General features: G+C 46.0%; 2 protein-coding genes and 1 long non-coding RNA gene across 4 annotated transcripts in view; 2 read left to right on the forward strand and 1 right to left on the reverse strand.

Moving 5' to 3' along the window:
- The first annotated feature begins 45610 nt into the window (after positions 1-45610).
- CRLF3 (cytokine receptor like factor 3) lies at positions 45611-601463 on the forward strand. Of its 2 annotated transcripts, XM_078654389.1 has the most exons (10): positions 45611-46351; positions 46437-46509; positions 46584-46782; positions 532423-532630; positions 548732-548819; positions 558096-558273; positions 561292-561514; positions 571563-571695; positions 590241-590353; positions 600630-601463. In XM_078654389.1, exons 3-10 carry the CDS (start codon positions 46699-46701, stop codon positions 600884-600886), a joined length of 1284 nt encoding a protein of 427 aa, XP_078510515.1. In that variant the 5' UTR covers positions 45611-46351; positions 46437-46509; positions 46584-46698; the 3' UTR covers positions 600887-601463. The 2 variants fall into 2 exon arrangements, with proteins under 2 accessions (XP_078510515.1, XP_078510514.1); XM_078654388.1 differs by lacking the exons at positions 45611-46351; positions 46437-46509; positions 46584-46782 and adding an exon at positions 363610-363885.
- A 183151-nt stretch (positions 601464-784614) lies between these two features.
- Positions 784615-1153433, reverse strand: part of SUZ12 (SUZ12 polycomb repressive complex 2 subunit) — a 979834-nt gene continuing 611015 nt past the window's right edge. Inside the window, exons 13-16 of the mRNA XM_078654391.1 lie at positions 1101115-1101272; positions 1019922-1020120; positions 857246-857325; positions 784615-786951 (exon numbers count right to left, since the gene is read on the reverse strand). Of these exons, the coding sequence (XP_078510517.1) occupies positions 786609-786951; positions 857246-857325; positions 1019922-1020120; positions 1101115-1101272 (780 nt within the window). The 3' untranslated portion in view covers positions 784615-786608. The remainder of the gene's footprint in view (positions 786952-857245; positions 857326-1019921; positions 1020121-1101114; positions 1101273-1153433) is intronic.
- Positions 1126895-1127777, forward strand: LOC144767300 (uncharacterized). Its single transcript, XR_013598140.1, has 5 exons — positions 1126895-1126968; positions 1127098-1127195; positions 1127311-1127454; positions 1127573-1127638; positions 1127720-1127777. It is a non-coding gene; the product is annotated as an uncharacterized LOC144767300 (long non-coding RNA).

The following is a 1153433-nucleotide window of genomic DNA, read 5'->3' on the forward strand; positions in this document are numbered from 1 at the left end:
GTTCTCTGAAAACACCTTAGGATATCTTTTTTTAAAGAAGTTATTACATTCTTCCTCTGTTTGTAAGATGAGGACGAGATCCGGACTGTTTGGATCCAGAATGATACCTAATTCTCCCTGGTCAATCCACCCTAACACAGGTGGACCCACCTTGGAGACATACAGTTTGCCAACTGTTTGGCGGGATTTAAATTGGAACTGAAGTTCCCTGTAACCTAACATTTCATTTGGTTCATAATTAAATGACTTTGGGAAAATATCTGGGTTCTTTAATTTTTTGCCAATGACTGGAACAAATTTCTCTAACCCTACTTCTTCATTTACTATTGTATATGGCGAGCCTGAATCAGCCACAATTGACATGTCCACCCCGCCAATGTTCATGTCACATATCGGTTTCTTCTTTTTGTTTACACCATCCTCCACATTCAACACAAATGAGTTCATATCATCTTCATCTGAAGATGTAAATCTTCCTTCTTCTTCATAAATTACAGCTTTTACATTTCTACCCCCTTTTTGTTTCTTAGGACACATGGCACTGAAATGTCCTACCATACTACAATTAGAACATTTTTGTCTCACCGCTGGACACGATCTGTCGTTGGCCAAATGGTATCTACTGCCACATCTATAACATTTCCTGTCATCTGAAAGCTTAGCTTTATGGCTAGAATCTCTTTTCTGTACATAACCGGAATTATGCTTACTATTAGTTTTCCTAGAACTAATGACTTTTGCCACCATAGATTTGTCCTCTGTAGAGGATTTTTCTTCTTGTAAAACAGCCTTGGCACACCTTCCAGTTAATTCAGTACATTTAACTATTTCTACTACTTCTTCCAACGGTAATTCACCCTTAGCCCACAATTTCTCCTGGACATGTTTATTTGAGGATCTCATAACGACCTGGTCACGAACCAGCTCGTCATGTAATGCCCCAAATCTACAAGTTAGTGCCAAATTATTCAACGCAGCAACGTAATCTTCTACAGACTCTTCTAGTGCTTGCTTGCGTTGAAAAAATTTGAATCTGTTGACAGAAATAGAAATGGTAGGTTTGAAATACATTGTCAAATCTTCTAATGCAATAGTATATACATCACCTGGCCTAGCTTTTTGTTGATGCGATTGTAAATTTTCATAGCCTTTGCACCTAAACAATGAAGAAGAATTTTCTTTTTCTTCTCTGGGGTCAATTCTTCCTCCCCCTAAAAAGTGGATAAATAGTTCTCAAAGTACTCCCTCCACTCTTCCCATTTAAGGGCATCATCCCCTGTAGAGGGTATGAAAGGTAAGGGTGGAGATATATTCCAAACATTACCTGAAGCCATAGCCAATACCTTTATGTTACAATTTAGGACCGATTCTGAAGAGAGTAATATTTCTTTTCTTGTAAATACTATATCTGACCCATAAGTACAATACTATTTATGATTTTTCCTTTATGGTTATATCCTTGAAACTGTAGCTATCCAGCCAATGTTTTATTGTTCCAAACTTAGGGGACACCGTATGTGTTTAATAACAAATACATTTAATTTTCCAGCAACATACTTTAATGGTGTGCGTGTCACCGCTTTGAAAACACGCGAATTCCAATACCTTTAGTCTAATAGTGTGTATTCACGTCTTTTAAACACTTAGTCACGCTAGGAATAGACGATTTGTTTATGTTGCTTGGTGTGCGTATCACCATAAAAATGACAAGCACGAAATACTGCTTTCGACTTTTCCAAGATGGCCGCCAGACGTCGTTGAATGCTGCGTTCCACTGACGTCACAACAAAACCTGACAGGAATCTTCTCCTCAGGATGCGTCGTGCAGCTTCGCAGGAAGGCGGCACACGTCCCGAAACCCAAACGCGAAGTCGTTTCTCCACGAAACCAGCAACCTCATGCGTCCGCTCCACACCGATCACCTCAGGCATACGTTGCCGTCAACACGCGGAAGGAAAAAATTCTCCATACAATTTGGGTGCCCTTTCACATCCGCAGAACAGTAAACCGGCCAGAGGATGAGGGGGGGGCAAACAGGAAACAAGTCCGCAGACGGTGGTTAGAGAGTCTAGAAACCTCCCGGTGATGATCCCCTAAAGCACCTGAGCTCAGTCAAACTTCCTCCTCAATTCCCTCACAAGCATAGGAGGGGTGAAACTTTGGAAAACCCTGTCAGCGCGCAGGGCTTACACAAGCAGCTGGGCACAACCGACTCACCCGTAAATAACGGTGTACAGTGCGACATCCAGAATGCTGCCTCCATGAATGTTCTTATGATGAACACGAACACAGTGACGCCGCTTAGACGATCCGTGATTTAGATGCCACACGCAGTACCAGTGTGGAGGGACAGCTGTTCTCCTGGAGATTCCGCTATCACCAACTTCTTATTTGCTGAACTCAGATGAGATGGCAAATCGTTGCAGTCTAAGACGTACCCAGCAACAGATTAGATGGCTTCTGGTGGGTTCTTCGTGGTGTCAGGCTCCCCGTCTCGTCGCCAACTTGTAATGATGACCAGTCAAGCAGGTAAGTAGTAAAGTCTTTATTAAAGTAAAGTCATGACACCAAGGCACGTCTACATGCAGTCGCCACTCACAAGCAACTGTCACATCTTAACTGTCAACCTGCCGGTGGTCAGGTAGAACACCCTGACATCACAATGGGCCGGCAGGTCGCGCGTGCAGAGAACATAGCGCGCGTGCTCTACATTAGATGAAGGCACTGGGTTAATAAACATAACAATAACCATCAACCATTTACACCAAATTAAACCGTAAAATAATAAAAGACTAGGGGCCAGATGTAGGTAGGGTTTTACCGGTCGGTAACGGCCGAATTCGGCCGTTACCGACCGGTAAATGGGATTTGAGATGTAGGGGCAGATATTTACAGAATCGGTAAATTTACCGAACGGTAAATTTACCGATTCTGTACATTTACCGATCGGTATTTTTACCGATTCGGTAAATATGATATGTAGGTGGGACGCTTCTGAGTCCCACAAGCCCTACAAATTCGGTATTTTACCATCAAATTCAATTTGATGGTAAAATACCGAATCCGGTGTGCCACACCTGTGCCATATGACAGGCAGACCTGCCCTTAGGGCAGGTATGCCTGCCACATGGCACCCGAACCTTTTTTGGGGGTGCTAGAGGGTGTCAAAGTGACACCCCCTGCAACCTTGTGAAAGTCGGTATTTACCGATTCGGTAAATACCGAATCGGTAATGCCCATTCATTCCTATGGGCTTCAAAGCCCATAGGAATGAATGGGCATTACCGGTCGGTATTTACAGAATCGGTAAATACCGACTTTTAAAGATTCGGTAAATCCACATCTGGATTTACCTACATCTCGGTACTTCTATTTTACCGATTCATAAATACCGAATCGGTAAAATTCGGTATTTATGAGTCGGTAAAATAGAATTACCTACATCTGGCCCTAGGTGCATGGGTGCAAAGTTAAGTGATTGCTTATTTGTGACATTTCCATGTTTTCAGTTTGCAAATGTGTAGCATTTCAATACCTTCAGCCTGATTCTTGGGATGACCGTATAAATTGCCTGAAGTCAATTTTTCTGTGTTGAACTGAAATGCCTTTGCTGGGCAACCCCTGACAAATAGAACAAGCATTGGCATAGCCAATAGGTCTCGCTTTTGGGACCTTATAAGTATTTAGTTATGCAACACAATATACTTGGTGCAATAGCATCAACTGTTGCATGTCTAAAACCTTCTAAGGTCCCAATGGTGCGACCTATTGGCTATGACAATGCTTGTTTTTAGAGGCCTGGCATGCAGTTTTAAATGTAGGTTGGTAAGCAAGGTGCCAAACCGAGGGGCAAGGTCTAGAGAGAAATAAGATAGGTGAGTTATAATGAGATAGCACAAATAGAAAGGTGAAGCACAGAATGACAGGTCAGGTAAACAAAGTAGCGAGGTAGAGAGGCAGGTACAGCCTGTGGGATGAAAAATAGAAAGATATGAGAAGTAGAGGGAAAAGAGGTGCAGATGAGGTAGAGAGATGAGGCTAATACAGAGGAAGGGCGAGGGAGAAGTAGAGAATGGTGAAATAGGGATAGAGAGACAGAGGTAAGACGGATGTATTAAACGAGCGAGACATTGGAAGCAGAGAGAGTAAACGGAATCCACGGAGGAGTAAAATTTGGGAATCGGAAGATTGAATGAATTTGAGCTATTTTAAAGACTGATGACATCATCAACTGTGAGTAGCATGCGTAACCCCATAGCTGTGTGTGACTCCAGGCAACACGTTTGCATGGTTCCGGAAGCGTCGTTCAACAACGCTTAGCATTCCAAACTACAGCGTCATCTATTGTAGCCCGGCCATCCCACAATTCCTTCACCGCGCACGGCTTTTCACCTCATTCTTGATGGTCGCTTTGCTGCGTGTCAGGCGTGCGTTTCAAGCCTCACGCACGAACGCGAGCTGCCATTTAAAAAAAAAAAGAAAACGTTGTCAATACTACGAAGGAGCCGTGCATGAACAACGAGCTACCAGTTTAGATCTTGACAGCGCGAATGTGGTGATGCACATACCCGTGCCTCTAACTCAGCAATTTTAAGGAATTAATCGTCTTACACACTGTTGTGTTTGGGTCTGAGCAATTTCATCGGACTACAGGTATACACTATTAGTGCTCATTTACAACAACATATACAATTTCTCTCTCAAAATGATGTGACATTCTTGTATGCCTTTATATTTCCATTGACTCAGTTTTTATCATTATTTATTCTCATCCAGTTCTTCACAACTACAGTGTATTGGCATTTTTGTGTTTAACCTTACCTCCTGCATAATCTTATTTACATTGGTTCATAATTTTTGATAAATATTTAGAAGCTCTTGATGAACAAGAATTTTCAGGAAAACGCAAAAAAGCAATTTATTGAGCACTTTAGGAAAGGAAGGTCAGCAAGTATTTAGATTCCTTCCTCAAGCTTTGCACGCCAATGGGCAGCCTATGCCTGATGAATACAAAGAGTCCATCTGCAGATTAGAAGTGCGATTTTCAAAGAAGAGAATCTGGTAATGAATTGTTACAAGTTCTATACACATCACCAAAAGAGTGATGAATCTATAGATGATTTTGTAGCCCATCTCAGGGAATTGTCTGTAAAGTGTAAATTTGGAGCCATGAATGACAAACCCATTAGAGACCAACTAATAGTACAATGTAATAACAAAAAGATTCAGGAAAGATTATGGGCAGCAAAGAATCCTTCCCTAAAAGTGGCCATTGATCTGGCAATAGTAATAGAAGAATCTGAGAGCTGTATGAAAGCAATAGATGCACAAAAGAAAAATAACTCACAGCAAGACGTTTCTGAAGTCTCTGAAAAATGCTGTTGTGGCGAAAGCGAGCCATCCTATGAGGAATCTGTTGCGATTGTAAAGAACAAATTCAGACCATTTACCAAAAAGAATCCTCCTTCTAACAAGTTTTGCTCATGGTGTGGCAGTAATAGTCACACATCAGAAGCCAGATTCTGTTTTGCTTCTAACAAAGAGTGTCTCAAATGTGGTCGACTAGGACACTTCTATAAAATGTGTAATACTAAAAATCGACAGAAAATAGCAGTCGTTCAGGATTGTATGCAAGAAACTAAACACAAGAGAGACAGACTTCTAGCAATTGATGACATTGATGTCGTTGGAGAAGATGATAAAAGACAAAATAGACCCAAAGCTGTTTTCACCATTGATGGACGTGAAGTTTCTCTCATGGTTTACACAGGGTCAAGATATACAATCATTCCTCAATCACTTGTGGGCAGTCTTTGGAGTAGCAAAGTCCTGTGTAAAAGTGACATTTCTCCAAGAAGCTTTCAGGGTGAAACTATTGACATTGTTGGTTACTTTGAATCAAATATTGTATTTCAAAACAGGTCCGCCTTTGGTAAAGTATATGTTTCAGTTGATGGACCTCCTATACTAGGTTGGGTTCATCAATATGATCTGCATCTTATCATCAACCCAAGAGCACCCACTAAAATCATGGTTATTGAAGATCACTCTGTAGATGACATTTTGAGTGAATTCAAATCTGTATTCAAAGATGAATAAGGTGAACTCAGAGGCTATTCACATCTTATTCAGTTGAAAAAAATAGTTTGTCTATTCAACACAAACTAAGAAGGATCCCACTCTCAAAACGACATGAGGTAAAATCTTTGCTAGATGAAATGTTACAGAGTGGTGTAATAGAGTCTGTTGAGGCATCTTCATGACTGTCTCCATTGTGATCACAAAGAAATCGGCGGAAAATTGAGATTTTGTGTTGACTTAAGATCACTCAACAAAGGTGTAGTTACTGATACTTTTCCGTTGCCAAACATTGGAGAATTGGTAACAACTCTACAGGGTGCAAAGTTCTTTTCTAAGTTAGATTTAAAGAGTGCATATCATCAAATAAGACAACATGATGACTCTAAACATCTCACTGCATTCACAACCACAGAGGGTAGTTTTCAATTCACACCCCTTCCTTTTGGCCTAATTTCAGCAGCAAGCGTGTTTCAAAGCATGGTGACATACATTTTTAAAGGCTTACAGAAAGTAGTATTCTTCCAAGATGATATTCTTGTTTTTGGTGATTCTATAGTTGATCATAATTTGATACTCAAAGATGTTTTGCACAGAATCATGGATGTCGGTCTTACTTTACGTAAGGAGAAGTGTTCTTTCCTTGTGCAGCATATAGAATATCTTGGTCATGAAATATCAGTGTTAGGAGTCAAACCAAAGAAAAATCTCTTGGAAGCTATTCATTCTGCCCCATGTCCTACCGACAAAGACCAACTTAGGTCATTCATGGGACAGATAGATTACTACTCAAAATTTGTTTAAAAAATTTCTGACAAGACCGTGCAACTAAGACTTTTGCTCAAAAAAGGAGTACAATTTGTGTGGGGTAGTGATCAAAATTCATGTTTTAGTCAAATCAAGAAAGAAATTTGTGAAGCCAATGTTCTAGCTCCATTTGACACAAATCGAACCTCAATTTTAATGGTTGATTCTAGTGCCAGATGCTAAGTGCTGTTCTTCTCCAGAAATATACTGATGGAGAGCGAGCAATTGCATTCGCTTCTCGCACCCTTACCTCTTCTGAACAGAATTATTCTGTCATCGAAAAGGAAGCACTGGCAGCTGCTTGGGGTGTTCAGTATTTCCGCACATATTTGTGGGGCACTAAGTTCCTTCTAAAAACAGATCACAAACCCTTAATTCGCATTTTGTCCCCTGGCGGTGCAGTTAAGGGTTCCCCTAGGTTAGCCGCCAAACTTCAGGAGTATCAATATGAAATTTCCCATGTTCAGGGTTGACGCAATTTCCAAGAAGATTGTCTATCTAGACTTTCAATCAAAAGTGAAAAGCCTGATGATGTTTCACTCAATCTTGAAAGTGAAGATGAAGCTTTTGCTTGGGTCCATGATGTTTTGTCAGGTGGGGAAGGATCTTTCTCACATGATGAGTGGTGTAATGCTATGGTCAATGATCTTATACCTCAAGAGGTTATTTGTATAGTTAAAATGGGTCCCAGACGTGAAAGTTGTTTACATGTCTCTGCTCGCCCTTTCTTAAAGGTAATTGATGAATTATCGACCTGTGGTGACAATATTCTCATGCATGATGACAAGCTCATTTCATTCCCCCTTCTGAGTCGAGAACAAAATGAATAAACATTGCCCATGAAGGTCCTCTGGGACAAACTCTGACTCAACACAGATTAAAAGCCAACTTTTGGTGGCCTAGTAGACACTCTCAAGTGTTTTCTTGCATTGAAAAGTGTTCAACATGCAAGGAGGGAGAGAAAAGGCTTAACGTTGCGGTTGGTTCTTCCATGGGGCAGTTGACTACTCCCAATATCCCATGGCATAGTATTTGTCTTGACTTTATTGGACCCATTGAAGAACTACCCTTATCCCAACAGTTTGCAGTTATATCTGTTGATGTTTTCTCTAAATGGCTCACTGTTGTTTTTGTAAAAGATTTCACTACTGCGAACCATAACATTTTAAAAATCTCTTTTTCAAGAAGAAGGCTATCCTAGTACTCATCACCGATAATGGCCCACAACTTGTTTCCCATAATATGTGTTATTTTCTATCTGGTTGTGGCATTACACATCACCGCACATCTTTATACAATCCACAAGGGAATGGCTTATGTGAGAGAGTCAACAGACTTGTTAAAGGTACCATTCAGATGGCTCACGCCAAGTGTGTCTTAGCCATTGATCTGGTTAAAGAGACGATCTGTGCCTATCGTACAACAACCCATGGTTCTAACGATAAGTCACCCTTTGAACTCATGCGTGGCAGACTTCCTGGCTCAAAACTCACTCCTTCAAGGATCAAAGAGTTAGTATCGAAAGGAGGTCAAATAAACTCTCAGAGCACAAGAATTACTTCTGTTCCACACATTTCAAAAGGTGACTATGTAAAAGTAAAACCTGGAAGGATTTCTAAAGGTTTATCCAAATTTAGAGGTCCTTTATGTGTCAGTGAAGTTTTTCCTCATTATATTGTTCTGACAAATGGTGAAAAATTGAATCTTAGAAGAGTCGCGTTATATCAAAAAAAATCTTCGGTTTACAACAATGATGTTTCACATGTACTTCTTAATTCTTCTTGCAACAGTGGGAATAGTGGTTACATGTTATCTTCTATGGAAGACTCTACCTTAATTTCTTTCCCAGTTGGCAGGAGATGTGATGGTGGAGGTGATGCCTCTGATTCGAGCAGTTCTTGTCTTTCAAACAATATTACCACTGATTCTTCAAATTCTCAAAATACATCTTTGCCTGCTAATTCCAGAATTGCAAGGTATCGTAGACCACCAGCTTATCTTAATGATTATTGTTGTAAATAGTATGTTAATGTATTTTTATTTCTTTTTAATATTGTTTTACATTGTTGCTTTATATCTTCTGTCTCCAAAGGAGGAAGATGCGTTTTAAATGCTTTATCTCACATTGTTTTCTCTATAATTACACATACCTTCTCTATGTCTTCCCCTCCCTCATTCCAGAATACCTGTGTGTATTCTGTATTCCATGGGTGATGTTCTATTAAAGTCAGTTAGGAGTTTGGTCAGCAGGCAATGGGTTACTTGCTCCTGTGCTCTTGAATAAACTACTTCTATTTACCTCAAGAACTGTCCGAAGTGATTTCAACAGTATAGATGTCAAAAATGATAGAAAGGGTAAGATAAAGAGAGATGAAATTAAGAGGGAGGTGAAGTAAATGGAAGAGAAATGAAGGGGGTTAAGATGCAAACAGAGCAGCAAGACGCAGAAAGAAGAGAAAGTAGAGAGAGAAAGTAGAGAGAGAGAGAGAGAGAGAGAGAGAGAGAGAGAGAGAGGCACTTGAGGAGAAGAGAGGGACAGAGAGCTGACCGAGAGCTAGAGATCTAGAGATCTAGAGGTTGGATCAGAGAGAGGTGGCAAGTTGAGGTCATGAGAGGTAAGAAGCTGCTTGCATTATTTATATTAAAAAGGTCATAAAAAATTAATCCATTTTCTGTGAATAAACTAGATATCTAGTGGTCTGAAAGAATATACTGCACTGTTTCTGAAGAAATTTAAAAGTAGAGGGCTAGCTTATTTGAAAAATAAAATGTTCACAAAAAAAAGCCTTATCGGTCAAGAAATAAGTATTAAGGATGGAATCTACAATACGGAACACAATACAATCCGTAAAAGAAAGTAGTCTTTACAACAGGAGCAGAACATAGTTTATGGCGGCCGGGCCAGAGCTGGCTGGGAATAAAAGAGGTGGGGGTCGCTGGGGCTTCCACCTTAAATGAGATTACAGGGAGAGTGATGCACTGTAACACGAGGCAGCCCTGACAAGCATTACTTTATAGAGCTATTTGTTCGCCTCCATTACTGCAGCCTGCAATGTGTCCCCAGGCTCCCATCTGCTGAGCTACTTACCACCGCAAGGCAAATGACCAGCACCTGGAAGAGACGCAGAGAGGCGCAGATCACTCACATAATGGTCACCACAGCTGTATCGCCGCACTTGAGGGAACCAAGCGGACCCCCAAGTTCATTAAATTGACCAATAACAGATCTATCAAGATGCGCCTTAGGAATAGAGCTGTAAAGGCCGGAATACATAACTTGGCGCTGAAGGGTAATCAGAAAAGGTGTTTGATAAATTATTTATAACACAGACAATTGTCGACATTTAATATTGGCGCTACTGATAGCATCTTTAAAAGATGATTTATGTCTTGTGATGCCATCAAACTTTTTACAGGCCCTTTGCAGGTGAAAGGGTCTGCTGAGATTCATGGAATGAGTTTTAAAGCATCACTGCTGCATCATGCTAGATGGAGGGCATGTTAAATCTTTACTTCAAGTCTGTTGTCTAGAGAGTTGGATTTTGTATACACTCACGGCTGATAGATTACCCCCTCTACTTCTGCTGCTGTGCAGGCCTAGGAACAGCGCAATGAACAGGGCACTTCATCCCTCCACCAATATTTCTGTGCACAACATAAAATGTGTCAGCTAGTCGCAAAGCACTGAAATTGCGAGGCAGGAACACCATGAAGCATGTTCATTAGGGCAGTGTCGAAGGTCGCATTTCGAGGGCTGAACTTAAGTGGCGGCCATATTAGGTGTGGAAAGAATGTGGCTGTTCATACTGTGTTCCCGCAAGGGGGAGAAAAGATCGTGCTGAACATCGCCTATTATTAAACACGAGCAAGTCGTTCCCTTGTTGAGGCCCCATGTACGCTAACGTTCTGTAATCTGTAGTACTCTTTGCTTTCACCGCGTAGGCGTTGTATAGGTGGTTGCATGCAAAACGGTAATGTTTAATGTACATCAAAACAACAGTATTTTCGTTTGTGTTAAGGAAACTGAATACCGCACAAGTTAACTGACCCGCTTACTGGATATTAAATACCGTAGAATGTAGGAGAAAGCAAAACGTAAATATTGTATTTGGAATTTTGTGGGGGTGCATCTCACTATTTCCAACAGGCATGACGTTTCTTCTAGGCAGTTAGTTACTATTTATTATTCTTTCGAATTTTTGGTGAGTTTAGGTGAACGGTATGTTTTTCAAAGATGGCTGCCGCAATTCCTAATACAGCTCAATAAAGGGTCGAAACAGGCTGTGTCCCTACTGTCATACAAGCATGCGCGCCTCGGGCTGCAAGTTAAAAAAAAAAAAAGGAGGCACGTCTGGCGATTGGTGTGCGATGTGCGTGTGCCATGACGTGAGAGAAAAGCCAGATGGCCCCTCTGCTCGTGCCTGTGCGTGTAACCATACGCAGTATGCCACTCATAAAGCTGTGGTAGGTTTTTTAAAGCCCACTAACTAAATGTCTTTCAGACCACCACATTCACTGGCTCCAGCGAGACCTAAAATACCAAGTTGGGGGACAGAAGCAAATATCTCCACTGCAATGGAAAAGATCAGAAAAACATTGTTTTTCTTACAAAACCCTCACCCACCAGGTTTGCCCCTTGGTGGCATGCTTCATTATTTGGGTTCATCCCGATCTGCTGTGGATCGAGGCGTGCTACAACCAAACAGATTACACTCTGCTGGGGGACCTGCTTCAGCTGAAGCCAGTTCGGTGAGGTTTGAGTCCATTCTCATGAGCAGTAATTTGGGTCATTCTATGCAAATGGTGCAATTCGCATTCCCCAGCAAACATATGGCTCGTTACATCCATCCAGCTAATATATCCGGAATACAGGGATAGCGGATTCTTTGGCCGTCAGTGCCATTTTCAATATCTTGGCTAAGGGTCCTGCCAAATCCAATAACTTGTCCTGACAGCCATGCCAGGTGGGGTCAATCCCTTTTTTAGGATCTTTAGCAAACTTTTTAAGGAAGGTTAGTATGCTTGCATCTATGTCAGGGGTTTCGGACACTTCACCTGTATGTCTGGGCTAGGACATTCCGCCTGAAGACGTTTGCGTACTTCCTTATCAAACCCTTTACTGAGGTTTTCATGAAGGTATTCCAATACCTCTGGCACTGGAGCCCATTCTGAAGAACTTGGGTGGGCAAATCCGCAGGGTTAAAGGTAAAGGGATTGGATGGATTTAGTGATGGCACATCAGGAATACTTACAACAGATATTTTCGCTTTTTTCTTTATGGGTTGTTCACTATGGTCTGACTTGGTAGAAGACTTTGTAGAATCAGTGTCAGTAGTGTCCGTATCAATATTATTGTGTTGGATAACTATAAACTTATGCCATCTTTGTTCCGTTTAGACTTATTTTGTCCATAGTTATCAACATGAGACGTTTTGGTCCCACAGTATGGAAATGTGACATCTTGGTTTGAGTTATGCCACCTTCCTATATCGGTGTCAATTATCTAGTTAGGCATTTGTTATAGTAAACAACTACTTTTGCTGATATTATAGCATTTTTATATAGATCTGTTGCAGTTTTTGGATAGGTTTAAGACACTGACATCCTTTATAATTGGTAAGCTGCATGTCTTTTCTGGATCAGTGAAGCATTATACACTTAAAGATGGCACCCAAAGTTGAGGATCTTCTGTCCTATTTCTACAGCAACAAATGTTACGTAAAAATTAACAGTTTTTTGCCGTTTTCATACCGGATGCCTTCTATTTATAGGGCACTGTCTATCAGTCTCTGCCCTCTTTCCAGTTAGATGCTTGATGTCCATGGTATGTATGCAGAGCTGTCTTAGATGGTAAGCGTTCCTTTATGATTCAAGTCTTTGTAGGAATATTCTCGGAAGACCCTCGTTGCACATTTAACTATGAGAAGCCTATTTTAAACTACTGTGGCAGGCCTGGCCTGATAATTTTTATATTTTGAAGAACTGCTAGTTTCTTTTGTGTGACTGTGATAGGACCGATTTGATATCTTTTCTACTTTTGCAAAATTGTCAACTTCCTTGTTATTATGTTTATACATACAGAACTGTGACTTGGGTTTTAAATATATCGTATCTTGATCTTTATTTGACTGCTCAGTTACAGTTTTTGTGTATTTAACGTACATAAGTCACTTATTAATTTCAGTCAGATTTGATACCTGTTCGTGATACACATACAGCTAGATTCATGAAGCCAAATTGCGCTCGCAATAGCTGCGAATTCGCAATTGCGAGCGCAATTAGACGGAAAAGAATTCAAGAAACAGAAAATACCAAAATTGCATATTCGCAAAATAAAAATTGCGAGTTCGCAATTAAATTAGCAGAATCCTGGAGGAAAGGAAATAGCAAATCTGAAATAGCGAAAATCCATGGATTCTGCGAATTCAATTGCGAACTCGCAAATCAGTCGCAATCGGCATTCATGAAAAATCGCTAATAGCGAAAAACGATCAAATCGCTAATAGCGACACGCAGTTTAAGAAGAACTCAAATCAGGTGGTAACCATTAGGGAAATTTTTTTTTTTTGAAAAACAGTTAGGTTAGTCCCAACAGGTGCAGGGCTGACCAAACACATTTAAGGACATGCAGCTGGAGCCTGGGGATTCCCACAATGCCTGGACTGTACATGCTGGTGAGGCGGCGTGGGCTGCAGTGAGCTGCACGCAACAGACGGAGGATACAGGACCGGATTTTCCGCCAGCGGGTCACCCTTCTGGGCCAAACTAGGGAGCAAATCTATGCCAAGTACCGCCTGAGTGGGGCTATGATTATCAAGCTCATCCGGGACCTAGACCCCCTGATGCAGCACCCTACAAGGAGGACCAATGCCGTGCCCACACATGTGCAGGTATTGTGCTGCCTGCACCTCCTGGCCTCCGGTAGCTTCCAGGGGATGGTCGCTGTTGCAGGGGGGATATCCCAGCCCACCATGTCCCGCTGCCTAAGTAGTTTCCTGGAGGCAATGCTGACCCGGCTACACCACTATATATCATTCCCCACCAGCCAACAGGACCTCAATGAGACCAAGCTGCAATTTTACAATGTAGCGCAATTCCCACACGTCATTGGATGTATTGACTGTACACACATCCATATTTGCCCACCTGCTGAAACTGAGTACATGTACCGCAACCGGAAAAGCTACCACTCCCTCAACATTCAGATGGTGTGCAATGCAAAAACAATCATCACGGACATTGTGGCACAGTACCCGGGGAGCACACATGACTCCTTCATCTTCAGGCACAGCGGCATCCACGCACGACTGGCCAGGGGAGACTTTGGGGAAGGACACCTACTAGGTAAGTACACATGCCCTAAAATTATACACTGTGATCATGTAGCTGCGCAGAACAGGCACTCACCCTCTGCTCCTTTCATTCAGGTGACAGCGGCCATGCACTCCGTGAGTACCTCCTCACCCCATACCTCAACCCTGCAACACCACAGCAACGGCGATTTAATGCATCACACATACGCACAAGGAATTGTATTGAGAGGACATTTGGGCTGTTGAAAAGCAGGTTCCGCATACTGCACAAGACAGGTGGGGCCATGAAATACAGTCCTGAGGTCTGCTGCCGCATCGTGGCCGTGTGTGCAATACTTCACAACATTGCTACCAAGCGCAGGATCCCTCTTGACATCTCTGGCAGTGAGTCTGAAGGGGACCAACGCCCACCTGCACATGCGCGTCATGCACGCGGGGAAAATCCTGCTGAGGGACACAGACGGCGCAACCAAATCACAATGAACTGTTTCTAGTGCACCCACTCCCCTCACCCAACACTTCACTCATGCATGACACTGGAAATAATGACATGAGTCTGATGTATTATCATAGAATAAATATTATTGTTGGTTGCACAATAATATGGCATTTGTTCAAACTGTAACATTAGAGGAGTATTGCTTCATACTACTCGACATTTTGGAGGGGGCATGCTTATGTCAGCAGCATGTCCCTGCCCTATGTACATCAATGTCATTGGCGCCGCCGGCGCGCGGCTCCCAGGCGCCTCTCGGGCTCTTCCTCCGGCTGAGCACGTGATGCCGCAGTGGGCCTGCTGCTGGGGCGTGGAACACTGCCATGTGACGAAGACAGGCTGCTGTGAGTAGATGTCCCCTCACTTGTGTCATCCCCTCCTGCATGGCCATGGCCATTTGGCTGCAGAGCCTGAACAGCAGTGGTTACCTGCTCCAGTGGCCGTGCCACGTCCTGATTGCATTGGACCATCTGGAGTTGCATGGTCAGAGACCTACGGGCCAGCTGGGAAGTGGCGTTCCCAATAACATATTTGGAGCGCGTGTACGCCGTGAGGCGTGTGAGGAGCTGGCGGCGGCGGAGGTTTCGCTGCCTAACCATGGCCGCAGTGTTTTCCTCCATGGCAGTGGTCATCCGGTCGGACAGATGGGCAATATTCCTGCCTGTATTGTGCAGCTGCAGGTGTATAGCTGCAAGGTGTCGTGCCTGTAATTGGTGCACGCACAGCATGCAGTACTCTATTGAGAGCCCTGGCACACGCACAGTCCTCCCCCTCCTGGCGGTGCGTGCTGTATTTTGGCGTCGCTCCCTGACATGCCTGCTGGGCTGGGTGGGCACAGTAGGTGTGCGTTGTGTCACTGGTCTTGCAGCTGCTGGGATTGCCAATGCCACTGGCATGGGTCTCACTGCTGATGATGGTGGTGTGCCTGTTGTAGCTGGCCTTGCAGGTGGTGGTACGCCTGCTGGCACTGGTGCTTGGGCAGATGGAGCTGGTTGTGTGGATGTTTCTTCCTCACCCTCAGGATCCTCTTGTGTGTCGTCAATTTGCAGCCCCTCACTGTCGCTGCTGGTGTTATCAGCGCCACCTGTGATGGAAAGTGGACGTTGATTAATTACATGTATCTTTGACATGTGAGGTTGCTACATGCATGCTGGCTACAATTCCCTCACTGGCTGTTGCATTGAGTACATTAGGTCATGTCTGGCTGCATGGGAATTTAGGACATTGTGGTCAGACTACATGTCCCACAATGCTATAGGGATATTCCGGTGTGCATGGGCTGCATGACGGGTTTATTATGAGTAGCTATAGGGTCATGGCCATTGTTAGGGGACAGGGTCGCAGTCGCATGACACTTACCTTGGCTGTCTTGGGTGGGTCGGGATGAGTCCAGACGGGTTACCCCCACGCATGCCTCAGGTTGTAATGTGTCCTCGACACGATCCTCCAATGGGGTGTTGGGAGGGACTGTGGGCTCTCCCCCTCCTGTTGCAAGGCGCTCACCCAGCCTCTCAGCCACCCTCTCCTTGGCACGACCACGGAGGTCGTACCACCTCTTTTTGAGTTCATCTATTGATCTCTGTGTTACTCCAATAGAGTTCACTTTCGTGCGTATGCGCAACCACAGTCGGCGTTTCTCGGCCTCTGGCACCCTCCTGGAGTCCGTGCCAAAAAGTTTGTTGTGGTCTTTACAGACTCCATCGATTAGGTATTCCAGCTCCTGTTCGGAGAATTTCAATTTACGCTTTCTCCCTGTGTCACTGGTCCCTGGTGCTTCCTGTGACATAGCTGCAGCCTGCAGGATCCAAAAGCAAAAAGTGGAGGTGGTTGGAGTGGAGCTGTGAGCTGTGCTGCTTCCAATTCTGCCTCAGTATTCTGAATGAGGGAGGGAACAGCCTGCTTCCTGGTTGTGATGTCATCACTGTGCTCGAAATGCGACTTCCCGTTTTTGCGATCTCGCTATTAGCGAGATCGCAATTTGCGATCTCGCTAATAACGAGATCGCAATTTCAACACGGGATTTGACAGTTTTTGCGAATTTTCTGCGATTTCAGGGAATTCGCTATCGGCTTTTGCGGCCGAATGCGAATCGCTATATTTAGTCGCATAATTTCATGAATCCCATTATGCGAATTCTAAATTGCGATTCGGTATTAATCGCAATTTGGAATTCGCAGAATAGGGTTTTCATGAATCTGGCAGATAGACCGTTATGTCTATTAGTGTAATGCATTTATATTCTATTTTTTATATTCACGATTTATAGATTTTCTTACAGATTTATACTAGGTACCCATTGGTATGAGGGTGTCACTCTGCACATCATACTAGTTACAAGTTGCGGGAAGCTAGAATTTGGACCACTACGTATTTATGAAAAAAACAAGGGATTAAATACAGACCCTATCCATTATTCAACTCGGTTTGTATATCAATATGATTCGATTAGAAATCTTGGCTTATCTGCATCTGTCTGTCTTTGGGAGTCTAACCAAAGTACGTTTTTGTCTTGTTTAGAATCTTGTGTCCCTGTTGGGACGCTACTTTTCCGGATAATATGGTTGCCTCATAATTTGGGCACAACAAGAAAAGATCTTTAGGTAAGGCTGTATCAGTCTTATATACATTGACATTATATTCAGTAATATCACTACCTAGTGCTGATGTCTCCGCAATATCCTTTTTTATATAGATTAAATATCATTTGTATAAGACGACGCTGTACGATTCTGACAGCGGTCTTTGTGGCCAATCTCATTTCTTGTAAGTATTAACATATATGTATTCACCTCGGCATTAGAACAAATTGGAGGCAGCACATGAAAAAGTCATCTGTTGGGTCTTTTCTACTTTTAGGCCTAAAGAATTTCTGGGCTGTATGTATGGGAATTAAGGGATTATAACACTATGCACCCCTTAATATTCTTCCGTTCTTTCTTTTTCTTATCTAGTATCTATTGGAGACATATGTTTGTGGCGAGGTAGCGCATTCCATGCAACCCACATCAGAAACAACGGAGCAGTTTCCCCCTTAACTCTCTCCATGTCCGCTTCTATATTTTCAGACCCACTCCGAGGAGCACTGTGCCTTTAAGCCCATAACGTTCCAGAGTCACATGGGCGAATCACCTGACTTACTGAGGCTTAAGACGGAAGACGCCGAAGGAGGGTTGCTCTCTCTGGGACTCACACAGACGTCAGATTCGGAGCCGGAGAAGACCCTGGTGGAGACTTTTGTCATCCGACCATGGAAAACCTCGGGAACCCAACAGCTGATCGAGGAGCAGTCGTCGACAGGAGAGAGCCCCCTAGAAGCAGGAACGGCAGGAGGCAGAAAAGACGGGCAGCCAGACCCTAGCTGGTAATACACAGAAGCCCGCCACAGCCCTGGAGGGTCGTGGCTGCACAAGGTACGTGGAAGGTTAGGCTTTGCCTGGGGGCGTGCTATCGACGGTCCTAAGGGAGGGCATGTCAGCGGAGATAAAAACTGACCCGACCGGCATTCTAGTCAGCTCACGTCTGTGCATGACAAACACTGGTGACGGTATTTGGTGACATCCCTCTACACTCCCTGCTTCCCGCGACAACCCAGAGAAGGCAAACCACCTTCCTTACAACTTCTTTATTTGTTTTTCCCTTTTTCCTATTCCTTGTGTAAACTGCGGCCCATGGAGTAACAGCGTTCCCAGTAACCGACTCAGAGGAGAAGGCAGGAACCAATCCAAGACGACAGAAGAGAGTCGGGAAAGCAAGACTTCAAGCCCCATAATCCCTTGTTTTTGAGCACTGCAAATAAAGTCCGCACAGCATACAGTATTCAAGTGTCCTGGTCTGCTTCTCCACTGCCTAATACTGTTATTTATTTATAATACTCCCATTGGTAAGTATTGGGAGTAACACAGTTTTGTGGTGTGGGTCCTAATAAATGTAACTTTTTGTCTGTGTTAATAACGTTGGTGTTTTTTGAATCTTGGTCCAATCAATTAATACATTTAAAAGGATGGGCTCATAATACTTAATATTTATGTCTTTTCAGGTCCCCTGGGTTTTGTGAGATTTGTGTGGGTATCAGGAAAGGTCCTGAAGAAGGTGATTTTACTATTCTTCATATATTGCCGAAACGCGGGTTGACCCTATGTTCAGACCCTTTTGAACATATTTACTAAAACTGGTTGTGGAGATCTTGCTATATACAGTCTCCCCTTCTCCCAGATGCATTTTGTGTGATTGTTGTATGAGTTTGTATGTGTTTGAATGAATTTTGTTTTGATATATTGATGTGATTTTCTCCGGGGGTTTCCTTGTTTAATAGTACATTATGTATGTTTTTGTACTTGATGTGATAACAATATCAATTTTTATTGTAACATATACACCAAAAACAAGTTTTAAAGATGAATAAAGGAAAAAAAAAATTGTTATCTATACTAATATAATAAAGAGAGAGCCCAAACCTTTGAGGCGGGTAATCTCAGGAACCACAGCACCAATCACAACACCCAATACAGCGTTGGAAAGGGCAGTTGCAGCAGAAGGACATAGGCTATGCAGACGCCCACCATATACATTTAAAAGGTAAAAGAACCGTGCCAGCAAAGTAGTCCCTTGTGGGCGTGTGCTGGGGGCGTGACAAATGCTGGGGGCGTGTGGTACGTTCCGCCCTTCATGCCATGTCTCATATCTTGTGCTGTGGGTGTGTGCTGGGGGCATGGGCGTGTGCAGTGCGCGGAATTACGGGGGAAGAAAGTGAGCGATGTGCCCAATATTTCATTGTTTTTTCTTCCCAGGTTCTGTACATTCCAGCTCCGGGTGTCCACCCTGCTCCCTTTAAATACCCCTGCACCCCATAATCATAACCCACCCTTACTCCTTAAAATACCCCAACACCCTTAAACACTAACCCATCTTAACCCTATAAATATACCCTGTACCCCAAAACCCAAACCTATCCCTAAACCCTAAAAATACCCCTGTACCCCAAAACCCAAACCTACCCCTGAACCCTAAAAATACCCCTGTACCCCAAAACCCAAACCTAGCCCTGAACCATAAAAATAACCCTGTACCCCAAAAGCCAAACCTACCCCTGACCCCTAAAATATCCCTGTACCCCAAAACCCAAACCTAGCCCTGAACCCTAAAAATACCCCTGTACCCCAAAACCCAACCCTAACCCTGAACCCTTAAAATACCCCTTTACCCCAAAACCCAAACCTACCACTGAACCCTAAAAATACTCCTATACCCCAAAACCCAAACCTAGCCCTGAACCCTAAAAATACCCCTGTATCCCAAAACCAATACCTATCCCTGAACCCTAAAACTACCCCTGTACCCCATAACCCAAAACTATATCTGAACCCTTAAAATACCCAAACACCCCTAAACATATATCTCAGTACCCCAAAACATATACCCCTATACCCATACTTACCTTATCCAAACATTAAAAAAAAAATGCTTTTACCATTCATGCATTTACAACGGATTTCGTTGTAAATGTATGTGTGGTAAAAGCATATAAAATGGAATGCCATGTGTTATAATGGCATTGCGGAGTCATGGTAATTTCGTAATGAAAGTATGCGGAGTGATGGTATGCGGAAAGAAAGTTGCGGAATAATGGGTGTTTACCCTCCCCCGGTAAGTACATTGGTGGCATGGCGGCCCACATCTCCAGCAACATACTCATATTTTTTCACCACCGATTTGAAAAATGCACAGGTCTCTCTCATTGATGGCCAGCACCGACATACACTTTTAGACACACCTCCCGCCACAAGTTCTAGAATTGCGAACTTTAGAGCTGGGGATCTACGTTTGAATCTCGGGATCAGCTCAACATCCTGTGATTCCATGCAAATCTCTTTGTCTCCCGTGCCTACCACAAATGAATGTGTTCTTCTGTAATGTAAATTGTGCTCATGCCATGTTGGTGAGTTCGCGCTATATAATATTGCAAGGAAAAATAAAGTAGGGAAACTCGTGTTCACACACTACTGAACGCGCACTCTTAAGTGCATCAGCAGTGCACTGGGAATCAGAGCGTTTCACAGGCCTGTCACAGATAAGAAATGCTATCAAAACGAAATCCTACAAAACAATATACTACTGGCCGGCAGCAATTCATACCCGGACAACGTCGGGACGGGCTGCTAGTCTATATCTATACTACTATTATAAAGATAGAACACAAACCTTTGAGCCAGGTAAACTCGGGAACCATAGCGCCAATCCACACACCCAATACATCGTTGAAATTGTCAGGGTGTGCAGATGGACATAGGCTAGAAAAAATAAAAATTAAACGTAAATGTAAAAATTAAACTTAAAAAAAAAAGTAGTCCCCTGAAAGTAGCGCCGGCTGCGCCGTAGCGCTGGCCGCGACGTGCGTGATGACGAGGAGGAGCGGCGGACATGGAGCGGCAGTGAAATGAGGAGCGCGGGGAGGAGCGGCGGATCAGGTAAGGCAAAGGGAAACGGAAAATGTCGGGGCGGTAGTGAGTCGGGCGGGAGGGGGTCGGGCGGGAGGGGGCCGAAGGGGGCCGGAGGGGGCGGGCGGTTGGCCCTGCTTACATCTGGTCCGTGTCCGTCCCTGAATACAAAAACAAAACAGCATTAGCAAAGCTAATAGTGCTGTGCAGCGTGGGCAAACAGAAATGCTTTTTCCCGAAGCTGTGCAGCAGCAGAAAAAAAGCAATAAGAAACAATGCAAGGACGTAGATGCGCATATGTGTGTACAGGTCCATCTGGTCCGTGTGCGTGCATGAGCATGCACGGACAATGTCGGGGCGGGCGGAGGCCGGGGTGGGCGGGGGCCTGGGCGGGTGGTTGGCCCTGAAGCCTCATTGCCCCCGGACAACGTCGGGGCGGGCTGCTAGTAAAATATACAAAGAAATTAAATAAACAATGACAATCAAATTATAAATGTTAGTGTCACTGAAATGATTTCATTGATTACTGAGCCCATAAATTGATTCAATTCTTATGATAACAGAAATATAGGCCTTGAGGGAGTGTTCCCATTGTATCTTGGGATGACCTTAAAATAGCCTGAAGTAATTTTTTTGTGCTGAACTGAAAGGAGATCATATTAAACCAGGGGGCAACCCAAGTAACCCTATGGCATCTGGGAAAAATATAAAAATATCACAGCAAAAAATGATGCCTAGGAAAGGAAAAGTGAATCTCAATTAAAGTAAAAAGATCTATAAATTATCTCTTACTATCTCAAACCAATGAACCAGAGAATCAATCTGTATTCTTGAAAATTCCTCTGTGACCAAACGTACCACACAATACAAGATCTATTATGTATTTATTTGTTTTTATTTTTAGTATATTTTTTGTTATCTTGATGTTTTTTATCAACCACAACATATACATATTTACTTCACTTTCACATATATACACAAACCACATATAAATTCGCTACAATTATCAAATATACACAAATATATACACAATATACACACTTAAATCAATTGTAGCCCCTCTTTTTTAACAAATGATGTTTTGAGAATTATATTAGAAGCATTCCTATCAAAAACAAGATCAACCATAGAATAAATAGGAGCCTTATGCGGTATATATCTATTTAAACCTCTCTTTTTTAACCAACTCCTAATCAGAGATTTTCTGACGATCCTTCACATTTGATGGTGTCTTGATATTCAAATGTCGACGCGTGTCAGCACGAACAATTATGGGCCTCATCAGGACTAGGGCTTTTTAAGAACCATATCTAGAAACAAAAAATATTTATACGTACATACTCGAGGACTGCTAAATACACAATTCTGAGATATTTCCAAGTAAACACCATATATCTCTGACCCATTGATAATTGCCCCTCGTAATGAAAAGCACGAGTAAAAAAAATGAGTAAAAAGACTAAAGCAAAATCACCCAAGTGTGATCTATTAAAGCGTGTGCATAAAAGAGGAAAAAAACAATTCCTGTCTTTCTAAACTATCAGGTGTCCTCTATAGTGAATAAAGGTCGCATGCATTATCCCATCGTGAAGGCATTACTACAAACTCTCCATGCATGGTGTTAATACCTTGTAACTGTCCAAAAATGGACGATGGTGGTGATTGTACACTGTATTAGAGGCGAAATGCTCTTCTAGTTCAATCGACAGCAAAAAATCATAAAGATCAATCTGTCAAATAGAATACAAAATAAAATACTTCAAAAGAGGTGTGAGGGAACTCGTATGAAATACTACAAGGGCTATGCTTACCGACTGTTTAAAAAGGTTGGTTTAAACAGTCTTTTTCCTGTCTCTTGTATCAAGGAACCGCTGGAGTCCAGAGGAATTAATCCTCCTTCTCTGTAGACAAACATATATATAGTGTATAATGAAAATGAAAAATAAATTATACATACATGTATATATATATATATATATATATATATATATATATATATATATATATATATATATATATACACTCGCAAAACCCTCTGTTTAACTGAAAGGAGATGGCCTTTGCTGTGCAACCCTTAACAAATAGAAAAAAACAACTTGCGGGACAGAAGCAAATATCTTCACTGCGATGGAAAAGATCAGAAAAACATTGTTTTTCTTAGAAAACCCTCACCCACCAGGTTGTCCCCTTGGTGGCATGCTTCATCATTGGGGTTCATCCTGATCTGCTCTGGCGAAAAGGAATTTCAAGCACTGTCTTGCGTAGACCAAGCCCGCCCAGAGGGTAATCTCTTTGTCAAAGATGACTCTGAATATGTTGGTACATTTACGTCTTTAGACAAAGCTCAGCCTAACTTCAAGAGGGTCTTCCAAGCGGGCCTTTTAAACAGGGCTATGCGAGGCAGGGGACGCTCGCCAGGCCACTCCTATCATCAGAGGCTATGCGCGGGGCAGAGGTGATTAGGACTCTACCAGAGGTGGTACCTTCTACCCCACCTGTCAAAGATTCAACAGACACCATTTCAACAGAGGCAGACATAGAGCGGAATTCCAATCCCAGAATTCCTCAGCGAAGACTTGTCAATACATCAGAGTTACTTTTTAGGGGTCGTACCCAGTTCCTCTTCCACGATTGGAGGACTCTGTCACAGGACGCATGTACATTACAAACAATACTAGGCTTTCACCTGGACTCCTCAGAAAGATTCGTACCCAAAACAACTCAGTTTTCTCATCGAGAGGGTGTTTTTATAGATTTAGAAATAGAGGAACTGCTGCAACAACATGCAGTGGCTTACTGTGACAGCGAGGCTCACAGATTCTGCAGAAACGTCTTCTTGGTTCAAAAGAAGGGAGGTGGTCACAGATTGGTTCTAAATCTAAGAGAGTTCAATCGTTTCATAGTGTACAAACATTTCTAGATAGAGGGTATCCATCTCTTAGCAGACCTACTGAGGAAAGGAGATTGGATGGTCCGTTTGGACCTCAAAGATGTGTAATTGACGATCTCCATCTCCCTTCCTCACCAGCGTTTCCTACAATTCTGGTGGAGGAACAAGTGGTTGGAATATTCGGCCCTTCCTTTTCGGGCTTTCTTTGGCTCCATGGTTTTTCACAAAGTAATGAAGCGGGTGATAGCCCATCTGAGAGGGCAGGGAATATGCATGATAGTGTACATAGATGATATACTAATCATGGCTCAAGTACACGCATTGGCCACCCTCAACTTATAGATGACAATAACACTCTTGCAGAAATTGGGTTTTGTCATCAACAAACCCAAATCAGTCTTTTGTCCATCTCAGACGATAGAATTCCTCGGATTTGTCATAGACTCCCAGACAGATCAACTGAAACTTCCCAAGTCCAAATTACGAGATCTCAAGAAGAACTGACATCTGTCCTATCTCGACAGGAAGTGTCTCTATGAACAATAGCCAGATTAGTGGGATTGTTGGCTTCTTCATTCCAGGACATATTTCTGGGCCCTCTTAATTACCGGGCTCTTCAGAGATAAAAAATCCTACACCTCCACAAAGGACTGTCATACACAGATCTAGTTCAGCTGACACAAGAAGTGAGGTAGGAAATTCACTGGTGGTTGAGACACGTGGATGCGTGGAACGACAGAGCCATCTTTGGATCCCAACCAGTGGTGATAATAGAGGCAGATGCCAGCTGATGGGGCTGGGGAGTGTGCTGCAGAGATATCTTCACCGGAGGCAGGTGGTCGCTTGAGGAACTATCTCTACACATCAACTATCTGGAATTGTTAGCAGGGTCGTTTGCCATATGGACATTTTCTCCCAAACAAGTCTCTTGTTGCATCCTCCTTGGGCTAGACAACATGGCGGTGAGATAAATCAACAAGTTGGGAGACACAAGGTCGTCCCTTCTGGTGGAAATAGCCAAAGATTTTTTGCACTATTGCCTTAGTCACCAGATATCGGTAATAGGGATATACGTCTGTTTCAATGTAACAGGCAATGTGGAGCCCTTGCAAAATTGATCTGTTCGCCTCCCGCTTGAATCGACAGCTACAGGCGTTCTTCAGTTGGAGGCCGGACATGCTAGCGAGAGCGACAACGCTTTCTGCAAAGACTTGTCAATGACTCTGAACTCTGCATTTTCCCCATTTATTCTCATTCCCAGAGTGGCAACCCAGGTAGCCTGGCAAATGGCGGAGGTGGTTCTGGTGACGCCTCTGTGGAAATCACAACCTTGGTTCCCAATTCTGTTGGAAATTACCTGCGATTGCCCCCGGATACTTCCTTGGTCTCGGATGATGATCCAGGGCCCTCACGGAGAACTGTATCCAATGATAAAGTCGGAGCATTTGTCCCTGATGGCATGGAGGCTTTAAGGCAACAATGGGAACTCTCAGGCATTTCGAATACAGCTTCCATATTCAATCAACAAGCCTGGGACCCTTCCACCAGAAAGAGATCCTCGTCAGCTTGGCAATGCTGGGCACGTTGGGGCTTGGAACGGCACATAGATTCTGTGGGGGCAGAATTATCCCAAGTTGTGAATTTTCTGTCAGAAAAAGCTTTGTATGGTTTGTCTTATTGTTCAGTAAATAATTTCCAATTTGCAATATCAGCAGGTCATAGCCAGGTGACTGGTAGGTATGCATCCAGTGGTGTGTAAGTTGCTTAAAAGCATCCGAGTGGCTAACCCTCCTAAAGTGAAGTATTCAGATTTATGGGACATTTCTTTGGTCCTGGCTCTCTTTGACAGATGGCCGAATAATGCTCTGTTATCCAGGAAACAATTGCCAACTAAGCTAGCTATGCTTTTGTGTCTATCAGCCCTGCAGACGTACTTTGGATGTGAGAGTTCTGGATCTTACAGGTAGTGTTTTCACTCCACAGGGGGATTATTTTATCATAACTGGCTGCAAAAAAACTTTTTCTCATTGTATAGAGTACAACAATAGAGTACATAACAATGCTAAGCTGTGTGCAGTTCAATTTCTAAAGCATACAAAGAATGTACACAACTCTAATGACTGGAGGGATCGACACAATGGTTTATTGCATTCCAGAAATAGTTTAAACCAGTATCTTCTGCTACAATAGCCCGATGGTTAAAATTGGTCATGAAAGAAGCGGATAGTGATACCCAAGTTTTTGTGACTCATTCTGTACATGCGGCAATGGCCTCCAAGGGCCAGATGTAGGTCGGCAAATACCGGTCGGTAACGGCCGATTTCGACCGTTACCGACCGGTATTTGCAAATGGAGATGTAGGGGCCTTCAAATTTACCGATTCGGTAAATGTACCGATTCGGTAAATGTACCGATTCGGTAAAAAACGGAATCGGTAAAGCCAGATGTAGGTGGCACTTTAAACAGTGCCACAGGCCCTTACCGATGCGTTATTTACCACGAAATACTATTTGGTGGTAAATAACGAATACCTGTGTACATGCACATCTTGTCATGCCTCGGGACTCCCCTACACTGTCCCTTTAAGAATTATGTTATTTAAAGCAACGGGAAACAAGGAGCGACGCTTCACGTTCTTGCGTCAAGCTCCCCTCGTTTCCGCATCCGTCCTAGTTTCCTGTGCCTGACTTCCGTTTTAGCCTGGAGTTCCTGTGCTTACACGCTGTTGTTTTCCAGGCGTCCCTTTGGTGCAATTTTGCACGAGTGCTGCCACTTCACGACTTTCGCCGTGAACCACTTCCTGCTTTCCTTGGAGTCCCGCCCGGTGGCCGGGCATTGCTCCGCCATCCGGCTGGGCTCAACACTCTGCAGGAGCCATCCCTTTCACCTTCCCTTGAGTTCCGCCCGGCGGCCGGGCTTAGCTCCGCCATCCGGCTGGGCTCAGCTTTGAGTTTTCCTGCTTTCCTTCGTTTTTTGCCCCTTAGATAGAATAGTTAGGTTTCCCTATTGTTCGTTCCCCTTCCATTTATTCCGCCCTCCGTATTTCCCCTTTCTGGATTGGTTATCCTGGTTTTCTCCGCCCTGTGTTTGGAGCTATCCTTGCGTGGACCATTTTGGACTTCAGCCTCTCTGTCAAAGAATCACGGTAACAGCGCTCTTTGCGCTGCTTTATATTTTGTCTTACTTTGTGCACATTCACGAGTGATAGATGTTATGTTCTTTTTTATAGCGGGTCAAGTCATCATAAGAAGAGTCAAACATACCATTCTTGTTAGACCACTCGCTTGTGAAGGGTTCTTCAGAACTTCTACAAGATAATTAAAGTGAGAAAGATATCAATCACACAGTACTGTCACTACCACGTATTGTACTTGCTCGCTAACCCCTTATGTCATTTTTGCCACAGCTCCTGATGAAGTTTCTCATAGAGGCGCTACATGTACGTTCTTTTACAAGATAGTAACCAGGGGTATGTGCTGTTGTTGTTTATAGATTTCTTAGCGTGTTCTTTCAGTGTGCAGATTGTTGTTACATACTTGCCTTCATTTGCAGCCCACCAGTTGTCCAGTTCATCAATTGATGTATCACACATAGAATCTAGAAGATCACCATTGAACATCATCATTTCACTCCCCACCTTTCCTTGTTTTGTTTCCCTGTTTTCCCCTGGCGTGTCTCTCGTACTCTAGTGCTTGATAGAGTCGGAAGGCCGTATGGGAAGGCTGCGGACTTTTCTTCGGATTCCTGACGCTCCTGTGGAACCAACCTGCAATCCTTACAGAACGTGAAGCCCACGTGGTACGTTCTGCCCGAGCGTCATGGATCTCGAAGCAGTAACCCTGGCAGATCTAGCGGGTATGTTAGGTAGTCTGCAGGTAGAGACACAAACTCTAATGGCAAGGGTAGACACAATTCAGAGGCACCAACCTTCGGGGGCTACAGGTGGGGGAACGCCAGTAGTACAAGTGACCACTCCCCCTATCATTCCGCTGGCACCCCCTGAGAGGTTTGCAGGAGATGCAGCACGATGCGCTGCTTTCCTTAGCCAATGTCAATTACACTTTTCATGTAAAGCCGCCTGTTTTCCCTCAGATCAGGCCAAGGTAGCCTTTGTGATCTCATACCTTAGTGGGTCAGCGGCTGACTGGGCAATTCCATTAGTAGACAGAGATGACCCTTTATTACATAGTGTGAGAAGTTGGCCTGATGTGCAGTGTTCACTATTCTAGTGATCACTATATATCAGTCCAAACAACCCTTATTGATGATTGGTTGTAAGTCAACCTTATAGACCAGCTATCCTAGTAGCATGGATACGAGCAGTCTAAGGCTAAGACTCTAGAGGGCGTGTTAAGCCAGCTGTTTTACCATCACATTACCCCTTGAACACCCAGTGAAAGGACACCACACAAGTGTTATGAAAATAAACAGTGTATTTATTAGAATCACAACAACCCTGTACTCTTTATGAGGACAGGGTGCTAAGCACACAACAAAACTCTTATGAAAATACTTAAGTTAGCACGTTATACACAAATGCCCGAGGGGCACGAAAAACCATATACTTTAAAAGTGGAATGCGAAATTACTAGCAGGTAAGTACAGTACTAATAGGCTTTGGACTCGCTAGGACTTGACTATAGAATCGTTAGATTACTTCTAGGAGACCTAGGGGACTCGGGTGCAGAGTGTGCACTCTCACGCGGGATGCGGGACAAAGTCTATGGAAGCTAGTAAAGGCAAAGTTAGTGTTCACGGGCGAACCCGACCTGGTGGGAAGAAAACGACAGTGGATCCTGACCCTAGGATAGTGAGGCTATGCTGGGACACCGAAGTGCCGAAGTTACCTAGCCCAGGGGCTGCAGCTGCATAGGTCTGAAAAGACGTCGGGGATCTCGTTGCCGGACCAGGAGCCTGGAAGGAGGAAGTTGCTGGCAGGCGACCAGTGAAGGAAAGTTCGTTGGATCCAAGCCTGGATCGAGGAAGAAGAAACCTGAAAGCAGAGGGGACCAAGTTCTTGAATCACTAGCCAGTGATTAAGTGGGCACCAGGATGGCACCGGGCGAAGTCACCTCGACTAGGTGAGTGGGCGACGCTGGCTCTGCAGATCTCACGGACCAGGAGGCGTTGTCGGCGACCAGGATGGAGAGGCGAGCTGTCCCACGATGGATGAAGCTGTCGGCGTCGAAGTTACCCAGGATTGGGCCACAAGCCTTGGCTAATTCAAGCCCACGCGGTGGACTCAAAATGGCGTCTTGAGTGGACCAGGAGGGTCCGGGGTGCTCCTCTTTTGGAAGGGAGCAAGGGCCAGCCTGGAGCAACCAGACCAGCAGCAGAAATGTCGTCGGGCGTCGTTCAGAAGGCCACAAGCCAGCGGGCTAGTAGCCAAACAACGCGGTGAGCAGCAAAAAGCAGAAGGGCCCCACGCAGATCGTGGAGATGCTGGGAGGCTGCACTTCGGTGCTGGAGCTGCTCAGGGTCGGGGCTTCTCGGACCCCAAAGCACTCACCAAGAAATTACTCGGCGGGCTTGCTGGAAAGAAGTCGTGCAGTCTTGAAGATGGCCGGTCCCTCGAGGTCTCGTCACACCCACGAATCTCAGCGTGACTGATGATGCAGGTAGAGGTCAGAGGTGCCAGGGAAGCCGGTTCTCGTCGAGCTGGGCAGTCTTGATCCGGAGGAGAGACTTGCAGCAGACCGCAGTGTTCTTAAGATGGTGCCTGCGGATGCAGGGTGACTACTCCTTAGTCACAAGGGAGAAATCTTAGGAAGAAGTCTTGAGTTCCTTTCGTGGAAAGTAGTTTCAGGATTCAAAGATGATCTGATTTGGAAGGGGGCCAGTTCCTACCTTTATCCTGTAAAAAGGGGCTGGCACGCGACTAAGTCCTGCCCTAGGGGTGGGACTAGGAGGGGGGTGGTTACACCCACTTCCTTGGCGGGCTTTTCCCCAGCACAGGGTCTGGAGTGACCCTGGAACTGGTTCCAGCCAGCCTATGCACAGTGAGCCCCGGGGTGCCACGTGCAGTCACCTTCCTCTAAAGCCCTGCCTACCTACAATACACAAAACCCTGTCTGGGACGGTGCTGGCACCGCCCCTGGCAGGAAACCCTTTGTCCTTATCTCCTGCTCTGGGAGGACTCCCAGCAGCAGGAGGGCAGACTTGTGTCTCGGTGGCAGCATCCATTTTGTGGAGCTGAGGCTCTGTTTGACTTTAACCGGGGTTAGGGGTTACATACATGTCGTGTCCCTCTAGAAGGGTGGAATGCTAACCCCGTCGCCAGAATTGGCGAGGGGTTAGTATTCCAATTCGTATGACACCTTACTCGACATGTTTTGATAAAGCGATACCAGAGTTGGCATATAACCGCGAGGATTATAATGCACTTAAGAGTATATGGTATGCGATATCATGGAAACGGCTAAGGGATGGATCCCGAAAGCCGCAGACAGGCTCAGCTCATGCCAGAGCACCATCTCACACGATTCCAAGCACTCTGCCTTCAGGATTGTTAAGGCCTGCCATAGGAGTGACTGATAGGAGATCTGTGTGTCCATTTTAGGGTTAGATATAGGTATACTATATCTACAGCAAAGGGTGAGTACACCACCTTGCCCCAGCTGTCGTGCAGCCAGTTGTGTCAGTTTAGTTAGTCAGCCCAGGGGTGGCATAATACATGCTTCAGCCCCTGGGAGACTTCTGGGTACACCTCAGCCCTGGGTACAGGGACTTGGAGAGGGCCCAGTGCCAATTCAGTACCTGAGTACAATTTGGATAGAGAGAACAGCTAGGCTGTGGGTCTGATTAGCAGGCCCACAGCCAGGGAAAGTCGTAAACCAGTGCAGCAAAAAGCAAAAATCTGGGTGATCATAGGATTGCAGACCCTACTCTCCTACACATAGCTACTCATCTTTTAGGCGAGAATTCCGCAAACTATTTGATAGACATATGTATACTCATTCAGCTGATACTGAGTTATTAGACCTTAAACAGGGTACCCAAGTTTTAGTTTCTTATATAACCAAATTTCGCAGCTTGGTGGTTGAATCCGAATGGCCTGAAGTAAAACAGAGTACTATTTTTTACAGGGGCTTACGGGATGAATTGAAGGACGCTCTATCCCAAATAGTCGACCTTCCCACCTCCTGTTCGGCATTAATTGATTTAGTAGTAAAGATCGATCATCGCTGCCAAGAAAGAAAGAAAGAGAGAGGGAAGCATGAGTACCGATACGCTGGCACAAAGGAGAAAAAGAGCGCTCCTGAGAAAGTCAGTGAAGACAATGAACCTATGCAGATAGGTATAGTTAGAGGACCTTTGACTCCAGAAGAAAGACAGAGGAGAAGAACTCTTCGGCTTTGTCTTTATTGTGGTAAAGCAGGTCATTTTTTGCGGGACTGTCTGGTGAAACCCAAGCCCACACAAACCAAGTTTTCGGGAAACTAGCAAGCCTGGGTTCTTGTGAGACGAGGAACCCAGGTAGATCTGGTCTTACAGTCTCTTCTTCTGACCTTAGCACCGCTCCTACGAATCATCTATACATTTCGGCACATATGGCTCAGGGTGCACTTGGTTTACACGTATTGGTAATGATTGATTCTGGGGCGTCAGGAAACTACATGGACCAAGAGTGGGCAAAAGAGAATATGTTAACCTATACTAAGAAGGAGACAGCCAGTACCGTCACTACGATAGATGGCAGTTCTCTTAGTTCTGGCCCCGTAACCCAACGTACCACTCCCATTCACATGACTATAGATCCTGATCATCATGAAGAAGTGATGTTCGATTTAATTTGTTCACCACAATTTCCGGTATTGTTGGGTATCCCATGGTTGAGGTCTCAAAATCCTGTTATCAATTGGGAAACGTCTACAGTGACATTTCCTTCTGTCGTTCCTTCACCCGTAGTGGGGGCAGCTGCAGAAGATTTAAGTAGAGACAGCGACAGTAATATGTCCAGTCTGACCTTACCGCCCTGTTACCAAGACCTACAGGCAGTCTTTGATGTTAAGGAAGCAGAGGTTCTTCCCCCACACAGAGTATATGACTGCCGTATCGATCTCGAGGCAGGAGCTAGGATTCCTTGCAGCAGAGTTTACGCCCTTACAGAAAAGGAGAATGTATATTTAAGGGACTATCTAGATTCCATGCTTAAGAAAGGGTTCATCCGGCAATCTCGGTCCCCGGCCTCTTCTTCTTTATTCTTCATTCCAAAACGAGAAGGGGGTCTGCGATGCTGCATTGATTATCGGAAGTTGAACGATGTCACAATCAAGAACCGTTACCCCCTGCCTCTCATCACCTCTCTCCTTGACAAGATACGCAGTGCCCAATATTTCACTAAGTTAGACTTACGTGGGGCTTACCATCTAGTGCGTGTCAAGGAGGGAGACGAATGGAAGACTGCCTTTTGCACCAAATACGGTCTCTTTGAGTATCTTGTAATGCCCTTCGGGCTATGCAATGCCCCTGCGGCCTTTCAATTCTTCATTAACGAAGTATTAAAAGACATGCTTGAGATCTATGTGATTGCTTACATAGATGATTTGTTAATATTTTCTTGTACCTTGACTGAACACCAACAACATGTACGCAATGTATTGGAACGGTTGTTTGACAATCATTTGTATTGCAAGCTAGAAAAGTGTACCTTTCACACTAGGGAAGTACCCTTTTTGGGATATGTTGTATCCCCTAGAGGTCTTAGTATGGATACCTCCAAGGTAGAGGCTGTGTTAGCATGGCCTGCTCCTCGTTCGGTAAAAGAGATCCAAAGCTTTCTGGGTCTAGCCAACTTTTATCGACGGTTCATCCGTGATTTCTCTACCTTGATATCACCTGTGACAGCTCTTTTGAAGAAAGGTGTTCCCTTTGTATGGTCTGGTGAGGCAGATCTTTCCTTTTGACTCTTGAAGAAGGCGTTCACTAGTGCTCCTGTCTTGCGTTATCCGGATCCAGCATTACCCTTTGTGGTGGAAGTGGACGCTTCTCAAGTGGTCGTAGGAGGTGTGCTGTCCCAAGCGGATGCAGTGACTGGCGAGTGCCATCCAGTTGCCTATTACTCGCATAAGTTCACTCCTGCTGAATACAATTATGCCGTAGGGGACAAAGAACTTTTAGCCATTAAAAAGGCATTTGAGGAGTGGAGGCAGTATCTCTTGGGGGCTAGATATCCTGCTGTAGTGTATACCGACCACAGAAACCTCCAGTACCTCAAATCAGCCAAGGCTCTATCCATGAGACAGTTACGCTGGTCACAATATTTTAGTGAATTCGACTTCACTGTCCAATACAGACCTGGGAGGAAAAACGGCAAGGCGGATGCCCTGTCACGATTGGGTTTTGATATCCCTTCAGACCCCATTGAGCAAGTCAACATCATTCCCAGAGCTAACTTCATAGGAACCATACAGAATGAGGATGAATTCCTAACACTGGTCAGAACTAGTCAAGTTTCGGTAGACATGATGCAAGTGGTAGGAGCACAGGAAATGTCTCTGAGAAGAGGACTGGTACGGGTACAAGGGGGAGTGGTGTTGCCGTCAAAAGAGCTACAGGAACAGGTCCTGCAATGGTACCATTCTCATCCAGTAGCAGGTCATCCCGGGATCAAAAGAACCATAGAAGCAGTGCGTGAACGTTTTTGGTGGCCTACTATGCTGAGAGACATTGAACATTTTGTGAAGACATGTTTTGTATGTGCTCAAACCAAAGTGTCACGTCTCAATCCAGTGGGCCTTCTCATGCCCTTACCTTCTCCTTCAGGTCCTTGGCATACTGTGTCTCATGATTTTATAGTGGAACTACCGCTCACAAAACTGAAGAACAATACATTGTTAGTGGTAGTAGACCTATTCACTAAGATGGCTCATTTTGTGCCTTTAAAGGGCTTACCCACTGCAGTAGAGCTGGCATCCATATTCATGCAACATATAGTTCGACTACATGGTTTTCCTTCTGTTCTGGTGTCCGATAGAGGGGCACAATTTGTGTCACGATTCTGGAGGAGTTTATGTTCCCTACTCCAAATAGATGTCCGTTTGTCTTCCAGTCACCATCCACAGTCAGACGGGCAAACAGAGAGGGTCAACCAGTGTTTTGAGCAGTACATAAGGAATCAGATGTTGCAAACCCTGGAGGATTGGGATGAGTTAGTCTGGTTAGCTGAAATCTCTTACAACCACAGCATACACTCCTCCATCAAAACCTCACCTTTCTTTTGCACATATGGTTATCACCCCAGGTTGTTGCCCTCCGGTGTCCCTACCGATTGTCCAACCCCTGCTGCTTCAGACAGGGTAGAAAGACTACACGAAGTACAGAAGAGAGCATTAGAGAGTCTTGAAATGGCAAAGGTGAGATACACCGAAGGGGCTAATCTACACAGGAGATTAGAACCCATTTACACACCAGGAGATGAGGTCTGGCTCTCCACTAAATACATTACTCTGGGGGGTCCGCGCAAGTTTAACCCCAAATACATAGGTCCTTACAGGGTGGAGAAGGTGATCAATCCTGTTGCCATCAAACTCATTCTACCTCCCTCCTTTAAGATCCATCCAGTATTCCATGTGTCGCTACTCAAACCGGTTGAACCTGGGACTAAAGTTCCTGTAAGACCTGCTCCTGTAACTCTGCAAGATTCGGAAGAGTATGAGGTTGGGGCCATCATAGATTCCCGGAGAGTAAGAAACACATTGCAATACTTGGTTCATTGGAAGGGATATGGTATGGAAGAACGCACGTGGGAGCCAGCGTCCAATGTCCATGCTCCACGATTGCTGAGAGTGTTTCATCAAAGATATCCTGATAAGCCCAAACCGGGAGGGGAGCATTGTGGGGGGAGTGTACTGTCATGCCTCGGGACTCCCCTACACTGTCCCTTTAAGAATTATGTTATTTAAAGCAACGGGAAACAAGGAGCGACGCTTCACGTTCTTGCGTCAAGCTCCCCTCGTTTCCGCATCCGTCCTAGTTTCCTGTGCCTGACTTCCGTTTTAGCCTGGAGTTCCTGTGCTTACACGCTGTTGTTTTCCAGGCGTCCCTTTGGTGCAATTTTGCACGAGTGCTGCCACTTCACGACTTTCGCCGTGAACCACTTCCTGCTTTCCTTGGAGTCCCGCCCGGTGGCCGGGCATTGCTCCGCCATCCCGCTGGGCTCAACACTCTGCAGGAGCCATCCCTTTCACCTTCCCTTGAGTTCCGCCCGGCGGCCGGGCTTAGCTCCGCCATCCGGCTGGGCTCAGCTTTGAGTTTTCCTGCTTTCCTTCGTTTTTTGCCCCTTAGATAGAATAGTTAGGTTTCCCTATTGTTCGTTCCCCTTCCATTTATTCCGCCCTCCGTATTTCCCCTTTCTGGATTGGTTATCCTGGTTTTCTCCGCCCTGTGTTTGGAGCTATCCTTGCGTGGACCATTTTGGACTTCAGCCTCTCTGTCAAAGAATCACGGTAACAGCGCTCTTTGCGCTGCTTTATATTTTGTCTTACTTTGTGCACATTCACGAGTGATAGATGTTATGTTCTTTTTTATAGCGGGTCAAGTCATCATAAGAAGAGTCAAACATACCATTCTTGTTAGACCACTCGCTTGTGAAGGGTTCTTCAGAACTTCTACAAGATAATTAAAGTGAGAAAGATATCAATCACACAGTACTGTCACTACCACGTATTGTACTTGCTCGCTAACCCCTTATGTCATTTTTGGCACAGCTCCTGATGAAGTTTCTCATAGAGGCGCTACATGTACGTTCTTTTACAAGATAGTAACCAGGGGTATGTGCTGTTGTTGTTTATAGATTTCTTAGCGTGTTCTTTCAGTGTGCAGATTGTTGTTACATACTTACCTTCATTTGCAGCCCACCAGTTGTCCAGTTCATCAATTGATGTATCACACATAGAATCTAGAAGATCACCATTGAACATCATCATTTCACTCCCCACCTTTCCTTGTTTTGTTTCCCTGTTTTCCCCTGGCGTGTCTCTCGTACTCTAGTGCTTGATAGAGTCGGAAGGCCGTAGGGGAAGGCTGCGGACTTTTCTTCGGATTCCTGACGCTCCTGTGGAACCAACCTGCAATCCTTACACATCTCTGCATGTACACCTGTGCCATGTGGCACACACACATGCCCTAAGGGCATGTATGTGTGTTACATGGCAAACAAGCCAAAATCAGGGGTGCAACAGGGTGTCAAAGTGACACCCTGTTCCCCTTGAAAATTCGGTATTTTTACCGGTATTTACCGATTCGGTAATTGACATTGATTCCTATGGGCCTAGGAATCAATGACAATTACTTACCGAATCGGTAAATACCGATTCGGTAATTACTGAATCCTACCGATTCGGTAAAAAATACAGAATTTTTAGCTACATCTCATTTACCGAATCTAGAATACCGAATCGGTAAAATTCGGTATTCTAGAGTCGATAAATGAGGATTAGCTACATCGGGCCCTAAGTCTTTTATGTTGGGTTCAACCATTCAAGATATTATGAAATCTGCTTATTGGTCATTCGAATTTACATTTAAACTTTTTTATTATAAACCAGTGGGCGATATAACTACTGTGGTGTTTGATAAATGTTAAACTATCAATAATTGGAACCTCTGGTCCTGAATTAGAATATACAATTTGCTAGCATTTGCGCCACGCTTCATTTTATCAAGGTTACCATTGGGTATAGTTTACCATCTACTTGCCTTCCTCTTAGGAACCAGTGACACAGGCACATGATACTGTGCCCTTGTGACAGTACCTCAAAACAGATCACTCAGCACTTTCTGCTATTTTTTTGTTTTTATGATGGTTCAAGGAAATATATTCTGAAACAGATTTTTTTTTTTTTTTTTTTTATTTATTTACCACAAAACAGCAAAGTACATATCGTAAACAGCCATTCGCCTACATCCCTTCTCGGGCCGGCAGTAGTACAAGGTATCTCATCAGCGAATCCTGGCCAAGAGCAACAGAATAAATCCAACGGCATATCAACCAAGCATCCAACCAGGGTCAGGCCCTTTCCGGCTAGCCAATACATTCGATAGTGTATCGTGCGTAGCTGATACATGGACAATTTTAAACAATTTTAACTTTTTCTCCCAACCTTCCCCCCTACCCGAAATACCCCACTCCTCCCCAACAGTTCCCCAATCAGTGCTCCTCAAGTGTGGCAGTGTATAGGCTACGGAGGTGTTGTGGCTTACGTTGCGTGCTACCCTTCATGGCTGCAAGCGATCCCTCCCAGGTCCCCACTCACCCAGGGATACTTCTCCTCCCACCTGACTTAGACGCGCTGCTGTGGAAGTGACTACCCTGACTGCCTCACCCCGGGTCTAGGTGCGGGTCGCGCCCCTGCTCCTCCCCACCCTCCACTGTCGGGTCATCTTCGGCCGTCCTAGAAGTCAAGTAAATTTGGTACAGTCCCCAGAAGTTTTTGGGTCGACTCCGGGGCGGCAGCAGCTCACTATAAATCTCTGCTTGTGTGTTGCAAAATGTCATGCTATGCACCCAACGCTGCAATGTCGGGAGGGGGCCCCTCATCCAGCAACATGCAATTACACGTTTGGCAAGTAACATGCCCATGCTGACCATTTTTCTCACTGACACCGGCACCTTCTTTGTGTATCCTAGCAGGGCGAGTGCCGGGTCCATGGTTAGGTCCATTTCCACAATAGTGCTCATTTCCGCAAAGATCCCGGACCAAAATCTTTGAATGCCCGGGCACAACCATGCTAAATGTAAGAAGTCAGCCACTGGGGCGCGGCACCTTTCGCAGCCCGGCGAATCTCGAAGGCCGTACCTGTGTAGCCTTTCCGGCGTATAATACACTCGCTGTAAAAATTTAAAGTGGACCAGGCGGTGTCGCCCGTTCAGCGATATCCGCCTTGAGGCCGCACAACAGTATGCCCACATATCGTCATCTATGTGGGTATCCAAGTCGGTTTGCCAGGCCAAGCGTGCCCTCGTGTATTGTAGCGCCGTATGTCCATGCCCTATCTTATGAAGTTTGGATATCATTTTCTGCGGCGCCTCGGTGGCGATTACATAAACCAGTTCTGGGATCTCAGGGGGTTCTGCCATATCGGGGCCCAGAAGGTCTAGAAAGGCGCTACGCACCCTATGATACTGAAAGCGCTGTAGTAACGTGAGAGTCTCTCTCCCTTGTGACAGTTGATCCCATGTCTTGACCACTCCATCCTGGAAGAGGTCTCCCAGAGTGCGTGCGCCTAGTTCACTAAGGGCCCTGTGAACGCCTGGTTCCGCCAGCGTGGGAAGCCATAGCGCCCAATGTATCGGCATATTAGGTGCGTACATCAGCTCTTTATCTTGCCTCTGCATTATGGAGTGCCATGCATGGTTAGTAGACAGTAGGGAGTCCAGTATTCCCACCCTACGGTCCCTAGGGCCGCAGATCGTCGCTGGGAGCGGGGTGGGGTCAGCAAATAATCTCTCCAGTATCACATGCGGTATGTCCTGTTTTCCATGAATCCAAGTGTGGAGGTGTGAGGCCTGCGCTATCCTGTAATAGCGCTCCATATCAGGCGCCGCCAGCCCCCCCTGCTCATACGGCAGCTGGAGGACCTTCCACTGCACTCTAGGTTGCTTCCCGGCCCAGGCCAGACGCACTAGAAGCTTGTCTAAGGTTTTAAAGAAGGTTCTGGAGAGGACAATCGGGATATTATTAAAGAGGAACAAAAACCTCGGCAGAACCACCATTTTTATCAAAGCAATTCGTCCCATCAATGACAACGGGAGCTTAATCCAGAGTTCCACGTCATCTGCGAGTTTGCTATAGGCAGTACCGTAATTCTCCCTCAGCAGAATTTCGGGATCCGTATGTATCCAAATGCCCAGATACCGTATCGGCTCCGTGGACCATTGAAGCGGATACTCCATCTCGAAGGGTTCGGTAACAGGGGTCAGGGGAAAGGCCACCGACTTGGACCAGTTGACTTTCAACCCCGAGAGCGCTCCAAAACGGACCACCTCCCTCAGCACCGACGCAAGGTTGTTACCGGGATCCCTGACACACAGCAGAGTGTCGTCTGCATATGTGGAGATGCCAATCTTGTACGTGGGGTAATTGATGGCCTCGTAAGAGTGATACTCCCGGATCGCGCACGCCAGAGGCTCCGCAACCAGAGCGTAGAGTAGCGGCGAGAGGGGGCATCCCTGTCTCGTGCCTCTGCTGATGAAAAACGGCTCCGAAACTGCATCGCCCAGCCTAACTCGTGCAGTGGGTTTGTGGTAAAGCGCACTCAGGAGCTGGAGAAAGGGGTCTCCTAGTCCCATCTTTACAAGCACCCTACGCATGAATGCCCACTCCACAGAATCGAACGCCTTCTCCATGTCTAGAAAGACAGCTATAGCCTTGGTGTCGTGTTTAGTGTGCTGGATGGCTCCCATCACTGTGCGAATGTTGTACGTGAGGTTCCGAGCAGGAATAAATCCCGCTTGCTCTGGGGCTACCAGTTCAGGGGCCACGAGTGCCAACCTGGTCGCCAGCACCTTAGCATACAGCTTGGCGTCCACATTGAGAAGGGACAGAGGGCGGTACGAGCCTGGAAGATCATGTGGTTTGCCCGGCTTCAATATCGTAACGATGAGGGCCTCTCTCAGAGTAGGCGGCATTGCGCCAGTCTCACCAATTTCATCAAACAGGGTGGAGAGGTAGGGCAATAACTTCTCTTTGTATGCCTTGTAGAAGGTCACAGTCAACCCATCCGTCCCGGGGGCGCTCTCAGACCTCATGCCATCCAGGGCGTCCGCTATCTCCTCCCGGAGGATGGGAGACATCAAGAAGTCTCGCTGCCAGTTCTCAAGAAACGGCATTTTAATATAGCTTAAATAGTTATCAATTTGATCCTCTACCCCGGAAAGCTTGTTAGTGTATAGCTCCTCGTAAAAGCCCCTGAATTCCGCTAGAATGTCCTCCTCCGCCGTTAGCAGCGTTCCCTCTGCTGATTGTAACTCTGTAATCACCTGCCTACGCCTGGCGCCCTTCATTAGTCTAGCTAATAGCGAGCCCGGTCTATCTCCCTCACCATAAGCGCGCGCCGCCGCATATTTTCCTAGGTGCTTAACTTCTCTGTCTGCTTCCTCGTGATACTCTTTCAGGAGTTCCTGGAGTGTCCCATCCCCTGTGGGGGTCTGACCCGCCAGCTGTTGTCGCTCGCAATCTGCCAATTGCCTCTCCAGATGTGTCAGCCTACGCCTGATGTCCTTCAGGACACTAGAGTGCTTAGCCATAACTATCCCCCTGACATACACCTTAAAAGTCTCCCATATCGTCCCGAAGTCGTCTACCGTGCCTAGGTTAGTATCGAAGAACACATCTATTTCCTCCCCCAGCTCGGCCCTGAACGTGTCATCCAGCAGGGAATATGGTGGGAAGCGCCACGTGAACGGGGGTATCCTCCGCCTGGGAGTGCTAAACTCCAACAATATAGGGGAGTGGTCCGATAGCGTACGGGGGAGCACCTTACAGCCCTTCACCTGCGCCAGCAACTGGGGAGTGGACAACCAATAATCTATTCTGGTGTGTATGTCATGGTATGCAGAGTAATGTGTGTATCCCCCTCTATCTCGGTGTCTATCCCTCCAGACATCCACCAGCCCCAGTCTCAACATTTCAGCTTGCATTTGCTGCGCCGCTGCGGCCGGACGACGAGGCGGCCCCGCCGACCTATCCAGCTCCGGGCTAAAAACAAAGTTAAAGTCTCCCCCCCACAGCAGTCTATCTGAGGGCCACTCAGTGCAGTGTCCCGCAATTGCTGCGTAGAAGTCCGGGGAGTCGTAATTCGGGCCGTACACGTTCATGACCAGCAGAGTATGGCCCTTACCCGTACACTTACTGAGTACGAACCTCCCTTCCGGGTCAGCCCTCAACAGTGTGAGGGACAATTTAGACTTTGGGTTGACCCAAGTGAGCACCCCCCTTGCATGTGTGGTGAAGCCAGCATAATTAGAATTACCCTGAAGGCCCCTATGCGTGAGCATCCTGCTGTTGTTGGGTAAGTGAGTTTCTTGCAGCAGCGCTAGGTCTATGTGATGCCTTTGGAGATAGTGTAACACCGTACGGAGTTTCCGATAGTCGTTGAACCCCCTCACATTCCATGTCAGGGCCTTCAGTGTCTCTGTGTCAGTCAGTGAATCTTCATGTGGTGAGTCTGCCATACGTAGTGCAGCAACATTGCATATGCGTAGCAAATGTAGTCCCCGCCCCTCGTCGCAAACAGCAATTGCCAAACATCACAGTGGGTAGTAACATTGTGGAGCACTCTAAGAACCCCCCCTCAAACCTGTCGGAACCCCAAACTCCCGCTTCCCCCCGCCTCCCACAGTCAACCAACCCCAACCTGGTATGACCGAAGCCCCCGTGGCCCTCCCTCCCACCCACATTTAAACCCATGCAACAATTCCCCATACCAGCTCTATCCGAGCCGTAACCGCAGTGAGCGCTGGGGCAGAGGTAGCCTGTGTAACCCTTTAGCCGACCACTTCCCTTCTGGGACTACCAAACAGTGTCCTTTAGCTTGCCCCTACGCCAGCGCCCCGTTTATGAAATGCAGCAGTGTCCGCTAAACGCAATAGTCCACCTTTGTGTGTGAGGTCTCACCCCTCCACTCCCCCGCCCTCAATTTCTTTAGTCCTCTCCCATAACGTGCAGTTGAGCGCCAAGACTCGCCTAGGGGATTTCCAGGTGTGTAAGCGCAACTCCCCAGCGGCCCTAAATCAAAAACATACAGATCTCACCCACAGTTCCGCTTGAAATAGCCTAGGGCCTGTGGCAGGATACTCCGAGAGGCCCTCCCCTTCAGTCCAATGAGGGGGATCGGTGGCGCTGAAGCGAACAAAAGTCCTTAGTGTACTGCATTCCGCCCTCTACTCCTCAGTCTTGTTCCTCTAGGTCCCCGTCACTGGTCCGCTCCGCCGTGTGTGGTGCTGGACTTCCCCGGGACTCTTTCATCCAGACCTTCAGGGATTTTTGCAGTTCTTTGGGATCAGTGAAGAAATGCGAGTGGCCCTGCCTGTTGACGCGTAGCCTCGCTGGGTACAACATGGCATAGTCCAGGCCCAGGGCTCTAAGTTGCTGTTTGTACGGGACAAATCTTCGTCTCTCCTCCTGGACTTTCGACGTGAAATCAGGGTATAGCGATATGTCCATTCCCTCGTACTGCAGTTTGCCCTTCTCACGGGCCACTCTGAGGGCTGCGTCCCTATCCCTGTAATTTAACAATTTCGCTATAATCGGTCTAGGGTTGGCGCCCGGGGGAGGCCTCGGTCCGAGGGTGCGGTGCGCGCGTTCCACTATAAACATTGGCGAGAAGGTGTCATCCCCCAGCATCGTCTTCAGGAGCTTCTCAATAAACAGTTCCATCTTGCCTGTTTGGGTTGACTCAGCCACACCCGTGACGCGAATGTTGGATCGCCGGGACCGCGCCTCCAAGTCCTCCGACTTCTCCTGGATTACCTGAAGCAATCTACCAAATTGTTTACGGTCAGTGTCCCATTCAGTCTGCGCCTCCTCTGCCTCTGTCAGTCTCCGTTCTGCCATATCCAGCCTTTCCGAGTGCTTGTCCACCCTTTCTGACATCCGATCCATCCGATAGGACAACGCATCAATCTTGGTTCCAATGGCCGACATGCCCTCCTGAAGGCCTTTCTCCATGGTGTTAAGCATTTCCTTGATTTCGGCACACAGGGAGGGACCCGGGTCAGTAGCCGTGCTGGAAGATTGGGCAGCCTGTTGCTCCGAGTCCTTATGCTTTCGCTGATCGAACGTCAGCTTCGGCTGCGTGCGGTCTCCCTTGCCCATTGTGAATAATCTTCACGAGGGAGACTGTGTCCTGCTCCGGCGGAGGCCCCACTGGAGACCGAAGCACCGTGCGTGCACCCGCTCTGGCTGCAAGTGGCTTCAGGGGTGTAGTAGACGGGGCAACGTAGTGCGTGTGTCCTGCTAGGGATCGTCGACACCACTTGGATTCATAGGCCCCTTTGGGTGTGCTCGGTAATCCACCCTCCAGACCCCCCGGATCGGCCCAGGACGGTAACGGATGGCCGTGCACGTGGGGAGTATCCTCCGCCCTCCGGTGTGTACTCGCCACCACGCCAAAGCCCCTCTCGCCTCAGACGTGCCCGTTTATCAGGCGCCCAGGCCGATCCTACCTTCGGGGGTGCTCCGCCATAGCCACGTGGATCGCAACTGGTTCTGTTGTTGTACCGGTGTCTCCCCCGCCGCCTTCCGCAGCTCTCATGGGTCGTGTAGCACCTCCAGTGCTTGATTCCTCAGCGAGGGGCAGCTGGGGGGTCAACCTCCGCCGGTCTCCGTCAGACCCCCAGGCGGACGCTCGTCGCTGCCGCACGTCGGGTGACGTCGCCCGGTGTCGCCAGCTAGGAAAGACCGGTGATTGGGGCCTGGTCCGGCGTCCGCAGTGCAGTCGGGCAAAGTGAGGTTTCCGCAGCCCGTTTTCCGCCCAAACTGCAGCCGGAGATCCGTGAAGGGCAGGGGCGGCGATATCTGCTGTTATTGCGCTGTTTGCACCACTGTGCGAGGATTTATGCCGGATAGTTGTCGGCGCTGGCTCGGAGCTCCGCTCTTAAGCGTCCACCATTGACGCCGGCTAGCTCCGCCCCCTTCTGAAACAGATTTTTGTTGCGCATAACATCAGGGATTATAATGTTGCCCTATGCTTCTTGGTGCCTTGGAATCTGCCACTTTATGTTTTAGCGTTTCCTCTTACATCTGGGGAGTGTTTTGAATCCATAGTATTTTATCTAATTGTAGCACTTACTATGTTGTTTTATTGTTTTAATCTAATTGATGAGTAGTATTTGGTATTATCGGCTCTTTTATGGCCTAATGTGATTGTACTGAATAAAGATTTTTTAATCAAATCTACTGCAGCAGACTAACTAAGGAATAAATACACTAGCCATCAAACTTCTGAGAAATTGAAAGGCAGATGGACCCACTAACATCCCTGCAAAGGCACTGAAAATAGAACAGATGATGAACAGACTGCTTTATTAATTCAGCATTCACCCCAGTCACTGATCAGGGTTAAATCCATTGTTGTTTTGGACGCCACGCCATTCCAGTTCAGACCCAGCCATATGCAAATCAGCCTTGACCCTGTTTCCCATGGGAACAGTCCAGCCAGAAATGTCAGGCCAGGTCTTCCCTGGACCAGAAACAAGCATACTCGGACCGGTTTCGGTGTAACACCCCTCATCAGCCTGGCTAGCTTGAATCTGGTGGAGTACGACAGACGTTGAAACATCAGTAGACATGCTCTACCCCATGTTTGGAAGGCTCTGAGAAGAGGAAATGGTGCCATCAGACGGGAAGGAGGGATGTCTCATCAAGATACACAAGAAAGGTGACATGCATACCTGTGCAAACTACAGAGGGATAACTCTTCTATCAGCCCCAGACAAAGTGTTCAACAGAGTCCTTCTGAAAAGAATGAAGCTCTGGGGGTCTGCCCAGTTTAGTTTAAGAAACACTACCACCTCCGCGTGCCTCCAATCTGGGGGGAGCGAGCCGCTCTCATGCGCCTCCTCAACCACCGGTCGTAAGTGGGGGCCCAGCAGCACGAAAAATCATTAAAAAAATTCACTCGGGAAGCCATTCGGGCCCGGAGCCTTCCCAGGGCGCAGCTCCCCGACAGGGGTCTATCTAACTGCTCCCGCACCTCATCCGAGACAGTCCGGGGGGGAGATCGTCTATAAACTTCTGAATAGTCTCCTCTGCGAGACATTCCTTGGATACATACAAGTCCTCATAATACGCCGCAAAGCTCTCAGCAAGTGCCGAGGGCTCAGTAATAGGCACCCCCTCCATGTCAAGGACCTGAGGCAAAGGTTGGGTGTGTAGGGTACCCTGACACAGGCGGTGGAGCATCTTACTATATTTATCTCCCCATTGATATACCCGACTACGCGTAGCCAGCCAGGCCTGGCGCGCCTCGTCCATTAAGATTGCGGTATATTGCTGCTGAGCCACTATTAACTGTCTCCTTGCTGGGCCACCATCTGCTTCCCAACCCCTGCGATCTAAGGCCTCCATGTCAGCCTCCCGACGCACCAAGTCCCGTTGCCGCTCCTTCCTCACCGCCACGCACCAAGAGATATAGACACCACGCAGCGTCAGTTTTAAAGCCTCCCAAAGGGTCGCTGGAGATTCCACGGATCCTACGTAAGTCACTAGACAGTCCTCTAGTGCCTTAGTCAGGTGTTCCCTGTACTACTCCCTCTGCAGTTGCCACCCCGACATTCGCCACCGATGTGGCTGCCTTACCGGGCCTATCCGGACTGTAAGTGCTACAGGCGAATGATCTGATAAGGCTCTGGGTGTCAGAACCACAAATCTAGGTATCAATACGTGCGGAGTATGTTGCATAATAAAAGATCAGGCGTTTCCTAACTGGAATACTTGGACCAGTCTGGTCCGTAAATGGAGACATGAGATGGCACCTAAGATGGCCACCGATGATAGAGCGGAGGTGAGCAGTCTAGCTTGTGTGCCCACAGCTGCGGGTGAGTAGAGGAGCAGCGCGAGCGCCTTCACGATGACGCACTTCACTAGAGTTTTCCGTCAGGAAGGTCGCCCTTAATTCAGATTCCCCAGAGTTCTTGGCCCGTTATTTAAAAACTAAACTTTTCACTCCCAGTAGATATCCGGAGCAAGGTGTGCTTATTTGTAACCCTTCCGAATCTGTCACGACAAAAACCGGCAAGCTGAATTTCAGAGCGGCGCCGCGTGTGACACAGAATCCGTCAGAGGCGGCGTTTCAAGCTGAATAGAGCGGCATCGCAGGTGACACAGAATCATCAGAGGCAGTGAATCCTAGCAGATATTCGAGGAGTAGAGGAAAGGCGTGTTCGAGTGCTGAAGCTAAGTGGACATTACTTCAGAAATATATTAGTTAAGAGAAACGAACTTACCCGCATTGCAGTCAATTACAGTTGTAGAACTTGAAAATGAAAAAGGCAAATTAGTTCTGAGACATTAAGACAATTAAGGAATTTGTATACATTGAAAGTCTGAAAATACTTACCAGAAACTGCATGTTCCGCTATATATATACACAAGAGGAAACCCTGGTACAGGAAGAAGGAAAAAGAAAAGGAGTTAGTTATTTTGGAATTCTCTAAAAACACAAGGGTTATGAATAAATGTAAATAATTCAGCGCAATATCTAGAAACAATTAAGGATCTGTGAATCAAAGAACAGATTTAAAAAAAGAAGGCTATGAAAATAATAGTCAAGGAACAGAACAGGAATACTCGCAGAAACCCACATAAAGAATCACTCTACAGTTAGTGAAGTAAGTGCACTTACATAAAAATAAATAGATCAATAGATTAAAAAGAAGGACTAGAGGAATTAATTTTCTATTTATTTTTTATCAGTAACAACTAGCTGGCGAGGAAGACAGAATCTCACTAAATAACCAGAAGAGAAGCAAGGTCCAGGAGATTAAGGGTGGGTGAGATATACAGTAGAGTATACAAAAGCAGAGTAGAAGTATAGGTAGTAATGTTGCTTTAAATTTACAGGTTCCACTAAATGAAACAAAGAGAAGGTGTTTGCAGATTGCTGACAGAAGGAACCAATCCGGACCAGTCTCTTCTTTGTTTATAATTTTATCCAATTCCCCCGTCCCCCCAGGTAATGATTAGGACGTTCTCGTTGAGACCTACTGACATTGCTGAGTGGGACTTGGGACCTAGCATCTCTGTTCCCGTGCAAGAACTGGTAAGTCATTAAAGTGAACAACTTGAGTTCTGACACTGGGCAATATGGATGTCGACATTATTCTCTGCGAGAGCCCCCTGGGAACAAAGATATAATCCAGCCTGGAAAAGAAATCATACAGTGTGGAGAAATAGGTGTATTCCCTAAGAGGTCCATGCATGTGCCTCTACACATCCACCCAATCAAGAACCATAGTCAGGGACTGGAGTTTGGTAGAAGGGCCACCCACCGTGGGAATCCCCCCACTCCTCCATCTATCAAGCCCCAGCTCCATCACATCGTTCCAGTCCCCTCCCACCACGGACAAGGTATCTGGCATGGCACCCCATAACGTTAGGAGTCGTTCCACTAGGGACCACTGTAGTGGCGGTGGAGCATACACACTGCTGGGCGTCAATATATCGCCCCCAAACCTGCCCTGTATAATAATATATCTGCCTTGTGTATCTGACCAGAGTTTCTCGTGTGTGTAAGGGACCCTATCAGGATTGCAACACCCTGCGAGCCCCGTGTGAACCCGGAGTGGAATACCTGGTGAAACCCAAACTGCTGCAGACATAGAGCTTTTGTGCCCATTAGGTGTGTTTCCTGAAGCAGAAGCACGTCGGCCCGGCTCTCTTAGCATATTGTAGGATAGCCCCTCTCTTCACTTTATCCAGCGCCCCGAGCACACTCCAACTGATCACGCGCAGGGAACCAGGGGCTATCCGCCCTCCCCTCTCTGTGCAAGGCATATTGAAGGGTCCCTGTCCTCCCCTCGGGTGCCTCCCTGTCTCAGCGCACGCAAATCTTGGCAAGCAAACAGTACAGATACGCAATCAAACAAACCCCCCAACTCCCAACCCCCCCATCCCTCCTCCGCTCCCCCACCCCATACCTCCCTAACATGGAAGTACCTGTCGCGGTCGGATCGCAGCCAAGTCCCCAACCGGGGGACAAGAACCACCCCCTCCAATGGATCCCCATGTAAATACCCACAAATTTTTTTGGGGGGGGGGCTCACCCCTTCCCGTCCACGACTACATGAGCGCGGTTCCAGCCCTAAATTAGAACAAGCCTAACTAGACATCTAGGCAAGAAAGTTACAGAGTCATTCCTTCAATAGCTGCTTCTCCGGCGATGGGCCCTTCTGGCGGAGGGCAGAGCCAGACCGAGATCTACGCCTGGACCGGGACCTCCTATTCCCTCCCCGCTGGCCCCGGAGGCCCCCACGGGCCGTCTCACTCGATGAGGATTCTGAGTCCCAGCCCAGTGGAGTGTGGGCTCGCACTCTCACAGTTTCATCCGTCCATTTAAATACTTCTTCCGGAAAATCAAAGAACAGTGTGCGGGACCGGTAGATAACCCTCAGCCGGGCCGGGTACAACAATGCGTATTGAAGCTTAAGGTCTAGGAGGCGCCCCTTGGCCGCCAAGAAGGATTGTCGCTGCTGCTGCACCAAGCGTGTGTAGTCTGGAAAGATAAGGATAGAAGCATTGTTGCAGGTGAGGGAGGACTTAGCCCTGGCCTGCCTCAGGATAGTGTCACGCTCCATGTAGTTCAGGAATTTGGCGATGATTGGCCGTGGGCGGGCTCCCGGGGGAGGTTTCTGCATAAGAGCTCGGTGGGCCCGTTCTACCACAAAACAGCGAGAGAGCATATCCGGGGGGAGCCATCCCTCCAGCCACTGAGACAAGAAGCGCTCCACGTTGTCTCCCACGCATCCTTCTGGGAATCCCACGAAGCGTAGGTTGTTCCGCCGGGCCCGCCCTTCGGCATCCTCGACCCGCAAAGCCAGACCCTTTTGTATTTTCTCCATGGCTGCGACTTTCTTTTTTAGGGTCGTGACGTCGTCTTCCACCTCCGAGATGCGGGTCTCAGTCCCCATAATACGCTCTACCGCATTTCGCAGGTCTTGTCGCAACAGGGTGACATCGGACCCTACGGCCCCGATCTTGGCGTCCAGCATGTCCCTGGACTGGGTAATGGCCGCCATGAGCGCCGCGTTGTCAGGGACCTGGCTCTGCAACCCCGCTGTCCCGGCAGCAGCCCCCGCACCAGTGTACTTGTCGAGGGTGCCCTGTTTGGTGGTACTGCCACATCCTTTATCACGCATTATCTTGATGCAGCGGGCGCTTCCGAATTCAGGGGCCACCAGCCCGGCGAGCCAAACATATACAGCAGCGCAGGGATCAAGCAGCGCGTCCACCAGACCAGCAGCCACACCCTCAAGGACCCCAAATGAGTTGTGGCTGTCCCGGGGGCCCCAGGCCACTGCGAGATTGCCCCTCTCCGCTGTGGCCCGATCTGACCACCGACTCACACAGATGGCCCCTTCAAGGGGCAAGCACACCCCTCTGCCCCAAGCTCTCCGTCGAGCGACTGACTGGCGATTAATAGCCGGGCCTTCTTCCTTCTCTGCCACTTCAAAGTCGCCACTGCCCAGGAGACACCACCAGGGCCAGGTTACACACACCACAATACTATGTCCCTGCGGCCCCAAGTTCCGCCGCCACCGAGGGCCGAACTGACCGCCGAGCTCACCGGGTCGGAGGCCAATGCCGTCTAATAAAGATGATCTCTGGGGGGGGGGCGCTCTCACCTCACTGGCTCCCCCGTGCCCACAACCCCACACCAAGGTCCAGGAGACTCACCGCGACCGGCCACGAAAGCACAAGATGGCCGCCATGTCCCCCAGGGCCTCCCAGCTCAGGAAAGCCGTCCCCCGGCAGGCCACCACCAATCCGCCTGTCGTCGAGCGGGTCACCTCCGGCACCAGGAAAATGAGGAGCTCCACACTCCACGGCTTCACCACCCTAGGCGCGCCGACCACAAGGTCCACACTGCCAGCCAGGCACAGTATGGGAGACCCCGGCGCTGTCACTGCCGTCTCCCGCTAGGCCGCCACTCCGCTCCGGGCTGTGCCGTCGCTCTCCACGGACACGAAACACTGTCGGAGGGCCACCCAGCTGATCGGCGGCTTCTCCGGTACTCAGCTTGTCGCCGGGACGTCCAGGGGCAGGATAAATAGTCATGATATTGGACGGCTGTTTGGAGCGAGCCTAAAGCGCGACCGCCATTTAGGCTGGCCAAGCCACGCCCCCCCCGAAGACCATTACTTTGGAATGCCCTCCTCTACAGAAGCATTAATGCTATTCATCAGTATGCGGGTCCAGATCTCTGAAACACTAAGAAAAAGGTCTGCTGGAATCGTTACAAGCATGTAACCTTATTATGAGAAAGATCCAAAATAGCCTTCTTGACCTCCTCCTGGCTCACAGACAAAAGGAAACCCCTACTGAGATAGAGGTCTCATTAAAGAAAGCCTCACTGCCCATATTCTCATTCCTTCAAACTATTTCTGGCACACCTCTGGGCTATATGCAAAGCTGCTGAGCCTTTGTCAGATAACTTAAAAACAGGTGATTGCTGACTTCCCAAAACCTGGTATTAATTTTAGCTATGGAGGCTAAAACTAGCTCACGCCATGCCTCCTCAATTTCGTTATTCCTCCTTGAAATCTCTGCATTGTAGTCTCTTCTAAATATTCCAATCTCATTTTTAGCCCTTGGATTGCACTTCAGGGCCTTACAAAGAGATCTATGTGCCATAGAGCAACTATAACCAAACAACTGAGAACCCTTAGGAGGGCCTGCTCGATTAGGTTGAGTAGGAATAGAGTATACTACCTTTGCAATAGATGTATAGGCCTTTAGGGGCACCTGAGGATTTGTAGACCCCACCTGACAAAAGCTCTAAGTCTCGGGACAAGTATCCATCAATTAGGAAACAAATGTCCCTGGTACTACCTTTTCCCACCTGAATATCCTCCCCTGCTCACTAATGTTATACCTTAGACATTATACTTGGAAACCCTCCTTGCCATAGAGAGATGCCATCTCATCTTAAGGGAAATAGAGTTATGATCACTAAAACCCATGGTATGAACATTAATGCTTTCTATATCATCATACAAATTATGTGAGACCAGTATTGTGAGAGGACGCCCCCCCTCTCCCCCAAAGCTCTGACTTACCTGTGAGCACACCACTATGGTCTGCGTTACTTCCTGGTCCTGATTACATCCACAGGAGCCGGAGAAGGGAACAAACAGTGAAGACGGACTGTTGTTCATCCCCACAAGAAAGGGACGAGGAGGAACGAACAAGAAGCCAACCAGAAGAGCCCGGGGGAGGAGAAAAGGACCCAGGGAGGAAGCAGGAAGTAGACTCGTCGGACATGTGGAGGCGCAAAGGCAACATCCCTAGAGGAACTAGAGATGACCCGAGAAAGCGGAGGATCGTGAGACGCAGACAACGAGACCGAGGGATGAGTGGTGCGAGGAGTGGTGGTACCCCGGAGCAGATGCACAGGAGCCGCCGCAACTCAGGAGAGTTGCAGCAGAGGTAGTAGGTGGCTTAAAGGGGGAGCACCCTTGGGGAGGTTGGGAGTGAGGTTGGGGACTAGCGGGTGATTTATTGTCTCCTTGTGGCCTAAAAGGGTCTGTTTGACTCTCTTTGATTCACCTCTTCTCATATTTACTTTCACCCTTTTTTCTCCCCCCTGTTGTCCTCTATTCCTCTCTCGACCATAGCCCAGAGAGTGAGAGAAAGAAACTGTTACTATTTATTTTCTCTTTTTTTTGTATTATTCCTGAGTCCATCCTAACCAAATACCAAAGGGAGTACATCAGACAAAAGGGAAGGGGACCCTAGGAAACTCCGGGCACCGATAGAAAATCGGGAAGCAGGCACCAGAAAATAGACAAATTGTCTTGGATTTTTTCACTACTTTCCACCCGGGTGTGGTGTCGGGATTAAGGCTACTTCCACGAACATACCCCAGTGACTTACCCTTGCTTTTTGTTCTTCTGTTCCTCTTCATAAACTTCTGAGGACCCCACCAGAGAGCCAGAACACCTGGAAGAGAGAAGAAGCAAAAGAATGAAGTGACTGAGAAACCATCAGTGATACTTTTGAGTTAATTTATTCCAATTGAGTTCTTTGACGAGTACAATAAACTACCCCAATATAACACACATACGGCCTTCTCACTTCTGTTTCTGCCCATCCCTCCGACAGGTGGTGTCAGAAGTGGGATCGGGGGAATGGAGGCCGTTGTAACCAAGATGGTGGATGGGCAGGAGAGACTTGAAAGGATTATGGCAAAATTCCTAACCATAGCGGAAGAAGACCGGGAAAAGTTACAGAGGGCCATTACTGAACAAAGCCAAGCCCAGGAATCTGCGATAGGGAAATTGGCCAATGCCCTTGGTCAACCACGCAGCCACACGGCTCTACCCTCGATTGTAATGTAGAAGTACGTTCCTGATGAGGATACTGTTTTCTTCTCTAACTTTGAGAGGATGGCTTGGGCGGCCAACTGGCCTGAAGAGAAGTGGGGACAGTATTTGGTTTCCCTCCTCGCAGGGGATCTCCCGGCGGCCTACCAGGCTGCCAATCCGCTTGGGACCACCCCCTACGAAGAAGTAAAAAGGAGTATACTGGAACGGATGGGGTGGATAAGGAAACATACAGGATCCGATTAAGACAAATCAGAGAGGGCCCCCAGTAGACACCTAGGGCCCTGTATTACAGGGTGAGAGACATGGCAGAGCACTGGTTAAAATCTCTTACATCTGGGGGTGTGGACTAGCTAGCCAGTATGACGGACGTGTGTTAGACGAGCTCCGTCCAGCCCATCTGTTATCCTCCATTTATCCTGGTGCCCCAGACCCCCAAATACTCCTGAGAGACCTGTCAAGGTGTTGACTCACCCCAGCAGATACTTTATTGGCGCTTGAACATGCCTTGGGTGCCGAGACCGCGCCGCGAATGAGATGAGGCCTGACAACAGAGGAGGAGACGGGGTGTCGCGTGGCAATATCCGGACAACGTTGCAGGCTGTGCGCTTCTCAGAGCCTCCTGCCCGCAGAGGGTGATGGCGGACTGGTGGATCGAGGGCCTGCGGGAGCCGGAGTGGAGGAGCAGATTGCCTGCAGCCCTGCTGTCCTGGGGTCTCGTGGGGAAGTCGGCAGCGTGACTACCAGAGACTGCTGGGCGGCCGGAGAGAAAAGTGCCAGCGAGGAAGCCTGCAGCGAGGCGGGGGCGGCGGCAGTGGCCGGGCTCCCGAGGTCCAGAGGCGCTTCCTGGCATTGGAGAACTCAATCGAGCATACGCCGAGGTAGCTGCAGGGGGAGTCACCCCCCTCCCTCTCCCCCCTGTCAGCCCGGTCCGATGTGCGAACTAGGTGCACGGTGAGGCTGAGTGGCGGCGACCTACGCGGATGGCCGTGAAGAGGAACCCCCCCTGGTTTTGGGGATGCCAGCAGCGGCGGCCGGTGGGGGACTTGGCTCTTGCCCGCTCGTGTATGGTCTTGCCCGGGGGACAGAGGTGACATCGTGGGCTGGCAAAGGAGGCTTCCAGAGTCGACTGCTCCATCGCTACCTGAGGTGGTCTGCGGTGAACGGCGCGGCGGCCGGGCCTAAGAGGTGAGGAGTGCGGCATACACAGCAGGCAGAAGCAGAGACACTTGCGGTGGAGGTGGAGTCGGGCTGCCGCAGAGGGGGCCCGCATTATCCAGGGAGTTTCAGCCAGGGGCAGGCGGCACGCATTGGTGGCAGGGGATCGGCGGCACGGCAGGGCCATGGGGGGGGGGGTGCAATTGCACGCCTTCCTCCCCCTGCCCTGAGTGACACTTGCTTTGGGGGCCGTTCTGGCAGTACATCACTGACAGTTGTGTGGTGCGATTGCTTGCCTTCCTCCCCCTGCCCTGAGAGACACTTGTTTTGGGGGCCGTTCAGGCAGTACATCACTGACAGTTGAAGATAGCTGTGTTTAGTGTTAGCACTCAGTTGGAAGCGCGCCTAGGCCTGGCCCCAACCCCAGATACTGTATACACTGTGTCGGGCCCCTGGTGGAATTGGTCCCTCGGGAGCGCCCCATCGAGCTTTGCGTCCACATCCTTACGTCTAGCCCCGTTTAATCTGGATAGGCGGGGGGGACTCCGGGAGCAGCACTGACGAGAGACAAAGGGAGTGGCTCTACTAAACACAGGCCGATAGGCAAATTCACCGGTCCGGGAGCAGCGGCAGGTGCTACCGGGAGTCAATCGGAGGCTATCCCGGACAACTCAGCCGTCATGGCGGCCATCACCCATTCCCGGGACATGCTGGATGCCAAAATCGGGGCGGTTGGGTCAGATGTTGTTCTGCTGCGGCAGGATCTACGTAACTCAGTTTCTCGCATCATGGAGGCAGAGACCCATATCTCTGGAGTGGAGGATGACGTCACGATATTGAAGCAGAAAATGGCGAACATGGAAACGATCCAGAAGGGTCTGGCACTCCGTGTGGAGGACGCTGAGGAGAGAGCCCCGAGCAATAATCTGAGATTCGTGGGATTTCCGGGTGGGCTGTGAGGAAGGTAATATGGAACGCTTCCTCACACAGTGGTTGGAAAGTTGGCTCCCGCCGGAAGCTATGTCAAGATCTTTCGTCGTGGAACAGGCCCATCGGGCGCTCATGCAGAGACCACAGCCGGGAGCTCGCCCACGGCCAGTGATAGCAAAGCTCCTGAACTACTTAGACCGTGATGCTATACTGAAGGAGGACCAGGCCAAGGAATCTCTGCTCTACGATCATGTGCGCATCTTAATCTTTCCAACTATACGTGACTAGTGCAGCAACAACGCCAATCGTTCACGGCCGCAAAGGCCTGCTGAGGGAGCTCAAACTCCCATATGCCCTCTTGTATCCTGCTCGCCTGCGAGTGGTATATCGATCCCCCACCCACTTTTTTGACACCCCGGACGAAGTCTTTCAATGGACGGATGAGACAGTACGAGGGAGGGCCCATACGCCACCCGGCAGAGAATCGGACTACTCCTTCGGTGAGATGGCCCAGAATGGTCACAAGGGACAGCAGCAGAGGGGCGGCAGGCAGTCACGCTCCCGGAGACGCTCCTTGTCTTGCGGGGCTTCTACTAGGGGCGGCCCTAATCCGGGGCACCAACATTTTGACCATTGATTTTGGGGTTGAGTTGGTGCAGGAGCGGTTTCTTTTTTTACATTTTTTTAATTACGTTTTATATCAGCAAACAGGTAGGACACAGTACATAAAAAAACAAATCTGAAAGATAGCAAGATAAGGTTTGGACGTTATATCATTATACAATCACTTCTTAAATTCATAGCCTGTTAGTAATCGGAGACCATCATTGCAACCCCTGAGTTTTCCTCCTCATACCCTTAGTTTTATAAGCCGCAATATCCAAATAATATATAGACAATAGTCTAGATTGCCAACTGATAAAAGTTGGTGGCTCAGGGTCAAGCCATTGAGATGTGATGCATAAACGAAAGATAGACATACATATAAATATAAATCCTTCCTCCATTGCAGGTCGAGGGTTAGCTACCCCTTCTAGCCGGCCCAAAATCACCCACTCCGAAGATAGCTGTTGCAAAATACCTAACGCCTGAGAGAAATTGCTCCACATCTTCAACAAACGTAATCAATTTAGGACAATAAAAAAACATATGGAGTGCATCTGCAGCATGCAGTCCGCAACGGGTGCAACTATCCCCCCGACTAGATTTCCATTTAGCAATTTTCTTCGGTGTATAGTATAGATCATAAATTGACATATAATGTTGGCTTTTCAGGGGGCCATTAAATAAAACATTCATGGCTAACTCAATTACCTTTTCAAAATTAATTTGATCCACCCCAAATCTGTTTTGCCATTTTGTCTCCCAGCCCTCAAGATCGTCCTCCGCCTTATCCATAAATATCTGATACAGAGGTCCCATTCTCATTCGTGATCTAATTGTTTCTACAATCTCTACCTTATCTAGAAGAATTTGTTTTTGCGTTATTTTTCATTTCGAGCTAAATTATATTTCCTCTGCAAGAACTCAAAAGAAACAAACTGATTCCCCTGAAAAAAATCACCAAGTATACAAATCCCGGTATTATGCCATCTGTTCATAACCTGGTCTCTAAATATTTCTGGAAGAATAAAACAGTTATGAAGTGGAGTATCTAGATTCAAATTAGCTCCAATACCCAATTTCTTCTTCACTTTCCTCCATATTTCAAATGCAGACATCACTACCTTAAATTTAGTTTTCTTGTAATAACTGGGTTCTATTATTCGGTTAAGACATTGACTTACCCCGACCCCTAATAACATCTCATAAATAGAGGGGGCGGCAAAATCTTCCGTTGGGTCTTCCTGAAATATTAACACCCCCATGTTGTAATCTAGCGACCCAATTATATAATCGAAAATTAGGCACTCCCCAGCCTCCTTTTGCTCTAGGCAGCATGCACCACTTCAGGGCTCTCCTAGAGCGGTGATAACTCCACAAAAACCGCACACACATTCTCTCAATGTGAGAAAAAAACGTAGATGAAATAAGTAAAGGAATAGTCCGAAATATATACAAAAATGTAGGAAAGATTAGCATTTTCAAGACGTTACTACGCCCATAAAGAGATAGATGTAAATTATTAATCCGTTCCAGCGTCTTATTAGAAGAAGCAATAATTTGGGTCCAAGTTCAAGGGGATGATATCCTCAACTATTGGAGATATTTTAATCCCTAAATAAGTTACTACAGGTTCAAAATTAATATCCACTGGACGGCCGTCCACTGAATGAATCAACTGTGTTTTAGAGACATTGAATTTGTAGCCAGAAATCCGTCCAAATACCTCGGCTGCTTCAATAATCTCCGGTAGAGCATTGCTAATGTCTGATGTTACGACTGCAATATCATCTGCATACGCAAATATTTTGTATGCCTCTTTATTTATCACAACCGGTTTTATTGCTTCATTACTCTCCATAGTAAGTATAAAGGGCTCAATATATAAAGCGAATAACAGGGGGGAGCAAGGGCAACCTTGCCTTGTCCCCCTCCCTATCGCAATATCCCCTGATAAGGTACCCGAAATACCGATAGCAGCCAATGAATTAAAATATAGCGTCTGTATGGCTGTGATAATACTGGCCGGGAACCCTTTCCATGCTAGGACTGACCACAGGAACCTCCACGAGACCCTGTTGAATGCTTTTTCAGCATCCAACAGGGCCACTCCAACCGGGGCGTTACAGCATGGAGACGATCCTCTTAACATGATCCGTAGTGTCTCTACATTGAATAAAACCATGTTGTCTAAGGGACACCAACCCTGGCATCAGCTCATTCAACCTATTCGCAATTAACTTCGAGTATATTTTGCTATCTGCATTAAGTAATGAAATTGCCCTATAGGACCCCAAATCAGTATCCTTTTTCCCTTTTTTCCTGAAAACAACTATCGTCACTTTGGACCATGAGTCCGGAGCGATGCCTAAAAAAGCCTGCTGGCAAACCTCTAGTAGTTCATTTTTCAATACATTCCTAAAAGTTTGATAAAACTCCAATGGAATTTTATCAGGGCCCATAGCCTTCCCCTGAGCTAGCCCTAGTAAGGCCAGCTCGACTTCTTCCCATACCAAAGGAGCAGATAGTATAGTTTTTTGCGTATCCGTCAATACCCCAGATACCAAATCTTTCAAATATTCTCCCTCGTCGTTTAGCTGTGAATCTGACCCTGCTTTACTATGTAAAGATTGATAAAACCCTTGAAATGCTACATGAACGCCCTCCTTTGTATCCTGCAGCGTTCCGTCTAGGTCAATAATCTTAGTAATCTCATTATAGGCTGCTTCTTCCCTTAATCTTTTGGCCAGAGTTCTGCCAATTTTCTCACTGAATTCACACGCATCCTCCTTATGCTGTGCATACATTTCCACAATGTGGTCAGCTATGTTGGCGTATACAGCTGTCCTTTTAATAGTGAGATCTCTTTGGGCCCTAGTCGGATCTAAGCCCAACCCGATGACAGCAGCCAATTCCCTTTCTGCCAGCATGACTGAGTCAAAATCCTTTTTATGTTTGGCCCATACCTTTTTACGTTTAAAATTAGCAAAACTCAATGTTTCTCCTCTAACGACAGATTTTAAAGTATCCCATACTATTTTCAAATCAGCTGTTCCTTTATTGAATTCAAAGAACTCCCGAATTACCTTGGTCATGAATTGACGGTACTCTTCGTCCACCGATAGCTTTCTCTCAAAAGACCATATTTGGTTCCCTTCTTTCAAGTCAGGTCCCAAAGAAATCTGCAAGCTTACAGGATTATGATCTGAAACCAATTTGGGATGAATCTCAATGCTTGCCTTCCCTAACAAAATAGATGATACACAAAAATAATCTAACCTAACGAATTTAGAATGAGGGGCAGAGAAAAAAGTAAATCCGGGGTGTAATCTATTCCAAACATCATAAAGACCACGTTCTAAAATCAGCCCCCTCAGTGACTTAAATACTTGTTTCTTTCTGCCTTTATATACATTGCTAGTCCTCATATCCATCTGGGCTTCAATCTGAATGTTAAAATCGCCACACAAAACCATTGGCTGGGTCCATTGGGCCAATTCTACATTCAAATAATTCAGCAGTTCAGCATCATCCAAATTAGGACCATATACATTGCACAAGGTAAACCTGCTTTGATTAATCCTGAATTCACTGATTGACCAACGTCCCCATTTATCTGATGCCGATTTTATGCAGACACCCAAGCCTCGTTTCAAACAAATCACCATCCCCCTTTTGACCCCTGTTTGTTTAGAACACACTGCTAATTCCAGCCCCACATTTTTCAAATACCCCTTATTGGCCCATGAAATATGTGTTTCCTGCAAACATAGTAAATCAATATGCAACAACTGAACAATACTGGCCAGTACCCGCCTCTTTTTAGGATCATTGAGAACGCATATATTCAAAGTACAGATCCTTAGTTTCCTATCCATTTTCCCTAATGCAAAAAATACACATCAACGCATAAATATGAGAAAAATAACGGAGGAGTACATCCAAAAAAACTACGTCACATAACATTAAGCATACTCCACCGTTATATAGGATCTCCTGCCTACTCCAAAGCCCTCTAACCTGTGCCTTAACTGTTGCTGATTTTTCACCCCCCACACCCCTACACCCTACCCCCACCACCTTGCCCCTCCTTCCCCCGCCCACAATCCTAGCTCTCCCCACCCTACCCTCCCCACCCACCCTTCCCACCACATGAGGCCCAGGGGCTATCAGTCCCTGTATTATATCCCAGGGCAGATGAAAAATAAGAAACAAAAAATATTTGCCTAGTCTCTATATTGAGAGACTTCAGAGCGCTAAATAACCAGAGTTAGCTATCCTAAGAAAGAAAAAGAGAGGGCCCATTTTGCAGTGGCCTATAATTGCCACCTCCACCAGCTAAGCTTTACTTATTTCTACAATGAGCCCAGATACTCTTTAGCCTCAATCTCTGGAAAAAAAATCTACTCCGGCCCTTTACAATTACTTTAAGCTTAGCTGGATTCTACAAAAAAACAGTAGCCCCTTTATTGTGAAAACCAGGAATAAGCTGCCGGAGATGCCAGCGCTTAGATACTGTAGCCTGACAGAAGTCTGGCCTAACAAAGAAGTTACAATCTTTAGCAACACCCTTCTTATCAGGCCTGGCAAGTGAGAATATATCCTCTCTAGCTAGAAAGTTATTGCAACAGACTAAAATCGCTCTCGGCGTTCTTCTGCTCCTTGCAGTGGTTTTTTCACAGTAAATGGGGACCTATGAGCCCTTTGTATTTCTCTTGACCAGTCCCATGAGGTCAGCTCAGGAAAAGCTTCCGTTAAAAGATCCGCAATAAATTTCCGCATGTCGGCCCCCTCCTTCTAATCCGGAATGCCTAGAAAACGCAAATTGTTCCGGCGTGCATGGTTCCAAAGTTCGGACCGTGTATAACTAATATCGTCCCGATGTGCTTTAACGGCATCCAATTCGGTTTTCTGAGCTGCTGCCTCGTCCTCTAAAGCCGCAATTCTAGTCTCGGCTTCCGTAACTCTTACCGTAGTGTCTGAGCAAATTTTAATCACCCGGCGCACAGCATTCTTTACTTTACTGCATGTCGCTTGAGTTCTCTTATTTTCCAGCCTTTATCTGTGCTCTATGCCTCATCATCGTTTCATAAATTGTGGCAAGAGTAATCTCATGGGGCGGATTCCCCTCATTTAGAATCTCCTCCTGTTGTGACCGCAGTATTTCAGGCAATACCGTTTCTGGCAGCCTTTCATTACTCCCCAAATTTGTCTCCTCCACATGGGGTTTTTTACGTTGGCTCTTCTTTACTCTTTTCACTGTGGCAGCACTTGCATTTGGGGAGGCAGATCTCCGAACTACTCCCCTCTTCATAGTCCAGCCAATCTTTACTCACATTTGTACTCTCATCTGAGGAGGGGTCAGAGAGTGAGTAAAAATTATCGATCGCTTCCTGCGACCCTCTAAGATCTTGTAAAGAAGTTCCAATACTCAATGCCAAAGAATCTATTATTGACACGAGATTATCCAAACTGCCGGATACTGCTTCCTTAAAAATGGGAACTACATCTACCATAATGCCTTTCTCAGCTCCTGAAGACTCCACAACCACTAATCCCTGCATTGGTGAATAATGTCCAAGATTGATACCAGTTTTGCCTGTACGCTCTTCTCCCCCTTCTCCATTTATCCTAGAAGTGGTTTTTTCAACATTGGGTATTTCACTTGTATCCCCCATTGCAGAGCCATCAACAGACTGGTGCAGGAGCGGTTTCTTAAGTTAAACACGTTCTTTGATGCATACCTGTCAGGGGGATCTTAGAGAGGGCTGGGTCCCTGCCGGCCTAGGACTGGTCGGGGTCAAGCCCAAGGAACATGGGTTGTGAGTTGGGGATCCATTGGATGGGGCAGTGCTTGGTCCCCCGTTGGGGTTCAGGTACTCGCCCCACCGCGACAGATACTTCAGCTTTTTTGAGGTATGGGGTGGGGGTTTGTTGGGGGGAGTTGTTTAAAGTTCCGAGTCACACCTCCACTTAGAATTCATAACTCAGCACACACATGCCGACGCGGTCCTTTCTCGATGATGGTAGCAGGCTCCTTTCCCTATGGCTAGTGCGCCCTATAGTGACTGGGGGGCTCCTTATCATAAGTTGGAACGTGCGAGGGGTCCTGGACGAAATTAAACAGGAGGCTATACTACATCAGGCAAAGAGGGCTAGAGCCGATGTTCTTATGTTGCAGGAGACACACCTCCTGGGAATGAAGCCACTCTGCTCACAGCGATATGGTTACCAGCAGGTCTTCCATGCAGGGTTTACAAGGGGCTCCAGGGGGGTGACGATTTTGGTCCATCACAGGGTGCCATATATTCATGCTTCGCAGTGGATCGACGCTCAGGGACGCTATCTGTTATCCGGGGCAAAATTGGGGAAGTCCCCTTGATTCTGGGCTGTGTGTATGCCCCCCCCCTTGCAGTGGTCTCTGGTGGAGAAGTTGTTGGTCTTATGGGTGGATATACCTGATGTGCTCTCAGTGGTGGGCAGAGACTGGAACGATGTTATGGACCTGGCCAGGGATAGGAGTGGGGGTGAGTGTGGCCCGGGGAGGGGACAACCCACGAAATTGAGCTCACTAGTGACTAGTCTTTTTTTTTTTTTTTTTTTTAAACCTTTATTCGAAAAAACAAAGAGATACATGCGCAGGCCCACAACCATCATGGCCGGCCGCAAAACAGACGATCATAAACAGGAGAAAGGCATACCAATCGGCAAACAGGATACGTGAAAAAATACCAAATCCGGTCGTGGGGATTAAAACAAAGGATATTAGGTTTTCGTTTTTAAATTACAAAGGAGAGTAGGGGCTGTCACAACAAGGATATTGCACCTCACGTAAAAAGGAGAAAAAACAAAAGACATGGGGGACATACCCGGATGGCGAACTGAGGCAGGCAATGACTATATCTACCAAATAAGCAAAACAACCGAGACGGTAATATCGATTAACAGGTCACAATACAATAAACAACATTCCCAGATAACACCCCAGAAGTCCCACCCCAGTAAGAGAAAGACAGGGGCTTAAGAAGACGCCCGAGAAAGAAAGAAGGCACAAAACCAAGGGACAGCCAGCCCTACAAAAGAGGAAAGAACCCTCCCAAGCTAGAAAAGAGCGAAAGGGACCATAGAACAAAAAAAACTAAAATAACAAACCCCCCCCACACCCGCCACCCTGCACCCCTGTGATGGCTACGGCCTAGCCCATAAACAGCGTGCCTGTCGCCCCGGAACTGCCCCAAAGAAGGGAAAAAGTACAACAAGTACAAAGAATGGAGGAGAAGAGAATGAAACAACGAAGGTGGTAAGGATCAGCAGAAGAAGAAGAAGACCACCAACAAATATGTAGCCGGCCGCCCGCTACCGGCTCCCACACCCGACAGGATACCAACGGCCGGTGTAATCAATGTCTCGCTCACGCAATACAGTCCCAGCAACGAAAGGAATAGCGACCCAAAAAAACTGTCTTAACCTTGCCCCTTGCGATCATGTTGGTTGATGGAGTCCAGCCGTCCGGCCAGTGCCGCGGATAAGAGAGAATCCCGGAACAGCCAGCAGAGGATAGGAGGTCGCCCACAAAAGTCCACGCCAAACACAGTCACATGTCCGGGAGTGGTACAAACAAAAACAGGGCAGTGCAACTGTAGGTCGGAAGCAGCCGGCCAAAGCGACAACAACAGTCCCAGGAATGGATGGAAAGTCACGCCACCAGCACACAAAGGAGATGACGAAAATGGCGCCCAGGGACGACATCCCAGCCAGCGTATGAAACCACAAATTCCAGATCTCCTCCGGATCATCGTGGTCGGCACCTCAGCAACATCAGATCCATAATCCGCCAACCTCTCAATAGGCACCTCGGCATGGAGATCAACAGGAATCGGCTCAGGGTGTGGCGCAGTGTGCAGCACTGGGGGGCAACCACAGCCCACAGGAGAAATAGCATCAAGCCTGCACCCCAGATCTCGGGCATGGATACGAAGAGCAGCCCCAACCACCTCCAGTGCACACAGGACAGCATCGGTCCCCAGTGGCTTCTCAGGCAGAGAGAGTAGAGCAGCTTCTACCACACCAGGCTCACTAATGAAAGGCAGCCCGGGAAGCCGAGCGCCATCGTCACTCGCCGCCCACCGTTCACTGCGCCGACTTTTCGCCAGTGGCCACCGGGCCGGAGACATGGGGGCGACTGTGGGCATCGCAGTACAGGCTCAGTCGTTTTCAGGCAACATCAGGACCCCCAAATGAGCTCCGAGGACTCCACTGTCGGAAGCCGAGGGGCTGTGCAGAAAATGGCGTCCGTTACCGGCCGAGGAAACAAAGAAACTGTTCCGACATCTTCCAAGCCAGGCAATGGCATAGATACAATGTATCTAGGAGCACAGGATCACAGAGCGGGACGAGGCGCTGCAGCGACGAGTACAACTCGGCAGCCTCCCACCAACCGACCGGCTCCTCCTCCTCCGCGCTGACCGCCAACGCTGACTAGTGACTAGTCTTGACTGGCTGGATGTGTGGCGGTGGGCTCACAGTGACAGGCGAGAGTACACGTACCTCTCAGCGGTCCACAAAACCATCTCCAGGCTTGACTATCTTTTTATTCCCCGGGACGATGGTTAGTAGGGTGGCGCTGGCTGAGATACTACCCCGTGGCCTCTTGGGTCATTCCCCGGTGTCCATGGAGATATATATGGGCCTGGGGTGACATCCATTTAGGTGGCGCCTTAGTGTGGCATCTACAGAATGACGAGTATGATGCCCACATGAGGGAGGCCATTGCTCAGTTCTTCATCTCCAATGAGGAGTCGGTGTCTAGTGTTGGGATTATGTGGGAGGCTTTGAAGCCTACTCTCTGTGGCATAGATATATCCTGGTGCGCAGCGGCTCATAGTAAGCGCAGGGAGGAGTTGACTCGGGCGGAGGCCACTGTAGAGGCACTTGAACGCCTGACATGAGAGGGAGAGGGAGGGCAATATGTCACACAGTTACTTCAGGCCCAACAGTCTCATGCCACCCTTCTTTATTTATTTATTTGACTTATAAAGCGCACTATCACCTTGCAGGCATCCTGGCGCTGGTGGCTCAAAAGGGCGGGAGAGTGTCGGACAGGATGGAGTGCACAAGTTACAGTTGTTTGGGAAACAGCCAGGTTTTGATCTTTTTCCTAAAGGGGAGAAGCTCCCTAGTTTGCCTTATCTCGCACGGGAGCAGATTCCAAAGTTTGGCCGCGGCCACCTCGAAGGATCTGCCCCCTGATCCAACCTTTCTAAATCTAGGCACCCTCACCAGCCTAGCCGCTGAGGAACGGAGCAGCCTGGTTGGTGTGTACCAAGTAAATTTTGATTTTAGGGGAAGAGGGCCTATTTCATGGAGGGCCTTAAAAACGAGACAGAGGGCCTTAAATTGTACCCTCTGTCTCAAAGGGAGCCAATGCAGTTTCGCCAAAGCAGCCGGCCCATGTGCTCTCCTAGGAAGCCCCAGAACCAACCTAGCGGCCGCTGATTGCATTCTTTGGAGTCTATCCAACAAAAAGCCAGGGGACTCCAGCAGTAGGGCATTACAATAGTCCAACCTACTAAGGATCGTACACCTTGCCACTTGTGCACGTGCCTGGAGTGGTAGAAGTGGGAGAATCTTCCGCAAGGACCGCAGAATAGAAAAACAACAGGCGTCGTTTTCTTTACATGCGTCTCCATGCTAAGCTTCTGATCAAGCATAACCCCTAGGTTACGAACTGATTCCACTGGCCGCACTTTAGTCGCTGTCTCAGGAGGCCAGAATTTCTCAGGAAACAGACGGGAGATCCTATTTCCGGCACTAAAAAGCACCTCCGTCTTCCCCGCATTAAACTGGAACGAGTTGTTTTTTAGCCACCATGACGTATCCCGCAGGCAGTTGTGGAATACCTCCACAGGTGTCGATTCATCTCCCTCAAAAGAGAGGATCATCTGCGTATCGTCGGCGTAGTTTATTATCTTGATTTTATAGGCTTTAATGAGCGATACCAGAGCTCTTAAGTATAGGTTAAAAAGGATGGGGCTGATAGCTGATCCCTGTGGCACCCTGTGTGGAACATGAGAGAACGCTGATTGAAAAGGGGGCAAGGACACCGCCTGCTGTCTGTCCGCAAAAATGACCGAAACCACATCAGAGCACAACCTCTCACCCCAGCATCACTTAAACGGCCCAATAGAATCTCATGGTTGACCGTATCAAAGGCAGCAGACATGTCAAGCAGAATCAAAAACGCTGCCTGTCCCCTGTCTGCACGCCTTTGAAGCTCATCCACGGCGGTGACCAAGGCTGTTTCGGTCTCATGAGCCGGGCGAAAGCCGAATTGATCGTCCTCTAATAAGTGATGCTGTTCCAGGTGTTTGGAGAGGGTTGCACTGACCAGACGTTCGACAATCTTAGCCGGGAAGGGCAGCAGGGAAATGGGTCTGTAGTTCTTGGAACATTCTGGGTCCAAGGAAGGCTTTTTAAACAGGGGAGATATCACAGCCTGCTTCCACTTGGCTGGAATAGTACCCGTGGCAAGAGATTGGTTACAGATCAGACGGAGAGTGGGAGACAATTCCTCCTCATACTCCTTCCAGATCTTGTGTGGCATGGGATCCAAAGGAGAACCGGAAGAAATCCCCCCTGCCAGCCCACTAAAGGCTACTTCCGTAAGAAGTGGGAACTCTACTAAAAGTTCACCTGGCGACCAAGCTGGATCGTTAATCCCATCCACCGGAGAGCCGTGTTCGGAGGCTGGGGGACAGCCGGTGTCCGGAGAGTCCTCCAAATCCTCAATAATTAGCTCGATTTTTTCCTTGAAGAATTTGGCAAGACTCTCACAAAGTTCCGGAGACGGAACAATGGCGTTCTTAGAGCACTCAGGGCTAGTAAGACTATTTAGTATATTGAAAATACTTCTAGAACTATTAGTAGCAGTACAAATCGAGGAAGAATAATAGTCTGCCTTAGATTTCCTAATCAGGCTCTTATATTCCAAGATTTTTCGCTTCCACTGCACCCTACCAGCTTCCTCGTATTCGCACCTCCAACTTTTCTCCGCTTGTTTCCAACCCCGCTTCAAGTTTTTTAGTGTATCGTTAAACCAAGGGGCAGAGATTTTTCTCTTGCAACTGCGAATTTTAAGGGGGGCATGAGAGTCCAGCACAGTCGTAATCCCTGTGCAGAGTGAGGCATAGTTCTCCTCAACTTGCTTATCCAAAGCAAAGCACTCTCCCACCTTAAACACCAAATTGGAGGTCTTTAGTCGTGCAAGAGCCTTCCAATCTCTGCACAAAAACTCCTTGGTGGCCTGTGGATCCTTTGTTTGAGAACCCTTAATATTAACAAAGAATTTGACAAGGGAATGGTCTGTCCAGTCCATAGGCAGGATTTCCCCCCTAAACCAATAGCTCAGGAACAGTAAACACCAGATCAAGGAGGTGCCCTGCCTTATGAGTAGCTTCTGTGACTAGCTGATAAAGACCGAAGCTTTCACAAGAATGAAGCAAATTTAATAAGCCCGGGTCCAGTGAGCCATTAAGCCAAAGGTTGAAATCCCCTAGAATTATAAGCTTGTGGTGGGAAGCTGCCATATTGGTCAGGGTAGCTAATAGCGATTGTTGCTGTTGAGTGCTAAAAGCCCCTGGAGGTCTATAACACAGAACACCAGTGAAAATAGTCCCGGAACAGCTCTGAATAGATAAACCCAACAGCTCCATTCCATCAACTGGGTCCATGTCAATGGTACCAATCTTACAAGTTGCTTTATAGATGACCCCAACCCCCCCACCCCTCCCATTTGACCTAGGGAGATATAAAAATTTGAACCCAGATGGGCACGCCCAGCCGGGGTCAACTAAGCAGTCAAGACGAGTCCATGTTTCCGTCATAAACAGGACCTCGAGCTCGTGTGTCTCAATCATCAACTGAATTTCTGCGCTATGCCTTGGTAGAGACCTTACATTCAGAAGCCCACACTTTAAAAGATTATCGGCAAGGAAGTCTGCGCATGGGCAGGCTGAGTGCAACAACCTAAAAGTCCCCTTATCAGCATGAAACTTACCGATATGTAAGAGAGTCCCTCTAGAATATGAAGGGCCGGATAATTGTGGACAATCCTCCATGTGGTCACAACCGGCAGCATAACTGGCACTAGGCGCTTCCTTGGCGCGGACGGCGCGGACTGATGGACGAGGCCCGCCAAGTCTGGCTGGTGACACGTAGCAGGGTATATCAATGGGGGGACAAGTCTGGAAAGATGCTCCATTGGCTTTGCCAGGGCACCTTTCATGCCCAGGCCCTCCCGGGTCGCTTAGACGACAAGGGGATGCCGATTACTGATCCTTTCACTATAGCGGAAAGCTTCGCCACATACTACGCAGAACTTTATCCCCCCCCCCGAGAATGTTTGCCCGCCACCACCGTCGATGAATTCCTGGCCGACCTGCCGCCCAAAGTGGTGTTGGATGAAGTGCGTGACCTACTGGAGCTTCCTTTAACAGACGAAGAGCTGGGCACGGCCCTGGGAGAGCTCAATTCTGGAAAGGCTCCTGGGCGTAATGGATTTCCGAGTGAATTTTTTAGACGCTATTATACAATCAATCAATCAATCAATCAATCATGCCAATTGTATAGCGCACTACTCACCCGGGAGGGTCTCAAGGCGCTCACAGCTGGCCCCTTACTTTCAAGCAGTGGTGGAAGAGGCCCGGGAAAAGGGCGTGCTCCCATTGGATTGGAGGCATGCGGAGGTGGTGGTGTTTCTTAAGCCCAGCCGGCCACCGGAACAACAGGCCTTGTACCACCTCATTTCCCTCCTCAATGTGGAGGCTAAGATCTTGGCCAAGGCGTTGGCAAATCGCCTCTGCCTCACATGTCGACGCTGATACACCCCGATCAGGCAGGGTTCATGCCCCAGAGGGCAACTATTCAGAAAAGGGGGTGGTGATGAACAGAGTGTCTGAATTAAGCAGACCACTCTTACCCAGTCCAAAGATCAGGGTTTGATCCATCACCGTTATTTAGCTCACTGCCCCATCCCAGCTCAGAACCTGGCTATATGCAAATTAGTCTGTCCCTGGCCCAGTGCATCATGGGAACAGGGCAGACCAAACTACCAAGCCAATTCTTCACCAGAAAGGAGACAAGCTACCGGGGACCGGTTTCTGGCATTTCAGCCTCGTCGGCCCGGCTTGCTTGAATCCTGATGGAGCAGTGAGCAAGGGACTCATGTCTGAGTATACCCTGCCACACCTATAGTGGCCAAAAACGATTCAGAAAAGGGGGTGGTGATGAACAGAGTGTCTGAATTAAGCAGACCACTCTTACCCAGTCCAAAGATCAGGGCTTGATCCATCATTGTTATTTAGCTCACTGCCCCATCCCGGCTCAGAACCTGGCTATATGCAAATTAGTCTGTCCCTGGCCCAGTGCATCATGGGAACAGGGCAGACCAAACTACCAAGCCAATTCTTCACCAGAAAGGAGACAAGCTACCGGGGACCGGTTTCTGGCATTTCAGCCTCGTCGGCCCGGCTTGCTTGAATCCTGATGGAGCAGTGAGCAAGGGACTCATGTCTGAGTATACCCTGCCACACCTATAGTGGCCAAAAACGATTCAGAAAAGGGGGTGGTGATGAACAGAGTGTCTGAATTAAGCAGACCACTCTTACCCAGTCCAAAGATCAGGGCTTGATCCATCACCGTTATTTAGCTCACTGCCCCATCCCAGCTCAGAACCTGGCTATATGCAAATTAGTCTGTCCCTGGCCCAGTGGATCATGGGAACAGGGCAGACCAAACTACCAAGCCAATTCTTCACCAGAAAGGAGACAAGCTACCGGGGACCGGTTTCTGGCATTTCAGCCTCGTCGGCCCGGCTTGCTTGAATCCTGATGGAGCAGTGAGCAAGGGACTCATGTCTGAGTATACCCTGCCACACCTATAGTGGCCAAAAACGATTCAGAAAAGGGGGTGGTGATGAACAGAGTGTCTGAATTAAGCAGACCACTCTTACCCAGTCCAAAGATCAGGGCTTGATCCATCACCGTTATTTAGCTCACTGCCCCATCCCAGCTCAGAACCTGGCTATATGCAAATTAGTCTGTCCCTGGCCCAGTGCATCATGGGAACAGGGCAGACCAAACTACCAAGCCAATTCTTCACCAGAAAGGAGACAAGCTACCGGGGACCGGTTTCTGGCATTTCAGCCTCGTCGGCCCGGCTTGCTTGAATCCTGATGGAGCAGTGAGCAAGGGACTCATGTCTGAGTATACCCTGCCACACCTATAGTGGCCAAAAACGATTCAGAAAAGGGGGTGGTGATGAACAGAGTGTCTGAATTAAGCAGACCACTCTTACCCAGTCCAAAGATCAGGGCTTGATCCATCACCGTTATTTAGCTCACTGCCTCATCCCAGCTCAGAACCTGGCTATATGAAAATTAGTCTGTCCCTGGCCCAGTGCATCATGGGAACAGGGCAGACCAAACTACCAAGCCAATTCTTCACCAGAAAGGAGACAAGCTACCGGGGACCGGTTTCTGGCATTTCAGCCTCGTCGGCCCGGCTTGCTTGAATCCTGATGGAGCAGTGAGCAAGGGACTCATGTCTGAGTATACCCTGCCACACCTATAGTGGCCAAAAACGATTCAGAAAAGGAGGTGGTGATGAACAGAGTGTCTGAATTAAGCAGACCACTCTTACCCAGTCCAAAGATCAGGGCTTGATCCATCACCGTTATTTAGCTCACTGCCCCATCCCAGCTCAGAACCTGGCTATATGCAAATTAGTCTGTCCCTGGCCCAGTGCATCATGGGAACAGGGCAGACCAAACTACCAAGCCGATTCTTCACCAGAAAGGAGACAAGCTACCGGGGACCGGTTTCTGGCATTTCAGCCTCGTCGGCCCAGCTTGCTTGAATCCTGATGGAGCAGTGAGCAAGGGACTCATGTCTGAGTATACCCTGCCACACCTATAGTGGCCAAAAACGATTCAGAAAAGGGGGTGGTGATGAACAGAGTGTCTGAATTAAGCAGACCACTCTTACCCAGTCCAAAAATCAGGGCTTGATCCATCACCGTTATTTAGCTCACTGCCCCATCCCAGCTCAGAACCTGGCTAGGGCAACTAGACATAATATACGGCGAGTGCACGTCGCTGTGGCAGCAGTTCAGCAGACCGGTGACCGGGCGGCGCTCCTGTTGGCTGACACGGACAGGGCGTTCGACTCCCTGAGTTGGGTGTATTTATTCACATTGTTACGCAGACTAAATCTGGGACCACAATTTTTTTCCTATTTAATGCTCCTCTACACAGACACGACCGTGCGGGTGGCAGGTGCAGCCTCTTCCATCTTCCCGATTCAGAGGGCTACACGACAGGGATGCCCCCTATCTCCATATTTATTCGCGCTGGCTATGGAGCCCTTGGCGGAGTGGGTTCGCATGGATGCACAGGTCCGGGGTTTCGGATGTATCTGACAGAATTGCATTATATGCGGACGATGTACTGTTTTTCCTCACACCCTTAGACAAAACGGGACCACAACTCCTAGAGATCATGCAGATCTTTGGAGAGACGTCGGTACTGTATATGAACCCCCGCAAATCTACACTGTGGATTCTGGGAGACCGTCCGAGGTTGGGCGCGTGGGCGAACACACTCCAGTTAGCTGTTGGGGGGTTGAAATATTTGGGGGTGTTCCTGTCGGATGTGCTGGCCGTCTCCTGGGCGTGGAATATGGCACCAGTGTGGGAGCGAGAACATGCGGACCTTAAGACCTGGGCTCGTATGCCATTGACGCTGTACGGCACGTCAGCGATCTTTAAGATGGTGGCACTTCCTCGGCTGCTGTACCAGCTGCAGAATCACCCGTACCCAATCCAGTCCAGATGGATCCAGCTGGTGAACTCTGTGCTGGGGCAGTTTTTGTGGGAGGGGGTAAGGTGAGCGTGGCCCTGCGAACAGGTTTCCTATCCCCTTACTGTGGGGGACTCGCAACCTCGGACATCCTCTCAAACTATCAGGCCTCACATCTACTAGTCCTCAATGAGTGGTGGTACGGTGATAGGAGTGACCCGGCATACGCACTGAAACGATTGCTCATGGGGTCTCATACACTGCATACTATTTTATATTCTGCGCCGTTGGGCGGCAAATTGCCGGCGGCCACACGGGTGGTTTTCCTAATGTGGCTGCAGGCGCTGCGCTGCATGGGTTGGTGGAATACCTTGACTGGGGTGACCCCCTGTGGAATAATGGGCACCTGCCAGAGCTGGCGGCCTTGCAGGGCTTCCGGGGATGGGACGATATTTGTATCTCTACTCTGGGGGATGTTATGAGAGGCACGACACTCAAGTCTTTTCAGGACCTACAGAGGGACTTCTCTATGTCCCAGACACAATTTTATAAGTATCTCCAGTTTCGCCATGCCTTGTCCCCTACCCTTGAGGGTCTGGAATCCCTCCATGAATTGAGTCCACTGGAGACAAGGGTTTTTAGGGGTGATTTGGAGACTAAAAAGATCTCTAGGATCTATCAATCCCTAGTCATACACTGCCCCACCTATCTTCAGAAGCTGCGAGGGGACTGTGAGACAGATGTGGGCGCATTGGAGGAGGAGGACTGGGGGGAGGCATTGGCGGCTCCCAAGGAGCGACTATAGCTATGTGCCTTCACCTCATTCAGTTTAAATATCTTCACAGCTGGCTCTGCTTCACGTCATGGAGGGCATAGGGGGTAACATTTATAAAAGACACCTCTTGCAGCTTGGCTTTACACTGGCAAAGCGAGATATCGCTAGAGCGTGGAAGGCGGAGCGGGCCCCATCACTGACCGCATGGAAGAATGGCTTAGATTTTTGTATGGGACTGGAACAGCCTATTTTTGTTGCCAGGGGCTGCCCAAGCAAGCATTTCAAGATATGGAAAAGATGGGCGGATTACCGAGGGTTGTGGTTGGAGCCGCCAATAGCTGTGGAGGTTCGTCTACTAGGATGAGGCCAAATGCATGCGGTGACGTGGGTGCGCAGGGTGGGGGGGCCGGGGGAGGTGTGGGTTATTGTGCCAAAGATTTGTTGCTATATATCAAAACTGCGGCAAGGACTATGCGGACATTGTGCAACTTCGGGGGGGGGAGAGGGTGGGGGGAGTTGGGGAGGGTTTGGTTGTATTGTGCTATGCATTCTTATTTCTTCTCTGGATAAAACCTACGAAAGTCAGTTGCTCCTGTGATAATGTATGGTGTGATCCAGTAGAGGACTCTGGTGTGCAGAGCTCTGTGATGTGTTTGCAATTGACAAATAAAATGTTTTAAAAAAAAATCTCTAACATCTTCCAAGGAAGAGATCCTAGAGAAAGTTTATCTGGAGCATTTCCCTAACTCCTTACACCCACCCATCCAACGATGGGTTCGCCAACACACAAACCTCAACCTGGAGAAGGCCATGGAGATAGCTAAAGCATTCAATAGAGCCCAAGAGTTGCAAAGAGGGCGAGAAGAAGGGACATGGAAACACATAGGGGGACCCCCATCCAGACCAACCAAGCCTCCCTCAAACACACAAAAACCAGAGACTATAACCCTACTGCCAGGACCCCTACACCTGTCTCCCCGACCACCACCCACTGCAAGACCCCAGTGCTTTCACTGCGGAACTTTCGGCCATAAAGCCCGTTCATGCCTCCAGAAAGAAGAGCCTCTGGACATGGGGAATGCCAGAGCTCTCTATTGTGCAACCTCAGGAGATGTCTCCCGTATCATTGGCAGGCAGCTGACAGTTAAAGGGGAACCCAAAAAACCCCTAATTGACACTGGGTGCCGACAAAGGGTCATGAGACCCCAAGTTGTACCAGGAGGGATCCAGCATACGACAAGGGTCGTTAACATACAGTGCATCCACGGAGATAACAAACCCTATCCTATGACAAAGGTGTACATACAACATCAACCCTCCGCTTCCCATGTACCCCTCCGGGTAGGGTTGATTCCAAGCCTTCCAGAACCATTCGTTTTGGGCAATGATTACCCCTACATGGACAGCTTGCTCAGTGAGGACCGCAAAGAAGACACCGACTGGATGAAAACAGCGCTCTTTTTTCGCAAATACCCAACCCTGACTGGAACAAAGGAAAGACCCGCAAAAGCCGTAAACAGAGGAGAGCAGATAAGAAGAACTGTACCCGTACTGTTTTGACCAATTCTGGATATGATCTGTTGGAATATGACAGTAATTTCCACTCGAACTAACGCGAAGACCCCACACTCCGAGAAGCATGGAATCAAGCCACAGAAAAGGAAGATCCCCATCAAGTAGGTTCCCAGTTTTTTATCCAACGCGCTTACTTTAAAGGAAAGGGGGAAAATCCATGCCAATCCAGCTCTTAGTTCCCCAACCGTTCAGAGAAAAAGTACTGTTTTTTACACAAAGCCATCTATTAGGGTGACACTTTGGGGCTAAAAAAAAACGAAAAGGCAATCCTAGACAGTTTTTATTGCCCAGGGATTTACCAACAGGTTCAGAAGTACTGCAAGGAATGTCCCATCTGTCAGAAAAACAGTTGGTACATCCCATCCGTGCCCCTCTACAACCCTTACCAGTAATAGATGAACCCTTCACTAGGGTAGGGATGGACATTCTTTGACCACTCCTCCCCTCCCGCAGCGGGTATCGCTATGCGTTAGTCCTGGTGGACTATGCCACCTGCTTCCCTGAGGTTGTGGCCCTAAGACGCCCCAATACAGCCCAGGTGGCCAAGGCCATGATTTACATCTTCTACCAAGTAGGATTTCCCAAAAAAAACATCAAAGACCAGGGAACCCCATTTACATCTAAATTGATGTGACAGGTCTGCCAGCAACTTCAAATTAAACAGATTCGCACCACCGTATATTATCCACAGACAGATGGCCTAGTAGAGCAGTACAACGCAACATTGAAAAACACCCTGAAAAAACTGTTAAACTTAGAAGCACAGAAATGGGAAGATATGCTTCCCTTGGCATTGTTTGCTATCCGTTGTGGTCATCAAAAGAGCTTGGGATACTCTCCTTCTAACTCCTATATGGGAGACAGCCCTGCACTTTACTAGATATGGTCAAGTAAGGGTGGGAAGGAGAGAAACCCCTTTTAGACTATGACACCAATCTACAAACCCAGTTAAACCAAATGAGACACATAGTAAGAACCAACGTCGAACAGGCCCAAATATCCCAGAAGAACCAATATGGCAAAAAGGCAAAAGAAAGATCCCTGACCGTAGGGGTCACGGTACTTCTTATGATGCCCACCTCCGAACATAAACTGCTAGGACAGTGGCAGGGCCGCTGTCCTAGCAGTTTATGGCCTGGGAAGGCTTAAGAAAATGAAAGTGCAAATTTATATTACCCAGGACATTCGCCGTGTTGCTCAGCGGCACCACAGAGTCACTTTTCACTTGCAAGAAGCAGTTGAGAAAGAGCTGGAAACGCTGTTGAAGCATGGCATCATTTTTTTTCCCAAATTTTTTTTATTGAGAGTTCATAGAAGACAAATAAACATTACAAGACACATTTGTGGTAGAATTAATACAGTACGAAGCATATGAATACAGAAAACGTCTTCAAAATTCATCATTTCAGAGCTTGATTATAAAGTGCAATGTGCGTAATTAAAATCAATCTAGCCGACTAATGTTAATATTAAGAAGATGTGGTTAAAATTAGATGACATCAAAGAAACTATGAATCAAACACGTTCCAACATTTCTCATATTTTTAAAGAGCCCCTGATCTCAATGCATATTTTCTTTCCCTACCCTGGGTTCGTAATAATTTTGCCTTCCATGCCTGAAAGGTTGGTACAAGATCTGTTTTCCAGGACTGCAATATAAGGGATTGGGGGCCTGATGTAGGTAATCTCGATTTATCTACTCTTAAATACCCAATCATACCGATTCGGTATTTAAGAGTAGGTAAATGGGATGTAGGTAATTTCTCTATTTAAATTACCGAATCGGTAAGATTCGGTAATTACCAAATCGGTATTTACCGATTCGGTAATTCCTATGGGCCTCCAGGCCCATAGGAATGAATGGCAATTACCGAATTGGTTAATACCGATTCGGTAATTGGGGGAAACATTGAAGGGTGGCAGGGTGTCACTTTGACACCCTGTTGCACGTCTCAATCGTGTATGGGTGCAACATGTCTGCAACATGCCAGCATTTGAAAAGCAAAAAAATGCTTTTTCAAGGCTTTTCATTATTTACCACCAACTTCTAGTTGGTGGTAAATAACGAATTCTTAAAGCCCTGTAGCACTGATTACAGTGCTACCCACATCTCATAATGCAGATTCGGTAATTTTACAGAATCGGTAATTTTACCGAATCTGTAAAATTACCGAATCTGTAAAATTACCGAATCTGTATTTTAGGTGGCCCTTCATCTCATTTTCCAAATACCGGTCGGTAACGGCCGAAATTACCGAAATACGTCCGTTACTGACCGGTATTTGCCTACCTACATCTGGCCCTTAGCTATTAAAGAAGCTAAAAAAAGGGACTCAACGTATGGAGTGTGGCTCAAGGAGCAGCCTAGGATGGGAATTAGATCGGCGAGTATTATAGTGGTTTTGAGCTCGATGGAAAGATATTTTTCTATTTCCCTCCAAAATAACTGAATTTTTTAACATTCCCAGACAATATGTTTCCAGGTGCCTTTTTCTTCACACAGGAAGCATTTGTCGGCAACTTGGGGGAAGATATTATGGAGAAAAGAGGGGGTTCTGTAAATTAACCATTTATTATAAAATTGCATGCGTTTGAAATTAGCTCAGCGGAATATGGTTTTATTACATTTATTTATCTTATCCCATACCTGCTGGCTAATTACAATATCTTCCCTCTTTTTCCACCTCTCAATAATCTTGCTGGAGGATTCCTGCCCTTTATTTTCTTTTAGTATTTTAATCCAAATACTCAACTTCTTTTGTATTTGATTGTTCAAAGCTGTAGAGATATTTTCTTTATTAAATTAATTTCCTATATCAAGCTCTCTGAGTTTTGGATTAAACATGAGGAAGGACCAGTTCAAAATTGTATAAGAGTGATGTATCTGACTAGAAATTACATCCCAAGATTTCCACCTATTGCCCAACAGGAAGTCTTCAATTTTCTCGAAGCCATTCTCCTTCCAAAGATTTGATATATTATTGTCCATGCAGCCAGCTTCTCCTAGACTGAGATTAATTAAATTCGTTGTATTGCTTAATTTAGGGATATCATAGAATTTAAAAAACTGAGTTTTCAGCTTACAAATCCACTGTAGGGACTTGTAGCGTACTTTCTTTGGATCGTTCGTGATTCTAACCGGGTCAGTGATTTTTGATTCTGACAGCATCTTTTTCATAAAAGAAATTGTCTGCCTCGTGAGTTTCTGAAAAGAAAAACCTATAACTGTGGTGTGCAAAAGACGCGAAGTAGTATTCTCTAATATTTGGAAGGGACAGCCCTCCTTGTGTGGATGGTAAATATAAAGTGCTGAGTGCAAGCCTGGGAGATTTTTTAGCCCATAGAAAAGAGGAAATCAATGCACCTACTTTTTTAAAATAGGAGGCCTGGATTGCGCAGGGTACGGCGCTAAAGAGGAAATTAAAAAGAGGTAGAACCGACATACGTACTAACGCTGCCCGTCCCATTAACACATGAATGCTGAAGATCAATATTCCCATTGTTCATGACGAGCTGACCTTGTCATTAGCATTGAAGCAGTTAAAGACAAGGGATCTAAAAGCAACCCCACCTTTTTTTAATAAAGGTAGAAAATTAAGCGAGTACAAATCATCCAAATTATCCGATATAAATATTCCCAGGTATCTCTTTGGGTCTGTATTATATATCTGCCTGAATTCTGGTACTAAAGTGTCTACAGTGCAGTTAGCTAAGATAATTTCCGTTTTGTTGACATTGATCTTGTAGCCCCCTAATTTTTGAAAGTCAGAGAAAATTTTTAAAATCTTTAATTGACTTGAGGATTTAGGGTCTAAAAAAGGGCAATATCATCCGCGTATAATTTTATGTTTGTCATTCCTACTACTGGGGTGGTCTCGGTCTTTATATCCCTAATAGCAATCGCCAGTGGTTCAATAAATAACGTAAATAAAATTGGCGACAGGGGGCATCCTTGTCGCGTGCCTCTAGTGACCTGGCAAGTCCCAATATTAGTGTTATTGATGATAATCTGTGCCCTAGAATTCATATAGTGTTGTTGTAAAAGAAAGATAAATACAATCGGAAAATTAAAACTGTGCAAAATTGTAAAAAGGCAGTCCCAGGACACTAGATCGAAGGCTTCTCCGCGTGAAGTAGTGTGGCTCACTGGTTAGAGGCGGCAGACCCGAGAGCAGAGGACGCCCGGGACCAGGGTTCGATTCCCGGCGCGGCAGGTTTCTGGACCAGGGTCAGCGGACTCGATAATTCTCTCGCCTCGGTTCCCACTCTGAGCAGCGATCACACTCGGCAACTCTGGGCATTAGCTTGCCTCATCTTCACTAACGGCCCCACCAGACCGCCGGGGATGCCTGGTCTCACCCTGGAGATACCCATTAAGGGACCATCTCTCAGGGAAGCCAGGAAGGGTTTCGCAGCGGTCGAAGCGCCTTGGGACCCTACGGGTAAGTAGTGCGCTATATAAATGCCTATACATACATACATACATAAAAGCCAAATTTGAGCCTTCACATTGTTAGTCTTGAAATAATCTAGTGCCTCCAATAGAAATGTTGTATTGGTATGGAGATGCCTGCCTGCAATAAAACCGGACTGATCATGAGCTACCAGAGATTCTACTATTTTATTTAATCGGTTTGCTAAAAGTTTTGTAAAAATGTTATAGTCTGTGTTTAGGAGACTTATTGGTCTATACGAATTTTTATTTTCCTTGTCCTTTCCTATTTTTAAAATACTAACCACCACCGCTGAATGAAAAGAGTCCGGTGGGGGGCCTCCTTGGAGTAGGTAGTTGACTAGCATGGCATCATTGAGTGCTCCAACAGTCCTATGCTCAGGGCTTTGCCCATAGTGGTGGTGCCAAAAAAGTATAGTGGAGGTGCTGTGCGCATCTGTGTTGATATGCGCTAGGCCAACAAAGCAATTGAGAGAGAAAAACATCCTAGTCCACACATAGCAGACATGATTATTCAGCTAAATGGAGCGAAAGACTTCACCGGTCTTGACCTGAACACAAGATACAATCAACTTGAGCTGGTAGAAAACTGTAGGTATATTACTACATTTTTGACCCATGTTGGTTTGTTCATTGACAAAAGATTGGGTTGTGGAGTGTCGTTGGCTGCAGAAATATTTCAGGATGGTATACATCAAATTATTCAACCTGTTAACACATGCTTTTAACTACAGTGATGACATACTTGTATTTGAAACAACGCAAAAGGAGTATGACAAGGCTCCTACATAAGTGTGCCAGTTACTTGCGTATGTAGGTCTCACTCTGGATGCAGCAACGTGTGAGTTTCACAAGACCAAACTTGAGTTCTTTGGGCACATATTCTCTGATGGGGGAATGACTCCAGAACCAGACAAAGTACAAGCACGGTCAGCTACTTGCCTCCCACAAGATGTCACAATTCTCTAATTCTTCTTAGGCATGGCCTGTTACTGCTCAATCTATTTAAAACAACAAGGGGACCCCAATTAGTATCAGCGAGGGACCTCGGGGAACTTATCGTACAGACACAACAGTGGTCCCTAGCAAGGAGACAATAATAACCAACATAAATATAGACCCAGTCAGTTCTATATTGTAGAAGACATGCCCAGCCGGACAGAGGTCTTCAAGTTTTATATTTCAATAAACGTTTTGCGAAACAATAATGCACCTTCAACAATTCACTTTCGTGGGGCACAAGCCTGTACCAACCCACGACAATACATAGACACAGACAACATACACAGAAGGGCTTACAAGGCAAAGTCAAAAAAGTCTCTGTAAAGTTTCAAAATTAAACAGAGAGATTCCAGTAGGTACCATTACATACTTTCATGTAGTAAATCATTGTACTGGTATATGGTACACAAGGTCGACGACGTTTCGGACCCCCTTACTAAATGCTGGGGTCCATCATCAGGACAGAACAGTAGTTGCCTTATTAAAATTTGAGCCTCTTTAGCCAAGGGGCATAAGGTTAAAGAGCTCACAGGCGAGCTTGAGTTAAAAATGATGGGACAAGATCGGTAATATAGTACTGTTACTGCTCAAGGTACATTTGTAAGTGCTCCATTGAGCGACTTGACAAAACAAAATGTCCTTTTCCAGCAGTGGCGGCTCCTCAATGGAGTGCTGCAGGGCGGTGGGGCGGGGCGGGGCGGGGGAGGGGTAGGGTGGGGGTAGTAAACTTCGGCATACGGCTGAACGGAGTTAAGTAAATAAATAAATTACTAAAACCAATTACATTTCGTGCGCTGCATCGACAATTGCCGTTGCAGCATGCGCAATGTAATTTGTTTTATTTATTTACCTAACTCAGTTCGGCCACATGCCGGAGTTTACTACTCCCCACCAGCCCCTACCCCGCCATACCCACCGCCCCGCAGCACTCCCTCGAGGAGCCGCCACTGCTTTCCAGTGGTCTGCTGAAAGTGATCAAAGTTTCAAAAGAATAAAATATGTGATTGAGAATGCAACAAGCTCGCCAAGTTTGACTCCACATCACATACTGGGATCACAGTAGAGACGAGCCCGGTGGGGCTGGGGGCAATCCTTGCTCAACATAATTGTGTTCCGGATGCTCAGAGACACATTGTGGCCTATGCCAGTAGAAGCCTGTTTGACACAGACAGTGCCTAAGAAGGAGAGTTTGGCTGTAGTGTGGGCCTGCAAACATTTATATATGTTTCTATACAGAAAACGTTTCACTATCATTCCAGACCACCAAGTGTTGCTCACTATTTTTTGAAACTCAAAAGCCAAGATGCCCCCTTGCATTGAGAGGAGGGAGTTGCGACTGCAAGAGTACAACTATGCAATTGTACACAAGCCAGATAAAGATTACAACTCTGCAGACTACTTTTCATAAGTATTGCTACATCGTCATTGTTCGACGTCCAAAACGGCAGAGGAGTACAACAACTTTATTGTGAGGTCCAGCACGCCAGCAGCCCTATTTGTTGAACAAATTATTGCTGCTACTAATGCTGACAACAAGATTATCCTCAAAGACATTATTTCAACTCAGTCTTGAAAGAAAAATACTCGACCTTTTGCTGATGATGTTGAATTTTAAAAATGTAATGGATGAACTGTCCATTACAAGGGAAGGTGTTGTATTGAGAGGCTTGAGAATCGTCATACCTGAGAGTCTAAGACAGCAAGTCATTGAACTAGCCCATGAAGGACATCGTGGCATTGTAGACACCAAAAGAGCCCTCAGAGACTGAGTGTGGTTCCCGCGCCTATATGAGTGAGCTGAGAGGGAACTAAAAGAGTGCCATCTTTGCAACTGACTTTCCCCCAAAGTTATGCTGCATCCTGTGACAATGTCTGACCTTCCTGCACATTCCCGGGAAAGAGTTGCAGATGATTTCTTTGGGCTCTAATAAAATGCGCATGATCTAATGGTAGTTATTGAAGAGTATTCATATTTAGCTTTAGTAGAGGAATTATCATCAAGAACCCATGACAAGGTCATCGAGTGGCTGGTTGACATCTTTGCAGCGAGGGGTATCCCAGCCCTGATCAAATCTGACAATGGTTCGCCGTTCAATAACAAAGAATTCAAGGAGTTTCTAGTCAGACTCAATGTTAAGCATCAGAAGAGTCCACCTCTGTGACCCCAAGCCAATGGTGTTGTGGAATGATTCATGGGTACCCTCAAAAGAGCATTTCAAAGAGCATCGATGGAGGGATTCGAGTTAAACCAGGCCCTGTGTCAAACCCTCCATGCTTATTGTTCAGTTCCTCACTGCACAACTGGTGACTGTCCTGCCACCTTGTTATTTGGGGGAGCTATCAGAACCAAACTGCCACAATGGACAGCTGACCGATCCATGAATGCTGATAAAGTTTGTGTCACTGACACTTCTTAAAAGCGCAAAATGAAAACATATGCCGATCGATGAGCTCTGGAAACAGTCTTTGATGAAGGTAACTGGGTCCTAGTCAAGCAGAAACGAAAGTGGAAAACAGACACTCAACATAATGTTGATCCTCTGAGGGTTGTGACGTGCAAAGGACACATGGTGATGAAGCATCGTCCCAGGAAAATCCATCACACAGGACTCATCACACTTTAAGCATCTACTTCGATGTTCATCAGCTCTTGCAATCATGAATGCGGCGATCCCACCTAGTAGTCCAGATCATGCATCGAAACCTGTGCCATCGGTGCACGATCAGACTGCATCTCAATTACCTCATACCACTTGATCTGGCCGACTAGTGCAAGTGCCTCGATGACTCATTGAAGAACTATATTGTAACTATTTTTTATACTTTTTTATTTAACAATGGGGGAGATGTTGTGTCATGAGACTGTGTGTGGTAGGATCCTTGTGTTTCCTGGCGGACTCAACAGAGGAATTCTGTAACTTGCTGAGAGGTATTAAGTTGCGGTTATTAACGGTTTTGATGTAATGAGAGTCTTTTATAGAGCTACGCATATGGTATATTCATTTGTATGCTCCTGGGCTGGGGAGGGCGCTACAGACAATACAAAAAGAAAAGCAAAGGAACAAATAATGGGCGGAATTCTGAGCAATGCAAACATTCACCCCAGTCACAAAGATCTGGATTTAATCCATCGTTCTTTTGCTCACCACGCCGCCCCAGTTTGGACCCAGCCATATCCAAATCAGTCTTGATCCTGCTCCTCATGGGAACAGTCCAGCTCGAACTGTCAAGCCAGGACCTCCCTTGACCGGAAAAAAGCATCTTGGGATCGGTTTCGAGGCATCACCCCATATCTGCCAGCCATAGCACGGGGAACAAAAAAAAAACGATGGATTTAGGCCCAGATCTCTGTACTGGGGTGAATGTTTGACATTGTTCAACATTCTGTCCATCAACTGTTCTTTTTGCACAGACTTTACTAGCACTAGTAGAGTTTACCCCTGCGTCCACAGTCAATGATGGCGGATGGTCCACAGGTACTGACGAAGGACCTGAAACAAATGAAACAGTTTGTAAATCAAGTTCCTCATCTACTATTGTATCTCTTTCATAATTTCCCCAACAGTGGAAGTAAAAAAACCTCATCATTGACTTTTTTTCAGAGCACCCTGTTTAAGACTTGTCTTGTCAATAGGATTGGAGATTTTCCTTTCCCTATCCTCCCTTGGCCCGGCCTTCACCAGATCCATTTAGCGCACATTCCATGCAGCAGTCCTCAATATTGCACTAAAAGCATGCAAGCTCCCCCTCCTCCAGGGCAGCGAGAGAAGCTCTCTGGATAATGAAGTCCCCAGAGTCCATCCAACAGCTGCCATCGTAGCATCCTGTGCAGTGGGGCTCAATCTTGCATTGAGAGTTAGGTCCTTCTCCAGGGCAGGACAGCATGAGGGGCACTAGGGATAATGTAGTCCCCAGATCCCAGAGTCCAGCCAGCCACTGACATAGCATTATGAAGGGTTGTCATAATTATTTAGTAAGTATTTGTAGGTTGTTCAATTTGGAGTTGGAATTATAAATCTAACCTACTTCCTTCAAAATCTAACACTTTCCCCAATGTGGCTAAGTCCGGAGTGCAAATAATTAGTATAATACCCCGACCCCCAAAGTTCAACACTTTCCTCAATGAGGCAAAGTCTCGAGTGGTAATAGCAAATATGCCCTCTTTCAAAGTCCAACGCTTTTCCCAATGTGGCTTAGTTTGGAATGGGAGTATTAAATCTGACCCCCTGCAAAGTCCAACACATTTCCCAACACAACTAGGTTTGAAGTGGGAATAGTAATCAGACCTCCATTAAGTGTTACCATTTGGCATTATTTTTAATGTCAAATGTTTTTACTTACTTAGATATTTTTTATTAACTACGCTTTTTACATTATTTAGTTGTACTGAGTTTCAACACATCTTTTAATATATTCAGTTTTAAACATAAATATTTTCAAATAATCACAAATTTATTGTAACATATTTTTTATTAACATAAACAAATAGTATGTTTTTTGCAGAAAAATTAACATATGCAATATAATAGATTTTAGTGCACAAACATTTGATACATGATTATAAAATGCATGCTCTAAACTGATTTTGTACATAAAAGTATTTTTTACATTGTTTTAATTTTTTATGTATTTAATGCATTGAAAAGTACTGCGGGTGCCACTCGCAGCGGTATTCTTGCTGAAAGCCTGTTTGCATATTCATTTCGGACTCCCTTTGTGCTGTTTCATTGCTGTGCTGCCTGGAGACTGTGCTGTGTGAGGGACCCTGAGTATTAGGACTCACTGTGGGAGCCCGGGACTGCGAGGACCAGCTCACCTTGCTCCATTCTCAGCTGCTGCCTCTTCCCGGACGAACCCCGCCCGCCTCCACCAGCTGATTACTGCTTGTGGCTCCCGCTACGCGGGTGCCACTCGCAGCGGTATTCTTGCTGAAAGCCTGTTTGCATATTCATTTCGGATTTACTTTGTGCTGCTTTATTGTTGTGCTACCTGGAGACTGTGCTGTGTGAGGGACCCTGAGTATTAGGACTTGCTGTGGGAACCCGGGACTGCGAGGACCAGCTCTCCTTGCTCCACTCTCAGCTGCTGCCTCTTCCCGGACGAGCCCATCCTACCTTTGTATATTTAACACACATCCTCCCTGCGCACGCGGGACGCACGCGGGTCGAAGCACGGGCAAAGGGTGGGCCCTCTGAGGCCCTTCGAGACCGGAGTAGGCTGGGCTGGGGCCGCCCCCCTTAGTCCTATCTAAAATACATCTATTATTTGGTGTCTGTAATAATCTTGTGTTGTGGTTCCTTCGCAGTAAAGGCTGCTTTGGAGCTAGTTGTGTTTGCAATCCACTTTTCTTGTATGCTTACGTCAGGGAATATTCAATAGGAGTAAAGCTGTTTGCTATTTTATTGTTTCTTAACGTTACTGGTTCCTGCACCTCTTACTGGTGAATTGTCTTTTGAAATGACAGCTAAAAAGTTAAGGTCTGGGGGATTATTGGTGGGCAGGACCTGCTCTAAGACCAAATCAAATCCCCTACGAAATAAGGACGCTTCTGTCACGCAGTTAAAGGGAAAATGTCAATTATATAGTTTATGGGAAAGAGGAAAGGATAAGGCCCAGACTGGAGGCTCAAAGTCAGAAGACACCAATGATAAAAGTAAAGAAGAAGGTAGAATTACTATGAGAGGGTATAGCAATCAAGATGTTTCTATTGTTTTGGTAAAAACAGTAAAGGTTGCTGATCTTCCCACTGCTGGGGTGGGTAGGCCCTCAGACCCCCTGAAATCGCCGGTGCTTTTAAAGCAAGTTTCCGGGAAAACAAGCTTAAATAGTATTGTGGCCCTCCACGGCTTTACCTCTAAAACAGTTGAGGTGTTAGTGCACAACTCCTCATCTTCTCCTGGTGAAGGTCTAAAAGATTCCCCTGGACCGTCCCATCCTGCGGTTGCTTGTGGTAATGATTTTACTCTCCCTGATATAGATATGGAGCTCTGTAAGAGATATATTACTTATGACTCTGGCAAGGTTTTAGATCAAGCAAATACTCCAGCAGGATCAGCCCCCACAGGGCTTCAACTATATAGTAGTACCCCCTCTAATAAATCTCAATGTTTTATATCACAGTCAAACATCTCCACAAGCCCTGATTTTAACATTACTGACATCTAGTCTAACCATCCCATTAGGCACGATAAACCAATCTCCGATTCTTTGACATCCTTAGAACACCTGCTTTCCTCTATTTTACTATTACTGGAAAAATTTGTTGGTGGCTCAGATTGTGTGCTAGAAACTGTAACCCAAATACTTAAGGTATTATTAACTAGTAAACAGGGGGTCAAATCTAGCTTACACCATGAGTCATTCCCAGCAGACGCGTAAGTAATGAAAGATAAGATGGCAGAGAACAAGTCTGAGAGCGCTCCTCAAGATCTAGATTTAGATTTAGACCGAATTGGACATGATGAGGATTACCATCCTGCTGATAGAAAGAAACTAGTAGTTACTCTGGGGAATACCCCGGTAAGTACATCAAAAGCAGCCGTAGCCAATTGTGTTATTGAGCTTGATCAAGAAATAGAAATCTTGATGGACCCTGAAAAAAGGATAGATAAGGAGTTATTCCCTATATTTAAACCCCAGATAAATGAAGAGAAAGAGGGTGCCTCGGACTCTCCGTATGAGGGAAAAAAGGGAAAACAGGACAACATAAAAAGTTCAGAGGAAAAAAGAGGAAACCAACTCGTAGATTTGCAAAAAAAAAGACAGAGGAAAATTAATTTTGATGAAAACCTAGATACCCCGATAGAAAAAAACCTCCCCCAGGTCTCTCTGCTTAATGCATCCCAAGATGTGATTGGGCAAATTAAATCAGACCAAGAACTTATGATCACTGTACCAGGGGGGTCTTCTAACAGTATTCGATCTGCCGAACAGATAAAACCTGCTAGTCCTCTTCTAACAGCCCTTAATCCCTTAGCTAAGCCATTCCCCGATATGATTGGATGTGAAAAGGCTTCTAAGTGGCTAAATGCTGCTCCTGAAAAGGAAAGTATAGATACCTTCCAGCTAAATTCTATCCCTGAAAAGGAAAGTATAGACACCCTCTATCTAGATTTTGTTCCGCTGTTCGACACAGATCTCATACTAAATAGATCTTCGCTCCTCAAATGTTTCTGGGAGATTGAAAGTCTGAAACTCATTCAAACTAATGATATAGATGTAGTTTCCATTGAGAAATTAGAGGTTGGGAATCTAGCGAGGGTTAGATTTTATTCTAAACTTGTTGTAAATCATATCTTACAATGGTCTGAAGGATTACAAAGTAGGGGGATTGATGTCATTCCATTTCTAGTGGAATCTCGTAATGGAAGATTCGCCAATAAGCCCCTACTCCCCCAAGCAGTTTTGGCCAGTATAGATAGGCCCGTTAAAACTGGTGAACTAAAAATTTGTATCTCGAAAAATGTACGGCATGTGACATACATAACCCCCTACCTTGCTAACCGAATGCGGCAGAAGATAGTCTTAAATGGAATTGGTTACCCGGTGTCTTGTCAAGCAAATCTATGAATAACCCCAAACCGTATTCCCATCTTTAGCACTGATTTAAAAATAATATTGTGGAATGCGGTCGGAATAAAGAATAGTCCAGAAAAATTACAATATTTGCACACATTAGAAGCTGATGTGATTTGTCTCCAGGAGACCTGGTGTGATGAGAAACGTTTTGCGGGTAAGGACTACTACTTGTTGGATGGCAGAGCCACCTCCTCAAGGAGAGGCCATGCTAAGGGTGGAGTGGCCTGTTTGCTGTCTAATAAAATAAAATGGAACTTTGTCCATTATTTAGATCCTAGTAATCTTTTCCAGGCAATAACATTATCCAACCTTGTTAATGGTAACCTATGTAAATCGACTGTATTGATAAATGTTTATATTCCCCCAGACGCATGTTATGATGTATGTCTAAAGAAGGTTTTCTCCCATATAAAGAAAATTCTTGATTCTGAAATCTCCCCCCACATGATTCTATTAGGGGATTTTAATTGTAAAATCTCTAACTGTAGTTTAGAGCTGTTTAGAAATAAGCTTAAGGAGGAATCCTTTCAGATACCTCAAGCCCTTTTTCCAGGCAATATCAAGACTATTAAGAGAGGGAAATTATTTCTGGAGGAATTGTTAGAAGTTGATGGCATTATAGTAAATGGAAGGCTGTCGTCAGATACTCCGGCAAATTTCACTCATAAGTCTAATAACAGTGAGTCAATTCTTGATTATGTGGTAGTGGGAAGTTCCTCTTTTTCCCTCCTGAAAGATCTTTCGGTCTCCAACACAGTATTTAGTGATCATAAGGTACTCACCATTACCGTAAATTTAAATCCGCCCTTGACAGACTCGTGGTTTATAAATAGCGAATTGGTGAGTTTTGGAAACAAATCTGGGAGATGTCATTGGAATTTCAGGGCTATTAAGGGCTTGGCGAGTATCCTAGAGGCTACTGTGGAGACTTTGGTTGATTGGAAGGGTTTTGAATTAATATGTTTTGCTGATTTTATGAATGTGGTAACTTCCATAGCAAAAAAACCCTATCCTATAGGAAATACAAAAGTAATTCCTAGTTGTCTTCGGTATCTTAATATTGAAATAAACAAATTAGTAAGGGAACAGTACCTGATTTATACTCCGAAAGATACCATAGAATAGTCTTACTAAGAAGAAGGAGGAGCAGGGTGAAGGTCAAATTAAAAAGAGAGAGTGAAGACACCTTATGGATTAAACTGCGGGAAGCAGCATGCAAGGGTCAAGCTAGAACATTTTGGTCGCTTATTGGGGAGGGTTGTGGAGTAAGATCTAGACCACTGCCAATACCCATTGAAGAGCAAACTTGGGTTGGGTATATTGAGAATTTATACGCCAGCAATGGATTGGTGTTTGAATGTGGTAGAACATATGTGGATAGCTCTCCATATGGACCGCCGTCCGAAAAGGATATCAAACTGGCTATTAAGGGCTTGCGTTCTTCCGGAGCAATGGGTCCGGATGAGCTTCTCATTTCGGTCATAAAACAAAACAGTGAAATGTGGAGCAAAATTCTCTTCCCGGTTTTTAGCTTCTGTTTTTCCCGTAAATCCGTTCTCCCCTCCTGGAGGGGGAGCATACTGGTCCCCCTCCACAAGAAGGGAGACCGTGACGCTCCACAAAATTACCGTCAATTGCCCTTTTGGACGCCATAGGCAAAGTTTTCGCAAAATGCCTTCTAAAATTGATTAATGATTGGGTGGTCAAGGGTGAAATATTACCCCTCTAGCAGACTGGGTTCAGGCAAAGGCATGGTACTATGGACAATTTAACGGCATTGCAAGTCATAAATGAAAAATATATCAAGGTCCGAGGAGGGAGAGTCTATGGAGCTTTTATAGACTTCCCCACAGCTTTTGACAAAGTAGATCGTTCTTTGCTGTGGAGGAAATTATTGGACCTTGGCATGCCGTCCACCCTCCTGGAGCTAGTCCGGGCTCTCCACTCTGACACCTGGTGTAGAGTCTTGTTAGGTGGGGAAAGGGGACTTTCTCTAGTAATTTCTTCAGCCAATGGGTTAAAACAAGGCTGTTTATTGCCGGCCCCTTTATTATTTTCCCTTTACATATCTGATTTCTCTCATGTTTTGTCCTTAAGTGAAGGAATTGCACCCGTTTTGGGGGGTATACCAATCGTCTGTATGCTGTACGCAGACGATATAATAATTCTGGATTTAACACCAAAAGGATTAAATAAGCGCCTACAGGTACTTTATGAATATGCAGAGGCACACCATCTGAAGATAAATGTGTCAAAAAGCAAAGTAATGTGCATGACGGGAAGGAAAAAGTTGAAATATGTGAGCTTTCCTTGGTCTGTAGGTGAACAAAGATTGGAAGTGGTGCAATCTTATGTCTTCCTCGGAAAAACTATTGTTGGCAATCTAAGTGAAAAAGCTCACATAGCAAACAACACCCGGAAAGCAATTGCCCAAGGTAAAAGTTTATTCGCCCTCTATAATTCCACAGGTAGAAGACACTTCGCTATTCTGCTAGAGGTTTATCGTGCTAGAATCCCAGCATTGTTACTCTATGGTATTGAATTACTTGATATAAGAAACTGGGGTTTCTTAAATACTACGGAATGAAGAATTTTGCGGTATTTAACCACAGTTAACACAGCGTGCTCTATAGCCGCTGTCAGGTTGGAATTTGGCCTGCGTAGTAGTTGGGTTCAGGGCCTAGCTGGGATAGTGCGCTGGGTCTTTAGCCTTGCAAGGGGAGAACCTGGTACTCTAAGACACCTCATTCAAAAAGAATTGCTAGAAACTTTCAAAGAGCATTCTTTAATTGTAAAAAACTTTAGAACTGCAGTTGATCTTTTACAACTTGATGAATCAATTCTTTTTACTTTATCTACATATCAGCTGAAGTCCATTCTGAAGCTGGCTTCTTGGAAATTAAGCTTTAAGATGGATAGGGAAGCCCGTATCTTGAAAAAAGGTGTCTCTCTGGCCATCGATGCCTGCCTAATAAGAAAGGCGCAATCATATGTTACCTGGAATCTTCCACATGGTGTATGCCGGTTTTTGTTTTTATTAAGGCAGGATCTACTTCCTTTGAATAATCTATTGTCCAGATGGTATGGCTCCTCAGCGATGTGTAATTTTTGTAATAATTCAACTCAGGATATCACTTATGTGCTCTTTGTATGCCCGGCTCTACTTTTGCATAGGCGTAAGTGGCTGAGGCCAATTTGTCTTCAATTAAGTATTCTCTCCGCCACTGCATTTCTAGGCGCTATTTATAATCCCCCCAATGAAATGTTTTGTCATAACATTTTTAACTTTTTCAAAAGTTTCCTAGATATATATATTAGAGGGTTTTAAATGTTCTTTTACCTTTGTATTTTCATTTGTGGTTGTATGAAAATGTATTTGTCTTTGTTAATCTTTTATGTGGATCTCACTTGAGTTCCAAAATCATAAATAAATAAACTTGAAACTTGTGTTGCATTTAAAATATATTAATATATTTATTTAAATATTCCAATAAAAATATTACAAGTTTGATGTTTTTTTTATAATTTACAAACATTTCAATAGAAAATAATCATTGTTTACCATCCATCCTTTCTTGTAGGTTTTTATGTCATTTTTCAGTAACAGTTCCCTGTTCCTACTCTGTGGTTTAGGTAAGAGCAATTTAAAGTTACTTTCTAAAGGTTTAGTCCTCGGTTGTGTTAATAGTTAGTTAGGGTAGTGATTGTTAGCTAATGTTATTTAAGTGTGTTGTTTATTAGTGTAATTTGTATTAGTTGTTTTAGGTTAGTGTAGTAGGCCTATTTGTAATTTATTATATTTTAAATATATTTGTATGTACTTGGCATGTGTTTTCTATGAATGTATGATTGTTTTAATGCTTATATAATATGCTGTGTTTGATATGTGGGTTGTAAAAGTTGTTTGTGCTTTATAGGTTTTTGTTTCAGAGAATATGTTTCCTCTGGTTAAGTGATATTGGATGTTTTATTTTTGTGCACTTTATTTTTGCTTTTTTAGGGCTCTTTTTTATGTATCCTTTTTTGGAATTGCTTCTTTTGGGCTGTGATATTGGTTATTGGACTTCAGCAATGAAATCATAACGGTAATTTTGAGCTATATTTATTTTATTGGGTGGGAAATCTTCAGTTCTTGGTGTTATTTATGTTGGCTTATTGTGTATTAATAAGCAATTTTAATATGTTAAGATATGTGTATAGGTGATAGAGGACTGTATGATTACTTAAATTAACTAAGGTTTTCTTGGTTTATTTATTTATTATTGCTAACTATTTATGTTAGCAATTTTCAACTATAAACCTGTACAATTATGTATTGCATATGATACTAAAAATGTGTTTTCATATTATTTAGAAATAAATAATAAGCTATATTTTTTCAGTTATTTGAAATATTTAAATTACGCTGTTTAGTGTGGTGGTTTTAAAAATGGTTTGTGCTATTGAAGCTAGATATAGCAGGGCTTGTTTGTTAGCAAGCATTACAACTTTACATGCTAAAATTCAACCATTTCTTTCCATCGATATTCTTGGCTTCATTTAGGTCAGGGATTTCTCCATTCTTAGTTCCTGGTAGCTCTGCTTTGTTTTCAGTATTTAAAAAAATTGGTACAGTGTAGGGTTGCTTGGAAGGAAATGTGCCACTCTTCCACTGCGTTATCTTTCTTTGCTCCATGGGAGATGATGCTATTACAGGCTATAATACTTGGTTTGTCGTCTATGTCTGCTTGCTATAGGTCACCAAGCCAAGTATCTTCAAAATAATCCATTAACTGGGCTAGTGTTGTTTAATGCTTTCGATAATAGGGGGAGGGTGGGTCAATTAGAATGTCATAATGTTTTGTCACTTCTCTTACAAATACATATGCTAAAGCTATGCTTTTTTAATTTCATGTGCAAATTCTAGGTAGTTGCACACTTTACACTGATTGCGGATTTCAATAGGTGTATCTGTATGCTTTGGTTGAAGCAATAGTAGCACCCATGATTAGCACTGTGTGGGTATACTTTTAGTACAGTGTAAATCATTGCCTGTTCAAAATCTATTATGGTTTATTTATGCTTATAGTTTTTAGATTGTTATTTTATGTGTGTTAACCTGTCATTGTAAGTTGCACTTTGTTTGTTAAGTAAAAGTACCTACACTAATAGGATGTTTGTTTTTTGGTATTGACCATGTATTGTGTGTATCTTACTGAATGTTGGAGGACATGACAGAAATATTCCATTCATCACCCATGCGCTACATTCTGTTAAAGTTAGTAAATCATAGTTTGTAGTATACATTATTTTATCCTTTATCATTATTGTGGTTGATATACAGGCGTCTTTTTTATATGTGGTTAGTAAGTGTTAGGGTATGTCTATTTCTTCATATTTTTTAGGTACCACTGGTGCTTCTCTTGATGTTCTATTTTCTTTGCAATTAATCTTTTTGGGGTTGCTATGCCAGGGAGTTGGCCCATATTGCCTGGTCAGGAATGTTTGAACTATATTTTTAGTACTGTTCCTATTGGCTCTAATGGCTTGTAATGGCCTCTTGCAGGTCTGGTAGTACATTTATCACTTTTATTTCTGTAATATTTTAATGTTGACTATGCTCCCTAACATTTTATACAATCTCCTTTTAATTGTCACCCTACCTTATCATGTATTTGAATAGTATTCGGTGCATTTCCAGTGTGTTTCTCTGCTGCTGGCTCTCACCTTATATAAATATATTTTGTATTGCTTAATAACAGCTTTCCTTTTCGGGGTTTGATGTACATTACTGTTTCTGACATTTAATCTGGGAGGTTTTAGAATTTAAAAAATACATATTGATCATCGTAAAATATATTATGTGATTTAATATTTCGTTTAACTTTTTTACATTATAACTGCACATTTATACTTACATTTTGGATATTTTTCAGTAGATTTCTGTTTTGCACAGCAGTTTGCTTCTGATTACGGTGGAAGTTGTCTTTTGTTGTAGTCTGTTGAAAGAAACAACATATTTAAAACATTTGGGCCAGATGTAGGCAATTCCGATTTACCTACTCTTAAATACCGAATAATACCGAATCGGTATTTAAGAGTAGGTAAATTGGAAGTAGGCAGATGTAGGTAATTTTTATTTTACAATTACTGATTCTGTAAGATTCGGTATTTACTGATTCGGTAAATATCGAATCGGTATTCCCCATTGATTCCTACGGGCCTCGAAGCCCATAGGAATCAATGGGAAATACCGAATCGGTATTTACCGAATCTGTAAATTCCGAATCCTGGCAGGGGGAACAGGGTGTCACTTTGACACCCTGTAGCACTCCAATTGCAGGCTTGTGTGCCATGTGGCACACAGACATGCCCTAAGGGCATGTCTGTGTGCCACATGGCATAGGTGTACATGCACAGATGTGCATGTACACTGGAATTCGGTATTTTACCACCCAATAGGATTGGGTGGTAAATTAAGAATTCCTAAGGGCCTGTGGCACTGCAAACTGTGCCACCTACATATGGATTTACAGATTCGGTATATTTACCGATTCGGAAAAATACCAAAGCGGTAAATTTACCGAATCGTTAAATATACCGATTCTGTCAATTCCGAGCCACCTACATGTCAAAAGCCAAATACCGGTCGGTAACGGCCGAAATCGACCGTTACCGACCGGTATTCGGTGACCTACATCTGGCCCTAAGACTAAGACTTTAGTAGCATTAGTTGATTGGAAGTTAAGGACGAACCACAGGAGCATATGTAAACATTCTCAAGTAACGCATTATTCTGTGGAATTCATATGTTTCTCTATTTGCATGAGTGCATTACAAATACACTTAAAACAATGCATCCCAAAGAGACATTGCAGTTAGCACAAACATGTTACAGATGCAGTTTTCACAAGCCTTGTTAAATGCATACCGAATGCATTTCAAAAAGACGTTTTTGAGTACGCTCCCATCCACACAACTGTTCGCCCGTGCTTCAGAACCTGTAATATAGCAAAAACTCAAGTCTTGCCTCTTTCTTCATGATTAGTACTCTGGATTGAAGCTGTCTGCTCTGCTCTCTGCATGAAAGTTTCAAATGCCTTGAGAGATTGGGGTAATGCGAGCAGCATCAAATTAGATGCTTCTGTCATCACTCGAGAATAGTAATCATGTCTTGAGAAAAAATGCTCCAAATTTCCACATCATGCAACCTTCCTTCAGATCACCTATCCCCTTGAAGTTTCTGGTAGGTTTTTTTTTGTATCTTATGTTGCCCGATTTTCTCTGGAGCCTGGCAGGCACCTTCGATCTCTATGCAGGAAAAAACATAATCTGAGAGTTTATAGCCCAAACTGGAGGGACCTGATTTCGTATACACCCAATCCAACAAACAACACCAAGTAGCTCTTTCTGATTCCAACCACTAAGTGGCAGGATATATGCATAATATGGGAATATAGAAGACATCCTTGCTGCAAAACAGATATATTACTTGTGTCAGTTTATAATGTATAATTTTTTTTAGTTTGAGCTTAATTGTTTAAAATTTCGATTTTATATTATTTTTATTTAAATATTAATTTTGTGTTTTAGTTATAATACTTACTTACACTTTGTCTTTCTTGGACTTGTGATTTTCAGATTCTGTGGGTTGATTTTCTCCTATTTTTTGCTTTTGGCAATATACACACAGAGTACAGCTTTAGTTATTTGTTTTAATTATTTAATAATTTTCTGTAGTTAATATCAGGTTACGTTAAAAAAAAAATCTTAGTGCCTGATTTTGATTTCTTTAAATGTTTTTGTCCTCTTCTCACTAGTAAGCTTCTGCAGATCTTAAAAAGCCATCAATCTACAACTGGGCGCCCTGTGGCTTACTGCACTTGCTTAGGTCAACCAGACCGGCCCAATTTATTGAGGAATAGGTGTAATCATAGGACCATAGGAGGAGCCAGCAAAGATTATATTAATCTCAAATTTCGGCCCCAGCTCGAAAGGGGCTGCCAGATGTTTATAGAGCTAGCCTCAGTTCCGTCCTGGTCTAGGCGAGCCATAGCAAATGCGGCTTTCAGCCAATCTTCTCTCTTCGGAGGATGGGGGTCTTTCCACTTCATACATATTTTTCTCCGGGCAAGTAGCATCAGGATTAAAGCAAACCACTATGAATCTGTAATAGGTTCGGAGTAGATATCCTGTCATTTCCAAAAAATACCAATGATAGATTGACCTCAATGTTTACTTTATGGTTTAAATCTCTTTATTGGTTTTCAAACAGGGATAAGGGAACAGGACCTCCTGCTCCAGTTAGACAGTGCAATTAAGACATTAGACAGTCTGCGAGGTAAACATTACTGAGTAAATGCTAGGAGCGGGTCTACAGGAGGAAACTCCCAGACACGGGAAGGAAACTACGAACAAACCCACCCTCCTCCCCACCACCCCCTGTCCACACACCATTAAAGTAAAGAAAAAGGGAAGAGGGAATAGTGCCAGCCTTGCAACAATCACCGTGGTCACCTGGGGTTGCGCTTCTCAGGCATCTGTGTGTCAGCCAATCAAAGGAGCCTCAGATAGCGGGGGCAGGACAATTCCCGGAGTTCCGCAGTGAGCAGGGTCAAAAAGGGGCGCCACAGTTCAGGAAACTCATCCCCCTACCCACCAACGTGAGGGACAATTTCTCCATCCCCAGTACTCTCCAGAGCCTCTGTAACCATCCAGAGTGTGGGGGAGCCTGTGAGGAGCGCCAATGTGCAAGTATGTTCTGGGTGGCAGCCCCCAAGGCAATGGCTATGAGGGGGCCTCTCCTGGATTTCAAAGGATACATCAATGGATTGGGCAGCCCTAGGAGTATGTAAGCTAAGAAATGTGGGAGTTGTGTGTCAAGATGAGAGTCTATTTCATCTAAAATTGTGCCCCAATATGGTTGGATCTGATCGTAACTCCACAATAGGTGCTCCAGGGTACCCAACTCCCCACAACCCCTCCAGCACCGGTCCCTGATGTGGGGGTCGAAACGATGGAGACGTTCCGGTGTGTAATACCAATAGGTGGCGACCTTGGTCAATGTCTCAGTGAGCCCTGAGTGGTATGCCGAGTGTCGGGCCCTGTAATAAATGCCACTCCATTCTTTATCAGAAAGGGTCCTACCTAGCTCTCGTTCCCACAGCACCCTCCCAGCATTGTATGTATGGGTGGAGGCCGCTAACAGGTGCTTGTACAAATCAGAAATCAGTTTATTGTCTGAGGAGCGAGTAATCAGCCACTTCTCATAAGGGGTTAAGAAGCGCTGAGCTCCAGGTCTGATTTGTGGTTGAAGTGCCCAATGTCTGAGTTGTAAGTAGTGCATTCTGTCCTTCTCTGGGATGCCATAATCTGCTCGGAGTTGTGGGAACGGTATGATACCCCCTAGGTCGAATAGATGTCCCAGGGACCGGCACGGGGAGGGGCGCTAGTCAGCAAAAGCCTTAGGGTCCAGTCCCGGAGTGAAATCAGGATTGTTAAATAGTGGGGATAGGGGGGAGGGACATGTCCTCAGCTCATGAGTGGTAGCGGTTCGATCCCAAGCCTCCATTATTGTGCCTGTGATGTAGGATGCGTAGAGGTTGGGTGGTCTATGCTTCTTCCGAAGGAAGGGGATACCCTGCAGAGGCATGCCTGCAACAGCCTGGTCCTGGAACAACCAGTGTTTTTCGGATTCCAGACACTGCAATTCTACTAAGTAGCGGAGCTGTACCACGTTAAAGTAGAGCTGAAAATCCGGGATGCCAACCCCAACCCACTCCGGGGGGAGAACTGCCACCCCCTGCTTGAACCGCGTTTGCGTCCCTGCCAAATAAAGTGCTACAGCTCAGACTGGGTCTGCTGAATCCAGCCTGCCGGGGGGCGCAGGGGGAGAGTCTGGAAGAGGTAGAGGATCTGGGGGAGTACTGTCATCTTGACAGCTGCTATCCTACCCACCAGGAGAAGGGGTAGTGCTTCCATCTGCCTAATTCCCTGCGAATCGAGGCACGCAGCCGATCGTAATTAGCCACAATGGTAGCTGGTATGGTTGGGCCCAAAAGAACTCCCAGGGTGCTCTTCCTCCAAGTGGGCCAGTGTTGGCGCAGACGGGGAGATATTGAGGGCAACTGATTTGTCAGTGTTTATCTTGAATCCAGAGGCCTGCGCAAAGGTATGTAACTCCACGAAGAGGGCCCTCATGGACTGGGCAGGGTCAGTGATGGACAGCAAGATGTCATCCGCATATAGGCTGATCTTATGTACGTCTGCCTCAAACCTGATCCCTGTGATGAAGGGGTGGTTCCTAACTCTCCGTGCGAGGGGCTCCATGTAGAGCGCGAAAAGAATGGGGGAAAGAGGGCACCCCTGCCGGGTGCCTCTCACTATGTGAAAGCGAGAGGACGCCTGCCCGTTAACTCGCACCGTAGCCGGAGGTAAGCGGTAGCAGTTTAGGATACGGGTACACAGGGCATCTCCCAAGCGGAACCCACGCAAGACCTGCTCTAAGTAGGGCCAGTGAACCCTAGTGAAGGCTTTTTCCATATCTATTGCCAAGAACATACACTCCTTCCGCACGCGAGAGGCTGTTGCTATGAGGTGTAAGACTCGCTTTGTGTTGTCGCTGGGAAATAAAGCCCGCTTGGTCCAGTTCCACCAGCTGGAGCATATATGGGGCGAGTCTCGTTAGTAGTGTCCTTCCCGGGTTTCGGGATGACTATAATCGAGGCCTCTAACATTTCCTGCGGAATGGCGCCGGGTTGGGTAAATGTGTTAAACAGGTCGCGTAACAGGGGAGCCACTTGGTTACAAAAGGTTTTATAGAAGGCCGCAGAGTACGCGTCTGGGCCGGGTGATTTCCCAAGCTGGAGGCATGAAGAGGGCTGCGATGACCTCTTCCAGCCCAATAGCTCCGTCTAGGCTGGCGGCCTGCGTGGGGTTCAGAGACGGAAGCTGCGCTGCTTCCAGATAGTCAAGGCTGTGCTGTGTGTTGAGGGAGTCACCGAGTACAGCGAGGCGTAAAAGTCCCGGAAGGATTCTGCTATGGCCACATCGTCGGAGGTGAGGTCGCCTCCGCGTGAGCGAATGGCCTGTACCCCCTGCCGCTGTGTCACTTCCTGTTATTTATGAGCTAAGAGACGGCCACACCTATCTCCTACTGTATAGTAGGAGTGTCATAGGTGGAGGGCCGCATATTCAGCTTTGTCCTGATCCAACGCTGCGAATTGCTTTTGTTCCGTGCAGAGTTGGCGCCAGGCTCTGGCAGCGCCAGTGTGCTGGTGCATCTGTTCCAACTCCGCAACTCGTTTTGTGAGCTCAGCCTGTTTTTGGCCACGTTCTTTATTAATGGCAGAAGAGATAACTATGAATTCTCCTCTTTATACAGCTTTGAGCGCCATCCATTGCGTCGCCAATGAGGTGTCCTGATTAGCATTGAGAGTTAGGTAGTTTGAGATAACCGTTTTAATTTGGTCGGTTATGATAGTCTGATGCAAGAGGGAGTCGCAGAGTCGCCAGTGTCATTGTGGCATCTGTGTGCAGGGGAGTAGGAAAGAGGCCATAACGGGGGAGTGGTCAGATAAAGACGCAGTGAGGATATCAGCGTCAGTGGCTAATGTCATCAGCGGGGTGGAGCACAGGAAGTAATCAAGCAGGGTGTAGGTCTTATGGGCTCCCGAGTAATAGGTGAAGGTCCGGCTCTGCGGGTGGAAGTGACGCCATTAGTCTACTAGGCCCAGGTCCCGAAGTCGCTCCAAGCCCGACCGTGAAAGGGCCCCCACCTGACTCGTGCGCTGGCAAGAGCAGTCGGCGAGGTTGTCAAAGACAAGATTCAAGTCCCCCCCCCCAGTAGCAGGCGCCATTCAGGGTTCGCTGTGGCTTCAGTGAGTGCGTCGTGTAGGAATTTGTCCTGACCCTTATTTGGAGCGTATACCGAGCCAATTATGAGAGATACCCCAGTAACCTGGAATTGGTATGTAAGTAAATGACCTTTAATCTCGGCCTCTTTCTGGAACACCCTGCCCTGGAAGGAGCGGGAAACAAGTATAGCTACCCCTGCGGTTTTAGTAGAATGTGAGGAGAATAGCTGTGTGGGGAAGATTCGGGATTTCATCCTGTGTCGATCTTTGTGTAATAAGTGGGTCTCCTGCAAGAGGCAAATGTCAGCTGTCGAGTGTTCTAGGTAGTTAAGGACAGCCCGCCTTTTGATAGGATTGTTCAGACCCCGAACATTCAGGGTCAAAACTTTAAGTAGACCGTGTGGCATTTAGGGGGTGGGGGAGTGTGACTTGCAGGCAAACATGAAAGCAGCGTGTAGGTAATGCGGCATTGTCCGCCCCGGAGGTGGAATGCACCGGTAAAGGAAAGAAAACTGTGGACAAGGGGGACCTACCCAACAAAATGAGAATATAGGGAAAGTGAAAAGGAAACCTAAGAGTCCAAAACTAGAAAATTCCCCAAAACAGTCTCCAACGGGGAACAAAGCAACGAGTCCAAAGAGCAAAAATAGTCCGTCACCCCAGGGTGACTGGTCAGGTAACATGGGGGTGATTTACATAGGGCCAAAATGGGTGTCCGCACCTCCCACCGTACAGAAATGGGAAGTAGCATGTTCAGTAGGTTAGTGGCGTTCATTGGGCGGTTGAGTCCTTTCCTGCCAGGGCCAAAGTGCCCGCGGACAGGGCTTCCTGTTGGCTTCTGGCGATCTCGGATCTAGGTGGTCGCCGTGGGCGCCGCCGCCTGTCCATGCGCTGCCACCCCGACGGGGAGACCTCAGGCCTTGAAGTAGAGCTGCGGTCATCGTCATCCTCAGAAGGCTCTGCCAGTCCCAGTAAGCGGCAGGCCTCCGTGAAGGAGCGGATCTGGTGGAGTTTCCCGTTATGCCGAAAAATGAGGCGAAAGGGGTGTCCCCAGGAATATGAGACCCTCTGCTGTTGTAGATGCTCCGTGACTGGGCGGCATTTGCGGCGTCTTTGCAGCGTAATCAGGGCTAGGTCATGGTATAGCACCGGGGAGTGACCCTGATACGAGATGGGATGGAGGGACCGTGCCTTAGTGAGTATGGTCTCTTTAGCATTGAAGTCCTACACGCAGACCAGGATGTCCGCTGGCGGTGCGTTAGGAGCTCAGGTGGCCCCACTCTGTGTGCCCTATCCAGGACAACGTAGGAGTCCTGCGCCTCTCCCAGTATGAAGCGGAAGAGGCCCTGAGTGAACGCGAAGACGTCGCAGGTGTCCTCGGTTAGCTTGACTCCTCGGATCCGGATGTTATGCTGCCGGGAGCGGTTCTACAGATCTTCCATCTGTGTCTGAAGGTCGACGTTTTGATCCTGGAGTCTGATCACCTCCTGTTGTAGCGTGGTTTGGTCTGAGACTGTGGCGTCATGTCTCTCTTCCAGGGAGGCCACCCGCTCCCCAAGTCCATCGACATCCCATCGCAGCTCCTTAACCTCAGCAGCAAACTCTGTTTTGACCGACTGAATATCCTTCCTGAGGGTGAGGAATAAAGATTCGAGGAAGGCTTTCGTGATTGACTCATCTCCTGTGGCTTGGAGGCCCTGTCCCGTCTCTGGCCCCGGGGCTGCAGCCGCCATGTCAGGGTTGGAGAGTGAGCGACCGAAAATGTCCTTGAGGCCCATCTGCTTGTTGTTCCTGGCCTTGGACATGCTACCAAACCTCAGCAGGCAGCGATGGCATGGGATCTGAAGACCAGGTGTGTGCTCCTGAGAGGTGGGTCACAGGTGTAGTTCATGTCGAGCTGCTCGCTGAGCAATCCGGAGAAGAAGAGCCCTCTTTTGCCAGGCCAGGGTGGCACTCGGCTCACACAGAAACCGCTCCGGGCGCTGCCGTGTGATATGAACTGCGACAGGCAGATGGCAGCTGTATGTCACAAGCCAGTGGCCACTCCTCGTTTCTCCTGCCACCCACGTCAGTGGAACTTGAGCGAGTCGCTTGTGCTGAGAACCAGGGGCCCGCAGTGCTCTCCCCTGTGAACGCTTTAAAGGCGATGCTTCTCTAACTCGGCTGCTGGTATCCACGAGTGGCAGGGGCCTCAAGGACGTGCTGTGGTTGTGGCCAGCGGCACTGCCGTATCGCCAACACGGCCCCCCCTGGTCAGTAGCCCCTGTGGGGTGGCGCCCAAATGTCTCTCCCCCGCTCTGGGGCTCATGAGCTGTCGGCCTCTATGTGGCTGGGCCTCTGCAGCCTGTGCTTATGGAGCGAGAAGTCTGCGCCTGTGGGATGCGCTGATTAGCGTCATCACTCACCTCCCGCCGCAGCGCCTCTGGTCGCGCTCGGCCTGGGTCCCCAGGCTGGCGCCGCTCTGAACTTACAGTGTCCCGTTGGGCCGATCTGGCCCTACTGCGGCTTCGTTGGGTGGTGCCTGGGTGTTTCTTCCTGGCCTCGCGGCCCGCCAACTCCTATTCTAAGAGGCCGCAGCACACCTCGCAGGCAGACCCGCGGGCCGCAGCACCGCATGGCCCGAAAGGCGGCGCCGACCCTCAAGCCAGGGCGGCCATTCAGGATTGTTCTGGGCACCGTGGCAAAGAGTGAACTGCGGCCCCGGGCCGACCGGGCGCGCACGTCCCGAGCCGGGCCGTTGCCGTCGGAGGCCTCACTTCCGCTCCCGTCCAGAGCCACAGGCCCCGCCAAGCGCCTCAGAGCTGGCGTCTCTCCCCGGGCTCTTCGGGTGCTGGGAGGATCTCCTCGCTGCCGGCCTCCGTCAATCCCGGTGCACTGCTGGGAGCGGCGTGCCCCTTGCCACTCGATGGACAGGTCCGGCCGAGGCCACGGTCGTGAAAGCAGGCCTCGGAGGCCCACGGTAGGGACCGCCCCAGGCCTCTGCCGTACCAGTGGGGTCGTCTCTCGGCTCGATTCTTCTTGCCAGTTTCGGTGCTCCAGGCCAACTGTCAGCGTTCCCGTCAGCAGAACGGGGCAGCGCGGAGCTCCGCCAGCGGATTTAGTGCTCTACATCTCCCAAAGGTGCTAATAGGAGCTATTTGCTGCAGACGGTGGGCAGGAGCTTGGGAGAACACGTCCTATCTCGCCGCCATCTTGGCCACGCCCCCTCAATGTTTACTTTAAAGATGCCACGGAAAGTATCTCCCACCCCCCTTCCAGAAGGCTCTTAATTCGGGACACTCGTAGAAGATATGGATGTCATTAGCGTTAAGTGCCTTACACCTAGGACATTTTGGGGTGGGCAGCAGTGCAAACTTGGCTATCTTAGCTGGCGTGTAGTAAAGTCGATTGGTGACAACAAAATTATTTTTCTTTAGTATGGCTGGTTTGATACATTTGTATAATAATCTCAGAGAGGGCTCAAGTAAATCTCCAATGTTGGACTCAAAGGGGGGTAATTCCAGACCGAGGATTGTGGTGGAAGATCCAAATCTTCTGCATCTAGAGACGTCTAATACCAAGTAGAAATTTCTTTCTTTTTCGCTGTACTGATTGGAAAAGAATCTCCTTATCCCAGACTCCAGTTATTTCCCCCCTTTCCTGCTTCGTACCAAGATTTAAGTTGTACATACTTGAACTTAGAAAACCCGGGGCCTATCTTGGCTCTTAATAACTCCCAAGGCTGAATTCCTTCTGCGTCTACCAAGTCGGACAAGATGGTTAGGCCTGCTCTCCTAATAGGTACAGCCATACTATCTTGGAGGCAGAGTGGTGTCCCAGGGGAATCCCATATAGGTGGGAATTTTGATAAATAGCCAATTCCCTCAGTTTATACCATGTTTTCAGGATGGCCCTAAGCACCTTCAGACGCACTCGTTTAAAGTATCTTGAGGCCCCAAACTTGTATAAAAAGACTTCTCCACCTCCTCCGCCCTCCATCATAGCCATTTCACCCAACAGTCTGCCCCACAATGCATCTGCCTGTTTGGAAAGTAGCATCCGAATACCTTTAAATTGGAATGCAACAGAATACCATCTAATATCCGGAAGAGCCAACCCTCCTTTAATGAGCCTACTCCGCAACTTCTTCCATGATAGCCTTACTCCTTTATCTCCCCAAATAAAGCTCCAGATTTTACTTTGAATCTTAGAAATACATGAGCTGGTAAAAACCAAGGGGACTGCATTAAACAGGTAAGTCAATTTAGGGTGGATGACCATCTTCACCAAGGTAACCTACCCGTAAATTGTGAAGGGAAGATTCCTCCATCTATTGAAGAGACAATCAATTTTTGGGGGGATTTGTCTAGTTCTTTTACTATATAGATACCCAAGTATTTTATCTCTTTACTAGTTGGGCCCTCCCATTGTTCGATGTTCCAACATATCACCTCTGTTTTGGAGGAGTTAGCTAGATAGCCAGAGAAGGATCCAAATTCTTCCAAGAGAGCTTCAACCCTCTGGATGGTTGCCCCAGGGTTGCTGGTGTATAATATTACGTCGTCCGCATATAGGGCTAACTTACATTGATAATTCTGGGATTTAAAGGGATAAATTAGATCGTCTAGTCTGATGGCCTACACCAGCGGCTCTATATAGATGTTAAATAGCCAGGGTGAAATAGGACACCCCAGTCTTGTTCCCCTCTGGATATTAAAGCTAGAGGTTAACATGCCATTCAATAGAATCCTTGCAGAGGCTCCCTGATAACATTTTCTCAGGGTCTGAATGAAAATAGGGTCGAAGCCCATAGTCCCAAGTACCTCCCAGATGTACACCCAGCAGACCCTGTCAAATGCCTTGGCCGCGTCCAAGACAGCTACTGCCAGGGGAACTGATGTTACTATGGCCAAGTTGATATTACCTATCAGCAGTTGTGTTTGCTCCTGGATGTATCTCCCAGCTACAAAGCCCTTCTGGTTGATGTTGACCAGATTACGGACCAACTTAGCCAGTCTCCCTGCTAAAATACCCATGAAGATCTTATAATCGGCATTCAGCAGGGAGATCGGACGTTAGGAGTCAGCTTTTAATGGGTCCTTACCGTGTTTTAATATTAGTACTATGGTTGCTTCCTTCCAGGATGTGGGGATCTGGCCTGCTGACCTATATACTAAGTTAAACAAGGTGCCCAGTACCGGTATTAGTTCTTCTGAAAAGAGTTTATAAACCTCATTTGGCAGTATGTCTGTTCCTGACGCATTGTTGTTTTTATATTTCTTTATTTGATTTTTTTTTATATTTCTTTTTATTAAAACAAGGCATCAATAAACACATCGGTCAGGGAGGAGCCAAGCTCGCGAGCGAACTGGTCGCCTTGTAGCTCGGCTCCGTCAGCCCTCCGGCCTGATTCGCATATCCTGCTACATATCCTGCCCAGAGACGATACATTTTCGGAAAAAGAGAAATGCAGCACTTCGCTCCCACTCACCGTCTGACCTGGAGGCTCCGACTTGCGGTGGATCCGGAGTTGTGCCCTCTCGCGGAAACCGGGGCCTTTGTGAAGCTGAGACCGGGGCTTCGCCTATTGGATCCGGCCTGGCATTGTGGTGACTGTTGGCCCCGGCCGAGAGACTGCACCACGAGAGAGAGCCACTGTGAGAAATCCCCGGTGATCCTGAACCGGGCCTGCCTTGACGGCCGTGAGGCGGGTGCGGGGCGCGGTGCTCCATGGACTAACCGTGTAAAGGGGTTTCCCCGCCGCCGCTCCGTCCATCGACCCTGGACCCTCGCGCTCGAGCTATACCTTTGAGGAGCGCCGGCTTGAACATAGGCGACCTTCCGCTTGGTGGGGCTCTCTTTTCTGCACCGCGGTGGTCATTGCCGGGACCCCCCCAGACATCTGTAAAGGCCTACGTTTGTGGACTGCTCCGGGGGTGGCGGAGAGTGAAGAAGGGGTTGAATTTACAAAATGGCTGCCGCAGTTTGGAGCTGTGGATTTCCTCCTGATGGCGATCTCCGGTTGCTAGATTGCGCGGAAATATGGCCATGTGGACGTGAGCCTACGATCGGCGACGTTCTTGCTGCCTTGAGATCTTTACACGCGACCTTGGCCCTCGATGCTCCTGAGGACTTGTCCCGATCCACCGCCATCTTGGGTGAACGCTCCTTCAAGGTCCCCTCTTGCCTCGGTGATACCATTGCCTCACCCCCCTCGATGGCTCCGAAATATGGTGCTGCTATCCACCAACGGATTTGTCCATCGGCGGCTTCAGAACCTCCTGTTCGATGTTCGGAAACTGGAGACTTAGACACTGTGCGAGGGCCCGGTCATCCCCGGGTGCCTGAGAAAGATGGCGGACTGCTGCTTGTTTTTACCTTGATGAGGTCTTGTTTCTATTTTGCCAGTATACTCCCGCCTTTTCGAACGACGAGACTGCACTCCTGTTTTTTATTGCCCCTGTTGCTGTTGCTGATATATTTGGATTGCTTACTTGAATTTTTATTCACTTGCTTTTTCATTGACCTTTCTGACCAGCATCTGTATCGTATTCTTTTTCATTTGTGTGCTTGCCTCGCATCGTATTGCACGCTTCAGGCTGTTATTTGGTGGGTGGTAAATGCAGTGAAGAAGGGATTGGGGTGAGATGCATGGCCCCCGATAGATTATTGGTATACGAATTCATGGCGGAGTTGCCCATATTCATAGTGTTATGAGAAACCTCTCTGAAAGTTTTATTGTGCTCGAGTCTATATCGTTCTGGTACACATGTACTGTAGTGTATGGTTGGGTGGAGGGCTGTAGCCGACCGTATTTATTTCTGATCTCATGCTCCTCCCTCCTATTTACTATTTTGTTTCTGTATCTTTTTTTGTCTTCTGTTTCTTTTCTCTCTTATCTCCACTATATTTCGGGTTCTGGTTTAGGGCGACAGGCGCTCTGTTTGGAGGATAGGCCGTAGCCTTCTGCAGGGGTACTGGGTGGGATGGGTGGGTTGGGTCTTTTTTGTTGTTTTATTTTCTTCAGTTCTATGGCCCTTTTGTATATCTTTATGGGGGTGCCGCGTCTATCCTTTGCCTCCCGTGGTATGATTGGGTGGGATATGTGACGTCGCTGTTCCTCTTCTTAAAGTTCTGCTGCTTCCGATGTGACTCCCATGCCCTCATCGTTGCAATTCCCCTGTTCCTATGTGTGTTCCTTGCTATGGGGAGCTTGTTCCGACGCGGCATTCCTCTTCTTTTAATCTGTGTTTTCTTTCCTTTTTTTCTTTCCTTTTCCCTCTTCCTCCCCTCCCCTTTTCTTTTTTTCTCCCCAGGTTAGTATGGCGGGCTAGTTTTAATGATATTACTATTCCGGCCCCCCTGTTCTGTATCCAAGTGCTATTGGGTGGTGGGTACGTCAAGTTATTATTGATTGCATATTGATTTGTGCTTCCTACGTCTGTCCTTCTACCGATGTGTATAGTAATGCCATTTCTACATTGCGGCCCTTTATCCTTTGGCTATTAATGATTTGTGCGGGGTATCCGGATATTGTTTTGTTCTCGCTGAGCCTGCCATACGCCCTATCGTTATATTATAAAATTAACCTATATTACTCCTGATTGCTGGCCGTATAGATCCTCATACTTCCTCCACTCTTTTAGCGACTATATTGAATGTACAATTTTACTCTGATTCTGTGACTACTATTTTGGAATTTTTTGACTGCTTTAACATGTCGTGGCCGGCCAGATCGGTTGTAGGCCCAGCCTTGTCTATCCTTTCTGTACAAATAAAGGTTTTAAAAAAAATAAAATAATAAACACATCGGTGTATAGTACAGAAGAGGGTATTTCACCGTGTCAACATACAATACAATAAATATTGGCTGGGGGGGGAACGAAACATCGATACCATAAATATTCACATATACGGGTCATGGGGAAAGTGGGACATCAAAGGCTACAGCTACAGGTGGCACACAAATATTCCCTCTGTAATTATTCCAAGGGCCCCAGACACTGTTCCACTTCCGAGGACGACCCCTTGCCAGGTAAACAGTTTTTTCACGGAACATACATCAATCCATACTCTTTTTCCACCCCTCTATCGTTGGCGGCCTTTCAGAGCCCCACTGCTGTGCTATGTTTCGCTTAGCAATCATGGCCCCCAACGTGACCCATTGGGTCTGTGCAGTGTTTAGGTCTGTAGGCTCCCAAATATTCAGCAAGCATCTCCTAGCTTCCGGCAAGAGAGCCACACCTGTCACTTCCTGCATAACATCATGGACAAAGCCCCAGTAGTTTACCATATACCGACATTCCCATATCATATAGAGAAACGACCCCAATTGACCACATCCCTGCTTACACAGACCTTCTTCCGTTAAACCCATTCTCATCAGACGTGGACCCGTGACATAAACCCTGTGGAGTATTTTCAGCTGGACGAGTCTCAGCCTTGCTGGAATCTCAACCTCCTTCGGAGAGGAGATTGCAGATTGCCTGTCTTAATCATCAATTTTGAGACCATCTCGGGTCCACTTATCCCTCAAATCTACTAGAAGATCCGCTCTGTGATTTATCAGTTTTCTATAAATAAGAGACATGGTGCTATCGGTCAGATGTCCATCTAGTATGCGGTCTTCCAAGGGGGATGCCTCCGGTATCTCTTCCCCCTCGGGGAAGACCGATCTCAATGCATGACTAACCTGCGCATAACGACTCAGCTCGTATTTAGTTTGTATTTCAGCAAATGACTTAATCTTCCCCTTCTCCCAGAGATCACCTACAGTAGTAATCCCTATCAGGTCCCATTTGTCAAAACCCTTCGTATTCCATAACTTGCCAAACCTAGCAGATCCAAAGAGTGGGGTAGCCAAAGTCAAGCGGCCCTTCCATCCAAGCGAACTAGTAACATCATGCCATATACGTAACGCCACCCTGGTCGGTCCCATCAGATTTTTCTCTACTGATCTGGTATACAGCGCTCTGCTATAACTACCACCAGGAAGTAGCCATCTGTCCATGATATAACCGGGATCTGTATCGGACCCGTAGGTACCATGATTTATAGTCCCCAATTGCGACGCCCAATAGAATCTCTTGATATCGGGGAGGGCGATCCCTCCATCATACCACGGGAGCGTCAGCTTGGTTAATGCTATACGCGGCCTGCCGTCCCAGAGTAGTTTACGCTGCAAACCCTCCACTTCGCGAAAATAGCTAGCAGGTACCACATCTAGAGTGTTTTGGAGGGCATAAAGGAAACGGGGCAGGGCCATCATTTTAAAAAGGGCCGCCCGTCCTAGCATCGAGAGCGGAAGTCTCTGCCACCCAGCTACATCACTTTTCAGCCGGGTCAGTGGAGGGAGAAGGTTTTTTTCATGCCGGATCGTGGGATCCATTGAAATATAAACCCTGAGATACTTGAACCCCTCCTTTGTGATTTGAATGGGACAATTCCGAGGCAAAATGGGGGCATCACCACATAGCACAAACAAATAAGATTTCGCCCAGTTTATGATCAATCCTGAATTTCTACCATAAGAGGCCAATACATCACAGAGCACAATAAGGGACTTCCTAGGAGTGGAAAGATAAAGTAAGATGTCGTCAGCATATAAAGAGATCCGAACTTCAAACTGCGGAGACCAACGAATACCCTTGATCGAGGGCTCCCAATGGAGCCAGGCCGCTAGAGGCTCGAGAGCCAGCAAAAACAGAAGGGGAGAAAGCGGGCAGCCCTGCCTAGTGCCCCGCCCAAGACAAAATGGTGCCAAGACACGACCGTTCACGACAACCTGCGCGAGAGGCTCAGTGTATAATAGGCGTACCCAGCTAATGAACTCTGGACCAAAACCGAATTTAGCCAGAGCGACCCACAAATATGGCCATTCCACCGTGTCAAAAGCCATCATCGCGTCAAGCGACACTATGATTGCCGGCTCTCGCAAGGTATGCGCCCTCGCAAGTACCCCATGTAAACGCCTCAGGTTCAAAGCCGTATTTCTATGCGGAATAAATCCCGATTGGTCGGGATGTACAAGCTCACCAATGACTTTGATCAATCTATTGGACAGTATTTTAGCCAGTATCTTGGGTTCCGAATTCAACAATGAGGTCGGCCTGTACGAAGCGCAGCTAGCTCTGGGCTTCCCTTCTTTATGTATCACCACTATCGATGCCAGTCTCTGATCCCGGGGGAGCACACCACACTCTCGGGACTCTAAATACATATCTCTCAAATAAGGGGCGACCTTATCGGGTCGAAGCTTGTATAGTTCGATAGGGAGACCATTGGGACACATCGCTTTTCCAGAATTCAAGGAGCGCACTGCCAAGGCTACTTCGTCAGCTGTAAGCTTACCGTCCATGAGGTCACGATCTTCCGTAGACAGACACGGAAGCTTAATATTCCTCAATAGTAGAGACGTATCTTCCTCCGGTCTATCTGACACGGAAATGTAAATAATACGAAAGTATTCAGCGAAACGGTCCACTATCCTCTGTGGGTCAGTTATACAAGTCCCGTCCTTCGTCTCAATCTCTGGAACCACCTGATCTGCTCTATCTTTCCTATCTAACCAGGCAATCAGTTTACCGGCCTTGTCCCCCGCATCATACAGACGCCCCTGCTGCTCTCGACTTAGGGCTCTAGCACTGTCAGTGACCAATGTCCTATACTCAAGCTGCTTAAGTTGTAAAACATGAAATCTGGCACGGGTCACCTCTTGTTCCAATTCCATTTCTATGTTGGCTATTTCCGACTCAATTCTCACTACGTCCTTCTCTTTCTGCTTTTTGACACCTGTGATCAGGGACAAAGCCTGACCCCTGACCATAGTCTTAAAAACCTCCCACAATGAAATCGACGAGGAGACCGATCCTTCATTATCTTCAAAATAATGCTCCAACGCTTGTAACAAATCCTTGCGAATCTTAGGATTACGCAAATACCAGGGATTAATGGGGGCGACTCTACCACTTGAGCCAGAAGCAAAATCAAATCTAAGCCATAACGGCGAGTGATCCGAAATACCTCTGGCCAGATGCTGTACTTCAAATATATACGAAGCCTGGGCCGCAGGCACCAGACCATAGTCAATCCGAGAGAGAATACCATGAGCGCCAGAGTGGAAGGTATTTGTTTTCTGACTAGGATGAAATAATCTCCAGCTATCAACCAAGCCCAGTGTCTCCATAAAGTTCGGCAGCCATCTTTGAGCCCGCCTCACTTCCCGTGACGGATACCTGTCCAAGGTGCCAGAGACTACAGTGTTGAAATCTCCACCCAAGATCCATAATCCACTAGGAAGATCCAGCACAATCTTCCCCAACTCAAGAAAGGTCGTATTCTGCAGACCCGGAGGGACATAGATCGAAACCAGGGAGAGAGTGTGCCCCTCCCAACGTCCCGAGACCGCAGTATATCGTCCCCTCTCATCTTCAACAACCGAGTCAACTACTAACGGGAGAGAATTCTTGAGAAGGATCCCAACACCCCGGGACCCAGAAGTAAAACCCGCATGCGCCACCAGCCGATAGCTTTCCTATTCATCGCCTTACATACATTTCCAACCAAGTGAGTTTCCTGAAGTAGGACCACATTCGGGGAATGTCTTTTAAGGAATTGTATACCCACACTGCGCTTGATTTTATCCCCCAACCCATTAACGTTCCAACTCAATACCCTCAACCCCCTACCCACCATCATGAAACAGAAAGAAGACCCAACCCTCCTCCGGGCCCCGCACCATAAAGAAGCAATCTTGAAATACAATGCCTTGCGAAAACACAAACAAAACACAACAAATCAACACTTCCCCCCCACCTCCCCCCAAACATCCCGTTACGCTACCCCCCTCCCTGCACCCCTGCTTACGACTATCAAGCCTCCCCAACTTGCAGTGTGCCTCTCGCCCCCACATCTAGACTAAACTACAAAAAGTAAGTCCGAGGAGGAAAGAGACCTACCCATAGTCCGTTGACCCCCCTTATGTACTGTGCTAAGTCTGTGATCCAAAACATTACAACAGTGGACCATTCCCCAGCTCTCCCCGGGTCCCAGAACAACAGCTCTCATTCTTGTTCTTGCGCACCCCCGTTTTCTTCTCCACTCTGTCTATGGGGCTCTTTCTGGGCAGTTAAGGTGTCCAACCAATCTGCAACGATCTCCGGCTTATCAAAGAAATAAGTTCTCTCTTGATGTTCGATTCTCAGCTTAGCTGGGTACAGCATGGCGTATTTGAGTCCCATATCACGAAGCCTTCTTTTCACTCCCATAAAACTCAGTCTCTGCTTCTGGACTGCTTGCGTAAAGTCCGGAAAGAAACTGATGGACGAGTTTTCATACTTTAAGGGGCCCCCCGATCTGGACGACTGGAGGATTACGTCTCTGTCCCTAAAATTGAATATTGTGGCTATCAAGGGCCGGGGTGGGCCACCGACACGCGGTCTACCTCCAGGAATTCTGTGTGCCCGTTTGACGGTGAAGAACTTGCTCAGGCCTTTGGGTCCAAGGTGATTGATTATTAGACCCTCCACAAAGAGATCGGCCGCTTGCCCTTCTGCTTTTTCCGGCACCCCAATGATACGAATGTTATTCCTCCGGGCCCTCCCTTCAAAATCCTCCAGTCGACGGACAACAAGTTCATTAGAGGCCCTCATAATCCGTACTTCAGATTGTAATTCAGTGACGTCATCCGTAAGACTGGCCGTCTTAATGTCCAAAGACTTCACTTTCTCACTCGTCTTCGTGAGGTCCGTCCGAATCAAGTTAACCTCAATGGACACAGTGTCCAATTTATGAGCAAGGGTCTCCATCTTCTGTCCAAGCGAGGACTTGATCCCGTCAATGGCGGCCATCATGTCTTGCAATGTCGGCTCCACTTCCAGGGCAGAGGCGTCTTTTACTCCTTCTTGTGACTTTCCCAGTCCACTTGTCGACCCCTTAGTTTGTGCATATTGGTCCATATTGTTCGATTGCATATACCTTCCCCCTCTAGTGTTCTTAGATTGCCTTTTGTCCCCCTCCAGCTTGGTCGCCATTTTGGGACAATCCTATATTTGGCGTCCGATTCGGGGAGGCGGCACTTGGCAATCGTTGTTGGTGGACAATATCTAGTCCCTTGCTTTCGACCCTTCAGGATAGTTCGCCAACCATCCTAGGTTCCGCGGCGCCCATCGGTCAGCAGAGAGAACAGGTCGTGGTAGCCACACGACACGGCTCTCGGTCAAAAGCCTAGTTTTTGGGTCCGTAGGCCTCCACACTTATAAAATGTCCACACTGCATGGCCCACTGACACCAACTGGGGAATCCAACAATCAGAAGTGCACCTCGGCCTGATCACCAAGTGTTCCCGTCGAAATCGAAAGTGAAACCAAATGGGGCCGTGAGGCCAGACCGGCCACTCTCGGTACCCAGCGCCATTGTTGTTGAACTACGCCACGGGCACTATGCCAGCCCAAGCTCCGGGCATCCGAGAGAAACAGGCCGCAAACTTTCCGACTCTACAACTCCGGTTTCCGGGGCGCCTTCGGGATGCGGTTTTCAACATTCAGTACTCCTTCGGTTCCACTGCAAGAAGCACTCCACAGCAGACAGGATTAATGACAGGATATATTCGGGGGGCTACGGGGGTCTCGGAGCCCCAAGCTCACGCGGCCATCTTGGATGAGCGCGAAGCTCCTCCCCCTTTATTTGATTTTTAATCTCTTCTAAAGTAATAGGGGCATCAAGGAGTTTACGGCTTGCTTCGGTTAATGTTGACAAAGATTTACCCCTTAGCCAAATTTGTATTTGGTCTAGGGAGGGGGCTAAGTTCTCTCTGTAGAGTACCGAAAAAAGGGAGAGGAGACAGATCTGCATGTCCTCTACTCTACTGGATTTGTCCCCGTTATTATTTATTATAAGCTCATTGATATTATTCTTTGAGCAATCAGTTCTTGCTTTCCAGGCCAGTAGAGCCCCAGCCTTCTTCCCATACTCACAATTTTGCATGTTCTTAATAAGCCATTGGGACCAGTATTTCTGGTCCAATTTTCCCCTATACTCCTGCCTGTCCCCCTCTAGATCTTCCTGGACTTTTGCCAACCTTCCTGGGCTCACATGGCTGAGTCGATTCCCTTCCGTTTCTAGTTGCTGGATTCTCCCCTCCATATTACTTAACACCCGGGCTTCAGCCCGATTCTTAGAACAGATAATGCCATGTAGTCTACCCCTCAGGGTGGCCGTAAAGGTGTCCCAGACAAAATCCATAGTCGTAGAGCTGATATTAAGAACAAAGTATTCTAGGGAGGATGATTTAGTAGCCTGTATAACTTCAGGGTCTAACAGCTTTGCTCTGTTGAGCGTCCATCTAGTTTTTAGTGTATTACTCTTCCTCAGATAAGAGAATGATATTGGGGCATGATCCGAGAGGTGACTTGACAATACTGAGACTCCAGTCAAACTGTCCAGGACATGCCTGTTTGTTAAAATATAGTCTATCCTGGATAAGTGACAATATTTTTTGCTATAAAACGTGAACCCCTGGAGATCTCCCCTCTTTGCCCTCCAGACGTCCACCAAGTGTAAGTCATGCAACAGATTTTTCATTGCTCGGCGGATCCGAAGAGCCCTTATAAAGTGGCTCTGATTTGACCTGTCTTTTAAAGGGTCAAGGAGGACATTACAATCACCTCCTATTACCATAGGTGGGGTTGCCGTAATTACTTTTGATTGCAGCTTACAGATATAGGGGCCGATTATGATGGCGGACGGACCTGAGTCCGTCCGCCACCATAGAGTAGGAGGGACCGTCCGCAGGGGCAGCGGCGGTCCCTCCGTGCAAATTACGATGTGACCGCCAGGGTGGCGGTCACATCCTGTATTAATAACATTGCGGCGGGTGCTGCTTCAAGCAGCACCCACCGCAATGTTAAAAATGCATGTATTACATTTACATGCCCAAAGCGGCAGGCACCGCGCGGTGCCTGCCGCTTTGTGCATGTAAATGTTGGGGGGTACCATAGGTACCCCCCATGTGCACCCCCCACCCCCGACACCCTGGGGGCCCGCAACGGGCCCCCCAAAGCCAAAGTCCACATGCTTTTCCACGGCGGAAAAGCAGCCGCGGAAAAGCATGTCTCCGTGCAAATCCTAATTTGGCTGACGGTGTCTTGCAGACACCGTCACCAAATAGCCCTCCCCACCCCGCGAATCTGCGGCGGACGGACCTGCCGTCCGCCGCTGGTCCAACCGCAATCCCACCGCCATCCTAATCTGGCGGTGGGTGTTCTATGTGGCTGCGGCGGTGAATCCGCATACTCCGGGCCGGCGGTGGCTTCCGCCGGCCCGGAGTATGCGGATTCACCGCAATCATAATGAGGCCCATAGTTTGGGTCATCAACATTTGGACCATAAAAGGAGGCACAGACTAGTTCTGTCCCTCCAAAATCCAATTGTGCCACTATGCACCTCCCTGTCTGATCCGTCTGCCCTGATTTAATAGAACAGGAAGCCCCTTTCTTTATCAGAATTGCTACACCCCTGCTGTTAATCGTTTGTTGTGAGGAACAAAAACATTTTATTCTGGGAATTCTAGAAAATATTGAACGAAATTCTACAAAACTCAAATGGGTCTCTTGTATAAGGCACACCTGAGCTGGGGAAAGCTCTAAATACTTCAGTATCAGCCTTTGTCTGCGTGGACATCTTAGCCTATTTATATTCCGAGAGATAAAGTTGACTTTACTGTCTTTTATGGGTATTCCTGCCATCAGCTTACAGACCCTTGGTGTTGACTAAACCAAGACTTCCTAAGCTTCAAGTGAGACGAAGTATATTTTTTATTTTATCTACTGCTCCCCACCCTGTGCTCCCTGCCCTCCCACCACCCCATCCCCCCTACCCTGTGACACGAGGAGGTGAAGCAACATGGCGGCCGCTAGCTATACCGCTGCGGTCACGCTCCCTCGGGCTCTCTGCTGGGGGTCTTTGATGTCAGAGCCCTGATCCCATGTGTTTAATCCCCTCTATCGCCTACCTCGGGGGGCAGCATTGCCTTGTGAGTCTTCCTTTTTTCCCTTTCCTGGCTCCGGTGGACGTGCGCTTCTGGACCCCTACCGCGGCCCGCCGGGAGATTCGCGTTGGAGGTCGAGGGCAGCAGCACGGGAGTGGAGACGCCAGGGCGCAGCTCGCTGCCTGCTCCGGATCGCCGGAGGTAGAGGCAGCACAAGCACCGGCTTCTGCGTGGGCTCTGGTGGAAGTACTGAGCAGCAGGCTGACTCTAGGAGGCAGGAGGCTGGTTCTAAGGCCGGTTTCCAGGTAGGGCATTGGAATTCCGTTCTTCTAAAGGAAGTAAGCACTATTGGGCTAAGTGAAGGTAAGAAGGAGCGCATATTACCTCCAGACAGCCTCACTAATAAACATACCTGTAGCACCTACTTATCTCTCTGTAGAAGGTCACTTGGTATCATAAGGGCGCTAGCGGGGGGAGAGATGCCCCATTACTGTATGGAGACAGGCGAAGTGGTAAAAGCGGCAAAGTGGACTCCTCACCACCTAAGATTAGCAGATATACTCTGCGGGCTAGTGTGGCCCACTCCTCCCTTAATACAGATATTATTCAGCCTATCTTGACCCCCAGAGTCTCCCCTCCTGTATCAGAAGTTAAACCATCAGTGAAGCAACGGAAGCAGAGAAGGGACACACTGAACTGCGGTCTCGCTACTAAAGGGAGAGAGGTTGGCATGGGTTAGGAAAGAGGCAGGGGGAAGAAAATACTGCCCCTAAAGATGAAAGTCACCCCATCCTTTAAAACAAACTACAAAGTTATGTCTACCTACACAGCGACTACCGGAGCACCCATAAAGAGTGTGAAGAGTGCTGACCAGGTTAGCCCCCAGGGAGGTGCACATAGCCCACAGTTCCTTGCAGATGTGGATGTAAGTAAACCCCCTGACCAGCGGAGTGAAGCCCCAGTGGATACGTATTCCATCCAGCCGAGTAATTTTGAAAGGCCGATGTCCCAGAATAAGCAAGCTGAGAGTTTGAGCAGATTAGCCATTCATTCTACAGTGAGCCTCTAAAATAGGTACTCTGTTTTAGGATTTGAAGATAGTACGGAAAGCCAGCGAAAGGTTACAAAAACTACAACTGACATTATCACACCGCATAATGCTGTCTTAGATTCTACGACTCACTCATTGGCTGATTTACTACTAGCAATGAAAGAAAACAAACCAGGATGAGATGGCTAGCAGGTTCTCGGTTTCAGAAGCCAACCAGGCGGCTATCCAACTATGATGTGAAGTGCTGACCCAGAAAATGGAAGAAGTCACTACGAGGATGGATGCAATAGAGTCTGACATCCCTAAACTTAAGGAAGCTGTACACGCTATCTCAGTGGATGTGGTCAAATGAAAGGCCCAAAACAAAGACCTTAAAGACGATCTTCAGCACCTGGAAAATCATTCCAGGAAAAACAATCTGAGGCTCCTAAATATCCCGGAAGCCCTTCAAGGATCGGATATAAAGGGGTTCGTGATTTCTCTGTTAACTGGAACAGTTTAAAAAAAACTCGCCTAGTATAGATCTCTCACATGAGATCCAAAGAGTACACCGCGACCCTTTCAAGAGGAGCCCTGGCAGACAAAGACCCAGGAAGATACTGGTTAATTTTTTGTCATACTCTGTTAAGGAGTTAATTCTATCCTCCGCCCTAGAGGAAGGCACTATTACCACAAGGGTGGTTTGAACCTCAGCCTTGCGGGTCTTCTTCAGGACAGGACAGGGGGCAACCTGGGTCAGTATGAGGTCTTGTCACATACCCGCTGGGATGCGCGGGATGTGGATTCCTTGTAAATTAATGGTGTAGTGGTCCACATCCGTTCTGTGACCATATGTGCAATTCCGCAGGTAACTGCGCATAGGCAAATGCTTAATCAGCTATGTCGGTGTAAATCCGATTTGGTAATTAAAAACGGTCCACGTAGTTAAACGACCATTATGTTTTCCCTAAGTGAATACGGCAGTCAATGGGAACTTGGCAGCCGCTTAGTTCGCGTCCAAGTTCCGCCTCATACCGGTGACCAAATCGGATTTACACCGACATAGCTGACTTAAGCTTTTGCCTATGCGCAATTACCTGAGAATTGCATATATGGTCACAGAACGAATGTGGACCGCTACACCATTAATTAACAATGAATCCACATCCTGGCGGGTATGTGACAAGGCCTCATACTGACCCAGGTTGCCCCCCCTCCTGAAGAAGACCGGCAAGGCCAAGGTTCAAACCACCCTCCGGCCCACAAGTAGGATCGAAACGTCGATGCCCCTGAACTAGCCTGGACCCCGTACGCACCTCCACCGTGCCACACAAGAATATAATTCTGTGCAAATTGAAATTGTGAAAAACTGAGTTTGTTTACTGTAAACTTGGCCAGGCCCCTTAGGACGGTGAATTACAACCAGTCCAAACGTCTGAATGTATAAAGTTCCTCCATGTCACTACCTTGAATTTTCTTCACCGCTTTTACACTCGAGCACCCTTCCTTCCTGCACGTTCCCTCTGGAGCAACCTCCCTTGCTAAACATTTCGTACAGTCAAAACTCTTTGACTTTTTTCACCAATTGACATGATAATAAAATGCATGGTGAATGAGATCATGGTTTGTTGCACTTCTTTGTTTAATTTTGAATAATATATTAAGTACTGTGAGCCTACAATTCGTTTTTTAAGAATGCTCATGAAATTATTTGCTGAATATACTAAACAGGGACTTTGATTTATGTCTTTTCAAAACAAAGGTCTAGGACCATTGTTTTTTGTTTCGTACTGTACCCAGGTCCGAGACCACTATTGGTTCACCCCATTTTTTAAATGGCCATTGGTAGATGTACAGCACACGCGGGCCTACCAGAGTGAAGAAATCACCTCAAAGACAATTCCTTACCTGAGCAAGCTTCAGACTCTGTAGTTCATGTGCAAAAAAACAGCAATAAACTAGTTGCAATCTAAACCTGGCACAGAAATATACTCAATGCGCCTCAAAGAGTTTGCTCCTGGCTAGGGATCACTAAATAATGTAAATCCTGGAATTGCCCCACCTGGAATCAGGATTTTGGAAAGGGAATTGACAACTATAAAGTAGCGACAACAACAAAGAAGAACACTGCCTGGTAGCTCCTTGGTGGCTGGGACACTTGAAAACATGGAGTTGTTGTGGGAGGGCGATAAGCCATCCATTTTGAACTACCTTTCCCTGCTTAAACCACGAGGACTCAAGCAGAAGATGCTCTCCCTTCACACTCTGACTAAAACTGAGGTAGGACTAATGTCATGAAGTTTATAGAAAGAAAAGAAGGACTAAACTCATTAGTATGATTACGCCTGGTAGCTAAAGAAGGGGCCGTTTTGTAATGGTTTAGATGATAATCCTCTATCCAATTTAAACAACCTCCACAAGCCAATGTAGCAAGTTCTTCCTGCGCATGTTTATTATTTGCAAAAATTGATATTTTCCCTATCCCTATTACACATACCGTATATGTCTGTGAACATGTAGATGCAATTCCTGTGTACCTGACCACCTGTGGGAAAGGCACACTCCCTCTTTATTCTCACCCCCATATCAGTCGCTGAGCTTATATTTGCATTTCCCGCTGCCCGTAGCGCTGGTGGTGTTGTCACCCACCAGGATTATTGTAAACCCATATTCGGGACACATACGGTACTGAGATTATTCTGCAGCGAAACCATCATCAACCCGAAACCAGGTGGACTCTGCTTAGTCACAAGGAAAACAAAAGAGCACAATATTGACATTTAGAAATTGGTCCCGATTGACCCCATCCATTTAGTGGTTCTTAATCTGGTCACTCAGACATGGCGACTAACCCCACTAGAACTCCTGACAATATTTTGGAACAGGTACCCACAATGCCTTTAGACTTATATATCCCCCTAATCTATCTAAAAACGCATTTAAGACCTTAAAACACAGATTTCTCAAAACCCAGAAACGCTAAGTAGGGATCCTTATTTCTACGCTAACAAATGAATTACAAATGGCCCAACCGATTGCCCCCGCGATGCCTGAAAACCCTAATTTGAACAATATCTTACACCAGGAGACCCAAGTGCTCCTACTTAACCTGCTCACATGCTCTCCTCCTCAATGCCTCATGTCCCAATCTATCCACAAACCAACCTCCACTCCGCTGGTTCTCCCCGGCCAGATGCACACTAACACCAAGGGGATGAGCACCCTCTTCTCCTGCCTTATGGACTCAATCCTCGCCCACCTGTTCTCACATATCTCTAGAAGCCAGACTTAACGTGATGGCACAGGACCCACAACTACTTAAGGCAGATCTAAAAAGACTCATAAACATCACCTCAGAGTTGGTGAACAATAGAGGGAACAACATCATTCCTGAGAGAAATAGACACAACCACACCCTAGGTATTAATGACTGCACATTACCTAAGTCCCACCCCACAGGCAACTGGATCTTAACTGCCATGGCATACCCCCACCTGAGATTGCAAACACTTATTCTCTGCCCCTCAAACTGAAGGATCCCCTTTCCGATACGGACAGTTACTCCCTCCTCCTCTCATATAATTCTTCTTACTCTGGCTCAAATCCAAACAGTTCCTAAAAACCCTCACAAAGACACAAGGCACAATCACAGAGCATAAACAAATCAAAACTTAAACCAGTGCCAGTCACTCAGTCATCCTCTGCTGAAACCAAACAACACATGGAATGCATGCTACTTAATTGCAGAGCGGCAGTGAAACAAGCTGTGGACATCGCAGAACTCATCCTTACACACAAGCTAGACATACTAATCCTGAATGAAACATGGCTAAATGATGACTCCACACCTACCCTTGAGCTACTAATGGCACCTAATCATGACGTTATTAAATTAGATAGACCAATCAGACCTGTCGAGGTATCGCCTGCATACACCGAAACAATCTCGCAGTGAAACAGTCACATAAAATAGACATATCTTCCTGCCAATACCTATGCATTGACATTTTGAGCAACAACAGTTCATTGTGCAAACTGCACACGATCTACCACCCACCAGGTGATAACATCACATTTATGGAACAAATTATGGAAACCATCTCAACCAGCCAGGAGAACACAGCACCCACATCTACTCTGAGATTTCAACCTCCACTGGAATGACGCTAAAGACCCAGCAGTCACCAGCTTTAAATCCTTCCTAGCTGACCTCAACCTGACTCAGTTCTGCAAAGTCCTACACATAATTTGGGTCCACCTTGGACTTTATCATTGCCAATTGTAATATCATCCAGCTTGAAGCTATCATCCCTTGTCTCTGGAAAGATCCTCATCACAGAATCAGTAAAGACAAGAAAGGGTGAAATAAAGAAACCCAAACAATGAAAAAAGAGCATGCAGAATATTAACTGGAATGATCTAACATCCCTCAGCAATAACATCTTGAGATCTCCCTGGCATATGGCAGATGTCCATGACCTCACAAACCATTGCAACTCAATGTTGAATATGTTACACTCAATAGTACCCCTGCAGCTTAAATGAATGTCCACTAAAGACCCCCACCTTGGTTAAATGGCAGCCTTAATACAGAAAGACGTAAGCTTAGACTAACTGAATGAGCATGGAGATTCTCACCGTCCTCCAAAAACTATAAACTCCGGAGATCGCTGAGGTCCATCTACAACAAACGTATCAGAATCTCAAAAGCACATTTCTTTAGATGCCAATTAGATAAAGCTAGAAACTGTCCCAAAAAAGTTCAAACTGGTCAAGCTACAATCCAATAAGCACTCCAACACTTCCCCCACAGGTTATAATCCACAGCCAAATTCTGAAGAATTTGCCTCCTGCTTCCTGGAAAAGTAAAAAAAGACTGAAAATGACCTGCGGCCAGCTACGGAGCACCTTCCTCTCATACCTCATTGTAGAATCCGCAGATTGCTGAGACATCAGGTCTCTCAATTCATATCCGCACAAACAATGCTACGTTGAGCATATTCAAACCTTTTGATGAAAGCGTCGTTCTAAAACTAACAGCACTAAAACCCTCAAACCACTTAAGCAACCCTCTGAAAATGAAAATGTTTTGTGAGTTCAAAATGTTCTTACTCCCTCTCTGGACTAAAATAGTTCATTCCTCACTACTTCAAGGATCAATCCCTGACAGGGGACCTCTCAGAACTAAACAATGTCCGACACTAGTAAAGCTCCTTGAGCAAGGTGTACATGTACCATTGTGCAATCACATTGACCAATGCAGTCTCTGAGACCAATTCTACTCTGGCTTCCACTATGGCCATAGCACTGAATCGGCACTCACACACAGAGTCGATGATTCGCTAAAAATGTTGGATAAGAACGACTCCTGCCTTCTTACCCTCCTTGACCTGTTGTTAGCCTTCAATTTATTCAACCATGACAGCCTCCTAGACCAACTCAAATGTAGGATGGGACTATTGGGGACTGTTCTTAACTGGTTTGCCTCTTTTCTCCACAACAGAACTCAAAGAACCAAGGTTAATATGTCCCTCTTCAACTTTACACCTGTCTTTTTAGGGGTCCCTCAGGGGCACTCGCTCTCACCCACTCTCTTTACCTTATTCATGGAACCTGTAACCGAATTGTTGACTTTATCAACCATTCACTATCACATGTACGCAGATGACACTCAACTGTATTTAAAAATCTCTTCCCCGAATATATTAGGTCTCTTAACTCAACCCTACAAAAAAAGCAGGTTTACTACTAACTACCTAAAACTAAATGATCTCAAAACAGAATTCCTCCTAATTGCCCCATCCACATTTTCACCGTACATCGCAGAATAGATGAAACAACTAACAGGTCTAAATTGTGTACCACACATTATAGAGTCAACGAGAACTCTGAGAATAACACTAGACAAGAATCTGAACTTGCAGGGAAACATCAGCTCTGCCACCAAGGGAGAGAACTTCCACATGAACATCTTAAGAAAAATAAAACCCGTCCAACCCTGCATGACTTCAGGTCAGCTGTTCAAGCCCTAGTGATTCCCAGGTTGGACTATGAAAGTGCAACCCTACCCAGAGTTAAGCTGGTGCCACTTAGCGCCTCTCTTAACTCTTCTGCTAGGCTTGTTATAGGATCAAAATGAAATAATCACATCACTCCTGAACTGAAGTCTCTAAACTGGCTTTCGTATGAGGTAAGGATTCATTTGAAAATAGCCTGCATGACCCATGAAGCTCTCCACTTCAACACTCCAAGATACCTTTCAAAACAACTAGAGCTAACTGATGGCATTAGAGCATCTAGGGGCACTAGTTCCCTAATGTTAAATCCACCAAAATGTTATAAAAAGAAAACATACAACCAAGCCTTCTTAGGTATTGCCCCGAGAATCTGGTGCGCACTATTCCCTTAAATTAACATGAACCCCTCAACTGCTTCATTCAAGAAAGAAATCAAAAGGATACTGATGAACAAATATTCTGCTGTAAAACACATGAACTATATTCCAGGATATGATTTATCCCCTAGTCTGCACGCATGCTTATTTCCCGCATACTATGCCCTTATTTATTTAGTTATTTTGTTCGGTGTTGGCCGTCGGGGACCTGAGCTGTTCTCTCTACGGTATTCTCGCATATCATGTCCCATCCTTGATGATGTTGCTATTTTTATACATGTCACCTTGAACATTGTAAAGTGCTTTGATACCCGCAAGGGTCATGATTGCACTATATAAACATTATAAAGAAATACAAGAAATAAATCAGCACACAAAAACAGCCCCATCTCCAGGCTTTCCAGTGAAGTATTACAATTCACTGAAACAAGATATGTGCCTTAAAGGTACAATACTAGGTCAGATTCCAGTAATTGGTTTGGCCTCAATTAAAGCAGCACATCGGGGAATTGGTTTGGTGCACGCAGGAATCTCACTACTCTTCGTATATTGCAAGAACTCTATTGGCAACCATTCATGTCCAAACTTACTCAGCGGTAGGTACTATAGAGGGAAAATTGCCAACAAATAAAACCTTCAGTGATTCTGAAACCACTCAAACCCCTCCCATGAAGGCAGTGCAACCATTCCAAATAATTTACCTCACTCACATTGATCTGCTTAAGCCAATAAATAAGTACAGATACTTAGTGGTAGTATTAGATTCCTGAAGTCACTTTACATTTGGGCGGCTTTGTGCCAGCTTATATTTTGCTCAGATTTGTTGTGCAAAGTAGAGATGGGTGGTCTGTGTACCTTTTGATCAGATCAAAGATCAGCTTTTACTTCTCAAATATCGATTCGATTCAGTAATCTTTATTTCGGTTTAGAAAAACCATAAAAGATGCATGATAACATTCATACATTTGGCATAATAAAACACAATTAAAAATTAGCATGACATTGGTACTGCGTGGAAGAGGTGTGGCGCCGCGGCCAGGGCGACTGACGCTGGAATCTGGGGACCACGGTTCGATCCCCGGCTCCGGCGGCAGGTTAGCCCAGCACCATGTGACTCTGGGCAATAGCTCGCTTAATCTTCCCGACGGCCCCCCAGCGCCTAGAGACCCTTACGGGTGATTGTGCGCTTTACAAATGTGGACTTTACTTTACTTACTGGAGCAATTGCTTGTTATAACCTTTAGTTCAGGCCATAGGCCTTGAAAATATATATACAATACAATAAATAACACCTAATATTAAAAAGGTTAAAAAAATATTAGAAAAGAGGCCGCCCAGTACCAGATGATTATGTAGGGCATTGTCTTGTTTGACATTGATGTTCTAGACTACAATCTAATTGATCATTGCTACTCACATTTTGGATAAAAAACAATTATGTATCTTATCACAACATGTATCACGTGGTTAGTAAGTAATAGAATCAGTAACTGTCTGAGGCGAGAGGATGGAAGCAGTTTCTAAGTTTTCATCATCATTTTTTAAAAGAATCCAGCGCCTACGCCACATTGAGGTCAGGAATCGAGAGACTCCAAATACAATCGGCTTGGAGGTATTAGATTTTAACACTCTGTATGCCTCCTGACAATGCACAAACCTCAGATTCCTACACAACTGTTTGAGCCAACATTGCCTAGCAAGTTTGTATCCCGGACAAAAAAATAAAATATGAAGCTCTGCCTCCTCTTGGGGTCTACAAGTGTGGCACTCTTGCGTGGCCATACTAGACCAACTTGCAGTAAAGGTACAGAGGGGAAGGGTGCCGGATCTAAACTGTAAATATAATTTCCTCGCTAGGGGAGGCAAGATATCGTCCAGGAAAGGCTCAAATTTATATTCAACTTTGGGTTTAAGAAAATCTGCAGTGAGATGGCCTGTGCCCGTGTTACCACAAATAACTGCCAATTTTTGTGATCGGTGAGTTTTCACCAGTTCCACACGCGAGGTTGCCAAGCATGCTACCTCGGGTCGCTCCAGAGACTAGGATTACCTATCCTGCTGCACTCTTCCTTTAGGTACGCAAACCAGGGGATATTTTTCTCTGCACCCCAGAAGCCCAAAAGCTCTTTTGTTTCTAACCGGTATGCTTCCAACTCTGGGGTCACCCATAGTCTTCGCCAGAAAGTTAGGGGTCTTAATGCAGCCTCATCTCCTATTGGCCTAATACCCAAATCAAGTCTCAGCGGAATGAAGGGGTACTAGAGGGGAGACCCAGAGTCTGTCTGAAAAAGCTATCCTCAACTTTGCTCAATTGGCTACAAGAACAGTGACCCCACAGTTTCGCCCATACATTGATGAGGCCCTGGCCTGCACCTTATAAATATCTAGGATAGGGCCAGGAGGTTTAAAGAAAGAATCTCTCAGTAGTTTTGCAATTCCTCCCGTGGTCTGAGCTAATTTTAGCTTAGCTTTGGCAATGTGTGACCCCACTCCATATTCTGAGTCATAGTTACACCTAGGTGGTCAAATACAGAGACCCTTTCCAGAACCATGCCATTTACGCTGGGATTAGGTCGTGTTGTCTTGGCTGGATTAAAGACCATACATTTGGTTTTTGTGGTGTTTATTTCCAGCCCCTTGTTATTACAGTAGATTACAAAACTGTCCAGGACCCTCTGAATTCCTATTGGTGACTTGGACATTAAAAGGGTATTGTTCGCTAACAAAAGTGCTGGGACCTTAGAATTTGCCAGCTTGGGGGCATCACTGTCCATAACCTCATTAAGGTGTGCAGACAAATAATTGATAAAGAGGCAAAACAGGGTAGGAGCACGCACACACCCCTGCCTCACCCCCTTCTCCACTGAAAATTGTTGAGTTAGCTCGCCCTCTTTCCCACATCTAACTTGTGCAAAATTGGCTTCATGCAGCCTCTCAAACATGCTTAAAAGATAAGATGGGACTGAGTGCCCTCCATAGTAACCACGTCTACCTGCCCTGTTTTAGGCAAAGTAAAATATTTGACCTTGTGGGCATCAAATACCGGTTTAGAAGTGTATATTGCCTGGAAGTGATCAACCCACTTATCTGCTGCTATATTTGGCTTGAGGGCTGAGTTACCTTCCCTATTACCAGTTCTAACTATAGCCCAAAATTCTTTCTCAAATATCAGCAGTGGCACTTACTGGAGTAATTCTTGCATCCTTTTGACCAAGTTCAAAGGAGGTGGTAGAGTGAGAAAATATTAGGTTTAAACCAGCCTTAAATACAAGGGTCTTAAAGTAATGGGGCACCTTGATTCAATAACCTATAGAGCGTGCAGAGAGCTTTGATTGATATGTCAAGGAATGTACTGTCAAACAACACACCTTATGAAGTACTGTTTGGCCTGAAGACGTGCTTGCCAGTTGTTCGAGGAGGGTACAGTCCTCTTGGTCAGTCACACCCTGATCTATTGTAGGATCTATAGCTCACCCAATACATTTCTAGTGAAGTGCAACCAGCTGCATCCTGTCAAACTATTATGTTGTTGGTTGGTTACCTAATGTTGGTAAACATGGAGCTCAAAAGTGGGGCGAGAAAGAAGAATTCAGATCTTCCTGCAGAGAAATTGTGCTAGTCATAGTTACGGAAGGAACAAGAATGGTGTCCATACACTCAGTGAAGCCCTACCATGTGCCCCATCTCTTACTGTCAATCATTGCTGCTGTCTGAGATACCACAGATTTTCTGACAGGACAAGAGCAATGCAAACTGTGCCACAGTTGATGTACCCTCCAAATATAGAGCAAGCAGGTCCAAGCACAGGTCAACACTTGATAGGTTGCGTTCTAATGTGCTTGGAGACTTATGCAAAGCCTCTCTGGATATGTGTTTAGGAGCACTAACACTGATCTTATTTGGAATGTATCCAACAATTGCGTTGTTTGTAAACCAAATGTTACATGGCAAGTACATTCCAAAAATGTAAAATTCTAAATCATTAGTTGTAAAACTAAAGCAAGGAGAATTGCAAAGAATTAGCAGGGGAAACAGCATTTACAACGCAGACAGAGCTTTGCAGTGCCATTACAACACAGGCACTACAACGAACGCATCCTTACTGTGCGTTCCATTACAACGCAAGTCATTACAACAACTTGCGTTAGGGAACTCATTGTTGGATTTTAAATTCAACACCTTCCCTACTGTTGCACAGGCTGGAGTTGGCAATAGCAAAATATACTATTCCAAACTCCAGCACTTTTCAAAGGCAAGTCGTTGTAACAACTTGCGTTGTAATGGAACGCATGGTAATGACACCTTTGTTGCATTGCCCACGTTGTAAAGGCATGCGTTATAAAAGCATGCATGAATACGTCATACATCCGTTAGCAAGGGTGAATCAAATGTATTTTCAATCAAGTTGATATCCACCTGCTGCAAGATGGTGTCCATTGGGAGGAATTAGGCTACCAAGTCCTAGGACCAGCAGAAACTGTACAAGTGCCACTCACCTTCTTTTTGAACCTAGATGCCATCTTATTATCACCAGTGTTTTGAGAGTGACTGGCATGAACACTATAAAAAGCCTGCTTGGAGGTCAACAATCCTATATTTTCTTATATGATGCAGATCCCCACTTCAGTGCAAACAACCTATATTGGTATAATTGATATCCTGTTTTGTTTTTACATACTTCAAATACCACAAGTATGGTGTTCTCTTATCTACAGTGGGAACACTGCTCTGTCTCAACACTTCCTCTATTTTAAAGCACCTTCAAACTACCAATTTGACCCTGACACTTATTGTTACAGCCAAAATTACAAAACCTGACGTGTGTTTCTTTGTAGCCACAATATGATTTTGCCTCCTATATTTTTGAATGAATATACTGAATGGGAGGTTGTAATATGGAATGAAATGCTTTTGTTGTCATCAGGCAGAACTATTCACACTTTCCAGACTAGAAGTGGAAAATAGTGTTAAATAGCTATGAAATGAGTGCTCTGATTTTTTAATGGTACGTTCAGAAAGATACAGACAGAGGAACATCCATTCGGAACATGCACATAATTTAATGTCATCAAAGGTTTGCTTAAGGAGTGGCAGGACCACTAGCAAGTAAAGTGAGTCTTAGGTATGGTAAAGTACATGTCAGTACACATATCATTGGAAAACTATGTACAAAGTGGTCTAAAGTGTATCCTTTGCCTGGGGGCGTGGCTACAGCGCCGACCGGGATGGCTGCGTGAGCGAGTTGCTCCGCGCCATGCCCCGTCTTTTCTCCTGATTGTCCGTCGCCCCGCGCTGCCTGGCGGCGGAATTCGTGGTCCGAGGGGCTGGTGAGCATTCGAGGAGCGTTTGGCTCCGTCGGGACCCTGGCCGGTGGCAGCGGGCGGACCTGGAGCTCGGCGCGCCTATCGAGCGGACGAAGCCAAGATGGCGGCGCCGCCTCCCTGAGGGCTCCGAGAGCGGTGTGTTGTGGCGCACTGGAGCGGCCACAGGCTCAGGCGGAGCATTTCAGCAGCAGTGTGCGGAGCGGGGGCTCATCGGAGCGGACCCTGAGCAGCGGGGGGGCCCAGCGGTGCTTTGCCGGTGTGTGCGGCGTGTGTGGCGCCCCTCCCCCACCTACTGCTGGGACGGTAGCGGAGCGGAGCCTGCCCCTGTGCTGGGCCAACGAGGGCGCTGTGGACCTGGGAGGCCATCCTCACACCGGCCGCCACACCATAGGGCCAACGGATCGCAGGAGTGAACTACTGGCCGGCGGAGAGCTGGGGAGGGCGGCCGCCCACGGCGCTTAGACGTCCCGGGGCCTGGCGGTTCGGAGGTGGCAGTCCGCCCGACCAGAGGCGGGGGCCCTGCCCGCTGGGCGGTGAAGACGCGCCGAGCTGGTGGTGTAGTGTTGGGCCCTACAGCAAGTGGTGTCGCGGAGGGGCCGGTGTAGCCCGGGGCCTCGCCGGATTCGCGGTCCGCCCCTCTCGTGGACTCTGCTCCCACTGGCCCTGGTGGGCTGCGGGTGTTTCCTGAGTGGCTGCGGGACACTGTGGAGCGCACTTCCACCCGGGTGCTGATCGAAGAGCTGTGCGTGGGGTGCAGTTGGCGCCGCGAACACCCGCTTATCCTGAAGATTGGTGCGTTGTGCTCGGCTGGGTGCTTCTGGTGGGCCTCGCCTTTGTTTGAAGGGGCTGCCCGTGTGGCCGAGTTCTTGCATCCGAGATGGCTGCACAGGGGCTTGGCGGCGCCGAGCCTGCTGGACTGGGGAGCCAGAGGCAGGAAGATCTGGCTGGCGGCTCCCAGACGGAGTCCTCGCCGCAAGAACAGAGGCTCAACCTCCGCCTTGACGCAATCTTGGCCGCGATAACCGCCACGAAAGAGGAACTGCGCCAGGATATTGCGCAGGTGGCGTCTGGGCTCGGCCTGTTGCGGGCGGACCACACCAAACTTTCGGACCGGGTGAAATCCAATGAACAACTGCTCCAGGAACTGAAACCGGCGGTGGTCACGGCGGAACATAAACTCGATGACGTTGCCCGTCGACTGGCGACCTTGGAGCGTAGGGTGGAGGACGCGGAAGGCCGCAACCGCCGGAACAACGTGAGGGTGGTAGGGCTTCCGGAGAAGATTGAGAAGGATGATGCAGTGGCCTATTTGGAGGACTGGTTCCGCACTGTGGTGGCGCCTGAGGGCCTTTCCCCCTTCTTCTCCCTGGAAAGAGCGCATAGGGTACCCGCAAAGCCTCCCTTGGAGGGCCGACCGCCTCGGCCGATGGTGGTCCGACTGCTGCACTATAAGGATCGGGATCTGCTGATCCAGAAGGCGAGGGATCGTGGCCCCTTCCAGGTGGACAACAGTAAGGTGACCATCTTTCCGGACTACACGCAAGAGGTGCAGCGGAACAGGGCTTCTTTCCTGTCTGTGAAAAAGGAGCTGAGAGAGGAGGGGATTCAATATTCCTTGCTTTTTCCGGCCAAGCTGCGGGTTGTCGTTGATGGCAAGACTCACTTTTTCCACGCGCCCGATGAAGCTTGGTCCTGGTTGGAACTGTATCGAGCGGGGACGGATCGGGCACACAGGCCAACCAGGGATCGGGAACAGCCGGTCAGGGACCGGAAGTCGCAGCGCATCCGCTCCCGGAATCGACGCCAACGGGCCGAGCGAGAGGCGCAAATGCTGGCCGATAGACGGAGTGCGTTGGAGGCCACAGCGAATATAACGGGGTCGCAGCAAGAGGACGCCTCCAGGGGTTCGGCGTCAGAGAGTGAAGGTTTGAAGACTGGTGATGAGGACTCGGAGGTGGGGGGAGCGCTGGGGCCGGAGGTTACTCCACAGACATCCGATGGTATCTTTAATGGATGAGGCCTTTGGTGGATGGACTTTGGCATGGCCTGGACGCTCCTGATTTTTCATGGACTGCCAGGTATGGGGCTGCATTGGCAGCGAGGGGCTGTGGGCGCGGGGTGGTTGCTCTGTCGTCCTGGTTCGGGGCTCCATAGTCCCCATCGGACCCCTAAGGTCCTCTGTGGTGTCGACCACAGTTTAGTGTGATGTGTGGGGAGTTTGAGGTTTGGAACGGGGCTGAAGCTGGGTTACTAGGCCCTGTCCTGGGGAAAGGGAGGGTGGGTGTTGTAGGGGATGTTTTGAGGGGGTTGTACAATTGCTGCGATGCGGGTTACATTTCTTGGCATGTGCTACTGTTGGGTTCGATGCTCTATGGGGACGTTACCTAATCTGAAATGTGTCACATGGAATGTCCGGGGTCTCCGCACTATGGTCAAGCGCCACAAGGTGCATGCCTACTTGGTGAGGCGGGGCGTCCAGATAGCGATGCTTCAGGAGACTCACTTGACACAGCAGGAATGCGGGGCTTTGCAGAGGAGGTGGCGGGGCCAGGTGTTTGGCACGACTTACTCAGCGTTTGCCAGGGGAGTGTTGATCTGGGTCAGAGCAGGCACGCCATTCCAGGTCACGAGTCAGAAAATAGATCCGGAGGGTCGTTATGTAGTGGTGGAGGGACGGCTGTATGGAAGGGAAGTAGTGCTGTGTACCATTTATGCCCCCAACGCTGAGCAGGCCCACTTTTTCGAGAGCTTGTCGCGCTCACTGGCGTGCTACTTGGCAGGCCCTATCCTCCTGGCAGGGGACTTTAACTCTATTACGGATGTGCAGTTGGACAGGTCTCACCCGCCTTTGGTGGATTCCCCGGTGCGCAGACTTGCGACTCGTAGGCGGGAATGGCAGGACAGATGGGGTTTGGTGGATGTATGGAGGGCGCAGCACCCCGACACTCGGGATTACTCCTATTTCTCGGCGCTGCATGATCTGCATGTTCGTTTGGATTCGGTGCTGTGTTGTGAGTCTTTGGCGAGGGTGGTGCGGCACACTGAGTACTTGACTAGAACCATCTCGGACCATAACCCGCTGCTGATTTCGGTGCAGTGGCAGTTGGCGAGATCGGCGGTCCCCACGTGGCGACTCCGTCCAGAGACGTTGGAGGACCCGGCGTTCTGCGATACGGTCCGTCAAGGCGTTGACGACTATTTCGCGGTCAATGCTGGGTCGACGGCGACCAGAGCGAATGAATGGGATGCGATGAAAGTGGTGGTGAGAGGGGTATGTATGGGCCGGTTTCTGACTGTGAGGGGTGCCGTGCTGGCTGATCTCGCGAAAGCGGAGTCGGTGCTGAGAGAAGTGGAACTGCAGCGTCCGGAGAAGCCTGAGCTGCAGGACAACCTGTTGCGTGCTAAGGAGGCAGTGGCGAATGAGACTGAGAGACTGCGGTGCTATGACTATAAGTTGTATGCGGTGAAAGTGCACGAGGAACGTGATAAGGTGGGCACGCTCCTTGCGAAGTTGGCTGATCCGACCCCTAGGGGTTGTTCGGTGCTGAGTATACGAAGGAGAGACGGGGTGGTGGTTTGCTCGCAGGCCGCGGTCCTGGAGCGCTTTCAATCCTACTACACGGGCCTCTATACCAGCCACCTTGAAGTGGAGGCCACGGCCATTGGCGACTATTTAGATCCGATTCCTTTACCGGTATTGGATGAGGAGGACGCCCAGGATATAGGGGGCCCTGTCACCCTAGCCGAAATTAGAGGGGCGATTAGCCACATGGCGCGGAATAAGACCCCGGGGGTGGATGGGCTGCCGATCGAGTTCTATGCCAAATTTATCGACGTACTAGCGCCCAGGCTGCAGGCTGTATATGTGGAGGCGAAGGAGCTGGGGCGACTGCCTGAGTCTATGACGGAGGCGCTGGTTGTGCCCCTGCTAAAACCGGGCAGGGATGCTTTGGATGTCGCCTCTTTCCGTCCGTTGTCTATGTTGACGGTGGATTATTAGATTCTGAGCCGTATCCTGGCCACCCGTCTCTTGCCATTGATGACCTCTTTGGTACATAGGGATCAGGCGGGATTCATCCCCTCCAGGAGTACCTCGATGAATATCCGTCGGCTGATCGGGGTTATTGATAGTGCTGCCTTGTCGGATCCGGGCCCGGTGGTGCTGGCGGTTGATATTGAGAAAGCGTTTGATAGTTTGGAGTGGGATTTTTTAGATGGTGTGCTGGCGAAGTTCGGGATCGGGGACGGGTTCCGAGGCTGGACAAGAGTGCTCTATTCATCGGCCAAAGCACGGGTGCGGTTAGGGACACTGGTCTCCTCGGTTTACCCGGTGTGTAGGGGTACAAGGCAGGGCTGCTCGCTATCCCCTTTGCTCTTTGCTCTGGCGATGGAACCCCTAGCTGCACAGGCGAGGCTGGGAGTTGCTTACGACGGGATTATGCAGGGCCTTGACTCGCATTATATATCGTTGTACGCTGACGACCTATTGCTGTACCTCGCGGACGCTGGAAAGGCTCTGGAAGGCGCGGTGGATATGTTGAGCAGGTTTGGGAAGCTGTCAGGCCTCAGGGTGAACTGGACTAAAACTTGTGTGTTTCCGCTGCGGAAGGCCACGCGCTGCCCACAGCTCGTAGGGTCTGTGAAGTGGGAACCATCTTGTTTTCTGTACCTGGGGGTACGCATCTACCATGCTACAGCGGACCTCCTTGACGGGAATGTGGGACGCTGCATTAGGGCGTTGAGAGGTAGTATGGACTTCTGGGCCTCCCTCCCGTTATCTGTATTGGGCCGAGTGGCGCTGTTGAAAATGGTGGCACTCCCGAGACTGCTCTACTATTTTAGAACGTTGCCGGTGTGGATCCCGCAGGGCATATTCAGGGAGCTGAGGACGATGGTGACTGGTTTTCTCTGGGGCCATGGTCGCAGACGGGTAGCACTGACCACCCTGCTGAGACCCAAGTGTGAGGGAGGGATGGCCGTCCCCGATTACGAGTTATACTATTTGGCGGCGCAGCTCCAGGTCCTGACGCAGAATGTGGCCAGAGAATTCAGGGGGCCCGAGGTTGGCCGAGGGGTAGGCGTTCAGCGGCAGGTCTTGTCGTCCATCGTGATGCAACAGAGGCTGGCCAGTAGGGAAGTCACGATGGAGGAGTGGACCCTCAGATTGTGTTGGAATAGATATATGAAAAGGGCGGGGAAGCGCCGGCCGTATGCCCCGGAGATCCCGCTAGGTATGCTCACTATTTTGCCGCACGGGGGTGATTGGTCCAGATTGTTGGAGTGGGAGGACCTGGGCTTGCTGATGGTAGGTGACCTGTATGTGGATGGGACGTTGGCCCCGTTCCAGACGTTGCAGGAGCAGTTCGGCCTGCCGAATGGTTCCTTCTTGCTGCATGCGGCGGTGGTCGCGGCTCTGCGGCGGCACTGGGGGGGCGGATTGGCTGAACCAGAGGTGTCGGAGGTGTGCCAATATGTGGTGATGGCTGCGGGCACCGTCAAGGCGGTGACTTGCCTTCACAATAGGATGCTGAACGAGGGTCTAGCTCCGTTGATCGAGTTGAAGTCGCGTTGGGAAGCCAGCATCGGTAGGCCCCTTCCGGACTCTGTTTGGGGTCAGGTGCTACACAGGGCCTGGAAAGAGACGAGGAATGCGAGATTCCAACAGGTGCATTATTTTGTGCTCCATAGGGCGTATTTGACCCCGGAGAGATTACGTCGCCACTTCCAGGTGCATGACGCCATGTGCCCGAGATGTTTGGAGCCCGGAGCGGATTTTGACCACATGCTGTGGGGCTGCCCGAGGTTGGGTGACTACTGGGCCGAGGTAGGGGACCTCTTGAATGCTGTCACGGATCGGGAGGTGGACTTTGACATGGCCACGTGTCTGCTTCTGTGGTTCCCGCATACCAAAAAGACAAAGGTGACGAGTAAATTCATTGGGTTAGGTCTGATATTGGCGCAGCGAGAACTCACTTGGCATTGGAAGTCTAAAGAGGGGCCGTCTGTACGGAGGTGGAGGAACGAGTTGGTGAAGTGGTCGGGCTGTGAGAGTGTGTCACGGATGCGCCAGGCGACTAGAACGGGTAATGAGAGGAGCTTGGATTTGGCACGGTCGTGGGAGATGGTGGTGCAGGCATTGAGGGACCACTTGACTGACAGTGATGAGACCGATCAGTTATGAATCGGGATTCCATGTGACCGCTTGTTCGTTACAACTTCCTGATGGCTGTCACCCTAGAGCAGGAGGGGCCTGGAGATACCCGCGTTAGCAGCAGTTGGGGGAGGGCTTAGAGTAGGAGTTGTGGGGTGGGGTGGGTTGCCAGCGACTTCCCGGAACCGGTTGACCCAGGAACATAGTCGGGTTGATTTTGTGATGTGACATTGAAATGACCGGGGATTGGGTGGGGAGAAGGTGGTTGGTTGTTTTGGGATAAAAGCAGGAACGAAGTGCTGCACTTGACCCGTGTCCGGCATTGGGCATGTACCAGGGTGCCTCCAGCGAACTGCTTTATTGACGCGCCGCCCAGCCTCCGGGATGTGGGCTAATCGGCTGTGTATTGCATTGCTGGACTGCTGTATGATGGGACCCGCTGGTACTTGGGTTGGTTTGTTGGCTGTGTTTATTCCTGATTCTGCAATAAAAATACATTTTAAAAAAAAAGTGTATCCTTTGCCTGCAGTAATATAAAATATTGAATCATTTAGTGAGCATGAGTGTTTTTTGAAGGTCCACAATCTAAAAGTAGGTTGAAAAGAGAACTGATGTCATTGGTGGCAATAGCACGTATGCAGAAATCCGCAACTTTGGCAAGTAATCAGCCAGAAAAATCATTAAGATAGTTATAGAAAATATTAAAGGTATACTGGGAATATTAGAGGGAGCATTTAGAATTCTGAAAGAGAGGACATGTTCACTCCCAGAAATGCCATCACCTGGCTGTAAAAATGATGTGAAATAGAAATTAGAAGGTTATAATCAATAATAGGAACTTTGCAAAGCTCTATTTGCAATGCAATCATGGTTACAGGTCCTGAAATCACAGAAAGCACCATGGAAACCTACGGAATGGACAAGTATCAGAAGAGTACGTGGGACTCATCATATAGTTTGGCCTCACTATATGAATTTGAGTTAAACCAATTTCCCCCATATGAAAAAAACAAGGATCACCAGGTTTATTCATGGATTCATGACAAAACAGATACATATTTTATGGTTTGAGAGGTGTTGGTTAAAGAAAGAAATGGAGTGGCGTAGTTATTTGAGGATTGGTTCCATATATAATGCCTCAGAACTCCTGCATCCATAACACTCTCTGCTGGAAGAATGACTTGTATTCCTAAGTGCAACAGTATGTGTTAGGCAATTGGGTACATCTTTTATATGTAAACACACTACCTTCCACTAGGGGTCTACAACCTTTTCTATAGCAAGAGATATTTCTGCTCAGGCAATATCCAACTGTTATCCCTGTAAAATAGAGACCACATCTGTAAACATTACATTATTGGCCATCCTAAGCAGGATTAGCAGTAGCGACCACCCAAAGAATTTCATGCGAGGTTACCTGCGAAAATGCTGCGAATATCTTTTCATTATGAACTGCCTTCACACTACTAAAGAAATAACAGCGAAAGAAGAATACACCCTCTGGCACAAAGGACATATGTACAGCAATAGGTCTCTGCAACTTAGCTTGAATTATCATGCAACCATTACCATTACATTTATTTTGGAAACGGAACCTTTTGTCTTCATCAGACTATGAGTTTCTGAAAATACACATATTTTTCGATAAAAATCCAATTTCGATTTTGGGCAGACACATTTAGCTTTCCAGAAGAAAAAACGTTTGCAAACAACATATAATTTTTCCTTTCAAACTATCAGTATTCCTTCTTAGGAAGTACACAATCCCCAAAAATTGGTTTGTCGTCTTCATCAGGTACCCATTTGTACAAATGCCTCACATGGACAGATTCTGCTTCAAATGCCCATGCATTACAATCTTAGGCCATGGATGTCCACAAAACACCATGAATGCCTGGAGTAAGCCAATGCTGGACTTATTCCAGGGTCTCTATTGTGACAAGACTGGACAACATAATGGCCAGGATACCCACTGTAAGAACTGGGACCACCAGTTCTCCGGGGGGGGGGGGGCAGCTTGGCTCAAGCAGGAAGGCGGCCAGGGGCTTACGTGTAAAGCAGCTACTTAACACACTCATCCACTGAGACAAAAGTGGGCGCAATAATGGAGACCACACCAGTAGTTGTGTTTGAAAATCAAGATCTTTTATGTAGGCTTTAGATCAAAGCAATTCGGGCATTAGCAAATCATTAGCATTTCATTAAGTACCTCATTAAAGCATTTCATGGAAGCCTTTCAAAATGCATTTCCTTTAAAATGGTAAAACATTTCATTAAATATTTTCAGTAAAGCAGAAAACTTCAAATAACACAGCCTGTCACGTTATTCTCTTCAGCAGGCCAAGAGGGTACTTTCATAAACCATGGACTAGCATTCAGGAAGCAATCATAAACATTTCCTCTTGTAAATATCAACAGTTTAGTAACCAAAGTCAGATCATCAAACTAGTCCTGGAATAAATCACTAGGCATCAGAATTTAACCCCATCAGGAACCGTAGAAGCCCGCCCCTGCAAGGAATTCAGTACAGGGAAAAAGATAACCACTTCATCAGCAGGCTTGAAAACATTTAGGCAGGCATGAGCAATACAGGCCGCATAAGACAACCACCAAGCACCAACAGTCAATGATCTGACCGATCTTGTTACCAAGGGGCCGGAAACAGTTAATTCAATAGAGCCTGCTCTCCAGGCATGTACAGTTATTTGGCCCCAGCACTCCTGGTGCATAAATCAGGCCTCACGACTGTTTGAGGCTCAATGGGGCCAACAGGGCCCATTCACAGCGTTCCCCGGGGAAGGGGCGAACTCGGGGCCTAAAACCGGCCTTCCGCCCTCCTCCCCAGGGATTACCTGCTTTCCTCGGCCCTCCAGGGCCCTTGCGTGGTCTTGGGTAGGCGGGAGGAGCTTCCGCCGGTAGAGGGGCTTTTCGCTGCCCGGCGCGGTGCAAGGCGCTATCTCAGCGCACCGCCGCCGGGGACAAGGAAACACACGGCGGGGCAAAGCGGAGGGGCGTTCTTCGGCTCCTGGCCCCCTCCGCGATGAGTCGCGACCTGCTCCGGGTGCCGGGCCTTCCTTACACGGCTCGGCGGGGACAGCCGATGGCTGCGCGGCATGGGCGGGGGCGTGGCCGATGACGTGGCGGCGCTCCCGCTCACGTGATAGGGGCCCAGGCAGGCTTCAGGCCCAGTGCGGCCTGACAGACTTGATGCGGCAGCCCTCTCCTGGTACTGGGGGCCGCCGGGGGGGACAAGAACGGCGCTGGACACAGCCCGATGGCGGGCAGCCACTGGACAGGCCGGAAGCGCCTCAGAGGCGTCACGTGGGCGGCGCCGAAGCCGCGGTGACAAGGTCTCCTCAGGCGCCTCAGGGGCGCAAGGTACAGCGCTTGGCGCCGATGCAGATAAGTGCTTGGGGGGGCTTCACAGCGCTGGTCACGGGCAGGGCCAGGGAGCCAATTTCGGCAATCTCTGACACAGTGCTTGGCAAGTCAGTCAGCAGACCATGCTGGCAGGAGGGAAGGCAGTCTCACATACAGCGCTGGACAGGGGGAGCAGGAGATAGCGCTTTCCACAGAGTTTAGCAATGACTGCAGGCAGAATGGACAACAGAGCAGTTCAGTCAGGGGGAGACAGGTGGGGCAAGATGGGCCCACTGCAGGCAGGGGGGTGCGCAGGGCAGCACAGTCCAGTACCTGGTCGATCCCCCAGCAGTCTCTGGTTAAAGCAAATAGCCTTCTTGGCGCTTAGATGGTTCTGCGCCCTTAGATGTTGGTTTCTTGAAGAGGGGGGGGTTGAGATGGAGGCTGGATGAATTTTCCTCAGTCACTGGAGATGGACCCTGGGGTTCCCTACCGCTGGGCCAGATCAGGGGGCTAGTCTAGGACACCTCACTCAGCTTAAGAGGCAGCACCTAAATCATGTCACTCCCAGTAGCATAAGTTCCTAGCTAGGCCCTCCCGCCTAAAACTCCTGCGTGGGTTCCCCAGGTCAGTGATGCCCCAACTGACTAGAAAAAGTTCCCTCCCTTGCTTAAGTATGCCCAGGTCAGGTGACCACTCTCTAAGGCGGCAAAAATCAGCTCCGCCTTTCTTCTGGAAGGTTCCAGGAGCTTCCCCACTCTACCTACGGACAGGGGATGGGTGGCTGGCATTGCAACATTGTATGGGGATCCAGCCAGCTCCTGGCAGCTAGGGTGCTACACTAAAAGACCACGCTGCAGTAGCAGGGGCCAGTGGCAGCCATGTTTGAAGTAGAGAGCACCTGCACCCTAACATGGATTAGCTATGAAAAGGGCCAACAAAAAGAAGGTGGGAAAAAATGAGGCAAGGGCGAAAAAAAACAGGGAAAGACCACCCTAGGGCTGACAGGTCTAACACCCACAATATGTCCCTTTTATTCATGATAATGGGAGGAAAGCCAAACATATGTCAAGATGGGTAAAATGAGGTATGCTCTTAACATGTCAATGATGGCATTACTTTTGTTTGTGCTTAACAGCAAGCCTAGCTTCCAGTGATCAATATTGGGTTTTTTTAGAGTTCATTATTGTTTTTCAAAATGTTGACATTTCCACATGCATATGTCAGGCATTGTCATCAATACAGTCGCTGCAATTCTAGGTGTACATAAGTACTGTGATCTTACATCATCGTGCAGCCTTCATATCACATAATCGCATTATAATTGTATCTTGTCAAACAAACATTGGGACATTTTCAACACAACCCATGTATGCCCATCATCCAACCCTCTGTTCCCTCCATGTGTAGACCACTGTTACTTATTCTCCGATTGTGTATTTCCTATGTTGGTGTACCATGCAACATATGAGTTTAGTAGTATTCTCCATATCGTCTTTAATATATGGTGCCCGTGTGTCATTCTCCCACTCCTGGATGGATGTATAAGCGCATACATACTATCAACCAGTATGCCACTATTACGGTATGTATGTGCATGCTGACTGAGCTCAATGTGCAGTGGGGGCATGTCATCAGATTTGGCCGGCAAGGCCAGGAGTAGTGTGTCCCAGCCCGTAGCGAATGATCCCCTCCTTGTCCACTGATAAGCAGGGTCATTACATTTATCTCCGCCGTGCTCCATTTCATTAATTCTCATACCCAATGTTTTATTGAAAGGGGCCTCGTGCCTTCCAGTGCAGAGCTGTCCCTCACTTCTCTAGGAGCAGAGCCAGGTCTATGAATTTGGAGGTGTTTTTAGTCCCCTTTTGTCTTGAAAATCACCCCAGCAGGTATGCTGCTGCTGTATTGGGCAGCAGCCTGCCCGTTAACTCAGTCAGCAGCATAAGATTAGTAGTCCAATAGGGGACAATGTGTGAGCAGTCCTACACCATGTTCGGTATCTGCGGGCGGCTCTAGGTTCATGGCGGCCCTGGGCAGGGAGCATGGGTAGGGGGCCCGGAAGAGGGGGTCCGGGCGGGGCGGAGCCCCCAGGAAGAACGCAGGCGCAGAGGTCAGTGAAGTGGAGGGGTCAGGGTGTTTGCAAGTGGAACAGTGCCGGAGGCCGCCAAATCCCTACCAGGGGCCACCACGCAAATATGTATCCATCCTCAGAGGATTATTATATTAAGGATATATATTGGTGTGGTGGTCCCTGGGGTTTGGTGGCCCTGTGCAGGTGCACAGCTTTCACATGCCTAAGGCCGCCCCTGGTATCTGGGGAATTCAGATGAGAGCGCCAGAGACATGTTAGCGAGGCGTGCTGGGGACAGGTAAGCGCAGTGCAAATAATTGAGTGATGTGTATTTGAAGCGTGGGGTGGGTTCCTATTCACTGTTTTAGTATAGTCCAGTATTTTCCCCCATTCCTTGTCTGATATGTCCATTCCAAGTGTTTGTTCCTTCTTGAGTCTCAAGGCTTCCAGAGAAATTGAGAAAGTGGGGGCTAGGGCACACTGCATACTCGTCACAGCCTTTTGTTGTATCCCGTTTGTCAATAATATAATCAGCAATTCTGAGTACAGTGGTTCCACTGAGTCTCCACCGTATGTGTCTCAAAGCACTCCATGTATTGCTTAAAAAGTCAGGAACTGCCCCCTGTGTAAGTCGTCCACCAGCATTTCAAATGAGAGTAGTTTACCATCAGTGTAAATGTCAACCAATGTGTCAATGCCTGCTGTGTCCAAAGCAGCACAGCGCCATGTACTGCTGCGTTTGATAATCCCGGTACCATCCACCGTGGGAGTTAGGATTTAGTAGGGGGATAGGTATATTTGTCTCAGCCGGATTTAAAATAATGACCCTTCGTGCCCCGGGGTAACTTTGTCTTGGCTTGTTCCGGACATTAAGTGATTCCAAGTCATTTAATAGGAGCTCCAGGTCCTGATGTTTCGGATCAGCGTCTATCGCTAGCCATCCCGTCATCCAGACTGGTTGAGTGGCTGGCTATATAATAGACTTCTGGGTTGCGGATTCCTATACCTCCACCCTCCAGAGGGCGCATGGCCTTGTCTAGTGCCAGGTGCTTACGCTGTGTCCCTCATATCAGTATCATATGTGGGAAACTTTGAATTGAAACATATATTCCACGAGGCTGCGCCTTTCTTTGAGAATGTTTCCTGCTGGCATCGCTACATTGATGATATCATCTTCATCTGGAGCGGTGCCAGCGAGGATTTATTATGTTTCTTGGAGTGGCTCAACCTTGGTGACCCCAATCTGAGGTTCACAGGACACCACAGTAATTCCAGGGTCGAATTCTTGGACATTGTCATTAAAGATGAGGAAGGGAGCTTAAAAGTTGAACTTTTTACTAAGCCAACCGATAAAAATTCACTCCTACATTACTCCAGCAACCATCCAAAGGCACAAAGGGACAATGTGCCCTTTGGTGAATTTCTTAGATTAAGGAGAAACTGTTCCAATCTGGAAGACTTCTACAGACACTCGGAAAATACGAAGAGAAAGCTTAAGGAGAGAGGTTACCCCCACAAATTAATTAAACACTCCTTTAAGCGAGCGCGGTTTTACGATCGTGACAGCCTACTTGACCAGAACAAAACTCGCAACAAAAATGATTTAGACAGAATAGTATTTGTGACCCAGTTTTCGCATTTAAGCAACCAGATTAAAAATATAGTTACCAGAAAATGGCGTATACTTAATTTTAATACTGAAAACCAACTCAATAAACCCTTGTTCTCATTCCGGCGAAATAAAACACTCCGTAACTGTCTGGTACATACCTATAGGCCACCTATGGAAACCCAACAAACATTGACTGGTAGTAAGGCATCAGGCAGCCACGAATGTGGAACCTGTTCTATCTGCCCTCATTGCATTGTGGGCACTAGCTTTGAATTCAATGGAAAAACTCTGACCCCCAAAACATTTAACAACTGCAGGAGTCAGAATGTGGTATACCTGCTTGTCTGCCCCTGCAATCTGGGATATGTGGGGGAGACAAGTAGGGAACTCAGACTCAGAGTGCTGGAGCATAAATCAGCTATCCGCACAAATAAATGCAATGCGCCATTGACAGAGCACTATAGACAGCACAACCATTCCTGCAATGATTTGCGGTGGTATATCTTGGAGAAGATTAGGACCACCAGACGAGGTGGGGACACCGACAAACTAAGAAAAACCCGGGAACAATGGTACTTCTGCTTCCTAAACACCATCCTCAAAGGCTTAAATACCAGGGAGGATTGGACGAAATGTATCTAGAGTAACCTTCATCATTTTAAATCCTAGGGACATGAATACTCTGATAGGCTTTTGCTTATCACCGCCAAGTACTCCTGATAGTGTGGGCACACAATCCCTCACGATTTAAATATGATTTCCCTTCCATTAGGACAGACTTATATTCCTTCGTATGCAGACATTCCCATCCCATAACCTTTTTATTGTCATTATTAGGAAGCGGGATAGTCCGCTCCTTGTCTCTCTAATAAAAGAAGAACACTGGTAGCTTTCAATCTCTTTCCATGGCCATGTATCTACTAAACAACTACACTAGTGTAGTCGGAAATTCTTAATCAGTATTGCGAGTCCGGCTCACTCGTATAACATATAAACAGGAAGTGCAACATATCGACTCTACATAGAAAACACACAAGTCAGGGACTACGTCCAATGGGATTTAGGCATTACAAGCCCGCGTATGCAAATATTCCTGATCCATATACCCCGTCCCGATTGGCTTACGCATGGACCTATGAGGCACCAGATAGGGTATTTAAACATGGCGTCTTCCGTCTTCTCCCTGGTAGACTCCACGCAACCAGAGAAGCAGGCAGCCCTCTGCGACTTAATAGGTAAGCGGTGCATTGAAGCATGTGGGATTAGTGACGGATAGCTCTAAGACTAAGCGCACAATCTTTAATAGCCTCGTTTGTATTTTTGTATTTTTGTCTCGATCTCCAGTGAAGCACTTTTCCACGTCGCAAGGGCATGACGTAAGCGCCCCTGGTTTTTTAAAGTAAAGAAAAGCGCATCACGAGGCTCGACCATTTGGAGCTACTGTAGCCAGAGTTTAAAGCGCCCCAGTAACAGGTACGACTTTCTAACAAACCAAGATGAGGCAACATGATAGGGTATAATGATCATGATCAGTGTATACCCCCTGCAAATGCAGTCACAATATAGATGCCCCCCTCTAATTGTCCATTACCGTTCTGATTTGTAGGATAACGGACCTGCAACTCGATAAAGATACGCATTTTAAAAGGACATATGAAGCCAGCGTTTCTCCTCCTATACTTTACGTCATCAGGAAAATACTGAAATTTGACAGCACTCAAAAGTGGATTTAGAGGTAACTAAATAACAGTAATAATATGTGCGCTGTAGAAAGTCCAAATAAATAATCAAAAACATAGGATGCAGGGCTTAATTCCCGTTTTTGTGTTTACCAAATAGGAATGCCAACCTCATGTGTAAACTATAGAAACGCTAAATGCAACTAGACATTCTCTGCCAAAATTCGCTAATAAGATGAAGCGGTAACAGGAGTGAAACGTAACAGCACCTTTGGCTTTAGAGTTTTTTTTTATCATTTTACTCCATCTTTTGTATCATAGCTTAGTATGAGATCAGGTCTAATGTCCGCCTCTATATCGATTACTATAGGAAGAATAACTCTATCACAGACATTACCTTCCACACCCATTTCGATGAGACTGGACACTTTACCAAAAGTTACCACAGTGCTGGGTAAGATCATGTCTCCCTCCTTTTAGACCCAAAGGTAGGAGGGATAAGTACCACCCATAAGTTAGGGTTGGATAAATATAAAACCAACATCCCTATCCAACATGGCCCATCAAAGAGCGCAAAGAAGGTGGCTATAATTCTGTAACTCCACTTCTACTATTGTCGTGTATTTCTATAGGTTCTGATTCGATCCCCCTATTCCTGACCCTATTCTGGTTAAACTTACTAGCTAGTTAACTAACAGTCAGCCCATGAGGCAAGAAAACCCCCATGATGCAGATACCGTTATCTGACGCAGTCACACTACGGCACAGGAACGTGTTATCTGATTAGGTCATAACGCTTGAGATCTAATTAGACAAGCGACATTCCTCCAGCCCCTGATAAGGCATACGACGTTCTCATAACAAATCAAACCTATGACAACCTGGATAATCCGTGCGGCCATTGTTTTGATTTCACAGAGAACTTTAGTAAAGAATGTGCTAACGAGCAAGTCGTATGACATCTTTATTGACGTACCTATGTCCATCCTTACGTCAATCTCGGCACCTTTAAGGTATAAATATTGCCGACCTTGCCCTATGCAAACACACGCGTGGTGACAAGACGGAGCAGCCATACTTGCCGAAGCCGAGAGCAGAAGCAGACCCCGCAGGCAGCAGCCCTGCCTTCCTGACGCGCTGAGAGACGCGCTGCTATCTCAAGCCGAGAGACCCAGCACCGGCGCTTCTGGGCAGCCCTCGCAGGCAGCCTGGAATATCGAGAGCAGAGAAAGAGATACCATTCCTCATTCATCCTAAATTCCAGGTACAGAACTGAATAACCCCTCCTAGAGAATTCTTTAGTTATTCACTTGGCAAAAACAAACTTAACTTAAACTGTAACTTTCTATTCCCGCCCACGCATTAGACTTAGGTCAGGTACACGGGGTAGGCGTATTTAGAAACACCAGTTGAGTACGTTTAGTCAAAATGTATATGTGTATGTAAATATATTTTAATCATTTTAAACATCATATGGCTCAGAAACCATATCAATGTTTTTACAGTATTATTTTATACTATTGCTTCTAATGTATGCACTTTACTTAACTATAAGTATTGCAATAATATCGATCCATTTCTCTTGTACGAGAAAAGAGACTGATCAATAAATAACATCTTTTATTGAACACGCCCGTCTCTTCCTTTTCTCTACATTCTGATGAGACTAAGAATGCACGTACTGACTGAGTAAAATAATTGCCTTGTGCTCACACGACTCTCGAGATTGACTCTTGATTAGGGGAGAGCAAAGTTGTCATGTTCTATGGTTGTCAGAAACTAAATCCCTTCTTGTCTAATCAGGGAAGTTAATCCTTCCTTGAACATTCGAGAAAGTTTCTAGCGAACTCTGAGCTTAGCTGGCAAACCCAAAAATTAAGTCTAGTATCGACAGTAGTAGACCTAGTTAACGTCTGGCCTAGGCCTTTACTGCTGTAGGTACTATTCCAATGCGCAGAGCCTATTGGGAAAATAGGAGCTACACTACATGGCGCCCAACGTGTTTGGAAAGGGCGATAAAACTAACGTAAGACATTTAGAGTAACTCAGTCGTGCTTTCTCACTCAGACCCCTTTTCCCAAATACTCCAAAGACGTCTGGAGTGGGTGAAAGGTTATTATATCCTCCAAAACCTCGCAGGAGGGAACTCCTATGTATGGTTCTTGGTCTAGTCAACGTTGAAGGATAAAACAGTTCCAGAATATTGTGCATCTAATCTCTGTTTCCATAAAGAAACCTGATCTGCAAATAGACATAATACCATCCTGTCAGTAAAATGGGAGACAGTGATGGAGAAAGAGAGGCAATTAGATTAGCTACTGAAATAGCAGCAGCTGATACTACAGCACTCGATGCAGACCCGGATATAATACTCATCCAGGTCGCCAAAAGGAGAGCTATAACTCTAAAACTTATAGAAAATGGACTGACACCTAGAGGTGGTACAGTCATATTCGTAATCGAGGCACACGAATATCGGCAGACAGAGGTATACTATACATGGATACATTTTCCAGCAGCAAATGCTGTAACAAAGTACTTCCACTATTACAAAGTAGAGGAACCTCCTAATGAGTACACTCCTTTCGAGGAGGTGGAAGTACCACTCAAATTCCAAGAGCATTTGCTCTTATTTGATGGCGCCCTAATACATAACAATCACATTACAAGGCTCGGTCCTTTAGGTAGACCAGGAGCAACGTGGCCGGTCCTAGCCGGATACACACCACATCCAGACATCGAAAGAATGCCTGCAGCAGAGCTGTTAATACAGCTAAAACAACTACTAAAAATTCACAGACAATTAGTTCAGTATATAATGCGGACTTCAACAATTCAGCCAGCGATTAAACTTCCACAGCTGACCCCTCACCAGGGGAACACAAATAAAATTACACCACAGAACATCCAGTCTTGCCTAGGTAAAGTACCGGCTAAACGGGAACAAATACCATTCTGGTTGGCACAGAAAATTACCCAAATAGAGGCGGTGTTTCCTGACACCACCCCGCTGGAAAAACACAGGATTCTGACTATATGTCTCCCAATGGGAATCGCACCACACATTGAGGACTGTGACACTTGGGGTACAGTCTTTGCTTCCATCTATACAAAAACGCACGGTGTTCCATCCATTTCGGTAATACCAGATGTGCTAAAACAAATTCAAGATGAATACGGTCCAGAACCTGCTTTAACTCTTGGTATGAAATTACTGAAAGACTTCAAGCAAGTCTCGGCTATATTACTAGCCAACATAAAAGGTGAAGCAGCAAACGTGGCGATCCGCCAGAGGTTAAAAGAGACAGATATAGCAGACCAACCAGCTGAAATTGCCAGAATCATAGAAAAATCCTATGAAGAACTAGGCAGAGATAGTCTAGGTGGAATACCAGTAAAACCGCAACTGACTACAAGTCCAGAAAAAATATTTTTTAATAATAATTCACCAAAAAAGAACTGGGATGGAAATAAACAATCCAATCCTAAAGAAAAGAAATTCCAGTCCAGAGGAAGGTCTCCTAGGCGAAGAGAGAAATCTCCAAACCCGAGACAAAGGTCACCTCAGAGTGAACCCTCTGGGAATAGATATAACCTTAGAAATAGGGATAATATTAAAAAACCTGATAGATATCAAGACATTGATACACGTCCCTCTCAATCTTTTCAGAATTCCTCGCAGAAATCGGAAAGAAGAGGACGATCAGAAGAGCACGCCAAGTCCAAAGACAAGGAACCTGCTCAACTGAAAAAGAAATCACAATTTCCAAAAAAAAAGGTAGCCAGTATCAAGGTAGTTAACAATGCCGAGAATACTGAGGACACAACTGAAAAACGGAGAATGGGCTCAGACAATGCTAGACAGCGCAGCAGAGGTGAGCATAGCTCGCAAAGTCCTTATGAATCATCTGGAGACAGTGGACACGAATGAATACCTTCAAGTGGAAACTGCAGACACCAGAGTTAGCAAGCCCCACAAAATATACGAGATAACATTACGTATAGAGGGAGATAAGACTAGGAAAATAAGGGGACTATTTTGGGATAACCTATCCAAGGGCTATGACATCCTTCTAGCTGAAAAAGACTGGCCACCGGAGTTTGTCAGGGAGTGCCCTCATGGCGAAGAAGTAATTATGCCTGCCTTCTCGAATCAAATACCAATTCATAAAAAATATACACTTGCTAGAAAGTGGGCAGTGGCCTTAGCACCTGCTTTATATAAAAATCATGTAGGATGGGATGAGGATTCTCCTCCTCACAAAGTCCAGTTAAAATCACAACCTACTGCACAAAGGCAGTACCCAATTAAGCAAGAAGCTAAAAAACAAGTAAATGAAATACTAGATCAGCTAGAATACCAAGGGGTGATTGAAACTTGCACCTCACAAATGAACAATCCTTTGTTTCCGGTCTCCAAACCAGACAATTCATATCGTCTAGTTTTGGATTACCGACACCTTAACACATGTTGCAAAACTTTTGCAGTGCAAAACTCACACAGTGCTGCACTAATGAATAACATAGTGCGCAAAAAATACAAAACAACCTTGGACATCTCCAATGGATTCTTTTGTCAAAACATAGCACAAGAGAGCAGATATTTAACTGCATTTTCAGTAAATGGCACTCAAAAACAATTCTGTCGGTTAGCCCAGGGGTACAAGAATAGCCCGGGGGTATTCTCAGCGAGAGTAACAGAATTACTACAACTATATGATGATGAAGCATTATCTTATGTCGATGACATTTACTTAACAGATGATGACTTGGAAACTCACTTGAAAAGAGTGAACACCATAATACTTGGTTTCGCTGCAGAGGGTTACAAATTCAACTTCAAAAAGTCCAGAATTGCCCATCTGACGGTCCTATTCTTAGGATATGAGTTATCAAGTGAAGGCAAAAGCCTGGCAGACAATTTCCTAGAGAAATGTGCCGTAATCCAAGCTCCTAAAACACTAAAAAACCTACAGTCAATTCTAGGCTTCCTAAATTTCGGAAGAACTTACATTGCAAATTACGCAGAAAGGGTCAAACCCCTTTACGATCTAATTAAACCAGACTTTAAAAGATCCAGTTGGACTCAAGCACACACAGAAATTTTGAGATCCTTACAAACAGACATGCTAATTAAAACAAAATTAGAAACCCGTGATAGTACACGCAACCTTGTGATCCGAGTCATCCCAGGGAGATACGGATTCACATACCTAACCTCTAATGAGGGAGATAAGGTACCAATTGCATTCAAATCACATTTGTACACAAAAGCTGAACAGAGATTCAACAACAAAGGAAAAATTGTTCAAGCAGTTCAAACCGCAATAGCTAGAGAAAAAGACATAGCTGACGGTAGACATATCACAGTCAGAACAGCAGAATCAGCTTTTGAGGCATTAACAACACCGTGTAATTTACCAACAACAACATTGGATCCAGAATGGTTACAATGGGTAAATTCAATCACAACGGACAAAGTATATTACTTCTTTGATCCAGAACTAGAAGAATTAAAAAATCTAAAATATGAAAAAACGTATCCTCTGCCAATCGACATTCTGCCTCTACGACATTACGCCTGTGTAATCTATACAGACGGACATGCTCAACCCTCCGTTTGGGGAGAACATGCATACAATCCCACATGTGAGATTACAAAAGAAGTGTGGAGCGGAGGTAAACTAAGACCTCTATTAACAAAATCACACTCAGTAGAAACTAATTCAGAACTACAAACTGAAATAATAGCTTTGAAAATGGCGCTAGATAATGCGGATCGCGAATTCCCGACACTTATAGTGTCAGATTCATATTTCTGCGTCAAAGCATATAACAAGGATTTGCAGACCTGGATTCAGAACGATTACAAAGATGACACAGATGCACCAATAAAGCAGAGACTGCTCTGGGAACAAGTAGCTCTTTTGAAAAAAGAACTACCAAAGACTCACGTGACACACTCACTGAGTCACCAGCGTGATGGCGTTCACGTTGTAGGGAATTCATTGGCTGAAACAGCCGCAGCGGCAGCCAGTAAACCGGCTCCCGTAGATCGAAAAAAGCGTACATTAAAATACATTGACGGCGAAACATTGCTGGCAGTAAAAACGTCATCAAAAGGCGACTGCTCGGCGTTACCGATCAACTATCCACTCAATTACACATACATCATAGATGCAAACTCCATTCCTTTTGCTCGAATCCCTGGAGTGGGGGATAGAGTGATTCCAAACATGGACAGGAGAAACTTGTTAATCGCAGACGCACACATGGGCGAGGGTCTCAGACACCTTAAATTAAAAGATTCTCTGGAAGAATTACAATCACGGTACTGGTGGCCAGGCATGAGCCTGCACTACACCATGTTTGTAAAAAACTGCCCAAACTGCAACAGAGATCGCAGTGGGGAGAGAAGCAGTTTAATACCTCGTCGTATCAAGGCAGATAACATCACCACTAAAAAGAATGGCTTGCGATTAACATATACAGGCTAGTTCCCACTTATAATGTAGATCCACAACACTCGGCTGACGTCCGGACTGTTATACAAGATTTGCGAGTCTAAATGGCATATACGCTAAGAGCATGCTACGTTCGACCAATTTTTTCCTTTTCTCAGGCAATCCAGCCTGGGGGGGGAAAGAATGGCCAAATGAGCACAGCCCAGCGGGAATCTTCTCACTTCCTTCCTGAGGGTATGGGATGGTGTAAAGAAAAAACCAAGACAGAAAGCAATCTATAATAGAAAGGATATTAGGTTCGGGAGCTGGGTGGGTCAAACATCTAATAAGTGTCCAACGTAGTCTAAATAACTTGCCAAGAAATTCTCTGAAGGGATTCAGTCCGTACGAATTATTATTCGGAACTAGGATGTTGATCTCTGACCTTGATAGTCAGACTTCAGTGGTAACAGAAAAAAGCTTTGATGTCAAAGACCGTTTGGCTATTTTGCAGGACTTAAACAAAACAAGAAAAGACCTGAGCAACATACAGTTGAAAGAACAGCCAACGACCACTGAAGAATCACCACCTGTCCCAGCAAGACCTGTCTGGATTCCAAAAGTCGGGGATCTAGTCAGGGAGAAGATCGCGGTAAAGAAGGAATTTGGGCCTTCTTACAGAAAAGCAGTTCCTGTATTGTCTGTCAACGGGACAAGATCAATTGTACTACCGCCACTTGCTGGAAAAAAGGAGAACCGAGTTGTATCCATCGACCTGGTAAAACCACAACATGTGGCCGATAACCAACAGTAGGCCAAGTGGACTCCCAATAAGTAGCAGAACACCAAGGTTTGCTACCAGTACAGAGGTCCTATCAAAGAGGCTCATCACATTCGAAACGCCTACAGAAGAACAACAAGGACTATGCAACAATGCAATAGAACTTAGACCTCTGAAAACCCAAATAAAGACATTTAGCAGAGACACACCAATCTATACAGAAGTACCAAGTGAAAATGCGAGAAACAAAAATCCTGAACCAATTGGAACAATTGACAGAACTGCATCCGGTTACTTCATCAACTTCGATGATTCCTCTGAAGGCTTCAGCGAACAAAAGACACAGCCATCATCAAAATCCTTTAAAGACAAAGCTAAGGAACTTTTGAAACAACTGAAAGAAACATATCTAGTTTCTCCATGGATTGAATTTTGGGTGGGTTTTGGTGCATTTATCCTCATACTTTGGCTCATCATGGTATTTACCTTGGGACGCTTCATTGAGGGAAAATATGCTAAAATGGACACAGCAAGTCAGAACATCAACTTGGTCCTCAAACCACACACATCTTCACACGTCGAGAAAAGAGAACTTTCTTCAGAACTTTCTTCAGCCAACTTCACAGCAATTCCAATATCTGGTGGGGTAGCCTGGGACAACACTGACTATGAAATTTATGGTCCGGTCGAGATCCTGAAATATCCACACCAAATCAAGATCTCCTTGAGTGACTTTGCTAAACCAAACTCATTTGCTGATGATTGGGACTTTGAAAGTATAAACAATATGATGTCTGACTTAGTAATGTCTGCTAAATTTACAAAACATGATTATTTGCAGGGTTCTACAAATTATGACAGCATGTACTGCTATAACCATTATGGTAACCATTTCTTGCATAAATCTGCACAACCTAGAAATGTTTTAAATTTTAATCAATGGGAACATTGTGCTACACCTCCAAAAGGGAGCTCTAGAACCGTGTATGGCAAATATTCATATTTTTCAGGTTTTAACATAACTAATGCTGAAACATTTTATTACAAATTGTCAAACAAGACAGGGATGAAAACCATGATAACCAACACAAAATTGATATATTCAGATTCTTTCTTTGAAAAAATGAATACTTTTGGATTTGATTATTGGGACAAACATGTTGATTTGAAAAGTGTTTGGGGCACAAAAGAATGGCAAGTACAGGGTTTAGAAGCTTTGTTTAGAGCCTGCATGATCCCAGAACAAATGATATTTTTAAATGACACCGTTCAACAAACCACCTGTCTTGGCTTAGCCAAAATCAAAGATTTAAATAACCTGTCTATTCCAAAGCCAGCAATGTTTAGCAATAACTCTGAAACAGATGAAGAAATAGACATAAACCATATACTTAACCAAAACAGAACACATCCTGATTGGAAACAATGGTTGATCTGGCCCACAGATACAAATAACTGTCAAGATAGATTCCTGAATAAAACACAGGGTTTCAAAATGACCAGGCCAGACCCTAGATATCCTCAAAGACATCACCCAGGGATAATAACAACCTACAGTGTGGGCAAATTATGCCTTCAATGGCTACAAACTTCCACACTGCCTGAAATTAAGCAACACCTAACTTTACTTACTGATGGTGCTGACTTGCGTGATTTCATAATGGGACCACGCAAACAGCGTCAAAAGCGTTTCATAGCAGCCTCTGTATATGCAGCATACAATGAGGCCTGGAAGGTTACTCAAATTGAGACAGCAGAGAGAATACGGGAAATTGACCGTATTAATTTGGAAAAATCACTTTCTGTAGTGGACAATGGGTTAATGACTCTGTCCTCCAGAATTTTTTCATTGGACAGCATTGTGTCTTCAGCAATCGATATATTATCGCAAGACTTACTGTTATTACAACATGGTCAGTCACAATTGCGTTCTATTGTACAGCTTGGCTGGACGTTACAAAATCTGCGTTCAGGCTATGTGCCTTGGCGTTTAATCAACACAACGTCACTATTTCAAATCTTTAACCTTACTGATAGACAGATCGGTATGGCGCAGAAGGGTGCTGATTATACAATCTTGAGCATTGAAAAACTAGAAAGATTACCGTTGACAATGTCAGAACGACCTGTCAGTGAATGGATAATCCACGGAATCATAAATATTCCAATCTCAACCTTCAGGTTTCAATACTGCCAAAAATATATACAGGCTGGCATGTACGAGAAATTGGGAAAGGGGTACCTTAAAACAACTTGGAACCTGCCCTATTCACATGCATGTGTCAGTAACAAAGGACAGAAAGTGTTTCTTAGTGGCAACAATTGTGCTATGTCACTAAGCGGCACGCTTCTGTGTAACGGTATTAGTTTGCACGGAGCCTGTGAAGGGAATTCATACAACCTTTCATGTCACCAGCAAGGCGCACCTGCAACTGAAATAGAACCATTCTTTCAAAGACTCTATAATGGGAGTTACATTCTTATTGTAGACCGCAGATGCTGTAGTCTTATGCCCGGGACTCCTTATCTCGTCACTACGACGGCGAAGGTCAAGTGCTGTGGACGTTCTTTGTTTCCCAGCTCCTTTCCAGACAGGGAGGCAAGGGCATGGCCCGGTCTGAAAATTACTTCTATTCGAATAGACACTTTAAGCAGAATGAAAACAGTGCTTCTTCAGACGCCTACAAGGCTCACGTCATCTAAAGAAACGTATGATCTACAAGTCGCAAGGACGACTGCAGAGATACATACATTATTATCAACTAATTCCCCCGTACATTTCGCGGAAATTCTGAGCGAAATCTTAAATATTTCTGATACCACTGGGGTCTCAAAGGTATTTAAGACAGTATTTTCGATGGCATTAACACCATTCAAAGCCATACTGGGTATTTTTCCAGACTTCGTCCATTCGATTTTTGGCGGACTTCCCCTGATCCTAGGACTAATTGCAGGAATCCTATTCCTAGTCCTTATTTTTCGTTATGGCAACCCATGTCACAGATCAAACTCTCGCGACAATGGAAGATACGATCCTAGCCATTGGATACCGGGACCGGATATCAAAAATCCTGGGACTATCCCGGCTTAGAGACCTAAACATGACTTGGTTTCTATCATTTCGACCAATGTGGCAAAGGTGTGTTTTACCTGTACTAAGGTGTCTGCTATGCGGAGAAGAATGCGTGTTAGACACCTGTCTGACGCTACAATCGGATGCGCCGGTGGATGCAGATACACTGTTGGTTCCTACCAAGGTTCACGCACTGTGCTGCCCTCGAAGGCTGCCAATTCTGATGACGGCATTCCTGGAATCTTCACCACTGCGATTGAAGAGTAGTGAAGTTCAAGATGAAAGCAGCATCGAACAGGTACGACCTTCTGTCAGCAATGCAAATCAGAATGTCAATGGAGACAATCATGCGCATGAATGCATGGTTACCCCTATTTCCGACTTAGAGGAACTTTCCCATGAAGCTGTTGACAGTTTTTTCGAAAAATAAAGTCACATGAACAATTACAATCCAGTTCACGGACAGCAACTTTTTTCAGCAAGCCCCTAAAATATTTTTCTATATATTTTTTCCCGGGACACTGATTTTCTGCTTAAAGTAAGAGACTATTCCTAGAGAACTAAGATTTCTATTTTAGATACTTTATAGACTTTATAGACTTTAACTGCCCGCTGGTATGTTCGCAATAGATTTTATGTGATGAAATGGTTTCGACTTTTTTTCTGTATAGCCATATTAAGAGCCATTTCATGTGTATTTCTCATATACCAACAAGCAATAATACATAACAATGCGTGTTTACTTTTGCATTTAATTCATAGCTTAAGTGCATACAATATATATGACTGCAATTTTTCAGTATATTTGAAAATTTCGAAATGCATTTATGTATTTTGGGGTGGTAAGGTATACACTATACTCTATAGTATGTTGTACTATGTTATACTATGCATAGATTAGTAGATATGACCATAGTTAGCGTGGAGTGGTTGTCGTGTATTTCTATAGGTTCTGATTCGATCCCCCTATTCCTGACCCTATTCTGGTTAAACTTACTAGCTAGTTAACTAACAGTCAGCCCATGAGGCAAGAAAACCCCCATGATGCAGATACCGTTATCTGACGCAGTCACACTACGGCACAGGAACGTGTTATCTGATTAGGTCATAACGCTTGAGATCTAATTAGACAAGCGACATTCCTCCAGCCCCTGATAAGGCATACGACGTTCTCATAACAAATCAAACCTATGACAACCTGGATAATCCGTGCGGCCATTGTTTTGATTTCACAGAGAACTTTAGTAAAGAATGTGCTAACGAGCAAGTCGTATGACATCTTTATTGACGTACCTATGTCCATCCTTACGTCAATCTCGGCACCTTTAAGGTATAAATATTGCCGACCTTGCCCTATGCAAACACACGCGTGGTGACAAGACGGAGCAGCCATACTTGCCGAAGCCGAGAGCAGAAGCAGACCCCGCAGGCAGCAGCCCCGCCTTCCTGACGCGCTGAGAGACGCGCTGCTATCTCAAGCCGAGAGACCCAGCACCGGCGCTTCTGGGCAGCCCTCGCAGGCAGCCTGGAATATCGAGAGCAGAGAAAGAGATACCATTCCTCATTCATCCTAAATTCCAGGTACAGAACTGAATAACCCCTCCTAGAGAATTCTTTAGTTATTCACTTGGCAAAAACAAACTTAACTTAAACTGTAACTTTCTATTCCCGCCCACGCATTAGACTTAGGTCAGGTACACGGGGTAGGCGTATTTAGAAACACCAGTTGAGTACGTTTAGTCAAAATGTATATGTGTATGTAAATATATTTTAATCATTTTAAACATCATATGGCTCAGAAACCATATCAATGTTTTTACAGTATTATTTTATACTATTGCTTCTAATGTATGCACTTTACTTAACTATAAGTATTGCAATAATATCGATCCATTTCTCTTGTACGAGAAAAGAGACTGATCAATAAATAACATCTTTTATTGAACACGCCCGTCTCTTCCTTTTCTCTACATTCTGATGAGACTAAGAATGCACGTACTGACTGAGTAAAATAATTGCCTTGTGCTCACACGACTCTCGAGATTGACTCTTGATTAGGGGAGAGCAAAGTTGTCATGTTCTATGGTTGTCAGAAACTAAATCCCTTCTTGTCTAATCAGGGAAGTTAATCCTTCCTTGAACATTCGAGAAAGTTTCTAGCGAACTCTGAGCTTAGCTGGCAAACCCAAAAATTAAGTCTAGTATCGACAGTAGTAGACCTAGTTAACGTCTGGCCTAGGCCTTTACTGCTGTAGGTACTATTCCAATGCGCAGAGCCTATTGGGAAAATAGGAGCTACACTACACTATAGGATACTACTTAGGATTTGAATAGGGACGTTTAGTATTATCCAATAGACTATAAGTTCAGGCCCTGTAAAACAGAAACTGAAGGTGAAATAAGTGGATTAGCTCGCTCTTAGACACATAGAGATGTATGTATATGTATTTGAAACCATCGTTTAAGCAGATTAGAAAATAAATTGTGTTTCTCGCCAAAGCATTTCTGTATCCATGTTATATGCTATTGCTTTTGATTGGCACTTATAAATACAAATAGAAGTGTATGACCAATAGTAAAGTACTAGGAAGGCTCACATTGAGGCAATAGGTTTGGAATTTATACCTCCTACTGTATGAGATTAGAATATTTCTAATTGTTTAGAATTACCAAGTATTATCTCTAATTCATTGTGTATCCATTTTTAGGGAGATTGTACTGACTCCAAGCACTACGACAGATACAATTTGTAGTCTTGATAAAGATGGATAGAATTTTGGGAAGCCACCGAAACGCGTTGACGCATTCTTCAGTATAATTCACGACTCGGATATCCCTGTTGATACACTGTACCGTTGTGTGCATAACATTGGTGTCAGAAATTGAGTTGGAATATACACTTAGTATTGTACAAGTTTAATGTCTTACTGTTTTCTGTCTTTATGTATCAATTTTGCTGGTCAATATTGAATGTTAGGTATTTTTATTGCTATTTCTTTTAAACCTGTGTTAAGTGGTCTTTAAACCGTCCACTTTTTTAATCATTGTGTAAACAATAAATTGTGTTCTTTTTATACATGCAAATTTTGTAATTGTTTTCGTTTCCAAACTTTAATTGTGTTTACAAATTTAACTTTGTTCAAGGGAATCTCTCCTTTTTTTCCGCTCATATCAGTTCCCAAAATACAGATACAAAATCCTGGAAGCATATCTGCGGTAAAGTCGGGGGTAGAGTCATGAAAAAATTAGGTAGGCGGGAGAGAACTAACATTTTTGTGATAACCACCCGGGAACTTGTGCCGGAACCGGATTGTGCAACATATCCCAGCAACACATTTGTCAAGGTTATCACCCTTCAGTTGTGGATCAGTGTGGTGTATCTGGATCCCAGGTATTTGAAAGTTACGGGTTGCTAGTGTAGTGTGTCGCCTAGGTATGGAGGTCTGCCTGCCGATGGTGGCTGCATCAGCGAGTATAAACATGGCTTCTCCCAATGAACTTTAAGTCCTGATGCCTGGCCGAATATAGTCAGTATCGCGGGGAGTAGGGGTAGCACCCGCTCTCAGATATTTCATGAATCACCTGTATACCATGCTGCCGCATGATATTTGTCCCCCAGTGGGATTCCTCAATCAGTGGCCCTTGTTCGCATTAAGCAGGCCAATTACTCAAATGCAAGGGCAAAAAGAATCAAGGACAGGGGGCAGCCTTTCCAGGTGCTCTGTGGCATTGCCCTGAATAAACTCGGCCAGTGCCGACCCTAGCCAGGGATTGGGCATAGAATAAGCAAATCATTTTCAAAAAGTCATCTCTGCTCCCCATCCTAGAGAGCACTCTTAAAAGGTATGGCACAATAAGGCGTCCAAGGCCTTTCAGGATCTGGAGACAGCACAGATGAGGCCCTCGGATTGTCAATCACCCGTTCCATTATGTGTTGCGCCCCGGGATGAATCTGCATTGATCTGGGTGCACTCTAATTGTGATGACCTTTCCCAATATTGTGTGTTCTGTGGTCAATAGTGAGAGCAGTCGATAGGAGCGGACATATAAGGAGTCTCACCCTAGCTTAGGAAGTACCACACTACTAGCCTCTCTTGTAGAATTAGGAAGTCAGAACCATACACAATGCCATTACATACATCTGATGTCGTTTAGGTCCCAGTTTAGACCGGTAGGTGATGTAGGATTCTGGTGTAGGCTATCTACTCCTGGTGATTTTCTCCTCGCAGATTGGTCTATGGCTGGCTTCACTTTCTAAAGTTCCAGGTCCGCTTTAGAGCCCTCGGAAGTCAGATCCAAGCTAGATAGCAGGAAATGTAAGCACTCTGTATGGTCTCTGTAGATGTATATACAGTTTTGTAGTATTCAACTAATGCACTATTGATGTCTGTCTGTGTCCTAATAATTTGACCCGTGCGGAGTCAAATGGCCCCTAAGGGTTACAATGGTGTTTCTGACCTCAGTAGCCATGCCATGAGGCGGCCCGTTCGGTCTCCCTCCAAGTGCTGTTGCACGAGGTCTTCTTTGTAGTGCAAGCAGTACAGGCGTTCTATCAAGGATTGATATGTTTTTGTCAGTTGTAACTGTCATGGTCTGTCCTGTGGGCTCACTACAGATGCTGATTCGAGTTCTCTGTGTCGTTGTTCTATATCTAGCATTTCCCTCAGAAGTGTTGTCTTGACCACATAGTAGGTCTGATGCACATCCCTTGTATGACAACTTTGAAGGAGTCCCATTCTATTTTAGGGCAGGAGGCAGTTTCTCACATTCTCATTAAAATAATTGTCAATTGCCTCTCTTATTGTTTCTTGAAAAGGGGGGTCTAACAGTGCATCTGGTTGTAGTTGCCATGTGGGTATGATCGTCATCATCTGTCCGAAAAATAGTGTTGCAATGAGAGGGTTGTGATTTGAGTCAATGCAGCACAGGTATTCAGTCTTACATGTGCATTGTACCAGAGCGGTGGATACCAGTATCCTATCCAGATGTGTGTGAAGGGCAAGCACAGTAGAGTAATAGGAGTATTCTCAGGTCTAAGGGTGTGTTTAATGCCATAGGTCTGCCAGTTCCCAGCTTGTGACCCATTTTCTGAAACCTCGGGCCAGTGATATACTTGGGGTGGTGGGGAGGGGAGGGGAGGTAATGAACAGTCCAGGGCACAATCATATTATAATTGCCTCTCCAAATCCTATGTATACTCAAGGTTCTGATAAGACGAGGGGATAAGGTATCTAGGAACTATAGTTGGACAGTATTAGGCACATATATTCTAGCTAACGAAAAATCAGTTCAATCTAGTGTTCCCTCCAACAATGTGAATCTGCCCTCTGTGTCTATCACAGTCTGGTGTTGTAGGAAGGGTTTCCCCAGTGCCCCCCATATCAGTGTGCCTTTCGTATACGTGAGCACGTTGTCCCATAAATTTGTCCTCTCCAACCCTTCTCTAGTTTCTGCAGCTCCGACTCTGTCATATTTGTTCCTGCCGGATGGCCATACGAGCTATATGGGCATAACAGCACTTCAGAAAGGTGTATACCCTGTGGCTTTTCACTGGGGAGCCCAGACCATTTATGTTCCACGTGATAAAGTTATATATGTGGGCCACTATTGTATGTCCTCAGGATGGGCTACTAATGCATGATTGTTTTCAATATTTTTAGGAATAAATTGTGTGGGCCATGTGGGGAGTAGTAGTCTTGGTGTACATTCAGGCAGAGTGATCCAGTACCCCAATCAAAGCCAAACATGCTCCGCCTATTTGATAACAAAACAAACAACACAAAAACAACAGCAACTGAACCTTAACTTGGATCTACATGCACAGCGGCAATTTATTGAGGAGGGTGATCTTGACGACGTTCACAATGAAGCTCGCCTCCACCATCACATTGCCCTAGTCTGTATATCAGTGCCCAAATAGTTTGAGGAGGAGCCAGGATCCATCATGTTTGCTCGGAGGTTCTGCTTCGTTGAAGCCCCGCGTTCAACAACGAGAGCAGCGCTTAAACCCCACTTAAACAGCCATCTCCTGACATTGGAAAGTCAGGAGCGTCTGCCACTCTAGCCGCTGTTCCAACCGGATGCTGCAACGCCGGCATATCGGCAAAAGACTTGCCCGGCGATATTGCCTCAAGATGGTGCCTGGGATGGAACTGACCCACTTTTAGAAGTATCAGAGCGGTATGGTCCATCAGCTGCGTGTGAAAAACATCCCTCGGCAGCAGCGGACATGCCGTATAGTTTGCCCAGAGCTCAGAGGCACCGGTTGAGGAAGATCAAGGTGAAATGGCGGCACCCACCGCGCAGCCCACCGTAATGGGAGATGTGTCCCAGCGCCCTTTCAGGGTAGGCGCTACGCCTCGAGCACCTAAGGACATCGGGGGAGATCTTGTGCCATTTTTAAGAACTAATGGGAGTCTGACCTTTCCCTCCCTACAAAGCTCTGTCGTACTCGGCACACTCTCGGTAAAGGGTCCTAGGATGCTTGACCCCAACATGGCCGACAATGGTGACTTCCTTCCCCTTTCTGAACTTTTACTTACTCACCCCTTCCAGGACTGTGCCTGACCTCAAGAGGACTTCAAGAATTCTTTTGGACCATGGCTCTCCCCCCCGCACTACTCTGACAATCCCTGAGTACACATGACCTCTCTCCTGACAACAGAGTCTGAGCATTATGTCTGACACCCGGAGGAGTTGCTCTGTTCAGCTAATGAGGAGATTGGACTTTGTCCACCCCCTGACCGTAACCTGCCCAGCCGGACCTTGGGCACAGTTTCTCCCCTTCTCCCTGTCTCCCCCACCCTCCCCCTCATCGTATTTCTGCCGTTCTTCTTTTGCCTTGTCTCCTTTCTACCCACCTGTCTGACCGATACCCGTTGGAGCTTCCTTGAGAGCTATAGGGGAGACTGGCCTTGGACTACCTCCTTGGCCATCACCTACCCATTCGGTCTTTGGGATGACTTTACCTCTGTATCTTATTCCGTCTTCCCCCTCGTCCTCTCCTTTCTCACTCCCCCTCTCCCCCTTCCCTCTCTACTGGTCTCTCCTTCTCTCCCGTTAATGTGTCTCATATATTTGATGTAACATGTAATTGTTATTATTGTTGTAACTTTGCTGACCTTATGTAAAGTGCTCTGATACCTACAGGTCTAGCCAGCGCTATATAAAACTCTTTAAATAAATAAATAAATAAACAAGTTGTAGCAAGAAGATCCGGCTTGTCAGTCCCCAAGGGCCAACAATAAAGTCAAATCAAATCATCAACTGACCAGGGTTCGACCAAGGGACCTTTAGTCAGCAAGTCTTGGCTATCCAAGAACGATGTCTCAGCAAATTCCTCTGCATCACTGGATCTGGATGGGGTGCCAGTCTCCCTCATCAAACGGAGAAACGCTATCAGAGATTCTCTTTCCACCACAGTGCGTGCCCTCATTAGGGCTCCAGTGTGCGATCTCTGCTGGTGTTGTTTAGGCTGGGCCCTCGTGTAGGCCCTGTTGCCATATTGCAGAGCCTAGAGACATCATGCCCCTCTGCCTCGAGACATGTCCATGCCTGATAAGGTGTGGTGAAAAAATCCAACTTATTTTTTGATGTGACTCTTAGCTTTGCAGGTTAAAGTAAGCCATTGTTATGCCCAAGGTCCTTAGCACCCGTTTGGCCACCAGGAAGCCCTGACGTAGTTTCTGCACTGTGGCCGTATGGTCTGGGAAAACGTGCACTTTCAGGCCGGTCAGGTCCCATGGGCACCTGCACTTTGTAGGATACCATCCCAATCATTGTAATTCAGTAGCTTGACCACCAGTTGTGGCTGGCATGGGTGGGGGGATACAGGTTTTCACAGGGGAGGTTACGCAGGGCGGGTCGCGATGGTGGGAGTGAGCAAAATAATATTTTTTTTTTAATCACTTACCTTGCCGCCGCCTGGTCCAGCGTCTATGCTCCTGCACTCCTGCTCTCCTGTTTCTGACTTCAGGAACAGGAAGCAGGCAGCCAGACTCCCTCCCCTAAGCCAAACATAACGATGCAATACAGCCTTGTGATTGGTCTGAGCGCCGTGACACAGCCCTCAGCTAGGGGCTGGATAGGGTGGGCATGGTCTTCATGCAGGCTGTAATGCAGCCTGCATGGAGAAGTGGGAAAGTGTGCATGACTGGTTTGGGTGGCCCGAGAGGGCCGACCAAACAGTCATTGCTTAGAATTGGGCAAATCACTCCTCCCCTGCCTGGTCCAAGACCAGAGCAGCCCCGCCCCCCCACAAAGGAACATAAAATGATAATTGTGGAGAAGTGTGGCTCACTGGTTAGAGCAGGCAGACCCTGAAGCAGAGGTCAGACCCGGGACCAGGGTTCAATTCCCGACGCGGCAGGGTCTTGAGCTCAAATGTCCATGGACTCGATAATTCTCGCTTCGGTGCCTGACCTAATCATGGGTTCACACTCTGCAACTCTGGGCATTAAGCTTGCTTAATCTCCACAACGGCCCCCCTGCGGCGGGATGCCTGGCTTTCACCTTGGGGATGCCCTGTAGGGGCTATCTCACAGGGAAAAGCCAGGACGGGTTCCCAAGGCAAGCGCGGAGATACCCCTTCGGGGGTCGACTCAGGCGCTATATAAGAAACATAATAATAATAATAATAATAATAATTGTTTGTTTTTGCTTTTAGCACTGCTTGAAAGCAGTGAGGTGAGGCTACTCTGCCATAGTGGAGGAACCGCCACCGCTGACCACCATGGATCTCGGTGGGGCACCTGCTGGGGTAGGTCTGGCCAGCACTCTAAGCTTCTGTTCCACAGTGAAAAACTTGGACTGAGTGTTCGTAAGCACCACGTGGTGCAGCCAGTCCTCCACAGTTCAGCAGAATGGCCCTCTATCCATTCTGGTAGGCCTACCACCCTGATGTTGTTGCAGCGGGATCCCCTTTCTGCGTGTTCAACCCTTTCCTGCAGAATTTGTATGCCTCTTAGCATTTTATTAACCTGGAGTCGAAGTGCGCCCATCGTTGGTCTCAGAGTGGCTAGAGTAGAATCTGTTTCCTCCACCCTATCTGTAGGTTTCTTGCAGTTAGCACACAACTTGCCTCTGTTAATGGCTACTGCATCTATTTTCTGCTCCAGGGCCATTCTGTAGTCTTGTATGGCCTGCAGAAATGTATCAAAATGGTCAGCCGTCACGTGTTAACCCTCCTCCCACTGAGCAGGGGTCACATTTCCTGCATCTTCGTGATCGCCTGGAGGACTCTCCTTTGTGCCCCCATTGTGGACAGTCTCGTGTGTCATTTTGCTAATGGTGGTTGTTGCACCACGGGACAAGGAACTGCATCCACTCCTGCATGGGAGTTACTCTTAGTTATTGTCCTTTTGCAGCTTCAGACTTCCATGAGCAGTCTCTGCTTTTATAATTGTAATATTCTGTGCTTTTGTATTTGCTACAACAGTACTGATTCCTCAAATTATGATCCTTTGTTAATTCTGCACTAAAATTGCCTTAAACCTTTAGCTGCTGAGGCTTTTCTTGCCCCTGTACTGAAACTTTTTGATGTTTGGGTTACTTCACGTACGTCTTCATAACTTTTCTCCACAAAAGGTACCCAAGCCAATCTTTCATCCTTTTTCCAATATCTTGTGGATTCTAAAGGAATCCAATATTTGCAGATTTCCCTAGAATGAACAGAGAAAATAGCCATAACATATTAAAATTAGCATTTTTTATTTTTGAAAAAGTGAAAAAGTGCTGTTCAAGAATGCATTTTTTTCTAAAAATGGCTTCAACTAAAGGATTGCTGCACTAAGATCCCATCTTCCCAGCTTTCAGGAACAATCAGAGTTGTAAAAGACAACCAATTATGTGCCACATTTTTGCATTTACCTATCTGGTAGTGCATCTTTCACCTATTTTGTGATTTCAACCTGCTTGCACCTTATGGTGGAAACAGGTGTGAGACCCATGGGTGATGTCAGAAAGCTATCCAGTTCTCAATACTAGAAAAAAAAATCGAATTAGCAAGGGGTAATTTATGGAGATCACTCATGTTTTTCCCAAAGAAACTAATTATTGAAATTAAAGTATGATGAAAATAAGTAGGAAAAAGTTACAATTGGTGACAATGTTTTCATCTGTATGTTTTTGACCTAATGGACGATTATGTAAGTAACATACCATTACATCCACCAGACCTTTCTGGTCTGTTTGATATAGAGTGTGTGTTGGTTGTCAAAAGCATGCAATAACAGTGCCAACAACTGAGCTGCAGTTTAGAATGAGTTCTATCTACTTCTGTGTGTTTTAGGTCTCACCAAAACACTGTTTTAGCTGTATCACCAGCCTCTTGTTTTCTCACAAAATAATACATATTCTTGCTTAGATAAAATAGACTTTAGGTACGCCCACTTCAGATATTCATTACACAGAGTGTCATTCACATGTTCAGCCCTTCAGACCTTCATAAAACAATTGGGTAGTGGATCAGCCTTGACATCCTAAACACCAGTTGTGGTGTACTAGGTATAACTAAGCATTGGCAACAATGCCAATGGGTGACATTGGCATAGTTGCCAATGTTTAGTTCTACCTAGTAGACAACTGATTGTCTTTAGGATGTCATCTGGTCTCAGTAACAGTATTTTTGCCTGCTTACTCTTTGTCACTCTGCATCCAGAGAAGTCAGACCTCAGGAGATTGTTCCTTTAGTTTACCCCTCAGCAGCTCACCTACAAATGCAGACTAGTTCTCATTGAATAATGAGAGTACCAACAGCTCTGCTGCCATTACTACTGGACCATAACTTTCTTATGCAGAGCACCAAGCATCACTGCTACAGGTTTCAAAACGTTGTCACATTCTTGAAACGTATTCTGAATGTTTTTATTGCAGCATTTGCCCTCCACATTTAATCTCCATATTTTTATTGCATTCTTTATTTAATTTAGCATATACGTGCACTACAAAGAAAATCATCACTCACATTTTTTTAAAGGCAAGCAAAATGTGTTTTATTCCAATACTCTTTCCTGCAAAAGTCCACAAAGATAAGGCTAACATTGTCTGCAGTGATGATCCAAGTGGGGCTTATGGGAGTTTAGGTGAAGCTCAGTTGACATTAGGTTTGGTGTAGCTTACTTCAAGAGCTTTGAATTACACACTAGTGGACCAATGCACAACTTGCTCAACCTGTGTCTCCGATACCACCCTCTGTCTAACCTTTGCTCCTTCCCACTAAGTGGTGTACTTGTGTGAGGGGTTTATTTGTGTGAGTGCAGGATAGTTACCATATTTTGTGTGTGCATTGTGAGGGATGTGCTTTTGTGAATGCAGGACTAACATTGTATTTTGTGAGTGCAGGCTAAGTGGTCTAAGGGTTGAAAGTTGTGCCTGTGTGAATGCAGTGAGACATATGCTTGTGTGAGTGCAGCATGAGGGATGTGCCTGTGTGAGGGCAGCAGTGGGAGGGCCCTGCATGGTATGTTTTTGAGTGCATGCACTTTACAAGGGCAAAACCTGTTGGTTTTGGTAATGTTTTTTAGTGTTGGCTTTGACTTGCAGAAATGGTACTGAGTTTTGATATGGCAGCAGCAGACTCTGTCAAATAAGCTTGAAGAGTGTCAGGGACAGTTGACAGACTGGGATGTCACCCAGGTGAGGGGGCCCAGTTACTTTACTTGCACAAGGGCCCTAGGCAACCTAGCTACACCACTGTTCCCACATGCTTTGACACCAACCTGAAACTCTCTGACACCGGATGTAAGAATTCTGAAGCCACTCACCTTCTTTCAGAAGCAACTGAAAACCTGCCTTGTCAGACAATACTTGTAGTAATTTCCTACAGCGAATCCACGCGCAAAATTAAGTTATGCCCGCATTCAAAGTTTTTACCCCTGTTTACATGTTGGATTATGAATCACACCAGTCTGTTTTTACCAATGTATGACCCCACTTCGTTCAGCCTCTATAAGCCACCAGTGCCGCCTTTATTTACTACTGCACTAACTCCCACTAGTCTCAGGTTATTAGATTGCTTCTATTTTTCTCTGATTGCTGCTTATTATTGCTACCTTTGTTTATCACCCTCCTCTTGATGTATCCCTGTTTTTATATATTGAATATTTTGAATGTAAAGCACCCTCATATTAATGAGCTCCAGAAAGGAATATATATATAAATCAAAAAATGAATAAAAAATAAATAAACAACTCTGTCGGGTACAGTTACACATTCGGACTGGTTGCTGGAGGGTATCTGAAACATGGAGCTCCAGGAGGCCTAATGGCACTGTAAGGTACGTGTTGAAGCTTTATTTACCCGGCATAACATTGCAGAGTAATACAACTATGTTGTTAAACAGCTAGCTGTAACTTGATTGGTTAGGGTTATAGGATGAAATATGATGGGGTTCATCTAACTTTTGCTTTAATATGTATAATATTTGCTGAGCTGATCATAGTATTTAAAATTATTCTAACACAATGATTTGCAAATAAGTAGTGCACAATAAATATTCGTATAGTTTAAAATATCTAGTACAGAGTTTTTATTCATTTCAAGGTAAATGGCGTGGCTCTATGTATCACCTGCAGATTAGAGATTCTGAAAGGTCTTGTAACTCCTAAAACTCTCACCTAAATGAGTATAACCTAGTAGGAAAGAAGTGAAAGACACCTCCCAGTTTTCCTTTTCAAATAAAAGATGTAGTTTCCTTTTGGTGAATAGGAAATGTACAGGGTGTGACTCCAAGAATTTGAGGTAACATAGCGCACTCACTGCACAAGATGGGTGCCAAATACCAGGCAGTCATTTGAAAAACAGTCACCTGTTGACTATGGGCCTTATTATTATTATTTTTTTTTTTTTAAGAGTTTTATATAGCGCGAACTAGACCCGAACCGAATCAGGTATCAGAGCGCTTTACATAGCACCAGTTACGTTACATGAGGACGGACACACATTCATTTTAGGCACGGGGAGATTAAGTGATTTGCCCAGAATCACAGGAGGTTTTGGCGTCGTTACCGAGACTCGAACCCAGTTCCCCAGGTCCGAGGTCAAGCGCCCTAGCCGTTAGGCCAACTCCTCTCCCCTTATTATGAGTTTGATGGTCCATGGACCGTCGTACCGGCAATAGCGGTCCGACCGCGGTGAGCTCAGCAGTCCGACAGCCATATTATGAGTTGGGCGGATTGTATTTCCAAAGACCGCGGCTAAACCGCTGAGACAGCCAGCGGACCGCCAATTGCCGGGTTCACGTTCAGGGAAAGGTAGCCACCATAGGACCATACAGAGGAGCCGCACTGCCACAAGTTGTCTTTTTCACAAACTGCAGTGGTCCGACCGCCTGCTTCAAGGTGGCAGACACAAAGAATTTTGGGTGCATACTCAGCCTTTTTATGTTCTCCCAGGCAGATTCCAACATCGATAACTTTCTTCAGGTCCATCCTTCTGAGCTGGATTTTCACCCCGAGGATTACAATCCTGTTTGCAATGATCTACAGGTGAGTTCCTTTCATACCATATACCCATTGCCAGGACTGCCCACATATGGGCCGGACCTTGGTAATGGGTAGATGGTATTTTTTACATGTATCATGCATATATGTGCATCCGTCACATATGCAGTTGAAATGCACACACAGGCATCGATGTATTAGAAAAAAGTACTCACCACAGCCGCATGATCGCCACATCCACACCGCTGGCCAACTCATAATATGGCGGTCTATAGACAACCAGCGCTGTGGTCTACTGGTGATCACAAAAAAACAAAACGAGCGCCAATATTGCCAACTATTTACACATGGGTCACTGCTGACCACTCGACTTACTGAACTAAACAGTAACTCTCAGGAAGCTTGTTTGTCCGGAATGAATCCACTACTTTTAATTAGTTTTTGATCAAACACATATAAATGAAACACATTTCATAAACCTTAGAACACAACACTTATTTCAATCCAAAGTTGACGTACAAAGACAATTTCTCTCATGCAAAAAAACTTTCATTCAGACATTCATACAAACAATACAACACATCAATATATATACACTCTTGACATCAGTTAATGTACAAATTATTTACAATTTTAGTTCTTTATAAACAAACATAGCATTGGAAAAAACGAATTCATATGTTTTGAAATAGTAAGCATTTAACAAAACATTCCTAATGCTGAATATAAGGGGTCTACGCGTTTCGATCACCCCTGATTTTGGGGGGATCTCTTCAGGACCACGTGCCTGCAAATGGAAAGGACAAATGGAAAGGACCTCTGTCACAGTAGTGACAGAGGTCTGGTTTTCCACTAGATTGATTTATGTTTGTCCTTTCCATTTGCAGGCACGTGGTCCTGAAGAGATCCCCCCAAAATCAGGGGTGATCGAAACGCGTAGACCCCTTATATTCAGCATTAGGAATGTTTTGTTAAATGCTTACTATTTCAAAACATATGAATTCGTTTTTTCCAATGCTATGTTTGTTTATAAAAAACTAAAATTGTAAATAATTTGTATATTAACTGAGGTCAAGAGTGTATATATATTGATGTGCTGTATTGTTTGTATGAATGTCTAAATGAAAGTTTTTTGCATGAGAGAAATTGTCTTTGTACGTCAACTTTGGATTGAAATAAGTGTTGTGTTCTAAGGTTTATGAAATGTGTTTCATTTATATGTGTTTGATCAAAAACTAATTAAAAGTAGTGGATTCATTCCGGACAAACAAGCTTCCTGAGAGTTACTGTTTAGTTCAGTAAGTCGAGTGGTCAGCAGTGACCCATGTGTAAATAGTTGGCAATATTGGTGCTCGTTTTGGTTTTTTGTGATTACTTTTTAGGCTTGTCCTTATTGCCCGTTAGCCTAGACCCAGTTTTGGTTACGGTACTTTAGCAGAAGGCTTTCTGCGAGGTTGTTTCAGGCCCCAAGTGGAGCTGTTGAAATAGGTTGTTATGAAGTGATTGTGGTGGCTGGAATTAGTGTTGTGAGTGTCGTGTCTATTGTTTGGGATTCAGTTGTGTCCAGTATGTCCGAAAATCAAACCTTTGCCTATAGCGAGGAGCACATAAAAAATTTACTTGAAAAACCTCCCCTGTTCACTTCAGTTACTTTAAGCTCATCTGCCAGGAATCAAAACGAAACGGATAAGCTCTTAAGGTTAAAGAAAAAACAAATCCGCACAGATCTGCACGGACACTTTCTCCTCCAGCATTTGCGAGCTGGTACAATACCAGGAGGGTTGCAGATTAAAAATACAGACGATGATTGCGAAAGTAGAGAGAGACCCTCGTGGCGGTGACAATGAAGAAAAACTGTCACGCCACGAAGCCATGCTAATAGTGAAATTCAACACGGCCTTGGACGGCCTCAACGAAATTTCAGAGATTTATCGACTGTAATCAATCAAAATTCTTTAATGAAATCTCTGATATTTATGGACTGTTTCTGTTGACATCAAAAGTATTGTTGATGCAATTTCTAATAATCACTTTGTAACTGTCACCGTGAGCCGCCGAGTGCGCCGGTCACATGAGGTCCGATTCAGCGACATCCCATTCCATCCTTGTTGTAAACAAAGTGCATCTTTTGCACTTTAGGCCAGTTTAAACATCACAAAAAACTACCACTCCCAGAATTCTTGGAACCAGGAAGTAAGTAAAATACAGAGACGCGGGAGGAGCAACACCGCTTAGATGGCGCCGGCTGTCTGAAGGAGTATACAGGAGCCGGTTGGTGTGGAATCCCCTGATTTAGTCAGATGAACGGAGCAAATAAGGTAAATGTCGCCAGAGATGATGGCCCCGCACTGTTAGGGGAATACCACGCTCGCGTTAAGGAGACCTAACTTCAGTCCCTTTCCTTCCATACAGGCGCAAACAATCGTCCTCCAATCCGCATTATAAGCGCCAGACTTTGAACACGCATAATACAAGTAAGACCCCCTGCCCTCTGCCGTAAATTAGCTACAGTGTTGAATGTCTCTAGACATCTGAACCCGCACTGACCAACTTAATCCTTTTCCTAATAGAATTTCAAGTGGCTGTGATAGCGAGAACTGTGAGTAGTCACGTGTGAGTGTTTCTTTTCAAGTTTTGCATATTGAAATGACCTGGTTACTGAATAGATTCTGTTTTTATTGCAGCGCCCTATCCCCCTCAAAAGAAAACGAGCCCCCCGAGGTAGGAGTAGGTTCCCTTTCAGTTCTGTAGTGACAGAGGTCTGGTTTTCCACTAGATTGATTTATGTTTGTCCTTTCCATTTGCAGGCACGTGGTCCTGAAGAGATCCCCCCAAAATCAGGGGTGATCGAAACGCATAGACCCCTTATATTCAGCATTAGGAATGTTTTGTTAAATGCTTACTATTTCAAAACATATGAATTCGTTTTTTCCAATGATATGTTTGTTTATAAAGAACTAAAATTGTAAATAATTTGTATATTAACTGATGTCAAGAGTGTATATATATTGATGTGTTGTATTGTTTGTATGAATGTCTGAATGAAAGTTTTTTTGCATGAGAGAAATTGTCTTTGTACGTCAACTTTGGATTGAAATAAGTGTTGTGTTCTAAGGTTTATGAAATGTGTTTCATTTATATGTGTTTGATCAAAAACTAATTAAAAGTAGTGGATTCATTCCGGACAAACAAGCTTCCTGAGAGTTACTGTTTAGTTCAGTAAGTCGAGTGGTCAGCAGTGACCCATGTGTAAATAGTTGGCAATATTGGTGCTCGTTTTGGTTTTTTGTGATTACTGTTTAGGCTTGTCCTTATTGCCCGTTAGCCTAGACCCAGTTTTGGTTACGGTGGTCTACTGGTGGGCGCTGATGAGTTTTTTGGGCAGTCGGACTGAAAAACTTATAACCAGGCCCTATGTAAGAAGGAACAATAATTTCTCTCAGTAATGATGCACTTATTTGATACATCATAATTGCATGGCCTGCCGGGGGATGCTATCTTTTAGACATAACTCACCAGCAGCCATTTGATCTGTTTCTTCCTTTGACTTTGGGGCTACACCAAAGACAGGTGAACTAAAGGTGGTACAGAGGTAAGAATAATAACATTATTTGGTTGTAATTAAGGCACAATTAAATCCAACACAAACAGAATTATTTCATCGCCTTGCTTCTATGAATCACAATCTGTCCCTCAGATATGTTAAATAAATGTACCTTTGTCCTGTAAATGCACTCTTTTTGTGGTAGTGGGACAAATGATGATCAAACGTTGATTACTGAAATGTTTCTATATAATACACTTTCCCTGCTGGCCCATAACACCACACATTGCACTAAAAGGCACGCCAAGCAATATGCTTTTGTGGAAAATTAGTGCGTTTTGGTGAACATTATCTGCGCCATCTTGCCTCTTCCCCTGATGCCACACTTTTGTCGTGCGCGCCCGCCATTTTAAGATGCCCCGATCAGAACAAACCCTTTTGCATGCCGCTGGCCCCTGACATAGCCCTTTGCCTTCGCTAAGCCTGCACGCTGACCACCCCCTGCTTGCACCTGCCTTGAGTCATAAACCCCTCTTCGGCACTGCTCTGCCCCAGGCCCTCATCCTGTTCCCAGCGCGACACCTCCCTGCTTCCCCGTCATGACCTCCGGCCCTTTTTGATGCAAACCCCTTTTTCCCGTGTGCCCGTTTGTCTTCCCCGTTCCCGGGCCGACACCTAGCTCTGCCGATACCAATCTCTTGCCCCTCCCCCTACAATAGGAAGCTTCCCTCCTCAAAGGACCCCCGAGATGATCAAAGCCCCCCCCATCCCACGAGATCCGATCGAAACCCGCACACTCCGTGAATCGGCGGAATACCCAGCTGCGCAATGATCATCACCTGTTGTGAACGGGGCGGGGACTTCCACTGTAGCCTTGCATGGGAACGGGCTGGGAAGGGGGGATTCTGAGGATGTCTTTCCGTACATCAAAGTATCAACGAGAATGTGTTACATGTAATAAAGAGATAAACTTGTGTATAAGAGGCCAGGCCTCGGGGATGCAGTTAGAGCACCTCAGAACGATACCTTCTGTCCGTTTCGTTGTGTTCTCCTCCGGAGAGAATAAAAAAACCTTGTTTCCTGCTTTTCAGTCTCCAGCGCCTGCCTCTTCATTGATTTAAATAACTAGAGGGTCACAGAGGCAATACCGCCGGGCAAATATCGATTGTCCCCGACCCGATTGAACTTTTTACAATTGGCGTCCCAAGCGTGGGGCCCATCAGCGACTCGTGGATCCAGTGGGAGAGGTCCCGACGACAGAGTGAACGACTGCAACGATCGGGAGAGCTCTTGCCCAATAGACCCTCGTCTGGCAGCCGATCATCCGAACTTCACTAGTTCCGAACAGACCTCTCTCGAGTGATCTACGGTCCTGACTGGGAACCATCAGGAGTGCCGTGAGAAATACGAGAAAAAGAGGACGATCGGGCGCTGGATTCGGAAGACAAGAAACTGTCCACATGGTCCGGGTAAGGTCGTGTTGCCACGACAAGTTGCGAAATTTGTTTTGATTGCTTGATTGTTCAAAATACTAGTATTGCTCTGTTTTTTTTTATTTAGAGATTCACTGTCTGCAAACGGAGAAACAACAGGCTCCCTCTCCCTTTGCAAGCAGTGGAGGATAGGTAGGGTAGCAGCCGTGCTTGTTCTTTTTCTCCCCCACTCAATAATTGCTTGAAACTGAACTGTTGTTCACAAACTATTGTTTCCTGGAGATTCCCTGTCTGCAAGCAGGGAAGAGACCACCCTTTTTGCAGATAGTGAAAAGGGTAGGTAACGCAGATCTTTGCGGTCCTACTCATTCTCCCCATTGTTATTTATTGGTCGTTTGGTTTTATATATTTTTTTTTTTTTTGATCCATGAGGTATTCACTACCTGCAAACAACGTAGAATAGAAATATTCTGTCTAGTCTTTGCACCTAGTGATAAGATAGGCAGTGCTGACTTTTTAGTCCCTCGTTACGAGCCGTCATGTCTGTCTTCTCCCCACTGATAAATAGCCTGTTTAGCCCGGACCGGGTGTTAGAGGTGGACCATATAGCTCCACTAGAAGGCACCCCTAATAAGGACATGTTCATAAACTATGGGATAGTCACCATAGCTTATAATAAATTATGGCACAGGTATACCGAAGATAGCCAAGACAAACAGTGGCCACTGGCAGGATCCTTTGACCTTGATAAAATAGAAACGTTAGAAATAGCCCTTCGAAATAATAAGACGACGCCAATTATGCTCGACAGTCTCGGTATGTGGCGCAGAGAGGCTACGAAACGACAGAGAAAAGACGAGGATAAACCAAGTAGGGAAATATACCGACAGGACAACCCCAGGACACCGCTACCCACAACTTATCCCCCGACACTATGCAAAGGACGACCAGACTTAGGGTCAGACCAATGCGCTTTTTGTAGGTATGTCGGACACTGGAAAGCCCAATGCCCGACTCTACTGAGCGTGAGTAAAGGCAAAGGGCCGACAAGAACGACAGACCGACAGTACGAGAAAAGGCGCGAGACAGAGAAGAACCCGACTTACATAGACAGACCAGACAGAACCACCACGTTTGACTATGCCCGATGGCACAGATTTCGCCAGGAAAATCTCAGCGGCATGCTCAAGTTCTCCTAGGTCGGGCAATGTCAAGACGGGAACCCAGCCTCGTTTAAAATTCACAGACGGAAAGAGATAATTATGACCAATAACTGTTTTTATATTTGTCTTGGGTCTTTGTATGTCGTACTTGTACTGTCCCCCGTCTGAGTTTGTGTGTATGTAATGTACAAATCTGCGTCATCCCTCTACACGTGTTTCCGTGTTACTCGACCCCTGTTAGCAGAAACTTAGCATAAAAGCAACCTGGAAAGAAAGAAATGATAAAACAAAATCCGTAGACCATTAATAAACTTGAACTTTTAATTTAACACAACAAACAAGGAATAATAACGATAAACTGTAGAAAATGAAAGTCAAACAGAACATTCGCCCCCCCCCATTCTGGAACCTTCCAAAGTAGGGCAGGGTTACGGCTACGCCCAACCAACGGCAACCCATATAAGGCGAGCCCCGCCGCCAACTCTCGGTCAGGAAATCTTAACGTATGGGGGAGCCGGAGGAGAGGCAGGAGCCCGCAGCCTGGGCATTTGCAGGTAGTCCCGCCACATGTCTCCTTGGCCGGCCGCAACGGGCCTGGAAAGACTAAGGTAGTCCCGCCACATGTCAAGAGGAGAGCGAGGCACCTCTTCCTTTTCTCTTCCGTCACAGCCGCAGCAGTCCTGGACGGCGGGATGTCCTGCACGTACCTCCACAACAATTTGTCCAAGTTGGGCTGGGAGGGAGAGGCGACGCGGACGAGCCTCTCCCACCTCCACCGGTAGGAGGTTTCCCAGCCCCCAGCCCGACGCCGAACACCCCCAGTCAGGCGATGGTGCCCATACTTCCACAGCACCGGACACACCATGGTGGCACCCCAGTACTTGCGCAGCACCGAACGTACAATGGTGGCACCCCAGTATTTGCGCAGCACCGAACGTACAATGGTGGCACTTGGGGAACACCGGATGTGGAGAGGCCTTCATGCGGGGCGATGAAAAGGAGCGGCATGGAGTGCACCGGGAGAAGGAGACGATGTGAACGAGTCTCCCTCGCCCCCCAGGTGGGGGCATCACAGCTGCACCCCAGCTGAACGTCCCGCTCTCACAAAACAGGGACCTCTTCCTTTCACTCCGAAGGGTCTCTTCCATTCTTGCAAACTCGACGAGAGTGGCCCCTGTAGGGCCTCAAAATGGCGTCGGGATCCGCTGGAAGGCGGGCCCCGGCCACTAGAGTAACTTTGGCCAGCCGTATAACTCGAACATTTGTCCCATGGAGCACGAGCCCCCATCTCCGACAGCATCTCCGCAGCCTTGAAGATCATACAAAGGTCCCCGGCGGAGCCTTCGGCCTTTGCAGGTTTCCGGTAAGGGACGGCTGCCTCGATCGCCAACGAAACAAACATGACATTGCCACACCTTCTGTTAGCGTGAATTCTAGAACTGCCGAAAAGGACTCTGGTCCAAACTGCCAGTAATGGAAACATTTCCCCCTGATGCTGCTTCCGGACTGTGCCGGCCCCGCCCAAAATGGCGCTGGTATCAATCGGAACTTACGAACACCTCGTGGTGTTCCTTCGCACTAATATAAACTTGATGTTCTGAGATTTTTGTGATCCTTTGTACACTTGGCTAGAAAAGACAAGGAGAGCTCACTCGACGAACAGTATGAAAGAATCCCCATTACAAATGTTGATTACAAATGTACACTGTATTATATTTTTATAACCGATGTAAACCCCATTTACGACGCACACGTACGGTATGCATATAGGAAATCTGATTACAACTATTGTGATTATGCTTCTGAATTATGAAATATATGCCCCCGAACCCCCAGCCAATTAATAGACGTTTTAGTCTCTTACAAATGAATGAGTAAAACTTTCCGATGTTTTTATTGTTGCAAACAACACCCCCCACTGTACGCACTTTAGCCATTGCCACGACCGACCAAATACGACCACACCCTCCTAATCCATATGCTGAAATGAATTTGCAAAATAAAGTCTTTTGAAACTATGGACGGGTATTGCATGCTTTATTTTAAAACAATATGGGATGGGTAGGAAAGTTCTTTTTCTGTGCACCCTACTCTGCTCTCTCTTTAAGGTTAAAGGAAGATGGTTGCCCAGCCCTGGAGGACGGATCGGATCGACAACACGACACTCCGCCTTAAAAGTACGCGACTGACTCATGAACTCTCGCGTAGAGGAAGACCGTGACTTCCAAGGATGGGTAAAACGAATGGTGTAAATGAGGGAATGTAAAAGGAGGGTGAAATGAAATAATGTAAATATTGTAAAGTACAACGTTCCAAAGTAGCAGGGACCCAAGAACCGAAGAACTTTAGAACGCCACGGCGTTGAAAGAGGTTTAAGGATCCCGATAGTGAGATATATCCTTTGACTAGATACCTCGCACTAGGCACCTCTGGTTTCCTTTTTATGTTTCCCCGCACACGCCCTACATGAACACACTACCCCCCCTCGACTCCGAAAACCATATCCCCGGGGACCCTGCCCCAAGGAGGAAAGACGAGTAAGAGGTAAGTAAAGGACTTATGAATCCATGTATTTGAATGCGCGCGAATGCTGTCTCCCCCACCCCCCCCTTTTTTCCTTCCTCTGCAGGTTACATCAGAGATTACAGCCAAGGTGTGGCGAAGATCTGAGACCTTGCCATGTCTAAATACACGAAACGGACTAGCGCCGCAGGGTGGTGTCTAAGCACGCCTGCAAACTACTCACGTATCGAACAAACCCGAAAAATTAGCACAACCTGATAAAAAGTGATCACCCTTAAACCAGACCGGACGAATGAACCCATGTCACGTATGATGCGAAACTGTGAGGGAATGTGTGTGTGTGACTGAGGCGTTGACCCAACTGGTCAAAGGACCGAGAATGCGAGAAAGTGCGACAAAATGGTACCTCCTTTTTTTCTTCTTTCCTTTTCTCAAAGCATGTCCCCTCTACCCTGTCTAATGCTCAAACTGCATGATTACAAGATTCTAACGCGGACTCGTGAATACCCTTTACTGTGTAATGCACTAAATAGCCTTTCTTGAATGCACTGCCGCCCTCTCTGTTGCACGTGTACTATTTAGCCTGCCGTTGCACTCTCTCTCTCTCTCTCTCTCTCTCTCTCTCTCTCTCTCTCTCTCTCTCTCTCTCTCTCTCTCTCTCTCTCTCTCTCTCTCACTCTCTCTCTCTCTCTCTCTCTCTCTCTATTTTTGCACTACCACTCTTCCGAGTGGTTAGCCCCGAAATTGGCAGATTGCCACCCCTAGCACACCACCTAATTGGCTTCAAATACCGTCAGTATTTGCACAAACGCTTGTCTTTAATACAATCATCCTGAGGCCGCGTCATTACCTCTCCTTTTCCGCTAGAAGTCAATGAACCCAGGTTGGGCCGTAAGGGAAAGGACAGGTAAGGCGACAGAGGTTCCCTAATCTGGCCCGAAATAAGGGAACTACATGTCAACGGCTCCTATAGTATAAAACAAGGACCTCAGAATACGCGACCCTCCCCTCCCCGAATCGTCGCAATACCCAAACCAGAAAAACGATCACCCCCGTTACCTCCCCTGTCTATGTCCCTGGTTGTTTCCCATAAAACCCCTGTCCTTCCTAGTTAAGTAACCGGGCTGTAAAAGGTTACGTAGGACCCAGAATGATGTTTTACAAGGTTAACAGACTAGACCAAGGTAAAGAAATCATCAAAATGAACCCCGCAGTAGTTGAAAAACAGGATGCACCGATAGAAAGGAAATGTTTAGCCCTGTTCGTCTCTCAGCAAAATACCTGTGTAGTACCATGTTGACGACTCACTGTACCCTTTTGTAAATGTGAAACTCTAGAGAACGGCATATCTTTGCCAGATTTGTCTCCCGAAGGTGGGTTACCATCAGATGAACTGTCATGCCTGTAATAAATGATTATGAAGGAAAGTCGTAGTAAATCCAACAGGTCCGCCACCGGTCATTCATATGCCAGTTGTGAACATTAAATATAACGGACATTTTCATTCTTTGCCTGGAGCTGGGAGAGAAATAGACTTTTTGATTATCTTCATCTGCAAATTTTCTAAAGACTGTCTTTTCAAACTTGTTTAAGGGTACTGCTGTTGGAGGAGAGAAGGACCGGATGTGGGAGCACGAGGCCCGACTGCAGACTAAGGGACACCTGCGACATTAGCCAAGGCGAGACCACGACTGAAAGGAGCTGCAGGACGAGGCACTGTTTTCGACAGCATGAAAAGAAAGGATCGACCTGATGCCCCTGCTCGACGTCCAGTGCCTGTCGACAAGTCCCCGCTCTCTGAATTCCGTCGCACGCCCGCCCATTTGAAGTCTCTCGTTCCCCTAGTTTGTTCCCAATTTGGCCTTGCTCCATCCCCCTTTTTCCTCTGACCTACCCTATGGACTGTTTTGAACGCTCTTCTTCCATCGGAACTTTCTGACAATCACCTCAAAGGACACAGGGCGAAAAGGACCTTTCCGACCAGAAACGCGAGGAAAGGGTCGTGCCCTGCAACGCAGAACTTAGAACAGAGCTGGACTTGTAGCTCCACCGCCGGTGCTCAACAGCGCCAACGAAAGACCACAAAGAACAATGAGAACTCATAAAACTTCGAACATTCGACATCTTCAACCACCGTTTTGCTACGCCTCATTTCTCTCCCAGCCGCCATTGTATTGATCCTGCTCCAATCCGAATCTGAAACATGTATTAACCTGCCAGTTCACGTTATGATATGTACTTGCTGCTCGCCGTTTTTGTATTTCATTCCTATGACTTTCCTGCTTTATCAAATAGGTGCACCTCCTAAAAAAAAAAAAAAAACTAGAAACCTCAAAATGTATTGTTTACAACTCTTTTCCATCTAGGGTTCCTACCGTTTTCTTTCTCATGCTCACCACAGTAGAACCGAATAGAAAATGAACCAGCAAGATGTCTTGAATATGTTAAAGGGAGGACTGTGGAAAATTAGTGCGTTTTGGTGAACATTATCTGCGCCATCTTGCCTCTTCCCCTGATGCCACACTTTTGTCGTGCGCGCCCGCCATTTTAAGATGCCCCGATCAGAACAAACCCTTTTGCATGCCGCTGGCCCCTGACATAGCCCTTTGCCTTCGCTAAGCCTGCACGCTGACCACCCCCTGCTTGCACCTGCCTTGAGTCATAAACCCCTCTTCGGCACTGCTCTGCCCCAGGCCCTCATCCTGTTCCCAGCGCGACACCTCCCTGCTTCCCCGTCATGACCTCCGGCCCTTTTTGATGCAAACCCCTTTTTCCCGTGTGCCCGTTTGTCTTCCCCGTTCCCGGGCCGACACCTAGCTCTGCCGATACCAATCTCTTGCCCCTCCCCCTACAATAGGAAGCTTCCCTCCTCAAAGGACCCCCGAGATGATCAAAGCCCCCCCCCATCCCACGAGATCCGATCGAAACCCGCACACTCCGGCGGAATACCCAGCTGCGCAATGATCATCACCTGTTGTGAACGGGGCGGGGACTTCCACTGTAGCCTTGCATGGGAACGGGCTGGGAAGGGGGGATTCTGAGGATGTCTTTCCGTACATCAAAGTATCAACGAGAATGTGTTACATGTAATAAAGAGATAAACTTGTGTATAAGAGGCCAGGCCTCGGGGATGCAGTTAGAGCACCTCAGAACGATACCTTCTGTCCGTTTCGTTGTGTTCTCCTCCGGAGAGAATAAAAAAACCTTGTTTCCTGCTTTTCAGTCTCCAGCGCCTGCCTCTTCATTGATTTAAATAACTAGAGGGTCACAGAGGCAATACCGCCGGGCAAATATCGATTGTCCCCGACCCGATTGAACTTTTTACACTTTCAAAATCGGAACGAATAATGCATTTCTCTTGAAATAGTTTCTAAGACATGCAAATGTAGTTGCTACGCTGAAAGAGGCATGCAAAATCACGGAAAAATCTTACACAAATAAGAGCGTATCGCAAGATTTCTTGCCACCACAATGCATTATTACACAGCAACGAAACCTTTGTCAGTATGCGTTTCAATACCACCCAACTGTGGTGATGTCGTACAGAAGACCTATTTTCATTTTTAGTAGGTGTGCACAATTTCGGGATTTGCTGGTGAAAATGTGCCACCACAGTGCCTGATGTGTGATTTAAGAGAGAGGTTAACTAACCTACACAAAAGTATAAACCCTACCCACACAATTAAGAATTTCTTGTCAAATGTATGCCATTTATACGTACAAGCTATTATAGAACACTTTTAAACTAGTTGACAAAGTAGCAAAGTAGAATGAAGGCGGACATACAATGGTATGGTATGGTATGGTATGGTATGGTATGGTACGGTACGGTGTGGTATGGTCAGAGCTTTAAATGAGTACCGGCACTTCTGAATCTTTTTGCCATAAGTACCGGCACTTCTCTGTAGCCACGGAGAGTACCGGTACCCTGATCCACAGCATGGCAGGCATACAGCAGGCGCACGGCGGGCGCAGGTTAGGTTTCTCCTCCAGTGCAGGGCAGATTCCGCTATACTTCCAAGAAGCATGTCATTAACCGAGCTGTGGCCTTTTGCAGTTTTGCTGGTGAAGATTCCAGCAGAGCCCATTTGAATGTCCCCAAACTGCAAGGGGGGGGGGGGGGGGCTTGTGTCACGCTGGGATTAACAGAACAGGGTTTCTAGACAGACCCTGCACTGTCAATCAGGTGCGCAGAGACCATTCGGGTGAAAGTGTCATCATTATGTGTAATGAGTTCATCTATTTTATTGACATAAACGCATTTCTCGTGAGTTTTAATATGTGCTGCAACTGGTATAGAAGTAATTTCTTGCCCTTAGCCCCGCCACTAGACCCACTCACACATCTCTATTTTAATCAGTACCTACACTCATTTTTTCCCATTCAAAGCACTGTGATATATCGGCGACCCGGTCAAAAAGCCCCTAACCCAGAGACACTGACTGGCCAAAGCTCCTTTGTTTTATGTTTGGTATCGCTGTGTAGGAAGAATAGCTTGTTTTAGTGGTTTCTCGGTTGCATAATACCTTCTTTGTACCTTATCTCATCATTTAATTTGGTATATGTTAGCAGCCCATTTTGTCTGATCTGCTGTTTGTTCACTGTCACAGTCCTTTCGTGCAAATAATTAAAACAAAATGTTTTGTACCCGCAGTTCTTATAAATGTCCACTAGATGACAGCAAGCTCACAGGATCATATGCAAAACTCTTTTGAAATTACCCCACAGTGACTAAAGCAGAGCGAGCCTGACTATGCTCTTTTCTGGTGCTGGTTTGCCTCTGGCACCCTCAAGTGAATAATGTCAAGACATTGTGGACTGGAAAGGCTGCAAAATCCCCAAATAGGGCATGTCTGAGGTCCTTGTCGAGCATATATTCGTGACTTCAAAGGTAATGTAATGAGCTGTATAAGGAAAGACATTTCAAGAGTCCCTCCTTCACTGTGCCCCTCGCCTCCAATGAGGGCCCCCGGGGGAAGTTAAGGTCGCAGACCAGTCTTGGCGAAAAAATTACAACTCAGAGTGCAAACTGCTCTATAAAATGGAATTGAATAAATATCATAAGCTTGTTAGAGCAGCAAAGGGAGTATTCCTTAAAGAAAGAATAGAAATGGCAGAGCCCCCCCAAAGAATTGTTTGCCATATATAAAGAACTTACTGTCCCCACTAGAGTAATGGCGCAGGATATCTGCTCTAATGAATTATGTGAGTCAATAGCTGACCACTTTGTTGACAAAGTGGAAAAAATCTACTCCTCTTTCACGTGCGGGTTAGAGGTGAAGCAAAACCCGACCACAAAGGACAAGAGCATGACCACGAACTCTCATCTGAAGTGCTTCAAACTACCAGACAGACGGACCATGTTGAGTATTGCTAACAGTACTCAGTCAGGCTCCCCTAATGATGCAGCTCCGCCCAACTGTCTTAAGGGAGTTCTACATCAGTCACATGGCAACCCTATCATTTCAGGAGTGCCATGTGCCAGAAGTATGGAAGAGGGCCCAGACTTTAAAAGACGCGAGGCCCCTATGCCCCACGTTCCTGGGATGAGTTTCGGTCCCGTTACGATAACTGTATGGTAAGGAGGGGTCTGAGTGGGTGCTTGGTATGCCTCCAGCATGGTGGTTTACGAACACGACTGGGGGGCAATTCAGAGGCAATTGATATCTGGACCAGTCGTCTAGATGATAATGCGCAGGTTGTAGTAACAGTTCTCTCAGCCTTTGCGAATTATATGAGAATGGCAGAACATTGGACCTTGTGGTGGTCGGTTACCTGTAAGATATACGAGTAGATTGGTTTATGTTAAGAAGGGGCATGCCATCTGAATTAGAACGTGGCAGAGGCGAGGGTGGCCTGATGGTAATGCCTTGCATAAACATAGGAGCTAGGTGTTTATTACAGCATTCGGTTCTAATGACTTTGGGGTTCCCTTGGGTGTATAAATCAGAGGGACGCTATGATCACTACAATGATCATTAACTGGGTGATCTGGACCGCCTTCTAGAAATTCAAATTAAATTCAAATCGACATAGAGAAATACACCGTGCAAGTGATACTGATCACATCTGAATCGCTTACAGATTGACACTGCGGTCTACAGTAAGGCGGAGAAGTGCCTAACCGGCTGGTACGATTGAACATGGCTGGTTTAGGGTAATGTGACCCCCATTCTCATTTATGCCTATGAGAGTTGTGTTGAGAGCTAACGTGGTTCAGAACTATTTCTAATTATTTTTAAATTGTGTGTTTTTTCAACTCGCCAGTTTCCTGTTTTAAAGATGTCCAACGCTGGTGCAGTAACAGAGTGCTAACCCTGATGAATCTGCTATAAGATTACTGTGCAGTGAAACATGTTGGTTACAGGTAGTGGTACGCAATAATAAGATACCAGCCTTTTTAATTCAGTTGTGCATACCTTATTTAGGAATAAAGTGGTACAGTTGGTATGACTGCTGATTTTATTCTCACTCTGTACTGTATGTTAAATTAAGGAGCGATGTTCTGAGCTCTTTCTTTTGCACCTTCACTAATCTGTTTTTCACTTTTATGTTGTGATACGTTTGTTCACTGGAAAGGAATGGTAACCGATGATGAGAAAGGGGCAAAGTATTGGTAAACATCTAACCAATTTTCCCCGAGGGTGTTCGCCCGTGAGGTGCCTAACGCTCCGCCACACTTTTTTCTTTATTTCCTTCTGTTGTTATTATATATGTGTGGTTGTATGTACTGCCCTAGTAGGGTTGACATCATAGGTCGTGTCGAGTTGAATACACACGGGAACCCCCGAGTAGTAGTTGTAAACAGTGTTTAGCTATGGACAGTAGGGCATTAGAGACAATAGATACCCAACCATAGAGGGTGTAGATCTTGAATCTGACGATAGAGGATTCTAGAATAGTAAGTTCTCATGCCCGGTAGATGATTACTAACTTAGGTCCCGGGTACAGGGATTTCTTGTGTTGGAATTAGGACATTAGCGACCTGGATGAATGATAACTGTTTACGTCTTAATGGTGATAAGACAGAGTTGTTGATAATAGGAAAAACTTCAACCATATGGTCGCCCGTATGGTGGCCAATCGAACTAGGCCCGTCACCCTCTGCTTCGGAGACGGTGAAGAACTTGGGGGTACTACTGGATGCGAATTTATCCTTTAAACAACAGGTTGGAAAAGTGACAGGAAAATGTTACGGCATCCTTAAAGCACTACGTAAAGTATTAGACCTTCTGCCTTTCAGTGCTAGGAAAACTTTAGTCCAGGCCTTAGTCACGCCCCATCTTGACTATGGCAACGCCCTGCTTATAGGCCTAAGCAAGAAAGGGCTTAATCAGCTGCAGCGGGTTCAGAACGCCGCTGCACGTCTAGTGCTAAGTCTCCCTCGTAGAGCTTCAGGGAAGCAAGCCCTATCAACACTTCACTGGCTTCCTATAAAGGAACGCATTAGGTTTAAAGTGTTGTGCATTGCGCATCGCATTGCCCAAGGGAAAGGCCCAGTGTATCTACGAAAGCTACTAACTATTCACTGTCCCAGACGCAATCTAAGGTCACTTGGCACTATGCTGTTCACGGTACCCCGCATCAGAAAGGCCAGAATGGGAGGCAGTTCTTTCAGGTACTTGGCGGCAAAGTACTGGAATGAGCTTCCCATCGAACTCCGCATGGAGCCATCTGAAGCAAGATTTCGCCTTAAACTCAAAACTTATCTTTTTTCACATATTTAATTTTCGTTGATTTTGACAAGTCTCTTGGCCCGGGGAGTGGTAACAACTTTTTAGGGGGCCGACTGCAAGCATAGCGCGGGGAGACACTGTGTTGAGTGTAACCAGACGCTTTAGAAATGGTTTTATTATTATTATTATTATTATTATTATTATTATTATTATTCCCCCGGGGCTATTCGTGCGATGGCCTGGAAGGACACGGTGTGGGAGGGTTTAGAGGATAGGGGAAGGGGCGGGCGTTAGGAACACATATAAGGTGTCAGGAGAGGATCTAGCCTCTTCCTGACACCTTAGCACCACCGGGGGGGATCAGAGAGGAAAAGTTTGTGCAGGTTAGCTGGGCCTGGGGGCGGGTTTCGCGAGGGTGTCGTGGGGCCGGGGGGGGTCGCGTCGCGTGGCTTTAGGTGTTAATGGCAGGGGATGGGGGGCCCGGAGCTCAGGCAGGGTTTAGCCGGCATTGCTGCACTGTGTTGAGGTCGGAGGGGAAGGGCGTTTGGGGGCATCGCGGGTTGTCTGAGTCGCGGGGTGGGAGGGGAGGGGGGGAGCCCCCTCTGAGTTGGTGGCAAGGAATCTGCCGGGTGCGTGACAAGGGTAGCGGAGTGCCGGGGGAGGGGCGCCGGGCTGTGGTCTACGGGACAGCACGGGGAGCTTTATGCGTTGCCTGCCCCCACCGGAGGAATGCGGAGCCTGCCTGTCAATGCGGCGAAAGTGTCTGCTGCGGCCCGGTACTGGGGGGGGCGCAACCTCTCGTTTTTGCCGCCGTCCGCCACTTGATGGCTGTGGCAAACTGTGTCTCCCGCCTCCATTTATTTATTTAGTTATGCATCTTTATAGAGCGAGGACTTTACCGGAAGGCGTCAGAGCGCTTCTCAATAGGACCAGTAATGATACATGAGGAGAAAATTACGAGTGAGCAAATTACAAGAGCAAACGTTAAGTTACATGAGGCAAACGTGCCAATTGTGAGCAAACAAAATAAAAGAGGTAGCAAACGGTGCGATACAGGAGGAAAAAGTGACATATGTGCAGGTTACAAAAGCGTACAAAGTACAAGTAGAGGTATAATACTGCAATAAATGGCAGACACTCAAGAACAAACGTTACGTAGGCAATGGTGGCGCTTGTGCAAGTAACGAAAGCAAACAAAAACAAGAGGTAGCCGAGCATAGACAAAAGGGAGGAGGGGGCACCCCCCCTTCAGTTTCTTTGCCCAGAGGACAAGATGGATGCCCAAAAGCATCCATCTTGTCAATTTTTGTCGTTTAATTGTTAGGAGTGGGGCTGGCGCTCGGAGGGGGGTGGTTTGTTTGCTGCCACGCGATCCCTTGGGTAAGGGACAGTTTGTCTGCATAGGGTTTTGCTGTTAATTGTAGGAGGTGAGGGACTGCCAGCCCGGCATGAGGCCCGGTGGTGCTGGGGCCCCTCCAGGTTGGAGCGACCTGGGGGATGTGGGGGAACCAAGACTGGCAGGAATGGGAATAGCCAGTGGGGCGCATGACGGCCAGAAGCAGTAGGGAGGTCTGCGGCAGCCTTCCCTCCAACGAGGGCTCGCGCATCACGGAATACAACATGAGGAATTAAAGTGGTGCTGGATGACATGGATGGTGAGCGGTTCTGGACTGGGGGAGCGTGGTGTTGTATGAAGGTATGGGAGTGTTGGATGATGGAGAAAGTGTGAGGTTGGATGTGGCTGAGTGGGGAATTCTAAGGGGGGTTTATGGTAACTAGAATCTGGTAGTTTTACAGGACGAGGGTGCAGTTCCATATGGACCAGTGGACATGGTGCAGTAGGGCGCAGCAGCGCCAGTCAGGACGTGGAGGTCCCGGACGGACTTTAAGGTAAAGGACTAAAGCCGCGGGGCAGGGGTTGGGGGAGCACGGGCAAGTGGGGTCTTCAGCTTGTCAGTGGGGTGGTGTGGGATTTGGCACAGAGGCAGGTGCAGCAGCGGCATCCTGCAGGGGGAATTGGGAGCCTGGGAGTTGGTGGGGATGGGTCCAGATGGACAGTGGTACACAATCCTGCTAAGAGGGGTTGACCAATGAGTCACATGTGGTGGTTGGCCAGGCTGGACGCGTTAACTACAAGAGGACATCAGTCTCCACTGTTGGCCACATCTTACGGTGAGGGGGAGGCCAGGTAGATTGCCTGGCTGATACACCAGGGTAGGCATCTGCGTAGCAAGAAAGATGGGGTTTTGCCACAGGGCTAAGGAGGGCAAGGCTTCGACCTGACTTACTTGAACCAGTAGGGGCATTCAAGGCTCAGTCTCTCCGCAAAGTGAGCGTGTAATAGTGACGTTATATGGTATCATAGTGGTTATGTGGTTATTTAATTTATTCATGAGGTTTATATGGTCAGCACTTGCAAGCCCCGTGGGTATCAGAGCTGTACATGTGCACAAGGAAGGGAGCAACTGCCTCCAGCTTGGGACACATGATAATATGCGACCATTTCGGACCTATGTATACAGTGCAGGGAAAGGATACGCGGGGGTTGACAGTCTGATGACCTTCATCCTTGTAGGCCAAAGTGCAAGGGGAGTACAGTGGGATGGTTGACTCCTCAGTGGGTTGATTTGGTTGGTAATTCATTGGTTGAGGAGCACAAGTTTCAGGTCCCTGTGGATGCCAGAGAAGGGGGTTTGGGTTGTTGGCGCTTAGGTTGGTTGCCTGGGTCAGTGTAGGACTGGTTGAGGAGTGGGATGTTCAGGCCTGTCTTGAAGCAGGGATAGGGGTGGTTGCAGCTGAGGTTGATGGGGAGTCCGTTACGTATTCAGGAGAACATGATCAGGAGGATCGGCAGTGGATAGTTTTCAATTTCAGTGTCAGGAGGGGGTTAAAAAGTAGCGAGTTGGTGCTCTCGGATTTTGGTTGTCCCAGTTTGGGCGGCCTGGAATGTTGCAAGGAAGTAGGTTGTTTTGTCAGAGGCTACGTGAATAGGCAACAGGAATCTGTAGGCAGGCAATGGACCAGGAAGGTTGTGGGATGTCAGGGAGGGGTGGCACACAGGAGATTCCAAATAACAAGGATAGTGGTATTTCTTTCGGAGGTTAGGTTGGGTTGGAGTGTTTTGGGGAGGGACAGTGGGGTGACGGGATGATAAGGTTGGAACAGAACGTAGACAGGGGTCACGGCTGGGATGAAGGGGTATTTGCTGCATCTGGTGTATTGGAGGTGGCCCACGGGCAAGGATTTCTTAGGCAGGGCGGTCCAGGGTCTGCACAGTTGAAGAGTTTGTTGGGTCGGGGTTTGTGCGTGGGGACGAGGGCGGTTTTGGGGGTGGTTGAGTTGGTCTTTGGTCTCAGCGGATGGGTGCTCTTGAACAGGGGGTCATAGACAATGGGTTTCCCAGGAAAGGACTACGGGAAAGACGATGTAATTCTAAAGGACTAATCATTATTTTTCTACTACAGGAAATTGGTGTCGATCGGGCTCCAGGGTGGTCGCCTGGTTGGGTGGCCAGTCACCTGGGCATTTGGACAGCAAAGGAGGCGAACTACCAGGTGTGCAGACATCACCGAGTGGGGTATGCCGTCATTAGGTTGTGAAATGATGAGTGAAACAGTGGATGGTAAAGGGGGGGAGTGGGGGCCTTTCCGGCTGGCATGGTATCGCAGGAAACGAGAATTGGTTACGATACGAGGATACCTGTGGGACAATGGAGTATTCTGGGTTATGTCAGCTTTGGCTTTGCATTCTGAGGCATGGATTGGGTATGGTTCGCTGACATAGACTGTGGGGCAATGTTGGTTGCGTGAATGAGTGGTGCCTTGAAGACTTGGGAACGGGGTCCTATGGAACTCACAGGCCAGGCAGGAGCCTGCTGGGTATGATAAAGATTGGCCCGTCAAGGTTCATGGTTACACGGGTTGCAGGTACAGGTGGTGGATGGTCTTTCACCGAAAGGGGGGACACCTTTCATGGTCAAGGACTAACCCGAAAGTGTTACTGGTTTGCATAGGACGGAGACCCAGGAAGTGGATGGTCGTTCACTGCGATTGGGGGGTGGCACTTTTCACAGGCAATGATTGGCCTGGCAATGTTCATGGTTTCACTGGTTGCAGGTAGAGGTAGACGGTCGTTCACCGCAAAGGGGGGGAGCCTTTCATGGACGATGACTAACCCGAAAGTATTACTGGTGGCATGACGGAGGCCCAGGTAGTGGATGATCGTTCACTGCTATGGGAAGGGCACCTTCCACAGGAAATGATTGGACCGGCAATTTTCATGGTTACACCGGTTGCAGGTACAGGTGGTGGATGGTTGATCACCGCGTAAGGGGGGGCACCTTTCATGGACGAGGACGAACCTGTAAGTGTATTCTGGTTTGCATTGGACGGAGGCCCAGGTAGTGGATGGTCATTCACTGCGATGGGGGGGCACCTTTCAGGGACCATGATTGGCCCGGCAATGTTCAGGGTTACAAGGGTTGCAGGTACAGGGGTGGATGGTCGTTCACCTCGAGGGGGGTCACCTTTCATGGACGAGGACTAACCCGAAGTTGTTCCGGGTTTGCATAGGTCGGAGGCCCAGGTATTGGATGGTCATTCACTGCGATGGGGGGGCACCTTTCATGGACTAAGAATGGCCCGACAATGTTCATTGTTACACAGGATGGAGGTCCAGGCGGTGGCTGGTCGTTCACCGTGGTGGTGGGGGGGGGGGTGTTAACGGACTAGGTTTGGCCGAAAATATTACAAGGACCACAGGACGCATGTTGTGATGGTGGGTGGTCATCCACCGGGAGTACACTGGGGAAGAGTTGGGTGCACAGGACCTGGAGGAGCAGGTGGTCATGCGGAGGTTTGGCGCCTTCGCGGTCAATGACGGTCCCAACAATAAGAATTTACACGGGACACACGTTTCAGTGGTGAATTGGTCGTCCACCGGGTGCCACAGGGTCGGCTGACTGGAGGAGAAAGGGTGCACAGGACATGGAGGAGCAGGTGGTCGTGCGGAGGTTTGGCGCCTAACGCGGTCGACGGTCCCCACAAAACTCATTTATAGGGGACATAGGTTTCGGTGGTGGATTGGTCGTCCACCGGGGGGCCGCAAGGTCGGCTGACTGGAGGAGAAAGGTGCCCAGGATTGGGGGGGGTGGGGCAGGGAACCGCCCTACGGGGGTTCCCTGGTTGGCGGTACTTTGGAGGGGTGGTGAGTCACATACGGGCGGATCCACCCCTCAGGGAGGGAGAACGGTACACGGGTGACTGATAGCGGGGCGCGGGAGGCAATGAAGGAAAGTCAACAGAGGATGCTTGGAGGGCAAGTGAAGGTGAGAATGGGGAGAGGAAGGAGGTCACTGAGTGAATGGGGAAGAGTCAAACAGGTGAGATGGTTTTGAGAAGGCTGAACGGAGAATGTTTCGGCATGGGATGGGAAAAGTATTTTCTTACAGTTATGTAATGTCCATAAAGTTAAATGATTGCAACCGTGTCCTAATAAAATGGCCTTTTACGCTTCAAGTAACAGCGTGGAGTGTAGTTATTGCGCGATGAGGGCCCCCGGGGGAAGTTAAGGTCGCAGACCAGTCTTCCCCCAGGGCTATTCGCGCGATGGCCCAGAAGGACACGGTGTGGGAGGGTTTAGAGGATAGGGGAAGGGGCGGGCGTTAGGAACACATATAAGGTGTCAGGAGAGGAGGATCCAGCCTCTTCCTGACACCTTAGCACCACCGGGGGGATTAGAGAGGAAAAGTTTGTCCACCCACCCACCCTACAGGTTACGTGGAGGGCTTGGGACTGGAGCGGTCCTAGCATGCCAGTTTAGGACAGGTTGCAGAGTAGCGACGTTACGGTACTTTGGAGGGGTGGTGAGTCACATACGGGCGGATCCACCCCTCAGGGAGGGAGAACTGTACTCGGGTGACTGATAGCGGGGCGCGGGAGGCAATGAAGGAAAGTCAACAGAGGATGCTTGGAGGGCAAGTGAAGATGAGAATGGGGAGAGGAAGGAGGTCACTGAGTGAATGGGGAAGAGTCAAACAGGTGAGATGGTTTTGAGAAGGCTGAACTGAGAATGTGTCGGCATGGGATGGGAAAAGTATTTTCTTACAGTTATGTAATGTCCATAAAGTTAAATGATTGCAACAGTGTCCTAATAAAATGGCCTTTTACACTTCAAGTAACAGCGTGGAGTGTAGTTATTGCGCGAAGGACAGCCCAACCAACAAGATACAAATAAATGTCTCAAAGAGATCAAGTAACTCATTTGCAATTTGTCAATTCGAATTCCATACAGGAACACTGTAGAAGGCAGTGTCGTGTCCTCTGCCCGTTGACGTATAGAATTACTGAGTCTTGCTCTGGAAAATGTCAGTGCTCCTGTAAAGTTTAGTCCTTTTAGTTTGAATGCAATACTGTGAATCTCACAGTCACGCCTCAGGTGTAAATCTCTGTCGGGGAGAGATCCTTAAAGCTGAGCTGCCCTGAGTCGGAGGAACTCATCTCTGAAGCACTAAACAGTTTTAGATTAAGCTATATTTGTGCGAATGTTTATGTATAACTAGGAACAAATGCTAATTATGATTGTACCACATAATACTGAAAAATGTCCTTGTTTCTCCTCTCTTTTAAAAAAAGTACTTGTTTCTTATTATACATTGCCAAACATGGATAACCAAATATGTATCTATGGAAAAATGCTAATAAAAAGATATTTTAAAAAAAGCTGTCTTTGTGTGTGGCACGGCATGCTTGTGTGGAATACACTTTACAAAATGCGCTTCAAAGTGCAACTCTTGCCCTCGTTGTATGAGGATAGCTCACTGAAACCCCATTAGGAAAGGTACAATTTGCCCCGGTAAATGAATGCTTGCCCGCGCTGCTCGCACAGAAACTCGGAGACCAGTATCCTGCAAGTTACGTTTAATAGGTCCATATTATTTAACCTTTGTTGTGAATAGGAAAATAGTCTTCAATGAAATCAGACTCAGGATTCAAACACTTCCCATTGAATCTGCACATTTCCCCTGCTCAAACCTACATCGCATGAAGGAGTATAGGCCTAAGGGTGAATGATACAAATATCAAGTTAAAAATGTCGTCCGACTTTCATATCGTGTCAAAAATACTGTGACTACGAAAATATCGTGCAATAGGATATCGAAGGCAAGAATTGGTTTTTTTGTATATAAAATTGTTGTTAAGAGTATCATTGTTAAAAATATCGTTTACATTAATATAATCTAATAAATATCATTATTTAATGTGTTTTAGTTAATATCTTACTGTACTGTAGTATAATTGTTATGATTCTTTTAAATGTATATTGGAATTTAAAGTGTTTATTTTTTATTTAATTAGTAAATTATAATGTAGTAACGGGTTGTTGGGGTTTTAAGGAAAAAGGGTGGTTAATTAAATTATAAATAATTCAAATAAAATGTAATGCTGATTAATTCTTTGGTTGTAAATGAAATGTTTAATTGAATAATAATTGTGAAACTTGTTATATATAATTGTTATTATATGTATTTAAGTGTGATTTATGAATTTTTATGTATATTCAACATTTGTGTATCTCTGTATTTTTGGTCACAATATTCTGTCAGATAACTGGCCTGAGCTGTACCCTGTTGGGAATCTGGATTATGATAATATTGAAGGGAAATGCTGGAAACCAAGAGTTCTCCCAAAGCTGTCAAATATACAGGACATAAGAGATGAGAGAGGTATCTGGGCATCAACAGCAGGTGCAAAATTCCGGGTATAGAAAGTAAAAAAACAAGCATTTACAATGCAATAGGTCTCGCAGTTACGAGAGTTTCAGCTATTGGCATTGTAAATAACAATGCCTTTTATTTATGTTTTAAAAAACAAACAAGAATAAAAGGCATTATTATTTGCAATGTCAATAGCTCAAACTCGCATCAATGTGAGGCCTAAGGCATTGCAAATGCTTGTTCAACTCTGTGACAAGTTGGACAAGGGTGGGGTGACAGGCTGATTGGCGTGCACCAATAGGCTCTTAACTCTACATGGTGCAGTAGTAGCACCTGGAAAAGCCACCGACCCCCCAATAATATGTGTACTCACATTTGTACTAGGGCTGAAAAACGCTTTCCTTGGGGGAGAGACATTTAAATCCCAAACATGCACTGAGAGAAAAATCCAGTTTAAAACTTCTAGAAAATCATAACGCACACAGTTCTTCAAGGAATTTGCAGCAGCATCAAATATTCTCCTTGGAAATTATCTATTAGCAAGTGATTCCATGAAAAACACAACCTGATCAAATCAGATCGGTCATCCCTTTTCTCATCATTCATGTATCAGCAGGTTACAGCTTTCATATGTTGCTCTGTCTCATGTGTTGAAGAAGATTAAAACAGAGCAAGGGAGGGCAGCTGGTCACATCGTCTGCTGGGTGACAATACAGTGGACAGCCTCTTAGTAGTTCCCGACAGCCGGTGAAGGCAGAGTATTTCTTCTATGGCCACCCAAGAGGAAGCGTGAACTGGGGCCCTCTTTCCTCCATGGCCGCACAGAAAATCACCCAACTATCCAGTTCTGAAACAACTAGTAATGATGTAATATTACTGATTTCCAGCATTGGAAACAGACTTACAGAGTGCCATCCTAACACAAAAGCTATAAAATAACCCAAGATTGGAAGATGGGGCATAAACTTGATGTCCTCGGGCCATAGTGGACCCTGATACTGGTAAGAAAGCGGCAGTGACCACTTTATTGAATATAGGACTGTTAGTATCCTGACTACTTGGGTTCTGGGGAAAAAAGAGAAAGACAATCACTGACCAAGGGACGAGAGACCATCACTTTGTGTGTGGGGGTCTGTAGACTAGCAGTGTGTCTGAGCATTCCAAAGTGGGCGTAAGGTGGCCTGTTAGCACTTCAGCAAACACTTATAACAAGCAAACAAACCTCTACACAGGACTGTGGACAGAGAAAATGTTCACCTTGGCTAAGGGCAGAGCAGGGAGATGAGAGGCAACGCGAAGGCTGACCACTGACAAGGAGTGTGCAGAGAGAAGTCGCCACAGCAGCTGAATGAGGAACATTTGCCAAATAGCTTTGCGGAGAGATTGTTACACAACTGATTGACGAGTGCTCGACACAGGGCTGACTAGAGACGTATCATTATAAACCTGAGTATAAACAGAGATGGTCACAGAGCCTGATATCGCGAGACAGAGAGTATGAGCTAAATGTGAAGCAAGAGACCCTCTACTCCAGAGACCACCAGCTTAGGTTATCTGCAAGAACTGCTGCCACGCTGTGAACGAAGTGTGGGAGCAAAGGGAAAGTCGCAACTGTTATGTATCAGAGAAACAATTAGCACTGCGAGGCACAGGGAAAACGTTTTTACGAGCTTCATATTGCAACAACTTGCCCACAATCAAAGAACGGCGAGCCAACTCCGAGACTGCTGACGCCGTGCAGGGTCCCCGGGAGCTTCCAAGATGTGCTGGAGGCGACGGGGGGAGGGAGGGAGGCAAAGTGAAAGCGCACCATCCGTGCACTGTGCTGAAACCACATGAGATGTATGTGTGCGAGAGCCGTACACATGCACATCGCCTGTCCTCAGGGCGCGTGCACATCTCCTGTCCCCCTTCAACCAAGAAACCGATGACAACAGGTGTCGCCAAGGCGAGCAGGGCATGCGCTGCGTCGCTAGGCAAGACCTAAAAAGGAATCCTGCATATTACAAACACTTGCAGTCACAGTTAGCAGACTGAGCAATACCGAAGTCATCCACCTCTAAGCCTCATTATGAGACAATTTCAGTTTTTACCGAGTGAGGGAATTCACTCGGCAAAGTGAGTGCCACAGGGAACAGGAAACACTCACAACACACTATGACTCGTGTGTGCTGAGGCACAAAAACTTTGAAATCCTGAAAAGTTAGAGGAATGAGCTCACGCTCTTCAAAGTCACACCGGCGACTGTTTGCATCCCAATAACATATAAATATATTCCTATGTTTGGAGAAATTGTTCAACTTATCTGTTATTCGCAAAGGATTCCAGGAGTGCTCCTAGGAAGCTGTAATGGGAATTCCATAGCTGCTCAGGCGACCACTAATTAGGTAAATATTAACCCTAGTGCATAAATGTAACACTGGAGAACTTTTGCACATGCAATTTTTGTCCTCTGAAGAACCCCATTTCTTCCCTTTTGCTATGATGAAAGTAAATTAACAACTACAGTTCAGAGGAGTACATTTGCAACTGTGTTCAGGCTGGTAAAGGTTTATAAATGACCAGAAACGTGCAGGTTGGTTGGAGTTGACTTCTTTTTGTGTTCCTGCCCTGAAACGCCCACAACTCACAACTGCAAGAAGATTTATTATCACCTAAAATTATACAATTCAGGTGCTAATTAGATGTGGGTAAAACCTTGTAAAAATGCAGAATCATGTTTTGTGAATAACCAACTTGGGCTTGAATTTTGAAAGCATGCACAGTATTTTCCACACCTTAGTGTCACTTATTTGCGCAAGTAGCTCTGTGAATAGGGACCTTGGTTCTTACAACACGGTCCTGGATTCGTGCCAGCCTCAGTCAGAGATTCGTGCCAGCCTCAGTCACAGACGCATTACTTATCTCGTGGGTTAAACGAACCTGAAGTCATTCCTCTGGAGGCGTCCTCGCGTGCTTCGTTGAGTTAGTTATTGATATACGCGCGCTGAAATGCTACCTACATTTATTTACCCGGCAGCTTCAGACGGCTGAACACTGTCAGGTGCATCCAAGGACTAAAGCAGCTCGTCGCTGGCAGTAGAAGTTCTTCTGACAAAATGTGGCACCAAGTTAATGCCCCGATATACTGAGAAATACTTCATAAACATACAGTAAGAAAATATCAAACGGGATAGAAAAAAACAAGTCCCCGCCGGGCCGCCGCGCTGCCTGCGACGACCCGGAAGCGGTTGGGAAGCCGGCCAATCACAGCGCGGCCCCAACCGGAAGTCCCGCCCCATCGCGGCGAGAGACAGAGAGAGCTGCCCGAGGAGCCACGAAGGCTCCGCATTGAGTCCCGGTCCCGAGATGGGGGACCGGGTGAAGAGCGGCCGGGCGCATGGGGAAGGCGGGGCTCTCATGTGGTGAGAGAGCCCCGCAAAGCGCTACCGCCGCCCGAGATGCAGATCCGCCGCCGAGCACCGCCAGAACAGGTGAGTGTGTTGAGTGAGAGGAGGGGTGAGTGGGGGTGGGGTGTATGCGCGTGTGTCTGTTTGAGTGTGTTTGTGCGTGCGTCTGTCTGTCTGTGTGCGCTGTGTGTCTAATTAAGGGGGGGTGCGTGTGTGTATATGCAGTGTGTATGGCTTTCTTTGTGCGCATGCGTGAGTGACGACGTGCGCGCTCACGAGGTACAATCTCGGAAAGAGAAAGCGCGTGCAACATTGCTGTACTCATTCCCCCAGAAGTAACAACATAAGTCGTCTCGCCCTAGACAGCAAAGCTTCGCTTTGCTTTCGTCTAGGCGAGACCTAAAAAACGGAGAAATCCGAATAGTTATTCAATTTCTTCATGTTGCCTCGGTGAATACTGGCCAAAATGGGTGTTAAGCACTTCAAAACATGATGATTTGAGCAAAAGCTCATGTGTTTCACTAGCTAGCCCAAATGGCATGGACTAGGTAGTGGGCCAGCCTAAAGGCCATGTGAAAAATGAAATAGTGACGACTTCGTTTGAACATGACACGAAATGTAATGCGGGGAAAACATCCCTTCCTACATGCTATAGACATTTCTACATTGCTGTATCATTGTTGCTATCATGTTCTTGTAATGCTGGTGGAGAGTTTTACGGTAGTTAGGGGTTGGCATATACAGACAGAAGTCTTTCCCAGTTGGAATATGTGTCTTCTCATAGGATTGCTATGAACATATGGAGAAAGTGGAAGGGGAGCTGGGCATGGGGCTTTTCTACACTCCTATTGTACTAATACATGCGTGGTATTCTGCTCCTTATGAGACTGTGGATCTCAATCTAAGAGAGAAAAAGGGTTTAGGACAAAGGTCGGACCATCCAATCACAGTGAACCTCTGTGGAATGGGCATCAGGCTAGCCTGCCATGATGACGCATACAATATCACCTTACCCATTCTATGCAGATTTAAGACAAATTCACAATCTCTCATCTTTGTGGATGTGCATATCTGCAATGTGAAGGCCGCTATGCAAATTAAGGGGCTATTCACAAACTCCATTGTGTTGTACTTTTGGTAGCAGTATAATAGTAACATTCGACAAAATCCTAATCACAAACCTACGCGTGAAGGTCTCTGCCTGTTCCTCATTCATCTTTTAATTGCAGAGATCGTGGCCCAATTTCAGGGATTTCTGCACATGTAAACCTACGATTTAGTAGTAAATGTGGGGGGACAGGAACAGTGGCTGGAAAATGAGAATTAATTACGACTAAACGGGAGGGTTTGGGGAAAAGTAAGAATAATTTAAGTGAGGGCTAGGGAGTTGTTTAGGGAGGGACATGCACCCACCCACAAAAGATTAAGCCCCTTCCTAGTCTCAAACTGTACTCCTAAATTTACTCAAGTCAACAAGCATTGGCAAAGTCAATAAATCTCCCCTTTGGGATCGATTGGCTTTGCCAGTGGTTCTAGCCTTGCTGTTCAGAATCCCTGAGGCTAAAGAAATCTCACATAAAGAAGGCGCTATGATTCTGCAGCCACGTTATTTTTTAGGTGTGCGCACCACCCTTGATATCAGTAAATAATAGAAAGGAGTAACAGCAAAATAGGTGGGGAAGTAGTACTTGGGTGATAAAGCGAAGCAGGGGAGCAGTACATGAGGTCGGGCACAACATGGATGGGGGAAGAAGCACATGGGTGACAAGCAGCAACAAGGAGAGCAGAGGAGAGAAGTAAATATACATATGTATACACGTATATACATACATATATATTACCTACTGGCGGTCGCCAGTAGGTATATATAGTTAGGATTTTTTCTCTATGGGATTTTTGAAAATTCTATGTCTAATAACTTTGGCGTTTGTGGACGGAATTGGCTGAAATTTTCAGGAAAATGGAACATTTTGTTTCTGAGTAGCCCCTGAAAATTTGGGGGGGTTTCGTCAAGGGGGGGCCGAGAAAAAAGGGGGGTCCAAAAACGTGTTTTTAACATTGAGTTTTCCATAGGGCGGTTGGCCTCACTTTTAGCCCGAACGGCTGAATGGATTTGCACGAAACTTGGCAAAATTGTAGGGACTTGTAGCCCGATGTGCCTTTGCTAGGTCTCAATATATGTGCTCCAGTGGATTTTGAGAAATTAACGTTAAAAAAAAGATATATATCTGTAACAGCGGACCGGGCAGCGCTCCAGTTCGCGTACTTTTCGCGTTATGGAGCTTTGTGAAGCGAAGCTGATTGGTTCTCCGGCGTCTGTAAACATTCCAAACAGTCCGTAGCGACCGCCATCTTGTCTCTCGGTAGGATCGAGAGACAAGAGGAGGCCAAAGCGAAGGGGCAAATGACCATAAGGGGGCATAGTAGATCCTCCCTGACCCCCTAGGTTTGATGTGGAGGTTTTAAAAGGGCCCCGCGGGGCAAAAAAAAAAATAAAATAATAATAATCGAACGGCTGAATGGATTTGCACGAAACTTGGCAAAATTGTAGGGACTGGTAGCCCGATGTGCCTTTGCTAGGTCTCAATATATGTGCTCCAGTGGATTTTGAGAAATTAACGTTCAAAAAAAGATATATATCTGTAACAGCGGAACGGGCAGCGCTCCAGTTCGCGTACTTTTCGCGTTACGGAGCTTTGTGAAGCGAAGCTGATTGGTTCTCCGGCGTCTGTAAACATTCCAAACAGTCCGTAGCGGCCGCCATCTTGTCTCTCGGTAGGATCGAGAGACAAGAGGAGGCCAAAGCGAAGGGGCAAATGACCATAAGGGGGCATAGTAGATCCTCCCTGACCCCATAGGTTTGATGTGGAGGCTTTAAAAGGGCTCCGCGGGGCAAAAAAAAATCGTTTTTTTGGTGGGGTGCGCCCGGTTAGCGTAACGGGAAGCGGACTGGGGAGCGTACTACAAGGAATGAAGAATGATTGACTTTTAACTTATTGTATGTTTATAGACTTTTTTTTTACTTTTTTTTCTGCTGAGTGACGTCTCGGCCTATCTTCACGGGATGCAGTCCCTACCATCTCGGCGTTTAAGCCCAGGGGGACCGGTAGTGTGGGAGAGATAACGGGGCATATTATCAAGGGGGTTTATCTCCGCTTTTTTGGCTTTAAAAGCCAAGAAAGCGGAGATAAAATTATCTCCGTATTACCTAGCTGTCGCTAACACCAGTTAGCGACTGCTAGTAGGAGATAGCGACTATCTTGGGCCCCACTTTGCATGTCAGTGATATTTATCACTAATGACATGCAAAGTGGGCATGCCAAGATGTTAGCGACTGGAAACAGTCGCTAACATCGCTATCTCCTATTACCAACTTTTGGAGATATTCGCGCTAAGCGCGAATATCTCCAAAAAGTAACACCTGCCCTGAGCAGTTCTTAGCCATGTTATCCAATGGGAGGTGGATAACATGGCTAAGAGCATTAGCTCGGTAATGCATGAATATCGCTGACTTTTCAGCGATATTAATGCATTGCGGCCGTTTTTTATCGCATTTGCGATAAACCTTGATAATAGCAAGGTTTATCTGTGATAATTTCTGACGATGCTTAGCGGTAAAAAATTCGTTGCTAAGCATCGTTAGGGTAAATATCGCTTAACTTTGGTAATATGCCCCAACGTCTGTTAACGTTCGATTCGAAGGAAATCAGGAAGTGTTGAAAAACATTGTCTGCGCCATCTTGCCTTTTTTCAAATGCCACACTTTTGTCGTGCACGGCAGCCATTTTAGATGACTTGACCAGACCCACTCTCTGCACGCTGTCGATCCTTAGCATGGCTCCCCACCCTCGCAAGCATCTCCCCCAGGCACTGGTCACCCCCGCTCTCTGTCTTATGCATGGGCAATAAACCTCCCCCCATCTGCGCTGCTCTTCCCTGAGAATCACACCCTGTGCCCGCCCGACACCTCCCTTTCGCCCTATTTACTACCGCACCCTCTGACACTCCTCTTCCTCTGTGTCCGATTGTCCAGGCCGGTCCCAGGCTATCAGCTAGCCCTGCAGATGTAGTTTATGGCCCCAGCTGTAAAGAATCACCCCTCTTCAAAGGAGTTATAGTAGATCAAGGCCCACACCCGATGAGATCCGTCACACCACACGCGTTCCTACTATCTGAAAACCATCCTGTATTGTGATTGGGGAGGGGACCGAGCCTGAAGCGGAAGATTCCAGGGATGACTCTTTGTACATCAAAGTTTTTACAATTATGTGTCACATTAAAAATATATAGCACTCCAACAAAGTAGTAGGATTATAAAACTTTAATAACTTATAAATATATACAACAAAACAAAAACAGTAAAAACATTTAAACATTTTTAGGGAAAAAGAAGGAAGTAGCGGTCGGTTGTGCGAATAGTCCCAAGGCAGCACAACGTCCAGATTTCTGGACGGCACCCAGGTGATGTTGCCTGGGTGCCGCACTGATTTCGGTATCCGGCGTGGGGCGTCGCGGGGGGTGGGTCAACAGTAGCGGTCTGTTGTGCGAATAGTTCCAAGGCAGCAGAACGATGGCACCAAGGTGATGTCCAGTAAGTTGCCGCCCTCCGAATAACGGCGTGGGGCGCCCCGGGGGGGGGGGAGGCGGCGTGAACGGGCCTCCCCAGGTGGAGCCTCGTCTGCTGTAGTGGGGCGCCCCTTTACCGTTTCAGTTGCCATTCTGTCTGCTTTTGGTCCACTGTGTCAAAATCCGCAATTCAGGTGAGTTTCCGCCCTCCGAATAACGGCGTGGGGCGCCCCGGGGGGGGGGGGAGGCGGCGTCAGTAGCGGACCGATGTGCGAATAGGCCGAAGGCAGCACAACGCGCCAAGATCCGGATGGCACCGAGGTGGTATCCAGCAAGTTGTCGCACTGGTGTGGCCATCCTACAATGCTGAAAGTCGGCGTGGGGCGCCCCGTTGGCCTGTGAGATGGCGGCAGTAGCGGACCGATGTGCGAATGGGGCCAAAGGCAGCGCAACAATATTTTCTGAATAGAAGACACCACAAGGCGCTGAGATGCCAAGATCCGGATGGCACCGAGGTGGTGTCTAGTAAGGTGCACTGGTGTGGCCATCCTACAATGCTGAAAGTCGGCGTGGGGTGCCCCGTTGGCCTGTGAGATGGCGTCAGTAGCGGACCGATGTGCGAATGGGGCCAAAGGCAGCGCAACAATATTTTCTGAATAGAAGACACCACAAGGCGCTGAGATGCCAAGATCCGGATGGCACCGAGGTGGTGTCTAGTAAGTTGCACTGGTGTGGCCATCCTACAATGCTGAAAGTCGGCGTGGGGCGCCCCGTTGGCCTGTGAGATGGCGTCAGTAGCGGACCGATGTGCGAATGGGGCCAAAGGCAGCGCAACAATATTTTCTGAATAGAAGACACCACAAGGCGCTGAGATGCCAAGATCCGGATGGCACCGAGGTGGTGTCTAGTAAGTTGTCGCACTGGTGTGGCCATCCTACAATGCTGAAAGTCGGCGTGGGGCGCCCCGTTGGCCTGTGAGATGGCGTCAGTAGCGGACCGATGTGCGAATGGGGCCAAAGGCAGCGCAACAATATTTTCTGAATAGAAGACACCACAAGGCGCTGAGATGCCAAGATCCGGATGGCACCGAGGTGGTGTCTAGTAAGGTGCACTGGTGTGGCCATCCTACAATGCTGAAAGTCGGCGTGGGGCGCCCCGTTGGCCTGTGAGATGGCGTCAGTAGCGGACCGATGTGCGAATGGGGCCAAAGGCAGCACAACGTCCAGATTTCTGGACGGCACCCAGGTGATGTTGCCTGGGTGCCGCACTGATTTCGGTATCCGGCGTGGGGCGTCGCGGGGGGTGGGTCAACAGTAGCGGTCTGTTGTGCGAATAGTTCCAAGGCAGCAGAACGATGGCACCAAGGTGATGTCCAGTAAGTTGCCGCCCTCCGAATAACGGCGTGGGGCGCCCCGGGGGGGGGGGAGGCGGCGTGAACGGGCCTCCCCAGGTGGAGCCTCGTCTGCTGTAGTGGGGCGCCCCTTTACCGTTTCAGTTGCCATTCTGTCTGCTTTTGGTCCACTGTGTCAAAATTCGCAATTCAGGTGAGTTGCCGCCCTCCGAATAACGGCGTGGGGCGCCCCGGGGGGGGGGGAGGCGGCGTCAGTAGCGGACCGATGTGCGAATAGGCCGAAGGCAGCACAACGCGCCAAGATCCGGATGGCACCGAGGTGGTATCCAGCAAGTTGTCGCACTGGTGTGGCCATCCTACAATGCTGAAAGTCGGCGTGGGGCGCCCCGTTGGCCTGTGAGATGGCGGCAGTAGCGGACCGATGTGCGAATGGGGCCAAAGGCAGCGCAACAATATTTTCTGAATAGAAGACACCACAAGGCGCTGAGATGCCAAGATCCGGATGGCACCGAGGTGGTGTCTAGTAAGGTGCACTGGTGTGGCCATCCTACAATGCTGAAAGTCGGCGTGGGGCGCCCCGTTGGCCTGTGAGATGGCGTCAGTAGCGGACCGATGTGCGAATGGGGCCAAAGGCAGCGCAACAATATTTTCTAAATAGAAGACACCACAAGGCGCTGAGATGCCAAGATCCGGATGGCACCGAGGTGGTGTCTAGTAAGTTGCACTGGTGTGGCCATCCTACAATGCTGAAAGTCGGCGTGGGGCGCCCCGTTGGCCTGTGAGATGGCGTCAGTAGCGGACCGATGTGCGAATGGGGCCAAAGGCAGCGCAACAATATTTTCTGAATAGAAGACACCACAAGGCGCTGAGATGCCAAGATCCGGATGGCACCGAGGTGGTGTCTAGTAAGTTGTCGCACTGGTGTGGCCATCCTACAATGCTGAAAGTCGGCGTGGGGCGCCCCGTTGGCCTGTGAGATGGCGTCAGTAGCGGACCGATGTGCGAATGGGGCCAAAGGCAGCGCAACAATATTTTTGGAATAGAAGACACCACAAGGCGCTGAGATTCGGTTAGCACCGAGGTGGTGTCTAGCAAGCTATGCAGCTGAGTTGCGTGCGCACTTGCGGCGAATAGGTCGAAGGCAGCACAACAATGTTTTCTGAATAGAAGACACCACAAGGCGCTGAGATTCGGTAGGCACCGAGGTGGTGTCTAGCAAGTTGCCGTACTGGTGTGGCCATCCTACAATCCTGCTCCGAATAACGGCGTGGGGTGCCCGAAGGGGGGGGGGAGGCGGCGTGAACGGGCCTTCCTAGGTGGAGGCTCGTCTGCTGTAGTGGGGCGCCCCTTTACCGTTTCAGTTGCCATTCAGCTGAGTTTCGGCCGCTCTTGATGCTACAGCGACAGGCGGCTGCAAGAGGACTCTCAAAATGGCGGCCTGTTCTTTGGATTTGGGCCTGGTCCACTAAAATGGCCCTGGGACACCTTAGAACTCGGACGCTCGAATTTTTTTTCCTTTCCTCTACATGCAAAAAAAGGTAAATGCCCGGTACGTTACACGCTTCATCTGCCACGATGTACTCTCCAGAGGAACCGAAAAAAAATATAGTTATGGTAACTATACCATGCATCGTCATATGGAGAGGTGGCACCGATTAATTATAGTGCTGCATAAAAGAGAGATTTGGAGGAGAACCCCCGACCTGCCAGTACATTCATCAAAGAAGTGGCACTGACAGCATCAGAGGCAAGGGAAACGGTCCCAAATATTTAGAAGAACTTTGGAAAGATTAAAATGACTTGTTTAGATTGTGGCAAATTAATTTTATGTGGACAGATGAGTGTTACTCTAATAAATACAGCATATGAACATCATCATAGTCGATGGTTGGTAGAGACATTTTGACTATATCCTGGACCTGCCCGTCCTCGCCCAAAATGGCGCCGGAATAAATGGGACTCGTAACTCCTTGTTGTGTACTGGTTGCACAACCTTGATATCACGAGATACGTATGCAGTTTTGAAGCACATGGCGGGCGGGGACGAGAATAGATTGAATATTTCGATATCCCTATTGATAGTAAGTTCTGATGTGTTATTGATTACTGTACTATTGAAAGTTCGAATTAACGTCACCCATGGTACTTGCCCGCAAATGTATATATAGATAATTTTATTGTAAGTGGCCCTGTCGTATTTTAATTATAAAATGTACGTCCACCGATTCCGCAACTGTTAGACACTTTAGTTCTTGCAACCTAATGGCCCGCCCGTTACGTTCCTCTACAGTGTAAATGTCTACTCATCATATACGATTACAGTTTGCTCCGTGGCCGGCCCACGTGGTTATAGGCCCGTATTTGTATAATGACATTTTCACAATAAAGGTTTTTAAAAGAAAACATGGTAGTAGTATATACATTGGTAAAGTTTTTAATAATAGTCACTGTTTTCGAATCAGTAAAAGGCAAGTGAAATAAAGCAGTCCAATTACATGAAGGGTAAAAGGTATAATACGCAGGAACGCAGTAAAGATAAATGGTCAAGGGCTGTTGTGTTTTCTACTCCTGCAACATAAAGTGATCGATAAGAATCTGATATTCAGGCGTATCGGCGACTAAGACAGCAGGCCGACCCTCTTTTGCTCAACGGCTCCGTCATGGGACGAAGAAACGCCCTTTTTCTCGAAAAAGGAATATATTTTACTTGCAGGACAGTTGTAAATTTTCCGGGAAAGTACATTAGCCTGGAACATTATAACATATATTTAAGAAAAAATAATGTTCGAAAGCATCATTAGAATAAGAAAAGTAAAATGAACCAATGAAAAGTTTTATTAACAAGTCATATGACCTGTTATGCTTACGTTACGCGCTGCGCGTCGCGCCCCGGATCACTTCCGGATGCGCTAACGCGGCGCGTCATATGACGCATTACGCGACAACGCAGGTCTAGAATATAGTCAAAATGTCTCCACCAACCAGCGGTCGGAACACAACCCCTTTCAGCAGGCTAAATAGTTCTGTTAAATGACAACAGAAGGGACAGGCAACAAGAACCATCAGTCAAAGAGGGGAGGGCTAGTTCTTCTCTACCGGGTCACGTTGGGGCGCTACCGGAACTGATCGAATTGGTAGTCTACAGTGTTTCTGGATGTTTCAGACTGAAGCTGGCGTTAGCATGGGAGCACCACCATTTCGTAGCTCCGTCGTGGCCATTCGACGAGCAATAATGCTAGCCGCTCTCCACCAGAAGCCTGCGGGAGTCGGGGGCCCCCAAGACTTTTGTAGAATCTTCAAGGCTGAGGGGACGCTTTCGAGAATGGAGCCCAATCTCTAGCAGACAAGCGTCCGAGTTCCAAGGTGTCGCAGGGCAATTTTAGTGGACCACGCCCAAATCTGAAGAGCCGGCCGCCATTTTGAGAGTACTGTGGCAGCCGGCTATCGCTGCACCGCAAGAGCGGGAGCAACTCAACTACATGGTGAGCGAGACGCTGTAGTCGAAAGAGCGGGCGGTAAACAGCTGAATAGCGGAAGAGGCACAGTGTAGCAAAAGCGGGCGGAATGGCAACTGAAATGGTAAAGGGGCGCCCCACTACAGCGTGTCTTTAGGTGAAACGGATTGTGGGACAAGGTCAAGAATGGAAGAGTTACCAAAAGGCAAAAAGTTCCGCTTGATCCCGGGAGCCGGACACCTATGTCGGGGGCGATCTCAGGCTACACCAGGAGAACACGACTTGGGGAGGGAGCCGGAGCCAAGCGCCCCCTCCGAGTCCGCGCCATCACACCGTCCCTCGGGGGCCTCCGTCAAGCGGTTCAGGGTGGCACCGCATTACATTGTTCACAAATGCAGTCACGTCCTCAAACAGTCCCCACTTTACTTTGACAATAGTGAAGCTGAAGCAAGTGCAAATAGGCTTCAGACAGTGTTACAAGCACTCCTCAAAACTTTGAACCATCAGAGTGCATGAGTTTCATGCTCGATCGATTGAGCTAGCCGGATCGGGCAACAAAAAGTATAAAATAGTTATGTAAATAGTTGTTTAATAAAATGTTTTACCCTGTTACTTTGCTGGTGTGTTGTATATATTTGTAATATTTGCATAGAGTTTATCTTTTTTTTGGGCGGGGTGGGTGGCGGACCCGAGGTGTATTGCAGCCATCATGGTGTGGAGTTCAGTTCATCTCAATAGTTTCGTGTTTGTCATGAGGGGTTGTTCCTAATGTTTCTATTTTAGCGAGGTCAAAAAGAGATCCCATTAGTGGCCTACTGATTTTGCTCGATCCCTTTTGTTTTTTTACACGTTTTTTCACTATCTGCAAAGACTAAACAGAGTATTGCGACTCTGTGCTTGTTTGTAAATAGAGAATGAACCAAAGAGAACCAATTCTAAAACAGTAAATGCTTGGATAACAATCAATCAAATGGAGAGAGAAGCAGGCACGACGGATTACAACGGGGGCAAAGGCCTGCGTTAACTACCCTTCACTATCTGCAAAGAGAGAGTACTCCTAATAGAAATGAGGGGGGGCAGCATTCAAAGCAGATCAGTGTGCATAAACACGAAAATGTTTTTACTTACCACGTACTTGACATTCGACAGCTTATGATATTTGCTATTAAAAAACCATTGAAATTCACTGAAAAAACCATAGGTTAGAGACCATATATAGTTAGGAATTAGCATTTAAAAAACCTTGAAAATTCACTGAAAAAACCATAGGTTATACACCATATATAGTTAGGAATTAGCATTTAAAAAACCTTATTTTACTCACACAAAACCATTGAAATTCCATATATAGTTAGTTGCACTAACTATATATCGTGCACCCGCAATCCACTGCTGATGATGTCACATATTACATCATTCATGACATGGTCAGTGACATCACTGATGACAACACTGATGACATCTCAAATGACATCACTGATGACATCACTGATGACATCTCATTTGACATCATTCTTGTGCTAATACGATAAACCTCTTCAGACTCTAATATAACCTTAGATACACTCAGTGTATACAGACACTCACACACTGTCACTCATCCATGGAGTTACTCACACACCTAGTCAGTCATGCAAAGAAACAATCTCACCTTCATTTCCTCAACTATACATTTATACACACCTTACTTATTCAAACATATACTAACACATATTTACTCTCTTATACAATCCCTGATACAAGTTCACAATGATCCATACAGCCACTCACACATTCACTAGCTCTCATGCACAGTTATTTATATATGCCAACTCTCAAATGTACTTTGTTTTACATATGTACTTACTTTGACATGTAGCACTGAGATATCCATTCACTCACCAATACACTCATGCACACAGTCAACCGCCCATACAGGTGTTTCCACATGCACTCTTGAACTCATACACCTAGTGAATCAACTGCTCACACATCTATGCACAGAGTCACACACCTCCCAGCCACCCCCACATAAACTCAATCTCCCATACAAATACTTGGGCAACCAATCAATAACACATATAGCCTCTCGTATAGCTAATGATCAACACATGCAGCAGTTTACATCACAACAGACATACTGAAGCACACATTTAGACAGTTTAGTCACTAACCCATGCATTTAGTACGACACATTTATTCACTCACTCATACAGTCAGTCACGCACCTACTAAATCCTTCATCCAGACACTTATACATCCACTCATTCTTCAATATATCAAACATATTTAAACTTTACAGAAACACACAGTCACTGGATGATGTTATCAGTGATGTCATTTGAGATGTCAAATGAGATGTCATCAGTGATGTCATCAGTGATGTCATTTGAGATGTCATCAGTGATGTCATCAGTGATGTCACTGACCATGTCATGAATGATGTAATATGTGACATCATCAGCAGTGGATTGCGGGTGCGCGATATATAGTTAGTGCAACTAACTATATATGGAATTTCAATGGTTTTGTGTGAGTAAAATAAGGTTTTTTAAATGCTAATTCCTAACTATATATGGTGTATAACCTATGGTTTTTTCAGTGAATTTTCAAGGTTTTTTAAATGCTAATTCCTAACTATATATGGTCTCTAACCTATGGTTTTTTCAGTGAATATATATATATATATATATATATATATATATATATATATATATACGTATATACATATATATATATATAGATATATATATATATATATATATATATATATATATATATATATTTATATATATATATATATGTCTACAGCCAAACCTACCCAAAAGGCAGCAGAGCTCTGTACATGGTCAAAGGCAACCTCAAAGTCAGCAAGTACTAGGAGTGGAAGCTAAGTTGTGCACCATTAATACATTGTGATGTATTGTTCTTTAAAGAGGTGAGCCTTCAACTCTTTCCTAAATTCGAGAAGCATTGGGTAAGTCCTGATTGATCCTGGGTGCATAGATGGTTTTGACAAGTTTTCTTGTTTTTGTCTTATCACTTACTTGTTAGTCTACAGTCTTCTCGGGTCCTGGCTGTCCTATCTGTGGGGGGGTGCCTAGAACCACCAAAGACGGAGAGCTTGTATGCAAGATAAGCGGAAGTGTTGGTTGTGATGGCTTTGATGCTGCTGTTTTTGAAGATGGCGCAGGCAAGCACAGAGAGCTAATAGAGATGCATCTGGGTGTGGGTGATGTGATCATATTTCTTCAGGAATTCTGTCATGGTTGGGTCGAGCTTCAGTTCAGTGGGGAGAGGAGTTGGCCTAATGGCTAGGGCTGTTGACCTCGAATCTGGGGATCTGGGTTCGAGTCTCGGCAATGACGCTGAACATCCTGTGATTCTGAGCAAATCACTTACAGCCAGATTCATCAAGGGAAATTGCGCTCGCAAAGGGCCAGAATCTGAGAATCTGGCCCTTTGCGAGCGCAATATTTGCATTTGGGATTCATCATCCCAAATGCAAAATTCGCTATTACATATTTCGCATTTTAGCGAGGAATAGCATTTAAGGAATCTCTATTTGAGATTCCTTAAATGCAATTCATGAAACTTTTACAATATGCGAATTCGCAATTTCCGGCCGCTATTTACCGCGAAGTCTGACTTCGTGGTAAATAGCGGAAACTTAGAAAAATGCACTTTAGTGCATTTTTCTAAGTGGTATGTTACACACACACATGTCCTTTAGACCTGTGTGTGCGCAACATCAGGCTACATTTGCATTTCAGGGGTGCTACAGGGTGTCCTTTGGACACCCCTGGCACCCTTGAAATCGCAATCGCCTTTAGGCCCATAGGAATGAATGGGGAGTTATTCCTTATTTGCGATTAGCAATTTGCTAATCGCAAATAAGGAGGCTGTAGGAATCGCAATTTATTTTGCAATTTCTACATGAATCCCGATTTGAGAGTCCTTAATAGCGATTTTTTAATAATCGCTATTAAGGACTCGCAAATCGGGACCATGATGAATCTGGCTGTTAATCTCCATGTGCCTAACAAAAATGAATGTGTCCTCATGTAATGCAACTGGTGCTATGTAAAGCGCTCTGATACCAGATTCGGGTCAAGTTTGTGCTATATAAAACTCTGTAAAATAAAAAAAAATTAAAAAGTTAGGTGCTGGACAACTGGTTCTCAATAATCTGCAAGCAGTGTTTGGAGCATTGGATGACTGAAGCAGAGGAGACTTTCAAGTAGAGTTGTGCATTATCAGCTTCGAAGTACATGGAGGACGACAGCTGGAAACCTAACCCAAAGAAAAAAGTGATGCGTCCATGTTCCAGGGAAGGGACAAACAGAAGAAGAAGAAGGAAAACCCACACTAAAAACAAGCAAATGAGAGTGACAGTAAAGCAACCAATGGTTATGGTAGGCTCTAAGCTGACAATAGGTGTGTTTGCCAACAGACAGCTTGCTGTTCAGTATGATTAACGTTTAATCTAAACCTTTGAAGCAGCCACCAACTTCATTTTGTAGTTGCGCTTCCCATGCATGCCCGAGTCTACTAAATGACGCAGGTGCTTTTCTTACTTTTCTATTACCAATCTGAGTCGGATCAGTAACTAAAAAGAAAAGAACATTTACAAAAGCTTTTTTTTTAGGTGGGCAGGCAGGGAGAGCCGAGGTTACGCAAAGGAGGGTTGGGGGAGCGGTAAAGCAATACAGGGAGGGTGGAGGGTAACAGAAAAGCAATGTAGGAGAGGATATGAAAGCAATTGGAGGGAAGCCCAAGGGGATATGAAAGCAATAGGGGGAGAGCAGAAGCAAAGGCAACCAGAGGGCTGTGGAAAAGCAATGCAGAGTGCACATGTGGTGGGAAGTAACTGGGAGAAGCACACGGATGGGTGTAAGAGGAAAGGCAGGGAGAAGCATTTAGGCAATAAAGAGCAATATGAGGTACATGAAGGAAAACACTTAAAAACACTCACATTCTAATGGAGTGCTTCACAGAAAAGAAAAAAGTAATGTTGAAAAAGCAAGCAATGGAAGCAGCGATGCCAGGCACCCACTAAATGACGCTGGTGCTTTTTTTCTTTTTAGTTGCCAATCTGACTTGGCTCTGTAGCTAAAAACTAAATAAAATGTGCAAAGTTTTTTTAAAAGAAGGCGAGCAGGGCGAGAGATAGCAACAGGGAGGAGGGTTGGGTTTAAACAGTAAATCAATATAGGAGGGGACAGGAAAGCAACAGAGGGAAAACCAGGGGCGTAGCTTTGGGGGGGGTTTGGGGTGTTACGCCCGCCCAAAAATAAAATATTTAGTAAATAGTTGGGTACAGGAGCTTTCAGTCGGTTATGGTAAGGTGTCTGTCAGATTTCACCTGGGTTTTTTAAATACTCACTCGCACACTCTTCTGTAATGAAGATCTTAAAACTTTGGTATTTTACAAAAAGCCGTGTTTTAAGTACCCCTCTCAATCCACCTCCCTTTCCTTTCCATTGGCCCTTAACCCCCCCCCCACATGTGCTGCTTCTCATATAATAGTTACCATAAGCCAGATTGATTGTCGTAAAATCTGAAGCTCACACCCCCCTCCCCAGTCTTATTGACCAAGCTACACCCCTGGGGAGAACTGGGGGGATGTGAAAGCAATGGTTGGAGAGCAGCAGGAAATGCAACACAAGGGTTGGTGAAAAGTAACACGGAGGCACAGGTGGGGAAAAACTATGGGGAGCACAAGGGGAAAGGAACTGGGTGAAGCATTTGGGCAAAAGAAGGCAACATGGAGTGCAGAGGGAGAGAAGAACACAAGGATGTCATGTTGCCTAAGCTACGACTTCTACAGGGTTCTCTTTCCTACCCACGGGTGACACGGGCGAACTTGGTTCAATGCACCAACGAAGAATGTGAGAGACAGGCTTTAGGCACTGCAAAACGATATTCAATATGTTATTGAAAATAGAGGTATTTCTTTTTGGTTGCTAACAATCCCAAGGAAGGGATCAGGGGCATTGTGGTAGCAATGACAAACGTATTTCATAAATTTCATAAATAACGAGATTAAAATGAACATTTCCAACATGGTTAAATTTTCATCTAGGACCTACAGAGATACACTGCAAGCCTTGTTGATAGTAAAGGCTGTCTTTATCTGCAGAGGAGGGAAGACAGTGTTCCCTGAGCGGGGCAAACACACTCTACAGTCTGCCTCTGGGACTCAGCTTTATCGGCTTCAGGCTTTGAGGTGAGATGTATCATCTGCGAAGTGCGAAGTGTTCTGGTAGTAGGTGAGACCATCTCTGACAGAGTCGTGTGTGATAATCTGGGCAAAGGACCTCTCCTGACAAGTGGTCATCTGGCAGTCCATATATATTAAACAAGAAATTTAAATTCTTGGCATGCATTCAAGAATGTCTGTAGATTATGTGCATCCAGGTGTGTGTGTCAGATGTTTCCTTATGAAGATATCAGGTAAAAGGACGTCAATTCAGACTACATCATTTTGGCTATATGTCTGTATTTGTTCATATTTAATCTTTTTAAATGTCGCATTAGGTGTTACATCTATTTCATAAGTCGAATGATTTGATGCTTTGATAGTACTTAGAAAGATATGGTCAGATGACATCTGAGTCAAATGGTAGACATTACAATGATTCTATATAAATCGGGAAAGATGGAGACTATAATTATTTTAAGATTTAGAAGATGGTGAATTCCATTACCCGAGTCAAAGCCTCCAAAAATGGAGTCCGGCGTCAAGGAAACAGATTGAAGACACACACACACTCTAATGAAGTGCTTCACACAAACAAGTGCCTAAAAGCAAGCAGTAGAAGCAGGGATGCCAGCCAATCAAAGATATTGCAAAGAGGCAATGCTCCATGGGATGAACAAACACAAGATTGACAAACTGAGACATAAATAAGAAGCAGCAAATGAGAGTGACAAAAAAGCCAACCAATGTTAAGCAATGGTCAGGCTCCAAGCCCCTTTATCTTCTTGGTAAGCCACGATATGCCTCACAACTGACAACCCTTGTGCTGTCATGTAGGCTCGACCTAAATAGCAGCAGAGGTTAGCATGCACTTTTGCTCAAATCTCCTTAAATATCACGCTGCTTTGTACTTCCAGCATATTTGTACTCTCAGCTGCACTTCAGCTGTTGGGCCGAAAATTACCAGCATTGCACACTAAGCTGCAGAGAAATTGATATTTTTTAAAGAATTTGTCATGCTCCCCCCCTCCCCCCCGGTAATTGAATGCACAGGAAACAGAAGCAAGAAGGGTGAATTGTTTCATGTGTGGGATCTGCAAGCAGGCCAGGTAGCTGCTTTAACTCCTTTTATTTATGTGGACAGCATGTAACAAGGCTGGGATTTTTGGATTTTGTTAAAGTAAACAAGCAGTGGATTCTTACATAAGTCTGTTTATACAGGCAAGATGCTGACACATTTTTTGCTCTCACACAGGAGTGTTCATTTTCATGCATCAGCTTGAAACATACATCATGCACTGCCAGAGCCACAGAAAAGCAACACACACACACATTCTTTGCACAATTTAAAAAGAACCTTCGCTGACCCAACACTGGATGAATGTATCACAGGGTGCAGTGCCCACACGGTGGTCGTCACAATCACCTATATCGCAGATCTGTGGTGAACAAACTCCCCAGGAGCACCAGTGGTTGAGTGTAGAAATGCTCAGCATTCTTGCTGCACACCCTTTTTCTGTGCCAAGCCTGCTCCGCTTGTGTAAAGGTGAGCAAGTCTCACGTCACAGGAACCAAATATTAGGGGCCGGGTGAGGGGGGATTTCGATGGACGATGCAGAGGGAAAATTATTTATTTATTTCATTTTCCCTCTGCACCCTCCCTCACCCGGCCCCACCGCCCCACCGCTGTTACCTGCACGGACTGCGGCTGTTGGCTATACGGATTAGGAAAAGCAAACAGCTGTGAGAGAGAGAAACCTGGTGCTGGGGGTGGAAGAAGCACATGGGCAGGGAAGCACACAAGGGCCAGAGCATAAGTGGGAGGAGAGAAGAACAAGGGAAAGAAACATCGACACAGGAGGGAATAACAAGGGGCTAAACCGAGGGGCGGGATAACATAGTGGGGGGAACCGACAGAGAGAGGGACATAGAGAAAGTGAACGAGAGAGAGTGCACTGTGCAGGTGGGGGTAAAAATATAACACAGGGTGAAATATGTGGGTGAAGCACAGGGTAAGCAGTGAGTGTGGGAGACGGGGAGACACATACGAGGGGGACAGCAGGAAAACACGTGCACTCTTGATGAGTGCTTAAAGAAAAATACAACAGTAGCTCCTGAAAACAGAGCAGTGGAAGTACACAAGTAATGGGTCCATGCTGAAGGGGTGGGACAAGCCCAAAAAGAGGAAGTCAAGCCCACACATGCTAATGTATTAGAAAAAAGCAAATGAGATTGACAATGAAGACAATCAATGGTAAGCACTGGGGCAGGCTTTAAGCCACTGTAAGGTTTAGTAATAGACAGTTGATAGAGCGCGCGAGGTCACCCAGCCAATGATTTCGCCGTTTCCGGCTTCAGGGCCCATATACTTTCAATTCACACTATTCATTGACCAGGCGACTTCACGGGCTGCTACCAATTGTGTGTGTTTTCCCTACTGTTATTACTCAGTGTACCCGACTTACCATCCACCGACACGGGTACCTATGACTTCAATGGATCAGGGGCCTAGCTGTAAAAGGAAAGGCAGCAAATGCAATTTCAAAATGACATTCAATACTGTTGTAAATGACCACGGACAACTGGAAGTTTTAAAATGTTTATCTAAAGTTCGTTATCCTCAAGCATTAGGCTTACAAGAATAAGGCAATCAATAACCAAGATAATGAAAAGTACATAACTATAGAGAAATACAGTCAGTGTAACCATTTAAATGCAATAATGAGATGCAAAGGAAATATGCTATACATTCAAGGCAAGAAATCTTTAAAATATTTGAGCAAGGCCGTTCGAGACCATATCAGAAAATGACAAACTGCAATGCAAAATATGATTTCCAAAAGGTAGGATAGCATAGGAACAATTTAAGAGTATATGCACTTGACTTTATGATTCAATAGTTTGCGGCAAAAGCATGGAAAAATCAACATGTGCAAAGGAGTGTCTTTATTTAAACAAAAAGACAGAGAATATAGAAAGGTGCAAGTTTTAAGGAACTTAGAGCAGTATTTACCTAGACTGGTGTGGAAACCAAACCCTGGCCACGGGTCAGTTAAGGACAGGAAACCCTCAAGGAAGGATACCCCTCAAAGGACAGCAGGTGCAGAATGGACACCCCGGACAGGACAGGATACCCTCAGATTAGGAATCAGGACAGGACCTCAGGACAGGACAGCAAACCCTCAGGACAGGACCGCTCAGGACAGGACCACACCCGCAGTTTGGAAGCAACGCCTGCGTTCCACCCTCTCTGCAGCTATCGATCAAGACCCCGATTGGGTCAGCGAACTCCCAGCAAAGTGCTTCGCCAGCACTTTAAGGTTCAGTAAAACCTTAGTCTATGGTCAATTTCGGACAGAGTGCTCCGCAGCGCTCTGTATCTTCAGTCACCTATTGAGTACGATGGGTCAGTGACAGGTCAGCTAAACCAGACAAGTCGGACAATTCCCTAGGTGAACCCAGGGTAGATATACTCTTTTGGGTCAGTGTACCACCCCCCAATGTTGCAAAGTGTCAGAATCCCTCAATTTGGATTGGTCCTAAGGTAGGATTTGGGTAACACACCAATCAGAATACACGATTTATATGCCTACTTTACATATTTGGGTATCGCCTAGCAAAATTGGGGTTCCCATGAGAAACCGTGCAGAAATACGAGTGACAAATTAACAATGTAACACATGAGGAGCAACATTCTCCGTTCTCATAGCGCAGAGGTGGCTTTCCCAGGCGCATCTTGACTGTGGCTGCCAGCTGGCTGAGTTCCACTGTCCAAAGTGGCCACCTTTCAGTGCTCCCTGGTCATGCGCAGAAGAGACCGTCAATATGGCTCCCAATCAGTTCGGACCCCCATTCCCCGCGGTACATGAAAAGTAAGCGAGAACAAATTAATACACAAACATAACGTTATGAAATCACATCACAGGGTTGTACTTTCAACTTATCATCATAAAATATACTTATGCAGTCTAAATGTTAGCTACATAGAAACGGTGACAAGAGCAGTGGCACGAGCAGTACCACATTATGGGTCAAGCTATGTATTACGCATGCGCATAATTTTCCCTCCAACTCTGCAGACGCGTCAGGACACGTGAGTGTAACTGACGCATGCGCAGTAACTAAATACAAGCGGCAGACATTTTAAATGACTCGAGTAAATTATTTTAGTAAAACACATAGGCAAGCGTCTGGAAACCTCGGTTAACATAAAATGAACATTAGTAAGACGTACACTTATTACCTTGTTACACATAAACGAGGTTCATGACTTCGGCAAGGTCGCAAAATATGCGAAGCTTTGCTTCATCAATCCCCTCTTTGATGATATTTACTATCATCACAAAATATAATGGAACCAGATGCCAACTTTCTTTCACACTTTATACAATTCTATCTCTTCCAGCAAGCGTTCCAACTTTTCTCTCTCAGTTTTGGTAGGGTGAGAAGTCTTCACCTTTTTGTATATCTGATCATTCACTTCCTCCAATTCAATCTCATCCACACTTCGTTTCACCCCTCTTGCATTCACTTCATGCTTTCCGGTGCGCTTGCGGCATTTGCAACAGACAAATATGAAAAATAGGATGAGACCTATTATTCCAATTGGCATCAGTACTTTGAGCAATAAGCCTTTACCTATACTAGCAAACCAATGACCTACATTTGAGAGACCATCTACCAGTCTCTTCCAGGCACTATCAACCTCGAGTGGTTTGAGTTCCTTTGCCAAATTAGTAATGTTTCTCACATATCTTTTGAGCTGCACACTTTTATCCGGAATATAAGTGCAACAATGTTGCGCCTTCAACATCCGGCAGACTCCGCCCTCTTTCGCTAATAAGGTGTCAAGAGCAAGTCGATTCTGCAAAACCATTGATCTGATCGCAACCATTTCGGTATTGACCAGCAGAAATCCATGAGCTGTCTCAGTAGACAATACATCCACTATAGTAGACAATTTGCAAATTCTGTGAGTGTTCAGAACCACTCCCACTCCAGGTATCAGTGCACTGAAAATACTACCCATAATTTCACCTATACTTTCTCTTTTACTACGCACTAAGCCATTAGTATTTTCACTGTTTCCAGCAACTCCATTCACATGGTATATTTTCGGGAAGACAATGCCAAAATAGCAACTTCCATACCAGTGATCCGGCAATTTGAAATAAGCCTTGTCCCCACAAATATAATAAATTCCAGGAAACACAGGCTCTGACCCATTTTTGAAACCCCAACCTCCAATTACCTTGTAATTATGTTCGCATTCACTGGAACCAATGAAAATGTTATTATAATAGCTAGTCTTCTCGCGGTGAAGACATAGCTTGCCTTTCTTTTCAAAATCCAGCAACAGAGCAGGACCCGCCCCACCAGTTGAGGTGCCTTCCATGTTCTCTGCCCACTTTGGCTTTTTCTGACTTTCGTCATTAGCCTTCTTTTGTATTTTAATTCTCCTTTTCTCTGCCATGTTTAGGAACATCTTTTCCTGCTCATGCAAAGAACAAGTCAAGTTATCTCTGTGTGCGTCCGCTATGTCAATGTTACCTATAGTCAGGAAATAATCCCCCATGTATCGTATTGCGTCACTTTTGGTATGTACAGGATTCAAGTTCCCACGTATAGGAAGCTCAGAAAAGATCACGTCATTGTTAGAGTAATAGTACTGTAACGGTCCTCTTTTGTAAAATAAACTAGCTAAAATGCTACAGGAAATTCCGTATGTCAGCGGCAAGTGATGGTATGTCACACCTTCAGCTACAGAAGTAGGTAGCTTCATGCAGACATAGCAATCTTCAATTTCCATAGTCTCTACATAGTGTATTAACAAGTTTGCGAAAACATTTAAGCGTGTCCTGTTTTTGATTCTATGATAATGTAGTTCTTCCTCATCTGATGCTTCTAAGTCTTGTTTTGTTTGTCTCAGTGCTCTCTCATGTCTAGCTACACTCTGTGTTGTCAGCTCTTCACTGTCAGTATTTACAATTTCAGTAGGGACAATATTAGTGTCTTTGCTTACAGCAAAGGGAATGAAAATTGTTAGTCCTATCCAGAGTAATATCAGGACAACTATACTACAGACACATACCTTGCAGCAAGTTTTACAACCGCTGCGACTAGGTCTACCATTCACGTTTGTATCAGACATTTTGGCTCAGAAGAAGTTTCTCGACCCCTCTTTGTGTCTCTACACAAGTATCTTACTTTTGTGCAAATTCACGGTGGCTCTTCTTCCTCTTCGTCAGAGTACTCAGGGACGGGCTCTCCGTCGCTTACGTCAGTGATATCGAGATCTTCAAGTTCTTCTAACACAAGTGTCCATTCAGGTGACTTGTACTTTTTGTTTTGTCTCTTTATCCGATCACTCCTTCTTTTGGAAGTGTCTTCTGGTTGTTCTGCTATGCGAGCACTTCTCCTTTCTTCTGCACGTTTTTCTTCTACTGTTTTTATTCTCAATCTCAATTTCTTTATGTATTTAGGCTCAAGATGCTTTCTTTTCTTAAGTCTTTTTGTAGGTACTTGAACTTCGTTCCCTTCTCTTGCCCTTTTGTTCTCATTTACTGTTGGCAATTCTGTTTCAGTTTCTTCTTCTTCTATCTGACTAATCCCAGGGCTAGCATCTGTTTCTTCTGCCTGGGTACTAATCTGGCCTTGTTCAGGTAAATTCTGTTTTTGCTCTTCAAGTGTCTCTGACTCTGTTTCCTGAACACGTTCTTCTAATTCTATCTGATCCTGTTCAAGCACTTCGATCTCTGGACTTTCTTCTGCTCGAACTATTACACTATGTCTAGTCTGTCCCTTCCCAATATCAGGTGTCAGTGGAGGAGTATCAAACACTTGCTCTGTATCCTGCACTTGTTCAGTATCGGGCACTTGTTCAGTCTTATTCACTTGTTCTGTATCAATCACGTGCTCTATCCCTGTCTGACCTTCTCCTTCCTCAGTTTTGATGTGAATCTCAAGATTCGGAGGTTCTTCGCCTGTGCCTTGCTTTTCCTCACTAGTCCACTCTCTACCTTCCTGAAGTCGCTCCCTTGTTCGAATGGGATCTTCAGTGAGATCAATCAATGGAATCCACTCTTCTGGCCATATGCTTGGCAGCTCGTCTTCAGCTACTTCTGGCTCAGCTTCTTGGACCCCTTCAGCAGGCTGGACTCTTGGCAGTTCGTTATCAACTATTCTTGGGCCAACATCTGCTGATTCTGCAGCTCGACTGGTACTGGGCTGTACGTCGTCAGCTACTTCCGGTCTGGCTCCTGCAGAGTCCTCTGCTGGACGCCCTTCTTCTTCAGGCTCTTCGTCTGGTAATACCTTCTGGGTGTGGCTGGCGTGTACCCAGCGTGGAACTCCTGCACACTTTACTGCTGTGGTAGTTACCAAGATCACCTGATGTTTTTCTCCCCACCTTGGCTCCAGGCAGCTCTTCCGAGTATGCTTCTTTATCTTCACCCAGTCCCCCGGGACCAGTTTGTGGAGAGGAGTCGTTGGATTGAGGATGGCGTCTTCTCCGATCTGGCGAGAGATAGAACGCACTTGGTCACCCAATCTCTTGCAGTATTCAAGCACCAAATCATCAGTAATACTCAACAGTTTGCTTCCTGGTACCCATGCTTGTCTCATCACTCTTCCCATAATGATTTCATGGGGACTTAGGCCTGTTTTGCGATCAGGAATACTTCTGAGTCCCATCAGGACCAAGGGCAGGGCCTTCACCCAGGTCAATTTAGTTGCATCACACAGTTTTGCTAGTCTGTTTTTGATAGTTCCATTTATTTGTTCCACTACTCCAGAAGCCTCTGGACGGTAGGCACAGTGAAGCTTCTGTGAAATTCCAAAGGCCTTACAGAGTTCGTCGATCACTTCATTATGAAAATGTGAGCCTTGGTCTGATTCAATAGTGACTGGAACCCCGAACCTAGGTATCAGTTCTTTTAATAAACACTTAGCTACTGTTTTTGCGTCATTTTGGGGAGTAGGGAAAGCTTCCACCCACTTTGAAAATAAACAGACCATGACAAGGACATATCGTTTCCCTTCACAACGGGGCATGGTGATGAAATCAACCTGTATCCTTACAAAGGGACCCCCGGACCTCCCAATTTTCCCCAGTTCCACTACAGTCTTTTTCCCTGGGTTCATCTTTTGACATGTCAGGCACCTCTGGCAGAGGGACTCTGCTACTTTCCTGAACTTTTTACTGTACCAAGTCTGTTGGAACACTAGAATCATGGCGTCCCTACCAATGTGTGATCCTTCATGTATCAACCTTGCCATTGTGCTAAGTAGGTGTCTAGGTAACACAGGCATACCAGTTGGACCTATAATGACACCATCCACACGTCTTGGTCTACACCCATCGTCCTTCCACTTCTCTCTTTCTTGCCAAGGTGCCGCCTGCTGCCACTCTTTCACTTCATCCCATGTAGGCACTTCTTCAAACACTTGAAGTTGGCAGCTGGTTCCTGGCCCCCCTCGTTTTGGATTTACGATATACCGATCTCTTGCACACCATTGGGCCACTCGATCAGCATAATCGTTTCCCAGTGATACCTTGTCCATGCTCTTCTTATGAGCAGCACATTTTACCACTGCCAGTTCCTTTGGTAACTGGATTGCCTCTAAAAGGTCCTGAACAACCTTTCCATTTCGAATGGGGGTACCTGATGAAGTCAGGAACTCCCTCTGTAGCCACAACTGGCCAGAGTCATGCACAACCCCATAACAGTACTGACTGTCAGTATACACTGTTATGCGTATGTTCTTCCCAATTTGGCAAGCTTTTATCATAGCAATCAATTCGGCTACTTGTGCAGACTTGATATGATATAGGTAACCTGCTTCCTCGATTTTCTCTAAGGATACTACCGCATAGGCAGCACTCAGGCCTCCTCGTTCATGCCTTAGACATGAACCATCTACAAATAATTCTTTGTCATGCTCAGGCAATGGCGTTTCTTTTATGTCTGGGCGTGGCTTAGTGTTGAATTCTGTTAAGTCTATGCAATCATGTTCATCATCCACCCCCCCTTCCATATCCTTTGGGTCGGGAAGTAAGGTGGCTGGGTTCAGAATACTGCACCTAACAATGTTTACATTTGCAGCACCCACAAGAATCCTTTCATATTTAGTCAGCCGACTAGGAGTGAGATACTGAGTTTTGGTTCTGGTCAACAAAATTACCACTCCATGTGGGACATACACAGTTACCGGATGTCCCATGACAATGGACTCACTCTGCTCTAAACTTGCGCAGGTAGCAGCTACTGCTTTCAGACAACCTGGTAATCCAGCAGCCACTGGATCCAGGGTGGCAGAGAAATATGCCACAGGCCTTCTCGCTGTGCCATGATCTTGTGTCAGGACCGACAATGCACAATTATCACGAGTGTCACAGAACAGGGCAAATTCTTTGGAATAGTCTGGCATTCCCAATGCAGGGGCTGTACACAGACAATCTCGTAGTTTGGTGAAGGCTGTTAAGCTTTCATCATCCCATTCTACAATCTCGGGTGTTCCTCTTTTGGTCATTTTTATCAAGGGCCTAGCTAGGACTGCAAATCCCAGAATCCACTGCCTGCAGTATCCTATCACACCCAGGAACATTCTGATCTCTTTCTGAGTACGGGGTAACTGCATTTTTTGAATTATCCTCACTCTTTCCGATGTCACTTTTCTGACACCTTTTTCTATCTGGTGCCCCAGATATTTCACCGATTTTGCACAAAACTGTAACTTGTCAGGGGACACTTTATGTCCCTTTTCACACAGGTGATTCAGTAGGGCAATGGTGTCAATCACACAATCCTTATGACTTTTAGACGCCACCAAGAGGTCGTCTATATATTGCACTAAGACAGAGTTCCCAGGTAGGACTAAAGTTTCCAAACATTTTTTCAAGATCTGATTAAAGATAGAGGGGCTCTCTGTATACCCTTGAGGGACCCGGTTCCAGCAATACACGTGACCTTCGAAGGCAAATGAGAAAAGAAATTTGCTATCTGGATGCAAAGGAATGGAAAAGAATGCATGACACAAATCTATCACAGTGAACCACTCAGCATCCCAGGGAATCTGATACAGAATCACTGCTGGGTTCGGGACAATAGGGCAACAGGGAACTACTATTTTGTTGACTTTTCGTAGATCCTGTACTACTCTGTACTTGCCACTAGGCTTCTTGATGCCCATAATCGGAGAGTTACATGGGCTACTCATTACCTCCTGTATGATGTTTCCTTCCAGCAATTTCTGTATTTCCACAGCAACACCAGCTTTCACTTCTGCATTCATTCTGTAGGGTTTAGTATTGGGGTATACTGCATTGTCTTTTATTGCTATCTGTATGGGGTCCACATTTTTCATTAACCCTACATCTTTCCCAGTAAAGTCCCACACCTCTGGCTTCACTGCTTCTTGGAGTTCTTGGGGTAAATCCTGCATGGTCATTCGTTTAATTTCCGAGTCAGGTCTGACTAACATTAATTTATAAATGCCGTCTTCATCTGGGGTCTGAATTTCAACACCCTTTGGTGTGCAAAAGATGGTACAGTTCATTTTGCACAGCAAATCACGTCCCAGCAAGTTCACTGGACTGGTGTCGCAAACGACAAATCTATGCATTTCCTTAAAGTTTCCAATTGATATCTCCATGGGCTTGGTAACAGGAGTACTAATCAATTGATTAGATACACCCACTACTTGGATGGCTTCTCCCGAGAGGGGTAGGTTTGGAACGTCCACTGTTCTCACAGTAGAACGGGTAGCGCCAGTGTCCAACAGAAAGGTGACATCGTTTCCGTCAACCTTTCCTTCAATGTATGGTCCGGACTGGTCTACCGGCAAGGAGGCGCCAAGTACGCACTCCTCGTCCTCCCCTCTCAGGCCACGTCAGTACTAGTCATCACAAAGGAAGGTATCATTTAAAAGATACTGCGAAGTTGCTACATTTCTGTTCTCATTGCTTTCCCAGACTTCTATCTCATCTCCCTCTGCCTGTTTTCCCCTGTATACTTGCTTTGGTGCTCGGGGCACCTGAACTGTTTTTACCTGTGGTTGAGTCTTTCTTGGTCTCTCTTTCTGCGTCTGTGGAGTTAAATCAGGAATTTTGGGGTTATCTTCCGGCAAGTAAGGACACTCGTTACGCCAGTGTCCAATTTCGCCGCACTGATGGCAGGGAAATTTCTTCATAGCCTCCTCCCTGCTCATTTTGGGCCGGGGCTTGCCTCCTCCCCCTCCCCCAGGGCCTTCGTTTTTAGTGTTTTTGACCATGTTACTCAACTGCTTTTCCTGCTGTTCTGCGAGCTTCACCTGAGCCCACATCACTTTTTCCTTGAGAGCCTTTTTCTTTTCTGCCATCTCGTCCTCGCAGTACTTTGCGTACCGCAGGACCTCGTCTACCTTTTTGGAGTGCCAACAGATTTTGTTATCTTTTATCCACTGACAAATTTCAGGTCTTAAACCGTTTACAAACCTGTAAATGAAGTGCGTCATGTCCTTCATCTCGATGTTATCTATACCACTGTATGTTTTAAACACCTGCAACAGTCTTTCATAATAGGAGTGCACTGTCTCCTCTCTTTCCTGCGTTGTTCTATCTATCCTGGTCCAATCAGTTTCCTTAGCTGGCACCTTTAGTTTCAGATGCTGAATTACTTGTTCATATTTTCTCATCACTTCTTTCGATGGTTCCCCTGTTTCTTTATCTCTTGTGTACTCCTCACTAGGCCAGGCTATGGCTATTTTACACTCGGTCCATAGATCGACCGGGACCACAATATCGAAAAACCCATCCAGGTCTTTCCACAGGCATTTCTGCACCTTTACGAACCTTTCCACTTGCCGGTACCATTCAACTGGCTTCTCGCGCAGTTTCGGAAAATCGTTAGTAAAGGACACAATATCCTGTCTGGACCATGGAACATGCACATACCTCCCACCTGGTACTTCACGCATGGGGCATAATGTTTCGGGCTTGTCTACTTCTCTCAGAGGGAACTCAGGGGTAGCTTGTCTTGATCGGGCCTCATCTTTCTTACGTGCCCACCTCGTTTTCCACTTTTCCACATCTCCCCATTTTTGCAAAACTGCAAGCAACTCTTTAATCTGCAACTTTCTCCCTGACACATTCAAGTTCTCTAAATCCTTATCTGAGAACTCAGCTCGGTATGGTTTCTGCAAGGGCTTCGATCTGGATATATCTATCCCCATACTAGCTGCGGTGTCGGTCAGTTTTTCGTGGAGCACCCTAGTACTCCGGGTAAGGCTTTTACACATAAACAGCAATTCTTCCTCAGAATAGGTATTCAATCTGTCCAATCCCACATTTCCTGCCATTAATTCCTCTATTTCTACTCTCAGTTTGTAGAGGTCTAAAGGTTTCGTTTGCGGAGCCTGTTTTTCTAATTCACGACTCCAATTTTCAATTTCTTCCGGCGTTACCAAAGAGACACTCCTGGTACCCGTTGCTGATTCTAATTTAATTTCTTTTGTATCAAAAGGATTATGCCTCTTCTGCACTCCCTTCCCTGCTTGTTTGTTTGGCAGGTCCAAGAACACAACTTCGGACTCGCACTCACTGGACTGGTCGTCTATCAGTAGGGGCTCTTGCCTCGGCGGGGCCATTATCGGGTTCATAACTGGAGGGTTCAGACCTCCTTGACTATTCCCGTACAATGGAACCACGGGTCCGATTGTTACCGGAATAGTCAAAGCTTCAGGACTGGTATTTAACTGGAAGATCTTCTGAATTATTTCTGTCCTCTGTCTAGCTAGGGCCTCTTGCTCCCTTTCCTCTAGTACTCTTCCTAATGTCTGGTCAGGTATCATCTGTGGGGTCAGGTGAGGGGTAAGACTCGGGGCAGTAGGATGCGTTTCACTTGGACCCCCACCATAATTTGGTTTCGGGAACAAAGTTCCTGTCCCCAACGACCTGCGCTCTTCCCCATATGGAGGCTGCAAAAAGGGTACTCCTGAACCTACTGGCTTTTCTTCGTTCTCATAAAGAGGTCTGGGGTAAAATGTTCTTTCACGGGAATATTTTTCCTCTGAGCTCTCGGGCATTCTAGGATATATATTGCGTACCTCCGGGGGCTCGGGCTTCTCGAAATAGGGCAATACCTGGCCCCCTCCCCCCCTACATAGGGATCTGTCCTCCTCCTTAATAGATGGACGCTGGAGATTCTCTCCTGCACTGGAAGGTCGGGCTCCTTCATTATAAGGGGGCGGACTTCTCGTAAAGATGTCATCTAACAATTCATCGTCTGACTCTCCAAGGGCTCCCCAATGCTTACATTTTTCTGTCTTTTTCCCTTCCCCCGAAGGGGTACATGCTGGCATCATGGGAAACAGACCCTCAACAATCATGCTCTGCCTCCACTGTTTCATCCTCTTATCCCTGGTCTCCTGTTTCAGCCGGGGGTACCACTTAGTCAGACCTTTGTCCATTCGGGGTTTCTCTCTTTCAAAAGCCTCAATCTCCCATTCCTCTAATGCCTCATACTGCGTTAGTCTCGGTCTGGGATGTAATTCATTCATGCGGGTTCTCAAATTGAATAAAATCCTACCATTGAAGGTACCGTCTAACGGAAAAGCCAATACTCCGTCATCTTTTGTGTACCTTACCCAATTCTCCAACCACACACAGGTATTGTACCCTCGGTCAAACATCATGAATGAGGCAGGAGTATTCGGTGGCGGGATAGTAACGCCCTCTCTAGACTTAATCGGTTTGTCCGTTTTGAAATAATTCTTTACCCTACTTACAAGGGACATCTTTCTCTTAGCTCCGTACATGATATCGTATCTATTAGCTTTCCACTGATCCCTTTCAAACCCTTGGTTTCTTGGATCGGGTCTAGTCTCTGGACAATACGAGTGCCACATACGATTTTTACGCTAAATTCTGTTTACAAAATCACCTCCAATCAGAATGCGTCTTGCAATTCCGTGTGACCAATGAGGTGCACGCGTTCAAGTATTTTCGGCCAATGGGTGCGCGGCCCCTTCGTGAGACAGTGCTCACTCCTCGGCGCTTCACCCCTCCTTTACAATTCCAGCCCCGCTACCCGCCCGCTGCTTCTACCAATCCCAGCGCGGCACGGAGTGACGTCAGAGACGCTTCGCGACTGACTCCCTCCCTTCACCAGGTAACGGAAACTTTCTTTCTTTCTAAAGTGCTCAGTGCTTGGTTATTTAACAACGAATACACATTCGCCACAGTGCTCAAGTGTCTAGACAGAAAGATTTCTTTTACTGCAAGTAAACTACTTCCATTTACTTTTCACGCGCTGCGGGTAGATCCCTTCCGCCTACCCTTCACTCTAGCATTGGTGAACCTGTTATTCCCCTAAACTCATCCACTTCTTTCCGGGATATATCCGAGTCTAAGGTTTCCCAGCGGACCCCTTTGCTTTCACCCAAGCTCCGAGGAACCTGCTACTCTTCCGATGTGACCCTTACTAGGTTACGCCACTATGGGAATTTTGCCAATGAACTTCGTTACTGACATTTATTCACACATGTATTCAGAAACCCCTAGTTAGTGCTTCCCGGTTATCCTAACCTGCACCTAACTTTCCTCAAGCCTGTGACCTCAGGACAATGGATTCTATTCACCACTTGCCCTTTCAATTCCCCGGGGAGTTCGGACAACAAGAAACAATACGGTTTACAAATGCATGGATTAATACATATAACAATATAAGAACAAGAATAATAATGAAAAAACAGTTCATTGATTTCAGCAGCGTATTCACAAGAGAGTGATCAGTCCCCTCGGAACAGCCGCTCTTATAGCAGCATTAATGTACTAGCAGCTCCCGACTTAACTAGTCTAACTAATCCTGCCTAACCTTTAGCTAGTCCCTAACCATCCTCTGATCTACCAGAAAACTGATAGAGCGCGCGAGGTCACCCAGCCAATGATTTCGCCGTTTCCGGCTTCAGGGCCCATATACTTTCAATTCACACTATTCATTGACCAGGCGACTTCACGGGCTGCTACCAATTGTGTGTGTGTTCCCTACTGTTATTACTCAGTGTACCCGACTTACCATCCACCGACACGGGTACCTATGACTTCAATGGATCAGGGGCCTAGCTGTAAAAGGAAAGGCAGCAAATGCAATTTCAAAATGACATTCAATACTGTTGTAAATGACCACGGACAACTGGAAGTTTTATAATGTTTATCTAAAGTTCGTTATCCTCAAGCATTAGGCTTACAAGAATAAGGCAATCAATAACCAAGATAATGAAAAGTACATAACTATAGAGAAATAAAGTCAGTGTAACCATTTAAATGCAATAATGAGATGCAAAGGAAATATGCTATACATTCAAGGCAAGAAATCTTTAAAATATTTGAGCAATGCCATTCGAGACCATATCAGAAAATGACAAACTGCAATGCAAAATATGATTTCCAAAAGGTAGGATAGCATAGGAACAATTTAAGAGTATATGCACTTGACTTTATGATTCAATAGTTTGCGGCAAAAGCATGGAAAAATCAACATGTGCAAAGGAGTGTCTTTATTTAAGCAAAAAGACAGAGAATATAGAAAGGTGCAAGTTTTAAGGAACTTAGAGCAGTATTTACCTAGACTGGTGTGGAAACCAAACCCTGGCCACGGGTCAGTTAAGGACAGGAAACCCTCAAGGAAGGATACCCCTCAAAGGACAGCAGGTGCAGAATGGACACCCCGGACAGGACAGGATACTCTTAGATTAGGAATCTGGACAGGACCTCCGGACAGGACAGCAAACCCTCAGGACAGGACCGCTCAGGACAGGACCACACCCGCAGTTTGGAAGCAACGCCTGCGTTCCACCCTCTCTGCAGCTATCGATCAAGACCCCGATTGGGTCAGCGAACTCCCAGCAAAGTGCTTCGCCAGCACTTTAAGGTTCAGTAAAACCTTAGTCTATGGTCAATTTCGGACAGAGTGCTCCGCAGCGCTCTGTATCTTCAGTCACCTATTGAGTACGATGGGTCAGTGACAGGTCAGCTAAACCAGACAAGTCGGACAATTCCCTAGGTGAACCCAGGGTAGATATACTCTTTTGGGTCAGTGTACCACCCCCCAATGTTGCAAAGTGTCAGAATCCCTCAATTTGGATTGGTCCTAAGGTAGGATTTGGGTAACACACCAATCAGAATACACGATTTATATGCCTACTTTACATATTTGGGTACCGCCTAGCAAAATTGGGGTTCCCATGAGAAACCGTGCAGAAATACGAGTGACAAATTAACAATGTAACACATGAGGAGCAACATTCTCCGTTCTCATAGCGCAGAGGTGGCTTTCCCAGGCGCATCTTGACTGTGGCTGCCAGCTGGCTGAGTTCCACTGTCCAAAGTGGCCACCTTTCAGTGCTCCCTGGTCATGCGCAGAAGAGACCGTCAATATGGCTCCCAATCAGTTCGGACCCCCATTCCCCGCGGTACATGAAAAGTAAGCGAGAACAAATTAATACACAAACATAACGTTATGAAATCACATCATAGGGTTGTACTTTCAACTTATCATCATAAAATATACTTATGCAGTCTAAATGTCAGCTACATAGAAACGGTGACAAGAGCAGTGGCACGAGCAGTACCACATTATGGGTCAAGCTATGTATTACGCATGCGCATAATTTTCCCTCCAACTCTGCAGACGCGTCAGGACACGTGAGTGTAACTGACGCATGCGCAGTAACTAAATACAAGCGGCAGACATTTTAAATGACTCGAGTAAATTATTTTAGTAAAACACATAGGCAAGCGTCTGGAAACCTCGGTTAACATAAAATGAACATTAGTAAGACGTACACTTATTACCTTGTTACACATAAACGAGGTTCATGACTTCGGCAAGGTCGCAAAATATGCGAAGCTTTGCTTCATCACAGTGCATGAGCTGTCTGAGGCAAGGCCTAAAAAGGATTCAAAACAGTCGTAAATGTACTCCAGCTCAGAGCTGTAGTAGGTCCAGCATCACCCATGGCCACTCAATGGTACTGACAAACCCTCCTATAGAAAATAATAGAGGTCGGAACTTACAAAAAACATAGAAAATATGTTGATATCAATAAAATATATATATGCAATTTAAATATTTGGAAAATTAGATAGAAATCATTACATAACAAAATTAAAATGCTGAATGACTCATTCAATTTAAAGGCAAACATAACTATTTGTTTCTTTAATTAATTATATTAAACGAAATTCATTTTTTACATTACTTTCAGTAACTTTTAAAACATAATAAATATAATGTTAATTTAAGTGCGTTAATTTAAAAAAAACTTTTACAAATAATGTTCATTCAATTTAATATACTAACATGTATTTCAAATAATTGACAATGTATGTAATAGTGAGGTAATATTATAAAAAATATTCTACATTACAAAACACATATAAAATGATTTAATATTAAGATTTAACATACAAAAAAACACAAAAAATGAAATGTAAACGTCAATAAACTTGTATACATTTCTCTACTTTACCATAGAGAGATTTCGGCCCCGATTGCAGAGGCCTTCTCCAAGTGTATTGAACTTATAATATGGTTGTAAACTCACCATTAATAGAAACTTTACATTTGTATTTGATATTTCACTGACTCTACTCCCTATTTCAGGGGATGGAGGCATGTAAGTCATCACTTTTGAGTAACTTTACACTTGTAAAAAGTGAATGGCAAAAGTAAAGTTACTCATAATTGTAAGAGTAACTTTACATGTTTAAATTTACTCAATGTTAATTTATCTTTATGAATAGCCACCAATGACTAGTATGTGTTGTGAAGCATGCCATAGAGATGTGCACATGCACAAATCATTAACAAAGTGAGCATGGTTGCCATTTTAAGGCACTCATTAAGTAACCGTTAGTGTTTGGGAGAAGCATGCTACTGCCACTTTAAATTAAAAGCAACAATAAAAAGAGAAAAGAAGAATTATGTCAAGGTTATACTGAAGAAACATTGACTAGGCCAATAAGTCTGAGGTTGGCTTTTGGCCTTTTGGATTTGCCAGTGCTTAGATTGTCTGTGAATGTTTTTGTATGAAGACACAAACAGTATGAAAACAAGCACTGTTTGAAAGCCAATACGTATATCTAGATAGATAGCTAAATAGATAGATAGATAGATAGATAGATAGACAGATAGATAGATAGATAGATATTTTATCATTTTATCATTTTTTCATTTAATGAAAAAGTACACTTGCGCATATATTCCTCAGTGTTAATGGTGACTATTCATTGTGTGGATGTGACCGCTGTGGAAGAGTGGAAGGCTGTCATTCTCAGGTAGGTAAGCCAATGGCTAAAGCAGGCTGACCATGTGCTTCTGGCTCCGCAGGGGCGAGCGGCGCGAGACGTCTCCCCCTGCGGATTTTTGCACAGATGGTAGGGTCCAGGAGCGTGAGGCAGGGAGAGCGTTAGGGCAGTTTAGACGGCGTTTTTTAGTGAGGAGAGCAGGCGTAGGTAGATAGAGAGGGCATTTTTCAGTAAAAAACAGAATAGTGAGCATAGATAGTGTTTATATTTATATTACGGTAGAAAATAGTGTATTTAGTGAGAGAAAGGGAGGTTTTTGTTGAAGGGGAGAAATGGATATGAGTGAAAATTTAATAGCTGCCTTAAGGGTAATACAGCAGGAAGGCAGGGAGGACATGCTGACACAAGCAGCACTTGAGGAAATGCTCCCCCCGAAGCGCCCACCACGGAGACAAGCGGCAAAAGGGGTTCAAATGGCCATTGAAGCCTGTCAACCGGCTTCTGTCAAGAAGAAGAAGGTGAGAGCTCGGTCCTTGAGCGCGAGTGCGGAAGCAGCCTTAAGAATTGTGGAGACAGAAAGGGGTACAGAGGAGCGAAGAGCGTCTTCCCTCACACGGCAGAAGGCAGCAAGTGACTTTGGAGCTGAGGTAAATGTGCCAGTGGCGGGGGTACCTTCAGGAGCGGCTACGAAGGGTACACAGGTAGCACTGAAGAGGAAAGGGAAAGAAAAAGCGATTAAGAAGGTGGCCCTTACGCAAGACAGAATGGGTGAACAGGGGTTAGCATTACCTTCCCACCCCTTTAGCTGTCTTCCCGTGCGGGATGCGACGGGCAAGGACTATATGCAGAGTTCTGCCAGTCAGAACTTCATCATGAGAGGTGGGTTGGGTTCTTTAGTGGCGTATTCAAGCGACAGCGAAGAAGAAATAGTTTATGACACGCAACCCACCAGTGCCCCCCTCATTCAGCTGATTCCTATCCCTATACCTCAGAATAGTGCCAGGTTGACAAGAGTGGTGGCGACTGGAGCGAGGAAGCCTCCATTGGATACGGCGGCGGGGCATCAGACAGGTCAGCGAGATGGCTCAGGTCAAGGGGCTCAGGATGTGAGTGATTCTGAGGTAGAAGAAGACTATTATGAAGAGACTGACTCAGAAGTAGAGTGCGAGCAGGACCAAGGACATGGACTTTTGTCTAGGGATCAAGACGCCGGGCAATGGGACACTCAATATGTTTTTCCATGTGCACGCCCTTCACCATATGGTATTCCACACAGGAAGAGCACGCAGGGCGAGAGCGGAGACGGTCAGTTGCTTTGGGTGGAGCGCCCAATGTTCACTGACAAACAAGATGTGCGCCATGTTTCCAGAGAGGTGGCTAACTCGAGAGCACAGCGCGACATGGTTGAAGCGCAAATGGTGAATTCTTTGAATGGGCCATTTGTTAATGCGGCTGCCCCTATAGTGTCAAAGTATACTGGGGAGCTTGATCAAGTTTACTCTTGCGAATCCAGAGCGGATTTTGTGCGATCAGATAGGCCTCAAGAGCGGAGTTCAAGTCTGATTTGGTCACAGTTTGATGGGGGGGTGGGAGACGGGGCTTGCCCAGGGACTAGTGCTGGTTTTCAAGGGAGTGGTGAGTTTAGTCAGGCATCCAGGAGTCAGACTAGGAATTTCAAGAAAAGCAAAAAGAGTGTAAATTCAAAACAGAGTGTTGGGGGCAATGTGGGGAAAGAGGTCAGGATTGGGGAGGGGGCAACGAATTCTTCTTTGTTGTTCCAGAGGTCAAGTGCGGACTCTTCGGTTCAAAATGTGACACCACGGGACTATCAAGAGCGGATGGCTCCGATGGAATTACAGCGGCGGACAGGACAGCTACCATGCGGTAAGCATCAATGGTGGGCAGTGTGGGATGAGGGAAGGAGCGACAGAGTGAATTTCAGGGAACTACCTGTGGTGGAGTTTGTGGGGGGAGGAGAGGGCAGAAAGATTGTGGTACCGCGTGCCGCGGCAGTTCCAGGTAAGCTGCCGTCCAGTGCAGCAACAGGCACGCTAGATTTACCCCAGGAGTTACCGGTCGTGGTGGGAGGGAATACGAAGGAGGCGGCGTCCGATCAAAGAGTAACTGTTAATGTTAGGCAGAAGCTTCCCTATATGGGTCTGGCGATGCCTTTGGGTTCCCACTTATCAGAAAAAACTAAACAGCGAATTTGGAATCACGAGTGTGTGGACATATTCAAGTTGCTTCACCGAGATCTACAGGCAAAAGAGGGGTCAAAAGAGGAAGAATGGGAGTTGGCGCGACGTCCCAGGGTGCCTCGCACGATTGAGAACTGGACCTCAGCTTTCTTGATTTATGCGAGCATCTACTGTGAAAGGTATCCTGAAAGATCTGTGGCCTTGTACAAATATATGGACATAGTTAGGAAGGCACATTCACATTTTGGTGGATACTCTTGGCTGAATTATGACGAGGAATTTAGAGCTCGTATTAGCATCTGTGTAGAAAAGCCTTGGGGTGATGTGGATTCAGAGTTGTGGCTTCAATGGATGTCCACGTCTCATCCATCAGCTACGACGCATACAGCGAGTGGCTTGCCAGTCCCATACCGGCCCTTTCTATGGCGTCCCGCTCAATTCGGAGCGGGTACAGGGGGAAGAGGTTTCTCTTCAGGTACAGGAGCCTGCTGGAATTACAACAGGGGCATGTGCAACAGGCCATTATGCCGTTTCAAACACGACTGTTCCCATTGTGGGGGACGGCATCCGCTTACGCAATGTAATGCACCAGCAGGGAATTTCAGTGGGTACAGAGGCGGTGACCAGCAGCGGTTCCCAGAGCAGGGGGGCTGGGCAACAAGAGGCAGAGGTGCCCCTTTCCATACTTTCCCGAAAGGCGCCTACTCCAATTAAATTGAACAACTTAGTGCCCTGGTTGAATAGATATCCTGATACTGATTCAGCAGCTCGATTGTTCTGGGGGTTTCAAGAAGGTTTTAAATTGGGATACCAGGGACCCAGGCACCAGAGGTGGGCTGACAATTTACGTTCGGCGAAGGAATTGCCGGAGGTGGTCCGTAAGAAGCTTGCAACTGAAATCGAAGTTGGTAGAATAGCGGGCCCTTTCCGGCACTGCCCTTTGCCGAATCTGATGGTCTCCCCTATTGGAGTTATTCCCAAGAAAGCTGCTGGGGAATATAGGATGATACAGCATTTATCCTGGCCAGAGGGGGGATCTGTCAATGATTTTATATCGGAAGTCGACACATCAGTATCCTACACAACAGTAGATGAGGCAATGGAGCTTGTGACGAAAGTGGGCAAGGGAGCTGAAATGGCCAAATGTGATATTCAATCGGCCTTTCGTTTAATGCCAATTCACCCTACTGACTTTGAACTATTAGGAATGTTCTTTGAAGGACATTATTTTGTGGACAAGGTATTGCCAATGGGCTGTGCGGCCTCTTGTGCGATTTTTGAAATGTTCAGCACATTCATACAATGGATTTTTTCCCAGACGTGTCCTGAGAGTGTCAGTTGTCACTACTTAGATGACTTTCTGTTCATAGGAAAAGCAAACACTGGGCAATGTAAACAGGCATTGATGCATTTTCAGAGATGGGCTGAAGTTTTGGGGGTCCCGTTAGCACCAGACAAGACCGAGGGACCGGATACAATCATAACCTTTTTGGGCATAGAGTTGGATACCACACAGATGTATGCGCGCCTACCACGGAGTAAAATTTGTGAAATTAAGGCTTTTCTCCTCACGATTATGGATACCAATAAGATTGAAGTGAGGCAGGTGCAGCGTTTGTTGGGTTATCTGAACTTTGCTTGCCGGGTGGTGAGGGCAGGGAGGACGTTTTGTCGACGTCTATGCATTGCTTTATCGGGAGCGTATCTCCCACACCACAGAGTGCGAGTGACGAAACACATCAAGGAAGATTTGCGAGTGTGGCTGTGCTTCCTGGACAATTTTAATGGTGTACCTTTACAGTTTGTAGATGACAACTTCATTTGGCAAGTTCAAATATACTCAGATGCAGCGGGATCTAATGGTTTTGGTATCTTCTGGGAAGGCAGGTGGTGTGCAGAGGGTTGGCCTATACATTGGAAGAGTCGAGGCAGGAGCATAGCTTTTTTGGAGCTCTTTCCACTGATTGTAGCATTGCTAGTGTGGGGCAAAGAATTTCAGAACAGGTCAGTGTTATTTCATGTTGACAACATGGCAGTGGTGAACTTGATAAATAACCAAAAGGCTAAGGATGTTAGAGTGTTGCAACTACTGAGGATGTTTATGCTTTTAAGTCTGAGTTTCAACATGATGTTTAAGGCTAAACACGTCCCAGGGGTTAATAACTCCATCGCTGATGCTCTTTCCCGATTTCAGTGGCAGAAGTTCCGCGAGCTGGCGCCAGGGGCAGATTTCCACAAAACATCAGTGCCGCACAACATCTGGGCCCTAGGGGAGTGAGGATACGTCAGATAGTCGAGCAGTCCATTGCCCCTTCGACTAGAAGAAGCTATGTGCAGGCGTGGCAAGAGTTTGTACAGTACACACAGTGTTTGGGCAGAGCTGAGTCAGTGGGGAAGGTCAAAGGTAGTATCTGTGATTTTGTTTTGACTCTCATCGATAAAGGTTTGTCACATACAACCATAGCAGGAAAGCTGTCAGGTTTATCATTTTACGGTCAGTTGTTCTGGGGTTTTGACCCGGTTGAGGACCAATTAGTTAGAAGAATGTTGAAAGGGGTACAGAGGGGGTCAAGTGTTGTTCAGCAGCCGCGAGCTCCCATCACGTTTGACTTATTGCAGAAGTTGTTAGATCAGTTGGGTTTAATTTGTTATGATCTTTGGGAGGTGGGGCGTTTTCGGTTAGCTATGATTTGGATGTTTTTTGGGGCTTTCAGGGTGTCGGAAGTTTTGGGGGTGGGAGAGGACACAGGTTTATCCAGTGCTGAGATTTCGGTGAGAGAACACAGATTGGGAATTTGGGTGAGGAGGTCGAAAACAGATCAGCTAGGCCGAGGGACGTGGGTCTTTCTGAGCAAGAGTGGGGTAGCAGATTGTTGCCCGGTGCAAGAGTGGGTTCATTTTGTTTCTGGGGACAAGTTTCAGAGGGGACCAATTTTCATACATGAATCTGGGAGGAAGATTACAAGTTCTCAATTCTTAGCGGTGTTAAGAAAAGCGCTGACCTTTATGGGGGAAAACCCGCAGTTTTTTGCCACACACTCTTTTCGGATAGGGGCGGCTACAGAGGCTGGCAGGTTGGGTTTAGGTGTGGATGTGCTAAAACGCATAGGCAGATGGAAATCTAGCAGCTACAAACGTTATGTTAGAAAATGATTTTGCTGTTGTTTTACAAAACTGATAGGTTGTGTGGTCTAATTTTCATTTCATTCCAGGTACAGTGCGGGGTGCAAATTCGAAGTTTAAGAAACAGACCTGGATGGTGGGACATTCGTTCATAAAGTGGGCAGCCCTGTTTGCGGAGAAGCAGGTTTATGGACGGTCATTGGGTATCCCTAGCGCGACGCACGAGGTAGTATGGAAGGGTAAAGGAGGAATGAGGTGGGTTGATTTGTTTCCTACTCTATCGCAAATGTTCCACGTACGAGGATGCCCGGATCAACTGGTAATACATCTGGGTGAGAATGACTTGGTTAAAAGGTCAGGACTCACGCTCATCAAGCAAATGCAACTTGACTTGACAGTTTTGAGGATAAATTGGCCGACCACTCGTGTGTTTTGGACTGAGTTTGTTTACAGACAATCGTGGCGGCAGGCCAGGTCCCATGGAGCAGTCGAAAAGGCCAGGAGAAAACTAAATAAAGCCATGCAAGTTTTTTGTAAGGTTATGAAGATTGGGGTTTTGCGACATGAGAGCATCTCGGGTAGCGAGAGCCACCTTTTCCGGGATGACGGGGTCCATTTGTCCCAGATAGGCATGGCCTACTATTTAGTGGAAATAAGAGACGTGCTTGCACAAGAACTACAGGTCAACGTTTGGTGCACTTCCAAGTTATGAACAAGATGTTTGTACTATTTTAGGTGGGGACAGGAAAACTCGTTGGTTTTCCTGGGTGGCATAAAATCCCCAGGGAAGAGAAGCCTAGAGCGGGCTCCTCTAGTTAGTAGTTAGATAGGGGGAATTAGACACAACAATGGAGGGGAAAAAATGGAAGGAAAATGTTGGGGAAGTTATTGATGATTAGTTGATGGTTTCGGTATAAAGTCCAAATTTTGAAGGATATGAGATAAATAAATAAATAAATAAATTGTTTGCGTTCAAATGCCAAAGTTACATGATTGATGATCTGTTGGGAAATTTTATGATTATTTATATCCTGAATAAAGTGGCCTTTTCTGCTATAACAAAGCGAGTGGTCTGAATTCATGGGCAATGGCTCCGCAGGGGCGAGCGGCGCGAGACGTCTCCCCCTGCGGATTTTTGCACAGATGGTAGGGTCCAGGAGCGTGAGGCAGGGAGAGCGTTAGGGCAGTTTAGACGGCGTTTTTTAGTGAGGAGAGCAGGCGTAGGTAGATAGAGAGGGCGTTTTTCAGTAAAAAACAGAATCCCACCCGCCCACCCCTTTCAAAAAAAAAAAAAAACGCATGATGTACTTGTTGGAAGGCTGGTACATTCATGAGTTAAGATTTCTAATCTTAGTTGCCACTTCAGGATGCGTTTCCCAAACAGATGGCTGCGGCATAAAATCCCCAGGGAAGAGAAGCCTAGAGCGGGCTCCTCTAGTTAGTAGTTAGATAGGGGGAATTAGACACAACAATGGAGGGGAAAAAATGGAAGGAAAATGTTGGGGAAGTTATTGATGATTAGTTGATGGTTTCGGTATAAAGTCCAAATTTTGAAGGAAATGAGATAAATAAATAAATAAATAAATTGTTTGCGTTCAAATGCCAAAGTTACATGATTGATGATCTGTTGGGAAATGTTATGATTATTTATATCCTGAATAAAGTGGCCTTTTCTGCTATAACAAAGCGAGTGGTCTGAATTCATGGGCAAATGCTGTTGGCTGTGGTGGGCAGAAGCAAAATGTGATTGCCACTAAAGCAGACCAACCGGTGAGGAGGTCTGATTGAAGGCCCTTGTAAAAATGTATATATAACATATATATTTTTATTGAAAACAAAAGGTCTTGGCTGATGCTAGACTTAACATTTCAATTTTATTGTTTGATGAAGGTGAAGAAATCTGTAGAATTTCTGAGAATATCTAATTTATTATCACTGCATTACAATTGTGAAGTAAATCTGTTTATACGGATCTGAGGATGAATAAGCAATGGAATGTCGAGAGTTCCATTGAAAACAAAGGAGTGACTCACAACCAATAACGGACCTTCTGCTCCAACATTCCAATGTTGGTCTTTCTGTTTCTCCCGATTTAACTTAGAACATTCTATCGTCAGTTACTGGGATATTCTAATAGGCGATATCTCGAGGGAGCCAGAACAAACCATGTTGAACTCTTTCACATTCTAAGTAAAAATACGACATATTCCTTTTACATGATTATTTATTTATAGAATAGATTGGAATTTCAGGCTGGAAAAATGTATATTGATTTTACTGCGTAAAATGCATTTTTGGAATGGAGAAATACAATAAACAAAGTATCTTTTAACTCCACCTTAATTTCGCTATATCACAATATCATTAAACCAGGTAGAAGCAGCTGCGCCAAATTTCACATTCTATACGAAAGAATGTGTGTACCTCTTCTCACCTCAACATGACCAAACCTGATGAACAAAAGCAGAATCCCTCGCCATCTAGGTATTAAGTCCACTCTGTCTTTCTCCAGTAGTTCCGTATATTAAAACAGGAATTACCACCTGTCACAACGAATTTAATGATGCTCAGTAGATGGCTGCAAGCACAATGAGCTATGACTAATCCAGGCAATCCAAAGGCTGACATGTGCTGTCATGCCCGATCTGAAAAGCACAGGAGTCAGCTATGCCCTTCTGAATGGAAAACAAGTTGTTTCACTCAGGGCTCTCTCCAATTGATGACACACTCCTTGTGTATATAACATCTATATTTTATTTTGGTGTAGGCCTATACATGCTGCAGGGCAGCGTTTTTTGTTGGGTAGCTAGAAATGCTCAACATCACATCTGACTACAGAAGCGCAAAAGGGCATTTACTAAAGCTCAATGTGAAATGAAAAAATGACAGTCCCAATCACCAGATTCAGGATTTGCCAGAGAGGAAGACCAGCAAAACCCTGATAGGGCTCTTCAAGCAGCTTCCCGAGAAAGGAGGTCTGTGTGCCACATCTGCCTGCAGTGTCTCTCTAGAAAGCAGGCACCACACACAAGCTCCAATACTGGGAAAGTTGCTTTGAAGAGCACTGTTACCCTAATTTAATGTAATAGAATAACCATTAAGGTAATTACATTGTCCGGTCTCTGACATTGCTGAGCGGCATAAGAATTCCTTGTTCCACGAGGAATTCCTGTTCTGTAGGCCATTTTCCCTGCAATCTGCCTTTTTAGGTCTCGCCTGTGACAGCACCTGCACTGTCTCTTGCTTGAAATTTTGTATAAAACTTACAGGGGATTTAGGGCATGCCTGTTATCTACTATTGGTTGGCTTCATCGTCACTCTCATTTCCTTGCTTCGCTTTGGTCAGTGCATGCCAGCTTCACTTCCTTGTGTGTTTGTCCCCCGCCTGCAGCATGGCCGAAAGACCTCTTCCTTTCCCAGTGTCCCTTCATTGCTCAAGTTTCAAAGCTTGTGTTTGCTGCTGTTGCTTGCACCCACCCACCTCTTGCATACCGATGTGCTCCTAGCCCGCTCCCACCCTTCTCCGACAAGCCCTCATTTGCGCCTGTACTAATTTCCGCCATTTTAAAAAGCTTCTTAAGAACTGGCTATTCCTCTGCAACATTTAACTCCTCTCCCAGGCGCCGAGAGATCTCCCTGTGGATGATTCGTTGCACCATACAAATGAGTAAAAAAACAAATATATACATTTGCTTGCCACCTCTTATCTTGCTCCAGTTGTTCGCATTGCCTGGGATTGTTCTGCGGCTCAAAGGGCATCCACAGTTCAGCAAATCCAGATTACTATTACAGCGTGAAGTGAAAAGTTTAAGACAAAGGGCTCCACATCTCAGAGTGCCTCACCAGCTTCATAGTCTGCTTACCTCCACACACTGGAGCACTGCCCACATTGCCCCCTCTGGGTAAGAAAAATAAAAGCATTATATAATCATAATTCAACATTACACAAACTAGGATGTAGAAGAAGAACATATTTACACCTCCCATAAGAAGTTGCTACCATAATTTTTTGCATGTTTTCTCAGAACAAGCATTGGCAAAGCCAATAGGTCTTGCCTACGCAAGATCTACTACCTTTGTCAATGTTTTTTTAACCATATTGTTGTGCAACAGAGCAATTTATTTGAACTTTTTCAGGTCAAGTCAAGAAATTCTTTATTTCGACCTGACAAGGCAGTAAAAGCACAGATAAGACACATATAAACTGTAGTGTAGTTCCTATATTCCCAATAGGCTCTGCGCATTGGAATAATATAAACAGCAGTGTAGGCATAGGACTGAGGTCGACTAGGTCTCTACTGATTATATTAGACTTAAGGTTTGCCAGCTAGCTCAGAGGTCACTAGAAACTTTCTCGAATAAACAAGGAGGAGTTTAACTTCCCTGGATAGACAAGAAGGGATTAACTTCTGACAACCATAAAACATGACAACTTTGCTCCCTCAGAATAAGAGTGTATCTCTAGAGTTGTGTGAAAACAATAGACAATTATTTTACTCAGTCAATCGTGCATACTTAGTTTCACCAGAGTGCAGAGAATAGAGAGACGGGCGTTTTCAATAAAAGGTGTTATTTATTGAGCAGTCTTCTTTCTCATGCAAGAGAAATGAATTGCCACAATTGCAATACTTAGTATAAAGTAAAGTGCGTACAGTAAAAGGAGTATTATAAAATAATACTGTAAAAGTATTGATATGGTTTCTTAGCCATATGATACTTTAAAATAGATAAAATATATATATACATATATACATTGACTAATGTACCCAACTGGTGCTTCTAAATACGCCTACCCGGTGTACCTGACCTAAGCCTAATACGTGGGAAGGAGTAAATAAGTAGCAGTTTAAGTTAAGTTGGTTTTGCCAAGAATCTGAATCAAGAATTCTCTTTAAGGGTTTAGTCAGCTCCGTACCTGGGTAATAGAAAGCAGGAGGTCTGGTATCTCTCTCTCAGGACTCGATATCCCAGCAACCCGCAAGGGCGGCTGAAAACACCGGAGCTGCATTTTTACAGCTGGAGGAAAAAGCAGCGTCTTTCTCAGTGCGTCAAAAGGGAGGGGCGGCGTCCGTGGGCTCTCGCATCAGCTGGGCTCTCGGGCAAGTAGATAGCCGCTCTGCTCCAAACCACCGTGTGTTTGCTTAAGGCAACTTTGGTATATTTATACCTGAAAGGTGCCGGGTTTGACGTAAGGTTGGACATAAGACGTCACCAAGAACTAACAGTTCTTTCTGACTCTAGGAGTTCTTGTGCAAATCAAAACAAGAGCAGGGGGAGTTCCCGGGCTTCTGGAGGCTTGGTTTGTTTAAAGAACGCGTTGTACTTTCTAGGAGTCTAGGGGAGTAACCATGCTGTATTTGGACTGCATGGGTTGTTACTAAATATGGATATGATTCTTATGCCTTCATAAGGATATTATTTATTATAACCACATAAGGGCATGTATCAGGAATATTGAATTAGGGTCCTAGATAGAATTACAACACCCACTCCACGATCTAATGTCCCTCATTACTTAAAACTAAGCAATAGTAAACATATAATGGTGCATGTGTTTTCCAACCCACCCCAAAATACATAATTCGCATTTGAAATGGTATATGGTAAATACACGAAAATGAGTATTGGTACTGTACGCTTTTCAAGCAGTGGTATTATTCAGTTAAAAAATGCATATATATATCAGCTGAATGAATTGCGAAAATGTACACATGAAATGGCTCTTAATACAGAAAAGAAGGTCAAGACCATTCCATCACATAATAATACAAATGCTGTACATGTGCTAGAGGCTGAGGTTAAATGATGTCTCTAGAGTTCCTAAAATAGAAGCTCTGTTCTCTAAGAATAGTTTTATTTTAAGCAGAGTATATGTGCCAGAAAAAGGTAAATATTTTGGAAGTGAAAAAAAAAATTTTTCGCTCTCAAGGGGAAAAATAGTTCCAATTGTTTTCAATAGCTTTTGTTTTTCAAAGCTGAAGGCCGAATTCAGAGTTCGGGGAACGCTGTGTGCTTGTTGCTTAAAAAGTTATTCTTTCTGTTCAGGGGAAAACATCATTTCAGACAAACTCGCAGAAAATTGGTCTACGACATCAGGTGAAAGTTCGACCAAATTTGAAAATGCCGAAACAGTGCAGTCGTGAGAATGATTGCTATCATCGATGTCAGGATCAGCAATGCTCACTGAAGGTTGTACCTGTGTGATGCTGCTCTCATCTCGTACTCCACTTCCACATACTTGTAGTGGTGAAGTCTCAACGAATGCCGTCATCAGAATAGGTAGCCGCTGGGGACAACACGATGCATGAGCCGTTACAGGACCTAACAAGGTATCTGTATCCATTGGTACTGCTGATGGTAGTGTAAGACAGACGTCCAACACGCATTTTTCTCCGCATAGCATACATCGAAGCACAGGTAAGATGCAATTTTGCCAGATAGGTCTGAATGAAAGAAACCAGGTCATATTCAGATCTCTTAGGACTTTATTTATGCGGTCCCGATAGCGTATAGCTAGGATCGTTTCTTTCATCGTTGCTGGAGTCTTGTCTGCGACTTGAATTGCCATATCGGAGCAGGAGAATCAAAAATAAAATTCCTGCCACTAGTCCCAAAAGTAGAGGTAGGCCGCCAACGACAGAATGGACAAAATTGGGGAAGATGCCCAGAACTGTTTCAAAGGGTGTTAACAGTCCCGAAAAAATTGTCTTAAATACATGTGCGATGCCACTGGTATCTGACATGTTTAGGATTTGGCTTAGCATTTCTACGAAATGCGCGGGGCAATTTGTTGATAAAAGGGAATGTATCTCTGCCGTTGTCCTTGCAACTTGCAGATCATACGTTTTTTTGGACGAGGTCAAAGGCACCATTGTCTGTAAAAGAATAGACTTTATTCTGCTTAAAGTATCAACTCGAATAGAAGAGATATTCAAATAAGGCCATAATGCCGCCTTCATGTCTGGAGTGCTGTTTGGATACAATACTTGCATACAGCAAGTGACCATGGAACTCACGCTTACGAGATAGGCTTTTCCTGGCACCATGCCACAACAGCTGTGGTCATTTATTAGAATAAAGCTCCCGTTAGAAAGTTGTCTAAAGAATGGCTCTATCTGTGTTGCAGGAGTGCCGTGCAGGTGACATGAAAGGTTATTCGAAGACCCTTCGCAGGCTCCATGCAGGTTAATGCCTTGACACAGGAGTGTACCGCTTAGTGATCTTTTACAATTTTTACCCCTAAGAAATACATCCTTTTTCTTTTCACTGTAACATTTGTGTGTATAAGGTAATTTCCATGTTGACTTGATGTACCCTTTACCCAACCTTTCATACTGGCCCGCTGGTATATATTCTTGGCAATATTTAAACTGGAAAGTTGCTATCGGAATTGTGATTATTGCGTGTATTATCCAATCAATGACAGGTCTTTCTGACATTGTCAATGGTAATCTCTCAAGTTTTTCATTGCTCAGAATCGTATAGTCTGCTCCTTTTTGTGCCAAACTGATTTGTTTATCAGTAAGGTTAAAGATAGAGAATAATGACGTTGTGTTGATTAAACGCCATAGTACGTAGCCTGAACGCAGATTTTGCAACGTCCAGCCAAGCTGTACAATAGAACGTAATTGGGACTGACCATGTTGTAACATTAGTAAGTCCTGCTCTATTATATCAATAGCAGATGATACGATACTGTCCAGTGAATATATTCTGGAGGACAGAGTCGTTAACCCATTGTCCACAAGAGAAAGTTATTTTTTCAAATTAATACGATCAATTTCTCGGTTTTTTTCTGCTGTTTGAATTTGCATTACTTTCCAAGCTTCGTTGTACGCAGTGTATATACCGGCCGCTATGAAACGTTTTTGACGCTGTTTGCGTGGTCCCAGAATGAAATCACGCAAGTCAGCACCGTCTTAAAGTAAAGTCAAGTGTTGCTTAATTTCTGCCAGTGTGGATTTTTGTAGCCATTCGAGGCATGGTTTCCCTACACTGTATGTTGTAACTATCCCTGGATGTTGTCTCTGGGAGTATCTTGGGTCCGGCCTGGTCATTTTGAACCCCTGTATTTTGTTCAGGAATCTATCTTGATAGTTATTTGTGTCTGTGGGCCAGATCAACCATTTTTTCCAATCAGGATGTTTTCTGTTTTGGTATAAAATATGGGATACGTCTATCTCCATATCAGTAGTGCTATTACTATCAGGTATGGGCTTTGGAATAGACGGTGTGTTTAAGTCTTTAATTTTGGCTAGGCCAAGACAGGTTGTCTGTTGAATGGTGTCATTCAAGAATATTATTTGTTCTGGGATCATGCAGGCTCTAAACAATGCTTCTAAACCTTCTGTTTGTTTTAGCGCCGGGAAACCTCCAGGTAGCTGCGCGCTCAATAAATGCAATTATAAATAAATAAATAAAACCTTGGACCTGCCATTCGTTTGTACCCCAGATGGTTTTTGTTTCAATGTTGTTTTTCCAGAATTCAAAACCAAATGTAATCATTTTTTCATAAAATGTTTCAGAATAGATCAATTTAGTATTTGTACTGCTTCTCTGTAAGAAGGCCCAAATTCCTTCTTTACCGCGATCTTCTCTCTGACCAGATCCCCAATCTTTGGAATCCAGACAGGTCTTGCTGGGACAGGTGGTTTTTCTTCAGTGGCTGTTGGCTGTTGCTTTAACTTTATGTTGCTCTGGTTTCGTCTTGTTTCGTTTAAGTCCTGTAAAACAGCCAAACGGTCTTTGATATCAAAGCATTTTTCTTCTACCACTGAAGTTTGACTATCAAGGTCCTAGATATGCATCTTAGTACCAAACAATAGTTCGTACGGACTGAGACCTTTTAGAGAATTTCTTGGCAGATCATTAAGACTACGTTGGACACTTGTTAAATGTTGGACCCACCCATCACCCGAACCTAATACCCTCGCCGTTATAGATTGCTTTATGTCCCGGTTTTTTCTTTCCACTACCGCATTTCCCTCAGGATGGAATGGACAAGAGTACCGCAATGCAATGCCCATGCTGGTCATGGCCTCCTTATAAGCTCAAGAGCTAAAAGCAGGACCCTGGTCAGAATGTAGCATGCCAATTGCGTATGTGCAGATAAAGATTCGCAAATCTTTTATAACAGTTCTGGCATCAGCCGAGCGCTGGTGTCTAAATTTTTAAGTGAATCTAGTCTTAAACATAAATGGGACGCATTTCTCCTATTGGATTTCTGCGTATAGATAGCCTTATGCTTTATAAAAGAAGGGTCCTGGCAATACTCCGGTCGGTTCGCGACTGCGATCTCTGTTGCAGTTTGGACAGCCCATTGCAAATTTGTGAAATTGCAGGCTCATCCCCGGCCACCAGTATTCTGAATGTAATTCTTTCAGAGATTCCTTGATCTCTTGCTGCCTTAGACCTTCACCCATGTGTGCGTCTGCTATTAATAAGACTCTCCTGTTCGTGTTTGAAATTACTCTGTCCCCCACTCCAGGGATTCGAGCAAAAAGAACGGAGTTTGCATCAATTATGTATGTATAAGTGAGTGGATAGTTCAGAGGTAATGCTGCATAGTCGCCTTTTAAAGACGCTTTCACCGCCAGCATAGTTTCTCCGTCTATGTTTTTATCTGAACGCTTTTTTGTGGCTACGGAAGCCAGTTGAGCTGCTTCCGCTGTGGCTCTGAGAGCCAATGAATTCCCTGCAACGTGAACGCCATCACGTTGATGACTCAGTGTATGTATCACATGAGTCTTTTGTAGTTCTTTCTGTAAAAGAACTACCTGTTCCCAAAGCTTTTTATGCTTTATTGTGGCACCTGTGTCATCTTTGTAATCATTTTGAACCCAGTTCTGCAAGTCATTATTGTAAGATTTGACGCAGTAATGCGAATCGCACACTATTAGTGTGGGGAATTCACGATCGGCAATATCCAGCGGCATCTTAAATGCTAGTAGTTCAGTCTTTTGAGCCGAACAATCTTTTACTGATTGAGTTATAGTGACAAGTGGTCTCAATTTTCCTTCGTGCCACCGGCGTTTTAACAACCGCGCACGCAGCACTGTAAGCTTGCTTACCCCCAACTGCGGGACGTGCTGATCCGTCTGTATATATTATACAGGCGTACTGTTCTAGAGGTAGAATTTCGATTGGCAGAGGATATTCTTCTTCATATTTTAGATTTTTTAGTTTTTTCATTTTCGGGTCAAAATAGTATTTCACATCTTCTGCAGCAAGAGAATTTTCCCATTGTATCCATTTTGGATCTAATGCCACAGCAGTCAATTTGCGTGGGCTTGTTAATGCCTCAAGGGCTGATTCTGCTGTTAAAACAGTTATCCTTCTGCCTTGGGCTTGGGCTCTTTCTTTTGCTACAGCAATTTGGACCGGTATTAGAATTTTTTCAGTAGAACTGAATTTCATTTCAGCTTGTGTGTACAAGTGTGATTTGTAAGCTATTGGTACCGTTTCTCCCTCATTAGAGGTCAGGTACGTGAATCCGCATCTTCCTGGGATGACTCGGATTACAAGGTTGCGTATGTTTTCGCGTGTTTGCAATTTTGTTTTAGCTAACATGTCTGTTTGCAATGATCTTAAAATTTCTGTGTGTTTCTGAGTCCAATTGATTGGTTTGAAATCAGGTTTTATTAATTCATAGAGAGGTTTAACCCTCTCAGCATAATTTAGAATGTATGTTCTTCCGAAATTCAGGAAAACTAGTATTGATTGTAAGTTCTTCAGCGTTTTTGGTGCTTGGAGTACAGTGCACTTCTCTAAGAAGTTGTCTGCTAGGCTTTTGCCTTCACTTGATAATTCATATCCTAAAAACAGGACAGTTAGATGGGCAATTCGTGACTTTTTAAAGTTGAATTTGTAACCCTCAGCTGCAAACCCAAGTATTATGGTGTTCACTCTTTTCAAGTGAGTATCCAGGTCATCATCTGTTAGATAGATGTCGTCGACATAGGATAATGCCTTGTCATCATATATTTGTAGTAACTCTGTTACTCTTGCTGAGAATAATCCTGGGCTATTCTTGAATCCCTGTGGGAGTCGACAAAAGGGTTTTTGCGACCCCATTATTGAGAACGCGGTCAAATACCTGCTCTCAGGTGCAATGTTTTGACAAAAGAATCCATTAGAAATGTCTAATGTCGTTTTGTATTTTTTGCGCACAATGTTATTCATCAGTGCTGCACTGTATGAGTTTTGTACTGCAAATGTTTTGCAACATGAATTGAGGTGTCTGTAGTCTGTAGTCCAAAACTAGAAAAAGGATTGTTCATTTGTGAGGTGCATGTTTCAATCACCCCTTGGTATTCAAGTTGATCTAAGATCTCCCTGACTTGCTTTTTAGCTTCTTGTTTAATTGGGTACTGCCTTTGTGCAGTAGGTTGACATTTTAACTGGATTTTGTGAGGAGGAGAGTCCTCATCCCATCCTACATGATTTTTATATAATGCAGGGGCTTGAGCAACTGCCCATTTCCTTGCATATGTATATTTCTTATGAATTGAAATATGATTTGAGAAGGCAGGCATAATCATTTCTTCGCCATGAGGGCACCCCCTGACAAACTCTGGTTGTCAGTCTTTTTCAGCTAAAAGGATGTCATAGCCTTTCGAAAGGTTATCCCAAAAAAGACCCCTTACTTTCCTAGTCTTGTCCCCCTCTATACGCAATGTTATCTCGTATATTGTATGAGGTTTGCTAACTCTGGTATCTGCAGTTTCCACCTGAATGTATTCATTCGTGTCCACTGTCTCCAGAAGATTCATCAAGATCTTGCGAGCTATGGTCACTTCTGCTGCGCTGTCTAGCATTGTCTGGGCCCACTCTCCGTTTTTCAGTTGTGTCCTCAGTATCCTCGGCATGTTTAATTATTTTAATACTGGCTACCTTCTTTCTTGGAAATTGTAATTTTTTACTTTGATGAGCAGGTTCCTTGTCTTTGGACTTGACGTGCTCCTCTTTGTGTTCTGACCGTCCTCTTCTTTCCGATTTCTGTGAGGAAGTCTGAAAAGATCGAGAGGGACGTGTATCAATATCTTGCTATCTGTCAGGTTTTCTCAATTTATCCCTATCTCTAAGGTTGTATCTTTTCTCAGAGGGCTCTCTCTGGGGAGACTTGTCACCTCGTTCTGGAGATCTATATCTTCGTTGAGGAGACCTTCCTCTGGATTGGAATTGTTTCTCTCTGGGAGTGGATTGTTTATTTCCATCCCAAATCTTTTTTGGAGTGTTTAGATTATTTTTAATAAATGTTTTTTCAGGATTTTCAAGTAGTTGGGGTTTTACTGGTTTCCCACCCAAACTATCTCTTCCTAGTTCTTCATAGGATTTTTCTATGATTCTGGCAAGTTCAAATGGTTGTTCTGCTATATCTGTTTCTTTCAATTTCTGGAGGTATGTTATATCCTCCATTGCCAATTGAACTAATTCTCTATATGCCTGTGTTAATTCTTTTATTTTAACTAAAAGTTCTTCACGTGACATTTTTCCAATGTCAGGATTTGGTGTGTAGCTGGCTAGGACCGGCCACGTTGCTCCTGGTCTACCTAGTGGACCGAGCCTGGTGATGTGATTTTGATGTTTTAGGGCGCCTTTAAACCAGAGCAGGTGCTCTTGGTAATTTAGTGGGATTTCAACTTCCTCGAAAGGAGTGTATTCATCGTGTGTTACAGCGTTTGCTGCTGGAAAGTTTATCCATGAGTAGAATACCTCTGTCTGCCGATATTCATGGGCCTCTACCACGAATATGACTGTACCACCTCTTGATGTCAGTCCATGTTCTATAAGTTTAATAGTTATAGTTTTCCTTACATTTACCAGAATGATTATAACATTCGGGTCATTTTCTTGGAGACTTGTGTCATCCGCTAGGAGTTGAGCTGCTATTCCAGCTGTCTCCCTTTCGTCTTCACTTTCCGTCATTTTTACTAACAGAAAGCTTTTTGGTGCAGATCAAGTTTCAAGGGAAACAAAGATTAGGTGCACAATATTTTGGAACACTGTATCCTTCAACGTTGACTAAACCAAAAACTATACATAGGATTCTCATCCTACTAAGTTCCGGCGGATTTTAACCTTTTACCCACTCCAGACGTCTTTTGGAGTTTTTACGGGAAAAAGGGTCTGTGTGAAAAAGCACGACTGAGTTACTCTAATGTCTTGCGTTAGATTATCGCCTTACCAAACGTTGGGCGCCATGTTGTGTAGTTCCTATATTCCCAATAGGCTCTGCGCATTGGAATATTATAAACAGCAGTCTAGACGTAGGACTGAGGTCGACTAGGTCTCTACTGACTATATTAGACTTAATTAGCTAGCTCAGAGGTCACTAGAAACTTTCTCGAATAAACAAGGAGGAGTTTAACTTCCCTGGATAGACAAGAAGGGATTAGCTTCTGACAACCATAAAACATGACAACTTTGCTCCCTCAGAATAAGAGTGTATCTCTAGAGTCGTGTGAAAACAATAGACAATTATTTTACTCAGTCAATCGTGCATACTTAGTTTCACCAGAGTGCAGAGAATAGAGAGACGGGCGTTTTCAATAAAAGGTGTTATTTATTGAGCAGTCTTCTTTCTCATGCAAGAGAAATGAATTGCAATACTTAGTATAAAGTAAATTGCGTACAGTAAAAGGAGTATTATAAAATAATACTGTAAAAGCATTGATATGGTTTCTTAGCCATATGATACTTTAAAATAGATAAAATATATATATACATATATACATTGACTAACGTACTCAACTGGTGCTTCTAAATACGCCTACCTCGGTGTACCTGACCTAAGCCTAATACGTGGGAAGGAGTAAATAAGTAGCAGTTTAAGTTAAGTTGGTTTTGCCATGAATCTGAATCAAGAATTCTCTTTAAGGGTTTAGTCAGCTCCTTACCTGGGTAATAGAAAGCAGGAGGTCTGGTATCTCTCTCTCAGGACTCGATATCCCAGCAACCCGCAAGGGCGGCTGAAAACACCGGAGCTGGATTTTCTCGGCTGGAGAAAAAGACAGCGTCTTTCTCAGTGCGTCAAAAGGGAGGGGCTCCGTCCGTGGGCTCTCGCATCAGCTGGGCTCTCGGGCAAGTAGATAGCCGCTCTGCTCCAAACCACCGTGTGTTTGCTTAAGGCAACGTTGGTATATTTATACCTGAAAGTTGCCGGGTTTGACGTAAGGTTGGACATAAGACGTCACCAAGAACTAACAGTTCTTTCTGACTCTAGGAGTTCTTGTGCAAATCAAAACAAGAGCAGGGGGATTTCCCGGGCTGCTGGAGGCTTGGTTTGTTTAAAGAACGTGTTGTACTTTCTAGGAGTCTAGAGGAGTAACCATGCTGTATTTGGACTGCATGGGTTGTTACTAAATATGGATATGATTATTATGCCTTCATAAGAATATTATTTATTATAACCACATAAGGGCATGAATCAGGAATATCGAATTAGGGTCCTAGATAGAATTACAACAAAACTACAATACAGACAATACAAATGATCCGGCAAAGAAGGGCATACACATAAAAAAATTAATCAAGAATTCATGGGAGTTATATAATATAATACATATTTAAAAATACACATCAGAAGATCATAAAATGTAGTAAAATCAGTTTCAAAAGACAACGATTCAAATAGGGAAACAGGATGAGTTGATTGAGCTATCCCTATATTTAAAATTGCTCAGCGTGCACACCACATTGAAAACTAGTAGCGTAAAGCTGAATACGCGATGGGCATACTAGTATTCATATTTTAAAATTCTGAAAGCCTGGGAGCAGTGGGATGTTCCGAGGTTTCTGCACAACTGCTGTAACCAACGGTGTCTCGCTTTCTTATATGCCAGGCAGAAAAATAATACGTGTAGGTCTGTCTCCGGTATATTGTTACATGTCGGACAGCCCTTAGTAGAACTGCCCCCCCACTTTTATGTAAAATAGCGTAGGGGAAGTGGACCATACCTAAACTGTAAATATAGCTTTTTAGGGATGGCTGTATATCGTGGATGACACTGTATTGCAGTTTTACTTCTAAGATGTTGTCAGTGTGCCGGTCCCGGAACTCCCCTGCAATAAGGTAAGATTGTATTCCTTGTAGATCTTTGACAGAGCCTTCCTAGGAGTTGTCGGACAACTGTCTTCGGCACTAGCCCATAAATCACCCATTCCCATGGAAATTAGAGAGTTCTTAATGTGGGCCAGCCATGTAATTTTACTTGCTACCCTGAGGTTTGCCACTTCCCTCAGTTCCTCTCTATACACAGATAGTTCAGGGGTGCTCCATAGACGTGTTTAATATCGTACTAAGAGACCTAAAACTTAAGCTCCGTCAACTAGAGAGGAAATGGAGACACTGTTATAACATGAAAACAGACATCAGTTTGTGCTGGCTCGTACGGGGTATAAAAAGGCTATAGTGTCTGCCAAAGCTGCTTACTTTTAAGAAAGAATACTCAATGCCCCTAATAAAACAAAGGACATTTTCAAAATCGTCAACGATCTTAGCAGTGACGAGAGAATATTACCTAACCAGGCTGCTACTCAAGAGATGTGTAATTCTCTAAACAACTATTTCCTGGAAAAAATTGCAATCATTAAGTCCAGTATTCCTGTCACCATTAATATGGAATCACAGGATGACATTTTGAGAAACCCAGTCACTATGAATCACTTTTCTGTTTTATGCCCTAAAACCCTGTCCGACCTCCTGACCCGCGTTAAGTCGGGTTCCCCTAATGACTGCTGCCCACCCTCCATTCTTAAGGACATATTCTCAGCATTACCATATAGTATCCTCCCCTTCCTGAATGAATCTCTCGTCAAGGGGGTGGTACCCAGTGCCTTTAAGAATGCTACGATAGTCTCTCTCTTGAAAAAGCCAGGGGTAGGCCCTCAAACCCCCTCTAACTACCGCCCCATATCCCTTCTCCCCTGTCCGGCCAAGATCTTGGAGGCCCATGTGGCCAGATGTCTATTGAGTTTTATCGAACAAACGGAATACCTGGAGCCAAATCAAGCGGGCTTTCAGCCAGCCCATTCAACGCAGTCTGTAGTCCTCGCAGTTCTGGATACACTACTTAGAACTAACTCAGATAGGGGGAATCCCCAGGCCTTGGTGCTTTTGGACCTGTCGGCGGCATTCGACACGGGCGACCATAACATTTTGTTGAACCGTGTCAAACAAGCGGGTATCCAAGGTCCTACTTACAACTGGATCAAGTCATTTCTCACAGGCAGAATGCAAGCAGTACATCTTGATACCCTTACTGCACCCAAAGTGACCACCTCCTGTGGTGTCTAGCAGGGATCCTCCTTGTCGCCATTGTTATTTAATCTCTACTTGAGGCCTCTGCTCCACTCACTGAAAAATTGGAAAGTAACCATCTTTAATTATGCAGATGACCTCCAGTTGATTTTCCCTTTGGACTCTCCTAACACTGTTGTGGAATTCCAGACCAAATTGCTCCACATTCAGCTTTGGATGGATAGCAACCATTTAAAGCTCAACCCAGGCAAGACAGAACTTGTGCTGCCTGGGAAGAGCAAAGACTGCTGGGGACCGCATTTCTGGCCTAGTGAATTGGGTCCTTCCCCCACCGCGTCCCCTTCCGTAAAATGTTTAGAGGTCGTAATCAACACGGACCTCTCACTCAGAGGACAAGTGGGTGCTGTGATCTCCACTAGTCTACACCAAGTACGTAAAATCAGGAAGATCGCTCATTTGCTGACCCACTCAGCCCTAGTTCAAGTGGTGATAGCATTGGTCCTCTCACGCCTGCATTTCTCAAACTCCCTCTACATCGGTCTGCCCCAGTTTCTGTTCAAACGATTGCAAATAATTCAGAACCAGGCGGCAAGACTAATTTATAAGCAGCCAAAATGGCATTCTGCCAGATCCTTGTTGGCCAAGCTCCACTGGTTACCTGTGGAGCAACGTTCTGCATTAAAGACTGGCTGTCTAGCTTTTAAAGAACTGCATTGCATTAGTCCAAAATGTATCAATATCATGATCAAAAAGCACGTCCCCCGGCGCAACTTATGCTCATCTTATCTTCATCTTCTCTCTGTTCCGACTATCAAACTCAAACGTCATGGAGGCTGTAGGTTTTCCTATCTGGCACCCACTTTCTGGAACTCCCTTCCCTTAACAATGAGATGCTGTGACAACCTACTGGGTTTCAGAAAGGCCCTTAAAACATGGCTGTTTGGGCTAGCCTTCTAAATGGGTCCTTACGTAACAACTTGATGCATGATTAGCGCCATGAAACCTCTGGTGACCGGGCGCTTTACAAGCAACTGATAACATTAACATAGACGACGCCAATATAGCAAGGGTACAAGGGCGACCTCTACAGCAATCATGCCAACTCCAAGATCCATTCGAAGCAGTGTGAGCGATGTACTTTTGGGTAGTCCCAAAAGTTGTCTAGCAAACGAATTCTCAATCTTGGAAAGTTGGTCAGATGGCCGATGGCCCTAAATTTCCGCCCCATACAAGGCAGCTACTCTGGCTTGTGCCTTATATATTTCCAACACCTGGCACCATCGTTTTATGTGTGCACTTCCTCTGCAACTTTGCTAGCCCCCCCACTGTCTGGGCTTTTTACTTTTGTACAAATGGCTAAAAAACATTTACTATGCCAAATATCTCTACTGTTAGGATTTGTAAATATTTTTTCCCTACGTTGTACAGCAGCGCAACTGCTGTTCAGCATGGCTGAAAGTAAAAAGTGGTCAGCAGTGTTGGCCTTGGTGGTATCAGTGGAGCAGATGAAGTTAGGGGCGCAAGGAATTCTTCCAAAACATCAAAAGGCTTGTGAAGCAATCCACAGCATTCACCCAATGAGGTCTCTGTTGGAGAGCAGTGTGGGTTGATGCTTTTTTGTGACACCAACGAACAAATGGAGCATAAGAAATTATTGATTATAACAAAGCTCCAAAACTCTTATGTTTTAAACTTGCACAAAAGAAAGAGTCCAGACAGAGGCACAATCTTTGAGTGGTTTTTAGGCACTCTTTTACACCAGTGAAACCCAAAGGAATATCATCTGGCAGGCTGCACTGCCAGTACCAAACACTGAGTGTCCTAAAAGTCATTGCAGTTGTTCCAACAGCCCTGCTGATGAAAAACATGGCTAAAGAAACACAACGTGACAAATGCAATTGATCTTGCATAGACCTATTGTGTTTGCCAATGCTTGTTTTAATCGGGCAAACTCATAGGGTGAGGTGTCTCCTTTAAGAACTATTGGAGCTGGGGCGATTAATAAAAAAAGCAATCTATAGGTACCTTAATCGACCATCAATCATGTAATTATTTTAGATTGTTGATGTGCAGACATCTCACATCAATGGCATTTATTAATCAATAATTTTTCATATAGTAATACACACATATTGCTGATAAAAAGGATTTGTGGGAACTCGACCCCTGTAAATTCTAACAGATTACCATATGATGGTGCCCCAGAAAAGAGGATGAGCAAATCCATAGTTTAAAAGCAAATATCGTTGTCTGGGGTCAGGGGTCCAGCTCCAATCTGGTATCTCCTGATTTGTTCCATTTCATCTCTTAGAGTATTTGTTGTTGTGCACCTATGAATATTCTAACACGGACAGTTTAATAACATCTGAGCACAGATAAATATGAATAATTTCTTTCTGTTGGAATAAACATGCACTTTTCAACTACTTCATGTGACCTTGTTGGTTGATTTGGAGGGACTTCAAATTGGTGCCCACTTAACTTTTTTGGACCCATCTCCCATGCCCTCCTTAACATCTTTAACATCGACCTCTTTTGTTAATAACTTAATATCCATACCAGCCATTATTCACAGCGAGAACACCCATACCGAACGGGGTATATTGGAAGGTGCAATTCCCAAATCTAAACAAACAACCCCCCAGGTTAATGGTGAAAACATAGCCAACCAAGATATGTTGGGTTCTTCCGGAGATGTGGCTTGCGCCAGTGGCAGTACCGAGGAGGGGAGGGTTCCCTCGGGATCCACCACAGGGAGAGAAAAGGCACAGTACGTATCCCACCCCCTACCAATGGGCATTCCAGATGATACAGTTTCGAATAATAGTCTGGTCAGCATCCTTAACAATAGTAGCCTTGAAGAATCTTTAGAAGATTTGGAGGATCAGAATGCTCCACTCTTAAGTTCTCTAACCGACCTTATCAGGTCTTTACTTTCGCCCCTGGAGATTAGACTCCAAGGTATAGAACATCAGCTTCAGGCCCTCCTCCAGGAACTAAAATCCCAGGGGAAAAATCATGTCCAAAGGGTTTCCAATATACCGGCTCCCACTCGTAATCTTCCGCCCTTGGCTAAGATTCAATCTGTAGGGGATAATTCTACCCCCAAGACCCGCCCTACTAAAACCCCCACCCATAAGGGCAATAAAGTTTGTTCCAACCAGCCAGCCACCAACGCACCAATTAAACCCCAGAAAGTAGCTGGCTCCACCACTTTAGCCCCTACACCCTCTTCATCTCACTTTGAGAAACCAAAGCTACGTCGGAACATCAGTTTACCACCTGACGCCTGTCCCTATGTGATAGTTTTAACAGGCGTCCCGGAGCTAGCACCTGCCACTTCTGAACCCTTTTGGGCACTCAAAAACAAAGTATGCCACTGGTTAGATAGAAATTTTCCTCCTCCTCCCAATATTAACAATAAAATGCTTATGGTGGAGAGAGCTCCATGGGTAGGAGAGAACAAGAAAAGCTTACAGGGAGACTGTGTTGTGATAACATTCGAAGACCCGCGATTGGTGGAGCATATTTGCACTGGGCCCCCATGCAACAACAACTCCGCGATCATGGTTAAACCTCTGTCATATTTCTATATGTCCCCGGAACATCACGACAATAGGTGGAGTTGGTTGAGGGCTTCCAATCATGGAAGGGGAGGGAAGAGGTCCGAGCCCCTAATGGATCAGAACACTTTTAATTGGGGCGGGGGTGACGACAGAGGTTGGAACACAGTACGAAGAAGAGCAGGGAGGCCCACCACTGGTGGTAACCAGTTTAATGGGGAATGGCTTGGTCCACAGCTTAATTACCTAATCCCCTGTTACAATCGCTTCAGTGGACTGGAGGGAGTTGATTGACTTCCATCCCAGTCTTCTGGACGAACTGGAAAGAGGGAGGTGTCAGTCACCCCTGGGGAAGGACCCAAATTCGCCATGGATGGTATAGCCAGTTTGGGAACTACTAGTTTTGGTTTAGGAGAAATGGAACCCAGTACTTCAGTCACAATCAAGGAACCATGTGTAGCCCCTATTTCCATTAATATCTTGTCATGGAACATAGCAGGATTAAAACAAAAACCTTGTCAACCCCGATTGGAACGATTTTATTTACACTTTCCATATATGCATGTTCCAAGAAACCTGGTGCCTGTCCCCGCAATACAAAAATGGGTACTCAACTTTTTTTATTCCTGCAGTCACGGCGGGGAAAGGACGCCCGTCTGGTGGCCTGCTCATTTGGGTAAAGGTGAATTGTGTTGTTACCACCCATAAAATTGATTCTAATGACATTTTGCATATCTCCCTAAAGAGTCAGTCTGGGTGTTTTACTTTTGAACTTTTTTGTGTTTATGCTAGAGGCCTTCAGGGCGGTCTAGTTTCGCCAACAATAGAGTTGCTAGATAGGAAGTTATCAGATCTTCCACCTAGATCCAAAATATTAGTAGGGGGGGATTTTAATTGTACTTTCGAACCACTGGATGACGAAGAGGTATTGGGTTTTAACTCAGAGGACTGGAGACAGACTATACCTCCCCTAGTCCTTGCTCCCATTAAGAAATGGACAGCCAGAGCAATCCAGCTGAATGCTCTGGCTTTAGAACATAACTTACGGGCTCTTAATGGACGGACTGCCTCAGATCGCGATGGGGCAATGACCTATAATAGGTTAGGCTGCCCATCTCGAATCGATTATATCCTTCTGGACACACAATCATGGTCAGGCCTAGTTGACATGGAGGTTAGGCAATCATCAGATAGTGATCATAATCCATTATGTATGGAAAGCCACTGGGCAAATGGGATCGGCATCAGTGGAAACCCAGAGATGATTACTAAAGAGGTCTTTCCTACTAATTGTAATCGGAAATTAAAATGGAATGTGGTCAAGTGCGAAGAGGAGAAACTTAATAGCATCAAGCAGCTAGTTTTAGCTGAAACCTGCAGTCTTGCAGCCGTGGCTCTAGTAACACCTAACCCTCCCGGACACAACCTGCCAGTCTCCTATAAAAATGTAACAGACAAATTAGGAGAATTTTTCCGCAAGAGGTCCCAGGGGATTCCCACGTTAAATCAAGAATCCCTTAAGAGCAACCCTTGGTACACGGCAAATTGTAGGAAAAAAAGGAAAGCTATCACCCTAGCTATAAAAAGTAAGGATCCCATAGCAGTCCGATTAGCCAGAAAGGAGTACTGCAGAAGTATAATATCAGCAAAGAAAGACTGGGAGGAGGAGCACTGGCAGCAGCTTAAGGCTGCAGCCTGTGGGAAAAACTCTACTACTTTCTGGAAATTGATTAATGCTCTTGATAGAAGGGGGTAGAGCCAATTTTAAACCATATAACTGAACAACAATGGTATTCCCATTTTTTAAATTTATATTGTGAGGATAGTGTCAAAGGTCAAACAACATCTCCAGTTATTGAACTCCAAAGCAAGCCCTGCATGAAGATAGATACCAAGGAAGAGCCGTTTTCCCAGCAAGAAGTTCAGGATGCCATTTTAAAAATATTACCAGGGAAGGCGGCTGGCCCAGATGGCCTGCCGGGGAATCTGCTACTGCACGACCCCAAACTATGGGCAGACTTTATAGCATGTTTAATGAATCTAATCCTGTCCCTGAATCCTGGAAGGGCGCGGAGGTTATCACCATATACAAGAAAGGTGATAGAGAGGACCCTGCCAACTACAGACCAATAAGCTTAATAGATACCATCCAAAAGGTAGTTGGCAGGGTCATTATAAATCGAACAGAGTCATGGCTTATAGATGATGACATTTTGTCCCACTTTCAGGCGGGGTTTAGGCGTAATGTCGGTGCAATGGACCAGGTCTTTCGGTTCTGTGCAGTCCATTGGAAGTCAGTGTCAATCACCAAGGGTAGTCTGTACCTGGCTTTCATAGACTTGAAAACAGCATTCGATGTTATTCCACGTGCCAAACTCTGGGTGATCTTACTTGATATGGCATTCCCTGGTTATCTGTTGCAGTTTATTATCAAACTTCACGATAACAATTATGCAAGGATTCGCTGGGGGAGTCAGGGCCAATTGACAGGGAGTGTACCAGTCAATAGAGGGGTGAGGCAGGGATGTGTGATGGCTCCGACACTGTTCTCCCTTTTTATAAATGGGGTGGTGGACCATTTGAGGGAGGACCCTGCGGATGCCCCCGTCCTTGCCGGCGAGAAAACACCTACACTCCTCTTTGCAGACGATACCCTCCTGATGTCCAAAACCCCTACGGGTTTACAAAAATTGCTCGACCGCTTCAGTGTTTTCTGTAAAGACCGTGGGTTAACGGTTAATACCACAAAAACGAAGCTGATGGTATTATCCGCTAATAGAAAGCTGAGGAAGGTTTATCTCTCTCTGAATGGAACCCCTCTAGAGGTAGTGAACGAATTCAACTACCTCTGGGTTAGGCTCTGTAATAATATGAGATGGGACTCCCATTTATCCAAAATGGTTTTAAATCTTAAAAGGGTCTCTGGAGCGATACTAAAGAATCAGCGCCTCTCTATCAGCAGACCAATAGCCCCCGTCCTGGCAGTTTACGAGGGGAAAGCTCTAGCTTCGGCAGTCTACGGCTCTGAATTGTGGGGTGCGGAGAACACTAAGGCATTGGTAGTTGCAGAGAATAAGTTTATGAGAGACATAGTCTCGCTTCCCCCCTCAACTCCTTTGAAACCATTATTCTTTGACATGGGTAAAAGATCGATTTCTGACTTAGTCCAAATTCACCCCTTATTATTTTGGGTGCGTCTTAGAAGGACCCCTGAACTAGCAAATTATGCTTTAGTGTTGGATGAGCTAATTAGTTTGAATGTATCCAACAAAATAAAATGGCTTAACAATCTAAAGAAGTTGGTGGAGTCTATAGGTTTGGGTGAGTCTTGGGCCTCGCAATCCCCTCCACCTAAACAAGTCGTTAAAAACTATACTGGGATTGGGTAGAGGCCAAGGAACTAAAGAACCCAAACTGGGGACCCCTGACGAACAACTTCGTTGAACATAAGCCCTTCAGAAAGTCAGAGCCATTCTTGGACTTCATTTAGACTCCCCGTGATAGAACTCTGTTCCTGAAATTAAGATACGGCACCCTCCCCCTCAATAAATTTAAGGAAGGGTGTAAGGTCAGGAGGGAGCTTGACTTAAAATGCCCAGGTTGTTCATGCCCGGAAGAATCTCTTGGCCACTTTTTGTTTGCATGTATCGCTTATAAACAGGCTAGAGCAAAATGGTTGAAACCTGTTTGTAGGGAGTTAGGAGTTAGGGACCACAGATCAGCTCTGTGTATTATTTTAACCAACACTTATTCTATGTATATTGTTTGTGGGGTCGCTAAATATCTGGCAAGCGCCTGGTTTATCAGGTCAAAACTGCTACCCAATGCCTGCTCAGACCCACTATAAGAAGGATCTTTTAATAATGTCCCCCTTCTATTTCTTAAATTGTTTTTTAGTAATGACATTTTAAATGGAATGAAATTGTAATACTTGATATATTGTCTAATGTATTTTTGTATGCTTGTACTTTTATGATATATTTTTCGAATAAAGTATTACAACAACAACAAATTGGTGGGTCAACTACGCATCACCTTCTTGCTTTTAATCTTTGAAAATGGCTTACCTGCCTGTTGTTTCACATTCCCTTTTGTGAATAAATAAAATAGGAAAGGGTTTCACTCACCCCCAGAATAGTAATGAGAGGGGAAGAGGAAATCTTTGAGTTCTTTTGACAACCATGAGTGAGATAGTCATGAGAGGCATAGTGAGATATGGCCCAATCAAGAGTGATGAAAAGAAGAAATACCCTCTATTTCCAGACCTTTCTTGACTTGGGCATCTCCGTTGAAGTTGTGCAAGGACCGTCACTGTTAAAGGAGACTGTATTCTTCAGTGCAGTGAACAGCTTAGTGGGAACATATGCATTACATTATGCAAAATCCCTAGAAATTGTGAGCTGGATGGTACAGCAAATTGAGATGCCCACATTTATTTGAATTACACTGGCAAGTGATAAAACGGTCTTGTCTCTATGTAAGGTGGTCTTCAGAGAGCTGAGTGTGGCACCAGGGAGACTAGTGAGTCCTGTTAAATGTGTCAAACTGCAGTTCACAATGAAGAGTGTCAGCTGGAACAAAAGGGCTTAATTTTTCAGAGAAAGCTCATCTGACACTAAGGGCCCGGTTCCGATGTCGGACGGACCGAAGTCTGTCGGACATGGAACCGAATGACCTCCTATCATCGGTTCCTGTCCAGGAAGTAGGAATGCAACTGAACCCTGTAGAATAAGTGGAAAAAATCTTTGTAAATTACGCAAGAGTATGTGGGCTAAATTTAAGTACCAGGAGAAAATACTAATTATTATTACACTGTTTAGTAGGAGACGGTCAAGAGGTGTTAAAGACGCTCCCCGAGTTGAGTGCTGAGGAAGTGAGAAATTTAAATGAGTACGAGAATTGCATAAAAAAGCTTGATCAACATTATTTACAATGCGTAAGCACAATAATGGAGAGATGCCATTTCGGTATGAGGGAACAAGGTAGTAGGGAAACGGAACAGGAATAGTTAATAGTTTAAGGAAACTGGCAGCGACAAGTATGTTTGGTGGAGCAACTGATGAGAGAATAAGAGATCAATTGGTTTTAAAATGTAGCATTGATAAGATCAGGTAGAGGATATTGCTATAGGATGAGTCAAAATTAGATGAAGTAATTTGTATAGCGAAGAGAGTATAGCATATGTTGAAATATGCAAAGGAACTAAACAACTCGAAGCAAGAAGGCACAAGTATGAAATCTGATGAGTCTGTGTGTGTGATTAAGGAAAGTTATGATAAAAACAATTTTAAGTACAAACAGTAATGTTTTAGATGTGGCAGGCAATTACATAAATCCAATGACAGTGACTGCCCTGTCATACCTGCCACATATACTCAATGTGGTAAGAGAAGTCTCTTTGGAAAGTGTTGTTGAAGCAGTGAATAGAAAATCAAGGGAAAAGTATAATATGAAGTTGTGCAAGACATAGTGTTTCACGTAAATGAAGCATCAACTCCAAGTGGTATGTGTGGGAAATCAAAACATGAACATCCTTCAGCTCTGGTAAAAATGTGGGTTTGATGATGAAATTTGATTACTGCTCCTATCTGTCCATCATATCAAAAAAGGTGTTTAATGAAAGTTTTAGTAGCTAAGTACAACTGTGTGAGGTAGATATACATCCACGTGGTCATGGAGGTGTACCATTGTAATGATAGGTTATTTTATAGCTAGAATGGAAGTTGGTGGTCATACCGGGGAAGGAAATGTATATATCTCCCTTAAGAATGATAGTTTTATTTGGTGGTCTCACCAAAAATAATTGAGCGTCAAACAGGATCCCAATTCAGACCCTCAAGTAATAGTTCAAGAAGTCCATCACCTCACCACAAACTATGTAGGAAAGTATCATCAACTGTTTCAGGAAAAGCTAGTATGTTTAAAAGGGTATAAGCATCACCTAAAGCTAAAAAGAAATGCAGTACTGGTGGTAGCTAAGTTATGACGCATTCTTTAAGCATGCAAGAGAAGGTGAGGAATGAGATACAGAAGCTGATTGATATGGATGTTATTGAACCTGTTGAGGCTACTCAGTGAGTAGCACCCATAACAGTAGCAAAAAACCCAGAATGCATACATTCGACTTTGTGTTGATTTGAGAGCGCTCAATCATGAAGTTGTGGTGGATAGATTTACTCTTTCTAATATCGAGGAGGTGATAACAACCTTGGTTGGGGCAAATGTATTCACCACGCTTAACATTACTTCAGCATTTCATCAACTTGAATTAGACTTGGCCTCACAGGATGTACCAGCATTCATTACGGCAATGGGGAGGTTAGAAGTTTAAATTGTTTAAGGCCCAGTAAATACTTCGAGCTTCTCTTTCGATTACTGAATATTTTTGCTCTGCCTCTTTTAAACTCCTGGAATCACATGCAATTAATTCTTCAACTCCTTTTCTCCTTTGGATTAAGACCACCCCCACACCTTTTAGGCTAGCATCTGTTACTATGAATGTCTCATTACCTGGAACAGACACTTTTAAGTGCACCCATTTTTAAGATCATTTTTCAATTCGTCAAATTCCTTGTTATGTTATGTTATGTTAAAATTTACACCAGGTTGGTTTCTTGGCGCTGCTCGGAAGGGTTAGGCTAAGATGGCACTAGTATGCCTGTTTGAATAGCCATGATTTTAGCAGTTTAAGGAAGCTCATGAGATTTGAGCAGGATCTGATCTCAAGTGGCAGGGAGTTCCAGAGTTTGGGGCCTGGGATGGCAAACCTAGGCCCCCCAGCACGTTTTAGCCTGAAGGATGGTATAGTCAGGAGGTGCATGTGGGCGGATCGTAGATTGCGGGTGGGAGTGTATCTGTTGATCGAGCTATTAATGAATTTTGGGCTCTTCCTGTTCAGGGATTTGAATATAATGCATCCTACCTTGAAGGCGCATCTCTGGGATACTGGGAGCCAGTGTAGTTTTTTGAGAAGAGGAGTAATATGTTGACGCTCGTTTTCTTGAAAAATCAGCCTAGCCGCTTGGTTTTGAACCATTTGGAGGCGGTGGGTGAGATAGGCCGGGATGCCATGGTAAAGAGAGTTGGCATAGTCGATGTGTGATATCACCATAGCGAGAACTGCCTGTATTTTTGCTTCCTGAGTGAGGAACCTACAGATTTTTTTTATTTTCCTAAGTTGAAAGCAGCATGTTGAGATCACAGACCAAATTTGATTTTTCATGGTGAGTTCTTTATTGATTATGACTCCCAAGGTTTTGGCGGATGTAGAGGGGGCGGGTGGCTGACCAAGTTCTTTAGGCCAGAAGTTGGAGCTCCATGGGTTCAGTGCGCCTCCTGTGAGGATCACTTCTGTTTTATACGGGTTCAATTTAAGGTGGTTTCTGTTCATCCAATCACGGATGAACAGCATGGTTTCCTGGAATTCAAGAACGCTGTTGGGGGAGTTGTTAATCGGTAGTATCGTCTGCATAGTTGAAGGTTTGGATTTTCCTTTCTTTTAGTGCATGGATCAGGGGGAGGTGGTATAGATTAAATAATTGTGGGGAGAGAGATGAGCCCTGGGGAACGCCACACGTGTTCTTAATATTAGGGGTTGTGAAGTTTCCCAGGCGGACCGCTTGACAACGGTTGGTAGGAAAGGAGTTTATCCATTCCAGAGCGAACCTTGGATTCCTGCATCCCTGACACGGTTGAACAGGATGTTATGGTCGACCGTGTCAAAAGCGGCATTGAGCCCCAACAGCACCAGGGCTTGGGGAGCACCTCCATCTGCTTTCTCTCGCAGAGAGTCCAGAACTGCCAATCCAACTGATTCAGTGGAGTGAGCTGGGCGGAACACTGCTTGGTGAGGGTCCAAGTAATCTGATTGCTCAAGAAAGGTGAAAAGGCTTTGGCTACATGGGCTCCAAGTAGTTTGGCCATATAGGGGAGCAGTCAAATAGGACGGTAGTTGGTGAGAGTTCTGGGATCTGCTCCTGGTTTCTTCAGGAGGGGGATGACAGGCGCCTCTTTGAAGGTCTCAGGTACGTATCCCTGGAGTAGCGATTTGTTTAGGAGGGTCATGGCTGGTTCTGGGCAGGCCGTAAAGGCTTCTTTTAGAATCCATGGGGGGCAGCAATCCCTGGGGGAGACAGACTTTACCTTGATTAGTAGGTCTGAGAAAACTTCTTGTTTTATCATTGGGATTTGTTCTAGCCTTAGTGTGTTTTTAGGTTTGTTTTGACAAGTGGGCTTTGTGCAAATGGGGATGCTTGCATTGATAGTTTTGATTTTATCAACAAAGAAGTTATTCAGGGAGTCACATAAGAATTGCGAAGGTGTGGTTTTTAAGGTTACTCGGTCAGGGTTAGATAAGTTGTTGATTATTGAGAAGATGTCCTTTGATTGGTTTTTGGAAGTGATGATTTTAAGTGAGAAATATTCAGACTTTGTGGTCAGAATCATTTTTTTGTATGTTCTAAGGACTATTAGATAGGTAGTTTTGTCCTCAGGTGAGTATTTGCTTCTACATTTCCTTTCTGCTTGATGCACGGTAAGCTTTGCTTTTTTCAAATCATCGGAGAACCATTTCTGAGCTTCGTGACGACGTGCTCGTTCTATTTTCCTTAGCGGGCGTGTTTATTGCTGGCTGCCAAGAGTCATTCCGACAGATTTTTCTCATTCTCATCTATGGAGGATTGATTGATGGGAATTGAGTTGGCCAGGGTTTCGAGGAATTGGGCTTTATCGATGGTGTTGCAACTCCTAACATATCCAGATTCAGGTAGGGGTATTTTAGGTTTAGTGAGGTTATATATGTAAAATGTTATGAGATAGTAATCGGAGCAGATACTCGGGGAGACATCTGGGTCCGTTAAGGTCAGATTAGAGGACCACAACTGGTCTAAAGTATGTCCTTTGATGTGAGTAGCGGAGGTGATGTGCTGGCGGAGGTTTAGTCCAGTAAGCAGATCAGTTAGTTCTGCTGAGTATGGTCCACCTGCTGGGTCATTTACCCAGTAGTTGAAATCACCAATCAGTAGTATTTGTGTGTGGTTAGGTGTGATGTGTGTCATCTATTCACTCAGAAGCTGTGGGGACTGAGGCATGCTCGGTGGTGGTCTGTAGAGTATGACACAGACTAGTGGGGCGGAATCGGACTCTAGGTTATCTACTTGAGGTAGGTCGAGGGGGGTAAGTGCAGAGAATTTACGGTCTTGATGTATTATAGCTGCCACTCCCCCTCCTATTTTTCCCTGGGGGTGGTTTGCTTGGAGGATATAGTAGTCGCTCGGTAAGGCTGCTAGGATATCAGGGGTGGAGTCCTGTGTTAACCAAGTTTCTGTTAACAGAAGGATATCTGTTTTTTTTTGGTCGTTAGTAGGTTATGTATTTCCAATTGGTGTTTAACCATGGAGCGGGTATTTAAATAGATAACTGTTAGGGGTTGTTCCTTCTTTATAGCCTTCATATTTGGTCTTTTTCTCAAGTGTGTGTAATCACAGAGTTCGGGAAAAGAAGATCTTTTTACCATTATCCTGTTTGTGGCTATGTTGGCCAGACAGCTCTGGTCGATTGCTAGTTCGTTGGAGTGGAGTGATTTTAGATCATTTATGGAGTAGGTAGTAATTTGAGTATATTGGTCGAGCCCCTTACCCCGGTCGGCCGCAGACAGGCGCAGAAGGGCGCAGACGGGCATGCCTTTGCGCGCCAATGGCGCGCCCGCTGCGCTCCCGCACTGCTGGCGGCATTTGTATCCTTAGTCAGCCCCACCCCCTCCCACTCTTCGCTGATTGGCTTTCGTGGCATTTCTACCAGGAAGCGAGTGAGCCGGTGTGACGGTGGTATCGGCGCTGTGAGTTTGCTCAATTTTTAAAATCAAGTGCAACAGATTAAATTGTGACTTTTCCAAATCAATAGCAACAATTTTTAAAAAGTATCAGGGCGGTCGTAGTGCTCGCGCTATAGGCAGGCAATAGCACCTTCAGAGTGGCTGTCCCTGCGCTGCTGGCAGCATTTGTATCCTTAGTCAGCCCCAGCCCCTGTCACTCTTCATTGATTGGCGCTCATGGCGTTTCGGGGAAGCGAGTGAGCCGGTATGACAGTGGTATCGGCGCGGGGAAACATCCTAAACCACGATTCTTTAACAACGACTCACCTGAACTACGAGGGGAGAACAACGAAGACTGCTCAACAAAGAAAGCCGGAACCACGACATCCGGAACCACGACTTGCCGGACACGTCACTTCTCTCCGCCGTCTTCCGCCTACCATCAATACGATTGGGCTTTGTTGGAGTAATACTCCACACTGCCCAATCAAAAAATATCTCCCACGATAGAAAAAGAAAAAAAAACACATTTGCATCGTTTCGAATGAACACAAGCTGGCGTCATAGGTAGGACAATTCTTAAAAAGATTATTTTTATTAATACATAAAATTTATATTAAAAGTATAATCTTAAAAATACGTTGTTAAAAAAATGAAATAAATATGACGAAAAAAAATATCAAATCAAGCAAAACAAAGGGGGATGTGGGGGGATTTCCCCCCCACAAAAAAAGACTAATTAAAGAAAATTCGTTCTAAAGGAAGTCGTACTTAAAGAAGTAGTTGTAACGATTAGATTGTTGTAAAAACTTTCGTGGGAAAGGAGGTCGTGGTTCAGGCAGTCGTGCTTCCGGCAGTAGTTATTCAGTCATACAACCATCGGCGCGGTGAGTTTGCTCAATTTTTAAAATCAAGTACAACAGAGTAAATTGTGACTTTTCCAAATCAATAGCAACAATTTTCAAAAAGTATCAGGGCGGCCGTGGTGCTCGCGCTATAGGCAGGCAGTAGCACCTTCAGCTCCTTCTTACACTCAACACTACATTAGCCACGGTCCATGCAGGTAACAGCGGTGGGGCAGTGTGGCAGGGTAAGTGGGGATTTCGAGGTACGATGCAGAGGAAAATCAAATAACCTCGGCATCGTCCCTCGAAATCCCCCCTTACCCGGTCCCACCGCTGTTACCAGCACGGACCGCGGGTGCATTCCATACAAATTCAACTTTTTTACTTAAAAGAGATATTAAACCGACAGTTTTCTTTGTACATTTATGGACAAATTTGTTGTAATATTCTGTCATCCCTAAAAATGAAAGTAACTCCTCCATATGGTTCAGTTCCTCCAGTTTCATTATGGTATTCACTAGTTACTTTTTGGGTAAGATACCAGCTCCTGAAATAAGATGATCAAGATAATCTACAACTTGCATTCAAAATATACACTTCTTTTCTTTTAGAGTCAGGCTTGAGTTCATTAATCTTGCTAGAACCAAACACACCCTTTCATCACATTCTTGCTTGTCCTTTCCAAATATCAGCAAATCATTTTGGTAACACCTGACCCCATGAAGACCCTTCAACACATCTGACATAACACTCTGAAAAACCGTGCTGCAGATATTAGACCAAAAGGCAGCCTTTTAAACTTATAAGCCCTCATCAGCACCGCCCCTACTGTAGGGACTACGATCCGATAGGCTCCTTGAGCCCATCAGAAGCGTCTGTCGGTCCCTCCAACCAATGCGGTTCGACCAACAGCATCATAATACGGCGGTCGGACAGCTCAGCTGGATGCCGGTGGGACTGCCACCAACAGCCTGCCGGTGGCACCGACATCATAATCAGGCCCTTTGTCATCAACAAGTAATTCTTGCATCTATTATGAGACTTTTTCAATGACAGATAGTTATTGTAAGATATATGAAAATGTGTTAAAGATATATTAGAAGCATGAATTTCTGAGTGTATTTTTGTTTTGTCTTACAGGACAAGTTGGTGATAAGGTTAATAATTTTGCACATAATCATTATTTAAGCACTTATATGTTTAATGAGGAGGGAGAAGTGTGATGTCTTAGATTCTTCACTGCTCATGTTGAATGTGAGAGTGGGGTTCTTGAAACTAGGTCAAGCTTGAGTTGACATTTGGAGTAGAATTGGCGGCTGGCTGGTGTGTTAAGAATAATCTCACCTCGTAACTGACTTTGGATCTTCTCTTGTTTGTTTGTGTCAATGCCACCACACCTGGTACTTATTCTTTCACGGATTAAGCATTGGACGCAGGTAAAATGGCAGTAGTTGGTGAGGGCATCAGTATATAGGCTGGAGTTTGTTGAGCAAATTAAGGCCTATTTTCAGGAAAGGTGCTATGTGGAGGTTTATTTGAACAATGTTGAAGTCGGTGTAGGAATCATTTGTAGTTAATGCATTCGAGAACGTATAATTGATGTGTAGTGTGTCAAAAGGGCAATCCTGAAAAGATGTATTAGGAGTGGCTTAGAGGCTGAAGTCAGGAAAGGAGATGTGGTTGGTGTAAGATATGGAGAGTGCTGATCTCAGGCTAGATGAGGCACTTTAGTGTTTAGTACAAGATAGCGGTCTTAGTACAAGATAGTGGTCACCATTGGTGAGATCTACCTGTGATCTCAAGGCTGCAAGTTCAAACCCTCGTATGTACACTCAGCATTTCATCCACATGAATTCAGTAAATTGAATACCGGTTTTGAATGCGTAACAATAGTTACTAGTTATAATATGGTGTATGTAAGGGTCTTTTGATAAAAGTGTTATATAAATAATAGATTATTTATCATTGTATCAGGGGCCGGCAGATGTCCCCAAACAGTCGCAAGTTCATATGCGTGTTTCTTTAAGCGGCCGGTAAAACAAGTCAAGTGCTGGAATGGAGAAGGGTCGGAAGTTGCTCATGATTTTTCTTACCACAAAAAGAGTTGGATTTCAGTCTGATGACACCATCTTCATTCACATATGTCCAACAGAAGAGTTACTACACGGAGGCGTTTATTGGACTTCATGCCTCTTCAATAAGGACACAACAGTGAAGACGGTTCCACATGGGGTAACCAACAGAGCGGAGTTTATTGTGCCAGGTACATCGTCGCTTATACCCCGTTTCCCCCAGCTGACCCAGTAGAATGTTCAGGAACGCCAGTGAACGTTTCCGGCCAGTGAACGTTTCCGGCCAGGGAAAGCGCTGGAAGGCACGGGTGTGAGGGAAACAAAGGCAGGCAAATAGTAGATAAAACATTACAATAAATCTCCCCACTAGGAAAAGGGTCAGTGAATGAGGATGAACCAGGTACAAATATAATGCTCAACAAGTATGAGCGAGTGTGCTGCAGAAAAACCAATACTATAAAAGTAACTAACATATGATGACATCAAGCAAGATCATGGCGACCATAGGGAGTGGTGAACCAATGGGTTTTAGTCATGAGAAAACAAAAGTAACACCGATACAGCATAAAACGTCATACTGTTCATGACGCCAGTATGGACTGTGGTACTCGAGTAGGGATGGAACTTTGCAGAAAAACCTGCAGAATAAACATCCTCCTTCACACAAGTGCTTCTCCTGGTTCTCCTTTCCTTTTTCATAGACACCTTCTGTGATCACTGCTACCGTCTTGTTGCCGGATATCCTGCTAAGGGGTGAGTTTGGTACCTGCGTGCCTTCCTTTCAGTGATGTATAAGTGAATGGAGACGATCTCCTTTGAAGAAGATGAATAAACGTGTCGAATTAATAAAATGACCTGAACAAATGTAATGTAGGTCACCCCTGTGCAGAAACAAAGTCAACTGGAGCATTAAATCAGTGAAGAAAATAAAAAAGTTGAACTACGAGTGTTGCTAAATGCAAAAGTGAACAGCACGACGTAAAACATTCAGATGCAAAAATCGAAAAAAGCAACAAATACTACTAAAATCAGGGGAAACCGTTATTGTTCATAAAGACAGATCACATTCAGAAAGAACGGCTTTACTATAAGAACATTTCTGAAGATGGATAACATTTTACAGTAGATATTTTGTGGTAGCTATTATGACTGGGCCCTACTTTGCATTGTTATTTACCAAACGTTGGTTTCTTTGAGTGCTCAACAAGTTTATTACTACTAAGTGAACCTTGTGGAATACTGTTCAAAAGAACAAGACGGGCAACTAAGGAATTGTGCATCTATATACCTTAAATATATAGTGGTCTAACACCTTTTGGTAATTTTCACCCTATATAAAATTGCATAAATAAATGATGGCTTTAAGGGCCTGATGTGCGATCTTTGTTCACAAAGCTGGGAGATGCAAGTTTCACACCTACTGGTTTGTGAAAAGGGATGTAATTTGCTTTCATTATGAGTACATAGGTCACATTGCAAATTGCCCATTCGCAGAGAGTTGCAAAAGGACAGGAAAGTACAGACATCTGCTCGTGCAATTTCATTTCCTGGACCACTGCATGCTCCCCTTGCGGGAACGTGACATGATTCCTCAACAGGAAGTTGTCCCACTTCGAGTTGTTCCCCTTTGGTGCATTTGTTGTCAGTAATGCCTTACCCCTTGAAATGGTGGTTATAAATCTTGGCTTGTGCATTTCGTGCATCATTTGTGTTACATATTAATATATGTATTACTATATGTGTGCCTAGGTTTTGTCTGAATTGTCTGTTTTTTGTATTCAGATGGCCATCTGCTTTGAACATTTGTGCATCATGTTACATGTGATATCTTTCCAGAGATATTGTCATCAAGTTGTGTTTTTCTTCTTTAAAACCTCTAGTGTGTGGTTGTTGCTATGGGCTTCATTTTCGATGTGTTCCTTTTCCTCTTTTCAAAGTATGTACCCCCAGTTTATCATTTGTACATCTTATGTCCCTATTTTACAAATTATCTTTGAGGCATCAATTGTACTCGCTTATAGTATGGTGAATGTTTCTGAGTGAGTTCTGTTTAACCCTTTGACTGCATCCAATGACTAGTGAGGTTTAAACTAGTCATTTGTGTTTACGAGTTATTAATACCACAACTTCTAGCTTTTCTCATCACATTTCCTTCACTGAATTGCTAAATAACTTTGATATTGTTCACCCTACCATTGGGGTTTGAATCTGTCATGGTTCATGTCATTGAGACAAAATTGTACTGTGTCTTGCCAGTTGTTTTTCGCAAATAACAGCAATTCTGCTTTGGTTGGGTTGAGCTTCAGGGTAGGCGTTGTGCATCCAGGTCTATATGATGTGCAAGCAGTGTTTCAGGAGTTAGCTGTGTGAAGCAGAGTACACTTTCAAGTAGAGTCATGGATCATCGGCATGCTGACAAATTTGATGCTGTTATCTGTGAAATCACTAATCGGCTCATTGTAAACTTTGAAGATGATTGGAGACAGAATTGAACTCTGGGGGACTCCAAAGCTGATAGCGATCTTTTGCGACCTGGAGGGGCCCATATGACCTAATTGGTGTTGGTAGGAAAAGTAGGAAGATAACCAATGAAGGAATCTAAATCAAGACACCATGGAGTATATAAGTGAGTGGAATGTTCAACTGTGAGAGGTCTAGCAATATCAGGAGGCAGGGATTATCTTCATTTGTGGTCATGAGGGCATTGTCTTTGATTTGTAGAAAGTGACCTCCATGCTATGGTAGTCATATAGGAGATGGTTATTATTGATGAGATCTTGAAGTTGAACAGACTGCTTTTTCAATGAAATTGCCAATGAATGGTAGGTGAATGTTTACTGTAGGTTTCTATAGGAGAGGGAAGATCTAGCCTTTCTTAAGAGCTTCTGGCAAGATGCCTTGAGTGAGGGAGCAATTGACAATGGTAAATAGGGGTAAGAAAGTGTCCCCAGACAGAGCTTTGATGATGGATGATGCTAAGATATCATTTTCCTAAGAAGAGGCTTTGAGTGAGTTGTGTGTGTCAACAAGATCTGGGAGGGATAGGGGTTTGGAGGCTCACCACTGCTCGATTCTACTGGAAAGGGTGGGTGTAAGAGATGAAGCAGACTTGGTGTCATCTATGTGCTTTCGGATCTTCTGCATTTTTTCACTCAAGAAGAAGTTGATGTCATTGCTTTTTTCTGCGGAGTGAGGCTCATTGCGCCTGGCAGGGATTTTATGCAGTGCTTGATTGTCTTGAACCTATGAACATAAGGGAACCTGATATCCTATGTAATTAACAACAGATACCACACTATATACTTTCAGTGGTAGGGTCATTTATTTACCCAATTATTTCAATACTTATTTTTCATGTTTTTTTATAAGGAAACTCGTATCTTTCAAGAAAAAAACATATCTCATACACAATTGATACAACATTTATCACACAAAACGTTCACATTACTTAACAGACATTATTTGAAAACATACAACATTTAAATCATTTTGACATCATCAACATAAACTGATATGTCACAAAACATACTCCAAGGCTGACTTTAGCATCAAACCAATTTCACACATCTAAATGTGAAAATGCACCACAATTCTTTTCTTTGGTGATTCGCTTTACAAATTGATTGTCTTGAACAGCATTCTGCCTCTGTTGGTGGTTTTATTGACGGTGTTGGAGTAGTGTTTTGCTTTGGTTTATGTAATGTGCGGAGGGACTTCACTATCAAGAGGTGCTCATGAGTTCCATTTTCTTAGCTGTCTGCGAACGGATCATTTATTTTCAGTAAAGTCGTTAGAGTACTTGGGTACTGAAGGATTTGCCTTACACTAGCATGCTGTAATTGAGGCATGGCTGTTCATGTAGCTCTCCAAAACAATATTGAAGTTATATAGAAGATTGCTGGCGTCCAATGTGGAGTTAATGGAGTTAGAGATAAGTTCAAGAATTAGGATGTCAATGGAGAAGACATTGACATATATGAATGTTTGGTCTTGTCTTTTGCGTTGACCTTCAAAAAAGTCAAAGTCAAATCCAATTTATTGATTTAGATCTCATCTTAGATCACCAATATAAAACAGTGAGAAAAGTTTCAATAAACAATTTACATACAAACAATCATCTACAACAGTTAAACCATCTTTGAAATAGATTTAAGAAATTAAAAAAGATTATAACAAATTCCCTCGTTTGGAGGAGATTTTACCATAGCAATCTGTTTATCAACTTTAGAACTTTTACATTTAAAATACATAGGTTTTATAAATCAATTTTTAGCTTCATTAACTGTCGCGTTTGGACAGACGAAGAGTACATGCCTAAGGACTTGTACCCCACCATCACAGAAATCACATATTCCAGTTGTATTGCTGGTGCCAGACCAATGTTTTTAGTAAGAATTCAAGCGCAAAATGCCTAGTCTTAACATGGGTATTGTTCATCTGACGCTGTGTTCCAAATGAAGATATAAATATGTTTGAGTTTACTTATGTCATTATATTGGGATAAGATTTAGATGTTTTAGAGAGAAGCAGTGGATTATGTCACTAGAATAACTGATTCTATAAGCTGCATTTTTTTTAAATAGCTTGAGTTGAGCAAGAGTGCATGTCTATAAGTGAACAATTGTACATTGCAATTGAGTAAGGGCAGCCCTGAGATTGATGTTAAAAGTATAGTTGTTTGTTCCTATATTAACAGTTTCCCACTCCAACAGATCTCGCAGGGTATCACCTGAGACGTGTATAAGATTGTATGTCCATCTGAGTACATTTGCCATAGTATATAATGTATGCACTAGTGAGTGCAAATTCCTGGCACAATGCTTTAACTGGAATTGTATGACTAAGTGAGAGTAACTTAAGATTCTCCCATCATATAAATTTATGGATGACCATTTGCAGAGGGGAATATACTGAAGAGCATAAGAGAGGAGGAGGAATTTTTACCCTGTAAATTTCCAAAAGAAACTTAAAGTAGCCCCTTCTACAAGAATGATAACATTTATTGAGCACTCCAATGTGAGTTTGTGTCTTGTTCCCTATATGCATTAGATGCTGTTCTCTAAGGTCTGTGCAAAGACTTTGCCCAGATATGTGTATGTTTTTACAGTATCTAAAGATATTCAGCCAAGATTCCAATTGTAGGACCTACACAGCTTTTTTCCTCTTAAGGGCATTACCTTGGTCTTAGTAATATTTATTTTCAGAAAGTTATCCCCTGCATACAGAAACAGAACACTTAGATTTTGTTTGAGAACAATTGTGGTAAGATCAAAAATGACAACTTCAACCGTGCAAATCAAAAAATGCCAATCCAGTAAAGCAATTCAGGGAAGACATTTTTTAATATTAACGAACTGAGCCGGTAAATCATGAAGATAAATAGAAACCAAAAGAGGAGCTAAATTATAACCCTGTTTTAAACTATTTTCTGTTGAAATCTTGGACGACAAACCCTTGCTACCACCAATCAGGACTTTACACCAAGTGGGCAAATGTGGAGCAATTATCAGTCTTAATAAATATAAAGGTGTCATCAGTTAGACCAACTTCTCCAGAGTGTTGGTATATCCACCTTGTCGAATGCTATTGAAAAATGAACAAATACAGAATATAAAATTTGCGATTTAGGCACCACATATTTATTAATCAGGGTTTAAAGTAATGCAATGCTGTCTGTTACTGAGTGTTTAAGTCTTTAAGCCTTGAGGTATCAATCCAGTGGAATATGGCCACTCCTCAAAAAGCTCCAGGATGCTTGCTGCCAAGAACTTCACTGTGGCGTCAAGGAGGGTGATTTGTCGGTAGTTCCATGGTGAAGTATGAGAACTTTTTTTGTGTAGAGAAACAACTTTGTTCCCAGTCCAGAAATACGGAATTTGCCTTTTGACATAGCAGTGTGCAAACAGAGGAACTAGGAGTTTGCTCCAAACTTCTGGATTTTCCTTCAACACTTGTATTGGGATCTTGTCATGGTGATGGCTGCAGAAGATCTTGCTTTTTTTATAAATATCTCAATCTGGTTATCCATGTGGGGATTTACTCCCCGGATATGTGCTTTTCATAATTGTGAAGTGGTTTGAGGAATCTTACACTTTTCTGTGACTAGGTTTTGTGCATAAGATTTGGAAATATAATCTTGCCACTCTGAGGGAATAGGGATTGGAGAGGGAACTTGCTTATGACAGGTAAACTTAGCAATAAGCGTCCATAAGAATGTATGATTATTCTGAATTACTGCATGGTGGAGATCCAACCAATTTCGATCAGCTATCTTTTATTGAGCATAAGTCAAATGTTTTTACAGTAAGTCTTGTATTTCTTTGCCCCTGAGTACTGAAAAGTCTATAAACTGCTGATGATTGAGTTTATTTGATTTACCAGAGATTTCTCCATGTCTTGGATCTTTAGGTGTTATTCCCTGCTTCACAATAGGCCTGGTAGCTCTCTGAATCATATGTACAGCATCTGACATTCTGCCTTCAAATATTTGAATGGGGTTTCCTCCTTCTAATAGATTGTAAGCCCAGAAAGAGGTAATTAACGTATTAATCTTTACAATAGACAGAGAGTTCCAGATGATCCTTCCTTGTTTCGGCTCAATATTTGTGATACCATTCCCTTCATTCAGCCACCAAGAGGAACTCAATTGAAACTGTAACACAAGGTTGAATGAATTATCGCATGATCACTACCCTGATCAAATTGAAACAGGTCCTAACTGGAAATGATATAATCAATAATTGAAAAACCATAAGTAAATTAAGCTGGAACATCTCAATCAATTCTCCCATTTAAAATCACCACATTTATACCCTACTGCACATCTAACAGCAACCTTCCACATTTGTCTGCTATTTAATTGGATAGTAAAATGGAATCAGGAATACTCCAAGCTTTATCAAGTTCCTTGTTTTTATTTTTCTTATTCCTTGTTCTTATCTTAGTGCAGCATTTGATATGTTAGCATTCATATCGCCCTTCATTAGTATTTGGAAATTTTGCTCAGACTCAATGTATTAAATTTGGTCAAATATCTTGATCAGGGGAGAACTGCATTGCAGACTAGGAGAAACATAAATGTTAAGCAGGTAGAGAATGTTTGCATGAGAGTTGTTTGACTTTGGCATTTTGACCTTCATATACTGGCTATTATTGCTGTAAAGATATATTACTTTAAAATCACACGGAAACTGCAGGTTCAGTTCTTCGTATCACAACCCTGCTAAATCCAGGAGATTGTCACCAAGTTATTTCTAAAAGGGAAGTTTGAAGATGTTTTTTGATTTATTTTCATTGAGCTTCTCAGTGAGCCAGGACCAAGAAATGTCATTATTTTTGTAATCTAATGAAGGCAGATTATTGTTTCTTATTAGTCATCCTTCGTGGTCATAATGTATGGTAAATGTATCAGCGAGACCCTTTTTACCAACGCTTTCATACTCAAAATTAGAGGAATGCAAAGAGTTAGATTTCATATTGCAGACTTCGCTAGAACTCCTGTAAAAAAAGGGTGGGTGACTTATACCACCTACATCAAAACTATTTTTATCCAGAATTTCACAGTCCTGTAAAACTATCAAAGGAATCAAATTAGACCTAAATTCAACTTGCACAGTTGACGAATTGTGCTCCTTTGAAAAAGAAACTAATTATATTTCAGGCAAAGAGAGTCAATGTCGTTTTGGGTAATTACGGAGTAACCGTAAAATTCTTTGTCTGTTTAAGATATTATTACCATTTGGAAAAAAATCTGCAATCTCTATCAACTGAGAAGAGATCAGGGAAATATTGGATATGGTTTCTGCCTTTGATAGCTCATTATCTGAGTTTATTGCAGGAACAACGCCGGAGGATAGGGGACCCCTTGAGACATTGTTTATAAACTGAAGTAGTCAGGCAGGCACGTGCTCATTTAATGCAAACCACGACTCTTCAAAGTTTGTGGAGTGGAGAGCTAGTGACGTCTGCTGTACTTGGTCGAGAATATTTTGAGCTATATTGCTGTTTACTGTGGTGGCTTATTTATTAACGTATAAATTAATTCAATTTGTGGGTCAAATTTTATACTTCGAGAACTGTTTTCGGTAATTCTATGATTCACTTTTCTTTTCTAAAATAATTTCTTAGTTTAGAAGTGTGGAGCGCTCTTCATGAAGTCTTATTTGTAACTGTGGGCAGAGTGTTACATTAGTCAAACTTCCTTTATTGCTGGAGACTTTGTGCATGTTAAAGATTGGAAAGCAGTGAACAGAATCTGAATTCGAAGAAGTCTCCTGGACTGAAAATGTTTCTGAAAATAGCTTTCATAGGGAGTATACAATTCCTTTCTAATTTTTCTTTTTAACATTAAAATGTATATTTCTTGTTTGCGTTACATTTGACCTTTTTGGAGGATTCCATTCCAACGCAATTTCTGCATCAACTGGTGGGATAGCATTCTGATCTCCTATTTTGTTACTTTACTTATTATCGTAGGTGAACCATTTGGGCTAGACAAAGAGTTGAAAATTGCTGTTTGAATTTCGAGGTTGTGGTCTGAATTAGAAGTTGCCTTCTCAAAGAGTATTAAGATTGATTTGCGTAATCTTTGCAGAGCCTTCTTGGCTTCAGAGATGGACATTCTCTCCAGACGGATAGTATGTGATAAAGGAAAGTCCGGTGAATGTAAGAGATCCTCCACAGAGTCAAGGTAGTTACTCGTCGTACTGTTAAAGAGTTCTAAAGTTTCTTTTGCCGATATATTCCTAATTGTGTGGAGTAACTGGCTTATATCTAAATCTGGTAGCGTGAAGATCAGAGAGCATGCCAATGATGGTACAACCCCTGTGGTGGGAGGCTGTACAGCTGCATTAAGTGGAGATGTGGACTAACCTCTCCCGCATCTGAAGGAATTTGTACTGGAGACGCAATCATGTTCGCCACTGAGAGGTCAATATCTGGTTGGTCTGTGTTTGTTATTTTGTTAATTTTTAGTACATTACTTTCATTTCCAGATTCTACTAGAGAAATTTCGGGGAACAATTGGGGTGTGGATGGAAGACCCTCTAGTGAGTCAATGTGCAGAGATTTTTTCCTCCATCCTTTTACTGTTTGTACTCCTCCTTGCCTTTTTATTAAAATAGTGTTGTTTCTACGTTTTTTTATTGTCATGATTTTAGTACCAAAAAATCAGTTTAGTACTCGAGAAGTCAAGGTATGAACCAGACCAATTAGTTCTTGCTTAAAAAGATTACTTGTTTGTGGAGTTAAGTTTAAAGCTGAACAGCTTGAATTGGGCCAAAGAGGGGGTGCAGCACAGACCACAGACCAGCTTGTTAGTGTGAAAAAGGCCGCTTTATTGAACACAGGTGCACCTTACAAACAAATTCTTTGGCCTGTGTGTGGAAAAGTAAATTTTGCCATGTTCTGTGTCCCTACGTGTCATCCATCATATGTTATGTGTGCATGATTAAATATGCATATGTATTCCCCATGTTCGATTCAAGACGCAATTACAGTTGTGTCCACCTCTAGTATGGCAGTTTCCAGTCCTCGTGAATACTACGAATATCAGGCCTATGTAAAGCTACGTTGCCACGTTTCTCAGTGTGCACGTTATTTCATTGTAAAGTCCCCGTTTCTAGGCCTCAAAAGGGCCCGGACACCAGATTCGGCTTCTGTCTCCTGAACCCTCGCTGAGGAGCGATACAGCCCCCACCTGTATCCTTGACCCTTCACTTACTTCCTGCCTCACAGTGCCCGGCTCACCCTGGCTCTGCCTCTGAGTCTGCCAAGAGTATGTTATGATTCAAGTTATCAGTACAGTCCTCCTTCTCTGCATTCCTAAGCTACTGAACTGCATCAATAGTCACCGTCATAGTCTAGCCTTTACGGCCCCACGTTAGAGAAATACTGTATTAATGGTCATTTAATATTCTTCATCACGCACTACATGTAGAATAATGTATGCTCCAGTCTTAGTGTCTGTTAGCCTTTCCCCTCCTGACTTCTAGTTTATATCAACATGTTCTCTAAACATCAGATACTAGATACTGTTTAGGTACATGTCGCCCTGACTCTCCAGACTTCAGTCTCTGCTCCTAGCACAGAGTTCATAGCCCCCAGTTTCTCCTAGTGATACGTCATTGCCAGTTTGCGCGCACCATCAGGTTAGAGGTCCCGGCTCCTTAGGTAGCCCCCTCCATGGTTTCCGCCCCATTCATGACATATTCTGTTACGTTTGCATCACATGTCTATGTATACGCCCTGTTACACCTCTTTTCACCCTTATCTTTCGCGACTGCTACGCGTCATGCCTATTGCTCCACCCACTGCTACGCCTATTGCAATGTAATGCTATGTGTTTGCGTTATGTATATATGCTCATGTACTGTTATTAAAAGTTAGACGCCGTCATTCCCGATCCTGTCCCCGGCAGCTGCCATCCTATTCCTGTGCAGGTGGTCCTGTTCCTGTCCTTATGCTGTATTAAACCTGCAAAACTCCTACTACCTCGAATCTTGACTCTTATTTATTGAGCTATCTGTTATTCATTTATTCATTCAAAAATAGGGTATTATTTATTTATTTACCACATAATGGCGCCCGAATAGGGACCTGCCCTTTCCCCACGCGTCGGTGAAGCCACGCCGACCCCCTGACCCTCTGCAGTCGTGACGGAACTCTTCTGCGCACCGGCAGATATTTCTGCTTCAAGTATCCCTCAGGCCCACGGAGGAGACGGAGGAGGCGGTCCAGCATCCAAACGAGACGGTGGAGGAACGCGGCGAGTCCCGACCAGAGCCCAAGCCGAGAGTCCAAGGTCCGAGGTATCCGGAGGTCCACCCGTAACTGAAGTCCGAAGTTCGTCGTCCGTCGTCGAAGCAGTCCAGTCCAGTCTGAGGCCTTCCGTTCTTGCTGCCCGGTGAGTACCATTACTGGGGTAGTATCTAGGCAGGGTCAATTTAATTGACTCTGGTCCGTGGGTTGGTGGTACACAGACCCACAAACGAAGTGTCCCCTTCGGTGGATGCGGGTCCTGACGTGTCTCTTTATGAGACCGGTAAGTTTCGTACTGTTTCAGCAGTGCATCTGGTTTCTGTTCTAGTCAGTTCTGTTCTCGAGAAAATTCATGTATTCTGTGTTCCGTATTCCAGGTAGTATTCTGTTCGAACTGTTATTTTAAATGTTCTTCATGTATTTTAATGTCGTGGTATGAATGGGGAATAAGTATCGTGTTCATTGTGTATTGTATTGTGTCTAGATTACAGTCCAGTCATGCCCTTGTTTTCTAAGTTACGTCAGTTAAAAACCAGAAAGGGTCTGCTGGAAGCAGCAGTTCCGGTTCCGCCTAGGGACAGTCCAGGTCATTTTATGTATCAGAAGCATGGCATAAGTGCCATACTATATATAGATTTATGGGTAGAGTATACCAAACAGTTGGAAGAAAAGTATAGATGGCCCGTATCGGGTACATGGGATGCCGAGTGCATCATGCGAGTAGAAGAGGCATTATGGAAAAAGAAAGCCAGACAGTCACAGAAAGATGCCACCGAGTTATGGCGCAAAGAAGCTCATAAAAGAACCGAAAAAGAAATCAGAAAGTCGGAATTAAGTAGAGAATCCTCAGAACGAGCACAAGAAAAAGAATTAATCGAGATAGGTGAACAAGTTAAAACCGAACAGTCAGACAGACAGAGGCATGCCCTCATTAAGGGTATGTATCCTCTTCTTGCCGAGGGCCTGCCAAAAGCGACCCCGGAGGCATCCAGTAACTTTCCGCCACCATTAGTTCCGACCAAGCTACGTCACAAACAGACCGCAGCTGATATTTTCATTTCGTCCTATTTGGACGACACAGTCCCAGAATATGCAAATCCTGTTCGCGCTCCGCCAGCCCCTGTAAATCAGGCACTTCCCGCTCCTCCAGACACCGGAGTACCTGTTACGGTACCCCCGGTCCAGCCCGCCATACAGGTCCAGCCCGCATTTCAACTTCCTGCCGTGCAAAGACGAAAAGCATCAGTTGACGACTCTAGTTTAGGGGCCGCAGGAGGAGGTCCTCCTCAAACCCCGCCGCCACATAAGCGTTTAACGACAGCCGAATTACATATGCAAGCGTCACAACGTACGCCCAGACATCAGTCTGTTGCAGAAATAAGAAAATCCCTTGCCGAATGCTGCTATGACCCAGTCCCAGGCGAGGATGATATGGTTTTATATTCATTACGCGTAAGGAATGTGGCCGAGTATCTAGTCACCCTACCGGATATGAAGGAAGATCTAGACAGAATATATCGTTTCATCCGTACAGGGGAAGATCCAGAAAGTATTAGTGATGTCATGTCCCAAAGGAAAGCTGAGACCCAGCTCATGATATTAAAGTTTCTGATTAATTGTCTAATAAGAGAACAAGATTACCCGTCCAAAAATCAGGCCGAAATGAGAGCCCTGATGAAGTGGAGTAATAGTATAGCCGAGGGTAAGCACAAGACTATCAGTGCTATGGAGAGTATGTACAAGAAAATCCGTAAAGAAATAATAAAGTTACACGAACAACGTAAAGCAGCACAAGTAAGCGAGAAAGAAAGTAACTCTGATACTGAAGAGGTAGAGGACGAGAATCCCGACAGAATAGCGTATGTAGGAAAATCTAGATTTCCAGATCGCCATTTACGCCTAGAACACAAGTCTACTTTCCATCATCCAGCACCAGAACAAGGTTCTCTAGAACAAGTATTCCAAGCTACCGATCACATTCTGAAATCACGAATCGGTTACAGAGAGTTGAGTACCATGCATGAACAAGAACTAGTCCGATCAGCAGTCCGATGGATTACTGATTCTACCACTTTTCCAGACGAAATAGTGGCACAAATGTTTCTGAAAATGCCCCCAGCCGAGCAACGACTGGCGGGTATGTATATGATTCAGCACCTCATTACATTGTATGAGGGTCAGCACTCTGATCCAGGCCCGTTACATGATATCCTGAACGAGTTACTCCAGTATAGATGGAAAGGTTTAGGTACCGATTTAATTAGTGTCGTTCTAGAACAGCGTCACAAATATAGAACGTTTTTGAACCCGCATTTTGTTCATGTCTCACCCCCAGAAAGTAAACCATTTTACATGGAGAGACAGAATCCGTTACGAGAAGTCCACCCAGTTAGAGGAACGGGTGGCGAACTAGAACGAGTGTTTGTTTACACTCCGATTACAAAGATGGAACTCCTAGAGATGAAGAAATTAATTCCCTGTCATGATAAAGATCCAGCAGGGTTCCATCGAGAATTAAAAGACATGCTCCGTATGGGAGAATACACGTATCCAGATATAATTAAAATGTTAAAAGTTCTGCTGCCCGCAGGGGTGTATGAAAAGCTCAAGGAAAAAGAATGGGAGGTGGGAGAGAAAAAGATCGATTGGGCAGTTCTAGAAGCTGAAGATAAGGCACGAGTACCAGGTACCGGTCTTGGAGCGAAATGTAAAGAATTACCGGAATTATTAATACAAGTTTTGCCTAGGTTATTGACAACTAGAAAAGAAGACTGGGATGCAATCTCAGCCTGTAAACAGAAACAGGATGAAGACATTAGTGATTTTTATTCTAGATTTGAGAAATGTTTTAGCATCAACAGTGGTCTCAAGACAAGTAGTGAGTCATACCCTCACCTTTTTGTTACTAAATTAGTCGAGAATTCAAGCCCACAAATTAAAAATCGAGTTTTGAAAGTCGAAAGTACCTGGCAAGCTAATACCCCGTCCCAGATGTTGCAGATGCTCCAATACCACCAGAATAGAATCAGAGAACACGAGAGAAAACGTATGAAAGACACGAAAATGAAAGTACTAGTTGCACAATCTGTTCCTCAAGACAGTCAGAAGAGGGGTCCAAATCAAGCCAGTCATCCTGCAGCTCCCGTTAAAGGGAACTGCAATTATTGTAAACAGCCAGGTCATTTTATAAATGAGTGTGCAGTTCTGAAACATAACATAGCTACCGGTAAGACTAAAGAAAGACCACGTCCGCCTAGACAAGAACAAGTTTCACAGACTCCTTAGCCACAGAATGCGCCACAGACAGTTACAGCTCCGCAGCCTATCGCCGCAACACAGCACGTCACACAGCAGATGTACCAGTATGCACAGTCTGAGTATCCAGAGTACCAACAGTACTCATGAAACAGCCTAGAGAGGGAGGTAGGCTTGCCTCTCATCGAGATACCTGTAGATCAAGAAGGTCCCTATGTTCACAGTCAAGTATTAGGGAAAGACAGAAAGTTTTTGATTGATACAGGGGCAAGTAGGACCACAATTAGCCACGCCGAAGTTCCAGGGGCTCCGCTCTCAGGCTCAAGAAATGTTTCCCTTGGATTTTCAGGAAAACCTATCGTGAATGAAATTTCAAAGCCAGTTACTCTAGAAGTAGGTCCATTGTCCCGTACCACTGATCTGTTACTTACTAAGTCATGTCCAGAAAACCTATTAGGCATTAAAACACTGAAAGAATTAGGTGCAGTTATATGCTGTTCCCCAGAGGGAATACGATTGTTCCTACGTGACTTTAAGGGTCACTATGTATTACGAGATTTTGATCCCAGATTGTCCAATGTTCCGCAGCATCTATGGGCGCAAGGTCCAACTGATGTAGGTTACATGCAAATCACACCCCATCGTGTGACTCTTAAGCCAGGTGTAGTGTTACCACGAATCAGACAGTACAGATTGCCACCTGAGGCTGTAGCAGCCTTATCCAAAATTATTGACGAGCTCATCGCTCAAGGAGTAGTTGTAGAAACTGACTCCAATGTATGCAATTCTCCGATCATTCCAGTCATGAAACGTACTGATCCAAATGCACCCCCAGTATATCGATTAGTGATTGACCTACGAGAACTTAATAAATGTATCATTCCCCAGTACCCAGTAGTCCCAGATATCTCTTCCCTATTAACATCCATTGATTCCGAAGCTTCATTTTTCACTGTCATAGATCTCAAGAACGCATTTTTCAGTGTTCCCATTCATCCAGACAGCCAGTTTCTTTTCGGATTCTGTTTAAATGGAAGGAGCTATATGTTCACACGAGCTCCTCAAGGTTTCACAGAAAGTCCTAGTATTTACAGTCAAGCACTCAAGAGACAACTAGACAACATTCACATGCCAACTGACACTGCCCTGCTCCAGTATGTCGATGATCTACTGATCACAGCCCGTTCTGAACGTGCTTGCGAGCGAGCATCCCTTACAGTCTTGTATTTCCTAGCCGAGATGGGGCACAAGGTGTCCCCTTCTAAGCTTCAATTCTGTGTCCAGCAAGTGGTCTACTTAGGACACTTACTGTCCAAGAGGGGTAGGCAGTTGACACCAGACCGTATCCAGTTAATAGCGAGTCTTCCTCAGCCCAAGACCCAGAAGGAGGTACGTGCTTTTATCGGCCTCACTTCTTATTGCCGACAATGGATTCCTCAGTATGCATTCCTAGCCAAGCCACTGATACAGTTAACGACACAGGAGGCAGCCGTATCGACTGTCTTCCCTTGGACATCTGAACATACACTCAGTTTCAATGAGTTAAAGAAAGCCCTATGTCAAGCTCCAGTCCTAGCTACACCAAACTACAGTAAGCCTTTTACACTTTTCGTCACAGAACGCGAAGGTACAGCATTATCTGTTCTCACACAAGATCAAGCAGGACAATACAAGCCATGTGCTTATTTTTCGAGCACATTAGATCCTGTAGCCCAGGCTCTGCCTGCGTGCCTCAAGTCAGTTGCAGCCACAGCACTAGCTATCAGACAAAGTGATTCCATAGTATTAGGACATTCCTTGACAGTACAAGTTCCACACTCCGTGGAAGTTCTTTTAAACCGAACACAGACTCAGCACTTGACAATTGCACGTTTAACAGGTTATGAATTGACACTGTTCCAGCCACACATTGAAATCAGACGCTGCAACGTTTTAAATCCTGCTACATTGTTACCATCAGTTACTTCGAATTCTGCCACACATGACTGTGTGGAAGTAGTTAACATTACGACAAAGCCAAGACAAGATCTGACAGATATTCCGTTACCAGACCCCGATCTGACACTTTATGTGGATGGTTCATGTATGAGAACAAGTACAGGAGAACTAGTCGCCGCGTATGCAGTGACTACCGACACCGAAGTTATTGAAACACACCGTATTGACACCCTGTCCGCTCAAGCAGCAGAGCTAGTTGCTCTGACACAAGCCTGCCTACACGCCAAGAACTTGAAAGTTAATGTTTACACAGATTCGCGCTACGCATTTGGAGTCGTACACGACTTTGGAGTGCTCTGGCAGGAGAGAGGTTTCATGACTTCTCATGGAACCAAGATTCAGCATGGTCTCCTTATTCAAGCTCTGTTAGATGCCATACATTTACCGACATCCATTGCTATCATGAAATGCAAAGCACATACGAAAGTTACTGACATTATTTCTCAAGGTAACGATCTAGCAGATCGCACAGCCAAGCTTACAGCACAGACTCCAGACATTCCAGTTAATCCGACACAGACACACACTCCAGATCCGACTACATGTATGACAGTTAAGGACCCTACACAAGATGTCATAGATATCCAGTTACATGCTACTCCTGAAGAAATCAAGAAATGGTCCGAACAAGGAGGGGTCCAGACAGATCAAGGATGGTTAACGAAGGGTAGAGCCACATGGTTTCTCCCCGACTCTATGGTTCAAGTCATTATCAATACCGCACATAGTCCAGCACATTTAGGAGAAAAAGCTATGTTAGACAGTATCCAGAACATTTGGTTCAACAAGCATTTACGAGCTGCAGCCAAGCAAAAAGTCCGTACCTGTATGATATGTTGTCAGTTTAATCCAGGTAAAAGTGTCCCGGTGGAACAAGGTGGATTCCAGCCTCCTGACCACCCTTTTGAAGTCCTCCAGATGGATTATATTCAGATGGAGCGATGTCGAGGTTTCAAGTATGTCCTTGTAGTTGTATGCACTTTGTCCAGGTGGACAGAAGCATATCCAGTCCCAGATTACACAGCCGCGACCACTGCCAAGCAGTTGGTTCGTGAGTTCTTCCCCCGTTATGGACTCCCTAGAGTCGTATATTCTGACAATGGCCAGCCATTCTCATCTGAGTTGATGAAACACGTTTCCCTATTGTTAGGGTACCAGTGGAAGTTCCATTGTGTACGCCATCCTGAAGCAGCCGGTCTCGTAGAGAGACATAACCAGACCCTGAAAATCCGCATCGCTAAAGTGTGTAAAGAGAAAGGTGTGGACTGGCTAGTAGCTCTGCCAGTTGCCTTGTTCTATATGCGCATGGTCGCACATTCCAGATCAGGTCTGTCCCCGTATGAGGTCGTTTTCGGCCGCCCCCCTAACATGTGGGGTACTCCTAGACCCCGAAGTATTACCGATGTTTCAAGTAATATGCTGACAGATTACCTAGCTTCCTTGATGTCTGCCCTCAACTCTTGTCGTTCACAGGTTGCCGCCGCATTTCCAGACAATACCGAGGTGGCACCGCATGAAATCGTTCCAGGATCCATGGTCCTTGTCCGGAATTTTGACCGCTCAAGTCCGCTGGAGCCACGCTGGAAGGAGCCCCGACAGGTCCTCCTCGCCACCCGTACAGCCGTGAAGTTGGAGGGTCGCAAAGGCTGGGTGCACCTTTCACATATAAAGAAGTTTTATGGACTGAAACCCGTCTCAAAGAACATTTCCCAGGATTTGAAGGATTGCCAAAATATTGTTCTCAAGGACTGTCCCGCAAAAGACATTGCTACAAACCCTCCCCCGTTAGAGAATACTCCGCAGCAGGAGTACAAGTTGAAACTCCGGTCTAGTAAAATAAGTCAGCCAGTTTGATTGTCTAAGTCCTCCCCTAGGTGAAACGGTTAGACTGTTTCTGACATGTATAAAATAGACCCCCATAGTGAGAGAGTTAGTCAAAACTCTATTCGATGTATCGTTTTTCTATGTTTCATATTATTTCTCAGCATTATGATTTCCTGCACCAGTTACGCATTTTACCTGTGTTTCCCAGTTTCTCATGTAAATAAGTCTGCTAACGCTACAGTAGAGCATATGTTTAGTGATCTGCCTCCTCATGAACTCTCTTACCGCCTCGCTATGCGAAATAATTCTTTTATCCGTATGTTACATTATTCACACCAGACCAGCAATGCCACTAATTGTTGGGTATGTGGTCGACTCCCCCCTTTCCAGACACCGAAGGGAGTTCTGCCACTTTTTCCTTATCCGTTTTCACATAATGGTTCGTGTGGAGCATGGTCCACGTTAACGTCATCCTCAACAGATATGTCTTTTCTTAACAGTACATGTTTTCCAGACAAGCAAGGTCTCCCCCACAGAACCGGGTTAGATCTAGAAAATGAAGTGTATAATTTAGGTAATTATTCTTCGAATTTCATGGTCCTGAATGTTCAGTCTGATTCCACTCCAGATTTACCTGCTATTTCAGTACTACCAGTCAAAGGTGAATTATGTGTCCGAAATTATGGTTCTGTACATGTAGGACATAGTGATTGTACTACTATTGTCAAGTATAGTGACAGTGGGAAATCTGTTTTCAAAGCTTCACGCCATTCTTATTTTATTTGTGGTCAAACTGCATATGTTCGTCTGCCCCTCGATTGGGAGGGAACCTGTTACATTGCCTTCCTACTGCCACCTGTTTTCCTAGCCCCATCTGATTACCATAGAAACACACATCTAGTACACATTAGACATAGAAGGGAGTCCCCAATTGTCGATTATACTGAAACTGCCCTAGAACAGTATACAGATTTCAACAGAGGTTTCTTTTTCTTTATAGGACCTATCCAGAATAGTAAGCTGATCCGTAGGTTAACCAGAACCCTTGAAGCTGTAGTCAATGAGACTGCCTCTGCTCTAGGTAACTTAACCGAAGAGCAATCTGCTATGAGATTTGTCGTTTTACAGAATCGTCTCGTCCTTGACGTCATACTGGCCGATAGGGGCGGGGCCTGTAGAGTCATCGGATCTAGTTGCTGCATTTTCATTCCAAATAACGCGCCGTCTGTTTATTCAGCTATAACCAGACTCCATAAAATTGCCCATCTGTTACACCAAGATCCAGGCACCTGGACATGGTCCGGTTGGTTCTGGAATATAATTTCCGCCTGGGGATGGAAAGTCTTGTCCTTTCTAGGTATTGCAGTAGCGATCATATTCAGCTGCTGCCTCTGTATACAATGTGGCCCTGCGATTTGCGGCATTTGTGCTACATCATGTATTCCTAGTCCCAAGCCCCGTTCTAAATCCCGTTCCAGGATAATTCGAGACGAGCAAATGATACTGTATGAAATGATAGATGGTATCATGAATATTGATGTTTCCTGATGGAAACGTAGTGACAAGGAGGGAATGTGGAAAAGTAAATTTTGCCATGTTCTGTGTCCCTACGTGTCATCCATCATATGTTATGTGTGCATGATTAAATATGCATATGTATTCCCCATGTTCGATTCAAGACGCAATTACAGTTGTGTCCACCTCTAGTATGGCAGTTTCCAGTCCTCGTGAATACTACGAATATCAGGCCTATGTAAAGCTACGTTGCCACGTTTCTCAGTGTGCACGTTATTTCATTGTAAAGTCCCCGTTTCTAGGCCTCAAAAGGGCCCGGACACCAGATTCGGCTTCTGTCTCCTGAACCCTCGCTGAGGAGCGATACAGCCCCCACCTGTATCCTTGACCCTTCACTTACTTCCTGCCTCACAGTGCCCGGCTCACCCTGGCTCTGCCTCTGAGTCTGCCAAGAGTATGTTATGATTCAAGTTATCAGTACAGTCCTCCTTCTCTGCATTCCTAAGCTACTGAACTGCATCAATAGTCACCGTCATAGTCTAGCCTTTACGGCCCCACGTTAGAGAAATACTGTATTAATGGTCATTTAATATTCTTCATCACGCACTACATGTAGAATAATGTATGCTCCAGTCTTAGTGTCTGTTAGCCTTTCCCCTCCTGACTTCTAGTTTATATCAACATGTTCTCTAAACATCAGATACTAGATACTGTTTAGGTACATGTCGCCCTGACTCTCCAGACTTCAGTCTCTGCTCCTAGCACAGAGTTCATAGCCCCCAGTTTCTCCTAGTGATACGTCATTGCCAGTTTGCGCGCACCATCAGGTTAGAGGTCCCGGCTCCTTAGGTAGCCCCCTCCATGGTTTCCGCCCCATTCATGACATATTCTGTTACGTTTGCATCACATGTCTATGTATACGCCCTGTTACACCTCTTTTCACCCTTATCTTTCGCGACTGCTACGCGTCATGCCTATTGCTCCACCCACTGCTACGCCTATTGCAATGTAATGCTATGTGTTTGCGTTATGTATATATGCTCATGTACTGTTATTAAAAGTTAGACGCCGTCATTCCCGATCCTGTCCCCGGCAGCTGCCATCCTATTCCTGTGCAGGTGGTCCTGTTCCTGTCCTTATGCTGTATTAAACCTGCAAAACTCCTACTACCTCGAATCTTGACTCTTATTTATTGAGCTATCTGTTATTCATTTATTCATTCAAAAATAGGGTATTATTTATTTATTTACCACCGGTGACATGGACATAGGGAGTATACAATTCCTTTCTAATTTTTCTTTTTAACATTAAAATGTATATTTCTTGTTTGCGTTACATTTGACCTTTTTGGAGGATTCCATTCCAACGCAATTTCTGCATCAACTGGTGGGATAGCATTCTGATCTCCTATTTTGTTACTTTACTTATTATCGTAGGTGAACCATTTGGGCTAGACAAAGAGTTGAAAATTGCTGTTTGAATTTCGAGGTTGTGGTCTGAATTAGAAGTTGCCTTCTCAAAGAGTATTAAGATTGATTTGCGTAATCTTTGCAGAGCCTTCTTGGCTTCAGAGATGGACATTCTCTCCAGACGGATAGTATGTGATAAAGGAAAGTCCGGTGAATGTAAGAGATCCTCCACAGAGTCAAGGTAGTTACTCGTCGTACTGTTAAAGAGTTCTAAAGTTTCTTTTGCCGATATATTCCTAATTGTGTGGAGTAACTGGCTTATATCTAAATCTGGTAGCGTGAAGATCAGAGAGCATGCCAATGATGGTACAACCCCTGTGGTGGGAGGCTGTACAGCTGCATTAAGTGGAGATGTGGACTAACCTCTCCCGCATCTGAAGGAATTTGTACTGGAGACGCAATCATGTTCGCCACTGAGAGGTCAATATCTGGTTGGTCTGTGTTTGTTATTTTGTTAATTTTTAGTACATTACTTTCATTTCCAGATTCTACTAGAGAAATTTCGGGGAACAATTGGGGTGTGGATGGAAGACCCTCTAGTGAGTCAATGTGCAGAGATTTTTTCCTCCATCCTTTTACTGTTTGTACTCCTCCTTGCCTTTTTATTAAAATAGTGTTGTTTCTACGTTTTTTTATTGTCATGATTTTAGTACCAAAAAATCAGTTTAGTACTCGAGAAGTCAAGGTATGAACCAGACCAATTAGTTCTTGCTTAAAAAGATTACTTGTTTGTGGAGTTAAGTTTAAAGCTGAACAGCTTGAATTGGGCCAAAGAGGGGGTGCAGCACAGACCACAGACCAGCTTGTTAGTGTGAAAAAGGCCGCTTTATTGAACACAGGTGCACCTTACAAACAAATTCTTTGGCCTGTGCCATACAAAACTGAACCTCACTAAATATTTTCTTTCTGCCTTACAGCCCACCCCCTCCCCTAAAGTTTTCCCTTTGCAACCGTTTACAAACCCCCAAATGTGTCCTCCTTGCTGCCCCGTTAAACGTGTACCTTCTCAACATTTCCTAACCTAGCTATCTAAGTAACCTTCCTAAGCTACTTCCCCTTCCTGCGTGCCCCCGGAGTGACCTTTTTCAACCAATAAACTGCAACTGTAAACAGATCTACCAACTCTTACCCAGGAAAAAATGCCCCATATAATAACAATTCACACTCAAACCAGCACCTGCTTCAAGTGACAACCAATAAATACATGCTTTCCCACCCGATGCACATGTGCCCAACAAAACTGACCACCTTAAAAGAAAAAACGTATACATTGACTAGTACCCAAAAGCCTATATCCGTACAAAACCCCCAGAAAATGGGGAAGGAGGGTGGGACAAAATGTTCAACTCCAGCCCACTACCCAGCCGGCTATCGTGTCACTGCCACCGAAATGGTGGCCAGTGCCATAAGATGGCCGGCTAAATACCCCTCCCACCCAAAACCAACCAAGTGCAGCCCAACAAGCCCAATTGGGCTCTGGCTGCACCCCCGGCCAAAACCCCCGGGGAGGTCATGCCTCCCGCTGGGCAGCCGCCCCCCCCAAAGACCTATTGGGCCAAAGAGGGGGTGCAGCACAGACACACACACCAGCTTGTTAGTGTGAAAAAGTCAGCTTTATTGAAGACAGGTGCACCTTACAAACAATTTCCTTGGCCTGTGCCGTACAAAACTAAACCTCACTAAATATTTTCTTCCTACCTTACCCCCCACCCCTTGCCATAACGTTTTCCCTTTGCAACCATTTACAAACCCCCATATTTGTCCTCCTTGCTGTCCTGTTAAACTTGTAACTTCTTAACATTTCCAAACCTAGCTATCTAAGTAACCTTCCTATGCTACTTCCCCTTCCTGCGTGCTCCCGGACGGACCTTTTCCAACCAATAAACTGCAACTGTAAACAGATCTACCAACTCATACCCAGGAAAAAACGCCACTTAGAAAATTCTGACCCAAGAATTTTCTGACCCCCCAACTAGAGACCCTAATGCCTCGGGTACCGATCGTATGTCCAGTGCCTTGTCCAAATCCTCCTTAATCTATATCACATACAACTCCATTCCATACCGGGACAAGTGCACCCCATCTTCCCTAAAATAACAGACTGCTGCATACCGCAGTTCCGGATGTTCTACTCTCCCAATACCTTCTGTGTCACAAAACATCCGCATGTCCCGGTTGAGCTTCCTCCTTGCTTTATCTATTGCTGATGGTCGCTTCGCCCCCTCCAATGTGTCCTGGGAATGAATCCTGACCATATCACATAACAACCTGACCACTGCTGATTAATCTCCAAGAGATCCCTCTTCATTTGTTTTAACAGGGCCAAGCCTTTACACTGAACCAGATCATTCTCCCCTAAGTGAATGATCAAAACGTCTGGACAAATCCCCCCTCTGACCGACCTGTTTAACGCTGGAATCAAATAGTGCCATCTCATTCCAATCACACTGAAACAACTGGGAGTCCAGACCCAAATTCAAACAGTTCCCTTTTGCACCCTTGTAACGTTCTGCCCTTTTCACAAAAGAGTGTCCTATGATGAAGATGGGCACCACTGCTGCCACAGGCCCCGCCATCGCACCTGCAAAGACACATATGTGGGGAAGGAAATGGCATCATGCGTCTCCCTCCCCAATGTCCCGCAGCCAGATGTATGTTTTGAAGCAATCCGACTTCCAACGTCCCAAATGCATAAGGTCTTCCCTCCCCCACCCACTCTTAGCTGCATCTGTGGCCGCCCCTATACGGAATGAATGTGTCCCAAACTGTCCGGGATCTTCCCCCAAGTCTCGGAGGGCTCGCCTCATGACCCAAAGCAACTGAGACGCTAAAAAACCTCACTATTCTCCCTCACCAACCCCCTTGACAGGAATCCCCCCTGGCTGCCGGGCACACTGTTTTGTCCACCACTGGCCCCATGACCACCCACTTCCCCACTCCTTAGCCGGACTGCCACCGCATCAACCCTCAAGTCAACTTCCCCCCATCGTACCCCACTGGCCCCCCTCACACCCAACATTTCAGAAACCCGAAAGGCCGCAAAGTACATCCACAACATTAACGTGGAGAACAAAACCTCTTCCTCTGCATTGCGGCATATCTGGGGCATGAGATGTATCAAGCCGGAGAGTATATCGACCGACAGGGGTCTTCTCTGCTGAGGCCTGCCACCCCTCTCTCGCGCCCAACCTTCCAGTAATGCCCAGAGTGCCCAATTCCCCCGCCGAAGGCTCGTAGCCCCATCACAGTTTCCCCATGAAAGCTATGGTCAACAACTTTACCGCTATTGTCACTCTGGAGAGACCTTTGTCAATGATTGGCCAAAATGAATTGTACTACCTGTACCTCCCTGACCCAGGGCTCCCCACGGTGCCTTGCACCACTGTCAAGGAATTTCCGCCAAGCCTGCTCATATGCCTTCCAAGTGGATGAGGCCAGTGACCCTCTTACCAATTGAACAACCCTTTGTCTCCTACCGACCACATCCCCGCTGGAACTGGCGTTCTGCCCTCGTCTGCCTCTGTGGCTAGCCCATGGAACCTCTGCCACTGTGAATGAGACAAAGCGTCCGCAATGTCATTGTCCACTCCTGGCACATGTCTGGCTTGAAACAAAATATCATGCTCCAAACAGTGTAGCACAGAATCCCTCAATAACTTGAGAACTTGAGGGTCCGTGGCCGATTGTCTGTTCACCACCTGCATCACCAAAATATTGTCCACTTTAAAGATCACCTTCTTGTGTGCCAAATCCCGAGCCCAGACTGTCACGGCCACCACCAGCGGAAAGAGCTCCAGAAAAGCAATACTCCTTCCCCCATTCTTCCATAGTGGTGGCCATTCTTCCGCTCACCACCTCCCTTGCCAATAGAGTCCAAAACCTCCTGCCCCTGCTGCGTCTGAGGAGATAGTGACATCCCATTCCTCCGGGTTGCCATGGGAATATCATTGAACTGTTCCAAAAAGGTTTGCCACATGCGTAAGGCCTCTTTAGTGCCCGCCGACAAATGCGTATGATGGTGTGGCAGCGTCAAACCTGACAAAGCAAACCCCAACCTCCTGCAAAAAGTGTGCCCTGCTCGCACCACCCTGCATGCGAAGTTTAAGTGCCCCAGCAATACCTGCACCTCCCTAACCGTCACCTTCTTTTTGGCCAGCAGACTGTCAATCAACAGAAGCATGTGCACTTTCTTGTCTGTCGGCAAACTAGCTTCCATAGCCACTGAACTCAATTCGATCCCATGAAACACTGTACTGGGACCCTGCATCTTCTCTCGCGCCAGGGGCACACCCATGAGCTTTTTAAAACTTGCCAGCTGCTGCTGACAGTCCGCAGAACCGGGCAGTCCTGCCAGGAAAAAGTAATCCAGGTAGTGTGTCACCGTCTCTTTACCCGTTTTCCAAGAAAAAAACCCACTGCAGAAATGTACTGAACCGCTCAAATAAGGTACAAGATATGGAACAGCCCCCTGACAGAGCTTTGTCCATGAATATGGACCCTTCGAACTGGACACCCAACAACTGATAACCCGGAGGGTGTACTGGGAGCAATCAAAATGCCGACTTTATGTTACATTTTGCCATGAGGGCCCTTTCTCCACTGTTGCGACCAACTGTCGTGCGACATCCACTGATGAGTAGGATACTGAGGACAGCTCAGCCGCTATGAAATCATTAACGGATGCCCCCTCTGGCCATGACAGGTGTTGAATCAACCGGTATTGCCCTAGCTCCTTCTTTGGCACCACTCCAATTGGGAAAATGATCAGGTCACGGATGGGGCAACTCCTGAACGGCCCAGCCATACGCCCGTCCCGGACTTCTTTGAACAGTTTAGCCCGCACCACCGGACCATGTGTCTTTGCAGATTTCAAATTCTCGGCCCACCTGGCGGCCCTCGGACCCTCATACCCCAGCCTGAAACCCTCTTGAAAACCCTGTTGCAAAATGACTGCGTTATTTGTCCGTGGATATGACGCTAAAAATTCCTCTAGACGGCCCTGTTTAATGGGAGTAAGAGCCTTTTCCCAAAGCCCCTTGTCCACCCCTTCCACCTTTACCACCATTTGCCTGCTGCCCTGCCTGGTTGGACTGCTGCGCCTGCCCACTACCGCCTGTTCTTCAGCACTGTACGACGGGGTGTCTCCCTGAACACTTACAGCATTCATGCCAAAACTAGCAGTATTGTCCGGAGCACATGCACTTGTTAACATCCCAGTACACCCCCATTGCGCCCCCGGTGCTGCTCCCCGCAGTCCCATACCCCCGTGGGTGGGGCGGTTCTGAAAGGGTCAAGGCGCAAGGGAAGGCCACTGGCCGTGTATATCGTCTTCCCAAACTTCACCCCCCCCCATGGTCTGCAGGTACAAATCCAAATCTATCTCCCCCCACTTGGCCTCCAGATCCCAAACCAACTGAGCCCGGAACTCCTCGTCGTCATCCGACCATGCGTACCCTCCGTACGTGACCTGTGCTCGCCTAATCACGTCCATGTATTTAAACGGATCACTGACATAATATGGAATACACAAATATAGAATTACCAAAATATCGAGGAAAAAATATAGAATGCAAAAAAACAGGTAAGTACAAAAATATTGAATCAAAAATATTGTTTAAAAAAATATAGTTAGTCAAAATATCGAATTTTTAAAAATGTCTTAAAAGTAATTTAAAATTAATGAAATAATAAATATAATTAACTAAAACTTACTTAAAAATACTTAACCTTAAAATGATTAAATAATTAATTTAAGTTATAAAAAAACATACAATTTTATTTTTTAATACACATATATATATATATATATTCAATTCAAAGAAACTGCGTAAACACGCTCTCAGTGGCAGCCAAAAAAACACCAGACAGGAACAATCCAAGGGTGTTTAATCACTTGCTACATGTTTCGGCTTCTGACAAGCCTTGATCACGCAAATGACAAGAAGTGTGCAGAACGTTTAAATCGAGTGAAGCAAAAGAAATGAAAATGGGACTGCGGGAAAATGAGGGCAGACATCTTGTGCAAATCAAATACATTACATAATGTTAAGACCTGAAACACCCTTGGATTGTTCTTGTCTGGCGTTTTTTTGGCTGCCACTGAGAGCGGGTTTACGCAGTTTCTTTGAATTGAATAGGATTTCCGGCATGCTCGACCGGAGTACACGCCACCTCCCCAGGGGCCTCTAGCAACCCACGGAGCACTTTTCTGGAATATATATATATATATATATATATATATATATATATATATATTACCTACTGGCGGTCGCCAGTAGGTATATATAGTTAGGATTTTTTTTAATAGGGATTTCTGAAAATTCTATGTTGAATAACTTTGGCGTTGATGGACGGAATTGGCTGAAATTTTCAGGAAAATTGCACATTTTGTTTCTGAGCGTCCCCTGAAAGTTTGGGGGGGGGGTTTCGTCAAGCGGGGGCCGAGAAAAAAGGGGGGTCCCAAAACGTGTTTTTAACATTGAGTTTTCCATAGGGCGGTTGGATTCACTTTTAGCTCGAACGGCTGAATGGATTTCCACAAAACTTGGCAAAATTGTAGGGACTGGTAGCCCGATGTGCCTTTGCTATGTCTCAAGATATATGCTCCAGTGGTTTTTACGAAAATTAACTTTGAAAAATATATATTGGGCTACATTGGGCTATATATATGTTAGAGCCCAAATGTAGCCCAATGTAGCCCAATGTAGCCCAATGTAGCCCAAAGATGGCCACCAGAGACAAAAAAAACAAATGTAGCCCAAATATCAGCCAGATGTAGCCCAACTATAGCCCAATGACAGAATGTCCCAGAGTGTTCTAAAGAACAACTAGAACGCTAACAGTCTTACTTATGACAAAAGTATGGCACACCTGAAGTCATCTTGATTGGAATAAAGTGGTAACACTTAATACATTGAATTTGAAAAGGAACAAAATGAGGGGTTTCATTTTGCCATAGAAATGTTATATATAAGATTGCAAGATTCATGAAAGCAAACTTTTTTTCCGGAGCACACTGGAGTGCTTTTAAATCACAGTGATGTGTACGTAATCATTGTGAACCTGAACTATTAAATGGACCGATGGAACCCACTAATGGCGAAAAATGCGGCGGATTTAAACTACGTGTCCCAGCATACACTGAAAGGGTGCAGAGACTACTAAGTAAGCACACCTGCGACTACTAAAGCCAGCACAAGCATGGGACAAGCCTCATTAGCCACGAGTCCATTGCCCAGGAAGAAGGAGCAGACTGCTCCGAAACGCGTTGGCTACAGGAATATTGACGGATGGAAGTAACTTTCAAATGCAAATAAAATGAAGAAAACTTCACCTGCTGTCGTGTGCTTTTCCAAATGCTGAGCCTTTGTTAAATATATATATATATATCTACATATATATATATATATTCACTGAAAAAACCATAGGTTATAGACTATATATAGTTAGGAATTAGCATTTACAAAACCTTGAAAATTCACTGAAAAAACCATAGGTTATAGACCATATATCGTTAGGAATTAGCATTTACAAAACCTTATTTTACTCACACAAAACCATTGAAATTCCATATATAGTTAGTTGCACTAACTATATATCGCGCACCCGCAATCCACTGCTGATGATGTCACATATTACATCATTCATGACATGGTCAGTGACATCACTGATGACATCACTGATGACATCTCAAATGGCATCACTGATGACATCACTGATGACATCATCCAGTGACTGTGTGTTTCTGTAAAGTTTAAATATGTTTTACATATTGAAGAATGAGTAGATGTATAAGTGTCTGGATGAAGCATTTAGTAGGTGGGTGACTGACTGTATGAGTGAGTGATTAAATGTGTCTCACTGAGTGCATGGGTTAGTGACTAAACTGTCTTAATTTGTGCATTATTATGTCTGTTGTTCTGTAAACTGCTGCATGTGTTGATCAGTAGCTATATGAGTAACTATATGGGTTATTAATTGATTGTCCAAGTATTTGTATGGGAGACTGAGTGTATGTGTGGCTGGCTGGGACTCTGTGCAGATCAATGTGTACTTGTATCAATGATTGTATAAGAGAGTAAGTATGTGTTAGTATATGTTTGAAAATGTAAGGTACTCTATGTTTAACTGTATAGATTAGAAAATGGAAGTGTGATTGATTCTTTACAGGACTGTCTAGGTGTGTGAGTAACTCCAAGGATGAGTGGCAGAGTGTGAGTGTCTGTATAGGTGTATGAGTGCATATGATAGTGTTGTAAAGATGAGTGATTGTATGTATGAATGATTGTATGGGTGAATGAGTGAATGTGTGTGTAGACGTAGGAATCAGTGAGTGCGTATGTAGTAACTAGTATTGGTGTGTCAATGGTTTCAAAAATTATACTCTGTATTTAACACTGGGTGTAACAGAGGTTATATTAAAGTGTGAGGAGATGCATTGTATTGTCACATTAATGATATCATCATTGATGTGACCATTGATGTCAAATGAGATATCATCAGTGATGTCATTTGAGATGTCATCAGTGATGTCATCAGTGATGTCACTGACCATGTCATGAATGATGTAATATGTGACATCATCAGCAGTGGATTGCGGGTGCGCGATATATAGTTAGTGCAACTAACTATATATGGAATTTCAATGGTTTTGTGTGAGTAAAATAAGGTTTTGTAAATGCTAATTCCTAACGATATATGGTCTATAACCTATGGTTTTTTCAGTGAATTTTCAAGGTTTTGTAAATGCTAATTCCTAACTATATATAGTCTATAACCTATGGTTTTTTCAGTGAATTTCAATGGTTTTTTAATAGCAAATATCATAAGCTGTCGAATGTCAAGTACGTGGTAAGTAAAAACATTTTCGTGTTTATGCACACTGATCTGCTTTGAATGCTGCCCCCCACCCCTCATTTCTATTAGGAGTACTCTCTCTTTGCAGATAGTGAAGGGTAGTTAACGCAGGCCTTTGCCCCCGTTGTAATCCGTCGTGCCTGCTTCTCTCTCCATTTGATTGATTGTTCTCTTTGGTTCATTCTCTATTTACAAACAAGCACAGAGTCGCAATACTCTGTTTAGTCTTTGCAGATAGCGAAAAATCGTGTAAAAAAACAAAAGGAATCGAGCAAAATCAGTAGGCCACTAATGGGATCTCTTTTTGACCTCGCTAAAATAGAAACATTAAGAACAACCTGTTGAAAATAGCAATGTGTATGTACATAAGCGGCGTCCATTTGTGTTCACAGTACCCCTTGTTGATTGTTTGAATCGAGCATTGAATTGTTCGAAGTTGGTTCTCTTAAGGATCTTCTCTGCCTGCAAACGAGGAAGAATAGGAATATTCTCTCTCCCTTTGCAGATAGTGAAGGGTAGGTAACGCAAACCTTTAACACGTCGTGCCTATTTCGTTCCTCATTGATTGATTGTTTGCCCAAACATTGACTGTTTGGGAATTGGTTCTTTTTGGAGGTATTCCCTGTTTGCAAATATACGTAGGAAAATCTTTGCAAGTAGTGAAAGGGTAGGTAATGCGGACCTTTCTCCCCCGTTGTAATCTGTCATGCCTATCTACTCCCCACTGATTGATGCACCTGTTTCACCCGGACCATTTACTAGAGATACGTCATCTGGCCCGACCAGAGAGCACCCCTAGTGAAAAGGACATATGCAATAATAACGAAGTGATCACTGTATCCTGTTAACAGAAACTTTAGCATGAAACAACCTGGAAAGAAAAGAATAGGAAAACGAAAATCAGTAGGACACTGATGAACTTTTTATTAAATAACAAACAAAGAAACGATAACAATACGTAATGATAAAACCTATTATTGTCCTAGAAACAAGAAACGTTAGAAGTAAGCCTGTAATAAGAAACCTGAAAACATCGCCCCTCACTGCCCCAAAACCTGTCTGTCCCACCGCCTGCCACGGCCAAATAACGGCAAACTGGGAAAGATAGAAGTCAGCAGACATCCGCCCCATTCTAGAAACTTCCAAAGGGCAACAGGTTTTCGGCTACGCCCAGCCGGAAGCAACACATATAAGGCGGGTCCTGCTGCCACGCCTCGGCCAGGAGATCATCACGTAGGGTGTAGCCGGAGGAGAGGCCGAGGCCAGCGGGACCCGGCCAGGGGGATTGACAACGCTGGAGAGTTGCAGGGGGGGGAATGTCCGGGTCCTCGACCCTCCCCTCTCTCTCCCAGTCCGGCCGCGGTGGCCCTTGACAGTTGCAGGTAGTCCCGCCACATTCTCTACCGGTCCGGCCACCAACGGCCGGGGCCGATGGGATCCGGCTGCAGCCGATAAACCAAGGAACCCGTTCATGGGGCCAGAGCAAGGGGCGTCCGGCCGACATCCACCGGAAGCCCGGCCCGAAGACGGACGGGACATTTCTTCTTTCTTCAATAATGGCTTTGACAACACTGGGGGGGATGTCTTGCACATGCCTCCGACCCCCCCCCCCCTCGTCCTCATCGCCTGGTCCGGCCATAACAAATCTCAAGCGAGACGCCGTGGGGTGCACTGGGAGGGAGAGACGGTGCGAACAGGCCTCTCCCGCCTCCCCAGTGGAGGCTTCCCACCTGCACCCTCAGCGCTCCAGGCGCCCGGAAAAGGGTTCTTCCACTGTGGCGATGCTGCAACGTCTCGCCCGGCAGGGTGGAGCCCGTCCGCTCATTTGACCCCGCGATCGCCAGTAGCTACCGAACTCTCAAAATGGTGGTCGACCTGGCAAGAGCGGGCCCAGCATAAAGAAATGGCCCGGTCACTGGTTGACTCCACCACCGTAGTCCTCCACGACCTTGAAGATTCTAGAGGAGCCGCGGGAGTCTCCGACCCCCGCAGACACCCCCGATGGGGAATGACTGCCATGATCGCCCGTGGAGTGACGAAACTGTATCCGCGGGACGTCGGCGCTCCCATGCTGGCGCCAGCCTCACTTTGAATGACTAGAATCCTGCAGACCTCAGTTTCGGTGAAAGCACACTGTGACCCGGTAGGAAAAATTGTTGCACCCCCTCCCCTTTTTGACTGATAGTTCAAACCACCGATCCTTTCCTTTGCCCTTTTACCAGAACTTTGGACTGCCTCCCCCTCTTTTACATTTTCTAGAGAAAACAAAACATTAACCACTACATTAGCATAGCAGTTGACACCAGAACTGTTTTCAAATTGAAAACCAACAACATCTTCAACAGAATCCTTTTTGTTTCTGCTGTGACCCTGCTACAGCACAGGCATTTTCCCCAGCAGTAATTCTGCAATGCCGGTAAGAATAGCTGTGGTGCCTACTGGACTCACTCACCCCCGCGGCGCCCCACGCCGTTATTTGCTGGGCGGCAACTTACTAGACATCACCTTCGTGACATCCAGATTTCAGCGCTTTCTGCTGCCTTGGAACTATTCGCACAACAGACCGCTACTGACAATCCACCCCCCGGGACGCCCCACGCCGAATACCCAAATCAGTGCGGCACCCAGGCAACATCTTCTGAATTTTCATAATTTGAAAGAACTAGTAACATGTCCTCATCAGGAATTTCCTCATGAAAAGTCTGCAATGATGATTCTTGTAACTCTATGGTCTCCAAACATTCGATAAATTCGCCATCAAGAGATTGATCAAAAAAATCATTCAAGTCATCTCCTCCTTGTGAGAATATTTCGTTATTGGTGCTGTCAATTTCAATAAATGTATTGGATAATTCAAAAGAAATTGCCACGGTCTCTTCGCTGTTTAAATGTTTTTACTGTTTTTGTTTTGTTGTATATATTTATAAGTTATTAAAGTTTTATAATCCTACTACTTTGTTGGAGTGCTATATATTTTTAATGTGACACATAAATGTAAAAACTTTGATGTACAAAGAGTCATCCCTGGAATCTTCCGCTTCAGGCTCGGTCCCCTCCCCAATCACAATACAGGATGGTTTTCAGATAGTAGGAACACGTGTGGTGTGACGGATCTCATCGGGTGTGGGCCTTGATCTACTATAACTCCTTTGAAGAGGGGTGATTCTTTACAGCTGGGGCCATAAACTACATCTGCAGGGCTAGCTGATAGCCTGGACAATCGGACACAGAGGAAGAGGAGTGTCAGAGGGTGCGGTAGTGAATAGGGCGAAAGGGAGGTGTCGGGCGGGCACAGAGTGTGATTCTCAGGGAAGAGCAGCGCAGATGGGGGGAGGTTTATTGCCCATGCATAAGACAGAGAGCGGGGGTGACCAGTGCCTGGGGAAGATGCTTGCGAGGGTGGGGACCCATGCTACGAATCGACAGCGTGCAGAGAGTGGGTCTGGTCAAGGCATCTAAAATGGCTGCCGTGCACGACAAAAGTGTGGCATTTCAAAAAAGGCAAGATGGCGCAAACAATGTTTTTCAACACTTCCTCATTTCCTTCGAATCGAACGTTAACAGACGTTGGTGCATATTACCAAAGTTAAGCGATATTTATCGCTAACGATGCTTACCAACGAATTTTTTACCGCTAAGCATCGTCAGAAATTATCGAAGAGAACCTTGCTATTATCAAGGTTTATCGCAAATGCGATAAAAAACGGCCGCAATGCATGAATATCGCTAAAAAGTCCGCGATATTCATGCATTACCGAGCTAATGCTCTTAGCCATGTTATCCACCTCCCATTGGATAACATGGCTAAGAACTGCTCAGGGCAGGTGTTAGTTTTTGGAGATATTCGCGCTTAGCGCGAATATCTCCAAAAGTTGGTAATAGGAGATATATATCTTGCATGTTGTAATGCAAGTTATTGTGGTATATGGAACTTATACCATAATCTCTCAGGAAAGCAGAAACTGATCCTTTTGGGACCGCCTGAGAAGGCCTAGGGGGTGAGGGGTACTCTACTTTGCCCCCTTTTCACGTTCCGAACTATTTTATTTTACTCTCTTCTGTAATTACACAAAATAGCAGCGATAAGATGCATCAGAGACACACAGTGAGAGAAAGGAGGCCGGAGATGAAGAAGAGATGTCAAATACACATTGGAGATAATATAGTGGTAGAAGGGAAGTAAATATGAGTAAACTTACCATGTAACATAAAAATGTTGCACTCTATACTATAAGTCTCATTTTATAATACAATCACTTCGCTACAACCTCATAAATTAAAAATTAAAATGAATAATGTCTCAAACTATTTTTGATTTCTAAATGTAAATTTATTCTTCTGAATTTTCTAAATTTGAAAGAACTAGTAACATGTCCTCATCAGGAATTTCCTCTTCAATCATCTCATCTGGAATCTCCTCATTAAAAGTCTGCAATGATGATTCTTGTAACTCTATGGTCTCCAAACATTCGATAAATTCGCCATCAACAGATTGATCAAAAAAATCATTCATGTCATCTCCTCCTTGTGACAATATTTCATTATTGGTGCTGTCAATTTCAATCAATGTAGTGGATAATTCAAAAGAAATTGCCACGGTCTCTTCATTGTGAGCCATTTTATTTTGAAATTGCTTGCTGTAAATTGCAGAAAAAAAGAATCACTTTCATTTATCGTTTTTAGTAATACATAATATAAAACTAACTTTATCAAGTATTTAGTATAACAGAAGGACTGCAAATAAATAACAGAAAACATTTTTCAAATTATCTTCAAGTGTACAACATAGTTCCCCTAACAAATTAACAACTCACCTTTTTAAAAGTAGGAGAAGTGTTAGTACTGTGTAAATCAAACACCAAAAATTGACCACCAAAAATTCCTCACAAATGTACCTCAGACAGTAGTATCACAAAATGGCTGTGGTTTCCTCTCATTTGAGATATATACATAACCAATTAACTTTCATCACACACAAATACAAAACCAAAGTAACATTTTAATTGGTTCTAAATTTCAACACTTTCAAATGTGTTTTCCCCATGCAATTTTCCATAGGACATTTACATACGTCTACAGCCTGAATGGCTGAACGGAATTACACCAAACTTGGCAAAATGGTACATCAAACCTAAGAGGTCAGGGAGGATCTACTATGCCCCCTTATGGTCATTTGCCCCTTAGCTTTGGCCTCCTCTTGTCTCTCGATCCTACCGAGAGACAAGATGGCGGCCGCTACGGACTGTTTGGAATGTTTACAGACGCCGGAGAACCAATCAGCTTCGCAAAGCTCCGTAACGCGAAAAGTACGCGAAGCGGAGCGCTGTTACAGATATATATCTTTTTTTGAACGTTAATTTCTCAAAATCCACTGGAGCACATATATTGAGACCTAGCAAAGGCACATCGAGCTACCAGTCCCTAATATTTTGCCAAGTTTCGTGCAAATCCATTCAGCCGTTCGATTATTATTATTATTTATTTTTTTTGCCCCGCGGGGCCCTTTTAAAACCTCCACATCAAACCTAGGGGGTCAGCGAGGATCTACTATGCCCCCTTATGGTCATTTGCCCCTTCGCTTTGGCCTCCTCTTGTCTCTCGATCCTACCGAGAGACAAGATGGCGGCCGCTACGGACTGTTTGGAATGTTCACAGACGCCGGAGAACCAATCAGCTTCGCTTCACAAAGCTCCGTACCGCGAAAAGTCAGCGAACCGGAGCGCTGCCCGGTCCGCTGTTACAGATATATATCTTTTTTTGAACGTTAATTTCTCAAAATCCACTGAAGCACATATATTGAGACCTAGCAAAGGCACATCGGGCTACCAGTCCCTACAATTTTGCCAAGTTTTGTGGAAATCCATTCAGCCGTTCGGGCTAAAAGTGAGGCCAACCGCCCTATGAAAAACTCAGTGTTAAAAACACGTTTTGGGACCCCCCTTTTTTCTCGCCCCCCCCTTGACGAACCCCCCCCCAAATTTCCAGGGGCTGCTCAGAAACAAAATGTTCCATTTTCCAGAAAATTTCAGCCAATTCCGTCCACAAACGCCAAAGTTATTAGACATAGAATTTTCAAAAATCCCATAGAGAAAAAATCCTAACTATATATACCTACTGGCGACTGCCAGTAGGTAATATATATATATATATATTACCTACTGGCGGTCGCCTGTAGGTATATATAGTTAGGATTTTTTTGAATAGGGATTTCTGAAAATTCTATGTTGAATAACTTTGGCGTTGATGGACGGAATTGGCTGAAATTTTCAGGAAAATTGCACATTTTGTTTCTGGGCGTCCCCTGAAAGTTTGGGGGGGGGTTCGTCAAGCGGGGGCCGAGAGAAAAGGGGGGTCCCAAAACGTGTTTTTAACATTGAGTTTTCCATAGGGCGGTTGGACTCACTTTTAGCTCGAACGGCTGAATGGATTTCTATGAAACTTGGCAAAATTGTAGAGACTGTTTGCCAGATGTGCCTTTGCTAGGTCTCAAGATATGTGCTCCAGTGGATTTTGAGAAATTAACGTTCAAAAAAATATATATATCTGTGACAGCGTCCCGGTTGTTGTGTTGTGTGGGTGATGTAAGTACCAACATGTAGGTACCAATGAAGAGTCTAAAATTTAATGTACACCGTCTCCTCTGTAGATATTTTGTATGTTCTAATATGGGTTATTTAAATGTAAATGTGTGGAAAAGCACTTCATGCTTTAAAGCAATTGTATTTTTGAACTGATTGTTCTTTCCTCTTAGTCCTCCTCTTTGTTTTCTTTTCTCCACACTCTTCTTCAGCATGATAGTTGATAAATTCGTTCCCTCAAAAAATTTATATACATCAAAAAATTATATTAAATACATATAAAATATATTTTTCCTTTAAAAGAAGAATACATTTTACAGCTTTTAAAATTTGCTATTAAAAAACCATTGAAATTCACTGAAAAAACCATAGGTTATAGACCATATATAGTTAGGAATTAGCATTTACAAAACCTTGAAAATTCACTGAAAAAAACATAGGTTATAGACCATATATAGTTAGGAATTAGCATTTACAAAACCTTATTTTGCTCACACAAAACCATTGAAATTCGCATATATAGTTAGTTGCACTAACTATATATCGCGCACCCGCAATCCACTGCTGATCATGTCACATATTACATCATTCATGACATGGTCAGTGACATCACTGATGACATCACTGATGACATCTCAAATGACATCACTGATGACATCACTGATGACAACATCCAGTGACTGTATGTTTCTGTAAAGTTAAAATATGTCTTACATATTGAAGAATGAGTGGATGTATAAGTGTCTGGATGAAGGATTTAGTAGGTGCATGACTGACTGTATGAGTGAGTGATTAAATGTGTCTCACTGAGTGCATGGGTTAGTGACTAAACTGTCTTAATTTGTGCATCATTATGTCGGTTGTTCTGTAAACTGCTGCATGTGTTGATCAGTAGCTATATGAGTAACTATATGGGTTATTGATTGGTTGCCCAAGTATTTGTATGGGAGACTGAGTGTGTGTGTGGGTGGCTGGGAGGTGTATGACTCTGTGCATAGATGTGTGAGCAGTTGATTCAGTAGATGTATGGGTTCAAAAGTGCATGTGGAAACAGCTGTATGGGCGGTTGACTGTGTGCATGAGTGTATTGGTGAGTGAATGGATATCTCAGTGCTACATGTCAAAGTAAGTACATATGTAAAACACAGTACATGTGAGAGTTGACATATATAAATAACTGTGCATAAGAGCCAGTGAATGTGTGAGTGGCTGTATGGATCATTGTGAACTTGTATCAGGGATTGTATAAGAGAGTAAATATGTGTTAGCATATGTTTGAATAAGTAAGGTGTGTATAACTGTATAGTTGAGGAAATGGAGGTGTGATTGATTCTTTGCATGACTGACTAGGTGTGTGAGTAACTCCATGTATGAGTGACAGTCTGAGAGTGTCTGTTTACACTGAGTGTATCTAAGGTTATATTAGAGTCTGAAGAGGTTCATCGTATTATCACATGAATGATGTCATCAGTGATGTGATCAGTAATGTCAAATGAGATGTCATCAGTGATGTCATTTGAGATGTCATCAGTGATGTCATCAGTGATGTCATCAGTGATGTCATTTGAGATGTCATCAGTGATGTCATCAGTGATGTCATTTGAGATGTCATCAGTGATGTCATTTGAGATGTCATCAGTGATGTCATCAGTGATGTCATTTGAGATGTCATCAGTGATGTCATCAGTGATGTCACTGACCATGTCATGAATGATGTAATATGTGACATGATCAGCAGTGGATTGCGGGTGCGCGATATATAGTTAGTGCAACTAACTATATATGCGAATTTCAATGGTTTTGTGTGAGCAAAATAAGGTTTTGTAAATGCTAATTCCTAACTATATATGGTCTATAACCTATGGTTTTTTCAGTGAATTTTCAAGGTTTTGTAAATGCTAATTCCTAACTATATATGGTCTATAACCTATGGTTTTTTTCAGTGAATATATATATATATATATATATATATACATATATATATATATATATATATATATATATATATATATATATATATATATATATATATATATATATATTAACATAATATTAATACAAAATATACAATATTTTTACCGTACGATAACGGGAGGGTAACATTTACTATTACCTCTCCAGTGAGTGCAACAGTAGGGAAAACGTTGGATAGCGTAGGGGTAAAAATTACTATTCCCACTCCAGTGAGTGCAACAGTAGGGAAAGCGTTGGATAGCGTAGGGGTAAAAACTACTATTTCCACTCCAGAGAGTGCAACAGTAGGGAAAACGTTGGATAGCGTAGGGGTAAAAATTACTATCCCCACTCCAGAGAGTGCAACAGTAGGGAAAGCGTTAGATAGCGGGAGGGTTGAAATTACTATTCCCACTCCAGTGAGAGCAACAGTAGGGAAAGCGTTGGATAGCGAGAGGGTAAAAAATACTATTCCCACTCCAGTGAGTGTAACAGTAGGGAAAGCGTTGGATAGCGGGAGGGTAAAAATTACTATTCTCACTCCAGAGAGTGCAACAGTAGGGAAAGCGTTGGATATCGTAGGGGTAAAAATTACTATTCCCACTCCCGAGAGTGCAACAGTAGGGAAAGCGTTGGATAGCGTAGGGGTAAAAATTACTATTCCCACTCCAGAGAGTGCAACAGTAGGGAAAGCGTTGGATAGTGGGAGGGTAAAAATTACTATTCCCACTTCAGAGAGTGCAACAGTAGGGAAAGCATTGGATAGCGTAGGGGTAAAAATTACTATTCCCACTCTAGTGAATTTAACAGTAGGGAAAGTAATGATTTAATATATAAATAAAAATAAATTAAATATCAATACCAATAAAAAATGAAATTAAAATGAATTGCCAATTTATTATTATGTAATAATTAATCAATTATAAATACAAATAAATAGTAGTTATTAAAATTAATTACCTATTCATAATTAATTACCAACAAATTTATTTTCAATAACAAAAACTAATTAATAATAAAAATTAATACCAATTAATAATTAATTAACAGTAAATTAATTATCAATACACATAAATATTTTTAAGATGTAATTAATTACAATTAAATTACTTCCCGCCCTATTCCCCTATAAACCCACAATCCGCTACAGAAAATAAATTAATACAATTATCATAATTATCAATTAATACATTAATACAAATTAATCACCAATTAATAAAAAATAATTGCCAATTAACAATTAATTAACAATAAATAAAAAATCAATACCAATAAATAAATGAAAATTGTTTACTTAATTACAATATTACTTCCCACCCTATTATGTTAATATAAAATTAACAAAGTTATCAATTAATCAATTAATAAAAACCAATTACCAATTAAAAATTAATTAACAATTATTTCAAAATGAATACCAATGAATAAATAAAAATATTTAATTAATTACAACTGAATTACTTCCCACCCTATTCCCCTATAAACCCACAACCCGCTACAGAACTAAAACGCAAAATTTAATTAAAAATAATTTCTAAAAATTCATATTTAATTTAATATAATTAAATTACTTCCCACCCTATTCCCCTATAAACCAATAACCCGCTACAGAAATAAATTACGCAAAAATTAAATAACACAAAATTCATTATTTAAAATAAATTACAAAAATAATAGACACTTTTCACACATATACTAACATACAAAACACTTTAAAAAATTCGATATTAAAAATTCGATATATTTTAATACCTATATTATATACTTCGATATTTTGACTTTCTATATTTTAAAACATCGATATTATATTACTGCTCTTCAATTTGATATTTTTGACCACTATATTCTGTCCATTCAATATTTTGTCCATTCTATATTTTGACTTCGATATTTTGGTAATTCTATATTTTGAAATCGATATTTTGTCTTGTTACCATTTAAACAATGCCACTGACCTGTTGGGGTACTTCTCACAGTACACACTGGCGAAGATCAGGAACGCCGCCGACCAATTTTCAATGGCTTGGTCACCCCCATGTATGGCAAATTTTTCACGGTAATGTCGTGACTATCTTTTCCCTCTGCCGTGGACACCCCTCCGTGGTCCTTCCCCCGGCCGCGGTTACCCCCAGGTGCCCCTCCGCGGCGCTGGGTGCCGCAGCCCCATCGCCCTCATCCCCCTTTTCTCGGTGACTCTTTTCCCACACCCGTATCTTTCACGTACACCCCCTTTTGCAGGCGCACCTCCCCTTCCTCCCCCCCTCACGGATCCGTGCCCACCGACACCCTGCATTATGGTATGACCACTGCCGTCACCCCTTCTACCCTCTTCTTCACCTTCCAGCCCACCTCCCCTGCGTGTGCTCCCGTGCCTTACCTGGCGTCAAGGTCGGCATCCTGACCGGATCGCGCCCCCTAACTAGTGTTGAGGGGGGCTGCAACGCAATCCACTTTGTTCCTCCGGGCCGGACCGCTCTGCAAAAGACTCAACACTTCATTACTGACATCCCCCCGCTGAACCCCCTCTCCTTCTATTTCCCCCTCTTCTACGCTCTCCTCGTCATAATCCAAAAGCAACGGGCCATCCACCTCGGACTCCAGCCCATACACTGTGGTTCCTTGAATTCTGAACCTGTGTTTTAAATATCATGATTCTGTTATGAATTTGGTAACAGCAGACCGTAAACAGTGAGTTCAGCAAGTGCAAGTGTTTTCGTCATGTTACACCAATGGATTCACTGTGTATTTGAAGGTTTTGTTCTGAACCCTCGGGTTCCATCTTGTGCATAGCAGCCATTTTGTGGATTGCCCTTACAGTAGGCCCTCACTGTGGCAGAACAAGTATTTAAGGACATAACCTTAGCATGGGTTTGTGCTGACTCCTGCATGACCTGGCGAAAGCTGACCCTGTTGCTTGAGGCTAACCTTGCCAAGCCAGTTCCTGCCCTTTAGCTGATCAAGATTATAGATCAGAGCACAGGACATTGTAAAGATTTACTACACACAAACGTGCCTATCTTACTTCCATCTGTTCCTGTTCCTGCCTCCACGAGCTATTTATGACATGGGCTGTGATCTTACTGTTTTGGGTTTATCCGGCCTTGTCAGCTAGAGAATGTACGCATTATGTGGACATTGTTTATGGCCTGGACTTATCTTGAAAGTGGGTTTGTCATCATACAGTGCTTTGTGTGCACCTCCTGGGAGTGACCAACAATAATGTACTTCAAAGAGAAAATGTGTGCCTAGGGCATAATAAATGGTATAAAAGGTCTGTGCTGAGACCATTCAGCAGGCTGCCTCATTCAGTTGCTTTAGGTGTGACTGGGCGACGTAGCCTCACAATTAATTGTAATAAAGATGTCTTTTCATATTTCAGATTCTCTGTTGATTTCTTTGCTGCTTTTGAATTGACTACTTATTGGTAAGACCCCTGAGAAGGAGTTTGAGGATTTCTAGTATTGCAGATGGCGCGACCAACGATGGGCCTCATCAAGAAGTGACTATCTGGAGGAGTAATCTTGTCAGAGGACAGAAATCTACTGGGGCAGGCAAGACAGAAATCTACTAAAAGAGGTACTCTGTGCACAGAGGTTCTGGGGGATTCTTTGTCTCTGCGGCCCAGTATATTTTTGATTTTTCTGACTTAAACTCTCCAAAAGATGTCACTCCTGACTGAGGAACCTTTTTGGCGTAAGTGTTTTTTTTAAAAAAGAGACTGTTAGAATTTGGACAACTATTTGTTTGGTATAGCTTTGATAGGTTTGTATAGGTTTGTATATGCGAATTGCAATTTGTGTAGGCAGGTAATGAAGAGACTTTTCTCCATCTGCTTTAGTTGAAGTATAAGTGGGTCGCTTCCAGTCCTTAGTTCTTAGTTCTTTAGTCCTTAGTTTATTTGAACATTGCAATATTCAAAAACCGAGGGTCCCGTACATTTGCGAGTGTAATGATAGAGATAGCCCCTTGAAGTTTGAAGCTTGGTTAGTGAGCGCAGATGCCTAATCATAGAAAATTTGGTATTTGGTTTTGTTTAAGTTGCAACAGGGATTCCCGATTGGAGGGTTCATGTCTGATACCTCCGGTTGGAACTCCAACTTATGAGCTCTATTTAGCTAAAGCGCGCTGTATTGTGTGTCCTGAGTGTTTGACCTCCTTTCTGTTTGTGTATGGAGTGGGCCAAATGTGTGTTTGTTGGTTTTCTTGATGTTTTCAGTCTGTTAAGTAAAATGCTGGTTAGTTAATGTTGAGTAGAAACTTGAGTAAAAGATACAGAAATGAAACATGTAATGTGCTAAGATGGGTATGTGTTGCTCTTTAGTTTGTAGAATGAGCAATTGTGCACATATACAAAACTGCCGTTACACGCTTAAAGGATAAAATTAGGAAAAACATTCAATAGATATAAAGGCCCCAAAAAAAACAAAAAACAAAATTGTCTATTTTTACAAAAATAAATACATTTACAGCATTTTCCTTAGATGCACTGTATTAGATGTTCATAGGCAAACATTTCAGCTGCAGTATATTTGATAGGAATGTTCATTCAGCCAGCACTTTTCCAGTTAAACACGGGTGGAATTTTGCATAACCGTCCTTTTAAATAAATGTGGCGCAAAAATGTGACGCAGGAATGTGACGCGTTTTAAGTTTGGCATATGCGCTTAGGTTTGTGAGTTAATGCATCTAAATGATAGGCAAGGGATGCAGCGGGCTCTTATATGTAGAACAATCACAAAAAGGAATAATTGGTTTTATTAGAAGAAAAAATTATTAATTATGAAAAATAATTATTAAAAATAAGTGCTACAAAAATCGTTTTTTAATATTTATCAAGCTTAACACTCATACTATGACCTCCTAGCATTAAAATTTGATTTAAGTTATGTTGCATCACTAAAATGACAAGCATTCGTGTGTATAATTTCCCCTTGGCATAGGCGCAAGCAAGCTCATTTTTATAAAGTATAAGTTATTATTTTCAAATGCCTGACTCAAGAGTTATGTAATAGACATTCTAGTAATACATATTATGCAAGAAAATTGTAGGATATTCATTTTTTAATGCCCAAAATATGAAAGTCGATTTTGAGTAAAAGCACTGTTTAAACTGCATTTTGCTTTCATTTAGAGTACTTTTTAAAGTGTCTCAGGCTTCAGTAAATGCATACGTTTAGGTTTTGATATATATTTGCAGGTTGTCCCTTCTTATGATTCAGTGGGTTAATGTGCCAGTACAAAGGCTTGTTTTTATATCAGGGTTGAAGGTTCTAGCTTCAGCTAGAACTACGGAAAAGTTTGTTCTTTTAAGACTGATGAAGTGTGTACCATAGGATTGCAACAAGCATTTACTCTAAAAAAAACTGGTATGTGTGTTATTAGGTTTCGTGAATTATTCACAGTAAATGTAGTTTAATAATCTGGGAATAGAGATAATTTTAGCGCCTAAAAAAGAGAAATTATTTTTCAAAATAGAGTGAATTATTACAGGTTAGGAGAAATTAGTTAGGCCTTCTGGCTTTGACAGCTTCAGTGTGGCAGAAGCTGAGGGCTGAGAGAATTGCAGAGGCTGGCTTGAGCCACGCTGCTGAGATGTTATCTTTTAGTTTCCCTGTAAACAATGGAGAAGGCTGTCATGTTGACATTTGTGACCTTTTAATTAGGACTTTGCCTCCGAGGAATGCAGAATGACCTTGCTGAACGAGCCTCTAAAGGTGGGGTTTCTGGTTTCTCCGTGAGAACATCAATAAAATGAAAGAACTTAATTTAATAGGGAAAATAAAAAGGGGTTTCTTTGAAAGTCCCAAACATCGTGTTAAATGCTCTGCAGAACTGATACATTTGTGTCTCAACGCTAAGAAAAATAATGTTTGCTAGTTGCGTTTATTTGACAGAAAACGAAGTGTTGCATTAAGTCTTAGATAGAAAATAAGATGCAGCCCTTTTCCAAAATTTTGAAGGCTACAGGCTACAGGCCTAAGTGAAAATGATTTGCTAATTAGGAATTATTTTTCACAGTGGAAATTATAGGTGCCAAATTAATATGGAGTGTCAGTGTAACCATTTCTTTTAGAACGGTAAAAATAAGGTGGCTTGATGTTGCGAGGTGAACTGACAAGAGAGTAACAGTTAAGTAATGAAAATTTATTTTTGTGTATGTTAAAATGTGTTTTTTTTGTGTTGTGTATTTTTCTGCTTCTGCCTACAGATCATTCATGGATTGTTCTAAGGCTGACAAGACACGTGAGTTTGGTTAGTTGAAAGGAGATGTGTTTTTATGTAATTTCTTTGGAAAGAAATGTTCATGTTTTCGTTTGTGTATTTGGCCCTATCGTGAAATATTTGAGCTGGTCCTGAATGTTAGAGGAGAGACAGAAAAGTTATATTTGACAGCAGACTCCCACTGCCTGGTGCTCTACTGTCAAAAGGAGGGTAAGGATTTTAGACCTGACAAATTTAGACAGGCCCAAATATTGGGTTTTGGGCTGCAGGTTTACAGTGCATAAAGTACATGTGCCATGGTGCTGTGTGTCACCGCTTATTCACATATGCTATTGTTTTGTCTGTGCTTTTTTTTGTGCTTGATATACAGCAAGTATATCTGATGGCTTGACATGTGCATTTTATTTGTGTGTATGTTTTGTTTTATGTTGTTATTACAAGTTCCCCTGTGTTGTGAAGGGACCCGTATGACGATACGTATCGTTGCACAACAGTTGGATGGATTTGGTATAATGATAAATTTCACAGATATGGTTTTCATACTGTGATGAAGACAGGCAGCACTTTTACCAGTGCATGCCTAAATTTGGCTATAATGATATTGAAGAAAACTAAAAAGATATACAGGATCAAAGTGTGTCACCTGCTGTTAGTCACTTACTGCCCCTTCCCTTAAAGGAACAGGCAGCCCTACATTTATGTATCCTTGATTGGACCTAAGGATGGAATTATAGATCTGTGACTCAAGGTGGCCTAATTTCTATATTGCATTACTTAATCATGTTCTGTTTCCCAAATAGCATATGGCTTTGTCCCTTGAAAGGAAACCAGGTTTCATTTTTTTCTCCCTGAAGAGAGAACAGGAACATTAGTTAGGATTACCGTATATGGTGTAGTTGCCAGTGGTAGAGTTAAAATTTGTGTACCTTTGGTCTTTTGTGTATCCCCCGTACTCTTGGTGCTGTGTCACATGCCTGAGGCACCCAAGCAAACTCTTGTTCTTCCTATAGATTTTTCTTTTGTTGCTTCTCCCCTGACCGATGTCGCATCATGCTTAGTTATTGGGGATTTTAGTTGTGTCCTAGTTCCATTTCCCTTTTCCATATTCCTTTCACCAGTCAGCCCATTTATTATTATGGGCGTATTGTTTATGTTCACACTTCTAGACTGCAGTGATGTATCAGGGACCCCCCATGTTATGTATAATTCCCTTTTGTATGACCAGACTGGTTTTCAAGAATTTTCCTCAGGCCTACTTCAATGTTTTTTCAGACTGACTGTCGGGGTAGTGATAGACTGGTTAACTGACCCAATATTATAGCAAGACAAGTTTTCCATCTCGATAGGAGATATCTTAAGTTTACCTTTTGAACATGACGAATTTTCAATGTCTATTTTAATTTTTCAGTTCTCTTCTGTTCCTGCTGCTTTAATTTTTGGTGGGATCGGATGTGTTCTAATCATGCAAATACCAGGACTCTCTAGTTCTTGTCTTTTTGTCTGCACATTTGATCATTAGCCTTTGTATTGCATAGTGCACTTGATGCACATTTTTTAAAGGGACTTTTCTTCATGTCCTTGATAATCTGTATTATGTCATTTCTCTATTTGAGATGTTCTAGATAAGGAATTTAGGAACACCTAGGCTTAATCATTGAGGAAAATATGTATTTACCCCATTAGACAATGCCACTGTGTGAGGACATCCATTTAGATTCCCATGGCGTATTGCCACTCCCTTGCAGATTGCAGGCCACCTGCTTGCAGTCCCCTTGTTAAAACCCATGAACTGTTTTTTGTGCTTGATTTGAAGGAAACTAACAACTGTGTTACATTTCCTATATCACTAGGTTCTGCGGGATCTTCCAGAGTCAAAGGAAAAGTGATACCCTGCAGACCTGTGATCGAGACTAAGCCCACTCCCCATGAGTGACCGCTACAGATGAATGACAGACTTCTTGGCTCTACAATTCCTGCAACCTCCCAAGCAAGAAATTTGCTTCATCGGAAGGCGTTGCAGAAAAAAAAAAGAGCTGGTTCCTTGTTTGCCACAGAATGAGAGCTTCGGTTTGTTTGAGCTTTCTACCTGTTATGTGCTGGAAACCTCTGGCAGTGTACAGTCCCTTGAGCCCTTGGCCCGAGTTTTTGCCACACACACACCTCTTTTCCCTTTGCTCCGACGGAAAGGCACTATATTCTGGTGCCCATGAGAGAGCAGCTTGAGCGTCCTCTGACACTAAATAATGAGTGTTGGAATCTGAAAGTGCTGCTGATCTTGAGAGGTTGTTTCTCAGTAGTGCTTGGATCTGCACGAGATGTTTTGTGCCCATGATCAATGAAGAGCACATCATTTGTAGTGTCTGCCACAAAGAAGAGACACTGGTGCATTGTTTTGAGACATTGAGACTTTCGAGTGAGCTGTGGGTGTTTGCCAGGAGGGCACTCCAACTAAGCAGTACTTTTTTCTCATGAAAAGGCCTGCATCGAGAGGCCCAACGGGGAAGAAGACAATGGAAGCGGATTTGATGGACAATAGAAGCCTTCCAAAGAGGCTTATAACGGACTTTGGGCACAGTTGCAGATATAGACTGAGTGATTGCCTATGTAAGGGCAAAAGGATGGTCTGTGGTTCCTTGAATTCTGAACCTGTGTTTTAAATATCATGATTCTGTTATGAATTTGGTAACAGCAGACCGTAAACAGTGAGTTCAGCAAGTGCAAGTGTTTTCGTCATGTTACACCAATGGATTCACTGTGTATTTGAAGGTTTTGTTCTGAACCCTCGGGTTCCATCTTGTGCATAGCAGCCATTTTGTGGATTGCCCTTACAGTAGGCCCTCACTGTGGCAGAACAAGTATTTAAGGACATAACCTTAGCATGGGTTTGTGCTGACTCCTGCATGACCTGGAGAAAGCTGACCCTGTTGCTTGAGGCTAACCTTGCCAAGCCAGTTCCTGCCCTTTAGCTGATCAAGATTATAGATCAGAGCACAGGACATTGTAAAGATTTACTACACACAAACGTGCCTATCTTACTTCCATCTGTTCCTGTTCCTGCCTCCACGAGCTATTTATGACATGGGCTGTGATCTTACTGTTTTGGGTTTATCCGGCCTTGTCAGCTAGAGAATGTACGCATTATGTGGACATTGTTTATGGCCTGGACTTATCTTGAAAGTGGGTTTGTCATCATACAGTGCTTTGTGTGCACGTCCTGGGAGTGACCAACAATAATGTACTTCAAAGAGAAAATGTGTGCCTAGGGCATAATAAATGGTATAAAAGGTCTGTGCTGAGACCATTCAGCAGGCTGCCTCATTCAGTTGCTTTAGGTGTGACTGGGCGACGTAGCCTCACAATTAATTGTAATAAAGATGTCTTTTCATATTTCAGATTCTCTGTTGATTTCTTTGCTGCTTTTGAATGGACTACTTATTGGTAAGACCCCTGAGAAGGAGTTTGAGGATTTCTAGTATTGCAACACATGTTCACATTCCCTGCCTGTGCAGCTTGGCCATGGGCCGTCCTCCATGGACTCCAACCTGCTCAAGCCTACACGCTCCCTACAAGTGCGTAACAACTCTCCCAAATCAATGCTCCCTTTCCTCTGCCCTGCACGCTTGTCCTCTGAGTCCTGCGATGTGCCACATAAAACTCGTGCCTGTTCCCTGGAGGCCGTATCGACCCACCGGGAAGTGACACCGGGGACCGCTCGCCCCTCCTCCTGCGCACCACCTTGTGTACGTCCCTCGCTGGAGCGAGGCCGCCCGCATGAGGCAGAGCCGGCCTATCCTCTCGGCGGGGTGGAGCCACATACAACTCTCCCGAGCACCTTGCCTGCCGTCCCTGCCAAAAAGAAGCGGAGTCCGACATGCCGGGGTTAGTCCTGCCCTCTGACCCCACAACCCCAGAATACCTGCACTAACGTCCCTCTGTCACCCGTCCCATGCCCAGCACACCAAAAGAATGGCCCCCCTCCGAGCAGGAGTGCCCTACCGGCCCCCAACCAGCCCCTTAAACTGGATACCCCAACCCCTCTCCCTCAGGAACCCCCGCCCCCCTCCTCCCTGTTGCTCCACTCCAAGGAATCCACCCCCCTCCTGCCCAAGACACTCTCCCCATCCCGGCTGGCTTGATTCAAGCCCCCCCTTCCCCTAATCCCCCCGGCACTCCCCCCAACCCTGGAGCCCTCCCTCCCCACTCTGCCTGACCACCTGTTCCTGAGCCACTCCGGGGCCCTCTCCAGCCGTCCCCCAATGTCCAGGGACAGCATCGGTCCCCACCTCGGCCCCCTCGTCCCCGCCACTTCTAGGACACCAGTGGTTTGCTCCCCCGCCCCTTCCCTCTGAATGACCTGGTGCTGGGACCTTCCTTGCTGTCTGCCGGCCTTGCCCCCACCCTGCCCCCCACCCGGTCACCCTCCCCTCCAGGGGCCCCCAAACTCCGGTCCCCCCGACTCCCTCCCTGCTCCCCCAACGCACTCTGACCGCCCCCTGCGGAAACCCCCCTCCCCCCGACTCCTCCCCCCCCCCCCGCTCTCTATAACTTTTTTTTTTTTAAGTTTGAAAAAACCTTTATTTTGCAAAATCGACATACACAGCTTGTAGCCACAACCCGGAGGCCGGCAGCAGGAGCAGGAGCGAAGTCACCAGCAACTTCAAGGATACACAGCCTATTAGCCGACAACCCGGGGGTCCGGCGGCACCTTAAGTAGTATCAAGTTGGCGCCTTATGGCCTTTGCGTAAGTTAATCGCGCGTTATGCGCTGTACCATGAAGGTACTCGTGCTGTCCGCACCCTACTGCGCTCGGCACAGGGCCACTCCGCCGTCCCCTGCACAGCTGTGGTAGCTATAAGGTTCCTAACTAACCTAATCCCAAATCCCCCTTAACCCAAGTGCCAAACTCCCCTCCCCCCCTCTCTACCTTATCTAAAAAGTGGTTTCAAGCTCTGCCGTTCGCCGCCCATCTCCGTGGTAAAATGTAGTATGATGTGTGTCTAAGGTCTGGGTCTTACGATTGCCCTACCGGCTGGCCAGCCATCACTCCCACAACCAAATCGTGCATCAACTGCTGTGCCACCTCTGCGTGTCGCCTCCATCATGCTAGGACCGCTGTACTTCCATGGGCAGAACACGTCGCCTCACCCTCACAGTGTTTCAGGGCGTTTCAGGTTCAGGGGACTCGCCACTTGAGGCCTCCTGACTCTCCGGGACCCCCGTGGGCAATGTGTTTTCCGCGTCCCGAGCCCTGAGGTAATCTCGGTAGAGGCTCCAGAAATTCTTTGGTCGACTCGTGGGAGGAAGTAACTCACTGTAATATTCAGTCTGCGTGCAACAATATTGCATGTGCCGTTCCCATCTCGCGATGGTTGGCAAAGGACCTCTCATCCAGCACATAGCTACACCTCGCTTAGCCATCAGCATGCCCATGTCGGTTAGTTGCCGCACCGCTACCGGAAGGCCCCAAGAGTGCCAGAGCCGGGTCGATCAGCAGCTCTATCCCTAGAATCCTTCTCATTGCAGTCATGGGCGTCCTCAGAAATTTTTCCAGGGGGGGGGCAAAATGTTAACGTCATCACACTGGGGCGCAGGAGGAGCCATGGGGGGCAGGAAGCAGGCTGCATATGATCTCATACACCATAGTGTTGTTTTGCCACAGCCATCTCTTACCCCCTAGCACCCCAACACTCATACCCACCCTGAACCCTAAAACCCTAAAATTACCCCACCCCACCAAACCTCATACCCTCCCTGAAATGAAATGAAATGAATGAAATGAAATGAAATGAGATTTATAAACGCGCAACTTAGCCCGAAGGCGTCAAGGCGCCTAACCAAAAGAGAATCAAAAAAAGGCGGATCCAGAGCTAGGGGTAGGCTTTGGCAAATAGCCACGTTTTGAGCATCTTCCTAAAGGCTTGCTTAGTGGGGAGGGATTTAATCTCAGTTGGCAGCGCATTCCACAGCTTAGGAGCCAAGGTTGAGAAGGCTCTACCACCCCATTTGGCTCTGCGAACACAGGGAAATGCCAGCAAAGCCTTGTTGGCTGAGCGCAGAGTTCTGACAGGGAAATAGGGAACCAGCAGTTCCCTCAAGCCTCTAGCCCCCTTTGAGGCCAAAGCCCCATAGATCAAACATAGGGACTTAAAGGCAATCCTGGACTCTATCGGGAGCCAGTGCAAACTTTTCCTTGCAGCCGTAGCAGAAGCCCGCTTGGGTAGATCTAGTACAAATTTTGCTGCAGCATTTTGCACCATTTGAAGTCTCCTTATGAGGCCCTTGTTGATGCCTAGAAGAAGGGCATTGCAATAATCTAGTCTCGAGCCAATTATCTTCCGCAAGATGTTTATTATGCCCCAGCAAGTAGAGATGGTCCTGTTTACTTGTTGACTCATCCCCAGGGTAGGATCAATCATGACTCCTAAATTCCTGGCCAGGGCCGTGGGTGTAGGGCACTGGCCCAAAGATGGAGGCCACCATTCCGCCGACCAAATGTCCTTCTTGCCTCCGAACACCAGAATCTCTGTTTTCTCGCCATTGAGCTTCAATGAATTGCAGATCATCCATTGAGCCACTGCCTCCATGCAGTGTCTAAAATTGGAGGCAGCCGAGTTGGAGGGATGGGCGAGAGACATCAGGATCTGCGTGTCATCCGCATAGGATACTACCTCCATCCCAAAAGATCTGATCAGCCTGGCAAGTGGGGTCACATAGATGTTAAAAAGGGTCGGACTTAGAGCCGACCCCTGAGGGACCCCACACTGCACAGGGTGGGATGGAAATAGGAACTCCCCCAACATGACTCTCTGTTCTCTCTGGCCAAGGAAAGAGGTCAGCAGACTAAGGGCTGACCCCTCAACCCCTGACTCCCTCAGTCGAGATGTTAACACTGAGGGAGACAGGGTATCAAACGCAGCCGTGAGATCCAGCAGGATGAGGAGGGACGTCAAGCCCTTATCCACTTTTGTGCGGATGTTATCAAGCACGATGGTAAGGGCCGACTCAGTACTATGCTCTCTCCGAAAGCCGTGCTGCGAGTGATCTAAGAGGCCAGAGGTTTCCAAGAAAGCTGAAAGATGCTGGTTTAGGTGGGTTTCCAACATCTTTGCGGGGGCTGGAAGCAGCGAAATGGGGCGGAAATTTTTGAGGACACCTGGGTCTAGTGTGGGCTTTTTTAGTAGCGGTTTCACCACCGCTTTTTTCCATTGTAGGGGGAAAGTACCGTCCTTCATTGCCTGATTCATGATTTCTAAATAGATGGGCAGTAGAGACTCCTTACATTGTTTGAGAACCTTCAAGGGGCAAGGGTCTAGGGGGGAACCCGATCTGGTTTTTAACAGAAGGACATCAAGTTCCTGGAGGGAAAGGGGTGGAAAGCTGGACAAGCCTCCCTGCAGCAGCTCATTGGAAGAGGTTATAGAGGGGACAGCTGGACACGGTAAAGACGACAGGGCCGCCCTCTGAAGCTCCAGGGCCGAGTATATATCAACAATTTTAGAATGAAAAAATTGTGCAATATCATTACAGAGCTGCTGTGAACTCACCACGGGGTCTGGAACCTTCAATGATGTGAGCATGTCTACTATCCTAAACAGCTCTTTCGGTGAGGAGAGTGAGGTGGTTAGAGAGGTAAAATACTCCTGTTTGATTCTTAGCACTTCCCTCTTATACTTCTTTAGGAGGATTTTATGTCTCTCCCTTTCTCTCAAATCTCCGCAAGTCCTCCAGAGGCGCTCCTGTCTTCGTACTCCCTGCCTGAGAATTCTTAATGATTCACAGAACCACGGTGCCGATGGACTTTTCCTCGCAGAGTAGCACAATGAGGTAGGGGCAAGGTCTTCAATGGCTATTTTAATGGCGGTGTCGATCCTCTCGACCGCAAAACTAACGTCCTCCTCTGAGGAGATCGCCCAGCTTGGCAGTCTGGGAGCAAGCCTGTCGTTGGTAACACTTCTGAGCTTACGCCTCAGTTCCCTTTTACTGGGATGACTTTCCTTGCCATTCCCAGTAGAGGTAATTAAATCAATCCTAAAATTACGCCCCTGGCACCCCAAAACCCATACCCACCCTGAACCCTAAAATTACCCATTAACACCCCAAAACCCATACCCACCCTGAACCTTAAAATTACCCCTACCCCCCAAAACTCATACCTGCCCTGAACCCTAAAATTACCCCCTTGGCATAACCCATACCCACCCTGACCCCATTGTCCCCCGGCACCCCAAAACTCATACCCACTGAACCCTAAAATTACCCCCCTGGCACCCCATAACCCATATCGCCCTGACCCCTAAAATTGTCCCCCTGACACCCTAAAACCAATACCCGCCCTGAACCCAAAAATGTCCCCCCTTGCACCCAAACCCCATACCCGCCCTGAACCCTAAAATTACCCCCCTGGTACTCAAAACCCATACCCACCCTGAACCCTAAAATTATCCACCTGGCACCCCAATCCCTAACCCGCTGTGAACCTTAAAATTTTACTCCCTGACACCTTAAAACCCACACCCACCCTGAACTCTCAAGTTACCCCCTGGAACCACAAAAGCTGAACACTACATTCTGATTGTGTATCGCGCCGTCTCCCTGTTCAGGGAGGATCTGCTGGTCCGATCGGCTCGCCCTGGTCCGGTTCTGTTCACCCTTCTCTGGAGCTGTTCTGCTTGCCCTGTCCCTCTTCCGAACCCACCGAGCCTGCCTTCGTGCACACTGCCTGGACCTACTCTGTCTGGCCTGGTTCTTTCTCCTTTGAACCCGCTGTCTTCACTGGCAGAGTTAGAACACAGGTCTCACTTCTCTGAAGCTGCTCTCCCTCACCTAGACCCCCCACTCCCCATCCACTTGCTCTCTCATCTTCCTTCTTCCCTACTTCCCAGTCTCTCTTTCCCCACTGCTTCTCTCTCTCTTTCTCTCCCCCTCCTCTTTCACTCTCACCCCCACCGTATCCGTCTCCCCGACCCCACCAAGTTTTCCTCTGTCCCCCCTCTCTCTTCCTCCTCCTCGTGTCAGTGATAGGGAGCCCAGGGCCCTCTCTGAAAATGCGAGCTGGAGGTGACGTTAAGTGTGAAAGCACCATGGTGTGAACCTGGAAAAGAGGCAGGGAAGGGGTGGGCAGCAGGTAGAGAGTCAAAGGGGGCACTGGCTCTCAGAGAGGTGAGACGGGGCGGGGAGCAGCCTGAGGACAAAAACAACACCAGAGCAAGAGGCAGACGCTACTCTTTTATTCAAATGTGACTATTCTTTCTGCTTAGTAATTTACTTAACAGCAACTGTTCTAGGCAGTCCATCACTATAATCCAATAATTATTTGAAAAGACTTTGCCTCAATCTTGTTATGTGTCAGAGCGCGCTATAAAGTCCGAGGTCTCCTGGCGCTTCAAACTAAATTATAAGATGGAGGGCGGGGGGGGGCAGAGGGTACTCAGAAGGATCTAGAAAAGAGTAGAGTCTTCAGGTGTTGTCTAGATGTGACGTGCGATGAGATGCACAGGAGTTCACCTAGAAGAGAGTGCCAAAGGGACGGTGCAGGAAAATGAAGCCCGTGTCATTTCCTACTGAGCCCTGAAATGCAGAGGAGCTTCAGAATAGAACGGAGAGTGCGAGCTGGAGAGGAACCGTGGCTGGAGCACCATGTGTAATGCATAGTGGCATGGGCGCCCCCAGGGGGCAGGGCCAGCTTTAGCGCTGGTGGCACCCAGTGCGAAAATGTTAGTTGGCGCCCCCAATGACCACTTCCACCACGGATTCTCTCACTAGCACCCTTTAACAGGGACCAAGACTCCATAACCACTCTATCTCAGATGCATTGAATTTGTTATATAGCACTACTCATACCATTAAAGTATGTCAGAGCACTTTGCATCACACACACACATTACGCAGACAATCAGTCATACTTGTGTAAATCAGTGTATAGGAAATGTTACATAAGTCAAAGGACAAAGGGGCATATTATCAAAGCCTAGCGATATTTTTATCGCCACGTTTGCGTCCGTTTTCGGACGAAATGCGACGATAAAAATATTGCTTTATTTACAAGAGCACGCTAACGCGTGTTCAGTGGGATTAGCGCTGGTTTCAACATTGCATCGCCTTGCATCGCTAATGAGATGCAAGGGAGGTGTGTCCAGTGAAACAACATGGGATATCATCACTAACCCTGATTCTCTCTATTTTCAAGTGTATCGCTAACACACATAGCGATATTATAATCAGCGCAAACCGGGTTTTTCGCCGCTTTGTAATGCCTGCTATTTTCCTTACTAAGCCATATCTATAATGGGAGATGGATTGTAATGCTGAGTCCACGTCTCCCATTATAGATTAGATTTTCCCTACCGCGGTTTTCTATCGCTGGAATTCCGGCGATTTCGACTCTTTCCGCCGCGTTTGCCTGGATTTCTATCGCCTGCGCGATGCGCCTTGCTGATAGTGCGCTCACCAGGCGATAGAATCCGGTGATATGTGGCGTTAATTTTTTGAACGCTACACACAGCCAGTGATAATTATCACTGGCCATTGATGATATGCCCCTAAAAGTGTAGGAGTGAAGTGAAGTGAAGCGAAGGGGGTCTTATCATGCGCAAACTTAGCCCGATGGGCGTCAAGGCGCCTAATTCCAAATCCAGCTCATAACAAAAAACCCTGCAGCTCAACCTGTGTAAGCTCTGGAAAAGCACCACGTTTTTAAGGCCTTTTTGAAGAGCGATAGAGAGGGTAAAATCTTCAACTCCATCGGCAAGATGTTCCAGAGCTGTGGCGCAACGACGGAGAAGGCCCTGGCTCCCCATCTGGTGAGCTTAAAGCGGGGGACAACAAGTTGGAATAGTCCCGAAGAGCGCAAACACCGTGTAGGGTGATAGCGGGTGAGCAGGGAGCTGATAGCGCCGTTAGATCCATCCTCGAGAGCTCTATAGGTCAGACACAGAATTTTAAAATATATTCTGTGCTGAATAGGCAGCCAATGGAGGTCTCTCCTCGCAGCAGTAGCAGAAGAGGCCCTGGGAAGGTCCAGGACAAAACGTGCAGCAGCATTCTGCACGATTTGCAGTCGATGTATGAGGCCCTTGTTGGATTCCATGTAGAGAGAGTTGCAATAGTCTAGCCTGGAACCAACAAGGGCGACTGCAATCTGCTTGCGTGCTTGAAGAGACAGATAGCTGTGAATTCTATTGAGCGTCCTGATCACACCCCAGCAGGTCGAAACCGTCCGATTCACCTGTAGGGACATCGAGAGTGAAGTATCGAACACCACACCCAGATTTCTGGCAGATTGCGAGGGAGTGGGGCAGATGCCAAGAGAGGAGGGCCACCAATCACTCAACCAGATATCATGGTCCTTCCCAAAGACCAGGACCTCAGTCTTTTCGCCATTTAGCTTCAGGGAGTTGGCAACCATCCAATCAGCAACATGTTGCATACAGGACCTGAAGCTAGAGGCAGATGTTATGACAGAGGACTGAGTAAATGAAACCATGATCTGGGTGTCATCGGCGTATGATACCACCTCCATCCCCTGCGATCTTACAAGCCTGGCAAGGGGGGCCACGTAGATGTTGAACAGGGTCGGACTTAATGCCGACCCCTGTGGCACCCCACATTGCAAAGACTTTGCTGGGGAGAGGTGGTTGCCGAGCATCACTCTCTGTTCCCTATCAAGGAGAAAGGAGTTGAGGAGACTCAGGGCCGAGCCAGTGACACCTGCCTCCCTAAACCGGGATGTTAGAATGGCAGGAGACAGAGTGTCAAATGCGGCCGTGAGGTCCAATAGCACAAGAACCGTAGTTTGTCCAGCGTCAACCTTGCGTCGGATGTTATCGACTACAAAGGTGAGAGCAGATTCTGTGCTGTGATGTTTTCGAAATCCATGCTGGGTGATATCAAGATACTCCGAGGCTTCAAGGAAAGAAGATAAGTGGCGATTCAGGTGTGCTTCTAAAATTTTAGCCGGTGCAGGGAGCAGGGAAATGGGTCTGAAATTTTTCAAAAGACCAGGATCGAGTGAGGGCTTCTTAAGGAGCGGCCTCACAATGGCCTTCTTCCATATTGATGGAAAGGTGCCTTGGACTATGGCCTTATTCATCACCTCAAGCAGGGGAGGAAGGAGGCTGTTCCTACACTCTTTTAGCTTTTTAAGAGGCAGTGGATCTAATGGAGAGGAAGACTTCGTCTTGTCCAGAAGAAGATTCAGTCCCTCCAAAGACATAGAAGGAAAATCGGAGAGGAGGCTGGAACGAGCTATATCCAATGCCTCAAAAGAGCGTATGCCTGGTCACATGTCATCCATACTGGTAGGCAGTATAATTTAGGAGTGCTTGGTGTGGAGAAGCACAAACTCAGAGTTGAAAAAGAAACAGCATAGTTGGGAGTTTTCTTTAATAATAAGACTCCATTTCTACCCAAATTAACCCTTTTTGCAACATTAATCAATGTTCTATACTTCGCAGAGTGTATGCACTCCTATGATGAAAGTTATTACCTCACTATTTTATTTTAGGACTTTAAGTTATAAATTGCAAGTAAGAAAAGGATGGCTCTTTTAAAAGCAGTAACCTGCTGATTTATTTACATTAAATGCACTCTTTAATCTACTTGGTACACGTTCTTTGCAGTAGGCATATTAACCCTCTGTACTACCTTCACATACTTCAAAAACTCAACTACACAAAGCTCTGATCTCTGGCTAGGAAGAACATTAATCACAGGAGTTATCTTGGCATTTTTGTGAGGCCCCGTAATTGCAGGAGGAAAGGAACGTGCAGCAGGTGATTTTAAAATCACAATTAAGTTGGTCACATCAGCCTTGAGCCAGCCCTGACAGGGGGTAAGGAGGGGTGCTCCAGGGGGGGGCAAGCGCCCCTCCTTGCCCCCCCCTGCGGACGCCCATGATTGCAGTGAATATCCCGTTCCAAAAGTGTTGGATACCCGGGCACTGCCACGACAAATGTAGGAAGTCCGCATTCAGAGCATGGCAACGTTCGCATTCAGCCGAATGACGGAGCCCGTATCTATGCAGCCTCTCCGGAGTGTAATACACACGCTGGAGTAATTTGAAGTGGATCAGTCTATGCCTGCCATTCAATGACAGTTTTCTAGTGTTCTGGCAGCAATATGACCACATGCTGTCAACTATTGCGGTGTGAAGGTCATTTTGCCAGGCCGTCCTGGCCTTGGAGTGACATAGCTCGTCGCATACTCTGTTCATCAGGTACAAGTTTGTGACCAACTTGCGGGGGGAAGGGGATTTAATAATGTAAGAGAGTTCCGGTATTTCTGGCGGTTCTGCCAATTCAGGACCCAGTAGAGCCTGCTGGGCGCTGCGAACCCTATGATAGTGAAAATGTGTGATTAGCGTAGCCGTGGTCAGTGTCTCTACGGCCTGCTCCCAGGTTTTAGCTATGCCGTTTAGGAACAGGTCTCCCGCTTTAACTATACCCAGTGTCCGCAGAGCTTGGAGCACTCCTTTGTCCGCTGTCGGGGACAGCCATGGTGTCCATTCAATGGGCATTAGGGGGGAGAACAACAAGGCACCTTGCTGTATTCGCAGTAGCGCATTCCAGGCGTGGTTAGTGGATTTGATCGAGTCCAGTACGCCTATCCTGCGGTCAGTCGGGGAGAACATCGTGGCTGGGAGCGGGGCTGCAAACAGTCGCTCCAACCGGGCATGTGGAATCTCCTCTTTCCCGTGTATCCACGTGTGCATATGTGACGATTGCGCCACTCTGTAGTACTTTTCCAGGTCCGGGGCGTTCAATCCTCCCGCTTCATACGGTTGTATCAGGGTCGTCCATTTTACTCTCTGCTTTTTTTTCCCCACGCGAGTTTAATAAGGAGCTGTGTCAGGCTTAAAAAAGGACTTGGAAAGGACTATCGGAACGTTGGTAAAGAGGAACAAGAATCTAGGGAGGACCACCATCTTCATGAGTGCTATGCGTCCCAGTAAGGACAGAGGAAGGTTGATCCATTTTTCCACGTCGTCCTCCAGTCTGCTGTACGCAACTCCGTAGTTCTCACGGATCAGGAGTTCCGGATCGGAATGGAGCATAATCCCTAAATACCTGATTGGTTCAGTAGTCCAGTGCAACGGGTATTCCATATCAAATTGAACAGATTTAGGAGTCAGGGGAAAGGCCACCGATTTCGACCAATTGACTCGGAGTCCCGAGAGTGCGCCGTATCGCACCACCTCCCGCAATACTGAGGTGAGGTTCGATTCGGGGTCGCGGACGTACAGCAAGGTGTCCTCCGCGTACGTTGAGATAACAATTTTGTACGTGGGGAAGTTCACTCCCTCGTTGCCATGATATTCTCGAAGAGCACACGCCAGCGGTTCAGCCACCAGAGCGTAACGCAGTGGCGAAAGCGGGCAACCTTGCCGAGTGCCCCTGCCAATCGCAAAGGATTCCGAGACCCGGTCTCCTACGCGAATCCGGGCCGTGGGGTGATAGTATAGTGCTCCCACCAGTTGTAAAAATGGTTCGCCCAGTCCCAGGCGTCGCAGCACTCGGAGCATAAAGGGCCACTCAACAGAGTCAAATGCTTTTTCCATGTCCAGGAAAACGGCCAAGGCCTTAGTGTCTTGCCTGACATGTTGCATTGTCCCCAAGACAGTTCGGATATTATAGGTGAGTTTTCTGTCAGGTATGAATCCGGCCTGCTCCGGCGCTACCAGTTCTGGGGCTAGTAGCGCCAATCGCGTCGCTAGGACCTTGGCATAGAGTTTGGCGTCCACGTTTAGGAGAGACAGCGGACTATAGGAGCTACAAGCATTTGCTGGTTTGCCTGGTTTGAGAATAGTTACTATCAGAGATTCTCGCATTGAGCGAGGCAATCGGCCCTCTTCTGCAATGTCATCAAATAGAGTAGATAAATGTGGAATCAGTAGTTCTTTAAACGTCTTATAGAAGCCCTCTGTGAGCCCGTCCACTCCAGGGGCACTAGCTGACCGCATAGTCGCTAGCGCGTCCGCGATCTCGTCCCTGTGTATGGGCTGCATCAAGAATTCCCGATCTGAACTCTTCAAGAACGGTAGTTGTATATGGCCCAGGTAGTCATCCATTGCCTCTTCGTTGTTAGCGGTACGTGAAGAGTAGAGCCCGGAGTAATATTCCCTGAACTCCTCGATAATCTCTGACTCTTCCATGATGAGACGACCATCAGTTGCCTCTAGATCTGATATTACTTGTGGGCGTCTTGAGTTACGCATTAACCTGGCCAGATGCAAGCCCGGGCGTTCTCCCTCGCCATATGTCCGGGCAGTCGCATACTTCCCCATGTGCTGGATTTCTCTATCAGCTTCCTCATTGAATTCCGCTATGAGGCTCTTAATTTCTTCCGCTACTGCGGACCTGAATTTCTCCAATTGGGACTTCTCCAGCTCAGCCAGTCTGGACTCCAAGTGCACCAACCTTTGGCGTATAGCCTTGAGAACACTCGAGTGCTTTGCCATAGCGATACCTCTAATGTAAACCTTAAAGGTTTCCCATACTGTTTGGAAGCTTTTCACCGAGCCCACATTAGTGTTGAAGAATTGTTCGATTTCAGCCGCAAGTTCACATCCAGAAGTGAGTGCGGGGGGAAACGCCACGTGAATGGCGGGATTCGTTACGCAGGCGTCTCTAGGACCAGGAGGAGCGGCGAGTGATCTGAGAGGGTACGCGGTAGCACAGCACAGGACACCACAAGTCTCATTAGTGAGGATGACGCCAACCAGTAGTCAATTCTGGTATGTATGTCATAAAAGGCCGAGTAATGCGTGAAACCCCCTCTAGTAGTGTGCCTACTTCTCCATACGTCTGCTAAGTCTAGTGTAATTAGTTCCGAGTGTATTTTCAACGCTTCCGCTGTAGGCCTACGCGCAGGACCTGTGGATCTATCTAGTTCTGGGACTAATACCAAATTCAAGTCGCCACCCCATACTAATTGTGTGTTAGTATATGTGTGACAGTGCTGTGACAGAGCTCCGTAGAAATCTGGGGAATCATAGTTGGGGCCATAAACGTTAACCACTATGAGATCATGTCCCCTCCCTACACATCTAGTGATCAGAAATCGGCCCTCTGGGTCTGCACTCAGCAAAGACAGTGTCAGTTTCGATCTTGCGTTAGCCCATGTCGAAACCCCTCTAGAGTGGGTTGTGAAACCTGCGGCGGTGCAGTGGCCTGCCAGACCCCTGCTATGGAGCATTTTATTCGTGAGAGGGAGGTGTGTCTCCTGTATCAGAGCGAGGTCCCCATTGTGTCGCTGTAAGTAATGCAGAACTTTCCTTAGCTTCCTGTGATCATTCAGACTCCGCACATTCCACGTCAATGATCTAAGCGTCCCAGCCTCCCTGTCCGCTGCTATCCTGTCCGGGCTAGCCATCGCAGTGGTGGGGTAATGCAACAAAATATAGGAGCAATCTCAAAGACCCATGAAGGCAGAGCAATTAGGCAGAGCAAACCATAACATCCCCAAACATTTCCCCATCCCTCCACCCCTCTCACACAGCTGACCCCCCCAACACGGCCATGCAGATCCTTTACCCACCCTCGCCACCGCAAGTCTAACCCCTCCAACTCAGCAACCAGAACGACAGTAGTGCATTGCGCTCGGGGGTCGAGATTGACCAACAGCTCGTTACTTCTAATATCCTCCAGGCACTATGTCGCGCTGTCCCCCCTCCCCCCGCCCCGTACCGCCGTATGTGAATATAGAGCATCCCATCAGTGCATCAAGTTGTCCAATGATGTCCGCACTGTTCCCCTATCGAACGGCCTCCCCTCCCCACTCCCCTCGTTCACCTTCTGTTCAATATTTGTGGCGCCGCGGCCAGGGCGACTGACGCTGGAATCTGGGGATCAGGGTTCGATCCCCGGCTCTGGCGGCAGGTTAGCCCAGCACCATGCGACTCTGGGCAATAGCTTGCTTAATCTTCCCGACGGCCCCCCAGCGCCTAGAGACCCTAACGGGTGATTGTGCGCTATACAAATGTGGATTATTATAATATTCATCTACCTATTTAGCCCCAGTGGACATACCAGCGCAGCTATATCAACCAAATGTCTCTTTTGGTGCGCAGAAAACCCGCAACTTATCTGTACAGATGACCATTGTTCGAAGAGCCAGCTCGGGCATCAATCACCGCTGGGCTATCCGTGCGCCGCCGCTCTCAGTCTCGACAACAGCAGCCCAGGGGGGGGATCCCCAAATTGAGTCAACGACCTGTTCATTCCTGTTCGTCTAGGTGGCTAGTCTCCTCATCTGCCGGCTTCTCCGCGCCTTCGTGTCTCTGATCCCTCGACCATCGTTTCATCGCTTGCATAAGTTCTTTTGGGTCCGTGAATATGTGTGAGTGACCCTGCCTGTTGACACGCAGCTTGGCGGGGTACAACATGGCGTAGTCTAATCCCAATTCTCTGAGTCTCTTCTTATGAGGAAGGAAGTGTTTGCCCGCTTCCTGGACTTTCGCCGTAAAGTCAGGATAGATTGATATCGCCGATCCCTCGAACTGCAGCGAAGCCTGTGATCTGGCAAGCCTGAGAGCAGTGTCCCTATCTCGGTAATTAAGCAGCTTAGCTAAAATCGGGCGGGGGGGGTGCTCCCGGTTTCGGACAAGGGCCCAGGGACCGATGAGCCCGCTCCACCAGGAACATCGAAGAGAACACATCCTCTCCCAGAAGCGTGGTGAGTAACTTTTCCACAAAGAGTTCCATCTTGCCTGTTTGCGTGGTTTCCGGAAGTCCGGTTATGCGAAGGTTGCATCGACGTGAGCACGCTTCCAAGTCCTCTGACTTGTTCTGAAGGGTGCGCATAAGATGTTCAATTTTCTTGTGCGCCGTGTCTAACTCGGTCTGCGCCTCCTCAACTTCCGTTATTCTCCGCTCGGCCATGTCATGTTTCTCAGCGTGCTTATCGAGGCGCTCAGCCATACGATCAATCCTGTAGGTCATGGCATCCATCTTAGCGCCCAGCGCTGATATGCTGGTCTGTATGCCGTGCTCCATGGATCGCAGCATACTATTTATGTCATTATCAGGCGCCTGCTCGTCAGCAGTTGGTGGAGGCTCCCTGTGTTCCACAGGAGGGCTTTGTGTTTGAATTCGCCGCTGCGCGAATGGGAGCCTGCTCTGTGTTTTGTTCCCCTTCCCCATCGTCGCTGTCGTGTAAACGCCCTGCAGAAGAAGGGTGCACCTAGTGGTGTTTCAGGGGGGTCCCGTGGCAGAATGTTGGCGCTATGTAGTCCCGGCCTGGGGTTCTGTCAATCGCGACAATTGCCCACTGTGGCACGCACCCGCCTGTCCTAGCGCTGAAGCCCTTCAGCTAGTGTCCAGCACACAGCAGCGATGTGTTGATCGTCACGCCAGGGTCACTCCGCCTCCAAACTCAGGCGCCGCAATGAACCCCCACCTCGTTAAGGGAGACGCTTCTACTGTGCAGCAAGGCCTCTCCAGCACAGGCACGCCGGTGGTGTACCGCAAGGTGGTAAGTACTTGGTGGGTAGTCTTCACTCGACTAGGGTAGGCGCCATCCCCCTCAGGCTGCACAGGGGCACCTAATCCGCTTCCCTGGGTCCCCCTCTCCGCCTTATTCTTACGAGATCCCTAGCTAGGGCACAGGACAGCAAATCTCAGTCGCGTTCCCACGGAGGAGGGGGGGCACTCCCCACCTGCCACACAGGATGATCGCTGCTCACCAAAGTGGATCCCAATGGCCGTAGTTAGGCCCGCGGTGTCTAGATCACAAGGGCCATGCCACTGCAAGTCGTCACGTCAGGACTCGATCGGTGCCGTTCCTTCACCCCCGAACGTTGGCTCCAGGGCACTGTAATGTGTAGGTCTTCTCCTACAATTGGTGCGATGTCGGATCTGGGTCCCCCTGAGAGCCAGGCACTATCAGCGGGGGTGTTACAGCGGCCGCCGGGACACCTCCGCCGCCGGCCGAGTCAAACGCCTCCTTCCCTGCCGCACGCAAGGTCACGCAAGTCGGCGGCCCAGTGACTCGAGGCCGCGGCTTCTTGGCCTATTCTGCGGGACTCTGCACTCGGACGCAGCCGGGCGCCAGGGCACCCGATCGCCGCGAGTTCGGGGTTGCTGGGGAGCTGATGGGATCCCGCTTCAGAGGCAGTGGGTGCAGGGCATATGCAACCGCTCTATGCCAGGATAATTGAGGATAGTCGGCGGTACGGTGCGGAGCTCCGGGTTCAAGCAGCCATTTTAGCTGCCGGCAAGCTCCGCCCCCCCGCTCTCTATAATTAGAGGGGATGACCGCCTGCTGCCCAGCGTAATGGGTGTGGCCCCGCTGCTGCCGGTTCCTTTCCCCTTCCTTTCAAGCACCACTGGGGCCCCTGCCGGAAATCAAGTGTGGGCCGCGTAGCCACGACCCGCCCCCCATGCGCGGCCGCGCCCCCTGCATCCTTTACTCGTTCGCGGGCTCGCGGTGGCAATCACGCTAGCACCGCTGTCGCGACCCCGCTCACCGCCCTCCAGGGAGGCCTCACCTGAATGGCGGACCACAGCATGTCAATGCAGCCCGCTTCTGCCAAGAGGCGGAGCGCCTCCGTGACTCTTGGGTCCTTCGCCACGCCTCAATTGCCCACGATACTGCCTGGACACATCCTCCTAGGCCGCTGCTGTTTGCCTCCACCCCGCTGGGATCACAACACTACAACAAGGCCTGCCACACACTCTGCATCCTGCACCGCTATCCGCTGTAAAGCTCGACCCAGTTCCTGCACCAAAACTCGCTAATTAAACAAACCCAGACCACCACCCAGCCGGCTGTCATGTCACTTCCACCGAAATGGTGGCCAGTGCCATAAGTTGGCTGGCTAAATACCCCTCCCGCCCAAACCCAGCCCAAGTGCAGCCCAACAAGCCTAATTGGGCTCTGGCTGCACCCCTGGCCCAAAACCCCCTGGGAGGGGCAGGCCTCCCGGTGGTCAGCCGCCCCCCTCACAGCCCTATTATAGAGACAATAAGTGAAAGAAATCAGGGATCACAAGTCCAAGAAACACACAGAGAACTGCAACTCACCTCTCCCTGGATGGCTTACGATATCCGCCTCTAACCACAAACTAGAGGGAAGAATTTAAACATATTCGAGAGCTGAAGAGTTCAGTAAATGAAGGCAAATTACCACAGGCTTTCAGCACATTCCTTCCGCAACCACCGGTGAGGATTTTATTAAATGATTGGGGCGGCTTTGAGAGTTCTTCCAGTGAGTCGCTGTGATACTGTGCACTGACTCTGACTCCCCAAGACAGGGCATGGCTTACAACTAACTTTGGCCACTTACCGCACAAAGGGTAATATGCAAAGGAACTAATCGGTGCACCAATGAAAGAGGGAGAGCAGCTAAAATCCCTGGTGCTCTCTTCGAGTCCTGTTCATCAAAGCCCCCGGAAGTACGGCGTCTCTGCGACTGTTGGAGGAGGGAGCTGTGGGTCATAGGTCTTGTGTTGATAGGGCTTTGAGTAGGGGGACAGAGATGGCAAAGTGGGTGGTCCAGGCCAAGTGTAGGGGTGATTTGCATTGGATTATTAGTGATGTTTAGAAGACAAGGTTTAGGGTGTGGCATTTGAAGAGTGTTAGTGTGTGACGTCTTGTTCCACATTGAGTTTAAAGATTAGGTTGAAGATGGCGTCTCTTGTGTTTTAGAACCTGTGTTTTCCTGGAGGTTGAAGGCACTCAAGAGGGTGTTGTGGGCATGTCGATTGGAGAGGTAGTAAGGAGATCTAAGAATTCATCAATGAAGTCCTTGTTCTGCCCTGTAGATGAGATGAAAGGTTGCAGTCCAAGTTTTAGAGAGTGGGAAATGACATGTCAGAGGTCCATGGAGTACAATGTCACTTGCTTGCCTAGGATACAGGACCAGGAGGACTTTTGGATGACAGTGAAGCCTCCTTTTTATGTGTATGGTCCACATGATGGATGCTGTAGCCTGTGGGAAGAAAGACAGTTAGGATGTGTGAAGATGTGAGTATGAACCATCTTTCTGTGAAGAAGAGGGCATCAAACTTGTGAAAGGTGAGGAGGTCTGTGATGGTTGGTGCATGGAGTACTCCAGAGTGAGCAATAATAAAAATTAGTTGGAATGTGTTCTTTAGTTTGTGGGTGGGTGGTAGTTTATGGAATGTGTTCGCAGTTGGGTCTATGTGTTGTATGAATTGTGTCTGTTGTCTGGGTCATCTATATCAGGGTGTGATTGTGCGGATTTCCAGTATGGGGTGTTCTTTGAGTCACATGATTTCATCACAGCTTGTAAGTTTCAGTGGAATAGGGGTTCTGGTCTAACACCCCATCAGGAACAAACAAGGAATACCCTTTTCTATGCCAGCCAAGGTAATGAGATGCCTTGAAGAGTAGGGAGAAGACAGAATGTGATATCATTTCCAGAGAAGATATATGACAGGAAATGTAGTGCTGTCACTTCCTGTGCCGGTGGATAATGGGAAATTAAGTAGTCTTGGGTGGCTTTGTCTTTTAAATAAGGTTCTGATGGGAAATTAGTGAAGTCACTTCCTGTGCAGATGGATGATGGGAAATTCAGTGATGTCAGGTTCTGTGCAGATGCATGATGAGAAATGCAGCGGTGTCACTTACTATGCAGATGGATGATCGGAAAATGAGAAAGTAAAGAGAGATAGAAAAGAATGAATAAAGGAATGAAGAGAAAGGGGAGAAAAATAAATGAAAACAAGGCAGTACAAGAAAGGGGAAAGATGGAAAAAGTGCAAAGAAAGTAAGAAAGAAAGAAAACAAAGAAAGAAAGAAGGGAAGAGAAAAAGTAAAAGAAAGAAAGGGGAGATAAAAAGTAAAAGAAAGAAAGGGAAAGGAAAGGAGAGATAAGAAAGAAAAAAGAAAATCTAGACTAAAAAGGGCAAAAGAAATGTATGACGAAAAGAACCAACAGATAGAAGAATAAATACAGAAATGAAAAAAGAAAGAAAATGAATGGGAGAAATACAGAGGAGGCAACAGAGAAAGAAAACATAGTGGAAAGAGAAGGAGAGGGATTTTAGAAAAAGAAACAAAAACAAACAAAATCAGGAACACGGTAATAAAGCATACAAAGAGGATGACGAAAGTAAAGTGGGGAAGGAATAATAGTTTAGGGTAAAAAGAGTGAAATGGAGAAATAGATGTAAGAGGAAGGTAGAGATTCCAGTGAGAGTGAAACTGTGAAAAAGGAGGTGACCATAATGAGAGAGAGAGATGAGATGAGATGAGATAGAAATTGTGAGGCACTAATAAAGAGGTTTCAGCATTTTAGGTATCATTGTGGGCCTAGCATAGGGTGCTCCAGTCAGGTTCGTCAAAAGAAGACAGACTCCTTTATGATGATCAAGTCTACCCACATCTACGCCAATCGAAACTGGTCAGACAACCTAAAACTATATGTTCGTTATATCGACGACCTATTCTTTATCTGGAAAGACACCCGCGAAAATCTAGAAGCAGCCTTGACTGACTTAAATACTAAAGACAATCGCATCATCCTCACATGGAACATTAATGAACACAAAATATCCTTTCTTGATGTCCTGGTTGAAATCACTGAAAAAGGATTGGTAACGGATCTTTTTCGTAAACCTACAGACCGAAACAACACTGTACATCATACCAGTTTTCACCAAAACTCTCTCAAAAGAAACTTGCCATTCAGTCAGATGTTACGGATAAAACGGATTGTATCAGACCCTGAAGCTTGCAAAAATCAAATGGAAAAAATTGCCACAAGGTTCCTCAACACAGGTTATCCACAAGAGACCATAAGAGAAGCCATGCAAAAAATATCAACCATTTCACGGCAGGAAGCCCTCAAAGGATCCACGAAAAAAGATGAAAAACTAATAGTTCTGGTCTCTAGACACTCCACCTCTAGTAACACATACAAGAGCATAATTCTCAAACACTGGCGCATACTGTCATCTGAACCGGACTTTGGCAACCTTTTTGAAAATTCACCAATCTTTGCATACACCAGGTCTGCAAATCTGAAAGAAATCCTGTTAAAGAAACCCACTGAACAAGTCTTCCACACCGGCACACGCCCGTGCCACAACTGCAACAGTTGTAACAACGTCATCAAAGGTAACAGCATAAGTCACCCCATGAGAGGATTCCCAATCAAACTACATGTGGATGCAACTTGCGATTCTACCAACTTGATATATCTACTGAAATGCCCTTGCGGCATGATATATGTGGGTAAAACCACCAGAAAAATCAAAATTCGCCTAAACGAACATAAATCAAACATCCGTACCAGAAATCAGAAATCAAGCATTGCAATGCATTTCAATGAACTTCACCACAACGTGGCCCAGTTGAAGTTTCTGGTGCTAGAAATTATTTGCAAAACGGAAGGCAAAGATAACAATAAAGTACTCCTTCAACGTGAGACAGCTTGGATTTATAGACTTCAGGCGATGAAGCCATATGGTCTCAATGACCGAATCGAACTCAGTTGTTTCTTGTAGTACCCCCCGTGGTACATATGTGTTTCACACTGTATCTTTTGTATATATAGCTTGAGCATCTAGATTGTACACCATTCCACCCTCCCCAAACCAGTTCATTCCCATTCTCTCACACCATCTCAATATGGCCGCTACACTCACAATCTTCATCTAGTCTCCTTTTCCGTTACCATTACCCCATCACGAGATCTCCACCCCGTGAGGTGTTTTCTCTACCAACTCTGTTGCACTCCGCCACTTTCCCGCCAGCCTACCAGCCACTTCACCGAGGTTTCTCGTACCGATCGTTCACCACAAACCAAGTAAGTCGCATGCTCCGATATAGCCCTACTCAACCCGATAACTTTGGGTCTCACACTCCTCTTTACACACTGTTCCTCGTTTTCGTTTCAGAGGCTAAATGACGTCCCATGATCATGGAATGTAAGTACGTTCCTCTCATCACCCCGCTTTTCCGACTCACCCGCTCGTTTAAAAACACCTTTTATGGTTTATAAGGTACTTAAAACACTGTGGCACCCTACACCATTGCATGTATCCTTGCATGCCCCCGCATATTTAGGTTAATACAATCTACTCTAATGTTCATTCTGTTTATGAGTTCCGCTCAGCATCGTAAAAGCGTTCTATTTGTGTTTTCAGAGCTCCTTGGCAAAGGGCATTCTTCTGCCCGAAATGCATCGGAGCATATTTTTGAAACCCACCAATAATGACCTACATATGGTCTAATGAAGTACATTTGAAAATCTGATTAGTTTGAACTTTTGTGAACCAAGGAAATGAAATCTTGGAATAAATAATTGATCATCATAAAGGAGTCTGTCTTCTTTTGACAAACCTGACTGGAGTGCCCAATTTCAAGGATACGTTTACACTCCCAGTAACGTACTCAACCAGTAACCCACTACGACGTACACGGACGGTTACGCCACTTGTTGGAGCACCCATAACTTAACAACATTGCCAAAACACATAAAAAACTCCTTCAAAAACAGCTGTGCGCCACGCCTTCTATCTTCACACCTAGCATAGGGTGGCCATTTCAGGCAGGACAGTAGTTCAGGCAAAAGTCTAGCTCCTTTCTTTAAGGTTGGTCTTTAGGCTTTATACAAGTATATAGTGAGACTTCAGTCCATGGCATACTCCGGCCCTCATTTGCTCATTGTGGCAATTCTGGAAATTATGGAAGCCTTAAAATAAGCTGGTCTTCATTGATATATTAAAGGAAACCTAGACATCATCTGGCCATCCCTTGCATAATCACTAAAAAAGCAACACAATTTGAAAATCACTGAATAAACACCGTTTTTTTTCTATTTTCAGTGTTAAGCAGCTGTATACACACTGATAAACAGTGCTTTTGAAACGCGTAGAAAACACTGAGAAAATACCATGGAAATCCACATTATTGTCATTAGTGTTGCCTCCTAAGCACGGATGCCTCTGATCTCCAGTTTATCATGAATACCCCAACATTATTTATTGTAGATACATTTAAACTACTACTAAGTTCAGCCTGGGCTCGGACTAATTAGTTACTTCAAGCATAAACTTTGACTGTGATGGAAATGATAGTGTCCCATTGAGTTTAACCCTGACTATGTTCTCCTTTGGACTAGAAACTTGTCTTGAATTTGCTGATCCCAATTCAGTTCTAAACCTGACAGGTGGCCATAGTTTGTTCATGCTCTTGACCCTTGAAACAATCCAGAGAGAACCCTTCCTCATGGACATACAATAAGCATGAGGAAGGAACCTCCAGGTGAGAACAAGGACCATGGTCTAATTGGGATTAAAACAAGGTATTTTCAAGGTGTATACTCCTGACCTTTTCTTTTTTTTTTTAGCTTCTCAGTTGCTAGGTCTCCTGCTTCTACAAACAGCAATGTTTGGAATGCTACTACGAGCGATTGCCAGCGGTTAGACAAATTGCAAGCATTCCTCCCATAACCTTTTGTGCTTCTGACGTCCTGCTTCCGATCCGCCAAAAGGACCTCCTTCAAGGAGCGCATCGACAACAATGCACACAATAGCAAAGAGCCCTTCAACATCGTGAAAGAACTCTTCATCCCCAGCTCCAGCTCCAATGACATCCTGCCGTCGCAAGAACTCTGCGACTCCTTGCCAACTTCTTCCACCGCAAGATCGCAGACATCCACAACAGCTTCGACACCCAGACACCGACAACAGACGCTGACACCCCGGACTCAGCGCCCACCAAACACACTAACCTCCTGCCCTCCTGGAACAACGTCAACGATGAAGACACCATCAAAATCATGAACACCATCCACTCCGGCTCACCTTCCGACCCCTACCACCACATCTTCAATAAAGCAAGCTCCATCATCGCACCCCAACTCCGGAAGATCATCAACAGCTCCTTTGAGACCGCTACCTTCCCGGAGAGCTGGAAACACGCCGAGATCAACGCCCTACTCAAGAAACCCAAGGCGGATCCAAAGGACCTAAAGAATTTTCGACCCATCTCCCTGCTCCTGTTCCCGGCGAAAGTCATTAAGAAGACCGCCAACAGACAACTGACTCACTTCCTTGAGGAGAACAACACCCTGGACTCCTCCCAATCTGATTTCCGGAGCAATCCCTCAACCGAAACCGCCCTCATCGCCGCCACCGACGACACAAGGGCCCTGCTGGACAACTGTGAAACCACAGTCCTCGTCCTCCTGGAGCTCTCGACTGCCTTCAACACCGTCTGCCACCACACCCTGCACACACGCCTCCACGGCGCAGGGATCCACAACAAAACCCTGAACTGGATCACCTCCTTCCTCACCGGCAGAACCCAGAGAGTCCGCCTCCCCCATTCCGATCCAAAGCCACCACGATCACCTACGCACTGATGCCTCTGATCTTCAGTTTATCATAAGTTCCACAAAATTATTTATTGTAGATACATTTAAACTACTACTAAGTTCAGCCTGGGCTCTGACTAATTAGTTACTTCAAGCATAAACTTTGACTGTGATGCAAATGATGATGCAAATTAAGTTTAACCTTGACTATGTTATCCTTTGGACTAGAAACTTGGTATGAATTTGCTGATCCCAATTCAGTTCTAAACCTGACAGGTGGCCATTGTTTGTTCATGCTCTTGACCCTTTAAACAATCCAGAGAGAACCCTTTCCTCATGGACATACAATAAGCATGAGGAAGGAACCTCCAGGTGAGAACAAGGACCATGGTCTAATTGGGATTAAAACAAGGTATTTTTCAAGGTGTATACTCCTGACCTTTTCTTATATTTTTTTTAGCTTCTCAGTTGCTGTGTCTCCTGCTTCTACAAACAGCGATGTTTGGAATGCTACTACGAGCGATTGCCAGTGGTTAGACAAATTGCAAGCATGCCTCCCATAACCTTTTGTGCTTCTGACGTCCTGCTTCTGATCCGACAAAAGGACCTCCTTCAAGGAGCGCATCGACAACAACGCACACAATAGCAAAGAGCTCTTCAACATCGTGAAAGAACTCTTCACCCCCAGCTCCAGCTCCAATGACATCCTGCCGTCGCAAGAACTCTGCAACTCCTGGCCACCTTCTTCCACCACAAGATCACAGACATCCACAACAGCTTCGACACCCAGACACCGACAACAGACGCTGACACCCCCGACTCAATGCCCACCAAACACACCGACCTCCTGCCCTCCTGGAACAACATCAACGACGAAGACACCATCAAAATCATGAACACCATCCACTCCGGCTCACCTTCCGACCCCTGCCTCCACATCTTCAATAAAGCAAGCTCCATCATCGCACCCAAACTCCGGAAGATCATCAACAGCTCCTTTGAGACTGCTACCTTCCCGGAGAGCTGGAAACATGCCAAGATCAACGCCCTACTCAAGAAACCCAAGGCGGATCCAAAGGACCTCAAAAAGTTTCGACACATCTCCCTGCTCCTGTTCCCGGTGAAAGTCATTGAGAAGACCACCAACAGACAACTGACCCACTTCCTTGAGGAGAACAACACCCTGGACTCCTCCCAATCCAGTTTCCGAAGCAATCCCACAACCGAAACCGCCCTCATCGCCGCCACCGACGACACAAGGGCCCTGCTGGACAACGGTGAAACCCTGGTCATCATCATCCTCGACCTCTCGGCTGCCTTCTACACTGTCTGCCACCACACCCTGCGCACATGCCTCACGACGCAGGGATCCACGACAAAACCCTGAACTGGATCACCTCCTTCCTCACCGGCAGAACCCATAGAGTCCGCCTCCCCATTCCGATCCGAAGCCACCACGATCACTTGCGGAGCTCCCCAAGGATCATCCCTCAGCCCGACCCTTTTCAACATCTACATGGCACCTCTCACCAATACCATCCGAGCGCATCACATGAACATCAACTCGTACACCGACAACACCCAGCTGAATCTCTCCCTCACCAAGGACCCGGCCACCGCTAAATCCAACCTCCATGAGGGAATGATGTCCGTCGCAGAGTGGATGTAGAGCAGCCACCTGAAACTGAACTCTGACAAGACAGAAGTCCTCATCTTCGGCTCCACCGCCTTCGCATGGGACGACTCCTGGTGGCGGGCCACGCTGGGAACTGCCCCAACACCCACCAACCATGCTCGCAACCTAGGGTTCATCCTGGACTCAACGCTCTCTATGACCCAGCAAGTCAACATTGTCTCCTCCTCCTGCTTCAGCACCCTACGCATGCTCCGCAAGATCTACAGATGGATCCCCACCGAAACCAGAAGGACAGTCACCCAACCCCTTTTCAGCAGTAGGCTGGACTACGGTAACACCTTCTACGCGGGAACGACGGCCAAACTCCAGAAAAGACTTCAACGCATACAAAACGCCTGCGTACACCTCATCCTCGGAATCCCTCGCCACATCACCGCCCACCTGAGAGACCAGCACTGGCTCCCGGTCAACAAGAGGATCACCTTCAAGCTCCTCACCCACGCTCACAAAGCACTTCACAACGCCAGACCAGTATACCTCAACGAACGACTCACCTTCTACACTCCGAACCGCCAGCTTCGCTCCGCTGACCTCGCCTTCACCACCGTAACCAAGCATCCGCAGAACAACCACCGGCGGCAGATCATTCTCCCACCTCACCGCCAAGACATGGAACACCCTCCCCACCCACCTGCGACAAACCCAAGACCTGCTGACCTTCAGGAGACTTCTCAAGACCTGGCTCTTCGATCAGTAGCTGCTCTCCCCACCCCCAGCGCCTTGAGACCCTCACGGGTGAGTAGCGCGCTTTACAAATGTTTGATTGATTGATTGCTTCTACCCCATTTCTGCTTGCACATTTTTACTTTGCATTTCCCCACCGTTGTGGGTGCCGTCTAGTACCAATGGTCTTTCAATGGTGAAGCAAGTGTCTGAAGGGCAGAATTCCATCCCTACATGACCCCTTCACAGTCACATGGTATTCCAAGTATGAATTTTAAAAACGTCCTACTAATGGCCCAGTCCACAATTGGGACGTGTCCATTGTCCCACATCTCTTCACCTTCCATACAGGTGATTTCTTCACCATCGCTGAGTTTCCTGCACAGATTTCACCCTGCTTCTTCAGAGCGTTTATCGTATACCCAATGTTATGTTATTTTATGTTATGCAGATTTGTAGAGCCCACTATCACCCAGGAGGGTATCCTTGCATTGAACAAGTGTAAGTCGAACCATGCCTAGGGCCTACTTGGTCTACTAAAAAACCCAAGTCTTCAGCTTCTTGTGGAATTCAAGAAGTGAGGAGGAGGCTCTTATGTAAAGGGGCAGGTCATTCCACACTTTAGGAGCAATTTAGGAGAAGGCGCGACCACTGGATCTGTTTTTCAGTATGTGTGGGATTTATGCAAGTAGTACGGATGACCGGAGCTATTTGGAAGGTTTGTGAAAACAGATGCGATTGTTGAGATATGCAGGGCCTGTGTTATGTAGTACACACAAAAAGATACTAGAGGGTATTAGTGTCAAAGCCTTACAATCAATTGACCTATTCTAGGAGTGGGGCATCAAAAGGCTTTTGAGAGGTCATCTCACCCTAAACTTATCAAGGCATGTTTCATCATTTGATGACCTCTCACACCTGGGTAAGGATGGTACTGCCCTTGTGAACTTGACCGAGGGAAACTGGTCTATTCCTGGGAGTTCTTATAAATCTGTATTCCAGACAATTATTCTTGGACCTGTTTTTGGGGGGGACAGAATCGAATATAAAATATACCTAGTTGTATACTAAAAACGGCTTTATTTGAGGAGTACCACTGGTATGTATAATAACACTTTAAAAAGGTTGGTCCTTGGCTAAGAATGACGTGGCCAGAGCTTGGAAGGACACGCAAGCCCGTACAGTTGTAGCATGGAAGAGGGGGCTCGATTTCTGCATGGGGCTGGAGAGGCCGATCTTTGTTGCCTGGGGCTGCCCACAGAAATACTTTAAAATTTGGAAGAGATGGGCTGATTTTAGGGGCCTGTGGCTCGAGCCTCTGGCTGATCAAGACCCTCTGGTGGATGTGGGATGAGATGTTAGTGACGGGTGCATGCATTGGGTTCAGATTCTATGTACTGAAGTGGAGACGAGGAATGATGAGCGTGCGACAGGTGGGGGTGGGGTTGGGGGAGAAGGGGTTGGGGAGGTGGGAGTTGGGGGAGTGGGTGGGTTGGGGGCAATGATTGCACTTGCCTCTTCCTTTGTTGAATGACTATTTAAGTAGAAAATTGGATTGTACTCTATTTTTGAAGCCTACATTTCCTGCAGCTAACTCTGGGTTACAGAGACCTGCATGTTGTATACAATCTTGAATAAAAACAGTTTAAAAAAAAAAAAAGGTTGGTCCTGTAGTGATTTACAATGGGTCACAAGACCTAAAAGTTCTAAATATCAGAATCCTAATTACCAACATGTTTCGACCATTCTATGAGTCTAAAGAGGTCTAAGGTCTTCGACAGGGTAATCTGATAAACAGCACTAATATGCTGTAAACATGCAATATAGTAAATAATGTTACCCTAATGGTCCCTCTTGTAAATCTGTCAAACCTGTCGTACTAGACTACGGGCTCCATGGCAAGGTGTGGGGGATGCCTCCTCCATTGTCACACATTCACCAGGAGGTCGGCTTTGTGATCGCACCTGCTGGGGCCCCTGCCACCGCCATAATGTAGGACCAGTGTTATGTAGTGCCTTGAAAATGTGGGTGAGGAGTTTGAATTGTGCTTGTTTGTGAATCGGGAGCCAGTGGAGCTCCTTCAGGTGTGGTGTGATGTGAGTGCAGTGTGGTAGGTTGAGAGTGATTCTGGCCGCCTAGTTCTAAACGGTCTCCAGCTTTTTGGTGAGCATTTGTTTGATCCTGGCATAGAGAATGTTCCTGTAGGTCAGCTTCCTTGTGACCAGGGCATGTGTGACAGTTTTCTGGGTGGTAGTTGGGAGCCATTTGAAAATCTTCCTCAGCATCTTCAGGGTATGGAAGCATGAGACAGTGTCTGCATTGACTTGGGCGGCCATGTTGAGTTTGCTTTGATGAAGATCCTGAGGTTTCTGGCGTGGGAGGTAGGGGTGGGTTTCAGTCTTAGCTCTGTTGCCCACTAGGTGGAGTCCGACAGTGATGTGCTCTTCCCAAAGACCCCGATTTAATGTTATCGGTGCTCAGCTTTAGACAGTTGATCTTCATCAAGTGGGCGATTTCAGTCATGCAGGCATTTAACTTGATCTGGGTAGTGGGCATCTTGCCCTTGAGGGAGAGAATGAATTGTGTGTAATCGGAGTAGGAGAGGACATTGATGTTATGAGAGCAGATGATACTGCATGTATGCATTAAAGAGGGTCAGGCTGAAGGAGGATCATTTCGAAACTCCACAGAAGTTACGGGCGTCCGAGGTGCCAGGTTGAATTACAGGGTCCATCCAGTCTGGAATGAGCAGATTTATCTGAGTGCGGGTCCCTGGGATTCCGATGTTGTGTAGGTGTTGGATTAGGATGGAAAATACTGCAGAGAGGGTCAGGAATTGTATTCTTTCCTGCCCAAGAATACACATGTGATCCTCATGTGGCTTAATTCGCATCTTTAGTAAGAAATTATGTTGTTGCCTTCTTGTGGCCCAAGTGTTCTCTGTACGACATCCACCACAGGAACGTACAAAATTGCTTTGAACATGAGGCACATGACTGGGTTTCAAGCTCAATCATTATCTCTCCTCTGACAACTTGAATCATAAGATCTCAAAAGTATAGGTTCCTCTTTCTCGTTGGCCCTGCATCAAAAATCCAGACGCAACTCACGTCTGTTGACAATGGGATCACTCCTCACATCGAAACAGGGTAAAGCATTTGTTTCTTTCGAGTTTTTCAGATGTGTTAAGACAACACAATTTAAAGAAATGTTACAGACCTTAAGAGAGTTACAGAATATACTGGTTCACGGCAGAGCACATGTTCTCAAAGCTAGACTGTCACTGTGGATCCAGGAGACCCTGGTTCTAATCACGCCTTCCCCATTTCACCACTTTCTTGACCCTAGGAAAATGTATTTCTTTCCCTTGAAATTAATTCATCTTCTTTGCTCCCTTTCACATATCTGCTGAAATGGAAAAGCAAGCTAAACGTGAGAAATTAGCACTTTATAATTAGTTATGAGTGGAAGAATAAGACAAAACAAAACTATGAAGAACATGTCCTCTTCTTCTAAAGGTGCAGAGCAATTGGGGAGTTTCCTTGTGTTTGTTGCCTCACATGGTACTACTTAATTTTACATATTTACTTTCACATATAGTTTGTTATTCTCGTGCAGTGTTCCGCGCTGGTGGCTATTTTTAGGAAGTGGTAGGCTGCTTCATTTGTTTTTTTGGTTTTGTTTTCCTTCCTGTCGAGTGATCAGCCGTTGGTGACAACATGTACAAAGCAAAGCATCACTTTGTCGCCGTCAGTCGAAAATCGTGCAGTTCTGTGATGGCTGAGAGAGATGGTCCAGGCTGACTGGGACCCACAGTCTGTTTACCATGGCTGTTGTCACCTGAGACACTAAAGAATGGCGACCCTTCCGGTGTCAAATCTATCATGATAATACCCTGCTGCGGGTTATCTTTGACTGTCTCTGCCAAAGGTGGGGTGCCTGGAAACATTTACCAGATGTAACATAATTGGCCTAAAGCGCTTGGCTGCCACTCTGGTTCTTTCTTTTAATAGAAATGTATTTATTTCACTTAATTCTCACCAGAGAATGGCTGCATATTTCAGTGTGGCTTCTAAAATAACTATAGTCTTGCAGTGGGTTGCATCTATAACGTTACTGTCACAAGGGCTGGTCAGACCTGTCAGAATTTTTTTGCGGTGCCTGGGTACTAAGTACAAACACTAGATGTCCACTTGAGGTGCCCCAAGCACCTGTTTCAAAGTATAAAACAAAAGACGCTCTCTTGGAAAGCAGCTACGGCCATTGCACTCTTGTACACGCATGCACTTAGTGATAAACGTTTGCACCCGTTTTCTTAGGTCTTTTTTGTTTTTCTCTAGTGCCATAAATGTGTTAACACTTGTTTCATAAAGCCCATACTTTAACGTTGGTACTTCCTCGGCGACTGCCGATGGAACACTCTGTGTCCAAGTGATTCTTCTATCAGACAAAAGACCAACTCCACATATAGGGAGAGCCTTATTTCGAGTAAGGCGGCCTTAGGACTGGTGTACTCGCGGTGTCAGTCCGACCACCGCCACCACTGTGGGTCCACCTTCAGTATGTCGAGTGTGGCTGTCGGACTGCCACAGGATCGCCACGTCCACCGCGATTCAGTTTCCCACTGCAGTGGCGCGGCAGTAAAGGGGAGAAATATGCGGGTGGTGCCGCTGGGGTACCGCTGAGCATATTCCAAGTTGCTTTTCCACCATCCATTTCATGGTGGTGAGCCCGCCATGAAAAGGGTGGTGGAGATTCAACTGGGCCTAGGGGTGAATGTGGGGTGGGGCACATGTTGTGTCCCCTTGGGATTGCACCCCGGTGCCTGCACGGGGTGGCATGCATGCTGCAGGCGCTGTCACGGTGGCGATCTGCTATTAAGGCTCTTCAACGACCCTAACACAGCCGCCACCGTGAGACCACCGCAACACCACCCGCCCACCCGCCCTAGATTAAACTCATAATCCGATGGACGGCCGCACACCGGGTTTGGCGCATGGTCTTGGACTGCCGGCCACCTCCCCCCTTGAACACCGACTGAATTACCCAATTCAACCAGTCAACACATGGGGGTCTTTGGAAGTCAAGGGGGGGGTACGGGCCCCCCCCCTGGCCGTATTTATTAAAATATAAAAACAAATCAAAAATTTTAATCAAATAAACATTTCTGACAATTATTAAAATGCACACTTTTCAGCAGATTAGATTGACATCCGTTTCGACATGGTATGATGGGCTAACCTTAACAAATAGCTAGTACAGCGTGTTTCCTAACGTAATCTAATCATCCTGAAAATTAAACTGCATTCTAATATTTTTAATAAAGTCCTACGGCAAGGTCGCCAACCGGTGTCAGATCCTTTTACAGCTGCGCTCTCACGTTGAAGATGCGCATGCGCAACCCAGGGCACGTTACACCCACGTGCGCTCCCTGAACTCCATTTAACCATAACAGGAGGGCCCAGACACTCGCGCACCTTAGTGACGTCATAGTGTTGTGAGGGGTGGCTACCAGCCTGAGGAAAGCGTAGACTCCCTCCCCCGCACCCTTTAAATTACTGGAGATCATATCCTGCCCCTGAAGTTCTGAGAGAGACCAATGGCCCCTCCCGCGGGCGGCCCCTTTCGTGAATGGGTCCGCCCCCCCGTAAGGACCTTAAAATGCGGTGGGGCGAGGAGTGAGCCTGGGAGCGCGGGCACAAAGAGGCCGCTTCCCGCGCTCCCCAGGCTTTTAACCCCTTTCGCCGCCGCGACCCCGCCCCCTCGCCCCGGAAGCACACCAGTACTTCCGGGGCGAGGGTGCGGGGCAAGCGGCCCCGAAAGGGACGGGGTGTGGGAGGGGCCGGGCCCCGCCATGCTTGCGTGGGGGCCTATTGGCCCCCCCTTGTATTTCCTCCTGCCAGCGCAGCGGTGGTGGTGCTGCAGGAGGACAGCCAAAGTCGTAATAAGGCTATTAGCATAGGTATGAAGAAAACTCTGTACAACTATTTTGATTTATCTATGCCAGTACAATAAAATTATGCTATGTGGTATTTGGCACACATATCCACTTTAAACAGTCTATTTCTCATTCTAAAGTAGAAGTGTACAACAATTTGTTGCACAGTCCATGAAAAAATGTATTGCCGAATTCATAAGATAAAATCATTCTTATAAACTATCAAAAGTCACATTTCCAACAAAAAAATCAGTTTATTTAGTATTAGCTAGAAACCAATCTTTACATCCACCTTCTCCAGGACACATAAAATGTACTCTTTAAGTAACGCAACTGAAAAGTGTATATAGAATGGATGTACAATAGACTACATTACCATATTGCAATACTAAAATGCTGTTTCAATTCACTTCACTCTAGAAATGTGCTCTGGTCTTGAACACTAATACAATTGATTGGAGAGTTCCTGGACAGTCTATTTTACCCTCAAGGAGTTTGCTGCTGATTGCACAAGAATGATGTGGTTGTGAGGAAAGACGAAGGTGAAGTTGTAATTCGACAGTCAGCAGGAAGAGCCCTCTCTGACTTTTCAGATGCTGACCTCTAGGTGCTGTTGGCAATCCATGTGAGAGGTGTGGACAACGCCTTAAAAGACCATCTAAATGAAACATTTCTTTATTTGCAGGATTATTTTTGTCGCTCTGCCGCTCAGTGCATTGTGTATTTTCCTTGTTTTTTTCTCCGATTCCCAGGGAACAGGCAGTGCTTAATTTTAGTTGGTGGTTTCCGGTGCTTGGCACAACACTTAGGAGTCGATTCCGATTTGGGAAAAACCGCTCCGAATAGCCGTTTGGAGCGTTTTTCCCATACAAATCGTACCCTGCAACGTCCCGCGTACGTCGGTCGAAGTACGATTCGTACCAGGAGCCGGACTCCGTACGAATCGTACAGAGACCGTACGAATCGAATCCCCGTACGAGTCTCCGTCGGAACCCGCTGTACGCGAGATCTGTACGGCTCGCGGCTGGTTTATACAACCCAGCAAGTACGATACGGGTCGGGTACGCACCGTACAACCCTTTTTTTATGGGAGCTGAAAACAGCCGTAAAAGCAGAGTTCGCGCCAAAACAGGTATGGAACGGCCCCCCCGGGTACGGTGCGTACCGCCCATGATCGCAGGGGTACGCCCCGTATACCCAGAGTAAATGGGGTACGGTGCGTACCCCCATGATCGCAGGGGTACGCACCTTACCCCATGTATGCTGGGTGTTCGGGGCGTACCCCTGCGTTCATGGGGGGTACGCACCGTACCCCATGAACGCTGGGTGTACGGGGCGCACCCCTGCGATCATGGGGGGTACGCACCGTACGGTGTGTATGTGATTGTGCGCTTTTCCTTACGAATCGCCCTTACCTGACATGGACCGTACGGATCGCGTCCTGATGCCTCGGTCCGGATCGTACTCGCCGGGTCGTACGGCGTATGTACGAGTCGTACGGAGAGGGCTCCGGATACGATTCGTACGGATGTTTTTTTTACTGGATCGGAATCGACCCCTTAATTATCAGCACAGGCTCTTATTTGCTGGAACATGCACTACGACAGCTGCCACATGGTGGCGCTGTTTGTGCAATTTATAGATGAGCAGAATAGCAGTTGTTTGTTAATACAATATACATTAAAAACATATCCGTCTAGTGGTCCAGCACACACAGAAATATAGGGGCCAGATGTACGACCAATTTTTGTATGCGCAAACAAGTTTGCGACCCGTTTGCGCATACAAAAACCTACATGGCCAATGTGCTAACACTATTTTGCAGCTAGCAAAAAATTGCACTCGCTATTAGGAAGGGGCGTTCCCTTCCAAATAGCGACTCACAAGCCATGTATGAATAATTTGAGACCGCCGACCTCTTCAAGAGGGTGGTAATGGAGTCGCAAATGGGAAGGTGCCCCTAGGGGACCCCTTCCCCTATGTGACTGGCTCTAAAAATATTTTTTAAGGGCAGGCAGTTGTGCCCGGGACCACTACCTGCCATTAAAAAATGAAACGAAAACGTTCATTTTCTTTTTAAATGCATCCCGTTTTCCTTTAAGGAAAACAGGCTGCATTTAAAAAAAAACGTCTTTATTGAAAAGCAGTCCAGACATGGAGGACTACTGAGCTCAGCAGGCCACCATCCCTGGGTGTGCCAGCCATTCTCAATGGGGTCCCAAATTGCGAGAGACTCATTAATATTCATGAGCCTCGCATTTTGCGATCCCATTGGGAATCGCTAACAGTGTCTCTGACACTGTTGTACATTGGCTTTTGTGACTCGCAAATTACGACTCACAATTTTTCGCAATTTGCGACTCGCAAATGCCAAGGGTCGTACATTTGGCACATAGACAAAATTACCAAATGAATGGGAATCCAGCATAAATTCGTCATTAAGTTTGTACTGAGAACACATTAAACAAGAATAATGCATGACATTTAATCACTGCATCCAACAACAATGATTCAGTTCAAATGTTCTTTATTCTTTTTTCTTCATCTTTTTAAAAAACGCCATTGAATAAAGAATATCGTAGGCAACGCGTTTCGTCCTTTGTCAGACTTCTTCAGGGCTCCAAACTGTATAGCAAATGTATTTCACTCATAATTCTTTTAATTAGTATGGATATTTTGTCAAGTTGGATCCTTCTGTATAATAACAAAAAATCCTTCTTTGTCTGTGAGCATAATAGCTCTTAGCTGACGTGGTTATAGGTGCAGACTTTTGCTGCCCTGCTCCTGTTACAGGAACAGGAGCAGAGCAGCAGCGCTACCAGAGAAGGCTATCTGTGGAGGACTGTCAGTCTATCCTGCATCCCATGGAGGACCGTAGCCTCCCTTTAAAGTCATAGGCAAAACTCTGCACCTATAACCACGTCAGCTAAGAGCTATTAAGCTCACCGACGAAGAAGGATTTTCTGTTATTATACAGAAGGATCTGACTTGACAAAATATCCATACTGAGTGTCAGAATTATGTATGAAATACATTTGTTATACAATTTGGAGCCCCGAAGAAGTCCGAGAAAGGACGAAACGCGTTGGGTTGGCTACGGCATTCTTTATTCAATGGCGTTTCTTTTAAAAGATGAAGAAAGAAGAATAAATAACATTTGAACTGAAACATTGTTGCCGGATGCAGTGATTAAATGTTGTGCATTGTTCTTGTTTGATATGTTCTCAGTACAAACTTATTGACGAATTTATGCCAGATTCCCATTAATTTGGTTATATTGTTTATATTTCTGTGTGTGCTGGACCACTAGAGGGATATGTTATTTAGAAGAAACAAAAATCTAATTGGAGTAGAGAAGGGTAGTACTCCAGGTTTGTTGCACCACACATAGTTTTATACTTTGCCCAACCAACTTGGGCGTTAGGTGCGGTAGTGCGTTACCTCGACCCTTTTATCTTGATTCTATACATTAAAAACAATTAATACCTGTCGCCTTAGCCATTCTTAAAGCTCTGCCCGAACAGTCTGAATTGTCACTCTTGTAGCAATGCGATGGTTAGTAGTAGTGTAAGTACAGTGGCAATGTGTGGTGAAAACTGTGATGGCCTTCTGACGAGAGGCCTGACACTTATTTTCTTTTACAAATTAAGCACTGGGAAACAGGTCTTGCAGTATGGACAGTCTGTTGTCTCATTGGTCTCCAACATTGCTATTTAATGTCTTTCCCCCATTCCCCTCCATCCTTAGCTTCAGACTCAGCTTAGGGCAGAGGGTGGAGAGAAGCGACAAATGGTCACATTAGCCCTAAATTGGTCATAGATGGCCTTGTTTCCCCTCCTTGAGCAATAGGTGTTCATTGTGGGTCCCAGTCCTCTCACTTATCTTGACCTTCCTTTTCAGAGTTATCATCAGCTCCATCTACCAGCATGGACGAGGGGAGGGCTCCCGTGCTTAGGCTTACTTTGGAAGGGAGCTATTTCTATAAAAACTTCCCCAGGTTCTCAACCACATTGTTCTGTGCCAATAAGCAGGCCTCATTCCTCTGGTAGTCATTTCTCCTTCCTTCAAATAAATTGTTCCAGTTTGCATGCTTTGTATATGGTGGGCTACGAGCAGGGCTTGTTTGGATCTTTGGGCAGATTTGGCCTTCATAATAAACTTCGATGTTTGGCTCTTTAGAAACATTCTCTCTCTCTTGCTCTGTGGCGAATATTTGTCTCATGCCTGTGATTTGTCCCACACTTGTGATGTGTCCTTGACAGATGCTCCGCATAATCCCTTAATCGAACTTCTGATGGATGTCTCACTTAAGAACCTTCATCTGGAGCATTTTTCTTGGTCACCAGTGCGTTTATCTTGGTGTAGTGGTGAGTTTGGTTTCTTCCAGGCCAGAGTCCCAAATAACACGTTTTTTCCTGATGACCAGCAGACAAGATTTCTTTAAATGTATTTTTATTTACAGAAGGAGATTGTCCTTCCGTCCTTAACCCTCTTCAGACAAGGAGGTTCGTCTTCATTCATTAGTGTGATGCACGCACTTGATACCTAACAAGCCCTAGTAAGAGTAAGTAACAGCCTACCAGCCAGTTAGTCAATGATGGTAAAGAAAGTCTTGAAGAATTTCACAGTTTAATGGAACAACAACCTGAAACCTCTCCTTAACTAACAATCATTACGCATGTGGTACCTACTCCATCAACAAATGCATTGTCCCACCAGGCAAGGATTCATATTTTTCTTACTTTTTTTTATTTATCAAAAATATTTTTATATATTCATTTTTTCATATATGATACATGTACTTGATTACACATCAGAGCCCCAAGAATAAATACACAAATAAGTTCAAATCATGCACTCAGCCAAAATCAACCATACAGCTTCTATCATACCATACACTATCATACTCTCAAACATAACTAGACAATTTAATACATATCACAAATACATGACTTGAATACATAGGCTAAAAACAAACAGAAATCGCCAACGCACATTTCGGAGTGGGATATGAGGACCCAGATTCCTTCATCAGGGCGCAGTAGATCAATTGTACATTAGTGGAAATTATGTTAATCTCAAATTTCAGTTACGATTTTTACAATCGGTGCACAACGGGCTCTATATAGTGTTAATTAGAGTTTAATTCCATAAATAGATGCATAGTGATAGAGCGCGCGAGGTCACCCAGCCAATGATTCCGCCGTTTCCGGCTTCAGGGCCCATATACTTTCAATTCACACTATTCATTGACAGGGCGACTTCACGGGCTGCTACCAATTGTGTGTGTTCCCTACTGTTATCACTTAGTGTACCCGACTTACCATCCACCGACACGGGTACCTATAACTTCAACGGATCAGGGGCCTAGCTGTAAAAGGAAAGGCAACAAATGCAAATTCAAATGACATTCAATACTGTTGTAAATGACCACGGACAACTGGAAGTTTAAAATGTTTATCTAAAGTTCGTTTTCATCAAGCATCAAACTTACAAGAATAAGGCAATCAATAACCAAGATAATGAAAAGTACATAACTATAGAGAAATAAAGTCAGGGTAACCATTTAAATGCAAATATGAGATGCAAGGGAAATATGCTATGCATTCAAGGCAAAAACTCTTTAGAAAATTCAAGTAAGGCCGTTCTAGACCATATCAGAAAGTGACAAACTGCAATGCAAAATATGATTTCTAACAGGTAGGATAGCATAGGAACAATTTAAGAATATATGCAATTGACTTTATGATTCAATAGTTTGCGGCAAAACATGGAAAATCAACATGTGCAAAGGTGTGTCTTTATTAAAGCAAAAGACAGAAAAATAGAAAGGTGCAAGTTTAAAGAACTCAGAGCAGTATTTACCTAGACTGGTGTGGAAACCAAACCCTGGTCACGGGTCAGTTAAGGACAGGAAACCCTCAAGGAAGGATACCCCTCAGAGGACAGCAGGTGCAGAATGGACACCCAGGACAGGACAGGATACCCTCAGATTAGGAATCAGGACAGGACCTCAGGACAGGACAGCAAACCCTCAGGACAGGACCGCTCAGGACAGGACCGCACCCGCAGTTTGGAAGCAACGCCTGCGCTCCACCCTCTCTGCAGCTATCGATCAGGACCCCGATTGGGTCAGCGAACTCCCAGCAAAGTGCTTCGCCAGCACTTTAAGGTTCAGTAGAAACCTTAGTCTATGGTCAGTTTCGGACAGAGTGCTCCGCAGCGCTCTGTATCTTCAGTCACCTATTGAGTACGATGGGTCAGTGACAGGTCAGCTAAACCAGACAAGTCGGACAATTTCCCTAGGTGAACCCAGGGTAGATATACTGTTTTGGGACAGGGTACCACCCCCCAAATGTTGCAAAGTGTCAGAATCCCCAATTTCAATTGGTCCTAAGGTAGGATTTGGGTAATACACCAATCATAACACACTATTTGGATGCTTCATTTACATATCTGGGTACCGCCTAGCGAAATTGGGGTTCCCATGAGAAACTGCAAAGAAATACAATGACAATTGTACAATGTAGCTGAACAGGGACATGTGACTCCGCTCAGCCGAGTTCGCAGGTCAGTTCTCAGGAGCATCTTGCCCATCACTGCCAGCTGGCTAAGTTCCATCAGCCAAGGTTGTCAGGTCCCCGAAAAGTCGCACATGCGCAGAAGGGACCTCCAAGATGGCTTTCGGTATAGACAGACCCCCATTTCCCGCGGTACATGAAAAGCAAGCGAAAACAAATTAATACATAAAAATAACATTTATGAAAACACATCACAGGGTTTGTACTTTCAACTTATCACTATAAAATATACTTATGCAACCTAAATGTTAGCTACATATAACAGACACAAGAGCAGTGGCACGAGCAGTACCACGTTACTGGCAAAGCTATGTATTACGCATGCGCATAAATTTCCCTCCAACTCTGCAGACACGTCAGGACACGTGAGTGTGACTGACGCATGCGCAGTAACTAAATACAAGCGGCGGCCATGTTAAACGACTCGAGTAAATTATTTTAGTAAAACACATATGCAAGCATCAAGAAACCTTGTTCAAACATAAAATAACGTTAGTAGAACGTACATGTGATTACCTTGTTACACATAAACGAGGTTCATGAATACGGCAAGTCGCAAAATATGCGAAGCTTTGCTTCATCAATCCCCTCTTTGATGATATTTACTATCATCACAAAATTTTAATGGAACCAGATGCCAACTTTCTTTCACACTTTGTACAACTCTATCTCCTCCAGCAATTTCTCCAGTTTTTCCCTTTCAGTTTTAGTAGGGTGAGAATTCTTCACCTTTTTATAGATCTGATTATTCACTTCCTCCAATTCGAGCTCATCCACACTTCGTTTCACCCCTCTTGCATTCACTTCATGCTTTCTGGTGTGCTTACGGCATTTGCAACAGACAAATATGAAAAATAGGATGAGACCTATAATTCCAATTGGCATCAGTACTTTAAACAATAAGCCTTTACCTATACTAGCAAACCAATGACCTACATTTGAGAGACCATCTACCAGTCTCTTCCAGGCACTATCAACCTCGAGTGGTCTGAGTTCCTTTGCCAAATTAGTAATGTTTCTCACATATCTTTTGAGCTGCACACTTTTGTCCGGAATATAAGTGCAACAATGTTGCGCCTTCAACATCCGGCAGACTCCGCCCTCTTTCGCCAATAAGGTATCAAGAGCAAGTCGATTCTGCAAAACCATTGATCTGATCGCAACCATTTCGGTATTGACCAGCAGAAATCCATGAGCTGTCTCAGTCGACAACACATCCACTATAGTGGACAATTTGCAAATTCTGTGAGTGTTCAGAACCACTCCCACTCCAGGTATCAGTGCACTGAAAATACTACCCATAATTTCACCTATACTTTCTCTTTTACTACGCACTAAGCCATTAGTATTTTCACTGCTTCCAGCAACTCCATTCACATGGTATATTTTCGGGAAGACAATGCGAAAATAGCAACTTCCATACCAGTGATCCGGCAATTTGAAATAAGCCTTGTCCCCACAAATATAATAAATTCCAGGAAACACAGGCTCTGACCCATTTTTGAAACCCCAACCTCCAATTACCTTGTAATTATGTTCGCATTCACTGGAACCAATGAAAATGTTATTATAATAGCTAGTCTTCTCGCGGTGAAGACATAGCTTGCCTTTCTTTTCAAAATCCAGCAACAGAGCAGGACCCGCCCCACCAGTTGAGGTGCCTTCCATGTTCTCTGCCCACCTTGGTCTTTTCTGACTTTCGTCATTTGCTTTCTTTTGTATTTTAATTCTCCTTTTCTCTGCCATGTTCAGGAACATCTTTTCCTGCTCATGCAAAGAACAAGTTAAGTTATCTCTGTGTGCTTCACCTATGTCAATATCACCAATAGTCAGAAAGTAGTCTCCCATATATCGTATCACGTCGCTTTTGGTATGTACAGGATTCAAGTTCCCACGTATAGGAAGCTCAGAAAAGATCACGTCATTATTAGAGTAATAGTACTGTAACGGTCCTCTTTTGTAAAATAAACTAGCTAAAATGCTACAGGAGATTCCGTATGTCAGCGGCAAGTGATGGTATGTCACGCCTTCAGCTACAGAGGTAGGTAGCTTCATGCAGACATAGCAATCTTCAATTTCCATAGTCTCTACATAGTGTATTAACAAGTTTGCGAAAACATTCAAGCGTGTCCTGTTTTTAATTCTATGATAATGTAGTTCTCCCTCATCTGATGCTTCTAAGTTTTGTTTTGTTTGTCTCAGTGCTCTCTCATGTCTAGCTACACTCTGTGTTGTCAGCTCTTCACTGTCAGTATTTACAATTTCAGTAGGGACAATATTAGTATCTTTGCTTACAGCAAAGGGAATGAAAATTGTTAGTCCTATCCAGAGTAATATCAGGACAACTATACATTCAGACACATACCTTGCAGCAAGTTTTGCAATCGCTGCGACTAGGTCTACCATTCACGTTTGAATCAGACATTTTGGCTTCAGAAGAAGTTTCTCAACCCCTCTTTGTGTCTCTACACAAGTATCTTACTTTGTGCAAATTCACGGTGGCTCTTCTTCCTCTTCGTCAGAGTACTCAGGGACGGGCTCTCCGTCGCTTACGTCAGTGATATCGAGATCTTCAAGTTCTTCTAACACAAGTGTCCATTCAGGTGACTTGTACTTTTTGTTTTGTCTCTTTATCCGATCACTCCTTCTTTTGGAAGTGTCTTCTGGTTGTTCTGCTATGCGAGCACTTCTCCTTTCTTCTGCACGTTTTTCTTCTACTGTTTTTATTCTCAGTCTCAATTTCTTTATGTATCTAGGCTCAAGATGCTTTCTTTTTCTTAAGTCTTTTTGTTGGTACTTGAACTTCGTTCCCTTCTCTTGCCCTTTTGTTCTCATTAACTGTTGGCAATTCTGTCTCAGTTTCTTCTTCTTCTATCTGACTATTTCCAGGGCTAGCATCTATTTCTTCTGCCTGGGTACTAATCTGGCCCTGTTCAGGTAAATTCAGTGTTTGCTCTTCAAGTGTCTCTGACTCTGTCTCCTGAACACGTTCTTCTAACTCTATCTGATCCTGTTCAAGCACTTCGATCTCTGGACTTTCTTCTGCTCGAACTATTACACTATGTCTAGTCTGTCGCTTCCCGATATCAGGTGTCAGTGGAGGAGTATCAATCACTTGCTCTGTATTCCTCACTGGTTCAGGATCCTTCACTTGTTCAGTATCGGGCACCGGCTCTGCAGCATTCACTTGTTCTGTATCAACCACGTGCTCTGTCCCTGTCTGACCTTCTCCTTCCTCAGTTTTGATGTGAATCTCAAGAGTCTGAGGTTCTTCACCTGTGCCTTGCTTTTCCTCTCTAGTCCACTCTCTACCTTCCCAAAGTTGTTCACTCGTTCGAATGGGGTCTTCGGTGAGATCAATCAAGGGAATCCACTCCTCTGGCCATATGCTCGGCAGCTCGTCTTCAGCTACTTCTGGCTCAGCTTCTTGGACCCCTTCAGCAGGCTGGGCTCCTGGTAGTTCGTTATCAACTATTCTTGGGCCAACGTCTGCTGATTCTGTAGCTCGACTGGTACTGGGCTGTACGTCGTCAGCTACTTCTGGTCTGGCTCCTGCAGCGTCCTCTGCGGGACGTCCTTCTGCTTCAGGCACCTCGTCTGGTGGTACCTTCTGGGTGTGGCTGGCGTGTACCCAGCGTGGAACTCCTGCACACTTTACTGCTGTGGTAGTTACCAAGATCACCTGACGTTTTTCTCCCCACCTTGGCTCCAGGCAGCTCTTCCGAGTATGCTTCTTTATTTTCACCCAGTCCCCCGGGACCAGTTTGTGGAGAGGAGTCGTTGGATTGAGGATGGCGTCTTCTCCGATCTGGCGAGAGATAGAACGCACTTGGTCACCCAATCTCTTGCAGTATTCAAGCACCAAATCATCAGTAATACTCAACAGTTTGCTTCCTGGCACCCATGCTTGTCTCATCACTCTTCCCATAATGATTTCATGGGGACTTAGGCCTGTCTTGCGGTCAGGAACACTTCTGAGTCCCATCAGGACCAGGGGCAGGGCCTTCACCCAGGTCAATTTAGATGCATCACACAGTTTTGCTAGTCTGTTTTTGATAGTTCCATTTATTTGTTCCACTACTCCAGAAGCCTCTGGACGGTAGGCACAGTGAAGCTTTTGTGAAATTCCAAAGGCCTTACAGAGTTCGTCGATCACTTCATTATGAAAATGTGAGCCTTGATCTGATTCAATAGTGACTGGAACCCCGAACCTAGGTATCAGTTCTTTTAATAAACACTTAGCTACTGTTTTCGCGTCATTTTGGGGAGTAGGGAAAGCTTCCACCCACTTTGAAAATAAACAGACCATGACAAGGACATACCGCTTCCCTTCACAACGGGGCATGGTGATGAAATCAACCTGTATTCTCACAAAGGGACCCCCTGACCTCCCAATTTTTCCCAGTTCAACCACCGTCTTCTTCCCTGGGTTCATCTTTTGACATGTCAGGCACCTCTGGCAGAGTGACTCTGCTACTTTCCTGAACTTTTTACTGTACCAAGTCTGTTGGAACACTAGAATCATGGCGTCCCTACCAATGTGTGATCCTTCATGTATCAATCTCGCCATTGTGCTAAGTAAGTGTCTAGGTAATACAGGCATACCAGTTGGACCTATGATGACACCATCCACACGTCTTGGTCTACACCCATCGTCCTTCCACTTCTCTCTCTCTTGCCAAGGTGCCGCCTGCTGCCACTCTTTCACTTCATCCCATGTAGGCACTTCTTCAAACACCTGAAGTTGGCAGCTGGTTCCTGGCCCCCCTCGCTTTGGATTTACGATATACCGATCTCTGGCGCACCATTGGGCCACTCGATCAGCAAAATCATTTCCCAGTGATATAGTGTCCAGGTCCTTCTTATGGGCGACACACTTTACCACAGCCAGTTCCTTGGGTAACTGGATTGCCTCTAAAAGGTCTTGAACAATTTTTCCATTTCGAATTGGGGTACCTGATGAAGTCAGGAACTCCCTCTGTAGCCACAACTGGCCAAAGTCATGCACAACCCCATAACAGTACTGACTGTCAGTATACACTGTTATGCATAAGTTCTTCCCAATTTGGCAAGCTTTTATCATAGCAATCAATTCAGCTACTTGTGCAGACTTTATGTGATATAAATAACCTGCTTCTTCAATTTTGGTTAAGGAGACTACCGCATATGCAGCACTCAGGCCTCCTTGTTCATGTCTCAGACATGAACCATCCACAAATAATTCCTTATCATGCACAGGCAATGGTGTTTCTTTAATGTCTGGACGTGGCTTGGTATTGAATTCTGTTAAATCGATGCAATCATGCTCATCATCCACCCCACCTTCCATGTCCATAGGGTCGGGGAGTAAGGTGGCAGGGTTCAAAATACTGCACCTAACAATGTTTACATTTGCAGCACCCACAAGAATCCTCTCGTATTTAGTCAGCCGACTAGGGGTGAGATACTGAGTTTTTGTTCTGGTCAGTAAAATTACCACTCCATGTGGGACATACACAGTTACCGGATGTCTCATGACAATGGACTCACTCTGCTCTAAACTTGCGCAGGTAGCAGCTACTGCTTTCAGACAACCTGGTAATCCAGCAGCCACTGGATCCAGGGTGGCAGAGAAATATGCCACAGGCCTTCTCGTTGTGCCATGATCTTGTGTCAGGACTGACAACGCACAATTATCACGAGTGTCACAGAATAGGGCAAATTCTTTGGAATAGTCTGGCATTCCCAATGCAGGGGCTGTACACAGACAATCTCGCAGTTTCGTGAAGGCTGTTAAGCTTTCATCATCCCACTCTACAACATCTGGTGTTCCTCTCTTGGTCATTTTTATCAAGGGCCTAGCTAGGACTGCAAATCCCAGAATCCACTGCCTGCAGTATCCTATCACACCCAGGAACATTCTGATCTCTTTCTGAGTACGGGGTAACTGCATCTTTTGAATTATTCTCACTCTTTCTGATGTCACTTTCCTGACCCCTTTCTCTATCTGGTGCCCCAGATATTTCACTGATTTTGCACAGAACTGCAATTTGTCAGGGGCCACTTTATGTCCCTTCTCACACAGGTGATTCAGTAAGGCAATGGTGTCAATCACACAATCCCTATGACTTTTAGACGCCACCAAGAGGTCGTCTATGTATTGTACTAAGACAGATTTCCCAGGTAAGACCAAAGTTTCCAAACATTTTTTCAAGATCTGATTAAAGATAGAGGGGCTCTCTGTGTACCCTTGAGGGACCCTGTTCCAGCAATACACGTGACCATTGAAGGCAAATGAGAAAAGAAATTTGCTATCTGGATGCAAGGGAATGGAAAAGAATGCATGACACAGGTCTATCACAGTGAACCACTCAGCATCCCAGGGAATCTGATACAGAATCACTGCTGGGTTCGGGACAATAGGGCAACAGGGGACCACTATCTTATTGACTTTTCGTAGGTCCTGCACTACCCTGTACTTGCCACTAGGCTTCTTAATGCCCATAATCGGGGAGTTACATGGGCTACTCATTACTTCCTGTATGATGTTTCCTTCTAGCAATTTCTGTATTTCCAGAGTAACACCAGCTTTCACTTCTGCATTCATTCTGTAGGGTTTAGTATTGGGGTATACTGCATTGTCCTTGATGGCTATCTGTATGGGGTCCACATTTTTCATTAACCCTACATCTTTCCCAGTAAAGTCCCACACCTCTGGCTTCACTGCTTCTTGGAGTTCTTTCGGTAAATCCTGCATGGTCATTCGTTTAATTTCCGAGTCAGGGCGGACTAACATTATTTTATAAATGCCGTCTTCATCTGGGGTCTGAATTTCAACACCCTTTGGTGTGCAAAAGATGGTACAGTTCATTTTGCACAGCAAATCACGTCCCAGCAAGTTCACTGGACTGGTGTCGCAAACGACAAATCTATGCATTTCCTTAAAGTTTCCAATTGAGATCTCCATGGGCTTGGTAACAGGAGTACTAATCAATTGATTAGATACACCCACTACTTGGATGGCTTCTCCCGAGAGGGGTAGGTTTGGAACGTCCACTGTTCTCACAGTAGAACGGGTAGCACCAGTGTCCAACAGAAAAGTGACATCATTTCCGTCAACCTTTCCTTCAATGTATGGTCCGGACTGGTCCACCGGCAAGGAGGCGCCAAGTACGCACTCCTCGTCCCCCCCTCTCAGGCCCCGTCAGTACTGGTCATCACAAAGGAAGGTATCATTTAATAGATACTGCGAAGTTGCTGCATTTCTGTTCTCATTGCTTTCCCAGACTTCTATCTCATCTCCCTCTGCTTGTTTTCCCTTATATACCTGCTTTGGTGCGCGGGGCACCTGCACTGTCTTTAGCTGTGGTTGAGTCTTTCTTGGTCTTTCTTTCTGCGTCTGTGGAGTTAAATCAGGTGTTTTGGGGTTATCATCGGGCAAGTAAGGACACTCGTTACGCCAGTGTCCAATTTCGCCGCACTGATGGCAGGGAAATTTCTTCATAGCCTCCTCCCTGCTCATTCTGGGCCGGGGCTTACTTCCTCCCCCACCCCCAGGACCTTCGTTCTTAGCATTTTTGACCATTGTACTCAACTGCTTTTCCTGCTGTTCTGCGAGCTTCACCTGAGCCCACATCACTTTCTCCTTGAGAGCCTTTTTCTTTTCTGCCATTTCGTCCTCGCAGTACTTTGCGTACCGCAGGACCTCGTCTACCTTTTTGGTATGCCAACAGATTTTATTATCTTTTATCCACTGACAAATTTCAGGCCTTAAACCGTTTACAAACCTGTAAATGAAATGCGTCATATCCTTCATCTCGATGTTATCTATACCACTGTATGTTTTAAACACCTGCAACAATCTTTCATAATAGGAGTGCACGGTCTCCTCTCTTTCCTGCGTTGTTCTATCTATCCTGGTCCAATCAGTTTCCTTTGCTGGTACCTTATTTTTCAAATGCTGAATCACTTGTTCATATTTTTTCATCACTTCAATTGACGGCTCCCCTGTGGCGGAGTCCCTCGGGTACTCCTCACTAGGCCAGCCTATGCCTATTTTACACTCGGTCCATAGATCGCCCGGGACCACAATATCGAAAAACCCATCAAGGTCTTTCCACAGGCATTTTTGCACCTTTACGAACCTTTCCACTTGCCGGTACCATTCAACCGGCTTCTCGCGCAGTTTCGGAAAATCGTTAGTAAAGGACACAATATCCTGTCTGGACCATGGAACGTGCACATACCTCCCACCTGGCACTTCACGCATGGGGCATAATGTTTCAGGCTTGTCTACTTCTCTTAAAGGGAACTCAGGGGTAGCTTGTCTGGATCGAGCCTCATCTTTCTTTCTTGCCCACCTGCTTCTCCACCTTTCCACATCTCCCCATTTTTGCAAAACTGCAAGCAACTCTTTAATCTGCACCTTCTTCCCTGACACATTCAGGTTCTCTAAATCCTTGTCTGAGAATTCAGCTCTGTAAGGCTTTTGTAAGGGCTTGGATCTTGAAATATCTACCCCCATACTAGCTGGGTGTCTGTCAGCTTTTCGTGGAGCACCCTGGTACTTCTAGTAAGGCTTTTACACATGAACAGCAATTCTTCTTCAGAATAGGTGTTTAATCTGTCTAACCCCACATTTCCTGCCATCAATTCCTCTATTTCTACCCTCAGCTTGTAGAGGTCTAAAGGTTTCGTTTGCGGAGCCTGTTTTTCTAAATCACGACTCCAATTTTCAATCTCTTCCGGCGTTACCAAGGAAACACTCCTAGTCCCTGTTGCTGATTCTAATTTAATTTCTTTCGCATCAAAAGGATTATGCCTCTTCTGCACTCCCTTTCCGGTCTGTTTGTTTGGTAGATCCAAGAACACCACTTCGGACTCGCACTCACTGGACTGATCGTCTATCAGTAGGGGCTCTTGCCTCGGCGGGGCCATTATCGGGTTCATAACTGGAGGGTTCGAACTTCCCTGACTATTCCCATACAACGGGACTACTGGTCCGATCGTTACCGGAATAGTCAAAGCTTCAGGACTGGTATTTAACTGGGAGATCTTCTGAATTATTTCTGTCCTCTGTCTAGCTAGGGCCTCTTGCTCCCTTTCATCTAGTACTCTTCCTAATGTCCGGTCAGGTATCATCTGTGGGGTCAGGTGAGGGGTAAGACTCGGGGCAGTAGGATGCGTTTCACTTGGCCCTCCACCATAATTTGGTTTTGGGAACAAAATTCCTGTGCCAAATGACCTACGCTCTTCCCCATATGGAGGCTGCAAAAAGGGTACTCCTGAACCTACTGGCTTTTCTTCGTTTTCATACAGAGGTCTGGGAAAAAATGTTCTTTCACGGGAATATTTTTCCTCTGAGCTCACGGGCATTCTAGGATATATATCGCGTACCTCTGCGGGTCCGGGGTTCTCAAAATAGGGCAACACCTGGCCACCTCCCCCCCTACATAGGGATCTGTCCTCCTCCTTAATAGATGGACGCTGGGGATTCTCTCCTGCACTGGAAGGTCGGGCTCCCTCATTATAAGGGGGCGGACTTCTCGTAAAGATGTCATCTAACAATTCATCGTCTGACTCCCCAAGGGCCCCCCAATGCTTACTCTTTTCTGTCCTTTTCTCTCCCCCAGAAGGGTTACCTGCTGGCATCATGGGAAACAGACCCTCAACAATCATGCTCTGCCTCCACTGTTTCATCCTCTTGTCCCTAGTCTCCTGTTTCAGCCTTGGGTACCACTTGGTCAGACCTTTGTCCATCCGGGGTTTCTCTCTTTCAAAAGCCTCAATCTCCCATTCCTCTAATGCCTCATACTGCGTTAGTCTCGGTCTGGGATGCAATTCATTCATTCGGGTTCTCAAATTAAATAAAATTCTGCCATTGAAAGTACCATCTAACGGAAAAGCCAATACTCCGTCATCTTTTGTGTACCTTACCCAATTCTCCAACCACACACAGGTATTGTACCCTCGGTCAAACATCATGAATGAGGCAGGAGTATTCGGTGGCGGGATAGTAACGCCCTCTCTAGATTTAATCGGTTTGTCCGTTTTGAAATAATTCTTTACCCTATTTACAAGGGACATCTTTCTCTTAGCTCTGTACATAATATCGTATCTATTAGCTTTCCACTGATCCCTTTCAAACCCTTGGTTTCTTGGATCGGGTCTAGTCTCTGGACAATACGAGTGCCACATACAATTTCTACGCTTAACTCTGTTTACAAAGTCACCTCCAATCAGAACGCGTCTTGCAATTCCGTGCGACCAATGAGGTGCACGCGTTCAAGTATTTTCGGCCAATGGGTGCGCGGCCCCTTTGTGAGACTGTTCTCACGCTCCGGCGCTTCACCCCTCCTTCACAATTCCAGCCCCGCTACCCGCCCGCTGCTTCTACCAATCCCAGCGCGGCACGGAGTGACGTCAGAGGCGCTTCGCGACTGACTCCCTCCCTTCACAAGGTAACGGAAACTTTCTTTCCTTTTAAAGTGCTCAGTGCTTGGTTATTTTACAACAAATACACATTCGCCACAGTGCTCAAGTGTCTAGACAGGATAGCTTTGTTTTACTGCAAGTAAACTACTTCCATTTACTTTTCACGCGCTGCGGGCAGATCTCTTCCGCCTACCCTTCACTCTAGCATCGGTGAACCTGTTATTCCCCTAAACTCATCCACTTCTCCGGGATATATCCGAGTCTAAGGTTTCCCAGCGGACCCCTCTGCTTTCACCCTAGCTCCGAGGAACCTGCTACTCTTCCGATGTGACCCTTACTAGGTTACGCCACTATGGGAAGTTTGCCAATGAACCTTGTTACTGACATTTATTCACACATGTATTCAGAAAACCCTAGTTAGTGCTTCCCGGTTATCCTAACCTGCACCTAACTTTCCTTAAGCCAGTGACCTCAGGACAATGGATTCTATTCACCACTTGCCCTTTCAATTCCCCGGGGAGTTCGGACAGCACAATACGAGACGATTTACAAATGCATGAATTAATACATATAACAATATAAGAACAAGAATAATAATGAAAAAACAGTTCATTGATTTCAGCAGCGTATTCACAAGAGAGTGATCGGGTCCCTCTGAACAGCCGCTCTTATAGCAGCATTAATGTACTAGCAGCTACCGACTTAACTAGTCTAACTAGTCCTACCTAACCTTTAGCTAGTCCCTAACCATCCTCTGATCTACCAGAAAACTGATAGAGCGCGCGAGGTCACCCAGCCAATGATTCCGCCGTTTCCGGCTTCAGGGCCCATATACTTTCAATTCACACTATTCATTGACAGGGCGACTTCACGGGCTGCTACCAATTGTGTGTGTTCCCTACTGTTATCACTTAGTGTACCCGACTTACCATCCACCGACACGGGTACCTATAACTTCAACGGATCAGGGGCCTAGCTGTAAAAGGAAAGGCAACAAATGCAAATTCAAATGACATTCAATACTGTTGTAAATGACCACGGACAACTGGAAGTTTAAAATGTTTATCTAAAGTTCGTTTTCATCAAGCATCAAACTTACAAGAATAAGGCAATCAATAACCAAGATAATGAAAAGTACATAACTATAGAGAAATAAAGTCAGGGTAACCATTTAAATGCAAATATGAGATGCAAGGGAAATATGCTATGCATTCAAGGCAAAAACTCTTTAGAAAATTCAAGTAAGGCCGTTCTAGACCATATCAGAAAGTGACAAACTGCAATGCAAAATATGATTTCTAACAGGTAGGATAGCATAGGAACAATTTAAGAATATATGCAATTGACTTTATGATTCAATAGTTTGCGGCAAAACATGGAAAATCAACATGTGCAAAGGTGTGTCTTTATTAAAGCAAACGACAGAAAAATAGAAAGGTGCAAGTTTAAAGAACTCAGAGCAGTATTTACCTAGACTGGTGTGGAAACCAAACCCTGGCCACGGGTCAGTTAAGGACAGGAAACCCTCAAGGAAGGATACCCCTCAGAGGACAGCAGGTGCAGAATGGACACCCAGGACAGGACAGGATACCCTCAGATTAGGAATCAGGACAGGACCTCAGGACAGGACAGCAAACCCTCAGGACAGGACCGCTCAGGACAGGACCGCACCCGCAGTTTGGAAGCAACGCCTGCGCTCCACCCTCTCTGCAGCTATCGATCAAGACCCCGATTGGGTCAGCGAACTCCCAGCAAAGTGCTTCGCCAGCACTTTAAGGTTCAGTAGAAACCTTAGTCTATGGTCAGTTTCGGACAGAGTGCTCCGCAGCGCTCTGTATCTTCAATCACCTATTGAGTACGATGGGTCAGTGACAGGTCAGCTAAACCAGACAAGTCGGACAATTTCCCTAGGTGAACCCAGGGTAGATATACTGTTTTGGGACAGGGTACCACCCCCCAAATGTTGCAAAGTGTCAGAATCCCCAATTTCAATTGGTCCTAAGGTAGGATTTGGGTAATACACCAATCATAACACACTATTTGGATGCTTCATTTACATATCTGGGTACCGCCTAGCGAAATTGGGGTTCCCATGAGAAACTGCAAAGAAATACAATGACAATTGTACAATGTAGCTGAACAGGGACATGTGACTCCGCTCAGCCGAGTTCGCAGGTCAGTTCTCAGGAGCATCTTGCCCATCACTGCCAGCTGGCTAAGTTCCATCAGCCAAGGTTGTCAGGTCCCCGAAAAGTCGCACATGCGCAGAAGGGACCTCCAAGATGGCTTTCGGTATAGACAGACCCCCATTTCCCGCGGTACATGAAAAGCAAGCGAAAACAAATTAATACATAAAAATAACATTTATGAAAACACATCACAGGGTTTGTACTTTCAACTTATCACTATAAAATATACTTATGCAACCTAAATGTTAGCTACATATAACAGACACAAGAGCAGTGGCACAAGCAGTACCACGTTACTGGCAAAGCTATGTATTACGCATGCGCATAAATTTCCCTCCAACTCTGCAGACACGTCAGGACACGTGAGTGTGACTGACGCATGCGCAGTAACTAAATACAAGCGGCGGCCATGTTAAACGACTCGAGTAAATTATTTTAGTAAAACACATATGCAAGCATCAAGAAACCTTGTTCAAACATAAAATAAAGTTAGTAGAACGTACATGTGATTACCTTGTTACACATAAACGAGGTTCATGAATACGGCAAGTCGCAAAATATGCGAAGCTTTGCTTCATCAATAGTATAGCAGCCTGAACGATAAGGCATAAAGGGAGCTAAAGTCTCTCTAAGCAATAACAAATGTGGGGCAGAATAGCTTACATGAGTTGATCACCATAAATAGATCATAGATCAAATGCGAGTTTAGAAAGTTCCCCAGCAAGCTGTACATATAGCGACAATAGATCGGTGTAATGTCTGATACTCTAAGGAACACCGTATAATCGATATGGTCAGAACAATGATGGAGTATCTGTAGTAGACGTATGTACTTACTTCTTTTGTGAATATTTTGTTTGTGTCTTTTATGTAACTAATGGACTCCGAAGTCCTTATGTCATGTAACTGGTCCTTTTGTAAAACGCTCTGACACATTTGGGTAAAGTTCGCGCTATATAAAATCGCATTAAATAAAATAAAATAAATAAAATAACAATTCCCGGTCTGTATCTGAGACCCTACGCGTACGACATGCCGTCACGAGCGTCCGTCATGCCGCCCCAGGCACGCCGCGTGCCTGAGAGTTCCGCTGCCCGCTCAAAGTTATGCTGAAAGTTTCTTTAGCCCCGGGCTGGGCGGACAGCAGCGGCGGCGCCGCCTCGGCATTCTGCGGGTAGAGGCTTCCGCATCCGCCCGGGGAGAGGGGCGGCTGCAGCCGGGGACAGAGCGTGCTGAGCGGGGGCTGCAACTGGCCTCGCCGTACCCATGAGAGGCATGGACATAGAGGCGGAAGCCCTGCTGCAGGAAGCCCAGGAGAGCATCGAGGCTGCACAGAACTACGGGCGGGAGCTGCAGCAGCGGCTGCACGGGCTGCAGCAGGCGCGAAGACAGGTCAGTACCGGCGGGGAAGTTATTGGGGTACCTCGGAGTGAGGCAGGCACATCACGTGTCACTTGTCACGCACTCGGAGTCCGAGGTATGGGACGGGGTCAGAGGCAGACGTCAGTGTCACTGCCCACAAAGTATACGTGGGAATAGGGCAGGGACCAGGGGTCATACAGGAGAGAGGTCCAACACAGAGACAAGAGGTCACGTATAGTGGATGGAGGCGAGTCAGTGTTTCAACCAGCCTTTACCGCAGTGCAAGCTGCAGGGTGTTGACAGACTCTCAGCAGGTCACTGACAGGAGTCCGTCAGCACCCTCCTTTCAGAGTCTTTCAGTCAACCAGCCCTTACGGTGCCCTTTACTTTTACCAGCCCCTCTACTACCATTTCCCACACCCCCTCTGTTGCCTTTTCCCTCTTTCACCCTCTATGCTGTTTTTCCTTTACCTGGCAACCTTGTACCTTTTTCCTCTGCATGCCCGTCTGCCGCCTTTTCCTGCCTCTCTTATTTTTTTCTTTACCTGCCAAGCTGCTGTATTTTCCGTCTATCACAGCCTTCAGACTGAGTTTGGGAACTGTTTGTCAGGAGTTTTCCAAACCTAGGGGTTTGAGTCAATTCTGGTTCATTCAGAAGATTGTAGCACATGGTTCACACATTCTTGTCTTGCACCCTATGCTCCCTTCCTCCTGGCAGAACCGTAGAACTGCTTAGACGTCAGCAACTGGACAGCTCGGTACAGGTTTTAGAAGAAGGTGGCCTTATACTATTGATTTTGCTCTGCCTTTCCAACATCAGTGTTTCTGAAACGAGTTTCTGAGCTTCTATGCCAGTTAGGTCCTATGGAGCTGATCCAGAAGAGAAATCTAAGTGCAGAGATCTCTTCGCACTTAGATTTCCGCGTATGTCTAAGCAGAGCTCTCCACCCAGATGGTCTTCACCAATTCTGTAAATCTCTACCCCGTAGTTGGATTTATGGAGTCACTTACAATCCTATAGCAAATTTACTTTTGGATTCCTACTATACTTCTGCTGGGGAAGTTCTCTGCATTGGTAGTGGAGACTGCTGAATGGAAGAGACTGAAGAGAATAGGGAAACACTATATACATGACCTGCATCTCAACCACCTAACATACATTAACTCTCCAAACACATAAAGCCCACCCTCTAGGCTCTGCACTCTTTCCCTTGGAGTGTCTAAGTAACTAGATGCCACACTGCACCTTCATATTCCAAGACGCAGAAAGACCCACTGAAGTGGCAAAAGAATTGCAATGAAGAGGAGACACACCCTGCATTTACCTTTGTTGTTGCTCATTACAAGGAACTACACTGCCTGCCTCTGTATAGTCATGACCAATGGAAAAGACGGCCAAGTAGCAGGAGTTGACAGACTGTGTCAATGCATTGGGGGAGGAGGCACGCTTCTTGGGGGCCTAAACAAAAGTATCAGGTATCAGAACAAGTGAAAGAGGGTAAAGGAGAACTGTCCCAGTATAGAGGTGGGAAATGCTTTTCCTAGCGGTGGACCTAGATTTCTTTGCTCTCTCAACACCCTTGAGGAGCATGTCTTTACCATAAATCACCCTCCCTTGCTAAATGACCTAACCCCAACGTTAGGCCAGGTATGAACTCAACAGCCTCTCTTAAAGGCAGTTCTTGTATCACCACCAATGCCATGCCCTTCCCTTACAGATAGGCTGACATCACACACATGTATGTCTATCTAACAATATATTACTCTAACTAACAGTACTTTCAACTTACACTTATATCAACCACACTAACCAGTCGACTTAGTAATACATACGTTCGTAAATCTATCTCTCCTCAAATAATAGTTCCTTAAAATGAGGGGTAGAGCAACAATGTTATTAACCAACATAGTAAAATAAATGTTTTTTGTGTGCCCGGAATCTTATGTGTGTGATTGATTGTTCTTGTAATCACTTTCACCTTTTGTTGATTGTGGCAGAGTTCTGATGTTTCAACCCCTTCCCTTTGCAGTTTCAGGGGTATTGCATGTGTCTGAAACTTTGTTGGATTATTTGATTTCTATTATTTGTACCTAAAGAAAGTTAACATTTTTAAAATGACAACAAGATAATTTAAAAAAGTATACAAGTATAACATTTATGTTTATTTGACAAATATTTTTCTATCTATTTTTGTATTTTTTCCATACATGTTAATTTAATTTTTGTGAGCGTGTATTACTGTACCAGTATTTACCCATGTGTGGTGCTTGATTTCCTTGAAAGCTTGCCTTAAGTAGATTTAAGACTGTTTTGTTAGCAGTAGTACTGCTGTAGATTGAGGTTCAACATTTGTGAATAGCAATTGCCTTTCTCTTTTTGTGGACGTGTTTTATTATTTGCATGTTCCTCCCTAAACCCCACCATAAATATCCCTAAACCCCACCATAAATATCCCTACACCCCACACATTTAGTAGTAAATAAACCCATTTTCCATCGACCCTTCTTGATCCGCCTAAATTTACTACATAAACATATACCTACCTACTTGTGAGATCCCGTCAATAAATAGATAGAAGTAGCAGAGAAGAGATCTCCGCCCACCGCATTTGTGAGTATGGGAAGTTGCACTACTAGAGTACTAATTCCCATACTCAGAAATGTCTTTTTGAATAGGCCTTAATGTGTACATATAAGATGCCAAACTTTAATACAGGTTTCATACAGTACTCCACTTTCGTCTACAATATCCCAACGTCCTATATTCTTTACTAAACCTTATTTTGCTTTATGAAAGATTGGTAGGGAACGCTGGGCCTCACAAATTGCTATCCATTGCTAGCCCATTCCTTTAAACAAAATCATCAGTCTGCTTTGGTTGGCTGTACACATACTATGAACTGTATATTCCTACACATAAGCGCTATATAAATGCAATTACAATACAATACATAGGCGAGGGTAATTACAATAATGAACACATTTACAAATAATAGACACATTACTGACCGGTTGTTGCCTGTAGGTAGTTATAGTAGCTTCCATAGGAAGAGAGTTTTTTTGTTTTATCTGTAACTTTGGCGGCGCTTTACTATTCTTCATGACATTTCCAAAACATATACTTTAATTGGTACAGCTGCTGTGTTGAACGTTTCAGGGTGATCTGTCAAGCGGGGGCCAAGATGCATTTTCTCCACGCATTTTCCTAAAGGGATTTTGAACACGACTACAACCAGAACTGCTGAACGGACAGACGGCAAATTTGGCAGAAAGCTAGATGTTGGTCCAGAAAGCATGCTTTTTGTGATTTGGTGTAAATGTGTTCAGTAGTTTTAGAGAGATTAAAGGGCAAAAATATAGATATTTTGGGACGCGGATCCTTAAAGTGGACTCGTGGAACCGCATGCCAAAGAAAGAATGACCACAACCTCACAGAAAAGTTGTAGCCGCCATTTCGTTTGTCACATTTGCTGGAGGGTGGGAAAATGAGTGCAAAATCACATAAGGGGTCAGGATAGGAGTATCCTGTCTCCGTAAGACACATAAAGGGGTCCGTTAGGGACCCCGCGTGGAGAAAAAATGGGCCACTTTTTTTTCTTCATCTGATCAGCTGTTCCACCCCAAGACTCAGCGTGGACCCCTGTGTAAATTTTTGGATCCAGAAAGAAAATCCCTAGATCCAGAAAAAAAGTAAAACTCTTGGCTTATGGTGCCTGCAGCAGGGTTGGTCTCGGCACTGGTTATAATAAGGTGCGTGCTAAAAAACACCATAGAAATTCACTGAAAAAAACAAAGGTTACAGGGACATTATAGTTAGGTTCTGAATTTACTGGCACAAAACCATATACATCCTGTAGTTATAGTTAAACTTATATAAATAAACTATAACTTGTGCCATTAAGTAACTTAAGGCAACAAGTCATAGTTTCTTAAAATACGTTTCTATAACTGCTGAATTTCTATGGTTTTGTGTGAGTAAATACGGAACCAAACTATAATGTCCCTGCAACCTTTGGTTTTTTCAGTGAATTATATATATAGATGAAGCAAAAAATGCATGAGAAGCTCATTCCAGTATATGAATTTTTTATCTATTTATTACTATTATTTTGCATTATTCTATTTATTTTTTGTCACTGTGTGGTTCAGTTTTTGTGATGTGCTTGCATTTATGGATACACATTGAAAAACATTTGTTAAAATTCCGTTTTTGCTGGCTACTAAAATAACAAAATAATGCATATCATACACAAAATTAAACATTTGTTTAAAAATAGTTAAAGTGACGTTATGATTACGAAGTCACCACCTTCACCATCCATTACTTGAGCAAATAGCTATTATTATCTTTATCCTTGCTGTTTCTCTCACTGTTTTACTTTACTACACACACAATTCCATCAAAACCTTTGTTTAAGACCTGGACTCTCTCCTTGACTCTGCGCTTCTTCCATCCTTCTTATGGTTTTCTCCAGTTTCAATGTAGATCTGAAACAATAGGCCACTTGAAAAATGAAAATTATATGAAAAGGACTTATAGAGGGCACTATACCCTAAGGTGTCAAAGCGCTATCGTCAGGCTCCCTGAAGCAGTCAGAAATCGTCCAGAGATGCCTGAAGGATCGGAAAGGTGAAAAGCCAAGGTTTCATACTTTTTTAAAATATGGCAAGTGAATCATCTTCTCTGTCTCGCCATATACTTCTGTGCTCCGTGTGTCTCAATGTTGCCGTCTCCTTCTATGTGACACCCCTGAGATGCCGTTTCTTGCCAGCTCGGATCAATAACGAAAAATTAAAATTAAAAAGCGGCTGCATAATTTTGTGGGCTTGCGCGGGCGTGGTGCGCCTACATACAAAATGACGTGACTGTCGTTTTCTATCTCATTCTTTAGCTATTCTACACAGCATGGCTAAAACTCATTGACAAAGGCAGTGGGTCCCAGAGGTGAGACCTATTGGCTTTGCCAGTGCTCGTTTTACTCTGGAGGTGAACACGTTGTTTATAGAAGTGGCAGGTTTTGCATCTTCTGTCTGCATGGATTACTGATTTCTGGAAGAATATTCAGGTTTGGTTAGCATTAGAGAATGTTTTATCTAATGTTTTTGTAATATATTTGAAGTTTTTTTATACGATGTTTATAGTTATTATCAGGTTACAGTAAAGTGCATAAACATCTATTAGTATATCTGCAAAGCAATTCTGAATGCTAGTCCTCTTGAATGGCGTGTGGCAGAGATAGAACATTTTGTAATAATAATTCAGTAATCACAAGCATCTGAAATATATAAATTCAACTATTAGACTAACAAGGAATAGAGCACAAACATAAGAGAAAGAGAACAAAATAAATCTTTCAAATGTACATAATTCCAACATGAAGTGAAACCATTCCGAAATGACAGCCATATTTTTCACCCTCAGACAGCACAATCAAGAGAGAGACACAAAACAACCATTAGATGCTGGACGTTGCAGTTCATAAAATGACATTTATATTCTACCAAAAAAGGACACCATTTGACGTTCAGTATTCTAACATTTCTTGAGAGAGTTTAAGCTGCCAGTCGGTTCGCAAAAGAATGCAAATTATTTTGGTGCCTCATATGACATACGAATTTTCAATATCAGCTATTCTTTAAAAGAGGTTCCTGGTTTATAAACATCAGATATTCTTAGAAATTAACATCCCTGAAATGTATACGGTTAATGGTGGAAACAGCCAGGGCCATCCCTGTACTGGTGATTGGAGAGCTTAAGTACCCAGGAAGTTCATTAACAATTTCCTTTTTGTTGAATTCATCAAAAGGGCTGTAAATTGGATTTGCCTTTTGTCAGTTTCAGTTCACTATCCAGTCCTTTCATTAACATTTATCAAAAGGGCTTGCGAATTTGATTTGCCCTTTGTCAGTTTCAGTTCACTATCCAGTCCTTTCGCCAAAATGCTTTTCTTCTGTTTTCATAAAGGTGAACCTGTATCTTGAAAAGAACATTCTGATTCATCTCTACCTGAATGTCTGGTTAGTCCAAGCCCCTTCGATTCATCATGTGCTGATGGAAAGTTGGATTGCACAAGACTTTGGGCAAATGTGTACAGATTATGAATAACAATAATTTTCATCTGCATTCTTGCTAGGTCCTTGAGTCCATCAGGACTATATAAAGTAAAGTATGAAGCTGATAATGCCTTCCTCCTTCTCATGTTCAGGAGCTTCCTGGTTATCTGCAGGCATTGTATATTGTTTTGCCAACTGTCATTTTGGTTATACATGCACAATGTTTAGGTTTCGCATGGCGTAGCACTGCGCAGCAGTGTTCGCGCAGGCGAAATCTTATGTTTTAGCAGTACGGGGCTTTGTCCCGCCTCTCTGTTCCATTGGCTAGCTCCATAAATGGAGGCTAGCCATTGGAAGAGAGATCTGTCCGTCATTGTCGGAGCAGATTCGTGGGCGTTCCGGTGTTTTTTACACATCCCGCCCCTTTTAGAACGTCATTGCGGCGGTGGGCGGTGGTTTATTTTTTTTTTTCTTCGAAGGTTTTTTTTGGTCATTCCTCCAGGCCGACCGCCGCCGGAAGAAGTCCAGGTGAGTGCTCCCCTCCCCACCCGCTGTCCATGTGCCCGTTCCCACCCGCCCCTCCCGCTGTCCGTGTGCCCGTTCCCGCAGCTTGTCAGTAGCCGTAGTCCGGACTCTGCTTTGCCGTTTGTCAGTAGCCATAGTCCGGGCAGGGGATTGCTGTTTGTTTGTCTGTAGCCGTAGCCCGGGCTAGGGGTTGCCGTTCATCTGTAGCCGTAGCCTGGGCTAGGGATTGTCAGTAGCTGTAGTCCGGGTCGGAGATTGCTGTTTGTGTATCTGTAGCCTTAGCCTGGGTTAGGGGTTGCTGTTTGTCTGTAGCCCCAGACAGACTCTGGATTAAAGTGCGTAGCCGCTGCCCGGACGGGGGTTGGTTTTGTCTATAAGCACAGCTAGGGCCGCGGATCTCCGTTTGTCTGCGCCGGGCAGTACTGGTTGGTTGTTGCCGGAGTCCTGGCCTGGCAGAGCTACGAGTCCTGGGGATTGCTTCCTCTGCTCGGTGATTGCTGCTTGTGGACAGCCGAACCCTCTGGCCGGTGCCCCTGCCTGTGACTACACGGGGGCGCTAGAAAATGAAGGCGAGCCCATTTCACATCCATGTCCATATGCGACTGCGAGTGTCCTGTTATTATTGTCAGTATGTGTTCGAGGCGGCGTGTGTATGATGTTCGTGCCCATGTATATGGAGCCCTGAATGCTTGTGTGTCAACATGTAGCTATTTCTGTTAGTACCAACGTTTTTAAATCTATTTTTGTATAGATGTTTACATTTTTGTATAAGTGTTTAAATATGTGTGTCTATTTTGTACAGGTGTTCAAATCCGTGCGCTTTTCGGTGTTTAAGTGCGTGCATGTATATGGTTACCAGTCTCTGTGTATGCCTCGGTGTGTCTCTGTGTATGTCTCTTCATGTCAGCGTGCTCCCCGTGTCGATGTGTCTGAGTTATGGTATGTTTCCCGGTTGTTTTTCTGTTTGTGTGTATCTGTTTGGGTGTGTGTGTGTGCACCTCTGTGGTATGCGTGTTGGTGTGGGAGAGAGCGAGAGAAGCGGAGTTTTGATGCCACGCCTGTATCTGACTTTGTTCACATACATGCGTGACACATGAACACACGTAGATTTTACACACACATGATGAATCCACATGTGGAAAGTGCACAGTGACGTTAAATTTATCATGGTTACTGGAGCCTCGACAGAGTTAAATACGTGATATACGTCATGCAAACACAGATGCAATACACTTTGCAAGTACACAGGCCTATGACGACTGGTAAAACAGGTGTATGCGATACTGCCTGGGCGACAAGGGGTACTGTTAAAGTACACGTTTCTTTGCACAGACTGACCATGAGCCCCGTGCCGTCCTGGTGAAATGAACAGAGGGTGTGACAAGGAGGGCTGTCCCGCAGAACTGCGCTGTTTTTTCCACGTGGATTTAGTGAACTCCGGGCTTTGGCATTGAATGTGCTGAGGTTTGGGTAAAAACGTGTGGTTTACCCTACTGCATCCGTGAGGTGGCAGGTTTAGACTGTCATCCTTGTAGTGTCGGGATAGGGGGAAGTAATGTCATAGATTCAAATCCTGCAGGTTCACTCTTTCACCCTTGGGGTGTCAGGGGCAGTAAGGTCATAGGTTCGCATCCTGCTGGTGCAGGTTTAGGCTGTCATCTTTGGGGGGAGGGGGATCTCTGGGGTTTCCACCATGGCGCCCGTAGATACCGCACAGACGTCTGCACATGGACGCACTGTCGTGTAACTCCAGTTTAGCTGATTTTAGGAATAAATCGAACCGTGCTGCACTGCAAAACTGCATCCGCAGCACCGGAATGTGTCTCTAGTGGTTGCAGAGGGGCGCTGCCCACAGCCCACGGGGTCTTTCCAGGATCTGAAAACAAAATAATCATACAAGGGCCTCCCTCACCCCCAACATACCCCTCCCCCCTCTCTCATTCAACAACACTATCCTTGTAAAAGAGCGAGTAATTACTTTCGGGACAATATACATCAGACAACAAAGGAGCCCTGGACTCGATTGGTGAAACTGGAATCGCCCACGTTGCCAGTTGTCCTGTAGAGCCCCGATGACCCCATTCAGCGCTCGAGAGATAGTACAATCAGATGGGGTGCGCAGTGTGACCCCCGTGGATGTAGGAGTTTCCATACTCCGCGTCAGTCAGTCGTGCAGACACCTGTCAGTGTGAAAGACAAAGCACGTCTGTGATTGCTCAACATGATTGCGTTAAAACACCCCCCGGCGCTCCGTTTCAATAGATCAGGGTCTGCCGTGGTGACGACACAGAGAGGGCGTCAGTCGTTTACAGGGGTGCATCTAAGACCTTGTGTATAGATGCAACAGTCCCTCCCTGCACGAGCTGTAGTGGACGCAGAGCTGGCTGGTTCAGTGCCACACAGAGCACCAGACTGGCACCGGGGCAGTTTATGAGCAGCGCTGCACTTGCTTCTCCCCTGATGCTGTCCTCGAGATTGCCGCGTGTTTCATTATTACTCTGTACATCCTACTCACAACTTTCATTGTCTGTAGCCCCAGACAGATTGGGGATTAAAGTGTGTAGCCGCTGCCCGGACTGGGGTTGTTTTTGTATATAAGCACAGGTAGGGCCGCGGATCTCCGTTTGTCTGCGCCGGGCAGTGCTGGTTGGTTGTTGCCGGTGGGTGGGTGTGGCTCTGGGTGTGTGTGTGTGTGTGTGGCTCTGGGTGTGTGTGTGTGGCTCTGGGTGTGTGTGTGTGGCTCTGGGTGTGTGTGTGTGGCTCTGGGTGTGTGTGTGTGGCTCTGGGTGTGTGTGTGGCTCTGGGTGTGTGTGTGTGGCTGGCTCTGGGTGTGTGTAGCTGGCTCTGGGTGTGTGTGTGTGTGGTAGTAATTGCTGTCTGCTGAGCTAGTCCATAGGTTACAATAGGTCTCACATTTGCGAGAGATTAAGCTATTGGCAATGTAAATGACAATGTCATTTATTTATCTGTTTTCCAAACCAACACATAAATACAAATTTTGTCATTTACAATGCCAATAGCTCTAACTTTTCCAAAGGCGAAACCGTTGCATTGTAAATGCTTGTTATGACTGTATGCTTGATCGTTGCCTTGAGGAAACTCTTGAGGATGGTGACAAGCCAATGATCAGTGTTATTGTCCTGGTTTGTTCATTGGAAATGGTATGTCTAATGTCACAGGTCTGATCTGTTTTTATATAAAGTTACTACATCGGCTTGAAGCACTTATTGTGAAAAAACATTTATATAGCCAATTGACATGTAAGAGGGTACCTTTAATTACACTGTGTTAAAGCCTATAGATAGTTATTTTGTTACAATGAATCCAACATATTACTTTACTGTAGTAGGCAAGAGTTTTGGTTTTGTTTATCCCCTCTGAGAAACCGTTGGCATTGAAGATTTGCATTGTGATAGTTCTTGTTAGGCTCTTTTGAGAGGGTTTGTATATTGTTTTGGCAACGGTAATTTCAAACATATTTGTAATTATATGACTGTATGCATGATGGTTGCTGGCTTACATGCACCACTGCAGGCCTGACTTTGTTATGGTGACAAGACCATGATAGAGGCAATAGCCATAATTGGCTCGCTGGGAGACATTATGTCATTATGTCAGATGCCTGAGGTCGGATCTGTTTATTATGACAAGCTATGACAAAGACAGAAGGCCTTACTTATTTATTGTGAAAAGCCTATGATAAAGCCAAAAGTCCTTTATGTGTGACGTGGGATTACACTGCATTACAGGCTTTAGACAGGTATTTGTTTTATGGAATCTCAAAATATTACTGTATTAGGCAACTGTTTGGTGTTGGTCGCCCCTTCTAAAAAGTTTTTCCTGTAGAAGATTTGAATCATGTTAATTTTCTTAACATGGTTTGTACATTGTTTTGCCAACTGTAAATTTGTTCGTAGTTATATTTATTATTGTATGTTGGATTTTTGCCTTGTATGAGAGCGTTCTGCAGTTCCACAGACAGTGCTACTGGGCTGATTGCTTAAATCCAATTTTACCCCCCAGTGAGCCTTATCCCACCTCTCCACTGCTTCTAAATTGGAAATCCATGTTTGAATGACACATTGTATAGTGCATCATCGTTTTACTGTTCCAAGGTGGCCAACTCATTACTTCTAGACGTGGTGGCCATGATGGCACATTAATGAATTTATTTATTTATTTAGAAGCTTATAAAGCGCACGGCTACCCCCAACGGGGGTGTCCCGGCGTTGCAGACCGCGAACTAAGAGTAAGGGTGACAGCAGCAAGACAGCAGACAATTAGCAACGAAGCAGCGACTAGGGACAAGAGAATAACCAAGTTTTTAATTTATTACGAAACAGTGATTCCGATGTAGTCAGTCTGAGCTCTAGAGGGAGGATGTTTCAGAGTTAAGCGGCCCTTACTGTAAAGGACCTGACTCCCATTCTGGCCCGATGAAACCGAGGGGCAACAAGCAAACGGAGATTGTTAGATCTGAGATTACTAATGGGAGTGAGCCGGCTTCAATCTATTTTGCAGGTAGACAGGGCCACGGCCATTCAGGGCCCGAAAAGCAAGAACCAATGCTTTGAATTGAATACGACGGGTCACTGGCAGCCAATGTAACTTCCTTAAGTATGGGGAGATAGTGACGGTAGGGGATGTTGCCAATTAGCCTAGCCGCCGCATTCTGTACGACTTGCAGCTGATGGATCTGATATGCCGGAGCCCCAACATACAAGCTGTTTGAATAGTCCAAGTGAGAGGTAATCAGGGCTTGGACAACCGTCCTACGAGAGTCAAGGGGGAGATATGGAAAAATCTTTCTGATCATGTGAAGTTTTCCAAAGCAGGCTGAGGTCACCTTATTAATATGGGATTTACATGAAAGGGCGTTGTCAAATTCAAAGCCCAAGTTACGAGCTGTGTGAGCGGGAACAGGAGGGGGATTAAGCTCCGCCGGCCACCAGAGCGGAGGGGGAGAGAGGGGATTTCTGATTAAAAAAAAACAGACCTCCGTCTTATCTGTGTTGAGTTTAAGACTGTTGGCTGACATCCAGGAGGAGATGTTACTGAGGCAGTGGCGAAAGTTTGCCAGGCTGCCGTCAGAGTGATCTCTGAAGGAAAACACAAGCTGAGTGTCATCAGCGTAAGAGATCACTCTGACCCCCAGTCTTCAGCCAACTTTGCCAGCGGTGTAAGGTAGATGTTAAAAAATACCGGGCTCAGTGCAGAGCCCTGAGGAACACCACATCGTAGAGGCTTTGCTTCCGATATAAATGGTCGAAGGAAGACTTGTTGGGATCTACCCTCAAGGAACGACCTCACCCAGGCCAGTGGAGTACCCCCAATCCCAATATCGCGCAGGCGATCTAGTAGTATGGCATGAGACACCGTATCGAAAGCCGCGGACAGGTCGAGGAGAACTAACATAGCCTCCTCGCCCCTATCCACGCACTCTCTAATGGACTCAGACACCTCAAGTCTCTGTGCTAAAACCTGGTCTAAATCCAGACTGGGAATTATGCAGGAGATGGTTGGATTCTAGATAGTCCGTCAATTGTTCCTGAACCACTTTCTCTAAGATTTTAGCCGGCTTAGGGAGGAGAGATATGGGCCGATAATTGCTGAACAAGACTGGGTCGGCATCCGCCTTCTTAATAATGGGGATCAGCATCGCCTGCTTCCAGGCAGAGAGAAAGAGCCCTGTAAGCAATGAGGTGTTCCAGATGGCGAGAAGAGGGCTAATCACCATAGGGGCCAGCTCACTTAGGGCTTTAGCTGGAGCAGGGTCAAGAGGAGAGCCTGATTTACATTGGTTGAAAAGTATCAAAGCAGATTCCAAGGTTAGCTTTTTAAATGACACAAACATCTCCTCCTGTACAGCTTTATGATTCAGGTGTGGCAGCGACCTCTTCTGACTAAAGGAAGAGGAGATGTTCTTAATCTTCTCATGAAAAAAGCTGGAAAGGCCTTCGCAGAGGGCTTGGCTGGCGGGGATCGATTTTGCCAAGTCAGTAGGAGAGGAGAATTGCTTGATAATATTAAACAAGGTTTTTACTGAATTCTCCGCGCTCTTAATTTTGTCAACAAAGAAATCTCTCATGGAGGATCTCTTTAATTTATGGAACTTCTTTAATGCCGCTTTATAGGTAGCCTTTGCGGAGAGATCATGCGTCAGTCTCCATTTACGTTCCAATCTTTTACATCTGCTCTTTTCCTCCCGAAGTGTCTGGGAGAACCAGGGCGCAGATGGTCTAGACCTTAGAGAGGCGAATGGTGTCAATGGAGCAACAATGTCTATCGCAGAAGAGAGGACAGAGTTAAATTTTGCAACATCTGCGTTTAGGTCGAGGGAAGGCAGACCTATCAGTTCGGAGAAGATAGGCTCCAGAGCATCACATGTCGCCTTATACCATTTTCTACCTTGCTCCGCCGTACCTATTATAGCTGGTATAGGTGAACACGACAAAGTCAGCTCCAGTGGGATCAGATAATGCTCCATCCAAACAAGAGGTTGGGAGGGATGTACCACCAGGCCTGGATGACTCGAAAATACAAGGTCTAAGGTATGTGTAGGGCCAGAGACCCGCTGGATCAAAATCAAGCCGAGCATAGAGTCTTGAAAATTATTGGCACGAGTGCAAGTGGCCTCGTCTACATGGAGATTAAAATCCCCCAAAAACGTAAAATGGGGATGTTTAAGGGAAAGGTCTGCAATGATGTCAATCAGGGAAGAGAGTGAGGATGGGGGCGTGCCAGGGGGATTATACACCAAAACACCAGCTAGCAAAATGGTGGATGAGTTCTCAATTGTAAAATACAAGGCTTCAATGGGGCCAACATTGGTGATTTTCCTAGTAGTAATTTTTAAATGAGAGTGTAAAATAACAGCCACTCCTCCCCCTACTTTTGTGCCCTCCCGATTTAATCCCACAAAATGGTAACCTTGGGGGGTTGCGAGGGCTATGTCAGGGTTGGAAGAGACTTTGACCCACGTCTCAGTAAGGAACAAGATATCCCATGCATGGATAGAGAGTGACAGCCAGATATCACTGGAGTGACGTGGCAGAGAGCGACAATTTACCAGCCCTATCTTAAGGGGCACCTGGTCCCGATTTGAGCTAGGAGATCTGGTTTGTCCACCAGTGTAAAAGTCCAGTACGAAGGAGCATTGAAAACGCCGCTCTTCAAGCTCCCGAGGTATGCACCGAGTTGACGGGGAACATATAACACCACTCATTTCCAGCAACTGGGACTTGGTCCAATGCAGGTAGGTGGTCCGTGGACCTCCAGCAGCGTGGCTGGCACTGGTCGCGGACCCGGCGCGGATGGGCGCAGATGGGCTTCCCTTTGGCGCGCCAACGCCGCGTCCGCTGCGCGTCGCAAATTGCATGGAATTAAGTAGGCTGATTCGCTAACCCCTGGCTCCACCCTCGCGACCGAAAGTGATGCACGGTCGCCCTCACTACCCTCCACAACAATCGGGCGGAGCCCGTGGTGGACTGGGGTGGACCGGGGTAGGAGGGAAAGGAGTGCAAGTTTAAGGTAGGTTTGCCAAGATAATTAAAAATTACGAACAGTACAGCAATCGGGCAAAGCAAATAACACTTTATCTTCGTTTTAAAAGGGTTTTAAAAATGGTCACAACATGCCAGCAGCTCGCGCTATCACCTCACTCGTAACGCGCGTCCACTGCACACAAGGCACTGCACCTGATTAAAGAAACTAACTCGCTAACCCCTGGCTCCACCCTCGCGACCGGAAGTGATGCGCGGTCGCCCTCACTACCCTCCACAACAATCGGGCGGAGCCCGTGGTGGACCGGTGTAGGAGGGAAAGGAGTGCAAGTTTACGGTAGGTTTGCCAAGATAATTAAAAATTATGAACAGTACAGCAATCGGGCAAAGCAAATAACACTTTATCTTCGTTTTAAAAGAGTTTTAAAAATGGTCACAACATGCCAGCAGCTCGCGCTATCACCTCACTCGTAACGCGCGTCCCCTGCACACAAGGCACTTCACCTGATTAAATAAACTAACCCGCTAACCCCTGGCTCCACCCTCGCGACCGGAAGTGATGCGCGGTCGCCCTCACTACCCTCCACTACAATCGGGCAGAGCCCGTGGTGGACCGGGGTAGGAGGGAAAGGAGTGCAAGTTTAAGGTAGGATTGCCAAGATAATTAATGAACAGTACAGCAATCGGGCAAAGCAAATAACACTTTATCTTCGTTTTAAAAGGGTTTTAAAAATGGTCACAACATGCCAGCAGCTCGCGTTATCACCTCATTTGTAACGCACGTCCGAATCTATCAATATGCTTCGGATCAAGTTCCTAGGGTAGGGAAAAACTCTAAATACACATTCCCCAGCAACCTTTCTTTTCAAAATGAGCTAATCATTCTCCCATATACCCATCACTGTAGGGCTCAGAAGGTTATGTTTTTTAGATTATATTATTTTCAATATCATATCTACAATTTCATCAATTCTTTATCAAAATAGTTACATTGATATTTCATAGCTCCAGGCTGTCTATCCTGGATTTTCCCAATGCAGGTCTACTGAAAACCATACATATTAAATCTTAAAAACACTTCACCCTATAAGCATTCATACTTTCAAACACTTTTCATACATCCACACACAAACTAAAACAGATCTATATCAACATTGGTCTTGAGTATATTCATTATATCATTTCATACTTGAACACTCTTGAATTGTTATTTATGCATATTTCTTTCTTTGTCTTCTGTGTTTATTGCCATATGATGACCCAAGTTAAATTTTCCCACTCTGTTGTGGCTGGGCTTAAATCTCTTCGACTGGCGTTTCAGCGTGAAACGCCTTCTTCAAGAATGCCATCAATCAAGACCCTACTGTGCTTCTAGCAGCCTGCAAAATTCAACATAATACTTTGCTGAGCTGCACATATATTTTTATCAACATACTTTGGTGAGCTGCACATATATTTTTATCAGTAGATTTAACAAACCTGTATTATATGAAGGGGAACAGTCACCTCCCATAAAGCCTTCACCAGACAATTCACCTTCACCAGTAGTGAAAGATTATTGCAAACCTATTTGGAAAAAATATATATAGATAAATCAATCTTATTTCCCAGAGAACTCCAGATGTGGCCTCCAGTGCAGGCATACTATAATGTGACTAGTTATAGCCCTCGTGTTGGCTATCACCTTTGAACATAATGGGATCGTCTATCATAATCATGGGGATGCAATGTGAACGGTCCTCGAGAAACAATTTACTGCAAAATATCCAAAGGGGAACGGGGGGAAGTCCTTACTGAGGACCAAAGCAAACCAAGCAAATGAATCTGGCTCAAATGGTCATATTTTTAAAAAGGGAAGAAGAACTGGGCAGAAAAATATTCTACCTGTATGAATTATCAAAAAGCAACACAATGCGTACCTATGATTTCCTTATCTGTAGAGCGAGCACCCTACAATCGATGCGGAAGGTTTGTGTATATTTCCTTTATAAGCTGCAAAATATAAAGGGATGGTGGCATGAAAGTTCTGTCCCAAACTTTACTACGTCCAGTGTTAACTATTTCAATTTATCTTTGGACTGAAGAATTATTAATCCTTCTTTGCTCCGGGTGTTCCATATCGCTCCCTGACCTTCAAATCATTGTTCAGACCTACTGTGTACCATACTTATCTACACCCACACTATGTCCAAAATGTTATGTGGATACCGATGTCTAACGTACACTACTTTATGTTGTCTCACGACTTTTACATACATTGAGACAAACAATCAAGACATTCGACGGGTCTCCTTACTCCACCAGCTTGGACAATCTTTTGGGGACCCGGCCTCGGTAGCTCCACCAGCAACTGTTTGCATCCTCTTCCAGGACACCAAAAAACGACATTTTAGGTAACCAGAAATCCTGTTGTACTAGACCGCACCTTTCTCCTTATCTTGCTTCTCTCTGGGGGCTATCTTCAAACAGACACGAATCTCTACATCAGCGATTTTTATGGTAGCCCAATTAACACTTAATGGGCAGAGGGCAGATTTAGATTGAATGATGGGCTTAAACATGCCTAGAATGGTATGCCGGAGCTATTAAATAGTCTTATATGTTACGGGGCAACAAACTAATATCATAATGGAGCCTAATTAGTTCCTATTTAGCGGGTTCTCTCATGGCGATCTTGTAATGTGCAGTCATCGATCTCCAACTATGTTTTATGATGCTGAATGTAAGACTTCCATACTAGATAACCACTTGTCCATAAGACCGAATGTATTCTTGGTGGTTCCTACTTTACGTATCGCATTATTGGCTATAGCGAATCGTGTTCTCCCAAGGGATTTTGCTATTCAAGCCCCGGTTGTGGGTGCCTAAATTAAAGATCCAAAAGACCCCTCTGAGTTTTCTTATTTCTGCTTAAGCCCTCCCTTCACGATGGCCTTTTCGATAATGAACTGCTTAATTTCCTCAGATTGATGTCCATTCTCTCCATAGTCTTTAACTATGGGTGCATTTAGTTTCTGTGTCTTGACCGCCGATCTGTTAGTTAAGATGAGTAGAAAGGTTGCGGCCAGTCTCACCTACATACTCATAACCACAAGGACATAAGAGTAAATAAATGACATTCTTCGTCTTACAACTGATGAAAGTTCTTAGTTAAAGCGTGGATCCATTATGAGTATAGCCATCAGCCCCAATCGCACTGTTGCAGGCTTTGCACTGGCTGCACTGATGGTTCTCCATGACAGGATCTTTGCCATCAAGAGTTTTTTGAACGAATATAGCCTCCATTGGAAGCCAAGATCTTACAATGCTATCCTTCAGATTTTTATTTCTGTGGTGTGCAAACAGCGGTTTATCAATTTTGGCATTATTCTTCGAACCACTACTGAGGATTTAACAGTTCAAATTAATAATTTGGGTTACCTTTTCATTCAGAACTGAATGTCTGGTGACGCATACAATTTAGGGTCCCTTTGTTGATGTTCTTTCTGCAATAAATGTTCTCTGTCATAAAGTCTTTCAGGTTTGTATGCCTCTCTGACTAGTCTTTCTGGATATCCCCCCTGTTTAACAAATGTTCGTTTCATAATCATTGCTTTCTCATCATAATCCTCAAAATTGGTGCAATTGCGCTCTTAATCTTAGGGACTGGACCAAAAGGGATACTTTGTTTTTGGATCCTGGGGTTGAAGCTATTGAAGTGGAGATGGGTGTTACGTTCCTTACATTAAAGAATCTATACACTATTTACAATAGTATTGCAAGATGACCACCCCTTCTTTATTTTGTTTGTTTATTGCAAACATACGACAACTAGCCTAAAAATCAGGCTGTTCCTGCTGCTAACCCCTTAACTACCATATATCCTTTATACCCGGTACTGATTCCGACAATACCATGTAACAAGTACTCTGAGAAACAAAACAATAGAGGAGTTAGAGTAATCAGAAGCTGATTGCTGAAAGGGGAAAGCTAAATGAAGGTAAAAGGCAGTTGGTGACCATTGTAGGCCCTGGTTACATAATGATCTTAATAAACAAGTTTTAGTGACATCATGAAGTGCACTCACCTTTCCAGTTCTTCTGTCAAAAGACAAAGAAGCAGAAAGAGAATGTCTCCAGGCACAATTCAGGGCAGCAGCAATTCACTAAGTAAATGCCAAGGAGAGAAGGAAAGGCCAAAGCAAGCACAAGCAAAACTTCATAGCAACCCGAGGAGGAACGTTGAAGGGGAAAACACAGAGGGAAAAGCAGAGGCCGGATGTGAACTGCACAGAAATTGAGATCATCTCATCAACAGGTATTGTTGCCAGACACAGACTAAATGCAAATGTCACCTCTTATACGGCCCTGGCCACTGTGACCTGAAAAAGTAAGTACTAAAGATGTGAAGTCATGTGTGGCTATACTAGATAAGAATAGAGTTGTTTCTACAACTATAGTATGTGGTAATGTCAACAAAATCTAATATGGCCGACCCACACAGAGAAGGAGCTAGTTACATCCCCTGCACAAGATCCTTCTTACTGCCTCTGGCCGCAAGAATCAACAGCTATTTTTGTGCAACCACATTAGCTTCCTACCACGTATGTTACTCTGAAACACTTAAGGGAAGTGGTTCTTATGTGTGCCAATGCAGTATCTACAGTGTGGCACAGGGGGACAGGGGTTCATATTCCTAACCCTCCTAGTGTGTTTCCTGACACCTCCACATTTATGATGCACCATCTTTTCTCTATTCTACTTTTAGTCTATTCATTTTTCGTTCATAGGCTTGTTTAATTTGTGTCTGTGTGTTTATTGTCGATGGGCAAGTGGGTGAATGGATGAATACGTTGATGGGTGGTTGAATAGAAGTATAGGTACGAGGATGAGTCACATTGCATATTTGATGACGTATTACGTGCCTAAACTCACCAGGGATTGAAGAGGCAATTTCATTTTTCTGCCAGACCTATTGGCATTCCCAATACTTGTTCAGATTAGAGTGAGCCACACTGTTATTGTATATATGATGCTTTGGTTTGTATCACTAAGGATGCTTGTTTACTTGTTTTCTTTGGCTATCAACGAGATTGGCAGTGTGTAATCTGGTCATAGCTGAAGAAAATGTTAAGTATAACAACTGAGTATGTAAATTACTTCTATTGAGATTCATTGTTTATTAATTTATCAGATGTTTATATCCTGAAAAAAATTGCATGGCGTCCACCCAGGCTGCGCTGTTTTTCAGGTGAATTACTTGGTTAGCTTGGGAGCAGTGTTCGTGGGGATGTCAGTGACTCTGAAATACATTTGAGTTTGCGTTTTCTTTTGTTTTGTCGGAGGTTTGTTGCCATTTTATTTTAAGTGTAGCTTTTTTTTTTCTTTCTTACTTTGTTCTCTCACAAAGTGTAGTCTATGTCGTAAACTCTGCTACGTGGCTTGCTCTCTGTCAGTGTATGCATCTCTCCACAAGGAGCTTAAGAACTCCTCAGATAAAGAGGAACTAGTTTAGTGCTTCGAGGTGGGCGCTTGAGAAATTATTCAATGAATGCAGTTTCAGATTTGTGAACACGGATGGCCAACTTTCACTTTTAAGTGTGGTGAAGGAGAGCCAGAGCTGATACCTGTATTCCAACAGGCTTGTTCTGTTCAGCTTTGTTCTGTCAATCGGCTGCATCACTGCTTAGTACGTATTGTGTACCTTCAACCAAAATTGATGCCCGGCTGAACATACAATCTTTGCAATAGAGAGTAAAGCATCTAACCAGTACACATCACATCACATATATGTGGAATGGTTTGTTTGGGTACAGCTGCAAAAAGAACAAATTCTAGACAGAATTCAGAACAATGTCGTACGTTCACCCCAGTACAGAGATCTGGGCCCAAATCCAACATGTTTTTGCTCACCATGCCTCCAGTTTGGACACAGACATATGCAAATCCGGTCCAGGGAGGACCTGGCCTGGCAGTTCGGTCTGGACTGTTCCCATGGGGCACAGGCTCAAAATTGATTTGCATATGGCTGGGTCCAAACTGTGGTGGCATAGTGGGCAAAAGAACAATGGATTTAACCCAGGTCTTTTGACTGGGGGAGAATGTTTGCATTGTCAGCATTCCATCCACCGTTTGTTTATGCTAACACTTTTCGCCCAAGGTGGGATGGGTATGCCCAGACGTGGGTCCCTTGCTCACTGTGCCACTGGATTCAAGCTAGCCTGGCTGAAGAAGGGTGACATACCTTGGAACCGGTTCCAGGATGCTTGTTTCCGGTCCAGGGAGTTGGCTGTTCGGTCTGGGAGGCGTAGAGAGAGAATGTTAGCATTGTCAGCATTCCATCCATCATTTGTCTGCTGTAACACTTGTTTGGGTACAGCTCCTGAAATAGTCACTGCATAAGGGCTTGGGCCGTCATAGTTCTGTTTTCAGGTCTTGAGAGGTACACTTTCCCTTCACTTCTGTTAAAGCTTGTTGCACCTTTCTCATTCCTCAGACTTCCACACCATGTAGATCACCAAATGAGTTGCTGTGGAAGAGATTCGGGTGGTCTGTCAGTAGGTTTCAAGGCAGTGCCGCTGTGCTTTTTTCCTGTGGCCTAATGGCCTCTGTAGTACCCTCTCTCGTGGTCCAGTGGCTGAACGAATGTTTGTGTTATGAGAGAATGGCTTTGATAGTATCCTGGCCTAGCAGCAGGCTGGGACAACAGTTGTGGGACATAGATGGCAAAGGAGGGACCAAGGCAGTGGGCACAGTGTAGCGCTACAATCAAACCATACAGGCCTCTTATAAGTTCTGTCCCATACCCCCACGCAGCTGAGTGACAGACAGCCACAAGGTAGAGGGTTGGTATGTAGCTTTTATTGTAGCTTTTATTGTTGCATATCTAATATTTGACACTTTTTTTACATAACAAATTTTGGCCCCAAGGGTTTTGCAAAGTAATAATCACTGTAGTTTGTTCAATAAAACCTGAAAAATACAAGGTACATATATTCTCTGTTTGTGTCTCTGTCTACTTTGACACACAAAATTCTTGTATCCTTTGAAGCACATGTGCAGCAGTCAGTTTCCTTATTCCACGACAGCATGAACATGGTGGTGAACTGTATGAGCAGGAACTTACCTAACACCGCTAAAACAGACGTTTGCATCCTGGCTCTTGGGCCCGTTTAACTTGGCCCTTCTACTCCAGCGTCCTCTGCTGGAATCCTGGGTTTGTGCTAGATCAATGGCCTTTCTTTAACAGCTCAGGTGATGAAATTGGCCTCCCATTGCCTGTGTTTCCTAAAAATAATTCACAAAATTCTCCCTTATCCTCCCAGAGTTTTCAAACAAGTGGTGATATAGGCAGCTATTCTTAGTTGCATTGATTAATCCAATTTTTTTTATTTTTGGGTTTCCTGGGTCTGTCCTCTATCATTTTCTACGTCCACAGGATTCAGCTATCCGCCTAATTCTTGCCTTACCTTCCACAACCTCTGTATCTAAAGCACTTGACAAATTTAAAAAATCCATACATGAATCGGTCCCAGTCCTTCATTGCCCCATCGTGGGAGCAATGGCATCATCTAGCGTATCCATCCAATACATTGTAGGGGGCGGCAAACACATTAATATACAGAAAGCCAGCTACATGTGTTTTGATAGGGCCCGTGTAGGTACTTCACCTGAATTATCCGGAGTCTTAAGGTAATGGCCACTTTGCCTGGGAAAGGGACAGGTTGTGGGCAGCACCCCTCCTCCATGTCCCAGAATGCCATCCCACACCGTTCTCTGCAGCTTTTCCAAGAGCTTTACTGTGAAAGCCTTAAAGGCCATATTCAGTGTAGTAACTGTCTTGCCAAGGTTTGGCTCAAGGAGTTTTAGCTTAAATGGATTCTTTTTCTGGGATGAGCATTTCCCACTGTAGTTGTCTGTAGAGTTTGTGCCACACTTGGCGTTAGGGAAACAAATCCTCAGTTTTCAGATTGTGCTTGTGTCTTAGGTGATCAAAGGTTTATTAGTAAAACATTTTCATAAAATCAGTTGGTTTTGTCAGGAACCTGTCATCAGCTGCCTCTCACCTCATCCATTAACCCTCTTTCAAGAGACGTAATATTGGTGAAAGATCTTTGGGAATCCAGGGTCATAGACTGTGGAATAAACTCAGCCCTCAGCTCAGAATGAATGTAAAAGATGCCAAGTAAAGGTTGCTTCCTCTCTCCTAGCACACTGAAGTGGCCCCGTGGACGCGATGGGACTTTATAAAGTGCATCATAAAACTGCTGTATAAAGTTCAATGACGCACACTGTCCTGGTGCCGAATGCTGAACCTCGAATCTAGTCTCCTGCGATCGAAATGCTTGGAGTGTTCTAAAGGACCTCATTGATGCTCGGAGATGCCCGCTCGAGTCCAAGATACTTTGCTGAGAAAGCGCTGAAATCTTTTGAAGAGGACCATCCTGGGAACAAAATGAGACCTTGTACTGATGAAGCTTTCTCTGCATTTACCTGCAGCACAGAGTGTAAAGTTCAGAGCAGGGAGATCGCCTGTATGTTCTGGACAACAATAGCTGAAGGAACACCCCACTGAGGCCTGCAGGCGATGACCACTGCAGCTGCACAGGAAGCAGTGAAGGAAACCTGCCCAGCCAGCTCTGCCTGCACCAGACTTACATGGAGATGTTTCGGAGAGCGCTAGGTCAGACTGCATTATCTTCTGAAACCTGCCTTTTCACATTGTGAAGAAATACTGAGAAAATGCTTGTGGCCTGAGGTATCATTGGGCAAGCCACAAACCTGTATGCAAATTGCAAACCAACTGGTTGTGACTTGCCCAGCTATTTGTGAAATGACTGATGTACTGATCAGTCACGTATGAAAATGGATATTCACAAGGGATCGACAATCTTCCCGCTTCATGAAGATTTATGAGAAAGAGGGCATTTTGCAGCCCCCGTGAAGGCATGCGAGCACAGGGATGGAGACCTACAAGCCACAGCAGAACTCCATCCACGCGTCGGCATTCCTTCAAGGGGAACATTTATTATCGCAGTTTGAGAATTTTAATGCACATGGAATTAAAAAAATATTTCACATTGAAAGGCAGACATGGCAGGGAGCATGCAGTGATTACCGAGACCGCTCTCTGCGCCTTCCTAAGACGGCCTCAAACAATCCGGGAGGAGGAAGAGGTCCTGTTACTATGGGAACCATCCCAACTCGGGTACCAGTGACTGATCAGTGTTGTGTGACCGCAGTTGTGGTCGTAAACCATTGATATACACCATAATCACTCTCAAATAGCGGGTCGTGATTCCAAATGTATCTTAAAACTCCATTTGTGACTTGGAGTAAGACTCGTAAAATGACTTTTATACCTTGCACAAAGGGGGTTTGCAGTCACAAGCCCTGTGGTGTTGTGACTCACGGGCTCTGTGGCCACATAATAACTTTTCACCTCAATCCTAGAGCTCTTTATAAGCCCTCGTATGTTTACATTTGAGACATGTTTGACTTGCTGACAGCTTGAGCTGGGAGCTGTCTCTAGACAGCTGTACGTTTCAGGCGAATTCGCATTGCAAAGATCCGGAATCGATGGTATTAATGCAGATATGTGATTTCAGACCGTGCCCATGCCCCCTCCTTTCTTTTCCAGGCAATAGTCACAAATGAGCACTAATTTATTCTATGTCTCTAAAGTGCTTTATGTAAACTCACTGCGCGAGCGCGGTTGGTGCCTAAACTTCCTGTTCCCAAATAAAATCACAACACACGTTAAGACAATGCGTGGTGAGGATGAAGGCGACTTTCAGCCCCTAAGGAGTATAACCTTACTTTTTTTTATCAAAAGACAATATGTAAAGGGCAAATATGCTGCATTGCACAAACACCACTGACATAATGGATGCTTCTAAGAACTGAAGCCTTCGACGAGGCTTCAGCGTTGATGCGCTGCTCGTCATTGACTCACAGTGAACCTTTTTCGAAGTTAGAAGTGTGCTGCAAACAGTAGCAGGAAAACATTTATTCCACAGAGACCAGGAGGGAAAAGTGTTTTCTGGTGTCCGGGATGCGCTATAATCAGAGGAAGCGGACACGCATCCAGCCTGTTTAGCTTCTTTACAAAGAGGTGTACAGCTGCTCGAGAAGGACACTTTTTAACTCGAAAGAATTGTAATTGCCCCCACCAGTGCTAGGTAAACATTACCACATTTCCTGGCTCCACAGCACGTGCGGCGTTGGTGCCAAATACACTACTCTAATGCCAATTTCGTTATTATAAAGCATTTAAGGTAATTAAATGTGGCAGAAAATGATGGCATTGATACATTCACAGTAAAAACGTATTGCTAAAAATGTTAGTGGTATGTCACTCTGCGTTTCTCAGCTGTTGGAAATCTGTTTTACCAGAGGAGACATATTCGAACCATTGAAAATCAATTCTGTGTGAATCAAAATGTACACTTTTTATTGACTGACCTGATTATGCATACAGGGACACTCGTTGTGCAGCTTCCTGTGCTGAGTATAGGTACTCTGAAACACAGCAAAGAAAAGTGAATGAGTGTACATACATGGAAACGCAGCACACTTTGCTAGATTGACGACCTGTGCCCTTACGCCTGGCTTGGCCTCTCCTTCAGGGATAGAGGCGGAATCCTTCTCCTGCTGTCCTCAAATTTACAACACTCTGCTGGGCACAGCCTCCGTGCTTCAGACCATGCAGTGCGAAGTGTATTTATAAAGCACTCTCCCATAATTTGCATGGTCTCAAACGGCTTTTGGAATCTGAGCACTCTGTATGGGTTGGGAATTCTTGTTTACTGGATGGAAAGTGTCTGTTGGTATCGTAGTTGCTTGTGTTTCCCACTGTTAGGATGTGAATCGCACTGGCTACTTCAGTAGGCTAACATATGATGGAATATGTTGGATGATAGTCCGATAGATCAGGTTATGGATCCGTGGGGGGCATTATGTGCATTGATGCAGGAACATTGACGCTTTTTTCGTTTTGCTGGTGTGTACATGTGTTCATTTCTTGGCTTCAGGTGGTTGTTGTGTTTCAAAGCATCTTTCCTCATTGTGTGGCTTTGATACCATTTTATGTGTTTGCAGGCGGGGACATGTGAATGAATGTACAGTTGCGATGGCAAACACTTGGACAGCTAGTGGCACAGAGAGGCGGTGTGGGATGAAAGTGCTAGAAGTGGTCTCATTTCTTCTGTTGGAGGTTGTTTAGTGCTTTTCTGGCCCTTTGATGGCCATTTCAGGTATATCTGAGCAATTGGATGCATGTGTTATGAATCGAAAGACTGTAACATGTCTCTTGCTCCTCCTCTCACTCATTACATTTTATGTCATCTTTATTGACACGATGACACCACATGCAGTGCTTCACATGGTCAGTACCTGCAAAACCTGAAAAGAAGGGGTTCAATTCTTGCATTCAGTGTAACTAACTCAATACATGGTGGCACCTGTAAGTATAATATAATGCTATCTGCCTCTGGTTTATGTACTGTGACATTATTGATCTTCAAAATGAAATAATTCCCCATATGGAACATTGTGTTATCTTTCTAGATCTACCTCTAGCAGCCAGGTTACTTCAAGGAGACACTCCGTGGTAGGTGGTACTCGGAGTTTGCAAAGTAAATGCTCTGATTCATGGGAAGCCCTGAAACTAAGACATCTAAAGCTCTCAAGCCTGCCTTGCGCTGCTTTGCTGCAGGACATAGGGACTTGCTGCCGTTTGACCCCCATCTTCAGGCCAACACCTCCCCACCACACTCGGCTCTGGTGTAAGATTTTTGGAGCCCCAGACAAAGTGACATGAGGCCTTCATTTAAAGTCCGGTGACCACATGTGCTGGCACCTTGTTGACTAGTATCCTCTTCACGGCCCACCGCACAGTGATCTGATCTCTGTCAGTAGACATCTGAAGACCCATTCCTCAATACGTAGTTCACTAACAGGATAAAGTGGTGACCCTGACTCGACCCATTTCCACTGATATCTTTCTCCCAGCAGTCCTTGTTTTTTTGCTGCCCGTTGAGACTCTATGGTGGTTCCACTCATCAGCCCGGGTGTTGTAGTGTATTCTGCATTAGCCGTCCCATGTGCTCCTTCTGTGCCACAGATACACCATGCACACCACCTTCCTCAGAAGAGTCTCCGGGCGGAAATCGCTGCTCTACTTCTCAAGATCCTTGCATATAACCACAAAAACAGCGTACCACTTCCGGAGCCAGGGCACGTGAACGCCCATCACTGCTGCACATTCACTAAAATACCCCGTGGCATCCGCTTTGTCTACAACACGCTGCACACCTTTCAGAGTTGACTCCATGACAACACATCGAGTGAATCCAGTTCTATGGCTCATGCCCCAACCAGATCACCTCCACCATATTCAAAACTTTTTATTATTATCAGCAAAAAAAAATCTGAGTGAAACCAGTATTCCAAGTAGATGCAAAGAACACATGCAGTCTCACCTGTTGCTCCGCATTTGACTGGCCAATGCTTGAACAGTAACTAACAAGGTACCTATGTGTGCAATCAAAAAGTGAAATGTCCAGAAGCGACAAACTTTTATTCATGCCCTTTACTTCTATTTTTGCTATTCAATTTGAGCAACACGATCTGCATTGTTTAGCATACTTCATCTATATGTATTGACCTCAGCTGAGTGGAGTCCCTTTAACGTGGACCTGGGGTTTCTGAGGTTTTGCTTCACGAACAATACTGATCCTATGTTCCCAAACTTTTTAGAACCACAACCCAGTTTTTAGAATGACAAACAATTGCGTGCCACCTACCTTTAATGGACATGCGGTGGGGACATTTTTGAGTGTAACTAAAGTAACATGTGGCAGCGCATTGTCATTTATAGACAGTACATTTCCCATTGAAATGGCCACTAAATTTGCAGAGACATACAGTTTTACTGATAATCTACATAGTACACAAATTATAATGTATGGAAATCAGGTTTCCTTTGAATATTTATCATTTGTGCATCACCAAGTAAAGTGTATTGATTTGTTTTGAGCCTATTAAATTCTCTGTTTCCTGTACACTTCAGAATTACTAAAAATGTGCTTCATTTTTGCTTTCCTAACAGCTGAATGCATACAATTCATTTACAAGTGTTTATATTTTGTTGTGTGTTGCAAAAAATGAACATCTTACAGCCTTTCCTTTCACACTCTAGGTGCCCTGGGGCAAGATTGTCACATTTACTTTAAAAACTCCTTGTCACATCATTTACTTTAAAACTCCTTGCAGTCCGAGAAAGAAAAGTAAACCTCAATCCAAACCAAAACAAACATGTGTTCAGATGCTGGACTATGTCACTCCCTAGCATGCTTGGCGGAAGCATACAACAGTGCAGTAGAATCTGTGAAATACAGAGATGCAGTACACAGACTCCGCCCTATGTGAATATGTCATATCCTCTCACCATGATGTTTGTTTGCAGCCCGGCTCAGTGTTTGTCCCACTTCATCTGTTGATTATCTCTACTAACCTTTGAAAGTGAGAAGCTACTTTTGAGTTGGTATTTGCACCCCCACTACCTCTCATGCTTCGGATTCCTCCAAAACAACGCATCCAGCAACTGGGATAGGTTAAGTCAGGTATCTGATGCTTCTCCTCTCCACTCCCCTTCTAGTTACCATGCACGTGGGCACTGAGAGACCGGAAGTGAACCTTCTTCCGTGGCGTACCAGGTAGAGCAGAACTGCATCTGAAAACCCCATAGTCCCCTCCTCTTTCCTCTGATATTCTTGATGTATGAAGCCTTCTTGCAGAGCCTCACTCCCCCCCTTATGTAAATAAACATGCATCACCCCTCCTTCACTGTTTTGCTGCCCTGCAATCACTTCTGCCTGTCATTTTTAAATCTAAGCCTACCAGGCTGCGCAGCTGTCTCATTTGCTAAAGACATCTGAGAACATTCGGAAGCTTTCCCTGGGAATGCACACCACCCATTCCTTACGACTGGCTTTGTGGTTTGTAACTCACATTTGGGGCCCATCGGGAGGGGGGGGGGCACAGACCAACCGGAGACACAATGTAAGGTGTGACAAAGGCTGCTTTATTGGAAGCAGGTGCACCCTACCAATACCAAAACCCTTGGCCTGTGTCGTACAAAACTAGGCCTAACTAAATATGCACTACCTAACAAATGTACACCGTCCTCCCTAAAGAAATAGACTGTGCCATACCTCAGCTCCGGGTGCTCCATCCTACCCAAACTCTCTTTGTCACAAAACCCCCGCATCTCCCTGTTAATCTTCCTTCTTGTCCTGTCAATAGCCGCCGGCCTCTCCGCTCCCCTCCAGCAACGCCTAGAGACAAACTCTGACCAAATGACATGACACCCCACCCACTGCTTCCTTATCTCCAACAAGTCCCGTTTCATCTGTTTCACCAGCGCTAATCCCTTACACTGCACCAAATCATTCTCCCCCAAATGAATGACCACCACATCTGAACAAACTCAATGCCGGTACCAACTCGTGCCAGCGCATGCCGCCCCCTTTTCCCCGCCAATGACAATGAAACAACTGGTCATCTAGCTCCAAATTGAGGTTCCTGTGCTTGTCCCATTCGGCCCTCTCCGCTCGTTTAACAAAGGAATGGCCCACAATGTAAATGCTCATCGCCGCTGTCGTTGGCCCCGCCACCGCACCTGCAAAGACACACATGTAAGCGGTGGGCAAAACCATTCCATCCTCACTCCATGCCTACCCCCCGCATCCATACCTGCAGGATTTGGTTCTAGCATTCGGTTAAGAATATTGAAGGCGGTTTATACAGGGAAAGAACAACTATTTTTAGAGGTCGTCATTACCAACCCAGTCAAGAATATCAAGTCCCAGAAAGCTTAGGCTGACTGAACACATAAACTATATTGAGAGGTCAGCCCCTGATGAAGGCACTATTGGGTGCCGAAATGCATTGGGCATGAATACATAAAATAATAATGTTATGAACTACAAGTGGTTACATAATGATTATGAAATGTTGATATAGAATATACTGTATAAAGGAAAAATAGTGTGAAAATTGTCAAATTATGATTGTATCAAAATTATGGAATATTTTATTTTGTGATTGATCAAAAGAGAATCAGTTTATGAAATTAAATAACTGATTGACTACTATATTTTGAGTTGATATTGTATAAATGCTTAAGGTGTAGGATTACACCAGGTGAACTGTGCGCAACTAGATGAGATTTTATCCCATCAAAACTAGTATTTCACTGACAGGCGTGACACACCTGATTAGTTGCAACACCGCTTGATTAGATTGAACATCCAGATTAAACAGGAGTGCTCCTCACATACCCCCCAAACTGTACCCCCCGCATCCTGACATAAGTCCTGTAAGAGTCTGACTTCCAGCGCCCCAACCGTTTGATCTCCTCTTTACCCCAACCCCGCCGTGCCGCCCCAATGCGAAAGGAATGCGTCCCAAACTCCTTCGGGTCCTCACCCATAGACCGTAGGGCGTGCCGCAGGACCCACAACACCTGAGCCGCCGTCACTCTACCGGCCCCTCCCTGTCCAAAAACGTCCACATCTCCCTGTGTCTTCCCCCTTGCCAGTCGCCTCCCCCATCCTGCTGGGCACACCGCCGCCGACCCCCCTGGCCCCAGCACCACCCAAGTACCCTCTCCACGCTGATCAGTCTTCGAGCGCCGCAAGCGCACCGCCACTTCCCGGCCCCGCACGTCTACGTCCCCCCACAGCACCCCCAGACCCTCCTTCAACCCCACCAGCTCAGACACCCGGAACGCTCCAAAAAACATCCACGACATCAGCGTGGAGAACAGCACCGTTTCAACCTGATCCCTACAAACCGACGGCAAGTGCCGCACCAGCTCTCCCAGCATCCCTTCCGTAATCGGCCGCCACTGACGCACCCGCGCCCCCTTCTCCCTCTCCAATCCTTCCAAGAGACGCGCCCCCAATTCCCCCGCCGACGGCGCATAACCCCACCACAGCTTCCCCATGAACACCACCGCCGACCATTCCCCCTCAATCATCACCCGCGACAGTCCTCTGTCCATCAAACCGAGCATGAACTGCACCACCTGTTCCTCCCGCCGCCACCTGTCCCCTTGCCATACCGCTCCGAAGCGCCGAAACTCCTGCCATGCCTGCTCGTACGCCTTCCAGGTGGACGCTGCCACCGACGCCTTCACCAATTGAATGACCTTCGGTCTCCCACCGACCAAAGCTCCGCTGGCTCCGACGTCTTGACCTCGTCTGCCCCCGTGGCTAGCCCATGGAAACTCTGCCACTGGGAACGAGACCAAGCATCCGCAATGACATTGTCCACCCCCGGCACGTGCCGGGCTTGGAAATTTTTTTTTCATGTTCCAAGCATTGCAACACGAAAACGCGCATCAACTTCAACACCTGCGGGTCCCAGCGGACTGCCTGTTCTCCACCTGCACCACCGACATATTGTCCACCCGGAACAAAACCTGCTTGTGCGCCAAGTCCTGCGCCCACACCGTAACGGCCACCACCAAAGGGAACAATTCGAGGAAGGCAATACTCCTTCCCCCCGCCCGCCTGCCAGTGAGCCGGCCACTGCTCCGCGCACCATCGCCCTGACCAGAAGAAACCGAAGCCGCTGACTCCCGCCGCATCCAATGACATTGTGACGTCCCATTCCCAGTCCTCCGGCTGCGCCATGGGCACCCCATTGAAGCGCCCCAGGAAAGCCAGCCACATGCGCAAGTCCTCCTTTTCTCCCGTCGACAGGCGCACATGATGATGCGGTAGCGTGAAACCGGACAGCGCCAGCCCCAATTGACGGCAGAACGTCCGCCCCGCTTGCACTACGCGGCACGCGAAATTCAAGTGGCCCAGTAAAACCTGCACCTCCCTCACCGTCACCTTCCGCTTCGCCAGCATGTCTCCCACCAGTGCCACCATCACCGCCCGCTTGTCGCCCGGTAGGCGTGCTTCCATGGTCACTGAGTCGAGCTCTATACCGAGAAAGGACAGCACCGTGCTGGGACCCTGTGTCTTCTCTGGCGCCAAGGGAACCCCCAGGTAGCCCATAAGGTCCGTAAAACTGTCCAGCTGCCTCTGGCAATCCGTTGAACCGGGCCGCCCCACCAGGAAGAAGTCATCCAGGTAATGCGTCACTGCCTCTGAGCCTGTGCGCCAGGAAAAAGCCTACTGCAAGAAGGAACTGAACCTCTCGAACAATGCACAGGAAACCAAGCACCCCATAGGAAGCTCTTTGTCCACAAAGATGAGACCGTTGAGGTGCCGGGTTTTTAGGAACCCGGTGGTGCCAGGGGATAACACCCGAAGACCTCTGAGTTCTCCCTGTTCCGGACCACAGAAACACAGAGTCTTCCAGTTGAAGTCAGAGATCGAGTTTTATTGGGTGCAACCAAGTAACATGTGTCCTAGAAGCACGACAACACGGGTCGTGTATTCTCAGGAGACTGTTCGTTTTTACAGAACCAGCCTTCTCCTTATATACAGAAATAATAGCTGCAGGCAAGAATTCTTGAGTTTATGATATGGCGATACACATATTTCTACAATAATACAAAGAGCGAAGTCATGTAGGCCAACCCATATTTTAGACGTCCAGTTCGTGATAGATTACCCGGCCAGGCCCGGAACTCCCATCAGATATCGATGAAACCCCAATAAAGCAGGGCACCTCCTAGTCATAAAACTGGCCATAAACAAGGAGCATGGACAGGTGTGTGTGTGTAGAAAACATGGTCGGTACGTAGTGAATGGTTTGTGGCATGTTATGCATTGATGCTATCTTATTCGGCCACTGGGCGAGGAGCTGCCCAAACAGGTTCGGCTGGAGGCAATGGAGTCGGTTGGGACAGGTCAGGGGGAAGTCAGGGAAGGTGGACGTGTCCTTTTAGATCAAGCTCGACCTTACTCAATTGACTTATATGAGGGCAAGACACAAGATGGATGCTGTTCACAAAATGGAGTCTAAGGGTTCGGAACGGAAACTACGATTTAAGGGTGTTGGCATCCCTCAATCATGACGCAAATGCATAGAGATGATGTCCTAATCATTACCGGTCCGTCGACACCAAATTCGTCATGGTACGTTGATATTTTGTGGCACGGGTATTGGACCTCGATACCGGGATAACAGCAGGGTCCAGAATTTCAGAACCACAGACCCTCCTTTTGCCCTCATATTAGGCAATAACTCATGTTAATCTGAGTCCAAATCTGTATAAATGAATTCGTGGAGATGCTGCTGTAGCATCATTCTGTTGCTCAGTTCGTCCCTTGACACAGGCTTCCTTACACATGGAGTAGCACAGAGGCCACATAGTGCAGGAGCGCACTGTACACACAGGCAGAACATAAACAGAAGCGCTAAAATCATCCCAATGAAGATCAGTGTTTTCCATCCCCAGGCAGTGATCAGTTCCCAGAACCACCCTAGCAGGGACCAATCCCCTTTTTCCACGTGAAGGGAACCAGATATTTCGTGTAGTTTGGAGATGGCTTGGTACACTGTTGGTGCATTATCAGGGATGAAAATGCAGCAACTGGATTGGATCACTCTACATACACCACCACGGTCTGCAAGTATGATATCTAGGGACACCCCGGTTCTGAAGGGTCATAAGTCGATCCGACTGAAGCTCAGCTGTTAAGTTGCCAAGGGCTCCGGCCGTTTCGGTCACGGCGGATTCAACTACCCTCGATAACTGGCGAATGTTCCTGCTGTTCACCATAGGCCCCCAAAATGGCAGAAAACCCTTTGCGAAGTCTGCAAATTCCTGACCCGCAGTGTCGTCTTGACTCACGACACCCCTAGCTGTTCTTGTCCGATGGTAATCTGCCCTGGCCGTGTAGGTGGGTGGCAGCAGAAATGAGATGAAACACGTGCCCGAGAAGTCAGGGGGCAACCATGTATAGGCTTTGTCATGGCAGACGAAATAGGTGCCTTTAGCTGCCAAGAATAGAGGGGAAGTTCGGGAAGCGAATACATACGTTTCCGTGCATACGCTCTTCCCTATTTGTGCTTTGGGATCCCTGCCGATACCTTGCAGACATAAGTGACCTCGGTGGGGCACTATCCAAACTGGGCGGGAGTTCTTTGCTGTCTGGCCCTTACTCAAGGAAACCCCATATTTAGTTACGCTCCGACGACTGTATGGAGTGAGTTCATCTTTAGGAATCACCTGATATGTGTCCATATCCCTACTCATATTTCTTATCCCTGCCACTAGTGCCTTGTTGCTGGAATCGCTCTCAGTGGAACGGGGCGGGTATGGTTCTAGGGCGAACAGGAACATGGTCTGGAAAGCCCACAGAGAACCATAATAACTGAATGGCAGGATGAAGTATGGGATACCCTTATCAGTTGCGTGCGGCATGAGTCCGCATATCCAACAGTTCGATGTGTTCATTATGGACTGGTGTTGGTGTAGGAGTTGGACGAATGAGTTATTTATAAATTCGAGTCTTCTGGCAGACTCGTGTTCAGGTAGAGGGTGAAAGGAGTGCAGAGAGATAGTAGGAGGAGGTGTGGGCCGAGTGTCGTTTGCCAAGGTAACTTGAAATGTGAATAGAGTATAGCCAATCAAGAACATCGTTATGCTACACAACATTAAAATACATATTATCAGAAACCTTTTTCTGGCCAGTATTGTGCATAATTGCCGTTCAAAGTTCGTGAATCTAGCAGGTCTCTTTACCCTCGGAAACTCCATCCTCTAGTTGCTGCCCGCGGTGGGAGATTGATTCTGCCAGGGAGTGCGCTCTGTTCAGTCCGGGGTAACTCCCTTGGACCAACCAGAACCGTTGACCTAAACGTCCCCAGCTGCACTCCCCAGACTTCAACCGCGACCCTAGCAGCAGAACCGGATGGCGATTCGAAAATCAAAAATGAGCAAGTTCCCTGGGCGAGAGAGCTGGAAAATCAAAAATAGTTCTTGGGGGAAAGGAAAATCGCATTAATTTGCTTTTTTTTATTAGTCTCTTTGTCTCGACCTTAGATTATATTGTTGTTTCCCAGGTACGGTGTGGTCTTCAAACAATGTCTCAGGTTCTGTAGTGTCCAACTGCATTGACGGTGGCACAAGTCCTTGTAAAATACGATCACTCTCCTTTTCGGTACCAGTTCCTTTCAAACGTGCATCGCTGAAAGGGACGAAGCGAGATATGGACTCTGTCTCAGAGTCGGCGATTCCTTCCTTGACCCACCGGTCGTATGGAAGGGGCAGAGGGACCCATTTACAATGGGTCCCGTGGATCCAGTTCTTCTTTCCTTCCACCCGAACGGCTGATCTCGTGGAAAGAAGGACAAGGTATGGTCCGGTCCACCTGGGCTGTCCGTTGTTCGTGCGCTGAAAATTCCGCACCAGCACCCAGGTGCCGGGTTCGATGGAGTGACCTGGATCATCAGAGGCTGGTGGAGAGGAACTGTGAACCTGTTGGTGTAAAACACGCAATTTAGTTGTTAATTCGCACAAATAGTCAAGCAGTACAGGGTGCTCTATTTCGCTGAGTTTCTTTGGCCTTGGCACGCCCCAGACGTTGGCTGGGCGGCCAAACACTATTTCATGGGGGCTAAGTCCTAATCTGGAATGGACAGTCATTCTGGTAGACAGGAGTGCTAGAGGCAAGGCGTCAGGCCATTTAAGACCTGTACTGGCTTGGATCTTGGCTAGTTTGAGTTTTAGCGTGCCATTGTAGCATTCCACTAATCCAGCTGATTGGGGGTGATTTGCAGCGTGGAATTTCTGGTGTATGCCTAGACACTCACACACTCTCCTCATCACTCGTCCCACGAACTCACTTCCATTATCACTCCAGACGATTCTAGGCATACCGAACCTAGGGAAGAATTCCTTGACAAGGGCTTTGGCAGTTGACAAGGCGGTGTTGTCCTTAAGGGGATACCCTTCCACCCACCTGGAGAAAGCGCAAACAACAACGAGCACATATTTCATATTGTTGCACCTCTCCATGTGGATGAAATCGAGCTGCAAAACCTCGAACGGATATGTTGGAGGCGCAAAATGACCAGCTGGAGTTGGGGTTCCCCTACCGGGATTGTGCTTCAAACACACCATACAGTTTCTGACCACATTCTCTGCACATTTTGGGGTATTACTATTCTGCCATACTGGGGCCAATAGTTTACAGATTCCTTTCGTACTGATGTGCGCAATTCCATGGGCCATTGTTACCACTGCAAGTACATATGCGTTCGGTAATAGCCATCGCTGGTGTTCTGACAATTCGACCCAACAACCATTCGCATCTAATCTACCCTTGCTTTCTCTCCATTCATTCACCTCTTTCTCAGTGGAATCAGCTTGCATAGTTTTCACGCTTTCAATGGTGTCCTCACACATACCCACATCGGTAATCCATCTAGCGGGACCTACTACATACATCCGACTCATTGTGTTCCTTGCAGTCTCTTTCGCAACCTCGTCTGCAAATGCATTCCCACGGCCAACATCATCTTGAATCTTTCTGTGTGCACTGCATTTCACAATTGCAACTTGTAGTGGCAAGGTCAGTGACTCGAGGAGCTCATTAACTAGCTGACCATGTTGTATCTTTGCACCATGCGACGTCAAGAACCCACGTTCACGCCACAATCTCCAAAGCTGTGAGCCACGCCAAAGGCGTATTGGCTGTCAGTGTACACATTCACTCGCTTTCCTTTCGCCAACACACATGCTCTTGTAAGTGCGATTAGCTCTGCGGCTTGCGCGGAATTGTGGGAAATGCGCGCGGTCTCTATAATGGTGTGTAATGTCGTTACGGCATATGCTGCAGTCGTATCACCATTCGGCAACTTGAAACATGAACCATCAACCCATAAAGTATCATTGCATTCAGGAAGGGGAGTGTCCTGTAAGTCTACTCTCCCTTTGGTTTCTTCTTCTGTCCTAAAGCAGAAGTCATGTTTTTCAACCTCGTCTGTCTCTGCCGGGATGGGTAGTAGCGTAGCGGGGTTGAGTGTATCACACCTCTTTATGTGAATGTGACTCGCTAACAGTGTTAGTTCGTAACTGGACAGTCGAGCGCTAGTAAGATGTTGTGTCTTCGTCCTGTTTAGCAAAATGTCTACTGCATGCGGGACCATAACGATCAGAGTGTTATTCATGACTAACCCAGCGGACTGCCGAATGCAGACAGCCGCTGCGGCGGTGGCCCTCAGACAACTTGGTAGTGCCTTAGCCACAGGATCTAGAGTCGCTGAAAATTACGCGCATGGGCGCTGTTTGTCCCCAAAGTATTGTGTTAGGACTGATAATGCACAACCTTCCTTCTCATGGACATATAATGTAAAAGGCTTACTGTAGTTGGGGTTTCCCAACACAGGAGCCGAGCACAATGCATCACGCAACTCGTGGAAACTTGTCTGACAATCTTCAGACCAGGGCATAGGATTGGGCGTGTCTTTACAGAGTAGTGCCAGCAAGGGTTTAGCCAGTAGTGAGAAATTCAGGTATCCATTGTCTACAGTACGATGTAATGCCCAAGAAGGCCCGAACCTCTCTCTGTATCCTCGGGGCACTCAGTTCTGCAATTGCCTGTATTCTTTCTGGTGTCAGTCTCCTTCCCTCCTTCGATAAGATGTGACCTAGGTAGGTCACTTCTTGTCGACAGAATTGTAGTTTTGAAAGAGAGACTTTGTGCTTCATGTCGCATAAGCGACTCAATAACGACAATGTAGCTCGCTTGCAAATTTCTTCAGTGTCTGCAGCGATCAGCAGATCGTCGACATACTGAATCAGAGTTGAACCATCAGGTAGAACAATCGTGTCTAGTTGTGTTTTCAGGGCCTGACTGAATATTGATGGGCTTTCGCAGTAGCCTTGAGGAGCGCGCTTGAAGCGGAAACTTCGTCCTCCTAAATTGAAGCCAAAAATATCTCTACTCTCCTCAGCAATTGGGATGCTGAAGAAAGCGTTCTTCAGGTCAATCACTGAAAACCAAGTGGCAGAGGCTGGAACCATTGTCAATAAGGCAGTAATGTCGGGGACAACTGGAAACTGTGGGATAACCACCTTATTCACTTCTCTAAGGTCAATCACAAACCTGTTCACAGGCGGCTGTGAAGGATCGGTACGCTTTAAGACGGGCAAAAGAGGACTGTTACAAACGTTGCCTGTTGTTTCTTCGATGACATCTTTCTCGATCAGATCATAAATAATCGTCAACAACGCCTTTTCGCATTCGCTAGATATTTTGTATTGGGGAATACGTGGCAACCGAACGTTGGCTTTCAATGTTATGACATACGGTGCTATCTCCAAACGGCCTACATCATTGGAACCATTAGCCCATAGTATATCCGGAAGAGATGACAATTCAGTTGGAATATTTTCCTTTGACAAATACATTGGAGAAATGACTTTCTTACCTAAGGTGAGTTGTACTCCCAAGGGAGAACAGTACAAAGTCGCATATAACCTCTTTAGTAAATCCAAACCTAACAAATTTTCACCGCAACCTGTTGTAAGAATGAGGGGTGCTTCTAATTCGCATGGACCAACAGAAAGGGACATGGGACTAGAGATCGGGTTTCTAACAGAGGCGCCAGAGAAACCTACTGAAACATTCATTTCGCCAGACAAAGGTGCGCCAGGAAGTTTCGAGTGCATAATAGAACTTTTTGTAGCACCAGTATCCAGCAGAAATGGCTCTGACACTCCTGAGGTAATCACCTCGACATAAGGTCCATTCTGATCTACTGGAACTGAAACGACTCCCTTTCTTTGTCCGTGGCTGTCCTAGCAATTATTACCCTCATTCTGGTTTTCGGTGTAATAGTCTTCAGAATAGTACTGAGCTGACCTAGACGATGCATTATTCTGTTGGTCAAAGCTGTTCATGGAATTCCGAGGCAGAAAAGAAGTTGTATTCTGGGGGAAATTTCCACGGCCCCTACCCCTAGGAGCATGTTGAACACCTCTACCCCTTATACCTGAAACACCGTTTAAACGTCGCGCAAGAGCCGGGCAATTACCTTTAAAGTGACCCTCTTCCTTGCAATATGCACACTGATTCGGGCCATATGGAAGACGCTGATGGGAAAACTCGTTTCCTTGCGCGTTTCTCGAATACTGCTGTGGTTGTTGATAATTGGGCTGACTAGCCGTGCGAGGCGGATATGCTTGCTGGAGAAGAACTTTAGTTTTTAAGTCTTTCGTCTTTTTGTCTACCTTATCTAGCTCGTCTTTGTACCTATTTTCATAGTACTGGGCTGTAGCTAAAATCTGCGCTGACGTAGAGACAGCCCAAGCACTTTCTGAATCTTTCAGTTTATTACACAGTTCAGGAAGCATATTATGTACAAATTTGTCTACAAACAATCTTTGACCACCCTCGGTAGCCATATCCTGACCGCTATGATCGGTGAAAGTCTCCTCAAATCTCGTGAAAAAGTCAGACACATTCTCATCTTTCTTCTGCTTGCACGCAGACAGCTTGTCCCAATTTACGCGTAATTCAGGCATTAATGTTTTCATGTACGCGATAATCCTACCGGGAAGTTCGGCTATTAACGGCTCAGGTTTAGAACCACCGACTTGTCTAGCATCTGTAGTGGTAATATTAGCCCATGAGTCACCTAGTTCTTGATCATGATCTGTATGACGAATTTTACTCCATAAAGGATGCGGAACAACATTCACAAACAACATGTCTACGTCCGCTAAGTTCATTATACATGAGCTGGCAGTCTGCGATAACTCCTTATAATACCCAGTCGGATTTTTACGGGGATCAGGTAGTGTCTGCTTGAGTGCTAAAACTTCGGATCTTTTCCAGGGGACATGTACCCATACACGCTGAAAATGTGGCAGAATTGGTGGATTTACATTCGCATCCCCTTCCCTCCAAACTGGAGGAACCTCTCTCATGGGGTACTGTCTCGCTTTTTTTCTACTTGATACGTCGTCTTCGTACAATGATCTAGAGACGTTTTCCTTACTCCTATAGGAAAACAATAAATCTATCGCTTTCTCAACATCGGCACCTATAATCATACCTTCATGGAACTTAAAACGCATATGCCATAATTCGTTCATTTTGCGTTTGGGATCATTTGTCTCCAAATCTTCACACAGATATACACACATCTCTTCGAATACGTATCTCTGAGTGGGTGCATCCCATTGACGGAAAACTTCCATAACAGACTGAACATCATATCTAACAGTGTCCGTAATCCATTTGCGTGCTAGCTCATTCAGCACTTCTCTTTCCTCGTAATCAGGCAGCTGACTACGTAACTGTCTACGTTCTGTTTTAGGGGTCGTTCTAGGCGACCCAAAGAAAGGTGAAAACAGACCAGTGACAGTACTTGCCACTCTCTGACTAATAGAAGGAGAAGCTTGCGGAGGGGCAGATGCGTCAGAAAAGACAGGCTGATGCAAAGAAGAAGTCGAAGCAATAGCAGAGGAAGTTGAAGCAGTGGCAGACGTAGTATCATAGGGAACAGTTGGAGCTGTAGGCAAAGTTGTAGAAGTAGATGGAGTATGTAGCAAAGTCGGCGGCCCTTGAGAAGGCTGCGCCGGAGACGTAGAAACCAGCTGAAGAGGAGCTGGCGTTTGTGCAAGAGCTGTGTTTCGTGCGCCGGGGCGCGGTATAATAAAATGCTTTTGGGGTTCCGGTAGCGTCTAACGCATACGGTGGCGGTGAGCTTAATAAGTGGGACATTAATGGATCTTTCTCGGATGTTCCTTTTGGACCTTGTCCCTTATCTGGTAACATTGGGTAGCATTTATCCACTGCTAGTTTCTTGCTCCTAAGCACTTGTTCGCTTTCCTGCTCTTCCTCGTTATCCCTGTATGCAACGGCAGCTTGTACCATCGACATCCCTCTTTTATTCCTTTTTGCTAATTTTATTTCTTTCTGTTTGGCTTCTTTGCGCCATAAGCGAAAAGAGTCAAACATCGCCGGCCGGGCTTTTTTTCTTGAACAATTTGACCTCGAGGTTATCTAAGATTTCTGAGTCAAAACTACCATGTTGGGGCCATTTTAGAACACCATCCTTGCGGGTGTATTTTATCCACACTTCATTATATGTGATAGGACCTACGCCATGTTTTACGTATAATTCATATGTTGGAGTTCCGATCGGAGGAACCGGACAGGAATCCTCCACTCGGGAGTCCTTACTACAACCAAGACAAAACAAGTTTCCAAGTCTGCTAAAACCAGGCATCTTTGCTCACTAGTCTAGCTTCAAACTTCAAAGGGTTTATCGATGACGATATTTCTCGTGAACACACGAGTCCTTCGGCTTTGGGGCTTGCAAGTACCAAATCAAAAGCGTATCTCAAGGACACCAAAAAACTAAGGATCAAAGTAAAGTCTGGGAGACGCTCCACTTATACTTAACTGAAGTATTTGAAGATCGGTGACGTCACTAGAAGACTCGTCTATCGTTTCGCTCTACCAAGGATCACTGGGTCCAAAACAGGGCGATAGTCAGGGCAGCAGTCCTTCGTAGCCGTCGGGACGCGGGGAACCTCGCAGCAAAGACCTTCGGAACCACGTCGACATACAGGGGTCGCTGAAGTGGCTGGCCGTCCTCTGGAATTTTCACACGAAGCTCCTCACGAACATCTGGCTTGGACCGTCGCCGCTTGATACCGCCCCGAGTTGGGCGCCAACTGAGGTGCCGGGTTTTTAGGAACCCGGTGGTGCCAGGGGATAACACCCGAAGACCTCTGAGTTCTCCCTGTTCCGGACCACAGAAACACAGAGTCTTCCAGTTGAAGTCAGAGATCGAGTTTTATTGGGTGCAACCAAGTAACATGTGTCCTAGAAGCACGACAACACGGGTCGTGTATTCTCAGGAGGCTGTTCGTTTTTACAGAACCAGCCTTCTCCTTACATACAGAAATAATAGCTGCAGGCAAGAATTCTTGAGTTTATGATATGGCGATACACATATTTCTACAATAATACAAAGAGCGAAGTCATGTAGGCCAACCCATATTTTAGACGTCCAGTTCGTGATAGATTACCCGGCCAGGCCCGGAACTCCCATCAGATATCGATGAAACCCCAATAAAGCAGGGCACCTCCTAGTCATAAAACTGGCCATAAACAAGGAACATGGACAGGTGTGTGTGTGTAGAAAACATGGTCGGTACGTAGTGAATGGTTTGTGGCATGTTATGCATTGATGCTATCTTATTCGGCCACTGGGCGAGGAGCTGCCCAAACAGGTTCGGCTGGAGGCAATGGAGTCGGTTGGGACAGGTCAGGGGGAAGTCAGGGAAGGTGGACGTGTCCTTTTAGATCAAGCTCGACCTTACTCAATTGACTTATATGAGGGCAAGACACAAGATGGATGCTGTTCACAAAATGGAGTCTAAGGGTTCGGAACGGAAACTACGATTTAAGGGTGTTGGCATCCCTCAATCATGACGCAAATGCATAGAGATGATGTCCTAATCATTACCGGTCCGTCGACACCAAATTCGTCATGGTACGTTGATATTTTGTGGCACGGGTATTGGACCTCGATACCGTGATAACAGCAGGGTCCAGAATTTCAGAACCACACCGTCGAACTGGATCCCCCAATAACTGGTGATCCGCCGGATGTACCGGCAGCAACCGAAACGCCGATTTGATGTCGCATTTCGCCATAAGGGCACCCTGTCCCGCCTCTGTCACCAACCTCCTTGCCACGTCCACGGACGAGTACGACACCGACGCTAGGTCCGCCGATATATAGTCATTCACCCGACGTGCCTTCCAGCCACGACAGGTGCTGAATCAGTCGAAATTGTCCCGGTACTTTTTTGGGAACAACCCCGATCGGGGAAATGATCGAATCGGGCAGGGGTGGCTCCTGAAAGGGGCCCACCATCCTTCTCTCCTTTACCTCCTTAAACAGCTTCTGCCGGATGATCCCTTTGTGAGCGTTCACGGACTTCAGGTTGTCAGCCCACCGAGAGATCCGCGGACCCTCGTACCCCAATCGAAAACCATCCCTGAAACCCTGGCTCAGCACGGCCGCATCGTCCGCCCTCGGATAGGCCGCCAACAGAGGCTCGATTCGATCTAGCCTAACCGGTGTATGAGCCTTTGCCCATGTTACCGGCCCCCCTCTGCCACCCCCTCCCCCCTGCAGGAGCCGTCGCTTGCTGCTGCCCCTGTGCGGGTCCCCCCCCCCCCCGACCCCCCAGCAGCGCACCACTGGGTGTTTTTCCCCGCACTTGGAACATTAGTGCTGAAAACGGCACACCTGCCTGGTGCAGGCGCCCTTATTAAAATCCCAGCAGGCTCTGACGGTGGTTTAACCAACGGTGTCCCCAGACCCCACCCCCCCACGGGTGGGACGGGCCAAAAAGGGGGTTGGCGCAAGCAGTAGCCCGCTGGCCGTGTAGATGGTGTGTCCAAACTTCGCACCACTCATCGTTTGCTGGTACAAATCCGCATCCAGCTCCCCCCCTTAGCCTCCGGATCTGACGCCATGCGGGCCCGGAACTCCTCATCGTAATGAGACCACGCATACCCGCCGTAGGTTACCTGGGCCCGCCGCACCACATCCATATATTTGAATAAAGCGACCGACCGATCCGGATACTTCTCACGATATACGCTGGCGTATATCAGAAAAGCTGCCGACCAATTCTCGATGGTCAAGGGCACCTTGGGTCGCCTGGCCAGCTCCTGCTCTTCCTCCTTCGAACCCTCCTTGGCCATCAGCTCCCTGTGGAGCAATTTCAAGATTTCCACGTACTCTCCCTTCCAAATCTTTTCCCTGGTTGCTAAGGACAAATGTGCCCCCAGCGGCTTCGCCACCCCCATATACGGGAGCTTCCGGACCGGCATGTCGCAACTCTCCTTTGTCCCCGCACCACTCGCCGCGACCCCCCCAGGCTTTGCCGCGTCTGCCGTCGCTACACCAACCCCCCTGTCCCGTCGCTCGCCGACGCTGCCTCCTCCACCGCCCCCTCCTTGTCTGTACCCACCCCAGAATCTGTCACATACCTGCCCTTCACCAGCCTCACCAAGTCCTCCCCCCTTGCATCCGTACTCACTGACACCTGCCACTCCCCCTTCTGCCACCATCCTTACCTGGCGTCAAGGCTGGTGTCTGCACGGGATCCCGCCGCCTAACCAGTTCCGCTGGGGGGGGCCGTCCCTCTCGGCGCTGCCTGCCGGGGGCGTACCTGTAAGACACTTTCAACCGTATTACTCCTCTTCCCCCACCCCCTCTCAAATCTCCCCCTTCTCCTCTGACTCCAGGTCCCTACTTTCCAAACCGTCCCCCCACTGCCTCGCCTGTCCACCCACAGTGGTCATCCTGCTCAGCCCCGCCTTCTCCCTACACGTCCTCATCAAAACCCCCAAATCCACACTCTCTCTCCGCCTGCACTCATCCTGGAAATCCGCATGGTCTGGTACATTAACACTCCATCCCCGTCCCCCGGCGGCCGTCTCGACCCTTCGGGGTGGGCCTGGCTGTGACCTACCCCCCCCACCATCTGACGCGCTCTTGTGAGGGGTCTCTCAGTGGAGCACGACCGCCCTTACAATCCTCTCGGTGGGTCAGAGCCGCATGCTGCTCACCCGAGCACCCAGCCAACTGCTCCTGCCAAGAAAAAAGGGGGCAAGTCCAGCATGATGGGGAAAACTCGCCACCCTTGAACCCCCCACCCCCACGGCGCTCCCCTCCCCATGCCGCGGAATGCCGCCCCCGCCTCGCTGGCCGCCCCCCCACTTCCCCTGTCACCCCCCCTGTCACCCCACCATTCCTCCCTGTTCCCCACCGCACTCTCCCAACCGCAGCGGCACCGTTGGCAGCGCGCCGCGGGGGCCTTACCCCGACGTTGTACCGCACCAAATCCAGGCGGCCGGCTTCATCAAGGAGGCGCAAGGCCTCCCTCACCCGAGGATCCGCCATCGCGTCAGCCACCATGCTGCACCACTACGCCTACGGTAACTTCCAAGAAACAACGCGATCCGCCCGCACCGCTGACGCTCCACAGGATCACCGCTACAGACCGAAGTCCACCGAGCCCCTACCACCCCCACCAACGCTCACTACAGCTGCTAAAAGCCCCCCAACACAAGACAAAAACGCCCCTGCCTAACCACCGGCTGCCGTGTCACTGTCCCTAAAATGGTGGACAGTGACCTGACATGGCCGGCTATAAACCCCCACAAGCCCAAGGAGCCCAAAACTAGCCCAAGGGAAGCCAATGTCAGCCCAACCAGCCCAAAACAGTCTCGCTCCAGTCTCCTGCCTGTCAACCCCCCCCCCTCCCGGGGCCCCAAAACACCCCGGGGGCAAGCCTCCCGGTCGGCCGCCCCGCAAAGCCCCAGTGATTGCTTTCCCTTTGCTGGCTTTATTTGTTTTAGGATGTCCAGCTCTAATTTGTCCCATCCCTTGTCCAAACCCTATTTACTGTATTTTTCCACCACTACTAGATTTCTGTAAACAGGCCTTTAAATCTTATTCTTATCTGGTCACATTTGCTGTGCCTTCAAAGACTGAGGTCAAATGTCAGACTCTGTCTTCCGAGGGAGCTTGGTGTTTTTCATTCTCTGACTTCAAAGTGAGAGGATTTATGTTACAATCATGCTGGCTTGAGCAAGGCTGTACGATGTTATTATTTTTCTAGCATAGCATACAACAAAATGTAAATGTCTGTAAATGAACTGTGCAAACATTTCAGAATCCATCAGACACAGGACAGCACAAATGGAGCATATTGTTTGGTCATTCTGAAGTGTGGTGGAAACAAATATTTTATTATGCTCGAAACATCAATACAGGAGGTGATGACATTTTCACACATTATCGTTTGTGCGGTATACTTTTATCAGTTAAACTGTATGCCTGTGCAAATTTATTGGTAATTTCAATCGAAGGTGTGTTGTCTGTAATGGAAGTGTGCTACCACACCATGCATACTCTACTGTACCCTACCGCAGTCTACTCTGTAACACTCATACTCTATGCTAGTGTGTTCTACACCACTCTACTATGCACCACTGAACTCATCTCCTCTGCTCTCTACACCACTCCCTTCTAGGTCACTCAACTCTACTCTGCACAACTCCACTCTGTGCCACTCTACTCAGCAACACTGCACTCTGTGCCACTGCACTTTACGCCAGTGCACCCTACCATGCACCACTCCACTTCACTTGACTGTACCCTTAAAGAATACACTCTCTGCCACTGCACTCTGTCACTCTACGCCACTGCACTCTACCTTGCTCCACTATACTCTGCACCACACTAAGTCACTGCACTCTACTCCAATGCACTCTACTCCACTTTACTCAAAACCAATGCACTCTACGCCACTGTACTCTAAGCGAACTACTCTGCACCACTGCACTCTAGGCCACTATACTCAACTCTGCAAACCTCTACATCACTGCACGCTATGCCACTGCACCGCACGCCACTGCACGCTACGCCACTCTACACCATACACCTCTATTCTACTCAAAATTACTGCTCTCCGCACCACTTTACTCTGCACTCTGCATTACTGAACTCTACGGCACTGCCCTCTAAAACACTTTGCTCTGTCCCACTCTACTATGCATCACTACACTCTACCCCACTATAATCCACTCTGTACCACTGCACTCCATGCCACTGCACTCTACACCACTGTATTCTACCCTACACCACTCCACTCTGTGCCACTTCGCTCTACTCTGAAACCATCTGTTCTACGCCCCTGCATTTAACACCACTCTACTCCACTGCTCTCTACACCACTGCAGTCTATGCTGCACAACTCTACGCCACTGCACCCTATGCCACTCTAGTCTGTCACAACAATCTACGCCAATGCACTCTGCACCACTTTACTCAAAACCAATGCACTCTGCGGCACTGCACATTACGCCAATCTACTCTGCACCACTGTACTTTATGCCACTTAACTCTAGGTAACTCTACGACACTACAGTCTATGACTCTGTTCTCCATTAAACTCTATGCCGCTCCACTCTACAGCACTCTACTCCACTCTGTGTTACTCTGCGAGACTACTACAATCTATGATGCCTAATGCAACTCCCTGTATGTCACTCCATGCCACTGTACTTCACTATATTCTGTGACACACTATTCCACTCTGCTCCACTACTCCCACACCCTCTACACCACTTCACTCTGTTCTACACCACTCCACAACACTCTGTGCCAGTCCACTCTACGGCAATCTACTCGACTCTGAAACTCTGCTCCACTCCACTCTGACACTCTACAACATTCTACTCCCTCCACGACACTCCACAACACTATACACCACTCCACGCCACTCCATGACACTTCCCTTCACTCCACACTACTCAATTCAAGTATACTCTACGCCACAGCTCTCTACACCACTCCATAACACTCCACTCTATTTCACTGTACAACACTCCACTCGCCGCCATTCTTCTTTACCCGACTAACTTTTATCCATCCTGAACAGCAGCCATCCTGAAGTTGAACATGGTTAAAACATATTGGAAAAGCCAATAGCTCTTGCATAGGCGAGACCTGTTGGCTTTGCTAATGCTTGTTTCTTTCGGTTTGGGCAGAAAAGGCTATTTTAATAAAAGGGAACCCAAGTCATCTAGCTGTTGGACAGCCGCAAAGTTACCCCTACTTCCGCTGCTCTGAGGAAGATTCCGACATGGTACTGCCTTGCCAGAAGGTCCTTTCGTTAAGGCTATTACTTCTTCTTCTTTTTTTTTTTTTTTTTTTTTTTTTTACTCTGGTGTTGTTATAAATGTCTCTGTGGGCTTCCTTTTGACTTGTGAACCACTCTTTGTGAACTCACGTCACCAAGTCTTCGATCGACCTAGAACAGCAAATGTGTTCCCAAGGTGTGCAGTTTTGCTATTCTCACGCGTGACCTATTTTATTCTAGTTTTACGTTTAACAGTATTGGAGGAACGCCCAGGAGGGCCTGATCTATTCCAGATTGTCAGGATATCCCCATATAAATTAAATATACATAGAATTAATCTAAATTAAAGTTCTTTTTATAATGGCCATCCTAATCTTCTAGAATTGATCCAGCCCTCCCGTGCCTATATTGGACGCCCTTGCATTGCAGGAACATGCAGCTTTCCAGCTGCCTTGGAGCACACTGTTGCCAGTGCCACTGAGCAACACAACCAAATAACAGCACAATTTGTGGGATAAAAAGAGCTTCAGAAAACAGTGTCTGTATACACTGAAATTACTCACAAGATGAACACTAACTAATCCAGTTTGCATTACTTCTGAGGAAGGCGGTGTGCATGGTGTATCCAGTTTGCAAATATGAGGACGTGGCTTCAGGATTTCAGCTCGCTTTCCACGTAAACTATCACCAACTCGAAAGGGTGAAACACCTGTCTTCCCAAAGGTCGGTGAAGGAAAGGTTTCTGCCATTTACTTGGTACTGTAATCAACATTTAATTTTGAAAAATGCCATTTGCACCAGCCTGACCAAGTTTCATCAAAGTGTTCAGTACATGAAGAAGGCGGTGGACAGTGTTGCATGTCTGCCCCGTGCCTGCGCGGCCGCGGGCCGAGGTCGACGGACGCCACTGGACTGTCTGGGCCGGACAAGGCCTCCGCCGCAGGGCGAGACCGGACTGCAGCTGCTAGTACCTCGCTGCCACCCCCTGCTGGTGACAGGCTGGCACAAAGACGGCTGCGTCGGATGGGCCTGGTAAAAATGGGGCTCTTGTACCCGGGAGGTGAATTCCTACCCTTGCAGACACTTCAGGCTAATTACCCCTCCGCCCCCCCAATGCAGGGCAAGGCTCCAGTCATTAAACCCGAGGCACTAGCGAAGTGGCAGGCGGACTTGGGGACTGACATGACAGCAGATAAAGGGAGGTATTACTGTTGCTAAATGTGTGTGCTGTTGCCCAACTGCAGGTCGAGGATCATGCATGTTAACTCCCTCTATTGTGCATGCCACACGCCCGTCGGCCTGCATAAGATGGGTTTGGACCCGTAGGCGCGGCACACGGCGCCTTCTCCTTGCTTCTTGCCTGGGTATGTATGCCCCAAGAAATCGGAGTATTGAATCGCAATGTTCTACAGCATAGACGGGGCGATCGAGGGCTCTGTGCCCAGATCGCGGCTCTTACTGTGCCCAGATGGCAGCTCGTGGCGTTGCGGCGCTATGTCAGAGGCGCTCTGGCCGGCACTCGCAACCGGACCGTCATGATGCTACGTGAGGTGGCGATGCAGTGGGGAGGGCGCAGCAGCCCTCGATGCAGAGATGCGACTAGGCTGGAGGAGTGCTGGGAGCTGCAGCCTGTCGCCTCCCGCCCTCAGGACACGTCAGCCGCTCTAGCACGTAGCTGGCACTCCCACCTGGACGAGAATCTTCCTCTCAGAGCCAGGGCTGACCTTCCACACCACCCTCAAGCCTGGCACGTACGCCCGACACTCAGGGACCGAGGCCGCTAGCACGTTTGGTTCATTGTTCCTGCTAACCATATTGTACAACGCGGGAAGTTTGGGCTACTTGAGTTTCTTTTGCCGATGCTGCTATAAAACGTTAATAAAAATAATGTAAAGAGAGGGCATGAAGGACCCAAGGGCTGCAGTGCTTACTTTTTTTTTTTTTTAAAGTGTAGGGGTCGGAAGATTTACTGAGGAGCCTACCTCCAGCTCTGCGGGTGCCAAGGGCTGAAACTATGTAGCCTGGATTCTACCTCAAACCCCTTTCCTCCACCACCCTACATTTCCCATCTCGTGTGACATCTCCAACCAGGCTTCTTAGGCAAAAGCATGTTGAATTCTGGCACCTGTAGTTATAATGCTTTTAACATTGCAGACATGGGATCAGAAATCCCAGCATGCAAAGTTCCCCTGTTTAAAAGCCAGGATTGGCTGAGGTGGCACCCATGAGTTGGGGTCTTTCCAAGCTAGGGTAGTTTTGGTTTATAGTTTCCATGGAGGCCTGCACCCCACACATTGTCCGCAGGCAGTGGTCGGCCTCCCCGGCCTTTATCCCGACAGCTCACGTGCCTACTGTACTCTACTCCACAACGAGCCTGGCTGTGTCTATTCACACTCTGCAGTGTGCCGACAGTTTTGGGGTTCCCAGTAAGCGTCCTGTGGCAGAAATCCAGACGACACCACAGTGGCCATAGCCAAAGTGATCTTTAGGGGGGCACGCAAGGGGACAGACAGAAGTGGGATATGGTGTGCTTTGAGGCTGTGTTAATATAAGAAAACCAGAACTGTTTTCAGTATTTACAAGGAATGTTTACTAGGACTCCTTGCCAATAACTCCTATTATGTGTTCTGGATTGAGTCACAGCACTGGCTCTCTGCAAATATGAAGCTGCCTTACAACCCAGCCAACAAAAATCGTCCCCAATATTATAACTAAGATCTCATTTTACCTACATTGAAAAGATGAACTACCGAGCCAGCATTGTCAGGATTCTAACATGTGCTCCCAGCAGCAGATATAAGGAATAAGAATACAGTTTCTTTTACAGAAATACATATTTTTCTAGCCAAGATGTGTGATCAAGACCCCATTTCTTAAACAGCTAATTTCACACCGCACTTACAGCAGGGGCGGCCTTAGGCATGTGCAAGCTGTGCACCTGCACAGGGCCACCAAACCCCAGGGGCCACCACACCAATATATATCCTTAATATAATAATCCTTTGAGGATGGATGCAAATTTGTGTGGCGGCCCCTGGCAGGGATTTGGCGGCTTCCGGCTCTGTTCCACTTCCAAACACCCTGATTCCCCCCTCTTAAATGGCCTCCGCAACCTGCGTTCCTCCAGGGCCCCCTACCTGTTCCTCCGGGGGCTCCCTACCTCCTCCTGCCCAGGGCCGCCATGAGCCTAGAGCCGCCCCTGCTTACAGGATGGACATTTTTTCGATATTTTTTATATATTACTAAGTTGCAGGTGATTCTGTTACCTCAGAAAGATGAAAGGTTCGCCCATGCATGTAACCGAACCATTTGCAAGAGGTGCATGTACCCCCACACTTTTTTGCAGCTTCAGAGATTGAAATATTTATACACATCTTCTTGTGTTTTTAGGTCGAGCGTCAGCGAAAGACCTATTGTCAGCCGTATTTGGGAATGTAGACACGAGCGCAGAGCGCAGATTTCACCTCGTGGGCGCGTACGGCGCCGTGCCCCTCTCGTGCCTCATTCCCATGCGCAAACACAGCCACACTCACGCATGCGCATATACACAGCCACACGCATACACAGGCACACACACCCTGCATACACACACGCAGACCCACGCGCACACAGACAGACACACGCACAGACACATTCAAACACACACAGACACACGCGCGTACACCCTCCCTCCCTCCCTCCCTCCCCCCCCTCCCTCCCACTCACCGGGCTCTTTCGGCGTGTTCCGTGTCTCCTCCGTAGCGCTGGTCTTCACCCTGGCCCCAGTTCCGTGTCTCCTCCGCAGCTCTGGTCTTCACCCGGGCCCCCTCCCGGGACCCGGGACTTCAGATGCCGTACTCCGCTTTGGTGCCGGGGCTCGGAGCGCGCATGCGCGGGCAGCCCCCGCCCTCTCACAACGAGCAGCTGACTTTTCCCAGAGAAGCTTGTGTTTTACGTCTCATTGATAACTTCAGACTAACACTTTTTTTCAGGTTTACATAACAGGAACTCGATCCGAAGGTATTGGAGCGCTTTACATGAGCGCAAGTTACGTTACCCAAGGCACATTTACTTTTTGTTAAACAGGGAGAGATTAAGTGATTTGCCCAGAATTACAGGATGTTGAGCTGACGCCGAGGGTCGAACCTGTTTACCCTGCTCCTAAATTGGCAGCTCTGGCCGTTAGGCTACATACTCGCCACTCTCCTGCCATTAAATATCAATTTCTTACCAGTGTCTTGGTTACCATGCCCCCAGCTACTTTTTGAATCAGAGGTGAAAGGCACACGCTGAAACAATCTCTAAATGTATTTTTTCGACTTTCAATCCGTGTATTCCCTTTGCTACTGCGGAATAAGCCTCCTGCTATGAACTGACAAGGCCAATAAGCAGAGGTAAATTATCGCAATGGAGAATAAAGCCTAGGAAAACCAATCTAGACAAGGCATCTTCACTTTATTGACCATTAAAAGATCATTTGTGTGACCTCTAGCCACTCACGGAGTGGAGCTCGGCATCTACGTCACCACGCCGCTGCCCGGGTCACGGGAGATCAAGTACAGGGGAGGCAGCACAGCGTGCATGCAGCCCTGTAGTAAAACTAGCGGCTTTGAACCTGGAACTCTAGAGCCTCTCAGGTTTCACTTTTATGTGCAAGACCACAAAGGTATGCTGCCAGCAAGAAAGCTGAACTGATTAGCCTTCCCCTTGATCAATGGTATGGCTAATGTTCAGAGCCACCTCCACTGCTGCTTGGGAAATGATCACCTTGGAGCAAAACACGCGCTCATTAAAAGTAAAAGTAAAGGTTAGTATTATAATGTAATGGAGCCGGCTGGACCCCAAAACCCACTCTCCATCCGGAGGTAATGGGGGAAAAATACAGATTTACCGAACTCACCTTGGAAAGGATATATTTTTATTTTAACCGTGAAGTTGTCAAATTAATTTGTGCAGTTGCATTTAATTCAAAATATATAATTTTTGAAGTGATGAAAATCTGCAACTTTGTTAACAGGAGGGAATACAAATGCACTCATTTCTTTGCGTGTTTTTATGAGCAAATGCTAAAGGAAATTGGGATTGCATTTTGGAGTATAAAGTGCATTTCATTACATTGTTTTATTGTGAATAGAAAACGAGCACACTTCGTTTTTGGCAATCTATTTAATTTCGGTACAGAAGATCAACTCGGCCCTAGGCGTGACATGGAGACAGCTTTAAATGACTCGCCAGCCTTGTGTAAAACAAAAACACCAAAAATGCATACATATATAGATACATACATAGAACGATTTTGGATCAACAGTCTCCATCCATTGATCTGTTTCCCCACCATTCCCTTCATTTTTATTTGCACGTTCAATCCCAGAACAGAATGAGTTTGAGCTATTGGCAGTGTAAATGGCAATTCCTTTCATTTATGTATTAAAAACCAATACGTAAATAAAAGGCATTGTCATTTACAATGCCAACAGCTGAAACTCTCACAAATGCGAGACCTATTGCATTGCAAATGCTTGTTGATATTGCTCATTGCTTCTCAATCGTGTTTTGAATCAAAAGCAGTTTCAAACCCAGAATGTGCCATCTTCTCACTCTCTGCAGACTGCAGAGCTTGGTTTACTCTCTGAAAGGGCACTCTTTCTGCATGCAGAGATAGAGATTACAGTGGAATGTGTGGTATGCAATGCTCTGTTGTCGCTCCTGTTTAACACCTTGGCCGCGGTGGTAATTCCGCCGCGGCGCTGGCGAGGAGAGGGGCCCGCGCGGCGCCGACATGCTCGGTGACTGAACCACTCCCTCACTAGCCATGGGCTGTGCTAATGATGGAGTGGTTCCGTCACGGTCCCGCCCGCCTAATAGAACGCGCCGCGCAGGTGCGAAATCAACGCCGCGCAGGCGCGGCGGCCGGGCCGTGACGGAACCACTCCGTCATTAGCACAGCCCACCCGTGGCTGGTGACGGAGTGGTTCCGTCACCAGCATAGAAGGGGCTAAACCAACGCGCGCACACACACTTCAGGACCCCTCGGGGAGGACACTGCACTCTACCCCCAGACAGAAGCGGTGAATTGGACAGCTTTGGGCTGGCCACTTAAGGTAAGGCCAATGTCAGCATGACTGGGCTGAAAGAGAAGCGTTTGCAGTTATTTTTGTGCTGATGTAGGCAGGCTTAGCTTTTTTCGATCCGGATGGCAGTGTAGTTAGTTACCTGCGACCTACTGTTAAACATGCTTTAAAATATTTAAAGAACGGGCTTTTATACAGTGAGAGGAGTATCCCTCTCTACCCCTCAGCTCTATGTTGCTCTCTCTCTCTCTCTCTGACAGTTTGCTTTTCCCTCCACGCGCCCCCTGCATGTTACAGGCCCGAGGTGTTTCTTCCTCTCACAGGTATCCCTGCGTTGCTACCCCCATGAGCGCTTCTATTTTGCTTAACTGTCTTGATTCTGCCCTCTTAAGCTCAACCCTATGTTGCTCCTCCACATACATTAAAAAGAAACCCAAAACGTGTTTGCCCGTTTTTCTTTTTATTTACCAGCCAGAACTGGGATCTGTTGATAAAGCATGGTGAACTATATAATAACAAGCGTTTACAATGCAACGGTCTCGCCTTTGCAAACGTTAGAGCTATTGGCATTGTTAATGACAACATTTTTATTTATGTGTTGGGCTTGAAAAATAGCTTAATCTCTCGCAAATGCCACACACAGACCCACACAGAGCCCCCCCCACACACACAGAGCCCTATACACACAAAGAGCGCCACACACACACACAGAGCGTCACACACACACACAGAGCGCCACACACACAGCACCACACACAGAGCGCCGCACACACACACAGTGCCACACACACACACAGCGCCACACACACACACACACACACACACACACAGAACGCCACACACACAGAGCGCCACACACAGAGCGCCACACACACACACAGAGCCACACACACACAGTGCGCCACACACACACACACAGCGCCACACACACACACAGAGCCACACACACACAGCGCCACACACACACAGTGAGCCACACACACACACACACACAGTGAGCCACACACACACACACAGTGAGCCACACACACACACACAGTGAGCCACACACACACACACACAGTGAGACACACACACACACACACAGGGCGCCACACACACACACACAGGGCGCCACACACACACAGGGCGCCACACACACACACGGCGCCACACACACACACGGCGCCACACACACACACACAGGGCGCCACACACACAGAGCACCACACACACACACACACACAGAGCCCCACACACAGACACACAGCGCCACACACAGACACACAGCGCCACACACAGACACACAGCGCCACACACAGACACACAGCGCCACAGACACACACACAGCGCCACAGACACACACACAGAGCGCCAGACACACACACAGCGCCACACACACACACTGCCCAGGTCCTATGCATGATCATAACCCAACCCAGGCGGGACTTACAAAGGGAGCTGAGGTCCCATTGTGACACAGTGATAGCTACGCATGGTGTAGTCAACCCCTCGACGACCATGCAGCCGCCCAGAGTGCACCCTGCAGCTGGGACAATGGCAGGCCGCCGACCCCCCCAACTGGATGCCGACCAGTTGTTATAAGCGACTTACCGAGCCGGGACATGTTGCGGACGGTGGGGGAGTAAGGGTGTCCCAAAGGGCCCCCGCTTCTAAAAGGTCCGGGTGACGCCGATCCACCTCTAATGGGAACCGCCGAGAACCAAATGCTCACCCGCTGAAGCGGTCTGGGAAGGGGGGTGGTGGTGAGGAGCTGTGGGACCCATTGCGAATCCGCCAAATGGTCTGGATGGTAGGGGGGTTATGGAGGCTATCCAAACCAAGGCCAGCACGCCACCCCCCTCTACTCTCCACCCGCTCAGGCCACGCTGCACCCGGCAGCAAGCTCCCCCCTCGTGGGCCTCAGCGCAAGCTAACAATGGAAGCCACGGTTCTTGCGCATCTGGGAGCCTGCAGCGGATAGGATGGGGGGATTATTGGACTAATCACGCAAAAGCCACTTTGGAACACTGGGCTGAAATACCGCAAATCGTTTTAAACGGCTCTGCAACACGCCAGACACCATCCTTTCTCCACAGCCCCAGAACACGCCCTTCTCAAACCTCGGTCGGACCCATGCTGAAACAATTGCGAACAGACACTGCAGCTGAGAACATTGATCCGACTTAAACTGTGACGGCCCGCTGGACGCTTGGGCCCCGGACGGACTACCTCCGGCTTCCGGTGCCCTTAGGATATTAAAAGGTCGCGCCCTGAGCCCCCCACTCACACGCGCACTGAGTAACCCCCTTTGCTACATACGGAATGTGAGCCTCCGCCTCACTTGCGTCCCGGCGCCCTCCGACATGACGACATGGAGCGAGAAAGTCTGGGGGCTAGGAAATGGGCTGCCGTGGCAGAGCAACACCTGAGTCCATCCCGTACCTACCGCAAAGCTCGCCGTCGCAACCAGTGGCACAAGCCAGCCAACGGTCAGGAATGCGCTTGCCATAGCAGATCGGTAATGCGCTGCACTCAAGCCGGGGCTATCGTCATCAGCCAGGATGCGTACCCTCGGTGTCTGCTACTCCAAACCCCAACGATGCAGCCAACACAGCCTGCGCAACCAGAGCTATGCCTGTACTGCAACACCCAACCCTCAACCTCGGGGCATCTCTGGTCTCCCTCTCCACACAGGAGACCAGCAAGGCGCGGGACAGCTTCTTAGCCTCCTGGAACACTCCTCTTCGGGCGGGGCTCTCTCCCGCTCATGGGAACCCCGCGGACTATGGCCTAGCTTCTCTTCTCTGGTGCTCGGACGTCCCGGGAGGCGGGGTAGGCTCCCGTCCTCGCTTTCACAGGGCAACTTCCTCTTTGTTGCGAGGCAACGCCCGCGGCTGGGACCAATCCCATAATGAGGGGTAGGCACCCTCTAGGCAAAGTCCTTGGTGGGGGTGGGCACCCGCTAGGGGTATCGGAATAGCAGCAAGGTCCCTGGTGGGGTGGGCACCCGCTAAGGATAAAAATGAGCAGATATGCAGGCCCCGTCCTTTGCAGACTGGGGGGCGTGTTTTTCTTTCTCCTGCCCCCCTCCCTTCCCACCCAGTACAAACACGCTTCTGAGAAGTGCTGCTATCCACCTGTTGTCTGCTCACGCTGCCTGCAGGCGCCAGTCGGCCCTCTGATTGGTTAATAAGGAACACCAATGGTAGTGTTTATTTGGTAGTTGTCAACCAATCAGAGAGCCGACTTGGGCGTGCAGGCAGTGTGATGTGGGGCGTGTTTTGGAATGACGACGTCAGAGAGAGAGAGAGAACCTAAAAAACACCCCCCGAATCCCAAGCGCAGCCTACGCAGGTTGAGACGTAGAAATGGAGCATTCCATCCACCCCTTTGTTGTATACTCCAGTGCGACGGGTGTGCATACAGACATGGCTCCCATGCTCAGTGTCTAACTGGAACCAAGTTACACCTGACTGACGAGCCCCAATCAGGGCAAAACGGGTCCTGGATTACTGGTGTTCCGGTTCAGGGAGCACCTCGCTTGGAAGTTTGCAGTGAGCTGTTTCCACTGGAGCAGGGTCGAGACTAATTTGCAAATGGCTGGGTGTGAACTGAGATAGCATGGTGTGCACAATAATGATGGACTGTGATACAGCCTGAGTAATTACCAGTGGCTGAGAATAATTCAAGCATTCAGCCCATAACTTTTTTGTATACTTCAACTTAACATTTCAATGACATTTTTCGAGATCGTTCAACTAAAGCCATAGCTGTATGAGCAACTCTGGAGATCAGATCATTAAATATTGTTGTCTTTCTCAAAGTTAAGGCACATATATATACACTTTAAACGTCCCTGCCATGTTGATCTAGTTTATCTATGTGCTTTTCCCTCCCCCACTCCTTGTTGCTGTCTCTTGCTCATATGCTTTACTGCCCCCGCCTCCATGTTGCTTCAATCCCACTACCTTCCTGACCCTGTTAAAATAAAACAAAACTATGATGTTAACACACAATTTTGTAGGCAAGCGCATGCATTCCACACATGCGCATGGTGCCAAAATGACACAACCATGCACACCTTTTTTCTTCCTAAACTTTCCTTTATGATGTAAAGCATTGGCAAGGATGCTGTATAGCATGAAGAAAAACCATTGCCAGAGACAGAGCCAATAGGTCTCAAAGGCGAGACCTATTAGCTTTGACAATGGTTATTAAAGACTACTGGAGGAAATGATCAGGGTTCGATGCCCGGCGGCAGGTTAGCCCAGCACCATGCGACTCTGGGCAATAGCTTGCTTAATCTTCCCGAAGGCCCCCCAGCGCCTAGAGACCCTAACGGGTGATTGTGCGCTATACAAATGTGGATTATTATTATTATTATTATTAATATAATGCTATAGGTCCTCTGACATGAATATGCATTTCGAATTTCTGTGCCTACTCCTAAGTTACCATCAGATCTATATTGCTGTTTGTTGCCCATAGACCACTACTAAACTGGTGGTGCACAGGTATCAAAATCGAAGTCTTTGAAAACTCCCCGGTGACGTGCCTGTATCCTTTTACTTTTGCAGAGTACTCTTGCCTTTTTGTTTCTTTCTTGTTTCCACGGGAAGAGGGTTGTAATCGAAGTCCAGAGGACGTAGTGTAGATCATAAGGTTTTTATATCTTAATTTCAAATAGATACGTAGATAGCGAAGCCCCACCAGGAGTAGCATTGTGCTGCTCAGTCCATATCTCCACCTGACACTCCAATCCCACAAATACTCTCTACATTCTAGATGACCTCACACACTGGCTGAGCAGCCCGGACTTGGAACACTGAGGAAGATGCACTAAGTTACAGCAAAGAGGAAAGTACACAAAAGAATCCACATTTCCTGTCCCTAATAGCATAGGGCTCGCAACTGTATCTACTGGGAGCATGCAAGCAATGCCCCTTACTGTTGGATGAGTCCAAGGGCGTCGTGCTTGGTCTGAGTGGCTTAGTTTGCTGCTCAGACAGTGCCTGGGACTGTTCTCCACCCAGCTGTGCAACGCAGCGAGGTGGAGAAATGCTAAATGCACATGTCTGTTTGGTCGGCCCAAGACGGCCGGCCAAACTGTCATGCGCACTTATGGTGCACCAACTACTCATCCTTCACCTGACGACAGCCAAGCCCTGCCCTAACATGCTCTGGACTAAAAATAAAATCATAACAATGTTGTGTTATTATTTAATTTTTTCCTTTTGCTCTGCTCGGAGAGCAGTGGAGCAACGGCCCTTCGCCTTAGAGGAGCCGACGCTGGTTCTAACACACTCGCACTCCTTCACTTCCTCTCTCATACTCACTTTCAATTATTCATACACCCTCTCCAGGTCAGATTCTCACTCACTTTCACTCTCTTTGACACACTCACACTCATCCTTTTACTCAACCCCATTCACTCTTAATCCCTCACAAACACTTATAAACACATATGCATTAAGAACTACTATTTGTTTTTACTTACCTTGCTAACTTAGCTGGCAACTCGGAGACTGCATGGCAGCAGCAGAACAGGAATCTGCTGCTGGGCATTTGAACCACGAAGTGGTGATTCCCAACCAGGAGCCAGGCGGAGCCGCAAGGGCAGGTTTGAAAAGGGGAAGACCCACCTCTGTCCCTCGCCCAACTTCTAGATAGGACTGGAAGCACAGCACGATGAGAAGCTGGGTCAGTGCTGGGCACCCTGCCAATGCCGCTCTTTGTGGCTTTTTTTTGTCTTCAGGGATGCACTGATGTGCTGTGCTGCCTGAGGCATGTGCAGCGTGTCTGCTAAAAAAAAATGGATTGTGCCTGTGTGAGGGGTGGGGGGGTCGTAGTTGAACTTTGTCCCTCAGACATGCACAATCCAGACATGCAGCCACAGTGTGTTGTGTGTTAACTGCATTCTGTAGCGGGATCATGCCTCGGGCTCTCCTCCTCCTACCATCAGCAGCCTGCAGATGAGGCAGAGAGAGCTGACCTGCTCACCATGTTTATGAAAACAAAAAGAATGCATAGGCAGGGGTCTCACAAGAGGAGGCGGGGCTCCGCCCTGAAGCCGCTGATAGTGAGCTGTTGCTGTGAGTCCTAGTCTTCCTTGGCGGGGGCTGGGAAAAGAAAATCATTTTTGTATATATATATATTAAATGTTTTTGTAAGGGACCTAATTAAGCACATCCTCTGCGGGGAAATGTTTTCCAGCAGTGTTGCAGCTTTGTCTTTGCTAGCTGAAACAGCTGCCATATTTTCAGGTTCCTTGTTTCGTAATTCCCTTCAGAATAAAATTGCCTACAGGCGAGTTTGGGAAGTGATTACAATGAAGCAAGGTCCTGGTGGTTTTGTGGGAAGGTGTGGTTGTGTTTACATGTTGCACCTGGGACTCGAGTGAGAGTCTGACAATGAGCGCTGTGTTTAGAATGTACTGTACAGCCAGGAAGAATTGAAAAGTTCATCCACTTGCATTCCCTGGTATGCAGACCTATGCTCAAGTCCCCACCCCTGATTCCCAACGTGATTGCTTCAATAACCAACCATTTAATGGATTCTGGGGGATAGTTGCAAGTTTGAAAATGTTTGTTTGACTAGGGGAGCCCCTATGGTCCCGCATCTTATCCTGCTACAGTGTTGCAGTATTCAAGCCTTGACCTTTTGGGTTGTTTGCCCTACATAGATTTTGGCGCAAGGTCAGAGGATTACGTAGATGACATTGGATGTGTTGCAATTAGTGTGGGTTTTGAGATTTGTGGGTTTTGAGATTTGTCGTGCAATTGTTATGGTTGAAATGTTTAGTTTCAATTGTTAGACTGCATTCCTTGCTGTTCCCACATTTATAGTGTACCACTAATGCCGGAAGTTGCCACATCGATTGGATAGTTGTTTGGGGTAGTGGTTCCAGGAATGATCTGACCACATGGTCTCGAACATTTTTGCCTTTCTTAAATGAGTGCATAGGAGGGCCAGGTAACTGCAGGTCATCAACCACAATTGGCCTGTGTTTATTGACACTCCTCACATTCACTAGTTGAAGTGTTGATCCTAGTGGATCGTTTGTCTCCTTTCTTCTCTTCCCCCATGTAGGAGCCGACAAGGCCCACACTACCAATTCTCAGCCTGAAGCTTTCTCGCTGCTACTGGTAATTTACTTTAATAACTTGATTGGTAGATATGTTCTTGAGTGACACACCTCCTCATTAACTCCATACTATTATTCATAGGTGCCCATCATCCCCCTACCTTTGTCCTGATGAAGACTCAAATTTCAAGGCGTAAAGTCTGCTGGTTCATATAGGGGTCGAAACGTCGACATTATTTCATTTTTTGTGTCAAACTTGGATGTTAGAGAATATATATCTGCATCTTTCGCATACTTTTATGATTTATCATTCATGCATATGCCAGATATCTGGCAGGGTAGGTCGTCATCACAGATTTTTGATGTATATATGTGCACTACCTTCCCTTTGCACATAACCTGCACTTATCCTTGCTATGCACTTGTCACTACACATTGTGTGCACCTGTTTCTCATTAATGCATAAATGTGAAATACATTACATTCTATAGATTTGATTCATTCCAATCCCTGTGATACAAGTAAAGCATAACCATTGTTGGAATGAGTTAATTGGTGTTGTCCTACGTTGTCTATTTTGTTCATTTATTGTCTTTCTACGCTTTGTGAATGCTCTCCACTGTGACATTATCTTATGTACCACATTGTACCCGGGTCCAGTGGCCTCTCTGGTTACCCTATTATTACATAACTCTGTCTTTTTTCAACTGTGCCAGTAGCTGGGGAGTATCGCTCCCCATGTCGTATGGTGTTTCCTCCCCATGTTGTATGGTGTTGCCTTGCCATGTCGTATGGTGTTGCCTTGCCATGTCGTATGGTGTTTCCTCCCCATGTCGTATGGTGTTTCCTCCCCATGTCGTATGGTGTTTCCTCCCCATGTCGTATGGTGTTTCCTCCCCATGTCGTATGGTGTTTCCTCCCCATGTCGTATGGTGTTTCCTCCCCATGTCGTATGGTGTTTCCTCCCCATGTCGTATGGTGTTTCCTCCCCATGTCGTATGGTGTTTCCTCCCCATGTCGTATGGTGTTTCCTCCCCATGTCGTATGGTGTTTCCTCCCCATGTCGTATGGTGTTTCCTCCCCATCTCGTATGGTGTTTCCTCACCATGTCGTATGGTGTTTCCTCACCATGTCGTATGGTGTTGCCTTCCCATGTCGTATGCTGTTACCTTGCCATGTTGTATGGTGTTGTAGCACAGAAAAGCTCATCTTGCTCCTGACAAGGCCTCGAAGTGCTTACCTTTGCATTGGGTTCCAGAGTCCCCTCCGTGTGTGATTTAAGTATGCTGTATGTCCGACAAGGGATACATGTGATGAGATGTGTGAGGTTCCAAGCCATGCGTCAACCCTGGTGTGGCATGCATGGTCCGTGTGTTAATTCGGACATAAACCGGCTGTATCCGGACCAGAGCCCCTGTGGTTCGAGCATGCAGTCTGGGCTGTTTCACTGGCAGCTGCCTGCATTCAGCGAGCATATAAAGTGTAGGCAGGTGAACAGAATATGATATTCACTCTTTCTTCTCCTCCATCTTTGTGCCCCATTGTTATTCTTAGTCGTGTCTACAAAATGTAAGGGTACCAAGATTTTTAATACGTGGCTCTGACATCACGGGCTAGATAACTTGCTCATTAACGAGGCTGAAAGGCCTTTGTATGCGTCACACTCAACCCTTTTTAGGTCGAGGGACCGTAGGCCAAGCCGGAAGTCCGGAGAATTATTGTTTCTTAGAGTGGCTGCTTTATCCCGCCTCTCTTTTCGTCTCTCCTCCATTGGCTGGCTTCCTAAATGGACGCCAGCCATTGGAGGAGAGATGCGTCACTCCAATTTAGCCCCGTCTTTTTCGGATTTGGGGGCGTAAGTTTTGCTGTTCTTTAGCTCGTGACGTCGTCCGTCACTCAGGACAGCAAAACACGCCCCCGAATCCGAAAAATTTCGGAAGCTTGAGGCCGCCATTTTGCTGCTGGTAAGGTTGAGGTAGGCTGCTCTCGCTTTCCTCATTTAGACATGACACCCGTATCATGGTGTCAAGGATCGGGCAGGAGTTCGCTAATTGCTGTCTTTTAGAACACTATTGAACGCGTAACCAAGTCCGTTTTCGGTTACCATGGGAACAGTTCTCACGTGGCTTCAGATTTTCGTACTACGCCTCGTGTTGTTGGTCCTCTGCTTATTGTGACTAGGCAATTTGCGGTTACATGGCACCCCGTATTTTGGACCCTTCTCGCTGTGGAGCTGACACTTCCCTTTTTAGGGAATATGCTGATTCGATCTTGGACGGTTTTGTTCTCTGTTCAAACATTGCCCATTTGACGGCTTTTTTATTCAGTATATTGATGTTAATTCATTTTCGTTTCTTACTAATCGGACCTTATCTTTATAAGTGTATTCCTGATAACTAACACTGTAATTCGGAAGCGCTCGGTTAACCTTTGGAACAACTCTGAGATGGCGGCTGTCGGTACTACAACGTTTCTATATGACCTGATGCTCTTTTCCTGGGAACGGCTCCTGATTGGAGGAAAACGGAGTGACGCACTAGGGACTTCAAAACTTAAACCGGGTGTTTTCTAATGGTTTGTTGACTTCATGGGACGCGGAGCACGGTGTGAGTCGGGGCTTTCAGGTATTGGAACTAGGGAAAGCCGGAGGGTGTAGGTGGGCTCCCCTTTCAGCTAGACGCTGTCAGCTCTAGTCGCAGTGGGAACTGTGGGGTAGCTCTGAGAAACTTGAAGGGCCAGCATTGTCAATTGCACTGTTGATTTTTTGCCGCACTCGGTGGTTGTGTGTTTTTTCCGCATTTGACTGTTTTTTCCCCTTTGCCACTTTGTCTAAATTTATGTAAACTGGACGGTGACGACCGGGATGTGCGTTATTTGGTATGGAGTATGCTTTCAATACATGTCATCTCGGTATGGGAATGCTGGGACATGTAGTTTTTTTAGGAGTATGCCCCTTTTTTTTGACAAAAATTGCATGTTCAATACATGTCCTTTTGGAAGGGGAATGCTGGGACATGTAGTTTTCTGGGGTAAACTCAGACTTTATGCGCTGGTGATTTAGTGTAAAAAAGAAGGACCGGGATTGGCAGTGTTATCTATATTCGTTTGGTTACAACAAGGGGTGGTGAGGGACAGAGTCTCTGAATTAAGCAGAATACTCTCACCCAGTCAAGAGATCAGGGCTAGATCCAACACCGTTTTTTAGCTCATTACACCATCCCAGTTTCAGAACCTGGCTGTATGCAAATTAGTCTGTTCCTGTCCCAGTGCATGATGGGAACAGGGCAACCAAACTACAAAAGCCAATTCTTACACTGGGAAGGAAACAAGCTTCCGGGGACCGGTTTCTGGCATTACAGCCGTCTTCGGCCCGGCTTGCTTGAATCCTGATGGTGCAATGAGCAAGGGACTCATGTCTGAGTATACCCTTCCACGCTTAGGGTGGACAAAATTAGTTACAACAAGGGGTGGTGAGGGACAGAGTCTCTGAATTAAGCAGAATACTCTCACCCAGTCAAGAGATCAGGGCTAGATCCAACACCGTTTTTTAGCTCATTGCACCATCCCAGTTTCAGAACCTGGCTGTATGCAAATTAGTCTGTTCCTGTCCCACTGCATGATGGGAACAGGGCAAACCAAACTACAAAAGCCAATTCTTACACTGGGAAGGAAACAAGCTTCCGGGGACCGGTTTCTGGCATTACAGCCGTCTTCGGCCCGGCTTGCTTGAATCCTGATGGTGCAATGAGCAAGGGACTCATGTCTGAGTATACCCTTCCACGCTTAGGGTGGACAAAATTAGTTACAACAAGGGGTGGTGAGGGACAGAGTCTCTGAATTAAGCAGAATACTCTCACCCAGTCAAGAGATCAGGGCTAGATCCAACACCGTTTTTTTAGCTCATTGCACCATCCCAGTTTCAGAACCTGGCTGTATGCAAATTAGTCTGTTCCTGTCCCAGTACATAATTTTGTCCACCCTAAGCGTGGAAGGGTATACTCAGATGTGAGTCCCTTGCTCATTGCACCATCAGGATTCAAGCAAGCCGGGCCGAAGACGCCTGAAATGGCAGAAACCGGTCCCCGGAAGCTTGTTTCCTTCCCAGTGTAAGAATTGGCTTTTGTAGTCTGGTCTGCCCTGTTCCCATGATGCACTGGGCCAGGGACAGACTAATTTGCATACAGCCAGGTTCTGAAACTGGGATGGTGCAATGAGCTAAAAAACGGTGTTGGATCTAGCCCTGATCTCTTGACTGGGTGAGAGTACTCTGCTTAATTCAGAGACTCTGTCCATCACCACCCCTTGTTGTACATAATCTATATTCGTTTGGCATTCTTGAACTGACCTTTAACTCCGTGACTATTCTGTTTGGCTTTAAATCTTGATGTGTGATTCTCTTGCAATGCTATTTTAGATATCACACTAATCCTTGTGTATTGTTCGGTCTAGATTACAGCTTGGGGGCCAACGTGATGCAATACACACGTTCCTCTTGACCTTTCACTACAGAGGCTGTGGTTCTGTGTCAAGATAATAAAGCTAATTACCAGCAACCTGACCGTCACTAGACCCTGTCCCCAGCACCTCCATCTCACCCTTAGAAACGTTTGGGAAGGGGCACTTTTATGACAATTCCCTGAATGACCTAGACTAATCTTTACACTGATTACTATCTGTTATTCTTTCTGTCTATTCTGATGTAGCTTCCAGTATCCGTGTTTTATCTGAGCTATTGTACTAATTGAATGAAAACTCTACAACCTTGAACTTTATCAAGTACATTGACTTGAACTAATAACTCTACAACCTTGAACCCTATCAAGTACATCGACTCGGGTAGGAGGTTTTGGGGTTACTACTCTGACAACTGCCTGTAAGTTGTAATCGAACTATCATATGGATTACTGTTTGTGACCCCTTTTCTCGGTTTACCTGCAGCCTGTCATTATTCGTATTACAACTGAGGTATTTTACTGCCTGAACAAGAACTTTTCAACGTGTGACCCTATTGAACATTTTTACTCTGGTGGGAAATTCTTTCTGGTCTCGGGAATTTAGGATTTGGGTCCGGCTTTCGGTAACTGCTCTCTTATTGCTTTTCGCATACAAGGGTGTGTGAAGACTGGTTTTCTCAATTGCGGGGTTCTGTATTTTTTATGCTATTTAGCTAAACGGCCTCCTAACTTTGCTATTACAATATTCTATTGTGTTTTACGACTACAGACTCAACTGGGGAACTGGGTGAAGCCTGCTCTTCCCAGAATTTTTGTTGTTGCGCATATCCGACTATTAATTTGAGCCGGGGATGCAGGTGGGTGATGTGAGAGACACAAATCGGTGTTTGGGGCCTCTTCGCCAGTTACGCCCTCTGTTGTTGATATGATAATATAATGAAATATTTCTAATTATGATATGTTTTTCTCTCTGTTTATTTGGTGTTTTTGGAGCATAGAACTAGAAACTCTCTATAAGGTGGTCGTTGATATCATCTGTGTGTGTGCGTGGCTCTGTCTGTGTGTGTGTGTACGTGGCTCTGTCTGTGAGTGTGTGTGTCTCTGTGTCCGCAAATACTCTCTACTACTCTCTAATGCTCACCTATTGCCATTGTAAATGACAATACCATGTATTTATGTTTTTTTAAAATAAAAAAAATGTCATGAGCAATGCCAATAGCTCTACCTTTAATAATGCCGAGACCATTGCATTGTAAATGCTTGTTGCGAGGTGTGAGTGGGAGAAGTCAGATCTGGCGGGCTGTCTCTTTCATTAACTAAAGTTAATTGGCGCAGCAGCCTGCAACATCTTGGAGCAGTGGCTGACATTTTCTTGATAGGCATGTGCTGCGTGCTCACACCAGTACCCAATTTCACTTTACTGCTTTAAGCCTTTGCTTAGGTTATTTAACAGACATGTTGGGTGAAACAAAGGGCACAATGAAGCTTCTTGTGGAAAGTGATAATGAAATCGAGATTTAAAAGTTAGGTACTAGTGGTTGTTCCCGACGGGCGCAGCAGGTGTTGGGTCCTTTGCTTGGCCCAGGGGGCGGGTGCTGCTCTGGGCCCCCCCTGCACCTGCCTAGAACAGTGAATTGGCCATTTTGGAGGTTGATGCGGAGGGTTTACGAAGTTTTGTTATGTCCAAAGAGGTATCCGTTGCAGCTCGCCTATCCACTTTCATGCTTATTGAAACACTCTTCTTAAATGGTGTGCAGAGAGGTCTGGTCCTCTTTCTTTTGGTGCTGTGGGAACCTACAGGCAAGGTTCCCTTCAGGCTGCAGTCTGAAGCTTCAACATTTTTTGATTATTATGGATCGATTAAATGGTGAATGATACCTCTTGTCCTTTATTCAACCGTAAATGCTGCACTAAAATGTACCTTTTCGCCATGGAGGCACCAACAGGGTCCTCTTTTTGAACCACCATATTTGGTGGATGTTACATTTCTGATGATGAAAACAATTTTACTAGTAGCCCAGCACCAGCCAGGCGTCTAGGAGAAGTTTAATTTCCATTGTGGGGGGATGCTTTACTGGTGGCACAGCCTTGGGTACTAGTGTTAAGGTCAGATCCAGCATTCAGGCCTAAGAATCTTTCTGCTTTTCTCTGACCTAAGGAAACCATATTGCCTTTGTGTTTCCTTGAAGAGTTGGTTTATTTGGAAGGGATTCAAGTAATCCCTTCATTTCGTTTGGGAACTTTGGAAAAAGCAGAAAAGCAACAGATATCTGATCAAAGTAGATTACGGCAAAGTTTCATTAGCATGGTCAATGTTCCAACGGTGCCACGGACATGTGTACCTGTTTTGCAAAAGGTGCAGCACACGCATGTTTGGCCATTTATGTAATCTGGATAGTGCTAGCGCCCAAATAGGACTAGCATTATATTAAGGTGGCTTTCTCTCATTTGCATGTGACATGGTCACTTTTCCTCTGCCCCGTGCAATATTATGAATGCAAGTGCAGAGGTAAAGAGGATGTGAGGAGGCGCACTGACCATGCTGCACTAACATGTGCTTCTGGTGCTTAATTTGAGGCGGTTGTTTCTTGTGCTGGGCACCAGCACTTAACTGTCAACACCGGCACTTATACCAGTCTACCCTGTGGTGGCGCTGTTTGTCCAATTTAAGAATAAGCACAGCAACAGTTGTTTATTATTTCAATATACAGTCATAATGACTAATATCTGCAGCCAAAGACATTCTTTTAGCTGTGGTACTTGGAATAGTCATAATTGATACACTTGTAGGAGAATGATAGCAAGAAGTTGTGCTGGTACTAGAATAGGCAACACTGGCTGTGGCATTGAGTGGTTCAAATTGCAGTGCTCCTGATGAGGGCCTTGGCACTTATTGTTTTACAAATTAAGCACTGGCGTGGTACACAGTCAGTGCACCCGAGGGCGACCTCCGCAATGGGGGTGAGAAGGTCCCACGGACCCACTGTAGGAAGGTAGATCCCTGACTATGGTTGCCCCCAACTTTTTGCCTGGTGTTTTGCTGGTTTTCTGACTTAGTTGACCTGGGGCCCTGCTATTCAGGACCCCAGGCCTACTGCTCTCTCTGTAAAATGGATTCCATGTACCTTAGGTACATATCTAATTGGATACTGAGTCACCTTATCAGTCCCTGTACAGAGTACCTTAGGTGCCCAGGGCATAGGTGTACCCAGGGCCTACCAGGGGCTGAAGCATGTATTATGCCACCCCTGGCTGGCCATCCAAAACTGACACAACTGGCTGCTTGACAGCTGGGGCAAGGTGGTGTAATCACCCCTTGCTTTAGATATAGTATACCTATATCTAACCCTAAAATGGACACACAGATCTCCTATCAGTCACTCCTATGGCAGGCCTTGACAATCCTGAAGGCAGAGTGCTTGGAATCGTGTGAGATAGTGCTCTGGCATGAGCTGAGCCTGTCTGCGGCTTTCGGGATCCATCCCTTAGCCGTTTCCATGATATCGCATACCATATACTCTTAAGTGCATTATAATCCTCGCGGTTATATGCCAACTCTGGTATCGCTTTATCAAAACATGTCGAGTAAGGTGTCATACGAATTGGAATACTAACCCCTCGCCAATTCTGGCGACGGGGTTAGCATTCCACCCTTCTAGAGGGACACGACATGTATGTAACCTGTAACCCCGGTTAAAGTCAAACAGAGCCTTAGCTCCACAAAATGGATGCTGCCACCGAGACACAAGTCTGCCCTCCTGCTGCTGGGAGTCCTCCCAGTCCAGGAGGCAAGGACACAGGGTTTCCTGCCAGGGGCGGTGCCAGCACCGTCCCAGACAGGATTTTGTGTATCCTAGGTAGGCAGGGCTTTAGAGGAAGGTGACTGCAAGTGGCACCCCGGTGCTCACTGTGCATAGGCCGGCTGAAACCAGTTCCAGGGGCACTCCAGCCCCTGGCCTGGGGAAAGCCCGCCAAAGGAGAGTGGTGTAACCACCCCCCTCCTAGTCCCACCCATAGGGCAGGACTTAGTCGCGTGCCAGCCCCTTTTTGCAAGATAAAGGTAGGAACTGGCCCCCTTCCAAATCAGATCATCTTTGAATCCTGAAACTACTTTCCACGAAAGGAACTCAAGACTCTTCCCAAGATTCTCCCTTGTGACTAAGGAGTAGTCACCCTGCAGCAGCAGGCACCAACCAAGCATCACGGTTTGTTGCCAGTCTCTCCTTCGGATCAAGACTGCTCCAGCACGACGAGAACCGGCTTCCCTGGCACCTCTGACCTCAACCTACATCATCAGCCCAGCTGTGATCCGTGGGTGTGACGAGACCTCGAGGGACCGGCCATCTTCAGAACTGCACGACGCTTGTCCAGCACGACTCCCGAGTGACCCTCGACCGAGTGCTTTGGGGTAAGAGAAGCCCCGACCCTGAGCAGCTCCAGCACCGAAGTTCAGCCCCCCTGCATCCACGAGATCTGCGTGGGGCCCTTCTGCTCTTTGCTGCCAACCGCGTTGTCCAGGTCGCTTGCCCGTTGGCTAGTGACCCCTTCACGACGCTCCACGACGACAACTACTGCTGGTCTGGTTGCTCCAGACTAGCCCTTGCTCCCCTCCAACAGAGGAGCACCCTGGACCCTCCTGGTCCACTCAAGACGCCATTTTAGGTCCACCGCGTGGGCCTTGCATTTGCCAAGACTTGTTGCCCAATCCTGGGTCCAGCGACGTCGACAGCAAGAACCTTCGTGGGACAGCTCGCACCTCCATCCTGGTCGCCGACAACGCCTCCTGGTCCGAGAGACTGCAGAGCCCAGCAGCGCCCACTCACCTGGCTGAGGTGACTTCGTCCGGTGCCATCCTGGTGCCCACTCAAATCACTGGCTAGTGATTCAGAACTTGGTCCCCTCTGCTTACAGGTTTCTTCTTCCCTGATCCAGGCTTGGATCACTCCGAACTTTCTTCACTGGCCGCCTGCCAGCAACTCTTTCTTCAGGCTCCTGGATCTTCAACGAGGGTTTCCGACGCAACTTCAACCCTATGCAGCCGCAGCCCCTGGGCTAGGTAACCTGAGTACTCCGGTGCTCCAGCATAGTCCAACACCCTAAGTGTTCGGATCCACTCTTGTTTTCGACCCACCTAGTCGGGTTCGCCCGAGAACAGTAACTTTGCAACTGCTAGCCTCCATAGACTTTTTCCCGCCTTACGCGTGAGAGTTCCCACTCTGCACACGACGTCCACAGGCCTCCTGCATCTAATCCCAGTGTTTAGAATTGTAGGCCTAGCGATTCCTAAGTCTAGAAAAGTATTACTTACCTGCTAGCAAGTTCGCATTCCACTTACTGTGTATATGGTTTTTCGTGCCCCTAGGGCATTTGTGTAAATTGTGCGACTTAAAGTATTTTCGTAAGAGTTTTGTTGTGTGCTTAGCTCCCTGACTCATAAAGAGTTCAGGGTAGTCTTGTTATAAATAAATATACGTTTATTTTCATAACAACTTGTGTGGTGTCCTTTCACTTGGTGTTCAAGGGGTAATGTGATGGTAAAACAGCTGGCTTAACACGCCCTCTAGAGTCTTAGCCTTAGACTGCTCGTATCCATGCTACTAGGATAGCTGGTCTATAAGGTTGACTTACAACCAATCATCAATAAGGGTTGTTTGGACTGATACATAGTGATCACTAGAATAGTGAGCACTGCATATCAGGCCAACTTCTCACATTGGTGAGCAGCGGTTGGGATTTGAGCTTGCTGTTTGTTTTACCACACATATCCTAAGAATATCTTGTGAAAGATCACATAAGTACTAAGGTACATATAACTTAGCTTAGAATACTCTGAGTTCTACTGAACCAGCTGGTGTAGCTCCTAGGGCCTAGCACACCCTAAACTACAACTCTAGCAAGGGATCAGTAGGCAAACATATAGTGTAGGTAAGTGCACCACTTACACCTCACTAGAAAAGCATGTCTACCCAGGGAGAGTCTACTGAGACTCCCCTTGTGGCAGTTGACCCTCCACAGGTCACTTCAAGATATGCAGCTCTCAGTTTCCAGGAGATGAGACAGGTGTGTACCTCCAGGAAACTGAAACAGGGGTCTAACCCCACCATTCCCTTTCTGATAGGTCTCTTAGAGACATATGATGCGAGAAAGATTTCTCAGCTAGATGGGAATATGCCAGCCTTAGAGGGTACCACTGGGGATCCAGACCTCCACAACACTGTAAATGCAGTTGGGGAGGAGGATCCTGAGGAACTCTCTGGGGATGAGGTAGACAAAGGTCTTGAGGTAGTCAGAAGGCTAACTAGGGCCAACATAGACTTGCTTGGGCTAGGATCTGGGGGACCCCCAGTACTGACCCTGAGTAGGCCTAACCTTGGAGTTAGGAGAGATAGATCTCTTTCTAGGGACTCCAATAGATCTCTGCACTCTAATGCCTCTTCTCAGAGGAGAAGGAACTCTCCCCAGAGGAGATTGACTTCCCCTCAGAGAATAGAGCATGAAGCCAGAATGAGACAGGCTGCTCTGAGGATTGAAAGGGAAGAACTTGCCCTGGCCAAAGAAAAGCTTGCCTTTGCTAGAGAGCAGCAGATGAGTGGGTTAGCTCCCACTGGTGGCAGCAATCTCCCAAGAGAAAAAGAGAAGGGTTTAGATACTAAACACCTGACAAAAATAGTGCCCCCCTTTAAACAAGGGGATGACATCCAGAAATGGATGGCTGCTTTGGAGAGGGCCTGCACTGTACAGTGCATCCCCCAAAGTCAGTGGGCAGCTATTGTAGTGTAGCTCCTATTTTCCCAATAGGCTCTGCGCATTGGAATAGTACCTACAGCAGTAAAGGCCTAGACCAGACGTTAACTAGGTCTACTACTGTCGATACTAGACTTAATTTTTGGGTTTGCCAGCTAAGCTCAGAGTTCGCTAGAAACTTTCTCGAATGTTCAAGGAAGGAATTAACTCCCCTGATTAGACAAGAAGGGATTTAGTTTCTGACAACCATAGAACATGACAACTTTGCTCTCCCCTAATCAAGAGTCTATCTCGAGAGTCGTGTGAGCACAAGGCAATTATTTTACTCAGTCAGTACGTGCATTCTTAGTCTCATCAGAATGTAGAGAAAAGGAAGAGACGGGCGTGTTCAATAAAAAGGTGTTATTTATTGATCAGTCTCTTTTCTCATACATGAGAAATGGATCGATATTATTGCAATACTTATAGTTAAGTAAAGTGCATACATTAAAAGCAATAGTATAAAATAATACTGTAAAAACATTGATATGGTTTCTGAGCCATATGATGTTTAAAATGATTAAAATATATTTACATACACATATACATTTGACTAAACGTACTCAACTGGTGTTTCTAAATACGCCTACCCCGTGTACCTGACCTAAGTCTAATGCGTGGGCGGGAATAGAAAGTTACAGTTTAAGTTAAGTTTGTTTTTGCCAAGTGAATAACTAAAGAATTCTCTGTGAGGGGTTATTCAGTTCTGTACCTGGAATTTAGGATGGATGAGGAATAGTATCTCTTTCTCTGCTCTCGATATTCCAGGCTGCCTGCGAGGGCTGCCCGAAAGCGCCGGTGCTGGGTCTCTCGGCTTGAGATAGCAGCGCGTCTCTCAGCGCGTCAGGAAGGCGGGGCTGCTGCCAGCGGGGTCTGCTTCTGCTCTCGGCTTCGGCAAGTATGGCTGCTCCGTCTTGTCACCACGCGTGTGTTTGCATAGGGCAAGGTCGGCAATATTTATACCTTAAAGGTGCCGAGATTGACGTAAGGATGGACATAGATACGTCAATAAAGATGTCATACGACTTGCTCGTTAGCACATTCTTTACTAAAGTTCTCTGTGAAATCAAAACAATGGCCGCACGGATTATCCAGGTTGTCATAGGTTTGATTTGTTATGAGAACGTCGTATGCCTTATCAGGGGCTGGAGGAATGTCGTTTGTCTAATTAGATCTCAAGCGTTATGACCTAATCAGATAACACGTTCCTGTGCTGTAGTGTGACTGCGTCAGATAACGGTATCTGCATCATGGGGGTTTTCTTGCCTCATGGGCTGACTGTTAGTTAACTTGATAGTTAGTTTAACCAGAATAGGGTCAGGAATAGGGGGACTGATTCAGAACCTATAGAAATACACGACACCCACTCCACGCTAACTATGGTCATATCTACTAATCTATGCATAGTATAACATAGTACAACATACTATAGAGTATAGTGTATACCTTACCACCCCAAAATACATAAATGCATTTCGAAATTTTCAAATATACTGAAAAATTGCAGTCATATATATTGTATGCACTTAAGCTATGAATTAAATGCAAAAGTAAACACGCATTTTTATGCATTATTGCTTATTGGTATTTGAGAAATACACATGAAATGGCTCTTAATATGGCTATACAGAAAGGAAGTTCGAGACCATTTCATCACATAATAAAATATTTGTGAACATCCCAGCGGGCAACTAAAGTTTATAAAGTATCTAAAAATAGAAATCTTAGTTCTCTAGGAATAGTTTCTTACTTTAAGCAGAAGATAAGTGTCCCGAAAAATTTGTGAAAAATAATTTGGGGCTGCTAAAAAATTGTTGTCCGTGAACTGGTGGGAAGAATTGTTCATGTGACTTTATTTTTAAAGTTGAAGGCCGAATTCAGGGAACGCCGTGTGCGAGTTTACTCAAAAGTCTCTATTTCTGTTCTGGAGAGAACATCATATCATTCAGGCTTTCGAAAAAACTGTCAACAGCTTCATGGGAAAGTTCCACTAAGTCGGAAATAGGGGTAACCATGCATTCGTGTGCATGATTGTCTCCATTGACATTCTGATTCGCATTGCTGACAGAAGGTCGTACCTGTTCGATGCTGCTTTCATCTTGAACTTCACTACTCTTCAATCGCAGTGGTGAAGATTCCAGGAATGCTGTCATCAGGATTGGCAGCCTTTGAGGGCAGCACAAAGCGTGAACCTTGGTAGGAACCAACAGTGTATCTGCATCCACTGGCGCATCCGATTGTAGCGTCAGACAGGTGTCTAACACGCATTCTTCTCCGCATAGCAGACACCTTAGTACAGGTAAAACACATCTTTGCCACATTGGTCGAAATGATAGAAACCAAGTCATGTTCAGGTCTCTAAGCCGGGAGAGTCCCAGGATTTTTGATATCCGGTCCCGGTATCCAATGGCTAGGATCGTATCTTCCATTGTCGCGAGAGTTTGATCTGTGACATGGGTTGCCATAACGAAAAATAAGGACTAGGAATAGGATTCCGGCAATTAGTCCTAGGATCAGGGGAAGTCCGCCAAAAATCGAATGGACGAAATCTGGAAAAATACCCAGTATGGCTTTGAATGGTGTTAATGCCATCGAAAATACTGTCTTAAATACCTTTGAGACCCCAGTGGTATCAGAAATATTTAAGATTTCGCTTAGGATTTCCGCGAAATGTACGGGGGAATTAGTTGATAATAATGTATGTATCTCTGCAGTCGTCCTTGCGACTTGTAGATCATACGTTTCTTTTGATGACGTGAGCCTTGTAGGCGTCTGAAGAAGCACTGTTTTCATTCTGCTTAAAGCATCTATTCGAATAGAAGTAATTTTCAAACTGGGCCATGCCCTTGCCTCCCTGTCTGGAAAGGAGCTGGGGAATAAAGAACGTCCACAGCACTTGACCTTCGCCGTTGTAGTTACTAGATAAGGAGTCCCGGGCATAAGACTGCAACATCTGCGGTCTACAATAAGAATGTAACTCCCATTATAGAGTCTTTGAAAGAATGGTTCTATTTCAGTTGCAGATGCGCCTTGCTGGTGACATGAAAGGTTGTATGAATTCCCTTCACAGGCTCCATGCAAACTAATTCCGTTACACAGAAGCGTGCCGCTTAGTGACATAGCACAATTGTTGCCACTAAGAAACACTTTCTGTCCTTTATTACTGACACATGCATGTGAATAGGGCAGGTTCCAAGTTGTTTTAAGGTACCCCTTTCCCAATTTCTCGTACATGCCAGCCTGTATATATTTTTGGCAGTATTGAAACCTGAAGGTTGAGATTGGAATATTTATGATTCCGTGTATTATCCATTCACTGACAGGTCGTTCTGACATTGTCATTGGTAATCTTTCTAGTTTTTCAATGCTCAAGATTGTATAATCAGCACCCTTTTGCGCCATACCGATTTGTCTATCAGTAAGGTCAAAGATTTGGAATAGTGACGTTGTGTTGATTAAACGCCAAGGCACATAGCCTGAACGCAGATTTTGTAACGTCCAGCCAAGCTGTACAATGGAACGCAATTGTGACTGACCATGTTGTAATAACAGTAAGTCTTGCGATAATATATCGATTGCTGAAGACACAATGCTGTCCAATGAAAAAATTCTGGAGGACAGAGTCATTAACCCATTGTCCACTACAGAAAGTGATTTTTCCAAATTGATACGGTCAATTTCCCGTATTCTTTCTGCTGTCTCAATTTGAGTAACCTTCCAGGCCTCATTGTATGCTGCATATACAGAGGCTGCTATGAAACGCTTTTGACGCTGTTTGCGTGGTCCCAGTATGAAATCACGCAAGTCAGCACCATCAGTAAGTAAAGTTAGGTGTTGCTTAATTTCAGGCAGTGTGGAAGTCTGTAGCCATTGAAGGCATAATTTGCCTACACTGTAGGTTGTTATTATCCCTGGGTGATGTCTTTGGGGATATCTAGGGTCTGGCCTGGTCATTTTGAAACCCTGTGTTTTATTCAGGAATCTATCTTGACAGTAATTTGTATCTGTGGGCCAGATCAACCATTGTTTCCAATCAGGATGTGTTCTGTTTTGGTTTAATATATGGTTTACGTCTATCTCTTCATCTGTATCAGAGCTATTGCTAAACATTGTTGGCTTCGGAATAGACGGTTTAATTAAATCTTTGATTTTGGCTAAGCCAAGACAGGTGGTTTGTTGAACAGTGTCATTTAAAAATATCATTTGTTCTGGGATCATGCAGGCTCTAAACAAAGCTTCTAAACCCTGTACTTGCCATTCTTTTGTACCCCAAACACTTTTCAAATCAACATTTTTGTCCCAATAATCAAATCCAAATGTATTCATTTTTTCAAAGAATGAATCTGAATATATCAATTTTGTGTTGGTTATCATGGTTTTCATCCCTGTCTTGTTTGACAATTTAAAATAAAATGTTTCAGCATTACTTATGTTAAAACCTGAAAAATATGAATATTTGTCATATACGGTTCTAGAGCTTCCTTTTGGAGGTGTAGCACAATGTTCCCATTGATTATAACTTAAAACATTTCTAGGTTGTGCAGATTTATGTAAAAAATGGTTACCATAATGGTTATAGCAATACATACTATCATAATTTGTAGAACCTTGCAAATAATCATGTTTTGTAAATTTAGCAGACATTACTAAGTCAGACATCATGTTGTTAATACTTTCGAAGTCCCAATCATCAGCAAATGAGTTTGGTTTTGCAAAGTCACTCAAGGAGATCTTGCTTTGGTGTGGATATTTCAGGATCTCGACCGGACCATAAATTTCATAGTCAGTGTTGTCCCAGGCTACCCCACCAGGTATAGGATTGGCTGTGAAGTTGGCTGAAGAAAGTTCTCTTTTCTTGACGTGTGAAGATGTGTGTGGTTTGAGGACCAAGTTGATGTTCTGACTTGCTGTGTCCATTTTAGCATATTTTCCCTCAATGAAGCGTCCCAAAGTAAATACCATGATGAGCCAAAGTATGAGGATAAATGCACCAAAACCCACCCAAAATTCAATCCATGGAGAAACCAGATATGTTTCTTTCAGATGTTTCAAAAGTTCCTTAGCTTTGTCTTTAAAGGATTTTGATGATGGCTGTGTCTTTGATTCACTGAAGCCGTCAGGGGAATCATCGAAGTTGATGAAGTAACCGGATGCAGTTCTATCAATTGTTCCAATTGGTTCAGGATTTCTGTTTTTTGCATTTTCACTTGGTACTTCAGTATAGATTGGTGTGTCTCTGCTAAATGTCTTTATTTGGGTTTTCAGAGGTCTGAGTTCTATTGCATTGTTGCATAGTCCTTCTTGTTCTTCTGCAGGCGTTTCGAATGTGATGAGCCTTTTTGTTAGGACCTCTGTACTGGTAGCAAACCTTGGTGTTCTGCTACTTATTGGGAGTCCACTTGGCCTACTGTTTGTTATCGGCCACATGTTGTGGTTTTACCAGGTCGATGGATACAACTCGGTTCTCCTTTTTTCCAGCAAGTGGCGGTAGTACAACTGATCTTGTCCCGTTGACAGACAAGACAGGAACTGCTTTTCTGTAAGAAGGCCCAAATTCCTTCTTTACCGCGATCTTCTCCCTGACTAGATCCCCGACTTTTGGAATCCAGACAGGTCTTGCCGGGACAGGTGGTGATTCTTCAGTGGTTGTTGGCTGTTGTTTCAACTGTATGTTGCTCAGGTCTTTTCTTGTTTTGTTTAAGTCCTGCAAAATAGCCAAACGGTCTTTGACATCAAAGGTTTTTTCTATTACCACTGAAGTCTGACTATCAAGGTCAGAGATCAACATCCTAGTTCCGAATAATAATTCGTACGGACTGAATCCCTTCAGAGAATTTCTTGGCAAGTTATTTAGACTACGTTGGACACTTATTAGATGTTTGACCCACCCAGCTCCCGAACCTAATACCTTTGCCGTTATGGATTGCTTTATGTCACGGTTTTTTCTTTCAACAATTCCGTTCCCCTCAGGGTGAAATGGACAAGAGTACCGCAATTGCACGCCCATGCTGACCATGGCCTCCTTATAAGCCCGAGAGCTAAAAGCAGGACCATTGTCCGAATGCAGCATGCCAATTGCGTATGTGCCGATAAAGACTCGCAAATCTTTTATAACAGTTCTGGCGTCAGCCGTTCGCTGGGGCCACATCCATATGAATCTCGTGCATGAATTTACTGCGACCAAGATATATTTATAGTTACCATCCCTTTGTAAGGGACCGCAGTGGTCTAGATAAACACATGCTAATGGTTTATCCGAGATTAGAAGGGGCGTCTGTGCTGGACGTCTCACCGTTGATACTTTCATTTTTTGACATATTTCACATGTTAGAACATAGTTCCTTGTTTGTCTTCTCATTTGTGGCCACCAGTATCTCTGTTTTAATAATGATACTGTGGCTGAGACGCCAGCATGAATAGAAGCAAGCCCTTCGTGTGCCGCTATTATTAGTCCTAACCTATGTTCCATGTTTGGAATTGCCCTATCCCCCACTCCAGGGATTCAAGCAAAAGGAACATTGTTTGCATCAGTTATGTATGAGTATTTTACTGGAAAGCCTTTAGGGAGTGGTTCTATCGAATCCTTTTCTGAAGCGCTGACAGCTTGTAAAATTTCGCTGTCTATTTTTGTTTTTGACCGGGTGACGGCAGCTACAGAAGCCGTTTGCACAGCTGCCTTCGCGGCCTCATCAGCCAATGAATTCCCTGCAACGTGAACGCCATCACGTTGATGACTCAGTGTATGTATCACGTGAGTCTTTGGTAGTTCTTTTTGTAAAAGAGCTACTTGTTCCCAGAGCATTTTATGCTTGATTGTGCCACCTTTCGCATCCCTGAATCCGTTCTGAAGCCAGATCTGCAAGTATTCATTATAAGATTGAACGCAATAATACGAATCGCACACTATGAGTGTGGGGAATTCTCGATCGGTATTTTCAAGCGCCATCTTGAACGCCAGTAGTTCAGCTCGCTGAGCTGTACAGTCTCCTAGGGATTGTGTTTTAGTGAGGGTTGGTTTAAATTTCCCTTCGTGCCAACGACCTTTAACAATCGCGCACGCAGCACTGTAAGCTTGTTTACCCCCTACTGCGGGTTGTGCTGATCCGTCTGTATATATTATACAGCCGTAGTGATCTAGAGGCAGAATTTCGGTTGGCGGAGGACATTCAAATTCATATTGGAGAAATTCTTGTGTTTTTAAGTAAGGATCAAATTCGTACACCACGTCTGTTGCAGCAAGAGAGTTAGCCCATTGTATCCATCTCGGATGGAGTGCTTTAGCATTTGGAATGCTTGCCTTTGTTACCGCCTCTAAGGCTGGTATTGGTGTCACGATTACTATTCGTTTACCTTGTGCCAGGGCTCGTTCTTTTGCTATAGCTGTCTGTGTTGCTGTAAGAATTTTTTCTGTTGGGCTAAATTTCATTTCAGCCTTAGTGTACAAGTGTGATTTAAATGCAATTGGTACCTTTTCTCCCTCATTAGAGGTCAGGTATGTGAATCCGCATCTCCCTGGGATGACTCGGATCACAAGGTTGCGTGTGTTATCACGTGTTTCTAATTTTGTTTTAATTAGCATGTCTGTTTGTAAGGATCTCAAAATTTCTGTGTGTGTTTGAGTCCAATTGGATCTTTTAAAGTCTGGTTTAATTAGATCATAAAGGGGTTTGACCCTTTCTGCGTAATTTGCAATGTATGTTCTTCCGAAATTTAGGAAGCCTAGAATTGACTGTAGGTTTTTTAGTGTTTTAGGAGCTTGGATTACGGCACATTTCTCTAGGAAATTGTCTGCCAGGCTTTTACCTTCACTTGATAACTCATATCCTAAGAATAGGACCGTCAGATGGGCAATTCTGGATTTTTTAAAGTTGAATTTGTAACCCTCTGCAGCGAACCCAAGTATTATGGTGTTCACTCTTTTCAAGTGAGTATCCAAGTCATCATCTGTTAAGTAAATGTCATCGACATAAGATAATGCTTCATCATCATATAGTTGTAGTAGTTCTGTTACTCTCGCTGAGAATACCCCCGGGCTGTTCTTGTACCCCTGGGCTAACCGACAGAATTGTTTTTGAGTGCCATTTACTGAGAATGCAGTTAAATATCTGCTCTCTGGTGCTATGTTTTGACAAAAGAATCCATTGGAGATGTCCAGGGTTGTTTTGTATTTTTTGCGCACTATGTTATTCATTAGTGCAGCACTGTGTGAGTTTTGCACTGCAAAGGTTTTGCAACATGTGTTAAGGTGTCGGTAATCCAAAACTAGACGATATGAATTGTCTGGTTTGGAGACCGGAAACAAAGGATTGTTCATTTGTGAGGTGCAAGTTTCAATCACCCCCTGGTATTCTAGCTGATCTAGTATTTCATTTACTTGTTTTTTAGCTTCTTGCTTAATTGGGTACTGCCTTTGTGCAGTAGGTTGTGATTTTAACTGGATTTTGTGAGGAGGAGAATCCTCATCCCATCCTACATGATTTTTATATAAAGCAGGTGCTAAGGCCACTGCCCACTTTCTAGCAAGTGTGTATTTTTTATGAATCGGTATTTGATTCGAGAAGGCAGGCATAATTACTTCTTCGCCATGAGGGCACTCCCTGACAAACTCTGGTGGCCAGTCTTTTTCAGCTAGAAGGATGTCATAGCCTTTGGAGAGGTTATCCCAAAATAGTCCCCTTATTTTCCTAGTCTTATCTCCCTCTATACGTAATGTTATCTCGTATATCTTGTGGGGCTTGCTAACTCTGGTGTCTGCAGTTTCCACTTGAAGGTATTCATTCGTGTCCACTGTCTCCAGATGATTCATAAGGACTTTGCGAGCTATGCTCACCTCTGCTGCGCTGTCTAGCATTGTCTGAGCCCACTCTCCGTTTTTCAGTTGTGTCCTCAGTATTCTCGGCATTGTTAACTACCTTGATACTGGCTACCTTCTTTTTTGGACATTGTAATTTCTTTTTTTGTTGAGCAGGTTCCTTGTCTTTGGACTTGGCGTGCTCTTCTGATCGTCCTCTTCTTTCCGATTTCTGCGAGGAGTTCTGAAAAGATTGAGAGGGACGTGTATCAATGTCTTGATATCTATCAGGTTTTTTAATATTATCCCTATTTCTAAGGTTATATCTATTCCCCGAGGGGTCACTCTGCGGTGACCTCTGTCTTTGGTTTGGAGATTTCTCTCTTCGCCTAGGAGACCTTCCTCGGGACTGGAATTTCTTTTCTTTAGGATTGGATTGTTTGTTTCCATCCCAGTTCTTTTTTGGTGAATTATTATTATTAAAAAATATTTTTTCTGGACTTGTAGTCAGTTGCGGTTTTACTGGTATTCCACCTAGACTATCTCTGCCTAGTTCTTCATAGGATTTTTCTATGATTCTGGCAATTTCAGCTGGTTGGTCTGCTATATCTGTCTCTTTTAACCTCTGGCGGATCGCCACGTTTGCTGCTTCACCTTTTATGTTGACTAGTAATATAGCCGAGACCTGCTTGAAGTCTTTCAGTAATTTCATACCAAGAGTTAAAGCAGGTTCTGGACCGTATTCATCTTGAATTTGTTTTAGCACATCTGGTATTACCGAAATGGATGGAACACCGTGCGTTTTTGTGTAGATGGAAGCAAAGACTGTACCCCAAGTGTCACAGTCCTCAATGTGTGGTGCGATTCCCATTGGGAGACATATAGTCAGAATCCTGTGTTTTTCTAATGGGGTGGTGTCAGGAAACACCGCCTCTATTTGGGTAATTTTCTGTGCCAACCAGAATGGTATCTGTTCCCGTTTAGCTGGAACTTTACCTAGGCAGGATTGGATGTTCTGTGGTGTAATTTTATTTGTGTTCCCCTGGTGAGGGGTCAGCTGTGGAAGTTTAATCGCTGGCTGAATTGTTGAAGTCCGCATTACATACTGAACTAATTGTCTATGAATTTTTAGTAGTTGTTTTAGCTGTATTAACAGCTCTGCTGCAGGCATTCTTTCGATGTCTGGATGTGGTGTGTATCCGGCTAAGACCGGCCACGTTGCTCCTGGTCTTCCTAAAGGACCGAGCCTTGTAATGTGATTGTTATGTATTAGGGCGCCATCAAATAAGAGCAAATGCTCTTGGAATTTGAGTGGTACTTCCACCTCCTCGAAAGGAGTGTATGTTTCAGGAGGTTCCTCTACTTTGTAATAGTGGAAGTACTTTGTTACAGCATTTGCTGCCGGAAAATGTATCCATGAATAGTATACCTCTGTCTGCCGATATTCGTGTGCCTCAATTACGAATAAGACTGTGCCACCTCTAGGTGTCAGTCCATTTTCTATAAGTTTTAAGGTTATAGATCTCCTTTTAATGACCGGAATGAGTGTTATATTCGGGTCTGCTGCTTGCATGGTAGCATCAGCATCTGCGATTTCAGTTGCTAATCTAACTGCCTCTCTTTCATCATCACTCTCTGCCATTTTACAGACAGGATGGTATTATGTTTGTTTGCAGATCAGGTTTCTTTATGGAACAAAGATTAGATGCACAATATTTTGGAACTGTTTATCCTTCAACGTTGACTTGACCAAGAACCATACATAGGAGTTCCCTCCTGCGAGGTTTTGGAGGATATTCCTTTCACCCACTCCAGACGTCTTTGGAGTATTTGGGAAAAGGGGTCTGAGTGAGAAAGCACGACTGAGTTACTCTAAATGTCTTACGTTAGTTTTATCGCCCTTTCCAAACGCGTTGGGCGCCATGTAGTGTAGCTCCTATTTTCCCAATAGGCTCTGCGCATTGGAATAGTACCTACAGCAGTAAAGGCCTAGACCAGACGTTAACTAGGTCTACTACTGTCTATACTAGACTTAATTTTTGGGTTTGCCAGCTAAGCTCAGAGTTCACTAGAAACTTTCTCGAATGTTCAAGGAAGGAATTAACTCCCCTGATTAGACAAGAAGGGATTTAGTTTCTGACAACCATAGAACATGACAACTTTGCTCTCCCCTAATCAAGAGTCAATCTCGAGAGTCGTGTGAGCACAAGGCAATTATTTTACTCAGTCAGTACGTGCATTCTTAGTCTCATCAGAATGTAGAGAAAAGGAAGAGACGGGCGTGTTCAATAAAAAGGTGTTATTTATTGATCAGTCTCTTTTCTCATACATGAGAAATGGATCGATAATATTGCAATACTTATAGTTAAGTAAAGTGCATACATTAAAAGCAATAGTATAAAATAATACTGTAAAAACATTGATATGGTTTCTGAGCCATATGATGTTTAAAATGATTAAAATATATTTACATACACATATACATTTGACTAAACGTACTCAACTGGTGTTTCTAAATACGCCTACCCCGTGTACCTGACCTAAGTCTAATGCGTGGGCGGGAATAGAAAGTTACAGTTTAAGTTAAGTTTGTTTTTGCCAAGTGAATAACTAAAGAATTCTCTGTGAGGGGTTATTCAGTTCTGTACCTGGAATTTAGGATGGATGAGGAATAGTATCTCTTTCTCTGCTCTCGATATTCCAGGCTGCCTGCGAGGGCTGCCCGAAAGCGCCGGTGCTGGGTCTCTCGGCTTGAGATAGCAGCGCGTCTCTCAGCGCGTCAGGAAGGCGGGGCTGCTGCCAGCGGGGTCTGCTTCTGCTCTCGGCTTCGGCAAGTATGGCTGCTCCGTCTTGTCACCACGCGTGTGTTTGCATAGGGCAAGGTCGGCAATATTTATACCTTAAAGGTGCCGAGATTGACGTAAGGATGGACATAGATACGTCAATAAAGATGTCATACGACTTGCTCGTTAGCACATTCTTTACTAAAGTTCTCTGTGAAATCAAAACAATGGCCGCACGGATTATCCAGGTTGTCATAGGTTTGATTTGTTATGAGAACGTCGTATGCCTTATCAGGGGCTGGAGGAATGTCGCTTGTCTAATTAGATCTCAAGCGTTATGACCTAATCAGATAACACGTTCCTGTGCCGTAGTGTGACTGCGTCAGATAACGGTATCTGCATCATGGGGGTTTTCTTGCCTCATGGGCTGACTGTTAGTTAACTTGATAGTTAGTTTAACCAGAATAGGGTCAGGAATAGGGGGACTGATTCAGAACCTATAGAAATACACGACACTATACTGTGGCTCTCCTTTGATGGCAAAGGTAGAGATAAGCTCCTCACTACTAGAGTTGAGGATGCTAATAATTACCAAGTCCTGAAAAATGCACTGGTTGATGGGTTTGGCTTAACCACTGAGCAGTACAGGTTGCTGTTCAGGGATACCCAGAAAACTCAGTCTCAGGATTGGGCTGACTTTGTTGATTGTGCCACTAAGGCTTTGGAAGGCTGGCTACTGGGTAGCAAGGTTACTGACTTCACAGGATTATATAATCTTATTATGAGAGAGCAAGTCTTAAATAATTGTCAGAACCAGTTATTACACCAGCACCTGGTAGACTCTGATCTGACCTCTCCACAAGAATTGGGTAAGAGGGCAGACAAGTGGGTCAGAACCAGGATTAGGCCTAAGAACCAAGGTGGTGACCAGAAAAAGGAATCAACCAAGCCTCAAGAGAAGGGTGGGAATAAATCTTCAGATCAAAACACATCAGGGCCCCAAAAATCCTCTGAGGGGGGTGTGTCCCAGAATCCTTCTAATAACCAGAAGAAACCTTATTGTTATCCCTGTAAACAGGTGGGTCATTTGAAAACTGACAGCAGTTGCCCAAAGAATAACAATAAGGAGAACATACCCCCAAGTAACATTCCCAAACCTCCTGTTACTACTAGTAGTAATCCCCCAGGTGGTGGGAGTGCCCCCAAGAATTTGGGTGCATTTACTTTGGGAGTTCCTGGGGACTCTGGCCTAACCAGGTCCCCAAACTTAGATACTCTTGTCTGTGAGACTGGCATGGGGTTTGCCAACTTCACAACTTGTCCCAACACTTTGGGCAAGTACAGACAGGAGCCCCTCATCAATGGTATAAAAGTTGAGGCCTATAGAGACACAGGGGCTAGCATCACTATGGTGACTGAGAGTCTAGTCCCCTCAAGGCAACTTTTACCTGGTGCCACATACCAGGTGACCAATATTGATGGAGTACAGAGAGATCATCCCATGGCAGTGGTCACTCTCAGCTGGGGAGGTGTCACTGGCCACAAGAGAGTGGCAGTGTCACCAAACTTGCCTGTAGATTGCCTACTGGGGAATGAGTTAGAGCTCTCAGCCTAGGCTGAAGTAGAGCAAGAAACCCATTCTAAAATGGTAAACTTCCATGGTAAGGTTAGTGGGGCAGTGATAGCCACAGCCCCAGTCCAAAATGTCCTCCCTGAACAGGTTGTAAAGGCTGTGATGGTCACAGCCCACACCCAAACTGAGCCCCCTCCTGAAAAGGTTGGGAGAGTTGTGATGGCCACAGCTCAAACTCAGACAGATGATAGTGTTGTGAAGCCTGAAACTATGGATCACTCCACTCAGACAGAGGGCATTGAGGAGGAAGAGAAATCTCCCTCCCACCAGACTTTAGGAAAGGGTCAGCCTCCTCAGGGAACTGATCTGACCCCTTGTGAAGAAACTGCCACAGAGGTAGTCAGGCCTAGCCTGGCAGTACCCCTGATGTCAGTGGACCCTTCCAAGGTGGGACCCAGTCTGGAGCAGGTAACCTGCCCCTCTCAGTCAGCCCAGGGCTGTAGAGGTCAGGGAGGCCAGTGGTGGACCCCAAAGGGCCCCCTGTCCAAAAGAACTTCCCAATCAACAGATTAAGGGCACTGAAGCTAGTAATCCTAGCCAAGTGAAAATAAAACAGACTCCTGAGGGATCCCCCTTAAATTTAGTTAGGGACCTCCCACAGATGGACACTGTTGGGCACAGCCAAACCTGGGACCTGAGGGCCCCAAACCTGACCTGTCCCTCCAGTAAGCCAAACAGAGGGACCCAACCTCCAGCTGTAGGTAGCCAGAGGTTGACCCTGAGAGCCCAAAACAACTCAGTCTTTGAAAGAAAGGCCTCTATGGTGGAAAATGATTGGAGGAAGCTGAGCCCAAAATTAGTGGAGCCTCTCTTCAGTACTCCATTTCAGCACCAGCCTTTTACTTTGCCAAAGCACACCACAGGTAGGGATTCCCTATGGTGGAGACCCTCAGACACCCTTAGGGTGAGGGATTGCTTAGTGGACCATGAGATAGGGGGTAACCATGCCAGTGCTGGTACTTCCTTATATGGCCACTCAGGCAATATAGGCTTACCTGGCAAGGATAGCCTTATCTCCTTTCGTTTGGGGGGGGGTTATGTAGGAAGGTAGATCCCTGACTATGGTTTCCCCCAACTTTTTGCCTGGTGTTTTGCTGGTTTTCTGACTTAGTTGACCTGGGGCCCTGCTATTCAGGACCCCAGGCCTACTGCTCTCTCTGTAAAATGGATTCCATGTACCTTAGGTACATATCTAATTGGATACTGAGTCACCTTATCAGTCCCTGTACAGAGTACCGTAGGTGCCCAGGGCATAGGTGTACCCAGGGCCTACCAGGGGCTGAAGCATGTATTATGCCACCCCTGGCTGGCCATCCAAAACTGACACAACTGGCTGCTTGACAGCTGGGGCAAGGTGGTGTAATCACCCCTTGCTTTAGATATAGTATACCTATATCTAACCCTAAAATGGACACACAGATCTCCTATCAGTCACTCCTATGGCAGGCCTTGACAATCCTGAAGGCAGAGTGCTTGGAATCGTGTGAGATAGTGCTCTGGCATGAGCTGAGCCTGTCTGCGGCTTTCGGGATCCATCCCTTAGCCGTTTCCATGATATCGCATACCATATACTCTTAAGTGCATTATAATCCTCGCGGTTATATGCCAACTCTGGTATCGCTTTATCAAAACATGTCGAGTAAGGTGTCATACGAATTGGAATACTAACCCCTCGCCAATTCTGGCGACGGGGTTAGCATTCCACCCTTCTAGAGGGACACGACATGTATGTAACCTGTAACCCCGGTTAAAGTCAGACAGAGCCTTAGCTCCACAAAATGGATGCTGCCACCGAGACACAAGTCTGCCCTCCTGCTGCTGGGAGTCCTCCCAGCCCAGGAGGCAAGGACAAAGGGTTTCCTGCCAGGGGCGGTGCCAGCACCGTCCCAGACAGGATTTTGTGTATCCTAGGTAGGCAGGGCTTTAGAGGAAGGTGACTGCAAGTGGCACCCCGGTGCTCACTGTGCATAGGCCGGCTGAAACCAGTTCCAGGGGCACTCGAGCCCCTGGCCTGGGGAAAGCCCGCCAAAGGAGAGGGGTGTAACCACCCCCCTCCTAGTCCCACCCATAGGGCAGGACTTAGTCGCGTGCCAGCCCCTTTTTGCAGGATAAAGGTAGGAACTGTCCCCCTTCCAAATCAGATCATCTTTGAATCCTGAAACTACTTTCCACGAAAGGAACTCAAGACTCTTCCCAGGATTCTCCCTTGTGACTAAGGAGTAGTCACCCTGCAGCAGCAGGCACCAACCAAGCATCGCGGTTTGTTGCCAGTCTCTCCTTCGGATCAAGACTGCTCCAGCATGACGAGAACCGGCTTCCCTGGCACCTCTGACCTCAACCTACATCATCAGCCCAGCTGTGATCCGTGGGTGTGACGAGACCTCGAGGGACCGGCCATCTTCAGAACTGCACGACGCTTGTCCAGCACGACTCCCGAGTGACCCTCGACCGAGTGCTTTGGGGTAAGAGAAGCCCCGACCCTGAGCAGCTCCAGCACCGAAGTTCAGCCCCCCTGCATCCACGAGATCTGCGTGGGGCCCTTCTGCTCTTTGCTGCCAACCGCGTTGTCCAGGTCGCTTGCCCGTTGGCTAGTGACCCCTTCACGACGCTCCACGACGACAACTACTGCTGGTCTGGTTGCTCCAGACTAGCCCTTGCTCCCCTCCAACAGAGGAGCACCCTGGACCCTCCTGGTCCACTCAAGACGCCATTTTAGGTCCACCGCGTGGGCCTTGCATTTGCCAAGACTTGTTGCCCAATCCTGGGTCCAGCGACGTCGACAGCAAGAACCTTCGTGGGACAGCTCGCACCTCCATCCTGGTCGCCGACAACGCCTCCTGGTCCGAGAGACTGCAGAGCCCAGCAGCGCCCACTCACCTGGCTGAGGTGACTTCGTCCGGTGCCATCCTGGTGCCCACTCAAATCACTGGCTAGTGATTCAGAACTTGGTCCCCTCTGCTTACAGGTTTCTTCTTCCCTGATCCAGGCTTGGATCACTCCGAACTTTCTTCACTGGCCGCCTGCCAGCAACTCTTTCTTCAGGCTCCTGGATCTTCAACGAGGGTTTCCGACGCAACTTCAACCCTATGCAGCCGCAGCCCCTGGGCTAGGTAACCTGAGTACTCCGGTGCTCCAGCATAGTCCAACACCCTAAGTGTTTGGATCCACTCTTGTTTTCGACCCACCTAGTCGGGTTCGCCCGAGAACAGTAACTTTGCAACTGCTAGCCTCCATAGACTTTTTCCCGCCTTACGCGTGAGAGTTCCCACTCTGCACACGACGTCCACAGGCCTCCTGCATCTAATCCCAGTGTTTAGAATTGTAGGCCTAGCGATTCCTAAGTCTAGAAAAGTATTACTTACCTGCTAGCAAGTTCGCATTCCACTTACTGTGTATATGGTTTTTCGTGCCCCTAGGGCATTTGTGTAAATTGTGCGACTTAAAGTATTTTCGTAAGAGTTTTGTTGTGTGCTTAGCTCCCTGACTCATAAAGAGTTCAGGGTAGTCTTGTTATAAATAAATATACGTTTATTTTCGTAACAACTTGTGTGGTGTCCTTTCACTTGGTGTTCAAGGGGTAATGTGATGGTAAAACAGCTGGCTTAACACGCCCTCTAGAGTCTTAGCCTTAGACTGCTCGTATCCATGCTACTAGGATAGCTGGTCTATAAGGTTGACTTACAACCAATCATCAATAAGGGTTGTTTGGACTGATACATAGTGATCACTAGAATAGTGAGCACTGCATATCAGGCCAACTTCTCACACCCACCATACATCTCCCTGCAGGCAGGTGCCAAGACTAACTGCACACACCTGCAGGAGAATCTCTGTCCCCATTTGTAAAGCAGGCTGAGTGCTACCTGCACTGTGAAAGACGCTGCTCTGCTTATCACTAATCTCCTGTTCCAAGTGCAAGCGCAAGATCATGGAAGCCCTTGGGGTAGTGCATTATCCCTGTTTGCAACCAACGCACCGATGGACAGTGCTCCCTTCACATTATACCGCCTTTGTTGTCCAAGAACGATCAGCTGAAGGTGGGGTCCCAGCATCTTAGGCAGAGGTCCATGGTAGAGATCTTAAGAAGGTGGCATGAGCTGCGCTGCATATCTTTGAATAGCATTACTTCTGCTACTACTTTTCCTTGTCACATCTCTTATGATAGATGGGAGTATTCATAATTAGAAGTAATGTATGGGGGTCTTTTTTAATTTCACCCACCAGTAGTTAGGGGTCATTACATTTAAGATGTTGGTCTGCTTTTGTTTTTGGGAGGTGTATTCATCTAAGTATGGAATGTGACGAGGAAGACCAGGACCAGGAGTAATGAGGATTAACGGTAAGTTATAAAGACTCTTCCAAAAAGTATAGATTGGGCCATTTTGGTGCAGATAGCCAAAGTATGAAACAGGCTGGCTTTGAACTCCATCAAAGAACAACTCCTATGACCCCTCCCCCCAATCAATTTTAAGTAACTTTAAAAAGAAGTTTTCCAGCAGATTTGAACAAAATAAATATTGAGTTATACAGGAGAACTTTTTGTTAATATACCTCTTCACCCTCTTGTCCTGAGGAGGGCGTGTACGTTAGCACTGTTTCCTGCCCGATGGTGTCCCCTCAGCTGGTTACCTCTCCCTCTGACCTCTATACTCTGACTTCATGGGAACAGGTACTTTGTATTGCACACATTTTGTCTGCAGAGATTTATAACATTTATAGAAGAATTTACCCCAGATTAATTAGGGTATTTATTTATTTATTGAGTTTTTAAAGCGCGACAGCTACCCAAAAAGGGTTTCCCGGCGCTGATAAAATAATAAGCAGTTGAGCAGATCAAATTACTCTGATGAAAAGCAGGGGCAAATTATTGATTAAACAGCCAGGTCTTTATGGCTTTGCGAAAATGAACATAACTTGTTTCCATGCGTAAATTCAGAGGGAGGGAATTCCATAGCTTAGGACCCAACAGGGAAAAGGACCTTCCCCCCAGCCTGGCGCGACGTACTTTGGGCACGCTGAAAAGGCCATGAGATGAGGATCTCAGGCAGTGGGCAGGGGTGTAGGTATGCACCTGGGATTGTAAGTATCTTGAGGCAGTGCCCCATTTGATTCTTTGCATAAAACTAAGTGTCTTGAATTTAACTCTGTTTTCGACTCTTAGCCAGTGCAATTCCCTAAGATGACCTGACATGCGTTCCATTCTTGCGGCGGCGTTTTGCACAAGCTGAAGGCGTCTCATGACAGCCTGTGATGACCCTAAGTAGAGGACATTTCCGTAGTCCAAACGGGAGGTGATTAGGGCGTTGACTACAGACTTCTGTGTGTCACCAGGCAACATCCAGATGATTTTCCTGAGCCGCCTCGGGATGGTGAAACAGGTTGCTGTTAAATTAATAACTTGGGGCTCCATAGTTAGGCCATTGTCAATGATGATACCCAGATTACGTACTTGGTGCGACGGAATGGGAAGAGATCCCATTTCTGGGGGCCAATGTCTTGGGCTCCAAAGGCCCTGATTTGGGCCAAGTATTAAAACCTCCGTTTTGCCACCATTAAGCTTAAGCAGGTTGTCCCTCATCCATGTTGCAATTTTGCTAATGCCTGACTGCAGAAGGGAGGAGGAATCCTGGTCTCCACTAGAGAGTGTGAAAACAATCTGCGAGTCATCTGCATAAGTAAACATGGTTAGACCTACCGATTCGGCGATCTGAGCAAGAGGGGTTACATATAGATTAAAAAGCAGAGGACTAAGCACCGAGCCCTGGGGAACTCCATAAGGGGACGGATGGACATTAGAGGACGCGGTATTGGAAGTAATCTGAAATGTCCTTCGAGTCAAAAATGATGCTATCCAATCCAAGGCTTTACCCCGGATGCCCATGGCAGAGAGTGACTTTAACAAAATGTTGTGGGAGATGGTATCAAACGCTGCGCTGAGATCAAGTAGAATCAGCGCAGCTGAGTCTCCTCTGTCTACCAAATGGCGCAGGTTTTCTATCACCCCAAGCAGTGTTGTCTCTGTTGAAAACCCAGGGCGGAAGCCTGACTGAGAGGGATGGAGTATGTCGTTCGCCTCCGTATACCGGGCAAGGTGGCAATGAACATGTTTATCTAAAACTTTGGAGAAAGCAGGCAGGAGGGAAATAGGACGAAAGTTAGCCAGGATTTTAGGATCGGGCGTTGGTATTTTTAGCGGCGGAGAGACCATGGCATGTTTCCACATGGACGGGACCGTGGCAGTGGAAAGGGACAAATTCAGCGCCTGGCAAATTACAGAAAGTTGCGGGGTATCCAGGAGTTTGAGAATGGAAATTGGGAGAGGGTCGGCTGGAGAGCCAGATTTCAATTTCCCTAAAATCTCCTGAAGGCCTTGAACATTCATCTCCGGCCAGGACGTTAATGGCTCATAGGACATATCTGGCGGATAGGAGATGCCCAACTCCTCGGGCCAAGAACAGGATTCCTCGCAGCGTGCGCCTGATGCTGTTTGGAGATATCCTGATAGATGGTGTCAATCTTACTAGTGAAGAACAGCGCCAATTCTTCGCATTGAACATTACTCAGGGAAGGGGTTTAGCTATGGTTTTGGAGCCCGCTAACTCTTTTACAAGGTTAAATAGTGTTTTCGATTTATTTGTGGCCTCGGAAATAATCTTCGCCACATAACCAGCTCTAGTTGTAATGCAGGCTTTGTGGTAAAGCTTGAGTTCCTTCCTGTAGATCTGGCCAGCTGCTGGAGAATAATATTTCCTCCAGAGGCGTTCCAGACGTTTACATTTGGACTTTTCAGCCTTCAGTGAATCGTTAAACCACAACGCCGGAGAGTTATGGGCTTTAATTTTATTGTGAGCAGGTGGCAGACATGTGTCTATGGCCCCCAAAAGCCACTTATTGGTCTTCGTAGCCACTGTCTCCATGTCATCCGTGTCTTAATATCTCACCATGCGGCACAGAGTCTAAGGCGGAATTGAGGAGATTCATATCCAGCTTCTTCCAGTTCCTTTTACCGGATTGTACTAACGTGTTAGGAAAAGCAGAAACCACACGGTCGGAAACGCTAAATTTGATGAGAAAGTGATCTGACCAGTGTAGGGGCAAAGCGGGAAAATAATGTAACAGGGGAATGCTGGAAAAAATAGGGTCTAATAGATGACCACCTATATGTGTGGCTCCCGAATTCCACAAGGTGAGGTTCATGGCTGCAAGGTCATCGATCACATTGTTGCCTGAATTATTCTGTGGGTCATCAAGATGGATGTGGAGGTTTCCTACAATGGACAAGTTGCTAGAGTTTACCAAGACCGAGGCAACAAAGTCTGAGAATTGAGTTGCCCATGTTAGTGCAGAACCAGGCGGTCGATAAACCAGCAGACCAGTGAGAGTGAAATTAGGGTGCAATGAGAGTTTGAATAGGGCCATCTCACAGACATTCAAAGAGACCGGTTCCAGAGTGCACTGCAGAGATTTTTTTTAAAATAACTGCTATGCCACCTCCCGTTCTTATTGGTCTATCTTTTCTAACGATCGCATAATTTTACGGTAGGGCTTCCGCAATATCTGGCCCACACTGTCATGCAACCAAGTCTCGGTAAGAAACAGAGCGTTAGTGCGTGTGATTATTTTACTGTGTTTGCAGTGGGCTGTCATATTGACAAGTTACGTCTTTTATTGCACCTGAGCGTACAGTAACATAGTGATTTTAGAAATTCACTTATTGACATGAAAATGCCACCACATCTTATATTGCTGGTCGCTCGCCTTCATGAAGAGAACTTTGCCCAAATAAGTTGGGTAACCAGGATGAGACGACAGAAAATATCAACATGGACAGCGCTGTTCGCCAGGGGTGTGTGCTGGCCCCTACCTTATTTTCGAGTTATATCATTGACAGTGTGCCCTTTTTAACCCAAATGGATTCCAATGCACTCATGTTGACTCGTATAAAAAATCCCAATTCTTTACTTTGCTGATTATACCCATTTGGTCTCCATGACCCCCAGGGTCCTCCAAAAGCTATTGCTACGCTTCAAAGAGTTCTGTGCCACTAGGGGATTGGAGATCAACAAGGATAAGATTAAGCTAATCACGTTTAACCCCCATAAATCTTATAGAAGTGGTTTATTCCTTGGGGGTGGGGGATTTAATAGAAACTGTTCAAAGCTTCACCTATCTGGGTATCCCTTTTAGCAGTAACATGGCATGGAAGACTCATCTCATCAGAGCGGCTTTGAAACATAAGCAAATAACAGCAGCAATTCATAAAGAATAAAGCCTCTAATTCTAAACTTATTCGGCCCGCTGTCCAAATATTTGAAGCCAGGGCTCTATGATCAGCCTTATATGGGCCGAAATATGGTGCCATTCTAATCTTGCACTAATAACTACCACTGAAAACAAGTTCTTACAGAATTTGGCTTCTCTTCGTCCTAGCACGCCCCTGATCCCTCTCTTTAGGGACCTGGGCCTATGAAATCTTTTGGACACAGCAGACTTTGTCCATTATTCTATTGGAGGAGGCTATGGTCTACTCCTGAACTCCTGCACTATTCCACAGCCCTTCAGGATGGCATTAAAGTTGGCCATTCGGTATCTATTCCCTGGCTTAAACCCATCAAACTGTCTTTAGAATTCAGTGGGGCCCCCGAACTTTGGACCCAAGCACCCCACTATTTCTTTTCCTTTCAAAACTATCCTAAAAAATCTATACTGGTCAGTGGTCAGTGGTCAAGGCAAAATTAAAAGCAAGAACAGATCTTGCTGTCCTAACACAATAATTTCAAGACATCAAGCCCTGGAACACCACCTATAAGTCCTATTGGGATCTTGTGCCTGTGTCCTGCGACAGGAAATTATATTTCTAGTTTACAGTGGGCACCTTGCCATTAAGAGCTTTCACAAAGAATTGGTCGGGCGAAGCAACTGATATTTGTCCATCTTGTCAGTCGCAGGCTGAGTGTCCCGCACGTCCTCTTCGCTTGCCCTGCTTATGCCCGTCCACGCAAGCTCTGGCTGGCTCCAATCTGCAGAAGAATAAGTCACCAAAGCTATTCATTGGCCCTTCATATTTTGAGGTCTTACTGCTCCCCAACATATGCCATTCCTCTTGCTAAATTCGTAGGTGCCATGTGGATATTGCGTAGGAAATTCTTATTTTCTGTTTAGCAATTATTAACCTACTTTAAATATGTAATTGTACTTTTATCCTTATTTAGTGACAATTGAATACTTTTTATCTGGGGAGTTTTATGTAAAGCTACACAAGTACAGATTTTTAGCATTGAAGCTCAAGCAAGCAGAGACTAGCCTTTTATTGCTCCTGAGCGTGCTGTATCAGAGTGCTTTTAGAAATTCAGTGATTTAAAAAAAAACTTAAAGTAAGATATTTGTTGGTTTACTGTGATTTGTATGCACTTTTCCATCCTTTTATTGCCTCATGAAGTAGTCCTTAGCTTCTCCATCCAGCCTTTACAGTCCCACTGAGAATCTCTGGTAGTTGATGGATATCATGGATTGAGCTCTCTCTGACATAGTGTTCTTCTTCAAGACCTCACACAGTTCAGCAGAGAGTGAGTTCCAGTGGAATGACGCCACTGAGTTAAAGAAACTGAAACCACAAGGCAGCTGACGGGGTTTAGTATGAACTATGAGAGTTTTATTGCCTTAGCAAAGGTTGTAAGTGGGGACGTACTTGGTCAGGCTTTGGAAGATACCAAAGTAAAGGGGAGTGCCAATGATAGCCTTAAATAACCACTATCAGTGGCCTGTACCGATCCCTCTTTTTTTCTTATCTGGCTGAGTGACAAAAAGATTGTGTGCAGGGGTGTGCACACATGGTCATGTGTGTGCACTCTGTCTTGCTTCCCTAGCCGCATACCATGGGGCATATGGCCTTGTCTTAAGGGAACCTTGCCTCTTTGTTCCCTTTTGTCACCTTCGCCGCGGGCTCTGTTTTAGAAGGTCCAGAATTCGACGAAGAAGTCTGTTGCAGTCAGTGCTTGAATCATTACTAGTCCCGAGCACAATTTGGATTTCTCACATTTCTCAAAATAGCCCTTTATTACTCATGTTGACGAGTTTGGGCCATAAAGTAAAGTAAAGTCCACATTTGTAAAGCGCACAATCACCCGTAAGGGTCTCTAGGCGCTGGGGGCCGTCGGGAAGATTAAGCGAGCGATTGCCCAGAGTCACATGGTGCTGGGCTAACCTGCCGCCGGAGCCGGGGATCGAACCGTGGTCCCCAGATTCCAGTGTCAGTCGCCCTGGCCGCGGCGCCACACCTCTTCCACTCCAGAACAGTTGTCACATGGATCACACGCCAGCGAGTCTGTTGTTTCTAGAATACACGGATAACTATTAGTATGCGGCTGCTAGACTTTTTAAAATCAGTTTTGCCTCTCTCTTTTCATGCACCATTCAGGAGAGTGAGGAAAACATCTGTATGCAATCTAACATGGCAAGTAAGGTGCCCTTGCGGCATTTGATATAATTGTCTCAATTAAATCCTATTAATTGGTTCCTAATGTTAGAATTGTTGTTCTGTTTCTGATGCGGCCTGTTTAAAATGCTGGTGAATTGCCTCACAAATTAATAACTGTCCCCGCAAATTGCTGCTGCATTGCACCATTCCCCTGGCAGTGCCAGACACGCCTTTCCCTTAGATAAATTGTCAGAGAGTTAGAAGTCTACAAGTCTGAATATTTTCTTTCTCTCTGTGCCTTCTAATCACGGCCTGTCCTCAAGAGTATTAAGTGCTTGGCGCTGTGTAGGCCCGCTTCAAGCCTGGTCCAAGATCACATTATGGACACCTTTAGCTCGTCTCATCTGCCAGTAGCATGTTAGCAACCATGTGTTTGCACTTTTAAAAGAGGTACCTGGAACCGCAGTGTTTAAATCGGTAAATATGTTCACAGCTGTCAAGTGAGTCCTTTTTCTTGTGAAATTCCCAGCATTTTAGCCACATCCACATTGCATTTTGGACTTGTGTTTTCACAGGTTTACCAGTGTAAACCATTCTAGCATGCAAAGTGCTTTTGGCGAAAGAGCCAAGACCGACTAAAGGTGTTGCATTTTACATTTGGTTTGATAATTTAAAACAATTAAAGGTAAGATTGAATTGTTGTCAACATTTATTAGAGACGCTTGAAAGATCCATGCACTATTTTGGCTCTTTTATGTATAACATTCTTTTAGTTTAATTTAAGGAAAAAAGCAACCTAGAACATTCCAATCCAATCCAATCCAATCCAAAAATTCTTTATTTCGGCCACATGGGCCATAAAAGATGCAGTAAAAACACATATAGATAAAACACAATATATACAATAAAACCAACTGGACCTGCAGTGTTAGGAAATACAAGGTAATATGAATTAACCAGACATTTTCTTCCTTATTATCCATGCTGCCATTAAGAATTTGGAAACTGCAAACACAATGTGGCCCAGGGTATTAGTTTTCATAACCCTGTAGGCCTGTAAATAGTTCCTGAAGCCCAGATTCCGGCATAGAGGGGCTAGCCAGCGCCTCCTCGGGCTCCGATAAACATGGCAAGAGAACATTATGTGCAAATCGTCTTCATCGTTAGCTTTACAGCATGGGCAGAGCTTGTCACCCCCTAGCGACCATTTATAGGTAAAGACTTTAGTAGGGAGCGTGCCAAACCTCCATTGCAGGAACAATTTCCTCGCCAAAAGCGGATAGATAAAATCCATAAAAGGTTCAAAGACATAAGAATTTTTGGATACTAAAAAACGTCCCGTCAGGGTGCCACTGTCATAAGCATTGTCCATATCAGCAAGGCTTTTGTTCTTGTAGAGCTGTGCGAGGGTTTTGCGCGAAATCCTTCTACAGCCCTGAGCTGGATCGTCCCATAGGTCAGGCAATTTCAGGCTAGAGCATTCCGACTTGATGTATGCCAGCCAAGGGATCTTACCATTAACATCCAGCCTCATGACATGTATAAGGTCCTGCCTATAGTGATGCAGTTCCTCGGTGGTCCATACCCGATGCCAGAACTTCACAGGTTTCGACCGTAGGTCCTCTGCAATTGGCGGGAGGCCCAGGTCGAGTCTTAAGGGGAGGAGTGGTGTGCCTTGCGGGAGAGCAAGTAGGCGTCTGAGGAAACAGTTTTCCACCCCTACCATGACCTTCCCAGCTTTGTGTCCCCACAGCTCACTGCCGTACGAGGCAGCTGCCTTCGCCTGGGTCCTGTACATTTCCAGGGCCGGACTAACAGGCTTGAAGGTGGACTTATTGGACACCCTCAGGAGTGCGCCCGATAGCTGGGAAAGTTTCAACCTAGATCTTGCTACCTGGGAGTCCCATGTCAGATTTTCTTGTAGTGAAACCCCCAGATATATAAAGGTAGAGACCCTTTCAAGGCTAGTTTCCCCCAGTTTTGGATTGGGTCTGGTTTTGGAGGGGGGGTTGAAGATCATGAACTTGGTTTTATCCGTGTTCACCTCCAACCCATGTTGTCGACAAAAGTGGCCAAAACCATCCACAATCCTCTGGATCCCCATAGGGGATTTGGAAAGAAGGAGGGTATCATCGGCAAACATTATTGCCGGAACCCTCCTTCCTGCCAAAACCGGGGCGTCATTGTCCCCAACAGCGTCAAGATGTTGAATGACGCTGTTAATGTACAGACAGAACAGTGTCGGAGCCAAAACACAGCCCTGTCTGACACCTCGGCGGACCGGGAATTTACCCGAGGGCTTACCATCCCTCCCACACCTGACTACCGCAAAGTTGTTCTCATGCAGCCTAATGATGATTCTAAGGAGGTGGGGGGGGACTCCTAACTTCTGCAGAACCTCCCATAACTTCCCCCTCGGGACCAGGTCGAAGGCTGACCTCAGGTCCACGAAGACCATGTACAGTCGACCTCCCTCTAGCGTGACCGTCTTCCAATACAGGAGAAGGAGGCGAAAAATTTGGTCCATGGTCGACGTGTTCTTCCTGAAGCCAGCCTGAAGGGGGCTCATGATGTCATTGTCCTCGACCCAGTCTAGGAGATGGTCCAAGATGAGGCGCGCAAAGAGTTTTTGGGGCACATCTATAAGGCTTATAGGCCTGTAATTAGAGGGGAGCAGAGTAGAACCCTTCTTATGGATGGGCACAATCTCTGCCCCCAACCACGACCCAGGGATCGCCATACCTCCAAGAATGGCATTGAAGAGAATGAGAAGGTATGGGCCCCAGATGTCCGGGTGGTGCCTAAATAGATCCCCGGGTAACCTATCCAGGCCTGGCGCCTTCCCCACTGCTAAGCGTTCTAGGGCAAGCTCCACTTCCCCCAGGGATAGTTCCATTCCAGGCTCCTGAGTACCCAAGGGCAATTCCAGCTCTACAGCCGAGCAGGAACTAGTATCTTGGTAGAGAGCCCCAAAATGGGCCTCCCAGACCGCGGGGGCTATATTAGGCTCAATCGTTTTACTAAGTTCCCTCGACCCATTGTTTACTAGGGCCCAGAATTTCCGGGAGTCCCTAACCTTGAGGGCATCGAAAAGATCCTGCCAGTGGTTCCAGTCCCACTCGGTCCTTGCAGCCGCCAGCACTGATTTGTGGTGCTTCCTGAGGTCACGTACTTTGGCCGTGTCTGACCCCTCTTTTATTGCTGCAATGAGCTCAGATTTTGCTGCCCTGCAATCTGAAGTATACCAGGAGGGAACAAGGGTCCTTTTCTTTCGGATTGGGACCTCCGGATGGAAAACCTCGGCCAAATCCCTCACTAAATCCTGGTGAATGTTTCCCAGTTTCTCGTAGTAATCTGGGGTTCTTAGTTCATTCAAGAGAGCATCCACCTCCATAAAGCTGGGGAGTGCCAGCTCATATAATTTCTTGATGGACTCTTCCGAGCTCACCAACTTTCCCCACTTGACCTGGCGCCTGTTTGTGGTGAGGGACAAATCCCCCAGATCATCCCCTTGGCCAACTGGGGATAGGTCCGTCTTGGGCAGGGGGCACAGGATATTTAGACAAAGGGCATTGTGGTCGCTGTCTGACCTCTCAATTACCCTAAAGTCAAGCACTTTGGGCCAGAGTGTAATGTCCACCATGATGTAATCTAGCCTCGACTCATGGCCCCTCCTGTTGAAAGTACACACTGAGGGGGTATCGGAAGGGGTACGACCATTACACGCCCTCAGTGCGCAATTCAGGGTAAGGGACATGAGTTGTAAAGCTAGAGGGGACCAGGCTTTAGGGTGAGGAGAAGCTGAGGGTGGAACCCCCCAGTGGTCATCCTCGGCCGTAAGGACACCATCCAGTAGACCTTCCAGAGGTTCAAAGTGGCAATTGAAGTCTCCTCCAAGCACCACCTTGAGGTCACCCGGAAGTTGGCCCAAAAAGGAGGCCAGATCATTGAGGGTGGGTGATTCGTTTGGCGAGGCCACTGGACGCGAGTAGACGTTAACGATGGCCCACGGAGTTTTACCAGGCCAAGTGAGCCGCACACACTGGATGTCCTGTGAGCACGTGTGGACCTGCTCCGCCTGGCACCCAGTGTGACTCGCAATCCAGATTGCCAAGCCACCAGATGGCCTCCCCCTCCCAGCCCATTTGGCAGGGATTTCGAATACTTCAAACCCTCTCCTGGACCGAGCGGCCCTCGCCCAGGTCTCCTGAAAGAGGAGTATGTCACATCCACCTACCAGGCGATCCCATTCAGGAGAGCCTTCCTTATTCGCAATTCCTGCCACATTCCAGGAGAGGATTCTCAATCCTGGATCAAGTGGCAGGATGCCCTGAGCTCCAGCAGGAGGTTGCGGGGTGACCATGGGTGAACCATCGTCTGGGGAAGCAATTCCACAGACAGCGATGGCGGCAGGGCCGGCCCGCTCCACTGCCCCTGTTTGCAGAGTATGGGCAGACCCGTTGTCAAGTGGGGGACCCAGTTGGCACAGATTGTCGTCCGTGACAGCCCCTCGCTCATTAGCGGTGTGGAGCCGGGTTGGCTCCAGCATGGGGAACACACCCGATCCCACACAACTTTGCACATCGTCCACCATCTTCCCAGGACCAGACAGGCTTACCCTAGTTTGTGGTCAATCGACCTGGTCCAAACAGGAAAACCTGTTGTGATGTATGAAGTTTGCCTGGGCAGTTGGTAGGGAGTGCCTTGGTCTGTAGCGGGAGCCATCTACAGCAAAGCCCACCCTAGTCCACCCCTTCTCCCTCCCTCCCACCGTGTTGCTACCACTAGGATAGAAATAAGAAAGGGGTACAAGTTCTATTTTGGACTTGTCAGGCCTTACAAGCCAGTTGCAGATGTAGTTTGCAACGTGTGGGCTCTTAAAACTTAGGACGATGCAATCCCCTGACCTGTTCTTTGTAGTAGGGCCAATCCATGGAATCCTCCTTACCATCAGAACCTCACCCTTCAAGTTTGGAGGCAGCGGTCTATTAATGCTGAGCCAGCTTATAACCTTATTGCGTAGGGAGTCTTGAGACTCCCTAACACCATCAGATAGCTCAGGAACTCCCACCATGATTGCCGTATATGGAACAGCTTCTGGGGGCAGGTTGACCACCCTACGTCTATCAAGGGGGGGGGGGCAAGACCATCGCTCGGGGCATTTATAGGACCCACTGTCGCCCTTGACCGCGGCGCGAGTTGCGGCGCAGGGGGTAACTTAGATCTCCTGGGGGCCGGGACAGGGGGCCTAGGTGCTGGAGGTAACAAGGTGCGCGTCTGAGAAGTAGACGCACCATTTGCACTGGGCAATACCCTACTGGAAACCTGGGGCAATGTCGAAGGAAGTGAGCTATTCCCACGTGGTTCCCCGGTAGCTATAGGAGCGTTTGTAGCTATACCAGGGCTATTCCTAGTGTGGTTATTTTCCCTGGACTGGAGTAAATTCTCTATAGCCTCTAATCTAACTGAGATGGGGGTTAACAGATTCTTAATAATAGCTGTAAGTGAATTAATTACTCTATCTGAACTATTGGAGGATACCCCACCAAAGATAAATGGACCCGCCGCCGCTGGTGATAACACAGGAGCTGGCGAGGCCAGAAGACCCGACCCAGACCCAGATAGAATAAGCTCTGGGGAGACCGAAATATCTGTACTTTCTTCGAGGGATGATTCAGATACAACAATTTTTTCCCTTTTTGCCCTCTTTATTTCAGCAGGCCTTTTCCTTTTAAGAGGCTGTACCACCCCACTATCTACGGGGTCAGTTAACAGGACCGCTTGACCTGCTTCCAACATGTTTGGACCCGTGTTGTCCAGAACAACAGAATGGTCATTATTCCCCAGTGTCCGTGAGGAATCTTGGACCCTCTGCGTTACAGGCGTTCTTAACTGTTGAAGCACCGACTCAATAGTCTGGTCAATGCTGTCCAGTAAAGACATATGGGTAGCGTCCATGGTGATGGGTGTACTAACATCATTTGTGGCAGATTCCCCAAGGTCCAGGAACACACTTTCAGGACCCATCTCAAGGTGAGAGTCCATGGATGAATGACACTTGCTGATTTGGGAGCTCGCTTTGGGGAAAAATTTTTCCAAAGTACTTGCGCCTTGTTGTACAGATTTACTCCTTAGTGCTCTGGAAGTCATATTGGGGTGAATAATGGGGCGATTTAGCGGGGGCGTTAGAGGGGGGGCCCGGTCCGGTCTCTTCCGGCCTCTAACGGCCTAAAACGGCCCGCCCTTTGCCCGGGCTTAGCCCCGTGCTTTGGCCCGCGCGCGTCCCGCGTGCGCGTTACTGGGCGGGGCTAAGTAGAGAGGAGGGGGGAGGGCGGGAAGAGTCGCAGGTGCGCTGGTGTCCTGAGCGCTACTCCTGCTGGGACTCGCAGTCCCGCCCTCGCAGTGCACAGAGCCCCTTGCAGTCCTGGGACCAAGTTCACACAAAAGCGCTGATTGCCGCTTACTCCCGCTTTCACCCGCCTTCTGAGGACTCCTGTATCACGCTGTCAGCTCCAGCAACGAGCGGCATTCCTTTTGGCTATTCTTTTAAAACGCGCCCCCCAAATTGAGTTTAAATGTTTAGCTTTCTTATTATGTTTTACAGTGTCAATATCTAGTATTACGTGTAAACTGCAAACATTTACCCTTGTATTTTTAGGTGTGTGTCCTAAAGGCCGAAACATTATTTAGCTTGTCTGCCGTATTTAACATTCTAAAGAATAATTTTGAGAACATTTGTTTGTCATTTTATGGGGCCCCAAAACTGAATTATTTTGCATGAGGGGCACATATAGGGAAGGAAAATAATAGTTATTCAGCCTGATAGTGTGTTCCACTCTTCAGCAACTGACTCTCTTGCATCATGAGTTATGGGATTTTTTCCTGAGCACATGTGTAAATCCACTAAAAAAAGAAGTGCACCTCCAGCTTTAGATTGTGGATAAATTGACATTGGAAGAACCAGTGCGGCTTCAATGGGGCCTTGATAATGCACCTGTGTTTGCAGTGGTAACTGGAACATGGAAATCTTCTGGTGCCACTAGTGTTGTTTTGTGTCTCTCTAACGTTTAATCCTGGTGAAGAAGTACAAACCAAATATGATCTGGTCTACTTTGGGGCGAGGAAAGAACTGTTCTATTAATGGATAAAGAAAGTGCTTTATAAGTGAGAAAAGGGGAAAGAGCTGCTTGAGAAGGAACTACGAGAGTGGGTGGACATTAGTGCTGCAGCAAGTATTCCAAGTGTTGGAATGAACTACCAGTGCAATTATGCTGATCCGAAGAATGACTGGGTAGAGGTGAGCACGGAATCCAAGGAGAATGCAAGACTTGGTTCAGGTGGAATACATTCTTCCAGGTCCGAAGCATCACACTTGTTCCTCAGGCTACTCTAAAAAATCTTGTAATTCGACTACCAAAGAGTATTTTTTAAATCAAACATGTGTACATGGTTTCCGTCTACAATTTACATGGATTAAGGAAATAAACTAAACTGCAGCATCCAAGGAAATCTACAGAAAATCGTGATTTCCTTCCGTACTTCTCCTGTCCTGGGGATTGTCCACACGGCAGACACTCAACAGGAATACCTGTGACAGAAGTGTGAATTGAACACAGATAACTTTCGGTCTGGTCTTTTGCCATGTGATGGATATTTATCTGGTTAGTGAAACCCGTCCCTCTGCACCCCCACAAAATATAGGGCATACATTTTTCCATCATGTCAACGCATGAACTACTATCTTTTACAGGAGTAACTCTACCGGTGTGTTTCCAGGGCGTTTTTGTTGAGTTTGTAATTACTGGTCTGGAAGTGTTTTGCATGGCCACCGCTTGCCGGTCCCCTATGAACTCCAAACTTCTCAAACCAAAACCTGCAATCTTAGGTGTGCAAACTCTTCCATGTTAACACATATTCACAAGTAGTAAGTGTAATTAGCGTAATGTAATTCCACAGATCGCATTTCTGTCATTTGCCATTTGGAAATTCTGACCGAACATTCACATTTCTGCACTTCTGTAACAGAAATATGCAAAAACCTGTAGCAAATTGTGACCTTCATGATAAAAAACTGTGTCTGATATTTTAAGTAATGGCAGTAGAAGGAACACTTGTCCTGCATTTCGCTGCGAGGTTTTGCTAATTTGTGTTCACTTTTTGAATTAAAATGAGTTTTCATGAATCATCAGTGAAATAATTAATAGAATATTTGATAATTTACACCACATTTAGTTTCAGGTGACATTCTGGACACGAGTCTATCAGACTGAATTATTTCAATAATGTGGTCTGGCATCATCAGCCTCTTGGTTTAGGTCTTGTGTGTGATGCAAAACCACACCTAGAGTGTAGTTTTGTAATGTAGGGAGTTTCTGATGTGGATGCTTAAGGTTTTTTTGTGTTATATTACATTCTTTTTGAAGAACGTTTCAGAAATATACCTGTGCCCACCTAAAGCTGTGACGTGAACTGCTTGGTTGAAGGTTGTATTTTATTGTTTGAACTACATTGGCCTTATGCTTTTTAGGTCAAAGTGTTGCTGTGTATTGTGAATTTAAAGAGGCAAGGAGTTTGAAGGGGGTTTAGGGGGGTTACTTGGAGAGAGCTGCGTCTGCTTCTCAGGTACCGCCTGTGACAATAGGGTGTTTGGTACTGTAGCGTGGCGGCAGAGGGTAAGGGCCGAAAAACATGTATACATTTGCATAGCATTGATGAAATTCATACTGGTTGGGTAGAAGACCACCTATGCTGTGCATAGAGCTTTGAATTGCACTCTTCTGTGGACAATGCACCAGTGAAAAGGATTGTAAACCAGAGTATTGTGAACAACTGGGTTGTGTAGTGACTTGCATGTGTGTTGTACTGGTGATGCAGCCTCCTCACAGCATATACAGCAAATAAAGGCTGTTTGTATATTCTAATTCGGAGTTTGGATCAATGCCAGGTAGTTGTAGTAAGGCCAAGTAGTCGTAACAAGGGGCAGAATATAGCCTGGGCACAATGAGTATCATCACATGGTTCTTAAAGGTACAGCTGAGCGAACTTCCTAGGTTTACCAGCGGGTGAAGATACACATTGAAAAGCAATAGCAACAAGGCTGACACCTGAGGGGCCCACCACTTGACCTGGTTGGAGAAGGGATGTGGAGTGTGTGATGTGTGACATTTTGGCAGTGCATGGATGTGTGGAGGATGCATAGCTACATAGCTACCAAACTGATGAATTTTAGGACTTCTACTACCACAGCTTGGTCCATCTGCTAGGCAGGTAACCTTAAGGTCCATCCAAGATAGTTATTTTTAGAACATTTTGGTGTTTCAGTAATAACCTGCTCATTCACATCATGACAGAACATATCTTGCAACCATGGACTGCAAATTTAGCCTTCGTGCAACACTATATTCATGTCCTTGATACACATAGCATTGTCTGAGACTGCACTTGGCCTGAAATCTTGTACTGTTTTTGGTGCGATTAATTGCATATATACTTGTGGCGGTGATTGGGTGGAGATGGGGAAGGGATGCTGGTCACAAGATGGAGAACAGTGACGACGACCACTAAGGTAGGCCTTATGACCACAGTAGGTAACGAGAGTATGACAGAAGAAAGTGCGGAAGACCCATGGTGAGAAACGAGGGGAAGACCATACATGAGAGGTGGCAATAAAATGGAAGTCCTGAGCTGGACTGCAAGATTTTGTGGGGTGTGTGGCAGACAAAACTGTCTCCAGGGTACAATAGGTTAATTACCCACATTACACTACATCTTCTAATTGATCCGCAGCCATTTTGTTTACGTGTATCAAGTGAAAATGGATGTACCGCCTAATCATGGAGAGCAGTTTTGATCTGTCTCCAGAAACATGAAAATAATTTGTTTTCTCCATTTGCTTTTTCTGTTTCCTAATATTTCTCTTTTATAACTTAAGACACGCACTTGAGTTTTTAAAGTATTTTTGCTGCAACGAAGGGTATTGCGTCGAATTGGTATTCTTCTTGTATCTTTTAAATTAATCTAACTTGGCGTCCCATTTCGATCACAGATCGTCACAGAAAATGGGACTCTTTTCAGACTCGGGTTTTATTTGTTTTCATAGTGTCCTCCAGTCATGTAGAGAGGGACGGAAAAGTTTGAAAGTAAGTCCCTCGCGGCCTTTTCAGCGGGGAGGAGCTGTGGTTATGCAGGCCGCTGGCTGAACATCTGGCAGTCGGTGAACTGACAGAGCCGGCCGGGGGTGGGAGCAGATGGAGGCAGAATGGGGAAGCTGTAAGGCTGAGGCAGAGTAGGTTTGTAAATAGCGCTCGGGGAGATGTTTGCAACCAAACCAGAGAGTTTCCTGTTCTTGCTTCAGCCGTTATGACTGAAGTTCTGCAACATGACATGCGTTGCTCCATTTCCTTACACTGTCCATGTCTGTGCGAGACATCTTGAGTTTTTGGTTGCGGTTTTAGGCTTAGTGAATTTCGCTCAGTAAGTTGGCTTTTGGTTTAAGTTTACCTTTGTGAATACTGAAAAGTAGTGAGTAAACTTACTTTTGGAATCGGGCACTTCCTTTTTAAACAACTGCTAAATGTATGTTGTTCTGTTGAGACGTTGACGAACAAGGCCTGCACAAAATTACAAGCAACATATCACACACCATGTGCCGGACGTGGAATTCACAAAGGCGAGACTTGTATACAAGTCCCACGAAGCAGAGGCAAATAACAGAGGTGGGAAACTAGTGTTGTGAGCACAAGGGAGTATCTATTGATGTGTTTATATTTTTGATTCAGTTGTGCCACTGGCTGTGCCCAGGTCTGTGTTTAAAACAAATATATACATGTTCTTGTTTTATAATAACTTTTTATCAATGTGGCTAGTACACTTTTGATAGATGTGTCCCCTCCATCCCGCATCATCATTGTCCCGATCCTGTGTATAATATCTGTACATCTCTATTAACACGGCCGCACTGGGCACCAAAAGCAGCCCTGGTAAAAATGTTCAAACTTGCCCAGTGAAGTCATGGAACATGTCATGAGTGATGTGATATGTGGGGTAATAAGCAGTGTATGGTCGGGGGTGGGGAGGGGGCTGCGTTGGAGTTCGAGTGTGCGCCACGGACGTCGGTGACACAGTGCTCAGGACTTGGCTGTGGCGAACTTTCAGCTGCATGGCAGGCACTGCATTCATTCTTCAGCCCCAGTGTTGCATTGGTCTGAAGGCTTTATAACTAAGGGTGTGTCATTTTTAGGAGACATTTTTAAGAGACATCCTTATTTAAATTATATTTCCTCTTCCCCAATCGTGGTCCAGTGGATGACCTTAGTTGGTCCAACACCTTGATTACAATCTCATGGAAGCAATCAATTGCATTGGGCGGAGTTTGAGGTATATACCTTGATTTGGCTTTGCATTTGCTCTTGCCCCTTCTTAGTGTAGTTCCCACTTGATCCAAAAGCTGTAGAACCCTCTCATTGCTTTCTTCAGCTGTTACTGGAGCCATGCCTTGGCTAAGTCACGCCCTGTTAGAATATCAGTAGGCTTCATCGTATTCTAAGGCTCATTTGCCCCCCATTTGGGATTTGACATCTGGATTTTCCTAAGAGAGAGAGAGATATATATATATATATATTCACTGAAAAAACCATAGGTTATAGACCATATATAGTTAGGAATTAGCATTTAAAAAACCTTATTTTACTCACACAAAACCATTGAAATTCCATATATAGTTAGTTGCACTAACTATATATCGCGCACCCGCAATCCACTGCTGATCATGTCACATATTACATCATTCATGACATGGTCAGTGACATCACTGATGACATCACTGATGACATCTCAAATGACATCACTGATGACATCTCAAATGACATCACTGATGACATCATCTAGTGTCTGTGTGTTTTTGTAAAGTTTAAATATGTTTTACATATTGAAGAATGAGTGGATGTATAAGTGTCTGGATGAAGGATTTAGTAGGTGCGTGACTGACTGTATGAGTGAGTGATTAAATGTGTCTCACTGAATGCATGGGTTAGTGACTAAACTGTCTTAATTTGTGCATCATTATGTCTGTTGTTCTGTAAACTGCTGCATGTGTTGATCATTAGCTATACGAGAGGCTATATGTGTTATTAATTGGTTGCCCAAGTATTTCTATGGGAGATTGAGTTTGTGTAGGGGTGGCTGGAAGGTGTGTGACTCTATGCATAGATGTGTGAGCAGTTTATTCACTAGGTGTATGAGTTCAAGAGTGCATGTGGAAACAGCTACATGGGCAGTTGACTGTGTGCATGAGTGTATTGATGAGTGAATGGATATCTCAATGCTACATGTCATAGTAAGTACATATGTAAAACACAGTACATGTGAGAGTTGGCATATATAAATAACTGTGCATGAGAGCCACTGAATGAGTGAGTAGTTGTATCGATCATTGTGAACTTGTATCAGGGATTGTATAAGAGAGTAAATATGTGTTAGTATATGTTTCAATAAGTAAGGTGTGTTTAACTGTATAGTTGAAGAAATGGAGGTGAGATTGTTTCTTTGCATGACTGACTGGGTGTGTGAGTAACTCCATGGATGAGTGGCAGTGTGTGAGTGTCTGTATACACTGAGTGTATCTAAGGTTATATTAGAGTCTGAAAAGGTTTATCGTATTAGCACAAGAATGATGTCAAATGAGATGTCATCAGTGATGTCATCAGTGATGTCATTTGAGATGTCATCAGTGATGTCATCAGTGATGTCACTGACCATGTCATGAATGATGTAATATGTGACATGATCAGCAGTGGATTGCGGGTGCGCGATATATAGTTAGTGCAACTAACTATATATGGAATTTCAATGGTTTTGTGTGAGTAAAATAAGGTTTTTTAAATGCTAATTCCTAACTATATATGGTCTATAACCTATGGTTTTTTCAGTGAATTTTCAAGGTTTTGTAAATGCTAATTCCTAACTATATATGGTCTATAACCTATGGTTTTTTCAGTGAATTTCAATGGTTTTTTAATAGCAAATATCATAAGCTGTCGAATGTCAAGTACGTGGTAAGTGAAAACATTTTCGTGTTTATGCACACTGATCTGCTTTGAATGGTGCCCCCCACCCTCATTTCTATTAGGAGTACTCTCTCTTTGCAGATAGTGAAAGGTAGTTAACGCAGGCCTTTGCCCCCATTGTAATCCGTCGTGCCTGCTTCTCTCTCCATTTGATTGATTGTTATCCAAGTATTTACTGTTTTAGAATTAGTTCTCTTTGGTTCATTCTCTATTTACAAACAAACACAGAGTCGCAATACTCTGTTTAGTCTTTGCAGATAACGAAAAATCGTGTAAAAAAAAAGAAAAGGAATCGAGCAAAATCAGTAGGCCACTAATGGGATCTCTTTTTGACCTCGCTAAAATAGAAACATTAGGAACAACCCCTCATGACAAATACAAAACTAGTGAGATGAACTGAACTCCACACAATGATGGCTGCAAAACAGCTCGGCTCCGCCACCCACCCCGCCCAAAATAACGATAAAGAACGGCTGCCATGATTGGTTGCGGAATGACCACGACGGAGCTACGAAATGGTGCTGCTCTCATGCTAACCCCATCTTCAGTCTGAAACATCCAGAAACACTGTAGACTACCAATTCGATCAGTTCCGGTAGCGCCCCAATGTAACCCGGTAGAGAAGAACTAGCCCTCCCCTCTTTGACTGATGGTTCTTGTTGCCTGTCCCTTCTGTTGTCATTTAACAGAACTATTTAGCCTGCTGAAAGGGGTTGTGTTCCGACCGCTGGTTGGTGGAGACATTTTGACTATATTCTGGACCTGCGTTGTCGCGTAATGCGTCATATGACGCGCCGCGTTAGCGCATCCGGAAGTCATCCGGGGCGCGCAGCGCGTAACGTAAGCATAACAAGTCATGTGACTTGTTAATAAAACTTTTCATTGGTTCATTTTACTTTTCTTATTGTAATGATGAAAGGCTTGGTCATATGACCTAAAAATTACGCTTTTCATTACTTCCGAACATTATTTTTTCTTAAATATATGTTATAATGTTCCAGGCTAATGTACTTTCCCGGAAATTTTACAACTGTCCTGCAAGTAAAATATATTCTTTTTTCGAGAAAAAGAGCGTTTCTTCGTCCCATGACGGAGCCGTTGAGCAAAAGAGGGTCGACCTGCTGTCTTAGTCGCCGATACGCCTGAATATGAGATTCTTATCGATCACTTTATGTTGCAGGAATAGAAAACACAACAGCCCTTGACCATTTATCTTTACTGCGTTCCTTCGTATTATACCTTTTACCCTTCATGTAATTGGTCTGCTTTATTTCACTTGCCTTTTAATGATTCTAAAACAGTCACTATTATTAAAAACTTTACCAATGTATATACTACTACCATGTTTTCTTTTAAAAACCTTTATTGTGAAAATTTCATTATACAAATACGAGCCTATAACCACGTGGGCCTGCCACAGAGCAAACTGTAATCGTATATGATGAATAGACATTTACACTGTAGAGGAACGTAACGGGCGGGCCATTAGGTTGCAAGAACTAAGGTGTCTAACAGTTACGGAATCGGTGGACGTACATTTTATAATTAAAATACGACCGGGCCAGTTACAATAAAATTATCTAGATATACATTTGCGGGCAAGTACCATGGGTGACGTTAATTCGAACTTTCAACAGTACAGTAATCAATAACACATCAGAACTTAATATCAATAGGGATGTCGAAATATTCAATCAATTCTCGTCCCCGCCCGCCATGTGCTTCAAAACTGCATACGTATCTCGTGATTTCAAGGTTCTGCAACCAGTACACAACAAGGAGTTACGAGTCCCATTTATTCCGGCGCCATTTTGGGCGAGGACGGGCAGGTCCAGGATATAGTCAAAATGTCTCTACCAACCATCGACTATGATGATGTTCATATGCTGTATTTATTAGAGTAACACTCATCTGTCCACATGAAATTAATTTGCCACAATCTAAACATGTCATTTTAATCTTTCCAAAGTTCTTCTAAATATTTGGGACCGTTTCCCTTGCCTCTGAAGCTCTCAGTGCCACTTCTTTGATGAATGTACTAGCAGGTCAGGGGTTCTCCTCCAAATCTCTCTTTTATGCAGCACTATAATTAATTGGTGCCACCTCTCCATATGACGATGCATGGTATAGTTACCACAACTATATTTTTTTTCGGTTCCTCTGGAGAGTTCATCGTGGCAGATGAAGCGTGTAACGTACCGGGCATTTACCTTTTTTTGCATGTACAGGAAAGGGAAAAAAAATCGAGCGTCCGAGTTCTAAGGTGTCCCAGGGCCATTTTAGTGGACCAGGCCCAAATCCAAAGAACAGGCCGCCATTTTGAGAGTCCTCTTGCAGCCGCCTGTCGCTGTAGCATCAAGAGCAGCCGAAACTCAGCTGAATGGCAACTGAAACGGTAAAGGGGCGCCCCACTACAGCAGACGAGCCTCCACCTAGGAAGGCCCATTCACGCCGGCTCCCCCCCCCTTCGGGCACCCCACGCCGTTATTCGGAGCAGTATTGTAGGATGGCCACACCAGTGCGGCAACTTGCTAGACATCACCTCGGTGGTAACCGAATCTCAACGCCTTGTGGTGTCTCCTATTCAGAAAACATTGTTATGCTGCCTTCGACCTATTCGCCGCAAGTGCGCACACAACTCAACTGCATAGCTTGCTAGACACCACCTCGGTGCCATCCGGATCTTGGAATGTCAGCACCTTTTGGTGTCTTCTCTTCAGAAAATATTGTTGCGCTGCCTTTGGCCCCATTCGCACATCGGTCCGCTACTGACGCCATCTCACAGGCTAATGGGGCGCCCCACGCCGAGTTTCAGCATTGTAGAATAACCACACCAGTACAGCAACTTGCTAGACATCACCTCGGTGCCATCCGGATCTCGGCGCCCCACTGCAGATGAAGTGCCTCTCAACTATGAAACCACCACGGTGACATCCGGATCTTGGCGCGTTGTGCTGCCTTCGGCCTATTCGCACATCGGTCCGCTACTGACGCAAACTCACAGGCCAACGGGGCGCCCCACGCCGACTTTCAGCATTGTAGGATGGCCACACCAGTGCTGCAACTTGCTGGACACCACCTCGGTGCCATCCGGATCTTGGCGCGTTGTATTGCCTTCGGCCTATTCGCACATCGGTCCGCTACTGACGCCGCCTCACGGGCCAACGTATTTTCTCCGCATTTTATACCCTATGCCGCATAACAGGTCATGTGACTTGTTTATAAAACTTTTCATTGGTTCATTTTACTTTTGGTTTCCTAATGATGGAAGGCTTGATCATATGACCTAAAAACAACACTTTTCATTGGATGAAAACTTTTTTTTCCCCCCAAACGATGAAAGCCCCACCTTGTTTCTGGATGTTTCAGACTAAACTGGCGTCAGCATGAGAGCACCACCATCTCGTAGCTCCGTCGTGGTCATTCCGCGAGCAATCATGGCAGCCGCTCCCCACCAGAAGCCTGCAGGAGTCGGGGCCCCCAAAACTTTTGATGAATTCTCAAGGCGGAGGGGACGCTTTCGAGAATGGGGTCCAAGACCTAGCAGACAAGCGTCCGATTTCCAAGGTGTCCCAGGGCCATTTCAGTGGACCACGCCCAAAAAGGAAAGAGCCTGCCGCCATTTTGAGAGTCCTGTGGCAGCCGCCTATCGCTGCACCGCAAGAGTGGGCGCAACTCAGCTGAATGGCGGATTTTGACACAGTGGACCAAAAGCGGACGGAATGGCAACTGAAACGGTAAAGGGGCGCCCCACTAAAACAGATGAGACTCCACCTGGAGAGGCCCGTTCACGCCGCCTCCCCCGGGGCGCCCCACGCCGTTATTCGGAGCAACATTGTAGGATACCAAAACCAGTGCGGCAACTTACTGGACATCACCTTGGTGCCATCGTTCTGCTGCCTTGGAACTATTCGCACAACAGTTTGCTACTGATGACCCACCCCCCGCGACGCCCCACGCCGTTATTTGCTGGGTGGCAACTTACTAGACATCACTTTCGTGTCATCTAGATTTCGGCGCGTTCTGCTGCCTTGGAACTATTCGCACAACAGTTTGCTACTGATGACCCACCCCCCGCGACGCCCCACGCCGGAAATCTGGACGTTGTGCTGCGTTGGGACTATTCGCACAGCCGACCGCTACTTCGTTGTTTTTCCCTAAAAATGTTTATATGTTATTACTATTTTTGTTTTCTTGTATATATTTATAAATTATTAAAGTTTTATAATCTTACTACTTTGTCGGAGTGCTATATATTTTTAATGTGACACATAATTGTAAAAACTTTGATGTACAAAGAGTCATCCCTGGAATCTTCCGCTTCACGCTCGGTCCCCTCCCCAATCACAATACAGGATGGTTTTCAGATAATAGCAACGCTTCTGCTGTGACGGATCTCATCGAGTGTGGGCCTTGATCTACTATAACTCCTTTGAAGAGGGGTGATTCTTTACAGCTGTGGCCATAAACTACATCTGCAGGGCTAGCTGATAGCCTAGGACCGGCCTGGACAATCGGACACAGAGGAAAAGGAGTGTCAGAGGGTGCGGTAGTGAATAGGGCGAAAGGGAGGTGTCGGGCGGGCACAGGGTGTGATTCTCAGGGAAGAGCAGCGCAGATGGGGGGAGGTTTATTACCCATGCATAAGACAGAGAGCGGGGGTGACCACTGCCTGGGTGAGATGCTTGCGAGGGTGGGGAGCCATGCTAAGGATCGACAGCGTGCACAGAGTGGGTCTGGTCAAGGCATCTAAAATGGCTGCCGTGCACGACAAAAGTGTGGCATTTGAAAAAAGACAAGATGGCGCACACAATGTTTTTCAACAATTCCTGATTTCCTTCGAATCGAACGTTAACAGACGTTGGGGCATATTACCAAAGTTAAGCGATATTTATCCCTAACGATGCATTGCAAAGATTTTTTTACCGTCAGAAATTATCGCAGATAAACCTTGCTATTATCAAGGTTTATCGCAAATACGATAAAAAACGACCGCAATGCATTAATATCGCTGAAAACTCAGCGATATTCATGCATTACCGAGCTAATGCTCTTAGCCATGTTATCCACCTCCCATTGGATAACATGGCTAAGAACTGCTCTGGGCAGCTGTTACTTTTTGGAGATATTCGCGCTTATCTCGAATATTTCCAAAAGTTGATAATAGGAGATAGCGATGTTAGCGACTGTTTCCAGTCGCTAACATCTTGGCATGCCCACTTTGCATGTCATTAGTGATAAATATCACTCACATGCAAAGTGGGACCCAAGATGGTCGCTATCTCCTACTAGCCGTCGCTAACTGGTGTTAGCAACAGCTAGGTAATACAGATATAATTTTATCTCCGCGAAGCGGAGCGCTGTTACAGATATATATCTTGTTTTTGAACGTTAATTTCTCAAAATGCACTGAAGCACATATATTGAGACATAGCAAAGGCACATCGGGCTACCAGTCCCTAGGAGATAGCGATGTTAGCGACTGTTTCCAGTCGCTAACATCTTGGCATGCCCACTTTGCATGTCATTAGTGATAAATATCACTCACATGCAAAGTGGGACCCAAGATGGTCGCTATCTCCTGCTAGCCGTCGCTAACTGGTGTTAGCAACAGCTAGGTAATACAGATATAATTTTATCTCCGCGAAGCGGAGCGCTGTTACAGATATATATCTTGTTTTTGAACGTTAATTTCTCAAAATGCACTGAAGCACATATATTGAGACATAGCAAAGGCACATCGGGCTACCAGTCCCTAATATTTTACCAAGTTTCGTGCAAATCCATTCAGCCGTTCGATTATTATTATTATTTTTTTTTTTTTGCCCCGCGGGGCCCTTTTAAAACCTCCACATCAAACCTAGGGGGTCAGCGAGGATCTACTATGCCCCCTTATGGTCATTTGCCCCTTCGCTTTGGCCTCCTCTTGTCTCTCGATCCTACCGAGAGACAAGATGGCGGCCGCTACGTACTGTTTGAAATGTTTACAGACACCGGAGAGCCAATCAGCTTCGCTTCGCAAAGCTCCGTTGCGCGAAAAGTACGCGTCCTGGGCCGCTGCCCGGTCCGCTGTTACAGATATATATCTTGTTTTAAACGTTAATTTCTCAAAATCCACTGGAGCACATATATTGAGACCTACAAAAGGCACATCGGGCTACCAGTCCCTACAATTTTGCCAAGTTTCGTGCAAATCCATTCAGCCGTTCGGGCTAAAAGTGAGGCCAACCGCCCTATGGAAAACTCAATGTTAAAAACACGTTTTGGGACCCCCCTTTTTTCTCGGCCCCCACTGGACGAACCCCCCCCAAATTTTCAAGGGCTGCTCAGAAACAAAATGTGCCATTTTCCTGAAAATTTCAGCCAATTCCGTCCACAAACGCCAAAGTTATTAGACATAGAATTTTCAAAAAACCCATAGAGAAAAAATCCTAACTATATATACCTACTGGCGACCGCCAGTAGGTAATATATATATATATATATATCCTACTGGCGATAGCCAGTAGGTATATATAGTTAGGATTTTTTTCCTATGGGATTTTTGAAAATTCTATGTCGAATAACTTTGGCGTTTGAGGACAGAATTGGCTGAAATTTTCAGGAAAATGGAACATTTTGTTTCTGAGCAGCCCCTGAAAATTTGGGGGGGTTTCGTCAAGGGGGGGCCGAGAAAAAAGGGGGGTCCCAAAACGTGTTTTTCCCATGCAATTTTCCATAGGGCGGTTGGCCTCACTTTTAGCCCGAACGGCTGAATGGATTTACACCAAACTTGGCAAAATTGTAGGGACTGGTAGCCCGATGTGCCTTTGCTATGTCTCAAGATATAGGCTCCAGTGGTTTTTACGAAAATTAACTTTGAAAAATATATATTGGGCTACATTGGGCTATATATATGTTGGAGCCCAAATGTAGCCCAATGTAGCCCAAAGATGGCCACCAGAGACAAAAAAAAACAAATGTAGCCCAAATATCAGCCAGATGTAGCCCAACTATAGCCCAATGACAGAATGTCCCTGAGTGTTCTAAAGAACAACTAGAGTGCTAACAGTCCTACTTATTACAAAGGTATGGCACACCTGAAGCCATCTTGATTGGAATAAAGTGGTAACTCTTAAAACATTTAATTTAAAAAGGAACAAAATGAGGGGGTTCATTTTGCCATAGAAAGTATGATTAGCGAATATATGATGAAATCCCGCATACCATCAGTCCACAAAAAAAATCCTGCATGTACTATTAGGCCGCAAATTAAAATAACGAAAACTTTTAGAACGAATATGCCTTTAGCATACACTAAACAACTAAACTACCCTAAACCCTAAAACACTACCCCCAGCATGACCCTACACTACACAAACACTACAACACTACCCTAAACCCTAAAACACTACCCCCAGCATGACCCTACACTACGCAAACACTACAACACTACCCAAAACCCTAAAACACTACACCCCAGCATGACCCTACACTACGCAAACACTACAACACTACCCTAAACCCTAAAACACTACCCCAGCATGACCCTACACTACACAAACACTACAACACAACCCTAAACCCTAAAACACTACCCCCAGCATGACCCTACACTACACAAACACTACAACACTACCCTAAACCCTAAAACACTACCCCCAGCATGAACCTACACTACACAAACACTACAACACAACCCTAAACCCTAAAACACTACACCCCAGCATGACCCTACACTACGCAAACACTACAACACTACCCTAAACCCGAAAACACTACCCCCAGCATGACCCTACACTACGCAAACACTACAACACTACGCAAAACCCTAAAACACTACACCCCAGGATGACCCTACACTACGCAAACACTACAACACTACCCTAAACCCTAAAACACTACCCCAGTATGACCCTACACTACGCAAACACTACAACACTACCCTAAACCCTAAAACACTACCCCCAGCATGACCCTACACTACGCAAACACTACAACACTACCCTAAACCCTAAAACACTACCCCCAGCATGACCCTACACTACGCAAACACTACAACACTACCCAAAACCCTAAAACACTACACCCCAGCATGACCCTACACTACGCAAACACTACAAGACTACCCTAAACCCTAAAACACTACCCCCAGCATGACCCTACACTACGCAAACATTACAACACTACCCTAAACCCTAAAACACTACCCCCAGCATGACCCTACACTACGCAAACACTACAACACTACCCAAAACCCTAAAACACTACACCCCAGCATGACCCTACACTACGCAAACAGTACAACACTACCCTAAACCCTAAAACACTACCCCCAGCATGACCCTACACTACGCAAACACTACAACACTACCCTAAACCCTAAAACACTACCCCCAGCATGACCCTACACTACGCAAACACTACAACACTACCCTAAACCCTAAAACACTACCCCCAGCATGACCCTACACTACGCAAACACTACAACACTACCCAAAACCCTAAAACACTACACCCCAGCATGACCCTACACTACGCAAACACCACAACACTACCCTAAACCCTAAAACACTACCCCCAGCATGACCCTACACTACGCAAACACTACAACACTACCCTAAACCCTAAAACACTACCCCCAGCATGACCCTACACTACGCAAACACTACAACACTACCCTAAACCCTAAAACACAACCCCCAGCATGACCCTACACTACGCAAACAATACAACACTACCCTAAACCCTAAAACACTACCCCCAGCATGACCCTACACTACGCAAACACTACAACACTACCCTAAACCCTAAAACACTACCCCCAGCATGACCCTACACTACGCAAACACTACAACACTACCCTAAACCCTAAAACACTACACCCCAGCATGACCCTACACTACGCAAACACTACAACACTACCCTAAACCCTAAAACACTACCCCCAGCATGACCCTACACTACGCAAACACTACAACACTACCCTAAACCCTAAAACACTACACCCAGCATGACCCTACACTACGCAAACACTACAACACTACCCTAAACCCTAAAACACTACCCCCAGCATGACCCTACACTACGCAAACACTACCCTAAACCCTAAAACACTACCCCCAGCATGACCCTACACTACGCAAACACTACAACACTTCCCAAAACCCTAAAACACTACCCCCAGCATGACCCTACACTACGCAAACACTACAACACTACCCTACACCCTAAAACACTACCCCCAGCATGACCCTACACTACGCAAACACTACAACACTGCCCTAAACGCTAAAACACTAGCCCCAGCATGACCCTACACTACGCAAACACTACAACACAACCCTAAACCCTAAAACACTACCCCCAGCATGACCCTACACTAAACAACCACCACAACTATACACTACACTAACACAACACTACACTACACAACACTACACTACACAATCACTAACCCACGAAAAAATTAACACAAACCCACTTACCTCTCTCGTCATCGTGGTTTTCACAACGCAAATGCATTTACCATACATGCCTTTAAAACGTAATTCTTTGTAAAGGCATGCGCGATAAATGCACATGCGTTTTGAAAAAATGCGGGATAATGGTATGCGAGGTCAATGACCTCGCGGGATAATGGTATGCGGACTGAAAGTCTGCGGGATAAAAAATGCGGGAAAATGGCTGCAAACCATGATTAGCAGCAGACTTCCCTGGTGAGCACTAGCTTTACTACAGTGATCTAATGAGCAACTAGAGTGCTAACATTCAGAATTTATGGCAAATGTGTGACACATCTGAATGCCTTCTTGATAGAACCAAAGTAAACAAGCATTGAAAATGCAATAGATCTCGCCCTCGTTTAAGTTAAAGCCATTCTGTTTGTAATGAGGTGGCTTTTTAGCTTTGGTTTTATTAGTGTTTTTAAAACTTTCATGTAAATAACATGCATATGTATGCATATATGTATATGTATGCATGCATTTATATTTATATAGATATGCAGATTATATATGTTTATATATGTATATTACCTACTGGCGATAGCCAGTGGGTATATATAGTTAGGATTTTTTCTCTATGGGATTTCTGAAACTTCTATGTCTAATAACTTTGGCGTTTGTGGACGGAATTGGCTGAAATTTTCAGGAAAATTGCACATTTTGTTTCTGAGCAGCCCCTAAAAATTTGGGGGGGGTTTCGTCAAGGGGAGGCCGAGAGGAAAGGGGGGTCCCAAAACGCGTTTTTCCCATTCATTTTTCCATAGGGCGGTTGGACTCACTTTTAGCTCGAACGGCTGAATAGATTTACATGAAACTTGGCAAAATTGTAGATATGGTTTGCCCGACGTGCCTTTGCTATGTCTCAATATATGTGCTCCAGTGGATTTTGAGAAATTAACGTTTAAAAAAATATATATATCTGTGACAGCGCTCCGGTTAGCGCCCCGGTTCGCGTACCTGACGCGTAACGGAACTTCGCGAAGTGAAGCTGATTGGCTCTCCGGTGTCTGTCAACATTCTAAACAGTCCGGAGCGGCCACCATCTTGTCTCTCGGTAGGATCGAGAGACAAGATGTGGTGAAAAACGAAGGGGGAAATGAAGGAAAGGGGGCAAGGTAGACCCCTCCTGACCCCCTAGGATTGATGAGGGGGATATTAAAGTGCCCCGCGGGGCAAAAAATAAAAAAACATTTTTTTTTGCGATTTTACGCCGTAGAGCAGGCAGCTCACCGGGCAGCTAACCGAGCAGCTAACCGGCAGCGTAGCTGTCAACATTGTAAACAGTCCGGAGCGGCCGCCATCTTGTCTCTCGGTAGGTTCGAGAGACAAGATGTGGTGAAAAAAGAAGGGGGAAATGAAGGAAAGGGGGCAAGGTAAACCCCTCCTGACCCCCTAGGATTGATGAGGGGGATAATAAAGTCCCCCGCGATTTTTCGCGGTAGAGGCGCTTCCCGGTACGCGAACCGGGCAGCTAACCGGCAGCGTAACGGGAGTCCGCCATCTTGTGTTTTTGGAGCGTCCGGTTCGCGTACCGGGTAGCGTCCCGGTAAGCGTAACAAGGGGAAAACCAAGAGAAACAGTAAAAAAAAATGAAGGGAATAGATTTCCAGCAAACTTGGCAAAATTGTAGGGACTGTTTGTTTGATGTGCCTTTGCAAGGCCTCAAGATATGTGCACGTGTGGATTTTGTCTAATTAAGGTTAAAAAAAATATATATATCTGTAAGCGTGCTCCGGCACGCCTACGTTACGGGTTTTGTTTGCGCTGCAGAGCCGATACGTCACGGTTATGCGACGCATCATGAGGCGTCTCACGTGGCTACGTGATACGTCACGTAATAAAGAATATATTTTACAGCTATAGATATTAGCTTTTAAAAAACCAATGAAATTCACTGAAAAAACCATAGGTTATAGACCATATATAGTTAGGAATTTGCATTTACAAAACCTTGAAAATTCACTGAAAAAACCATAGGTTAGAGACCATATATAGTTAGCTGGACATTTTATTGACATAAAACCAATGAAATTCCATATATAGTTAGTTGCACTAACTATATATCGCGCACCCGCAATCCACTGCTGATGATGTCACATATTACATCATTCATGACATGGTCAGTGACATCACTGATGACATCTCAAATGACATCACTGATGACATCACTGATGACATCTCAAATGACATCACTGATGACATCATGACACACCAATACCAGTTACTACATACGCACTCACTGATTCCTACGTCTACACACACATTCACTCATTCACCCATACAATCACTCATACATACAGTCACTCATTATTACAACACTATCATATGCACTCATACACCTAGTCAGTCCTGTGAAGAATCAATCACACTTCGATTTCCTCATCTATACAGTTAAACACAGAACACCATACTTTTTCACACATATACTAACACATACTTACTCTCTTATACAATCACTGATACAAGTACACATTGATATGCACAGAGTCACACACCTCCCAGCCAGCCACACACACACTCAGTCTTCCATACATCCACTCATTCTTCAATATGTAAAACATATTTACACTTTACAAAAACACACAGACACTAGATGATGTCATCAGTGATGTCATTTGAGATGTCATCAGTGATGTCATCAGTGATGTCATTTGAGATGTCATCAGTGATGTCATCAGTGATGTCACTGACCATGTCATGAATGATGTAATATGTGACATCATCAGCAGTGGATTGCGGGTGCGCGATATATAGTTAGTGCAACCAACTATATATGGAATTTCATTGGTTTTATGTCAATAAAATGTCCAGCTAACTATATATGGTCTCTAACCTATGGTTTTTTCAGTGAATATATATATATATATATATATATATATATATATATATATATCCGAAATGCATCATACCTACGCTGTCCAGTTTCCATTAAAAAGCCTCACCTGAATTTTCCCTGTTTGTGGCTCCTTCCTTTCAGTTTGTTGGAGGGCGTGTTCGTATATTTCGTGTCAGCCAGGAAACACGTAAAGGAGCCCCGTCACGTCAAGCGGCTGCCTGCTGTTCTGGTTTCTGCGCAAGCGGATCTACGGAGTGTGCTCAGGTATGGGCTATTAGGCAGCCCACCAACAGAGCGCCGGTATGCGAGGGACACTGCTGAAACGCAGACCGTGACTTCACGGGAGTGTCGGTGCAATCTCGCCGACCTATGACCCAGCTGCACGACACGCTGCGGATTGGGACGTCGTGCAGGGACCCGAGGGGCCAGGACATTCAAATAGCGACCTCACTAAGTGTGCCCAGTCCTACAAACGCCAAAAACTATAAGAAAAAACTTTGTTTTCCCACATCACGCCAATCCAGAGTATAGCCTTCTGGGAGTTGAAGTTTTACATTGGCTGCAACAAGGCGGATGATCACATGGTTGGGGGAGTGCAGTAGTGCACTGATTAACAAGCAATGGACATTCGATCTGGGCTACACAGACATGAGACGCGGCAGCAAGAGGTGTCTGAGGAAGGAGTAAATCCGAAATGCATCATACCTACGCTGTCCAGTTTCCATTAAAAAGCCTCACCTGAATTTTCCCTGTTTGTGGCTCCTTCCTTTCAGTTTGTTGGAGGGCGTGTTCGTATATATATATATATATATATATTATATCTCCATTGAAATTCCTCCGTTATAGTTAGTTGTACTAACTATAACTTGCTCGCCCGTAATCCACTGCTGAGGATGTCACATATTACATCATTCATGACTGGGTCAGTGACATCAATGATGACATCTCAAACCTATGGTTTTTTCAGTGAATTTCTACGGTTTTTTAAATGCTAATTCCTAACTATAACATGACTGAAACCTATGTTTTTTTCAGTGAATTTTAAAGGTTTTATAAATGAAAATTTTTAAATGTATTAATTCTTCTATTTATTTTTTTAAACTCATTTGCTACATTTTTTTTAAACTATTTATTTTTAGATATTTAATTTTTTTAATTACATTATACATTACATTACAAAATATACTTTCTCAGAATGAATTACTATAGTTTAAGTACTGTGCAAATAGGCAATAGACTTTTAAGTACAGTAGTTACAGTTGTGGCAATGGGCAACACCATTTCAAACACAATGCAACATTGAGCTGAATGGGAATTTCTAGTTAAATGCAATTAGTTACTTTATGGATTACTTTTCTAACCACAGGACTGGATCCTAGATTCAGTCCTGGGACATCTCCTGTAAACAGTTGAGTAAAAGCGTTTTGGTTACAGTAGTGATTTTTAAGGAATATTATTGTATTTTAAAAGTTGACACTGAAACTTTTTCACATAGAATCTCCAATGTTATCCTATGGCAGGAAATTCACTTAGCAAGTAAGTAGTGTTATAGTTACTTTTTCTTACTCAGTGGTGGATCCTGGATCCAGCACTGGTGCATCTCCTGTAAACAGTTTAAAGAATGCGTTTAAGTCATACAGGCAATTTTTGTAAATTTTATTTAAAAAAAAAATCTTTTTATTAAACCGTAAATCACACATACAAAACAAATAAGGAATATCTCAGGGAAACCAAGACAGTACAGTACATCGGTACGAAAGAGAAATCAGAATAACATGATCCACCATAAAATCTCAGGGATCATCGGGTTTGGGCACCTCCTCATCAAGACTGGACTCAGGGGGAGTGCAGACATCTCCCCGGTGGCTGTTCCACGCTCCCCAGACCTTCCCCCACTTACGAGGGCACCCCCTGGCCACATATACCGACTTTTCTCGCACCATGTACCAGTCCAGGTCCTCCGCCCACTTAGTGACCCCAGGCGCCTGGCTAGCGCCCCAGAGCTGGGCAATGTTACGTTTGGCCACCATATACGCCAATGTCACCCATTGCTTCTGGGACACATTTAAATCGGACGGCTCCCAGACATTCAGCAAACAACGCCGAGCCTCTGGCCTCCGTTCCATTCCCAACACCTGGCCCAACTCCACATGTATGGCCGACCAGAACGCCTGCACTCGCTCACAATGCCACAAGATATGCATTAGGGTACCATCTTCCCCACACCCCCTCCGACACGCACTACTATCAGCTCGTCCCATGCGTACCAGGCGCGGTCCCGTAATATAGGATCTATGCAGGAGTTTCAACTGCACCAGCCTCAACCTCACCTGAATCGCAACCACCCTGAGAGAGGCCACCGCTTCCGTCCAGTCTTCGTCATCCAATTCCAATCCATCCTCACACCACTGGGCCCTGATCCTCCGCAGTGGATCCTCTGAATGATTCACCAGCTTGCGATAGATCAGCGAAATCGTTTTTTCAGGGATGGGGCCATCTAATACTCGGTCCTCCAGAGGCGACGCCTCCGGAAGAACCGTACCCTTAGGGACGTGGCCGACCAACGTGTCCCTCTCCTGTAGATAGCGAAAATATTCGTTCTGGTGCAGTTTGTACTGGGCTACCAAGGACTCAAACGTGTGGACTGCACCCTTCCCCCACATGTCCCCAATCTTCACAATGCCAATTAAGTCCCACTTATCAAAGCCCTTAGACTTCCATATACTACCCAACTTCTCCGAATTCAATAAAGGAGGGACCAGTGTAAGTCTACCCTCCCACCCCAAACATTTGTTAGTGGCATGCCAGACGCGCACCACATGGGAGGTAGGACCAGTCACCGGAAACCTACCCGGCCTGGAGTACAAAGCCCTCTCAAGCGAACCACCAGGCGCCTGACCCCGTTCCATTGCATAACCCGGGTCCCCAGGAATCCCTTATATTATATTGTTCACTGCAGCCAACTGGGAGACCCAGTAATACTTACGAATGTCCGGGAGCCCGATACCCCCTTCGTACCAAGGAAGAGTCAACTTACTGTAGGCAATCCGAGCACTACCCCCACAGAGAAGCCGTCTCTGGAGAGCCTCTATCTCCTTGAAGTAAGCCACCGGCACCAGGTCCATCGACTTCTGCAACGCATACAAAAACCGAGGGAGCGCCATCATTGTAAACAAAACCGCCCTCCCAAGCAGAGAGAGGGGAAGGGACCTCCAACGTTCCACATCTGCCCTGCACCTAGTCAACGGAGCGACCAAGTTACGTTTGTACTGCAGCTGCGGATCTAGCGTTATGTATAAACCTAGATACCGAAACCCAACCTTTTCTAGCCGCACTGGACATGACCGCGGAACCACCGGAGGATCCCCTGCCACCACAAACTTCACCGACTTGTCCCAGTTAACGGCCAGTCCAGAATACCTACTGAATATGGCTAACGCATCTAGGAAGACTCCGAATGACTCCTTAGGTCTAGTGAGGTAAAGCAAGACATCATCTGCGTAAAGTGAGATCTTGTCCTCTCACTCCGGCGTCCAACGCAAACCCCGAATCGACCTGTCCCAACGCACCCACGCGGCGAGCGGCTCCATCGCAAGCGCAAATAGCAGGGGCGACAGCGGGCATCCCTGTCTCGTCCCCCTCCCGAGCTGAAAATTGCGGGATCTGCAGTTATTGACAATTATTCTAGCTAAAGGCTTAGAGTACAATAAGCGAACCCATCCTACAAATTCACTGCCAAACCCCAACTTTCCCAAGAACGCGAACAAATACCGCCACTCCACCCGGTCAAATGCCATCGACGCATCCAAAGAGACCAACACCGTCGGTTCGTGTATTTTCAAAGCACCCCCGAGGACCCCCTGCAGCCGTCGTAAATTCAACGCCGTATTCCGGTGCGGCATAAACCCGACTGATCCAGATGAATCCGGGTCGTAATTACCTTAACTTGTCTGGTCGCCAGGAGCTTTGCAAGAATCTTAGGCTACGCAGCGATATAGGCCTATCCGAAGAGCACTGCATCTTAGGTTTGCCCTCCTTGTAAAGAACCACCACATTAGCTATACGCTGATCGTATGGGAGCTCTCCCACCTCTCTACTCTCGAAAAACATAGCACGCACGTACGGAGCCAACTTGTTAGTATTCAACTTATACAATTCAATAGGAATCCCATTTGGACCAGTCGCTTTACCCGATTTAACCTGCCTAATCGCTTGGGCCACTTCATTATCCGTGAACGCGGAGTCAAGATAATCCCTATGTTCCTCTGACAGGCGGGGCATGACAATATCCCTAATCAATTCACCATTTTCCACCTCCGTGTGGGCACTCCCCGCTGTATACACCGCCTGATAATAATCTGCGAACTCATCAACTATCTCCTGCGGGTCCGTTAACAGGTGCGACGCCTTACCTTCTAACTCCGGCACCAACATCGAGGTCCGATCTCCTCTCTCGAGCCATGCTATCAATTTACCGGCCTTGTCCCCGTGTTCATAGATTTTACTCTGAACGGCCGGCTGACTAGCCACCGCCTTATTGCGTACTAGCACGCGATATTCCTCCTCACGAAGCACAACTGATGCAGGTCCACCTGAGCCCTCGACTCATTAAACTTTTCCTCCAGACTCAGAAGTTCTGCCTCTGTCCGGACCATATCCACCAGCGCCCTCTTCTTCTTCCCCGCCACCAGGGACAACACTTCCCCTCTCGCCGCAGTCTTGTATGACTCCCACAGGGTCTGCGCTGAATCTACGGAGCCAGCATTTTCTCGAAAATAACTATCTGACATACGGAGGACAGCTTTTCTGATAGCCGGGTCCTTCAATTGCCAAGCACTGATAGGAGCAACCCTGCCAGCCGCCGGCAAATCCAATCTAATGACAAGCCATAACGGGGAATGATCAGAGATACCCCTCCCGAGGTAACGCGCTTCGCAAATCTTAGGCGTCATCGCCGCCGGGAGTAACGCGTAATCCAACCTAGACAGACTACCATGAGCCGCGGACACATGAGAATAATGTGTGACCATCGGGTTACGTGCGTGCCATCCATCAATCAGACCCAACGTCGCCAGGAAGTCTGGCAGCCACAGCTGCGATGGGCGGAGCACTCGAGGAGGACTATGATCTATCTCCCCATCCAAGACCGAGTTAAAGTCTCCACCAATCACCAGGTCACCCAGAGGAAACGATAGAAAAACATTCCCCAGATCGCGATAAGTTTCAGCCTGCAGGCCCGGTGGCACATACACCGACATCAAAGTCACAGTACGGCCCCCAACCAGCCCCGAAACCCCTACATATCTCCCCATCTGGTCAACCCAGGTGTTTTGCACCTACAGTGGAAAGGAGTTTTTGACCAAGATCCCAACTCCTCTGGATCCAGTTGTAAAGCCTGCATGTGCCACCTACTTATATCCACCCCTGTGAAGAGCCAGACATTTATTTCCAACCAAGTGTGTCTACTGGAGAAGCACTACGTCCGGCCCATGCCTCCTAACGAGCTGATTCACCATCCCTCTCTTGATCTTGTCCCCCAAGCCATTCACATTCCAGCTCAGTACCCTCATTCAGGACCCCTGGGAACTACGTGCCTCCGTACCTGTGCAGTTCCAAATACAATAGCATGGTGACACCTGAGATCAAAAAAGAAAAAAGAAAAAACACACTCTCGTCAACACACCCCAACCTCCTCCCCCCACCCTGTAGCCCTGCACTCGGCCTTCGCCAAACCCCAACTCGCAGTGTGCCTGTCGCCCCATTCACAAACAAACGGCTATCTAAATATAGATTAGAGGAGGAGTCCAGCACCCCGAATCCCCACCTTCCCGCCATGTCCAACACTGGTATCAAAGTCAATCAGGTGAATATGCACTCAACATTGCCCCCCCCAAAATCACATTTCCACTGTCCCAAATAAAGTCACTGGTCTTCTGCTTCTTCCGCTACCTCGCCATCGCGCTCCTGCGGCTCCGTCCGCGTCGGCAATCCATCGACCCAGTCTGACGCCGCCTCCGGATTATCGAAAAACCAAGCCTTTCCCTGCACCTCCACTCGGAGCTTAGCTGGATACATCAAGGCATATTTATAACCTTTGACTCATAGCCGTTGTTTGACTCTTAAAAAAACTCTGCCACTGCTTCTGCACCTTTTGAGTAAAGTCAGGATAAAAGTTCAACGACGAGTTTTCAAATTTCAGAGGCCCATTCGACCTTGAGGCCTGTAGGATAGCGTCTCTGTCCCTAAAATTAAGGACCCTCACAATCATCGGTCGGGGAGGAGCGCCCGGACGTGGTCTCCCTCCAGGGACCCTGTGCGCCCTCTCAACCGTGAAAAAGGTACTCGGGCCCTTAGGCTGCAGATGTTTTGTAATAATGTCTTCCACAAATTATATCAGGGGCCTGCCCCTCGGCATTCTCCGGTACCCCAGTAAGGCGAACATTATTCCTCCTGGCTCTCCCTTCGAACTCATCCAATTGTCGACTCTGCACCTCTCCAGCGGCCCTTAAGTTGCGCACTTCCAGCTATCCTGGCAGCTAAAAGGGCTTATTTCTCCCACAGAATATCCGTTGCCCAAAATAAGTCCAAGGAAATCTTCTCTATAGTCAATGACCTATGTAATATCAACAGGACTCTTCCAAGTCAGTTGCCCACCCAAGCCCTATGCAACTCCCTGAACGATTTCTTTATAGACAAAATATCTACCATCAAAGCCAATATTGCCACCACGTAAATCAGGGATCCTTCAGACACTCTGGCTACTAATGCATCTATTTTTGATCTTTTTCCCTCCATTTGCCCTTTGACTCTTGCGGAGCTATTGATGCGTGTCAAATCTGGCTCTCCTAATGACCCCTCCCCCCCCCCCCCACATCATGAGGGATATTTTTTCCACCTTACCTCACAGTGTGCTACCTTTTCTCAACGAGTCTCTTATACAGGGGAAGGTCCCTAGCGCCTTGAAGAATGCAGTAGTGGTTCCCCTGCTCAAAAAACCTGAGGCTGACTCCACAGACCCTTCCAACTACCGGCCTATCTCTCTTCTCCCTTATCTGGCTAAGATTTTGGAGGCTCATGTTACTACGAGCTTATCCCATTTTATTGAGAAATCCGAGTACTTGGAGCCATGCCAGGCAGGATTCCGGCCTTTCCATTCCACTGAGTCAGTGATCCTGGCTCTACTTGACACCATTAGAGCCAATGCTGATAAAGGGGACGCACAAGCTTTGGTGTTACTGGATTTATCGGCCGCGTTTGACACGGTCGATCATGAAATTCTGCTCAACCGTGTCAAACAAGCTGGCATACAGGGCTCTGCCTACCTCTGGATTAAATCCTTCCTTGAAGGTAGAACCCAGGCAGTTCGTCTTGCCCCTTTTACCGCCCCTGAGATTGCGATCTCTTGCGGAGTCCCTCAGGGCTCCTCTCTTTCACCCCTCCTCTTCAATCTATATCTCCGACCTTTGATTCATTCTCTCAAAGATCTGAAGGTTACTACCTATAATTATGCGGATGACCTTCAGCTCGTCTTTACATTAGACAATTCTTCTGATTCTATTCATCAATTCCAAACTACTATGCTCCATATCCAGTGCTGGATGGACCGCAATCATCTGAAACTCAACCCAGGCAAGACCGAATTAGTCTTGCCTGGGAAGAGTGCACTTCTCTGGGGTCCTCACTACTGGCCGGCAGAACTGGGGCCCCCTCCTGTTCCTTCCCTATCTGTGAGAAGTCTGGGGGTCATTATTAATGCCGACCTATCACTCAGTGGCCAGATAGGGACAGTGGTCTCTTCCTGTCTATTCCAGCTACGTAAGATAAGGAAAATCTCCCATCTTCTTAGCCATTCAGCTCTTACTCAGGTAGTCACTGCCTTAGTGCTTTCCCGCCTCGACTTTTCTAATTCAATCTATCTTGGCCTCCCCTCATTCCTACTTAAACGTCTCCAAATGATACAAAATCAGGCCGCCAGGCTCATCTACAAGCAACCGAAATGGATATCTGCCAGATCCCTGCTGGATAAGCTTCACTGGCTTCCTATTGCCCAACGTGTGGCTTTTAAGTCAGGATGTATCATTTTCAAGGCCCTAAATGGGAAAAGTCCCAAATTCATCAATGGCCTGATAGCAAGACACGTTCCATCCCGCAACTTACGTTCGGCCCACCTTCAGCTTTTGTCCATCCCCACTTTCCGGCTTAAACGTCAGGGTGGTTGTAGGTTCTCTTATCTTGCTCCAAAATTCTGGAACTCACTGCCATTAGTAATCCGGAAATGCAACAATCTACTAGAGTTCAGACGACTGTTAAAGACCTGGTTGTACGTACAGGCACCTGCGTAACTGCCCTCTGCCCGACCTCCTGCCTAACTTAATCAGCGCCATGAAACCATTAGGTGACCGCGCACTCTAAAAATTCCTACTAACATAACATAACTTCCTGCTGGAGCTCCACCATGTCGTCCGTCAGGCCAGCTGTCTTAATGTCTATGGATTTCACTGTCTCGTTCGTTTTTGTGAGATCTGCCCGGATCAGGTTGACCTCAATGGTCACAGTGCCTAGCTTGTGGTCCAAAGACTGCATTTGTTGACCGAGAGAAGTACGAACCCCATCTATGGCCGCCATTACATCATGCAATGTGGGTTGCAGTGTTGAGCTCGGGCCCTCCGCACCGCCATCTTGTATCCGACCAGACACCCGAGGCGAACCCTTCGTAACCGTGTATCAGTCTAATTTATTAGATTGCACTGTACGGCTCGTCCTGGACGATTTCACCTGGGCCTTCTCCACCTCCGGTTTGGTCGCCATCGCTAGGACCAGACTTGCCACAAGAGCGCGGAACGACCCTCGGCTCCTCCACCCTCTCTCGGCAAATCGTCGTCACCCACCAGGCCACCACCTCAAGGACAGCGCATTCGTACACAATCGACCAGTGCACAAGGGGGGGACATTTCCATTGGGGGGGAGCCCCCAAAAAATGGGGCACCCACAGTCTACTTATCCACGACCGGAAACCAAAACAGTGGTCCGGACCGGCCACTTCCGGTCGATCGATCCGATGTTGTACAACTCGGGACCGGGTCGCCTCCCATCTAAGACCCCGGTCGCCCTCCGGCCCAGGCCCCGATCTCTCGGACTCCCCAACGTCACTCCCCGTCGTCAGATTCGGCCGCGGAATGTCTCATTCGGTGCCACTGTCAATCAATCATCCAGATCAGTGTCGAGAGATCAGGATAGTTTACAGGATATTCCCGGAGGCTGCGGGGGTCTCGGGAGCCCCGAGCTCACGGGGCCATCTTGGACGCGCGCAAAGCTCCTCCTCCATAAAGGTGATTTTTAACCCCTCCCATGCTCGTGACGGAACCGTTCCGTCACGAGCCTCGGGTGGGCTGTGCTGGTGATGGAACGGTTCCGTCACGGCCCGCTCGCCGCGCCTGCGTGGCACGAATTCCGCGCCTGCGCTGACGTTCTGAAGAGTGGGCGGGGCCGTGACGGAACCGTTCCGTCACAAGCACAGCTCGTCACGAGCACGGGACCGCCGCGCAGCCCCGCCTCCCCCTTAGCGCTGCGGCGGAATAGCCGCCGCAGCGAAGGGGTTAAGGAATATTTGCAGTTTGTGAAAATAGACACTTAGAAAATTTTCTGGTGAAAACCAGACCATGGATTCCTATGGAAGGAAATACAAGTTACTGGTAAGTACGGTTAGAATTACTTTTCAGGGTCAGTGCTGGACTAAAAGATGCAGCATTGAGTTCTCTCCTGATAACAGGTGAGTAAATCGGAATTTGTTGTTCGGATGATTTTAGGTGAATATTTAAAAGTTCCAAAACTCCACACACAAAAGAATTTCCAAGTGAAACCAGTCAATGTTAGCCTATGGAAGTACGGTTAGGATTACTTTTCAGGATCAGTACTGGGCTCAAATATGCTGCACTGAGGTCTCGCCTGATAACAGGTGAGTAAATCGGAATTCGTAGTACATCCAGTAAGCACCACAGAGCTGCGTAGCAGAAAGATGTAAAAAGGGGCAGGGCCCACCTCTCCAACGCAGCGCAATGGCGCTTCCTGGAAGCACCTGGTGGGCTACTTGGCCCCCATGGTCCTACAGGTTTGAAGTGGAATTTTTCCCCCCCAACTTAAAACGCGACATAGGGCGTGTTTGCAGACATGTCACCTCGGGCCCCGCCCCCCTTCGTATCCTGCGTGCATCCTCTCGTTTAAAAAAACCCCCACATTTTGGGCCTTGGGGTTCCTTGTGGGACCGCCTGAGCAGGCCTAGGGGGTCAGGGTGTTTCTACCCTTCCCCCTTTTCACGTTTTGTGACGCTTCTTTTGGGTTTCTTGTGCCTCGGTTCTACCGAGGCACAAGATGGCTGCCAACACTTCCTGCTTTGGAGTGTTGACAGCCAATTAAAATACAGCTCGTGCACAGCAGGGTGCGCGTAGGCTGCGCTTAGGGTACGCTGACCTAAGCGCGGATCCACCGCGCCCATAGTGTGTGTGTGTATATATATATATATCAGGAACACTCCAAACTTCACAATACAAGAAAGGCACTGACTCCGTGAAATTTCGAATTCCAAATAAGTTTTATTCACTTATTGGCTGCTATATATATATATATATTGTGTGTGTGTGTATGTACATATGTGTGTGTGTGTGTGTGTGTGTATGTACATATGTGTGTGTATGTATATACATATGTGTGTGTGTGTGTGTGTGTAGGTATATACACACACACACCCAAATACTGCACACTTGCGGTTGCCAATGTGTAGTTATATGCAAGTCATAGGAAGCCCATTTCTTGTTTTGTTTATAACCGTTTAACCTAGCTCCACATAACTTACCCCTCAAAAAATGCATTGATCTCTGCTCCTTCTTTGAAAAATTCGGGGTGATCCATCAAGCAGGGGCCGAGAAAAGGGGAAGGGCAAAAACACTTTTTGCTCATGTGATTCCATACTGAAAATTAGACGACGATGCAGAAACAACGTCTGAACAGAATTGCACCAAATTTGGTAGAAAGTTGGATTTTTTTCACAGAAAACATGCTTTTCGTGGTTTTGTTTTTTTGAGAAATGAATAATAAAAAAATAGTGATATTTAGAGCTCTGGGACACCTGTGGGAGCTCTGCAGGGCTGTAATACAAAATAGAGTATTCTGATTGGCTGGTTGTGAGGGACCGAGAGCGGTACCATGGGAGTGAGAGCTCTAATTGGCTGCCCAGAACATAAGGAGGAATATTGTGTTGCCACCATTACAGAACTTTGGGACTCAGTCCCTGAGTCCTGAAAAAGACATTTTAAAAACATAGAAGGAGGAAGGATCAGGATGCCCTGACCTCCTGGCCCATGTGTGGGGTCCCAGAGGAACCTTCCAAGTGGCCAAATAAAAGGATTTTGGCATGTTGCGGTCCCATGGGAGTTGGTGCGGGCCCTATGTGGTCCTTTGGGACTCTATGAGAGCCCGTGTGAACCTCTGCTCCCGCGAGACCTAGAAAAATAGTTATGTGGGCGGGGGTGCATGGGCAGTTAGCCGCTCATGGTGGCTTGACCACCAGTGGGTGTTGTGTGCAGAGTCTGGCTGCCGGCAGACCCTGCGGCAAACCTCATGCAGCAAACAGCCAAAGGCTTTGCGTAGCAGAGCGGATGGCCACCCACAGGGGTTTTGGGGCCTGGCGCTGTAACTAATCCCTTGCCAAATGCCATTTGCAGTGATTGGTTGGCAGCAGACATTTCCTACTAAGAAATCGCTTTGTGTTAGAAATTCACTAGAAAACACAAAGGTTATATATGGTAGAGTTATACGTGAAGAAAGGCTGTAGTATTTTAACTAATGACTAAAAACCTTAGATATTGACTGATAAAAGCAAATGTTAAAGAGGAGTTTATACATACGTCTTCTGAAAATAAAGCAGCTACAGTTTTAACCCAAAAAACACTGAAGTACAGCAGTTATATTTAAGTTTGCACACCTATGATGCACTGCTTATGACCTTCTATATTACTTGAATGATGAGATATGAAATCTATGGTGGTCCAAGTTATTCTATGATAAGACGACATCTGCACTGATGGTTCACAACTGTATCCTTTGCCCAACTTTGCATTTCTAGGTCTCTAATTCTACTTCATTGTTTAATGTATGACTATGTATGTCTCCTTGTAAAGGCAATGCTTAGCATTCTATTGGTCAAAAAATTGGTTACAAACCTTTTTTATCATGCCTCTTTTTAAGTCTAGTGTTAGCCAAGACCTTTTGATTTACTAATATGATATGTGTAATATACGTACATGGCTTTCAGCAATCTTTCTTCATCCATTGGGCTGTTACTGTGTGATTCACATTTTTTTCCATCTACTACAGCATACCGCATGGGGCAGTGGGTCTGCTCACTATAGCCATTGGCTAGCTTCACTGAGAGTGATGGCATTCTGTCATTTAACAAGGAGCACTTGCACGTACAAAGTAGCTGGCTTAAGTGCAAGGGACTATTTTGGGCAAAAAATATATTTGATTTTTTTCTATTCATTTTTAAATTGATGAGGATCCAGCAGCTTCCCCTGCAATTACATTTTGCAAAAACCATGTAAAACAAAAAATCATTAATAAAGCTAAATGTTAGTGGCCACTTCTAGACCTATTGACTTTGCCCATGCTTTTCAAAGAAAGAAATAGCAAAAACATCATGTGTATTAGAGAGCAAGCCTTTAACCACGATCACATCAATGATTCCAAGCAAGCTTGTACCAGCAATAACAGAGAAGGAGAACACTTCACTGGTTCATCTGAACCGAACTTAGAAGCCAGTCAGGTTTCCAAAATAATCTGAATCATCTAGAATATCTCACCTGCCTATCAGGGCAGGAGGGAGGGGTAGTTGTGGAGGGATGAAAATGTGCTGCAGACGGTTCTTTTGAAATCAGAGCTGCAACTTCGCTTTAAGACCATCAATGTTCCCCTATGGAAAGAGAAAAGAAAAGGGAAGTCAGGAGATGGTAGATTTAATTCTTGTAAAAAGTTTATTAATAAACCATAGATGGCACCAATGGTCCAACCTATCTTACAGTTCCACATCACCAGCACTTGAACCTATCGCCTAGAAATTTTTCTCCATCAATGTTTTGTTGTAAGCTTCCACTCTCCAAAATGTAATGTCAATAGATGAGCTCCTAGATCAATTAAAACAGACATCGCCAGCTACGAAAGTAGTCTTTAAAATCTGGCGGCAATCTTTGAAGCGTATGGCTGCCCTTCAGGGCTTTCGGGGTTGGGACGCCATTGGCATTTCCACCCTGGGCGATGTTGTGCACGATGGCTCCCTCAAATCGTTTTGCGATCTGCAAGCTGAGTTTGGCATGCCCCAGTCGCAATTCTTCAGGTACCTCCAGCTCAGACACACGCTTACTCCTAGCCTGGAGGGCCTTGACTCCATACCTGAGTTTAGTCCGCTGGAAGCTAAAGTGTTTATGGGCGATCTAGAGACCAAAAAGATCTTGCGCATTTATCAGACCCTAGTCACCCACAGTGCATCTCAACTGGAGAAACTACGGAGGGCATGGGAAGAGAACGTGGGGGTCTTGGTGGAAGAAGACTGGAGGGAGGCCTTAGCCGCACCTCGGGGAGCAGCCATAGCAATGCGCCTCCGCCTCATCCAATTCAAATATCTTCACCATGTTTATTTTACTCGGGTGCGACTGTGGCGGGCGAGGCTGGTAGCCTCCCCGAAGTGCCTCCGGTGCGGTGGGACAGAGGGTACATTTTTGCCTTCTGTCTGGCAGTGCCTGTCCCTGGACCGCTTCTGGAGAGGGATATTCGCCTGCCTGTCGGGGGTCCTGGGGTGGTCGCTTCCACGTACGCCACGGTTGACCCTGCTGCATGTGATGGAGGGTATTGGGGGCAAAGTGGCATTTGTTACTGTTGGGCCTCACATTGACGAAACGTGATATCGGCCAGAAGTGTAAAGGTGAACGGGCGCCCTCGGTTGCTGCCTGGAAGGCTGGATTCGACTTCTGCATGGGGTTGGAGCAGCCGTTCTTTGTGGCTCGGGGGTACCCTCGTAAGCACTTAAAAATTTGGAAGCGGTGGGCTGACTATAGGGGTTTGTGGCTGGAGCCACCGGCTGAAACAGAAGATATCTCAGTGGAATGAGGGTAGGGTTGGGGTGGTTTGGCCTGGCGCAGGGGGGGGGGGGTAGCCTGGGATGTGTATGTGTTTGAGTGGGTAGGTCTCGGTGGTGGTTGCGCAACTCTGGGGTGGGGGGAGGAGGGGAACAGTTGGGGCGCGTGGTGTTGTTAATTGTACATTATACTCTGTGCTGCTGGTTTTCTTTAAAAGTCAATGGCTGACATTTGTTATGTAAAGTGATACTGCAGTGGACTCTGGTGTTCAGAGTCATGCATCTATTGTGCACATTGACGAATAAAGTTTTTTTTTTTAAACAGACATTGCCCCTTTATGATAGGATTAAACTCAATACCCAACCCACCAACGAAGCATTGCCAAAGCCAATAAGTCTTGCTTTTACCTAAAGGTGACTCTGCAGTCAATGGTGAGATTGGGCACTAAATAACTCCTCATGCGTTTACTAAGTATCTTGCTCTCATGCCATATCATGTCATATCATGCATTCATACACCCACTGACTCATTCTGGCATTCAGCCACTCACCTATCCATAAAAATGATTAACTCAAAAAGCATATGAAAGATTAATAAAAATAGGGGGAAAGGCCACATAATGTGGCAGACACGTGCGTGTAATAAAAAAAAGTAAAATATTAAACTTCGGAGTGGGCTACCTGCTTGGAATGGCATTGTTCATAGTGTATCTTTGTATCATTGCTTTAAAGTTCCAACATGGCCGCCACATTTAGAAGTAATGTGTGAGCCATCTTGGAATGGTAAAATACTGATATGTCTGTCATAAAACCATTTTAGGATGCCCGCCATGCAAACATCACATTGGATGGCCATATCGGAAACACATTGTGAATTGATGCACTGTTCCAAGATTGCCAACATAATGGCTCTGAATGTGGTGGCCATCCTGTTAAGTTAAAAGAATGATATGATATAAATGGTGCCATTCAAGCAGGGCCGGACTGACTACCGGGCAATTTGGAATGCTGCCGAGCTGGGGGCTGATTTCACTGCGGTGGGGGCTGATTTCGTTCATGGAGACCTGCGTGTGCTTCGAAATAATTAAAGCAAAACTAATTTCGTTTAGCACACTCAGGTCTCCATGAACGGAATCAGCCCCCAGCTCAGTAGCATTCCAAACTGCCCAGTAGCCAGTCCGGCCCTGCATTCAAGGATGGCCACTTGGTTGAAAAGTAGCGACTGTGCAGGATGTAGCACACTGCAGATAAAATCTGTAGCTCACAAGCTGCTTTGTAGCACTGTCTATGGAGTTACCTGGAGCGCTAAAAATATAATTAAAAAGAGAAGGAAATAAATGAAAGTAAACCTTTAAAAGAGAGAAAACTGAAGGACTGGCTTACCACACCTGGCACAGAAGCACATTTAACAGAAAGTAGATATGCACATATGATCAGGTGAAATGTCAACACTCGCTGGGAAAAAGACCCAAGGACTGAAGTGGACTGCTCCATTCCCATGTTTTATGCTGTCATGTGGAAACAGAATGTGAACGACACTTTAATAGAACAGTGGCTTAATATATATATTTTTTAATGAAACTACAGTTGACAAAAAACCTACAGTCCCCTACTTTGAGGGTATTGCATGGACGTTTACTGTGCAAATGATCTACCACCAGGGTTTGTCAGAGGGGGCGACCAACACTACAATCCTAGCCTACTGTGCCAGTCTCCAAAACTCCATGCAACAAAATGCCCACCCATGGTTAACACAGTGTATTAATCATCCACCCATAATGGCCTATTGCCTTTAACATGTGCTTTTCACAATAAGTATGTGGTGTATACTGTGGTAATGTGTGAGATTTCAGGTAACAAAATACATGCTTATAGTATTCACCACAGTGTAGTAGCAATCCCCTTTCAAGGCTGATTGGCTTTAACGTACGCTTTTCAAAATAGATCTGTTAGGCCTACTGCCTTTGTCATAATTTTGTATAGCCTTTGGCATCTGATATGTGGCATCATTAATATTTCAAAATAACCAAATAAGGCTTACTATATTGAGCATAAAGTGCACAGATGCAACAAATGCACTTTCTAAGGCGAGGCACACAATCAAATGCTGTAGGAAGAAAGATCAGTGTGTGTGGGCTAAGCTAAAGCCTCTCATTCAGTAGTAGATCCTGAAGCTCTTTTTCTGTTGATCACATAAGGTGTACAGACAGCTGTGATGTGTTATGGTGTTATAGTAGCTTGTAATGAGTTTAACACAAAATCAGAGATGCACCTCGAAATAACAATATTCAAAGAGTCCTTTAAATAGTAATTCTTTATGTTGCCACCAAGTCGTTGGGCACTGGTCAAGTTTTTAAAATCTTTTTTCCTCTATTAGTTCTTTGTTTACAAGACAAAGAGCCAACGCATTTCGTCCTAACAGAACAGGACTTCTTCAGGGCAATGTAGAAACTACGCAGAAGATATGGACAAAGTAAGCCTGGTCAGATGGTATATTACAGTAGGGGTGGTATTTTAACCCCTGTATTCTGCTCTTCTATATGCGTCAATTTATAATCCAATCACTGCAAAAAAATATAGTAGAGGAAGCTTGAATTTCCTTGCAGGTTCGTGATGTTACTTAGTTGTTTGCAGCTGGACGTGTGACATATGTGGTACGATAGCCACAGCAATGTGGTGTCACTGAATAAATATTGCTCCCTAGACCATATCAGGAGTATGACAATTATTCTTGTTCGCTCAGATGCAACATACCTATGTATGTGGGTCATGTGACCCCATGACGGGTATTAAGTTACATCTACCGCGAGTTTGACTTGTCGGGCGGCAGCAGAACGCTATCGATGATGTTGCATCTGAGCGAGCAAGGATAATTGCCATACTCCTGATATGGTCTAGGGAGCAATATTTATTCAGTGAGACCACATTGCTGTGGCTATCGTACCACGTATGTCACACGTCCGGCTGCAAACAACTAAGTAACATCACAAACCTGCAAGGAAATTCAAGCTTCCTCTACTATATTTTTTTGTGGTGATTGGATTATACACTGGCGCATATTGAAGAGCGGAATACAAGGGTTCAAATACCAACCCTGGTCGGTATATTTTGCTCTGTGAACATGGCAGAGAAGTGTAAAAGTGACCTGCTTACGTATATGCAGCCAATGCATCGATTTTAAAATAAGGTTTGACGCAGATCTTGGGTGGGCTAGGAGGGAGGGTAGCTGACACACCAATCTTGCAGCAGTGTTTTGGATAGCTGAAGATCTTTTTCAGATTATAAAACAACTGTGTTATACCTGCAGCAATTTACAAATGGATTCCTGGGGCGAGCATACCTACATTTATTACTCTGAATTTCTCCTCCATTAGAGAGGATAAATCCACGGTAGTGAATCCCACTCAGGGGGTGAGAAATGGGCGTTTCAATGTGTGATTGCTTAGGAAGATTGGGAACGCCCACAAACATGTATGTTTGGCGGCATTCACAAACTCCTCTCCGACGACTTTCAACTGTGGAATTAGTCAGAGATTTGCTCCAGTCAAGGGCTGAAGTAACTCCCTTCCAAGATAGGAAGTTGAAGGATTACCTCTTAGATTTGCTGGGGGTGTAGGGGTAGGGCTTTTTCCATGGAGAAGTATGTTTTCTCCAGGAATAAAAAAGTGCATTTGCACAAGAGGTTCACTCCTCCTGTGTGGAGTTCTAAGCTACGGAGAACTCCAAACAGCGGGGAAAAAGAGCCTTTGGGACATGTATCAGATAATTTCCAGGAGAACTCCAATACACCTCAATTTTCTAGGTCTCATTTTAGGAATGTATGTGAATAGAATAGCACGTAAAACTACACCCGGGCATTGATTTATATCTCTTCCTATGCATTTTTTTTATTTTTTATTAATAGCCCCATAAGAGTTTTTAAAAATATCTTTCTCGGAGGAATATTTTATGCTTGTGTTCAGATTCCCTTTTTTTGGGGTATAAGGTTGCTCCATAAGAGTGTAGAAACGAGATTATATCAAGCACAAAATAAATGCAAAATAAAGGCTATACTAGCATCCAGAAGATTGCAAGTTACTTAACAAAATCAGCTCTACTCCCTGGAACCCTGCATGCATTGTGTTGTAGAAATCAAAACACAAGAATCAGGCAAATGTCTTACACAAATGTATGGGACAAAGTTTTGTTTTTCATAATTTTTAGAGCTGACTTGACAACGTTGGTGTCCTGACCTTGAGTGATCAAGATAAAATAGATTTAAGAAAGAGGATTTCTTTGAGGCTCTTGGGCTCCCGCTACAGGTTGATCTTCCTCTCTACAAGCTTTTGAATTATTTATTTATTTCGTGTTTTATATAGCGCGGACAAGACCCAGAAAAGGGTATCAGAGCGCTTCACATATACATAGAGATGTCGCAATAAACAGTACCAGAACGGATCAAAAAAAAAATATAGCATTGAAGTTTTAAACGTTGCAATAGAAACCTAAAGATTTAGTTACCTCGATGGACAAGAGAGGCAGGAGAGAGAGAAAAAAAATAAATAGAGAAAAACATTTGTACAATCACGAGGTAACTACATTTTTAGGTTCCTTTTGCTTCGGACCTGGAAGAAATGTGGTCCACCTTAACCAAGTCATGCATTCTCCTATGAATACAGTTGGCCTGAGTTGGTTATGGTTCAAAGCCAATGATAAAGGTTAGAGGCCTTATTGGTTTATTGGGAAGGTTGTGTCAGATGCCATGGCTATGATCAGTTTATTATGGAAGGATTACAACAGAGGGAGTAGGTCTGGCATATTTATTGTGAAAAGCTTATGCTAAAGCCTATTGGCCTTTAGCAGTGGGTTATTATTACACTATGTTAGAACCTATTACAGGTATTTGGGCGAATGGCTTTTCACAGCTTCTCTCGTAGACTACGGTTTTGCTGTTGGTCATCCACTCTGGTACACCCTGTGCAAATGGCAGTGGGTTACCCAACTTCAGCCTTTATCTCTGTTGACCTATGAATGGCAGCATTTTTTTGCCTTTTGGTATGTACACATCTACCCTGAAATGAGTGGGTGTCAGTCTGAAGGCATTCTTTTAGTTTCTTTTTTTTCTTCTTTTTAGGTCTCCTTGTATTACTTTTCTTCGAGTTTATTTATTGTAGAGAACCGGGAGCTCTCTAGACAGTGCTACCAGGCAGCTGACTTGCTGGTCATTTTATCTGCAGTGTACCACATACTGTTCAGCCCATGCTTATAAATTGGGCGACCATCATTGAATAGTGTTGTTCATCCTGTCTCAGCGTTTTACCATTCCGATATAGCTGCTGTGTTTAGAAGCAACCCATCACCCTTCTTGGATACACTATAGCATTCCAAGATTGTTGCTCAGTGTGATGCATACTGAGCAGGCATCCTGGAATGACACTGTGCATAGTGTATCATTGTTTAACCTTTTCAAGATGATTGTCACATTGCTTTTACACAAGATAGCCATGATGGATCTTTAAAACCATGACTTACCAAACGCAAGATGTCTGTCTTTTGCTATATTTAATGTTGTATGCTTCATTGCAAGCATGTGCTCATCACATTCAGGCTGCAGTGTTCCGTTTTTGTACTGTTGTGTTTTTTAATGTATCATGCTTATCCTTTTTGAACATGTGTGTGTTTTATTGTGCAAGGGGAGTGGGTACATGTAAGACTGAGTCAGTGACTGGGTGAATGGAGGCATGAGGGCAAGAATAAGTGACAATATGGGTGTATGGCGAGTGCCTAAACTCCCCAATGATTGAAGATGCACTTACATCTAGAAGCCAGAAAGACTTGCATTGTCAATGTTTGTTTCATTTATCTTTGCTTTTTTTGTAAAACATTTTTTAGCTTTGTACTTTTGACAACTCAGTGGGTTAGTGCATCTGTGTGAACATTTGTGGGACCGAGGTTTCATCAACCAAACCTTTCATCAACATTGTCGTCCGGTTAATGAATCAGGCACGGCTGAATTGTGCAAAGTCACTCGTTCTTTGTAACTCTACAAACACAAGCCTGCTAGGTTGAAATATTTGAGATATTAAAAATTAATAAAAGTTCCTTCTCTTTGCTAGAGACTACAGTCCACACACTGGCTAGATAAAGTTTTTATCTTCCGGGTTCTATCACTGCTGTCTTATCGCCTTTTACCGCCCTTTCATCTGATGCCACTGTTTCATAACCACCTTGATCTTGTGGGATACCGTGCTATGTTGCACAGAATGTAATACTAGCCTAATCCGAAGCAGTGTGATTTATACATTTATGATGATGCCTACTCGAAATTCTTATGTGCGTTGTTTTCTTGTTTTGTCGACTCTACAATGCATTTAGCAGATGCGGCTGCCGCCGATTGGAAGTCATACATGACTGTGTTCTAAATAGAGATATGAAAATCTCACTAATGTAATGTTGGCTCCCCAAAATGCCCTTATTATCCAAACCGTTAGTGCTGTAGCTCCATTTTCTGATTTGGCCCCAGTCAGCATAGGAGATCATGACTGCTCTTCTTGCAGCAATTGATGTTTTATTTCTAAAATTGCCTTTATTTGTTTACTGAAGAAGCCAGATCGCTTTGCTTTAATGTGGAAAATCAATTCAGGCCATCACATATTCTGTTGTCTGTCGCCCTGAATGTTTTTTCCAGTGCAAATGCACATATCGCTTATAGTAACAAGGTGGACCCATCACATTGTGTATGTACATTGCTTACTGTTTCTTAAATTCTTTCACGGTTCCTTGAATTTTGTTGATTTTGTTTTCCACACATCATATTTTCCATATATATTTTCATATTGTTAAATCATTAGGAAGTTATAGCGTAACACTTTTCTATTGGCTAATTTCTGTTTATACCTTCGTACAAATGCTATAAATGAAACTTATTTATACACTACAGGAGCAACCCGTAGACCCAAATAGACCGGGGTATTGGTAGGTATGAGTAGCAATGTCCAGGCAGAAAGCAATCAAAAAAGGTGATTACTTAGTCAATACCCAAAACGGTGTATTGTAGGAACAGTAAATGTGTTAGACAAAGGAACATAAAGAGACATGACTCATTCAAAGCAAACTAGTACATTTATTCTTTTAATAGTGGCCTAAAATAAGGTAAACAAAAGTAGTAATGTAAACGAGTAAGTACGTCTATATGTTATGTGTATTTGTAGAGTGCGTTATCACCAGGAAAGGTATCCTGGCACTGAGCAGGTAAGCTTTCAGCATGTAATCAGGGTATATACTGAACACAGTTCTAAGAAGTGACTAATGGCCAGAAATCATGATCACATACCAAATAGTCACATAAAGGCAAAACCGGCTGTTGGTGATTTTGTGAGAAAGAACCCCCTATAAAATAAATGAAATTTGAGACGAATATGATCCTCTCTCAAGTATGAGTCATTAATGTCTTTAGGTACTGTAAGATTGTCATTTCATTTCAGCCCCTATGTAATTGTCTGGGGCCATCATCAGGACAGGAGGAATTTTGCTGAGCAGAAAAAAATATATCTTTTGCAGTTGAATAATTGGAGCCCAGATGATGAATTGCTATCTAGGGCTGCCTTGTGGCCGACCATTGTCCAGTCAACGCAGGAACCGATCAGGGACTGAAGCAGCAAAGGTTAGGAGGTGGACGTTTGAGGAGGCCAGCCTTTTGTTGGCACTACTTTTCTCAACCAAGGTGTTCACTTCCTCCTAACTTTTGTTGCTGTCTGGATACGAGTTTTTACATTTCTCCTGAAGGAGAACGGGCTCTGATTCATTGTGAGATCATTGGGCAGACAGTTTCATTTGAAGGTTGAAAAGACTTACTTTAAGGTCTTGATTTTTTTATATTGTTGGGATTTCCAGGATCAGTTGAGATTTACATCTTCTTCTTATGTTTTGTTTATCGTGTAATTAAAAAAATGTCTTTCAAAAATCTGAGGTAGCCTAAATATAAGACTGTGGGTTAAGCATGCCATTTTAAAATGCACTCTGATATCACGAGGGAGCCAATGGAGGCCTGAATGAAATTATCTGTACTTCTCAGCACTTTTCACAAATTGGGCTGCAGCATGTAGGACCGCTCTAAGAGCTGCCAGCACTGTTTTGAAAAGGTTGGACATTATTTAATTTATTTCATATACGTGTGAGAAAATCGAGACTTCTGCAGTGGTTCTTATGAGGTCCACAGGAGTAATGCAAGATTTTAGTGTTGTCAAGTGAAGTTGGAAAGAAGCAGTTTTGATAGATCAGAAATATTTTGGTCAGTTGTAAATCCCAGAGATGTGGCTGCTGGCACCAAGATGGGTGAGATATCTTGGTCAGTGAAACATTCTTTTGGGTTACGTTTTGGACTGGAGATGGTGCTCCACAAGGTAGAGGAGAAGCTAGTCTGTTGTAGGATTACCTTTAGATGACTATTAGTAGTAGCTGTAGTGTTACCATGATCATTATGATCAGCCTAAAATTAACAACAATAATACCAGTAATAATCAGAATAATCTCTGTTAATGATAATTATCAGTATAACCGGGAATAATAGTTAAATACTAGCATATGTGATAATCGCATTTATATAGCGCTTACTATCCTTGACAAGATGTTGAAGCCTATTATGCTGAGCAGCATGCAGGTCACATCTGAATTAAGGTTAATCATTAATTGAGTAGTTATTCTTCATTATTGATGTTAGTGTTGTGCTTTCAAGGATACCATTTCATTCAGTTACTCCTTGTGGCGAATTAAATTAGTAGAAGTTAGGTGTGACCATTATTGGGAGTGCATGTGAGTTCATGCAGATCGCAGGTGGGATTCATAGATCAGATAGAGGATTTTACGTATTGCTAAGTTGAAAGGTATGGCTTTTATTTCCATGCAGGGTTTTAGAAATATGGAGTAGACAGTATGTGCTCTAAGGGTGCAAAACTATAGAAAAAAATATTTTAATGTGTGATAGTGATACATTAGGTACTTTTGATAGGCCGTATAATAAGGTTAACAGTCTGTCTCCTGCTAGGTGTAGGAAAGTGGTTTATTATTTGGGGTGGAAAAGTCTCCACCTCAAAGAAGGCCACCGTCTGCCAATTGTCGCACACATTTGATAAAATAAACCTGTGCTCAATCCCTGGTAATGTGACACAAAGCAGTCAGGCTTAAATCAAAGTAAATGTGTAAAGTATTTAAACAATGTACACACAGTAGAAAAAAATCACACAAAACAAAAATGTCACAACCAATTTTAAAAGAAATGAAAAAATTTTATGAGTAACATATGACCAAATAACCATAATCCAATAAGAGGAGCCAAAAGCACCAATTATAGTCTATGGTAGCAGTAGACCAAGACCTAGGCATGATGTGAGGCAGACTGCGATGGAGTTGTGGTCATATACAAGTAGACTGGTGCCAGTGACAGTCTAGAAGTCAAAAAGTTTCTACGTAGAAAAGGACTTTGTCGCTTTTTGAAAGAAACTTCATCACTGGGCTGGCCGTGCTGAAATTGTAGACACCACTTTGGAATGGAAGGCTAAATATTTGAAGCAGTCTGGTCCTGCTGGAGATCTGGAGCCTTCAATCTAAACATTCTCTAAGTGCCAATGCAGAATAGGACCTGGTTGTTTTTTCACAGCTGCAAGGTGCCTGGAGCGGGATAAAGATGAACCTGTCTGACACCATAGAACTGCTGGTTCAATACTTTTTCTCGCACTGCCCCCTGAAGCTCTGGAGAAAATAGTTTTTCACACTTTTTTCTGTTGCCCGCACAACCACAGAATACCGTACTGCTAGCAATTGTAAAAGTGAATACATATTGACTCTCTTGCCTTGAAATTGCACCTTGGTCTCTTGGATTTTTATTCAGTTGAGTTTAAACTTTTTTGCTGTTTTGGTACTTCTAAAAGCTTACAGATTAAGCCTGTGTGCTCTGTGTCATGGCTAGTTTGGGCTGAGCTCAGGCTTAAATTACTAAATCCTTTGACTAGACCGAACATGATAGTGAGTTTATTACTTATATTGGACATCAATCCACCCCAGGTAATAAACCACCTTCTGACATTGGTAACAGCAGTGTGATAAACAAGAATTGTCATGGCATGCTATTTTCTCTTTAAAGTCCACCAACATGTTGCATGTTACTCAAACAAAGCTGTCAGGTAGGATTTGACATTGTGGTCCCAATAGGATGGCAGGCCGCCACCCTTCTGCTGAGCTCAAAGGAGTCATCCAGGTCAACCTGTCACCTAATGTGTAGCTCCAGAGAGGAATTTCACACCACAATCAGCCCAAATACAGACTGGGTGAAAATTGAGCTATTGCAAATTAACCTCTAGGAACTTCATGCACTACTGGAAAAGTGGGTAGGAAAGTCCCAAGGAATTTTTACTTCATTGGTTAGGTAGTGCCAGGGGTTACCACAAAGTTTTTAAAAGATACTTTTTCTTAATATTTATTAAAAACCCTATCTTCGCCATTGAATTGGAGTTTAATTACTAGTAAAAAATAGTCTAGCTGCCCCCATTTCTGATATAGGAAAAATAGTATTTTAATCTGTACTCTGATTTTCTACATAGGAAGGCTAAACCTGCCTCAGGAAAAATAGGGTTGTGTCACTGTAACATTAATTATCTGAATGTCGCACTTTTAAATACCATGCACCCTACCCATGTGGGATACATGGCCTACATAGGGGCGACTTAAAAATATTTATTGGTCAAAAAGGGTTATTTTTAACTGGACACTTTGCAGGTTTAGATTGCAGCAGTCAGGCTGCACAGACTAGGCCTTAAGCCATGTTTCACTGCCCCTGTAGTGGATGGCTCAATAGGTGTTGCAGTCCAAAAGTGGAATTTAACTTTTGTGCCATGAGTGTACTGCTGCACCATATACTATGGCCTTATAGCAAACTTAAATGTTGGAATCCGGTTTTAAGCCAATTTTTACATGTTTTAGGGCTACAAAGGTACACTGGGCACTAGACCGAAGTGTCCCATGTTCGAGTTCAAGATTACCAGTGTGAGCCCCAAAACAATGGGAGTTGAGACCTTTTTCCCTGAAGTCCTGGGGCCTAACCTACTATGGATTCAGAGCTGCTGTGCCAAGTACCCATTCAGCATTTGACTCTCATAAATAGTGTGGTCCGAGCAGTCCATGGCTTCCTCAGGGGAGGTATGGATACAGGGGAGTGAACACAGGCTCCCAACTCAAAATATGTGTGTAGGAATATAGGATCCTTCTAGCATGGTTGCCCCCACATTTCGTGTGGTGTTGCTCTGTTTTCGGACTAGTCTGACTGGGATCCTGCTAATCTTCCTCCCTAAATTTGACAGTCTTAAGTACTTTGGCACCTTCCCAATTGGCTACTGTAAGTCCCTAGAATATGGTACTAAGGTACCCAGGGCATAGGTACACCAGGGGTCTCCTATGGACTGCAGCCTATATTATGCCACCCACGAGAGGCAGCTCAAACTGTGACTATAGGCCTGCCATTGCAGCTCATATAAGTTGATGCTAGCACCACTTACAACAGATATAAGTTTCCTTATATCTGAGGTCACTGCACTTTAAACCTATAAGTCACTGCTATGGCAGACTCTTCAGTCCTGAGGGCAGGGTGCTTGGTTACAAGTGTGAGGGTGTCCCTGCATGAGCAGGGCCCTTCTACAAACCACAGAGTCGATTCTCCAGGCTTTGTAAGTGCGGTCAGCCATTTAATACATATAGTGGCCATCAAGTCAAATACGAGATGTCTAACTATATATTGGCTGCACCGAAACAGTTCATGTTTGGTATCAAACATGTTGGGAGCCGTACCCCAACACCGATTCCAGTGTTGGATGTAGGATCCCATGCACTGGGGGGCTCTCCTACAGTTCCCCCCCTGTTTCCCTGTGCCAGCCTTTCAGGGTCTAACAGCAAGCTAGAGCTGCTGCTGACCAGAGACACGTTTCCGCCCTCCTGCTGCTGAGCTGAGCTCGAGCAGGGGAAGGCAAAACAATAGATTTTCTGCCACATGGAGGTGTAACCACCTCCCAGACAGGACTTAGTGTGTTGGGGTGGGGGTGCTTGCCAGCGCCATCAGACTGCTTTGAGGGGTACATTTTGTGCCCTCCTTGCATACTCTAGTTTTAGCAAGTTTAGGGAGCTGTTGGCTCCCGCTCTGGCATGAAATTGGAAAAAGGACATGGGAGTATCCTTCCCTCTGTCCAGCCCCTCCTCTGGAAGAGATCCTTGAAACGTCCCAACCCTTTCCCTAGGGTACTTTAGGGCTTACCTGTGGGTGTCTCTTCAAATTTATTGTGGGGCAAGATTCAAATCCGAAACCACTTCGACTTCAACCATCTGGGCACCTTGGACTTTGTTGAACTTTGCCTGGAACCAAGACTGCATCATGGAAGACTCCTGCTGCTCCTCGTTTCGTCGTCCTGCCAGTCTTCTGCTTCGTCTGTGCCTGTGCTCCATCTAGGTTCTTCTCCAGGCCTCTGGGCATCAAAGACACCCAAGTAATCTCCCTTGGAGTGAAAGTCACTCACCTGCATCTGCAGGCACCACAACCAAGCTGAACGGTTTGCTACACCTGACTTCTTAGGGACTCCGAAAGGATCAGCAACACAGGTGGTGGTTCTGCAACTCCCTCGAGTCCTGCACTGTCTTCTCAGCAAATTTGAGACCAGTATCCCTCGTGGGAACTGCTGGAACAGAACCCCTGTGCACCGCTTAGACTTGCCGTTGGCAAGGCTTGTTGACTTTGTCCTCCAGAGATCTTCCAGGCTACAAGAAACTCCAGCATCTCTTCCTACCAGGATCTTCGTTTTCATTGCATCCTCTGCACCATGGGCCTGAATCTTTGGTGAACTGCTCAAGGTTCTCTTGCGACTCCTGGGGCCTCCCTGCTTGCTCGGGGCCTGCTCTGACACTCCTGCATCTGGTGAGTCCCTTGGACCTTTCTGGTCCCAAATTTGCACCTTTTTCGTTTACCACGTTGTGGGTGTCAAGGCTTGTTGGTGCTCCCGCCAGACATCGACCTCCTGGTTCTCGACTTTCGATGTCGGACAGTTCGCGAATGGCTCCTGGTCTTCCACAGCATCTCCTAGTCCTCGCAGGTTTTGTTTATCACATTGCTGCTGTCAAGGCTTGTTGGTGCTACCGCCAGACACCGTCCCCCTGGTTCTTGACTTCCAATGTGGGGCAGCTCGTGAATCGCTCCTGGTCTTCCAAAGCATTGCCTGGTCCTCGCAGCTGCAGCAACAAGGTCACAGTCATCACTCCTGCATCTTCCGTCATCTGTGGTCATTGGTCTTCCGTGCCTCCTGGTCACTCCCAAGTTGCATAGACTCTGTTCCCTCTGCTTTCAGGTACTCCTCTTCAAGAGTCCATCCTTGGATTCCACAGGACTCTTTCACCTTCTTTGCTAGCAGCATCTTTTCTGAAGTCCTCCATTGTGGTCTATAGTGGTTTCCAGCGTCACTTCGCACCTATGCACCCGCCTTCCCTGGTGTAGGTATCCTTGTTCCTGGGGTATCCATGGGCAGGATGACTCTCTAACCTTCCATCTTCTACAGGGTTTCTTCAGGGTCCTCTGGGAAAGGTCCTTCTTCTTGAAAACTGCACCCAAGGCTTTCCCATTGACTTGCATTGAGCATGCAGGTTTATTTCTACTCTGCTCACAGCCTCCGTGGGGTTCCTGGGTCCTTACCTTCTGTGGTTCCTTGGGTCCCCAGGTCTTCTACTTCTTCTGATCCAAGTCTCGACTTTGGTCGCAGTTTGCATTCAACTTCTTTATTATATGGTTTGGTCTCCCCCTGGAGACCACTGTGTATTTGTGCTTACTTAGCTGTTTAACTTTGAAGTATTGTGTGTATTGTGTTGATATCTCCAGGTAGGAGATATACCAATGTGTTAGTGAGTATGTATAAAAAATATAACTATTTTTATAACCACTCTGGGGTTCTTTTTCATTTAACCTACACAATATGATTAGTTCTGGTAAAACACGCTGCTTAACACTCCTTCTGGACTAAGCCTTAAGACTGCTCTCCACAGCTACCACATAGAGCGCTTTCTGTGGCTGTGTAAGACCACTAATATCACCATAAGGGTTGTCTGGATTAGTGCAAGGTGCTTTGAAATAAGCGCGCACTATATACTAAGCCAGCTTCCTACAATGTGCAACAGCCGCAATAAATCCTTGTCCAGCCACATACTCACTTTTTTTTAAAAAAAAATACTTATTTTATTTCTACAACTAACAACACAAAGGAACAATACAACATTCACAAAAAACTAGACAATCATCATAAGGTTTGTTTACTCTTAAAGTTTGTTTCACAATCGGGATTGCCAAAGAAAAGTGGGATTCATTTGATTGCCCCTGGTTTAACATTGTACAGGATGGAGGTGAGGATATCTTCACAGATAGTGGAAGTGTACTGTCTGCATTACTGGGGCTGGAAGGAGGAGAACCAGCCACTGAAATGAGGAGCAAGTGACCTGGCTACCTGTAGACATTCCATGAAGCTTTTTGTTTAACAAGGAGATGCACATTAGTCTTCCTGAGCACTGCCATTTGGCAGTGCTCACGTTAGAGGTGGGACTGCAGTTCTTTCTGTTTGTCAAGGCGAGAAGGTTTCTAGGTCAGGACTGTCCTTTGTCCCTGATTGCTTCGTCAGGAAGAATGGCACTACCAGATGCTGTGATTTCACACTTCATTGTGCTCATGTTGTGGGTGCTCCAGCTTTGGAGCCAGTCCCAGTTCCCACTGATGTGAGAAACATCGTTTTATACAAAGGCCTTGTCTCGAGGGCAGCCTGAGAAAGAGAGTTGAAAGAGAAACCACCCCACCCACTCCAATGTGCAGATAATCATGAATAGACCCCGTAGGAATGAGCCAGCACGTTTGACCAGAAAGAACATTCATGTATTTATTTACATTAATGAAAAATGAAAAGATGATTATAGAAAGGAGAAAAGCAGGGTGAGTATCTTCTGATTCTGACACAGTGGCCGTAATATTTCAAAAAGTATTCATAATAATAAAAGGTTTGCCCACCTTTTGTTCCCAAAGTAGTCAGGCCTGGTGGGATTTTGTGTGCTATACATGGCATTACCCTTAAATGGCGAGGACACAAGATGGCTAACAGTTGTGAAATCATTGTAGTGGTGTCACAGCGGGGCTGTGAGGAAATGCAAACCGAAGTGTATGTGTTGCTAATAAAAGTGCTCGATCTCAGCACCCCGAACATCAATGGACTCTAACAGGTAAGGTGGAAAAATGCCTTTGAATGCAGAGCAACCATAACTCACTTTTGCAGGGTTTGAACTGTAATGATTTCAGAAAAACGACAAAACTCCACTCACTTTGCTGAAATAATTAAAATACTGCTTTGGAGCAACAGTTCGTAGTTGCTGTTTTGCCTGGAGAGTGTGACAGCGTTTATTGGATTTATTTGGAGGATCGCCCCCTTTACCACGAGCCGCCGCCATAAGCGGCAGGGACATGGTGTTCTCGGCAGCTGCCGAGAGGAACTGCTATATATATATATATATATATATATATATATATATATATATATATATATATATATATATATATATATATATATATATATTTCTTTTTTTTGTTGGCCTCTTATTATCTTACATTATTACCCAATCTGCACAGAATGGTGTAAGAAAACTATTTGGACCCCTAAGAATGTCAGTACAGCCTTTTGTGAAGGTCACTCAGGCAGGGGTGGGGTGTCAAAGATTTTGGGGGAACCTTAAAGTAATGTTTCTGTCATTTTCCCATTGGGAATATTTTACCAGCCAATTCCACGCAAACTACTGAAAAGTTCATAACTATATTTACTATGTTACATATAATAACACAAGTGTCTACAGCAGTTTTTGGTAAGTCCTACAAGCTAGAGGGCAGATGTGTGGCAAAAACTTCTGTGACCTGGATTCATGTGTCGAAATATGCTATTATAATTCAGTGCGGACTTCTTATTAGGTGATGCCTGTAGAATATTTCCTGAGGATTCTCCATTTTAGAGTTTTGGCTCTGTAAATCCAATTGTAGAAAACTGAATGAGGAAGGTGAGATAGACACAAAGTTACCATCCCCTGTCACCTTAGTGTGCCAGAGTACAGCATAGAAGTGTAGAAATTGTATTTTAGGTACAAATGTTCCTATACAATTTGTGAATCATTTCAAGTTTGCTCCAGGTTGGCGGGACCATGAAAGTTGGAGGGACCATGAAGGTTTTCTTCATGGTCCCTCCATGGCTCCTCTATTGGCTCCGCAAAAGTATGCGAGCAATAATTAGCAAACAAGCAGAGCCAACTTGGATGCTTACCTAGACGAACATTTTTCCAGCTGAAGACGAGATAGGCGCACCTTTACTGCCAAGAATTAAGTGCACGGAAGAGATGTGATGTACGGACTAAAGAACGCTCACCAATGAATCATGGCGCATTGTTGTTGTATTACCCACCACCACTGCATGACTGTGTGAGAATACGGAGGCGATGGTTATCTGCGTACGTGAATGGGGACTAGTTAAGAAGACTGAAAAGGAAGTGATTTAGAACAGATGTCGTGGATAACACTGAGGCGCTACACTACAAGTACGCAGGCTGAAGATGCGCCTGCAGCAGAACGGAAGTGCCCCCTGCGACGGTGCACTTCCGGAGGCACAGAATAGGGTTCTCAGTACTGGACACCGGACTCCAGAGGCTTCAATTCCGATAGGGAAAGGAGGCGCGTGAGTCAGAAAGTGGGACAGTCATTGAGGAACTTATAGACTAGTTCACCCATTGTTGTCGTTGGGCCCTTCCTGTTTGTTACTCATCCTCGGACGGTAAATGAAAGGCGCTCGAGCTCATGACAGGAGCCGGCTGCTGCCCAGGCCAGGATATCCTGCGTTTGTGTTTACTGTCGGGAGATCGGCGTCCTATAAACTGCTACTGGAGTGATTCTTTTGTTGTCTGTGTCCTCCCCGCTTTCAGCTAAATCAAGAACCTAGTCTTGGACAGGCCCTTGTGTTAGTGAGGCTATAAATAGTTTGAATAAGAGCAAAGCACCTTGTGGATCCTGTATGATTTCTAATAGTGATCGTTATTGTGAGAAAAGAGCGACATGTTCATTTATTTTAATTATTCATAAACGATATTTCATTCTTTTAGTGTAAGCAAATTCGTTTGTATGTTTTCAAAGAACTTAATACAAAATCGAACCTCAGTTGAAAATTCCTGCTAATTTGCTACAAGTGGAATCATTAGACCAAGTTTCTAAATTTCTTGGACTAAGTAAAGTTCAGACAAAAGCGAAGTTGTAATAGTTGCATGCAAATGGCAGCTGAAACCATTAGACTAGGGGTCTCCAACCTTTTCTGTAGTGAGAGATACCTCTGATCTGTGAAAATCATTGTGTGTGACTTAAGGTCAGGTGTTAAAAGATTATGAAACGCCACTATTACTTAACTTCTTTTATTGGGTAGAGTAACACACCACCAACAGTGCAGCCTAGCCTGCCAGTCTGCTCCCAGACTCCAACTGACCACAATAGAACATTACTTTCATGGAGACAGTGAACATTCCTGGCATTCTATGTACAAGTGAGCAACAAAACAAAATAGAGTAACAATAACAAAATAAACATGACATGACTTCAGTGACAAAGTGGACCTATAAATATGCAAAATAAAATATGTGAACAGACAAGTGTGATACAATATCAAAAATGTTGTTTGTTTATATATTTTTTCAAATATTATATTCTATAATAGAACAAAGAAAAAGAAGGACAATTATAAAAAAAACACACACAGTTGTTTAGTTATGTGCAATATAGTTTTGCAATGTTTGGCACATTTGTTAAATCAGGGTCACTACTTTAGGTATGCAGACATGCTGATACACTCATACTCTAACTCTTGGTGCCACAACATTTAATAACGTTTTTGTGGACAGTTTATATGTCAGTAGTGGCACAACAAGGAACAAACAATGAAGTAACTGTTCATCAATCAATCAATCCTTAGCGTAGCGGTTTTCATGATTGTGCAGTATACATATGTATCTTGGCTGAAGTTTTTAATGTCCTACGCGCGTTTCACCTTCATCAGGTAGCCATGTGTGTAAAGAAACCTTGTAAAGGCTATGGTGTTAGCCAGCTTGAAGTGAGCGAATGGGCTAAAAATTCAAATGCTGACATATAAAATGCACCTATGAAAGCACTGATTAACCGCGCTCAATAGGCTTGTAGATGGTGTGGCAGTGCAGGGCAATATTCGTTTACGTTCACATTGGATAGGCCAAAGCGATAAACTCACTAAGGTGTAAGTATTTGGATGTAGTGCATACAGCTAGGCACTGCCCCTAGAGGCGAAAAGGCGATTTCCTACACTGTATGAAGAAAGTAGATAGCAATCTGCTGAAATTCCGATGAAGAATCCCTGTACCGGGTCACTCGACCGATAAATGTGACATCGTCTGCGGTCGTGTACAAAATTTCCATTGTCTGATACCGAAGCGCTACACGCCACACATGTCAGTCTTCTTGTCAGCTTGACTGTATACTTTACTGGGCAGGATTGGGCGGCAGCTATCCCTTCGGAAGTGATCGGCTGAGGTAGAGGTCTTTGAGCTGGCTTTTGAATTTTATGAAGGAGGGGTTTGTCCTAATATGGACTGGGATGTCTTTCCAGATTTTGGATGCACTACCGTAGGAGGAGCATGATAAAGTTTTTTGTTTTCGAGTTCTCGGAGGGATGAGGAGTAGGGTGTTTGTACTCCTAAGGTTCCTTGTCTGACCTGCTTTGGTGAGTTTGGATGCCAGGTAGGCAGGTTCACCCGTGTGCAGAGCTTTGTGAGTGAGACACGCAGTTCTGAAGCTTACACGCATTTCTATTGTTCCAGTGGCCGGATTCAGTACAAAGCACTTTCAAATGGGCCACATTTATTTTCACAAGAAAGAAGTATGTGTTTTTCTGCTTTGGCAGGTTCACTCATGTTTTCACTGAAAATATTATTATTATTATTATTAGGGAAATTAGTAAAGCGCCTGGTTACGCGCACCGGCGTGTCCCGCGCTGGGAAACATCCTTTACAACGCAACTTTTACCACGCAGGGCCTTTACGACGCAACTTTTACAACGCAAACCATTACAACGCATTGCGCTGGGGGGCGCTCTAAGATAGGGAATACGTTTAATTTACTGTCCAACACCTTCCCTAGTGTCCACGGGGACTGGAGTTGGAATAGTAAATTAAACTATTCACTGTCCAGCACCCCAAAGCGCTATGCGTTGTAAAGGTTTGCGTTGTAAAAACCACGTTGTAAAGGCATGCGATGTAAAAGCATGCGTTGTAATGTCATACATCCCCCCGCGCTATGGTAAGTAGGGTAAACAGTCCAAGCAGCCATCACAGTCGCCTACCTCCCGTATAGGTGAGTCTTAAGTTTCCTTCTGAAAGTGGGCTCTGAAGGCTCCAAGCGTAGCTCTAATGGCAGGGCATTCACTGCTTAGCAGCCAGATATCTAAAAGACCTGCCCCCCATTCGAGCCTTCTTTATTTTTTGAATTTTCAGTAGCCCTGTACAAGAGGACTGCAGGTCCCGTGTAGGTTCATAACGAGTAACCAGACTCTGTAGCGGGACTGGGGCTTTGCCGCTCAGGATGCGGTGACACGTGGAAAGAGCCTTGAACTCCACCCTGCTCCTGACAGGAAGCCAGTGCAGGGCCTGGAGCGCTGCCTTTGAGGGTGATCTCCTGGGGAGCCTCAGAACTAAGCGTGCAGCTGCATTTTGCAGCACCTGGAGGCGGTTGATGGCCCTTCCCGTGGTCCCCAGATACAGCAAATTGCCGTAATCTAGGCGCGAGGTGACGAGGGCATGCACCAGCGTCCGACAAGCTGTAATAGGCAGAAGGTCCAAGACCTTCCTCAGAGTTTTTAGAACTCCGAAGCATACCCCCACCACCCGGCCAATCTGGGGGCCAAAGGCAAGGTCGGCATCAAGCCATACCCCAAGATTCCTTGCTTCCTGGCAAGAAACAGGTGTTTCTCCCAGACAGGGTGGCCACCATGCCGACGACCAGACCGATGGCCCTCCCCCCACCACGAGTACCTCGGTCTTGCTACCGTTAAGTTTCAAACAGTTGGCGGACATCCAGGTTGCTAGCTCTTGCATGCAAACTCTGAAGCTGTCCGCCGCAAGACTTGGCATGCGTGAGAGGGAGATGACCAACTGCGTGTCGTCTGCATATGACACAAGGCGCAGGCCATGACTTTCAACAATCGCCGCCAGCGGGGAGACGTACAGATTGAACAGAGTTGGGCTCAGGGACGAGCCCTGCGGCACGCCCTGGCCCAAGCTGATCTCCCTAGAGTAACATTCTCCCTGACGGACTTGAAAGCATCTGCCTGTCAGGAAAGACTGGATCCATCTAAGCGCAGCTCCTGATACCCCTCCATCATTCAGACACTGTAGCAAGATGGAATGAGCTACAGTGTCGAATGCTGCGCTTAGGTCCAGGAGGATCAGGGCCATAGTCTGGCCCTCATCCACTCTCTGCCGTATGGACTCTACTGCCATAAGTAATGCTGACTCCGTCGAGTGCCGTGGACGGAAGCCAAACTGAGAATCGTGAAGCAGGGAAGCCTCTTCCACAAAATCCATCAGCTGGAGGTTCACCGTTTTCTCAGCAACCTTCGCCATATATGGCAGGAGAGAAATAGGTCGAAGATTTTCTAACCTATCGTAGCTGATATTGGGCTTTTTTTGGAGAGGGAGGACTACCGCCCGCTTCCAGGCATCCGGTACAGTATGGGTCCCAAAGGAGATATCCAGGAGATGCCGGATGTACGGCTCTAATACGTGCTAACTGCCCATCAAGCGTTTGGGCGTAGTAGGATCCCTAGGGGAGCCTGACTTTATTGATCCGCAGATCTGGATGAGCGCCTCAGTAGGCGGGGTGACGAATGTAGTCAGCACCCGTTGTTCTCCCCTCACCCTAGGCTCCTCCTCAAACTCGGGGCCTGTGATAACTTGGCTTGGAAAGGCCGAATAGATATTTGCTACCTTGTTAGCAAAAAACTCCGCTATTCGGTTACAGCTGTCCACTGAGCAGAATTCTTCTGGAACTGCCGCAGGCTTCCCAGCCGAGAGCGATTTTATATATTAAAAACAATTCCTTCATGGAGTTTTCTGCTTCCCTAATCCTGGTGTCGTAGTACGCCGTTTTAGCTTTCCTAATTAGTCTGTGGTAAGTGCGTCTACTTGCAACTTAGTCAACTTTAGCTTGAGTGGCGAAGGCTGTCCTCCACTGCCTTTCTGCGCGTTTGCACGCGGCCTTGGCCACCCGCACCTCCTCACTATACCATGGTGCCGCTCTCGGAGCACGTCCCCCCGTTCTAGCCAGGGCAAGCGGAGCAACACGGTCCAAGGCCTCAGTGATACGCTGATCCAGATTAGTGTTGGCTTTCTCCACATCCTCCCCCCCGGACCACCCCCTACAGCAAGTGCCTCATTGAACCTGGCTTGAGAGAAGGTAGCCCATCACCGACTTGGACGATTTAGTGCAGACTGCTCCGGTAATCTAGCTCCCGGAATGTGTATCAAAAAGGGCACCAGATGATGGTCCGACCAAGGAATGGGTACGGGGGTCAAAGCCTCCACCTGTCCCCAATTGGCAAATATAGGGTCCAATAAGTGGCCCCGCTGATGGGTGGGATCATTGACTTTCTGCTCAAGCTGAAGTGCACTCATCTCTTGGCAGAGGTCCCCGGCCGCCTTGTCCGCAGGGTCATCCAGGTGTAGGTTAAGGTCACCCAACACCAGAAACTTATCTGTGCGCAAAGCGGCCTCTGTAATACCTTCTACCAGGCTCTCGCCGAATCTGGCGGACGGGCCAGGCGGCCTGTATATCAAGAGGCCTTCACTGTGTAGCCCCTGTTCACCTGAATGGAAAAGGCACCCGCCTCGCTTTCCTTGATCACAATCTGCTCCAGATGGCAGCGAAGCCCCTGCTTAGCGACAATGGCTATCCCTCCACCTCTACCTATCAATCTGTCTTGCCTCACCAGGGTGTAGCCCTCCGGAATAGCTTCAATGGCCTCTGAGGTAGGGTCACAGTCTAGCCACGTTTCCGTGAGGAAGACTAGATCCCATTGCTTCTCACTAAGGAGATCATAAATATCTAATTTGTGCTTACGTAGGGACCGAACATTCAGCAGGCCACAAACTAGATCATGATGCTCACTCTTTGCCGCTTTGGCCAGGTTGTAGGTGAATTGGCAATGCCTGCAGCCAGTGTTCTCCTCAACAGTCATACCATGCAGACAAGAGCTGCTAATGCTCATATTGCAGAGGGACAGCAGGTCAGCTCTGCTCCAGCGTATGTGTCCTCTCGGAGGGGCAGGGGGCAAGGCCCTGGCCCGCGCACGGCCGCGGACAGGCGCAGACTGGCTTAACTTAGGCGCAACTTCGGCGTGCCTTCGTCGCGCCCGCTGCACTCGTCCGCTGCGCGTTCCCGATTACACATCCGCCTTATATTCCCCCCCAGCGTCCAAACAACTAGAGCGCTGCCCGTAGCAACCGGAAGTAGCTGGCTCGGACCTTCCACGCCCTCTGCTCGAACGGTGCTAGTCACCGGCGTCAGAACGAGGCGGGAAGGAGGGACGAGTCCAGCGCTTCTCAGTGCCGTAACTGCAACTGCCTGCCTTCAGGTAAAAACCTCAGCAGTGCAGAATGCCCCCAAAACAAATGAGCAAATGTGGAAATTAAATAAAACAGCACACGGGGGGAGCGTACACGCTCTCTCTCACACAATGCCCCAGACTGAATCAAAAATGAGCTCACACGCTATAAAATATCAGGAAGTATTCAGTATTTTAAATGCCAGCATAAATGTCAGCAAAATCACCAATGCGCCGGTAATCGCGCCGTAAAAAGCGGCAGGGACACTGCCACTGTCCGTTCGTTCGTTCAACTGCCACTGTCCACTTACCACCTTGAAAATATGACCAGCTGATAATGTTCCACTGATTGCTGCTCGTTTTTAATCTTCCTATTGAACACAATTGTGTAACTGCTCTGGGCACTGCTGAGTAATCTTACTAAGGTAGAGTCAATGAGGTTAGTTTTTGCAGTCATCTTGAACTTGTTAACTGAACTCACCTAACTTTGTACAGCGGTCACCGGGAAACAATAATCCCATGCTCCTTTATTCCTTTTCCAGGTAGTAAAATGTTCTGTGCTTCCTGGGACCAGAAAGTGGCTAATGAAAATGACCTATTACTTACTGGTAATCTTCATTACCCCCTTGCCCCCGTCTTCCTCATCCTAGTCCCTATTTGTGAGAATATACTAGGTAAGAATTGTATCAGCACAAAGGATGCTTAGAAATGTTCAAAAACAATAATACAAGAATTACACCATTGCTGTTTTCAAAACAGTAGCTCCAAATGCCCAATGCTTGACAAAAGTAGGATGGGACAACCATGTTGCCACTCGACAAATCACATGAAGGAATGCCCCTCTTGCCTCTGCCCAAGATGCAGCTTGTACCTAAGTGGACCTCCTTTGAATATCAAAAGGGGAAACCTCTCCTGCTGACTATACCTGAGAGAAAGCTTGACAAACTCATATGCTAATAGTTTGGGTGGAAAATCCCATGTTCTATTCGAATAAACAGACAAAGTATGCCTGATATCTAATAGGGAAGGAACACCCTCAGTATCAGAAGCACTACTTCCTGACTCAAGTGAAAGGGGGTGTGAACCTTAGGAATAAAAGTAGGATCGCGTTTAAGGACCACTCTCTCTGGGAAGAAATGCATAAAAGGGAAAGAAGAGAGAAGCACCCCCAATTCCCCTGATCATCTTGCTGAATTAATGGCAAATCAAAAAAGTAGTTTTAGCAGATAACAAAGACAAAAGAGACGTGTCCAAAGGGTGCATGCTGTAAATGCTTCAAGACTATCAAAAGTTCTCAAGAAGGGACTGAAGCTGAAACCATTGGTGTTTTATATCTAAAACTTTTCAGTAGACGTGACACCAGGGGACAGACTCTTGAAAAATCACCATGAACCTTATGAACCTAAATAGCCACCCACTGAGAAGAAAGTGTAGTAAGAGAAATCCCCTGCATAAATCCATCGCTCAGAAAATCCAAAATCAAAAAACTATCACGGGATAGAGGTTCTAGATCCTTATCAGAACATAATTTATGAAAAGTAAGTACCCCAGTGTCTGAATGTCAAGAGCAATCAATTTAGAGCAACACAGTAACTCATTACTTACCCTCTCGCATTCAAGGCCATCAGCTAGAGGTGTTGGAGATGGACTACCGGTAGAACAGGGAAGTGGAGAGGAGATGAATGGATGGATGGGGAGATGAACATACTGACCCTCCATCTGAAGGGAACCATGGCTGTTGCTGTCAAAAGGTAGCAATTAGTATAACCTTGCTCTTCTCCTCCCGAATTTTCTGAAGCGCCTTCGGAAGGAGGGATTTGGATGGAAAGCATAAAGAGTTCCATGAGGTACAGGGAATGAGACAGCATCTTTAGCCGACACTTGAGGCGACCATGCCTCAGAGCAAAAGATCGGAAGCATTGCATTGTGTGGAAATGCATAAAGATCCATCTAAGGAATTCCATACATAGCACATATCCGACTGAATTCCCTGATAGAAAAGGGCATGTTCTGATTGAGACAACGTCTCCTTGATATACACGGTCAACAGACCCAGAAGATTAATCTATTCCAGACATAAATCTGAGACGCACTCATATTCAACTTCTCGCTCCTCTTACCACCCTGATGACTCAGATAGGAACTCGTGACCTGATTGTCCGTTGTTTCACCACATTCTCATCTTGCAACTGGAGAACAAACGCCTGAAGTGCCTGCCAAACTTTAGTCAATTCCCTCCAAAGCGAGGATTGGCTCGCGATACTTTCTTTCTTGATCCTTGAGTACCTTGAGTGTTCCCCATGAACTGGCATCGGTTGTGAGATAACGCGGGGAAGGAAGAGAAAGGGGAATGCTCATTGACCGATTGACACCCTCCAGCAACCAAGCTAAATCGCTTTTGATGAGATCTGTGACAGGGACCTTCTGACTGTAGTTCTGAGAGGATGGTTCCCGATGGCAAAGGACATGATTCACCAGAGGCTTCAGATGAAATCTGGCCCAGGGACCACTGCTGTGGAAGCAGCTGTGAGACCTTGCACCCTCAACCATGTCCTTGCTGATTGGGAGGATGGCTGACGAAGCTGGCTGACAGCTGTAGACTTGAGCCAGAATTGTGCTGAACTGGAATCCAATGAGCAGTCTGTCTTGAGGTGGATGCAGATGTGAATTTGTGAAGTTGATGATGAACCACAGGTCATAGAGAATCTTGAGAACCAATTTGACATCTTTTTGGGCCTGTAGGAAGAGGGAGCAAAGAAAAGCCAGTCGTCAAGAAATGGAAAGATGCGGACTTTATGCAAATGCAACAAGGCTACTACTGGGGCTAGTGCCTTTGTAAAGACCCCAGGAGGGGTCGCCAGTCCAAAAGGCAAGGCCTGGAACTGAAAGTGTTGACCTCGAACAGCAAACCAAAGAAACACTTGACTGCAAGAATAGATGGGACCATGAAAGTCTGCATCCTGTAAATCCAAGGTGACCTAAGAGAGGAAGAATTGTCTATACTGAAATCATCTTGAAATGCTCCACTACAATACATTTGTTGAGTGTTTTGAGGTCGAGGACTGGTCGGAATTTGCCATAGAGTTTGGGAACTTGAAAGAGAATCGAATAAAATCCTCTCTCTTCCTGACCCTTTGGCACCAAAATCACTGCACCCTTGTCCAGAAGAGCTTGACTTCCTTGAACTATTGCCTGTAATCGCGAGCAGTTTCTTGGTAATGGGGTAGGAAGGAACCAATCCCGAGCATGAGCATCATGAAAGGGAATATAATAGCCAGATCTGTTGACTTGAAGGACCCACTTGTCTGCAATACATCTCTCCCATTGCAGATACAACTGTGACAACCTTGCTCCAACTTCTTTATAGTCATTTGTTTACTTGTTCTTTACAAGAAGGAATGTTTGGCTGGTATTTGCGGGCAAATGTGGCCCAGCCCCAAAAGCGACGTTTCGCTTGCAAGATTTGAGGTGGTTATCTGAACAGAAATTACGTCTTTCCCAATGATAACTGAAACATCTTTATTATCTTTTTCTTCTCAGCTTCTTTGTACTAAATCTGATCTAAGTCTGGACCAAAATGTTTTTGACCAGTGAAGGGTAGTTTCACAATCAAAGACCTTTGACTGGCATTCAACTTCCAGGACTTAATCCACAATAGTCCAGAGTAGAGCCAAAACTGATAGTGATAACCAACTCTTCTCTTTTGAGTTGGGGCGGACGTCTGGGAAAGGTGGAGATCACATGCTCTTGGGGTTCTGTGTCTGGGGCTTGGACAGTCTTGAAAGCAGCTGACATCAGCATCCAGGGGTGGCATCTACAGGGGCTTAGTGCGTCATTTCCCAAGCAGAATGGCATCACTGTGGAATCACATGGTGCCACCTGATGGCACACTGAGGTACTTCTGAAAAGTTTCTGCATCCTGTCACCTGGGTAATATTCAGAAGATGAGAAATCTGCGGCTAGACAGAGTCTATACCAGAAAGAGCTTCACCGAAGGTAAGTAACATGTTCATTTAATAACAATGATTGATCCTTTCTCAAAATTCCCATGATATGAGAATGAGTCTGTTTTCACTGAGTATGAGAATGGCGACGTTGGTGTGGCTTACCAAGATTGTTAGCTCTCAATACAACGTTCTCAGTATAAAAACAAAAGACAATATGCTGTTGCATCATGTAACGTAATTCTAGGCACATTTATCAATTTCTACTCGGCTGTGTATGCCTGTCAAACTAAGATTCCGCGAGTGCACATAGACCAGTGTCTAAAGTACATCATCCTACCCTGGATGGATAATTTGTTTCCTATCCCAATTTATTAGCCTAATACAATCAGCAAGATTACGGCTGTGATTAGGGAAATATTTGAAGGTAGGTCCCTGGATAAGACCCGCGATCTACTGAATTGTATAAAAAATATTCTGACCTGCCGGTAACTTATGTCCTTGCCGTGTGCACAAAGAGTCAATTCAAGACAGCCTCCTCCCACCACCTTTGAGGATGTCAATCACTGTGGTACTACTGAAGCCCTAACCAAGACAGTTTCAGCTATTCATCATCTAGACTTATAGTGCTTCCAAAATGTAGATTTTAGTAATACCAGTGCATAAGCAATGCAATTTGTTTTTCACATAAATGTCCCATCAACATCTGTTTAGGGGTACTATGGGCAGTGTAAATGCAGATAACATTAAAAGCAAGCACTTCACAGCCCAGTTGTTAACTCTTTTGTTAACTCTTTGCAGTACCACTCAAAAAAACAAATCTTTGTCATCACAAAGCTTGGAGTGATTTGAACAATTTAAGCCAGAACCTGCTCCCAAGCCCTCTTTACACTTGCCGATTAACTGAAAGACACATTTGCACTCCATTCAGGCAAGCAGGCACCCTTGCACAAAAGCTTTTCACACCACAAAACCCTCAATTGATGAAACTACAGCTGATAAGGATCTAAATTAGCCGTTGCAGGACTGCTGTCTTGTTCTAAAACAAAATCAAACGTTTTTGATTGCAGGCACACGTGAAGCTGGGGACTGTGTGACCCCCTTCCCAGGTATCCATGGCCCCTCTGGGTGTCGCGCCCCACAGATTGAAGACTCTGATCTAGATTTTTATCCTAATAAATGTAAACAATACCATTTTTGTTCAAATCTTGTTTCCCTTTATTTCTTCCCTAGTTTTACCAGACCAGATGGCTTTTATACTGGTGCAGCCTGCACTTAAAATCCAAAGGAAATGTGTCTACTTTGTATCAGATTAATCGTGAACTGCATGTGAGTGCATTAGTGCTGGATGCTGGAAAAGCTTTTGGTTTACTGAAAATGCCTTTGCTGTGCAGAGTACTGAATGTTATGGCTATGGGGACGAATTTCCTAAATCCCATCAGACTGTTATACGCTTCTACTAGTGCTAGAATCTGTTAATCTGTTAACATAACATTCAGCTTAAATTTTTCTACAGCAGAGAGCAAAAATATGTATGGGCGTTAACGTTGAAAGCAGAACTTTAACGTGCCCTCAATGACCCCTGATTTTTTTAAAATTTATTTGAAAAGTTTTATGTAGCGCGAACTAGACCCATGCTGGTATCGGAGCGCTTTATAAGATGAGGAAACCATGACATATAACAAAATTAAGCATGGTAAAGGTACATACTGTGATGAAACTTAGCCACTTACAGTATGTGACTGAAAGGTTTTGTGCTGGTTCATGAAACAGCCCCAAAGTACCAACCGCTTTATTCTCAGTAGTACGTCAATAAGTATATGTTTTAGAACTTCATGCTGCCTATGAGTAGCGAAAGTATAGGGGCTTTGTAAACATTATTGATTTAGTAAATCAGAACTAACCATAACCAAAATAATACATACAATTGTCTCATAAATCGAAATAGATACAGCAATTCTTTTTTTTTCCCAACATTTCTTTTTTTTTTATCACAAGTGTTTATAAATTGGGTTTCGGGTTGGCAGAGGTATGCACTCTGTCCAAGCAGGAGCCACAATCCTAGTCAGGGTAAGTGTAGTACACACTAAGTTTGCTTATGCTCACCATCTGGTAGGCTAAACTACAGAGGAAATGTGTAAAGTATTTGTGTACCCACAGTAACACAGTGAAAACACCACAAAAGTACTCCACACCAGTTTAACAATATTGTCAATATCTAAGGTAGTTGAGGCTTCCACGCTCTGTGATGATGCGGTGCATAGAGGAGGTTATGAGTCAGTTGCTGTTGCGAGGCCTCGGTTCCTGAAGGCGACACACCATTGATGACGCGTTGATGTCAAGACTACGATGTGTCGGATCTGTGACTTCGATGTTGAACCGCTTGGCTGCAGGCATTTCATCGGTTTGAAGTCATGCAGGATTGCGTCAGAGTTGGAACGGTGCATCACGGACTTCGGTGAGGTGGTGTCCGGAACTCAAGCAGTGGCGGTTCTTTGCAGGTGCAGCGGCAAAGTCAGGGCTCCGTTGTAAGTGAGGTTGTTGTGTTGCTTCACGCACTCTGCGAATGGGGACCACAGCTTTGGTGCAGGCAGGGGCAGTGCGTCAATTTCGCAGGGATGCGCTAGTTCTGAAATGCCACTTTGGAGTCGATTTGTTGGTTTCTTAGTTGTAGCACCAAAAACTCACTTCCAAGGGCCCAGGACTGGATTTGTCACCACTTGGCAGAGCAGGATTCACAGCAGAGGAACCCAGGTGCTGATTGTAAGATCCAGGTGAAGTCTTTGTTGTCCCTGAGACTTCAGCAACATAAGGCAAGCTCAATGAAGCCCTTGGAGAAACTTTAGATGCAGGATGTAGAAAGTAAAGCCCTGGCCTCTTACTCCCGGTCAAGAAGCAGCTTCAAGACTCGATTACTTATTCGTCCCTCAGAGCTGGATTGGGCGGGTGGCCTCCACTTCCATTCTCCCCCGCGGTTTGTCCGATCACTCACCGGTCCTGATGGACCTCCACCTAGACAGGAGACGACAGCCTTTCAGATGGCGCCTCTCCACCTGGCACTTGCAGCAAGTAGACTATCAGTCGCATATGAGGACCGCAATAGCCCATTATTGGGATGAAAATGACAGGCCGGAAACGGATACGGTGACCCTTTGGGAAGCCTTAAAACCTGTGCTTCGGGGGTGGACATTGCCTGGTGTGCCGCAGCCCGAGTGGCCCGTAGGGAGGCTATCACTGACGCAGCAGATAGGGTCCGAGACCTGGAGGAGAAGTGTACGATTGGGAATGATGCCGCTGCTGTGGGACAGCTGCTTCTGCAGCAACAGTCGTACACCTCCATGTTGATGGACGAGGCTCGCCAACTCTGGTTAGCTACACAAAGTAGGTTCTATCAGTGGGGGGACAAATCCAGCGCCATGCTCTATAGGCTCTGCCAGACTACGTTCCAGGCGCACTCCCTACCAGGCCTCTGTGATGAGGCGGGTGAAGCGGTGACGACCCCGTCTGCTATTGCGGCTAGTTTCGCGCGCTATTACGAGCCTCAATATACTCCTCGGGAATCTGTCTCGGCGGAGGACGTAGACAGATTCCTGGCAGATCTTCCACCACGGGTGCTGTCGGATGAGGGGCGAACCAAGCTCGACCTTCCCCTATCGGCCGAGGAGCTGGGAGAACTGAACACCGGCAAGGCCCCCGGGCCCAATGGCTTTCCCTGCGAGTTCATGAAGACGTTTCATCTCCAGCTGGGAACATACTATAGGCGAGCGTTAGAAGCGGCCAAGGATAGTGGTCGCCTTCCGGCAGATTGGCGACACGCTGAAATTGTTGTGTTCTGTAAACCTGGAAGGTCTCCTAAACAGCATGAGTCTTATAGGCCGATCTCGCTCCTGAATGTGGAGGCGAAACTTCTGGCAAAGGCCTTGGCTAATCGTTTGCTCCCATACATAGCAGACCTGGTTCACCCGGACCAGGCCGGATTCATGCCCGGCAGGGCGACACGCCACAATATCAGGCGTGCCCAGGTAGTGGTGGAGGCGGCTCGAGCGGCCGGGTTTCCGGCGGCGCTTCTACTAGCGGACATCGACAGGGCGTTTGACTCCCTGAGTTGGGTCTACCTACGTGCCCTCTTGTCTCGCCTGAACCTGGGGCCCCGGTTTCTTTCCTACGTACAACTGCTGTATACGGACTTGACGGCGTCCGTGAGAGTGGCGGGAGCGGTGTCCAGCCCGTTCCCTATAGGCCGGGGCACACACCAGGGCTGCCCCCTCTCGCCCTAGCGATGGAACCGCTTGCGGCCTGGGTGCGTGTAGACGCGCAACTGAGAGGCGTGGAATGGGTGGCGGGACCGTCTGACAGAATAGCACTCTACGCCGACGACGTCCTGTTCTTTCTTACAGACTTAAATAGGTCCGGGCCGAGAGTCCTGGAAATTATGCGTGTCTTTGGTGAGGTGTCGGGCCTCTGCCTGAACCCGCGGAAGTCTACGCTGTGGACGCTGGGAGACTGCGTACGTCTGGGGCCCTGGGCGGAGGGGTTGCAGAGGGCTACTGGAGGAATTAAGTACCTGGGGTATTCCTGACGGACATCCCGGGGGTCTCATGGGCTCGTAATGTACTGCCTGTGTGGGATCGTGTACGTTCGGACATGATGACGTGGTCCAGAATGCCCTTGAATATCTACGGCCGCTCAGCCATATTTAAGATGGTGGCTCTCCCGCGCCTACTGTACCAATTGCAGAATCATCCATACCCTATTCCACTGGTATGGTTTCGCCGAGTGAGCCAGTTCCTTTGGGCAGGTGGGGTAGCGAGAGTGGCACTTCGCACCTGTTTTCTTTCCACTTACTGCGGGGGGCTGGCCACATCGGACATTCTGTCCTATTATCAGGCGTCCCACCTCTTGATACTAAACGAATGGTGGTATGGGGATCGGAGCGATCCGGCCTATGCCCTCGAGCGGTTCTTGATGGACCCAGACACGCTACACACCATCTTGTATTCAGCGGCGACACGGAAGAAGGTTCCGGAGGTCACACAGGTGGTCTTTCGGGTGTGACGCAGCGCGCTGCACCGCATGGGTTGGTGGAACACATTGACGGGGGAGACTCCCCTCTGGCACAATGGGCGGCTGCCGGTGTTGGCATCCCTGAGGGGCTTTAGTGGCTGGGACGCGTTAGGCATATCGGCCCTGGGTCATGTAATGAAAGGCACGGTTCTTAAGACGTTCCAAGCCCTGCGAGAGGAATATGATATGCCCCCAACACAGTTTTTTCGATATCTGCAGCTCCGACACGCCCTGTCTCCCTTCCTGGTCGGTCTAGACTCCCTGCCCGAATTCAGCCCGCTGGAGGCTAAGGTCTTCATGGGTGAGTTAGGCATGAAAAAAATTTCCAGCATATATCAAACGTTAATCACGCATTGCTCCTCTTCTCTAGACACTCTGCGATCTGCTTGGGAGAGGGACATAGGAGACCTGGAGGAAGAGGACTGGAGGGAAGCCCTGGAGGCCCCGAGGGGGGCAGCAATAGCGGTTCGCCTGCGCTTTATCCAGTTCAAATACTTGCACAGGGCCTATTATACTAGAGAGAGGTTGTGGAGGGCGGGCCTGATAGCCTCCCCTGATTGCTTGCGGTGTGGCAGTGCGATTGGAACCTTCGTACATACGGTGTGGGAATGTGTTACACTGGCGAGATTCTGGACTGGTGTCTGGGACTGTCTGTCTGAAGTGTTGGGGTGGGACCTTCCCCGTTCCCCGCAATTGGGCCTCTTGCATGTTATGGAACAAGTGGGGGGTAACATATATAAACGACACTTACTACTCTTAGGCCTTATAGTGGCCAAACGTGATATCGCCCGAGCCTGGAAAGACCCAAGGGCTCCCTTGCTAGGGGTATGGAAAAGGGGATTGGACTTCTGTATGGGGCTGGAGCGTCCAGTGTTTGTTGCCAGGGGCTGCCCCCAAAAGCATTTTAAAATCTGGAAGAGATGGGCGGAATATAGGGGGTTGTGGCTGGAACCGCCGACAAGTCAAGATGGTGATGATGGACACTCGCTTATGGACCTGGGGTGAACGGACTCACGCACGAACTTTGTTACTGCATTGTATTAACTATTGGACCACGCTGACACTGTGAGGGGTTAGGGGTGGGATCCGGGCGGGAGACTCTTGGGATGGGGGTTTGGGGGAAAGGGAGTTTAGGGATGGGTGTACCTATTGTATATTGCTTGCATTGCTTGATGATGATGATTACTGTTTGCACACTATCTCTCTGGTGCTCAGGGAGTGGTGTCGTTTTTGCAATGCTTCGACACCCAAAATAAAACTAATAAAACTTGTTTTAAAAAAAAAAGAAGCAGCAGGCAGCATTCCAGCACAGTAAAGCAAGCAAGCAACAAAGTGGCAGTCCCTCCTGGCAGCACAACAGCTCTTCTTCCTGGCAGAATGTGCTCAGTCTAGAAGTGTTCCGAGTATGTGGTGCCAGAGGCCCAGTACTAATACCCATTTTGACTTTTGAAGTAGGAAAACTTCAAAGAAAGGTATTTTTATTGCACAGGACTCTGCCCTTCCTGGATCCACACACACTACAGGGAAATATGAATCTCTTTGTGCGGAGACAGACACAACCCTATTTAGATGCAAGCGTCCGCTCCTCCACCACTCTAGCTCAGTAATGCTCATCAACCTGGAGATGGGCCATCAGGGTATGCGGGATACATCTCAGCTCCCTTTGTGTGTGACTGCCTAGAGTGAATACACAAAGCCTAGCTGTTATCCAATGCAGATGTGTATTCTAGTGACTCAGTGGCACAGAATAAAACTGCCAACTTTCTAAAAATTGTATAAACAACAGTGATACATGCCTGGATTATTCAGAAACACTCATTCTAACACCACCAACTCAAATCAGCCTATTACCTTGGTCTGTGTGTTTATTTCACATTAAATTCAACAAATAGTAACATGTTCACTTAGTGTGGTTTTGTAATATGTCCTACAAAACAACTATTCTCTTATTCAAAGAAGACCTTTTTTGAGAAAATTAACAGGTGTGTTAACACGCTCTAGCGTGTTCAGCAAAGGTACAGAACAGTGATGAATCAATAATGAATCAACATAAAGGAAAACTAATATGGCAATAAAGTGAAATAACCACTAATGAGGGGTTAAATACATTCACAACAGTGCACACATGAATTGAGCAAACATAGTTCAGTGCATAAGAGACCTTATAGAGGTCATTTTTAACCGACATAACAATACCAGTCTTGCAGGATTACGAAACCAGGGGTGATAATCACAGTTGATCAAAATGTTGTCACACGATCTCGCCAGAGTAGATATCAAGAATCCTCAGGACCAAATGAGGAAAATATAGCAATCTTACCTGCTCACACCTTCATCTGTTTCTAAATCTGTTTATATTCATAATAATAGGGCAAACGTAATATTAATTACATTTTACTGCATAGTACTGTATGAGTATTAAGTACTTATAAGTAAAAGTATAACTACATATTATTTGTTCTACTGGTAATATACACAGTAAACCTGCAGTACGGTCTAGATGCTTACAACTTTGGGCAAGGTGGGATAAAAGAAGGATGTTAGAATTGTTGGATGTACAACAAAGCTGGGTGTTTTGCTTGGCATGGCAATTATGCAGTTTGATTGAATCTATATACCTTGTTTGACATTACAGTCAAACTTATTCTCATCATTTTTTTATTTAGATAAAAGAAAGTGCATCTCAAACGAGAGATGTCCTCAAGCAGCACTTCCAGGACTTGAAAGGGACACTGACAAAGTTGTTGGATGACAGATTGGTGACCTTGCTACAGGAAGTGGATGTGATTGAACAACAGAACATCAAGCCCCTGGATGATTGCCAGAAGCTAATAGAACATGGAGTCAGTACGGCCGAGAACCTTGTCAGTGAAGGTAACAAGTTTTAGGATACACTGGAAGCTCTTAAGCTGCAGGGCTTTAATTGTTTGGATTCCTGACCTCTGTCAATTTCAGATATTCTTCAAGAACCACAAATGTGCTCTCTCTTTAAATTCTGACTGCATATCTTTCACTTGTTGTCTTTCATTTGGTTCATTATTTTTATTCTCAGTTTTTTGCTAGTACAATCTACATCTTCCCCTCCTCTTTCTCTCTTTCTTTTTTTTCCCCACATACTCTGCATCTGAGCGGATTCCTTCTAGCTGGATTCTACAACTATCCAAGTACTCGGTTGTGAGAAATTGGATTGTTGGTTGACCCAGGTGTTACTCCTTCTGAAGTGCCAGCCATGATCCCTGTCAACGTGAACCATAAACAGTTACAAAATTAAGCTGTGCTTAACCCACTGGTAGCTTGCCACAAAAGCAGTCCTGTTTAACTTAAAGGCAATGTATAAAGTATTTTATGCAGCACACAAACAGTAATAACGTGAAATACACAACAACAGAAAAAACAACCCACACCAATTTATACAAATAGAGTAAAATGGTATCAATTGTTTGACACCAAACCAACAAAAATTGAATCAGTAAAAACCTAAAGTGCCACTCGCATTTATCTGGTTGTGCGAGACTGGGTGAAAGTTACAAGTCCATGCCAACTGCGATGGCGCATGGGCCGGATACAGGGACCAGATTATTCTCGTTGAAAGGGTTATCTTCTAAAGCCCAGTATGAAGAGTTCCGTTTACTGTCGAGGAGCCGCGAGGAACAGGGAGACCATTGCAACTGGTCGTCGCTATAGATCCTGTCGGGTCTTGCGGACAGTCGATGCTGTAGCGCAGTGCAGCTCTCACATCGCTGGCAATCGCTGCAGCGCGAAGAGTCGGATTCACCGGAACTGCGTGTTGGCGGTCGACATGGGCAGCAAGTTCTTGGCGGCGAATGTGCCACTTTGCGGTTGCTAAGAGCCCAAAACTTCAGGATTCTTTTTTCTTCTTTGTGGAGGAGCTCAACTGATGCCACACCAAGGGTCCAGGACCTGGGATGCATCTCTTAGGGATCAGGTACTCACTCCAGCAGACGCCATCAGGGCTCAGGCAGGTCCCATTGCAGTTCCAGGTGCAGCAGATCAGCTGGGCAGTTGCAGAGAGTTCTCTGGAGCTTGATGTGTCCCCATAGTAGATAGTGTCACCAGAACAGGAGGTCAGACAGCTTACCCTTGCAGTCACTTTAGCCTATGATAAAGAGTGCAGGTCCAGCCTTCCTTCTCAGCAAGCAGGGCAGGGTGTCCTTCTTCTAATAGATCCACAGTACCAGTGTTTTGAAGAGTGGGTCTGAGGGTGCCATTTTTAGGTCTCGCCTATTCCATTCCGCAGGAATGAATATGCGAGTCTAATGCCGCTCAACCACCTCTAAACCAAGACTTAAACCCAAGGCTCTCAAAAGGCTCCCCAAAAGTGGATTTTCAACAGTTCACGTGAATCACGTGACCACAAGCACGCGCATTTCCCCACATGAAAGGTATCAGCCTCCCTCCGACAGGCTTCCCCAGCGTGTGCTCGGCCGGCCTCTGCCAGTTCTCCTCCCCTAATTATTCACTTCACTTTTCACGTCCGCAGGCCGTGACTCGCATTTCTACTCCCCCCTGCATCAGCCTCCCACAGGCTTCCCACCCCATGACTTCAAAGGCTCCCCCAGCGTGCGCTCAGCCGGCCTCTGGCATTTCTCCTCCCCTAATTATTCACTTCACTTTTCACGGCCGCCAGGCCGTGACTCACTCGCATTTCTCCTCCCACCAGCCCATCACAGCCTGCCCAGCCTGTGCCGTCTCTCCCTACCCCTTAACCCTTCACCCTGCCCCCACCACCTCTCGATATTGCTGCTTGTTTTATATTGTAATCATTTTGCGACTTCCAACTCGAATCATGGCATGGTCCCGCTCGCCCTGCAAAAGGGGAGTTGGCTGAACCAGGCTTCAGTTACAATACCTATTCGCTGACTGGACACAGTTCAAACAGCAGGTTGCCGTGTCTTGTTTCTTATCTCTTCCCTTCACTCCACTCCCTTTCTTTCCTTCCCTCCTTCTCCCTGCTGATCTCTCATGTCCCTTTTCTCTTGGTGTGCTCTTGCCTGCCTGCCCCTCATAATTTTTTCTTCTTCCCAGTCTTCCTCCTCAGCCTTCTTACAACAGCCCCCTTTGCCCGGCTCTTTCTTTCATCCGTTTTCGCCTTGCACCCCTCATCCCGAGCACCTGAGATTCCTGGCGCCCCCCGATTTTAAGTGGCCAACACTTCGAGCTGCAAAGACGGAAGCCCCCAGCTCGAACCTCGGAAAGCACTCTGGGTGAAAGTGTTGCTATCACATTATAATACGGCTCCCAGCCCTTTCTCACCTAAGAACCTTCTGTTTCTGCAGCTTCATATTGAATAAACGTGTTAAAGTCCTGATGTGTCTATAGCAGTAATTTCCGAGATTCCAGAGTGCTACTATCTTTGCTTTTAACATTGATTTGTTTACTCCTGTCTGTTTTATCCTAATTTCTTATTCAAGTCTTCTACAAAAAGGTTCTTACCTAATGGGTTCTATCGCCCTTGGGGTTTGACTGCGCTATAGGAAACTGTTAAATAAGTGAATACATTGTTTGTATGCCCCGTATTTTGAGTGACGCGCACACGCATGCACCCCCCCCCCACACACACACACACACTCCCCGAGGCTGAAGGAGAGATTCCATGCACTATCCCCTCCCTGAGGCCGTGCAAAAGGATTTACTAGCCCATCTTGTGATGAGCTGATGGGGATATTTCGCCCTTTTTGTGCGGTTTAGAAGGAGCTAATTTGGAAGCTCTATTTTGTGCAGGAGTGTGTGAAAACACAGGGAGTGTGAGTGGCTGAGTGCGAGAGGCAGACAGAAAAGCGACACCTCTTTTTTGCCTTATTTCCTATTCTGAGAGGTCAGTCGGAGCTCCCTCTGCTCGTTAAAGTTGCTCAAAGAGCTGTCGGGAATGGCGGTGAAGCCCGTAAACGGGCAGAGCTCTGGGTTTCAGCTTCGGGGCTTGCTTGTCTTGTGACCTGGTCATGGCAACCCATGAGGCCCCTATACATTCTCAATCGGCCCCCGCATTTAAAACAAGATCATGCATTTCTTCATCCCTGACACTGTCTTCCCGATGGGGTCTGCCTAGGTTTGCAAAGGCTAGAGAAGGTCAGAGCTGCAAGCAGACACCGAGTGTGACCGTGAGCAGACTGTGCGCCCTCCATGGGCTCGCCCAGCACATTCCAGTGTGTTCTGTTGTAAGTTTGTTTGCTTGCAATCTCCCACCCAGTGCTACACACAGTAAAACCTGTAAAGGTTTTTTTTTTAGGAAACGGGGGCGCAGAGGGGATTGTTGGCTACCACAATTGTTTGCTTAAGATGACCCATGTCTGTCCCACGGCATTTTGTCACCTCCTGCAAATGGCGATTCATTAAAAGGAATTAGCAAGGGACTGCCCTTTAATGTGAGAGCGGATCCTCCCTTCCCCGAGCAGTCCACTGATAGCCCCTCACTCTTCCCTTAAAAATACAGCTACACCGTGAATGACAAAATAAATGAGACCTCAGTGGCGAATCCTTGTATCAGCCAATTAAGCAATTAGCTTAATTTACAATGGTCTAAGAATGGCGCCTTGAAGAGGACCTCAAGTGGCGCTCTATAGATCTTAAGCTTTTGCGGTGCTTTTCCAAGAAAGAGCCACAATTTCTAAATGTTTTGTCAGAATCACTTTACACTTTTAAAATGAAGTGTTATGCCCATGTTCACGATTTCTTGTCAGTATTTGTGTATTCCTGTTCAGGGTTTTTGTGTGAAAAAACTGAACTAAGGCTCAGGGAGTTATAAAATTTAGTCTCTGCATTATACACAATTAAAATGTACGAAATAAAAACTATGCAGTTTTGGGCTTCCAGAGAAAACTAACTATAAAGAAAGCGTGTCAAAACAATGGCTTTACATCTCTAGCGCTTCTATGCACTATAAGCAAACATACTCGGGTCGGTCCTTGTGTTTCTCGGGCTTAGTGTGAACAGTGACCCCTCCCGTCTTTAAGTGCGGTGACAACAGACTGTGCACATACAAGCACTCACTTCTCATTGGGCATACTATGGAAACCTCCCCATGCCTACAAAACATTAAACCGTGTAGGGGACCTAAGTAGCTCATGTGAACACCCATTTGCTATGTCCCCCGCCAAATTCTTACTACTATCTCTTTCTCTCTGGTATCCTCACTACAAACTCCTACCCCTCCACTTTCTCTCCAGTACGCTCACTGGTGTCCCATGCCATGGTTTCTCCCTAGAACCCTCAACCCACACCCTACTTCCTTTGTAGTAGTCTGATTACAAACTCATAACCTTCGAGTACTCTCACTACACACTCCTATCCCTCCTTTTAATCTTACAGACTCTTACGCCTCCTAAGTACCCTCCCAAAAAACTCCAAGTCTTCTGTTTGCTCTCCAGTACCATCATTACAAAAGTCCACCCCTCCTCATTACCATTACTACAAAACTGATACCTCTCTTTGTCTACAGTACTCGCCACATATTCTACCCCTTCTCAGCACCCTCATTACAAACTCCAACCCTCCTTGATACCCTCTCTAAACAATGTACTCTTAGTACAAACTCCTGTTCTCCTTTTCCTCTGTACTATCGCCACTAGAAACACCTACTTTTGCTCATCCTCTCCAGTGCCCCCAAAACAGCTCCCTCTGTTGCTCTTCCTCTCCAGTGCCCTCACTACAGCTCCCTCTGCTGCTCTTCCTCTACAGTGCCCTCACTACAGCTCCTACTGCTGCTCTTCCTCTCCAGTGCCCTCACTACAGCTCCTACTGCTGCTTTTCCTCTCCAGTGCCTCACTACAGCTTCTACTGCTGCTCTTCCTCTCCAGTGCCCCCAAAACAGCTCCCTTTGCTGCTCTTCCTCTCCAGTGCCCTCAAAACAGCTCCCTCTGCTGCTCTTCCTCTACAGTGCCACATAGTTAGACGCCACATAATTACACTGCACACAATGCAAGACACACTCCAAATACCACTCAGTGCCACATAATTATATGCTACATATTTACACTGCGCTCAACGCAACATAAACTCCAAATACCACTCAGTGCCACATATTTACACAACACATAATTACACTGCACTCAATGCAACATACACTCCAAATACCACTCAGTGCCACATAATTAAATGCCACATAATTACACTGCACACAATGCAACATACACTCCAAGTACCACTTAGTACCACATAATTAAACTCCACATAATTACACTGCACTCAATGCAACATACACTCCAAACAATACCACTCAGTGCCACATAAATACATGCCACATAATTACACTCTACTGAATACAACATACACTCCAGACAATACCACTCCGTTCCACATAATTATATGCTACATATTTACACTGCGCTCAACGCAACAAACACTCCGAATACCACTCAGTGCCACATAATTACACGCCACACAATTACACTGCACTCAATGCAACATACACTCCAAATACCACTCAGTGCCACATAATTACACAACACATAATTACACTGCACTCAATGCAACATACACTCCAAATACCACTCAGTGCCACATAATTAAACGCCACATAATTACACTGCACTCAATGCAACATACACTCCAAATACCACTCAGTGTCACATAGATACACACCACATAATTACACTGCACTCAATGCGCCATAGACTACAAATACCACTAAGTGCCACATAATTACACGCCACATAATTTCAATGCAACATACACTCCAAACAATACCACTCAGTGCCACATAATTACACGCCACATAATTACACTCTACTGAATACAACATACACTTCAGACAATACCACTCCGTTCCACATAATTATATGCTACATATTTACACAGCGCTCAACGCAACATACACTTCAAATACCACTCAGTGCCACATAGATACCCGCCACATAATTACACTCCACTCAATGCAACATACACTCCAAATACCACTCAGTGCCACATAATTATATGCTACATAATTACAATGCAACATAAACTCCAAACAATACCACTCAGTGCCACATAATTACACGCCACATAATTACACTGCACTCAATGCAACATACACTCCAAATACCACTCAGTGCCCATAGTTACACGCCGCATAATTACACTCTATCTATCTCATCCCCACAGCATCACTCGGCACCACCACAGCATCACTCAGGGGCACCACAACATCACTATGCGCCACCACAGCATCACTGAACGCCACAGCAATACTCGTCGCAACCACAACATTACTCGGCGCCACCACAACATCAATCTGTGCAACCATTCAACAACAACTGGTTCAAATATGTTCTCTCAATGTTTCAAGCTTTATTACAAATGTCACAAAAAGGTTAATATTTCACTTCTGTTCTTGGATTTTCGTCACAATAAAATACACTGAACATAATCTTCACAAAAGTTATTTACAAAAGTTTAAGCTATTGCCATTATAAATTACAATAACTTTTATTTAACTATTAATTATTAAAAAGAAATAAGAGCAATTGTTATTTGTAATATCAATACTTGTAAGTCACGTAAATACAACACATATTGCATTACAAATGCTATAGGTGTCACATTTGCGAAAGTTATAACTATTGGCATTGTAAATGACAAAACTATTAATTTCGCAATTTTCAAAACCAACACATAAATAAAAAATGTGTCATTTACAATACCAATAGCTCAAACTTTCCTAATGCGAGACCTATTGCATTGCAAATGCTTGTTATACCGGGTGCCCCTTTGAAGTAAGAGAAGCTTCTGAAGTTTTTACACTACAGAGGTGTCTGGAATTTCCTACCTCCCTGCCCTGGTCCTAGTCTACCTGGAGGCACAATAAGCTAGTATGAAGTCCTTTGTGAATGTGTTGGGCCAGTGCCTATGAAGTGAAAGTATGGTAGGTGACCGCTCAGTCCACTCTCACCCCGCCCCCATTAAGCCAGGAAAACCCTTCCTGCCAACATGCAGACTCTCTTTCTGGGAGGAATAACTACACCTAGTTGTACGAACAAGGAACAGGCTGCGGGCACCAAATGGTCAAGACAAGAAAGTGCCAAGCTTCTAAAGGCTGCATTTTCAGAATTGTGACTTAAAATCTGACTTTACCATTAAACAGGGTTTTAAAATACAATTTCTCAGACACCAAACATGACATTCCAACCTGCTCCCACACAAAAGTTATCACTTATTAAATGTAATAAGTCAACACTATGTTATCCTATGGGAAAGTTAGACCTTACAGTCGTGGAAAACAAATGTAATAGTTTTTCCCTATCAGGACATGTAAAAGTACTAGCCTAACATCTTAAATACAAAACACCCTGCCTATGGGCTGTTTAGGGCCTACCCTAGGGGTGACTTAAATGTGTTAAAAAGGAAGATTTATGGCTGGCTAGAGGTTCATTTTGCCAGGGCGAAATGGCTGTTTAAAACTGTACACACAGACTGCAATTGCAGGCCTGAAACATGTTTAAAAAGGCTACTTAAGTGGGTGGCACAATAAGTACTACAGGTTAACTAGTAGCATTTAATTTACAGGCCGTGGGTACATGTAGTACCACTTTACTAGGGACTTACAAGTACATTAAATGTGGCAATTAGGTATAAGTACATTTCACCATGTTTAAAGGAGAGAACATAAGCATTGGTAAAGTACACAGTCTTAAAAACCAACATAAACGAGTTCAGAAAAGGGTTGAAGGCAAAAAACGTATGGGGTGACCCTGCTGAGAGGGCCACCCCATACTCCGCATCAATGGTCTCATTGTCTGGATTAATGCCCTCAGATCATAACTTGCCTTACACCGTGCCAAAAATATTAAGATGGCCTGAGAATCTGCTTTACCTCCATGGATCTCCACCCTGGATTCCTGCTGTGTGAACATCTTCACATATAATTGAGTGAGGATTCCCTCTTTCGTAGCTGTTGCACGAATTGTGTTGACTTTGTCTTTCAAGAACTCCAGATAGTCTGATTTCCTCCTGCGGGCCCCAAGTTACTTGAAGGGGAGCTCTGAAGTACATATGCAATTTTCTTTACTTTACTTTATTTTATTTTTGATTTCACAAATTTTTTATTGGTAGTTTCCAAAACAAAACAAAAATATACAAAAACATACATCAAGAGAGCATGGGCGACAAATCTAAATTCAGATGATATGGCAGTGAAGACAATAACACAGGAAATATTACATCATCTTAGATCTGGGTAGAATAAATAAATGAGGACAATTTGAAATAATACAGAAAACAGAAAAGTATGCAATATTAAGTGACGGCAACATGATAACCGACATTAGTTTCATAACTAGCATCTACACAGGCGTGTTGGGTGCTGGTACACAGATAGCAACCCTCCCCGGGCAAGGTTAACCAAAGCTGACAAGAATAAGTTTGGAGGTGGGCAGACATAAACCCATGATGATAGCGCGCAGAAAGTGTCTGTCGGGGAGTCATGGGGGTTTGTGCAATTTGAAGTATTTGTCAAGGGACGTCCACATTTGTCGGCGAGGGGGTCGCCTGGGATGTTCTGGAGTGAGATATTGTCAGGACCTCTCAGGTAAGTGATCCAGTTAAGCCAGTCTTTAAAGGAGGCCTTGCTGGTGTCATTCCAGTTATTTAGTATTATTTTCACTCCAGTCAAAAGATCTGGGTTTAATCCATCACTGTTCTTTAGCCCACTCTGCCACCTTGCTCACTTTGCCACTGGATTCAAGCAAGCCGGGCTGAAGACGGCTGGAATGCCAGAAACCGGTCCTCGGAAGCTTGTTTCCGGTCCAGGGAAGACATGGCTTGGCAGTTCGGGCTGGACTGTTCCCATGAGGCACAGGGTCAGACTGATTTGCATATAGCCATGTCTGAACTGGGGTGGCAGAGTGGGTTAAAGAACAGTGATGGATTAAACCCAGATCTTTTGACTGGGTGTGAGTGTTTGATTGATTCAGATGCTCCGTCCATCACCACCCCCTTTTTGTACCGCTTTTGGCCGCCATAAGTGTGGCAGGGTATGCTCAGACGTGAGTCCCTTGCTCACTTTGCCACTGGATTCAAGCAAGCCGGGCTGAAGACGGCTGGAATGCCAGAAACCAGTCCTCGAAAGCTTGTTTCCGGTCCAGGGAAGACATGGCTTGGCAATTCGTGCTGGACTGTTCCCATGAGGCACAGGGTCAGACTGATTTGCATATAGCCATGTCTGAACTGGGGTGGCAGAGTGGGCTAAAGAACAGTGATGGATTAAACCCAGATCTTTTGACTGGGTGTGAGTGTTTGATTGATTCAGATGCTCCGTCCATCACCACCCCCTTTTGTAACGCATGGATTTATCTAGGCGTAGTTTTTTTAGGCTAATCCTAGCCTTTTTCCCACAGGAATGTAGAGAGAAGATTGTCTAATTTGTGGTGGAAGTCATGGGATAAGGTGAGAGGGAGCATCATAATGAGATAATTGACTACGGGGGAGATCATCTTTTAAATGGTCTCGGCTCTTCCCCACCAAGTTATAAAGCAGGGGGACCAGCCATCCAATTGTGATTTAATTTTGTTTAGGGTGATCGATTCATTGTGGTGTATAGTTTCAAGAAGGGAGCTGCCGAATTCGATTCCCAGGTATTTAATAAAGCCAGTTTGCCATGTAAGGCCTGAGGTGCCTAGCATATCCCTGGTACCATGACCGTTTAGGGGCTTTATTACTGACTTATCACGATTTAATTTGTAGCCCGAGTGGAGTGAGTATCTTTCAATGGTATTCATGAGAGCTTCTATTGATGTCTCTGGCTTCTCTGTGGCAATTAGAATGTCGTCAGCATAAGCAGCTAGTTTCACCTGTGTGTCACCAAAGCTCACTCCCGCTATATCTTTAGTCTGTTTTGTACCTGATAGAAGAGGTTCGATGGCTAGGAGAAACGGGGCCGGAGAAAGAGGGCACCCTTGTCTGGTGCCCTGTTGTAGGCGGAATGAGTCTGAAAGGGTACAGTTGATGGCGATTCTGGCAGACGGCGAAGAGTAAAGGGCCATTACCATGGTGGTGTAGGAGTTCCCTAATTTAAAGGCTGTCATGCACTGATGTAAGAAGGACCAAGAGACCCTATCAAATGCTTTTTCAGCATCAAGGGTTATGGCTACCATTGGGGATGGTGTAATTTTGGCTTTCTCTAGGATATGGCAAAGGAGCCGTGTATTATCGTTGGACATACAGCGTTTTAAAAACCCCACCTGGGAATCACTGATTAATTTGGGGAGAATGGCGTTTAGTCTGCTCGCTAGGATTTTTGCGTAGATTTTGCAGTCCAGATTTATGAGTGACATGGGACGGTAGTTTTTTGTTAGGAGGGGATCTTTACCTTCCTTCGGGATAACAATTATGGTGGCTTCGCCCATGGATGCCAAAACACTACCAGAAGAGGCTATAGAATTGAAGAGCTTATGGAGCATGGGGGTTAGTGACTTATCAAATGCTTTGTAGAAATTCGCAGAGAACCCATTTGTTGCTTTTAAGTGATTTGATAGAGGTCAGGATTTCAGTGTCTTTAATGGGGGAACCTAATGCAGTATTCTCTTCTTCAGAGAGTTTGGGTAGATTCAAGGCATCTAGGTATTTAGTGCAAGCTGCCGGGTCAAATGACATCTTATTCCTGTAGAGGTCTTCGTAAAAGGACTTGAAAGTGTCAACAATTTTTCTCTGCTTGTTATATGTGGTATTAGTCGAGTCCTTAAATGAGGTTATGGTAAGCAATTTCTGCTTGTGTTTGAGGTAGGATGCGAGGAGTTTCCCAGCTCTATTCCCATCGCAAAGTTTCAGGGCTTTGAACTTATTGACCCAGACACCTGCTCGTCTGCTTACAATGGTATTATATTCGTATTTCTTTCTGATCAATTGCTCTAAAGCAAGTTTGTCGGCTAAGTCAGTAGAATGGATGATTTCTAGGGATTTTATGTCTTTTTCGAGTCTATCGAGATCCAGATTTAATTTTTTATTGGTTCTTGCTCTGATGCCAATGATTATCCCTCTAATAGTGGCTTTTAGCGGAGGTGAGCATTTCAGGAGAGTCATTCAGTGAGATGTATTCATTTATGGCATTTTCTATTAACTGTTTGTTTGCGGAATCAGATAGGATTTCGTCATTAAAACGCCAGCGTTTTGGGGGTAAGATAGAGTGGGAGCCCGCAAGCTTGACGCTAATGCAAGCATGGTCGGAAATCAACTTCGGAGTAATGTCTGTTTCCTCAATGAAGTGAGTGAAAGGGCTAGAAATTAGGATATAGTCAATTCTGGAGTATGAATTGTGTGGGCTAGAGTAAAAGGGGTAGTCCTTCCCGTCAGGGTGTTGAAGCCGCCAGGAGTCTTTTAATAGGAATTTATTACATAGGCGTGTGAGTGATTTGTGGGAGCGAGAAGGCTGGAACAAGCATTTTGAAAGTCGGTCTAATAAAGGGTCCATGGTAAGGTGGAAATCTCCACCTACAACTAGGAGCTCATCCTGTGGGATGTTCTCTATCGTTTGGGAGACTGATTCCCAAAAGTCAGGTGTGTCAGAATTTGGATCGTATATATTCACCACATGGATTGGATCATCTCTCAACAGGTGGGTAATCAATAGTCTACCGTCCTCGTCGTGTGTATGTGAGGTGACCGATAAATTAGATTTTTTTGAGATTAGGGTGATCACACCTCCCTTCTTGTGATTCGCCGAGGAACAGAGAGTGTGCGAGATCTAGTTAAGGTTAATAAAGCGTGTGTCCTCCTCTGAGAGCTTAGTCTCTTGAAGCAGGATGACATCCCTTTTTGATTTAGAAAGGTAATCGAAGACCTTCTGTCTTTTCACAGGGTGATTAAGACCCTTGACATTCAATGAGACTACAGTGAGGTTCTCTGCTAGGGAATTAGTCATAGCTATCTAATTAATTATTGCCGCTACGGGAGTCAGCCAATGCAAACCAGTTGACGTCTGGTGTGGAAATGCTATCTGGAAGTTTCGTGGTACAACACTAGTGTGTGGACATTTGGAAGTGTATGATCTGTGCAGTAACAAAGATTCGTCAGCCTTCACAACAAAAAAGAAGCAAAAAAGAAAGCAAATGGAAAAGACCGATGAGGTGAACAACCTCAATTTTGACCCCTCCCTACCCACCTCCCCCTCTTCCCCTTCCCCACCTTCCCCCTCCTCATCCCTCCCCTCCCATCCTCCCCAGTGTAAGAAATTTAGAGTGTGCGATGGCAGTACCGTCAGCTAGAAGAACAGAGGGTATAAATGAGACAATAGAACTTCAGGCTAGACAGGTTATATGAGGAGCCCACAATAGACCCTTAACAGGTAATTATTAGCCTAGACAGTAACTAGTCAACTAGTGAGTTATAAAACGGCATAGTGACTATAACAGAACAATGCAGGGAAACATGAACTGCTAGTGCAGCTAGCATAGTTCTCAAAATACTCTGCAGAATGGGTAGCATAACCAGAGTTATTCAAAAATACTAACGAAAGCCCTACTGGATAAGAGAGTGCACAGTAAATGCTGTAACTAGTTGATAACCGTAGCAAATTAATCGTCAGGAAGAGAGAACAGATAAAATGTTATATACAGTGTAGTTAGCAAGACCTACGGCTGTATAACGATGGGCAAGTAGCAGGAGTTTCAGGTATTTGGAGTGTCCTGGGAATCCGTTTTCCTCTTGGTGGCTGAGCCACTTGACAGGTCCATGTTCTGTGTCGGGCAGTCTTCCAAGTGACGCGCTAGATCGCGGGTGTCCGAGAAGAAGAGTTGTTTGCCATTTTCAGTAATTTTGAACTTGGATGGGCCAGCAAAGGAAAACAGGATATTTTTCGCTTTCAGTTTGTCTCTGTCGAAGAAATCCTTTTTGTATTTACACAGTTTCTTTGGAGAAATCCTAGGTAAATATTATTCTTTGGCCTTCCCAGGAGATCTGGTGTTTCTTCCTTGCAAACTGCAATATGGATTTGACGTGTTGGTACCCAAGCGGCTTGCATATCAGAGGACGGGGCCCTTCCTACCCTGGGCAATGAAGGTAGGGATTCTATGCGCTCTGTCCAGTTCGAAGCCATGTTGGAATTTTATCCCTGTGATCATGGGAATCCATGCTTTTAGGAATGCCACACATGAACCAGCGTCCGTCTCAGAATTCTCTGGTACGCCAAAGATACGGATGTTCCCTCTCCTGTTGCGGTCCTCCAACTCGGCATTTTGTTTTATAAGGTCGTCTGTAGTACTCTGAAGGCGCTGGATTATTTTTTAAGATTGTGAGGTCTTGTCTTCCACCTCACTCAGGCGTTGCTCTGCCTCGTTGAGGCTTTTATTCATGGTGCTCATGTCCGCCCTGATCGCCGTAAGTTCCAGCTGCATGGAATCTGTGTTGCATTTGGTGGACTTGGCAAGATCGTGAACTTCAGCCAGTTTTTTGAGGATCATATCCATGGTGGCTGATATATCAGCTCTCGCTTTGATGGGGGATTCTGAAAGTGTAGGTTCCGGGCACACTTTTTTGGTGTTGTTTCTGCCTTCCCTTTCCGCCATTGTTAGTCAGTTTAAACAGATTTGTGAGAGATACGATGTGGTGGACACTGCAGCTGACGAGGCTCTCTCTCTGAACACGTTAACGCTTCAGTGACGTGGCCACACGACTTCCAGAGTTTAGGTTGAGGATAATCCCACACGCAAGAAGTACCAGCTGCGATGAAGATCACTGCGGGCTCTTTACTCCAGTGGGTAGCTGTCAAATGTTGAAGTGAGAACAACCCATATCAGCCAGCGCTGTTGTTATTTGACAATTGGTTGTAATAAGCAGGCAAGCTGTAGGCAGCGTGGAGTACCTTGCGTTGGGGAATGTTAGGATGAAAGCCACAGTCGAGCAAGCAGGTAGGTTGTCTGGCTATCTGCTTGTTGTGAGCCAAGTAAGTTTGTTAATCGGATTAGAAACCATCTAGGTGAGCGTCACTGCGATAAGCACCTATTTGCTCCTCTCTTCTTATCGGCGAGCTTTACAGAGCTTGGATCAAAGTGCCCCACGCGGTGCCACTGGTTCTGGTGTTGCGCGCAAAGTAGGTGAGGTGGAACAGGTCGGGCCACTTCAAGTCACGGCGCCATTTTAAAGGTGCCGGTATTTGGTGAGGACTATGGCGTAAACTGGCCAGTTGCAGTATGTCACCCTCAGTGGAAAGTAAGACACAGCAGAGATGGCTCGTAAGTCTCAACAGAGTATTGCAGTTACAGCTAAGGAGCAGAAGGGATGGCGCTTGTTAACAGGAGAGCCAGGCCAAGGTGCTCATCGCTGTGATTATGAGAGAGTTAGCAGTGCGGCGACATTTTGGAATCGCAGGAGCAAAGTTCTGTGTGGGAGACTCTGGGTACATAGTACGTCCAGGAATGGTTTTCTGGTGATTCCTACTAAGAAACAGTGTGGCCGTTTAGATCGGTGTAGGATGACAGAAGGCAGTCTGCATTATGTTCAGTGGCACCGATCGGCGCTGACTAAGGATGTCTTCTGATCCGCCATCTTAGGGTCAGGCACAGTGCTAAAGGCTGGGCGATTGACCTATTAACTATTCACTGTAAAATTAATTAAAATCCTTACAGTAAAAGAGCTCAGCATATTGAGGCTAAAACAGATAATTAAAAACTGTTGTTTGTAACAGAAGTTTAAAAGATATTTTGATAAAAGATACGTATGCAATTACATTCTGTTTAAACACAGAGCGCCACTGGTTCCACATGGTTGCGGCGATAATGGGCCAAACTCTGTGGGTCGTACGCTGATTATCTAGACATGCGAGACCTCCAGTCTGTTTTAACTTTGATATTCTGAAACGGACCATAGAAATATGGGATTTAATCACTAGAAATCAAGAGGTTACTACATTCCCCACTGATCGGTAACCTAGATTGTTCTACGGGAATTGTTACGGATGATTTCGCTAAATGGTTGGAAGGTGGGTACAGGATGCTAGGAGAGTTCTTCCAGCTCAATGACCTCCAGCCCTTTAATCATTATTATAAACAAGCACATTAATTGAGCGAAACGGACCACATGCCCTATTTCCAGTTACAACACTGGGCCCCGTTTCCAGAGAATAAAATGCCAGCAACCAAGTCCTTGACAGCCTGGGAGCAGCTACGCTGGTCCCAAAGGTCTCATATCTAGTATCTATGGCATCCTTGCAGAAGTGGGCCCGACACAAAATGGACTTAATAGAGTAAATAGAACCAAATCTTGGGTCCCCCGGTTCTGTGACACAATGGCAAAAACTCTGGTCTGACATCCCCTCCCTGTGTAAGAGCATGCAGGGAACTGATGTACAAGCTCCGAGCAATATGCCTTGTTACGCCCTTCAGAATTAAACAAATGTATCGCACCTCAAAACTTATGCTGGAGGGGATGCGAACAGGAAGGGAACTAGACGTCTGGTGGACCTGCCCAAGACCAAAAATTTTTGGGAAAGAGATCCTCATCCGCATTAGGGGCTTGGTAGGCTGTCCATTGCAGCCAAACCCTGCAACTATCATCCATGGCCTAAAACAGACTGGGGATTATAATTTATTAACCAACATGCTTTTGGCCGTGAAACAGCTCTTGGCACTCAGATGGAAATCCCTGGCCATTCCAGCATGCAATTTCAGTAGAAATTCACAAGAAGGTAGACTGTTCTAGTGCGGAAGTTAAAGTAGAGAAAATGTTTCTGCTAAATCAATACCATCTTTCACAAGGGGACCTAACCCAAGAAAGTCAACAAATGATTTACGAGGGTAAAATCGCAACAATCTTAATTCCAACAGTCACAGTTGTGAGTTTTCCCCCATTTCTCTCAAAAATGTAATAGTTTGTAAGAACATACATATCTCTATGAATCGAGCACTCTATGAGCCCACAACTTTGTCACTTAAAGTATTGTTAAAGTGACCACTGTTAACCCAGAAAGATTATGGATTTACATGACATTTTCCTAACCTGGTGGTATTTTTTCAGGGCAGATTTTTATGGTCTGTGCATGTGTGTTTTTTACAGGAGAGATTGCGGTACGCAGTGGTGTGGGAGAGAAGAAAGAGCAGCTGTGCAGTTTTACAAAAAAAGCCTTACACATACAGCTGGACAGGTAAGTGTTGTGCCACTGTTTTATAAGCGTGCAAGTCTTGATGATCGTATTTATAATTCATAACACAATCTGTGTACAGATGTGATATGTAATCAGAAACAGGTTCAGCTTTAGGACAGTGCAACCAGTGCAGCCTTACCTGGTGCTAACTTTGGGGGGGGGGGGGCGCCGTCTTTAAAAACAGTATGGATCTAAAATCATGTGAACTTCCTTGTGCATCCAGCAGTTTTCAAGCAACAATAAAAATAGCTAGATAACTGGCGATTAATGTTGCTGTTGGTGAGATATTGGGATTTTGTCTAGTGGCAGTTGTTACTCACCATGAAGTAGCAGAGGGATAATGTGCCTGCTGCAAGGAACGTATACCAAGCAGATCACAAAACTGAGTGTGAGTGAACTATGTCAGAGAGGGGCTATGGAGAGGTGAGGGGCACTGTTGGACAGTGGTAATGAAGCAATTCTCAGAGAGGGAGTGCGTTAAAAAAGGCTTTTGCACCAGGCGCCACCGTCACTAAAGCCGTCCCTGATCAGAAACAGTGTCACGGCAGATGGTCTGATGTACGCTACTAAGCTGAAAAAAATAGTGCTTGACTGCATTGTTTGCTGTGCACCACGTGCAGGCGCTCTTCAATTCTTTGTTGCGGATTAAGGGGTGTACTGTTAGGGTGCACGTGTTCGTTTTGACAAGTTTGAAGAGTGACTTTGCCCCGCAGTCATGTTTCAGTGGTTTGATGCATATACTCCCTTATCCCTGAGTACATATTTACTTATTTTTCTCATGAGCCATTGTCTCACTTTTTCCTCACTTAAATTTTCATCCCAATTTGTAGGATTGATCTGTTGATGGAATGTTTCCTTTGTCTGCTGTCTGCAGCAGAATGTAGTTCATATCAAGATTTTGTCAAGTATGGATTTAGTCCTCTAGAAATGACAAATGTCTTTTACAAATTGAATATAGGTTATAAATTCTATTCAATCTGCAAAATACATTTGATGCACATCTATGAATGTAGAGGAAATAACTTTTCCTGTGTGTATAACCAACAGACTATCTCCACTTTGGACTGTGTGAAAAGTAAACAACACCATAGTTGATAAAAGTAACCGGAAAACTGATGAAAGAAACTTCCTAGTTGGTACATTTGGTGTTGAAGCCTTGTGATATATGTTTTTTGTATGCGTGCATTTTCTGTGTTAACTTTCCCTTATACATGTTCTGCTTATTTGGTGTATTTTGTGTATGTTTAATATGTTTGACAACACTGGAGAACCCATGTATTCAGCGCAGAAGTGAACGATTGTAAACTTTATTGAATTATTTAAAATGCATTTGCAAAAATCGTGCAGAAATCACTGGTGATTAATTATTGTAATCATTGGACAAATAACGATGTACAAATTCATTCCCGCATTGCAACCATTTTTCATTTGCTACATTTCAGAAGTAAGTCATGTTCGTAACTTTTGAGTGTGACGTTCAAGATGTAAGGGCACGTTAGCTACTGTGGGACCAATTAAATGTAGTACATTGCCTAGTGGATCCCTTCTGTCCAGCAGTGGCTTTGAGCCATGATTTGCTGAAGATCTTTGACCTCCAGAAAACATTTAAATCTGATGGTAATCTGACTGCATATCATTACATTTTGTTGGCGAAGGGTACAGAGGCCTTGGTCTTGGTCCTTTATTAAAATTAAATTTTGACTTTAAACTGTTTCCTATAGAACATTACTTGTTTTCCATTAACTTCTGATCCCTACATCAAATTCCTTCATTTATACGGCATTTTAAGTGATTTATTTTGTTTCATGTTATAATGTTTTGGTGTTTTTACATGTGTACCACATGCATGTTTCACTGAGGAAGGCCTTGGCTCAAACATGTGCACCCATCCAAGACTCCATAACCTACAACAGTTAGGTGCCTGGATCCTTTATGTTTGATGGTAAAAGCGAAATGACAAGTTCCAGAATGCTAAGTACATTTACTAAAGAGGCTGGGGTGGCTCAAGGTAATACAGATGACACAGTTATGCATTGCTGCTAAAAGTAGCACTTGTAATAAGAGTAGTACTAAAATATTATATTTAAAGCACCTTAAATGTTAAATAAAAGTGCTTCATTGACATAATAAAAGCATAACTAGTAATTCTGTACACCAGAGTGTATTTACGTAGAATCAAAGCACTACAAGGTGTCTAGTTTAATCTACTGGCAGCTCTAAAGTAATTGCTACACGTCTGATGTTAGTGACTTTAAAGTTTCCTACTTTTGTTCTGGCAAAACAAAGCAATGAAAGTCTGAACGCAGCTTTGCAAGCCAACGGAGTAATTGCATATGTAGATGTGCACTGCATGAACAGTTCATTTCTCAGAAAGGTAACCAAAGTTCCAATTTTTCAGTCAAGAGGCCTTGACCTAGTGCTCATTAATAATATTTTCTAGAGGAGGAGCTTCGCGCACAACCAAGATGGCCGCGTGAGCACAGGGCTCTCGAGACCCTCGTAACCTCCCGCATATATCCTGTCGTCTATCCTGATTTTTATTGACGTCTTCGTACAGATGACCCACAGGAGAAACTAAAACTGCAACGTACGTCCCGATCGGACCCGGGAGTCCGGAGTTGTGGGGCTGGGCAGTTTGCGGCCTTGGACTCGAGGAAGCCTGGCGCTGGAGTTGGCTGTGTGCCTGGGGTGTAATTGAACAACAACGGCCAGAGGTGGTGTTTGACATCCGGAGCTGGTTTTACTTTCACTTTCGATTTCGCCACCGGAGCCAGATTCTATCGGGGACATATGCCCGACCTGACAATTTAATGAGACTTCTATTGCTGGAAGTGCTGATCTTTGGTCGGAAGGCTGACCGTCTCTCTCTTCTGACCAAGTGCCATTTTTTGGACCTCCTGTTTTTCCGCTTCACGGCCGTCCGCCGTGTAGATAGGCATCCCTGGTTTATTGGGTGTCGTCTGGTGCTTTTTGGCTGGTCTTTTCGTTGGTTTCCCCCCTTCGGTTCTGTCTCGGACTCTACTTGAATATCTCCCGTAATGGCGGGGAAGCCGGAAGGAGACAAACTGAAGTCTAAACCTACCAGGCGGGGTGGATATACCCAAACCAATGTTATGGATCGATATGCCCAGGTCAAGGGGTCGCCCAGCGGACCGGGTAGGCCATTGGAGGAGGCGAGGGATGCGACGCCTCTGACCACCGACCCAACTTTGCAGGACATTATGGCTGCCATCGACGGCATCAAGTCGTCCCTCGGGAAGCAAATGGAGACTCTTGCTCACAAGCTGGACACAGTGGCGATCGATGTCAACTTGATTCGTACTGACTTGACTAAAACCAACGAAAAAGTCAAGTCCTTGGATATTAAAACTTCGAGTTTGACGGGCAATGTAGTAGACTTGCAGACCGAAGTCCGCAATTTAAGGGCTTCTAATGATCTGGTTACGCGTCGCCTGGAGGATTTTGAAGGGAGGGCTCGGAGGAACAACATCCGTATCGTTGGAGTTCCGGAAAAGGCGGAGGATCCGGCAGCTGACCTCTTCGTGGAAGACCTTATTACCAACCATCTGGCGCCCAAGGGCATGAGTACATTTTTCACCGTTGAACGAGCACACAGAGTCCCGTGGTGGAAAGCCAAAGGTGGGTGCCCCGCCACGGCCTATGATAGCGCGAATTGTTAACTTTCGAGACAGAGATGCTATCCTTCAGGCCTCACGAACGGGTGGACCCTTGAAATTTGAAAATTCCACCATCAGTTTCTATCCTGACTTTACCCAAGCGGTCCGGAAGCAGAGACTCAGTTTTCTTGGGGTAAAGAGGAGACTCCGTGATATGGGCCTCAAGTATGCTATGCTTTTCCCCGCAAAGTTGCGGATTGAATACGAAGAGCGGGCCTATTTCTTTGATAAACCCGAGGTGGTAGCTGATTGGCTTGACACTCGACCTGCTCGACCGGACCCGGAGCAACGGTCCGGTGGAGCGGAGGGAGATTTACCCGAATAGGAATGAACATCATCTATCTGGTTTCTGGGGACACTTCGGAGACTAACACTGTGGGGTCTTAATAATGCTATATGATTATTTGTAGATAGCAGGGGGGTATGGGATTTCTGGTGGGTCTCTTTCCTCCTCAGTTAGACTTTTTGCAGTTTAGTTTAGATGTGGGGGCGACAGGCACACTGCAAGTTGGGGTGGCTTTCTAGGCTTATGCAGGGGTGCAGGGTGGGGGTTGTTCCGTGGGGTTGTTTCAGGGGGGAGGAGGGGTTTGTTGGGATTCCAGTTTCTCTTTTTACAAGGCACCATATTGCAAGACTCTGTCATTGAAGTGCTGGACTCTGGCCGGGGTTGGATCTTTTTCCTTTTTCATGATGGGGGGTAGAGGGTTGAGATTGGTGAGTTGGAATGTGAATGGGTTGGGGGATAGGATAAAACGTGGGGTTGTATTGCAATTGTTAAAACGTTATTCCCCTGATGTGGTCTTACTCCAGGAGACCCATTTGATCGGGAATACGTGCCATGCCATGAACAGGAAGGGTTATCGTCTTGTTGCCCACGCGGGGTTCACCTTTGGTTCCCGGGGGTGGGAATCCTGGTCAGGAATTCTCTCCCACTTGAGATTGATGATACAGTCCTTGACGATAGGGGGAGATATGTTGCTGTATCTGGGCGTTGGGAGGGTCGGACACTTTCCCTGGTTTCTGTCTATGTACCTCCGGGTTTGCAGTCTACCACCTTTGCTGATCTGGGGCGGGTCTTACTTGATCTCCCTGAGGGCTCTTTGATCCTGGGTGGGGATTTCAATGCTGTTGTGTCTAGTATGCTTGATAGACATTGGCCTAGGGACCTTAGGGGAGCGCACGGCTGGCTGCCTGGTTTAATTGATACCTTAGGCCTGGTGGATTGTTGGAGATTGCTACATCCTACCCAACAGCAGTACACATTTCACTCTGGTGCACATGGCAGCCTCTCTAGGATAGATTACGTGTTGGTACCAGCGGCATAGGCTTCCTCTGTTGCGGAGGTCAAATATATGGCTCGAGGTATTTCAGATCACTCCCCTTTATGGCTTCGGGTCGAATTGGCGTCGGGAACTGAGGGACGGGTAGCCCCGATTAACCCTTGGTATCTCTGAAATCCTAAGACCCGTAGGGACCTGGTTCGGTCCTTAGATCTCTATTTTCAGGAGAATGAGGGCTCGGTCTTTTCCGCGGTGTCGTTGTGGGAAGCCTTCAAAACTGTGGTGAGGGGACAAGCCCTGTCTTTGATTGCTGGAGTCAAGAAACAGAGAGCTGAGGATATAGTACGGGTGGAAACTGAAATAGCGGATTTGGAGTTAGATCTAGAGCAAGAAGTAACCCGCGCCAAGATGCATATTTTGCGGTTGAAACAGTTGGAATATAAGACGCTAGCTACTGATACTGTGAGGGCTCTTGGTCGGGAGCAACAGGGACGTCTGTATTATGTCGGAGATAAAGCGGGTAAGCTGATAGCATGGCTGGATAAAAGAGATAGAGCGAGTCGCATGGTGCCTGAGCTTGAGATTGCAGAGGGATCTCGGATCACCGACCCGGCGGAGATAGTGGCAAGCTTTGCTGAGCATTTTCGGGCAGTCTACTCTCCGGTCTCGAGTAGGCTGGAGGAAGAATCTCACTTATTGTTGCGAGATATCGCCCTGCCGTGTCTATATGACGCAGACCGGGAGATTATGGATAGCAAAATAACTGCAGACGAGGTGGAATTGGCGATGCGTTCCCTACGATAGAGCTGTATAAGCTTCGGCCTGATAAAATTGCTCCTTATTTACGGGATATGTTTTTAGAATCTCGAGAACAGGGTTTTCTCCCCCGAGATCAGCGGCTTGCGACAATTGTCGTGATACATAAGGAAGGGAAGCCGAGAAACAAATGTGGATCGTATCGGCCGATCTCGCTTTTAAACGCCGAACCTAAAATCCTTGCCAAGTTGCTGGCCAATAGATTGGTTACTGTTATAAGTGATCTAATCCATCCAGATCAATCCGGTTTTATTCCGCATCATAACACAGCACTGAATCTCAGGCGTCTACATGGTGTTCTCACGAGGGCTGCGACGCTGCGTGAGTCGGCCATTTTGGCGTCATTGGACACCACTATGGCTTTTAATACTGTGGAATGGCCGTATTTGTGGGCGGCGTTAGCTAAATTTGGTTTCGGACCGGAATTTATTGGATGGGTGCGGCTTCTCTACAAGGACCCCCTCGCACAGATAGTTGTTAACGGTCGTGTCTCTGATCCGTTTGGTCTTGGGCGTGGTACCCGTCAAGGTTGTCCTTTATCACCTTGCCTGTTTGCATTAGCCCTTGAGCCTTTGGCAGCGTGGATCCGTTGGGAACCCTCTCTGAGGGGTATTCAGTGGTCCCCGGAATACGAAGATCGTATCTCGTTGTATGCAGACGATATTTTATTATATCTGACTTCACCCAGAAAATCATTGATAGTATTGTGCGACGTATTGACCTCTTATGGCAGAAACTCGGACCTGGTTATCAATTGGACAAAGTCATATCTCTACGTGCTCAGTGGTGACACCCCTCCCCTCCCCTCCCGCGCAATTGTCCCATCCACGTTACACAGGAAGGGTTTAAGTACTTGGTTATATTTGTGTCTCTGGACCCCTCCATTCGATATAAAAAAAATCTTGTCCCTCCTTTGGATCGTTTGAGACAGGACGTTGCAGGTTGGCGTAGGCTTCCCCTTTCGCCACTTGGATGCGCGACTCTCTTTAAAATAATGTCCCTCCCCCGTTTTTTGTACGCCCTCCAGAATACGCTCGATGTGGTTCCAGCTAGCTATTTCCGGGCGGTAGAGGATCTTCAGAGGAAGTTGCTATGGGATGGTAGGCCTCGCATAGCGCTTGCCAAACTCACACTCCCATGGTATGATGGAGGTATAGCTCTTCCTGATATCAAACGATATTATTGGGCATCACAATTAGGGGCAATTAATCATGGTATGTATGGCCCGAAGTTGAACCCTGGTTTTGCTATGGACCGGTGGCTACTGCCCGTTGGTGACTATTATAGGGCGTTGTATACTAAATCGGTGGTTGGCTCTATGACGGGGCCTACGAAGTCGGCCGTTCGCATTTGGAAAGACGTCACCAGCTCGTTGGGATGGAAGGATCGTTTGATATTAGCGACCCCGCTTTTTGGCTCTGATAGACTAGGCAAATTGTGGAATACTAAAGGATTCGATAAATGGGATCTCATCGGCATTACGAAGGTGGGAGACCTATGGGCCAAGGGGCGAGTAAAGCCGTTTTCGGCCTTGCAGGCGGAGTTTGACTTGAGTGAAACAGAATACTTCCGCTATGCCCAGGTCCGACACGCCCTGATGTCGGTCTTTCAGGAGGGGGAAGTAATACCGGAGTATACCCCACTGGAGGATCGGGTGTTGGATGGCCATATGCCCGATAGTACTATCTCCCTGGTTTATAAAAATTGATTAACGATAGGACAGACCTTCTGCTCCATTTGCGTGATCTCTGGACCCGTGACGGCCTTGAATTAGATGATGAGGACTGGCAGTCTGCGATCTCCTCTCATAAGGAGGTCGCGATTCCAGCGAGACTCAGATTGGTTCAACTGAAAATTTTACACAGGGTCTATGTCACGGGTCCCCGTCTGGTTCAGATGGGCTTCTCTGAGGAGGGATTGTGTAAACGGGGTTGTGGATTGTTGGGTACATTTCTTTGGGAATGTCGGGAAGTTGCTGATTATTGGAAACGAGTCCATGACGTGATGCTGGATGTTACAGGTGTTGCTCTCCTGCCCGAGGCTAGGCGCTGCTTACTGAATGTTTGGGAGCCGACTGATCACAATGTTGCTCAGACTCAGTGGGTGACCTTGGGGCCCATGATCCCCAAACGCAATATAGCGCAGCTATGGGGATCACAGAAGCCTCCCACTCTTGATGTATGGATGGAGAACATGGACTGGTGCATGTTTAGGGAGAAAACGGTATATCTGGCCCGGGTTCGCCCCCGGAAATGGCATAGAATTTGGAGTCCTTGGAACCGATATCAGGGTAACATATGTGTTCCTCCAGCAACTACCATCATGGATGTTCCACTTTCCCCCTGACCTTAAGTTGCTTTTCTTTTGTTCCCCTCCTCTCCTCCCCTCCCCCATTATTGTATTATTTGTAATGTGGTAAATCAAGAGGATTTTCCGCCTCGGTACAAGCCTTGCACTTTGTATTTTATGTTCATGCCTTGTTTGTTGGTTTTTCTAATAAAAAGAAATATAAAAAAAATAATAATAATAATATTTTCTATGCCCAAAAATTACTTGGACTGCATCGTTCTGAATTCCCTGTAACCATGCAACTGCACTTGAATCCCGTATTGATGGCTTTGCCGTAGCCCATTGTGGGCTTAATTATTGCCCCATCAACCTTATAAGAGTCCAAGGGTGGTAACAGAAGTATTCTGCTAAGCTGCCATCACTTAAACAAGCAGTGCCAGATCACATTATCGCTCTTTGATTTTAGGCTCTTGTAAGAGTTCAGACAAAACTTAAATTCCTGAGTCTTACCCTAAGGTTGTGAGGAACACCGTAAGCTGGTTGTCCCACCCAGAATTTAGGAGCTAGAATTAGATCTTTTTGGATATAGCTCTGTTGAGCTTCACTCCACTGGCCACTCAGCTGCCTTACCAGCGTTTGACAAAAACTCTCTGAAATTATCACCTATAAATTCCCCACCCCTTCAATTCACAGATGAATCCACATACTGTTAGCTTAGAGTGGAAATGGATGCCTTGACCTCTCAGTAAATGGAGAACAGGATTATCATAAATGTGGACACAAGGGGAAGGAAAGGCTTAGATTTGATACATTAGTCTGGAAAAAAGAGTTAGTGTGCCGTTCTGTATTTATCTCGTCATGTGTCTGAATGTTTTATGGAATTTATCCTTAGAAGCAGTGGATCTGCTTGGAAGCATTCAAGTGTTTCTCATGGAGGTAATAGCCATCATATGGCTGGTCCCCTTCTGTAATGGAACAAAGAGTGGAATCAGTTGATACCAAGATATATTTCGATTGGTTTACCTTGATTCAAGTATTCTGACCTGCTTGTTTAGCAAGTACTCTGTATGTCATCACAGTTATGGATTATTTTTTCAATTGTATTCTGCGTTCACTTGCATAAATATGCAATCCTTTAATCTTAAGCATAAAGTTTACTCTGGCCCATCTGTGTGGTGTCTGATGAAGTATATTTCTATACATTTCCCCTGTAGCTTGCCAGAGGTGCCCTCTTTGGTGGAAGTGCCTTGTTTATCAGCCCAGCTGGATGACTCGCTCCAATCTGTACTGAAGAATCAAATCTTCAACCACGGTACAGTGGCCTCACGGCCACCAGTGCAGATTTCAGAGCTTGTTGAGCGACCAGGAGGAATCCTTGTGAGATGGTGTAAGGTAAGTACATTTTCACTTTATGATTTTCAATAATTTGCTTTTCTGCAACATATATGCCATGCTATGATAGAGCCTTGTTTTTCTCTGGAAGTATCAATTTTCTCTTCTGTTAGTGTGATTAGCAACATTTCGAGATATTGCAAAAAGAAATCAGATTTCCCTTGCCTGTTTAATTGATTTCACCTGTTTTATAGTTTAGCCAAGGGTTTGCCTAGAGATGTTAATCTATTTCAGTTTGGACCACTTATATTTTCCATCTAAGGTTTAATCAGACTTGTAAAATTACTGTGTGGCTTTATGATAACGAATCAACACACTGAAAATTATTTAAAAATGGCAGCAAAGACATAACAACTATGCTGGGAGAATCAGCTTCATATTATTGAGGGTCATTGTAAATAGGATTAAGTAAAGTTCACGCACAAAATCGTTTTGTTGTTTGGAAGCACACCTAACAAAGCTAACATGTAAATTGAGTAGATGTGCTCATGTCAAAACATTAACCATTATGCAGTCTAATGGCAATAGTATAAAATAAAGTTGTCCAGCGTTGGACCATGAGGCCCAGGACCGTGTCAGATGTTCTGGATAACCACTGGCTATTGAAAGGATTCATATTTTGATTCACTATATAGAACTTCTGAAAAACCGGCATGATCATTCACATCCTTGTGGACAGCATGGTTTAAACCAATAATTTTTTTAACCATGCCAAAATCTCTATGAATCACAAGCGGTTAGAGTGTTGATAAACATTTTGCTGCTGATGGTTCATTGCTTGTGGCGACCATTTGGCATACTGCCTAGTGCTGCTAGCACAAATACATGTAAAACTGATGTCTATGTATGGTGTCAGGAAAGACATTTTGTTTAAAGAAGACATGTAGTATACATACATTGTAGCCTTCGGGTAAGCTTCCTCGGGCTGTTGGCTTAAAATAGTGTCAATCACGTCTTGGATTAGCCCACAGGAGTATTTAGTCTCACCATTTTCTATTGCCTTTTTAGGTATATCTTTGCGCATCCACTGGATGCTTGAATTTATTTTTGCGTTGCGTTGTGGTTTTTTTGCGTACAAGTTGGGCCAAGCATTAGACTTTCAGTATTTTGTTTCAGAAAAATGCAGCTACTCATCACACGTTCAGTACCGTACTACTCCTCTCTGCGGCTTCAGGCCGTAGTTTCTAAGCGCACCCCCGGCTGCTCTTTTTCCCTTATATTGGGTTACCAGTCCACCAGTGGGACCACACAGTGGCTTTTCACCCCCCAGCGCCTTACCCCTGATACTGGGACACTACTGAGTGTACTGTTTCTTTTCTGAGCACAAACCGGCTATGTTTAAATCCCAGACTTGGAGCTTCTCTTGCCTGCTGCTGGGACACTGCTCACACTGTGAGCACGCCCAGCAGCCCACAAATTTATTGGCTTAGTCCGTTCTTATTTTCTTTAATAGTGGGGGAAAATGATAATGTTACCATTTTTAGGTGGATCTATGGTAGATAGAAGATAGTAGAACATAGTATCTATGAATTTGTTCGCCTTGTTCCGAACTTTCCGAGGCAAGTTACATTGGCATTAACTCGTTGTTTAAAGAAGTAGTGTATTCTTTTTTGCGTCCACCGGTGTAATAGTAGGAAAAGCAAACCGGCACATGCAATAGCTTTTACTTTTGGAAAGTGAAAAGTGTTTGGTGCTATGCCAAGCAGTACAGTAGTTTGGGTCTGTGGTAATTCAGCAACCAGGGATCCAGATAAGGATTTTGAGTAGCAGTATAGTACTCCCTTTCTGTGGAAGTTGGAGGTAGAATGTGTTTATGGAGTAACAAAAAAGGAATGTTCATTGGTGATGGGAGAGTCTTTCAATGGGTAAAAGTACATTCTGATTTTAAACAAAATGTTTTTATTTTATGCAGCCCGTGTGTTTTTTTCAAGCTGGTAATTGATATAAATCAATAAATGCATTTTTCACGTTAGTCATCCCTCCCAGTATTACGGTTCTACATGGATGATGTCACTCATCTGGACATATCAGCAGGGCACTCTGAGAGGATGCTCTGATAGCCTCCTGCATATCCGTCACTCCCTATGTCTTTCTGTGGGATGTAAATGCCTCATAATAAATAGTAAAATAGACCAGTATGCCACTCACTCGACTAAGTTGCTTACAGCAGCCTCAGGTTTATTGAGGATTCACTAACTGTTAACCAGTCAACGTTGTTAGCTTTCAAAGAAAATGAAATGATGATCAACGTTAGATATTCCAATAAAATGGATTGATCTAGATGGATGAATATTTAGGTTGGAAGTGGTTAGTTCTGAAGGTAAAACTATAAATGAGTTTGGATCATAAATGGGGTTGACGTGAGTAGAGTGAATGGAGGACATGTTGATTCTTTCTACTTTCACGTGTGCACAGCGCAAACATACCTTGAACTATAAAGAAACGTCTGACCCTGAGTTGGTTTGCAAACTTTCCAGAACTCCTTTCACTCATGGACTAGTGCACAAAAGGAGCACCAGATACTACATCATCAGCATCTGCACTCTGTGACCAGCACAAGTAGTCTCAGAGAGCCCATGCCCCTCTCGCCTGACTAAGTTGCCTTGCCTTGCATTCCTTCACATTTCTGCAATTTCCTGCTCCCTACATACAGAGGATGGGAAGAGAAGGACCTGTACAGAGAAACTGCCTTGTGGATTTAGATGGTTCCCAAGTCCTGATAGGCATTATACAGCTGTTCAAATTATTAATATTAGAAGAAGATCAGTTATATTTTTTGTGGAGAATGGTATATGGTGTTTATTAATGCAGTTATTTTCCGCCATCTCTGACCCTGCATGGTGGAGGTAGGAGGTAAAGCATGCTGTTCATGCTTGCCCGACTACTGCCAAAATGATGAAATAGGATGGCCTACGTGGCAATTAAGCTAAGGTTCTGCTAAAGTAAGATTGAAAAAGTATGTAACACGAGTGAGGTATTCATATTTTCATACACTTTTTCACATCTTTCGTTATATAGGTGGAGGACGAATTTGTTGCACAGGATTACCGACTTCAGTATCGTAAAAGTGTTTCAAATCATTTTGAAGATGTGTACGTCGGCTCTGAAACTGAATTCATTGTATTACACATTGACCCAAATGTGGATTATCAGTTCCGTGTGTGTGCGCGAGGGGACGGGCGCCAGGAATGGAGCCCATGGAGTATTGCCCAGCTTGGCCACACGTCACTCGTTCCTCATGGTGAGCTTAAAATCTTTATATCCTCCAATATGTTTGTTAATAGTGACCATTGTTTGATACCTCCCTCTTGGTACAGCCCAGATAGTACTTTTATCAACACTAGTTGTCTGATAGATATGTGGTGTGCAAGGAGGGGGCCTTCGGATCACCTTTAAGCTTTATTTTATATTCATTCTCTATAGATTTCCTATCCTGCTTGGAGCCTTTACTGGTCTTTTGAGGGATTGATTTGGTCCCTATACTGCTGGCTAACAATATCCCGGACTTCCATATCTGCACTTGGGATACTGAAATGCCATGAGTGTTCCTTTCTGCTTGGGAAGCGCATAAGCACATTTTTGTGCATCCACAACATCCTAGGTGGAAAGTACCTCCCCAAGTCATGTGGTACTGGACAGCTCTTTGCAGCCCACAACAGCCTTTCTGTCACTTAGAAGACACCCCTGTTTGGAGAAGAGGTGGAAAACAGGCAGGTGCAGGTCGAGTCAAGCGCAGTGCTAAGGCTTGCCTGCGAAGCCGAGTAGTAAAGTTGCAGGTGTGTTCAAGTACCCACAGAGACTGAACCTACCGATGGGTGCTTGGGGATGCAATAGTGTCCTGAGTTAGTTGAAGTTCCACATATACTCAGTCATAAACAGTTCAAATAAATAATTAATATCTCACACAGAGTTATTAGCAAGTACTAAAACAAAGAGAAACATGGCTTAACTTGCCCCTGAAGAAAATAGAAGAGGAGGAGTAGGCTGAAATGTTAATGGATTGAATAACTAGTCTGCTGTATATTGCCAAGAACCTACATTTCCCCTGTTTGTTTTGAAATAGTCTTTATGTAGTACTTTTTTTCTGCTCTGTTGGAGAAATAAAAGACTGACACAACATATTATAAGTACAGTAATTCACAAGAAAAGACAAGCGGCCACATATATTAGAATGAATGCAGGAGATGGTTTTTAATGCTGAGTGCACTGCTTAGGTTTACCAAATCACGGACTTTGATATTTTTCTTAAGATAGCATGGCTATCTTACTGTGAAATACGTAATTATCATACGTAGTTTTATTAGTACATTTGCTCTCTTACCAAAGTCCCACCGTAGCATATTACTGTAGTGCTTTAGGTGTGTGTAGAACATGATGTACGTGGTACAGTGGGATTCTCCCTACTGAGCTGTGCTCACAGAGCTCTCAAGTTGTTCAGTGTGAGGCTGGAGTAGTTTATCCAGCCCTGGTATGATCTTCACATTGTGGCGGGTGCAGCTTTGCCTTCCCCATTATAAAGCAGGCCTAAAGCGCACAATAAATAGCAGAGCTGAGTGAGCTGCTCTCTTCTGACATGGAACTACTTGTGAGTGCTCTGTGGCTGTAATATTTGTTGAGAGGTTCACCATTCGCCTTTGAACCCAAAGGCTTATCCTTGTCTCTGTATGTTATTTATGTGTTTAGCTTTTTTTTAATCATTGCTTCTCTCCCACCAGAAAGGTGTTGGCGAGCTGACAACCAATGAGATGCAAAGCATTTCTTAGAAATAATCAGCACGCAATATCAAGTAGACAATAAAAGAACTGATTATATACATTATCACCATCACCAGATAGGGATTAGAGGAAGTGTCGAACATTACCGCTACAAAATTAAGCACAGCAGAACACGAGGGGCTAGGAATAACATAACGAGAGCAAAACCTAAACCAAAGGGCACAACAAAGCTTTGGAATGCATAATAAAGAGGGTGAGGTAACTTAAACGAGAAAAATATTAAATAGGACAGTGCAAAGTGAGTGCAGAGTTAACAAAAAAATGCGAGGAGAAAAGTAGCGGAAACCAGAGGTCCCACATATAGTAAAGTTTACACTGTTGTCTATTCTGTGTATGTATTCTGTATACAGTAAGCTTAGTACATGCTTAAAAGAAAAACAGATGGGCGCTATCTCTGAGGTGAAGGAGGAAGGAGCTTTGAAGCTGCATGGTTGAGGAGTCTGCATACCAGGCAGCAGCAGCGCCTCTCTCCAGATCTTGCAGAACAGGGACAGTTTGTCCAGCCAGTTTGTGCAGGCTTTCCTGCTTTACAGAAAAGGTAAATATTGGGCCACCGCAGCAGTGCAAGCTTCCATCCTTTGCAGACCAGGTACAGTATGGCAGCAAAAGTCTCATTAGTCATTGCAAGGTGCCATGCAGTGTGGAGCAGAGACACATTCTGCAAAGCAGAGGGAGAGCGCAGACAGTGTCAGGGGGAGGAAAAACGAGGTCAGGAAATAGGCAGAACCTTACTTAGGCAAGGGGGCGAAGAAAGGCATTAGAGCATCAACAGGCTTCAGCCATGACCCCATTGTACACCAGTGCTCGTTTGTGATGCTAATAATGAGCGCAGTGTAACTTCTGGCCAGCATTTTCCCCAATGGGTGATGCTTCGGCTGCAGTTGCAAGATGCTCAAAGCCATTTGCATAAAGTAGAACTATGTGCATCCATTGTGGCACTGCATGGGCACTTCACCCGCCATACTTTGCAACTGAAGCACTTCTTTGGCAGTGTAAGGAAATTTGTTGGAATTTAAGATGCATTCACTAGCTAAATGCTGCTCAAGAGTCTATTTCTTATAAGACACATCCAAATATTTTCCGCAATAAAATAAAAAAGATGTCATTTCTCTTTGCGTGGAACAATTAGCTGGCATGGTCTTTCAATTAGCTAGTCGGTATCATCAATATGTGATCTTGGAACACTTCGTAATCTAAGTAAAGAATAATTGTAAGATTCTGGTTAGAACCTCTTTTTAACATTGACTCCAAGTGTGTTGCTCGTAGCGTGCTTGGAGCAGCGCCTCACATGAAAGGAGACCTCAGTGGCTCCCTGGCTCCTGGTGTTGAGAGTGACTGACTGCTAATTGCCAGGTGATCTCGGGGTTTATTTCTAGGGTGACTCCACACTTTTGCTTTTTTCTTAAACAAGATGGCCTTGAAAATTACACTTTTGATGGCTTCATATAGACATAATAAAAAGGTTGAGGTTATTCCACATCCCCTATATAGCATTAGAAATATGGTGAGACAATCTACCCGAATCTGGATGTAAAAATATTTTTTGTCAGGTCATTTAGAATTTGCCAGTTGCAGGACTACTGCCACAAACGGACAGATGTCCTGTCCGCCCTATTTAAAGGCCGTACTCACCTTATGTACAGTGTATAATGATGTATTTATTTTTATTTATTTACTTGAGTTTTATATAGCGCTGGCTAGACCCGGAGGTATCAGAGCGCTTTACATGAGGAGAGTTACATAGGTTACAAATTACACATTGTTACAGAAGGTACAACAATTACAAGTTACATTCTTAGGTTAATGGCGTGTAGGGGGACGGGGTATTGTGAAAGGGGGAGGGTAGGGAGCATTAAGCGGAGCCTAGGCATAACGATAGACAAAGCAGGCAGGTGGAGAGGAATTCAGGGGGGAGAGAAAAGGAAAAGGGAAGGAAGCCAAAGAATGAAGGAGGGAAGCGGAGGTGGAGGGAGTAGGGGACACAGCGTAGAGACGGGGAAGTAACTGTGTCTGACTACCGGCTGGGTGAGACAGGGATCATTCTCAGTTCTCAGTTGTGTGATTCCCATTTTCGCGGTGGACTCTCTCAGCGGGTTGTGTTGCTCATTGGCAACAGTGTGCTCCAAGGCAGATGGAAAGCTGCAAGTTCCTGCAATGCCAAGGGCGTCCAATACAGGCACAGGGGGGCTGGATCAATTCTAGAAGGTTAGGATGACCATTGTAAAAAGAAGTTTAATTTAGATTAATTCTATGTAAATGTAATTTATATGCGGATATCCTGAAAATCTGGAATTGATCAGGCCCTCCTGGACGTTCCTCAAACACTGTTGAACGTAAAACTAGAATAAAATAGGTCACATGTGAGAATATAAAAACTGCACACCTTGGGAACACATTTGCTGATGTCGGTCGATCGAAGACTGGGTGACGTGGGTTCACAAAGAGTAGTTAACAAAAGTCAAAAGGAAGCACACAGAGACATATACAACTTAATACCAGAGCAAAAAAAGAACCAATAACCTTAAAGAAAGGACCTTCTTTGTCAGAAGATCCTTCTTTTAAGGTTATCAATTCCTTTTCTACCCTGGTGCGAACCCATACATGTCTCTGTGTGCTTCCCCCTGACGCCCGTTAACTACTCTTTACTATGTTGGAATCTTCCTCAGAGCAACGGAAGTAGGGTTAATTTTGCGGCTGTCCACAGCTAGATGACTTGGGTTCCCTTTTATTAAAATAGCCTTTTCTGTCCAACCGAAAGAAACCAGCATTAGCAAAGCCAACAGGTCTTGTCTGTGTAAGAGCTATTGGCTTTGCCAACATGTTTTAGCAATGTTGAACACCAGGATGGCTGCTGTTCAGCATGGATAAACGTTAGTGGGGTAAAGGAGAGTGGCGGCAAGTGGAATGCCCTGAAGTGGAATAGACTGGAGTGTTATGAAGAGGTGTAGAGAGCCGTAGCATAGAATATAGTCGAGGTGAGTGGTGTGGAGTGAAGGGAAGTGTCATGGAGTTGTGTGGAGTGGTGTATTGTGTTGTGGAGTGTCGTGGAGGGAGTAGAATGTTGTAGAGTGTCAGAGTCGAGTGTAGCAGAGTGTCAGAGTGGAGTAGATTGCCGTAGAGTGGACTGGCACAGAGTGTTGTGGAGTGGTGTAGAACACAGTGGAGTGGTGTAGAGGGTGTTGGAGTAGTGGAGCAGAGTGGACTAGTGTGAACAGAATAGAGTGAAGTACAGTGGCATGGAGTGACATACAGGGAGCTGCATAGAGCATCATAGATTGAAGTAGTTTTGCAGAGTAGCACAGAGTGCAGTAGAGTGCTGTAGAGTGGAGTGGCATAGAGTGGAGTAGAGTTTAATGGAGTACAGCTTCATAGAGTGTAGTGTCGTAGAGTTGCCTAGAATTAAGTGGCGTAAAGTACAGTGGTGCAGAGTAGATTGGCGTAAAGTGCAGTGGCGTAGAGTGCACTGGTTTTGAGTAAAGTGGTGCAGAGTGCATTGGCGTAGAGTGTTGTGACGTGACGGTAAGGTGGACCTCTGTATGCACATTAATTAGGGGGGGTAAGCTAACTTAAGGGATCCTTTAGAGTGTTCGGGGATGCAGACAAATCACTATTTGCACTCTAAATAAGGTGGATGGGACATCTGCCAATTTTGGCCACTAAATCTGCATCTTCAAAGCTCCTTAGAGGGGTCCGATAGAACATGGTGGATGCAGAGCCAAGGGCTGAAAGAAAATATTGGAAAATGTGATAGTTTATAAAGTGCAGGCTTTTCCCCTCTCTAAAATAAAAGAAGAGATGAAGATGAAGAAGGAATGTTAAGGGGGAGAGAAAGCTTGGAAGGTGATTAATGGTACAACTAGGGAAAATAACAGTAAGAGGGGGCCCTGTAGAAGGTCTGGAAGGAAATGCAGTGGTAGGTTTGAACGACATTACTCCCAAAAAAAGAGCAATTGCACGAAAAAGCATATTTCATTACTCAGTTTGTATTAGGTAACGTGGCCGAAGCTATCAATAGTAAAAAAATAAGTTGAAACAAGGAATATGATTTATAATGAAAGGTTTGTCAGAAACATCTTCAATTTTCCTTTTCACCGCAATAACATACATAGACCTAGTAAGTGGCTGACTGAATAATCCAGTGCACTTGCTAACTTTGAAAGAAAAGGTAGGCCTAACTGAGAAGAAACGTTCAATTTAACGATACTTTGGAGAGATTTTTAAGATAGTTATGGTAAAGTCTTAAATATTGATCTGGGTCAATGTTTTGGTCATACCTGGAAGGTCCCTATTGGCCTCCAGAGTCCAAAGTTATGCCATATGTGTTCCATGGAGCAGAAGAGATGGACAGATATACCACAACCCTGTCCCTCAGACCATAATAGAATAGCAAATTGCATAGAAACTTTGAATTAGACCTACCTGAAAACCTAGCAGTATTTGTAGGTTGGCTCTCCATATCGCAAACACACACAAACTTATATACTACAGCAGCTCTTTTTTTGCAATATGTTAATACAGAAAATGTGTAGCATAATACTAGCACTATCAAAGAGTAAATAAGATGAATCATCCAACCATATTATACCATGTATCACAGTGAACACTTGCCATAAAGAAAGCGGTATAGGTGGTGCAAATACTTGTGCTAGGTTGATATCTGCTTTTCTCAGATGAGCGCATGCCCTTCTCCCTGATATTAGCCAAGAGGTCTTCCAATAACAAGCTCCCTGAATAAAGATGCTTATTGGGATTCTCGGCAGAATATATTGCCCCTTTAGTGGTAACTCTCACAATATGAAACAAATATTGGTAAAACCAATAGGTCTCGCTTTTGTGAGAGTTAGAGCTATTGAAGTTGTAAATGACAATGTCTTCTACCCATGTGTTATGGAGTGGAGTGGACGTATGTGGTGTGGTGTGGAATTATGTGGGTTGGATTGGAATTGTTAGTTGTGGAATTGTGTGGAGTGGGTTTGTGTAGTGGAATTATGTGGCATGGTGTGCAGTGGAGCTATGTGGATAGTAATTATGTGTTATTGAGGGTTCTGGAATTCTGTGGAAAGGGATTGTGTGTCATTGAGTGTAATCCTGTGGATTGGTGTGTTGTGAAGTGGTATGTAGTGGGGTTTAATTATGTGGTGTGCTTTTGAATGATGTGGAATTCCGTGGTGTGGACTGGATGTATGTGGTGTGATGTGTATTTGTGTTGAATTGAAATGTGTGTTTTGGTGTCAAATTATGTGGCGTGGGATGGACATGTGTGGAGTTGAATTGTATGGCATGGAACTCTGTGGTGTTGAGTGAAATTACACTGATGGCATGGCGTGGAGTGTATTCATCTGGATTGTTAAGTGGCATAGAAGGGTTTATGTGGGGTGTATTTATGTGGTATTGAATAGAGTGTAATTATGTGGTGTTGAATCCTGTTGCTTTGAGTGATATTATGTGGAGTGCAATTATGTTGGGTGGTGTTCAATTGTGTGGCGGTGAATTATGTGGGGTGTAGAAGTAGGTTTCAATTTCCGATTTCTCAACTTCCTAATTGAGTTTGCTGCTTAATAAATGAGTATTACTACAAACATTAAAAAAGTCCAAAAATGCACAGGGGAAAAATCCACGGTATGTATGCATTTAAGATAGATTTTAACATGCACTTCCTCTGCAGCAATGCTTCAGTGATTACCTCTCCTATACCTCCCCTTATCCCCCAAACTAAAGGGCGTGTTAAAGAGGTGCACGTCTACACAGTTTCACAACGAGAGACTTTGCCTGAACAGCTCAAAGCAGTGCAAAACAAAACCAAAGAACAAGTTATAAACATCAAATCTTTAAAGTTAGCATATCCTTTGTTGCACATTACAGTTCTTAATCTCATCTGAAACACTGGGGAGAAAATGTGGCGTAAGTACATGAGGCTGCCGACTTTGGACTGTAGAACCAAGTCCAAGTCTTGGCGACGCTCAACAACCTGTGTTTTTGTCAAAGCACCGAATCTCCCTGTGCTTATAAAAAATGAATGTGCCCTTGTGAAATGTAAGTGGCGCTCATGTAAAGCACTCCAAAATGTTTGTGTTAAGTTCGTGCTATATAAGCAATTTAAAAATTCTGTAAAACAGCATAATTCCATTTATGTGACTGGTCAAGCATATCTATGGAATTAAAATTAGACCTAAACAAGAGTGCTTTAATTGCGTAGGAACTGTCAGGTACTTAGCACAGCCCACAATGCTTTTAATGAGAGAGTACCAGCATATTCTAGCAGCAAACGGGAATTCTGGGACAAGGAGTACCTACAATTCTATATTTCCATTTTGAGCACTGGTAAAAACACTCCTTACGGTGCAAGCTACTTTGGGTGTTGCAGCATTTTACTGCCTTCCCTTTCATCAACCTCACCTCATCACCACAAGGGTGTAGGTTTGCTTGTACGTGGATCCACTGGAGGAACTTCTTAAACGCCACACACAGACGCATGAAGGGGACATTGGTTACTATAGACAGGCGATACCACTCCATAGACAGCCCTCCTTGTCTCAGTACAGTTGGGACACTCCTTACTCCATGATCCGCCCTCATTTCTTATCAACAATATCGAACACCTGCCTTCTGCAGCTATGGCCCTCTTCAAGCCTGCAAGTATAGCGTTACCTACATCACGTTACAAAAACTTACTTGCACATCCCCGGGGAAGTGAACCACATGGTGTGGGGTTGTTCCCCGTAGCAGCAGCAACTCTTTGGTCCTGTGGGGTTTGGAACCATCAGTCTTAGGGTGGGGAACATGCTCATGGTTCAGAGCAATGGAGCACCCAGACACAACAGCAGAGTACAGCTCGGAGTGGGCTAACCGTAGGGCAAAAGTGCACCAGTGACAGAGGAGTGTGATTTTACACCGCCATGCCAAATGCCGACGGAACCCGCACTTGCTTAGGTCCAATCATGGCGAACACGCACCGACGACTCCTCTCATTACTTCTATAATATCAACCGCATCTAAGCCAATGACATAAAAATAGCCCACGCCAGGCCAAGCCCCTTTAGACTGAGATTGTTGAAGGAGACGAGGGACACGGGATACAGACGCGTTAGTACCATGGGATCAGAATGGCCACAGACAAACTCAGACTCCCAGACTGCACCGTGGTCAGAGGAAAGGCGGAGACATCAAGAGTCACTCGAACGTAAAATGGCTGTGTAGGTAGGAATGTGCAAGCACGTCGATAGGGAGAGTAGGATTCTGATATTTGGCTACCGTGCCTTTTATTTGGGTTCTGTCTCTCAGACATTTCTTGTCGACCAGTGTCCATTTCTTCAGAAGCCTTCTTGTGCGCCCGGCATCTCAGTTCTTCCTCTGATCTCTGGAATGCAGATTGCCCGTGCGCTCACTGTGCATGCCCACATGAGCTCAGCCCCAACTGTGAGACACAGGAGGAAAAAAAAACTGCAACATGGAGGATGGTGGGAACAGGCATGCAGCGACATGGGAAGAGGTAGGAGGCACAAGTGTTGCATTAAAATGCAAGCAGCAACAGCACTGAAGCTAAACACTGACAAATATTCACACAAGCAGGAAAGAAATAAAAAATAGTCCTCCAAAGAACAGATAAACAACCAAAGCATAAAGATACAGTACTTGGTCCCTGCTCCTGGGAGGAAATGAAAGAGAAAAAGGAAGGACGTAGAGGCAGGACTGACCACTAGCCAGCAAGGATTTTTAAAGGACACTGAAACAAATGAAAAGCAGTGGGCGGGGTGTAGATCACAAAGAATCATACTAAAGTATACTACAATATACAAGAGGTCTCGAATGTCTGACCTAAAAACATGTAACATAAGGTCTATGTTTCTTATTATGTGAATGAGACTATGTGGCAAGAAATACACTCTTCTAGGGATCACTGGCCTGTGAGACTTGTATTGTATATATTCTATATAAGAAGCAGAGTTAATAAATAGAAGCTGTCTTTATCTAATTGCACACATTAAAAAAACATTCAGTGTTTAACAATCGCATGTATACATAGGAATAAGTATATTATCGCGTAAAAAAGCTGTATTATAAAAAGAAGGGGCATCAGGATATTGGGGGTATATCATAGGTAATACCTAAGAGACCTAACTACGTTCATGACATATTTTGACATGATTATAATAAGAACAATTATAGTTGTTACTAATGTGTTTCTGTCTGTGGTTAATCAAGGATTATTAATCATCACTGCTTGATTTTGGTTTAGGACATACATTTAAAAAAGATCCTTAAGTTTAATACATACAGCTAGGAGGATTTAGCAGTGTATCATTTTGCTGCTTTTGAATGTAAAACTGTATTAATTTTAGAAATGTTATTATATATATACAGATTTATGTTTTACACATGTCAAGTTTATGTAAAATTCTCAAGGAAAAAAGAACTTGAAGGCTACTGCCATTTCAGTGGCTTTGTGATCCGCAATATAAACATTTGAGAGCAAACCCCAGTTTCAAAACATTGAATATGTATTTGTGTTTTTAGAGTGGACCCCTGGCTTAGAAGGATATAGTCTGAGCAGTCGAAGAAACATAGCACTCCGGAATGATTCACCTTCGAATGGGGTTCTCTACTCAAAAGCACCTACCTACTTCTGCGACCAGACATTAACATTTAGGTAAGTAGGTGCCAGAGGAGCAGTGGCTGAGGACATACACTGAAAGATCTATGCATCTGCATAGCCAAAGTTCATTGGTGCCAGATCCTGTCCTTTTTACTGTTTGATTCAATAAGATTGAGGCTCCAAGAGCAACCTATTATGATACATTTCTGTAAAAAAAAAAATGTAATGCAACCGGCGTTGAAATCTGTGTAACACAGATGTGCAAGTAGCAACCAAATTCAGGTTCTTGTATTCTGCTACCACTTTACCTAGTCTAGAATAGATATATTTTGTGGTTTAGCACAAAATTAAACCCCAGTACGACCAGCTTTTGGTAGTGTCCCTACAGTTTCAGACTGGCTGCAGGACCTATTTTATGGCCCGGAACAGCTGCATTCACTGAAAGTTTCTATAAGTGTGTGGTCTGTTAATATTTATACACTTTGACACAATTTTAATCGGAAAAGTAAGGTGTGGCTAGTTTATATTTTTCAATTTTTTTGTTTAGTAGATGGTATATTAACTTAAAGTGGTGAAGGCTAAAGCTCAATCTTGGATTCACTGAATAGATTGCTTGTCTTGGGTAATGTTAATATTTGTTCTGCTCAATATATTTATTCAGGCTTCTTTTTATTAATGAAACCTTGTTTTTCTAAAGAAACCATTAATACATACATTTATACATAAAGTACATTTAACACACAAATGAAAAGGATAAAGCAAGGACATCTTTGCACTTTTTTCTACAATTAATTATTCACACCACTATCACTAACTAGATCATACTCATTCAGTAAATATTATGAATACAATTATAAAATTTAAGTTCATATTCATTCAAGGTTTACACAATTTCAACCCATGCAAGCGTCTTTAATAACCATGAACAGTAATTTAAAATGTTATCACTTATTTTAAAGACAGTGAAAACCTGTGTAAGTGCCAATAGTGTTGTCTTATGTCTGCAGTGCATTGTTTTTAACTAACTGAAAATAATCCCAGTAAGATTACCCTGAAATCTATTCTTATATTTACCCCGCAAACGTAGTCACTGTTTACATTTCAATGAAACAAGCAAGAATCATTCAATTTCTGGAGCAAAAAAACTGAAAATTCTCAAATATAGCAACATGTGCAATCCGAATACAAAAAGGAGAGTCTTTTCCAGCAGGTCCTTAATTATATCATACTTATAAAACTGGGTCTCCCATAGTAAGTCGTTGAGTACATTGTAAAACGATGTTTGTTTAGCAGTGCAACAATAGCAGCTTCGTTAGAGCACACAAACACTTGAACATATTAAAAGTAGAATATGTGCCATTAGACCGATATAATGTTGAGAGATCCATTGAAGACAATTGAGTTGCTCCGGGCTTATAATGGCTGGTATTAGCCTGGAGCACAAACATTCCAATGTTTGTCTTCATGTTTCTCCCTTTTAATGTAGAAATTCTACCCTTAGTTGAGGGAATGTTCTAATGGTCTTATAGCCCTTCTGCCTTAGGCTATATCCGTAATTAAAGGCCTTCTCCCATGTTATAGGCCCTAGTCGCGTGGTCCTCGGCAGCGGGCTTTAAGGCTATATTAAATAACTGAAACGGAAAGTGAAGCCAATCTATACAAAAAGGAGAGCAAGACCCATATGGTCTTGCATAGCCTTAATAATATATTCCAATATCCAAGTTGATGGAGCTGAAGTGACAATTAGAAATACCAGACCAAAAAACCTCAGCAAAGCTTGGACCTATTTTGAAATCACCTCAAATTTCTAATGACGCCAGGATAGCCCACTTAATGACCAACAAAAGGTGCAAAATAGGCCCTCACATTTATTACATATCTCGCTAATTATCAATATCCAAACGGGCGATTTTGGCAATTAGGTCTTAAATATAGGGTGCAAGTGCATTAGATAAGAGTTAATCAAAATGAATTGTCCACATTAGGTTTCAATAAAAATGAGTGTCAACACCTAAAAAAATTATATTCAAATTATGTTTAAAGAAACAAGACTCCCCTGCCTATCAGAAGCACAAATAAATCGGTGTGTTATATTGATCTCAGGCTAATATTGTTAGCATAATCAAAGTACTCAGATAGCATTCTTAGAAGATTGAATGTATAACATAAAACAGAAATTTTTAAGGGCGTGACTTAAGAAGAGGGCTCCACCTGATATGCGAAATAAAGTTTTCTAAGTCACAGAAATTAAATGATAACTATATAAGGAGCTAATACACAACCTTTTTTGACTCGAGTGTAGCATTGTATTCCCTTGAAGAGATTAAAATAATATTTAATTTATTCAATAAATATTCTTTATAAATAAGTATTACAAACAGAAATGGCATATATTTATCACAATAAAAACAGGTGGTAACCTGGAGTACTTTACTTAAAAATATATATTTTTATTAGATTTTTAATTGCACATGAACAATATATCAGTAAACTTAGGGGCCGATTCCGATCCGGTAAAATTCTCGTCCGTACGATTCGCATCCGGAGCCGTCTCCGTATGACTCGTACACACACCGTAAGACTCGACGAGTACGATCTGGACCGGGGTATCAGGACGCGATTTGTATGGTCCACGTCCGGTAAGGGCGATTCGTACTGAAAAGCGCACATTCACATACACACCGTACGGTGCGTTCACCCCCCCCATGACTGCAGGGGTACGCACCGTACCCCTGCGATCATGGGGGGTTCGCACCATACACCTAGCGAACATTGGGTACGCACCGTACACCCAGCGTACATGGGGTTCGGTGCGTACACCCCAAGATCGCGGGGTACGGTGCGTACACCCCATTATCGCAGGGGTACGCACCGTACCCCTGCGAGCATGGGGGGTACGCACCGTACCCGGGGGGGGGGTGTTCCGTACCTGTTTCTGGGCGAACTCTGCTTTTACGGCTGTTTTCAGCTCCCGTAGAAAAAGGATCGTACGGTGAGTACCCATCACGAATCGTACTTGCCAGTTCGGAAAAAGCAGCCGTGACCCGTACAGATGTCGCATAAAGCGGGTTCCAAGGGACATTCGTACGGGGAGTTGATTCGTACGGTCCCTGTACGATTCGTACGGAGTACGGCTCCTGGTACGGATCGTACTTCGTCGTACGTACGGGTGACGTTGCAGGGTACGATTCGTACGGGAAAAACGCTCCGAACGGCAATTCGGAGCGCTTTTTACCGGATCAGAATCGACCCCTAAGTCATCAACATTCAATTCAATAACACTTTATTCGGGTACATATATAACCATACAAGCACATAAAAACGTATTACAAATATTAAAAAGACATATGATGATATATACAGTAATAAACATTGGACCTCATTCATAGACGTAATTTCATTTTTCTTATTATCACATCGCGATTGTTTTCCTACACTTAAAAATATTTTTTAGAAAGGCAGTTACAGAGGCTACTACAAATTCTGTCTCTAATTGTTGAAGAGCCACAAATGCTGGACGACAGTGCTTCATACCATATGTTTTTAAGACCAGAATAATCCATAATTTCCTCTGTACAGAATAAAGTTTGCAGAAAAATACTACATGTATGGTAGATTGATCACAGATATCGTCTCATGGGCATTTGCAGAACTGTTTTGACCAATCATTTACATCTAGAAAGCTTAATGATCTATGCAGAGTACCCAGGCGGAAACGCATCAATAAAAATCTCTCATAGTCATTCGTTATCAGGCATAGGTACGGCTGCAGTCTAAAAGTTGTTAATGAACCGTGGTTTTATTCATTTCCACACATAATCTCTGTTCGCTCAGAAAGCTCAGACATTGATTCTTAAGATCTTTCCTGGACAGCTTAACCATGGTGGGTGGATCATCATAAAATTCTGGATGGCCTAAATTTATATAAGAAAGATTTAATATAAAACAGCCATCTAACTTGTATCACCCCATCCAAACCCATACAGTTTTCTAGAACCCCCGATTGAACTTTGTTTCCTCTGTTGTCCATATCCTATGCCACAACAGAACTGGTTGGATCTTTATGATGTCTTCTAGATATGACACACCTAGTTCTGTGTGGCATATGAAGGAGGAGGTACTGTTAGGGACCATCAACAGAAATCTTAAAAACATGTTTTCAGCTACCTGTTAAGAGCTCACATCCGCATGCCCCCACATGTCAGCTCCATACGATGCGACAGTGACAACTTTCGCTTTATAAATATTTAGTAGTTCCACCGTGGGACGACTGCCTAATTTCCTACTAAAATTTGATAGTGCAGATAAGGTCTTTATATTCAATAGGTGAACAGCCTTTACGACGTGGCTGTTACACCGCCGTGCCGTTACAACGCGGTCTTTTCAACGCAAGTTGGTACCACGACTTGCGCTGGAGGGCGCTGCAGGACAAGGAATTTTTTAATTTACTATCCAACACCTTCCCTACTGTACGTAGGCTGGTGTTGGAATAGTAAATTAAAAAAATCCTAAGTCCGCACCCCCTCCAACGCAAGTCGTGGTAACGACTTGCGTTGAAAAAAACGCGTTGTAACGGCACGCGTTGTAAAAGTACGCGTCGTAATGCCGTACATCCTATACAATAATCTCCTTATTGGATCCCATGCATTCAAATACAATTCCAAGGTAGGAAAATGTCTTTGTACTTTTAATCCGTTTTTTATCAATATAGATCTAGTCCTTATACATCCTGACCCACAGTTAATTGTAAAAGTTTTAGATGAATTGACGGTAAGACCCCATTCCGACATAAAATTTGAAAAACTGGTAACGACCCTTTGGAGTCCCAGTGGTGTACAGGCCATTAGGACCGCATTGTCAGCGTCTAACATTGCGGGAATGGGGCATTTACCAGCTTCCGGTAGGTCCTTACATTCCTGAACTAAAACCGTATCAAGATTATTTATGTACAAAGTGAAAAGAAACAGGGCGAGGACGCAACCTTGTCTCACGTCTCGCTTTAAAGTGTCCAGTGCATTTCCCTCCCGCCCCAAACCGTACCCGTGCCTTTGCCCCTGAATATAACTGCCTTAGAAAATAAATTAAGACTGCTTCAACACCCATCTCCTCTAAAATCATCCAAATCAAACGCCAATGATAAGTCAACGAATGCCAAGTACAACGTTCCCTTGCTTTGATTTACTTATTCCTTAGGATGTTATGGCCCTGCTCAATTGTACCTAACTTCCTGCGGAAACCAAATTGCAGATCGCTTATCACGGTCCGATCCTCCGCCCAGTCCTGAAGTCTATTCAATATTACTCGACCCACATTTTTCACAGTTGAATCCAACAAGGATATTGGTCGGTAACAGACCGGGTCGGCCCGGTCTCCTTTTTTAAAAATTGGTACCAAGATGGATTCATGTCGATACAAAACCAGCAGAGCTACAGGCATTAAACACTTGTGTCATCAGTGGGCCCCATAATACAATATTAGCTTTAAAAATGTCAACAGGAACACAATCCGGCCCTGCTGCCTTCCCACCCAAACCTGTAGCAATGGCCAGGTTTACCTCACTGAGCTCGAAAGAGAGCTCTTTTCCTTGATCCCTCAATAGTATAGCATGCTCATTCTCATCAACTGTATCGTCATGTCACCCTGGGGATAGCTCATCGTACAGAGAGAAGTGCTCTATCCAGGCATGCTCTGAAATTGCCACCTCAATAGTAAGTACCTATCTATAAGGAATGGTGCATTAACTGCCTTCCAAAAGGCACTAGAATCTCTAGCACTAGATGCTTCACGTAAGGCTTTCCATGCCTCTGCTCTTAACATATTTCTTCTACCTTTTAAGGCACACTTCTACTCTCTCCGGGCCTCTCTGATCTTATCCTTGTTTTTTCTTCCATATGCAGGGCGTGCTTAAGCTTTCTGTAAGCCCTTGTACAGCTGGAGTCAAACCATCCTTCTTTCCTTAAGTTTTCTTTCCTTTAAGAGTAAGGGCCTTCTTAATATGGTCTATAATACCATTAAAACCATTGATCATTTCTTTACATGTAGTCTTTTCATCCAGACAGGCCATGATCTTATCATAACAGTTCGTTCCAACATTTATCATAAATTCCTTAGGTTCTATTTTGTCCTAGCATAAAGCATAGCCATTTTGCCTAGATAGGGATATATTCTCCAATATGGGTTTGGGGCTATTCGCCCTACTTATCTCTTGTCTGAATAACAGAATACCCAAACTCTGTGCAAAGTGGTCACTTATGAGTGCAAAAATTAACAATTCTTGAACAGTGCCGGTTTGATACCAAAATAAAATCTATTGTTGAAAATGTTCCGCGACCATTAAAAGTAGGACCAAAAGGAACGGGGGGACTACTTAGAGTGTTTAGCAAATCCTAAATCAAGTTGAAACACAGTCAACATAATTGTCCTCGAATTAGAGAATACAATCAGCATGAGAAAGATAATGTAATGCAGAACAGATAGGAATGCAATAGCAATGTTAGGGAAATTATTGTTTTGAGCAGGGCTGGGCGGAAGTCGCGTAAGATTGAACCAATCTCCGTCCCTCTCCGCAAATTTCCGTTACGTGACACCCGCCCAACTCCCGCCCGCAATATTAAACATTGCTTAAAGCCTAAAATAAGATTTAATAACACTTACCTTATCGCGGGGTCATCTTCCTGGTCTACCGTGCCTTCTTCTTGAAACCGCGCATGCGCATTCTTGGCGAGGAATGCGCTTGCGCAGGCTCCTGCGAGTGTGCGGAGATTTGCCCCGTTTCTCCGTCTTCTTTGCGGAATGCGGAAGGGGCAAATTCGCCGCCCATTCCGTGGGCGGAACGGAAATGTCTGCCCAACCCTAGTTTTGAGTCAAATCCATGTTGATTTGGACCTTAGTCCTGAAAACATTTCCAACATAATAGATAATTTAATCTACAATAAGATTTGCATCCAATTAAAACAAGTTAAAACACTGCATTTCTACTATTAAAACAGGTCCAATTAATGTGACCTATCTGACGAGCATGTCCTGGAGTCAATTCTGTATTAATGTTTTCTACCCAGACAACAGATATCTCGCTAGTGCACGTAATACATCCAGATATCTCATATCCAGTAAAAGGGAGGCAACTTGTCTCCTATTCCTAACTTCATATTTCCTTAGAATGGGTCCCAGCCATAATTTTCAGTGCTTTAAAAACCACAAACAATATAATAAAATGTGGACGGATTCACATTTCATATTCATATCACACTTACAAATCTTGTTACCTTGTAGAACAACTTGAGAAGATGAAGTTAAAACAGGGTTTATACAGCATCTAAATTTTAAAAGTGCCGGTCTTATGGCTTCATTGGATACATTTTCGAAATATGGGTATGTCACGGCCATGATGCACTGTCCGATCACACCGATATCTATGGTCATTTTTCATTTTATTTGCTATATTTGTATTTTCGTTTACCACCGAAACTGTACTCCGCACTGTAATGCTTATCCTATTCCTGTATGCAAAAACTGGGAAAAATAAAGCTTTAAAAATATATATATATATATATATGGGTATATCACTTCCTCCATCCATTTTCTTCTGAAATGGCATACAGATCTCTTATTATCTAGATATCTCATATCATTTCCCCTTGACATGTTTATTGCTATCATTCTTGGTCACTTTTGCTCATTCGCAGTAGTTGGTGCAGGTTAAATGTTGTAGATAACTTATTACATATACCAATAAACCTTTTCCTTACAGAGGTGGTCCATTTTAGTTTGCCCTTCAGAATCTCTGCTTTACACAAAGTAGAGATTTTAAGATAATTATCCTGCTCTAAACAGAAAGTAATTAGCCTGCTTATACAGTAAGTAATCTATTTTGGCTATATGTTGAGTGCAGGATCCTAGTGCGATCACCACGTTGGCCTATGACTAGAGTCGTATTGTTCCTGCTAGGGAGTGTCTATCAGTGTAGTCTATTATCAGCTTGTTAGGGTTGTGCAGTCACAGAGATGTAGTGTGGGAAAATTAGGCTAACAAGGTCTGGTATCATCCCTGGTGTTATTTTTTAATATGAGGGTCAGGACGTCCCATGCAGATACAATGGGATGTTTCTGAAAACCACGTGCCGCCTCCCAAAACAGCACCACAGATTCTGACTTTTATTTATTTATTTATTTATTTTGAAAGTTTTATATAGCGCGAACAAGATCTTTGCAGATATCAGAGCGCTTTACAAGGGCATGGGGATAAAAAATACAGAGTAATAAAGCGTATATACAAAGTAATATATGAGGTAGTTAGGTACAAGGTGCTAGTTACATAGGTGGGTCAAAGGACATGAGGTAGGTCACAGGTGAGGTAGTGTCGGTACACAGTGTATAGACAAACAATTGCGTCAATAGTATAAAGTGCAATAATAAGGAGCATATAGTTGCTTAAGCGTGTTTAGAATATTTAGAGTTTAAAGGTGGGCACAGTTGAGGTGGGTGTGAGCAGGGTGTATAGTCCCACCGGTGCGACAGTAGTAGGGAAGTAAGGAACGTTGAGGTGGAGAGGGTAAAGTGTGCAAAGTCAACCAGGTGCGTCAACAATATAACAATATACATAATCAACCAGGTGCGTCAAACATTATAACAAAATACAAAGAGTGAGCGTATACAGTTACGTAATTCGATAATACGGGTGGTACAATAGACCAGGGTCGGGCAGGACTTACAGAGCAGATTCATGAGTGATACGGAATAATAGATCATGTGTATTTTGCCATGAGGATCGCTTTAACTTCCTTCTTAAAGATTGTGTTGGAGGAGATGAGCCTTGTTTCCGGAGGGAGTGAGTTCCAGATCCTGGGTGCCATTCCTGAAAAGGAGTGTTTATAAGTTTTTTCCTTCCGAAATCTTCGAGGTTTCAGCAAAAGATTGTTTGTGCTTCTAGTAGTTCGGGAGCCACCCGAAATTGTCAGCTTTTGAGTGAGGTAGGCGGGTGAATTCAGGTGCACAGCCTTGTGTGTCATGCATGCGATTTTCAGTTGTATTCTGGCTTCAAAAGGTAGCCAGTTCAGGGATTTAAAGTCCGGGGAGATACGCGAGTGTTTTTTTGATCCTGTGACGAGTCTCGCTGCGGCGAGACTCGTTCCACTCGTCAGTGGATCACTGCTGTTTGCCACTGTGTTGCCCCCGGTAGTGATGATGCTTTCCATCACATTGTGATTGTGCGCAGAGCCATTAGTGTATTGTTCCCCTGATCTTTTGATGCCTATATAGCCCCAGTATCCATCCCCCCCAGCGTACCTAAGTTGTTGCAGCCCGTATCCTCAGTAAGGGTTGTGTATACTTCTGTTCAGAAGATCTGGACCATGGAGCAGGACCAGAAAATGAGTATTAGAGCAGCATGGTTGTTCTTTTTGCTTTTGTCGCCCTTAGTCGGAAGGGTATGCCCAGTGATGGGTCTCGTGCTCACTGTGCCACTGGATTCAAGCTAGCCTGACTGATGATGGGTGATACCCCAAAACCGGCTCCAGGATGCTTGTTTCCGGTCCAGGGAGGACCTGGCCTAGCAATTCAGGCAGGAGTTTTCCCATGGGGAACAGGTTCAAGACTGATTTGCATATGGCTGGGTCCAAACTGGGGTGGCGTGGTGAGCAAATAAATGATGGATTTAATGCAGATCTGTGACTGGGGACGAATGTTTGATTTGTTCAGTATTCCGCCCATCATTTGTTCTTTTTGCTTTTGTTGTCCTAAGTGGGAAGAGTATGTCCAGATGTGGGATCCGTGCTCACCGTGCCACTGGATTCAGGCTAGCCTGGCTGATGACGGATGATACCCCAAAGGCGGTCCAGGATGCTTGCTTCCGGTCCATAGAGGACCTGGCCTGGCAGTTCAGGCTGGACTGTTTCCATGGGGAGCAGGGTCAAAACTGATATGACTGGGTCCAAACTGGGGTAGCGTGGTGAGCAAAAACACAATGGATTAAACCCAGATCTGTGACTGGGTGAACGTTTGATTTGTTCAGCATTCCGTTCATTATTTGATCTTTTTACTTTTGGGTGTGGCAGCAGGGGCATTCTGGTGTTGCTGTGGGGCATATTTTGTTGATACGGGCCAAGGTTAGATAAACTCATTGTAGTATGTCATGTTGTATATATTGGAAGTGCGCATTATGTGCGACCTTCGCTGGGCTCTAGTGATGAATCCAATTTTTTTGTTTGAGGGGCTGGCCCAAGTCAAATTCACATTTCTGGCACAGTGTTGCTAAAGGATCGCAGGTGTTAGCATGTACAGCTTTAGATATTAGGAAACCAGCTTCCAGCATATGGTACCTGTAGTAGTGTAGTGTAGTTGCTGGGTAGGTGGTTCTGTGTGTGCCATTCCCCATTGATACCCCAATTCCCCAACCAGAGGGATTTTAGAGGAGCATGGTGTTACCTCGAAGAGGCCCAAAGTGGGATATCTGCAGTAGTTTGTTCATATATTTTGGCAGCGGGATTTCAGGAGGAAAAGTGCCCAAACAGCTGTCAGGGCATTCCATTCATTTCCTCCTCTCACCTCAGTCAAATTGCAAACAGCTAGCCAGCAGGGAGCCACCGGAGTTGTGCCGCCAGGTAGTAATACTCAAAATCCTGGGCTCCCAAACCTCCCCACTTTGTTGGGAGCTGTAGCTCTGCCAGTGCCACCCTACGTTGTTCACTATCCCAAAGTAAATTCCCCAGCATAGTATGTAGCATGCGGAATGTGCTCCGGGGGACACAAATCAGTAGGTTGACAAAATTATAAAGTAGCCTGAACAGCATGACTATTTTGGAAAGGGCGACAGACCCTCTACCGTCATAGGGAAAGAGCTCACCAAATTAATACCTAATAAATCACGACTGGCGTGATACACATTAATGCCTAAGTGTCTGAATGTGGAGGGCTCACACCTATTAGTATAGACTTGCACTACCATGTCATGTACGAGGCAGGTGGGGTTGAGTTCGAAGAAGCATGTTTTGTTCCAGTTTAACCACAGGTCAGATGCAGACTTGAACTCCAGTACACCCGCTATGTCTGCCACTCCCTTGCCTATGTCCTTATTATAATAAGATATTGTCCACACAGAGGGACACTGCATGTATCTCTCCACTGATCGGCATGCCCTAATTCCTCCCAGACTGGTGTATACGGTATGCAAGGGGATCAATCGCAAATGCAAACCACAGCAGCTAGAGCAGGCTGTCCTGGTGTGTGCTGGGACCCACCATGAAGGCATTAGAAATTTTCCTGTCAATTTTCACTCTTGCCGTTGGCCTGGTGTAGAGGAGCTTAATCAGCCTGATCATTTTGACTCCCGACTCCATCGTGCTCAGTGCTTTCAGTGTATACTCCCGATCCAGCGCTGTAATGTAATTCTCCAGGTCCAAAACCAAGCAGGCTGAAAAGGGTCATAAGGCTAAGGCCTCTTCCAGTAGTCTGTGCTACCTGTGGATATTAAGGGAGGTGGATCTACCAGCAATTAAACCATTCTGCTGAGCATGTACATTATGTCCAGCAACCTCCTCCTCACCAATAATTTGCTAAGGATCTTATAGCCAACATTCTGACCTAACATGGCAAGTGGGCGATAGAAGGGACTTCGATTGGATCACGCCCCAGCCTAGGAAGAGAAACCAAAGAGGCTTCACACATGGATCACAATAATTCACCTGTGGCTACAATGGATTGTACTCTTCTGCCATTTTCGGGGTCAATAAATCCTCGTAAGTTTATTAAAATTCTATTGGTAAGCCACCTAAACATGGTGTTTTGCAGGTTGTGAGTTTTGAATGGGCCTCCGTATTTCGTGCTCTGTAATTGGGCAGTTTAGGGTTTCACTATGTTGGCAGGGTAATCTGATAGAGGAAGTCATCCATGTGTGGTTGTCGCGAGCGATCCATCAGACATTATAGGGCTCGGTAATGGGTACCAAATACTGTGTGTATCGCACCTTGTGAGAACACTACAACGTCTGAGAAAAGGCAGATGGTAGTAGTGGGTTGGTGATGGAATCTTGCTGAATTAAGAAATTGAGCAAGTGGCCAGATGTATCCCCTTTGGCATGCGGTTTTGCATAGCATGCCATTATCTGTTTGGTGGAAGGATTCGATCAACAGGCGTGGAGCTTACATGCATCAGGCAGGTCACCTCGAACTTGCTCGTTCCCTACCGCAGCCACGTAAGGAAACCTCCGACTGGGTCATTTCCTAGTGGATTGTGGCCCTCGGACCACTGTTTTGAGCGTTTCTCACTTGAGAAGATGGGTGGAAGCCGTGTTATTGTTTTCTGCTGTGTAGTGGGTGATAGCTTTACTGAGGGTTTGGTGAAAGGCTTGATCTTCTAGTATGGTTGGCAGGAGCCTCCAGGTTGGGACAGGCGATATAAGTCTCCCCCAGTTAAATTGCAGGAGTAAGAGTCTGTGATCAGAGACAGTTTTGTATAAAATACAATGCAATGGAAACTCGCATCTTTGTGGCAGGATGACACAGAAGGCAATCTAGCCGGAAGAGGGGGTTGCATGGGGGAGAAAAAAATGAGTTATTCTCTAGTATTGGGTGTAAGCCCTCCAACTGAAGTGACTGTGTCAACCATTGTTGGAAGCGTTTGGCGACTTTAGATGGAAGTGTTTAGGGTAGTGGTGGGTGGGACCAGTCAAGCATTGTGTCTAGGACACAGATCAAATCCCCCTTGATTACACTGCAGAGGTGGGACCAGCTTACCAGTTGTACTCTTCAAATACAACAGTAACTGTAGTTGGTCCGTGTTCGGTGAGGGCACACTGCCCTGTAATATCGCCATGCCATCTAGGATCCCTTCCATAAACACTTAATGCCCGCTGCATTTAAAGGGGACTATAGGTCCAATCCTGACTATTGCCCCCTCCCACAACCTGAATGGGTTGTTCAATAACAAAGACCCCACCAGCGCTTCTGGAGCCGGCGATCTTCTCCCTTGCCAATGTGAGTTTCCTGTAGGAAGGCGATGTGTGCCCTTCTATGCTTGTGGTATGCATGTACGGCATATCATTTCCTGGTGGTGCCCATGCGCCAGACCTTCCATGTTATGAATGTTATTCTAGCCCTAGCGTGTGGTAGTGTGTTGTAGTGGGAGGTCTTGGGGCTCAAGACCCATTGTGATGCACCTGGGCCCCTCTGACACCCCCAACTGTTAAATGGTGATCAGGCTTACAAGAACAAAATCTCCCATCCCCAAGTCGGCAGAGCAACATTTGGTCATCCAAACTATAAAACTGTAATGTTGCAGCCACAATAAGTGGCGCATAAATTCCCAAGGGTCTTGCAGGAGATGGGGTCGCTATTAGCGTGGTCTCTGCTGTGTGAAACATGGCAGCACAGTCAGGCCTTCTAGCAGGAGAGATGTGCTAGCGGTCTATGGGATAATTGTCCATTGGTAAATGTGAGCTAATAGCGAGACCCTCCCGTATGTTACATGCCAGAGTCGTAAAGGGACAAGCAGAGTTTATCCTGCCATGGTGTGGGGCAGGGCCCAGCATCCGCCTCCCGGGTGAGCGGAGGGAGGTGCAGCGGCAGACCCAGTGCTTAAATTATGTCCGTAGAGGTTTGGTGCCAGAAATATCATTACATGTGCATTTTCAATTGTGATTCGACCTGCCTACCTGGTACGCCTAGTATTGCTCTTTGTCTCTGTAGTTCAATATTTTGGCTATTACTGGCCTAGGATCCTCCTCAATCTCAACCAAATTTGTAACAGCCCAACACACGACAAGGGTGCAACTCTCGACCTAATAATCTCCAAAGCAAACTCCACCCTGCTCGACTCGATACTCCCTTGCGACTGGTCTGACCATCATGTCATCTCTTTCCAAATCTCTGAAACCATTACACGACTCCCTACACAACCTCTGAGAACCAAGATCTGGAAGAGAAACCTTGAAAACGTTGGATCTGCCCTCACAGCCTTAGATAACTCTAACCCTCTTAATCCCCCGGAAGACCTGGCTGATGTTCAGGGGCTGACAAATCACTACTTTCATTCCATGAACAACCTCCTAGACAAAATTTCCCCATTGCAACTGAAGAGAACCTCCTCAAAAGATTCCAAACCATCGTACGATGGGAGGCTAAATGATGACAGACGCTCTCTTAGAGTAATTGAACGACGCTGGAGAGCTACACCCTCAACTGACCTCCTCAAACTTCTCAGAACTTCCAGAAACGCTTATTTCAGAAAAATCAGAAAATCTAAAACCGACTTCTTCAGATCTCAACTAGACCATGCCAAGAACCGCCCCAAAAAACTCTTTGATCTTATCAAAGCCCAAACCAAGAACCCACCTAATGTCCTCAACACCAACGCTCTCTCTAATCCCACCTGTGATGAATTTGCCTCCTTCTTCGCCTCTAAGACAGAATCCATCGAATCTGATCTACTCAAGGACCTAATATCCATCACAGACTTGAAAGAGAGCCCATCTCAGTCCCTAGACGGGGCCCTAGCTAATGACCTCCCGTTATTCAAACTAAAAAACAATGCATCGTGGTCCCACTTCAACACTTACAGTGAAGACACCATACTAAAGATGTTAAACGCGCTGAAACCCTCCAATCACTTCACAGACCCGCTACCAGCAAACTACACAAAGGACTTCATACCTCTCCTTCTACCCATCTGGACCAAGATCATTAACACTTCCCTTCTTCAAGGATCCATTCCTGACACCCTGAAAATGGGGCAGGTCTCGCCTATCCTAAAGAAACCCACAGCCAACCCCTCGGACCTTAATAACTATCGTCCGATCTCTAAAATCCCTATGCTAGCCAAATTCCTGGAAAAATGCGTTACCATACAACTGAACAGTCACATTGCTCGTTTCAACCTGCTGAACCAATTTCAATCTGGTTTCAGAGCAGGTCACAGCACAGAAACAGCCATGACACATATATTAGACGACACTCTAAAAATCCTTGACCAAAATGAAGCCTGTCTTCTAATCCTACTCGACCTGTCATCAGCTTTTGACACCGTCAAACACGACAACCTGCTGAATCTCCTGAAATACAGAATGGGTTTGTCTGGAATTGTATTAAACTGGTTCGCCTCTTTCCTCCAAAATAGATCCCAAAGATTCACGGTCAACCAATCCCTGTCCACCCCCTCGTCTGTCACGCTAGGAGTCCCACAAGGCTCCTCCCTCTCTCCCACCCTATTCAACCTTTTCATGGAACCACTCACTGATCTTCTCAGCCACTCCAAAAAACACTTCCACATGTATGCTGACGACACCCAATTATACATCAAAATCCACTCTCTGGAAGACATCAAATCACTCAACACCACACTACAAAAAACCCAAATTTGGCTGGCCGAAAACCACTTGAAACTGAACTCCCTCAAAACTGAATTCCTTGTTATCGCTCCCCCTAACAAAACTCACACTATCATAGACTGGATGAAACACCTAACAGCTCTCAATGGACAACCGCTCATAGTTGACTCAGCAAAATCTCTAGGGGTTACGCTGGACAGCAACCTAAATATGCAGAGACACGATGAAGCACCTAACAGCTCTCAATGGACAACCGCTCATAGTCGACTCAGCAAAATCTCTAGGGGTTACGCTGGACAGCAACCTAAATATGCAGACACACATCAGCATCGCTACAAAAGGAGCCAACTTCCACCTAAAGACCCTGCGAAAACTGAAACCCTATCTGCTCGCCTTCGATCTCAAACAAGCAGTTCAAGCCCTAGTTATCCCATGCCTGGAATATGGAGCAGTAACCTTATGCGGACTCCCTAGGTCATCGACAGCCCCGCTAAGAGCCTCGATAAACTCAGCGGCGAGTCTCATCACAGGTTCTAAGAGAAACGCCCACATATCCCCAGACCTGAGAGCCCTCAACTGGCTACCGTTTGAAGCCAGAATTCATTTAAAAATAGCTTGTATGACTCATAAGGCCCTCTACCACAACGCCCCACACTACCTAGCCCAGAAATTGGTGCTCTCTGCGGGCAGCAGAGCTTCCAGGAGTGCCAAGACTCTGCTACTACAACCTCAACGATTTGCCAAGAAAAAATATATAACCGATCCTTCTCTGGTTTGGCTTCGAGGATATGGAACGGTTTGCCCACTGAAACCAGAATGAACCCTTCCTCTACCGCCTTCAAAAGAGAAGTGAAAGCTATCCTCATGGCTCTATTCACGTGAACTCTATGTCTACTCCTTGCACTGTATTACCTGCTTCTCTTCGTTCATACTCGTCCTTCTCTTTATCTTTGTTGTTTTGCTCTAGCTAAGCACCTTCCTCTCTTGATCTAGACGGATGTATAACTTACCTATTTTGTGTTATCCTATATCATAATATATCGTATATTTACTCCACTTGCCCTGTAAAGCGCTCTGATATTTCGCAAGAGTCTGGTTCGCGCTATATAAAACGTTCAAAATAAATAAATAAATAAAAATAAAGAGGAGGACCCCCCGTGGACGACAGCGGGCAGCTTCCTGATGCACCCATTCAACAATGAAGTGGGGAGACAGGCAGTTGGGCACCACAGGTTGAGATCCAATTTTCTACAAAAGCAGTGGGACTGGCACCTTCTACACTTTTAGGGAATCCCACAATGCGGACATTGTTATGCTGGGAGCGGCCCTCCTTATCTTCAACCTTGTTTTCAGGGTATAGGATCTTGTCCATAAGATTAAGGATCTTGTTGCTAGGGTCAGTGTGTTGGGCTGGAGATCACTCGGTCAGAAAGTGAAAGCATAACTGGGAAACAAAGTGGACGGTCAGAACGTTTTCTCAGATCATCTCTCAGAAGCCCCAATTCAATCACCACTGCGTCCACTTTGTTTTACAATTCCTATCTGGTGCTTTATATTGCACAAATGATCAAGTCTATTTGTTCTGACAAGTACTCCGACATGGGCTCCATCGTCACAGGGAAGTCCAAGGGGTTACCAGAGGACGATACAGACTGCTGTGTGCCATCAACCAGATCCCCACTCTCAAGGGTGGCCCTACTGATCTTGTTTCTCCCCATCAGTCTCACCCCTTCCATGCCCCCCCAGGGGGCTTCAAGCTCAGGTCGCTGATCTGGGGCCCACACACCTCCCACGGGTCCTACCGACCCACTGGGATAGCGAGTCTGTATCTAACGGTTGCAGCAAAGTAGGCCCCCAGTGCAACAGCAGGCAGAGAAGCCTAAGCCTGCAGGGAACCTCTCATACTAGTCTTCCCACACTCACCTTAAGGGCACAGACAGTGTCCAGTGATCTGCGGTGACTGACAGTTGTGCGCTCTGTGGCTCTGCTGCGAAGGCGGATACGCAGAAAGCTAGGGAGGTGAGCAATTCAGTCCTCACACCTCTCGGTCCTGCTCTTTCCTCCGTACCGCCCAGGACCCAAGGTGATACATACCTCTCTCTGGGCTGGGGTGGGGGAGAAGAACAGAGGCTGCCTATGTGGCACCCCCGTAAGTCCAAAGCACCACTCGCCACCTTTCCCTGAAGGTGCAGGAGTTTTTCAGCATCCTACGCAGCAGGCCATGCTCGGCGTGGCCCAGTAACACTCTCCAGCTGTTGTCCAGTTCCCCCCGGGTGATGGGGTCATCCTATACATTCACGACCCCTCCAGGTGTCCCCAGGCTGGGTGTCGGACCTGAGACGGTCAATGCCTTGTGGATGATGCAAAATGAAAGGTCCCTGACCTGGACCTCTAAGTCACCATCTTGCGCCTCTTGGCCATGCTCTCAACCTGCAGTTCTTTACACCAGCTATATTGATCTGTATGTTTGTACCTCTTCTGACAGTTCCTCATTATTGGGTTGTTGTAAAAAGGAATCCATCAGTAAGATTCAGCATTGGCTCCGAGATGGGAAGTGTATCAAAACCTGAATGAGAGTGTCTGTGTTGGAGTTATGTGACTGACACTGCCTCTACAGATTTCGTGTGTTACATCAGGGGCCTCCAGTCTGTAGAAAATATGTGGCCCTAAAACAGAAAAGCATATAAATACATAATCCCACAGGGTCCCTACAATACTATTGGTGGATTCTACATCTGTAATTCAAGATAAGCTGTGAATTTAAATGCTTATTTTACAAACAAATTTCACTATTTCTTGAACATTTAAGACTCACCCATAGCAAGGTTTATAAATCACCAACTATATTATGTTATGTTAAATTTACTTGTCTTGGCTGTATGCCAAAGCATTTTGATGCTGCTTGATAATGTCAGGATAACATCACCTAGCATAGTTGATAAAGGTAGAGCACTAGAGAGTATATAGTCAAGTCGTTAGGAGTTTCCTAAATTTCAGTAGCAAGCATTCAAGTTGAAAAGGAAGAGAAATCCAAATCTTCACCGAACCAGAAGAAACTAATTACAGATAAAATTGTAAAGAACAGTGCCTCTGCCATACATGCTAGCATTATTAGTTTTTGGGTTAAAAAAAAAAGTAACAAAGTCCTGTTCAGGACATATGTGTCCTAGCCATACACGTACCAGTTTTCCCTCATTTGCATTGAACAATAATCATACTTTTGTTCAATACCTTTTCTGTATATTCTAAAATACAAAAAGTAAACCAAGCTTTTTTCCTTACAGAATTGAAACCATTGGTCAGACTGATAAGAGAGACAGCATTGGCGTATGTGTGGAGCAGCTGATTGGATATGAATCTTTACAGCGGGACAAGGCAGTGTGCATTAGTACAAATGGTAAGAAAATTCTGGTTAATTTGACTGCACAGTACGCACCACTTTAAAATGCCCTTTTACTTGAAGAACATGTCCATAAATTAAAAGTTGCCCATAGTTGGTTTAGAGGGGCTGGATCCATATCTGATTTTCCTGACAACCTTATGTAAATTATTTCCATATAGATTAAATTGACATGAATATCTTGAAAATCTCAAGTCCTCGGATAACCCAGCCATAGCTCTGCTTGAAAATATCCATGAGCACTGAGAAAAGGAGAACCACGCTGAGTGACCAATTGGCAACCACACACTTGGCTACAAAAATCTTTAATTTCAGTGAATGTTGCTATTATTATTAGTGACTCACTAATTCATTTGTGTGATGCCTGAAGTTTTTTTACACCTACATAATGTATTTTACTAAAGTGGAATGATTGTGGCCATACATACTCACAGGCTTGAAAATTATGCTTGCAGATTTGTAACTCTTGGGTATTTTTGATATTAAAGGGTAAGCTAAATCAACACATTATGTATTATAATTGTGCTAGAGTTTTGTTATGGACACAATTGTCAGTTTAAAAAGTGACCTTTGATGTTTAATCAATAATTTATAAAGCGCGCCAAAACACACACTTGGGTCTCGAGGTGCTGGAATAGTATTATCTGCTGCATGGTGGTGTGATCACAACCAGGTCTTGAGTTGGAGTAAAGGTGCGATTCTGAGGTGGAGGGAGAAGACATTCCATGCCTTGGCTTCCATGTGCAAAAAGGAGCGCCCTCCACTGTTGATTCGGCAGATCAGTGAGGTGTCTGTGAGGAAGAGGGAGGCGGATCGGAGGTGTCTGGTCAGTTAGTGGAAATGCAGGCGTTTGTTGATGTATGCAAGACCTTTGTTGTGCAGGGCTTTGTAGGCATTGGTCAGCATCTTGAACTGACATTTCTTCTGAATCGGGAGCCAGTGTAGTTTCTTGAGATGGGGTGTGATGCGAGTCCTTCTAGGGAGTTTGAGGATGAGTCTTTCTCCTGAGCCTTGTATTGTTGGAAGTTTCTCCATAGGAGAGCTGTGAGGCCTACATAGTGTGTTTCCGTAGTCCAGTCTGATTGTGATGAGGGCCTGCGGGACAGTTCTGGTGTCAGTTGGGAAGGGTATGGAAGCAGGTGGAAGAGACTGTGTTGATCTGTTTCTTCATGGATAGCTTGCTATCAAAGATGATGCAGAGGTGGCGGGTTTGGTCTGTCGGGGTGGGCCAAGTTCTGCAGGCCACCATGCTTTGCTGCAGGGCGAGGTGTTGTTCCCAAAGATGAGGGCTTCAATCTTGTTCATGTTGAGTTTGAGACAGTTGTCCTTCATCCAGTCTGTGTTCCTCATGCATTTATGGAAGTTCTCTTTGGTGGTGGAGGGATCTTCTGACAGTGAGAGCTTGTGCTGGGTGTAGGAGATGATGTGGAGTCTGTGTGATCTGACGATGTCAGCCGGGGGTGGGGGGTGTCATGTAGGCATGTAAGAGGGTGAGGCTGAGGGACGATCCTTGGGGTACTCCGCAGATGATCCTCTTGGGCTCTGAAGTGAAAGGTGGAAGACGGATCCTCTGGGTTCTGCCAGTGAGGTACAAGGTGATCTACCGGAGGGTGTCTCCCTGGATCCCTGTGTGGTGAAGTCTGTTGATAAGGATGTGGTGGGAGGCAGTGTTGAATGTGGTGGACAGGTCTTGGTGGATTAGGGCAGCCATTTCTCCTCAGTCAGGAAGGACTCTGATGTTGGTTGCTACGATCAGGGCTTCTCTTGTTGCTATGGTTAGCTCTAAATCTGGATGTATAGGGGTCCAGGAAGTTGTGGGCTTTTAGGTGCGTTGCTGGTTGATGGCTTTCTCGAGGACTTTTGATGGGTAGAGGAGTTAAGAGATGGGCTAGTAGTTCTTTGGTTTGGTTGGGTTGGCTAACGGTTTCTTCAGGAGGGGTCTCGTATAACTTTGCTGTGTTTCCAATCTTCTGGAAAGGTGACCACAGAAATGGAGGTGTTTAGGACCTTCCCGAGCTCATCGCCGATTGTCATTGCTTCAGAGGTTGAAGACGTGGTGGAGGCATGGGTCTGTGGGTGCTCCCAAGTATATGGAGTTCATAATAGAGATTGTGTCTTGTGTAGCGAGTGGTTTCCAGTGGGTGGGCAGATGTTTTGGGACTGAGAACACGGTTGTGAGCTGGTTGAAGCCGTCGGCTGCGGAGGGTTGGTGTTTGAGGTTTTTGTAGATCGTTGTCACATAGTTTCTGGGAGGGAATAATGTTCTCTGTGGCTGTTGGACTGGAGAACTCCTTCACAATTTGTCCTGGCTTCAGTGCAGTCTGCCAGGGCGTTCTTTTTGGTTTCTTTCAAGCAGCCGTGGTATTGGTTGAGTGCGGTCCTAAAGGCAGTAGGGTCTTCAATTTTTTTGCTAATGCACAACTTATTTTCCAGTTGTCTACAGTTGCATTTGGAGGAGTGAAGTTCCTTGGTGAACCAGCTAGCTTTTTTGAGCAATCCTTTGCCTGTCTTGACTGGGACGATGGTGTCGGCGCAGTCCGTGATCCACTAAGAGATTTTTTTTGCTGCTTATTCTGGGTCATGTGGAATCTGGGATGTGGGAGTGGAGAGTGTTGTTCAACTAGTCTTTTGATACCTGTTTTATACAATATGGGGAGGAGGTGAGTGTATAGTGTCGGAGTGGGTGGGTCATGCAACAGTGAAGTGGACGCTGTAGTGGTCAGTCCAGGTGAGTTGAGTGGCGTGGTTATATCTGACTCAGTCACTTGAGGTGAATATGGGGTCGAGCATGTGTCCTGTGATGTCGAGAGGGGTCGGAGACAATCTGCTTGAGGCCGATGTTGCTCATGCTTTCCAGGAGTTCAGTGGTGTTGACGTCACTGGAGTCAGCGAGCTGGAGGTCCATAGGCAAGAGTGCCTCTGGTGGTGGTTTTTCCGTGTGTGTGGAGTGGTAAGTTGACCTGTTCCATAATTGGGGTCGGGCAGTCTGGAGAAATAGTGACTGTGCTTTGAATATGATGCATTGGAGTTGTGTTGTTGTGGTTTCTGTCGGAGTAACAAATGCAACCATGTTTGCTGTGTCCCTGGTGTTTTTGAATGCTTCAGTGCTGAAGGTATGGTGATCTTGTCTTCAGGATAACTGTCCTTTGGTTGTACGTTTGACATGTGTGGCAGCAGTGGATGTTGGTGTGTCTCAGGTCCAGGGCTCTGAGGTCTGCGGAGTTGCAGCTTTGTGGGGAGGAAAATCCAGGCATTCTGGCTCTGAGCGCTGTCCAGACGCGGATGGGCGCAGACAGGCTTGCCTTTGGCATGGCTGCCATAAATAGGACTGGGAGGTGGGAGGGCCGGCAAGGAGGTGAGGGTAGGAGCAGCAAAAGGCGGGAGAAACAGCATCCGCAACTCAAAAAAATACTTTTAAATAGCTGGTTTAACAACAGTGAAATAAAATGAATCAGAAATTAGGTTATAAAACAGAACGATAATGCCAAAACATAGCAACAATGGCAAGCAAAAACAGCGAAACATTGTAATTCCACAGCGGGATCGATCCGGGGGTTTCAGGGGCTCTGGAAACTGCACCACAGTACCTTCGTCAGGGAGCCAGGCAGAGAATGATTGGCAGCAGGGAAGCGGTGGACTGGACTACGAGGTGTGGTATCCCGCTACGCCAGGATACTCAAGGTGCGTGTGATAGGCCGCAGACACATGTGTGAGACAAATGACGGATGCTGACACTGTGGTTTGTTACTGGGCCAAGACCCGAGCGGTCGAGAGCCCCTTTATTTAAACCCTCGGGCGAGCCCGCCCTCGGGGTACGTGCGTGCGTGTGTGGTTTGCATGGATGGGCCGGGTGGCTCCGTCACTGATGTAATATCCCCAGCGGTCTAGTGGTTGCACGCACACACGCATCCACACATCCGCAGGCCAGGCGTGGCCTGCGGGTTTGAATAAAAGGAGGACGCCCGCTCGGGGACTTCACTTCCGACTGTGACAGTGTGTGTGCCTGTAGTCTGTTTGCTGCTCCTGCACGCTCCGGCCCACGCGCACAAACGCCAGAACCAGTAGGCCAGCAGTGACCAGGGTGGTCAATCAAGGCCACAACCCAAAACACAACATTGGCGAGGAGCGGAGGGGGCCCAACCCTCGCCCGTGCACCGGAGACCGAAGCGGAGCGCCCTGCTCCTTCACGCGGCCCTACCGCACACCTGTCTGTGGCATCTGCCCTGCCTGACTCTTCACCTGGCCGCCCCTGCCGCTGTACATCGGTGTCGCTGGAGGTCCCAGTGGCTGCCCCCAAGAGCCGGCGTGTCGGGAGGTGGAACCGGACCGGCAGTGCTACCAGTTGCCATACCTCACGCATCTCGCGTGAGTCGCGGGTACGCGTGGAGCCCTACCAAAACTCACGCATCTCGTGTGAGAAGCTGCAGAAATCTCCTGGGGGCCCCAACTGCGCCCTGAAGGGAGTGTGGGCGGTGTCCTGCCTCGCGGAAGGTTTCCAGCAACTCTACACACCCAGACGCCCGTGGAAAAGCTCGACGGAGCTGAAGTAGGCCGCCCACGGCCACGTGGTCGATGAGCAGGAGGGAACGCTCGGCCGAGGCCCGCACTATCCCGACAAGCCTGCAATAAGGGGGAAGAGGGGGTGATCATCCTAACAAAACCCTACCATGGCGGATGACGACGCGCCAGCGGCCACCATTAACATTCCGTTCCAACATGCCGCATCTGGGGTCCTACCACCGTTCAGCGAAATGGAGGATCCGTCTACGGCATCCCCACGTTGGAAAATATGGCTTGAGAACTGGAAAACTATTTTGTGGTCATGAGGGAGACCGACAAAGCAGTGAAAAGGTCCCTATTGCTACACTATGAAGGAGATGAGATCTTCAAACTTTTCAAACACCTGCCCAACACTGGGGCGGCTGATAATTATGACGCTGCTGTCACTGCCCTCAACGGTCATTTTGACCCTCAGCTGGACCTAGACTTTGAAGTCTTCAAACTGGGACAGGCACGTCAGAGGGAAGGCGAAACCATGGACCGCTTTTATGCTCGCGTGAGGGAAGCACCTGTACTGATGAGGATCAACCGAAGGCCATACTGAGACAGATCATTCAAGGATGTCGGGACAAGGCACTAAGAGGATCAATACTGTGCAAGCCAGGGATCTCACTCGAGGACATCCTAATCTTGGCCAGATCACATGACCTCTCGGCCGTCAGGGCCACCGCGATGGAACAAGCACTCCACAAACCCCAAGGTAAAACAGAGGCCATTAAGAGTGAACGTGCAGACGCGGTTGAGGACCCAGCCACAAGGACCACCCCAAAAGGAATACCGGAAAGACCAGTCCCGAACACGGTGTGGGTGTTGCGGACACGAGCCACATGCGGCCAAAGACTTCCCAGCTCAGGGCAAAGCCTGCTCAAATTGTGGGATTCCAAATCATTTTGCGACTGTGTGTCGAAGACGAAACACCTCAAAGACCTTCAAAAAATCACACACACCTACCAAAGCAATTCGGCAGTTGTCGGTAACTGATCCACCACCACCGAAAACAGAGAAATATCTACCCACAATGGACGAAGATTCGGAGTCCGAGGATGAAGAGGCGTACATTGTCTCTTTTGCGCGGGAACTCAAACAGCGGCGAAGGCTGCAGCTGCCGTGCGTTGTACAGATGGCCGGAAACGAAATTAAGGCGGTAATCGATACGGGGCCACTGTGAACGTCATGGGTTTGCAACAATTCAGAAAACTACGCCCGCGCCCTCAGGTGCTACCGTCCAAAACGAGAATATTCGCATATGGAGCCGATACACCACTACCCCTCAAAGGCAAAATCACAGTACCCATCAAGGCTGATGAATGGGAGGTGATGGCGACGATCCACATAATTGACAGAGAGGCCGACACTCTGCTAAGCAGCCACAAGGTCGAAGACCTAAAGTTAATAGCGTTCGCCAAGCGTATCAGAGCACACCAGGTGGACGAGCTACTGGGACGATGCCCCAAACTCTTCACGGACCTGGGCTGTATAAAGTGTGAACCAATCAAATTGCATATCGATAGATCAATCACTCCCATCGCCCTACGACATCGCCGGATTCCGTTCCACCTACGGCCACTGGTGGAGAGAGAACTTGAGAAGCTGGAAGGTTTAGGCGTCATTGAAAAGGTCACTGGACCCACTCCGTGGGTCTCCCCAATGGTTATTGTGGAAAAGCCAAAACAACCGGGAGAAACCCGGTTGTGCATTGACATGCGACTGCCAAACACCGCAATCCGGAGGGAGCGACACCTGACCCCTACCATGGACGACATCATTGTGGACGTAAATGGGTCAAAGTGGTTTTCGAAAATTGATCTGAACGCAGGATACCACCAGCTACCATTGGCAGAGGAGAGTCGTTTTATCACCACATTTAGCACCCACCTTGGACTACGACGGTACAAGAGGTTGAACTTTGGTATCTCCTCGGCGGCAGAGGTGTTCCAAAACACCGTTAGAGAGCTTCTGTCCGGTCTGCCTGGGGTAGTCAATGTCAGCGATGACATTCTGATCCATTCCGCCACCGCTTCGGAACATCACAAACATCTCCGGGACGTCCTGAGGAGACTGAGTGCCCATGGAGCAACACTTCACAAGGAAAAGTGTCAGTTTTTCCAGCCCTCCATAGAATTCTTTGGGTACGTCTTCAATCAGGAAGGTATCCAGGTAGACCCGAGGAAGTCCAAGGCAATCAAGGATGCCCTTGCGCCAAAATCCCCAACAGAAATAAGGAGCTTTCTTGGGATGGCCACTTACTGTGGTTGATTTATACCGGGCCTAGCCACCTGGAGTGAACCACTACGGGCGCTAACCAAGGCGGATGCTGTCTGACAGTGGGGTCCGAAAGAAGACGAAGCATTCCAAGGGATCAAGGATGCTCTCCTGGAAAGAGCCATCCTGTCCTATTTTGACCCCACGAAGCGAACGGAGGTGCTAGTTGACGCCAGCCCGGTAGGCCTCGGCGCTGTGCTGACTCAGGAACACGAACCCGGCCAATGGACAGCGCTAGCATTCGCCAGCAAAGCCCTCACCCCAACTGAGACCAGGTATGTCCAGGTTCAAAGAGAGGCCCTAGCCATCAAGTGGGCCTGTGGCCACTTCCATCTATACTTGCGAGGACATCCATTCGTCATGGTCACCGACCACCAACCCCTAGTGTCCCTCTTCAAGGGAACTGCTCCACATCCGCCACCCCGAATAGAACGATGGGTAATCCAACTCCAACAATATGAGATGGAAGTCGTGTACCGACCAGGAGCCAAAAACCCCGCGGATTTTCTTTCCCGTCATCCATCGCTGCCAGAGTCGGTGGACGGCGATTGTGAAGAATATGCCCAGTGGGTGGCACTCACATCCTGCCCTCAAAGCATGACGCTAGAAGATGTTAAAGAAGCGGCCGTCACCGACACTGTCTACTTTAGTTCTCTGAAGGCGGTTCAGGAAGATTCGTGGGCTGAGTACCTCCGCCCCTCCAACTCCTGGTCGGCAGAAGACAGAGAGTCCCTCACGAAGATGTGGAGAGTCAGACATGACTTAAGCGCTACTGAAGATGGAGTATTGCTAAGAGGGTCTCGTTTGATCATTCCCCAGAGCCTGAGAGACAGGGCTGTGCAACTTGCCCATGGTGGACACCAAGGCACCACAAAGATGAAGGCGCGCATGAGGGAGAAAGTATGGTTCCCGGAGCTAGAGAGCATGGTGGAGGAGCATGTGCGGAGATGCATGGCCTGTCAACTGACGAGCGACCCTGACAAACCCCTGCCTGTGATCACTGAAGAAGCCTGCACATCTCCCTGGACCAAGGTGAGCATAGATTTTGGAAGTTTTCCTGGAGAGGGACACACGCTGGTAGTCATCGACTCCCACTCGAAGTATCCACTAGTGGACAAAGTAGCTTCCACTGCCTTCAAGCATGTGGGGCCGGCACTGGAGAAGATGTTCTCTATGTTTGGATATCCGCTGGAAGTACGAAGTGACAATGGACCCCCGTTCCATGGGGGCTGAATTTGCCACTTTTCTCCGACAAAGGGGAATTCAACACCGCCGCATCACACCCCAATGGCCCCAGGCCAACGGGGACGTTGAAATATTTATGCGGACCCTGAACAAAGTATTCCCTATAGCCTTAGTGGAACAGGCTGATCCGGAGCAGACGCTACATGAGTTCCTGCGTGAGTATAGGGGCACCCCTCATTGCACAACCCAGAGAAGTCCTTGGACCCTCATGTTTCAGGGGCCACGAAGAGACCTTCTCCCCAATGCCCCGGGGTGGACACCGCCCCCTGCCGACACGGATAAGGCCCAGGAACGGAGGTGACAAGGGAACCAGCAAGCTAGTCGTCACAGGAAAGCCACCCCTAGAAGAATGACCCCGGGGACCCGGGTGATCCTACGGAACCGACGCCCTGGAGGGAAATTTCAAACTTGTTATGAACCAGGCACCTGGACGGTCAAGTCCATGAGAGGCACCATGATCACGGCACAGAAGGGAGAGGAAGAAGTGTCAAGAAATGTCTCCTGGCCATATCATCGGGAGACAGCCAATGCCCAGATCTAGAAGGAGGGAGCCATGACTCGAGTGTGACGACAGCCCAGGAAGACGATGAGCTGATGGAAAGACAGCCAGAGAAACCGGAGAACGTGTCAGCTCCTCTGACGCCATCCGCTACGGCCAGTAGCCCTTGCCGAGACGCCAATAGCGAAAGGGCCAGCTCGCAGCGGTACAACTTGAGGCCCAACCCGCCACCAAGCCAGAGACTGAGAGACTATGCCTGTTTGCTGAGACCCTGAAGCCATCACCAAGGGACACGCAAGTACCCAGGCTTTATTTTCTAACGTTGTGATCTGGGACTGTTTTTGTTTGCTTTGCAGGAAAAGAAAAAAATATATAGTTGGATAGGGATGTAATATCCCCAGCGGTCTAGTGGTCGCACGCACACACGCATCCACACATCCGCAGGCCAGGCGTGGCCTGCGGGGTTGAATAAAAGGAGGACGCCCGCTCGGGGACTTCACTTCACAGTCAGCGCTTGGACGCCTCCGGGCAGGTATGTGCGCTTTATAAGACTCATTTTCATTTCATTCATTTCACTTCCAACTGTGACAGCGTGTGTGCCTGTAGTCTGTTCGCTGCTCCTGCGCGCTCCGGCCCACTCGCACAAACGCCAGAACAAGTAGGCCAGCAGTGACCAGGGTGGCCAATCAAGGCCACAACCCAAAACACAACAAGTACGTCAAGGGCTGCTCACAGGAGCCGCGCAGCGGCCTCCATAAATAGTCCTAGGAAGTGGGAGGGACCGTCAGGAGGGCAGGAGCAGCAAAAGCGGGAGAAACAGCGTCGGCAATGCGAAAAAATATTTTTAAATAGCTGCTTGAACAACTGAAATAAAACGGATCAGAAATGAGGGCATAAAATACAACAACACTGCCAAAGCACAGAAACAATGACCGGCAACACAACAAAACACTGTAAGCCCCAAAGCGGGATTAAACCGAGTGCTCTGGGGCGCAGTACCTTCGTCAGGGAGCTGGGAAGATAATACTGGTTACCTCCTATGTGATTTGGGTGCTTCATTGGATCCAACCTTGGAAAGAGAAAGCGAAAAGTCTGACGTGACAATAATAATGCTTACTCAAGAGTGAGAACATACAAAGATGAGAGAACATACACAAATTGGCTCGAATTCAAGGTGAGTGATTCGAAAGTATTGAGTGAGTGAGAACCTTGCATTCTTGCCATCAGGCTGTAGCAGGTGCAAAGTGGAGCTTGCACCTATAAGACAGAACACCATCTTGACTTTTAATGGGCTTATGTACAATTTAGTGATACACATATTGCAGTGTCTCTTCCGCTCCATTCTTCCTAGTAGTCACTTATAACTACCTCCTAATATCAATGTGCCACCTACAATATTGTATGGTTGTATCTGTTTTCTGCTCCCACTGTTATTGTGTTCAGTGACAGACCTCATTTCCTGGTTGTTTTCCTCTTTCCCTGTTGTGTTAGTTCCTTCTAATGTGTAAGTCCTCTTTAATCCTTGAGCATTGAGGGTTAACTTAGTGAAGCGATACATTCCCTTTGTATGTAAATAATGCCTCTTTTCCATCCTTAGATGTGTGGCTGTACAGCTCTTCTCAAGAGAACGTTGATTGCATTTTTGCCACAATCTAATGGTAAAAGAGGTCACCTAAATAATTAAAATTACTATTTGTTTTGTCATAGGTGCAGTTTTTGTGAATGGAAAAGAGATGACTAACCAGCTGCCAGCTGTTTCTTCCGGATCTACTGTCACCTTTGATATGGAAGTGGTGAATTTAGGTCCTTCCAATAATAATGAAGGAGGAAACTTTAAACTCCGAGTAACGATTAGCTCCAACAACCGGGAAGTTGTATTTGATTGGGTGCTGGATCAGCCATGCGACTCTCTTTATTTTGGATGCTCGTTCTCAAATCCTGGTTGGAAAGTCCTAGTATTTTAGTTAAAGTGTTAGTTGCTGTTATAAAAATGAATAACGTGTCATAATGTTTTATACTATTCCCTCAAAGAAAATATGTTCAAGTTAAGGAAAAGTGACAAAACTTGTGGAATAATTGAAAATTTCAAACTTTGAGTTACAAATTCAGAAGAGTTCAAAATTAATTGAATTGCAATGTCGTTGTGATCTATGGCATTATAATATTACCTATTTTGAAAAAATGGAAATGGCTCAACTTTGTTATATTGAAGTTCACTCATTTGTTCCACAAAAATGTCCGAGCCTAAACGGAGACAGTCAAGCAAAGGTTTTCAACAATCTTCCGAACAGACTATTGTCGTGCCTCCTTTATGTGCAGGCTTATCGCTTATCCACATTTACCTGCAGCATCCCTCCGTTGCCTGCTGCAAAATATGGACTTGTTTACATAAGATGTTTCGAGTATTGTTCTTTTCGAAAATAGTGTTTGATGGCATCAGTGTTCCAGTCCATGCTACTGTATTGTTCATTGTTGTGAGTATCCCAACCTGTCAACTGCTTATAAATAATCCAGCTGATAAAATAGTGAGCATCAAACATCTCTAAGTAGTACTTTCTCCTCCAGTTTATCTGGCAGATATTCATATGCTGCAATGAAAATGCCATCCTTTTTTGGGAGGATTCTGGGAAATGCTAATGTAGAAAACTTAAAATGTAGTATCCCTTATGAGACTACACTTTCTAAATGTAGTGGCGATGTTGCAGATGCTACATAAGGTACCCAACTGAAGCTCGTCCTGCATTCCTTTTCTGGCCTCTCTCCATAAAGAATCTCTAGTGAATGCTATGTTTGGTATAGTATTGTGTTTATATATCAGACAACGTTATGGGTTTGTGAGTGTTGATATCCCTTAAAAGGTAGAAAACTACCTAGGAGCGTGGTCCTAACATCACATTTATGATTTTATAAATTCCACCATAATGTTGAGATTTCTGTATTGTCAAATGCAGTTTGCAAGTAATTTACCCTTGCTTTGCTATTCCCGCCCAAACAGGATTTGACTAGACAGAACGTTGTACAAATCTGGCCTTCTATACTTTGCTTTAATCTGGGCATGACTTTCCATATCCAAGACAGGCAGTGGTCTTCAAACTAATATGATGTAGCTGAGATAGAGGTTAAAGGTTCCCAGGTAAAGAAGGGGTCAAGGGCCACATTTGCTCACCTAGAGGAAAATAATACATCATTTTTATTCCAGGACTCCTGCTAGATTCATATTCGGAGCTAGCTAGTCTAGTTTATCTTATCTTAACTCTTATCTTAAAGGGAATTTCTGTAGCGCTCTGACACCATAGGTTTCCTGGCGCTGATTGGGTGCTGGGAGGTGCGAAGGAGGGAATCTAGCCAGACTGTGTGAAGAGACTAGTTTTCAGGAGTTTTCTGAATTCAAGAAGGGAGTTAGAAGATTTAAGCAGGGGGGACAGCGGGTTCCAGAGTTTGGGGGCCAAGTGAGCAAATCTACGGCTGCCGAATTTTTTGAGCTTGATTGGGGGGGCGACTAAAAGCTGACGATAAGAAGACCGTAGGTTGCGTACCGGACAGTAGAGGGAAATCAGGGATTTAAGGAAGACGGGAGAAGTCCCGAACATAGCTTTAAATGTCAGGCAGCCCTCTGTTCAACCGGCAGCCAGTGGAGTTTGCGAAGTAACGGTTTTGCAGACTTCCACTTCCGGATTTTTTAGGCCAGTCTAGCCGCCTGGTTCTGCATAATTTGGAGCCTGTGGAGAAGGAATTTGGGTAGGCCATAGTACAGGGAATTTGAGAAGTCCAGGCGGGAGAGCACCAGGGCAATCAGGACTTGTATCAGAGCCTCAGATGTAAGGAGGTGGGCGACTTTCCTGATTTTTCTTAGCTGGAACATACATGATGACACAATGGCACCCACCTAGGGCTTAAGGGAGAGCTCTGTGTCAATGATAACCCAGAGACTCTTTGCTGACTTAGCCGGAGCAGGCAGGGAGCCAAGCTCCACCGGCCAAAACTTTGGGCCCCAGTGAATGGGGCTGTTACCCGGGAGGATTAGCTCTGTTTTCCCCGGGTTCAGCTTGAGGTGGTTATGATTCATCCATTGCTGGATGTGTAACATAACCGCTTGACAATCAAGAGCTGCATTGGGAGTGTTGAGGGGGAAGATAATTTGCAGATCGTCCGCATTGTTGAAGACGGTAATGTCCCACCTCCTCAAAGAGTGGATAAGCGGTTGGAGATAGAGATTAAAAAGCAGAGGGGACAAGGATGATGCCTGGGGCACTCCGCAGGTGGATGGTTCCTTAGCGGCCGTGAAAGGGCCTAAACGGACCGCCTGGGTTCTGCCCGACAAGAAAGATTTGATCCAGGCAGAGTCCAGGCCCTGAATGCCGGCCTGCTCGACACGGTGGAGAAGGATGTTATGGTCCACCGTGTCGAACGCCGCCGACAGGTCCAATAGGACGAGCACCTGAGGCGCCCCTCTATCGGCATTACCCCTTAGAGAGTCCATGACTGCCAGGATCACAGCCTCGGTGGAGTGGGCTGGTCTAAAACCGGCATGATTAGGTTCGAGGTAGTTGGAACACTCGATAAAATGAGAGAGGCAACTGGTGACATGTGCCTCCAAGAGTTTGGACAGGTAGGGCAGAAGGGAGATAGGCCGATAGTTGGCAAGGTCCACCGGGCCGGCTCCGGGTTTTTTCAGCAGGGGCACCAAAACAGCCTCCTTAAAGCAGTTGGGTACCGTGCCCGTCTCAAGGGAGGTATTTAACAGAGGCAAAATGCAATCCGGCAAATCCAGGCAAATGTCATGGAAGACAGAGGGGGAACAACAGTCATTGGGCGATCCAGATTTGACTTGGGCAACGAGTTTGGCCAGAGTGGCAGGGTCAAGGACGGGGAAGTATGACAGTGAAAATGGTTTCCAGGAGAGGAAGCTGATATGGCGGCGGGAGAGGAGGGAGGAATAGTATTCTTAATCTTAATAATTTTTCAATGAAAAAACTATTTAAGGCGTTGCAGGAATCTTCGGTAGGGGCCTGAGAAGGAAGGGTTCTGGCATCAGATGTGAGCTCACTCATGACTCTGAAAATCTCCTTGGACTTGTTAGGGGCTGTGGTGGTGGGTGCACGGCGGGCCGGAAAAGCAGGCAAGGAGGCCGGATGTAGTGGGCGATGCCGGTGCTTTATTAAACAATTAGAGGCAAAAGTACAGGAGATAAACGGTGTGGGGTCCAAGGGTCTTCCGGGCTCCTCTCCGAAGTTGGGGTCTTGCTCCTTCCTGGCACTGTCTGGTCGGATCCGGCAGAAGGGAGGTACCTCGGAGGGCAATAAGAGACAAGAAGGGACCGTTAGTCCTGAGAGACTCAGTGAGTTTACCGTCACCAACACCGGGCTGTGAGGAGAGGAAGAAGGGTCCGTGAGGTAGGTCTGGGCAGGGAGAAGGAACGAAGGAAGGGGACACAGAAAAGCGTGCTTTGGAGTGGGTGGAGGGAGGGATGTCACACAGCGTGAGTGCTTTACAGATAATATACAGTGCAAGCGAGGGGCTATTCCTAAGTGGTTCGTGTCTAAGAGTGCCTAGGAGAGAGGGGAAGAATATATACACAATATTTACAACGAGCACCTAGCGTGCTCTCTGGGGTGGTTACTCGTACTCACCCGGTCCGCCGCAACTCTCCCTTGGAGTTGCGGCCGCTCTTCAGCCACCTCCTCAGGGACTCCACCAATCTTCTGACCACACGTCTTCTCCTTGATTCGCCTCGTCTCCGTCTTCTCCTCCGGTCCGAGCGTCCTGCCACGATTCTCCGACCGCGTTCTGGGCTTCCCGTCGGTTTTTAACTGATTCTGTCGCTGCCTCCGAGGCGGGACTTCCGGGGTCGGAAGGATCTGTTTCCGGTCGGCGGCTTTCCCTGATTGGCTCCTGTAACACAGAGAGGGGCGGGAGACTTCTCGTCATGGCGACCCTTCCAAAACGGGTTGTGGATGCGGGTTGGGGAGACCCGTCAGATAGAGGTGAGTTTCGGGGACATGGCAATCCGGGCGGGGACGACAGCGGGGCCCCTTCACATCCCCTTCCCCTAGCTGTCTTTCTTGTACGGGTTGGTGAGGAGGGGTAGCGGGAGAGGAAATCGGCGTTGCCCTGGTCTGTTCCCTTCCGATGTTGTGTTCTGAAATGAAAGGGTTGAAGGCACAGGAACCACCTAAGGACCCGGTCATTATGTCCTTTGTTCCTGGCCATCCACTCCAAAGGAGCGTGGTCAGTGTAGATAGTGAAGTCTCGGCCCTCCAGGTAATAGCGGAGGCTTTCGATGGCCCATTTGATCGCGAGGGCCTCTTTTTCCACCACTGCATAGTTTCTCTCTCTGGGGAATAATTTCCTGCTGAGATATAGGATAGGTCTTTCGTGTCCTTGATCGTCTTTCTGGGACAGGACAGCCCCCAATCCCTGGTCGGAGGCATCTGTTTGTAGAACAAAGGGCCGGGCAAAGCCAGGGCTTACCAGTACCGGGCTGGAGGTCAAGGCGTTTTTAAGATCGGAAAATGCTTGCCATAAGAAGGGAGTGGGGTTTTTCAGGGCCGCTTCAGTTTGGGTAGATTTCTTTAGGAGGTCCGTAAGGGGGGCTGCTCTCTGGGAAAAGTTGGGTACGAACCTCCGATAGTACCCCAGGAGTCCCAGGAAGGCTCTCAGATCTTTCTTTGTTTGCGGGAAGGGAAGGGACTGTATGGCTTCAGTTTTGCTCTTCTGGGGTCGTATTAATCCTTCACCTAGGAGATAACCCAAATACCGAACCGCTTGTGCAGCGAGGGTGGTCTTAGCGGGGTTGATGGAAAACCCATAGGAGCCTAGGGAAGCAACAACCTTGGATAGATGGTTAAGATGTTGCGACCAGCTATCACTGTATATGATGATGTCATCCAGATAGGCTCCCGCATACTGAGAGTGGGACCTTAAGACATGGTTCATGGCTCGCTGAAAAGTGGCAGGGGCCCCATGAAGACCAAAAGGCATAACCGTGAATTGGAACAACCCCTCTGGGGTGGAGAAGGCAGTCTTCTTTTTGTCCTGTTCTCTGAGGGGTATTTGCCAATACCCCTTACAGAGATCCAGGGTGGAAATGTACTTGGCTCTACCAATCCTTTCGACCATTTCGTCCACCCGGGGCAGGGGATACGTGTCAAAAGAGGATACTTTGTTGACCTCCCGGAAATCGATGCAAAACCTGACAGACCCGTCAGGTTTTGGTACGAGGACAATGGGGGAATTCCAGTCACTGACTGAGGGCTCTATTATTCCCATCTTTTGCATGTCCTCTACCTCTCTGCGTATGACGGCTCGTCGAGCTTCGGGTACTCTGTACGGTCGCATTCTGACTACTTTCCCTGGTTCTGTGTTTATGGTATGTTCGGTGATCGTGGTTCGTCCTGGAGAAGACCCCTTTAACGGGAAACAACGCTCCTCTGATTTCCCGTTTTTGTGTGGTGGACAACTCGGGATCCAGGCAGGGATCAAAGGGGAAGGAATAGGGCAGCGTAGCACCTGACAGAACAGGGCGGGGTCCCTCCCACTTTTTCAGGAGGTTGATATGGTATATCTGGCTTGAACCCCGAACGGGATCCAATTCGACCTCATAAGTAACTGGGGTGACCTGTCGCGTGACGGAAAAAGGACCTTGCCACTGTCCCAAGAGTTTGTGATCTGACGAGGGCATCATCAGAAGGACCAAGTCTCCCACAGCGAAGACACGGCTTTTAGTGCCCTTATCGTATTGGGTCTTTTGGGCGTCTTGGGCACTTTCTAGGTTTTGTCGGACTATGTCCCGTATTTCAGCCAGATGAGTCTTTAAGTTCTCTATATACTCCGGCAACGGTCGGGTCCGTTCGGGTTCTGCCTCCCAGGCCTCCTGGGCCATATCCAGCAATGTGCGAGGGGGCCGACCATACAACAATTCATACGGGGAATAGCCAGTACTGCTTTGCGTTTTACAACGAATGGCGAAAAGCGCCAGAGGCAACATATCCTCCCATCGTTTGGCCTCAAGTCCTATCAACTTCTTTAGGGTTTGTTTCAGTGTGGCGTTGTAACGCTCAACCAGACCATCCGTCTGCGGATGGTACGCTGAGGTCCTGATCTGTTTTATTCCTAGTTGGGAACATACTTGCTTTAGGAGGGCTGAAACAAAAGGCGTGCCCTGATCGGTCAGGATTTCCCTGGGAAACCCAACCCGGGAAAACACCGCGATAAGAGCTTTAGCGATGGTTTGTGCTGTGGGTTGGCGTAAGGAAATGGCTTCGGGGAAGCGAGTGGCATAGTCTACTATGACTAAGGCATAGCGACACCCGCTTCGTGAGGGTAGGAGGGGAACTATAATATCCATCCCTATTCTGCTAAATGGGATATCGATGAGGGGAAGAGGTCTCAGTGGTACCCTAGGGGGCCGATATCGGCTGTTTCTCTGACAGACCGCGCATTCGCGGCAATAGGTTTTTACGCGCTGGTGCACCCCTGGCCAGTAGAACTTTTCGAGGACTGCCTGACTGGTCTTCTCGTCCCCAAAATGACCCCCTAACAGGTGACTGTGTGCCAGGAAAAGTACCTTCTCGTGGAACGGGCCGGGAATCAATAACTGCGCGTTCTGGTGAGCTCCCCCCTTGCGATATAACAGGTCGTTTTTCTTGAAAAAGTATGGACCTACTTGCAAGGGGTCCTCGTTGTCCAGAGCCCTTCCCCAGGCTTCTTGTAGAAGTGGATCCTCTTGTTGGGCTGCCCTGAACTCCCTGTCGGTCTCCCATGGGTGGTCTTCGATAACCGTAGGATAGGCATATGTATGGTGTTTCTTCTCCTGTCTCCTCTGCCTTTTGGACTTGTGCGGTTTCGGATTCGCTGTCTGGGAGGACAAGTCCTGGGAATAGGGGGCCTCTCTCCACCATTGGGCAAGGGAGTCGGTGGTGTCCTGTAGCAGTCGGGGGAGACCGGAGTAGTCGCTTCCCAGGATGACCTGTTCGGGTAGCTTCGGTACAAGACCGACCGTCAGTTTGGTACCAGGGACACCAGGGTGCTGTACCTGTACCTGGGTTGTGGGGTAGCTTTTGGTGTCCCCGTGGACGCACTGTATGGCTACCATTCTGGTAGGGGGTCCCACAGGGAGGACTAGATCCTGAGGACGGAGAACGCTTTGGCGGCAGCCTGTATCGGCTAGGGCAAGAACTCTTTGTCCGTTGATGGACACCGGGCAGTGAAAAGGAGGTGGGGTAGCCCCCGGGGTGTGGCAGACATAGTTCCGTACGATGCCGATCTCCATCGGCTCCTCCTACTGAGGGCACACTCGTGCTATGTGTCCGAAGCCACCACAATTGTAACACTGAGGGCCAGGATTAGGAGGACGATACAGGACCGGTGGGGCCATGAGAGGAGGAGGTTCTGGTCTCCGTGGTGGTATTGGACGGGAAGACCGAGAGGTCGTTCCATAGTGTGGTTTATGGGTGGGTTCCTCTCTGGTGCGTTGCAGTTCCTGAGCCCGACTGTATGCACAGGCCACGTCAACCGCTGTGTCTAGAGTGAGGTGGGAATGTTGTCGTACCCATCTCTGGGTGGCCGGGTGCAAGGAGTTTAGGAATTGTTCAAGATAGACCTTGCCCATGATCTCTTCCTTTGTGGATGCTTCTGGTTTAAGCCACCTGTTGGCAAGGTCTTTGATCCGGAAAGAGAGGGCTCGGGGGTTCTCTTGGGGCCCTTCCTTGGCCTGTCTCAGTTTGACTCTATACGCATCGTCCTCCACACCGAGGCGTTCCAGAATGCATTTTTTTATATCCGGATACGGGTTGTTTCCCTGTATGTTCGCCTGTTGATAGGCGGCTTGCAAGTCACCTGTCAAGAGAGGACCAAGGTATTGACCCCAGCGCTCCACTGGCCAGTTGGCGGCCTGGGCCAACCGTTCGAAATTGGTGAAAAAGTAGTCTGGGTCCTCCCCCGGGACATACTTCTGGAGGACTACAGACGGAAGAGAGGTCATGGGTCTTGGTTGTCCTAGGGCATCTGTCAACTTGCCCATGGCTTGTTCGTGCACAGTTCCTTGACCCTTGAGGACGTCGTGCAATTGTCCCCTATCGTCTTCAGCCGTTTTCAGAAATTGTTCCATCAGTTTACCCAGTTGTTCCTGGGAGTCGGCCATTCTCTTCATGACGGCCTCCATGCTTCCGGCAGATCCCACTTCTGACACCAGATGTGGTGGTGGGTGCACGGCGGGCCGGAAAAGCAGGCAAGGAGGCCGGATGTAGTGGGTGATGCCGGTGCTTTATTAAACAATTAGAGGCAAAAGTACAGGAGATAAACGGTGTGGGGTCCAAGGGTCTTCCGGGCTCCTCTCCGAAGTTGGGGTCTTGCTCCTTCCTGGCACTGTCTGGTCGGATCCGGCAGAAGGGAGGTACCTCGGAGGGCAATAAGAGACAAGAAGGGACCGTTAGTCCTGAGAGACTCAGTGAGTTTACCGTCACCAACACCGGGCTGTGAGGAGAGGAAGAAGGGTCCGTGAGGTAGGTCTGGGCAGGGAGAAGGAACGAAGGAAGGGGACACAGAAAAGCGTGCTTTGGAGTGGGTGGAGGGAGGGATGTCACACAGCGTGAGTGCTTTACAGATAATATACAGTGCAAGCAAGGGGCTATTCCTAAGTGGTTCGTGTCTAAGAGTGCCTAGGAGAGAGGGGAAGAATATATGCACAATATTTACAACGAGCACCTAGCGTGCTCTCTGGGGTGGTTACTCGTACTCACCCGGTCCGCCGCAACTCTCCCTTGGAGTTGCGGCCGCTCTTCAGCCACCTCCTCAGGGACTCCACCAATCTTCTGACCACACGTCTTCTCCTTGATTCGCCTCGTCTCCGTCTTCTCCTCCGGTCCGAGCGTCCCGCCACGATTCTCCGACCGCGTTCTGGGCTTCCCGTCGGTTTTTAACTGGTTCTGTCGCTGCCTCCGAGGCGGGACTTCCGGGGTCGGAAGGATCTGTTTCCGGTCGGCGGCTTTCCCTGATTGGCTCCTGTAACACAGAGAGGGGCGGGAGACTTCTCGTCATGGCGACCCTTCCAAAACGGGTTGTGGATGCGGGTTGGGGAGACCCATCAGATAGAGGTGAGTTTCGGGGACATGGCAATCCGGGCGGGGACGACAGCGGGCCCCTTCACAGGGGCAATGAGGATCCTTTCAGAGATATGTGAGGATTTCGCTGCTATAATTGCACTTTTATATTTTTTCCGTGCAGCGACGTATACCTCTCTATCAATGGGCGAGTAATTACGTCTCCACCTACGCTCCATCTGGTGCAGTTCGTGTTGCTGAGTTTTCAGGGTGGTATTAAACCACCTAACGTGACTTGCTGTGCCGGGAGCGAGGGAATCTGGAAAGGGGGGCGAAATGGTCGCTGGCTTTAGTAACCCAACTGGAGAAGTCATCCTCCAGTGTGTGGACAGCCGCGACACTACGCGGCGGGGGGCGAGTCTCAGCCAAGGAGGAAAGAAAGCCTTGAGAATCAAGGGCGCTCCATTTACGAGCGACCCCACCCACCAAAGGAGGGACCTTGACACGACCCCTGACTGTGATCGCGGTGTCGATCATATAATGGTCCGACCAGATACAAGGAGTGATCACAGGGCAGGAGAGCGTGAGGTTGTGGGTCGAAATATGGTCTAGAATGTGGCCCCTGATATGGGTGGGAGAAGTGACAAGTTGAGTCAGGTTAAGGTTGGAAAGAACTTCAAACAGCTCGGACGCATGAGGGCCAGCGTCGCTATCATTGTACCAGTAGCTGAAGTCGCCAAGGATAGCGACTCGGGCAGATGAAGTAATCAAGTTGGCTAGCTGTTCGCTAAAAGCGACGGGAAACAGAGGCATAGAATGGGGGGGGGGCGATAGAGAACAATAAGGGTAAGAGCTCCCTCCCCAGTTTCAAGACTGATGATAAGATTATCCACATCAGCGAGGGTGAAAGAGGACGTGGAGATGAATTTAAGCTCCTTTCGTATGACAGCTGCCACCCCATCACCAGCGCGACCCGAGGGTCGGTTCATATTGAGCATATAGTATTCGGGGGGCAATGCTGCCAGGATGTCAGGGAGAGAATCATCAGTCAGCCAGGTCTCGGTGATTAGAAGGATATCAGGGCTTTCATGGATAAGAAGAAGAAAGAGATCAGCCTGGTGTTTTACAAATGAACGTGTATTTAAATATAATAAACGGATGCGCGTTTCGCTAGTACTGGGGCAGGCTGAGGGCTTACAGCTAAAATGTGGGAGAGATGCTTTACGCGCAATACCGAGTGATGAAATACGATCTTGGCTCACCGGAGGTAATACGCAATGTGCAGATTGTAGATTCCTGAGAGCAGAGGGTGAGTAGGTAAGGGGAGTAACAGCATCCCTGGCCCCTGGACCCGTCCGGCCGCGGACGGGCGCAGACGGGCAGGACTCTGGCACGACTCCGGCGCGGATCCGGCGCGGCCGCTGATCGCGTCCGCTGCGCGGAGGCATGTCCGTCCCTTTTATCAGCAGCTATAGCGCGAAGAATCACAACCGACTCAAGATGGCCGCCGTTGTTCTGTACCCGGGACCAACTCCACAGCGTCAATACTCGGCTGGGAGTGGCCCTGGGCAGCGGAAAGGAAAGGTAAGGTGATAGCAATAAATGCTTATTAAATCAAGCAGTTAGAGCAATATTGCAAGTAAATTTAAAAACACAGAATTTAAGCAGTATTTCGGTATTACGAATAAGTTTAAAGTGCAGGCACACAGAGCTACAAAACCTCCCGGCTTCCGCCTCAAGAGGGACACAGACACTCAATACGATCGAGTGCAGGGTCGAGGGATGCCCCTTTTATCAGCAGCTAGACCGCGAAGAATCACAACCGACTCAAGATGGCCGCCGTTGTTCTGTACCCGGGACCAACTCCACAGCGTCAATACTCGGCTGGGAGTGGCCCTGGGCAGCGGAAAGGAAAGGGAAGGTGATAGCAATAAAAGCTTATTAAATCAAGCAGTTAGAGCAATATTGCAAGTAAATTTAAAAACACAGAATTTAAGCAGTATTTCGGTATTACGAATAAGTTTAAAGTGCAGGCACACAGAGCTACAAAACCTCCCGGCTTCCGCCTCAAGAGGGACACAGACACTCAATATGATCGAGTGCAGGGTCGAGGGATGCCCCTTTTATCAGCAGCTAGAGCGCGAAGAATCACAACCGACTCAAGATGGCCGCTCTTGTTCTGTACCCGGGACCAACTCCACAGCGTCAATACTCGGCTGGGAGTGGCCCTGGGCAGCGGAAAGGAAAGGGAAGGTGATAGCAATAAAAGCTTATTAAATCAAGCAGTTAGAGCAATATTGCAAGTAAATTTAAAAACACAGAATTTAAGCAGTATTTCGGTATTACGAATAAGTTTAAAGTGCAGGCACACAGAGCTACAAAACCTCCCGGCTTCCGCCTCAAGAGGGACACAGACACTCAATACGATCGAGTGCAGGGTCGAGGGATGCCCCTTTTATCAGCAGCTAGACCGCGAAGAATCACAACCGACTCAAGATGGCCGCCGTTCTGTACCCGGGACCAACTCCACAGCGTCAATACTCGGCTGGGAGTGGCCCTGGGCAGCGGAAAGGAAAGGGAAGGTGATAGCAATAAAAGATTATTAAATCAAGCAGTTAGAGCAATATTGCAAGTAAATTTAAAAACACAGAATGTAAGCAGTATTTCGGTATTACGAATAAGTTTAAAGTGCAGGCACACAGAGCTACAAAACCTCCCGGCTTCCGCCTCAAGAGGGACACACACACTCAATACCCAAGGTTTTAGTAAAAGGAAACATCCATTTCAGTGCCATCTAAATGCCAAATTATTCATGGACATCTGTGACTGTACAAGTCAACATGACATGTGCCCTCAAACTTTTACTGCTCAACTGTATCAAAGGATGTGATTTCAACAACAGCTATCGAAGAAGCTAAATCCTTTAATGCATGCTTGAAATCTAGGGACAGTTCAAAGATGAATGACATCGAAATAACTGTATATTAGCCCAAAACACCATTGGGGTTGAAAATGTCATTGTCACAGACCTCTTTGCCAGTCATGTGGCACAGGGAGAGGACAAGTAAACCTGATTTAGTTTGGGCAGTAGATTTCCATTATCTGCCAGTGTGGCATGGCAAATCAGTTTTATTCAGAGATCGTCACCAGGCCAGAAGATGTTTTTCCAAACTGTGGCTGTATTAAACATAGTAAAGTCAATTAGTTCAGGAAGAACTCCAGTGGAAATGTTACCAATTCATGTGTTGGATGGTGAGGTTGAGACCACTAAATCTGGGCACTGGAAATATAGCACCAAATTTAGGGGTATATTGTCTGAGTCCAAATAATCTCCCTAGCGTGCTTGGGATGTTTTCCAGCATTTTAGGGACCGTAAACACTTTACTTTAAGTGAAAGTCCGCTTCCGCTACCTTGTCTATGACAGTATTTCACAGAGGTAACCCCAACAAGCATGAGGGTGGACCAGCCATCTTAAGTGGGTGGCTGATCTGCCACCTTAGATTGGAGAATTGCCGCTGCACGATGGCTGGACAGTGGCTGGCCAGGGGAGTTCATTCTGCCAGGATGTCCGCTACGTACAGGACTCTTCACACTGCAATTACACCACTGGGGGCAGCATGCCAAGTCTCATGGCTGTTTAATGTTACTTTCCTTTTCTACATCAGTCGAAAGTCTAGTATTTGTCCACTATTGGACTGGTTGAACTACTGATGTATGATTAAAAGGATCAGTATGAAGGAGCAAACATTGGCTGACAATAATAAATTAGTCAGGGTAAGTGTTAAGTACAGAAGATAATCACCATTTAAAGATGGTGGTCCTAACTCACCTTCAACCCCTGATAACATTGCAGCCCACTTCCTTCTACAATAACCACACTTTAAGCAGGAAAATAATGAAGATGCTTTCTGTAGGTATCCCCCCTGCCTGCTTCCGAGTTGGTAAAATAGTTGACATCTAGTAAAGCTAAAGGGAATTGGACAGTTCAAGGGGCCTCACATCGTATGTACACTGCATGGATACAGCATGCTACATGCATCTCATCTTTTACCAAAATGCCCAGAGTGTCTTGCTAGGAGATTTCTGTGCCATTCGCTAATGGGAAACTTGCACTCAAATCCCAAATATAAAGGCTATGGAGAACTCGGGTTTTTTAGAAGTTCAGGGAAATACTGGGCGCACAGCATACGTAAGTGTAGAGAATGGTTTGGTCTGGGTGCAAGAAGGTGAGGGGAAAAAAAGGCCCTAAACCCCTCTGAGGAGTGTGCAGAACACACGCTCGATAAATACAGAACAAATACCAAATGCACACCAATATACAGTACAGAAAGAGATGTCTCAATGGGCATATATTAATACAAGTGACACAGTTCAGAACAAAAGAGGGAAGCGAAGTAGTGCGGTTCCTCTTTAATTGTATGGATGGCCAGCCGACACGTGTTTCGTCGTCAAGCGGTAACAATGCTTGTACGACTCATCAGGGCTGGGGAAGATACAAAGTACATGATGGAATAGGTTGTCCACACAACATAAATGAAGTTCTTCTATAGCAACTAGTGATCGTGTCTAGTTCTTGGTGCGCGTGAGAGTGCAGGTGGAGATCGTGACAGTAATGACTTGGTATAAGTCAAACAGATTTCGTAGTGGGAGCACACAGTGCCAATCAAGGTGAGAGTGAGAAAAAGAAAAAGTAACATCGGGTGTGGGGAGTGATTGACTGCAGGTGGGTGAGAGAGTGCGGGTGTAAGTAGTGCCGGTCGTCCAGTGTCTATGGTAGCTGGGTTGACCCCTATTGGGAGTAGACGGATAGAGGTGAGTATTCTGTGATGGTAATATGGGTGGTGGTGCCAAATGTGGTGGTTCTAGATAAAAAGAGGATTGGTGGTCCTCTGGTGGTGTTGCGAAAACATGCCGACACACTATGCGGGTAGATTCTAACAGTAAAAAGCGGGGGGGGGGGAGGTTTTTGGGGTGCACGCGCACATAATCTATGTGGGAAGTGAGACAAAAATGGCTAGGCACTTCCTACCTGTAACGCGATGTAATGGACCATAGGTCTATGGAGATGAAGAATGAAGGAGGGAACAAAAATGGCAAGACAAAGTATCAGGCTCGATTGAAATTTAAAAAATAATGATAACATGGAGCACTGTACATTTATGTTGGGTCCCATGCGTGGATATTATTACTGTCAACAGCAAAGAGTAATGTGCAGACATAAAAGACTCACCGCTAAGCCGGTGATACTTCCGACCCGGCCCCTGCTCGAGACCAGGTTAACGCTCGTCGGTGATTGATGCTCCAATTTTCAAGGGTCATGTGGTTAGGGCACGCTAATGTGGAATACAATCGAAATGTTGTATAGGTAAGACCCACAGGTAGTGCATAAGTAAAGTTAAAAAATGCCCCACATGAAAGAGAGAACGGGGCGCGAATCAGGTAGCGGAATCATTTATAGCAAATGAGTCCCAAAGTAAAAGTGAGGGTCTCACCTTCGTGTTCCAGAAACAGTGCTCCAGGCGATTATGGTAGAAAAAAGGCCACAAATGAATACAGCAGAGCCTCTGTTTCCGTGGCGCTAGAATTCCTGGGTATGAAGATCCGTAGTGATAGTCAGAGGATCTATTGCTCACACAAGTATGTGTGTTCTGTATGGGACAAGAAAAAAGAAAGCGAGCGTGAGTAAGCTCGTTTGCTCAAGACCGGAAAGTGCGGTCTTGTAATCAGAAAGCGATGGGATCGGACTGAAATAATCAGTGCGCGGGAGCATAACGAAAAATCTAATATAAAAACATATATGGGGGCTTACCAGTGGTTAGAGCAAGCTGCTGATGGTGCGGACTGCGGGATGAGTGCCTCCTCGCAGCGGTTCCGGGTGCGGACACGTGATTCCGACCCGGAAATGAATTTATAAAGTTTCGGCGGAAATGCCCGTATGCGGACAGCTAGAGCGCTAACACCTCTGGTTTAGTTTCGAAGGGAGCGTGAAGCACGTTTAAGGAGGTGCGCAAAAAAGGCAGGACGAGCCAATCCGTCTAATAGTGAAATTGGCATACGTCAGATGTGTTGTCTATAGCCATGTGATTCGTGGCTGGATATTGTGAGGCTAGACAGTTAGCAATACGTATGTTGATCCACTGGGAGTGAACAGAAAATGGATTAGATACCGGTTGTTACGTAAATAAATCCCGCGACATGACATAAAAAATGTCAGAGAAAAAGTAGGGTAATACTAAATGCAAAAAACATAATCATCATGCAAAAAAGGTGGTCATGCATCCGATCCACGACGTGACAGGTGATCAGTGACAAATTAGCATGAACGTCAAAGACACGTAATACATCACATCGGTCATATCACCTCGAATAGAATGACATATAAAGGCAAAAAAGTAGCTGATAAACATATCTCGTCCCAATTTTTTGTGGAAGATTATGTAGCAGATACAGATTGGACACAAAGGATCATAATAACACAGAAAAATGAAAATGCCTGCAGGTTGACGGTGTTACGTGTCCAATGTGACACGAAATGAGTGACATAGGCACCGCAGTATCATTTGTGGCATGAAATTAACATACATGTGTTGCAATGGTGCAGAGAGAAACAATAATGTCATAACCAATAGTGGCCTCATGGACACTTCACCGCGAGAAACTGCCGCAAGGGCAGTGGCGGCGCAAGGTACAGTATGGTCTAATGTAATGTTTCCTGCAGAAATGACAAGATCATAGCGTGTAGAACTTTGCAAGCAGGAAATGAACAAAGGGGTTGGAAATGTCAAAAAAGGGGGGGTCAGTCCCCTAGAAAGAATTGCATCTCCTGGTCATAATTAAGCCCCTGGGACACGGTGCGAAGGCGGAGAATCCATGTTGCCTCAAGGCGTCTTAGCTTGAGTTCTCTGTTGCCGCCTCGTGCACCAATGGGGACAGTGTCAATCCCATAGAAAGAGACTTGTTTATCCAAAGATTGATCCCCACACGCGGCCGCGTGTAGGGCAACTGGATATCTAGGATCCTGTTTGTGTAGCGCCCTTATATGCTCCGCTATCCTCTCTTTTAACGGGCGGATGGTGCTCCCCACGTAAATCTTCTTGCATCTGCATTCAATTATATAGACCACATAGCGTGTGGTGCAGTTTATGTTAGTTCTGATGCAGTAGGTTTCTCCCTTGGTGTCCTGAAATTCAGTAGTTCTGTGTTTGGCCCAACGGCACATGGAGCAGAACCCACATTTGTAGAAGCCAATATTACGTTTGGTCAACCAATTGTCCTCCGTGCTGCTTCGAGGGATTGTGGGGCTTAGTCTGTTCCTCAGGGTTCTACCTCTCCTGTAGGTGATCTGGGGGTATTCTCCTATGTAATTAGAGATGTTTTTGTCCTTCTTCAAGATGTTCCAGTGTTTGCTAAAGGTCCTGCGTAGTGCCTGGTGGTGGTTGCTGAAGTCAGTGATCATGCGGATAGTTCCAGGGTCGTCTGTCTTCTTGTTGGGTCTCTTCTTCAGAGTGTCTTGTCTTTGGATTCTCATGATCCTAGATGTCGCTTTATTAAGTAGGTTGTCTGAGTAGCCTCTTCTCTTAAAACGTTCCTGCATGCTATCCAAAGTTTTCTTGAAATCTTGATCGTTACTGCAGTTTCTGCGAGCTCTTAGGAATTCTCCAAAGGGGATGCTGCTAATCTGGTGAGATGGGTGAGCGCTGCCAGCGTGCAGAATCGCATTACAGGCAGTGTCCTTTCTAAAGAGTCTGCTGTTCAGTTTATCGTCCAGGATATAAATCTCCAGGTCTAGAAACTCAATCCTGTCCAGACTCGCCATCATGGTGAACCTCATGTCCCACGTGTTGTGGTTGAGATGCTTGTAAAAATCCATCAGGTGTTCATGTGTGCCAGACCAAATCAGGAAACAATCATCTATGTAGCGCCCCCAGTATACTATTGAGTCAATGAAGGTCGCTCCTTTGGGGCCCCAAATAAGATCATTCTCAAGGGCGCCCATGAATAGATTGGCAAATGATGGGGAAAATTTCGAGCCCATGGCGACTCCTTTTGTTTGTCTGTACCATGCATTGTTAAACATGAACGAGTTATTGTTCAATATGAGGTCCATCATGGAGATGAGCGTGTTGGTGTGTTGCCACAGGGTGGCTGGACGCTTCTGTAGAATTTTGGTGACAACTTCGAGTCCCAGATCTGGTTTGATGCTGGTGTACAGCGCTACCACATCCATAGTGACCAAAAAATTGCCAGATTGCCATTGAAGATCAGAGAGAATATTCAATATGTGTTTGGTGTCCTGTATGAAGGACGGTTGGTTACGTACCAGAGGCCCCAGGAACAGGTCGACATATTCCGCAATTCTTTCTGTGGGGCCCCCAATCCCGGAAATGATGGGACGTCCGGGTGGGAAAGGTTGATTTTTGTGCACCTTGGGAAGAGTGTACAGCCAAGGGTACGATGGTTTGATCACTTTCATGTACAGAAATTCGTCATCATTGATCAGGCCACTCTCTTTCATTTGTGGCCTTTTTTCTACCATAATCGCCTGGAGCACTGTTTCTGGAACACGAAGGTGAGACCCTCACTTTTACTTTGGGACTCATTTGCTATAAATGATTCCGCTACCTGATTCGCGCCCCGTTCTCTCTTTCATGTGGGGCATTTTTTAACTTTACTTATGCACTACCTGTGGGTCTTACCTATACAACATTTCGATTGTATTCCACATTAGCGTGCCCTAACCACATGACCCTTGAAAATTGGAGCATCAATCACCGACGAGCGTTAACCTGGTCTCGAGCAGGGGCCGGGTCGGAAGTATCACCGGCTTAGCGGTGAGTCTTTTATGTCTGCACATTACTCTTTGCTGTTGACAGTAATAATATCCACGCATGGGACCCAACATAAATGTACAGTGCTCCATGTTATCATTATTTTTTAAATTTCAATCGAGCCTGATACTTTGTCTTGCCATTTTTGTTCCCTCCTTCATTCTTCATCTCCATAGACCTATGGTCCATTACATCGCGTTACAGGTAGGAAGTGCCTAGCCATTTTTGTCTCACTTCCCACATAGATTATGTGCGCGTGCACCCCAAAAACCTCCCCCCCCCCCGCTTTTTACTGTTAGAATCTACCCGCATAGTGTGTCGGCATGTTTTCGCAACACCACCAGAGGACCACCAATCCTCTTTTTATCTAGAACCACCACATTTGGCACCACCACCCATATTACCATCACAGAATACTCACCTCTATCCGTCTACTCCCAATAGGGGTCAACCCAGCTACCATAGACACTGGACGACCGGCACTACTTACACCCGCACTCTCTCACCCACCTGCAGTCAATCACTCCCCACACCCGATGTTACTTTTTCTTTTTCTCACTCTCACCTTGATTGGCACTGTGTGCTCCCACTACGAAATCTGTTTGACTTATACCAAGTCATTACTGTCACGATCTCCACCTGCACTCTCACGCGCACCAAGAACTAGACACGATCACTAGTTGCTATAGAAGAACTTCATTTATGTTGTGTGGACAACCTATTCCATCATGTACTTTGTATCTTCCCCAGCCCTGATGAGTCGTACAAGCATTGTTACCGCTTGACGACGAAACACGTGTCGGCTGGCCATCCATACAATTAAAGAGGAACCGCACTACTTCGCTTCCCTCTTTTGCAAATCCCAAATATGTCCTCCATATTCTGAAGTTCCTTTGAGTTATGATGGAAGATCTTTCTCTGTGCAGAGTTCTGTGGTGAGATTGGAACCAACACCATTAAACTCAAAACTCGGCTTTTTGACTTGTTTTCCTGACTGGCCCGTTAAAGTAGGCTTATTTTGCGTCCAAGCTTTTTTACCGATGGTTTGTGGTTCCCTCTCTAGAGAAAAGGTGTCTGCTGCACTCTAGAAATTCCAGCATATATAGGCAGACTGAGGATGGTCGTGTTTGCAGTGTTTGTTACAATAAGCGCCACACATATTCATCAAGTAATTACATTTTATCATTGGGGAAAGTCGTATAATTTGTAATTGTTGCTGTAGTTACTGGCAAAAGGACAAGCTGCTCAAACAGTAGCCCTAATTAAAGTGGGTGGGCTAACTATGGTGGACTTTGGTGACTTCTATTTTCACCTTATGGCTTATAGGCCTTGCTATTAAATGGAACAGGTATTTCAGAATTTGGGCTTATGGAAATTGTCTGTTTCTGTGGATGTTAAATCTTTAAAAGGGATATGGACAGGATCCAAGAGCAAATTAAAGCAGAGATGGCGTCTTCTTTTTCTGGAGAAACTTTAGTATCACAAATGCATGGAAATTGTCCGTTTCTGTGGATGTTAAATCCTTAAAATGGATATGGACAGGGTCCAAGAGGAAATTAAAACGGAGAAACTTCAGTATCACATACGCTAACAAAATTACTACGTGAAGAAAATGTAGCTGATAAAAGGATTTGACAGATCTGTTTCACTGAATTTCACACTTTTTTTTGTAAGGTAATGGTTGAGGAAAGCCTGTCAGCAGAGTAGGAAATGCAGCTTTCTGAAGATTTCTTTGCATTATATAATTTGCCTTCGATTCTTTCCTTGACTCTCTGAGTGTGTGCATTTTCTACTTTTCCCCGATCATCTTCAATGTCCCTCTTTGCTTTCTCGTTCAAGAGGTGAAGTCACTGCCTCATCCCCACCCAAGTCGACCTATACACGTTGTTGAAATCCAACGTTTCCTGCTCTGCTCCTTAACTTAGACCTCTGTCCCTTCCTTTCCTTACTTAATTCATGGTCATTGATTCTATGTCTAGATTTGGTATTTGATAAGATAGCACTGAAAATATACACCAACTATTTTCAAGCTCACTAGCTATCTTTCCTGGCTGGGATTAATGTTCTGCAAATGGTGGTGGATTATCAGATCACCATAGTCAAAAACCAAGAGATTTTGTTGAACAAAGTGTAAAATGTTGTTAAGGGACAGTGAAAAGAATCCAAGATCAGAAAGCAACTTATGGAATAATTTGGGAATTTGCCCTAAATCAAGATTTGGAATCTGAAGGCAGAGTATAATTTGTCAGAGTTGTTGAAGGACTGCAATAATAACTGTGGTTCAAAAAAAGTTTTATGGGGTTAATGGACCCCAATATTGAATTTTTTCATGTTACAAATGTACAAAACTACTATTCCCCTTGGTGTGCTGTATGAATGAATGAATGAACAAACCGTTTCCAAGTCAAAGTTTGAGTGATTGGTCTGCTCTATTGGTCATTCACACGTGCCTGTAAGTGATTTCTGTCTTTTGTCTTCTGTCAGTATATTTCTGTATTCCTCCAGTTGTATGAAATTATATCAAAAAAATTAATATCAACCGACAGTAATATTGCATCAAGGTAAGTATGCCATTATTAGTCTTACTTAGGCTTTCCTGACATTGTGGTAGATGCAATAATATTGTTGTGCAGTATAATGCACACAATATGTGGTAGGGAACACCAAGGCTATCTATATCACTGATGGATGAGTGTGCACATATTTCAGTACTACAAGTAGTATGTTCCATGAATTCATGGCTCTCTGCTTATTTCAGGATTCCTTGCTAAGTTTATTTATTACACAAAACAGGTGGGAATGTCTCTAAATTTGGAAAGAGCCCATGACCTGAGGGAGTTGTTTCGCATATGTTGGCATCCTGTTAAAAGTCAGTAAATAAGTAATTCCTTTAGGCATCATGCATTCCTTCATTTACTGCTTTTAATTCCAGGTTGCTGATTTGTTATTTAGATGCAAGAATACCTGATTGGTGGGTCACTAATTACAAAGTGGATTTATTATTATGTCATTTATAAGGTGTACAGATATTAATGTAGTTGCTCTGAGTGGGCCGTTTCGTATTGGAGCTGTAATTGATTCGATTTTAAATCTTTGTTCGGCACGATCAACGTAGGCCGTAAAAGGACAATTGTTTAAAGTACAGTATATCATAACATTAAAAACAATAAAAGTTTACAATAGTTATATATTCCTTAACTTTATGCACACATAAAATAGTACTACAAATGATAAATAATGCTTTTCCTGGTATGTTTTGCTTCACAAAAATAAGCAATGCAAAAAAATATCACAGTAACTGCATGGTGGCATTGTGGTCCCTAATGTCATATGCAATAAAAATAGGTTTTAAAAAAGTGCTTCCTTAAGTCAACATAAAACTGATAGAATAGCATAAAGTGCTCTGTTTTGAGGTACTCTCACAAGAGCATGGAGCCATTGCCTTATGCCATTGATTAATGATCGGGAAAGTGGCTAGGTGATGTACTATACCCAGCCGCAACCTTGTTAAAACGAAGCAGTGTTGGGTATTCGTCACTAGAGAAAAGCACACTTGAAAGCCCTCAGGGAGGGCATACAACATATATGTAACAACTGTGGGTTTCTTATCAACAAGAGGTATTTTTTCCACCCTGACACCAAGTAAAAGGGCCTTAACCTTGGACTTCTGGAGCGCAAAAGTTTTAGAAGGCTCCTGGAGTCCGGGGAAGCCGAATGCCAATTTGAGAGTATAGTTCATGTAGGAGAGCCACGGAATATTGAAAGCCTAATCGAGCACTAAACAATTCAGAATAATTGCTTTCGTAAATTCGGTCTTGGGTTTCGCTCATATTGAACGCCACAGTAAAATAGGTTTAAATAACAACAGATCTTCAGCTGGATTCAGTTTAGGAGGTGTTTAATATAATTTTTTTAAATCAGTCAGTCAAATCAATCAATCATTTATAGAGCGCAGCAAATCACCCGTGAGGATCTCGAGGCGCCGTTTCTATTCCAAAAATACTAAGGCATTGTAGCCATACCTTCAGCAAAGGAGACCTTGATGATTCTTTAATTCAGTATGTTGGCCTAAAAAACTCAAACCTTTACAGAGATATGTTGATTCTAGAATGGGCTAAACTGATGTGGAGCTCACGTACGATCTGTCAAAATAATCATGCACCGACCCTTCTATTCAGAGTAATCTTCGTCTCATAGGTTATTTTATGACAACTGTTACTGGCATGTAGTGGCCTTGCTGGTAAAGGTTTGTCTTTGGTCATCAAGGGCTATGTGATGAACTTTTGTGCGTATTAATAGATTCTAGAGCATTGCTGATAAGGTCTTGCTAGATATAAAAAGTTTTCCTGCTGATAAATGAAAATGAGGTTAAATGAAATATGAACACCACTATGTCCTATATCAGTTGAATGTGCCCTTAGGAGCATGTGTTACTTCATTGAGGTACAATTCAGGCATTGGCTCTGTTTTTGGTTCCGAATACAGTGTGTAGTTCATTTTAGAGGAAGTTTATTTCGGTTATCATAGTGGCATCTTCTTGGCCATTAACAACTTCCCATTAATGATAATGAAGGTTTTTTGTTGAGTAACCCTTTGCTCTATTTCATAGGAGCAATGTCCTTGGGATGCATCAATCACTCCATTCTAATATTGATTCAGCCTTTCACATAAGTCAGGTTCACTAGCTTCTTGGTTTCTTTTAGAATTCCACATCTCAAGTGGAAAAGATGCATTACACCACATGGATAGGGCAAAATAATTGAAGCTCAATTGGTTCCTATTGGTTAAGATTTGGTTATTGTTATAAAGTAAAGCCAACTTTAATGAGTGTTTTGCCAGATTGGTTGTGCTTGCATCAGTTTGTCACTTCAAAGCATGGGTTTAGTGCTCATTCCACCAGAGGGAAAGCTGCAATCGCTCAATTCATGGGTCTTATGCCTTTAGCTGAACAAGGTACTTCTCTGTACAGTACATTCTTTCGGTATCTGTTACTGTATTAATTTCTTTTCATAAGTTTAGGATTATGTCATCCTAGTGACACTTAAGAAACAATGCATGTTTCTGCTCACTACTCTGCCCTCCTGTCATTTATCTTTATTGTACTGCTGTGTAGGTTGCATATGGGATACCAGTCTTTGCAAGATTCAGTGTTGGAAAGAAAACAGTGGGTCATCAACATACTTTCTGTACAAGATGCTAATGCTTAGCGTATACTCTTCCGAGTGCAGGATTGAAACTTCATTGCAGCACATGAATCTGCAGGTGGTTGCCAAACTGGAAATCTACTGTTAAATGTATTATTTTATATTTCACTGATTTGAATTGTACTTGTTTTCCTGTAGGATTTCTACATATTTGATAAACTGTGAGCCTCTGAAGGTTAAACTTGTATGTTAATAACCATGTATTTTCCAAATTGAAAACATATTAGGTTGGGTTTGCAATACAGCAGTTTCCATCTGTGAATATGAAAATAAGTATGTTTACATGGCTAATGTGACCTTATTTTGTCAACCCAGAATCACACATCAGGTACGACATTACTGTTGGGAGCAGCCACGGTAATATTATTGGTGCTGCATGCATTGGATAGTTTGATTTTACTGTTGATTATTAAGAACTCAGGCCTGATTGTCAAAAGACTTTGCTTCATATAGTCGATATGACTGTCTTTGTGATTGTAAAATCTCAAATCTTAATGCACAAAGTGCCTTGCAGTTCGTAATCGCAGTGACGGAACACAAAGAAGAAATTTGGACCCTTGCGAACTACAAGGGGAAAGGGAAGGCAATGGGGCAAAGCCCCACCTTCCACTTCGCAGAGGTACGCACAACTACTTTGTGACCATTTTTTGCAGTCAAAAAGCATGGAATGGATAGCACCTCCCAGGGGTGGGCTCTACACTTTGCCACGGTGAAGGTTTGTTCCAAATTTCACACCTCCTACTCTGCTTGTGCATGCTGCAGACATCGGGAGGTGTAGACAGCAGTCCCACCGGCCATGGGCTTTGTAAGGATCATAGTGTGGCACTTGTTGTCACATTGTGACTCCTGTTTCAAGGACGAACAGTGATCACAGTGCTGACACCCTTTATTTTCGAAAGCTTGGGTGCAAATCGCTGTCCCATGCAGGCCTTCATCCAAGCATTTGCAATAGGCTGCAAGGGGATTCCTGCTACATTATTATTAGACCCAGGCAGTTTTGCAATGTCTTGCAATCTGTAACTTTGTAGTGCTAGGGCTTTAAGCATTCCTCCCAACTCAAAAAAAGAGGCACATCATAGTACATCCTCTTTTAAAAATCAGGCAACACATGTTTTAAGGTCTACTCATAAAGCTAATTTATGTCTTGTGCTACAACTGTGCAGGATACAGAAATATGTCTCGTAACCCAGTATTACCTTGTACCACTTCACTTCCTTGTGCTGATAAATGCATGCAGATGCATGCTAAATACTTTTCTCTACCTCAATATAGAATATATAGACAATGGTGATGCTATCTCTTGATGCATGGCTAATACTTACAGCTGGTTATCCTTATAGCAGCCTATACTTACTAAAAATACAGAAAAGTATTTTATTTTAGTTAATTTTAAAGTTAAAAAATGTGCTGCACAAAATGACGACCCATTATAATGTAGCACCTATGTACTGTGTACAAAATGATTGTAAACGACTCAGCTATACATCTATCTGTAATTAATGTGAAGGTGCTCTAAATAAGCATAACTTAATAATACATTGGTATAGTATCTAGAAGCTTAAATCTTGTAAAAAAACGTCAAAGCTTTAAATTAAGAAAGTTTCAGTGTGTGTGTGTTCTCCATGGATATCCTGTAAGGATTATGCAAGGTGATGACCAAACAGCAATTAGAGCCCATACACACCAAAATACAATGTCATTTAAAAAACATCTACAGCATTTAAGAGATTGTAAAATGTGTTAGCAGGAAGGTTGTACATACTAGAGATAATTGAGATGATGTTAGTGGGGGAGGGACAGACTAAAACCCAAAACAATTCACATCTTATTATTTCACAATATAGACACTAGTAAGGCCAACATTACGTGTGGCACCTATGCTACCATTTTACAATATATGCGTTCAGTTGAGGCCTAACCACCTCAATTGATGTAACTCTAGCATGAGGATCGAGGGGCAGGGTTTTGATGCACATACAATGCTGTAAAATTGTTCTTGAGCCGTCACTAAAATATGCAATACATATTTATCCTTCCGGTATAGAACATTCCAGCCTGCATATGTAACACTGTTACACCAAAATCAACTGGAACCCAAATTAAATAATTCAAGAAATTACATTGTGGTCCCAAATGTGTACTTCGCTATGAACAAAATTATGGGGTAAGAATATAAATCTGATAATTTATGGTTGTTTGAAGATGCAAAGGTATTATGGATTCCAAAAGACCGACAACCAACTAGCTTTGGGAGTTCCTGTTAAGTGCTCCAAGCCAAAAATTATAGGCCTTGGAGGATCTCCTCAATGTTTGATGACATTTATTTGTTCATAGTATTTAAATAGTGCACACCGCCTAAAGGTCTCTTAGCATCATTGACCAGGCGAACCTCACCTATCTATATACCCAACTGCACAGGCCGTTTGGCATCTCATAAGGGAGCATTCAAACTTACAGTACATTGCAAATGCCTTGAATTACATTTTCATTATAATCAATATAAGCAAAGGCCTATGTTGCATATGCTTACAAAGCAAAGAAATCTTGGTTAAATGAGCAATTGAGCTAAAGGGCCTTGAAAAAGCGTATTTTAAAGAGTTGCAAACAATGTTGGCATTATTCCCTTTGTCCTAGCAAGAAAAATATTTGAAATTACAATGCTATATTTATTTATTTTGCACCAATTTAAATGTCTATGTATTATGGTGCAGACTATGGCTGCCTCTGTTCTTTATTACGCAAACGGGTATAATGCTTCAAAGGGGATTGCCCTATCTTATTTGCACACATGCATAGCTGTTTTGTTATTCATTGTACTGCATACTAGTATTCTCAAACATCATATAAGAACATATTTGGGTCTGAGGTGTAGTACTTATTACAACTGTTTTCTTCTCGACTTTCTGTAGCACAATACAGAATGCAAAAATTGACGAGAGACAGTTAAACAAAATTTAGCAGCTTAGATGAAAAGTAACAAGAGAGTTAAAATACTAAATTTAGCAGTCCTGCATTGCTCTAAATTCTGTGCACGCCCAGGTGTGCAATTTTCATCCTGCATGGATGTGGTTTAGGGGATTAATTGTTGACTATGTAACACTTACATACTTGCTACAGTCTTCTCAATTGACCAGCTTTTGTGTTCATGAACAGATTACTTCATCTCTATGTATATCAATATTTCAAAATGTGATTATGCTTAAAAACATGCTCTATCCTTGGTACCAAGGTTATATTAAAACTGGGCACTCCATTTTTACACATTGTTTGTTTTAAATTCTTAATATTTAACTGTTAGTATTCTGATTTGATTTTTGACAGAAGAGGACTTCCACGTTTCCTGAATCATTTAAATGTTCCAAAATCTGAATCCTACAAATTAAAACATTGTTTACAGACGTGGCACAGAACTCCATCCTATTCATCTTATTTTTGCTAAACTCAAATAAAAATGAGTGACGTTTTCAGTGACAAATTAAATAGCAGAAAGGATACAGGCCCCTGTGTTACTTTCCTCAATTGTTTTTAACTCGCTAGATTCAAGTTAATTGGGAAGGAATTACTGAAAGTCTATATTGAAATATTGAAGCACAGTTCAGTAAACTAAATCACCTTAAAGTGATTCTTAGATAAAGTGTACAGAGTATTCAGAAAAGGTGAATTTTGAGTATTTTTTTTCTCAGTAGTGAAATTGTCTTAGACACTGCAAGCCATTGCTGAGGCACTGCTATATTTTTTAAGTGTCTGTCTCCATTTGAGTTGTTGATGCCAGGGAAAAAATATTGTGAAATGAGCGGGTGGAACATCTGAGATTGCAGTAGTGTATTTTACTGTGATTAGAAATGTATTTTTGTATTTCATTTTTGGGTAACAGTACATTCTTGATAGTGTAGACAAAATAAACATTTTAATTCAAAATCTAAAAGAGGTTTTGTTCCATCTGCAGCTGAAAGTGATCTGGAAATATCTACAATAAATCTCAATTTTCAGAAACCATTCACATTTGTACACTAGAATATGCGGAAGAAGTATCCAGGCCACACGCTATGATTTTGAAATATAATTTTGATGTGGGAATGAACTGTGGTGATGAATAGAGTGATATGTGACACATTCTTTACGTGTCTTTAGAGACACAGTCATGATATTTGTAGTCTATGAACATTCTATGCTTTTCAAAGGTCGCCGATGTAAACGAGAATATTTTTGTTTATCTAATTGTAATCAATAGATAGTCCAAGCAGAAGGAAAGTTTTCAATGATAATGCGATCTAGTGGGCCATCTCTTTTGAGCAAGAAATATAGCACCTCTACACAGTGTTTAGAGGTTTCGATATGTAGTTGAGTGGTCCATAATTCGCATAAAGATGCATAGATTGGCATTAAAAAACATATTTTTGTATGTTTCAATGTATTTTTTGTCTCCTGTTTACCAACTATTTGATTTTTTTTTTTTTGCAACAGCACACTCAGAGTTTCAGCAATGTTTAAAACAGTGGGCACATATTCCTTATAACTTTTGTTTTATTCCGTTTCTTTTCCCTTTGTATTTTTCTTCAAAACTGGGTAAAGCTTTAACAAAGCAGACACACTAGATATTTCATTAATTTAAAAAAGGTTGGGCTAACCATCTAGCGGCCAATTCAGAAAGGCATTTCTAAGTACACAAAGTAGTACTGCAGGAGTACCATTTCACATGATATTGTGAATTGGCCCCAAAATGTCAAACTCCCTATTCATACAAGTGCAATGAGAGAACATTCCTTTCTATTTGTACTAGCTGCACAAGACTATTCCTATTATATTTCTTTTCTACTTGTTTTGGGCTCAAATCACAAAAACATTTAAGAGTATGTGAAGTAGTACTACTTTACTTATTCATGAATGCCAATGTGAATTGACCACATAATTGTTATGCTGTATTCGTGTGAGATCATGGAGGAAATGGTGGTGTGTGTTTGTGTGTAAATGAGGAAGCATATACAGATGTCCATGGAGGGGCAGGTTAGATAAGTATGACATGGCAAACGACAAAGAAAAGCTCAGTGGTACTGGAAGGAGACATCGGGAATGTGTGGTAAGAGTAAGGAACAATGCACAAATAGGGGGGCAGGTAGTTTTAGGAAGGGGTGGTATGAGTCTATGGACCTGCAAACTGAGAGTAGGTTTGTGTGTGCATTGAAAGAAAGGCAACATAAAGCATGGCTACATAATTATGCAAAAGGAAAACAGAAAAACAAAAAAAACTAAATTAATAACGAAAATGCTGGAGTCCCATATAGCAACAATAGCAAAGCACAATGAAAGTACATAAAGACATAATTCTAAAATATTACCTTATATATATAAAAAACAATAACGTGACATTCTTTCACTCCTTAAAGCTGTTGATTAGTCTGATATATTTCTTTTTGAAAAAAGATACCGATGTTTCCTGTCCTATTCTTTGCAAGCATATTTTTCAGAATTTGCCAATGGTTGACAGTAGTTTGACTGGGTGTATAAATATTCTTCCAGTGCTCTATGGAAGGGCAGTCCAGAAATACAACTCCATGAACTTCAGAAAGTTGCAGAAAGAGCAAGGACAAGTCCTTGTTGAGGTCATATAACATCTATTCTCAAACAACTGCACTGGGTCAATGTAAAAGCAAGAGTTGGACTTCATTCCATAGCGATTATCCACTGGCTATATTTATGAAGACTCAGGCATAGCTTAAATATACACTGAGTTCAACTATCATATCTGTTTTGATTCATGTCCCCTCTGTTTTTCCTTCTGTCAACAGAAAGGTACTCATTGAGGCTTTTTCATTATTATATAAACTCAAGCTGGCATGGACAAATATTTTAAAAATCAAATTTGGTGTTTATGTTGTTTACATCTTATGAATGATTTATGGGTCAGCAAAACTAGCCCAATAAGAAATGTAGCTTGCACACCTTAAAGCAGAAATGTAACCTCAGCTACCAATCACTTGATCTTCACCATCATTTCAATTGCCAACCTAAATTACTAGTCCCAGTGCACAGGATCTGGTGTATAGTTATTAACAAACTAAATGTATTTCCTGATATTTCTGATTGTGGTAATATGCATTCTAATGAGAATTCTTAATCGGATTGATCTGGTATTCTTGAAGAACCTAAACATGTAAAGTTAGGAACACCCTTGTATGATATCAGGCCAATCCTACTAGTATAGGTTTCAAATGTAAACTGTATAGAAAAAGAAAAAGGTGACTGTATGGTAAGATTTAACCCACACAAAAAAGCATTAATATGATAGTGATAAATGCCAAACGCACTTGGAAATCTTAAAGTTAGAGCAAAACGACAAGTCAGAAAATGTGAATTTCTTTTGCTTAAAAAGTGTCACGGGTGAATGGTACCAATTTGCAGCTACACTGAGTACAATCCACAGCTGATACCTCTATCTCCACATTAGAGGGCATATTACCTAAAGAAGAAAGATTGGAGGCAGGTCAGAGGACAGCCAGTAAAATGGAATAGCAAGAGTAGGCACTCTTTAGATATTTAAATATTGCGGGTATGGTACAAAAAAAAGTACTTAAAAGTAAGACTACTCCTGCTTGTGTGCTTGCTAGTCTCTTATTCAAGGGAAGTAACAGGTTCACAAATGGAGGAGAGTAAACAATATTTGTGATGTTCTTCACAGAAAGAGAATTCATTACAAGGAACTGCAGGTTCAGGGAAGGTTAAATGAGTGATAGAGTTCGTAAAAGACTGTGGGATGACATTAGTTTGAATTTGTCATGTGAGAGGAAGACAAGGTTGGAATTGAGGCTAAGTGGAGTTGTGGTGATTCATCAGGTTGGAAATGGGGTTAACCAGTTATTATCTGCAATCAGACCAGGTAAAATTGTGAATGTGGCCAGCCTAATTTGCAATACTCAACGCATTTTGGGGGATTAATCTATACCATCTGCATAATACATTTGTGGTCAATTGGGTTAGCATATTTAGAACAAGGATAACCATGCTACATATACCAGTAGAAACCAAATACTGTTGGTACGTTCTAGTCCTTAAATAGTTTTTAAACTAAAGGTGCACTTCTCCACGCTGTTGGGCACAATATTGCTACTAATATGTTTATTTTATTCTGGAGTGCGAGCATAATCGAACAACTTTGTAGTGCTGTACAAGTTTGACGCACTATAAACATCAAACAGCAATCTAAAAATATCCAATTCATATACAGACTCCAACAAAGAATACCCTTGGATGGAGTTTATTACTTGGACAAAGACAGTACTAAGCATATATTCTAAACCATCTAAGCTACATCAGTATCAAATGCATTTCATAGACAGCCAGAGGTGTTTCAACGTCTTTCTAAAGATGGAACAGTGGGAGAGTTTTAATATTCTGGGAATTTTAAATTCCACAAAGGCCTTTGAGTCTCAAGTCAGAGGCTGATACCACTGATAGAGGGATATAAACATATTAGCTAATGTGTCTTGGAAAATGTAAAATCATGGCGTATTAGCATGCCACACAATGTATTAGTAGCATCTGCTGCTTACAACATACAATTCGTATATTTGGCATAGTAAATAAGTTGTGAATCTGTGTCATGTAGCATTGAATCTCATGCGTTGGTTGCCGACTTGAGCCTAGTGTATAAGACATGGCCAGCGCTCGCTCACGTTAGTATGTATAACACACCCATATCTAGCTGCACTTCACTTTCTAGTGTTACCATAACCTTACCCATGCCCAAATTTGGCACATAGAACTCCTGTAATGGTAACTAGGAAATCAGGGGACGAAATAGCTTGCATTTATGTGAAAGGTCGGTAACCAGAATTTGAAGTGACCTTAATTTGATTGCAACTGACATGTTCAGTGGGCAGTTCTTGAAGCACAACAAACAAGATACTGCTTTCTAAAACCTGTATAGAGTGTAACCTTTGGTAAATTGAAATGACAAATATTGCCACATTTTTTTGTCAACAAAAGTGTAATTTTTACATTGTTTTAACTCAGTTATGTCATGAGATTCGATTCATGTTGTAACTTCTAATATTGTTGCCTTTTGAGTATGGATTTTGTGCGAATAATAGTACAATGTTTGCAGAATTTTAAATTCAGGAGTGTAGTTTTAGTTTGAAGGTTTTTTTATCTAGTCCATGGAAAACGTTTTTAAGAAAGAGCGGTGTCGGTGTCAACTGAGGCTTTGGTCTGGGAAAATGTTTTAAACTAATTATTAAAAAGGCAAAAACAGGATATTTCAAGTTAAACATGGACAATTATTTCCTTTAGTTGTCTTATAATATCATGTTGTCAACCCTCGACATTATTATTCTGTACATTTTTACCATTATACTTTGGATAAAAATGTGCACCTGAAAATGTGAACAATCCCAAACAATGACAAATATTTTTTAGTTTATGCATGAATGAACAATAATGCTGGAGATTTATTAAGTTGCTTTTTTCATTCCACTTTATTTGTTATGGTTTATTTATTCAACGGAATCCTGTTCTATCACAAACTGTTATCTTTATAAAAGTGGCTGAATACGCAAAATTAAAGTTTTACTTTTTCAAGTATCTAACCGATCATTGGTTTTGTGCTCATGTCAAGCAACCAACAGATCTCTTCTGATACTCTACCTCTAGAACACTCATGACGTATATACATTCTACAGGACATATAAATTCTAACACCTTTTTAATATTTAATTAGTTCCACCTGGGATGTGTATAGAAAAAAGATGTAATAACCTCAAAATTGGCAAAACAAAGTGCAAGGAAGGCTCAGTGTTCAACATGGGTTTTTATGCTGCTAGAGCGAAATGTCAGTATTTCCTAATTGTTGTTGTAAAATTCGGGGAATTAATTGAATAACTGGGGGATCGAATTGAAAAACTGTTCTTCACTCGTTTTTAGAAAGTATACAAATGTAATCTTTTGCATTGAAATTGCATTTTGCACTTTACTGAACTCTTCTTCCGGGAGTTCGAACGTCCCTTTTACAGCGGCCATCTTTTTGGTTTTGGCCTGCTAGTGGTTGGCGGTCACCAGTATTTAATGTGCCTTCCTCCGTGGACGCGCAGCAGCCAAGTTGAGTTTTTATGCTGCTAGAGCGAACTGCCAGTATTTCTTAATTGTTCTTGTAAAATTGGGAGTATTAATTGAATAACTGGGGGGAATCAATTGGAAAACTGTTCTCTACTCATTTTTAGAAAGTACACAAATGTTATCTTTTTAATTGGAATTGCACTTCACTGAACTCCTCTTCCGAGAGTTTGGATGTTCCTTTTGGAGCGGCCATCTTTTTAGTTTTGGCACTCTGGTGGTTGGCGTGCACCAGTATTTAATGTGCCTTCTACCGCGAACGTGCAGCAGATGCGCACTGCGGGCACGCCAAAAGCGCACCAGAGGCAAGCCCGTCTGCGCCCGTCTGCGCCCGTCCGCGTCTGGAATGCGGTTAGCGCCAGCCACAGTACCCGAACTCAGCCAGATATTTTTATGACATCAGCATTTCTGAAAGCATTGATTACTACTTCTAAGCATTGTGGCATTTGTCTTGCTCCAAACACAATGAAAGACCCTTTGACTTGCCTAAACTGTAGAACTGTGCTTGGCTCTCTCGACGAACCCCCAATCGCTCTTAATGACAGGTCATTAGCAAAAACATTATGTGGGGGCTTATTAACTAACACCCGTTCCCTGTGCAAACATGCCCAATAAATGTATGCCTTGATTATTGACTTGCAGCTTGATTTTCTTTTGATCACCGAATCATGGCTTAATGAATGGTGCAATCCTGATACTGTCCAGGACCTATATTTAGGCTTTACTATCTGTAGACAGGATAGAACAAAGTCCTGTGGAGGGGGCTAGCTATCATCTATCTAGATTCCTATCTATGTCTAGACTTCGATTTAGTCCATCTGAAAGCGCCAGAAAGGCTCTGTTTCTGTTTTAAGCTCAGCTCCTCCCTCTCAATTTTAGGGTGCTGATCTGTCGACTTCCTGGCCCCAACTCCTGTTTTTTAGAATCCTTAGGTGATGCATTAACCCCATAGATTCTCCGGTAATCTAATTTCACCTTCTTGGGAGACTTCAATCTCCACTTTGAATGTAGTAATGAACCTGGAATAGTACATTTGTGGGACACTCTAGACTTTGGGGCTTCATCAGTTGGTAACATTCCCCACACATTCTGCAGGACACACTCTGGATGGCATCTGTTCTAATCTTCCAACACTTACAGTTGAATCTCCTATCTAGCAGGTGTAGTCAGACCATGTGCTGCGCCCATTCAGCATCAATCCTCAGAGAATCAGAGCTCATCCTACCCCCTCAGCGCCAACCCTGCTAACGACACATAAATGGGCCAAGCTGACCAGATTTGCATCAGCCTCCACACCCATTATATAGGGAAATACTATGGAGGATGTTTGGCGATTCAAGACCTAGATTACCCAGGTCAGGGATAAACTAGCACCAGTAGCTCAAATAAAGAGGAAACTGAATCCCCAGCACTCAGCCCCCTGACATACTCTGGCATTAGCAGATTATCATCTTCAATGTAAGCAGCTGGAGCGGAGGTGGAGAAGAGCCTACAAAACAGAAGATCTTGTGCAATGTAGAGTGTCCCTAAAAACTCACCATTCGTAGATCAAGTTAGCTAAAAGTTTTATTTTTCTAAGCAATTAACAGAAGCCCAACACGATCCAAAATCTATCTTCAAAATTGTTAAATCATTCCTACAACTGAAAGCCATAGATAAGGATATCCCCCTCACAGATCCTATGAAATCAAATATCTTCTTATTTTGAAGAAAAAATGCAGAACATTCAAATCGAGTTCAGTACTACCCCTTTGTCTATACAAGATTTAGAGTTGTACCCCTCCCATTTAGGATCCTCCCTTCAAACCTTTCACAGCATCAGATTAGCTCTGTCCCGACAAGCAATCGTATTGAGCAAATCATGCTCTCCTTTTGACCTATGCCCTCCTGCCATTCTCCATGCCATCGTGGACATTGTGAATCCTGTGATTAATAAGACCATAAACTCCTCAATAGCCACGGCAGAAGTCTATGGACTGGAAACTTGCTGCTTTTAAACCATTACCGAAGAAACATGTAGCAGACCCCTCTACCCTTTCTAATCTCAGTCCTATCTCACTACTCCCTGCCCTTAGGAAAATCATCGACAAATTGGTAAATAACCAACTGACAAATTTTCTGGAAGAGGCCAATATTCTCCACCCCAAAAGGTCCATAGGTCGCACGCTACTTCACCATTCCAGCGGGTGTACCCCAAGAGCATCATGGTAAATGCAGTTTTCTCAAAGCGGGTTCGCTTTGCAAAAGATTCGATGTGTGATGCAAAATTGCAGGCCAACTCTGGACACCGGTGTTTCAAGATTATTGTCCTTCATCAGCAGAGTGTAGGAGGATTTTCAGGGGTTGCTGTGCAGGCTGCCAAAGTGTTCTCAGGTCTGGTACCTCTCCGGGCGCGTAGGGCGTTACCTGAGCTCGTCAGCTCATAGGCTCAAGGGAGCCGTATTAAGTAAAAGGTCCATAGGTCGCATGCTACTTCACCATTCCAGCGGGTGTACCCCAAGAGCATCATGGTAAATGCAGTTTTCTCAAAGCGGGTTCGATTTGCAAAAGATTCGATGTGTGATGCAAAATTGCAGGCCAACTCTGGACACCGGTGTTTCAGGATTATTGTCCTTCATCAGCAGAGTGTAGGAGGATTTTCAGGGGTTGCTGTGCAGGCTGCCAAAGTGTTCTCAGGTCTGGTACCTCTCCGGGCGCGTAGGGCGTTACCTGAGCTCGTCAGCTCAAAGGCTCAAGGGAGCCGTATTAAGTAAAAGGTCCATAGGTCGCATGCTACTTCACCATTCCAGCGGGTGTACCCCAAGAGCATCATGGTAAATGCAGTTTTCTCAAAGCGGGTTCGCTTTGCAAAAGATTCGATGTGTGATGCAAAATTGCAGGCCAACTCTGGACACCGGTGTTTCAGGATTATTGTCCTTCATCAGCAGAGTGTAGGAGGATTTTCAGGGGTTGCTGTGCAGGCTGCCAAAGTGTTCTCAGGTCTGGTACCTCTCCGGGCGCGTAGGGCGTTACCTGAGCTCGTCAGCTCAAAGGCTCAAGGGAGCCGTATTAAGTAAAAGGTCCATAGGTCGCACGCTACTTCACCATTCCAGCGGGTGTACCCCAAGGACAATAATCCTGAAACACCGGTGTCCAGAGTTGGCCTGCAATTTTGCATCACACATCGAATCTTTTGCAAAGCGAACCCGCTTTGAGAAAACTGCATTTACCATGATGCTCTTGGGGTACACCCGCTGGAATGGTGAAGTAGCGTGCGAACTATGGACCTTTTATTCTCCACCCCAACAGTCTGGATTCCATCCTAAACATCTACGGAGTTAGCGCAGCTTGAAGTTGGAGACACATTAGAACTAACTATGGATTCTGGAAAGAATGCAGTGCTGATTTTATCAGATCTATCAGCTGCATTCGATATTATCTTGCATGATATCCTATTACAGCGTATCAAAAGTTGCAGCATTTCCCATCTGGCCCTGGCCTGGTTAAAATCCTTCCTCGCAGATTGCAGGCAAACAGTAGCATTAGGACCATATTTAGCACCTGAAAAGACCATCACTTCAGGCGTACCACAGGGCTCATCTCTTAGCCCTGCATTGTTTATTATTTACATGGCTCCGATTATTTCACTGATATCATCCTTCGGTATCGAAACAACCTCATATGCAGATTATACGTAGCGGATTCTAGTTTTAGACAAAGAATCAACTGACTCGGAGTGCAATTTCAAGCTCTGCCTAATGGAAGTTATTTGGTGGATGCACTCTAACCATCTTAAATGCAATACAGATAAGACAGAGATTGTTTCTCGGGAATACCAACTCTTTCGATTCGGTACTATGGTGGCCAAGTTCTGCACCCACCCAATACAGTTGTGCTGGTAAAAAATCTTGGCGTGAGATTCGACGCCTCGCTTTCCTTTTGTCCACACGCACTTGCAAGAATGTGTTTCAAATTAATAAAATCTTTGAAAATGTTTTTCAACTTGCTTCCCTGTGCAGGAAGAAAACCAGTGGCCTTTGAATTGATAACTTAAAGAAAAAGGGGTAACCTTGTGTCCCTCAGAACCTGGGTATTTAATAGTTAAGCAAAAAGTGGTTCTGTTGGGTAAGACACATTACTTGGTTAATGCTGATTAATGCAATCAAGAACAAGTACTCTCTGATACACACCTAACTTGAGAAATGAATGCTCAAATTACTAAGTTGTGAGATCAAATGATTAAATTGTGTAATTTATAATAGAATTCATTCATTTTATATCTGAATTACTTCATTCAAAAATTACATACAATGCATGATACGATTGTCAGAAAAAGTGTAATAAGGTGACTTTTTGTGAAGAGTGCTCAATGAGTGAAACAATATACAGTGCAAAGGGATTTCCTAAATACAAATATATACCAGTGTTTCATTGGCCAGATGTTGATTTTCAACCAAGGAGTCCTAGTGTTCCTATTGGGATCCTGGTGGTTCTGGACCTATGACATGCGTCGACGTTTCGACCCTCTTGCGCCCCAGTGGGTGGTCGCGGCGGGTCTTTCTTAAGACAGGAATACAGGTAAGTATTGGTGACAGTCTGAAATAGTAATGGAGACTGTGTATCAGAGGTGCTGTGGTGCACATTTAAGTAGCACCTAGAGAATGTGTGATAGAATTCAAGTGCTCACTTAAGGTTCAAACCGGGGATTCTCAGCCTGAATCAGTGCGGCGCAATGGCCAGTCGTATCTGTGAAGGAGGGGTCATAGGTTCAGTACAGCGCATGAAGGTGAAAATGATTTAGTGACCCTCGCTCAAGTGCATGTTTTCTCAGTCCACTATGAACTTCATGCTTCTCCGCTCAGCGCCAGGATGCTCCAAATGCAATATTCATTCATTCAATACGAAGTCAACACCGGAGTATGAAAGTTTGCAACTTTATTTAATTTGCCTAAAAGTTGAATACGTTTCCAGTTCAAAAATAGCTATGACAGAATCAATTAGATGTATCTGCCTCCTTTGATTTAATTCAATAGTCATCATAATTTGTATTTTGCAATACTGTTAAAGTTAAAGGAATTCTATGTCAGGACTTGAGGCTCGGATTATGCATCTTTCTTTCTATGTAATCATCTCAGCAGACCAATAAACAACATATGTAAGATTATATAATCATTAACTAGAAAATACTACAATCCCATGAGTCTTGCAACTTGAACATCTTCCCCCAATAACAGTGCTCACAGTCCATTTATAATCATCACAAAGGAAAAACACTTCCTCTTTCTTTGCTGCTCAGCAGCTAGATAAATGATTTTTCTGTGTGAATGCCTAATTCTCTGTTATATGTATGGTTGTTCACCTTCTGGTATTTCCCTATGGATTAGTCTATTACATGTAGTTATGTGTATAATTGTTGGCAATGTTAACTTTTTGCTCCTCATTTGTTGGTGCGCACGATCAGTGCTTCTGGGAAAGAGACGATCTGCTCCCATCGCAGTTCATCTCATACCCAGAACCAAGAGCAAGTCAGTGGACGGTGAGTTATCCCTATCACAACCCTTAGTGAGCCAATCTGCACAAGGAGAGTCTTTACTCTCGGAATCGACCTGTGGGGATGCTGTACATGTCGCAAAATGGGAGAGTGACACCTCATCAGCACCACTGGAGGGTACATGATCTTCAGGGTGGTGATCGCCATGTGTCTCGTGGCTTCTCCTTCCGCTCGGAAGGATAAGTGTTTGAATTCCAGAGCGACCTGCATACCTGAAAAGTTCAAGCTCCAGTTCAAGCAGAGCTGGTAGCTTCATTTTTGCAGATTGCCCAAGGGAATTACAGGGTGCGCATGTTCCAAAACAAGCATTGGTACCCAAGGTTTAGAGCAATCAAGCATTGGTACCTCTAACTCAACACATCCAAGCCAAGGCCAGTATATTTTGACATGTCACTAGAGTTCACAAGGCAAGAGAGGATAGAGAAATTATGGATATAGTAGAGGAGGAGCTTGTGGATGCTTTTGATACATTACTGTAGAGAGTTACTCCCTCAACTTTAGACTCCCCCTGAGTAGGCAAATCATTATCCTGACCGCCAAAAGCAGATGTTCACTCCTTGGGCAGGAAGATCGTGGGCCGCCACCCCTTGGAAATACTCAAAGCACCCTTATGTGCAAAAGCAGAGCGTTCCTAAGACACGGGCCACTATGCTATCAGAAGCCTTTGAAAAGCTGCTTAAAGCCTTCCTAAAAAAGGCAGGCGTGCAGCCTAGATAATCCCAGGGACGATGAACACCCAGACAATACCCCATGATACATTCTCCCCATTTGGAGAGGATATTGATACCAGGGACAATTCTGATCATCAGAATGGGTCTTTGTGCGAGGAACTGGTTCCCAGTAGACCGTGGTGGCCAGAAAGTGGGTCTAAACAACCTAAGGTAGACGAATAAGGTGGAGACACCCCACTGGGGTCTATGGCACCTCCAGATTATATTTACCATCCCTGTTCAGCAGGCTGGGTTCAAGCGACAAAGGTAGTCCAACCTGTGGGCAGACACATTAGGAAGCCGATGTATAAAGAGGTTCGGAGAAGACTAAAAGCGGAATGCCTGCTACCATCTTTGGCAAGTAAAGTGGACTGTACCTCCAAAATCAATAGTAACATTGGCACTTTTGTAACAAAGTTTATTAAGGACCCAAAAAAACGTACTAGACCTTTCTTGGAAGACCTGTTAGGACAAATTAGGACTGAGAGCCCGACAGACTGGCAATTTGATTGACCCAAACATCCTAACTGGGTGGGCCCAACGAGTGCTCTGCTTCCTGGCTAATGTGAATTGTGCATTATCTACAGAGCATAGGCATTCCCTTTTGATAAAAATCAACACCAATCTGGGGGACTTTGGCTTCACAGAATTTGGGCCAGTAGTGAAAGGGAGTCTCTTTGGAGAGCCGTTCATTAAAGAGCTCACAAAATCTGTGACTACCTTTTGCTCCCTCAATGAGGCGCAACAGTTAATGCGCAGAGTCTTCAGCCGGAAGATTTTTGGAGGAGCCGGTAGAGGCAGCGGGCTCTCATCCGTCCAGCCCTGCTCCCCAGCCCCCCACAAGCTCCAAACAAGACATTCTATAAAGTTTGTGGTTTTTCACCACTTGGGGAACATCAGGATCCGTGTCAGCCGAGGAGCCTTCTGAGATGCCACTAATGCACCAGGGGAAGCTAACAGTAAGCTATATCCTTTCTTCCCAACAATAAGTGGGAGCCATGTTACGATGGTTCTTCCACAAGAAGAAGGAAATAACAGGGGATGCATTGGTGCTTCAAGGCATTGCGGGTTTTCACATAGAGTTTTACGGAACCCCATATCAACGAGCCCATCACAATACCCTTCACTTTTCTGAGGCGTAGACAGTAATTGTGGATCAGATGATATGCTCTTTTAGCAAAAGTAGCAATCGTGCCGTCTGCTACACCCCAAAGGTTTTCTCAGCAAAATCGTTCTGGTGGAGTAGAAAGACAAGGGCCACTGGTCAGTGATCAGTCTAAAGAACTTCAACAAATTGGTATTGTATTGCCTTTTCAAAGTGGAGGGCATGCCCCTCCTCTGGGACTCCCTACTCCCAAATGATTGGTTAGTGAGGCTCAACCGGAAGAATGCTTACATAACCATCCCAATCTTCCAACCACACAGATGTTTACTGCAGATCTATGAATTCACGTGCCTCCCATTCAGCCTATCCTCTGCACCATGGTACTTCACCAAGGTGCTGCGGCCGACCATGGAGTGGCTGCACGCGTGAGACCCATCATCTACTTAGACGACATCCTCTTAATGCATCAGAATCTGGCACAGCTGCATGATCCACTTTGGTTAGCTGTATTCTCCCTTAAGGATCTCAAAGAAAGATGGTTCTAATATGCACGGAGTTGCGCAAAACTCTAGAGAAGGAAAGGATATCTCAACTGGTCAGGATCTCCAAGCATCCTCCATCAATGAAATGTTTCCAGGAGGGAGGCACCTCCGATGAAGACTGACATATGCAGAGGAATTTGCCCTCTCTCAGGAAGCGAGGATGGAGATCCAGTGGTTGCTCGACCACATGCATGCCTATAACGGCAGGGCCATTTTTGACATGGATCCAAATCTCATCATAGAATTGGATGCCACTCTGGGGATATTACCACAGGAATTCCATGGTCAGAAAGGAAAGAGACAGAATTTTGTATGCCCCGAACGCAGTTCTTTAAGTACCTACAATTCCGCCATGCCCTTTCACCCACGTTGGAGGGACTGGATTCTTTGCCTGAGTTTAGTCCGATAGAGGCGAAGGTGTTCATGGAAGACCTAGAGGAGAAGAAAATATCCTGTATCTACCAAACACTAATCACGCATTGCTCATCCTCTCTACAGACTCTGCGGGACTCCTGGGTAAGGGATGTGGGGGAGCTAGAGGAGGAAGACTGGCGAGAAGCCCTTGAGGCCCCTAGAGGAGCGGCTATTGCAATGCGCCTGAGATTCATCCAGTTAAAGTACCTGCACAGGGCCTATTACATCAGGGAGAGACTGTGGCGGGCTGGTCTGATTGAGTCCCCCGCATGCTTGAGATGTGGGCATGAAGTAGGCACCTTCCTACATACGGTGTGGGGATGTGGTAGTTTGACAAGATTCTGGACCGAGGTGTGGGACTGCTTGTCTGAGGTGCTGGGCTGGGACCTCCCCCGGACCCTCAAACTGGGGCTCCTTCACGTCCTCGAAGGAGTTGGTGGTAATATATATATATATATATATATATATATATATATATATATAAGCGACATTTACTCTTGCTGGGTCTTACAGTTGCAAAGAGGGATGTGGCTCAGGCTTGGAAAGACCCCCGAGCTCCCAAGGTGATGATGTGGAAAAGGGCCTCGACTTTTGTATGGGGTTAGAGCGGCCAGTTTTTGAGGCATGGGGCTGCCCCAGGAAACACTACAAAATATGGAAAAGATGGGCGAATTACAGGGGACTCTGGCTGGAACCGCCAGCATTGTTAAGAGACGCAGAGGGGCAGATGTGATGGGGACGTGGGGGCGACCTGATACACACTGCTATATGTATGCAATTCTTTTCACAGGAATAAAGAGACATTGTGCTGGGGGGTAGATGGGGGCTTCCTGGGTTGAGGGGGGCTGGGGGGGCTGGTGGGTGGGGGGTTCGGGGTTATGTTTTATGAAGCTATATGGATCGCTGATTAATAATAATAATAACAACACCTTTTATATAGCGCCTGGTTACACTAGGAACAGTGTGTCCCCGCGCTTTAAAACTGTTCACCAGCACTAAACCCCATAAACAAAAAGCCGCTAAGGGGGAGGTCAGAAGAATATCAAGATTTGGGAAAGAGGTGAGTTTTCAAACTACGCCTAAAGCTTGCTTCTGATGGCTCCATCCAGAGCTCATTGGGGAGGTCATTCCATTGTTTGCTAGCCAAATACCTGAAAGACCGACCCCCACCATCCGTGCCCGTTGAATTTTTGGTACCTGAAAGAGCATACGGCCCTGAGATCGTAAAGGACGATTGGGGTGGTATTTGGTGAGTAGCTTTTGCAGATAGGCAGGCCCTCTCTCATAAGCAATGCGATGGGTCATACACATGCTCTTGAAGATAATACGTTCCCGTATAGGGAGCCAGTGGAGTTGAGCTAAAGCTTGTTTCCCTGAAGATCTTCTTGAGAGATTGAGAGCTAGTCTCGCTGCCGCGTTTTGGACACACTGTAACCTATGCAAATCTTTCCTACTCAAACCTAAATGCAAGGCGTTACTGTAGTCAAGGTGAGGCGTCACCAGAGTATGGATTAGCGTTTTCCTGCTGTTTGCAGGGAGCGAGTCCAGGGTCTTGTGTAGGACCTTAAGGATCCCATAGCATTTCCCTGCTATCCCTCTAGTGTGGTATTCAAAGGATAGAGTCTCGTCCAATCTGACCCCTAAATTTTTAACCTGATCTAATGGTTTCGGGATGGTGCCGAGTTCTTTAGGCCACCATCCTAAATATGCTATGATATGCTTGTTGCAGTTCCTCCGGGGTACGGAGTGCTGTGTCTTCTGTGCGATCCATCAATAAAAAGAGTTTTTTTTAAAAGAAAGGAAAGAGACACTGCATATCAACTGCCTGGAACTTCTGGTGGGATCCTTTGCTGTGAAGAGTTTTGCATTAAACAAGGTGTTTTGCTCAATCCTTCTAAAAATGGACAATGTAACTCCAGTCCAATACATAAATTGCCTAAGCAGTACAAGCTCCAAAGCCTTAGCGGACCTAGCAAAGGATTTCTGGCACCACTGACTACAACAAAAGATTTTGGTGATGGCAGAGTACTTACCAGGTAGGTTGAACTGGATAGCATTGTATCACTCCATGCATCTGAGGCATTACAGTTGCATGGCAATGGGATCCAGTCCTGTTTCAGAAGCTAGAGCTCAAATAGGGACCATGTCAGACCTCTATGCCTCATGCCTAAATCATCAACTACCACATTTCTTCAGTTCGCATCCGGACCCACTGGTGGAGGCGACAGATACATTCCTGCTGGATCAGAGCCAGGAATTAGGGTACGCTTTACTCCCTTTCTCGATGATCGCCAGGCTTACCTCGCAAGTCTGGAGACAGATGCCGGAGATGTTATTGGTGACACCTCTTCGAAGAGCATAAGTTTTGTATGTAGTTCTTCTGGAGCTTTCCCTAGATTCTCCAACACCGAATCTGAGGAAGAATGCTCACAGCAACTTACACTTATTGGTACAGGAAGGAAATCTCATTCTCATGACATGGGGTATAAGAGGTGGCGCTTGAAAATCCCAGGCTTCTTGAGACCGACTGCTATCCGCATCAAGAGGGCTGGGGTCGATTTGATGGTCAAGCATTACAAGTTGTCATGGTGCAGGTGTTTGCTGGTGTCTGCTAAAGGGTTTTCATCCCACCAGGGCAGATGTAGTATGCATAGTAAACTTCCTGTCAGAATTGGCAGAGGCGGAAATGGCTTACCGGACAATCAGTACCTGCCAGTGGGCCATATGCCATTTCAAGACATTGCAGCAGGGGAACGCCCTCTACTAGGCAAACGTTTGTGGGGGAATCAGATTGTCATCTCCCCTGAACCCAGATATTCTGCATTCTGGGATATAAAGGTAGTGGTTACACTGTTGGAGACATGGCTGGACAATGAATTTCTATCCCGGAATGAACTAACAGATAAGTTGGCGATTTTGGTGTGCTTTATATCGTGGAAGGCTCAAATGTGCGAGTATTGGATATCACTGCAATGATGTTTACCCCAGACTAGGTGTCCTTCACCATTTTCTAGACCAAACAAATCCAATAGAAGGGTGGTACAATACTCCGCTTTTCCTCAACATTCTAAATTATGTGTGGTAAAATGCATCAGGGCTTACGGAGCTATGATGGAGCAACTATGCTTTCCAGGTACAACGTAAACACTCATAATCCTAAAGAAACCATTTGAAATTGTCCTGTCCCCTACCATTGCTTGGTGGGTGAAGTATATCATGCAAGAAGCAGGTTCACTCCACCAGTGGAGCTATGGCTTCCAACGCCTTTTCTCTAGGGTGCCCTTGGAGGATATCCTTAAGCAGCAGACTGGTCCTTGGACCTTTAAGACATTTTATTTGAAACCAGTAGTGTGAGCAGCCTCACTGTTGGTCAGTAAACTTTGAGCCTACATAATCTGAGCGTCCAGCCTAACTATCATGAAGGAAACTTTCAATTCTATTAAGGGAACCGAGGCAAGGATTATCCCACCCTATGAGTATAGTGCATAACATTCCCTCCAACGACTAGCAGAAAGATCACACCTATAGGCACAATTATGATTCATACTTTTATAACACTTCATATCATAATGATGATAGTCTTTTGCAAGTTCTGGTATATGCCTTGTACAGTTTGATGATTGCTATAATGGAGTTTAGCTGTCCTAGAATCGGAGCAGAAACAGGATTTGTAGTTCCAGATGATGTCTGCATGAGAGACCACACGAAGAAAGAGAAAGTGCATTTCTTTTGTGAAAGATTGTAAAGGGACTGAGATCATTGCGACTGGTGGATGATGTTCAAATTTCAAAGACTCATGGGATACGTAGCTTTTTCTGGTGAATGATAATATAATGTTAATGTTAATCTGTCAACCCAAGGTTGGTCTTCCCCCAAACATTTTGCCTTCTCCTCTCCTGATTTGCAGGATTCATTTTGTTGATGGCCTTATGAGTCTGAACTTTACTACTGCTAGCAAGTGCTAAAGTGCTGGTGCTCACTCCCTAAAACATGATAACATTGGCTTACACTTGATTGGCATATTTAGATTACAAGTAAGAACCCAGTAAAGTGGGATACCATATTCCCAGGGCATTTAAATTAAATACTTCTTGCGGGCCTGCAGCACTTATTGTGCCACCATCTCAAGTAGCCCTTGAAAGCATGTCCCAAGCCTGCCATTGTAGCTTGTGAGCACTTTGAAGTTGCCAATTTGACTTCCCAGAATAAACCCCATGCCAGGCCTAAAATTCCTTTTTTAATGTATTGTCACCCCTAAAGTAGGCCCTAAACAGCCCATAGAGCAGGGTGCGTTGTATTTAATAGGGTAGATACATACTTTTAGGTTTTACATGTCCTGGTAGTTAAAAACTCACAACTTCATTTGTGTGAGGCCTACCGCTCACATAGAATAACCTTGGGTTACCTTATTACATTTAATAAGTGCTAGGTTTTGTTTGGGCGCATGTAGAAATGTTATGTTTGGTGTCTTAGGAACTTAAAGTAAAATCCGCTTTAAAGGTAAAGTCGGATTCTAAGTCACAATACTGAAAATGCCTCTTTTAGAAAGTTGTCATTTTCCTGTCCTAAAACATGGTGCATGCAGCCTTTTTCTTGAGTCACATGAGAAGGTGTAGTTGGCCTTTGTGTATTCCTCCCAGTCAGCCACATAACAGGGGGACTCTGTGTTGGTAAGATTGGCCTGCCTGGCAGGATGAGGTGGTGGAGCTATGCACAGTCCCATTTGCATTTCAAAGACACTGTCTCAGCTCACACACAAAGAACTTCACACTAGCATATTCTGACTGTAGGCAGCCTGAGTTCAGGGCAGGGAGGCAGGAAATTTCAGACACTTCTATGGAGGGCGAGGCTCTAGAGGTTTCTTCCACTTTAAACCTGGCACCAGGTATAAAATAACCTGCTACCTGTGGCCTGCTGTGTACTTTTGAGGACTGCCCTGTGGCCTGAAGCCTGGCCTGTTTCCTCAGACGACTGCTCTGCTGCTTGAAACCTGCTTTTCTACATGAACCCAGGACTACCAGAGTGACTCTAAAGGCTAGTTGGTTGACCTCCTGATCAGATCCTCAGAAAAGGCTCCACCCATCTTGAACCTTCGCCTTGACCCAGCCTGAGTGAGTCCTGACCCTGCAAGTAATACCCCTCCTGTCCTGGACCATTGGAGGTATTGCTAAAGCTGCCCTGATAGCCCAAATCAAAACCCTTCAGCCAAAAAATGCCCTAAAAACCAAGAGGATACCGGAACTTACCTGCTCGCGATCCACCCTGGGTGCATTTCTGGTCGCCCTGACTTCGCCATAGCTCTCGCTATCTTATTCTCCGCAGCAGCAAATCCTGTTCAGCAGTTCCTCGCAAAAGGGGTATTTGGCCTTGTGGAGGTCACTTTGGCTACAGACTGCAGCCTCTACTGGAGACTTTTGAATTCCCAAAAAAAGACTAAGGGTCTAATTACGACTACGGCAGTCCATTAGACCACCGTGTGTCACGGTCCCTGAACCGCCAGACTGATGGTTCACCCGCCGTATTAAGAGTTTGGCAGTTGAACCGCTGCAACCCCCAGGGGAATCTCTCTGATCCTGCAGTGGTGGCACAGTGTTCTGAGGCAGCAATATGCTTGTGGGTCCGTGGCAGCACTGCCAAGCATATTATGAGTTGCCTCACTGCGACCCTATCCATGGCGGTGAGCTCACCATGGAATAGGTGGCGGTGAGGCAACTAAGGGGGCCTTGCCTCTGTGCATGGGGGTGCATGCACATGTTGCATCCCCCTATATTTCTGCACCCCCAGTTCCTGCACATGAGTAAATGCACAACATGGTGCATTTCTTCCCGTGCAGGAACATTCTTTGGTGGTTCCACGGCGCTGCCTTTCTATGGCTCTCCTATGAGCCTTAGAAAGGCACCGCTGTGAGACTGCCACAGCACACACCGCTCTCCAGGATTAAACTCGTAATCCGGCGAGCAGCCTGACTTTGAGTTTGGCAGTCTTCCTGTGGCGCGCTGGCATGGCAGCCCGCAGGAAGACATCCGAACAGTTAATCATGCCCGAAGTCCAAATGTAGAAATCTTCACGGTGACTTCATCCAGAAGCTCCTCAATGACGATTCCTCCTATTAAGACACTTCCAGCAGCCTTGCCCCACTTAACTTTACCTTCTCAGACGTTTTTCTCCAAAATTTGTTCTAAGCCCACTTTGTGTATCCGCCATAACTTTCGACTTTGTCCCGGTCTTACACAACTAGATGTCCGCTGTGGCTGCTTTGATCTTTAGCTGCTACGTTTTCACTTAAAACTTTAAAAATTCAGAACTCCAGTTCTGGAGTTTTTTGTTTTGGTGTCAAATAATTTATTAACATTTAATATATTTGTTTGAAATTGGTGTGTGATTTGTTTTATGTTCTGTTAATACCTAATTACTGTTTAAGTGCTTCCAAAATACTTTACAGACTGCCTCTAAGTTACGCCTGGCTGCTTTCGTGCCAAGCTATCAGAGAGTTGAGCACAGGTTAATTTAGTGACTTTTTGTGGTTTGCATTGACAAGGATCATGGCTGTTGCTTGAGTAGGGTTTTACCTCCCTCAACCAACAACCCAGTTTCTCACAGTTGTTTATTGAGGTGCTGAGACTAATAAATGGAAAGAGAGATGCATAATCCTCCCCTTTTAGGCCAAAGGGAGTGCAGCAGCCCCACAAAATAATATTCAAAAATTAACCTATGTTTCCTGGGGTCTACATAACATAACCCAAGGAAAAGTTGATAACATTTTTAAGCATTCCCTGAGCTGGAGCCTTTCCTCTTCAGATTGGAAATGCCGGGAACCCTTGTGCTTGGTCTTATTGCTACATTAAGTGGCTTGAGGAGTGTAAAAGAAAGACTTGATTAATTTTGTTTTGATGACAAATGCTTTATTTGAATGTTTATTTACCAATATTAGTGATTTCCTGACTGTTTGACAGAGCCAATAGGCTGGTCTTGTATTTTGATGTGTCACCACTTGACAAATCTAGTAGGCCTGCCTTTCATTTATTGGGGTTACTTTTCATTAACAAAAACCTTGAAATACACTGCAAAAAACCCAAAGGTTAAAGTGACGTTATGGTTAAGGGAAAATGTAACTCACAACATAACATTTTAACTAAACAAAACAAATTCATCAGTTAAACTTTTAATATATATATATTTCTATATTACTTTTTCCATTTAACATATGCATTCCAAGTTAGGCAAAGCAAAATGTTACATATAACAAACATGACTGTGTTGATGAATCCCCTCATACTTCCTGAAAACATACCCATGGATCTCAAACTGGTCAAGTCATGTTTTCCCCCATCCCATGTAGTATTATGCTCATTCCCTTCTACAGTTCCGATGTTAATATACCATAAATTTTCTTTCCAAAGCTTGTGGATATCCAGGTATGTCTTGTTCATGAGTGGTGCTTTGTTCCTGAATCCAACCTCACTCATGTGAGCATGTCTATTCACTCCCCTGCGAATGCCGTGATGGAGATGATGGTAACTATAACTCCCCCATAAAGTACCAATAATTCATGCCCTCCTTATACCCTCATATATTACACCACTTATGACATGTTGAATGACAGCTTTGATAACCTCACTCATGACATCTGAAATGGCAAAACTACCAGTTGGGGGGCACGAGTTATAATTACTTCATTAAGCAAGTTATAGTTACTTCAGTTAACGATAACTGGTGAATTTCAGTGGCTTTTGCAAATGTTTTATATATTATTTATATATGTGTACATAGTGGCAGTCATTGTTAGGACCACATTTCCATTTGGTTATAACTTTGGCACCATTTCATGAATCCTTACAAAACCTTTCCCAAAATAATGTTCTCAATCATCAGTTCCTAACTGGTAAATGTCCGGGTGATGTGTCATACGGGGCCAAATAAAAAGGGGGGGGTCCCACAACACATTTTCCCCATTCACTTTTCTCTAGGAAAAATGGACACAGCTACAGCAAAAACGGTTGAATGGAATTACAATAAATTTGTCAGGAAACTAGATCTTTAGCTAAGAAAGCTGCTTTGTGTGATTTGTTGTAGATCCATTCAGTTCTTCAGAAATGTAGGCAAAACAATACAGATATTTCACAGCACAGAGGATCAGCAGAGCCATAAGATCTGATTGGCAGCCACCACATCAACAAAGATGTGGCTCCCACAAATATTGGACAGTTAAGGAACAAGAAAAATCGCACCAGCGGATATGTCCCCTTCAGTCCATATCAGTATTGCCCACCTCTAAGGGTCATACCCAAAACACAATGCAATTTCAAATAGCGGAGGGGCAACATCACTTTGAAGTAGCATGGCTTTAGAAAAGAAAATATTCCAGGAATTATCAGGTTGTAGTGGTAACAAACTTCTTTATTTATCTTCTTGAAAGGTGATCATACATTCAGAGCAATCAGCCAATGCATTTCGCTGTCCTATCGCCAGAGCTTAATAAGGGCTGAAAATCATAAAAAATATATTTTTGTTTTTACGAGATTTGTTTCTAAAATGTGTATATACTTTAACGTTTATTTACATTATTAAATTACATTAAAAAAGTAATTCAAATAGGTTTTATTTTAGCTTCTGTACATTCATTAGTATAAGAAATCAAAATGACATCAAATGTTTAACCACCAGTAATACTAATGAATGGCAATACATTTTCCAAATAGAACTCAAGAAAGAAAAAAGCATTCAATCCCTAATCCATACTACATGATTCATTTGTCCATACGTAGTAATGTGTAGTATAACATCAATTTCTCTCAACAGAGCATTGACCCAATGAAACACAAGGGGGAAAAAAGGAAGGACATTCATGTTGTACCACATATATTGCGCGTATCAAGAGAGAGAGAGAGGACTAGAAAGCTAGTCCAAGTCCCCGTAGTTTATATGTGTTATCAAAAGAGACTAGCTTAAATATGACCAATATTGTTAGGACTCTGATTAGATTTGTCATGGGCACCTCGTTGGTGAGTTCATGAAGCCCTCACCCACCAACCTGGTTGATGGCATGCTTCATCATCGGGCCCACCCAGTGACACCTAATGTGTCCCGGGTGTGCTGCGACGCCTGATTACAGCGGAGCTGGTATTTTACTGAGAGTGCATTGTGAGGTGTAAATTGAAGTGTGAGTTAAAACGGCTTGGCGAGGGTCCCAGTACCCGAGGGTAAATTAAATGTTAATAACTGGGCCCCCGTCGGCGGTTAAAATAAGGCTTGGGGATGTTTAAGGGAGGCGAGTTACTACCTCCTACATCCATCAGTTGGTCGACATGTTTCAGCCAGTGCCTTAAACTAAATCTGGCTTTCCTCAGGACCTTTTTAAAATAGAGTGTAGTGCAGGTTAAAAAGGAGTGTAATCCAGGCTATGTGTTACACTCACTAAGGTGTTTCTCTAAGTGTGAGAGGGGGGATTCCCTTCTCATATATGCGCTTAGATTTTGCAGCCAATGCTTCCAGTACTGCTTCCGTCCTCGTACTCCTCCCGGAGTACGAGGACGGTGCAACAGGTACAAGGCAGGCTCTGACCAGAAAAGCTGGTCAACCCCTTAACGCGATCCTACATTCAATATTTTTTACCCCTAAAATTGTTTAAAAAAACACAAGCCGGAATCAAGTTTCAATATGTCTGACAGTTCCGAAGCCCAAACCTGTGCTCCGATCACCAATGCACATTCCAAAAATGTCCAGGGGGTTCTAGTGTAGCCTTTCCATAACTCATTGTAATCCCAACAATGTTTATGCTCTATGCTATATGTCCATAAATAATTTAGCACCGTGCATTCATTTTTCATCTGTCATGTTCATGCCTGTATCCTTTTCTCCTAAAAACTTCATTCATTATCCAACAAATATTGACCACAAACAACACCTCAAGTCAGATCATAAATCACAGTCACCGTAACACACCTTACCTGTGTTCATCATTTTTTTTACATCCTGTGTCTTCAATTTGCCGATCATTATATACTGACACCATACTCCAAGCATGCATCATGGTGCCTGGCGACACCACACAACGGAAGCCATCTTGAATTTGTATTCCCCTCAATTATTCAAATGTTATAAACATAAATACACGCAGCATCCTACTATAATATATTGATAGTGGCCTTCAATATAAGCTGTTAATTAATCTAAAGAAGCTTTCCATGTTCATATCTGTATATCGTCACTAACTCCTTTGTTTACAAGTATGGAAACTTCTTCCCGGACGTACTCTGTGAAATGTTCAATTCATATTGGACACTGATTGCTAGAACTGAAGCATCACTAACTTCTTTAAAATACAGAAACTTTTACCCAGACTTACTCTGATATTTGACATAACAAAGATGTGACAGCAGCCATTTTAGGAGTCGGGACTGAGTTCTTTGTCCTCGAAATTAATGTAAAAAAAGATGCAAGGAGGTATGGTCAGAATACCATACCCCCCTAGGACCAAAAACTGCAATATTTCTTTCTGCTCCACATTTTTAGCGGTGTCATGCCTTTTACAAGAAACCCCCCCAGGCTGGGCCATATCTTGGAAGGCAGTGCATTATTATTTTAAGGGGCGGGGTTTTGCATCCCCCTCCCCTAGTCTTCATGATGCCCGAGGGCCCCGATCCCCAGTGGCTGCTAATAATATAAAGCGGAGAGACTCGTGCGGCCCTCTTCCCTGTGCCGTATATCACCATAGGAACCACATTCCCCAGGCCCAGGTCCAAGCAATGGCCCAGGGACCCCATTGCCCGGTCACTGATGTTTTTTGCCCCAGGGATTGTGAGCACACCCCACTTTCTTGGGTATAAAACACACAGTTGCTCTCGTGCTCTGTGAGCAGTGAAAGCAGCTGCTCCCGCCTGGGTGGGAACAAAGTTAGGGAGCTGGCTCCTGCCAGCATCCAGTATGGTGTTGGCCAGGGAGCCTGCTGGTGCCATGATAGCTGTGGGGCTCCCCCCATATCCCCTAATGAAAGATGGGTTGTGGATGCACGTGGTGGGCACCGGAGTACTGACAAAAAATGTAAAAAGTGTCCGGCTCCCACCAGAGGAGCTAGCAGGAGTCGTTGGGATCCCCCTGCAGCTCCCAACAAAAGGTGGCGTGTGGGTGCCCCGGTGGGCACTGTTTCACCCACCAAAAAAGTAAGCAGTGGCTAGCTCCCGACACTTATGCCTTAAAGTAACTATAATTCGCACCCTCTCCATGCACTGCTTACTACCTCACATATTACGCCACTCATGACATGTTCTATGACATCATAATAACATAACTGCAGCTTTTGAAATTACCTCATTCATGACAACACTACATGGTAGTAATACAAGTTACTGTTACTTAGAGCACAAGTTAGTTCATTGAGATAACTATAACTCGTGAATTTCAGTGGTTTTGTTAGTTTAAAACAGTATGGGGCATATTATCAAGTATGGCATTAAAATTATCGCCGCTGTAGCGACAGGAAACTGCAGCTAAAGCAGCGATAATGGGCTTGATAATATGATCTTGTGAATTCTAATAGAAGCCCAGGTTCTGGTGTGAACCTGGGCTTCTACGGGGATTCACAAGGGCATATTAGCAAGCCCATTATCGCCGCTTTAGCTGCAGTTTCCTGCCGCTAAAGTAGCGATAATTTTAAAGCAAATCTTGATAATATGCCCCTATATATTAGTCCTGGGAGAGGGTGGTCTGGAGGGTTCTTTCGTAGGGAGCTGCGGTTGTGGGATCTCGCTCCTTTTCATTTCACACACATAGACATTTCCATGGAACAATGGAGAGCAGAAGGGTGTCAAGTGGTGGGAAATATCTACCCCGGGGGCACCTTTATCACTTTTCCAGAAGCCCTGGACTTCTTTGGGAATCGAACCGGTCCACTTCTTGCACTAAGCTAAGTTGGAGAGTGTTGCAAGTGAGGTGTGGATTAATTTGCTTACAGCGCTGTGGCCTTCCAGAGTGCTTGATGGCCTAATTTAATGGGTGGAGGGCCAAAACCTAATCACACACTTTAACAATGCCATCAGGGGCTACAGGCAGCACCAGCATTTGACACACAAGATGCCTGGGAAAGCGACTAGGTAGAGCCCATCACCAATTCAGATTTGGGCGCATGCAGCTACCTTGTGTACACAGTGTTGTGTAATAATTGATTCAAACTACTTAAATTTCACTTCCTACACAATACATATGTCACACCTTAAAATTTGAGCAGAATTAATCCCACTAAGGGTGCTGTGTGTGGTCATTGCAGGGAAGAGGGCACCACCTTTCTACATTTGGCTTGAGAATGAGCAAGGTTCAGGATCATTGGGGACATGTGGGGCCATGTATTGAGGAGGCCACTGGGATACTGATCCCTCTAACGCCACTTGCTTGCTTGTTAGGTACAGTGGACAGACCTAAGGGATGCAAAATCACTTGCAAACTTGCTCAACTGGCCTTCCTCTTGGCAAAATGGCATGTGGACATTGGGTGGTTTCGCACAAGACTCCCACTGGGGGATCAGTGGCTGAGGGACCTTCTGGAATAGGGGTTGGCAGAAGAACATCATATGAGAATGTCACGCAGGGATGGGTTGGCTCCGGATGCGGTATTGTTATGGGCCCATTGCTTGAAAGATTCCATGATGACAGTAGCTCGATCACTGATGATGGTTCTGATGCAGAAGGATTACTGTTTGGATTGATGTTAATCTTGCTATCAAATGACTATACTCCTCATCAGATGTTTTGCTCATTCCACAAATTGCGCTGCTCATTGTATGTACCATCCTGAAGCTATTGTGCCCTAGCAAAAGCAACAGGGCCATGCCTGTCACCTCCTTAAATTTGTAATTGTGGGATAATATGCATGAAACTGTACGTTTGTTCTGTATGTTTCTTTTTTTGCCTCATTGACACTAAGAAAATACAATTAAAAAACCGATTTGGCACATGCATCAAGGTATTTTGCGATCGTAAACAGTGTCATCCGTAAAAATCGTTATAGGGATTCGCAATTTAGGTAATCGCAATTTCTTGCGATTACCTAAATTGTGAATGCAAATAGGGAATCGCAATTTGCGATTCCCTAATGCTAATGAAAGAAGCCTTTTTCGGAATGCGAACTGTGCATTTAGGAAACGATAATTAGCCTCAACTTCAAGTTGATGCTAATATCTGCATACTTTGAAAAATGCACAAAACTGCCTTTTCCAAAGTGCCATGTGGTGCACACATGCCCCTAGGGCATGTGTCTGCCTTAATGTGCACCACATTTTTTAGGGGTGCCTCGGGGGGCCTTAGGCCCCTGTGCACTCTTGCCTTTCATTACCTAATTTGCAATTACCAATTAGATAATCGCAATTTAGGTAATGCAAAACCATTCTCACCTATGGGCCTTGAGGCCCATAGGAAAGAATGGAGTCGCAATTGCAAATAGTGATTCCTTAATTGTGGTTGTGATTCTTAAGGAATCGCTATTTTCTGCCTATGTTAATGCATTGCATTTTGCGCTTATCAAATAGCAATTTCTTAAAAATCGCTATTTGGTAATCGCAAAAAAAAGAATGTTGATGCATATGCCCCTATATGTTTTAACCGCCACCTAACTATAGCGTCCCTTTAATCTTTGATGTTTTAAGTGAATATGGGCATATCTATCTATCTATCTAAATATCTATCTATTTCTATCCAGAATGGGGCAGACGCTCCTTCATTTTTCCTTACAAGGAAGTTATGGAAATATTATCACTGCCCCATATCTGTGGGTTGGACAGCTTGACTGCTTTTATGGAGAGGAGCTCTGGTGTGCTTCTATGACAACAGTGGGCTGGATAGAGGGGGGTGTCAGCTGCTACTTCATAACCATTCTTCACTTTGAGGACCAATGCATCACTGGTTGATTCCAGTGGTGTTAGAAGAAGGAACGCTTTTTCCCCACTGATGTGAACTGGATGTCCTAAGATTGTGCTGGGGAGTGGTTGTCCATGAAGTAAGAAGTCAATGTGTGATGGATTGATGGTGTAGAAGCAAGCTTTTTCTTTGCCGTGAAGTGTCTCCTCTTTGCTTGTTTTCTTACAAAGGAAGGAAAGATTCAGCTGGGACCTTAGGGGCAAATTTATCAAAGGGTCGCATCACCCTTGCGCCACGCAACGGGTGCAAGAACGATGCAGCTCTGAAGTTAGATTATCAAGCCATGCAAGGCCACCTTGTGTGGCCGTGTGGCTTAATAAATCTAGAGTCCCGCAACGTAGCGCAAATCGCTGTGTTGAGTTACTCTGCCCTAGGGAGGCGTTCATGGGTAGGGCATAAATGTTCCCACGCGTTACCCCCGAATTTTGGCCTCATCCCAGATTTACCTTTACTGCTAGACATGGGAACACGTCAAAATGCAACGCAACCCCAGGGTAGGCGTAACAAGGAGAAATATCTTTACTTCTCATTTTTTCCTCTTTGTGTGCTGCATTGTGCAACACACATAGAAAAAGGAAAATGCCCCCAGGGATTTTTGTTATGCAGTAAGGTGTCCCTTCCTCCTCAAAAACAATCCTGCTTCCAGTGCAGGCACCCTTGCACCATGGTGCAAGGTTGCCTGCATTGGCACTAGGCAGCACAATGTGTGCCAGTGGTGGCAAATAACAGAAATGCACCATATATTGTTAAGCATGGTGCATAACTGCCTTTTCCCTATCATGCAGTGCAGTAAGGTGGCTTGTAGCGCTGCGAGGTTTAATTTTTTGGGGTAAATATATCCCTCAGTTTGAGGGGCCTACTGAGCCTTGAAAGTCTGGCAGGTCTATAAGTGATAGAAAAGATGAGGTGGTCTGACCGGTACTGCTTGGATATATTCAGCTAATTATTCACAACCACAGTAGTGCTGGAGGACCTTATCCATCATGGAATTATTAAAGTTCTTTCCATTGAAGGAGAGGTTGAATGAATAAATGCATTCGATTTTTAGATCATGGCTGTTACCTGGAGGTTATCCTAGTGCTTACTGTACTTGGCCAACAACAAGGCATAAGGAATCCATAGATAAGAACTTTGGAAAAGATACATTTTGAGATGTTTCTGGAAAAGAATGTGATTTATGATGTTCTTTTGGGTCTTTGGATTTAGGTCCAAAGTCTTGATTTAGGTCCAAAGTCTTTAGCCATGATGACCACCCCATTGACAGTCAAATATTCCTGATCCAGGCAGCTGTGTGACTGAGGTTCCTGGACATCAGCAGTGTCTACTTTACATTATCTTTGACCAGGTTAACATTACTATTGGGGGGCATAGTCTAGCAACATGGATGCCTGGTGATTGAACTTGTGCTAGAAATAAAATCCTTAGCTGGCTTTCATGGCACTGCCTTGCCCTAAGGCAAGGCCACCCAACTGGACGACCACCTTCTTCCCATGGCAGACAGTTTGCATCCTTGTCCACGCAGGATAATGATTCTTTGACTTTCATTGGGCTGCCATCACCACCACAGAGTGAGCTGGAGTTGCCCATTTACAAAGACTGGACAGCCCATAGGGTCTGGTATTTGGTATTCAGAGCTTTGGAAAGCGATACTCAGAGGAAACTTGTACCGCATCTCCTGGGCCTGCTTGAGGACTTGGGACTGTATGGCTAATTGTAGTTTGGGTGACAGTAAAATCGTAAACAAGTTAACATAAATACCATACATGTCGGACTGCTCTTGTAGGAATTGGCAGACCTTCTGATGCCTTGATCATGGACTCATCTGGTCAGATGCATGTGCTCATTGGTACCTATTCTTGGTCTGTGTCCTGGGCAGTGTCCTTATATACCAGCGGAACCCTTTTAAAACATGTGCTGGACACTGGTGAAAATGAGTTCCCCAGTTACATGATGGCTGCACTGTAAATAGGGATGTTTGGTATCAATCACCTCGTATTGGTAAACCCCCACTGATGCCAGTGTTGGATTTACCAATACAAGCAGGTGCCCCCTGAAAACCTACCGACCTCTGGTGTGCTTGCTGACTGGTTTCTGCCAGCCTGCCACTCAAGACACTGTTCTAACCTCCTAGGGTGACAGCCTCTGATCTCAGGAGACCCAGAACAAAAGCCTGTCCGGGAAGAGGATGACCTGCTGTTTACCTTCCTTGGACAGCAAGCCTCAATCTGCTGCCTTCGAAATGCAAATCTGGCTCCCCCTCACAGGAGAGGAAGCTGACCCCTTTGTCCAGGGCCCCTTGGCACCTGGACAGATGGGAAATTAGAAAGTCAGGTAGATGTGCCACCTCCAGGCTAGTACCACCCCTCACATGGGCTGCAGTGAGGTGTACACGATTTTTGAGAGGTAGCCATCTTTGTTATGGCATACTTAGGAATTCTGGGACAAGGTTATGCCCACTTCCTATGGGAAGTGGTCATATAGGGGGCGTAGTGACCCCAAGGGTCAGTGGCCCTTTGGCTACTACCCTACACTCCCCTTACACCCCTACATTCACTATTCAGGGGAGCCCTTGGCACCAGAGAAGCAGATCCTGACAAACTAAAAAGAGAGAGGACACAGAAGAGCTGCAAAAGCCAAGAAGCGAAAAGAAGCAACTGACGTGGTACCAACCCTGCCAACTTGTCTGCATCCCCCATAGAAAGCAGAGCCAAAGTTAGCTCATCCTGCAGCTGCGACTCCAGAAACGTGGGAGGTCTGTCTGCCATTAAAAAAGACTCAAGACCTCCAGCGGACAGAAGGCCTGTTCCAAAGACCCTGAGGCCTCCGGAACAGCCAAAACCTGATACCTGAAACCACCCCTGCACCCATCGCCTCCAGCTCGGGTTGAAGTGGCCACCAGTGCCAACAAGGTTCCTAGGACCTCCAGAGCTCAAGTCCATCATGGTTTCACCTCTCCTGGACACCCCAACGTCGACTGCAGCATCTACATGCTGACCCCTGCAACCATGACTGCTCTGGTAAGGAAAAACCCGACACCTAAGGACACCCCTTCACCCATCGCCCTGGGGCCTTGGAGAAGAGGACCAAAGGTGTCCCCGAGCATCACAAGGCCTGAGCTCATTCGCTGGTTCAGCCCGGCTGGCTTTCTAGCCGGAGCCCGCAGCCTCTTTTTACATTGCCTGATCCCAATTGAAACGCATTGGACTCCCAACACTGATTTGCACCCTGCACCCGGCTGCCCTCGTGCTGCTGATGCTGTGCTGATGGTGTGCTGCTGGTGCTGCCTTGGACTTTGCCCACTACTCACCTTAATTCCTGGTAATTGGTCCTGTAAGTTGATATATTGTACCTGTTTGCAGGTTGTTCCTTCCATAAAATAACATTACATAACTCAGGAATTTCTCTCTGTAATTCATATTAAGAGAGATACTTACCTGAACGATTTTTCTCTGATGCCTAAACATATATAAAGGTACTTGGTATTTTTATAAATTGGTGTGGATCTCCTCCCTGAGTCGAGTGTGCCATTTATTAATCATTGTGGGCATTTGCAAATGTCTTGCACTCCTCTGTGCTAAGCCTAAGGCTGCTCGACCACACTAACCCCTAACACAGCACTTTGGGATTGCATAGCAAGCCCCAGTACACTCATGAGGGAACCCCTGGACCCTTTACACAGTATATCAGATTTGTATATGTCACATAAAGAGCCATGTTCTTAAAGGAAGTGTGCCAAAAAGTAAATGTTCCTATTTTTCCGAGTTAAACTGTAAACAACTATTGTGAATCCAACCGTAAACAGCAATAACACAGTAGTAAGACAGCCCTGAAAGTCACCAACCACAGTATCATCAAGCTGTTGGAATGGCAGCATAAGCTGTGTGTCATCTGCCTACAAAACGGTGTTCAGACCCCCACCTTTGAGCTATCAGCGCTAGAGGGGCCATATGGATGTTAAACAAGGTTGGGCTTAATGCTGAGCCCTTCTGGAATCCACAGCATCTTTCCAAACCAGAAGGTAAAGGTGATAGAAAGACTGCTTACTGCCTTTTAGATAGATAGGATCAAAGACAATTCCAGGCTCTGCCCACTATCTCTGCCTTCTCAAGCCTCTGCAAGAGTATTATGTGGGCCCATTGACCAGTGTGAAGATTCCTAGACTTGGGATCTTATGAATTGGTAGAGCCCAAATAATGGAATGTGGAGGATGAAAGGGCCGGCGAGGAATCTGGGTTAGCTAGGGACTCTATCAGAAAGTGTTACCAGAGGTAAGTGATTTGTTTTTCTGATAGACTCTAACCCTAGATTCCTCAGTTTTTGAACAGATACCAGATCAGTACCTACTAGAACATTAGTCTGTGAATTGGCTCAAACCAAAAAGTATTGTAGGACTGAGTGGGTATATGGAGTGACACCCACTTAGCTACCTGGCAGATGTCAGCGACAGGAACACCACATGCCAACACAGTGGTAGCAGCTTTGATCATGGTGGAATGGGCTTCCAGAACTTCTGGAGGCAGCTCTTTAGCCAATATATAGCAGATCTTGATGCAAGGTATGATCCAACTGGAGATGGTCCTATTCTGCACAGCCTTGCCTTTTTTCACCCCAGTGTACCTCACAGAGACCTAATTATCCTCCTGATGCCTTTGGTACGATCAATGTAAAAGATCAGAGCTCCTTTAGGTTCCAAATGATGGAGTGTCTAATTCTTAGAGGGGCGAGACGGCGCATAGCATGCCGGCACGGTAATAGTTTGACTGATATGGAAAGAGTCACAACTTTTGGTAAGAAGGATGCTTGCATCTGCAGAACCAGTTTGTCTGGGAAGACTGTGGTGTATGGTTGGTTAACACACAGTGCCTTAAGCTCACTCTCTTGGCAAACTGAGATGATGGCAACATAGAACACCGCCTTGAGGGTGAGGCGTCATGAGAGACAGCTGTGAAGCAGATCAAAGGGAGTGCACATCAATTCTGTGAAGACCACGTTTAGGTTCCACTGAGGTATGACAAAAGGAAAGGGAGGAAACAAGTGTTGTAGACCTTTCAAAAAACGCATCACAGCTGGTGACTTAAATAATGAAGGCTGGTCAGGCAACCGTAAAAAGGTCAAAAGAGCTGAAAGGTAACCCTAACTGTTCCCGAAGCAAAGTCTTGCCAAGCAAGATACAAACCAAATAGAATGTCAGACAACTCGGCCCTGGAGGGGTTAATCTGGAGTGTGCTTCAGCAACCCACAACTTTGTCCCAACGACAGGCTTAACAGTTTTTGATGAGGTATGCCAGACTGCCAAGATGACATCAACCACCTGCAGATAAATGTCGTAGGTGTTCAGCTGTCGCTGCTCGATGCCCCATGCATTAACGTGGAGGTTGGTAAGGCCCAGGTGCAGAACCGTACCCTCTTGTTGCAACAGTTGGTCCTCCCACAGAGGCAGCTTGATCATCAAACAGATTCTGAAGCCCAGGAGTTATACATGCCATAGTCTCCATGCTCAATACGAGCCAATAGGGTGACTTGGTGAAGGAAGCTGGCTTTTTATGTAGTGATGCCAATGGAAAGGCACACCATGCAAAATGTCTGGACGACCCTTGCAGGGCTTTACAGGGCTTACTTTAATACCCCGAAGAGCTCTATTTGTGATAGTTTTCACCAGTTTAGGCTTTTCAGATGGGAGTGTTACGTATTTGTTGTACACACACAGTCAATAAATGGTTCACACACTCAATATCAAAGCTGAGACCAATTTATAAAAATTAAGTAGACACCAATGGGGCATCTTTATGAAAATAGTGGTGCAAGGCAGCGCAGCAAATCACCTTGCTGGGACGCCCTGCATCACTGGCACAGGTCAGGAGCGCACTGTAGTACCAATATGGTACATTCCTGTCCTTTCCCCTTGTGCTAGTGCCATTTTGGCAGACTTTCCCAGTTTTATCAAGTAGAGAGATCATCTTATAAGAACACATCTCGGTGTACGGGCATGTCTCATGAATAAGAGCAGTCAAACTACCCATCCCTGTTAAAGGGCTCGAAAGAATTTTGATGCAGTCAAGAAATAGTCCTACCTGCCTGGTAGCCTATTCCTTGGTGTTAACTTATAATCATTTTATAGCTGCATTGAGGGACCTACTAATTAGGTTCCTTTAGAATCTCTTTAGATTTGTTCCTCAGGGAAGGTGTAACCTTTAACTTAAAATGTGCCACTACTCCGCCATGCAGTGTAAGCTTTTTCACTTGTGTGCTGATGGCCTTATGTAAAAACATAATAGAATTTTTAAATTATGTGGAGAGCTTCCTTTTCCTCTTAATAAAATCTGGACATGCTGAGACCAATTTCAGATTTGTTTTGTGAACTGCTTTCACATGCATAGAATGCTAGATTTTCTTCCTATAAGATTTTACAAACACTGTTTTCTCCTCCGGAAGTAATTGTTTATATATTGCTTTCAGGATACTAAAACATAAATATTTAAATAATTATTTATTTCTGTATGGCATTCTTTGTTTTGATCTATTGACTATAAATGATAGGGTTCGCCCTATCTCTTTTGTTGGGACACATTTGATCACAGGATGATGGTGACAGTTATCCTCAAATGTAAATGTAAATGTGCTGGACTTGTAAAGCGCACAGCTGCCCATGAGCGTCCCGGCGCTTGCTTAGGGAACCCGTCCTGGTATTTCCCTGTGAGAAACCCCGGCAGGGTGTCCACAAGGTGAAAGCCAGGCATCCCGCCGCGAGGGGCCGTGGTGATTGGTACTCTGTAGTCTTTCTATGTTCACATTTCTCTAATATCAGTCACATTATGGCATGCCTAATAAATGATGGTATGAATGACTTTTTTTGGGCCCCCATTGGTAAGTAGTGGGAGCAGTAAATCTGTAAGAGTGGTACATGACTAGCAGTCTTTAATATGTTTTCATGTTTGGTCCAATCAATAATTTAGAAATGTTGAAACATCGGTATTTACAACAGTGACGCTTTTGTATGTATTTTTAGGCCCCCTGGTTGCTGTGATATTGATGTGGGTATCTGGGAAGGTCCTGATGAAGGTGGTCTAACTACTCTTCAAATACCACCGAAACGCGCCTCGACTTTATGCAGAGCCTTGTGCTCTGAACACAAAAATCTATCTGGTCGCAGAGTTTTCCTTGTTACACATAACCTCTACCTTGCACAGATGCTGGCTGTATGAAGTTTTGTGAGAGTATGTATGTGTTTGAATGGTTGTGGTATGGATGTATTCATTGAAGATTAGTCCAGGGGTTGTTGTTTCTCTACTGAATGGATTTGTATATATAAAAGTGTATGTAATGATTGTGATAATGTTGTCTTTTGTATGAACTTTTATAATCAGTTTTCTCACTTTGAATGGGAAAAAAAAGATATACATAAAAGAAAATGAAAATTGAAATGATATAAAATATATGAAGTTATGAGATAATAAAAATAATGACAAATTTAAATGTCAAGTGTCACTGTTGTGATTAGATGTATGAGATAATTTGAGAAGAGCAATTTCTTGATGTAAGGAACGGATAGGCTACGAGGGAGCATAATTAGTTGACTGTGGTTATTTCCCCTCTTCTCCCTAGCCTGAAAAGTATAATCTATAGAGGGGGTCCCCCATATTGCAGTAGAAACCTCAGATTTACCATGGACTCCAAGCTTTCAATGAATGCCCAAGTGGACAAACTACCAAGATGAAGCTTTGTTACTATAAAAATTCTGCACCAAATCATCCCCCTATGAGGTTTGGGATCAATTTGAGAGTGGAGGTAGAGGACATATTGATAGAGGTAAAAGGGTAAAATCTTGCATTCTCCAGAAGAGCTCATGTGGACCTCATGGGCGTTCTCTCTGGGGTGCTTGGGTGTGGGTGTGGGTGTCATAAATCGTCTATGAGGGCCACATAGGCTCTAGTCACCTCCATGTTCCCTATCCCCCTCCTAGCTTCTCTCAACAATAGTCGCCCTTCGCATCCTGCCCACTTCAGCAGCTCTCCCCTCCATAAGTGCAGTAAAGGACCTCCCAGTGCCTTCCAATTTCTCGCTATCTCATGCTTAGCAAGGATGAATGTGAGTTCTTGGAATTTGCTTGTGATTTTAGTCTTGGATGTGTGGGAGAACCATCCTAGTAGGCAGTGGGCCGGAGTATGTGGAACCTCTCTCTCTATAGTCTCTCCTACTATTTGTAAGACCCCTTCCCAAAACTCATGCAGTCTCGAGCAGGTCCAAAACATATGAAGTATATGTGCCCTCTCCTCCACACAGCGAGGACAGGTTGCACCAGTTACTCCAGCTAATATGTTATCCCAGTCTCTTGCCAAAATCTGGATGGCTAGATCCGCTTACCACTGAGATCTTAGTTTCTCCAGCAGGTGTTGCTGATCTGCATGTAGTACCCTTGCAGACAAGACACTGCCTTTACAGTGTCTACAGAAAGGGCCTTATAATAACAACTGTGCTGTGATAGGGTTTCGATAGTTCCCGTATGCCAATGTTTGCGTATTGCTGCAATGAGTGCTCTGTGTAGCAAGAAATCGCTGGTGGGGTTAGGTCAAACTCTCTGCAGAATTCCTTGAAGTGAGCAACTCAGCGTCTCTAAAAAGATCCCCCATCTTTGTCATTTCAGCCTCAGCCAAGATATCTAGGTTTCACCAATTACTCGTAGGTGCTCTAGGCATGTTTGGAGGTATTTCAGGAGTATATGGAACTTTAACCCGCATTTTTTGTAATCCTGGACAACCGCATTTGGCTTGCACCTTGAATTTGTGTGAATCTTTTCCAGTCGGTCTACCCACTCCAAGGAACACTCGCAAGAGATCAAATAGCGGTGGTGCGAATGAGTGTTGGACCCCATCTGGCTTCAGTCTCTGTGTCCTGTCTCTAACCGACCACTGTAACTGGGTCGCTATATAATAGACCCCTGCATTTATCCAGGGGTCGTCATCCCGACCCCTGGATAAATGCCCTGATCAAAGTATCTAATTCTCTGAAAAATGCTGTGCAATCCAAAATAGAAGCGAGCTAACACAATACAAGAGCCGAGGGAGCACCACCATTTTAAGGAGTGCAATCCTACCAGCTACTGAAAGTGGTAGGGTCCGCCAGAAAGCTGTAGAAATCCTCAGCGCTCAAAGAGCTTGCCCCACATTTCCCTCAAAGAGGTCAGGCCAGTCGTGATATATTCAGACCCCTAGATAGGGTAAGAACCTCGGCTCCCATTGTAGTTGTGCCAAACCAGTCCGGTCTGCAGCACAGGAAAGAGCCTGGACTTCTGCCAACTTACTTTCAAGCCAGAGAAGGAGCTAAACTTCTCTAGCAAGGAGCGGGCTCCTCTTAGATCTTCCTCCCAATCGCTCAGAAAAAGTAGCAGATCATCAGCATAGAGGGCAATTTGATGGTTGTTCGTCTCACACTTAGTCCCCTGTAAAATTGCCCAGATCTGGCAGCAACCACCAATGGCTCCATGGCAATAGCGAATAATGGCGGGAGAGCAGGCATCCCTGCCTGGTGCCGCGCTCCACTGGCCACCCTCTAGAAATAACACTTCCCGTGAGCACTTTGGCCATGGGTCTAGTATATAATAGGCAGGTACAAACAAAAAGTCCCCTCCCAGTCCCAGGAGTGCCATAGATATCCCCATTCCAGGCTATCAAATGCTTTTTCTATGTCTACAGCAAAGATTGCTGCATCCCCTTGGTCACCCTTGTCCGCCTCCATAATGGTCAATAATTGTTGAATATTCCCTGCTGTGCTATGACCCAGCTTGATCTGCATGTATCAGTGTAGTCAGGAAGGGCAACAATCGGGTGGCTGAGATCCTGCTCAGTATTTTGTAGTCGATGTTAAGCATGGATAGTGGACGGTATGATGACATGTCATGGGCAAGTTTATTTTGGTTTCAAATTAGGAACTATCACCGCCTCCTTAGTAGTATTCGGTAGGGTGCCGGCCTCTTTACACGCCGTATAGAGGCTTACCAGATGAGACGTCAGCTCAGTAGAATACGCAGCAGAAAACTCCACCGGGAGCTCATCCGTGCCTGGAGTTTTGTTGCGCGCCATATATCTGATGGTAGTTGCGATTTCCTGCGATGTGAGTGTCCCCTCACAGGTCGTTTGCCTCCTCCTCCGAGAATCACCTTAGGGGCGCCAGGTGCGCCCAGGTCTCTTCCAGGTCTCGCAAGGGGAAGGTAGTATATAGTGCTGAGTAGTAGTCAGCAAATATGTAATTGATCCCCTCCTGCAAATGCACCCTTCTACCCTCCCTGTCCTCTAACTCCATAATCGGCGAGCCACGCTTATCTGGGTTAGCCAGCCATGCCAATAGGGAAACCGGCTTGTCCCGCTCAGCAAGTGTTTTGTCTGTGTACTGCTTATAAACAAAACAGCACAGCCATTCTATCTGTGTCGCCACTGCTTCTGTGACTGCCAATAGTTCGGATTGGAGCTCAGGCCGGTCCAGACGGCGGGTATCCACATCTCGTAGGAGTTCCTCAGCAACCTCTACATCTCAGCAGTGAGTGTCTAACTCCTTTAGATTCGCCAATACAATATCCTTGAGTCACTGTCTTAGAGGCATCTCACTGTACTTGTGGGGTAGATGCTGTATCAGCATGATCAGTGAAATATTGAATAATTTCAGTCCTAATTGATTTAGGTAAGACCTTATCTGGGTTGAGCCCACCGCAGCTGCAACAAAACAAGATTATGATCCGATATAGAGCGTGAGAGGTATTCCACCATAGAAACAAAACTATGTATGTTAGGGGTAGAGAGAAAATGATCTAGTTGAACGTGCACTTGATAGAGTCCCAAAAAGAAGGAATAGTCTCTTTACTGTGGGTGGAGGTCCCACTGCAGTTGCCAATCTTTGAACATTTTAGCTGTGCTGACAGTCTGGGAGTCGCGTAAGGGAGGGTGTGAGCGATCTATTAAAACATCAGACACAGTTAAAATCTCCCCCAACTAAAGTCGCAACAGTTAAGAATGGTGCTAATTGTTGTGACAAATTCGCAAGGAACCCACTTTGATCTAGATGTGGGGCATACACATTCACTATAGTCATCTCTTGGCACTCCTGTATTATTGAGTCTATAACCTGGAAGGGAACTCCAGCTCCAATCCATGACGAACCCTCTGGCATAACCCAATTATGCAGTGTAATAAGTCTGGCCTATCCAGCGTTGTTGCAGCTCCTGTCCCTCCTTGTCAGCGAGGTGTGTCTCCTGCAATAGTGCCATGTGTACTTCCTCGCCTGTGCAGATAAGAACACTTTTAAAGTGTTTTGCCATGGCATGCATGCCCTAAATGTTCTATGTTAAGCTTTTGGTTTTTTTGACATTTTTTGTAATGTCAAAAAGAAATACATTCAAAAACTCTGATCCACAATAATACAAAATCGAAAAAAATACAGAGGTGTTAGCAAGAAATAAGATAATGATACCACATAAGTATAGGTTAAAATATACAGCTACGGTATGCAAATTAATATCTGGAAATGAGTGCTTTACACAAATACATAAAATTAACTAAAACCAATAAATGGAAAGAAAACAAAAAAAAACACATACTAATCCCATAAGACCATCGACCTATGCGTCATCTAAGCAGCCTCATATAGAGCCAAATTTTTGTAGGGCGTGGACACGCCATACTTTAGCTAGAGCCTTCTCTCTTTCGCCGATTTCCCTAACAATTAACCACCATTCGTTACTGAGGGAGGTTTGGGTGAAATTCAGGCTCTGGCGGTCGCCAGTCGGGCAGCAACTACCATAATTGCGATTATTGATTTATGCCCACCACTATCCTCTTTATAGCCGAACATCTTCTCAGCTATCATGAATATATATTAAACCCCAAGTCGGAGTTTAATAGCAATAGTATCTTCTGCCAAAAAGACCTAAATCTGGGCACGTGAGAAACATGTGAATCATATCAGCTGCATGCAGCCCACACTTGAGGCAGTTACAACGCGCCCCTCCGTAAACTCCCCACCCGTGTGACTCCACCTTGAGACCATCTAGCGATGCTCTCCGGGGTCTGATAAAGTGCACAGATCATCCGAAATTGTTGCAGTCGTAAATTGACCAAATGTACAGAGCGTGCTATGATATCAAAAGCAGTCTTTACCTCTTCCTATAGTAATACTTATCCCTAAGGTCTCGCTCCATCTGGATGCTAATTTTTCACAGCCATCTACTCTAAACTGACAGAGAGATCACTACATCCAGCTAATACCTGCCAGCCGGTTCAGAGCACACAAGCACTTCCAAACCCCTGAACCTGAGACACTCTGGACAGCAAGGTGTCTAATATGATAATCCCTGACCTGAAGATATTTAAAAATCATCCGTTGAGGGATATCAAAAGTAAGCTGTAGATTCTCAAATGATCTTAAACCATTACAATCATACAGCTGCCCCAGATAGTGGACGCCATACTTTGTCCATTGCTGGCACGCAGAATCCTGAAATATCCAGGGCAACATCGGGTTACCCCAGAGAGGTAGCTTATCATGTATAAGAGATAAAGAAGATCTAACCATAATGCCCTGCCATATATAAACGCAGTCTCTGATAGTCTTGAACCGTACCCATTTAAAGTAGTTAGGGTCATTAATTCGGTATAAAAACATCTAGCTCTCTGGGCCAAGAACAAGCCAATGCCAAAAATCAGTTTTATCTGGGTTCAAGAGACTGTGCAGACGACCGACAAATGCAGCCCAAAAATACAATTTAAAGTCGGGAGTTCTAGACCCCCCTGATTATATGGAAGCTTTATTAATCCAATAGCACATGGTGATTTTTTATACCCCCAAATAAAGCTACTCAAAACCCCATCCAGCTTACTAAAAAATAAAATAGGAATACGCAACGGGATCGACCGAAATAAATACAAAATGTAGGTAGTAACTTCATCTTAATGATGTTACACCTACCCAAAATACTAATTGGAAGCTTGTGCCAAAGTTTCAGTTGCTTAGTAATAACAGCTAACAGAGGATCATAATTTAATGCATGGATAAGTTCAACCTTAGGCAAAATGTGAACCCCTAAATACATAGCAGTCGAGCATGACCCTTCTACCTGGAATTCGGTCTGGAAGTTAAGAAGCACTTGCATTTTATTAGGGTTTAATCTGTAGCCCAAGAAAAGGCCAAACTTCTTACCTTCCATATTAATACCCTCTATTGTTGATATTGCTTCAGCCGAAAAAAATAGCAATATCATCCACGTATGCAGTAAGTTTCAGCAAACGTTGCCTAATGTTCAGCGGACGTATCTTAACATTAGCCAGGAGTGCCCAAATAAATGGCTCAATATAGAGGGCAAAAAGAAGGGGGGAAAGGGGACAACCCTGTCTAGAACCGCAGCGAATAAGAAAAGGAGCAGTTTGAATATTCAAATAAAGTAATCTAGTCATAGGGCTGTGATACATAGCTTAGACCCAATTCCGAAATTTCTCCCTAAACCCAAATGCAGTCAATGTTGCCCAAATATATTCCCAAGCCACCTGTTTGAATGCTTTTTCAGCATCTAATAAAACCATGCCCAGGTTAGTTTTTAACTTCCCCGCAGCATCAAAAGCCGCCACTGCTGTGTTGACATGGGCAGTGGTATCTCTTCCTTGTATAAATCCATGCTGCTGGGGAGAAACCAGGCCATCATACGAGCTAACCGGGTGGCCAGTATCTTGGCAAAAACCTTAGCATCTACATTTATTAACAAGATTGGGTGATAGGAAGCCCGTTCCTCCGGTGCCTTATCCTTCTTTAGGAAAAAAAAATTACATTAGCAATATTCCATGAGTTTGGAACTAGACCTGGTACTCCAATTTGCTTGATTACCTCTCTCAGCACCAGGGCCAGCACACTTTCACAGCTCTTATAACATTCAGCAGGAATAGCGTCTTTCCCAGTCATCTTCACCAGCGGGAGCCCCCCTATTGCTTCCTCAATTTCCTCCAGAGTAATTTCCTGCTCTAATAAAAGCGAATCTTCATCCGTCAAAGCCGGGAGGTTATTCCCTCCCAGATAACTCTGCATTTCTGTCAGGTCTTGAGCTGCATCTGGAGAGTACAGTTGCTGATAGAAAATAGAAAATTGATCATCAATATCCTGGGGGCGTCTATATAATGTACTCCCCTCGCTCTTAATGGCTTTAATCGTTGTCTTAAGGCGATTGTCCATAAGCTGGTGAGCAAGTACTTTCCCTATTCAATCTCCATACTCGTATTGTAGTGTCTTATGCTTAGTAAAACTAGCCCCTACCCTCTTTCAAAACCCTGTCCTCCACTAAAAAGGCATACAAAGAGTCCTGATCTACTGCCCCCTGACAGACAGCCTCAGCATGCTGGAATTCGCTAGCTATGAGCCTTTGATAGGCTTCCTTAGCTACCTCCTTTTGTTCTTTATTCTGTTGCCAAACAAACTGCTGGGTAACTCCTCGAATATATGCCTTCATTGCATCCAGTGGAGAAGTGTGGTGCAGCGGCCAGGGCAGCTGACTTCGGAGCACAGGGTTCCTGGTTTGATGCCCGGCGGCAGCTCAGCTCCATTTGACTCTGGGCAATAGCTCACTTAATTTCCACGACAGCCCCCAGCGCCTTGAGATCCGTAAGGGTGAGTAGTTCGCGCTTTACAAATATGGATTTTTTACATCTTATACCACACAAGGGGAAGCGGACCCTAGATTACCTTCCAAGTATTTTGATCATTTTTTAGAAATGAAGACCAGATACTCAGAGTCCGTAATCAGATAGCGCGGAAAGAAAAAGGCCGGATGTTTTAGGCCCAATGTTAACCCGAAAAGATAGCAATATGGGATGATGGTCGAATGTAATCCGAGGACACACCTCCTTGTCCGGGCCCAGCAAAATGTAATCTGAAATCCATGCCATGTCGATCCTAGAATACTGCCGGTGTTGTATGGAGTAGTATGTATAGCCCGGTATTGTTGGAAAGAGAGAGCGCCACGTATCCTTTGGCGAATGCAAACGCCCTAATTCTAAAATGGAAGCTCTCACCTTCGCCATCCTAGAAGTGAGCGCCCGGCTAGTAGAATCTTAATTAATGACACAGTTGAAATCATCCATTACAACTAGCTCCCCCTGCCTTCCCAGTAATTCCAAGCAAATGTAGTCAAAAAGGGCCGGATCATCAACATTGGGACCCAACAGTGCACAAAACACATATTTCACACTGTTGATCCCAATTTGAGCCAAAGCCCACCTCTTCCTTTGATCCACTAATACCTTATGAACTTGACAATCCAGTGTTTTAGAAACCAATATAGCAGTACCCCTTACCGACACACTCTGTGAAGTAAACATTACGTTTTCAAAACCCAGTTGATTGAGAAAGCCTCGATCCTTATATGCTAAATGCTTCCCCGAGAGAAGTACTACATGAGGTTTATATGCCCTAAGCTCCTCCTGTACTAATTTTCTTTTAGATCCTCTGTTTAATCCTGACACATTCCAAGACAAACACCTAATCATTGCCATAACCCTTGATATATACACCATACCTCAAATCAAAACAGTAAAAATCCACCATTCCCCACCAGCTCAAGAAACCATAAGTATTCTTTTTTTCTTTTTTATAACCCCCACACCCTTAGGTGCACCCGTCCCAAAACCCCACATGGACAGCCCCACCCCCTTCCCAGTGTCCTAAAGAAGGAATCACCCTCCCCAAAAATCAGCCGCTGGATATAGCAGCTAACATCTCACCGCACCATGAAGACAGCCCCACCCAGCTGCCCACCACCCACAAAAAATCTTAAATAGCAAAGGGCAAGAGTATAAACCTTCCTGAATCAGGAAAAAAGAAAAAGAAAGGGAGATAAGAAAAAGCAGAACAGAATAATCATGGAGGAAAAAAGCATATTGGCCCTTAACAACCTCCCAAACCCTATCCCTAATCCGATGTGAAACACATATCCCTGGCCCCATTGCCTTTTTAAAGAATAATAAACCCCATCAATTCTATCAGTCCTGCCAGATGCTCTTGCCATCTGCCACTTGTTCCAGGCTTGTTTAGCCTCTACCTCCGGAAAAAAAAATTGTGAGTGCCCATCTTTAATGACTTTCAAACGAGCCGGTTCCTGCAAAAAAACTTGGGCACCTTCTGCTTTGATTGGATCGATAAGTTGTCTCCTTTTCCACCATTTCGTCATTGTAGTACAGCTTAAATCAGATCTAAAAAATAAGGAAGAAGAGTCAACAACTATTGGAGTACTAGGCCGAGCCTTTAAAGAGATCGCCTGCCTTAACAAAAAAATACCCCCAAAAAATCAGAATAGGTCGGGGATATCAGGAACTGACTTCCTGCAAAGGTAAGGGCAGCCTATGTGCCCTCTGAATTTAATAATCCCAATCCGACAGGTCCGGGAAGGCCCTTTAAAGAAGCTGAACTACATAGGCGCGAGGATCTGATCCCTCCGTGCCCTCCGGAACCCCAATTAATCTTAGTTTGTTCCGGCGTTGCCGGTTTTCCAAATCTTCAATTTTTGCTTGGCAGGCCAGAAGCTGCACATTATGAGACTGTACTGTCTTAGCCGTAGTCGTAATAGCATCTTCTGTCTCTGCAACCCTCGTTTGTAACTCGGCCGTGTCTCTTGTTATTCCGGCCACTGTGCCCTTCACCTCATTCAGTGACTGTTGAATACTCAGGTAATCACCTGTAATCTGTGAATGAGTCTTGTGCTTCTCGCCTTTGCTCTTATAAAACCTGCAATATTAGAGCAAGTGAAGGCTCCTTAGCAGATGGCGGGTCTTCCGCGCTGTTGTATCCAGCATGGTTGCCCTTGTCATGCCCCCTAGCTCCAGCGCAGATACCCCATTTGGCAAGGCCTCGATCTCTGGACAGTTCTGAACAGGATAATCCAACATAGTTGATACCTCAGAGCTGGCAGCTTGTTCTGTTAAATGCATCTCCTGATCACTAGTGCTTTCCATACACTGCCCATTTTTCAAACCGGAGCCAGAGAGCCGAGAGATCAGCGACTTAACCTTTCCCTTTGCTTGAACCCATTTTCTCAAAGGGCTTCTCTCCAGGCCAGCTCTCCAATGTACACCAGAACTATTATGCCAGCTGTGTCCCTGCAAGTCTGTCCCTTTCATGCGAGGTTTGGCCACCTTGGGTACATTTTTATTCCCAGTAGAGGGGTTGGGAGTATGTTGCAAACCCCGTCTTATTTCCCCCCCGATGTTTGTAGTATCAGGCGTAATTGGGTTGCCCCTTTTTGGTTTAGTGCCCTGATCCATATATGTAAGAGGAGTCCCCTGGCAGAGTTAACGGATATGCCCCCATCCACCTCTGAGCTAAAAGTATTAGAGTCCTGGGAAATGAAAATATGGCTCTCGCCATTAGCATCCATCAAATTGTCACCCACATCAAGCACATCAACCCCTTCTGATATTGGCTTGTCTATAGTAGCCGGAGTCTCCCCAACATGTGGGCCTCCGTGCAATCCCTGGCAGACACATTCCCCGGGCCAGCAGCGTCAACCTCCGATTCTGCTAGCGCTGCAGAAGATAACAAAGTATCCCTAACCTGTACTGAGAGCACCTCCGGAGGAAAGCTATTGTTAGGAAACCCCTTCTGTGCAACATTCTTGCCAGCACTAGACAAAATCGTATCCATTGCAATTGCATCAGCCGTTTGAACCACAACCTCCCCCCAGAGAGATCAGTTCAGCAGCTTTCCCTGCTTGCAACAAACAAAGTGCGGGTTTGATGGTAGTTGCGATCTCCTGTGGTGTGATGTTCCCTCAGAGGTCATTCGCCGCCTCCTCCGTGAATCACTGGAATGCCGCCAGGTGTGCCCGCGTTTCTTCCAGGTCTCGCAAGGAGAAGGTGGTATATAGTGCTGAGTAGTAATCAGCAAATAAGTCATTGATCCCCTCCTGCGAATGTACCCTGGTACCCTCCCCATCCCCTAACTCCATAATCATCAAGCCACGTTTATCTGGGTTAGCCAGCTATGCCAATAGGGAAACAGATTTGTACCGCTCCACATGTGTTTTGTCTGTGTACTGCTTATCAAAGCACCGCAGCCATTCTATCTGTGTCGTCACTGCTTCTGTGGCTGCCAAGAGTTCGGATTGGCGCTCAGGACGGTCCGGGCGGTGGCTCTCCACATCTCGTAGGAGCTCCTCAGCAACCGCTACATCTCAGCAGCGAGTGTCTAACTCATTTAGATTCGGCATTACAATATCCTTGAGTCACTGCCTTAAGGCATCCCACTGTACTTGTGGGGTAGATGCTGTATCAGCATGATCAGTGAAATATTGAATTATTTTAGTCCTAATTGATTTACCGAAAACCTGATCTGGGTTGAGCCCACCGCAGCTGCAACAAAACAGGGTTATGATCTGATATAGTGCGGGAGAGGTATTCCAGCATTGAAATGAAACTATGTATATTAGGGATAGAGAGAAAAAGATCTAGTCGAACGTGCACTTGATGGAGTCCCAAAAAGAAGGATTAGTCTCCTTCCTGTGGGTGGAGTAGTCTCCAGGAATCTACAAGGCCCCACTGCAGTTGCCAATCTTTGAACATTTTAGCTGCGCTGACAGTCTGGGAGTCACGTAAGGGAGGGTGTGAGCGATCTAGAAAAACATCAAACACAGTTAAAGTCTCCCCCAACTAAAGTTGCAGCAGTTAAGAATGGTGCTAATCATTGTGACAAATTCGCAAAGAACCCACTCTGATTTAGATGTGGGGCATACACATTCACTATTGTCATCCCTCAGCACTCCAGTCGCCCCGCACCACCACAAATCTACCTTCAGGGTCTATTATTGTGACTATAACCTGGAAGGGAACTCCAGCTCGAATCCATGCGGAACCCTCTGGCATAACCCGAATATGCAGTATACTAAGTCTGGCCTATCCAGCGTTCTCAAAGCACCTGCACCTCCTTGTCAGTGAGGTGTGTCTCCTGCAATGCTATTTGTACCTCCTCTTCTGTGCAGATAAGAAAACACTTTAAAGTATTTTGCCATGTCGTGCATGCCCCAAATGTTCTATTTTAAGCATTTGTAAGCTAAGTGACCAGCCATATTAGTTCTCGGAGAAAACAGGGACTCCACCCAGCCCCTATTATGATCTTCTGCCCTGCCCTCTTGGTAAGTTCAGTGTAAGCATGTAAGTGTAAATTGTGCAATTCAGTGCTCCCCAACCTAAAGAACAAATTCCAAAATCCTCAACTCCCCCTCCCCAGGACGAGCAGAGTAACGCCACCCATCCAAACAGCGTAAGCAATCAACAACAGATGTGGAAGTTCATCCACGACGTTCGGTAGTGTGAGGGGGAGTGGTTTGTGAGTCGGGCCCCCATCCAGCTTATTTAAGCAATGCATAATATAGTTTCCCAAATGTGCTTACTTAGAATCTAATCATCTTCTCCACCCAACCCAAACAGGATTCCTCCCCGGTCACGGCACAGAGACAGCACTCCTAGCTGTCCTGGAAGAATCAAGAAAAATTCTTGATTCTGGAGGATCATCTGCCATGATCTTACTAGATCTAAGTGCGGCATTCGATACGGTGAATCACCGTACCTTGATTAATCGACTTAGAAGTTTGGGGGTGACTGGAACAGCGTTAACCTGGCTGAAAGTCATTTCTGGAAGGGCGTTCCTTACAAGTATTTGAGGGTGAAACAACGTCCAAGCCCTGGCCTCTCTCATGTGGAGTCCCACACGGCTCTTCTTTAAGCCCAACGGTTTTTAATGTCTATATGGCCCCACTGGCAGAGATCATACAACCCTATGGAGTAAATATTGTAACATATACTGACGACACTCAGCTAGTGGTTTCACTCAACCAGTCTGACTCTTCCACATCCCGCCTCTGTACTTGTCTTGAAGAAGTGGCTAAATGGATGCATCACTCCCATCTGAAGCTGAATGGGGACAAGACGGAGCTTATGCTCCTTGGTAATCCTTCACTATTTAAACCAACGGAGATGTGGCCGATGGTAATGGGATCAGCGCCTGTTCCCAAAGCAAACAAGAGTTTGGGGTTCTGGCTGGACTCAGACCTTACCCTCAAAGTCCAAGCCAGAAAGGTGGTTACCACCTGTTTCAACATGCTCAGAATGCTTTGTAAAGTGTTGCCTCTACTCCTTTGCAAGCTAGGAAACTTGCAGTCCAAGCGCTCATTCTATCATGGACCAAAGATCATCTCCCCTTTAGCCAAATCCTATCAAGCCAACAGGCCCCTAAGATCGGATTAACTACACTTAGCCTTTGTACCAAGGATTAGAAAAGCCAGAAGCGGAGGTCGGCTTTTTTCCTATAACGCTGCCAAGCTTTGGAATTCTCTTCCTCTCCAGCCAAGGAAAGAAACTAATCATTTGATTTTTCGCAAGCTGTTGAAAACCTGGCTCTTCCCCAGATAAGCTTCATATGCCTCTTCCTACTTCCAGCGCTGGGATGCCCATGGGTAGCCATGCGCTTTATAAATGCCACTTCTATTCTATTCTATTCTAGTTGTCCTGTAAGAGAGACAATATGGCATGCAGTTACACCCCACTCCCGCCCGTTACCAGTTCAGCAAGTGTCCCACATGATGTAATCGGCCGTTCTCAGAGTTACTTTGGGCATCTCCAGACTCAAGCTCTCTGAGGCATTGGATTGAGGATCCAACTCGGATTCTGGGATTTAAGAGCTCCGTTCTGGTGCCTCCGGGTGCGCCTGCTTCCCGCTCTGCTGGGCCACGACTTTCATTGCCTTTCGTCGCACTAGTTGCGCCTCAGCTTGAGAGGGGACAGCTGAGCTCCATGGCATGTGCTGGGGGCTGCAGCAGAAATTATACACATTCCAAACATCCCTGCATTTTGTGGCAGGCACCATGAGGATGTTTAGGGGGGAACTATAGGTACCCCCCATGGCCTATAATGGAGGGCCAAGCGGGATGGAGCCCTCAAAGTCACTGTCCACCTCCTTTTCATGGCGGGTTAACTGCCATGAAAGGGCCAGCGGAAAGAGACATCCTAATCTGTATAGCGGTGCCTGAGCAGGAACCGCCACATTGTAGGTAATAGGAGTCCGACCGCCACACTGACAAGATCCTTGATCCTGTCGGACACAGCGGTCTTATCCCCACCAGCCAAGATCCGACTGCCTGCATTCTAATGCGGCGGTCGGATCCATTGGGCTGGAATGCAGTGGGACCGCCACTCATGGCCTGACGGTGGCGGCCATCGTAATCAGGCCCAAAGTTTTAATATCCATAACCTCAAAAACTCTAATATATATGAAACTGACTGTTTTAATATTTTCTTATACCTATGTAATGCATTCTTGTGTCCTAGTGTCAATTTAGTACAATGTAAAACTATACAATTCCTTTACAAAAGTAGAAGTCATAAATATATTTCAGCATTCCGTTAAACATTCACACATGGTACAACTGAGCGGTAGGAATATTGTGGATCTCTGCAAATTACATAAGTTCAATCACATATATATTTGAAAAATGTGTAATTTACCACCGCTTGCCATGTGGCTGCTGTATGCCCCAGTGGTCCCAAAAGAATCTATGTCTTTTTGGTGGTTAGAAGCGTCCTAATGTCTTAATGAGCCAACCCCTCCACAGTTTTAGGTGTCCCATGCAGACAGCACTTTTGCTGTCCCTGCACTATATAGTGTTTACCTTGTAGACATTGTAGCCTGTCCATCGCTTCGCTTACTGTTGGACCGGATGCAGAAACAACAAGGTGATGGCAGGTATTATCGCATTAATCTACGCCACTGTAAATCATTTGTGCTCTATCCTGGTTAACCGCTATGAAAGGGCTGGCGAAAGGAACATCTTAATTTTATTTTATTTTATTTGAAAAGTTTTATACAGCGCTGGCTAGACCCGGAGGTATCAGAGCGCTTTACATGAGGTTAGACATTGTTTCAGAACATTGTTGCATAGTTACATCAGTTGCTGGAGCGTCGCATATCATAGAAAGGGAAACAGTATAACATAGTTACCTGAGTTACTAAAGCATAGCATAACATAGAATCCCTATGGCGGTGATTGTGGGTCCCTACATGAGTCATGTTTTAATACTCAGGGTCTTATTACAATGTTGTGGGGACCATTGCAGAATCAACACCGTAATTATGATGGGAGCGCACACGGGGCCAAATATGTCGGGCCTCATCGTCTTCTTTGGAGGCCCCCAGCAGGGCCCCCTTGGGTGCACGGCCTCTGATTGGAGGCTGAGGGGGCACCTTTGGTGCCTCACTGTTGATCCCTGCACCTTGTAGCTGGTTGGACCCTCTTATGGGCATCCAAACTCACTTTCCTATAGCCTTTCCATGGCGGTAGGACCACTGTGAAAAGGCTATGGGACATGAACTAATTTATTTAAGTATAAAAAAGTAAATACAATAATAATTACCAATTTCAATTTTAGAACTACAGTATTATGAAAATAATAATAAGTACAGTAGTTGATGAGGGGCGTGCCTTGGACGCCAATGTAAGCGGCAGCGGAGTTCGGAGCTCCTCCGCGGCCGCCCTTCTCCCGTCACCATCCTGACCACCGATCCAGGTCCCCGACCCTGGCGGGTCCACCTCTGCTGCCCGTGCCTCTGCTGACCGGGGAGGCAAGGAGTGAGGCGTCCTGGGAGCAGAATAACGAGCTAGAGGAGGGCACCCGAGGCGGCTTGGCCGGAGGCTCCTAAGATGGCGGCTGAGGTCGCGGGAGCCTGATCAGTGCTTCCCTCTGCAAGCGGCGCGGCTCCTGCTGCACTGAAGGGGGAGCGGACGGTGAGGGGGCCCCGGTGCGGCGCTCAGAGAGAGTGGGGAGGTTGTGCAATGCCAGTGCCTCTGACTACCCGGTGAGGTGGCTATCGATACCCTGCCTGACCTTAAAATGGCGGTGCCCTCGTGGCGCCAGGACAGTGCAAGTGGAGCATCTGCCTGAAGCCTGCGGAGCCCAGGAGGGCAGCGGCGATCGGATTGGCACTCGGCCTGGGCGAACTAGACTAGCACTGGAGAGCGGAGAGTGCTGTGGATGGGGTGGCTCTGCTTGGAGACGCGAGATTGCGGATCGCGACTTCCCTGGCCCTACATATGGTCCCTTGTTTCTGCCCAGTGCCCCCGTACCGCAGCACCTGTGGTGCATGACCCCGAGCAGTGGCGCTCCCCCGGCGCGATTTACGGACCCTGCTGGCTGGAGGGCGCGAGCTTACACGGATGACTGGTCTCATGATGGTGGTCACCTTGCAGGGGCCTGTGATTTGAGCGTGGGGCCCTCCCTGGAGTTCTCCCCCTGCTGCGGAGACCTCGTGCGGCAACCCACAGACAGCGGAGCCCAACACTGATACCTCCCCTGGCGCTGAGGTGATAGAGGAGGACACCACGGTACAGTCCTGGGGAGTTAACTGGGGGAGCCGCCCTTCCTCATGCTGGCGTCGGCCCACTGATGCCGTGGCGCTATCTGTATGAACATTGACTGCACACTATTGGGATCCGGGAGTTCGCGGATAGCTGGTGGTGCCTGGAGTAGGATGGTGGAGGTCTGAGCGGCGGGAGGTTACTGCCTCATATTTACAGAGCTTGTGGTCTCGTGATTGGAGGACGACGAGTGGCATACCTGTGGGTGTGCTCTGGGGCGTGTACCTGTTCTGTGACTGCCGCTGACTGCCACAAGGGCCCATCACTGAGGGTCGCCGCTCGTAAGTGCCCAGCGCCTGACGGGGGATCCAGTCTGCTCTGCGCTGTCTACCGCCGGAGCTCCTCTGGTCCCTGAGTTAGGCGCCGGAACTGACCACTAGTACATGGTCACAAGATGGTCAGGGGGAACAGGAAGAAGGGCTTTGAGACGCTGCGCCTCGATGATCCGGGACACTCCGTGGAGGAAGACGATGCAGAGCCTGGACCGGGAAGCTCCATACAGCCACGGGATCCTTCCCAGAGTGACATTAGGCAAGCCATTGTGGCCTCAAGGGAGGCACTGGAGAAAAGAATGGACTCCATAGGCTCTGACCTATCTCTCTTGAAAGATGATCACAGGAAGTTGAAGGAACGGATGGCGACTTCGGAGACGACCATGAAGGATATCCCCTATGAGGTTGCTGCCCTGAAGAAATCGCTGGCTGACGTGGCGCAGAAAATCCGAGTGTTGGAGCTCTGGGCCGAGGACAGCGAAGGGCGTTCTCGACGCAACAACCTCCGTATCGTTGGTATTCCGGAGCGAGAAGAGGGCCCAGATGCAGTGACTTTCATGGAAGAGTGGTTGAGGGCGGAGGTGGCCCCAGAAGGGCTTTCTGCATTTTATGCCCTGGAACGAGCCCACAGGGTCCCAACGCGCCCGCCTAGGCCTGGAGCCCAACCGTGCCTGATGGTGGTACGACTCCTTCACTACCGAGATCGTGATCATATTCTCCAGAAGGCCAGGGAGCTGCAGAACCTACGCGTCGGCAACAGTAAAGTCATGAACTTCCCGGATTTCACCAGGGACGTCCAACGGCAAAGGGCCTCCTTCTTGGCGGTCAAACGGAAATTACGAACACTGCAACTGCCCTATGCAATGTTGTTCCTGGCCAGATTGAGAATTACAGCCGAGGGGGACACGCATTTTTTCCTTACTCCGCAAGCGGCTTGGGATTGGATTGAAGCCAGGGGGGGACTCTGGTGGGGCGCCTCCCCTGCGACCTTGCCTCGGCGACGCTCCCCCGACTTGACACCGACACGGCGGCCCGGCTCCCCTGCCGGCTGGTAACAAGAACGGAACAAGGCGGTGCTGGCGGTGGCGGCCATCAGCCAAGGAGACGTCAGTCCCTCCAGTAACATTTCGGAGCGCTCGAAGAATGGCGATCTGAGCCCAGGTTCCAATAGTGCTCATGGTCTTTCGGAGGCGGACTTGCCGATAGTCACTCCACAAACAGCGGATGGAATGTTTGGTTGATGGGACTGTGAGGACACTTCTGTAAGGTACTGGGGATGTGCGATACATCTTGACCACCGGTTATAATGGCTGGTGGCAGTTGGTTACAAATACTCTGTAATGCTACACAGACCCCCCCAGGATATAGCGGCATTGGATTAGCAAATTTAGCAGCACAAAAATGGAAATTTAGCGGCACAAATATGAAAATTTAGCGGCAATTTTGCAGCATTTTATTTGGCGATTTTTCCTACAACAAAGGGCTCAATAGCGTGGAGAGTGAGTAGCTGTCAAGCAGGGCATAGATCGGAGATTAGCAGAATGCCAGAATACTGCGAAGTGATGAGGAAATGAAATCACAGTTTGTACTGGCAGCAACAATCTCTTTCCCGCCATTGTAATTCTGATATTCCACCACACTCCACAACCAAATAGTCAGGGGTGCAATCATTCCCCGGGCCAGGTACTCCCAGGGGACAAAATGGCCTCTCTCGGGTGGGTGGTGGTGACAAGAGACATCTCCTTCTCCCACGAAATGTGTAGAATAAATACATACACTTCGATTCTTGCCTTTCTTGTTGCTGACATCGGCTTCGTTTTATTTAATAATTCTCGTGGAGCTCGGTGCATATCTTCATTCTCAAGAGAATATGTTGTCCATATGGCAATTTTGTGTAGATTTTGCAAAAGGCGCCAAAAAGCTCGCATCACATAATTGTTGTATAGTGCGAACAATTCACCAGCCTTTTTGCACGTGTCCGAATCCATTATGTTGAGAATTTAGCGGTCTCACAAGTTTTTTTTATGCAAGTCTAGTTTACATGGTTCCGTTTTTTCTCTCTCCGCTTCTTCTGCAGTCTTTCGGTGCAATTGTGACCTCCTGTGGCCCCGAGGGAGCACTGCAAGCATTCCACTCATGCACAGCTAGACTAATTTAATACTCTATAGACAGCCTAAAGTAGTATAAACCGGATATTAGCAATATTTTGCTTTACAGACAAGTTTATGGGATACCAAAAGTTTGCAGTAATAATAGTAGAATCTACACATGCGTTGCCAACTATAGCTGCAAGCAGAAATATATGTTGTAATAAACGCTCAATGGTAATGTCAAGACGGTGGCAATTGAAGGTGAGCGTTTTGTTACATTGGCCTTGAAACCTTTTAAACAGCACCTTTCTGTTAGTTACTTAAAAGACCACAGACTTTTTAAAAAGCGCACAAATCACAAAATCACGACCTTTAATCAGATTATCTAATCACTGAGGCACTTCGCGCTCGGTTACAGGCGCTTGTTTCCATTCATCACAAGCATTTACAGCGTCTCTGGGGTCAATTAACAAAGCTTCAACAGTCAGACCCCCCAGGATATAGGGCTTTTGTAAAAGTGCCGCGCGATTTCTACAAAAGTGCCGATTTCGCGGGCACTTTTGTAAAAATCGCGGCATTTTTACAAAAGTGCCGATTTCGTGGCAAACCCCGAAATCGCGAAATCCTGGAGGGTCTGATTGGGGGGGACCTGTTGTAGGGACCTGAACCTTGGGAAAGGGGTGGGGGGGACCTTCTGGACCTTTTGATTCGACGTTCCAAATAGCCTGACCTGTTCTAGACGCGATGCGATTTGTTAGCTTGGTTTGGATGGGGATACCATGTTGGATGTCTGTCCTGGGGAGTGGGAGTTGGGTAGGTTTGGACTGCTTTGTTTATGGGATTAGTTTTAAGGGACCTGGGCGTGTCGGAGAGAGCTAGGGGGGGGACGGTCAAGTTCTATGTTGTCCCCAATGGGACCCGCCTTAGGCTACAAATGTCTCACGTGGAATGTTAGGGGTATGCACACCATGCATAGGCGGCAGAAGATCCACTCTTATTTAATACGAAGAGGTATTCATATTACCTTCCTACAGGAAACACACCTCTTGGTACAGGAAGGGAAAGCTCTGCAGCGACGATGGAGGGGGCAAGTTTTCCACACTGTCTACTCGGCCTATGCTAGGGGGGTACTAATCTGGGTGCGGGCGGGGGTTCCCTTCCAATGTACAATGCAGCTGATTGACCCGGAGGGTAGGTATGTGGTAGTGCGGGGGAAATTAGATGGTAGAGATTTGACGTTGGGATGTCTGTATGCCCCAAATGTAGAGCAGGCTATCTTCTTTTCCTCGTTGTCCTGTAAGCTAGCTCCGGTCCTGGTGGGTCCATTGCTCCTGGGAGGGGATTTTAATTGCGTCACAGATATTGCCTTAGACCGTTCACACCCCCCCTTACCTAATGCACCGGCGGGTCAACTGGCGTTTGCGGGTTCTGCTTGGCAACGACAGTGGGGATTGATTGACTCCTGGAGGGCTCACCATCCATTAGACAGGGACTATTCCTCCTTTTCCGCCCTCCACGAATTACATGTGCGAATAGATGCCTTCTTGAGCTCCCCTGACGTGCATGGGGAGGTCTGCAATAGTGAGTATCTCACGCGCACGATCTCTGACCATAACCCACTGCTAGTCCAGATGCAGTGGTCGCAGCGTCGCCCGAGAATCCCAACCTGGAGTCTGCGCCCAGAGGCACATGAGGATCAGGTCTTCCGGACAACGATAGCCTCAAGTATAGAAACCTATTTTCAAATTAATGAGGGGTCCGCGGGATCGGCCGCCATTGAGTGGGATGCCTTTAAAACGGTAGTGAGAGGGAGATGCATTGCAACGGTATCGGGTGCTCGGAAGACCTTACTACATGATATCCGCCGGGAAGATGAGAGGTTACGCACCCTAGAGAAAGAACGGCCGGATAAGCAGGAGGCCCTATTGGAGGCTAGGGAAGCTATGGCGGCAATTGTGGAATGTCTCCGCTGTTTTGAATACAAGTTCTATCTTACACGGGCGCACTCGCAACGAGAAAAAACAGGAGCCCTTCTAGCCTGGTTGGCCAACCCGGCTCGCCGAGGCTCGGTTATTCTGGAGCTCAGGGATCATTTGGGTGTAGCTGTTTTCTCGATTACTATACAGAGCTATACCGCAGTAGGGTACTACCTTCGGAGGCCGACTTGCAGAGATTCTTGGACTGAATACAATTGACGGAATTAGAAGAGGAAGATGCGAAATTGCTGGGTGGTAAGATAGAGGTGAGGGAGGTGAGAGTAGCCATTACGAGTATGGCGTGGAATAAAACACCAGGCTCGGATGGTTTCCTGATGGAATTTTATCACACTTACATCGACCTCCTGGCGCCCCGGCTGACATGGCTTTATAATGAGGCTAAAAGGTTGGGTAGATTGCCGGAGACTACCGGGGAGGCGATTATTGTTCCACTGTTAAAACCGAGCAAGCAGCCTTGGGACAGGTCGGCGTATCGCCCGCTGTCTATGCTCAACCTGGACTATAAAATCTTGAGTAAAATACTGGCGACGCAATTACTCCCTCACATGTCCACACTGATTCATGTGGATCAGTCCGGATTCATCCCGACCCGCAATACCGCGCTTAATATAAGAAGGCTCCTACATGTTTTGGAAGCGGACACCTATGACGTGGATGTGGCGGCGGTGTTTGCCGTCGACATTGAAAAGGCTTTTGATAGCTTGGAGTGGCCTTACCTTTTTCACGTTATGCGCGCGATGGGATTGGGCCCGGACTTTGTGAGCTGGACGGCTCTCCTGTACCAGAAAGCTATGGCCGGAACGGGAGGAGTGATCTCTGAGGCATGCGCCGTGAGTAGGGGCACTCGCCATTGTTGCCCCCTCTCCCCATTATTGTTTGCCATAGCGGTGGAGCCTTTGGCGGCGCGGGCTCGATCGGACCAGGTATTCCAGGGATTGGATATTTATGGGCAAGTGCATCATATTGCACTGTACGCTGATGACCTTTTGATGTTCTTGGCGGATACTGATGACTCTCTGCGAGGAGCGAAGTCCCTACTGAAGTCGTTGAGTGCGGTGGTTGGGCTCAAAGTTAATTGGGCGAAGTCGTACCAGTTCCCGACTCGTGAGCGCGGGGAGTGTCCGTATTCTACTGAAAGGGTGACCTGGGAGGGGAGATGTCTTCCCTACCTGGGCACGGCAATCTACCATGACAGGGGGGACATTCTAGAAGGTAATGTAGGGAAGGCGATAAGGAGCACTAGAGCAAACTTTGTTTTCTGGAGTACGCTCCCGTTGCCTTTGGCTGGGAGAGTGGCACTCCTTAAAATGGTGACCCTGCCGAGTTTGCTCTACTTTTTTCGGACTCTCCCGATCTTGATTCCGGCGAGTTATTTCTGTCGGCTACGTGTGATGGTTAATGGCTTTCTATGGGGATCGGGCAGACACAGGGTGGCGCACAGCATGCTTCTGAGACCCCGAGCAGAGGGAGGGCTGGCAGTACCGGACTATGAGATGTATTACCTGGCGGCACAGCTGCAGTGGCTTACACAGTGGGTGGCGAGAGCCACGAGAGAAGAAGGCGAGCCCGGTGAACCGGCGGGACCCGTTCAGGTCTTGTCTCGGATCGTTCTCTGCCTCCCGATGGGAGATTTGCACCTCTCTCAGGAATTTTCCACGGCCAGGAAATGTTGGCGTAGATACCTGCGAAGGGGAGGCATAAAGGTCCCGTATACGCCCGAGATACCACTCAAAATGTGTAGGGCACTCCCACATGGGGGCACATGGAGACGCTTGGAAACCTGGGAACAGCAGGGGTTGGCGACCATAGGTGACTTGTATGAAAACGGCGCGATGATGCCCTTTGACCTTCTGAGAGACCGATTTGAGCTGCCTAGAGGAGATTTCCTAGTACACGCGGCGTTGGCGGCGGCGATACGTAAGCATTGGGGGCTGGGTATAACTGAACCGCCGGTGGCTATGGGCTGTCAGTATGTTGTAGTAGCTGCGGGGACCGTCAAGGCTATCACGTGCCTTTATAAGCGTGTGACCGTGGAGGCCTTGTCCCCTCTACTAGCTCTGAAGGTGAAGTGGGATGCGGACTTAGCGACAGAGATCCCTGATGCAGCATGTCTGGCATAGTGGAAAGGGCTTGGAAAGGGACGCGCAACGCGAGGTTTCACCTGGTGCATTTTCACATCCTCCACAGGGCATATCTGACCCCTGATAAACTACATAAATATTTCCCGACCCACTCAGCGGCCTGTCCGTGCTGTCCGGCGGAGCTGGCTGATTTCCAACACATGTTTTGGTCCTGTCTGGCACTTGGCTCCTTTTGGCAGGGGGTGGTGGGGCTGAACGTGATTTACAGTCCTCAATGGCACACTGCATCCTATATTGGTTTCCGCACACCTCGAAGAACAAAATTACTAGCAAACTTCTTGACTTGGGGTTGATCCTAGCGAAGCGTGCCATAACTTCCCAGTGGAAGGTGAATAGGGGACCTGCTGTAGAGAAATGGAAGGTGGAGCTCTGTAAATGGGCCCGGTGTGAAGGGGAGGTCCGGTTGCAAATGGCACTTAGATCAGGCAATGAGCCAGCATTGGAGAAGGCTAGGGCCTGGGAAAGGTTGGTCCTGGAACTCACACTTACGGAGGCTGACAACGAAGAATCCCCCGCACATAGTCCGGTACCTCCGGTGGCATAGTATAGGCTACCATTTGCTTGGAGTCTACACCCTGGATTGCTACCCCTCTCTCGTGACGACTGATAACACTTTCTGCCTACTTCTGATGGTCTGTTTCTGGCTGGAACTGCCGATGGTGGTTCCAGCCCACACTGGTAGCACTCCGACACGCCTGGGGAGGGTGGGGTGATGGGGGGAGGGCTGTGGGGTATGGGCATTGGGTGGTTGGTTTTCTTGTTCACAAGGGTGGGGAAGGTTTGAGGGGGGTGGGAGGATGAGGGAGGGTTGTGGGTTCGAGTTGGAGGAGGATGGAGGGTGATTGTAGAAGATATAGCTTGATGCCTCTCGGGAGTTACGTAGCAGTCACCTGGACATTTGAATCCGATTTACATACCACGTTGGGCAAAGACAATCTCCGCTGTATGTGTGATAGGCGTGGGATAGTGGTGGTGAGGGGATGGACTTACTGATGTTTTTTGTCACAATGTCGTCTTCTCTGTGTATAAAACAATAAAAATTGTGTTTTAAAAAAAAAAATAAGTACAGTAGTTGACTTTATTTTAGAGTCAACTGAAGGATAGAAATAAAAGAAACCATGTTTTTTCATTTTAAAATGTATTTAACAAAATTTTAAAAGCTTATAAATTGTAATAACAAATGAATTGTAAATTATTAATTTGAAAAAATAATATAATTGCGATAAGCAAGATTTAAAAAAAAAACGTTGTTTCTCATGTTGTTACTTTTCTTTCATTGATGATAATTGTCTATTTTTAGTTGGTACACAATATCAGACTTTCTCTTTCTCAGTGATGGCGATGAAATGGGCCTTGTCCTTACATGTGCATAATGATCAGACCTAGACAGTGCAAAAAAAAACACAAATCTTAAATTTTACAATGTTTCCTTTAATGTTTTCAATCTTTTACAGGAAGAGTAGTTACATGTTTTAAAAAAAATATATGAAGTAAACGTTTTATTACTCAATCCCGAATTGTGAAAACTATGAATAATTATAGTATTGTGAACTCATGATGATGAATATCTACGTATCGTAGTAACAGTGTTCACTATACTGAAATCATAATGGGATTAAACATCAGCCTTTAAAAGTCAAAAGATTAGTAATAACTACATACAATTTATAATTGCTTGAGCAAGGCTGCTTCTTTTGTTTAAATTTATTGTAAATGTATCCATCTGAAACAATCATTGTATAGTTCCTGTTATAAAAAATGAAACACATAAAAATATAAAAAAGAAACACATTACAAATGGAAATTTCTTTGCTTTATTACATTGAACAATAGCCTTAGCTTAAATATCTTTGTTATGTTTAGGAAGGAGCACCACAATGCAATGTGCTGAGCAGAGACTGGCAAATTCCCACTTAGCATATTACAAGTTCTTACATCACCTGCTTCTTCAAGGCGGAGCCCCACCATGAAAAGGCTAGCAGTGCAGGAACAAAGGGGGCCCTACAGGGCCCCGATGGCCACACCGCCATGGGAATACATTCAGGGGGGCACAAAATGTCTCCCCCTGTCTGTACCCCCACAAAGTTCCAGCACAGCATGGACGAGGACGTACATGCCATGGTGGAACTTTTTTGTTGTTCACATTGCCATGCCTGTTTCCCAGGCACCGCAATGGGAATAACAAAGAACCGCTGACTGTATTACGATTTGCAGACTTGCAACTTGAAATAAGGTTGGTGGTGCTTTCGCAGCTTTGGCGCAGCGGATACGGTGTTGCGCTGTTGCCCCAAAGTTGTAGTCAGGCTGTTTTTTTTCCAAAATACGAGGTAAATGTCTAATGGTTCTACAATTGGCAATGCAATTGGCACATTTGTAATTCCATAGAAAGTGGTACACCACAGTAACTAGGGCATGCTTACTAAAGAGGGTTCCTTTACAGTTGCAGCATGTATTGTGCTACTCTAAGATTAATATGTACCACCACAAACCGACATTGAAGGCTACATCAAATGGTGCACTCCAAAACAAAAACCCTGCCTTCCATATCCCTTAATGCTGCATGGTAATATTTGCAAGACACCCCTACCTCAAGCTCGCACCAAAGCATTCCAGCAGTATCACCAACTCTTTATAGAGTACACTGGAGAAAAGAAGGGATGTGCTGTCCAACAGAGGACCTTATCCTGCCGGGTCATCCTCTATATCAATATCTGTTACGCCTTAGCGAAGAAACAACCTCCTGAAGGTCTTAGGGCCCATTCCACCAGGGCGAAGGCATCCACCATGGATTTCCAGACTTGTGTTCCCATTTCCGATATCTGCCAAGAGGCCACTTGGCCATCCTTACACATGTCCGGCGGACACTATTGCCAGGATTCTCAGTCTGAAAGGGAGGGCCTGTTTGGCCACTCGGTTTTGCTGAATTTCCTGGTTTAAACTTTCCGCTGTCCCATCTCCGGGGAAGGTATTGCTTGGGCATCTGTTCAAAGGTAAGGAATCTGTGCACCGATGGTAATGCCATATTTGGTGGTCATGATCTGGCTGTAGATTCCTTACTGACCCACCCTTCCTCCTCCACCCTGTGTTTTTTTTAAGTGTCAAGGGCTGTTGCCTTCAGGGCCCTTGTTGTATTTTGTAACACTCCACGGTCAGTCAATTCATGGCCCCATGCTTATGACGTGGAAAGGCGTGAAAAGTACTGAGGTCAACGTACCGGAGTGGTGGCTATATAGACAATGCAGACGTCACTATGATGTTGGACACGACACCCAAGACATCACACGGAGTAAACTGGCAACGCCTACCAGCACGCAAGGGTATCACTATCAAAGATCTTCCAGATCCAGCCTGATGGCGTGAAGTTCAAAGTTAAGGAATCTGTGGGTAGATCATGTGACTAGCAGATAAGGCATGACTGAAGGTAAGTAACTTTTCCTTTAAGTAGGTCATTTTCAAACTGCACATCTTCAGTACATTTTTCATTTAATTTACTTTTTTAATTTGGCTTTGATCTATCTGTAATGCTATTGATGTACTAGGAAAAGATGTGTTACAGCAGTATCTGTATCAACAATCTCAGCTTTTGAACATAAGCATTTGATCTATCACACACCATGTAGATTTAGGATGATTTCCTTTTTTTTTTTTTAACAGACTACTCTGACATATATATATTTTTTTTAAATGAAGGTGGCTGCAACATAGTTTATTTTTCATTGTTGTTACGTAGGTCTTAAGTCTGTGAGGTTGGGTTAACGCGAACCATAAGTCAATTACTGTGTGTTTAAGAATAATGGAGGATGGTGTATCCCATTGCTACACCTTGTCAAAATCTCTTTATGTCATGACGAGGAAAGTAACCTTGTCCCTGCATATTTTTAATAATGCACCCACAAAAATACAGTCACCCCATATAAATGTATCAAATGTTTACAAACAAAATGTTTCACTCATGTACAAAATTGTGTTCTGCATATCAAAAATACATATTAAATATAATTGGAATAAGAAAATATTAAATGTGAGAACCACAAACAACAATATTACAGTAGACAAGTTTTGAAAATAATTTCAATGTATCCGAATAACTCCGTTCACTTCACTGAGATGATGATTTTACTTCTCTGACAGCACTGCTTAATTAAACAGTATTAAATACATTTGCTACATTTAAAATCTTCATAAGGATGTTACATCTGTATGAATGCATTCGATATGTATTCATCGGCAGCATTCATCACATAGTGCCTCTAGAAAAAGGAAAAACAGTAAAAAAATATGTTATTCACTTTTCATTGTTTGCAGGTCAATAGGTTTTAGCTTTGTTAATTTAAATATGTTTTGGGAGTTTGTGAAAATAATCTGTAGGAAACTGCACTGATTTGAAAAGGTCACCCACAGTTTCTGACTGATATCTGATGCAACTTTCACTGAAAATCACTTGGTTCATGCTAACAAAGTGCCCAGTGCTAATGTTCTTTTCTAAAAACGTGGTAAATGCATACTTGTTTCACATTTCACACATACGTTTGCACCTCTGCAAGTCCCCAGTAAGTGGAATCCTGGTAATGAGAGCATTGGTAGTAAGGCGGTCCCTTCAAACTACAGCTTGCATTGTGCCACTCTAATGGTAGCCTGGAATCAACTCACACAGACTCCCAATCCAGGCTGCGTAAAATGATGTACACAAAATAAACATTAAAAAGACATGGCATACACCCGGTCTACTATGCTGCACAGAAATCTGTTTAATTCAGCCATACAACATGCCTTACATGGGATAAGGCATGGTGTATTAAATTCCATCTCAGAACATATTAGCATTTACAGATCTGTCCCTCTACTATACAGTTACATTCCTGACAGTACAAATGAACAGATGAGTCATTGTAAGTACAGGCACTAGTAACTTTCCCAGGTCTATGATGGCTGCACTGAAACCTATGATGTTTGTTATTAAACAACTAGTATTGATAAACCCATGCCGACCCCAGTATTGGATCTAATAATATTTAGTACTCAGTGTGCATGTTAAAAGTGCCCCCTGAAAACCTTGTGATTAACAGTGTGCTGACTGGTCAGTCTTGATCTGCCTGTCACCACAAACAAGTGTCTGCCCCACTGCTGATGAGAGCCTGCGCTCTCTCAGGGCATATGCAACCCAGGATTCCACAGACTAACAATAATAGCTATCAATATAATCAAAACATTCTGTTGACACAAAGGCATGACATTTCCAAAATTGAGACATGAAATGTAAAACTCAAACCTGATCACTCCATTAGATCCAGTGCAATCTTGAATCTAAAATCCTCCATAAATGTAGAATTTTTGGTAAAGTCTGTAACTCGCTGTTGACTTATGTAGGAATCTGCAAACTGAGAACACAGCAGAGATTTTTACTTTCCTCAATTAATAGTAGAGTAAAATGCATATGCCATCAAAATGACCAAGTTGAAGTATAATGGGCATAAAAACAATTGGTCTCAATATGATAAAGGTCGGAAAGCCAGGCAACAGCTCAGTATAGGCTTTCTGCCCCACATCAGAGGTCTCTGTCTTACCATATTAGTACCATACTAGGAAACCCCTGGGGAATACTGCTCTGCTTCCGACGGGCTCTATGGCCTCGTTCGGGCGGCGTTCGGAAATGTAATCCCTAATAGGCAGCAAAATCAGCCTCACCTCCCCTGTCAGATTACAATTTCCATTTTTGCCTACCCTTGCACAATGGTCAGCCAGACATGAAAAGGCTGCTATGTGGCCTGGGGGGCACATGTGGTGCCACCCTAAAATCCATGCACCAGGTGCAGTGGTGTTTAAAATTTGTCATTAGGGAATTTCCCCTCCCCTGTAATTGTTTATAGTCAAAGCCCTCTTTACTATTTACTATTATTCCAGAGAAAGAATCTAATATTTAAATTCAATAATTTCTCTTTCAATAATATCATACATTATTCACTTTGATAAAACAAATTGAGGTGCATAATATCTTGAAGTATCATTACCAGCATACAAAAAACACCACAATTGTAGATGTCTTGTTGCTTTAGGTCAGATTGTACCACCAATTCCCTTAGATCATATCATAGTTGGGACGCTTCACAGCCTGTAGGAAAGCCCTTTTGAGACATATGAATGGATATGGTAAATATTACAGTTTGCCCATGAGAAGTAATCAATAAGTATATTACACCGTTGTCACAAATAATAATCAATTTGTAAGGGAAAAGAACATTTGGAATTTTTGTTGTTGCAATCTTAGAACTACAAAATAGATAATGGAAACTGTTTTTAGGAAAGGGTATCTCCAATTTCTCAGGACGTCTATGTAGGTCTGAAGATTTGCTGTCAGTGAATCATAAACTATAATTTTCTTTGTCAAAGGTTTCAATATTTGAGGAAATTATATAAAAGCAGTTGGAAAAAACACCATCAGCAAGACAAAGGCAATAAATGAATGTTTGTTGTACTTCAAAACCACTTTTTCTATCAATATAGGTCTTGGGAAAAAAAATGTTGTGTTGAATTATGCCCAACTTAAAAACACGAAAACAGAATGTCCATAACATGCAAGTACCCTGACACAGCTTCAAACTCATCCTGTAATTATTATGTAATGTTGCCTTTCTTGGATTTTTAATATTGAGTTTTACAATTTCTTGCTAGAGGTGTCAGCTCGTGCTACATCCCAAAACACAATAGTGAAACAAAATAGCCAATTTATAAATGAAATAATCAATTTAGGCCTCTCCTACTATTACAGCCATTCACATATTTGTCATCAAAAACATTCAAACCTCTGTTAAATAAAAGAAAAGAAAAAAAAGTTTCCAATGAACACCAGTATTTGTAGAAGAAACAACAGTTTCCACAGCTTCATAAGGTACCTGCTTAGAACAAAATGTGCTCATGAATATCTTTACATGTCATCCACACACCCTACGTAAACACTTACAGAAATTCAAAGGTATGAATGGCTTTTCAATCCAAATTCAAAATTGACAATGTTTTCTTTGAAGACAAGGACACAGATTCACAGCATACCGACATGTGAAATGTTGCCTATGGTTCAATTTTTTGCATTACGTTTTTGTATGTCTCTTTACACTTAAACAGTAAATCAAACAGTTATATTACCAAATCATTACAACCTCACAGTATGAAAAGTCACATGAGAGATTCAAATAGTTACCCAAAAAACAGAAAATCGATAATTGCCCAAGAAGATAGAGGACTACACTCCTGCAAAAAGTGCTAAACACTGAGGTGAAAATAAAAAGACATCATTAAACAGATTGCAAAACAATGATTTTTTTGGTTGGTCTGTTTGTAATATTGATTAAATTATATGTAAATTGGGTCTTGACAAACATAACTTGGCAAGGTACGCATCGATTTCCTATTAAAAAAATATTACACTTAGTTGTTTACTAGTGCCCGATTACGGCTCTGTTGGAGTGACGACCACCAGACTGGTGCGAGCGCGGTAGTGGCAAGACAGCAACCGCCACACCGGTGGTGCAACCACCCCAGTCAGAGGCTGCAATATGCATGCACAGTAGCTCTTGAACTGCATCGACTTTTCAGTCCATGCCTTGCCGGAACATTGTGAGGCATTTCCCAATACGGTACCTTTTTAAAAAGCACCGTGACCTCTGGATTAGCAATCACCCTGTAAATTGTATTGTATTGTATTGTATGGCACACTTATAAAGCGCATCTGTCACCCGACGGGTATCCTGGCGCTGTGATCATTCATGGCCTGAGCACAGGAAACAATACATTAACAGTCAGCTACAGTGTCCTTGGAAACAGGTGAGTTTTTAATCCCTTTTTAAAAGACGACAGTTCTCCCAGGCTACGGAGGGGCAAAGGTAGCGAGTTCCACAGCCTGGATGCCGCAAAACCAAAGGAGCGGCCGCCCATCCGAATCCTTCGGATCTTGGGGACTGCCACTAAATAAGCCGCAGCCGAACGCAGGGGTCTGGTAGGGATATACCAGGAAAACAATTCCCGTAGAGAAATCGGTCCCTGGCCATGGAGAGCCCGAAAGACCAGACACAGAGCTTTAAATTCCACACGCTGGGAAATGGGCAGCCAATGGAGATCTTTAAGTGCCGCTGAAGAAGAGTCAAGGCACCATCGAGAAAGCGCCAGTTTTGCAGCGAAGTTCTGAACCCGCTGCAATTTGCCCAGCAAGATGATAGGCGCCCACAGAAGCAGTGCGTTGCAGTAATCGAGTCTGCTCAAGATGATACTGCGCACCACTTCTGGTCTGGCATGGGTCGGAAGAAATGGAAGAATCTTCCGCAGCGAGCGCAACAGCGCCATGCAGATGGACACAGTTTTATTTACAAAACCATCCAGTTGTAAATTGGATTCCATCATCACTCCCAGATTGCGGACCGATTCGCCACGCCGTTCGCCAGACATTACTGTGCCTAATGATTTAGAAACCAACCTAATCAATAATCCATTGGGGAGTTTTGAGTGAATGGAATAAAGAATGATTCAGTTTTATGTTCGAAACTATTGCTTCCAAACGTCCGGTCACTGGTTTCTAATCAGCCAAAAGTATTTCCAGGCTGTAAGATGCATGGTCTTTTAAGTCTGTGGAAACATAAGTGATGAACATAATTTTAAACAAGTTTGCAAGACACCTCCATAAACTTCAAAACTGTGAGTCACCCCAAACAAATTACATTCACTGGGTGCAGGTATAATCAGGGGAGCACCATAGGTGCCCCTTAGGTTGCCATCCGGAGGCCTAGCACCCATGGGGGTCCAGCTGGGGGCCCCAAAGTCAGATTCCCACAGCCTTTCTGTGTCCCCTTTGCGAATGGCAGATCCCATTGTAAGTCATTCAGAAATCCGGGTCAGATTCCTGTCCGACTGAACCCACTATAATGGGTCGGTCGGCAATGATTCCGAACCGGTGATTACGAACCACTTGGAAGGGCTCCGTTTCCAAGGGAATCGTAATTGGGCCCTTAGTCTCAAGGCTGCTCTCCACAGCTACCATTTAGAGAGCTTTCTAATGTTGTCTAAAACCCCTGAAATGACCATAATGATTGTCAGGATTAGTGGAAGGTAATACACTTACACAAGTGAGCACCATATACTAAGCCAGCCTCTCTCAATTGTTATTTGAAAAAAAATGAAATAAGAAAAGAAGATCATTTTTGATTGTATGTAATACACTATTTTTCTATTTTTAAAATGGCAAACTACTAAGATATATAATTCCAAAAGTAGAAATAGTAAAACCAAGCTGCTTCTGAGAACACCCTTACATCATGAGTGTCAATATTTGTTAAACAATTTCAAAACAAAACTATTAATAAAATAAGTAGCAACCTCAACTCGCACACACATTTGATTTTCTGCAAAATTCTCAATCTCTTCTGAAAGTGTTTCGAATGGAAGAGATCCTGGAAATTCCTGATTGGTCTTGCTTCCTGCAAAATAATATTTTTAGGTTTACTAAAATTCCGTTTGGAAAAATAGACACTACTCATCCAACCACCCCAAACCCTACTCAAACAAAAATAAGTATTCAAAAATCCCTTATTTAAAGTACTGTACTTTTCAAACCATATATTTTTGAGAAATTCAGTTTCACGTTCTCTTGCTTAACCTAGTATCTTTTCACCAAGTATAGTGCCATTTGCCCAGGTTGATGGAATATAGTTCCAATACACATCCAGCTTTGTCCCATTGCATACAAAAATACATTCAATGCTGCTGCAGCTCAATTGATCAAGATTGTGTGTTGTATGTACAGGGAGGTTGCTAGCATTAAGCAATTTAACACGCTTTCCTTGAATTTCAGCAATAGTGTACCGTCCTGTAAGTTTTTGTTCCAAAATGCCTCCTTTTCTTGTACTCCGCCTGCAATTTTTCAGAAGTACTAACTGTCCTTCTATAAAGGTGCACGGCTTATATTTCTTTCAAACTCTTTTTTAATTTTTCTTTTTGCTTTTCCTGTACAATCTCAACATTCTGTTCTGTCTGCTTCCTCAACTCTGCTCTTCTTTTTCTTCTATAAGATGATAACGCCCGCATATTCTCTTTCAGTTGGCACTATAAACTCAAGCTATCAAAGGAAATAACTCAATCACTAATTTTCATTATAATCACTACAATTAAACGTATTTGAAGAATTTTAAATATAAAATAATGTCAGACGGGTATGCATAATGAAAAATATACATTTATAAATTGAATATAACCCTCTAATTATATAAAAAGTATAACAAATAAAAATATCAAGATTTATTGCCAATAAATCTTATGCAAAAGAAAAGTAACAGAGTGAAATAAGATTTAATAGTAGTCAAAACTTAAAGAGTACCCTGCACGTGAATCTATGTATAATTACGCAATAGAAATATGGAGATTTAAACATAAATAGGGGTAATGACTCTGAAACAAATAGAAAATGTTTTAAAAAATTCTAATTCAAAACACAATCATAATTTCATACCAGATCCTCTGCAACCTCACTTGGAAATCTGGCTTCACGGCCATACATAAAATGAAAAGGGGACAGTTTTGTTGTGGTATGTGGCTTTGATCTTAAAGCAAAGAACGCATGATCCAAAAATAAATCACAGTTGTTTTGATGCTCATTAACAAAAAAATTAGCACCTAGCATGATTGTTACTGACCATATATACATCAAGTTTCTTTTCCTTTGAACCAAATATTTTCAATTATACTTATTTCATGTAATCTTCAATGTTTCAAGTTACTATTAATATATTATTGAACAATAAAAGACCTGATTACGATGCCAGTCTGACTCTCGTTAGACTGGCCACATAGCAGAAGTGTGATCGCCCGACAAGGAGTCGGCGGTCCCGCTGCCTTCATTCACCTTTCACGGCGGTCACAAAGTGTATATTTTCAATTCCCGCTTGTGCTGCGGGCTGCACCACGTGCCGCAAAAGAAAACTTACACAGTACAGGGATGTTTACCCAGGTCCCATAGCGGACAGCCAAGGGGAAAGGGGGGCCCCCCTAGGGGCGGTGAAAGTCACTTTATGCCTGCCTTTTCATGGCATGTGAACCTCCATGTAAGGGCCGGCAGAATTGGCCATTGTAATCCCTACAGCAGTGCCTGAGCAGGCTATTGTCTATTATGGACACTCCAATGGTCCAACTGGCTCAGGGAATGTCACTCCGCAAGCTGGCTTCGACTGCACACATTGTAATGCGTCAGTCGGACAACAGCAACAGATGACGGTCGGACCGCATCCGAGGAGCCGTTGGATGCAGTCAGATCGCCATCAGAATAACCCCCCCCCCTAAGTATTTGCAAACTTAAAAATATTTAAATGGGAATATTTTATAAATAAATTACTGATCAACATGTGCATAAAATACAAATTCAGAATTAGCTTTACCTTTTAATGCTGCAATTGGTAGGTTCATCTAAACCATTTGTCTGTGGATGATATGCTGCACTTAAAGAACGTTCTATTTCTAAGAATTTTGATAACTCCGAATTAACCTGAAAAATAAATATTTATATTTTACATTCAGAAATTTGAGCAAAATGTAACTATGTAGTACAGAGATGTGTAACACACTTTTAAAAGTGCAACCCGACTAACAGGGGCGAATTCATAATAGCTTTCAAATAAAGATTGTTTTAAATTATCCAAGTTTCAAAAGCAGAAAGACACCTACAGCTGCGGTTCCCAAAGTGTGCGCCGTGTTGAGCAGCCAGAGGAGCGGCGCTGCGCCACTCAGGATGTAGGTGATATGCATTGCAGCCCAACATGTGGGGGGTGGGGAGGTGTTTAAAATGCCACCTTCGGAATGGTTTTGCCCAGCACGCTGCATAGGCTCACCACTACTGCCTTAGCAAGCTTGGAGCGTAGGAGGAACGTTGTTGCTGACCCCCGTGTTGTGCCCTGCCCTGCCCTGCCTCGCCTCGTGGGACCCTGTTCAACTAAAATCGGTAAGTAAGCGTAGTCACAACCTAATGCAGGAATGTCTAATTTATTTATTTATTTTGAATTGTGCAATTTCACTGGGCTCCACATGAAAGTGCCTCGGTGTTTGATTTTGCGTGGAGGTTAGTTTTATAAAGCACGTCATAGTATATATAAGGGCGCAAAGCACTGAGACGTGAGGAATTTTTGGAGGTATGGAAAGAACGCGGTGGAATTCTATACTCAAACTCACCTGAATCACGGGGCCCCTCTATTATTTACCTACTACTGCTCCAGACAGATTCCTCCCGCCGCACAGCTCCTCTAACCTCTCGCTGTTCCTCTTCTGTTCTGCTGCTAATTTGACCCCGTGACCTCAGCTGTTTACTTCTTCCCTCGCTCTCTGATTTATTTCACTGCTCCTGACCTGGAGAACTAAGCACTGCAGGACAGACCTGTCCCTCATACTTTTCCCCTATCGAGGCTTCTGCTTGCCCATCTCTGCAGGGTGCTGGGTGTAATTCTACAAACGGAAGCTTTGGAGGTGTGGAGGCAAGGGCCGTTTATCACCTCTCAGACGGAGGGTAGCAGTTTTTTGTGTATTTATTGATTGATTGTTTTTATGCGTTTTTATATAGCACAGACTTTACCCAAAGGTGTCAGAGCGCTTCACAATAGGAACAGAACTGATACATGAGGAGAAAATTACAAGTGACCAAATTACAAAAGCAAACGTTAAGTTACACGAGGCAGTAACGTGAGCAAACAAAATACAAGAGGTAGCAAAAGGTACATTACAGGGGGAAAAAGTGACATGTGTGCAAGTTACAAAAACGTAAAAACTACAAGTAGAGGTATAATACTGCAATAAATGGCAGACACTCAAGCACAAGAATAAATGTTATGTAGGCAATGGTGGCACTTGTGCAAGTATCTAAAGCAAAAAAATGTAAGGTAGCAAACAGTGTTAAAAGAGAAAAGTGACGTGTGCATGTTACAAACGAGTACCAAACACAGGTAGAAGGATAATACTGCAATAAGTGGCAGACACTCAAACCACAAGAATACACAGGGAAGGCACTTACTTAGTCATGGAGAATAGAATTTTCTGTACTGGAAGGTCTTCCTTCAGATAATAGAGAGGGTGTGAGTTAAATTTGGAGGTGTCTTTGAAGGAGGAGAGCTTTGAGGTCAGTTTTGAAGGCCTGGGAGGAGGTGGTGGTTCCCGAACACATGCGGACAAAATGGGTTTTCTCTGAGAAAAAGGCCCCAAGCAGGGCGAGTTTGTCACTCCCTGGTGAAACTAGTGACTGGTAAACGGATTGTGGCTGATCCAGGGGCCACCATGTCCTGGGGCGCCTCCGTGCAGCAATACTTTGATGAACATGCTCTCTGTTCTTGACTCCAGTCTATCTGTGGCTCAAACCTGTTCTGCTGCGCGCCCATTGTTGCTTTATGACAGGTGCCACGCACACTGCCTGAAGGATCTTTATTAAGGATGTTATTTAGTTTTTGCACTAATGCAAGGGTTCTGTACTTGGCCCGTAACAAGTTTTTATTAAACAACTGTTCTATTCTTATTTTGTTGCAAATATGATTATAATACCTTCATTGCGTCCCAATTACTTTAAGGAAGACAACAGGAAGTACTCCCGAGATCGGGCTTACATCCCGCCCACCGGTAAAAAAAATGGTGGGGAGCCACGGCCAACTGCCGATTAGGTCAAGGGAGCCACAGGTCAAAAAAGTTTGGGAACCACTGACCTACAGTATAAAATTACTGTGCCTGTTGGCCTTTGATGAATTTGGAGTATAATCTGTTCAATTTATAAGCGACCAAACTTTAAAGTTTTCAAAGAATGGGTAATAAAAATGATACGCGACTTGCACCACATGGAATGAATTTTGCCTAACACTGATAAGTGGGTAGCAATAAGTGGGGGCCTGCTCTCTAACAGAGTAACAAAGGATTCTGACCCCAAGGGTGAAAGCATCCACTGAATAAAAAGGTGCAGAGAAATTTTTCAAATAGCACTGTCATTAAATATGACAGATTGGTAAATCCTCGTGTTTATTAATCATGCCATTTCTAAATATATATATCTATGACTTTTCGAAATCCCATTTTCCTTGACTTAGAAGATGCTGCATTTTTAGATTTACAAACAATGGTTTTGATAAATAGATCTCAGTTACTTTAATGTAGTAAGTGAATTAATAGTAGAGAAACAGTAAGGTTTTCTCAATATTATAATCGAGATTTACCTTTACCGTGCTATTTTGCATTCTTAAACCATAATAAAGAACACATTTTTTTCAAACCTTTATGCAACAAATTTGTTTCTAAAAAAAGTCAATATACTTTTCAAATGTTAATGATGAAAAAAAAAACTATATATATTTAACACACAAATTAGTTAATCAATTAGGGGTTTGTAAAGCGTGCTACTCACCTGTGAGGGTCTGAAGGCGCTTGGGGAGAGGAGCAGCTCCGGATCAGTTGAAGAGTCAGGTCTTGAGGTCCTTCATGAACGTGTGCAGGGTTAGTTATTATCATAATTGCATCATCAATGTGTAAGGCCTATATTGTACACTTACTTCATTCACAAACTCCCGACCTTGGTCTGATAGAACCCTTTTCGGACTTCCATGGCGTGAGTACATTTGCAACATTGGAAGCAATCTTGACTGCACTCTTTGATTTTAGTGGAACTGCCACAAGCCATTTTGAAAAATAATCACTTGCAGTCAGAATATATTTGTATCCTGTAGGAGTGGTCGGTAAAGGTCCCATCATATCCACTCCTAAAAGTTCCCAAACTTCTTGCACCTGTTAAAATACACATTATAAATAAATTTTATCAAAAGATATGCAAATTATTTATTTATTTACAAATGTAGTATTTTATGCAAGTGTCAAAGATTTTTATTTAACTTTTAAAATCATACCTACAGGACTGTAAGTTCATAAAGCAAAACATAAGACATACAGTAATACTTTAATTGGTTTCAAATCAGAGGAAATCTGGGGTGCATGCTGTTCCTTTTGGCAAATATCACACTCCTTCATCTAAAAATAGAAAAATAAAGATCTCTTAAAGAAAATTTTAAAATGGGCTTACCCAAATAACAAATTTACATCAATGTTTTGACTTCGTATTTCTAGTGTAGACAGTGTTCATGGAAATAGCATACCCTCCAACACTAGTGCCTGACTCACTTCCTTGGAAAAAATTAAATTATTTAAAGCCCACCTTCCAAATCATTCAAATTGTAAGGAACATATCCTGGCCAAACAGCGTCTTTATATTGGTGCACACAATGGCATAATTGATAGTTGCCTTAAAAATCAGTTACCAACATCTAAAAACTAAATAAACACCCTAAAGTAAATATGCATTCGAATTACTCAATATTTCTAACAGTAATGGATGGGGCCAACAGACCCATATGCGAGAGAATAAGGAGAGAATTTACATTTTAGATTTTTAATAGAACAAAAAGGTTTTTTTTGTCATAATTTCACCAAAAGACATCAGCAGATTTTGACAAGCCGTCTTACTTTACCCATGGGCGCCTCTCGGCTAACTGCATTTGTCTAGGTCGTCCCGAACTGCCTCGCGTAGTAGAGGCTTGGTGTAATCATAGGACCCAAGAAGGAGACCATCACTTAAAAAGTTATCACTCGCAGGCGCCGTCCCCAGCTTAATAGCGGATGCCAGATATTATGCGAGGTTTCCTTACTACCTTCTTCTTCTAGGCGTGCCATGGTAAACGCTGCTTTGAGCCAGCCCTCGCTGTTCGGGGGGAGCGAGTCTTTCCACTTTATACAGATCTCCCTCCTAGCTAGCAGTATAAGATATACCAGCAGCCCCTTGAGAATCTGTGATAACACCCCGTTGATAGAATCATTGCCCCCAAAAAACACCAAATGGAGATTGACCATAAAATTAATTTAAGTAATGAGCGATAAAGAGTCCCCCACATCCTTCCAATAAGATCTTAACTCCGGACATTCAAAAAAGATGTGAATATCGTCCGCATTGGCTAATTTACATCTAGGACATTTTGGGGGAGGCAACGGGGCAAACTTAGTTATCTTGGCCGGGGTGTAGTAACGTCTGTTGAGCACAAAGAAATTATTCTTTTTTAAACTAGCTGGTTTGATATATTTATAAAGCAATTTGAGGGATGGCTCATAAAAGTCTTCAATGTCATGGACGAGGGGTGATTGATTCCAGACCGATGTTTGAGGGGGCATATCCGCATTGTCTGCTTCACGGAACCTTGTATACCACATAGATATTTCTTTCTTTTTTGCAATAGCCACTCAAGTTCCCAGTTCCCAGTGATTTCCCCCATTTCTGCCTCATGCCATGATTTAAGTTGGAGATACTTAAACTTAGAGAATGTGGGGCCTATCTTCGCTCTTAGGACCTCCCATGTAAGAATCCCATCTATGTCCACCAGATCAGACCATTTAACCAGACCAGCTCTCTTAATCGGGACCGCCAAGCTATTTTCCCCTGGATCTTACTAATGCTAATTGAACAAAAGGTTAATAAAAATGTCTTTTAAGACATAATTTCAAGTGAGATTTTAATTCACAACAAATAGTTTTGAAAGACTAGAACATTTCTAACTCACTCATTGGTCAATATCAACCGTCATATTTGGCCAATAAAATCGGGTGGCAATACTTTTTTTTGTTTTGTTGATTCCTGAAGGGCCATCAATAAGGGACGAATGACATTTAAAAAAAAAATGTTTTTGCAGCTTCAGCATCAATGAAAACGTTTGTGTTCTTTCCTTTACCAGTGTAGAACAAGTTCCCATCTATTGTCAAAACCAAAAGGACAAAGTATAAAAGTGTTTCAGTTAATATACATGTCAAATAGAATACCATTTAAATTTATAGTATGTATCTCTAACTAAACTCAAATAAAAGTCAGTAAATCATAAAGTATAAAAAAGTACATTCACATAATCCAAAGTATATAAGCAGTATTCAGTTGTTATGAAATTTAATAAAAGCAATTTAGGCAATATATCTGTCTCTAAAAAATTATACATTAAAAATAAATGTAAATAAAGAGGTATAGGGGCGAATTACGATGCAGCCGTAAAAGGCCCCCACCCTTGGTCAGAGTCTTTACAGCCACATCGTAATGGGCTGGTCAGTTTACTTTACGACAACCTTCATCGTAACTACGATGGAGGCGGTCATAAAGAAAACCTGCTGGTTATTCTGGCTGGATTCTGACAGGCTCTTAGAGTCCGTTGAACAGTTGGAATCCAGCCTGTAATGCCAATGGTGGCCATTTCCGCCCTTGAGATTACGTCAGGTTTTGACTGCCTTTACATGCCAGCTTTTCCAAAACAGGAAAGCTGTCGGAATTTGACTGTGGGTGCAAGACCTCCGATTGGGAGGTCGAGGCGGCACCTATAGTGCCCCTCTGTTGATCCCAGCACCTCGTGGCAGGTATGAACTGCACCTCCCTTTTCTCAACTGGCCGTATCACAAGCTCCCATTAAGAAAAGTGCAATGTGACCGACCGGATGGTGGGCTTGATTAGGATGGTGGGCGGACTCACATCCGCCCTCCACCCTAAGGGGGATGGGACTGCAAGACAATCGTGTCGGAGTTCCCACAGGCCGAATTACGTTGCAACCGCTACCATGGCAGCACATTGGTCACATTTTCCATTGCAGCGGGTTCTGCTAGCTGCTGAAGCACCCGCCGCAACGGAAAACAGGAATGTGTAACATATGCCTGTGCCTGTCCCGTACTACAGGGATATGTTGGGGGCACCATAGGTGCCCCCCATACCCAAGGTAAAGGGCAAGGGATGGATGAAGGAGAGCCCTCTATGGGACCCCAATGTCCATCTCTACCAGCCTTTTCATGGCTGGTGAACCGCCATGGAAATGCTGGCAGGGAGGGAACATCCTAATCCCTAGTGCTACCATTTTAGGAATAGAGAGGCTCTCCACCGCACCGACATCGAAATGAGGCCCATAATTTTTTTTATATATAAACCTAATGTGCTATGCAATACTTGTTAGTATCAAAGTTGTATCAGCCACAGGATCAACAATTCATAATAATAATTTCAAGCAAGTACTGCAATTCTACTTAAAATTTCTAGAATCAAATTGTTATAACTAAGCCAATAGTTAGAAATTGAAAGTACTTTCAATGGTGAATTTTGTAGACAGTCAACGTAAATCCATGCTTCTGACTTTTACTGAAATCTTCAGTATTTTGGTATTTTGTGGCATCCATTTCTCTTTAACCCCTTAAGTGCTGACGTCGGCCGTTGGACGTCGCGAGCACTAACTTCGTAGTGCTGTGCACGTCCAACGGCCAATGCAGCCCCGCCCGTTTTGCGGAAGTGCCACACTAGCGCGGAATCGCGCCCACCGCAAACAGGTTACAATAATGAAAAACAGTGAAATAAGTTAGGAGAACATCAGAGATGTAAGTACCCAAGTTTCCCTGCTCACATTAGTCTTAACTAAACATACCTTTCTGGATTTCTGTTCCAACCATGTGCTTTAAAAGAGTGGAAAAGACATGTCTTAGTGAGTGTCTTATAATAAATACATATTTTTATAAATACACTTTGTGGTTCTTTTTCACTTAACCTATACCTATAAGATTAAGTTCTGGTAAAAGAAGCTGCTTTACACTCCTTTGGACTAATCCTGAAGGCTGCTCTCCACAGCTACCACATAGAAAGCTTTAAGGTTGTCCAAGACTACTAAAATCCCCATAAGGGTTATTTGAATTAGTGCAGGGTGCTACACTTAAATAGGTGTGCAGTTTATACTAAGCCAGCTCCCTACAGCTACCTACTGAAAGGGCCGGACCCATTAGTTGTAGATCAGTTCTAGACTCACAGTCCGATGGTTCTTTTTAGCAGCTTGAAGGCGTGGAGGGGAGAAAGTTCAACATTATTTCCAAATCAGTTGAAGAGGGGACTCTTTAGACTCATAGTAACCACAAACAATTCCGTAAGGTTAGTCAATTTATTACAAAGCTAGAAATAATTGATCATAAGGACACCTCAAGAGAAGAGTGTTAAAATACATTGGAATCAGCATTAAGCCAAATCTGCGCACCCAGCATAATCTATGCAGCATAAACATGAAGATTAGTACAAGAAATAGATTGTTGATTACCCTGATGTGGGCGGAAAACAGAAGTAGAGAGGTACTTGATGTTCTGAAACTGGACTCAAGAGAATATGGAAATATATTATTATGCGTCACATATCCAGCATGCTGCTGGTTGGGTTGCAGACGAAGATAACTGGGAGTCACACTTGTTAAAATTGATGTTTGGAGAATTATCCCTTTTAGAATTACTTACGAGTGGTAGTCATATCTGGGGGAGAACCATACATTATGAGCCCGACTGGTAACATATGGGAAAGAATCACCAAGTGAATACTTAAAATACTGCTTTTTGTTAGAGGTTTGGCTAGCTGGTCACTGTAAGTGCTAAAACTTATTTATTTATAAGTTTTGTATAGCGCTAGCTAGACCTGAAGGTATCAGAGCACTTTACTTATAATGCAAGATCATTAGATTGAAGTACATGCAAAAATACTGGGGTCCTCAGAGTTTGAAGATGTACTGTGTTGTTTTGTGCTTCAATTCCCACTCATGGGAGCAGTTGTTCTGTCTGCTCAGAAGATCTGCTGTTGTGTTGTATATTCCCGGAAGGTGTATTGTTTGCAGATTGATTCTTTGAGAAACTGCCCATTTCCAGATTTGTTGTGCTAGTTTGCTTAGCAGGAATAATTTCATACCTCACTGTTTGTTGAGGTAAAACATTGAGGTGATGTTATCTGTTTGAATCAAGACAGTCCTCCTGCGAATGTGTTCCTGGAACGCATTCAATGCTAGAAATATTGTTTTCATTTCCAAGTAATTGATGTGTTTTATGGAGTTGAGATTGTCCACTGGCCTCGTATCTTCAGTTGTTAGTAGTGTGTTTCTCATCCGTTGAGGGGTGCATCTGTAGTGATTGTCACAGATGGAGTTTGATTTTTGAAAGGTCTGCCTTGTGTTATGTTGTTGTATGCACACCATTATTTCTGCTTGCAGTTTGTTCTTAACAACCACTAGATCCAGGCGTGTTAAAGGTTAGACACTAAGGGGCAGATTTACTACTTCTGGCGCATCTCTGCTAATCAGCAGGGATGCGCCAGAAGAGTTGCAACGCATCTGCCCACCCGTGTGCCACCACTGATGCGCCGCATTTACAATGCGGCGCACAGTGGCGCACTGATGGGCAGATGCGTGTAGCATCCCCCGGCGGAAAGGCGGCGCATTGCTGGAGTTGCATCGCAATCGCGAGGCAGCTCCAGCAAGGCTCGGGGTGCCCCTATCCCTAACATGCTGCGTCAATCCTTACGCCTGCTTCAAGCAGGCGCAGGGTTTTGATGCAGCATGGCCGTAAAAGTGACTGAGTGAAATCTTGTAGATTTCACTAAGCCACTTTTCGGAGACGTTCCTGCGCCGGAAAGCCCCCCTGTGCAGGAACGCCCACATGTGGCGCAGGGCTTTACAAAATGACGCATCTCCCTAGATGCGCCATTTTGTAAATAGCCTGCAGCATGGCGCTGGCTTTGCGCCGCCGCTGCGTCACAAGTGACGCAGCGGCGGAGCAAATCTGGCATAAGGGGCTTGTAAATTTGCCCCTCACTGCATAACGAGCAGTTTTTATCTTTCCAGGAACTTCAGTCTAAATACAACTTACCGATTACATCTCTTTCAAAATTTGAGTCTCTGAGATTGACGGTAACCCAGCAGCACTCTCTCCTATCAGATATTTCTCCTTCTGATTCTTCTACTCAATCTTTAACTTTTTCCCCCCCGATGTTAGAATTTCTCAGATCTATAAATTACTTTTTTCCCTCTATCCCCTCGTCCCAAAAGTAAGGTTGAACTTTTATGGGAAACAGATCTGCAACACACCTTTACTACACATACATGGGACTCCGTCTGGATCCAGATACATTACACTTCATGCAATGCTAGTACTACCCAAACACTTTTTTATTTTTATCAGAGACTTTTTTTTAACCTCTTTGGCAATTTTCACATTCAATCATGTCCTATCTCCTAACTGTTGGTCGTGTCAAAACACTCCTGGTTCTTATTTGCATTCCTTTTTCCTTTGCCCTATCATTTTTATTTTTTGGACAAAAGTTTGTAAGTCTATTGCCTCAATTTGCTCTACTCATTTTCCCCTTGATATCACTTCAATTTTTCTGGGTAGTTCTTCTACACGCTGGATGGGTGTCCGAAAACTTGGCACTTTTATAGATATAGCCATTGCCTTTCAGGTCATAACCTTGAATTGAAAGGATGCCTCCAAAGTCTCCTTCTCAGCTTGGTGGAATTTACTATGCCAACATCATAGGCTATATAGAGCCTTTGTAACCACATCTCTGCAACTTATCCATAAAGAGGCCTTTTGGTCCCCTCTCACTAATTATGTTTCTTCTTCTGCACTACATGCCAATGCTAGTAATTTCGTTTTTCACCCACCATAAATTGCTCTGCTTCTTCCTTCGTATATGTTTTGTTTATTCTAGGATTATTTATTCATTTCTGCATTTTTGTATTCTGTATATTACGAGTCAATGGGAAGCTTTACTAAGTTTGACAGTATATAATTGATGATATTCTACTTCTATTCTTTTTTCTTTCCTTCTCTCTTTTATTTTCTCTCTTTTCTTTTTCTTTCTTTCTTCTTTATCTTTTTTCCCTTTTCTGTCTTTCTCCCCCTCAAAAAAATCAAAATCAAAAGTGTTATTTTAAGTATGGTAATCTGCGATTATGTTTTCTTTTTTATAGTGGTTGTCATTTATGTTGTATTAGATTTATCTCTTTTTCTTTATCAGTAGTCACTAGGTGGATTTGTATCTATTCTTAGTGTCATATTTTTGTACCATGTTGTCTCTTTTTTATTCAATAAAGCTTTCTAAACTTAACAACCACTAGATCCTCCCAACTCCCAGTGGCCTGTGACCAGTTGTTGGAAAGCCATTCCTTAAAGGGGGGCATATGTAGGCGGGTATGTGGAATGAATGGAATGCATGATGCCATCATACCCATGAGCTTCCTGACCGTGACAATAGTTAGATTGTGGGAGGGTGGCTTCAGCACCCTAGGAAACATACTCTGGAAAGGCCTTTTTACCTCAGAACGTGTTTGGTGTGGCCATAGGCATTTTTTTTTACAATATGCTAAACTGTCTGAGACAGCGAGGGAAATCTGGACTGGATTTCCCACTTGCCCCAGCTGCTACAAACACCTGAAGGCTGCCATACACCTGGGATCTTGCAGATACAAGGTGACACACATGTGTAGAGCTATGAAGCTGTATAAATCTAAGCCAGCTGTTAGGGCAAGACTAGCCTGGGAAGTAGATGTAGGGGAGGAGATAAGTAGCAGAGACTGGGACACAGCATGCGCTCAGGTAAGGGAGATATCAGGGAATGAAAGATTTTTTTTTTTTTACTTTTTATTGTGGTGTAGTGTCAAGAGAACAAATGGATATTCACATCTGCGTACATGCAGGCAATGATGAAGGGCAGGAATCAGGTTATGTAATAGTACACAGCCTTTCGGTCCACAACCCTGAGGTCGGACGGCGTCGCAGTATAGCAAAACCATAATAAAAGCAAAGCAATACCTGCATTGGACACAAACAGGGTAGTCACACCACTTTTTTCATTTAAACAGAATCAATACTCAAATAAATAAATCCAGCAGAGAGAGTCAGGATAGCCTACAGTCCAACTCAAGGGTCCAGCTCGAACTAGTTGTGCTGCATCGCCCCAGGCCCCTGTTGGTATAAAACATAATTATAGGAGCATCACACGTTTCACAGAAGGAACAGAGGCAGAACACAGTGGAGGCCAGTCCCACCCTCCTCAGCCCACACACCGGCACCTAGGTTCTCCACGGGGCATCGCCAGTTCCGCCGTTGGAGAATCACACAGGTCGCCACGGTATGCATTCCAGTGTCCCCACTTCTTGTCCCATACCCTGGGGCAGCCCCTTATTTTATATACAGTTTTCTCAGCTATCATGCATTGGTCCATTGCGGCCACCCATCTCACCACCAGTGATCTGTCCGGGGAGCCCCATCCCATCGCTATGGAATGTTTGATCAACAGAAACCCCAGGCCGCCCACTGTAGCTCAGGAGCATTTAGGTCATTCGGCCCCCAAATATTGAGGACACATTCCTTGGGCGATGTGGAGAGCGGTTTGCCCAAGGAGCTGCTCATTTTTCGCAGCGTAGCCGACCAAAACTGCTGTATCACAGGGAGGGAATGAAAGATTTAACCTAATACAATTTAACATCTTGCATCGCACTTACCTGATGCCGATTACAATAAATAAAATTTACTCAGGGTGATCGGCCTTGTCCACCAAGTGTAAGACTGGTGAAACCACATTTTTCCATCTGAACTGGTCATGCCCACTGGTCACAGTTTTCTGGGGAGAGGTAAGTGCTAAAATGCCAGCGGTGATGGGAATACTGTTGAAAATTGCGCCACAGTCGGCTCTGCTGGGTGTGAGTTCCAGAGTAAATCACTTAAAGATGCACATAGGTTCTTGCAATTGACCCCAGTGCTGCCATGAAGACGCATAGCAATAAGATGGATGGGCACAAGGAGTCCCAGTGTAGCTTTGTGGATTACAGGTGTACTGGAAAGGAGGGAAAGGACACATATTAAATGAGCTAGGAAAGATTACAAGTTGGTCAAACATTCAGAGATATGGGCGCAGTTGATGGCCGAATTTGCACATATCAGTTAATCAGAGGAGGAGATACTCGCACAGGAGTAACACTTAGTAACAAACAATTGACAAATATAGTGCTAGAATTATTGTAACTATGCATAGGATAATGTATAGTAATTCTAATGTAGGCGAAGCAGCAATGTATTTTATATTTTCATTGAATAGGAAATCTGCTATGCACTTTATGGCTGAAGCATGTCAGTAATGCAAATGTAACATTAAAGCCTACATGTATGTATTATGAAGGTTAAGAAGCTCTGACTATCTGTAATTGCTATTTGTGGTTGTTATGCCCTAGGTGCAAAGAAAATTAAATACTTTTTTTTTTTAAAGGGGCAGAGCAGTAAGCGAGGACAAGCAGAAAGGTGGCCTGTTAGAAACTGCTAGGCCTTTTTAGGAGCACGGCCTGCACTTGGCACGACCTCCTGGCCGAAGGGTGTGAGGGGCGTCGGGAGCAGGGACAGCCTCGTGGGGGCATTGGGAGCGTGGACAGCCTCGTGGATGAAGGGTGTGAGTCGGTAGGGTATGAGGGGGCGTTGGGAGCGTGGACAGCCTCGTGGATGAAGGGTGTGAGTGGGTAGGGTATGAGGGGGCGTTGGGAGCGTGGACAGCCTCGTGGATGAAGGGTGTGAGTGGGTAGGGTATGAGGGGGCGTTGGGAGCGTGGACAGCCTCGTGGATGAAGGGTGTGAGTGGGTAGGGTATGAGGGGGCATTGGGAGCGTGGACAGCCTCGTGGATGAAGGGTGTGAGTGGGTAGGGTATGAGGGGGCGTTGGGAGCGTGGACAGCCTCATGGATGAAGGGTGTGAGTCGGTAGGGTATGAGGGGGCGTTGGGAGCGTGGACAGCCTCGTGGATGAAGGGTGTGAGTGGGTAGGGTATGAGGGGGCGTTGGGAGCGTGGACAGCCTCGTGGATGAAGGGTGTGAGTGGGTAGGGTATGAGGGGGCGTTGGGAGCGTGGACAGCCTCGTGGATGAAGGGTGTGAGTGGGTAGGGTATGAGGGGGCGTTGGGAGCGTGGACAGCCTCGTGGATGAAGGGTGTGAGTGGGTAGGGTATGAGGGGGTGTTGGGAGCGTGGACAGCCTCGTGGATGAAGGGTGTGAGTGGGTAGGGTATGAGGGGGCATTGGGAGCGTGGACAGCCTCGTGGATGAAGGGTGTGAGTGGGTAGGGTATGAGGGGGCATTGGGAGCATGGACAGCCTCGTGGATGAAGGGTGTGAGTGGGTAGGGTATGAGGGGGCGTTGGGAGCGTGGACAGCCTCGTGGATGAAGGGTGTGAGTGGGTAGGGTATGAGGGGGCGTTGGGAGCGTGGACATCCTCGTGGATGAAGGGTGTGAGAGGGTAGGGTATGAGGGGGCGTTGGGAGCGTGGACAGCCTCGTGGATGAAGGGTGTGAGTCGGTAGGGTATGAGGGGGCGTTGGGAGCGTGGACAGCCTCGTGGATGAAGGGTGTGAGTGGGTAGGGTATGAGGGGGCGTTGGGAGCGTGGACAGCCTCGTGGATGAAGGGTGTGAGTGGGTAGGGTATGAGGGGGCGTTGGGAGCGTGGACAGCCTCGTGGATGAAGGGTGTGAGTGGGTAGGGTATGAGGGGGGGTTGGGCGTGGGGACAGCCTCGTGGACGAAGGGTCGAGTAGCATTGAGTGTGAGGGGCGTTGGGAGCGGGAACAGCCTCATGGCCACTCTCCTGCAGTTCCATTTTTTTTGCAGTTTTTACATAAATCGAACTTGAACCGAAGAATTTGGATGTTTGGCATGAGCACAAGTTACATCTCACATTTTGCAGTTTCTACATAGATTGAACTCGAGCACCAGTCGTGGCAGCAGTGCAGGCGCGCCCTCATGGCCGAAGGGTGTGAGGGGCGTTGGGAGCAGGGACACCCTCGTGGCCACTCTCCTGCAGTTCCACCTTTTTTTTTGCAGTTTTTACATAGATCGAACTTGACCCGAAGGAATTGGGACGTTTGATATGAGCATCAGTTACATTCCCAAGACTGCATAGAAGGTTATTAGTTAATTAGGCCAAAATTAAAAAACTCACCTTGCAACAGGAAATAAAGATGTGAACTTTTTACACCAATGTGAACAATACCTAATACCGATATGAACAATATCCGCAGGTGTGTGACTGCTGATTATGAAAGTTTATGAAAGGTTGGGTAGATTTGAGGGGATGTGATTGGTACCGCTTGATGTCAGTGGTTTGCAGAGCTGCGATTGGTAGCGCTTGATGTTAGCTTGATGACCAGGCTTTGCTGTTGTAGAGAAGAGCAAAACACATACATTTGATGGACATAATGCAGAACAAATCAAAACATTCACCTCCAGTCAAGAGTTCTGAGTTAAATCTATCATTCTTTTGCTCACCATGCCACCCCAGTTTAGACCTGGCCATATGCAAATCAGTCTTGACCTTGTGCCTCATGGGAACAGCCCAGCCAGAAGTACCAAGCCATTCATTTGTTTGTGTAGCACTTTTCGACCTATGTGGAATGGGTATGCCCAGACTTGAGTGCCTTGCTCCCTGTGCCACTGGATTCAAGCTAGCCTGGCTGATAAAGGGTGACATACCCTAAAACCGGTCCCAGGATGCTTGTTTCCGGTCCTGGGAAGGCATGGCTTGGCAGTTCGGTCTGGATTATTTCCATGAGGCACAGGGTCAAGACTGATTTGCATATGGCTGGGTCTAAACTGGGGTGGCATGGTGAGCAAAAGAACGATGGATTTAACCCAGATCTCTTGACCTGGGGGGGTGAATGTATGATTCATTCAGCATTCCGTCCATCATTAGTTTGTGTAGCAGTTGTACAGGAGAGCGCATAAAAACATGTGGAAGTATAATGCGGGTGCGCACCGAACATGCACTGAAACACGCATGCCCAAAGCGAGGGAAAGCGTAGGGGGTACACATGCAGATGGGGAGCTGATACCAACAGAACAACGGCCGAGAGGAGCTTGGAATAACTCTGCTCCCTCCTTCGGAGTCAGGACCTTCCTTCAGTAGTGCAGTTCTAATCTCCAACATGTATACAATTACAAACCATTTTCAAAAAGGTCTAAAGCATTTGCTTTAGAAACTTTGAATTTCTTACCTTCACTGCTCAGTCCTACTCTCTTACATCTTTTGTGAACCAACCTGATCAGCACAAGGGACACATGTAGATTCATGGTTCAGTATACATGCATTTCTGAGCATGCTGGCCAACATTCTCATCCAATGCCTTGATAAAAGGATAATAAAATATTCTCTTATATATGCCCTTATTAGATGAGGAAACCAAAATATGTATTTAAAACATTACAGTACCACAACCTTTATAGGCCTTGTTAAAAACATTACATTGACCAATTAAAAGCATTAGGACCAGATCCAGTTCAGATTGCCAGACCAAATAGGCATTTCCGCCTGTCAAAAGTTTATTGTGAATAACATAGTATAACATGACGAAATACTTTGATAAATTAAGTTTAGCAAATGAAATACTGTTACAAATATTTTTCCACATTACAAATCCTTTGTAAACTGGCAACAAAAGCCTGTAACTCTCACAAGCATCCGTACTCACTCACATGCATTGTACCATAGAAGGAAGAGCACAGGTAAAAGCAAAACCCCCTTTATGACTAATTTCCTAATTATTTATACCTAAGCTTAGGATCTCTTTTATATTTCGTTAGCACGACAGAAATTATTCCAAGGAGTAAATTCAACATCTTAGCCCACATGTATAGCAAAGTCACTTATGTCTGTAAACCTATGGCTTTCATATCCGGTACATTTTTCAAGAATCAAGTGGCTCGGCAATAGTGAATATTTGAAGACAAACTGAAGGGTTACAATCATTCAAGGTTCAAAAATCATATGAGCTACAAACCCAGAAAAAAATGAAAGATAGATCAGTATTCAAAACAGTAAGAAATATTAATATTATCAATTAACTTGCACCTCAAACACTTTACACAAGGGGTAGATGAAAATAAGAGCCGCTTTTAAGAGGTGAAGTAGCAACGAGCAATCATTTAAAAAGCAATCATTAGCAAAGCTAGTAGGTCTGTCGTTAACGTGCTAATGTGTGCAAGCGCAGGCATGCGAAACCTGGGCATGCCTGTATTTGTATGCAATAGCACACTGAAGTCAGACCTATTGGTCTTGCCAGTTCTAGATTCCTTTCCTGCCTTCCTTATCCCGGTTACTTCTACTCTCCCGTAATCTTTTTTTCTCCTTTTGGGATGAGTATTTCCTTTGGCGTGGAGTGCTTCTTTTTGTGTTGTTCCCCAGATGTTCTACTTATGTTCTTGCAGTTTTGCTGATTATTCTATGATGTTTTTCATACGCTACCATCCCTGTGGGTTTGTCTTCTATCCATTACCTTTCCAATCTCCAAAGACTTCAGAGTAGATGGTAGTACATTCTTATATTCATCAACTTTCCTTTTTGTGTGTTGGATGCTAAGCTTTTGCTATTTACAATATCACTTTGTAAAGTACTAAGGCAATATGTCTTGGACAACAACGGTAATAGAGAAGTGTCCAAGCACACTAACTCTTGCTTGAAGGCTTCTGCACCAAGTAATATATAAACTGGGGGAGTTGCGACCAGGCAGAAGGCTTTGTCTATGGCCCTTTTGCAAGGGAGGGAGGCCACTCTAGATATTTGCATTACTGTAGCCTAGAGCTTCCCTCACAACTCTGAGGCATTGGCTGCAGGACTTGGAGGCTAGAGATGTAGCTGGCATGCGTCTCAATCGTTTTTTTATAATCTAACTTTTGTTTTTCCAGACCCTCTTGGGATCTTTGGGAAGATTGGAATAGCAGAAAATAAAGCCACTTTAGAAATAGTTGGTACCCTAGCAACACTCCATCCGATCGACAATCTATCTTTTACTGATTCTTCATCTTTACATGTTCTTCACAAGTATCAGACTGGAGACCACAAATTGCTTTTGTGGTGATCAATGGACCCACCACAGCCGCCTCATCGGATGTGATGACGAGGATTCACAATGCCGCCACCCAGACTGCTGCTGTCAATTGCATCCATTGTTCGGTGCTGCCGAGTGCAAACCCCGATAAGGCACACATACTTAAATCATCTACTTACATCTTTACTTTAAAGAAACAGCTACCAGCCATTCCCTCAGCACATGGACACAAATGGGTGTTGAAGAACCTACAGGAAGTATCCACCAGGAAATTAGCAAAGGCAACAGCTTCTGATGAATAGATGTTTCTTCATACATGAATGATCTTCTAGAAATGCCACCAACAGGCCAAGTCTGATGGTATAAACAAGGTCTTTGCTTTAAGAAATCTCGCAGAGAAGCTATAGTGAAGTGAGCATCATTTCTACATTGAAAATTCAGACAGTAATGCCTTGTAAAGGTATGCACTGCATGGCTGGGTCTAGTCTATTATACAGACTTGATTCTTAATTCCCATTGATCAACTGTGAGGGAAAAAACTCTCATATGTTCAGCAAGAGCGTAACTAATGCGGCCATTGTTCACCCTGCATGAGTAAACGGGTCTGGCAATCAAGAGGCAATCGAGGTGAGCAAAGCTAATCTTCCAAGCACAGACCTAGTGACCCATGAGCATGCTTTCACTGCCCAGAGGTGTTGACGGAAAAGCTTGCATCGTGGACACCTCTAGTGCCAGATGAGTGGCAGGACCTTAGGTCTGAGAGAATCAGACAGTAGCTTTACCCCACCTGTTAACTGAAGATCTGAAGAAGAACTTCCCATGCATTAGGTTTTAAGAAAGCATCTATAAAGGGCTACAATAGTGTTGCTGTCAGAGCCATGCTCGCTCACGCAAGGCGGATGCCAGCACAAGCGCGGGTGCTTTAAAACAGCTGCTGCTTGTGCTCTTTTGAAAGATTGGAAATTACTGGTTTTCAGAACATGCGCATTCAAGTCTTCACTATAATGGTTTCTTTTATTTGTTCTGCATGTATTTATTTGCATATTATAATGTAGTATCCTCAGAGCATTACGAATAGCCACAAATCGTTAAACTCTGCAAACATGTACGGGTTTTATATTCGAACCATTGTCACAATGAAAGTTGAGCTTTAGAGTACTCACCCTAACTGAAAATGCCTTGCATTAATGGACGACTCACTCTTACTGACTATCACACTCTCACCGACACTCTCACAGACTCTCACCGACACACTCACACTCTCACCGACACTCTCACAGACTCTCACCGACACTCTCACAGACTCTCCCCGACACTCTCAAAGACTCTCACCGACACTCTCAAAGACTCTCGCCAACACTCTCAAAGACTCTCACCGATACTCTCACAGACTCTCACTGACTCTCACCGACACTCTCACAGACTCTCAACGACACTCTCAGACTCTCACCGACACTCTCACAGACTCTCACCGACACTCAGACTCTCACCGACACTCTCACAGACTCTCACAGACACTCTCACAGACTCTCAACGACACTCTCAGAATCTCACCGACACTCTCAGACTCTCACCGACACTATCAGACTCTCACCGACACTCTCAGACTCTCACCGACACTCTCACAGACTCTCACCGACACTCTCACAGACTCTCACCGACACTCTCAGACTCACCGACACCGACTCTCTCACTCACACTGATTCTCTCACTCACTCTGACTCACTCACTCTCACTGACAGACTCTGCCACTCCCTCACTCACTAACTGACTCTCCCACTCTCTCTCACCGACCGACTGACTCACTCACACTGACTGACTCGCACACTAACTCACTCTCACTGACTGACTCACTGACTTTCTCTCACCACTGACTCTCTCTCTCTCACTGACAGACTCTCACTGACAGACTCTCCCACTCACTCTCTCACTGACTGACTGACTCACTCTCACTGACAGACTCACACTCTCTCGCTCACTGACTGACTGACGCTCACTGGCACTCTACCACTCTCTCTCACTGACTGACTGACTCACTCTCACTGACAGACTCTCCCACTCTCTCTCACTTACTCACTCACTCACTGACTCTCACTCACTGACTGCCTCACTCTCACTGAGAATCTCCCACTCTCTCTCTCACTGACTGACTCTCACTGACAGACTTCACTCTCTCACTGACTGACTCACTCTCACTGACTCACTCTCACTACTGATGGACTGACTCTCTCTCACTGACTCTCCCACTCTCTCTCACTGACTGACTCACTCTCACTGACAGACTTCACTCTCTCACTGACTGACTGACTCACTCTCACTGACTCATTCTCACTACTGACGGACTAACTCTCTCTCACTGACAGACTCTCCCACTCTCTCACTGACTGATGCTCACACTCTCTCTCACTGACTGATGCTCCCACTCTCTCTCACTGACTAATGGACTCACTCATGCTCACTGACAGACTTTCACTGACAGACTGACTCTCCCACTCTCTCACTGACTGACTCTCTCTCACTGACTCTCCCACTCTCTCTCACTGACTCTCCCACTGACTCTCCCCCTGACTGACTCTCACTGACTGACTCTCACTCTCTCACTGACTCACTCTCAAGACTCACTCACTCCCACTGACTCTCTCTCACCACCGACTCTCTCTCACCACCGACTCTCTCTCACTACGGACTCTCTCACTGACACTCTCCCACTCACTCTCCCACTCACTCTCACTGACTGACTCTCACTGACTGACTCTCTTTCTCACTGAGACTCTCCCGCTCTCACTGACAGACTCTCCCACTCTCACTGACAGACTCTCACTGACTGACTGACTCTCCCACTCTCTTTCACTGACTGACTCTCCCACTCTCACTGACTGACTCTCACTGACCGACTCTCACTGACTGACTGACTCTCCCACTCTCTCACTCACTGACAGACTCTCCCACTCTCCCACTCTCTCACTAACTCACTCTCCCACTCTCTCTCACTGACTCACTCTCACTCACTAACTCACTCTCACTGACAGACTGTCCCACTCTCTCTCATTGACAGACTGTCCCAGTCTCTCTCACTGACAGACTGTCCCACTCTCTCTCACTGACACTGTCCCACTCTCTCTCACTGACAGACTCTTTCACCACTGACTCTCTTACCACTGATTCTCCTACTCTCTCACCACTGACTCTCTCACTCTCTCTCACTGACTCATTCACTCTCACCGACTCTCTCTCACTACTGACTCTCCCACTCATTCCCACTGACTCACTCTTGCTGACTGACTCTCCCACTCTCTCACTGAGACTCTCTCACTGACTGATGCTCCCACTCTCTCTCTCTCACTGACTGATGGACTCACTCACTCTCGCTGACAGACTGACTATCCCACTGACTGACTCTCTCACTGACTGATACTCCCACTCTCTCTCACTGACTAACGGACTCACTCACGCTCACTGATAGACTTTCACTGACTGACAGACTCTCCCACTCTCTCACTCACAGACTCATTCTCACTACTGACTGACTCTCACCACTGACAGACTCTCACTGACTCACTCGCACTGACTCACTCTCTCTCACTGACTCACTCTCTCACCACTGACTCTCTCTCACTACTGACTCTCTCTCACTACTGACTCTCACAGACTCTCAGTGACTCTCTCTCACTGATTCTCCCACTGACAAACTCACTCTCCCCCACTCACTCTCACTTACCGACTGACTCACTCTCACTGACAGACTCTCTTACTGACACTATCACTAATTGACTCACTCTCACTGACAGACTCACTCTCTCTCACTGACTGACTCACTCTCACTGACTCTCCCACTCTCTCACTGACTGACTTACTCTCCCACTCTCTCTCACTGACTGACTCACTCTCACTGACAGACTCATTCTCTCTCACTGACTGACTCTCCCACTCTCTCTCACTGACTGACTCACTCTCACTGACTCTCCCACTCTCTCACTGACTGACTAACTCTCACACTCTCTCTCACTGACTGACTGACTCTCCCATTCTCTCTGACTGACTGACTCACTCTCTCTCACTGACTGACTCACTCTCACTGACAAACTGACTCACTCTCACTGACTGATTGACTCTCACTGACTGACTATCTCACTGACTCACTCTTTTTCACTCACTGACTAACTGACTTACTCTCATTCACTCTTACTGACTCCCCTCACGGACTGACTCACTCTCACTAACTGACTGACCTTCACTGTCCTGTTATTTATACCCCCCATAACAAAAAACCCCACAACAAGCAACCATTGGGAAAGGCAGATACAAGTTGCCAGCATTGAAAGGACAACAAAAAAAAAACTCAAGACATTTTTAATATGGTCGTTCAGTTGTACATAAGGCTTTTTTGGTCATATCTAAGGTAACAAAAATGCTTCTGGCGCTTCTTTATTATAATTTTTCAGCATTCTGCAGATTTCTATACAGCACAGCTTAAAGACAAAGGTAAAGTCAATATCTCTGGCTAAACACTTATAAGTTCCCAAAGGCGAGACCTATTGGCTATGCCAATGCTTGTTTCTTATGCTTGTGTTTCTTATGATAGAAACAGGAGAAGACTTTTCCCTGTCAAACTTTTAAACAACTCACTTTCCTCAATAGCTTTAGTGTGCATCTGTGCACAGTTGACGCACTAGCACAATTGAGTTCTACCATATACACCACATACAAGCAGCATGAGGTTCTGTGAACAATAACTGGTTTAAAATCTGAAATCTCCTGTGGCAACATGTTTCCTGTCCACAGGATGGAGTTTTTAATGAAGGAAAAGAGTGGGTTCATCAACAAACTATTGAAATAATAGACATCATACAGGATCCTTATATATACATATCACTTTATCATGCCACATGGTAAACCACCAAAGAACACATCCAGCGGCCAACTCAGAGACAATGCGATCGCCTGCTTGTGGCAGAAAACAGTCGGCAAACATGGACTCCTCTGATGCCCTCACAGGGACCATCTCTGAAGATGCTTCTACTCAGGGCTTTAAGTGGGATGAAAAAACTGGGGGGTCTCTCAAAGGAGCGTGGCCAGTGTAATTAGGGGCGTGGCTTTAACAAACTTACACCAAAAATCTGTGTTAGCATAGTGTGCCGCCCTGCTTGTATTTTGCTGTTGCTGCATCCAGATATGTGAGACAACAAGTAACATCATACCTACAACAAGTAAGGACTATTGGCTTTGTCAATGGTTATTAGTTGCATAAGATAAATAGGCTGCAACTATGGCTTGGTACATTTAATATTGAAAAAGCTTTCACTTAAAACCCTGGTGACCCCACCACAATGTTGCTGCTCTTAGAAGGGAAATCCAGAAAGAAAATTAGTCTTTAAAGGATTTCCATTCCCCCACAGCGCTCACCTGGCATGACGTCATGCCTTAACTTCGCCACTGGTGAGAAGTGAGCAGTGTGAGCAGTGCACATCGATGTGCTTGCTGTCTCGAAATGTTTTGCGCCCTGGCACTTTTTTCCGCTGCTGTGTCACTGCAGTCCACAAAAACAAGCATTGGAAATGCAATAGGTCTCGCAATAACGCGAGTCTGAACTATTAGCATTGTAAATGATAATGCCCTTTATTTTTGCGTTCTGGTTTTTGGAACATAAATAAAAGGCTTTGTCATTTACAAGGCCTATAGCTTAAATTTGCGTTAAAACGAGACCTATTGCATTGCAATGGTGGTGGTGCTGCTGAGTTTTCTCTGAATCTGCACTCTGAATCTGCACTCTGAATCTGCACCCACAATCTGCACCCACAATCTGCACCCACAATCTGCACCCACAATCTGCACCCACAATCTGCACCCACAATCTGTGAGTGGCGTTGCGTGTGTGAGTGGCGTTGCGTGTGTGAGTGGCGTTGCGTGTGTGAGTGGCGTTGCGTGTGTGAGTGGCGCTGCGTGTGTGAGTGGCGTTGCGTGCGTGAGTGTGGTCTTGCGTAGATGATAGTGGGCTTGCGTGGGTGTGAGTGGCATTGCGTGTCTGTAAGTGTTGCTGTGTGGGTGAAAGTGGCACAGAGCCTTTGATGTGGCCTGGCGCAGGAGAAATGCTGCTGCTGCTAATTAAATACAAGAGCGGCCGGGAAGCGGCCGGGAAACACAAGTACGGCCGGCCACATAATTAGGGGAGGAGAAGCCGCACAGCACACGCTGGGAGAAGCCCTTTGATGTGCTGTGCGGCCGCGATGCGCGCTCTGTGCTGGGGGAGGGGGGAGGGCCATTAGCCTGAACTCGCGGCAAGATCAAACGAAGGGTGGGAGGGACATTGAGGAACAGATGGCCATGAAAGTGTATGGGCCAAAAGCGCGTGCCTGTGGCCACGTGCACTTGAAGAAAACGCCACGAAAAAATGCGGTGGTTTGACAATCAGTTCGAGCACTTGAATTCTCGCCATTTCCCATTCCTTCGGAATGGTAAAGGACGAGACCTAAAAACGTACCTCCTGTGCAAGGGCTCAAAACTGAGCCCGATAGAGACCCGTTTCGAGGCCCCTTTTAAAAAACTGCCGGTGCTCAGACCCCTTGAGACCCAGCCCACTTAAAGCCCTGCTTCTACTGTGCCCATCACACAAGCTTACATGGAAGGAACATGGCGGCAGGCTGACGCCGGTCGCGGGAGCTCCCGGCGCAGCGAGGCAGAAAACCAAATAGGGTCATGAAATAGCTCACAGTGACACTCAGCGAAGAGAACGTTAGGAATATGAGACGTTATGATTCTTTTTTGAAAAATACTACTTGATTCTAAATCCCTCTATTTTGTTCTCGTCTTACTTTCCTTTTTTTTTGCTGTGTCGCTGTATATGCCCTCTGCTTCCCCTCATCACCGTATGGGGCGGGGAGGGGCTCTTTACGCTGGGTTCGGGGGATACCGGACCGAGTTGTGGCAGAGGATACGTGCCGCTGTTGCCCGATCGCCTTCAGGGTTTTGGAAGGCAGAGACAGAACAGTAAGCTAGCGGCCGGCAAAGCCTTCAGAAGATTTCACAACACAGGACTTCTTCTCCGGCCCCCTCGGTCGATAGGGTAAGGCGAGTGTTCAGCAGGGGAGAGATTTGGCTCATGGAAAAAGTTAGTTCCTTCCCGCTCTGGTTTGCCTCATTGTCCCTCTGAATCAGTTCTAGAGAACAAGGGAAGGAGACAGGAGAGGGACATGGAGTCTGCATCTCTACAGGAGCAGCCTATGCCAGGGGTCCCGGCTGGGACAGGCAAAACCCTTAACATTGTGCCTGGCAAAGGAGTGTCCGCGCCCCCCCCAAGCCCCCCCAAAGAAACAGATATCAGTTGCACTCGCAACTTGAGGCAAAAAATAGAGGGAAACCAGTTGAGGAGGGGAAAATTGTTGGAGAAGTACTCCCAGTTACACCCCAATAAAGGTGATAAAATCTGGGGGAAGTAAAAAGCGAAGGGAGGCTAAGGCAGCACGCCTACCAGTTAAGCCTACCCCCTCATTAAAATCTTATTTTAAAATAATGGAGCAGGTGGCAACTTCTAAAGGGCCTCAGCCAGGAGTACAGCAGATCCCTCCCCCGCTTCAGCTGGAAAATCTGAATCCACCATTAATGCCAGATGCTGGGGCTGAGAAAGAGGTTCGTCAGCTCGGACTTGAAGAAATACTTAATGACGGAAATACCGCTCCCACGACAGATTCACTTCCTAACACACCATTAATGCTTCTGCAGGGGAGCGGCAGTGCCCTGGATGGAAGAAATACAGATATTTCTCTAGGGGCAGAAGGTGGCCGAACTCAAATAGAGTCAATGCTATTAAGCCTAAGAGGAGATTTACTCTAAAGTTTCGAGATTTCTGAGGCTAATCAGAGAGGGATACATGAAAAATACGAGATTTTAGAAGGAAAACTGGATGACATAGTATTGCGAACTGGAGTTCCTAAATCTGAAGTTAAGGCCCTCTCAGAAGTTGTATTAGGGAACACCAAAGACCTAGAGAAATTAAAAGTCCAAAATAAAACTTTACAAGAAGACCTGGAAAGGTTGGAGATGCAGGCAAGGAGAAATAATCTAAGAGTTCTCAAAATACCGGAAGGCGCTGAAGGAGGAGATATAAAGTCTTATCTGTAAAGTTCTAAGAGAGGGAATCCTGAAGGACAGACCGGATATAGGCCTGGACAAAGAGATTCAGAGAGTCCATAGAGACTCTTTTAAGTTGCAACCCGATAGGAAAGCCCCTAGGAAAAGTTTGATTAACCTCCATACTTACGCAGTTAAGAAATTGGTATTAGGGAGAGCTTTAAAAGAAACAGTACTTCAATTTGAATCGTTCAACTATCAAATTAGATCGGACCTTGGCAAGAGAACGTCGCAAAGGCAATGGAATCTCAGATCCAGAATGCCTGATTTGAGAAGCCAGGGGGGCCCAGGTTCAAATGAAATTTCCGGCCTTGTTAAAGGTAATATGGAAAAATACGATGTATAACTTTAGCTCCCCCGAAGAAGTAGATGTGTTCCTGGCACAAATGAAGAAGTAATCTAGACCTAGACCAGCACATACATTGAACTGTACAAAACTAGATAGGTAGATAAATAATCTAAAACAAAAAAAGGGGGAAGAGTTGGGGGTTAGGCGGCGGTAGGGATGTGGTGTGTATAATAGTGGGAAAAAAATGTATAGAGGAGTAGACAAAAAGCTTAGTAAAATTCAACATAGTTTGACATAACACGGATGGGTGAGCTTTTTCTTTTTTTTCAGGCGTAGATGTCTTTAGCTGCAAAGGGAGGGTCCCGAAGAGGTGGTTTTTAATCGCAGAGGGAATAGTAGGAGGGTTCCTTATGTGAGGGAGGGAGGGAGGGAGGGAGCACAGGGTGTTGGGAGCAAGGGGGAAAAAATAAAAAATGTAGTCCTCATACAAGTCCTAAAGTTTTAGAGTTGCGAGGGAAGAGCCAAGGGAGCTGTGAAAATGAACAGGCCAAACAAAGTTAGTAACATCGAACGTGAATGGATTGAGTAGCAGGAGGAAGATGTCCCGGGTTATTGAATTTCTGAAGAATAGCGAGGCACATATCTGTTTTTTAGAAGGAACCCATTTAGAGGCGCATGAGTGTAAACAGGGTTTCAGTAAGGTCAGATGGATTCAAGAGGTGCTTTGTTCAGAACAAAGAGGAAGCACCAGGGGAGTTGCTCTGATCATCAGAAGCAATGAAGGCATAAATGTAGTAAAGCAAGATACAGATCAGTCAGGGAGATGGTTGGCGGCCACCTTGACAGTCTGGGGTACACCTCTAGTTTGTGTAGCATATTATGGGCCAAACGAAGACAACCCAGGGCCCCTCCTAAAACTTGAGGTTAGCTTGTTGAACACCACCGCACCGATTATAATCGTGGGAGATTTCAACTTGGTTTTAAACAAAGAGACAGATCGCACCTCGAAAGCAAAATACAATAGTCCACCAAAAATGTCTGCTGCGTTAAAAAATATGATCAAAGATTATAACCTTCTTAATATTAGGAGGTGCAAGAATGGAGAAACTAGGGATTTTACTATTTACAGCAGGAAATATAAGCATCACTCGAGAATCGATTATTTTCTTGGAGATCAGGTGAATTTTTCAAAAGTTGAGGTAATAAATCATATCCCTGCTATCCTATCAGATGATTCAGCAGTAGCTATGACTCTGGGGCTTAAGCGAAGAGAGATACAAAGAAGGTGGACTTTAGACAGGACCATGCTATTGGATGAAGGAGTGATGCTTGAGATAGGAGATAAAACGGATGAGTATTTCAAGCTCAACATTGGCACAGCTAAAGATCAGATAGTCTGGGAGGCCTTTAAAGCTTATAGAAGGGGGCCACTTAGTTCTATAATGATAAGAAGGAGGAAAGTTTTGAAAAATGAAGAAGCAGATAGGATGAGCAAGATAAAGGAAAAAGAAACAGAATTACAGAAAGCATCACTGGCAACCCGGGGTACAGTACCATGTCTGGAGAAAGAGTTGAAGGGCTTACGGGCCGAATTTCAAGCCAATTTGGATAAGGAAATTATGGACAGGTAGAAAGCTAGCAAGCCTCAGCATTCTGCGTACGGAGAGAAATGTAGCTCTTTATTAGCTTGGAAGGCGAAAATGGATAGGGCAAGGAACCCGATAAACAACTTAATCCAAAGAGGGTCTGGAGTATTAACATATGAGGATGATAAAATTTGTGAGGACGCCAGAACGTTTATGAATGACCTGTATAAGGAGGATACTGTACCAGGACAAGAGGTAGTCCAGGAATGGTTAAAGTTAATAACCCTTCCTCAGTTGACAGAAGAATATAGGGTACTCTTGGAAGCCAGTATTACTGAAGAGGTCAGAGCACAACGCAAAAAAATGGTCAGGGGAAAAGGCTGCAGGCCCAGATGGGCTCCCAAGTGAGTTATACCTGGGTATTTTGGATAAAGTAGTGCCGGTGTTAAAAACTCTGTTTGATAAAATTCATATTGAGGGGGAATGTACTCCAGGTTCATGGGCAGAAGCAACAGTGACTCTAATCTTAAAACTGAACAAAGACCCACAGAAGATAGAGTCATATAGATCAATATCTTTATTAAAATCGGATCATAAGGTTTTTGCAGGAATATTGGCAGCAGGGGTGGCAAAGGTTATAAGGCGGTAGTTCACTCAGATCAGAGAGGGTTCATACCAGGGAGGCAGTTAAACAAGGTTACCTTTCAGGCAATGGGGGCCATAGAATTGGCTGAAGCAAAGAAGGTCCCTCTAACAATAGTAGCAATAGATGCCGCAAAGGCTTTCGACCAGGTCAACTGTTTATATTTGTGGGAGACATTAAAAAGCTTTGGTTTTCCTAATAATTTTGTTCAGGCGCTAAAGTGCTTATATTTCAACCCTAAAGCAAAGGTTTTGGTAAATGGGACCCTGACAGATTGGTTTAATATCTCAAGAGGCACTAGGCAAGGGTGCCCCTTGCCACCGCTATTATTCAATCTGTATATTGAGCCGTTTGTCAGTTGGCTCAGGACAGACCCTATCATTCACCCTTTTAAAATAGGAGAGTTCGAGCTAAAACTTGCTCTCTACGCAGAAGACTTGCTCCTATATACATCAAATCCAGCAGAGGCAATACCCAGATTATTTGAGAAGGCAGAAAAGTTCGGTGAAGTTTCAGGGTATAAAATCAATAAGGAAAAACTGAAATAATGGGATGGAATCAAGCTATTGGAAGTCAGGGGGTAAAGAGTCGAATGAGGTACCTAGGGGTTCAGTTAGCCCAGAACCTAGAAGATATCCCTAAAGTCAACTGGAGGAGGGTCTCCAAAGAGGTTGCCAGTTTATTAACACGATGTATGGGAGGGTCAATCTTGTTAGTGATAATTTGGAAAAAATTAAATTTCTATATATCTAAGTCCGATTGCCATTTAGGGCGGAGGATATAGCTAAGTTACAAGGCAAAATGGGTACCTTCATCTGGGCTACGGAAAGTCCTAGGATAGCATGGAAAAAGTTAAGTAGATGCCTTACAGTGGGTGGGTTAGCGTTACCAGACGTACTCACTTACGGTTATGCTTTCCACTTTTTTTTAGGATGTTGGCTAATAAAACAGATTCCTCATCATTAGGTTTATTGTTTGAGGCAATGTTAAAAGGTGTGGAGCAAGGGCAGGAATATTTCCTATATAAGTACGGAGACCCGAAGTTCTATAAAAAAGGCAGGCTAAAGATCCTGGGAGCTGCCTTAAAGAATTGGATGTATATTAGAATGAAAATTCCATACTATGCAGCACAGGCCCCAGTTTGGGACTCCCCCGGCACCCCGGAATGTTTACAAGATCAACTTTGTCAGCCTCTAAAAAAAGGGGGTGTAAGATGCTGGGGCAACCTGCAAGAAGACTCCAAGCTAATAAGTTGGAAGACGCTTAGCAGGTTAACTGGAGGAACACTGACAAGGTTTAAGTTTTATCAGTTATCCTCTTGGTGGCGACACAGAATTGGTGTAAGGAAGAGGCAAACTGGAAAGCAGATCTAGTTACTAGAACAGGCATATGGAAAAAGGAAGTCTTGTTCTGGTACTGGGCCCTCCTGGAAGCTGATGAGGACGGGGAGTCTGAAGTCATAAGTCTGTGGGGCGAAGAATTTGAAGAAAGAGAAACTGATGTGTATAAAATATGGTCTGACTCTTTTCTTATGTTGCAGGCTATAGTAAAACCACGTATCTAGAGAGAGGGTACCCCCCTATCTCCAGGGAACAGGGTACAAAAGACAGTAAGTCAAAGGGAAATCCCTGGGGAGCACTCGTTATTCTTTCATACCACTATGGGCACACACACAAACCTGAATATAGATGGCCCGTTAGCCGTACTATAGAGAAAATATATCAATTTCCACAACCAAATTGAATCGTTTACAATCTATTTTTAATAAAACCATATACATGAAAAATATAAGCGCTTGGACATCATACTTTAAAATTTCGACGCATTTCTTTTATAAAAACATATGGTAAAAGACAATTAATCGCAATATTTCATCACAATGTGCAACTCAAAGTTTGAAATTAAAAATAAAATAAAACACATAAAACACATAAAACATCTCAACAACTCATATATGAAAACGGTGAACAAAAGCCTAATAGTATATAACCCCTAGTTTAACTGTGGCTACTTGGTCTATTTGCCACTACTTGTCGCTGGATCCAAAGGCTTACAATTTTTTACATCAGTTTAAACAACAGTAACAGTATTACATGTACATCAGTTGTTTACTGAGCCCTGGTTGGATTCTCTGTATGTACAAAAAATGCGTCGACGCGTTTCGGTGCAGAACAACTGATATATTGGCACCTTTTTCAGGACTTCTTTATTCGGGGTTTCTCACTTGAGTAAATGGTGACTGGCACCCTCTCTGCAGGTATATGAAGAGAAAAATAGGGTATCACTAGCTTGAAATATATGTTATCAATCTCTCATAAGTCGGGGTTTATTTTAAACAATAACACACTGTACAGTAGTATCTCTCACATGTGCCTATATTGGTGATACAGTTGTTCAAGTACATATGTAGTAACCAATTGGTAAAAACTCACTGGTTTTGATTATATATGCATAATGTGCCTTATATTCAGTTAACTCTATATAATTCAGGCTTCGCATTACAATAGCCTCTGTGGACATCTAATTTCCCTCCGAATCCATTTCGATGTGGAAATTATTACGGGCGGGGTGTGGAACTCATACAGGACACTTTCATTCGATTCTCTGCATTCGGTACACACTCTTACCCCTTCTATATGGAGGGAGATCCAAATTAGTGCATCTATGATGTTCAGTTAACTTCTTCCCTGTCACATCTCACGGTCCCAATGGGGTATATCTGGGGACATTAATGTATATTAGGAATACTGATCTGTTGGTTAAGTCTCTGCTAGTAGATTATGGCCGATTGAACTATTTACCTCTCTTTCTTGAGAAGGGCTCCTTGTATTAGGTTCGCTTCTCCTGTTGTTCCAATTTTTTAAGGAGTTTGGCTGAGTATCTATATGGGCAGAGAACAGCGATTTATTTTATAACCACCCTCTATTAAAGAGGGGACCGCACTTTACTTTTAACAGATTTCCCTTTAGCCATCTTACCTTAAAACTTTTTAAAACTCTCCTTGAGCGGGCATAGGATTTATGATCTCCTTGGGAAAACTGGATATGTTCTATTAGGGCAAACAAATACAGAGGTATGTATTATCAGTAGCACGATCACGCTGCCTCAATCTCTTCTCTATTTCCCTTTTCAGCAAAATTTACCGTGTTTTTGTTCCCCCTTCTTTCTAGGTATCTATGGGTATTTTACGCGTTGTCACTCATTTTTTTTCTGTAGCTCCCTCCCAATTTTGTAAGTAAGTATGAATGTGACTGTCAACTAATCCTATGTTATGGCATTAGCCACAATCGTTCCGTACTCGCTTCTCTCCCTGTCCTTAGTCGCGATGTAGGAAGCGTGTATGTGTTCTCTCAAAATAATCTGATATAGTCAAGTATGGTAAACATTCTTTGTTGTATGTTGGGTTTACCTATGTTTTAAATAAAACTGCATATCATCTTGCTGGGGGAAGACAGAAATTATTATGTACAGATACTCCCACCCTCTCAAAGGGACCCCTTCCTTAGATGTTCATTATATGTGCCGTGATTTCTCTACACGCTGACTTTGGTCTAACCCTCCCCGCTTCTTGCTGACTGTATCTATATACACTGGCTGGTTAGAAGTCGCTTACCTCGTATTAACTGGAGCCGCGTCTTTGCCTCGTTCCAACACTCTCTAAAGTGTTGCTCGTGGCGGCCTCTCTTTTATATGCCGGCTAATTCAGGGTAGATTGATCTCACCTGGGAGGCCATGACCGTTTCCCTGAGCCGTGATTCCAGTAACCAGAGGCGCCATCTTGGAACGGAGTAGATGTAGTACTTTTCTATCCACAAATTATTATAAACAACTTTATTATCAAACCGACAGTGTTGTTATGTTTCGATATTACTCCTTTCTCTATTGAAACTATTGTAGAATGATTGTCTTTTGTTTTGTATTTATTATCTATCTGGAAGTCGGCTGGATAATATATTTTCTTACACAGGAGCCCTATATTTATTCAAGGCGGCTTTCTAATAATACGCCCTCTTTGAATAACCAGTTGTTACACTCTCGTGGCGGATTTATTTTTAAGACTCAGGCTCATCTTTTTAATGCGAGATACGGCAATTCGTCCTTTGTGAATATTCATTGATAGGATTGTAAGGTTTATTTACAACATTTATTTCCAACTCCAGTTGCGCTTATCTACTGGTACATAAAAGATTATTTTATAGGGAGGAGATATCTTCGCAAGCGTATTCATTGTATTATTTGTCTTTCTGCATATTTGAAACATTTTAATTATGTATCTCTTTGTTTTCTCCGTATGTGTATCCAAACCTAAACTTCCTCTATTTCATATTAAAAGAATGTGTATAAGTCCTGTGAGAGGACTATCATTGTCTGTTTTCTTTCCTTCTCTATAACATCTGGTAACTCTTTCCTGTTGTTAATAGTATGTCTACCTCTACATTTAACAAATCAGATCAGGGCTTCCCATTCTTCTCTCGAGTTAAGGCCTTGTCTGATCGTGTTGAATTTAACCATATACCACTGCTCTTGTTGTTTTCTCCTGGCTGTGCTGTTGCCTAGTCTAGTCTGTTCTTTTATTCTTTCCAGAATGACCCATCTCAGATCTTTTTCACTGTGTCCATGCTCTTTCCAGTGGGTTACTAATGGGGCATTTTCTTTACTGTTTTTTATAGCAGACTTATGTTCCCCTATCCTTAATCTGATTTCCCTGCCTGTTTCTCCTATATATGCCTGATCACAGGGACACAGGATCATATAAATTACGTTTTTGGTTCTACAGTTATTCAGGGTGGTGATTTCATGTGAGACACCATTGTGTTCCACCTTCTTAGTGATTATACACAGTTCACAGATACAGCAGTTCCCACACTTGTAGTTACCTACTGCTTTATTTCTGCTTAGGGTGGTTTGATTTTCTACTTGGTCGTCCCTATAGGTATATACCAGGGTCGACCTCAGGTTTTTGTTCTTCCTGTATGCATATAACGGGCGTTCCAGAGTGGTAATGTCTGCTCCGTTATTCAGGATTTTCCAATTATGGTTTATAATATTCTTAACCTGATTTGCTATGGCTGAGTACTGGCTGACCATCACTATTTTGTCCTGTGTTTTCTTTCTCTCTCTAGTGGAACAACAAAAATCATATATCATATATCCGAGATACTGCAGATATGATAGCTAAAGTAGAAGGAATACATTTTGATGATGATAATGAACTCATGGTGACTCTCGACGTAGAGTCACTCAACACCAATATACCACAAAATGATACCATCAGGGCAGTTGAGAATCTTCTAGAAGAGACGAACATTGTAGGGGGAAACAAAGAGTTCATTGTCCAATGTGTCTCAATGGTACTCCTGAATAACATCTTCCTATTCAAGAAGGACCTTTACATCCAGAGGAAAGGGACCAGCATGGGCGCGACCTGTGCGCCGAGCCTGGCCTGTATATATGTGAGTCTATTCGAAAATATACATATATATAATGAAGTGAGTCCATACTACGAAAACATCCGGAATTGGGCTCGCTTCATAGACGACATATTCTTTATCTGGCAGGGAACCGTTGAGTCCCTACAAGAATTTCTGTCTTGGCTCAATCTAGGAGATTCAAACCTAAAATTCACAGCAGCATATAGCAGATCCAAGGTAAATTTTCTGGATATCTGCATTAAGAGCCAAGACAAATATCTGAAAGTGGAACTGTACAAAAAGGAATCAGACCGCAATACCATCTTGCACTACAATAGTTATCACCCCAAGAGCCAAAAAGACTCCATCCCTTTTGGGGAATTTCTCCGGCTGAGAAGAAATTGTACGGATCTGGGTGACTTCTACAGGCATGCAGGAGAAATGAAAACGAAATTTAGAGAAAGGGGTTACCCAAAAAAACTAGTCGAACATTCTCTGAAAAGAGCACGTTACTATGACAGGGACTGCTTGCTAACAAAGGAAGAGAGAAAGAAAACACAGGACAAAATAGTGATGGTCAGCCAGTACTCAGCCATAGCAAATCAGGTTAAGAATATTATAAACCATAATTGGAAAATCCTGAATAAGGGAGCAGACATTACCACTCTGGAACGCCGGTTATATGCATACAGGAAGAACAAAAACCTGAGGTCGACCCTGGTATATACCTATAGGGATGACCAAGTAGAAAATCAAACCACCCTAAGCGGAACTAAAGCAGTAGGTAACTACAAGTGTGGGAACTGCTGTATCTGTGAACTGTGTATAATCACTAAGAAGGTGGAACACAATGGTGTCTCACATGAAATCACCACCCTGAATAACTGTAGAACCAAAAACATATTTTATATGATCCTGTGTCCCTGTGATCAGGCATATATAGGAGAAACAGGCAGGGAAATCAGATTAAGGATAGGGGAACATAAGTCTGCTATAAAAAACAGTAAAGAAAATGCCCCATTAGTAACCCACTGGAAAGAGCATGGACACAGTGAAAAAGATCTGAGATGGGTCATTCTGGAAAGAATAAAAGAACAGACTAGACTAGGCAACAGCACAGCCAGGAGAAAACAACAAGAGCAGTGGTATATGGTTAAATTCAACACGATCAGACGGGGCCTTAACTCGAGAGAAGAATGGGAAGCCCTGATCTGATTTGTTAAATGTAGAGGTAGACATACTATTAACAACAGGAAAGAGTTACCAGATGTTATAGAGAAGGAAAGAAAACAGACAATGATAGTCCTCTCACAGGACTTATACACATTCTTTTAATATGAAATAGAGGAAGTTTAGGTTTGGATACACATACGGAGAAAACAAAGAGATACATAATTAAAATGTTTCAAATATGCAGAAAGACAAATAATACAATGAATACGCTTGCGAAGATATCTCCTCCCTATAAAATAATCTTTTATGTACCAGTAGATAAGCGCAACTGGAGTTGGAAATAAATGTTGTAAATAAACCTTACAATCCTATCAATGAATATTCACAAAGGACGAATTGCCGTATCTCGCATTAAAAAGATGAGCCTGAGTCTTAAAAATAAATCCGCCACGAGAGTGTAACAACTGGTTATTCAAAGAGGGCGTATTATTAGAAAGCCGCCTTGAATAAATATAGGGCGCCTGTGTAAGAAAATATATTCTCCAGCCGACTTCCAGATAGATAATAAATACAAAACTAAAGACAATAATCATTCTACAATAGTTTCAATAGAGAAAGGAGTAATATCGAAACATAACAACACTGTCGGTTTGATAATAAAGTTGTTTATAATAATTTGTGGATAGAAAAGTACTACATCTACTCCGTTCCAAGATGGCGCCTCTGGTTACTGGAATCACGGCTCAGGGAAACGGTCATGGCCTCCCAGGTGAGATCAATCTACCCTGAATTAGCCGGCATATAAAAGAGAGGCCGCCACGAGCAACACTTTAGAGAGTGTTGGAACGAGGCAAAGACGCGGCTCCAGTTAATACGAGGTAAGCGACTTCTAACCAGCCAGTGTATATAGATACAGTCAGCAAGAAGCGGGGAGGGTTAGACCAAAGTCAGCGTGTAGAGAAATCACGGCACATATAATGAACATCTAAGGAAGGGGTCCCTTTGAGAGGGTGGGAGTATCTGTACATAATAATTTCTGTCTTCCCCCAGCAAGATGATATGCAGTTTTATTTAAAACATAGGTAAACCCAACATACAACAAAGAATGTTTACCATACTTGACTATATCAGATTATTTTGAGAGAACACATACACGCTTCCTACATCGCGACTAAGGACAGGGAGAGAAGCGAGTACGGAACGATTGTGGCTAATGCCATAACATAGGATTAGTTGACAGTCACATTCATACTTACTTACAAAATTGGGAGGGAGCTACAGAAAAAAAATGAGTGACAACGCGTAAAATACCCATAGATACCTAGAAAGAAGGGGGAACAAAAACACGGTAAATTTTGCTGAAAAGGGAAATAGAGAAGAGATTGAGGCAGCGTGATCGTGCTACTGATAATACATACCTCTGTATTTGTTTGCCCTAATAGAACATATCCAGTTTTCCCAAGGAGATCATAAATCCTATGCCCGTTCAAGGAGAGTCTTAAAAAGTTTTAAGGTAAGATGGCTAAAGGGAAATCCGTTAAAAGTAAAGTGCGGTCCCCTCTTTAATAGAGGGTGGTTATAAAATAAATCGCTGTTCTCTGCCCATATAGATACTCAGCCAAACTCCTTAAAAAATTGGAACAACAGGAGAAGCGAACCTAATACAAGGAGCCCTTCTCAAGAAAGAGAGGTAAATAGTTCAATCGGCCATAATCTACTAGCAGAGACTTAACCAACAGATCAGTATTCCTAATATACATTAATGTCCCCAGATATACCCCATTGGGACCGTGAGATGTGACAGGGAAGAAGTTAACTGAACATCATAGATGCACTAATTTGGATCTCCCTCCATATAGAAGGGGTAAGAGTGTGTACCGAATGCAGAGAATCGAATGAAAGTGTCCTGTATGAGTTCCACACCCCGCCCGTAATAATTTCCACATCGAAATGGATTCGGAGGGAAATTAGATGTCCACAGAGGCTATTGTAATGCGAAGCCTGAAATATAGAGTTAACTGAATATAAGGCACATTATGCATATATAATCAAAACCAGTGAGTTTTTACCAATTGGTTACTACATATGTACTTGAACAACTGTATCACCAATATAGGCACATGTGAGAGATACTACTGTACAGTGTGTTATTGTTTAAAATAAACCCCGACTTATGAGAGATTGATAACATATATTTCAAGCTAGTGATACCCTATTTTTCTCTTCATATACCTGCAGAGAGGGTGCCAGTCACCATTTACTCAAGTGAGAAACCCCGAATAAAGAAGTCCTGAAGAAGGTGCCAATATATCAGTTGTTCTGCACCGAAACGCGTCGACGCATTTTTTGTACATACAGAGAATCCAACCAGGGCTCAGTAAACAACTGATGTACATGTAATACTGTTACTGTTGTTTAAACTGATGTAAAAAATTGTAAGCCTTTGGATCCAGCGACAAGTAGTGGCAAATAGACCAAGTAGCCACAGTTAAACTAGGGGTTATATACTATTAGGCTTTTGTTCACCGTTTTCATATATGAGTTGTTGAGATGTTTTATGTGTTTTATTTTATTTTTAATTTCAAACTTTGAGTTGCACATTGTGATGAAATATTGCGATTAATTGTCTTTTACCATATGTTTTTATAAAAGAAATGCGTCGAAATTTTAAAGTATGATGTCCAAGCGCTTATATTTTTCATGTATATAGTTTTATTAAAAATAGATTGTAAACGATTCAATTTGGTTGTGGAAATTGATATATTTTCTCTATAGTACGGCTAACGGGCCATCTATATTCAGGTTTGTGTGTGTGCCCATAGTGGTATGAAAGAATAACGAGTGCTCCCCAGGGATTTCCCTTTGACTTATAGTAAAACCAGCCAAACTCAGGAGGAACCATCTGTATACTGCCTACAGAGTCTACTGGTCACCAAAAAAGTTATCTAAGGTGACTGGGAATGTATATAGCTGCCCCAGGTGCAAGTACCCTGCAGCCAACGACATTCATATGTTCATGGAATGTCCAAGAATTAAGCCTTATTGGATGGAGGTATGTGACTTTCTGGAAGCCGTGTTGCATAGACAGATAGAAGTAAGTGCCAGCATGATCTCTTTTGGTCTACCGAATGACTACCTCATGAATGCATCTGTTTTCAACTTTGTGTTTTATAGGGTAATTCTTGCAAGGAGGGAAATTTGTAGTGCGTGGAAATCAGAAACTCCCCCCTCCCTACCCCCCCACCCAATGCTGAATGCTTGAAGAATATCATCTATACTAGCGAATCCGATACGGCTTGCGATCAAAGAAGCAAAGGCAAAATCTGGGCTGCTCTGTTAAACTGAAGGGAGAAGGAGAGTGGGCCTATGATAAAGCCAATGTATCCTCAGTCCTGGCCTCCTAAGTAACATCCCGGAGCCCCAAGAAATTTGAACAGGAGTGGGAGAAGGTAACGGTATTATCTTGGAGGGAAAGCTCTTTTTTTCTCCCTTTGCCTCTCCCAAGGGCCGGAAAAGGATGGCATGGAGTGATTGGAGGAATTCCATCACAAGTTTCTGGCAGTATGAGGACAAAAAAAAAAAAAAAAACAAGCTTACATGGACAAATTCTTGCCAGAAATCAAATGTGAAATTGTCTCTCCTAAATCGGACATCAAGACCTGCATCTACAAACTCAAGCATGAGGTCAACAAACTGGGTGGGCATGTGGATGACCTGGAACATACTGTTGACACCCAATCTGAAGATCAGGAAGCTTTTAGGCACAGGGTCACAACTGTGGAGGAGCAACAGATCGAATTATAACTGAAACAGGAGGACTTTGAAAACAGAAGCAGGAGGAATAACATCTGCATCAAAGGTCTCCCTAGTGTGGCGGAGGGTAAGGATATTATGGCCTATACAGCAGATATTCTACATGCTATAAAGGAGATGACAACTCCCCTGGCACTAGATAGAGCCCATTGTTTGGGCCCTCTCTTGGGCGCCCTGACATCGTCCCAGACATCCTGACTTGAGTGTATGTTTTCACCGAAAAAGAAGCTATCCTGCAAGCATCAAGGAAAAAGACAGACCTGGTTTTTCAAGGCCACACTGTACACCTATCCCAGGACATCGCACCTGTCACCTTGCGACAGTGGAGGGACTTCAAGCCTGTCACTGACAAACTAAGAGATCCCTGCATTCATTACCAGTGGGGTATCCGTTTCTATTATCTTCACGTGGGAAGGCATGTGACGGGCCATTTGCTCATTAAAGGAAGCAAAACAACTTTTGAATTTGCAGACCAGTTCACAAAGGAGCAGTATGTCCCCGTCTCAATGTCCCACCCGCGAGCCCTTGAGACCCGCTTGGGCCTTAGTGAAACAATGCTCCAGCAAACACATTAGGGACCATGCATACCGAGAAACCTAAAGGGACATCATCCAACATCTTCGTAACCTGGAGAGAGGTCCTTCACCCGTCCCTCTGGCAGTTTAGACTGGACACCCTGCCTGTTCACGCTTTTCAATGGAATGTGTTGTGCCTCACCTCCAAGGCCTTGATCGATTGGCAACCTGAAATACAAGAGAGCCCAAATGAAAGCGACCACCAAAATTTTTCTGGAGACACTTTACCCTTCACTGTGACCCTCACTGCGCTGTCAATGGCCGGCCTGGTAAGCCACGATGGGAATGACAACTCAGCACCCCTGGAACATTCTTGACCGCTCCTGGATTGCTCTTCACCCTGGCCTCTGCTGGCAGCGGGGACCTGGGGCCTCTGGGTTTCTTACCATTTCTACTACCCCCCTAGATTCAAGCCTTAGGACAGGGACTTCTCTAGAATGCACCCCCCATGGGAGAGTTTGCCATTCCAGGACTTGATGTAGTTAGGCCCAGTTCGCCTCCCAATGTTAGTGTTTCCAACCTTTTGCCTTTTCTATTTAAGTCGTAAAAAACACACCGGAAGGCTCTCCATAGTGTCCTTCCCCTTGCCTTTAATCCCTACACCACCACCAGATATATGGCAACAAGCTGACCCTTTTCTCTCGTCTCCCTTGCCTTATCAAGCTCTCACCCCTATTTTGCACAGAATTCAGGGCCCAGAACGCTTTCTTGGCTCCTATGGTAAACCCCACTCTTCTGAGCGATATCCCATGCATTCTTAGCCACTTCATTAGGGCTTCAACCAAACCTTATGACCATAACTAGTGCACTACTGCTATCCCTCAATATACAGGGATTAAACGCACCCAACGAAGTGCATAATGTGTAGTGCTATCTCCTCCTGCAAGTCCCTTATGTTATATTTTTATAGGGAACCCACCTCCTGCGCCACTCTTAACATGACCCACCCAAAATACCCTATGAGCTACTGGGCACATGCCGCGACTAAAACGGCTGAAGTCTCAATCATGCGTATGGCTACATTTTGCTCAAAGATATTAAAGGTTGTGAGGGACAAGCCGTCTGAAGCTGAACTCTGACATGACGGAGGTCCTCATCCTCGGCTCCAACCCTGCAGCCTGGGACGACTCCTGGTGGCCGACGGCACTGGGGGCAGCCCCGACACCCACCGACCAAGCACGCAACCTGGGAATCAGCCTCGACTCAACGCTCTCAATGACCAAGCAAGTCAACGCCGTCTCCTCCTCCTGCTTCAACACCCTCTGCATGCTCCGCAAGATCTACAGATGGATCCCTACAGATACAAGAAAGACAGTCACCCAGGCCCTTGTCAGCAGCAGACTCTGCTACGGAAATGCCCTCTACGTGGGAGCCCTGACCAAGCTCATCAAACGACTACAACGCATCCAAAACGCCTCAACATGACTGATCCTCGACGTACCACGCCACGGCCACATCACCCCCCACCTGAGAAACCTGCACTGGCTCCCCGTCAACAAGAGAATATCCTTCAAGCTCCTCACCCACGCACACAAGGCACTCCACAAGACCGGCGCAGCCTACCTCAACAGACGGCTCTCCTTCTACATCCCCAACCGCCAGCTATGCTACACCGACCTCTCACTCGCCACCGTCCCGCGCATCCGAAGAACAACCACCGGTGGGAGATCCTTCGCCCACCTCGCCGCCAAGACATTGTACACCCTCCCACTGAGCCTATGACAGACCCAAGACCTGCTGACCTTCAGGAGGATACTCAAGACCTGGCTGTTTGATCAGTAGCGCCCCCCCCCAGTGCCTTGAGATCCTCGCAGGTATGTAGTGCGCTTTACGATTGATTGATTGATAATAAAGGCCATTTCTTGAAACTCACAGTTCAACGGGTGGCTCCTAGCCTCACCCTTCTGAACATCTGTGCTCCTAATCAAGCACAAGACATACTATAGAGCCCTACTACGAGACCAGGAGACTCACAAAAGTGGTGACATGGTGGGGGGAGATTTCAATCTGTGTAGGACCCTGAAATAGACCATAGTACTGCCTCCTTTCAAGGTATAGGGCTATGCCTACCGCTCTCAAATGCAACATTACCGATCTGGGTTTGGTGGATGCACCCCGGGGTTGGTGACTATTCTTTATACTCTCAAATCCTCACCACTTACTCATGTATCGATTATTTCTTTCTTACTTACACACTGCTACAGGGCGTGGACTCTGTCAACATTTCAAATATATCCATTTCAGACCGTGCCCACTTAAAGATAACCTTGGCTACAGTGGGGGGCCTTCACCCGCTCCCGATGGTGCTTTCTCCAGCAACTGCTTAGGGACCAAGTCAATATATCAGAGATCCAAAAATAGACTTCTGTATATTTCAACACCAAGTCCACCTTGACATTTCGGGGGACACACTCTGAGAAGGCTTCAAAGCCACTATAAAGTGGGTGATATCTTTCATATCCATCGCTCATGCACAGGAAGCCAGACAGGTTGAGACGTGCCTAACAGCAGACATTAAGACGCTGAAATGCCTCAATCCCATCTAGACACAACAAAAGACAATTGGCTCTACAGAAGGGCCAACTGAGGGCACACAGTATGAACAAGGCTGAAGGTTCCTTGCTGGCCTTGAAAACTTGAAAGTGGGCTCTTTACTGGCACGCAAACTCCGCCAACAACCGCATGCACCAACATATCTAAAAATCAAACTCTGGGATGGGAAATGGGCCACTGATGAGTGGGCAAAAAAACAAGCATTCATGACTTCTATCAATCCCTTTATGAAGGGTATAAGACATCTCAGGTTAACAGATTCCTAACTTGGAGACTGCCCTTGGGAACCTCTGGACCCCCCCCCCCAACAATGGTCACATCTTGGATGCCCCCATCACCCTGGCTCAATTAGAGAGTCCTCAACTAATACCAGTGGACAATACTCCAGACCCAGATGGTCTCCCTGAAGAGTTTTTTCACAAATTCCTCCCACAACTTCAGGACCATATGTTGGCATTATTTAACACATTTACAGCAGACACAGGCCTAACTCCCACCATGTCGGAGAGGAAACAGTACTTCTCCATAAACCTGGTAATGATCCCTAACTCTGTGTATCTTACCACCCAATAACTCTTTTGAAAACAGATGGCAAGATGTATACAAAGATTTTGGCAGATGGACTGGAGCCTCATCTTCCTGGTGTAATTGATCCGGACCAAGTTGGCTTCATTCTGGGGGCAGATAACATCTGCTGTGTCATGCACACAGTCGTAAAATGTCACAGTTACAACATTCCCGCCTGTCTTCTCTCGTTAGATGTGGAGAAGGCCTCTGATAGGGTTAGCTGGCCCTTTTATAAAGCTGTCCTTAGTAAGACCGGTCGCAGATCGGGCATGACTTCTAAGATAAAGGCATCTTATGCCTTGCCAACTGCTACAACCCACATTAATGGACAACCCTCGCAATCGAACTACCTGGCAAGGATCACCAGGCAGGGTTGTTCGCTCTTGCCTTTACTCTTTGCCCTAATTGTAGAACCCCTAGCGTATATTATCCACCGAGCAGAGAACATAGCGGTCATACTCTTTGGCAGGCTTGAGCATCGGATTGCCTCATTCGCGAACGCCCTCTTGTTCACCCTCACCCAACCTGCATTTTTGCTTCCAGCCCTTGTGAATGTTTTAACAGCCTTTAAAAAGAAAAGATCTCCGGCTTTAAAAATAATATGGCTAAGTCACAGACCCTGAATTTAACAATTCCTATGCTGGTCCTTACTGCCTAGCAGTCAGTTAACCCTTTTCAATGGGCACCAAATTCTATCAAATATTTAGGGCAAAATGTAACCCTCAATCTAGCATCAGGGACACTGTATTGGCGGTCAGTCTTGGAGAATCTACTCCATTACAGGTATCCTGAAAGGGCCACCTCAATACTGTTAAAATGTCCATCCTGATGAAAATCTTCTACCTATTCCAGACACTACCCACCCCCATCCCTCAGGACGCTATTCTGTGGGAACTTCGTAACTATCTGGGGAAGGAAACCCCAAGGCAATCAAATACAGTACTGATGCTGCCCAGAAATTGGGGTGGCTTGGCTCCCTAAATATGCTTGACCACAAAGTGCATACATAGCTATCCCCACCAAAACGGTCCTTGAAATCTGGGAAAAAGTAGCCCTCAAGTGGGGACTCACCACCTTCCCTTCCCCCAACACCCCGCTTTCCCGCAATCCAGAGTTCACACAGGGCCACTCCTTTCGGATAGGAGGAAGGGAGACGGTTGAACTCTGACCTATTGAGAGAGAAATGATCAAGACTTTTGACTAGTGCAAACAGGATTTTCATGTTCCAGAGTCATCCAGGTTACAATACTATCAACTGCAGCACTGGGCTCTCCACCCTCCCTGCCCTCCAATGCAAGTAGCGAAACGGCTGTTTACCCTCTTTGAAGCACCAGTCTTGTAGTGTATTTCCTATATTCCCAAAAGGCTCTGCGCATTGGAATAATATATCCTATAGATATGACATAGGACTTATGTCTGTAGGTCTCTATGGAATATACTAAACTTAATTGTGAGTGGCAGCTAGCTCAGAGGTCACTAGAAACTTTCTCGAATTCACAAGAAGGGATTAGTTTCTGACAACCGCATAAACATGACAACTTTGTTTCCTTGGACTGGAATAAGGATCTTCAGAGTCGTGGAAACAATACATAAGTATTTCACTCAGTCAATCGTGCATGCTTCGTTGCTACAGAGTTTGAAGAGAAATAGTGAGACAGGCGTTTTCAATAAAAGGTTTATTGAACAGTCTTCTTTCTCATGCAAGAGAGGTGAACTGCTACAATCGTTAGACAGAATGCAAAGTATTATGCGTACAGCGAGAATAGTATTATATAATAATACTGTAATAGCATTGTATGGTTTCTAAGCCATATAAAAATACATACATAAATAACACAGGCTAAAATACTCATCTGGTGCTTCTAAACTACGCCTAGCCCATGTACCTAACCTAGGTCTAGTACGTGGGAAGACGTAGGTATGGTCTTTTAGCATAGGTTTAGTTTTGTAAATAATTTATCAAAGGTTTCTCTAGGTTCTAATCAGGTCGATACCTTAGAATGAAGGAGGTCTGGTAATTCTGTTTCGGGACTCGATTTCCCAACACCCGCAAGGGGAGTCAGAAACACTGGAGCTGGGGGGGCGTGGCTTGGATGGCAACGCAGGCGGTTGCCTAAGTTCGAGAGCTCCGTGACCCCGGGGAAATAACCGCGAGCAACACAGCGAGGAGGCACCCGTTCCCTCCGTGAACCAGCACAGAAGGTGTGGGAACGTGAGGAGCAGAAGGCTCAAGGCGCAGAGGCAGGAAAAACATAAGGAAAAAGGAGAAATAGCCAGGAGCCCTGAGGAAGCGACAAAGTAAGCGAGGCGGACCAAGATGGCGGGCGCTGAATAGGAAGACAGAGAGGGGGCACCACGATACCGCAACACCGGACACGTCCAGAGACCACAGAGGCGCTGGAAGAAACAGCGGGGTAAAGGCAGCGAGCGGTGACATACGCAGCAGCGTGAACCCCCAGCGAGCAAGCATCTAGAGCTCCATCGGAGGAGGGGGGAGAAAGCGAAACCGAATCTCGCCAGCCGGAGGCGGCCATCTTAGCACCACAACGCCGCAAGAAGGCAGCGAATGCTCCGGTGGCAAATCGGAAGCACGAAACCCACAGCGCCAAACAACGCCGTCTTCCGCCTACAGGCGCAATCAAACCTAAGACTTTAAAGACACAAGCAGCTAAAGCAAGCAACTAACCGGAGAGCGAGGAGTACAACAAGCGTAACAAGCGGTGGCGGCCATCTTACAGAGGGCACGGAGTTGGCGAAAAAGTTCAGAGGAAACACCAGCAGAAGGTCAGTGGGCAAGGAGCTAGAGGCAAAGAAATGGGCGCAGGCCCGGTGATGCGCTGACGCACGACGCCCCAACCAGCCGTGGAGTGCTTGCATCCCCAGCGATCTCAGGAAACTCGAGAAGGTCGCGAACGCTCCGGTGGAGGAAGGGGAAGAAAGCGAAACCGAATCCAGCCAGCCGGAGGTGGCCATCTTAGCACTACAATGTCGCAAGAAGGCAGCGAACGCTCCGGTGGCAAATCGAATGCACGCAGCCCACAGCGCCAAACAACGCCAGGCTCTGCATCCCAGGCGCAGACCTAAGCCTCTAAAGGCACAAAGCAACTAAAGCAATCAATCAACCGGAGAAGCGTGAACAACAAGAGTAACGAGCGGTGGCGGCCATCTTATGCAGGGCACGAAGTCGAGACAAATACTCCGGCAGAAGGTCAGTGGGCAAGACGCGGGAGGCAAGGAACAGGGCGCAGGCCCGGTGGCGTGCTGATCATTAACGCAAGACGCCCCAACGGGCTGAAGTGTGCTCAAAACCTCCGCTAACGCAAGAAGCCACGGGAGCCATCTTGAGAGGGGCAGCAAGGGCAGGCGGCAGCCATCTTAGAGAGGGACAGCAAAGGGAAACCAGAGCAAGAGCAGACGCAACTCTATTACAGCGGTAGGAAGAACCTACAGAGAGCCGGGAACCACACGGCAGTGCAGTGCAGGCAACCAATATCAGCCAAGCACGTTGGAGCGGACGTAGGCTCAGGAGGCCCCCTAAACAGGCAATCGGAACAGGGCAAAGCCTCAACGAAGGCAACAACGAGCCACAAAGAACCTGGGAGCAGGCGTAAGCACGCAGCAACTGGGCAGGGGGGAAGCAAATACGAGGGTCCACGCAGCCCAAAGCCAAGGAACACAGTGAACACAAGTGGGCACCAGACACCTCAACCAACAGCCCCCCTGCGCAGATACAGGAGCCCTGGCGTCCGGGAAAACTAGAACGAGAACTGTGAGGTGGCCAAGCAGGTTCACATTCGGGGGCACCACAAAGAACAAAGATACAAACAATATAAACAACAGCCCATCACAAGGAGCCCAACAAGCGGATCAGCAAAAGAAGGACAGGCTGTCCATCTACCAGGAAAGAAGAGGCTTTGAAAGGATGTCGGTCAGTGACAACAAAAAAATTAGGAAAGACCTGGACTTACCTGAAGAGCATTCAGAACACGGAGACAGCAATGGATCTGCTCGTCAAAAAAAATAACGGAAGCCAATGACCTGGCCAAAGCCACCAAGATCTCCATGGACAATGTTCAGTTAGAACTCACAGCCATACGTGCAGACCAGAGCAGAATAGCGAACAGAGTAGGGGAAGCAGAAAGAAGAATTAGCGAAATAGAAGACAAATCAGACACCATGGACAAAGACGTACGTTACATTTCCAAGATCTCTAGTGACATGCAGAGACTACTTGCGGAACAAGAAGACAAAAACAGGAAAGGGAACATCAGGATCCTAGGAGTGCCAGAAGAAGATGAAGAGGCGGCAGGCTCATGCGCAGCACTACTTGAGGCACTAATCCTCAAACTGACAGGCCTCAACTTCGAAAGAACTTTCGAGATCGACAAAGCGTACAGAGTACCGGCCATAAGACAACAGCACATGAAGGGCCCAAGAACAATCATTTGCAAACCCCTGAGAGCAAACCACACCGATGCCATCTTCGCCTTTGCACGTAAGGGCCAATCTCCTAACTGGAAATCATCACCCAGGACTTCTCTAAGAGCACGGGAGAAACAAGGAAGGGCTTCCTGGCGCTAAGAGACACTTTGAAGAAGGCCAAGATAACGTGCAGCTTTGCAGGACCAGCAAAAATGAAAATATCAGACAGAAAAGGGACACGCTTGTTCGACGACCCGGCAGAGCTACGTAGATACCTTCAGAATTCAGATCAGGAGGTGATGGAACAAAACAGCCTGGGAACGGCAAAGAGAAGGGCATCATCGGACGGCTAGGAGACAGGAGAAAATGTGGCAGCAGGTCGCCGTTAAGAGACTCTGACACGAGATCATAGAGAAAAACGGTGACAACAACTACCTCAAAGAAAACGGAAACCTACCTCATGACAAACGGAAAGAAGAGCTAAAGACTACCAGACAAAGTATTACGAGACTCTGAGGAATGTTCACTGAAGAGCAGGCCCCAGAGACCAACAATAGATATCCTTTTATCGTATGCACAGCACGGAGGGAAGCAAGGGGTGTTCTTAATTTGTACCCGGGGGGGCGGAGGGCGGAGAACCGTTGCTGTCGCACGTTTACAGTACGTTGACGGGGGGGAGAGGGCCGGGGGGGAGGCCATGAAGCACGGACAATCACATCTTGGTGGAGCTATTTCTTCTTCTTTTTTTCCATCTTCCTTCTGCACATACACACATCCCCATTCCTATCCACACCCCGGGGGGGCCCAAAGACCGGTGGCGGGCGGAGGTGCGACAACAGACACAGAGGCACAACATAGGAAACAGCTCAGTTAGCAGTGAGATAACGAAGGTACTATGACCACACCGGACACTCAGGCCCTAGCACAAATAGCAGCGGACATCAAGATCGTTTCACTAAACGTCAAAGGCCTAAACCACCGCGTCAAGCGATGGAAGACATTAGACTACCTACATAGACTCAAAGCAGATGTATACGTCCTCCAAGAAACCAGAGTATCCATAGAGGATGCCAACAGGCTCAAGGCAAACTGGATAAGCGAGGTTGTATGCTCACCAGCCGTCAATAAAAAGGGAGGGGTGATCACCATTATCAGCAAGAAAGCAAAGTTCAGGGTTCACGACAAAGTAGCAGACACAAAAGGTAGGAGACTACTCACATGCATCAAAAGGGGCGAAGAAACTATGCACATAGTAAACATCTACGTGCCGAACGCAGCAGACAAAAAGTTCTGGGAGGAGGTAGAAAGCGAGCTCAGCAAGATCCCACTGGGGGAACTTCTAATCACAGCGGGAGACATGAACCTGGCGATGGACAACGCCATAGACAGGCACCCACACAGGCCTAGCCACGCTACACAAGAACAGAATACGCTTAAAAACTTATGTACCAAACTTGCATTATCAGACCCATGGAGACTACAACACCCCAGCGCTAGAGAATACACATTCTACTCGAACCCCCACAACTCGTACAGTAGAATAGACTATATACTCATGTCTAACACACACACACACACCTGACCGACACAACGGAGATAGGACCCATAGCAATCTCAGATCATGCCCACATCTCCCTCTCCATAAGCGGGAAATACAATGAAACACCAAGCAGAAGATGGCGCCTCAATAGCGACATACTAGAACACCCCGCTAACATCACCGAAATAGAAGAGGCGATCAAAGAATATCTCCAATACAACGACACAGAAGACACAGAAGTCATGACACTGTGGGAAGCACTAAAAGCCACAATAAGAGGGAAACTCCTAAGCATTAAGGCAAGAATGAACAGAGGCAGGAACAAAAAAATTAGAGAGCTGGAGGAGCCAATAAAGGAGCTAGAAGGGAACCACACTGTAAATTTACTGGACAGGAACACACTTATGACACTCACAAAGAAAAAGTACGAACTCAACAGAATATTAAGAGAGAGGGCCTCCACATGGATCAACAAATACAAATCCATAAACTTATGCTCAGCAAACATTGATGGAGAACCCCAGCAAATGCAGGAGGTCGGCCGTAGTCTGGAGGTGGCTGACGACTGTCTGGGGCGAGCACGCCTTCAACAACCAGTCGTCGAGGTAGGGGAAGACTGACACCCCTAACCTGTGCAGATGAGCTGCGACCACCGCCATCACCTTCGTGAACACCCGTGGGGCGCTGGTAAGGCCAAAGGGGAGCACGGTAAACTGAAAGTGCTCGTGGCCTACCGTGAACTGCAGGTAACGCCGGTGGGCCGGCAGGACGGAGATGTGAAAATAAGCGTCCTGCAAGTCCAACGCTACCATCCAGTCTCCGGGGTCCAGGGCAGCTAAGACCTGAGCCAAAGTCAGCATCTTTAACTTCTCTTGACGGAGGAAGCCGTTGACGTTCCGTAGGTCCAAGATCGGGCGCAGGCCCCCCTTGCCCTTCTTGGGCACCAGAAAGTAGTGGGAGTAACATCCACACCCTACTTCTGGCCCAGGAACGCGCTCGATGGCCCCCTTGGCCAAGAGTGTCAGGTCCGCTCCACAGGATCCGAGTGATGACCATAAAGCCCACCTCCAAACGTCACAAACACTCTGACTTTGTGTTAACAGAGGATTTGAGCCATTAGGTGAGGGGAAAAGTAAAATAATAAACAGGGAAGGGAAGGAAGGGGACAGCTGGGAAGGGAGGTACCTGAAACGACAGAACATACAAGGGTAAGGCCACCTGTCGTGCAACACCGTAACATCTAAGGTACTGATATGTAGCCTGAATACCTGTGAGGAAAAGGCAGGTCTTTCCTACTGGTTGTTTTGCTGTTCTCTTTTTAGATATACAAACGTGAAACCTATAAGGAATACACATAGATTAGACACATTGCATTTCCCATACACTAACACGCTTATTACCCAAACAGAACCCTCTTCTATACCTTGAACACAGCCTATGCCTGTAGGATAAGGGATTCCGTGGGAGTTTCGCCACCATGAAAGAAAACCAAAGAAATGACAGAGCACTAGGCAGCTGCGTACACGTCTCAATCCAGGACACGGTAATGCGTGGGAAGCAAAAACCACTGCACTCCGCTCCCTCGAGAAAAGCACCCTCTGAACACCAGGCAGTTCCCAGATACAAATGAAGAAAGAGAGCAAAAGTAAATAAATAAGGGTGTTTGAGAAGAAAGCGGAAATGTTCCAAAATGACACAACACAAAATCCTAGAAGTACTGCTCCTATGGCAACGCGCAGCTGCGACCGCTACAGCGCTCCTAGAGTACTGTGCATACTGATTGTCTCATAAACCAAAAGTAAATACAAGCGCTTGCACTGGTTGCCTGAAGCTGCGACCGCCTCAGCGCACCGCCTCCTTCAGGAGTAGCACACAGGTAGAAAGGAAACACAAGATAGAAGACACGGCAACGTGTGGCTTCCTACCACTCCGCTCCGCTCCTCAGATTAGTCCAATAACAAATATACAACAAACGCGGCAGTTCCTTCACTGCGCGCTCCAAGAACAAACGGCAACGCGTGGATCCCCACAGCGCTCCGCTTAATGACGGAGAAGATACCGGCGAGGGGCCGCTCCTACCTGACACGCTGAATAAACACAGCAACCGTCCAGGACGAGCCCCTCCGCCAGCAGCAAGACGCGACCTCCTTCCTCCAAACCGGATGCCAGGAAACGGAATAACACGCAACGGGATGCGTGTCGCCCTGACTGATGTAGCCTCAGCCAGGGCTTCTGGGTAATGTAGTTTTTTCCTCATATTAAGTCTAGAGAGGCATTCGTCTCGCGTTGCGCTACACTGCAGGCGCCCCGACGAGACCTGACAGTATGCCCTCCCTTCTAGCGCCTCCTAGGACCAGGGCGCAGAGGGAACCTTCTGTGGAAGGAACGGATAGCCACCGGAGCGTGGATGTTGGACTCAGGTTCCCAGGAATCGTCCTCTGCAGAATATCCCTTCCACGACACCAGGTACCAAAGCACCCCTCTCCTGTACTTGGAGTCCTTGATGCTCCGCACGACATACTCGAAACCTCCATCACACAAAACCGGAGGAGGCGCCCTGCGCCTTTCCGAGAACGCTGGCTTCAGCAGATTGCAGTGGAATACTGGGTGGATACGAAGCGAACCAGGCAGTTTCAGTCTGTACGCCACCGAGCTGAGCTTTTTTACCACCACATACGGCCCAATGTACTTAGGGTGAAATATGCTGCGGAGTTTGAACCTGATGTTCCTGGTCGACAGCCACACCCTGTCACCCACTGCGTACGTTGGGCCTTGTCTTCGGTGTTTGTCTTCGTATCTTTTGTATTCCTTCTTTGCCTTAATCAGATGGGATCTGATCTTCTTGTGCATTGTCTGGATCTTCTGCATCTGACTCAAAACCGAAGGTTGATCTGCTATACCACTAGGAAGGGTAAGTGGAAGGACCTTGGCATCATACCCATACGTTGCACAGAACGGAGACACCCCCAAAGAACAATGCCAGGCGTTATTATAGGCCACCTCAGCCATCCATAATAACGAGACCCATGAGTCATGAGCGTCTGCAGCATAACACCGGAGATATTTTTTAAGGGTTTGGTTCAATCTCTCCGTTTGACCATCTGTTTGCGGATGGAAGCTGGTGGACAGAGAGGAACGAATACCCAGGGCCTGACACCAAAACCTCCAAAACCTGGCGATAAATTGCGGACCCCGGTCTGATACAATGACTTCGGGTATCCCATGTAGCCTGATGATGTTAGTCATCAGTAGCTGGGCTGTCTGTCCCGCTGTAGGCAAATTTACACAAGGGATGAAATGTCCTAGTTTGGAGAGGCTGTCTACCACCACTAGGATGGCGGTCATACCCTGATCCGGAGGTAAACCTGTTACAAAGTCTATGCTGATGTGTTGCCATGGTCTGTTGGGGGTAGGAAGCGGACACAACAACCCTTTCTTTTTTCCAGTCTCTGTTTTTGCCATGGCGCAGACACTGCACGATCTTATCCAAGCAACGACATCTTTTTTGATCGTGTCCCACCAAAAGTACCTTTGTAATAACTGAACTGTCTTACACACCCCTTGGTGTCCCACCAAGTGGGAATCGTGACACCATCCAAAGGCAGTCTTTTTGAGCGCTTCGCTTGGGAGGAACAGCTTCGCGTTATGGAAAGGGAGGCCTTTATTAAGGGTGCGTCCGCTCCCCTGGGTAGCCCACACGACCCATTCCCCTGGGGTCTTTGCTCTCCCAACTTGATCCAAGAACGTATCAGCATGGATTACACACAACACCTTTCCAGGTTCTACGATGGGTTCCAGCCTTGCAGTCTCTGTTGACACCCCCCCTTGTTGTTGTCGAGATAGGGTATCGGCCTTTCTGTTGTCAGCCCCAGGACGAAAAGTGATCACAAAATCGTATTCCGAAAAATAGAGCATCCACCTCATTTGTCTCTGTGTGAGGTTGCGAGCAGTCTTCATATACTGCAGATTTCGGTGGTCGGAATACACAGTAACAGGAAACGCAGCACCCCACAGGTGCTGACGCCATTCCTGAAACGCCTTTTTGATAGCTAGCAGTTCTTTCTCAGCAATAGTGTAATTCCTTTCTGCCATGCTAAGCTTTTTTGAAAGATATGCCACTGGATGTAATTGGCCCGTGAGGTGATTCCTTTGAGACAAAATGGCCCCTACCGCTTTATCCGAAGCGTCGGCTTCAACGATGAAAGGATGTTCAGGTTTGGGGTGGGCCAAGATAGGAGCAGAAGTAAACGCGTCTTTCAGGGTCTGAAAGGCTCTGTCGGTGTCCTCTGACCATTGAAAAGGAACCCCTTTTCGTAACAACCTAGACAGAGGAGCAGCCACCTGAGAGAAATGTGCTATGAATCGGCGGTAGTAATTAGAGAACCCTAAGAAGCTCTGTACCTCCTTCATGCTCGTCGGTATTGGCCAATCCTGCACTGCCTTTACTTTCCTGTCGGACATCTGTAATCCAGCATGACTCAACACCACTCCCAAGAACTCATTCTGCTGTCCAGACGTAGGGTCAAGTTTATCATGTCTGTACAAGTGGTAGGCTGGGGATCTATTTGGGCAATAACATCCTTGAGGCCATCCCTCAACCCCTGATAGAATAGAGACATTCTTTTCTCTTCTGGCCAAGCGGTTTCTGCTATCAGCCGATTGAAGTCTGTCATATAGGATATCAGGTCTCTCTTACCCTGTCTCAGTGTTAGCAACTCACGATCTGCGCTGAAGGTTGTAGCCCGGCGATCGAACACTCGCTCGAATTCGGCCCTAAACGCTGACCAATTGTTCAACATAGGGTCATCGTTACGCACCAATGGTACAGCCCAATTAGCCGCATCCCCAATCAGATATGAAATGGCAAAAGCCACTCTGGAATGGTTGGTCGGGAAAGAGGCCGGTTTGCACGAAAAATGCATCATGATTTGAGTCAGAAATATTTGGGTCTTTGCCGGGTCCCCTGAATACCTCTCTGGGCTGGCAAGGGGTATAGGTGGAGGAACCGTAAACTGAATCTGTGAGGGAGAGGCATCAAAAGGGTTCCTACTCAATCTGTCCACCTTGTCCCTCAGGGCAGCGGCCTCAGTCTTGGAAGCAGCGAGTTCTTGCTGCACCAACACCAACGCCTGAAGCACATCCTCTAAGGTAGCCATATAGTCCCCACTCGGATCGGGTGTAGCTATATTCGTGGGCGTGTTATTCTGTCAGGTCCGCTCCACAGGATCCGAGTGATGACCATAAAGCCCACCTCCAAACGTCACAAACACTCTGACTTTGTGTTAACAGAGGATTTGAGCCATTAGGTGAGGGGAAAAGTAAAATAATAAACAGGGAAGGGAAGGAAGGGGACAGCTGGGAAGGGAGGTACCTGAAACGACAGAACATACAAGGGTAAGGCCACCTGTCGTGCAACACCGTAACATCTAAGGTACTGATATGTAGCCTGAATACCTGTGAGGAAAAGGCAGGTCTTTCCTACTGGTTGTTTTGCTGTTCTCTTTTTAGATATACAAACGTGAAACCTATAAGGAATACACATAGATTAGACACATTGCATTTCCCATACACTAACACGCTTATTACCCAAACAGAACCCTCTTCTATACCTTGAACACAGCCTATGCCTGTAGGATAAGGGATTCCGTGGGAGTTTCGCCACCATGAAAGAAAACCAAAGAAATGACAGAGCACTAGGCAGCTGCGTACACGTCTCAATCCAGGACACGGTAATGCGTGGGAAGCAAAAACCACTGCACTCCGCTCCCTCGAGAAAAGCACCCTCTGAACACCAGGCAGTTCCCAGATACAAATGAAGAAAGAGAGCAAAAGTAAATAAATAAGGGTGTTTGAGAAGTAAGCGGAAATGTTCCAAAATGACACAACACAAAATCCTAGAAGTACTGCTCCTATGGCAACGCGCAGCTGCGACCGCTACAGCGCTCCTAGAGTACTGTGCATACTGATTGTCTCATAAACCAAAAGTAAATACAAGCGCTTGCACTGGTTGCCTGAAGCTGCGACCGCCTCAGCGCACCGCCTCCTTCAGGAGTAGCACACAGGTAGAAAGGAAACACAAGATAGAAGACACGGCAACGTGTGGCTTCCTACCACTCCGCTCCGCTCCTCAGATTAGTCCAATAACAAATATACAACAAACGCGGCAGTTCCTTCACTGCGCGCTCCAAGAACAAATGGCAACGCGTGGATCCCCACAGCGCTCCGCTTAATGACGGAGAAGATACCGGCGAGGGGCCGCTCCTACCTGACACGCTGAATAAACACAGCAACCGTCCAGGACGAGCCCCTCCGCCAGCAGCAAGACGCGACCTCCTTCCTCCAAACCGGATGCCAGGAAACGGAATAACACGCAACGGGATGCGTGTCGCCCTGACTGATGTAGCCTCAGCCAGGGCTTCTGGGTAATGTAGTTTTTTCCTCATATTAAGTCTAGAGAGGCATTCGTCTCGCGTTGCGCTACACTGCAGGCGCCCCGACGAGACCTGACAAAGAGGGCCGTGACTTCCTCTTGCAGAAGTTGCAAGTGATCCCCGACACGCGGTGGAATTGCGGTGGCATGGCTGGAGGGGTCGCCTCGAAGGGGAGGGAGTAGCCCCTTCGGACGATTTGCAGCACCCACCTGTCCGACGTGACAGTGCGCCAGTGGAAGTGGTGATGGCGAACCCTGCCTCCCACAGGCGTCACATGGGCCTGAAAGCTCGGACTAGGAAGGGTTGGAGGCAGGTGCTGCAGAGGGAGGTGTGGACTGGCCTCGCCGCTGACCCCGACCACCGCCGCCACGGCGGATTCCACGGCCGCCACCGCACTGCTGGGTATTCTGCAGTGCGTGGCTGGCAGCACGTGTGGGGACGCCCCTTCCGTGGCCACGAAAGGAGCGAAAGGCACCCGATTGCTGGCGCGTGTCCGAGAGGCCTAAGGACTTGGCCGTAGCCCTGGAGTCCTTAAAGCGCTCCAGCGCATGGTCTGCCTAGTCGCCAAAAAGGCGACGGCCATCGAACGGCATATCCAGGAGGGTGGCCTGGACATCGGCCGAGAAATTGGCGGTCCTCAACCAGGCGTGGCGGCGAACCGCCACCGTCGTTGCCATCGCCCTGCCCAGTGAGTCCGTGGTATCCAGTCCACACCGGATAGAGTATCGTGCCGCATCTTGACCCTCCACAAGGGCTTGGGCGAGTTTAGCCCGGACCTCCTCCGGGCATTGTGGCAGCACGTCCGCGACCGTGTCCCACAGGGTGTGGGTGTAGCGGCCCAAGAGACACGCGGTATTGACAGACCGCAGTCCCAAACTCAGGGACGAGAACACTTTCTTCCCGAACTGTTCGTATCTCTTGGATTCCCGATCGGGCGGGGCCGTCGGGAATGCGGTCTGGGAAGTGGAGGCCTAGATAACCAGGCTCTAGGGGGTGGGATGGGTGGACAAAAAGCAAGGGTCGCCCGGAGCCGGGTGGTAGCGTCTGGTGACGTTCCTATCCACAGGCCGACCCGTGGCGGGCTTGGACCAAGTGCCCACAAGAACGTCACATAAGGCTTCATTAAACGGCAGCAGAGGCTCACTGGAGCTTGCCTGCGGTTTAAGAACCTCAGTGAGGAGGTTAGTCCTCACGGCCGCAACGGGGAGCTCAAGGCCCAAGGCCTTGGCTGCCCTCGTTAACACTACGCTATAAGCAGCCCCCTCCTCCGTAGCCACGGTGGGAGGGGAGACAAATCCAGTGTCTGGCGAGGTGTCAATACCACTGGCCTCCCCAAGCTCATATGTCCAGTCCTCTTGAGACTGGCACTCCTGTGCCAGAGGGTCCTCAGACCCCTCCCAATCACCTCCGTCACCAGTCTCCTGTAACTCAGGGTCAACAGACTGGGCCTCCTCATGGAAATAAAAATCTCCAAAGGCCGTCGGAAGTGGCGCCCAACGGCGCCGTTCCGGCGCCAGAGTCGGACCGAAGGGAAGATTGGGGACGGCGTCCACAATGGGCGCCGGGGGCGACACCCTCGGGGTCGGCGCCGGTGAGGTCGTGAGGTCGACCGGCGACGACCAGGATCTGGAAGCGGGTCCGGTGAGGTCCTGCGGCGCCGGGACCGAAGTCGCCGGCGGTGCCGGGGCCGAAGCACCCGGCGGCGTCGGGGCCGAAGCGCCCGACCTGCTAGGGCCTCCAGCCGGGACCGCTGGGCCCGAAGGCGCCGCGGGACCCGGCTGAGGAGGGAGGGACCTCATGGCAATGAGGTACCGCTCGACCTCCTCCGGCGTCGCCCCGTGCCCAGGGACCCGAAGGTGTGGGGCAGGCGGCGACGCTTGCGACTCTCTTGGAGCCGCGTGGGTGGTGTCGCCCGAACCCCCGGCCGCATCGTGCGAGCGTCGGGGTGGGTCGGAGGAGCGATGATGCCGCTCCGACCTCTCATGCCTCTTACCTGAGGACTTGGATCCCGACGACCGATATCCACTCCCGGAGCTGCGGGGACTCTGACCCTGCGACCGGTCCCTCGACCTCCCGTGGGACTGGGACCTGGAATGGCGCGGGGCCGACTGCCGGAGCTCGAGCCACTTGTGGGACCGCTCCCGCCTAGCCTTCGACGTCAGGGCCCGGCAGTCGGAGCAGGTGCGGTCGTCGTGGTCGAGGCCTAAGCACTTCAGGCACCGGCGATGGGGGTCCGTGACCGACATCAGTCGGTCGCACTTCGAACAGGGCTTGAACCCGGGCATCCCTACCGGCACCGTTGGAGTCGAAGACTCGAGTAGAAAAATGATCAAAAGATCAAAAAGTTTAGTCAAAAAAATGACTAGGGGTAGAGCTTCTCCGGATCTGCGCTAGCTGGCGCGGAAAAAAGAAGAACTGACATCAGCGCGCATGGGCGCCGTCTAAGTACTCCGACGACGTCATTCCGGCGCTAACGACGCCGACGACGGATGCGGAGCCGCAGACGACGCCTACCGACGCGCAGGGGTATGCTACGCAAAAATTTCCGGATCCAGCCTGACGCCTGGGGATATTCTAAGGTAAGGAATCTATCACTAACGTGTCTCTTTCAGATAAAGGTATACTCTCGGTCTGTTGGGTGAGCCTCCCTCCAGACGTCAACCAAACCCAGATCCTGCATTTCCTGTTTCACTTCCTTCGAAAAGCTGACCATGGGGCATCTGTGTGGGTGGGTGCTGTCGGTGCCCGAGTGCCAAGCACGACTGAAATTACCCATGAGGAGAATCTCCCCTTCTGCAACTCCCCCGCCCCCCAAGTAGCGACAGCGTTTTGGTGATAAATGCCACTTGGTTAGTATTTGGCGCATAGATCGCTATCCCACTATATTCGCCCCTTCACCATAACCACCCTTCCTTTGTTATCAGTCTTGACACCCTCAGGTTGGAATTTCAACGTTGCATGAAACAGTGCCACCCCATTGTGCTTAGTGAGACTAGAGGCTTTGTATACTAGAGGGTATGTTCTATATCTCACTCTATGATCTTCGAATCTTTTAAGGTGAGTTTCTTGCAGAGCAACAATATCGCAGTGGTCATCTGTCAGATACTTCCTCACCCTATGCCGCTTGGCTGGGGCATTGAGCCCTTGCACGTTCCACGTTAGGGTTGTAACCACCATCCACATGTGTGGGGTGCCGCCCCCCAGCCCACTCATGTTGTTTTAATAATAATAATAATAATAATAATAATAAGAGAGATTTATAGAGCGCCTGGTTACACCCACAAGTGTGTCCCCGGGCTATGGTGAGAGGCAGCCCCAAGTGCTAGAGAGCGAAAGCAGAGATTAAGAATGCCCTTAGTCCACACGAAAAAGGTGAGTTTTCAAGTCCTTCCTGAACTTGGTTTCTGCTGCCTCCAGCCTAAGACTCAATGGCAGTTTGTTCCAGTTTTGAGGGGCCAGGCGGCGAAATGATCTGCCACCCATCCTGGACTTCAATATCTTAGGGACAGTCATCAGACACGATCCACAGGATCTCAGTTTCCTAGTGGGCACATAATGAGAGACCAAGTCCGCCAAATATGCAGGGCCCTTACCTTGGGAGATGCGGTGGCACACACAGAGTGCCTTAAACATCACCCTCTCTCTAATAGGAAGCCAATGAAGAGACACCAGAGCCTTCTTCGTAGACGCCCTTCTAGGTAACATGAGAACCAACCTAGCAGCGGCATTCTGCACACATTGGAGCCTATTGTCGCACCCAGGGACAGTAGAATGCCGTAGTCAAGGCGGGAAGTTACAAGTGCGTGCACCATAGACTTCCTGGCAGGTACTGGCAGCAGGTCCAAGGTCTTACGAAGGTTTTTAAGGACCCCAACACAGATACCTGCCACCCGTCTAGATTGATACTCGAAAGAAAGCTTGGGATCCAACCACATGCCCAGGTTCTTCACCAGATTACTCGGTACCTCGGTCTTGTGGCCGTTCAGTTTCAGGCAATTATTAGACATCCAAGATGCCAGTTCCTGTAGACATGCCGTGAAGTTGACGTCCGCCGAGTCCAGATCCTGCGTAAGGGACACCACCAGTTGCGTGTCGTCAACGTAAGACACTACCCTGATCCCAAATCTCTCAGCGATGTTAGCAAGGGGGCCACATAGAGATTAAAAAGGGTCGGACTCAAGGCTGAGCCTTGCGGCACCCCTTGAAGTAGCTTGATGCTCTTAGAGTAGCAGGAGCCCTCTCTCACCTGGAAGCTGCGCTCTACCAGGAAAGAACCCAGCCACTTCAAGGCAAGACCAGAGACACCACCCGCCTTTAGACACTGTAGCAAGGTGTGATCAGCCACAGTGGAAAAAACAACAGGTGATGGACAGAATGCAGAACATTGTCATACATTCACCCCAGTACAGAGATCTGGGCCTAAATCCATCGTTTTTTTGCACTCCACACCACCCCAGGTCAGACATGGCCATATGCAAATCAGCCTTGACCCTGTGCCTCATGGGAACAGTCCAGCCCGAACTGCCAAGCCATGTCTTTCCTGGACCGGAATCAAGCATCCAAGGACCGCAGTGTCAAAGGCGGCGCTTAGGTCCAACAGGATCAGGGCCACTGTCTACCCAGCATCCACCCTCTGCCTGATAGTTTCCACGGCATAGAGCAGCACCGTCTCAGTGGAATGACCAGCCCGAAAACCTGATTGAGAAGAGTGAAGAAGATGGAGTTTCTCCACATGCGTCGTCAGTTGGTTATTCACTACTTTCTCCGCCACTTTAGTAAAGTAGTGAAGAGAGATGGGACGCAGATTATAGAGTTGTTCAGGGCTAATATGAGGGTTTTTTGGGTAGGGGCAGGACCACTGCTTCTTTCCAGCAGTTGGGTACCACACCAGTCCCAAATGAGATCTCTAAAAGATGTCTAATATATGGTTCCAGGACAGAGATGCTCTCCTTAAGAGCTTTAGGGTCAGCGGGATCCCTTGGAGAGTCTGACTTCACATTCAAGCATATTTGAATGAGTATCTCAGGAGGTGGGATCAAGAGGTTACTCATTCCTTCACCCTCCCAGACACCTCTCTCACACAGCCCAATGCTTTTACCATCCCTAGCTTCCTCAGGGAAAATCTATTACTGTACCCTTCTCAAGCCATCCCGTTGCCCCTCCAACCCCTCCTATTTCACCCCGCAGCCCAACATTACATGGTTCCCATTTTCTGACTTTTGATACTGTGAGTACCTAGAAAGAGAAAACAAAATGGAACAAAACCCCCAATCCAAACCTTCTGGGACAATATGTCCAGACGGTAAACTAGTGTAGTTCTGCATTAAGGTAATTTGGGACGAATCAGTACAGCATCGCTGCCTTGGCTGAAGTATGTTATATTTGCGAGATGTAGGGTAATTGAACGCTCACAGTCGATGCTGCACCCTTCTTCCCAGCTGCTCCTCTATCAGCTCGATAGTAGCATGAGGGGGGGGGGGTCTACCCCTATTGCTGCTGTATGTTCATTTTGTCTGAGGAGTCTTTGGTTTTGTGGATCGTCTCTTTTCCTTGTCGGTTTGCATGCTTCCCGATTCTAAGTGGCCTTGGATTCTCTGAAGTTGGTGAGAGGAGATGGCGTGGTCGGTGCTCTAGCGCTTCCATTGTTGTTTAGGTGGACTTTGGGAGAGGGATCAGGGTAATCAGCTGTTCGATCCCTCCCTTTCAAACCGAGGATTGTCAGGACTTCTTCTAACTGTGACATAGTGTGTCTTGCTGTGGTATTCAAATGCAATCTCAAAGGGATATGTCTATCGGTATTGGACCCCCTTCTTGCGAAGCTTGTCGGTTGCCGGTCTAAACTGTTGTCGATGTGCTAATGCCGCAGGTGCAATATCTTGGAAGAGTGCATGAATACCCTTTGAGCGCCACCTTGTCAGCCTTTCTCACAGCCTGGAGGATGGTCTTTTACTTTAAAGGCATGCAGTTTGCCAAGATATCACGTGGCCGCTGTTTGTCCCCTGTTGGGTGTTTCCCCACTCTGTGCACATGGTCGATTTTAATTTTACTTGAGTAGGGTCCCCGTATTTCACTAAAAAGTCCCACTATGAAAGCCTCCACGTCTGGGCCCTCCGTGCCTTCTGTGAGAAGTTGGCCTGATATATAATGTTCACTATTCTAGTGAGCACTCTGTATCAGTCCAAACAACCCTTATTGATGATTGGTTGTAAGTCAACCTTATAGACCAGCTATCCTAGTAGCATGGATACGAGCAGTCTAAGGCTAAGACTCTAGAGGGCGTGTTAAGCCAGCTGTTTTACCATCACATTACCCCTTGAACACCAAGTTAAAGGACACCACACAAGTTGTTATCAAAAATAAAGTGTATTTATTTATAACAAGACTACCCTGGCTCTTTATGAGACAGGGAGCTAAGCACACAAGAAAACTCTTAAAGAATTACTGAAAGTCGCACGATTTACACAAATGCCCGAGGGGCACGAAAAACCATATACACAAGAAGTGGAATGCGAAGTTACTAGCAGGTAAGTAATACTTTTCTAGACTGTAGAAACGCTAGGCCTACAATGCTGAACCCTTGGATTAGAAGCAGGAGGCCTAGGGACGCCGTGTGCAGAGTGGGAACTCTCACGCGTAATGCGGGAACAAGTCTATGGATACTAGCACTTCACAAAGTTACTGTTCTCGGGCGAACCCGACTAGGTGGGTCGAAAACAAGAGTGGATCCGAACACTTAGGGTGTTGGACTATGCTGGAGCACCGGAGTACTCAGTTTACCTAGCCCAGGGGCTGCGGCTGCATAGGGTTCAAGTTGCGTCGGAAACCCTCGTTGAAGATCCAGGAGCCTGAAGAAAGAAGTTGCTGGCAGGCGGCCAGTGAAGGAGTTCGTGGTGATCCAAGCCTGGATCAGGGAAGAAGAAACCTGTAAGCAGAGGGGACCAAGTTCTGAATCACTAGCCAGTGATTTAGGTGGGAACCAGGATGGCACCGGACGAAGTCACCTCAGCCAGGTGAGTGGGCGCTGCTGGGCTCTGCAGTCTCTCGGACCAGGAGGCGTTGTCGGCGACCAGGATGGAGGTGCGAGCTGTCCCACGAAGGTACTTGCTGTCGACGTCGCTGGACCCAGGATTGGGCAACAAGTCTTGGCAAATGCAAGGTCCACGCGGTGGACCTAAAATGGCGTCTTGAGTGGACCAGGAGGGTCCAGGGTACTTCTCTGAAGGAGGGAAGCAAGGGCCAGTCTGGAGCAACCAGACCAGCGGTGTTTATCGTTAGAGTTCGTCGTCAGAGGGTCACTAGCCAACGGGCAAGTGATCTGGACAACGCGGTGAGCAGCAAAAAGCAGAAGGGCCCCACGCAGATCTCGTGGATGCAGGGGAGCTGAACTTCGGTGCTGGAGCTGGTCGGGGCTTCTCTTACCCCAAAGCACTCAGTCGAGGGTCACTCGGTGGTCGTGCTGGACAAGCGTCGTGCAGTTCTGAAGATGGCCGGTCCCTCGAGGTCTCGTCGCACCCACGGATCACAGCTGGGCTGATGATGTAGGTTGAGGTCAGAGGTGCCAGGGAAGCCGGTTCTCGTCGTGCTGGGGCAGTCTTGATCCGGAGGAGAGACTGGCAACAAACCGCGATGCTTGGTTGGTGCCTGCTGCTGCAGGGTGACTACTCCTTAGTCACAAGGGAGAAATCTTGGGAAGAGTCTTGAGTTCTTCGTGTAGAAGGTCGGTTCAGGATTCAAAGATTGATCTAATTTGGAAGGGGGCCAGTTCCTACCTTTATCCTGTAAAAAGGGGCTGGCACGCGACTAAGTCCTGCCCTATGGGTGGGACTAGGAGGGGGGTGGTTACACCCCTCTCCTTTGGCGGGCTTTCCCCAGATCAGGGGCTGGAGTGCCCCTGGAACTGGTTCAAGCCGGCCTATGCACAGTGAGCACCGGGGTGCCACTTGCAGTCACCTTCCTCTAAAGCCCTGCCTACCTAGGATACACAAAATCCTGTCTGGGACGGTGCTGGCACCGCCCCTGGCAGGAAACCCTTTGTCCTTGCCTCCTGGGCTGGGAGGACTCCCAGCAGCAGGAGGGCAGACTTGTGTCTCGGTGGCAGCATCCATTTTGTGGAGCTAAGGCTCTGTCTGACTTTAACCGGGGTTACAGGTTACATACATGTCGTGTCCCTCTAGAAGGGTGGAATGCTAACCCCGTCGCCAGAATTGGCGAGGGGTTAGTATTCCAATTCGTATGACACCTTACTCGACATGTTTTGATAAAGCGATACCAGAGTTGGCACATAACCGCGAGGATTATAATGCACTTAAGAGTATATGGTATACGATATCATGGAAACGGCTAAGGGATGGATCCCGAAAGCCGCAGACAGGCTCAGCTCATGCCAGAGCACTATCTCACACGATTCCAAGCACTCTGCCTTCAGGATTGTTAAGGCCTGCCATAGGAGTGACTGATAGGAGATCTGTGTGCCCATTTAGGTTTAGATATAGGAATACTATATCTAAAGCAAAGGGTGATTACACCACTTTGCCCCAGCTGTCAAGCAGCCAGTTGTGTCTGATTTAGTTAGTCAGTCCAGGGGTGGCATAATACATGCTGCAGCCCCTGGGAGACTTCTGGGTGCACCTCAGCCCTGGGTACAGGGACTTGGAGAGGGCCCAGTGCCAATTCAGTACCTGGGTACAATTTGGAGTAGAGAGAACAGCTAGGCTGTGGGTCTGATTAGCAGGCCCACAGCCAGGGAAAGTCGTAAACCAGTGAAGCAAAAAAGCAAAAAATCTGGGTGATCATAGGATTGCAGACCCTACTCTCCTACACCTTCCTCCAGATTGCAGACACGTATGTTTTCCCGCAGAGTTCTGTTTTCCATGTCTTAATTTTCTAGCAGGGCTGACTGAAGTTGCATCTGGAGCGCTTGCATTGTGGACTTTAGCTACGTGGTGCAGTGTTCCAGCTCTGTGTTTGTCTCCAGATCTATCACTCTGCTCACTAGAGTCTACACCCTGCCGAATTGTCACCAGCTTCTCATTTAGATCTGCTTTTAGAGTCTCTAGAGTTGCAGGCATGTCTGCTTTAAGCTCCAGGCACCTTTCTTGATGTCATGCAACAATGTCAAAAAATCTTCTTTTGTAAAATCCATCTCTTCTCCTCGTGCAACCTGATGGCTGCTTCCCACGTCTCTAGCACCAAATTAATTAGATACTCTGGTTTGTTGCAGTTTCTTTGGTGACTTATGAAGGATCACCCATTTCCCAAAGGAGGTGCCCTGCGTAGCTCCTTTTGTTTCAGGGCCAAAAAGGGGCGGTCTCTCTCCAGGTGTTATACACAAAGTGGGAGACCCAACATACCCTTGAGAGTTTGGGCTTTATAAATGATAAGGTAAGGGTTGCCTTCAAGGGTTTTTTTGGTAAATATTTCACAAATTTTTGTAAGAAATGAATAACAGGTCCAAGTTATTTTGGCCCAAGCTAAGCAATAGCAAACCACTTCACAGATTTACAGTGACTATTATTTGATCAAATGAAAAACTACAAGTTACAAAGAAGAAAAGTGTCACAAAATGTTACAGTGAAGGTGTTTTAATTATATATTGTTTTCCTTCTTGTCACATTGTTCATATACACTTTTAGTACGCTCTCAAATATATAAAGTGAATACATTTTTTATATACACCGGTTTCTGTGCTCCTTTGTTCTTTGTAACTTTGTAGTTTTTCATTTGATCAAATAATAGTCACTGTAAATCTGTGAAGTGATTTGCTATTGCTTAGCTTGGGCCAAAATAACTTGGCCCTGTTACTCATTTCTTACAAAAAATTTTGAAATATTTTGCCCAAAAAAATGCTTGAAGGCAACCCTTACCTTATCTTTCCAGGTGTGGCGTGCCTATATGCTCTGGGCTCTTTTGAAGGTGTCACCCCCGTTGACTGGCAGTAAATGTATCGCCCCTTTGCTGCTATATTCTAAATTCAGGTGCGTTTGGTATTTAGGTCTCTGTTATACATTTGGTGCCTGCCTATGACACCAATGTTAAGGTCAGACATCACCGATACCATTGTAGATTCCTTCATTCAGGGCCGCAACCGGTGCTGAATCACTCTTGCTGTGATCACGTCTTAGGCTTTCCCGAGATGCGCGCCTGCCGCCCCGCATCAGCCCTCACCATTGTCTGTGAGGGTGTATGGCAATCATCTAGGGATCTGGTGAGTCCGTGGTGCTGCTGCGTGTCTCTCGCCTCGTGGGTGAGTGCAGCGCCCCCTCCGCCTATTCCTCTTGGGGAGTCCGGCGATAACCTCTGGCCCAGGGGAACCCACCAGCTTGTCTCCACCAAGCGTAGCGCGTCTTCAAGGGCCCGACTGCCGGGAGCCACTACTCGTGGTCGACTTCTCCATCCACTTCTGGTCATCTGGGTGCATGGGTGTGCGGCAGGACAGTGCACACTGCATCCATCTCACCTCTGCGTTGGAGGGGGCGTCCTGGTAAGAACTCGTTGTCCTTGCTCAGTCTAACCGCCGCGAGGACCCCCGACTCTGCTACTTAACAGACCTCAGTTGCATCCATGCCCATCTCTGCATTACCGATTATCAGCAACCCCTGAAAGTTGGGGTCTTCGTCCCACTGGCATGAATCTTCAATTTTCCTCTAGGGTGGGGTTCAGATTATAGCGATACCCCCTCACTTTTGCATCTCTGGCTGCAGAGCTGTTCCGGATTACAACCGCACGGCCATCTTGGCTGGCCACGCCCCTCTGCTTTACAGTTTTGACACCAAATTTGACCTTTCAAAGTAACCCCTTTTGACAGGGTGGAACCTTCCTAGGCTGAGTGAGTGCACAGTATATAAAAGTTGGACATGGAGGTTTTGATATGCATTGTGCCATCCGTCGTCCGGATTGTCTGTTAGAAGTTGGTTTATAGTACTACGATGGTTGCTACGTATGCGGAGCATTGGAAATGCTTTACATCATCCATCAATGTCAATACATGGAACACACTAGGACTATGTGATATATGACATGACAGGAGACAGGCAGAAGCCGGGATGTTACGGGCGGGTACACTGGCAAAGAATGGGATGTGCCTTGAAGATACAGGTAGGTACTTGCTGGAGGTAGTGGCACATGTTAAGACCTGTGTCAGTAATGGGTAGCTTATGACATACTGTTTGTCATTTAAGGCTGGGGGATTGTTCTGAGAAAGGGACTGAAAATTGGCTTTCCAGTTTGACGGCGTATCGGGTCGCTTCATTGATTTCTTAAGGTATGTTATAGGTTCAGTAAGCAGTTGTACTCACGAAACAATCATAACAGAATAGTGATCAGTTGTTCTTGTACAGAAAAACTGGATGGTTTCGTTCTGATTGGAATATTTCTGGAGTTTTTCTTAATGCGAGTACACTTTGTATTCGATTACAGTCATGTACGGATTAAAGTGCTATTGTGATATATTACAGTGGGTAATCACAGTGGTGCTGGTGGTTTTACACTGTACACCTGTTCTAGATACTGCAGTCGCACTCATGGTATAACCACAACATGGTGAGCTGGTGAGGTTATTGACATAATGTGGACTTAGAGGAAGCATGACACTGCAGGCATATGGAAGTCAGGCAGACATGGGAAACACTGTTGGTGATGTCAATTGTTTCTCTCTTGATGTAGGTTTTGGTGGAATATTAACTTAACTTTAGTTGTAGAGGGCCCTAAGGAAGGGACGACTCCCGAAATGCATAGAACGATATAAGAACACTATGGAATCCAAGAATGAAGCATCATAGCATTTGATTATATGTGGTTATGTGTTGATAAAATTTGATGCTACAAATACAAGCAGCAGTCGCTTGAAGATTGAACTGTGGATGAGGTTTGATTTAAATCAATAACAATTTGTGTTTTAAGAAATTTGTTTAAGCTGTTTTTGTATTGTGTTTGAGAAATTGAATGCAGTGCACGCAGGCATTCAGGTAAATGTTTTCTTGATACACATTATTCACATGATACAAGAGACTGGACAATCCCCGGTCCTGTGTAGCATGCAAAAGGTTAAAAAAGTATCCCTTGAACTCTGAATTGAAGAAAAAAAAGAAGACACTGAGTGAGCCATTCACAATCTATATTTCACACTGGCGTAACGAAACTCAAGTAGGCCTCCTTGCAAGGCACCTGGAGGTGCCCCCTCCAGGCTCCATCAGCAGCTCTGCAGCCAGAGTGCTGTGCTGTGGGGGCTCCCTGGAGCCCCCGCACTGCGGGGGGCCTGTGTTACCCCCCTGATATTTCATAGACATGATCTAGCCACAGACTCCTTACCTATGAATTTCCCAGGCGTCAGCCTGGATCCAGAAGATTTTTCTTCGAGCAATACCCCTGCTGGAAGATAGCGTTGGTCGGATTTGTGTAACGACGTTGGCACTGTTGTGACATCCGCATCACATACATAGGCACCGCCTAGGCACGCTGTCAGTTACTTTTCACGACTTTCCACATCAGAAGTGTGGAGCCGTGAAGTGCACTGACAGTGGTGTTTCTGAACAACTAGAGCCCAGAAAGAGGTCAGCCTGGACCTTAGAAACCTGTAGTCAATGCAGGGAGGATCGGTGTTGGTAAGGAATCTGTGGCTAGATCATGTCTCTATCAGATACGGTGTTACCAAAGGTAATTTAACTAGTCCATCTGATGCAGGTTCCTTACCTTTGAATAGATACCCAAGCAATACCATCCACAGAGGTGGCACTGCAGACAAGTTTAGACCAAGAAGCCCTACAGGAAAAAAGCGCCCACAAAGACCGTCCCTGTTGACTTAAATGTCCAGGCAGCAGTGTGTGGTTAAGTGTTCAGGGAAGCCACCGGTGCTGACTGACAAATGTTGACAACAGAACTCCACGTTGCAATGCCGTGGTAGCAGCTTTAGCTCTGGTGGAATGAGCCTTTAAGCCTTCAGGAGGCTGCTTTTTGGCTAGAGAGTAGCAAATTTTGATGTAGAGAATGATCCATCGCGAGATAGTCCTCATCTGCAACACATGGCCTTTCTTTGTTCCAATGTACCCCACAATTGTTTAAATGTTACTCTGTTTTTTAAATTCAGTTTGGATTTTATTTTTGGTTGCATTTCAACGTTATTACTGTTTTGGTGCTGCCTAAACTCTAGCCCTGAGTTTATCCAGTCTGCATTGTGCCATAGCTACCAACGGGTTGAAGTCAGATTAATTTAGTGACTTTCAGGTTCTTACTGACAAGAGTTATGATAGTCTTTGAGGTGTGTAGGTACCTGTCCGAAAAAATCCAATTTCTTACAAAGTGCATCTGTTAAATGTACTTAGAGCCTGTCATGGATTTAGTTTGAGAGGAAATCTAGTTGCTGACAGCAGTACTTCTGCTATTCTCCATAGGGACATATATTCAGTAAAATATGAGGGCATGTTGTTTGAATATCACAGTAGCCTTCAGTCTCCATACACAAAGATCACTGTGAGACACAACTCATCCTCTCTCTAACAATCCAAAAACAATCAAAGTTAAGTTCTAAAGATGCATGAGTAATGCTACCGACTGGATGAACCACTGTCTCAAACAACTCCAACAAGACAGATGTGCTCCTTTTTGGGAAAGGCAAGGACACATGCTGGAACAACAAATGGTGGCCCCCGGAGCTGGGCCCAACCGAGATACCCACCAAACAGGCCTGTAACCTAGGCAACATCCTTGACAACCAGCTATCCATGAAGAAGCAAGTCAGCCCGGTCTCCACCACCTGCTTCTTGACACTGTATGCTCAGGAAGGTGTTCAGATGGCTCCACGAGGCAAACCGACACGCAGGCTCTCATCACCAGCATACTCTACTACAGCAACTCCTGCTATGTTGGAATAGCAGCCCAGCTCTTCTACAAGCTCGAGACAATCCAGAACACAGCAGCCAGGCTCATCCTTGACCTCCTCAGGCAGACGCATAGTACCCCTCACCTTAGGAAACTCCACTACCTAACAGTAATAAGTAGCTGCTAGTACAAGCTACTCACTCATACATGCATTAAACAGCAAGGGACCTGTGTACCTCAACTAACACTTGACCTTTCACCAGGTCACCAGGAAACTCAGATCCGGATCCCTCGCCCTAGCAGCCACCTGTTGCTTCCATCGGACAAACATCAGAGGCCACTCCTTCTCCGATCTGGCGGCCAAGACCAGTATTTACCTCCCCCTGCACCTCAGAGCCTCACCATTGCTCAAGCAATTCAAGGAGAACATCTAGACATGGATATTCAACCGATAGAACAGACAGGTGTTTTTTTTTTTAAACAGACAGCACCTCAAGCCCCTCACGGGTGAAGCAGTCACGCTCTCTAAATCCTAACTGATTGTCCATTTGGACCAACTAAGCCATTTATTTTTGGTGGGGCCATTTGTTCACTGTCATTGAAGTCCTTCTTGCGTTTAATATTTTCAGGACATCTTAGAGGAACTGCAGCTACCTTTTTCTATGAAATGTAATTAACACCAGCCAGTGGTACTGCAGCAGGTTTTCCTCTATACAGTGTGTCAGGTCACAGGTGCCATCTGTTATTGGTGGCGCTGGGAGAGTGTGTGTGTGTGGGGGGGGTGGGGGGGAAGGGGCAGAGGCAATGCGTTTTTAGTGTTATGTTAAGCTACCCGTAAAAGCTTACAGGAATATCCCCAGCTCTAAGACTGCTTCCAGAAAATCTTCAGCATTGCTGTGCTTGCACCTGAGAAATCCAGCAACAAGGCCACATGAGCATCGCCAGAGTAGTGGGTCAACGACGGTGTTGTCCATGACTTTTAGGCATTCATTTCCTCCCATCATAGACCAGAAAATTGGCTCAAGTAAAAATGTTACCAAAGTGTTGCCAAATGAATATTTCTTGCTTGGCATCAAACTGGATCTGGGATAACATTTTCCCAGCAATAACTTTTAAACTAAAAATCGGTTTATTGACCTTTTTCAAGGCAATATAACAAGTATAGTAGAGGACTTTTCTCCCACATAAAAGTCATGATATCGATTGGTAGAGAAGATATATTTTATTCTTTAAAATTCTTTACAGATTATTTGATAAGCCGAAAATTTGATTTATTATTGGAAGCATCTCGAGCCATACAAACGCCATTGGGAACTGATTTGAGCTTCTCAAAGGTGAACATTTTGTGCAAAGGGGATGTGGTTATAATAATCTTGCTCTCAGATTTTGATGCTTTATAATGTTGTTTACCTACACCTGTCCGATTTCTACAGGTGGGAGTGACTAAACTTCGCGTATATTCATGATTAATTTACTTATTCATTTGGATCATATAATAATGAAAGTATGGTTCCATTATATTGTAACCTTATTAAGAGGGACCGAGATGTGGGCTCTGTAGGGATTTAGCTATTTCATTATTGTGAATAAGTTCAGGTGGATCTGGTATTTCTACTGTTATGATTTGTTCTTTATTAAACATGTTAGAATGGAATATAGGCAGGATGAATATGGTGATATACAACAGATGTCAACTAGACTTAAATTGTATTAGATAATGATTAGAGTATATTGTCATTACCAAGATGGATGCTGATAGTAATTTTTCTTTTGTTTATCATTTCGCAGCCCTGATGATGTACAAGTAGGACGAAACGCGTAGGCTGTGCCAATGTGATTATCATCTCATGAACTTTGAAACATTGAATATTTGGTTTTGAACATTCTACATTGGATTATATACATCTTTTTCTGTTGGACAATCTTGGATTTTGGAACAAGCTCATAATAAAGAATAGATGGACTACAGTATTGGACTGAAAAACCTTTTTTCTGATCTTGGCACTCCTTCCCTTCTTATTTATATTTACGGATAATTCTGTGGCTTGGACGGTGAACCACAGGAAGTAGAGTGCTACAACAGAGATAAAAAATGTTTATCTTGATTACACTCCGGAATATACCCTTGTGCATACCTGGTCTTAACCCTCGCCGTAATTTTTTGATTAATTGTTTGAGGGGTGTATAGCACGGGGTGAGGTGAAGTATTGTGAATTTTGTGTATAATCATGGATGATGATTGAGAAAAACTAGCAGCTGAGTTTTTCTTACAGAGTAAAAATATTAGTACTAACAATAGAAAGGATCCACCAGTCACTAGTTTAAGGGATACATTTTTAAAACTAGAAAGGCTGAAAAAGGCAGAGTTAAGAAAATGGTGGGATGGTGTAACACTACAAAACTATCTGGATCAGAAGAGAATCCCGAGAGGACTTAGGATTTTAATATTTCTTACTTTCGATGACCTCGATGAGGATTTGTTAAAAGACTGGGAAGAAAATGTATATGCCTCATCTTTTAACATGATGAACATCCTAATTAAGAATGCTGATAGAAAAGTGGAAAAACTAAAATCACAAATACTAGAGCTAGAGAAGGAAATTAAAGAAATGAACCTCACAGAGCTTACTGACAAAAATGATGTAATTTTAAAAGAGGTCATAAACAGACACCAGCTCCAGATCACGGAAAAGAAACTTGGCAAAATAAGACGAGATGAGAGGGACTTTAATCATGGAAGGGTTATTACCTTTGCTAAAGGTTACGATGAATTAGTTAAAACTAAACCCATAACTGGAACAGGAGCTCAGAACGAACTTAGTTCGGTTAATTACAGCAGTTCTAGTCTTTCATCTGTAGAAGAAATCCCGACAGGGGGTGCGGAAGGAGGGGTACCGTCTAAAAACGTCTTTTTTAGACGAGATCATAAGGATCAAAAAGGGGAAACCAAAGGTACCAGGAGCACCCGTAGAGGGCGGAAGCACAGGAGGTACGAGAATAGTGACCAGAAGTCAGGACAAATTGAGGAAGTAGATAAGATGTGTAGTAACATCGCTGGCGATAACACCGATACTTTAGAAGTCATGAATTTGTCAGACATAATATTGAGCCATGATGAATTGCATGTGTTATAAAAGGGATTATCATTTTGTCCTTCTAATTTGTGGAACTTTACTGATCTAGAGATTAACTTGTTTCAATTTACAAGAAGGTTGAAACTTAAGAGTTTCTTTGCTACTGTTGACAAACCATTGGATGTATGTTCATCTATTAAAAGTTGTGAGATGACTACTTCAGATTTACGGAATGTCCATTTATTAATGACGATTACTGAAGGAGATAATTTATCGTTGGATGATGTTGCTACTGCACTAAATATTCCCACTGATTATAGTTGCTCGAGCGGATTAAGATTTAAGTCTAAATTTGTTCCTCAAGGTGCGCAGTTTCTTGCAATAGACTTATATACTCAAAAAACATTGGAAGAATTTCATAAATTAGAAGATACTTAATTCAGAAAATGTACAACTAGAGATGATAATTTGACTAAAGAGGAACGGGTGGCATTACATAGTTTAAGATCAGATCAGAGTATTGTAATACAAAATGCCGACAAGGGTGGAAACATTGTTGCTATGAATAGGAGCGACTACTGCCAGGAGATTAATAGGCAGTTACAAGATAATTCATGCTATGTGAAATTGAGTGTGAATCCGATTACTCGAGCATCGAAACAGATTAATGAAAGACTATTTGTTTGGAAAGAAGAGGGTTTTTGGACGAGGCAGAATATAAATACTTGTACGTGGATAATCCTACCTATCCATTCATTTATGTCTTACCCAAAGTACATAAATCAAGGACCAATCCCCCGGGAAGACATATTGTCTCGGGCATTGGAGGAATGACAGAGCATTTATCAGAGTTTGTCGATGTGCATTTAAAACCCTTGGTAGTGAATTTACCGTCCTAGATCAAGGACACAATGGATGTGCTCAATAAGTTGCAGGATGTGATTTGGGAGGATGGGCTCATCCTTGCCACCTTGGATGTGCTAGGACTTTATACCTGCATTAAGAATGAGAAAGGGGTACAAGCTCTGAATCACTTTCTGGGAACTTGCAGTGCTAGCCTAAGGGATCACTCCACTAAGTTGGTGGAAATGTGTATGTTGATCTTGACTAATAATAGTTTCCTTTACGGTAATGATTGGTACCATCAAATAAGGGGCACAGCAATGGGCTCCAGGTTTGCTCCCTTACGCCAACCTTTTTATGGGTTGGTTTGAGAGGGAGCATGCCAGGAGTCACCGTGCCAGTAAGTGGACGGATCATATTTTATTTTGGGTCCGATTCATAGATGATATTCTTATGATTTGGAGAGGTACACAAGGAGACTTAACCGAATACTTCCAGATATCTCAATATGAATGATTTCAATGTGGAATTGACTTTGGATTATAGTAGCAAGAATATACATTTTCTAGATGTGGAGTTATTTGTGGAAGGTGACAAAATTATGAGTAAACTGTTTAGGAAGAGCACTGCGACAAATTCAATACTTCAAGCTGATAGTTCACATCCTAAGTCAGTGATGCGGGGATCCCATATGGGGAAATGATAAGAATCAGGAGAAATTGCAGCAAAGATGCGGATTTTAATGCACAACTAGATCAGTTACAGAACAGATTGCACCAGAGGGGATATAGTGAGTTCTCATTGCGTAAAGCTAAAGGACGCATTATGAACGTGGAGAGTCCACCTTGGTAAAGAAACAGAAGACGGTATCTAAGGATCGATTAGCCTTTGTCACAACATATTGTGTCCAGAAGGATAGAATTTTTAAGGCTTTAAACAAGAATTGGAACATGTTGAAAGGGGTACCAGGCGTGACACATTTGATAGGAGATAAACCTGAAGTTATTTATAGGAGCAGTCCTACTATTAAGCAAATGGTCTCTAAAATGGTTTTGGAACCTGTGGCCTCTAATAACTGCAGCTGGCTTCCACAACCACCTAATGTTTTTTATGTGTTTGGTTCATGTAACATGTGTAGCTTGGGATTTAACAAGATGAATTTTTTTTCCTATAATACTCAACACACGTTATTAAGGAATTTATTAACTGCAATAGTACAGGTGTTGTCTACTCTATTATTTGTGACTGTAACAAAGTGTATATTGGAAGCACTAAACGTCTACTGAAGCTTAGGATGGGGCAATACGACTGGTCGCCCAGAGTATTTCCGGTTTCAGCGGCGATGACAGGAAATTTACAAGAGGACCAGAGAGGGAACCACACATTAAAAGTAGATGCCGCGTGGTGATCGGGAGTTCGCATAGGCTTGGAATTTGTAACCGTTGTGTGATAGGTTGAAATTCACGGATGGAACAGGATTGGTTGATTTGGAGAGAGGACCAGAGAGGAAGCATTGATGTTAGAATTGGCGGTAAAAATGAGGCTTTTTGATTGGGTATTTAAACTCAGGTGAGACGTAAAACCAGCACACTGCAGATTCATTAGGATCGGGCGTGTCGCTGGAGCAGGATGACGTGACTTACACTTTTGAAACAAATAAGGTGAGACGCTAGGAATGGCTATAGTTTCTTGAGGGTGGAGGATGGACTTTAGATAGTTTGTCTTGTACATTGTTTCAGATAGTGAGATGGAGGTTTATATATTTTTCTGCAGATTATTGATTCAATGGCAATCAAAAGAAATACTGTTACCCTGTGAAGCAAGACCTTTGGGTATTGGATTTGGCTAGTATAATGGTGAGCTTTGTTTACATGATAAGGATGGGATTTTTTCGAAGAACTAGGTAGCTTAACTCTCCTTTTCTCACCTATACACATAACATGTGACTATTGCCACAAATCAGTTTGGACATTGAGAATAGTGGGAATCAATTGAGGGTGGTTTATGGCCTGCTGGTACTGATTGACAGTAGAGGACTTTTCTCCCACAAAAAAGTCATGATATCGATTGGTAGAGAAGATCTATTTTATCTTGCTCTCAGATTTTATTGATGCTTTATAATGTTTACCTACACCTGTCTGATTTCTAGAGGTGGGAGTGACTAAACTTCGCGTATATTCATGATTAATTTGCTTATTCATTTGGATCATATGATAATGAAGGTATGGTTCCATTATATTGTAACCTTATTAAGAGGGATCGAGATGTGGGCTCTGTAGGGATTTAGCTATTTCATTATTGTGAATAAGTTTAGGTGGATCTGGTATTTCTACTATTATGATTTGTTCTTTATTAAACATGTTAGAATGGAATATAGGCAGGATGAATATGGTGATATACAATAGATGTCAACTAGACAAATTGTATTAGATAATGATTAGAGTATATTGTCATTACAAAGATGGATGCGATTGTAATTTTTCTTCTGTTTATCATTTCGCAGCCCTGATGATGTCCAAGTAGGACGAAATGCGTAGCCCGTGTCAATGTGATTATCTCATGAACTTTGAAACATTGAATATTTGGTTTTGAACATTCTACATTGGATTATATACATCTTTCTATGTTGGACAATCTTGGATTTTGGAACAAGCGCATAATAAACAATAGATGGACTACAGTATTGGACTGAAAAACCTTTTTTCTGATCTTGGCACTCCTTCTCTTATTTATATTTACGTATAATTGTGTGGCTTGGACGGTGAACCACAGGAAGTAGAGTGCTACAACAGATATAAAAATTGTTTATCTTGGTTACTTTCTGGAATATACCCTTGTGCATACCTGGTCTTAACCCTTGCCGTCATTTTTTGATTAAAAGTCTGCAAAAGCATATAGAAATGCCCAACATCTGCAATTCAGTGTAGCATCTAAAAAGATCAGTCCCCTGACAAGCTACAAATGGTAGACCTGCAGTCATGTTTGCAATGTCACTGTAGTGGGTGAAACAATTAAGTTAAAAAAGCCAATTAAGTGTTGCAATGCTGAAAGGGGAGGCACACTATCATTGGTTAGGATTTGCAGTGGAAAAATACAAAGCTCTACGAGTTCTACAGCCAGCAAAAATATAGGGTCCTCAAAAGGTGAAACATCTAGGTCGACCCTGTAGAAAGGGCAAATTTCCACACCCGTGAAATGCTAATGGGATCTTTAAAGCTGCAGTACCACCTTTAACAACCAGATGACTTCACACCAATTATAAATGTATTTACAACAAGGGGTGGTGATGGACAGAGTCTCTGAATTAAGCAGAGTACTCTCACCCAGTCAAGAGATCAGGGCTGGATCCAACACCGGTTTTTAGCTCATTGCACCATCCCAGTTTCAGAACCTGGCTGTATGCAAATTAGTCTGTTCCTGTCCCAGTGCATGATGGGAACAGGGCAAACCAAACTACAAAAGCCAATTCTTACACTGGGAAGGAAACAAGCTTCCGGGGACCGGTTTCTGGCATTACAGCCGTCTTCGGCCCGGCTTGCTTGAATCCTGATGGTGCAATGAGCAAGGGACTCACATCTGAGTATACCCTTCCACGCTTAGGGTGGACAAAATTATTTACAACAAGGGGTGGTGATGGACAGAGTCTCTGAATTAAGCAGAGTACTCTCACCCAGTCAAGAGATCAGGGCTGGATCCAACACCGTTTTTTTAGCTCATTGCACCATCCCAGTTTCAGAACCTGGCTGTATGCAAATTAGTCTGTCCCTGGCCCAGTGCATCATGGGAACAGGGCAGACCAGACTACAAAAGCCAATTCTTACACTGGGAAGGAAACAAGCTTCCGGGGACCGGTTTCTGCCATTTCAGGCGTCTTCGGCCCGGCTTGCTTGAATCCTGATGGTGCAATGAGCAAGGGACTCACATCTGAGTATACCCTTCCACGCTTAGAGACTCTGTCCCTCACCACCCCTTGTTGTAAATATTTTTGTCCACCCGAACCGTGGAAGGGTATACTCAGACATGAGTCCCTTGCTCATTGCACCATCAGGATTCAAGCAAGCCGGGCCGAAGACGGCTGTAATGCCAGAAACCGGTCCCCGGAAGCTTGTTTCCTTCCCAGTGTAAGAATTGGCTTTTGTAGTTTGGTTTGCCCTGTTCCCATCATGCACTGGGACAGGAACAGACTAATTTGCATACAGCCAGGTTCTGAAACTGGGATGGTGCAATGAGCTAAAAAACGGTGTTGGATCTAGCCCTGATCTTTTGACTGGGTGAGAGTATTCTGCTTAATTCAGAGACTCTGTCCCTCACCACCCCTTGTTGTAAATATTTTTGTCCACCCTAAGCGTGGAAGGGTATACTCAGACATGAGTCCCTTGCTCATTGCACCATCAGGATTCAAGCAAGCCGGGCCGAAGACGGCTGTAATGCCAGAAACCGGTCCCCGGAAGCTTGTTTCCTTCCCAGTGTAAGAATTGGCTTTTGTAGTTTGGTTTGCCCTGTTCCCATCATGCACTGGGACAGGAACAGACTAATTTGCATACAGCCAGGTTCTGAAACTGGGATGGTGCAATGAGCTAAAAAACGGTGTTGGATCTAGCCCTGATCTTTTGACTGGGTGAGAGTATTCTGCTTAATTCAGAGACTCTGTCCCTCACCACCCCTTGTTGTAAATATTTTTGTCCACCCTAAGCGTGGAAGGGTATACTCAGACATGAGTCCCTTGCTCATTGCACCATCAGGATTCAAGCAAGCCGGGCCGAAGACGGCTGTAATGCCAGAAACCGGTCCCCGGAAGCTTGTTTCCTTCCCAGTGTAAGAATTGGCTTTTGTAGTTTGGTTTGCCCTGTTCCCATCATGCACTGGGACAGGAACAGACTAATTTGCATACAGCCAGGTTCTGAAACTGGGATGGTGCAATGAGCTAAAAAACGGTGTTGGATCTAGCCCTGATCTTTTGACTGGGTGAGAGTATTCTGCTTAATTCAGAGACTCTGTCCCTCACCACCCCTTGTTGTAAATATTTTTGTCCACCCGAAGCGTGGAAGGGTATACTCAGACATGAGTCCCTTGCTCATTGCACCATCAGGATTCAAGCAAGCCGGGCCGAAGACGGCTGTAATGCCAGAAACCGGTCCCCGGAAGCTTGTTTCCTTCCCAGTGTAAGAATTGGCTTTTGTAGTTTGGTTTGCCCTGTTCCCATCATGCACTGGGACAGGAACAGACTAATTTGCATACAGCCAGGTTCTGAAACTGGGATGGTGCAATGAGCTAAAAAACGGTGTTGGATCTAGCCCTGATCTTTTGACTGGGTGAGAGTATTCTGCTTAATTCAGAGACTCTGTCCCTCACCACCCCTTGTTGTAAATATTTTTGTCCACCCGAAGCGTGGAAGGGTATACTCAGACATGAGTCCCTTGCTCATTGCACCATCAGGATTCAAGCAAGCCGGGCCGAAGACGGCTGTAATGCCAGAAACCGGTCCCCGGAAGCTTGTTTCCTTCCCAGTGTAAGAATTGGCTTTTGTAGTTTGGTTTGCCCTGTTCCCATCATGCACTGGGACAGGAACAGACTAATTTGCATACAGCCAGGTTCTGAAACTGGGATGGTGCAATGAGCTAAAAAACGGTGTTGGATCTAGCCCTGATCTTTTGACTGGGTGAGAGTATTCTGCTTAATTCAGAGACTCTGTCCCTCACCACCCCTTGTTGTAAATATTTTTGTCCACCCTAAGCGTGGAAGGGTATACTCAGACATGAGTCCCTTGCTCATTGCACCATCAGGATTCAAGCAAGCCGGGCCGAAGACGGCTGTAATGCCAGAAACCGGTCCCCGGAAGCTTGTTTCCTTCCCAGTGTAAGAATTGGCTTTTGTAGTTTGGTATGCCCTGTTCCCATCATGCACTGGGACAGGAACAGACTAATTTGCATACAGCCAGGTTCTGAAACTGGGATGGTGCAATGAGCTAAAAAACGGTGTTGGATCTAGCCCTGATCTTTTGACTGGGTGAGAGTATTCTGCTTAATTCAGAGACTCTGTCCCTCACCACCCCTTGTTGTAAATATTTTTGTCCACCCTAAGCGTGGAAGGGTATACTCAGACATGAGTCCCTTGCTCATTGCACCATCAGGATTCAAGCAAGCCGGGCCGAAGACGGCTGTAATGCCAGAAACCGGTCCCCGGAAGCTTGTTTCCTTCCCAGTGTAAGAATTGGCTTTTGTAGTTTGGTTTGCCCTGTTCCCATCATGCACTGGGACAGGAACAGACTAATTTGCATACAGCCAGGTTCTGAAACTGGGATGGTGCAATGAGCTAAAAAACGGTGTTGGATCTAGCCCTGATCTTTTGACTGGGTGAGAGTATTCTGCTTAATTCAGAGACTCTGTCCCTCACCACCCCTTGTTGTAAATATTTTTGTCCACCCGAAGCGTGGAAGGGTATACTCAGACATGAGTCCCTTGCTCATTGCACCATCAGGATTCAAGCAAGCCGGGCCGAAGACGGCTGTAATGCCAGAAACCGGTCCCCGGAAGCTTGTTTCCTTCCCAGTGTAAGAATTGGCTTTTGTAGTTTGGTTTGCCCTGTTCCCATCATGCACTGGGACAGGAACAGACTAATTTGCATACAGCCAGGTTCTGAAACTGGGATGGTGCAATGAGCTAAAAACCGGTGTTGGATCTAGCCGTGATCTTTTGACTGGGTGAGAGTATTCTGCTTAATTCAGAGACTCTGTCCCTCACCACCCCTTGTTGTAAATATTTTTGTCCACCCGAAGCGTGGAAGGGTATACTCAGACATGAGTCCCTTGCTCATTGCACCATCAGGATTCAAGCAAGCCGGGCCGAAGACGGCTGTAATGCCAGAAACCGGTCCCCGGAAGCTTGTTTCCTTCCCAGTGTAAGAATTGGCTTTTGTAGTTTGGTTTGCCCTGTTCCCATCATGCACTGGGACAGGAACAGACTAATTTGCATACAGCCAGGTTCTGAAACTGGGATGGTGCAATGAGCTAAAAAACGGTGTTGGATCTAGCCCTGATCTTTTGACTGGGTGAGAGTATTCTGCTTAATTCAGAGACTCTGTCCCTCACCACCCCTTGTTGTAAATATTTTTGTCCACCCTAAGCGTGGAAGGGTATACTCAGACATGAGTCCCTTGCTCATTGCACCATCAGGATTCAAGCAAGCCGGGCCGAAGACGGCTGTAATGCCAGAAACCGGTCCCCGGAAGCTTGTTTCCTTCCCAGTGTAAGAATTGGCTTTTGTAGTTTGGTTTGCCCTGTTCCCATCATGCACTGGGACAGGAACAGACTAATTTGCATACAGCCAGGTTCTGAAACTGGGATGGTGCAATGAGCTAAAAAACGGTGTTGGATCTAGCCCTGATCTTTTGACTGGGTGAGAGTATTCTGCTTAATTCAGAGACTCTGTCCCTCACCACCCCTTGTTGTAAATATTTTTGTCCACCCTAAGCGTGGAAGGGTATTCTCAGATATGAGTCCCTTGCTCATTGCACCATCAGGATTCAAACAAGCCGGGCCGAAGACGGCTGTAATGCCAGAAACCGGTCCCCGGAAGCTTGTTTCCTTCCCAGTGTAAGAATTGGCTTTTGTAGTTTGGTTTGCCCTGTTCCCATCATGCACTGGGACAGGAACAGACTAATTTGCATACAGCCAGGTTCTGAAACTGGGATGGTGCAATGAGCTAAAAAACGGTGTTGGATCTAGCCCTGATCTTTTGACTGGGTGAGAGTATTCTGCTTAATTCAGAGACTCTGTCCCTCACCACCCCTTGTTGTAAATATTTTTGTCCACCCGAAGCGTGGAAGGGTATACTCAGACATGAGTCCCTTGCTCATTGCACCATCAGGATTCAAGCAAGCCGGGCCGAAGACGGCTGTAATGCCAGAAACCGGTCCCCGGAAGCTTGTTTCATTCCCAGTGTAAGAATTGGCTTTTGTAGTTTGGTTTGCCCTGTTCCCATCATGCACTGGGACAGGAACAGACTAATTTGCATACAGCCAGGTTCTGAAACTGGGATGGTGCAATGAGCTAAAAACCGGTGTTGGATCTAGCCCTGATCTTTTGACTGGGTGAGAGTATTCTGCTTAATTCAGAGACTCTGTCCCTCACCACCCCTTGTTGTAAATATTTTTGTCCACCCGAAGCGTGGAAGGGTATACTCAGACATGAGTCCCTTGCTCATTGCACCATCAGGATTCAAGCAAGCCGGGCCGAAGACGGCTGTAATGCCAGAAACCGGTCCCCGGAAGCTTGTTTCCTTCCCAGTGTAAGAATTGGCTTTTGTAGTTTGGTTTGCCCTGTTCCCATCATGCACTGGGACAGGAACAGACTAATTTGCATACAGCCAGGTTCTGAAACTGGGATGGTGCAATGAGCTAAAAACCGGTGTTGGATCTAGCCCTGATCTTTTGACTGGGTGAGAGTATTCTGCTTAATTCAGAGACTCTGTCCCTCACCACCCCTTGTTGTAAATATTTTTGTCCACCCTAAGCGTGGAAGGGTATACTCAGACATGAGTCCCTTGCTCATTGCACCATCAGGATTCAAGCAAGCCGGGCCGAAGACGGCTGTAATGCCAGAAACCGGTCCCCGGAAGCTTGTTTCCTTCCCAGTGTAAGAATTGGCTTTTGTAGTTTGGTTTGCCCTGTTCCCATCATGCACTAGGACAGGAACAGGAACAGACTAATTTGCATACAGCCAGGTTCTGAAACTGGGATGGTGCAATGAGCTAAAAAACGGTGTTGGATCTAGCCCTGATCTTTTGACTGGGTGAGAGTATTCTGCTTAATTCAGAGACTCTGTCCCTCACCACCCCTTGTTGTAAATATTTTTGTCCACCCTAAGCGTGGAAGGGTATACTCAGACATGAGTCCCTTGCTCATTGCACCATCAGGATTCAAGCAAGCCCGGCCGAAGACGGCTGTAATGCCAGAAACCGGTCCCCGGAAGCTTGTTTCCTTCCCAGTGTAAGAATTGGCTTTTGTAGTTTGGTTTGCCCTGTTCCCATCATGCACTGGGACAGGAACAGACTAATTTGCATACAGCCAGGTTCTGAAACTGGGATGGTGCAATGAGCTAAAAACCGGTGTTGGATCTAGCCCTGATCTTTTGACTGGGTGAGAGTATTCTGCTTAATTCAGAGACTCTGTCCCTCACCACCCCTTGTTGTAAATATTTTTGTCCACCCGAAGCGTGGAAGGGTATACTCAGACATGAGTCCCTTGCTCATTGCACCATCAGGATTCAAGCAAGCCGGGCCGAAGACGGCTGTAATGCCAGAAACCGGTCCCCGGAAGCTTGTTTCCTTCCCAGTGTAAGAATTGGCTTTTGTAGTTTGGTTTGCCCTGTTCCCATCATGCACTGGGACAGGAACAGACTAATTTGCATACAGCCAGGTTCTGAAACTGGGATGGTGCAATGAGCTAAAAAACGGTGTTGGATCTAGCCCTGATCTTTTGACTGGGTGAGAGTATTCTGCTTAATTCAGAGACTCTGTCCCTCACCACCCCTTGTTGTAAATATTTTTGTCCACCCTAAGCGTGGAAGGGTATACTCAGACATGAGTCCCTTGCTCATTGCACCATCAGGATTCAAGCAAGCCGGGCCGAAGACGGCTGTAATGCCAGAAACCGGTCCCCGGAAGCTTGTTTCCTTCCCAGTGTAAGAATTGGCTTTTGTAGTTTGGTTTGCCCTGTTCCCATCATGCACTGGGACAGGAACAGACTAATTTGCATACAGCCAGGTTCTGAAACTGGGATGGTGCAATGAGCTAAAAAACGGTGTTGGATCTAGCCCTGATCTTTTGACTGGGTGAGAGTATTCTGCTTAATTCAGAGACTCTGTCCCTCACCACCCCTTGTTGTAAATATTTTTGTCCACCCTAAGCGTGGAAGGGTATACTCCGACATGAGTCCCTTGCTCATTGCACCATCAGGATTCAAGCAAGCCGGGCCAAAGACGGCTGTAATGCCAGAAACCGGTCCCAGGAAGCTTGTTTCCTTCCCAGTGTAAGAATTGGCTTTTGTAGTTTGGTTTGCCCTGTTCCCATCATGCACTGGGACAGGAACAGACTAATTTGCATACAGTCAGGTTCTGAAACTGGGATGGTGCAATGAGCTAAAAAACGGTGTTGGATCTAGCCCTGATCTTTTGACTGGGTGAGAGTATTCTGCTTAATTCAGAGACTCTGTCCCTCACCACCCCTTGTTGTAAATATTTTTGTCCACCCTAAGCGTGGAAGGGTATTCTCAGATATGAGTCCCTTGCTCATTGCACATCAGGATTCAAGCAAGCCGGGCCGAAGACGGCTGTAATGCCAGAAACCGGTCCCCGGAAGCTTGTTTCCTTCCCAGTGTAAGAATTGGCTTTTGTAGTTTGGTTTGCCCTGTTCCCATCATGCACTGGGACAGGAACAGACTAATTTGCATACAGCCAGGTTCTGAAACTGGGATGGTGCAATGAGCTAAAAAACGGTGTTGGATCTAGCCCTGATCTTTTGACTGGGTGAGAGCATTCTGCTTAATTCAGAGACTCTGTCCCTCACCACCCCTTGTTGTAAATATTTTTGTCCACCCGAAGCGTGGAAGGGTATACTCAGACATGAGTCCCTTGCTCATTGCACCATCAGGATTCAAGCAAGCCGGGCCGAAGACGACTGTAATGCCAGAAACCGGTCCCCGGAAGCTTGTTTCCTTCCCAGTGTAAGAATTGGCTTTTGTAGTTTGGTTTGCCCTGTTCCCATCATGCACTGGGACAGGAACAGACTAATTTGCATACAGCCAGGTTCTGAAACTGGGATGGTGCAATGAGCTAAAAAACGGTGTTGGATCTAGCCCTGATCTTTTGACTGGGTGAGAGTATTCTGCTTAATTCAGAGACTCTGTCCCTCACCACCCCTTGTTGTAAATATTTTTGTCCACCCGAAGCGTGGAAGGGTATACTCAGACATGAGTCCCTTGCTCATTGCACCATCAGGATTCAAGCAAGCCGGGCCGAAGACGGCTGTAATGCCAGAAACCGGTCCCCGGAAGCTTGTTTCCTTCCCAGTGTAAGAATTGGCTTTTGTAGTTTGGTTTGCCCTGTTCCCATCATGCACTGGGACAGGAACAGACTAATTTGCATACAGCCAGGTTCTGAAACTGGGATGGTGCAATGAGCTAAAAAACGGTGTTGGATCTAGCCCATATCTTTTGACTGGGTGAGAGTATTCTGCTTAATTCAGAGACTCTGTCCCTCACCACCCCTTGTTGTAAATATTTTTGTCCACCCTAAGCGTGGAAGGGTATACTCAGACATGAGTCCCTTGCTCATTGCACCATCAGGATTCAAGCAAGCCGGGCCGAAGACGGCTGTAATGCCAGAAACCGGTCCCCGGAAGCTTGTTTCCTTCCCAGTGTAAGAATTGGCTTTTGTAGTTTGGTTTGCCCTGTTCCCATCATGCACTGGGACAGGAACAGACTAATTTGCATACAGCCAGGTTCTGAAACTGGGATGGTGCAATGAGCTAAAAAACGGTGTTGGATCTAGCCCTGATCTTTTGACTGGGTGAGAGTATTCTGCTTAATTCAGAGACTCTGTCCCTCACCACCCCTTGTTGTAAATACAATTATAAATGTAGGCAAGTAAGCAATATAACTGACTTATGTTCTCACAAAGAACACAGAAACAAGGTTGTATTCCCATTGCCAGAATAAAGATGCAGAACACCCACTGCCCCAAAAACAAGGTTTGTCCTCTCAGAAATGATATTGAAAATGCCACCAGTGATATTACTGAATATGCAATGGGGTCAAGGATGGGGTGGAGGGAGGGGAGATAGGCATCAAATTACAGCCAGCCATAACTGGGAATTTTTTTATTTTAGTGTGTTTTGTCCTTAAACAGATTTTTTAGGTCTTGTTTTTAAAATAACATTATAGTTTCTGATCTTAGTAGTCAAACATAATGCACCTTAAGCCAACGTTTTTATTATGTGCTTTATTTGACTTTGTAAGGGAACAAATTTGTCCCTGCGTTCAATACTCATTGGTAATAGGGAAAGTACACGAGCAACACATTGATCAGTAACGCTGCTTCAGAGGCCATCTACTGATACCTCAGTACACCGGGACATCATAACTACTACACTTAGTTGACTGCTATGCCCATTGGGTACAAGTCATTTAGCTATTTACTGGTCTTTGCATCTGGGTGTGCTGAACAGGTTTCAGATCTCTCATAATACTGAGCACAGATTGTGTCTTGCTTGTAGTGGCACAAGCCAAAAAGTGGCCATTACTTCAGTCTGGTGCTTGCTTACCTTAACAATGTTTGTTACTTTTACCCCTTCTCAAAAAACATTGTGACCGTGTTTGTCAGCTTAACAGCAACATGTTTTTTAAACATTAGCATTAATATTACAAAGTGGTTATCTGGGTGTAGAAAAGTGCCCCCTTTTTGCATGGTTACCTCCCTCGCCCTTTTTGCCTGACATCTGATGCAACCTGACTTGATGTGAACTGGGTTCCTGCCATGTTCCCAGGACCTGTACCTTTGTACACCCAATTGGCACATCCTGGCCGGAGGTAAGCCCAATGTTAAGAGTATCATGAGTAATAAGGGCACTGTGACCAGGGAAGACCTCTAAGGGCTGCAGCACATATTGTGCCACCCTGAGAGGCCCTTTACTTTAACACCCACATCCTACCATTGCATTAGTGCAGAGAAAAGTGAAGAGTCGACATGGCACACAACCCTGTGTGCCATGCCTGCAATCTACTGCCTGAGGCCTGGGTAAGTCACACCGCTAGCAGGGTGCACTAGCCCTCAGTGAGGATACAGTGGTATGAGTAATGTACCCCTACAGTGTATAAGTCCATCCTTACACACTGAAGTGTAGTAAAGACATAAAGAGTACATGGTCTGGAAGTTGGTCATTACGAACTCCACAGTTCCATATTGGCTTTACTAATAACTGGGAAGTTTGGTAGCAAACTTCTCAGCACATTAAACCCACACAGATGCCAGTGTGGGATTTCATGTAAAATGCACTCAGAGGGCATCTTAAAGATGTGCCCTGAAAAACGACCAGCCCTGGTGTGGTTCCTGAATGGTTGCCTTCCATTTGCCACCACCAGATTGGTCTCTGGACCCCTGAGTGGAGAGCCTCCGCTCTCTGGGTCCAGAAACAAAGCCCATCCTGGGCAAAGGTGTTAGGCCTCCTCCCCCCAGTATGGGCTGGGTCCACGAAGGGGAAGCTTCAAAGGCCTGACGCCTTTCAAAGAAACCAGCGTTTCCAGCAGCCCCCTAGAGCCCAGAGGAACTGCCCAGCACTCACCTTACAGACTATTTCCTGTGAGCACCGGATTTGCTCAATAAAGACTCCAAGACCAGAATCCGGATTTCGGACCATTCTGCACCCAACACCCACGGCCTGAGTTCAGTGGTCTCCCCAGTAATCCTGAGCTGGGTTCTGGTGATCCCCAACCTCCCTCTAGCTCCAAGGCAACCCCTGCAGCCTCAATCTGAAGGGTACGCCGACCCGGGTTGGTAAGAAAAACCAATGCCTGAAGACACTCCTGAACCAGACGCCCCACGGCCTTGGGTGGCTCAACCGATAGTGTCCAGGCATCCCCCAAGAACTCAACGTACCTCTCCAGCCGTTGGTTGCCTCTGGAAGTCTGCCTGCATGAGCCTGCCGCAACTTTGCCGAACCAAAGGTTTGCATTGAGAATCACAGGATCCCTGACTTCTCCTTGGAACCCTGCACCCGGCCACCCCAGTACAACTGGTGGTGCAGCTCCTGTGCGGATTGTTGGCCCCTGCAACGCTGATCTTAACCCCAGGAGCTTTGCTCCCACACCCGAGTGGCCTGCCCGTAAGCAGTCCCTAACTGAAGACCCCGTTGGCCCCATTGGCTAACATTGGGCCCCTGCACTCTGCACCTGGTCACTCAAGTGCAGCTGGTGGTGCAACTAGAGTGCCTACCTAGACCTTTGGGGATCTTGGTCCTAACCCTCAAAACTCCCACTTGTAAGCGGTCTACTTACCAGTAATACGGATAACCATTTTTCCCCCATAGACACCCATGTTGAGCCTAAAAATTTTCCGAGTTTTGAACTGTTGTTTTGTACGCGAAAAACAATAACTTGAACTCAAGCCAAGAAAAGTCTTACTGTGAATTGTTAGATCCTTAGCTGTGGTATCTAGGCATATCAGCCCCAGTACTCTATGTACTCAAAAAGTAATCAGAAATATCCTAAAAGTGACTACTGTGTAATTCAAACTGCTTTTTAAAGTCATAGTAACATGTAACAACAACAAATCCATTCCCTTGTAAAGGTTTACTACTGAAAGTATATTTTACCTACCTGTACGAAGTCCTACTTGGTTCTAGAAATAAAATACAAGTATACCTTTTTTTATACAGGGACTCCCTGGATTCTGTACACACTATACCTTACTTTGGAATAGTATACACAGAGCAAGGTTTCTACACCGAGTAGTATCTAACTCCAACCAATGATCATGGTTTGCTCAACATGCATAGATATAAACAAAGTAAGATGGTCTACAAGCTTTAACTGTTAAATGTGACTTTTGTGTTAAGTGGAACATTTTTTTCAGACCTTTGTGTTATACTGTGCCCATTTAGGAGGTTGGGGTATTTGTTCAGTTAGCCAACCCATTTTTTTACCGACAAGATTCATAAACCAGCTCACAGAAGACAAATTAGTCAATGGGACAAACATTTTCTCAATAAAATTAAGAGTGCAGATTTAATGCTTGGATCACTAATTAGTTCAAATTACCTAAAATTACATATATTAATAAATTTTGAGTTCTTAATTTTCTCAAGATCTGCCTATTCATTTACCCGCAAAACGAGGAAGGGTGTTCATGAGGGGTAAATCTCTGTCTTCATGAAATGTCTGGTGTATTTCTGTTAAGTAGTTTTTGCTGCAGTGGTGTATAACAATTCATATGGTTTTTAAAGCAGGAAATAGAACATTTGGGTGACGGTCTCAACACTCCTAAATCCATACACACTTGCAAAGGATAAAACTTGTATGCCCGCATACTATTTTGGAAATGTACATTTAGTTCCATCAAACAGCCAAAGTTATTATTGATGTTTAAAAAAAAAAGTGTCTCAACCATACCTTTAGAGTTCACATTGCCAACACATGCAGACAACCTAACCACGTTCTAATAGACATAATTGTCAAAATATATAAATGGTATGAGGATACTAGAAATGTTCCGAAAAAAACGGACCAAAATCAAATTGATTAAAAAAAGGCATATTTATATTAAAGCCTACCGCCATGGTTGCATTAAAAATACACTGAAGTCAGGCCTGTTTGTTGTTTTGAAGTGAAAAAGGTGCGAGAAGGCAAATAAAACAAAAGACTGAAAACATAAGACTACAAGAACTGGCTAAAGTTACAATGTGCTTGATAGGCTGATAATGGAAAGCCAAGCAATGACCTCTTACTGTGCAGCATTCAAAAAAGGTGATCCGCTTTAGTGGAGTTCCTGTATTAACTTGTGTGTTTTTCACCTAGGTTCTGTATATGGTTCTTCAAAGCTGTAAAGGAAGCAGAGCACTTTTGGAAAGGAAATCATAGGCTACGAAAGATACATGCTTGCTGAGGGACACTGATCTGCAAGACTAGCAGAAGGGTAGTATAATGGAATGAACAGTACCATCTGAAACTTCAATATTTCTAAGTATTGCAATCTGCAAGATCATCATATTCACGAATAGTTATGTGATAAACTAAGGACAGGTTTTAATATATCTGAATTTCAAACATCAAAAACCAACGGATTTCAAATAAACATTTAATGTTAAAAACAAGAGTTCTTTTCAACAACTGAACTTGTTTCTTTAAAAGATATACACCATTTAAATGTTTATCACCAGCTAACATGATCTTGTCCATTTATTTTTTTAGAATACATGTAGAAAAGTATCTTTTCTTATAAATACAAACAATATTTTCCCAGCCTTTATTAGAAATGAACATGAACATTTTTAATGGACATTACCTTTTTTGGGGGCCCACACCAACATTTGTGCAAACAATGCCAGCCTTCTTTTAAGCACTTAAGAGCAAATCTGTTTATGAAATGGCATAAGCAATGATTCTATAACTACATCTTGCTAAAATATTCTGATTTTACATATGTGCAGAACTTGAGCAAATTAAAGCCACAGAGAAAAGCGTTACCTACTATCCTTCAGAAGCATAATTCAAACTGTCTAACTCACAATCTGAACTGGCGAATCAAGAAGAGGGACTTGAAAGCTGAAATTTCTTTCATTCCTATTCTTACACAAAATTGGAGACTATTCTCATAACTGGATGACAAATCACATCCACACCATTAAATAGTATCACAGTAAAACACACATCGTCAACACTACCCAAAGCAGTATTTACATTTTATAAATTTATGATGTAACCATTACAAAGATTAGCTACCCATCAATTCAACAAAACAGGGAACAGCATCTTACAGTGGTGGAATGAAATACAAAAATTAAAATACCTGTATTTAGAGCAGCATTATTTCTTTATAAATAAAGTGTAAGAAAATGCAATATCTTAAGGATAGTAAAAAAAAAAATATTGAGGTGATGTCACTCGACCACAATGCTTTCTGTGATAAAAATCTAAACTGCTGGTCACACTCCAGTAATGAACCCTAAATCCCATTACCAAAAAAGAAAAAAAATCTGTAAACGTGCATAAAATGTGTTTTCAAGCTGCAGTGGACACGGCCGTTACGCACCATTTTATTGTAGAGTCTGTATTAAATACCCTATATATAGGATATAATGCATCACAGAACACTTGCATAATAGTGCAACACATTTCAATTTACAGTGCACTTTTTCTTTAAGAGTTGCAGCTCCAAGGCATAAGCTATTAATTTAGCTTGGTGATATTATGCTGCACTTCTAAAAGAAAAGGATTAAGGGACCTGAATAATTAGTTTTTACTGAGATCTACTGAAAACTGTTTCCCATTGTGTGCAGATGAGAACATTCTCAGTATCTAATACAACCATTAGCATGACAATATGTGACTAGCAAAACAAGATATACGGTAATTGAATATTCAAGTTTTAGAAAATACACTGGGTGAGAAAGCATCAAAATAGCCCACAAATATGAACAGTCATAAACCTCAAAACGCTAAGGTGGTGTTTCACTGCGACAGTAATGTGACAAAGCAAAGGCATTTCCAAACAGGCACCAGACAAAAGTGCTATTTTAATATGCAAGGTTGCAGAAACCTTCCTGTACTCTTTGCTCGGTTTATGGTAATTTTGCTTAACAGAACTGATTGTGAAATGAGGCTCATAATTGAAATAAAGCTCCGGAATAAAAACTTTAAAAGCACATTTCATATTCCAGTAGAAGGGTAAATCACAAAAATAAATCAATGGTTCATAACTCTGGTTGCAGGAAAAACAGGCAGCAGATGAAAAATTGTAATATCAAAAAATGTTTTCTAAATCTTTAAATTATGTTGATAAATTGAATAGTTCATAAGAAGCTAAAGTTACAAAAATCTGGTGTATTGCTCTTGGTGCTCAAATTCATAAGTCTATTGCATTATTAAAATAGATGTACACATAGCACTTTCATATTGAATGTGTGAACGCTGTCCTCAATACTTTTTTGATCTGATCATTTACTTCATCGAAGAGTGCCTGTTTGGAACCTGGTAGGCCATCCCCAACCCTTCCACAAAGAACTCATTTTGACGCAACGTAATTTCAGTGTTTCTTTTGCTAGACTGGCATTCTCTTTCATAGTTTTTGTCTTTTGCTCTGTTTTGCAATGCCAGCATTGTCTGTTTCTACAATTCTTTCTCTTCCATTGATTTCACCATGTCCATTTGTTGTTGTGCTTTGTTCTTCCACTGAATGTTCATTTGTGGAGGAAGCAGTTTCACTCTTTTCTGTTTTTTGTTGCATTTCTCGAAGCCTGGTCACAGCTTTATCTATTGTTAATAAGCTAATGAGGTTGAAGTCATGCATGCTGACCAGATGAAGCATAAAGTTTTTACATAGGTTATTCTTAATTATTTTCAGTCCAAAATTCTCAACAAACAGCATACTAGCGTGATTCATTTGATTGTCCGCAATAAACCTAGAAAATGTTGTTAAAAAGAAATAATGTTAAAAAATTGACAACATTCACAGCTAAGCAGAGCAAGGTTTCAATGAATTAGAAGTTATTTGCATACAATGAAGGTAACTGGTACAAAACATCAATCTCTTTACTGCTACATTTGAAATGTTCACATACACATGGTACTGATTGCAAACCAGTGCTTTCTGGTGGGGATTGATTAAAACAATATCAGGATACGGCTGCAATCTAAAAATACTTTGACAGACTCATTGTGAAAGCAGTAAAGCACACTCCTAAGGATAGCGCATCTTTAAAGGACATACGTTATTGATACATTCAATCCATAAAAATGCAAGGAAAAAAGTTACATACGTACAATTATAATTACTTATCTGCATGACTGAGTTATTCTACTATCAGGCTAGAGGCAAGCATTAGACTTCAAGAACAAGGTACTTACCTTGGGTAATGCTCTTTCTGGTGGATACAAACCGCAGATTACTCAACCGTGTGAATATCCTCCAGGCGCAAGACTAGATCTGCAAACTAAAATTTCAAAGCTTCAAAACGCCAATAGATGGCGCTTTACGACTGTGCTGACTTAGTTCTGCTCTGGAAGTGAAGAGCGGAGACACACATGCACGCTGTCAGTTTCTTTCGTAAGCTTGTCATTGACTTCATATGTGGAGCTAATCAGTGAATTAGGAGGACCAGTGAAAACAATACAAAATAGGGACATTTTCAGGTGGTAAAGGAGACCATTACATAGAAGAGAGAAGTGGTGAGGAAAAGCTGTTAGAGGACCTACCACAGAGCGAGTTAACTAAGATAAGTAACTTGGATACTCCTACTCCCAGATTCCTAACCTTGTGAAGTTATACCAAAGCAGTACCTCCTAAAATGGTGGATTATTTTAATGGCCCAGACTAAAAAGTACCGTACGACTTAACAGGCAAAATGCCCATCTGCACAGCAATCGTGTTTCGTGAACTGATGCACAACTTAGCTGCCTGACAGCTATCCAAGACAGACAGACACTCTGTGTGTCAACTCAGTAGCAGTTGCCTCATCACAGGAAGAATGACCCTTCAGAACTTATGGAAGCTGCTTCTTTGCCAATATGTAGCAGATCTCAACACGGAGGACTATCCATTGTGAGTTGGTCCGCTTTTGCACTGCCTTGTCCTTCTTTGCCTCCGGAGAACTGAGAGCAGATTGCCCACCCGGCAGTGCTTAATTTGTAAAATATTAAGTGCAGGTGCTCACATTTTTTAAGGAGGCCACACCCACCCACTGGCTCCAACCACTCACTCCACTGGCTCCACCCACTTCCTCTATTGGCTCCACCCACCCACATCCAGAACTAGTATTGCTGAACATGCCATAACAAGGGTTAGAACCAAAATCTCCAGGTTGAAAGGTCAGGAAATGTGCCATGTGCATGGCCATAAGGATGCACAACAGTCTAAACACGTACTGTGCATCTGTGGGTGAGGGTCCGTCACTAGATGTGTGTCATTGAAGCACAGATGGGCCAAGCTGTGGCACAGCAAGATCCTGAGGAGGTGCCCGTCACCCACAGGGGTGTAAATCTGAAAACACCACACATCCACCCTGAGAGGTGGAAGACTGAGCTCTACACACCCATAACGTCTCACCACCACATCCCTGGCCCACAGGAAGCACATCAAGGCCCCATTAGCTCCTGAATACACAGGCTGTCAGGATCTGACTTGCAGAATCAGTGCAGGTGCCCAGCAGTGATTAGAGAGCTCCTGTCTGGAGTCCAGTGCTGGCAGCGAGCAGACCAGGGTAAACTCTGAATTTGAAGCCCTGCTGTTCCTTTCTGATGATGCTTATTCTGGAACTTACTCACACCTGGCTGCCAAACCCCTTCTTCCTTGCTGCAACCGGACCCTCCAAAAGAGAAGCATCAATCAATGCAATGCACTCTCAGGAACGCAGGCTTGCAGTCGCAATAGCCAATCATAACGTAATGTCTCACACCCCATGCTCCCTAAATACAGCAGCAGTCTCGGCCCCACCACAGAGAACAAGACGTGTTACTTTGTGATATTATATGTAACATTCATACTACCTATGATTTTTAGGTGAGCCGCACAAATACTTTTTAGACAAAAGTTGCAGTTGAGCTCTATTTGCAATTGCTGCTCATATTTAATTTCCTGCTTAATAAGGTCCTCTAAGTTGTTCATCTCCATGCAATGTCCGGCTTTGTTTAGCATTACTCCATATGGACATAAACAACACCTTCCAGTCTCCTCTAACCATCTCAAGCTTCAAATCGGGTAAACTGGGAGAAAAAGTGGTGATGAATGTTCAAGGCAACAGCAAACCAAGCCTCTCCATTACAGCCTCCTGAGAAATTCCCAGGTTAAGCAGCTACAAATTACTTCAAACAGAAACCGCACTAATTCATCCCTTTGCCGAACGAGGAAGTGGCCAGGCAGCCAGAAGTTAGCTGTGGGTGCGCTAGTGTGAATTACGTGAAAGGGGCACAAAGTGCGTGCTAAAAATGTGCGGGCGAGAGTGATAGTGGTATTATTTTATTGAGCCAAAACACAAGTAATATAGCATGCATTGTTTACATTCTGGTTAAATTAGTTTCAAGCTCAAAAGAACAATTTTTCAATGTGAAACTACCCCTTGTTTTTGGAAAAAGTAATTCTCATTTTAACTCCATCAGTTGCCATGAGCGCTGGAGGCTGGTTCTCCAAGCAGCTTGCCTGAAGAGGGTAGTATTTATTTGATGTTGCCTTGTGTTGGCGGGGAAGCAGTGCAGGTGGAAACATGACAGTCCGGGCCTCTGAGATGAATGTGCAAATTTGAAATATCTGTCAGTGTTCACGCATAAGGACTGTCTGATAATCATTTAACTGCGTGATTTACATCTAAGGTTACTACAAGAAGGGAGATGCTAGAGCCAGGGGTCCTACAGTAGACCAATTTGTGCTAGAAACAAGAACATAGATAACCTGCAGGAACTTCTGTCCATACATGTGTCACTGGGTTCTGCCTAAAACTTGTACTGCAGCTGCGGGCAAGAGCTGTAACCTGCCCTTTTTCATTTGCAGATTCTGCAAAAAGAAAAACATGTATGTTTACATATGCGAAAAAGCACTGGCACTTTACTCTGGGAACCAATACATTGGGAGATCAGGTGTGGCAGAGGAAAGGAGTCGTGGAGTCATGAGGTGCTGACCTTGAAAAAGCAGAGTTGAGAGTTAACTTATACATTTATTTGCTGCAAAGAAATTGGTGATTAGGACACACAATAGTAAATATGATCCAGATGACTTAATAACGATTTGTTGGAGTACTATCGACTACTGTCTTACCTGTGACCTGCAGTTTCCTTAGCACTGGCTCCATTAAATCGCTTGCAAATTATGTGGTTTGGTGAGCTCCCCCACCCCAGGTCAAGAGCATCAGCATGCAATGCAAGTCAAAAGGAACAATTAATGTCCTGCTTCTGCTGGCGTGCGAGCGAGTTGTTAACAGAAAGCAGCTATGCACTTTTTAATTACTTCGGAGATGTCGTAGTTCATTGCCGAGACCGGAACTTGCCAGGCCCCAGTCTGCCTTGCCTGCAGCTCACCCATCAGCCCGCCCTCAACCGTAATAATTAACAAATGTTAAAGAAAATGCTCCTTGAAAGGCAGGCGTGCACTACTGACATCATGCTTGGACCTGGGTGGGCCATCCTTTGAAGATATACCAGACAAGAAAGGAATCCAACTGGAAGGATGGGGACACAGGACGGGTAGGTTCATTTCTTTTGAATAATTATTTGGCTCATCTCACTGGGGAGAAAAATTCAATAGCCCCGGCCCTGTTAAAAAAGTGCCGATGCTAAGCACCTGAAAGCTCCTGCACAAATTAAGCGTTGCCACCCGGTATTCCTTGGTGCAACCTATGTAAAAGCTCAGCACTCTTTTGGGGTCTAAACAATGATGGTGCTCCGCCTACTGTGAGGGATGAGGCCGAGCAAATAAGATAAACAAGCATTTGCAATGCAATAGGTCTCGCAGTGGCAAAGTTTAAAGTTGTTGGTATTGTAAATGGCATTGTTTTTTATCTATTTTGTTTTAAAAGCAATAAATATATACAAGGTTATTTATAATGCTAGTATGTGATAGTGGGAAAAAATGTGTTATAGGAAATACAGTCTATGCACGTGGAATAAGACGCTGTCAACTACTGCCACTCCTTATAGCCATGGATTAATATGATGTTTTGCCAAGTGTGTTTTCTGTTGCAGAACAAACCATGAATGTCAATCGATGCTTTGTGGTGAATACTTCATTTCCCCTAACTTGAAAGAATCTGATGGTGAGAGTTGCGTGCTTTCCAACATATACACCGTTAGGAATGTGGAGCGACGTTCATATTAGTTTTTAGTCACTGTGATTTTTAGGAGACATTGCTCTGTTTTGTTATCTTGGGAATAATGTCATGCAAAACAAGACGTCGATTTTTTTCGATATGAGACCTTAATTCACTTTCCCAGTTTGGCGTCAAGTTTCGTGTCATAAACTACCTACCCACTGCCTGGCAAAAAACTTGTCTTCTTCACATGTCGCATTAAAGAATCACAGGGAATGGCAGGAAATCAAATTACAGCCCAGTGTGGTATCGGTTCACATTTAAAGGAGGAAATGTACATGCGTGTGTTAAGTGTTCTGTGCGAAAGGCAGTCCACAGAGGACAATATCCGTGTACTGTTAAAAAGTCAGAGAGGCAAAGGGTACATACTCAAATAGCACTCACAGTTTAGTATACCACCCTATTCTGGCCGTGCAAGTAGCCTGCAAAGATACTGAGACAGAATTTTGAAGACTGCATTGCAGCCCGGTTAGTTCATGGGTCAGCTGCATAAGTCTCTTACTGTTACTGTTTACAGACAGCCAGTGGCAGACCATTTGCTCTGCATTCCTGTATCGAGCTTTACGCGAGGTCATCATAAACTACCAGCACAGCCCTCCATCTCCGATCACCTGGCTGCGCTGAGAGGTAAGCGTAACCTGGAGTCCCGTGACTGATTGGAAGGGAGGGGGTAGAGCAGACCGAGTGAGATGAATGGGAGACAAGACAGTGAAAGCAAGAGCGCTGGGTTGATACAAAGACCTCCTAGTAAGAGCCCATGCGTGCAGTCCAGTCCACGATCGGGGCACAGACTGACCCACCTCCAACGTGCACACGCACCAGCTTAAGCATGGGCGTAGGAAGCGTGGGGGACGCGGGGGATATATCCCCCCAAGATTTTGGAGTGGGGGGGACACGGGTGGGGGAACGAGGCGACAAAAGACTTTCCCCTCTGCCTTCTGTTATTCACAGGGCCATTAGCACGTGTAAGTGCTACCTAATGGCCCGCACTTGACCTGCCTGGAGTCGAAGTCTTCAAAGAGGCCACCCGCCCTCTGCCCTTTGTTATGCTGCATGAAGGCTCTGCGGTCTGGGAAGGGCAGAGAAGGAAAACAAGCACTGACGTTGCCAATAGGTCTCGCAGTAGGAAAGTTGGAGCTATTGGTTTTGTAAATTACATTTTATATTTATATATCGTTATTGGCATTGTCAATAACAATATATAAATATAAAATGTCATTTACAAAACCAATAGCTACAACTTTCCAAATGCGAAACTTATTGGCAACGCCAGTGCTTGTTTTTACTTGTAATTGTAAAGCATGCTATTGGCACAGGCTGTAAATCTAAAAGATAGCGCTGCCATCGTATTAAAAGCACACACTCACTGACTCGTGAAGGAAGATTACATAGAGCTGTCCTGCCCGCAAGTGCTAACTATGATTTAAGAGTACACTGCTTGTCTTTGAAGAATGACGGTACTCCTCTGTTTTCTTGATTTCTAACTTTCACTCTGCCCTAGTGCTGAGAGCAGCGAGAGCCCGCCTTGTAAAAGTGTCACGCACTGACCCGTGAAGATAAGCTTGCCACAGTAATGCCCTAACATAAGACAGAGACAGCCCAGCCGTGCACCAACAGGAAGCAATACAGCCTTTCCAACATATGCATGCTGTTTTGGGAAGGTGTGAAAAACGTAACTGTGGCTCCAAGACGACTGGGATGTCTAAGCAACTAACATGAAGCTCTTTGCATTGTTCTGCGATGTGAGGAAGAACTGTGAATGACGGGGGTGCGGCTTTAACACCGAGCTAAGATGCAACTTTAGATAATATCAGCGTTTGCCGGATAAAAGCATACACTTAAAAGGAGACCACCGAAGTCGCTGTTTACGGCTATTTATAAGCAAACGTGAAACCATAGTGATGCCCCTACATAACACTGAGACCGAGTAGACTTCCACTAACAGGCAACACTACAACCAAAAAGTTGTTTTAGTGTGCATAGGAAGTACACGATAAGAAGCACAACAAAAAAGTTGTTTTAGTGTGTGTAGGAAGCATACGATAAGAAGTATAGTTTTCAGTTATTACTTTCTAAACATGAAACGTTTGACTCAAAAGCAATATAACACATTAATAACTCAAACATCACTAGACACAGCAAAGTCTAACACGAAAACGCATGCATTACAAAGAAATGCCCTGCTATCGAAAATAAAAGCGAAGTATCGTATCGTGTATCGTGGTATATTTGTAGAGCGCAGACCTGTCACCCCAAGGGCATCCTGGCGCTTCGAACGATGAACCAACAATTTCAGCGACTTAGCCTATCCTGGGAAAAAGGTAGGTTTTTAACGCCTTCCTAAAGGCTAAGAGATCCTCAAGACTCCTTAGAGATATCGGCAGGGAGTTCCAGAGTTTGGCCGCCGCTACTCTGAAAGATCGGCCGCCCATCCTCACTCTCTGAAAACGCGGTACTACGAGTAACCTGGATGAGGAGGAGCGTAAGGCTCGAGGTGGAAGATACCAGGCGAACATTTTCCGCAAAGAGACCGGGCCCAGGCCATAGATAGCCCTGAACACAATGCAAGCTGCTTTGTAGCAAACGCGTAGATGGACCGGCAGCCAGTGGAGTTCCTGTAGCGCTGCCGTGGATGAGCTGTAGTAGGGACGGGAGAGGGCGAGTTTGGCAGCCATGTTTTGCACCCTTTGTAGCTTGCACAGTAGTGTTATCGGGGCCTCCAGAAGTAGTGCGTTACAATAGTCGAGTCGACTTAAGATGGTACTCCGCACTACTTCGGGTCTGGCTTGCTCAGGGAGGAGGGGCAGAACTTTGCGCAGCATGCGGATCAGCATCATGCACGTTGAGGTGGTCTTATTTACGTGCAGATCTAGCTGCAAGTTGGGCCCGAAACTGACACCCAAGTTGCGCGCCGATTGTGCAGCTGACACCGTCTCTGAGAATGACGAAGGCCAGAAGTCATCTGGGAGATCCCGGGGAACTCGGTCGTTGGAACAGTACAGGACCTCTGTCTTAGTCCCATTAAACTGCAGCGAGTTCAATCGGAGCCATTCCGCTGTAGCCTGCATGCATCGGTGGAAGGTTTCCAATGGGACTGCGTCCTGTCCCTCCAGTGAAAAGACCAGCTGGGTGTCCTCCGCATAATTAAATGCGGAGATCCCAAATGATTTAATAAGCTGGACCAGAGGGCGGAGGTAAATATTAAAGAGTATAGGGCTGATGGCTGAGCCCTGGGGTACTCCTTGTCCTACTCTCCGCTCCTCTGAGCTGAAGGGAGGGAGCGATACCCGTTGCTGACGGTTGTCCAGAGAAGAGATCAGCCAATCCCTGGCCTTATCTTTAACCCCGCACTCTTCCAGCCTCCTGATCAAGGTAGGATGGCTGACCGTGTCGAACGCGGCCGACATGTCGAGCAGCACCAGAAAGGCTGCCCGACCACTGTCGACTCGCGCCCGCAGATTGTCTAACACGGTCACTAACGCGGATTCCGTCCCATGAGCTGGGCGAAAACCGAATTGCGTCTCATCCAGCTAGGTGTTACCTTCTAAGAAGCCGGACAGAGTGCGGGTGACCAGTTTTTCCATGATTTTAACTGGAAAAGGAAGCAGGGAAATTGGCCGATAGTTGGAAAGACAAGCGGGGTCAAGCGTGGATTTTTTTTAGGAGTGGAGATACCACTGCCTTCTTCCAGCAGTCCGGTACAGTCCCTGTTTCAAACGACTGGCAGCAAATGGAGTGCAAAGGCTGGAAAAGTTCCTCCTGAAACACCCTCCAAAGTTTTGGAGGGAGAGGGTCAAGAGGCGAGCCAGATGAGATCGTGAAAGCCAGGCTGCCAAACTCCTCCAGGGAGGGGAGGGGAAAGCTGTTCAGCTGGGGTCGACTGGACTCTATCGCCAGAGCTCCCAAGCTGAGTGCGTGGTCCTCTGGTCGGGGTCGACTGGAAGGCGTGGCCGGAGCTTCCAAACAGAGGTAAGAAACCCTCTGCAGGGGCGACTGGCCATCGCCTCCGGAGCTCCCAGACCAGTGGTAGGATTGACTGGATCCTGCAAACCCTCCAGAATTTTGCAGATCTTCTCCTCGGAAAGCATCAGCAAGCGAATCACATAGAGCTTGCGATGCGGGGACGGTGTTGGCCGCACACATAGGGTGGGCGAGGTCCCCAACGATCTTAAAGAGGGCCTGTGCCTTGTTTGGGGCCTGGTTCAAGGTGGATTCAAGATAAGCCGCTTTAGCTTGATCTGTGCCTTATATTTTTGTAAAGCGGACCGGAACACAGTTTTCTCCGAGTCTAAATACTGTTTCCTCCACGCTCTTTCTGCGCGTTTACAGCCAAGTTTAAGCTGGCGTAGTTTGCTCGTATACCAAGGGCTAGCTCGATTCACCCTCCCTCGTGACTTCCGGAGGGGTGCCAACTTATCCAACGAGCTCGAGATGGACTGGCTAAAGAGAGTATAGCTCTCTTCAGCTGACCTGCCAAGCTTAAAGTCCTTCCCTAAGATATTCGGTAGTGGAGAGATGTTGAGTGTTCGGGACCAAGGTCTCCCTAACTTGGCTTGGGATAGTCCAGCCTCCCGCAAGGTGTAGTCCTCTAAGCAAAGAGAGAACGTAATCAGGAAGTGGTCTGTCCAAAACTGGCACTTAATCTCATCTATTGATACCCATTGTGGATCCGCAAATATTAAGTCCAGAATATGACCCTTCCGATGCGTGGTGGCATTCACCAGCTGTTCCAGGCTGATATCTTTGCAGGCTTGGCTAAGGGAGGAAAATGCATTGTCCAGTGAACCGCCTGCCCACAGGTTAAAATCTCCAAGAATCAATAGCTTGGAGTGGGAGCTGGAGAGCTCGTAAATCAGGTCAATAAGGAGCGATATTGGAGAGGCCGGTCCTGGAGGACGATAGCACAGGACGCCCGAGCAAAGTGTCAGCTCCTGCTTTTTGACCGAGAATCCCATCAATTCGAATCCAGGAACCTCTCGAATCTTCAGCTGGGAAAGGGTCAGCGAGTCTTTATAAATGAACCCGATACCCCCTCCTCGATTGAGTGTGCGCGGGGTATGACTAATTTTATAGCCTGAGGGGCAGGCTAGGCCCAGTTCAACCTCACAGTCTTCCCGAGTCCAAGTTTCTGTGAGGAAAAGGACATCGAGTTTTTCTGAATCAATGAGGAAGGCAATTTCCGTGTGGTGCTTACAAAGGGATCTAACGTTAAGCAACCCACAGGAAATTTGCCTAGTAGTTGAAGCATAGGCATTGGCTGGTTGCCTTACCGGGTCCAACACGAAAACGCACGCATTACAAAGCGCATTAAAAATTACAAAGTCCGAGAAGTTCTGAATCACATGGAACGGGAAATGCTGTGCTAACAATGTCAAGATTAATGGTAGATTAATCGGCTGGTCTGTTAAAGACATTTGCTGAGCTGCCGATTAATCTCCCCGTGTCTACAAAAAATATGAAACAGTCAATCATTGTGTAACGTAACTGGTGCTCGTAGAATCGCTACAATTTAACAACAAGCGGGGGGCTCTGCTCCGCGCTGAGGAGTGAAGGAGTGGTGGGGGAATCGTGATAGGACCCAGATATTTCTACCACGCCAGAAAGACTATTTTGCTTGTCAATGCTTTCTTCCATTCCGCTTTATACATGCCCTATAAAGTAAGCGAAAGGCGATTAATAAAACTATTAAACAAGTAGCTAAATAAAATTCACAATGCAGTAAGAATACACCGGTCACTTGAAGGGGTCAAAGACTGCTGACAGTATTGTTTCCCCACATGTCGTCACTATGAACCATAAACATGCCTGGCAAGCTTGGATTGGAGGAGTAATAGAAAGTAGAAACTATCAGAAACAGAGCCATTCACATGGCCTCCTCTGCACACTCCCATACCCTCTCTGAGATCATAGATCGCCCCGCCCCCTTCTGTTGTGTCATTGTGCCTAGTGTATCCTGTGCCTCTGACACTGCACACCGCCGCGCCATGGGGGACGCTGCCGCCGAGCGGAAGCTGAAACTAGTGACACTGGTGATTGAGCGACGCCCTGGCACACTTTTCAACTTGCTCCCTAGCAACGGGACTAGGCGGGACCAGGGCAACAGCAGCTCCAGGGCAACAGCTGCTCCAGTTCTGGACGCAACACAGCTCACTAGTGCAGGGCAGCGCGTAAGTGACTCAAGTATGTGGATCAAAAGAAAAGTGCGATTTAGTGCATGGGGGAGGGGGCATATTTACAAGGCCGGGAGAGAAAATAAAGAAAAAATGAGGCGAGAGTGGAGAAGATAACGAGATAGACGAAAGGAGGGTCCGGCTGGGAAAGAGGCTAAAAGGGCTGAAAGGGAGGGGAGAATGCACGTAGCACATTCCAATGAAGTCTGGTGGGGGGTGGGGAGCAGGCATATGGTGTTTCAGTGAGCAGCCTTTGATGTGCGAGCGAGTGGGAGGGAACAGCAGGGGGCGGAGAAGCAGATTGCCTTCAAGGCAGGAGGCAGGCAGAAGGCTCGGGCAAGCTCGTGCACGAGAGCACATGCACTCGTGAAAAACCTCTTTTTGGGCTCATGGTGAAACTCTTGGTTTCACTGCTATAGACTCGTCCTATTGCATTCCTGCGGAATGGAAATAGGCCGAGACCTAAAAAACTCTGTCTCTTTTCCATCATGCCCAGGGAAGGCAAGGACAGTGCCCACTCCTGATCTGCCTCTGGCAGCTTCCCTCCGCCCCCCCTCCCTCTTTATTCCTCCATCTCTTTCTGTCTCCTTTTCCCTCCTCCTTCAGTTCTGATTTCTAGAGACAGCTCTTAAGTACTCTTTCTTGCTTGACCTTTTCCTCATTTGTTTCCCTGTGAAATGGATCCAAAAATGAGCAGAACACTTTGGCTGGAAATGTCCACATTTGCTGACTGTTGTATAATTCCAAAGAAAAACCTCAGACAGAGAGAAAACAATGATTAAATATCTAAAGAAAGCGTCACAGAGTGGTCAGTAGACAGGCCAGATTGTTATTTACACCCACACACATTAGCGCCACTTTACAGAGTTTGCCTGTGAAAACGCTACTTTCTTTTTTTTTCTTCTTTCTTTGAACAACATTGTTTTTTCAGGGTGGGTAAGTGCACCATTCCTAAATGGACTGCAATACCTGGTTGATGGGTGGAGTGGAAATGTTTAATATGATCGTTTTCAACTATTTTAATTATTTTAGCTTATAAAATGTGTACTGCGGCTCTGTGTCCGAGGATGTGGTCCTTTTTAAACCAAACTGCTTACATTTTGAAAGGATTTAAGCAATGGACATTGAAACGGGTCCCTTCCTAATCCTGTAGTCCTGTCCTGAATTTTTTCAAGCAAAATCACTTACTGATTTCTGAATAATGAGTTTAAAACTGTTAAGGTAACCATGTTCCTGAATACATTTCACATGCGTTGCTTCTTCTTGCATTCCTTATGAGTGTTTACCTTTTCCAGGGTGATTCATTTTTTTCAGGCAGTATTTTACTGTTGTCTAGTGCATAATTTGGATTTAGTCGCAGCACAATTGAGTTGTAGCTGAAGGCAGTGCAAATTTCTCTCAGTGGGGCAATATGGTGTTCAGTGTGGGAGAGGATGTGGCACTCTGGCCAGAGCTGCTGAATTTGGAACTGGCGCACCATTTTCAGCCTTCATGACCAGTCCACCAGACCGCACTGATTCTGATGCTACACCTTAGAAGGCCCAATAGACCTTAGAAGCCCTGGTGTCTTAGCACCCGCAGGTGGACCCTAACGGTGGCAAGTGTGAGTTAACCTTGAAGGCCTGTCTACCACATTCCATACTGCAGTTCACCTCCAGTCTTGTGAGCAGATATACGAAGAAGCACACCCTAGATCAACAGTGACACTGAGGTCACTAGATCCTTGCGGCCAGTCCACCGCACCCATTGGTACCTCCATTGGCCTTTTTCAGCAGTAGTAGTGCAACTCACCAGGAAACGGCAATGAAGGATTTGCATGCACACCAAACTTACGGGGTGATTATAATGGAGGTGGGACCGCCATGTCACCTCGTCAGTGGTGGCCCCACCGCCATCGGTGACTGCATCACCACCAGCCATTTTACAATGGTGGGTGGTTCCCTGGCGGTCGGAAAGACCAACCGCCACGCACCCGACTGGCTCCTTGGGCCCTCCAGTGCGGCGGAGGGGCTCGTGGTTCCTTCAATGCTAGTGTTGCCTACCAGGCACCGCACTAGGGATTACGATACCTCTTACCCTCAAGCCTATCCATGGCGGTTCACCCGCCATGGAAAAGTTGGCGGAAAGGGACGTTGGGGGCTCATAGCAGGCCCTTTTCCCCCCAGGCATGGGACCCGGGGGCATCTAAGATGCCCCCCTACATATCACTGAACCATGTGGCAGGCACCGCATTGTGCCTGTCACGTAGTGCAGTGATATATGTAACATGTCAGTTTTTACATTGCAGCGGATGATGCAGCCAGCAGCACCTGCTGCAATGTAAAAGATAGGCACTGCAAACGCCATGGTGGAGGTCGCATTGCAATTACTATCGTGGGGCCGCCACCTTGAAGGCCAGCGGTTCCATTCCCCGATTTGATGGCGGACGGACTGAGGTCCGCCTGCCATCGTAATCAGCCCCTAATTTTGCAAACTTCATGGCCTCTGCTTCATTCACAAACACTTTTAAGATGTGCAACCTGCTTTTGCGCCACTGGAGTTATGCAGTAATGGAGGCTAAAAATATGTCGCAGTGTTGACTAAATTATGCAACAATAAAAAGGCTGCAGCGTAATGTGGTGCATTTTATGATACTTTATTATTTTGACATATTTATACATACTAACAGCCTCTGCAAAGCTTTTGCATCATTAGTACCTGTGTAACATACAAATGCAGCAGTGGGAAAGGTGACCCGTCAACAAAGGGCCCTACACATCACAGCAACATAAGTCACATTTCTTTTAGTAGTTTTTGATCCGTTTGAGCTACAAAATTGTTTTGGGTAAAATCGTTAGATTATGCAGCAGATGATGTATTATGTGGCAAATATGATGCAGTCATAGTTAAGTGGAAAACATTTTTCCACTTAATTGAATTTTTTTCCAGCATTGTAGTTGATCAATTTGTAAGTACGCCAAACCCAAAAGTCGAGTTTGGACACAATTTGCATTTTAAAAGCAGTCCTACAACACAGGGCTACTTTTAAACTGACCTCTAGCTTCAGCAGTGCACACATGCAAACGCAGAAAGGGCAGCTGGCCTCTAAACTGCCATGCCCTATTATATTCTAGGGACTTAAAGGTAGTTCTAATCCCCCTGCCCTATTATGTACTAAGGCCATATAGGAGAGGTCATAGGGGTACCCTAACCCATAGTGCACCCTAGTGTATGTAGGTGTTTTCACTGTATATTTAAGTGTCTTTCAGAATAGCACTGGCCCTGTGCCTGTTCAGGCAGAGGCCAGGGTCAGTCAGTCAGGTACCACCAGTACCAGTCAGCAAAACTTTGGGGGAGTGTACAGGGCACAGGATGACTTTGCAACACTAAAGAAGCACAAACTCAGAATTTAAAACATAACACCATGGTTGGGGGGGTTCTCTTTATTAACCAGAATTGATTTCTATCCTAATTAATCAATTTTCCAACATTTGGATGAGGAAAGACTGGGGAAAAATCAAAACGTTCTAATCTATACCTTGAAGTTTTCATGTAGTTCTTTGATGAGGGTAAATAGCTCACTGTTCAATGTTAGGATTTTAACTTATAAACTGCAAATACCAAAAGAATCTCTATTATGTTATGTTACATACATTTATAGCGCGCACAGCTACTCATGAGTATCCCGGCGCGGAGCCTGGTGGGGGAGGAGATGGAGTACTAGCAGGAGAATAGATGAGTTTCCAGTTTCCTCCTGAAAACAGCAGGGTCCTGGATAGTGCGTAAAGCAAGAGGAAGGGCGCTCCAGGCAGCCGCCGCCTTCACCGTAAAAGAACTGCCCCCTATTCTCTGAAGCTTAAAGCGAGGGGTCAGAGCATAGCAAAGGGACGAGGACCACAAAAGACGTGCAGGAACATAAAAAGAAAAGCGGCTCTGTAAATAGAGAGGACCACGATCATGCAGGGCACGGTGGGCCAAAATCAATGATTTAAATTTGACTCGCTCCAATATGGGGAGCTAGTGAAGAGAGCATAGCTGTTGTCGGATACTGTTTCTAGCCGGAATGCCCAACAAAAGTCTGACTGCTGTATTTTGAACCACCTGCAGTTTTTTCAGCAGGTACCCAGGAACACCAGCATAGAGGGCATTCGCATAGTCCAACCTAGACAGGATCAGAGCACAGGCAACAGCTTTCCTCGCTGCTAGAGGAAAAATCTTCTGAGGGTTTTAAGCAGGCCGAAAACAACATCCAGCCAGCTTGTTGATGTGTGTCGAGAAGGAAAGACGTTCATTAAACCAAACCCCCAAGTTTTTTGCTGCATTCCCTGATGAGGTGGGTGAAGGAAACTCAGGAGGCCAGAGCTGGTCTCTATAATTAAGGGGAAATTTGCCAAAGAGCAGAACCTCAGTTCTTTTCTACATTACATTTAAGCTGCGCATCAGCCAGCCATTTAAAAATCGAGGACAGACAGTGTTGAACCGGTAATACCATGTCCGCCTCTTTGTCCCAGGTAAAAAGCAGCTGGATATCATCTGCATATGCCATCACCTTAGCCCCCAACTCCTCTGCCAAATAGACCAGCGGGGTCACATAGATGTTAAAAAGAAGGGGGCTAAGTGAGGAACCCTGTGGAACACCGGTTGTTACCGGTTGAGGGGAGGAGGAGGATGGTGGGATCAAGATCTGCTCGGCACGCCCATCCAGAAATGACCTAAACCAGTCCCACACGACGCCTGACAGACCGATCTTAGCCAGACATGAAAGAACGTGTGGGACCGTGTCGTAAGCCGCCGAGAGGTCAAGCAAAATTAACGCTGCTCTCCCGCCGGCATCAAAGCACTCCCGGATGGCTTCAGCCACCTCCACCAGCACAGTTTCTGTGCTGTAGGATGCACTGAACCCTGATTGAGCAGGGTGCAGAAGCAACTCCCTTTCCACAAAGCCTGTCAACAGCTTATTGACCACCTTCTCACACACCTTCGCCACAGCAAGGAGGAGGGAGATAGGTCGGTAATTTCCTAGGCAGAGGGTGTCCAGCAACGGCTTTTTTTTTAGAAAAGGAAGGATCTTGGCCTCCTTCCAAGCCCGCAGGACCACCCTTTTCTGAAGAGACAGATTGATAATGGTATTAACCTCAGTGTTGATAACCTCGGCAACTGCTGCCAGTGTCCTCGCTGGGCAGGGGTCGGAAGGTAAGCCTGATTTCAGAACCTTCAAAATTTTATGACACACCAATGGGTCCACTGTGCTGAATACGGACCAGGTGGGGACTAGACCAGCAGATGACATTCTAAAGGTATCTCCATAGTGCTATTGCGAGGAATAAATGCTGCTTGGATAGCCTGAATCTTATACCTAAAACAGCAGGAAAGGGTGTTGCACCAAGAAGGTGAAGATAGCGACACACTTGCTTGAGCCATCGGGGACGTGAAGCTCTGAACAACAGCAGTAACTCACTGACCTATTTACATGATATGCATTTTGTGATCTGCGTGGTACACGTTCTTTGCGCAGGCATATTACCCCACTGTGGCTACCTTACCAAGAGTCAAAACGTCCACTAGACAAACCTCTGATCTCTCCCAATAAAGAACATTAATCACCGAAGTTATCTCACATTTTTATCGTTGCCTGAAAATTGCTGGAGACCAGGAATGCAGCAGCAGGTATTTTTCAAACCATAATGCGCTTGCAAACACGACGCCCCCACCCGAAGTCAGCGACCTTTGTTTGCTTGGTGCATGAAGATGCAAGATTCATATACATGTTTTTTTAACATTTGGTCTGATTACTATATGACTGTAAATAACAATAAAGCATACATGCAAACTGTTACATGCCTGCTTTTCTCAATATCTCACTTTGAAAGTATGCAATTGTATTTGTTTAACGGGCGGTGATTTGTATAGGGTCACTGGGAAGTCCACAAGGTTGTCCCTGTCCCCCCCAGAATTTTAGTGTCTCCTACGCCCCTGAGCTTAAGACCCCCTTCAGCTTGCAACCTTTGTTAGGCACAGACACTGCAAAGAAACAGCGAGGTGCCCCAAAACTAAACAAGCACCAAAATATGCAATATACATTAATATGCCACAAAGCGTTACAGGTGAGACCTGCACATTTTGCCAATGGGAGACGGGAGCAGAGAAAATCAAATAAGAAAGTGTTTGCTCATGATTTCTACCATATGCCTGGCTAGTACGGATTTTTTGAGTGCCACAGAAAGTGGAACACACTGTTTTCTAAATTGTTCAGCCCACGCAACACCCAACAACAGGAGTCTGGTTCCTTTTCACTGGGTCAACTACAACATTTAGAAACGGAAAGGTTTGTTGTGAAACGCTATGCAGAAACAAGTTAATATGACTGGGTCGGTTTACTCTGCTGAAAAAAATCTAATGCTAACTAAATACAACGTTGATGTGACATGGTTATAAGAAGGCCGGCACGGCTGGGGCTGGAAGTGAGTCACAAGCAACCAGGAAGTTGACGAGGCGAATAACGGGGTACGAGCCTGGGTGGCGGGGGAGGAGGCTGCAAGCATGTCTGTGTGGAATGAAAAGTGCAAACATCTGTAGAGCGCTTCCGAGCTGAAGCAATAAGGGGGTAGAATGGAAACAGGCAGGACAGAGGCTCGTGATGGGGAGATAGGGTGCTAACTGGGGCGGGGTAGGAAAGAGGTGAATGGACGGGGGAAAGGCAGGTAAACAGATAGATGATGCGGAGGGCAGGTGAGAATGGGTGGGTGAAAAAACGAAAAGTGTTGGTGAATTTTGGAGATGCTTGAAAGCAGCAGCGAGATGGAAAACAAAGTGAGTTAGGAGGAATGTGGCGGGACACAGAAGCAAGGATGAGACGGCCCGAGAGCGGTAAAGATGTACAATTGAATCAAAAGTAGACAGGAGGGAGAGGCCGACAGCGTCAGTGAAGAAGAGAAAGAAAAATTGATTGAGAGGAAGAGGGGAATAAACAGGAGACGAAGACAATGGGGGGCAGACTAAGGAATGTTGAAAATGAGGAGAGTGAGGGAGCTTAGAGCATGTGGTGGAAATAAAGGCAGAGAGAAAAGGACAACTTAGAAGAGATCTGGGAGAGGGGGTTGGCGGAGACCTAAAATAAAATCGCAATGGGGTCTCAATGGACATCAATGTTTTATTTACACACTGTAATCCCAGCCTAACATACATTTAAAAAACTTTGTTATGTCACTCCCATACATGAGTGCTAAAAGTGAGTCCCAGCGCCTTGACAGCTTGTAGGTGGAATGGGCGCTACACTAACATCTGATAGTATACCCGTCACTGCTACCAGTGTTAGGAATGCCGAAGCAAGAAACAACATTTTAACAATTATGTCGATGTTGCAAGAGATAGAATGCGGGCAGAGGAAAGTGAATGGGGGGGGGGGGAGTAAAACAATAAGACAAATAGCGAGAGAAAGGAAAAGCAAAACAGAGTGAACGATAAAAGAAAAAGCGAGAGTACACGAGGGAAGAAGTTATGCTAAAAGTGTAACAGCAGCTTCTTTCGGGAAAAAACATTTTATAATAATAAGTAGCAAAAGTACATTTAAACATTGTAAGTACATTTAAAAATTATGTTGATGTTGCCTTGTTGGGGGGATTTTAAAGGTCGCGTTAATGTTGGAGGCAGGTAGAGGTAGACAAGCGCTTGAGTGGGAGCAGTGAGAAGGGAGGGGCATGGGGCTGGTGTTTTGGTGGCTTGGGTAAAGGCAGCAAAGGTTCTGGTTGCAAGGTTGGGGCAGGGTGCCAGGCTGACCAGGAGGAGGTGTTCTGCGGATAAGAAGAGTGTAGTGGGTAAGGTCAATTTGAGTGCACTGGGCGCTCCTAAGCATGGTGGGGGTGGGTGTGGAGTTGCAGTGCGGGCAATGTGCGGCGCGACAGCCACAGATGAAGGGCAAGCAAGAGTGATTTGCACATGGGGGCGAGGGTCACAGGCACCAGTTTGGCAATATGGGGAAATACTGGGCTGTATGGTGCACACTGCTGTAAGAAGGGGAGACAAGGCAACTCGTGGCAGCGGGGGCCTGTGTTATGCTCGACTCGAGGTATGGTGGTCTGCGTGGCGCAACAGAGCTTGGTAAAAATATGCCCCCGCCCCCCCCCCCCATCTTAATTAAACAAAAAACTCCATTGTGTGTCCGTTTCTGTGGTAACGTGACCGGCTTGAAGTACCTGGTTGTGATTTAGAAAAGCTCTTCTGTTTTATATACTCCAAGCAACGCAGGGCACGTTAAATATATAAATAAGCACAACATTCCTCTTGTATGCAAAAGCGCAATACTAATGTGGGAAATGCTTGCAGCATGGCAACCGTGCATACATTTTACTATGCACTTTAAATTTGGAAGAAATGGCTTTCTTATATTTGAATACGTTAAACATTTTCTGTAAAAAATAACACTGTGAATCCTTTAAAAATTATGCACATAAAGTGGCATCATAGTGCACTCCGCGAAACCGAAGAATGCAAAACATGTGTAATGCTACCATTCGTGCAAAACAAAAATCCTTCAGAAATGTCAATATTCGTTGCATGTGTTTTATTCATATTGCCAGCTTAAGATATTTAGAATACAGATGCTATCAATTACGCACAACTTCCCCCAGTAAAATTAGCGTTGGCACCGCTATAAAACTTCACGAGAGGGTGTTAAGGAGGAACTGAGCATGCAACTGCGCGAGAAGCACACACTTTAGTTACTGTAAGAACAGTATTTATTCTTATTGTGCGTTGTCACCTTCCAGCCATGTGAACTTGCTCCTTCGGATGGCAAATGGTGATCACTTTCGCGGCCGCTTTGATGTTCTCAGTGGCCGTGCGGCTCACTGAGAACATCAAAGCGGCCGCGAAAGTGATCACGCAGGCTGACAAATGGTGCGCGCGCCCGGCGCACATGCACTGTACCCGATCCGCCTGCAGCCTTTGGGAGCACTTTCGAAAGCCCCTTACTTAATATCTCGCATAGCATCGCTTATGCGATAGCTAGGTGAGACCTAAAAAGGGATTGGTTTGTCTGACAATAAAAGATGTCACTACCTCCAGCAGGAAAAAAGCTTGAGTTGTTTTGTCCAGAAAAAAAGTGGTATAAGGTGGCTGGACAGAGGGCCTGAAACTCACAGAGTGTGCATATGTTACTGAAACCAGGAAGACTGTTTTCAAGTTCAGGATGATCAATAAACAACTGCATTGGCTCGAAAGGGGTGCACATGAGAAAATTAAGAACCAAATTTAAGTCTCACTGTGGCATCACAAATTTCTTTGGCAGAAACAAACAAGTTACTTACCGTTGGTAACACCTTATCTGGCAGAGACTCTAGCTGCAGATTCCTTACCTTAGAATTATCCCGAGATCCAGATATTTTTCGTGAGCTGTACCCCAGTGGGCAGGTATGTGTTGTTGTCCACAGTGCTTACATAGGTGCCACTCCAGCGTGCTGATGTCAGCTTCTTTTCTAGACTCTCCATGCCAGGAGCACAGAGCCATGAAGGACACTGACCACTGGTGTGTAAACTAGGGCCCCGAAAAGTTAACAGCCCTGTCCCTGAAAATCTGTTTGTGGGGAGGATGGGTGGGTCGGTAAGGAATCTGCAGCTAGATAGAGTCTCTACTAGATAAGGCATAACAGAAGGAAAGTAACTTGTTTATCAGGTAGAGACTTCAAGCCACAGATTACTTACCTTAGAATAGATATCCAAGCAATACCTTCCAGGAGGTGGGTCTGCACACATGACAAACAAGAAAGTCCTGCAGAATCGCACAGGCAAAGTGTACATCCCGACGGACCTGATTGTCCAGGCAGTAATGTTTGATGAACGTATCCAGCGAAGTCCATGCTGCTGCTGGCAGATGTCCAGGACCGGAATTCAGCGTGCTAATGCAGTGGTTACAGCCTTTGCTCTGTGGAATGCACATGCAAACACTCTGGGGGTTGCTACTTGGCCAAAGCGTAGCAGATTTTAATGCAGAGCACGATCCATCGGGAGATGGTTTGTTTCTTTACCACCTTCCCTTCTTGGCCTGGACATACCCCATGAAACATATCGTCCACCCAGAACAGTTCAAGGTAGAACAACAGTGCTAGATGGATGAAGCGGAGAGTAAAAGGTAGGCAAAGTGATGGGCTGGGGTGGAATGGGGTGCCTACCTAGGGCATGAAGAATGCTCAAGTCAGAAGGACCAGTCTGTTGGGGGACACAAGAAGTAGGGAGGCTAAAAGAACAATGCCTGTAGATCACCAACCCTCCAGTCAGAAGTAATTGTCAACCCTTCAACATGCCCAATGCATAGTCATGCTGGGCCTGGGAAAGGGGAGCAGATGTACGAGTTATTTACCTTCGGTAACCATACCCCAAGGGGGAGGTGGGTCTGCGACAGAACAACAGAAAGTGCCCAAGCACTGAGCTGGCAACAGAGTGATTGACAGTGGGGAAGGCTGTGGCAGGACAGCCAGACAGCAACTCAATTAGCTTTGAAGAGCAAAAGATAACGGGAGTCAAGGCGTCCCAAAATTCCAGAATGGTGATACACCATACCCTTATAAGTATGAAGATGTAGAAACAGCACCAGCTATATACCATAACAAAAGAGACAGAATGAGAGAGAGTCCCGAACTAAGGAGGACCACTCTCAGCTTAATGGCACACTATGTGGACTATATCACATAAAGAATGTCCATGGGTCTGAATACAGCAAACCTACTACCTTTGACGATGCAATGTGAAAAACAACACAGGATAAAAATGTGTGACTAATCCTGGAATTCTCCAAAGAAATAAGGATACCCATCAGTCACCACGCGGTACCGCCTGTCATCATCTGGGACACCTTATGGACCTTCCCATTGTAAGACAAATGATGATTTAGGACTAGATGGAACGTCCTACATCAAATGATGACTCACTGTGCGGTCCTTCTGATGTTGACTAATAGTCTGGTGCGATGGGGAAAACAAAAAACTGCAGCGCATGTGAATGTGAAAGAGTGAATTAAGATTGGGTGAATGAGCAACACTCCATTTTATTATTTTTACTCAATTCCCCAAGATTAAAAACAGGGCAAAAAAGAGCAGTTTTAAACAAATATCTGCCCAGATAGACTATAGGTCGACATGTTTCAGCAATATAAATGGACCCTATTGTCCTTGACTTCCTCAGGACCTTTGATAATGATTGCTACTGCATCGTACAGAGTGAACAAAATAGTGTTAACAATTAAAGAAAAAGAAAGTTATCACCTAGAATCCTAGGTGTCTACTGATTTCTTTCTGCATATGGACTGATTTGTCACGGAGAAAGATAAACAGGTATTACTATATGGTAGTGTGCATCTTAAACGAAGGTGTAAGCAAATAATCAGGTGTCTTATTATATCGACATCCTTATATTACAAACAAGGTAATTTCATCAGCATTACGCTGACAATATTCAGTACTCATTACATCATGTATTCCCTTATCACATTGATGCAATTCAACCCCTGCTTACCTATTTTTCAGGAGGAAAAAGCCTCACCTCACCTGGCTGCGGCTCAGGGAGAGGAAGCGATACAAAAGGGGATGCTGGACGGAGCGCTTGAACAAATCAAACACTCACCCCCAGTCAACTGATCTGGGTTTAATCCATCACCATTCTTTAGTTCACTCAGCCACCCCAGTTCAGACATGGCTATATGCAAATCAGTCTGACCCTGTGCCTCATGGGAACAGTCCAGCACGAACTGCCAAGCCATGTCTTCCCTGGACCGGAAACGAGCATGGGAGAGGAAGCACCGCTCTAAACCGGGGGAAAAATTGAACAAAAAACAACGTCAAATGTTCCATTTCCTCCTGTCTGTGCATTCTGAGTCAAAAAGCTCCTGATTCATTCATAATTTCATAGTCTAAGATCATTATATCCAGGGGTCCTATAAAGTGGATACACTCTTAGTCTAAATTGTATGACCCACTTGAATCTGTGGATCTAATGAATCTAATGTTTCCTGATGTAGTTAGTATAGGATGCCTAGTAGTATCGTGCCGTGCCCCATTTTGATGAATGATGGAAATTGCATTGAGGACACTCCGTTGACTTGTATTAATTCATTCGAAAAGTGAATTCGAAAGATAAAACCTTGTTGTGCCGTCATCACTCATTCAGATGAAGACACAGAACCCTCGGCCAGAAAGAGAGATATTGTTCAGAATCTGAACACCAAGAAGGGAGCAGTGTAAAGCTGGGGAACCACTCCAGGGAGTGGTATGCAAAAGAGACCCCATTGCTGAAGATGCAGGAAAAGCAACTAAGTACACTTAAGTGTACTGAAAGACACCCTGCCGCGTAGACCAAGGGCAATCCTGAGTGCAGCACTGAAAAGCTTCCCGACACATGGAGACATAGGACCAGACCTCGCAGCAGCGAATAGAGGTGGAGATGTAGGAAGAAGAGTACCCATGGCAACCTGTATATATACATAGATATATAAGAAACGTAAACGAGCCACAACCATGCAAATGGGTGTTATAGGAGCACACCTTGTGCATTAATGGCAGGTGATAGCTGCATTTTAAGCGTGAAAAACACCATGAAAATCTTCCAGGGAGGAGAACGAGGCACATAAGCAAGAAGACCAATGACGTACAGAAGATAGCGCCAAGTCACAACATTGAACACCGTACAACGGCAAGATAAGAGCACCAGGGGACGCATAGAGCCCAAAAGGATCACTAGGCCCACTTGACATAAAGCACAGCTATATAATAGAATAGAAGTACCCCACTTGGAGTATGGTACACCCCAAACAACGGGGAACACCTCTTATGGCAAACCACAGACCGAGGACCACACTCAACAACCTTTGGAACACTGCCACAGTAGGCTTACTGTCAGCTCAAAACATATAATTCATCAAAAGGATGCTAAATGAAAGGGTAACCACCCCAGAACATGCGAAAAGCTGACCTGGAAAATACAGGCTTATGGGGGAGGGCGAAAGCCAGGCAGGAGGCACTGAACAGCCGATGTGGCGTGGGTATCAAACAATAGAACCCCATCAAAGGGTAGGTCAACAAGTCACTCCTGGATAGTCTCAAAGGTAGATACTATCCCGCAACCAAGCATGGCACCGCAATACAACCGAACCAGCCATAGCTCAGCCTCAGGAATCAGCAGTATCCAAGGCCGAGCGGATCGTAAATTCAGCAAGGTCACGGCCATCCCGGAGAAGATGACGGAGGTCAACACGAGCGCCTTCAGAGGTGGCCGAAAGAAGAGACTCTGCAGAGTCCCACAAAGCAGAGGTAGCCCGAGCGAAGACACACACTGTATTCAGTGGCCAGAAGGGCAGCGCATGTGGAGGCGAAGATGTTATGACCCCACGACTCTAGCCATCTGGACTACCGGGAGGGAGGAAGCATTAGCTGAGACAAGGAAGAGAAAGCAGTTTGCAGAACAAACCCCTGCATGTCTGGGTGAACAAATAAGCAAACTGGATACTGTGCAGCAGGACGGTGCAAGACAGAACGAGCCACCGGATCACCAGAAGCTGGCTGAACCCAGGTGCCCAAAAGGGCCTCATAAAGAGAAGCTTCAAAGGGCAGAAGCGGCTCCACATTCCCCGCCCCATGGTGGAGGACATCTAGCAGAGGGTCCACAGGCAAGGGGACTGAAGGGGGCTGCATCTTTAGAAGACTAGTGGCCAAGGAAAGGCCGCACCGGCCTCGGTAGCCCTCCGAGGAGGGTACAGCAACTCATCTGTAGGTGAGGGCTGTAAACAAAGTCATCCAAGACAGTGAGGGTGCAACCAATGCCCAAAGGAAGGGAGCCCCATTGACGAATGGGGATCCTGATGGGGCTTTTGAGGAGGCAGGGAGCCTGCCGGGTTCAGGGGCTCCCGAGGTGGCAGGGATTCTTGCGGGTCTACAAATTCTAAGGGGGGCACAGGCAAGAATAGATTTGGCATCGTCGGACGTGAAGACGACACCAAACTCTCCCCAAAAGGTTCCGGAGAAGAGTCAACAACCCGGCAACACCATATCTCCTTCTTCCCTGGAGGGCAAGGGCTTATGTGGCGTTCGAGGCAAACCCACCGTCAGGGGCCCAGTCAGTAACAGAGGCCCGAGGACACCCTAGGGACAGGAGAGGGCCTAAGGTAGGCTTGCAGGGCATAAGCCTCCATTAGGGTCCGAGACGCTCCCGCGCCTGGAAAAGGCGGATAGGAGAGAGGAGACTCTCGGGGGCGCACGTCTGGGGGACTCTGGGAACCAGTGCCCCGACAACAGATGAAAGTGAGGTCGAGGACCTCGGCGACATGCGCAGCGACTTACCCATAAGGAGAGAACGACGTTTCCGGGCCCAGGAGGGCGACCGACGCCGCAAATAGAAACCAGAGAGGCCTGCCGGCGATAATGAGGCCGGAGGACAAGACAACTCCGACCGGGACAGGCGACCCGAAGCACAAGTTACTTAACTTCCGTAACGATATATCTGTAAGAAACAGTAGTTCGTGTTAGATTCCTTACCTTAGAATATCCCTAGGCGTCAGACTGGATCCGGAAAGTTTTGCATAGCAGTACCCCTGCGCCTTGGTAGGCGTCCTCTGCGTGCTCCGCGTCCGTCGTCGTTGGCGCCGGGATAACGTCGGAGTACTTAGACGCCGCCCTCGCACACTGACGTCAGTTCTTGTACATAGCTTTCCGCGCCAGGAACGCAGAGCATGCCAGAGACCGACACTGGTGCCATAAAACTAGGGCCCTCAAAGGGAATACCTTAACCCTAGATGTCGGTTCGCAGAACGGGGAGGATGGGTGGGGCGGTAAGGAATCTAACACTAACTACTGTTTCTTAAAGATATATCGTTACCAAAGGTAAGTAACTTGTGCATCTGAAAGAAACAGGTTAGTGTTAGATTCCTTACCTTAGAATAGATACCCTAGCAATACCAACCCCGGAGGTGGGTCTGCGAACCAAGATCACACCAGAAAGTCCTGGAGAACGGAACGGCCAAAAAAGCCATCTCTCCGGACTTGGCTGTCCGGGCAGTAGGGTCTAGCAAACGTGTGCAGCGAGGCCCACGTAGCTGCCTGACAGATGTCCTGCAAGGGGACTCTCCGACCTAGGGCAGTAGTAGCTGCCGTGGCCCAAGTGGAATGGGCCCTCAGCTCAACAGGGGGCTCCTTTTTAGCCAAGGAGTAACAGACCTTGATGCACAACAAAACCCACCGAGAGATGGTCCGTTTGTGCACCACCTGTCTATTCTTTGCGCCCACGTAACCAACAAAGACCTGGTCGTCCACCCGGAACTGGCGTGTGCAATCAAGGTAGAAGGAGAGCGCACGTTTTGGGTCCAGACGGTGGAGCCTCTCTTCCTCTTTCGAGGAATGCGGAGGCGGAAAGAAGGTGGGCAAGGTGATGGACTGCCCGATGGGAAAGGCCGTAACCACCTTGGGCAGGAAAGAAGGACGTGTTCTTAAAACAACTTTGCCCGGATGGACAGAAAGGAAAGGAGGCTTAGAAGATAGAGAATGGAGCTCACTTACCCTCCTGGCAGAGGTGATGGCAACCAGGAATGCAGTCTTAAAAGTTAGAAGACGAAGAGGGCAATTGTGAAGCGGCTTGACAGAAGTGCACATAAGATAGGTTAGAACAAGGTTCAAGTCCCACTGAGGCATCACGAAAGGAACAGGAGGAAACATGTGCGTGATGCCCTTCAAGAATCTATTTACAACAGGGGACTTGAAAAGAGAAGGCTCATCAGGAAGCCTCAAGAAGGCAGAACTGGCAGAGAGGTAGCCCTTAAGAGTGCCCAGAGCAGAGCCCTGCTGGGCAAGAGAAAGAAGAAAGAGGAGAACCTCTGAAAGGAGGGCAGAGAGAGGATGCACAGCCTTTGCTGTGCACCATGCCACAAATTTGTTCCACCTGCAGGCGTATACCGATTTTGTGGAGGGACGCCTGGCTGCCAGAATCACATGTATCTAGAGAGAGGGTACCCCCCTATCTCCAGGGAACAGGGTACAAAAGACAGTAAGTCAAAGGGAAATCCCTGGGGAGCACTCGTTATTCTTTCATACCACTATGGGCACACACACAAACCTGAATATAGATGGCCCGTTAGCCGTACTATAGAGAAAATATATCAATTTCCACAACCAAATTGAATCGTTTACAATCTATTTTTAATAAAACCATATACATGAAAAATATAAGCGCTTGGACATCATACTTTAAAATTTCGACGCATTTCTTTTATAAAAACATATGGTAAAAGACAATTAATCGCAATATTTCATCACAATGTGCAACTCAAAGTTTGGTTGTGGAAATTGATATATTTTCTCTATAGTACGGCTAACGGGCCATCTATATTCAGGTTTGTGTGTGTGCCCATAGTGGTATGAAAGAATAACGAGTGCTCCCCAGGGATTTCCCTTTGACTTACTGCCAGAATCACATTACAGACTTCAGGAGGCAAGTCAAATGGCCTCAACTGCCGCAGCTCAATCTCCACTCATGGAGGTGGAGGCTGGACAGGTTCGGGCGGCGGACCATTCCCTGCTGCTGCGACAGAAGGTCCTCCTGAAGAGGCAGACGAATCGGGGGATCGACTGACATGCCGAGTAGCTCGGGATACCAGAACCTTCGTGCCCCGTCCGGAGCCACAAAGATGACTTGAGCCCGGTCGCGCCTGATCTTCTTTAGCACTCTGGGCAGAAGTGGGATAGGCGGAAAGGCTTACAACAGACCGCAGCTCCACTCGCGACTAAAAGCGTCTCCGAGTGCCGCCAACGGGCAGAACTGATGACATTGCGCGTTCTCTTCGGTGGCGAATACATCTAACCAAGGCTCTCCCCACTGTGGAAAGAGACCTTGCGCCACATCCGAGTTCAGACGCCATTCGTGATCCATCATGCGCCGGCAGCTGAGTTCGTCCGCCCTGGCTTCCAGAGAACCTGCCAGGTGTTGAACCACCAGGGTGACGCCCTGGCGTTCCAGCCATTGCCAGAGGTGCAGAGCCTCCTGACAAAGAGTCCACGACCCCACCCTGCCCTGTTTGTTGGATTACCCTACAGCGGTGGTGTTGTCCGTCAACACCTGCACTACACTCCCCCGGACAGAGGGGAGGAATGTCTTCAGTGCAAGTCTGATCGCCCGCAGCTCCAGAAGGTTGATATGGAGCCGGTACTCCGCCGGAGACCAGAGGCCTCTGATCTCCGCCTCTCCCATGTGGCCCCCCCAGCACAGGAGGGACGCATCCATCACAACTACGTGCTCCGGTTGGGGTAGGGAGAGGGATCTGCCGCTGACCCAATCGCGTTTCGTGAGCCACCACTGCAACTGTCTTGCAGTGCCTTCTGAGATCAAGACATGGTCGGACAAGTTGCCCTGATGCTGGGCCCACTGAAACTTCAGGTCCCACTGCAGGGCCCGCACCCGCCACCTGGCGTGATGCACCAGAAGGATGCAGGAGGCCATCAGCCCCAGAAGCCGCAGATCAACCTGACCGAGACACAGGATAAAGGCTGCAAGATCAGAATCAGAGTCTGAATATCCCGAACCCGCTGTTCGAGAGGATAAACCCGAAAAAGAACAGCTCCGTTGAAGAGGAGCTTCTGAGAGGGGCACAGGTGTGACTTTGGCACATTGATGGAGAACCCCAGCAGGGGCAGGAGGTCGGCCGTAGTCTGGAGCTGGCTGACGATTGTCTGGGGCGAGCCCGCCTTTAACAGCCAGTCGTCAAGATAAGGGAAGACTAACTGCGCAGATGAGCTGTGACCACCGCCATCACTTTCGTGAACGCCCGAGGGGCGCTGGTAAGGCCAAAGGGGAGCACGGTAAACTGAAAGTGCCCGTGGCCTACCGTGAACCGCAGGTAACGCCGGTGGGACAGCAACACGGGGATATGGAAATATGCGTCCTGCAAGTCCAACGCTACCATCCAGTCTCCAGGGTAGCTAGGACCTGAGCTAAAGTCAGCATCTTGAACTTCTCCTTCCGGAGGAAGACGTTGACGCTCCGGAGGTCTAAGATAGGGCGTAGACCTCCTTTGCCTTTCTTGGGTACCAGAAAGTAGTGGGAGTAGCAACCACGTCCTACTTCTGGCCCAGGAACACGCTTGATGGACCCCTTGGCCAAGAGGGCCGTAACTTCCTCCTGGAGAAGTAGCAAGTGATCCCCCAACATGCGGTTGTACTGCGGTGGCATGGCTGGAGGGGTCGCCTCGAAGGGGAGGGAGTAGCCCCTTCGGACGATTTGCAGCACCCACCTGTCCGATGTGATGGTGGGCCAGTGGAGCAGGTGATGGCGAACCCTGCCCCCCACTGGCATCGAGTGGGCCTGAAAGCACGGACTAGGAGGGCTTTGAGATGGATGCTGCGGGGTGGATGTGGACTGGCCTTGCCGTTGTCCCCTGGCACCACCATGGCGATTCCCATGTCCGCCGCCGAGCTGAGGTTGGTCCTGTGGCTGGCAGGACGTGAAGGTGCGCCCCTTCCTTGGCCACGAAAGGGGTGAAAGGCAGAAGTTTGCTGGCGCTGGCCTGACAATCCCAAGGACTTGGCCGTAGCCCTGGAGTCCTTGAAATGCTCAGGCGCACTGTCTGCCTTATCGCCAAAAAGGCGACAGCCATCGAACAGCATGTCTTTGAATGTGGCCTGGACATCAGCCGAAAAGTTGGCGGACCGGAGCCAGGCGTGGCGACGAAACACCACCGTCATGCAAATCGCTCTACCTAGCGAGTCCGTGGTTTCCAATCCACATCGTATGGAGTAACGCGCTGCATCCCGCCCTTCCGCAAGGGCTTGAGCGAGCTTTGCACGGGCCTCCGCCGGGCACTGCGGCAGCACGTCCGAAACCGTATCCCACAGAGAGTGGGTGTAACAGCCAAAAAGGCAAGCGGTGTTGACATACTGCAACCCCAACAGAGAGAACAGCTTTTTACCAAACTGGTCATACCTTTTGGATTCCCGATCTGGCGGGGCAGTCGGGAATGCGGTCTGGGAATTAGAGGCCTGGATAACCAGACTCTCAGGGGTGGTGTGGGTGGACAGAAAGCAAGGGTCGCCCGAAGCCAGACGGTGGCGTCGGGCCACGTTCTGATCTACAAAAAGGCCTGTAGCGGGCTTGGACCAGGTGCCCAGCAGAACGTCCGAGAGGGCTTCATTAAACGGCAGGAGAGGCTCCGAGGAGCTTGCCTGCGGTTTGAGCACCTCAGTGAGGAGGTTAGTCCTCACGGCCGTGACGAGGAGCTCAAGAGCCAAGGCCTTGGCCGCCCTCGTAAACACCACGCTGTAAGCAGCCCCCTCCTCTGTAGCCACGGTAACCATTCTAGCCCTATTTGTGTGTGTTGTGTGTAAATCACCTTGTGTATGTTTTGTTTTTAATGTATGACCATTCACTACATGGCACGTTTAGCCAGTATGTTTATACCGGTATAGGTTAAAACCACGCTCTGAGCTGGACGACTGCATGCACCATTAAGAAGCATCTCGAGAGCATAGAAGTGCATTACATATGTACCCCCCTACTCTGCAATAGAGAGGGGGCTGTCTTTCTCCAACCATGTCTTTTATATTTTTGCAGACATACTACGTGATACATTGTGATCGTATGTATAACCAAGCATGCTTTATTAGTTGCAGCGTTAATTTTTTTGATTTGATTCTTTAAATTACATTTTTAGGTTTATTAGGAGTGGCATACACTAGGCTGGTCCCTGTGTGGTCCTGACGAAGAGCTTGGGGTAGACTCGAAACATGTTGATCTTACACTGAACTTCTAACCCATTATAGGTCACCCCTTTTTAGACATACCAACCTAGAAGCGATAATAAGGTATTTTAGCCCACTAGCAAGGTATTTTTAATCACTGTAGCTCACTCCACCACACTTTCTGCACCACACATAGTCTTCCACTTAAAGTGCTCCTACGTATTTCCGCAAGTTGCAGCCCACCCCAGTTCATAGAGAACTGGGATGGCCCCAATGATGAAGCATGTCACCTTGGGGAACCCTGGTGAGTGAGGGGACTCAAGAAAGACATTTTTCTTTCCTGAAGGCAATTTCTGGTCGCATTGATCAGATGCCCTATCCTTACCCTATGACTAGGTCCTCTAACATGACACCTCGGGTTTCAGTTGAAGCATACTACAGTCACTGGTCTGGTCGTGTAGCTCTACTTAAAGGTTTCAAAAACTGACCAGTCCCAAAGTTTTCAATAGCTGTTTACCTACTACCTCCAAGGAAAGCCACTGATCTAGCCTCAACTGGAACACAAGTCAAAGTGTCAGGTGCAAGGATTTTCCAGCTCCTTAGAAGCCCGTTTCAAGAATCTCACTTTCTTACATGCCAGTTGCACAGAACCCTACCCTCAATAAAGAAATACCAGCTGGTCAACATGACCTGATTTGCGGAAATCTTAGAGACGGACCTAAGAGTCTTTGTGTGTTAACCAGGCCGGGCAAATGCATAGTAAATGAAGCAAAGATTCATTGTTTTGGCCACAAAGCCAGCACTTTGAAGTGGTCCAGTGTTGTTTCCAGGGGGCATAATATTCTTCAACACAAACAAACTGAGATAGATGTATTAGCATGAGAACATGTTTCTTGCCCTCTGAGAAGTGCACAGATAGATATGGCGGAGAACCCAAAGCCGAGTATAATGACATGACCGCACATGCATGCCCTTTGCTTGCTACTGTAGCCTTGTCAATGACAAATAATGAAAGTTTGGCAGCTTTGTTTGTGATACGTTTAAAAGTGGCATAATCCATAGGGGGATGCCAGGCATCTTCTAATCTGAGTGCTGCAATTGAATGTTGTGGTACTGGAAAAACAGAGTTCCCCTAAGTGGACCTGCTTTTCTATTTCCACCTAACACTCCAGCAGAATTTTACCAGGACGCCCTGCCTGGATTAGCCCTGGTGGAGCAGACTAAACTAAAGTCTGATTTGGGCTTGCAAAACATACAGCGGATTCGCAGAGTTATCTTTAAAAAACAAAACAAAAAAGAGGCTCGATTGTAAGATGTTTAAAGTTGTAACGTCTTTCCCTTAAGCAGTTCTAAGCCATAAGATATTTAAGACCTGATTTGGCTTCTACAACCCGAAGGAGATGACACGCTGAGGTGTTTAGAGTCTGGTGACGGCTCCTCTTCAATGTAGATGCAGTTTGTAAGTTAAATGGGAAACTAGATGGACACTGATACTTATAGGTGTTGACCAGTTCTAAAATGATGGTGAATTTGGGCTGCCTGTTGCTACCTCATCAACTGAAACAAAAAAGCTTTGCTGTAGTTCAGGCTCAGCCGCAGATTGTTCGTATACCCCAATAATTGATCTACCGATCGCTGCAACCCAATTGGGGTTTTACTATGGAGGACAATATTGTCGGCATATTGCAGGCTTCATATTTGAGCCATGCCCAACCTGGGTGGACTAGGGCCAGGTGGCTGTCAAATCGGCCATGTAGATATTAAGGAAGGCTGCAAGAACAGACCCCTCTTAACCTCCTTCCTACTGAGGCCAGGTGGTAGCTGGTGCCTGCCCTTGTTACCTCGCGACTAGACTATGGCAACCTTTTATATTTAGGTGCCACGGTTAGGAGTTTGGATCGTCTGCAGGTGCAACAGAATGCCGCGGCCCGGCTGATCTTAAGGCTTCCTAGAAGAGCTGCTTCAAAGGCCGCCTTGGTAGCTCTCCACTGGCTTCCAGTTAGGAAAAGGATTATGTTCAAGGCTCTCTGCACATGTCACCGCATTATCGGAGGCAAGGCACCAAGGCCCCTACAGAGCCTTGTTGCAACTTATAGGCCTATGCGGTTGCTCAGATCCTCCGGAACTGGCCTGTTAACGATTCCTAAAATCAACAAGGCCCGCATGGGGGGTAGATCCTTCAGCTCCTAGCTTCTAAGAGCTGGAATAACCTCCCGCTGGAGCTTTGTCTTGAACCCTCAGAGGCCAGGTTCAGAGCTAATTTTAAAACGTTTTTGTTCCTACAATAATTCTGTACCTGAGCATAGGGAGGGTACTTGTCGCTGACACTTACTATAGCGCGGGGACACGCCGGTGTGCGTAACCAGGCGCTTTATAAGCTTCCATATTATTATTATTAACCCTGTGTTTGTATAGATTTTAGTGGTGGTTCTTCAACCGTCCTTGCAGGAAAGTGCCTCTTTTGAACATGGGCCCCCCCCCACCCCACTTTTTGCCTGGAGAACAAAGTCATTTCGACAGGAAGAGCCTAAGGTCCCTGCAACCAGGTCCCCTGTGCCAGATCTGCTTCCCTAATCTGCACCTTTTTTGTTTCCACAATTGGCATCTCTTTAGCTTACATATACGTCCTTAGGAAAAGACCCCTGGTACCAAGGACCTTGTGGGTAAAGAGCGTTCCTAAGAGCAGAAGCACAAATTGTGCCACTCTACGGGGCCCCTCACCAAACACATGTACACAGCGACTGGAGCCTGCATGTCTTGGTGCAGACAAAACTGAAGAGTGTACATGGCACACATCCCCGTGTGCCATGGCCACAGACACTCCATGGGATATAGGTAAGACACTCCCTAGCAGGCTCTAGCCCTAAGGCAGGTTGCACTATATCCCCTGTGAGGACATATCTGCATGAGCAGATTTGCTCCTGCAATATGCAAGCCAATTCCCGGATATTGTAAGAGCCAAGGAAGCCATAGTATGTACATGGGCTGGACACTCATCATTACGAGTTCCCCAGTTCCATGATGGCTTCACTGAAAAATAGGATGATTGGTACCAAACATTTCAGCATAATAAACCTGCAATGATTCAAGAGTCAGATTTATTAACACATGCACACAGAGGACCACTTAGAGGGGTCCCCTGAAACCTATCAACCCTTAGTGCGGTCGCTGACTGCCTTAAGTCAGTCTGCTACAACCAGACCGTGTTCTGACCTCATGGGGTGAGTGCCTGCGTACTCAGAGGTTGAGAACAATGCCTTTCCTGGGTGGAAGTGGTCACACCTCCCTCCTGGTCAGGAAGAGCCATCCGTGGCGGGGAGCTTCAGGCCTTACTAAAGCGAACCCAGCCTCCCCTGTTGAGTGTGCAGGCCCCCTTCCTGTCCTCACCCCCTTTTTGGCAGGAGGACAGGTGGGAAAACTTAGAAAGAATAGAAGGTGTGCCCCCCTCTGCCAACTCCACTCCTCAGGTGCTAGAGGTGAGGTGAAGTACACTTCTCAATGCCCACAATTGTGAAGATGGTGTGACTTATCCAGTCAGTGGTAGGTCTATGCCCCTCATCCCACAGGAGGTGGCCATAATAGAGGGTGTAGACATCCCAAGTAAGGGGCTCATTAGCCACTTCCTGTCAATTCATTGTAATGCCCCCAAATCTAGTATTTAGGTGGCATCCCCAGACTCTGAACTTCAGTTCATAATGACCTAAGAAGAGCAGGACATCACAGAGCTGCATCAGCAGAGAAGACTGTAGAAAGCAATTGATTTGGCCCCAGCCCTACCGGGCTGTCTGCAGCCCTTGACGATCCTGCACCAGAAGGAGACTCGTCCGGTAGCCCAGCGACCTCCAAAGCCTTAGGAGGACTGCCTGCCTTAGACAAAGACCAACATCTCCTGAGAACAGCGGACCTGTTCACAAAGAAACCATCTTCAAGTAAAAGACTCTGACTTATAAAACTGTAAAGCCCGTCCCCGCTTGCAACTCTGCACCCAATGCCTCCGGCCGAGTCCAAGTGGCCCACCGGTTCCAGCGAGGTTCCCCAGCACTCTAGAGCCCAAGTATACCGCGAGCTGACCTCTCATGGACTCCTTGGCGTCGCCTGCAGCCTCTGCCCTGAGACTCCCTCACCCCAAACCGCGACCTGCTCCGGTAAGGTGTTTACGACGCCTAAAGACACCCCTGCACCCATCCTGGGCCTTGGTGAAGTCTAAAGGTGTCTATATCCCAGAGCATCACAACTTACCTCTACGGCTGTTGGGTCCCTTCCACCGATGACATAGCCGGAGCCTTCAGCCTGCTTCCGATTTTGGCTGTCTCCACTGCTTTACCTTGGGCACCCGACACTGTGCTAGCACCCTACACTCGGCTGCCCCTGTGCCGCTGGTGGTGTAGTGTTGGTGCAGCTTTGGGCCCTTCCAGGGCTTGCTTCAACCCCTGGAGACTGCACCTTCCCCAGTCCCCCCCAACCCCTCCCCTCCAAGGAGCTGCAACTTACCTGTATGCACCCTCTGTCCAATTGCCCTCAATCCACATGGATTTGTACTGGGTGCCAAACCTCAAACTTGCACCCTGCACCCGGCCGCCCCTATGCTGCTGGTTGTGCACTGATGGAGCTGAACTGAACCTTGCCCAATACTGAGCTTAACTTTCAAAGACTGGTCTTGTAAGTCAATGTTATCTCTATGTATGCGGATTGTCTTCTTCCTCTCATAGGTTAACATTGCACTAGGTGTCCATTTTTTAAACTGAAAAGTATTTCTACTGGAAAAGGATTATGCTACTTACCCAGTAAGCATCTGTTCTTGGCATGTAGAGCTGTAGATTCACATGCTTAGCATACTCCTGCCATCTAGTGTTGGGTCCGGATGTTTACAAGCTGTTTTTCTTCGAAGAGTTCTTTCCCAGACACGAGGAAAAATGACTTCCTTTCGGTGATAGTGCGCATGGTCAACAACTCCATTGTTGGATTGTTTTCCCGCAAGAAGGTGAGAATGGATTAAGTGCAGTATAGAGATGTCCATGCGTATATAATGTGAAAAAACTACAACAGCCATAGGTGTCTGGGGAAGGAGGAGGACGCATGTGAATCTACAGCTCTACATGCCAGGAACAGATGCTTACTGGGTAAGTAGCATAATCCATTTGAGGCATGTGTGCTGTAGATACACATGCTTTGCATTGACTATATAGCAGTATTCCTCTTAAGTGGAGGCTAACCAGTAGATATTGCAGCTGTTTGAAAAAGTGTCTTTAGCACTGCTTCTCCTACAATGGCTTGTTGACGTGCCAACACAGCCACACAGTAGTGTTTGGTAAATGTGTGTGGTGTGGACCATCGTGCTGCCTTACAAATGTCAACTATAGGGATGCTATCTAAAAAGGCCATAGAGGGTCCTATTTTATGGATGGAATGAGCTCTAGTAGGTACAAAGTTCTTTTAGCTTTAGCATGGCAGGTTTGAATACATTTAACAATCCATCTTGCAATAGCAGAGTTAGAAATAGGATTGCTTTGGTGAGCTGTAGCAAAAACAACAAACAGGTGTTTTGTTTTACGAAAATCCTTTGTTCTTTCAAAATAATACAATAACGAGTATTCAAGAGTATGACATCAAGAGTATGAAGAGCTCTTTCTACTACGGACTCAGGTTGAGGAAAGAACTCAACTGATTAGTTGATATGAAAAGCAGAGACGACTTTGGGAAGGAATTTTGGGTTGGTGCGAAGTACTACACTGTCTTTATGAAGTTGAAAGTAGGGTTCTTCTGAGGTTAATGCTTGTAGCTCAACAACTCTCCTTAATGAAGCGATCGCAATGAGGAAGGCAACTTTCCATGGAAGAAACTGTAGCCAACAGCTGTGTAATGGCTCAAAAGGTGGACCCATGTAGGCACAATCTTCAGATTCCAAACTGGTGCAGGAGGTACCATGGGTGGTATTACCCTTTTAAGGCCCTCCATAAAGGCTTTAATTACTCGAACTTTGAACAAAGACAAATGTTGCCTCTTTTGCAAACGGGCGGCTATTGCCACAAGATGCATTCTAATGGAAGTGTTTGTTAAACCAGCATTCTGTAAATGCAGAAGGTAACCAATAAATAATATTTAGAATCGAGGCACAAGTGGATCAATATTGTTGTATGGTACAATTTATAACAAATATTTTCCATTTTGTTGCATAAAATGCTCTGGTAGAAGGCTTTCTTGCTTATAGTCATACACTCTGGTGGCAAGTTGAGATGGCCAAACTATGACTTCAGGAGCCAAATCGCTAGATTGATCTCCTTGGGGTTTTGGTATCTGACTTCTTCATGGTTATGCGAGAAGGCTGAAATTGAGATGCAGCTTTTGATGTGGAACTACTGATAGTTCCAAGAGTGTTGTGAACCATGGTTGAAGGGTCCAAGTGGGAGGCACTAAAATCAATGTGAGGGATGTTTGCCTGAGCTTCTGAACCAGAAATGGAAGGAGAGGGAGAGGAGGAAAAGAGTAGTCAAATATCCCTGACCACTTTATCCATAGGGCATTGCCTTTGAATAGAGGCACAATTTGTGCATTATGAGTTTTCCACGGTGGCGAACAGATATATTTGTGGGAATCCTCATTCTTGAAAGCATGGAAAGAGAACTTGGGGATGAAGTTCCCACTTGTGTATTTGTTGCCGTATTCTGCTGAGGAGGCCGGCAATTGGATTGTTTAGTCCTAGGAGGTGCTCTGCTAGAAGATGAACTCTATGAGGAACTGCCCAATGTCAAATGGTCTGAGAGAGGCGTGACAGTGGCAGAGAATGTATCCGACCCCCTTTCCCCCCTGTTTTTATACATATCGGTCATATTGTCTGTGAGGACTCATACAACTTTCCCTCTGAGGTGAGACTGAAAAGCTTTCAGTGCTAGATACACTGCTAGAAGCTCTAGACAGTTGATGTGAAGAGTTTTATACTTGTCCCATATGTAGGAAAGTGGCTCTATATATACTGGACTAAAGTAAAGTACAGTTTGTATAGAGTCCCCAGTCCCCAGAGGTTTGGTAGAGACTAAAGTTAGATATAACCTTACTCTCTAAAGTGGTAGCTTGGTCGAGCAGTAAGGCAGTATCAGAGGACAGTATAAAGCATTTGTTGTACACACGCAGTCAGCAAATGGTCTAACACATTTAAGAACTGAACTCTAGGCCAATGGTTTTGTATCAAAAGATATAGTTGTTTTATTTTAGAACCAACAAGGTATCAAAATATACTTTCTCAGGATGAGTTACTTTAGTTAAATACTTTTCAAATAGGCAATAGACTTTTTGAAAGCAATAGTTACAGTTTGATGCAATAGGCAACACTATTTCAAACACAATGCAACATTGAGCTCAATGGGAATTTCTGGTTAAATGCAATTAGTTACTTTGTAGATTACTTTTCTAACCACAGGACTGGATCCTAGATTCAGTCCCAGGACATGAGCTGTAAACAGTTAAATAAAAGCGTTTTGGTTACAGTAGTGATTTTTAAGGAATATTATTGTATTTTAAAAGTTGACACTTAGAAACTTTTTCAACTGAAATTACCAATGTTATCCTATGGAAGGAAATTCACTTTGCAAGTAAAGTAGGTTCTCGTTACTTTTGAAATCCAGTACTAGACTCCTAGGTTCAGCACTGGGACCTCTATCTAAGACAGGTAAGTAATTACGTTTTGGTAGTTGGTACGATTTTGAAAGAATATTTGTAGTTTGCAAAAATCGACACTTAGAAGAAATTTCACAGAAAAACAGTCAATGGTTTCCAATGGAAGAAAATTCAATTTGCGGGTAAAGTAGGTTCATGTTACTTTTGTAATTCAGTACTGGACCCTGGGTTCAGCACTGGGACCTCTATCTGAGACAGGTAATTACGTTTTGGTAGTTGGTACGATTTTTAAAGAATATTTGTAGTTTGCAAAAATTGACTCTTAGAAGCTTAGGAGAAATTTCACAGAAAAACAGTCAATGGTTTCCTATGGAAGAAAATTCAGGTTACTGGTAAGTACGGTTAAAATTACTTTTCAGGGTTGGTGCCGGGCTAAAAGGTGCAGCACTGATAACAGGTGAGTAAATCGGAATTCATTGTTTGGCTGAAGGTGAACATTTTAAAGTTCAAAAACTCCACACTTAGAAGAATTTCTGAGTGAAACCAGTCAATGTTAGCCTATGGGAGAAAAGTGAGTTATCGGCTTCGAGCTAAGTACTTGACTGGCAGAGTTAAGGTTCTGGGCATAGACTCAGGGGTCTCCCAGTGTCAGGTAGGTACAGTTGGCACACCCTCAGCGGCACAGGGGCAGCCGGGTGCAGAGGTAGTTAGGCCCAATGTTATCCAATGAGGGGCAGGGGGCCTTCGGTTGGTGGCTGCTGGCTAGCAGGCCACGCGGCTGTGGGAGCTGGGCTCCTGGCCCCTTGCGTGTGGCAAATGGGGAAGTAGGATAGGACAAAGATTGCACTCTCAGGGCCACTCGGGCGGCTGGGTGCAGGGTGCTTTTGAGCAGTCGGCCGCTCAATGTTATCCAATGGAGATCTTGAAAAGGGAACAAAGGCTGCAGGCCTGAGGACGGTGGATCTTCTGGAGCGACCAACACTTCGAGGGGTAAGCTGGGATCTTGGAGGGTAGGTATGCACTCCGGAGTTGGGCACAGGAGGGCACGGGTGTCTATGGACGTCGGAAAATCTTACCCTCTGCTGGTCGCGGTAGGAAGGGCCCCTGGTTTTGAGTCTGCGGGCGTCGTGTGGGTCGTCGAGGAGGGTCCTTGGGCACTGGATTCCAGGTCAGAATCGCTGGGGGGACGTCCTCCGGGTCTTTGTCCACTTGGGCACAGGCCGGGCTCGGCGGGTGAGAGTGGGCTGGATTCGAGGTTCCTGGATGGCACCAGGGATATTGCGGTTGGAGCAGAGCCACTTCTCGTGGGAGTCCCAGTCTCTAAGAGGGTCAAGGCAGGCAGGTCCTCCGGGGTTCTTGAGGTTGCTGTCCGCAGGAGACGCCGGGATTTAGCAGGAGCAGGTTCAAGGATCATCAGGACTGTAGGGGCCAAGTCAGTTGGTGTCGTCCTCTTGTTAGCAGCTGCACGGCAGGTCTTCTTCTTGGTATTCTTTCTTGTTTCGAAATCGGGATCTGAGAAAGGAAGGTTCAGGGTGCCCCTAAATATTACATTTAGGGGTGTTACAGGTAGGGGAAGGGCAGCGACCAATAGGTCCCTGTCCTGGGGTGAGTACACCCCCTATCCTGCTCCTCTCCTGTGGGAGGGGGGCAGGAGCCTATCTCTAATTGGGCTTTCCATGTTCAAATTATGAGAATTGGCACTCCAACCTGTGAGATGCGTCTACTGTTAACACGATCTGTGGAACAAGGTGGATGGTCTATGTTCCATCACTGCAGAGTGATGGGTGCGGCGGTCTACCAACTGTTAATTGACCTTGAGAATGATTCCACTGACATGCTAAAGACACTTGTAGAGGCTGCATGTGTAACCTTGCATGAGGCACTATTGCAATGTATGATGCCATCATTCCTAACAGTTGCATGAACGTTCTGACTGCTTAGTTTTGATGGGTTTGAAATTGTAGTAGCCGAGTTTGAATATTTCGAATTCTGGCTGCATTGGGAGAGGCTAGAGCTGTGCAGGTGTTTAGATTCGCACCCAGCTAGGACTGCATTTGTGAAGGTTGAAGATGAGACTTTTGTGCATTTACAGTGGATCCCAACTGGTGAAGCAGGTCTAATATAGTCTGAGTGTGTTTTAAACACACATGGTGTATGCTGTATGCTGGCTTTGATAAGCCAGTAGTCAGTTTATGTATGGGTAGACAGGAAATTGTTGTGTTCTGAGAAATGCTGCCACTACTGCTAAACATTTTTGGGCCATGGTTACTTCGAACGGGGGTACTTTGAATTGATAGTGTTTTCTTGCTATCACAAATCTGAGATATTTGCGATATGCAGGGTGAACCGGAATGTGTAAGTATGCATGTTTTAAGTAAAGTGTGGACATTAAATTGCGTTGTTGTAGCAGCGGATGCACCTGTTTAAGCGTGACCATGTGGAAAGGTTCTGACAGTATGTACAGATTTAAAGTCCTTGAGTCCAAAATTGATCTTAAGGAGTGGTCTTTTTTGGGTATCAGAAAGTACAGAGTATACCCTTAAATCTTGGTACTGTAACAGAACTGGTTCTATGGCTCCTTTTGTTACAAGAGCTACGCAAACAAATGATGGATGGAATGTTGAATTAATCATACATTCGCCCCCAGTCAAGAGATCTGGGTTAAACCCATCTTGTACCTCCTGTTTGAGGAGCTGTAGGTGCTCTGACGAGAGTTTGTGAGTCCGAGGTGGAATACTGGGAGGATTGCTGGTGAGCTCCAGTCAATAACCATATTGGATGATGTCTAACATCCAATTGTCTGATGTTATGGAATGCCAAATGGGGAGAAAGTGTTGAAGTCTTCCCCCAACAGGAGTTAAATGATCAGTGGTGTTGGGGAGGGGGGGGGGGGGAGAGGCAATGGAGGGAAGTAGCTACTGTTTATTGGGGGAAGGGGGGTTAAGCGTTGGTGTACCCTTACCCATACCGTTAAAATTGTTTCCTCTGTACCCTCCTTAATAGAAACCTCTAGAGGTTGCTTGGTGGACTTAAATGAGGAAACGTTAGGGTCTGAGGATGTATTTTTGGACCCTCTATAAAATGAGCAGCGAAAGGAGCCTCTGCTTGATGGAGACTGAAGCTCTCCCATAGATTTTGCAAGTCTGTGTCTTTTCTAATCTTTTCTAGAGCCTCATCCACTTGGGGTCCAAAAAGATGTTGCTGGTCAAAGGGAGTATTTAAGATAGATTGTAGCACTTCTGGTTTAAACCCTGAAATCCTAAGCATGTCAACGTAAGAGAATGCTGGTGTTAGCTTCTCTCGCTGCAGTGTCAGCAGCATCAAGAGCACATCTAATAGAAGAATTAGATATGTTTTCCTTCTTGGACTAACTCGTGCCTTTTCTTGTGCTCTTCTGGGAGGTATTGAAGTAAGCCTTCCATCTCACCCTAGTGTGCCCTGTCATACCTGCATGTTGGCAATGCATCAGTGGTTAGCACTGCAGCTGCATCAATTAATTTAGACTCTTTACATGGGGAGATGCAGCTCCAGAGGTCTGTGAGCTTGCTCTCTTACAAGCGTTAGAAACTACCAGTGAGTCTAAAGGGAGCTGTCCTTTAATAAAAACAGGATCAGAGGGTGATGGTTTGTATTTCTCATCAACCCTGTGTGTTAAAATACGGGCAAGAACAGGGTCTTTAAAAATCTCATCTGCATGTCTCATCATGCCTTTCAAAATAGGGAGAGTCTGACTAGTTCTATGTGAAAAGCCTGGTGTCAAATAAGAAGTCAGCTTCTTCCTGCAGTATAACTCCATGATATGCTGCTGCCCTGGAAATCAGATCTAGATAACAGACATTTTGGAGGTGATGGCTTTGCAGGGTATTGATCTGGATCATTATCACTGGGTGGATCAATATTATAATCATCCCATGGCTACGTTGGCAAAGGGAGATTATCATCATCCTGATCTTTATCTTCTATATCAGGCTGTGTTTGAGGAGATACCTGTGGTGGTGTGTAGTGGATCTGAGCCTGGCAGTTGTGGTAAAGGTGAAGATGGTTGAGGTGAAGGGGATGGCAAAGTAGGATGGATAAGACGTCTAGAAATGTTCTTTTTAAGAGGAATGTTATATCCAGTATCCTCTGAATTGACATTCCTTTTGGAAGGCGTTTTAGCTAAAATGTGTCCAGTATCCGGATTAATGTATAGCTTTTTCTGTTTCGGATCTAATATGTCCTTTATAACCTCTAAAATTGGTTACGGGGGGTTCTAGAAGAACTTCTTTGGATTTTGGTGCAGAAGATTTTGGTACCGAACCAGATCTGTCCTTTTTGTCCTTTGAAGCAGAAGGTTTCGGTCTTCGAACAGGACTTTTGTTTCGAAGAGGAAGATTTCGGCTTCGAACCAGCCTTGTCTTTGGGAGCGGAATGTTTTGGATCCAAAGACAGTCTGTCTCGACTCGATCCTGAGCCGGAAAGCTTGACTATTTGTTTTGGTGCGTGGCCCGACGACGGGGCGTTGGAAACATCGTCTCAGTGTCGATCAAGGCCCGAAGGCAGAAGTGGTGCCGAAGCGTTGTGTTTAGTGGAAGATAGTTTATCGGGTACAGGGTTTTTTGTACTCACGAAGCCCTGTCCCGCTGGAATGTCTTCTGACTTCAATTTGATCTCTAGGTCGGAACAGAATTCTTTAAAAAAGAAAATTTATTTATTGCTTTTCAAAAGAGTGATACAGTATAATACAAAGAACATACCATTTCGGTGGTGTGTAATCAATCAGATACAGAGCAGGAACATGTTACTTACACAATTACCCAAACGATGCATGCCGTGAGGAAAGTGGCGACATTATAGACCTGCAGAAAAATCGACCAACTATGTATACATACACCATGCAGAGTAAGTCTTAACAGGGTCAACAACATGTGTCCGAGCCCATTCAATAAATGGCTCCCAAATCTTCCTAGGCCGGGAGGTCGGTGGCATGAGTTCCCAGTACGTCGCTAGTTGTGTTTGACCATATGTTGCTTCCCTCAGCCATTCTTTGATTGTGGGCGTCGTCCTTTTTCCCCATATAATTGCTAACTGTCGCCTGGCAAATAACAGAAGCAGCGCATGCAACTTGCGTTTTTTAATGTGCGTGTTTTTGATATATCCTAATATGGCCACCAGAGGGGAAAGGGGTACCCTGAGGTCCAGGATTTGATTGATAGATCAAAAATTATACACTAATGGCAGGACATTCCCAAGCCATATGGAGAAACGATGCAGCATCCGTACCGCACCGCCAACAGCAGTCATTTTTCTCTTAATCCCATCCTGTGTAGGCAAATAGGCGTTCTGTAATAGCGGTGTAACATTTTTAAACGGATGAGTCTGAGTTTATAGTTAGGTGAGATCAGTCATTTGAGCACAGCAGTATGTCCATTCCTCGTCTGTCAAGGGGACAGGCAACTCCATGTCCCATTTATGATGAGCACACAAAGTCACCCCAGGTGCATCTGTCTGCATATGTGTGTACAGCCTTGTGATCAATTTACATGTGGACGGAGTGGTCAAAACGTTTTCCAGGGCATTTAGGGTAGGCGGTTGAGATGGGAAATCTGTATGTAGCTGTCGGCAGGCTGCACAGAGTTTATGATATAGAAATAATTCCCCAAAAAGAACCCTTTCTCCCTCCTCTGCTGTCGGATATTCCCTGAAGTTCCCTCCTGGGTATAAGTCCGCAAAAGTATTGAGTGTCATTGCCTGTGCAATCTTGCAACTTATCTCGTCCCTGACATTAGGTAACATAGGATTTTGTGCAAGGGGGATCGAGGGAGCATACAATATAGGTATCACGGCCTCGCAAACCCTCCCACGACCATCTGAGCGGTTTGCCCGTTTCGGAACAGGCGTCACTGCATCCCGTTCTATAGCTACATGTGTTTGAAACGGCGTTGGATGTACCCAATACCGTAGAAATTGTGCCTGCGCACAGAGTGCATATAATTTCACCCAACCCTCCCTGCCTGGTTGGTAACGACAACAGTTCCCACGACACCCTAGCTTGGCCGCCCGCCCACACCAATGAAATCAGCAACGATCTTAAAGTCTTAAAAAAGGACTGAGTGAGTAGGAGTGGCAAGTTTACTAACAAGTACAAAAACTTAGGTAGAATTATCATTTTGGCAAACACAATTTTCTAGGCCAGGGACAATGGGAGTTTGCTCCACAAACCCACTGTGTCCTCCAACCAGTTGATCGTCCTGCCATAGTGTAGGTTCCAGAGTTCTTGTACATCTCGGCTAATCCATATACCTAGATATTTCACTGTGTAATTTTCCCACTTTAGCGGGAATTCCGAGGTTACTGCCTTAGTGTTGTCTGTTAATGGAATTATCACCGATTTATTCCAATATATGGATATTCCCGACAGGCCGCCAAATTTAATAAATTCCCTCAGCTCTACATCCAAGTTGCGTTCCGGGTTCAATATGTACAGGGTAACATCATCGACATATAGTGATATCAAAAGACTCCGAGCACTAAACCCAATACCTTTGTAAGTGTGGTGTTGTCGAATGCGCGCAGCCAGGGGTTCCATCGCTTTGGCAAATAGTAATGGAGACAGCGGACATCACTGCCGCGTACCTCGCATGATCGGAAAAGGGTCCGAGATTAGATTATTAACTCACACCCTAGCAGTCGGTTTGGTATACAACAGTTTTATCCACCTGATAAATAGTGGTCCAAATCCCATCCTCTCCAGAATTCTAAAAAGGTAGGGCCATTCAAGCGAGTCGAAGGCCTTTGTGGCATCCAGGAACACCACCGCAGCCTGCACGTCAGGGTGGAGGTAGTGCAGTACTGAAAAAAACATATGAAGGTTATGGGAGGTGGATCTAACGGGGATAAAGCCTGATTGGTCCAGCAGAGAGATCATGGGAAGCAGAGGCTGCAATCTGTTAGCTATCAGCTTAGCCAATATCTTGACATCTACATTTATAAGTGATAATGGCCTATAGGAGTTTACCTCATTTTCAGGTTTCTCGGGCTTTAATAGTGTAATAATATTAGCTTTGCGCATAGATTGAGGCAATACACCCGTTTCGTGTGCCTCCCCCAATACTGCTAATAGTCTAGGCGCAAGCTCCTCAGCGTATACCTTATAAAATGCAGTCGTCAGCCCGTCCGACCCAGGGGTTTTAGCTAATGGCATACTCCTGTTTACCTCAGTGACGTCTTCAACGTTAAGGGGCAGATGCATATATTCTCTGTGCCGATCGTTGAACCATGCCAAAGCTACGGAGTCTAAAAATACCTGCATACCTTCTGGGCAGTCTGAGTTGCAGTATATAAGTTTGCGTAGAACGATGAGAATTTATCTAAAATAGCGGGGATCCTCAAAATGGGGCACCCCCTTCGTCAATAATTTCGTAAAAAAAAAAAAAAAAGCTGCGGAGCTCTAAGCATGCCTGCAAGCGTACGCCCTGGTCTATCCCCCTCCCCATATCTACGGGCCTCTGCATATTTCCCTAAGAATTTGACTTCCCTTTGCGCTTCCTCCTCATAATCCAACAGTTTGTTCTTCAAATCCGCAAGTAGAGCCGATTCACCCCCACCATGTATGCGCGTCTCTAGATCTTTTATTTGAGACTATGTTGCCCAGAGTGGTTCTAATTGCCTTTAGGGCTCCAGCCTGCCTAGACATGCATTTCCCCCCTGATGGCCACTTTAAAGCCTTACCACAATGAGACCTCTGTGTCTACGGACCCTGTGTTCAATGCAAAGTACTCCGCTATATCATTACGGATTTCCTCCTTGAATGCCTCATCCAGTAGCGCATACGGGGAGAGTCTCCAGGAGAACGCACTACGTGTAGTGTTGGGTAGAGAGAGAGTCAGCAGACACGGAGAGTGGTCAGATATGGTTCTAGCCAAATGTTGCACCCGACCACCCAACTGGCCATATCTCTGGACATCAGCCAGTAGTCTAGACGAGACCTGGCATGGCGATATTCCGAGAAACACGTACCCTCCTTAGTCAATAGATTTCGCAGTTGCCAGATGTTCACCATATCACCATCGTCCAGCAGAGCATTGAGAACTTTACTTGCCGCTGGGTGGTGTGTTCACGCTGCACCTTGTCTATCTAGGTCGTCATTAAGAATGCTCACATCAATATTGTGTCGTGCAAGATATGTATGTACCATACGGGTTTTTCTGCTGTCGTTGAGTCCGCGTATGTTCCAGGTCAAACAATTTATTTTAGTCTTGTGCGTGTCAGGGCATCACCACAAGTTTCAGCTTGCATCCTCACCACAACTACAAATGTCTCCCACACATCACACCAACCATAGCATGGCCACACACCATCAACCCAATATGAAACTTTCCCCAAAACCAACCACATCAACCCCCCAATTAGGTTGAAGTATACCCCCACCCATACAAAACAACAAAAAAGATATATCTGGGAAACTTCCCATGGGGAGGTGCAATTACCGGACGACACCCCCTACCGAAGTGGGGTGGCCAAGAAACTGCATGGAAAAGAATTTGCATTTTGTCATGAAAAGAACTAACCCGTGGCTCAAGCAGCATTAATTCCTCCCACCTCCCCTTGCTGTTACGATCATGTACCTCCCCTTGTTTGTCGGATCAGCAATTTACACCTTACATTTTCAGTAACGTAGCAATTGAGTACTTGAAAAGAAACAAATTTGCATTTGGCTACCCACATCCGACAAAATCTTTACAATTCTATATGTTTATCAGAGTTTATATCAGTCCAGAGCCTTTTAACCACCATCAAAACCAAACCACAATGATATTCCTGATAACATACAAAGGCCGGTAAAACATAGTAAGTGGAGTGTCATAGCATACACATCAGTTATTATCACTTAGCTGATTTTCAGTAGCATCTTCAGAGCGAGGGCCAGATTTCTTCTGCTTGCTTCCCACATGTTTGGCAAACTTCAGAGCTGACTTGGCGTCCGTGAAGCAATGAGCGGATCCATCATAGGACACTTTAAGTTTGGCTGGGTATAACAAAGAATAGGTAATTTGAGCTTGCAATAGGATCCGTTTCGCTGCCAAAAATTCCCTCCTGGCTGCCTGAACTGCCCGAGTGAAGTCCGGATAGAAGGCAATTTGATTTCCTTAGTGCGTCGTGGTAACCGTACTGCGAGCTTGACGTAGCACCACATCACGGTCCTGATAGTTCAAAATGCTTGCCAGAATAGGACGTGGCGGAGCTCCAACCGGTGGCCTAGCTCCCAAGCTACGATGAGCTCTTTCGACAGCAAACATAGGAGATAAGTGCTCCGCGAACAGGTCTCTCAGAAGGTCCGCAACATAACTTTCCATCTTAGTGATCGCCGCAGTCTCCAGAATTGCCGTAATGCGTATGTTGTTGCGGCGCGATCTCGCCTCCAAATCTTCGTTCTTCGCTCGGATCATACCTAAGAGTCTACCCTTTTGCGACAGCTGGTCCTTGGTCTCGACCTAGAAATCATGTAAGTCTGATTGTTTATTTTCGAGAACATCCAATCTGTTTTCATGTACCCCAACCTGGGTCTCCACGGATTCCATCTGAGTTGTCAGACTGTCTAGTTGTGAGTCAATGGTACGCAAGCTGGAGCACATTTCTACTATAAGGGTGCGCATGTCGTCCCCGTGGTCTTCTTGCGGCCCCTCTGCCACCCCTCCAGTTGCCGACTCTGCGTCTGGTTCCATTTGCCTAGTCGACCGTCGCTGCTCGGCATCTTGTTTCCCCATGATGGTGCAAACACTCAGGCTTATGCCTGCGCATGCCCGTATGCGTATGCCCGGCGCTGTTCCTCTGCAGGCGTCACGATTCGGGTTTCCCAAAGGGTGGTGTCCTCTTGTGCTCGCTGGAGTCAGCTCTCCCATACCCGGGGTGCGGGTATGTCGGCACTTACACTCTCCACCACACGTTCCCCAGGGTTCCGCAGACAGACAGTACACGCTTCAGTCAGTAAGCCACTTTCCGCTGCATGGTCAGACAGACAGCCTCCAGTATTCTATCAATTGTCCTGGTAGAGAGTTGTACAGTGCCTCGCAGCCTATTTAATCAAATATGTGCATGCCCGAAATCACCTTGTAGGGGAAGCAACATCTCATGTATTTCCAGGGCCTCTCAGTTCCACCCTACGTTCAAATAGTGGCTGGCCAGCATCCAGAATCTGTCACCAGATACCCATCTCAAATGTCTACTTGCAGGCAATAATCTGCCCCTGGGCCCCCCTCGCATGAGCGGCATCTTCGCATCAAGAGCAGCCCCCTCAGCAGACCTCTCTCCTCCTATGAGCGCCACCACAATGTCCCTCTTAGCAGGCCTTTCCCGTCAAGCAAAATGGTAGCCACCTCGAGGGTCCCGTTCAGGTTCGCCCGCCGAGACACGGGGTACCTCCTCAGCTAATAAATGGTGGCAGCAGCTGTCCTCGGCTGCGACAGTCCTCCAGGCCGAGTTTGCCGCAATTCCGCCGGCACAGATCGTAGGCCTCCGCACGCCCGAGACGCAGCCACGGCCTCCGATGCTCGAGCAGCCGCGACCCAGGACCACAGCAGCGTCTCCCACTCCTAACTTTGAGAGCCTCGGAGGTGGTCGTAACAGCATTGGATTCATCCCAAACTAGCAGCGCCTCAGTGCTAGGAATAGTGCTAACAGCTCCAGGTGATTGATGTGGAGCACTTTTTGTTGAGTGGTCCATTTTCCTTGAGTTGTATGGTGTAGGAGATGGGCTCCCCATCCTGTTAGGGATGCGTCTGTTGTAAGTACTATTTGTGGAACAGGGTCAAGGAACTGCTGCCCTCTTTACAAGTTTTTGGTGTTCCACCACTGCAGAGAGCGATGTGTGCGGCTGTCTACCAACACCAAGTCTGTAAGTTGTCCTTGAGCCTGATTCCACTGATGTGCTAGGCATTCTTGCAATGGGCGCATTTGCAGTCTTGCATATGGTACAATAAAAATGCAAGATGCCATCATGCCTATCAGTTGCATGAACACCCTGGCTGGGAGAGAGTGTTGGTCTTGAAACCTTGTGATTAAGGCTTGAATGGTCTGTATCCTTGCTGGACTGGGATAAGCTAGAGCTGTAGATGTGTTTATTGTAGCCCCTAGGTATTGATGTACTTGAGAGGGCTGGAGATGCGACTTGGTGTAGTTGATTGTAAACCCCAAGTTGTGCAATGTTTGAATTGTCTGAGATGTGTGTTGGACACACTAGTTGAATGACTTGGCTTTTATGAGCCAATCGTCCAGGTATGGGAAGACCTGTATGTGTTGCCTTCTGAGATGTGCTGCTACTACTGCTAGTGACTGTGTAAACACTTGTGGTGCAGTTGTCACCCCGAATGGAAGGACTTTGAACTGATAATGTTGTCCTTCTAGTGCAAACCTTAGACACTTCCTGTGAGAAGGATGTATGGGAATGTGGAGGTAGGCATCCTTGAGATCTAGTGTAGTAAGGAAATCGCCTTGTTGCAACAATGGGAGGACTTGTAAAGTGATCATATGAAAATGATCTGAGTGTATATACAGATTGAGGGGCCTGAGGTCTAGAATTGGTCAGTGTCCCGTCCTCCTTGGGTATTAGGAAGTACAGCGAGTACTGGGACTATTTCTATTGCGTCATTTTGAAGCAATGATAGAACCTCTTGTTTGAGCAGCGTAAGATATTCTGTAGACATTGGATGCTGTCGGGGTGGTATATGTGGAGGGGTAGTTGTAACTTCTAGGCAGTAGCCATACTGGATAATCTGTCTTACCCACTTGTTTGTGGTGATGGAATTCCAGACAGGTAGGGACTGTGTTAGTCTCCCCCATACAGGAGTGGAATGCTGTTGGGGGAGCAAAAGGAAGTCACTGTTTTGTGGTGGGAGAGGTTAGATTGCTGTTATTGCCTCGACCTCTACGCTTGTTGTTATTGCCTCTGTAGCCTCCTCTAAAATATCCCCTATTGGAGTATGTTTGCGTATTGCTTTCAAAGGAAGCTGTCTGCTCCAACTTGTTTGGAGCCTCCTCTATAGAAGTAGCGACGAAAGGAGCCTCTTGTTTGTGGTGACTGCAAAGCTCCTATGGATTTGGCAGTATCAGTGTCCTTTTTCATTTTTTCAAGTGCTGTGTCTACAGCTGGGCCAAAAAGCTGCTGTTGGTTAAATGGCAGATTTAATATGGTGGTTTGCACCTCTTGCTTAAATCCTGAGATGCGTAGCCATGCATGGCGTCTAAGGAGGACACTAGTGTTTATTGCTCTAGAAGCAATGTCTGCTGCGTCAAGTGCGCACTTGATAGAAGCATTAGAAGTTAACTTTCCTTCTTGGATAAGGTCATTAGCTTGTGCCTTATATTGGTGAGGTAGATGCTGTGAAAGTGTTTCTAGCTGATCATAATGAGCCCTGTCGTATCTTGCGAGGAGGGCTTGTGTATTAGCTATGCGCCATGAGTTACTTGCTTGGGCAGCTATTCTTTAATCTGAAGCGTCTATCATCTTTGAGTCTTTATCAGGAGGCGGCGCTTCACCTGATGTTTGAAAGTTTGCTCTTTTTCTTGCATTTGAAACGACAAGGGAATTTAAAGGCAGTTGTCCTTTAATGTAGGCAGGATCTCCAGGAGCAGGCTATATTTCTTTTCTATCCTTGGGTCTATGATCCTAGCACATACAGGATCTTTAAATACTTCTGGTGCATGCTTAATAACCCCTTTGATCATAGGTAATAGCTGAACTGAATTTTGGGATTGCTCAAAAGTGTCTAGTAGGAAATCTTCCTCTGCCTCATTTGAGTGCATTGTGACCCCATGATGAATGGCAGCTCTATTGATTAAGTGTCCAAACCCAATATTATCTTCTAGGGGTGATGGTTTGGATGGGTATGTGTATGGATCAGGGATATCTGGTACATCAGTTGTGACATCTGGTGGGATTGGGTACTCCCAGTCAGGTGGATCTGTTGGGTAGGTAAAAGGGTCATTTGGGTCCTCTCCTCCCCCCATAATGTCATCATCATCACTGTTATGAGGTGTATGTTGTGGTGAAAAATGAGTTGGAGGATTTTGAGGAGGTGAAGGAAGAGGAGGCGGAATAGAGGGAGGTATAGGAGAAGAAGGGCGCATAGGTGATGTTGCACAGTCCTTTTTTACAGGCACTGGAGGTGGAGGTGGTGTATCTAATTTCCTCTTCCTGTCAGTAGAGACATGTCCTGTTATTGGGTCAATAGGATCAGGTTGAAAAAGCTCTTCTTCAGGAACTGCTTTTGGTGCCGATTTTTTCGGTTCTGAGCGTGGTTGTCTCTTTTCTTTGTCCTTAGCCTTAGGAGTTGTGGCAGAGTCTTTTGGCATAGGTTTTGGCTCCAAAGACCTTGGCTTTGGAGCCGAAGCTGGTTTCGTGGGCTTGGCAGTGTCGAAAACAGGCTTTATTATGTTCGGAACCGGTCTGTCTCGCTAAGTCGACTGTTTCGGAGTTGTTTTCAGAACCGGGACTTCTTTTGGTTTCGGTGCAGAGGGAGCTGGTGGTATCGGCACATGCGGTTTGCTCGTTCCCGAGCTACCAGAAGGCTTTTGTATTTTCTTCGGGGCCGGGCTCGAAGGCGGGGCTTCTGAAGTAGTTTTTCAGTCTCGACTAGGCCCCTGAGGCTGAGTGTAGACCTTTGCCTTCGATTTAGGGGTTGGGGCAGGGGCAGTAGTACTCACGCGTTGACACGAAGGTATGGAGTCATCGGAGTCATATGCCCCAGATACGATATGGAGAACTTCGGAATCTTCTTCGGGAACATCTGTACCCTCAAAGATGTCCTCTGGTTCCGGATCTGATCTCTGCATGATGTGTCGACGGGCCCTTCGATCTCGAATGGTCTTCTTGGATCGAAAGGAAGCGCAGGCTGGACAGCTGGACTCGTCGTGTTCAGGTGATAAGCACAGGTTACAGACTTTGTGATGGTCACTGTGCGGAAATTTTGCTCCACACTGGGGGCATTTCTTGAACGGCGTCCTTTCCATGAGCTGTAGGCCTCACGGCATGGATAGGCCCAACGGCCCGCGTCAACGACCGGAATCGAGCTGATGAAATCGAGTCTAAGGTTCTTGATGTCGAAAGTTGTTTAGAAGAGTTTAAGTAAGTTTTTTTAAGCGTCGAACTACTTGGAAAGTAGGTTTCGAACCGGTTGCATCCGAACCCAGGGGCGGAAAAAAACAATCTAAGGATGGAGTCGATGTCCATGTGCACTATCGTCCAAGGGAGGAGTCACCTATCTTGTGACTACAAAGACTTCTTCAAAGACGACAACAACATGCAATCATCCGAGCCCAACACCAGGTGGCGATCTAATGCTCAGTGTGAGATCTGCAGCTCATATGCCTCGAACAGAGGATTTCATGACATATTTGGGTAGGTTTCGGACCCAAGATCAAAAAGTGGATCTGTTTCATTGTCGATTCTCATGTAAAGCGCTCTGATGCCTTCGGGTCTAGCCAGCGCTATATAAAACTCTTTATATAAATAAATAAATAAATAAACAACTGTAAAGATTTCTAATCTGGTTTGGAACCTGGAGGAATTCAAGAGGTGACCACTCTTCAGTGAGAAGTATCCATAAGGAAAAAACGTCTTGGCTCTACAGAGCACTGGTAACTAACGTTTGCACCTAGCTTTTCAGAGTCAATACTAGGCATTTATTTTCCATCCTAAATCAAAGTTGACTTACTTTTCATTTAAGTCCCTTTTCTCCCAACAGTAAGTACTGACTGTACATTCTGTTTGTTTACTGTTATCATTATAAAGTACTTGGCCATTTCAACTGGAGTGCACCTGTGTTGTGTCAGTGGGACACCTCATTCCACAATAATAAGGCCAAGCAACCTGACACTTCTGGCGGGACTTAAAGAAAAATCCTCACGCTAGCAGGATAAACTGGAGAAACATACCAGAAAACTATGGAGGCTGTGAAAAGGGGTTCTTGCTATTCACAGGCTGGGCCATAGCCAACATTTTGAATACATATCTTTGTTTGGAGGGGAGCATTTCCTTTATAGAGGAAGAATTCCAAATCAGAACTAGTGACAAATGTGACAGTCATGAAGCAATTTAGGAGGGCTTTCGGTAATAGGCTATTACCATGAAGAGGACTTGCGGCATTGGAAAAGGATGCGTTTCTTTGATACTTCAGCCATGCTTAACAGATTGGCTCTGTACATGATCAAATTACAAATAAAATGTACTGTTTCTGCAAGATCATTATTGGCCTTCCCGGACCATGGTATGAGAACAGTCATTTGCCAGTGTAGCTGGGGCACACCTGGTTCAGTAGAAGCCAGCACTCTCTTGAGGAAACAGTAGAAATGCATTCAAGGCAGTAAACAGTAATCTTAAAGACAAGACAAGGCTTCTGGAGATCTAAAAAACCCATACAGGTCAGGGCAGATGGCACACAATGTTAAGGAAATAGTCTCTCCATAAAGGTCATGTTCCAGTATAGTAGGGTTTAAGTATGTCCAGAAGACTACTGTTTCAGCTGTGAATGCGGACTGTTGAGCCCTACCAAAACAGTTATTACTGGGTTAAAATCTAAACTAAGTGACATGAAGTGGGGCAGCTATATAGATAAGCAGCATATAGTTTTACTTCGGGAGACCAGGGACACCGATCCAGTGTTTAGACCAGGGTTCCTTTCCTTCTGAAATAGTTCTATACCTTCTGCTTCAGGAATAGACTTAGGTGGTCTCCTGATCTGGTTGAAAAATGAATTTTTTAATAAACCCAAAATAATAGATACAGAATCTAACAACATATTAGGAATCATCTTAATCCCCAATAGTAAAATATAAACAATTGGATGTTATGAATATTTATATAGAATCAGTCCCGGACAACAAGATCCCAAAGACTTTACTATGTTTAACTGACATTTTGAACTCACTAGATCCCAGCAGACCAAACATTATAGCCAGAGATTGCAATGCAACAATCAAATCCTCAACCCTCACCAATCAGGCTTCCGAGCAGGACACAGTAAAGAAACTGCTATGACCCACATAATTCACGATGCACTTCAAATGCTAGACAAAAACGAGACCTGCCTCCTCATCCTCCTTGATCTCTCTTCAGCATTCGACACCGTTAAAAATGAGAACTTACTAGAACTACTAAACGCTAGAATGGGTTTATCTGGAACTGTTCTAAAGTGGTTCACTTCCTTCCTTCACAACAGGTCGCAGAACTTTAAGAGCAACAACCTGATGTCCTCGCCAATACCCGTAACGCTAGGCGTCCCCCAAGGATCCTCTCTATCCCCAACTCTGTTCAACCTAGTCATGGAACAGCTCACCACCTTGCTACAAGCATCCAATGTACAGTTTCACATGTACGCCGATGACACCCAACTTTATCTCAAAGTACAGTCCCCCAAAGACATCTTGCTCCTGAACTCAACGATCAGATGCACCCAATCCTGGCTTGCCGATAATCATCTCAAACTCAATGCCCTGAAAACAGAGTTCCTGCTGATCTCACCTCCAACGAAGATCTCCACCACTCAAACTTGGCTTAAACACCTAACCGCACTCAATGTCCAACCAACCATCGTGGACTCAGCAAAATCTTTAGGCATAACACTCGACACCAATCTCAACATGCAGCAACATATCAGCAAGGCAACAAAGGGAGCGAACTTCCAGATCAATACTAGGAGGAAACTTAAACCCTTCCTCCCAGCCAAAGACTTCCAAACGGCAGTACAAGCACTAATCATCCCTCGAATTGAATACGGCAGCACCGCCCTCTGCGGACTCCCACTAACTACAACCGCACCCCTGAGAGCTTCTCTAAACACTGCAGCAAGACTCATCACTGGGTCAAAAAAGCACTCCCATATTACCCCTGACTTGAAATCCCTGAACTGGCTGCCTTTTGAAGCCAGAATACACTTGAAAATCGCCTGCATGACACACAAGGCGGTACACCTAAACTCACCCGGATACCTTGCTCAGAAACTGACAATCTCTGGCGGAGTTAGAAACACTAGAGGCACAAACAATCTTCTGCTGAAACCTCGAAGATTCCGGAAGGAAAAAACATATAGGCGCTCCTTCTCAGGAATGGCTCCTAGGATCTGGAACTCACTCCCGCCCGAAATCAGGCTTATCTCTTCCACTACACTCTTTAAAAATGAAGTAAAAACTATCCTCATGGCAAAATACACTTGAGCTTTTATCTCAGACACTGTTAATACTCTGCATCGATTTGTTTATTTTTATTATTTGTATTAGCTGTTTTATTACTCACAGGATTGGCTTTGTAGCCACCTAGTTGTACTGTTTTGACCTATTGATTTATCTGTCTGACTATACTCCCTCATGTACTATTCTTTGTAAAGCGCTCTGATATCTGCGAAGATCTTGTCCGCGCTATATAAAACTTTCAAAATAAATAAATAAAAATAAAATAAATCCCTGGAACATCTTTCACCTCTCACATATGAAGAGGATGCAGTGTGAAGAGTTCTTGCTCCAATTACTGAGCCCTTAAGGCGATGGCCTAAACAAATCTTTGATATAATTTTGGCCTATGGGTTAAGGAATGCCAATGGACGTTCAAAGTCTAATAAAAAAATCTGAAACCTACATTTAATAGAGGCCTATATTCGAGCAACATTGATTATATTTCTCTAGATTCAGGCTATGGCCTTTTCTGACAAGTTACTTACCTTCGGAAACTAAGCATCTGTAAGAGACATATGCTAGTTATACATTCCTTACCTTAGAATTTCCCCCAGGAGTCAGACTGGATTCGGAGATTTTGCTTTAGCAGTACCCCTGCGCGTCGGTCGACTCCGCGTCCGTCGTGGTCGAAGGGATGACTTCGCAGTGCCTACTTAAGATGCCACACATGCGCGCTGTCAGTTCTGACACTACTTTCAATGCCAGAAGCGCAGAGCCATGCAAGACACTGACCAATGGTGCGCCACAACTATGGCCGTGTTGAACAAGTTACTTACCTTCGGTAACGATATATCTGTAAGAAACAGTAGTTAGTATTAGATTCCTTACCTTAGAATATCCCCAGGCGTCAGTCTGGATCCGGAAACTTTTGCGTAGCAGTACCCCTGCGCGTCGGTAGGCGTCGTCTGCAGGCGTCCCCTGCGGCTCCGCGTCCGTCGTCGGCGTCGTGCGCCGTGATGACGTCGCTGGAGTATATAGACGCCGCCTCCGCGCGCTGACGTCAGTTCTTTGTACATAGCTTTTCCGCGCCAGAACACGCAGAGCCATGTGAGAACCAACACTGGTGCCATTTGAAACTAGGGCCCTGAAAGGGATGTCCTTAACCCTAGGTATCAGTTCGCAGAACGGGGAGGATGGGCGGGGCGGTAAGGAATCTAATACTAACTACTGTTTCTTACAGATATATCGTTACCGAAGGTAAGTAACTTGTTCATCTGAAAGAAACAGGTTAGTATTAGATTCCTTACCTTAGAATAGATACCCCAGCAATACCAACCCCGGTGGTGGGTCTGCGAACCAATACAATCCTAAACCAGAAAGTCCTGGAGAATCGAACGGCCAAAGAAGCCATCCCTCCGGACTTGACTGTCCAGGCAGTAGTGCCTCGCAAAGGTGTGCAGCGAGGCCCACGTAGCCGCCTGGCAAATGTCCTGCAAAGGGACTCCCCGGCCCAGGGCAGTAGTAGCCGCCGTGGCCCGAGTGGAATGGGCCCTCAGCCCAACAGGAGGCTCCTTCCGAGCCAAAGAGTAGCACGCTTTGATGCACAGAACGACCCACCGAGAGATGGTCCGTTTATGTACCGCCCGTCCCTTCTTCGCACCCACGTAGCCAACAAACAGTTGGTCATCCACCCGGAACTGGCGTGTGCGATCCATATAAAATGAAAGCGCACGTTTTGGGTCCAGACGATGGAGCCGCTCTTCATCCTTTGAAGGATGCGGAGGCGGGAAGAAGGAGGGTAAGGTGATGGACTGCCCGACGTGAAAAGCAGATACTACTTTGGGCAGGAAAGAAGGTCTAGTTCTCAGAACCACCTTGTCTGGATGAATGGACATGAAAGGAGGTTTGACAGAAAGAGCCTGGAGCTCACTCACTCTCCTGGCAGAGGTGATGGCAACCAGGAAGGCAGTCTTTAAAGTCAGGAGACGGAGAGTACAGGAATGAAGTGGCTCAAAGGGAGCGCACATCAAGAAGGTCAGAACCAGGTTCAAGTCCCACTGAGGCATCACGAACGGAACAGGTGGATACATGTGCGTGATGCCCTTCAAGAATCTCGTTACAATAGGGGACTTGAACAAAGAAGGTTGATCAGGCAGCCTTAGAAAGGCCGAAAGGGCAGAAAGGTAGCCCTTGATAGTGCCCAAAGCAGAGCCCTGCTGGGCAAGAGAGAGAAGAAAGAGGAGAACCTCGGAAAGAGGGGCAGAGAGAGGGTCCACAGCCTTTGCTGTGCACCATGCCACAAATCTGTTCCACCGGCAGGCGTATACCGACTTTGTGGAGGGACGCCTGGCTGCCAGAATCACATCACAAACCTCAGGAGGCAAGTCAAATGGCCTCAACTGTCGCCGCTCAATCTCCACGCATGGAGGTGGAGACTGGACAGGTTCGGGTGGAGGACCGTCCCCTGCTGCTGCGACAGAAGGTCCTCCCGAAGGGGCAGGCGGATCGAGGGACCGACTGACATGCTGAGTAGCTCGGGATACCAGTACCTTCGAGCCCAGTCCGGAGCCACAAGGATAACTTGGGCCCGGTCGCGCCTGATCTTCTTCAGCACTCTGGGCAGAAGTGGTATAGGCGGAAAGGCGTACAACAGACCGCAGCTCCACTCGCGCCGAAAGGCGTCGCCGAGCGAGTGCCGTCTTGGAAACTCCAACGCGCAGAACTGATGACATTGCGCGTTCTCTTCTGTGGCGAATAGATCTAACCAAGGCTCTCCCCATTGCAGAAAGAGGCCTTTCGCCACGTCCGAGTTCAGACACCATTCGTGATCCACCGAGCACCGACGGCTGAGTTAGTCCGCCCTGGCGTTCAGAGAACCTGCCAGGTGTTGAACCGTCAGAGTCACGCCCTGACGTTCCAGCCATTGCCAGAGACGCAGAGCCTCCTGGCAAAGGGTCCACGACCCCACTCCGCCCTGCTTGTTGCAGTACCACATGGCGGTGGTGTTGTCCGTGAACACCTGCACTACACTCCCGTTGACAAAGGGGAGGAATGCCTTCAGTGCTAGGCGAATCGCCCGCAGCTCCAACATGTTGATGTGGAGCCGGGATTCCGCCGGAGACCAGATACCTCTGATTTCCGCCTCTCCCAAGTGGCCTCCCCAGCCCTGGAGGGACGTGTCCGTCACAACCACGTGCTCCGGTTGGGGAAGGGAGAGGCATCTGCCTCTGACCCAATCGCGGTCCGTAAGCCACCACTGCAACTGGCTCGCAGTGCCCTCCGAGATCAGGACATGGTCGGATAGGTTGCCTTGATGCTGGGCCCACTGAAACTTCAGGTCCCACTGCAGAGCCCGCATCCGCCACCGGGCGTGATGCACCAGAAGGATGCAGGAAGCCATCAGCCCCAGCAGCCGCAGCGTCAACCTGACCGAAACCCGGGATAACGGCTTAAAGATGGGAATCAAAGCCTGTATATCCCGGATCCGCCGTTCCGGAGGATAAACCCGAAACTGCGCCGAGTCGAGAACCGCTCCGATGAAAAGGAGCTTTTGAGAGGGACACAGGTGTGATTTCGGCACATTGATGGAAAACCCCAGCTCGTACAGGAGGTCTGCCGTCATCTGAAGGTGGTGGACGACTGTCTGGGGCGAGCCCGCCTTCAACAACCAGTCGTCGAGGTAGGGGGAAGACTGAAACCCCTAACCGGCGCAGATGAGCTGCGACCACCGCCATCACTTTCGTGAACACCCGTGGGGCGCTGGTAAGGCCGAATGGGAGCACGATAAACTGAAAGTGCTCGTGGCCTACCGTGAACCGCAGGTAACGCCGGTGGGCCGGCAGGACGGGGATGTGAAAATACGCATCCTGCAAGTCCAACGCCACCATCCAGTCTTGTGGGTCTAGAGCAGCCAAGACCTGAGCCAAAGTCAACATCTTGAACTTCTCCTTCCGGAGGAAGCCGTTGACGTTCCGTAGATCCAAGATAGGACGGAGGCCCCCCTTGTCCTTCTTGGGTACCAGAAAGTAGTGGGAATAGCAACCACGCCCTACTTCTGGCCCAGGAACGCGCTCGATGGCCCCCTTGGCCAAGAGGGCCGTAACTTCCTCCTGCAGAAGTGTCAAGTGGTCCCCCGACACACGGTGGTTCTGCGGTGGCATGGCTGGAGGAGAGGTCTCGAAGGGGAGGGAGTAGCCCCTTCGGACGAGCTGCAGCATCCACCTGTCCGATGTGATAGAGCGCCAGCGGGAGTGGTGATGGCGAACCCTGCCACCCACTGGCGTCACATGGGCCTGAAAGCACGGACTAGGAGGATTTGGAGGCTGATGCTGCGGGGGGAGGTGTGGTCTGACCTCGCCGTTGTCCCCGACCGCCTACACGGCGGAATCCACGGCCGCCACCGCGTTGAGAAGTGTTCTGCGGTGCGTGGCTGGCAGCACATGTGGGACCGCCCCTTCCGTGGCCACGAAAGGAGCGAAACGAACCCGTTTGCTGGCGCTGGGTCGAGAGACCCAAGGACTTGGCCGTGACCCTGGAGTCCTTGAAGCGCTCCAGCGCGTGGTCCGCCTTGTCGCCAAACAGGCGACTGCCATCGAACGGCATGTCCATCAAAGTATTTTGGACATCTGCCGAAAAGTTGGCGGATCTCAGCCAGGCGTGGCGACGAATCGCCACCGTCGTGGACATCGCTCTGCCCAGCGAGTCGGTCGTATCAAGACCACACCTTATGGAGTATCTTGCTGCATCTCGGCCTTCAATCATAGCCTTGCCGAGCTTTGCCCGTACCTCCTGCGGGCATTCTGGCAGCAACTCCGCGACCGTATCCCACAGAGAGTGGGTGTAGCGGCCCAAGAGGCATGCGGTGTTGCAAGACCGCAGTCCCAGACTCAGGGACGAGAAGACCTTCTTTCCATATTGGTCGTACCTCTTGGATTCCCGATCGGGCGGGGCCGACGGGAATGCGGTCTGAGAGGTCGAGGCCTGGATCACCAGACTCTCAGGGGTGGGATGGGTGGACAGGAACTTGGGGTCGTCCGGACACGGACGGTGGCGTCTGGCCACGTTCCTATCAACAGGCGAACCTGAAGCGGGCCTGGACCACGTGCCCAAAAGAACGTCTGTCAAGGCTTCGTTGAACGGCAGCAGAGGCTCCTGTGGGCATGACTGCGGTTTGAAGACCTCAGTGAGGATGTTAGGCCTCACGACCGCGACGGGGAGCTCAAGGTGTAAGGCCTTGGCAGCCCTCATCAACACCACTGAATAAGCAGCCCCAGCCTCCGAAGCCACAGTAGGAGGCGAGACAAAAACAGGGTTAGGAGAGTCGTCCAGGCCACTGGCGTCACCCAAATCACCTGTCCAGTCCACATTGTACTGACACTCACGTGACAGAGGGTCCTCAGACCCCTCCCAAACCTCTCCGTATTCTACATCTTCCCCATATTCGGAGTCAACAATGTAGACCGGCTCCTCGGGGTCCACAGGCCCCATCGGCGTCGGACTCTGCGTCGGGCGACGCCGGTCCGACTCCGCGTCCGGAGTCGGAGAGGTCATGGGGACGGCGCCGCCCCCGGAGCACCGGCGCCGCGCGGTGGCGGCGTCGGGGGCAACCCCGATGGAATCGGCGCCGGAGAGGCCGGTAGACCAGCCGGCGTCGACCCTGAGGGTCCCTGCGGCGCCGGGGACGGAGCCGTGGGCGGCGTCGGAGCCGGAGCACCCGACGGCGTCGAGGCAGGAACACCCGAACCGCTAGGACCCCCGGACGGGAGCACAGGGCCCGAAGGCGCCGTAGGCCCCGTCGGAGGAGACAGTGCCCTCATGGCCATAAGGAACTCCTCTATCTCCTCACGCGACGCGCCTTGCCCAGGGACCGCAGGGTATGGAGCAGGCCGCGCCGGCGACTCATGCGGAGCCGCGGGTGTGGGGCCACCCGAACCCCCGGCCGCATTGCGCGCGCTTTGGGGGGAGTCGGGGGTACGATGACGACGCCCCAACTTCTTGTGTCTCCTACCTGAGGAACCAGAGGAATGGTGACGACTTCCGGAGCGCTCGTGATGGCTCCGCGACCGCTCCCTCGACCTCCGGCCGGACCGGGACCGCTCTCAACGTGGGTCCGACAGCCGCAGTTCGAGTAGCTTGCGGGACCGCTCCCGCCTAGCTTTACTCGTCAGGGCCCGGCAATCGACACAGTCGTCCACGGCGTGGTCGGGGCCTAGACACCGGAGGCAGAGTCGGTGATGATCCGTGACCGACATGGTGCGGTCACAACCGTCAGAGTTCTTAAAACCGGGCATCCTACCGGCACCGTAACAATTAGTAAGATTCAAAAACTTTGGTCAAAAGACCGGAGTACTGCACTTCTCGGATCTGCGCTAACTGGCGCGGAAAAAAGAAGAACTGACGTCAGCGCGCGGAGGCGGCGTCTATATACTCCAGCGACGTCATCACGGCGCACGACGCCGACGACGGACGCGGAGCCGCAGGGGACGCCTGCAGACGACGCCTACCGACGCGCAGGGGTACTGCTACGCAAAAGTTTTCGGATCCAGACTGACGCCTGGGGATATTCTAAGGTAAGGAATCTAATACTAACCTGTTTCTTTCAGATAGGGGTTCCTAGCCCTAGAAATCAGTTTGCGGGGAGGATGGGTGGGGCAGTGGGGACTATATTACAGATACATCGTTACCAAAGGTAAATAAATTGTTCATCTGAAAGAGACAGTTCGTTATAGATTCCTTACCTTAGAATAGATACACGAGCAATACCATCCCCAGAGGAGGGACCGCAAACTAAGGTCACACCAGAAAGTCCTGGAGGAGTGAACGGGCAAAATAGCCGTTCCTCCGGACTTGGCTGTCCAGGCAGTAATGTCTGGTAAACGTGTGCATAGATGCCCACGTTGCCGCCTGGCAGATATCAAGCTGTGGGACTCCACGTGCCAACGCAGTGGTAGCCGCTGTAGCCTTGGTGATGATCTTTCTTAGCTAAGGAGTAGCAGAATTTTATGCTAAGGACAACCCTCTGAGAGATGGTACGTTTATGAACAGCCCTGCCCTTCTTAGCACAAAACATATCCAACAGAGTTGATCATCCACCCGGAAAACTTTGGTGCGTCAAGGTAGAATGACAGCACCCATTTAGGGTCCAGACGGTTGAATCTCTCCTCCTGCTTGGAAGGGTGCGGAGGTGGGAAAAAAGTAGGCAAGTTGATGGATTGACCTATATACAGATGACTATACAGCTATAGACAGAAACGAAGGCCTAGTCCGAAGCACCACTTTGTCCGGATGCAGAGAAGAGAGGGGGTTTGGAAGATAGAGCTTGAAGCTCACTCACCCTGCGAGCCGAGGTGAGGGCAACAAGGAAAGCAGTTTTCAGAGTTAGGAGCTTGAAAACACATTTATGAAGAGGCTTGAAGGGGGTGCACAAGGTATGTAAGAACAAGATTCAAGTCCCACTGAGGCATTATGAAAGGAGTTGGAGGAGACAGACGAGTAATGCCATTTAAGAACCTATTTACAATAGGAGACTTGAATAAGGATGGCTGATCTGGCAGCCTAAGAAAAGCTGAGATAGCTGCAAGATAACTTTTCAGAGTGTCCAGAGCAGAGAAGTATATAAAGAAAAACCTCAGAAAAGGGATCCACAGCCTTTGCTGTGTACCATTCCACAAATGTGTTCATTGACAGGCGTATACTGACTTTGTGAAGGGACGCCTGGCTGCCAAAATACCATTACAGACTTTGGGCGGAAGGTCAAAAGCTGTCAACTGTCACCGCTCAATCTCCATGCAAGGAGGTGGAGGCTGGAGAGGTTCAGGTGAAGAAAAACCCCCTGTTGCTGCAACAGAAGATCCTCCCGAAGGGGCTGTCTGATTGGAGGATCGATAGCCATGCTCAGAAGCTCAGGGTACCAGACTTTTCGTGCCCAGTCCGGAGCCACATAGATAACTTGGGCCCAGTCTTGCGTGATAATCTTCAGCACTCGGGGCAGAAGTGGTACAGGCGGAAAGGCGTACAGGAGGCCTGAGCTCCACTTGCGACGAAAAGCAAGGCCGTGCGAGTGCCGCCTTGGAAACTCCAACACGCATTACCGCCGACATTGCGCGATCTCTTTGGTGGCGAACAGTTTTAGCCAAGGCTCTTACCATTGCTGAAAGAGATCTTGTGCCACTTCCGGGTGGAGATGCCATTTGTGATCGACCAGGCACCGACAGCTGAGTTTGTCCGCTCTGGTGTTCAGAGACCCCGCCAGGTGTTGAACCACCAGGCTTATGTCCTGGTGTTCCAGCCATGTCCAGAGGCGAAGAGCCTCTGGACAAAGGGTCCAGGACCCCACCTTGCCCTGTTTGTTACAGTGCCACATGGCGGTGGTGTTGTCCATGAACACTTGCACCACTACCCCTTTGAGAGAGGGAAGGGATGCCTTCAGTGCCAGTCAAATCGGCTGGCGCTCCAGCAGGTTGATATGGAGCCTGGACTCCGCCAGAAACCAGGCACCTCTTATCTTTGCCGCTCCCAGATGGCCGCCTCATCCCAGAAGTGACGCATCGGTCACTACTGTCAACTCTGGATGAGGAAGGGAGAGGGATATGCCTCTGACCCAATCTTGGTTCATTAACCACCACTGCAGCTGTGTCGCAGTCCCCTCCGAGATCTGGACATAGTCGGAAAGATTCCCCATATGTTGCGCCCACTGGAACTTCAGGGCCCACTGCAGAGACTGCATATGTCACCTGGCATCATCTACCAGCAGGAGGCCATGGGGCCCAGCAGCCTCAGAGTCATTCTCACCGAAATCCGGGATAGAGGCTGAAACTTCGGTAGCATAGCCCGAATATCCTGGACTCGCTGTTCAGGAGGATAGGCCTGAGACTACACCGTGTTCAAAACTGCTCTGATGAAAGGGAGCATCTGAGAAGGGGTCAGGTGTGTCTTTGGTACGTTTATAGTGAACACCAGCGAATGCAGGAAGTCCGCCATAGTCTGGAGGTGGAAGACGACAGCATGGGGCGAATCCGCCTTTAACAGCCAGTCGTCGAGGTAGGGGAAGACTGGAACCCCTGATCTGTGCAGATGAGCTGCGACCACCGCCATCACTTTCATGAACACCAGAGCGGCACTGGTGAGGCCAAAGGGAAGCATAGTAAACAATGTGATTGTGGCCAACCACGAACCGTAGGTAGCGCCTGTGAGCTGGCAGGACGGAAATGTGAAAATAAGCATTCTGGAAGTTCATCGCCACCAACCAGTCTCCAGGGCTGAGGGCAGACAGGACCTGAGCCAATGTGAGCATTTTGAACTTCTCCTTCCGTAGGAAGCGGTTGGGGGCCCGTAGATCTAGAATAGGATGCAGGTCTTTGTCGTTCTTGGGCACTAAAAAGTAGTGGCAATAGCAAAAGACAACCTACTTCTTGTGTCGGCACCCTCTCTATTGCTCCTTTGGCTAAAAGAACAGAGACTTTCTGGCGGAGAAGAGCTAAATGGTTCTCCGACAAGCGATGGTAAGAAGGTGGCATGGAGAGGTGGTTAGCCACGAAGGGATAAAATAGCACCTTTGGACTATTTGCAAAACCCACCTGTCCGACATGATGGATTGCCAGTGGAGGAGGTGATGGCAAATCTTGCCTCTCACTGGTCGTTGATGGGCCTGAAACATTGTACTAGGAAGGTTTGGAGGCTGCTGCAGGGAGGGAAAGGGTGGACTGGCAGGCTGGCTCCCAGACCCGTGAGGTCGCTGGGTCCCACATCTGTGGCCACGCAGAGGCTGGGCAGCTTGCATGAGCTGGTGGCTAGACTGGGCCAGGCGTGGTTGTGTGCCCATTCCGTAGCCACGAAAGGGACAAAAAGCAGACTGGAGAGGGCAAGAAGGTGCGGCAAGGCCCCAAGATCTGGCCGTAGCCCGAGAATCTTTAACCCCTTCAGTGCTAATGACAAGGGTAACTCGTCATGGAGTTTCCATTGATTTCAATGGAAATTACATGAAGAAGAGCAAATACCCTTAGCATCCAAGTGGTTAAAGTGCTCCAGCGCCAAATCTGCTTTGTCGCCATAAAGGTGACTGCCATCAAAGGGCATGTCCATCAAGATTGACTGGACATCCCCGAAAAAGCCAGATGTCCTCAACTAAGCGTAGCGTATAAGGGCTACTGATGTGGCAATCGTTCTGCCCAGTGAGTCAGTGGTATCCAGTCCACATCTGTTCGTGAATTTGGCTGCGTCTCTCCCTTCCACCACTGCCTGGGAGTGGACGGCCCGGACCCCCCCTGGACACTGAGGCAGCACCTGCACATCTGTATCACAGATGGTATTGGAGTATCGGCCCAAGAGGCATGCAGTATTCACGGACTGCAGTGCCAAACTGTAGGAATAGAACCTACGCTTCCCAAGATGATCCGGCTTCTTGGATTCTCTATCTGGAGGAGCAGAAGGGAATGTACCCTTTGAAGAGGAGGCTTGGACAACCATGGTCTCCGGGGAAGAGTGTTGGGTCAGGAACACTGGGTCCCCTGGGGCCAGGCAGTGGCAGCGGGCAATCGTCCTTTCCACAGGAGCCCCTGTGCTGGACTTGGACCAGGTGCCCATAGGATGTCAGCGAAGGCTTCGTTAAACGGCAATAGGAGTTCAGAAGTGGATGCCGTAGGTTGAAGCACCTCAGTCAGGAGGTTAGTCTTAACTGTCACCTAAGGGAGCTCAAGGCCCAAGACCTTGGTTGCCCTTCTCACCCCCACTGCATAGGACGCTCCCTCCTCCGTAGCCACAGTAGAGATATACAGCAAACCAGTGTCTGGAGAGGTGTCCAGACCACTGGCATCAACCAGTTCCTCACACCAGTCCGGTTATTTCAACTGGTCAGCTAAAGGGTTCAGTGACACCTCCCAGTCCTCATAACCACTCTCTGGTCAATAGGAAATACCAGGGATGAATAGGGCAACAGAAGAACCCTTTGGCGCCGGTTCCGTCGTCAGCCCGGCTCTGGGTCCAACTCGGGGATGGTGATGAGGATGGGGACGGTGTTGATCAGTGGCACGACCCGTGCCGGGGAGTCGTCGTCCGGATCGGCGCCAGGGAAGGTCGAGTTAGATTGACCGGTGTCGATCCGGATGCAGGCCTGGATCCGCAGGAGTCTGTCAGCGCCGGAATAGAAGGTCCAGGACCCCCACCCCACGGGGTCTTAAGGTGCGCCAGCATAGTATGACTGCCCAAAGACTAGGTGTAATGTCTCGTAAAACTGTCTAAGTTGGGCAGGGGACGCTCCGGCTCCAGGAAATGGGAGGTGTGGAGTCATCCCTGAATCAGGCACCGGAGATGGAGCCTTGGAACGACGATGCTCTGAATCCTGCGTCGCGTCAGCCGACCGACGGGGAGAAGGCGTAGAGCACCTGTGCTTCTTCGCCTTCTTCTTGTGTTTGAACTTACCCAATGAGCTTGACAACTTCGAGTGTGACGAGGAATGGGGGGTCCGCGAACGGCCTCAAGACCTTCCTCTCTAACACGACCTGGGACAACCCGGAGCCGACCCTCCAGCAACTTTTGGGAACGCTCTCGCAAAGTTTTCAAAGCATTGCCCGGCAGTTGAAGCACGACTTCGGGCCATGGTCAGATCCAAACACCATAGACACACAATGTGTGGGTCCGTCACAGACATCTTGTGACAGGCGCCGCAGGGCTTGAAGCTGGTTCGACGAAGGGACATCCCTTGCGCACCAATAAATCGAAGGACCCGAAAAAGAAGTCGACAAGTTACAAATAGTTTAGCTGAAACAACTATACCTCATGTCCTAAGATAACTATTGCTCCCCCCCCCCCTCCCCTGGAGATTATGAAGATGAACTTGTCGTTGACGTCCAGTCTAAGAACAGGTTTCTTAGACGTGACAGAGATCTTGGTTGATATAACAGGTGAAGAGATGGCCATTGTCGAGACAGTAGCTGTCGACAAGGGGGCAGTAGAAGTCACAGAAACCGTAGATGATGAAACCAGCGTAAGAGTTTTAACCTTGGGTTTACTCACGGTTTTAGAGGTCGATGGCCTCTTAGATCCCTCAGAGGGAGAAAACAGTTGACCCAGAGGAAAGTTTAGGTGACCTCTGAATGGTCAGAAACATCATGGGAAGCCTTGTGATGTTTTCTTGCCTCACTGGAAGAGCTGTCATGCGATCTAGCCCTTTAACTTGAAGCCTTGTTATCCTCCTCAGCCATAAAAGTAGCCTTGCCTCCCTATCACTAAGAGTTTTAGTAGTGAAGGTACTGCAAATTCTACAATCCTTAGCAACATACTTTGGATGAAGGCAGTAGATGCAGTCTTTAGGCTGGTCATCCACATGGACCCTCTTCTTTTCACAGGTCCATCAGGGTCTAAAAAGAGCCTTCTTATCAGACATCCTAAAAAAATGAAGTGAAGAACTGAGTAGGCACTCAGGGTGACTCTCTTCCACACGACGTGCGGTGAAAATCTGAAGAGAACTGCCTCTGCTGGGAAGGTTCTAGAGGGTGCTGGTAGCTGATTGGTTGGGACTATTTTTTAGTTCTTTTCATATATAAGATCTAGGCCCTTGAGCTTTCTTTTAGCCTACTACTGTTATTTACTTAGACACTGCTTTTGTATTTTACCGTGGGACTCCGGCCTCGGCGACGGGGAATGATTCAGGCATGTAAATCTATGAAAGATACCCCAATACTGGATCATTTTAAGACTACACCTGCCAGATGGAATACTTTTGTCATCCCTGAAGCAATTGGCTTACCCTGACTCCAAGTGGTTGGCTATTTGTTGCAAAGGGCACACTAAAGAAGTTTTCAAGTTGTTGCTGGAGGGGTGAGGTATTGGGACATACACTGTCTACAGCCCAACCTCGAAAGGGCTGAGAGACCTTGTGTGGATGACAAGGCCTGATGCAGTTGATATGACAAGTCCGTGGCGCAACCCAGAAAAGGACAAAACTACTGGGGGGGTTGCCAGACTGGTGCTGAAAGGCCAAAGAGCATGCCATGGCTCAGCTCAGCTCCAAGGCAAGTTTGTTTTCTTGCCAAACAGGCAGGAACCATTGAAGAATATGTCCAATAGGGATGCCTGGATGTTCCAGGAGAAGCCTGTGGATCTCATCTATGCATGGTGCCGAAGTACAATACTTGTTCTAACAGCCCTTTCTAGACTATCACTAGAGTCTAGGCCCAAGCAGATGACATATTGAATTGTTTGGGCCAATGAAGCTCTTAAGTTTTCTGAGACTGCAAGTAATATCTTACCAACCATGTTACTGAGTGCATGATTGCAACATCCTTGGAAGGCAGCTGGAGTTGACCCACCTCAAGGCAAAAAGTTAGCGCAGCGCCTTTACTCGACTACACAGTAATGGAGTAGCATCTGAGTCTGCAAGATTGGGTATTGGCTGCGCACATCATGATCTGGGCACAGCCTCGATTAAGAATAATTTGACTCTGAGTCAAATACCACAATAGGTGTTGGATCCTCCACCAGTGCTGTCGGTGCGGTCATCTGTGCAGAACCCAAAGCAGCTTCAAGGGGCACATACTAAAGGGAAGATGGATCTGCCGGTGGTACAAAAGGTTCCTATGGATCCATTGGGGCTCGAAGGTGCACCATAGGGAGCTGGAAATGTGCCAAAGATGCGCAGCATGGCCACTCTAAATGCTTAGACTTGCTACAAGATTGCAGACAGACCTGAAAACTCAGACTTTACTGGGGCCAAAGTTGGAAATTGCTCCTTGCTGGAATGAGAGAAAGAAGTGAGTCACTGTGATGCCCTGGTGCCTACACTGTAGAATGAGAGTGATAGGCAGGAGCAGGACTTCTCGGAAGACTTCAACCATGAAGGGATGACTTTCGGGCTGGAAGTAGGAGCCTTCTGCACTCTCTAGTTCGACATGGATAAGCACCTGAGTGGAGTCTTGCCACAAAGAGCTTTGCGATCTTGGGTGGCTTTGCAATTCCATCTGGGGTAGTTGTTGCAGCCCTTCAAAATACCAGAGGCACAGCTCATGGCTATCTGTCGCAGACATCTGCAGTCCCTACAAGGTTTATACTCTGTAGTCTTAGACAGTGACAGGTTTCCTTGCACGCCAAGTATTTGAGTCGGAAAATCGTAGAAACAGTCTCTTCAATGAATGAAGAGGAGCCCAGCTCTGTATCTGCTTGTGAAGGTGAAAAACAAAGGAACTGACATCAGCGTGCATGGTTGGCGATTCCTTGTAGCAGATGGTCATCAAGGAGTCAGAAATCTGCAGTTAGAAGTATCCATCAGAAGTGTGGTTTTCAGCCTTTAGGAACCTCCTCGTGCCCTCTCTCACATGCAAATACTACAACCCATCGACTGGGTTTCTGTTCTGCACCAGTTTGAAATTGTATAGATTTCAAAACCTTAATCCTGAATCCGCATCCCACATATGCACAGACATTCTACTGATTATGACTATTAGATAATCAGAAGATGACTAAGTGAAAACATTATTAAGTATTGACTTGTCCAGCCGGACAGAGGTCCAATTTTTACTTTAGACAACAGATGTAATGAAAGGATACCTTCAACAATTCCATAGAGAGGGGCACAAGCCTGTACCCAAGCATATACAGATTGTCATAGAAAAGAAGGTGAGCAGAGAATAGAGCAAAGTTTTTAGGCAAAAGCTGTTGTTTTCTGTCAATATTACAGTAACAGGAATTCCATTACCACCATTCAACTTTGCTCTATTCTCTGCTCACCTTCTTTTCTGTGACAATCTGTATATGCTTGGGTACAGGCTTGTGCCCCTCTCTATGGAACTGTTGAAGGTATCCTTTCATTACATCTGTTGTCTAAAGTAAAAATTGGACCTCGGTCCGGCTGGACACGTCAATAGTTAATATAGTTTCCATTGTGTCTATATTTATTTTGCACTTTAAACTCTTTTGTGCATTGGACCACTGTTGTTTTCATTAATATGTTCCCCGAGGTCCTGTGCTGACTCGATTGGGTGCCCTTGTTGTTTTGTATAATAAGTGAAAACATTAGCATCATAAAAACCCTTCTCCATTCCCCTAAAGAATTATGGTAGCATGCTGTCGGTTTTCAAATTTCGACAAATACTGGCATTTTTATATACCTTTTTTTATTTTACAATACTAGTTTTGAATTATATTATAACATTTAAAATATTGGTTAGAGATGTATTGTTACAATACTTACAGTATGTGGAATAGATTTAGACATGATAATGTCCGCTTTACTGCCATACAGATCACTAACTTCTATGCAGTTTTATAAATTATCACATGCCACGGGAAACTGTGAAATAATCTACATACCCATGTTTCATGACATGGAGGTTCCATAATTTCATTACTTCTTTCTCTCCTTCGTTAACATCAGAAAATTCTTCTATTTGCTAAAATGAGAAGAAGAAAACTTTATTGTAGGTTTTGTATGATAAAATTGCAAGACAAAAATAATGTGGAGTGAAGCCATGTTAAAATATCAAGAAGTTTCTCAAACTTGTGCATAGATTTACAACAAATTTGAAGATCACATTAGGAACTGAGCTCAGTGCTAAATTCAGGGTCATCCATATAGCATGTTTTATTTTTCAGAGCTCATATGAAAACTTCATATGAATATGTACATGGAGGAATCATGTTGGGGACTGCCCACAAATTTCCCCCTTCCCTTATCCCAATCATCCCCTGATGATTTGGCTCAAATAAGGATGGGATGATAATCAACCGAACTAAAAAGTTACCTTCGGTAACAATATTTTTGTTAGATACTCCATCTACCTGCAGATTCACAACTATGCCAGACGTACAACTGGATCTGCAAAACTTTTACAATGTTCCCTATGCCAACAAGGGGAGCGGACTCATTTTAGACATCAGACGCCAAACGCAAAGTTGTGATGCTATCAATGCTGCCTCAGTACAGGCGCCCTAACATCCGTTCCCCTTTTTCCATGCCCTTTGAGGCGTATTTGAGAAGACCGATCCTTGTATATTGGCACAGTGTAAAACTAACTTACCATCTTATTATAAAGGGTACTAACAGTCTACAGATGAAGGGGGGGGGGGGGTGGAGATGTTGTAAGCATCAATGAAGATTCTGCAGGTAGAGTAGCCACCAGAAGAGCAAGTTACTTACCTTCGGTAACGCCTTTTCTGGTGGATACAGCATGTCTCTGGATTCCCCACCTTATGAATATCCCCTGCGCCAGCATTCCTCAGAAATTTTTCATAGTTCTCTGCACCGACGAGGTCGTCACAGCGTCATGGCTCCGCACGCTGCTCCGCATGACGTCACCGGAGCCATAAGAAGACTACGATGACACAGTTCCACCCATTTTTTCCGTGCCACCGAGGCAAAATGGGCGAACCGACCATAGAGACAATGCATACATAGTATAAAGAATTCACACAAATACACTCAGTGTATAGTGAAATAAGAAAGCGTTGCACGTCAAACAAGACAACAATGAACCAATAGAGGTAACAAAGTCTTAAGTACACAAAAATATATAAAAAACTAATACCTCAGCTTTTATGATATAAAAGGGTGGACAACGGGGAGGTGGGTGGATCTGTGAGGAATCCACAGGCAGATACTATATCCACCAGAAAAAGCATTACCGAAGGTAAGTAACTTGTTCTTCTGATGGATACATCTGCCTGTGGATTCCTCACCTTTTGAATAGAATCCCACATCACTACCTCACCAGGAGGAGGGTGTCCACCCTTCTATACCAAAAAGTCCTGTAAAACAGAGCGCGCAAAATGGCCATCCCTCCTCACCTCAGAATCTAAGCAGTAATGCTTTACAAAAGTGTGGAGGGAGGCCAAAGTTGCAGCTTTACATATGTCCAAAACAGGAACACCTCTAGACAATGCAGAAGTAGATTATTTAGCCCTGGTGGAATGAGCCTACAGGAGGCCCCTTACCAGCCAGGGAGTAGCATATCTTGATGCACAAGATGATCCACCTGGATAAAGTGCACTTGTGCACCGCCTTGCCCTTACGACCAGCATATCCAACAAAGAGCTGGTCATCTTGACAGAAGTCCTTTAATCTGTAGAAATAGAAGCTAATCAACCTCTTTGGATCCAAACGATGAAGTCTCTCCTCCTCTTTGGATGGGGGAGGAGGAGAGACTTCATCGTTTGGATCCAAAGAGCTTGATTAGTAAGTGGGAAGGGTATTGGACTGACCTAGGTGGAAGGGAGTCACCACCTTAGGCAGAAAAGCAACCCTGGTCCTAAGTACCATCCTTTCAGCATGTATGGTCAGAAAAGGATGCTTTGAACTCAAAACCTGGAGCTCACTCACCCTCCTTGCCGAAGTGATAGCTACCAGGAAGACAGTTTTAAATGTCAAAAGCCTCAACGGACAACTATGCATAAGTTCGAACGTAGAACCCATCAAAAAAGTTAACACCAGATTCAAATCCCATTGGGGCATAATAAAAGGAGTGGGAGGAAACAGTTTTGTTAGCCCCTTAATGAATCTTAAGACTATAGGATACTTGAATAAAGAAGGCTGATCAGATAAACACAAAAATGCAGACAAATATCCTTTAACAGTGGCCACAGCACAACCCAGCTGGGCCAAATGAAGAGAAAAACAAAACATCAGAAAGATGAGCCTTTAAGAGATCAATAGATTTCTCTCCGCACCACTTAACAAATTTATACTACCTGTATGAATAGACAGACTTGGTGGAGTGTCGCCTGGCCGATAGTATAACGTTCACTACGTCAGGCGGGAGAGAAAAGAATTCCAGTTGCCCCGTTCGATCTCCAGGCATGAAGGTGCAGGCTCTGGAGGTGAGGGTGTAGAACTTGCCCCTCCATCTGAGCGGAGATCTGCCCTGAGAGGGAGACGGAGCAGAGGGTGCGACGAGAGGTGAAGAAGGTCCCACACCCTTCTTGGCCAATCCGGGTCGATCAATATAACTTGGGCCAAGTCTTGGCGAATCTTCCTCAGAACACGAGGAATCAAGGGTATGGGAGGAAACGCGTAAAGGAGTTGTGAGCGCCAACTCAACTGAAACCTGTCCCCCAACGCTCCCTGCCTCGGAAACTGGAGACTACAGAAAGACAGGCAGTTCGAGAGTGGCAAACAGGTCCACCAAAGGAGTTCCCCACGTCTGGAAGATGTGTCAAACCACCTCTGGATAAAGCCTCCACTCGTGGTTGGCGGAGAACTGCCGACAAACTGTCCGCACGCACGTTCAGCAACCCGGCCAGATGGTTTGCCATCAAGCAAATCTGAGGGTCCTGAGTCCAGGACCAGAGCTGCAACGCCTCTCTGCAGAGACAGTACAACCCTACTCCTCCCTGCTTGTTGACGTACCACATCGGATAGTGTTGTCCGTCAGGACTTGTACCGACTGACCGCAAAGGGAAGGGAGAAAGGCCTTGAACGCCAAACGTATCGCCCGCAATTCCAAAAGGTTGATGTGAAGCAACCTTTCCTCTGGAGACCAAAGACCTTTGATTTCCAGATCCCCTAGATGAGCACCCCACCTTAGAGTGGAGGCATCCGTGATCACTGTGGCCACCGAAGGAGGAAGATGGAAGGGCTTTCCTTGAGACAGATTGCCCTCCACGCTCCACCAAGATAGATCAGCTGCAGCTTCTCTGGAGATCCTTACAGACTCCCTGAGATCTCCATTGTGCTGATACCACTGCCTGCGGAGACACCACTGAAGCGCCCTCATGTGCCAGCGTGCATGGTTGACCAACAGGATGCAGGAAGCAAACAGACTGAGCAGGCGAAGGACCTTTAGAACTGGAACAACTGCTCCATTTAAAACAAGGGAATCATTTCGTGAATGTTGAGAATCCTTTGCACAGGAGGGAATGCTCGACACACAGTGGCATCCAGTACTACCCCTATGAACAGGTTGCGCTGAGAGGGCACTAGGTGAGACTTGGGTACATTTATCGAAAAACCCAATTTGCACAACAGCTGGGCTGTCACCTGCAAATGACGACTCTCCATCTCTTGAGACTCTGCCTTCAACAACCAGTCATCCAGGTAAGGGAAAACTGGAATCCCTGACCTCCTGAGATGAGCAGTCACCACTGCCCTCTCCTTGGTGAAGACTCGAGGTGCGGTAGTAAGACCAAACAGAAGGACAGCAAACTGGTAGTTTTATTATTAACTCTTTTGTAAGGCGCACAAATCATCCCCAAGGGGATCTCTTGGCACCCGATCGAGGCAAATGGAAGAGGAGTAAGATGTTCACTCGTTAGAATAGCCAGGTCTTGAGCAACTTTTTACATTGTGCAATATTTGGGCAGGCACAAAGAGGTTCAGGAAACTCATTCCAATGTTTGGGGGCCAGATAAGAGAACGCACGACCCACCATTTTAACTTTCCTTATTCTCCTGCCACAAAGCAGGCTGCGATTACTGGATCCAAGTTGTCGCCCAGGTTGGTAGCGTTCCATTTTATTACTCAGATAGGCCGGGCACCGACCGTGCAGGGACTTAAAGACCATGCAGAGTAATTTTAAGATGGCACGCTTCCTTACAGGAAGCCAGTGCAAAAGGCGCAAGAGAGGGAGGGAGGAAGTTCGTGCTGGTTTGTTAAGGGCTAGGCGGGCTGCGGTATTCTGCACCACCTGCAGCTTAGATAGCTGGTCTTCCCTAATTCCTACCAACAAGGAATTGCCGTAATCAAGGCGACTGATAAGGAGCGACTGGAATAGGGTCCTTCCAGCGTTCAATGGGATCCAGGGAAAGATCTTTCTGAGTAACCGCATGGTCCCATACCAGGAACCTGCGAGGGTTTTTACCTGATCTTCCATTGAAAGTTTATTATCTATTTTGACCCCTAAGTTCCTGGCCCAGCCCCTGGGGGCAGGTGCTTCTCCTAATTCTGTCGTCCATCAGTCGGCGCTCCACAGTTCTTCTGCCTTGCCGAACAACAAAATCACCGTTTTAGAGGAGTTAAGTTGCAAAAGGTTCTTCCTCATCCAGCTGGCAATACTCATCATACAGATAATAAACTTAGCCTTGGTTTCTGCGGGGTTGTTCTCAATGTGTACTATCAACTGCGTATCATCAGCGTAGGAGATGGTTTCAAACCCGTGATTTCTGATGAGAGGCCAAGGGAGCGACAAAGGTTGAAACATCATGGGGCTCAATATATATCCCTGTGGGACCCCCTTGCCCACTGCAGTTGTGGGTGACACAAATGAGTCCAGCTGAACACATTGTGTTCTGTCTGACAAGTAACTCTGAAACCAGTCAAATGCCGGGTGTAGGAGAGTAGGGTCTGCAATCCTATGATCACCCAGATTTTTTGCTTTTTGCTGCACTGGTTTACGACTTTCCCTGGCTGTGGGCCTGCTAATCAGACCCACAGCCTAGCTGTTCTCTCTATCCAAATTGTACTCAGGTACTGAATTGGCACTGGGCCCTCTCCAAGTCCCTGTACCCAGGGCTGAGGTGCACCCAGAAGTCTCCCAGGGGCTGAAGCATGTATTGTGCCACCCCTGGATTGACTAACTAAAACTGACACAACTGGCTGCACGACAGCTGGGGCAAGGTGGTGTACTCACCCTTTGCTTTAGATATAGTATACCTATATCTAACCCTAAAATGGACACACAGATCTCCTATCAGTCACTCCTATGGCAGGCCTTAACAATCCTGAAGGCAGAGTGCTTGGAATCGTGTGAGATGGCGCTATGGCATGAGCTGAGCCTGTCTGCGGCTTTCGGGATCCATCCCTTAGCCGTTTCCATGATATCGCATACCATATACTCTTAAGTGCATTATAATCCTCGCGGTTATGTGCCAACTCTGGTATCGCTTTATCAAAACATGTCGAGTAAGGTGTCATACGAATTGGAATACTAACCCCTCGCCAATTCTGGCGACGGGGTTAGCATTCCACCCTTCTAGAGGGACACGACATGTATGTAACCCCTAACCCCGGTTAAAGTCAGACAGAGCCTTAGCATCCACAAAATGGATGCTGCCACCGAGACACAAGTCTGCCCTCCTGCTGCTGGGAGTCCTCCCAGAGCAGGAGATAAGGACAAAGGGTTTCCTGCCAGGGGCGGTGCCAGCACCGTCCCAGACAGGGTTTTGTGTATTGTAGGTAGGCAGGGCTTTAGAGGAAGGTGACTGCACGTGGCACCCCGGTGCTCACTGTGCATAGGCTGGCTGGAACCAGTTCCAGGGTCACTCCAGACCCTGTACTGGGGAAAAGCCCGCCAAGGAAGTGGGTGTAACCACCCCCCTCCCAGTCCCACCCCTAGGGCAGGACTTAGTCGCGTGCCAGCCCCTTTTTACAGGATAAAGGTAGGAACTGGCCCCCTTCCAAATCAGATCATCTTTGAATCCTGAAACTACTTTCTGCGAAAGGAACTCAAGACTTCTTCCTAAGATTTCTCCCTTGTGACTAAGGAGTAGTCACCCTGCATCCGCAGGCACCATCTAAGAACACTGCGGTCTGCTGCAAGTCCTTCCTCCGGAATCCGACTGCCCAGCTCGACGAGAACCGGCTTCCCTGGCACCTCTGACCTCTACCCACCTCTACAGCCCAGCTGAGAACCGTGGGTGCGACGAGACCTTAAGGGACCGGCCATCTGCAAGACTGCACGACTTCTTTCCAGCAAGCCCGCCGAGTGAATTCCTGGTGAGTGCTTTGGGGTCCGAGAAGCCCCCACCCTGAGCAGCTCCAGCACCGAAGAGCAGCCCCCCCAGCATCTCCACGATCTGCGTGGGGCCCTTCTGCTTTTTGCTGCTCACCGCGTTGTTTGGCTACTAGCCCGTTGGCTTGTGGCCTTCCTGACGATGCCCGGCGACATTTCTGCTGCTGGTCTGGTTGCTCCAGACTGGCCCTTGCTTCCCTCCATCGGAGAAGTACCCTGGACCCTCCTGGTCCACCCAAGACGCCATTTTAGGTCCACCGCGTGGGCCTTGCATTTGCCAAGACTTGTTGCCCAATCCTGGGTCCAGCGACGTCGACAGCAAGAACCTTCGTGGGACAGCTCGCACCTCCATCCTGGTCGCCGACAACGCCTCCTGGTCCGAGAGACTGCAGAGCCCAGCAGCGCCCACTCACCTGACTGCGGTGACTTCGCCCGGTGCCATCCTGGTGCCCACTTAATCACTGGCTAGTGATTCAAGAACTTGGTCCCCTCTGCTTTCAGGTTTTCTTCTTCCTTGATCCAGGCTTGGATCCATCGAACTTTTCTTCACTGGTCGCCTGCCAGCAACTTCTTCCTTCCAGGCTCCTGGTCCGGCAACGAGATCCCCGACGTCTTTTCAGACCTATGCAGCTGCAGCCCCTGGGCTAGGTAACTTCGGCACTTCGGTGTCCCAGCATAGCCTCACTATCCTAGGGTCAGGATCCACTGTCGTTTTCTTCCTACCAGGTCGGGTTCGCCCGTGAACACTAACTTTGCCTTTACTAGCCTCCATAGACTTTGTCCCGCATCCCGCGTGAGAGTGCACACTCTGCACCCGAGTCCCCTAGGTCTCCTAGTAGTAATCTAACGATTCCCTAGTCAAGTCCTAGCGATTCCAAAGCCTATTAGAACTGTTACTTACCTGCTAGTAATTCGCATTCCACTTTTAAAGTATATGGTTTTTCGTGCCCCTCGGGCATTTGTGTATAACGTGCTAACTTAAGTATTTTCGTAAGAGTTTTGTTGTGTGCTTAGCACCCTGTCCTCATAAAGAGTACAGGGTTGTTGTGATTCTAATAAATACATTGTTTATTTTCATAACACTTGTGTGGTGTCCTTTCACTGGGTGTTCAAGGGGTAATGTGATGGTAAAACAGCTGGCTTAACACGCCCTCTAGAGTCTTAGCCTTAGACTGCTCGTATCCATGCTACTAGGATAGCTGGTCTATAAGGTTGACTTACAACCAATCATCAATAAGGGTTGTCTGGACTGATATATAGTGATCACTAGAATAGTGAGCACTGCACATCAGGCCAACTTCTCACATTGGTGGCAGCGGTGGAATTTGAGCTTGCTGTTGTTTTACCACACATGCCCTAAGAATATCTTGTGAAAGATCACATAAGTACTAAAGGTACATATAACTTAGCTTAGAATACTCTGAGTTCTACTGAACCAGCTGTTGTAGCTCCTAGGGCCTAGCACACCCTAAACTACAACTCTAGCAAGGGATCAGTAGGCAAACATATAGTGTAGGTAAGTGCACCACTTACACCTCACTAGAAAAGCATGTCTACCCAGGGAGAATCTACTGAGACTCCCCTGGTCAGTGTTGACCCTCCACAGGTCACTTCGAGATATGCAGCTCTCAGTTTTCAGGAGATGAGACAAATCTGTGTCTCCAGGAAACTGAAGCAGGGGTCTAACCCCACCATTCCCTTTCTGATAGGTCTCTTAGAGACATATGATGCCAGAAAGCTTTCTCAGTTACATGAGAACATGCCAGCCTTAGAGGGAACCTCTGGGGATCCAGATCTCCCCAACACTGATTCAGCAGTTGAGGAGGAGGATCAAGAGGAACTCTCTGGGGATGAGGTAGACAAAGGTCTTGAGGTAGTCAGAAGGCTAACTAGGACCAACTTAGACTTACTTGGGCTAGGATCTGGGGGACCCCCAGTACTAACCCGAAGTGGGCCTAACCTTGGAGTTAGGAGAGATAGATCTCTTTCTAGGGACTCCAATAGATCTCTGCACTCTAATGCCTCTTCTCAGGGGAGAAGGAATCCTCCACAGAGGAGATTTACTTCCCCTCAGAGAAAAGAGCATGAAGCTAGAATGAGACAAGCTGAACTGAGGATTGAAAGGGAAGAACTTGCCCTGGCCAAAGAAAAGCTTGCCTTTGCTAGAGAGCAGCAGATGAGTGGGCTAGCTCCCACTGGTGGCAGCAATCTCCCAAGAGATAGAGAGAAGGGTTTAGATACTAAACACCTGACTAAAATAGTGCCCCCCTTTAAGCAAGGGGATGATATCCAGAAATGGATGGCTGCTCTGGAGAGGGCCTGCACTGTGCAGGGCATTCCCCAGAGTCAGTGGGCAGCTATACTGTGGCTCTCCTTTGATGGTAAAGGTAGAGATAAGCTCCTCACTACAAGAGTGGAGGATGCTAACAATTACCAGGTCCTGAAGAATACACTGGTTGATGGGTTTGGTTTAACCACTGAGCAGTACAGGTTGCTGTTCAGAGACACCCAGAAAACTCAGTCTCAGGACTGGTCTGATTTTGTGGATTGTGCCACTAAGGCTTTGGAGGGCTGGTTGCTGGGTAGCAAGGTTACAGATTACACAGGATTGTATAATCTAATGATGAGAGAACAAATTTTGAACAATTGTCAGAACCAGTTGCTGCACCAGCACCTTGTTGATTCAGATCTGACCTCTCCCCAAGAATTGGGAAAGAAGGCAGACAAATGGGTCAGGACAAGGATCAAGCAGAACCAGAACCAGAACCAGGGTGGTCAGAAGAAAGCAGACCAGAAGGGTAATGTTAAGAATGAGCAAAATGACCAGAAGTCTTCACCAGGTCCCCAACAAACCAAAGAGGGTGGGGGTCAGGCTTCCCAGAAGAAGAAGACTCAAGAAGGCCAGTCAAAAAGGTGGTGCCAGTACTGCAAAAGTAAATCTCACTGGTTTAGTGAGTGCACCAAAAGAGGAGGACAAACTCCTGCCACTACAGCTCCTAAAGCAACTGCACCCCCTAGTACAGTCAGTAGTGGTAGTGTCACTCCCAAGGCATTAGTTGGGTTAACCTTGGGTACTGAGGGGTCTGACAACTTAGTTGGCACACTCACTCAGGCTGTCCTTGTCTGTACAGGGGATATGGATATGTCCCCTGAAATAAGTCCCAATACTTTGGGCAAATACAGGCAGACACCTTTAATAAATGGCAAAATGGCTCAGGCCTATAGGGACACTTGTGCCAGTGTCACCATGGTGACACCTAACTTTGTGGACCCTGGACAGATCATGCCAGGTACTGATTTCCTGGTGACCAATGCCAGCAATGTCACTACTAGTCATAGTGTGGCAATTGTGGCTTTCTCCTGGGGTGGAGTGAAGGGACAAAAGAAAGTTGTAGTCAGTTCAGACCTCCCAGTTGATTGTTTGTTGGGCAATGATTTGGAGTCATCACAATGGTCAGAAGTGGAGCAGAGGACTCACATGGAGATGTTAGGCTTGCCAGCACATGTGCTTGCTGTGACTAGGTCACAGGCCAGAAGATGCCCCACTGAACAGGTGCTGGATCCTGAAATTATGGACCAGACACCTTCCAAGAAGAAGAGCAGTAAGGGTAAGGCTTTGCCTTCCCCCTTGCCCCAGGTTGAGGATCAAGTCTCTGAGGAGGCTGATCTAGAAGAGCTGAGGGAAACTGAGCCTAAAGAGCTTGAACTTGATCAAGTTGAGTTTCTGGGCTCAGGGGGACCCTCCAGAGCAGACCTGGGGAAGGAACAGTTGAGCTGCCCTTCCCTTGAACCCCTCAGACAGCAGGCTGCTGCTGAGGCTGCAGGGAATGCCACAGGTGCCCACAGGGTATACTGGGAAGATGGACTCCTGTACTCTGAGTCAAGAGACCCCAAGCCTGGTGCAACCAGGAGGCTGGTCATCCCCTTGTCTCTGAGAGGTTTCCTTCTCACCTTGGCCCATGAGATTCCCCTTGCAGGTCATTTAGGTCAGACAAAGACTTGGGACAGGCTTGTCTCACACTTTCACTGGCCCCATATGAATGAGAATACCAAGGAGTTTTGTCGCTCATGTGTCACTTGCCAAGCCAGTGGTAAGTCAGGTGGCACAACAAAGGCCCCCCTCATACCACTACCTGTGGTGGGGGTTCCCTTTGAAAGAGTGGGGATTGACATTGTTGGTCCAATGGAACCCCAGACAGCATCAGGACACAAGTTTATACTGGTGGTGGTGGACCATGCCACCAGGTATCCTGAGGCTATTCCCCTTAGGACCACTACAGCCCCTGTAGTGGCAAGAGCCCTAGTTGGAGTGTTCTCCAGAGTGGGTTTCCCTAAGGAGGTCGTTTCTGACAGAGGTACAAACTTCATGTCAGGATATCTGACTGCCATGTGGAAAGAGTGTGGTGTGAACTACAAGTTCACCACACCCTATCATCCACAATGCAATGGGCTTGTTGAGAGATTCAACAGGACCCTGAAAGGGATGATTCATGGACTACCTGAACCTCTTAGGAGAAGATGGGATGTCCTGATCCCCTGCCTCTTGTTTGCTTACAGAGAGGTCCCACAGAAGGGGGTTGGCTACAGCCCTTTTGAGCTTCTGTATGGGCATCCTGTAAGAGGACCCCTGTGTTTGGTGAAGGAAGGATGGGAGAGACCTCTCAAAAAGCCTGCAACCAACATAGTGGACTATGTACTTGGTCTCCGCTCCAGGATGGCTGAGTATATGGAGAAGGCATCTAAAAACCTGGAGGCCAGCCAAGAACTTCAAAAAGCTTGGCATGACCAAAAGGCTGTACTGACTGTGTACCAGCCAGGACAGAAGGTGTGGGTGCTGGAGCCAGTGGCCCCAGCAGCTCTGAAAGACAAATGGTCTGGGCCCCACACCATCATTGAGCAAAAGGGAGAGGTTACCTACTTGGTGGACCTTGGAACTCCCAGGAGCCCTCTCAGAGTGCTCCATGTTAACAGGCTCAAGGCATATGTTGACAGGAAGGACATGAGCTTGCTCATGGCCACAGATGAGGGACAGGAGGAAGAGAGTGACCCTCTCCCAGACCTGCTCACTCAGAATCCTGATGATGGGTCAGTTGATGGTGTTGTCTTTTGTGGCAGCCTCACTGAACATCAGCAACAGGATTGCAGGCAAGTTCTGCAATCCTTTCGATATATGTTCTCTGACACCCAGCCAAACTGATTGGTGTACCCATGATGTTGACACTGGAGACAGTCTGCCTGTCAAGAGTAAAATCTACAGACAGCCTGATCATGTTAGAGACTGCATCAAAACTGAAGTGCAGAAAATGTTGGAACTGGGAGTCATTGAGCCCTCAGATAGCCCTTGGGCTAGCCCAGTAGTTCTAGTGCCAAAGCCTCACACCCAGGGTGGTAAGAGAGAGATGAGGTTTTGCGTAGACTACAGAGGCCTCAATGCAGTCACTAAGACTGATGCCCACCCAATACCAAGAGCAGATGAGCTTATAGATAGATTGGCTTCTGCCAACTTCTTAAGCACATTTGATTTGACAGCTGGGTATTGGCAAATCAGGTTAGCTGAGGAAGCCAAACCCAAGACAGCATTTTCTACCCCTGGAGGGCATTATCAATTTGTGGTAATGCCCTTTGGACTGAAAAATGCACCTGCCACCTTCCAAAGGTTGGTGAATCAAGTCCTCACTGGGCTGGATGACTTCTGTGCAGCATATCTGGACGATATTGCTGTCTTTAGCTCCACCTGGGAGGATCACCTGGTCCACCTGAGGAAAGTGTTAGAGGCCCTGCAAAAGGCAGGCCTCACTATCAAGGCCACCAAGTGCCAGATAGGGCAGACACAGGTTGTATACCTGGGCCACCTTGTAGGTGGAGGCCAGGTTCAGCCACTGGAGAGTAAGATACAGGCCATCAAGGACTGGACTCCTCCAATCACCCAGACTCAGGTTCGAGCTTTCTTGGGCCTGATTGGGTACTATAGGAAGTTTGTCAGAAATTATGGGTCCATAGTGACCCCCCTTAATGACCTGACAAGCAAGAAGATGCCAAAGAAAGTTCAGTGGACAGCAAGCTGTCAGAAAGCATTCAATGACCTAAAGCAGGCCATGTGCACAGCACCTATCCTCAAGAGTCCAGATTACTCCAAGCCATTCATTGTCCAAACAGATGCTTCTGAGTTGGGTGTGGGAGCTGTTCTGTCTCAACTGAATTTTGATGGTAATGATCAGCCTATTGCTTTCATTAGTAGAAGGTTGACACCCAGAGAGAACAATTGGTCAGCTATTGAGAGGGAGGCCTTTGCTGTGGTCTGGGCCCTGAAGAAGCTGAGGGCCTACTTGTTTGGCACTCACTTCACCATTCAGACAGACCATAAGCCCCTCTTGTGGCTAAATCAGATGAAGGGTGAAAACCCCAAACTGCTTAGGTGGTCCATTTCCCTACAGGGGATGGATTTTACAGTGGAGCATAGACCTGGGACTGATCACAGCAATGCTGATGGGCTCTCCAGGTATTTCCACTTAGAGCAAGAAGACTCACCTGGTCAAGGTTAGTTTATTGTCCCAAAGTTTGGGGGGGGGGTCATGTAGGAGAGTAGGGTCTGCAATCCTATGATCACCCAGATTTTTTGCTTTTTGCTGCACTGGTTTACGACTTTCCCTGGCTGTGGGCCTGCTAATCAGACCCACAGCCTAGCTGTTCTCTCTATCCAAATTGTACTCAGGTACTGAATTGGCACTGGGCCCTCTCCAAGTCCCTGTACCCAGGGCTGAGGTGCACCCAGAAGTCTCCCAGGGGCTGAAGCATGTATTGTGCCACCCCTGGATTGACTAACTAAAACTGACACAACTGGCTGCACGACAGCTGGGGCAAGGTGGTGTACTCACCCTTTGCTTTAGATATAGTATACCTATATCTAACCCTAAAATGGACACACAGATCTCCTATCAGTCACTCCTATGGCAGGCCTTAACAATCCTGAAGGCAGAGTGCTTGGAATCGTGTGAGATGGCGCTCTGGCATGAGCTGAGCCTGTCTGCGGCTTTCGGGATCCATCCCTTAGCCGTTTCCATGATATCGCATACCATATACTCTTAAGTGCATTATAATCCTCGCGGTTATGTGCCAACTCTGGTATCGCTTTATCAAAACATGTCGAGTAAGGTGTCATACGAATTGGAATACTAACCCCTTGCCAATTCTGGCGACGGGGTTAGCATTCCACCCTTCTAGAGGGACACGACATGTATGTAACCCCTAACCCCGGTTAAAGTCAGACAGAGCCTTAGCATCCACAAAATGGATGCTGCCACCGAGACACAAGTCTGCCCTCCTGCTGCTGGGAGTCCTCCCAGAGCAGGAGATAAGGACAAAGGGTTTCCTGCCAGGGGCGGTGCCAGCACCGTCCCAGACAGGGTTTTGTGTATTGTAGGTAGGCAGGGCTTTAGAGGAAGGTGACTGCACGTGGCACCCCGGTGCTCACTGTGCATAGGCTGGCTGGAACCAGTTCCAGGGTCACTCCAGACCCTGTACTGGGGAAAAGCCCGCCAAGGAAGTGGGTGTAACCACCCCCCTCCCAGTCCCACCCCTAGGGCAGGACTTAGTCGCGTGCCAGCCCCTTTTTACAGGATAAAGGTAGGAACTGGCCCCCTTCCAAATCAGATCATCTTTGAATCCTGAAACTACTTTCTGCGAAAGGAACTCAAGACTTCTTCCTAAGATTTCTCCCTTGTGAGGGAGGCCTTTGCTGTGGTCTGGGCCCTGAAGAAGCTGAGGGCCTACTTGTTTGGCACTCACTTCACCATTCAGACAGACCATAAGCCCCTCTTGTGGCTAAATCAGATGAAGGGTGAAAACCCCAAACTGCTTAGGTGGTCCATTTCCCTACAGGGGATGGATTTTACAGTGGAGCATAGACCTGGGACTGATCACAGCAATGCTGATGGGCTCTCCAGGTATTTCCACTTAGAGCAAGAAGACTCACCTGGTCAAGGTTAGTTTATTGTCCCAAAGTTTGGGGGGGGGGTCATGTAGGAGAGTAGGGTCTGCAATCCTATGATCACCCAGATTTTTTGCTTTTTGCTGCACTGGTTTACGACTTTCCCTGGCTGTGGGCCTGCTAATCAGACCCACAGCCTAGCTGTTCTCTCTATCCAAATTGTACTCAGGTACTGAATTGGCACTGGGCCCTCTCCAAGTCCCTGTACCCAGGGCTGAGGTGCACCCAGAAGTCTCCCAGGGGCTGAAGCATGTATTGTGCCACCCCTGGATTGACTAACTAAAACTGACACAACTGGCTGCACGACAGCTGGGGCAAGGTGGTGTACTCACCCTTTGCTTTAGATATAGTATACCTATATCTAACCCTAAAATGGACACACAGATCTCCTATCAGTCACTCCTATGGCAGGCCTTAACAATCCTGAAGGCAGAGTGCTTGGAATCGTGTGAGATGGCGCTCTGGCATGAGCTGAGCCTGTCTGCGGCTTTCGGGATCCATCCCTTAGCCGTTTCCATGATATCGCATACCATATACTCTTAAGTGCATTATAATCCTCGCGGTTATGTGCCAACTCTGGTATCGCTTTATCAAAACATGTCGAGTAAGGTGTCATACGAATTGGAATACTAACCCCTTGCCAATTCTGGCGACGGGGTTAGCATTCCACCCTTCTAGAGGGACACGACATGTATGTAACCCCTAACCCCGGTTAAAGTCAGACAGAGCCTTAGCATCCACAAAATGGATGCTGCCACCGAGACACAAGTCTGCCCTCCTGCTGCTGGGAGTCCTCCCAGAGCAGGAGATAAGGACAAAGGGTTTCCTGCCAGGGGCGGTGCCAGCACCGTCCCAGACAGGGTTTTGTGTATTGTAGGTAGGCAGGGCTTTAGAGGAAGGTGACTGCACGTGGCACCCCGGTGCTCACTGTGCATAGGCTGGCTGGAACCAGTTCCAGGGTCACTCCAGACCCTGTACTGGGGAAAAGCCCGCCAAGGAAGTGGGTGTAACCACCCCCCTCCCAGTCCCACCCCTAGGGCAGGACTTAGTCGCGTGCCAGCCCCTTTTTACAGGATAAAGGTAGGAACTGGCCCCCTTCCAAATCAGATCATCTTTGAATCCTGAAACTACTTTCTGCGAAAGGAACTCAAGACTTCTTCCTAAGATTTCTCCCTTGTGACTAAGGAGTAGTCACCCTGCATCCGCAGGCACCATCTAAGAACACTGCGGTCTGCTGCAAGTCCTTCCTCCGGAATCCGACTGCCCAGCTCGACGAGAACCGGCTTCCCTGGCACCTCTGACCTCTACCCACCTCTACAGCCCAGCTGAGAACCGTGGGTGCGACGAGACCTTAAGGGACCGGCCATCTGCAAGACTGCACGACTTCTTTCCAGCAAGCCCGCCGAGTGAATTCCTGGTGAGTGCTTTGGGGTCCGAGAAGCCCCCACCCTGAGCAGCTCCAGCACCGAAGAGCAGCCCCCCAGCATCTCCACGATCTGCGTGGGGCCCTTCTGCTTTTTGCTGCTCACCGCGTTGTTTGGCTACTAGCCCGTTGGCTTGTGGCTTTCCTGACGACGCCCGACGACATTTCTGCTGCTGGTCTGGTTGCTCCAGACTGGCCCTTGCTTCCCTCCATCGGAGAAGTACCCTGGACCCTCCTGGTCCACCCAAGACGCCATTTTAGGTCCACCGCGTGGGCCTTGCATTTGCCAAGACTTGTTGCCCAATCCTGGGTCCAGCGACGTCGACAGCAAGAACCTTCGTGGGACAGCTCGCACCTCCATCCTGGTCGCCGACAACGCCTCCTGGTCCGAGAGACTGCAGAGCCCAGCAGCGCCCACTCACCTGACTGCGGTGACTTCGCCCGGTGCCATCCTGGTGCCCACTTAATCACTGGCTAGTGATTCAAGAACTTGGTCCCCTCTGCTTTCAGGTTTTCTTCTTCCTTGATCCAGGCTTGGATCCATCGAACTTTTCTTCACTGGTCGCCTGCCAGCAACTTCTTCCTTCCAGGCTCCTGGTCCGGCAACGAGATCCCCGACGTCTTTTCAGACCTATGCAGCTGCAGCCCCTGGGCTAGGTAACTTCGGCACTTCGGTGTCCCAGCATAGCCTCACTATCCTAGGGTCAGGATCCACTGTCGTTTTCTTCCTACCAGGTCGGGTTCGCCCGTGAACACTAACTTTGCCTTTACTAGCCTCCATAGACTTTGTCCCGCATCCCGCGTGAGAGTGCACACTCTGCACCCGAGTCCCCTAGGTCTCCTAGTAGTAATCTAACGATTCCCTAGTCAAGTCCTAGCGATTCCAAAGCCTATTAGAACTGTTACTTACCTGCTAGTAATTCGCATTCCACTTTTAAAGTATATGGTTTTTCGAGCCCCTCGGGCATTTGTGTATAACGTGCTAACTTAAGTATTTTCGTAAGAGTTTTGTTGTGTGCTTAGCACCCTGTCCTCATAAAGAGTACAGGGTTGTTGTGATTCTAATAAATACATTGTTTATTTTCATAACACTTGTGTGGTGTCCTTTCACTGGGTGTTCAAGGGGTAATGTGATGGTAAAACAGCTGGCTTAACACGCCCTCTAGAGTCTTAGCCTTAGACTGCTCGTATCCATGCTACTAGGATAGCTGGTCTATAAGGTTGACTTACAACCAATCATCAATAAGGGTTGTTTGGACTGATATATAGTGATCACTAGAATAGTGAGCACTGCACATCAGGCCAACTTCTCACACCGGGCCTCTGACACCAATCTCTCTGAGCCTGCTGAACAGGATACGATGAGAGATGGTGTCAAAGGCCGCCGACAAGTCAAGCAGCACCAACATGGCTGGAGAGTCCTTGTCCAGTGACATCCTGAGCGTATCTGTGACCTCTAGTAGAGCAGCCTCGGTGCAATAGGAGGCACGGAAGCCAGATTGAGATGGATCTAGTATTTTATTGTGTTCTAAATAACTGGAAAGATGTAGGTTAATTATTGTCTCCATGAACAACACGGAAGAAGAGATATTGGTTTATAGTTCTGTAGGTCCATAGTATCTGCTGAAGCCTTTTTAAGCAGAGGCTTAATATGTGCATTCTTCCATTTACGTGGAAAAGTCGCCGCCGCTACTGAGATATAACATATCTCTGAGTGAGCCTGCTGCGACCGTGGATAGTTCAGACATGACCGCAGTTGGTGCCGGGTCTAAGACAGACCCCGATTTCACCTGAGCTAGAAGGGCGCCTACCTGTTCGCTGGTGATAAGGAAGCGTTCTAAAGTCGGGGAACAGGGATTTTCCTGGAGGGGGACTCCCTCATGAACATTCTCTTCAGGCCCAAAGGAATGATAAATTGTGTCAATTATATTAGTGAAATGTGTTGCTAGGTTGTTGCATAATTCCTGCGTCGATGGCGAGAGTGGGTTATATGCCCTTAGATTAGTAAATTCCTTCAGGATGGCAAAAAGCTCGCGCAAGGAGTCCTTAGCTTCTATAATGCGAGAGCCTAAATAGGTTCTCCTAGCTACATTACAACTGTTTAGGTAAATTCTATGGGCCTCTTGGTAGCTCCTTTCATCTTGTTCAGATTTGGACTTTCTCCATTTCCTTTCTTTTGCCCTACACAGGGCCTTCTCCCTTCTAAGTGTATCAGAATACCATGGTGCCGGGGCTGCCCTGGTCTGTATCTTAACCAACTTCAGTGGTGCAACAGAGTCAAGAGCCTCTGTAATGGAGGCCTCAAATGTTTCCAAGGCCAGGTCACAGTTGTTGCAGTTCCTGAGGATAGGAGGGGTATAGATCCTGCTAAAGGCACCTTTTCCAGCCTCTGCGAAGCTCTTTGCGCGGTTGCAATAATCCGCTAAATTCTGAGTGGACCCAGGAAAAACTCAAGATCGCGTGATCCGTCCAGCCAACCCTCTATGGAGGTTCAAGTGTTAATTCTGGGATGTTCGAGAAAATGGTGTCCAATACATGGCCCGTATTGGGTAGTGTTGTGACCCAACCGTGAAACGGAGATACTTCCTGTGCGACTTCAGGATTGGGATGTGGAAATACGCATCCTGCAAGTCGATAGATACCATTCAGTCTTCTTATTGCAGTGCCTGAAGAACCTGCAATAGAGTAAGCATCTTGAACCTCTCCTGCTTGAGAAATAAATTCAAGATTCTGAGGTCCAGAAAGGGACATAGTCTGCCATCCTTCTTGAGGGACAGGAAATACCGGGAACTGTAACCCTGAACCCTTTCCTGCTCCGGAAACACCTCTATCGCACCTTTTTGCAACAGGGTAAGAACCTCCTTTTGAAGGGCAAGCAAATGATCCTCCGTGCAAAACCTCTGGCAAGCAGGGTATGGAGGAGGGAATTCCCTGAAGGGAAGGGCGTACCCATTTTCCACAAGATCCAAAACCCAAAGGTCTGAAGTGATCAACTTCCAATCTTGTGGAAAATGGGTAAGCCGGCCTCCCACAGGACCCACATGATCCAGGATGGCGGATCTAGGGCTGCTTTCCTGCATTACCAGGAAGGGATGGGGAAGGAGAGGAGGAGGAGGAAGAGGGTTGACATCCTGCTCCACGAAGGCGACCTCTGCCTTTACCCCTGTAGCCCTTATACAAGGGGTTTTGCTGCTGCTGTTGTTGCTGAGGCTGTCTGGATCCACGAAAGGAAGACTTCCCAAAGCCACTGTATCTTTTATAACCATAGCCTCTTGATTGAGACTGCATACCCGAAGACCTTGCAGTTGCTTTACTATTCTTAAACTGCTGCAGGGCAGGGTCCCCCTTTTCACCAAACAGCTTGGAACCATCAAATGGCAAATCAATAAGAGCAGCCTGCATGTCAGGAGAGAACCCTGAAGATTTTAACCAAGCGTGCCTCCTTGTGGCAATGGATGATCCCATGACTCTGGCAACAGAATCCGCAGTATCCAAATCAGACTGGATTACTTGTCGAGCAGCCGCTTCAGCATCCACCAACACCTCACCCAGATTCCCTTTGTCCTCCTCAGAAAGCTTAGGGAGAAGCTGTTTCGCAGAGTCCATTAAAGCATGAATATACCTGCCCAAGAGACAAGTGGCGTTGGTAGATTTTAATGCCATACTGGCCGAAGAGAAGACCTTTTTTGTCGACTGCTCCAGCTTCTTAGAGTCTGTCTGGTGGAGCCTGCGAAAACGCCCCTGTTGACTGCTTCGAGCAAGAAGCCTGCACCACCAGACTTTCAGGAGAGGGGTGAGAGGATAGAAAAAACGTATCTCCTGGAGCAGGTCTATATCTTCGAGACTGACCTCGAAACCGCAGGTGTTGAAAGAGGATTACGCCGCATCTCAAGTATCGGCTCAGTTAGAGCATCATCAAACGGTAAAAGAGGCTCAATCACCGAAGATGGAGATTGAACCACTTCAGTTGGAATATTCGGTTTATACTCTGCCATAGGGAGCTGCAAATCTAACAGTTCCGCAGCCTTCCTAATAACCGTATGATATGGAGCAAAATCCTTAGAGGGAGAGGCCTTTTGAGAAACAAAGTCACACTCCGGGGAAGTGTCGAGACCACTTGCTTCACACAAGTCTTCAAACACATCTTCCTTGTCATACACTTCTCCTTCCTGCCTCTTTTCGTCACGGTACTGCCCCTCTTCCAATAACATCTGCGCCTCTCTTAGTGAACGCATCTTCGGTTGCAGCGTCGACAGCGACACACGTGGCATTGATAGCTCCGGGAGCAGCATCGAAGGAGGATCAATAACAGGGCACAATTCGTATCTGAGAAGCTTCACGCGATTGAGCCGGAGACCGCCCATACGGCGTCAACATCCTCGGAGCCAGAAACAACCAGGACGACGTCGCTGGCATAAACGACAAAGGGGGCCTGAGGATAATGATAACACACCCAAATTATAAGCCAACCGACTCATGGGACCCAAAGGTGCTCCAGAGGGGTACAAGGCCCTGGTGAAAACACCATACTATATAAAGTAGGTCGCTTTTCCTACCAATTATCATGATTAAAGAGTAGGCTTTTATTACTCCCACTCTTGAATAGTTGGAATGAGGTAACCTCCCATTTTTTCTTATTGGTTCCGCAACATCCAGATTGAGCCTACCAATGCGCCTACCAGCAACCACTATATCATCGTTTATGGTGCTGAAATTACAAACACATCGATCATCAAAGACATGAAATAAATTCAAAAGTAAGCCTTATTCATGTATAGACATCCCTCCATATCTCAGAACTACTTGGTGTAGGATACTCTATTAAGTCTTGAAAAGGGATTCTTGTGGTCTTTTCTTACTATTTACACTATTCTTTTCTTCTCTGTAAAAAAATCTATTGACAAGAATTATGTTGTTGTCATGACAATTGATCTGTTTTTTTGCTTTGAATATATGCACAAGTTACTACTTGTGTAACAATATATCTGTAAGAGACATTAGTTAGTATTAGATTCCTTACCTTAGAATATCCCCAGGCGTCAGACTGGATCCGGAAATTTTTGCGTAGCAGTACCCTTGCGCGTCGGTAGGCGTCGTCTGCGGCTCCGCGTCCGTCGTAGGCGTCCTGGGCGCTGTGATGACGTCGTCGGAGTACTTAGACGCCGCCTCTGCGTGCTGACGTCAGTTCTTAGACACAGCTTTTCCGCGCCAGAAACGCAGAGCCATGTTAAAAACCAACACTGGTGCCATTGAAACTAGGGCCCTGAAAGGGGGTAACCCTAACCCTAGATATTGGTTCGCAGAACGGGGAGGATGGGTGGGTCGGTAAGGAATCTAATACTAACTAATGTCTCTTACAGATATATCGTTTCACAAGTAGTAACTTGTGCATCTGAAAGAGACACGTTAGTATTAGAATCCTTACCTTAGAATAGATACCCCAGCAATACCAACCCCGGTGGTGGGTCTGCGAACCAATAATCACACCAGAAAGTCCTGGAGGACGGAACGGCCAAAGAAGCCATCCCTCCGGACTTGGCTGGCCAGGCAGTAGTGTCTTGCAAACGTGTGCAGCGATGCCCACGTAGCTGCCTGACAGATGTCTTGTAAGGGCACACCCCTGCCCAGGGCAGTGGTAGCCGCCGTCGCTCGGGTAGAATTAGCCCGCAGTCCAACAGGGGGCTCCTTCCTAGCCAAGGAGTAGCATGCCTGGATACACAGGATGATTCACTGGGAGATGGTCCTCTTGTGCACCGCTTTCCCCTTCTTAGCGCCCACGTAACCAACAAAGAGTTGGTCATCCACCCGGAACTGGCGTGTGCGATCCAAGTAGAATGAGAGCGCACGTTTTGGGTCCAGACGGTGGAGCCGCTCTTCCTCTTTAGAGGGATGCGGTGGCGGGAAGAAGGTTGGCAAGGTGACAGACTGCCCGATGTGGAATGTGGAAGGCCGTGACAACCTTGGGCAGGAAAGAAGGTTTGGAACGCAGCACCACTTTGTCTGGATGGACAGAAAGGAAAGGTGGAGTACAAGAAAGGGCCTGGAGCTCACTCACTCTCCTGGCAGAGGTGATGGCAACCAGGAAAGCAGTCTTCAAAGTAAGAAGGCGGAGAGGACAGTTGTGAAGTGGCTCAAAGGGAGCGCACATCAGAAATGTAAGAACTAGGTTCAAGTTCCACTGAGGCGTATATATATATATATATATATATATATATATATATATATATATATATATTCACTGAAAAAACCATAGGTTATAGACCATATATAGTTAGGAATTAGCATTTAAAAAACCTTATTTTACTCACACAAAACCATTGAAATTCCATATATAGTTAGTTGCACTAACTATATATTGCGCACCCGCAATCCACTGCTGATCATGTCACATATTACATCATTCATGACATGGACAGTGACATCACTGATGACATCACTGATGACAACATCCAGTGATTATGTGTTTCTGTAAAGTTTAAATATGTTTTACATATTGAAGAATGAGTGGATGTATAAGTGTCTGAATGAAGGTTTTAGTAGGTGCGTGATTGACTGTATGAGTGAGTGATTAAATGCGTCTTACTGAATGCACGGGTTAGTGACTAAACTGTCTGAAAGTGTGCATCAGTATGTCTGTTGTTGTGCAAGCTGCTTCATGTGTTGATCAGTAGCTATATAAGTAGCTATATGGGTTATTGATTGGTTGCACAAGTATTTGTATGGGAGACTGAGTGTGTGTATGGCTGGCTGGGAGGTGTGTGACTGTGCAGATCAATGTGTACTTGTATCAGTGATTCTATAAGAGAGTAAGTATGTGTTAGTATATGTTTAAAAAATGTAAGGTGTTCTGTGTTTAACTGTATAGATGAGAAAATGGAAGTGTGATTGATTCTTTTCAGGACTGACTAGGTGTGTGAGTAACTCCATGGATGAGTGGCAGAGTGTGAGTGTCTGTATAGGTGTATGAGTGCATATGATAGTGTTGTCAAGATGAGTGATTGTATGTATGAATGATTGTATGAGTGAATGTGTGTGTAGACATAGGAATCAGTGAGTGCGTATGTAGTAACTAGTATTGGTGTGTCAATGGTTTCAAAAATTATACTCTGTATTTAACACTGGGTGTAACGGAGGTTATATTAGAGTGTGAGGAGATGCATTGTATTATCACATGAATGATATCATCAGTGATGTGATCATTGATGTCAAGTGAGATGTCATCAGTGATGTCATTTGAGATGTCATCAGTGATGTCATCAGTGATGTCACTGACCATGTCATGAATGATGTAATATGTGACATGATCAGCAGTGGATTGCGGGTGCGCAATATATAGTTAGTGCAACTAACTATATATGGAATTTCAATGGTTTTGTGTGAGTAAAATAAGGTTTTTTAAATGCTAATTCCTAACTATATATGGTCTATAACCTATGGTTTTTTCAGTGAATTTTCAAGGTTTTGTAAATGCTAATTCCTAACTATATATGGTCTATAACCTATGGTTTTTTCAGTGAATTTCAATGGTTTTTTAATAGCAAATATCATAAGCTGTCGAATGTCAAGTACGTGGTAAGTGAAAACATTTTCGTGTTTATGCACACTGATCTGCTTTGAATGGTGCCCCCCCCCCTCATTTCTATTAGGAGTACTCTCTCTTTGCAGATAGTGAAAGGTAGTTAACGCAGGCCTTTGCCCCCGTTGTAATCCGTCGTGCCTGCTTCTCTCTCCATTTGATTGATTGTTATCCAAGTATTTACTGTTTTAGAATTAGTTCTCTTTGGTTCATTCTCTATTTACAAACAAACACAGAGTCGCAATACTCTGTTTAGTCTTTGCAGATAACGAAAAATCGTGTAAAAAAAAAAGAAAAGGAATCGAGCAAAATCAGTAGGCCACTAATGGGATCTCTTTTTGACCTCGCTAAAATAGAAACATTAGGAACAACCCCTCATGACAAATACAAAACTAGTGAGATGAACTGAACTCCACACAATGATGGCTGCAAAACAGCTCGGCTCCGCCACCCACCCCGCCCAAAATAACGATAAAGAGCGGCTGCCATGATTGGTTGCGGAATGGCCACGACGGAGCTACGAAATGATGCTGCTCTCATGCTAACCCCAGCTTCAGTCTGAAACATCCAGAAACACTGTAGACTACCAATTCGATCAGTTCCGGTAGCGCCCCAATGTAACCCGGTAGAGAAGAACTAGCCCTCCCCTCTTTCACTGATGGTTCTTGTTGCCTGTCCCTTCTGTTCTCATTTAACAGAACTATTTAGCCTGCTGAAAGGGGTTGTGTTCCGACCGCTGGTTGGTGGAGACATTTTGACTATATTCTGGACCTGCGTTGTCGCGTAATGCGTCATATGACGCGCCGCGTTAGCGCATCCGGAAGTCATCCGGGGCGCGCAGTGCGTAACGTAAGCATAACAAGTCATGTGACTTGTTAATAAAACTTTTCATTGGTTCATTTTACTTTTCTTATTGTAATGATGAAAGGCTTGGTCATATGACCTAAAAATTACGCTTTTCATTACTTCCGAACATTATTTTTTCTTAAATATATGTTATAATGTTCCAGGCTAATGTACTTTCCCGGAAATTTTACAACTGTCCTGCAAGTAAAATATATTCTTTTTTCGAGAAAAAGAGCGTTTCTTCGTCCCATGATGGAGCCGTTGAGCAAAAGAGGGTCGACCTGCTGTCTTAGTCGCCGATACGCCTGAATATGAGATTCTTATCGATCACTTTATGTTGCAGGAATAGAAAACACAACAGCCCTTGACCATTTATCTTTACTGCGTTCCTTCGTATTATACCTTTTACCCTTCATGTAATTGGTCTGCTTTATTTCACTTGCCTTTTAATGATTCTAAAACAGTGACTATTATTACAAACTTTACCAATGTATATACTACTACCATGTTTTCTTTTAAAAACCTTTATTGTGAAAATTTCATTATACAAATACGAGCCTATAACCATGTGGGCCGGCCACGGAGCAAACTGTAATCGTATGTGATGAGTAGACATTTACACTGTAGAGGAACGTAACGGGCGGGCCATTAGGTTGCAAGAACTAAGGTGTCTAACAGTTACGGAATCGGTGGACGTACATTTTATAATTAAAATACGACAGGGCCAGTTACAATAAAATTATCTAGATATACATTTGCGGGCAAGTACCATGGGTGACGTTAATTCGAACTTTCAACAGTACAGTAATCAATAACACATCAGAACTTAATATCAATAGGGATGTCGAAATATTCAATCAATTCTCGTCCCCGCCCGCCATGTGCTTCAAAACTGCATACGTATCTCGTGATTTCAAGGTTCTGCAACCAGTACACAACAAGGAGTTACGAGTCCCATTTATTCCGGCGCCATTTTGGGCGAGGACGGGCAGGTCCAGGATATAGTCAAAATGTCTCTACCAACCATCGACTATGATGATGTTCATATGCTGTATTTATTAGAGTAACACTCATCTGTCCACATGAAATTAATTTGCCACAATCTGAACATGTCATTTTAATCTTTCCAAAGTTCTTCTAAATATTTGGGACCGTTTCCCTTGCCTCTGAAGCTCTCAGTGCCACTTCTTTGATGAATGTACTAGCAGGTCAGGGGTTCTCCTCCAAATCTCTCTTTTATGCAGCACTATAATTAATTGGTGCCACCTCTCCATATGACGATGCATGGTATAGTTACCACAACTATATTTTTTTCGGTTCCTCTGGAGAGTTCATCGTGGCAGATGAAGCGTGTAACGTACCGGGCATTTACCTTTTTTTGCATGTACAGGAAAGGAAAAAAAAAATCGAGCGTCCGAGTTCTAAGGTGTCCCAGGGCCATTTTAGTGGAGGACATGATACAGCGATAATGCCCTGGATAAGGACACTTCCTTCGGGCACCCCACGCCGTCTTTCGGCGCAGCATTGTAGGATGGCCACACCAGTGCGGCAACTTGCTAGACACCACCTCGGTGCCATCCGGATCTCGGCGCCCCACAGCAGATGAACTGCCTCCACATGGAGAAGCGGGAGAGGCTCGTTTGCGCCGCCTCCCCCCCCCCCTTCGGGCACCCCACGCCGACTTTCGGCGCAGCATTGTAGGATGGCCACACCAGTGCGGCAACTTGCTGGACACCACCTCGGTGCCAACCGAATCTCAGCGCCTTGTGTTGTCTTCCATTCCGAAAATATTGTTGGCAGCATTTTGAAAGGAAAGACAAACAGCCGTTTGTGGCCCTCACTACACCGTTCTCCTAGTGAGTCTCACATTGTTACATTTAGGAAGAATGTTGAAGAGTAGTATGTTGAAAATCTGAAGCCATTGTTATACAAACTCTCAACCAGCCTTGGATGGAAAAATCCTGAAGAATGTACAAACTGAAAACCAGTTTTTCTCTGTATAGCATCAGCAGCAACGCTTGAGTCAGCTTTGTGTGAAGCCGCCATTTTGATTCAATCAATAGCGTCCCCCTGCACACATTCAGGGACCTGGTCGTGTCTTCAGGTCAAACGGATTGTGGGACAAGATGCACAAAGGAAAAGGAAAAAAGTTCCGCCGGACCCCGGGAGGTGGCCGCCTATGTCATGGGCGATCTTAGGCCACACCAGGGCAATAGTGAAGCTGCAGCAGGTGCAAATAAGCTTCAGACAGTGTTACAAGCGCTGCTCAGAACTCTCAACTATGACACCACCTCGGTGCCATCCGGATCTTGGCGCCTTGTGCTGGTTCCGGCCTATTCACACATCGGTCCGCTACTGACGCCACCTCACAGGCCAACGGGGCACCCCACGCCGACTTTCGGCGCAGCATTGTAGGATGGCCACACCAGTGCGGCAAATTGCTGGACACCACCTCGGTGCCATCCAGATCTCGGCGCGTTGTGCTGCCTTCGGCCTATTCGCCACAAGTGCGCACGCAACTCAGCTGCATAGCGAGTGAAACACCAAGGGGCGCCCCACTGCAGCCGAGGAACCTCCATCTTGGGGGCGACGCACAGCATCACATTGCTTTCCAATGCAGTCAGATCCTCAAACAGCCCCCACTGACTGACGCGAACTCACAGGCCAACGGGGCGCCCCACGCCGACTTTCGGCGCAGCATTGTAGGATGGCCACACCAGTGCGGCAAGTTGCTGGACACCACCTCGGTGCCATCCGGATCTTGGCGCGTTGTGCTGCCTTTGGCCCCATTCGCACATCAGTCCGCTACTGACGCCATCTCACAGGCTAATGGGGCGCCCCACGCCGACTTTCAGCATTGTAGGATGACCACACCAGTACAGCAACTTGCTAGACATCACCTCGGTGCCATCCGGATCTCGGCGCCCCACTGCAGATGAAGTGCCTCTCAACTATGAAACCACCACTGTGACATCCGGATCTTGGCGCGTTGTGCTGCCTTCGGCCTATTCGCACATCGGTCCGCTACTGACGCCATCTCACAGGCTAATGGGGCGACCCACACCGAGTTTCAGCATTGTAGGATGACCACACCAGTGCAGCAACTTGCTAGACATCACCTCGGTGCCATCCGAATCTTGGCATCTCAACGCCTAGTGGTATCTTCCATACAGAAAATATTGTTACGCTACCTTTGGCCCCATTCGCACATCAGTCCGCAACTTAGACATCACCTCGGTGCCATCCGGATCTTGGCATCTCAGCGCCTTGTGGTGTCAGTCAGAAAATATTGTTGCGCTGCCTTTGGCCCCATTCGCACATCAGTCCGCTACTGACACCATCTCACAGGCCAACAGGGCGCCCCACGCCGACTTTCAGCATTGTAGGATGGCCACACCAGTGCGGCAACTTACTAGACACCACCTCGGTGCCATCCGGATCTTGGCGCGTTGTGCTGCCTTCGGCCTATTCGCACATCGGTCCGCTACTGACGCAAACTCACAGGCCAACGGGGCGCCCCACGCCGACTTTCAACATTGTAGGATGGCCACACCAGTGCTGCAACTTGCTGGACACCACCTCGGTGCCATCCGGATCTTGGCGCGCTGTGTTGCCTTCGGCCTATTCGCACATCGGTCCGCTACTGACGCCGCCTCACGTGCCAACGTATTTTCTCCGCATTTTATACCCTATGCCGCATAACAGGTCATGTGACTTGTTTATAAAACTTTTCATTGGTTCATTTTACTTTTGGTTTCCTAATGATGGAAGGCTTGATCATATGACCTAAAAACAACACTTTTCATTGGATGAAAACTTTTTTTTTTCCAAACGATGAAAGCCCCACCTTGTTTCTGGATGTTTCAGACTGAAGCTGGCGTCAGCATGAGAGCACCACCATCTCGTAGCTCCGTCGTAGTCATTCCGCGAGCAATCATGGCAGCCGCTCCCCACCAGAAGCCTGCAGGAGTCGGGGCCCCCAAAACTTTTGATGAATTCTCAAGGCGGAGGGGACGCTTTCGAGAATGGGGTCCAAGACCTAGCAGACAAGCGTCCGATTTCCAAGGTGTCCCAGGGCCATTTCAGTGGACCAGGCCCAAAAAGGAAAGAGCCTGCCGCCATTTTGAGAGTCCTGTGACAGCCGCCTATCGCTGCACCGCAAGAGTGGGCGCAACTCAGCTGAATTGCGGCTTTTGACACAGTGGACCAAAAACGGACGGAATGGCAACTGAAACGGTAAAGGGGCGCCCCACTACAACAGATGACACTCCACCTGGAGAGGCCCGTTCACGCCGCCTCCCCCGGGGCGCCCCACGCCGTTATTCGGAGCAGCATTGTAGGATACCAAAACCAGTGCGGCAACTTACTGGACATCACCTTGGTGCCATCGTTCTGCTGCCTTGGAACTATTCGCACAACAGTTTGCTACTGAAGACCCACCCCCCGCGACGCCCCACGCCGTTATTTGCTGGGTGGCAACTTACTAGACATCACTTTCGTGTCATCTAGATTTCAGCGCGTTCTGCTGCCTTGGAACTATTCGCACAACAGTTTGCTACTGATGACCCGCCCCACGCCGGAAATCTGGACGTTGTGCTGCGTTGGGACTATTCGCACAGCCGACCGCTACTTCGTTGTTTTTCCCTAAAAATGTTTATATGTTATTACTATTTTTGTTTTCTTGTATATATTTATAAATTATTAAAGTTTTATAATCTTACTACTTTGTCGGAGTGCTATATATTTTTAATGTGACACATAATTGTAAAAACTTTGATGTACAAAGAGTCATCCCTGGAATCTTCCGCTTCACGCTCGGTCCCCTCCCCAATCACAATACAGGATAGTTTTCAGATAATAGCAACGCTTCTGCTGTGACGGATCTCATCGAGTGTGGGCCTTGATCTACTATAACTCCTTTGAAGAGGGGTGAATCTTTACAGCTGTGGCCATAAACTACATCTGCAGGGCTAGCTGATACCCTAGGACCAGCCTGGACAATCGGACACAGAGGAAAAGGAGTGTCAGAGGGTGCAGTAGTGAATAGGGCGAAAGGGAGGTGTCGGGCGGGCACAGGGTGTGATTCTCAGGAAAGAGCAGCGCAGATGGGGGGAGGTTTATTACCCATGCATAAGACAGAGAGCGGGGGTGACCACTGCCTGGGGGAGATGCTTGCGAGGGTGGGGAGCCATGCTAAGGATCGACAGCGTGCACAGAGTGGGTCTGGTCAAGGCATCTAAAATGGCTGCCGTGCACGACAAAAGTGTGGCATTTGAAAAAAGACAAGATGGCGCAGACAATGTTTTTCAACACTTCCTGATTTCCTTCGAATCGAACGTTAACAGACGTTGGGGCATATTACCAAAGTTAAGCGATATTTATCCCTAACGATGCATTGCAAAGATTTTTTTACCGTCAGAAATTATCGCAGATAAACCTTGCTATTATCAAAGTTTATCGCAAATACGATAAAAACCGACCGCAATGCATTAATATCGCTGAAAACTCAGCGATATTCATGCATTACCGAGCTAATCCTCTTAGCCATGTTATCCACCTCCCATAGGATAACATGGCTAAGAACTGCTCAGGGCAGCTGTTACTTTTTGGAGATATTCGCGCTTATCTCGAATATTTCCAAAAGTTGATAATAGGAGATAGCGATGTTAGCGACTGTTTCCAGTCGCTAACATCTTGGCATGCCCACTTTGCATGTCATTAGTGATAAATATCACTCACATGCAAAGTGGGGCCCAAGATGGTCGCTATCTCCTACTAGCCGTCGCTAACTGGTGTTAGCAACAGCTAGGTAATACAGATATAATTTTATCTCCGCGAAGCGGAGCGCTGTTACAGATATATATCTTGTTTTTGAACGTTAATTTCTCAAAATGCACTGAAGCACATATATTGAGACCTAGCAAAGGCACATCGGGCTACCAGTCCCTAATATTTTACCAAGTTTCGTGCAAATCCATTCAGCCGTTCGATTATTATTATTATTTATTTTTTTTGCCCCGCGGGGCCCTTTTAAAACCTCCACATCAAACCTAGGGGATCAGCGAGGATCTACTATGCCCCCTTATGGTCATTTGCCCCTTCGCTTTGGCCTCCTCTTGTCTCTCGATCCTACCGAGAGACAAGATGGCGGCCGCTACGGACTGTTTGGAATGTTTACAGACACCGGAGAGCCAATCAGCTTCGCTTCGCAAAGCTCCGTAACGCGAAAAGTACGCGAAGCGGTGCGCTGTTACAGATATATATCTTTTTTTTAACGTTAATTTCTCAAAATCCACTGAAGCACATATATTGAGACCTAGCAAAGGCACATCGGGCTACCAGTCCCTACAATTTTGCCAAGTTTCGTGCAAATCCATTCAGCCGTAAGATTATTATTATAATTTTTTTTTTTTTGCCCCGCGGGGCCCTTTTAAAACCTCCACATCAAACCTAGGGGGTCAGCGAGGATCTACTATTCCCCCTTATGGTCATTTGCCCCTTCGCTTTCGCCTCCCCTTGTCTCTCGATCCTACCGAGAGACAAGATGGCGGCCGCTACGGACTGTTTGGAATGTTGACAGACGCCGGAGAACCAATCAGCTTCGCTTCACAAAGCTCCGTTGCGCGAAAAGTACGCGTCCTAGGCCGCTGCCCGGTCCGCGCTTACAGATATATATCTTTTTTTAAACGTTAATTTCTCAAAATCCACTGGAGCACATATATTGAGACCTACAAAAGGCACATCGGGCTACCAGTCCCTACAATTTTGCCAAGTTTCGTGCAAATCCATTCAGCCGTTCGGGCTAAAAGTGAGGCCAACCGCCCTATGGAAATTAACATGGGAAAAACGCGTTTTGGGACCCCCCTCTTTTCTCGGCCCCCCCTTGACGAACCCCCCCCAAATTTTCAAAGGCTGCTCAGAAACAAAATGTGCCATTTTCCTGAAAATTGCAGCCAATTCCGTCCACAAACGGCAAAGTTATTAGACATAGAATTTTCAAAAATCCCATAGAGAAAAAATCCTAACTATATATACCTACTGGCGACCGCCAGTAGGTAATATATATATATATATATATATATATATATATATATCTCACGACAGTGCCCCACGACACAAGCCTGTTCCTTGAAGGGCGGTCAGTGCATTCAGCGCAGGGCGCTTCTGTTTAAATATCGACACACTACCTCCTTTGAGCTTCAAAGAAGTGCACCGACACTTGGCAAAGTTGCATTTCATTTAACATTTAATGGTGAGACAGCACGAAGGTAGCAGCAATCAATCCCAACGTTTCTGCTCTACTCGAGCCTTGATCACGGGAGGCAGTCTCTTTTTTCAAAATTGGCCCATGTGACTTCCATTTATATCTGATTTGCATGGGCCGTATTTTTCATGAAGAGCACGCAAAGGAAAACTTTTCAAATTAATAAAGGTGTAACAGCGCCGTCATTTCATAATTGTAGAAGACAATTTTGCGCAAACACTTCTTAATAATATATTGTTCCTTTGCGCTCAGGGCCAAGATTGCCAGCTCACACAGTTCGTTATTTTAGTTTCACTCACTGTTCTGAAATGCTCCTTAAGCCAGCAGTCCGGAAATATTTTCCTCTGCTCCCAACTCGCCGCACACTGCAAAGGCTGGGGGCAAGCAGGTCAGGCTTCAACCATTAATTTCTCATTTAACATTTAATGGTGATCAAGGCTCGAGTAGAGCAGAAACGTTGGGATTGATTGCTGCTACCTTCGTGCTGTCTCACCATTAAATGTTAAATGAAATGCAACTTTGCCAAGTGTCGGTGCACTTCTTTGAAGCTCAAAGGAGGTAGTGTGTCGATATTTAAACAGAAGCCCTGCGCTGAATGCACTGACCGCCCTTCAAGGAACAGGCTTGTGTCGTGGGGCACTGTCGTGAGAAATTAATGGTTGAAGCCTGACCTGCTTGCCCCCAGCCTTTGCAGTGTGCGGCGAGTTGGGAGCAGAGGAAAATATTTCCGGACTGCTGGCTTAAGGAGCATTTCAGAACAGTGAGTGAATCTAAAATAACGAACTGTGTGAGCTGGCAATCTTGGCCCTGAGCGCAAAGGAACAATATATTATTAAGAAGTGTTTGCGCAAAATTGTCTTCTACAATTATGAAATGACGGCGCTGTTACACCTTTATTAATTTGAAAAGTTTTCCTTTGCGTGCTCTTCATGAAAAATACGGCCCATGCAAATCAGATATAAATGGAAGTCACATGGGCCAATTTTGAAAAAAGAGACTGCCTCCCGTGATCAAGGCTCGAGTAGAGCAGAAACGTTGGGATTGATTGCTGCTACCTTCGTGCTGTCTCACCATTAAATGTTAAATGAAATGCAACTTTGCCAAGTGTCGGTGCACTTCTTTGAAGCTCAAAGGAGGTAGTGTGTCGATATATATATATATATATATATATTTATATATATATATATATATAGCTTGATTGTGAAGCTTTTTAAAATTATTACGAATATCCACTGTGATCACCTCCGCTTGAATCGAATAGCGGTGGTTTTATCTCCCCCTGCCCTGCGCTTGATTAAATAAGCGTTACCTTGCTGTCACTGATCCCCCCCCCCCCCCGTCACTTGGACCAACTTCAGCCGACTTGAGCGCTGAAAACGCCGAGTCCCGGGCGGGTAAAACAACTTAGCGGCCATCTTAGTTGGGGGCAGCGTTAGCACGCTCTTGATTGGCCAGCATAAAAGGGAGAGGCCTGTTTCCGCGTAGCGGATGCGAACGCGCCGGAGTCGCGCCAGAGTCAGGCCCGTCTACGCCTGGACGGGCCTAGGGACTATGGACCCTACTCAGGCCTCAGTCACCCCAGTCCACCACGGTACTACTACCATCTACACTGGTGAGGAATTAAAACGGCTCAATTATCGCTCCTCTGTACAGTGCACTGCTTGTATACTGCCGGCTCATGACTTTACATGCTCTCACTGCGGCTTCTTTAAGGGCCGGATGTCTATGTGCAACCAAATGAAACTATTACATAAAAGGGGTAAACCTAGGGGTAGACCTAGGAGTGCTAAATCGCCCTCCTGCACAAAACTGCAACTGTGGAGCATAAACTGTAGATCACTTCCTAAACACAAGAATAATATCTACGATTTCCTAGTTGATGAAACACCAGATGCCGTGTTCCTTCCGGAAACATGGCTTCATGAGAGCTCGGGGCCCGATATTGCCATGGCGACTCCTGATGGCTATAAAATGGTCAGGAAGGACAGAGACACCGGTAAAGGAGGTGGCATCGCGATAATTTTTAAATCAAATTATGTATGTACCCTCGATGCTTTCCCTATGCTTGGATGTGAAGCTGGATATTTTAAACTCGCTACCAGCCCCCAGTTCACTTTGTCAGGTCTTTTGATTTACAGTCCTCCTGGAAACGCGAATGCCTGGATGACATCTTTTGCTGACACCATTGCTCCTCTATCCCTGAAGACGGTCAATTTTACCATTCTTGGCGACCTGAATCTCCACCTTGAAGATGATCAATGTAAGGTAAGTAAACTGTTTCTATCCGAATTAGAAGCTCTAAAAATTCTGTTACGCAACTCCGGGCAAACACACTCCGCTGGGCATTTATTGGACCTTGTTCTCTCTAACCTCCGATTTGAATGTTCTCCTCCTGCCCGCCCCCTGGAATGGTCAGATCACTATGCTGTACATTTTGCCCTATCTCGGACTAAAACCCCGATTAGTGACAAAGGCAGCAACGACGTGTTTATACGTCGGTGGAACAAGCTTGACACAACCGACCTTAATACGCGCTTGATGGATACCCTTCCTAACATTGACACGTCCACATCTGTATTGAACACTGCAGTTTCCAAACGGTTGAGCTCTGCTATTGATGACGTTCTCCACCTAACACCGAAGAACTCCACATCCCACTGACCACCTGCACCTTGGTTTTCTGAAGACCTAAAGTGCATGAGATCCAATTGTAAGACCTTGGAAAGGAAATGGAGATGTTCTTACTCCGCTTCTCGTAAAGTGGCCTATAAGGAAGCCCTTAGGGATTACCACCATCAATGCAAAATGGCCAGAGCCGCCCATGTTTCCAATATAGTTACCAATGCCCAAAACTGTCCACGCACCCTTTTTTCTGTTGTGAAGAAATTAGCTGGAGCAGATTTGGCACCGACCCCCCTGCCCTAGACGAGACCAATGCAATTCTATTGCAACATTTTTCATATCCAAAGTAGAGCGTATCTACGAATCATTAAGTTCCTCTACATCCAATGATGCGCCTCTGATTGAGCCAGCATTGATTCCAGATCACTTACCCTCCGCAATGGCTAAAATTACATAATGGTCACCCTTCGATGATGCCTCCTTCTATTATTGCCTGAACAGTATTACATCTGAATCCCCACGGTATCCGGTACCGGCCAAAATTTTAAAACTACTTGAACCTGGCCCACGTCGTGTGTTAATGCAACTTCTCAACTCTTCACTATCTGAGTCACACGTCCCACAGGAGTGGAAGCATGCAATGATTATTCCTTTACTGAAAAAGGCTGGAGCTGATGTTGCCAACTTGTCTAACTTCAGACCAATTTCATTGCTGCCCACTCTATCGAAGATTCTGGAAAGGCATATTAACACACAATTAACCAACCTTGTGGAGAGCTCGGGATTTTTACATCCGTCCCAGTCAGGCTTTAGAGCGCATCATTCGACTGAAACCACACTTCTAGGAGTCACCGAGAGTCTGCGACACAGTGTCGATCGCGGAGAAACATCCGCCCTTATTCTTCTCGATCTGAGCGCGGCGTTCGACACTGTCTCATTCCATCCTTCTTACGACTCTTCGGTCCCTTGGTGTAGAAGGTGCTGCGTTAGCCTGGATAGCCTCCTTTTTAAGAGATCGCACTTTTCAGGTTTTTTCTGAATCTGCTTCTTCTATAATTTGCCCATCTGCTCACGGTGTTCCCCAGGGGTCTATACTTAGTCCCTTATTATTTAATATTTACATAAGACCCTTAGCTACTATTGTGGAGGAAGCCGGTCTTACTTTGTACTCTTATGCCGACGACACACAAATCATTTTCGCTCTTTCTAATAAAGAGTGTAACGATACCTCTGCTTTGAAAGAAGGTCTGATTTGTGTCTCTGAGTGGATGAAGAGCAATTTCTTGAAACTTAACGGTGACAAGACCGAGGTTGTGATACTAGGCAGGGGTAAGGATCTCTGGGGCCCCCACCACTGGCCCAATGATATGGGACCTACCCGGCAGCCTGTAACTGTAGTGCGCAATCTCGGGTTCCTCATCGATGAGAATCTTACAATGAGACAGCAGGCTGTGAAGGTGGCCTCTATTTGTTTTGTCACCCTGAGATTGCTTCAAAAAATCCTGTGGATGTTGCCCCCTTCGACACAAAGAACGGTCGTCCAGGCGTTGGTTGTCTCCCGCCTGGACTACGGCAACGTTCTATACCTTGGAGCCGACCTGACAACCATAAAAAAACTTCAGGTTGTCAGAACGCTGCCGCTAGGCTGCTCCGCAACGTTCCCATGAAAACATCTGCCTCTCTAGCACTCCGTGACCTTCACTGGCTCAAAATCCCAAATAGAATTAAATTCAAAGCACTTTGTCATGTTTTTAAAATCAAGCAAGGCTCAGCTCCTAAATACCTTCAGGGCCTTATCCAGGCCTATAAGCCTAGCCGAACCCTGAGATCATCAGGGAATGGTGATTTCTCCGTTCCCAGATTTAGGCTAGCAAAAATGGGAGGCCGTTCTTTTGCCCATTTGGGTCCTAAATTTTGGAACACTCTTCCTGTGACCCTAAAGACAGAAACTAATCTCTTGCGTTTCCGCAAGGGACTTGAAACTTGGCTCTTTCAACAGTAATCTGTAGCCTCTCTTCAGCAAAACCAGCATACTAGTTGTTCTTCTCTAGTCTGTCCCTGAGCGCCGGGAAACCCACTGCGGGTAGCTGTGCGCATTATTAGTTTAAATAAATAAATATCTACATATATGGGTATATATATGTGTGTATATATATATATATATATATATATATATATATATATATATATTCACTGAAAAAACCATAGGTTATAGACCATATATAGTTAGGAATTAGCATTTACAAAACCTTGAAAATTCACTGAAAAAACCATAGGTTATAGACCATATATAGTTAGGAATTAGCATTTAAAAAACCTTATTTTACTCACACAAAACCATTGAAATTCCATATATAGTTAGTTGCACTAACTATATATCGCGCACCCGCAATCCACTGCTGATCATGTCACATATTACATCATTCATGACATGGTCAGTGACATCACTGATGACATCACTGATGACATCTCAAATGACATCACTGATGACATCACTGATGACAACATCCAGTGACTGTATGTTTCTGTAAAGTTAAAATATGTCTTACATATTGAAGAATGAGTGGATGTATAAGTGTCTGGATGAAGGATTTAGTAGGTGCGTGACTGACTGTATGAGTGAGTGATTAAATGTGTCTCACTGAATGCATGGGTTAGTGACTAAACTGTCTTAATTTGTGCATCATTATGTCTGTTGTTCTGTAAACTGCTGCATGTGTTGATCATTAGCTATACGAGAGGCTATATGTGTTATTAATTGGTTGCCCAAGTATTTCTATGGGAGATTGAGTTTGTGTGGGGGTGGCTGGAAGGTGTGTGACTCTATGCATAGATGTGTGAGCAGTTTATTCACTAGGTGTATGAGTTCAAGAGTGCATGTGGAAACAGCTACATGGGCAGTTGACTGTGTGCATGAGTGTATTGATGAGTGAATGGATATCTCAATGCTACATGTCATAGTAAGTACATATGTAAAACACAGTACATGTGAGAGTTGGCATATATAAATAACTGTGCATGAGAGCCACTGAATGAGTGAGTGGTTGTATCGATCATTGTGAACTTGTATCAGGGATTGTATAAGAGAGTAAATATGTGTTAGTATATGTTTCAATAAGTAAGGTGTGTTTAACTGTATAGTTGAAGAAATGGAGGTGAGATTGTTTCTTTGCATGACTGACTGGGTGTGTGAGTAACTCCATGGATGAGTGGCAGTGTGTGAGTGTCTGTATACACTGAGTGTATCTAAGGTTATATTAGAGTCTGAAGAGGTTTATCGTATTAGCACAAGAATGATGTCAAATGAGATGTCATCAGTGATGTCATCAGTGATGTCATTTGAGATGTCATCAGTGATGTCATCAGTGATGTCACTGACCATGTCATGAATGATGTAATATGTGACATGATCAGCAGTGGATTGCGGGTGCGCGATATATAGTTAGTGCAACTAACTATATATGGAATTTCAATGGTTTTGTGTGAGTAAAATAAGGTTTTTTAAATGCTAATTCCTAACTATATATGGTCTATAACCTATGGTTTTTTCAGTGAATTTTCAAGGTTTTGTAAATGCTAATTCCTAACTATATATGGTCTATAACCTATGGTTTTTTCAGTGAATTTCAATGGTTTTTTAATAGCAAATATCATAAGCTGTCGAATGTCAAGTACGTGGTAAGTGAAAACATTTTCGTGTTTATGCACACTGATCTGCTTTGAATGGTGCCCCCCCCCCCCTCATTTCTATTAGGAGTACTCTCTCTTTGCAGATAGTGAAAGGTAGTTAACGCAGGCGTTTGCCCCCGTTGTAATCCGTCGTGCCTGCTTCTCTCTCCATTTGATTGATTGTTATCCAAGTATTTACTGTTTTAGAATTAGTTCTCTTTGGTTCATTCTCTATTTACAAACAAACACAGAGTCGCAATACTCTGTTTAGTCTTTGCAGATAACGAAAAATCGTGTAAAAAAAAAGAAAAGGAATCGAGCAAAATCAGTAGGCCACTAATGGGATCTCTTTTTGACCTCGCTAAAATAGAAACATTAGGAACAACCCCTCATGACAAATACAAAACTAGTGAGATGAACTGAACTCCACACAATGATGGCTGCAAAACAGCTCGGCTCCGCCACCCACCCCGCCCAAAATAACGATAAAGAACGGCTGCCATGATTGGTTGCGGAATGACCACGACGGAGCTACGAAATGGTGCTGCTCTCATGCTAACCCCAGCTTCAGTCTGAAACATCCAGAAACACTGTAGACTACCAATTCGATCAGTTCCGGTAGCGCCCCAATGTAACCCGGTAGAGAAGAACTAGCCCTCCCCTCTTTGACTGATGGTTCTTGTTGCCTGTCCCTTCTGTTGCCATTTAACAGAACTATTTAGCCTGCTGAAAGGGGTTGTGTTCCGACCGCTGGTTGGTGGAGACATTTTGACTATATTCTGTACCTGCGTTGTCGCGTAATGCGTCATATGACGCGCCGCGTTAGCGCATCCGGAAGTCATCCGGGGGGCGCAGCGCGTAACGTAAGCATAACAAGTCATGTGACTTGTTAATAAAACTTTTCATTGGTTCATTTTACTTTTCTTATTGTAATGTTGAAAGGCTTGGTCATATGACCTAAAAATTACGCTTTTCATTACTTCCGAACATTATTTTTTCTTAAATATATGTTATAATGTTCCAGGCTAATGTACTTTCCCGGAAATTTTACAACTGTCCTGCAAGTAAAATATATTCTTTTTTCGAGAAAAAGAGCGTTTCTTCGTCCCATGACGGAGCCGTTGAGCAAAAGAGGGTCGACCTGCTGTCTTAGTCGCCGATACGCCTGAATATGAGATTCTTATCGATCACTTTATGTTGCAGGAATAGAAAACACAACAGCCCTTGACCATTTATCTTTACTGCGTTCCTTCGTATTATACCTTTTACCCTTCATGTAATTGGTCTGCTTTATTTCACTTGCCTTTTAATGATTCTAAAACAGTCACTATTATTAAAAACTTTACCAATGTATATACTACTACCATGTTTTCTTTTAAAAACCTTTATTGTGAAAATGTCATTATACAAATACGAGCCTATAACCACGTGGGCCTGCCACAGAGCAAACTGTAATCGTATATGATGAATAGACATTTACACTGTAGAGGAACGTAACGGGCGGGCCATTAGGTTGCAAGAACTAAGGTGTCTAACAGTTACGGAATCGGTGGACGTACATTTTATAATTAAAATACGACAGGGCCAGTTACAATAAAATTATCTAGATATACATTTGCGGGCAAGTACCATGGGTGACGTTAATTCGAACTTTCAACAGTACAGTAATCAATAACACATCAGAACTTAATATCAATAGGGATGTCGAAATAGTCAATCAATTCTCGTCCCCGTCCGCCATGTGCTTCAAAACTGCATACGTATCTCGTGATTTCAAGGTTCTGCAACCAGTACACAACAAGGAGTTACGAGTCCCATTTATTCCGGCGCCATTTTGGGCGAGGACGGGCAGGTCCAGGATATAGTCAAAATGTCTCTACCAACCATCGACTATGATGATGTTCATATGCTGTATTTATTAGAGTAACACTCATCTGTCCACATGAAATTAATTTGCCACAATCTAAACATGTCATTTTAATCTTTCCAAAGTTCTTCTAAATATTTGGGACCGTTTCCCTTGCCTCTGAAGCTCTCAGTGCCACTTCTTTGATGAATGTACTAGCAGGTCAGGGGTTCTCCTCCAAATCTCTCTTTTATGCAGCACTATAATTAATTGGTGCCACCTCTCCATATGACGATGCATGGTATAGTTACCACAACTATATTTTTTTTTCGGTTCCTCTGGAGAGTTCATCGTGGCAGATGAAGCGTGTAACGTACCGGGCATTTACCTTTTTTTGCATGTACAGGAAAGGAAAAAAAAATCGAGCGTCCGAGTTCTAAGGTGTCCCAGGGCCATTTTAGTGGACCAGGCCCAAATCCAAAGAACAGGCCGCCATTTTGAGAGTCCTCTTGCAGCCGCCTGTCGCTGTAGCATCAAGAGCAGCCGAAACTCAGCTGAATGGCAACTGAAACGGTAAAGGGGCGCCCCACTACAGCAGACGAGCCTCCACCTAGGAAGGCCCATTCACGCCGGCTCCCCCCCCCTTCGGGCACCCCACGCCGTTATTCGGAGCAGTATTGTAGGATGGCCACACCAGTGCGGCAACTTGCTAGACATCACCTCGGTGGTAACCGAATCTCAACGCCTTGTGGTGTCTTCTATTAAAAAAACATTGTTATGCTGCCTTCGACCTATTCGCCGCAAGTGCGCACACAACTCAACTGCATAGCTTGCTAGACACCACCTCGGTGCCATCCGGATCTTGGAATGTCAGCACCTTTTGGTGTCTTCTCTTCAGAAAATATTGTTGCGCTGCCTTTGGCCCCATTCGCACATCAGTCCGCTACTGACGCCATCTCACAGGCTAATGGGGCGCCCCACGCCGACTTTCAGCATTGTAGGATGGCCACACCAGTACAGCAACTTGCTAGACATCACCTCGGTGCCATCCGGATCTCGGCGCCCCACTGCAGATGAAGTGCCTCTCAACTATGAAACCACCACGGTGACATCCGGATCTTGGCGCGTTGTGCTGCCTTCGGCCTATTCGCACATCGGTCCGCTACTGACGCCATCTCACAGGCTAATGGGGCGACCCACGCCGAGTTTCAGCATTGTAGGATGACCACACCAGTACAGCAACTTGCTAGACATCACCTCGGTGCCATCCGAATCTTGGCATCTCAACGCCTAGTGGTATCTTCCATACAAAAAATATTGTTACGCTGCCTTTGGCCCCATTCGCACATCAGTCCGCAACTTAGACATCACCTCGGTGCCATCCGGATCTTGGCATCTCAGCGCCTTGTGGTGTCAGTCAGAAAATATTGTTGCGCTGCCTTTGGCCCCATTCGCACATCGGTCCGCTACTGACGCCATCTCACAGGCCAACGGGGCGCCCCACGCCGACTTTCAACATTGTAGGATGGCCACAGAAGTGCGGCAACTTACTAGACACCACCTCGGTGCCATCCGGATCTTGGCGCGTTGTGCTGCCTTCGGCCTATTCGCACATCGGTCCGCTACTGACGCAAACTCACAGGCCAACGGGGCGCCCCACGCCGACTTTCAGCATTGTAGGATGGCCACACCAGTGCTGCAACTTGCTGGACACCACCTCGGTGCCATCCGGATCTTGGCGCGTTGTATTGCCTTTGGCCTATTCGCACATCGGTCCGCTACTGACGCCGCCTCACGTGCCAACGTATTTTCTACGCATTTTATACCCTATGCCGCATAACAGGTCATGTGACTTGTTTATAAAACTTTTCATTGGTTCATTTTACTTTTGGTTTCCTAATGATGGAAGGCTTGATCATATGACCTAAAAACAACACTTTTCATTGGATGAAAACTTTTTTTTTTTCCCCAAACGATGAAAGCCCCACCTTGTTTCTGGATGTTTCAGACTAAACTGGCGTCAGCATGAGAGCACCACCATCTCGTAGCTCCGTCGTGGTCATTCCGCGAGCAATCATGGCAGCCGCTCCCCACCAGAAGCCTGCAGGAGTCGGGGCCCCCAAAACTTTTGATGAATTCTCAAGGTGGAGGGGACGCTTTCGAGAATGGGGTCCAAGACCTAGCAGACAAGCGTCCGATTTCCAAGGTGTCCCAGGGCCATTTCAGTGGACCAGGCCCAAAAAGGAAAGAGCCTGCCGCCATTTTGAGAGTCCTGTGACAGCCGCCTATCGCTGCACCGCAAGAGTGGGCGCAACTCCGCTGAATTGCGGCTTTTGACACAGTGGACCAAAAACGGACGGAATGGCAACTGAAACGGTAAAGGGGCGCCCCACTACAACAGATGACACTCCACCTGGAGAGGCCCGTTCACGCCGCCTCCCCCGGGGCGCCCCACGCCGTTATTCGGAGCAGCATTGTAGGATACCAAAACCAGTGCGGCAACTTACTGGACATCACCTTGGTGCCATCGTTCTGCTGCCTTGGAACTATTCGCACAACAGTTTGCTACTGATGACCCACCCCCCGCGACGCCCCACGCCGTTATTTGCTGGGTGGCAACTTACTAGACATCACTTTCGTGTCATCTAGATTTCGGCGCGTTCTGCTGCCTTGGAACTATTCGCACAACAGTTTGCTACTGATGACCCACCCCCCGCGACGCCCCACGCCGGAAATCTGGACGTTGTGCTGCGTTGGGACTATTCGCACAGCCGACCGCTACTTCGTTGTTTTTCCCTAAAAATGTTTATATGTTATTACTATTTTTGTTTTCTTGTATATATTTATAAATTATTAAAGTTTTATAATCTTACTACTTTGTCGGAGTGCTATATATTTTTAATGTGACACATAATTGTAAAAACTTTGATGTACAAAGAGTCATCCCTGGAATCTTCCGCTTCACGCTCGGTCCCCTCCCCAATCACAATACAGGATGGTTTTCAGATAATAGCAACGCTTCTGCTGTGACGGATCTCATCGAGTGTGGGCCTTGATCTACTATAACTCCTTTGAAGAGGGGTGATTCTTTACAGCTGTGGCCATAAACTACATCTGCAGGGCTAGCTGATAGCCTAGGACCGGCCTGGACAATCGGACACAGAGGAAAAGAAGTGTCAGAGGGTGCGGTAGTGAATAGGGCGAAAGGGAGGTGTCGGGCGGGCACAGGGTGTGATTCTCAGGGAAGAGCAGCGCAGATGGGGGGAGGTTTATTACCCATGCATAAGACAGAGAGCGGGGGTGACCACTGCCTGGGTGAGATGCTTGCGAGGGTGGGGAGCCATGCTAAGGATCGACAGCGTGCACAGAGTGGGTCTGGTCAAGGCATCTAAAATGGCTGCCGTGCACGACAAAAGTGTGGCATTTGAAAAAAGACAAGATGGCGCAGACAATGTTTTTCAACACTTCCTGATTTCCTTCGAATCGAACGTTAACAGACGTTGGGGCATATTACCAAAGTTAAGCGATATTTATCCCTAACGATGCATTGCAAAGATTTTTTTACCGTCAGAAATTATCGCAGATAAACCTTGCTATTATCAAGGTTTATCGCAAATACGATAAAAAACGACCGCAATGCATTAATATCGCTGAAAACTCAGCGATATTCATGCATTACCGAGCTAATGCTCTTAGCCATGTTATCCACCTCCCATTGGATAACATGGCTAAGAACTGCTCAGGGCAGCTGTTACTTTTTGGAGATATTCGCGCTTATCTCGAATATTTCCAAAAGTTGATAATAGGAGATAGCGATGTTAGCGACTGTTTCCAGTCGCTAACATCTTGGCATGCCCACTTTGCATGTCATTAGTGATAAATATCACTCACATGCAAAGTGGGGCCCAAGATGGTCGCTATCTCCTACTAGCCGTCGCTAACTGGTGTTAGCAACAGCTAGGTAATACAGATATAATTTTATCTCCGCGAAGCGGAGCGCTGTTACAGATATATATCTTGTTTTTGAACGTTAATTTCTCAAAATGCACTGAAGCACATATATTGAGACCTAGCAAAGGCACATCGGGCTACCAGTCCCTAATATTTTACCAAGTTTCGTGCAAATCCATTCAGCCGTTCGATTATTATTATTATTTTATTTTTTTGCCCCGCGGGGCCCTTTTAAAACCTCCACATCAAACCTAGGGGGTCAGCGAGGATCTACTATGCCCCCTTATGGTCATTTGCCCCTTCGCTTTGGCCTCCTCTTGTCTCTCGATCCTACCGAGAGACAAGATGGCGGCCGCTACGTACTGTTTGGAATGTTTACAGACACCGGAGAGCCAATCAGCTTCGCTAAGCTCCGTAACGCGAAAAGTACGCGAAGCGGTGCGCTGTTACAGATATATATCTTTTTTTGAACGTTAATTTCTCAAAATCCACTGAAGCACATATATTGAGACCTAGCAAAGGCACATCGGGCTACCAGTCCCTACAATTTTGCCAAGTTTCGTGCAAATCCATTCAGCCGTTCGATTATTATTATTATTATTTTTTTTTGCCACGCGGGGCCCTTTTAAAACCTCCACATCAAACCTAGGGGGTCAGCGAGGATCTACTATTCCCCCTTATGGTCATTTGCCCCTTCGCTTTGGCCTCCTCTTGTCTCTCGATCCTACCGAGAGACAAGATGGCGGCCGCTACGGACTGTTTGGAATGTTGACAGACGCCGGAGAACCAATCAGCTTCGCTTCACAAAGCTCCGTTGCGCGAAAAGTACGCGTCCTGGAACGCTGCCCGGTCCGCTGTTACAGATATATATCTTTTTTTAAACGTTAATTTCTCAAAATCCACTGTAGCACATATATTGAGACCTACAAAAGGCACATCGGGCTACCAGTCCCTACAATTTTGCCAAGTTTCGTGCAAATCCATTCAGCCGTTCGGGCTAAAAGTGAGGCCAACCGCCCTATGGAAAACTCAATGTTAAAAACACGTTTTGGGACCCCCCTTTTTTCTCGACCCCCCCTGGACGAACCCCCCCCCCCAATTTTCAGGGGCTGCTCAGAAACAAAATGTGCCATTTCCCTGAAAATTTCAGCCAATTCCGTCCACAAACGCCAAAGTTATTAGACATAGAATTTTCAAAAAACCCATAGAGAAAAAATCCTAACTATATATACCTACTGGCGACCGCCAGTAGGTAATATATATGTAATATATATATATATATATATATATATATATATATATATATATATATATATATATATATATATATATATATATATATATATATATATATATGTATATGGGGTGTATATATATATGGGTGTATATATGTATAAATATGTATATATATATATATATATATATATATATATATATATTCACTGAACAAACCATAGGTTTCAGGAGTTATATAGTTAGGAATTAGTTTTAAAAAAACCTTTGAAATTCACTCAAAAAACTATAAGTTTTAGTGGTGTTATAGTTAGCTGGACATTTTACTCATACAAAACCAATGAAATTGCTCCTATATAGTTAGTTGTACTAACTATATTTCGCGCACCCGCAATCCACTGCTGATGATGTCACATATTAGATCATTTATGACATGGTCAGTGACATCACTGATGACATCTCAAATGACATCACTGATGACATCATCCAGTGAATGTGGTTTGCTTCGTTATTTAAATATGCATTATATATATATATATAGCAATTTACATTGAAGAATGAGTGGATATATATAAATAAATATTTGGATGGAGGATTTAGTAGCAGTGTAATTGACTGTTTACTTGACCAATTTATAATGTCTCACTAAATATAGTGGATAGTGACTAAACTGTGTGAATATCTGTATCACTTTGTCAGTTGTTGTGTAAACTGATTCTACAGTTGGTTACTAGCTATGTGAAAGTCTATATTAGTTATTGATTAGTTAACTGAGTATTTGTATGGGAGTGTGAAAGTGTGTGTGGTTCGGTGGGGGGAGTGTGATTGTCCAAAGATGTGTGAATAGTTGATTCAGTAGATATATGAAGTTAAAACTACATGTTCTAACAGTTTGGGTGAGGGAATCTCTTTATGGGTGGGGTGATGAGCAAATATATTTCTCAAAGGTACAGGTCCAACAAACTAGAAAAATAAAAGGCAGTGTATGTGTCAGTTGTTGTATATAAATAAGTATACATAAGACACAATGATTGTGTGAGGGACTGTATGGATAACTGTATACTTGTAATAATGATTTTATAATTCACTAAGTAGGACTTACTATCTAAATGAATAGAAGAAGTGGTGTTTGTATAAGTGTTTTGCTAAGTAAATATGTAAGTATGATCCATTGTTTGCATAAGTGAGTAGGATGACTTCATATGTGAATAGGATGCGTGCTGTTGTTTAATGTCGATATAGATGTATAAGTATTTTTGATAGTGTTCTATTGTTCATTGACAGCATGTATGAGTGAATCCATAGGTAAGTTATTAGATGTGTGTATACATCTATGAATCACTGAGTGGATTTTTAGATACTTGTATTGCTGTGACAATGGATTTAAATATGATACTCTGTATTTTACAAACAGTGATGAAAAATTGTAATAGTGTATGAAAAGGTGTATCTGATTGTCACGTGGATGATGTCATCAGTGATGTCATTTGAGATGTCATCAGTGATGTCACTGACCATGTCATGAATGATCTAATATGTGACATCATCAGCAGTGGAGTGCGGGTGCGCGAAATATAGTTAGTACAACTAACTATATAGGAGCAATTTCATTGGTTTTGTATGAGTAACATGTCCAGCTAACTATAACACCACTAAAACTTATAGTTTTTTGAGTGAATTTCAAAGGTTTTTTAAAAAATAATTCCTAACTATATAACTCCTGAAACCTATGGTTTTTTCAGTGAATTGCAAAGGTTTTTTAAATGCTGATTCCTAACTATATAAGGCCTGAAACCTATGGTTTTTTCAGTGAATTTCAAAGGTTTTTTAAATGCTAATTCCTAACTATATAGGGCCTGAAACCTATGGTTTTTTCAGTGTTTTAAAAAAAAAAATTGATTGGTTAACTGGCTTATTAAGTATATCTTAGTGAATACATATATTAGCGAGTAATGTTTAAATATTTAAATATATGCATGAGTGATGTAATATGTGACGTCATCAGCAGTGCATTGCAGACGTGCAAGTTATAGTGAGTCCAACTAACTATAACGTGGGAATTTCAATGGTTTTATGCAAGTAAAATTTCCAGCTAACTATAACTGGTGTGAAACCTATGGTTTTTTCAGTGAATTTCAAAGGTTTTTTAAATGCTAATTCCTAACTATAACTGGTGTGTAACCTATGGTTTTTTCAGTGAATATATATATATAAAATTTCTATGGCAAAATGAAACCCCTCATTGTGTTCCTTTTCAAATTAAATGTATTAAGTGTTACCACTTTATTCCAATCAAGATGACTTCAGGTGTGCCATACTTTTGTCATAAGTAAGACTGTTAGCGTTCTAGTTGTTCTTTAGAACACTCTGGGACATTCTGTCATTGGGCTATAGTTGGGTTACATCTGGCTGATATTTGGGCTACATTTGGGCTCTTTTGTCTCTGGTGGCCATCTTGGGAGACTGCATATCAGAATTTTTTTTAATGAAATATAAGAGGATTTGAGAAGTCACTCAAAATGTGCCCTAATTTTTCTTTCTTCAGCACTAATCATAATTTCTATGGCAAAATGAACCCCCTCATTTTGTTCCTTTGCAAATTAAATGTTTTAAGTGTTAACACTTTATTCCAATCAAGATGACTTCAGGTGTGCCATACTTTTGTCATAAGTAAGACTGTTAGCGCTCTAGTTGTTCTTTAGAACAGTCTGGGACATTCTGTCATTGGGCTATAGTTGGGCTAAATCTGGCTGATATTTGGGCTACATTTGTTTTTTTTTGTCTCTGGTGGCCATCTTTGGGCTACATTGGGCTACATTTGGGCTCTAACATATATATAGCCCAATGTAGCCCAATATATATTTTTTCAAAGTTAATTTTCGTAAAAACCACTGGAGCACATATCTTGAGACATAGCAAAGGCACATCGGGCTACCAGTCCCTACAATTTTGCCAAGTTTGGTGGAAAACCATTCAGCCGTTCGGGCTAAAAGTGAGTCCAACCGCCCTATGGAAATTAACATGGGGAAAACACGTTTTGGGACCCCCCTTTTATCTCGACCCCCGCTTGACGAATCCCCCCCAAACTTTCAGGGAAGGAGCGGAGCGTCGCGAGGCAAAGTTAAGGAAAATTTCAGGAAGATTCCTCAACCGGCGCCAAAGTTATTCCCAATAGAATGTTGCGATTTCCCCATGGAAAACAATCCTAACTATATTTACCTACTGGCTATCGCCAGTAGGTAATGTATATATATACACATATATATATATATATATACACACATATATATATATATACACATGTGTATATACACATATATATATATACACACACGTGTATATACACATATATATATACACACGTGTATATACACATATATATATATACACGTGTGTATATATATATATATATATATATATATATATATATATATATATATATGTGCGCTCACGTGTAAGGACACGGTCACACTCAAGGGGAGAAACTTGAACTCGCCTTTCTTGCCACAGCGTGCTTGAATAGCTGAGGAGCTCAAGAGAAAGTGATTCAATCCCATTTCGCCGTGGAATTCCTGACGCGTTTCGAAGGCTCCCGCCTTCTCTTCAGAGGATTTGGCGAACTGATGATGGGAATGCAGGTACCAGCCCTGATACTGATCATGGCACGCCCCTGATGGGCAGTCCAAATGTCCCTGTGCCTGCTGGGACTGGTAGTCCTGTTTAGTCTTGGCGCCCCATGTGTGGATCGAGGCGGACTGTGGTAAATAAATAAATAATACCTCTATTTTTGAATGGATAAATGAATAACAGATAGCTCAATAAATAAGAGTCAAGATTCGAGGTAGTAGGAGTTTTGCAGGTTTATTACAGCATAAAGGACAGGAACAGGACAACCTGCACGGGAACAGGATGGCAGCGCTGCCGGGGGCAGGGTCGGAATCGGCGTAACATTTAATAACAATACACGAATATATATACTAAAACAGTTGCATTACAATACATATGATAGGCGGAGCAGTGGGTGTGGCCAATAGCAGTCGCGAAAGATAAGGGTGAAAGTAGGTGTAACAGAGGCGTATACATAGACATGTGATGCAAACGTAACAGAATATGTCATGAATGGGGCGGAAACATGGAGGGGGCTACCTAAGGAGCCGGGACCTCTAACCTAGTGGTGCGCGCAAACTGGCAATGACGTGTTACTAGAAGAAGCTGGGGGCTATGAACTCTGTGCTAGGAGCAGAGACTGAAGTCTGGAGAGTCAGGGCGACATGTACTTAAACAGTATCTAGTATCTGATGTTTAGAGAACATGTTGATAGAATCCAAAAGTTATCGGGGTAAAGGCTAACAGACTCTAAGACTGGAGCATGCATTATTCTACATGTAGTGCGTGATGAAGAATATTAAATGAGCATTAATACAGTATTTCTCTTACATGGAGACGTAAAGGCTAGACAATGACGGAAACTATTGATGCGATTCAGTAGCTTTAGGAATGCAGAGAAGGAGGACTAACTGATAACTGGAATCATAACATACTCTTGGCAGACTCAGAGGCAGAGCCAGGCTGAGCCGGGCACTGCGAGGCAGGAAGTAAGTGAAGGGTCAGGAACACAGGTGGGGGCTGTATCGCTCCTCAGCGAGGCTCAGGAGACAGGAGCTGAATCTGGTGTCCAGGCCCTTTTGAGGCCTAGAAACGGGGACTTTACAATGGAATAACGTGCACACTGAGAAACGTGGCAACGTAGCTTTAAATAGGCCTGATATTCGTAGTATTCACGAGAACTGGAAACTGGCATACTAGAGGTGGACACAACTGTAATTGCGTCTTTAATCGAACATGGGGAATACATATGCATATTAATCATGCGCACATAACATATGATGGAGGACGCGTAGGGACACAGAACATGGCAAAATTTACTTTTCCACATTCCCTCCTTGTCACTACGTTTCCATCAGGAAACATCTATATTCATGATACCATCTATCATTTCATACAGTATCATTTGCTCGTCTCGAATTTTCTTGGAACGGGGTTTAGAACGGGGCTTGGGACTAGGAATACAAGAGGTAGCACAAATGCCGCAAATCGCAGGGCCACATTGTATACAGAGGCAGCAGCCGAATATGATCGCTACTGCAATACCTAAAAAGGACAATACTTTCCATCCCCAAGCGGAAATTATATTCCAGAACCAAGCGGACCATGTCCAGGTGCCTGGATCTTGGTGTAACAGATGGGCAATTTTATGGAGTCTGGTTATAGCTGAATAAACAGACGGCGCGTTATTTGGAATGAAAATGCAGCAACTAGATCCGATGACTCTACAGGCCCCGCCCCTATCGGCCAATATGACGTCAAGGACGAGACGATTCTGTAAAACGACAAATCTCATAGCAGATTGCTCTTCGGTTAAGTTACCTAGAGCAGAGGCAGTCTCATTGACTACTGCTTCAAGGGTTCTGGTTAACCTACGAATTAGCTTGCTATTCTGGATAGGTCCTATAAAGAAGAAGAAACCTCTATTGAAATCTGTATACTGTTCTAGAGCAGTTTCAGTATAATCGACAATGGGGGACTCCCTTCTATGCCTAATGTGTACTAGATGTGTGTTTCTATGATAATCAGATGGGGCTAGGAAAACAGGTGGCAGTAGGAAGGCAATGTAACAGGTTCCCTCCCAATCGAGGGGCAGACGAACATAGGCAGTTTGACCACAAATAAAATAAGAATGACGTGAAGCTTTGAAAATAGATTTCCCACTGTCACTATATTTGACAATAGTAGTACAATCACTATGGCCTACATGTACGGAACCATTATTTCTAACACATAATTCGCCTTTGACTGGTAGTACTGAAATAGCAGGTAAGTCTGGAGTGGAATCAGACTGAACATTCAGGACCATGAAATTCGAAGAATAATTACCTAAATTGTAAACTTCGTTTTCTAGATCTAAACCTGTTCTGTGGGGAAGACCTTGCTTGTCTGGGAAACATGTACTGTTAAGGAAAGACATATCTGTTGAGGATGACGTTAACGTGGACCATGCTCCACACGAACCATTATGTGAAAATGGATAAGGAAAGAGTGGCAGAACTCCCTTCGGTGTCTGGAAAGGGGGGAGTCGACCACACACCCAACAATTTGTGGCATTGCTGGTCTGGTGTGAATAATGTAACATGCGGATAAAGGAATTGTTACGCATAGCGAGGCGGTAAGAGAGTTCATGAGGAGGCAGATCACTAAACGTGTGCTCTACTGTAGCATTAGAAGACTTATTTACATGAGAAACTGGAAAATACAGGTAAAATGCATAACTGGTGCAGGAAATCATAATGCTGAGAAACAATATGAAACTTAGGAAAATGATACATCGGATTGAGTTTTGACTAACTCTCTCACTATGGGGGTCTATTTTATACATGTCAGAAACCGGTCTAACCGTTTCACCTAGGGGAGGACTTAGACAATCAAACTGGCTGACTTATTTTACTAGACCTTAATTTCTTCTTATACTCCTGTTGCGGAGTTGTCTCTAACTGGGAAGGGTTCGTAGCAATGTCTTTTGCGGGACAGTCCTTAAGAATAGTACTTTGGCAGTCTTTAGAATCCTCGGAAATGTTCTTTGAGACAGGCTTCAATCCATAAAACTTCTTGATGTGCGAAAGATGCACCCAGCCTTTGCGTCCCTCCAACTTCACGGCTGTACGGGTGGCGAGGAGGACCTGTCGGGGCTCCTTCCAGCGAGGTTCCAGCGGACTTGAGCGATCGAAATTTCACACTAGGACCATGGATCCGGGAACGATTTCATGCGGTGCCACCTCGGTATTGTCTGGAAATGCGGCAGCAACCTGTGAACGACAAGAGTTGAGGGCAGACATCAAGGAAGCTAGGTAATCTGTCAGCATATTACTTGAAACATCGGTAATACTTCGGGGTCTAGGAGTACCCCACATGTTAGGGGGGCGGCCGAAAACGACCTCATACGGGGACAGACCTGATCTGGAATGTGCGACCATGCGCATATAGAACAGGGCGACTGGCAGAGCTATGAGCCAGTCCACACCTTTCTCTTGACAAACTTTTGCAATTCGGATTTTCAGGGTCTGATTATGTCGCTCTACGAGACCGGCTGCTTCAGGATGGCGTACACAATGGAACTTCCACTGGTACCCTAACAAAAGGGACACGTGTTTCATGAGTTCAGATGAGAATGGCTGGCCGTTGTCAGAATATACGACTCTAGGGAGTCCGTAACGGGGGAAGAACTCACGAACCAACTGCTTGGCAGTGGTCGCAGCTGTGTAATCTGGAACTGGATATGCCTCCGTCCACCTGGACAAAGCGCATACAACTACAAGGACATACTTGAAACCTCGACATCGCTCCATCTGAATGTAATCCATCTGGAGGACTTCAAAAGGGTGGTCAGGAGGTTGGAATCCACCTAGTTCCACCGGGACACTTTTACCTGGATTAAACTGACAACATATCATACAGGTACGGACCTTCTGCTTGGCTGCAGCTCGTAAATGCTTGTTGAACCAAATGTTCTGGATACTGTCTAACATAGCTTTTTCTCCTAAATGTGCTGGACTATGTGCGGTATTAATAATGACTTGAACCATGGAGTCGGGGAGAAACCATGTGGCTTTTCCCTTCGTTACCCATCCCTGATCTGTCTGTACCCCTCCTTGTTCGGACCATTTCTTGATTTCATCGGGAGTAGCATGTAACTGGATATCTATGACATCTTGAGTAGGGTCTTTAACTGTCATACAGGTAGTTGGATCTGGAGTGTATGTCGGTGTCTTATTAACTGGAATGTCTGGTGTCTGTGTTGTAAGCTTGGCTGTGCGATCTGCTAGGTCATTACCTTGAGAAATAGTGTCAGTAACTTTCGTATGTGCTTTGCACTTCATGATAGCAATGGATGTCGGTAAATGTATTGCATCTAACAGAGCTTGAATAAGGAGACCATGCTGAATCTTGGTTCCATGAGAAGTCATGAAACCTCTCTCTTGCCAGAGCACTCCGAAGTCGTGTACAACTCCAAATGCGTAACGTGAATCGGTGTAAACATTAACTTTCAGGTTCTTGGCGTGTATGCAGGCTTGAGTCAGAGCAACTAGCTCTGCTGCTTGAGCAGACAGGGTGTCAATACGGTGTGTCTCTATAACGTCGGTGTCGGTAGTCACTGCATACGCGGCTACTAGTTCTCCTGTACTTGTTCTCATACATGAACCATCCACATAAAGTGTCAGGTCTGGATCTGGTAATGGAATATCTGTCAGATCTTGTCTTGGCTTTGTCATGATGTTAACTACTTCCACACAGTCGTGTGTGGCAGAATTCGAAGTAACTGATGGTAACAATGTAGCAGGATTTAAAACGTTGCAGCGTCTGATTTCTATGTGTGGCTGGAACAGTGTCAATTCATAACCTGTCAAACGTGCAATTGTCAAGTGCTGAGTTTGTGTTCGGTTTAAAAGAACTTCCACGGAGTGTGGAACTTGTACTGTCAGGGAGTGTCCTAAGACTATGGAATCACTTTGTCTGATAGCTAGTGCTGTGGCTGCAACTGACTTAAGGCACGCAGGCAGAGCCTGGGCTACAGGATCTAATGTGCTCGAAAAATAAGCACAAGGCTTGTATTGTCCTGCTTGATCTTGTGTGAGAACAGATAATGCTGTACCTTCACGTTCAGTGACGAAAAGTGTAAAAGGCTTACTGTAGTTCGGTGTTGCTAGAACTGGAGCTTGACATAGGGCTTTCTTTAACTCATTGAAACTGAGTGTATGTTCAGATGTCCAAGGGAGAACAGTCGATACGGCTGCCTCCTGCGTCGTTAACTGTATCAGTGGTTTAGCTAGAAATGCATACTGAGGAATCCATTGTCTGCAATAAGAAGTGAGGCCAATAAAAGCACGTACCTCCTTCTGGGTCTTGGGCTGAGGAAGACTCGCTATTAACTGGATACGGTCAGGTGTCAACTGCCTACCCCACTTGGACAGTAAGTGGCCTAAGTAGACCACTTGCTGTACACAGAATTGAAGCTTCGAAGGGGACACCTTGTGTCCCATCTCGGCTAGAAAATACAAGACTGTAAGGGATGCTCGCTCGCAAGCACATTCAGAACGGGCTGTGATCAGGAGATCATCGACATACTGGAGCAGGGCAGTGTCCGGTGGCATGTGAATGTTGTCTAGTTGTCTCTTGAGTGCTTGACTGTAAATACTAGGACTTTCTGTGAAACCTTGAGGAGCGCGTGTGAACATATAGCTCCTTCCATTTAAACAAAATCCGAAAAGAAACTGGCTGTCTGGATGAATGGGGACACTGAAAAACGCGTTCTTGAGGTCTATGACTGTAAAAAATGAGGCTTCAGAATCAATGGCTGTCAATAGGGAAGAGATATCTGGGACAACTGGATACTAGGGAATAATACATTTATTAAGTTCTCGGAGATCAATCACTAAACGATATACTGGAGGTGCATTCGGATCAGTACGTTTCATAACAGGAATGATCGGAGAATTGCATACATTGGAGTCAGTTTCTACCACTACTCCTTGAGCCATGAGCTCGTCAATAATTTTGGATAAGGCTGCTACAGCCTCAGGTGGCAATCTGTACTGTCTGATTCGTGGCAGGACTACACCTGGCTTGAGAGTCACACGATGGGGTGTGATTTGCATAAAGCCAACATCAGTTGGACCTTGCGCCCATAGATGCTGCGGAACATTAGACAATCTTGGATCAAAATCTCGTAATACATAGTGACCCTTGAAGTCACGTAGGAACAATCGTATTCCCTCGGGGGAACAGCATATAACTGCACCTAACTCTTTCAGTGTCTTAATGCCTAATAGATTTTCTGGACATGACTTAGTAAGTAGCAGATCAGTAGTGCGGGACAGTGGACCTACTTCTAGAGTAACTGGCTTTGATATTTCATTCACAATAGGTTTTCCTGAAAATCCAAGGGAAACATTTCTAGAGCCTGAGAGCGGAGCCCCTGGAACTTCTGCGTGACTTATAGTGGTCCTGCTTGCCCCTGTATCAATCAGAAACTTTCTATCTTTCCCTAATACTTGACTGTGAACATAGGGACCTTCTTGATCTACAGGTATCTCGATGAGAGGCAAGCCTACCTCCCTCTCTAGGCTGTTTCATGAATATGGCTGATACTCTGGATACTCAGACTGTGCATACTGGTACATCTGCTGTGTAACATGCTGTGTTGCAGCGATAGGCTGCGGTACTGTAACTGTCTGTGGTGCATTCTGTGACTGAGGAGTCTGTGTAACTTGTTCTTGTCTCGGCGGACGTGGTCTTTCTTTAGTCTTACCGGTAGCTATGTTGTGTTTCAGAACTGCACACTCGTTTATAAAATGACCTGGCTGTTTACAATAATTGCAGTTCCCTTTAACGGGAGCTGCAGGATGACTGACTTGATTCGGACCCCTCTTCTGACTATCTTGAGGAACAGATTGTGCAACTAGTACTTTCATTTTCGTGTCTTTCATACGTTTTCTCTCGTGATCTTGCTCTTCTCTGATTCTATTCTGGTGATATTGAAGCATCTGTAACATCTGGGACGGGGTATTAGCTTGCCAGGTACTTTCGACTTTCAAAACTCGGTTTTTAATTTGTGGACTTGAATTCTCGACTAATTTAGTAACAAAAAGATGAGGGTATGACTCGCTACTTGTCTTGAGGCCACTGTTTATGGTAAAACATTTCTCAAATCTAGAATAAAAATCACTAATATCTTCATCTTGTTTCTGTTTACAGGCTGAGATTGCATCCCAGTCTTCTTTTCTAGTTGTCAATAACCTAGGCAAAACTTGTATTAATAATTCTGGTAATTCTTTACATTTATCTCCAAGACCGGTACCTGGTACTCGTGCCTTGTCTTCAGCTTCTAGAACTGCCCAATCGATCTTTTTCTCTCCCACCTCCCATTCTTTTTCCTTGAGTTTCTCATATACCCCTGCGGGCAACAGGACCTTTAACATTTTAATGATATCTGGATACGTGTATTCTCCCATACGGAGCATGTCTTTTAATTCTCGGTGGAACCCTGCTGGATCTTTATCATGACAGGGAATTAACTTTTTCATCTCTAAGAGTTCCATCTTTGTGATAGGGGTGTAAACAAACACTCGTTGCATTTCACCACCCTCTGTCTTAACTGGATGCCCTTCTCGTAACGGATTCTGTCTGTCTATGTAAAAGGGTTTACTTTCTGGGGGTGAGACATGAACAAAATGCGGGTTCAGAAAAGTTCTGTATTTGTGGCGCTGTTCTAGAATGACACTAATTAAATCGGTACCTAAACCTTTCCATTTGTACTGGAGTAACTCATTCAGGACATCATGTAACGGACCTGGATCAGAATGTTGACCCTCATACAAAGTAATGAGGTGCTGGATCATATACATACCCGCCAGTCGTTGCTCGGCTGGGGGCAATTTCAGAAACATTTGTGCCACTATTTCGTCTGGAAAAGTGGTAGAATCAGTAATCCATCGGACTGCTGATCGGACTAGTTCTTGTTCATGCATAGTACTTAACTCGCTATAACCGATTCGTGATTTCAGAATGTGATCGGTAGCTTGGAATACTTGTTCCAGAGAACCTTGTTCTGGTGCTGGATGATGAAAAATTGACTTGTGTTCTAGGCGCAAATGGCGATCTGGAAATCTAGATTTTCCTACATACGCTATTCTGTCGGGATTCTCGTCCTCTACCTCTTCTGTAGAAGAGTCATTTTCTTTCTCGCTTACTTGTGCTTCTTTACGTTGTTCGTGTACCCTTATTATTTCTTTACGAATCTTCTTGTACATACTCTCTATACTACTGATAGTCTTATGCTTACCCTCGGCTATATTATCACTCCACCTTGTCAGGACTTTCATTTCGGCTCGATCTTTGGTCGGATAATCTTGTTCCCTTATTAGACAATTAATCAGAAACTTTAATATCATGAGCTGGACTTCAACTTTTCTTTGGCACATGACGTCACTAATACTTTCTGGATCATTCCCTGTACGGATGAAACGATATATTCTGTCTAGATCTTCTTTCATATCGGGTAGGGTGACTAGATACTCGGTCACCTTTCTCACGCGTAATGAATATAAAACCATACTATCCTCGCCTGGGACTGGATCATAGCCACATTCGGTAAGGGCTTTTCTTATTTCTGCAACAGACTGATATCTGGGCGTACGCTGTGACGCTTGTGCATGTAATTCGGCTAACGTTAAACGCTTGTGTGGCGGCGGGGTTTGAGGAGGACCTCCCCCTGCGGCCCCTAAACTAGAGTCGTCTACTGATGCTCTTCGTCCTGGCAGAGTGGGAAATGGAAATGTAGGCTGGACTTGTATGGCGGGCTGGACCGGGGGTACCGTAACAGGTACTCCGGTGTCTGGAGGAGCGGGAAGTGCCTGATTTACAGGGACTGGCGGAGCGGGATTTGCATATTCTGGGACTGTGTCGTCCAAATAGGACGAAATAAAAATATCAGCTGCGGTCGGTTTGTGACGTAGCTTGAGCGGAACTAATGGTGGCGGGAAATTACTGGATGCCTCCGGGGTCGCTTTTGGCAAGCCCTCGGCAAGAAGAGGATACATACCCTTAATGAGGGCGTTCCTCTGTCTGTCTGTCTGTTCGGTTTTGACTCGTTCACCTATCTCGATTAATTCCCTTTCTTGGGCTCGTTCTAAGGATTCTCTACTCAATTCTGACTTTCTGATTTCTTTTTCGGTTCTTTTATGAGATTCTTTGCGCCATAACTCAATGGCATCTTTCTGTGACTGTCTGGCTTTCTTTTTCCATAATGCTTCTTCTACTCTCATGATGCACTCGGCATCCCATGTACCCGATACGGGCCATCTATACTTTTCCTCTAACTGTTTGGTATACTCTACCCATAAATCTAGATACAATATGGCGCTTATGCCATGCTTCTGATACATGAAATGACCTGGACTGTCCCTAGGCGGGACAGGAACTGCTGCTTCTAGCAGACCTTTTCTGGTTTTGAACTGACGCAGTTTTGAAAATAGCGGCATGACTGAACTATAACCTGGACACAACACAATACACAATAAACACGATAATTACTTCACACTCATACCACGACATTAAAATACATGAATAACATTCAGAATAACAGTTCGAACAGAATACTACCTGGAATACGGGAAACAGAATACATGAATTTTCTCGAGAACAGAACTGACTAGAACAGAAACTAGATGCACTGCTGAAACAGTACGAAACTTACCGGTCTCATACAGAGACACGTCAGGACCCGCATCCACCGAAGTGGACACTTCGTTTTGTGGGCCTGTGTACCACCAACCCACAGACCAGAGTCAATTAGATTGACCCTGTCTAGATACTACCCCAGCAACGGTACTCACCGGGCAGCAAGAACGGAAGGCCTCGGACTGGACTGGACTGCTTCGACGCCGGACGGACGAACTTCGGACTTCTGTTACGGGTGGGCCTCCGGATACCTCGGACCTTGGACTCTCGGCTTGGGCTCTGGTCGGGACTCGTCGCGTTCCTCCACCGTCTCGTCTGGATGCTGGACCGCCTCCTCCGTGGGCCTGAGGGATACTTAAAGCAGAAATATCTGCCGGTGCGCAGAAGAGTTCCGTCACGACTGCAGAGGGTCAGGGGGCCGGCGTGGCTTCACCGACGCGTGGGGAAAGGGCAAGTCCCTATTCGGGCGCCATTATGTGGTAAATAAATAAATAATACCTCTATTTTTGAATGGATAAATGAATAACAGATAGCTCAATAAATAAGAGTCAAGATTCGAGGTAGTAGGAGTTTTGCAGGTTTATTACAGCATAAAGGACAGGAACAGGACAACCTGCACGGGAACAGGATGGCAGCGCTGCCGGGGGCAGGGTCGGAATCGGCGTAACATTTAATAACAATACACGAATATATATACTAAAACAGTTGCATTACAATACATATGATAGGCGGAGCAGTGGGTGTGGCCAATAGCAGTCGCGAAAGATAAGGGTGAAAGTAGGTGTAACAGAGGCGTATACATAGACATGTGATGCAAACGTAACAGAATATGTCATGAATGGGGCGGAAACATGGAGGGGGCTACCTAAGGAGCCGGGACCTCTAACCTAGTGGTGCGCGCAAACTGGCAATGACGTGTTACTAGAAGAAGCTGGGGGCTATGAACTCTGTGCTAGGAGCAGAGACTGAAGTCTGGAGAGTCAGGGCGACATGTACTTAAACAGTATCTAGTATCTGATGTTTAGAGAACATGTTGATAGAATCCAAAAGTTATCGGGGTAAAGGCTAACAGACTCTAAGACTGGAGCATGCATTATTCTACATGTAGTGCGTGATGAAGAATATTAAATGAGCATTAATACAGTATTTCTCTTACATGGAGACGTAAAGGCTAGACAATGACGGAAACTATTGATGCGATTCAGTAGCTTTAGGAATGCAGAGAAGGAGGACTAACTGATAACTGGAATCATAACATACTCTTGGCAGACTCAGAGGCAGAGCCAGGCTGAGCCGGGCACTGCGAGGCAGGAAGTAAGTGAAGGGTCAGGAACACAGGTGGGGGCTGTATCGCTCCTCAGCGAGGCTCAGGAGACAGGAGCTGAATCTGGTGTCCAGGCCCTTTTGAGGCCTAGAAACGGGGACTTTACAATGGAATAACGTGCACACTGAGAAACGTGGCAACGTAGCTTTAAATAGGCCTGATATTCGTAGTATTCACGAGAACTGGAAACTGGCATACTAGAGGTGGACACAACTGTAATTGCGTCTTTAATCGAACATGGGGAATACATATGCATATTAATCATGCGCACATAACATATGATGGAGGACGCGTAGGGACACAGAACATGGCAAAATTTACTTTTCCACATTACGAGTGGTCTCCCCTCGCCAACCAAGCGACCTCACGATATCGGAGTAGCAGACGGATGTATGCCCGTCAAACTAGCCAGCTGGATGCTTGCCCTAGTCGGCTCCTACCTTGAGGCCGCTTGGCGGTGCTCAGCGTGTATGCAGGGGCTCTGCTCGCTCGTTACCATCATGGCGCTGCTGCACTCTTCTGGCGGGTGCGGTAAAAGGATGGTGATGGTTCCATCCACATATGTGCGCTTACGTGTAAGGACACGGTCACACTCGCGGGGAGAAACTTGAACTCGCCTTTCTTGCCACAGCGTGCTTGAATAGCTGAGGAGCTCAAGAGAAAGTGATTCAATCCCATTTCGCCGTGGAATTCCTGACGCGTTTCGAAGGCTCCCGCCTTCTCTTCAGAGGATTTGGCGAACTGATGATGGGAATGCAGGTACCAGCCCTGATACTGATATATATATATATACATCACACAAAGAACGCCCATTTGAGGAGCCTCAGCGGAAAGTTGACAGCCTTTATTTGTAGGATTGCAGCAGTACGGCACAAACAGAATGTCTCTCCAATTAATGTCAACGCCCAAAGCAGTTCGAACAGCGAGTGTTCTTGTTCACGGGCACAGGAAGCAGTGATGGCAGCATTACTGGGGAACACACCTTGATAAGTACAACTGGCTCCTCCTCCGACATGAAGTGCTGCTAAGCATGCTGGAGCTGGTAGTTCCACATAGTGTTACCCTTGTGGGTGCTGTTCACCATCTGCAAAGTAATCCAAATAAAATCCTCAGTAGGCAGAAGATAAAGTCTTTGTTTGCCGCACTGTTGAATTACACATCCTTCAAACGCCCTTTCCGCTCCAACGCGCTCCGAGGTTTCGAAGCGCTGGATCTGCCGGGAAGGTAGCGGGCTTCCTCGCGACCAGGCATAGCCGCTTTTTATACATCACACAAAGAACGCCCATTTGAGGAGCCTCAGCGGAAAGTTGACAGCCTTTATTTGTAGGATTGCAGCTGTACGGCACAAACAGAATGTCTCTCCAATTAATGTCAACGCCCAACGCGTTTCGAACAGCGAGTGTTCTTGTTCACGGGCACAGGAAGCAGTGATGGCAGCATTACTGGGGAACACACCTTGATAAGTACAACTGGCTCCTCCTCCGACATGAAGTGCTGCTAAGCATGCTGGAGCTGGTAGTTCCACATAGTGTTACCCTTGTGGGTGCTGTTCACCATCTGCAAAGTAATCCTCTTGTTCACGGGCACAGGAAGCAGTGATGGCAGCATTACTGGGGAACACACCTTGATAAGTACAACTGGCTCCTCCTCCGACATGAAGTGCTGCTAAGCATGCTGGAGCTGGGAGTTCCACATAGTGTTACCCTTGTGGGTGCTGTTCACCATCTGCAAAGTAATCCAAATAAAATCCTCAGTAGGCAGAAGATAAAGTCTTTGTTTGCCGCACTGTTGAATTACACATCCTTTAAACGCCCTTTCCGCTCCAACGCGCTCCGAGGTTTCGAAGCGCTGGATCTGCCAGGAAGGTAGCGGGCTTCCTCGCGACCAGGCATAGCCGCTTTTTATACATCACACAAAGAACGCCCATTTGAGGAGCCTCAGCGGAAAGTTGACAGCCTTTATTTGTAGGATTGCAGCAGTACGGCACAAACAGAATGTCTCCCCAATTAATGTCAACGCCCAACGCGTTTCGAACAGTGAGTGTTCTTGTTCACGGGCACAGGAAGCAGTGATGGCAGCATTACTGGGGAACACACCTTGATAAGTACAACTGGCTCCTCCTCCGACATGAAGTGCTGCTAAGCATGCTGGAGCTGGTAGTTCCACATAGTGTTACCCTTGTGGGTGCTGTTCACCATCTGCAAAGTAATCCAAATAAAATCCTCAGTAGGCAGAAGATAAAGTCTTTGTTTGCCGCACTGTTGAATTACACATCCTTCAAACGCCCTTTCCGCTCCAACGCGCTCCGAGGTTTCGAAGCGCTGGATCTGCCGGGAAGGTAGCGGGCTTCCTCGCGACCAGGCATAGCCGCTTTTTATACATCACACAAAGAACGCCCATTTGAGGAGCCTCAGCGGAAAGTTGACAGCCTTTATTTGTAGGATTGCAGCAGTACGGCACAAACAGAATGTCTCTCCAATTAATGTCAACGCCCAACGCGTTTCGAACAGCGAGTGTTCTTGTTCACGGGCACAGGAAGCAGTGATGGCAGCATTACTGGGGAACACACCTTGATAAGTACAACTGGCTCCTCCTCCGACATGAAGTGCTGCTAAGCATGCTGGAGCTGGTAGTTCCACATAGTGTTACCCTTGTGGGTGCTGTTCACCATCTGCAAAGTAATCCTCTTGTTCACGGGCACAGGAAGCAGTGATGGCAGCATTACTGGGGAACACACCTTGATAAGTACAACTGGCTCCTCCTCCGACATGAAGTGCTGCTAAGCATGCTGGAGCTGGTAGTTCCACATAGTGTTACCCTTGTGGGTGCTGTTCACCATCTGCAAAGTAATCCAAATAAAATCCTCAGTAGGCAGAAGATAAAGTCTTTGTTTGCCGCACTGTTGAATTACACATCCTTTAAACGCCCTTTCCGCTCCAACGCGCTCCGAGGTTTCGAAGCGCTGGATCTGCCAGGAAGGTAGCGGGCTTCCTCGCGACCAGGCATAGCCGCTTTTTATACATCACACAAAGAACGCCCATTTGAGGAGCCTCAGCGGAAAGTTGACAGCCTTTATTTGTAGGATTGCAGCAGTACGGCACAAACAGAATGTCTCCCCAATTAATGTCAACGCCCAACGCGTTTCGAACAGTGAGTGTTCTTGTTCACGGGCACAGGAAGCAGTGATGGCAGCATTACTGGGGAACACACCTTGATAAGTACAACTGGCTCCTCCTCCGACATGAAGTGCTGCTAAGCATGCTGGAGCTGGTAGTTCCACATAGTGTTACCCTTGTGGGTGCTGTTCACCATCTGCAAAGTAATCCAAATAAAATCCTCAGTAGGCAGAAGATAAAGTCTTTGTTTGCCGCACTGTTGAATTACACATCCTTCAAACGCCCTTTCCGCTCCAACGTGCTCCGAGGTCTGGCGTTTTACTTTGAAACACGAAATTTCCATGAACAATCCTGTTGGCAGGCTGTTGCTTTAATAAAGAGGGCAGTTACACTTACCTTCGTGAGGCTCCTTTCCACATGGGTTCTGCTATTGCTGGATATGTAGCTGCCGTCCCGGTCGCGGAAGGGAGCCTGTCGCCCCAGCGGATCCAGGGAAGCACCAACTTGGTGGTTCCATTCACGGAGCGAAGGTGGAGCGAGGGGTCGTGCAGAGGATTCCAGCTCTTAGCCCTGAGCAACGACACGCAAAGCTGGGCAGGTGGTTCCATTGTCTGGGCTGTCATTTGGTGCTGGCGTGCAGGCGGGCCCACAGTGGTTTTACTGGAAGAGGACTACATCACCCAGAAGGCTTTTTGCCACGCCCACTAGAGCAGGGGACGTTAAATTGAGTGCTCTCCATTAAGCGCCCGCAGCTGACACTTGCCAATACGCCACTAAAGAAAGGAACTTATTCCTGAAATGCGTCTGGCGTTTTACTTTGAAACACGAAGTTTCCATGAACAATCCTGTTGGCAGGCTGTTGCTTTAATAAAGAGGGCAGTTACACTTACCTTCGTGAGGCTCCTTTCCATGGGTTCTGCTATTGCTGGATATATATATATATATGTATATATATATATATATATATAAGTGTATGGTTTTAGATGTATACTTGTAAATAGATACATATTATGTTGAATATGAAGTATATCAAACCTAGTATTTGATTCCTGAGCAACATCATTTTGACTCATTTGTACTAAGATGAAATATAATGAAATATAATGTGTTCAGACAGACTGTAAGATAGCCTATGTATGTATATGGATGAAATATTGTAACTAGCAAAAATGAGTCTAGAAAGAAACTTAAAATCTTGTATATTTATTTTCAATCATGTTTTAGGTGTACAGTTGGCATTTTGTTGTCGAAACACGTAGAAGAATTCATTTGTGCTACTAAATGGTTTTAATCAGATGAAATATTTGTTAATTGAAATGTATTGACTAATTGAATGGAATTTTTAATTTTCGATTAAAGTTTGATCCTTTTATTTCTTGTTTTGAACTCATTTGTTGCAATAGTTACAAATAATTACCATTATTGATATGTGAAGATGCTTGGGAATGATATTTTCCATTGTGCTTTTTACCCTGTCCCAAGAGCTGTATTAATGTGCAGGGGGTCCTTGTTACCTACATATATATGAAAACACCATACATTGCATTTAAAAATGCGAAGGATCGGAACCCGGCGTCGGGAACTGAGGGTAAGACATCGGCTTCCGGCTCCGATCGAGGTACCTCAGGAATCGGAGCCACAGGTGGAACATCAGGAGCCTAAGGGACCTCATCATCATCAGCCGGATTCGGTGAAGAGAACCTTGGCATCGTTGCCTGCTCTGGAGTACCCACATAAGAAGGTGAATGAGCAGGAGTTGCCTGAGGAGACACCTAAAGGGTCCTCATTGCTCTTGGGCCATTGCGTTACACAAATTAACACGGCAGCCCTGCCGTGGAGGGCGGCACCATCGCGGACACTTAATGGCGAAGCTGTGGTTGGAACTATGTCCAAGCCTGTTTTCAGCTCAGGAGATGTGACTTCACTAACCACCAACTCACTCTGGGGGCCCACGAAGGGTAACAAATATGCTGTAAAATTAAGGAAGATGACGAACCTTACTACAAGAAAATAATGGTGCTTGACTGGACCACAAGTCCCTACATGCAACACAGTGACCACGCCCACTGAGGGTTAAAAGCATGCAAATTATGGAAGCATCAAACTGTCCTTCCGAGCAGATTCCAAGCCAGCTATGATTAAGAGGCTGAAGCCTCGAAACGCGTCAGCAAAAGCAAGGAAACAAGGAACAATGAAATGGACCCAAATACCGGACTGAAGCTGCTGGTGTCTTTTTAATAAATCGAAAGATTTCATCAACTGGGAGTGCGTCCTCATTGCTCTTGGGCCAATGCGTTACACAAATTAACACGGCAGCCCTGCCGTGGAGGGCGGCACCATCGCGGACACTTAATGGCGAAGCTGTGGTTGGAACTATGTCCAAGCCTGTTTTCAGCTCAGGAGATGTGACTTCACTAACCAGCAACTCACTCTGGGGGCCCACGAAGGGTAACAAATATGCTGTAAAATTAAGGAAGATGACGAACCTTACTACAAGAAAATAATGGTGCTTGACTGGACCACAAGTCCCTACATGCAACACAGTGACCACGCCCACTGAGGGTTAAAAGCATGCAAATTATGGAAGCATCAAACAGTCCTTCCGAGCAGATTCCAAGCCAGCTATGATTAAGAGGCTGAAGCCTCGAAACGCGTCAGCAATAGCAAGGAAACAAGGAACAATGAAATGGATCCAAATACCGGACTGAAGCTGCTGGTGTCTTTTTAATAAATCGAAAGATTTCATCAACTGGGAGTGCGTCCTCATTGCTCTTGGGCCATTGCGTTACACATATATACACACACACATATATATATATATATATATATATATACATACATACATACATACATACACACACACAGCAATAGCAGAACCCATGTGGAAAGGAGCCTCACGAAGGTAAGTGTAACTGCCCTCTTTATTAAAGCAACAGCCTGCCAACAGGATTGTTCATGGAAACTTCGTGTTTCAAAGTAAAACGCCAGACGCGTTTCAGGGATAAGTTCCTTTCTTCAGTGGCGTATTGGCAAGTGCACGACCCCTCGACTGGGCTGTCATTTAGTGCTGGCGTGCAGGCGCGCCCACAGTGGTTTTACTGGAAGAGGACTACATCACCCAGAAGGCTTTTTGCCACGCCCACTTGAGCAGGGGATGTTAAATTGAATTCTCTCCATTAAGCACCCTCAGCTGATACTTGTCAATACGCCACTGAAGAAAGGAACTTATTCCTGAAACACGTCTGGCGTTTTACTTTGAAACACGAAGTTTCCATGATTTTAAGTTCTTTCTAGACTCAAAAATGAGTCTAGAAAGAACTTAAAATCTTGTATATTTATTTTCAATCATGTTTTAGGTGTACAGTTGGCATTTTGTTGTCGAAACACGTAGAAGAATTCATTTGTGCTACTAAATGGTTTTAATCAGATGAAATATTTGTTAATTGAAATGTATGGACTAATTGGATGGAATTTTTAATTTTCGATTAAAGTTTGATCTTTTTTATTTCTTGTTTTGAACTCATTTGTTGCAATAGTTACAAATATTTACCATTATTGATATGTGAAGTTGCTTGGGAATGATATTTTCCATTGTGCTTTTTACCCTGTCCCAAGAGCTGTATTAATGTGCAGGGGGTCCTTGTTACCTACATATATATGAAAACACCATACATTGCATTTAAAAAATGCGAAGGATCGGAACCCGGCGTCGGGAACTGAGGGTAAGACATCGGTTCCGGCTCCGATCGAGGTACCTCAGGAATCGGAGCCACAGGTGGAACATCAGGAGCCTAAGGGACCTCATCATCATCAGCCGGATTCGGTGAAGAGAACCTTGGCATCGTTGCCTGCTCTGGAGTACCCACATAAGAAGGTGAATGAGCAGGAGTTGCCTGAGGAGACACCTAAAGGGGAAGGAGAACAAGTCCTTTTCTCGTCATCGAGGAGCTGGTGAAGGCAACCTCGACACCACCGAATTTGAAGCCTGGCGTCGACAAGCATGTCTCCTTCTTATGCTTCTTCTTGGAGTTTTGCGACGCCGAAAAACTTTTTGATCTTTTTCGACTCCTTTTTTCGCCTTGGCCATACAAAGTTTGGCCTCTCACTCCTTTAAAGCCTTCGGGTGCATCTTCCTGCACAATGAGCGTCCCTCGATGTCATGGTGTGAAGGCAAACACCAAAGACAATCCTCATGCGGGTCTGTAATCGACATATGTTTACCACATTCTCTGCAAGGATACCAAGGACTCCCTCGGAGCAGACATGACAAAGTAAGAAGAGCTACAATCAGAAACACAAAGTATCCAAACGAAGTATGGAGAGTCCCAGAAAAGAACGTTAGCGTGGATAGAGCGGAAAAAAGTAAACTGAAATCATCACGCCAACGTGGTCTTCTTATGGCTCCGGTGACATCATGCGGAGCTGCGTGCGGAGCCATGACGCTATGACAACCTCGTCGGCGCGTAGAGCTACGAAAAATTTCTGCGGAATGCTGGCGCAGGGGATATTCATAAGGTGAGGAATCCACAGCCAGATGTATCCATCAGAAAGATGGTTACCAAGGTAAGTAACGCATGCTTGTGATGGATACTTGTACTTTGAGATTCCTCACCTTTGAATAGATTACCAAGCAGTGAAAAAGATTGGATTAGGATATCTGAAAGTACAGATTGGTTGAAGTCTCTAATCACTTTGGGATCAAAACAATGTTTGTTGAAGGTGTAGAGAGAGGACCAGGTTACTTCCCAGCATGTCTGCCACAGGTACGCATTTGGCTAAGGCTGCTGTGGAAGACTTGGCTCTAGTGGAATGAATCTTAATTCGTTCCCGGCAGCTCTCTTGGACAATCACTTCATCCTTAATTTTAAACAGTATAACCAATGAAGAGCTGGTCATATGTTCTGATGTCTTTTGTGCAGTTGATTTATAATTCACTGAACTTTTAGAGCCATGCCTGTGCAGTCCTCCTTCTTTAGAAGGATGCGGAAACAGATAGACTGTTGGCAATGTGATATGTTGTCCCAGATGGTGAAACCACATAGGTCAGGAAAGCAATCTTAGTTTTCAGCACCAACTTGCCTGGGAAGAAGCCTGTGAATGGAGTAAAAAAGAAATGGCTTGAAACCCGATAACACGATGAGCTTAAGTAATGGCCACCATGAGAACTGTCTAGTGGGTTAATAGCCTGATAAGAGTGCAGGTGCTCAAAAGAGTCCCCATAAGAAATGTCAGAACCAGATTAAGGTCCACGTTTGTCAACCCTTTCAGAAATATTCGAACCACCTGAGATTTGAATAGGGATGGTTCAGCTGGTAAACCAAGGAACGCTGACAAGACAGAGTTACTCCTTGACCATAGCTACTGCTCAGCCTTGTTGAGCTAAGGGCAGTCAAAACTGTAATACGTTAGACAGGGATGCTTTGAGAAGATCAACCCCTCATTCAGCGCAACAGGAAACAAACTTGGCCCATCTCCCCGAATGAACTGATGTGGGAGAAAGGCGACATGCAGAAAGGACCATATCGACCACCTCTGGTGGCAGCGGAAAGGTGCTCAGATTGTCCTGTTCAGTCAGAATACTTTATTTCGATAAATCAATATCATAAAAAGACAATGGAACTGTACAATACATACATTAAATACATTATTTACACACAGTAAAAGTGGAATATTGAACCAATAAAAATTTCCTAAGTATTTCATAAGATTTTATAAAATCACAATAAATAGAATAAAAGCCTCAAACAATTTAATTGCCCTCACTATCGTTTTTTACAGTGCAATCATCGTTCTAGTTTGTATCCAAATTCATTTAGGTACAATTGATCATATTCCTGTTCCTAATCCTAACAGCGCCCACTAGAAAGCTAGCGACATGAAAGGTGATCCGGGGGGTCTTTAGTAATTGCAAGTACAAGAGAGCAGGCTTCACTTGTAGAAACCTAGCCTCCTTAAGTATTGGTACCAGGAATTTAATCCTTAAATCCGTGTAGTGACCACAGAACATTAGAAAATGCATTGTGCTCTGAGTAGAAAAGTTGTCACAAGAACACGGCATTGCATTTCAGGGGTACTCCAATTAGAAAATTTATCTAGATTCAGATGGATCAGATTAATACGAAAACGAGTTAAAAGAAACCTATGATAGGGACGGTTCACCATATTAAGATACATTTCAGACCCTGGTAAGCTGGCTACAATGAGGTTAGCCCTTACAGTGGGTTTTCTAAGTTCTAATTTCTCTCTCTCCAGAGTCAACATCTGTGCCATGGCTTCCTTGGTTTGTGTGATGTCCTTAGATGTTATTAACTCTGGTGAGGAGAAAAACTCCGGTCTCCCCAATTTAAAAAAGCTGTTTTTAATATATGTCAGCCACTGAATCTTGCTGGAATTTTCTAGTAGGAGACAGTCTTTCATGATAATATGGTTCAAGGAGATTTCCTGGTTCAACCAGGTCTTCATCCAGCAAATTAAAGGAGCCATTCTTATCATGTCAGAGATGAAGCCTACCCCCAATTCAGAATGGATGGTGTATGAGGGAGTGGACTGTGGGACTGATAGGACAGATCTCATGAATTTATTTTCGGTCACCTGTAGACAATCTGGGGCACTATAGCCACATATTGAGCTACTATGTGTGGCTACTGCAAGGCATTTCGCTTTATATATCTTCATTAGTGCTGCTATAGGTCTTGCCCCCAGTTTTTTTGTGAAGCCCTGGAGTGCAGAAGTAGTTCTTGCGAGGGAGATGTTTCTATTTTTGAGTTGGGGGCCCCAATTCCCTCTTTCATCAAAGGTAATCCCAAGATAAGGAAATGTGGACACTCTGCACAGTTTTTCGCAGCAATAAAAAGTTTTAAATTGCTTCTTTCTAGAGCACCTCCCCATAATCATAATGTGTGACTTCTTTGCATTTATTTTAAGATCCAGGGATCCCATGAAATTCCCAAAGACATCTAGCAGCCGTTGAGGCCCAACCCCCATCCGTGAAAGAAGGACATCGTCATCCGCGTAGAGGAGAACTGGAATACCAAGTTCCCCTATACGCGGTATGTCAAGAGTTGCCTCCTTTAGTTCAAGGGCATTGATATATACCGTAAAAAGAAGAGGGGCCAGGATGCACCCTTGCCTGACCCCCCTTTCTGAGTTAAAATGGCTAGTGCAGCGCCCCTCAGCAGTAACCCTAACGGAAGCCAGTAGACCAGAATGTAAATCCGCCAGCAGGTTAACTAAGGCCCGATCAAGTCCCAAGTTCAGAAAAATATTCCATAACTTTGTCCGGTTTACGAGGTCAAATGCCGGTGAGAGGTCCATGAACCCCAGGTACATTGACCCCTCTTTAGCCTTGGTATATTTATCCAGAAGCAGTTGCAGATTGAGGCATTGGTCTAGAGTGCTCCTTTTTGATCTAAACCCATATTGCACGTTCGACAGAACCCCTCTGTCGTCGAGCCAATCCTTTAGTTTGTGCAAAATAACACGACCCAAGATTTTGACCGAGGAATCTATTAGGGAGATAGGTCTATAACAGGAGGGGTCCTGCCTGTCTCCCTTCTTGAAAACTGGGATAATGATAGATTTTTTCCAGGGCCCCGGTATGTTATTTTGGTTCAGAGCGTTAACACTACACAAGATCTTAGACCAAAATTTTGGCGCACATTTGCGTGCGGAGCCATGACGCTATGACAACCTCGTCGGCGCGTAGAGCTACGAAAAATTTCTGCGGAATGCTGGCGCAGGGGATATTCATAAGGTGAGAAATCCACAGCCAGATGTATCCATCAGAAAGATGGTTACCAAGGTAAGTAACGCATTCTTGTGATGGATACTTGTACTTTGAGATTCCTCACCTTTGAATAGATTACCAAGCAGTGAAAAAGATTGGATTAGGATATCTGAAAGTACAGATTGGTTGAAGTCTCTAATCACTTTGGGATCAAAACAATGTTTGTTGAAAGTGTAGAGAGAGTACCAGGTTACTGCCCAGCAATCTCCATGCATGAAGATGTAGGCTTTAAAGATTGGGATACAGGAACTGCCATTCCTACCGGGCTCACAGATCCAACTTGAACAGTAGATGAAAAGACCCATCTACTGTGGGGGTGCCATAGGTCTGTACACCAGACCCTTTTTGGTCATTCCGGTTGATATGAATTCCTTCATCTGGTCATGGTGAATTTTCTTCAGAATCCAAGGAATCAAGGATCGGAGAGGACATGCATAGTGAAGTGGTAACTTTCACAACATCTGAAACGCATCCTGAAGTCTCCCTGCGACAAATACTGGAGGGCACAAAATATTTGTCAAGGAGTTGTTTTGAGTGGCAAACAGATTAACATGAGATATGCCCCTAAAGAGCAAATTAATATTAGCCTACTTCTGGGTGAAGGAGCCATTCATGGTCAGCAAGATGACAGACTCCCGCTGTCTGCTACGGTGCTCGAGGATCATGCCAAGTGATTAGTAACCAGCCATGAACGTGTATACGGCTTGATCCTGAGTGTCAGGATCACTCAGATTCTGACATCCCCTTGACCCTGTTTGTTCAGGTAACACACTGCGGTTGTATTGTCAGTCAAAACAGAGACCGACTGACCTTGAAGGGAGGAAGTCCTTGAGTGCCAACAGGCAGCAAAATGAGCCTCAATGACATTGGGTCAGTTTGGGCCCAAAATTGGGATGGTACTGGGATGAACTAGTAAGGCCCATGGGCAGTTATGCTACTAGCCCGGAAGGCTTGCATACTTATTCCCTGGTGTATACACCAACAAAACCATGCAACTAGCAGGGGTAAATTAAACACAAAGCTTGCTTTGGACCAGCAACAAAACTAATCTGAGTATGCAGAGTAACAATCAATAAATGATTATACACTGCTTTAAATAGTGTCACCCCCATTTATCTCCGTTTTGATTACTCCAGATATTTTTATTATTATTATTAAGACTATTATTAAGATCAATAATGGACAAAACATCACCTACAACAGACATACATAGTTGCTGATAGCACATTAACAAAACATTTGCAGTAAGGAACACAAATTAATACACAGTTGTCCTATGGTGCCAGCTGGTGCACCAGAAGGGATAACTACGTTCCCAAAATATTCATTATTCCTTTCATGAAGCCTGATGGATCTGCTCCTGACACTCGATACTTCGATAGATGGGTGCCAAAGTACGCTATACAGAGGAGGTGTAGTTGGTGGTTAAGGTGCTGGATCCGGAATCTGCACTTGAGATATTTCTACTAATTCTGGCTCCAGGGTAGACTGAGTCAGAGGCGCCTTACCCGCACTTGTGGAATAACTAGGGGCAGAAGAACACCATTGCTTCTTGTAATGTTTTGTTTTCTCCCTCAAGAGCTTGGTTGAGGGCGATGACTCAGAAGGGAATCTAAACTTTGCTTGAAATTCAACCATGACCTCATTTGTTGATGACTGCTAGCACCTTCTTCGAAGTGAGCCATACAAAGTTTGGCCAATGTTCCTTCATTGATTTGGGTAGATTTTTCGACAGAGGTCGCACAAAAAATGTCATGCTTTGAGCAGGGACACCACATTTTTTTTAGATGGTCTGTGATGGCTCTGTGTCCATCATATTGTTGACAAGGCTTAAAGCTTGTCCACTTTTGGTGGTGGCACTGTCTCTACAGCACTGAATAAGAACCATTTCATTTTCTCAGAGAAATTCTGAAGAGCAAAACTTTGGACCCAATTGTAAGGGATGGAAAATCAGAACTGACATTAGAGCGTTGGCCCTGTTGCTGTAGCTCCAGCTCCGTTGATGTCAACACGACTCCATGTCTGAAACAGAGACAAGGACACCTGCTGGGGAGATATTGCAGAGGTTTTCTGGGATCCAGGCTAGAGCTTGGGATATTTAAAGGTGTGCGTTCTGTAGGTAGAATTATCCACCAGAAAAAGATATGCACAGTGGTCTGTAATAATTCTGAATCTAGACAGCAGTATCCAGCACATGTACATAGAGGTTGCTGGATTGTGGAAATCAAAAATAGGAACATTTCTTAACAGAGCTGAAGTAGCAGCTTATTTTCTTGTGAAACAAACCATTTGTTTCTCTTGAAGGAGTTATTGCCAGTTTGGTACATACGATTAGACAAGAAACTATTCACTTTGAAATAACACCCATAAAATAATTGGGGATTGTTGGTCTGAGGCAATATGTACAAAGTTTAGAACACGTGTATGTCCTGCATCATACCCCATCAAATACCTTATGTAGCTTTAGTGTCCAGCAGTGAATATCCTCAAAAACGTTATGCAGTAATATTTCACAAAATAGAATTTCATTTGGCTGCAAACCTGGAAAAGGATGTTAGGATATTGAGCAGAGTCAACATAAAGAAGCTTCATATATATACTATGGGGTTGTTAACTGCATGAAATGATGCATGTCGTATTTATTTGTTCAGAACTGGTAATTCCACAATAGCGATATTGGAATCAGCTGATCAAAAAGACTCTTGGATGATGCAATTACTTCACTCTATAAGACAACATTTACAAGAGAGTGTACAAATCTTTAACATCTTTGAAATTGTCATTGTAAAAACCTTCATATAATGAGACAATGTGGTCATGTATATTTTACTAATATGAAAGTTATTACATTAAAAAAAACTAGTATAATTAAATAGAGTGTAGTAGATTCAAAGATGCCTCAGCTGGAGGTCTAGTTGTTGAAGTGGGTAGACAAGCTTGTCTCATTTACATGGAAATCAAAAACTACTTTCAGTATAAATGATATATTGGATCTCATTACCACTTAATTTTCAGGGAAACACGGTGTGTCATGTGAACGTAGGGCCTAGACTTCATCCTCTCTACACCCAACGTGATAACCATCAAGAAGCCACTTTCCATGAAAATGGTTAAAAAGTGTGCACATGCATGAGGATAGATAGGGAACCAATGCATCTTAAAAAGATAATGTTGAGTTTCCAAGGAAGTGAATGCCTGATTAAAGTACACAAATATCTTTAAATATCATAGGTAAGGCGAATAAAGTTTCCAGGAGGGAACTAATTTCCCTTCAATTAAAACTTTTAGCAAGATATATATACATTTGTTTTTACTATAGCAGGTGTCAAGGCCCAGTCCTAGACTTACCTGGACCAGTCCACTGACCAGTCAGGGCCCTTTTGGACCCGGATCCTCGCCGGAGGCTTCCACGCCTCTCTGCTGCTGCTCTCCCTTGTACGAAAGTGTCCCTTTTTGCATGGTTAGCCCCCACTTTTTGACACATGATGCACTTTGACTTGGTGCGCCCTGGGTCCCTGCCAATGCGGTTCCCAATGTCTGCGTTCTTTTCCAAGGCTGTACCTTTGTACCACAACTGGTACATCTAGGGCCACAGGTAAGCTCCTTGTAACAGATACTATGGGTCCCAAGGGCACTGTGACCAGGGAAGGCCTCTAGAGGCTGCAGCACCTATTGTGCCACCCTTATGGTCCCTGCATCCTAACACCCACACACTGCCATTGCAGGCTGCGTGTTTTGATGCAGAGAAAAGTGAAGAGTCGACATGGCACACCTACCTGTGTGCCATGCCTACAATCCACTGCCTGTGGCCCAGGTAAGCCACCACTCTAGCTGGGTGCACTTGGCCACAGGTGAGGGTACAATTGCATTAGCTCTGTACCACTACAATGTCTAAGTCCTTTCTTAGACATTGTAAGTGCAGTAAAGCCATAAAGAGTATATTGTCTTGGAGGTCGTCATTACAAACTCAACTGCTCCATAATGGTTTTACTAAAAACTGGGAACTGGCACCTCTCGATGCACGCCCCGATTAGTATGGTCGTCTCGTCCTGTTTTTTATGCCTCTGGACTATTCGTAAAGTTTCCCGTTTTTTCACCACTGATGCTTTCAAGTTTATCCTTCTAGTCCTAGTCATCTCTCGGGTTGACTACGCTAACTCCCTTTACATTGGTATTCCTGCCTATGAACTGCGCCGGCTACAGCTTATTCAAAATCAGGCAGCTAGACTGATTCATATACGGTCTAGATACCATCATGCTTTTCCGCTTTTGAGGCAATTGCATTGGTTACCTGTTGTTCATAGATGCCTATTTAAATTGGGGTGTCTTATTTTCAAATCATTAGCGGGCTTAGCTCCTTCTTATGTAGCATCTAGGCTAACAATCTACACTCCTTCTAGAAACCTTCGGTCCTCCTCCAAGAACATTTTGGTTGTTCCACGCTTTGCTAGGAAGAAACATGGGGGGTTGAGCTTTTCCTTCCAGGCCCCTCGATTCTGGAACTCCCTTCCCGATAATTTACGATCCTCCCTTACATACTTGGAGTTCTGTAAATATCTGAAGACCTGGTTATTCACTATGGCCTTTGAGGTCTAATTGTTGCCTTATTCTGCTGCCGGACCGATTTAGCGCCATGAAACCTTTCTGGTATACGTGCGCTCTATAAATTCCCTCAACTTCAACTTTGGTAGCAAAATTCTCAGCACATTAAACCCACACTGATGCCAGTGAAGAATTTAATGTAAAATGCACACAGAGAGCATCTGAGAGATGCCCCCTGAAAAACATCCAACCCTGGTATGTTTCCTGAATGTCTGACTGCCATTTGCCACCACCAGACAGGTTTCTGGGCCCCTGGGTAGAGAGCCTTCTGTCTCTGGGTCCAGAAACAAAGCCCATCCTTGGCAGAGGTGTCATGCCTCCTCACCCAGGATGGGCTATGTTCACGAAGGGTAAGCTTCCAAAGCTTGCCGCCTGCAACATTCTTACAGACTCTGTCTCCCATGAGCACCGAATTTGCTCAAACAATGACTCACCCAGAGAATCAGGATCCAGGTTGCTCTGTGATTTTGCACCACGGCCCGAGTGGCCAAACCCCACAAGGAGGTCTTCCCAGCGATCCTGACCTGGGATCTGGTGATCCCTGACCTCCCTCAAGCTTAAAGTCCCTGTCTGCAGACTTAAACTGAAGGGTCCCCCCCGACCGGAGCTGGAAAGAAGACCAGACGCCAAAAGACACCCCTGCACCCGATGCCCCACGGCCTTGGGTTGCCCAACCGACAGTGTCTAGGCCTCCACCAAGAACCTAACTTACCTATCTAGCCGGTGGTCACTTTTCAGGAAGCCTCCCTGCCCGAGCCTGCAGCGTCTTTGCCAAACCGAATATCTCCATTGGACTACACAGGGTCCCGTCACCTTGGCAACTCTGCACCCGGGCGCCCCTGTGCTGTTGGTGGTGCAGCTCCTGTGGCGATTGTTGGCAGTGCTGATCTTGACCTCAGGACCTTTGCTCCCATATCAGAGTGGCCTTCTTGTAAGCAGCCCCTGACTGAATGCCTCCTTAGCCCCATTGGCTAACATTGGGCCACTGGACTATGCACCCAGCCGCCCCAGTGCTTCTGGTGGTGAATTTTGAGTGCCAAACAGAACCTTGGTTCTAACCCCCAAAAACTATTATTGCATGCCGTTTACTTACCTGCAAACTGATAACCTAATGTTGTGATGTTTTGTTCCTAAAAAAAGTTGTCGAGCTGAACTTTTGTATGAAAGAAAAGTATCTATATTGCAAACCTAAACAAGTTTTACTAACCTTGTATTGTGGGATCCCCGGTGTGGTATCTAGGCATACCACTCAGAGTGGTCAATGTAATCCAGAAGTAACGCGATGATATGCATGCAATATTGAATCCTTGTAATGTATGCACTTGCACTTTTATGGTCGCAATCACCGAATAGTAATTTCTATGTAATTTAAACAGTTTTCAAAGCATATACAAACATGTAAATATTGCAAATCCATTACCTTATTGCATATAATTGTAAAGTTTTACAATTGAAAATACATTCTACCTACCTGTACCAAGTACTGCTTGGTTCTAGAAATAAAACCTGAGTATAACTTTTTTATACTTACCCAATTGGTCTAGATTCAGTCGGAGTGTGTGCCATCAGCCTTGAATGAGTGAATACATTAAATGCTAAAGCCACCCTCTGGATATGCATAACTGCACGCCCACACTACCACAAAGAGCTGTTAGTACTTGTCTAATATAGCTTCTGCTAATCCTCTGGGGATTTGCTGGACTCTGTGCACACTATACCTTACTTTGGTATAGTATATACAGAGCCAGCTTCCTAAATCTCGCCTCCTTTTTCCACTCTGCCCTCCTTTGTCTCTCTGGGATACTTTGTCACCTTTTTTTTAGCCTCTTTCAAACATTTTCCGTTGTGTTGCTCCCACCACCATGCCATTCTGCTTTGTGGCCTTCTCCACTTGTGCTCACCTCACACTCCCCGCACCTTACCTGCTCTCCTGCTGCACCTCTCTTCCTGCCCTGATAGCCCCGCCCACTGCCCGACAAGTTCCTCCCCCTCCCAGGACCTACATAATGGTGGACGCAGCACGACCATGCCAAACGCAAGACCGTCTGCCACAGGAACCCTGGTTCGACCAGCCCCCACCGTTAGATAAGAGGTGCTTTCTCCACCCGGGCCACAGCTCCAGCCGCACCACAGTAGGACCTTTCACATGCACACACCACACACGGCCAAGCACCAACATCATCACCTCCCACTCTGGCAACAACCTCAAACCAGCACCCAAACCAACACTTGCATACATGCGTTTCAACACCCGTTCTATCTGCAAACACGCCATCAAAACCTCAGCAACAGCGCACTGCACCTTCGCTTCTTCAGTCACCTAGCTCAACCCCACATCAGCACCAGACATCCCCATAACTATCTCAACGGCCTACAACATGGCACAACAGGTCCATCTTAACAAGCCAGGAGGCGGTGGATCCGCAACCGCCCACAAGGACACTATCAAATGTACCACATCCATAGACATCAACACCCACTTGGAAAATGGAACACATGCACTTCAGAACACAAAGAGACAACAGCTTCACCCTCCAAGGCACACTCGTATATGGACCACCAGGATAACAAACCAACTTTAGCAACCTCATCATAGGCTTTATTGCTCCTGCATCATCAACTTCAAGGTCTTCATGCTATTTGGTGACTTCAACTTACAACTCAAAGACTCAATGAACTTCTGCTTCGCAGTCTTCCTCGAAAGCCTGGACAATATCAGACTCACCCAGCAAGTCACAGACCGTACTCACATCGCAGGACATATCCTAGATCCAATATTAACTGCCAGCATAAGGATAATCAACAACTTTTCCTCGTCGCTCACAAGGACTGACCACTCCAGCATCAACCTACCCAGCAGAGCTGAACAAAGTAACAGAGGCAGACTGGCTCAATGACCAAAAAACGGAACAACCCAACAACACATAAACCCTCGACAAGGGCATCACCAATATCAATTAATGGATCAAGAACGGCACAGACTCCCTCGTGCCCTTCAAAAGCATCAAATAAAAACAAATAAGCCAACTGGTATACTGAGGACCTCTGAGATTCTAAAAGCTACTTAAAGACGCTAGAAAGAAAATGAAGAACCAGCCACGATGCAGACACCTGACACCTATTAGTCTGCACTCAGGCGCTACCACCAAATTCTAAGAGCTACAAAAAGAAGAACACTAACCAAAATAATGGAGGCAAGCTCCAACAGCTGCAAGGAGATCTTCACAATCAAAGAATTCACCACGAGGCAGCAACCAACGCCATCTTCACTTCACACAAACTCAGCAACAAGTTACCAATCTTCTTCCACTGCAATTTCAGACCCTAAAGATCTCATCATCAACCTGAACACCAGGAACCAAGATGAACACCTGACTGAATGGAGAGCTGTCACCAAAGGAGCCATTGCAGCGATCATGAAAGAGGTACACTGCTTCTACAACATGGGAGTACCACCAATCACCAGCGTCCTAATTCCAAATCAACACCTTCATTAAATTTGCCACCTTCCCAGAAGACTGGTAACATGGGGCAGTCAACACCCTCATCAAAAAGGCAGCATCTGACCCGGACGAGCTGAGCAACTTCCGTCCCATGTCGCTGCTCCCTTACCAAGTCAAAGTGATGGAGAAGGTCATCAGACAACTCACCAGCCACATTGAATACCACAACCTACTATATTACACCCAATCAGGATTTAAGAGCAACCACAGAACAGAAACAACACTCATCACAGTCACCAACCACATCAGCGCTATACTGGACCAGGGAGAAACCACAGCTCTCATCCTATTCTACCTCTCTGCAGCCTTCAATATAGTCTCCCACCACACCCTCGTCAGGAGACTGCACGGCATAGGCATCCAAGGACCATCCCTTAACTAGATAGGATCCTTCCTCACTGAATGGACACAACGAGTCAAACTACTACACTCTACAACCACCTTTCGACTATCCAGAAAGCTGCAGCAAGGCTCATCCTTGAGATCCTAGAAAGCACCCACATCTCACCACAACTCAGGGAGCTCCAGTGGCTCTCAACCCGCAAACGCAGCCAATCCAAACTCTTCATGCACACATACAAAGCACTGCACAATATCGGACCCGCATACTTGAACAACTGCCTGCATTTCCACCAACCTACCGAACGCCTGAGCTCAGGTACACTCTCACTCGCACACTACCACATCCACAGGAGCTCCCACAATACAGCAAGGCCTCCTCCTCACATTTTCAATTCTGCAAGCAGCTGAAGACCTGACTCTTCAACTAATGCCTGGCAGCTGTACACCCAACACCTTAGTCCCAACGCCTACACACATGCTTCAGCGCATAGATTCCTTCATAGGTGATTAGCTGCACATTACAAACCTAAATAACATGATAGCCAAGAAATGCAGATCAAGTGTTTAGATGGAGGATGTAAGGGAACCATGCCTTTATTGGCACATGGTAGAACTGATTACTTCCTTTAAAGATTAGATGCAGAATCTGCTGCATTTAAAAACTTTCTGCATCCTGGAGAACAGTGGCCCTGTCTTTATGGATACCCACACAGACATATTATAGCACATTTAGAAGTCTACGTAGAGAGAGTTAGGGAGACTGACCTCTAGTATGGTGGTTTGAAGTGGAGAAGGATTAGTTACTTACCTGTAATCCTAGTTCTCTTCCAGGGGTATCCTCATCAAAGTCATAAGCATTGGAATATTCCCGCCCATGCGCGGGACCCCGGAAACAATATATTATATGTGCCCCACATATATTATAGACATATATATAAATATATATATATATAAAAATAAGCAATTGCAGCCAAATAAACAATAGAGCTGGAATATGCAGTGAAGAATTTCCACAATACAGTGAATTCTGTATTAGAAACATGAGAAACAACACCAATGCTTGTTTAGAAACTGTTTTAATGTACAGAAAACAGTAGAAATTCTCATAACACACTGTAAGCATATACAGCTCCCAGGCTGCATTGCAAAATCCCAGTCTAAAAAGACTGAAAAGCTAACCTGTAGCTGAATGCACTAAAACTGACGCTGTGCCTTTAAGGCACCTCTGCCCCTAGCTTCCCATCATGCCTCAGGGGTTACAGTTAGGTCAGTTGTTCTTTTCGGAGACTGAAAACCAAACCATGGTAATAACAGGTTAAAAAACATCTCCTATTAAATAAACAAAGTCCTTTGCCCGGGGAGGCGGGAGGGTTGCTTATGACTTTGATGAGGATACCCCTGGAAGAGAACTAGGATTACAGGTAAGTAACTAATCCTTCTCTTCCAGGGGATCCTCATCAATAGTCATAAGCATTAGAATAGAGTAGCGAGCCTCACCTCATCCCTGCGGGCAAAGGAATCAACAGATAACATTTATATCCGTAGGCCCAAAAATAGGCCTTTTTCTACCCAAATAGGTTTCTCAAGGAGGCTTGCCCTACTTGAGAATCCGCTCTGGAATCAGACTCTAGGCAATAATGCCTTGTAAAGGTATGGACTGATTTCCATGTCGCAGCCTTGCATATTTCTGACATAGGAATGTCATGCAAAAAAGCTATTGTGGCTGCTTTCCCTCTAGTGGAATGAGCTTTGGGTGATTGCAACAAAGGTTTGCCAGCCAGCTGGTATGCTAGTTTGATACAAGAGACAATCCATCTGGAGATGGATCTTTTGGCTGCTGCAAACCCGGACCTCATTGCACCATAATTGACAAAGAGTTGGTCTGTCTTTCTGGTGTCCTTTGTTCTTTCTAGGTAAAACTTTAGCACCCGTTTAAGATCTAACGAGTGCAACGACCTCTCCGCTGGGGTCGATGGATTAGGAAAGAACGAAGGAAGGGTAATCGTTTGATTTATATGAAAATCCGATACCACTTTTGGAAGAAAAGAAGGGTGAGCCCTCATTACTACTCTGTTGTGGTGAAACACAGTGTAAGGTTCCTTGGTGCAGAGTGCTTGAATCTCGCTAACCCTGCGCGCAGAGGTTATTGCCACCAAGAAGGCCGCCTTCCAAGTGAGATGCTGCAAGGAGGCCTTGTGTATAGGCTCAAACGGTGTAGACATCAGTCTGGAGAGAACCAGGTTCAACTCCCAGGGAGGAGAAGGATTTCTCACAGGGGGATAGACCTTCTTTAATCCCTGAAGGAAATCTTTCACCACCGGGACCTGAAAAAACGATGTTTGTGTAGGTGATTTTCTGTACGCTACTATGGCAGATAGATGAACCCTAATAGAAGCGTATTTCAACCCTGATGTCGCTAAGTATAGGAGGTATGGTAGGACTACCTCTTCTTGCCCTTTGGTGGGATCAAAGCCATGGTCCTTACACCAAATGAAAAATCTTTTCCACTTGAACGCATAAGACGTCCTTGTGGAAGGTCTCTTCGCCTCTCTTAAAATATTCATACATTCCGGAGGCAGATTTAAGTGTCCATATTGCAAGACCTCAGGAGCCATGCAGTCAGGTTCAGCGACTGGAGGTTGGGATGCAGGATCCTCCCGTCCATTTTGCTCAGCAGGTCTGGCTTGCACGGCAGCCGTCTGTGTGGACACCGCGACAGATGTAACAGATCTGGATACCACCATTGTCGCGGCCAATCCGGAGCAATTAGGATCATGTCCATGCTTGATCTGATGAGCTTGGCCACCACCTTCGGAATCAGAGCCAGAGGGGGAAAAGCATAAGCGAACATTCCTGTCCACTCCAGCAGGAGAGCGTTCCCTTGCGTCCCTGGCCGGTGGAACCTGGACGCGAAGGCGTGGCATTTGGCGTTTTCGTCGTCCGCAAATAAGTCTATGTCTGGACGACCCCAGCAACGGAAGAGTTCTTCGACCACTTCGTCGTTTAGCACCCAGTCTGGCTGATCTTCGAAGTGCCTGCTGAGTGCGTCTGCTTTTGTGTTTAACTCGCCTGGAAGGTGTACTGCCACCACCGACAGTCCCCGAGCCAGCAGCCAGTGCCAGATCGCCTGGGCTTCCAGAGACAGAGGGCGAGATCGAGTTCCTCCCTGCTTGTTCAGATAGAACATAGTTGTAGTGTTGTCCGTCTGAACCAGGACTTTGTCCGTTGTTATTGCTGGAAGGAACGCCTTGAGCGCCAGATGAACCGCTCGAAGTTCCAGCATGTTGATGTGGTATGTCTGAAGGTTGGTCGACCAGCGACCCTGAATCTGAAGATGACCCATGTGAGCACCCCAGCCTTCTAGAGATGCGTCCGTTACCACAGACAGAGAAGGCAGAGGTTGCTGAAAAGGGACTCCCTGCAGGACATTCCGAGGGCGAGTCCACCACTGTATTGAGGTCAGCGCTGCTTGAGACAGGATGATTCGATCCTCCCAATCTCCAGACGCTTGGTCCCACTGATCCTCCACCGACTCTTGAAGAGGCCATTCTCAACCTGGCGTTCGGTATTAGGAAGATGCAGGACGCCATGGAGCCCAACAGAGACGCTACGTCTCGCACCTTTGGACGAGGAATCTGAAGTAACTTTTTGCATTTTTGTCCCATGGAAGAAAGTCTCTCTTGCGAAGGAAACGCTCTTCCTAACTTTGTGTCTAGAACTGCTCCCAGATAGTGGATAGTTTGTGTGGGCTGCAGGATCGATTTTTCTGAGTTTACATGGAGGCCGAGCCTGTGTAGCTGTTGGAGACACAGGTGACAGTCTTTGGTGGCTTGCCGAGGCGACGGACTCTTCAGGAGCCAGTCGTCTAGATATGGGTACACAAAGAGACCTTTTTTGTGTAGACACGCCGCTACCACTGCCATGCACTTGGTGAAGACCCTTGGTGCGGATTTGAGTCCGAAAGGGAGCACTTTGAACTGGTAATGCCTGGACCCTACCAGGAACCTCAAGTACTTTCGATGACCTGGTGTAATAGGAATGTGGAAGTACGCGTCTTGTAAATCCACCGAACACATCCAATCTCCGATCTGTAGATGAGGACATATTTGATGGAGTGCCAACATGCGAAACTTCTCTTTGACCACCACTTTGTTGAGGAGTCGAAGATCCAAAATTGGTCTGAATTTGCCTTCTTGGTCCTTTTTGGGAACAAGGAAATATCTTGAGTACACTCCTTTCCCCCTTTGGGAGAGGGGTACCACTTCGATTGCGTTTTTCTTTAAGAGGACGCTCACCTCCTTTTTGAGGAGCTCCAGATGGTACGAGCGAGACTTTTTTGGAGGAGCCGGTTGTGGTTTCTTCCTGAAACGTAGCGCATATCCATTGCGCAGTATATTCAGCACCCACCGATCTTTCGTGATGCTGACCCACTCTGCCAGATGTTGTGCAGCACTTCCTCCCACTGGAGTGGGTAACGGTGACAGAGGAAGCCACTGCTCAGGCCTTGCCTCCTCTAGGTGTGGTAGAGGATTGATTATGTCCGCCTCTACCTCTGCTTGACCTTCCTCCTCTGTATTGTGGCTTTCCTTGCGGCTTGTTTTGAGACCATTGAGGGGTTTGAACCCTCTGTTGGCCTCCCCGGTTCTTGTTGGTCTTGAAGCGTCGTTTGAACGGTGCTTTCTGTTTCTCCAGACCTACTGCCTTTACTGTGTCTAACTCGGTCTTCATCCGGGCCATTTCCTGATCGGCATGCTCCCCGAAGAGTGAAGATCCGGAAAAAGGCAGATTGAGTATGCGCTGCTGGGCATCTGGCTTGAGCCCAGTTAAACGCAGCCAAGAGGATCTCCTCGCACATACTCCATGTGAGTAGTTATGTCCAGCTAGAAGGGCGTTATCTGCTGATGAACTAATCATTTGGTTTGCCACCAAACAGCCCTCCGTCACGGTCTCCTCAAAGTCCTTCTGGTCCTCCTTGGGCAATTTCTCTTTGAATCGTTCCATGGAGTCCCATAGGGCTCTATCGTACCTTCCCAGAAGGGCTGATGCACTAGAGACTTTTAGGGATGAAGCTGCTGTGTTGCACACCTTGCGTCCCCAAGAATCTTGCGTCTTGCTGTCTTTGTCAGGAGGAACTGACGAAGAAGGAGCGACCGTGTGATTCTTCCTAGCTGAGGCTACAATAACTGAGTCCGCTGCAGGCTCACCTTTAACGAAGATAGGATCTGAGTCAGCCGGCCTATATTTTTTCTGGATACGTGCCGGAACTGCTCTGATCGTTGCTGGCGTGAGGAAAACCTCTTTGATTGGGTCCATTATTCCTGGGACTAATGGAAGCAACGGCCGTGCATATGATTTGTGATGAAGAGTCTCAAAAATCACAGTAGTGGACACCTCTGGAGTGGTCATTTCTATATTCAGCTTGTAAGCACCCCTTTGCAAAACGTCCAAATACGTGTTGACGTCGTCCAGAGGGGAAGCTCTTGAGCGAGGGCTGTCTGCCAGCGTCGGAGAGTAGTCCCCTTTAGAAGATCTAGGCGAAGCTGGAGGAGAGGATGAAGGAGTTCTTCTTCTCCTGTGGTGAGAATGCTCCTTCCTCAACGGAGATCTCCTAGGTCGTTCCTCCCTTCGAGGAGAACGTGATACCCTCTGATGTATTGGAGATCTCGATCTCACATCTCGTACCTCCTTTCTCGGTGTTCGAGATTTGGGTTGCTCCCTCCTTGGTGATCGGGAGACCCTAGGGGCATGTGACCTGTCCACTCTTCTCTCTCGTGAGCGTGATCGCTCTGTCTCTTCTGCTTGCTGAAGAGGAGACCTGTGGATTGGACTCAAGTACCTTTGAAGTCTCTCTGGTGCCTTAGAATCCTTCCAATTACTCAAAGGAGCGTACCATCTTGGCGAAAGTCTTATATGTGAAGTGTAACCCCGATGGGGATTCTTCTGAACCGGACTCCTACTCCTCGAAGATGACCCGGTTGACCCCGAGGCACTTGAGGAGGAATGGAGTGAAGCAGATTGTGTCACCAGGACTGTCGAAGGCACTGAAGGTGATCTCCGTCTCACCGGTGTTGGAGGACGTCTCAAAAGCCTTTCCCTCGACGTCGAACGCCTCTGTGGCGTCGACGGGGCGATAACTTTCGGCGTTGAATGCCTCGACGATGATCTGTGGTCCCTCGACGTCGATCGGTGATGATGTGCCGACGACAGAGTCATCTCCTTCGACGTCGAACGGCGTTGTCCTGCCGTCGACGGAGGTCTCGACGTCGAACGGCGTTGTCCTGCCGTCGACGGAGGTCTCGACGTCGAACGGCCTAGTCCTGCCGTCGACGGAGGTCTCGACGTCGAACGGTCTAGTCCTGCCGTCGACGGAGCTCTCGACGTCGGCCGACGTTGATCTGTCGGCGACGGAGATGTCATCGACCTGGCATGTGGCGACGGCGGAGGATCGGACATCCTCGACGACGAGCGCCGACGTGCCTTAGATGATCCCTTCCTCGACGACGATCGCCTCCGTGGAGACGTCGACGGAGGTGTTACACTCTTCGAAGCCTGTCGACGTCGAGACGACGGCGAGTGTGATCTGTCTCTCGACGCCGACCGTCGCCTGGTTGACGGCGGCGGAGTTGACTCATGTCTTGAAGCCGAACCTCTCGTCGACGGCGATCTCGTGGCTTCTCTCGACGCCGATCGTCGCCTAGTTGACGACGGCGGAGCTTTCCTCGACGACGGCGAACCTCTTTTCGACGACGATTTCCTCATCGACGCCGATCTCGACGCCGACGGAGCTTTTTCTCTTGAACTGTCCATCAGATGTCGTTTTTTCAGCGCCGAGCCCGGTGCTGAGGTTGATGGACGTTCTGACTTGCCTTTGGAGGGAGTTCTGGGTCTCTTTGAACTCTTTCTCTCCGCAGATCTTCCTCTCATGGATTTCTGGGCCAGACTATAGAGTCTGTTCCTCTCTCTGTCTTTAAGTGTTCTGTCAGACAGCTTTTTACAATGAGAACAGTCTTTAGGATCATGATCCTCTGGCAAGCATAAAATACACACCTCATGAGAGTCTGTTTTTGCCTTCTTGTGGCCACAAGAAGGGCAATCATCAAAAAGTGAGGGCATCCTGAAAGGAAAAACCTCACAAAAAATTGACTGCTAAGCAGTTATTTACTTGACTATGATGTGAAAAGTCAAAGTAAATCAAAAAAATTGTTCTTTAGAAGATTTTCTGACTGAAAAAGGCAGAAAAGTGTGGAGCTGTGTATCCAGGGTCCTTCCTGAAGGAGCCGGAAAGAACAACTGACCTAACTGTAACCCCTGAGGCATGATGGGAAGCTAGGGGCAGAGGTGCCTTAAAGGCACAGCGTCAGTTTTAGTGCATTCAGCTACAGGTTAGCTTTTCAGTCTTTTTAGACGGGATTTTGCAATGCAGCCTGGGAGCTGTATATGCTTACAGTGTGTTATGAGAATTTCTACTGTTTTCTGTACATTAAAACAGTTTCTAAACAAGCATTGGTGTTGTTTCTCATGTTTCTAATACAGAATTCACTGTATTGTGGAAATTCTTCACTGCATATTCCAGCTCTATTGTTTATTTGGCTGCAATTGCTTATTTTTATATATATATATATTTATATATATGTCTATAATATATGTGGGGCACATATAATATATTGTTTCCGGGGTCCCGCGCATGGGCGGGAATATTCCAATGCTTATGACTATTGATGAGGATCCCCTGGAAGAGAATCAGGTTAAGACTGGAAAGGAGATTCAGCCTTCTCTGTAACCAAATGTGAGGTGGCCTATGGCATTTGGAGGTGATTTAGCATCCAACCATCATCAAAACCATACTGGTGCATTTAAAATATTTGCATCTTGGGTTGTCTAAACTTGAAGACACCCTTAGAGCTCGTAGTACAGACGAAAAAGGGAGAGAAACCCAGTTCCACATGTTCTTGATTTAGATTTTGAAAAAAACTGCAGCCCTGGCTTCCTTTTGCAGAGGTAATATATTGTGGGAGTGCTGTCCCTCTGTACAAGAGGGAAACTGGCAGTAAACAATGAGTGGAAGGATTTCAGGTCAGACGTACTCTTCAAAATTCCACAAGATTTATATGCTATGGGAATTTCCACAGAGACCAGGTGTCTTGAGTATGGAATGGACCAATGTCGGCTTCTCCATGTCATCGGGGAAGGTATGTGAAAGAAATGACTATCATATTTTTCAGTGGCTGCAGGGTGGCTGGAGTCTGATTCAGTTTGTCAAACCATCTTGAAGAGGCAGTGATGCAGGGGACTCCTTTGTGGGTAGGCATTTGGCACAATAAAACTGCACAAACCCTTCATTATGACAGACGGCTAGTACAGCAGAGAAAGACATTTCGTCTAGACAGCGAATAGTGTCTCTGCAAAAAACAAAACTCTTCTATTTTAGGAATCGTCATGATTTTTGGAAGGTGTGAGGATTGGATGAAGCAAATATGAAATCATCCAAAGTCTTGCTGATGCAATTTTCATTGGCTAATCATCCAGCGAAAGAAAGAGAAGTCTCTTCTTGAGGTGTGCTGATAGCATTGTGTAATACTTTTTGGTAAAGAGTGTGGTACATCTGCATTGGCAGCAAGGTTTCTCTGCCACGAAGTATTATGAATTTTAAATGTTTACTTACAATCGTGATGCAAATATAAGCATCCGTTTGCACATATGCAAGTGTTCTGCTTGAATGAAAGGGCTATCTGGGTAGGCTTAGCATCATGCAATTCTCTAACCATTTGGATGTTGTTTTTATTAATTTTTAAGGTATAGAATACCTTATTTGCACCCTTCTTTCATAACAAAGTGGCATGGATTATGTATGCTTTCTTTCAAGTTCCCCTGGCTGCTTCTTTAACATAATGGAGTTATTTTGCAATTGTGAATGAAGGTGATGAGAATTTGCTGGAACAGATGGAGGTGTCTTGCGCCTTGCAAGTAATTTTGCCTTTGGTGAATTTCCTTAATTTCATCAGATGAATTTGGATGAAAAAGGAGCCCTTGTTTTGTAGAATCAGGAGACTTTCCTACTGCAGTAAATGGGTGCTGATTTCCATTTCCTTCCAGCTGCCATTTATTAATAAGTACGAGTTACTTACCTTCGGTAACTATGTATCTGGTAGAGACGATTCTAGCTGCAGATTCCTTCACATAGAATTATCCCACGGCGTGAGACTGGATCCGGAAACTTTTTGCCAGAGCATCCCTGCGCGCCGGGGCAACACCCCACGACTCCGCCCAGGCGTTGTCCGCGTACGTGACGTCAGCGAGGTCACATAAGCCCCACCCCGGCGTGCCTACGTCAGTTTTCTTCGGAGATCTTTTCCGCCCGCAACGCGGAGCCACCAGGCAAAACTGTGGGAGTATGGGAACAGTGTACAAAAGAGTAGAAAAAAAGGAATGGAGACAAGCGACACCCTAAAGAGCAGTGCAACACTGCAGTATCCAAAGGCAGGGGTAGAATACAGAACAGAGCCCTGAGCAGCCACCCTGCCAGTATGTAAACAGCCCCCCCCCCCATCTCCCAGAGACAGGGAACATACGTAAAAGGCATGACAATTGCAGCAGGCCTACAACCCCTACCCGGAAACAGCGAAGGGGAGACAGCCCCAAGACAGACAGGAACACAACAACACTTCAAGCCACTCCAGCACAGAGGGCAACCATCCCCCAAGGAACAAGGGCATGGCATGGCATGGCCAGATGACCCCAACACAGAGGACAGCAGAGGGGCAGGACTCCTAGTAGAAAGAGGAAGGGAGGGGAGAGCAGAGATGAAGGCAACCCCCCCAACCCTGGAACAGCCAGAGTAGAGGGACACAGGAGCACCATAGTCCCATCCTCCAGAGAACCAAAGAGGAGGAAGTAACAGCAAGAAGACAGAGCAACCTGTCAAGAGCGAAAGAATGCACCCACAGGAGACAGCCCCCCCACCGGGAGGCAAGTGCCGAGACCAGCTCAAGGGTCCTCGCAGAACGGGGAGGAAGGGCGGGCCATGAAGGAATCTGCGGCTAGAATCGTCTCTACCAGATACATCGTTACCGAAGGTAACTCATACACCTGATAGAGACTACTAGCCGCAGAGTCCTCAATGTAAATAGATCCCCTAGCAATAACCAAAGGGAAGGAGGGTCTGCAAAAGGACCCCACCGGACAGGACAGAGGGTCCCACAGGGGACCAGATCTGCGGACCAGGTAAGTAACCTGGCCCCTTCCAGGCAAGAAGAGCCCCCACAAGCAGAACACCACTGACCCCAAGAGGGATGGAGGAAGAAGAAAGAAGACTTAAGAGGCCCTCACACTCATAACAGAGGAACCAAGGGCAAGGCCAGAGAGGCCGAAGCACCCCACACCCCTCCAAGGCAACAAAGCTTCCATCCAAAGCTAGGAGGTGAAGCTTAGAGGGCCCAAGGAAACGAGGGAAAAGAAGGCGAGCCCACCCCAGATGGGAGGCAACAGGCCAGCCAGAGTAGCGCCAACAGACATAAGCCGCCAGAAGCAAGAAAAAACAGCCCGGGCCCCTGGAAGACCGGGCGGCCGACGCCTGACAAGGAAAAGCACAGAATCATCCCAACCCTCAGGACAGGAGCAGGAAGGTGAGGAAATGCCCGTACACACCACCACGAGGGGCCACGCACACAACCTCAAGAAGCAAAGCAACATACATATACAGGCACCCAAAGAACTCCCCAGCAGAGAGCAAGCTATATAACAGCTACCACTACCCCACTTAGGGTATGTTGAGTCCCAAGATATGGGAACCCTCTTTGGAAGAACTTACGCAGCAGATGAAAAACGAAAGAATCCACGGGGAAAAACCCCACGGAAGGCTTGACAGGCAGCCTAAGAGAAAAAACAGAAGGCCTAATCTCAGAGCCATTTCTGTCCAGATAACGCCAGCAAAACACACACAGTCAACAAAGGGCCGACCAGCAGCCAACAACGCCACAGTCCCAGCAAGGAGGACTCGAATGGCCAGAAAACACACCCCACAGCAAGGGCAACCGGCCCAAAGAAGTTACTTAACCAGCTCAACTCAGCAGTCACTGAGGAGGCTAAGGCGGCAGAGAAGGAGGAGAACAGAGCCCTGCAAGGAACCTTTGGATGGCAGAGTTTGCCGGGGCATGGAACAACAGTTTGCCATCAAACGGAAGATCAATCAGCCGCTCCCGAATGTTTTCAGGGAACACGCCGTCCTGAAGCCAAGCATGGCGACGAAGGGCGACTGAGGAAGCCATAGCCCGGGCTAGCACCTCTGAGATGTCCAGAGCGGAGTGGAGAATAAACGCCCCTAGCTCCCGGCCATTTAACACATGATGCCGTAAGTCCACTTGAACAGCCTCCTGGGAAGCTGCGGACCCCAAGGACTCAGCCGAGTCCCACAAACAAGAGGAGGCCCTAGCCAACACACATAAGGTGTTAAGGGCCGCAGGGCAGCGCTGGTCGAGGCAAACATGTAGTGCCCCCAAGAGCCCAGCCAGCGGGCCTCCCGGGATGGCGGAGTCAACAGTGGCGGCCAGGAAGGAAAAGCAGTCCGCAAAAGTGGACTTGAAGCACAGGGGTGGAGGGAAAGACATGACAGGTCATGCGGCGCCGGAAGGTGCCAGTGCAGAAGGCGTTGGGGTACCGGATCCCCTGAGGCGGGACGCCGCCAAGCCCCCGTCAGGGAGGAAAGGATCGAACCCTCAAAGGGAAGCAACAGCTCTCTCCCACCAGAGCCCTGGTGGAGAACCTCCAAGAGATGGTCCGCCAGGAAATGAGCAGCTGGGTCACCCATGCGCAAGATACCCACAGCCGTGGACACTACGTGAGCGTAGGACGCACCCGCCTCCGTAGGGTCCCGCTGTGGAGAAAGCAGCTCCTCTGTGGGCAACGGCTGTAAACTAGGGCGGCCGTCCCGAAGCCAAGCGGGCGGGCAAAGGCAAGACCTGGAAGTCAGAAGGAATTGAAGAATGGGGAACCTGACGCTCCTCCGGTGAACACCTCGGCCTCAAAAATGTCGGGGAGCCGCCCTTCCATGATGCCGGTGAAAAAGACACCACGCGGCACCCTGTCTCCGGGGAGGATGACACCAGTAGACGCCCAACCTTCGGAGAAGAGGAGGCGTCCTAAGACGAATCCGCGACACGACCTCTGTGTGGAGCCGTAGAGTCCGCCACCTGAGGCAGGACGTCAACACCATCTGGAGACGTCTGATAGGGCTCCTCCAAGTCACACCGCGCTGGGGACCGGAGTGGAGCCGGAGTGGCCATAGGGTGGTGCTGGAACGACGCAGACTCTACCTTCGCCGAGGCAGCCGCCTGCGTGGAGGAACGAGAGGGACCGGTGGAGTGACACGAAGCCCTTCGCCAGCCTTGGCCCAGGATGTTACGGAGGTGGCCCAGCGACCCATGCGGCGGCGCCAGGGACGATTCAACCTCCGGCTTGCCCTCCGACAAGGCAGCTGCCTGCAGGGCGAGACGAGAGGGGCCCGGAGGGGGACGAGGGATCCCCGCCCAACCTCGACCCAGAGCGGGACGAGGAGCGCCGAACGACCCCTATGGCGCCACCCGAACAGGCAGGTGCTGGCACCAGGGCAGCGTCAGCTCAGCCGTGGTCAAGGCCTCCGCCTGCCAAGAGGGCCAATCGGGGCTTGGGTCGCATCCCGCGACCTCCTGAGACACCACCGTGGGAGTTTGCGGCGAGGCAGAGGCGCCGTGATCCGAAGGAGGGACCCCTGAGGAGCCGCACCCCAACAGCACCACATCCTCCAAGCTCGGGGCCGGTGCTGCCGGCGATGCTGCAGAGGGCCCCGCGCAAAGCAAAGGATCCACTGACGCCCCAGGAGGGGAACGAGGAGGAGACGCCAGCAAAGCCGCCACGTATGTCTCCATCTGGACTCTGGACGCCCCCTCACTGGGAAACGGTGGATAGGAGCACGACACGCGGGCCGCATCACCTTCCGAGAGCCCACACCCCCGGCAGGCCGAACACTGCCCCCCGGGGACAAACTGCAACACTTACCCACCGGGGAGGGACGCTCTTGCGACACCGGAGAAGGGCGAGGACGACGACAACGGCCATTTCTGAAGCAGTCTGCCGAGGCTGACCGAGGGGATGAAGCCAGCCTTGAACGACACGCAGAGAGAAGTTTCATCCGGCGCTCCCGCCGCGATTTCGGCTTCAACTGTTGGCAAGCCTCACAATCAGTGGTGCCGTGATCTTCCCGTACATACCACATACAAATGAGGTGAGGGTCCGTTGCCGATATAAGACGCCCACACAATGTGCAAGTTTTGAAGCCCGAAGGCATTCGCACACCTTTTCACCAAAAATAGGCACAATGATGGAAGAAAAAAAAGGGCCCAAAACAGGCCTGAGCAAAGACCCGATCCGCGTTGCACGCGGAAAAGGAAAAAACTGACGTAGGCGCGCTGGGGCGGGGCTTATGTGACCTCGCTGCTGTCACCTACGACGCCTGAGCGAAGTCGCGTGGCATTGCCCCGCCCTCGGCGCACAGGGATGCTGTGGCAAAAAGTTTCCGGATCCAGTCTCACGCCTGGAGATAATTCTATGTGAAGGAATCTGCGGCTAGAAGTCTCTATCAGATAGCTGTTTTAACCAATAAGAGCGCTGAACTCTTGCTGATGGTATAACTTTACTAAGGCATAATGAGGTTTTTGGGAATTACTTCCTAATAACTTTCAATGTTTCTAATTCAGCCCTCATTCTGAGCATTTCATTACCCACAAGAGAACCATATTTTACAGTACAAACAGGGATGCTTTTGTGAGCATCACAGCACTAACCGTGAACACTCTTCATTGGCTACCCATCTCCAAGCGGGTCCTTTTTAAATGCCTGACTGTGGCCTTCAAGGCCCTTAATGGTATTGGCCCCAAATATATTGGGAAACGCGTTTTCCGGTATGTGCCAAGCAGGAATCTCAGATCATCGGGTCTGTCTTTGCTTAAAGTTCCTGTAATTCGTCGTGCACGATTGGGAGGTCGTTCTTTCCGCTATCTGACACCCAAGGCATGGAACGAATTACCAGTGTCCCTGAGATCGGCTCCTTGTCTTCTGACCTTTAGAAAGGATCTGAAGACATGGCTTTTTAAGAAATAGTTTTTCTTTCTTGTTTTCTGTTGTGTGGTTGCTTTCTATGCTGTCTTTCTTTGCCAAAGCGCCGGGATGCTCCTCGGAGTTGCCGTGCGCTATAAAAGAAATAAAGTAACATAACATAACATAATCATTTGTCTCAAGACAAAAGATAGATGTTTGCATAGACACTGCTTTACCTAGTAGAAAACCAAATGACCGTCAAAACAAATCTGAAGAAATACCTTTCCTCCTTGAACAAATCCTTTGCATTCATTCTCAGAGAGCTCTGTCATAGCACCTTTTTATTAATGGGCAGCCTTAAAACATACCATGGATGCCTCACACTGGTCCCAGGTTTCTGCTCACTGTAGTGCCTGCTTTTGTAGAGATTTGAGCTGAACGGAAGCAACTTTTTCCCACTGGTCTGAAGAAAAAGCTAGGCCTGGAGGTAAAAGTAGAATTAACGAGTGTGGCACTAATACATACAATACACTATCAGGGAATGAGGTATGTCTAGAAGTTGAGATCTTTGGTGTCAATATTGGTCTTGATGTGTATTATTTTTTAAAGGTCTTGTCAGCAACTCTGGTCGAAAACGTACCTGAGAACCTCCACACATTTCATGGTTCCAGCTCTATGCTCTTCAGCATAGACCTGGAACCATGAAATTCCTTGTTCAATGTGTTTTATTTTAAAACTTATTCCTCAAGAGTATTCCTTGGAGTAGGTATTATGCTCTGAACTGAAGGAGGCATCACTCCAGACATTTTTGTTTAAAAACATCTCTAGACTGTCTTACAGCATTCCTAAATACTGGTCCCTTTGCTTTTCTTGAAAATCGTTATCAACCTATTCTGATACTTCAATAAGGTGGGATTTGAAAAGACAGTCACAACATGAGGTTTTCTATGGATTATCTTCTGCCACAGTAAGAGCAGTTCACAAAAAAGTGATTTAATGTTAAACATAATACATCATTTCCAGTTACTTCCACTGTCACCCACACTGAATAACTTAAGAAATCGAGTGAATTATCCCAAAAAAGTGAAAAGCAAACAAATTTTATATCAGAGACGTGTTTGTAAAGGCACAGTCCGTAGCTCTAGGATTCTGCTTGGAGGAGTAGCAAATAATTAACTACGGGATCATATGTCACCAAAAAACAATGGAGCTGTATTTCCACTTTGTGGGATTAACTGCCAAAAACTAGTGCTCTCTCTTAATGAGACGGCCATGGCTACTTCTTCCCAGGCCTCATCTCTTATTTGCCTCTTCTTTATTCTCAAAGGCTCACCAATCGTCTAGCCTGGCCCTTTTGACATCCATAGGATTACGTGGTGTGCGCTTTAGTGCAGTTTTTAAGTGTCTATGTGGCATAAAACAGGCTGCATTAAACCATTTATGTGGAACAGCCACAAGGGTAGGTCTAAAACTGATCAGGCTACCTGAAATAGATTCACATAGCCTACTACATTCTGCTAAAACCAGGGTGTGGCCTGGATGATTTTCCAGGCATGATGGACTCCATATTATCATTAACAATTTTCTGGTTAAATCTAGAGCGATTCACTTTTGTCAATTTAATCCGTAAGCCTTTATTTTTTATAAAGCACATGTTATGCTCTTTAGATAAGAGATTTTTACAATTTTTTTAATCCAATGATATGCAAGGAATATGCTACTTACCAGTATGCATCTGTTCTTGGCATAGAGGGCTGCAGAGTGGTACATTTATGAATAGATCGCCATCTGGTGTTGGGCTCGGATGATTGCACTTTGTTTTTCTTCTGGAGAAGTCTTTTTCGTCATAGATGACTCCTCCTCTCGGTGTTAGTGCGCATGGGCATCGACTCCATCCTTAGATTGTTTTGCCATAGTAGGGTTAGATGGAGTAGTGTAGTATAGTACATAAAGATATGCCCATGTAAGTGTATCTAAATAAGATAATGTTGGGACAGACACAGGTTTCCGGGGAGGCAGGGAGGGCATGTACCACTCTGCAGCCCTCTATGCCAAGAACAGATGCATACTGGTAAGTAGCATATTCCGTTCGAGGCATATGGGCTGCAGATGGTACATTTATGAATAGATTGTAAAGCAGTTACCTCCCTAGCGGTGGTCACCAGTGTCTGTCGCAACTGTTTGAAATAGAGTTTTTAATACAGCCTGGCCCACTCTGGCTTGTTGTGCAGCCTGTACATCAACACAGTAGTGCTTTGTGAATGTATGTGGTGTAGACCAAGTTGCTGCTGTACATATGTCATCTAGGGGAATGTTCCCTAAGAATGCCATAGATGCTCCTAGTTTTCGTGTAGAATGAGCTCTAGGAGGAACAGTTAATGTTCTCTTTGCTTTAATGTAACATATTTGTATACATCTTACAATCCATCTAGCGATGCCTGCTTTAGAGATAGGATTGCCCTTATGTGTTGGGGAAAATGCTACAAATAGTTGTTTAGTTTTCCTGAAGTTTTGTGTTCTTTCTATGTAGTACAAAATGGCTCTTTTGACATCTAGTGTATGTAGAGCTCTTTCTGCCACCGTCTGTGGCTTTGGAAAGAAGACTGGTAATTCCACTGGCTGATTGATGTGGAATGCTGAGATTACTTTAGGCAAGAACTTTGGGTTTGTTCTAAGAACCACTTTATTCTGGTGTAACTGTAGGAATGGTTCTTGTATTGTCAATGCCTGTAATTCACTTACTCTCCTGAGTGAGGTAATGGCTATAAGGAAAGCCACCTTCCATGTAAGGAATTGTATTTCGCACCTATGCATAGGTTCGAAGGGTGGCCCCATTAGTCTGGTGAGTACCACGTTGAGGTTCCAGACTGGGGAAGGTGGTAATCTTGGTGGAATGACTCTTTTAAGGCCTTCCATGAATGCTTTTATCGCTGGTACTCTGAACAGTGATATGTGTTGCCTGTTTTGTAGGTACGCTGCTATAGCTGCTAGATGTACTCTGATAGATGTGTACGCTAGATTACATTGCTGTAAGTGTAATAAGTAGCAAATAATCTCTTTTGTTGACACGTCCAGAGGGTTGATATTGTTATTAGTACAGTGTATAGCAAACCTCTTCCACTTAGCTGCATAGCATGCTCTGGTGGTTGGACGTCTCGCTTGTTTAATTATCTCCATGCAATTTGGGGGTAGATCTAAGTACCCAAATTCTAGGATTTCAGGAGCCAGATCGCTAAGTTCAATTGAGTTGGGTCTGGGTGCATTATTTCTCCATGGTTCTGTGTCAGGTGCATGGGTAGAATTCGTAGCTTTTGATGTGGCACTTGTGAGAGTTGCAGGAGCGTGGTGAACCACGGCTGTCTTGCCCACGTGGGTGCTACTAGTATCATGGTCATTGAATGTTGTTGCAGCTTCCTGACCACTAATGGGATTAGTGGGAGAGGGGGAAAAGCGTATGCAAATTTGTTAGACCAATTTATCCATAACGCATTGCCCTGCGACAGGTGATGTGGATACCTGGACGCGAAGCTTTGGCATTTTGCGTTCTGATGAGTGGCAAAGAGGTCTATCTCTGGTTGTCCCCATCTTTGGAAGAATGGCTGCAGTATTTGGTGGTGCAGTTCCCATTCGTGTATTTGTTCCGACTGTCTGCTTAAGATGTCTGCTATCTGGTTTTGGACTCCTGGTAGGTGTTCGGCTAACAGATAGACGTTTTGAGGAATGGCCCATCTCCAAATTTCCTGTGCTAGTCTGGATAGTTGGAGAGAGTGCGTCCCCCCCTGTTTTTGAATATAATACATTGCTGTCATGTTGTCTGTTCTGATCAGGACTGCTTTGTTGGTAACATGTATTTGGAAGGCTTTCAATGCTAGAAACACTGCTAGTAGTTCTAGATGATTGATGTGCAGTCTTCTTTCCTGCACACTCCACCTTCCTTGTACTGTGTATTTGTCCATATGTGCTCCCCATCCGGTGAGCGATGCGTCCGCTGTTATTGTCACCTGTGGAATTGGTTCTAGGAACGACCGCCCCTTGGCAATGTTTGTTATGTTCCACCACTTCAGAGAGCGGTGTGTGCGGTCGTCTACCAACACCAGATCTGTAATCTGTCCTTGAGCCTGATTCCACTGTGTCGCTAAGCATTCTTGTAGCGGACGCATTTGTAGTTTGGCATATGGTATTAGCAGTATGCAGGATGACATCATCCCTAATAGCTGCATGAACACTCTTGCTGGTAGTGAGTGTTGTGGCTGAAATCTTTGAATGACTGTAAGCATTGTCTGGATCCTGACTGGGTTGGGGTACACTTTGGCTTTTTCTGTGTCTATAGTAGCCCCCAGATATTGTTGAACCTTGTTTGGTTGTAGGTGTGACTTTGTGTAGTTCACCGTGAACCCTAGCTGGTGTAGTAGCTGAATTGTCTTTTGTGTGTTTTGAAGACATTCCTCTTGTGACCTGGCTTTTATTAGCCAGTCGTCCAAGTATGGGAAGACATGAATTTGTTGTCTTCTTAGGTGAGCTGCCACCACTGCCAGGCATTTTGGGAACACCCTTGGTGCCGTTGTGACACCAAACGGAAGGACTTTGAACTGATAATGTTGTCCTTCTACCACAAACCTGAGGTATTTTCTGTGGGCTTTGTGAATCGGGATATGAAAGTAAGCGTCTTTTAGATCCAGTGTAGAAAGAAAGTCCCCTTTCTTCAGTAAAGGCAGTACTTGTTGGAGCGTGACCATGTGGAAATGTTCCGAATTTATGTATGCGTTGAGAGGTCTTAGGTCCAGTATTGGCCTTAGAGACCCGTCCTTTTTGGGAATTAGGAAGTATAGGGAGTATACTCCTGTTCCTTGTTGGTGCTGTGGAACTTTCTCTATGGCATGCTTTTCTAGCAGGGATAGTACTTCTTGTTTTAACAGTGTCAGGTGATCTTGTTTCATTGGACGCTGTTTGGGGGGGATGTTTAGTGGGGTAGCTGTGAGTTCTAGGCAATAACCATGTTGGATAATTTGTCTCACCCACCTGTCTGATGTGATGTTTTCCCAGACAGGTAGGAACTGTGATAGGCGTCCCCCGACCGGTGTTATATGGTCTGGGGGGAGCTGTATGAAGTCACTGTTTTGGGGTTGGAGAGTTGCGGTTGTTGTTGTTTCCGCGACCTCTACCTTTGTTGTTGTTACCCCTGTATCCACCTCTAGAATTACCTCTGGGTGATGTAGGTGTAAAAGAGGTTTGCTGCTGGCTTGTACCCGTATTTTTGGATCCTCCTCTATAGGTGGATCTACGAAAGGAACCTCTTTGTGTCGGCTGTTGCAATGCTCCCATAGATTTAGCCGTTTCGGTATCCTTCTTCATCTTTTCTAGGGCCTCATCTGTCCCTGTGCCGAAAAGTGTTTTCCCATCAAAAGGTTGGTTCAGTAACGATGTTTGTACTTCTTGTTTGAACCCTGATACTCTGAGCCATGCATGTCTCCTTAACATGATGCTTGTGTTTGTAGACCTTGCTGCAGTGTCTGCCGCGTCTAGGGCGCACTTTATTGAAGTGTTAGTAATTAACTTCCCTTCTTGTATGAGTTGATCTGCCCTCTTTTGATGTTCTTTAGGGAGATGTGTGATGAGTTTTTCTAACTCATCATAATGCGCTCTGTCGTACCTTGCAAGTAGTGCTTGCGTATTAGCTATGCGCCAGCTGTTTGCCGCCTGAGATGCCACTCTCTTGCCAGAGGCATCTATTAGCTTAGACTCTTTGTCAGGAGGTGGAGCTTCTCCTGTAGATAAAGAGTTTGCTCTCTTACGAGCGTTTGTGACCACTAATGAGTCTAGAGGAATTTGCCCTTTAATGTATATTGGGTCTTTTGGAGCTGCCCTATATTTTTTATCGATTCTTGGGTTCAATACCCTAGCCCTCACTGGGTCTTTGAATATCTCTGATGTATGACTGAAGGCCCTTAAGCATTGGTAGTGTTCCTGATGTTCTTTGTGCAGTAGGTAGTGTTTCTAATAAGAAGTCCTCTATTTGAGGTTCTGCATGTAGTTCTACCTTATGATATGTTGCTGCTCTATTAATGAGTTGTGCAAAACCAGTGTTGTCATCAGGAGGTGAAGGTTTTGAGGGATACAATTCAGGGTCGTTATCATTATCTGACCCTACATTATACTCTTCCCATGGGTCTGCCTCCTCTGGGATTGTGTCTTCATCATCCCCAGGGTGTTCCCCCTCCCCTGTGTCACTCTCTACATCTGTTGTAGGTGTAGATGGCCGTGTGGGAGGAATATTTGGCCTATTGTGAGGAAGAGGAGAAGATGGTGTGTGTCTAGGTTTGGGAGAAGAGGGAGGAGTTGTATTCGTCCCCATTGTTCTCTTCTTCGGATGAGTCTTGTCGTCCGAATGTTCATTCTTCCTCTTTTTAGGTAGTTCCGTGACTACCTTGCCAGTCTTTGGGTCAATAAACAGAGTCTTTTGTTTAGGATCAGTCCCGTGTTCCTGTGTCGGTACCGCAGTTTTCGGGTCCGAAAGGTGTTTTTTCTTTTGAATGTCCATTTGTATTTTCGGTACCGAGATTTTATTCGGATCCGATTTCTTCGGTATCGAAGATGTCCCCGGTGTCGAGGGTGTTTTCGACGCCGAAACGTGCTTCGGTGTCGACATGGACTGCTTCGACTTCGAGCTTTCCTTGACTTGGAGCTTCGGTGTCGATGTGGTCCGTTTATCGGAATCGGAACCACCATGATGGGAGACCGAGTGTTTCGGTTTCTGTTTCGTTGCCGGGCTCGAAGGCGGGGCGTTGGAAACTTTTTTCGGTTGTCTGACCGGGCTCGAGGGCGGGGTCGACACCGTGCGGGGTCTGTTCTTTGGTAAAGGGACGTCGTCACTCACGGTTTGTTGGACGTCGATTTCCTCGACGTCTGACTCGTCCACTTCAGACCCCGCCTCGTCGGCCTCCTCTTCCTCCTCTTCTGGGTGCTGGTCCTCGAACAGCTCCGGGATTGCTTGTGACTGCATTCTCGATACCTCGTGTCTTCGGGCTCGACGGTTTCTAATCGTCGATTTTGAAGAGAACGCTGCACAGGCCTCACAGTCCCTGGATTCGTGTTCAGGGGACAAGCAGAGGTTGCACACCTCGTGTAGGTCCTTGTGTGGGAACTTAGCACCACACGTTGGACATTTTTTGAATGGAGTCCTTTCCATGGACCCCGGGCTGGACTACGTCGAGTTTCTCGTAGTCGTCGTCCTTCGAACCGCGTCGGTATGGAGGGAAGTCGCGTTCGATAACAATACCGTCGATTTGGAAAGGAATACGCGCCGGTTATAACCTTCTTTGTTGAAGTCGGTCCGGAGCGCTTCGATCCTCATCCGAACCCGATGGCGGAAAAAAACAATTTAAGGATGGAGTCGATGCCCATGCGCACTAACACCGAGAGGAGGAGTCATCTATGACGAAAAAGACTTCTCCAGAAGAAAAACAAAGTGCAATCATCCGAGCCCAACACCAGATGGCGATCTATTCATAAATGTACCATCTGCAGCCCATATGCCTCGAACACAGGGTTTAGGTAGCTACGACAACTGACCAGAGTCCTATAGTTTGCTACTAGTGGGATAGCATTAAAAAATATCTAATACACCCAGTGGCTCCGCCTGTGAATGATGGAGTTAGTTTCATGATGTTTAGCTGGGGCTCTCACAAAATCACTAAATCAGATTTCAAAACCAACATTCAGCGTGTCCCCCAATCTGGAAAGTTTAAAGTCCATACATTCATTTCCCTGAAAGCCATATACATCTTGTCGGTTGACTGCTCTGCCTCGTAGCTGCTGCCCCTGTAGCTGCTCCTGACCCTCTAGTCAGTGGTTCGAGGCCCTTCTCCATCCACAGGCTCCCGCCTGCGCCTCATCAGCTTCTCTGACCTGCCCTCTGTCTCTCTGCCGCCTGATCTCTTCTTCCCTCCTTTTCACTCTTTGCTTCTTTTCACTTTTTTACTCTGTTGCCTCCTTTTGCACCTTTTCCTTCCGTGTCCCTGCAGTTGCTAGTCTCCGCCCCCTTCAGCACCGATTCCCACCATCCAGCCCTCCCCCTCACACCACTTATGGCAGTTGCGCCGCTGGCTCGCAAAAGGCAAGCCAGTCTTCCCCGGGCCCGCACACAGTGCCACGGACCCTGGTTCTTGGCCATCGACCGTAACAACGCCAGAATCTTCCACACTGGATGACCACAGCCGATGCCGGACATCGGCAATGGACACCAAAGGCCCATTTTCCTGCCGGAACTGCATTCAGCTGCACCTTCCCCTGCCACTGCACACAAGCACCACCCACCGCACAACTAACACACACAGGACCTAGCTGCCTCAACTGCATCCTGCTGAAAACATGTTCTCTCCACAAACACGCTGCGGCGATCCAGGACCTGCTCGACTCAGTCAACCCCGAAATCGCCTTCCTCACAGAAACCTGGATGAACTCTACCTCTCCACTGGACATCGGCACCGCCATCCCAGCCAGTACAAGATCATCCATAAGGACCCCATCAACTAACCTGGTGGAGGAATCACCATCGTACACAAAATCACCATCTACCATACCACCCACACGGAAGACACCTCCACTTCCAGGTCCAGACCAACCCGAACACCACCCTCCACAGCAACCTCATTTACGGTGCCCCGGCCCCGCCCACCCTTTAGCGATACCATCATAGTCTTCATCGCACTCCATGCTTTCGCCTCTAAAGGCTACATCCTCCACGGCGACCTCAAATTTTACCTGGACAACTCAATGACAAAAAAAAGCTCAGCCCTGCTGGAGACCCTCGCCACGTTCCAACTGAAACAACTGGTCACCTCCGCAATCCACTCAGCAGTACACACGCTCTACCCCATCTTCTACACCAGCAACATCACCTTCTGCGACACCACCGTTCTCCAGTGGACTGACCACCGCTGCATCCACTTCTTAACCAAACCCACGCCCACCGCTAGCCACTTAGACGGTCCAACAAAGTCACAGAAGAATAGCTCACCACCTCCCTCAGAACTCCCTCCCCGCCACGACATCCACAAACGCCAACACCGCAGCACGAAACCTCCGCCGACTCTTTGGCTCCCCTGAAGAAAGCAACACTCCAAGAAAGCCAGCTGGTTTTCTCCACCCTTCATGAGTCCAGACACACTTGCAGACAGCTCGAGAAGTGGTGGAGGAGCAGCAAGACCCGGAAGACCAATCAGCCTTCAAGACTGCTGTCACAGCACACCACATCATCAGAACAAGGAAAGCAGCCTACAAGAAAGGATCAACGCCAACACACACAATAGTAAAGAATTCGCCAGACCCAGCACAGAGAGAAGACCTCTGCAACAACCTCAGCATCTACTTCCACTGCAAGATCAAGGAGATATAAGACAGCCTCAATACCAAAGACCCTCCCACCCCACATGCGACCACTGCACCCAAACAGACCCTACTGAGACAGACTCCCCTCACCGTGGACAACATCCTCAAGATCATGAAGAGCATCCATTTTGGAGGCCCTGTGGACCACTGCCCACATCACATCTTCAACAGAGCAGGCACCACCATTGCCCCAGAACTCTACACCACCATCAACTCGGCCACCTTCCTGGAAGACTGGAAACATGCAGAGATGAACCCCTTGTTGAAGAAACCCTCTGCCGACCAGACGGACCTCAGAACTTTAGACCCATCTCTCCTCTCCCCTTCTCAGCCAAGGTCATCAAGATGGCAATCAACGCCCAATTTTCTGTGTTCATTGAAGCGAACCACGACTTGGACCTCTCCCAATCCAGTTTCCGAAGCAACAACAGCACGAGACAGCCCTGATCGACACAGGGTAAACTGCAGCCCTCATACTGCTGGACCTCTCAGCTGCTTTCAATACCATCTCTAACCGCACCCCATGCACAAGACTCCACGACACCAGCATCTGCGACAAAACGCTGGAATGGATCCGCTCTTTCCTCACTGGCCGAGAACAGAGTTAGATTACCTCTGTTCCTCTCGGAACAGACAGATGAACTGTTGAGTGCCTCAGGGCGCCTCCCTGAGCCCCACTTTTCAACATCGCCCCGCTTGCAGGCGTCGTCCGGAAATATGGACTCAACATCGTATCCTACGCTGACGACATCCAGCTGATTCTCTCCCTCACCAACGAACCCACAGTCGCCAAGAACAACTTTCACGACGGGAGGAAGGCTGTGGTTACCTGGATTAAGAACAGCTGCCTAAAGCTCAATACAGACAAGACCGAAGTCCTCATCATGAGCTCCAACCCGCTGCCTGGGACAGCTCCTGGCGGCCTGCATCACTTGGAACCCACCTCCCCACACACACAGACTACAAATGTAAACTCTGCATCATCCGGGACTCCTCGCTCACTGTGAGCCACCAGATCAATGCCGTCTCATAATCCTGCATTCACACGCTACACCTGCTGCGAAAGATATTCAAGTGGATCCACAGAGTCCAGAAAGACGATCATCCACGCACTGATCAGTAGCAGAATCGACTACCGCAAACCACTCTATGCCAGCATCAGTCAGAAACTACTCAAGAAATTGCAGAATATTCAGAACACCTCCGCCGGACTCATCCTCAACATCCCTCGTCGAAGTCACATCACCAGCAACCTAATAGACCTCCAATGGCCTCCAGTTAACAAAAGAATCCCCTTCAAGCTCCTCACACATGCCTACAAAGCCGTACACGACGCAGGACCTGCGTACTCAACCACTGCCTCGCATTCCATGCTCCCACCAGAGACCTCCGCTCCACCCAACTGGCCCTGGCTACCGTCCCAAGTATCAGAAAGACCACAGCCGGAGGAAGATCCTTCTCCTACCTCGCAGCGAAGACCTGGAATACCCCGCCTCTCCACCTTAGGCAATCACAGTCACTGCCTCAATTCTGGAAGGATCTTCAGACGTGGCTCTTTAAATGAACCGCATTGCCTTTGACGGAACAGCAGCCCCCCCCCCCACACTTACGGGTGAGTAATCGCGCTTTAAAAGCCACCTGATTGATTGATCGTTATCAGTTGTAGAGCATAGTGTGTTATTAAAATTCCCTAATGAGGCGATCAAAGGAGAGAGTAAGGGTTTGTCCACAAAACCGGTTATGGACCAGGATTACTCCTATTCCCCAAGGGCAAGTATTTTAGAAACAAAAAAAGGAGTATCCCCTGCAGATTATAACGTCAATAGTCTGGAGGGTAGACTGGATGGCATAAAAGGAAAAAATCTCCTTTTATTTAAAACCCCTCACTCACCAACCTGGTGGTGACATGCTTCATCATCGGGGTCCACCCTGGTGGCCTAGCGTCACCAGGGTGTGCTTCGACACCTGAACTACAGTGGAGCGGGTTGTGTCTGTAGGTGCAAAAAATTATGTTAAAAATTGACCTGGTTTAACTCCAAAATTAACTTTAATATAGAGTAACTGAACAATGTTTAAAAATTAATTACGAGATGGTAGTGGGCGAGTTACGACCGGTACATCTCTATATGTGTTGGCATGTGTTGGACAGGCGGTGTGGGCCCCCTAAAAAGCTCACCCTACCCTGATCCCCTGTTGAACCCGCCAGCAAACCCGCCTACATACTCGGCCGAGCAGCAAACGACCACACTAGCCGGACAAGGACCAAAGGCAGTAGGTTACTGGCCGATCGTTTTGCCTGCAAACTAATATGTTCGCCTGAGGCAAATAGCCTACGCCCTGTCCGATGAAGCAGACTAGAGCTCTCCACTCAGTCTCTTTCACTTTTTTTCTTATGCATGCTCACATATTCAGATGAGCATTCCCACCCCTAGCGATTTTGCTGGCGGGTTCAACAGGGGATCAGGGTAGGGTGAGCCTTTTAGGGGGCCCACACCGCCTGTCCACCTGTATTTTGGTCCTGAAGAAACCGGGCAATGTCCCAATGGTAGAAACATGTCGACCAACACATGCCAACACATATAGAGATGTACCGGTCGTAACTCGCCCACTACCATCTCGTAATTAATTTTTAAACATTGTTCAGTTACTCTATATTAAAGTTAATTTTGGAGTTAAACCAGCTCAATTTTTAACATAATTTTTTGCACCTACAGACACAACCCGCTCCACTGTAGTTCAGGTGTCGAAGCACACCCTGGTGACGCTAGGCCACCAGGGTGGACCCCGATGATGAAGCATGTCACCACCAGGTTGGTGAGTGAGGGGTTTTAAATAAAAGGAGATTTTTTCCTTTTATGCCATCCAGTCTACCCTCCAGACTATTGACGTTATAATCTGCAGGGGATACTCCTTTTTTTGTTTCTAAAATTAAAATTCCCTAACCATAAGAGGACACCAGGAATTGGGGTGATGACCACTTAACCACAACTTTAACATTTAGAATTTGAACGGAGGCAAAGGCTGCCCTCGTGCCCTTCCTGCTGTGGATGCGAGTGCATGTTGGCAAAAAGGGGAGTAACCATCCATACTGAATGGTTTGGTCATCTACGTTTCTTGGGCACATAAAATGTTGAAGGATGAATCCAGTTTTAATCAATTCGAATTTGTTCATTTTTGGCTGTTCCATGCGATGTTCCATGAAGCCGTAGTTAACCCTTCGCAATGAGAATTTGGGTTTCCTGCTACTTCATGAGCAGGCATTAGGTTCCCAATAACTTGGCCATAGTGACACTGCCTCCATGGCTTGTATCTAATGTATAAATAGATCCCGAGGCACAGGAGAGGAACTCCCCAATAATTGTGTTGGTGAGCAGCAGTTTGGTAACTCAGAACAATCGTGTTCACAACGAAATTGAGGCTGTGTAGGTATCTGGTATGGCCCCTCTGACCGCGTCGCCAAAGGTGTGAAGAAATTATCCTTTATATCAGTCAATATTTTCAAAGCCAATAAGGGGCAAGAATCTATTTCCCGTCAGAACTTGAAATTCTGGGAGCCATGCATTTTACCCATGTGTTGAGTTTGAGACATTGGTATTACATGATATTGGCGGAGTGTAAAATTTGTAGAAAAATCCTGAAGGCAAACTTTATTTTTTGCCTTGGTTTTCCTAAGCCTGACCTTGCAGTTGACAGAATTTCACTTACTGCTCTTGGTTTTATAAAGTTTATAACTGTATTGCCCGATAAGGGGTTTACTTTAGGTCCAATGCCTCCCACTCGACTGGCAAAAATAATTTCATTTAGAGGGTCCCATCGCAAGTTAATGTTATTTCTTAATCAATTATGCAACCATATTTCTCAAGGATAATGGGGATTTCACCATTCCATTTTGTGAATGCAGTACATTGCCCATAACCACTACATAGAGGTTTGCTGTCGGTGGGAGATTGATTACAGGAAGAGGGGCTGAGTTAGCTGTACTTGTTAGAGTTATTTTCTGTGGAGGCAAGGCAGAACAGTGTCCTACACTTGAAGTCACAAACGATATAGATATCCCTGCAGCTGGTCTCCAAACTGATTTGCTAGCATCACTATGTACTACCACGTTTGGATGATCTGTGAAGTTAGAAAGCAAGGGCACAGGTTGTATTGGTGCATGGGCTCGCCCAACCCTTTGTAATTGCATTTGTGATCGTGTATTACCATTATTTAACAGTTTTAGGTCTCGCCTGTCGATGCGCATGCGCATCGAGCAAGCGAGAGTATTGGGACTTATCCACTCTTTATCCACACTGCAAGGAATCGTGGCGATTCCTTGCAGTGCCCGTGACTTTTAAGCTCAATGCGCATGTGCATTGAGCTTAAAAGCGCGTGCACAGCCGCCCGCATTCCTCCGACACCTTTGAAGTGAAGCTTAGCTTCACTTCAAAGGCCCGGCTTCTTCACACCCACATGCCGCTCTCGCTCTCCCCGCTCCGCCCCCTCCCCTGCCCGCCGTGCATAACTCTTCTCTAGCTGTAGAACAGCTAAGCCGAATGTGCTGCATTAGGGCTGTTCGAGATGCTTTAGAACAGCTGAGTGATGCTGCGCGGACATAACTTGTTTTCTAATATTGTACATTGCATTGCTAGGGGTTCTTTTACACACAAAAAACATTCCAGCTGACAATATACCGCCTAGGTGTTGAAATTCGAAGCAGCTGCTCATTAGCTTCCGGGCATTGACCAAACCAGTTTTACTTGAATGGTCTGCCTGATGCTTGTTTTGTCCGTTCAGTTCATTTATAAAAAAATCGTCCTTTTTGTGCAAATTTAAAAATTGATTCTGAACAAAAAAGGGTGCTCATGCGGTAACTATATAGGGATAGCGGTCTGGAAGACCAGACTACGGTCGAGTGACTATTTGGTCAGAAGCTCAGGAAGTCTGCGCATAAATTGTGTACAGGCGCAGAACTAAAGCTCGCACTCGCTGCCTCGCCCCCTCTCTTTTCTCCCCAAAACAGAATTCGTCCTGAAACCATACGAAGGTTTACCAAGAACGGAAGATTGCGCTACATTTTTTGCTCACTTTACATTTAGCAGGTAGATGACAGACAATTGAAAAAAAACAACCTTGTCAAGGAATCCTGCGGAAATTAAGTTTAGAATTCAAGGAGTAAATTTACAGACATAAGTGTCTCAAGTGCTTCCGGGCTCGCTATAAAAAGTCGACTGAATACTTAATGACTTGCATCCTGTTGTTAATGAGGGTTAAATGCAAAAGCCATTTGATTGCTTTGGGAGTTCGTACGTTTCTCACCCCCCACGCAGAAAATAAATTCAATTTTATTGTGTACTTCGTTATGGTGCTTATAGTGTGGTTTGCAAAAGACGGGGACTACGAGTTTTGGTTTTATTTAATGCCGGTTTGCTATGTTAGTGTATTTGTAAACCAGTCGTTGCCGTGAAATCTGCCATTCAAAATACCAACTAGATTTTGCAAACGTTTCTTTTATGATCAATTCAGACCGCAGTCCATTTTGAAATCTCAGTGTTTTACCTATAAACGATTTTAGACAACTAATTTTAAAAAAGATGTTTAATAGGCGTTTTGCCAGTATTAAAAGTGTTAGCGTTTTCCGGGACTTCGAATAATTGTAAAGCCATTTTAACGAAATGCTTCTCTTGCGCTACATTTGCAGGTGAACTACCTTTTAATATGAACACTTTGAATGTTGAGTGATGTGATGTGATGCGTTTGGCACAAACACATATACCGATTCATCATTTTATACTTTCACACTGCTTAGTCCCTTGTTTTGACTGTAGTTTAGTTGTAGTTGATTTATTATTAGCAAGGATTTTCGAGAAGTTCTGAGGGTGTTCTCGGTTATCGTTTGTATTTATTACGATCGATTTCATATGTTGGGCTACTTACTGGTAACTAGGGGTCCACGTTTCATACGTTCCCTCCATTCCAGTCGCAAAATAAATTACATTTATTTAGCCTTTTCGTTTATTCTATCTCTTTGTGTAGCAACTGCAGCATTTTGGTTGTATTATTTGCAAATGAGGCATGATTTCTTATACTTATACTTCCGCTCACTGTAGGCATTGGCTTTAGAGGTTGCTCATCTGCCCAAAGCATACTGCACCCTCACTACCCTCACTACATACTACCCTCACTCACCCACCCTCAACCCCTCACCCTCACTCACTCACCCTCAACCCCTCCCCCTCAAACCCTCACTCACCCTCAACCCCTCACTCACCCTCAACCCCTCACTCACCCTCAACCCCTCACCCTCACTCACTCACCCTCAACCCCTCACCCTCAACCCCTCACTCACCCTCACTCTCACCCTCACTCAGCCTCAACTACTCCCCCTCACCCTCACTCACCCAAAACCCCTCACCCTCACTCACCCTCAACACCTCACTCACCCTCACCCTCACTCACCCTCACCCTCAACACCTCACCCTCAACCCCTCACTCACCCTCACTCACCCTCACTCTCACCCTCACACAGTGCAATAGTTCTCAGACCATTTCAGTTAGAGCTTTTAGAAATGTTTATGGCTTTTTTTATTTGTAATACTTTAGCATTGGCTACAGGAAACAAAAATGCTAAACATTTACAAAAAAAACCCATAAACAATTCTAAAAGCACTAACTCTAATGGTGCGAGACCTATTGCATTTCCAATGCTTGTTTATATTGTTGTCATTTACTGCAAGTCTTTCAAAATTAGAACTCAATTTTGGGTTCAGTAGGCCCCCCCAAATGGCCACTTATGCTGGCCCATATGCCCACATCCAGTGTAATTGGCCTCTGTTTTCTTTTCCTAGGCCCTACTCAAGGTGGTCAATTTAGATGTTTGGCCCTTTTCCTTCTCTATGCTACAGGCAGACTGAGTGAGCAAATCGATGATTCAGGGCCTAGGGTCTGGCCTCTCGCCCCCTCCTCTCTCCCATCCGTGGCCTCGGGTGCAACAACAGCATCACCACATTCTATTTGTGAAGTTTGCGCGATGTGTAAGGCGGCTGATGGTAATAGGGCTATTGGATTTGCAAGTGGGGACTGGCTCAGTGACCTGAATGAACCCGGTGACAGCAAAATCTCAGATGTTATAGAGTTGTCATTCTACAAACTTTATCTTGATCAAGACAAGACCCACTGCTAGCACCAAGAAATGATCCATTGCTCTGGTTCTAACTGGTGAGGATACACCGTTTATATCACACTGAGCACCAACGCAAGGGACGCCGAGACTTACTTGAAGTAACACTGAGATAAAATCCAAATGCCCACGTAGTGGAAGGTCATACAGATAGGGCACAATAAGCAGTTTTTTTTTTACAAAAGCAAAGCACAAATAGTCCAAGTACAGTCAAATAACATCCCAAAAGTAGATGCACACAGAAAGCAGAATTTGGGCTCAAAGGTAGTAACAACAGTACCTTAAAATATGATGAGGAGTAAGTAACTAAACCCGTGTTGGATCTTGAAGAAGGAATCAAGGGAGGGTGTCCAGCCCAGCCTCCTCAGGGCATGGACGGGCCTGCCCTTTGCCCAGACTTGCCAGCCACGTCCCAAGCTGTGGGAGTAAAGCGCACCTTTTGATTCGGCGTAATGAGGCACAGGAGAGGTGTTGGGGACGATTGTGGGTCATGCAGTCCCCAAGCAGCAGCAGTATCAGCAGCGGCGGCTCGCTTTCCCTTGTTCCGGAGATCTTGGAAGCAGCAGAGCCATTGGAGTCCCCACAAGGCAAGCTGTAAGGTTTTGACCTAAGCAACAGATCGCAGCAATAAACACATCCCCCGTATTTCTGTTTTCAGCTTTATGAAGTTGCTGCCTATTTAACCCCTTTCTCTTTAATTATTATTTTTTAACTTTGAAAAGGGTTCACAAAAGTATAAACAGACTATTTAAAAACACTTTCCGGACTAAGTATGACTGGCTTAAAGAAGAGAAATAAACCTAGTGTGTTCAAGTGTCATTTAGATCAGCACAGGCGAAGTTTTTCATGTAATTGTTTACCTAGAACCTGCATAGGGGCACGACTATTAAGTATTTAAGAATGTCCATGAAGATCTCATAATGGGTACGTGTTGATTAGCTCTCATACATGAGGTCTCTGAATGTGCATCTACTGCAAGAATTGTGTCCTTTGAGAGGACACTGACAGATAAGATGGTAGGTACCCACTGCCCCAGCCATGTAAAATGTTTATGTCAGTGTGCAGTAAGAGGCACGGTTAATGTTCTTCACCAGCCTGGGATAGCCTGGAATTTAAATCCAAACTAACATTCTCATTAATTAGTCCAGACAGCTTCAAAGGGAAGCCCCGTGCTTGGTTTTGCATGTCTGAGGTGGCCCAATACACATTCAGCTGGACATCAGTCGTCTAAAAGTACTCCCTTTCCTGCCAGAGTAAGAGATCTGGGAAGATCCTGCAAAACGATCCGCAGCTCTAGGTGGCTGACCACGTCAAATTCAAGACTGACTTTAGGACAGAATAGAGACTTGTATCCTGCAAGTGGCTCCTGCTCAGGATAATTACTAGCACTCAAGAACCAGCAATATTCACTTGTTATGACTTCACCAGAAGACTTAATGTGACATATATATACTACTATGGGGCAAAAGGACTCAAATGACTTTACAGTTTTCTTCTAGCACCTCTGGTGTGTCGTACTGTGCCTAGTCCTAGGCAAGCTGAATTCAGAACAGCTTGATATATCACCACATAAAATGGCTCCCTGTTATGTATAACTGGGTTTGGGTGTCACCCTAAATGACATTCCCCCTCTCTGCCACCCCGACATCCTTGTGGATGAATACTGTTTCCAGCGGATGCATCAGTACTCATAACAAACACAGTAAGTGGCAGTAGCACCAACAAATCATAATAGCAAGCTGCAGAAACTGAGATGCAGTACCATGAAGTTTCCAGATACCCCTGTTTACCAAAGAATGCTGGTATGTGTCTCAGTCGCTACTGACACCTTGTCTTGGACAACTTTGCCAGATAACATTTGCTGGTCCCCAATTACTTACACACATCTGTCCTCACAAAGGCAGATTCTGAAGTTACTATACCATCTGGGTTCTGTCTCATTCCCAAACTTTGAACAGCCCTATTTTCCTTATTAGCCATACTATTTTAAAACGAGAATACAATGTACATTGACCATAATGTGTAATTACTCTGTCTCTCTCTCTGGACTCAAACCTAGAACACATCATAGCGTAGGCTTTGACTCCTTAACCCATAGCAGTGAAGTATAAAAAGGGATTTTTGGCTATCCTTTTTCATTGCAAAAAAAGCTATTGCAGCACAACCATTCTGGCAAAGAATACCCACCATTCTGTCGAGCAGTCCTCATTCACCATAGGTCTTCGAGAAACTATCCAAAATTCACCAATTTGAATGGAAAGATCGGGGTTATAAAAAGCAATTCTTTTTTAACATTTCTAGACCCCACATAGCCATGCCAGCCACTACAACTCTACAGTCTGAAAACATATGGTCAAAGGCTACTATTTTGCTGTGAGATCGTGCTAAATGCTGGGCTGGACTGCATAAACGTTTTAGTCACCATCACAAGGATGGCACTGTCAAAGAATAAGGTCTGCAGAAGGGGCACTAGCAAGATACACTAGTTTCAGAGTAAACGGCCAGCATGAGGACAGCTAATCTTTATTTTTATTGGGGAGCCTGTGTACAACAGTCCAACTTTCCTAAGAATCGTGACAGATTAATTTTTTTATTTTTACATCTGAAACGCGATTACGTCTTATTTTGCAAACACAAAATATACATTTCAGTAGAGGTTAACCCCCCCCCCCGTTCTTCCTTATGCCATTTGAGCTCGGAATTAGTAATAGCAAGGAACTGTATTAAATTATGAGCAAGGGTAGCCCACCTTAACGTTTTAATGCGAATGAGTATAGGCAATTCATAATGACGAACTAACGAGCTTTAGCAAAGCCAATAGATTTCGACACCTTTGTGAGATCTATTGCCTTTGCCAGTGATTCTTAGCCATGTTGTAACGTTGCAGAAAGGAAAGAAACAAGCATTTGCAATGCAATAGGTCTCGCATTTACACGAGTTTAAGCTATTGGCATTGTGAATGACACTGCCTTTGATTTATGTTTAAAAAAATAAAGCATAAATAAAAGGCATTTTCATTTACAATGCCAATAGCTCAAACTCTGTAAATGCGAGACCTATTGCATTGCAAATGCTTGTTTTTGCTGATGTGGTACAAAAGGTTTTTTTTGCTGATGCGGCCTTTGAGGTCCGGAGGAGTCAGAGTGCGATTATTTTTGAGCAGCCTCAGGACTGCGAAATTTGGGCAGCTGGAAGTGGGTTCTATGCCATAAGTAGAACTAATTTTGTGTATTCTTTGTGTTATACTTGCACTTTCCTATATTTGTCTGTTTATAACACACTTTTTGTAATTGATTTACTTGTTAAAACCCTAAGGATGCTCAAGTACAGATGACTAGGCATACATATATAATCATGTATTAACAAACATGATCTCTCTCCCTAGAACTATGGGATATGTCTGCCCACTCATTTATTGTCATATGAAAACTATTAACTATGCTACATGCTGATGTTTCCAAGTTTATGTACCAGTAGAATAATTTTTATGAGCTTGAAACAGTATCCTTTTATTTTCTAGTTACATTAGATAGAATATTAGTACGTGTGGCAGGTATCTCAGTGTGAGGTAGGATGGGTTCAAAAATGTATTCCCTGAATAGAAAACACCACATGAACAGGTAAACATTGCATCAAATTATGCCCCCCCTCTCCTTTCCCTCAGGGGAAATAACAGGCCCAAATATAAACATACACCAACAACTTGCAGGTGGTCCAGGCCTTTTCCCCTGGCTGCAGAGGATAAGGCAGGGGCTGATGGAGTGGTAGTAGGGCCGATGGCCTTTAACTTCAGCTGGTTGTAACCTTTTCTGCTGAGTGAGAACTGCTTTGGAAGCTCACAGCGCAAATGTTTTGACATTGCACATTCTCTGCAGTGGTTAAAAGATCGAACCAGGGTTCTCCCCAATGCTGGGGTGCCCTGTGCCACCTAAAGAGGGCACCTGCCATTCATGATGTGATAGGCAATGGCAGCTGAGTTTTTCCGCCCTGGCGTTTAAATATCCTGACAGGTCCTGAGTAAAAAGGGAGATGGCCTGAGTGTTCAGCCACTTCCAGACACAAGGCATCCGAGCAGAGGACCCACACCATCCTGTTTGTTGCAGTACCGCATGGCAGTGGTGTTGTCCGTTTAAATTTGCACCCGTTACCCTTGAAGGTCGGGAGAAACACATTCAGTGCATAGCAAATCGCTCGCAACTCCAGCAAGATGTAGTAGAGACAAACCTCCATTGGAAACCATAGTCTCTTGATCACCACCTCCCATAGATTATCTCATCAACCCAACAATGATGCATCCATCATGCCGGTTAGCTCTTGGTCAGGAGAGGGGTCTGCCACCATTCCAATTGTGGTTGAGCAGCCACTAATGCAGATCTTTCCCTTTCACCTTGATGGACCCTGACGGACTGCCCTGGTGATGAGCCCATTGATACTTCAGATCCCACTACACAGCCCGCATGTGCCACATGACATGGCCCACAATGAGGCCAAAAGACTCAGAAACCTCAGAACTGCTCTCACCGAGATCCAGGTCAAGAGTTAAAACATCAGGATCATAGCTTGAATAGCCTGAACTCACTAAGGCAGGATTGGCTTGGAAGAGCATTGCATCCAGGATGGTTCCAATGAAGGGGAGCCATTGTGAAGGAGTCAGGAGTGACTTCAGCACATTGACAAAGCCCAAAGATGTCAATAAAAACGACCAATGGAGGTGCCATATTACTGTTTGAGGCAAGCTTGCCTTTAGTAGCTAGTTGTCAAGGTATGCAAAAACTAGTATTCCCAATCTCCACAAATGGCCTGCAACCACCACCTTAGGTGCACTGGTAAGGACAAAGGGGAACACAGAATATTGAAAGTTCTTTTGCCTACCTGAAACTGAAGGTAACAACTGTAGGATGGGAATGTGTAAGCATGTGACCTGTAAGTCCAGCGCAACCATCCAGTTTCCTGGATCCACAGTAGTCAGAAGTTGGGCAAGCATCTTTATCTTGTCCTCATAAAGGAAGAAGTCCAGAAGATGAAGGTCTTCGATGGGGTGAACGCCTCCATCATTCTTTGGCAGTAAACAGAAGTGAGAGTAACAAAGAGTCCCGCTCTCTGATGCTGGCACCCACTCTATTGCTACATTAGCCAAGAGAGCCTGAACTTCTCCATGGAGTATAGACAAGTGGTCCTACAAGAGGTGTTGCAGCGTGAGGGACATCCAAAGGATAGGCTAGGGAAGGTAGGGAATATCTGTGTGCCACTATCTGGGGCACACATTGGGCTGACAATGCTATGCCATCCAGGTATGTAAAAAGTGAACTACTTCCTACTGGGTTTGTATGTAGTCATGCCAATTTAAAGTGGTTTTGCTTCAGCTGCGGGGGGTGGGGACTGATTATGGGTTGCACATTTAGGACTCGAAAAATCCACTTGCTATGGCAAGCAAGATTTAATCAGGATGAGCTATTTTAGAGCCTAATCACCCTTTCTGGCGAGCTGACAACAGATGTTCTGCTTGCTCACAAAGTGAATAAGCAATAAAGATGAATTTAAATCTTGTCAGATTTCCTCGGCTTTCAGAGATAGAGGTCAAAATTCCTTCCCTACATTTACTTTTGTTTCTGTGACTAAAGTTAGAGGATTTTGTAAAGTGAACTGTGTGAATAGCGTGGAGACCAGGTCACGGGTCAAGTACATTACAGTTTAATATTTTTATGATTTTTTTTAGCCCTGATGGCGGCTTGAACATTGTTCTGCTTGCCCTCCCACCTCACCCTCAAAAAGATCAAAAGGATCGGAAGGGTTGTTGCTACTGAAGCAAATACTGATGCTGCCTCTGCTGATATCTCCAACCAAAGCTTCAAAAGGGCCGCTGCTGTTTAAGGAACTGCCTAAATGGCTGAGCAAGGCCCAGAGGGAGGGCAGTGTCCTTGCTCTCACAAAATGTCTCCATGGCTAAGCCAATATTCACTCCAAATTGTTTTGAGCCATCAAAGGGCAAGTCCAAAAGGGACTGCTGCACATCAGATAAAAAGCTTCCGGAGCTAATTCAGGCTTGGCACCGAGGCACCATGCTGGTCCCGGCTTCCCCTTCGAGACAGACCGTTAGATCTGATGTACAAGTTACTATTTGTGTAACGGTAAGAGACATTAGTTAGTGATAGATTCCTCACCTTAGAATATCCGCAGGCGTCAGACTGGATCCGTAAAGGTTATTGTCAGCAGTACCCCTGCGCGTCGGAAAGTGGCGTTTTGTGGCTCCGCGCCCGTCGCTGGCATCATAAGAGCCTATATGCCGTCAAGGAGACTACTTAAGTGCCACGCAGGCGCGCAGACGTCCGTTCTGTACACGCCTTTACGCGCCAGGAACATGCAAGAAACTGACCACTGGTGCCATGAAACTAGGGCCCTGAAAGGGATGACCATAACCCTAGAAATCAGGTCGCAGACAGGGAGGATGGTTGGGGCGGTAAGGAATCGATCACTAACTAATGTCTCTTACAGATAGTTTCTTACCTGTCAGTGTAGTTTTGCAGCTTGAAGATCTTTCTGGATTCACTATGCTGTGCATGATTCCGTGGTCTAGTGGTTGGGTCTGGAATCATAGTCTTTTCTCTTTTTTTGGTAGCCCAGGTTGGAAGACCAGTAACAAAGGACACCATTGCACGATGGATCGCACAAACCATACAATTATGCTACAAACAGGCAGGACAAGAGCTAACAGAGGGGGCACAAGACCACTCTACCAGGAAAAGGAGCAACAATAGCCTTCCTGGCTAACACACCCATTCAAGACATATGCCTGGCGGTAACATGGGCCTCAGTGCACACGTTCACTAAGCACTACTGCGTGGATATACAAATGAACAAGGAAGCACAAGTAGGACAGAAAGTGCTCCAACAAATATTCAACAACCAAAGCTCATCTTCCACCCAGTCGCCACAAACATAACAAACCGCTACAAAGTCTATGCACAGCATAGTGAATCCAGAAAGATTCACGCTGCAAAACTTATAGTTTCTTACCTGTCGGTGTAGTTTTGCAGCTTGAAGTTCTTTCTGGATTCACTAGCGAACCCACCCACCTCCGCCAGAAACATGAGGCAGGAGAAGGTGGAAATACAAGAACAATATACAAATAGACACCTTAAGAGACAAGGTGGAAACTCATTTGCTTAAGGAAGAACTTGAAAACATTAAAAAAGGATTAACAAACATGACACGAAAACAAGAAAAAAAGAATCCGAAGATGGCGCCCAAAGGCATGCCGACGTCACAGGAAGTACATCGAAGGGTGGGACGTCAACGCCCACCTGGGCTACACAAAAAAAAATAAAAGAAGAGAAAAGACTACGATTCCAGACCCAACCACTAGACCGCGGAATAATGCACAGCATAGTGAATCCAGAAAGATTCACACTGCAAAACTTGTGCATCTGAAAGAGACATGTTAGTGATAGATTCCTTACCTTAGAATAAATACCCCAGCAATACCAACCCCAGTGGTGGGTCTGCGAACAAGATTACACCAGACAGTCACGGAGAACAAAACGGCCAAAGAAGCCGTCTCTCCGGACTTGACAGTCAAGGCAGTAATGCTTGGTAAATGTGTGCGGCGAGGCCCACGTAGCTGCCTTACGAATGTCCTGCAAGGGAACGCCGCGTTCCAAGGCAGTAGTGGCTGCTGTCACCCTGGTAGAATGGGTACGCAGCCCCACAGGAGGATCTTTCGTAGCCAATGAGTAACATGCTTTGATGCACAGAGCAACCTACTGAGAGATGGTTAATTTGTGCACGGCCTGACCTTTTTTGGCGCCCATGTAGCCAATAAAAAATTGGTCATCCACCCGGAACTGTTGTGTGCGCTTCAGATAGAACGAGAGCACACATTTTAGGTCTAGACTATGGAGCCTCTCTTCTCTTTTGAAGGATGCAGAGGCGGAAAGAAGGTGGGCATGTGATAGTCTGCCAGATGTGGAAGGGTGTGACAACCTTTGGCAAGAACAAAGGACGAGTCCTTAAAACCACCTTGTCCGGATGAACAGAAAGAAAAGGAGGTTTAGAAGAAAGAGCCTGGAGCTCACTCACTCTTCTGGCAGAGGTGATAGCTACCAGGAAAGCCGTCTTTAGAATGAGAAGACGTAAGGGACAGTTATGAAGGGGCTCGAGGGGAGCGCACATCACATAGGTCAAGACAAGATTTAAGCCTCATTGAGGCATTATGAAAGGCACTGGAGGAAACGTGTGCGTAATGCCTTTGAGGAAACAATCAACAAATAGGGACATAAAAAGAGAAGGCTGATCTGGAAGCAGTAGAAAGGCAGAGATGGCCGAAAGATAACCTTTGATGGTGCTCAGAACAGAGCCCTGCTGGGCCAAAGAGCGAAGGAACAGAAGAACCTCCGAAAGAGGGGCAGAAAGGGGATCCACAGCCTTCGCTGTGCACCATGCAACAAACTTGTTTCACCTGCAGGCGTATACCGTCTTAGTGGAGGAACGCCTGGCTGCCAGAATGACATCACAGACTTTGGGAGGAAGATCTAAAGCTGTCAATCGTCGCCTGTCAATCTCCACGCATGGAGATGGTGGCTGGACAGGTTCGGGTGGAGGACCGTCCCCTGCTGCTGCGACAGAAGATCCTCCTGCAGAGACAGTCGGATTGGGGATTGATCGCCATGCTGAGTAGCTCGGGATACCAGTATCTTCGTGCCCAATCCGGAGCCACAAGGATGACTTGGGCCCGGTCGCGCTGAATCTTCTTCAGCACTCTGGGCAGAAGTGGTATAGGCGGAAAGGCGTACAACAGACTGCAACTCCACTCGTGACGAAATGTGTCGCTGAGCGAGTGCCGCCTTGGAAATTCCAACACGCAGAACTGATGACATTGTGTGTTCTCTTCTGTGGCGAATAGATCTAACCAAGGCTCTCCCCACTGCAGAAAGAGACCTTGCGCCACGTCCGAGTTCAGACGCCATTCGTGATCCATCATGCACCAGCTGCTGATTTCGTCCACCCTGGCGTTCAGAGAACCTGCCAGGCGTTGAACCACCAAGGTAATGCCTTGATGTTCCAGCCATGTCCAGAGGCGCAGAGCCTCCTGACATAGGGTCAACTCAGGTGTCGTCTCTTCCTGCTTCTTAATCCTCAGCATGCTTCGTAAGATATTTAAATGGGTACCCCATAGTTTAAGACGTGCCATCACCCAGGCCCTCATCTATAGCCGACTGGACTAAAGCAACACTATGCAGGGATACCAGCTCACCTCCGACGACTACAGACCATACAGAATGCTGCAGCCAGACACGTCCTGGATCTCCCTAGATGAATCCACATCACCCCCAACCTCAGGGAACTCCACTGGCTCTCTGTACAGAAAGGTGCCAGCTCAAGCGCCTGACTCATGCATATAAGGCTCTACACAACTGCAGATATGCCTACTTGAAACACCGCATGAACTTACATCAGCCAACTAGACCTCTCCACTCTTTGTCCCTTTCTCTAACCCTCACCCCCTGCATACGACGTGGCAGATAAGGAGGTCGCTTCTGGTCATACCTAGCAACGAAAACATGTAACAAGCTACCCTTTCATCTACGAACCTTCCCATCTTTTCCAGAGTTCTGTAAGTCCCTGAAGACCTGGCTGTAAGGCTAACTAACTTGACCCTGCCATTACCTGGATACCCTCACGGGCGACAAGACGTGCTCTACAAATCTACTGATTAACAGTTTGAGTCGACCTCACTGAAATCCAGGACAGAGGCTGAAAGATTGGGATCATAGCCTGAATGTCTTGGACTCTTCAGGAGGAAAAGCACAAAATCAATCCGTGTCAAGAATGGCTCCAAGGAAGGGGAGCGTCTGAGGAGGAGTCCTGTGGGATTTCAGCATGTGGATAGTGAACTTAAAAAAAAACAGGAGGTTTGTCGTAGTCTGGAGGTGGGGGAGGACTGCTTAAGTGAGGCGGCCACCTTTAACAGCCAGTCTTCGAGGTAGTGGAACATTGATACCTTTAACCTCCGAAGATGAGCACCCAACATCACCATCACTTTCATTAACATCGAGAGCCACTGGTGATACCAAAGGGGAGCACGGTGAACTGGTAATGATCTTGTCCCACCATGAACTACTGGCAGCACCGATGGGCCAGCAGGTAGGAATATGGAAATAAGTTTACTGTAGTTTGAATGCCCGACATCCAGTCTCCAGGATTGAGTGCAGACCCATGCCAGGGTGCGCATCTTGAATTTGTCCTGGTGGAGGGCACAGGTATGGATTAGAAATGCCTCTATACAGTCTGAACTGGGGTGGTGTGGAGTGCAAAAAAACGATGGATTTAGGCCCAGATCTCTGTACTGGGGTGAATGTATGACATTGTTCTGCATTCTGTCCATCAACTGTTGTTTTGCATTTGTCACCGCGAGTGGGATGGGTATGCTCAGACGTGAGTCCCATGCTCTCCACACCACTGGAGTCAAGCTATCCTGGCTGAAGACAGCTGATAGCCAGAAACCGGTCCTAGGATGCTTGAGTCCAGTCCAGGAAAGACATGGCTTGGCAGTTCGGGCTGGACTGTTCCCATGAGGCACAGGGTCAAGGCTGATTTGCATATGTCCATGTCTGAACTGGGGTGGTGTGGAGTGCAAAAAACCGATGGATTTAGGCCCAGATCTCTGTACTGGGGTGAATGTATGACATTGTTCTGCATTCTGTCCATCAACTGTTTTGCATCTATACATCTTGGCCACCAGAAAGTAGCAGGAATAGCAAGCACGTCCTATTTCTGGCATGGGCACCCTGCCAATAGTCTTCCTTGGCAAAAAAAGGGCTTGCCTTTCCTAACGCAAAAGGGACAGATGGCCCTCGGTCAGTTTTCGTAAGGCTGCTGGAAGGTGTGGGAGGGAGAAAGGGTAAGGCACAACCCTTCTGGACTACCTGCAAGTTCCACCTGACTGACGTTCAGGCTTGGCAACCCAATATGAATTGTTGGATCTTGCCTCCCACTGAGTGGCTGTGCTCCACGAAGGGCATGTTCTGGGGTTTTGCAGGTGGGCCTGCAAAGTTGGCAGTTGAATGAAAGCCTGCTGACATTGATTGTTGAGATGGTGGGCATCACAGCCTTGACTGCTGGGGTTGTAAAGGCTGGCTGTATGGGACAGCTCTAACAAAGCCACAAAAGGAACCAGAGGGTTGGAGAAGCTAGCGGTCATGTAACTTTAGCCTAGAGAGAGTGCAGTAGCCCTGATCTCTTTGAACGGCCCTAAAGCTGAATCAGATTTGACAGGCCAGTCCCGCCAAAGGGCATGTTCACAAGGGAGGACCGGGCATAGCTGAGAACACAGTGGATCATAGCTATGCATGGAGGATAATAGTAAAATGGTGCTCATGGCCTGCCAGATAGAATCCATGGTGTCAAAGCCACAATGAATTCTGAACTTGCCTTTAGCACAACTTTCCTGAAAGGCTTGGTCAAAGATGTTTAAGCACAACAGAGTAGACATGAGCCACTGAGTCACTAAGGGTGTGTGAATAGCATCCAAGGAGGCAGCTGGAATTCAAGGATAGGAGAGCCACGAAGGTGAAAGAAAACATATGCTTCACAAAAATCTCCAACAGCTTGGACACCCTATTGGGGGGAGTAGTCAGCAAAGTTTTGCGGTTAGACTTAATGAAAGGACAATAGTACCTCACTATTTGCCTATTACCTGGAGAGCTAGAGCATGATTTGGCCAAGGCACCTAGTAAGGTGCCATTTAGTACCTCATTAAAAGGTAGAAGAGGCTCAGAGGAGTACTGCCCTGGCTAGAGGACTTCTGTCAATACATTTGTCTTTACCTCCAATGTGCAGAGCTGGAGGTCAAGGACTTTGGCAGCCCTACGCATTAGCATGACGTAGGAAGCAAATTCTTCTGTGGCTGGACCATAGGATGAGAGGAGCCCTGTTTCAAAGGATGTAGTACGAATACTGGCCTCCTGCAAATCATTATACCAATTATCTCTCCAATAGGTCTCAGCAAACTCATCACCCGCATCATAATCCATGTCTTAGTCAATTTTTAAAAAAAAAAGGGAGTGAAGGGTGTGTGCTTTCCTTTAAGAAGGTGGTAGATCAAGTGGGGTAAGAGGCATCTCAGAGGCTGGATGTGACATCGGTCGAGGTCAGACTGGTGTGTAGTCAGACAGTGCTATTGGTATTCTAGTCTGGCGTCGATGGATTCAGCACAGGTGTGGACCATGGAGACAGGGTCAGTACTGGAGCTGGAGGCATAGTGGTGGGTTAGGAGTTTCCAACTGGTGCAGAGAATGAACCAGCCGGTGGCATCCCAGGAGGAAGGCCTCTCGGCTCCTTGGTGTCCGAAAGCACGCCAAAAAGAGTCGGCAGAGATCCAATGAGGTTGAGCATGGCATCACAACAGAACCTTGATCCGATTCTGCGGGAATCGGCTCTTAAGCCAACTGACTCCAGTAGCAAGATCAAGAGGTATCGTATAGCCCCCCCCCCCCCCCCTTCCGGTAAAAGTGGATGGCAAGAGGGGGCAAAGTCTCACTTATTTTTTATGTTTCTTCTTACACTTAACTCATGATTAAGCTCTCAACCAAGACTAGTGCTACTTCTAGAGTGACTCCTGGACAGAGATCAAACTTTCAACTTGGACCGATCCTGTTGAGTCTTCTTAAGTTTGGTGATGTAGAGTTTCACTTTTCTGTTGCGGATTGCTTTCGGGTTAATTGTTGCATAGGTGCTGCAGACCATGACTTGACCCATGGCATATCAGATGGCGATCTGTCAGACATTTGTTTGTCTACTCAAAACAAAGGAGCACTGTTCCAAAGGAGGGGTGTCAGGTGTCACCCACACACTCCAGAGAACGAGAGGAGAAAACAGGGGAGAGGGAGGAAAAATAAAAGACAAGGGTGTCCTAGGTGCTAGGGCACACTCGTCAGAGGGAAGAGCAAGTCTTGTCTCTTGAGGCCCTCACACACCCCGAGGGATGTCATGCTTCATCATCGGGCGGTGCTCCTCATCGGACCGGCACTGCAATGTCCTACGGGTCCCCCGAAGGGTCACTTTGGCGGAGATCTTTTTAGAGAAATGCCATATGATGCATGCAGGTGTAGGGGTCCTATATGGAGGGCGATGAAGTGCGTGCAATGTTGTCTAGGGGTAACCATAAAAAGTGTTTAATGTGAAGGTTCCCTATATCAAGTAAAAAACACATAGGTTAGTGTTATCCCAATAGGCTCAATGTGCCCCGGAAACTAAAAAGCTAAAGAGGTCCTATTTAGTTGGTTTTTTAGGTCTCGCCTCTCAATGCGCATGCGCATTGAGCGAGACTATAGCGGCTTAAACAAGGTTTACCTAGACTGGCGATTTGATGCTGTGCCCGTGCGCTTTTAGGTCAATGCGCAAGAGCATTGACCTAAAATGCGCGTGCACATCATCAAATCGCCATCTGTTCCCCAGCAGCACTCCTCCCACTCCTTTGAAGTGAAGCTTAGCTTCACTTCAAAGGCCCCTGCTGCTTCACACTCGCCGCTCTCCCCGCTCCGCCCCGTGTCGCATTTCTCCTCCCCCTCCCCAAAGCAATGCCCTCCGTCTTGTTTCCCTTTGCTATTTTATCTAGCATAAACTCGATACAGAGGTGGGCGCTTTACATAAGCATCAGTTACATTACAGGAAGGCACATTCAGCCACATATAAGCTTGGCATGCATTCCTTACATTCTACAGAGGTAGAGTTTGGAAAGTGAATGTAGGTATGTTATGCAAGTATGTCTCATGTAGTTGCACGGTCCATACATTACAATGGGAGCATGAACTTGTGGTCAGGTATAAATTGCATGCATAGTCTTGTATTTTTTTTTCTTTATTTACATAGACATTATTAGTCTGTTCAGATCCCTGCAATCTGCAGGGCTTGCTTTGCAACCACGCCGCCACCGAGGAATGCTTGTTTCTTCTACTAGTTTGTTTGACTCGAATGTTTCTTAAAACCGGGCACGATGTAGCGCCATCTGGTGGTCAAGTTGATGCTCCACGTGTTTTACTCGTACATGTTTTCTACAAGATTTTTGCTTGTCATAAATCCGATTTGCTTCTTCTACAATCAAATTCACCCGATTACTTTGGCAGCGTGTAGTTTAATAACGTATGCGCCCATTGCCATATTAGAAATAATTGCACTGGTGCAAAATATAGAGTAACGCCATTATTTTTTCCATTGTAATATGATAGAAAAGGAGTAGTTTCTGTCCTGTAACTCCAGTTCTGTAGTAGGGGTATCTCTGTTATAGTCATAATCTAGTGAATAGTCCCGCCCATGTGCGTGGACCCCGGCAATCAAAAATAATCTCTTAAGTTGTCAAAATCATGCAGAAACTGCAAAGACACTTAAGAGAGAATTTAAAGACAAATAATGCAGCCTATAACACAGGCTACACTGTCCAGTACTTCAACTAGAAATTCCACCAATTAACACCACACATAAGAAATCCAGCCCAGTTTCTACCAAGAGAAACTTGTCTCTACCCTTAAAAAAACTCTGGAATGATAGAGAGGAAGGCATGGACAGACAAGCCCCATAGGCTGCCATTATGTGGCTTAAGCAGGATACTGTGCCTTTATGGAAACCTTCTAGAACCTTCTCCCAGTATCCCAGAATGCATAGCAGGTCCCACTGACTTCAGTTCTTTTTGAAGGCGTAAAAACGCCAGACCTGTAGCATTACTTACACAAACAATTCTCCACCGGGGAGGAGGGCGGGCGCTTATGACTATAACAAAGATACCCCTACTACAGAACTGGAGTTACAGGACAGAAACTACTCCTTCTGTAGTAGGGGATCTCTGTGTATAGTCATAATCTAGTGAATAGAATGGCAAGCCCATCCCCACACCAAAGCGGCGGTGGAGAAAGAACAGAACGCCACTACTGTGCGAACAAATTCCGCAGCGAAGCCTGCCCAACCTGAGCGTCTGCCCTGGCATCAGAGTCCAGGCAGTAATGCTTAGCAAAGGTATGAACCGACTTCCAAGTGGCGGCCTTGCAGATTTCTGCAATCGGCACATTACGGAGCAAGGCTGTCGTGGCAGCTTTGCCCCTGGTGGAATGAGCCTTAGGCTTACCTCCTAAGGTCTTATTAGCTTTTTGGTAACACAATTGTATGCAGGACACAATCCACCTAGAAATGGACTGCTTAGAGGTAGCAAGACCCGTCCTGACTGATCCATAATTGATAAACAACTGGTCTGACCTACGAATATCTTTGGTCTTATCCAGATAAAATTTCAACACCCTCCTCACATCCAGGGAATGTAAAGATCGTTCCGCCGGAGAGGAAGGATTCTGAAAAAACGTAGGCAAAGTTATGGTCTGGTTGACATGAAAATCAGAAATAACCTTGGGAAGGAATTTAGGGTGAGTACGCATCACAACCTTAGCAGCATGAAATACAGTATAAGGTTCAGTACAACACAACGCCTGAATTTCACTCACCCTGCGGGCCGATGTAATGGCCACGAGGAACGCCGCCTTCCAGGACAGGTGCTGCAACGAAGCCTTGTGAATGGGTTCGAAAGGCTCCTTCATCAATCCAGACAGCACCACATTCAATTCCCATGAAGGCGAGGGAAGCCTGACAGGAGGGAACACCTTCTTCAATCCTTCCAGAAAGTCTTTGATCACAGGGATCTGGAAAAAAGAAGTCTGTGAAGGGCATTTCCTGTAGGCAGTCAATGCAGCAAGATGAACCTTAATGGAATGAACATTAAGGCCAGACTGCGCCAAATGTAAAAGGTAAGGAAGGATGACATCCTCCTTGCAGGTTGTAGGGTCATGTTTCCTAGACTGGCACCAGATACAAAACCTCTTCCACTTGTAAGCATATGAAGTCCTAGTGGAAGGTCTCTTAGACTCCTTCAGTATGTCCATGCAATCCTCGGGCAGATTCAGATGGCCATATTGCACTATCTCAGGAGCCATGCCGCCAAACTCAAAGACGAGAGGCTGGGGTGTAACATCCGCCCCCCGAACTTCGTGAGAAGGTCCGGCCTGCACGGCAACCGAATGTGAGGAAGGAGAGATCGGTGAAGCAGGTCCGTGAACCACCACTGCCTGGGCCACTCCGGGGCAATGAGTATCATCCGAGCCCTGGACCGGGCCAGCTTGATGAGCACCGCCGGAATCAGGGGAATGGGTGGAAAAGCGTACAGAAAGCTGTTCGACCAGTTGATCCATAACGCATTCCCCAGCGTCCCCTGCTGGTAGTACCTGGAGGCGAAGTCTCGGCATTTGTTGTTTTCGGCGGTGGCGAACAGATCTATGTCTGGGGTTCCCCACCTCGCGAAGACGTCTCCTAGTACTTCGTCGTTTATGACCCATTCGTGGTTTTCCTGAATCAGTCTGCTCAGTGCGTCTGCCTGAACATTCTGCACACCTGGCAGATGGGTAGCCGTTATCGTCAGTCCTCTGGCCAGGAGCCAGTGCCAGATCGCCTGCGCCTCCTGCGACAGAGTGCGAGATCTCGAGCCCCCCTGCTTGTTGAGGTAGTACATCGTGGTAGTGTTGTCCGTTTGCACAAGCAGGGAGCTGGTCTGGAAGGACGGAAGAAAGGCCTTCAGTGCCAAGTGAACAGCTCTGAGTTCCAGGAAGTTGATGTGATACGTGGCCTCCACCGGAGACCATGTCCCCTGAATCTGTAGAGTCCCGGAGTGCGCTCCCCATCCCAGGAGAGAAGCATCCGTCACGACAGTCTGCGTGGGAATGTCCTTGTGAAAAGGAACCCCTCTGAGGAGATTCCCCGCCGAACACCACCACTTCAGAGATTGAAGAGCATGCAGAGACAGTCGTATCCTGTCGTCCCAGGATCCTTTCCTCTGATCCCACTGGTCTTCCAAGCACTCCTGCAGCGGTTTCATGTGCAGTCGTGCGTGCGGCGTCAGGAAGATACAAGAGGCCATCGATCCCAGTAGAGAAGACACCGTCCTCACTGTTGTAGATGGAGTCGTCATGAGAGCCTGAACCTTCCGAAGGAGAGATAATCGTCGCTCTTCCGAAGGAGACACGCTTGCTGACAGCGTATTGATGGAGGCTCCCAAGTACTGTATGCATTGAACCGGAGTCGGGACAGACTTGGCCATGTTGATGTGCAGCCCCAGCTTGTTCAAGAGAACGCACGTCTTCTGGAAGTGTGCTCGCGCTTCCGAGAAGGAGGATGCCTTGATCAACCAATCGTCCAGGTACGGGTAGACAAACACCTTGTTCTTCCGCAGGTGCGCTGCCACCACCGCCATGCACTTCGAGAACGTTCTCGGCGCAGACTTCAGTCCGAATGGGAGTACTGTGTATTGATAATGATTGGTGCCGACTTGGAACCGCAGGAACTTCCTGTGTTTGTGTGCAATGGGCACATGGAAGTAAGCATCCTGTAGGTCTATGGCACAGAGCCAGTCTCCCTGTTGCAACTGAGGATAAATCTGATGCAACGACAGCATGCAAAACTTTTCCCTGCGAATCCATTTGTTTGCCTGTCGCAAGTCCAGAATGGGCCTGAACTCGTTCTTGTCCTTCTTGCGAACCAGGAAGAACCGGGAGTACAGACCTCTTCCTCTCTGGGACAGAGGCACGTCTTCTATCGCCCTTTTCCTTAACAGGGTATCGGCCTCCACCTGGAGCTCTAGCAGCTGGAACCGCGAGCTGACCGGAGGAATCGATGGAGGCGGGCTGGTGAACCGAAGACTGTATCCATTGCAAACAATATTCAGCACCCACTTGTCCTGAGTAATTTTTCTCCACTCTGCCAGAAAAGATTGAATGCTTCCCCCTACCGGAGTGGGTAACGGATCCGGGGGAAGTAAGTACCTAGGGCCTAGACCCAGCTTGGCCCTTGGGCACCAGAGCCGACTGCTGGCCTCCCCTGCCCCTCTGGCGCTTCTGGAACGGCTTACGGAACTGCTGTTGCTGTTGCGAATGTCCCGAAGCCTGGCCACGTCCACGGCCTTGCCCACCGGACCGCCGCTGGAAAGGGCGGTACGTCTTCTTTGCCTCCTTAGGCTTCTCGAGGCCCACCGCCGTGAGCGTCTCGGCCTCCGCCTTCATGCGGGCCATCTCGTCGTCCGCATGCTTCCCAAAAAGAGACTTGCCGGAGAACGGCAGGTTGGCCACCCTCTGCTGTGCGTCCGGTTTCAGGGACGTAAGACGGAGCCAGGCGTGACGTCTTTGGTTGATTCCATGGCAAAACCCATGAGCAGCCAACAGGGAAGAGTCCGCTGCCGCGCTGATGATCTGGTTGGCCACCAGCATCCCTTCACTCAGCACTTCCTGAAAGTCCTCACGCTGCTCACGAGGCAAGTGCTCCGCAAAACGCTCAAGGGAGTCCCAGAGGGCGCGGGCGTACCGACCCAACAGCGCCGTGGCACTCGCAGCCTTCATGGAGGTGGCGGCTGTTCCACAGACCTTTCTCCCTGCCGAATCCATCCACCTGGACTCCTTATCCGGGGGGACCGTAGATGACGGAGTGGCGGCATGTTGTTTGCGTGCCGCCGTCACAATGACTGAGTCCGGAGGCGGTTCCGCTCTCAAAAAAGCCGGATCCGAATCCGGGGCCCGGTACTTCCTCAGCAACCTAGAAGGCGCCGCCTTTGTCACCGCGGGGGTGAGGAAAAGGTCCATAGCTGGTTCCTCCAGGCCCGGTACCAGAGGCAGGAGAGGGCGAGACGAGTGTTTCTGGTGCAATGTCTCAAATATTACTGACGTCTTAGGCGTGGGCACCGTCAGGGGTATGCCCAGCTTCGCAGCGCCCCTCAAGAGGACATCCTGGAACGCCACCAGGTCATCAATCGGGGACACCCTCGTGTCCGGAGATCCCGACAAGGCAGGGGAATACTCCCTGGAACCAGAGGATCCCGTACGGGATCGAGACTCGCGCCTCCTATGGCGGCGTCTCGACCGCGTGGACGATCTGTGTCGCGACCTGTCCCGCCTCCCAGAACGAGAGCGAGACCTGCCAGTCCGTGGCCGCCCCACCGGTTTCCGCGGAGGGGTCTTCCTTGGAGCCTCCATGGGTGCAGGTTTTGGGGTCCCCTTAGGAGGTACAGGCAAATACGGCAGCGAAGTGGACCTCGGCGGAGGAACCTTTGGCTGCGGGGCCGGCCCACGCGGAGGGACCGGTAGCGGCGGGTCGTCCGCTGGAAGTGGAGGCAGTGGCGGAGGATCCTCTTTAGGAAGAGGAGGAGGAGGAGTGACCACCTTAGGAACAGGAGTATGCGTCGACCGAGGCCGAGAAGGAGTGTACACCGCCGAGTACACCGTGCCCGGTGACCCTTTAGGCGAAGAGGGCTGAGAGCCCGCCCCTTCAGCTGGTGATCGCTTCCTCTTGCGTCCTCCACTGGAAGCAGTGTGACTTCTGGGACTAGAATCCCTCTTGCGACGCTTTGGCGAGCCTGACCGACTCCCAGACGTCGACCTCCGTCTGCTCGACGTCGAGCGTCGCTTTTCCGGCGTCGAAGGACGTTTCCGTGACTCCGGCGTCGAACGCCGCCTCCGCGACGTCAACCTCTTCTTCCTCGACCTCTTCTTCCTCGGCGTCGAACGCCGATCCCTCGACGTCGACCTCGCACGCCGCCTCCGCGACGTCGAACGGTCCTTCCTCGACGACGAGCGTCGATGCCGCCGTCTAGATGCTCTCGACGTCGAGGATCCCCTCGACGTCGACCGGCGGTGTCGCCGCGACGGCGAGCGCCGATGTCCATGACGGCGGTATGAAGGCCTCGACGTCGACGATGAAGACGACGTCGACGGCGGCTTCGTCGGCGGTGCCTTCGACGTCGAGGCGTCCCGATGTCTCGACCCGGAGCCCCGGGGAGAAGGGGAGCACACCGCCGTCATCCCTCTCGACGTCGTCGTCGATGCTATCGACGTCGACGGAGACCGGGACCGCTTGCTGGGCTTCCTGCCTCTGGGGAGCCCCCCAGAGGCCTCAGCAGAGGCAGAGGGAACCTTCCCGGACTGCCCAGACCCACCTGCAGCCTGCAGGCGCCTCTCCTCAAGGCCAGACAGCCTGATCTTCGCCCTTTCCTTCAGAGTACGTGTTGTAAACTGCTGGCAGATGACACACTCCTCAGGGACATGATCTTCAGGGAGGCAGACGATGCAGACATCATGTGGATCACCTCTGGCCTTCTTCCTCTCACATGCTGGACACCTCACAAAGAGTCCAGGCATTTTAGAGCCCTAAAACACCTGAAGCAGCACACAGAAGAGAAAGAGAACACCCAGAGAGTAAACTGCAACACTTTTAAAACACAAAAGTGCCAAAATATGCAATAAACCCTTGAAAACAAGGGAGAGCTCAATGCCAGGGTCCTGTAAGCAGGAGCCGGAAAAAAGAACTGAAGTCAGTGGGACCTGCTATGCATTCTGGGATACTGGGAGAAGGTTCTAGAAGGTTTCCTTAAAGGCACAGTATCCTGCTTAAGCCACATAATGGCAGCCTATGGGGCTTGTCTGTCCATGCCTTCTTCTCTATCATTCCAGAGTTTTTTTAAGGGTAGAGACAAGTTTCTCTTGGTAGAAACTGGGCTGGATTTCTTATGTGTGGTGTTAATTGGTGGAATTTCTAGTTGAAGTACTGGACAGTGTAGCCTGTATTATAGGCTGCATTATTTGTCTTTAAATTCTCTCTTAAGTGTCTTTGCAGTTTCTGCATGATTTTGACAACTTAAGAGATTATTTTTGATTGCCGGGGTCCACGCACTTGGGCGGGACTATTCACTAGATTATGACTATACAGAGATCCCCTACTACAGAACTGCTCATACTCAAGATCATAGTACAATTATATATTTTGTACCAGGTCAAAGGGAAGGCTATTGACAGAGTAGGTAGCCACCACATCCACCACCACCAAGTCCACGACAACCACCACCGTGTCCACCACCACCACATCCACCACCACTACGTCCACATCCACCACCACCTCCACCATCACCTCCACATCCACCACCACCACCACCGCCACATCCACCACACCCACCACCACCACCACCACCACCACCACACCCACCACCACACCCACCACACCCACCACCACTACATCCACCACCCCATCCTCCACCACCGCATCCACCACCACCACCGCATCCACCATCACCTCCACATCCACCATGACATTTTCCGCCACATCCACCACCACCGCATCCACCACATGCACCACCACATCCACCACCACCGCATCCACCACCACCACCGCATCCACCACCACTACCGGATCCACCACCACCACCACCACCGCATCCACCACCACCACACCCACCACCACCACCACCACCACCACCACCACCACATCCACCACCACATCCACCACCACCTCCATCACCCCCACATCCACCACCACCACCACATCCACCCCCACATCCACCATCACCACATCCACCACCACCATATCCCCCAGATCCACCACCACCACATCTATATGTGTGTGTGTGTGTGTGTGTGTGTGTGTGTGTGCGTGTGTGTGTGTGTGTGGCTGTGTGTGTGTGTGTAGGTGCAAATGCAATGTTCTTGGATTTTCGTCACAATAAAATACACTGAACATAATCTTCACAAAAGTTATTTACAAACGTTTAAGCTATTGCCATTATAAATTACAATAAATTTTATTTAAGTATTAATTATTTACAAAATTAAAAGCCATTGTTATTTGTAATATCAATACATCTAAGTCACGTAAATACAACACACATTGCATTACAAATGCTATAGGTGTCACATTTGCGAAAGTTAAAACTATTGACATTGTAACTGACAAAGCTATTAATTTTGCTATTTTCAAAACCAACACAAATAAAAAAAGTGTCATTTACAATACCAATCGCTCAAACTTTCCTAATGCGAGACCTATTGCATTTCCAATGCTTGTTTTTTTACTTGTTCAGGGGCACCTTCACAATAAACACTTTTTATGGTTAACCCTAGACAATTTGAAACCACATTGCACTCACTTCACCGCTCCCCATATAGGACCCACACGACACACCGAATGCATCATACAGCATTTCTCTAAAAAGATCTCCGCTAAAGTGACCCTTTGGGGGACCCGTAGGGCATTGCAGCGCCGGCCTGATGAGGAGCACCGCCCGATGATGAAGCATGATAAGCATGATATCCCTCGGGGTGCTTAAGTGCAACAAGAGGCAAAACTTGCTCTTCCCTATGAGAAGTCGCCCCTAGCACCTAGGACACCCTTGTCTTTTATTTTAACACCCTCTCCCCCGTTTTCTCCTCTCGTTTTCTGGAGGGGGTGGGTGACACATGAGACCCCTCCCTTGGAACAGTGCCCCTTTGTTTTGAGTAGACGTCTTAACATTAGGAGCACGGGCACTGGACCTTAACTGGTCCCCTCTTCTTTACTTTGATTCAGACATTTGTTTGTGACAGTTCCCAATTGGCTTAAAGCCTGTTGTCTTTTGGGGTGAAATTCTCTTGCACACTGTAGAATTTCTGACAAATTTCTGCTGTTTATGTGAATCTCTTCCTTTTCTAACTGAGAAGCCTCCAGTGAGGTTATTCGTTGTTCTAATGGAACATGTTTAGTGGTTTTCTCTCATTGCATCCGAATGGTTAGGAGGATCATTCCAGAGCTTTTCTCCGCTCTGCCGTCCTATTTTTTGTGTTATTGGAAGTTTAAGTGTATAAATATTGTATCCTTCAGTCTTGCTCAGGGTGCGCAAGTGTCTGTGTTTGTGCAATGTACTGTAAGAGTCAGCTATTTATTGTTACTATTAGAAATTGGTCCGTAGTGATCGACCACTCATTCTGATCCTTTTCATGTACTTAAAGCCAGACCTGTAGAAGGTCCTTGGGACAATTTTTCTGATCATATATTTTAGCTTTCAGGGATTGACGAGACTCTTGCTTCTACTCGGACTACATTTTTTATCAATATATGTATAGGGTCAAGAATTTCTTTTCTAGGATCTACGTTCAGAAGTAGGATAAGTGGATCTATATTTTGAAAGAGGCTATTTGAATTGATACATTAATTGAATGTATGGCTTCCCGTTCTGCCCTCCCTATGGAGTCTAATCATTTTTATTGGCCTGTTCCCTCTGTTACATTTGTTATTGTTCTTCATCATCTTGCTTGGATGAATTTGGTTCAGTCTACCTTATGACTGTTTGCTGCAGTTTGTATTTCTTGAACTTCTAGCCCCTATGGCTGTTGGGTGGGCTTTGGCTGCTTATTTGAATATTAGATTGGCTTAATCTCTGGACTTTTTCTCGTGAGATGCCACTTGGTGTGATTATAGCATGGCATGGATGGGGATTCATGATGATGAACAAGTCAAGACCCAGGGGATTGGGCTCTCTTGTTGCCTCTCATCATCCAGCCATTACTTTCCAGGAAGGACTAGATATGATCTACTTTTTGGGGGTGTTTTATCGAGCTGTTTGCCTCATCTGCCTGCTTTGGCTTTGCATATCGCGTTCTGTGTTAGGGATCACTAAGTCCTTCCAACAAATCTTTGATGACTGGCATTTAAAAAAATTATAGTTTATTTGAATATCTGTGTCCTCGTGGTCCTTCTGATTTTCAGGTTGAAAAGTCCAGTGAGGTGTATGAACCATTTTCTCTAGAATTGCTGTCTGACAAACTATTTTCATTCTCCAAAACCTACTGCTTCGGAGTTTCTGCCTCGTTCTTCATCTTTAAAAACAACAGGTGATGGACAGAATGCAGAACAATGTCATACATTCACCCCAGTACAGAGATCTGGGCCTAAATCCATCGTTTTTTTGCCCACCATGCCTTTCCAGTTTGAACCCAGCCATATGCAAATCAGTCTTGACCCTATGCCCCATGGGAACAGTTCTTCATCTTTAGCAACTGTTCTTCTGTGTTTTGTACACAGATGGTGAACCCTGAAAATGTGAGGTCCATAATTTTTAGCGGTGCCTCTTTCTTTAAGGTGACGAAGATGAGCAAGGAGGATTTTTCCATGACAGTATCCTCCTAATTCTGCTGCACTTATAATCTGGTTGGACACCAGTAAATTTTCATGCAGCATTTAGGCAAAGTTTTGTTGCTGATATTTTAACAACTCCTTGATAAAGTCTGCATATCCTCACTGATTTCACTCTTGTACCTTTCAAGGAGAGCAGTCACACTTTAAATATGTAGCTGCAGTACCGCATACTTTTTTAGCAGTAGCATCCAGATTTCTCGCTCTTGTGGAGCTTTGCTTCCAGAACTGATGCATGTCTCAGTCCCACCAAGGAAACTAATTGAATCTGGTTTTGGGGCTGTTTTTAGGAAGTCTGGATCCTGTTGCGGTGCCTGTTATTTCTTCAAGAGGTGCGAAGTGGGTGCCTTTATAGTGGTTAAGGGGAAGTTTTCTCTTGCAATGTCAAGGAGGCTCAACACGAATGGAAGCAAGGGTGTTAAAGCTGCGCTCAACTGTATAGTTTCTAAAATTTTAGAAATAGTCAGCTGTAGACCCTCCAGAGAAATGTTCACTTTGGCCACTATCTGAACCAGGGCCTCATGAAAGGTAGTAATGTGGTCGATGGGAGGGACACGAGAGAGCGATGGAGCTGGCAAAGTCGGCATATAAGATGAACAAATTTATCAAGTTGGAGCTCTGCAAGGCGACTGAGTTGGTCTCCTCTTGCGCAGTGGAGACATTGATTTTGGTCTCAACCCCATCCTGGGATGCAACAGCTGTAAGGCATGTAAAGGAGCCTAACCTGGATCTTAAAAAGGGAATACTGGTGTTATCTATTTCAGAGGTGATGGATGCGGATCTGGTGTAGTTAGAAGAGGCATAGTTTGAGAAGGTTTAGATAAGCACTCTGAGTTAATGAAGTTTAAAAAACTAGGTGTCTCGTTAGGTGAAATCTGGTTACGGATAATGTCAGTCAAGGAGAATGCAGTGGCCATGGACATAATTGAATGAGTTGCCATATGCATCAAGATCATAGGCGATGGGGACAGTCTTAGTCTTTTCAATGGTGATGGGGACTTTGAAGGAACTGTATGGCGTCTGTTATTCAACGGGAAAGCGTGGTGTGACCGGTCTTAGATTTACTCAAAAAACTAACAGACCCAAATGATCTCAAGAATTACCGGTCCATCGCTCTTCTACCTTTACCCACCAAAGTCCTGGAAAAGGCCAAGAAGGATTAGTTACTTACCTGTAATCCTAGTTCTCTTCCAGGGGTATCCTCATCAATAGTCATAAGCATTAGAATATTCCCGCCCATGTGCGGGACCCCGGAAACACTATATTATATGTGCCCCACATATATATATATACACTCATATATAATTACCTACTGGCGGTCGCCAGTAGGTATATATAGTTAGGATTTTTTCTCTATGGGTTTTTTGAAAATTCTATGTCTAATAACTTTGGCGTTTGTGGACGGAATTGGCTGAAATTTTCAGGAAAATGGCACATTTTGTTTCTGAGCAGCCCTTGAAAATTTGGGGGGGGGTTCGTCCAGGGGGGGCAGAGAAAAAAGGGGGGTCCCAAAACGTGTTTTTAACATTGAGTTTTCCATAGGGCGGTTGGCCTCACTTTTAGCCCGAACGGCTGAATGGATTTGCACGAAACTTGGCAAAATTGTAGGGACTGGTAGCCCGATGTGCCTTTTGTAGGTCTCAATATATGTGCTCCAGTGGATTTTGAGAAATTAACGTTTAAAAAAAGATATATATCTGTAAGCGCGGACCAGGCAGCGCTCTGGTTCGCGGACTTTTCGCGCAACGGAGCTTTGTGAAGCGAAGCTGATTGGTTCTCCGGCGTCTGTCAACATTCCAAACAGTCCGTAGCGGCCGCCATCTTGTCTCTCGGTAGGATCGAGAGACAAGAGGAGGTCAAAACAAAGGGGGAAATAACTATAAGGGGGCATAGTAGATCCTCGCTGACCCCCTAGGTTTGATGTGGAGGTTTTAAAAGGGCCCCGCGGGGCAAAAAAAAAAAAAAAAAATAATAATTGAACGGCTGAATGGATTTGCACGAAACTTGGCAAAATATTAGGGACTGGTAGCCCGATGTGCCTTTGCTAGGTCTCAATATATGTGCTCCAGTGGATTTTGAGAAATTAACGTTCAAAAAAAGATATATATCTGTAACAGCGCTCCGCTTCGCGTAACGGAGGTTTGCGAAGCTGATTGGTCATTCTGTCACTGGGCTATAGTTGGGCTACATCTGGCTGATATTTGGGCTACATTTGTTTTTTTGTGTGTCTGGCGGCCATCTTTGGGCTACATTGGGCTACATTGGGCTTCATTGGGCTACATTCGGCTAATTAGCAAATAGCTCATCGCAAACTAGGAATGGTAAAGAATCGCTATTTATTCCTTAAAGTTCGCTATTTAGGAAATGCAAATAACTTTGATGATACATATGGCGGTTCATCTCTAACAAGATAAGAAGCATAGGGATAGATTTATGATGACTGGCCCATCACCAGGGATGTGTTAGTCATTCTGTGCCGCTGTTCCGTCACCTATGGTGTGCTGCATTTACAATGCGGCGCATCATGGGGCAAAAACAGCACAGATGCGTGATGTATCTGTGCCGTAAAGGTGGCGCATTGCTGGAGTTGTATCGCAAGTGTGATGAAGCTCCAGCAAGGGTCGGGGGTGCCCCTGTCGCAGGGTTTCTGTTCTCACACAGAACTGTGGACAGAGGATTGGAACCTCGGCGAATTAGGGTGTCCCAAAACTCACGTTAGTAATCAAAAACTATTTAGCAAGCTAGGTACAGTGTCACATTGGATATAACAAACTCTCAATGTTTAGACAATCCAGAATATGAACTTATAGTACCTCAGGATACGTGGAACTCATGAACAGTCGGTCGTTATAGATTTCTTAGAAACCAGAACATGGAGTTAAGAAGAACAGATGTGTATTTGAAATGTTTATTTACTAATGCCGTCTTCTCAGGCGTAGTACCTTAGATAATAAAAGTACACATATTATCAGTAGCAAAATTACCAGCATAGTTACTAGTACATAAAAAGTGAATGGTGATAGTATGTTAACATGCTGTAAATGAATAAGAGTTAGCAACACTTATAAGCAGCCGCGGGCCGTGGAGGGAGTTACGGTGAGGCAGGGAGGCGGGGAGGGGGAGAAGCAGGGTGGAGAATACAAGTACACATATTATCAGTAGCAAAATTACCAGCATAGTTACTAGTACATAAAAAGCGAATGGTGACAGTATGTTAACATGCTGTAAATGAATAAGAGTTAGCAACACTTATAAGCAGCCGCGGGCCGTGGAGGGAGTTACGGTGGGGCAGGGGGGAGGGGGAGGGGCAAGGTAGAGAGGGCTCCACCCTGCTTCTCCCCCTCCCCGCCTCCCTGCCCCATCGTAACTCCCTCCACGGCCCGCGGCTGCTTATATCTCACCCTCCCTAATACACATATTATATTATTTGCTAAGAAGGTCTCTTTGTGTTGGTTTAGGGCGTGCCCATACTTTAGTGTCTTAGATTTGAAGGAATCACATCAGCATACACCAGCTCTCTCTTCATGTGAACCGCATCAACTGTTGTGTATGTGTGTTCGGCAAAGCAATATAAAACCCGCCTCATGCCCAGAATTGGCAGAAGTTGCACTTATGTTATGAGTATGAAGTCGTGGAGATCAGACCTCATAACAATTCTGTATCGTGTTGTTCTTGAAACTTTAGCACTCGCTGTACAGATATAGTTTAACAAGTAAAGCAGATAGTAGACCAATAACATATTATTCTCATGTAAACCACGATGAACTACTAGGTGGAAAGCTAAAGCAACAACTAAGTGTCGTGTGCAGAAGTTGCAAAAAAGGAAAAATGGCGTTTAAACCGGTAATGAGCCCATGCTAACTTAACACGGTGTAAAGATATCCAGGACCTAGATGACACCTCCTCATGATCCGGAAACGAACTGAATAAGATAATAGAAATGCCATCTCATGAGAGCAGATTGCAAGTTTATATGTGGACGGTCCGCAAGGTAAAGCATTAAAAACTAGGAAAATTCAATGCTAAAGAAAAATAAAACAGCCAAGTACTTTATCGAGTCTTAAGCCAATAGGCAAGGTAAATAATAAAAACTTGACAAATAAGTCAATGAATTGTCAATGAAATGCTAGTACTCAGCATATCAAACATGAAAAAGGTCTATGACATAACTGTGTATGCAAAATAAGCTGCAACAGCCTCCAATAGGAAGTCACCGTCTTCATCCGAAAACAGTTCAGCCATCCAATTTAAAAGCGGAAAAGAACATACGTGCTCTCCCAGCACCGGATCCTCTATCACCATCAGAGGACAGCTCGGTGGGTTTTCAAGAAAGCTGTGTTCCAAGAAAGACTGTGCTGCCGCCAGTAAATTCCAGGGACCAAGTAGTCCATGCATCAATGCCACAGCCATAATCCTTTCGCCAGGACAAATCAACTCGTGAGTAATGATAGGAGTCATCAGCTGATTAAAGTCGACGTCAGGAGAAACCGGTCCGCAGAGACACAAATCAATGGCCCAATCGAAATCACAGGTCAGGCAGTGAAATACAGGCTGGACACAGGTGAAGTAGGAGAACCGAAAAGATAATCCATATGCCGTGCTTAATATCGCCAACGGCATTGTGCCATAATATTCTAGCATGCGATTGCGGAACAGTGTCAGCAGCTGCAGGGTCGGAGGTTGCATAGGAGGGACATCCATATTTAAAAATGTAAAAAAGCACAAGAGCGTCCGCTGGTAATGCAAGTAAAAATGCCAATCCACGAACCAGAGTGCAGAAAATACAATGAAAGGGAGCAGGGATGACTCCAAAGATTTTCTCAAATGAAGTCACGAGACCACTGGTAACAACTTTAAAAAAGTGTGCCAGGGATTTTGTGGAGGATGCGTTAAAGATAGTCGGAAACATGTTGCTGAAATTGAAAGGCAAACCTGTGTACGGGTGTTCGCTATGTGAAGTACGAAAGTTTCACGGGCCGAACTCAAGGCCACCTCTCTCTGAGACAAAAGAGCTCTTATTCTTGCCATGCCGTTGAAACGTGTCCCAAGGTTGGTATTTGTGGCCAGATTGAAAACTCCCTATGTTCATGTGTGGGAGGAAATAGAACATTTCTGCAGCAAATAACCCGTTCACTTACTGTTACGATAAAAGGAATACTTTTAATTACCTCAGAACAATCTTCATTATTGAGCATCAAATAACTACCATTTTCCAACAACTTGAACGTGGGGATGATAGAAGGAACTGGCGTGCCTTGCAACACGCAAGCCATATTTGGTCGGTGTTTGTTGCATGAATCGTGTAACTGTATGTGCCTACACATTAGTGAATGATCTGGCGTCTCAGTGCATTCCTCTCCATTCAGATAAACTTCTTGATCATCTTTGAAACATCTGTATGTGTATGGAAGCGACCAGACCTCATGAACAAAAGCACTACCTAAAGGTTCATAAAGACCTATTGGTATATATTTCATACAATTTGAAAACTTATATAAAGCAAAAGGCAGCGTTATTAAACCGTGGATAAGGCATGTTGCCAAAAAACCCGCAATCCTCTGCTGATGATGTCACTGAGCATGTCATAAATGATGTAATATGTGACATCATCAGTAGTGGATTATGGGTAATAGTATCTCTAGTTTACTCCCCTATAGCTGTCTTTCTTTTAACATAAGTGTGTGTTTCCTTCCCTTATACTTACTGTTTTTGGTTCGCTTCCAGTTCGCGTACCAGCGAGCGAACTAGGAAGCGAACTAAGAGAAATAGAGGTTGGCACAGTTCCAAATATTGTACCAATTTTTTAATAACGGGGAGGTAGTTCTGAAAAGAACTTTTTTTTTTTTTTTCTGAACTTTTTTTTACTGTTTTTGAATTTTTCGGAACAGTTTTATATTTTTTTGGGTTTTTCTTGGAGGGGGCAATGAAAACGATTCATTGTAAAGGGCTCAACAGGAGCAACAAAACAAAAAAAAGAAGTATTTATTATTTTGGGCGTTTCGGACAAACTTGCATATGATAGTCAATAGCTCTGTTGATCAGAGTGATGCTTCTTTCTCCGTAGGAAATGAATCCATCGCAAAATACGCAGGTGTGTTTTACTTCACCAAATCTCATTTGTATATTTGGCACCATCTCCCTGCCCTCTGGTCCCGTTACTTCCGGTACAACAGATCTTCTGGCCATAATAGGGAGATTATCTAGGTCGTTCCGAAACTGTGCAGCACTGTAGTTGTTAGGATGCCACCTAGTCATATGGCGATGCATTGTGTAGTTTCCGAAACTGTATTTTTTGTCGGTCCCTCTGGACAGTCTATCTTGACATATAAGGCAAGTTACGTATCTTGCATTTACTTTTTTCTGACCTTTGGGAATTTTAAAAAATTGCCAAATGAAGTTTTCTTTCCGGTGAGACGTCTTGGGCTGCTCAGGCAAAAACTGCCTCTCTTCGTGCTCGTCCTCCTGTTCCTCTTCTTCTTCTTCTTGTTGAATTACAACTTGAGCAGGTGGTCCACTCTTCCTTGGATGTGGTGGAGGTGGTGGGGAAGCACCAGCTGAAGCTACTAAAGAAGCCATTGCTCAGTGATCACAAAGGGTCTTTCTCTCACAATGATGAAAGTCAGAGTGAGGAAAGAAGGAGGGATTTTCATCATTTGGGAAAAACAAGAGTTCTCAACCAATCAAAAGTGTTCATTTTAGATTATATGACCTAGTCTTACATCATTAGGAAACCAAAAGTGAAATGAACCAATGAAAAGTGTTATTACCAAGTCACATGACTTGCTGTGTTTACGTTAAGCGCTTTGCAGGGCCTCCCGGTTTGCTTCCAGAAACCTGCGCTTTGGCACTCGCTTCGCGTACCAGTTCGCTAACGTAGCACGTCATATGACGTATCACGCGACAACGTGAAACGTCATGCGGACGGGAGGCGTCACGATGTTGTTTTCTAACGCGGCACTTGCGGTAAAGAAACGTTTACCGGCTCGCGGTCTATTTCGCGGCATCAAGGTCAGCTAACGGGAAGCTTCCCGATTCGCGAAGCGGGAACGAAGAAAAAAAAATATTTAAAAAAAAAATTATTCATAAACATAAAATATATTTTTGGATTTAAAGAAGAATACATTTTACAGCTACAGATATTAGCTGTTAAAAAACCAATGAAATTCACAGAAAAAACCATAGGTTATAGACCATATATAGTTAGGAATTAGCATTTACAAAACCTTGAAAATTCACTGAAAAAACCATAGGTTATAGACCATATATAGTTAGGAATTAGCATTTAGAAAACCTTATTTTACTCACACAAAACCATTGAAATTCCATATATAGTTAGTTGCACTAACTATATATCGCGCACCCGCAATCCACTGCTGATGATGTCACATATTACATCATTCATGACATGGTCAGTGACATCACTGATGACATCACTGATGACATCTCAAATGACATCACTGATGACAACATCCAGTGACTGTATGTTTCTGTAAAGTTAAAATATGTCTTAGATATTGAAGAATGAGTGGATGTATAAGTGTCTGGATGAAGGATTTAGTAGGTGCGTGACTGACTGTATGAGTGAGTGATTAAATGTGTCTCACTGAATGCATGGGTTAGTGACTAAACGGTCTTAATTTGTGCATCATTATGTCTGTTGTGATGTAAACTGCTGCATGTGTTGATCATTAGCTATACGAGAGGCTATATGTGTTATTAATTGGTTGCCCAAGTATTTCTATGGGAGATTGAGTTTGTGTGGGGGTGGCTGGGAGGTGTGTGACTCTGTGCATAGATGTGTGAGCAGTTGATTCACTAGGTGTATGAGTTCAAGAGTGCATGTGGAAAAAGCTACATGGGCGGTTGACTGTGTGCATGAGTGTATTGATGAGTGAATGGATATCTCAATGCTACATGTCATAGTAAGTACATATGTAAAACACAGTACATGTGAGAGTTGGCATATATAAATAACTGTGCATGAGAGCCACTGAATGTGTGAGTGGCTGTATGGATCATTGTGAACTTGTATCAGGGATTGTATAAGAGAGTAAATATGTGTTAGTATATGTTTGAATAAGTAAGGTGTGTATAACTGTATAGTTGAGGAAATGGAGGTGAGATTGTTTCTTTGCATGACTGACTAGGTGTGTGAGTAACTCCATGGATGAGTGACAGTGTGTGAGTGTCTGTATACACTGAGTGTATCTAAGGTTATATTAGAGTCTGAAGAGGTTTATCGTATTAGCACAAGAATGATGTCAAATGAGATGTCATCAGTGATGTCATCAGTGATGTCATTTGAGATGTCATCAGTGATGTCATCAGTGATGTCACTGACCATGTCATGAATGATGTAATATGTGACATCATCAGCAGTGGATTGCGGGTGCGCGATATATAGTTAGTGCAACTAACTATATATGGAATTTCAATGGTTTTGTGTGAGTAAAATAAGGTTTTCTAAATGCTAATTCCTAACTATATATGGTCTATAACCTATGGTTTTTTCAGTGAATTTTCAAGGTTTTGTAAATGCTAATTCCTAACTATATATGGTCTATAACCTATGGTTTTTTCTGTGAATATATATATACATATATATATACATATATATATATATATATACATACATATATATATATATATATATATATATATATATATATATATATATATAAAAAAAACATGCAATAGCAGCCAAATAAAGAACAGAGCTGAAAAATGCTGTAAAGAATTTCCACCATACATGAGTAATAAGCATTATAAACATGAGAAAACAACACAAGGTTTGTTTCAGAAACTGTTTTAATGCTCAGAAAGCAGTAGAAATTCTCATAACTCACTGGAAGCATAGAAAGCTCCCAGGCTGCATTGCAAACACACAGTCTAAAAAGACTGAAAAGCTAACCTGTAGCTGCATAGCAATAAACTGACACCGTGCCTTTAAGGCACCCATGACCCCCAGTATCCCATCATGCCTCAGGGGTGACAGTTAGGTCAGTTGTTCTTTCCGGCTCCTTCAGAGAAGGACCCTGGTTACACAGCTCCACTATTTTTTCTGTTTTTGACAGAAAAATACTTCATTTTTGAAAATGTTTTGCTATTACTTGACATTTTACATCTAGTTAAGTAAGATACTGCCTTTTTCAGTCATTTTTGTGAACATTTTCTCCTGAGAATGCCTTCACTCTTTGACAAATGTCCTTCTTGTGGCAACAAGAAGGCCAAATCAGACAACCACGACGTCTGTATCCTGTGTCTGCCTGAAGATCATGATCCAGGCACCTGTCCTCATTGTGAACACCTGTCAGGAAGAACTCTGAAGGACAGGGAGAGGATTCGCATTTATGGCCTAGCTCATAGGTCATCAAGAGGAAGATCTCCGGTGAAGAAAGGCTCCAAGAAGACTCATACATCTTCCAGAAAGAAGTCTTCACACCCTTCACCTTCAGCGTCGGGCTCGGTGCTGAGAAAAGGACCACCGGTGGATCATTCATTGTCTAAACTACCGTCGACGGCGGGCTCGCCGTCGAGGAGAAGACCAGGTACGTCGACGACGTCGAAGGATCCAGTTCCATCGTCGAAATCCCCTCCGCCGGCGTCAACCGGGCGACGTCCGACGTCGAGGAAGGGAACTCCGCCGCCGTCAACCGTGCGACGGTCGGCGTCGAGATCCAAGACCCCTCCGCCGTCGTCAACCAGGCGACGACCGGCGTCGAGGGAGGTCACCCCTCCGCGGACGTCATCCAGACCACGACCGGCGTCGAGAAGTGTGACTCCTCCGCCGTCGTCAAAGAAACGGCGTTCGGCGTCGAGGACCAATACCCCTCCGCCGTCGACAGGGAAAAGTCGATCGGCGTCGAGGAGGCAGTCTCCGTCGGTGTCTCGTCAGCTCTCGGCGTCGAGGGTGCCCAATACCCCTCCGCTGTCGTCGCACAGACATTCGACGTCGAGGCAGAAAACTCCGTCGACGACAGGACATCGTCGTTCGGCGTCGAGAGAGAGGCTTCCGTCGACGACTGGACATCGTCACTCGACGTCGAGGCAGAGAGCTCCGTCGACGACAGGACATCGTCGTTCGACGTCGAGAGAGAGGCTTCCGTCGACGACTGGACATCGTCGTTCGACGTCGAGAAAAAGACTTCCGTCGACAACTGGGCTTCGTCGTTCGACGTCGAGAAAAAGACTTCCGGCGACGACTGGGCTTCGTCGTTCGACGTCGAGAGAGGGCTCCGTCGACGGCCGGTACTCGCCGTTCGACGTCGAGACAGGGAACTCCGTCGGCGGCTGATCATCGCCGCTCGACGTCGAGAGACCATACATCCTCGCATAGACAATCAAAGGCAAGATTGTTTGATCCGCCGACTCCCCGAAAGCACTCGACGACGAGGGAAGATCGCTCGACGTCGAGGTGTTCAGATGTGGTTATGGTAACGGAGTCAGCTTCCCGTCATTCCACTTCAAGGTCCTCTGGCTCCTCAACTGCATCTTCGAAGTCCAGAAGTCCTGTGCGCAAATCTCCTGAGCGTCGGACAGACCCTTGGGCGGAAAAAGTCAGACTGTCACCTAGATGGTACAGATCTCTTGACTATTGGAGAGATTCTGGGGCTGCAAAACGTATGCAGGACTATGCCAGCTCGCAGCACAGGTCTCCTCTTCAGGATCTGGTAGAGGAAATGGACAAACATAGTCCTCCCAGGCGCAAATCTCCTGTGAGAACACCAACCAGATCTCCCAGAAGGCCCCGATCTCCCAGAAAAGAACCAGAGGATCGGGTCAGGTCTCGCTCTCCTAGACGGGAAGAGCGTTCAAAAAGATCAAAAGAGAGGAGGCACAGCGTTCACCGTAGACGTCGACGAACTCCGTCTACTTCATCTACCTCTTCTACCAAGTCTTCCAAGAGGGACTACTCCCCTACGTTGACGGACAGTCCTACGTCCAGATCCTCCCCAGTGGATGACATTGGCACGTATCTGGATGTCTTGCAAAGAGGAGCTCAGAAGCTGAGCATTGAAATGTCTGTCCCTCAGGTTACAACGACAGTCATTTTTGAGACTTTACACAAAAAAGCGATCTCCAGTCCTCTACTGCCATTAGTCCCGGGGATTATGGATCCTGTCAAGGAGGTGTTCCTAACTCCGGCGGCTATCAGAGCGGTGCCAGCCCGCATTCAGAAGAAATACAAACCGGCCTCAAAAATGAAGTATTTTTCTGTCAAAAACAGAAAAAATAGTGGAGCTGTGTAACCAGGGTCCTTCTCTGAAGGAGCCGGAAAGAACAACTGACCTAACTGTCACCCCTGAGGCATGATGGGATACTGGGGGTCATGGGTGCCTTAAAGGCACGGTGTCAGTTTATTGCTATGCAGCTACAGGTTAGCTTTTCAGTCTTTTTAGACTGTGTGTTTGCAATGCAGCCTGGGAGCTTTCTATGCTTCCAGTGAGTTATGAGAATGTCTACTGCTTTCTGAGCATTAAAACAGTTTCTGAAACAAACCTTGTGTTGTTTTCTCATGTTTATAATGCTTATTACTCATGTATGGTAGAAATTCTTTACAGCATTTTTCAGCTCTGTTCTTTATTTGGCTGCTATTGCATGTTTTTATATATATATATATATATATATATATATATATATATATATATATATATATATATATATATATATATATATATATATATATATATATATATATATGTATATATATTATATATGAGTGTATATATATATGTGGGGCACATATAATATAGTGTTTCCGGGGTCCCGCACATGGGCGGGAATATTCTAATGCTTGACTATTGATGAGGATCCCCTGGAAGAGAATCAACATCTCTCAAAATACCTAGAGAACAACGACCTCCTGGAACCATCCTAATCTGGGTTCCGCTTGAACCATAGCACAGAAAATACCTTAATTGCAGCCATTGATGAGATCAGGACTCTCCTAGATCTGGGAGAAACTGATGCCCTGCTCCTCCTTGACCACTCAGCAGCCTTTGACACCGTGACCCACTATACCCTCCTAAAAAGAGTCAATCAGATCAGGATTCAAGGGGATGCCCTCAAATGCATCGCATCCTTCCTCACAAGAAGAACCCAAAACGTCCGCCTTCCACCTTGAACCCCAAGAAAATCATCTGCGGCGCGCCCCAATGGTCTTCTCTCAATCCTACCTTGTTCAATGCCTTCATGATCCCTTTGGCTAACATTGTTAGGACCCACGGACTGAACATTATATCATATGCAGACGACACCCAGCTTATTCTCTATCCACAGATCCCTCCACCACCACAGCCAACTTCCACCTGTGCACGACCAGTGTCGCCCACTGGATGCAAAAAACAAGTTACTTACCTTCGGTAACACTTTTTCTGGTAGATACAGTATCTGCCTGTGGATTCCTCACATTGTGAATATCCCCTTGTGTCAGCAACATTTGGAAATTATTTTTGTAGCTTCGCGCCGACGACGTCACAGAGGCACGGCATCGCGCGCGACTCCGCTGACGTCACCGACACCATAATAGGCCCACGCCGGCGTGATGACATCAGTTCCGCCCTTTTTTCCATGCCTTCGAGGCACACGGACGGACCGACAACAGTATATATATATATATATATATATATATATATATATATATATATATATATACACAGTATACAATAGTCAAGATAACACAGTGTAAAGACAATGCAGTAATTCAAGTAGAATAACATTTATACATTAAAACATTGCCATTATCTAAGGTATAGAAGAGTGGACAACGGGGAGGCGGGTGGGCATGTGAGGAATACACAGGCAGATACTGTATCTACCAGAAAAAGCATTACCGAAGGTAAGTAACTTGTTCTTCTGATAGATACATCTGCCAGTGGATTCCTCACCTTGTGAATAGAGTCCCACAGCAGTCCCCACTCCCGGAGAAGGGTGTCCACTCTCCTATACCAGAAAATCCTGGAGGACAGAACGTGCAAAGTGTCCCTTCCTCCTCACTTCGGTATTCAAGCAGTAATGCTTTGCGAAAGTGTGGAGGGAGGCCCAAGTTGCCGCTTTACAAATATCCTCAACAGGAACACCTCTAGAGAAAGCAGATGTTGAAGACTTTGCTCTAGTAGAGTGAGCTCTTATACCCTCTGGAGGTTCCTTACCAGCCAGGGCGTAGCAGATCTTGATGCATAGAATTATCCATCTCGAAAGTGTGCGCTTGTGCACAGCTCTTCCTTTCTTGCAACCAGCAAATCCAACAAACAGCTGGTCATCAACACGCTAGTCCTTAGTCCTATCAAGATAAAAGCTCACCGCCCTCTTAGGGTCCAGACGGTGAAGCCGCTCCTCCTCCTTGGAAGTGTGAGAGGGAGGATAGAAGGTAGGAAGGGTAATGGACTGTCCTAGATGGAAGGGAGTTACCACCTTAGGCAGAAAAGCAGCTCTGGTCCTAAGAGCCATTCGTTCAGCATGGATGGTCAAGAATGGGGGCTTTGAACTAAGAGCTTGAAGCTCACTTACCCTCCTTGCCGAGGTAATTGCAACTAGGAAAACTGTCTTAAAAGACAACAACCTCAAGGGACAATTATGTAGAGGTTCGAAAGGAGAACCCATTAGAAAAGTAAGCACCAGATTCAAGTCCCATTGAGGCACAATAAAAGGAACAGGAGGGAATTTATTTTTAAGGCCCTTCAGAAATCTTAAAACAATAGAAGATTTAAATAAGGACGGCTGATCCGGCAGGCAGAGAAAAGCCGACAAAGCCGAAAGATAACCTTTCACTGTAGCCACAGCAAAACCTTGCTGTGCTAAAGAAAGAGCAAATAAAAGTGTATCTGACAAACGAGTCCTTAAAGGGTCAATGGACTTCTCCCCACACCAAGCCACAAATTTAGACCATCTGTAAGAATAGATTGACTTAGTGGAGTCACGCCTGGCCGAAAGAATGACATCCACCACATCGTGCGGGAGAGAAAATGAACTCAGGCTGCCCCGTTCAATCTCCAGGCATGAAGGTGTAAGGTCTGGAGGTGGGGGTGTAGAACCTGCCCCTCCATCTGAGAGAAGAGATCTGCCCTGAAAGGGAGACGGAGCGGCGGGCACGAGGAGAGGTGGAGAAGATCTGTTTACCACACCCTTCTTGGCCAATCCGGGGCGACCAATATAACTTGGGCCCGGTCTTGGCGAAACTTCCTCAGAACCCGAGGAATCAAGGGTATGGGAGGAAACGCGTAAAGGATTTGCGAGCCCCAACTCAACTGAAACGCGTCCCCCAAGGCTCCCTGCATAGGAAACAGGAGGCTGCAGAATGACGTGAAGTGAGCATTCTCTCGAGGGGCCAAAAGGTCCACCTGAGGAGTCCCCCACGTCCGAAAGACGTGACGAACTACCTCTGGATGAAGCATCCACTCGTGGTCGGCTGAGAACTGCCGACAGACTGTCTGCACGCACGTTCAGAACTCCAGCCAGATTATTTTCCATCAGACAAATCTGATGATCCTGAACCCAGGACCAGAGACGCAGAGCCTCTCTGCAGAGATACTGCGACCCTACTCCTCTCTGCTTGTTGACATACCACATTGATCTCCAGATCCCCCAGATGAGCACCCCACCCTAGAGTGGACGCATCAGTTATCACTGTGGCCACCGCTGGAGGAAGTTGGAAAGACTTTCCTTGAGACAGGTTGCGTTCCACTCCACACCAAGTCAGATCCGCTGCAGCTTCTCTGGAGATCCTCACAGACTCCCTGAGATCTCCGTTGTGTTGATACCACTGCCATCGGAGGCACCACTGGAGTGCTCTCATGTGCCAGCGCGCATGGTTGACCAACAGAATGCAGGAAGCCATCAGACCGAGCAGGCGAAGGACCTTCAGGACTGGAACGACCGCTCCATTGAAAAATAAAGGAATCAACTGCTGTATGTCGCAAATTCTTTGAGGAGGAGGGAATGCACGACACACAGTTGTGTCCAGTACCGCAGGTTGCGCTGGGAGGGCACCAGGTGAGATTTGGGTACATTTATCGAAAAACCCAACCTGTGTAACAACTGAGTTGTCTCTTGCAGATGATGGAGCACTCTCTCTGGAGACTCTGCTTTGATCAGCCAGTCATCCAGATAAGGGAATACCGGAATCCCTGACCTTCTGAGATGTGCAGCCACCACAGTCATCACCTTGGTGAAGACTCGAGGCGCAGTTGTACTAGACCAAACTAAAGGACCGCAAACTGGTAGTGTTGCGACCCCACCGTAAAACGGAGATACTTCCTGTGCGGCTTCAGGATTGGGATGTGAAAATACGCATCCTGCAAGTCGATCGACACCATCCAGTCCTCTTCCAGCAGCGCCTGAAGAACCTGTGCAAGGGTGAGCATCTTGAACTTCTTCTGCTTCAGGTAAAGGTTTAAGATCCTGAGATCCAGGATTGGACAAAGCCTGCCATCCTTCTTGGGGATCAGGAAATACCGTGAGTAGCACCCCTGACCCCTTTCCTGCTCTGGTACCACCTCTATCGCACCCTTTTTAAACAGTACCTGTACCTCTTCCTGAAGGAGCAACAGATGGTCCTACGAGCAAAAACCCTGGCAAGGAGGGTAATTGGGAGGAAATTCCCGAAAGGGAAGAGCATACCCATTCTCTACGAGATTGAGAACCCAAAAATCTGTTGGAACCGATTCTCAATCCCGTAGAAAATAAGTAAGCCGACAGGATCCACATGATCCGGAATGGCGGATCTAGGGCTGCTTTGCTGTTGTAGGTGGGGGGTGGATATTAGAGGAGGAAGAAGAGGAGGAGGAGGAGGCTTGACGTCCACGTGGACGACCCCTTTGTCTACCCCTGTAGGACTTGTACAAAGGATTTTGTTGCTGCTGCTGCTGCTGGTTCTGCTTATAGGTACGAAAAGTAGACCTTCCAAAACCCTTGTACTTCTTGGTGAAAGAGCCTCTAGTCTGCAGACCCAAAGATCTTGCTGTCGCTCTGCTATCTTTAAACCTTTCCAAGGCAGCATCAGCTTTCTTCCCGAAAAGGCCTGTGCCATCAAAAGGCAAATCCATCAGAGCAGCCTGAACATCAGCTGAAAACTCGGAAGTCTTTAACCAAGCAGCTCTTCTAGTGGCAATCTAAGACCCCATGATCCTAGCCACTGAATCCGCGGTGTCCATACCACTTTGTATGACCTGACGACCTGACGAGCTGCAGCCTGTGTGTCAGATATCACTTCACTAAAGTTCTTCCTATCCTCCTCAGGAAGCTTAGATGTTAGCTGCTTCACTGTGTCCATCAAAGCATGAACATATCTGCCTAGCAGACAAGTAGCATTCGTGGATTTAAGGGCCATACTACTTGACGAAAACACCTTTTTCGCATTTTGATCTTGCTTTTTAGAGTCTTTATCTCCAGGAACCTGGGGAAAAGCACCTGCCGATTTCTTTGAGCAAGCAGCCTGGACCACCAAACTCTCTGGCAGAGGATGAATAGACAATAATTCAGGATCTCCAGGTGCCACCCTAGAGTCTTGCAACTGATTTTGACACCGCAGGAGCAGTAAGAGGCCTCCTCCAGACTTCCAATATAGGTTCAGTTAGAGCCTCAGTAAATGGTAGAGTTGGCTCAACCACAGAGGACGGAGAATGGAGAACCTCCGTAAGGATGTTAGACTTGTACTCCACAGATGGTAAAGTCAAAGTTAAGAGTTCTGCAGCTTTCTTAATCACCACATGGTAAGGAGCCACATCCTTAGAAGGAGTATCAGATACAGCGGGCAACTCCCAGTCCGGTGAAAGTTCCAAACAACCTGCATCCTGCAACTCTTCAAAGTAATCCTCCTGATCCTGAAGTTCGCCTTCTTCAACCTCAGGTTCCTCATAATTTCTCTCCTCCATAAGGCGCTGCGCTCTACGCCTCGACCACTTAATCCGTATCGACGTCGTCAGATCCGGTAACGACTCGGATGGAGTCGGAGCCGGCGTCGAATGAGGAGCTGGAGCCGCCTTTAAATAAGAAGCTGGAACCGGCATCGAACCTCGATTTTGATCCTGAGGTCGCTCCGGAGCCGGCGACGCCGTGTGGGGAGTCGATGACCTCGGTGGTGCCGAGCTATGCCACGGTGGAATTGGTGCCGGCAAGAAAGGCGCCGGAGCATAAGCTTGAGGCACGCCCAGATTAAATGACAATGGACCCATGGGACCAGCCGGTGCACCAGAGGGGTACATTGCTCTCGTATACACGCCATACATGGCGTTAAGAAAATGCGCAGGGTCCTGACCTGGACCAGGAAACTGAGGGTATGAACCCACTGGTTGCCCCTGAAGAGGCTGTACCGGATTCGACTCCTCCTGTTCCACTTGTTCCTCGGGTTGGTGTACCGGAGTCGCCGAAACCTGAGGAGCCTCAACTTCCTCTTCATCATGCACCGAAGACTGGTACGGCTTCGGACACGGATCCGTTTCCGGATTTGGTGTTGGCTCCCGAGACTGCAAAGGCGAGGCCTCGCCTTCAGGCTTACGAGCCGAAGAGGGAGATATCATGCCCTTATGATGTCTTCGAGAAGATGACTTCTTTTTCGAGTCCGACTCCCTGCCGGAATGGTGTCTCGAACTGTGCTTCTTCCTCTCATGCTTCTTCGAGGAACCGGAAGCATGCCCCGAGGCCGACCTCGAAGCCGACTCCGACCGAGACCTCGATCGTCTTGATGCACAAGTTACTACTTGTGTAACGATATATTTGTAAGAGACATTAGTTAGTATTAGATTCCTTACCTTAGAATATCTCCAGGCGTCAGACTGGATCCGGAAATTTTTGCGTAGCAGTACCCATGCGCGTCGGTAGGCGTCGTCTGCAGCTCCGCGTCCGTCGTCGGCGCCGTGATGACGTCGTCGGAGTACTTAGACGCCGCCTCCGCGTGCTGACGTCAGTTCTTAGACACATCTTTTCCGCGCCAGAAACGCAGAGCCATGTTAAAAACCAACACTGGTGCCATTGAAACTAGGGCCCTGAAAGGGGACAACCCTAACCCTAGATATTGGTTCGCAGAACGGGGAGGATGGGTGGGTCGGTAAGGAATCTAATACTAACTAATGTCTCTTACAGATGTATCGTTACACAAGTAGTAACTTGTGCATCTGAAACAGACACGTTAGTATTAGATTCCTTACCTTAGAATAGATACCCCAGCAATACCAACCCCGGTGGTGGGTCTGCGAACCAATAATCACACCAGAAAGTCCTGGAGGACGGAACGGCCAAAGAAGCCATCCCTCCGGACTTGGCTGTCCAGGCAGTAGTGTCTTGCAAACGTGTGCAGCGATGCCCACGTAGCTGCCTGACAGATGTCTTGTAAGGGCACACCCCTGCCCAGGGCAGTGGTAGTCGCCGTCGCTCGGGTAGAATGAGCCCGCTGTCCAACCGGGGGCTCCTTCCTAGCCAAGGAGTAGCATGCCTGGATACACAGGATGATCCACCGGGAGATGGTCCTCTTGTGCACCGTTTTCCCCTTCTTAGCGCCCACGTAACCAACAAAGAGTTGGTCATCCACCCGGAACTGGCGTGTGAGATCCAAGTAGAATGAGAGCGCACGTTTTGGGTCCAGACGGTGGAGCCGCTCTTCCTCTTTAGAGGGATGCGGTGGCGGGAAGAAGGTTGGCAAGGTGATAGACTGCCCGATGTGAAAGGCCGTGACAACCTTGGGCAGGAAAGAAGGTTTGGTACGAAGCACCACTTTGTCCGGATGGACAGAAAGGAAAGGCGGAGTACAAGAAAGAGCCTGGAGCTCACTCACTCTCCTGGCAGAAGTGATGGCAACCAGGAAAGCAGTCTTCAAAGTCAGAAAGCGAAGAGGACAGTTGTGAAGTGGTTCAAAGGGAGCGCACATCAGGAATGTTAAAACCAGGTTCAAGTCCCACTGAGGCATCACAAACGGAACAGGAGGGAATGTGTGTGTGATGCCTTTTAGAAATCTATTTACAATAGGTGACTTGAACAAAGAAGGTTGATCAGGCAGCCTTAGAAAGGCTGAAAGGGCAGAAAGGTAGCCCTTGATAGTGCCCAGAGCAGAGCCCTGCTGGGCAAGAGAAAGAAGGAAGAGAAGAACCTCAGAAAGAGGGGCAGCAAGGATCCACAGCCTTTGCTGTGCACCATGCCACAAATCTGTTCCACCTGCAGGCGTATACCGACTTTGTGGAGGGACGCCTGGCTGCCAGAATGACATTACAGACTTCAGGAGGCAAGTCAAATGGCCTCAACTGTCGCCGCTCAATCTCCAAGCATGGAGGTGGAGACTGGACAGGTTCGGGTGGAGGACCGTCCCCTGCTGCTGTGACAGAAGGTCCTCCTGAAGAGGCAGACGAACCGGGGGATCCACTGACATACTGAGTAGCTCTGGATACCAGTACCTTCGAGCCCAGTCCGGAGCCACAAGGATGACTTGGGCCCGGTCGCGCTTGATCTTCTTCAGCACTCTGGGCAGAAGTGGTATAGGAGGAAAGGCGTACAACAGACCGCAACTCCACTCGCGACGAAAAGCGTCTCCGAGCGAGTGCCGCCTTGGAAATTCCAACGTGCAGAACTGATGACATTGCGCGTTCTCTTCGGTGGCGAATAGATCTAACCAAGGCTCTCCCCATCGCTGAAAGAGGCCTTGCGCCACGTCCGAGTTCAGACGCCATTCGTGATCCATCATGCACCGACGGCTGAGCTCGTCCGCCCTGGCGTTCAGAGAACCCGCCAGGTGTTGAGCCACTAGGGTCACGCCCTGGCGTTCCAGCCATTGCCAAAGGCGAAGAGCCTCTTGACAAAGGATCCACGACCCCACCCTGCCTTGTTTGTTGCAGTACCACATGGCGGTGGTGTTGTCCGTGAACACCTGCACTACACTCCCCCGAACAGAGGGGAGGAATGCCTTCAGTGCCAGACGAATCGCCCTGAGCTCCAACAGGTTGATGTGGAGCCGGGTCTCTGCCGGAGACCAGAGGCCTCTGATCTCCGCCTCTCCCAAGTGGCCTCCCCAGCCCTGGAGGGACGCGTCCGTCACAACTACGTGCTCCGGTTGGGGAAGGGAGAGGGGATCTGCCGCTGACCCAATCGCGGTCCGTAAGCCACCACTGCAGCTGTCTCGCAGTGCCCTCCGAGATCAGGACGTGGTCGGATAGGTTGCCCTGATGCTGGGCCCACTGAAACTTCAGGTCCCACTGCAGAGCCCGCATCCGCCACCTGGCGTGATGCACCAGTAGGATGCAGGAGGCTATCAGCCCCAGAAGCCGCAGCGTCAACCTGACCGAAACCCGGGAAAACGGCTGAAAGATGGGAATCAGAGCCTGAATATCCCGGACCCGCTGTTCGGGCGGATAAACCCGAAACCGCGCCGAGTCCAGAACCGCTCCGATGAAGAGGAGCTTCTGAGAGGGACACAGGTGTGACTTCGGCACATTGATGGAGAACCCCAGCAGGTGCAGGAGGTCTGCCGTCGTCTGGAGGTGGCTGACGACTGTCTGGGGCGAGCCCGCCTTCAACAACCAGTCGTCGAGGTAGGGGAAGACTGAAACCCCTAACCTGCGCAGACGAGCTGCGACCACCGCCATCACCTTCGTGAACACCCGTGGGGCGCTGGTAAGGCCGAAGGGGAGCACGGTAAATTGAAAGTGCTCGTGGCCCACCATGAACCGCAGGTAGCGCCGGTGGGCAGGCAGGCCTGGGATATGAAAGTAAGCGTCCTGCAAGTCCAACGCTACCATCCAGTCTCCTGGGTCCAGGGCAGCCAGGACCTGAGCTAGTGTCAGCATCTTGAACTTCTCCTTCCGGAGGAAGCCGTTGACGTTCCGTAGGTCTAAGATAGGGCGTAGGCCCCTTTGCCCTTCTTGGGTACCAGAAAGTAGTGGGAGTAGCAACCACACCCTACTTCTGGCCCAGGAACGCGCTCGATGGCCCCCTTGGCCAAGAGGGCCGTAACTTCCTCCTGCAGAAGTCGCAAGTGATCCCCCGATACACGGTGGTTCTGCGGTGGCATGGCTGGAGGAGTCGCCTCGAAGGGGAGGGAGTAGCCCCTTCGGACGATCTGCAGCACCCACCTGTCCGACGTGACAGTGCGCCAGTGGAGGTGGTGATGGCGAACCCTGCCTCCCACTGGCGTCACATGGGCCTGAAAGCACAGACTAGGAGGGTTTTGAGGCGGATGCTGCGGGGGAAGGTGTGGACTGACCTCGCCGCTGCCCCCGACCGCCTAGACGGCGGTTCCCACGGCCGCCACCGCGTTGGGTATTGCCCTGCGGTGCGTGGCTGACGGCACGTGTGGGTGCACCCCTTCCGTGGCCACGAAAGGAGTGATAGGCAGCCGATTGCTGGCGTTGGTCCGAGAGGCCTAAGGACTTGGCCGTAGCCCTGGAGTACTTAAAACGCTCAAGCGCATGGTCTGCCTTGTCGCCAAAGAGGCGACGGCCATCGAACGGCATGTCCATGAGCGTGCTCTGGACATCTGCCGAGAAGTTGGCGGACCTCAGCCAGGCGTGGCGTCTGACCGCCACCGTCGTTGCCATCGCTCTACCCAGCGAGTCAGTGGTATCCAGCCCACACCGGATGGAATACTTGGCTGCATCCCGGCCCTCCACAAGGGCTTGGCCGAGTTTGGCCCGTACCTCCAACGGACACTCTGGCAGCACTTCCGCGACCTTATCCCACACAGAGTGGGTGTAACGTCCCAAGAGGCAGGCGGTGTTGGAAGACCGCAGGCCTAAACTAATGGATGAGAAGATCTTCTTCCCATACTGGTCATACCTCTTGGATTCCCGATCCGGCGGGGCCGACGGGAATGCGGTTTGGGAATTGGAGGCCTGGATGACCAGGCTCTCGGGGGTAGGGTGGGAGGACAGAAAACATGGGTCGCCCGGGGCTGGGCGGTGGCGTCTGGCCACGTTCCTATCTACGGGCGAACCCGTAGCGGGCTTGGACCAAGTGCCCAGAAGAACGTCAGTCAAGGCCTCATTAAAGGGCAGCAGAGGCTCGGCCGAGCTTGACTGCGGTTTAAGGACCTCAGTGAGGAGGTTAGTCCTCACGGACGTGACGGGGAGCTCAAGGCCCAAGGCCTTGGCAGCCCTCATCAGCACCACACTATATGTTGCCCCCTCCTCCGAAGCCACGGTAGGAGGGGAGACAAACCCAGTGTCTGGAGAGGTGTCCAGGCCACTGGCCTCCCCAAGGTCTCCTGTACAGTCCTCATGAGACTGACACTCCCTGGTCAGAGGGTCCTCAGACCCCTCCCAGTCCTCTCCTTCACCCATCTCCTGAAATTCAGGGTCATCAACCAATGGGGCCTGTTCATAAAAGTGAAATTCACCCAACGGCGTCTGGAGCGGCGCCCAACGGGGCCGTCCCGACGGCCGAACAGGAACGGAAGGAGGACCGGGGTCGGCGCCGCCGGAGGCGACACCTGAGGGTCCGACGCCGGGGAGGCCGTCAGATCCACCGGCGACGAACCAGATCCCGAAGGAGGGCCAGCGGCGTCCTGCGGCGCCGGCGGCGTCAGAACAACTGGACCCCTCGGCGCCGGGCCCAAAGGCGCCGGCGGCGTCGGGATAACGGGGACCTGCGGCGCCGGGCCCGAAGGCATCGGCGGCGTCAGGGCCGAAGCACTCGACGGCGTCGGGGCCGGAGCGGCCGACCCGCTAGGGCTCCCAGACGGGTCCGCTGGGCCCGGAGGCGCCGCGGAGCCCGTCGGAAGAGAGAGTTTCCTCATGGCCATGAGGAAGCGCTCGATCTCCTCCGGCGACGCGTTCAGCCCAGGGACCGGAGGGTGTGGAGCTGTACGCGGCGCCTGCGACTCCGACGGAGCCGCGTGGGTGGTGTCACCCGAACCCCCGGCCGCATCGCGCAAGCGTCGGGGGGGAGTCCGAGGAGCGATGACGCCGCTTGGACTTCTTGTGCCGCTTACCTGACGAAGACTTCGACCCGGAGGAGTGCGGCCTACTCTCGGAGCTGTGGTGGCTCCGGGCCCGCGACCTGTCCCTCGACCTCCCATGGGATCGGGACCTCTCACGGCGCGGGGCCGACTGCCGGAGTTGGAGGCGCCTACGGGACCGCTCCCGTCTGGCTTTCGAAGAGAGGGCCCGGCAGTCGGAGCAGGCCTTGTCGTCGTGGTCGACGCCCAAACACGACAAACACACACGGTGAGGATCCGTGACCGACATCAGCCGGTCGCAATCGTCACAATGCTTGAAGCCGGGCATCCCTATCGGCACCGTTTCGGAGTCGAGAGACTTCGAAATAGCAATCAAAAAGGATCAAAAAGTTAGTCAAAATTGACTAGGGTTACTGCTTTTTCCAGATCTGCGCTAGCTGGCGCGGAAAAAAGAAGAACTGACGTCAGCACGCGGAGGCGGCGTCTAAGTACTCCGACGACTTCATCACGGCGCCCACGACGGACGCGGAGCCGCAGACGACGCGCAAGGGTACTGCTACGCAAAAATGTCCGGATCCAGTCTGACACCTGGGGATATTGTAAGGTAAGGAATCTAATACTAACGTGTCTCTTTCAGATCTTGACCTTGATGTCCTCTTGGTATCCTTATCCTTAATTTTGGCAAGAAGGAGTTTCGCCTCTCGTTCTCGAAGAGCCTTTGGGTTCATTTTTGAACAGGAACAACAACCCTCGACGTCGTGATCCGAGCCCAGACACCACAAACAGTCACCATGAGGATCAGTAATGGACATCATCCTGGCACACAAGTCGCATGGCTTAAATCCTGTCTTCTTCGATGACATCTTCGACGGAAGACAGCACTCCAAACAGATACAGAACAAAAGTTCACAATAGTAACTAAGTTACTATCCGCACAATAGAAGATCCCAAGAAACCGTTGGCGTCGACGACGCGGAAAAAAGGGCAGAACTGATGTCATCACGCCGGCGTGGGCCTATTATGGTATCGGTGACATCAGCGGAGTCGACGCCCAAACACGACAAACACACACGGTGAGGATCCGTGACCGACATCAGCCGGTCGCAATCGTCACAATGCTTGAAGCCGGGCATCCCTATCGGCACCGTTTCGGAGTCGAGAGACTTCGAAATAGCAATCAAAAAGGATCAAAAAGTTAGTCAAAATTGACTAGGGTTACTGCTTTTTCCAGATCTGCGCTAGCTGGCGCGGAAAAAAGAAGAACTGACGTCAGCACGCGGAGGCGGCGTCTAAGTACTCCGACGACTTCATCACGGCGCCCACGACGGACGCGGAGCCGCAGACGACGCGCAAGGGTACTGCTACGCAAAAATGTCCGGATCCAGTCTGACACCTGGGGATATTGTAAGGTAAGGAATCTAATACTAACGTGTCTCTTTCAGATCTTGACCTTGATGTCCTCTTGGTATCCTTATCCTTAATTTTGGCAAGAAGGAGTTTCGCCTCTCGTTCTCGAAGAGCCTTTGGGTTCATTTTTGAACAGGAACAACAACCCTCGACGTCGTGATCCGAGCCCAGACACCACAAACAGTCACCATGAGGATCAGTAATGGACATCATCCTGGCACACAAGTCGCATGGCTTAAATCCTGTCTTCTTCGATGACATCTTCGACGGAAGACAGCACTCCAAACAGATACAGAACAAAAGTTCACAATAGTAACTAAGTTACTATCCGCACAATAGAAGATCCCAAGAAACCGTTGGCGTCGACGACGCGGAAAAAAGGGCAGAACTGATGTCATCACGCCGGCGTGGGCCTATTATGGTATCGGTGACATCAGCGGAGTCGCGCGCGATGCCGGGCCTCTGTGACGTTGTCGCGAAGCTACAAAAAGAATTTCCGAATGTTGCTGACGCAAGGGGATATTCACACGGTGAGGAATCCACTGGCAGATGTAACTATCAGAAACAACGGCCTCAAACTTAACATTAAGAAAACTGCGGTACTAATCTTCGAAGTGCAGATCCCAGTGGAATAACTCCTGGAGGCCTGCAAACTCAGACCTTAAGCCGTACTCTCAGAACACACCAGGAACTTCTGAATCATACTGGACAGAAAACTCCCCACAAAAAATGGATCAACGTATTTTCCTCAGCCTGCTTCCTCACTCTGAGCATGGTCCAGAAAGACTTCAAGTGGTTCTCAGCCAGCACAAGACGCACCATCACCCAACCTCACTTCACCAGCCGCCTGGACTATGGCAACACACTACGTAGGAATCGCCTTGCACCTACTGAAGAGACTACAGTCAATTCAGAACTCCGCGGTCAGACTCATCCTCGATCTCCCCCAGACAGGCCCACATCATCCCACACCTCAGGAAATTCCACTGGATCCCCGTTCACAAAAAGAGCCAATTGAAGATGCTCACCCATGCCTACACGACCCTGCACAATCAGGGACTAGCCGACATCCACCACCATTTGAACGGCTACCAGCTCTCCAGACACCTGCGTTCTGCCTCCCTCTTCCAGACACCCTGCATCCGCCACAGAAAGAGCGATGGATGCTCTTTCTCCTACCTAGGCCAAGACCAGGAACAGCCTCCTCTTTCACCTCTGGACCTCCCCCTCCCTGCAGAAATTCAGAAAGGATCTGAAGAACTGGCTGTTAAACTGATGCCACCCAGCAGTAGAAACACCCAGTGCCTGGATACCCTATTGTGTGGTTAGCAGCACTCTACAAAACCCATGTGATTTGATTAGTCTGGACCTCCCTCGGTGAGAATCCTTTTCTTAAGCAAGCTGTCTTTCAGAGGAAGCATGATAGGATGACTTCTCCAGTCTGCCTCTGCTCTCTTGTCCTGCATAATTCCTTTGTGTCTAATGCTCCCTCTGTCTTTTAAAGTAATTTTAGTTTTTTTTATGCAGATGTCACAGTCCTTGGCAGTGTATGAGACATGCAGACCACACACAGATCTTGTGGCGGTCCAGAGATCTCGTTTTCCTTCCACAGGAGGGACATTTCTCAAAAAGAGAAGGCATTTCTGAGGTGAAAATCTGCCAGAAAACAGCAAAAGAACCACTTCAACTGACAGGATGATGTTAGAGACGTTAAGAGAAAATGAATAAGCAAACGTTTTGCTATAATTTTCTGCCAAACAAATTGAGGTGTGAAACCTCACAGGTGCTTTGAGATCTTACTCACAGGAGCTGGAAAATACAAACTGACTGAGGCCATTGCCAATACATTGCATCATGGGTAGGGGAAGCGCCTTGACTACGAGACTGGATGATTTTTCTGACCTTTCAATTCAAATCAATCTGTTAGCATTTTTCTTTTTTTCTCATAAGTTTTCACACCTTTCTTGGGCATCAGAGGCTGCAACGCAGACTTGAAACTGCTAATTAGGGAGCTTGTAATTTTATTTCTCAGATATAAAATGTGTCCCTATCAGTCTATTATATGATGCTGCTCATTATAAGGAAAGATGGACACCCTGTGTGACATTTCAATGCATGAAAACCACAAAAGGTGATGGGAGGAATGCTTGCAATGTCTAACCACTGGCAGTCACTTGGGCAGCATTCCAACCCATCGTTCACTTGCTCACCATGCCACTTCAGTTGGACTCAGCCAGATGCAAATCAGTCTTGTCCCTGCTCCTCATGGAAACAGTCCAGCCCGAACTGCCAGGCCAGGTCCTCCCTGAACTGGAACACAAGCAACCTAGGACTGGTTTTGTCCTAGTTATGGGCAATCGCAGTTGTTGAACTTAATGCAAGCAGCCTCCCATCACTGACAAAAATTGCTGAGGAATGCTATCAGTGAAGACTAATCGACATCAAGATGTGAAAAAAGCAGCAACTGACACCATATTCCCCCTCGTCATACTCCTAAATGGAATGGATGTCCCGCTGTGTTCAAGTATAAGCTATGTCACTGGTTACAGACGTCTGACTCCACTTGCAGAACCAGGATATGGACCCCTAAGTATGTTGACACCTGCAGCAACTGAGTAAATGGCACTGGGGCCTCCAATGTCAACAAAAAGATTTCAGCTGCCAACAATATAATTGCTGGTACTGTATACTGTGGCATCACTGAGGTAGTCATTGTACTCAGTGGGAGCAGGTGGTCACCAAAGGGACAGTCGTTGCCGTACCAGCGGATGGAATGGTATTCAGCAGGATCTTCTTGCTCGATGATTGGGATGGTGGTCAGCGATGTGGTCATTGACCATGAGGCCACGGTCTCTGCAAGTGTGGAGACGGTAGACAGGTGTGCTGTCAGTGCTATGGATGGAAGGAAGGTAGGATGTCTTGATCTATGATGGAGGCTTCCACTCAACAAATGTTTAAAAAGGTAGGTAGAGGGCAGGTCCTCAGAATTTTTTCTTTTTTCCCCAAGCAATCTTGTACGACGGTCATTTTTTTTTTTTTTACTATTTCACAGAGGTAATGTTTGATTTCCCCTTTGTAAGGGGGGGGGGAGCACTTATTTCGAGAACTTTAGTTCTCTAGCTTCCACATGGCTGTCTCTTTAACACCACCTTTGAGGGAGTGCTTGATATGGTGCCTGACAAGGGTGCATTTCCTTTAGAGGTAACAATACTCTTCTTTTCAAGGAGCTATAGGGTCAGCCTCTTTTTCCTGTCCTTCAGAGTGGGAATGTCTAGAAGATGTCACAGTGAGAAGCGTTGTATGTTGGGTAAAGGTAGTAAAAGCAGTGTAAGTGTAGGTTACCCAAGTAGACCTTCCTTTAACTACAAGAAGAGTAGGACTTGATGGATCTCTTCTCAAAATGGCCATGGCGACCAGTGAGAGGGTCTCCCTTGGGCCCAAAAAGACAAAATCCTCCAGAAACCACTCGCAGTTCAGGGAACTGGCTCTTGTCCAGGGAAGATAAAGATAATGCAAAAATGTGGTTATTAGAAAGCAAAAAGCTCTTTCTGGGGGACTCCCTCACACAACATGCAGCAGAAAGCTGAGCTATGGTGGCTTCTAGCGGGACTGAAGAATGCAGATATCAATCAATTAATCATGGCATTTGTAAAGCGCACTACATACCCGTGACGGTCTCAAGGCGCTGGGGGGTGGGGGGGAATGCTGCTACTGTTCGAAGTGCCAGGCCTTTAGGAGTCTCCTTAAGGTTAGAAGGTCTTCGGTCTGCCGTAGGCGGATGGGGAGGGTGTTCCACGTCTTGGCGGCGAGGTGGGAGAATGATCTGCCGCCGCCGGTCACTCTTTGGATGCGGGGGTCGGTGGCGAGGGCGTGGTCTGCAGAGCAGAGCTGGCGGGCGGGGGATGTAGAGGCTGAGTCGTCTGTTGAGGTACGCTGGTCCGGTGTCGTGGAGTGCCTTGTGTGCGTGGGTGAGGAGTTTGAAGGTTATCCTCTTGTTGATGGGGAGCCAGTGCAGGTCTTTCAGGTGGTGTGTGATGTGGCGGGGGATGTCGAGGATCAGGCGTGCGGTGGCGTTCTGGATGTGTTGGAGTCGTTTCAGGAGTTTGGCCGGGGCTCCTGCGTAGAGTGCCTTGCCGTAGTCCATTCTACTGCTGACGAGGGCCTGGGTGACCGTCCTTCTAGTTTCGGTGGGGATCCACTTGAAGATCCTGCGAAGCATGCGGAGGGTGTTGAAGCAGGAGGATGAGACGCCGTTGACCTGCTTTGTCATGGAGTGTGTGGAGTCAAGGATGACCCCTAGGTTTCGCGCGTGGTTGGTGGGTGTAGGGGGTGCTCCTAGTGCCGTCGGCCACCAGGAGTTGTCCCAGGCCGAGTGGGTGGAGCCGAAGTTGAGGACTTTCGTCTTGTCCGATTACAGCTTCAGCCGGCGACAGCTTTCATTCCTTCGTGGAGGTTGGTTTTGGCGGTCCTTGGTGAGCGAGAGGATCAGCTAGGTGTCGTCGGTGTAGGAGATGATGTTGAGGTCGTGCTGTTGGGCGACGTGGTGCCATGTAGACGTTGAACAGCGTAGGGCTGAGAGATGAGCCTTGGGGTATGCCGCAGATGATCTCGGGGGCTTCGGAGCGGGAGGGGGGGGGGGACGCTCTGGGTTCTCCCGGAGAGGAAGGCGGTGGTCCAGTCCAGGGCCTTCCCTTGGATTCCGGAGTCGTGGAGGCGCGCTTTAAGTGTGCGGTGGCAGACTGTGTCTACTTAGATGCTAAAGTATGGACTAATCTACAAATGCTGCTGAACCTATACCCATTTTAACACTTTATTGCTATATTAAAAATACTGGGGGTTTCCATCTTTATGACAGGGCATGGTTCAAGCATGTGAATATGTGAAAGATACTAACAATTGAGATCTGGAGCTACAGGTAACAAATTACTGTCATGGTGTGCAGAAAAACCCTCGGGCACAATTTGCATCATTATTATGTTTTTGAAATACATAAGATTTTACTGCTTCATTTTCTTATCAAAACATTTAAAAGATATTTTATAATTACAGTAATTGTTTTCTCTCTCAGCCACTCAGGATCCTTTTCATCTTCACTGTCCACTTCCATTTCTTGTGGCCGAAGAGGGAGGCAGGTGTCGCTATGAAAATACAATCGATTGTGACCACTACTGTATGTCCGCTGCTGCTCCACTTCGCCATCTTCAGACTCCAGAAATTCTGTCATGCTGGCTTTAGTGCGTTTTGGTCTATAAACAGAATAAGAAAACACCAGATTTATTTTCAGTGTTGAGGAGTTGCACAGAAAATGCTGAGCATATTGTTACGACATTGGCCATTAAAAGTACTTTAAACTTTTTTTCAGGGAAACACATAAGTCATTGTCATTCAGGTTTAGCAACTTTCTACTTCTGTTACGTAAAAAATGATATGGAGGCTCATTTTTTTATTTTGTTTTTCCACACAAGTCGATTTACCTGATAGGAATAGGAACAACATGGAGGAGGGGGTTAAAACGGTATCCTGGAGTAATACAGCCATTTGTCTTTGCATCTTTCAATATTAAATTCAAAATGCAAAACATTGAAACATCTAGATTCACATGCTCTGTACAATCTTGCAGTCTAATATGCTTGGTCGTAGGTGTTGCAAGTTATTTTTCACCAAAGTTGTGCTCTGACTTTCGGAGTGGCTGAAGATACCTCCCCCTGAAACAATGCACCAGAATTTGATGTGCCTTAGACTGTGCTCGATTTAGGGGCAGGGCCACTTGAATTATGGATTTTGCATAATTATACATTAGCCGCATTTGCCACATAATCCATCATCTGCCGTATAAACTGCAGATTTTAACAAAATAGTTTTCAAGTCAAGTCAAATAATGCTTTATTCGAGGTTCACTCATCAAAGCAAGTACATAGAACAAGATAAAAACCAGATTAACAATCATTACTGTTAAAGAATAAGACTTTCAATTAAAAATAAGACTTGATAGTAGATTACAATGTAAATACAAATACAGAGTAAAATTCTATGGATAAAATTTTATAAAACTACAAGACTAAAAGTTTAGGAATAAAAAATTTGGAGATAAAAATGACAGTATAAAATGCAGACCGACTAACAAAAAGAAAAACAATCAAATGCCTAACAGTCTCTATCTAATAGACCACGCCCATCCAAGATACTTAGCTGTAGCTATCGCTAAAGGCATTAAAGTGCTTGTGCATATGATACGTAGAGCTACAGTACTACTAGTGGTACCCAGATTTTTACACGTTGGTGTTAGCCAAATACGTCTTGGGTCAGAATAGGCTGTACAGGAAAATAGCCAACTGTTTCTTTTGCGGCACCACAAGCAGGACAGCTATCATGAAGTCCGCCACCCCACCTTCCTGTCAATGATCTAAGTGGGAGTGCACCTGCTCTTAATTGGAAGAGGAGCTTTCTGTCACCTGGTCTAGTTGACAAAATAGTTTTGTTTTTAGCTCAATAGTTTCAGAAGTTGCTAAAAATGAAGTGACGTGTTGCCACGAAGTGCAAGGCCCTTTGCAAAGAAGGCACGTCACCTTTCTGCTGCTACTGCTATATTTGGGTATTAAACTGGTGCTAATGAGGTGCAAACAATGACCAGAGTTACCAAGTTTAAAAATGACGAGATAACGGAGTAATACTATTACAAAATGCGCCACATCATTTGCCTTTTCTTGCTGCATTATTTACTCAACCCTGCCGCATAATCGGGACCTCTCCTGTCACATAATTTCAGTGACCCTGCTTATGGGTGAGAGTAGTTAGGTAGAGATAAACCTGGTCAGCACTCACCCGCACAGCCCCACCAGTAAGTGCTGCCCCGTGCTCTCCGTTTGGCTGTACGTTCAAGGCCCTTCTCCACCCACGGGCTCCTGCCTGCGCCTCAACCCTGGTGGTCCATTGGGATAGCACTCTGCTCTTCTGCTGTTCCACTGATGCGCGGCAAGGAGAGCTAGTCCACTGACCTGGTCAGATTTCCCCAAGCAGCTCCACTAGTAAGTGATGCCCTGTGCTCTCTGTATGGCCTTAGGTTCAAGGCCCTATGGTACCCGCAGACTCCTGCCTGCGCCTCATCCCTGGTGGTCCAGTGGGAGATCACACTGCTCTTCTGCTGTTCCGCCTCTGTTGGCTTTTTCTGTGCCCTCTTTTTTCTCTCTTTGCTCTCTTCTCCCCATTTTTCACATTCCTCGCCGCTGCAGCCCCTGCAGGACATCCCCCCTCAAGCGTGTCCTTCCCAACCTCCTTTCACTGAATTGCAGCTGCTGCACCCATCAGCGACCCTACTGCGACCAGCGTCAGGGACCCTGGTCCTCCGACCCGCCTCCAGCACACTCCGCACACTCGACCCTGGACGCAGTAACAACTGCCAGCTATCGACGCTAAGCTACACCCAAGGCCCGATCTCCTGCCGACACTGTTGCTGCACCTTCCCGACTCCTGACAGCAGCACCCAGCCTACCGGACGTCATCGCACACAAACCACTGAACTGCATCCTCCTCCACTTGCACTCCCTACACAGGTTCGCCATAGAAATCAGGGACCTCCTAAATACCGATTCGCCGTCATCGCCTTCCTCACAGGATCATGGAGAACGCCAACTCTGTGCCCGACATCATAATCGCCATTGCCGACGAATACGAGATCCTGAGAAAAGACCGCCCTAGAGGAGCCATCGCAATAGTTTACAAAAGCTCCCTCTGCATGACAACCACTGACCCGGATGATGCTATGACCCCCATGGAAAATCTCCACTTCCAGAATCAGATCAACTCCAAAACATCTTTCCGTGGAACCCTCATCTACAGGCCGCCTGGCCTCCTTCACAGACAGTATCGCTGACCTCATCGCACCACACCCCATGCCCTCACCGCCACAGACTACATACGATTTGGACACCTACATTTTCACCTGGACAACAATGACAACCCCAACAACACCGCCCTCCTAGAGAACCTCGCCAACACAGGACTGAAGCACTGTGTACCCGCTCCCACGCACACAGTGGGACATACACTCAACCATGTCTTTACATGTCTATAGCCACACCATGGAACCTCTTCGGACGGACCACCGCTGCGTCCATTTTTCCTTCAGAAAACTCACCCCACTCAAGCACAGACTCCCCATAGAACCTGGAACAAAGTCACCAAATAACAGCTCAACTCCACCCTCATCCCACATACAACAGCGACAGACGCTAACACAGTGGCACGCAAGCTCCCTTGCTGGATCACTAACTACGAAGATACACTCACTCCCCTCAAGGAAGCTACAGGATATCACTTCAAGAAAGCAAGCTGGTTCACCCCTGCACTCCAAGAATCCAAGCAATCCTGCGTACGACTAAAAAAGGCATGAAGGAACAGCAAAACCCCAGAAACGCACACCGCCTACAGAACAGCCACCACAGCACACCACCAACGCCCACAACTCCAAAGAACTCTTCTACATCATCCAGATATTTCCCAAACCAGTCAGCGAAACAGACGTTCCTCCCTCCCTCGACCTCTGCAACAAACTGATCACCTTTTTTCACATCAAGATTAAGACACTATACGACAACCAGGACCTTTGCATCACTTCAGCCCCCACCCCCAGCGACACAACTCAACAGACCCTACTCACTTGGACCCCGCTCACCACAGAAGACACCTCAAAAACCATCCACTTCGGAGCACTCTCAGACCCATCTTCCACAAAATCGCCACAGACACCGCTCCAGAACTATGCCGGATGATCAACTGCTCCCTTGAGACCGCACCATTCCCCGATGACTGGGAACACTTCGTCAACCCCCTCCTGAAAAAAACCCTCCGCAGACCAGACGGACCTCAAGAATTTCAGGCCCATCTCACAGCTTTCATTCGCAGCCAAGGTCATCAAAAAGCCCATCAACACCCAGCTAGCAAACTTCATCGAAGCCAAAAACGTCCTGGTCATCTCCCAATCTGGCTTCCGCAGCAACCACAGCACCGAGACAAGGGCCAAACAGTAGCCCTCCTCCTCCTGGACCTCTCAGCTGCCGCACACTAGCCACCCAGACTCCAAGACACTGCCACCTGAGGAAAGGCCCTCAACTAGATACGTTAATTTCTCACAAGCCGAACTCAGCGAGTCAGACTCATACCCTACCTCTCAGAACCAACAAAGACCAGATGCGGAATACCGCCGGGATCCTCCCTCAGGCCCCCTCTCAGAAACCACGGGCTCAACATTATCTCTTATGCAGACGACATCCAGCTCATCCTCTCCCTCACCAAGGAACCCAACATCACCAGGCACAAACTCCAAGAAGGGATGAAAGCCGTCACCACCTGGATGAAGGACAGCTGTCTGAAACTCAACTCTGACAAAACAGAAGTCCTCACCCTTGGCTCCACCTCCTCAGCATGGGGATAACACCTGGTTTCCCCAGGCCTCTGAAACTCCTTCACCCTGACAGACCATGCTCGGAACCTCTGCATCATTCATACTGGGCTCATCACTCACTATGAAACGACAGATCAACTCCGTGTCCTCGGCCTGCTTCAACACCCTCCGTATACTCCAGAAAACTTTCAGATGGATCCTTTCGGAATCCAGAAAAACGGTCACACACTCCCTCATCACTAGCAGACTAGACTATGGCAACTCCCTCTACGCCGGAATCAACAAAAAACTCCATTGTAAGTTCCAGAACGTCCAGAATGCCACAGCCAGACTGATCCAAGATATCCCCCGCCACAACCATTTCACCCACACCTTTGCGACCTCCAATGGCTCCCCATCGAAAGAAGAAGAATCTTCAAGCTCCTCACAAATGCATACAAGGCCTTCCACAACATCGGACCAGCATACCTAAACAACTGCCTCTCCTTCCACTCACCCGAGAGAGACCTCTTATCAGCGGACCTCTCTCTGACCACCATGCCACACATCTACAAGACCAGAACAGGTGGAAAGTCCTTCTCCTACCTCGCAGCAAAGACCTGGGACGACCTTCTGCTCCACCTCTTGCACAGCCCTACGCTGCTCCAGTTCAGGACAAACCTAAAGATCAGGCTCTTTAGATGACCTCAGCACCCTACGGAGCCGCCCCCCGGCACCTCAAGACTCTCCCGGGTGAGTAGCTGCATTATACAAAACCCCTGATTTATTGATTGGAGATGTGAAGCAGAAACATCTATGCATACATGTGTAAACATGTATTTAAAAGGTAAGAGTTGTTAAAAACAGTGTGAGCTCGCATTCAGGAATGTGGGAGGGTACAAGTGAATCTACAGCACAGAAGCAGCACACCAATTATTATAAATAAGTAATGTTTTCCATTTGATGTGTGTGGTGCCATAGATCACATGCTCTGCATAGAGTGGAAAGCGGTATTATTCATCGTAATGCATGGCTTGCAAGCAGGCACAGAAGACGTTTACAACAGCGTTTTAAGTACACTTTTCCCAAATTGTTTGTGCCTCTTGTTGGGCATGAATCTCTATACAGTATTATGCGGTGAAAGTGTGGATCATTGACCATACTGCAGCTTTCCAAGTGTATCCTTAAGGAATATTGCCTAAGAAAGCCATAATGGCTCTTTTTTTCTATGAGAATGTGCTCTAGCTAGATAAAGTAGTGTTTTTGGTTTTGCCATAGCAAAATTTAGCACATCTGACAATTCATCTGTCAGGGCTGCTTTGAAAATATGTTATCCACTATAGGGCAGGCCAAAAGCTACGGGGAGGTACCAATAGTTTGGTTGACAAAGAAAGGAGAAACTACCTCAGGGAGAGTAAAAGGATGTGTTCCAAGTACAACCTAACTTATGTGCACTCGAATAAATTGCTCTACTATAGTAGTTATGGCTTGCAGTTCACTAACTCTATGGAGAGAAGTGATTGAAAGCTATTTTCCTAGGAAGGAACTGATCAAAAGTTTAACATCTCTAATTGTGGCACCATGAACTATGTAAGTACAATACTGAGGTATCATCAAGGGACTGGTGGCAGTGTAGGAGTGATCAAAATTCAAGGTCTTGCATAAAGGCTCCAACAGGGATACAGAAAAATGATTGGCATTCTCGATTTTGCAGGAAATTGGTTCAGCAGCTAAGTTTATGCTTATGGAAAAAAGGGGCGTTCTGCCTTTTGAAGGTGAAATAAGTAACAGATGTCTTGCACTTAGGCCTGTTAGGCCTTTTTATGGAGATTTATACAATAGTCTATTTGGTTGGGCAACAAGGCCTCACAGGGGTTTTCTTTAGAATGTACATGCTCTGCAAAGTTCAATACCCAATTTCTATGGCTTCAGGTGGCAGATTCCAAGATTCAGCACTTACACTGAGGTACCCCAAATCAGAACACAAATATATACAGCCAAGAATGACAGTATTATAGTGGTGCAACTGGTTGTCGCTATCACCCCTGAGTATTGGGTCCTCCTACTGTATCTGGACTGGGATTCTGAGTCCACGTGAAGAGACCGTGCTTGAGATGGGGGACTCTAGAAGATCCTGTGGATGGTTTGAGCTCTCTGCACTTTGTCTTCTTGAGAATTAGGTGCATCCTAAGCTCTTCTGCAATCCTATATTTGAATGAGCATTTTGGTTTGAGGTTGACCTGTTAGAGATGGTCATGCCAGAACATAAAATAAGTATACCGGCTTTTGTTTTGCATCAGTCTGCTTGCCTTGGTCTTCTAGAGGCGGCAGCTTGCTAGGCACTGAGGCCAGGGCTGGTTTTGAAGTTAACCTCAAGCTCGACTGCGCAGCTTAAGTCTGCTTGGATGAGGAAGAGTAGACTCTTGGGGCTGAGGAGGGTTATCTGAATGTAGTTGGAGCAGAGTGTCTCAAAACTTTCTCAGAAGTAAATTTGACCTTTAAGGGCGAAGATGGCGCAGAAGCAGAAGCTGCAGCTGCCTAAACGCGCAGAGGCCTCTTTGGAGGAGGTTCAGTGCTTAAGACAGGGCTTTCTCAGGGCTGTACTTAGTGCTGTAGTTGAGGCTCAGTTTGCCAGCTCAGTTCGAAGTAAGATACTCTAAATGTTTGCTTAGAAACCAATAGCCTGTCTTTGTTAAGGGCTCTGGACAAGAATGCTCTTTCAAGTCAGAGTCATTGGACGAGACATATTCAGGACTTTGTTCCCCCTTAGATCACCAGAGTGTCAGAAGGCCCACCTCTTTCAGCATCCAAGTAAGTTCCCTTGACAAATTCGACACAGCATGGGAAAAGCTTAGACCTACATTCTATGATACACCCATAGTCTACCTCCATGGTGCCTGTTGGTCTTATAACACCGAAAGGCCAAAGATGCAAATTCTTTGTGGTTGGTTGGGATACAGATTGCAGACCTAATTCTGGTCTGACCACTGGAACTTACTGTTACAATTAGAATATAAGAAGTGTATTTTCATAGCCCTCTATGCCACAAGTCATTCTCTTACAACCTGACACCAAGGAATTTGGTCCTATTCGATTCCAAATCGGTCGGCATTCACATGGTGTGTTCGCGAGGGTAGCGATTCAGGTGTTTTGCTGAAAATATCGCTAATAACGTGTGACTGTTCCAGAGCTCTCAGAGATCCGCTCAACCCAGATCGCAAAATAAACTATCTAAGGTGAAGTCTACACCCCACTACTTTGTGGGCTTCAGGGGAGGTATTATGAGTCACCTCAAAACCGAAGCCTCTCGCAAACTCTGCATCCCAACACAATAGATGGCATGAGTGTACAGAGCATGTGACATGGCTGACATGCTCCAAACTTGGGGCAACTCAAACTTCATCTCACCAATAACAAACTTTGGAATCAATAATTCTACCCCTAGTTTTTGGCATTCAAACGTTTCTGCAGTCTTTACCAGTCACATAATTGCCATCCTATATCTAGTATATCAAATTATTTCAATACCTATAAAAATGATATAAATGGGAACATAAATATACTTGGGGAATCCAGCGATAGTTCTCTTGCTTTATTCCAAAAACATAGAAGGCAAAGTTATGTTATTTTAGTGATGTTTGAGAGATTGCTTTCTGCACTGAAAAATCAAGCATACGCATTTGTATCTAGGTATCCTGTTGAAATAACAGAATCTTAGAGCGCAGCATCAGGGAAGTGGACATAAATGTGATAATGGTGAAATAAAACAAGCAACCCAAAAAGGAATTCTTCTACTCCCCTTGCAACAAAGTATTTCAAATTTCTGCCTCCTACAAGAGGCGAGGTTCCACACTGAAGAGAATTTTGAGACTGGCATTTGGTATTTGTTGAGGGTGTCTGGGAGATCCAACCACTCTGGGTTGGTTTGAGATATTATGAATCCTGCTTCTTGCACGGTTTAATATTTCCCATCCCTTTCGTTATCCTCCCCATCTTCAGTAAACAGGTGTTGTGATTACACTATGAGAAGTCATTTAAATGCAGCATCTTAATGTGTACTCTCTTGACAGTCAAATGACTCAGAGTTAACTGCCTACAGTGTAACCCAGATAAAAGAGAAATGTTGCCTTTTGGTTCAAATCGACTAACAGGATGGACAGGTGCGTGGCTGTCCACCCACATCCCCAACCACAGAGGTGACAAAGGAGCTGGGTGGAGGTGGGGGGGGAGGAGGAGAAGGGCAGGCTATGTACTAAGAATGTTAAAAAATATTCAAAGGTTCTCTATCTGGGGATCCCAGTAATAAAAATATTCCAAGGTTTACTGGGTATCCTTGAATACATCAGTTTCAAGTGGCACACAACACCGCAATAAGTCTTCTGCTTAAACTGACAAAGCGGTCTGCTGTGTCTCAGTACCATAACCAATTGCATTGGTTGCATGTGAGCAAAATAATTGCTTTTAAAGTGCTAACTATTGCACACAAAGCCTTCTATCTCAATAACAGGATTTAGGAACACTGCTGATAGGATTCAGGAAAACTGTCCACCTAGGAACATGCTCTTGAGGGATGTAGGGCGGTTAGTAGTTCCTCGTTTTAAAAGGAGGAGATTGGGCAGCTCTGCCTTTTCTGTATTAGTTGCCAGGATTTGGAATAAGCTCCCTTTGCAACTTAGAACCGTCCCAGATGAGACGGCTTTTTGGAAATTGTTAAAAACCTATTTGTTCAGCCTATAATGTGGGTATTTCCGCCCTGCATTTGCCTCAGTGCAGGGACACTCCTGAGTAGTCACGCACTTGATAAATCCACTTTTTCATTCAATGTTAAAATAAAAGGATGTTGTGATGTATATAATTAAGTTAATGAAAAGTTCTACCCTACAGAGAAATGGAATATAAATTGTTCTTTGGTGTTTCTCAGATTCAGTGTTGAAATTATGTGATGTATAGAATTTAATGATGAGCTTTACCCTGCAGGAAAATGGCAGAATATCCCCCTTCACAACCTTTAATTATAATGATTAAAACCTAAAGGGAAAAGATAGTTAGCCCATTTGAGCGCATAGTGATTTCGCCATATCAGTATTATTACTGAGTATTATTACTTATGTATAAGTAATGAGCATTGACATGTGGAGATTGGAAATTATATTACACAGTACTTTTCCTTTGACCTCCTTAAGCCTTTAAAGTTCACTAATGTAGTCGCTCCGTGCCAGTACCACATTGAGCTTGTTGATAAGTTTTAAAGTTCTGCAAAGCAGACCTTCAACAAGTAATGACATTTAGACTCCCAAGGACCAATCTACATACAATTTCTGTTTTAAAACATCTATTTTCTTAGGGACATTGCAGTTAATGTAATTACCTCACACCATTTGTCATGCAGAACATGACTGTCACAGCAGCAGGGGAGGGTTATCCACCTGAAACTGTAAACGCTACACCTTGCGTGGAGATTGAGCAGCAACAGTTGACAGATTTCGACCTTCCTCCCTAAGTCTGTAATGTTAACTTGACAGCTAAGAATTCACCACCAAGCATCATAACACCCATCATCCAATTTTCAAACATGTTATGAGTAGGGAAAATACTTCTCTCTAGCTGATTAATCTGCCACTGGAAGAATAGCTACCCCTGTTTGAACTATGTCATACAAGAAGCAAACTATTAAACTCCTCTCAATAAGCCTTCTTTGTTATATTAGGGTTGGCACACTTATGGATTTACAATTCCTTGTTGAATTACATTAGATACAGTCACTTTACTGAAAAGGCTCGCATAAATAGGCAATGGAAAGCCATGACTGCCTCAGTTTCCTTAAATGCAAAGGGCTGGCCTGGACCAACTGTAACTGATCAATGGCAGGAACATCAGTTTTACTCTAGAACATTGGTGAAAGTCACACCTCTGAATCGTTGATAATGTGTGCACATTAGTTTACATGCTAAGTGCACAGAATAGAATTTCGAAAGCTATATACAATTTGGCTCTTAAAACCATAGCTACCTACTGTCCAAGCCTAGGTCAGAAATATAGAATGCTAAGGAATATATATGTGTCCTGGAATATCAAAAAAGATTTTCTCCTCACCCTAATTCATTGAAATGGAAATTTCTGCTTTCACTTCTACTGTTATGTGTGGGGAATTGAAAAGCCGATATTTAAAAACCTGAGAAGGCTGAGAATTTATATTGGTGTAATCAGGATTCAAACGCATGTCCTCCAGATCACTATGGCAAGCGCTATGGAATGATCCCTAAATACGCTTTCTCCAAGAGATTAACTTTTTCTAATGTTTATCAAAACAAACAAGTTCAGCTGGGTCCTGGCCATCATCCATGAACAGATTAAGCATATAGTGCAAGCTCACCATGTACAACTGACATCCAAGGTTGGGATGTTGAAACAGTGGTTTACTGCAAAAGTTGTAGGATAGGGCATTATCCCTCAGTCCTACCATAACAATTGTTGGGGTAGGAGGAAGTCATTCAAAATAAAGTGCAGCAGATATGCAGCTAAAACACAATTAAGTGCCGCAGACGTTTTACTTTTGATGCAGCAAAATTTACGAATTCATGCAGCAACATCCTAAGGGCCTGCGTCGCAGACAGTCAACTGTAGGTGGACCATAAGCAGTAGGAGGCAACTTGGTCATTGCATTCTCCTTCAAATTTGTCCAGAATTTGTGTTGGAAGATGGAAAATGCTACTTACACGTATGCATCTGTTCTTGGCATGTAGAGCTGTAGAGATGTGTGCTGTAACATAGATCGCCATATGGTGTTGGGTTCGGATGTTTTTACTTTGTTATTGTAGAAGTTTTGTAGTCACGAGATAGGTGACACCGCCTTTGGTAAGTAGTGCGCATGGGCATCGACTCCATCTCCAGAAAGGGTGATGATGGAGTTAGTTAGAAATAAAAGATGTCCATGTGTAATGTATCTAAGTAAGGGGAGGAAGGAGGGAGTATACATCTCTACATGTCACGAACAGATGCATATTGGTAAGTAGCATTTTCCGTTGGAGGCATATGAGCTTTAGAAAGTATACTGCAGCAGCCTATAAGGCAATGTTGCCTTCCCGATGGCTACCTGTATCGGCGGCAGTAGTTTGAAACAGTGTTTTTAGTACAGCCTGGCCCACACTAGCTTGTTGTTTTGCTTGCACATCTACACAGTAATGTTTAGTGAATGTGTGTGGTGTAGACCATGTTGCTGCTTTACAAATGTCATCCATGGGGATATTTCCTAAGAATGCCATGGATGCCCCTATTTTGCACGTGGAATGCGCCTTAGGGGGAATTGATAAAGTAAGTTTTGCTTTTTGATAGCACATTTGAATGGTTTTAACAATTAATTTGGCTATTCCTGATTTTGATATAGTATTGTTTTTATGTGGTGGTGAGAACGCTACAAAAAGTTTAGTTTTCCTGAAACTTTTTGTTCTGTCAATGTAGTAACGAATAGCTCTTTTAACGTCAAGCGGGTGAAGAGCCAGACTGCTACTGAGTCAGGTTGAGGAAAAAAGACTAGGAGCTCAACTGAATGGTTAAGGTGAAAGGGAGAGTCTACTTTAGGTAGGAATTCAGAGTTTGTCCCAAGTAACACTTTGTTGTGACGGATTTGCAAACATGGTTCTTGTATGGTTAATGCCTGGAGTTCACTTACTCTCCTGAGAGATGTGATGGCCACAGAAAAAGCTACTTTCCATGTGAGTAATTGCATCTCACATTTGTGCAAAGGTTCAAATGGGGGACCCATGAGCCAGGTAATGACAATGTTTAGATTCCAGATTGGAGAGGGCGGAATTTTGGGAGGAATTATCCTTTTAAGACTTTCCATAAATGCTTTAATGGCAGGAACCCTAAACAACGACATTTGTTGCCTGTTTTGCAGGTAAGCTGCTATGGCAGCAATATGTCCTCTTATGGAGGTGTATGCCAGATTACATCTTTTTAGATGTAGGAGATAACAAATAATGTTTTGAATGGTAGCATCTAATGGGTTGATTACATTGTTATTGCAGTAAATGACAACTCTTTTCCATTTAGCTGCATAGCAAGCTCTAGTACTTGGACGTCTATCCTCCTTGATAAGATTCATGCAGTCTGGTGGGAGGTTGAGACATCCAAACTTACGACTTCAGGAGCCATATCGCTAGGTTCAGTTGAGCTGGATCTGGATGCCTTATGCCTTCATGGTTCTGCGTGAGAAGCTTTGGTGAAAGGCGTAACGTTTGGTGTGGGACTACTGAGACTTCCAGCAGTGTTGTGAACCAGGGTTGGCGGGCCCAAGTTGGAGCCACCAGGATCATTGTGAGGGACTGTTTCAGCTTGCGGACTAGTAGCGGAATGAGTGGGAGAGGTGGAAAAGCGTACGCCAATCTGTCTGACCAGTTCATCCATATCGCACTGCCCTTGGACAGTGGGTGTAGATACCTGGAGGCGAAGTTTGGGCATTTTGTTTTTAAGTGTGTGGCAAACAGATCTATGTCTGGATGGCCCCACATTTGAAAGAAGAGATGAAGAACCTTTGGGTGAAGTTCCGACTCATAAATCTGTTGTAGATGACAATTGAGCAGATCTGCTATCTGATTGTGTGTCCCAGGTAGATGCTCCGCTAAGAGGTATATTGTTTGCGGAATGGCCCATATCCATATGCTATGTGGGAGCTGTGAAAGCTGTACAGAGTGTGTGTCCCCTGTTTTTGTATGTAATACATTGTTGTCATGTTGTCCGTCCGGATGAGGACAGCTTTGTCTACGAGGTGCATCTGAAAAGCCGTGAGTGCAAGAAATATGGCCATTAACTCCAGATGATTGATGTGGAGGAGTTTCTGTTGAGGGGTTCATATACCTGAATGGCATGGGTTAAGAGATGAGCTCCCCAGCCGGTGAGCGATGAGTCTGCTGTTAGCACTATCTGTGGAACTGGGTCCAGGAACGCCGCCCTCTGGAAAGATTTTGTGTGTTTCACCACGGCAGAGAGCGATGTGTGCGGCTGTCCACCACCACCAGATCTGTGAGTTGTCCATGAGCCTGATTCCACTGATTTGCTAAGCATTCCTGTAATGGACGCATTTGGAGTCTTGCGTAAGGGACAATTAAGAGGCAAGAGGCAATCATACCTATGAGGTGCATAAAAACTCGAGCTGGTAGTGATTTTTTTGGTTGAAATGTTATGAGAGCTAGCATAGTGGCTATCCTGACAGGATTGGGAAATGCTAGTGCTTTGGAAGTATTTATTGTTGCTCCTAAATACTGTTGGATGTGGGATGGTTGAAGATGGGACTTGGCAAGGTTTACTGTAAACCCTAAGTCGTGCATCAGCTGGATAGTCTTGTGCGTTTGTTGTAGACAATCTATGTGTGACCTGGCTTTTATAAGCTAGTTGTCCAGTTAAGGAAACATATGAATATGTTGTCTTCTTAAGTGGGCTGCTACCACTGCGAGGCATTTTGTGAATACTCTGGGCGCTGTTGTCACTCCGAATGGAAGGACTTTGTACTGGTAGTGTTGACCATCTACTACAAACCGCAGACATTTCCTGTGAGCACGGTGAATAGGATTGTGAAAATAGGAGTCCTATAGATCTAAAGTGGCAAGGAAATCGCCTTTTTGGAGCAGTGGAAGAACCTGTTGCAGAGTGACCATGTGGAAGTGGTCGGATTGTATGTAAAGGTTTAAGGGCCTGAGGTCTAGTATTGGCCTGAGAATACCGTCCTTCTTTGGAATGGAAAAGTAAAGGGATTAAACCCCTGTACCTTGATGATGTAGAGGCACTGGTTCTATGGCGTTTTTGTAAGAGAGATCGAACCTCCTGCTTTAGAAGGGTCAGATGTTCTGTGGACATTGGCCGTTGTCTGGGCGGTATGTGAGGAGGGGTAGAGGTGAGTTCCAGGCAGTAACCATACAGAATCATTTGTCTCACCCACCTGTCTGTGCTGATGTTGTTCCAGACAGCTAGGAACTGTGATAGTCTTCCTCCGACTGGAGTGGAATGGTCTGGATGAAGCAGAGGGAAGTCATTGATTGGTAGTGGGGAGGTTTGGGTGTAGTTACCCCAAGCTCTCCCTTTGTTATTATTTCCTCTGTACCCACCCCTAAAATATCCTCTGTTGGGGGATGTTTGATTAGGGGTTTTATAGGAGGAAGTTGTAGCCTCTGTGGTAATATTTTTGGATCCGCCCCTATAGAAGGAACGACGAAAGGACCCCTGTGTAGTCTGAAACTGTAATGCTCCCATCGATTTAGCAGTGTCAGTGTCCTTTTTAATTTTTTCTAGAGCTGTGCCTACAGCTGGTCCAAAGAGGTGTTCCTCATCAAACGATTGATTTAAAATAGTTGTTTGTACTTCCTGTTTAAATCTGGAAAATGGCTAACCATGCATGTCTACGGAGTAAGACACTGGTGTTAACCGATCTAACAGCAGTGTCTGCTGCATTAAGGGCACATTTAATGGAGGCATTTGTAATTAACTTGCCCTCCTGGACCAGATCTTTTGCCTTAGCTTTGTATTGATCAGGTAAGTGTTGAATGAGGGTTTCTAGCTCATTCTTGTGAGCCCTATCATATCTCGTGAGTAGAGCTTGTGCATTGGCTATCCTCCAATGATTAGCTGCTTGGGAAGCAATACGTTTGCCTGACGCATCAAGCAGTTTATTTCCTTATCTGGGGGGGGGGGGGGGGGGTGCATCACCTGAAGTTTGGGAATTAGCCCGCTTTCTAGCATTGAAGACTACCAAGGAGTCTAATGGGAGTTGTGCCTTGATGTACATGGGATCTTTAGGGGCATGTCTATATTTTTTCTCAATACGTGGGTTGAGAATCCTGGCACTGACGGGGTCTTTAAATATGTCGGTGAGTGTTTAATTACCCCTTTTAGCATGGGTAATGTATGTATGATTTTACGGTACTTAGCATAAGTGTCCATTAAAACATCCTTCTCCATGGGGTCAGAATGTAGTGACACGCCATGGTATTGAGCAGCCCTATTAATAAGTTGGCTAAACCCTATATTGTCATCTGGGGGTGATGGTTTACATGGGTATGCATCTGGATCAGGGATATCTGGAGGATCTGCAGGATCATCATAATCATTCCATGTATCCTGTGGAGGGGTAGTGTTATCATCATTAGGGTCATCTAAGGGATAATTACTATGTTCGTCCCCCACCCCCTAAATTATCCTCATCCTGTGGTAATAAGGGTGAGTTTGGAGACAATCTAGGAGAGTGTATAGGAGATACAGGCTGAGCAGGAAGAATAGGAGAAGAGGGTCTTATAGGCGATGTTTTAAAGTCTCTTCTTAGCAGGCACCTCAGGAGTGTGTGGGGTATCAATCTTCCTCTTTTTGCTGCAATAGTGATAATATTGCCTGTTTTAGGGTCCACCTGTAATGTTCTTTTGCCTTGGGTCGACAGGATCTGGTCTAAAGAGTTCATCATGGTCGTCTGTTCTTGGTGCCGATTTTTTTCGTTTCCGAGCGTGGCTTTAATTTGGTGTCCGAGCCTTAGAACGAGTTTTATGCTCGGTGGGCTTTGAAGGTGGCGTGGAGTCTGAAATTTTCTTCAGAGTCGAAGATTTCTGGTGCTTGTCTGGTTCCGAGGCCTTATAGTCTTTAGGTGCTGAAGGGCTCAGTGCCGAAGCCTTTTTGGCTGGAATGGGGTGTATTCCAGATTTCGGCACGAAGGTGGTTGAAGTATAGCAATGTATGGCTTGCTCGGTCCCGAGCTGCCGGAAGGCTTTTCTGTTTTCTTCGGAGCTGGGCCCGGAAGCGGGGTTTCTGAAGCTTTCTACTGGTCTTGACTAGGTCCTGCAGTCTAAGTCTTGACTAGAGCCGTTTGCTTGTCCGGTTAGGCAGGAGTAGGGGCTTTTGTACTCAGTCGTCGCCCTGGCATGATTTCATATGATCCGGAGTCATCCTCTTCGGAGACTATCTAGAGTTCCTCTGAATCTCCTGCCTCTTGAACATTGGGGTCTTCATCGAAGATGTCTTCCGGCAGCTCATTGAGCCATGACGTGACGTTGAGCCCGGCGATCAGGGATGGTCTTCTATGAACGAAAAGAGGCACAGGCTTGGCAATCCTTGTCTTCGTGTTCTGGTGATAGGCAAAGGTTGCACACCTTGTGATGAGCACTGTGTGGAAATTTAGCTACACACTGGGGACATTTTTAGGGTTCATGCATGTGTGATTCCTTTTGGTCCACGTTATTGGCGTTTGCTGTCTTTTTTTAGAAAGACAGCATGCAATAGGCCATAGGTCGCGTTGCTCCGCCCATGGCCTATTGGTGTGTTACCCGTAACGCCATCTGTTTTCAATTTTTGTGCCCAGACATGGGCGCGATAATAGAAAACAGATCGCTCGCTGTGGCGCGCACGCACCACTCGCTGGCTTGTCACTTGATGTCATGGTCCTCCCGAAATACATACATTATCTCTCCTGGGGTTGCCCAGATCTTTCACTTTATTGTACATTTTTCAATATGCCTAGCTCCCACTCCGAGAGTGTCCAGTCACAATTCCACGTCTGTAATTCTTTTTTCTGTTATCAGTGAGTATTGAAGTCTGCAATATCCGTTCGTAAGTATTCTACTTCCATCGCAGTTATTGTAATTGCTATATCAACTGAACCTATAGAAAGTTTAATCTCGTTAGCTTCTTGAACATATCCATTGTTTGTGCAGGCCCCTTTGATACCGACATATTTGCCTTTGAGAACAGCAATTACTTCACTGACTTCTGCTTTGACATGGATGGCTACGATTGGTGAGAACAACGAGGGGTAGTAGCCGGTTAGAGGTATGACTGCTTAATATTACATATGTCGTATAACTGTGACCCTCGACCTGGTTGACGGAGTTGTTCCTCAAATTAGCATGCATCTATCGGCAGCAGTGGTTGGGATCCGGCGTTGAAAAAGACTGTTATATCGTATATGTCCCTTCATGTCTATCTGGTTTAAGTATGTCAACCTGTGAAGCAAAAAGGCATAAAAAAGACGTGCCTTAATGGTGGCAGGGTGAGCATTAGAAAGGCCACACCATTTCTTATCTTTAAGATCGTAATCTTCTGTCCAGTCAAGATGGCCGCTGCTGCCAGAGCCCACAGCGAAGCCTTTGTTGATTCTTCACCATGATCAAACTCGTGTCCAAGCCGGTTTATAGCAGTCGCGCTACCCTGTTATCACCCTTACCTGTTGGTCCACGCAGTAGGTGTTACCAACTGATCAGCTTTCTCCTTACGTGGTTGTGTTTGGGAGAGCACGGGAGTAGCACAAGCAGACCATGGCGATAACTGCATGGGCATTCAGTTTGTCACACTTCCATCGTTGTTGAAGGCTTTCGGGATAGGGGTGGTAAAGTGAGAGCTGCTCACTGAAATTGTGTGGGAGAAGGGGGTAAAGCCCCGGGGCCATGTGTCTCCAGTGCCTCTAGCACAGCCCAGCAGTATTAAGCCTCACTCCTGGCTAACCAGTCGGTGCTGCTCCATGGGGATGCGGAAAGGCAGTGTACTCTCTGACATGTGATACTAGGTTTGCCCCAGCACAGCACACCTCGGTGGTAGTCCGAAGAGGAGACAGGGACCCCAGTTTCACTGCATGAGGAGGATGCTGGCCCAGTGCTTCAGCAAAGCGCAGCCATCTCGCTCCAGTCTGCTGCTGTTACATGTTGGCTCAAAGTAATGTATCACAGAAGCCCAGTGGCTCAGAGGGGGAGGAACTGAACAATTCTTCAACTCAGCACAATTTGCTGTCTATTTCAAGAAGTCTTTATTCGATTAGTCAAATCATAAAAGACAATAAAATACAATATATACATATAAAACAGTTAAAACAAATATTAAATCATTGATACGCTAATCAGCTTCTATACAAATATACAATTTTGTACAAATGAACACATAGACAGCCATACATCAACAAGTTACAGTAAACTGGCAGTCATCATTCGATTGTTTTTGATGAACCTGCATCTAAGCACCCATGCCCACCCGAGAAATTTTGCCACCCCCACAACAATGAGGGGATCCAAGGTAGTTTTAAGCAATCTAGTAGCTTCAGCAGCCAATCTGGTTCCTAACTGCCTACACACAGGTTTTAGCCATTTGGCTCTGGGGGCAGAATATAAAGGGCACACATACAACAAATGTTCCAGACTTTCCCTAGTGCCTTGGCAGTTGGGACAAAAGCCAGACCTGTCTGTTCCCCATTTTATAGTAAACTCCCCTATAGGGAGTGAACCGCATCTAAATTGGAAAAATAATTTGCGGTCCAGGGGTTTAGTTATAATGTCCCAAAACCCCTCTAGCTTTGGTATGTCCTTGTGTACGGTAAACAAACCAGTAAGGCTGCTCGGGTTTGTTTTCATGTACATATTGTGGGTCACCCAGTTCCAATAACTTTTTTAAAGATCACTTTTGGAGGGAAAATTGGCTGACTCAGGCGAGGACCACAGATCACCATAGCCCAGGGCCAATAAGGTAGACTTAAGGTCTCTAAACCATCCAATATTTGAGGCACCAGGGCTATTCTTAACCTCCAAACAGGCTTCTGCATAGTAGTGGAGTTCTGGCGTAGTCCATAGACGGCGCCAGAAGGTAAGGGGACGGAGTCTTGCTTGGTCTTCCACCGGGTGACACCCTAGATCATAAAGGAGGGGAATTATTGGAGTCGACTGTGGGAGCCCTATGGACAGTCTTAGAAATTTGTTTTGGGCATGTTTTAAAGAATCCAGATTACTGCCACCCCATAGTTCTGCGCCATAAAGGATCGCTGACAGAACCTTACCACCATAGATCTTGATAAGCGGAGACATTGGCCTCGTGAATGACCCTTTATGCTCTTTAATCAGTGCCCCGCCTAACTGTTTCAGTTTCAAGGTCATAAGCTCAATCTGGTGGGTCCAGCTCAGAGTATCACTGAAGGTGACACCCAGGTAGGTGAAGTATTTTGTTTGCTCCAGGGGCATGTCCCCCATGGTGACCCTGGCATTTATTTGCTTACGCCCCCTTAACACCATAAATTTGGTTTTGGAGACATTCACCTCCAGCTCATGTTCGCTGCAGAAACTCTCGAACCTTGACAGTGCATTCTGCAAACCCTGCCTGGTACGTGAAATCAGGAGAGTGTCATCAGCGAACATGAGCAGGGGGATTCTCATGCCAGCCAAAGTTGGGGCATCCGTGGAAAAGTTGTCATAATACTTAATAACTCTATTAATATATAGAGAAAACAAGGTCGGTGCCAAAACACAACCTTGCCTGACACCCTTTGCCACAGGGAATTGCTCTGTCACCTCACCCGGTCTACCCCATCGCACAAATGCAAATGTCTGAGCATGGAGATTCACTATAAGACGCACCAAAATGGGAGGCATCCCCATATCCAATAGGCAATTCCAAAGCCCAGCCCTCGGGACTAGGTCGAACGCAGACCGAAGATCCACGAAGGCGGCATATAGATTGCCTTTACCCAAGGTAACCGTCTTCCAGTGCAGAAGCATGAAGCTAAACGCCTGATCCAGGGTACTCACGCGGGGTTTAAACCCAGCTTGGAGAGGAGTAAGAATGTTAAATTCCTCCATCCAAGCCTGAACCCTTGTCAGAACAAGGCGAGTAGTAATCTTCTGAACTGCGTCTATTAGGCTGATCGGCCGGTAATTCGAAGGAACCGACCGATCCCCCTTCTTGAAGATAGGCAGTATTTCAGCGCCTGCCCAGGAGGCAGGGACCCTGGCGCCCACAACCAGCGCATTTACTAAACGCACTAGGTATGGTACCCATAAGTCCTGGTCTTGTTGAAATAAGTCCGCTGGGATACAATCCGGACCTGGCGCTTTGCCCCTAGGGATGGCATTCAGGACAGACTCTACCTCTTTGGCCGAAAACACAAGTGTATCAGTAATAATCGGCCAATTAATAGAGTCCTGCGTAGAGCCATGACAACTAAATTGTTCCTCAAAGTATGACACCCATTTTTGTTGTTCAATGGATGCGGGGCTAGGGCGGTCGTCCTGAGACTGACCCCACCTAAGGAGATGCCAAAAGCGTTGGAAGTTCCTGGAGCCACAGGCCTCAGCAAGTAGGCACCAACGCTCGTCGTCCCATGCAGCTTTTGCCTGATGTTTGGCTACTTTGTACGCCTTCCTGCAGGTTTTGATTAGGGCCGGGTTCTTTAATTTCAAGGCCTTAAACAGAGACGAGTGGGACTCACGGCAGGCATCGTTAAACCAGTTAACTGGTTTCTTAGCCTTCCCCCTTCCCTTGTTAGCAACAATTTTGACAAACATGGTTTTTAGAGACATGAACAGGCTAGCGTGGATGTCTGTGATTGTTGTGATCATCGTTTCCTGGTTTTCGCATTTGTCAATTTCCATTATGGAATTTGATACCAGGGTTCTGATCTTGGCACGTGCTTCCAAATCAACAGAAACCTTTGGCCAACGCACCCTCCTCATGTTATTTGTTAAAACCACAGCCTCTTGTACGGGATTAGGCTGGCGAACAAACGGCCCTGCAAAGCTCAAGTCCTTCAATTCCGCTAATAGAGGTTCATGATCACTTTCTGGGCGAGGTTTGATTGACATATCCAAAACTAAGTGCCACATTGTAATATCAACTAAGATATAATCAATGCGACTACTATGTCTGCCATTAAAGAAAGTGTGATTGCCTACCCTATCAGAGCTTACGCGTCCATTCAGGGCGCGCAGCCCCCAATTTAAACAGAGACCTTTAATAAATGTGGCTGCTTGAGACCACTTGGGGATCGGGGGTAACTCAAGTTGGGGAATCCCCCATGTCAGGTCCTCATCATCGGTTAATAAACCATCCTCAGTGCCTAGGGGTTCAAAACATGTGTTAAGATCCCCCATAACAACCACATGACCCGTTAGTTGGGTGGAACCCAAGAAGTCATCCAAACATGTAAGGGTGGAAGACACACGGCCACCCGCAATGCCTCTTGCATATACGTTGACAAGCAGTATGTTCAGCCCACTACTTGTTTCCATACTGATTATCAATATATCTGGGCAGTCAATAAAGATCTCCTTCACAGATACACCTGCTGCCTGACGAACCCAAATAATAAGACCACCCATGGCCCTGCCTCTTTGGCCTCTCACCGCAGGTTTATCAAAATTCAGGAAACCTGGAAAATAAACAGATTCGGTCGCCCAAGTCTCCTGGAACGACCAGACGTCACCTTGTCGTATAAAATCAGCCCAATCAGGAATACAAACACAAGAATCAATTCCTGCAACATTCCAGCATCCCAAAGTGGTGCCCTTTCCACATAGTTCATAGCACATTTTAGTAACAACATTTGAGCAGGAATCATTAGACAAGAGAGAGGATTCAACATACCCCACAACTTCTGTGGACGGACCATCCTTTATCAAACGCAATGGCCCATCCAAACTAGTTGGCCCACTGCTTGCTCCTAGAAAATTAACTTCATTGGTAAACAAGGGGGTAGATAACGAAGTTATTAACTCTAACCCTTTTCTACAACCAATACAGCCCTCCACGGAGTGATAGTCTTGGTCTACTGGCCTTTCAGCAACATTGGGAGTGATACCCAGGACATCTCCCCCCCTCCAGCACTCCAAGTTAGAGACATCAACCCTAGAGGAAAGTACTGGTCAATCATTAGTTGATAACCATGATAATGGATCATATAGATTTCTCAAGGGGATCTTCCATAGCTCTTTGGGCTGGGTAGACATATTTGAAAATGAGTGTGGTGGGAAGAAACCTGGGTACTGCTGTGTCTGTATAAGGGCAGGTGTTATAGGAACCGGAGGATACAGGGGCTTATTGGGGAACAATGAATTAGTTAGGACTGGAAGGCCCTTGGTCTGGGTATTGATCTTAGCCCAACCTGGCGTCTGAGCGGGACAATTATAATTAGATTGAATGTAGGAGCTATACTGCGCCCCAGGATTGAACTGAAATCCGTGATAATTGGGAGTAAAGTTAGTCCATTTAAGGAGGCTTTTGGTGTTTTTACTGTTATTAGCAGGAGGGTGATCAGATGGATTGATCAGGGTCTCAGGGTAAAAATAAGTAAGATTCCTCGTTGAGATCCCACCCTCGTTACTTCCTACATACCAATCAGAGAGATGGGATACAACTTTGTGATCCCTAAAGTTAATAATAACTATGTCCCCCTCTATGTCCTTGGGGCGAACCCCTACCCACCGACATCTTCTGACTGTAACAATGTCCCCATTGAGATGTGAAGGAAGGGGCCTATTTGTTTTTAGCCAAAAGATGACTTTGTTTTTAAGGCTATCATAGTTTTCCCTATCCCCTTCCGCAACCGGAGGCACTCCCGTCATGACAATTACAAAGTTCGTAGAATCCGGGGGCAGATCAACATTTTTCTTATGTGGGAGAGGTCTGTTAGTTTTACCAGTGGGATTGGCGGATTTACTCATCCCATTCCTAGACTGTGACACTGCACCCTTTTCAGGTGGTTTATTGACTACCACCCTAGGATTTGTTTTAGCAATGCATGTCGCTGGCGGGGGTTTGGCCACTGAAGCCAATGCTTTGTTATTTATAATAACGTTATCAGTGTTGGGAGCACTTTTAGTAGTTTTATTAGTAGAACTAGTTGTAATGCCTGCGCCCTGGGATATACCAAGAGTTGAATTTGGTGGTCCCTTTACCTTGCCCTCGCTAGGAGCGTGGATAGGCTCTATGGTCGCCAGCAGGCGGTTCAATTTATCCCCCAGTGTCCTAACACGCTCCAATACAGGAAGCATGTATGATTTAATAAGCTTCTCTATGTTAACATAGGACACCTCCTGAACCCCTTCACTAGATATCTCGTGGGTATTCATCCCCTGTATGTCTGAGACCAAGGGCGCTACAATAGATGGTAGTGCCAACTCGGTGTTTGGTTGGGATGGCGTTGGTGTGGGTGGCCGGCCACTATGGCCTTTCCTTTTTACCCCCCCCTTCCTCCTTCTTTTCCTCGGTGGAGATTTCACAACCCTTTTAGCCTCAGCTGGCTTAACTCTACTATTACATCGATTCTTAGATGGTGTACCATCACCTAGGTCTATACCAACCAGAGAGGGGGTGGGCAACATGGAACGAGATTCCAAATCAAGAAGATTGGTAGAGGGGATATTTTTTTCCACAAAACTGGAGTGATCAACCGGCGGGCAAGCCAAGTGATCACCACTAGTGGCATTGACACAAAGCGGGGAAATGGTTGGGAACCTAAATATTCTCGGGGTTTGATTGATGTCAGTAGCATCGGCCTCAATTGAGCTCAACCCTTGTGCAACCGTATCATGGGTAGAATTTAAGACAGTTTGAGACTGCATAGAGTTTTTCTTTAATTGCTCAATCGATCGTCGACGCTCTGCTCTTCTCTCGGCTAGGAGGAGGTCCATATCTACCTCCTTGGTAGATTTAAAAAAAAATGTATCTAGTGGGCCAAGAACAGAATTGCCTACACCAGGGGGGGCAGAGTGACTCATGACAGGACCCTAAAACAGTAAGTAAATAGCACTAAAATAATCAGACAACAAACACCAGTAAATGTTAATAACCTGGCCCAGCCCGGCCTCCGGCGGCCCCGGACGGCCACAGACGGACCCGCCCTTGTCCCGGGCTTCTCCCGCGCAGCGGGGACAGTGGTTCAAGGTATACTCAATGGGCACTTGCTGATTGGTTGGCGTACAGGGGGGTGTGGCCAGCGGGGAGAGCAGCCCAGGTGTGTTAAATGGGCGCGCAGGGGCTCCTGGTCATCGGAGTCCCTGCCTGCGTGCTCGCAGCCCCGCCGGCTAGCTCACCTGCCCGCGCCTCCTGTCCTCAGCTGATCAAAGGTCCAGGGTCTGCTGCCTCCTATGCGCGAGGCGCTGCGGGACCCGCGAAGCGGGTACCGCGAGGTCAAGGGTGACGAAGAAGAAAGAAAGTCACTGAAATCCTCAGCTGTTCTCAGGTAATGCAGGTTCTCCCTTCCTGCGACGATTTCCACGGGCGGGCAGCAACGAGATAAGGCTGTCTATTTAGTTTTTTTATTATTATCCTTTTAGATTCTGGATCTGCCTTGTTAGTTCAGTCTAAGATTATACTGCAGGGACTTCATCTAAGACGGGTGCTTTGTATGATCCTGGACCTGCATTTGTTCATCCTCATATGTTGGAGATCTTTTTCTCCCTTAGAAAGAGGATAGGTTCAGTGTTTTAGACCCGCCAAATGGCTATTTTAATGTTGTCACATGGCAGCAACACACTTTCTTTACTCTGCCGCCATGTATGAGCATCACCTGCGCATGGTGCTCCTTTGTGAAGTGAGCTGGCCACACAGATTTTACAAAAGTGTTGTGGCCTTGGCAGCTCAATCACGTTCATAATCCACACATACTTGATGACTGGTTATTCAAGAAATGCCACTTTTGGGGTCATCAGTATACCATCCTTAGAGTTCCTTCGTTGCCCTCGAGGTTTGTCTGATTCGTGCAGACCCAATAAACGACGATCATGGCTTCGAAACAATGCCTTCAACCCCACAGCACACCTAGGCCTCACTACAATGCTATGAATCGCAATAAAAAGTTAACGTTTTGGCCTATACTTATTTAGTATGTGTTTTCTTTTGGTATAAAGACACGTGACACTTCTACAAAAGAATAGTAGTGCTTGGGAGCTGCTGGGCCCTCGCCTAGCTAAAACAAGAAATGTCTAAAAGGCATGTTTTAAATATAAAATGGTGGACACTGCACCAGTAGTCCCTTGCACTGAAGCCAAACAGTTATTGTATGGATGTGCTCATTGTGCAAGAGTACATTAAAATGCCCTCACTCGCAATCCTGCCAGCAATGTTGTGATGTTGCTTGTTGTAATTCCAGCAGCCTCCTTTGTGTACTCCTTACCCTGGGTGCGTGCTTCTATCATTCCTCCTGCATGTTGCCTTCCCATCTGTGCGGTTCTCCCTCCATGGCACCCAGTTCAGGAGTGTCAATGCCTGCTCTTTATCAGCTACCGCTTGGATGGCATCCTCGATGGGCCTCGGTAGACAAAAGCTCATAATTAATGTGAGGGGGTGTAAGGATGGATGGTGTGGGTGTAAGGATGGATGGTGTGAGTGAAAGGGTGAATGGTTGGATGTGTGAAATGCTGGATGTGTGAAATTATGAATGGAAGAGTGAAAGGGAGTGTAGATGGATGTATGGCTGAATGATGGGTCGACAGATGGGTGAGTGAAAGGGTGAATGGATGGACAGATGAGTGAAATGGGTATGGATGGGTGAGTGAAAGGGGTATGGATGGGTTAGTGAAATGATGGCTGGATGAGTGAAAAGGTAAATAGATGGATATTTGACTAAAATAGTTGATGGGTGAGTAAAAGGTTGGATGGATAGATGCATGACTTAATGAGTGACTGGATGGATGTAAGGATAAATGGGTGAAAGGGAAGAATCATAGATGGATGAGTAGTGAAAGGGTGAATGGATGAGTGGTAGGATGGGTTGAAGAGTGGATGGGTGTACAAGAGCTTCCCTTTGCAAGCCCGTCTGCACTAACCTATTTATTTACCTCGTGTACTTATTATCACACTTGCAGCCTTCACAGAGAATCAGGCGCCTCTTGTGAGCAGAGCACAAACTCGTCCTGGCTGCTGCTCTTACTTAACAAATACAATTGTATTTTATTTCACGTCTAATTGTTCAGCTATGCTGGCGCTGATTTATAATTGGCAAGAGAGATCTCCTTGTGCTTCCACCTATGAACAGTGCTGCTGTTTTATGGATTGCTGCTTTCATTATTTCAAAGTGTTAGCACGTAAAGCAGTGTGGAAAATGACAATGTATTGAATATGCTACTTACCAGTATGCATCTGTTCTTGGCATGTAGGGCTGCTAACATTCATATCTTAGCATTAGATCGCCGCCTAGTGTTGGGCTCGGATGATTGCACATTGTTGTCCTGGAAGAGTCTTCGAAGTATCCTGAGATAGGTGGCTCCTCCCCTGGACTACAGTGCGCATGGGCATCGGCTCCATCCCCAGATTGTTTTTCGCCATTGTGGCAGAAGATGGAGTGAAAAGTGTAAAGGATGTCCATGCTAATGAATAAATACAATAGTATATCTGCAGCTGCGACAGGCACCGGGGAGGAGGGCGGGCGATATGAATGTTAGCAGCCCTACATGCCAAGAACAGATGCATACTGGTAAGTAGCATATTCAGTTCGAGGCATGTGGGCTGCTAAATTCATATCTTAGCATAGAATACATAGCAGTCCCTCCATCAGCGGCGGTTGCCCGTGCCAGCTGCAGAAACCTGAAAAAGTGTTTTGAGAACAGCCTGTCCTACAGCAGCTTGCTGTTTGGAATGCACATCAACACAGTAGTGTTTTGTGAAGGTGTGTGGTGTGACCCACGTGGCTGCTCTGCAAATGTCCTCTAAAGGAATGTTCCCCAGGAAAGCCATGGATGCCCCCAGTTTGCGTGTGGAGTGCGCTCTGGGGGGTATTGTTAAAGTGCGCTTTGCTTTTTGATAACATATCTGGATGCACTTAACAATCCACCTGGCTATCCCTGCCTTGGAGATTGGGTTGCCTTTGTGTTGTGGTGCGAAGGCAACAAAGAGTTGTTTTGTCTTTCGAAAGTGTTGTGTCCTGTCTATGTAGTACATCAACGCCCTTCGTACATCTAAGGTATGGAGCATCCTTTCCGCCACCGTTTGCGGGTTTTGAAAGAATGCTGGTAAGTCAATGGTCTGGTTTAGATGAAACTGTGACACCACCTTAGGAAGGAATTTAGGGTTAGTGCGTAGCACTACCCTATTTGGGTGAATTTGAATGAATGGCTCTTGTATTGTGAGCGCTTGCAGCTCACTGACACGCCTCAGAGACGTAATAGCTATAAGAAAGGCCACTTTCCACGTAAGGAATTGGAGCTCACACGAGTGCAGTGGCTCAAATGGTGGTCCCATCAGTCTGGTGAGAACGACGTTGAGGTTCCACACCGGAGCTGGTGGTGTCCTTGGGGGAATGACTCTTTTCAGACCTTCAAGGAAGGCTTTAATGGCGGGCACTCTGAAGACAGAGAGGTGCTGCCTGTTCTGAAGATAAGCCGCTATGGCGGATAGATGTATCCTAATGGAAGTGTACGCCAGATTGCACTTGTAGAGATGCAACAGATAGCAGATGATGTTGGGGATAGATGCATCTAGTGGGTTGATGTCATTGGATGTACAGTAGATGACAAAACGCTTCCACTTAGCAGCATAGCATGCTCTAGTAGTTGGTTTCCTCGCCTCCTTGATGATGCTCATGCATTCTGGAGGTAGGTTAAGGTACCCAAACTCTAGGACTTCAGGAGCCAGATCGCCAGGTTGAGCTGTTGCGGATCTGGATGCTGAATTTCTCCATGGTTCTGCGTCAAAAGACTGGGCGTGAGGCGCAGTCTTTGATGCGGTACCACTGAGAGTTCGAGGAACGTGGTGTACCAAGCCTGGCGCGCCCACGTTGGAGCAACTAGGATGAGGGTCATCTCGTGTTGCCTTAGTTTTCTTGCGACCAGCGGTATTAGGGGGGCTGGCGGAAAAGCGTACGCAAATTTGCCTGACCAGTTCATCCATATCGCATTCCCCTGCAAATGTGGGTGAGGGAACCTGGCGGCAAAGAGTTGGCATTTTGCGTTCTCTTTTGTGGCAAACAGGTCTATCTCCGGATGACCCCACTGCTGGAAGTACGGGTGGAGGACAGATGGGTGTAACTCCCACTCGTGCATTTGATGGCTGTACCTGCTGAGCAGATCCGCCATCTGATTGTCCTTCCCTGGGAGGTGTTCTGCCATGAGGAAAATGTTCCTCTGAATGGCCCACTTCCACATGCTCTGAGCCAGGTGAGACAGCTGTGGCGAGTGGGTGCCTCCCTGCTTTTGGATGTAGTACATCGCGGTCATGTTGTCCGTCCGGACTAGCACGACCTTGTTGCACAGATGTACAATGAAGGACTTGAGCGCCATGAAGATTGCCATCAGTTCCAGATAGTTGATGTGCATCTTCTGTTGTTGCGTTGTCCATAGTCCCTGCACCGTATAGTCGAGCACATGAGCTCCCCATCCCTGGAGAGATGCGTCCGTTGTCAGGACAATCTGCGGCACAGGCTCTTGGAACAGTCGGCCCTTGCAAAGGTTGTGTGGAGTCCACCAATGCAGAGAGTCGTATGCCCGACTGGTAACCAACACTAGGTCTGTCAATTGGCCACGAGCCTGTGTCCACTGATTCGCTAAGCACTCCTGGAGCGGGCGCATGTGTAGACGTGCGTGAGGGACAATGAAGATGCAGGAGGCCATCATGCCTATCAACTGCATGAACACTCTCGCTGGCAGCGAGTGTTGTGGCGTGAATCTTTGGATCAGGGCCTGAATGCTGTCTATCCTGACTTGGTTTGGCTGAGCCATGGCCATCAGGGTGTTGATCGTTGCACCTAGGAACTGCCGGACATGTGCCGGCTGAAGATGCGATTTTGGGTAGTTTAGGGAGAAACCCAGATCGTGAAGAAGGTGAATTGTAGTTGACATGTCCGCGGCGCACTGCTGCTCTGACTTGGCTTGTACGAGCCAGTCGTCTAGGTAGGGGTAGACATGGATGTTCTGCCTCCTGAGGTGCACCGCTACTGTCGCCAGACACTTGGTGAACACCCTCGGGGCTGTTGTGACTCCGAAGGGTAGGACCTTGAACTGATAGTGTTTTCCTTGAATAGTGAACCTGAGGTATTTCCTGTCTGACGGGTGTAGTGGAATATGGAAATACGCATCCTTGAGATCCAAGGTTGCTAAGAAGTCCCCTTGGTTTAGCAAGGGAAGAATCTGTTGCAGCTTAAGCATGTGGAAATGTTCTGATAGTATGTAGAGGTTGAGGGGGCGTAGATCTAGAATGGGTCTGAGAGATCCGTCCTTCTTTGGAATAAGGAAGTACAGGGAGTATACCCCCGTGCCTTCCTCTCCCACCGGCACTTGCTCGATTGCTCCCTTTTGCAGCATCACCACTACTTCCTGCTGCAATAAGAGCAAGTGCTCTGCGGACATAGGCCTTTGCCTTGGCGGGATGTTGGGTGGAGTGGACTTTAATTCTAGGCAATAACCATACTGGACTAGTTGTCGCACCCACCTGTCTGTGGTGATGTTTTTCCAGACGGGCAGGAACTGCTGCAGTCTCCCCCCGACAGGTGTTAGGTGGTCGGGGGGCAGTGACAGAGAGTCACTGTTTGCTTGGAGTAGAGGAGCGGGGGTTGTTGTTTCCTCTGCCGCGACCTCTGTTGCTGTTATTTCTGTAACCTCCCTTGTTCTGTTTTGTGAAAGAGGATTGTGCCCCACCTTTCGAGAACTGGGATTGTTGACCCATTTGTCCTCTGGTGACCCCACGTGCGCCTGAGCGACGAAAATTGCTACCACGAAACTGTTGTGACTGCAGGGCCCCCATGGATTTAGCAGTTTCCGTGTCTTTTTTTATTTTCTCTAGGGTGGTGTCAACATCTGGACCAAACAGACTATCAGGATTGACCGGCTGATTAAGAATTGTTGTCTGAATATCCGGTTTAAAGCCTGAGATGCGTAGCCACGCCTGTCGTCTTAGCATAACACTAGTGTTGACAGCCCTAGCAGCTGTATCCGCAGCGTCAAGCGCACACTTGATGGCTGCGTTTGAGATGAGCTTCCCCTCGTTAATGAGCAGTTGTGTGGCTTCCTGGAACTGTGGAGGCAGGTGTTGTACAACCTGTTCTAGGGTGTCGTAGTGCGCCCTATCGTAACGCGCCAGGAGCGCTTGTGTATTGGCGATGCGCCAAAAGTTTGCTGCCTGTGCAGCTACTCTTTTGCCCCCTGCCTCTAGCACTTTGGACTCTTTATCCGGGGGAGGAGCTTCACCCGTTGTCTGGGAGTTGGCACGTTTCCTGGCATTGGCAACCACAAGAGAGTCCAGTGGCAATTGTCCCCGGATGTAGGCGGGGTCCGCAGGTGCAGGCCTGTACTTCTTTTCAATGCGAGGGTTGACCACTCTCGCTCTTGTAGGCTCCTTAAAAATGTCCCCAGCATGTTTGAGGACACCTTTTAGCATAGGAAGTGTTTTTACTGTCCTTTCAGAGATTGCAAAGGTGTCGAAAAGGAAGTCTTCCTCAACCGGGTCGGCATGCATGTCCACATCATGATTGGCTGCCGCCCTTTCAAGTAGTGCATGAAAGCCTGCTGAGTCCTCAGTCGGGGATGCACGTGCATTAAAGAGCTGCGGGTCTTGGCCCACACCTTGGGTGTTCTGGTCACCAGTGTCATCGTATGAATCCGGTTGTACATCAGGTTCATCGATAGGGAAATTGTACTGCTCATCCTCATCATACCCCTCACCCACAGAGTGCTCTGGGGAGGGAGTAGGGCTCCGTCTTGGAGGAGGCTGGATTGGTTCCGTGAGGCCTGAGGCGTCAAGGGGCACCCTCTTTTTCTTCAGTGGGATGATGTAGGAGTCCACTGGCTCCGAAGTGATTTTCCTTTTATAGAGTGTCAGCTTGCCTGTGGCAGCATCGATGAAATGCTCTGAATCGTCTTCCGATTCGAGTACCCGACGTGGAAGAGGGCCAGCCGGCGAAGAAACCTGTTTCGGAGCCGATTTTGTTGAAAACGCTTTCGGCGCCTCCTTAGGTGGCAAGAGAAAGAGGAGTTTTCCAGAAGGCTTTGCCGGAGTGTCCTTTTGCGGCTGCGGCGATGGTATCGGAGCCGATGGGGCAAAGGCTTTCTCCCTGATTCTCTGCAGTGACTCCGCAATGGGGGACGGTACACTTCCAGTGGGTTTCGTCGCCGACAAGGATGCTTTGATCGGTCCCTCGGATCCGACGTCTTTGTGGGCCTTGTGCGCTTTGGGCGCGGAACCCGTCTTCGGCACCTCCGATTCTTGAGGCCGGGGCGCAGACTTCTTGTGCGTAGCCTCTTTGGAGCCGACCTTGGCGGGCTTGGACGGCGTCGTAGCCGCTGATCCGTGCCGACCATCTTTCTTGGAGGCCCCCTCCTCGGGCGTCGGTTTCGATTTTGGAGCATCGGAATCGACAGACTTCTTCGGCTTCTGCGGACCGGAGGTCGACGGAGCCGATGGGGTGACGGGCACCGTTTTCTTCACCGGCACGGCAGCCATCTTAGGGACACTCGAGTCCTTAGGTTTCAGTTTCGTTTTCGGGTCGGCCATTTTAGGTGTCGACGATCCCGATGGTTTCAGTTTCGGTTTCGAAACAGCGTGCCCAGCAAGTGAGTCCGTAGCCGGGCCTGAAGGCGGGGCTGTGGCTTGCGGCAACGGGTCTTGGGTAAGGCCGACAGGCGATCCCGTGTCCCGGTCGGTATCTTCGTAACCTTCGGGGCAGAGCTCGTCCCCCGAGCTGTCTGCCGCGGCCCCATAAATCTCATCGTCGTCTCCTACCTCTTCGACGTATTCGAGGTCTTGACCCGCGACTCCGTCGTCGTCTCCCGGATCCGCCTCGACCTCCGTCTCTGGTGGGGAGATTTGTAGATGGTGACCCTGGACGTCTTCTTCCTGGTCGCCGAAGATGTTCTCCGGATCCGGGGCCGCTTGCTTAGCTTCCAAGCGCACCGCGCGTCGAAGCTTGAGAGTTTTCTTGGAGCGGAACTGTGCACAGGCCTTGCACTTCCCGTCGTCGTGGTCCGGCGAAAGGCACTTGTTACACACGGGGTGTAGATCGATGTGTGGGTACTTGGACCCACAGAGCGGGCAGTACTTAAACGGGCTCCGCTCCATGTTCGTAAAGGCTTGCAGTCGTGTCGCGATGAGAAGGCCTCAAAGTTCAGAGAGCGAAGAAAACTCCGCTTATTCCGGCTCCAAGAGACGGAAGACTCGAGACCGTGCGCAGACAATACCGACGCAAGAAAATCGAGGCCTTTTGGCCGCTAAAAGTTAGTTTTTCTTGGTTCCGACAGTAAGACGTCGAGACCACATCCGAACCCAATGGCGGAAAAAAACAATCTGGGGATGGAGCCGATGCCCATGCGCACTGTAGTCCAGGGGAGGAGCCACCTATCTCAGGATACTTCGAAGACTCTTCCAGGACAACAATGTGCAATCATCCGAGCCCAACACTAGGCGGCGATCTAATGCTAAGATATGAATTTAGCAGCCCACATGCCTCGAACATATACATAAGCGGCGTTCATTTATGTTCACCCTCGCCACTGTTGAAAGTAAGCGAAATTCACGAAACAGTGGCCACGCCATCTTGCCCCCTTTTTAGGCCCCATCGCGAACATAGACAGCAGCCATTTTGTGTGTCATGACCTCTCTGCCCTCTGCCAATAGCCTGCGCGTCTCTCTCCGCCTCACTCCCCAGCCTCGCAAGTATCCCCCCGCGCCCTGACAGCCCCCGGTCTCTCCTGCTTGGGTCATAAACGCACCTCTAAACACGACCCTGTCTCAGAGCCACATCCCGTGCTGAAACCCCTGCCCCCTCGCTCTTTCATCCCACCCTTAGAACAGATGCTTTGATAACCCCTTCCTCCTTGCCCAATTGTCCGGCCTGATCTCAGGCCATCACTTAGCCCAACAGATGCAGTTTATTGCCCCAACAGTAGGACCTCGCCTCACTTCAAAGGAGCGGGGATTAATCAATGCCCTCACACCCTTAGATCCGACCGATCACCCGCATTTCTGTTCCCAGCGGAATGTCCAGCTGCGCGATAGCCATCATGCTGAGATTAGGGGTGGGAACTCCTACTGTAGATATGTGTGGGAACGGGCCTGAACCGGGGATTCCAAAGATGCCTTTTCCGTACTTCAAAGCAATACCACGGATGTCACAAATGTAATAAAGCCATAAAACTGTGTATAAGAGGCCAGGCCTCAGAGATGCGGTTAGAGCACCTCGAGAAGATACCCTGTTGTCTGATTTGACGTGATCTGCTCCGTCGGAATAAACTCCTGTTTCCTGCCTTCCAGTCTCCAGCGCCTGCCTCTTTATTTGATAAATTGTGAGTTGGGTGAGAAGCGGCTAACGCCGGGCAAACCTTGAAAGGGATAATCGACCTGATCTGCCTGAACCCTTTTGTTTAACAATTGGCATCCCAAACGTGGGGCCCATCAGCGACACGTGGATCCAGTGGGAGAGGTCCCAACGACAGAGTGAACAACTGCAACGATCGGGAAGAGCTCCTGCCCGATAGACCCTTGTCTGGCAGCCGATCATCCGAACTTCACTGGTTCCGAACAGACCTCTCTCGAGTGATCTACGGTCCTGACTGGGAACCATCAGGTGTGCCACAACAATTATGGAGAATAGAGGACAATCGGGCGCTGGAAGCGGAAGACGAGAAACTGTCCATACGGTCCGGGTAAGGTCGTGTAACACGACGAATTGCGAATTGATTGTTTGATTGTCATTGGAAAATACTAGTATTACGCATTTGATTGTTTTGTCCTGAGAGATTCTCTGTCTACAAACGGGGAAGGATAGGAGTATTCTCCCTTTGCAGATAGTGAAGGGTGGGTAGCGCAGGCTTTTGCCCCCGTTGTAACCCGTCGCGCCTACTTCCCTCTCCCTTTCATTGATTGTTATCCAAGCATTTTGTGTTTTGGAATTGGTTCTCTTTGGATCATTCTCTATTTGCAAACAAGCACAGAGTCGCAATACTCTGTTTAGTCTTTGCAGATAGTGAAGGATAGGTAACGCAGGCTTTTGCCCCCGTTGTAATCCGTCGTGCCTATTTTTATCCCTCATTGATTGATTGTTTGACCGGACATTAATCGTTCGGAATTGGTTCTCTCTTTGGGTATTCCCTATTTGCGAATACTGTAGAATAGAAATATTCTATGTAGTCTCCGCAAAGTGGTGAAGGATAGGTAGTGCAGACTTTTGTCCCCGTTGTAACCCGTCATGCCTATCTTCCCCCCATTGTTCAGTAGTTGGTTCAGCCCGGACCATTTATTAGAGGTAGATCATCTGGCTCCACCGGAGGACACCCCTAATAAAATAAAAACATTAGGAACAACCCCTCAGGAGAAATATGAAACTAGTGAGAAGAGCCGAACTCAACGCCATGATGACTGCAAGACAGCCCGGCTCCACCGCCCACCCCGCCCAAATAACGACAAACCCTATGCAAATATTATAAATATACAACACTCCAGCAAAGTGACATGTTAAAACGTTTTATTGTACAACTATATATATATTAAGCAACTATTTACATGGCAAACGGCTGCAACAACAAACCCACAATGCATTTCGCCATCTGCTTGACGCCGTTCCTGTCCCTCCTTCCTCAAAGTAGCAATGTTGGGCTACTTTGGGCTACTTTTTAGTAGGTTTTTGGGCGTTAGAAAGTCTACAAAAGCCATCAGCTGGCGAGGTAGCGTCGGTGGCGACCTGGGGTGGAGGACCATTACGCAAATAGCCCGGAGGCGACACCACGCGCCGAGGCCTGCCCCCAGGATGTATCAGCGTTCCGCTCGACGAGCCCCGCGGTTGGCTTACCGGGGGACCCGCTCCAGTGGCCGTGGCAAAGAGCGGCTGGCCGCCATCGGCCGGAGAAGTCGTGGGGCGAATGGCCCGGCCCGGAATGTACTGGTCCTCCCATTCCCTTCTTCTCCCGGCGCCTTGCAGGCCACGGGGGGGGGGGGGGGGCACGGGCTGGGGGGGGGGGGGGTAATGTCTTGCTTATGCCTCCGACCCCCCCTCTTTTTCATCGCCCGGTCCAGCCATAACGAATGTCAGCGAGACGGCGTGGGGTGCACTGGGAGGAAGAGGCGGCGCAGACGAGCCTCTCCCGCCTCCCCAGGTGGAGGCCCCTCAGCTGCACCCCCAACGCTCCACCCACCTGACAAGGGTTCGTCCACTCTTGCGGTGCACCAACGCTCCACTCACCCGACAAGGGTTCGTCCACTCTTGCAGTGCAGCGACGCTCCACTCACCCAGCAGGGTCTCGTCCACTGTGGCGGTGCAACAACGTTCCGCCCGACAGGCTGGAGTCCGTCTGCTCTTGCGACCCAGTGACTGCCGGTAGCTGCAGAACTCCTAAAAATGGTGGTCGACTCTGCAGGAATGGGCCTGGTGTGAAAAGATGGCCTGGTCGCCTATCAACCAGAAAATGGCCCCCCGTCCATAAGCGTTCTCCTCAGCCTTGAAGATTCTATGAGAACTGCAGGGGCCCCAGGCCCCCGATGGGGAATGACTGCCATGATTGTCCACAGAACGACCAAGACGTAGCCACGAGACGTTGGGGCCCTCATGCTGACGCCAGCCTCAGTTTGAATGACCAAAAATACTGCAGACTACCGATTTGATCAGTTCCGGTGGAACACCAGTATGACCCGGTAGGAAAGATTGTTGCCCCCCCCCTTTTTTTTTGATTGATGGTTCATGTCACCGGTCCCTTCTGTTGCCCTTTAACGAAACTTTTGGACTGCCAAAAGAGGCTCTGGTCCAACCATGAGTTGGTGAAGACATTATGACTATACATGGACCTGCCTGACCCCACCCAAAATGGCGCCGGTACAAACAAAACTCGCAACCCCCTGTTGTGTTCCGGATGTTCAGCCTTGATATCATGAAAAAATGTATGCAGTTTTTTTTGAAGCACATGGCGGGAGGGGATGGGTACTGATTGAACATTCGGACAATGAATTTATGTTAAGTTCTGACGCGTCATTGATTACAGTATTGATGAAAGTTCGAATTTTCGACACTTATGGTACTTGCCCACAATGAATTTTTCGATATGATTTTATTGCACTTATCGTACCTTTATGTAATCAACGACCACCGACTCCGTTACGTTTTCCTCAAATAAATATGCCCTCATGTACAGTTCCAGTCTGCACCGTGGCCGGCCCACGTGGTTGTAGGCCCGCATGCGTACGCCAACATTTCTTTTAATAAAAGTCTTTGTGAAAAGCAAACATAGTTGTAGCACTTGGATTGGTAAGTTTCTAAATAAATGGCCATTGTTTCCGATATACGTAAAAATACAGGTGAAATAAAGCAATTCGATTACTTAAAGGTTAAAAAGCAGAGTACACAGAAATATTGCAAATGTGAATGGTTCAGGTCTGTTGCGGGTGTTTTTACTTTTGTGCAACGTAAAGCAATCGATAAAGGTCCCGGTATTTAGCCTTTACTGTATATGCCACATATATCAGGGAAGCTGTTTCAGATGCCCCTAAGCCACTCCGAAGGAATGCCACCTAGCCCCTCTAGTTTCCGTGCCTGATGAACAAAAAAGACCCCGTACCACTGTAGACCATCCCGCCTCCTCGAAGAAGAGCACGAGTTCACCCCCCACTTTACACTGACTACCCTTTTGTTTTTACCCTCCCCTACACACGATCCGCAATACCACACGTGGGCGATCTAAACAATATACAGTCCATCAATGATTATCTCTCCCGCACTACCAGTCCCTCTGGGATTAAAACGCCGAGATGAAAGGGACTGCATCCCGCGGAGATAGGTCGAATATGTGGTGAGTAAAAGCCTTTTCGGGTTTATGCGCGCGGATGTGTTTTAAAACGCTGCCCCCACCCCTTCTTTTCCCCTTCTTTCTGCAGGTCACATCGGGACATCGATTAAAGAATGGAGAAGACCTAAGCAACACGTCATGGTTCCGCGGGGGAAAAATTATATAATATCTATGGAGACTGCCCCTGAGAACGTGACGAATTTGTGTGATATGAATGCACACGTGTATGCCCGGATGTGTATAACTCGACTGGATACACGTCGCACACGTTTGACTTGATAAGAAAGATGTTTTATGTATGACTTGAGTGATGATCGAACGGCCGATGGAATGGGGAAAAAGGGGTCTGAACATGATGCCTATACACGACGAACAAACAAAAATATAACACTCCCTTACTTAGAAACGGCTGTCTCTCTCTCTGAACCCAGCGACTGGAAGGGTGGCCTGAAGCAGAAACTTGGCGGGTTATTGCAGTATGACAAAAATATGACTCCAACCGGCACCCCAGATAATGCAACCAAGAATGACGTGCACCTAAGAGTAGATTCATACGGTAACTAAATAGGGGAAGGTTCAGGAATATTCCGGGGTGAGGTTTACCCAAGTACCCTCCTCCTGGAAAACTAGGAATATTGTCGATGTTTAAGATTTACCACCTCCTTCTTGCACCCTCATAGACGTGAAACTCAAAGCTGCCCATTGCTCTCCCGACTGACACCCTCCGTTGCCTCAGCCTGAATACCCATTCGCTAAAAACGATTCGAAGATCCCACCGTGAGTATTAGCCCGACCAGGTTAGTTCCCGAACAATTGACAAAGGTGTAAGTATTTGCAACCAAGGCCAACAGCAAAAGGCAGCCAGGTGAATTAAATAGGATACTAAGGATGCGCAGCATGCAGGAGGAAATCTCTTTTTGGCCAAGTACCGTTCTATGTTTTGTCTTGGGTTTTTGTATATAATACATGTACTACCCGCCCGAATTCATGTGTACGTAGTGTATGGATTTACGTCGTCCCTCAGTCTGTGTTCCTATATAACCTGACCCCTACTGTTTTGTGTTGTGTGCGCACTAAATGGCCTATTATTGTACACCTCTCTCTCTCTCTCCATGTCGTACGTGTACCGAATAGGTCATTTAAAATGTGGACGACTCTCCCTCCGAGGGTCCCCCTGTTCCCTCTTCCTTTGTGTGGTAACGTCGTGCCCCGCCGGCACGAGCCTAATTGGTATTCAAACACAAAAGTGTTTGGCAAATTGACAGAAACTAAAACAATTGTAATTTGCCATATTACTACCTCTCCTTTCTGTAAAATGATGGAACTTGAGTTGGCTATGAAGGAAAGGACAGGTAAGACGACTGATGTCCCCATATCTGGCCTTTTATAGGAGGACTATATGTCAATGGCCTTCTGTTCTCAGCTCGTTAGAAAACACAATCTCCAATGCCCAGATTGCCCCACCTCTCTGCACCCAAGTACGGATGTCCAAAACGTCCCCGTTCCTCCCGATTGACCCCAGCTCCATATCCCGAAGTATAACTGATGACCCTGACTAACTGTTGCTCCCTGAGAAAAGAATGTTTAGCCCCCTACCCCTCTCTCATGATGATGGAAGACTGCCAGGGTTTGGGTTAGAGAGACGAGTCTCTATCGAAGGATCCGATTTCGAGTTTGAAGGAATACACAGTTGATAGGAGTCTGACCTCTCTCCCTATATGTCATGAATGAACGCCAAATAGAATTAGTACAAACTCAGTAGACATGCCTGTATACATGCTCCACAGTGATAACTTCTGACCGTGACCGATGAACGTACCCCCAACTGCTTAGATTTGGGGAAGAATTGAAATGTATAAATGTCCTCTCCTGCCAATTCTCTAAAACATGTTTTGTACTCATTCAAAGATACACAGTCTCCGGAGGAGAGGGACCGGACGTGACGCACAACCTGGCCGCAGATCATGAGGCACGTGTGACCTCGACCTAAGGTGGAGCCGCAGAGCAACGGGACGCGGGACGAGGCACCACTCTCAAACGCGGAAAATGAAAGGATGGAGGGCTGCCTTGAAGACCTCTGCTTGTTGACCCACGCGTGCCAGAAGTCCCCGCCCCTTTGAGCCCGATTGATGGACCTGCCTGCTCATCACCCTTTGCTCCCTTGGTTTGTCTCGAAGATCTGGTCCTACTCCGCCCTCTCTTCCCTCGATTCTCCGACCAACCCCCCCCCTGTTTCTTTTCACGTGGATTTTGACAGAGAAGAAGAACAGCATTTAGGTAGAGTAGGGTTTGCCGCGGAAGGAGAAAGAAATGCAGGTGCCCAGCATGAGGCACCCTTAAAAAGATTAGTTAAGAAACAGGTCTGTGGTCTAACAGCAGAGGACAGATCACACCCTGCGACGTGTACAGAAGGATCCGAGCTGGACCTATAGCTCCACCGCCGGTGCTCAACAGCGCCAACGGAAGAAAACGAACTACCAGAGCCTACCAGTGATGGCTCACTACTAAAAAGACACTGTGGCGAAGACCCCCCCTTTTTTTCTGAACTTTCTACCCCCCTCCCCCCTTTCTGACTAATTGCTTGTATTGGACTAAATCCCTCCCTCAACCACTTTTGTTGCCTTCAAAATGTTTCATCGGTCACTTTTAAACATGACAAATGTAAATTCATATGTATTCCACCTGGTATGTCGCATCGGCTACACATAGTTATATGCAATCCGCCAGTACTGACAAACGTATCTCATTGACCACACACGACTATATGTACACCCCGTTAGTTATGATAAACACAGAAATGAACTGACTTATGTTAAAAAGCGGCGACTGTGGAAAATGACAATGTATATATACATAAGCGGCATTCATTTATGTTCACCCTCGCCACTGTTGAAAGTAAGCGAAATTCACGAACAGTGGCCACGCCATCTTGCCCCCTTTTTAGGCCCCATCGCGAACATAGACAGCAGCCATTTTGTGTGTCATGACCTCTCTGCCCACTGCCAATAGCCTGCGCGTCTCTCTCCCCCTCACTCCCCAGCCTCGCAAGTATCCCCCCGCGCCCTGACAGCCCCCGGTCTCTCCTGCTTGGGTCATAAACGCACCTCTAAACACGACCCTGTCTCAGAGCCACATCCCGTGCTGAAACCCCTGCCCCCTCGCTCCCTTAGAACAGACCCTTTGATAACCCCTTCCTCCTTGCCCAATTGTCCAGCCTGATCTCAGGCCATCACTTAGCCCAACAGATGCAGTTTATTGCCCCAACAGTAGGACCGAGCCTCACTTCAAAGGAGCGGGGATTAATCAATGCCCTCACACCCTTAGATCCGACCGATCACCCGCATTTCTGTTCCCAGCGGAATGTCCAGCTGCGCGATAGCCATCATGCTGAGATTAGGGGTGGGGACTCCTACTGTAGATATGTGTGGGAACGGGCCTGAACCGGGGATTCCAAAGAGGCCTTTTCCGTACTTCAAAGCAATACCACGGATGTCACAAATGTAATAAAGCCATAAAACTGTGTATAAGAGGCCAGGCCTCAGAGATGCGGTTAGAGCACCTCGAGAAGATACCCTGTTGTCTGATTTGACGTGTTCTTCTCCGTCGGAATAAACTCCTGTTTCCTGCCTTCCAGTCTCCAGCGCCTGCCTCTTTATTTGATAAATTGTGAGTTGGGTGAGAAGCGGCTAACGCCGGGCAAACCTTGAAAGGGATAATCGACCTGATCTGCCTGAACCCTTTTGTTTAACAGCAGTAAGTAGTTTGAATGCCCTCCATGAGTCCGTGTGTGGGCAAAATGTGGGTGTGTAAGCATGAGTCAGTGTGTGTGAAGTTGTGGGTGCATGCATGAGCGTGTCGGTGTGTGTATGTATGTGCAAACATAAGTTAGCTTGTGTAAGTATGGGTGTGTATGAGTATCAGCGTGTGATTAAGTGGTGGGTGAGTGTCGCCTGTGTGCAAGTTGTGTGTGTGTGTCCATAAGCTGTGTGTGTCCATAAGCTGTGTGTAAGCAAGAGTCAGTGTGTGCACAAGTTATGGTGTGTGTGTGTGTAAGCGTGTGTGCAAGTTGTGTGTGTGTGGTAGTAGGAGTGTGTGCATGAGTGTGCCAGTGTTGTGTGTGGGAGAGTGTCAGCCTGTGTGCAAGTTGTGTGTGAGTGTCAGTGTGTGTGTAAGCTCGAGTCGGCGTGTGTGCAAGGTATGGTGTGTGTGTGCCAGCCTGCTACGTTGTGAGTCTGTCTGCCTCGGCAGTACCCTGGCTCTTCCCCGGTCTAGGCTAGGAATGCGCTCTCCTCCCACATCCTCAACCAGCCTCCCAGTCACTGCTCCCCACCACAGCCTCTCCCTCCCCAGGGACAGCGGCCCTCCCCTGGCCCATCGGCAGCCGGCCCCACATCCTCAACCAGCCTCCCCCATCACTGCTCCCCACCCCAGCCTCTCCCTGCCCAGAGACACCAGCCCTCCCCCAGCACGCCCCAATCTGTCCATCACTGCTCTGCAGCACGTACCCTGGCATCCAAGGCGCAGGAGGCGGGGTTGCTGTACCTACCCTGGCACCCAAGGTGCAGCAAGTTGGGGTGCTGCACCTCCCCTGGCCCCCAAGGTGCTGCATGCGGGGATGCTGCTCCTAACCTGGTACCCAAGGCGCTGGAGTTGGGGGTGCTGCGCCTACCCTGGCCGCCAAGGCGCTGGAGGTGGGGGTACTGCGCATACCCTGGCACTCAAGGGGGTGGGGGTGCTGCACATACCCTGGCCCCCCAAGGCACTGGGGGTGGTGGTGCTGCGCCTACACTGGCCCCCATGGCGCTGGAGGTGGGGATGCTGCATGCTCACCATCTATACATTTCATCTTGCATTTTAAGATCTACTTTCATATTTGTATTCATCCATTTACACCCATTTACGTTAACATAGCCTTAGCTCTACTGTACAGTTGCTATTGAAGCTTATAGTATGCTATAGTGTGCACTTTTTTCTTTATAATTATCACTCCACTTAAAAAACATACCTAAAAAACATTGCCATCTACAATGTCAATAGTTCCAACTCCAACAAATGCGAGGCCTATTGCATTGCAAATGCTTGTTTAAATGGAGTTATTTCCATGATCTGTAGGCCCAGTGGTGTAGATAGACCCAACGGCCCATGTTGGCAGCCGGAGTCGAGAAATATAAATTAGCACGTCATAAGGTACGCAATCGAGACAATACAATCGAAGATAGGTTGCGCGTAAAAACGTTTAGAAAATACGGTGCAGAGCGGTAGGTAGGGCAGCAAGTTTCATCCGAACCCGATGGCGGAAAAAAAAACACAATCTGGAGATTGAGTCGATGCCCATGTGCACTATTAACCAAAGGAGGAGTCACCTATTTCGTGACTACAAAACCTCAACAATAACAAAGTGCAAACATCCGAGCCCAACACCAGATGTGACTATGCTACAGTATAAAATCTACAGCTCATATGCCTCGAACATATCGTTACTTGAAAGGGTCATAAAGTGATCGGCATGGAGAAAATGTTGTCTATGTCAATAACAGGGACGTCCTTGGTGATGTGAATGATGTTAACGCTCTCTACATCATATGGTTCGACCGTCAATAGTGTCCTTGACAATGAAGCTGGTGCTGTTGTAGACTATCCACTGTCCTACATGACAATGTTAATGTCTTTGCCAGTGGATCTCTCTGTCATTTTCTATTTTTGCAGTTTTATATTGCGCCAAAACTTCTTTCGTTTCTCTAGCCCTACAGCTTTCTGAGTGTCCAACTCCGTTTTTATTTTGGACATCTCATCTGCATGAGATAGAGACATGCCGTGAAAGGAAGATTTGCAATTCTCCGTTGTGCGTCAGGTTTCAGCCTAGTGAGACGCAACCAGGCTGAGTGTCTAGTGCGAATTCCATGCAAGTAGCAATGCGCCATTATTGGCACTACCCGCAATGCTTCCAGCCTCACGTGGCCATAGAGGCGGATACGGTACTTCCTATGGTGGTCCAGGCGGCGACACTCTCCGGTGGCACTGGTGGTCCTAGGACCGAGATTAGTCCTGTGCATTGTACAGCCTGGGCCTGGTGACAACTTGCAGACACAGCTCAATTATCCTATTTATATGCCCCGTTATTGCCACTAGCGTCTCACCCGGATATCTCGGCTGCACGCGAGCAGCGGCCTCTTAGTGAGTTGGCCAAGGTGGGGGTTGTGAGACTTGGAGATCTTTATGACAATGGTCGCTTCAAATCATTGCATGAGGTGCGCAATGGAACGGATGGTGGTTTCATATTGGGGTTCATGTTTGTGAGAGTGAGGCAGGCCATCCAGGCAGCATATCCGGAGTTTCCAGCAGAGCCTACCACACTGCGGGCCTTGCAGACAATGTTAGCAAGTACTGAACGCCAGGGCCTAATCACCAGACTCTATAATGTCTCTCTAGCGAGTGTGAGCAGCAAGAGAGTCCCTCTTTTGTGAAGCGGCAGAGGGTGATGGGAGACGCGTTTACTCCGGAAATGTGGGTGATATGCTGCAAGCTTACTAGCCGCCTGACAGCGAATAGTAATTTGCGAATTATACATTTTAAGTTTTTGCACCAACTGTATTACACCCCTGTACAACTCTTTAAATATGGTTTGAGAGAAACTGACAATTGTGTGCGGTGTGGAGGAGCAGATGCGGATTTTGTGCATGTGGCATGGCGGTGTGGGTGTGTTTGCGTTTTTGGAGGAAGTGATGAAGATGCTAGCAGATATCACGCAGGAGCCGGTACGTTGCACCCCTGAACTATGTCTACTAGGTTATGTCCAATGCTTTAAGCCCTGCGATAGGCGACTCATCGCTATAACCACCCTTTTGCAAAACGAGCTGTGGCACAATGCTGGGGCGCAATGGCGGCTCCAACCAAGAAAAAATGGCTCCGTGACCAATTATATTGTAAGGCACAACTGCACACATATGAGGAAGAGCTTCCTGAGGCGTCCTGCCCGAAGGACTTTTGGGCTCCATTGACAGCTTACTTACTCACTTGTCCAGACCCCGAGTAATTCCTTGTACATTAGCCAGTATTGGCTTTCTGGTTGGACTTCGTTTGCTCCATGGGGGGACACTACTGGGGCTCTTTGTTGTACATGGACTTGGATTCCCGACTGTGATATATTTCGCTCCAGGTCTCTTTACGTGACCGTTTCAACTACATTGTATATGTACAGTTACATGTGTGCTTGTGCTATTTTGACGCTGTGTGGGTACCAGCCTGGGTTGGGTGGGAGAGGTGATGGTGGGGGGTTTATTTCACATTGTTCTGTTATTGGTAAAGCTGATGATGCGATGTCAATACTATGTGCAGATGCATATCTTTTTTGTTGGATGAAAACCAATAAACATATTAAAAGAAATAAAAAAAAAAGTAGCCATGCGCAGCCAGATCCAATGCGTCCGCAGCAGCACTAATGACCCGGTTTGCAACCAAGCCCCCTTCCTGCAGGATTTCCTGAAAATCTTGTTGGTCTTCTTTAGGCAGCTTCCGGCAAATCGAGCCAGAGAGTACCAGAGAGACCGGTATTACCTCCCCAGAGGAGCAGAGGCACTTGCCACCTTCATTATTGATGCATATGTGTTGCACATCCTTTTGCCCAACAAGTCCATGTTTTTACTGTCCTTCTCCGGAGGGACCGCGGAGGATGTCGCTGATGGATGTGTTTTTCTGGCTGCCGCTACTAGGACTGAATCTGGAGGGGATCTGATCAGGGGAAGAAACAGGGGGGAAACAGGGGGTCATGATCCGGGGACTTGTACTTCATGGAAATACGTGTGGGAGCTGAACCCACTGTAGCCAGAGTCAGAAAAGTCTGCATTGCTGCTTCTAGCAGCTCCGGCACCAAAGTAAGGAGGGGCCTTGCAGAGGATCTGTGGTGCAGGATTTCAAATATGACTGACAACGAAACTGACGGTGCCGACATATCTATGTCCAATTTGCTGGCACCTGGGCATAGAACCTTATTAAAAGTCCCTATATCATCAATAGGAGACACCTTGGGCGGAGGTGTTGCAGACAATGTTGGTTAATAGTCTCTCATAGATGATCTTGAGGACGAGGACCGTGACGGGGACCTCCATTTCTTTATTGGAGTGGAAGAAGGATGAGATCCAGATCGTCCACGTGTCCTGGATCGTGAACGTCGAGCCGATAGAGACCTATCTCTCCTTGGGGACCTGCGTGTAGATGCCCTTGTGGATATAATAGGAGGAGGCCCAGCAGAGACCCTGGATGGAGCGTATGTTCAGGCGAAATCCGAGCCCGGACTTGTGTGTGGAACCTTCCAGTGTTGATCACTCTCTAGCCATCTTGGGGAACGATGGACAGGAGGAGACTTCTCTCCTGGAACCGAAGATCCCTCCGGTGTAATCTGCACAATAATACCAGGCGAAGAAGACACTTCTCTCGACGTCGATCTTGGCCTTTTTAGCACATCTCCTGAAGGGACCGTAGGATTTTCTTCCCTCGACGTCGACGATGCCCTCGCACAGACGAAACCGATTGTGCCACCTTCGACGTTAACTGCTTCTGCAACGAGACATTTGCGGACTCATGTCTGTGTGAAGATGCTCTCTAATGTAGATTGTCTATGGCATGGGTACTCACAAACTTTCTCCCGCGGGCCAAATTTACAATGTGGTTTGTGTCCGAGGGCTGCACCGGTGGGGGGCGGGGTCAGTGGGGGAGGGGGCGGGGCTAGAGCAACAAAAAAACGGTTCACTGAGCCACCAGACCCCGGCATACACACACCTCTCTCTCTCTCAACCCCCCCCCCACTCGGTCTCACGCTCCCCCCCCACTCGTCCTCACGCTCCCCCCCCACTCGTCCTCACGCCCTCCTCACTCGGTCTGACGCCCTCCTCACTCGGTCTGACGCCCTCCTCACTCGGTCTGACGCCCTCCTCACTCGGTCTGACGCCCTCCTCACTCGGTCTGACGCCCTCCTCACTCGGTCTGACGCCCTCCTCACTCGGTCTGACGCCCTCCTCACTCGGTCTGACGCCCTCCTCCCTCGGTCTGACGCCCTCCTCCCTCGGTCTGACGCCCTCCTCACTCGGTCTGACGCCCTCCTCACTCGGTCTGACGCCCTCCTCCCTCGGTCTGACGCCCTCCTCCCTCGGTCTGACGCCCTCCTCACTCGGTCTGACGCCCTCCCCCCTCTGTCACCCTCTTCCCTCCCTCTGTCTTTCACTCTCTGTCACCCTCCTCCCTCCCTCTGTCTGTCACTCTCTGTCTCTGTCTCCCTCACTCTCCCTTTCTCTGTCTCCCTTTCTCTCTCTGTCTGTCTCCCTCACTCTCCCTTTCTCTGTCTCCCTTTCTCTCTCTGTCTGTCTCCCTCCCTCTGTCTGTCTGTCTCCCTCCCTCTGTCTGTCTGTCTCCCTCCCTCTGTCTCCCTCCCTCTGTCTGTCTCCCTCCCTCTGTCTGTCTGTCTCCCTCCCTCCCTCTCCCTCCCTCCCTCTGCCTCCCTCCCTCTGTCTCCCTCCTCCCTCCCTCTGTCTCCCTCCTTCTGTCTCCCTCCTCCCTCCCTCTGTCTCCCTCCGCCTCCCTGCCCCCTCCCTGCTCCCTCGATCTGTCTCCCTCGGTCTGTCTGTCTCCCTCGGTCTGTCTGTCTCCCTCGGTCTGTCTGTCTCCCTCCCTCTGTCAGTCTCCCTCCCTCTGTCAGTCTCCCTCCCTCTGTCAGTCTCCCTCCCTCTGTCAGTCTCCCTCCCTCTGTCAGTCTCCCTCCCTCTGTCAGTCTCCCTCCCTCTGTCAGTCTCCCTCCCTCTGTCAGTCTCCCTCCCTCTGTCAGTCTCCCTCCCTCCCTCCGTCCGTCTGTCTGTTTCCCTCCGTCTGTCTCCCTCCCTCCGTCTGTCTCCCTCTGTCTGTCTCCCTCCGTCTGTCTCCCTCCGTCTGTCTGTCTCCCTCCATCCATCCGTCCGTCCGTCTGTCTGTCTGTCTCCCTCCCTCCGTCTGTCTGTCTCCCTCCCTCTGTCGGTCTCTTTCCCTCTGTCTGTCTCCCTCCCTCCCTCCCTCTCTCTCCCTCCCTCCCTCTGACTGCCTCCCTCTGTCTCCCTCCTCCCTCTGTCTCCCTCCCTCTGCCTCCCTCCCTCTGCCTCCCTCCCTCTGTCTCCCTCCTCCCTCCCTCTGTCTCCCTCCTCCCTCCCTCTGTCTCCCTCCTTCTGTCTCCCTCCTCCCTCCCTCTGTCTCCCTCCCTCCGCCTCCCTGCCCCCTCCCTGCTCCCTCGATCTGTCTCCCTCGGTCTGTCTGTCTCCCTCGGTCTGTCTGTCTCCCTCGGTCTGTCTGTCTCCCTCGGTCTGTCTGTCTGTCTCTCTGTCTCCCTCTGTCTGTCTGTCTGTCTGTCTCCCTCTGTCTGTCTGTCTGTCTGTCTGTCTGTCTGTCTGTCTGTCTCCCTCTGTCTCCCTCCCTCCCTCCGTGTCTCCTTCTGTCACCCTATCCCTCCCTCCCTCTGTCTCCCTTCCTCCCTCTGTCTGTCTCCCTCCCTCTGTCTGTCTCCGTCTGTCTCCCTCCCTCTCCCTGTCTCCCTTTCTCTGTCTCCGTTTCCCTCCCTCCCTCCCTCGCTCTCCCTTTGTCTGCCTCCTTTCCTTCCCTCGCTCTCCCTCTGTCTGCCTCCCTTTCCCTTCCTCCCTCTCCCTATGTCTGCCTCCCTTTCCCTCCCTCCACCTCCCTTCCTCGCTCTCCCTGTCTGCCTCCCTTTCCCTCCATCCCTCGCTCTCCCCTCCCCTCCCTTTCCCTCCCTCCACTTCCCTCCCTCCCTCTGTCTGCCTCCCTTGCTCTCCCTCCCTCTCCCTTCCTTTCCCTCCTTCTCCCTTTCCCTCCCTCTCCCTCCTTTTCCCTCCCTCCCTCCCTCTCCCACTGTCTGCCTCCCTTTCCCTCCCTCGCTCCACCTTCGTCCTTTTCCCTGCCTCCCTCCCTCGTTCTCCCTCTGTCTCCCTTGTTCTCCTTCTGTCACCCTCTTCATTCCACCCTGCCTGTTTGTGCCCGGGCTGAGACAGCTTCCGGGCAAACACGCGCACCCGAGCACTTCACAGGTCTTTAAAAGACCATTTGTATGTTAATGAGGCTTTTGAATTTCACCTCTTAGCGCCCCTGCAGCTCCACTCTGACTATCACTGGAATGCCCAGGCCCCCACAGAGCAGCAGAGTCTCGGCGCGCAGTGTTTGAGTACACACTTTAATTGTTTTTTTTTAAACACGGATAAATTGTCTACAAGGTCCACGGGCCGCCAAGGCAGGCTTGCCGGTCCGCTGGCGGACCGCGGGCTGTACTATGAGTACCAGTGGTCTATGGGAACGTGGTGGAGTACTCGATGTCGATCCACTGTAGGCCTGTGGCGGTGTCTTTGATGTCGATCCTCTCGACGTCGACAGGTGTCTTTGAAACCGACCCAGACTTTGACTCCGGCTTACGTCTCTCGAGACCAACATACTTCGAGCCCAAAGTAGTATGCCTCGATGGCGACCTAGGTTTCGGCAACGGAGTCTCTTGCCGCTTCAACGGTGATCTGTCCCTCGACGTCGTTTCATGCCTTGCTTGCTTTTCCGACGTCTATTACCACGCTGACGGTAAACAATCAGGAATTTGCTTCTTTTTGGATGCTGGAGCGGCAGATCAACGCTGTTTACTGTGCCTTTCCTTAGAAGAGGGCTCTTTGAAGGCAGGATTGCTTCCAAGGTCACTTTTTGAATGTCCCTTGTAGTCTTATTTTCTCCTTGTCACAAAGAGTTCTTCTGGAGAATTGCTGGCAGTAATAACATTTCTCTGAATTGTGTGATGATGGTAAGCGCACGCAATGCAGACAGAATGTGGGTCTGATTTTGCCATTTTCTTCCCACAGGAGGGATATTTGTTGAGAAAAGCTGACATTTCTGACAGAAAATAGTTCACAAAATTGTCAGAAAACAACTGAAAAAGTGGTCAGTAGTCAGAAATGTTGTGTAGAGATTAAATAAACCAATTTCTGACTAGAATAATCACAAATTGACAAGCTCAATGCTCCAGGATACTCACAGAAGAAGCTGGAAAAAAAACCTGACCTAATTGTCACCTGTGGTGCATGATTTGAGCAGGGGGCTCGGGAGGTCTTAAAGCCACGGTGTCCAGGTTCTTGGAAATCTTAAAGGCACGGTGCAAAGTTTTTAGTACTGTAATGTTTTTTTTTCTTCATATATGCTGCACATAGGCTAATTGCCTGCTATTACTTCTTTTCACTGAAAATAAAAGGCTGTTTTAGATCACTATTTGAGTGTATGTTCTCTGTTACAGTACTTACATGTAGAATTATTTTCCTTTATCGAGAAACCCATGTAATTTTGGCATATTAGCCTATTTGAAGTATAATGGGCTGCATGATGTATATATCTATACATGTATATATGTATGTTTTGGAGGTAGTCTGTACTTCTCTGCCTAAACATACACATATAAGTATTTTTGTATATGCTACGGGGTCCAACACGTGGGCGGGGATTATTAAGTGCTTATGACTATTGAAGAGTATCCCCTGGAAGAGAAGCTTATGTTTAGGATAAAGGCATTTGCCAGTAGGGTCATCAGACTAGACCTTTCTCTGGCACAGGTAGTGTCAGTCTTAAAAAGAGGTTTAGTCTCGCTCTGAGTTTAGGTGACAGTTTATAACGAAAAAAGGCCTACCTGGACCAGAAAGTAGAGCATTTTCCCTAAATACAACAGAGTAAGTTGGAAGCTGGACATAGGGCTGGTTCAGTCCCAGGGCAGAAAAACAACAGTATGGTGTCACTGAAAGGTTAGTGCAGAGATAGATATGCCTGGGGCTCTCTCACATTCGATGTGCAATAGAAATCTAAGCTATGGTGTCATCTCGTAGGAGAGCTGGCACTTCCACCTCATTGGCAGAAGTTTGGGTAGCTTCAAATGAAGCTGGAAGTGGAAGAGGCGTGGCCAGGGAATCTGACTCTGGAGCACGGGGCTCACGGTCCAATCTCCGGCACCAGCGGTAGGTCAGCTCAGCACCATGTGACTCTGGTCAATAGCTTGCTTAGTCTTCCCAACGACCCCCAGTGTCTGGACGCCCTCGTGCTATTGTTCGCGCTTTAAAAATACTGGATTTACATTTCTACATTTACAATGGAGGTCGATGTGTTACTAAACAAACACTGTTGAGACCTATGGCCATTTTAGCACTGTTTACTGCTATTTAAGATTACAAGAATTCTGAGCCTGATGACGGACAATGACTAAAGCATATAAATATATGAAAGATCGAAAGCTGGAGAAGGTATATATACACACACACACTCTGAACTGCAATATCCTGTTTTTTTTACCTTTATCATTTTTGTGCCATTAACTGGTATACGGCTAGTTGTTTGATTCAGTTTCATCCTTTAGCTTTCAAACGGGATGAGAGGAATGCTGAAATTGTGCAGTCACCCATGTTGCTGGTACTCCTAGGGATAGTTTTATTGGTCCCTTAATGCTATAACCACCCCACTTTCCCTTCCTTGACACTTCTCTTTATGGATACCCTAACATTTGTTTGGATAACTACTGCAGAAATTCCTTATACAAAATAGGGAAGATAGCCAAGTGGGTTCGTGTTTTTTTTATGTTCAGTGGTACTACATATATTGTGTTTTTATATAATGGGGGACATTGTGCTGGCCTGGTCTTTTCAATTTAAACATTTAAAATATAATGGAGTATTTTGCAAGGAGGCAAATATCCCCCCACGAAAACTTGTCATTTTTTCTGTTGAAGGCAAGGGGCCCGTATCGCTGAATTTCTATTTTTAGAGAAGGTATACATCCCAATGTGTCCCGACGGTAAATCAGAGAACACCTAAAGGATCAGGGTCTGAACCAATGACAGCCCTTAAACTGAGACAGCTTTGGAGCTTAAACTACATCTTGGCAATTGCCATATCATCTGAAGAAACATTGGTGGCCATGCAGTTTGATGTTATTAACTGTAATCAGTTGGAACATATGCCGTAAACTGCCTCAGTGCAGACACCAATGTTACTGGAGTCCTGTCTCATGCTCTATATGGTGTCTGGTGCAATCTCAACCATGGCAGAGCAGTAAAGGATAACTATGTTGCTACGGCCACATCTGTAAAACTAGTCCCAATGCGCACTTAATTTTGACAGCCACAAAAGGCTTGAGAAAGTTCAAAGACTTAAGACCCAAAATTTTGTTGCATCTACAATTAATTATTTTTCATTCTTTATGAAGTTAGAATATGTTCAAATTACATGGTCAAAGCAAATCATGCATCAACAATGATATGTAGAAAAGCAAAGAAATGTAATGTTGGAAATCCAATGTATTTAATTCATTTTTTTGTGTTGAAATTTTTTATTAAGAAGTTTTTAGATGAAAATATAAAAACACTTACATATGCAAATAGAGAATAAAATAAGGTATTGATAAATGAAGCATAATACAAATGAGAAAATGATATAGTTATACATAAGATATAATAAATGTGAAGAAGCAAAAATAGCAAATATTCTATAATCTATAAAGCAAAGATAATAGAAAGGAAGAAAGAGAAAGAATGAAAAGGAAAAAGAAAAAAAGGAAAAGGAAAGAGAACCCAGAGTAACAAGAGAAAGGAGAAAAGGAAATGAAACCGAAACATATGAGAAGGATTGAGGAGCAGAGAAAACAGGAAGAGTAAAGATACGTAAAATAAAAAATTAAGGAGGGATAACAAACGTTGGAGAGGAAGGAATGAAGACAGTCACTATCCACCGTGGTTTCTAGGAATGGGGACCATGTTTGAAGAAAAACAGAAGCCTGATCTTGCAAATTATAAATTACACGTTCATAAGAGGCTGTTTGTATCATAGCCACCAGCCACTCTTCCTGAGAAGGAGATAAGGAAGACTTCCAATGACGTAATACACAAATTTTGGCCGTAGCCAAAGCAGTATGAAGAAGACGAGTCTGTGGTTTAGACAGTTTCGGAAGACCTCGAAAATCATGTAAAATAATATTTGCAGAAGTAAAGGGTAATGGTAATGACATAGTAGAGGCCAAAGTGTTTCTTATAAAAAGCCAAAATGACCTATTACGGGGGCATTCACAAATGTGCGTAATATCACAGCCAGAAGCAGAACATCTCCAACACAAAGAGTGTGATATCAATTTAGCATGATGTAGTTTAGATGGAGACCAGTGCCATTCATGGATGATTTTGAAAATGCTAAATTTGAGATGAACCTCTCGGACCCCTTTATGTAAACCTTCCAGAATTTGATCCCATTGAGTAATGGAATATGTAACTGATAAGCGAGATTGCCATTTTAATAGAAGTTTTTTAGAGGGGCTGCGAAAAAAGAGGATGCAGGAAAGTTTTATAAAGACCAGAAGTCACACCTTTAAAATTTCCCCACAAATGCAAATAAGACAAAATAGGAGACGCGGACAACAATTCAGGTGGAGAACCTAAATGTTTTGTGATGGTTTGTTGAAGTTGAGTATATTGACGGGATTGTGTGGATGGTAAATGGAATTCCTCACTAAGTTGAGAAAAAGATTTAAAGTTGTTATCATGAAACAGTTGTTCCAGAGAGTAAACACCAGCTCCCTGCCACAGAGACCAGGATAACATGCGACCACGAACACGAATAGCAGAGTTGGACCATAAAGGACCTTTGACATGAAGCCGCAGATTAGATTTAAGTAAACAATGACTTCTTTGCCAAGATTTATACATAGCAGATAAGATATGATTTTTAGGATCGGAGGGACTGGAACCCTTGCCAGATAAAAGGGACAAACCAAGACTAGAAGTTAATAACTGATGTTCAAGTGGGACCCATTGAGGTATGTCTTTAGACTTGGGCAAAAAGAAGGAAAGTTGTGAAAGATGAAGGGCGAGTAAGTAATGCTCGATAAAGGGAAGACCCAAGCCCCCGTGTAATTGATGAGATTTCAATTTGGCCACGGTAAGACGCGGTTTAGCCGTAACCCAGATAAAAAATTTAATTTTGGAGTCAATTGACCAAAGAATAGTCAGGGGAATGTTTAGAGGGAGCATACCTAGAACATAGAGAAATCGCGGTAGGGTAACCATCTTAACCGCCTGAACCCGCCCCCAGAGAGATAAGCCGAGGACTTTCCATTTATCGAAATCTCTTTGCATTTGTGCAATCAACGGTGTTAAATTGTCCACAACTATGTTATCCAATCCTCTGTTAATCAATATTTCTAAATATTTAAGCCGAGATGGTTGCCAGTGAAATGGAAAACCAGAAATTGCAGCTTTTGTAGTACCAATGGACATGGGCAATGCTTCACTCTAATCCCAGTTGATCTTATAACTGGAGAAAGAAGAGAAATCATTTATGATGCGAAGGAGAGCAGGAAGAGAGCGGGGAAGATCAGTAAGTGTGAGAAGAATATCATCCACGTATAAATACATTTTTGAATGACCAATAGGAAGAGGAACTCCAACCACTGCAGGCGATTGACATATTGCAGCAGCCAAAGGTTCCATTGCCAGAAGGAAAAGAAGAGGGGAAAGAGGACAACCTTGACGAGTACCCTGTCTAATTGGAAATGGAGTAGAAAGGAAACCAACGCAGTTAACTTGAACTGAAGGACTATCATATAACAGACGCACTTTAGCCAAAAATTGATCGCCTAAACCAAATAGTTGCATTATTGTAAGAAGATACTCCTAATCGGCATCCAAAGAAAGAAGTAGGGCATCATTAGCGAGATTTTTAGTTGACCATAAAGCATGAGAGAGAGTACGTAAATGATTTCGAGATGAACGACCGGGAACGAAGCCTACCTGTGAATTGTGGATTAAAGAAGGTAAAACCTTACGAAGACGTGATGCGAGAATGCTCGCAAGGATCTTAACGTCAGAGTTTAAGAGAGATATGGGGCGGTAACTACCACATAGCAGAGGATTTTTACCAGGTTTTGGTAAAACAGCTATGATGGCCTTATTGGAAATAGAACCAAGAGAAGATTACTCTGTGGCTTCTGCAAATGCGGCATGTAGAGTATCAACCATACTCTGACCAGTCCACTTGAAAAATTCAGGGGGGAACCATCATCACCTGGTGCTTTATGGTACGGTAATTGCAAAAAACACAGTTGATGGACAGAATGTAGAAAAATGTCATACATTCACCCCAGTACAAGGATCTGGGCCTAAATCCATCGGTTTTTTTGCACTCCACAGCACCCCGGGTTAGACACTGGCTATATGCAAATCAGCTCTGACCCTGTGCCTCATGGGAACAGTCCAGTCCGAACTACCAAGCCATGTCTTTCCCAGACCGGAATCAAGCATCCAAGGACCGGCTTCTGGCTATCACCCTTTATCAGCCTGGATAGCTTGACTCCAGTGGTATGGAGAGCCTGGGACTCACGTCTGAGCATACCCAGCCCACTCAGGGTGAAAATTGCAAAAAACACAGTTGGACAGAATGTAGAACAATGTCATACATTCACCCCAGTACAAGGATCTGGGCCTAAATCCATCGTTTATGGTACGGTAAGGCAGTGATAGCTGAGGAAATTTCTCCCTTCGTAATAGCTCCGTCAAGTAGAGCTCTACAGTCATCAGAGAGTCGTGAAAGATGTACCGTATCCAAAAAATTGGACATCGCTGATGCATCTATGTGAGTGCTTGGTGAATAGAGAGATCTGTAAAATGAAGCAAATTCATCAACGATTTCTTGCGGCCGAGTAAGCATATCGCCAGAACTTGATTTAATAGCCGGAATTGCCATAGCAGCCTCCCTCGGACGCAGTTGCGCAGCCAATAGCTTAGAAGTAAAAAGTCTATTAAGAGACATGCGCGCCTGCTCCAACAATTTACGATTTTGAAGGGATGGTTTTGAAACATATAATTGAGAAAGTCGGCAAATGTCTTTCTTCATCAGCCTGTTTGGCAGCATTTTTCTTGTTATATAGAGCAGCGTCCCGCATAAGTTCACCTCTGATAGTTGCCTTAGCAGCTGCCCATACTATTCTTTTAGAAGAAATTGAGCTCTCATTATTCAAAAGGTAATCACGCAGGTGTGACTGTAGAAGAAGTTTACCTGTTGGTGTTTTATATTTATTGATGTTTAAACGCCAGGGCTTGCGCCCCGGTCTGGGAAGACCCAAATCAAGAGACAAGAAAACAGGGGAGTGATCAGAAATGGCTGCTTCTAGAATTTTCGATTCTGTATCTAGCCGGACTGTATGTTGCGAAAGAAGAAAGTAGTCAAGATGGGAGAATGTACCGTGAGTAGAAGAGAAGAATGTGTATTCTTTATCTTGTGGGTGACTGAGTCTCTAGTGGTCAACAAGACCAGTATCAGTAAGAATGTCACGCAAAATGGCTCTATCAGATGCATTGACGGTATCAAGGCAACCTGTTCTGTCAAGAGCAGGGTCTGGAGCCAAATTCCAATCACCTCCAATGAGAAATTGGGCAGCATTTATGTCTGTGAGGAGACGATTGAGTCGAAGGAGAAATTGTTTTTTGGGACCTAATGGAGCGTAGAAATGAAAGAGTTTCCAAGTTTCAACTTAAATACATATAGACCATCCGGATCAGACCATGTCTTGAGAATCGTAAAAGGAAGTGACTTCCGAAAAAGGATGGCTACCCCACATTTACGAACAGGGTTGGGATTAGTGGGAGCAGGTTTAGAAACACTGCTATGAATGACTTTACCAACCCAATCCCTGCTAAGTTTACTAGATTCAACATGAGTTTCACGTAGTAAGGCAACGTCTACATGTTTAGAATGCAAATAATAAAGATCTTTCTTGCGTTTACTATAATGGGTGAGGCCATGAACATTCCAGGAAATCACCGACAGCAGATGGGTAGGAGACATGACAATAGAATTGAACAAGGAGATAATAAAGAAAAGAAGAATATAAGAGAAGAAATGTGTTACTCTGGGTAAGGAGGGAAAGGGGAAAAAGAAAAAGGAAAGTGGGTTATAAAGGCAAAGTGAAGACTCGAACAGACAAAGCAAATAGAAATAGAGAGAAAGTATTAAAGATGTAAAGAGAAAAAGAGAAAGAAAAGAAAAAAGAAAACTAGACTGTTAACTACGGGTCTGGGTGCACCTACAGCAGCACCAAGAGAGGCCGGACCCCCTCCGAGCAAAAATGAATGGGGATTCGGGGGACAAGTGATAATACGGAATATGTGAAGCGCATTTAGAATATAATTACAACAACAAAATCGTGGGAAACCATACACTATTATCATGGAACATAGGCAGTAAAGTAGAAACAATCATTAAAAACATGATATAAGAACCATACAATAAGAGAATAACATGAGGAGAGAAAATGAAAGCAAGGGAAAGGAAATAAAAAAGAGACATAATACATAATAGAAGAGGTGCGAAAGATAGAGTGAAATAAATATGAGAGTTAAATGAGAGGAATAGAGAAATCCAGCACCATCATAAAGAGGGGGAGAGAAGAAAATAGAAAGTATAGATAATAAGGCATGGTAATAGAAGCATAAGAAAATATCAGAACCTATTTTAAGAATGAATATGCTACTTACCAGTATGCATCTGTTCTTGGCATGTAGGGCTGCTAACATTCATATCTTAGCATTAGATCGCCGCCTAGTGTTGGGCTCGGATGATCGCACATTGTTGTCCTGGAAGAGTCTTCGAAGTATCCTGAGATAGGTGGCTCCTCCCCTGGACTACAGTGCGCATGGGCATCGGCTCCATCCCCAGATTGTTTTTCGCCATTGTGGCAGAAGATGGAGTGAAAAGTGTGAAGGATGTCCATGCTAATGAATAAATACAATAGTATATCTGCAGCTGCGACAGGCACCGGGGAGGAGGGCGGGCGATATGAATGTTAGCAGCCCTACATGCCAAGAACAGATGCATACTGGTAAGTAGCATATTCAGTTCGAGGCATGTGGGCTGCTAAATTCATATCTTAGCATAGAATACATAGCAGTCCCTCCATCAGCGGCGGTTGCCCGTGCCAGCTGCAGAAACCTGAAAAAGTGTCTTCAGAACAGCCTGTCCTACAGCAGCTTGCTGCTTGGAATGCACATCAACACAGTAGTGTTTTGTAAAGGTATGTGGTGTAACCCACGTGGCTGCTCTGCAAATATCCTCTAAAGGAATGTTCCCTAGGAAAGCCATGGATGCCCCCAGTTTGCGTGTGGAGTGCGCTCTGGGGGGTATTGTTAAAGTGCGCTTGGCTTTTTGATAACATATCTGGATGCACTTAACAATCCATCTGGCTATCCCTGCTTAGGAAATCGGGTTGCCTTTGTGTTGTGGTGCGAAGGCAACAAAGAGTTGTTTTGTTTTTCTAAAGGGTTGTGTTCTGTCTATGTAGTACATCAACGCCCTCCGTACATCTAAGGTATGGAGCATTCTTTCCGCCACCGTTTGCGGGTTTTGAAAGAATGCTGGTAAGTCAATAGTTTGGTTTAGATGAAACTGTGACACCACCTTCGGAAGGAAATTGGGGTTAGTGCGTAGCACTACCCTATTTGGATGAATTTGAATGAATGGCTCTTGGATTGTGAGCGCCTGCAGCTCACTGACACGCCTCAGAGACGTAATAGCTACAAGGAAAGCTACTTTCCACGTAAGGAACTGGAGTTCACACGAGTGCAGTGGCTCAAATGGTGGTCCCATCAGTCTGGTGAGAACGACATTGAGGTTCCACACCGGAGCTGGCGGTGTTCTTGGGGGAATGACTCGTTTCAGACCCTCAAGGAAGGCTTTAATGGCGGGCACTCTGAAGACAGAGAGGTGCTGCCTGTTCTGGAGATAAGCCGCTATGGCGGATAGATGTATCCGAATGGAAGTGTACGCTAGATTGCACTTGTAAAGATGCAACAGATAGCAGATGATGTTGGGGATAGATGCATCTAGCGGGTTGATGTCATTGGCTGTACAGTAAATGACAAAACGCTTCCACTTTGCAGCATAGCATGCTCTAGTAGTTGGTTTCCTCGCCTCCTTGATGATGTTCATGCATTCCGGAGGTAGGTTAAGGTATCCAAACTCTAGGACTTCAGGAGCCAGATCGCCAGGTTGAGCTGTTGCGGATCTGGATGCTGAATTTCTCCATGGTTCTGCGTCAAAAGACTGGGCGTGAGGCGCAGTCTTTGATGCGGCACCACTGAGAGTTCGAGGAACGTGGTGTACCAAGCCTGGCGCGCCCACGTTGGAGCAACTAGGATGAGAGTCATCTCGTGCTGCCTTAGCTTTCTTGCGACCAGCGGTATTAGAGGGGCTGGCGGAAAAGCGTACGCAAATTTGCCTGACCAGTTCATCCATATCGCATTCCCCTGCGACTGTGGGTGAGGGAACCTGGCGGCAAAGTGTTGGCATTTTGCGTTCTCTTTTGTGGCAAACAGGTCTATCTCCGGATGACCCCACTGCTGGAAGTACGGGTGGAGGACAGATGGGTGTAACTCCCACTCGTGCATTTGATGGCTGTACCTGCTGAGCAGATCCGCCATCTGATTGTCCTTTCCTGGGAGGTGTTCTGCCATGAGGAAAATGTTCCTCTGAATGGCCCACTTCCACATGCTCTGAGCCAGATGAGACAGCTGTGGCGAGTGGGTGCCTCCCTGCTTTTGAATGTAGTACATCGCGGTCATGTTGTCCGTCCGGACTAGCACGACTTTGTTGCACAGATGTACAATGAAGGACTTGAGCGCCATGAAGATTGCCATCAGTTCCAGATAGTTGATGTGCATCTTCTGTTGCTGCGTCGTCCATAGTCCCTGCACTGTGTAAGTGAGCACATGAGCTCCCCATCCCTGGAGAGATGCGTCCGTTGTCAGGACAATCTGCGGCACAGGCTCTTGGAACAGTCGGCCCTTGCAAAGGTTGTGTGGAGTCCACCAATGCAGAGAGTCGTATGCCCGACTGGTAACCAACACTAGGTCTGTCAATTGCCCACGAGCCTGTGTCCACTGATTCGCTAAGCACTCCTGGAGCGGGCGCATATGTAGCCGTGCGTGAGGGACTATGAAGATGCAGGAGGCCATCATGCCTATCAACTGCATGAACACTCTCGCTGGAAGCGAGTGTTGTGGCCTGAACCTTTGGATCAGAGCCTGCATGCTGTCTATCCTGACTTGGTTTGGCTGAGCCATGGCCGTCAGGGTGTTGATCGTCGCACCTAGGAACTGCCGGACATGTGCCGGCTGAAGATGCGATTTTGGGTAGTTCAGGGAGAAACCCAGATCGTGAAGAAGGTGAATTGTAGTCGACATGTCTGCGGCGCACTGTTGCTCTGACTTGGCTTGCACAAGCCAGTCGTCTAGGTAGGGGTAGACATGGATGTTCTGCCTCCTGAGGTGCGCCGCTACTGTCGCCAGACACTTGGTGAACACCCTCGGGGCTGTGGTGACTCCGAAGGGTAGGACCTTGAACTGGTAGTGCCTGCCTTGAATAGTGAACCTGAGGTATTTCCTGTGTGACGGGTGTAGTGGAATGTGGAAATAAGCATCCTTGAGATCTAAGGTTGCTAAGAAGTCTCCCTTGTTTAGCAATGGAAGAATCTGTTGCAGTGTAAGCATGTGGAAATGTTCTGATAGTATGTACAGGTTGAGGGGACGTAGATCTAGAATGGGTCTGAGAGATCCGTCCTTCTTTGGAATAAGGAAGTACAGGGAATAAACCCCTGTGCCTTCCTCTCCCACCGGCACGAGCTCGATTGCTCCCTTTTGCAGCATCACCACTACTTCCTGCTGCAATAAGAGCAAGTGCTCTGCGGACATAGGCCTTTGCCTTGGCGGGATGTTGGGTGGAGTGGACCTCAACTCTAGGCAATAACCATACTGGACTAGTTGTCGCACCCACCTGTCTGTGGTGATGTTTCTCCAGACGGGCAGGAACTGCTGTAGTCTCCCCCCGACAGGTGTTAGGTGGTCGGGGGGCAGTGACAGAGAGTCACTGTTTGCTTGGAGCAGAGGAGCGGGAGCTGTTATTTCCTCTGCCGCGACCTCTGTTGCTGTTATTTCTGTAACCTCCCTTGTTCTGTTTTGTGAACGAGGATTGTGCCCCACCTTTAGAGAACTGGGATTGTTGACCCATTTGTCCTCTGGTGACTCCACGTGCACCTGAGCGACGAAAATTGCTGCCACGAAACTGTTGTGACTGCAGGGCCCCCATGGACTTAGCAGTTTCTGTGTCCTTCTTTATTTTCTCTAGGGTGGTGTCAACATCTGGACCAAACAGACTATCAGGATTGACTGGCTGATTAAGGATTGTTGTCTGAATATCCGGTTTAAACCCTGAGATGCGGAGCCACGCTTGTCGTCTCAGCATAACGCTAGTGTTGATAGCTCTAGCAGCTGTGTCCGCAGCGTCAAGTGCACACTTGATGGCTGCGTTTGAGATTAGCTTTCCTTCCTCAATGAGCAGTTGGGTGGCTTCTTGGAACTGTGGAGGCAGGTGTTGTACAATCTGTTCTAGGGTGTCGTAGTGCGCCCTATCGTAACGCGCCAAGAGTGCCTGTGTATTGGCGATGCGCCAAAAGTTTGATGCCTGTGCAGCTACTCTTTTGCCCCCTGCCTCTAGCACTTTGGACTCCTTATCCGGGGGAGGAGCTTCACCCGTTGTCTGGGAGTTGGCACGTTTCCTGGCATTGGCGACCACAAGAGAGTCCAGTGGCAATTGTCCCCGGATGTATGCGGGGTCCGCAGGTGCAGGTCTGTACTTTTTTTCAATGCGAGGGTTGACCACTCTCGCTCTTGTAGGCTCCTTAAATATGTCCCCAGCATGCTTGAGGACTCCTTTAAGCATAGGCAGAGTCTTTACTGTCCTTTCAGAGACTGAAAAAGTGTCGAAAAGGAAGTCTTCCTCAACCGGGTCGGCATGCATGTCCACATCATGATTGGCTGCCGCCCTTTCGAGTAGTGCATGAAAACCTGCTGAATCCTCAGTCGGGGATGCACGTGCATTAAAAAGCTGCGGGTCCTGCCCCACACTCTGGGTGTTCTGGTCACCAGTGTCATCATATGAATCCGGTTGTGCATCAGGTTCATTGATAGGGAAATTGTACTGCTCGTCTTCATCATACCCCTCACCCGCAGAGTGTTCTGGGGAGGGAGTAGGGCTCCGTCTCGGAGGAGGCTGGATTGGTTCCGTGAGGCCTGAGGCGTCAAGGGGCACCCTCTTCTTCTTTAGTGGGATGACATAGGAGTCCACTGGCTCCGAAGTGATTTTCCTCTTATAGAGGGTCAGTTTGCCTGTGTCAGCGTCGATGAAATGCTCTGAATCGTCCTCTGATTCGAGTACCCGACGTGGAAGCGGGCCAGTCGGTGAAGAAATCACCTGTTTCGGTGCCGATTTGGTTGAAAATGCTTTCGGCGCCTCCTTCGGCGGCAAAATAAAGAGAAGTTTCCCAGAAGGCTTCGCTGGAGTGTCCTTTTGCGGCTGCGGCGATGGTATCGGAGCCGACGGGGCAAAGGCCTTCTCCCTGATTCTTTGCAGTGATTCGGCTATGAGGGACGCCTCACTCACAGTTTGTTTCGGCGCAGACGAGGATGGTCTGATCTTTCCCTCGGATCCGACTTCCTTGTGGGCCTTGTGCGCTTTGGGCGCGGATCCTGTCTTTACCGCCTCCGATTCCTGTGTTCGGGGCGCAGACTTCTTTCCGTGTGCCTGCGTAGCCTCCTTGGAGCCGACTTTGGCGGGCTTGGACGGCGTCGTAGCCGCTGACCCGTGCCGACCATCTTTTTTGGAGGACCCCTCCTCTGGCGTCGGTTTCGATTTTGCAGCATCGGAATCGACGGATTTCTTCGACTTCTGCGGACCGGAGGTCGACGGAGTCGATGGGGTAGCGGGCACCGTCGTTTTCACCGGCACGGCAGCCATCTTAGGGACACTCGAGTCCTTAAGTTTCGGTTTCGTTTTCGGGTCGGCCATTTTAGGTGTTGTCGATCCCGATTGTTTCGGTTTCGGTTTCGAAACAGTCTGCTCAGCAAGTAAGTCCGTGGCCGGGCCTGAAGGCGGGGCTGTGGCTTGCGGCAACGGGTTTTGGGTAAGGCCGACAGGCGATCCCGTGTCCCGGTCGGTATCCTCGTAACCTTCGGGGCAGAGCTCGTCCCCCGAGCTGTCTGCCGCGGCCCCATAAATCTCATCGTCGTCTCCTACCTCGTCGACGTATTCAAGGCCTTGACCCGCGACTCCGTCGTCGTCTCCCGGATCCGCCTCGACCTCCGTCTCTGGTGGGGAGATTTGGAGATGATGACCCTGGTCCTCTTCGTCCTGGTCGCCGAAGATGTTCTCCGGATCCGGGGCCGCTTGTTTAGCTTCCATGCGCACCGCGCGCCGAAGCTTGAGAGTCTTCTTTGAGCGGAACTGTGCACACAACTTGCACTTGCCGTCGTCGTGGTCAGGCGAAAGGCATTTGTTACACACGGGGTGTAGATCGATGTGTGGGTACTTGGACCCACAGAGCGGGCAGTACTTAAACGGGCTCCGCTCCATGTCCGAAAAGTTTTGCAGTCGTGTCGCGATGAGAAGGCCTCAAAGTTCCGAGAGCGAAGAAAACTCCGCTTATTCCGGCTCCAAGAGACGGAAGACTCGAGACCGTGCGCAGACAATACCGACGCAAGAAAATCGAGGCCTTTTGGCCGCTAAAAGTTAGTTTTTCTTGGTTCCGACAGTAAGACGTCGAGACCACATCCGAACCCAATGGCGGAAAAAAACAATCTGGGGATGGAGCCGATGCCCATGCGCACTGTAGTCCAGGGGAGGAGCCACCTATCTCAGGATACTTCGAAGACTCTTCCAGGACAACAATGTGCGATCATCCGAGCCCAACACTAGGCGGCGATCTAATGCTAAGATATGAATTTAGCAGCCCACATGCCTCGAACATATATGAAACCATCCAAAGCGTAGTGTCCAATGAAGGAAACAAATAATGTCACGTTAAACAACGAGTACAGCATCATAGGGAAAGGAATGCATTGGAAAAAGGACCGCCATAGGAGGGGTAACAACTTTGAGGTAAGCCTGCAATCAAATAAATACTATGAGGAGGCCAAACGCTTAGTGCTAAAACATAAAGAACAAGGAGGCATAAGCCACAATATGAAACAGAGAACAAAAGTGATCACACCACAAAAAGAAACACAACATTAGAATAAAAGAGAAAGCATAGCTGACGAAAGAAAGGAAAAACATGATACATCACAAAAAGATATTGTGAAAAATAAAGTGAAGGAAACATGAAAGAAAAAACCCGAAAAGGGAGCAAACCAACAATGTCACATAAAAGGAGGGAAAGAGATAGTAGGTAAAAGAAGAGGACGGAAAACCATAAAGTCATGCAATAGAAGAGAAACAGAAGAAAATGACCAAAAACAATCTAAACATAGAGAACAATGAAACAAATAGACATCATTCAAAAGCGGAATAATAATAAATGAAATATTTAGGGGAATGAACAGGAAGGAAGAAAGACCACCTGTGGGATAGGTAATAGCCTTATAGTATATAATAAGCAAAACCTGAAAATGATTAAATAACTGCAAAACTGAAAATCACATATTAATAGCAAATATAAAATAACAATAAGGCATAAAGCACTATATAGAACACGAAGTAAAAGGAACCATATTATACCATGCATTAAAGTCTCAATGGACTAAACAAGCAGCAAAAGCATTATGAACAACAAACACTGCTATAAGCTTATAGAATAAGAAAAAGAAAGAAAACATTAGAACATAAAAGAATTCAGTCAGCATCAGAAGGCGTCTTAAGAGGCAATCTAGACTTGTCTCTTTGCTGTGTGTTAGTGAGAGAGGAGACAGAATGTAGAGCCGAATCCCTGTAATCCTGAGAGCGAGGCAGACGAGTGAGATCCCCGCCACGTTGTCTAGAGTCAGGAGAGGTATATAAATGAGATGTTGATAGATTCATAGATGAGGACTTGGACTGAGAAGGTTGGGCCTAGAAAGAAGACTGAGTTTCCATATCATTGGACTTGATATCGTCCAGAAACTGTTGTAGAAGTGCAGGATCATAAAAGTCTTTGGACTCTCCATTCCTGGTAATACGAAAACGTGCAGGCTCAAATAATCCATATTTGATGTCCATTTGACGTAACTGGAGTCTAATGGAAAGAAACGCCTTCCGTTGTTCGTTCGCTTCTTTAGAGAAGTCTGCAGCCATATGGATGGTATGACCTTGAAACAGGAAGGAGCCATTGATAAAATCTGTCTGGTGTGCTCATGCCGAAGTGTAGTGTAGCTCCTATTTTCCCAATAGGCTCTGCGCATTGGAATAGTACCTACAGCAGTAAAGGCCTAGGCCAGACGTTAACTAGGTCTACTACTGTCGATACTAGACTTAATTTTTGGGTTTGCCAGCTAAGCTCAGAGTTCGCTAGAAACTTTCTCGAATGTTCAAGGAAGGATGAACTCCCCTGATTAGACAAGAAGGGATTTAGTTTCTGACAACCATAGAACATGACAACTTTGCTCTCCCCTAATCAAGAGTCAATCTCGAGAGTCGTGTGAGCACAAGGCAATTATTTTGCTCAGTCTGTACGTGCATTCTTAGTCTCATCAGAATGTAGAGAAAAGGAAGAGACGGGCGTGTTCAATAAAAGATGTTATTTATTGATCAGTCTCTTTTCTCGTACAAGAGAAATGGATCGATATTATTGCAATACTTATAGTTAAGTAAAGTGCATACATTAGAAGCAATAGTATAAAATAATACTGTAAAAACATTGATATGGTTTCTGAGCCATATGATGTTTAAAATGATTAAAATATATTTACATACACATATACATTTGACTAAACGTACTCAACTGGTGTTTCTAAATACGCCTACCCCGTGTACCTGACCTAAGTCTAATGCGTGGGCGGGAATAGAAAGTTACAGTTTAGTTTAAGTTTGTTTTTGCCAAGTGAATAACTAAAGAATTCTCTAGGAGGGGTTATTCAGTTCTGTACCTGGAATTTAGGATGAATGAGGGATGGTATCTCTTTCTCTGCTCTCGATATTCCAGGCTGCCTGCGAGGGCTGCCCAGAAGCGCCGGTGCTGGGTCTCTCGGCTTGAGATAGCAGCGCGTCTCTCAGCGCGTCAGGAAGGCGGGGCTGCTGCCTGCGGGGTCTGCTTCTGCTCTCGGCTTCGGCAAGTATGGCTGCTCCGTCTTGTCACCACGCGTGTGTTTGCATAGGGCAAGGTCGGCAATATTTATACCTTAAAGGTGCCGAGATTGACGTAAGGATGGACATAGGTACGTCAATAAAGATGTCATACGACTTGCTCGTTAGCACATTCTTTACTAAAGTTCTCTGTGAAATCAAAACAATGGCCGCACGGATTATCCAGGTTGTCATAGGTTTGATTTGTTATGAGAACGTCGTATGCCTTATCAGGGGCTGGAGGAATGTCGCTTGTCTAATTAGATCTCAAGCGTTATGACCTAATCAGATAACACGTTCCTGTGCCGTAGTGTGACTGCGTCAGATAACGGTATCTGCATCATGGGGGATTTCTTGCCTCATGGGCTGACTGTTAGTTAACTAGCTAGTAAGTTTAACCAGAATAGGGTCAGGAATAGGGGGATCGAATCAGAACCTATAGAAATACACGACACCCACTCCACGCTAACTATGGTCATATCTACTAATCTATGCATAGTATAACATAGTACAACATACTATAGAGTATAGTGTATACCTTACCACCCCAAAATACATAAATGCATTTCGAAATTTTCAAATATACTGAAAAATTGCAGTCATATATATTGTATGCACTTAAGCTATGAATTAAATGCAAAAGTGAACACGCATTGTTATGCATTATTGATTGTTGGTATATGAGAAATACACATGAAATGGCTCTTAATATGGCTATACAGAAAAAAAGTCGAAACCATTTCATCACATAAAATCTATTGCGAACATACCAGCGGGCAGCTAAAGTCTATAAAGTCTATAAAGTATCTAAAATAGAAATCTTAGTTCTCTAGGAATAGTCTCTTACTTTAAGCAGAAAATCAGTGTCCCGGGAAAAAATATATAGAAAAATATTTTAGGGGCTTGCTGAAAAAAGTTGCTGTCCGTGAACTGGATTGTAATTGTTCATGTGACTTTATTTTTAAAGTTGAAGGCCGAATTCAGGGAACGCCGTGTGCGAGTTTACTCAAAAGTCTCTATTTCTGTTCCGGAGAGAACATCATATCATTCAGGCTTTCGAAAAAACTGTCAACAGCTTCATGGGAAAGTTCCTCTAAGTCGGAAATAGGGGTAACCATGCATTCATGCGCATGATTGTCTCCATTGACATTCTGATTTGCATTGCTGACAGAAGGTCGTACCTGTTCGATGCTGCTTTCATCTTGAACTTCACTACTCTTCAATCGCAGTGGTGAAGATTCCAGGAATGCCGTCATCAGAATTGGCAGCCTTTGAGGGCAGCACAGTGCGTGAACCTTGGTAGGAACCAACAGTGTATCTGCATCCACCGGCGCATCCGATTGTAGCGTCAGACAGGTGTCTAACACGCATTCTTCTCCGCATAGCAGACACCTTAGTACAGGTAAAACACACCTTTGCCACATTGGTCGAAATGATAGAAACCAAGTTATGTTTAGGTCTCTAAGCCGGGATAGTCCCAGGATTTTTGATATCCGGTCCCGGTATCCAATGGCTAGGATCGTTTCTTCCATTGTCGTCAGAGTTTGGTCTGTGACATGGGTTGCCATAACGAAAAATAAGGACTAGGAATAGGATTCCTGCAATTAGTCCCAGGATCAGGGGAAGTCCGCCAAAAATCGAATGGACGAAGTCTGGAAAAATACCCAGTATGGCTTTGAATGGTGTTAATGCCATTGAAAATACTGTCTTAAATACCTTTGAGACCCCTGTGGTATCAGAAATATTTAAGATTTCGCTCAGGATTTCCGCGAAATGTACGGGGGAATTAGTTGATAATAATGTATGTATCTCTGCAGTCGTCCTTGCGACTTGTAGATCATACGTTTCTTTTGATGACGTGAGCCTTGTAGGCGTCTGAAGAAGCACTGTTTTCATTCTGCTTAAAGTGTCTATTCGAATAGAAGTAATTTTCAAACTGGGCCATGCCCTCGCCTCCCTGTCTGGAAAGGAGCTGGGGAACAAAGAACGTCCACAGCACTTGACCTTCGCCGTCGTAGTGACGAGATAAGGAGTCCCGGGCATAAGACTACAGCATCTGCGGTCTACAATAAGAATGTAACTCCCATTATAGAGTCTTTGAAAGAATGGTTCTATTTCAGTTGCAGGTGCGCCTTGCTGGTGACATGAAAGGTTGTATGAATTCCCTTCACAGGCTCCGTGCAAACTAATACCGTTACACAGAAGCGTGCCGCTTAGTGACATAGCACAATTGATGCCACTAAGAAACACTTTCTGTCCTTTGTTACTGATACATGCATGTGAATAGGGCAGGTTCCATGTTGTTTTAAGGTACCCCTTTCCCAATTTCTCGTACATGCCAGCCTGTATATATTTTTGGCAGTATTGAAACCTGAAGGTTGAGATTGGAATATTTATGATTCCGTGGATTATCCATTCACTGACAGGTCGTTCTGACATTGTCAACGGTAATCTTTCTAGTTTTTCAATGCTCAAGATTGTATAATCAGCACCCTTCTGCGCCATACCGATTTGTCTATCAGTAAGGTTAAAGATTTGAAATAGTGACGTTGTGTTGATTAAACGCCAAGGCACATAGCCTGAACGCAGATTTTGTAACGTCCAGCCAAGCTGTACAATAGAACGCAATTGTGACTGACCATGTTGTAATAACAGTAAGTCTTGCGATAATATATCGATTGCTGAAGACACAATGCTGTCCAATGAAAAAATTCTGGAGGACAGAGTCATTAACCCATTGTCCACTACAGAAAGTGATTTTTCCAAATTAATACGGTCAATTTCCCGTATTCTTTCTGCTGTTTCAATTTGAGTAACCTTCCAGGCCTCATTGTATGCTGCATATACAGAGGCTGCTATGAAACGCTTATGACGCTGTTTGCGTGGTCCCAGTATGAAATCACGCAAGTCAGCACCATCAGTAAGTAAAGTTAGGTGTTGCTTAATTTCAGGCAGTGTGGAAGTTTGTAGCCATTGAAGGCATAATTTGCCCACACTGTAGGTTGTTATTATCCCTGGGTGATGTCTTTGGGGATATCTAGGGTCTGGCCTGTTCATTTTGAAACCCTGTGTTTTATTCAGGAATCTATCTTGACAGTTATTTGTATCTGTGGGCCAGATCAACCATTGTTTCCAATCAGGATGTGTTCTGTTTTGGTTAAGTATATGGTTTATGTCTATTTCTTCATCTGTTTCAGAGTTATTGCTAAACATTGTTGGCTTTGGAATAGACAGGTTATTTAAATCTTTGATTTTGGCTAAGCCAAGACAGGTGGTTTGTTGAACGGTGTCATTTAAAAATATCATTTGTTCTGGGATCATGCAGGCTCTAAACAAAGCTTCTATACCCTGTACTTGCCATTCTTTTGTACCCCAAACACTTTTCAAATCAACATGTTTGTCCCAATAATTAAATCCAAAAGTATTCATTTGTTCAAAGAATAAGTCAGAATGAATCAATTTTGTGTTGGTTATCATGGTTTTGGTCCCTGTCTTGTTTGACAATTTAAAATAAAATGTTTCAGCATTAGTTATGTTAAAACCTGAAAAATATGAATATTTGCCATACACGGTTCTAGAGCTCCCTTTTGGAGGTGTAGCACAATGTTCCCATTGATTAAAATTTAAAACATTTCTAGGTTGTGCAGATTTATGCAAGAAATGGTTACCATAATGGTTATAGCAGTACATGCTGTCATAATTTGTAGAACCCTGCAAATAATCATGTTTTGTAAATTTAGCAGACATTACTAAGTCAGACATCATATTGTTTATACTTTCAAAGTCCCAATCATCAGCAAATGAGTTTGGTTTTGCAAAGTCACTCAAGGAGATCTTGATTTGGTGTGGATATTTCAGGATCTCGACCGGACCATAAATTTCATAGTCAGTGTTGTCCCAGGCTACCCCACCAGGTATTGGAATTGCTGTGAAATTGGCTGAAGAAAGTTCTGAAGAAAGTTCTCTTTTCTCGACGTGTGAAGATGTGTGTGGTTTGAGGACCAAGTTGATGTTCTGACTTGCTGTGTCCATTTTAGCATATTTTCCCTCAATGAAGCGTCCCAAGGTAAATACCATGATGAGCCAAAGTATGAGGATAAATGCACCAAAACCCACCCAAAATTCAATCCATGGAGAAATCAGATATGTTTCTTTTAGTTGTTTCAAAAGTTCCTTCGCTTTGTCTTTAAAGGATTTTGATGATGGCTGTGTCTTTTGTTCGCTGAAACCGTCAGAGGAATCATCGAAGTTGATGAAGTAACCGGATGCAGTTCTGTCAATTGTTCCAATTGGTTCAGGATTTTTGTTTCTTGCATTTTCACTTGGTACTTCTGTATAGATTGGTGTGTCTCTGCTAAATGTCTTTATTTGGGTTTTCAGAGGTCTAAGTTCTATTGCATTGTTGCATAGTCCTTGTTGTTCTTCTGTAGGCGTTTCGAATGTGATGAGCCTCTTTGATAGGACCTCTGTACTGGTAGCAAACCTTGGTGTTCTGCTACTTATTGGGAGTCCACTTGGCCTACTGTTGGTTATCGGCCACATGTTGTGGTTTTACCAGGTCGATGGATACAACTCGGTTCTCCTTTTTTCCAGCAAGTGGCGGTAGTACAACTGATCTTGTCCCGTTGACAGACAATACAGGAACTGCTTTTCTGTAAGAAGGCCCAAATTCCTTCTTTACCGCGATCTTCTCCCTGACTAGATCCCCGACTTTTGGAATCCAGACAGGTCTTGCTGGGACAGGTGGTGATTCTTCAGTGGTCGTTGGCTGTTCTTTCAACTGTATGTTGCTCAGGTCTTTTCTTGTTTTGTTTAAGTCCAGCAAAATAGCCAAACGGTCTTTGACATCAAAGCTTTTTTCTGTTACCACTGAAGTCTGACTATCAAGGTCAGAGATCAACATCCTAGTTCCGAATAATAATTCGTACGGACTGAATCCCTTCAGAGAATTTCTTGGCAAGTTATTTAGACTACGTTGGACACTTATTAGATGTTTGACCCACCCAGCTCCCGAACCTAATATCCTTTCTATTATAGATTGCTTTCTGTCTTGGTTTTTTCTTTACACCATCCCATACCCTCAGGAAGGAAGTGAGAAGATTCCCGCTGGGCTGTGCTCATTTGGCCATTCTTTCCCCCCCCCAGGCTGGATTGCCTGAGAAAAAGAAAAAAAATGGTCGAACGTAGCATGCTCTTAGCGTATATGCCATTTAGACTCGCAAATCTTGTATAACAGTCCGGACGTCAGCCGAGTGCTGTGGATCTACATTATAAGTGGGAACTAGCCTGTATATGTTAATCGCAAGCCATTCTTTTTAGTGGTGATGTTATCTGCCTTGATACGACGAGGTATTAAACTGCTTCTCTCCCCACTGCGATCTCTGTTGCAGTTTGGGCAGTTTTTTACAAACATGGTGTAGTGCAGGCTCATGCCTGGCCACCAGTACCGTGATTGTAATTCTTCCAGAGAATCTTTTAATTTAAGGTGTCTGAGACCCTCGCCCATGTGTGCGTCTGCGATTAACAAGTTTCTCCTGTCCATGTTTGGAATCACTCTATCCCCCACTCCAGGGATTCGAGCAAAAGGAATGGAGTTTGCATCTATGATGTATGTGTAATTGAGTGGATAGTTGATCGGTAACGCCGAGCAGTCGCCTTTTGATGACGTTTTTACTGCCAGCAATGTTTCGCCGTCAATGTATTTTAATGTACGCTTTTTTCGATCTACGGGAGCCGGTTTACTGGCTGCCGCTGCGGCTGTTTCAGCCAATGAATTCCCTACAACGTGAACGCCATCACGCTGGTGACTCAGTGAGTGTGTCACGTGAGTCTTTGGTAGTTCTTTTTTCAAAAGAGCTACCTGTTCCCAGAGCAGTCTCTGCTTTATTGGTGCATCCGTGTCATCTTTGTAATCGTTCTGAATCCAGGTCTGCAAATCCTTGTTATATGCTTTGACGCAGAAATATGAATCTGACACTATAAGTGTCGGGAATTCGCGATCCGCATTATCTAGCGCCATTTTCAAAGCTAATATTTCAGTTTGTAGTTCTGAATTAGTTTCTACTGAGTGTGATTTTGTTAATAGAGGTCTTAGTTTACCTCCGTGCCACACTTCTTTTGTAATCTCACATGTGGGATTGTATGCATGTTCTCCCCAAACGGAGGGTTGAGCATGTCCGTCTGTATAGATTACACAGGCGTAATGTCGTAGAGGCAGAATGTCGATTGGCAGAGGATACGTTTTTTCATATTTTAGATTTTTTAATTCTTCTAGTTCTTAAAAGACTGTTAACCAGGTAATACTTGATAATTCATATCCTCCGTACTGGATTTTCAGATGGGCAATTCTGGACTTTTTGAAGTTGAATTTGTAACCCTCTGCAGCGAAACCAAGTATTATGGTGTTCACTCTTTTCAAGTGAGTCTCCAAGTCATCATCTGTTAAGTAAATGTCATCGACATAAGATAATGCTTCATCATCATATAGTTGTAGTAATTCTGTTACTCTCGCTGAGAATACCCCCGGGCTGTTCTTGTACCCCTGGGCTAACCGACAGAATTGTTTTTGAGTGCCATTTACTGAAAATGCAGTTAAATATCTGCTCTCTGGTGCTATGTTTTGACAAAAGAATCCGTTGGAGATGTCCAAGGTTGTTTTGTATTTTTTGCGCACTATGTTATTCATTAGTGCAGCACTGTGTGAGTTTTGCACTGCAAAAGTTTTGCAACATGTGTTAAGGTGTCGGTAATCCAAAACTAGACGGTACGAATTGTCTGGTTTGGAGACCGGAAACAAAGGATTGTTCATTTGTGAGGTGCAAGTTTCAATCACCCCCTGGTATTCTAGCTGATCTAGTATTTCATTTACTTGTTTTTTAGCTTCTTGCTTAATTGGGTACTGCCTTTGTGCAGTAGGTTGTGATTTTAACTGGACTTTGTGAGGAGGAGAATCCTCATCCCATCCTACGTGATTTTTATATAAAGCAGGTGCTAAGGCCACTGCCCACTTTCTAGCAAGTGTGTATTTTTTATGAATCGGTATTTGATTCGAGAAGGCAGGCATAATTACTTCTTCGCCATGAGGGCACTCCCTGACAAACTCCGGTGGCCAGTCTTTTTCAGCTAGAAGGATGTCATAGCCCTTGGATAGGTTATCCCAAAATAGTCCCCTTATTTTCCTAGTCTTATCTCCCTCTATACGTAATGTTATCTCGTATATTTTGTGGGGCTTGCTAACTCTGGTATCTGCAGTTTCCACTTGAAGGTATTCATTCGTGTCCACTGTCTCCAGATGATTCATAAGGACTTTGCGAGCTATGCTCACCTCTGCTGCGCTGTCTAGCATTGTCCGAGCCCATTCTCCGTTTTTCAGTTGTGTCCTCAGTATTCTCGGCATTGTTAACTACCTTGATACTGGCTACCTTCTTTTTTGGAAATTGTGATTTCTTTTTCAGTTGAGCAGGTTCCTTGTCTTTGGACTTGGCGTGCTCTTCTGATCGTCCTCTTCTTTCTGATTTCTGCGAGGAATTCTGAAAAGATTGAGACGGACGTGTATCAATGTCTTGATATCTATCAGGTTTTTTAATATTATCCCTATTTCTAAGGTTATATCTATTCCCAGAGGGTTCACTCTGAGGTGACCTTTGTCTCGGGTTTGGAGATTTCTCTCTTCGCCTAGGAGACCTTCCTCTGGACTGGAATTTCTTTTCTTTAGGATTGGATTGTTTATTTCCATCCCAGTTCTTTTTTGGTGAATTATTATTATTAAAAAATATTTTTTCTGGACTTGTAGTCAGTTGCGGTTTTACTGGTATTCCACCTAGACTATCTCTGCCTAGTTCTTCATAGGATTTTTCTATGATTCTGGCAATTTCAGCTGGTTGGTCTGCTATATCTGTCTCTTTTAACCTCTGGCGGATCGCCACGTTTGCTGCTTCACCCTTTATGTTGGCTAGTAATATAGCCGAGACCTGCTTGAAGTCTTTCAGTAATTTCATACCAAGAGTTAAAGCAGGTTCTGGACCGTATTCATCTTGAATTTGTTTTAGCACATCTGGTATTACCGAAATGGATGGAACACCGTGCGTTTTTGTGTAGATTGAAGCAAAGACCGTACCCCAAGTGTCACAGTCCTCAATGTGTGGTGCGATTCCCATTGGGAGACATATAGTCAGAATCCTGTGCTTTTCTAATGGGGTGGTGTCAGGAAACACCGCCTCTATTTGGGTGATTTTCTGTGCCAACCAGAATGGTATCTGTTCCCGTTTAGCTGGAACTTTACCTAGGCAGGATTGGATGTTCTGTGGTGTGATTTTATTTGTGTTCCCCTGGTGAGGGGTCAGCTGTGGAATTTTAATCGCTGGCTGAATTGTTGAAGTCCGCATTACATACTGAACTAATTGTCTGTGAATTTTTAGTAGTTGTTTTAGCTGTATTAATAGCTCTGGTGCAGTCATCTCGTCGATGTCTGGATGTGGTGTGTATCCGGCTAAGACCGGCCACGTTGCTCCTGGTCTTCCTAAAGGACCGAGCCTTGTAATGTGATTATTATGTTTTAGGGCGCCATCAAATAAGAGCAAATGCTCTTGGAATTTGAGTGGTACTTCCACCTCCTCGAAAGGAGTGTACGTTTCAGGAGGTTCCTCTACTTTGTAATAGTGGAAGTACTTTGTTACAGCATTTGCTGCTGGAAAATGTATCCATGTATAGTATACCTCTGTCTGCCGATATTCGTGTGCCTCAATTACGAATATGACTGTGCCACCTCTAGGTGTCAGTCCATTTTCTATAAGTTTTAAGGTTATAGATCTCCTTTTGGCGACCTGGATGAGTATTATATCCGGGTCTGCTGTTTGCATGGTAGCATCAGCATCTGCTATTTCAGTAGCTAATCTAATTGCCTCTCTTTCTCCATCACTGTCTCCCATTTTACTGACAGGATGGTATTATTTTTATTTGCAGATCAGGTTTCTTTATGGAAACAGAGATTAGGTGCACAATATTTTGGAACTGTTTTATCCTTCAACGTTGACTAGACCAAGAACCATACATAGGAGTTCCCTCCTGCGAGGTTTTGGAGGATATAATAACCTTTCACCCACTCCAGACGTCTTTGGAGTATTTGGGAGAAGGGGTCTGAGTGAGAAAGCACGACTGAGTTACTCTAAATGTCTTACGTTAGTTTTATCGCCCTTTCCAAACGCGTTGGGCGCCATGTAGTGTAGCTCCTATTTTCCCAATAGGCTCTGCGCATTGGAATAGTACCTACAGCAGTAAAGGCCTAGGCCAGACGTTAACTAGGTCTACTACTGTCGATACTAGACTTAATTTTTGGGTTTGCCAGCTAAGCTCAGAGTTCGCTAGAAACTTTCTCGAATGTTCAAGGAAGGATGAACTCCCCTGATTAGACAAGAAGGGATTTAGTTTCTGACAACCATAGAACATGACAACTTTGCTCTCCCCTAATCAAGAGTCAATCTCGAGAGTCGTGTGAGCACAAGGCAATTATTTTACTCAGTCAGTACGTGCATTCTTAGTCTCATCAGAATGTAGAGAAAAGGAAGAGACGGGCGTGTTCAATAAAAGATGTTATTTATTGATCAGTCTCTTTTCTCGTACAAGAGAAATGGATCGATATTATTGCAATACTTATAGTTAAGTAAAGTGCATACATTAGAAGCAATAGTATAAAATAATACTGTAAAAACATTGATATGGTTTCTGAGCCATATGATGTTTAAAATGATTAAAATATATTTACATACACATATACATTTGACTAAACGTACTCAACTGGTGTTTCTAAATACGCCTACCCCGTGTACCTGACCTAAGTCTAATGCGTGGGCGGGAATAGAAAGTTACAGTTTAGTTTAAGTTTGTTTTTGCCAAGTGAATAACTAAAGAATTCTCTAGGAGGGGTTATTCAGTTCTGTACCTGGAATTTAGGATGAATGAGGGATGGTATCTCTTTCTCTGCTCTCGATATTCCAGGCTGCCTGCGAGGGCTGCCCAGAAGCGCCGGTGCTGGGTCTCTCGGCTTGAGATAGCAGCGCGTCTCTCAGCGCGTCAGGAAGGCGGGGCTGCTGCCTGCGGGGTCTGCTTCTGCTCTCGGCTTCGGCAAGTATGGCTGCTCCGTCTTGTCACCACGCGTGTGTTTGCATAGGGCAAGGTCGGCAATATTTATACCTTAAAGGTGCCGAGATTGACGTAAGGATGGACATAGGTACGTCAATAAAGATGTCATACGACTTGCTCGTTAGCACATTCTTTACTAAAGTTCTCTGTGAAATCAAAACAATGGCCGCACGGATTATCCAGGTTGTCATAGGTTTGATTTGTTATGAGAACGTCGTATGCCTTATCAGGGGCTGGAGGAATGTCGCTTGTCTAATTAGATCTCAAGCGTTATGACCTAATCAGATAACACGTTCCTGTGCCGTAGTGTGACTGCGTCAGATAACGGTATCTGCATCATGGGGGATTTCTTGCCTCATGGGCTGACTGTTAGTTAACTAGCTAGTAAGTTTAACCAGAATAGGGTCAGGAATAGGGGGATCGAATCAGAACCTATAGAAATACACGACAGAAGAAAACAAGCAATAATTGGTGTGGTTCTTGCCGAAGGACCAGAACGTGGTGGGCCCAGTCTATGAGCACATTGGAGCTCAAGAGGAGGAGCAAAAGAAATACCAGTAAAAGTGGGAAGGGCATCACAAAGAAAGGACTTCATATCTTGCTTTTCAATATTCTCTGGAAAACCAAAAAAGCGGATATTGTCTCTACGACTGCGATCTTCCAAATCGATGATCTTACTGTGTAGAAAGAGTAGGTCTTGATCTGAACCCTGAACAGAATCCAGTTGGCTTTCTATTTCCATTATTTTAGAGTCAATGACGTCAATCTTGTGTGAAAAGTAGTGAGATCTGCCCTGATAGACTTAGTCTCTGCAGTCAATGAAGTCATGGCAATATCCAGACCCTCCAGTCGTCGGTTAACTCCAGAAAGTTTTTGCAAAATGCGTTGCATAGTATCAGATAAGGATTTGTCGCTCTGAGGTGATGCAGCTTGCGATGATGGAGGTGACGCAGAGCCATTACCTTTAACTGTCGAAGTAGAGGGTTGTTTTACCACTTCAGTAAAGAGTGTTTGTTTAGGCCCACGACCACCATTTCTATTATTAGACATTTCCGTGCACCGTTGTAGTGGTGGTCTACAATAGCGAATAGAGGAAATATTGGAATATGAGGCAATGAAGAAACCAGGGATGTATCAAATAACAAGGAGGTAGTAAAATGTGTGCAGCAAGTGAATAACCAATACGAACAGCCTACAATAAATGCCTGAAATTGGAAAAATCATTACAGCATTACCACAAAATAACAAATAATATATCACAAGACCAATGTAGTGCTGAAGTAACAAATCATGCGTACCAAAACTACCTCAGAAACAAAGCTTGTAAATACAGTAAATGGGTACTACAGTAGATTAGCAATGCAATGGTGATAAAGTGATTGTACATAATGAGAAAGTACGCACTGAATCTGAAGGTAAAGCGTTTCTCAAAAAAGGAGGTAGCATATGAGAGAGTAGAAGTATCATACACTCAGTGCTGCCTCAAAGAAAAACATGAGTTTGTAGCACTAGTATAGAAAGCAATGACTGTGAATGAGAGTCAAAAGTTTCTTGAAGGCATAACTGGTAGAATGGCAAAATGAGAGAACAGACTGAAAAATTAAAAGTAGGAACAGGGCTGATAATCCTGCCTGCGAAATTTCAACAGTATGAACGCAGTAATATTCCGTGTGTCTGTGACATCAACACATTGAATTATATAAAGTTCAGTTGAAAGGGTTCCAAAAGTACAAAGAGGCAGAACAGAAAATCCTGTAGAAAATACTTCAAATGGCCTCCAGGTGGTAAAATTCGTCGTGTGGAAATAATTCTCAAAGGATTCTTTTACTAAACTTCAAAGAAATCCACTGGAAAACATGTTTAAAAGAAGGCGCCGTGTATTAAGAATGCACACAATGTTATGCTAGAGTCATCGTGCTCCCCGTAGGCTGAGGAGCGCAGCCTCGTCGTCTGTAATGCCAGAAACCGGTCCTCGGAAGCTTGTTTCCGGTCCAGGGAAGGTATGGCTTGGCAGTTCGGGCTGGACTGTTCCCATGAGGCACAGGGTCAGACTGATTTGCATATAGCCGTGTCTGAACTGGGGTGGCAGAGTGGGCTAAAGAACGGTGATGGATTAAACCCAGATCTTTTGACTGGGTGGGAGTGTTTGATTGGTTTAGATGCTCCGTCCATTACCACCATCCTTTTGTATCGTCGTCTGAGGGGGCGCAGCCTAGAGTATGAGACAGCCCGGCCCTAAAGTTGCAGGAGGCGCGGCTTACCCTGAGGAGAGGCGTGGCATCACTAGCGCGCAGTTCACGGTGCGCGCTCCAGGACAGACAGGCTCCCCGCCGACATGCCGGAAGAGAATGAGAGCAGCGCCGCCGAGCTCCGAAAAAGCACCGCTGGGCTCAGCAAAGTCCCCGTTTGCAATGGGGCACGAAAGGCAGGATCCAGACCACCAGGTGAGGGCAGGAAGCCCGTCAGGGGTCCGTCCCTCGGCGGAGTTCTCTGTCAGGCGACCATCTTCCTGCATGGCCAGACCACAACCCCAAATGCATTTAATTTAAAGCAGAAAAATTCATACATTAGATCCATTATTTTTTATAGCTAGGCCGTCATTAGAGATGTTGCGGATTTCTTTTAGAATGGCTTTTACTGTGCGAATAATAGATCTTGAATGTGTGACAGCATTGTGAAAATTAGGAGCCTGTTTTTTCCCCAGTTGTGCCACAAGTACCACTTTCCAAATAGAAGTAGCGGAAGTTACCTGAGGCAAATGCTACAACTTCTAAAGCCATGGACCAACCTCAGAATTGTCAGACAATCCCATGGTAGTCTTAAATAATATGTCTACTTCCCTGGCTTACTTTTATGATCTGACTGGGAAGAATGATTATGCATTTTATGCTTCTGGCATCTAAATATTTGCCAAAATTGCTCCCCAGTGAAGGGAGACAGACTGGAGGAGGAAGGAAGGAACCCCTTCTAAGAGGAAGACTATTTCAAGTCTCTATCCTGGCAGGATGAAGAAAAAACAAAAAAATAATAGTTCAGCATTCCTGAAACTTTGGTACTATATCTGGCCTCTGTTTGGAGCTTAACAATAAGGCAACCTGTGTTTGACATCAACATAGGCCTTTTTGAGACCCCAAAAGGGTTTGCCTCCATGTGGCTTAGGAGGCAAAATGAAAGATAAAAAACACAAATATATTAAGCAAGCTTCCAAATCCAGCATCTGACACAGAAAATAACTAAACTGACATCACCAGCACAGGTCGGGTCCTTAGAGTTTCTAAGGTCAAGGGTGAAGCACAAATGTAAGAAGCAGGGGTCATTGCTGTAAATGTATTTCATCCATTTGGAAGCCAGGGGAGATTTCAAACATGACAACTCTGCAGAAGACGCATTTATTAGCAAGGCCAAGTCAACTGAAGATGTACTTTACTATCCTACACTGAATCTACAAAGAACAAGCATTGGCATAGCCAATAGGTCTCACCTTTGGGACATTATAAGTGTTTAGCCATGCAACAGTTGATGTTGTACCAAGGATCTTGTGCTGCAAAATTAAACACTTATAAGGTCCCAAAGGCGAGATCTATTGCTATGCGACGACGAGCTAACAGCAGGAACAGGCATTAAACAATTCTTTTCATGCCATGTTTACTTTCTGTGGTTTCCATTCCTTGCCCTTTACCTACAATCGCAAGCAAATATTAGTTTGTTTACTGGGCAATCATGGGACAAAGGATCAAACTTGCAAAGAGACTAGGAAAGGGTTAGAAAATTGTCTAGTTTTGTGTAATTTTGGTCTGAGTTTAAAAGGAAAAACAATTGCTCTTGTACGCCCATGCCAGCTGGGGGACCACAAGACCATAGTTAATATTAGGCACACATTCTCCCTTAACCTCATGCGCGCTAAGCGTTTTACCGCCGTGCGCTGAGTTTTTCTAAAACCTGCCGTTCATGTCGAGCTAAGCACGTCATGAGCGTACGAGAGGCGTAACTCATGACGAGCTGAGCTCGTCATGAGCGTCGAAGGGGTTAAGTCTCTTTGAATTGAAAAAACCCAAGTCAACGGTACTCATTAATCAACCTCAAGAAGGATAAAATTCTGAGTGGGCCTGCTGGGACTCAAATCTGTGACCGTGAGGTGAAACACAGATTTCTGGACTGGGTGCATTAGTCCACTGAACCACGATCATATTCTTGGTAACAACTGGCAGTTTGAAAAAGAGGTTATGACATTAAGCAAGTATAGAATTATTTTATGTACTTCTTAATCCTGCTGGTTAACAAACTTTCAGTACATATTTTGCTCCTTTGATGTTTTCAGTGAACTGCAGAATTATACATTTCTACAGAAAAAGGCAACTATCCAAAAATGTCTTTATCCCTTAAGCATAGCTTTTTACCAATTTACTAAGTGCGGCCTTCAGATCGGACAGTCCACGTTTTTAGCCGCCAGCGCTAATCTTGTTGGAACTTGTAGTTTCACTTAACTTTTATTTGTTTGGGCCTACAAATCCCTGCATGCTCATAGCAGTTTGCTTAAAAGCCAGGACCTCAGACATGGTGCCATTGACAGCCGTGCTTGCATTTCTGTATAGAAGCAAAAACTGAGTGCCTGGAGAAATACTGATAAAGTCAAACAATGTTTAGAAAACATTGCTTCAGCAATGTACCAATGGTGTTTAATAACTTTATGAAAACAGTCGAATAGTCCCTGTATTTTTATTTACATCAGTGCAGCATGGGTTTGCTGCGTCTCAACCTCCAGTGTGCATTAACACGCTAGCATAATCCAATATGCACCGAGCCAGTACAATTACTCTTCTGGAGAGTAGGGAAACATCCCCTGGAATGGCATGATTACAAGTTGGTTTAAAGCGTTCATTAACTAATTTTAAATTGCACTGGACCTCGCTGGGGTAGCACAGGCCATTCCCACATGAATGCAGCATGACTCCATGTTTTGACAGTACAAGCACCAAACATATCTGCGCTATAAATGGACTTCACGATTCTGTCTGCAAACACAGTTGTCGTGTGCCTGTAGTAAGCAGAATGCTCCTCTGTGCATGCCTACGAGTGACAGAATAGCCAGCATTGGAAGGCGTTCACTTCCGTCGCCTCTTCGATGAGTTTTGAAAGCTTATTAACTACAACATGCTCTAAACCTTTCATGTGTTGTCGCCGTGCGTTATATCTGGCAGTAGTCAACGTTTACCATGTTGTCGTCTAATTGATAATCAAAGTGATTTTAAAACATGGGTTCTGACATTAGTGTTCGAATTTAAATAGTATAAAATGTGGCGCTTCAGCTTTATTTGTGACTTTCCAATATATGCATCATGTATGGCAAGATAGTGTCAACTCATTGGGCGTCTGCCATGGATTGCTATCTGGTAATAAAAGGATCATCTTTATGAAGTGGAGTTGTGACTGGCAATGTAATGCTCATTAAATCACTATGAAATACAACCTCAGGATAGCTTAAGTCCTGAAAATACTGTTCCAAAAAAATAGTACCCCTTATGATTTTGAAATAATTCCAAATAAGTATGCCCCTTAGGAAAGATTTTAGGTTGAAGAACTAATACTAGTTGGAGTCCTGCGCCTGTTTAAAAAATGTCAACAAAGAACAAGCATTAGCCGCGCCGCCGTGAAAATGAAAGCGTTCGCTCTAAGAGGCAGCCGCTGTTTGCGTGTGTGCAAGCGCAGTCTGCTTTTTTTCGAAGCACACATTTGTGCTTGTGGCATGCCCCTGCTCGCTCCCGCAAGGTGGATGCAGCCACAAGCACGAGCTTCGAAAAAGAGCAGAACGGCGGCTAAAGGTCCTCCTGCGTAGGCAAGACCTAAAAAAGATACTATATCAGAACCGTAGTGAAACATCTTGTACAACCTACCGCAGAAACTGCATTACTTAAAACCAGTCACCCATGGCAAGGCTAGGAGTGTAGGAATGCTACAGAGGAAGTAGAGTGAAAATTAAGCAAACATCAAAAACGTAGAGGAAACAGTATTCATGACAAAGAATTGGGGAAAATGCAACAATGTGTCAAGACGTGTTAATCACTTCAAACTTCATTCAAAAGATGCACCTACCTGCACACCAGGATGTGTGTGATGGGAGTTCTTTTGACAGGTCCGTTACGACTAAAAGCGAATCCTGGTTGACGATGAATATCTTGAGGATTTCCTGCATAAGAGCCATCATAACATTCGTTGATAGACACATCTATCCTAGCACCTTTTGGATGACACTAAAGGAAAATAATAGAAAAAGACAAAGTTATTAAATAATATTACTTCGGAAGATGAAAACAAGATCTGGATGGAACTTAGAGAGGTGAGTGACTAAGAATAAAAGAGATTGGGAGAAGAATCAGGTTTGAGAGAAAGGAGAGGAGGAATAATGGGGATGCATATACAAAGAATGCTCTGCTTTAGCTTTTTTCTTGTCCTTTCGGGACAGATTGTCTAGCAACATGCATTACGTTTCTTTCAGCTACCTCCTCCAAGGGAACTATCACCCACCAGGAAGGAAACAGTAAACTGTGGGCTTGAATGCTCTGATTTGATCCTATGGATCACTCTGGATTCAAACTCTTTCCAATCCCATATCACAATCTTTCAAGTGCCATTCTGGTATCCAGGACTGCATGCAACCACAACTCCATCTCTATCAACAGATACCAAAGGTAGTTTCTGCAACCCAACAGACGAAGGAACCTACAATGAGAAATGGAAGACTAGAGAGATGCATGCTCTAGAGAAGAGGTTAATGACTTTCCTCCGGAAACTTGGTCAGAAGGTGTTCAATTTAAATTTGATAGTGTCCTAAAATATATGTTGTCTGACCACAACTGATCTGCAAATATTGGTGAGCTTAGCCTTTTCTGCCTGTGTCAATGTTGTTGATGTCTTAGGGCCAGATAGAGAGGGATCCTAGTAACTGCAAGGCATGTATGTAACTACACTGCAAAACAAATCTAATAGTATTCTCAACTGTATCGTGATAATTATAAAGGTTGTAAAATGCACTATTGTGTTGGATATTTTTCCATTCCTGCAGCGTCATCGCAGATTTATTTTTGCCTGTTTGTTGAACCCTCATTTTGCTGGATATAGAACTCTGAGCAATTTACCCCTTCTAGCCAGTGGTTAAGTGCTAATTCCTTTGTTCAACATGGTAAAATTGGTATACTCTGATTGGGACATTTAAATTACTCACAAGCCCCTAGTATACGGTCCCAAGCGTACAGAGAGCATATCAATTAAATGCTATCTGTGTACTGCAGCACTCATTGTGCCATCAACTGTAGTGGTACTATAAAGTCTGTCTCTAAGCCTACACCACTGCAGTCTGGCTGTTTAAAAACTGCAAATCTGACCTGCCAAAACAATCCCTTTTGGTAGGCCTAAACCCTGCTTTTAAATATTAAGAGGTCACCCCTTAAGAGGTCTTCCTGCCCATAAGGGAGGGTGCACAGTATTTTTTTTAAAAAAAGGACAGATATAAGGTTATTGTTAAACAAGTCCTTAGAGTGCAAAAACCCTGAAGGCTATTTTCACAGTAGCAGGGTTGGCTGATCCCTAGGAACGCATTGGGCTACAACATCATGTTGAATATATGTTGTCTTAGCCTATGATAACAGCTACATGTACAAGTTACTTACCCTGGGTAACATGGTCTGCTACAGACCGCATCTAGCTGCAGATTCATTACCTTTGAATTTCCCCATGCATCAGACTGAATCCGGATACTTTTGACTGAACAGTACCCCTGCATGCCATCGTGTGGCTTCGTTCATCGCCGGCATCAGTTGTGATGTCGCTGTCACCTATATATGCATCACACAGGCATGAGGACATAAGTTCCTTTTCACTTTTTTCACACCAGAAGTGCTGAGCCATGAAGTGAACTGACTTGAGTCTGTCTCAAAACTAGGGCCCTGAAAAGGGGGACAACCTTAGCTGTACAAAAAAACGAGTCTGCATAGTGGGGAGGCATGGGTGGGTCTGTAAGGAATCTGCAGCTAGATATTGTCTTTACCAGATAATGCATTACCGAAGGTAAGTAACTTGTTCATCTGATAGAGACTTCTAGCTGCAGATTCCTTACCTTTGAATAAATACCCAAGCCAAACCATCCTGGTGGAGGGCTGAGGACAGATTTTCCAAAATAAAACGTTCTGCAGGACCGAACCGACGAAATGCCTATCCCTGCGGACCCAACTATCCAGGCAGTAGAGCTTGGCAAACGTGTGCAGAAATGCCAGCGTTGCTGCTAGGACTGGGACACCACAAGCCAACGCTGTGGTCACAGCTTTTTCCCTGGTAGAGAGGGTCCTTAAGTCCTCAGGAGGTTGCTTCCTACCCAGGGCATATCAGAGTTTAATGCAAGCGTGAGATGGTTCATTTATGTGCTGCCCGACCTTTTTTTAAGCTCCGTCACTCACAAAGAGATGGCTGCCCACTCCGAAATATTTTGTGCTGTCAAGGTAGAACGATTATGTTCTTTTTCAGTCCAGATGGAGGAGATGCTCATCTACCTTAGAGGGATGTTGGAGAGCAAAAACGGTGGGCAGCGTGACTAATTAACCCAGACAGAATGGGGCACCACCTTATCCAAAAATGTCATCATGTAGGGAGGCAAGCATTACAAAGCCTGCAATTCACTCACCCTCTGGGCAGATGCTATTGCCTCAAGAAAGGCTGTCTTGATGGTAGTTAACAATTGTGCAAAGGCTCAAAGGAAGCACACACAAGATATGTGAGAACCAAATTAAGGTACGACTGCGGAAAAATAAAGGGCGTAGGAGGAAAAACATGTACAAGTCCCTTTAAACCGTTCGGTGCGTCAGACGCCCCTGGCCGCCCGACGTCACAGTGGGCGTGTGCGGAGGACGGCTGGGGGCCGTCCGAAGCAGGCCCACTCCATAAATCACCCGCACCGCGGTGGAATTCCTGCCGGCGTCAACGGGTTGAGAACTGATTTCCAATAGGGAATTTGAACAAAGAGGGTTGGTCTTTCAGCCGCAAGAAAGCACACAGAGTAGAAAGGTAACCCTTAAGAGTACCCAAAGCTGGGCAATGGTAAGAATAAAAAGTAGAATATTAGATAGAGCAGCAGAAAGAGGGTCAATAGACGTTTCTGTACACTATTTTTAAAATGTTTGCCAACGGCAGGTGTATACCGTGTTAGTGGAGGGCTGCCTGGCCGGCATAACAACAATACATACTTCGGGAGGAAGGTCTAAAGCTATCAACTGTCACCGCTCAATCTCTATGCAAGGAGGCAGAGAGTTGCCAGGTACTGGTGGAAGACCCTCTTCTGCTGCTGTGACAGAGATCTACCCAAAGGGGCAGCCTGATCGGAGGATCAATGCTCATTTGAAGAAGCTCTGGATACCAGACTCGCAATGCTCAGTCAGGAGTCACAGAATGACTTGGGCCTGGTCAATCTTGATCTTCTTGAGAACTCTGGGCAGAAGTGGTATGGGGGCAGGAAAGAGTACAGGAGGCCTAAGCTCCACTCACGACAAAAAGCATTGCCGAGTGACAGCAGCCTTGGAAACTCCAGCAAGTAAAACTACTGACATTGAGAGTTATCTTCGGAGCAGAAAAGATCTAGCCAAGGCTCTCCCCACTGCTTAAAGAGACCTTGCACCACCTCCGATTGGAGACACATTTTGTGATTCGCTAGGCATCGACGGCTGACTTCATCCGTCCTAGTGTTCAGAGAACCCAGCAGGTTTGAGCCACCAAGGTTAGGCCCTGCTGTTAAAGCCATGTCCAGAGACGCAGGGCCTTTGACAAAGGGCCCATGACCCCACCCCGCCCGATTGTTACAGTACCACATGGCGGTGGTTTTGTCTGTGAACACTTCCCCTTGACAGAGGGAAGGAATGCTTTTAATGCTAACTGGATCACCAACAAATTGATTTGGAGCCTCAACTCGGCCGGAGACCAGTATCCCCTGATCTCCACCTCACCCAAATGGCCGACACGTCCTAGGAGTGACGCATTTGTCACTACTGTGAAATTTGGTTGGGGAAGGGAGAGGGGTCTGCCTCTGACCCAATCGCGGTTAGTCAACCGCCACTGCAGATCTTATGCAGTTCCCTCCGAGATATGGAGCACATTGGAGCAATTCCCCAGATGCTGCGCCCACTAGAACTTCAAGTCACACTGCAGAGCCTACATATGTCATCTGGTGTGATTTACCAACAGGATGTAGGAAGCCATGAGTCCCAGCAGCCTCAGTCATTCTCACCAAAATCCAGGATAGAGGCTGAAACATTGGTATCATAGTCTGAATGTTCTGGGCTCGCTGCTGTTGAGGATAAACCGTGTCCAGAACTGCCCGATTGAAAGAATCCCCTGGGAGAGGATTACGGTCCGTTAATGGGCTGGTAAGACGAGGAATAGGGCTGCTCTATCCACCAATTACTGATGGAATGTAGAACTGTCCAGAGGAAAGGGAAGGGCAGGGTACATCGGTCACCCTGTGGATGAATGTCATATGTATCATCCCCTACTCCATGTCCACCAGTGTCAAAGTGAGGAGACCTCTGGGGTGTAATATCAAGGGGGTCTTCTGGAGAAGCAGGTGGGGAAGGAGAAAGAGGAGGAACACAGATGGTTGAGCGAGGGAGGGGTAAGGGGCTGGTTGCTTTATCTATATTTTTAAGCTGCTTTGCTGAAACTGAAAAATCTAAAGGGAAGCTGGCGACGCAGCAGTAGACCCCGGATGTTGAGCAATGATCCAGCCAGCATGGGCATGAATTATCAGGTGTTTCTGACTTGTATCGATCCCCTCTTGCAGCTTGTGGGGGATCGGTTTGACAGTGCCAGCACAAATGTTCGATTTGCTGGTTGATTGCTGAAGGCCACAGCTACGAGTAGGCTTGGCTGCCGAAATTCTGGTTGGCGCTGAGGGAGATGCAATTGATACCGAAGGTCAACTTGGTGATCTTTTGAGTAGCCGGCGCCTAAGCGGTCGGCTTCAAGGGCTTTTTCAGTGCTGGACGGAGCGTCTGAAGTAAGTATTCGGTGCCATCCACAGCCCGAAGGCAATTGCGGTCTGAACGCCTGGGTGGCTGTGTGTCTCTTGGAGGCGGGCTGCTCGACTTGAGAGCAGTGTCAAGGGGGAGGGGGTGCTGCACTCACAGATTGCTTGGCTTGCGGCAGGTTTTCGATTTCGAGCTTGGAACCGGAGCTGTCCTCAGGAAGAATGCTTCTTAAACGGCAGCAGAAGGCTGTGTATGATATTCTCCTTTGATGTGTTTGGGACCAAAGGGGCCTGGAGTGTTGTCGCCACCCTTGTGTGACATCTAGAGGTGACAAGCTTGAAGGTAACAGTCTTTTTGGACAGAAACAAACTGCAGGCATCGCACGTGGACTCGTTATACTCAGGTAAGAGGAACAAATTACCGACCTGATTGAGGTCGCTCCGAGGGTATTATGTGTAGCAGCAAGGACAGTATCTTAAAGCTGTCCATTCCACCATTATCGAGGCATGGTGGAGAGATGAAGCGGAGACAGTGGTAGGCCCCGACAGGCAATGCCCAAGTAGAGCTGCAGTAGATACAAAACCCCGCTCAAGCGAAGATACAACCGTCGGCCCGAGACAAAAAAGTGAGACGAGATCAAAGAACAATATCTACAGAGGTGAGGAATCCCTGTAGACCGAATAGAGCACTGTGATGGTGCCGGACTGGAGCATGGAAGCACATGTCCGAACCAGACGGCGGAAAGAAAACAATCTAACAATGAAGTCAATAACCATGCGCATTACCAGCAAGAGGAAGTGTCACAATAATTTAGTGAGTCAAAAGAATTCTTGGAAGAAAAACAACTTGCATACACCCTGGCCCAACACTAGATGGCAAGAGTATGCACAGCATGTGTAGCCACAGGCCTCAAACATAGTTTGATTTTGCTCAATAAAAAAACATTGAAATATTTACTTTATAGTACAAACTGGAAAAGAAAACAAGTTACATCAGAAAGATCTCGAACACTGCAACATTCAAGAAGGAAACTAGGACATTTCTCATGAACAAATTCCTCCAGTAGGTAGACATTTTGCCATCAGCGACTAAACAGTGAGGGTCATTAAGATAACATACTGGGAATCATATAGATAATGACCCATAGCAAGAAGACACTGACGGCAGCCTTACATCTGCCCTTTATAGGTTCATTCTGATATATACTACACTGTTACTGGCTACCTTTATGTGTGTTATTGCCAATGCTGTTATTATTATAGATCATGTGTTGTTAAGCGCTCTGATACCCAAGGGTCTAGTTCGCGCTATAGAAAACTGTTATAAATAAATAAAATAAATAAATACTTACCTGTAACTTTGGTTCCCCAGTATTGGTACTTTCATAGATTCCCATGCTTTGTATCATTCCCCGTCATCGGAATGGGAGCCTCGGTAACATAAAAATACTATAGCAGTAGGTACAAAAGAGAAAGGAAGGCCTAGGCCTCATCTCATTTTGTAGCCTATCCACCTCTTTTTGTAAAAGAGACCAACAAATTGTAACAACCAATCAGAGTAGCCTCACCCCATAGAACCTTCCTGAGAGTGCCTCAGATTTTCGTAGCCGTTGTGTAAAAGTAATTACATTTGCTGAAGGCTGAGCTTTCCAAGGGGAGGCGGGTGGGCGCATGGGAATCTATGAAAGTACCAATACTGGGGAACCAAAGTTACAGGTAAGTAACTTGTTTTCTTGCCCCAGTATTGGACTTTCATAGATTCCAAAGCTTTGTATCAGAGTAGCTAGCAGTAAGTCACAAATGCACATTTTGATACATGCATATCAGCATAACACAGTATAAGCATTATCATCAAATACAAAATGTGCAATAAAGGAAGGAGGGATAGAAGGGAAAGCTCACCGCTCACTGGAATAAATTCCTCAGGGGTGCTTGTCCGACTGCTGCGTCACTTCTTGTTGAAGAATCCAAACAGTAGTGTCTCGTGAACGAATGGGCACTGTTCCAAGTAGCAGCCCTACAAATGTCCTTGATAGGGACACCAGAGAACAAAGCTGTAGACGATGACACTGATCTCGTAGAATGAGCCTTGATCCGTCCTTTCAGCGGCTTCCCTGCCGCCTGATGACAGAACTGAATTGTGCTGGCAATCCATCGTGATATCCCCTGCTTTGACAGGGGTAAACCTTTTCCTGGAGCGCCAAAAGCAACAAAAAGTTGCGATGTCTTCCTGAATGCCTTGGTACGTTGAAGACAGAACTTTAAGCATCTTTGGACATCCAAAGTGTGGAGAGACCTCTCCGCCAGAGATGAAGGTCGAGGAAAGTAAGACTTCAGCACTATAGGTTCGTTTAGGTGAAAATCCAAAGGGACTTTTGGGATAAATTTGGGATTTGTCTGTAAAATCAAAGACTCCTTTTTGAACTGTAAGAAAGGTTCAACAATCGTGAGAGCTTGAAGCTCTCCAACCCTCCTAGCTGTTATCGCTAGAAGAAAAGCAACTTTCCATTACACAAACTTCAAGTCAGCTTTATGGATTGGTTCAAAAGGAGCCCTCATGAGATGGGCAAGGACCAGGTTGAGCTGCCAAATCGGAGGAGGAGGTCTCACCGGACGGAAAGCTCTGAATAGACCCTTCGGGAATTGTTTGATCACTCTCGCAGACCAAAGAGAAGGACCAGAGGTTGTTCGCCTGAACCTAGAGATCGCTGCCAGATGCACCTTAATGGAGGAGTGTTGAAGACCTGATTTTGCCAAAGACAATATGTACAGTAAGATCTTATGAGGAGCCAAAGTAAAAGGATGAAGGTTTTCCTTTTGGCACCATGCAAAAAATGCTTCCATTTTGCTCGATAAGACCTGTTTGTACTAGGAGCCCGAGCTTGAGCTAAAATGTCCTTGCAATCTTGAGGAATATCTAACGCATTGAACTCCTGGTGTTCAGGAGCCAAGCTGTCAATTGCAAAGAGCTCGGGTCCGGATGCATTACTTGGCCCTGGGACATCGTCAGCAGGGTAGGAATGGCGCGTAGGAGAACCAGTTGATCCCGAGACAGAAGGAGGAGCTCTATGTACCAAAACTGGCGGGGCCAAGCCAGGGCTATTAAAATCATGGTGCAGGGTTCCGTCTTGACTTTCCTCAGTATCCTTGGTATCAAAGGAATCGGTGGAAAAGCGTGAAGAAATGCGCCTGACCAGGCTATCTAAAGGGCATTCCCCAATGACCCTCGATGGAGATACCTGCTTGCATAGAGTTGGCATTTCTTGTTCTCTGGGGTCACATACAGGTCTATAAGAGGAGTGCCCCAACAAGAGAATATCCTTTCGAAAGTCCTCTGATCAAATTCCCATTCGTGGGAGACCGACCTTAGGGGGCTCAATGAATCCGCCTTCACATTGAGGGAACCTGGAAGATGTTCTGCAGAGAGACAAATAGCCCATTCCCAGATCTCTTGAGCTTCCCTTGAAAGAAGCTTGGATTTTGTTCCGCCATGCTTGTTCACATAATGCATGGCCGTCGTGTTGTCTGTACTCACTAGAACCGTAGAACCCCGAATCTTTGGAAGGAAAGCCTGTAGAGCCAGACTAATTGCTCGCAGTTCCAGTAAGTTGATGTGAAATGTGCAAAGCTCTGGAGACCAGTGATCGCTCACTTGAAGATCCTGTAATGTCGCTCCCCAGCCTTCCAGAGAGGCGTCTGTGGTTAGAACTAACGGAGAGGGAGGAACCATGAAGGAGAGACCTTCCTCGATATTGCTTGCTATAGTCCAGCACCTGACTGCTCTCTTCATGATAGGAGTTATCTTTATCTTGTCCTCGAAGGACCCCTCTTGCTTGATGCCATTGCATGTCCAGTTGTTCCTGCAGGGGACGCATGTGAAGCCTGCAGTGCGGAATCAATGCAATGCAAGATTACATCGACCTTAGGAGGGACTTTTACTGACGGACTGAAAGAATTTCTCTCTTTTGAAATCGGTTGGCAGCAAGAATCAGTTTGTTTTTCCTTTCCTCTGAAGGAAAAACTCTGCAATGAGCAGTATCCAGAATGGCACCCAGAAATCTTGCTGACCTGGACGGAAGAAGAACCGACTTGCTTCTGTTTAGACCCAGACCTAGATGACTGAATAGTTGAATACAATCCTCGACTGCTTTTGAAGCTTCCTGAGAAGAAGGAGCTTTTATCATCCAGTCGTCCAGGTAGGGAAACACCTGCAGAGACTGCCTTCTGAGAAAAGCTGCCACTGGTGCCAATACCTTTGTAAATATCCGTGGTGCAGAGCTAAGTCCGAAAAGTAGGACTTTGAACTGAAAGTGGCTCTTGGCTACTGTAAAGCGCAGATACCTCCTGGGGGCCGGATGAATGGGAACATGAAAATATGCATCCTTTAGATCTAGAGTTGCCATATAATCGCCAGGATTTAGGAGACGCAATATACCCTGGAGAGAAACCATCCGAAAAGAGAGTTTTATGAGATAGGTGTTGAGCTCCCTCAGGTCTAGAATTGGGCGCCACTTTTCTTCCGTCTTGCGAACCAGGAAAAACCTGGAATAGAATCCTTTCCCCTGTTGGGTCTGAGGAACCAATTCTATCGCCACTTTGATGAGAAGCTGTTGAACTTCAAGATGTAGAATATTTAGATGTTTCGATTCCGTGGTGTGAGGAGCTCTGGATGGTGGAAATTCTTGAAACTCAAGTGTGTGTCCGAATTTTATGATGTTGTGCACCCACCGATCTGATGTAATAATTTTCCAGTTGTGGAGGTATTGTGATATCCTGCCCCCCACTGATGTTACTAGAGGGGAGGAACAGTAGAGAGCCATGAAGCCGCTATTGACGTTTAGGCGTATCTCTCCCCTGACGTGCCTGTCGTCCTCTTGGTGGTTGACGAGAGAAAGACGCTGATTGACCTTGGCGCTGAGTATTGGGGTTTGTATGACAGAGGACTGTGAGTAAGAAGAGTAACGCTGTTGGTTGCCCCCTCTGTGCGATGAAAATCCTCTCCCACCTCTGAAAGGGCATCATCTACATGCTTTCCAAAAAGCATTTCTCCGTCATATGATAAGTTCAAGATCTTATTTTGAACTTCCTGGCGAAACCAGGTTGCCCGCAGCCAGCCCTGACGCCTTAAAACTGCTGAACCTGCTAGAGCTCGGAAAGCGGTAGTTGCTATGTCCATAGCACAATCTATCACCTCTGAAGATGAAGGCTCCCTTTCCACCAGTATCTTTCTGGCCTCATCTTTCGCACTATCCGGAAGTTGGTCAACAAACTGGGATAAATCGCACCACATCTGGCGATCATATCTACCCAAGATAGCAAGAGCATTAGCAGCTCTAACCATCAGGCTAGCCATAGAAGAGAACCTTTTTCCCACATTGTCCAGACGTCTCCCTTCCTTGTCAGGCGGTGTCGTAAGGGGCGCCGATGGATTTTTGGACTTACTTTGCGCTGCCTGGGAAATAACTGAGTCCGGCTTCGGTTGACCATTCAGGCAAGCAGGACTGCTTTCTGGGGAAGAACAGGGATGACTGTAGCAGGATTCTGCATCACCTTAGTACCTTCCGACCACACATGTTCAATTATCGGTTTTGAACGGATGGATTTTCTATAAGGCTCTTTGAAGTCATAAAGAAAACAGTCTGATTACACTGTCATAATCGGAAGGCCACATCTCTTGCACGCCCTCTCCATAAGATTATGGAAACCTCCAATGTCTGCTGGAGGGGAGGTAGCAGTATCCGGCACTAGTGAAGCTGGATCTTGAACATCATCATCGTCCCAACCTCTATCCGGGTCATGAGGTGGATCTACCTGAAGATCTTCATCAGATGAGACATTATCATCCTTAATAGTCACAGCCTCCTGATGGCTTTCTCTTGGTTCTGGTTCCTAAACTCGAGAAACCAGAGGCGTCACTGCAACTGCCGGAGCAGATGGAGAAGGAGGATGCCCTTGCTGGTCCGAGGCTTGTGATGGAAACCTTTTCCTGTAGTCTTGTAGCATTATCTGCAAGTCCGCTATAAGAGAGGACGGCATTGCCACCATATCCTGATGCGATTTTTGTGGAGGCCACTCTTGTTGAACAAGATGGCGTTCTTGTGTATAGTATTCCTCAGAATCCGAATCAAGATATTTTACTTGGAGTTCGGATGGGCTATAAGCATCCCCATAAGGACCATCTTCATCATCATAAGACTCCTCCTCAAGAAGCAAAGTTGGAGGTAAGGGTGTTACACGGCAAGGAGATGTCATCTCTGGAGTGATTTGCTGCCCCTTTATAGAGATATGGACCCTTTGAATCGTCGACGGACTCGTCGTCGACGTAAATGCCGGCAAAATCGTCGTCGATGGGACAGTCAACGGAGAGATGGACCTCGCCGACGGAGGATTGATCGCCGACGAGCTCGTCGTCAGAATCATCATAGCTGTCGTCGACGCTATCTTCGTTTCCATTATCGTTGACGTCGAAGATGTAAACACCATCGTCGACGAGCAGGAAACCATTACCTTAAACGTCGACGAAGATATCAATGTAGCCGCCGTCGACGGAGCTGTACCCGAACCCAAGTCCTTTTTGGAAGTTGTCGTCGACGTACCAGATGATTTTGTTGTTGACAGACGTGGTTTCTTGTCCGATCTTCCTTCCTGAGGGACAGCAGAAGGTTTCTTGAATCCCTTCTCCTTTTCAGATGGCGGAGAAGCAACAGAAAGGCTTTTCTGTACCTCCTTAGATGACTGTCTCCTCAGTCTGCCCCAGCCTTTCCTTTACACCTCGGTGAGGAGATTGTTTGGGACTGGGCCTTTCAGATATATCAGAGGTCTTTTGTAAGGCTTTAACAGGGGGCTCAGTAGAAGTTGAAAGGGAGGACCTACGCCTTTTCTTGGATCTTCTGGAGGACACAGCTGAGGAAGAATCCTCACTGTCAGATGACAAAACCTCCTTGCGTGACTTCATTTTCTGCAACCAAGTCAACAAGCGGCCTTCCCTGTCTCTCAAGGTCTTCGTAGAGAATGTTCTGCAGATCTTACAATCTGTGGCCTTGTGATCTGGGTACAAGCAGTAGATACAGTCTTTATGCTTGTCCTCAACAAACAGCCTCCTCATAGAACAGGTAGCACAAGCTCTAAATAATGCCTTCTTCTCCTTGTCAGACATAGTAAAGTTGAAGAAATGGAAAAAATTCCAAACTGAAGAGAAATCTGAGCAGAGCTCAGTGGACACTCCCTAAGCACAACGTGCGGTAGAAAATCTGAGGCGCTGAGGCTCTCTCAGGAAGGTTCTATGGGGTGAGGCTACTCTGATTGGTTGTTACAATTTTTTGGTCTCTTTCACAAAAAGAAGCGGATAGGCTACAAAATGAGATGAGGCCTAGGCCTTTCTTTCTCTTTTGTACCTACTGCTATGGTATTTTTATGTTACCGAGGCTCCTATTCCGATGACGGGGAATGATACAAAGCATGGGAATTTATGAAAGTCCAATACTGGGGCAACACCAGATCTTGCCGCACTTTTACTTTTTTGGTGCTCTTTGGTATCGAAGCAGTAGAAGTGAATGCTCTACCTCTCCTGTTGGTCATGGTAAGCCAATTAGCTAAGTAGCAACTTACCTTACGTAATTTCTTTTCTGGTAGACAATCTAACTGCAGATTCCTTACCTTATGAATATCGCCAGGCGCCAGAACCAAGCTACACAATTTTTAACAGCAATTCCTTTGTGCATCAGTAGGTTGAGTTGTGCAGCTCAGCGTCAAGCCAGTTCCACCCCTGAATGAGATAGAGCTGCCACTATAATCACCACCACTTCCATGCTCTGACGTCAGTTTCAGTTTGATTTATTTAGAGATACAATTGTATTTCTAAACAAATTGATGTACTTAAGTCTGAGCTGTCTGTCCCAGGCTGCCTGTCCAGCCTCACTTGGAAGCAGGAGACGGAAGCTAGGCAATAAATCAACTTTCAGAACTGACACGCACAACGCAAGGCTTACTGTTCTAAAAGCCCTTCATTGCCATTGTAGTCTATGGCAGTGTCCACCATCAGTCAGTGACAGTTTCAGCATCATGGTCTTCGGGTGCTGGAGTCTCCGTCCCTGCGTGAGAGCAGAAGCTGTCTTTTACAGGCATAGACCCCAACCTTTCCCATTTGACACACACAGGAGAGGATACAAGCACATGCGTTTTGGTGCCTTGTTCTTAGTAATGGGAAGTGTTAGAATGTTAATCTTCTGTAATGTATATTGTGCTGAGACCCCTCACCATCCTAATTACCTCAACTGGGACATCCTAGGCCCTGGCTGCATGTTGCTAGCCCCATTAGAAGTGGAGTTGCTGCATTTATTTCCCTGCAAAATTGATCCAAAAGTCGAGCAGGCAAGGGTTCTTGTTCCCATGTGAAGTTGATTCAAATATCAGAGTCAAGCGTAAAGCAAGAGATTTGTGCTTACAGTAGCCAGATATCTGCTGTATGACTGGCCCTATCTTCATGCCCGTAACATTTATGTAACAAAAATGGATTGATTTAAGAACAATGAATGTTAAAAACGTTAAGGCAATGAATATCAGCGATTTAGTTCCTCTCTTATTTCACGTTTTACTTAATCTTGCCTTCCTCAAGAGATCGCTATTAAATCATGTGTTTCTGAATTTTTTACATGTGAAAACTTAGAGCCATATGCAAAAAGAACAATTGATGGACAGAATGCAGAAAATGTCATACATTCACCCCAGTACAGAGATCTGAGCCTAAATCCATTGTTTCTTTTGCTCACCATGCCATTCCAGTTTGGACCCAGCCATATGTAAATCAGTCTTGACCCTGCGCCCAATGGGAACAGTCCAGCCCGAACTGCAAGGCCTGGTCCTCCCTGGACTGGAAACAAGCATCCTACGACCGGTTTCGGGCTTTCAGCCCTCATCAGCCAGGATAGTTCGACTCCGTGGCATGGAGAGCACGGGACCCACGTCTGGGCATACCTGTCCCACTCGGGGTGACAAACGCAATAAGACCACTTGATAAACAGAATGCAGAACAATGTCATACATTCAACTTCGAGCCATGCTAGGTGTTTATGAGGGGATTTGATTGAGAGCTCGGACGCTGAAGAAAAAGCAAAGTGCCTGTCAGTGGGTTGGCCCCTCTGCAGAGCACAAAGAACAATGGTCATCGATTTCAGTTGTAAATGCAATTCTGTGAAAGTGTGTTGAAGGGGTGCACAGATGGTAAAATATTTACAGGACACAAGCAAAAGCAAATCAATTGCTTAAATGTGAGTGAGTGCAGTGTGTGTTTGGAAGTGGGGAACTGAGAGAGATGTGAGGAAGTGCATTTGGGGAAGAATGAAAAGAGGGCGCTGAAAAGGAGAGGCGGTCGAAGATGTGCAGATGGATGAGATGTGCAGAGAAAAAGGGTGTATACCAATCCAATTTCAAAAGCTTTATTCAACAACTCATGTCGTAAAAGCAGAACAACAAATAATTTCCAACCATAAAAATACAATAGTTGCAGAGAAGTAAAAAAACATTTAAAATTATGTATAACAAGCATAATCAAAAACAAGACACTTTTATATGATTAAAAAGAGCAAGTTTGTGTCATGGTAAGAGTTAAAACAGTGGCGCATAGAAATAGCTGCAGGAGTTTTTTTTAATTCACTACTCAGCCATTTAAGATGCATGTAAAAAAAAGAAATAAACTGCACACCTTGCTTCAGCGGTCTAAGACTTTGACACAAGTGGGACCTAGGGGTTTTTCAGGTTGCAGAAAGAGTGTCCGATCTAATTGCCCATGTCCAGCTCAAGAACTTGGCTACTGCGATTGTAATACACGGCAATGTGTCAGTGAACAATATTCTTAATGCAAAGCTACTCATTCTGGCGCCCAGATTCCTGCAAATTGGCATAAAATGTGCTTTACAAGGACCAGCGTAAGCAGGGCAGACAAACAGGACATGGGCACAGGATTTGTCCAAAACCTCACAAAAGGGGCATTTACTGTTGCCTTATTTACACATTTTGCGGTATATGTTCTTAAAGGCAAAGTTCCCACTCTGAATTGGAAGTAGAACTTCTAGTCAAAGGGTTTGGATATAATGTCCCAATACTGTTCCAAGTTTGGCCATGGTTTAACTGCTAAAAAAAGCCCCCGTTAGAGTTGAGCTCTCACGTTTGGGGTGTCTGTTATGGTACACCAGTTCCCAGTATCTTTCCTTTATGGTCTCTTTGGAGGGAAATTGGGAGCTTGTTGGATTGTCCCAGAGATTTGACATGCCAATATTAAGTAGGGAAACTCTTACCTCTCGTAACCAACTGATCTGGTGGAAGCTATCTGCCTTGATTTTATCCCTAAGACCTGTAGCGTATGTTAACAGTGCGGGTGTACGCCAGATTCAACGCCAGTACAAAATGGGGCGTAGCCTGGCGAGATCAACAAATGCTTTCCTACCTAGGTCTTGTAACATAAGTAGTACCGGGGTACTTTGAGGAAGGCTAGTGATGTTTCGCAGAAACCTATTTTCAGCAATGGTTAACTGGGACAGATTCTCAAACCCCCAGAGTTCCGCCCCATATAACATCGAGCTCACTAATTTCATGTTACAGATTTGTCGGATCGGGCTGACTGGCTTGGTTAGGTAGACATTAACCTCAGCGTGTAAGACACCAAATAACTGCTGATGTTTCAGAGTGGCAGTATCAATCTGACAATCCCATCTCCTGTCTTTTTGAAGGATAACCCCCAGGTATGTAAATGCGCTGACTTGTTCCAGTGGCCACCTGCCCAGGAGTATGCCTCCTTTAAATCTTCTATGTTGATTGAAGGTCATTAACTTGCTTTGCTCTTCATTAAATTCAAAGCCCCGCAAAGTGCAAAACTTTTCAAAGAGATTAAGGCTCGCTGTAGACCACTAGGGGTTTGAGAAATAAATAGCGTTTCATAAGCGAACATTAAAATGGGGATTGCATGCCTGCAAGGACCGGAGCATCGGTAGGGACGGATGTTAAAAACTTAGCGATCCCATTAATAGAGAGAGAAAATAATCTAGGGGCCAAGACGCAGCCTTGGCGCACTCCCTTCTCTACAGAAAATAGGTTAGTAACATTACCCTGCGTGCCCCAGCGTATTTGGTCTAAATTATCCTCATGGAGGCGAGCTACAAGGGAAAGTAGCTCAGGGGGCATCCCCAGCTCCTGCAACACAACCCAGAGTTTACTACACGAGAACAGGTCAAATGCTGACTTAAGGTCGACAACGGCAGCATGCATGCTGCCCTTGCCTAAGACCATGGTCCGCCAGTTTATTAACCTAAACCGAAACACCTGGTCAATAGTGCTAATATGATCCCGAAAGCCCGCCTGTAAAGGAGTAAGAATTTCCTGTTCCTCTATCCAGTCTTGGTCCTTGTCTAGAACCAGTCGAGCTACCACCTTTTGGATGGAGTCGATTAGTCTAATGGACCTATATTAGCCTGAGAGGGATTTGTCACCCTTTTTATACACTGGAAGAAATTCGAGCCCTCTCCAGGAGTCGGGGACAGAGGCCTCAAGGGTGATCACATTTGCCAATAGCAGGATATACCTATTCCACTTGATCTTGTCATGGAGAAAGATGTCACCCGGAATACCTTCTATACCTGGCGCTCTGCCCCCCGTGATTGCTCAGAAAGCTGTGTTAACATCAGCTTGGGACGAAGACCTTATCAGAATAGTATAAGTGAGGGAGCGCTAGAGCATTTGCCTCTTCAGCACCATTGCATCTTGTAATTCAATATGGTTAACCCATTGATCCTGAACTACATGATTCTGTGGCTGCGTTTGATGTCCAACCCTACCCCATTTAACCATATTCCAGAATTGTTGGGAGTAGTTTTTGGCACATGCCAATCCGAGGTCTGCCATCTGCTTTGATCCCATTCCTTTTTTGCCTTCTCCTGGACCCTCCGATACTTTGTCTTAGCGGTCCGTACACTGCTTGGCTCTTTCAATTTGATCGCTTCTCCAAGTTGCCTACAGGACATTTTACATTCATCGATGAACCATTGACACAGGTTCTTTAGTGGGGTTCTCTTAGCCCTACATTCTTCAGGGAAGTGGGAGCGCAATTTAACAAAACATTTATTATGAAGTGCGGTTGTAGCCACAAGGGAATCGGAACAGATTCAGAGCTTATGCCAATGTCAGACTTCCCCAGGGTATTTTAAACTACAGATTCAAGTCCTTCGTATCAAGGCTTCGCTATGCACATGTAAATGAGAAAGCAGTACCGGATAATGTTCGCCTTACAGGGCGTGTGGATGTCCAAATGTCAGAGGGGTTGCCCAGCCCAACCTCCTCGGGGCGCAGCCCGGGCACACCCGTGTATGTCCCGCGCATGCTGGAGCCTCCTAGTGCGAGTGCTGATGGGGGATGGAGTCCCAAGTACAGATGCAGCGAGCGGCAATGAAGGGCTCCCAAGCTGTTTGTATGAGCCTCTGGGAGCGGGGAAACCACGCTGGCGCCTCCTGGGGCGAGTGCTGATGGGGGATGGAGTCCCAAGTACAGATGCGGCGTGGGGCAATGAAAGGCTCCTGCGCTGAGGGAGCCCCGAGCTGTCATTATGCGCCTCCGGGTGCGGGGAAACCACGCTGGTGGCTCCTGGCGCTAGTGCTGATGGGGGGGATGAGGTTCCCGGTACAGATGCGGCGTGTAGCAATGAAGGGCTTAAACATCTAACATCAAGCACACATAACTGAAGGCTAAAACTCCTTCCACAGGCCTCAATACTATTGAAATTACAGTACTGAAACATTTAAAGGGCAATTATTTATAACAAATCCTTGCTGTTACTCAGCAAACAACCATTGACAAAGCCAATCGTACTGACAGGTTTTAGGTGTATGTCAGTTGTCGTGTTTTATATCTGGAGGAAATTACATCTCAGACAGAAACCAAAATACCGGTCGACTAGCATACTATGTTAATCACAAAACTTTATTTTACATGTTCCCTTTTAGAGAGCTCCCACATTTTTCATCCCACTTAAAGACCTGTCTTCATATATTTCTATATGACTGATTGCAGTCAACGCTGTGGATCCTTCCTGAAGCCTGGTTAGAGCATTTTCTTCTACAGTTGATGCTGCATGCAGTGAAAGACAATGGGCAAGCAGAAATGTCAAAAGGCTGAAGTTGTCATGTTGTACAATTTGAACATTACAGTAACTATTAAACATGTCAATACAGTAAGATGGATGGGAGTTTTCAATGTGTTTAATATTTCAAGACTATTCGCTTTATAAGCCTTGATTTATCACTACGTTAATTTTCTTTAAAACGAACCATTAGCAGATCTTTCAAATTGTTCTCTGGAGGAGGGCCCGTAGAAAGCTGGCTCTGTACATATTATACCAAAATGAGGTAAAGTGAGCACAGAGTCCAGTGGAACCCCAAAAGTAGGTATAGGTAAAAGTAGATAGAACCTTTCTCTCGATTTGTGGTAGTGTGGGCGAGCAGTAAGGCTTTATCAGAGGTTAGTGTTAAGCATTTGTTGTACACACTCAGGCAAGAAATGATGTCACACACTCAAAGACTGAACTCAGACCAATTTCTTTTGTGTCAAAAATATTATTTAGTTATTTTATTTCTAGAACCAAGCTAAGCCTGGTGCAGGTAAGTGAAATAATACTTTGCAAAACCTTATGTAGTGCTTTATAGTTGAATGCAGGTTCAAATGCAGTTGGTTCAATTAAAGGTAAGTCAACAGTTCAAAATTACTTTTTAGTTACTTTACAGATTACTGTGTACGTTACTTTTTAGATTACTTTTGCTAATCAGTGTGATTTGCCTAGATATCACACTGAGACATCTCCTAGACAAAAAGTAAGTAATTCACTTTTAGTACATATGCAGTTTTTCAATGTTTCACGCAAACCAACTCCACACTTAAAACAATTTTCAAGAAAAGCAGCCAATGCAATCCTATTGGGGGAAATTAAGTTAAGGCTTTGCAGATAAGTACTTATTTGTGGGAGTTGGTATTCTGGGATTAGAACCAGAGTTACCCCAGGGTCCACGGTGTACTGCTGAAACACCCTCAGCAGCACTAGGGCAGCCTGGTGCAGAGTGCTGAGGCACAATGTTATCCAATGGAGGATAGCGGCCACAGGTTGGTGGCTGCTCATGAGCAAGCCACAAGGTTGTGGGAGCAAAGCTCCTGGTGTTAGGCTCAGGGCAAAAGGGGATCCGGTTTAGCACAAAAGTGTACCCACAGCAGCACAGGTGCAGCCGGGTCCAGGGTGCTTGTTTGGGGGTCGGGTGCCCTGTTTTCAATGAGGATTCTCCAGTTGCAACAAACACTGCAGCCTCGGGGATGACGATCTTCTGGAGATGACCACCAGTTGGAGAGATACCCACAGCAGCACAGGTGCAGCCGGGTCTAGGGTGCTGGTTTGGGGGTCGGGTGCCCTGTTTTCAATGTGGATTCTCCAGTTGCAGCAAACTCTGCAGCCTGGAGAGGTAAGTTGGGGTGCCTGTGGCTGCTCTCAAAGCGTCGGTTGGGCCACCCAAGCCCGTGGGACGTCGGGTGCAGGGGTGTCTTTCGGCGTCAGGTTTTTTTTTTCTAACCAACTCTGGTCGTGGTTTTGGGGGGGGTCCTTCAGAAATGGGTGGCAGGGTTTGATTGGAGATTCGAGGCTGGTCAGGGACCATGAGATCTCAGGCCAGGATAGTCAGGGATACCTCCTTGTGGTGTTGGGCCACTCGAACTCTGAGTGAGAAAATCCAGTGCTTACAGGAGACAAAGTCTTGGTTTTGGAAGGCAGGGCATGTCCTTGGGTTCTTGAGGCTGCTGGCTGCAGGACACACCAGGATTTCGCTGGAGCAGGTTCAAGGTGGGGAAAGGTGGGTAGGGTTGGTAACCAGTCAGTAGGCGCCTTCCTCTTATTTCAGCACGGATTCTTTGGTCCTTCCTCTCTTCTTCTGGTCGGTTCTTGTCTGAGGAGGCAAGGTTCAGGGTTGCCTCTAAATATTAGATTCAGGGGCTTACAGTTAAGTAAAGGTCGGGACCAATGAGTCCTTTCCTTGGGGTGGGTACACCACCTATTATGCCACCCTCCAATGGGAGGGAGGAATATGCCTCTCTTTGGTTGGCTGGGTCCCCCCATCTGCAAGATGGCGGGGACTGAGAGTTGTGCTTCACTTCACCTCCCCCAACTGAGGGTGGGGTTAGCAAAGGTGGGCCCACCTCCCTTCTTCACTTGGTTTTCCCACCGATTCTCCTGGCCAACCGGTGGGGGCCAGTTGCTGGAAGCAGCAAATGACTAGGGTAACTTACAAAGGCTTTTGAAGCTTCTCCTTCATGGACCCTGCCCATCCTGTGGGAGGCTTGGCACCTCGTCCCAGGATGTGCATTGCTCCAGACCCCCAGGGGCAGCAGGCTCTCAACGCAGAGGTCCAGAAACATGTCTTGTGGTGGCAGCTGGTGAGCAGCCACTCAGCCAGGACACCAGAGTTAGGTTGTTTTACAGGGGGCATCACTAAGATGCTCTCTGTAGGCATTTTTCATTAAATCCCACACTGGCATCAGCGTGGGTTTAACGTGCTGAGAAGTTTGATGAACTTCCCAGTTTTCAGTAAAGCCATTATGGTGCTGTGGAGTTCGTAGTGACAAACTCCTAGCACCATATACTCTTAATGACATTACTGCACTTACAACGTCTAAGAATTAGTTTAGACACTGTACGGGTGAAGGGCTCATGCACCTGTACCCTCACCACTGGTATAGGTCACCCAGCTAGAGGGGTGACTGATCTATGCCAGGGCAGTAGGTTGTAGGCATGGCACACAGGGATGTGTGCCATGTCGATTCTTCACTTTGTTTTGCACCAAAACACACAGGTGTGTATGTGTGTGTATGTGTATGGGTGTATGTATGCATGTATCTATGTATGTATGTACAGGGCCTCTAAGAGTGGCACAGTAAGTGCTGCAGCCCTTAGAGGCATTCCCTGGCCACAGTGCCCTTGGTACCTATGGTACCATTTACAAGGGACTGGCATGTTACCAAAGAGTGCCAATTGAATTTTATCTCAAAGCAGTTTAGGGAAAGAACATAGGCAGGCCCTGGGTACCTGGTTGGCAGGAACCCAGGCCACACTCAGTCAAAGTACATCAACAGTTTAGCAAAAAGTGGGGGCAACCATGCATAAAGAGGGCACTTTCTTACAGGATCCAGCCTGGACTCCGTTTGTCCATTAAGCTTGCTTGCGTCGCTCACTACATTAGGTCATACCAAACATTTATGCCCTATCACTTTCAAATGTCACCTGCAACCACTGAAATGAGCGTGTATTTCTTCTGGAGGCTTTTTCTTGGCCAGCTCTTATCAGATATTAATACACGAAACAATCCATCAGGTAATGGTACTCTTTTGCATCACATTTCCCTTTATCCTTTTTTTGGTCCAGACAAGCCCATGGCTAAGTTTATCACCTATGCGATTGTCTCTGGTTCAAACGATATAGAAACAGGGGCGGCTTCTCCATTAGGGTGTGGGAGAGTCCCCACACTGCTTTCTTGCAAGGCGAGAAGCAGAAACATAAAATGGTATTGCATGAACGCAGAAGGGTATGCCTGGTTGGGGGTGGGCAGGGAGGAGTGGCTTGCCCAATGCTGTGGGCCCTGAATGTTTGGTTGTCCCTCTGGGGCCAATCAAACCAGTCATGCGCATTCTGCATGCAGCCTAAATAGAGAAAATGGCCTCCCCATAGGAACCTGGCTGGGCGCCGTCCTCACCAATGACAATGCTGCCATTGCAGAGTTGTGATTGGCTTAGGGGAGGCAGCCTTCTACCTGTGCCTGCAGAGAGCAGGAAAGGAGGCACAGCAGGAAGACGTGGACCCGGCCAGGAACGGAGGCCACGTGGGACCCGGTAAGGCACGTTTTTATTTTACAATCCCCCCACGTAATCCCCTCCACCCGCGAGTCATGCCGGCCGCGACTGTATAGAAAGTGCCTTCTAATGGGTCAAGATAGTGAAGTTGTTCGTCCTCCTTGGAGGGATGAGGTGTAATGTAGAAAACTGTCAAAGTGATGGATGGCCCAATGTGGAAGGGCATGACCACTTTCAGTAGTATACCACTTTTGTCCATAAGAATAGTTTGACTCGGAAGAAAGATGCTATGACTGTTGAATGGCAAGATGTGAAGCTTACTTACTCGCTGAGCGAAGTAATGGCAATTAGGAACACTATTTTCATAGTCCAGAAATAAACAGCTGTGCATTGGTTTGAGGGGAGTGCACATAAAGATGGGAGGCAAATTCAGGTCCCTCGGCAGCAACACATAAGGTGTTGGCAAGAACATACGGATCAATCTCTAAAAAACGCAACAACTAAAGTGATTTGAAAAGGGATGTATGATCGGTTAACTGCAGAAAGGTAAAAAAATAACCTTAAAACAGTCGCCACAGCAAGTCCTTGCTATCTAAAAAGAACAAAATGTAAAATATCAGATAATTGTGCCCGGAAAGGCTGGATGTCAAAGGATGAAGGAACACCAGACCTAAACTTCTCCCAGCATCCTGCATACATAGTTTTGGAAGGTCGTCTGGGTGCCAGGTTGACACCCACTACTACGGAAGGTATACAACGTTTAGAACGCAATTTTTACAACGCAATACCATTACAACGACACTTTTACAACGCAAATACCATTACCACGCATGTATTTACAACGCATGTTTTTACAACGCATACCATTACAACGCATACCATTACAACGTAAGTGTTGGTAAGTATATAATTATATTTAAAATGTTATATGTTTGGGTTTTTGGGTAAAGGGTATTTTTAGGGTTCAGGGTAAGTTTTGGGTTTTTGGGTAAAGGGGTATTTTTAGGGTTCAGAGTCAGTTTTGGGTTTTTGGGTAAAGGGGTATTTTTAGGGTTCAGGGTCAGTTTTGGGTTTTTGGGTAAAGGGGTATTTTTAGGGTTCAGGGTCAGTTTTGGGTTTTTGGGTAAAAGGGTATTTTTAGGGTTCAGGGTCAATTTTGGGTTTTTGGGTAAAGGGGTATTTTTAGGGTTCAGGGTCAGTTTTGGGTTTTTGGGTAAAAGGGTATTTTTAGAGTTCAGGGTCAGTTTTGGGTTTTTGGGTAAAGGGGTATTTTTAGGGTTCAGGGTCAGTTTTGGGTTTTTGGGTAAAAGGGTATTTTTAGGGTTCAGGGTCAGTTTTGGGTTTTTGGGTAAAAGGGTATTTTTAGGGTTCAGGGTCAGTTTTGGGTTTTAGGGTTCAGGGTCAGTTTTGGGTTTTTGGGTAAAAGGGTATTTTTAGGGTTCAGGGTCAGTTTTGGGTTTTTGGGTAAAGGGGTATTTTTAGGGTTCAGGGTCAGTTTTGGGTTTTTGGGTAAAGGGGTATTTTTAGGGTTCAGGGTCAGTTTTGGGTTTTTGGGTAAAAGGGTATTTTTAGGGTTCAGGGTCAGTTTTGGGTTTTTGGGTAAGAGGGTATTTTTAGGGTTCAGGGTCAGTTTTGGGTTTTTGGGTAAAGGGGTATTTTTAGGGTTCAGGGTCAGTTTTGGGTTTTTGGGTAATAGGGTATTTTTAGGGTTCAGGGTCAGTTTTGGGTTTTTGGGGTACAGGGGTACAAGATAAAAATTAAATTAAATTAAATTTAAATTAAATTAATTAAATAAAATTAAATTACATTAAAATAATTTATATTAAATTAAATTTAAAAAAATTATTATATACTTACCAATACTAACGTTGTAATGGTATGCGTTGTAAAAGTACCTGCGTGGTAAAAACATGCGTTGTAAATACATGTGTGGTAATGGTATTTGCGTTGTAAAAGTTTCGTTGTAATGGTAAGCGTGGTAAAAGTATGCGTTGTAACGTCATACATCCCTACGGAAAGAAGATCAAAGGCAGTTAATTGTTGCCACTGAATAGCCAAGAATGGAGAAGTTGTGCAGACTCAGGTGTATGACCGTGCCTTCCTGCTGTGACAGGAGGCAATCCCGAAGAGGCAGTCAGTCAAATCGGAGGACATATGCCCACAAGAAGTTCTGGACACCACACTTGCCTCGTCCAGAGCCTATAGGATGACTGGTCTTTACTGATCTTTTTCAGCACTCTAGGCAGGAGTGGCAGGGACAGAAAGGCGTACAGAATTCCAGAAGGTCAATCCAGAGAAAAGGTATCGCAAAGACAAACCTGCCAAGGGAACTCCAATGGGCAAACGTTTGGATACTTTGCGTCCTCTGCGGTGTTATACCCATAGCTGGAAGATCCACTTTGCCATTTCAGAGTTTAACTGCCATTGGTGATCAGCTAGGCAAAGTCATCTGAGCTACGGCATTTAAAGATCCTGCCTGGGGCGTGTGGCCAAGATGGCGACCGGAGAGGACGCAGCTTATCGAGCTCCGAAGTCTGCCCGTCTAATAATCCTTAAAAATCCTGCTCACTCGAGTCCATGAGACATTAAAATAACTGCCTGCGAACGCTGGGGGTCCCTGATGTCTTGGAGAAGCGCTGACCGTACTGGGCCTGCACTGCCTTGAGATTGATCGAGATGCGAGATCCATAGAGGGACTGAAGTGCCCGCCTGGCCGCTGTACTCCCTGTCGGAGCCCCGGCTGCTGCGGATACCCCGGGTGCAGAAGCTGCGGGGCTTGGGTGCCGGATCCAGTGTATGAAGTGGGCAGGAACGGAAGAGCATGGCGTGCCACTACTTTTAAAAATGATCTTAGTCCGTTCCCCTACTTCTTGGTTTTGAAAAAGCGTACCGGGACTGTAGGAATAGCCGTACTTTGAAATTACACTTATTTTTCCGCATGTGTGGTGCAACGTGCATTTTGAGGAAGGCCTCTGCAGTGCGCCCGACCTCCTCCACTTCCCCGCTGTGTCCAGGGGCCTGCAAAGTAAGACTGAAAGGGCCATCAGTGTCGGCTATCTCTGATGGCCCTGCTGCTGCCGTGAGCGGTGATTCACACCTCATTTGTGAGGACGCTGCCTGCCTGCCCCCACTGTGACCTTTGACTATGGTCACATAAGGAGGCTTTGGTGTCAAGCAGACTCACAGACGCCACCTATCTGCTGTTTTTTTGTTATTTTTGCCAATGTGTAGTGCCATACTCAGAGGCCAGTGCAGTTGGCGGCACAACCATGCCAGGCTCACTGCAGGCAGTTAAAATCCATACATGTCAAACCTTTGGTTACAAATAAACAATAGAGGTGCCTTTCAACAATTTCATGAAACGAAAGAATCAAATGGCAAATAAAATACAGCGACAAGGAGCTGACAGAAAGAAGTATCCCGACGCCCTTGAACATATATTTGAATATTGTGGTTTTTTTGTTGACCTGTAAGAGCAATGATAGTGAGCAGCGCAATCTAAAAAAATCTGAGCTAAAGAAAGATTGCATTCTTCTTACATGAGCTAAAAAGCATCAATCATTCTATCTCAAACATGTAATATTCAGTTTTAAGTAGATGGGCATGTGTGCCCGTACTGACACCCTTGCACACATATATGTGAAACTGCAGCAGTTTGGATTCCAGCAGGTTGATCATCCATGTTATCAGTCTCAGAAGGATGAAAGTGTGTCACTGAGTTGATTTCAGTAACCTGGCATTTATAGTCCACAAACCACAGATTAATCTTTTGTAGCAAGCACTTCCTGCACTACAAAATGTTGAATAAAAACAGAAAGGTTTTATTAAAGGTAAGACTCCAATTGCCATTTACTAAAACACCTAACAGAAAGCCTCTAAAGTACCAAATACGCATCAGTCAAACTTGTTAAAGTGCTTTCATTTAAACAAAAAAATCATAGTAGTAGAAAAGAACAATGCACATGCGTTATAAAGGAGAACTACACGCGGCTAGGTAACGCGCCTGCGCGAGAGACTAGCGTGTAGTTAGACGCCGACAGACCCCTCCACGTAGTGAGACACCGTTGGATTCAAGTACACCGGTAAGAACCTATGCTCGGCCACGTTAAGCTTGGACCTCTCCATGTTCTCTTTGTGCCCCTAGCTTTGGCTATTTTGAACCAAAATTGTGTTCACGGCATTCCAATTGTTTGCCTTTCTTCTTTTTTCAGCACACGCGTTCAAGCGGGTATGTGCTGACGCTGCCCCTCCTCGTAATGCCACAGAGACGAAGTCCGAAATAGCCTCCCACGCTCTACCTTTTCTAAAGGTGATATAAATATAAGATTCTGGTTTCTTGATTTATTTGAAACCCCCACACCACCCGGAGTTTTTCGACTTAACTGCCTTTACACCAAATATTTTATTCCCTTTTCCTTTTGCAGGAATATTTTACAGCACTTGTGATCCTCATGTTATCGGGCATACATTGTTGTTACCCTTGCTGACGGCGACGGAGACAACCCCCGTTCAACGCGCCGCGGCCATTTCCCCCTGCATATTTGGCGGTTGGATTCAATGCAAACCAGGTATTTGCACCCATGGGTCGATTTTATATTACATAAGGTTCTTCCGGCATAGACGTATTCGACTTAGCCATTTTGTACCATTGGGCCCCATTCTTATGGTCTGTCTCATTCCACACAGGTCCACGTATATTTCAGTATACACCATAATCTTGACCAACTGGTGCTCACCTTCAGTTAATTATTGGTAAGAATTTCACTTTCCCCTCCCTTGTCATGCTAAAAGCTTGAATTTTTCCATCTGAGTCATATTATTCCATTTTTTTAGGCTGTGTCAATTCTGAGAAGCCTATTCTGCTCCTACCCCCATAGGATCTACGTACAGTCCGTTGGGTGGTAAGTACTCAGAAAACCCAGTGTGAAATAGGTACCACCTGTATGTAGCGGAACCAAAAAACCTAGAGAAGTTGGTCATATTTCTTCGAAGTCTTAGGAGGTCTTCCAACTAAAGTTCATTGGAATCTAGTGCGAATCCAGCCATTGTGCATTGCTAAGTTGTTAGACTCATGATGTGCCTCTTCAGTTTTGAATTGAACTTTTCTCCACTCTGCATTTTTCTGTCTTAAACAATTCTTCCATGTTTTTGTCTTTCTCCACCTCTGCAGTGTTGTGAGGCCCTGATGAGAATCCCTGATTAGAAGGAGATTCGAAACGCGTAGGCCATTCCTCTACTGGTCTGCTTAGGAGTCCTTATTATCTCCAGACTCCTTACAATCTTTTGTACATTACCTATTAATCTCTTATTGAATGGTATAAAATTCAAGAATCTAATGGAATGTACCATTTTCAAATAATTGCATTGAATTATCGTATAATCGATGCAGATCCAGTTAGTATTTTTTGTCCTTTGTAATAGCAGCATTTTTTCCTTTGTAATAACAGTATGTGGTATGTTTGACTCCGGTATGAATGCGGTGAATGCTTTCTGACTGACATGATGGAGTTATTGAATTTAGTGTGATGTGTCCGTAATTGTTCTAGTTTCTCTAATGCTTCTCTTTTTTATGAAACGGTTGAATTTCTAAAAAAATAAAATTGCGACTAAGTAGCAATACCCTTTCTTGAATCGATTTTCTTGATGTGGATGATGAGTTGTATTTATGAATAAATGTTATCAGTATTGGCATTTTTCTTTGTTACTTGATATATAGGCTCAGCCTTGCTTATCAGAGCCAACCCCATGCTTGTTTCCTGTGACAATTACATCAGAACTGGAAACTAAAACGTCAGCATTTAAGTTGTGTGTCCTTTACGTACCCATATCTCATCCATATTAGGGTGTAGCTCAGAATGTTTTTCATTTATCAGAAGTAGCTCTCACCGGAGAAATGTTTGGAGACCTTTATACTACACTATCCCACCGTCTGGATGCAGGAATACTGCTAGAGGCATATCTTGTCTCAGAATCAGGGCTTGGTAGTGGCATCGTGAGATGTACAGATGACACCTCGACATACACCCGCCTCTTGTGCCTAAATCTCATCTGTATTGTGGGGCCATGCATCTATGTCAGCACCACCTGCTATTCCACTCGCAGCAGCTAATTACTCTGTACCTGTTTGGCAACCCCGGGGCAGCACCTTATCAGACTGTGTACCATCTTTTGTAGGGTCCCTGCGCCAACCTGTTTGCTGATACCAAAATTCTATTAACCTAATTTTAATTATCTTCCTTTGTTTCTGGAATTGTACCCGAGACACTAGAGTTTTTATGGAGTTCAATATGATAGAGAGTTCCTGAGTGTTTTTATAACGGGGCAGAATTGGGTTGTAGCTGAAGACAGTGCGAGTTTCATTCAGTGGGGCAGAAGGGTGTTCAGTGGGGATAGGATGTGGCACTATGGCCAGAGCCACCAAATTTGGAACTGGGGGACCTGGTTCAGCCTTCATGCCTAGTCCATCAGACCACTTCTGAGGGAGCACATTCCCAAGAGAGACCTTAGAAGAACTGGTCTCTTAGCACCAGCAGATGAACCCTACCGGTGCCTGGTGTTGGTTAACCTTGAAGCCCTGTCCACCACAATCCATACTGATGTTCACCTCCAGTCTTGCGGGCAGGCCTACAAAGCAGCACACCCTAGAGCAGCAGTGACTTTGTCACAGAGGTCACAGACCCTTGAGGCCAGTCCACCTCACCCATTGGTGCCTCCATTGGCCTTGTTCCAGTAGTACTAATGCAACTCACCAGGGATTTGTAATGCAAGATTTGCATGCACACCAGACAAAGGAGCATGTTTTCAACACATACTAACAGTCTCTGGAAAGCTTTCACCTCATTAATCCCAGTGTAACATGCAAATGCAGCGGTGAGAAAGGTGATCAGAAATGGTTAGAAAAAGGGAGGAGAAGTGCCTATGAAAGAAACTGCATGGCTCGGAGACAAATGGCTTATGATTCCACTTATAAGCGTATTTGGAATATTCTGTGATTGGAAACATGTCCCACATTGTAAATGAATTAAATATAAACAACTTCTATATTAAACCTAAAATAAACATGTTTATCGATTTTTTAAATTAAATACCGTTATAAGCTGTAACTGGTCAGTGAAATGCCAAATGCACTAAAAATTGGTATGTTTTGCTATTTCTAGCCACACCTCCGACTCCGCCCACTAATCCAATCCTCTGCTTTTTCCCACCCCCTGAGTCTCGGCCTACAGTTCCCCTACTTTTTTGTCCCCACTTTGACCACTGGCCGGATCTCCTGACCCCGGAGACCCCTCGGAGCGGCGGCGGGGTGAAGGGGGGGGGGGGGCGGCCGGACCTGCCTTGGCAGTCGGAGCCAGGGTCCAGCGTGATACCCAGGTGCGGTGAGGACGATGCTGTGGCACCCGCCTCACCAGTGATGTTGTGAGGCGGGGCACGAGAGACTTCCAGGCAGTTAACAGGAGGGTCAGATCGGGCCCTGCGAACGGAGTGACGGTATCCCTGCTGAAAGGAGCCCCCGAAGCCTAGGGAAGCTGCGCAGGTGGTGTGGTAGTGGCCTAGGTGCACGTCCCCAGTAAAGCAAATCCGCGCAGAGGGACGGAGACCGAGGAGTTCGGAGATCGCAGAGGCTCCAGGGGGTGAGACAAAGGAATCCCTTGCCCGTGCGGTGTACTGGAGCAGGTGCTCCTGAGGACTGAAGGCAGCAGTCAGACCGTTGGTCTTCCCCTGAGATGAGTTGCCCTGAGCAGAGTAGTTCAGTGGCGACTGCGGGGGGACCGTGAAACGGTGCAGTGACTTCTGGAAGCGAGGCCTTGGGGCTAGCCCCGTCCTGGTTGCGGCCCTAACTTGCTGATGGCCCAGAAGAGAGCCTGGGACCCGAGGGAGCGTACTGCACTGGTCCTTCCGATGCCGCTGGAGGCAACGAGCGACACGTGGGCACACAGAGGGGAGGTCTGAGAAGACAGTACTTGTGACTGTGGGCCCCCCCCCCCCATGGAACTTATGTAAGAAAAAAAACACATAAGGACCGCGGCAGGGGGATCGGAAGAGCCACGTCAGGGGGTCCTGATCTCACCTCCCCCACGGTGTTGGATCATAGTCAATTAAGATGCACCCAACTAGAAGAATGCTCAGGAACGCCAGAGGCAGCAACGCAAAAAAAGATCTACAGACGTTGCATGCATACCCCCCCCCCCCTGCTGTGGGATCTGCGAAGCAATGCCCTGAACCTCGGGCAACTTGGAAGGACAACAATACAGTGGGCGCCTGTGAGGTACTGATCTGCGAAATGGGTAAGGACAGACCCCAAAGAACTACGCAACAGATGAAGATGGACCAATACACTGCGCAAGGAGTACCCCTGAGGTCGGACCCACCGTGAACAGACTCAGCAGGGGCAGGCCGACCTTGCTGGAACCCACCGGGCCCAGATACTTGGGGCAATTGAGTCCTCCAGTGCAACATTCCAGGGACAAATGGACGCTGTATTGCTCGATGCTGGGCTGCTGCGAACCGCTCGCTGGCCACAGAACAGACTACCAGGGTCACAGCAAGCAGGGAGTGAAACAGTAAAGGACCCTGCAGGTTAGCAGAGATTCCCGAGGGTTGATGGAGACTTTGGCCCTGGTGAACACATGGGTCCGGAAGAGTTGTTCCGCAGGAGGACAGACACGGTCCATCGGAGTGCTCATAAGCATAGTAAGCCTGAGGCGACCGATCCTTCGATCCTCATATGTCACGGTCAATAAAGTCTCCAACTATTTTGTTCAGACGGGCACAACATTAGCCAAGGAACGGGACAGACAGCAGGAGGACAACATGGCGCTCACCCGTGAAGATTTATTGGCATCCCTTAGGGACTTTAAAAAGGAATTAAGAGAAGACATCAAGGCAGATAAGGATGCCTCTTTTGAATCCTTTAGAGCAGCGATGAGAGGGAAGACGTGCAAGCTGACGTGGACTCGGTGGGAACGCTCACACTAGATGTGGAGGCGAAATGACAGGAGCTGGAAGATAGACTGTCGCCACTGGAGGAAGGCATGACGGAACTTCGCGAACAGTTAAAGGCCTCCACTCTCAGGTGTGAAGACTTGGAGAATTGCTCTCGGCCAGATAACATAAGGGTCAGAGGCCTGGAAGAAGGCTGTGTGGGCACTGACTTGGAGGCGTTTCTAGTGGGTCTCTTCTCCACAGTCATCGGGGAGGGAGGTCCAGAGTTGAGACTCTAGCGGTCCCACAGAGTGGGGCTGAGGCTGTCCGGCTCTAACAAAAGGCCACGAGATGTCCTTGCAAAGTTTAGTTCCTTCAAAACTAAAGAGCTGGTGCTACAAAAAGCAAGAGGAACCGAGAAAGTCTCCTTTAAAAGCACCACTTGTTCGCTTTTTTCCAGGCGCAAGCCACCCTGGCAAGACGGCAGCAGTTCAGCCCGATCACAGAAGCCTTGAGAGAGACACAAAGTGCTGCTGGACCTACGCCTTCGGCATTGTCTTCCATATAGACAACAAACAATTCCACTGTACTGAGATTGAGGAAGCAGCGGAACTCTTGGGAATCAGACCTCCCCTCAAACAGAGAATCCACATCAAAGAGCGGTGAAAGGGCCCAGGCGAAGGACCGGAGAGGCGCAGGTCCTTGGAGAGCAGCCAGACGGGAGAGCAAAAAAACACCAGACTGAGGTGGGGCGAGTCTGACACCTTGCGAATATTCCTACTTGGTCCGAACAACCTAATTTGGCCCCGCTCTGATGGCATGGTAACGGGGGTCAAGGGCATGGATATGAAGGGTTGTCATTCCCCCAAGGACTCACTGAGAGTCTTGGCCTGCCGTACGCATGCATCCCGGGTTATAGAGAAGGAGTAAGGGAGGGGGTGTTTGTTATAAATATAGCAGAGATGGCGTTAGTACCCTTGTAACAAGTTAGTAGGGGTTTCAAGGAGCGGAAATGGGTTCGCTCCTAGAGTTGAAGAAAGGAGGTCCTTCTCTGGGATGGAGGTCCCCACAACTCACAGTTTTAGTTCTTTGTTGTTATACTTGTGTATCATGGTGCTTTTTAACTTTGCTCTGGTGAGTGGGGAGAGGGAGGAAGATGGGTAGGCGAGAATACATAGGCAAGCCTCCTTGGGGAGGGGGGAGGGGGCGGGATAGGACATATCCTGCAATATGGCAGTTAATTGCCTTTACTGGAATGTAGGGGGACTAAACTCCCCCAATAAAATACACTCCCTATGGAAATACTTAATGGACCACCAGATTCTGATAGCTGCATTACAGGAAACACACCTGAAGAAATGTGAGGAGGATAGGCTGAAACACAAGCATCTTCCGATCTTCAGCCGCTATGCAGAAAAATGGAGTGGCTCTCCTCTTCCATGCTTCGATCCCCTTTAACCACCAAGCTACTAAATCCGATATGTCCGGGTGCTTTCTAATGGTTCAGGGAGAGTTCAGAGGGAGAGCTTGCACCATTGCTACAGCCTATGCACCTAACATGGGGCAACTGAACTTCCTAGAATCCTTTCTTACCACTTGGGATGGGTTTGCAGCAGGAGATATTCTGCTGTTGGGGGACTTTAACCGGATCTGGGATCCCACACTGGACACGATTCACCCACAGCGGGCTGCGGGAAGAACATGCAGTAAAGTTCTCAAAGCAACACTTCAGCGTCTAGGCTTACTGGACGCTTCGAGGGAAACTCACCCCACGGCGAGGTACTATTCCTTCACTTAATTCAATATTTTTAATCAAGATTTGGAACTCCTAGGAGGTCCACATAAGATCACTTGCATAGTATTATAGGTAACAAAACATAACAAGGCTCACTCGTCATGCCATCATAAAATTTACCACAGCAACACGTAAACAATTTGACTATGAATGGTATTTAAAGTTTGCGGCATAAGGGATAAGATAACAAACAATATCCTTAAAAGTGCATAAACATCAAATAGCTACCCTTTCTTATGTTATATAAAACTCAAAATTCTATTTAGAATAAAAAAATGATAAAATGAATCACCAGGCGAGAGAGGAAACAAAGCATCTCCTAAATATTCAAATGTACAAAAGGGAGTAGATATCCTATTTAAGTATAATTTAGGGAATAGCAGCATGGTAACAGAGTAACTAAGCGTAGCCCGAACCATGCAAAAAGCCATACACTAGCAGAGAAGTTATGGAAAAGCCATGAACTAGCAGAGAAGTTATGTGCAAAATGCATGCAAAATTCCACTTCAATTAATTTTGAGGAATAACCGAAAGGTCAGAGTGGGACATTTACTCAACATATCCCTAATGTGCAAAATAGCAATAAATAGCAGCTAGTAATGTGCAAAATACAATTTAAAGAGCAAGATACTAGTACTTCAAAAGATTTCCTTAAGCAAAGTTAATTACCCAATTTAAATAAGTATGTCTATATATGACACATTTTAAATATATACATAAATTCTTTAAAGTAATTAAAAAGTTTTACCCATACGGCTTCATTTTTTGGACAAAAACGATAGTCTCGGGCTCATTCTACATTTTTTACAATGTTTAGCAAGAACATCGGCGAAGCCAACGATAACGACGAGATCAATACCGGCAAGCAAACAAAACATGATCTAAAGTCTGGGTGCTCAGGTTACAAAAATTACAAATTCTTCCATTATTCATATTCCGAGACCAGTTTGCAGTTAAGTCGTTTAGAGGTAGGAGATTCATGCGGCATAAAATTAGCAGGTGTTAAATTCCATGTTCTAAATTCCAGAATACCTATTTTTTTTTGAGTTCTCAATGCGCTAGTCCTGGCTATTAGCTTTAGTCTTTCCTTAGAATTACAACATTTAATATCTTTATTAAAGCAAATTTTGCCACATACGTTTTTGGGATAAATTTAAATACTAAGGGTGGGAGTGAAAGCCCTGAGTCTTCTTGTATACCAAAGGTTTTTGTGCCAATAAGAAATCCTGACCAAAGGAGTATTTACCTGCCTTTGCATTAAAAATGTTATGACATAAAAGACCTCTTAGTGTATTCGGTTCACTATTTTTTAGTTGATATCCCCAATGTAAAACCCTAGATAAGCCTTGAATATAAGAGCTTATCAGCCCAAATTCTAATCTAATTGCTGTCTTTGGAATGTCTGTGCTGAAATTGCAAATTTTATGTAATATTTGACCTTCAGTCTTATCTAAATAACTCCAGTCCTAAACGGGGATTGATTCAGTTGCATAGAGCAGAGTTGGCAGAATTTTTGCCTTAAAAAACGCCAAAAGGTGTAAAAAATGTCTTCTGCCCGTAGCACAATAGAAAATACTCAAGCCATTAGCATGGGACGTAGCTTTACAAATGCTATGATCAATGTGAGGCTTGTTCTTTGAACTGCCTGTTAAGAATTTCATTAATTAGAGGTATGAGTCTACCACCTCCAACTTTTCAGGACTAATTTGCCATTTGAAGTTACATGACTTCCTACTTTTTGAACTTTTCATAATTAAAATGTTACTTTTAGAAACATTTATTTTCATGAAATGATCTACTGTGTATTTATGTAGTGATATCAGCTTTCTATTTAACCCGATAGGGTTAGGTCCATTAATACAATGCCGCCTGAGTATAAGACATGCAAAAGGACGGGAGCCTATCTTAGGTGCATCTCCAATGGTTTGGGCAAAACAGTCGGGTAAATCCGCTACATATAGAGAGAATAGCAGCGGTGCTAGCAGGCATTCTTGTTTCAGGCCATTTTCTGTGGTGATTATATCAGCTAGACCTTGGCTTCCACCCATTAATATCTGGCGCCAAGGTTGGGAATGAAGAGCAATACTTAAGGATAACAGGGGTGGAGGCAAGCCTATTTTTTGCAACTTTCTCCATAAAGGCGGACAATCTACCTTATCGAAGGCTGTAGAAAAGTCTATGAAAGCCATATACACATTAGATATACGAGTAATTGTCTATTTTTCCTCAATTAGTTTCAACATAAATATATTGTCTAGAGTGGAATGACTGTTGCGAAATCCTGCTTGTTCTAAGGGAAGGACTTTCATCCCCGTCACCCATTCTGTAAGGTGAATAAGGGTTCTACGCACAAATATTTTTCCTACTGCGTCCAATAAGGTGATTTGCAGATAAATACCTTGGTATGTTCTAGGGCCCTTTTTGTACAGAGGGATTAACACACTTCCGGACCAAGAGGGTGGAGTCTTCCCCTAGGAGTAGCAAGAGTTCATTAATGGAGCAAGGTAGGTAGCCCACAAAAGCGGCTCCTTTTTAATAACCGTCATTGGGATTTCGTCCGGGCCCATTGCTCCTGAAGACCTAATTTTTCTTATGATTCTGGTCACTTCATTAACTGAGGGTGCGTAGTTGGAATAAAAAGTATTAGATTGATCAAGTGCCGCAATGTATGATTAAAAAACTGAAGGATTAGTGGAATACAAATCTAACAAATGGGATTTTCATTTCTCTTCTTTTATAGGTATAGGGAGAGATTTAATTCTAGTACCACAACAATCTGCAATTACTTCCCAATACCTTTTGCAATTATTTTTAGAGGCTGCCTCCTTTAGCTGCATCCAAACACCATCCTCCGTTATTTGTCTTAACGAGTATTTCTTCCTCTGTTTTTCCTCTTTAATAGGTTTATTAGATTATTTCTTTCACTTGAGAAATTCAAAAACTGAGCCCTCACTAATTTGTTTATTTTCATATTTAAGGTGAGCAGTGGGTTAAAATATATTCTCTGTTTGACAGGAGCACAAATTGATTTACAAGATTTAGCCAGGAGACCCATATTGACAGAGAAGAAGGCAAGTAGATCAGATTGTGAGAGATCACCCTCGACCATTATTGAGCACTGCTGATCACCTATTAGGGTTAATAAATGTATTTTTTAATTTAGCGGTGGTTTGAGTATTCCAATGAATTCTGTCATTTGTTACAATCTTCGTTATCCAAGTTGGTATAAATAAAAAGGAATAGATCTTGTAAAAGATTGGAATAAGAGGCATAAGGTAGCAGGTAAACATTTATAAGTAACATGGAGTCCAAGGAAACTTGGTCATCCATATGATCTAATTTGATCGCGTGCATTAGGTTGGAAGGATGGGAGATTTCCTTGTAAGACCAAATAAGGCTCGTACTTAGTAATATGGCTATACCTCCTTTGGCGTGACCTCTGTTCGCAGGAAGTGCAGGCCGGCTTAGCACTTTGTAATCTTCGGTAGACCAGTTCTTAGAGATCCAGGGCCTATTTAATTTAAAACACCTGCAACCCAGCACCATTTCTTATCTTCCTCCTCTCAAGAGGACCCATGATGACTATTGTTTCCTGTGTGGAACAGCATATTCCTACCTTCTTTACCAAGAAGAACCTGCATAGTAGTGTTTTTCTCTGACAACGGTTTGTCATTTGCACTGATTTCTAAATCAGAAAAAGGAGGCATTGTTTGGGCCACTGTTGAGCATGACATTACTTCTGGTACTAAAACATTAATGCCACAACGACGTCATTTATCACAGTGAGTTACTGTTAGAAGGGAAATGGCCTTAGAAGCAAAGGTTACCCTTGCCCCCGAGGAGTTTTATATTTTTGAACCTCAAACAGCACAATAGTGTTACTTTCAATCATCCGTAGGCCTGAGATCTCAACAAAGCAACCCAACAAGAAGGACCTATTCATGAAAGGTATGTGGTCAAAAATAAACAAAAAATCCAGACTCTAAGGGACAGGCTGGGAGTTAATATCTATGCTAGGTGCCTCGGAGATGAAGTTTTCAGAGTTGTAAATAGTGTTGTTACCTTGACAGGAAGCAAATAATGTAGCATTAGGATTCAGTGCACTTTGAGCCATAAAAGAAGCACATTTATCTGATGTCGCAACTGCTTTGGGAAGATTACAAAGTCCATCTGAGTTCAAAATGATGGAGCTGGAACCAAAATGGTTAAGTTCAGTTTGTCCATTTTCTGTATTTGTAACCGTTAAATCTAGCTTTGGAGACATAGTGTGGATAGCGTTAGGATCAAAGCTTAACTGTTTAAACCTTTTTTTGGTAATCCTTCTACGTTTTTCTCTTCACCTTTTTCTTGCAGACATAGTTATTTTTGGTCTTGAGTTCCGTTTCCTTGATAGGAGAACTTCCGACATTATGTCCTTCCTTTGAGTGCTGTTTTGATGGATTTATGCCTGTTTTTAGAAAGATAGGAAAAACCTTTTGTCTTGGGTTTGGATTTGTGTTTTCAGTCTTAGGATGTGGACGGGACATAGAATCAACCTATGTTACTAAAGACTATATCAAAAAGTTGTTGTAAGGTAGAAGAACGTAACTTTAACTTTCTTTTTGCGTTTATTATTTCTAGTGAAGAGGAAAGGCTTACCAAATTGAGTGCCAAAGTCTCGCCCTTTAACCTGTGGAAAGGAATTATTTGGATACTATTTAGTTTGTCAGAGTCATTCTTTAGAAGAGGAATATTTATTCCCTCCCACTCATTAAGTGTACAGAGGGAAAATGCGCAGGCCTTATCTAGCAATAAGTTTTTATCAGTTGCAATCATTTTTGTCAGTGACAGAACAGAATCCAAAATAGAGTCTGAGTTACGCACTTGGTGTGCTTCTGAACAGACTTCATATGAGGCAGTTCTGGATTGATATTGGGCAAAGTAAAATCTTCCACAATGCAATCGTCCACTTCTTCGACTTTTTGAAATGATTGAGCTACTCCTGCAGGTTCGGAGGCTCCAATTACAATGGCATGAGTAGTTAAATTTGCAAGCAGGGAGTTAAATACTATCCTAGATTCCATGTGATGGTTGTCTATAGAACACGAATCCCTGATGTTGGACAGAGAAGAGGGCGATACTACTGATACTGATTTTTCAGAACCCACTCCAGAATAGACCATGCTTTCCTCATTTAATCTCTTCAAGGCGGTGGGGGATGCACATTTTCATTCGATTTGCCTTTCAGATCACGCCCCGCTAGAAATACTACTCAACTGGCCGGCGCCGCAGTCAAAACACAGTAGATGGCTTTTCCCCAACAGTCTCAGCAGGGATAGACTTTTCAGGGACGGCATACGTTCGACAATTAAGGAGTATTTTCAGAATAACGACCCAGCCCTCACCTCCTTTGCCAACAGCTGGGACACATTTAAGGCGGTTATTAGGGGCAAATGTATTGAGTTGGCCACCACCCTTAGAAACCAGCAGAGGGGGGAGAGGCTCCTTCTAGAACAGGAATTACAACTAGCCACCAAGAGTCCCCATTAAGCCAAACGCTCCGTAAAGTCAACTCCCTGAAGAGTAAATTAAAAGCTATATATACTAATAGGGCAGAGCACACAATACTGTGACTGCAAGCGAGAGGGTATAATAGCGTAATAAGATAGGCACACTATTAGCACTTCAATTAAGGGCAAAACAAGAAAAAGAATACAGTAAACAGAAAGTGGAAGACACAGGCGCCTCCCACTGGAGTGAGGAGGATAAAGCAAATGCCTTTGGTCAATTCTACAGAGACCTGTAGTCTGCAGACCCAGTCGACACCCCAGTGCAAGAGCGCTACTTGAAGTCCCTATCTCTTCCCCAGGTCTCGACCCACCCCAACGTGGAATTCAGCAGGCCCATCACAGGGGAGGAGGTCCGAAAAACGAGATGCCTTGAAACTGCAGAAGGCACCAGGCCCTGATGGGCTTAATGTCCACTTCTATCGTACCTTTGCCCAGAACGGACACCCCATCTGGTGGTCCTGTTTAAAGAAATAGCGACTGCCCAGAGGGTAACATACTATGGGGAAGCGCTGGTAAAAGTCATACCCAAACTGGGAAAAGATCCTAAAGAATGCGCCTCTTATAGGCCTATAGCCCTCTTGAACTTAGATGCCAAAATTGTACTCTAAAAACCTCCTGCCAGCACTGATTGACCCTGATCAATCGGGGTTTATTAAGGGTCGCCAGACCCATGATAATCTTCGCAGAATAGTGCACATAATTTAAAAAGTACAGAAGAAAGGCATCCCCGCTTTCCTCCTCTCGCTGGACGCGGAGAAGGCCTTTGTTAGGGTAGATTGGGCCTTTCTTGCGCAAACTCTGAAATGCTTCGGGTTCAACGACGTGTTTATTGGCATGATATAGGACAATTATTGCTTCCCCACTTTGAGAGTCTGGGTCAATGGGGCGGCTTCCGATGCCTTCACACTTGCGCGGGGGACAAGACAGGGATGCCCTCTGTGCCCCATGTTTGCTCTCCGCATCGAGGCCCTAGCGGTGAGGATGAGGGCGAACCAAGATATTAAGGGGGTAACCTTCTGTAGGGACGCCCACAAGATCTCTCTCTTCGCGGACGACGTGCTCCTTCCCATCAGTGACCCGCAGTCCTCGTTACCGGCAATTCTAGTGGAACTTGAACGCTTTGAACGAGTGTCGGGTTTTAAGGAGAATGGCGCAAAGTCGTTCCTGCTCCATCTCACTCTACCAGTAGAGGAGTGGGATCGACTAAAAGTGACTTCCCTCCCTTCTGTTGCACAAACAAGGATATTACATACTTACGGGTCAAGCTCACTTAAAAAATGTCGGGGCTCTACAAGGCTAATTTCCTACCGGTGCTGAGACAAATTAAGGCAGACCTGAATCAGTGGAAAATGACCTACACTTCCTGGATAGGGAGAATTAATGCGGTGAAGATGAATATCCTCCCTAGACTCCTATACCGAATTTCAGGGCCTCCCGATACCAGTGGGGAGGGAACTTGCTTGAAGACACTCTGCAGCAGGGAGGCTCCTGAGAAATCAATGGACCGAAACGACAGAAGCAAGAAAACTGAACTAAGTGGCTGGACGCACAGGGGCCACATTTAGGAAACTGACACTTCATTGTTGCATAGAGCCAGATTGCAGTAAAGTTGGTCTCCTTCGCCTCCTGACTAGTGGAGGCTGGGCACTGGCACCGGACGGGCTGCCTACACAGCCTCCTACTTCAGCCAATTATTCTAATCATCTTTTATTCTGATGATCTCATTATTTTTCTGGTGTTCTTTCTTTCTCTAGACTTATCTTTTTATTTATTCAGATTCTTAAATATTTGAATGATTTGGAGTATGAGTGGATAGGATCAGTTGTAGGTAGAGTGAGCGTGTGTGTGTGTGAAGTCCATGGTCAGGGGGGGCGTAGCTGAGGTACACATGGGGGTCAGGGAAGTGTAATTTCCTGGCCTGGCATAAGCTTTCATTGGACGACTGGATGTGGAGTGCATGTATGTCAATTTGAGGCACAAGAGATATGAAAAGTGGAAATGTGATGTTCCCTTCGTTTTGCAGTATTAATGTTATAGCAAAGGAAGTATGTTTGCTCATGAGTTCAAGGGTAGGGACGGGAGTGGTGGGGTTGTATGTTAAATGGGGATACACGCTTTGTTATTAATGTGTCTACCCGGGGGTGGGATGTTCGAACTGTTCAATTTCAGGGTCTCGCCGGCAGCAATAGGGGCACTACACAACACTCCTACAAAATAGATAAGACAGTCATCGGTTGGATGATATGGGGCAATACGAAATTATAACGTGGAAGGTGAGGGGGTTTACATTCTTTTGTTATGTGGTAAAGAATACAAACATATGCGGAGAAAGGGCATTCAGATCGACATGCTACAGGAGACACACCTGCTAGACACTGAGACGCAAAAACTCCACAGGATGTGGAGAGGGCAATTATTTGTGTCCACCTACTCTAACTATGGCTAGGGAGGTGGCCTTATAGGTGGCCCCACAGGTACCGTTCAAATTACATACTTACGAGGCAGATGAACAAGTTACTTACCTTCGGTAACGATATATCTGTAAGAAACAGTAGTTAGTATTAGATTCCTTACCTTAGAATAACCCCAGGCGTCAGTCTGGATCCGGAAACTTTTGCGTAGCAGTACCCCTGCGCGTCGGTAGGCGTCGTCTGCAGGCGTCCCCTGCGGCTCCGCGTCCGTCGTCGGCGTCGTGCGCCGTGATGACGTCGCCGGAGTATATAGACGCCGCCTCCGCGCGCGGACGTCAGTTCTTTGTACATAGCTTTTCCGCGCCAGAACACGCAGAGCCATGCGAGAACCAACACTGGTGCCATTTGAAACTAGGGCCCTGAAAGGGATGTCCTTAACCCTAGGTATCAGTTCGCAGAACGGGGAGGATGGGTGGGGCGGTAAGGAATCTAATACTAACTACTGTTTCTTACAGATATATCGTTACCGAAGGTAAGTAACTTGTTCATCTGAAAGAAACAGGTTAGTATTAGATTCCTTACCTTAGAATAGATACCCCAGCAATTCCAACCCCGGTGGTGGGTCTGCGAACCAATACAATCCTACACCAGAAAGTCCTGGAGGACCGAACGGCCAAAGAAGCCATCCCTCCGGACTTGACTGTCCAGGCAGTAGTGCCTCGCAAAGGTGTGCAGCGAGGCCCACGTAGCCGCCTGGCAAATGTCCTGCAAAGGGACTCCCCGGCCCAGGGCAGTAGTAGCCGCCGTGGCCCGAGTGGAATGGGCCCTCAGCCCAACAGGAGGCTCCTTCCGAGCCAAAGAGTAGCACGCTTTGATGCACAGAACGACCCACCGAGAAATGGTCCGTTTATGTACCGCCCGTCCTTTCTTCGCACCCACGTAGCCAACAAACAGTTGGTCATCCACCTGGAACTGGCGTGTGCCATCCATATAAAATGAAAGCGCACCTTTTGGGTCCAGACGATGGAGCCGCTCTTCATCCTTTGAAGGATGCGGAGGCGGGAAGAAGGAGGGTAAGGTGATGGACTGCCCGATGTGAAAAGCAGAGACTACTTTGGGCAGGAAAGAAGGTCTAGTTCTCAGAACCACCTTGTCTGGATGAATTGACATGAAAGGAGGTTTGACAGAAAGAGCCTGGAGCTCACTCACCCTCCTGGCAGAGGTGATGGCAACCAGGAAGGCCGTCTTTAAAGTCAGGAGACGGAGAGGACAGGAATGAAGTGGCTCAAAGGGAGCGCACATCAAGAAAGTCAGAACTAGGTTCAAGTCCCACTGAGGCATCACGAACGGAACAGGTGGATACATGTGCGTGATGCCCTTCAAGAATCTTGTTACAATAGGGGACCTGAACAAAGAAGGTTGATCAGGCAGCCTTAGAAAGGCCGAAAGGGCAGAAAGGTAGCCCTTGATAGTGCCCAGAGCAGAGCCCTGCTGGGCAAGAGAGAGAAGAAAGAGGAGAACCTCGGAAAGAGGGGCAGAGAGAGGGTCCACAGCCTTTGCTGTGCACCATGCCACAAATCTGTTCCACCGGCAGGCGTATACCGACTTTGTGGAGGGACGCCTGGCTGCCAGAATCACATCACAAACCTCAGGAGGCAAGTCAAATGGCCTCAACTGTCGCCGCTCAATCTCCACGCATGGAGGTCGAGACTGGACAGGTTCGGGTGGAGGACCGTCCCCCGCTGCTGCGACAGAAGGTCCTCCTGAAGGGGCAGGCGGATCGAGGGACCGACTGACATGCTGAGTAGCTCGGGATACCAGTACCTTCGAGCCCAGTCCGGAGCCACAAGGATAACTTGGGCCCGGTCGCGCCTGATCTTCTTCAGCACTCTGGGCAGAAGTGGTATAGGCGGAAAGGCGTACAATAGACCGCAACTCCACTCGCGCCGAAAGGCGTCGCCGAGCGAGTGCCGTCTTGGAAACTCCAACGCGCAGAACTGATGACATTGCGCGTTCTCTTCTGTGGCGAATAGATCTAACCAAGGCTCTCCCCATTGCAGAAAGAGGCCTTTCGCCACGTCCGAGTTCAGACGCCATTCGTGATCCACCGAGCACCGACGGCTGAGTTCGTCCGCCCTGGCGTTCAGAGAACCTGCCAGGTGTTGAACCGTCAGAGTCACGCTCTGACGTTCCAGCCATTGCAGAGACGCAGAGCCTACTGGCAAAGGGTCCACGACCCCACTCCGCCCTGCTTGTTGCAGTACCACATGGCGGTGGTGTTGTCCATGAACACCTGCACTACACTCCCGTTGACAAAGGGGAGGAATGCCTTCAGTGCTAGGCGAATCGCCCGCAGCTCCAACATGTTGATATGGAGCCGGGACTCCGCCGGAGACCAGATGCCTCTGATCTCCGCCTCTCCCAAGTGGCCTCCCCAGCCCTGGAGGGACGCGTCCGTCACAACTACGTGCTCCGGTTGGGGAAGGGAGAGGGATCTGCCTCTGACCCAATCGCGGTCCGTAAGCCACCACTGCAACTGGCTCGCAGTGCCCTCCGAGATCAGGACATGGTCGGATAGGTTGCCTTGATGCTGGGCCCACTGAAACTTCAGGTCCCACTGCAGAGCCCGCATCCGCCACCGGGCATGATGCACCAGAAGGATGCAGGAAGCCATCAGCCCCAGCAGCCGCAGCGTCAACCTGACCGAAACCCGGGATAACGGCTGAAAGATTGGAATCAGAGCCTGAATATCCCGGACCCGCCGTTCCGGAGGATAAACCCGAAACTGCGCCGAGTCGAGAACCGCTCCGATGAAAAGGAGCTTTTGAGAGGGACACAGGTGTGATTTCGGCACATTGATGGAAAACCCCAGCTCGTGCAGGAGGTCTACCGTCATCTGAAGGTGGTGGACGACTGTCTGGGGCAAGCCCGCCTTCAACAACCAGTCGTCGAGGTAGGGGAAGACAAACCCCTAACCGGCGCAGATGAGCTGCGACCACCGCCATCACTTTCGTGAACACCTGTGGGGCGCTGGTAAGGCCGAATGGGAGCACGATAAACTGAAAGTGCTCGTGGCCTACCGTGAACCGCAGGTAACGTCGGTGGGCCGGCAGGACGGGGATGTGAAAATACGCGTCCTGCAAGTCCAACGCCACCATCCAGTCTTGTGGGTCCAGAGCAGCCAAGACCTGAGCCAAAGTCAACATCTTGAACTTCTTCTTCCGGAGGAAGCCGTTGACGTTCCGTAGATCCAAGATAGGACGTAGGCCCCCCTTGTCCTTCTTGGGTACCAGAAAGTAGTGGGAATAGCAACCACACCCTACTTCTGGCCCAGGAACGCGCTCGATGGCCCCCTTGGCCAAGAGGGCCGTAACTTCCTCCTGCAGAAGTGTCAAGTGGTCCCCCGACACACGGTGGTTCTGCGGTGGCATGGCTGGAGGAGTGCTCTCGAAGGGGAGGGAGTAGCCCCTTCGGACGAGCTGCAGCACCCACCTGTCCGATGTGATGGTGCGCCAGCGGGAGTGGTGATGGCGAACCCTGCCACCCACTGGCGTCACATGGGCCTGAAAGCTAGGACTAGGAGGATTTGGAGGCTGATGCTGCGGGGGGAGGTGTGGTCTGACCTCGCCGTTGTCCCCGACCGCCTCCACGGCGGAAGCCACGGCCGCCACCGCGTTGAGAAGTGTTCTGCGGTGCGTGGCTGGCAGCACGTGTGGGACCGCCCCTTCCGTGGCCACGAAAGGAGCGAAACGAACCCGTTTGCTGGCGCTGGGTCGAGAGACCCAAGGATTTGGCCGTGACCCTGGAGTCCTTGAAGCGCTCCAGCGTGTGGTCCGCTTTGTCGCCAAACAGGCGACTGCCATCGAACGGCATGTCCATTAAAGTATTTTGGACATCCGGCGAAAAGTTGGCGGATCTCAGCCAGGCGTGGCGACGAATCGCCACCGTCGTGGACATCGCTCTGCCTAGCGAGTCGGTCGTATCGAGACCACACCTGATGGAATATCGTGCTGCGTCTCGGCCTTCAATCATAGCCTGACCGAGCTTTGCCCGTACCTCCTGCGGGCATTGTGGCAGACACTCCGCGACCGTATCCCACAGAGAGTGGGTGTAGCGGCCCAAGAGGCATGCGGTGTTGCAAGACCGCAGTCCCAGACTCAGGGACGAGAAGACCTTCTTCCCATACTGGTCGTACCTCTTAGATTCCCGGTCGGGCGGGGCCGACGGGAATGCGGTTTGGGAAGTCGAGGCCTGGATCACCTGACTCTCAGGGGTGGGATGGGTGGACAGGAACTTGGGGTCATCCGGACACGGACGGTGGCGTCTGGCCACGTTCCTATCAACAGGCGAACCTGAAGCGGGCCTGGACCACGTGCCCAAAAGAACGTCTGTCAAGGCTTCGTTGAACGGCAGCAGAGGCTCCTGTGGGCATGACTGAGGTTTGAAGACCTCAGTGAGGATGTTAGCCCTCACGACCGCGACGGGGAGCTCAAGGCGCAAGGCCTTGGCAGCCCTCATCAACACCACTGAATAAGCAGCCCCAGCCTCCGAGGTAACAGTAGGAGGAGAGACAAAACCAGGGTTAGGAGAATCGTCCAGACCACTGGCATCACCCAAGTCACCTGTCCAGTCCACGTCGTACTGACACTCGCGTGACAGAGGGTCCTCAGACCCCTCCCAACCCTCTCCATAATCTGCATCCTCACCATATTCGGAGTCAATGATGTAGACCGGCTCCTCGGGGTCAATGGGCCCCATCGGCGCCGGACTCGGCGTCGGACGACGCCGGTCCGACTCCGCGTCTGGAGTAGGAGAGGGAATGGGGGTGGCGCCGCCCGGAGCCGGAGCCCCGACGCCGGCCGGCGTCGTAGTCCCGGCGCCGCGCGGAGGCGGCACCATGGGTTGCCCCGATGGAATCGGCGTCGGAGAGGCCGGTGGACCAGCCGGCGTCGACCCTGAAAGGCCCAGCGGCGCCGGGGCTGGAGCCGCCGGCGGCGTCGGGGCCGGAGCACCCGACGGCGTCGGGGCAGGAGCACCCGAACCGCTCGGGCCCCCGGACGGGACCACCGGGCCCGCAGGCGCCGTAGGCCCCGTCGGAGGAGACAGCGCCCTCATGGCCATGAGGAACTCCTCTATCTCCTCTCGCGACGCGCCTTGCCCAGGGACCGTCGGGTATGGAGCAGGCAGCGTCGGCGACCCACGCGGAGCCGCTTGGGTGGGGCCACCCGAACCCCCGGCCGCATCGCGCGAGCGTCGGGGGGGAGTCGGGGGTACGATGACGACGCCCCGACTTCTTGTGCCTCTTACCTGAGGAACCAGAGGAATGGTGACGACTTCCGGAGCGCTCGTGGTTGCTCCGCGACAGCTCCCTCGACCTACGGCCGGACCGGGACCGCTCCTGACGCGGGGCCGACACCCGGAGCTCGAGTAGCTTGCGGGACCGCTCCCGTCTAGCCTTACTCGTCAAGGCCCGGCAGTCGACGCAGGACTCCACGTCGTGGTCCGCGCCCAGGCACCGGAGGCAGAGTCGGTGGTGGTCCGTGACCGACATCGTGCGGTCACACCCGTCACAATTCTTAAACCCGGGCATCCTATCGGCACCTTAGAGTTAGAAAGTTAATCAAAAAACGTTGGTCAAAAGACCGGAGTACTGCTCTTCGGATCTGCGCTAACCGGCGCGGAAAAAAGAAGAACTGACGTCAGCGCGCGGAGGCCGCGTCTATATACTCCGGCGACGTCATCACGGCGCACGACTCCGACGACGGACGCGGAGCCGCAGGGGACGCCTGCAGACGACGCCTACCGACGCGCAGGGGTACTGCTACGCAAAAGTTTCCGGATCCAGACTGACGCCTGGGGTTATTCTAAGGTAAGGAATCTAATACTAACCTGTTTCTTTCAGATGTGGAGGGCAGGTACGTCACAGTACACTTGATGGTATTGAGTTGTGCCTCGTTACCATATATGCCCCGAATATAGATGACTGGGACTTTAAAAAAAATATATAGAAACCCTGCTTCTCCCGTACATTGTGATGCCGTTGGTATGTGTGGGCAACTTTAATTGCCTGCTTGATGGCCTATTGGATAGATGCCCTCCAAAATTACATACTAAACGACACATGGCGTCGGCCTTGGGAGAGGTGATGGGCAGACTCCACTGTGTGGACATCTGGCGCGACACGCATTTGGGGTAACGAGGCTACACTTGCTATACCCATGCCCGTGAGGTACAGAGCATACTTGACCGATTCCTGCTCTCTCTCCAGGCATGCGATGAGGTGAGATGAACCGAAGTATTGGGTCGGTTCCTGTTGCATCACACCCGGTGTTGCTGATGGGGCACCGAAGAGAACTAGGCCAAGGGTTCCACTGTGGAGATTTCAACCGGCAATCTTGCGTGATCCAGTATTCAGAGAAGAACTCAGTGAGGTTGTCGGAGGGTACTTCGCCACAAATTGGTCAACCATGAGTAGAGAGTGGGATGCTTTCAAAGTGGTTACTAGAGGGGACTGTTTGTCCAGAGTGGGCAGCACCAGAAGATGTCTAGAGGTAGAATTGACAAGAGGCAGAGTATAGACTGGCGAGGGTTCAATGAAAAGTGCAGGATGTGGTGCCCCCTAATGACTCACTCCTGAAGGTGCAACGTAGAGTGGGGGAGATCTGGGATAGATTAGACTGCTTAGTTCGGAGAGAATATAGACAACTACTCCATAGAGAGGGGGATAGATCTGGGGGGTTATTGGTGTGGCTTTTAAAATGTGAACGCCCCTCTCCGTTGATATTAATGTTGCAATACACTGATGGAACCAAGACCACCACTCAGATCAGGGTCAACACTGTACTCTTTAAGCATCTATACGACATGTATCGCAAGAACCCCGGTCACAGAATCTCAGTGGATGGGTATCTATCTGATGTCCCCCTCCCACGACTTATTGACGATCAACAAGAAGACCTAGAGGCAGCTCTTCAGCTAGGGAAACTGCAGGAAGCCTTATGAGGCATGGCTAAAAAATTGCTACGCCCAGATCAATCAAGTATTTGTAGAGCATACTACTCACACATGAGGGTCTCAAGGTGCTAAGGGGAGGGGGGCTGCTACTGCTCGAACAGCCAGGTCTTGAGATGTTTCCAGAAGGTCAGCAGGTCCTGGGTTTGTCGCAGATGGATAGGGAGGGTGTTCCATGTCTTGGCGGCGAGGTAGGAGAAGGATCTGCTGCGGGTGGTCCTTCAGTGCATGCGTGGAACAGTGGCGAGGCCGAGGTCAGCGGAGCGAAGCTGGCGGTTCAGAGTGTAGAAGGTGAGTCGTTTGTTGAGGTATGTAGGTACGGCGTCGTGAAGTGCTTTGAAGCGTGGGTGAGGAGCTTGAAGGTGATCCTCTTGTTGAAGGGGATCCAGTGCAGGTCTCAGGTGGGCAGTGATGTGGCTCTGGCAGGGGATGTCGAGGACGAATCATGCAGAGGCTTTCTGTATGAGTTGAAGTCTTTTCTGGAGTTTGGCTGTGGTACCCGCGTAGAGGGCGTTGCCGTAGTCCAACCTACTGGTGACGAGGGCCTGGGTGACCGTCTTTCTGGTTCCGGTGGGGTCTAACTGTAGATCTTGCGAAGCATGCGGAGGGTGTGGAAGCCAGAGGAGGAGACGGCGTTGACTTGCTGGGATGGGCTCCCGGTAGAAATTTATCATACACATGCGGCTACTGGAAACACTGCAGGAAGCTAAAAACCCAGAAGCTTGCCACAATCCATGCAGGAGGCACAGATAATAAAGCTCCCCAAGCCTGGTAGAAACGCGGAGGACCCGGCAGCGTATAGGCCCTTGTCGATGCTGGGAGTGGATGCCAAATTACTAGCCAAGGTCATGGCAAACAGGCTGAGAATAGTAGTAACATCATTAGTGCATTGAGATTAGTGTGGGTACATACCTGGGAGAGGCACACATATGAACTTAAGAAGGCTGTCCCATGTCATTCAATCGGTGGCCGAAAGTGAACACCGCGCTGCGGTGGTTGCCTTGGATATAGAAAATGCCTTTGATACGCTGCGATAGGAGTTCCTCTGGGAAGTACTAAGGAGAATGGGATTTGGAGAGGAATATATTTCATAGGTCAAATTGCTATACTAAGCAAACACAAGGATATGATAGACTGAGTGCTGAAACTTTTCAGACACTCATCCCCAGTCACAGATCTGGGTTGAATCCATCATCATTCTTTAGCTCAATGGCCACCTCAGTTCAGACCTAGCTATATGCAAATCAGTCTTGACCCTGTGCCTCATGGGAACAGTCCAGCCCAAACTGCCAAGCCAGGTCTTCCCTGAACCGGAAGCAAGCATCCTGGGACCGGTTTTGGTTGACACCCTTCATTAGCAGGCTAGCTTGAATCCAGTGGCAAAGTTTTGATATACTGTCAACCGAGAGCCCGTGTGCGAAATAGGAGCCTAGTTTCAGAGGCTATAGAGATTGAAAGGGGCACACAGCAGGGGTGCAGGCTGTCCCCACTCCTTTTTGCTCTGGCAATGGAGCAACTGGCTGTGAGACTACAGAGGGATATGGCACCATGGGGTGTAGAGGTAGATGGTTGCATGCACGTGGTCTCCTTATATGCTGATGACGCGCTCTTGTATATCTAACAGCCAGAGGAAGTGATTTCGATATTGCTTAGGGTACTGGACGCTATCGGTGCGGTCTCGAGTCTGAGAGTTAACCAACAGAAAACAATACTCTTCCCGCTGGGAACCTTTGCACACGGGAACCCCCAGGACCTCCCCGTGGTAGCCCTGGACTGGAAGTGCGGTTATTTTAGATAACTGGTCATTCTGATAGCGCACCAGCCAGAGGCTCAGTTCGACCTCAATATGGGCAAATTTCTTGCAGGAATAAAAGCGTCCATACAATTCTGGAATAAACTCCCCTTCTAGATTATGGGAAGAGTGGCTCTATTTGAAATGGTGGTCTTGCCCCACTGATTATACGTCCTACAGAATTCCTTCTGTAAAATTCAAAAACACACGTTTGATACATTAAATAGCCTTTTGATATCCTTGGTTTGGACCGGAGGCCGAAGTAGAGTTAAGCTAGAAATACTTAAACAAGACATGAATGTGGGAGGCCTTGGGTTAACGGACCTCAGGATATATTACCTAGCGGGCCTACTACAATATGCAGTACAATGGTCCTTTGAGGGCCGCACGGTAGACAAAGAGCTCCTAAAGGACTGGAATCAGGGCCTACAACTACAGAGGTACCTCATGATGGAATCGAGGGATCCAAAGGACTGCCTCCATATACTTCAGCAGGTGACGGAGGCCTGGGAACAGGTTGTCAAGCTAGTACTATGCAGGGCACTGCCGTTTCGGTGGTGACAGGGGTTTCAAAATATCCAGGCAACAATGGACATCTCTAGGTGGTACAAGGGAGGATGCGAAAGGGCTGGGGATCTATAGCAGAATGGAGCCGTTCTCACGTTTGAGGAGGCGCAAAACTGGTTCCAGGTACCGGCAGGTAATTTCCTGCAGTACGCAAAGGTCTCGCGCGCGGTCAGGGAGATGTGGACCGCTTTTCCGGAAAAGCCGCAGGAGTCATGTACACTCTTGACACTCCGGGCTCCTGCAGATGTCTGATCTCACGCATATACCCAGCGATGAAAGAAGACCGCGTGGCAGACCTATTGGCCATTAGGGGGAAATGGAAGGACGACTTGCATACCGCACTAACAGACGGGGAATGGAAGAGAGCATTAGTGCAGGTGGCTGAAGCGACAAGTAATGCTAGATTTAAGCTAATCCAATTCCATTACTTGCATTGCACATACGTAACAACACAGCATCGGGCGCAATTTACACCTGGAGCCATGTCGGCCTGTCCACGATGTGGAACAGGCCCTGCCACTTTTTTACACGACCTGGAGCTGCATACGTTTGCAATCATACTGAAGCCAGGTGGTACAGAACCTCCGCGCAACAACAGCAGTGTGTATAGACGTCTCTATAAAACAGTGCTTACTGGGTATTCTCCCAACACCAAAAATGGGGACACAGATACAACACAAGTTCTTAATGATGGGCCTGGCAAAAAGAAGGATCGCAATTCACTGGATTCTTTTCACACTACCCATGTTGAACAAATGGACAGCAGATGTGCGTATGTGGGGTGTGGCGGAAGAAAGCCACCTTAGGGCAGTATGTGTGGACGAAAACACTGAGAGTGACTTGATGGTTTGGGGACAAATGTTAACTGAAACGACAGTAGCAGTAACCCAGGGTAATAAAGACATTACACACACGCAGCCACCTGCACAAGGTTTACAAGTATCCAGCACGGATAAAGCTATATGATGTAACGTGAAACAACGCTACCAATAAAAAACAGTTTAAAAAAATGAAGACCGGACAGGTGCTGTGTAATCAAGACGATACCTTGAGTGCTCAACCACTTCCAACGATGTAGCGCCTTTTGGCACAATATCCTCAACCCCATGCAGTCCTCTGTTACAATATCACGTTGGTCGTGTTGTTTGTAAGAACCTGCACCAGTTTCCCCAGATGGACGGAAGAAACTCCTGTGCCAACTCCAGTTAGTTGATTTGGAGGTGAATTTCTGATGGAGACCAGAGTCCTCTGCTCTCCACCTCTCCCAGCTACTTCCACAACACAGAAACAATGCATCCGTCTCAACAGTTAACTCTGGGTGGGATAGAGAAAAAGGTCTGCTGCTAGTACAGTTGTGGTCAAGCTGCCACCACTGCAAGTCTGTCGGAGTCTCTTTCGACACCTGGGTTGACTGACAAATTCCCCTGGTGCTCATCGCACTGAAACTTTAGATCCCACTGCAGGGCCGCATGTATCACCTGGCGTGGTGCACAAGAATGCAAGAGGCCAAGAAGCCTCTGAGCCGCTCTCACAGAGACCTGGGTTAAGGACTAGATGTCCTGTACTCATTGAGGTTTAGGAAAGGCTTGGAAAAGCACCATGTCCAGGATGGCTCCTATAAAAGGGAGTTACTGTCAAGGAGGTGCGACTTTAATACGTTGATGGAAAACCCCACAATGTCAACAAATTGACCATTGTCAAAGTTGGGTTACAACTGTATAAAACAAGACGGAATTCAACCACCAGTCGTAGAGAAATGAGAAAATTACTATTTCTAACCTCTGCAGATGGGCTGGGACCACCAGCCTCACATTGGTGAACACCTGAGGTGGACAGGTAAGGCCAAAAGGGAGCACAGAGAACTGAAATGCCTCCTAGACTACCTGAAACAGCAGGTAATTTAAGTGGGGCTGTAAAGAGCGGGTGTGAAAATAGGTGTCCTGAGGATCCATCACAATCATCCAGTCTCCAGGGCAAAGATACCTTGTACCAGGGTGATTATTTCGAACATGTCCTTCCAGAGAAAAGTTCAGAGGGTGCAGATCGAAGATAGGACTGAGGCCTCCATCCATTTTCAGCACCAAGAAACAACGGGAGTAAGAGCCAGCCCAGATGTCTGATGTTGGCACCCTAACTATGGCTCCACTTGCCAAGATAGCTTGACCTTTGCCTTGGAGTAGAGGCAAGTGGTGATCATTTAAGGCAATGTGAGATGGGTGGCATGTCCGGGGAATGTGTTTTTTGAATAAGAAAGTCGAACCCACGGAGACACGTCTATGTTACCATGCAACTTGCAATTGGGGGCAAGATTCTGGCTTTGACCAGTTGGCCATTAGAATGTCCTATTTGGAGGTGGGTATTTGAACGCACTCAAACCATAAAGTCCTGAAGGACCGAGCAGGCAAAATGTCCCTCTCAGTGAACCTGGCTATCCAGACAGTAGACCTTTGTGAACATATGGCGGGACAATCACATAGCTACACGTCAGACACTGCCTGAC

The sequence above is a fragment of the Lissotriton helveticus genome, chromosome 7 (genome assembly GCF_964261635.1).
Source record: "Lissotriton helveticus chromosome 7, aLisHel1.1, whole genome shotgun sequence".
Classification (NCBI taxonomy): domain Eukaryota; kingdom Metazoa; phylum Chordata; class Amphibia; order Caudata; family Salamandridae; genus Lissotriton; species Lissotriton helveticus.

Coding starts and splice junctions, on each gene's coding strand:
- CRLF3 (XM_078654388.1), top strand. CDS start 363,760: ATGAGAGGCATGGACATAGAGGCGGAAGCCCTGCTGCAGGAAGCCCAG. Junction 363,886..532,422: donor TGCAGCAGGCGCGAAGACAG/GTCAGTACCGGC, acceptor TTTTTTATTTAG/ATAAAAGAAAGTGCATCTCA. Junction 561,515..571,562: donor CACGTCACTCGTTCCTCATG/GTGAGCTTAAAA, acceptor TTGTGTTTTTAG/AGTGGACCCCTGGCTTAGAA.